The sequence below is a fragment of the Emys orbicularis genome, chromosome 7 (assembly GCF_028017835.1).
Source record: "Emys orbicularis isolate rEmyOrb1 chromosome 7, rEmyOrb1.hap1, whole genome shotgun sequence".
In the NCBI taxonomy this organism is placed as follows: Eukaryota; Metazoa; Chordata; order Testudines; family Emydidae; genus Emys; species Emys orbicularis.
The window spans coordinates 64,638,683-65,792,115 of record NC_088689.1 but is presented as its reverse complement, the minus strand read 5'-3'; the positions used below and the strand labels follow the sequence as shown (position 1 = coordinate 65,792,115).

Sequence of the window (1,153,433 nt, the reverse complement as noted above, 5' to 3'; positions counted from 1 at the left end):
ATGTGGCCTGAGCAGGGACTTCAGAGGACCAATGTCTGGGCGATCCTAGTCTGGTCTGACATCTCTGGTTGCGTATCCCAGCTATCAGCCACTGTAAATATGTTCATGGAACCCATGTGTTGATGGAACCCACTGCTTGTGAGAATGAAACATAGATCTTTTAAAATTTGAAAAGGGTATGCAATCAATTTATCCCCAGCTTCGGTTACCTCTCTATTTTCTTATCCGGTAGATACGAGTGCAGCTTTTCACTATGCTGCATTTTGAAATTACTAAATTAAAGATGAGATTCTTTGCACAAAAACAATTATAGTGGGGGTGGGGGGAGAGCTCTTGATGTTGGCTAAAAGTAGTCATCTCACTGGTCTTGGATCAAAGCGATTCTGATCGTATCTGGCGTTTGAGAGACCAACCTGCTCAGACCTTGTTACCATAAAGAAATTTGCCAGGAAGGCAGGTGTCTAACTGTATAAGCAATCAGAATACAGAGCAAAGTCATCATGATTTCCTATTTTGAGCATGGCTCGACACATTAGTATATGTACTTTGGAAGAGAGGGAGAAGTAATCAGAGAAAGAAGAGGACGGGGCGGAGAATAACGGGGACAATGCAATTCTGTAACAGGGTAGCCAGCCCCTTAAATGCAATTGGGCTCAGCTCTCCTGTTCCAGTCCAGGAGTTCAGAACCCCCAATGTCCAGATTCCTGTGAGACAGTGAGTGCGAAAGCTTTGAGGGAGAGTTTTAGAACCCAGAGTTAAGAAAAGAAACGAGTCCAGGGATCAGAGAGAGATCAGAGGAGGTTCAGAGCTGGGCTGGGAGCATCATCTCCCTGAATGAGAGAGCAGTGGGAGTCCTCTGGTTGAGTTGTGGAGCCAGATCAGCCTGGTGAAAGTGGAAGGCAGTCATGGGGTACCTGCAAACGTCCCCAGGCCAGAGAGGGCTGACGGCTGAGAACAGTAGAGCGAGAGGCCTGCTAGCTGAATGAGCCAGAGAGTTGAAAGGAGAGGGCTGAAGTGTGGGGAATGATGGAGGGGTGAGCCTGCTCATGTCTCCAGGCAAGAGCTGGAGCCATACCTGGGAAGGAAACAGGGCAGGGAACATCCCAGCTTAGGGAGCTGGGATGAGGTCTGCTGAAAGTTGCTGAAGCCATACCTGGGTGCTCGCATGAGGCGTGATGAGAGCCGCCTGACCCATACGTGGTATCGTACTGTTGGGATGAATATAGTGTTTGGACTGTGCTGGGGAGATTCTGGCTTATGGTAGTGGGATTGGGGTAATAAATTAACCCCACAAAAAGGGCTATATTTGCAGTTTGAACTGAGTTTATTTGCAGACTCAAGAGGGAAACTGAGGTAAGGAGCCACTTGCAAGGCTGCTGAGAGGCCACAAAGGGGTGGCCGGGAGGAGGCTGTGCATTTACAGTGGCATAGTCAGCAGGATGGTGTGACCTTCCCCAGCCATCAAGGAGGGAAGCTAGGGAACTGAAGGCCAATTGAAGTGGAGATATCAATAGGCTCACCCCTCCATCATTCCCCAGCCTTCCCCCCTCTCTGCCTGTCCTGCTTGAGCTCTGCCTCTTGCAGAGCCATCAGGCATCTCTCTCTGCTGGGTCTCAGCCTTCAGCCCTCTGGCCTAAGCTCTCAGGCCAGGGAATGTTTGTAGGTGAGCCCCTGACTGCCTTCACCAGCCTGACCTAGCTCCACTGCTCAACCAGGAAACACTCACCATTCCGACCTTCAGGGTTATCCCTTCCCTGAAGCTCTCAGCCCAGCTCTTCCTCTGACCTCTCTTTGCTCTCAGGACTGTGGGTTTTGAACTTCTCATCTCAGGATTCTGAATTCTCATTTATAACTCCCAGGGGCAGCCTCTCCCTCCTCACTACACCAAACTAGGGCACACCTGGACTGGAACAAGAGAGCTGAGCCCAATTTCATTAAAGGGGCCAGCTGCCCCGTGACAGATTCCAATCTACTAAGTTAATGTTGATTTTATTTAAATATTTTCTGTTTCCTTAAAAAAAATTGCAGTTCTGTTTAAAAAGGAGAAAATCCATAATTTTGCTTTCACATCCTGCTGATTTGTATTTGGGAGTTCTTGAAATGTAGTGATGTGTTTCTCAGCAGGCACCAGTTGCACATGTCAGTGACTCTAAGCGAATCACAGCTGCAGAGGTTCTTTAAGGCATGCCTGCGTGGTTTTGACACCCTTCAATTTATGGGGAGCTTTATGTTTTTGTACCACTGGTGACGTTTCCTGAATGGTTTTCATCCAGATGGTCTTGAAGAGGAAAAGGTTTAGTAAGATTTATTCACTGAGGAGGGATGGTGTGAAATAAAAATTACAAGGGGGTACTGCAGCTATGATACACCTATCCCACTCACTCCTAGGACAAAGGAAAATTAATCTTTTCTTCAAGTAAGAGAACTTAGAGCTTTCAGCATGAAATCCTTCTTCACTGAGCAGATGTTATGGTCAGTCAGTCTTTGAGTGGCACAGTGCATCATGGGACCTGTTGGGAGAAACATCATGGCTTGAAGATCATCTCAACAAGCAAAAGGAGATGCCAAATCCTCCAGTGGTGTCAATTGGCAAAGTCCGTGGGGCTATACTGATTTACACCAGCTGAGGATCTAGCCAAGGGAATTGAAACTCTGATCCTTATTTACTCACTACATTTGTGGAAGCTGGGAGTATTTGTCAAGCAAAAAACCAGGCACCACAGATCTTGTGAAGGCTCGATCCAGTGAGATGCTGAACACTCTGGCCTCAGTCCATCAAAGCAGTTACACACATGCTTGACTTTTAATGCATGTGAGTAATTCCCTTGAAGTCAACGAGGACTGCCCCTGTGCTTAAAGTTAAGCACATACTTAAGTGTGTTGCTGGCTCATGGTCAGAGTGCTCAGCACCTTACAGGGAACTGAGTCATAAAAAATAACATCAAGTGAGTAACAGTGTGAATGCTACTGCAGCAGGCTTATTTTAGTGCTACTTTTTAAAAAAGTTAAATTGGCTTTAATTGAACTGATCAGTTTCGTTGTTTGTTTTACTTTCAGATTGACTTTTCAGCTATCAAGTTACTAATCCATGTACCTCAACTGTTAAAAATACTCAGATTTCTCTAGGAGAATCAAAGCTTTGACCTTGATCTTGCTTGAACCAGGACTGAATCCCAGTTACAGAAGGTAAATTAATTTCCCCAGAGTACCATCTCTAGAGAACTTCACTAGCCTCAGTGACAACCAAACACTCACCATCTTATTACACTTTGGACTGAAGTACACCAGATGAGCATAATCAGTGATTGAGGTACTTTTCCCCTTTTGCATTTTACCTCATTTTACTTGTGTTTCCCTCACCAGTTGCCAGTTAAACTCTAGAGGCCACAACTGACAAAAGCAACTAGTGATTCGGGGTGCCTTGATTTCTGAGTGTCCAACTGGGGACCTCTTACAGGAGCCTCATTTTCAGAGGCTTGGTGAAATCAAACCCGTCTCGAGTTGGTCACCCAGAAAGTGAAGCACCAAAAATCACTAGCCATTTTTGAAAATATCTGTCCTAGCATGCAGCACCTTCAAAATGGAACGAGTGAAGAGCATGTTGGTTGTCATTTATGGATAACAAGCGACAGAGCAAATAAAACATAAAAGGGTTAATTATGTAGTGAAACAGGGCTCGCTGTAGCGTTGCAAGTTAAAAATATGCCTGCTGCTTCAGGGCTTGCATTAATATTGTTTGAGGGGAGTAGCATCAACGTACTGTAATAGACTTGTATTAATAGGTCTAGCACAGTCATCAGTCTCCAATGTGGTGGGATGGCTGTATATAACGAACGTGAGCATCTTGACAATCAAGTAACAAAACCTATCCATCACTTTCAACACAGAGATGGTGTGATAATTATGCTTACAGTAGTAATAAAATAGAGACAAAGTGTTGAAACTCATGGAACTGTTATGGCCCAAGTAGCAGATGTAAAGGTAGCCATCTTACAGCAAAAAAACTTCAGGACCAGACTCCAAAGAGAAACTGCTGAGCTCCAGTTCATTTGCAAATTTGACACCATCAGATCAGGATTAAACAAAGACTGTGAATGGCTATCCAACTACAGAAGCAGTTTCTCCTCCCTTGGTGTTCACACCTCAACTGCTAGCAGAGCACCTCACCCTCCCTGATTGAACTAACCTCGTTATCTCCATACTGATTTATCCCTGCCTCTGGAAATTTCCATTACTTGCATCTGAAGAAGTGAGGTTCTTACCCACGAAAGCTTATGCTCCCAATACTTCTGTTAGTCTTAAAGGTGCCTCTCCTCTGGCCTCGGGGAGAGGGGAGAGAGAAGAAGTTAAAACAGTTCCCATAGTTCATTTAGTTCTTGGTCCTGTCTGCTTGCCAGTTGGGGCATGCATACTTACCTACTGGGAAGTGAGCCATTTCACACAGGTACTAGCAGCAATGGGAAACCCTTTTGATTGGCATTTCACCTGAGCTGGATTTGAACTGAAGACCTAAAGGTGAAGGGTTTTGTATTCCAGGCTTAATGCCCTAATCCATCCAGTCCTCCTCATAAAATTTATTTTAAAACAAATATAAACCTGGTGTATAAATTGAAATCCAGGAGCAAAAAAAGAACCATGGTGAAGCCTGAGTCCATTTTCTTCTGGAGCAAGCTTCTTCACTAGTAGTGACCCTGGAAAAGTGTTCCCTGATTATTCTCTTGAGAAATTACTCTAATTTCTTGCTGCTATAGATGGCCATATGATCAATTGTCATCAGTCACTGCCTGATGATGGGTCATTACTTACCAGCACATACTTGGGGGAAAAGCACATGCGACTTCCATTAGGAGACAGAGTGCACCTACATCAAATATGAAGTATGCAGTAGTTTCTCATGAATAATATTTCAAGACAATAGTCCTAAAGATCTCTGCACAGAAGCTGTCTTTAAAATGAAAGAACTATAATGCTGCTACTTTAGAAAAGAGTTGCTGCTTATAGTCAGGAAAACTTGTTAATTTCATTTTTAATCATTCCGCCCAGTAGCAGAGATTTTTGCTATGAGACAGAAAAGGGAAGCATGATTCTTTCTGTACTTTGCAACCCCATCCAACCTTTAGAAAGCTCTTTCACTTGAAATTTGGATCACTTTAGTGTAAATGTTACATCCTTCTTATACAAAGTATTGAGCATGTGCCTATGGCACCGTGAAAACTCTTCATCATGTGGATTCTGTATTGATCTAGAGCTCCAAAATGTCTTCAAGAAACACAGACTGTCAATTTCTTGTGGTTTTTTTTATATATATTTTCTACATATCCTAGATGAGATCCAAATCATGGGATGGATCCTTAGTTCATGTAAATCAGCTTACTGACTGCAATCAAAGGAGCTATGCAGATTTAAACCAGCTGAGGATTTGGTCCCATGCTTTAAAGAGGTATGGTCTCTATGTAAGACAGGGACTTCTCTGTGGCCTACTGAATAAATTCTTTAGGGGGGTATCCCCTTTTCCAGAAAGGAGAAGGTGCTTTCAGTAGCTGTTTCCTCTTCCATGCTGAGCCAAAGGGCAGGGTTGGAGTTCTCCAAGTGAAGTCTGGTAAAATTGGAGGAAGGCACATTAGACAAGAAGGGTGAAATGAAAAGAAGCTTGTGTTATGGGTGGTCCCAAGGGGATATATTTCGGAATTATTGGATGACATTGAACCTGATGGATATTTTTTCTCATTAAATATATTCCCTTTACAGGTCTAGAGACTGATGTGGTCTGGATGCAGCTTTGGCATCAGTGCGTGTTACCCCCCAGCACCAAGTCAATGCAGCTGAACTCTTCTGGAGAAGAAGGAGTAGTTCAGTTTCCATGGCATTTCCTTCAAGCCCATACCATTTTACTGTAGATTACCACAACCATAAAACACTATTATAACTAAAATAAAAAATGTACTCTTTGGAAGCATTTTAACAAAGCAAAATTCCTTTATAGCACCACCTAGTGATGCTGAGGGATCCACATTAGAACTAAGCTTCCAGCGTCTAATGTATTACTATCAGACAGCAACAACTCTATTTTTCATTTGGCTACAGTTTACAACTTAGTTCAGTGCAAAAGCAGCACTCAGAAAATGAACTTGCTGTTAGTGCAATGGTGGTAAAGCCTGTTGGGAGAGTGGATTGTAGCATGGGTCTCATGCTAACAGTTTAGGTTCATACGTCAAGGCACAAAACTGCCCAAGCACATAAAAATAATGTGAAGATCTTGTCATAGATAGTTTATTATGGGAGACTCAAGCATGACTGGGAGATGGGGAGTGTCCCTTTTAGGATGGTCATAGTCTCTGAACATGTGCCATATTTCTAGTCCTGATAAAATATCTAAGGATAAAATGAGCACACTTACATTATAGAATGATTCAGGGCATCAGGTTGTTAATAATTTAGAGAAATGAGATATAAAAGCTCTCACTTGAACATACCCTAAAGCAAATTTAAGTAGAGCACACATCTATGATGCTGATTGTTTTCACAGGTGTTGGCACCATATGAATTAAATGAAGAAGAAAAAAAATGGTGAAATTTTTATGACTCATTAGAATTATGTGGTATTCTAGCCTGTCCTAACAACTGAAAGAAGGTGTAATTTACAACTGCAGCCAAACGGCATAAAGTAACGTTATATTTCATTGACATGAAGAAAAGAGACTTCCAGATGACTACTATGCTAAACTTCTGTAGCTCTCAAAACCTGGATTTTCCGTGTTTCATGTGACTTCTGAGAACTAAAATTATTGCCCCATAAAAACCAAAAGGAATATCGTAACTTTGAATATAGTCAGCATGTGGTTTCAAGGAGCTAAAACTATGCACTATAATGCACAGCACCTTCACATCCAGAATATTTCCAGTTTTCATTAAAGAGTACATTGGGTACAGACCGAGCCGCTCCCATCGTCTTTAGAAAATAATAAACCCCTGCATCTTCCTTTTCCTCTCTCCTTTTCAGAATTTTAATTTTTTATTTCTGAACTGTTTTGTTGCAGATTTTAAATATTTACATGACAGAGGTATCCTGACAGGCTGATGGATAGCAGGAAAGTAACAAATAAACAAACAAACCCATGGCTACAACATTTCAGATTCCAGTTTCTTGAGCTGATTAAGTGTTTATTTTTCCTATTGTAAAAATCTACATTGAAATCCATTCAAAATGGAGTTCACATGGTAGCTTTCATGCAAAGTCTAATATTTTAACAAAGCCAAAGTGGGAGCCTCAGCTTCCCATACGCCACATAGTTGGCTATGAAAGAAAGCAGTTGATTTATTAGAACCCCTGTGCTATAGACCAGCCTTCAGAAAAAGAACATGTCGTACTTTTCATCTGAACCTCTTTTGCACACACCTAATAAACTAAAAAAAAAGAAAGTTTTACTGGGCTGCATGAGCACGTTTTTTCTCTTTTCACCAGAGCACCAAACGCAGTTTGCAATGCTGCATTCATTTATTTCATCTTCCCTGAAATTTCTCATCGCACAAGCCCAGGGTCAATTCTGGCTGGCTGATATGCATCTCATGGCCTGCAATATCTCTTTAGGAGGTGAACTATTAAAAATGCATTAGCCTGGTGTGGATGGTAACACGCCAAATGCTGCCGATTTTGAAGACAATCTGGGAAGCCTTTTCCTCCCCCCTTCTCTGACTCTTGCTAGCTGTGTGTGTAAGTTGTTTGCTTTCACAATTGTCAGATTTTAAATGTGCTAATAACATCTGGGGGTGAGGTGATTGTTCAGCTGAAGACCTGGATTGAGTGGGGCCCTTTTTTCTTGTCAAACTTGCTCTCAACTTTAAACTTACCCTTGTTTCCATCCTGCCAGAACTCAGGCCTTGAGCATCCAAAAATGTTACACAGAATTTTGGCTTGCTTACAAGAGATGATCCAAGCACTAACATTTGCCTTCTGCAGCTGAATGCTGAAAGAAGAAAAGTAATCGACATTTGAAATGTGAGACTTCGCTGCTGTCAATTTCTGGAGCTGATTATCAGGGCTGTGATTTTTATCTACTTGCTTGTCTAGTAATGATAAGCAATTCTCTCATCCTGTAAAGCCAGCTTTTAAACAGTGGTTGATGTGTGGTTTATTAACCTAAGCCTATGTGGAAGGAAAGATGACATTGTTTAAAAAGTAAGAATGGGTGCATCATCTCAGGAGTGAAGAACAGAGTATAAAATAAATGGTAAACTAGTATAATGGAAATGTGATTTTAATAGGTAGAGATAACATACTCACCTATTAGGCCAGGTTTAACCTCACTCTACCTAAAACCAACAACATACTTAGCAGTAAATTTACATGCGGTTGGACGGTGACTAGCATGCATTTACAATAGCATGAAAGGGGAAGGATGTGGCTGAATTGGGCAGGAACTCAGGAGATCCAGAGATCTACTGGATAGAGCTCTGCACTGCGACTCAGGAGATTTTGGTTCTAGTCCCAGATCTTCTATAGGCCTGTTGGATGACCTTAGGCAAGTCACTTCACCTGTCTATGCCTCAGTTTTCCCCATCTGTAAAATGGGGCTAATGATACTGACCTCATTTGTAAAGTACTTTGCCATCTTCTGATGAAAAGCACTAAAGTATTATTATTTATTACTCCTGGCTCTGCCACAGGCCTCAGTCAAGACAATTATTCTTGCCATTGAAAACAGGGATAATAATTCCCTACCGCCCAAGATGGTTGTGAGGATAAATGTATTAGTGTATGTGAAGTGGTCCACCTAGTGGTGAGCGCCATATAAAAACCTATAAGTGAAGAAATATGTACTTCCCTTTGTTGTTACACACAACAGAGTAACCTTTGGCGTAATAGCCTGTTTGTGATGACTTGGAGAATCTATGTACAACTTATGAATTCTGACTGATCTTATGAAATTACTGCGTCATTGAATGCCTCGGTGGATGTTGAGCTAGCCATTTGCTGTCAGGACTGTGTGACATGTAATAGGCCAGGGACAATGGAAGGTCATTAAACCTTGGTGGCTCCCAAGTATGTGGGTGCACTTTGGGAAAATGGGGTGTCTAAAGCAGGAGCAGTGCTAGGGGGCTTGCAGGAGATATAGCCACCCCCAAATTTGCCTTAGCATCCCCCCCAGCCACCCCTTCCAGCGCAAAGGTCAAAATAGTATGGCATTGCCACCCTTACATCTATGCTGCTGTTGGCAGCAGCTGCTAGCCAGGCATCCAGCTCTGAAGGCAGTGATGCCGCCAGCAGCAGTGCCAAACTGCAGAAGTAATGGCGGTGTGTTCCTACAAGATGTATAGCACAGTCTCCCTAATTTTCTGTCTAGCCTACCTCAGCCTCTCCACCGGGAAGAGGTTGGTGCTGCCCCTGGGCTGAAGTCTAGGGAAACCAGGCCAACCAAGTTTTCAAGGCTGGGATTTTACAGCAGTAGGATTTCCTTAGGAGCAGAGCAAAGAAATCAGGTGTTAACACTGGGTCTTTAAAGCCACAGAGTGTGAGAGTCTTGGAGGAACTCAGAGGGATTCACAGAGACACACAGGAAGTTTGGGCAGGAGAGAAGAGCATGCTTTTGTAATAGAAGGGACCTTTTAAACTACAGCACCAGCCAAGGAAGAAGGAAACTGGCTTCAGAGGAGAGAGAGAGACTCCATGATTCAAAGAAGAAGAAGCCATGTGCAGGACTGGGGATCCTGTACTCCTTAGAGGACTCTGCCTTAAGCCCCAAAAACACTCAAGAGTGATGAGGAAAATAGAGGCAGGAAAATGTGTCTAGGTGTGTGATGGTTTTGTCTAGATTTGTATATTTCCTGTGCTAGATAGAGATTGGGTTTTGGAGCCTTTACAAACCCTGTGTGTCTGTTTGTTGCACTGTCATGGGTCCCCGAGAACTCTAATCCCTGAGTGCCCACGAGGTTGGCGATCTGGGACAGTGTGAGCTTAAGCTACTGGGGAGTGTAGGTGGTCAGGACTAGTCCTGGAGTCCTAGGGCAGCTGGGTCACAGGGGTCCCATGTCTGTGACGGGGAACAGAAACAGAACCTGTGCTCAGGAAGTGTGCCAGAGAGGCCAGGGAAAGAAACAGTGATGTACTCTACTCAGACCTAGGGAAGCTTAAGAGCCTACGGGTCTAGCGTATTGGGATCTAAACACAGCAGGCTAGTGAGTGTCCAGCGGGGGAGCTCTACCAGGGCTATGGTCTGGGCCTTTAAGCCAGACGACTGGTCTAGCACTGCAACTTACAGGTTGGCCTAGAATGAAGGAATTCTGGGAAATCCCAGAGCCCAGGAGAGCTCTCAGCCTCCAAGACAGGCATGCTGGGAAGGGAAGCTGTGTATACCAGTGTGACGGGTTGGATCACAGAAATCCCCTTGGGGCTGCCAACTGATGTGCCAAGACTACTTCTGCCCCTGCCTTCCTGGCCATCTTGGGACTCCAGAACCCTGCCTGGTTGTGCCAGACATGCTTGCCGGCCACAAACACAGACCCAGGTCTGAATCATGTCCCACAAACGGCAAGCTTAACTGAAAGCAGCTTAAGAAGTGTTCCTATCTTTAACACTCAGATGTCCAACTCCCAATGGGGTCCAAACCCCAAATAAATCCATTTTACCCTGTATAAAGCTTATACAGGGTAAACTCATAAATTGTTCACCCTCTATAACACTGATAGAGAGATATGCACAGCTGTTTCCCCCAACCCCCAGGTATTAATGCATACTCTGGGTTAAATAATAAGTAAAGAGTGATTTTATTAAATACAGAAAGTAGGATTTAAGTGGTTCCAAGTAGTAACAGACAGAACAAAGTGAATCACCAAGCAAAATAAAATAGAACACGCAAGTCTACACCAAATACAGTAAGAAAACTGAACGCAGATAAAACCTCACCCTCAGAGGTGTTCCAGTAAGCTTCCTTTTACATACTAGTCTCCTTCTAGTCTGGGTCCAGGAATCACTCACGCCCCCTGTGGTTACTGTCCTTTGTTTCAGTTTCTTTCAGGTCTCCTTTGGGGGTGGAGAGGTTATCTCTTGAGCCAGCTGAAGACATATGGAGAGGTCTCCCTGGGGTTTAAATAGACTGTCTCTTGTGTGTGGACACCTCTCCCTCCCCCTGTGTAGAATCCCACCCAGCTACAAGATGGAGTTTTGGAGTCACATGGGAAAGTCACATGTCCATGCATGACTGAGTTCCTTACCAGCCAAGCCACATTCCTGGGAAAGCTCAGATGTGGATTGGCATCTCCAAGTTCATTGTTGGCTTAAGAGTTTCTTGACTGTGCACTTACTGAGAATAGTCTTTTCTCAGGAAGCTGACCAACTGCTTCACTGAGGCTATTTAAAATCAAGCAAGTACACAACCAATATTCATAACTTCAAGTACAAAAATGACACGTATACAAATAGGAGGAATGTATTCAGTAGATCATAACCTTTACAGAGATAGGTTACATGGCAAAAGTAGCATAAAACATATTCCAGTTATGTCATATATACATTCATAAGCATATTCCCATAAAGCATTATGGGTTGCAATGTCACAACCAGATCCTTTTCTGCTGTGCAAGAGAGATCTGGCAGGGACAAGTTTTGCAGTGGGTCTGTCCAGGCAGAGTCCAGGAGAGGCTTTGAAAGAAGCTTAAAGAGACAACCAGCTGGCTGAGTACCCAGAGGAGGAAGCATGATTTGGCCTGACAGCCAGACATGGAGACATCCCAAGAAGAAAGTTAAGGGATAGTAGTAGATCCAAGGGAAATAGCCTTGGGGAGAGTTTGGGGGGTGAACCTGAGTCCCACTTCACCTCCTGGGGGGGGGGTCAACTCTGGAATTCCTTTTTGGCTTAGATGGACACCTGGGGATTGCTGCTGTATCCTGAAGAGCTGGAGAAATAAACACCTTTCATTTGATCTCTTTTTTCATTTGGACTCCCCTTCACTAGAGTGGGTGGAGTTTTTTTGTTTGGCTGGAGAGCTGAGAGGGCGTGCCACAGGGAAAACTGAGGAAACTGCCACATTTCGCCGTGAGAAGGTAAGATCCAGCCACACCCTGCAACTTCAAATCTTTAATCATGCATGTACCTGTATAGCAGTACTGTATAGAAATATGCTTTGTATGTTTCAAATTGCTTTGGTTTCATTAGCATCATTCCTGTGAGAATCTCAAATGTTAGTTAAACCGCACAAATACCTGGCAAGAAATAACTGTGCCCGTCAGTGAAGTGTGGTCACCTCTGATGACTATTTAATATCATGCAGCAACTTGACACAACAGGTCAAGAAAGTGGAGTAATTTAGGGGATACATACTTTAACAGTGTTGTGTATATACTAGAGATGGTTTGGCATTTTTTGTCAGAAAATGCTGAATTGTTGAAACCAAAACTTTTTGCAGAAATATATCTGTTTAGATGAAACTTTCACTGGGAAAATTTTGCAGGTCCAGAGAGAGGGAGGGAAACCAGAATAGCCAATAGCCCAAGTTTCTGCGCTGCTTGATTCTCCCTCTGGCCCTAAGTAGAATTCTTGTTTTCTGGTCTACCTTAATGTAGGCAGTATTTCTGCTGAGCCAAATGGCTGAAGGTACCATTCAACTCACCACAACACCTCCTTTTTACGTAGGGCTCCTTGTCTCCACCTTGCTGCCCAGTGTCACCTGTTGTCCTAGACAGCATGAAAGGAGCTGTGCTTTCACGTTCCTGAGCTCCAGGCCCAATCAGGGGAGGTTTCCCCAGTATATGGAGGAGGAAGCAACATAAGTTGCTGCAGGCTCCTTCCTCAGTATCTTGCTGTTGGGCATGTTTCCCTCTCACAGCCAAGATCCCCAGGCCTCATCCCCCACCCGTTTGAGGAAGCAGTGACCTGCATGGGGTCCAAGTTAGAATCTTCAATTGGCCCAATTAAAATAATCAAAATTCTAATTGACTTCAATTGGATTGAGCTTGTATTCTTTGTATTTCTGCCAGCCCAATCTGGAGGGACAGTGTCTGTGTGTGGTTTATACACCAGGCTAGGATCTTCACAAATATGAATGCCAAATATCAGAGGGGTAGCCATGTTAGTCTGTATCCACAAAAACAACGAGGAGTCTGGTGGCACCTTAAAGACTAACAGCTTTATTTGGGCATAAGCTTTTGTGGGTAAAAAACTCACTTCTTCAGATGCATGGAGTGAAAATTACAGATGCAGGCATAAATGTAGTGACACATGAAGAGAAGGGAGTTACCTTACAAGTGGAGAACCAGTGTTAACAAGGCCGATTCAGTCAGGGTGGATGTGATCCTCTCCCAATAATATGAATATGTTGCACAAGCTTGAGTCTTTCCTATTAGTAGGCAAAACATCCTTTTAGTTCTGTTTTCATATCCTTTCACTTCTCATCTCTTTGGGAAGCAATTGAACATGGATTTTTTTTTTTGACATCGTACCATAAAATTATATTGTGCTTGTGTAAAACAATGTGCAAGCCATTAAGTAGAATAATGAAATGCTGGAAGTTAAAACAATAAGCTCGGATGATTTAAGTCTTGTTACGTTTTAAATCTGCAGTATGTTTGCAAGAGTGAATTGGTCTTCGGGGCTGAATATATAGTGCAGATATTCAGACCATTTTGGAAAGAACAAATAATACCTGGGATCATAATTTAAACCACTGTTGTAATTAGCTGATCATTTCACATCACCAGAGTTTTGGTCTTGGTGTTGTAGGTTTATAAATGTCCAGTATAATCTTTTCCTAATTATACTTGATGTTTTAAAAAAATATCTGTCTGTAGGAGGATCTTTCCTTTGGCAGAATAGCAAAGAGTAAATTACTTAGATGGATTATGTTGTGTGTTCCCCAGTAATACACTTTGGTAAGCCTAGTTAAAACCTCCAGGACTGGAGGCTGTGTTCCTTTTGCAGTACTGTTGAAATATCATAATTATACCTGATTTCGCTCCCCGAATGGGAAGGAAGTCAGAGTTTTCAATAAATCACAAACCATTACACACTCACCTGGTAAATAATGCACATTTGTCCTGACTTGAAATGACGCAACTGTGTCCTTTGCAAGCACCTGCCTGTCCCCTCACCTCTGTTGGTGCGACTCAGAAATAACTCAGTTGAAGTCCATGGAATTAGTTGATAGAAGTGAATCAGGCTTATTAGGTAAAATCTGTGGAACTGGTCCGTCTGCCCTGGCACGGCTCAGGAGGTGATCCCAGGGCTGGTAGGTGGTGGTTCAGTCCTGAGATGTATGTTAGAGCTGTCCTAAGCTGCTCTCAGTTTCACCAGCAGGTAACAGCCCCCAGTGGGGGCCATCATGGCAGCCAGAGTTCACACAGATGTGACTGCTTCCCAACCACAACTCTCTTCTGCAGCTAAGCCCTCTATAACAAGGGCTGTAAGTGGGGTGTCATCAAGCTGCTGTGTCTGTTTGTCCCTTTACTAATGCGGGAATTTTCGGGTAGCTGGTCAAGCTGACTTTGTGTTCGCTTCACTCCTGTGGACCATTGCAAAGCTGCCACAGAGGAGGTCTAGGTTCCCAATATCTCTAGGGATTGTGCAGCAATGTAAAAGGATCTTCTGACTCACTAGCCATGGTTACATGCTAGGATCCAAATGGAAACACCACAATGGAATCAAGTTTATATTAATCTTGTTTTGTAGATTTCATGACCGTGTGTTTTCCTCCATAGCTGGGCAATTACAGCCTTCTGAATGCATTGATCTCAGCCCCTCTAAATAGCCTCGCCTTTTCACCCTCCCATAAATTAGAAAGGAAACCCATGGACTTTTGGTATCTTCTTGGCCTATTACCTTGAATGCAGGTCTGTGTTAATATTACATATTTCCTGTAACAAACATATAAAGGGAAATTAAAAGTTGGGGGTGAGAAATAAAGAACAGGTAGCCTTGGATGTTGGAGAGAAAGAGTCAGATCTGCCATCTCCCCTTGAAGTCACCGAGGTGAGGCTTTTTGATACAATGGAAGCATCAAGGAAATGCTCTTGATTAAATGCTTGACAAGTTGACACCATCCCCATGAACAGGAAGGCCTGGGTTGAAAGAAATTTTTAATACAAACAGAATTTCATTAATATCACAGTTTGCTGTAATGTGGGTGAGGTGTTTTTTTGGTTTTTTTTTTTTTTTTACTTCCCACTGACATTTTTTCCCAGTGGTGTCATTCCCTTTTTAAGGGGAAAGAGACTCTGGTTAAGTTTTGCCTTAGAAGAAGTGTCACACTAATAGAGTAGGGACTTTCAGAGAAAATGAGAAACATGCACGAAATAGTGCTGGTCCTTCAGGCAGCAAATAAACCCATTTAATGGCCTCTAGCCATCAAGCCTATGTTAAATTGGGAAAAAAGAACACTGGAATTCATTAAATAATATAAAATAATCAGTATAAATAGAATATCAAAAGGGCATTACACCTCCCAGGATCCAAAAATCTAGTTTCACTTCACTTTATTTATCTTCTGGGAGCATTTTTCTAGTGTGGTGACTGTTAGAGTCTATCTGCTCTGTTCAATGTTAGGGCTGTCACGATGAAAGTGCATAAACAGTATAAATAATAGCTGTTGGCACATGAAAGGAACTTTGAGTGGATTGTTCTTTGGGAATTCAACCACCAGGTTTTTTTGTTTGTTTGTTTTTTGTTCCATCCACAAATTTCTTATAATCTCAAATTGATTCTGTGAAAACTGTAATTCTTTTAATATTTACATTGGAGTTTAATATTTATAGCTGGATGGCAGGCAAAGATTTATACAATTTGGTAAATATTTATTAAATCAGACTCACGTTTTGAGCCTTATAGTTTTGTAACTATTATTTAGAGCTAACACTCTTTGAAGTGGAGTATCAGCCTGCACCAGTCAGTTTCTATTTGTCTTCCCGTTTCTTGTCTGCAGTGATCCTTTGTGATTTCTTTTCGCTGCTGAATGGTTGTATGGTTCCATCTAGCCATAACTTCATAACATCGATGGTCATACAACCTCCTACTCCATATCCAATCGTTACCTCAAAAAAAAGCATCTTACCGCTTTGCACATGGCTAGCACTTCTCATTCAAGATTTCACTGGTCTACAATTTTTGAGAAGTCGTCTGCTTCAGAGATAAAATGTGCTATTTATTATGTATTTTGATGTGCTGAATTCAAATATGACAATTAAAACAACTGATTGGCTACTGTTTCTAAGATATTTAAGATTTTACATTTTATGTCTATGTATATTGTGAAGATAGTAGAGTTTTAATCATAAATTGTAAACCTAGGTCTTTTCATGTGTTTATGGTTGCTTTACATGATAATATTTCACCTGTCCTGTTTATGTAACACTTTAAAAATCAGCAAAAGGGTTATATAAATAAAATTTATTATGAAACAAAAGGCAAAAAACTATTCTGTACATAGTTTAGTCCTATTCAGTGTCTACTCGGCGCTTCTTGGCTTGTCTCTTGTATTCATTAAATGGAGCATCTCTTGTCACTGTCCAGCAATAGTCTGCAAGCATTGATGGGCTCCATTTGCCCTGATAGCGTTTCTCCATTGTTGCAATGTCCTGGTGAAATCGCTCGCCGTGCTCGTCGCTCACTGCTCCGCAGTTCGGTGGAAAAAAATCTAGATGAGAGTGCAAAAAATGTATCTTTAGTGACATGTTGCAACCAAGGCTTTTGTATGCCTTGAGGAGGTTTTCCACCAACAACCTGTAGTTGTCTGCCTTGTTGTTTCCGAGAAAATTTATTGCCACTAACTGGAAGGCTTTCCATGCCGTCTTTTCCTTGCCACGCAGTGCATGGTCAAATGCATCATCTCGAAGAAGTTCACGAATCTGAGGACCAACAAAGACACCTTCCTTTATCTTAGCTTCACTTAACCTTGGAAATTTTCCATGGAGGTACTTGAAAGCCGCTTGTGTTTTGTCAATGGCCTTGACAAAGTTCTTCATCAGACCCAGCTTGATGTGTAAGGGTGGTAACAAAATCTTCCTTGATTCAACAAGTGGTGGATGCTGAATACTTTTCCTCCCAGGCTCCAATGACTGTCGGAGTGGCCAATCTTTCTTGATGTAGTGGGAATCTCTTGCACGACTATCCCATTCGCAGAGAAAACAGCAGTACTTTGTGTATCCAGTCTGCAGACCAAGCAAGAGAGCAAGAACCTTCAAATCGCCACAAAGCTGCCACTGATGTTGGTCATAGTTTATGCACCTCAAAAGTTGTTTCATGTTGTCATAGGTTTCCTTCATATGGACTGCATGACCAACTGGAATTGATGGCAAAACATTGCCATTATGCAGTAAAACAGCTTTAAGACTCGTCTTTGATGAATCAATGAACAGTCTCCACTCATCTGGATCGTGAACGATGTTGAGGGCTGCCATCACACCATCGATGTTGTTGCAGGCTACAAGATCACCTTCCATGAAGAAGAATGGGACAAGATCCTTTTGACGGTCACGGAACATGGAAACCCTAACATCACCTTGCCAGGAGATTCCACTGCTGTAGTCTGGAGCCCAACAGCTCTGCCTTACTCTTGGGTAGTTCCAAATCCCTGACAAGGTCATTCAGTTCACCTTGTGTTATGAGGTATGGTTCAGAGGAGGAGGATGGGAGAAAATGTGGGTCCTGTGACATTGATAGTTCAGGACCAGAAGTTTCATCCTCTTCCTCTTCCTCGTCTGACTCAAGTGAGAATGATTCTGGTGCATCAGGAACCGGCAGTCCTTCTCCGTGGGGTACTGGGCGTATAGCTGATGGAATGTTTGGATAATGCACAGTCCACTTTTTCTTCTTTGACACACCTTTCCCAACTGGAGGCACCATGCAGAAGTAACAATTGCTGGTATGATCTGTTGGCTCTCTCCAAATCATTGGCACTGCAAAAGGCATAGATTTCCTTTTCCTGTTCAACCACTGGCGAAGATTTGTTGCACAAGTGTTGCAGCATATGTGTGGGGCCCACCTCTTGTCCTGATCTCCAATTTTGCAGCCAAAATAAAGGTGATAGGCTTTCTTAACCATAGTGGTTATACTGCGCTTTTGTGATGCAAAAGTCACTTCACCACAAACCTAGCAGAAGTTATCTGCACTGTTCACACAAGTACGAGGCATCTCTGCTCACTTTGGCTAAACAGAAATGTGTCCCTTTGCAAAATCAAACACTGACAAATAAGAGAGCACGACACTGTATGATTTCTAGAGCTGATATAGGGCAATTTGTTCAGCAGAGTGATGTAAGCTTCGTTATGATTGCATCATCAATGACTTCTAGGAATAACATGATGCAATTCATATCATGTATGACGCAATACCAGCTTCAGATTGCATCATTCATTGTTTTGCCTAAAAAGCAAGTACTGTCCAAACCCAGTCATAGATTTATTCATAGATCCAGTCAAAGATGTATTTTAGTTATTTCTGGTTTAAATTGAGATCCCTTCCCTTTATAACTCACTTATCCTCCGCCATTCCCAAGTCAAGGGTCGTATATACTGACCCAATAGCATATCTTGAAAACTAGAGCCAATCAACAATTTTAAGCATCATTTTCGTTCTCAGTGACCCAGAATTAGTAAAGTTTGACTACATTTATTTCAGAAGCATTTTGGCTGTAGAGCAGTGTCAGAGGTCTTTGCACCCATTGATTAAACTTCAGAACCTACCTATTGGTGATGTATTTTTAACTTCATTTTGCAGGTAGGCAAATTATTTCTCAGAGAAGGTAATGCCAGCATTTTTCAGGAGTGTCTGTTAATTTGGGGGTTCCTCTGTTTTTGGTTACCCAACCTGAGACATGAAGCACCTGCTTTGCAGAAGTGTTGACCACCAGCGGGAGCTGCTGGTGCTTAGTACTCTTGAAAATGAGGCTATAGGAGTGTCAAGGTGGGCACCCCAACATTGAGGTGCCTAAAATCAGTGAAAGCTATGGAAAATGTTGTCCTAAATGCCTTTCCCAGGATTACACACTCATGGGAAGAACCAATCAAGGAATTAAAGTGTCTGCTTCACATAAGCCTGCTTTCACTGTTAAGCCTTCTTCTCTCTCTAAAACAACAATGAAAGATTGAGGGGAAAATAGCGGCATGGTGGGGTGGGAAGGAGAATGCTGAAAACAAAACAATTCACAGGATTTTATTCTTTCCATTCAAATCAATGGCAGGTGTTCTACATCTCATTACAGCACTGATGGTGTGTTATGTTGCATCATTTCAACTCACTTGCTTTCAGACTGGATACCTAATTTCAATTCAGATAGCAGGTATCCAATCCAAATGGTCCACAGTGGATGGTAGCAGGTGAACAGAGAAGTGTCCAGTTTAGGAGTGTTCACTGATACTTTATACATAAAAGGTTGCAAATACTCCAGGTTTTAGTTAATTGGAAGAAGCAGATGTAGGAAAATTTTCCTATGGTTTTTACCTTTCTTGCATGATTGATTATGAATCTGTAAGTGATGAAGAAGGAAACTCTACTTAATAAATATATATGAGCTGCCCCATTTATCCATCTTGCCGTCTATTGACATAAAATGGGCAACATAAACAAAAAATGTTTTGCCACATTACAAACCATTTCTTTGCTAAAACACCCATGAAATCAGCCTCTTGACATATTCTCCAGCAAGTTAATCTGATTGTGATTGGCTCTGAGTGAAATGGAAATGAGAAAATTCCACTAAGCATGTGAACATGCAAACTGATTTTCTATCCATTTTAAACACAGGTTGGCTGAAGACATTACTTGTATAGACCAGTAAGTGAAAAGCTGAAGTGCATCTGAATGTAAAAGCCAAAATCAATTTGATTTTAAATGATTTCCAACTGATTTTAAAAGGCAATGGTGTGGAACTTATGTGTAAGGTTAAAAGGCTTCAATTTTATTCCCGTCAGACGAAGGCAAGCTTATTTTTTCCCCTTTATTCAATTTGTTATTTTTTTATCCCGCTACTGTTTTCCAAGGCTCCTGGTATCACTTCAACAATTTTAGTCAGAGTTACTGGACCAGCAGTGCAAAGTATTTTTATATATGGAACTGAACACCAGATGGGACTTGATGAATATTGTATTTTTCAGTGCCATTAGATTAGCGGTGTCCTATGAACAAAATATTTGGCCACTACAGTATGGTGCCAGCAGTTAACCTCCCACAAATATCCTCAGGTAACTTGTGCTCCCTCTCTGCCAACCTATTGAACCACCCAGTAGGGGCCAGATCCAGACCCCATTAAAATAGTGAGGCGAAATCTTTTCCATTGATTCTAATGCACATTGGATCAGGCCCTAGAATGTCAAGATTCTGATTACCATTCATGGGGCTACAGAGCAAGGATGGCCAGGGGGGTAAGGAAATGGAGATCTCATTCAGTTCCTGGCCCTGCCATAGACTTGTGTGAGCTTGGGCAACTCACTTAAGACCAAATCCACAAAGGTATTTAGGCTCCCAACTTCTGGGCCTTAGTCTCTTTGGTATGTCTACACTGCAGCTGGAAACAGCCCGGTTAGACAGACTGAAGCTAACAAGCTAAAATTAGCAGCATGGACATTGGCTAGCTGTCTGAGTCCAAGCCCACCTGACCCCGTGGGTCTGAGCTCAGGTGGCTAGTCCAAGCTGTCACCAGTGCTGCAACATCCACACTGCTATTTTTAGTGAGCTAACTTGAGCGAAGCTAGTGGGAGTCTGTCTGCCTAGACATGCAGTGCAGACCTACCCTCTGTGTCTCAGTTGCTCAGCTGTAAAATGGAGATAATAATCCTTCCTTTCTTCCACATTTTATCTGCCTTGTCTATTAAGACTCTTTCGGGGGCAGGGACTCTCTCTTATTATGTGCCAATACAGTCCCCAGTGTGGGCCCTTAGTTGATCCATCTGTAAGGTGGGTCTTATCATGCTTACAGTGCCAATCCTACTGTGATGTTGTGATGCCTCACCAGTGTCTTCAAAAACATTTTGAGCTACCGGCATACTGAGTGATAGAGAAATACAGAGTATTATTAGAATAGATTGCCACTATTATCTTTGAAAATGTTGCCTAATTTGGGGTCTGACCCTGACATGGTCAAACCTGGGGCCAAATTCCATTGGTGTAAACCCACAGTAACTATAAGGGAGTTATTCAGGTGGAAAGAAAGCAGTATTTGGCCCCCTGAGAACTTTGCCCAAAAATCCCTGACAGGAGATGGTGACAAACTTATATCTAAAATTAATTTTAGAACTCCCTAGTGCAATCCAAGAGACACATTTTGCTCTCCCTGACAGCATTGTAAGTGGGGAGTAAATTTATGGGCCAGTTTCTGCGCTCATTTTCACCAGTGTAAATTAAGCTAGCCTTTGCCCTAGAAATAGTCTTCTAGCTGAGAATCTACATAGACTTATTTGTAGCAACTCCTGCAATCTCTCTTCACTCCAACCATGCTAGCTTCCCTCCATAATAGTGTATGTTGTTTAGATGTTGGGTTTTTAGCTCTAGTATTTTTTGTCCAATTCAAATATAGAAGCAACACACACTTGCAGAGTACAGAAAGTCTGAGCCAGTCCCTCAGCAGTCAGTACATCCGTAGCAAAGCAAAATGACAGATCCTATGCATGGAGGGATGAATTCAAGTCAAGATTTTCAAAAGCAGGAGCCTGACGTTAGGCTCCTAAATTCATATTTTGCTATTAACTTCACTGAAAGCTCTTGGGTGCTCAGCACCCTGAAAATCAGACTTCTTATTTAGGAGCCTAAAATCTCAGCCCAAATAAATATCCCCCTTTGGGAAGTCTGTTGGAGCTCAAAATAGCAACTCAGCCATCTGTGCATTTTTAATTACTGGTTGTGTATGTATGCTACTGTATTATACTATTCATTACTTTGATCACTTTTCTCTTTCTAGGTAATGGAAAAGGCCAGTTGACAAAATAATATACTAGTGTTACCACCTTAGAAACCCAGCCTCCCACACAGGAACATGCCGATTCCAGCTTTCTTGCTGATGTAAGTTTTGGTTAAAGTTAAATTTAGATTTTCATAATCTCCTATGCACAAATGCTCAGAGGTTTCTGAATAATTCTCCTTTAGGACTCAAACTTTGCTTGTTTGCTCTTAATGCCCACGGTGAATTTGCCTGGACAGTTGGTGGAAAATCCTTTGAGTGAGTGGAGGATGCACTTTACTGCTTTTCAGGCTAGATACGTTGGGCCAGATTCTCAGCTAGAGTAAATAATCGTAGCTGAACTGACTTCAGTGGACCTACACTGATTCACACCAGCAGAGGCTCTGGCCCAATACCATGTACAAAGTAGGTGAGTTAATGTTACTATTGCTCTTACTGATATTTTTGTGCATTTACTTCTAAATATAGTCTTCTTAATGTTGCATTAACTTTTTTGCACTTCACGGTGGTCATCCTTAGAAACTTGCCAGTTGTCTTAGAGCTTGTCTAGGGAAATGCACAACAGTGTAACAACATCAATATAGTTACACCAGCGCAAACTCTAATGCAGGCACATTGCATCAGGGCCCTGTGCTGCCCTCCTGTTCAATATGGTGGTTCAATCCACAGCGAGACCAAATGCCCCAGCGTGCAAACCAGCTACCTCAAGTTGAGCAGCATGTTGGGACCTGTCACACTTACATATAATAAAGAGGAGGGGGGAGAGGGATAGCTCAGTGGTTTGAGCATTGGCCTGTTAAACCCAGGGTTGTGAGTTCAATCCTTGAGGGGGCCACTTAGGGATCTGGGCCAAAATTAGTACGTGGTCCTGCTAGTGAAGGCAGGGGGCTGGACTCAATGACCTTTCAAGGTCCCTTCCAGTTCTAGGAGATAGGATGTCTCCATTAATTTAAATATTATAAATCTGTTTCGTTTTGTGGAAATGAGTGGTGTCCCTTGGCTGGGCAAAAGTTTGGATACTTGGAATAATGATACGCAACTTTGTTATTGGTGCAGTTTATTGTGTTGCCTTGAAATCAAACTGATGCCCTGTCTGTCATGGCAGAACAGAATTAGTTATTCATTACTTGACTTTTTCCCAGGACCAGTTGGAGCTGGCAAGCCAAGCCACCTGGCTCCATACCATCTTGCACACAGGTAGCAGAATTATTTAATCTATCCAGGCAGCTCACATTGAGAGACATGGTCAAACGTTTCCCCAAACCAACTCAGCCCATCTTTTACATTAGAAAGAGTTGACTGGCTGATCAGCCATGTAAGTGCCAGTTGATCTCATGACTACTACTCTCTGTGCCCTGGCACTGTTTGTAAAACATTAGCTCAAAGAAGTAGCTGGGGGGAGAGCATTTGAGAGCCTTTTTAATTAATCTTCATGCTTCAAGTCAGACTGTCAGACTCTGGACATGCTTCATGAAACAACAGACTTCCATTGTGCCAGGTGGCCAGGAATGGTCTGCTGGAAGATGATAAACCTGAATGAAGCTGTTAAGCTGGTATCTCTTGTGTTTGGTTTTCTTAAGTAAAAATCATCAGCCTTGTCTGATTACCCACCCCCACCCCAGAGAGGACAACAGGCATTCCAATTAGCCGAGCCATCTTACTGAAATATTTTCATTAGCAGACTCAACAGCAACAATAATACATGGGAACATCGTTCCATTTACACATACAGGAGGGGAACACTCAGAAGCCGAATGGTAAGCCGCAGTCTGCTTTCTTGCTTCATCTTTGAGTTCCCCTTTACTGTAGGCGAGCACCTGTAGAGGCCAACAGCATCTGGAAGTGATTGCCTGACTAAGCGGCACTCGTGAGTTTGAGGCTTTGAATCAAGGTGGGAAGTTTGGGTGCATAAATATACTGAGAAAAAGCCTTTCTGTCAAATGAAATGTTCCTCTGCTTTATCACCATTATTTTTAGAGATATTTTGCATTATGGTACCTTGAGTTTTAAATTAAATGTCAAATATAATTTGGCATGAAGGAATGAATTATGTGACTGCCCTTAGAGAAAATCAGAAAGCTTAGTCTGTGAGTTAAATTGGTATCTGCCTTCTAGTGAGCTGATGCAGGCTAATTGATTAGGATCTGACAGGATACCATATTGCAAATTCAGCACAATCACTCCTTTTTAAAACAATGGAGCTTGGATACCTTGAGAGAAAAGCAAAAATTCTTCTGTGAAACAAAATAGAGAGAGGAAAGGGAAAGCTCCTCCCTCAGACTGACTTTTGCATTTGTATTGTGGGGTCTCTTAAAAATCCCAATTTCTATGTAGTGAATACAGGTATTAAAGGATCTCAGGTCACTTTTGGAACCACTTTGTGCACTTTGTCTTCTTCCTTAATTTTAAAGAGGAGGAAAATATCTTACAGGAGAGCTGGCTACATCTATATCCATAAGAAAGAAGATGACAAAGTGCCAGTTTAGCCCATTGAAAGGAGGTGATACATTTTAATCAGCAGTAATATGAAGGACAAACCCAACGTTGAATTTGCGAAATGACGGACTCGTACGGCATTTGTGACACCCTCCCCTCCAAACAGCATGATGCCATTTCCTGGAAACATGGGCCTTAAAAACGATCATCAAGTGAGCAAGCCTTGTGTTTCTCACAGCCTACATGTCTGTGTAGTCTGGGTTTAATTTTCTGTTAAGTACGGGCAGTGTTGTGGGGGAGGGTTGGAGAGAAACTAAGTTTGAAGTTCTAATGTAGTCAGGCTGGAATCTGTCACTCAGCTTATTGCATGTTGATGACTCAGTGCAGTTTCAGCTGTAAGCAGACCATGATTTATGGACACCAAGTGAACTCCTGCGGCAAAAACCAGCCATGAGATCAGAGCAGCAATAGGGCCCTTTTTTTTTGGCAGGAGACAGAGCCTGCATTTTTCTCATTCATGCCAAACTGCTTTGCACGGCAATTAGCTCTGTCCTCATTTAGTCTCCAGTCCCAAAGGGTAATGAAAGTCATATATCATCTTCAAGGCTGCTAATTATCCAGCTCAGTTACAGGTAGGCTTTGGAACTGTGAGAAGGGCCTGTCGGCTTGATATTTATTGCTCTTCCAATAAGCAAGCAAAGAAGAAGGGGGGGGGTGGACTTTCTTGAAAGGTTGCCCATATCCCTTGCCTCAGATCCTTGACATACCTTCTGCAAATGTGCTAGTCAAAGGGGAAATGTCTTCATTCCACACATCCATTTTTCATGCTGTAACTAAACATTCTGCAAGAACAGAGCACAAGTGCTTGAAACATGAGACACCATCCATTTTGGGGAGTCAGCTTGTCTCTAATCATTCGCTTGCAGAAAGATGATACTTTGAACGCACAATAGCGAAAACGGGCAGAAAAGGCAACAGGAGACAGAGAATGAGGTACTCCTTCCCCTTACATTCTCCCTCCACCTCCAGCAATCTTGTGGGAAGGCTAAGGGTTTAGAAACATGTGGCTACTTTTACTAAAGGTATGCTGGAGGGAGATTAAAATTAGAGGAAGTGGGGGAGCCTGAAACACAAGATCTGAACACTCCTGAAATTTGATAACATTCAACTCTGGATCCAAAATTTGGGGCTGCCCTAAACTTCTATAATGGGCTGAATCAAAACCCTCTCTCCCCCCCCCCCCCCAAGCTTTGGGTAGTAGAGGTCTGGCAATGGGTGGATCTGAGTTTTGCAGCTCAGAGCCCTCTCACCTAGTTGTTGTTTCAATGTGAGGGCTGTAGCCGTAAGCACAAGTAACCCAAAGGAGCCGGATCGAGTGTGCTAGGTGAGTGATGAAACTCTGCCCAGGCAGGAACAGAAGCCATTCTGGCCTTTGAAAATGTCTGGTGAGCGTTTAGCCCTTAGTTTAGTCTCTTTCAGCCAGAGGGCCTACAAGGTGCAGGGCTAGCGTGCAGTGATTTTGGAGGCACTCTGTTGGCGTGCAGGCAGCTGGGAGAGGAGGAAGAATGGCAGTGAGTGCAGCTGGGCAAGCAAGAAGACCCTATGGTGGCCTATCTGCGGGAGGAGCAGAGCTGCATGCTATGTGTGCACCACACAGCAGCAGTGTGCCAGCACAGGGAGACGGGAGAGCAGAGATGGGCCTGTTAGCAGTTCAGTCTTTGAGTTAAGGTGAGGCATTAGGCATTACAGGGCTCAGAATATAGGGAGGGGAAGATGCACAGAGTCTGTGGGTATCTTTATTGGGTTGATCCCACTCTGATTATTTTTATTCTTTTCCCAGGTCTGGAAGTGCCCAAACATTCCAGAGAATCTGTTCTCCTCATGTTCCTTTTGGCCTGACGACAAGCACAGAGCACCAGAAAGCTGGGTCTTGGGACATCACCAGCCCTGGTCCGTAGACCCAGGAGGTTCGGCTAGTTAAGATTCAGAAGAGCATTCTAGACTGCCTAATGCTCAGCTGGTGTTAACTGGCAAACTCCCCTTATTTCAAGGGGCCTATACTGATTTATACCACTGAGGATCTAACCTGCAGACTTGGGGGCATTTGTGCCAAATCTCCAAACCTTTTGACTTTTTCTATCAATAGCTGTCATTCCAAGTGTGTTAAGCCCTCTCTGCCCTGAGGTATCTGCCCAAGCAGCTCCTAATACTGGCTCTTGGAGTTATGAGGATATAGCTGATGGCAGAATGGAGTCCTATGTTTCTATCCAGTCTACATATAAGGCGAAGTCCTGAGGCCCTGACCCAGGCAAAATCCCACTAGTGCCAATGAGTGGGGCAGTGGGTTTGTCAGAGAGGAGGACATGCCACAGTGGATCAGACCAGTCGTCCATCTACTCTAGTATCTGGCCACTGACCTTGGCCTGTACCAGTTGCATTGGAAGAAGATGCAAAAACCCCTGGAGTAGATACTCCCTGACATTTAGGATCAGATCAGCTGGCTATCTAGAGGGGCTGTATTCAGGGTGAGTGAAGCACACTGCATTTGCTGGCCATGTTTGCAGGCCAAGCAGCCCATTGGAAAAGGTGTGCCAGATCGCCGTTGGTGGGGGGTAGGAGGTAAAGACATCTGCCACTCTGCCTTGCAAGGGGGGCAGTGAATAAGGATCAGCCAAGGGAAAGGATAATCAACATCTGTGGCAGGAGGAGCAGAACACATCTGGTGGGAAAGTAATGGATTAGTCCTGCTTTTATTAAAATTTGCCATCACTCATCTGTGGGGTTCATATTTTCCCCCAGAATCATTGGTCACAAACTCACTGCTTGAACAAGGAAAGAGTGATATTTTTAAACTAGCAGCTAACAGAATTTTTAGAAAGCAAGGAAAAGTGGGTAGACAGAATCCGCTACTATGCTTGTCAGAAGTAAAGAAAGCCTGGCAAATTCTTCTCTGTAAAATTACTATTTTGATTGTGGCCTGAGTTGCACTTGACAATGTGTTAGGCACTTGTTATAGAAAATGCAGTGAAAAGGGAATTAAGAGTCTCCTATTTTTAAAAAAAAATACAAAAGCATTTCTGATTCGGAGAAAGGTTCCTCTTACCCACACGCTGTCTACAGCCTCTGCTGGAAATGGCCGAAGGTCACCACATTCTGACTCCGGGTTCCTGGATTTAATCCTTGAAATCCATTGAGTGGGGAGAAGGTAAGTGTGAAGAAAATTACCTGAACCTACCTCTTCTTCACAATGCTCCAGTGAGTAAAGTAGGAATGTCTCTTTGAAAACCCTATCCCATTACCTCACCTTCCAGCCCTGCTGCCATAGCAGCCCCCAGCAAATCTGGCTGCAGAAACAACTCCTACTTGCAGGTTTGCAGATTCGGGCACCAGCCCTGTGGCCCACGCATCTTTCTTCAGTTCTCGTGGCATGTACCAGTCACATTCTAAGAGCATATGTAGCCCAGTCCCACTGAGCCACCACAGGCCACCTCCACACCCAGCAGCATGTAGCCTCCTTCTGCTGAATGGGGACACAGGCATCATAGAGCAAGAGACCCCAAAAAAGAGTAGAGCAATTAAAAAAGAGAGAGAGAGAAAAGCAAAGGGAAAAAGACAAAGAACAGAGACAATAGGAGAGAAAAGGGGCAGGGGAAAATGAGGGCAGCAGCTGTCTCAGGGCATGGCCCAAGGGAATGTAGGTGGGGAACGCCAATGTGCCAATCCATTACAAGAAAACCTCCAGCAGATGTAGGGAGGACGCTCTGTTTGAGCGACGGTGGATTGTACAGTTAGGTCTCCCATTGAAAGGAGCCATCCCACTCTGCGTTTCCCACCTCCTGGTTGTGGCAAGGAGTTCTCTAGCGGAACAATGATGTTGTTTGGTTTGTATGCATAGGTCATGGGAGAGCTCACAGGTTATATGAAAATGGGTCTTTAGTGATTTCTGTACAGTTTAGCTCTCCTTCAAATGCAAGCAGAATCGCTCAAAAATAACTAAGTGCCATGATAAATGTGGTGGCTCTTCCTTATTATGGGACACACATTAACGTCAGAGACCAATGGGAGGTCAACAGATCTGTTGGGTGAATTCCTCTAGCTTCATTCTTGTTTCCCATATTCTTATGGAACTAGAGCTGCTTCACACGGTATTTCTGTATTTGCCACCTTTTGACGTCTTTTAGAGCTGTTGTTCTGGACTCTTTCAGTCTGTCCTGAAGGGAGGTGAAAGAGAGAAACATCAAGGTCGGGGGAAGAGTGGGTGGGGGGGGGGGGAGAGAAAAACACATTAGGGGCCTAGTCCTAAGCCCACTGAAGTTAGTGGAGTATTCATTGATTCCAAGGGTATGTCTACACTGAAGCTGAGGGTGAACCTCTCTGCCCAGGAAGGCAGACTCGCACTAGCAGGGTGCAAACTAGCATGCTAAAAATATCGGTGTGGACGTTGCCGCTTGGGGCCTGAAGCCTCGGGCCTTGGGTGGGCTTGAGAGCCCAACCTTCTGCCTGAGCTGGATCATCCACGCTGCTGTTTTTAGCATGCTAGGGTGAGTCTGCCTGCCTGCCCTGGGAGGCTCACTCCCAGCTGCAGTGTAGACATACCCCAAGGGGCGTGGAACAGGCCCTAAAACCAGTTTTTCATGTAGCACTAATTGGCGTGACACCAATATTAAATACAATTATGGAAATATATTCTTTGAGGTGAAGTAGTGACTATAGTGAAAAATAAATGCCTGACCCCAATGACTGTCCTCTACCCCCAGACAGTCATAACTGACCTTTGAGTTTTATTTCACTAGGTTTAATTTTTCCTGTTTACTGCCCTGGCTTCAGAAAGACACATTTGTCTTACTTAAATCTATTGCAATTCATGCTGGGGATAACTGGGTTCCTGTAACAGCAGACATCCCAATGGCCAGTGCCTGCTGCTGGATGCTTGTTCTTTATCAGTAATGGGCTGTGTAGTGAAGCAGTGAAGAATGGGGAGGAGCTACATTCTTCCAACACCAAAGGAGAACAAAGGGTGGGTAGTGGCTAGATCCAGTTGCACTATCTCTGTAAATTCAGATCTATCGGTTTGCTAGATGACCTGTTCAGTTTGCTACATAGGTTGGCAGCTAGTAGAATGCAATACCTTTCCATCCATCACAGCACTCCATCTGCAAACATGCCCCTGTTGTACACCTGGAAAGCAACCGATTGGTTCTGTTACAAATAGAACACCAAGATTCCCTTTGCCTCCAATGTGCTTTGGATCAAGTAGAGTTACTCTTAAAAGGCATTAATAATACTAATTTAGTATTTGTAAGCAAAATAATTCATTAGGAAGTGGTAAGGTTGAAAGGGCATCTCAGTGGAGTCCACCTAGCTGCAATGGCGTAAAATCAATTACAATTTCCATAGAATAATTCTTCTACCTCAGACAAACTCCCCCTCATCCCTTGCATACACTCCACACAATATATTCTGCACCCTACATGTCTCTCTCTAACCAAACCCTGAAAAGAGCTGTCAGAGAATTCAATCTTCATGGAATATTTTTTCCTCTGATTTTGAGAGAGGCTAAAAAAGAAAATCAGAAATCTTTCCAGTGTGAATCCTGTATTAGGAGATAAAGGCCCAGATCCTCAAAGGCTCCTAACTCCCATTGATGTCATTGGGAAACCCTCTTGATTTCAATAGGAGTTAGGTACCTACATACCTTTGAGGATCTGGGCCAAAGTGGCTCTGTGCAGGAGTATTTATTTCTCAAATATACTTAGAGTCACTATCTCAGCAGATTCATTTAATTTAACAGCGCTAACTGTGTGGCAGTTAAATTGTGGATTTTCAAAACTGTTTCAGAGCACGAGTTTATTAAATTGCCATGGGAAACTCACTATGCTCATTCCCTAAGGCAAACACAACTGCAATAAGTCTCCTTGTTAAACAGGTTGGACTGTAGGAGCCTTCCAAATGGCTCCTGAGGAATTCTCTGTTCAGCAGTGTGTGAAAGCTCACCCAGAGCCCTCAGTCTCACCAAAGAGGGAAAGTAAAACTTTCCTGGGTGTTAAATACGAAGCATGGGGGAAAGTGTGTGTTTTGTGATCTCTTAAGAAGGTTCCTTTCTGTGAAGAAATTCTCAAAGCACCAACTGGCTTGTCACAAAACCTGGGAAACTGAGCTGGACGAAGCACTAAGCAATATACTCCAGGGGCCAATCATGCAATAGGCCGGGCTTGAGCATGGGGGGTTGAGGGGTGAAGGGCAGAGAATTGTGGGCAAGAGGGACTATGACCTGAAAAGTATTTTCTGGCTCTCCTGATTCTATGCTCAGCACTCAGTGTTACTGCTTCTCTTCTTGTGGCTATGGCTAGCACAGGGGTCGTCAACCTTTCAGAAGTGGTCGCTGAGTCTTCATTTATTCACTCTAATTTAAGGTTTCGTGTGCCAGTAATACATTTTAACGTTTTTAGAAGGTCTCTTTCTATAAGTCTATAATATATAACTAAACTATTGTTGCATGTAAAGTAAATAAGGTTTTTAAAATATTTAAGAAGCTTCATTTAAAATTAATTAAAATGCAGAGCCCCCCGGACCGGTGGCCAGGACCTGGGCAGTGTGAGTGCCACTGAAAATCAGCTCGTGTGCCGCCTTCGGCATGCGTGCCATAGGTTGCTTACCCCTGGGCTAGCATATTAGAGAACAAACCCAGGTGCAGAGGAATGGGCTCCAATCAGACAAATCATACATAGTAAATGGTAAACTCAACTCTGACAGAATTCACCACATCTTTGGTGTGGGGGAGGTAATGTTTGATCCCACCTGCTGTCTGGTACCCGTCCACCATCCATTATGTGGAAAGCTGATTTTATTTGTAAGGCACTGGACTAGGACTCAGGAGAGCTGGGTTCAGCTGCTGCCTCTGCCACAGACTTCCTTGGTGACCTTAGGTAAATCCCTTCTTTCCTCTGTTCCTCAGTTCCTCATCTGCCAAATGGGGATAAAAAGGTTCATTTCTTCCACCCATTGTCTCTTTAGACTGGGAGAGGTTTGGGGCTGTCGCTCATTGTCTGTACAGCACCTAACACAGTGGGGCCTGGATCTTGACTTGAACCTCTAGGAGCTCTTGTACCATTAAGACTAGAATTTTCCACCATTGCCCCAGACAGTAATCCTATAATAACTGCTTTCTTCTTTGGTGTGGTGGGAATGGGATGTTTGTGGGGGTAAAGTGGGCTGGGAGGTCTGTACAGAATGTCCATTTCTCCTCTGTGCTCTCCGCCCACCAGCCCCACAGAGAAGAGAGGGCTGAGCCCCAGGCACAATCTCTTCTCCATTGCAAAACCCTTCCCACCACCATGTCTGTTAAACACACCAGCCCTTCGTGGAAGTGCATGTTATGTAAGGCTGTCTGAGGCCTTGCAAGACCTAGGGCAGAGCGCAGGGAAGAGCTTGGCTATAGTCCTGCTGCAGGTGTCAGATTGTACCACTCACCCCACTCCCAAACTCCCTCCAAAAATGGCGGTAGCTAAAACAGTAGGGATACAGTTAGGAAAGCTAAGGCAAAACATTTGTGCTTTCATTGTGGCTGGGTGGCTCACAGGGCCAGCTCCAGGTTTTCTGCCACCCCAAGTGGTAAAAAAAAAAAAAAAGCCGATCGGCGGCACTTTGGCGGCAGCTCAATTGTGCCACTCCATTCTTCGGCGGCAGTTTGGCAGCGGGTCCTTCACTCCCTCTCTTACTCTTCGGCAGCACTTCGGCGGCAGCTCGAAGAGGAAGAGAGGGACTGAGGGACCCGCCGCCGAATTCCCGCCGAAGACCCAGACATGCCGCCCCAATAGCGGACGGAGAGCTGCCCCTTTGTATTGGCCGCCCCAAGCACCTGCTTCCTTAGCTGATGCCTGGAGCCGACCCTGGTGACTCAGCTTGGACTGAGCTTCTCAATTTGGGGCTTGATCCAAAGCCTGTTGAAGTCAGTTGAAAGACTCTGATCGACTTCAATGTGCTTTGGATCACACCCTCAAATTATGCTGGTCCTATTTCTATGAATAATTGCTGCAAAGTCCAGGAAGAGATTCTACATCTGATCCTCCAGGAGAACAAGAGATGCTGGGTATAATTCCTACATATCTATGACTCTAGGATACATCTTTGCATGATACGTTTGCCTACTTATTGGACAAGAGGGACTTTCATTGAGAGAGTTTTATTTACTATTGCAGTAAGTAAATTACCAACATATTTATCTGCTTAGTTGGTGGATCACAGGGGATATGGTTTTCTTTCAAACCCACAAGTTAATTATCACATTCCCAGAACGAAGCAGTTCTTTTACTCTTTGCTAGCTTCATAGATCTGGAATCAGGGCAAGGCAAGGCAACCAGCCTGGTATCTCAATTTAGAGCAAATTGGAACACCTCTGTAACAAGCAAATTGCAGTAGTTAGTCTGGTTTAGGCAGATTTTTATGTGGGGGGGAGAGGAAGGTTGGCTTTTTTGTTTTGGGGTTTTTGGATTTTAATACCATTGTTAAGAGAGAGACAAGCCTTGGAAAAGCTCCTATATGACACTGGAGTACCAGGATCTGATTTACCATGGCCCCACACCTTGTGTAGTCAACGAGGGACTATAAAAACACCACCAGGTCTTACTGGAAGAAGGGAGTAGTTTAGATATGAGGAGACCAAAGAAGAAGAGGATATTGTATCTGAGGCAACACATAACCAGTAGAGATGGACAGAAAAGGAAGAATTTTGAAGAAGTTTTCAGTCCCAGTTCCTGTGCTCTCATCTAAATCAATTTAAATGAATATTTCAAGTAAGTTTCCATGAGATCATGTATCAAATGCTTTACTAAAGTCTAAATACAGTACATCTAGTGTATTCCCCTGGATCCACTCATTTTGCAATTCAGTCATAAAAGTGCCTGGCAGGTTGTCCAGCAGGTTCTTTATAAAACCACACTCTTCATTGCTCATACCTTTGTCTCCCTCTAGGTGCTTACAGATTTCCCCTCGCTTTATTTGTTAGACTTTACCAGACATTTCTTACTGGACTAACTGACAGGGTTCTTCTTTCTCTCATTTTTTCATTAAAAAAAACCATTCTTCTATTGAAGCAAGACAGCTACACAAATAGCATATCCATTTCTCTGTGATATTCATCTTGTGTTTAGAGAGAAATCTACGCCTCCTTCACTTTCCTTTTTATTATTTTCTACACATTTATGACATTGGAAACAATACAACATAAAGAGAGATTCCACTGGCATTTTCTAACCATAATACGAGCTATCTCTCAAAGTCTTGGGTGGTTTATTTTTGTTTGTTGTTTTGAAGATTATGTTAGACTGGGTTCCCAGTTACATCTTCTAGGTAATGGATCCGATTTTTACATTATTATTAATTATTTGCACTGCAGTAGTGCTTAGGAGCTCCCTGTTGTGCTAGGCGCTGTGCAAACACACAACAAAAGATGGGCCCTGCCCCAAGGAACTTTCAATCTAACCTTTGCTCCACCCGTGTGGCACAAATTGAGCTGTTAAATGTGCAGTGATAACCTTTATGAAAAGCAGTTAGTTCACTTTAGAGAACAAATTGCCTCAACCGTTTCACGTCCACAGGGGAAGGAACCTAACTCAGCATTCACAACTGATAATGCCATGTGTTGAGGGTCACTTCGTGTTTTAAATTAAAGCCCCTCCAAACTGGAGATTGTAATGAATATGCAGTGGCAGATCTGACACAGAGTGGCTACAGGGCACCTGGATAGTGAATTAAACTGAAACAAAAATTCTAGGCCAGTAAGGAAACAGTTTAGGTGGGGTGGCTGTGCCCAGTTAGCACTGGGTCTTGTGGATACTAGGGCTTGTCATGGTATTTGAAACCATTTGCAGGTAGCGTTATGGCCAAACAACTGAGTGTAAAACAGCTTGTGTCCCTGTACACCAGGACTGTAAACCATGGGCCTCATTGTACAGGCCCTTGCTAGAGAGTGTGGCACTTGCTGTCATGAGAAGATGCACCGACTTCAAAGGGACTGCTCATCACAGTAAGCACTACTCCATCCAGGAGTAACACTTTTATGGGTTAGACCCCATGCAGGAGAATCAATGTGTGTGTCGTTCAGGGTCAGATAACAGGCTTGTTTAATAATAAAATCTCTGTCCCACTGGGCTACAACTGTGCTAGCTACAATACAGCTGGAAGATGGGTAAGTACAATTCTGCTAGGACCATGCTCATCGTCTGGTTTTGAATATGACTGTAACTAGCTCATTTTAAGCCATACCCGGGGCAAAGCCTTAAAAGCACTCAGCCATGCCATGTGGTTTATAACAAATATTGCAGATCATTGATTTATTCCGTAATGGCTCCCTGTCATGTAAATGAGAATGTGTGACAGTGTGTGTGGATATTCATGTCACATGCACAGGTCCTGAGTCATGAGATGAAAGGCCAACTGCCTACAGTCATACTTATGGTGTGTACATGATGCTGACGCTGCACAAACATACCCCTGCCCCTTCCATCCCCGAGTGAATTGTGTAATGGTAATATGAATGTTTTATCGAATAAGATCAGAGCTGCTGGGTGGATATAATCTTATAATTACATAATTTAGTATTTTCACCAGCTTCTCAGGTTGTCTCAGTAATTTTTAACATCTTCAGTAATTCTCCATTGGAAAAAAAAACCTCAATTCATGGTGCTTTCTATACATATGCGCTAATCTATACAGATCTAATCTAAACAAACCCACACAGTCTGAAAACGCCACTAATGGTACATCAGCAACATAGGCTGCAGAGTAACCTCATTCTATTTTCCCACAGCCAAGAGAAGGCCTCAAGGCCAAAATGTCACCTCGGCTCTCCTTTGATCTCAACATATATTTTATTAACCCATTTTACACCACAGAGAGGTTGCAAGGAAACATGTATGTTCTCGTTCACATAAAACATATGTGGTTCTTACATCTTGCACACAACTCTGTGGACAATTTTCATACAAAGAGTATTTTAGATATAATTTGTATATCTTCTGAGTTAAAAGAAAGAAGGGGGCAGATAGGCAGGCAGCATTTATTGTGCAATGTTTATGATTTATTATTCCTCCTCCTCTTCCTCCTCCTCCATATTTTCTCTTCAACTTCATTTAAAGACATTTATGAGAATCTAGTGAAATATAATAATACCGTGTTCCTCTAATGGCACTTTTTTCATCCCATAATTGCAAAGTGCTTTACAGAGTTTAATTAAGCTTCACAACACACCTGTGAGCTGGGTGTACATTTGCTGCAACCATTCTCTTTTTTTACATACATAATCTGGAAATTGAGGCAGGAAGAAGTGGTTTATCCAAGGGTACATGGCAGAGCCTGGAATAGAACCCAGAAGTCCTGATTAGACCGGTGTGAATCCGGTAGGGTTTGCTTCTCATGGGTTTCACCAAAGGACCATACAGGTGAAGTCTGCAGGAGCTGCCAGGGACCCTTGTGGATTCATTAGTTTCTCCCCAACAAGCCGCCAGACCCCTTCCTTCCTTTAGCTTTCTTTATGAAGGCCTTTTTGGGCAGCTCACTCCCCAGTCCATAGTTCTGGAGCCTCTCCGGTCCTCAGGCATTCTGGGTGTCTGCTCCTCCCTCCCTTAAGGTCTTCAGGGGAAAACAAATGGATGCTTCCCATCCACAGGTTCTTCACCAGCATGATGAACCCCATGGTATGGTTGCTACAGAAATCGGGACAGGGGGTCTCGGACTAGCCAGCTACGCCAGCAAACTAGGGGCTGTTTAGGTGTTTCTCAGTCCCATCTGAATGACTGGCAGTGGAAGCTCTACTGCTGCACTGTGTGGGATGGGAGGGCTTGTGCATCCTGCTGTCTCCTATCAAGACCCTTTTATGGAGTAAATCAGCAGCTGTTTGTACCTGGAAATGGTTCCCTGGAGATGCTGCAGAGTAGGAACAAGTGGCCATACCTCATCACCTGGAGACTAGAGGAAATGCAGCGGGGGCCACTCAGCCCCTAGACTGGAGCAAAGGAGGGGCAGGCCATAGTTCCTGAGCCTTCAGTGACCATGGGCTGAGAATTATATATACACTGAACCTCTCCCCTCCCCTGCCCCGAAAGTGAATGGATAGGAAGCTCCCGATGAATACTTCCCACATCTCTAGTCCTGACTCCCTGCCTCATGTGCTGATCTGCAGAACAGACACTATTGTATAGTGTGTATAACAGACCTGGAGCTGGGTAAGATGTGCATTGGAATTAAAAGGAAGGGTTTGACTGACAACAAGAATGATAATGTGCCTGAGAGCTGAGAATGCCACTCACCTGGTGGCATCCACTATGGTGAATACAAGTCCCTGGGCCAAGAAAGGGTCTCTGTAAGCAGAATCCAATGTGTCAATATTATGGTTATGAGAGATCATCATTGGGAAGCCAGTGGCATGAATTTGTTCCTGAGCACTAGTGTTCAAAAGTTGCTACTTCTTCTCTGGGAGCCAATGCAAAATGACATGCTGGGCTCAGCCCCCTTCCTAGTGAACAGCTATTTATACCTCCGAAACAATCACCACAGCTGGTATGCCTCGACCTTTGTGGTGCAGAATATCCATACCCCAGAGGCAGCCTATCTACTGTTCCCTCCATTGTAGAGACAGGGCTCAGGTGTAATAGGCACAGAAGGGGCTGATTTGTTTCACATGCTTGCAACATGCAGCACCTGTAGTTTTTTGGCTCTCTGCCTCACAGACTGAGACACAACTTGTACTTCATGAATGCCACCATGGATTAAGCAATCACAATTGCTGACTGCACTACCATCTCTCCAGGTTATGCACATTCCTCCAGTACATTCGTAGGCTGGTGGGAAGCTGGCCATTGCTTCTGCTGTACCTGTTCATTAGCTAAAGAGAGGGTTTCAGTTGCCAGAGCTGTCAGTCTGGCCTCTCATGAACACTGAATCTGCTTGAAAATAAAATGGCTCCCTTTTTCTGTTTGCAATCTGGCAGAGGCAAATGCTCCCTTGCTATCATATGCCCCTCATCATGCCCCAGTATGTCTGCAAAGTCTCATACAGGCTCTGCATGTTTGTCTTTTTACCAAAGAAATATCATTAGACCACAAATGAGGCATGCAATCTGAATGCTGAACAGTTTCTGCATTTCGCTGTTGCCTTCTTCCTAGTGCCTCTCCTTGCTCCTTTGGATTGCCCTCTTCCAGCAGTGAAATCAACAGCTGTGGCCACATGCACAGGACATGTTCTGACAGCAGCTGGACACAGATGCCAGACTCTGAAATATGTGACTTCAGCAGTGTCATCTGGGTCTATGACTGGCTTCTCTGCTCATTGTACTGGAGGTTGCAGGGCTGCTTTTGGGCTTGTTTCTGGGTCTGATTCTCCTTTGAACAAAGGACCTGTGATGGGGATGTACCTGGCCTTCATGGCCCCCTGCTGGAGGCCACCCCAGTCCTACTACACTCTTTCCAGGAAAGGAGCAGCAAAGGTGGGTCCTCCAGGCCTGCCTAGAGAGGCTGCAGGGAAGCAACCAATCAGAGCCCAGCTCGCTCAGATAAAAGGAGCTGCAGGACCTTAGTAGGTCAGTTTCTGGCTCAGATTAGAGGGAGAGGAAGGATGTATTGTTGGCCATAGATGAGTGAGTGGGTAGTTGGAGTTTGGTTCTGGCTGCATTTGGTTAAGCTGGGAGAGAGAGGACCTGAGAACCTTAATCCTGAGCTAAGGGGTAAAGCTAAAGGGGCTAGGTGCAAAGAGGCCCAGCAGCAATTAATTAAAGTGAGCAGTATGTGGGTGCTATTTATAGGGTCTTTGGCTTAGAACCCAGAGTAGTGGGTAGGCCAGGTTCCCCCACTGGTGAAGTGGTGTAAACTCTAAGAAAGGGACTAGGATTGTTGGGAAGCCTGAGGGAAAGATGAATTGAAAGAGTCCAAAGCTGGGGTTGAAAACCCTGGTGAGGGCAGATTGACAGTTTCTGTTGGACTCTGCTGTGTGACTTGGTTGGAGGACTCTTTGCTACTCTGTGTGATGTGGGTGGAAGGCCAAGGCACTTGAAGACCTGCCAGGAGTGGGAGAAGGACTGCAGTACCACATGCAGGAGCAGGAGGTGCTCAAGCGGTGGGTGCCCCTCACTACGATACTGCTCTGGCATTGTGAAAGGGCTTGAAACTGAGTGTAGCAATCAGGCCCCAGTGCAAGACTTTGCTTCAGTCTTTGAAATCCAGCTGTCTTTTGATGAACTTTAGATTCAAAATGAGTTGTCAGTTCTTTTTTAGACATAGCTGGTTCTGTGTAAGCCAGTTTTACTGCCTTGCCCTTGGGCTCTGCTCACACTTAAGTATAAGAGCTATGTATTATTATTTATTATTTATTTAGTACATGAGCTGTTTGCACCAGAGAGAGAGGATGTATTTTGTCATTATAGAAGCAAAAAATCAATATCTGTGAAATCAGGCAGCCAAAGACCTGATCATGCACCTTTTGAAGTCTTAAAAAGAACAGGAGTACTTGTGGCACCTTAGAGACTAACAAATTTATTAGAGCATAAGCTTTCGTGGGCTACAACCCTTCGAAGTGGGTTGTAGCCCACGAAAGCTTATGCTCTAATAAATTTGTTAGTCTCTAAGGTGCCACAAGTACTCCTGTTCTTTTTGCGGATACAGACTAACACGGCTGCTTTTGAAGTCTTGTTATTGACTCTAATGATGCAGCATCAGGGCCCAAATTCTTGAGCACTTACTCAGGGCCAGAAATTGCTCTCCGTTACATTGATATAAAACTGGAGTGACTCTGGTGTGGTTGCAGTAACTCCACAGTTACACCAACATGTCTGAGCGTAATGTACTTTCAGTCTTCATTCGGGTGATCTCCCTAAAAGGTGCATAGCCCCCCTGCAGCCTCCTCCTTGACCCCTCTTGGGCTTTGCCTCATTGACTTGAGTCTTGAGGATTGAATACAATTTTGGCTCTGAGGTCCAATTCTCCCATCGCAAGTCACTCCCATTGACCTCATTGCTCATGTTCTGCAGCAATCAGGAGAAGCATGGCACAGGGAATTAGAAGAGCAGCAAGCTCCAGAAAGTGGACCTGATCCTCCTTGCCCACTGGCAGAAATCAGCAGGAACTCCACAGTCAGTAAAGCCAGCATCTGAGAACAGACTTAGGCCCTGAGTTTTCATGCAGAGTGATTCCCAGTGGTGTCTAAGTATTTGTGTTTCCAAAGAATGAGCTGCACCTTTCATTTGTCCTTTAAAGATTATTTTTGCTCTTTTGAAAGGATTTTTTATATATATAAAAAAACCCACAAGGTTACAGAATGGAAGCTGAGATTCTATCTGTTTTACTGAATGATTCTGGAATACAATATAACAGGGACAGTTGCACACTTAATCATCTCACTCTCACAAGTGGAAAGGCTGCTTGACGGGAGAGTGCAAAGATATGAATGTAGGAGCCGGGGAAAAGGGAAAAAACCTCAGGAACAAAATAAGTATAAAATGTATACAAATTTCTGCTAGGAGTGTTTGTAGTGACAGATGGTTGGGCAGATAGGGCAAAAAATATATATTCTCTTCTCCTAGAGGGAAATAGGTGGAAGTCCATCAAATAAACTTTGTCCTGGCATATTTTATATTCACATGGAGGAAAAGGAAAAGATCTTTTTCGTTGTGGGTTTTTTCCCTCTGCTGTTTTTTCCCCTTCTCCCAGGCCAGAAATAAGATCATAGCAGATAAGCCAGGCACAAAAAAAAAAGGAAAGGGGGGTTGTAGGGGGAAGGAAAAAAGGTTATTCCGAGTATCAGAGAGGGGGCTAATTGTCAAGGTTATATCTCCAAAGATGATTGATGTGAGGCTGGGTTTTTCTGTCAGCCTGTCACAAAGCAGGAATGTTTAATGTTCTCATTATTGGTTACGCTGTTGTGTATATTTCTCTGTCAGCACTGCGGACCCATCTGAACTGCCAAGGCACTTCAAAGCCCTGCAGGTCATTTATCATCCTCCTGACGCTGTGAATGTTCAGCCTCAGCTGAGTGCCAGGGATTTGTTATGACTTGAGAGCCAGCTGACAGACAGGTCTGCTGCAAAAAGAATTCCTTTTTGTCACACTGCGAAAACATCAATGTTCCTATAATGGCCTACAACTGTCAAAGGGGACTGCCACCTGACAGTTGTGTGGTCTCACTAATTTGCAGCCCGGTGACTTGTTTCCTTGAGTTTAGATTCAGTTACGGTGTCACATACAAACAGGTCACCATCTGTCGTCCTGTGCCAGGGGCCACATGGCATGGGGTGGAAGAGAGCAGAGAGGAGGAGGCAAAGTATACGTGATTGAAAGAGGTGGGGGAAGCAGTGAAGAAAATCAAAATGGCTATGCCAATTGAAGCCACATCTTTATTTTGCAGCCCATCTTTCTGGCTTAATGCTATGTGAATCTCTGAAAGTTGTGATGAAAATCGAGACAGGGAAAGAAAGGAACTTGCAAACAGCCAGAGCTAGTGAGAGAGAAAATATCAGGGCTTTGTTTTCTTTCCCAGGCCATGACATGATTAATCGTTTTCTTCTGATCTAATTTTGGAACATGAAAAACAGCACATTTGTCTTGAAGAAAAATGATGTGCCGTACTGCGCAGATGGAAATTTCGAGCAATGAAAAAGATTAAAGTGAAATTCCACTCCTTAGACCTAATCATGAGTTGTAGATTATTCTGTCGTTCTAACCAGATGGTAGGCTTGATTCCACAACCCCCTTCTTATATTAATGAATACTAGACTGTTATATTTGACTTAGGTAAGTGAAATGTCTATCAAGCCTAATGGACTGCCAGCCAGCGTAACACATGTTGTACCACTGAGGGTCCTTGCTGCATTTTTCATGTTTTATACTAATGTAGAACATTTTGTTTCCTACTGTTTTCCATCATTGTCACTGTTTGCTAAATATTTTCACATGTAGGGGGGGGAAGTGGAAGGGGGGGGGAAAGCTTGTGTCCAGAGCTAATTTCCTCACGTTGGTCGCAGCTATAATTCTACAAGTAAAACAGTCACCTGAAGCAATGCATACAAGAACTCAATAGTAACTTGATTAAGTTCCCAGTCAACAAGCCTGCACTAGGCTGTATGTTAACAAACCTAATTATAGGCAGCATGGTGATAGATTGTGCAGAGTGCATGTAGCACATCTGAGGTCATGTCTAGAAAACAAGTTTTGCCCCAGGGGACAGGGATGGGGTGTCATTTCTAAATAAAATAAAATTGGGTTCACTGATGTCTTCCATTGAGTTGCCTTCCACTTACTGACAAACATTTTTTTCCTAGGAGTATCCTGAGCGATCCTCAGGAGAATATAAGAATGGAGGAGCAGAAATTAGAGCAAATGGGGAATTCTCTTTAACCTTGTCAATTGCACAGTCCTGTGACTTATGTAATTTCTACCAATTTAGGCTTTGCAGAGCTATGGGTGCTGATAATTGTATGCTAGGATGGAGGTGGCTGTTCATGTTCAGAACCCAATATTTATCACTTTAAGGGTTTCGCTGCACTGGATTAGCACTTGTCATGTATAGTGATTTGGATGAGAGTAATGGAACTCTCTTATACAGAAAGTAAAGGGTAAAAATCTCTGGTTTCTCCTCTTCTCAAAGCAATAGTTAGGCCATTGTTACACCCAGCATTTGTATTTGTGTATACAAATGAGTCTGTCCTAGAGAATGCTACCAGCCAAAAGAAACTCTTGTATACAGAGCTAATTTTAGCCTTGGAAAGAGTCAACAGGATGCACAGACCAGGTCGCTCTTTACCCAGAGAAGGAAAGACTAGAAATTTAAGCAAGGTGGCAAGAATGGTCCAGATCTGGACTTATTCAAATGTGATATTTACAGTAAAATTGTAAACCTCAGAGATCCAGCTATGCTGAACAAATCTTCCTGAGCAAGAAAAGCAAGGAACAGAAAGGAGACCTTTTTAATCAGGTAACTAAGGTTTTATGGCTAAAGAAGAAAACTTGGAGACTAGAAAGAATTGCAGGCTTATTCCACTGTTTCAGGATTTTTCTTTCACTTTTCTTGTCTAGTACTATTTCTTAAGGGCCAAATCCTGAAGTTCCCTACGCATTCTTTATGCAGCAAAAGTGCCACTGAAGCTAATGCTGAGTAAGGAACTTAGAAATAATCTCCAAGCAAAACCCCAGCTAAGAATTATCTGCACTGTGGAGCATTCAGACGCAGAGCCAAGTCTGAACGTTGTGGCTTTCGACTGCCGGTTATGGGCCTATTTATATTAGGGGACAGCATGAATCTTTGCCCATAAGGAATGTCATCCAAACTCAAAGCAAATCTTCTGGGAGGGTCAAAAAAGTTCTTCTTGTAACATTGCTCTCTGTAATTAATGTCGTTCTCACCCCATGTCTTTGCACTACTTGGATCTATCCATGAATAGAAGCTGAAGACTTTCACCACACTTCCGGTTTGGCTGGATGTAGGTGCTTTCTTTAATCTCCCCCAAGCTTGTTCTCAGGAGATGATCACTATCGCTAGTGACCATTTCTTTGCAAAGTTTTGCATGAATAATTTTGCTAATTCATTTGAGGCAAGACTCTGACTTGCCCTGTGTCCTCATTCAGGGATATAAGAGGGAGCAAGACACCTTTTTACTTGTCTGTGCAGGCTACCTCTTTTTCTGGTCAATAGAAAGGGGAGAACATGTGTTTGTGGGATGTTGCTCTACCTCTGCATGGGGCAGGCTGAACTGGTTCAGCATGGAGGGGGAAGTGATCTGTATGGTGTATTGGAAACTATCACTTTAAGTGTCAGGGGTTTCCTGGCCCTGCTTGCAAGATAGGGGGCTCTGTAGGGAAGTGTGCAATCTGTCTCCTCTGCAATCAAGCTGCAGGGAGCCAGCCTAGAGCAAGATGGGTTGAGTTAGAGCCTGGCAGCCCAACCCAAACCTGATGGAACCCAACTACGAGGGTTGCATTCAGATCAGGTCAGAAAACAGCCTGACCCGCTTGGGACAGGGAGATGCTGATCACAAGGGGCCACGCCAGTGGTGTAGTGGTTTTAAAAAAGTGAGTAAACTAACCGAAACTAAACTCCATGTTCCCCAAATGAAAAGTAGTAAATTCTAGCTCAGGCGTGGGCAAACTTTTTGGCCCGAGGGCCACATTTGGGAATAGAAATTGTATGGCAGGCTGTGAATGCTAACAAAATTGGGGTTGGGGTGGGGGAGGGGGGAAGGGGGAGGGCTCTAGTTGGGAGTGCAGGCTCTGGGGTGGGGCCAGAAATGAGGAGTTCAGGGAGTGGGAGGGGGCTCCAGGCTGGGGTGGAGGAGTGCGGGGCGGGGGGCTGAGGGCTCTGGCTGGGGGTGCGGGCTCTGGGGTGGGGCTGGGGATGAGGAGTTTGGGGTATGCAAGGGTGCTTTGGGCTGGGACCGAGGGGTTCGGAGGGTGAGGGGGATAAGGGCTGGGGCAGGGGGCTGGGGCGTGGGGAAAGGCTCAGAGGTGCAGGCTCCGGGCGGCACTTGCCTCAAATGGCTCCTGGAAGCAGCGACATGTCCCTTCTCCAGCTCCTACATGGAGGCGCGGCCAGGCGGCTCTGCACGCAGCCCTGTCTGCAGGCACTGCCCCTGCAGCTTTCATTGGAGTGCTGGAGGGGGCCATTGGAGCGTGTAGGAGCCAGAGCAGGGCCATGCCACTGCTTCCGGGAGGCGCGTGGAGTGGCCCCGACCCTGCTCCCCGGCTGGAGCACCAGAGCAGGGCCATGCCACTGCTTCTGGGAGCCGCGTGCAGCGGCCCCGACCCTGCTCCCTGCTGCAGCGCCGGAGCAGGGTAAGCCCCAGACTCCGCTCCCCAGCGGGAGCTCGAGGGCCGGCTTAAAATGGCCCGTAGGCCGTAGTTTGCCCCATAGGTGCTGACTCCGTGGGTGCTCCAGAGCACCCATGGAAAAAAATTAGTGGGTGCTTAGCACCCACTGGACGCCAGCTCCCCCCAGTGCCTCCCGCCCGCTGTGATCAGCTGTTTTGTGGCATGCAGGAGGTGCTGGGGGGGAATGGGGAGGAGCGGAGACAGGGGGCGCTTGGGGGAGGGGGCAGAACTGGGTCAGAAGTGGTGGGGTGGAGTGCGGGTGGGAAAAGGTGGAGGGTGGGGGCTTGGGAAAAGGGGTTGGGTGGGGGTGGGGCCTGGAGTGGAGCAGGGGGTTGAGCACCCCCGGGACCAGAAGGAACCGGGTGCCTGTGGTTTGCCCACCCCTGCTCTAGATTATGCTGCTGGTCCATGTGGCAGGGGCTGCATGCCTCATCCCTGCTGGCCACCACCACTTCACTGGCCTCTGTGTGCGCTGCGGAGCAAGCGTACTGATGAGTTGCAGTGCCTCTCGCTCCTCGATGCATGCAGCAGCAAGTTGGCAGTAGTCAGTGGGAACAGAACACGCAGCCCCTGCTGCGCCAACCCCCCAGGGCAGGAGACGGCTAGAGACAGATCCTGAGCATGTGATGTGGGGAGCGGGAAGCCCCCACCAGGCTGAGTCCCAAGGACAAGGTGGCAGCATCGAAACAATTTCAGGGGGAAGGGTGGGTTCAGGTCAGGACTGGTCTGAAAATGAGGTTCAGATTTAAAATGAACCCTGAGCAGATCTCTAGATTGAGTTGCACCTCTCTGCTTTAGGGAGCCACTTGCTTTTGGGTTCCTGTCTTCCTGGTTTTGGGTTCTTGTGTGTTTGAGGTGCTGAATTCTAAGAAATAAAGTAGTGTTACATTGAAACCTTCCAGAAAGATAAAAACACCAGAGGCGTAGCGAGCGCCCTCCGTACCCTCTGACCGGAGGGGGCCCCGCAAGGAAGGGGGCCCCTAAAAGTGGCAAAATAAATACCGCATTCCAGTTTCTGCATTGTAAGGGGCCCCGCCTTATGTTCGGAGGGGGCCACCGTTCTTTGTTGCTACGGCCCTGAAAAACACAATACTCTGACATGCAGCACATGAACGTAACAATCTGCTCCGGTAAGGGCCAATGGCAGATTGTTTCCCCATTGGAGCAAAGCGGCAGAAAGGGAGGGAGTTGTGACTCTAGGAGCTCTTTCCCGGAACAGCTCCTTACTATGGCCACGTTTCAGTCTCACCCTTAGCATGTTTCCTGAGCCTCAGGACTCTGCTTTCCCCAATTACAAAGAACCAGAACTTCCGCAGATGTTCATAGCTTGTGAAATTCAATCCTTGTTCTGAAGTTCATGATGTCACAATTTTTGCATGAAAGTAGCACAGGAAACAGACCTGGATCCTGCCCCCGTAACTTGAGGAGGAGTTTAGCTTTAAACAAGGACTTTGGGGCGGTGGAAAGTGAGGGTAACAAGTTTGAAACTGAGGACAAAATCTCTTGTTGGTGGCGCTTTAAAGTGACAGTAGATAAGCCAGCTGGTTTCCCACTAGTACACCCAAAGTATTACGGCACACTGTGGCTATACGCAAACCCCAGTATTAACCTAGCTAAACTACTCATGGAAGCACATGGTGAAGTAGCCTTACTGTCCTATGATCAGGTAACTGTTACCCATGTCAGCTGATGGGACCAGGAAATGAAGCTCAGTCTCTTACTAGCACTCCTGTCTTTCACACCCATGAGTTGTGTCGGGGTGGGGACCAAGCTATATGGAGCAGCACATCAGAAAGCAACCTCACTACAGGCAAACTGAATATAAAGGCAAGATGTAAGCCAGCTTCCATGTGGCCAAACCCCATATGAATTTTGTGACGGGGAAATGTTAGAGGATTAGAGTTTGGAGGCTTATCTGAATTATCCAAACCTTTAAAAAAAAATCCCACTAGGCTACACATCTTTCTAACCTGCACAGTCCCCCTTCACCTCTGTCTGATAACTTCTTGCCAGGAAGGACCAGCAACCTCCAGAGTCTCTCATATATGGACCACTCACCCATTAGGTGTCTAAAGGGTGCTGCCCCTAAAATCTGGATTCCACCCTCCTCCCCTGCCACACACCCACTGCAACAGTCAGCAACACACTCGGCCACTCTTGCTTGCCTTCCTACTGAGAAGATGCCTCTAGTAACTATCCTGACCACGGGCTCCACCTGCTAAGTACCAGAACCATGATATCACTCAGACCAAAGGGAGAAAGGAACATAGTGTTTCTGGGTCACCCTGACAGTGCAAAATTTTTACATGGAATTTTTCATTGGAGGGGGAGAAAAAGTCAACGTTTGAAAAGATGTTTCCGTTTGGCACACACTTTCTCCAGCTCCAGACACAAGCATGATTGTCAATTTTCCATACACCACTTTCTCTCTGTATCTTGCATCAATTTTCTTTCATAGGCACTCATGCAACAGCTCTATTTGGTGTGATCTAGGGCGAGGTCCCCCATTTACCATACTAAGGTAGTGCCCTGGATGTTCACTCCTATTCTGTCATCACATGCCAGCTATGGATGTGCTTATTTCCTCCAGGTCCTTCCCTCTGGTTTCACTTCCCCCATGAACTAACCGTCTGAAAAGCCAACAAATCCTAAAATCCTGAAAACACTTGAGAACCAAGCTGATCTTGGGCACCAAAAGCAAACAGTAGCCAGAAAGTTTTATTCTCCCGTATTGTCAGCTGATGGGACCTTGAAAGAAGCGTGTTTCTGTGTACATGCGAATTCTCTCTCATCAGGGTGCCAGCTAACTTCTAAATATTGAAGAATTCTTTCAGAAGCCATTGTCTTCGTTTACACTTCAGCTGCTGCTTACGTTAATTACCCTGTAATCTGCCCATAAGTGACTTTCTTCCAATTTTTAATGGGAGCTAAGTGGGTTAGGGAGTAGCTTAATCCTGGGGTAGCAAAATTCCAAATGAAAATTATTCTGTTTTGAGAGGGTTTTTTCTACTTTAAATATTTGGCTTTAAGTTTCTCATAAAACTAGACATTCTAAAAAAACAAAAACAAAACAAAACAAAACCCACCCAGAGCCTGGATACCCAGTGTGGTGGGGAAAGGAAGAACCTCCCAACGGCTTCAGCAGTCATACCTCTCAAGCTTTGCTCACCAGCTCTAACATAAGTGGGGTTGGGTGGGATCATTGTGGGTTGGAGACTTCTGTGCCAAACCAGTGTTGGTAACTCAGTAAGTGTCAGTCTTTCTGCTGGGTAAGCATTTCAGCATGATATTGGGTATGGGTGGTGCCCTTTTCACTGTGACGTAAAACCAGCAGCACTTTTCACTAGAGATGGGTTGTAAAACCCCAAAGCCCTTCTCAAATTTATCAGATTGATCCTCCTCTTGGGCCAAGATCGCACAGACTCTGCCTCGTGCCCACGTACAGCAGGGGGCAGAAAGCACCTTGCTCCTTCTCACTTTTGATTCTGTACAGACCTAAGCATGACTTAGCCCTCTGGATTTAACCCTTTAGTTACAGCTGGGTATGGAATTCTTCACTTGTCCTAAGTGGTGCTGATACAAAATAGCTTCACCATTTGCCAGTGAAGGAGGCGGAGTGTTCGTTTTTGCAGTGGTGAGTTTAGAAAGCATTTAGGGATCCTTCCAGATGCGATGCTGCAATGTATAAGCCATAATTTCATCATTATTTTATTTGGGATATGTAGCAATAAGTTGGCATCTGATAAAAGGGAATCTCGTTTGTAAATGAAACAGCTGAGACTGGCCAGTAGCTGAACGCTTTCTATGAAGAAGCACATGTTCCCAGCAAAACTCTTTAAAGAAGTTACCAGAAGAGGATTTGAAGGAAAGAAAGCCACATGATTATTAGTGAACCACTGACATTAGTTGGAAATAACAGAATTCATTTAGTTACATTTTTTTGTTGTTCTGAAAGCACCTAGTAGCTATTTGATTTACATCAGTGATTAACTTCATCCCTATAGTTTCATCACAGAACAGTCCTCTTTTTGGACTTGAACAGTAGCCATTGGATCTGGAGTCGGGTGCGGAGGGTGAGGTACTTGCTTACTTCTCTCATGTGGCATGGGTATTAGCCTTTAGTTAACTCTGGCCCGTATCAGGGACTGGGGCCAGGAAATAAAGGTCAGGGTTGAGATTTTCAAAGCCAACTAAAGGATTTAAACACATTCATCTCAATGGCAGTTGTGTGGCTAAATGCCGTAGTCATCTTTGAAAATACTAACCCAGAACCATGCCTTTACTGTAGGGACAAAGGCCCAGCTCCTCAAAGGCATTTAGTCTCATGACTTCCCCCTAAGCTGGTGTTGAAGTTAGCAGCCTAAATACCTTTGGGAATCTAGGCCAAATTTCCTAAAGCTGGTTTTAACAAAACAAAAACACGTAGCCTGGTAGCCATGATGAATTTCAGTAAAAAGTTGGGAGGACAGTTGATTAGATTTTCCCGTAGTTGGACTATTTTCATACAAAATGCTCTCCAGTTTTTTAAACACAGTTTCCCCAGAAGAAATATAGTGGGTCTAAAATTCACATAATGATAAATCCATGAGTCTAATACTTGGTATTTCAGATTTGCTTACTTCCTTAAGTTAATGTGACTTCAACATGTTTCCAGTTCTTTAAACCTGAACTGATAGTCACACTTTAAAAGGTGATGATTTGCAAATGATGATTTCCCACCTACAGTGCACTATGTATGTACAGCTGACTGTCCATCAAGGTGCCACTAGATGCCATTACAGTGTAACAGGTATCATTCAAAATGCAGTCTGACAGCATTTCAGTCAGGGCACTTTTCAGCACCAGACATCAAATATGTACATCATATACCCAGAACATGTTCTTCTCATGAGAAGAACACTAAGTAGGTTAGACCTAGGGCCTTGTGAATAGAATTTATAGACTACCTTCTGGAACTTATAGACTACCTTCTGGAAGCTCCTGGACTCTAACACTCCATTGACAGTGCAGATCTCAACCTTCAACGTAGTGTAGCCCAGTGTGGTTCCCTTCTGTGCTCAGTCTAGATGATGAGTCTGGGACAGTCTTCAGCTATAGAGGCAAGAGCTTTAGTTCAAGCTGTAGAGACCCTCATGCTTATAGCTGTGGAGGTTCTCGTTTGGTCGTGGGTGTTGTCCAAGATGGTGGCTATAATATAAACAAGAGCTTGACCACAGCAGCTCAAATCCTGGACCTCAGATGGTTGGGAAGAGCTTCCTCCGTCAACTTGCTGGTTAGTGTGTAATGTTCCCTCCTCCGTGAAAATAGGAGTCTGTTGCAGCCCTGGCTACAGAGCCTGACTCATGCTTAGGGATGTCCCCAGCTTGATCCCTAGTGTCTGCCTACATGGCAACTCTCACAATAGCAAGTCCACCCTGCCCCCAGCTGAGGATTTAGATTCATAGCTCACATTGGACAGTGCCGTCTTCGTAGCATGGAAAGCACAGCAATTACGGCTGCCATTACATGAGACGGGGATGTGGCGTTTGGCGTGAGGGAAATGGTGCCTCATAATAAATGCATCCGAAGAAGTGAGGTTTTTACCCACGAAAGCTTATGCCCAAATAAATCTGTTAGTCTTTAAGGTGCCACCAGACTCTTTGTTGTTTTCATAATAAATGAGGGGATGAAAACCTTGACCTGCCACTTAGATTGGATAAATACATACTTTAGTCTCAGTTGTGGAGAGGTTAGGGCCTGCTTGTTATACACCTTTTTGCCAGTGCTAATGGGCCATGGAAAAACCTACGTTGGAATGACAGGAGCCCTTTTGTCACAAAAATAGGCAGAAGGAAACATGGCGAGATTGTTCTCTGAGCAGTCTGGTGCAATGACTCTGCAATCCTGTCGTCTAGCTATCAGAGCAAGACTGTCCAGCCCTGCATGGGTACCCCAGGGGAGGAGAAGGCACTTCAAGCTCAGGGACTGCCTACAGTGGTACGGCAGAGCTCCCCTGAGTGCAAGACTGTCTGAGATTATTGCTTCTGAAATTGAAGCCCCATTGTGCTAGGTGCTGTATAGGCACACAGAGATTGACAGTCCCTGTCCCCAAAGAGCTCATAGCCCAAATAGACAGGACAGATTTTGGGAGGGAGGAGAGATAATCCCCATTTTACAGATGGGGAGTTGTGACAGTGACACCCCACTGCACGTCTGTGATGGAATTGAACCATATTTCCTGAATCCTAGCCCAGTGCTTAAATCACAAATTCAGCGTTCTGTCGGATCTACTTCCACTCCCATTGAGTTTAGTGGGAGTTTTGTCACTGTGAAAGGAGGATTGGGACCATAAGAAGGTATATTAGAGCTCTAAGTATTATTAATAGCCTTGTCCCACCACCAATCAGGTAAAAGCTCTAATTACAAACACCAAGTTAAATAATTACTGGCTATTTACTAAGAATTGATGAAAATGAATAAATATTTTTGGAAATCACTTAGTGTTTAAATTACTCACACTAAATTAATACAAATATTTCTAAGTAAAGAGAATAGTCATAGAAAAGTACATTATTCAGTAAAAGAATTCATTAGTATTTAATTACAAGAAATGGCATCAATTATTAAACATTACTACAACTTGCTTGGAAAATTGATACATTCTTCTCACCACTATTAATAACTTCAATTACCAATGTGATGTACCAGTAACTCTTTTTCTTTGGGTGCTAATTTTCATATAGTGTCTATAATACAGTATTATGTTTGCTAGCCTTAAACATTTTTGCTTTGAGTTTCACTCTAGTGCAGATTAACTTAATTTTCCACAGTTTATTTCCTAGTTGCTGAGTTGAAATACAGGCTCTGGGTGTCTCTTAATCAGTTAAGATCAGGCTCAAGATGGCTGGTGTGTTTCTTGTTGCACAATATACACTCCTCCAGAGTTTTCTAAATCATAACCAAAGAATGAAGACTCATTTAGGCCTGCATTCCCCCTGCCACTCTTTTTCATGTTCTTTCATGTTGTCACTAGAACACTCTTCTTAATAGTGGCTTGTTTGCCACTACCTCCGTCTCACTAACCCTTAACAGATAAGAGATCTTGCATTCTCTGGACAATGGAAAGCTACAGCCTCAGCTTTCAAATACTTTTACATGTAAAACAAATGCAGAATCTGAACACTATGATGTTGTGCCTGGGTATGTCTACACAGGGATAAAAGTCCCATGCTGACCTCAGGCTTGCATGGCTTGGGACCTGAGGCTGAAAAATCGCTGTATAGATGTTTGGGCTGGAACCCAAGGTCTGGGACCCTCCACTCTTGCAGGGTCCCAGAGCTTGGGCTCCAGCCAAAGCCTGAATACTTGCATAGTAATTTTTTTCCCTGACCCAGGCCAGCCTCGGCTATGTCGTGGGTGTTTTATCCCTGTGTAGATAATGCTTGACGTCACCAGCCAAGCCGCCGAGTGGATGGGCCTCTGCTTCAACCCCAAAAAGTGCGCCTCCCTCCACGTCGATGGTGGCGCCAGGGCACTGGTCCGGCCATCATGGTTCCTGATCCAGGGCGAGCCCATGGCACATCAACACCAACACCTCGGCACATCCACAGAACTCCGCGTCCGACAGACCCCCGAAGACACCATCGCGGAGATCCTGCGAGACGCGGCCCAAATTGACTCCTCCGTGCTTGCCCCCTGGCAAAAGATCAATGCCCTCAATACTTTCCTGATCCCCCGCATCTCCTTTGTCCTCAGGGGATCGGCCATAGCCAAGGTGCCCCTGAACAAGGCCGACAGTACCATCAGGCAGCTGGTGAGGAAATGGCTCTACCTTCCCCAGAGGGCCAGCACCAACATCATCTACATTTCCCACAGGCAGGGTGGTGCCAACGTACCTCGGATGGGTGACCTGTGCAACGTGGCGGCTCCTCTGACGTGCCCCGACCCGATGGTGAGGAGCATCCCGCAGGAAGCCGTACGGGACATGGTCAGGAAACGCATCGCCAGGGCCCCCTCCGAGCAGGACATCGCCACTTACCTCAGCAGCTCCCTGGAGGCTGAGTTCGGGAGAGAGGGGGGAGACCTGTCCTCTCTCTGGTCCCGCGTCCGCAACGCCTTGAGACACCTAGAAAAGAGGATCGGCTGCCGCTGGAAGTGGTGCGAGGAGCACCGGGAGCTACTGGTGCCACACATAAAGACCCCAGACCCACCATCATCATCCCGACCGCCAGAACAAGCAAGTGGGACGCCAGCAACCACTTCCTCCCTGGGGGCAGCTTCACCAGGTTTGCTGACTGGCGGTTCGTCCACAGGGCCCGACTCAACTGCGTTCCCCTCAACGGAGCCATCCGCCACGGCAACCAGGACAAGCGCTGCAGGAAGTGCAGCTACTCAAACGAGACCCTGCCCCACGTCCTGTGTGGATGCAAACAGCACTCCGGAGCCTGGCAGCACCGCCACAACGCCATCCAGAACTGGCTGGTGAAAGCCATCCTGCCATCCCTGGGGAAGATCACCCTCGACTCGGCCATCCCCGGGACAGACAGCAGACTGCGACCCGACATCGTCGTGACAGACGCAGAAAAGAAGAAGGTCCTCATGGTAGACGTCACGGTGCCATTTGAAAACAGATCACCGGCCTTCCACGAGGCCCGAGCACAGAAGGTGTTGAAGTACACCCCACTGGCCGAGACCCTGAGAGCCCAGGGCTACGAGGTCCAGATACACACCCTGATCATGTGAGCTCTGGGCTCGTGGAACCCCCACAACGAGCCAGTTCTGAGAGCGTGCAGAGTCGGTCGACGCTACGCCCAGCTCATGAGATAGCTCATGGTGTCCGATACCATCAGGTGGTCCAGAGACATTTATACAGAACACATCACAGGACACCGTCAATACCACATTTAATAATTGAGACCACCGACCAGGGAAATAACCCACTTTCTTCTCTGACGAACCAAGGGACACACCCCACCCATGTACTTATTCGCTACACCGATACTGACTTGGACTCCTTATACATTCCATGGGTGGCGTACTTATCCACTGACACTTTAAAAACTCTTGCACCCCAATCTGGGTCTATGCTGGTTATGCGATATGTATGTATCTCTTCATCCTTGCAACCGATACCTGTAATCCCTCATAACTCGAGCCTGACCCCAGATGTACAGTACCTTCCCTCTTAACTTGTGTATATTTAATTTTAAACATTAACTTTAATAAAAATTTTATACCTTCTGTGACCAGATAGCATTTCAGAGGATTTTACCTAGTGGATCCTGGCTTGCTGTACAAACAGGCACAACCACAATCAATCATTGACCAGTACACTGGAAATATACCACGCTCTCAAACAGCTGTAAAAACCTTTGGTGCGTCTTTCCCCATTTCCCAAACTGTGTATATGGCCCGCCACAAATATATGCAGCAACCCATAAAGGGCTTCAAGCCTGATCTAACCACACAGTTGCAGGTTTCACTGAAGGTGTGACTTTTTTTTTATAACCCAATTTAGTTAAGCTGGTACAAACCTCTGTGTGAGACACTAAGGCATTCCAGAACCAGTAAGAACTTGTTTGAACATCTTTTTGCCATATTCATCCCTGAATTCCTCACTGACTTAATGGGGTAACATCAGGGAGGAATCTGACACCTTATTTCTGGTGAGGGCCATGACCAGTTACAATGGAAACCTATTAAATTAATCCGCTTTATTTTTTCTTGCATTCTGAGTATAGGGAAGTAAATGCATTGTTTGTGGGAAAGTGTATGCATGCAGCTGGACAATCCTTAGAGACCACTCTAGTTAGCCACAGTACAGGAGTGGCAGGAGAGCAACAATGCAAGCTTTCCTGGTCTGGCCTCACCCCTGGCCTCTCATCTCTTGGCATGAGAAGGTAGCTCAGGCTCCATCCATACTAGTTCTCTCCCACACTCCTCTGTACAGGCAGCTAGCTAGTTGCAGCAGGTTTTTTTGCATAAACAATCCCGGATACTGGGTAGAGACTACCAAATCATGTCCTAGAAGTTAGAGAACAGCCATCAAATGTCAATGACTTTTGCTAATTAACAAATACTGAATTTCAACTGATGCTATAATAATCCTTTTTGCACCAAAATATTATTCTATTAATTGGGATTTGTATAAAAGCTCCAGGAATTTACTGTAATGAGTTGTGGATTGGTGAATAATATGCATTGATTCAGCAGACAGCTGCAGCGGCACAGGAGCCAGCAAACGGAGCTGTAAACAGGGGAGTTGGAGTGGGAGTTTGTAAGGGGAATTTGGGGGAAAGACTAGGAGAACCAGGCAGAGGAACACATAAGTGTTGGTCACATAAACACCACCCTATACCGGAAACCTACTGACCGCTATACGTACCTACATGCCTCCAGCTTCCATCCAAGACACATCACACGATCCATTGTCTACAGCCAAGCCCTAAGATACAACTGAATTTGCTCCAACCCCTCAGACAGAGACAAACACCTACAAGATCTTTATCAAGCATTCGTAAAACTACAATACCCACCTGGGGAAGTGAGGAAACAGATTGACAGAGCAAGACGGGTACCCAGAAATCAACTACTACAGGACAGGCCCAACAAGGACAATAACAGAACACCACTGGCCATCACATACAGCCCCCAGCTAAAACCTCTCCAGCGCATTATCCACGATCTACAACCTATCCTGGAAAATGATCCTTCACTCTCACAGACCTTGGGAGGCAGGCCAGTCCTCGCTTACAGACAACCCCCCAACCTGAAGCAAATACTCACCAGCAACTACACACCACACCACAGAAACACAAACCCAGGAACCAATCCCTGTAGCAAACCTCGTTGCCTACTCTGTCCCCATATCTACTCTGGCGACACCATCAGAGGACCCAACCACATCAGCCACACCATCAAGGGCTCATTCACCTGCACATCCACTAATGTTATATATGCCATCATGTGCCAGGAAAGCCCCTCTGCCATGTACATTGGCCAAACCGGACAGTCCCTCTGCAAAAGAATAAATGGACACAAATCGGACATCAGGAATGGTAACATACATAAGCCAGTAAGTGAACACTTCAATCTCCCTGGTCATTCTATTACAGATTTAAAAGTCACTATCATTGAACAAAAAAACTTCAGAAACAGACTTCAAAGAGAAACAGCAGAACTAAAATTCATTTGCAAATTTAACACCATTAATCTGGGCTTGAATAGGGACTGGGAGTGGCTGGCTCATTACAGAAGCAGCTTTTCCTCTCCTGGAATTGACACCTCCTCATCCATTATTGGGAGTGGACTACATCCACCCTGATTGAATTGGCCCTGTCAACACTGGTTCTCCACTTGCGAAGTAACTCCCTGCTCTCCATGTGTCAGTATATAATGCCTGCATCTGTAACTTTCACTCTATGCATCCGAAGAAGTGAGGTTTTTACCCACGAAAACTTATGCCCAAATAAATCAGTTAGTCTTTAAGGTGCCACCAGACTCCTTGTTGTTTAGGCAGAGGAACAGACAGGCTACTGAAGGGAGTGTGTGGTGCTTGTTGGGGGTTTGTTTTGCTGTGGGTGGTGGTGTTTTGGTTTGGTTTGTGTTTCCCGGACTAACAGGATTTAGGTGGGAAGGCTATGACAAATACAGAGGCAGCAGTGGTAGTGACCCAAGCAGTGGAAGACACAATGAAGATGACTGGATGTGGAAACTGCGGTATGTACATGATCCTGGAGGGGGTACCTGAAAAGAGTTTTGTCTGCATGAAGTGCCACCTGATAGAGCTGATGGAAGAAAAGATCCGAGATTGGAGCTGCAGGTGGAAACTCTGGTTGAGTTTAGAAGGGGGTTCGAGCAGATGATGGAGCAAAGACATGAGGAGGCTGAAGGGAAAAGCTCAGACTTGCAGATGGAAGCAGGACCAAAGAACTCTGAGGGGAGACTGCTGGGTGAGGAAAGTGGACAGTGGAAGCATGTGATTAAGAGAACCAGGCAGAAGAAAAGACGGGCTAGTGAAGGAGAAATAGAGTTCAGGAACAGGTTTGCGGAGTCGGAAAATGAAGAAGGGGCACAGCAGGTGGTCACTGAAGGTGGGAGGACAAGGAAGAAGAGAAGAGCAGCTAGTTCTATAGGAAGAGGGGGAAAGTCAATGGAGATAACACCAAATATGAGCCACGTGAGGATACGGGATGGGTTGCAGAGGATTGCAAGGGTGAATAGGAATCGAGAGGACTTGCAGCCAGAGGGAACAGGTGATAGACTGGAGAATCACACCATCACCAGGAAAAGGCAGGTCTACATGATTGGGGACTCCTTCCTGAGAAGAATAGACAGGCCTGTAACCAGAGCTGATCTAGAGAACAGAAGGGTGTGCTGTCTGCCGGGTGCTAAGATATGGGATCTGGACTTGAGGTTGAAGAGGATCCTAACAGGAGCGGGAAAGAATCAACTGATTGTCCTTCATGTGGGAACAAATGATACGGCTAGATTCTCACTGGAACGTATCAAGGGAGACTATGCGAGGCTGGGGAAGACGCTTAAGGAAATCAAGGCTCAGGTGATCTTCAGTGGGATTCTGCCTGTTCCTAGAGAAGGGCAACAAAGGTGTGACAAGATTATGACGATCAACAGATGGTTCAGGCAGTGGTGCTATAAGGAGGGCTTTGGGATGGATGGCCACTGGGAGGCATTCATGGACAGAGGACTGTTCTCTCGGGATGGACTTCACTGAGTAGGGAGGGAAATAGACTTCTAGGATGGAGGCTGGCACAACTGATTGAGAGCTTTAAACTAGGAATTTGGGGGAGATGGTTGGGAGATGTCCAGGTAATCTCCACGCCGGATTTTAACATTGAGAGGGAAGAAAACAAAGTAAGAAAGGATACAGCCATGGGTAGGAGAATGGACATAACGAGGAAGGGTAGTGTAGATACCAGTCTAATAGGTGATACTGGCAGTAGAATGTCTATGCCTAATCGGGTAAAGAATGTGAGCGAAGCCAAACAGCAAAAATTAAGATGTTTGTACACCAATGCGAGGAGCCTAGGTAACAAAATGGAGGAACTAGAGTTACTGGTGCAGGAAGTGAAACCAGATATTATAGGGATAACAGAAACATGATGGCATAGTAGTCATGACTGGAGTACAGGTATTGAAGGGTATGTGCTGTTTAGGAAAGACAGAAATAAAGCCAAAGGTGGTGGAGTAGCATTGTATATCAATGATGAGGTAGACTGTAAAGAAATAAGAAGAGATGGAATGGATAAGACAGAGTCTGTCTGGGCAAAAATCATATTGGGGAAGAAAGCTACTAGAGCCTCCCCTGGGATAGTGCTTGGGGTGTGCTGCAGATCACCGGGATCTGATTTGGATATGGATAGAGACCTCTTTAATGTTTTCAGTGAAGTAAATACTAATGGGAATTGTGTGATCATAGGAGACTTTAACTTCCCAGATATAGACTGGAGGACAAGTGCTTGTAATAATAATAGAATTTCCTGGATGCGATAACTGATGGATTCCTTCACCAAGTAGTTGCTGAACCAACAAGAGGGAATGCCATTTTAGATTTGGTTTTGGTGAGTAGTGAAGACCTCATAGAAGAAATGGTTGTAGGGGACAACCTTGGTTTGAGCAATCATGACCTAAAACAGCTTAATGGGACTAAATCGGGGGGCCCAGATAATCTTCATCCAAGAATATTAAAGGAACTGGCACATGAAATTGCAAGCCCATTAGCAAGAATTTTTAATGAATCTGTAAACTCAGGAGTTGTACTGTATGACTGGAGAATTGCTAACATAGTTCCTATTTTTAAGAAAGGGAAAAAAAGTGATCTGGGTAACTACAGGCCTGTTAGTTTGACATCTGTAGTATGCAAGGTCTTGGAAAAAATTTTGAAGGAGAAAGTAGTTAAGGACGTTGAGGTCAATGGTAATTGGGACAAAATACAACATGGTTTTACAAAAGGTAGATCGTGCCAAACCTCCTTCTTTGAGATGGTAACAGATTTTTTAGACAAAGGAAATGCAGTGGATCTAATTTACCTCGATTTCAGTAAGGCATTTGATATGGTTCCACATGGGGAATTATTAGTTAAATTGGAAAAGATGGGGATCAGTATGAAAATGAAAGGTGGATAAGGAACTGGTTAAAGGAGACTACAACGGGTCATACTGAAAGGTGAACTGTCAAGCTGGAGGGAGGTTACTAGTGGAGTTCCTCAGGGATCGGTTTTGGGACCAATCTTATTTAATCTTTTTATTACTGACCTTGGCACAAAAAGTGGGAGTGTGCTAATAAAGTTTGCGGATGACACAAAGCTGGGAGGTATTGCCAATACAGAGAAGGACCGGGATATCATACAGGAAGATCTGGAAGACCTTGTAAACTGGAGTAATAGTAATAGGATGAAATTTAATAGTGAAAAGTGCAAGGTCATGCATTTAGGGATTAATAACAAGAATTTTTGTTATAAACTGGGGACACATCAGTTGGAAGTAACAGAGGAGAAGGACCTTGGAGTAGTGGTTGATCACAGGATGTCTATAAGCCACCAATGCGATATGGCCGTGAAAAAAGCTAATGAGGTCTTAGAATGCATCAGGCAAGGTATTTCCAGTAGAGATAAGGAAATGTTAGTACCATTATACAAGGCACTGGTGAGACCTCATCTGGAATACTGTGTGCAGTTCTGGTCTCCCATGTTTAAGAAGGATGAATTCAAACTGGAACAGGTACAGAGAAGGGCTACTAGGATGATCCGAGGAATGGAAAACCTGTCTTATGAAAGGAGACTCAAAGAGCTTGGCTTGTTTAGCCTAACCAAAAGAAGGCTGAGGGGAGATATGATTGCTCTCTATAAATATATCAGAGGGTCAAATACCAGGAAGGGAGAGGAATTATTTAAGCTCAGTACCAATGTGGAAACAAGAACAACTGGATATAAACTGGCCATCAGGAAGTTTAGATTTGAAATTAGATGAAGGTTTCTAACCATGAGAGGAGTGAAGTTCTGGAACAGCCTTCCAAGGGGAGCAGAGGGGGAAAAAGACATATCTGGCTTCAAGACTAAGTTTGATACGTTTATGGAGGGGATGGTATGATGGGATAGCCTAATTTTGGCAATTAATTGATCTTTGACTATTAGCGGTAAATATGCCCAATGGCTTGTGATGGGATGCTAGATGGGGTGGGATCTGAGTTACTACAGAGAATTCTTTCCTGGGTGTCTGGCTAGTGAGTCTTGCCCACATGCTCAGGGTTTAGCTGATCGCCATATTTAGGGTTGGGAAGGAATTTTCCTCCAGGGCAGAGTGGCAGAGGCCCTGGGGATTTTTCGCCTTCCTCTGCAGCGTGGGGCACGGTCACTTGCTGGAGGATTCTCTGCACCTTGAAGTCTTTAAACCATGATTTGACAACTTCAATAGCTCAGACTAAGTTAGGGGTTTATTACAGGAGTGGGTGGGTGAGATTCTGTGGCCTGCATTGTGCAGGAGATCAGACTAGATGATCATAATGGTCCCTTCTGACCTTAAAGTCTATGACTCTATGAGCAGATCTGTTAATTTACACAATCAGTTTTTCTGTTGTGCTCTTAGTTTTGATACATCTGCAATAATGTTTTCCATCTAGCAGGGCTTCATTGAGATGGGATCCATTGCCATCCTTTGTAGTAATTAAATTAACCACTTATTTTAATGTATTCCCTTTGTAAATCTAACACTAATTACTTTTTGTGAAGCACTTTGATCTGCTCAGATGGAAGATGCTAAAGATCGTTGCTTAGTAGATGCTACAAAGTTTTCTGTGAGTAATCACTTGAATTAGAAATCAGTTTGCTTCAGCTGTGTTCATGGCCATTATTTTATTGTTTGTATTGTGGTAGTGCCTGGGAGCCCCAGTTATGGACTGGGAGCCTATGGTGCTAAACAACAAAGCTGGGGTTGGTGGTGTGTTTTGTTTTGTTTTTTTCCTGAATGCTCATGGGAAACCAACTTGGAACTCACCTGAGTATTCACTGATTGAGGTTCTAGGTTACAGTATCTCAGGTGTCAAAATCTCATTGAAGCCAGTGGAAGTTCAGCCATTGATTTCAATGAGCTTTGGATCAAGCTCTCAGTCCTCTGCTACCATGACTCTTTTTTCTTCACTGTGGTCTCAATCCATTTAAGCATGTGCTTAAAGGCTTGGCTGAATCTGACTGAGGCCAAAGAGATGATGACCAGTAAAGGCAAATAGTATTTTCTATGGAACTCTGCTTCGCACAGCGTGAGGAGTGTGACAGACACCTATTGAGCCCTAGCACAGAAGGGTTCAAATGAGCCAGAAAAGGATGTGGCCGCACCCTTCACAGCTAGGACGGGGCTTGTACATGCAGATACTTTGTGTCAGTGACTTTGGTGGCCATGTCAGGAAAACTACAGAATTCTACTCACCATAATTCGTATTACAGAAACACCCAGCAGCTCCAGTCAGGGTCCAAGACCCATTGTTCTAGGCACTGTACAAACCAATAGGAAGAAACGGTCCCTGTCCTGAGGAATTTATATGCAGCACATCTTGTAGGGATACTGTACATGTTCTAAGACACTGCTTCTAGGCACAACAGGGGGCCAGGGACCCCAAGCCCTTTTGCCAGAGCTCTGGTGTGGAGGCGGCTCAGGGTTTGATCCTGCACCACTGCAGTCAATGGGAGTTTCGCCATTCACTTCAGTGGGAGCAGATTGGAGCCTCAAGGAGCTAAAACCTTTTCCAGCTAGGACTACGCACACTTCCACAATTATTAGCTGTGGATGTGACAGGAGCCAGCCAACTAATTAAAACAGTTTAGTTTGGTTTTGTTTTGTTTAAGAGAAGCATTTAAGTTCTTGAACTCCCTAATCCTGCTTCCCTTCCCTAAACAGCTTCCTCTCCCTGAAAGCTTCAATAGCTACCTCAATCAGTGACAATACCCTCTGCTTTGTGACCAGTCACAAGTAGCCAAAAAAGCTCGAATAGTGGTGACCATTCACTATCAATCCAGGAAGTAAGATAGATATGGATATCTATAGATATAGATATATAGATATATATATAGATACAGATACTGATTTAAAAACAATTGCACAAGAGCTCTTGCATTGTGAAGGAGCCATGATCTGCTTGCAGACATTTTAGGAGCCGTAAAAGAATCCAAATCTTAGCAACTTAATGCATTTGGATTGCATGTTTTCTTCCCCCATAGCAGGGACCAATTTGCAAAGTTTTGAAGATGTTAGGATGCAAGGATTTTGCTCATCTCATTATGTCATTGAATACTACTGAATTACTGGAGTAAATTATTTGTTGAGAAATCTACACACAGCAGTAATCTGTTTTGGTTCAATGCACAGAAAATGTATTCCACTGAACAAATCTATCCCTGCAACATATGTTTCATTGGGTTCCACTGTATTTTCTTTCACCCACATCCTTTAAAATTAAACAAAGTAAAATAATGCCTCAGTCCCCTAATGCTCTTGTGACCTAACCCTATCTCTTTGAATTTCCTTCCCTTAAGGGTACTGCAGGTGGCTAAAGCTTTCATTTAATCCTTTAGTCACCCAAGCTAGCCACTAAGACCTCCACTAGTCCCAAGCTTTGTTTTTGTTTTTAACTTAAGTGTGAACAGATTTCATGCCTTACAAGTAAATACATAGCAGCTGCAGAGGCCCAGGTATAAAAGGAGGAGCAGAAAATAAGAGAAAAGACGATGAAGCTGATGAATTACAGAAGGAGGATAAGGTAGCATTATCAGTGATGTTACTGAAACATGAGAGTGAGAGAGACTCTCGGCTTCAGAGTCAATTTTATTCACTTTGCCCTGGCCCAGGTTATGATTCCACCTGTTGCTTTCTGCATCCTGTGGAACCCTTTCCCCGATGCTGGCCTGCATATAAACTAAGCTCTATGTAGTCTGTGGGTAATATTTCAGCCTTGAATTCTTGGAGAGGCTTGTTGTTGTTGTTGTTATTAATTTTGTGATTTCACTTTTTGGTGGGTTTGTACAGATGGTGAGATAGGGCTAAGACAGATTTATGCTTAGATTTATTAGGAAGTCTATTTTCTGCAGGCCAGTTGACATCAATAGAGTTGTGTTCCATTTATTCAGAAAGTGCACCCTGAGAAAGTATGAAGTGGGTCCTGATTGCAGTTCTTAGTTCTTACAGGTCACAATTCTATTGTTCTTGAACAATAGAGACTTATAAACAAAGTCTGACTAGAATCATTGTGAATTATGACACTGCTAAGAGCCATTTCAAAAACAAAATGGGCCAGAAGAGTCTTACACAGGCTTTTGAATCTTTGAAAAGCACTGGGTTAAATCCAGGTCTAATGTGAGGCAGAGATCCATTCACTGCAGTGGAGATATGCCCCCTGCATCAGAGATGAATTTGGCCTGTCGGGTTTTTTTTCCTCCTCATACAGCAAATAGTCTTAGTGATGACTGAGAAAAATAAATTTGCATGCACAGAGAGTGAATGATGTGACTTGTTACTGATTAAGGCCCTGATTACTGTTGACTTCAACAGGCCTACTCCCATGCTTCAAGTTAGGCATGTGCTAAAGTATCTTGATTTAGGGCCTAAAAGATGCAGTGGATGGCCTAATCCCATCTGGTGTGCTAGGACTCCTACTTACAATGTAAATCATTTTCATCTCGTGGTTAGCTTGCTCTCCCTTGGTCGGTCTATCTGTATCCATCTGTTGTCTGCCTTCAAAAACTTAGGCCCTGATCCTGCAAACTCATACATGTAATGCCAGTGGGATTACTAATGGTAGTAACCTAAGCATAAGTGCATTTTTGCAGGACTGGGGCCTTGAATGTAAACTCTCTTGAGCAGGAACTGCCTTTTCATTATGTATATGCAGCACCTAGAGGCCCCAGTCAGCGATCAAGGGCCTATTGTGCTACAAATGAATAACAATGTGTTGCATATCATGGGGTTCAAAAGAAAGCCCCTCAAAGTCTAAAAACCAACAGATATTTGGAAGGATTTAGATGAACGGAATAAATTTGTTTAGGGAAAATTAAAAAGGTCACTAGGATAATCTTTGGTTAACTTATTATTTGTGCACACATACAGGATGTGTACATGTTTGCACAGTCTCTTGATATAAAGATTATTCAGTGCATTTGTTATCGGCACTCTAATCCCACCTCTTTGAAAACAAGAAACCTCCCCTACATGGAGATATTCTGCAGGTTTTTTCCACCCCCTTGGAACTGCAGATCTCCTAAAACAGCAGACTCATATTACTTCGTTATATGAGCTGTTAAGGTTTTTAATTTGGCTGCTTGTGCCCAGAGGACAAGTAATCAGCTATTAAGTTAATAAACGTTATGCTGTAGTACATCAGACTGATGAGGTTAGTGTTAAAAATCTGGCATATGTAGGTATTTGCAAACTTCCTATGTTAGTGGAATGAATGCTTTTCCATGAGAAGATCAACTTAACAAGCCAATTAATCCTATGGGGGGAGTGGGAATGGAAACTTTCTAAGTATTAGACCTCCACCTCTGTAATAATGGCCTGTAACTTACATAAAATGAGGGATTTGAGTTTCTTACAGTTAAACAGGTGGTCAAAAGCAATAACAATTTAGAAGTTGAGGATCTTCTGCTCTTTTTTAATGAATCTATAACGAGCATCTAAAAAGTCTGTGTGCAACTATTTAGAGAATTATAATTAACTGTCTCATTTGTTAATGATTATATAAAATATAAAAGTATTGACTGGCTGGTTGGGGTTTTTATACCAAGTGAATGCAGACAGGGACTTGAAAAATTAGTTAGTATGCAAAGTCTGCTCACAAATGTGCCAAACATGTTTTTAAACAAAAAGCAGGAAACCTTGTTAGGATTTTAAAAATATATTGTACTGAGCAGAAAAATACTACAGTACAGGCCTGTGGTTCAGCAGAGCCAATGCCAAATGAAGCAGTCATTTGGGAGTACATTAATTCTTGCTGAGAATTTGTCCGGTGTTTCCAAAAAAAGTGGATGTCAAAGTTTCCACATGCCGAGTTTGTACTGGTGCGGGGAGTGGAGGGGAAGTTCGGGTTTATCAAGCTAAAGTTTGCCTTCTGCGTCCTTAATCAGTCTGAAGCTAATTAACAGCCTCCACACAATAAGGCCACAAGTCATTAATCATAGGAGATGCAAGCAGTCAGCCCACCCTCCCCCTGTGCGTGACATTTCAAGAAAAGTTTTTTTTGATTTTTTTTTGGATGGGGCTTCAGAAGTCACAAGGATTGCTTTTCATGGTCACTAGTGTGTGAAGTATAAGCCATGTCTGCATGTGACAGACAAGGGACCACTGTTCAAGTACCCAATGGACACTTTTTTTAAAGCTGTCCTCTCGTAGAGTGGAATTAACTGACTTGATTTGCTTTGAGTTGAAGCATAGTTCAGCTGAAAATAAAAAAAGTTTTAACAAGTATGATTTTTGTTAAAGGAACATTTTGTAGTTTTGGGGCAGAAGGGGTTTACAATCCTTTCTTAAGCACAGCTAATTAGGAATGAAAGTCCTTTCACATGCCTAATACAGTTTAGTACAGTGTGTCTTTTTAAATCTAATGCTAACAGCCACAGATTAAACAGTATTAAAGTCCTGGAACAATATAGTTTTCATGAGATTATCAATCAAATTTCTTCCAAACAATTTTGAGTGATGTTAAATGCAAATAGTCTCTAGAGACATTTAAAAAATTGATTAAGCATTTCACTTTATTCTATTTTAATATGTTTAGGTTCCTATAATCATGCCTATCTCCACAGTATCTGAGCATCTAGATCTGCTAGTGTCTTCTGACAAACATTCTCCTTGGAGACCATTCTGTTTTCTGTATTTCTCTTTCTTTGGTTTTATTACTAGGGATATCTATATGAAAGCTCCGAAGTAGTTCACATGATCCTACTTCTTATTCATCATTTGTGGCCACACTCCATTGTTGATGGTGTCAAAGTTAGAGGCTGGGTAAATTTTAATGATGGCAGAAACAAGATTATGATCTCTGGTAGGGAACAGTCAGCAGGAGGAGATGAATGTCTAAGTAACAATGATATTAAATTCAGGCAATGTCTCTTTTTTAGAAAAGTTGATGTACAGTACAAGCGCAATTGTTTTAGTGAGATTTCCTGAAGGCATCACTCTACAATAACCACATGGATGTCATTTTGGCCTGTATAGTTTTAGATTTTGTCTTTTAGCATTATAAAATACATTAGCACTTGAAACTGATAATTGATAGCCCTTCTGTCTCTCTTCAGTCCCTCACAAGTTCTCCACATGCTACACTGCAGCTGCTACTGCCCACAAACCCACTCCCCATAGGGGTCAACACTTAGAGGGAGACATGGAGAGAGAGAGAGAGAGACCATCTAGGCTTAGCTAGCATGACCTAGTCAGGTAATTCACATAGCTTTCTGGTTAGACAGTGCTTCAGAGCAGCCAGCAGGCCATGCGAATGCTGACCTCTCCCCTCCTGACCTTTGGAGTTCAGTTCCCACAATGCATGTTCATAGGGGTTACTGAGGGAGTTCAAGTGAACAAGCTGCTTTTAAAAAGTAGAGCTGGGCCAGCCCCATTCAAGGCTTCACAAACCATTCAAGTGTTGGGGGAGGGAGGGTTGTTGGGCTTTTTGATTTTATATTAGTTTCTTTGTGGTGGTTTTTTTTGTCTTATGGTATTTGGGGATGGGGGGACTGCTATAGATTTGCAAACTTAATTTGTGCCTACAAACCACTTTCCTCTGTAATTTAAACCCATTATGCTTCTCAGCGTGATCCTGTTTATATATTAAAAAAGGAAAGGAAGAGAAAGCCATTAGCTAATAGATGGAAACAAAGGAAGCCAGTGCTCTATACTAGGAAGGAAGTAGTGTGTCCTGTATATGGTAGTTTGATACATGTATTTCCTTAAAAGCACTCTGGATGGGGATGAGACCATCCAATAAGAGTCTGACACCACCCCCCCCCATCCCCCAAATCCTCCATCTTCTATGCTTGTTGGAAGGATTTAGGGCAGGGGTGGGCAAACTTTTTGGCCTGAGGGCCACATCGGGGTAGTGTATTAAATTGCTCCACGTAGGAATGTGCTACTTACAGTGTACTATGTAAGGCTGCCAGTCCTGCTGCTCTGAGCAGCATGGTAAGGGGGCGGGGAGTGGGGGGGGGGTTGGATAAGGGACAGGAGACCCTGGGGGAAGTCAGGGGACAGGGAGCAGTGGGGGATTGGATGAGTCAGGGATTCTGAGGGGGGCAGTCAGGGGGCGGGAAGTGGGGAGGGCAGATGGAGGCGGGGGCCAGGCTGTTTGGGGAGGCACAGCCTTCCCTACCTGGGCTGTAGTGTATTAAATTGCTCCCCGTAGGAATGCGCTACTTACGGTGTACTACAAGGCTGCCAGTCCTGGTGCTCCATAGGTAGCACATTCCTACGGAGAGCAATTTAATACACTACACCTGGCAGCCCTCACAGCTGCACTGCCTGGCAGGAGCTCACAGCCCCGCTGCCCAGAGCACTGGCAGCACAGCGAGCTGAGGCTGTGGGGGCAGGGGGACAGCAGGGGAGGGGCCAGGGGCTAGCCTCCCCAGCCAGGAGCTCAAGGACTGGGCAGGACAGTCCTGCGGGCCGGATCTGGCCCGCAGGCCATAGTTTGCCCACCTCTGATTTAGGGACTAGCCAGGAAAGGTTAAAGGCTTGTGCGGGCAAGTCAGCTGAAGATCATTGAGCAACCAGAGTTTTATATGGCAGGTAGAAAAAGGATGCTTTTGTGTCAGAGTGGGGATGAGGCTGACCTGATGACAGGAGAAGGTGTCTGGGTTAGCAACTCAGTGAGGTCTATTTTTGTTTATTTTGGGACTTGGAGTGAAGACTTCATTTGGAAACCATGTTTGTTTCTGGGAGAAGCGTCTGGGAAGCAGGGCCGGCTCTGGCGTTTTTGCCACCCCAAACAGCGAAGGAGAAAAAAACAAAAAACAAAAAGCCGCGCCGCTTCATTCCTCGGCGGCAATTCGGCAGCAGGTCCTTCAGTCCAAGAGGGACTGAGGGACCCGCCGCCGAATTGCCGCCAAAGACCCGGACGTGCCGCCCCTCCCCATTGGCCGCCCGAAGCACCTGCTTGGTTAGCTGGTGCCTGGAGCCTGCCCTGCTGGGAAGGTGAGCATGGAGGCCTGAAAGCACCGTTTTCCTACTGGCTTTTCTCCTCTCTGCTCCTTTCCTCATAGCTTCCTTTATGTGGAAAGTAAACCCCATAACAGTTCAGTTGAAATCGAGCTTTCAACATCAGCGTCTGAGTGGGTTTCAGAATTAGACAAAACAAGTTCATGCATCTGTAATGTAAAGCCCCCACATATAGACTTCTACAAGAAGCCTTAGGAACACTGAAAGAGCCATTAAGTTCCTTCTGTTACGTCGATGTAATAAGACACTTCAAAAAGTCCCGTCCCCCCCCCCCCATATGTCTTTAAACCACAGATCATAACAACTCTGAAAATGGTGGTTGTGGTCTATTGTGTTAACTCATATGTTTCAATGAGGGGATATTCTTTCTCTTTCCTTTTTTCAATGCTTCTGAGGGGGTGAAAAAAGATGACATGCAAACCACACACAAAAAATGTAATGAAATAACATTCAGGGTATGACTAAGCCCACACAAGCACGGAAACAGCGTTAAGACTGAAACACCATCATTACTTCAGCTCATTACCTCTTGGTTTTGTTACTCATATAGTCTATAAGAGCATCCATTGTCTGGGAAGCCTTGTATTACCTGGCCACAAAGAGATGTGTTCTGCTTCAGCTTTTAAGTCTGTATTTCCTTGTTTTACCAGGTTAATGCAAAACCTTCCTCCATGTTACTGTAAAAGTTTTTGGTGACTTATGTGTATTAATGGCATTAATTAAACTATCAACACAACTCGATGGGAGAAAATGTGTCTTCTGAACTTGTTTCTTGAATAGGAGTAAATGCCTCATTAATCTTAAACATCAACCCAAGAACACTGTTTGTTAGCTAGAATAATAAACGACTTTACAGGAAATACACAATAGCAGATGCTGGAATGCATCCATTCATTAGTCACTCTGCATAAATATGCCCTTATTTCCATGAAGAGAGAGTTAATGGAGAACCAGACTGACAAACATGCACAAGCCTTCTCTCGCTTACTGGCAAATGGAAGGGAGAAAATGTCATACACATTTCCCTGCTGTATTCAAAGCATCACACACCTTATCACATGTGTGTTTTCTATGTTGCTTGTCTTGCTTTCATCAGGTTGAAATGCAGAGAGGGTAAAACTGCCAGGCACTGGTGTGTGTGGTTTAGAAACCCATTAAGGCATTCTAGTTATTCCTGCCTTTTGGCTACAAAGTCTGTCTCTGTCACCTCAAAGTTAGGGAATCACCAAGTAACCTCACAGTGCTGCAGATTTAGGACCATTGATGCCAAGTGAGCTTTGGATCCATTACTTAAAGATATAGTACTATATATTTCCCGATAGTGGTAGGTGATGATTCTAGCCAGCATCTCCTGACACAGTTACATTCTGTTTTCAATGGACTTTTAAAATAAAATAGTTTCACGTGTATTCATTTTTCCCCTCTCTTCTATTGACTTTTATGTCTGTCTATTTAGTTTATAAAAGAACAAGAAGAACCTACCTGAACAATCTAAGCACCTCTAACAAATACAATCAGTCAAAAAAAAAAAAGAGAGGAAAAAGAAACAGCAACTCAAGAATGTCTAATAGCAAGAAAACAGGCACCACAGTGACCAGCCAAATTCCTCATTTCTCTCTGAACATCACTCCCGCAGCACCTCTGTTAAGAAGTCTTTCAGGAATATTGAGAGAATTTAGTTTATGTGGATACTGCCTATCACTTGTGATAGTATGTGTTAGTGAAGTTGGATTGAACAATTAAACTTCAAGAAAAATATCCATATCAAGAGTTCTCACACAGTTTCAGCAGGTCATGATACATCCTTTTGAGTCTATCTGCATTCTTGGGCCAAGATTACTGATGAGAACAAGGAAACTTTCATGCCTTAACCAAGTTCCTAGGCTCACTTGATAGCACTGGTACATAATTCAATCAGTCTTCCCACAACTCTTCCCATTATGGAGGATAACAAACTACCACTCTCTAAACATGCTTGCCGTTAAATTACAATGTTGATACGTTCTTCAAAGGTGTCATTTGGCCTTTTCTGTTTTCTTAATGCATTACTGTTTTGCCACAATAAACCAATCAAGTCTTTGTGCTTGTCAAGCGGTCCAATTTACAGTGTGTGGGAGAACAAAGTTTGATTTCCTACCATTGGTTTCTCTGAAAAATTAGAGAGATTATATGCTAACTTTTGGGAATGGGGGATAAGGGGTGAATCATGGAATTGTAGGAATGGAAGGGACGTTGAGAGGTCATCTAGTTCAGTCCCCTGAACTCATGGTAGCACTAAGTATTATCTAGACCATCCCTGACAGGTGTTTGTCTAAGTCTTGCTTCATTCTGTGGTGAATGTTCCTAGCAGAGTTAAGAATGTATCCCTCCCTTTTGTGATCTTGTCAAATCTAAATGTTGTTATTAAAATTAAGCAATGGCAGAGAAAAACCAACCTGAGTGACACTGAAAGTAGTACTTTTTTCTCTATGGACCTAATTCTGCAACCTGAAGCAGACCTGTTGAGTAGGCAATGTGAATAAGTAGTACTCAGGTTGCAGAATTGGGGCCCAGATTGGCAGTGAAACAGTATGACAACATTGTGCATGGAAAGCAGAATATGCTTCAGAAAACATAAGAATACTTGATGATAATGGCCTAAATTTTCAAAATGACTAGTGATTTTTTTTATGCCTCTATTTGAGCGCCCAGATATCTGAAAAGCACTTGACTTTTGCATGTGCTGAGCAGCTGCCCTCTGTAAACCAGGCCCCTTTAGTGATTTTGGATGCCCAGGTCAGGACACCATAGACACATTTCTAAATATTTAGTCTGATAGTTTATTATTAGTGACAGATAATAGTAAAATCTTTGCCTAGTAAAATGGGATGCAAATCCAAGTGTCTGATGATTAAAGATCCTGTGGCACTTTTTGGAAAACTACGGGTGTTAACCCTTGTCATAGCCAAATTTCATTTTTATGGGTTGACTTACATTCAACCTGCTCAAATTTCCAGTGTGGTTTCAAGTCGGGAAGGTGCTCAGATACTGTGGTAGTGGGTATAAGAACCTAAATACACAGCTGTTTGTCTTAAAATCCCTGTACTATAATATCATGGGCACATGATAGCGACGTTTGTATCCTGGGGTGACTGCATTTCAGTGATGGTTTGACACCGCTCAGTATATACTGATCCAAACTCTTCACTGACTTACACGCTGTGCAATTCTTCTGAAGTCAGTTGGATGGCCCACAGTTAATATTCCCCAGTGTGATCCTTTGGGGGTGAAAAGTGCAATGCAGAACAGTAATGAGAATGGATCGGTTCTACTGCTTGTTCTGTCTAGTCCTCCACTACTTGAGGCAGAAAGCTGCCTTGGAAAAAGAGGACTGAGTCGGGCTTTAAAAATGGAACAGAGGGTTGGGAATCCCCAGCACACCCTCTGCATCAGTTTTGGCCAAACAAAGAACTTGCATCCGCTCTCAATAAAATCAAAGGGAATTTTGCCACGAGAGCAGGATTTAGGCCTCAAATATGTGTATAAAATGAGACACACACAAGCTGCCAGCAAAATTAGCAAATAATTCTGTAAATATTTGTCCTGTTGCTTTTTACCCTCCTTTTTTAAAGAAGCCTTTCTCCTGTCAAGAGTGAGAACTAGCAGTAGTTCCAACTAGGACCTAGATTCTCTGCTGTTTCTCAGGAAACAACTCAAGAAGGGGTGGGTGAAGGTGGCTTTAAGCCAGTTTTGCACCTTCCAGTAGGGTGACCAGATAGCAAGTGTGAAAAAGCGGGATGGAGGAGTTCTAGGGTCCTCTATGAGACCAGTATATTGGGATGGTCCTGATTATATTGGGACATCTGATCACCCTACCGACCATATTCTGAGCTGCATGAGGGATAGTGGTATAATTTAGATCATCCCCAAGAGTTTCCCCTGCAGCCAAGTATTGCTGGAATATAGAGTCCTCTGGCTGCTCCTTTTCCTGCTACCAGCTTGCTCCTGTGCCAGGGGCTGCTCAGGGAGCAGCATAAGGCTATTTATGCCAGCTGCCCCTGCAATAGGGGAATTCCCTTGCGACTATTCAGCTCCTTTCATGGCCCATGCATATCCCTGGAGTAGTCTCTGCAAAAGAATGGTACTAAAGGCACAGTGGGGGGTCAGAATCTAGATCTAGGGTCGTCTAAATAACTGTGCATGCTCTCATAGGCCCCCTCTAATGATGGCTTCTGAGCAATGGAAAAATCTCTCTAGCACTTAGTATCCTGACACGTCCACTCTTGAGTTCTGACCATGTGCCTTAGCTGCTAGCGTGCCAATATTTTACTTCCTCTGGGGAATATGCTCAAATTATTCTTCTTAAACTGTTTTTCATGAACTAGCTTTGCAAATCAGAATAGCCTCAAGCTAACAGTCAGGAAGAAGATGACAAAATAGACTTCTGAGGCTAAATTCTTTGCTTCTTAAACAATAGATTCTCTGGGAGCCATGCTGTGGCTTCCTGTGTGTTTGGACGGCATGTGTGGATTCCATTGTGGATTCCAACTGGAATAAATAATAGGAGAAGGGTAGGAAGAATTGACTGACTGCAAAAGAACTTTCCTGAAAACAAAGAATGAAGTGTGTAGACAGAAGGCAGTGGACAGATCTGCTTAGTGAAAAGAATTAATAGAATAGAAAAAGCATGGAAATCCTAGTATTAAACACATCCTACAAATGTAGGGGCCATTCTTCTCTATTGGTGTCAGTGGGAGCAACACCAGGTTCTTAAGGTGGTTTGCCATAAGCAAAAGAGGAATAGTGTACAAAACAAACCTACAATATAGTAGAGGGATTGGCTTGAATGGATCCTTCTGAAACAAGAATAGCAAAGACCTCTATGCTTTATAATCTCCTTATGCAAGTAATCCTTCTGTGCTGACCACAATCAGAAAGTCTGAGTTTGGGAAGTGGAATTGGTGCTTCATGCTCAGTCATGTGAAGAGTGATATTTGTCCATTTAATGTATAAGAAGCTGTCTGGGTAGAATATGTCATCCTGAGTGTGTGGCATTGTCAGAGCAGTCCAAAGACCGTTTAGGATCATGCGAAGGTTTTACAGAAGAAAGCCAAAAGGTGAAACTAAACTTTGGATCTTCCCTCTAATGGTTCAAAGTATATTCCATGGGAAATGCAAGCACTGAAATGGCTGTTGGAGGTGCAGAAGGCAGCATTGTTAGAAAGGCAGATTAAATTTGGCTGGTTTCTAATTCTATAAAAGGGAAGAAGAGAATTGTAGAAATTAGGAGCCAGAGTCTCCATTGCCATGTGCAGCCATTTACTTACACTCATGGAAACTAGAACAATATAATACTAACATGGCGCACGTTAGATGGATTAAAAGATGGCTAATTGAACGGTCTCAGAATGTAATTGTAAATGGGGAATTGTCAAGCGGGTGTGTTCTAGCGGGAAACCACAGGGATTGGTTCTTGGTCCTATGCTATTTAACTTTATCAATTACCTGGAAGAAAACATAAAATCATCACTGACAAAGTTTGCACGTGACCCAAAAATTGCGGGGGAGTGATAAATAATGAAGAGGACAGGATACTGATTCACAGCAATCTGAATTGTTTGGTAAACTGGTCACAAGCAAACAATATGCATTTTAATATGGCTAAATGGATACATCTAGGAACAAAGAAGGCAGCCCAGGTTTACAGGATGGGGGACTGTACCCTAGGAAACTGATTCTGAAAAAGTTTGGGGAGTCCTGGTGGATAATCAGCTGAATGCGAGTGGCCAAATGAGCTAATGTGATCCTGGGATGCATAAACGTGAGTCTCAGGTAGGAGTAGCAAGGTTATTTTATCTCGTATTAGGCACTGATGTGACCACTGCTGGAATCCTGTGTCCAGTTCTGGTGCCCACAATTGAAGAAGGATATTGATTAATTGGAGAGAGTTCAGAGAAGAGCCATGAGGATTAGAAAGGATTAGAAAACCTGCCTTATTGTGAAAGAGCTCAAGGAGCTCAAAAAGAGAAGGCTAAGGGGTGACTTGATTACAGTCTATAAGTATCTACATGGACAACAAATATTTAATAATGGGTTCTTTAATCTAGCAGAAACAAGTCTAACATCCAGTGGCTGGCAGTTGAAGCTAGAAAATCCACCACCTTTTTTTTTTTTAATCAAGATTGGATGTTTCTGTAAAAGACGTTCTAGGAATTATTTTGAGGAAGTTCTGTGGCCTGTGCTATATAGAAGGTTAGATTAGGTTATTGCAATGGCCTTGGAATCTATGCATCTATGGAATGTGGTTGTAAAACACTATAATTCAAGTAGGCTTTACACCAACTTTGCATTCACTTTTCACTGGTATGAATGATGCCACAAGCAGCAGGGCAAAGGAATATATATCCCCATCCCTATTACTATTAGATCATCTAGTCCCTTCCCTCAGTGCCAGTGCAGGATTGTTCAGTGCATGAAAGTTTGATGTGGAGTTGGCGAAGGTCTCCATAAATATGGAATAAACTTCATGAAGTAGGGGAAGGGCGTTTGCTGATTCATTCATCTATCCTCCCCCTGTTGTCTGAGCAGAAGATTGTATTTGCCACTTTCATATACAAAACATTTGATTAATGAGACCAAACAAGTTTGACATTCATTACTCTGTGGATCCTTTTCAGTACAAGTGTCAGGGCACCCAGAGAAACCCGCCTGTGGAGTGATGAAGTGAAAGATCTGGAACTGTACTATTGACTTTAGCCTTGTTTATTAGTAAACTGTAGAACATGAGATCCATGTATAGTGCCTGCAGGCACTGGGATGAATATAGGTTTCACACTGTTCCTGTTTACAGTTATTATGTGAGTGTTTAACTATTTTCCAAGTGGCTGAAATGGATGTTCGTTGCTTGGATGTATCTGGGAATGCTTTAAGAGACAATGGATGGAGCGGAGGTCTAGGAGTCACGTTTCCTGGCTTCCACTTCTGGATCTCCACTGTGACTCGTTGTGTGACTTTGATCACCATATATGGAGCCACATTTTCAAACCTGCATGTATGCAAATGTGCATTCAGATAGGGTACCGTTTGCATGGTCCAACAGCATACCATTTTGATGACTTCACGTGTGTGACCATAGAAATGACCAGTTATTGCAACTGTGCTTGGAATGACTTTTGACAGTGGGTGCAGCTGCAGCCGTTGCACATGTTTATCCACACACAGTTCTGAAAATCTGGCCCTGGCCCTCTCCAAACCTTACAACCCAAGCCCACGGACTAGGGGCTTCTCCTGCTTAAGCTGTGGCCGAGCTCCATTGTTTGCTATATAGTGACATAGCCATGGCCCTGCTCCCCTTGCTCCTCTCCCCGCCCTGGTGTTAAAGCCCCCTGTCCTTGAGCTTTGGTTATACAAGGACTGGCCCTCTACCTACTCCCCATACTACAAGGAGCGATGCTTCTTGCCCCCCCCCCCCTTGTAGATCCACACACACAAGGCTGACAAGCTAAGCCTCTGTTTGACTGTAATTCAGCAAAGTACTTAAGCACAGGCTTTACCTTAAGCATGTGAATAATACCATCCCTATTCAGAAAAGCACTTAAACGCATTGTCTTCAATTTAAGCATGTATTTGAATGTCTGGCTGAATCAGTGCCTTTAATAGTAAAATAAGCTTGTCCCTGATTAAAAGTATGAACAAATGCTTTACCTACATGGTTAATGAGGCTGCAGCCATTACTGTGCATCCTTGCAGCTGTACATCAAAGTGTGATCTTAATTAGAGTCTAATTATCTTTTCATTTATTTTCTTCAGCATGTGAATTTATACCTTGCTAGAAGTTTTCTTGGGACTGTAAATTATGCTAGCATTAATAATATTACATGGGTCCTAATTTGTGTATCTGCACTTATTTATCTGGTTTTTATTAGTCATAATGAAGTAAGTTTGGAGGAATCAGGCAACTAATCTATTTGTGGAGGGAACTAATGTTAGCTAATACTATTATAATAAACAGAGATTGCTGTTTCTGATTTATTGAATAGGAATAATTATGCCATATACATCGTGGTTAGGGTGCTTTTTTATACAAAAATAATGGTTGTTTTTTGAAAGCTCCCTTTGTAACAAAGGATTGAGGAGAAAAGTCTGTACTTGACACTGGAAATGGAATTGTTCATAAATGAACACATGCACTCTCAGTTCAAGTATCACTTATTAATGGGGCTGTGCAGACACCTCATCAGCTTAATTTACAGTTCATTAATGCTTAGCTTCATTATAACAATTCATCTTCTTTGAAAACTTTAGCTGGAAAAAGGTTTATTTTTAAGCTTATAGAAGTTTGTATTGTCCAAAATCTCATGATGACATGCACTATTTGTGGTGTATTTGTCACAGAGTACATATCATCAGAATAACTTGCACCTATTCTGGTATACCTTCCTTCTACCCCAATAAATGTGTGCTTTAAAATCATTAATTAATCCCTGCAACATCCTTGTGAAGTAGAGAAATATTATTAACCCCACTGTATAGATGGGGAAATTCAGGTGTAGACGACTAGTTCTACAAAGGGGCTTCCAGCTGCCACTGTAAGTCCAACATTTAAATACCACTGAGATCCTCAAAAACTAAACTACTGCCTAATTCTAGCCATGTTGATGTTTCTGCCAGAAAAGGTCCCTGAGGCAACTAAGTTTCAACTGGTGAACATGCACGAAGCCACCTAAGTCCTTATGCTACCAAGCTGCTTGGTGTCTAGCTCCACCTGATCCCTAGGAGAAGGAATGCTTATTGTTAGGATTGTGGTATCTTGCCTAAGAGGCTGATCCAGTAGACGTTCTCAGAGCATGCCTACCATTTTGGGTCTTGCATACAAGACAGCCAGATGGGGTGGGGGTTCCCAATACCCAGTAACACAGCTAGGGTTAGGGTACTTGCATGAGATGTGGGGGAAATTGTTTTTTCTAATCCTCTCTCTGACTGATTTGAAGCAAGAACTTGAACTCAGGTGTCCCTACATCCCAGGTGAGTCTCCTTACCAGCACACTATCTTGTATTCTGGACTGGGTTTTTTCTCGCTCGCTCCTGTTTGAAGCTGTTCCACTTTGTATTAAATATTCACTGGGTCAAGGAGAGAGCGATTGGATCTATAACTTGGTGGTTAAGGCACTCTCTGGGATGTGAGACCCCACAATTCAAATCACTGAGCTAATGAATATTGATTCCCAAAATGAGGGAGGTGCTTCCCTCTGGCCTGGCGTTAAGTGCCAGGTCATGCCCCTTTCTTTGGCCTTTCCTACTGGCTAGCTCAGCTCTCCACTCAGCTTGCTGGCTTATGTGAATTTCTTACTAGACTAACTCTCCCCGCACATTGTAAAGGGAGCCATGGTGTCTAACTCGGGGCTGAAGATGCCATTGAGTGGGGAGGCACCTTTATTTTTTAAGGGGACTGGTTATCAGGTGTTCAGCTCTCTCTGAAACTCCTACTCCCTTTAGGGTGCCTTATGTGGAGCACCCAAAAATTAATCCACTCCAAAGAACTCATCTTTTTTGTAAATCTCCATCTTAGTCATCTCTGGCAGAGCTAGAAATGGAGCCGAGGTCCAGGACTCTGAAATGTCCTCCATTTCAAGTGTCATTCATTTTAGTCCCGAAATTACAGTGCTCCACACAAAATAGGCGTACCCTCTCTTTTATTATTGACTGTCAGAAATAAAGAATCCTAAAACTGAAGCTCTACAAAGTTATCTACATTGCAAGGATGAATCCCACTGCATTTAAAGTTTCCTTCATGATATATATATATATATATATATATATATTACATCTCTCACTTTGGACCTTAGTTACACATTGTGTCTCACATTTGGGCTTGGCAGGATAGCAGGTATGCCAAGGACTCTTGACTCCCCACCCTGGACCTTAACAAAAGGACCCATCCTTCTTACCCTTTTCCTTACTTGCTTCTGAACCTTCCTTTTCCTCTTTTCCTTTATTTTATTTGGGGTAAGGAAATGATTTGGAATGGATGGAGAATGTGTTGTTCTGTCAGGTGGTACTGATATACGTAGTTTTCCAGTCCTTTCTCTTAGTGTGCCCAGCAGAAGTTCAGTTGTGGAAGGCCTGCTGGGGGGTATTAGCTGTATTATGCAGAGTTCTCGGTAGAGGGAGCTGAGTGAGCTGCGGCGGAGTTTGTTCTCTGCCTTGCTCTCAGATTGGAGTCAATTCTTGAGGCAGAGTTGCTCCCTGGGAACCAGGCATTGGCGTTTGGGCTGAGAACCCAGGAAGGGGATTGACTGCATGTTGTCTGTGGTCACTTCTGTTCCAGGTCTAGTGTATGTGTGTAAATAAAACTGGCTACACTTCGGCTATGTCTACACTACGGACCTTACAGCAGCACAGTTGTACTGCTGCAGCTGCGCCACTGTAAGGTCTCCTGTGTAGCCGCTCTCTGTCGGCAGCAGAGAGCTCTGCCACCGACATAATTAAACCACCCCCCATGAGCAGTGGTAGCTACGTCGGCAGGAGATGCTTTCCCACCGACAGTGCTGCCCACATCGGCGCTTTTGTTGGTGAAACTTATGTGGGTCATGGGGATGGGTTTTTTTCACACCCCTGGCTGACAAATTTTTGCTGACAAAAGTGCTAGTGTAGACATAGCCTCAGACTATATCCAGACTCCATGTCACTAATTTCTCCTCCACTGGGCGGCCAAACTGCAAGGCCCCAGACTAATGCTACCATGCCTGACTAACCTAATTGCCTTCTATGAGGAGATAACTGGGTCTGTGGATGAGGGGAAAGCAGTGGATGTGTTATTCCTTGACTTTAGCAAAGCTTTTGATACGGTCTCCCACAGTATTCTTGCCAGCAAGTTAAAGAAGTATGGGCTGGATGAATGGACTATAAGGTGGATAGAAAGCTGGCTAGATCGTTGGGCTCAATGGGTAGTGATCAATGGCTCTGTCACGGAGTCCCCGGGCAATGCTCTGAAACTGCTCCCCACAAAGTCAGTCAGGACTCTGGGGAGCCTCCTCTCCCTCGGAGCAGACTGTCTTCAGGGCAAGAAGCTCAAACGGCTTCCCCTCCTGGGTCTGACCTTGGAGCATTCAGCATATGCCCCTCCGTGCGCTTCCGACAGCGAGTCCGCCCAGGCGGGGTCCTGGGGAAGCCAGAGGGTCCTGCATGCACCCCCACTTCGCAGTCAGACATGACTCTCAGCCAGCCAGTAAAACAGAGGTTTATTAGACGACAGGAACAGGGTCTAAAACAGAGCTTGTAGGTACATAGAACGGGATCCCTCGGCCGGGTCCATTCTGGGGCCCAGCGAGCCAGACACCCACGTCTGCACTCACTTCCCGCCCCCAGCCAGCTCCAAACTCAGAACCCCCTCCAGCCCCTCCTTTCTGGCCTTTGTCTCTTTCCTGGGCCAGGAGGTCACCTGATCTCTTTGTTCACCTTTAGCTATCCCCTTGCAAGGGGGAAGGGCCCTGGCCATTTGTTGTTAGGAGACAGATTGTCAGCCATTTATGCACACTGGAGACTTAAGAAATGCATAGGGGAAACTGAGGCACCCACACAGTATTCAGAGGAAACATTAAGAACAGTCCCACTTCGTCACAGGCTCCATGTCTAGTTGGCAGCTGGTATCAAGCGGAGTGCCCCAAGGGTCGGTCCTGGGGCTGGTTTTGTTCAATATCTTCATTAATGATCTGGAGGATGGCATGGACTGCACCCTCAGCAAGTTTGCAGATGACACTAAACTGGGAGGAGTGGTAGATACGCTGGTGGGTAGGGATAGGATACAGAGGGACCTAGACAAATTAGAGGATTGGGCCAAAAGAAACCTGATGAGGTTCAACAAGGACAAGTGCAGAGTCCTGCACTTAGGATGGAAGAATCCCATGCACTGCTACAGACTAGGGACTGAATGGCTAGGCAGCAGTTCTAAAGAGCAGGACCTGCGGGTTACAGTGGATGAGAAGCTGGATATGAGACGACAGTGTGCCCTTGTTGCCAAAAAGGCTAACGGCATTTTGGGCTGTATAAGTAGGGGCATTGCCAGCAGATCGAGGGACGTGATCATTCCCCTCTATTCGACATTGGTGAGGCCTCATCTGGAGTACTGTGTCCAGTTTTGGGCCCCACACTACAAGAAGGATGTGGAAAAATTGGGAAGAGTCCAGTGGAGGGCAACAAAAATGATTAGGGGGCTGGAGCACATGACTTATGAGGAGAGGCTGAAGGAACTGGGATTGTTTAGTCTGCAGAAGAGAAGAATGAGGGGGGATTTGATAGCTGCTTTCAACTACCTGAAAGGGGGTTCCAAAGAGGATGGATCTAGACTGTTCTCAGTGGTACCAGATGACAGAACAAGGAGTAATGGTCTCAAGTTGCAGTGGGGGAGGTTTAGGTTGGATATTAGGAAAAACTTTTTCACTAGGAGGGTGGTGAAGCACTGGAATGGGTTACCTAGGGAGATGGTGGAATCTCCTTCCTTAGAGGTTTTTAAAATCAGGCTTTAAAGTCAAGCCCTGGCTGGGATGATTTAGTTGGGAATTGGTCCTGCTTTGAGCAGGGGGTTGGACTAGATGACCTCCTGAGGTCCCTTCCAACCCTGATATTCTATGATTCTATTTCAGTAGGGCTACATCTGGAGTAAAGTGGTACCCAGCATGAGAACACACATTGCAGCGTGGCCCAAAGTGACTGCCTTAGGGCAAGCAATGCTAGGTGAGAAGGGTGCAGTCAGATCCTGCTCTGCTTCCTTTAATTGCCCCGTGCCAGGGTTGGCAGAGGTTGGGGAACTCTGTACCCCTGCTGTGTTAAACAGAGTCTCATCCCATGTGAAATATAGCAAGTGCATTAGATTGACTTGTCTGCAAATTTGTGTCATTAACCCAAAATAACGTGTACACGCAGAACTATGCCTTCTCTGGCTTAATGGCCTCTATGCCAGGGCCCTGGCTTTTGGAAACTGTCCTCATCTGCTAGCCGGTGTCCTATCCCATATTAAATAGGGAACATGGGGGTTTAAAATTCATAAGCACCTGAGTGGGCCGGGCTGTGCCTTGAAGACACTGGCTCTGCCAGAGGAGGGGGCCATGCAGTATATGAACATGGCTAGACAGAGGGTATGTCATGGAGTGGCTGGCCCCTGTCACTGAAGTAGGTCCAGCTCCTCTGTGCTGAAGCTGGTGCTCCCAGATGGGCCACTTAAAGGGGCGAGGCTGCACGTGGCTTATAAAGGGTCAGAGAGCGGTGCAGTGAGAACAGCACTGGATGGGAGCGGGACCAATTGGGAAAAGGAGCTGGCTGAGGGGGAGTGAGCCACAAAGCTGCAGGAGCAGTGGGACTACCAGAGTCCCCTGGGAGGAGAGGCAGTGAGAGCCAGAGATGCGAAGGATGAGCTGTGGACCTGTTTTTGTTAGTTTTATTGTCCAACTTAGACTCAAAGACTGTGGGCATGGCAGTGAGTCATTTGGCAGCTGAGAAGAAGGCCTGCCTTATCACAGGGTGTATATGCATGGATGGAGAGGAGTAATAGCAGAGCCTCTCTGGGAACTAGCACAGTGCCTGGATTTCCCTACCCAGATTGAGGTCAGACCTTATGCAAGGCTGGAGGCTGCTTGTACCTTCTCCTTTATCTGTGCATGCATGTTGAGCCAGTCATAACATGATCCTGTGTCTTCAAATATTTCACTTCCCATTTGCATGGTCCATGGATCTGCCTCTTTGCAAGAGGACTACGTGAGGGAATGTACAGGTTTTGCAATGGACACAGCCTAAGGCACTGGAGAAGCACCCTTCTCCCAGATTTAAGATCCTGCACTGAAATAGCAGCATCACTTTAATGATCAGAAACCATGCTCTCATGGCCAGAATGAATGATACCACCTCAAAAGCCCGGGTGCTCTTATGATTCTAAACTAACTACTGCTGCCTGCCAGCCCACACATAAGTACCCTGTACAGCATTTTCCTATGTGTTAACGAGTGATTTCAATGCACTGGGCAACTGACTGCATCTGCTCTGCAACCCACATAGGAAAAGATCGCAACAGCATTCAAGGCAGTCTCATCTGATGGGGCCGTAAGCCCAGAGCTGCATGCTGCACTGCTAACCTTGTTGCCTTTCCATGGAATGGTTCTCTGAAATCAGTCCCTCAGTTTGTTTACCCCACAGAATTAGCTCAGAGAGCAGCAGGACATTCTAATGCAATTGAAAACATGAAGGATCCTTCAAACTGGGTCCAGGGGAGGAATGTTTGTAACCTCACTGTGTGGCTCTTCTGCACTTGAGATGCTTTATACAAAGATCTTATCATATATAATCTGCTTGCCTCTAAGATTTATTCAGTTCAGGTGGCTTAAAGTAAGTAAAACTGTGTTCTCTGTACCTAATTCTTTTCCTTTTGTCTTCCTGTGCAAATACAAATAACTAATGGAGGCGAACAGTAAATTGCAGCGAGCAGTGGAAGTGCTAAATGGTAGCAACACTTAAAACATTGCTGAAATTCAAAAGAGCAGCTGTTAGACATTTAAACCTATCATTCTATTCTGCACATAGATCAAATTTACTTCATAGCACTGTCATAAAAATGTATGAGAATGTAAATGCTTGAGTGACCCATTAATCTTTCAAGTAGTAAACATAAAATCTTCTTAACCCCAGTGATGATATAACCATACTTTATTTTGAATGAAGGCTTTATCATTGAAGTGAAGATGTTCTGTGTCTTTCTGTAGTATATAAATAAGAACAAATTAATATTAAAGTCTTATGTCTATGAAAAGTATATACCGTTATATTGATTGCAATATGAAGATATATGTAGTGAACTGAGCGACACTCAATTTCTGATGAGCACAGAAAAATCTAATAATAAATACAAAAACATGTAAGGTTATTTACTGAAAATAACCACCAGTGGTGGGATCATTATTATTTAACAACTATTCAATAATGACTGTTTGTTCTTACAAAACTGTCCAGAACACCTTTCTTTTTTGTGTCAAATTATGAACTGGTTTCTGAGTTGTCTTGGGAGAGTGGCGGAATTAAATATCAGAATGTTGGTCATTCAGTTCCATTTATAGGGCACAGTCCTATTGTCTTTATTCAGGCAAAACTCACATTGCTATAGACAGGATATCTGATGGGATAAGGACTGTGGAAACATTTCTTTTTGGTCCAATTTTGGTTTGAGTGTATGGTGAAACGTTCTGCATTATTCTCTTATTCCCAAATCCCCAGTTTCTGTCATTTACCTTCCACTGCCCCTTGAAAGCCTCCTTTGAAAAACATTGTGCCATGTTAATTTATACTTTCTAAGGCAAGAAATGTATCTGTCAATGGACAACCAATTCCCTTATTCTCATAGAGCCAAATTCAGCTTTGGTATAAACAGGAACAACTCCATTTGACTTCTGTGAAGTTGTCCAGTTGAAAGCATCGCATCCATGGGGGTATAGAATTAGAAGTCAGAGTTGGAAAAGATCTATTAGCTCATCAGTTCTATCCTCTCATCCAATGCAGGATTGTTCCTGGCTGTCCATTGAGACGTCTCAAGCAATGGGGATTTTATAAAGGGATGAAATTCCCCACATATGAAATTAATTGGAACATGCCCAAATAAACATGGGAAGAATTAAATTAATCTTTTTTTCAATGAGATTTAGAATTGTTAAAGACCATAGGGAAGTAAAGTCAACATCGTTAAAAACAAATCAGTTAACCTAAACTAACACAGCTCATCTAGTCCACCTGTTTAACATTGGAGAAACCAACCTCCAATATAAACTGTCTCAGTATTGGCTAGTACATAGAGTAAAGGCCTTAACGATCAGTTGCAAAGCTGTACAAGTAAAGAAGCCAAGTCATAAGACAGTTGACAGGAGCAATAGGTTAGTAAATGGGATCAACTTAGGCTCATGTGTTTTGAATGATCTGTACATGACTGGTGAAGAAAACAGACCAAAATATAATTCATGTTATGTACGGTATGTGATGATCCAGGATTTGACAGCTTTCTTCAGTTATAATACGGATAAACACTGAGTGCTTCATGACTTGGAGGTTATATGAACCCTAGCAAAATGGAATTTCAGGAAAAGAGAGTTTGTTTTTATTTCACGGGACATTTCCAAATGTCAGATAACCTGATTTCAAGATAATTTAAGTTTTCCTGCACACACCCTTAATGCCCTTTTGTATCCTACTAATGTGTCAATGCATGACCTGTTTAGGGGAGAGATGAAGGAGTACAGATTAGGTTACGTGCTGGGAGCAGGGGTTCTATATTTTAAACATCTCCCCAAAACTCAATGTTTTTAACTTCATTTTTAAATAGATAACAAATATTAATTTTAATACAGCCCGAAGACTGCCTGCAGAATGGGGTGCAGTCCAAGTTGCAGATGTACAGTATTAGGAACTTTTACTCATGCCTGGAGACCTGACTGTTGCATAGCCCTTCTGAGTTCAATGGGAACTAGTCACATGAGGGAGTTTGCTGGATAAAGCCCAAAGATAGTAGAACATCCTGCTAATAAGTAATGTGACTGGCTGAACATCCTACCCCCAATCCTGCAATGAACTCTACACAGGAGCTCTGCGCAGAGACCTCAGCATAGGATTAGGACCTAGTGTGCCAAGGACTAGGCCTCATAAGATCTGTATTTGGCATAAGTTAGTACTGCTGTTTAAGTGTTTAAAATCTTGCCTTGCCTGCAGAGCTAGTATTTTGGTTGAAAACAAAGCTGGATCTAAGACCACAGACAGAGTTTTGTTTTATCTTGTGAGAGCTCCATTAAAATTCTTGGTGTCGTTCCAAAGAGATTTGTAGGCTCTAACTGGTAATATTGTGATCACCAAGTAAAAGCAAAGAATGGGGATTGAGGGTATCAAAATAGATCTGCTCTAATGAACCTTAGCAAGTAGGGTCACATTAATAAATGGTAGTTCTGTGTGAAATGTTTGTATTAAGGCTTAGACACACTGCAATGGAGACATACAGGTTCAAGACCTAATGCTTCCAAGAGCCTCAGCCTATTTTCATGAATGCTCACATAACCTTTCATAATAGACCTCCTTGATGAGCATTTATTAGAGATGGGTGAATACTAGTGTGTTGCAAGATATTGGGGTGTCTCAAAGAACCAAGGAACGTTTCTCTTTAACAAGATTAAAAGGAGAACTTTAGCTAAACAAAAAAAACCCATGATGCATTGGAAAGAGTCCCCTGAGCTAATATGGGTTTTCACTGTCCCTCCAGCAGTGCCAGAATTCTACTGGAAGAAAGCTCTGTGGCTGTTCACATCAGCACACTACACACACGCAAGTGCGCACACAGTGACCCAAATCCCTCACCGAAAGAATTAAGAGCTACTCCCTGCATTCAGAAATTGATCCTTTTACTAACATGATGGCAATAGACCAGCTAAATCATTGTCTACTTTGAATATAAACACACACCTTTTCAAGTCCTACTACAATTCCAGTTAAACTCGCCTGTGACAAAATTGGCATTCACTTACTAGATTACATGTCCCAGAACACCAAATCTAGGGTCGGCGGTCACACCCTGTTGCTAGGTGTGTAAGCTCTATGCTAGGCAGTGCTCCATGACAGGAAGCTCATGCTGCAAGATGGACACCTAGTGCAGGTAACTGTGCATGAGTCCTCTCAGAAAATTCTGTCACATAATCACACAAGTGATTAAAACAACACTATAAGGTACCTGTTTTGAGCATCAGTATATAGTTTGGGTTACTTCATAAGGTACCTAAAGGACCTATTCAATATTTACTTCTCCTAAAGATAACTCATCAAATATCTTCTTTGAAACTCAAACAGCCATAGAAATATAGGTTTTTCTTGCATCTCTGTCCATCCCCACTATATTGCCAGTCTCTAGATAAGACCTGTGTGTTTTTAGGATTACCCCATGTCACACCAAAGCAAAATAAATTGACTGTTCAAGAAGAAGGGAAGGAAAAGCACAAAAACAAACCAACCCCAGACACACCCACACATACTAGCAGCAACCTCTTTTGTCTCATGCCTTTCTACTAGTCATTGAATGTATGACAATCAATGCAGTTATTGAATGTATTTATTATAGCCACCCTTAAATCCCTAATAAATATTGCACAGCTAATTAGAGGCTCCCGTGCCCCACTCCTGAATAGTAATTTAATCTTTTAAATCTACTTCATTTTCATTGTATTTGGTTGACTTTTGTGTTCTTTCCACAGTTATTCCAGCCAATGAATTTTCTGTCAGGAAAACAGAAACAGAAAATAGAAGCAGAATATTTTAATCAGTTATTGGAGAATGTTGGTTGAAAATAAAATATAAATCTGAAAACATGAGAATTAAGAACCAGGTTTCTGGTGTGAAAAGTTATGCTTGTCCACTCAAAGGGCAAAAGCATATCTTGTGTCCAATTCAAACTACCCAAACACAGCTCAAACTTTTGAATATAGAATGTTGCAAACAAGCTATCCATAGACCAATAATTCTTCAGAGAAAGTACTTAGTGGGGAAAAAATTGCATTACAAGTAAATTAGAGAAAATCACTATCTGTCAGTGGGCCATTTGCTAGAATAAAAAGAGGTGAAAAGTATTGAATAAGTTGTTTGTTGTGAATTATTTGCTCATTACGAATTGAGCCCCCTGTTCTTCTCATGAATGTGAGCCACACACAATTTCGCTCTCACTACGTAGTTTATTAGTATTCAGTTTTGTTTGAATCATCTCATACACTATTTCTCCTAATATGCCAGTCCTCAACAGCTGAAACAACTATGTCTATAAAGATTACTCACAGTCCAACATTTGCAACTTTTTAGGTGGCAGAGAAGTGAAGTTACTATAAAAATAGTAGCTGGAGGTCAAAATTGCACTACATTAAATGCTGCAAAATTCAGAAATGTCAGATACAAGACTATGAAATTACAGGGACTTAGACTAGAAGGTAAACAAAGGCTGCTAACCAGCATCTTAAAGCCTCAGAACCCTGACTAGTTAGATAGCAGCAAACTGTTTTCCTCTAACTTGCTATTGGGAATGCATTTTTAAGTAATCTTTCCCATGCTTATTTGTGTACATAATTTTTTGGGCTACAGCAAGCATGCACAGATAAATATATCCTTCTCCAAACTTAAAAAGAGAGAATAAGAACATGAGGTACACTTCTGTGCATATTAGAGAGTGTCCCAAGATGAGTGCAGTGGGGAAGGAGGTAATGTTCCGCTTTGTTCAGAAGCCATATACAGAGCTGAACACTGAGTTTCCCATCCTTACTGCTTACAAATTGTGGTTGAAATTTTCAAAGCTGACATAAGGATTTAGCTACACAACTGTTAGGATGAGATTTTCAATGACTGCAACTAAAAGATAATTTTTGCTCAGTAGCACCAAATGTAGAGCACTGGTATGTTGGAAATATTAATACTAGAGAGGGGTATTATCGAGAACTTCCAAACATCATTGACATGGCTTTAAGGAGGCAGCATTTCAGTGTGTTGTATGTTGACTGAGATAATTCAGTAGGTTGCTGCCAAACTTGCCTTGATCAGGATCTCCTGAGGAAAATTCATGCTAGATAATGAGAACTTCAGATCAGAAGCTCTTTCACAGAGGGTGAAATTCACCTCTGATCAGAGGGCCAGCACAAAGTGTCCTGTTTAAGTCCTTGTGCTGCCTCCCTGACCAGAGGTGAAGTTCACCCAAATGCACAAAACCTAATATTTATGGAGAGGGTCCCACACCGCAAAATGTAGATCTGGATCCAGATTCTGAACACCCTGAAGCATGAAAAGGAACAAGAAGTCCAACTGAAAGTTCTGATTCAGCTCACTTCTAGTATTTTTAGAGTCTGAGTCTCTGCGGTTCTGAGAGCATCGGACAGAGTGCTGAGACTTTAATTTGCAAGAAAGTCACTTTGTCTCTTGCAAGATCAAACCATTACTTTGGTAGTGAAAATCCCTTTTTACTTGCCTCTGTTTTTTCTATTTTGGGGGGCTTGGCAGAAAGATGTGGTTTGTATCAGCTTGGGGAATGGAGATATACTGAGAATAATACAGTTACAATAGGACCCACTTCTCCCCATTCCCTTTGCTCAGCTTAGTGCTCTTTGCTCAGTGGCACTAACCCTATGAAGTCATTGCAAATTCTCTCTCTGCAGGGGAGGAGGGTGCAGGATGATGGAGAGGCTCCTTGTGCACTCAGGCAGATGTCAGTCACAATCTGGTCCACACACTTAGCAAACACACTTACAAACTATGACCCTTATCCTGCAAATGGCTCCGTGTGGGCAGAACCTGGCTTCCGTGTGGAGCCCCATCAACTTCAGAGGGGGTCCCTGCAGGCACGGGATTTGCCCACATGGAACTACTTGCAGGATTGGGGCCTATGTCTGAATCCTTTCCTCACCCACAGAAATGCAGCCCACTGCAAGCCAGCTCTTTAATTGCTCATAGTTGCACTACAGAACCGTTTTGGACAGCAAGTGAAAAATTCCTTATCCAACTGGGAATAAAGGGAGAATTTTAAGTAAATGGAACGTAATTTCCCCAAACTGGAACTTGTCCAAGACGTTGGAGCTAACACCTCTTGCAAAAGCACAATGGAATTCAGTGACCCTAGTAATCAGAACTTCAGTTTCATATCTTAGTCAAAAGACGGCACTTCCTCTGGAAATAGGGCATGGTTTTTCATACTGCTTGAGAGGGAAAGAGTACCACCAAATGAATAACTTCAGCTACATCCTGGATTTTCCTTGGAAGTGTCCCAATCAAATATACTGACCATCTAACCCTGCTTAGCTTGTAATAGCTCAGGGTAGTCTGACTACTCTTTGGGGTGGTGTTCTCCTCTATGGAGGTAGCATGCCTTAGAGATTTCTTAGTTAAGGTTTTAGTTGGATTTACCTGTGCAATATTTCTGTGAACTGGAGCTGCAAATTAAAGGCCTCTGAGCCCAAATACATTGATATCCGTTGGAGACTTTGGCTCATGCTGCTGCTTCTTGGAAGACATATTTATAAGGAGGAAATGTGATTGTGGGTTGTATCTTGCTGTATGAGATATTCTGCATGTTGTCAGATTAGGTCACAATCTGAGACGTCTTACTCTGTGATCAACAATTTCTGAAAACTAATATCTGAAAGGGAACACATAGCTGGAAGGAAGTCACCATGAAAATGAGCTCTTAGCAATAATTTCTCCCCTCTAGAGAAATCTGTATTAAAGCCTGTATTTCCTTAAAATTTACTGTAATCTTCAAGCAACCAAATTCCTTCTCAGTGGTCAGACTGAATCAGTCTTGTACCTGCACTTTTTAGTGGCTCCATCAGCTTCTACCAAATTGAAGCTTCCATTAAAACAAAAAAAACTATCTTTTATGGTTATGAAGACAGCCTACTAACTGATCCAATGCAGACCTGTTGTCTTGAGTCTGTGACAGAAATCATAGTTCTAAGAGATGAAAACTGAACCCACTCATCTCAGTGGGGTTGCTAACTCTGAAATGTAATGATTGTGATGATATAAATTTGAACATAACTATTTTACTACTCATCACATTACCAGAATAATCCAGCTACTCTGTGATTGTGGGTGGGGCATGAGAAAAGTGCTATTTTAATTTCTTTTCCCCCATCAATACTCTCCTGCGTTCTGGGTCATTAGAAGAAATGCAGGCAAAATCTAGAAGGTCCACAATTTGTCATCTTTCAATATATTGTACTACACTGAATGTAGATCAGTTAAATGGCATGAAAACTTTGTTGGCCACCTTAAAGTCACCTCTTTCCTCTGAGATCTTCTTTTCTTCTGGCTCCCCCAAGTAGCAATTGGCTTTGGAGGATGCCTGAGGACCACTTTCTCCCCTACTCCACAGAACTGAGAGGTTCTCAAGAGAATAAGCTGCTAACCAGGTTTATGGGGACTCAGAACAAATTTCCCTCTATCAAAAAAAGAATTACACAATTCTCAGGTGTACCATAGTGGCTCAGCACTTGTCTGGTGTTATAGGCCACGCCAGAGACAGGATCCAAGATTACCTGTATGACTGGCCTGTCCCAGTTGGCATTATTAAGCAAATAATTAATAAGCAACTGTCCCTCATCCCTGTCCCAAGTTTATTTCCATCTCACACAGTACTGGAGTGTTACCTTTTATTATTATAAGTTATATAGTAAAGTAGGAAATTGATGTTACAGGCAACATACTAACAAAATTAATTCCATTACCACCTGCACTGTTGTTTTTCTTTGCTTTGTTTGGGTCTCTGTCTCAGAAATGAATATGACCATTTGATTACTGGCCTAGTGACCCAGTGATAGCTTTTAGTGCTTGTGCAAGAGAATCGAATCTGCTTAAGTAGCTCTTAATTTTGTCCTCCTTGCAACGATGGAAGAGGCAAGGAAAGACTGTTTCCACATGAGATGACGCTGACCGCACCACAACCTCCTACCAGTTAGGTCTAAAGGTGTAATTGTTTGTGACTGAAGAGAAGGTACTTTATATGTTCCCCTCTCTGCCAGAACAAAAGAGTGACATGTAACAGGCGGAAGGTGCTGAGACAAATGTTGCAGAAATAATCCTAAAACGAAGAGCTGAGCCAAAACAGCCTCCTCTTTGGTTCTGAGAGAGTGAGTCACCAACAAAAACATCCAGGATTCCTTGAGATGCTCTAGATATGGAGTAAAGTGGCATAAAAGAAATATGCTGAATCACTCACTGGCCATTAATAAACCACTCTATTGAAGGGCTCTGTGCCTAGACCCACCAATGCCTTCATTTTACAAGCAAGCAATTAGCAGAAAGGAAAACTGTAAAGCATGTCTCTCCTGTTCCACCTTTGTACATTACTGCGTTCTCAGGATGATATAAAAAACCTGACTCAGAATAACTCATTAGCATTTTAAGTGTTATACAGCAGATACATAATGTTAACAATTGGGTGAATCAATGCATGGAGAAATGCTGTTCCATATCATTTTTTATATGGTGACTTGCCAAGATGTTCTAATACATGGCTGGTACTCTAAGATCCTAACTTGAATAAACCCCGCCATGTTATACTACTTCACTGGAAATGTGTTCAAATTAAAAAAAAATCTGGTAGAGCCATAAAAATAACAATGGTACCCTACTGACTTCTCAGTCATAACAGTGAAATAGCGGTGCCTTCCTTTGTATACAGCCTAGCCCCATCAAGCTGTGTTCTTTTGTAAACTCCAATGTTAAACGGAATTGGGTCTGAGCAGCACTGTGCTGGAAGATGGTAAGGAATCTGCAGTAAGTGATGCTGGTGATACAAGGGTGGCCCAGCACCTTCCAGCGATCTGATTCTCAGTCCCTTTGGCTTCAGTAGTTCTACTCGTATGAGTAATTACTACCTGGTGTAAGTAGGGGTTGTGGAATCAGCCCCTCATCAGTACTGAACCAATGGGCCTGATTTTCAGACAAACCAAGCACTCACATCACTGAAATCAATGGGAGTCTCTCTATTGATTTCAACGGGAGCAGGATCAAGGCCAAAACTAGACTCAGTGATCAAGATTGTCTAAAGTGACTAGTGGTTTGGGATGCCTCAACTTTTGGATGCCCAACTTCAAACACCTTTTTGAGAAAGTGCTAAAAACCTGTTCTCTCAAAATCAGGCCCTTTTGGGCACCCCAAAATGCAGACACTCAAACTTGATAGACATTGGTCGAGGCTTTAAAAAATGACTGAGTAGCATTAGGGTGAGTATATTGACTTAGTTTTAAAGTACTGTGGAAACAGGAAGATACATCTTATCTCTTGCAGGTGAATCATACTTATCTTGCCTGATAGGTTTTTTAATATTGAGGCATTAATGCAATGTAGAGTACAGGCAACTTTAAGTTGTATTGTAAAAGCAGCAAAGCTACAAGTTTTGTTTTGTTTTTAATGGAAGTTGGACAGAACTTCTTTCCACCTAACTTCTCTGTATCTTTTTTTTTCTATCCAGTATTTTAATTGGTCCATACTAATTAAATTTTAACTTGTATAATTTCATCCTAGTCACTGGTAAGGAACCAGAATATGAGCCAGCCTTCCTTACCAGACCAATGAGAGGGGACCCATAAGTAACTTTCATTATTGCTTTCACACCTAAAAAACCATGCAAGTTTAGCATATCACTTAGCAAAGGTTAATGTTGAATGTCGCTGGAATGAGCTGATGAAGTAATGATTAATATTCTCAGTGTTTGCAAATGTAATTCCCTGATAAAATACAAATAAACTGAAGGATTTGTTAGGATAATTACATTAAATTTCACAGTTGACAAAGCACACACAAAACTGCCTATTTTTCCTCACTATTTGTAAACATTTTCCAAACCTTTCTTTCTCCTTCCAGCCCAGGAAAGAGTGCAGCAAAAATTTGTCTTGAGTTGCTCATATAATTTTTAAAAACAAAGAAAAAAATCCAGTCCAGGAAAAATGACTTTGTTCATTTATATAACCACAGGGATTCCATGATTAGTTAATTTATATGGAGGATGGGTTTATAACTGCTAACTTAGCATCGTGTCTTACAACAATTATTTTAAAAAAACTTACAAAAGTGGGCAGTAAATTTAAGTGCTTTTCAACAGCTGTCTTCAAAGGGCTTCACCCCGTACCAGATATTCAATAAATCCTCTGCCAAGACAGTGAGTGGTTACATCACGCCAAAGACTATTTTAATTATTCAATTTGGAAATAAAATGCCAGGTGTTAATTGATTTTTTTTTCCATGATAGCTTTTAGCATTGTAGCTAATAAAGTTTTGGACTCACTAGCCAAATACTGAGTTACTAATATTCAGAATCATAGTGACTTAGGCTCTGATGTCACAGACACACAATCACAGGAAACTACTGTGTGTAAAGTAAAAACATGAGTGTAACCATTTGTAGGCTCAGCATCAGCTTCTATACGCAAGACCAGGGTTCAGATTTCCACTCCAACAGTGAGGATAAGACACTAGGAGAGAGCCAATCATAGCATGGTCATAGAGCCCCTTTGCACGTGCTAGAACTGAAAATACAGAAAATACAGTATAGGAATACTTAGTAAAAACTCCTTTATATTGTGCAAGTAAAGGGCCCAGATGCTTGACTATTGCTTGGGAGTACAGTGCACAGCTCCCCACCAATAAAAGCCTGATCTTGCTTACCCTACTCTGTTACAATTCCCAGAGTGCCTGGGAGACATGCTTCAGCGGGGAGTGCAGACTTGGACCCCAAGTGTTAAATGTACAGAGAAAGCTTTAGGAAAGGAGTGTCCAAGACCTACATCCTTGGCCAGTGACACAATGAAAAGAAAGTTTCTCTTCTTTCCTCCTTGCTCTCCCCAAGGTTCTTAAACAACACTCTCATGTCTTAGATAAGTGTATTTACCACAATTAAGTACTACTGTGTGACTCTTCTTTCTCATTTTGGCTTCCTTCTCTAATGCAGAGTAATAGGTCTGAACCTGCTGTTCTAAAGGAGTCCTATTTCAACAGCATCCCCAGGCTGTGTGTATAACCAGCGGGTTCTCCTCTGTTTCTGTGTGGAAATTGTGTGGTAGTTTTGTCTTGCTCAGGATATTTTCTTTCCGGTTTCTCCGGTCTTTGTTTTCATTGCTCCATTGTAGCATTTTGGCCATACTGCCTAAATAAAGGCAATCCCACCTCTAACATTCCACATCCCATAATGGGAACCAGAATGCGGCGACAGACTGTGCCTACTCAACCAGAGACAATGTTACTTGAGGACCCCTCTTGATTTGTGTTCTCATGTTTCTGACCCTCCAGGCCAATGAGGCCTCTTCCCCCCTGGAAGTAGTCAGTCAGCACAACAATAGTGTTTGTATGACCTGACCATCAGGAGCACTAAAATTCAATGCATAACTCTCAAGAGTAGATTGAGGCTTCCTAATGCCATAGGCCAAACATGCTCTAGTGTGACTGCTCTGACATCAGTGAAGTTACATCAAGGATGAATTTGACTCATTGAGTTTTTCTTCTCTTGGTGGATGACTGACAACAGGATTAGAAGAAAGCCTTCTGCTAAAGGGTCTGATCCAAAAGCCACTGGGGTCAATTGGAGTCTTTCCATTGACTTGAGTGGACTTCAGATTAGGCCTTAAATGCTTTTAATCAGAAATCAGCATGGAAGCTGACCCTGCAGTTCTCATTCATGTAAATAGTGCATTGAATTCACTGGGACTATCACTTTGAGTGACACCTACTTAGCTGAGTAAAGAGCTCTAGGACTTTAAAATCTGTGTTACTAAATGTATTTGTGATGCATTTCATAGGCTGGCTCCTTTCTCCAACCTCCCTGTTCCCCCTGACCCAGAATGCCCAGCAATAATTCTGTAAGTAATCTTACACAGACCCAACCACATTGAAAACTTCATCTTTAGAGTGGAATGAGTAAGTTGCGTGTCTATGGAGCAAAGGCTAAATCGTGCTGACGTGAACAATGAGACATTTGGCTGGTCAGCATCCAAATGGCCTTGCTGTTGTATGGTTACAGCATGTTGTAGTTATTCAGGACTCTAGGCAGAGTTTCATGAGCAGGAGTCACTAAGAAACTGTTCCCATCCATTCACCTTTAACTGTGAGTGTCCCTACACTTTAGGACTTTCTGATCAGTCATGAACATCTACTAGGACTCTGCCCTATAATACAATTTACTCTCTCTGACTGCATTTCTACCTGAGAAACACAGCAATGAATGAACATGAAACTCTCTATTAGATTGGACCAAAAGCACTGCACAGCAACAGGAAATAAGGTAAGGATGAAATAAAACCATTTCTTAGGGGCAGATAAAATGGTTTACAGAGGTTTCACAGACTAATCCAGTCAACTGGCATTGCGATTACTGGAACCGTTACCATTTAGTTTGACATGTTATGAAATAGCAAGAACCTTGAAGTTCATCTTTATTATTAAGGTTGGTTCAACTGCTATATTAAAAATTATTCCTAGAATACATCAGATTTCTTAATATAATAATACATAATTCTAGTGATGCTGGAGAAATTCCCTACCCTATACCTATTAAAATCTCTTGCATTAATGCTGCCATATATTTCTAAAGCAAATTTAAGTAAAATAATGCATTGGTATTCAAAGAGGTAAATGTAATTAGAAATAAAAATGGAAGATATCTACAGTCACCTCCCCAAAAAGAGATTTACTTTAAAGAACAAGATGGAAACATTTGCCCTAAAAGCATTTACCAGATGATTTCTCAAGAGCTAAAATACAAAACAGACTCTCTTCCTGCTGTTCTTAGCTATCCCAAACCAGGTAGGACTGTGTTTATCTTCAATTCTGAATTTCTGGACTAGCAATATCATTCAGCAGCTCTTCTTGGACAAAATACATCATCATTTACTCTATTAGAAAATAAATGTATGGCTGTATTATGGAATTTGCATTCCATTACCTTGGTTTGCATGCCATAAAACATTTATTACACCCTTGGGCTACAGTCTTAATAATGACTGGGTGAAATGCACTAATGTGATCTTGGCCTTGCTATAGAACAAAAGATTAATGCTCTTTGATGTCACCCAGCTAATAGTTGTGCTCGCCAATTTGCCCCTTCAAAAGACATTACAGTCACACAGACAATCCCTATAAGACTGAAGGGAGCAAAAAATGTTTAAGCCTAACCACAAGCTGAAGTCCAGTTAACCACATAAAACCCAATGTAATGCTTAGCTCTAAAAATAAAGGGGTGTGTGGGTTTCCTCCACTGGAAGGGGGGAGATGCTCCACATTTTATTCTCTCCTTTCCTTTTTTGATTATCCCCCACTGACATTCAGTTTTAAAAAGCCATCAATATTTCCTTATATTTTATGGCAGATACAAAATAACATTTTAGTTAAGCTCCTGGAAGACATATATCAATAGAGCCTACAATTCCAGGCCTCTCAAGTTCTTTTCATGTAATAAATTTCACTTGCCTCTGATAAAACTATTGAATTTTTTATCTACCTGCCTCTCTTTAGAGAGAAGAAAAGGAGGAAGTCTTGCATTTAATTTAATAGGCAACTTTGAAATTTGTAAGTTGGTATAGCAAATACATAATTAATGCCAGTGACATTTACAGAAAACTGAGATTGCAATTAAATTATGTTGTCATAACATCACAAGCTGTGGTCTTGTCAGATATCAAAAGCTGAGCGGGACTGGGCTGGATCAATATGTGGCTGGAACCCATCTAGGAAAAACCTACAAGTGAGTGATTGCCACCTAGAGAATCACTATCTTCTTTTGGGCCAATAGCCCATTATGGCAAGGGGGGACACTTGTGCTGCTGGATATGCCCAGGTTCTATTGAGATATTAGATGAAAATAACAGGAATAAGGGAGCCAGCTCCTCACCTAGTGTTAATCAGCATTGAAAATAATGGAACTATGCTGATCTACACTAGCTGAGGAGCCGTTCCAGGTAGCATTAATTATCATGTCCTTGCACATTCTAGTTTTGGAAATCTACTTAAATTTCTCCTGCAGTTTCAACTGTATTCTTCATTTCCTCTTTCATGAAATGTTGTGCAGTGTTGCTTTCCACTAACAGTGTTTTTAACCTACTGGTGGCTGCACTTGAGTATTGAGAGAGAGAGAGAGAGAGAGAAAGAGAAAGAGAGAGAAGTGACGTGACTTCTGTCTCAGTCAGTAAAGCTATTTGGTAACCACCTGGTTAAAAGGAGCTAGATATATGATTGTTATCATTAAACCCCTTTGTAAAATCCAGTGTGCTGCCAGACAGATAGACATTCTGAAGGCTCTCAGCTAGCATACAGAACTTCATAAATCTTGAAGAAAAAATGTGCTAAAGCATGTTAGTGAGTCAGCCCTTTGTAAACAATGTGGTAGGCATAGCAGATTGTTTGTGCAGAGTAGAACACCTCATTTTTGTGTTGTAAGGGAGAGAAGAGTGATCATTATAAAAGTCCCAGGAGAATTTGAAACCTAGCAAGCAAAATAAGATTGTGTGTGAGATCTTGTTATGAATATGGCATAGAAAAGACTGACGGATTGATGCTCACTGAATGGTGGATTTAAAATATCTATTTTCAGGTTAAGTATAGCCCAGACAAATGTAGCAAATCCAGTGTTCCTCGGATTGACCCTTATGAGCTTTCCTTCCAGTGAGGTAATACAGACTATGGACTTTTTTCCACAAGACTTGTTTTGAAGTAAACTTTTTCAGATCTATGGAAAATCTGCAATACCATTTCTGCAATGGAGCATGTTATACTGTAGCTTCCCCACATGGAACATGAATAGTCACTCACAGTAGTGAGAGTTAGGTGTATTCATCAGGAGAAATCAACTTGACAATATAGAACCTTTGGAAGCCTCAAAATTCTTTACAGAATTATCATTTACACATTACGTATCTAGGAATAGACATTTAAAATGGAATTATGTTTAATTTTATTACATCCATATCTTCACTTCATCTAATTCCCAAAGTCTGCAGCAAAATGCAATAATACATCTATTGTATTAGCACTACAGATTTGGGGCATGAAATGGAGAACACCAGATGCAACTTAGGTGAAACAAAATTATCCATAACGGAAGATTTCTAAGGCCTTGGGATGACCTTCTTTACTCTTTTCCAAAGTGCCATGGGGTGTTTAATGGCCAGATAAGATCTGAGCCTCAGTTTTAAGACCTACACTCAGGACAGCACATCCAGGATCTGCTATAACACCACGATGAGACATTTTGTTCAAAACTGATATGGAGCAAATTGCAAATACAGCTTCCTGTAGCTTCCTGGTTCTGCCTTGGCTGTCTCTCATCCAAATACCAGCCTGACCCAACTCTCCATGCCCTGAGTTCTAACAAGGCCATGATCTGATGAGACATGGTTACAAGCTGCAGGAGAAATGTCTCTGTTTCTGCTGAACTCTATCAGCTTGCCAAATGATAGACTTGGGGCAGACAAGTGTTTGCGTATCCATCAGGGGGGTATCTACAAGTGGGCCAGGTCCTTCACAGCTCTTTCCCACAACAGCATGACTCTCTCAGAAGCTACATTTACAATGCTTTTCTGCCTATGTTTGTGTCCATTCCTGCTCTCTGAGGAGGTACAGGTCATAGTGCGTGTTGAGAGTAATGCTCTCCACTTCTGCTTTACATTTCCAACAGAAATTCTGCAGGTTTATTATGATGCTTATGGTTCCCAGCTCTGCTCGCTTCTGGCTGACTCCAATCCCTCAACAAATTGTGCACACTGTGCTCTGCAACGTCCACTTTGCAGTGATTGCAGAGGCTTGGGGAATGGGATGAGGGAGGCCTTGCCTATTGTGGTCTGTTCCACCAACCCTTCCTAGCTTGGTAGTCAGATGTGGCCACTATTTATGTGAGTTTGCTACACAACAGTGTGATACTAAGGCTCAAAGATCACAAAGCAGCTGCCACGAGATAAGGTACTCACCAATTTTATCCCCAGTCATCTTGGTTAGCATATACGTTACACCTGTCAACCAGACTTGATCTGCCAACAAACACATGCATACCTTCCACAAGCAGGCCAAAAACCCTGTAGAACACATTTTAAGAATTAATGAATAAACTACCAGCAACACAAACCCAGTTAGGGCTTTCCCACTCTTGATCCAAATTCATGTGACCATCCCAGAACACGGAATTCAGGTTCCTCAGGAAACAACGTCTGCTTGTTGTGTGTATTACCACTGATGCCCCCAAATTACTTCAGGCAACAGAATATAGAGAAATATTTGGATACATAACGTTTCTTTTAAGTTTTTTTTTAAATGTAAAGGTTGTGAAAGTTAGGAAATGCCAAAATCAAGGTTGCCAATGTGGTATGGTGCAGTCTTTAATTACATGATCACATTACAGTTTTTCCACAGGACACTTGCCTTTTTCAATGAGTGGGTAGCAATTCAATATTTTTAATCCGCCACATTCATTTACTGCCCCCATCCAAACCTAGCACAGAATACAAAATCATTAATTTCCTCCTGCAAGTTTCTGTCACTGTAGTATCTGAGTGATTTACAAACGTAAATGAATTTATTTTCACACCTAGGGAATGAAGGCACAGAGAAAAAGAAGGCCAAAAGTACCAGTGAACTTTGGGTGTCCGATGTAAAACACTAAGGATCAGATCTATAAAGGTATTTAGTCCTCTAGCATCCCACTGGGCCTTGATCTTTCCAGATTACTTAGTTTTACTAAAACATATATGTTCAAAGCGCAGCTCCAATCAACTTCAGGTAGTCTGGAGTGCCCATCACCCCTGAAAATCTGGTCCCACGTGTCTCTCACTGGGCACCCAGAAAATGAAATACACAATTAGTGATTACCTGTTTAAAAAAATTGGAAGTGACTTGCTCAGCATCCCGTAGGAACTCCTATGACAGAGGCAGAGATAAAACATAATTCTGCAGCGTGGCATTCAACTTTCTTAACCAAAAGACTATCCTTTCTCTTCCTGTAATCCCCTGCTTCATTCACTACACACTTTCCAATGGTGAGCCAGCTTGTACTCCACTCTGGTTTCATGACCCGCTGGCACTATTAGTTGGCAGCTCGTCCATAGGGTCTTGAGCACGGCCATGTACCTAGTGCAGTTCATGAACTCCCCCAAAACCTGTCCTATTTGCAGCAAGAGGGAGACCCTGGCACACATCTATGTAGGGTACATCAGGTTGCAGCCCTTCTTCTGGCTCCTGTAGAACCTCTTACTGAGATTCTTGTTGCTCTTTTCCCCATATCTCCTGATCTGTGCACACCCCAATCCACGGTTCCACAAAGTCATGGGACATCATTGTCAGCCTCCTCCTGGCACTGGCCAAAATGGCTATCCATCACTCCAGGAGGACGAAACTGGGGAGGGGGGTACTCTGTGATTGTGGGGCCTATTTCTGGTCCCTCGGCCCCTCACATCTCTGGGCAGAGTTCCCCTGAGCAGTGTCCACTGACTCCATGGATGCCTTTGAGGAGCAGTGGGTGCTGTCTGGGGTTCTCTGCTTTGGATCCAAGATTCTTTACTCCTGTTTTTTCATTTGTTGTCCCCAGAAATCAATTGTAGCCTAGGCTTAATGGTTCCTTCCCCCTTACCTGAAGGGTGGGCCTTTAGTTATGGGCAGAGCTAGACCTGCCTTCCCCAGTATTACAAATAGTACACACTTTCCAACTTCTGCAACAAATAAAGCAAGAGACCTATAGACAACAGCCGAATCCACTGCACAACCCTTATTCATTGCCACCACACCCTCCAAACTGTGCTCTGAAGAAATAGTATGTGACCAGGTAATTAAAGACTGTATCATAACGCATATGCACAATGAGGCTGAATTAGGGTTGCACAGACAGCTTCATTCTGGCACTTCCTTACTGAGTGCTTGACTTTGGACCTTAATATTCTTTTTATGTAGCTTTTTTGGATGTAATTTCCTAATTTAAAATAAAAATTAATTTTCCTTGTGTGGAATCACATTATCCCCACCTTGGGTCATCAACAGAATTTGGACCAGAAGATCCATGCCTCTGACCTCTATCACTTGAACTAATGGAGTAAATGGTGGTAGTAGTAGTAGACAATTCTCCTCTATGTAGACCAGTCACTGGAGGGGAATGAGACACAAATTTTGCCAGTGGGTTTCACAGACATTTGTTGGTGGCAGAGGAGTGCAAAGAATCAGAATTCAAGGGTTCAGTTCCAGCGTCTGTAGGAGATTGTGCTGTATGATAATCCTTCTGCCCAAATACTCCTAGCCTATCTCTGTCACCCTCTGCTCCTATCCACCCCAGTTTCTGACCCCCTTCCACTCAGCCATAGTGGTCCCTTGGCAGCCACTAGGAGCAATTGCAGGGAAAGTCTTGCTCACCCTGGACTGCAGCACGGTCAGTCTGTCTATGGGGACGGTGCATGTGCATGCCAATTGGCACGTGGGAGCTGTGAGGAAATGGAATGTGGTCAGTGCAGATGGAATCTTCAGAGAATTCAGCTGCCAGTCTCTACTGAGCGTGTGCAAACTCTGATTTTTCAGAAATTATAACTTTGGGCAAATTGTCATGGGAATGGCAAAAAAGCATGCTCCTTTAGTGGGGATAAGTTCACCCCTGTAACCCCTGCATTTTGTGGCTTTTCTTCTAGTGTTAATAACAGTGTTTCTGGCAGTATATTGTGCACCAGTGTGCAACTTAAAATTAACAAATGTCCCATTTGCTTGCAGCTTGATTGTCCATTCGTCCTGCATCAGTGTCCATTGCTTCTTTGAAAAATTTGTCTGGCCTGGTGGTGCTGCTGTTGTCCTATTTGTCCGTGCTGTGTGCACTCTGCTGGTGCTTGCCAACTCTTGCAAAAGGATGTAATGCATTGCATTTCTTGTATCTTTTCCCATATGCCAGCCATCGTCCTGTCTCGCGCTGGTTGCCACTGCCTGGAAAGCTCCATGTCCTGTTCTTGCTTGACTCTTACTTTGAGCTCTACATGCTTTTCTGCTTCACATCCGTTTTCTTGTAGTATCTTGGATTCTCTATCATGTCTACAGTGTCAGAGCACTGTCCAGCCTCCATAAGCTTCATTCTGGGCTGGGTGACTTTTGTTACTTGGCAAATTCTTGTCAAGGGTTAACTCTGGGTCTTCCAGTAGTCTGGGATCAGGAACCAAAAACAAAAACAAAAAAAAACCTCAATCACAATCTGATCTCTTATCAGCCCCCCAAAATTGCAAGATTGGCTCTTCAGCCTCAACTCAGTCACAAACTCTCATATAATTTCACCTTTTTATTTATTTATTTTGGGCCCTCTAAATACATGTTTTTCAGATGTTTTGTTTTTACGGGAGTGCAGTACGCCTCAATCTTTTGTGATATAGTTTCATAGCCTCCTTTGCCTGGGCTAACTGAAAACTGTTCAACATATCAAGTGCGTCAGAACCTGCTATTGTCAGAAATAAGATGATCTAATTGTCTTCCTTTTCACTAGCACCCATTGCTTGCAGATACAGAGGGAAGTGCTGTTTAAATCTCTTCCAGTTGTCTTCCATATTGCCAGGGAGTATCAGCTCTGGTGGAGCTTTTCATTGCTCCATTCTTCCCCTCAGGTTATTTTCTTTAATTTCTATTTACTCCTGGGCCCAAGGTGCTTGAAAGAGATCCTCTTTATTCAGTGACCAGTTCCGGCTGCCTGTGCATAACAGAATATGCAATTCTGCAATGCCCACCCACCAGACTTCTCATCTGGGAAACTAAACCACATAAAGGTCCTGTTCTCAATACCACACTTGCTATGTCTCAGCTCCCTGTCTGTAAAATGGGGATAATACCACTCTCTTATCTCACAGGGGTATTGTGAAAATGAATTAATTCACGTAAAGCACTCAGCAACTATAGCGATGAGTGACACAGAAAAACCCAGGAGGAAATTAATAATTCTGCCTTCAGAGCAGGGATTTTATGCCTATGGCCACACAGTGAACTAGGAGAAAACAAAATATTGAATTAAAGGGTCCTGCGGGTGGGGAAAGTATTATATGCATATGCACTAGGGAACCGAATGAAGGGTGTACAGGCCATCTTATTTCTGGCATTGCTTAACTTTTGAGTGCTTGACTTTGCCAATTTACTAATGTTTTTTTAGCATGGAGGGGTGGGGAGGAGGAGGGCAGTGAGGGGTGTGTGTGTGTAAGTAATATATATAAAGTAGGTGCCTTCCCTGCTGCAATACCAAGTTCCATAGGCAGAACATCCATCTCCCTAGCCAAGCCACTAGGTTTCCCTATCCCCAAGTAAGGAGCTCTGCAGAATTTAGAGGAATCCTAGATTGTCAGCTCAGAAATTATCAGCATATTTTAAGCCTTCTAAATAAAGCTCTTATTTATGCATCACCTATGGAATTTATTATAAACTCACTCACGCTAATGTCACCCAGTCAGGGTCTGCCTTAAAAGTCAACCTCTTTTTGGAAGCCTTTAACACTATTTTCTCAGTCACCCTTAGTGCAATTTTAAAATCAGTCTCTTTGGTCTCACCAACTAGAACGTCTGCTGTAAATGTTGTTGGTTTTTTGGGGTGGGGGAGGATTAAATATTTGAAATTTTATTACAAAGCATTTTACTCCACTTGTACCCTGCTTTTGTTTGAACAAATATTGTATACTCCTCCTGCAATTGATGTTTTATTCCTATCCCCCGCCATGTATTTTAATGACTTTCAAGTCACCAACATAAAGCAGTAATTCAGTTTTAGAGGATTCATATCCATGTTATAGCATTCATTGTGACCAAAAATGGAGGCCTGTTTCACATGAGAGAGCATCTGTCTGACACTCACTCATGACTTTTAAAACAGGAAATTCTAAATGTTGGATGATTTACTAAACTTTTTCTGTTTGGGTTATCTGAATGAAAATAAGTCATGCAGTTCTGCCCTCATGGCATAGTTCAATCAGAGAATAGTAACGTTGTAGCTATTCATAGCCAACAATGGTCATCTGTGAGCATTAGTCTTGCTTCTGAGTTCCATAAGTGCTGGTTTTGCATCACCGCAGAGCATAGTGTGTTAATAGTGGTAGCACTGTTCTGAAATGAAAACAAAAATCTGCATGGTGGGCCCATGTTTGGCATAGGCTTTGGCCTCTGGGTTCATGGAGCCCAGGTGTGTTGGGAAGGTGACATGGGAAAAGATAAGATGCTGCATGGGTGTCTTCTGCTAATCAGTTCCTGGACTCTAGAATCAGTGTTGGCAGGAGGGTGAGCGCCATGGTTGCAGACCTCTAGACAGTCTAGTCTATCTTTCCTTGCTGGGAAGTATTTTCAATGTACTTTGCAGATTAAATCCACTGTGTTCAGACTGGACTGCCCAGCTGTGAGTGAACAGGGCCTTATTCAGAAGGGACAATTGCACCATGTCGTCTTGATGACGTTTGACCTTTCTCGTGTATGGAGATTAGACACCTTAGGGTCATTGTAGCCTACAGCCTGCAAGATAGAGGCTTGTTCCTCATGACTGGAGAAAGGCAGTGGGGTTTGATTCATTATCTGATGTGTCAGAGCCTTCCTGTTGGCATGTTAGTTGCCTTAGATGAGGCCCTTTCTCAAAAATACATCTCTAAAACTGGCAACTGGAATCTCCTGGTATTCTAGACATCTATCCATTTGGTTTTAAGCATGGTATAGAGACCAGACTTGGGGAATGATTCTGCAAGGTGCTGAAGATCCTGAACTTTCATAGAAGCCAATGGCAGCTGAGCACGCTTGCACCTTGCAGAAAATGACAAGCATCTTGCAGGAAGTGATCCTTGTTCCTTTGGTTGGCAGCTGTACATTCTGGTCATGTTTGATCTTTCCACTGACTTTGAGATCATTGATTCCAAGATGTTCTTGGCTTGCCTAGGGTCTCTGGTAAGAATGATTGTGGTTGCTGCTTGCTAACTCTGATCCTCCATGTCCAATAAGACCTAGAGGGTATGGAGCTCTGCATATCCAGTTTTGTCACCTCTTCTCCTATTCAATGTGTATGTGAGACACTTGGGAAGATGGACAGGGCTCCTCAATATGCTGATGACACTCAGGTGTCTCTTTCCCATCAGACTCAGATGATGCAGTCTCTGCTCTTGCAGTGCCTGACTTCTTGGAAGGATAAAGGCAAGTTGGCTTAAAATGGAGTTTCGATATATACAGAGAAGTCTCTGAAGGTTGTAGCTGAAGTAGTGTCTGCTCCCTCTTATGACGTGGTGTGATTACATGTGTGGTCATTTGGCAACGTAGTACTTGTGACTTTCTAACCCCTGTCCAGTTCTGTCCGCTTCCTTGGGCAGACCACCAGAACTGGTCTTTTTCCTTGACATGAAAGGAACACTCCTGCCTCAAATTGCAGGAGGTAAGTTCATTGCAAGGGCAAACATTACATGCCTAACTTCCCATTCAATTCCATTCTACATGCTGTGTGTGGCCACTTATATGTGTATAGAGCCAGAAATCATCTAGGATAACCCCACAGTTGCTAGAGTCCGGGTCTTGGGTCAGTCCGGAAGAGCCAGCATCTGCCAGAACATTGAAATCACCGAGCATTATTTGTTTTGGCATCTCCACCACCATCACACTGAGTAACCTTGGAAACTCAGAGTGCCCGCTCCTTGCAGTGGGGCAATCTCTGTGCCAGCATTAAACCTATCTTTACCCCCATCCCAGCATTCATATTAGATACAGTGAATTAGAACCAATTTTGGAGCAAGTAGAAAGTATGGGCCAGATCCTCAGTTGGTGTAAATCTGTGTAGCTCCATTGTAGACAAAGGCATTATGTTGACGTACACCAACTGACAATCTGGCTTTCTGCTTTTATTGATGCAAGTGCATGCAGAGGCTTAGGTGATGGGTTCATATTTCTAAAAATACACCAAGGAATGAATTGAGTTCAAGGAGGAAATTGGTGACCAGAATGAAAGAACAGAGGATCCTGAAGGTAGTTCTCCTCCTGTCTCACTTCTTCCTCCATTGTAGATCATCCATCACAGATGCATGCAGAGAAAGAGGAACCACCGCCTGCAGAACTGCAACCTCCCATTAACAATTATTGCCATTTACAGTTCCTGGCAGAATAAGGAAATATAGCTGCTTTCATTTGATTTTGATGTTGTTTCCTCTAATGGTTTTGTTAAAATGCTGAATGCACAGTTTGTTTTCTCGCAACCATTGGGATTTATGAGTTGCTGCTTCTGGAGACATTACTGTTTGTCATTCATTTTCCTCCTGATTTCCTCCATTTATCCCCTGCCTTCAAACTGCTTTGAAGTCTTTCCCTTGCTGATACTCCCTCTGGTACTAACCAGTAGTACTAGAACCTTGTGAAGCTGTGCCACTGTAGTTTCCCTCTGGATAGTGCTGATCAGAGTCTCAGCAGCATGTGCTAGCTCAGCACTTCTTGATAACTCATAATCCCCGCCATCGGTTTTTATAGTTTGCCTGGTCTATTGTAAATCTCTAACTCACTGTCATCAGGACAGCTCTTGACCTAATTCACAACACGAGGAATTAAGCTACTGTCTCACTCTGTTAACAGAAGGCACCATTTATGGGTATGGTTTTATAAAAACAAAAATAGATTACCTTGGAAACAATTAATTATAGGGCAGCATCAAAGGTCAAATTATATTATCTAGAATTTCTTTTATTTAAGCAATGTAAACAAACTTTTACCCCAAATATCAATCATTTAGAAATGCAGGCAAGTTGTGGCCTATCCTCATTCCACAGCTATTATTATGGAGAATCCAATATTGCTTGAGAAGAAGTTTTTATGTACTTTTGACCCCTAAAAGAAGGGATTTGCAGCTTTGCAAATTCTAAATTATTTATACAAGCATTATTATGAATACATATCCGGTAATTTATTGGTAACTAATCATCAGTGACCGCATTGGTGGTTCACAGACTGGTACAGTTAAAGCCAGATTCTGGCCCTCTAAAGAAAAAAAATCTAGAAACAAAACAAATATTGATAGACCTATGAACCCTGTGTAAGCAGCAAAAACTCTACCAGATTCTGTTCTTAAAGGAGTCCTGTCCAGTTCTCACTAACTTATCATTAGAAATCACCTTTATGAGGCAAATGACACGCAGAGTGTTCCAGTGGTTATGGAACTCGACTGCGTGTGTCAAGAGATCAGGAATCTATTCCAGCCACTGGCCTGCTGTTGGATCTTAGGCAAGTCAAATCACCTTTCTGTGCATCTATTTCTTTGTCTGTCTTGTCTACTTATAGTGTAAGCTCTTTGGGGCAGGGACTGTCTCATCCTGTGCATATGAACCACACCTAGCACAGGGGTTCTCAAACTTCATTGCACAGCGACCACTTTCTGACAACAAAAATTACTACACGCCCCCAGGAGGGATGATCAAAGACTGAGCCCACCTGAGCCCCACCACCCTGGGTGGGGAGGCGAAAGCCAAAGCCTGAGCCCCATCGTCCCAGGTGGTGGGACCAAAGCCAAAGCCCAAGGGCTTCAGCTGCAGGCAGGGGGGCTGTAACCTGAGCCCTGCTGCCCAGAGCTTTGTCTTTTCGGCTCCGGGTGGCGGGGCTCGAGCTTCTGCTTTGGCCCCAGGGTCCAGCAAGTCTAAGCCAGCCCTGGCGACCCCGTTAAAATGGGGTCGTGACCCACTTTGGGGTCCCGACCCACAGTTTGAGAACCGCTGACTAGCACAGTGGGTCCCTAATGTCAGTTGAGGTCTGTAAGTGCTACAATAAAACAGATATTAGTATTCTGATATTTTTGCTGGTCCCTTAGATTGTAACATAAGATAGATTCCATAGTAATTATTTTGCAACATCATATATCTCAAAAATGGATGAACTGATTTTATTGAAACTCTTCAGAAAATTTCACTTTTGCACTGTGACCAAACATGGAAAATTTCATCTGCAAAGGAACAATTTTTAGAAAGTTACAGGATGTGAAAACAAGCAAGTTTTAATGGAAATCTAAAGATATCCTTAATTGTACCATTTGCCAGCAAGAAACCCTTTGATAAATAGTAGATTCATTGACACTTCATAACACTAGCCAAATCTTCCTAATGCAGAAATGTAATTTGATGACAGAGCTATAGTTTAACAGGGAACACACTTATTTTTGAGAATTGGACAGGTAAGGTACTTGTTCTACATCTTTTGGCAATGGACGGTGAAAATATAAATGCTAATGTATCTGCACCTTGCTCAAAACAGTAACTCATCATCAGGGCTGGTGCAAGGAAACTTCCACCTAGCGCCCCCCCCCCAGCCCTGCGGCAGCTCACCGCCCCCCCCCCCCCCCTGAGGCGCACTCCCCGCGGCAGCTCACCCCCCCGGGGAGCTGTCCAGCAGCTCCCCCACCCCAGCTCACCTCTGCTCCGCCTCCTCCCCGAGCACGCCGCTCCTGCTCTAATTCTCCTCCCCTTCCAGGCTTGTGGCGCCAAACAGCTGATTGGCGCCGCAAGCCTGGGAGGCGGGAGAAGTGGAGCAGTGACGGCATGCTCGGGGAGGGGGCGTAGCAGAGGTGAGCTGGGGTGGGGAGCCCTGCGGCAGCTCCCTCCCCCCTGCCCTGAGGCACCCCCGCGGCAGCTCCCCACCCCAGCTCACCTCTGCTCTGCCTCCTCCCCGAGCACGCCACCCCCGCTTTAATTCTCCTCCCAGGCTTGCGGCGCCAAACAGCTGATTGCCGCTGCAAGCCTGGGAGGTGGGAGAAGTGGAGCAGCGACCACGCGCTCGGGGAGGAACGCTGTAAAAAAAATTGGGGGCACCGCTTTTTGGCGCCCCCAAATCTTGGCACCCTAGGCAACTGCCTAGTTTGCCTTAATGGTAGCACCGGCCCTGCTCACCATGCATGGGGACTTGAGTATTATAATTATTCCAGAACAGTTCTAAATGTCACTAGCACAGTCGTCTGCATGATTGAAATGCAAAAATACACTGAGTGAAAAATATGCAAAATATCAGAGGAATTAATTTATATAATATCAGGGGCTAGGCTACAGAGCCTCTTACTTCTAGGTCCTGGTTCAACTGTCAGTAGTCACCATGTGAGAACTATTTTGGTGAAATAAGTTAGTGGTTTTGGTTCATCTGTCAGTGCGTGAGGGGAATGGGAGGGAATATCTCCCAGTCATGACTGGCATTAATTGACGTCTTGCAGGCAGCCTCCACACAAAGGCTAAGGACTGACTGGACACACAAGATGAACTATCCGCTAATCCCAGAGGACTTGCTCCTACTGGTCAGGGTTAAGGCACATAGACACATAGGGAGTTTGGCACTGCTTTTCCTGGTATTGTATCTGTTTGTGTGGATAAGTCAAGGATCTCAGTCTCCAAGGGTGTCAATCTAGGTTCTTTCATTAGTGCTAAATTCACTTTACATTTATTTAAAGGTTGAATTATAAAGGACTATTTTGTTGTCATTTGGGGTTTATGCATTATGGGGCAGATTTTCGAATGAGTTCACCTCTCATTTAAGCACCAAAATAAGTGGTCAGGATTTTTCCAGGGCTCAGCACGTTGGGTGTACTTTGGATGTTGACCTCTCAAAAATATGGCCATAGGTGTCACAATGGGAGCTGCTGGGTGCTGAGCGTATTTTGAAAATCTGGCCCCATTAATTGTTTTGCATAATAGTGTCAAAATAAGATGATTTAGCATTTTAATTTGTAATATACACTGTCTGAACAATATGTGCAAAAACTTTAGTACATTGTATCATAATGCAGTGTCCAGAATTCAGTGACTATAATGGTGTGATATATCTAATCTGTATCTATAGTTCCTGTGCACAGAGAGGAGTCTGTGCCCATTGATCTTGACTAGGGAGTGTAACGGGATGTATAAACTCCTCACTGGACAGGAGCGGGTTAAGGAGTAACTGTGGGCTAAGGAGGCCCCACCCCTCTGCCTGTGCCAAACATGCTTGGGTTGGAGGTGAGTTTAAAAGGCAGTCAGACAGCTGAGTCGGGTCGGGACTGGCATGTCAGGGAGAAGGATGTACTCTGGGAGCTCAAGGGAAGGAGGTGACCCCATCCTGCAGCAAGCCAGGGAATAGGGGAGCAGCAGCAGCCAGAGGTTGGGACTAGGGCAGGAAGACCAGAAGGCAGCGCTCACCAGGGATGGATGGTGGCTGGTGGGGATGCAGAAAGAGGTAGGAAGTGACCCAGGAAAGCTGACTTGAAGCTGACACAAGGAACCACCAGGGGAGGGAAGCCAAACCAGCCTCCCAGGCCCCTGGGTCAGAACCCAGTGGAGTAGGAGGGCCTGGTTTTCCCCATCTGAAAACTATGCCCATTAAACAGCGCTACCACTCATGAACTGAATCCACTAGGCAGGGTTGCTGCCAAGAACTGTGCCCAATAGGCGGAGCTGGAGTCCTAACTGCTAGGTGAGGGATGCTGCCCTGCCACCCATAGGGAGACTCAAAAAGGAAGGTGTCACTGGCATGCTTCTCCCTTACCCCTAATATGACAGAAGACTTCGGGAGCTCTGTAGCCTTCTGATTCCACAACTTAAAAGGTAGCAGGGCCAGCAGCCCTCTGGTAGTTTCTTCTCCACCCCCAAGCCAATGCAAGCCAGTACAAGCCAGTACAATCTACTGGTTCCAGGGCAGCTGCAATCAAGGAAGTCCCTGATAGCATAGCTGCTGCAGGGGTATGCTGGCTCAGGACACTGGAGGCCAGGCATGCTGGTTAATATTGCAGTGGCAAAAGCCCTCAATGTGGCTGGTCCTTGCTTTGACAGATCTGAAGGATTCAGGGGTGGGTGGGCAAACCCCCAGCTAGTTCCACAGGAGACAAACCTTGGCCCTTCTCAGTAGAATTGAAAGAAAACTGAGTCCACTTTCCTGTCCCCTCCATAGGAATAACCCATGCATGGCAGAATAAGGAGGATATAGGTATACAAATTGTAGCTATAACATTGTTTCCATAGCCAAATACAAAGCATTGATTCCATAGTCATGCACTGGTGTGACTGTGACAGCAACCATTAGAGCCAGTGGACATTGACCCCTGCCATATGACAAGAGTACTAAACTTTTCGTAACCCTGACCCATATCACATGACCAGGAACTAAAGATGGGTATCTTCCCAGCACCACTGTATCCTACCTTGCTTATAGCAATAAATACAAATTAATTTAATCAATTAAACGTCTAAGTAGGTTAACCTAGGTAATGCTCAACCCTTGTTCTGCTCTATAATAGAGGGGCTATCTGATGATAATTTCCAAACTCTAGTGTGTTTCTCCGTGCTTCCTGATTTGATATTGCAGTAGGCTGTCGCTTGAAATTAATTGCAACTAATTAAAAATGATCCAGTTAGGACAGTTGGACAATAGTGCTCTAGAGATTGCTTCATTCCCAGAGGCTTTAGGGGCTTGCTGCTGAGGTGGTTCAAGCCTTCAGAAAGGTGCTATACATCATAATGTCATTTTACATTGTTATTTCTCTGAAAGCAGCAATTTAAGAGTCTCCAGTGAACCTTGAGCAACTTTGCACTAAAAAGAAAAATGTTACTGTTCAAGATCTGTAAAATATAAAATATAGATTCAAAGAAATCACTTGACATGAATAGTGGTATTAAATTTGTGCCATTATTTGCATGTAATATATGATGTTGTAGTAAAAGGCTAACAAAGCATTTAGACTACTCTGGGGCTCATTGATTTTCTGCACCTTTGTTCAAACTAGGTCAAAAACAATGTTGGTCTTATTTTATCATGCACGTTTTTTCTCACGTTTCAGACGTGTGTGTTAAAGTGACATGACGCACTATATGGCCTATGGCACCTATTTAGAGTGAAGCAACAGCCTCCTCTTGGTTTAAATTTTCTTAGCTGTGCAGCAACTTCAAAATGTACACAGGGCCAATTTTTTGAGTAACTTGGGTGAGCAGAGGGCCTAATGGAATCTCGAAAATATGGCCATAGGTGTCACAATGGAAGCTGTGTGTAATGGAAGCTTTTCACTTTGGGAGGAAGGCCAGTCATTTGAGGAATTATGAAAATGATCCTTGTAACCAATGCAAACATGTGGCTCATGCACTGCTAATCAGCTCATTTGATATTATGCCTCACAGCTATAAGCAGAAGCTTAGACCCTCTTAAAATTAGTTTTTTGTCCCAAGTCCCAAAGCAACAAATCTTGGTGACTGTGTAACCCAAACTTAGCAAACTTTATTCTACAAAGATGTAGAAACGCAGGTTTCAAGACCAATATAGCTTTGAAGGATGGCCTAAAAATGCAGACTAGAGGCTATTTTTAGACCATTACGGAGCTTTTAAAAAGACCTTGTATATCCCTGACATTTCACGTAATCTCTTCCCTGTGAAACGTGTTTTGTCACCAATAACAGCTTGTCTGTTAAATTGTGTGATCCTCCCACGACAGCACAGCTGGAACATCACCTCCTATCATCCTCTTTTGCTTTTCTTATTCATCTAGCTGCTGAGCAGTATGATCAGTCAGTGGATCAGGTTGATTCCCCACTGTTACTCTATTTTTACACTGGCTTAACAGCATAGAAATCAATGGACTTACACTTTGTGATGGGGTCACAGATCCCACACTGAACCAGGGCAAGGAATAGAGCAATACTAGGTTAGGCAGGCCCCACCCTTCAACAGGTCCTAATGGTGAAGGAATAGTTTGAAAGGACACTGGTAGCCCAGGAAGAAGTGGGGGAAGGAGTTGAAGGCTGCACCAAGAAGCAAGGCTGGTGCTAGGAGCTATGTTAGGAATGACTACAGCTTTGGTAAGGCTGCTCCAGCAGCGGGGATCTGGATTTACTTACACACTCACTTTTTTTTACTTTGGGGTAACAGAGACTGCTAAGACAATGACCATGCCCCAAACAGAGGAGCACAAGTCTGGCAGGAAGTGACCCAAGGGAAAGTCTAACTTGGGGTAGATCAGTAACTGGCCTGGACACTTTGACAACCCCGTAGGGCCCTGGGTTGAGACCTGGTGGAGTGGCTGGGCCTGGGTCCCCCTGCCTTGACCTCTCCCTTTCCCCTGTAATGGCAGAATCTCCAGGTGAGTGATAGCAGCATTCTGGAGGGATTGTGGCCTCCTGCATACAATTTGGCCAGGTCTCCCTCTGGAACAACTAGGGTTCAAACACTCCACCTTTCTGGGGTCCTGAGCCTGTGTCTGGGAGATTTGTATGTAGATGGAAGTGGGCTTTGGACTCAAGACAGAGTCTGAGCCTGGGTTTACACTGAAGTGTAGACATATGCAGTGGCACAGGAAAAAAATCACTAAAACAAATAAAAAGCTTGGTGCAGTTCATTCTTCATATGAGGCCAGATGTGACCACTGTGATAAGCTAGACTGACCTCCTGTATAACACAGGACTTCTTGAACTAATTCCTCTTTGAACTAGAGCACATCTTTTAGATGTTCTGTAGAGCAGAAGTAGTCAATTATTTTTGTCAAGATATAATTAAAGTCAGACTTCAGAGAAAATAATAATAAAAAAGTAAATAAAAAGATTTTGGGGTCTGTTCAAAAGCATCTGGTGATCCGGATTTGGCCTGCGGTCCACCTATTGACTACCCCACCTTAGAGATGCCTCATGTATTACCCTTTATTTTATTGGCAGATAAACTGATAACAGATCATATAATTAGAGAGTGAGAGTCTTTTGGCTCTAGGTCGCTGGTGTGAATCTGGCTTAGGGTGCTCATGAGTAAAAGTTGTTACCCTCTGAATCATTTGTTGTTTTGGTTGACATTAATAAATCTTTATCTAAAGCTTTGAGCTAGAGCTTGCTAAGTTTTCTTCATGGCACTGGAGGTACCTATAAGCTAGTTCTAAATGACTAGCTGACAATTCACGGGGCTTTATGTGACCCACTCCACCCATTTCTGGCCTTGATTGGAGGTGGGGAGGAGCATATAGGGGCAGGGCTGAATTCCTCTGTGACTTGATTCAATGGAAGTTTTGCCAGAATAAGATCTGCTGGATTCAGTCTTCTGTTATGGAATTGTCTAATAGCATTACAGCATTAAATAATCATTCATGAGTAATACAGGATTTAGAATAATCTGATACAGTTACATATACTACAGCTACAGTAACAGAAAGGTATAGAGATGTTGAATTGCTGCTATTGACTATAAGACCGTTGTGGGGGTTAGTACATTTAAAAAATAAAGAAAAGTGTATGATACACTCTTACTTTGGTGAGTTGAACAAAAATTGTAAATCTGCTGGCTGTATTTTTTGGCTAGACACAGACTTGGATTTCTCAGAACACTTTAAGGGCTCTATTCCATGTTCTCCAACACCTGGTGTATCTCAGCTTTTGGCGTAATTTAAACAAACAGGCCATGTAACACATCTCTCTTTCAGTCAAATAAAGCCGAGTTGGTGTTCTGCCAATTCTGTTCTCATTTATTTGCTCACCCTGGGTTCTATTTATTCCCTGTATCTTCAAACATGTTACAGAGAGAATGACAGAAGCAGACAATATTACATCTAATAGTCTTATAATGATGTAAATAAAATATGCTAAATCATCAGATACTACATTTGCCCATTTTAACTGTCCCACTTCATTTTATGCACATGAACTAAATGTACAGTAAATGAAAAAGCTTTTTGCATGGCACAGATTAAGAAAGAATGTACTCATTGGATATTGGAGCCCTATCATTTACATTAAATGAAAAGTAGCTTTTACATTAAAAATACAGTCACCGGATGTATTGCAATATATGTTGCATGGACTTGGTCCTCCACTCACTGATGTCAATGGCAAAGCACCCATTGACTTTAGTTGTACAGGGATGAAAGCCTATGATAAATGCGGTCCAGTACAGCACAACTTAAGGACACAATCCTGAGAACTCTTGCTTACAGGAGAATCAGGCCCTGTATCCCAAAATTAAATAAAAGTTACTGAGATAAAATGCACAGAAACAGATGGAGAGAGGAATTAAGGGGGAACAGCTTTGTTTCTCCAATCAAATCTGAAACAGACAATGGACCAATGAAGTGGAAAAACACAGGAAGGCTGTTACAGAGGTGAGGAGCTTTGGAGGAGATGGTTGCACTCCTCTGGAGAAGACACAAAGGCACAGAGAAGAGGTGGGAATTGTACAAGCAGTGGGAGTGAGGGAGGAGACAATGAAACATTCTAAATGTTATGATCTTTTGGGTAAGGTCTATGATTAGCTTATTATAAGATAATCCTTGACTAGAATGCTACAGTATGGGCATTGTCTGTGCCTAATAGGTATTGTGACAAAGTTCCTCCTCTATCTTGGTGGGTCCTGAGCTTATTGGCGGATTTTCTTGCCTCAGAGATTCACCATGTGGGTTGGGGAACAGCCCAGAGACCTTCCCCTCTGAAAGAACCCACAGTCCAGGTCAATTGGGAGGTTTGGGGGGAACTCGGGCCCGCCCTCTACTCCGGGTTCCAGCCCAGGGCCCTGTAGACTGCAGCTGTCTATAGTGCCTCCTGTAACAGCTGTATGACAGCTACAACTCCCTGGGCTACTTCCCCATGGCCTCCTCCGAACACCTTCCTTAGTCTCACCACAGGACCTTCCTCCTGGTGTCTGATAACGCTTGTGCTCCTCAGTCCTCCACCAGCACACCCTCACCCTCTCACTCTCAGCTCCTTGCGCCTCTTGCTCCCTGCTCCTCACACTCACACCACAAACTGAAGTGAGTTCCTTTTTAAAGCCCAGGTGCCCTGATTAGCCTGCCTTAATTGATTCTAGCAGCTTCTTCTTAATTGGCTCCAGGTATCCTAATTAGCCTGCCTGCCTTAACTGGTTCTAGCAGGTTCCTGATTACTCTAGTGGAGCCCCTCCTCTGGTCACTCAGGGAACAGAAAACTACTCATCCAGTGACCAGTATATTTGCCCTCTACCAGACTCCTGTACCCCACTGGTCTGGGTCTGTCACATATCCCTCCCCCCTGCTCAACGCCAAGGGGTTGGGCAGCTTGGGACGCCAGACAGTGCACACGTGACAAGCCATCGGCGTTGCCATGACGGCTCCTTGCTCTGTGTTGCACACGGAACTGGAAAGGTTGGAGGGATAAGAACCATCTGGTCACCCTTGTGTTCTTCTCCTTGTTCCGCTGCATCCATTGAAGAGGGGCATGGTCGGTCACAAGGACAAATCTGCGCCCGAGCAGGTAGTAGCACAATGTTTCCATGGCCCATTTTACAGCGAGGCATTCTCTCTCCACCACTGCATATTTTTGTTCCCTTGGAAGGAGTTTCCGACTGAGGTATAGAATTGGGTGTTCCTCCTCCCCGACCATCTGTGATAGAACGGCCCCCAACCCTACTTCCGATGCATCCGTCTGCAGGATGAACTCCTTGGTGAAATCAGGGGCTATCAGTACGGGGTTATTGCAGAGGGCAGTCCGTAGGTCTGTGAATGCTTCCTCTGCTGCATCAGACCATCTCACCAGATCAGGTCCACGGGCTTTCACTAGGTCTGTCAGGGGGCTTGCCCTTGTGGCAAAGTGGGGGATAAATCGTCGGTAATACCCCACCACACCTAGGAACGCCCGGACTTGTTTCTTGCGACTTGGTTGGGGCCAATTTTGGATGGCCTCTAACTTGTTCACTTGGGGTTTTACCAGACCTTTTCCCACAATGTAGCCAAGATATTTGGCCTCTGTAAACCCTACAGCGCACTTGGCAGGGTTTGCTTTAAGGCCAGCTCGCCTGAAGGTATCGAGGACTGCCTCCACCTTCTCCAGGTGGGTTTCCCAGTCTGGGGTATGAATGACCACATCGTCCAAGTAGGCAGCAGCATAACTGTTATGCGGGCATAATAGCTTGTCCATGAGGTGCTGGAAGGTAGCTGAGGCCCCATGTAGTCCAAAAGGGAGGACAGTATATTGAAAAAGACCCTCTGGTGTAGAGAACGCAGTCTTTTCCTTTGCGTCTTCTGCAAGGGGAATCTGCCAGTACCCCTTTGCAGGGCCGGCTTTAGGCCGATTCAGCCGATTCGGCTGAATTGGGCCCCACGCCAAGAGGGCCACGCGCCACAGCTCTCCACCCCGCCCCCAGCTCACTTCCCTCTCCTCCCCTCCCCTGAACGCTCCGCCCCCTGCTCCTCCCCCGCCCCTGCTTCCCGCGAATCAGAGGTTCGCGGGAAGTCTGAAAAGAAGCAGGGGCGGGCAGGCAGCACCTGGTAAGCTGAGTCAGGGGTGTGGGAGGGGGACGTGAGAAGCGCTCCGGGGAGGCGCGGCGCGGCCCAGTCCGGCCCCGGCCGAGCACCTCCGGCTCCAGCAGCTCCGGCCCCGGGGCGCCGGCCCCGGTTCTGGCCGAGCGCGCCTGCCCTGCCCGCTCGGCTCGGCTCCGGCCCGGCCCCCGCGGCTCAGCTCGGGTCCGGCCCAGGCCCCGCAGCTCGGCTCGGCTCCGGCCCAGCTCCCTCGGCTCGGGCCGGGCCCGGCCCCCAAGGCTCAGCTCGGGCCCGGCCCCCAAGGCTTGGCGCGGGCCCGGCCCCCCGGCTCGGTTCGGGCCCGTCCCGGCCCCCGCGGCTCGGTTCGGGCCCGTCCCGGCCCCCGCAGCTCGGCTCCAGCCCAGGCCCCGCAGCTCGGCTCGGGTCCGGCCCAGGCCCCGCAGCTTGGGCCGGGCCCGGCCCCCAAGGCTCAGCTCGGGCCCGGCCCCCAAGGCTTGGCGCGGCTCGGCTCGGGCCCGTCCCGGGCCCGTCCCGGCCCCCCAGCTCGGTTCGGGCCCGGCCCAGGCCCCGCAGCTCGGCTCGGCTCCGTCCCGGCCCCCTCGGCTCGGGTCCGGCCCAGGCCCCGCAACTCGGCTCGGGCTCGGCTCAGGCCCGGCCCCTCGGCTCGGGTCCGGCCCCCCGGCTCGGATCCGGTTCGGCTCGGGCCCGGCCCCCCGGCTCAGCTCCAGCCCGGCCCCGGCTGAGCGGCTCCGGGCCAGACCCAAGCCCCACGACCCCAGCTGGAGCTCCGGCCGGAGCGCAGCCTGATTCCTGGGGGCGGGGCTTGCGGCAAGCCACGCCCCCAGGAATCGGGCCCCGCTCTTGCTAAAGCCGGCCCTGCCCCTTTGTCAAGTTTAGGGTAGTCAAGTACCGGGCATTACCCAGACGGTCCACTAGCTCATCTATGCGAGGTATGGGGTACGCGTCGAACTGGGATACTTCGTTTAGTCGCCGGAAGTCGTTGCAAAATCTTGTGGTGCCATCAGGTTTGGGCACCAGCACAATCGGGCTGGACCACTGACTGTGGGATTCTTCGATGATCCCCAATGCCAGCATTTTTTTTACTTCTGCTTTTTTTCCCTCCCTTTTTGCTGCTGGCACCCGATAGGGCCTCATTGTTACTCTGGCCCCCGGGTTCATGACGATGTGGTGATATGTCTCGGTTGTTCAACCCGGTTTTGTCAAGAACACATCTTGGTTCTGGAAGATCATCTCAGATACCTCATTCTTCTGGTCTGGTGTTAAATCGGGAGACACTCTCACCTGTTTGGAAGGCTTGTTTTCCTGGGTTAGGTCTTTTGGGACCATTGTGCATGCCTCTTGTGCATGCCAGGGTTTCAGAAGGTTAACGTGATAAATCTGTTCTTGTTTTCCGCGTCCTGGCTGCCGCACCTTGTAGGTTACTTCCCCCACGGGTTCAACCACCTCATAGGGCCCCTGCCATTGGGCCAGAAGCTTGCTTTCTGCCGTGGGTACCAACACCATAACCCGATCCCCGGTTGGAACTGTCGCACTTTTGCCTGGCGATTGTAATGGGTTCGCTGGGCCTCCTGGGCCTTCTCCAAATGTTCCCGTACAATAGGGGTAACCCGGGCTATCCGGTCTCGCATCTGCATTACATGCTGTATTATATTTCTCCCCTCATTGGGTTCCTCTTCCCAGATCTCTTTGGCGATATCTAGTATGCCACGGGGGTGACGCCCATATAATAACTCGAAGGGGGAAAACCCAGTTGAGGCCTGTGGTACCTCCTGGATAGCGAACATAAGGTAGGGTAGTAGGGTGTCCCAATCCTTCCCGTCCCGACTTACCACCTTCCTTATCATAGCCTTGAGGGTTCGGTTAAACCTTTCTACCAACCCATCAGTCTGCGGATGGTAGACCGAAGTTCTCAGGGTATGTATATGGAGCAGCGTACAGAGGTCCTTCATTAGCTTCGACATAAATGGGGTTCCTTGGTCGGTTAATATCTCCTTCAGTAGCCCCATTCGGGCAAAGATCCCCATCAGCTCTTTGGCTATAGTTTTAGAGGCCGTGTTCCGCAGGGGGACGGCTTCTGGGTAGCGAGTAGCAAAACAACAAGTATATATTGGTGGCCCCGAGCCGTCTTCTCCAGGGGTCCCGCTAGGTCCATGGCTATTCGCTCGAAGGGGACGTCTATGATGGGAAGGGGTACTAAAGGTGCCCTCAAGTGGGGACGGGGACTGTGCAGTTGACACTCCGGGCAGGAGGCACAGTACCTCCACACTTCTTCATGTACTCCGGGCCAGAAGAACCGTCGTCGGACTCGTGCCAGGGTCTTCTCTACCCCCAAATGCCTCCCAAAAAGATGACTATGAGCAAGCCTTAATACAGCGTTCTGGTGTTTTTGAGGTACTAGGATCTGCTGTACCTTCTGCCCCTGTACTGGTGCAACCCGGTATAAGAGATCCTTCTTCATTATGAAGTAGGGTCCTGGTCCCTGGGTTTTCCCTTCCACGGGGACCCCATCTATTTCAGTCACCTCCTTCCTAATGTTGTCATAACTTGGGTCTTCTGCCTGGTCCCGTCCAAAATTTCCTCTCCCGGGGCTAATCTGCCCAAGATCTAGGGGCCCAGTCTCTGTTGCCTTTACTGGTTCAGAAGCATTAGGGTGGGGGTCAGACTCAGGTGCTTCTCCCTCCTGCGTGGCCTCCTTTTCAGCCTGTGCGGGTCCGCCTACCTACAAGAGCGACCCTCTGGCTTTGGGTCAGTATTCGGGTTCCCAAGGCCTCAGCTGCCCTTCTTTCCCTTTTTGTCTTTCTACCCTGTCTGGGAGTGGAGAACAAATCTGGGGATATTTCAGAGAAGATTGGGGGTTGACAGTCTGCTGTGGATGCCTCATCAATTTTAGGGTCCCCATCTTTCTCCAATCCCCCTACTGGGAGTAAGTTTCCAAACCCTGGGAAGTCCCTCCCTATGAGCACCGGGTATGGGAGTTTAGGGACTACACCTGCTGCTACCTCAGTAGTGTTCCCTTGGATCTCGATTTTTACTGGGATGGTGGGGTAGTAACTAACTGTCCCATGGACACATGTTATCCCTGTACGTTTAGCCTGCAGCAGCTGACTACGCTTCACGAGCTTCCCTGAGATAAGCGTGATAGCACTCCCCGAATCAACCAGTGCCGTGGTCCCTACCCTATTTAGTTTCACTGGTCTGGTATACATATGTGGGGTTAGTGAGACCCCCACAAGGTGGATTAGGGAGCATGGATCTGCCCAGTTCCCCAGGTTACACTGCATAGGCTCCTCAGCATTGGGACACTGTGCAGCTATGTGTCCCCACTCCCCGCAGGCATAACATCTGTATGGAGCCCTAGGCGTTCCCCGGTCTCTTGGTTTGGGCAGTCTAACATCACGATCCTCTTCTCCCTCAGTGCTCCGACTCTTTGTGGCCTCTGAGGGGCCTTCAGCCTCTCTCTTTTTCCACCTGGGCCCTCCTGGTGGCCCAGTCACCCGAACTTTAGGGCTTGGTGCTGCTAGTTTAACCCGGGGTGCCTCTTCCTTAACTGGTCGGGTCAGCTCCCTCGCTGTCCTTCGCCTCTCTACCAGGGCGACAACCTCGTCATAGGTGGAGGGTTCGTTCTGGCTTACCCAGGCACGAAGGTCTGGTGGTAGTCCCCTCATGTATCGGTCAATGACCAGAATCGCTAGTATCTCTTCCGGACTCCGGGACTCTGTTTGCAACCACTTTCGTGCAAGATGGATGAGGTCATACAATTGGGACCGCGGGGTTTTGTCTTCCTGGTACCTCCAACCGTGATACTGCTGGGCCCGCACTGCTGTCGTTACCCCAGATCTGGCCAGGATCTCTGCTTTCAGCTGGGGGTAGTCTGCCGCAGCCTCTTCAGGCAGATCATGGTAGGCCTTCTGGGCCTCCCCACACAGGAATGGGGCAAGGATGCCAGACCACTGATCTCAAGGCCAGGCCTCCCGTAGGGCTGTCCTCTCAAAGGCCAGAAGGTATGCCTCTACATCATCCTCCCGTGTCATTTTCTGCAGCCAATGGCTGGCCCGTATGAGCCGCGTCCCATTATGGCCACGATTCAGCTCGGTAAGGGACTTTACCTGGCTTACCAATTCCCGCAACATAGCTTGGTCTTGAGCAGCCTCGTCCATCAGCAGGCGATTAGTCTCTTGCTGCAGCCGCACTGCCTCCTGTTGGGCGGCTGCCTGGACATGGGTAGCCTCCTGCTGGGCCACCGTAGCTTGTATCAGTGCCCGCACTACGTCATCCATTGTGGTGAAAAAAAAATAAACCGTCTCTTTTTTTTTTTTTTAAATCACCCTCCTCCTTCCGCCGCGCTGTGCACCCCAAGATCCCACCTCTGACACCAGTGTGACAAAGTTCCTCCTCTATCTTGGTGGGTCCTGCACTTATTGGCGGATTTTCTTGCCTCAGAGATTCACCATGTGGGTTGGGGAACAGCCCAGAGACCTTCCCCTCTGAAAGAACCCACAGTCCAGGTCAATTGGGAGGTTTGAGGGGAACCCGGGCCCGCCCTCTACTCCGGGTTCCAGCCCAGGGCCCCGTGGACTGCAGCTGTCTATAGTGCCTCCTGTAACAGCTGTATGACAGCTACAACTCCCTGGGCTACTTCCCCATGGCCTCCTCTGAACACCTTCCTTAATCTCACCACAGGACCTTCCTCCTGGTGTCTGATAACGCTTGTGCTTCTCAGTGCTCCAGCAGCACACCCACACCCTCACCCTCTCCCTCTCACTCTCAGCTCCTTGCGCCTCTTGCTCCCAGCTCCTCACACTCGCACCACAAACTGAAGTGAGTTCCTTTTTAAAGCCCAGGTGCCTTGATTAGCCTGCCTTAATTGATTCTAGCAGCTTCTTCTTAATTGGCTCCAGGTATCCTAATTAGCCTGCCTGCCTTAACTGGTTCTACCAGGTTCCTGATTACTCTAGTGGAGCCCCTGCTCTGGTCACTCAGGGAACAGAAAACTACTCATCCAGTGACCAGTATATTTGCCCTCTACCAGACTCCTTTACCCCACTGGTCTGGGTCTGTCACAGTATCTTTGAGCACTGTTACAACCCTAAATACTGAAATGCATCATTAAAATACGCATGTCTGTATTACCACTATTAAAATCCATTTCTGAAAACAAACTCCATGCCGAGTTTTCAAGACCAGTGTCTGCACGCTGAGGGGAAATGACTTCCTGAAGACTCTGTATAGTATTCACTTGCCTTCTTGTGTTTATTTCTTGGCCGCTCCTGCAAAGATAATATTGGAACCGTGTGGAACATGCCGTACTTGGGGTTGTACCTTGACCACAGAAGCAGAAAAGTGGATGATTTCCCCATGACCATACATAGAATCTGTGCCAAAATGACTGGGGCTCCATTCAAAAATCCCTTCTCATGAGTCACTTCATAGCAGTGCATGCTAAAAGACATGGCAGAATACCAGGAGTAAAATAATCAGCGCACCTCAGGTGCTTCTCCGACTGAAGTTGATGATGTCTCTGAAGAGGCGCCAGACTCTTTCATGGGAAGCTCACACAAGTCCAGGGATGAATCTGGCCCAAGGTGTTTTTAATTTTTTTCTTAAGACTTGAAAATCCAGAGCTCAGATCATCTCCCTTGTGCCTTAAAACACAAAGATCTCCAACTCCTTGGCTGCTCCCACTGCATGGCAGTATCCCCTTGGAGAGATGGGGCCTGCTGTGAAATGGACCTGGGGAGAGAGGGGCAAAGCACAGCTGCAGAGGATGGAATATATAGGAGACAAATCTATGAATTACTGGCCTTACGTGCTCTGGGCTCAGCCTCTACACCCTTCCTGTCATCCACCTCCATTTCAAGATATTTATTCCTGCTCCATCTAGCCCACCTCCACGTATGAATGATGTTTAAAAGACCCAGAGGAGAGTTAATGCTGTTCTAAACAGCAGCAAAGTACTGTAAGTCCCACTGGAGTTCAAGGAGAACATGCAACATAAAGCAACTGTCGCTGACTCCCCACCACCACCAGTCACACCCTCCCAGCAGTTGTGGTGAAGAGAGAGGACAAGGTACCATGTAAGATTCAGCTCCCCTCTGCACTGAATGGGCAAAGCAAAGTATATGCACCTAGATTAAAACTGAAACCTTAAAGAGCCCATGCCATCTAAAATTGCTGAGTTTCATACGGCCCCAGCTGTGATAGAGTTTGGGAATCACTGGTATGAAACATAAGAAAATAAGAATGGCCATATTGGGTCAGACCAATGCTCCATCTAGCCCAGTACCTTGTCTTCTGACAGTCCCAGGTTCTGGCAGTCAGAGGCTTTCGGAGCAGGGGGTTGCATCCCTGACTATTCTGGTTAATACCCATTGATGGACCTATTCTCCATGAACTTATCTAGTTCTTTTTGAACCTAGTTATACTTTTGGCCTTCACAACATCCCCGGGCAACAAGTTCAACAGATTGACTGTGCGTTGTGTGAAGAAGTACTTCCTTATATTTGTTCTAAACCTGCTACCTATTCATTTCATTGGGCAACCCCTGGTTCTAGTGTTATGTGAAGGGTTAAATAACACTTCCTCATTCACTTTCTCCATCTCATTGATGATTTTATAGACCTCTATCATATCCCTCCCTATTCGTCTCTTCTCGAACCTGAATAGTCCCAATCTCTTTAATCTCCCCTAATATGGAAGCTGTTGCATACCTCTAATAATTTTTTTGCCCTTCTCTGTACCATTTCCAATTCTAACAAATATTTTTTGAAATGGGGTGACCAGAACTGCACGTAGTATTCCAGGTGTGGGTGTACCATGGATTTACATAGTGATATTATGATATTTTCTGTCTTATTATCTATCCCTTGCCTAATGATTCCTAACACTCTGTTAGCTTTGACTGCTGCTGCACATAGAGCAGCTGTTTTCAGAGAACTATCCATGATGACTCCATGATCTCTTTCTCGTGTGGTAAGGGCTAATTTGACCCCAACATTTTGTACTTGCAGTTGGGATCATGTTTTCCATGTGCATTACTTTGCACTTGTCAACGTTGAATTTCATCTGCCATTTTCTTGGACGGTCACCCAGTTTTGTGAGAGCCCAGCCCTTTGTAACTCTTTGCAGTCTGCTCTGGACATAGCTATCTTGAATAATTTTGTGTCATCTGCAAATGTTGCCACCTCACCATTTACCCCCCTTTCCAGATCATTTAAGAATGTGTTGAATAGAATCATAGAAGTGTAGGACTGGAAGAGACCTCAAGAGGTCATCTAGTCCAGTCTCCTGAGCTCAAAGCAGGACTAAGTAATAACTAGACCATTCCTGACAGGTGTTTGTCTAACCTGTTCTTAAAAACCTCCGATGATGGGGGTTCCACAACCTCCCTAGGCAACCTGTTCCAGTGCTTAACTACCCTGACAGTTAGGAAGTTTTTCCTAATGTCCAACCTAAATGTCCCTTGCTGCAATTTAAGTCCATTGCTTCTTGTCCTATGCTCAGAGGTTAAGGAGAACAGTTTTTCATCTTGTAACAAACTTTTAGATACTTGAAAATTATCTGTCTCTTCTCTAGACTAAACAAACCCAATTTTTTCAATCTTCCCTTATAGGTCATGTTTTCTAGACCTTTAATCATTTTTGTTGCTCTCCTCTGGACTTTCTCCAATTTGTCCACATCTTTCTGGAAATGTGGTGCCCAGAATTACACAAAATATCTAGTTGAAGCCTTATCGCGGAATAGAGTGGAACAATTACTTCTTGTGTCTTGCTTACAATGCTCCTGCTGATATATCCCAGAATGATATTCGCTTTTTTTGCAACAGTGCTACACTGTTGACCCATAGGAATAGCACAGGTTCCAGTACAGATCCTTGAAGGGCCTCACTATCTGCTACTCTCCATTGTGAAAACTGACCATTTATTCCTACCCTTTGTTTCCTATCTTTCAACTAGTTACTGATCCATAAAAGGACTTTCCCTCTTATCCCATGATCACTTACTTTGCTTAAGATTCTTCGTTATGGGACCTTGTCAAAGTTTTTCTGAAAGTCCAAGTACATTATATCAACTGGATCACCCTTGTCCACACCCTCAAAGAATTCTAATAGATTGGTGAGGTATGATTTCCCTTTACAGCAGCCATGTTGACTCTTCCCCAACATGTTGTGTTCATCTGTGTCTGATAATTCTGTTCTTTACTATAGTTTCAATCAAATTGCCCGGTGCTGAAGTTACGCTAACCATCCTGTAAGGGCCAGAATTGCCTCTGGAGTCTTTTTTTTTAAATGTGTGTCATATTAGGTATCCTCCAGTCATATGATAGAGGGGCTGATTTAAGCAATAGGTTACATACCACAGTCACTAGTTCTGCAATTTTATATTTGATCTCCCTCAGAACTTTTGGGTGAATATCATCTGGTCCTGGAGTCTTGTTACTGTTTAATTTATCAATTTGTTCCAAAACCTCTTCTATTGACACCTCAATCTGGGACAGTTCCTCAGATTTATCACCTAAAAATAATGGCTCAGCACCCTGGAGAATTCTGCAACCAAGCCCAACTCACTAGTTTATATGCTCCCGGGGCCGGCTCCAGGCACCAGCCCAGCAAGCAGGTGCTTGGGGCGGCCAAGGGGAAGGGGCGGCATGTCGGGCTGTTCGGCAGCAATTCGGCGGCGGGTCCCTCTCGGAGGGAAGCACCTGCCGCCGAATTCCCGCCGAAGAAGAAAGCGGCGCAGTGGAGCTGCCGCTGGAGTGCCACCGATTGCGATCGTGGCTTTTTTTTTTTTCCCCGGTCCTGTATGCTCCCATTAAAGCATGCTTTTTTTTCTCTCTGAAACAAGACATTAAAAATGGCATTGTGGAGCTATATGTATATTGCGTCTCAGTGGCTTTAAGTTTTCTCCATTTACAAGGAAAAGGATGATTGTTCTACATGTCAACCCTGCAAATTCACAGTAGGATCTCCAAGTCAAACAGGGCTCTTTCTGGGTTGGGCTCTGGGCTGGATAGTGCTTTTAGCCATCATTTGATCAGTGCAATATGTACTCTTCGCTTCCATGCTTGGCAGCTCTCCTGGCTGGTGAAAAGACAGGCCTGTATCATAGCCCCAGCCTCAGGAATTGGAGCTAGCAGGAAGAAATGACTCCATTCCTCAGCCACATTGTGGTGGCTCCTGTGCAGATGGAAAGAGTTTAGGAGCCTTCCCCCTTTTACCATCCAGTACCACCGCCTTGTGCTGTGTCAGAAGAACCAAATACAGTCTTGCCACTGGAACTTAGTTAATGATGCTCTTGATTATGTCAGACCTCAAAAAATCAAGCTCACTCTCCAGAGCTGTTTGGCACTGGAGCACTGAGAAAAAGAGTAAACTTACTCCAGCCACTAATGTGAACCAATCTGATTCACAGGAAAAGAACTAATGGGTAAGAAGGTGCCATTTTGACAAACACTTTTTGGAGGAGAACCTCACTTTAAAATGATGAGCCTGAGCCTTGTCTTTGTAAGTCTTGGAGCTATTTCCTTGTAGGATTGCTACGTTTGATTTCTTATGGCTTAATCATCTATTGAAGTCAGTGATTCTCAACCTTTCCCATCCCACATCTCCATGTTAAAGCAAAATAAAGTTTAGGGACTCATCACCCATTTCACTCATAAATAAAGGGAGAGTGTTCCTGACATACACACATCTGTGTGGGGTAAAGGAATTATTAATCCTCTTCTCTTTTTATTTATGAAGCTGGAATGAGTTGAGAAACTTGAATTTTCTTGGTTGGTTTTGAGAGTAGTTGGCATTCAATTACAGGGGGAAAAAACCACAACAACCCCCAACCCCCCAAAACCTATCTATTTATTTTTAAAATAAAAATGCAAAAATTAATTTAGCTTATGGCAGTAAAGATTAATAGAGCCAAAAGTCACAAAGGGTCCAATTCAATTCCCATTGGTCTCAGGGAGTGCTGGATCTGAGTGTGTATCTTTTTCACTCACAACTCAAATTAAGTATGACAACCCCAGTGTCGCATGGGGAATCTGCTGCTCCTTTGACATAGAGAACTTAGAAGTGCACAGTGCCACAATGAACATTTGTGTCATGTAAAGTGTTTTTATTGTAATATGGTTTTTACAAAAGGTAGATTTTTCTCTTCTGCTTGACTTAGTTTTCCTCATTTATACCCAGAGAAATCTAAAGCTGTAAGATTAGATATGGCACTTCTCTCTTATGTGATTATTAAGTGTAGATGATAGAACACAAGAAAGAGTGGCTAATACAATTTTGCTGAATAACGACCCACATAAATTCTACTTGTTGACTTGGACCTCAATGAGCATAAAGGAATGTTTCCTTGTTTTCTTATAAGATTTTAACTTGCAGATTTAGTTGAGCATTCACCTTGCTATCATGCATAATGAACTTTTCTCTATCTCTCTAATTTAGAGGATCCAAATTCTTCAGTGATGTAAATGGAGGTATAAGTTGCAAATCAGGATTCAGTTCAGCAGTGACACAAACAGTGGTGGTGCCAATTACACATTGGATGTATGCTGGTTAGATAAGTAGTGTAAATCATTAAAGTAGGCAGTTTGTACCAATTGGACACTCACTGGGCAGGTAAATTTAATGTAATGTACATGCTAAATGGTCAGAAAGGGATAGCATATTAGGAAAAGCAACTAGCAGGAATTTTCAGCTACTCTCACCTCTTCTATTTCCTGGGTACCTATATTCCTTGGCACCTACATACAGCTGTGTACATGTATACATCTAGGAACAAAGCACATACTATCATGGGAAGCTGTGACTCTGAAGAAATTTCGGGGGTTTGGTGGATAATCAGCTGCACATGAACTTCCAATGTGATGCTATGGCTAAAAGGGAAATCTTTGGGTGCATAAACAAGGGAATTTCAAGTAGGAGTAGAGAGGTTATTTTAACTCTGTATTTGGCACTGGTACAACTGCTGCTGGAATGCTGTGTGCAGTTCTGGTGACCACAGTTCAGGAAGGATGTTGAAAAATTAGAGAAGGTTAAGAGAAGAGACACAAGAATGATTAAAGGATTAGAAAACATAAGAATGGCCATACTGGGTCAGATGAATGGTCCATCTAACCCAGTATCCTGTCTTGCCAATGCCAGGTGCCCCAGAGAGTATGAACAGAACAGGTAACACTGGTCTACAATTTTTGAGAAGTCGTCTGCTTCAGAGATAAAATGTGCTATTTATTATGTATTTTGATGTGCTGAATTCAAATATGACAATTAAAACAACTGATTGGCTACTGTTTCTAAGATTTAAGTTTTTACATTTTATGTCTATGTATATTGTGTAGATAGTAGAGTTTTAATCATAAATTGTAAACCTAGGTCTTTTCATGTGTTTATGGTTGCTTTACATGATAATATTTCACCTGTCCTGTTTATGTAACACTTTAAAAATCAGCAAAAGGGTTATATAAATAAAATTTATTATGAAACAAAAGGCAAAAAACTATTATGTACATAGTTTAGTCCTATTCAGTGTCTACTCGGCGCTTCTTGGCTTGTCTCTTGTATTCATTAAATGGAGCATCTCTTGTCACTGTCCAGCAATAGTCTGCAAGCATTGATGGGCTCCATTTGCCCTGATAGCGTTTCTCCATTGTTGCAATGTCCTGGTGAAATCGCTCGCCGTGCTCGTCGCTCGCTGCTCTGCAATTCGGTGAAAAAAAATCTAGATGAGAGTGCAAAAAATGTATCTTTCGTGACATGTTGCAACCAAGGCTTTTGTATGCCTTGAGGAGGTTTTCCACCAACAACCTGTAGTTGTCTGCCTTGTTGTTTCCGAGAAAATTTATTGCCACTAACTGGAAGGCTTTCCATGCCGTCTTTTCCTTGCCACGAAGTGCATGGTCAAATGCATCATCTCGAAGAAGTTCACGAATCTGAGGACCAACAAAGACACCTTCCTTTATCTTAGCTTCACTTAACCTTGGAAATTTTCCATGGAGGTACTTGAAAGCTGCTTGTGTTTTGTCAATGGCCTTGACAAAGTTCTTCATCAGACCCAGCTTGATGTGTAAGGGTGGTTACAAAATCTTCCTTGATTCAACAAGTGGTGGATGCTGAACACTTTTCCTCCCAGGCTCCAATGACTGTCGGAGTGGCCAATCTTTCTTGATGTAGTGGGAACCTCTTGCATGACTATCCCATTCGCAGAGAAAACAGCAGTACTTTGTGTATCCAGTCTGCAGACCAAGCAAGAGAGCAACAACCTTCAAATCGCCACAAAGCTGCCACTGATGTTGGTCATAGTTTATGCACCTCAAAAGTTGTTTCATGTTGTCATAGGTTTCCTTCATATGGACTGCATGACCAATTGGAATTGATGGCAAAACAGGTGTGGTTCAGAGGAGGAGGATGGGAGAAAATGTGGGTCCTGTGACATTGATGGTTCAGGACCAGAAGTTTCATCCTCTTCCTCTTTCTCGTCTGACTCAAGTGAGAATGATTCTGGTGCATCAGGAACCGGCAGTCCTTCTCCGTGGGGTACTGGGCGTATAGCTGATGGAATGTTTGGATAATGCACAGTCCACTTTTTCTTCTTTGACACACCTTTCCCAACTGGAGGCACCATACAGAAGTAACAATTGCTGGTATGATCTGTTGGCTCTCTCCAAATCATTGGCACTGCAAAAGGCATAGATTTCCTTTTCCTGTTCAACCACTGGCGAAGATTTGTTGCACAAGTGTTGCAGCATATTTGTGGGGCCCACCTCTTGTCCTGATCTCCAATTTTGCAGCCAAAATAAAGGTGATAGGCTTTCTTAACCATAGTGGTTATACTGCACTTTTGTGATGCAAAAGTCACTTCACCACAAACATAGCAGAAGTTATCTGCACTGTTCACACAAGTACGAGGCATCTCTGGTCACTTTGGCTAAACAGAAATGTGTCCCTTTGCAAAATCAAACACTGACAAATAAGAGAGCACGACACTGTATGATTTCTAGAGCTGATATAGGGCAATTTGTTCAGCAGAGTGATGTAAGCTTCGTTATGATTGCATCATCCATGACGTCTAGGAATAACATGATGCAATTCATATCATGTATGACGCAATACCAGCTTCAGATTGCATCATTCATTGTTTTGCCTAAAAAGTAAGTACTGTCCAAACCCAGTCATAGATTTATTCATAGATCCAGTCAAAGATGTATTTTAGTCATTTCTGGTTTAAATTGAGATCCCTTCCCTTTATAACTCACTTATCCTCCGCCATTCCCAAGTCAAGGGTCGTATATACTGACCCAATAGCATATCTTGAAAACTAGAGCCAATCAACAATTTTTGTTCTCAGTGACCCAGAATTAGTAAAGTTTGACTACATTTATTTCAGAAGTATTTTGGCTGTAGAGCAGTGTAATCATCAAGCGATCCATTCCCTGTTGCGCATTTCCCAGCTTCTGGCAAAGAGAGGCTAGGGACACCATCCCTGCCCATCCTGTCTAATAACCATTGATGGACCTATCCTCCATGAACTTATTAAGTTCTTTTATGAACCCTGTTATAGTTTTGACTTTCACAACATCCTCTGACAAAGAGTTCCACAGGTTGACTGTGCATTGTGTGAAGAAGTACTTACTTCTGTTCATTTTAAACCTACTGCCTATTAATTTCATTTGGTGTATTTTCATTCATTTCAATCTCTCCTCAAATGGAAGCGGTTGCCTGTTTCCATATGTCTTCCAATTCCAATATATCTTTTTTGAGATGGGATGACCAGATCTGCACACAGTATTCAAGGTGTGGGCATACCATGGATTTAAATAGAGGCAATATGATATTTTCTGTCTTATTATCTATCCCTTTCCTAAAGATTCCCAACGTTCTGTTAGGTTTTTTTGACTGCCGCTGCACATTGAGTGGACGTTTTCAGGGAACTATCCACAATGACTCCAAGATATTTCTTCATGGGTCTAAATTAGCTGTTACTACTCATTTTATATGTACTGTTGGGATTATGTTTTCCAATGCGTATTACTTTTTTCATTTATCAATATTGAATTTCATCTGACATTTTGTTGCCCAGTCACCCAGTTTTGTGAGATCTCTTGTAACTCTTCGCAGTCTGCTTTGGACTTATCTATCTTGAGTAGTTTTGTATCATCTGCAAAATTTGCCACCTCACTGTTTACCCCTTTTTCCAGATAAATTATGGATATGTTGAACAATAATGGCCCCAGCATAGATCCCTGAGGGGCACCACTATTTACCTCTCTCCATTCTGAAAACTGACCATTTATTCCTACCCTTTGTTTCCTATCTTTTAACCAGTTACTGATCCATGAAAGGACCTTCCCTCTTATCCCATGACAACTTACTTTGCTTAAGAGCCTTTGCTGAGGGACCTTGTCAAAGGCTTTCTGAAAATCTAAGTACACTATATCCATTGGATCCCCCGGATCCCTCTTGTCCATATGCTTGTTGACCCCCTCAAAGAATTCTAGTAGATTGGCGAGGCATGATTTCCCTTTACAAAAACCATGTTGACTTTTCCCCAACAAATCATGTTCATCTCACAATTCTGTTCTTTACTATAGTTTCAACCAGCCTGGTACTGAAGTTAAGCTTACTTGCCTGTAATTGCTGGGATCACCTCTGGAACCTTTTAAAAAAAAAATTGGCATCACATTAGCTATCCTCCAGTCATTTGGTACAAAAGCTGATCTAAATGATAGGTTACATACCACAGTTAGTACTTCTGCCATTTCATATTTGAATTCCTTCAGAACTCTTGGGTGAATACCATCTGGTCCAGGTCACTTATTGCTGTTTAATTTATCAATTTGTTCCAAAACCTCCTCTAATGACACCTCAATCTGGGACAGTTCCTCAGATTTGTCACCTAAAAAGAATGGCTCAGGTTTGGGAATCTCCCTCACATACTCAGCTGTGAAGATTGATGCAAAAAATTAATTTAGTGTACCTGCAATGGCCTTATCTTCCTTGAGTGCGCCTTTAGCATCTTGATCATCCAGTGGCCCCACTGATCGCTTAGCAGGCTTCCTGCTTCTGGTGGCCTTGAAAAAAATGTGCTGTTACTTTTTGAGTCTTTGACTAGCTGTTTTTCAAATTCTTTTTTAACCTGCCTGATTATATTTTTACACTTCACTTGCCAGAGTTAATGCTCCTTCCTATTTTCCTCAATAGGATTTAACTTCCACTTTTTAAAGGATGCCTTTTTGCCCCTCACTGCTTCTTTTACTTTGTTGTTTAGCCACAGTGGCACTTTTTTGTAATAGACTCAAGGGGCAAAATCTATTTAGCTTAACTAAAAGGTTAAGGGTTGATTACAGTCTATAAGTACCTAAATGGGGAAAACTATTTAATAATGTGCTCTTCAGTCTAGCAGAGAAAGATATGACATGATCCAATGGCTGGAAGTTGAAGCTACACAAATTCAGGCTGAAAACCAGGAGTACATTTTTAACAGTAAGAGTATTTAACTCCAAAACAATTTACCAATGATCATGGTGGATTCTCCATCCCTGACCATTTTTAATTCAAGATTGGATGCTTTTCTAAAAGATCTGCTCTAGAAATTGTTTGGGGGAAGTTCTATGACCTGTGTTAGACAGGTATCAGACTAGAGTATCACTATGGTTCCTTCTGGCCTGAGAATCTACGAATCTGTGAATATCATACTCCTATTGCCACCCCACTGAGTACCTAATTGGGTCAAGCTCCATACTTTACCACTTACTCTCTTTCACCATTTTAGTGGCGCAACCAAGAGCAGACTCTGTGTGTATCTCATGTTCCCACAGCATATATCTGAGTGCTGTATGTCATGCCACAAATATGACATGTAGTTTAATTATTGCTTCACCCTGTATCCTTTACACTGACCTTTTAAAGGCATTTCCAGACTCTAGGTTGGGTCAAACAGCTAGGCTGAGACCACCAACACCTGCTGGCCACTAGCTCAGATGACAAACATCTTTGTCATTAGTCTTTACAAACCTGGGCCAAATCCAAATTGAGAAGCTACAGCTGAGAGGTTTAGGGTCTGATTCTATATTGCTTGGGCACACGGTGTCATCCTTTACACCTGTCAACAGTGGGGGTAAAATGCTACCATTCTGATCTGGTCGTGAGTTATGGCCAATCTGCACAAGGGCAAATGTCTACACAGTGCTCAGTCAAGCCCTTCCTATCTTATTGCAAGCCCCCTGTATCCTCCATTTGCCTATGATTGTGAAAGATGATTACCATGCTATTTTAGTGGTGCCTTTTCTTAATAGTCAGCTGTTAAATTGATGTTAGTAGTGTGTATAAACACTTTGTTTTGCAGCCTGTGCTCATGGACTGATTTATTTTATAAAATTGCCCTAAACACAAAACAACAATCAACATGTATGTATAAAAAATTCAGATGCTTTATATGCTAAACCCTCCTTTTTTCCCCCCCCAGAAATTTTTTGGCCATGTTTTTTTTAATCATGTTTTTGACTTGTCTCCCTTCAAATAGCTCCTAAATAATGCAGTTTATTTTGGATGATTGATTACAGGAATCTGGCTCATGCAACCAAAGCATGACATTTTAAATCACATCTTCTTTTCATTTTTTAGGAATGAAATGATAAATCATGTCAAGATACAAAGATCATTTTGAGGCAGAAGCGAGTTATCTACATGGGTTCCCTCTATAGCTCCTTCAACTGATAGAATAGTATCATGACTTATTAAAATCATGCCTGGCTTCCTATTATAGCTATATCTCAAAAGGAAAACAAATAAAGTCACTAGTTCTCTTTATAATGTTATCACTAAATTAATGATACATTTAATAAGTCTCTTGCTAAAAAGGCTACAGATGATGCAGAATTGTACTACAGGTAAACCGTGGCTCCTGTGGGTTTCACTTCCAAATCCCTTTATGCACAAGTCTAAGAGGATGTTTGTTTGTTTTTCATATATTTTTTTATGCATTGATTAAAAACTTGTTCCTTGGTGACGGCCAAAAAAAGAATGGCTACTTTATTGCTAGGTGTTAGTTTGTTCCATGGAATTATGTCTCTTTATTCTTGCAAAAGCCGCCATCCTCCTAATCCATATGTTTAAAGGCACAGAGTTAAAATGAGTGATTAGAAACATTCCTACTGTCTGTTAGCCATGTTACAAAATCTAACTTACTTCAGTCAAAGGTTTCCATTCATCTCAAATTGCCCAGTTACAACAGAACCTGCCTGCATAATTTTCTTTTGGAATTGACACTCGGGTGACAATATTGGTGGTGTCACCCACTTTTAGTGCAAATGAGTGGGATGGGTCATCAGGGATCCAGTTACAGCTCCCTGATTCTGTGTGCTGTTTTGTGCTGGGTTGAACATGCGTTGGGGCAATTTAGGGGCTTCTCTAAACTTTGCCAACTGGGTAAAGTCAATAAGGGACCTAGCTGAGATTTGGAGTACCCCAGTTATGATCTGTTCCATGCCCTACTATAGGGTGGGTGTGGTGGCTAACACAGGAGCTGGCTTTGCCAGTTGACGGCTCCCTAAGGAATTCTCAGCTGGTCAGCTAGGGCTGTATTCCAACTAAAAGCAGCAAAGATGTGGCTTTCAATGGCACTGGATTAGGGATGATGATTTGGATAGATCTGAAATTTGGCCCAGGTGAAATTTGGAGACTTAATAAAACAAGCCATGATATTTTCGAAGGTCAGTGTGGGGCAGAGTCATTGCATATCTAATACAAAATACAAAGTTATTACTATGAACCTATATTTTTAATCACCCTGTCATATTTTAGCCACAATATTTTGTAATTTGAAAACAGCTTTTTAAAATGAGACCAAGATAATTTTATACAGGTATTTTGTAACCATCTGCATGTGTGGTCATACAATTTGTGAAAATCAAAAGCAGCATATTCTCAAGTGAAAAAAACTTCATTTGATTTCATGTCCAAATGTCCAAATGCAAAATGATGAATGAGCCAGTATGAATGAGCCAGTGTTAATTCTTTACATTGCAATGCTGATAGCCTGAGCTGGGTAGCTTGTAGCAATCTCTTGCTCCTTTAGTTGGGAGATGGTCTTGCAGTTAAGGCCCTGGATTGGGACTCAAATTTGGGGTCAATTCCTGGCTCTACCACAGAGTTCCTGTGTGCCCTTGGGCAAATCACTGAATCTCTGTGCCTACAGTTTTCCATCTGTAAAATGGGGATAATGTTTTTCTTGTCTGTCTCATCTATTTGGATTATAAGATGTTTTTGGCAGGGGCTATATCTTACTATGTGTTTATACAATACCTAGAACAATGGGGCTCTGATCTCACTTGAGACATCTGATGTGCTACCCTAATACAAATAATTAATAATAAAAATTGCCATGACAGTGTGATTACTTAATGGGGGAGAGAGTATTTATTGCCCAGCAGTGATCTCCTGGGTCAATTAAGACACAGCATTGATGAGCTCCATAGGCACGCCCATCCAGTCAAAAGACAATAATGATCTCAAAGGTGGAAGTGACATGAAGAGGGAATACTAGGGGGAAACATGGTAACTCCAACCTGGGCACAGAGGACCCCTGTGTATCAAGCACACAACAGAGAGAAAAAATAGACTTTTAAGGAATCTCAAAGTATTATGACAATCTAAGTCATACAATCTTTTTGAGTTCAGTGGATTCCAGTAAACTTGACCCTGGTACTTTTTAAGCTTTGAAATTAATGTACTTACTGCAACATTTTATTAATTTGTCTAATTGATAGATGAGATTTTACAAAGGGAAAAAATCTTTGTGGTGTAGCTTTTCAGGCTACCATTATGTCTATCAAAAAAAGAAAGAAAAAAACCCAGTCCACGCAATAAATCATTTTGGCAAATAAATGATACACATTTATATTTAGTTTACTCTGTTGTTTAAAGCATCAGCACAATCCAGAGAGGATGTTGCCTTCTCTTTTAACCAAATTCACTGATTAGCCTGTGTCAACCCTATTTGGTCTGTAATTTTAATATCAAGCTTTTGCCTTGCCCTCATACTTTTTTTCAGATGTCTTAGTCTCTGTTTGCTTAAAAACAGTTGCATAAGGCTGTGGTTCTTTTAAAAATTGTACCTCAGACATTTCATTAGTGAAATATAAATACATATTTTAAATAAACATGGTATTAATAATTGCATAAAGAGAATGTCTAAAAAAATTGTTGGTCTCAGGAGAGAATAAACCATTAATGAATTACTACATTAGTGAAGTAGTTTGGGTAATAGTTGAGATGTTTGTACTAAGTTGATAAATGCTGCACTAGTAAATCACTTGCATATATCTTCTTTCCTAGCCTTAGTTCAGACTGCTTTAGATCTACAAAGGTTGTAGATAATTTTTGCACTCACTCAGTCAATGACTGGCAATGCGGCATGTAGCCGCAGTCATTCATTCTGTCAGTCAGCAGCCCTTGATAATGTGCCTGTCAATATAATTCAGTGCCTGTTCAAGGAAAGTGACGTTTTGAATAGTGGACACTTTTCAAAAGCATTCATACAGGGTCAGTCTCATGATAAATAAATATATTTTGTGTTGGAAGCAAATATGCAATACACAAGAGCTGAAGAGTGAGCAGAAATATACAATAGTTCTTTAGGACACAGTGAGCTTCAATATTGAGAGAATGTCATAAGTGCATAGGCATGTTCTTTCTCAGTATATTAATTAAGCAGCTATGGGCAATAAGCCCTAGCACAATGGGACCCTGATCCACGATTGAGGCCCCCAGCATTTCCGCATTGCAAATAATAAATTAGAATGGCAATATTGATTATTCTCTAAATCCTGTAAAAAAGGGGCGCATATTTCCATTGCCGAATGGAAAAAAACAGGCAGAAATCTTTAATTACTCCTAACAGCATGCTAAACAAAGTATTTGTAAGGCCTACAATGTTTGGCTTCCAGTTTATATTAATACCGTCTGAGAATGTGAAGGAGAAATATGTAATAGTGACAGGATGTTTAATGGTACCTCACCTTAAATGCATTTTAAAATATGTAAATCAATAAAAAAATTATTTGTAATAGCAGACTAAGAGTGCTGGTTAGCCCTACTGCTGAATGAAATGTATGCTCCAAGCCCTATTACCATACATCGTGGGAGCTGTAGTTAGGATTAATCTGTCAAAAGGGATGGTTTAGTGTTGATGAATATGACATGTGACCATTAATGATGTTGATTTTATCTCCTGAGATTAGCATGATTTACTTCGGATGGATAATAATGTCATTTGCTTGATGCAGTAGATCTGTTTACGAGCTGATTAAATTGTAAAGCCTTGCTTCATTTCATGCTATTTGGTTTACAGCTTCATTACTGCAATCACAAAAGCTGTGGAAATGTCCCACATCCCATGTCACAATAAATCATTGTTTAAGATTGCAGCTATGTATTTTAGCATTTCAGTTTTGCATGGACCATGCATTCCTTAACAAATATGTGATTGGGAATACATTAACAAGATCTTCTGGAACATACTGCTGCAGAAATATAGAAAATCAGCCTGAATCTTTTAATTGAGATTAAGGAAGCACTTGAGTAATTAGCTGTAACAAATTACCTTATTATTTAAACAGTGAAGTAAACGTTTTTGTTGCAAGAATGATTATCATAAATCTGCAGAGAAGTGACAGTCAAACAGCCATAAAGGAAACTTGTAAGCAAACTACATTTTCTGCCTATTACCTTTTACATTTGAATAAAATTTATCAGAGGCATACTTTAAAAAGAATGTATTTGTTGCTCTATAAGTATGGGAATGGTATGTATAACAAGCTATACCATCTGTAACTACTGCACTAGTCAGAGTACATCTGTGTAAATTACAAAGAAAGAGGAGTCTGTTAACAATAACAGCATGTAGTAATGGTGAAGATTGTGTCCACGTTTTCATTATAAACCCCATTTTAAGGGAAGGCGGAGGGAGGGCGGTAATTGGCCATCAAATTCTGTACTGTGCTGAAATTTTGCATGCAAAGGGCCAAATTTGGCTCTCGCTTCCTCCCTGCAAATGTGGAGTAACCCCTGTGTCATCAGAGGAATGACACTCCCCAATGGCAGTGAGAAGAGAATCTTAGCTGGAGGGTGGTCTGATTCATTGTAATGAATTTTTCACATTCACTCAACTATATGAGCTGTTTTTTTATAGTATAAATATAAAAACATTTTACATTTGTCAGTTCATGGTGCTTTTCTGACCTTGTGGCTGTATTAGAGAATTAAAAGTGATCATCAGTTAGGCCCCAGTTCAGCATATTTAATATTAATGGGAATACTCATATGCTTAAAGTTAGGCACATGCTTTATGTATCTTGCTCAATTGCTTAATCCGTCATATGCTTAGAATGCCTTTCCCTTATTTTAAAATAAGTGTTCCATTCCTTATTCATAAAAAGGCCTCATCCAGCTGCCATTAAAGTGCATGGGAAAAATCCCAATGAGGTCAAGGGGAATTGAATTGAGTCACAATGCATTAAGAAGTGGATTTACTTTGCCTCAGATTCCATCCATCTCCCCAGCTCCTCTGCCCATCTCTCTGGCCACCCACCTCAGAGTTTTTTTGCTTTGGGGTTCTGAAGAACTTGGAGGCTTCATGAAACTGCAAATGAAGTTAATGGGGGTTGCACAGATTTGGGCCTAGGCTCAGTTTGGCCCCAACACTCAAAGTGAAACTCAATGTGTCCAAGGATTTCCAAATGTATCCAGGCAAGGACAATGGCCACAATTTTCTAAAGGGGCCAGTGATGGTGGATGCTCCGTTTTGGGGCAGCCAATTTGAGGCACCTTAGAGGGGTCTGATATTCAGAGGGGTCATGCTCAGAACTTTCTAAAAATCAGATCCTTTTACGGTATCTCAACATAGGCACCCCAAAATCATTAGTCGCGTTTGAAAATCGGCCATACTTGTCTTCCTATTTCTACAGTCTAGCAGAGCTCCAGTCCTGATTAAGGCCTCTGGACACTAGACATCCTCTAATAGGGGATGAACTGTCTGTATTGTTGTCCATTGTTTAGCACTGAGCAGCTTTTCAGTACTTAACAAATTATAATAGCTGTTTCACTTCACCTGGCTTTGCATTGAGCCTACATCATAACTAGAGGTGGATTCAAAGTGGATCCGGATCCTGACCTGAACTTCACATTTCCAGCTGATCTCACAACAGTAAATCAGCCCAGGGTCTGCTTACACTTTCTTAAACCTTCCTATTGTTGGCTGCCTTCCCTGCTACAACCCACAACCCCCTTCAGCAGGAGGTTATACCCATGCTGACTTATGATGTACAACATACACCATGATTTATATTATCTCTCAGTTTAGCTCAGAGTATAATTCATGACTAAAAGTCCTTCCATTTACCAGTTTGTGTCACAACCCTAATGTTGTTTAACCATTTCTTAAGCATAAGTTTATACCCCTTTATCTGAACTGCTTTAGTTCTGTCTCAGTCTAAACACTGATAATGCACTCATCAGTGGAGTGTCTTGGACCACTTTCCAGAAACACACGGTCAGCATTAAGTCCCTAGGTTTTTCAGTGTTTGCCAGGGGCTAGTACCACATGTGAGGGATTGATTGTATCTGTGCCATCTCTTACACTTGTCCAAAGTGAGTATAAAAATTGCCATGTGAGATTATCCAGACTAGGAAAAGTGGTTGCGGTTAGCTATCACATTTTAACTAACCAGGACCTTTCCCACATCTTAGATGCAGGTTAACACCTTTCACCTCAATTTAGCTAGGCGGGAGTCTAGTGTCATCTTCAACCAGCTAAGTCAAGGTAAAATATGTTAACCTGCATCTAAGCTAGGGAAAGGTCAGGGTTCTCACACACTTGATCACTTTCCCTAGTCTGGACAAACCCTGAGTGAGTGAAGAATTCTTTTTTTTTTTTTTTTTTTAGAGTGTGTTAACCTTACTTTGCACAACTATGAATAACTACACAGGGCCCAAAGCAGTGAAGAATCAAGTCTAACGGCTTTCCTGCAGCCTTGCCTTCTCTCAGCCCAGCCATGTACCTCCCTAACCCCACAGAGCACCAAATGTATGCAATTCACCTGAAGGAACTTCTGTGGGATAGGAAGGAGGGGCAGATGCTGCTGCGTGGGGCTCACCTCCCTTCCATCTGAGATTTGGGGACTGTGTTAGCAGACTGTGTTGGCCCATGGCATGAAGTGGTTTGCATGTACATCATAGCGGGCCTCCGCTCCACCACCCTTTATTTTTTTCAGAGCTTAACCCCTACAGAGTTGGTCAAAGTGTTTCAACTTTTTAAATTCTGATGATTTTTTTACATTGAAATATCAAGTAAAAGAGAATGAAAAATTTTGATTAACATGTTTGTGAAGGTTTTGTCCTGTTTTTTGACCAGCTGTGAGTCAAGGGAAACATTTCCTTGAAGATAACCTGAGGTATGGATGCATTTTAATTTTCATTGATGATAATTAAAATGCTGAAAAAGAAAAGAACTTATCTGTTCAAACACACATGAAACTGCACCTCCCAAAGAAACACTTGGCAATACAGTATTCCTCTGCTGCTAGCTGAAGTTTTACTACCTCCGTTTCACAGATTTATGGGGTTTATAACTTGGAAATTAAACAAAACAAAAGCTTGTTCTTTTAGCCAGGCAGCACCTTTAGACACAACTTCATTATACTAAATTCCCCAGTGAGTCCATTAAAAATATGAAAATTAACAACCCACCCACCAATGACAGGTAATTTAATTTACACATTAAGGTGCCCAAAACAAGTAGGTCATCCTCCCTGTAGACGATGGACTGGTAGCAGAGTTCTGGAGAGAGAGACTACTTCAGTCTAATGGCTGGTGTAGGCCCCATAGACTTAACACCCTCTATCTCTCCGTGGGGAGGGAAGGACTGAAGGCTCTAAACAATGCATAATTTTTTAGCCTCGCCCCTGGCTGGTCTGCCCCCACTCTGCCCCCAAACACTCTTTGCACATACATATCCTGTGCGGGCACCACACACACGGATTGTACGTCAGCTTACACAGTGGAACTACACTGGGGGCCTGAGCTAAATCTCATTGAAGTCAAAATAAATACTCCCATTGTATCCAATGGGCATTGGGTCAGTCCCTTGTTTTCCTTCCACACCCAGGCTCTGATTCAGGAAAACAAATAAGCACATGCTTGTCCTGAATAGAGATGCTTTCCCCAATCAAGGCCTTATGGAGAAAACAGGATTTGCCCCCAGGAGTCAATTTCAGACCATTCACAAATTCATTGATGTCACCAGAGTTGCACCATGGCCAAATTTGTCACTAACTGGTTCTAAGTCTAACCTGTAAACCTGAAGTTCGGTGCTGTTCATAAGCAGGAGTTCTTGGCACAGTGTCTTCTGTGATGGGCCCTGGAATTTGGAATTCACTCCCCACATGGTAAGAAATAGCCCAAATCTGTTGACTTTCAAAGTATGCTGCAAAGCCCTTCTATTCAGATGGCTGTTGAGGGAGAGCTGAAGTAGATAGGTGAAGAGGAATAGAGGCCAGGGATCTGTAGACGTTATCTTCAATGCATTCATCATTGTAGTATCCAGGCATTGCAGTTGGACTGTGATGTGAACACCTCTGATAATCAGGCCTATAGGTGCTTTGAATGTTGAAAGACAGTAGGAAGATGTAGTGATAGATGCCAAGCATTATGGTCCTTGACTCTGACCTCCTGTATAACATAGTTTGGCCACAGAATTTCACCCTGTAGTTAGTTTTCTGCATTGTGTTCAATAACTTTTGGCAGAACTAGCTAGGCAACATGAAAAATACTGAGTTCATTTCTCAGCTTCCGCCTTAACAAAGCTCAAAAATGGTCTTTGCGAAGAGCAAATGTAGCTCATTCGCTTGTTGTCTTCCCAGTAGTGCAGAGACAATGGGCGAGTCCTTTAAATACACAAAGTATTCTAGAATTTTGACGTTCTGAACTGCAACGCTGCAAGAAGAATCTAACTCTTAATGTGCAAACCTAAAACAATATGAACAGTACATTGCTTGCTTGCTTTCTGCCAAAGTTGGCATGTAGTAGAATGTAATACTTTTTCTTTTACTTAATTCAAAATTAAATTGAGTCATCCAATTAAAGAAGCAACTGGAGTCTGAAACTGTAAAAGCCATTGAAACCTTCTTTGTATTTTAGAGAATATGTACCACTTACTAATGGAAGAGTTACCCTAAGTGATTGGCAACTGGTCAGCTATTATGCTCTGTTTTAGCAGGGCTTTTTTCCCTGCCCCCACCCTCCCACATCAGAAGAGTTTGGGAAAAGGATTGAAAACTATTGAAAGGCTTTACTTAGGCTTTTATCTTTTAAATCAGTGTCATACTAACAAAAAGATGTTTTGAAGTCCTTAACAGCTAATTGACTAACTGGTTTTCTTTGAACATAAAACTTGTCAAGGCCTTGATTGTTGGGAATCCATGGAGATAGATTTTGGCTGGCTGCCTAAGCAGCAGGTCTCTGAACACTAGGATAACACTTTCCAAAATCATTCAGCCTTATCCCCACTAATGTTATTTAAACAAACTTAATTGACTAAACCCCTCATTTTTGTGCATTCTGTATGAGGTGCTATTTGAGAGAAGAGGCCCTCTAGGAATATAGCAAAAATGACAAAAGCCTGACCCTTATTCAACCTTTGATATCTCGACCCGTGTTTATTTACATTCAATAACTAACACTAGTTGCATTAATATTCTACTCCCCGTAAACAGAAAAATCTGTGAAAGCCCCTCAGTCCTTTGGTAACTGACCTTTAGTATGGCTCGAAACTTAAACTCTCTAAATAGTGTAAAATTACTGGCACCCCGTTGCAGTAACATTAATCATTATCTTCAGATAATTGACCATGCATGTCACTCAAGAAGCTGTTCCAACATGGAGGGGTAAGGGGAGTAGTTTCAAACTGAAAGTTACATCTTGATGTTTTTCATTTCAGTGAAATTCTACTGAGGTGACACCCTCAGGATAATTCTGTTAAATTCAGCATGCTGGACATACTAAAAATATATAACTACAGAATTACAGAATTATCATTAATAGCACTGCCAACTACTTTTCCACTATGATAAAACAGTTCCATACTGAGTGGAAGTGGTTTATCAAATTAAAAACCCATATTGAAATAATATTTATACTGGAGACCAATATTAGAATGATATTAAATGATAAAACTGCTTTTCCAGGGACTTGATGGTTCATGAATGGATAGAGCCTCTAGATGTCTGTTCACGTCAGCCAAGCTCGGTAGTAAAATAAAGTTGTTAGCCCATGCAAAACTCATTGGATGCTATCTTCAATGAGTTGGTGATCTCCATCCAGTGCCTAATGCAAAAGGGTTGACATTTCACTTGGACTCTGTGTAAATTATCAACTGCATGGGCTGGTTTGGGCAAGATGACAATGTAGAGCTGGGGTCACCCGCATACTCAGGGTAGGACCTGAAGAAGAGCCCTGTGTAAGCTCAAAAGCTTGTCTCTCTCATGAACAGAAGTTGGTCCAATAAAATATATTACCTCGCCCACCTTGTCTGTCTACTTAGGGTATGTCTACATTGCAGTCAGGGGTGTATGACTGCAGCACAGGTAGGCATAGCCTTGCTAGCTTTAATCTAGCTAGCTTGGGTACCAATAGCAGGGAAGCTGCAGCATGATGCGTTTCGGCTCGGGCTGTACAAGCCCACCCAGGAACCTGGGTAGGTACTTGAGCAGCTCACCCATACTGTGGCTTCACTGCTTTAGCTGAGCTAGCTTGGGGATATATATACACATGCCAAAATTACACCTTGGATTACTGGACAGGCATATCCACAGAGTCTGACACCTGCTCACTAACTTTACTGGCAGTACTATTTATATATTGGACAGAAGAGGTGACGGAAAGCGATGAATAACTCCCCAGGATCCTGTTCTCTCAAAAAGAAGCCACTCAAGAGGGACTCCAGTCTCGTCTATACACAAACTTGCACCAGTTTAGTTAAACCAGGTTAGTTGAACTAGTAGTACAAACTCTATTGTGGACCCCCTTATTTTGATTTAAATAAGTTTTATTTAATTTTAGCTTAAACCCGTTCATAATCAATTTAAGACAAACCAAAATAGCCTTGTTTAAATCTAAATAGAATGTCAACATGGGGCTGCAATTGGACTTAATTGGTTTTAAAATCACACCTTTTGTTAAACCAGTGCAACTGCGTTTGTAGACAAACTCCGTCTACCCCTGCTAGGGTTTACATGTGTATACCTGACCTTGTTAGTGATGTTACTGAATGCAGCTGACAGATGTAAAAGGATCACCCTTGTTTACAGTGTATGCATAGCTCTCGCTCTCTCAACCCCCATTTATTTACTTACTCTTTGTAAAGCACTGGTTTCCAGAGCTCAGTGAGCCACAGATCCTTCATATTTTGTGTTCAGTGTCACTTATAGATTAAGTGCTACAGACAGGAGAAGAACCGTGGTTATTTTTCCTTTGCCGAACAGACAGGCAGTTGTTGGTGTGACAGCACTCTATCAAGTTCAGACATAAAACCATGGGAGGAAAAATTTGCCTTTTTTTTTTTTTTTTTAAATCTTTGATAGGGTATTTATCATCATAGAAAAAAATAAAATTAAGCCCTTTTAAATATAAAGTCTTTCTTTGGAGTCATTGTGGATATCTCTGAAACCATCTACTCAATGTGCAGTGGCAGTCAAAAAAAACTGGTAGGAACCATTAGGAAAGGGATAGATATTAAGACAGGAAAATAGCACAATGCCACTAGATAAATCCATGGTACGTCCACACCTTGAATACTGTGTGCACTTCTGGACGTTCCAGCTCAAAAAGGTAGCGTAGAATTGGATAAAGTCCAGAGAAAGGCACCAAAAATTAGTAGGGTTATGGAACAGCTTCCAGATGAGGAGACATGAAAAAAGTCTGGGACTGTTCAGCATAGAAAAGAGATGACCACCGGGGGTGGGGGAGGGAGAGAGAAAGTAAATAAGGAAGTTCTATTTACCCCTTCACATAACACATGAATCAGGACTCATCCAATTAAATGTGGAACTCATTGCCAGGGGATGTTGTGAAGGCCAAAAGTATAACTGGGTTCAAAAAGAATTAGATAAGTTCATAGAAGATAGATACATTGATGGCTATTAGCCAAGATGGTCAGGGATGCAACCCCATGCTCTGAGTGTCCTTAAACCTCTGACTGCCAGAAGCTGGGACTGGACAACAGGGGATGGATCAGTTGATAAATTGCCCTGTTCTGTTCATTCCCTCTGAAGCATCTGGCACTAGCCACTGTTGGAAGATAGAATCCTGGGCTAGATTGACCATGGGACTGACCCAGTATGGCCATTTGTATGTTCTTATGGTCTAAATATTTGTGTTTGTCCCTTGTATTTTCCTGGACCTGACATGGATACTCTCTCAAAAACCTTAAACGTCCAGGATTTCCACTATTACATTTCTATCATTTATCCCTGTTGTTGGCTTTAGCAGTTACTTTAAAAAATAAAACAGCAGCCTATAAATTAAAGTGCATTATGAGATCAACAAATAAACACAAACTGTTCAAAATATGAGGGGAAGAATAGACCCAATAGTCTTAACTAAAGGCAGAGGGCCAGAGCATCAGCTAGTGTAGATCAGCATATCGCCACCGAAACAATGAAGCTATTACACTAGCACAGGATCTAGCCCAGAGAGATCTTTTCTCTCACCAGTACATGGGCCAATCACTTGTATAAACCTCATTGACACCAATGGTTAATTAACCCCCATCCACTCACTAGCAATAAGAGAGTGTCCCTATTAACTGGTTTAAACTTTTGATTTTCTGCCTTTTGCAGCTCTTTGTGCCACCCCTTTAATTTTTTTTTCTATTCACAGTTTGCTTTAAAATTCAGTTTCCATGGGGTAGATGTCCCCCCTCTCTCCCGAGTAGAGAAACCTGAAAGAGGAATCAGGGGAGAGGAAAATTCCATGAGGCTCCCACAGCATTAACTTTTCCATCAGCTTACTCCATTGGGCATGGGGTTTTGTCTGCCCCCACCTGTGAAAGGAGCAGGTGTTCAGCACTCAGCACACATGGATCTCCCAGAGTTCTGCTGGTGGCTAGTGTAACCCATGCTGATGACTACATGGCTTTTGGTGCCTCCAAGTATCCGTCACCTACTTCAGGGCCACCTGTATTGAAGCCATGCTACTAGGGACACACACACCCACATTCACTGCTGCCCTTGGGATCACTGTAGAGTGGGGAGGATAATTCCACAGCACAGAGGGGCTCTGTGGGAACATTAATACACCCTCAGGCAGTATTAATGTTTCAAATAATTCACTTTGGGGTTGGTGAGGGCAGCAATACACAGCACACATTTCCATCCAGTGCTGTCCACTGCCCACCTGTTCCCCACATGCAAATCCCTGATCCCAAAAAGGGCTCTCAGTGTAGTTGCTGGGAACAGTGCTGCAGAGACACCTACATGGACAACCTGTATGAAGAAGACCTTCCATGCACAGACCCTGGGGCTTGATCAGAGCCCATGTTTTCCAAGTAACCAAATCTGCTCAGGTCAATAGTGACTGAAAGGTGCCATCACCTGATGGCTAGGTGCTCACAGTTCCACCACATTGAGCATGAGCTGGCTCCTGCTGGCATTCTCAGCAGCGAGACCGGCCACTGAATGGGCCATAAAGACTGAACTGCCTCCTTACCCCTAACGGCGATTATTGCAAACCAGGTTCTTTATCTCCTGACTGGGCAGCCTGGGGAGGTTAGCACTGCTACCGCCCTTTCTGTACCTATGCTGTCACTGAACAGACATCTGTGTCCCAAGGCCCCAGCACTAAATTCACATCCATATATAGATCTTGTACATTACATCAAAATCCAATAAAAAGCTCTTTTTAAAACATACACACCCAAGAGGGATGAGCAGCTCCTCTTCTGGAGCCATTCTGGCTTTCCAGGTTAAAATACAAAATTAAGCAAATGAGATGCTTTCTCTGCTTCAGATTTGCAGTCCCTCAGGTAAATATGTAATTAGATTTTTTTTTTAATGTGTATCATATGTCTCATACACCAGAGCTATTTGAATCTATTGTATAATGATGTATTTAGGGACCATACAATCCATAGCTGTGTAACTATATTGGCCTGGTTTCAATATAAACTCCAGAGAGCTTGAGCACTGCAGAAATCCAGGTAAGTGCGGGGGTGGGGGGAGGGGGAAACCACCAGGGTCTGGTTCTCTTTACACTGGGATAACGCTATTAACTTCAAACTGGCATAATTCCATTGCTCCTGACTGACACTCATGTACGTTACGTTTATACATTTTTTAATAATAAAAAAATAAGTCACTGCCTGGGATTTTCTGTTACAGTATTTCCAAACCTTTTCAGATTGGGGACTCTTATTCAAAGTCATAAACTTTTTCAACTATAGAAGTAAGAGTTAAAAATGTACTGAGGATAACACTGAGACTATATAATTTGTATGTGTGTGTTTTGGGGGACTGACAAAGAATGCTTGACCTTAAAGGGTAAGGGGAGTGAGATTTTCCTTTAGAGTTACTGTAATAAAAGTATCAGTACCTCACCGTCCCTTTTTCCCCATGGGTCAGAAACCACCAATTGAAAAACACATTTCCCTCTGTGTTTGAGCCACTCTCTCCCAAGACCCGGCACTGACTCCTCCAGAACACTAGGGATTACTGTAGTGTTGATGCTGAGAATAGGAAGACTATCTCTCTACTTCTGCTCTCAGTGTTCCTCCTGCTGGTGCCTAGTCAATGTGCAGTAGAGAGCAGGAAGACCTGGTCCCCTTCAGACTTCTTACCCTTGTTCTGTCCCAGTAGCTTGCCCCCTCTGAGCTCCATATGCCCCCTCTACAGCCTGTTCCCCTACCAAGTCCTGTCTCCAGGGAACTGCCCCAATTAAACTAAATGGATATAAACCAGTTGTAAACCAATTTAGTGTATGCACCTGTTAAATGAATTTCAAAACCCAGTTGAGTTAAATCCGTGCAAGTTTGGGGTGTAGACATACAGCCTGACTTCAAAGATCCTGAAACAGCAGCTATCTGGGAGGTGTGAACTTAGTTATGTTAATGTAGTTAATTCTGAAGTCTTTCTCTGGATGACAAATCAAGGCCAAGATTTTTTTTTTAAAATAGGACCCTAAATGTAGGCTGATTTGTGCTCTTTAAGTAGGTTCAGCATTTTGAAAATCAGCTCACTTATTGAAATCATGATTCCATAAACACTTAAGCATGTGAATAACTTTACTCCTACAAGTAACCCCATTGAACTGGAACTACCTATGTGATTAAAGTTACTGAGGTGTATGAATTCTTGCAGAAGTGGGGCTATAGAAGCCAAGATGAGTATTTAGAAGCCTAACTTTAGGCTCCTGTTTTTTAAAATCTTGGCCATAAATGTCAATGTAGACAAATGTCAACTATGTATGGAGTGATTTGGGCATAGGGATGTGACCCACTTTCTTCAAATCTCAGAAGGACTGGGAACAAGAAATCAGCCTGAAGATGTGGAGAGATCAGTTGAAAACTTGGCTCACTTGCTCTCTTCCCCTGGCCTTAGCTACACAGGAGTAGCAGCACTGCCAAACCCTGTGGATTTCAAGCAAAGAATTCCAGAAGATCAGTGATTGACAAGGAAAAAGTAAGGTTTCGCTGGAGAATGTTCTTCGATATTAAGAACTTTTAAAATAATATGTTCTGAAAACCCTTTCACGGATCTTTCCATAGATTGTTAACTTTTGTTTGGTTAAACTGTTGTTGTTCCCTTTTCCTCTTGCAAACAAAATTTTCATTATAAAGAACAGCATTTCCTTTCCCTTCAAACAAGAAATTTTAATTTGGTGCCTACAGGACTTTGACTATTTGCAGCTTTGCAGCATGGTTTTTCATTTTAAAAGGGAACTTGTTAGTTGGTAGGGTTGTTCTTTTATTTGAAATTTTAAAATTTGGTTGGCTTTAGGTGGGATTTTGTTTGTTTTGTCTTTGTTTTATAAAGACAAAATTTGTAGTTTGCTAGGATGGCTTTTCATTTCAGAAAGGAAATTCTCAATATGTTTTGTTTTCATTTGTTTTCATTCTAACTGGTTTGTTTGTGATTTGCTTTTCTTTTAGGAAGAGAAGCAGAATTTGTTGTTGGGGTTTTTTTAAGGAAAAACATTTAGTTCTTGTGTGAAATGTTTATTACCATGCAGTTCAGTCTTTCATAAAAATGTAACTAATCTGTCTGTATATTGGCCCCCCACTCAGCAGTTCCCCATTGCAAAATCCTAGATTTGCTATTGCAAACCACATCCCTGGGCCCCACTCCAGAAAGCCAGAGTGTCACTCCAGACAGAGGATCTTGTTTTGGGAGGTGCCAGAATATGGGCACAGAATTTGTGTCCCATGCGCCCTCATACAGTATTCCTATTAGGAATGAACCTGTATTAATACAACCACCAAAGTTGAACTGATTTTTGGAGGTTATGAGCACATGCAGTTCAGATCCTCTGAAAATAAGTTTTAAACTATAATATATATATTAGTTTCTAGCCAGTCTTTAACTTGTTTTCAGGTAGATATGGATATGCCACACAGTGTTCACCATGGTATGTGTCCCCCTCTGCATCTGGCCAATTGTGGATAGGAGTCTGCTATAGCTACTTGCTAGGGAATTTAAATCAAGGTGTAGAGACTCATGCTTTAGCTCTGGAGGTCCCAGGCAATGACTGAGGTTATGGTTATGACTTCATATTCGGAATTATATGTATTCATATGCTGATAGAAAGAGTGATGATTTTAAGCATTCTGGAAAGAAAAATATTCATTTTTTTTTCTACAAGTCTACACAATTTATTTTTTTCCAGAATTATTAAAATATTACAAACTGAATCAAGAAAAAAATCCTTGTTGAAATATGTATGAAATATTTTAATGTGGGATACAAAAAGACTTGGATAATGCTAGGCGAAGGAGTATAGCATTTAACAGACAATGACATAATAGATGTTTAAGTTATGATGCAGTAATTGTTATAAAACCTATGAGGAGCAAAACTTCCTCCCCCCATCATAGTATTCAAGTTTGTGGTTTAGACTGGAGTGTGTGTGTTTATATTTGCATATAATGGACATTGAGCTACACCCGTAATGATAACTTATATTTATTCTGATACTTCACCAGGATGACAAGCTATAGATACAGAAGAGAAAAGGTATTTGTCAGAGGTGTCTTCTATTATTAGCACTGTTGTCCTTCATGTGTAGAACCCTTCATTTCTCCCCTTCACTATTCGTTTTACTTGTTTACAATTTAGAGGATTTGTTTCCCTTCAGTGATATTTGTCTTATGGTTTATATTCTCATTCTGCAGTGCCCTGAATACCTGGGGCGGGGAGGGTATGTAAAAATACTTACATGTACATACACACATATCACCCACCACTGAAACGTAGCCATCTCTGGGGTGAAACATGATGGCTGTCTAACTCTGCATAGAAAAGCTGCACAACTTTCTGTCTCAAATTTTAAATAGGCTATTTACTCTGTTTCAGTTAAATGTGAGTACAATTCTGCTGAGCCTGTGGACAACATGTCCGGTGTCGTCTGTAGACCACAGAAACCTAGATAACATGAGACAAGCACTTATGTGAGGGTAGGCTCCTCAAAAAAGTGATGCCAGATAAAAAAAACTGGGTATGTTGAGTGTTAAGAAAACACATGCATACTTTGTGGTTTGCGGAGCCAGCACAACCCAAGAAAAGCATGGTGGTAGTAGAAGTCATGGTCAGAGATGGGTTAACTGTTGAAATACAGCTGAGTGGGTTGTTTTACAGTGAGCTCTGTGGGCACAGCAGAAGGAACACCAACCTGGATTAAAGACCAAACCCTGTAGTCCAGCACAGAGCCCAGTTACCAACCTGTGTGGTGTTGGACTGCTCCAGGGAAAGTGGGAGGAAGGAATCCTCACCCACGTTGTCCCAGCACTAACATACCCCCTCCATGTATGGGAGGAGCTGCATAGCAGTTTTTCATAGGTAATCTCTGTAAGTGGGTATGGGAAAACCAGAAGCAAGCTACTATCCTGGACTGCTAACCATCACTTTCTCCAAGATAATATTGGAACCCCCTGGTCTCCAGGCAAGAAGCAACAGCTAGAACAGTTTGCTCCCAGAAACTCAGAGACCTAGTCAGATATTAAAATTCCACTGCAGGCAACTCATCCCCATCAAAAGTCCATGAAATAAACAACCTTATGATGTCTATCTAGTTATCATTACAAATTTTGATTCTAAACAATGTAAGCTTTTCTTATTTTTTCTAAGTAAGGGTGAAATCCTGGACCCATAAAGGTCAGTGACAGATTTCAATATGGCCAGGATTCACACTAAGTTTTTGGCTCTGAGGGTTGCAAAGATAAACCATCTGAATGTGAAGTGATGTTGTACTGATTTAGTCTGAAACAATTTAGGCCTGATATACTCACAATTTTTGTACAGATTTAGCTATTTTGGTTAAGGAGGGTAATTTTGGTGAAATAGTTAAATTGGTACAATCCCTAGTGTGAACAGTTATATCAGCGTATGGGTCCCTTCCCTAATGGGAATAAACTATCCCATTATAAACACCTTTTTGCGATGTAACTGCATCCATACTAGGGAATTGTACCGTTTTAACTATATCAGTTTAGAAACCATTATAGTTAGTGATATAAACACTATGAATAGACAAGCCCTCAGGTATAAACTGCTTTAATTCATCTACAATAGGTACTAACGCTAAAACCTAATGATGGTACTCTGAGGGGCCGGGTTTTCAGTAATTTAAAGTCTCTCAACTGTGTGTGTATATTCTCCCGCTGAATGCAACAGTGACTCTGTTAAGTACGTTGTTGGTTGCTTCATCTAGTCCATATTCCTCCCTCAATCTGTGCAAACTTCCTATTGCTGTCAGTGGGATATCTGCTTTTGATCAAGTGTAACATTTTACCCTAATTTTGTAGACCCAGCCTGCAGACCATAATTAAAAATGTAACTCAGTCCTCTCCACAAAATATGTTTGAAACCCCTGCAGTAATATATTTAAGACAAAAAGACACTGCAGTTGAAAGATTTAAATTTAACTTGTTTGACACTCATTGTAGCATCTTGGATGCATTCCTGACTGCTGATGCAGTTTGTATTTGTTAGGAACACAATAACCAGGCTTGGGTATGATTTTGTTTATTTTAAAATGGGGGGGGGGGCATAAAGAAAAACTATAAATAATAATAACAGGAACTTAATCTCACCCCTAGAGAGAGCCACAAGCAGAGATGCTTGGTGACTAAAACCTGTTGGGAAATTATTTTTTCCCTGTGGGGAAAGAAGTTCAACAAAAATGAAGAAATGCAATGTTTGTTCAAGTAAAATCCCAAAATATAAAAATTGACTTTTTTTTTTGCAAAAAATTCTATTTAGTTTAGAAAAAACATTTTCTGCCTCCTCCAGAAGGAAAACTTTTGACCAGCTATACAGCAATCCTGGGTGAACTTGAGCTCTGTGCTGCAGAACCTCTATAGTACCCTGCCAACGAGCAGGGGTCAGAGCTAGCTGTGCTTCCAGCCTAATGTGCCAGTACAGATAGGAGCAAGAGGAATAGGCTAGGAGATGGAGCCTTTGTATCTGCACTTACGTAGATCCAGGGGCTGAGAAGGCCTGCATAGAGAGCATAGACAGAAAGCAGTTATGACTCCTGTCCACAGGAACAGCAGCTGTGGAAGGGCTGGGCTACAACTTGCCTTCCAGTTGGGGAAGTGACTTTCATCAGAAGTTTTCCATAAGGCCAGTTGCATACTCAGTGTCTACTTGGAGGCCAGTCCTGAAGACCTCACTGAACACTTGAACAGGCAAAACTCACGTGGATATCAGTAAAGACTTCAAGATGGGAACTATACTGTGCTATTGGTTGGACACTGTGCCATTGGTTGCCTTTGTTATAAAAATGTAGTGTTCCAATACTTATTACCTTGATTGAAAATATGATTATTTTTTTAATTGAAGCTCTTGGACATCTAGATAAAATTTTCTTGTCACAAATAGTAATTCTGTGTGTATGTGTACGTAAATATTTAAAATAGATAAATACATATATGGCACCTATTACCATAGAATCAAAACCCCTCCCAGTCTTTATTGTATTTATTTTAACACCATCCCAGTAATCCCCATTTTACCAATGGGGAATGGAGAAACTAAGCCCTGGTCTACACTACAGAGTTAGGTCGACATAAGGCAGCTTACATCGACCTAACTCTGTAAGCATCTAAACTAAAATGTAGCTCCCGCCGATGTAATTTGCCCACTACATCAGCTTAATAATTCCACCTCCACAAGAGGTGTAGCAGTTAGGTTGATGCCGTGTCAGTGTAGACACTGCGTTACTTATGTCGACTGTTGCTGCCTTTCAGAAGCTGTCCCATAATGCCCCATCCTGATAGTTAAATTGGTGCAAGCGCTCTTCATGAGAGTGCATACCACCAACACAAGGAGCGTAGTGTGGACATGCAAAAGCAATTTAATTAGTAGGGTGGCTGTACGTCAACATAACTTTGGTAGACTTAATTTTGTAGTGTAGACTTGCCCTGAGAGACCAAGGTCCTCAGCTGCTGTAAACTGCAGTTGGCTTCAGTGGAGCTATACCAATTTACTCCATCTGAGGTGACTTGCCCCAATATCTCAAAGGAAGTCTATGGCATAGCAGGGTATTGAAGTCATCTCCCAAGTCCCAAGCTAGCACCTTCACTTCTGGACCACCTTTCCCATCCAAACCTGATCTCCTCCAAAATAATAACTTGTAAAGCACTTATTCAGAGCCAAGCACTTCCCCAATACAGGACACCTCTCTTGATCTTCTGTTCAAAGCAGCTGATCTGCCAGGCCACATTCACAGAAAATTCCTCCCTCCCACCCTTCTTAAAACGACAGCTTACCAGTGTAGCCCTAACTAACCACAGCCCTGAGGGAGACTTCTGCCCTTGGCTATGAAAGAATTCAGATGCAAACTAGCTGTCTGTTTCCCCATTCCACTGAAACAGGGGAAAGAGAAAAGAAGTGAGGAACCTTTTTTAACCACTTCCTTGCTGCCCATGACCCACCCCATAAGTGGAGCCAACTAGGCATCAACAAATTGTAGCGGGTACCAGCAGCAGTGCAGTGAAGGCCAGCAAGAGTCCAAAAGTCAGAAGCAAAAAAGGGTTAATTCTAGACTGGAAAGCTGCGGAGTGCGGTCCCCAGTGAAAGGCCAGTGGGGAATAGATTGCTTTTCACTCCGGAGGGATGAGTTATAGCTTCCACTCTCGCTGGTGAACAATGGAGTTAAATACGGAGTGTTCCCCCAACGCCTTTCCCCGCCGCTGTGTATATTACATCGTACAGGAGTCCTGCATTTGGCACCAGGGGATATATCACAAGGAGGGGCACAAACTGATAATGCTCTTTTATTTTTGATTCTCCCCCCCCCCCCCAAATCCCACATGACTGGCAATTCCCAGGTATTTTCATGCGTGTTGCTTTAAAAAAACAAATAACCAGCTGTATAATGTATACTATGCGTGTGTATATATACACACACACACACGGTATATATTAATATAAACACTGTATGTAATATAAAGTATATTATAGCTTTATTCGTATTTATAGGTAGCTAAGTTGACCTGTTTATAAATAGCAAATCCTACATGTCTTTCCTATGATATACAATAATTATTCCTATTCACTTTATGTGCATCGTGCGGCACTGAAATATCTTGAAGTTAATCCGTACAAAACTCCTATCAGGGAGAAACCTTAATAGTTAGGTCTGAAAGAAACCCCTCTGCATGCAAATGTCTTGGACATGAAAGACATCTTTTGGGGTTAAAGGCGCCTCTTGCTTGTTAGGGTCTCTTTTTAACTGACCAAGGGTTCCTTTTTGCTGAGAAGTGAATTGGTTTAGCTACACAACATTGCATATTCTTTTGTGAAATATGTATAACACATTAGCGAGATCTTTAAAAACAAGCAAAACCACAGCTAAATAATTATCGCTCATTGAAACCTTGATGGGTTGCAGTCTAAAGGAACTAAAAAATGAGTAGGTTTGGAAAGTGACATAAAATTCTTAATCCACCCAAATACAGTTGCGCTCAATTTTGTTTAGATGACTGAGACAGCAAAAGAGGTACGAGGAGCCTTGAGAGGATGTACGTTTAAAATTGAATTAAACCTCTCCTTATACCAGTATGCCTTCCCTAAAATGATTACTGTCCATTCAGTAACGTAAATCAACCACAAACTGAATGTTTCTCGAATCTGATCTTAACACCAAATCGCATTTTCATTCTTTCTTCCTCCCTCCCATTAAAAATTGGGAAAGTGTCTTCTTGTGTTTAGATTTATAGTCATTTTTCACCAACTATGAAATTCTGTTTAAAAACAGTCTAGATTATTAGAAGCCTGCAAATTACAGCTCACATTCTCCAGGAAGATCGCGGTAGGAAAAAAACAAACCACAGTCTACTGTAGCGCTAGGAATTCTGCTTCACAGGTTTCATACGACGACGGAAAACAAAAAGAGTAATACTTCCAACGCAAACTCGCCGGGGTGTAATATACAGCGACTTCGGGAAGTGTAATAAAATCAATTAATGTTGCAAAAGCATTGGCCGAAGAAGGAGCGGCTTGAGGATTTATGGAAATGCAATGGATTTGCAAGCATTTATCTTGCAAACTTGATAAACAGCATCGGGGAGCCGAGATAGTGGACATAATTAGTCGTGTGTGTGTGTGTGTGTGTGCGCGCGCGCAATTTATTGTTATACTTTTATTCTTTCGGTAATTATTCAAATTTATTTTTTAATTTCGTGATCTGGATCGCAGAAGGATTAATCTGAAGTTAGGACATAGTTTTTCCCGCTGGCTGAGTTTATTCATTTCTTTTTTAAAGTAAGTCCTGTCATTTGCCATGACTACCTGTACACATTTTACATATATTTTTAGGGCTGTTATCACTGACCTCCGTGGTCATTATAACGAAGATTAGGGAGGGGGAAATCAATCATTTTGTCTCCCTAACGCCAGCATTTTCGTCTCTATATTTTAATTTTCTGAAGCCTTTCCACTTCAACTTTAAAACAGCTGTCTTTCTGGAGGAAACATAAGAAAGGCTTGTCTTGAAAACTTTCATAGTTGCTCACAAAAGTTTGCAGCCTGTTATTACAGTTAAAAAAAAAAAAAACGAGACAACATCTAACATCGACTAAAGATTACAATTTCCAGAAGTCAGAATTTATTACAGTTAAACTCTGATAAGATCCGATCTGTTATGAACACATGTAGGGCCAATTGTTTTTGATATAACTGCAATTTATTTACCCTTCAGAGTGGATGAGATTACAAGTGTGATTAACAACAACACGTTTTTTATTTAGTCCGACCTATCTGTTTTTATCTGGCTAAATCCATTTATACTGCAATACTTCCCTTTGGATTAGATCAAAGATTCCTCCTGTCCCAAACAAGTGATTTTTATCAGGGAGCAGGACTTGCGTCCTAAGTGTCTGTGCACGCTAATGGAATGTTCGTTTTCTTCCCTGTTAAAAATTGGAAGCAGTGAGCCTCGCAGAGGCGGTTCCAGGCTAAACCTTGGGGGGGGGGGGCGAGGTTAAAAACTTAATGGGTGGCAGATCTTCAAAGCAAAATAAGTTCGCTTTGCTCTTTTTCTCTCTTTCGTTGAGGGACTCAGCAACGCCGCCTGGCGGCAGGAAAAGCAGGTAGTTCAGACCCGACCGACCCCCCCCCCCCCCCCCAATATACACACCAAAGAAACAATTCATATCTTTTCCCCATAGATGTGTACCTGTAAATGTCGTCTGTAAATGTCTCACCTGGGGCTCAGTATTAAATGTGACACAATCTAGGTTACACTTTAAAGAGATGAAAAAACCTTGATGATTAACTGCAAACCGGACTTGAATCATCATGTTTTTTCTTTGATTTTTGTAATACTTTGGATCTACTGAATGTGCTCGTTCATTAAATTATTATTTTCACAGAAGTATTTTTGATCAACCAACTAGACTTGGCACAGAATAAAACACTGAAGACGAAATACAGTTGTTTTATTTCAAAAATAATAATAAAGGATCTTTGTGCAGTATCCCGCGGTTAGTCTAATTTTGTTCTCTTTCAAGCTGTTTCGAGGCTTTTTTTATATCTTCGAGATTTCAGTGGGCGTCTTTCTGCTGCTCTGTTATCATTATTTCTTGCCTTGATGTGACATTGAAGACAGATGACAGCATTGTCAGGTTGTCTCTAATTCATTTGGAGCTAGAGGGGGGTGGGGGAAATACACACCAGGATTTCTACACTATTCAAAACTAAAATGGATTTACCTTTTTCACTGTGGGGGGAGGACAGTTGATGGACTTAAGACATGAAGAAAGAACAAAGTCTCTGTGAATTACTGTTTGTTTCAGTTAAAAACAAAAACTATCCAATCACAGGCACAACCCGGAAAGCCCTCCGCGCCCCCCTCCCCCATCAATACCTGAGCGGTTTCTGTGTGGAAACGCCCAGGTTTAATGAGATTTCTTTTAATTTCTGTGTTTAAAGCCCAAATCTCTCAGTTTTCCCGAATTTTTCCCTCTCTCTGGCTCTGTTGTCAAAGCATTCGGTGGTCGAGGGAGAGTCGAACGAAGAAAGGTTTCTTATCCCTTCCCCCTGACACCTTCACATTTCATTGCAAGAGCTTTTTTTTTTTTTTTTTTTTTTTTTTGGTTTAGTTTAGTTTAAAAAAAAATCCTGAGCCATCTGGCCTTAACTTTCTGGGACTGAGCTGTGAGGGATATTTAGCAAGAATTAAACACCTCCCATTCATGAGTGATCGTCTTGTCTGCGGTAATGCTGGACAGTCAGAATCTCAACATTCGATGTTACACAAAGAACAGAAACGTGTGTGATTTCAACGTTAGAAATGTTTAAAATTATCCGCATTTAAAAAAAAACCCAAATGGACAGAAGTTTTGATGCTGATGACGTCACTGATTTTTCTAACTTAAAAAAATAAAGGACTGAATCCAAATAAACTAAATGGCACATTCATAGTCACCTTTAATACACGCTTTTCTCTCCGTCTTTCGTACATTAAAAATATGAAGTTTGATCAGTTACTTTCTTCAGATGCGTCTTTTTCTTGAGCCCTGAAAGTTGGGCTTTTCTTCTACCTGGGTGGCTTTCTCCGATTCTAAACGTGGACAGTTTACTCAAACCCAGAATGAAGGAAAGAAAGGGTCAGACCTGGTACCACACTGCATGAGTCTTTGTATGCTATATGAAAAGTAGTTCAGATATATCTCCTCTCAGAAAATGTGGTCGCCTATTACTTGCATAAAACGAAAATCCAGTCGTTATAGATGCAGCCTTATATTTTAGTTCCAAAACATTTGTTTCTATACTAACGACAGAAAAGCAAACTGAGGTGTATGTTGCGTGGATGTATGCGCATATATAGGCTCAAATATATTCTATGTACTCCTTTGCTGACTGTGGCTTATGCTGATCTATTGTTTTATAAAGCTGGCTTAATTACACAGCTAAAATAAACGGAACCCTCCTTTTCCCAGGCATGCTTGTTATCAGAAGGATTGTGTTGAAGTGCCAGGCAGCGTAACCCTTCAGGAGTGGAAGGAAAAACATTAATTTGTATTTTGGTTCTTCAGTTGTACTTAGCATCCGACCAGAGGTGATTTAAATATTACATGAGTTTATCTTTAATGTTCAGAAAAGATTTGCGAGGAAGACCACACTGTTTAATTTAAATTAATGTATGTCTGACTCTGGTCAGATTGATCTGAGGTTGGGCTTTTGATGAGTCTTGCCCTTCTGTTGCTTGTCCTCTCGAGCTGGTTTTCCACTGTGAAATTATTTTAGTTCGGTGGCATGGACCAGCGGCTGCTGTCAACTCCACAACCCATCCAGTTAGCAAGAACAGGGGGGGGACATACCAAATGCAACCCTTTTACCTAAAAAGATTAATGCCCCTAAGTCGGTGTCTATTAGAAAAAGCACTTTTCCTAGCTTAATATCAAAATCTTAGGTGACACTTGCCAGGTCAAATATTTAACACCCCCCTACCATCTCCATGGAAATAAAATAAGCGATTTAAATTTTCAATAATACCAAGCACAGGATCCGAGCAAAATGATGATAAATAAAACAATGGGAAAGGTTCATTGTAATACTTTACATCTAAAATGCTTCAGCTTTAAGCGTACTTGTAACTTTGATAGAGCTGAAATCCACGAAAATAAAATTAACCTTTTGTAACCAGAAGACATGTTAAAAATAGCTTTAGAAACACCTGTTTAAAGATTTTTAGATCGATCATTTAAAGATAGTATGTGGTAGGAATGTGTGTGAGAGAGAAATTAAAGGTATCTACAGAGAAAGAAAAGGCAGGGTTTTTTTTTTTTCAATCGTGGTAAATCTGCAATAAACTTTGTCCAAATCCAGATGGGAGCCTGAAATATATTTTTTTAATCTAAATTAAGTAGTGGTTAAAAATAAAGCCGTGATTAAACTACCCTGGTAGAATTAGCATGAGAGTGCCCTTACAATCAAGGTGCACCAGAGGATAAAAAAGTCAAATTATTTTTTTTCTTTTGTGTAAATCCAACTCAGTGACTGAACCCTGCACCCAACAACGACTCCTTTCCTTCTCTTGAGTGTTAGCTGCGCTTGTGTCAATTTCATTGCACAGAATTATGCTTTTAAGTTACTTCGTGTAATTACCCTGGGCTTTAAAAGAAACGTACATAGCCCTTCCCCCATCATTTCACAACGGAAAGCTCGTTTGAAATTCCCCAAAGCAGGACTATTTTTAATAGTCCCGTTTTTACTAAAGTAGGTTGCGTTTCTAGTGCCTATTTCATATTGACGCCTGTAAAGAACCATAGACGGGCCCAGCGCCGCGCGTCTTGGCATTTCCCTGTATAGATCTTGTCTCTCTCCTGCAGAAACGTCCCAAAGCCCTCATCATACGAGGCAAAGCCGGGCAGCAAAGAGGGCTGGGCGAATGCAGAGACTTCATTAACTTGTTTCTTTTCTCCACTTTATACATTAACTCTAACTTCTACTAATTATCTCGAGTAAATGCATTGGGCTAATTAGCAGCTGGGCACCACGGGAAACTTTGAGCAGTAATTATATTGTGGAGGATATAAGGGGAGGCAGAAAAATAAGTAATTTTCAAGCCAAAGTCGCCGCTTGCAACTCTAGTACGTTTCAGTTCAAGCTGGGGGAAGAGTGACACACACCCTGCCAGAAGAGGGGAGTTGTAGAAGGAAGATCAATGAGCAGATAGGGGCTGTATCACGCAACCCCCCTGCGAAAGAGGCTGCAAAAGCAGAGATCCTATGTAAATTCGTTAATCGTTCTGTTTGCATTTGTTTGTTCCCTACTTCTCCCATCGTACTGGAGTTTACAAAGGAGAACTGCGTACAACCGCTTGTCTTAACGGGTGGTTAGGTAAAGACTTACGATGCAAAGTTACATCAGCCCATGCAAGTCTTGCTGGGGCATGCAGCAGTAGCGTTTTATATTTTTTCACTTCAATTAATATGAACTCACCGCAGGTTTATTCTACCTTGAGAGATTTGGTTTTGTCTTAAAAAAAAAAAAACTTATGGGGAAGGAGGAGAAAATGGAAGACAATGGAAGTGTCTGATTAGTTATTTTAACGGGACAATCGTTTGCCCTGCGCTGCGACAATCCTACAGTAATGGGGTTGAGACAAAGTAGTGCTCTGATTTTTTCATGTCGTGCTTAGAGGGGAAGAGATGGGTCGTTCTCTCGGTGCAGTTTACAAGCTTTTCAAGTTAAGTCTATTTTCCATCTCAGAACCAAAGCCTCCCCAGACCCTTCTTAAAAAAAAAAAATGTTTTAAACACTGGCTTCCCCCGTTCACATCAGCAATAATTCAAGAACTGGTTTCTTAAAAAACCCAGGAAAAACATACTCAACCCGTTCCTTAGTTTTCTAGTTTCATTCATACACAGCTGTTAAAGGGGGGAAATACAACATGCACCGTCTGTTTTTGTTTTGTTGTTGTTGTTGTTGTTTTTGGGTTTTTTTTAGAGAGAGCCCGGGGGTTATAATAAAGCTGGGGCTTTTTTTATTTTAATTAAAATTGAATAAACGCTTAAGGAGAAATTAGTAATCCTCTCCAACCCAGCCCCAGTTGTGTTTGTAACAGACTCAAAGCGTATTTAAAAAAAAAAAAGTAAAAGCTTTTAATACATCAAATATACGGAATTTTAATCTTTAAAGCGATACATTGTCTATTATTTTAGTACATGACGTAAACCTTACCCCCTTTTACAGGGTGGACTTAAAAATTAAAAATAGTTAAGTGTTCCTTTTAAAGAACAAAATAAGGCAAATGAGGTTTTTGGAATAGAATTGTTTTTTTTTGTTTTTTTTTTCCTTCTTCCAGATTACATACAAAAAAATACCAATTCTCTTTCAATTGTATACACCGTAAAAATAATTGCAATTTGAAGTTATAATTGACAAATTGCGAGTTGGTTTTGTAGTAACAAACATGCATGTAACTTTTTTTTGTTTCAAGGAGACATTAAATAAGAACGTACAATACAATCATAGCAATTTTAAAGTAACATTAAAGAGAAGACCTCTATTTCCTTTTTATTTATATTCTACAATGGGTGTTCAACTTTTACCTATTGAGCTCAGTTAAGTAATGCACTTTATGATTCATTGTCCCGCTTGAAGCTAACATAAATAAATACAGTGCTCACGGATCCAGTCCTCAAATGAACACTATTTTATAAAAAGTCAGATTTCAGCTTGTATAAAGTGTGGGTTTCTTTCCCACCCCCTTTTTCCCTAGGTCGTTTGCAATCCTTACCCCACCCCACACTCACTGGTAGCCCAGAGCGGAGGCTGTGGTAAGTCTCTGCCCGTACAGTGCATAGGGGGAGTAGTAAGGTCCCGTAGCCGCAGGGACTGGCACTGGGGCACCTGGGGTGGGCAAAGGGCTCTTGGAATAGGGGTGGTAGCGGCTGCTCAGTCCCAAGGCGTGGTGCGGGCTGCGGAGGGCCAGCGTGCCGGGGCTGCCCGGCGCCCCGGTGGTGGGGATGTGCATGTGGCAGGCCATGGCCGCGGCGGCGGCGCTGGCCAGCGAGGAGGAGCTGGGGTAGCTGGAGAGGAGTTTATCAGTGCCCGGGAAGGCAGTATGGGTCCGCAAGTGGCTCAGCAGCTCCTCTGAGGTGGCAAAGCGCTTGTCGCAGGGTCCGTTGGCCGACACCCAGTTACAGATGTGGGGCTGGGGGTCGTTGGGGAGCATGAAGCCATAGGGGTACAAGGGGTGGCCGGCCAGCGAGGGCGGGGTGGCCCCCGTCAGGGAGGAGTGGACGCTGTGCAGCGGGTGCGTGGGGTAGACCAGCGGGTATCCGGACTTGAGGGCCTGGTCGTGGGCGCAGGAGGCGCTCGCGGCGCCGGCCAGGTGGCTGGCGCAGTGGTAGCTCAGGCAGTAGGGGTCGCGGCAGAGGCTGGCCGTCATGACAGAGGGCGGCGAGGCGCCGGCCAGCGGGCTCGATCCCGCCGGCTTGCTGCAGCCCAGGCTGCCAGCGGCAGCCAACTGGGCCCCGACCAGGCTGCCGGACTTGGTGGGGTCCAGGGCCACTCCGTGCGGCAGGAACTGCGGCGGGTAGCCGGCGTAGGCGCCCGCCAGCGTGCCCGGGTAGCTCATGCCCGCCGGCGGCAAGGGGAAGACAGTCTGACCCGGCTTGTAAGGCGAGACCGGGGCCACCAGGCCGGAGCCCAGCACCGAGGCGGACGAGGTGGCGGTGGTGCTGCTGCTGCAGGAGGACGAGTCCGAGGAGATAGGCTTGGAGCCTGGCGCGCCCTCCGGGTGCTGGCCGCCCTCCACGTTAATCCCGCCACAACTCACGCTAATCCGGCTGTGGCTGAGGCTGGCGGCGCCCGGGCCCCCGTCCGAGCTGGCGCTGCCCCCTTTGCCGCAGCCCTCCGCGTCTTTCTTGTCCTCTCCCGCCTTGCCCTCGGCCGGCAGCAGCCCCGGCGAGCAGGCGGAGGCGCTGGAGTTGGGGCTGCCTGTCCTTGGCGTGAACGGCTGGCAGGTGGCGCTCGGCACCCGGAATCCCGACTTCTCCCCGCTGGAGACTCCCCCCGAGGCGGCGCCACCGCAGCCCGCGGGGCCCGGCTCCTTCTTCTCGGCGCCCGGCTTGGAGTAGGGCTTGAAACTCGACTTGTCCTCCACGCCGATGTCGCTGAGTTTCAAGGGGCCCGACTTGGAGTCCTTGTCCCCGCCCGCGCCGTTCGAGGTGACCGAGGAGAGTTTGGAGGAAGGGGAAGGGTCCGGCTTCCCGATCTGGGAGCACGTCTGAGCCAACAGGGCCAGGGGGCTCTTCTTAGCATCCAGCTGCAGAAATCAGAGGGACACACAAAGGCAAACGTTTAATCAGATGTTTTTAAAAAAAGCAAAAGCAAAGGAAGTCGGCATTTGCCGACGTTTCTTGCAGAAAACGGCCTGAAAAGGATCAACAATTTTGTGCACATTCATCATCCTGACAGCTCCCCCCCCATGCACCATTTTCCACAATGCCTTTTAAAAGGCAACGGTTTCTTATACCGCGGCGAGACAAACCCCGTCTCTACTGCCTAGGCAAAGCAGCACCCACCCCGGGGGCTTTACAAAGTTCAGCTCCCCCCCCCCACACACACACACACTTTGGCTTTGCCTTGTTCCCACCGCACGCGCGCACAAACGCCCGTAAAGTAGAGCGACTGCACCATTTCTGGCTGGCCACACTATTTAGAAACAGATCGGGAGTTAGCGGGAGAGCCGGGCTCCGGGAAATCTATGGCTTCCCTTTGAACAGACTTTAATGAAACCATTCATTCACCCAGCCCCAGCCTCCACACCACCCCTCTTTCAGAGTGGAGATCCCTAAAAATATCCTGCCAAAGTAACGCGGAAAAGTTGGACTCAAAACAACACACAAATACCCCACCACAAGCAGGTTATCTTCCGAAGTGAGACTAAGATCAGGAAGCTGTGATCAGCCGCACCCACATTCTCCCCCCCCCCCCCCATATTTTCAGCCAACAAGACTATTTCGCACGTTGTGACTAGTGGGTCCCTAGTCCTTAAGGAGAACAGTCTCCTTCCATCTCTACCTCCCCAAAAGGGGTGTAAAGAAAACAAATAAATTAAACTTTTCATGAAAGAAGGAATGCTAAAATCAGCCAAGCTGGAGCTCGCAAACCCAGCCTTAGCTACAGCCGAGAAAGAAGGGATGCGGTTCCTGGTCTAATCGCCTTTCAAAGAGAAGGGAGAGGACGCCATGCAATGACCGTGAAGAGAGACCGCTTGAGCAGGAATGGGGGGGAGGGGGAGAGAAAGGCATCCGGTTCCTTACCTCTATGGGGCTGACGGGGGTGGAAGGCAAAGGCTGCAGATACTCGGGGTGTAAAATGTGTCCCGTCCGAGCCGTGAGCATTTTCAAGACTTTGATGGGAAGCCGATTCGCTTGCCGTAAAGGGTCCGAAGGAGGGACGGAGTGGAAGAAGGGCTTGGTGCAGCTAGTAGTATTCCCAGAGTGCCCGTTCTGCCAGGCGAGATCAGCGGCGCTGCTGAGGCTGAGGCTGCTGCTGCCGCCAATGTCTCTACCGCTGCTGCTGTGCTTACTACTTCTTACAGCAGAAAGCGAGGGCGATGTGATCATGACCCAAAACCTCGCATGAAAACTGGGACGAGTCGCGCTGATCAGCCTCGGAAACCTTCTCTCTTTGGCGGGGGAGGGGGGCGCCAGCCACACACCCCCAAAAGCAAACTAGCAAGAACAACAACCAAAAAAGACAGAAAACGTCTCTGGCTTTGCCTAGTGGAGGCGGGGGGAGCCCGGAGAGAAGGGGAAGAAGGAGGGGAAAAAAGCAGAATAATCCCGGGGTGGGGGCTGGGGGGGGATGGTGAATGTGTCTCGCTTGGTCCCCGGCTGCTGCACTCTCCCTCCTCCTCCTCCACTCAGCTGTGCTGCTGCGAGCCGCTGCTCGTCCAGCCCGGGATCTGGCAAAGAAACTCACTTCAAAAGCAGCTGAGTTAGTCTGAGATTAAAGCCTTTGCCGCCTTCCAATCAAATGGGACCCCGAGGTGATTGGAGGGTCAAGGGGATGTGACGTTCCCCGGGCTGGGGCTTTTTTTTTTTCCTACGGTTTTCATGGGTTCTCCCTCTCTCGCACTCCCCCCCTCCTCTCCCTCCCCTTCTTGTTTTTGTTCCTAGGACGGGATGGGCGTTAATTTTGTGTTTCACATCCCGCGCTTTGAAGTCGTTCTCCCGGTGCTCCTCACTGCCCCCAGCCTCTGCCAATACATACAAAAAGCACGCTGCGCAACATCAAGGGGAAGCGCGCTCTTTCAAGGGCGCGCCAGGTGGGTAGCCAATACGGTGTGCTAGGTATATTTAAGAGCCCCTGGCCCTTATGACGCAGCACAGGCTATAACAGCCTTTAAATATTCCATAGTGAATGTGTTTATACAGTTATGTATACAAATATTTATACGTATGCATATATACATTCATGTATTTATATTGTAGGTTGCTTTTTCCTTCGCTCCAACCCCTCTATGGTGGTTTCACCCGTGGCATTTTTGTAACCTTGCCCCACTAAACCAAGGGCTAGTGTTGATCAGGTTGGATAATGTCCTGCCTCGTGCTGGAAGTAAAGGGGGAATAGAAAGCTTTCCCCCCCCCCTACTGCTTCATATTTCAAAGTGGTCTTTGACGTGAAACTAAATAAAGTCGTCGTCTCTCCTCCCCGCCAAGTACGAGCAGAAGCTCTCCAATCAGGCCTACGATGACACTGGGAGCCCAATGCAGAGATTGGGGGAAGTGACTGTCACATGTTTTCAATGTTACACACACCGCCCTCCTCCACTCGCTCCCTCTCTTTTTGGATCTCTCCACCCCTCCATCAATTGTCAATGCTCCCCAACCGCAATCAATCAGTTATTTGTCAGCCCCTGTCAATCCGCCCTTGATTTATGTCAGCTTTTGTTGCTGATTACAAGCCTGGTGTGACTTGAAGGAAGAGAGGGAGGGGAGGTGAAAAACGCGGGGAGAGAGACGGGCTCCTTTGAGAAAGAGCCATTCAATGTAAGGAATAAATCGTTCCCCGAGTAAACTCAATTTGTATGCCAACAAAAGGGAGAGTGACTTCTGTTCGCCGCGACGCCACAATATATACCTTGGCGGAGCAGTTTTAATTAACGGGGGTGGCTCTGCTTTGTGTGTGTGCGCGTTTTAAAGGCGATCCCCCTTTCTTTTCTCCTGCCTCGGTTATTATACACGTTCTTTGGCGGATGAGGATGGGGATGAGGGAGAGGAAGGAGGGCTGAGCTGGGCGAAGAAGACGACTCATGGCTGGGCTTTTTCTCGCCATCCGGTCACTCAAGCGCTTGTCACGGCGGAATGTAGAGGAGATTAAGATTGACATCTTGAGCGGCCGCAGAATGCCAATACTGACTCGGACAGGCTCAGCAAACGATTACCCGGCATCAAAGGACAGGCTGGGGTGGGCGATGAGTATTTGTTCCCAGTTACCGGAGTTTTCACTTTATATAGCATATGGACTCGCCATTTGTATATGTGCTAAACTGTAACTGGAGCTACCCGGGGGGGAGGGCGGGTGCGCCTAATCTACCTGCCTACCTATCTCCGTGTGTGTGTAATATACATATGTGTTTGTATACACAGCCAAAGAGTCTCTAGTATGCACACACGTACTTGGTCCCCTAGCCCTTTTTAAAGATTTCAGTGTTATATGTCTACAAGAAATGCCCCGTGAGTAGGAGGTCATAGGTTGAGGGCACCTCACCTTCCAATGTTGGTAGATTCTTGATCGACTTCCCACCCCCTTTTTGGTGCTCTGGGTTGGATTTAAAAAAAAACAACACAACACCAACTTCCCTCTCCAGCCTACAACCCTCTTCATCCACTAACATTTTTTCACAGGCAAAATGTGTTAATCAATCTCTTACTTTTGTTTCCGGATCTGACATGGTGGCCCACACGATCTACAACATTAACAAAAAGGTCACTTTGAGAGATAAAACACGTTTGACAAGTGAAGAACAAGGCAAGTGCTTTAGAGGTCGCGTCCAATTCCTGACCTGGACTCCAGCTAGAACAAGGACTGATCCTGGAAAAGGGATTGCTGGGGGGACAGGAAAGAACTTTCACTTTCTTTTGTGGTTGCGTCTTCTGAACCTACCAACATGTGTATGTTTGAAACACAGTCCCCACCCCCAAACTAATGTGTCAGTGTCAGTTCATGCTCTAATATTAGTAGCTCGGGTTGGCATTTTCTCCTAGATCTTTTCCCTTCAAACCAGTCCCTTCTTAAATTCTGAAGTCACAGAAATATACGCAAGGTCTCTTTTAAAAGCCACTTTTCTCTTTGAAATGCGGTGCATGGATCAACCCACCACCATCCTTGAGCCGTGTGTGTGTAGAGGATAAAGTTAAAATGAACAATGTTTTAAACTCCTTGTGTTTGCTATTTTGCCCTAAAACATTTCTGTATTTCTCAAAAGGTGATTACTGAAATTGGAAAGGGAGGAAAGTCTTTGTTCGTGTATTTCCCCGAAAAGATGTTAAAATCAATGGGGTCATTTTATGCAAGAGTGAAAATTAGAGGACAGGGGAAGCCCTGCCCAAGAAAATGATCTTGCAGCAGGATTGACGAGACCCGCAACTTATCCGTAAGGTCTCTTCCTTAGGTAGAGTGGAAATGACTTAAATCTGCCCCAGGTTTTCCCCCGGTTCTTTCTTTTGTTGTCAAGTCCAATTGATAAATGGAGTGCAGTAAAACTCTGGAATAAAAAAAAAGCTGAAACCTTCATTTGTGTTCATTTGCATTAAAGTGCTTGGAACAGCTGTTTTCCTTACAGGACCAGAGAGACTCCTATCTGTTTTCTCGTTGTATTTGTCCTGCCTCCCAGGGTGAAAGACTAAAGATTAATTGTCTTAAGGTAGAGTCAGCTGTGGGAAGGCTTTTTGGGGGAGAAGGTGGGGGTGGAGGAAGGCCCGGGAGGAGCCTCTTACACGTCTAAACCGAGGAATCAAAGGTGATAACCCGGTACATGTGTAAAACAAGTAGCGTATTGACATAGAAAGAGAGAAAAGTTTAGAGGCGGGGGAGGAGAAAAAGCCCTCCTCCTCAAATAGAAGCTACAGAAGGTAGTTTAATTAGCAACTTCAGAAGACAGCACTTTTAGCACTGTGCCTTTGATGCGCAGTTTAAATCACTCAGGTACAAGTTTACGGTGCTTTTTTTTTTTAAGTAGACGCTTGTAAAAAAAAAAATCCACCTGAGAACCCTCCTAAAACATTTCCTTAGCCTTGATGTCTCATTCACATTGCTTAGTACACACGGGAAACAGTTAAAAGATGACTGTCCTAGGGTTTAGACGCACAAAAGTAGCAAGCGATGGGGCTAGCGTGGTGCCCACTTTTGGTGTTGCTTTCTTGCTTGTTGTTTGTTTGAATGGACTGAAAAAGATGGTTTCCATCCTGCCTAGGGCATGGACTGCATGGGCTCCTTCTTTAATGATCCCATGAAGCCGGTTTTCTATTTGGCATTTACTAGTTGAAATGCTGGTTGAAATGTTGTTATAATTATCAATTTAAAAACAAAAGTAAGTTTTGGAACTGGGCTTCTTTCCCTTCCAAAGGAAAATTGTAAATAAATAAAAATGGGGAGAGCAGGAGCGAATTAATTAACAAGTGCCAGTCCCCACTTTCCTTTACCTACCAGCTATTGGCAAGGATGTCAAGTCGATTTTATTTGCACACAATGGAAATGATTTATTTTCTCTTAAAAGGGAGTGGGCTGGCAGATATTTGAGGAGGAGAAGGGAGCAAGCGAGCGAGAGAAAAGTTTGAAAATGCCTTGAACTATTCACTGTCGAGATGGCTAATCAGTATTGAGGCTCGAGGGCACTCGGGCAGCTTTTCAATGCGGTTTTCCTTTCATCTCAAGCTGGATGGAGGCGCTCAATTAAAAGCCTATCAGTTTGTAAGTAAATCAACGCCTATCAAAGTTGTCACATCAAACAAAACGATTATTATTGCAGCCCGCCTCCCCTATTAATCTCCCTCTAAAATAATCCGCTTGACAGGTCAGGCTGGTGAGCTGCAAACCCTGGTCAGGATCACCCAAAAACCCGGACTGACTCTTTCCCCTCGGGAGAGGCAATCGCAGAAACCTCCGCCACAGCGTGCCTTGGTTGAAATCTCACTCTTTCTCTTGGCATATACGTGTCAGGTTGCGTAGATCATTTTGCTAAAGGATGTTTAGTCTTTTGAACTGAACAACCACAACTCATCAGGCCTCTAATTATTTAAAAAAAAAACAGCTCTTAGTTTTTAATGTGAGTTGTCTGAGTTGTGTCCCCAGCCGTAATACATTTCTCCTCTCTGTATCTCCACTGTTTAAATTTTATTGTGCCTGGAGAGTGCTTCCCTTCACCCACGCAAGGGAGTTTAAAAGATTTGCATTGCACGAAATATTTATAAACTATGCATTTCCCAGCTTTGTTTGAATGCAAACACGTTAACTAAGAGAGATGGTCCATCAGAAATACTGCGTGTGGACCTTGGAGAAAGAAAAGCTTTTTGTAAAAAAAGAGAGAGACTGGTGAATGCGCTCATACTGTAATTGATCCATCTGCACAGGTACCCGGCCGTAGGGAGGGGGGCATTTATTTTAAATGCCGTGCATGTTAATAAAATAACATATTTTGAATGCTTGCCAACAGAGGATTAGATTTCTAAAGCCGTCCTCTGTTTGTATTGACTAATTCTGCAAAAATATTTAGCATCAGGATGGTACTTGCGTTCTTAAAATATACAAGCAAGACCTATTTGAATACGTTCTTTGCCTCTTCTGCAGGAGATACAATTATGTTCTTATAAATAATGGTCATTTTAGAGCCATCTGCAAGATAATAGTCATGTTTAAGTTAATGTGCGCTTCACTTGTCAGTGATCTGTTGAACCAACTAGCAGAAATTTACAGTTTGCCCATTGTTTTAGATAATACATTTTCCTAAAATGTTTCTTAAAGTGGGTTTTCTGTTCCCCTTCCCCTTTGTTACGCTGTGAGATAAGAAAGAACCTAATGCTACCAATAAAATTAAACTTTTCTCCATTAAACCCTCTGCCAGATTCGCCTATTGCTGTTGTAAGAGTTTCTTCTTTTGAGCATGAAGATTTTACTCCTAGGTTGGAATCTATTTACTAAACAGCTGTTTCCCAAAAGTAGACTGCCTTTTTATATTATTCAACGTGGTTTTAGTACACGAATCAGTTTTATTTTAAATAAGTTTTAAGGTAACTTTTAAGGTAGTTAGGGGTTGCAAAGCAAGCGAGTTTGATGACACAAAAAGGTTGTGCACGTTTCCTATTAAATGCACGTAGATTTATGATCCAGGTGATACTACTACTAAATGTACTAAGGCTAAATTCTCAATCGTAAAATAATTCATCATTCAAATTTCAGACTCTTTTAACAAATTAATATTTAGTACTACGATTGTAAGAGCGAAAAAACACTTTTAGCAGTAACACGTTGGGCTGATCATAGAATCGCAGAAATCTCAAAAGCTTTTAAGCTTTCTTTGTAACTCTACTGTACAAACCTTGGGAGTATGAGAATAATATTAAGCACATATTTAGTTACAGTAATCCTTCATAAATAAACTATGTCACGCAAATGGAGACAATCTTGGAGAATCTTTACTTGGATTCAGGACCCAGACATGATTTACTGATAAGTTTGTTATGGAAACTGTGCAGATCTAACAGATGTATGTTACCAGTATTGAGAATGATGTCCATTTAAATCTAAAGAAAAGCTGTAAAGCTACATATACAATGGACGCTTGCAACCCAGGTACCTTTGCTAAATACACAAATGACAAGTTATCAATACTACTTGAAGTAATTACAGGCTAGCTGTGGAGGGTGTGTGTGTGTGTGTGTGTGTGTGTATTGTGGAGGGGGAGGAAGAGGAAGCATAGAAATATATATATCCCCATAGATATATATTTATAGTCTAGGTCCATGATCTGAAAATGTTAAAAGAATTTTAGTAATATTTAGTAAGCTTGTTTCCAAGCCCCCCAATGATACTTTTAGATCTCTTTCCTAATCCCTGCTACTTTCATCTTTATTTTTACACCCTAAAATTAATTCCACCTAAAGTACATTTTTCATTTTGTACTGTACTAGTGACGTGCAAATAATTTACATCAGCGTTCATCAGGACTGTCCTGAAGTGATGGATCATTTTGTTGAGTTGCAGTAAAAGTGCAGAATGATCTATAATGATGTAATATATACATTAAAAGGGTGTCTGGATGATCCGAGTTTTGCTAAAAATGTAAAAGGGCTTTTTGATTGATAACAGGGTTGCTGTTTTTCTGCAAAGGCTGTCACAGGCTGACACAATGCTTGAGTTATTAGGGCAGAGAAGGGCAACCATAAATTTCCAACGTCAGGCAAAAACTCTCTTTATTGTCTATATGATGGATGGGCCTCCGTACTAGACACCAAATACTTCGTATCACCCTTAAATGGGAACACATTTTTCGTGGCCATAATTCATGTTTTTTAAATAGAAAGTTTGAAATGCCTGCCTATATTTCACAACCCTGACATATTTATGAATCACTCCCTGCATGCAAATATAATTATTTAAAGCACTGAGGTGACATATGGGTTAGAAATGTACCAAATGCTGTTAGTGGAGTGATTTTTTTTAATTCCCTGAATTGAACACCATAGAAAACTCTGCCTGTCTGTTCAGATCAATAAAGTCGAAGGTGAAGTTTTACTGATTTTGTCAGTGCCACATACAGATATTCGGTTTTGATTAGGTGAAACTGACAAAAGGGGAGTCTTTTTGCAATTACCATTAGGTTAATGAAAGAAACACTCATCTTCGTCCCTGGCTCATTATTTCTTTAAAGAATAATTGGTTTTTAAAAAATGAACCAGCCAGAGGAAAAGATCATAGATATTGTTTTGCAGAATATATTTTTCGTCCTGGCTCGCAGGAAACATATGCAATCATTTTCATCGGACAAAAGGATGTTTCAGAAAATAGTTTTAAGTTTTTCTGTCTAGCCGGAACGAAGGACGAAAGCCGATCCTAGTGAGTGCAAAAGCTAAAAGCAGTTTTGCAATGGACAAATAATCAAATGTACTTTGTAAATGAAATATACTGACTCAATGCTGCTTGCATTTCCTGGTTGCAGACCAGTTTATTGCTTTTTCCCTGGCTGTATTGTAACATTTCACTTAACCACAAAGCTATTTATTTGCCTGTATAACACACACACACACAAACACACACACACACACACACACGTATATATACACAGAGAGAGTGAGATTTGCACTGATGGACGCAAGTCAATTTTTCGTGAATTTTGCCCAATGTCTGCAATTTGGAAAACACACGGGTTGGTTATCAACAGATAAAACACCTTCTAATATTGTTATCGTCATCCGTCCCCATTTAGCTTGTAACCCAGCCACCGAATTGCTAGATTCATCCGGAGCTCCCCGCTGCAAATATGATCTTTCCAACCCCTATAGATAAAAGCAGTCCTGCTTTCTTATGTTAGCCAGCAATATAATCTTACAGATCTGTTGCAGCTACTACGTTCGCAATTCCAAAAACAAACATCCGACACATCTCTACGTTACCTGTTAATTTATACAGTGCTGTCGGTTCAAACACACTGACCCCCAGTTATAGTAAGAATTATGCGGCCATTCTGGTCTTTTTTAATAAAGGAGCCTTGGTGGGGGAGCTTTAGCTACAGTTCTTAAAAAAAAAAAAGACAAGTTACCCAACAAATCGGAAGGAGTAAGGCAGACATTGCTCTGTGACTAGATCTCTGTGCAGTGTAATGTATCATCGCAATGCGAGAGACTGCACACAAGAAAAGAAAAAAAAAAAACCACCACTACTGGCCGGGCGGACCTAGGAGGTGCTGCGGGGAGCGAGACTTCCGCCAGGGGCGGGGCTTGTTGGTGACGCTTTCAATGGGCCCTACAGATCCAGTTGTCTGCCTCCCCCCTACTTCTCTAGCTTTGTACAGCCCATCCTAAAAGCCCCTCTGCAAAACAGAAGGCATTGGTGCTGCTGCTAGTGGTCCAGAGAGAGAGAGAGAGCGAGAGAGCGTACAGCTCCAGCGAAGACGAACTAGGATGGCAGAGGGCTAAAGGAAAACTGTTTGTATAAAGAATAATTGATAATATAATATAATAATAGGATCAGGGAATAGTAAAAAACCTCGCAACTTTTGCCCAGATTCAGATCTCAGACCTGGCTGGGTTGGAGATGTAAAAAAATAAAAAAATAAAAAAATTTCTAGTGGTCTAATAATGATTGGCTATCACTGCTATTTATGATGTACCGTATATAGCACCACTACGTGCAAAGTGTTTTTACAATGTAGCAAATGATACGTAAGGGGAGGCTATTTACATTAGCTGAGGATTTGACCCATAATTTACTACTTCATCTTATTTTTAAAGTTCATCCCATGTAGATATATGGCAATGTTTTCAACAGAGCCTGAGTGACTGAAGAGCCTACCTCACATTGCCTTTCAGTGTGACTTAAGCTCCCAAATCACCTAGGTGCTTTTGACAGTTTTGCCTGTAGATTCCTGCACAAATATTTAGCATAGACAAATTGAGCAAAGCATGATTGCCCCAGCTAGATTGACCTTCATCCCACCAAAGTGTTAAAGCAATCGCAATAGGACAATAACCTCCCCTTGTCAACTATCCCTTCCCCGCCAAACAAACCAAGCTACCACAAGCCCTGAGAAGAGAGGAACTTTGCTAAGTGCTCTGCAGGTCAATACACTGGGCTGTATTTCACCAAGGTGAGGGGAGTCAGTTCCAGAGTTCAGGGTGCTTCGTGTACAATGACCCTGCGATCATCCCCCTCCTTTTTTGAATCAGGGCTGTCAGCCTAAGTGCCTCTGCAGCAATGTCACATGAGAAGGGGCAGGTTCTCACACAGACAAGGTTCTATCCATTTAGGACTTAATGGATAAAGACCAAGGGTGGGCTTTTCAAAGCACCCAAGTGACTTAGGAGCACAAGTCCTGTTGCTATCCAATGAAGCGTGCTCCTAAATCACTTGATGCTTTGAAAACGCCACCTCATCCCATTGAAACCGGTAGGCAGCTAGTGCAGACTGTAGTGCATCGGGGTAACGTGCTCTTAGCATGAAGTGTCACTTATTAATATGTGGGCAGCCACATTCTGCTTTCATGTAAATTTCCAAATCATCCCAAGTTGTAGCCCAATGTAGAGCACAGTTCTGAAGTCTCAAGGTGACAAAGGCATGGATAGCAATGCAACAACTGTACTCAGAAAGAAAAGTTGCACTCTTCTTGCCAAACACAGAGACAAGACCAGCTGGGCAACAGCTTCTACCTAGATGTGCAGAGACAGGGGAGGATCTAACACAAACACAAATGGTACAGCTCGGTGACAGACAGTGGGGGAACTCCTTAATTCAAGGGACCCGATAGAAACATTGCCATTTTCCCATTTGCTTGCCCCAAACCACCCCCAATACCTCAATTGTTTCTGTGCAGCATCTCATTCAGCTAGCCCTCATCCAAGCCTAGTGTAGACATGGTCGTCACCCTTTCCCCTCCATGACTATCCTTTTTCTTCTTCTGTATTTATGGTAGGTTTGCATGCTGAATGGTTGGGAAAAGAATTGGGCTGAGGGAGGTAAGTAAGAAGTCTGTTCAAGTAACCTCCTTGAAAAAGCAATATAGTCATGGAGAACAGAACACTGGCTTGAGAGTCAAGAACTCCTGAATTCTATATCTGCAACTGACTAACTCTGTGTCACTTCACTTTATTGCCTCAGTTTCCTTATCTGTAAAATGGGGGTAATAATACTGAGTTACCTACCTCAAAGGGGTTGAATAAGGATTAAATACTTAATGTTTGGGTAGCACTTTGAATGTGCCAGGTCAAATTCTGTTGTCAATTAGACTGATGTAACTAAGAGGAGAATTTGGTCCCTCAAGAACTATATGAGTGCTAAATGTACCCATAGGGAGCCAGCCTCCATTTTCTTGGTATCAGAGTACTTCAGTATTTCAGATTCAGGGAAAGATCCCAAGAGTTAAACCTCTAGTGTTTTGGCGCATCTGCCTCACACTGCCCTATAAGGGGTTAATAGAGCCTTGGGTAGGCCGCATGAAAAGTAGCGAATAGGAGGGGGGGTTGCAAGGAGCAGTCAATCAGGGCCTAGCAGCCCCATATAAGAAGAGCTGCATGGCAGAGCACGGTCAGTTGCTCCCTGGAGCGCAAGGAGGGAGGATTGGTTGCCTTGCAGGCAGAAGAAAGCAAGCACCCTGGACAGAGTAGTGCAACTATTAGAGACTGGGGAAGCTAGAGAGAATTCCTGGCTGGCTGCTAAGACTGGCCTGCTGAGGCCCTGAGGTAAGAGTGAAGAAGGTGCTGGGGGCGAGAGGTTGGAAGGGATGCAGCATGTGGCTGCCAGCTACAGGGTGCCTGGGCTGGGACCTGGAGTAGGGGGAGGCCTGGGTCCCTCTTCTGCCCCCACTTGCCACTGAGGAAGTGGTTGGTCAGTTGGACTGTGGTACTGGCCCCCAGAAACGGGGAGCACAGATTGTGGCATGGCTGGAGGGCAGTGTCATGAAGAGGACACTGGTCCTTGGAGTGATGTAGGTCCGGGAGCAGAAGTGACAGTGCAGAAGGGATGGAATGAATTAAGCATTACACCCCAAACAAGAATAGCACCCTCTTGATTTGAATATGGTATTTTGCAGCATGATCAAGTGTATAACTACATGTGATGGAGCTCCACTCACCACACTGCTGGTTGTCTTGCGGATTAACTCTGCTGGTCGGTATGCCCACTTCCGGTGGTGTCTCACCTGCTGTCACTTCTGCTCCCGGACCTACATCACTCCAAGGATCAATGTCCTCTTCATGCACTGCCCTCTGAGCACTCACATTTCTCCACCTAAGCAATTTCTCTCCCACAACCAAATGCACTAAAATATATATGATATACCAAAATACATATGTAATAAATATATACAAACTCCTTCTGGACCTTTGGGAGTTAGCATTTATACCATATGTTCTTTCAAATCTTATTTCCCCTAGATGTGCAATAAGGTACTGGATTTGACCCAGGACCTTTATGTCATGAAGTATCGCCATACTTGTGAGAGATAGGTACAAGTTCTACTACTGTCTGTTTCTGGTAGACTTGTTTGAATTTTATTAATATACAAGGATAAAATCAATGAGCAGACTACAATTTCTAAAATGTAATTTATTCACACTAAATAAATTTATTCTCTGGTTGGATAGCTCCAAGATGGAGAGAGAAAATATATTAGTGTAGCGGTTACCTCAGTTAGGGTCTGATCCTGCTCCCATAGAAATAAAAGGCAAAACTTCTCAATTATTTTGGTGAGGATGGAATTGGGCCTTGGTAATGAGTTGCCCTGGTTCAGTAACCACCCTTGTTCAGTGGCCACACTTTTATCATGCAAGCCACATGGGAAAACACTGATTATTTACATAAAATGCCCTCCCAATTTATTATTGGTTTAAAATGTCTAGCCAAAACAACAGGTCCAGAAAGAGAACTGTTCCCTCCCAAATTATAACAAGCAAGGAAAACAGTAAGAATATAGTATGTTATTACACAAGACAGTTGAGACTCCTCTTTAAAGCCCACAGCTTTGAAGTCCAGTCTCTGTGTGTCTGCAGTTGTTTCAGCCTATCTGTTATTAACAATACATAAGTTTTATAAACTAGGGAGAAAAAAACCCAACAATCTGATATCAGAACCCCTCTTGCTTAGTAGCGTGGAAGGTCAGAGTAAGCCACTTAAAATTAGAGCAGAGAGTATGTTTGAAAAAGAGTATATTTCCAACCATGGCATCAGGTTAAGCAAACATAGAGAATGGTTACAGGGCTGGACAGGCCCTTTATAGCTGGAGCAGAAACTCATCTTGGTCGACACCAGCTTGTTCCTGTTATGCTTTTTAAAAACACCTGCAGGACAGGGGATGTGATCCATTAGCGTGAAGAAGTTGCTTTGGGGACCAGTCTGGAATGTTTAAACAAGCCCATGTTGCTGACCCTGATTTTAGGCCAAGGTTCCATGAGCTGGGTGGGCTGCAGCTCCCCTCTTCCCTTAGCAGTTAAAGACAAGGCTAGCTCAGGCTGGTTCCAAGCTGACCTCTCTTAGTGGCCAAGGAGAAAAGAGGGTTGCTGGGAAAAATAGTCCCTTCAGTTGCCATGTTGTTGTCCTATTTGTATATTTATTGCTGGAGTGTGATGAGCAGCCAGTTCACATATGTGAAAATTAAATTATCTAGGGATGCCCAGAGCATGGGTTGCATGCTTGTTTATATTTTATACATATAAATAATAAGAATCCACCATTTCTATTATGCAAACAACAATAGCTGTGGTGGGGTGTCCCTTACACACTGTGGCCACTGGATCATGTAATTACAGTGGTTATGCACTTGTTCCTTCTCCAGCTTGACCCCAAACAGCCACTTGTACTGCCTCTTGTGGAGCTGGCTCAATCCTAAACTCTGTAATGTGCCAGGGGATAGAATAACCCTGTTCCACAACAGCTTACTCTTTAAGCCAACATGGTTCTGCTGAGTTGGGGTCTTCCATGGCCACTATGATGCTGGGTGAATTTCACCCGTACAGCTTTAAGGACTGAGACAGGCATCTTAACTAAAGAAAAGTTAATTTAGTGCTCATGAAAGGTGCCAGATAGGTGATACCAGAGAGTGAAGGCCGAAATGCAGCACTGTGAGAAGTGGTGAAAATGTCCTCACGCTGCTCTGCCAATGTGATTAGAGAGCAGGTCAGTCATGCTGATTCTGCAAAGGCCCTAGTTGTGGGGGTGGATTTTGCAATGGAAATACCTGATAGCTAAGAAATGCATTAAGACTATCAATTGATTTCACATAGGCTGCCTAACAGCCACTCCATGGGAACAACTTTGACCTGGGCCAGACTTGAGTTTCAGATAGATAAGACAGATAGTTGTTGTTTTTAAATGTGGAAGTATTTGTAATTTGTAGCTCTGCCCATATATTATGTTGCTGAGTTGGGTTCTTTTATTTTATTTACAAAACCCTCTTTTTCTAGTTTACCTTTAACTGACAGGTTCAGCTCTGAATGTCATTACTCTTATCAGTTTAGGTCAAATCCTGACCAGCGTGTGTGGGGGTTGGTGTTTTTTTGTTTTTTTGTTTGTTTCTAGTAAAACTGCTTAGGCTTCCAGTTAACCACTTCATATAAAATAAAATTACCTGGAGAAATCCACTGTATTCTAATCTAAGATATTCTGATGCACACCATACACTGTGAACTATTAAATATCTGTAAACATAAACTGAATAGTAAATCCATTACTATTTAATAAAAATGGATTCAAATAGTTGGAAGAAATATTAAATGCATAATGCATATTAGTGACTGAGATATCATTGTCATCAATGGTACTTTTTTAGAGATGAGGAAAAACTTTTGGGTCATTTATAAAACCAGAATGTAAGACCAGGGCATCTGGGAATGGTTAATATTTTTAGCCTGGCATTTTCTAACCCTAACCTTTTAATGTCATAATACGTTTATAAATGATTTTATCTTCATTCAGACTATGCTAACTGGTAGCCTAACTCAAGTGCTTTTTCTCACCATTTGCAATGTTAAAACTCTTCAATTTTAGAAATATATAAAGAACCTAAATAATTTTTTTTGGCTTAAAATCAAATAACAGAGCATATCTCAAAGCTGTGCTGATTAAAAATGAAGGGACAGATCCTCAGCCCTTTTTCCTTCCCTGTTGTGCAACTCCTGTGGCATTAAGGAGATGGAGAGCCACCCTATGGTTGTAGCTGGGGAATTCTCTTTATATTAAGGAACACCAGAGTGTCAAAGATTTGGCTCTGTTACCAACTCCCATCCTCTCCCTTCCCCCGCAGTGCACTAGAGGGGTATCTCAAGGGCAGGTGGGGGCTTAGCTGGAGCATACCTCCAGCAATACTGGGTGTGGAGACTGCTTAACTGCGCTGCTGGGAGGCTGAACCTAGCAGATTGGGCATGGCTAGGTGGAAAGGTGATAGAAAACCACCTACCTCCTGCTCTATCACCACTATCCTTATATGTGCTGTAATAGGGTGACTGAGCCCTTTAAGGGTAGCAGGGACTAGGAGTCAGTCGACCTCTGTCCCACTGCATCCGATGAAATGGGCTGTAGCCCACAAAAGCTTATGCTCAAATAAATTTGTTAGTCTCTAAGGTGCCACAAGTACTCCTGTTCTTTTTAAGGTTCTTGGGACTTTTTGAGTGGATGAAGACCTAGGAAGGTCAGAGGCAGGTTTGGGGGGGCGGGGAGGAGAGAGAGAGGAAGATGATCCCATGGGGGGGTGGGGTAGTTAGTGATTGGGGAAAACCCAGGCTACTATTTCTGTAAGGTTCCAGGACCAGGGCCTTGTATTGCGGGATGGGGCTGTTAATCCTGCAACGTTAACTATGATGGTGAGGATGGTATAGGCCAGCTATACCTTGCAGCTAATTAGCAGGATCTTGGACCCTTATCCGGTATCTACCCCCCAGGGGTTAGAAGGGAAAGATAGTGTACCTCCCTATCCCATGGTGCAAATGGATAAAGAAGAGAGAAGAATAAAATATACAGATCTTTTATTTAAACAGATAACTTAATAAGAAACAACAGTGAGATGGGGTTTGACAATTTTGATTTAAAATCCAAGCCCAACCAAACAGCAATAAACCAATAAACCTAAAACAAAAATACCCCAGATACTACACCGTTTCTAGGTGTTGATAGGCAGTAGATGGTATGACACCATTGTCACAGGCAACTGATGGACCCTGGGTCTCAACCGCTTCTTAACGGGAGATCAACAGGATCTGCTGATGCTAAAGAGGCCTGGCTCTGTGAACACCTGGGGGTGAGCGATCAACAGGACCTCTATACCTTTCTCTGAAAATGATGTGGAATTCAGCGATTGGTAAGCACAGTCACAGTTCTTAATGCTGATGTCTTCCTTTACTTTGCAGATGATGATCTTCTGATCTACTGGTGCACGTCGCCGCAAAAACATAATGGTACCATGGCTGCCTCTAGGACGGACAGCAGCTAAGCAGCTGGCGCTCAGAGTTTACATAGGCACATGCGCGCCAAAGTTCTGAGGTAAAACTGGCAGCTTCCCTGCTGGAACCTGTTTGAACCAGTTCCGTGCTGACCGTTAACTGCTTTTCCCACCAAAGTTCCAAAAGGGTGCAAAAACTTCAACAAGAAGCTAAACAAAGATGGAGTTGATCTGTTGTTTGGCAGGCACGCCATTTTGAATTTTAGGCTCCATATCTAATACATGGTCAAATACCTTAACCAAATGTAAAGGCATAAAGTATAACCTATTCCAAAGCACAAACAACTTATATTCTCTTTTTCATATACAAAAACATGTTACAGGGCAAAGCTCCCTCTTTCCCAACCCACCAGGAGGAGCCCTGGGAAACAGTGTGGTATATATGCTGCTTTCTCTGACATAGTAGGGAGATGCCAGTAGGGGACAGAGTGGTGCTGGCTGCCCTTTCCTAGCTCAGGGAGGGTAAGGGTTAAGTAAAGATGGGCTAGCCAGGAGAAATGCTTTAGGGCTGCAGCTGGCTTGAATCAGCACAGTCTCAACAAGGAGGGCTCTGGGACTTCTGAAGCAGGGAGGAGGAGGATTGGAAGTATGGGGCTAAGGACAAGGTAATAAATCAGACCCCACAAAAGGGGGAATCTTGCTTTTAGGTCTGAGTCAATTATTGCAGTGAATACAGGGGGAGCTGAGGGCTGGGTGCCAATGGAGCCATTCCAGGCCATGGGGGTGGCACTCTAGAGGTGGCAACCCTGTTATACACACCTAAGTATCTGACCCAGACTCTCAATGTCAAGCATTCATGCTTTCTGCTAAGCCAGAGAATGAAAGCATTCTGAATCACACACACCCCTCCCCTATGTTAAAAGAACATCAAGTTGCAAAATCAAACAGTTGAAAACTAGGAAATTCTGGCACTGAGGCTGCATGTGCAACTTTAAATGGGACTCCTTGTGTGTGCATTATGATACCGTTTTTAATTTTGTGATCATATACTATTTTTTTCCAGAGGACCCTGGTCTCATTCAGTGCACAGGCCTCAAGGGAGGTATGCTAGCTGGGGATGTGCTCTGGCTATAATCTGGCCCTGCCCCTGTGGGTGGAACAAATTGCATCAGGACGAAGACTACCAAACAAGAGTGAGAGTGGTAGATATCGCTTAGAAACAGAAAAAATAATAAAGCTGGCTACTGTCATTATGTTTTGCATGCACATGTAGCTAGTACGTTAGGCTGGTACATTGTAGCAAGTACATTTTCCAAGGAGCCTAAGGGAGTGAGGAGCCCAACTGCCATTGACAGTCAAAGGGAGCTGGGTGCTTCATTTCCATAGGAGCCTTTAACAAATTGCAGGGCCAGGTCCTCCACTTGTGTAAATCATTATAGTGCCATTGAAGTCAGTGGAGCTGCAGAAGCTCATACCAAGTAAGGATCTGAACCCCAGTGTTATCTTTGTGCAGACAGGTAGCATAGTACACTACCACCCCGCTGGGGTGTACAGGTGTCAGCAAATCAACACAAATTGTAATGGCTATTGAATCAGATCAACAGTCTGCAAACAAAAATTAGTTTGGTGCTCTTTTAGATTATTTTTAAAAAATCACTTTTTATACAAATGGCAATATTGGATTTTTTGTATTCCCAGCTCTGTGACCTTGGATAAGTCACCTAACCTCTCCTCTCATAATCTATCCATAAAATGAGACTATTAATGTCTAACCATATGGGTATTGTGAAGTTTAATTAAATAATAAATGTAAAATGCTTTGAGATCCTCTGATGAAAGGCACTGTACAAATGCCAAGTATTTTCTGTATTTTAAAGTAACCAGTATAAATAATAAACATGGATCATTATGAGCACATACTTTTATTTTTAGGAGCACATTTATTCATAATCTTTCCACTGGTAGACAAATTATAGCACTGAACAGTGAATACAATTTGAAAACAAGCCATAAAAGTAGAAAGGAAATTAATATCTATTTCCATGCACTAAAAGGAAAAGAGAAACATTAATAACCATTTCCCTGTAGATATAACCTTGCAGATGTTATTTCTAATCTGTCAACATATGGGTCTGTGAAAATGGCTACAATCATGTAAGAAGCCATTAAACATATAATGGAATCTCTTAAAATCTTCCAATGGGCTTGTCAACTCTTCTGTTTGGTCACTTCTGTTTATACGTTTGGTGGTAGTTGAATGATTTGCTGTTTGCCTTTCCATTTAAAACTTAACTAATTTTTTAAATAACTTATGGTTTAGAACAGATGCTGTCAGCTTTTTTATAGTGTGGAATTTTGATGAGATGTGCAAACCTCACACTGGGAAGCAGAGGGTTAAGGAGTACTCGGGGCCCAGTAAACTTCACCCAGCCACATCTGCTGGACATGCTCATAGTGGAGGTGGAGTTTAAAAGGGCACCACCCAGATCAGTCAGGGTAGTCAGTGCAAGGGAACAGGCCTGCACTGGTAGCTCCTGGAGGGATAGAGTAGGAGTCCCACTCTGCCCCAGAACAGATGATAATACAGAGCTGCAGTCTGCTGCTGAAGAGACAGCAAAGTCCCTGCCTGCAGGTGTGGGGAAGAACCTTTGGACCCCTTTCAGTTGAGTATGCATTGCAAGCCAATAGCTAGGCCCGCACTGGGCCTCCGGAGAGGTAGGGGGTGCAATACCATTGTTCAGGAAACACCCCTAAACTGCCAGCTCCAGGGCTTGGGTGGAACCTGGTGCAATAGGAGGGCCTGGATTTCCCTACTGCCAGTGGAAGACTTGAGCTACTAGGTGCTACTGTAAGTTGCAGACTTGAACCAATAGGGCATGTAGGGAGCTAGTGCTCTGACCACTGGGGGATCCTTTCTACTCTTTGAAATTGAATTGAAAAAAAATTTCAAAACAGAAATTGTCTTGTGAATACCTTCCTCCCATGTGTAGTCAGGTGGACCACCTGTCAACCCATTTGCCAATGCATGTGCTCTCATGGAAAAATAACATTAGGGAGGTATTAATGTTTCAGGCTATGTGTTACTGGGATTTGGCATCTGGAAATAAAGAGGAGGACTTAAGCACTGTGACACCAGACAGCTCTCCATGGATTATCATCCAGTTCTCTATAGACATGTGACAGGGTGGACTCAGGGTGCTATCACACTTGTCCCAGGAAAGGAACAGTAGAAGAGTACTCCAAGCAGCCTAGAGTGGCTGCAGGGGAAGCAGGCAATCAAAAAGGATGCAGGGAGCAGCCAATCAGGGCTCAGGAGGCCATATAGAAGGGAGCTGCAGCAGCATAGACAGTCAGTGCCGTGCTGGAGCTAGAGGAGTACAGTTGGTGCTCCTGGCCAGCCAAAGGAAACTACAGCACCACAGTAGACAGCTCAGTGTGGGCAGGGACTAGGGGAGTAAGAAAGAGCTCCTGACTGGCTACTGGGCCTGAACACAGAAGAGCCCTGAGGTCAGGGTGAAGCATTAGTGAAGGCTGGTGTTGCAGGGAAGCAGCCCAGGGAACTGAAAACAGTTTAGTTAGAGACACGGTGGCATATGGCTGCTATTCCTAGGGTCCCTGGGTTGGGCCCCAGTGTAGTAGGTGGGCCTGGGACACCCCATAAGTCACCGGGGAAATTGCCTACAATTGGCCAGGGATAAACCCCCGGAAGGTTTGAACTGTTAAGAGGCCCAGCTGGAGAGCTGGGGCCAGAACAGACTATAGTGGGCTAAGAGTCTCCAGGGAGGAAGCCCTGGGGGCATGGCCCCCTACCAGGGCCAGGAGCCCTTAAAGACTTTGTTGGATTAATAGCCCAGAAGGGGTCTGTTTGAGTTGTGTTCCATAGATTTTATGTGACTCGGCTGGAGGACTGAGTCACTAGAAACTGACAGAGAAACTGCCAAAAGGGGTCACCACAGACTGAAAGAGGTGCAGACACACACCCAGTCAGCGGGTACTCATGAGAGATGAGTGCCACCCTGTTACAAGACCATAGTTTAAGAACATCTGCTATAGAAAAATGAAAGTTCTGTTTATAAAAGGTTAATCAATTGTTGTAAAGTCCAACAGCTCAATAGGTTGTTTGACCATGGCTTATCGCTATCTCCTTCTACTGATGTGCTTCTAACTCATACTGCTCATGTCTGTAACGTGCTTATAACATATATCACTCTAACTTTTTGTAATTCATGTATAAATGAAACCTTAATATTAACTATTACAAAATAGCGGGATTTTTTTTTTTTCAATAGTGAAACATAAGGTACTTGATAAGCTGGGAAAACATGTTGGAAGCTTGGCTGTTTGATCAGGATGTTTCAGCCCATCACAACAACTACTTTACATATTTCTCCAGTATTTTGAGCAGTGAATAAAGTCATTTCAGGGTCAGTGCCAGATTTGAAAGAGTATTTTAAGTGACTCCTTTGTCTTATTTTTCTGTTCTGTAGTCCTGCTCCATGATGATATTTGTGGTGATGGTTTTGCACTTGCTGGGTCCTGTCACATAAATTGTTTGCTTTTATTAGAGCAATTCAATGTTTTACTTAGCATACAATAAAGATAAAGCAATTAATGTACAAAAGTGTTACCAAGCACAATATTTTTATTGTAAGTTTCCTGTCTTATTTGGATTGGAACCTTTTGTGGCATTGCTGTGGCTTTGGTTTTCAATAGTACATCTGTGACTGTCACTTTTAACTTTCCCTTTTCATTACAAAACTACGGCTGTGATCCTGCATTAACTTAAGTGGGGCTCTGCGTGAGTACAGGATCTGCAGTAATTGATCCTAATGTAGCACCAGAGCCTAAATGTGTAATAACTAAGTGGACTACTGTGCCACTGACTCTATTTGTGTGACCTTGACTCCAGATAATAATAATCTAACCATAACCATTTTGTCGTCAAATTAATGGCAATGAAAGGTGCTGCAATGTCAGCTTTGAAACTAAATACCTCAAGCCACCAAACAAGGTCAATATCAGTCATGTCCGTGCCAGCATACCCCCTGCCAATCAACCTCAGCTCCGATCTGGAAACACTACCTCTAGGCATCAAGGTTATTTTAACTTCTAAGCCCATTCAATCATTGCCCTTTCTGCAGAGCATGCCAACAGGGGTGGCCCGCTGGTGCTGACTGTGGGATGTCAGTGGGAACTACCTGAGTAGTGACCAATCAACTTCACATAGGCTCCCTTTGGTCCTTACCAGTCTGGACTGGATTCAAACAAGGAACCTAGAAGTGAAAAGTTCTGTATTGAATCATCAACAGTCTCCTTCACCTTTACTTAGAAAACAAGAATCAGAAACAAATCTGCAGCTCTGAACTCTCTTCCTTTCTGTGATATTATAAATTGTCCTCAGTACACCAGCCAGGTATCACAACCTTTCCAGATATCTTCATACATATGGAGCCACAAAGACAATTCCACTGTTAAGCTGCTAAAACTCTTACATGGAAAGTTGATATTGACCCCTCTCTAACTTCCAAATAAACCAAAAAAACTTCCTTTTACCTGAGAGACGAGGTAGCTGAGGTAGTATCTTTTATTGGACTAACTTCTGTTGGTGGAAGGTACAAGCTTTTGAGCTACACTGAGTTCTTCCTGAGGTCTGGGGAAGGAAGCAGTGTGTTTGAGCTAAATACAAGTTAGGACAGATGTGGGAGGTTGTCACTTGAAATGAAGTGGGCAATTGGGGGTTAGCTTGTTCTAGTCCTTTTTACCTGACATTTCCTTTGTGTGAACTCTAGCCAGAGGTCTCATCTGTATAGTTTTGTGGCTATGTGGATAAAGCATAGCTGAGAGATGGAGTTTGAAACATGAGGTATACAGCCAGGGATACTATCTGGCTCCCAGTGAACAAGAGGTTAACTTCAACTCAGCTTCCCTTTCTTTTTCCCCATTAGAGTATGGGGAAGGCCTATAACAGCAAGCCCTGGGAAAGGAGGGAGCAGACTGCCTTTGGGAAGGTTGGACTGACTTCACGCTTAGGGTCCTAAGACTGGGTTGAAGCACAAATTGGGGATTTTTCTGTTTACTTTCTGCAGAGGTTAATTTAACTAATTTTAGTTTCTTGTTAAAGCACTAGCCCTTGGGGGAAATTCCTTGCTGACTGCTACTGGTTTTCCCTTTTCTGCTGAGTCATTCCACTCGCTTATAGGGGGGTTTCATGAAAAGTCTAACTTTCTTTTTCCACCCTGATCCTTAGGTGTGGCTGAGCTGTACTAGGTGCAGGACTGAAGAAGTGGGGGCAAAGGTTATTATGGGATAGCAATCAGATTGGGGAATCAGCACCCTCCTTTCAGTGGGTCTTCCTGCTTTACCCATCCCTTGCATGTGGAGTTGCCTTCTGAATCTGTGGGAGTTCAGTGACTTCTAAGCTAGTAGAACTGTGTGTGCCAAGGGATCAGAAGCGATGCGTGAAGCATGAAAAGTCACTAACAAGAAGATGCATGAAGAGGTAAATTAAAGTAAGCCACCCTCTTCCAACCCCAAGAGGTATTGCCTGTTATAGTCAGATTCACACCCACTCAGACTTGGAATTTACATGGCTATACACTTCACCTCCTGAATTTGTCTACTGTGTTCATCTCTTCCATCATTTGTGTGCGTGCGTGCTCTCTCTAGTGCCTCCCTGGGTGATTTGGAATAATCTCTCCTTAGCCAAAAGGATTGCTGACTGAAAGTGGGTATGTAGGGAGTAAAGACGTAAGGTACTGGGGACTTGGAGAACACTCCTCCCTAAAAATCTACCTCAGTGTTGCTAATCCAGGCCCTGAACCTGAAATTTTGTGAGTGCCGTACTTGACTAGATGTGCTTTTGAATTAATTGTGTGACACCTTCAACGGAAGTAAAAGCAAATTTCTTTCTAAGACCCCTTAAGAAGTCTTTTTAACATTATTAAATACTCAGACATGCTACCCTTCATTCACCGTTTCTGGGACATTGATGGGAAAACCTCTTCAGTCATGAAGAAGACGGCACATAGATCAGTGAGGTGAAGATGACTTTTAATGATGCAGTGTGAGCAAATAGTGCTCTTTGCTCTATAAAAAGCTCCAGAAGTTCAGACTATTATTTTGAATTCTGCTCTTGTTCTACACCAAGTAGCTCCATAGATTTCAGTGGAACTGTTCCAGGTTGACAGATGTAGGGACAAATTCTACTCTTGTTTACAACTGCAAGATGAGGAACTAAAACTAGTTTCTTAAAGAGCTTAAGTTATACAGTGTCACATACACTAGTGACTTGTTCCTTGGTCTCTCTTCAGCAGTAATATTATGCAGCAGTCACTTGTGTGGGAGGCTGTAGTTCTGCATCTAACCAGCACAAAATAAGCCTCCTTTGTAGGCTCAAAGATGAGGCCTTGGGTGTAGAATTGAAACTGGGTTGGAATCAGTTTGCTAAGTTTAGGTACTTCCAGAGCTTGACCTAAACTCCTCCCTGCCTCATTCTAGCTTTTGCCTGAGTGAACTAGGGCATAGGGCCCTTTTTTAGTGGGAAGAACTCCTGGGTGAAGTTGCAGCAGTGCAAGGTGGCTGCAACTTCCATTCCATTGTGGGATCCTTAGGCATCCAGCGCAGTCTGAAAAGTGGGTGCCGCGGGCTAGGGAGCCGACATGATCAGGGGAGTAGGGAAATCTAGCCCATAATTGATGCAGACTCCTATGGAAAATAGAGTTACCTTATCCCTTGGAGGTTCCACCAGGAGAGTAGCAGTAGATAGGTGGCCTGGTCTCTCCTGGAGTACAGTGATGTTGACGAAGCTGCTGATTGTGTCTCCTTGGAAGTGTGGGTGTCAACCTGATTCCTTGTGCTATACAGCTCTGGCTTGTCCAATAGTTAGTGAACTAACATCAGCAGGGCTAGAAGAATAGAGGTCTCACTTTGTGCTCAAGCACAAGTTCCCTTTCTGCTCAAGTACAAGCTGACCCCAGAAGCCACTTCCTTTGTTGCTTGATTTATTTATTTTTTTTTAACTTTTTTTTGTATGCTGTCTGGGCATTACTGGAAACCATTTCATTTTGTGTCTGATTGTGAGACAGGCATCCTCAGCGTCAGAGACTGGGGGAAGGAGGAAGAAATCAGAAAACATCTCACAATGAAAACTAAACCCCACCCCCACAGCCCATTATTTACAAGGGAACTGTGAAGGCTTAAAATTAGACCTCATCCCAGGTTTAATTTTTTGTAGCTCTGCCTCTCTGTTGCGTTCTTGTGAGCAAGCAGACATAAATGCAGACAAATCTGTTGCTTCAGTATTGCAATTTTCCTGCTCACAACAATGTAGCGGCCAATCTGGTATACACAAGTGTGTCATTGCTCACAGTGAAAGTCTGAACTTTGGGGTTGTTGTGAGTAGGTCATCTATGTAGAGAAACAGATCTCTGTGTGTATATATACATATGCAATACATAATTATAATATAAATGGCCCCTATATAATAGTTGCTGAACACTTTTCAATATAAAAAAATCTTTGACTTTTTTTAAGTGTTCCGAGGCCCACACAGTTAGCAACAAGCATTTGAAATTTGGCAGGGGGATAGTCCTGGCATCTGTTTTGCTGGCCTTGGGAAAATCTCTTTGGTTTTGGCTAAATTGTAAGCTGTTGGAAATCACCATTTCACCTTTGTGGTTTGTGTACTACAGTTGGTTTGGGCAGCATGCCAAAACCCCTGAACGTTCCAGAGCATTGTGTAGGCCCATCTCTGTGTCTGTCTTCAGCATTCTTCACACAGTTGAACTTGGGCTCAGACAAAATGGATCCTTCTCCTCCACTTTAGCATATCCTTTACAGATGGGAGTGTGCACTGCACTGGGAACCAAAGGACCATGAGTTCTAGAATTACTTCTGTTGACTGGGTTTAATCATTCTGTGCCCTTCATAATCTTTCTTTAAATTAAAGAGCCCCACTGAGGGGCTGCTCAGGATGGGACTAGAAAGAGGTACAATAAAGAGAAAGCATGTGTCAAGCTGTCTGGAGTGACTCTGGGATGTGAATTCCAGCCCCAGACCACAAACCCCAACAGAAAGGGCTACTTTTCTATAGTATTGCAAGTGCTGGTGGATCACTGGGAATGTTTTACCGACATCAACACAGGATGGTAAGGGAAGGTGCATGATGCATGCATCTTTAAGAACATGGGCCTGTTCAGAAAGCTGCGAGCGGGGACTTTCTTTCCAGACCAGAGGATTACCACTGGGGAGGTTGAAACACCAATATTGATTCTGGGAGACCCAGTCTATCACTTACTCCATGGCCCATGAAGCCGTACACCAGCCACCTTGACAGCAGCAAGGAGTGCTTCAACTATAGGCTCAGCAAGTGCAGAATGACCGTTCAATGTGCTTTTGACTGTTTGAAAGGCTGCTGGTGCTGTCTACTCATGAGATTAGACCTCACCGGGGGGGGGGGGGGGGGGGAAATTCCCACTGGTTATAGCTGCCTGCTGTGTGCTTCATAATATCTGTGAAGCAAAGGGGGAACAGTTTCCACCAGGGTGGAGGGTAGAGGTGGGACAGCTGTCTGCTGATTTTTGAGCAGCCAGATACCAGGGCTATTAGAAAAGCTCAATGGGGAGCTATATGGCTCAAGAAGGCTTTGAAAGCCCAGTTTAATACTAAGCCAGAGTAACGTGTGTTGCTGTAATGTATCCTGCCTGGCATAGGTTTTGTTTTTGTTTTTGCACCCCGGTATAACCTTGTAATGTGTGTAATGATATAACATTGCAAATGCACTTACTGCTATTGACTGTAAATGATGTCAGCCCCAGACAGCATATGTTGTGAACTAATAAAGATGATTTTTTTCCATAAATAGACTTTTCCCCCCAAACACATGCAAACAGACATATTTATAACTGAATGAAACTTTACAAATATAGGGAAGAGAATGTTTGAAGAGGAAAGAACAGTCATTTCCATTTCACAAACGCTGACCTGTGAGAGACACAGTTGGTGCATGTGCAGCTGTGACTGCCTGTACTCTCCCCAGGGGTGGAGTGGTTAGGGGTACTGCAGCATCCCCAGACACCACACGGAGTGTGTGTGTGTGGGGGCGGCAGGGATATGGAAACCTTGGAATGCATTTCTCTATGGGCTGCAGAGGGACGCAAGCACAGGTCTGTTGAACCTGAAGGTCAACAAAAGTCTCCAGCATGTCTGTTTGCCACTTGAGAGGCGCTAGCATCTTCTGCTTCACATCTCTCTCCTTTTCCTGTGCTTTTCTCCTCTCTGCATTATCCCTGTCCATTCTGTTTGCAAGGGTGATCCTCCAAACCCTGTGCTCAGAGTCTGAAGCACCAGAGCCTTGCAGGAGCTCTTGAAACATGTCATCCCACATCCTCTTCCTTCTTCTTATCTGGCTGAGGTGCCCTGATGGGGTGGATGCCCAGAGGTACTATTGTGGGTGTATTCATAGGATAAATAGAAACTTGGTATACTGAACTCACTGCCCTTGATCCCCACAAGTTACAAGCACTAAGTCTCTAAGGTGCCACAAGTACTCCTCGTTCTTTTTGCTGATACAGACTAACACGGCTACCACTCTGAAACCAAGCACTACATTCTCACTTCTCCTTGGTATTCGTAGAGCATGGTAGCAGTGCAAGCTACAGCGAGCACGGCCTAGTGGGAGGGGGTAACTTGGGACAATAAGGGTGGGGGTAGCTCACAGGCCTGAGTATATGCAGATAGGGCAATTGAAATGAATACTGGCACTGTTGTCAGTGGTAGTGGTGGTGATTTTAACTGATCATTACCCTCATGAGTGAGCTGAAGCTCCTGCACTCGGCCAGCTGCAGACTGAGTCCGTATTACTCCTGGGGGAATTCTGTGCTGCAGAACATGCGCAGAATTCATGTCATCTGCAATTTTTTTTCACAGGGCCAGGTGAGGAGGCAAGGGATATGGTGGAGGGGGGGAATGACGGGACAGACAGAGCAGGGCACATGTGGCTGCTGGGGGGGCACAGACTGGGGTTCAGAAGAGCTAGTGGGAGGACAGACTGGGGTGGGGCACAGGAGCTAGTGGGGTAACAGCATTGATCCAGGGGCTGAATGGGAGGGAGTACAGGGCCATAGGGGGTGTGGAGTTGCTGAGTGAGGGGGTGCAGGGACACATGGGGATGGGGCAGATGTGCCTGACTGAATGGGAGAGGCTAGGGGCCAGCCAGAGTCTGCATGGGGGAAACTCCTAACAATCCCCCCCAAAACCTGTTCCCCACCCACACCCAACAACACTTCCAGGATCACTCACAGGCTCTTTCCCAGCAATTACTTTCCTCTCCCTCAGCTCCTCCATTATCCCTGATTCCCCAAAGCCTTTGCACTGCTTCTGAGGGGTGCAGGAAATACATTTCCGTATTGTAGTTTAAATGAACTATTACTCAAAATTCTGTATTAATATGCCTAGTAAGAAATCTATTTGTCCAACATTTCACGAATCTTTTTTGTTGTCTGTATAGTTACAAACATACTTGCTGATAGGTATTTTGAAATAAATTACCAGAAGAATTGAAACGGGGAGGATTATATTGTGTTATCTTGACAAATAAAATATATAGAATTTCTCAGAATTTTAAAATATGGTGTGCAGAATTTTTAATTTTGGGCCATAGAATTCCCTTGGAGTAGTCTGTGTGCTGCACTGGTGCCTGCTGAAGTAATTGAGTGGTATGGGAAAGTGTCCTACCATGGCGGAAGAAATAAGGCAGCTCTCCCCAGAAACCTGTGGCTGAGGATTGCAGACTACCTCCAGGAAAGTTTCCTCGAGATCTCTATGGAGGATTCACGGGACATCCTGGTGCACATAAACAAAGTGTTCTGCAGGGCCCCCTCTGCCTAACTGTACAAGGGAATGAGAAGCAGATAACTCTACCTCTATTGGCTATTTCCTTACCTCTTCTGGCATAATTTAAAAAGAGTAAATGAACAGATATTTTCTTGCACTATCAAAGCAAACAGCATACTTACCAGAGGTTCCTTCCCTGTATCAGACTCGCCCATTCTGGGCTGTAGGGACTCTGGAGTCAGGAACAGGTCCTGGCTCACTGCGCCACTGGATTCCTCAGTCACCTGTCCCCCGTACTCCTCCTCTTTCTCATTCAGCACCTCCTTTTCAATGTTCATTCTAGGGCCTGTGACTCTGACTCCTCCAAAGTATCCACAGGACTCTTGAGGGTGGTGATGTGAGTCTCAGCCAAGGATGGCTTGCAGCTCTTTGTAAAAGTGTCCTGTCTGTGGCTCTGCATCAGAGTGACTGTTAGCCTCCCTTACCTTCTGGTACGCTTGCTGCAGCTCCTTGGCTTTCATGAGCCACCCATGCAGGTCTCTCTTGAGGCCCTTCTCCCCCATGCTCCAAGCAATCTGCTCATAGATATCAATGTGTCTACAGCTGGATCGGAGCTGTGCCTATACAAACACGTGCAGGACATCCCGTCGCTGGATAAATACGCCAAGGAGAGGTGGGAGGTGATCCTGCATTTCATGGTGGGCTCCCCCAGTGCCGTGGTCAGCCAGGATCTAGCCCAGCTCCTCATCCAAGCCGGGCTAATGAAGAGCAGCGAACCCGGAGAGCCCCCCTGCATGACCTCCGCCGGCTTCCAGTTCCTGCTGCTGGACACATCCTCCCAGCCCTGGTACTTCATGCTGCAGTACCTGCAGTCCACTGAGACCCGGGGCATGGACCTAGTGGAGATCCTGTCCTTCCTCTTCCAGATGAGCTTCTCCACCCTTGGAAAGGATTACTCGGTGGAGGGAATGAGTGACTCGCTGCTCAATTTTCTTCAGCTTCTTCTCCCCACTGACCCAGGATATCCACCACCTCCTGTGTACTCCAGGCAGGAGCACATCTGCACCGTGTAGCAGGCTTGATCAGCTGGACAGTTGCTAGGTGAGCTAACAGGAAATAGAATTTGAAAAGTTTGCAGGGATTTAATGGGAAGGAGCATGTACCTGGCTGCCGGGCAGTGTTCCCTCTAATTTTTTACATCCATGTGCAGAATGAATTTTGTTATGTGCACCAATATGGAGATGATGTGTGGCAGAGGTGGGGGTTGAGGGGTTCAGAGTGTGGGAAGGGGCTTGGGGCTGGGGCAGAGGTTTGGGGTGCAGGGGGGGTGAGGGCTCTGGCTGGGGGTGTGGGATCTGGGGTGGGGCTGGGATGAGGGGATTGGGGTGCAGGAGGGGGCTCAGGACTAGGGCAGCGGGTTGGGGTGGGGGGATTAGGGGTTTGGGCTGTCTGTCTCAGGGCTGAGGTGAGGAGAGAGGACTCCCCCCAGCCCTCTCTCGCCGCAGCAGCTCGGGACCAGGTGAGATGTGCTTCTCCCCGGCTGCAGCAGCTCCAGCAGGGCTGGGCCGGGCCGGGGGAGGGACTTCTCTCCCCGCCTGCCTGCACAGCCCTTGAGAGCCTGCTGCACAGCCGCTCAGCTTACAGGGAACATAGCTGCCGGGCAGTGAAGTTCAAAATGGTGATCAAATCAGTCACCGTGGGGCATTGTGGGACACCTCCTGGAGGCCATTAAAGTCGATAAAAGTAATACAGTAGCTACACTGACACTGCGTTGACCTAAGTACTACACCTCTCACAGAGGTGGAGTTATTAAGTCAGCATAGTGGGTGAGTTATGTAGGCGGGAGCAATATTTTAATGTGGACACTTACAGAGTTAGGTCGACATAAGCTGCCTCTCATCGACCTAACTCTGTGGTGTAGACCCGGCCTTGGCAATGCTGCTCTCCTGACTGGGGCGGGGGGAGGGAGTGTTACAGTTTCAGAGCAAACACTTAAATATGACCTTATAAAATGGGATATAGATATAAGCAAGATGAATGCATGCAGCGACTCACAAGCATTTCATAAAGTCTAAACACATTTTCATATCTCTAATACCTATTTTAACAATACTAACACACAGGTGAGCCAGACTGGTGTCCAGCTATGCATTTGTCAGTGTTCAGTGTGGCCTAGGGGCCTTGGCATAAGCTGGCACCTGGTCTGCTAGCATCACTGCATGGTCTAATGGCTAGGGCATTACCAGGCAGGGGGACAGTCTCTGTGCCTTAATTCCCCATCAGTAAAAAGGGGATCACTTAACTTCCTCCGAGTGGTGAGTGTGAGGTGCTCAGATACCATTGTAATGGGGCTATATAAATAGAGTGAGAGTGAGTGATTCATTATACCAGCGGTTTTCAACTTTTTTTCATTTGCAGACCCTTAATAACTTTCAGATGGAGGTACAGACCTCTTTGGAAACATTAGACATAGTCTGCAGTCCTCCAGGGGTCGACGGACCACAGGTTGAAAACCACTGCATTATACAATCAGGTTACATTTCCTTAGCACTATTTATCCTGTGTGCTGAATGAGGCAGGGGTCCTGTGGGGGAGGGGAATCACCTTAATTCTGGCATTTCTTAATTGTCAAGCTCTTGACTTTGCTGCTGTCATAACTATAAAGGGAAGGGTAACAGCTCTCCTGTGTACAGTACTATAAAATCCCTCCTGGCCAGAGACTCCAAAATTCTTTTACCTGTAAAGGGTTAAGAAGCTCGGGTAACCTGGCTGACACCTGACCCAAAGGACCAATAAGGGGACAAGATACTTTCAAATCTTGGGGGGGGGGGGGAGAGGCTTTTGTTTGTGCTCTTTGTTTAGGGGGTTGTTCGCTCTTGGGACTGAGAGGGACCAGACATCAATCCAGGTTCTCCCCATCTTTCTAAACAAGTCTCTCATATTTCAAACTTGTAAGTAAAAAGCCAGGCAAGGCGTCTTAGTATTACTTTGTTTTCTCAACTTGTAAATGTACCTTTTACTAGAGTGTTTATCTTTGTTTGCTGTACTTTGAACCTGAGACTAGAAGGGGGTCCTCTGAGCTCTTTAAGTTTGATTACCCTGTAAAGTTATTTTCCATACTGAATTTTACAGAGATGATTTTTACCTTTTTCTTTAATTAAAAGCCTTCTTTTTAAGAACCTCATTGATTTTTCCTTGTTTTTAGATCCAAGGGAGTTGGATCTGTATTCACCAGGAGTTGGTGAAAGGAAGGAGGGGGGAAGGGTCAATTTCTCCTTGTTTTAAGATCCAAGGGGTTTGGATCTGTATTCACCAGGAGTTGGTGAAAGGAAGGAGGGGGGAAGGGTCAATTTCTCCTTGTTTTAAGATCCAAGGGGTTTGGATCTGTATTCACCAGGGAATTGGTGAAAGGTTTCTCATAGCTTCCCAGGGAAGGGAATTAGCTTGTGGGAATGGTGGCAGCGGACCAGATCTAAGCTGGTAGTTAAGCTTAGAAGTCTTCATGCAGGCCCCCACACTTGTACCCTAAAGTTCAAAGTGGGGATACAGCCTTGACAGCTGCCCAAATAACTTTTTTTATATCAATTTTTTAAAATGTAGTAATACTTATATGTATTCAACATCACTACATGTGGTAGCAAGAGGAAGGACTTTGTATCCTGACATCTTTCAAAGCACTCAGCTCATGCTTACAGTACTGCATTATTCGTGAGTGGTAAAGATATATGTTCTATACTAAAATGCTACATTAAAAGAATGTTAGTAGAGTTACAAAGCACAAGCACTCAAAAGAAGTTGGGAAGTGCTCAAATTAAGGTTGCCATGGAAGAAAATAGTGATCTGTGCTTGATAGCAAGCTTGATCTGTGCACTCAGACACCACCCACATGCTGATATCACATTGCACGCCATCTGATATGAAGAAATAATAAAAACCTGGCAAGGAAGGTTGTTTTTTTTTATGTGGAGGCACTTGAGCCCTAACCAGATATGCAGAAAAATGTAGAGTCATATTGTGACTCAGGTAGGGTGACCAGATAGCAAGTATGAAAAATTGGGACAGAGTGTGGGGGGTAATAGGCACCTATATAAGAAAAATACTCAAATATCAGGACTGTCCCTATAAAATCGGGACATCTGGTCACCCTAGACTCAGGGCAGAGTATATTGAGTCTGGCTCAAACAGTGAATTTGTTTAGAAGAGGCAGCAAATTAGACATCTCTCTAGCATCTATGTGATCTTCCTTCCCTGTGCCATCTGTAAATGAAATGTGAAATCCTTCTGTGTTTAAGATGGGTGCATCGCTATTGAGCTATCTGCAATTCATATCACATGCCAGTTTCTTTATTTACAGTGGAGTGGAGGAGGAATTAATTAAAGATGCTAAAGAGAATCAACTTAATTAATTAGGAAATGCTTCAGCCAAGACAAGCCGCCACCCTGTTGTGGGAAAGGGTAAAAATCTGATTGAGATTCGAACTCAGAGTGAAAGTGAAAGCATCGATTTCTTTCTCTCTGCAGGCGAATATTTTGTGCTCTAGAAAAATGAAGAAGGATAAGGCAGGGCCATTGACTAAGGGTGTCATATTCACACCAGTGCAGATGCATTATAGAGGCCAGTGCTTGGATGGTATATTACATATCCATCACTTCTCATTGGCTGTTTTTCCAGTTTGACAGCAGCTTTGTTGTAGAGTTGACAAACAGGCAGGCATGTGCATTCAATGTTTTGAAAAAGATCACACTGCAGTCATCTTAATCCCATGGGTGCAAAAAACAAAACAAACAAAAAAACCTCCCAACAACAAACACAACAATACACAACCAGTTTGGATGTTCTTAGCCCCAAGTGTCATAGCACTAATATATCACACTGTCACACCAACATAGTCCATGTAATAAGGTATATTGGTGTATTGTCTGTACATGCATTAAAGGCTTTTCATACTGCTTAAACTTGGTTATCAATGACTGGTACACTGCATGTAAGTGGGGATAGCAACAATAGATTAGAGACTGGGAGGGAGAATTTACTTCCACCCAATGCAGATTGAGGGAGCTGTAGATAAGGCCATTATTCTCCTTTCTGGCCTGCTCAGTGCACTTGAACAGCATATTTTGTTGTACTTTTATCTTGCTTTCATCATATTTATTCCCCCCTCTCCCAACTTCACAGCAGTGGTACTGAAAGCTGGTATTGCTATCCCAAGGGAGACATTTTAAGTTAATTAGTTTGGACATCAAGCACCATTCAACTTTGAAGTATTTGGGATACAAAGCAGGTGCAACTACCTGAATACATCTAAATATGTTCCACTTTCTGTGGGTGACACTGATAAAAATGCCCCTACTCCACTAAGTTCTGCTCTTTGGGCTAAACTGGTTTCATTTGCACTAAACATGTAGTGACTGTTGCAGAAACTTAAAAAAAAAAAAATAAATAAAGACAAGGACAAACACGCTTCCTCTTAAGCATGTTTACATATGGCTGCCAACCAATCAAGTATTGTTTTGATAATTTTGGGGCCAAATTTTCTGCATGTGCAAAATGACAATTGACAGAGCTGGTCAGGAATTTTTCCATGATAAGGGGTTTTTTTTTGGTGGAAAATACTGATTCATTACAATTAACTTATTGTGGGAAAAGTCAAGGTTGATAAATTTTCTCTTCTGAAATTTTTTTGGAAAAACGTTTTAAAATAGTCAAATGGCACATTTGAACACTTTCTAAATTAAGATGTCCATTTTTCAGTTCAAAAGACCTTCTCCTTTTTGAAGTTTAAAATTGATTCTCTAGTCCAGGGATTTTGTCTACATATACCAAATGGCCTATGGTACTCTACAAATAAAATTGATAATGGCCACGTTTTGCTCTCCATTTCATCAGTGTAAAGAAAGAGGTAAAAAGAGGTGGGAGATAAAGGGAGGGTAGAAAGTAGGCTATTTGCTCTGTTTTCACAATAATCCTGATAGAATTTGTTGTTCTTGTCATATGTAATTTGCTGACTTTGTATAATCCAAAAATAAATACATGTACAGTTTGTCAAAAGCATGCTGAGTGGTTGATTGAACTAGCAAATAGGCCTTGATGCAGAAATTCTTACTTAGTGCGTGATAGATAGATAGATAAAAATACTGTATCTAGAAGTGTTTATTCACCATAACTGAAGGGCCTAACTACACAAGATACAAAGCAATGGAGAATCAATTACACCTGTGCAAAGTGACTGCACTGTAGAAACATCACATACTTGGGCAACACCATCAGCCAGGACATCTGGAACAAAATCAATAAAGCCAGGAACACCTTCAGGAGCTTAAATACAGTCTGGAAATCATCAAAAAACAACACCAAAACCAAACTCAAGATTTATCAGCCCTGAATACTTTCAACACTACTTTATAGTGCAGAATTCTGGGAAATGAGAAAGTATGACATATCCAAACTGTCTTCATTCCATACAATCTGCCTCAGAAAAATCCTCTGTATCTTTTGGCCCAGAACAATCTCAAACCAAGATCTATTGACACAGTGCATCCAAGAGGATCTGAGCACCATCATTGCCAGGAGGCATTGGAGATGGATCGGTCATGTGCTTCAGAGGGAAACTGATTCCATCACCAGAATAGCAATAAGATGGACACCTGAAGGCAAGTGAAAATGAGGCCACTCAAAAACAACATGGTGAAGAGCTGTGGAAGCCGAGCTGAAAAACCTGGGGCACAGCTGGGGAACCATTGAAAGACTTCCCAGAAACTGACAGGAGTGGAGGAGCTTTGTCACTGCCCTAAACACCAGAGGTGTAATAGGAACATGATGATGAAAGTGACTGAGAAGGGTAGTTAAATGTTATCATTTTATTTAATCATACTTGACTAGTGAAGGACCTGAGGGGGAGACTTTAAATTACCTGATCAGATTGCTGTTTGGGGGCCGGTTTGGCCCCTTGTGAAAATTAGAGAAGTCTGAGGGCTCCTTTAACTTCTGGCCTCTTGCACTGGCTCCTAAAGGACTGTTCCAGCTGATTCACTGGAGAGCTTTTGGGCTCTAGTCATTCTCTCTCATCCTCCGGCATATCCCTGATCTGACCTCTATGCTGGTGGGGCAAGAGTGGGTGGTATAGAGCTACTCTATGCCATTGAGGGGATTCTCTCCACACTGGGAGAATAAATTAAGACTCCAGTTAGCAAGGTACTTAAGCATATGCCTAATTTTAAGCATGACTTCAAATGGACTACTCATCTGGTTAAAGCTACTCGTAGGCTTGGATCAACCAAATTGCACTTGCACAGGGACCCCATCTCAGGGGGGCTCCAGCCACTGAGGGGAGATACACCTGGCCAGGGCCAGGGTAGGGATGGGCTGGGGCATAATGCACAGTGGGCCAGCGTCAACAGCCCAGAAAGGGGAGCTGAACCAGCCCCGTGGGACAAGAGCCACTGTGGGGTGGGCTCCCTATCCTCACCCCCTGGGATTTGCCAGGGGCAGGACCTGCTCCTCCACAGGGCTTCCCATCCTTGGGGACAGGGAGTATGGAAGCAGGAGGGAGAAATTGACATAGTTTTGTGGGGCCCCTAAATTCTTTAATTGGGTACTTGTTGGGTGTGTGCTTAAGTACTGGCTTGGGGGGCTGCTTTCCATCAGTGGTTCCTGATTTGGCAGTGTTTGGCAGCCACTTAGCACTTAGGGCAAATTACACAAAGGGCAAGGCAATGGAAAAGCAGGCCAGAAGTGATTTGTTGATTAGTTATGTATATTCTTGTTCTTAACATGTTAAATACAAATGCACTGGGAAAAATAAAAACGATAAATAAAAGTGTTTAAATTGTCCTTAACCTATTTGTTCTCAGTTCCCTCCAGAATAGCCAGAGGAAAGGGAGAGAATGAGACTGTAGTGAAGAAACGATGCCACAGCTGTATCTACTATACTTCCTGATAGGGTTAAGAGACAGAGCAGCAAGTACATTATTAGTTTTCACTGTTTCATTGAATGAACTACAAAGACAGTTTTTCAGAGTGGCGTATATCCACCTAAAGGGGTGCACACAAAACTTATATCCCCTCTGAAACTTCCCATGATTTCTGCAGAAATTATCTGTATCACAGTTTCAGGGCAACTGCACCTGGGCTCCCCATCTGTGGTTACTTTCAGGCTTCTGCCTCCCAGCCATCACTTCTCTTGAGCAAAGACCTGTGCCTCACTCCTTCATGACTGGGGAATCTTTAAGGCTGCATAGTTCTCTGCCTACACCTCCAGCAAGCCAGACTGCGTAAACAGCCCAAGACTGCTCTTTGCTTTCTCTTTGAAGCCTATGAACAGCGCAATTGCCAGGAGTTACAAATTACCACACTGCTCTTTCTAAGCAACTTCATTTATTCTTAAGGTGAAAGCATTACACAATAAGCATATTACAAACAATAAAATAACTTACATGCATGCTAACAACCTTTCTAGAGACCACCCCAACTCCATCCTTGGGCTTGGGTAGGTGTCAGTCCTTCAAATCCACAGTTGGGTTTTCCTTCTGGATACAAGTTCTTACCAGGACACAGTCTGGGCAATTTAGCTGTTTCTTCATATAGCTTGGACTTTTGATCTCCAGGAACAGGTTACCAGCAGACAGTCACTTTCTCCTCAGGGCATAGCTTCAACTGGCTAGGTTTTTGCATAACTAGAAGTGGGGACTTTTCCTTAACCTCTCCCTAGGGATTCCCCAGGAAATTCATTTAAGATTTGTTGTCCCCAAAGTCCATTCTTCTCTGGCACATTTTCAATATAGTCCTGTTAACTCCCAGGCCTCACATCTGTCATATCTCCTTCCTAGAAAGGTTACATACATTCCTGGCCTACAATAATACATAAACTTGTCATTTAATACAGCGGACTCCAAAGAAACTTAAACTTATTTCAATAAGGTTTTTCAAAGGATGTGGCAGGAACTTGCTATAGCTGTCACACTCTGAACTATAGATTATCAATAGAGAGAAGGGAGTAGGTTTTTAAAGGTATTTAGGCACCTAAAGATTAGATAGGTGCTGAGTGGTATTGCAAAAGTACTTATGTGTCTATGGGCATTAGTTGCCTATGCACTTTTAAAATTCCCAATAGGAATCTTTAGGTCTGCATCTTTAGGTACCTAATTGCCTTGAAAAATCTGGTTTGAGATCCTTACAGGAAGCCTTCAATAGCACTATTCCATCCAACCCATTTTTAGCGATGCCACCCATCTATAGGGGTAGCCCAGATTTTCGTGGGTCGGTTTCTGTAAGGACTAATTTGCCATGCCTTTATGAGAGAATTGTAAATGTATTTCTGGTAGGATCTTATTGAATGCAAACAAACAAGTGTTCTCCAAGAACTAGCTCCAAACTCTATCTATGACTAACATCACTACAGTGGCATAGGATTTTACTGTAAAATACAGTGGGATTTTTCATTGACTTTCATAACCATCTTGATGTTTTGGGGCCCAAAATTACTGAATTGGCTGGGAGTGCCCACTTCTGCTGGTGAAGGAGGTAGGGGAAGGAATTTGAATCTATGACAACTGTCCATTGTCTCTGCTACCACAGTGGGAGAACAAACCAATGCTGGACAGCAAGGACTTAAGCAGTCACTTACAGTACTTCTTTCTCAGACCAGTCCTGGGGATGGTTTTTGTGTGTGTAAAGCAGTTATTTTAAAACTTTTTTGCTAACAAGTAGCTAGCCCTGGGATGCTGGGACCCCTGTTGGTGGTGGTGGTGGGGTGGCTAGTAGCTGATTTTTGGCAGTAGGGGAGAGTGGCTGTTTTGGGGTGGGGGAGAGAGTGGCTGGGTTCTTCTGCATTTTGAAGGTGGCAACCCAAAGGAAGCCCCTATACCCCCCGCCGGGGGCTCTGTGTGGGAAGCCCCTATCTCCCTCAGCTCAGCCCAGGCCTGGGGGGAGGGGCAGCCCTACCACCCCCGGCTCCACCTCCCAGTAGAGGTTCTGTCGGGGCGAGCCTACCAGCAGGTCGCGGGCAGACCCTGTGAACAGAGCCGGGCTTTGCATTGCAGCGCCGGTTCGCAAGTGGAGCAGGCAGCTGTATTAGCAGAGCCGAGCCATGCTTCCGCTCGGGATCAGCTGACGAGTGAGGAAGTAGCAGCTGCAGCTGCTGAGCCCTTAATAGAGGCAGAGAGAGGAGCGCTGAGTGACTGACCCCCGCCCCCCCCCAAAGCAGAGTCCCCCCTGATTGAACCCAAACCCTGCAGCTAGCTACATTTCCCCCTGTCCCAAGAGGGTTGCAGCTGAGGGGGCATAGCCCAGGCCGTGTGTAGTGTGCAGAGATGGCAGGGGTCGTGGGAAATGGAGCTCAAGTAAGTGTCTGTGTCCAGCTGTTTGCAAATCCAGCAGTAGCACTTTTGGCGGGACTTTCCTTTCTCTTCTACAGCGTGCGTGTGTCAGGTCCGTCTCTTCAGGGCATGTTTTATTTGTAGTTGGAGATAGCCCCGTGCTTGGGGTTGTTTTTACTTGTAATCCCCCCCCCCGGAAAGAGCCTGATTTATTTATTTATTTATTTATTTATGCTGCCTCTCGTTGCGTAGAGAATTGCCCCTCTTCCACATCTTGTCTTTCCTTTAACGTAGAGAGCCTGTTTGGTGGTGGTACCAGGCCTGCCTGGCTATTTTTCAGTAACTTTAAAAAAAAAAAAAAAAAAAAACCAACCAACCAAACAAAAAACCAACCCTATCCCTTCTTAGTTGCAATTAATGGTGCAAAGGGCATGTGGGGGCTGGGAAAAGCTATTCTAGAGAGATTAAAGGTGAATCAAACCTCTAGAGTTTAGTTTTTACTTGTTCAGTGTTCATGCAGGTTAAGTTACTGGAGGGGAAAAAAATTGCACTGAAAAATTGCTTTAGTCACTTGCTTTTGCTGGGGTTAGACTCATGAAGTTTACCTTCACTTTATACTCCAATAAAATGTATCACTTACTTTAAATAAACTCTTATGAACATAATTGTCTGTCCAGGTGTAAATACAAAATGCTTTTACTCCTGAGAGGTTGTTATTAGTATGTTTCTCTTACATGAAAGACCCATAATCTACTAATGGTACAAACTCCAGATTCTCTCCAACCCCCCCCCCCCCCCCAAACCGGTAGTGCATTGTTTCTTTAATTGTTGTATTTACAATGGATATGTTTTTAAATGTGTTTCCATGGGGAGCACTTAGAATGTGTTTCAGATCTGATGTTGCTCACACAATGGTAGGAGAAAGTTGTTTGTAAAAATAAATAAAATAAATAAATCACATCACATGCAGCTGTTGTGAAATTAATACAGTGAATTATTGCTTCTAAAGACAGTTTACTGGCCACACCTATGGAGTTAAGTATAATTGTTAACCACTTCAGTGCAGCTGTATGTTTTGCTGAGGCATTCCCACAGTCTGTCCATACATAGCTATACAATATGTATCCATAGTGCATACAAGATTTGAAAAGGAAATAACTTTTTATCACCTTTTGTGTCTCTGTAAAACCCCTGATACTTGTCATTTTACCTGAAATAGAAGTTTCCCTTTCTGTGACTTGTGTCAGGCGTTGTAATGATCTATTGTCTGGAGAGCTCAAGAGTTGGGAATGAGTTTATGGAGCTTTTCAGGTAATAGAAAAGCCTATAAATAAATAGGTCATGGGTTCAATTTCACCCACGTTGGTAGTGCTTGACTGTCTTTAGCTTGTGAGGGCATCTTTTGAGATCTTCAGCTGGTGTAAATTGTCATCTTCTCCATTAGCTTCAGTGACAATTTACACCTGTTGAGAGAAACCACAATCACCCTTGTCACTAATAGGACCCAGACTGTCAGCTAAGTTTGACTGAGCCACGGAGAGTGCATAGTCCTTTGACCTTTTCGAGGACGAGGTGTACAAAGAAGATAAATCCTACCGCAAGGGCTGTGTGCATGGAGGGAGAAAGCTTATATTATTATTGATCTGTATAATTTTTTATGGATGATTAGAGGACTCCCCTTTCTAAAGGTTTTCACTTGTTCCAAAATCACTAATTTCTTTAAAGAATAAATGAAAATATGAGGTTGGGAGGGGAATAAAATGTGTTCACTGTGCTTACTTTTAGCAGAGAAACACATGTTCTTCATATTATAATGTCATTTGCTTATGGGGAGACTTTCAAAGGGGAGTAAGGAACCCAACTTCCATTGCTTTTCTGTGGGAGTCAGGCACCGAACTCACTCCTTTGGCTTTAAATTTCCCACTTAAGAATTAGTGTGTGCCCTGTTTTTTGGTCTGACCTTTTAAAAAACAAAACACCTTTTATATGAAAATACTACATCATTGTACCAAGAGTGCTTCACAGCTAAACATTTCTCTAATAGGATCATTCCTTTTACAGATATTTTAGTTAAGTGAATTCCATGTATTGCTTCTAGAAATGGTGATTATGCAGGCAATTGGCTAACTTTGCAGCCGTTGTAAGAAACTGCTTCTGTGGTCATTGTGGTGTGCTGTGGCATGGAATGGATGATTCTTCCTTCCCTAGAGGCTGATCATATCCCTACTAAACTAAATACTTTCTTAATTTGAATGTGTTCTGAGTGGTATGAAGTTTGTTTCAAAACATGACTCTCTTTCAGACATCGCATATGAATATTAGCTACAATGTATTTTTAATATCTGATTCTCTCTTCACAATACTCAATTAACGGGAGAACACATGAGCTTCTAGCAGTATGCAGGATAATGCTCAACTGACTAGTAACACTCTCCAGATGTATATTTCTGTGGCAGTGAGAGTGCATCAGTCTTTGGATTTTTCATAAAATTTAAACATGATATATACTATTTGGAAACATTCTTAATGGAATTAATGACACTGTATTGAGTGTAACCACACTGCTCACAATGCAATGTCATTGTAAAATGGTCACAATAAAGGTAATTTGTGTTATGCTCTCCAGTACAGAAACTATGTGAGGAAAGAGGGGCAAGTGAAGCTAGTGAAGGTGACCATGTCAATTTAAAATGTGTGTTTAAAAAACCCCAAATTCTTCCCTAACTTATCAATAACTATAATGGTGTGAAACATTCACAATAAAACCTGAAATATCACACAACCCATCTTATTTGGGGTTTTATTATAAACTTTCTAAACTTGATCCAGGTTGGTTACCCCATATAGGGCACCAAACAGCTGTCAGATAGCAACAACTTTTGGTTACTACCAACCCTGATTTGGATTTGAACTAGAAAACTAGATATGGAAGGTTCTGGACTCAATTACTGATCCTCAGCATTTTCCAGTCCCCTCAACCTTGTTGGTTTATAGGATATCTGGGGAGCAGTTTTATTGACAATAAAAAGCAGTCTTCTATCCGAAAGAGCAAAGGAATGAGACTTGGTCATTATGGTGCTCCACTCTACCTAGGTATTGCAGTGGGCTGGACAGCCACCATTCATTTCCGTATCTATGAGCAATGGGAATGTTGAGGGACCAGTACTTGAAGGCTGATCCTTGCTATGAAGGAAGTGGGGCAGCGGAGGGGGGGGGATATGGCAGGGACATGGCAGGGACAATAGCTTGTATTGATTCCTGGTAAATTGTTTTGAGCTGGAAGTAAAAACAATTTTGGAGAAATCTTATTAATACATTACTGGCATTACCATAGCACCTGGGAGTTCTAGTGATGGATGAGGATCCTATTATCAAGGTGTTGCCTTTCTCCATAAGAAGTTTAATCTATAGTAGTACTACTATAATCTGGATTCTTATAGTGAATGTCAATACTGCCTTTCGAGTGGTTTGAAAAGTCTTTTCAGGAAGCATTCTTCCCCTGATGTTGAGTCCTACTGCAATGTGTGGCACTCAGGTTGGGCAGACACTGATACCCAACTAAAATTAAGTTGGGGGGGGGGGGGAGAAGGGAAATTCCTCACTGAAAAAGTGAGTTTTAAATTAAAAAAAAAAAAAAAATTAATGCAAGAAGCTGCTTCCACTGTGAATACGGTGAATGGTCAGGAATTCACTTTTCTGTCTCGGGTATGGAATTTCACCCTTGCCCGGAGAAGCTGGTGGAAATGTAAGAAATTTCACCTGCAATCAGATTTGTGAATAACTTCTTATAAAGCAAAAATTGAAAGTTTTCTACAGGTCTGTGAACCAAAGTTTCATGGAGATAATGCCTTATAAAGGTGCTGAGAGGCTTTAATTAATGTTCTTAAATCCTTGGTAAAACACTGTGTTAATAGTATAATACTTTGCATTAGCATAATTTGAGCAGAATGTGTTGTCTTTACCCAAGCTGGATTTGACTAGGATACTGAAGTTTAAGATCCCTTCTGTTTTAGAAAGAATGCCAGATGATCCTGAAGGAAGTACAAGTGCTCAGGAGTTCATCATTCTTGAGGTATCTTGCTCCCCCCTCTGCAAAAAATGACAGGGAGAGGAAGGGCAGAGTCTAAATGACATGTATTCCCATTAATTTTAGGAACCCATCTGGTTACCAATACGTAGGCTCCACCAATACAGAGGCTAAAGAATATGGAAATGTCACCACGCTTTGGGAGCATGCACTCGGCCTGGTCAGAGAGAGGTCAAGAGTCGAATCTTCAGATGGGTTGAGCAAATTAGGCCTTTAGTGATTTGACTGAGGCCACACAGTGAATTGATGCCAGAGCTGGGATTAAAATAGATATCTTCTGACTCCCAGTCTTTTACTGTGTCCCCTAGACTTGAGACCACCAAATTCCCCTTTTATTTCTACTACTGAAATTATCCTTCACTTGCTGTCCCGATCTCTTTTGTGATCTTGGGGGGCAAAATCGTAGTGTACATTTCACCTCAGAGGTGGCTGCGTTTCAGTGGTGGATTGACTGAATCATCTATTTATTAAAATAGATGTCTGTGCATGTGCATGTATCTTGTAAAGTGCTTTATGGTCCTTTGGGATGAAAGGCATTATACAAGTAAGACGTATGCATGTAAGATGATATTTATTGTGTGTGTTTTTTTTTTTTTTTTTTTTTTTTTTTAAAAGAGGGCTTCCAATATTTCCAAGTTATTAGGATGTCAGCTATCCAAAGAAATCCCTTTTCTTCTTCCTCCTTGTAGTTCTAAAAGGCAAGTCTGTGTCTTGGTACTAGAATTTATTGCAAGAGCCATGATGAAAGATGTCATGAAGAAGAGGGAAGAAATTGCTAGGCTGAACTTTGAGGTCTCTATTGTTCAGCTCATGTATTCAAAGTAAAAAATTACTTCACTGTAGTCAGCTATCTTTCTCAGTTGAAGTTACTGAATAAGAATGAATTAAAGGGGATGCAATATTGTATTATCAGATTGCAGGCGTTTTAAGACTGGATGAAACACAGGGATGATTTGTAAAGGTGAAGAATACATTGGCAAGTTGTCCCGTAGGGTTGATTATATTTCAGAGAACATGAAATATTATCAAAACAGAACATGAATTACTTTTGTTGTTAATTTGTTCCTTATCTGGAATTTTAATGGTTGGGCATTTTGTAGACCAACTGTAAAGGGGACTCTAACTTAGCATTTCAGTTGCTTAGAATTAAATATTGTGAGACCCAACTAAGCAGCAAGTTGTCATAAAAGGCAGGATTCCTGCAGTGCAAAACTTACAAATGTCAGCTTTTATTTTTTTCATAATTCTATTGATTTTTAGTAGCTAGTCAGGGTTGCCATTTCCTCAGTGTAAGTGGCTTACTGGAGAGATGATCCAGCCTAGATCTAGAATTCATTATAGCTAATGTCTGGCATTCCTGCTCTTTGTTTTAGGTCTCATTCCTTCCAAGACTCCCCACTAAGACTTCAACCACAATTTTTGGAGTGTAGCAGGATATATAAACATTGCCATCCTACCGTGTGGGGATATTGGGGAGGTATCATTGGCCACTTCATCCTGGCTCAGAGACAAATCCTAGTAGCCTACATACTTTGCTACCAACAGTTTCCCTAAAAAAATATTATAAACAAGGGCGTGGTATTGTCTGAGCACAGGACTGTGAACCAGGAACTTCTGAGGGCTTAGCTTAGTTTTGGAGCTGATTTGCTATGATGTTAGCTTTGTTACTGGTAATTGGCAATTTACTTGGCCTTTCTGATGTTCCCCAGTTATACAAATGGGGATAATATCTGCCTCAAGGATGTTGTGAGGACTGACTGACTGTACCGTGCTTTGAAATTCTGGCCTAAATTTTCAGAAGTAACAATGATTTTGGTTCATCACATTTTGGGTGCCTGACCTGAGATGCATCAAAGGGTTTAGAAAGTGTTGAGCCTTCTGAAAATCAGTTCCATCTAAGGTGCCTCAAATTGGGCACCCAAAAATCCTTATTCACTTTTGACCAGTATTAATGGGAAATATTATATTCTAAATTAAATTACTAACATGCCAGCAAACATGGATTTCCCCAAGGTAGGAAATCCCAACCCAATTTACATTCGGCTATGAATTAATGACTGTTAAACTGATCATAGCGGAAGAAAAGTGAGACTCTGGGTGGAGTCCATAGCATTGAAGCTGATGTAGCTTGGAAGGTAGTAGTGACTGTTGTTATTTTATTTGCCATGTCATTAGATCAATGAGAAGAAGCAGTATGAGAAACTATAAATTGTTCATTTATTAAATAGTTCCTCTTTTTAATTTGCAGGTGTCCTACATTAGTCAAGATTGCAAAGAAATTCCAGAATTTCTAGGAAGAAAATATGGAGGTATTGCAAAAAGGCTAGACCTCAGTTTCAACTTGTTAAGGTATGTGACAATGTTTGGTTTCTCAAGTGCAGTATGAGCAGAATTAGGCTGTGCTGCCAAAAGTGAAATATTTTCCACCTTTTCATATTTTCAGTTGCTATATGCATGTCCTTTCTATTTGGATAAGGATAAAAAAAGTATATCAAATTGTCTTAATTGTTATCAAATCATATATTGCTATTTTAAAATAGTGGTACTGTTTTTATAGACATTTATCTTCTATTTAACACGTTTGGTATGTGTGGAGGAATAATGAACAGGTAAGTCTATCAAAAGCTTTTAGCATCAATCCAAATAATACACAATGCAAAGTTTGCATTGTTTTTATTTGCTCTTTGCTGGAAAACAAGCAAAACAACATTTTTCTGTGGGGAAAAAATGGAGAATGAGTCCAACAGTGCTTCACCAGTAGCAAAGTTACAAGTAAGTGTGCTCTCCTTTACCCCATCTTCCTTGCATGTTTACAGTTGTGATCTTCAAAGTTCTGGGATATTGTCTTCCCAGATGGTGTGTTAAAATGAATTAATACAATCTAGGCATCAATATGTATTTTTTTTAACTCTTAAAACAAAACTCTTCTTATGGAGAAGGCCTCTAAAATTTAATTCACCATAAAGAATTCCATAGGATTGTGCAAAAAACCTATTGAAAGGAGATGTTTTTCTTTAACCTGCATTGAATTTTACAGCAGTTTTGAATAGAACCCATTGACTTCATCCTTAAGTTTTACTGGGCTGTTGTATAAAGGTTACACTTTCCAAATTTGGAATTCCACAGTTTACTTTGGCATAAGCAGGTTTTTTTCCTCCAAATGTGGTAATGGTCTTATTTCCATGGGCTTCAATTGGAGCAGACCCTAAGCCTACTTCTAAAAATTTTCAGTTGAAAGCAAGACTGTAGAATCTTGTTCTTCTAATAAGTGTTAGCTACTGTTTTTAATTTATTATAGATGATATCCTGTTTCACTGTAAACTCTGAAGGACTGATTATGATCTCAGATATGCAAGAGATAGTGGAGCAAAACAGGCATTGAAGAACAGTCTGTGCATTGTAAATACTAATGACTCTTATTATCTAACGTTCTACTTACTTTCACTGAGAAGGATGTCCTCTAAACCAAAACAAACTGTGAACATGAAACACAAATTTGTTAATGGGATTGTACAGAAACTGCTGCTGCTTCTCAAAACACTTCTAGTGTTCCTCATGTACATGTGTTTAATGCTTAAAAACAGGATTACTCTTCTGTTCTTGGATTTACCAAAGTAATGGACCTGGGCAAAGACTTTGTTCTTTGTGTTTTGTAGATTTTGAAGAGTAATTCCTTTCAAACATTTAGTTTATTCCTGAAATATTTAAGCAGCACTCGTTTGTAATGTAATCTTAAAGAAGCTTTGCACAGGAACAAAGTGCACTGAAGTTGCCAATGCATTTGGGGGGGGGGAACCCCTCGCAATACTCTTGAATAGTATCCTCGCTAGGAGGGAAATCCTCTTAGGGAAGAGGGAGAAAATAGATAGTAGACCTCAAATGGACTGAGGTAAGTATGTTACTCTAAAATCTACCCATTTATCTCCTTGCTCACCTTCGATCTAGGACAGTGACACTTTGTGATACCATTCAAAAGGCTTAATCCTGCAGTGGATGGAATGAAACTGTAATCGCTAAAACTGTGAGGACAGTTGGCTGCTTGCAATGGTGGAAATTAAGGCTTACGTTGAGAAGGAAAATGGCTTCTCCTAGTCACTTCTGGCATTAGTTTATTTTAACAAGAGAAGCAAAAGAATAAGGTCCCCTTGTTTATTACTGTTTGAGCCACGATAGAAATACAAATTCACATACAATCAACACTTGAGGTATGATGTGTCAAGTATTACTGTACTCTGAAAACCTGGTGTATCATTGGTTATAGCATAAGACCAAAAACAAGTTTGTGAAAGTTCATAGCCTTAAGTGATGTGCGTTTGGTGGGGATGTCATGGGCTTTGGCTGAAGTAGTTTTCAACAGTGAAATTTTTTCATCCTACTTAAACAAATTTCATTTGCTTGAAGAACTGACAATGCTGTAGTATAGTGAGGAATTTTCTGATTTAATAATAGTGATTTTATTAGAAAATGTAAAAAGCCTGATTTGGTCTCCTTAAAAGCCATTTTTGGGGAGATGAGGAAGGAATGCTAAGATACAGAAAGTTTCTTTGAGATTTAGCTTGATGGGAGAAAATCAGTCAGTCCACAGAAGACTGGAATGGTATTGCATCCTGTCAAGGGGTCATAATAAAGATCAGGGGAGTTTTGTGTTCTGCTGGCAGTTTAATTTTATTTCTGTCTTGTAATTTATGGCAGGGTGCTTTCATTTGGGATAGTCCTCCTTTCTTTTGTATACAAATCTAAATAACAGTTCTTGAACTTTGCATTTTGACCATTGAGAGGTTATTGTATCCGAAAAGGAAACATCCCATATCTCATATAGAAATGGCTGATATAACCGGAATGGTGGTTACCATCTGCTAGACAGTTAACTACTTGAATGCTTGCAAATTTATAGATTTTTAGCATTTGGTGTGCATTAAAGATTATAGGATGGGGAGAAAACAAGAAAGAGATCAGATAGGAGAAAACTGTTAATTCAGTTTATATTGCGAATGAAACAAATGGTAGTATGTGTTCGTTTAGGGCCCAGTCCTATTTTTACTGATGTCAATGGAAGCAAGGCAAGGTGTAGCTTGCTAAGGGATCATCCTCACACAGTAGACAAGATGCCTTAAGAGTTACATGGCCAGAAAGGGTGATAAAAGATGTCTCTCAATCTAGCAATAAAAGTAAGACAACTTAATTGATGCATTACAATAGGAAGCTTTGTTTTTTAAAACTAAATTACTTGCAATCACATCTTATTTAACATCACTATGATAAAACTAGTCAGTGAAAAATAGCATTAAGAGAAAAATATCTATTAAACATAATGATGCTTGCAGCTATTTTCTGCTTTATCCTCTGAGAGGATTATGCACTGCTGTTTGACCAGGTGACATTCGATTGCCAGAAGCAATGGTGCAGATTCCAGACTTGTGATTTCTGGCATTGGATTCTCCTCCAGCCTCTTACGTTCATCCAGGAAATATAACTTTTTTGTAGGAGGCTAGATTTCTAATATACTGTGTAGATATTGCAAAATGGCTTCTATTATGGTGAATGTGATGCATTAGATGACTTGTTTCTTAATAGAGAATATTGTGGCTTCTTGAACAGTTTTTTTTTAATCAGTGAATTGTGCAGGTACTGACTGGCAATACACGGTAAATAACTTCACAGCAGACATGAAGACAGGAGGTAGGTGAGTACCTCAGTTAATTATTCTTGAGGCCTTTGACAAAGTAAATACAGCATCTGTGCTGTCAGTGGAAAGTAGGTGAAAAGCAAGTGGTGTTTGGTGATTGACTGACAAACATGATACATTCAAGGAAGTAGGGAAGGATCAGCCAAGCATGCTGGTTTGTAATAAAGAATGGTAACTCAGAAAGTAGCTGTGAACAGAACTTGCCGCTATCATGATGTCTGTTGTGCATGTCTCTTGGAAATAATTGTTAATGAGATGCACAAAATGAAGTTACTTTCCATTCGTTTCTTTGGTTCTTCTCAATTCTGGTTGGGATGACAGTCCCGTTTAGGTCATAATTAAAAAAAAAAAAAAAAAATTCAGATCAGTTCAGCTGACTCCAGAATGTTTTTAAGAATGAGATATAACACATTATTAAAGATCCTTCTGGTGCTTGGCTGGAAATAAGCTTTTAACTCTAGGTGGTGTTTCTTTTTGTTGTTATGACATTGGGTTTTTAAATTTCCTATATGTTCATCTGGACTTGAAATTCATACACTTAGAGTTGGGAATGACAGTTTTTCTTGTTAGATATGTTTACCACTAGATTGGTGTGGGCATCTTCTGTCATATAACCTGAGTGTGACAGCCATTTTGAATCTGTGTTGGGGTGGAGATGGGAGTGGTAGAAGAAGGATTCTTCAATTTCTAGCCTTAGAAATGAGCTATTTTCCCCCACAGTAATGTTTAAATACTCCATTTGGCAGCAAAACATGTGTGTTAGTAATGGCTGCTGAATGAGAGCACAATAAACTGTTCAGTCCATAGTTCTCATAATATGTAGAAAGCGAGTGTACTAGTCTTTATTTGAGACAAACAATGTAGGGGGCAACAGCTGAAATGCAAAAGTAATGAGGCATTGTTTGTTGAAGAGATGACTGCTGGCAAGCTTCACTGAAGTGGGTTTGAAGGAGGGTAGTTAGTTGGGGGAGCTGGAAGCCAGAAGTTGCCCCTTGTGTAGGGGTTTTCCTGAAAGGAGATAGTAACTAAGAGCTGAGAATGAGACAAAGTGGCAAATAAGCAGAGAGGATAAGATGAGAAGCAGAGAGGATACAGGAAGATGAGATGTAGGATGAAGTGCAGAGACCTGTAGATAGTAACCATCCATCGTGTACGTTTTATCAGCTTGAAGAGAGGGGAAAAAAATTAGAAGTTTGATTTACTGTTTCAGCTGAGTCTGTGCTAGTTTTCTCTTCATACTAATGATTAAATGGATTCTGGTGTTTGGGTGACACACATGATCTGTATGGGTGCCATGTTAAGTTAAATAATATTGCTGATTGACTAATTGAGAAGCCAGTCTAATTCTTTGCTCAGTGTTTGAAATTTGTGGATTTCCTCCCTTTTTCCTTTCAGAAATTCCCTCTGGTTTTAATTGCTGAAGAGGAGGGAAGGGTATTTCTCAGCTCTTCGCCAATGAAGGAAGATTAATCCAATAATTGGGCTTATTGAGATATATCTATATCTTCCCCACCTCCCCAAGGTGCAGATTTTCTGCTAGGAGCATGAATAATTTATTGTGCTAATAGCCACTGTTGTGCTGGGTGGGCATGTATGCAAAAATATAGCCCTGAACCCTAGTTCTTACTCTGGAATGCTCCTCCATGACTCTTGTGGCTTTGGGCCTGTGGAGTGTTGTATCCGTGGGCTATGGTGGGGAGCAGGAAATTCTTTGCCTCTGTGCTCCTCTTGCCTGCATGTATGTGAAAGTTCAAGATAGAATCTGTCCCCCATTTTAGAGGGCATGTTCTTCTTGGCTCCAAGGAGAGTTTTATATTTATTTCTGCCTTTTTCCATCCTGCCATTGTTGCCGAAATAAGACGCAGAACAGGGAGATGAACAACATAAGTTTAAAAAAAAAAAAAAAAAAAAAAATCAAGATAAAGCATGACTTGAGACTGATCTTTATAGCGTTTAGAAATGTTTAAGAAAATGCACTATTGTTAAAACTTTTTGATGGGTTTATTTATAAGGTAGAGAAATATTTTCACTGTAATTGGGTAACTCTTAATAGTAGCAATTGCATATTTATCAGTGTGAGGGGCTGTTATTAATGTAGCTGTCATGCACAAACACATTTCTTCATTAAATCCATTTAGTATGTGCATTATTCGGTCTAGAATGTCACCAGGACATCAAAGCCCCCTTAGGCATAAGAGCACAGTGCCCTGCTGTGGCTGCAGAAAGGGCTTGATCAATAAATGTAACATGTTAATGCAGAGCAAATAGAATAAAAGATTTCTTTGACAAGACATGAAAAATCACCTTGTGGCAGCTGGCATGGTGATGCCATTTCAGCAGAGACACTAGCAAAGTTGATCTGACAAGTAAAGAGGAGAGATGATGGTTATAAGGTGCTTTTGTTTCAAACTTCTTTCTTGACCTGTCAGGATTTGAAGGAGCCTGAATGGCCCTTTTTTGTCATGTGAAAATTGTAGACTTAGGCAGTTATGAAGCAGTTATCTCTTCTCAAATTGTGAATGCTGCTGTTTAATTGATTCACTTAGCATTTGAAACTGTCACGCATTAATAATTGCTAAATCCTGTAGATACTGCTCCAGTGTGTCATGCTTAAATGTGTAGTTATCAGAAAATTAATATCCTTAATGAACCGGTGCTTTCAAACTAGCATTGCATGAAATCTCTTATGCCCTTTCATTTGCTGAAGGTAGATCAGCCAGTTTTCAGAAAAACTCCTCCTGACACTTTGCGCCTTTTTTTTTTTTTTTTTGTGTGATGCCCAACAAATGCCAGCTTTGCTTTGGGTACATAGTGTGCTCAATGACAATAAATATAGTAATTATACTGGAGTTAGTAATTAACATAATTATAGTCAATTACGACAAATACAGTGCAGAGCTAAATAAATGAGAGGGGAGAAATTAGCAAGCTAATTGATTTATCTTACATGCTGCTGCTTTTGCAACTGGCAGTTACAGATTTTTCTGAAGGAAAAAAGTATTGTTTACAAATACCTGATTGTGTTTTGAAGTTATTCTGTCTTCCATCTCTTTCCCACTCCTTTCACATGTTTAAGTGAAAAAGATTGAAATTGGAGAAGGGGAAATTGCTGTTTATCTGCATCAGACTGAATATTGAATCTAAAACAAAACATGCGTGCCTTAATTTTTAAAGTTAATGGTTTATAATTTTTCTGAGTACTAAAGAAAAAAACATGACCTCTGTATCTACACAGAAGAAAATGCAGCTATGCTCATTGCTATGGTAGCAATTAGTGGTGGATTATTTTCATCCTTTAGGTGTGGCTTGAATTTAGATATACACTTTTGCTCTGGGTTTGTTACTTTTTGGTTCTCTCTGATCAGTACTGCACAACACAGAGTAGCTAAAGAGAGAACTTGAATCTTTATTCAAACAGTCAAATAGTGCTGGTACAATATGCTCTCATTTATCCGTTCTTCAAATAAAATGCTGTTCAGACAACCATTTGGACCACAACAGACACACAGTATTTCAATTTATTCACATTATAATTGCCTATTTATAGACTGTGTTGGCTGAAATAAGAGTAATGGAGATCGGTGGTTAATGTATTCCACTTTCCTCTTTTTCTTTCAAGCAGTTTATTATAAGAGAATGAATGTATTTAAGTATTGAAGATTGTGTATCACTGTTCTGATTTTTAAAATACTTAACAGTAACAGGATTTTTGTTTTAAAATACCTTGTTTAGAAGTTTTAAGCTTAAAACTGTACAGCCCTTTAAAAATGGACTCATATACACTGACCCCACCAAAGAGATTACGTAACACTAGAAAAGTAATCTTAGTTATGCAAAAACTAAGTAGCATCAGAAACATATTGTGCAATCTGTCCAACTTAAATGTGTGAGTTTTCATTTAGAAGTGTGGGCAGTTACTTAAAGTTTATTCCTGTGCAAATATTGCATGATCTCCTGAAGTATTATGTTTTTAAAAAGCATTAAAATGCTGTCAGTGTCTTGGAATCATTAAATGTACAATAGCAATGTATAGCATGGTCCTTATTTACATTCAATTCATTGGGAAATCAATTTGCTAAATGAAATATTTTGTCATAAAATTTTATTTTGTTTATATACAAGGAGTCATTTACATTTAATAAACATGTGAGACTTTATCTGAGAAACCATTGTCTGTAAATTTTAAACAGTATAGATGCAGAAAGTCTCTCTATTAAGAATAATTATGAACTAGTCTTACCCTATTGGATGGGACTAAAGACCAATCTGGTGATGGTTCACACTTGTATGTTAAGGTGAAGGGAGAGCTGTTTAGGATAGAACTTTATCAAGTTTGTGCATATTAAGTATATGCATCTGTTGGAGGAGTGGAGGGAAAGAACTTCCAGGTTTTCCAATAACTTGTATAATTTTGATCTGCAATATTTATTCCAATATTACTGGTAGATCTAGATAGGACATATCATGTGATGTGTCCTCTTTATTTTTGTCTCTCCCCCCCCCCCCCTTCCTCTTTCTGATAAGCAGCATTTCACGAGGGAGTAGATGTGATCTGGATAATGTATGAGGGAAGTCTCCTCTTTTAAGTTGGACCATATAGTAAAAATAATTAAATAAAAATAAAAGATTACTTTCTTAATATTCAGTAGCTTTAGAAGTAATGGCCAGTTAAATACTATGTATGTGTTCTAGTATTTGGTAAACTTAAAACTTGACTACGAAAGTTGTCTTTTGGAAAGATTTTTTGCTTGAATATAATAAACATTGCAAATATCTGCATGTAGCTTATGCGCTTGTGTGTGGTGTGTGTGTTTTTTTTTTTTTTTTTCCACCCTCTGCTGTGGATTACTTCTAATTAGTGTACTGTTGAGCCACAAAGCAACAGCAAGTAAACTAATTGCACAATACAGTGCAAGTTGTATTTTTATATCTAACTTTAATTTCAGTTGACCACTCCAAGGACACAAATTCTTCCTCCCAGCTCTCAAAATATGCATAATAAATAGGTAAAGAAATAAAACTTAGTCTAAAATATTTGATTTCTATTTGATAAAATGTCACTGTATCACATGTACCTTTTGAAATCCCAATAGAAGCTCTTCTTGTCCATTGATCCTTGCTTGCCTTTTTATGGCCACACAGTCAGTAACTGGCAACAGACTGTGAAAATGCTGTAGTTTATATATCACCGACCCCCCCAGTGCTGGCCATTATCCATTGATTTAGTGTATGTGTCACATCAGAAGCAAAGAATTATATTCTGTCCTATATTCTCTCAAGAAGGTTTAACGTTGTGGAAAGAGTCCTCTTGAAGCATATCACATTCCAGAGTTGGGGTGAAAACTGCTTTTGGAGATTTTTGGGTCACTGTGGATTTTACAGGTTTTAGTAGAGAATTCTTGGGAGGATTATTAGGGCTTTATGTTTGTCATAGCAAAAAAGTTAACCTCCCCTTTTCCCCACCCCCCCGACATATACACACAGTTCTGACATTTTAAAAACTAAAATAATGAAAGGTAATGGAACCGAACCACTGTCTCCTTAAATTCAATAATAACATTTCATATATGGAGGACTGGATTGTTTTGGGGATATAGAGCTTTCATCTCTAGGTTGTTGGTTCAAATTTGAAGTAGCGGTAAAATCATGGTCCCCATTGAAGTTGAAAGTAAAACTCACATATGACTTCATGGGGGGGCCAGGACTTAACGCTAGAACTGTAATGACCAAAAGCTGTTGAGATGGCTGTTTGATGGCCTTTGTGAAATGACAACAGTTCCTAGTGGACAACTGTCCACCGCAAAACTACCACTACATTTGTCAACAATCAGCAACTGTATTGGTTGGCATTCTCAGAGGTGCCAAGTACTAAACGGGCCATCAAAGACTGAATGACCTCTTTATCTCGATCTGGTCCCCTGAGGTTGTGATCAAAGTATGTTGCTAGAGTGATGTTGGGAAGTTCACAGTGCTGGTACTAGACCTGTTCTTTGGCTAAACGGAGACCTTCTCTCTCTAGAGCTCTCTCATGTCTGGCACCTGCCATGAGTGCTAAAACTAATAAATGTCAAACAAAAAACATCAAAACCTACAAGCTCTTTTTTTTTAGGATAGAGTTTATGAAATTCTTTTTGACTAAGAATGCTTGAAGAGGAACAGAATCCATGACTCCTTTTCGTGATGTTTACTGTGGAATACTGGTGAATGTGGTGAGATGCACACCGGTTAAACTGATAGTGTATTACCACCTATAGGGAAACGTGGGCACTTGTAGTTGTGTGTGTATTTGGTTTGGTTTTGTCATTGTTTTAGGAGTGATGTCAGACTCTAAAGTAGCATCTTGACTGCTCTTGCTTGGTTGGCTGGTGATTGTGAGGCTAAAGAGGTTTTTTAAATATCTGGTACAGATCATTAAGATCATTAGTGTAGACAAGATACAAAATTTGGGCCCGTTCTAGAATTACATGACCTATGTTTTTAATTTCTTCCCCTTTTGGCCCTCCCAAAAAGCCCTATCACTCTTCCATCACTGCTGTCCTGTAACAAGGGTGAAGAATAGCTGAGGGAGTTGCAATCTAACACTGAACAAGAAACTTCACTAGAAGGAGGAAAACTGCGTTATTCCTAAAGCCTCTCTGTTTCTCAGCTTCAGTGCAGAGCTTCTGCCCATATCCTTCCCCTGCCACATGCTTGCCTAGGTTCCTGCTGCAGATTTAAAGAAATAGTACACACGTTTTCACCACCAGTAGGAGGAGGAAGGAATTCTCTCCCCCCCTGCCCAATAGCCCACTGAATGATTTCACTATGAAAACAATTTGTTGGCATTTGGCATATAAACTCCAGTACAGCTTCTGTCGATGTGGTGTTTGTGCTCTTTATCCATGTGGTTTTGTCTGGTTGATAATACTGTTTTTGCAATCTTGTATATTACATAAGTCATGTGGGAGAATATTCTTTTGTAGGTTAAAAATCCCCACCTAATGGAAAAAGTATAGGAAAACCTGTATCATGGACGTGCGAAAGGCCAATGCATTTTTCAGACTAAAAAGGAGTCAGCATGTCTGATGACGTGTATATACCTATCTTTAGGGTCATAGTTAATGCAGTGTTATAGCTCAGTGCTGAGCTTTCACTGAGCAGATGCTGCCAGTCATGTGAAGTTATGTGCTTTGAATTTAGTTCTCTGACCAAAGAATGAAACAAATCAGAGCTTGAGTTGAGACTCTTAAACTCATTTTATATCTGGGCGGCTGTTATTTCAGAAAGGAATGTCTTAGGCAGAGTTGGAAAATCAACTGTCTACTTATCTAGATATCGCCTTTCCTTATAATAGTTGTTTTTTCTCCATGTTAACTCTTATACCTGCTGGAGGAAGCGTAACTGATATGCTTTATACAACAGAGCCCAGAAAACTGCTGCATTTTCAGACTGACAGTTTGGTAGCTGGCATTTGATTTTGTGTTATGCTTAAGAGGCAAAAGCAACTTTAAAAGCATAAAAGTAAATCAGAAGTTAAATAATGCAAACTATTGGATATTAGGAAAAAACTATTTTACTAGGAGGATGGGGAAGCACTGGAATGGGTTACCATCCTTAAAGGTTTTTAAGGCCCGGCTTGACAAAGCGTGGCTGGGATGATTTAGTTGGGGTTGGTCCTGCTTTGAGCAGGGGAGTGGACTAGATGACCTCCTGAGGTCTTTTCCAACCCTAATCCTCTATGATTCTATGAACTACACAATGGAGAGGGCCTCATCCAAAGCCCATTGAAATCAAATAGACTCCTCCTGACTTCAGTGGGCTTTTGAACTGACTCTTAAAGTGCATAAGTCTCCAACTGCACAGGAAAACATAGGGTATGTCTGCATTGCAGTATATGCCCATACTTGAGTCCAGGCTTAAGCATAACTTCCCTTGCATCTACACTGTAGTTGTGCTGACCCAGGATCCCAGGACCCTACAGGGCTTGAGGGTCTGAGCTTGAGTTAAGCTGGGATCCAGGTCCAAACCCTATTGCTTTGCAATGTAGACACAGACCCACTTGACTCTGGTCCCCGTAGGGTGACCAGATGACAGAGGTGAAATATCGGGACGCGGGGGGCGGAGCAAAAAAAAAAAAAAAGCCGGCAGCGGAGCAAAACAAAAAAACCTGCCAGAGCACAGGAAAAATTGGTGGGGGCTGAGAACCCACTGGCAGCTCACCGCCCCGCCCCTCCCCGCACCAGCTTGCCTCTGCTCTGTCTCCACCTCCCTCCCCGGGGAGGGATGGGGGCAGCACACAGAGTCGTCTCCCCCTCCCCCCACCTCCCGCAGCCAGAGGGACCTGCCAGGGGGCCAGGCGAGTCCCGGCAGTGCTAGCCTTACCTGGAGCGGCTCCCAGGAAGCATCCAGCAGGCAGATCCCATCCCTCTGGCTCCTAAGGTCGGTTGGGTCGAGGGGGGCGTGGGGGCTCTCTGCCTGCTGCCGACACCTACAAGCCCCGCCCCTGCAGCACGCAGTGGAGACCTCCTCGCCGCCTCTATGCGTGCCTGGGGAGTGGGGCTGCAGCACTCTGCAGGTTCCTGCCGGCCGGCAGGCGGGCGGGCGCTGGGAGTTCAGCTGCGCTGCCCCAAGGCCTAGGAAGAAGAGGTGAGCGGTGCCGGCAGCGCCGGCTTGCGTCCTCCACGAGACGGTCCCCCGATATTGAGACAAAGTACCTCCTGACCGATGTAAGGTCGGGACGCGTGACAAGTCCCCTAAAATCGGGACTGTCCCGATAAAATCGGGACGTCTGGTCACCCTAGGTCCCCGAAGTCTGCCAGAAGTGTCCCATGCTTCCGTGGAACAACTTCCTTAGTCCTTTCTTTCCCAGCAATCTGCAATCCACTTTGCTGAAAATGGAAGTCAACACTTCCTGTTTCAGAGCAGCAGCAGCTCAGGTCAGCGTTAACCCATTCTCTTTTCTTCTGATCCGGCAAGCACGTTGTCAGAGAGCCTCCTGGGTTTGCAATAGAGAGCTAACTGGTCAAGCCTTTTGCAAAGCAAGATGCTTCAAGCTTTCTGTAAGGTGCAGAGCAGGCAGTAAAGTTTTCCCACAGCGCATTACAGTGCTAGGGCTATAGCAGCCACATTTCGTGTGTGTGAGTGTTTGGCGGGGGCCCTAGGGACTCGAGGATATGATTATTTGACTCGGGTCTGCATGCTGCAGTGTGGTCACCAGAGCCCTAGGTTTGAGAGTGGGTTAAAATAGTCGTAATGTTAAAACACAATGTAGCTGCTCAGGCCCAGGGTTCCTTAGTATGGGTCAGCACACTCAAGTCCCACCAACCCTGGGCTTACATTGCAGTGTAGACATTCCCACAGTGACTTCCAAACTCTGCTAATAGAAGCTGGCATTTGGAAGCGTGACCCTCTTCAGTTAAGAGCCTGTACTTATAGAAAATTTGAGGGATAGGGTTGAGCATTAAACTGGCAATTTGAATAAAGGACAACTTTAATTATACTTGTTCCAAGTAATCGAACATTGGACCACAGCATGTTTTGACAGAGTACCTGAATGCAGTTTTGACTACAGTAACCAATTCATACCACTGTAGAAAGATGGAAAATGGTACCTAGGCCCGACCACCAAAAAGGAAGGCACCATATGTATGACGGACAATTAAGAGGTGATGGATTGGACTGGTGAGGATGGTACCAAAAATATTAGCAAAGACCAAAAGAGGAAAACCAGTAACTCTTGGTTTGGTGTGTTTCTTTTTAATTAAACAGTGATTTGAAAACTCTTGTTTCCTGTGATGGATGGAACATTAGTGTTGTGATTTATTATTATTTTTTTTTTTTTTAAACAAACACTAAACAAAACAATCCACGAGAGGGATTTTTAGAAATAGTCAGTGTTGGCTGAACTCTCTGCTCCTATTCAAGTCAATCTGCCAACACTGAGCGCTTTTGAAAATCCCACCCATTTCTAAACCGTGACTAGCAGCATACCCCTTTTATGGGTCAAATTCTGCCATGATGTAGTTACACTGTATAACAGGAGTGGGTTTGTGTAGGATACAAGTGAGTCCTTGTTCTCATCTGCGGCTGTTTCGCTGTAGATTAGAACTTTTATGGATGGCTTATTTTGCATTGAGTGGTGTATTGATTTGTAAAATCAAAAATGAGTTCCAGCAGCGTTTTCTGGTGTTGTGTATATACTCAACTCTTCTCACAATTTGTCCACATATGTTACTGTATACACCGTTATGAAAGTTTAATTTGTACCTGTACAGTAGTTAAATGCCTGTACTATGGGAGCAGAGAGATATGGGATGAATTTAAAGAAATTATGTCAGAAAGCATGTTTCTTTTAGATGTTTAAAGATTTCCACTCCCCCTGCCCCCATTGAGTCCAGTCCCTGCAGATATGTCTTTGCCTCCATTTGGCAGATGGAATAGTTTTGAAGGTATATGTTGCATGTTAATGTATACCATAGCAAGACATCATCACCTTTAAGGGTAGACATTAATTTAAAAAATGTGAACAGCCTTTACCACAGAATGTTAGTCTATGATTGGACTTGTTGACAGGGAACTCAATGTATAAATTTAACAGAAAATCTAACTTCTATTATCTGCTTTTAACAAATTTTTAATAATCATTAAGGTCTGTTAATTCAAAGGCTGATTATTGTACACGTGTTTTTTTTCCCCCTGAGATCTGTGTACTTGTGGTGATCATAAGTCAGTGTCTCATAATCTACCAAAGTGTTTTTATGTATTATTTCACTGTGAGTATGGTTTTATGTGACTTCAAAAACAGACTTTTAAAAAAATCATAAGTGCTTGGGAGCATCCAACCACTCTTCTGGAGTAACAAGAGAATTTTTTGCTGATCATACAGTATTCAATATTGGAAACATCTTTTATAGTGATGTGTTTTTTGTTTAAATGGGAGTGAAGGAGTCTCTGCTGTTGGGCATAAAATTTTTTAAAGCACACAGAATACAAATGGCAGAGTTGTATTCAAACCATTTTAGACATGAAGGGGCCAAGATTGATTGTCCTGTTCCTCTCCCGGGCCAGATTTAACAGTAGCATTATAATCTCATGTGTTAGGGCCCTGGGTCTTGGAGTCAAAAGATCACATTGGAATATCAACTTTAAAAAAAAAAAAAAACTTTTTAGCCCTCTTGGTTGTGAGAAAAAGGTTGAAAATATAACTGGGATGTAACTGATGCAGAGAGCTCTACCTGCTTCTGTAGATAACTTGGAACGATAACGCTGAGGTGTAAACTGCACCATGCATCTCAATTGGGGGTTGAATCCAAGACCCCTTGCTCTGAGGCAGAGGTGATGTGCATATGGGGGGGGGCACGTGGGGTCGTGTCCTGTCCCCCCCGAGATTTCTGCTAGGGTGGGAGTTGGGCTGAGCATGGCTGAGGTGAATGTGCCTGGGAAAAGCACTGGCACCTAGTGCTCCCGCTGAGTCCTGGTTGGAGGTGTCCGGAGCAGGGAAGAGAGACTGGTCTGGCAGCACAGCAGTCCACCAGAGGGGCACAGGGAAGCCCGCTGAGTCCCGTCCCTTCCTCGCCTGCAGCCATGGTTACCAGTGCTCGGAAGTAGGTGTCTGGAGCCCGCTCCGGCCTGCGCTGTACCCTCAGAGGGGAGGCAATGTAGGAAGTAAGTGGGGGAAGGAACTGTGAGGGGCAAAATGGCAAGGTGGTGCCAACTTAGAGCGGGTGTTGGAGATGCAGGGGGAGTGGGAAAGGCCAGACAACAAGCATGGGGCAGTTGTGTGTCCCACACTATCAAGAGTTACTTGTCACCTCTGCTCTGATGGCCCTGCCAGTACTACCCCAGCAGAAGCCTGTGCTTGGCTGTAGGAGACTAGTCTGGCTCATCCATCCAAGCACAAACACTCCAGCTGCCAGGGTAAGTACTAGGGGCACAGATGCTGTCTCTCTGAAGAGGAGCCCCCTTCTGGGGAAGATAGGCCCCACCACGCTACATGGTGGGGGCAGGGCCATGCCGTGGGGATGGCGCTATGGGAGTGTGAAAGTACAGGAAAGGGTATATTATGGGGTACCTGGGGTCCTGATTCAACTATGTAGCATTAAATCATAGGAGAAATGTTGCCTAGTGGTTAGAGTATGGTAGGTCATGGGAGCCAAGATTCCTGTGTTCTATTCCTATCTCTGTATCTGACTACATGACCCTGGGCAGTGAACTTAACCTTTACCCACCTGCAAAATGGCAACAATGCTTGTCTGCCTCTCAGAATAATTATTTGTAAACATGGCAAGGCTGAGTGAAAGGCATTATAGAAGAGCAAATATATAGACCGTGTTTTAACACTTTTTTCTTTTTCCCCCCAGTGATGCAATTGGAGGCTTAAATTACCGTAATTTGACAGTTCAGAATTCCCAAACCAGTTGTTAGTTTTCTTTTGCCATAGGATTTCAACACTGTTTCTACACCTACATATTATTTTACATTGTAAACAGTTCAGTATCTGTCTCGGACTGTGTGGAGTTCTGAATAAGAAAGAAACTACTACGTGTGCACAAGATTAAACTGGAGTGGGGTTTTTTTTTTTTTTTTTTTTTTTTAAACGGAAGGATTGTTAGATAGTTTGCTCCTTAAGAAATGAAAATTAGCTGGTTAGTTGAAAAGCGGAGTGTATAGATTTGCCCCTTTTAGGCTGAGCTCCTTGCAGGTGAGGAAGGCTGCTGCAGATGTATGTTAGTTTTGGAGATGCTGTGTTTTCCCTTTCTCATGAGAGGGGTGTGTGTGTGTGTGTGGGGGGGGGGGGGGTAGGCTGCACATGTCTGTTGCCCAGGAGCATTGGGTACCTTGATTCTCTTCCATCAACATGTTTCAGACTTTTCCCCCCTTCTTAAGTACTATTTTGTCACATGTTCAATGAGAGGGGCTTGAACGACTATCCTAGAGAATGAAGTCTTCTGTTTACTCACAGACTAGGTACAGCATTTACTACAGTTGTACAAGGTTTCATATGCTGTCCTATTGAAGTGTGTCAACCTTGGCCTGGAATAAGAGAGTGTAGTTCATTTCCTGGCTTACTCTCAGCCTTCTGTTCTGCAATAAGCTTATCAACATGATTGTCTATTAGTGCCAATTATAATGGTAGCATTTGTAATGTGGTCACCTGTCAAATAGGAGCTTTGATGGTGATTATCAACACGCTTTATGTAGACCACCGAATAGCCATCAGATGTTAAATTGTGATGATTGATTGGTAACCTTGGTTGGTTGGAGGTTGAGGTTCACATGCATTTAGATGTCTGAGCAAAAGCATATGAATCCCTAAACTGAAACAGCAAATTAATGCATTACTATCTGGATTTTTTTGCTCATGCCTTGGTTCGCTTTACTTTTAGAGCTTCATTACTGTTTTGTTTTATATTGGCATTCCATGGACATGTTTTTCCCCTGTGTGATGTGTTGTTTTGTGTGTGGATCAAAAGGAGAAAAAGGAAGTGCAAAAGCTGGAATGGGTGTGAACAGAGAAGTATTTCCCTGTATGCTCTACTCCAGGAAATGAAGGGCCTTAATGTGTAGACCAAGTCCTTTAAGTCAAATGATATAAACTGTGTTTTAAAACTGAGCTTTCTTTGTTGTTGTTTACCTTTATTCTGCACTAATAGATCATAATTCTGGGGATGGAGAAATAACTGTAATGCTCCCTTCCATCCAGGGGCAGAAGTGCAGTGGGAGCAAATATGGGGGGGTGGGGATGTGTACAGAAACTGGTATATAGCGATTACCCTTGATGTGATAGAACTAAGTTAGGGTCACTGTCACTCTGTCTGGAATGAACATGTGATACTTCCCCTGATACTTGATGCATCTTATTAGTGGGCAAAGACAAACAGGGACTGATCATTTGTTTCTTTCTATGTGGCACAATAAGGTATACAAAAATTTCTGAACCTTTGCATTATCAACAAATTCCCACCCTCCCTAAAGACACAAGTCGCAGTAATTTCAAAAGGAGTGGAGCCAGAGCCTCAGATGAGTGGACCAATAAGTTGGGGCCACATCCTGATCTCTTTTGAAGTGGGGGCCCAGGATTTAGCTGCCTTATAAAATGCACAAGGGTACTCCATTTGAGCCACAGAAAAGAGATGTAGGTGGGAGGGATGGGGAGGAGAACACGTCCATGGAATTTAAACATAAAATAGTAATATGTCCATGAAACTAATCTAGGCTGGGACATGGTTTGTATTTTCTCAAACCAAGGAGCCTCTGAATCTTTCACATGCTGTCAAACGTCGTGGAACAAGCCTTTACTTTAGCAAATCTTATTTATTTAAAAAAACAACAACTTTTGGATGCTTTGTCACTGGAGAAGAAAATAATTGCTTGTGTAAAGACTGAAGGGGAAAGACTTTACAGGTACTTAGTGTTTGTAGCTGCTGTCTCTCTCTTTTTTTTCCTTTTCCTTTTTTTTGTTTTTTTGTATGTTAAATAAAATTGATGTTTAATGTTTGAACTCTGGCTACTGTGAATAGAAATAACTTCTTCATAATGTGGTGTGCATTCACAACTGTGCTCATATGCAGAAATTTAGCTGTTGGACACATGTCCATCTATGTTACTAAGTTTCAGAGTAGCAGCCGTGTTAGTCTGTATCCGCAAAAAGAACAGGAGTACTTGTGGCACCTTAGAGACTAACAAATTAGTTAGTTAGAGAGCATAAGCTTTCGTGGGCTACAACCCACTTCTTCGGATGCATAAGAGCTATTGTAATGTGCTCTGTCAAATATCTGCTTATAGTCTCTTGCTACCAACAGCTTATTTTAGTCACTATTTGAGGGGCCTCATGTCTCTTAAAGTTACCATTAAATAGAAAATGAAAGTCCAGTACTAAAACCCTGTTAGAGTCAATGAAGGTTCTGGCTTAAATCAACTGTAACCAAGCATAGGTGCTGGAACTACGGGTGCGGGAGTTGCTGCAGCATCCCCTGGTTTGAAGTGGTTTCCATTATATACAGGGTGTCAAGTATCGGGGGGTAGCCGTGTTAGTCTGTAGCCACAAAAACAACAAGGAGTCCAGTGGCACCCTAAAGACTAACAGATTTATTTGGGCATAAGCTTTTACCCAGGAAAGCTTATGCCCAAATAAATCGGTTAGTCTTTAAGGTGCCACCAGACCCCTTGTTGTCGTTATATATAGGGCTTACAGTTTGGTTCAATGTCTCTCAGCACCCTCACTATAAAAATTGTTCCAGCACCTCTGCAACCAAGGTGTGGGGTTTGTGTGTGGGTTTTTGTTGTTGTGGGTTAAAAGGTTCTTGCTTTGTCCTGCCGATTGGTGCCTAGTTGATGCAACACATGTGGGTATAGAGCTTCAAACCACAGACTTTTTTTCTGATCTGAGTGAAATTCTGTACCTAGGCAAATGGATAAACTCGACTGAATTTTCTTGGTGTAGAAATTGTAACTCAAAACGTTAATGTTATTTAAATGTACGAAAGTGTATCTTGTATAAAACTGCAGGCACTGCTACACTTCTATCAGAGCATAGTAATACTTTCCTTGAAAAGCTTTGTGGCTAGTGAAAGAGTTAAGCGAAGCAGCCGGAAACCATTTTCAGCTTTTACTTTGCAGATACAACCTTTTAAGCATACCTACATTTACCTGCAATGGCAATCGTTTTGCATTTTAATGACAAATCAAGTACGCTAACTTGCATTTGAAACGAAAGTGCCTTAAATGTCTCTGGCTGTCAGAATGAGATGTTAGGAGCTTGATGAAAAGAGAACAAAGAAGACAAAGTATGAAGCCTAGATACAGTGCAAAATGAAATAAAACCTTGTATGGCCTGTCAGGGGTGTCAGTTGATATTCCTATCTAAAGCACATTATAGTATTACTTTGCAGCTCATAGCTTACTCATCTGTCTTTTTTAATTCATCACATTCTAGCCCACATCTTTTAAGTCCCATGTGTCAACAATGGAAGAAATCTGTTAATTGACAAATGAGTGTCACAAATGTGAATTGGTGCCTTTACATCAGAGGCAGGTAGTCTCTGTTGTTTTTTGTCGGCTCTATTATTGGCATAAGCCAGTGTAAGACATCTGTCTTTGCCAGAATGAGAGATGACAGCCAAAGAAGGGCTGTCATTGTTTTAGTGCATGTTCATTCTGCTGAGATACTGTATAAAGATAAAGTGTCAGTTAAAAGAATATGAAAAACTATGTGGAGGAAGTCCTTAAATTACTCGGGAAGGGGATTCGGGAATTGGTGCCAGAATTGAAATCTGAACATTTCAGTTTGCATCTATCACATCTGAGTAAAAATAATATTTTCTGAGTAACTGGATCAGTTTATAAGGCATTTAGGAAAATGTTATGTTGTGCTGGCATAATTAGCCTTAGAAAGTATATTTTTCTTCCATTTTATAAAGCTATGGTTTGCTTATTACATGTTTATTATTCAGACAAGTATAGAATTGTCTCAGTAAAAATATGCTGTGTAGCATCCTTGGTGTTGATTTGCATCTGTTTTGAAATATTGAAATTGCTCCTCTCCAATTTCTTTTTCTGTTTTCAGATTGATGAGTAATGTGAAATAAAATATATAGCCAACTGTGGGTTATTCCATTAATAGAAAGAAAATTTATTAATAAATATGAGTACCTGGAGGATTGTATAATACATTAAAGTTACCCCAAATCACTAAACCTCTTTTGTTGTAATAAATGGCTTTGAGAACGCCAAAGAGGATGTAGTCTAATGTATAATTATGGGTTATCCTTGACTGTTTGATCTCCCAAAGTTAGATATAGATGACTGTGACGTTCCCCTCTGGTGTTATCTGGACCAGTGATCTGCTAGGTCACTCCAATCCTTGACTCTGAGAGCCACCCTGCTCTGCTGTGAGAACCCCCATTTCTGGGCTGTTCATGCACAGCCTCTGGCATGTAAACTGCTCCCAGCTACTTGCAACCGAATGATACTAGCCAATATCTCCGGTCCCAGATACAACCCTAGGACCTCCGTCTTGCAGTGTCCAGTTATGCCCGCTTGATGCTGCAAGCTTATGAGTTTGTCAATTTAACAAAGAAATGTATATGTACCAGGCTTGTTATCCCAAGGGGAGTCTCTGACATGCTTCAAACCAAATGCACTGCTTCAGGTAGAATAAACAAACAAATGTATTAACTATAAAGATAGATTTTTTTTTTTAAACTGATTATAAGTCAAAACATAAGTCAGATTTGGTCAAATGAAATAAAAGCAAAAAGCATTCTAAGCTGATCTTAACACTTTCAGTGTCCTTACAAACTTAGATGCTTCTCACCACAGGCTGGCTGGTTGCTCTTCAGCCAGGCTCTCCCCTTTGATCAGTGCTTCAGTCGCTTGGTGTGGTGTCTGTAGATGTAGGTGGGAGAGAGAGAGAGAGAGAGAGCATGGCAAATGTCTCTCTCTTTTATCATGTCCTTTCTTCCCTCTTGGCTTTATCCCGACCCCTTCAGAGTCAGGTGGGCATTACCTCATTACAGTTCCAAACTGTCCAAAGGAAGGGGGGTGACTCCCTCAAGAGTCCAACAGATTCTTTTGTTGCTGCCTAGGCCAGCGCCCTTTGTTCTATGAGGCTGGACTGGGTTTGTCCCATCCACGCCCTGATGAGTTGTGAATTGCCCCTCTACTTCTGGAGAGTTTTTTTGTCTGGGCTTGCTTTAAGCCATGAGGATACATTTTCAGCCTCATAACTATATACATGAAATTATAACCTATAATATCACTATAACAACAATGCTCAGTACATCATGAGCCTTCCGAAGATACCCGACATGACAAACTTTGCATTGCATACCACACAATCATTTTACAAGGATGAACATAGAGATGTAGGGTGTTCCTCCGAGGTACAGAGTGTCACAGTGACCATATTATAATTTATAAGCATTCATCCTCCAGATCAGAATGATGACCCTGAAATGAACAACTGGGACAATACGCTGCTTTCTGCAATTTAATACATTTATTAGACCGCTAAACAACACTACACACTCTGAAATCTAGCACGGAAGAGAGAAATAATACAAAACGGCCAGCTCTTGCATTACTCATGCCATCTTGGTAAAAATACTCGAGCGTCAGTGAGTGGTAATTATCCTGGCATCTCACACGGTACTTATGCCAGTAATGTATTTTGCTAACAACCACTTTCTTATGTGTATTCATAATGGTTTCCTTATCTGAACTTTCACCCCCACTTCTGCAAGAGTCGCCACTTCTTATAAGTTAATTATCCATTTTCCTCACAATCACTTACATAAATTAGTTGCTATGACATTACTGCAGTCAATGCTTGAGAGTTTTGATTACAATATTCCTTTCAACTATTCTAAAATACCTGTAACCTGTTTGTGTTTTATTGCTTTATACTGGTGATCTTACTTGCTATACTTGTTTACTACTACACTTTCTCTTGTAAATGTGTAGTAGTAAATCACAGGCAAGTGACCTTTTGTTAAACTCCAACCTAGACCTTGATTAGTTATGCTAAGCAAACTACCTTGCAGGTCCTAGGCCTGTGGAGTGTCTACTTTCAGTAGAGCGCCAATCAATACTTACACCTTATATGTATATGGCTACAAAGGAGAGGGAGAAAATGAGTTCTGAGTCATTAGGATGGGGGGGGGGGGACAAATAAAGGAGCAATGTGTGGAATACGAGTGACACTTGCAGAGACCCTTTGTGCTTCAGTCCAAGAATCATAACGCACTTCAACATCCTTATTACTAACCATACAGGTATGGTGTTTACACACTAGGTTAATTCTTTGAAATGCGGCTGTTACTATTACTTGCAGACTGTGCCTGATCCTTCAGTGGGACTTTGCACAGGCATTGGGAAAAGCACTAGCAGATCCCAAGGAAGGACTGTGGCCTTGATCTGTAAATAAATTTGGCAATGTTGCTGGCGTTATGCTGAGCTGTAAGACTTGCACAGTATATGGTAATTCAGAAATATCTTGTATAGTTGAACCCATGGAAACATATGTTTAGTCAACTTCAATTTAAAGACAATAAAAAGATAAATTAAAAGTAAATGGAAGTTTTGAAATAAAACTATTAATATGATCCTTGAATATAGGTCTTGTTTTTGGATTTTATTTGGTAGTATGAATTGAATTATGGTTCATTTCTTTTGGCTGCGTGGCTTTTTTACACTGGCTTACAGCAAAATAGCTAAGCAGTAGAATAAAAATCTAATTGACACATTAAAAATATTTATTTTTTCCTTTTTCTATTGCTAACTTTGAGCACAATAGTTGTTTGTCTCTGATAAATATGTTTTGCTTCTGAGGCGTCAACCACTGATTGCAATACATCAGCTAGTAAAAACTGATTGCAATGTTGGTTTTAATTCTTGAGCCTGGTGGCAAAGTTAACCAATGCGAGTGAGTGCTAGCAAATACCCATAAAGTTAGTGTCCTAGGATCAAAAAAGATCAAAGAATGAATAGCCTCTAGCTTAACTTTTTTTTACCTTTTTAGCTACAACTATGGCAGCTTGTAAATAAACTCCCTCTCCCCCTCCCCCTGCTAAATAGCATTTAGTAAAGTAGACTAAGGAAGAAGCTTTGCTTTTTTTCTTAAAAGCAATCAAAAAACCTTTGTGAAGGAGCTACTGTCGTCTTGCCAGGCATCATTTTATAAGACCAGATTTAGTAACAAATAAGGGTGAGCTAGAGAGGAAGCTACCATGAATTGTATGTGTCTAAATTGAGTAAACGTGTATTCATATTACTGTAAGCTGCCGCTTTCTCCCCATTCTATTCCCATTGCTCATCATCCCAACTTGAGTCAACTAAATGTTAGATGGCAAGCAATTTTGGCAGGAACCCTGTACTTGTTTGTATTTTGTGAAGTGCCTACCACACCTATAGGTGCAGTAATAAATTATACTTCCCGCTAGTTGAGTCCTTTTCCTTGTCAGGTGTCAATATGCTTTATGGAAGTAAACAAGTGTTTATATGCTTTATGGAAGTAAACAAGTGTTACCTCCATTACAGATGGCAAAGCTGAAGTATGGAGAGGCAAAAACCTTGATGGGAATCAGCAAAAAGTGTCAAGTGTAATTTAGCAGCAAGTGGAGACAGAGAGGCCATTTCCATGCAGTTTCAGAAACTGCTCCATCGATGCTTCTGAAATGGTGCTAAATGTGGTTTGTCTTTGTCTGCTGTTTAGAGCTAAGCCATGCTCAGCACCGGTTTTCAACTGGTGTTTGGCAATGGATCTTCCATTTAGAGTAGACAAACCTTAAGTGAATTGCCCTAGGTATGACAGCGATGATAGAGCTAAGAATAGCATCGGGATGAAATCCTGGCCATATTGAAGTTCGTGGCAAAATGCCTGTTGACTTAAATTGGGCCAGGATTTCACCCCAGGTCTCCTGATTCCTAGTTTGGTGCCCCATGTGTAGTAATGAAAAGGTAGTCATCTTTGTTTTAGAGAATTTAAAGAGAGATCAACCTATATGGTGTAAGCAACACACAAACCCTTAATGAAATATCTGCATAAGACTTACTGTCAAAATCCACAGGCAGGAAATAGTATTATAGTTGTTTGGGGCCTGTCCTGCTTGGTACAGTGCCTAATGTGAAGTACTAAGGAGCCTCAAATATGATTGATTGACTCAGTGGGAGTTGAGCCCCCAATACCTTGCAAGATTAGAGCTTGGGAGAATCATCTAGCATTCTGATGATGTACACATTTGAACTGTTGCTAGAATACAAGGGGTGTATGTCTTTCATGGAGGTGGGGTATAGTATGGTGGGGTGTGGGTTTTTGTTTTGTTAGCCACTTGACATTCCATTTGTTCTAAAATAGCAAGTAATGGAACTGCATACAAAATAACTTCTCTATGCATGCGCATGCACACACACACTCTTGATTTTGCACTGCCAGCTGTCATATAGGATCCAAAACAGACAAAAATTTATTGGGTAGTATTTAGAAACATGTCGGTGGTAATGACTGGAGCTCTGATTTCAATTATCACCCACTAAATTTAGGCTAAAGTAATGCATTTGTAGACCTGTTGAATGAGCTTGACATCATGTTTCAAAAATTTGAAACTGCACTGTTTTTTAATATTATATGCTGACCCCTGCTTTCCTTTTTTCCACACATCTGGCACATGGCAGTGAATCTCCCATGTGAACAGTAAAAACTTTAGCTTTCTCTAGGTTTTAGATTCATTTTAAAAAATGAACATCAGGAGAATGATACAGTTTAAAGTTGTAGTATAAACTTTTGCTTAATGAAGTCCTACTTTAAGAGTCAGAATTCATTGTTCTCTTCCCCCTCCCCCCCCCATCTTTTGTAACTAGTGTGACAGCAGTACTGGAAATTATGGTTAATTTTCAAATGTGCCTTAGTGATTTAGAAGCCAAGTCCTATTGACTTTCAATGTGATTTAAGCTCCCAAGTCACTTTGGAACTCTTGAAAATTTGACCATAAAAGATTATCTATAGTCATTACCCTTCTGTCGTGGGAAAGAAGTTTTTTTTGTTTTGAATTTAGTGTTATTTTTTATTTTTATTTTTTTAATTTTTTTTAACCAACTTGGTCTGAGGGCTTGGAAGGCGTGTCATGATTTGTGATGTAGTTGCACTATTACTTAGGTTACGAGCCATTATTAACACATTCCAAAAAACAATAGCATTTATTTAATAGTCAAAACTTTGATTTCTGGAACTGAGAGATTGAGAGGTAAAAATTTGAAAACTGATTGCTTCATTTTAGTAGCACATAATAGCATCTGCCAGTCATAGAATTTCTCTCCCTTTTTTTTTTTTTTTTTGCACTCATGTATATCATCCAAATTCTGTCTTTAATTACTGGGCTAATAATGTTGGGAGAAGATAGGATGTGTTAGTAACATTTTGAGTAGTAAAGAACAAGTTTTGATCTGTTTATATCATATGGGTATGCAAATCACCATTCCTTCTTTTAAACTTAAAACAAGTTACTCTATTTTGTATTTTACTAACTGTCCTAATTCTTGTTTTTTGTAAAAATACCTTCTTTGAGTGATGGTCTGTATGTGTATTCCACACATGGGTGCACATGCGTGCCATGTGTCTGAAACCAGAAATGTTTCCAAGCAGTGTCCATTGACTCTCTCACGTGCATGGTGTGTCCCCTCATGCTCCTGGCTGAAGGTATAAGGGGCAGTGCAAGTCGATGCCACTCCAGTTCCCTCTTACTGCCACGTGGCCTGAGTCGGAACGCCTATTCCTATTTGCTCTCAGCCCGCTAAGAGTTATTCCTTGCTTTGTACTTCGTTGGTAGATAGTTTTTTGTAGTTTATAGAGTTAGTTTGTAGGGTATCAGATCTCTTCCCTGGTCAGGGGGATTGCACCCCTCACCACCCAGGGACTATGCCCAGGATCCTGGGCTTCAAAAACTGTTTCTTGCCCTCACTCCTCCTTCTCTGTGAGTGATGAGCATCGATGGTGTCTCTACTGCCTAGGTGAGGCAAATATCTCAGCAAGGTGCGCTATCTGTAAATCCTTCTCTCTCAAAACCAGAGAGGTCCATGAACTCTGCCTCTGCATGTAGCTCATGGAGGAGGCAATACGGCCTTGAGCACACTTGGATCACAGCACACAAGACCCTATTATACAGTGGCCACCGGCCACCCTGAGTTCCCCTCTGATCACCACTCATAGTGTGGAAATTCTGGCACCGAAGCCCAAAGACAAGCCCCATCATGAGAGCAAGAAGCACTGTCATGGGCACAAGAGCAGGTCCCCGCAGAGGATGGCTCATAAGTACAGAATTCCCTCCTGGAGCTGCCTCTGGTTGGGTAAGATGTTGCATGTGGGTCCCGCAGTTCCGGCACTGAAGAATGCCCAGCTGGAGGGTAAAGCCAAGCAAAAGCGGAATCCTCTGGTACTGAAGCATTCAGACCACCTGGCTGCGAGGAAGATCCTGACTGCTCCGATGGTACCGTCTCACCTACTAGACAGACCAACTCTGCTGACTCCAGCAGGTCCCTCTGGAGTTTCGATGGGTGCCCCATGGATCCCTGACCACACAGAGATGTTCCTCACAGAAGAGGTGATTCTCCCATACCCACAGTCTCCACTTCTCTCAGGCCCTACCCTCATCTGGGAAATTCCCACACCTGAAGATGAAACTTGGTTCCTCCTCCCAGAGAAGCTTATGTCTCATGAGCCGCTCGACATCCACCTGGCACTGACTGTCCCGCCACTGACAGAACCATCCTTGGACTCCAAGGAGTTCTCGGACATGGCACCACCACCACCTCTGTTGCCATGCAGGAACCCGGACATATCACCCTTATCCTCCTGCTTACGACCCACCCATGGATGCCTGGTACCACTTCCCATGCCCAGACCGGTGGACCCCTTCTTCTGGCCCTACTGGGGGGGGGGGGAGCCATGAGACCCCTACCAGAGTTGTCCAGAGCTGTATCAAGGGTCCTATAGTGCAGGAGGGTGTATGGGGGAAGCACAATCTGGGTACGAAGAGGAGGAGGAGGTCGAGTTGGTACCACCAGCACCGCAGGTCCTGACTGGAGCCGCCTCATTGCTGGATAAAGTAATCATCTCTCTCCTGTGAATGATCACCGGCAGTATCAAGACCTGCTGCAGAGGGTAGCTGCAGACTTGCAGCTTCTGTTGGAGGAAGTCCAGGACCCACAACGCTGTCTTTGGACCCAGAGAGCTCCAAAATACTATTGAGGATCTCCCTTTCGATGAGACCAACCTCTTCAGTGAGCAGATGGATGAGTCCCTGCGCTCTCTCAAAGATTCCACGCTATGATCCCTGGGCATATGCACTTCAACCCTCAGACACAGGCACAGACATTACCCTTTCTACTGTGTGTCCCTGCCAGCAGGTATATGGGATCTTGGGGAGCAATTACCACACAGGTGGGGTGCCAATTAATTTCTTTATTAAGAAAATGCAAAAACAGGGAAAATTCAATAGTGAGGGGTATGGGGTTTGTTAAAGTAGACAATTGGGGAGGGGTTTCTTTTAGTAAATGGGATAGGGGGTTTCAATAGTGGGGTACAATACAGTTGGTAACCAATTAACACTGAAGTATAAATGTAACAGGTAGCTAACAATTTCTATGTAAAGAGTGTGTCACAGCAGCATATAACCAACTAACAGTATGGGTAAAATGTGTTAAATAACCAACAACTTTAGGTAAAAAATGTGTCACAGTGGTGTAAATGTAAAATGTGAGGTGTGTTAGAGAGAAAAGGGGTGACCAATGGGGTTTTACGCTAGAAAGAGAGAGAGAGAGAGAAAGCAAGTGGTAGAGAAGTGAGGTTGGGGGATGGGGGAAGAGGAGCACGTGGTGGAGGGAGATTTAAACTCAGGGAGACACAGAGAGCAGACAGGCTGCAAGTTTAAACAGAAGAGAGACAATTATACAAAACACAGCAAAATCTTATCTATGATTTAATTTAACCAAAACTACACAAATTAGCAAGTAACAAAACACAATGCAACAGTTCTTTAAGCCTAACTCACAGGGTACAATGCAAGCAATTTTCTAAACCTAACTTAACTACAGCTATGCAAAATGAAATTACAACTTATCTAGACTAAAGGACAAAATATAACCTAATGGGTGCACCTTATACTAGGGGTAGTTCCAGAGGGCAGAGTGGTGTGTGCCTAGGATACAGCTCCAAGGGGGGAAGGGGATTTAACTAGTGGTGGCTGCAAGCTGGCAGCCCAGGATACAGTCCAGGAAGGCACAGGCTTATTTCTAGCAGCAAAGGCGCTGCAAAGCAAGAAACAGATTACAGATACAGACCAAGGAGTTTAAGAGAGGTTTTAAGACACAGACCAAGGTTTAGCTTTAGTCTGTGTGCTAGGGAAACAGAGCCAGCAGCTAAAGTAATAAAAGTATAGAAAGTTTCACAGAGGGATTCTTACCAGTCCCCAAGGCAGCAGCAAAGGCAGAAGCAGCAACAACATCAGAAGAAGCAAGGAGGGCTCGGTACGGTCTTGATAATCAGGAGGTCTCTCAGGCAGCAATTCGTTCTTCGTGGGGGGGGGGGTTTAAAAACGGGGGTATGCTCAAAAATAAAACGAGAGCGGAGAAAGGACCCCCCAGAACCCCTGGCTGATCAGACCAGGTAGCAATGCAGGAACCTTTCTGATGTTTGTTTCAAAAATGCCTGCTCTTAAAGGCAATCTCAGGCAGTTTCCCCACCAGTAATCCTGATAGGCTCCTTCTGTCACAGGGGAGGAGATACAGGGAAAAACTGCAGGTGAGCATAGAGACATGCCTGGGCAGAGTCCTGGACCACAGGCGTGAGTTCCCACCTCAGGACTCAAAAGCACATGAGGCCTATGACTCATGCCCAGGATCTTAAAAACACATTAGGTCTTGCAGCTCTGGACATTGCCTACCCTACACTGAGCCCTGGTTTAACAAGGTGATAACAGGACCAACCCTTTGAACAGGGCAGTAGTCCCACTTAGCACGTAGCACAAGTGGCCATCCCTTTGAGAAGGGCAATGGCTCTTGGTAAACAACTTAAGGGGCCCTCACTTTGAGAAGGGCAGTGGCCCTGGTAAACAACTTAACAGCCAGGGAGGGGCGGCCACAGGAGGAGAACAAAAACAAAATGGAGTAAGGGGACAGCTGTAAGAAACAAAATGGAATAGGGGGAAAGCTGTAACAGACATGCCCCCCTGGCCGACCTGAACGGGCTGTGAGGGGGATGTCCCATGCAAAGACCAAAAAAAAAAATGGAAGAAAAAAGGTTTTACAAGTCGTCGTCTTCGTAGTATGGAGGTGGTGACTTGCTGCTGTCCAAGGGGATGGAGGAATACCTCACCTGCAAAGGCAGGGCTGACACAACCTTACGAATCAGCTGCTTGACCACTGCTATCCCCAACAAGAAGGTTACAAGAACAATAGCAACAGTAATAAGCCACTGCTTGGCGGACTGAGCCCAGGACCCCAGACCCCAGCTGGACCACTGAGCTTGCCACCAATCCCACTTATTACGCTCTTCACGAATCTGGACGGCGAAGGAGGATAGTTGGTCAGCCACGGCTGAGACGTTGTTCCACCCAGGCTGAAGGTGCAGGCAACATTGTCCCTTAAAGCGAGGATCGAGGTCCTCCAAGGCGACACAAAAGTCTTTCTGTAGGATGGTCTGGATCAGAAGGTGGTTCTGCTCGGCGTAGTTAGCTAGGATAGTGAGGGCGTCGCTGGTGGTGTTGCACATGAACAGAGGCCGATGAACCCAGTCTGTGTTGTTGCAGGCTGAAGCTGGATGCTGTGGAGTAAGGTTCGTGAGGGGGAGGAATTCCCAGAGGAAGGGGGACCCTCCCTCTGAGGCCTCTGGTCTTGTACAGGCAACGCAATCGTGTGATGGGGGGACTGACAGGTTCCCGATGAGGACCTCCTGTAGGGCGTAGGCTCTCAACAAGGCAACCAGGGGTTTTCTCGAGGCGGGGTGGCAATCATGGCAACTGATTCCTATGAAGACATAAAAGAAAAAGTGGCCCATCTAGGGCCTGTTATGACCGAACACTAAGCCAGTTGTGGTGGACCAGGTCAGGCTTGCCCCGTCCATCTATTTGAATATGATAGGTGTTAGGGAACCGGCCAGGTGTGATGATGGTGGCTGCTAGTGGAGTGCAGGTTCCCTGGGCATTGGGAATAGAGACCCACACTGGCCGAGAAATACTGTAGGCAGGTTTCCAAGGTTCCTGAGGTTTAGGAGCGATCTCTGGCCATCGGCTGTATGCTGCATTAAGGGAAATGAGGGCTTGAGGCAGGACCCGGTCCCACCCCTTGTAATCAGGGGTGCCAAGTATGGCCCGAATCTAGGTCTTCAGCATTCCAATCCGTCTCTCCACGACTCCGTTGCTTTGGGGGTGATATGGCAGGTGGGTGTGAATACGCACCCCCCACTGAGACACCGTCTGGTCTATAGCTTTACTGGTGAACGGTGGCCCTCCATCGGTCTGGATTTCTTCGGGTGCCCCCCAGGCAGCAATTACCTGGAGAAGGGCTACAGAAACAGCTGGTGCAGTAGATCGCCTGAGGGAAGAACACATTAACTGGCGAGACCCTAGGTCAACTATTACAAGCCCCTTTGGATACCGTTTTGCCCCCGGGAGGGGGCCAATGAGGTCCATCTGCCAGGTTTTACCCGGGCTAAAGTGCTCAGGGCTATAAGCACCATGAGCATAGATAGGCTTGTTAGTGACTCGTGCCCGTTGGCAGCTTAGACACCCTTGGACAGCTTGGGTGCACTGCTGCCTAGACACGCTTGACGTTTGTCTCCCTCGGTTAGTCAACAGTTGATGTAGGGCACGGGCAGGCAGGTGCCCCCACTCGTTATGGAGCCAGGTGATGAAGGGATCGCTGCAAGAGATAATGTTAACCTGGGATGTGTTACACTTATATTCTCGGAGTTGTAGATCCAGGCTGGAATGAAGAGGGTTACTGTCAGACCTGTGTGAAGGACAATGAGTAACAAACCATGGCAGCTTGGACTGCTCTGCCAGTTGAGTAATCTGTGCCCATGTTTCTTCATGAGCGGTGGGCTGTCCTTCTCCCACCAGAATGGACACGCAGTAGCTTGAGTCCACTCCCAGGACCACGTGTGTTTTCGGGTGAGCTGCCACAATGTGAGAGGCTGCCAACAGGACGCCTTCTGCTTCGGCCTTCTGAGCTGAGCTGGAAAAATCTAAGGGTTTAACTTGGAGGGTGTTACAGGTAGCACACAGCATTCCTGCTCGGGGAGAAGGCGATGTGCCCCCATCAGATGCAATCCAAGGGGCATAGGCACTCAGTTGGGCAATAGCCCCCGGCTCAGTGGGAGCTGTGGTGGAGGAGGACTCGAGGGCCCAATGTCCAAATACCTCTTGGGCCTGATAAACAAGTCGCTCCCAGGTAGCAGGGGCTCCCTGGAACTGGGGGGCCGGGGTGAAGGTGAGGTATGGGAGAAGCTCCACATGAGGCCCCTTTAGTGTGCCTGTGGCAGATTTACCCCATGGGAGAGCACACTGGACAGCAAGCATGGCAATGCCCACAGGCCCATAACGATATTCGGGTCCTGACAGCTTCCGGGCCTGATTGTGGATAGGGAGGTCCTCTTGGGACACAGTCACGGCCACATGGTCTGAGGACACAGTGAGGGTAATCTCAATAGGGTTGGTGGGATTCCATCGAGCCAAGGTGGGCCCAGAGCCCAACCAGGCAGCCAGGGAAGACACCGCCTGCTCGGCCTCTGGTGTCCAAGGGGTTTTAACATTCCTGGCATATCGCTGCAAAACAGATAGTTGTGGTAACAAAGCAGCAGGGAGAAACTGTCTGTGATAGTTAATTACACCTAACACATGCTGCACTTCATGTCTGGGGGGAGCTACCCCCAGGGGGAAAGAATTTGTGAGTGGGTGGTAAGTTGAGTGGCGTAGCTGTCCCTTCTCCACAGTAAAACCTAAAAACTGAAAGGTAGAAGTAGCAATGAGGACACTTTTAGGCAAACTGAGGTTCCACCCATCAGTGGATAAAGTGGCCTGAACCTGTTCAGTGACCTTTTGTACTTCAGTTGGTGTGGTGCCAGTTATAAGAATGTCGTCCACGTAATAGACAACGTGAATGTTGGGGAGGGATGGTACCTTCTCTAATGTGCGGGTTAGGGCTTCGCTGGCACAGGCAGGTGAGTTTTTGTACCCTTGGGGACATGCTTGCCATTGATACTGGGCTCCCTGGTAAGTGAAGTTTAACAGTCCCTTGGGGTCATAGAGGGGGATCTGGTAAAACATGTCTTTTAGGTCTATTGTACAGGCCCATTGGTTAGTGTCATCCAGTAGGATGCGTTCTATAGTGGGGATATCCCATTTGGCAGCGAATGCTACCGACCGTATGTGTTTGTTAGCAGCACGATAATCTATAACCATCCTATACTCATTGGTCTTGTGTGGTTTTGGGATTCCCCATGCACTGGACAAGTATTTGCTCGCTGACACACGCCGAATCTTATTATCTTTAAGCAGTGTCTCAATGAGCTGGGCAATGTGTGGTTGACCTTCTGGGGCTGTGGGTATGGGTCTGTATTTCCAGGGTGTGGGGTTGAGCAGTTCAGGCTCGTGGGGGGCACTGGCACCCAATAGGGTGACTGGTAGTGCATCGAGCACGGCTTTGGCCAGTTTAAAACGCCGTAGCTCCTGAACCCCAAGGAGTGGCATGGGTCCCACTAGGGCCCGGAACGTTACTGGTGTGCGGCCTATGGATGCGTGTACCTTTACTTCTGGGCGGGGTTCTGTGCTGTTGAGGCCTTGCACATAAATGGTGTGTCCTGTGGGAGTGTGAGGAACGTGAGGAGGAACAATGGACACCTGTGCCCCCGTGTCCAGCAAAAAGGGGATGACGAGACCCTTGTCAAAAACTAGCGGATAATAGGGGCGGGGGTCCCTTGCCGGGTGCTGGCCGCCGCCGAGCACCCGGCCATTACCCGTTTTTTGGCTGGGAAGGTTCTGGGCGCTCTTCCCATCCCAGAGTTATGGCCAAGGCTCTTTGCTGCTCGCTATTGAGCTTACGTACAACCTCCTTAGTGAGGCCCTTGTACAATAAGAACCCAAAGATTTTGCGTTCTGTAAATGAATGCTGAGAGTACTGGGACCTGGGTTGTGAACTGGTATGTGGTGGGGGTGGACTGATGGGTAGAGCTTGGGCTGAGGGCCATCTTATTTTCTCAAGGGCTTCATAGAGTCGCCCAATGGGGCGCCCAGCATACCCCCTTAGCCACAGAACTGCCCCAGTGTCAGGGGTGGTACTGTTATCCATGGCTAAGTCAATGGCAGCTTCGTCTATGGGTATCTCGGTGGGGTCAATAACATGCCTAAAGGCATTGACCTGGTTAATCTGGGCCTGAGTAAGTCCGAGAGGGTGTTGGGTAGGGGACCATAGCATGATGGACCCCCCTGCGATGGCACATCTCAGGGAAGAGATGTCCTTGACGCTTCCTCTGGGGACTTGGACCCCTTGAAGGGAGTGCAGTGAATGGAGGAAGGCCAGGGCTGGGGCAGTCAGGGGCCATGCAGTGTTAGATATCACCAGGCTCCCTGAGAGACCCCTGGACCAGCTACTGGTCCTGGCTAATACTATGCCCTCTTCCCTATCCACTAACTCCTGTCCATTTTCCAGAACCAGGCGGCCTAGCCACAGTAGTGGTGGCTCATTGGCCCCCCTAGCGGTGTCTGAGATGAACTCCTTCATCTCTGCTTTGGAGCGGGGTCGGAGTTCTGTCACCTGTGTGGTGTTGCCCTGGTCATCAATCTTTATACGACTGATGGAAACTGGCAGGGCTTCACCAGAGGTGACAGTGGGTGCAGGTTCGTGGGCTTGGGCCTCTGGAGGGGCTGAAGGTAGGGCTGGGTATAGTGGGGTTGTCTTGAGGGGAGATGAGGCCTCTGGGTGGGTATATGGGGGTGGTTTTTCAGGGGATTCATTGGGACTGGGCAGGCTAGGGGTCAGTGGTGGTCCCTCCTGGCTAGGCTGGCTGGTGGCCTCCTTGGCCAAGGTCATTAGGGCCCCACGGAAAACAGTTAGTTTATCAAGGGCCTGAGCCAGGATCTCATAGGTAACTGTGGCTACCTTTTGGGGCTTATATACATCATGCCACAGTTTCTTGGGCTTTCGAATTTCATCCAGCTTCTGCACCAGTTCGGTTAATATCTGGTGGGTGGGGGACCCCTGCAAAATTCGAGGTTCAGGGGTGAGCTTAGATGGGGCCCCCCCGCAGGCTTTCATGACCCTTCCCACCTCTCTCCAGAGGCGGGTGGGATCTGAATCCGCGGCTGGCTCTCCTGCCTTAGTGCAGACTGGCCGGAGGCTGGAATCAGCAGGGCTGGCCCTGAATGTGGGGTGGCAGGTTAAGAGGCACCCCACATCCGTGAGCCCCAGGTGGGTGGTATACACCCTGGAGCTCTGGCCTTTGCCAATAGTACAGACCCATTCTAGGGCCTCAGGCTGCTGTTTACTTTGCAGCAAGTGGTATTGTAGGTGGTTGGTCTGATCTTCCTCTGTCCCAGAGGTCTTGGCCTCTTTCCAGGGACAGGGAGGGCAGTAATTGTTACCCCAAGATCCTGTTCGTGACGCCATGTCCCTGCCAGCAGGTATATGGGATCTTGGGGAGCAATTACCACACAGGTGGGGTGCCAATTAATTTCTTTATTAAGAAAATGCAAAAACAGGGAAAATTCAATAGTGAGGGGTATGGGGTTTGTTAAAGTAGACAATTGGGGAGGGGTTTCTTTTAGTAAATGGGATAGGGGGTTTCAATAGTGGGGTACAATACAGTTGGTAACCAATTAACACTGAAGTATAAATGTAACAGGTAGCTAACAATTTCTATGTAAAGAGTGTGTCACAGCAGCATATAACCAACTAACAGTATGGGTAAAATGTGTTAAATAACCAACAACTTTAGGTAAAAAATGTGTCACAGTGGTGTAAATGTAAAATGTGAGGTGTGTTAGAGAGAAAAGGGGTGACCAATGGGGTTTTACGCTAGAAAGAGAGAGAGAGAGAGAGAGAAAGCAAGTGGTAGAGTAGTGAGGTTGGGGGATGGGGGAAGAGGAGCACGTGGTGGAGGGAGATTTAAACTCAGGGAGACACAGAGAGCAGACAGGCTGCAAGTTTAAACAGAAGAGAGACAATTATACAAAACACAGCAAAATCTTATCTATGATTTAACTTAACCAAAACTACACAAATTAGCAAGTAACAAAACACAATGCAACAGTTCTTTAAGCCTAACTCACAGGGTACAATGCAAGCAGTTTTCTAAACCTAACTTAACTACAGCTATGCAAAATGAAATTACAACTTATCTAGACTAAAGGACAAAATCTAACCTAATGGGTGCACCTTATACTAGGGGTAGTTCCAGAGGGCAGAGTGGTGTGTGCCTAGGATACAGCTCCAAGGGGTGAAGGGGATTTAACTAGTGGTGGCTGCAAGCTGGCAGCCCAGGATACAGTCCAGGAAGGCACAGGCTTATTTCTAGCAGCAAAGGCGCTGCAAAGCAAGAAACAGATTACAGATACAGACCAAGGAGTTTAAGAGAGGTTTTAAGACACAGACCAAGGTTTAGCTTTAGTCTGTGTGCTAGGGAAACAGAGCCAGCAGCTAAAGTAATAAAAGTATAGAAAGTTTCACAGAGGGATTCTTACCAGTCCCCAAGGCAGCAGCAAAGGCAGAAGCAGCAACAACATCAGAAGAAGCAAGGAGGGCTCGGTACCGTCTTGATAATCAGGAGGTCTCTCAGGCAGCAATTCGTTCTTCGTGGGGGGGGGTTTAAAAACGGGGGTATGCTCAAAAATAAAACGAGAGCGGAGAAAGGACCCCCCAGAACCCCTGGCTGATCAGACCAGGTAGCAATGCAGGAACCTTTCTGATGTTTGTTTCAAAAATGCCTGCTCTTAAAGGCAATCTCAGGCAGTTTCCCCACCAGTAATCCTGATAGGCTCCTTCTGTCACAGGGGAGGAGATACAGGGAAAAACTGCAGGTGAGCATAGAGACATGCCTGGGCAGAGTCCTGGACCACAGGCGTGAGTTCCCACCTCAGGACTCAAAAGCACATGAGGCCTATGACTCATGCCCAGGATCTTAAAAACACATTAGGTCTTGCAGCTCTGGACATTGCCTACCCTACACCGAGCCCAGGTTTAACAAGGTGATAACAGGACCAACCCTTTGAACAGGGCAGTAGTCCCACTTAGCACGTAGCACAAGTGGCCATCCCTTTGAGAAGGGCAATGGCTCTTGGTAAACAACTTAAGGGGCCCTCACTTTGAGAAGGGCAGTGGCCCTGGTAAACAACTTAAGGGGCCCTCACTTTGAGAAGGGCAGTGGCCCTGGTAAACAACTTAACAGCCAGGGAGGGGCGGCCACAGGAGGAGAACAAAAACAAAATGGAGTAAGGGGACAGCTGTAAGAAACAAAATGGAATAGGGGGAAAGCTGTAACAGACAGTCCACAGGAGTCCCTGCGAAAGCATCTGCAGTCCCAGAGACCTCGATTCCCAGTTTCTGTTGCTGCCACCTCCTCAACCTTCTCCCAACCACAGGCCAAGGATCAATTTTGATGTCCAGGTCGAGAACCACGAACCTCCTTTGATGCCAAGTGCTGCGCCACATGTCCTCTTAGGTGGCCATCTTGCCCTACTTGCCCATAATCGGGGCAAGATCACCACCCGATCACCTCCAGGGGATCCTTCCCAATAACAGTTTCTTCAACAAGAAGCAGATGCTCCGCTCCTCAAGGATGTGCTAGAATGTGTGCCTCCCCAGTACCCAAGGAGAGGTTTTACTCACCATACTTGGTCATCCTGAAAAAGGATGGCGGATGGCGCACCATCTTCAATCTTCTACTACTATGTTTATCAAGAAGTCCATGTTCCAGATGATAAAGCTGGCATCCATCATCCTCTTCCTCCACCAGGGTGCATGCTTCATGGCTTTCAACATGAAAGACACTTCTTTGAATGTGGACATTCACCCATTGCACAAGAAGTTTCTCTATTTCAGGGTGGGACGCTAACCATTTCAAGTTCTCCCGTTCAGCATTGCAGCAGCAAAGAAAGTATTCACAAAGGTCTTTTGCAGTGGTATCGGCCCCGATACAGCGCCTAGGTCACTCAGTATTTCCCTGTCTGGACGACTGACTCCTCATAGCACAATTGCAGAGAGGGCTTCCTGCTTCAATCTGCTGTCTTCGAAGCCTCTTGGTGACCCTGGGTATCTGTGTCAATGAAGACAAGTCTGTTTTTGACACCCACACAAACCATGAACTTCATGGAGCCAAGGCTGGCGTTGATCGCTGCACAAGCCTTCCCCCTCTCCCCCCCGGTGGACCATTTTTCTGTGATGAATGCTCTCATTGCTAGTTTTTGCTACAGGCCCTGCACCACGGTCTGCTAGGGCATATGGCAGCCTGCACTTACATGATGCCTCATGCACATCTCCACCTGTGATGTCTACAAGCTTGGCTTCTCTTTGCCTGCAAAGTGACCAGGGACCATATCGACTCCATGGTCACCATCCCAGCACCTATCCTGGCCTCCTTCACTTGGTGGTCCGATCCCATCCAAGATCATGATCAGCATCCCCTTCAACTCTCCTCCAGCACAAGCCACCATCATGACAGATGCCTCCATTGTTTGTGTGGGCGGGTGCCCACTTAGATGATCACACAGTGCAGGATATGTGGATGTCACGGGAAGCCAGGTTGCACATAAATAACTTGGGGGCAGTCCATCTTGCCTGCAAAGCCTTTTTTCCACTCCTACGGTCACTTCACATTCCGCTTCTCTCTGACAACATCACCACAACATCCCACTGCAGTGGGATGCCAGGTCCACCTCCCTCTGCTCTGAGTCTGTTCAGCTATGGAACTGGTGCATCAGGAATCAGGTGACAATTTAGGTTGCATACCTACTGAGTGCCCTGAATTCCCTAGCTGACATGCTCAGCAGCACTCTATACCTAGACCACAAAAGAGAACTGCACAATGCAGCCCTCAATGACCTCTTTGCCCAGTGGGCACCCTTCATTGGGACCATTTCACCTCTCAAGCAAATCAAAAACTCCACTTCCATTGCTCCAGAGGGAATCTAGGTGCAGGGGCTCTCGAAGCGATGCTTTTTTCCTCTCCTGGATGGGCAACCTCCACTATGCCTTTTGCCCCGGATTCTTGGGAAGGTTTGCCAGCACCCTACTGGCCCTAGTAGTTCTGGTTCACTGCTCTCCTGAGGCTCTTCACCTGACCACCAATCAGGTGTCAGTCATTCCTGGATCATCTTATGCAAGATTGGGGCAGATCCTACCATCCCAACCCAGCTCCTCTTCACTTCACAGCCTGGTATTTGGGTGGGTGTCTGAGTATAGACTATGTATGCTCTACCCCAGTGTGGCAAATCTTCACCCAGAGCAGGAAAGAATCCACCAGCATGTGCTACCGTGCTAAGTGGTGGTGCTTCCTAGAGTGGGCCCGCCGCCACCACCACCACTCTGTGGACATGGTTACTATCCCACTCGTCCTGGACTACTTCCTCACCCTCAGAACATTGGGCTTTGCTCTCAACTCTATCCGGGTACACTTGGTGAAACCTTAGTGCCTTCCTCCCACCGGTGAAGGGCATCTCCGTCTTTACACACCTTACAACTGTGTGCTTTGTGAAGGGCCTGCTCAACATCTTTCCACTGGTTATCATGCCCATACCTCCATGGAACCTTTAACCTCGTTATCTTCCCCCTTCACTAGACCACCCTTTGAACCTATGCTTCATGACCTACCTCTCTCTATGAAAGTGTCAAGTATCAGAGGGTAGCTGTGTTAGTTGTATCCACAAAAACAACAAGGAGTCTGGTGACACCTTAAAGACTAACAGATGCATCCGAAGAAGTGAGATTTTTTTTACCCACAAAAGCTTATGCCCAAATAAATCTGTTAGTCTTTAAGGTGCCACCGGGCTCCTTGTTGTTTCTATGAAAGTGGTGTTCCTGGTTGCCGTCACCTTGGCCAGATGGGTCAGTGAGCTCACTGGCAGACCCTCCCTCTGGCAGACCCTTCCTATGTGGTATTTCAAAAGGACAAGGTCTCCTTAAGATTACCCCCAAATTCCTTCCTAAGGTGGTGTCCGAATTCCACCTCAATCAATCCATCCAGTTACCTGTGTTCCTTCCAGAATCACATGCTTCCCCCACTGACAGAGCCCAGCACTCCCTTGGCATTTGCTGCATCCTGGCATTCTACTTACGCAGGACTAGACCCTTTTGGAGGTCGGCAAGACTCTTCGTCGTCATTGCAGAGAGAGCAAAGGGATAAGCCATGTCTTCCCAAAGGATCTCTAACTAGGTCCCGGTTTCTTACTGGAATGCTATAAATACTCTAACCAACCCCCTCCTGGCAGTGTGAAAGTGTATTCTGCACAAGCCACCTCCTTGACTTCACTAGCGGAAGTCCCATGGCAAGACATATGTGGGGCTGACATATGGCACTCTACTCACATGTTTATGGCACACTATGCCATAACACATATGGCAACAGTGGATGTGGCTGTGGGCCGCGCTGTATTGCAGTCAGTGATTCCAATAGCATCCTTTTACCCACCTCCACACTGATTACTGCTTGTAAATCACCCATGTGCGGAATACACATTGTGCCCATCCCTCGAAGAAAAAGAGGCAGTTACTCACCTGTAACGTTGCTCTACAGCCAAAATGCTTCTGAAATAAATGTAGTCAAACTTTACTAATTCTGGGTCACTGAGAACGAAAATGATGCTTAAAATTGTTGATTGGCTCTAGTTTTCAAGATATGCTATTGGGTCAGGATATACAACCCTTGACTTGGGAATGGCGGAGGATAAGTGAGTTATAAAGGGAAGGGATCTCAATTTAAACCAGAAATGACTAAAATACATCTTTGACTGGATCTATGAATAAATCTATGATTGGGTTTGGACAGTACTTGCTTTTTAGGCAAAACAATGAATGATGCAATCTGAAGCTGGTATTGTGTCATACATGATATGAATTGCATCATGTTATTCCTAGAAGTCAAGGATGATGCAATCATAACAAAGCTTACATCACTCTGCTGAACAAATTGCCCTATATCAGCTCTAGAAATCATACAGTGTCGTGCTCTCTTATTTGTCAGTGTTTGATTTTGCAAAGGGACACATTTCTGTTTAGCCAAAGTGAGCAGAGATGCCTCGTACTTGTGTGAACCGTGCAGATAACTTCTGCTATGTTTGTGGTGAAGTGACTTTTGCATCACAAAAGCGCAGTATAACCACTATGGTTAAGAAAGCCTATCACCTTTATTTTGGCTGCAAAATTGGAGATCAGGACAAGAGGTGGGCCCCACACATATGCTGCAACACTTGTGCAACAAATCTTCGCCAGTGGTTGAACAGGAAAAGGAAATCTATGCCTTTTGCAGTGCCAATGATTTGGAGAGAGCCAACAGCTCATACCAGCAATTGTTACTTCTGCATGGTGCCTCCAGTTGGGAAAGGTGTGTCAAAGAAGAAAAAGTGGACTGTGCATTATCCAAACATTCCATCAGCTATACGCCCAGTACCCCACGGAGAAGGACTGCCGGTTCCTGATGCACCAGAATCATTCTCACTTGAGTCAGATGAGGAAGAGGATGACACTTCTGGTCCTGAACCATCAATGTCACAGGACCCACATTTTCTCCCATCCTCCTCCTCTGAACCACACCTCATAACACAAGGTGAACTGAATGACCTTGTCAGGGATTTGGAACTACCCAAGAGTAAGGCAGAGCTGTTGGGCTCCAGACTACAGCAGTGGAATCTCCTGGCAAGGTGATGTTAGGGTTTCCATGTTCCGTGACCGTCAAAAGGATCTTGTCCCATTCTTCTTCATGGAAGGTGATCTTGTAGCCTGCAACAACATCGATGGTGTGATGGCAGCCCTCAACATCGTTCACGATCCAGATGAGTGGAGACTGTTCATTGATTCATCGAAGACGAGTCTTAAAGCTGTTTTACTGCATAATGGCAATGTTTTGCCATCAATTCCAGTTGGTCATGCAGTCCATAGGAAGGAAACCTGTGACAACATGAAACAACTTTTGAGGTGCATAAACTATGACCAACATCAGTGGCAGCTTTGTGGCGATTTGAAGGTTGTTGCTCTCTTGCTTGGTCTGCAGACTGGATACACAAAGTACTGCTGTTTTCTCTGCGAATGGGATAGTCGTGCAAGAGATTCCCACTACATCAAGAAAGATTGGCCACTCCGACAGTCATTGGAGCCTGGGAGGAAAAGTGTTCAGCATCCACCACTTGTTGAATCAAGGAAGATTTTGTTACCACCCTTACACATCAAGCTGGGTCTGATGAAGAACTTTGTCAAGGCCATTGACAAAACACAAGCAGCTTTCAAGTACCTCCGTGGAAAATGTCCAAGGTTAAGTGAAGCTAAGATAAAGGAAGGTGTCTTTGTTGGTCCTCAGATTCGTGAACTTCTTAGAGATGATGCATTTGACCGTGCACTGCGTGGCAAGGAAATACGGCATGGAAAGCCTTCCAGTTAGTGGCAATAAATTTTCTCGGAAACAACAAGGCAGACAACTACAGGTTGTTGGTGGAAAACCTCCTTAATGCATACAAAAGCCTTGGTTGCAACATGTCACGAAAGATACATTTTTTGCACTCTCATCTAGATTTTTTTCCACCGAACTGCGGAGCAGTGAGCGACGAGCACGGCGAGCGATTTCACCAGGACATTGCAACAATGGAGAAACGCTATCCGGCCAAATGGAGCCCATCAATGCTTGCAGACTATTGCTGGACAGTGACAAGAGATGCTTCATTTAATGAATACAAGAGACAAGCCAAGAAGCGCCGAGTAGACACTGAATAGGACTAAACTATGTACATAATAGTTTTTTGCCTTTTGTTTCATAATAAATTTTATTTATATAACCCTTTTGCTGATTTTTAAAGTGTTACATAAACAGGACAGGTGAAATATTATCATGTAAAGCAACCATAAACACATGAAAAGACCTAGGTTTACAATTTATGATTAAAACTCTACTATCTTCACAATATACATAGACATAAAATGTAAAAACTTAAATCTTAGAAACAGTCGCCAATCAGTTGTTTTAATTGTCATATTTGAATTCAGCACATCAAAATACATAATAAATAGCACATTTTATCTCTGAAGCAGACGACTTCTCAAAAATTGTAGACCAGTGTAACTGGAGATGCTTTGAGATGTGTGGTCCCTATCTGTATTCCACTACCCGCCCTTCTTCTCCTCTGCTTTGGACTCATTCTGCAGTGGTAAGAGGGGAAACTGGAGTGGTGTGAACCTGCACTGCCCCATATATCCTTGGCTGGGAACATGAGGGGGGATATTATGCATGTGTGGGTCAACAGACACTGCTTGAAAACACTTCTGGACTCCACTCATTGTGTGCATGTGCACTCGTGTGGAATACAGATAGGGACCGCACATCTCAAAGAACCTCCAGTTACAGATGAGTAACCTGCTCTTCTCAGAAACCTTACCTGCTTCTTACCAGATTTGTTGTCTGCATCTCACTAGGTTTATCGACAGATACCGGTGGGATTCTCCAAAGTGCCCAGAGAATTTAAAAGCACACGTCCCATTTTATTTGTTACTCATTTGGCTTTCCTGATTTCTCCTTGGCCTGGGCCATCATTTTCATCAGTGCTTTCCTAGTTTGGATTCTTATTTCCCCCTAACCCACTCTTTTTTAAAAAACACTTTATCTATTTTTTCCAAAGTGTCTTTGCAATCTTTAAAATTATTAGCTACATCAAGTGCTTTATCCACCACTGAAATGCTGTCACTTCTGGGCCGGAATAGCAATAGTTATTCAACAGTGCCTTGAAAACTTACAACCGTTTAGCACAGGAACTACATAATATTATTTAAAGTTGCAACTACAGGGAAAATTAGGAAAGCAGGATACAGTTAGCTATGTAGAATTTGGCAAGAATGGATGGTCAGTGTTTTTGGCTTTTGATGTTTTTTGTTGTTGTTGTTGCTCTTTTCAAAAGTGAAAGCTAAAAATATCTTACACAAGTGAAGCCCAGCAGTAATGTTCTCCATTCCTACTTTTGTTAGGGGTGGATCTCTAGTATGAGTTTCCAAATTAATAACAATTCTCCAAAAAATTAATACTAATAGAATTTGGGTCCTATGTTGGAAAAGATGTGTAGGTACCATGGTAGTACCTAGATACTATAGTGATGGGAACATTAGAAAACTCCAAATATAAACATTTTGCTTGTTGTCTTGAAAATGAAATCTTGACCTCGATCTTTAGGTCTACCCACAATGAGCTCAACCCATTGGGTCTGATTTTTATAGGTCTAAATCTAGTTACCAATGAATGGCAGCAATGGGTTACTGGGGAAATAGCAATATCCGTATACAGGTGTAATGGCTATAGTGACGTGCGCTTTTTTTCCCCCCCGCGCGTGCCCCCCCCCCCCCCCGAAGCTTAATTTTGAATGGAGAGGTCCTTTAGCAGGAGTTGTGGTTTGTTTGGATATTTACAAAATTAAAGGGCCCTATCCACAGCTTTAGAGTTCCTGCCATGAAATAAATTGTCTGCAGAACTCTCCTTCCTTTTTTCATGTTTGGTTTGATTTGAAACAAATTGGGACTTCTTGATAAGTGGTTTCTGTTGCAAACTACTAGTTCTACTGGATTTTGTTGTCACTGCCAATGTTTTGAGATGGCTTTGGCTGGGGGTGTTTTACTTGTCCCAGTTTGTGTTCCAATTGTAGCATATTGGCCTATTTGTGTAAACCTCTTTTGCCTCTCAGAAATTCTAATGCTGCTCTGCTCCATACTCAGTCCCTCTCAAAGTATTTTTTGCTGCCTAGCCTCCACCTTCATGTGACCTGCTCTTGTTTGAGGTCTGGCGGCTTCCACTCTATTCCAGCAAACCTATCCTGTTCTGTTCAGTCTCAAAGCAGTTTCTTCTGTTGCTGAAATTCCTCTCCAACTTGGGACTGCTCTTAAATTACATTGCCTGCCAGTCACATGTTTCCAAAACACTGAACTGTGGTTTTAGCTTTTTAAGCTAGAAGTAACTTTTTTTTTTCTCTCTCCCCAATAGGAGAGTGGCACTCCCCTTGACGAACATGGATTAATTTTATTGCCAGTGTTAGGTAAACTATGCATCTGTTGCCCACTCCTCAAATAAAAGGAATCCACCTGGAGGGAAAACGCGAATACACCTCTCTACACCTATATAATGCTGTCCTCGGGAGCCAAAAAAATCTTACTGCATTATAGGTGAAACCGCGTTATATCGAACTTGCTTTGATCCGCCGGAGTGTGCAGCCCCGCCCCCCCCGGAGCGCTGTTTTACCGTGTTATATCTGAATTCGTGTTATATCGGGTCGTATTATATCGGGGTAGAGGTGTACTTGCAAACCAATAAAAAAGTCCTTCAAGATGTCACTTTCTTTTTTTTTTTTTTTTTTTTTAGGCCTGTCAACCTTGACAAGTTTCCTTTTAGAGAAGAGATATTGCATACATCAACTCTTTTAAAAACTAGGCTGAAGATGAGCACTATATCTACATGGCATAGATATATAGATAAAGTATGCATAATTGTAGAGGTGGCCTCATCTTTGTCTTCTTGTAATGTTTCTTCATATCTCAATCGTGACAATTACCATGATCTGTCTATGACCTAGACAAAGAATATCTTTTTTCAGATAGACTATAAGGATTATAAATTTACTAACAGTAAGACTCTTGGGTATTTTCCCCACTTCTCCCCAAAACACACTCTCTCTCTCATGGTAGTCCTCTTAAATATTTTTCTTCTAATGATTATAGTTCTGAAGAGATTTCTTTTCTTTGAGAACTTTATTCAAAATAGATGTCTTCAAGTTTTTGTTAAAATATAAAAAACACAAACTGTTTGCCTTTTTTTTTTTTTTCCCCTTGGCTAAGAATTTTCATGAAAGCCAGAATAAAGCGCCAACAAAAACAGAAGGGTAAATCATCATCTGTGTTATTAGTATATGGCTTACTTTCAGTTCATGACCTCCATCACACAATGCCATCCTTCTGATTAATGGCCCTCTGTGTGTGAGGCATGGATTAGAGTAGACTTTGTTTTCAAAGTGGTACAACTATACATTTACTCCCCCTGGAAGGAAACCAGGATGCAACCAAAAGGAATTCATATTTGGAAAGAGTAGAAAAGAAAGTTCTATTCGTGCTGGCTTCGTGGCTTTATGTGCTGTGTGATGCTTTGTCTTCACATAGCTTGTACAGGAGGGCAAGAGGGAAAAAGTGAAGACAGAAATCTTGGGAATGCAAATGCATTTTTCTGCCAAAACTAGGAGATGGTTCTGGCTCTTTGTGCCTTTTTTTTTTTTTTTTTTAACTCCAAGCAAACATGCTTTATGATAACATCACATGTTGCCCAAGCAAATCTGTTTTGAGGAGAATCATTTTTTATGGTATGTGTTGCAATAAAGAAACTGTGAATTATGCTTGGAGTGTTGTCAGTTGAAAAAAAAAATATTTATTTATTTATGTGTGTGTGTGTGTGTGTGTGTGTGTGTATGTGTATATTTTAATCAGAACTATTGGAGGTCTTTGTGATTAATGTTTGATGCACAGGAGTGTTGGTAAGAGACTAATCTTTTAATCCCTAGCTCCAGTCACCTGACGTGGGTCAGCATTATGCAAGATTATATCCCCGTCATATAACAGCGGACAATATCCAGCAGCAACTGTTACAGCTTTTATAGCACTCTGTCAGATGAGCCATGTTGATCTTGGCTCTACTTCGTTAAATTTCCCTGCAGTTTCAGTTGAACATGGTATGCTTTGTTTACTTCTCTGAAATGCTATGTTATGCCTAAGCCATGTCTACACTAAGAAGTTGCTGCTTGTTGACAATGGATGCAGCTGACTGTGCTAACCACATGTTTATAAAATGGTGCTGAACCTGAGGTGTCCTGAGCTATAATTACATCATTCACAGCATTTGTTCATCAGCCCCCACTGTCAGCAACGAATAACTTTGCTAGAGGAGAGACGGCTTAAGGACATTCCGACAAAGGATAATAGGCAGGGATATTGCATACAAGTAAGTGGTAAGGGTAAATGACTAGCACACAGCTTTGTTTCATGGAATATATTTGGGGGAATTGAGTAATGGGGTAACAAGGAGTCAAGGGATGAAAGGTGGGGAGGTGTGTGGGGACAGAAGAAGCGTCAGGCATGTGATTAGAGCAGAATTCCTAGTCCAGAAATCAGTATCAACTCTGGTATGCTTCCTCTTTGTTGTTTAACTGAGGTGATGACTGGTGGAACTTTCTATTAACATAATGTGATATCTTGCGCTACTAGTTTTAACAACCCCCAAAATTCATTGTTATTTAAAATAACTCTGTATACCACACCTTCAAAGAAGCAAAAACAAAAGATGTTCTTTCCTACCACTAGAAGCAACAGCTCCTTCCCTTTAGCATTGCAAAATGAAGATTAAGGGCTTGTCTTCATGTACAGCACTACTTAGATGTAGGTGCACTGCTGTAGTGCCTTAGTGAAGACTTTTGCTATGCTGACAGGAGAGCTTCTCCCGTGTCGACAGGAGAGCTTTTCCTGCTAACATAGTGCTGCCTAAATAGGGGGTTAGGTCCGTATAACTATGTCACTCGAGGTGTGGATTTTTCACACCTCTGAGTGACATAGTTACGCCAATATAGGCCTGAAGTGTAGACCTGGCCTCACTCACGAACTGTCTTCACTAAGGAATCTTGTAACAAAATTGCCAATGGTAGCACTCTGTGGAAAATGGATGGCCCATGCTGAGCTAGATCTCTTATTCATTTGTTCAATCTGTTCCTTTGGTGTTGAAAGGTGTCATTTGTTCTGAAGATATTATAACAAAATTAGACTTTCACACAAAGGAGCAGAAATTATTCTAATGCCACAAAAATAAATGTAGATACAGCCATCTTTATGGTTGACCTTTCATATAAGCCATCTCCACAGTGGATATTGTGACTGTTTGTAATGAAATGACATTTTTGGCAAATAATGTTGCCTGAACTGGATTTATTAAGTCAAATGTTAACCGAAACCAAAGTTTTCTTCACCAGTTTTCAATTGTGAGGGTTTAGGTTTGTTTGTATTTTTTTAAATGTCTGACTTCTTAGTTCTTCCAACCATTGGAAAACAATTACTTCATACAAAGAAATTTTAAATGACTATTCAGAGGAATTTATTGTTTTAAGCAATTGTGGTCTAGTTTTAAAAGAAACTTCCATAATGTGTACAAGTCATTGGAATAGTATAGGCTTGTTTTTCACTTATAAATGGAGTTTTTATAATTCAAGAATGGTGCACCAGGTTGAAAAAGAGAAACAAAACATTTTATAACAGGGTAGGTGGGATTTCTTAAAATTGACCCTGACAGGATGTCCTGGAACTAGTGTTTGGCAAATTTATGCAGAATAAAAAAAGCAAATACATTTTTTTCAACAGATGGAGGAAAATTGAAGTGTGGGTTGAAAGCAATTTTTGTTCTTTTCCAAAGGGATTGAAAGACATGCATTTTAAGACCCTTAGGTTCTTTGCCATGTTGCTGAAACAGGCATGAACTTAAATTTTAGACACACTTTGCCACATCCAGAAGAATATATGATGCCAAATATTGCCACACAGCAAGTGGAAAAATCTAAGAATCTCCTCCCCTTCCCGCTATCTCTCCTCCCCCCCCCCCTTTCCCCCACAAGCAGCCATTTTAGTTGCCCTTTAGCAAACAGTTCTTGGTATTTGACAGTATTAGGTAAAACAAAATGAAGAAAGGGAATGAATCTCTCTACTTCTCAAAGACTTCACCAGTGATAGCATTTGAAAACAGTTCAGACTTTGGTCTGATAAAACTGTTGGACAGTGAAGAGTAGCATTTGGTGCAATGAATCCTAGTTCTCATCTTGTCAGTGGTGTTAACTCTTCTCTTTACGTAGGACTGTGTTAAGGCCGGTGCTCCACCTATGTTTCGTGTAAGCCCTATTTTGTGGATGTAAGTAGTGTCCTCTGGACAAGGTTGAATGTTGTCCATTTTATAATATTGTAAATGCTTTTAAATTGGAAAAGTGACTTTTTAGTAGTCTGTGTTAAATCTCCTTTCATTCTAAGGCCATGTCAGCCATCTGGCATTGGCATACCTTGAAGTTGGAAGGGCAGCGCTGTAGTTGAAAGTTGGCTATGCTGCTATTATCCTTGTAAAATGTTCTGTGGAAGGATTAATGATTTAAAAACAGGCTGAAACTGGGCATGTTGCTCAGCAGTAGGGATAGGACCAAGAATACTTTTTGATGGTTTGGGAGGAAAAGTACTTCATTTGCTATTTATTCATTCAAAAAAAAATAAAAAATAAAAAGCCAAGTAACGTTAAAAAGTGTTGTGAAAATGTGCTGCATTAGCTCTTTTCTATCACTTTTTTCTGCATTACAGTTTTCATTTCAATTTAATATGTCTGTAGCATGGATATACAAAATCCCATTGGTTTAAATAGGCCTTCATGTGCAAAGTTTTATACTGCAACAATTCCACTGATGTTCCAATGAAGGCCAAATTAATGTTACCTAGGATGACTGTATTTCCCAAAGGGAAAATGGGACACCATGCGGGGCTGGGCCGAGTCCTCTCCCCCACCTGCAAGGCTGGCCCGAGCTGCCGCACAACCCTCCCTCCCCATACAGGGGACAGGCAGGGCTCGGGCGAGCAGCGATGGATGGACTAGATAGAATGACCATATTTCACAAAGGCTGGGACTGGCGTTGCTGCTCGCCCGAGCCCTGTCAGAGCCCTGCCTGTCCCCTGTCAGAGCCCTGCCCCCCCCCCCCCCCCCCTTGCAGGGCTGGCATCGCCGTTCACCCACCTCCGTGCGTTCCTCTGCACTTCATTTTTTGGACAAAAGTGGGCATTTTTCCTATTTGCTCTTACCAACTGATCAAGTTGATTAGTTGGCAAGAGCAAACAGGACAAATGCCCACTTTTGCCAAAAAAAAAAGTCAGGATAGTTGGGACAGGGCTTAAAAAAGGGACTATCCGGACCAAAATGGGACGTACGGTCACCCTAATGTTACCAGACGTTTATGAAGTGTTTTATGAGCACTAGCCAACTGCACTTTACCTCACCCCCGTGAGGGAAGTCTCACTTCCAATGTCCTAAAGTAGGAAATGAGCCACTGATTAATCTACTTGCTTAAGGCCTCAGGGCTGAGAAAATCCTGTCTGTTAATACTAAATGAATATATAGATTTAGATTGTAATACCCTTACTCACACTGAGTAACGACTTACTTCACAAGTTATTCCGTTGATTTCTATGGGATTACTCATGGTGTAAGGTACCGTAGATGACCATATGGTCCTTAGTTTTATTTTCAGAGTATTTTGCAGGCATTGACTTAATAATGGTTCCCAAGAAGATCTGTTAGTGTGAGAGCCATAATGGTCAAAAACCAACACATTGGACAGAATTATTGAGTCAGAGTGGACAGTGCTTTTTATTGTTCAAAACGTCAGTTAGAAAGCCGTGACAAGTTGACACAGCCACATTAAACAGATAATGATAAAATGTTGACACCAAAGAATGTCATAATGTCAGTGGAAAGTCTGTAAGAGTCCTTTTACCATCAATAGAAAATCTCTGTACGAATGTAGAGCAATGGTAGTATATCTAATCTGTTGTTGCAATGGTTCAGTGTTAGAAGTAAAAAAAAAAATAAATAAAAAAAATTAGGACATGTAATCAGTTTGTTGTTAAATGTGATAGGCACTGATGCAAAAAGCACTTAAATATATGCGTTGCTGAACTGGGATGGACTTAAACGCATGTTTAAGTGCTTTGCTGGGTTAGGGCCTTAAAGGATTTCAGCTGTCCTCTTTCAGGGCATTAGCTGGCTGCCTGTGTTGTGGGTTTTTCACCTAGTTGTGACAGTCAGAAAGTAATTCCCAACCCTTCACTGTCCTTTAATAGCCTTTGTAGTCCGTCAGGGTGCATTAGGCATTGGCAACTTCTGGAAGTAGGCTACTAGCCTATGTTAACTAATGGTGTGCTCTCATGTGCCAATTTGTCTGCCGTGCCAAGTTCTCACTCATTGGGACAAAGAATTTCGCTCTGTGTTTCAAAGCGAGATTTTAAATCTCTCTGATCTAAACATAAACCAAACCATGCCAAACAAACAATACCCAACCTTGACTCAGAGCAGAGAGACTCTGAATACTTATGTTTTGAAAGGGCTGACCTCTTAAGCTGTTATGACTTTTGTTGACGTGCCATAAAGATTTCTTTCATATCCAATCTGGGAAATGCATAGCATTATTACCATTTTTTTTTAACACCATATTCATCTGAGTTGATACAACACTCGATACAGAGATTTGGTTGTTATTGAGACTAACACAGCCCTGAAAACAACACAGAGGAATAACAAACACAACCCACCTCCCCCCTCCCACTTCAATTAAAGATGTCACTTAAACCGTTTAAAGTAACGACATACATTTCTGCCTAAAATTTGGTTACACAATATGGATCTTTGAGGCTGGATAAATTTTGAGGCCGGTCAGCAACAGCTTACGTGAAGAAATGCAGGATAGAGGGGAATGAAAAAGGAAAGCAAGGGGGGAAACCACTCTCAGATCCTTTCGGGATGAGTGAAATGTATTTTATTTGTATTTATCCTGTCTCTTGTGTTAGGGATGGTTGTCAGGCTGGCAATAGTTGTGGTAGGGTAGATGGTGTGTGCCAAAAACTCTTTGGCTTGGACACCCCTATACTGAATAGTAGCTCTGATGTTAGAGGGTAAATGATGTGTGCCTTCTTCAGGAACTACCTTCCCCTTGGTTGAGTTCTACTGAAGCCTTATTAATCATTTTTACTTTGTACGGGTGTACAGTACAATGTTCTGAATCCTGGACACACATGCGTGTGCACAGACACATTAAGCATATAAAAACAAACTCAAATTAGCATGCCATACTGACCTGTTAATGTTAGATTTGTGCATGTTGGCATGGTTTGCAATAGAAAATGGTCCTATGTGTAAAGGCAACATGAGTTCCTTTCAAATATTCAAATGTGCCTTCAGTATTGTTACCACTTTGAAGAGGCAGAACTTTAACACAACATGAATCCTATGTTCCTAGCAACTCTGATGAAGGCATAATCAGACTGAGGACTGTGTACAACATCATTAATGAACAGTATAATTCATGAGGAATACATTGTAATTGCCTAGTTGCTAATTTCTAAGAATTATTGACTTTGACAGACCTCTCTTACATTGCAGTCTGCGTTGTCATGTTTGAAGTAATTATTATTCCTTTTTTCTAATTGCGTATCCCACCTATGATGTGTTAGTTCATTATTGTAACAAACTAGGCCAGCCATTCAGTAGGGAGAGACTATCCTCTCCCCCAATTGAAAATGATGCTGTTCCTATTATTGTATCTTATTCCCTTCATTTCTCTCCCAATCTCTCAGTTGCAATTGGCATTTAAATAGGAGCAGTTGTTAGTTTCGTGTGCATTATATTTTCTTTACAAATATTAAACTGACAATAATTCAAGAAAAATATTTTCCTCTTGATGGATCAGTAATGTGTGAGACTCTTGACGTGTGCACATCCTGTCAAAAAGACAGGTCAAAAATTTTTTCACTCTCGGCATCTATCTATCACAAGATTATAAACTGCTCTTGAAACTAGGTTAAAAAAATAGTGAAGGCAACATCATATTTAAGAGTCTAAATGTGCTGATTGGAGTCTTTGAAAATCTAACCCCAGGCAAAAGGTCTTCAGATTAGTCTTTGTGACTGATGTGGTATGGTCCACGGTTAATAATTTATTTTTGAGACCTAATAATCAAGAGATAGGATACCCACTGCATCAGTATCTTTTTCTGTCTTCACTAGAAAGCTCCTATTTTGATGCTGGCTTTTTTCTCTCCAGTTTAACTGCTTCCTGTTTGCATGTACTATACCCTTATTTATTTTTTGGTGATCAATGGTTTAGTAGTTTGGAGGTAGTTCCTTATATTTTTTTCAGTATGCTCTATTTGTGTCATAATTAAAAATGTCAAAGGTAGGCAATAAGACTTGGTCATCAGCTGTCCTGTATGGACAGTTTCTGAATAGCACTGTGTATAATCTGCCAAAATCAGTATGTCAGATGACTGCAAAGAGAAGAAATGAAGCGCAAAATAATAATGTAAAAGAGGAAGCACGGAATAATGTGTAGATTATTTTACCTAAAATACAGTAACTCCTCACTTAGTCGTCCTGCTTAACATTGTTTCATTGTTACATCGCTGATCAATTAGGGAACATGCTCGTTTAAAGTTGTGCAATGCTCCCTTCTAACGTCATTTGGCAGCCGCCTGCTTTGTCCACTGCTTGCAGGAAGAGCAGCCTGTTGCAGCTAGCTGGTGGGGGCTTGGAAGCAGGGTGGACCAGCAGCCCCATCAGCTCCCCCCTCCCCTAAGTTCCCTGTGCTGCAGCCACCCAGCAGGCTATCAATCGGCAGTTCAGCTGTCCCTCCCCCCACTGCCATGTGCTGCTCCTGCCCTCTGCCTTGGAGCTGCTCCCAGAGACTCCTGCTTGCTGTGCGGGGGGGGGGGGGGGGGCGCGGAGAGGGGAGGGGGCTAATTTCAGGGTGTCCCCCTGCTCCTGCACCCCACTTACCCCTTCTCCATATAGAGCAGGGAGGTGACACGGACGGAGAGAGACAGAGAGAGCTTGGGGCAGCAGCTGCTATCTCAACTTCCTGATCCACTTAAAATGACAATGCACTTAAGAGTGGGTCAGCTTACTTAAAGGGGCAGTGTGCATCTCTCTCTCTCTCTCTCTCTCTCTCTCTCTCTCTCACACTCACACTCACACTCACACTCACACTCACACTCACACTCACACTCACACACACACACACAAGGTGTGTGTCTGTCTCTGTCTGCTATGCTGTCTCCCCTGCCTTGTGTGAGAGGCTACATTAACAACAATGTGTTAATTCTTGAGGGCTCAGCCGAGTGCTAGTTCATCATTTAGCAGCAAGGAATTCTGTGGGAAATATCCCTCCCTCTTCCACGCTCTAACTTGACCACCTTAACCAAGCTTCACAATCATCATAGCTGTGAACAGTATTAAATTGTTTGTTTAAAACGTATACGGTGTGTATATCTATATTATATATAGTTTTTTGTCTGGTGAAAAAAATTTCCCTGGAACCTAACCCCCCCCCCATTTACATTAATTCTAATGGGGAAATTGGATTTGCTTAACATCCTTTTGCTTAAAGTCACATTTTTCAGGAACATAACTACAACGTTAAGCGAGAACAAATGGCGGCCCTAGTTTGAGAACCACTGGTCTAAAGGGTGGGTGGGTGTGGAAGGTAAGTGCTGAAATCGCCATCTTTCAACTTCATTGGGTGCCGCTACTTTTCACATTATGAGAAAAGATGAACAGATGTTCCTGCTGATAGAATCATAGAATATCAGGGACCTCAAGAGGTCATCTAGTCCAACCCCCTGCTAAAAGCAGGACCAATCCCATGACAGATTTTTGCCCCAAATCCTTAAACAGCTCCCTCAAGGATTGAACTCGCAACCCTGGGTTTAGCAGGCCAATGCTCAACCACTGAGCTATCCCTCCCCCCCAATGTACCTTCTCTCTACCATTAGTAATTTTGTATACCTTTATCATGTCCCCTGAAGGCTTGTGATGGAGGTGACGCAGGGCTAAAATTCTGGCATACCGTGTGTAAAATGGAGGTATGACTGTGCATAGTTTTTGAGAAATTAAATTTGTGGTAACTTAAAGCAGGAACTTCTGGGCTATATCCTCTGTGTGCATCTGTATAACTCTCACACCAGAGTGTCTTTCTGCTAACTGTTCATTTGGTATGTAGACATGGTAGGATAGTGACCCCCCTTTTTTTTTTTTTTTTTTTAATTTTGTGTCCATGTCAGAATAACTCAATATTTGTGTTTGAAACACACAAGGTACACACCTTATTACATAAATATAACTCCAAAGACTTCTCAATGTCTGCCAGGACATTGCTTTAATTATTGCAGGCAGTCCAAATAAGTTTGGCTTTTTGTACGAGAAGTAACTTGCTTTAATATTTTTTTAAAACAGTTGTTACATTATTTTTATTTAAGTCCATCTTTCCCCAGAGCTAGTGCAGGACAGTTCAGAGTTACTTGGCAGGGCTTTTGAAATGTATTACTGACGTTTAATGAATATTATTTGAAATCTGACTCTTAAAATGTGACTTCCCTATAAGCTTTTTTGCACAATGTGAAAAGATGAAATCTACTATGTCACATTAAGACATACTTTGAAATGACTAAACATTTCATGTTAAAATTCCAAATTTCTATTGCACTTTCAAGGAGTGTCTTCCCCCCCAAAAAAGTACATGCATAGAGCAAAGCTAAGTCAATCCTTTCTTCTTCAAGATGCAGTAACAGCCAGAAAAGTCTCTGTGTGTGTGTGTGTGTGTGTGTGTGTGTGTTTAAAAAGTCCTCTGGTGACAGCCATGTCAAATTTGCATGATTCACAAATCTAAGTCTGATCCCCTGTATTGTTTTTGCACTGGTCACCACCTAAAGATGACTTGACTGACTTCTGCAAACTCCACCTGTTATGTTTGTGCCTCTTCTTTCCTTACCAGTAATAAAGATTGTTCTTTGGAACTTGACTAACAAATTTATTAATGATACATGAAGAAAAATAGAAACTAGTATGCCTCGTCCACAGCTTTAGTGGCCTTGCAGTGCTAACAGGATCAAAATCTTGTTTCAGTAACAAAGCAAAGTACATATGACTCAGACACACAAAGAAGTGGTATGTTGCATAAGTAGGTGCCATTTTTGCATTCCCATTTTCCAGGCTACAGTTGTACTTTAGGAAATGCTCTACTCTTTATGAAAGAAATTCTGCTGCATTTGGGAGTAGTGTGGGTGTGTTTTTTTTTTTTTTTTTTTTTTAAATATACAGTCATTAACGTGCTGCAATATTTGCCTACATTTGCCCTTTTCCAGTCTTCTGGAATTTCTCCAAGACTTCTCAAAGATAATTGCTAATGGCTCCGATCTCTCCTCAGTCAGCTCCTTGAGTATTCTAGGATGCATTTCGTCAGGCCCTGGTGACTTGAATACATCTAATTTGTCCAAGTAATTTTTAACTTGTTCTTTCCCTATTTTAGCCTCTTCCGTTCCTAACTTATTTTCACTGGTATTCACTATGTTAGACGTGCAATCACCATAAACCTTGGTGAAAACTGAAGCAAAGAAGTCATTAAGCACCTCTACCATTTGCACATGTTTCTCCCCCCCTCCCCCCCAATTGAGTAACGGGCCTACCATGTCCTTGGTCTTCCTCTTGCTTCTAATGTATTTGTAGAATATTTTTTTGTTACCCTTTGTCTCTGGCTAGTTTGATCTCATTTTGTGCCTCGGCCTTTCTAATTTTGTCCCTACATACACCTCTATCCAGATATAACGCGACCCGATATAACACGAATTTGGATATAACGTAGTAAAGCAGCGCTCCGGGTGGGGGTGGGGGGGGGCTGCGCACTCCGGTGGATCAAAGCAAGTTCAATATAACGCGGTTTCACGTATAACGCGGTAAGATTTTTTTGGCTCCCGAGGACAGCGTTATATCGAGGTAGAGGTGTACTTGTGTTATTTGTTTATATTCATCCTTTATAATTTGACCTCATTTCCACTTTTTGTAGGACTTTTTATTTTTTATTTTTAGATCATTGAAGATCTCCTGGTTAAGCCAGGGTGGTCTCGTGTCATACATCCCAGCTGTCCTACGCAGTGGAATAGTTTGCTCTTGTGCCCTTAATAATGTCTCTTTGAAAAATTGCCAACTGTATTCTATTGTTTGATTGGATGTGATTGATTGATCTGGTCGTTTTTTTTTTTTTTTTTTTTAATTTTATTAATTTTTTTATTTCGTACCTTGGATCCATTTTTTTGTTTTAAATGTTACTAGTGGGCAGGGGTGCTAGAACAGTTTATATAATGGGCGTTCTGAGAGCCATTGAACCAAACTGTAAACCCTTTTTATGAGGGAAAGCATTTCAAGTCATGGGGTGCAGCAATAACCCTACTTTCAGCACCTATACTGTTTGGTATAATAAATCACAAGACTTAAACTCACTACAGTGTTTAATAGACCTTTTGAAAATGAATGGGGTTTTTGGTAACCACTGTAACCCCACATACAGTTTCCTACAGTATTCACAAAAATGTACAGATTTCAGTCTGAGTGTTTGCTTTTTTTGAGTGGCTTTTGTAACAAATATTCATTAACCATCTCCCATCTTGGTAGCTATGTACATCTATAGATTCTGTGGTTGCTATTAGGAGCACCTGTTGCACAAATAATAGAGGGGGAGGGAAGTTTAGTCATAACAGTGTAAAATTCTAGTAAAATATATCTAGTGTGGCTCCATGAGGTGGTATGTTGTGTTTTTTTCAGACTATAAAAGCAAGGCCCTTTTATTGTAAGGGAGAGTTCAGCAGTGTTTTCCTTTCTAATCCATTTTGGAGACTGTATTACCGGTACATAGTGTACAGTGATCTCTTATTAAATGTGACAAAATTTGCTCTGTGTTTCCGAGTTTTAAAGAAAGTACACTGAACATTTCCAGTTTTGATTCTTGGTCATTGTCTACTGAAACCTGTTTCTCTGCAGCAGCCCTTAATTGCTGCGCTTTTGGGATTTTTTTTTATTCTATATGTTGTTCGACTTTGTATGAAATAGCAGGTTTAATTATAAAATTTTAGTAGACAAAGAAATGCACCCAAAATCCTGGACAGCTACACCAGTTCCCACTATCTCCCACCCCAAGTCTCTACTGCATTATTATTTACTTCTGCTCATTTGCACTCCTGTCTTCCTTTCTGAAATGGACATTACTGCCATATGAAACTCTTCAGTTTTTGCCATAAAACTTATAAATGAGATTCTCTCACGAAAAATACTTTCCCACATCAATGTACCAGGCTTTTTAAAGCTGGGTAGCTGTGTTATTTGCTTAGCCCAATGGGCACTTTTAAAGAACTTTTTAAAAGTGTACCCAATATTTATTTTTTAATAATGCTTCAGGGAGGGGGAGTCAGTAATAATATGATGCTTACATTAATGTTGGAACCATAGTATACCTCTCACTATGACTACGGGGAAGCTCTAAAATGAGAGGAATCCAGGAAAGGCTGATGCCTACCAACACACTTTGCCTGTATTTCCTTCTCCTAGATAGTAAGAGGAAATTGATTGTGTGGGATGTGCCTATCTAGTCTTATTAGGTGATTCTTGTTCAGTGCTCCAGAAAAAAGCACACCACCTTGTCTCTAGGTTCCTGGCATTGTGCCTGCAAATTGGCGGGAGGGGTGGGCGAATGGAGGGAAATTATTTCCTTACTTGAATTTGACAGTTGGTTTCACTTTGTATGCATACATAAAAATCTTCTTAATAAAGCATTTAGCTATGTTCCAGACTTACCAATTATATAATTTATAGTTTATATTACCAGTTTTATTTCAAATGATGTCTTGCTCTGAAAAGGTGAGCCACTAGCTTGTATGCAAACCAAGACGCTTGTGCCTAAATAAGATGGCAACAAACAAACAATAATTCCTAAGCATAAAAGTGCCACTTAATACTTGTGAGGACTCATCAGTGGCAAAGTTTTTATTTCAATCTGGGTGATATTCCCTTCACCAGACTTTGATGTATGGCATGGACCACTTGCTTGGCACTATGCAAGATGCAAAGGAAGATAATCCCCGCCCCAAGGAGTTTTATAATCTAAACAGAAAACACTTGGATGTGAACATAAGGCCTCAAATAGGCTCAGCTATGATTGTTTTTAAAAAAACAAATCCCAAAATCTAATTTGGAAAGGTGGTGCCTGCCAATATCTTAACATTACACATGTTTATATGTTTGGAAGTTGAGAGCATAAGTTAGTGTGTTTCCATTTAGTTAAATCACCTCTTGCTTCTTGGCAACACTGCCTTGAGGATGTATATCCATATAGATTATTGGAAGTTAATATCTATCCTTTCCCAGAATTTATTAATACTTCCTGCTTCCATTTGTTCTTGAGCAGGATATTTCAACTAGTAGTGACATAAGTATTACTTCCTGATAATCTATCTTGAACCTTTCCTTCCTTGGCTTCCAGTCATGATCATGCAAACTATACTCTTCCTGGAGTCTGTAAAGGTCTCTCTCAGTGCAAACCATACCCCATTTTCCACTTGAAAAATTCTAATTTTATGTTTGAGCCAAAATGAGGGGCATGAGCCTTTTTAACCATAAGGCTGCTCAGGATACTTGATAATTAGGAAAACTTGGACCTTGACTAAATTATCTAGTTTCTCATGTCTTGTAAAATGGATACGGAAATACCTAACTCTGCAGAGCTCTGAGGTGTAATTAGTGTGTTAAACTGGTTAAACTATTCAGAGTTGTCAAGGGTGCTATAAAAGTGCTGTATAATGCCACTGTTCGGTAAAGATACAGAATCAAATGAGTTCTTGCTCATGATGCTGAATTTATGGTTACCATATTGTTTTGGTCTGTGATGTTACAGCAAGCTATAGTTGGCAACAGTCTAAATTTTGATAGCATTAGTGCAGCATTTGATGATTAATCAAAGAGACATAAACATTTCTAGCAGAAGAATTACAAAGCATGATGTGTACTTGCTACGTGGAGTTGTTTTTCTCTCTCCTTGCCTCCCAAGAAAATTACAAATTATTAACACTGATAATAAATCATATTGTAGGCAGTTGGTAGGAAGTGAAAGTATTTAAATAATTAAGTAGTTCTTTCCAGAGCCCTCTTTTATATTATGATTTTCTAGACTTAAAATCAGTATGTCTCATACAGGCTGCCTATAATATATAGTTTGTTTCAAATCAGCTTTACTTACTGAGTTTTTTCTAGTTAATGGAGCTCTGTCAGCAAAAAGCGTATGCACTGGCAAATGATGAACGATGGACTTCTGTCAAATGGAAGCTTGAAAGGTGCATTCTGTTGTATAATTGTTTCAGAGAAAAGGTATGCCTGAGCTGGGGGGGAGGAGGGGAATATTTTTATCACTACAATGTTTGCTACTAATCCAACAGCAAACACTACAGATATTGTTGTGATAGCTGATTGCTTTAATTTTAATTGATACTTTTGTTTATATTTTTCAATAATACACATTTTTTTCTAAATATTTAGTTTCATGTCTGATTCACATACTGATCAAGTTCTGCATATTGTTCCAAATGTAAGAAAATATCACTTTTAGTTCTAGGTGGGCTTTGACCACAACCCATTTCAAAATCAGTACTATTTATTCATGTTCAACTATTTGGTATTTGCTCATTTAGTCTGAACTAGTATTCTAATTTAGCTTAAGCTGTAGTATATTTTGTCCATTTGTAGGCTGGCTTTAAGAGTGGAATATTTCACTGGGAAGTTGTCATAGAAATTAAACAATTTTTAATGAATTGTGTAAGATTTTAATTTCAAACTGAAACAAAATGTATTTTCTAGGCGTATACATTTAGCCATAACCTCAGTGTAAATGCTGTATAATTTTTATAGGGAGGGTGAGTGTAAGTGAGTGTGCAAAAGGCTATAGAACAAAAGAATAACTATCAACCAGGAGTCTTTCAATGTTTCTCAGTCCTTGCACTGTCACTTTTTTTTTCTTATTTCTCTTTTGCCTTTTTGCAATTGTTAGCCTTCATGTGAACTGAAAGCTACTTCAAAACACTGGAAGAAAATAGTCTGAAAGCTTCATGCACATTTACTTCATAGTAAAGAGAAGTAAAGAAGTTGAAGACTTTTTCCACTGACAGGTGTTTGTGTGTCAGAGCAATGAATGCTTTTGATGACAAACCCTCCAATTTTTCTTCATTGTACCATTCTTTCTAAAACTAATAGTTGGAACAACAACAACAAAAAAAAGGCTGGATAATAGAAAGTTTGCATTTATTTTTCAGATGAATTTAAAATGAAGCTTGTGGCTATTCACTTGCACTGTGTCTGTGTGACAAAAATTAGGGGTTGAGGCATCTCTGGAAAGATTATGGCACTCATAAATTTTGTTTGTCATTATGTGGTGGGGGTTGGAACATCAAGATGTTTTTTGATGTAATATCACATCATGATGCACATTGCAAGTGCAGCATCTCTGAGGCTCTCTTCAGCAGACAAAACCCTGTCTTATTTAGTACGGTGGAGCTGCACAAAAAATGTTGCTTGATTTTCCCCCCCCCCACCCCCCAAAATATTTTCATGTCATTAAGACACGTAATACTGTACATATATTTTAGTATGGCAAATGGTTGTTTCCTATTTCAGCATCCTCAATTATGGCTGTTGGCCAGAATGTAAGATTATTAGTGCACTAGTAAAACTTGTGACCTACCCACCAAACTATCATATTGTACCTACTTATTTATATATATATATATATATATATATATATATATATATATATATATATATATATATATATATATATATATAAAAATATACGTAATACATATCTGTGATAAGCACCATATATATGTGGCTGAAAGGTATATAAATAACATGTATATGGATGGATATATTAGTAGTGTATTTGGACAGGGGTCATTGATTGGAATTGAAGCAATTAAAGGGGACTATAAATAATTTTTAAGACATTATGTTGTATCAACCAGGCAAGGTACTAACAAACTTCAACAGGACTTTATTTTTACAATGGAAACCTCTTTACCAAGCTGCTGCTGCACCCTCTGTAACTCTCTCAGCCTCCTCAACTCCTCCCCCCTCCTTCCTGTTTCCTGTCCTTTCAGATTCCCAACAGCCAGTGCTCCCAGTTCTAATAATCACAAGCAGCATCTAAACACCACATTCCCTCCTTTCTTAAGAAACTTTCCCAATTAAAATAAACATTGTTGTTCTAACCACAGGAACAAATATGAAACAAGACACTATACTGTTGGCAGAAATATTACACTGAAAACACTGTAGATACTACATAACATAGTCTTTAGTCCAGGCAGGTGGTCGTCTGGGTCTGACAGGCCGTCTCTCAAGCCCCGGTTCCAGTGCAATGTCTTGTTGTGGTGGTTCTACGGTGAAGTCATCCAATGCAGACTGGGTGTTGGCATAATCTCCTCTTGGTGCATAGGCAGGTGCAAGATAAGAAGCATTTCATACCCGCCCATCAGAAAGTCGATAGGTGTAAGGTCCTTTCTTCTCTATGATTTTAAGAGGAGCTGTGAATTTATGGTCCCCTTTGTGTAAGATTCCAGGTTTTCGTATTCTAACAAAGGCACCACACTCAAACTTTGGTTCCTTAGCACCCCGCCGCTTGTCTGTGAAAGCCTTAGACTTTGCTTGGTTCTGTTCAACTGTTTTTCTCACATCATCCTCATTTGGGGCATCAGGTCGTGCCTTTAACAATCCAGTGATGTTCAGTTTAGTATTCGTCTGTTTCCCATGCAGTAACTCTGCGGGTGATCTTTGCGTTGTGGCATGTCATGTAGCCCGGTATGCTTGCAAGAAATCAGTAGTGAAGGGTATCCACAATCGCCCTTCCAGTTTAGCCGCTTGCAAACTTTCTTTCAAACTTCTGTTAAACCGTTTGATTTCCCCATTGGCTTGAGGGTAATATAGGGATGACCTTCTGTGTAAAATGTTCCTCTCTGCTAGAAAAGTTTCAAACTCCAGGGAAGTAAATTGACTAACATTATCGGAAACCAGTTCTTTGGGGTTACCTTCCCTGATTAAAAACTGAAGAGAGGAACTTACTGTAGCAGAAGAGATTCGCGATGTAAACGCTACCTCAGTCCATTTACTGAAAAAGTCTTCTAAAGTGACGGCATAACGACAGTCAATTGGAGCAGTGTCAAAGGGTCCTACAATGTCAATCGCCACTTTTTCCCATGCAGATTCAGGAAGAGGAACAGGCTGTAATGGAGGGGTACATGTCACTGCTGTCTTATCATGCATTTGGCAAGTGACACAGGATTTTTTGAGTGCTTCAGTTTGAGAGTCCATCCCTGGCCACCAATACAGATCCTGTAGTCATTTGGTTCTGACAATTCCTTGATGAGTATCGTGTGCCAGGTGTATGAGTTTTGACTGTAATTCTTCTGGCACAAGTAGCTGGTGTGTACCTCGTAGCACACAGCCATCGAGCAAAGAAAGTTCATCCTGAACTCTAAAATAAGGCAGCAAAACTGGGTCAAGGTTTTTAGGGTTACTGGGCCATCTCTTTGTCAGAAATTCGCATAGTTTTTGTTGAATTGGACATCTGAACAAGCAGCTTGAAATTATTCTCTTGTAACTGCAGTAAGAGCGCTTGTAATAAGCGCAACTACTACATCCTCATCCTCCAGTGGACCATCTGGTGAAGGCAAAGGCAGGCAAGAAAGGCAATCAGCTACCACATTTTTGTTTCCAGGCTTATATTCCAGTTCATAATTGAAAGAGAGTAGTCTTGCAGACCATCTAGCAATCTGATATCCTGCTCTTCCCAGTCCTTTTGTGGTGAGCAACATAGTCAAAGGGCTGTGGTCTGTGCGCAACTTAAACGTGTGGCCCCACAGGTAAGTTCTCCATTTTTCAGTAGCCCAGACACAAGCAAGTGCTTCTTTTTCGACTGTAGAATATTTTCTCTCAGCATTACTTAGTGTCCTTGAAGCAAATGCAACAATCCTCTCTGTGTTGTCCTCATGAAGTTGTGTGAGGACAGCCCCAAGTCCATAATCAGAAGCATCAGTAGTTACAATTGTGGACGATGCGGGACTGAATAGTGCAAGTACTGGACTATGTATAATCAAGTCTTTCACCATTTCGAAACTAGCTTGTGCATCCGTTGTCCACACTAAGGTTGAACTTCTCCGTAGTAATTCTCGCAACGGTTCAATGACAGAAGCATAATTGGGAATGAATTTTGCATACCAGGAGGTAAGACCCAAGAAGGAACATAAGGTTTGCAAATCTGTTGGAGGAGGAGCATTTAAAATTGCCAGGATATGGTCTGGATCAGGTTTTAGTCCAGCCTGTGAAATTGTATGCCCCAGAAAGGAGAGTTCAGTTAGTCTAAATTTGCATTTGGACCTATTGAGCTTGAGGCCTGCTTTGCTGATGCAGTTTAGTACAGACTGCAGGTTATTGTCATGCTCCTCAGTAGTATTTCCAAACATGATAATATCATCCAAATAGCACTGAACTCCATGTTGATTCTTCAGAATCAATGACATCATTTTTTGGAAGGCACTTGGGGCTGATGCGAGACTGTATGGAACATGTTTAAAACAAAATAGTCCCTCATGTGTAATAAATGCTGTGAGGTCTCTGCTATCTTCATGCAACATAAACTGGTGGTATGTGCTCTGCAAATCAAGAGTAGAAAACATCTTTGCTCCACGGAGTTCTGCAAATACTTCTTCTATGTGAGGAAGAGGATGGCTGTCAATCACAATAGCTTTATTTGGCTCCCTTAAGTCCACACAAAGGCGAATGCCTCCACCCTTCTTCTGCATCACTACTATAGGTGAAACCCATTCCGAGGAGTTAATCTCTTCAATAATGTCCTTTTGAACGAGTTTTCTAAGTTCCTCCGAAACAGCTTCCCTGACTGAAAATGATAAGCGCCGTAATTTCTGTCATACAGGCATCACATTATTCTGCATTTTAACTTTATACAGAAACCCATAAGCACAGCCGAGTTTCTCCTCAACCTGGTGTTGGGTCCCAGATGAAATTGGTGTGTGTACCGCAAGAGTGCTTTGCTGAAGATGATCAATTCCTCCATTAACTACCCTGAGATTTAAAGCAGCCAATAAATCTCTGCCAAGGATAGGAGTGCCTTTGTGGACAATGTAGAACTCTGCCGTTACACAGCAATCACCAAAAGTAACTATTGCTGGCAGGCAGCCATGTACTGGAATATGGTTTTTCAAATAGCACACCAACTGAAGTTTGAGTTCAGTAAGAGGCACATCTTTAAAGTAATGCAAATAGATGGAATCAGGTAGTATTGATACTGCTGAACCAGTGTCCAACATTAGCTGAATAGAGTGTGATTTGCCTGAGGGTATGGTGGAAACGTTTACAGTGCACTTTATCTGTTCTGGAATATGTGCAGTAGTGATTTTGTCCACACTCAGCACAGTAACATCTGGTATTGTAACTGCATGCACCTGTTGATTGAACTGGCTACTGCGACATACTTTAGCAAAATGCCCAATCTTTTTGCAATGATTGCACTGAGCTACTTTTGCTGGACATCCTGTGTAGCTTGCAAGATGATGTGGGGATCCACAACGAAAGCATGCTTTTACTGTATTTTGAATTTGCTGATTCAGTGGCTTTTCATTAGTTTTCCTCTTGCCATTATTTGTCTGCAGCGATAGTGAACTGTTCTGCAAAGGAGTCACAGCCTGGACTGTCTTCTGTATCTCTGCTCATTATTTTGGCTTCAGCTGAAGCCAAAATAATCTGAGTAGCAATGGCTATTGCTTTTTCTAGTGTGAGTTGTGGTTCTAGAAGTAAGCGTTCTCTTACACGAAGCATGGTTGTTTTCTCAATGAGCTGGTCTCTAATCATCTCATCTGCCATATTCCCAAAGTCACAAGTTACAATCAGACTCCTCAGGGAAAGCAATATACTGCATTATAGTCTCCCCTGGTTTCTGCTCACGCTGGCGAAATCTGAAGCGATTAGCTACTACATTCACTTTTGGCACAAAAAAGTTCTTTAATGCAGTGAGTGCAGTCTCATATTTATCATCTGCAAGGGGAAAAGTGTAAAATATATGCTGCCCTTCTGCTCCAAGGCAGTGGATTAGCAGAGCACGCTTTCTTATTTCAGAAATCTCTGTAGCAGGGATTGCAAGCAGATAAGTCTCCAACATATGGATCCAGACAGTAAACGCAATTGGAGGCTCACCTGGGCTTTGCAGAAAGGGTGCAGGTGGGTTCAGAGGCAGAAGATCCATCCTCGTCGCCAAAATGTTGTATCAACCAGGCAAGGTACTAACAAACTTCAACAGGACTTTATTTTTACAGTGGAAACCTCTTTACCAAGCTGCTGCTGTGCACCCTCTGTAACTCACTCAGCCTCCTCAACTCCTCCCCCATCCTTCCTGTTTCCTGCCCTTTCAAGTATCAGAGGGGTAGTCGTGTTAGTCTAGATCTGTAAAAAGCAACAGAGTCCTATGGCACCTTTAAGACTAACAGATGTATTGGAGCATAAGCTTTCGTGGGTGAATACCCACTTCGTCAGACGCATGTAATGGAAATTTCCAGAGGCAGGTATAAATATGCAGGCAAGAATCAGTCTGGAGATAACGAGGTTAGTTCAATCAGGGAGGGTGAGGTCCTGTGCTAGCAGTTGAGGTGTGAACACCAAGGGGGGAGAAACTGTGAATGGCTAGCCAACTACAAAAGCAGTCTTTGTTTAATCCTGATCTGATGGTGTCAAATTTGCAAATGAACTGAAGCTCAGCCAGGGCCAGCTCGAGGCACCAGCTTACCAAGCAGGTGCTTGGGGCGGCCACCTCGGAGAGGGGCGGCACGTCCAGCTGTTTGGCAATTCGGCGGATGGTCCCTCACTCCTGCTCGGAGCGAAGGACCTCCCGCCGAATTGCCGCCGCAGATAGCAATCGCGGCTTTTTTTGTTTTCGTTTTTTTTGTTTGGCTGCTTGGGGCGGCCAAAACCCTGGAGCCGGCCCTGAGCTCAGCAGTTTGTCTTTGGAGTCTGGTCCTGAAGTTTCTTTGCTGTAAGATGGCTACCTTTACATCTGCTATTGTGTGGCCAGGGAGGTTGAAGTGTTCTACAGGTTTTTGTATTTTGCCGTTCCTGATATCTGACTTGTGTCCATTTATCCTTTTACGGAGTGACTGTCCAGTTTTGGCCAATGTAAATAGCAGAGGGACATTGCTGGCACATGATGGCATATATAACATTGGTGGATGTGCAGGTGAATGAACTGGTGATGTTGTAGCTGATCTGGTTAGGTCCTGTGATGGTGTTGCTGGTGTAGATATGTGGGCAGAGTTGGCATCGAGGTTTGTTGCATGGATTGGTTCCTGAGTTAGAGTTGTTACGGTGTGGTGTGTGGTTGCTGGTGAGAATATGCTTAAGGTTGGCGGGTTGTCTCTGGGCGAGGAAGCATATTCTCATCAGCAACCACACACCGCACCATAACAACTCCCTTGGTGTTCACACCTCAACTGCTAGCAGAGGACCTCACCCTCCCTGATTGAACTAACCTCGTTATCTCCAGACTGATTCTTGCCTGCATATTTATACCTGCCTCTGGAAATTTCCATTACATGTGTCTGACGAAGTGGGTATTCACCCACGAAGCTTATGCTCCAATACATCTGTTAGCCTTAAAGGTGCCACAGGACTCCCTGTCCTTTCAGACTCCCAACAGCCAATGCTCCCAGTACTAATAATCACAAGCAGCATCTAAACACCACACATTAGGGGGAAAATTGATAATAAGAAAATAAGACTATTTTGTATAGGACAGAAACCAAAGAGAAAATGCAAAAACGTGTGTATACTTGCTACAGTTCTAAAGTGATTTTATTTTGATCATGTTTGAGCAACTTTTCTGTTTGCTTTCTGTAAACAGTGTGAGCAATTTGAGTTTTACTGGTAAAACATTAGTGCAGTGATTCTCAAACTGGGATCCACAGGCCCCGTTGATCAACTTCTCCCCCTCCCTCCCAGCGCCTCCTGCATGCTGGGGAACAGCTGTTCCATGATGTGCAGGAGGCGCTAGGGGGGAGGAGGGAGGACAGGGGTGCTCGGGGGAGGGGGTGGGAAGAGGAGGAGCAGGGGTGGAGCGGGCGTGGGAAGAAGTGGGGTGGGGCCTGGGGCTGAGCAGGGGGTTTTGGGGGTCTGCGGTAAAATTTTAAATCAAAATGGGGGTTCTCTGGTTCCTAAAGTTTGAGAACCGCTGCATTAGTGGAAACTGAATTTTTAAATTGAACATGCAGGCATTCTTGTTGGAAGTGTTTGTGCGTGAGCATCCATGTAGAAAACGCAAAAGGATGGCCTTACCAACCAAAACTAAGCCAGCAACACATCTTGATTTCAGAATATTCATAATCAAACCATAGAGGAAGAAATTGAAAATTCAAAGTAATTCAAATAACCACTCAATTTTAAGGAAATGGTAATATGCTTGTGGATATTCTGAGAGCAGAAAACAGAGTTACTGAGTAAGTTGTTCATTCCAAAATACTTGTATGTTCTATTTTTTAAAATATGCAATTTTTATTAATGATTGTTGGAAACAACCCATCACTTTTGAACTGGTTTTTGAACTGGGACTAGTGTCACTCCAATATCTCTGTAATTTATTTGGTTGCTCTTAAGCTCCTCTTTGAGTAAAATATCTGAGGTTATTTAGATTGACCCTCTGTCACAGACACAAGTTGGATGAGGTAATATATTTTATTGGACCAACTTCTGTTGGTGAGAGAGGTGAGCTTTTAAGCTTACACGGAGCTCTTCTTTAGGTCACAGAAACATATTCAGAGTGTCACCACTAAATACAAGGTGGAACAGTTTGTTTAGCATAAGTGGTTAATGCATATTTCAAGGTGAAATGGCCCATTAATATCCCTGCAGTTATAGGGAGGAAAGAAAGGAGGAAGGGGGTGGGGGAAAGACAGTGTGGAAGGGTATTAGTGGGTTATAGATTGAATTAATGGTTTATTAGAATAGTGTCTCTATTCAGTCCATTATTTTTTAGTGTCTAGCAAAGTTATGAATTTAAGCTCCCAAACTTGGTCTTTTGAAAATGTTGTGCAGTTTCCTTTGACGATGAGGACGGATAGGTCAGATATAGAGTGATGGCTTATACAGGTGATGGATATGTTTGTCTTTGTCTTTTTGCTGTGTGAGTTCATTTGAGAGCATAGTGATTGTCTGGTTTCACCTGCCTAGTTGCTATTGGGGCATTTAGTGCACTGGATGAAGTACACCCCATGTTGTGATAGGCCCATGTAGGACTCATGGGTCCTCTGTCACAGATCAGTTATAGAATCAAAGTAAAATATTTTCTAGAGACCGAATTTTTTCCACATAACTTTGTCTTCATTTGCCTCATTGGTATGTTCATAGAACATGTTTTTGAGCTGTGATTTATTGCAAGATTTGTGTGGGGGTTAGTGTACTAGTAGTGAAATTCTGGAAATGAAAGAACACCCTGTGTAAACCATATGTGCACAAGGCTGAGGAATGGAACTGGCAATTGCAACTTGAACTAACCAGAACTGCTCCACTAATCTGATCAGCATAGAGCAATAAAGATAGGCCAGCAGCAAGTCAGCGATTATCCATGCTATCTTACCTTATCCCATGCTACCACAGAGCTATTGAGTCCAATTTCTTCATAACCTGCTGTGGAAACATGGCATTTTGGTCCTCCTATGGCTGTAGTGAGAAGAGGTCAAAGGGATTGCACCTCTAAATTACCTTGCAGTTGTCCTTGGAAAAGTTGTTTGATACAATTATTTGTCTCAAATAATTTGGAAAAGTTTAAGACAACTTTTCCAAATTAGTGTGAAGCTGGCAGACCAGGTGCCAGCTCATGCCCAGGCCTTAGTGAACACTTACAAAGGAATAGCTAAAATCAGTCTTGCTTACCTTTTGGGTTAGTATTATCAAAATAAATGTTATATGTTCAGTTGATAAGAATGTGTTTAGTGTTTAGACTTTATAAAATGCTTGTTAGGACGCTGCATGTATTAATCTCACTTATCTCTGTAGCTTCTGGTATAAAGTTATATTGAGTGTTTGCATTGTAAACCTCTGTAATTGTGCAACTCACCACACAGGACAAGGAGCATTAATTAAGATAAAATGCTTGCCCTGCATATAAGAATGGCCCACTGAAGGCAAATGAGGTACTGTGTAGCATCAAAGGACAGAGGCACTGTTGACTGCATTCCTAAGGCCTGGTCTACACTGGGGGTGGGGGGTGGGGCGTCAATCTAAGTTAAGCAACTTCAGCTACGTGAATAACGTAGCTGAAGTTGACATACTTAGATCCACTCACCGTGGTGTCTTCACTGCAGTGAGTCAACTGCTGCCACTCCCCCGTCGACTCCACCTGCGCCTCTCGCGCCGGTGGAGTACAGGAGTCGACGGCAGAGTTCCTGGGGGGGGGAGGGGCGATTTATCGTGTCTAGACTAGAGGTGATAAATCGACCCCTGCTGGATCGATCGCTGCCCGCCAATCCAGCGAGTAGTATAGACATACCCTAACTCTCTCCAGGAAGGAGAGACCTACCCACGAACTCATCCCATCTGTTTTCGACTTTGGAGTGGAGGGGATAAATATCCCTGACAAAGAGAAACCAAATCTCTTTTCTGCTATCTGGATTCTGAGGGGCAGAGATTCCTGGACATAAGCACAGAGATCCCCATGCTGCTGGGCGTGGATTAACCCTGAAAAGACATCCAGTGCTGACAGATTACTCCATCTGTCACCTTTTGAAACTATAGACTGAACTCACTTGTGTGTGTGTATATGTTGTCTACTTTAACCTATAAATAACATTTTCATTTCTTTTTCCTAGTTAATAAACCTTTAGTAAGTTTATTACTAAATGGGTTACTAGCGTTGTTTTTGGTTTGAGATCTATGGTACAAATTGGTCTGGATAAGTGACTGGTCTCTTGGGACTGGAAGCAACCTGAATGTTTTGTGTTTTTTTTTTTTTTTTTTTTTTTTTTTTTTTTTTGAGTAAGCGACCATTTATCACGTAATCCAGCTTGCTTGGGTGGCAAGATAGACTGGAGTGTCTATGGAGTCTGTCTGTGACTTCATGATGATACTATTGTAGTACTTTGGGAGTTCCAGTTTGTTACTGGGTTGGTGAAATCTAATTATAGAGCATACCACCAGTTCGGGGTGTCTGCCCTGCTTTTTGACAATCTGCCCTGGTTGGCACACACAGTCGGGAACCACTCTGACAACGTGACAGATAGTTCAGGTTGTCAAAATTTATCACTTTGACTCTGACAGTTGTATTTCTCTGAATGCGCTATGATTTCTATGCCTTGGGCACGGTTGGAGAAAAATAATCCTTTCTGATGTCATATAGAAAATCCGTTCTGGCCCTAGGCATTGGCAAGCTCTTTGAGTGGGGATACTTCTCCCATATCTTCTGGTGGTTTTTATAATTCCATGAGTAGTGCACAGAAGCTAAGATAACAAAAGGAGGCTACTCAGAGTGATGGAAAAAAGTGTACTGTCAAGTAGTGAAAACTGCAGAAGTCCCAAGAAGAGTAATAAAAGACCTTGGCAGTGGGGTGTTCTGTAGCTAAGGTTCATCACAGGGTATGTTGTTTGGGGCACCGTTTTTGGTGAATACAATAAACCATGCTCCCTTTGTCTACAATGAAATTATACCTTGAACTATGCTGGATCGTGTCTCGTTCTAGACTAGAGAGACTGGGATATATCTTTTTTCTATTTTATTTTAAAGCTACAAAACAGTGATATGCCTGGCTAGAGCTAGCCATAGATGCTCTGCCAGCATGTGACTGCCGTGCCTGAGCTTTATCATTCCTGCTAACTGACCCTTTTACTAAAAGTTTAATAGGGGATAAATTCACATGTGAATTCATAATCCCCTCAGTTGTACCAGAAGGATTTCTTAACAAGCAAGCAACAAAGAAAATCTTATACAGCTAGACTTTTTTCTTTTTCTTCTCTCCCTTCCCTCCTCATTCTCTTTCCAAATTTATTAGGTAGACTACTTCAAGGATGGTGTCTTTAACTGTCATCACAATTTTATTTGTGCCTTACCTAAACGAACAAAGGCAATATATTCAATGGTTTATAACAATGTGGCTTTCAGGAGCAGCAGCATGCATGGAGCCGAATACATTTTGAGCTGTTAACTACAGTAGATGGCAACATTATTTCTTCCAAATATTTATTATAAGTCTCTATTCACTATAACTTAAAATTGTGCTTTCTTAGCATATTTCTCATAAAATTTAAACTAAATATTGCCTGCTTTGGTAATTTAAAAAAAAAATGTTTTATAGGTTTTTGCTAGTTTTACTTGGAGGAGTTTATTTGCAGTATCTAGGTTTATATTTTAGGTACAATGTGCATTTATTCAACTTTTTTGGTCACTGTTACTTGCAGTTAGCATGGAGGAAAGTTGTTTCTCAATGTTCTATTGAAGTGTCTTAATGATATAATCACTGTAATACATGTAAAAGCTTCAAGGCTTGAGCATTTATTGAGCAATGCTCATTGAAAGAATATTATGGCTGTCATGAGGCTTTCTGTTATAAAAAGGACAACGTTGGTGGCCTCTGTACAATCAAATTTAACTTATTTCATGCTGTATTGTAATTTATATTTCAAAAGCTTTGCTACTAACAGAGGTAGCTTTTATTAATTGCAGATATATATATCTCAGTGCTTACCTAGGCAGCGTTACTGTTAATGGACAGGTTAGAAACTTAACAAGCTCTAGGATGATAAAACCATATAGACACAATTTTCCAATTCATCCAGGGTGTCCTTAACCCCAGACCCCAAAGTTACTAAAGGATAGTGAAGTTTTGGTAACAGTGAACTTTGTTCCTGATGCAGTGATCTTGCTGCTTCACTAAAGAAAAGTCTTATGTGAAACTTATTCTCTTAGGAGTTCATGAAATCAAGATGAGGGGCCCAGAACCAGGAAGTTGCCTGATGCTGCCCCCCTCCTTGTTCCAACATTTTAGCTAGAAGCAGAGCAGTTTATAGATGAAAGCTATAAGGCACGAGTGTGATAATTTAAGTCAAAGTAAAGAATTTTAAAGATGCCTCCCAGAGTTATTTATCTTTTTAAATTACATGTGCACAGAGTTGTAGTCTTCTGAAAAGCTTGTTGCACAGAGAGAGAGAGAGAGAGAGAGAGAAGGTGGGTGAGGTAATATGTTGGTGAAAGAGATGCGCTTTCGAGCTTCCTCAGGTCTGGGAATGGTACTCAGAGTGTCACAGCTAAATGCAAGGTTGAACAGATAGTTTAGCATAACTAGTTAGCACATGTTGAGCTAGTTACTTATGCAACAAGTCACTTTGAAATTTTCACATTGCATAGGACGGTCAATAGTGTAGAGACTCAGAAATGAGAAATTTTAGGTAACTATTTTACTGTTCTCCTTGTTCAGAATATACCCTAATTACTATGCCCATAATGCTACTGCAAGTAGCCTTTTAGCTGGAGTAGAATGCACCCGTGTCATATATGTAATCAACAATACCAAATATCTGACAATTTTGCTTCATTTCATTAGCGGCCGATAAACCATATTAGTTGCCACAACAACTCAATTTTATTAAAGGTAAATGTCGTATGCTTTAATTAATGTGGTAACTACTCAGTTTTGCCTGTGGACCAAAACAATTCTATGATGGCATTAGTTAATCAGGCATCAACCTTGTATTTTGGTCTTTATTTTAAACAGAGATTTTAGTTTTGTATAATACAGGTTATGGTACATGTCACATATTGGATGTTTTACCTTTTTTGGAGTGAAAGCAATACTGCAATTTAGTGCGTTTTTCCTGAAGATATTATAAAGTACAATATTGATAAAGACTTAAAATTAGTTTACCTACTTCATTGGTTCTCAAACTATTTTTTTTTTTTCCGCGGACCACTTGAAAATTGCTGAGGGTCTCGGTGGACCATTTAATGATCTTTCCAAATGTTGTTTGTACTGTTAATTAACGTGTTTTTTGTTTTGTTTGTTCTACAAATAAAAACACACAACTCATTTGAATAGCAGTATCTTACCTTTTTAATGTGATGGATGTGCCCTCTCTCCCCCGCCCTGGCAGCCCCCGAGCTGGGGAAAGTCGCCTCTTTTTTTCTGGTTTCAGAGTAGCAGCCGTGTTAGTCTGTATCCGCAAAAAGAACAGGAGTACTTGTGGCACCACAAATACTCCTGTTCTTTTTTTCTGGTCGCCACAGCCCTGCATGTCCCAAATTCTCCCCACCCCCTCTTCTCACCCCACTGCCCCCTCCCACCTGTCCACTCTTCCCCCCGAGGCCACCACCTCACCTTATATGTGCGTCTTCTCCAGGGTCCAGGCACCTAATTAGTGGAGCCACGCCTGTCTCGTATGTGGCCACCCAGGCGTGCACCTTACAGGGAACTATCTGCGGACCACCTGAATGGAGCCCCTCCGTGGACCACAGTTTGAGAACCTCTGACGTATTTGTTTTGCCTTTATTTGACTCAGACTCATCTAAAATGTTTATTTTTGTTTAAAGTGCTTTTATTAGAGAGTGAATAGTTTAGGGTTCTGGTCAATTTCCCTCTAATTTTTGACAGGCCATGTATGCAAAAAAATTCTTCTGTGCAAATTTTTGAAGCAGAGTTCAAATTTGTGCACCATGAGGCAAATGCGCCCAAGCGAGTAAAATGCTTATACATTTAAAAAGTTTTACTTTACACCATGTTATTTTATAAATGTCATTTTTAAATACTTAGAAAAAGGAAATTTAACCATTCTTCATGAAGCAGAAGTTAGTTTTAAGCATTACGCTTTATGATCTTTTTTTATAGACGATCACGAGCATATATCAAGCACATATTAATCATGATCATTATCAGTCCATAGGCTTCTGCCCATTGGTGTTCACTTTCACCTTTCATTCTATACACATGTCCAAAAAGATTTTGATAAACATATAATAAAGACAATTTAAGTATGCCATTATGTCAATTTATATGGGTTTTCAGATAGACATCATAAGTAAAAAAAGAAAAACAAGAGTTTGTTTTAAATTTAAAATTTTCCTAAAAAATATCAATAAATGATTATCAGCCAAGAATAAGATATGTAATTACAAATGCATTTTAATTTCCTTATTGATAGAAATGTCAGACTGCTAAACTAATCTTACTGTTTTTCCCTGCGATCTTTTTCATTTGCCCATTCAATATAAACTCTGTCCAGCTCTATCAGTCCTCCATCCAGCTGGTAACTCTTAATACACATCAGCATGTCCAAATGATCTACTTGTAAACGATTCTGTAGTTTGTTTTTTAGAGTGTTCATTAAGCTAAAGCCACACTCACATTCTGCACTTGCTGCTAGGAATGTTCCTCCAATATCCATCAACTTTGCAAGATCCTGAAACTGTTCGTTCTGGTGAGCAAATGTCACCATATCCGGGAAACTTAAAACCAATTGGCTTTTGATTCTTTCGGCTACTGCAAACTTGAAGTCATTGTACTGACTGACTATAACAATCTCTTCAGCAAAAAAGTCTTTGTATTTTGAACATAGGGATGACGCTTTAAGAAATCCAATTTCCATTAATCGTTCCATATTCTTCCTGTTGAAAATTCTCCCGAAGCTCTGGCATCTCGACAATATACACAAACCACTCCATTGTCCTCATATGTGAATATTTCACGAAGTTTATCAAGCATTACACTATGTGACTTCGGTGTAACCATCTCTATAGTCTCATCCAGCCATCCAGATTTAAATGAAGTCGCGGTTCTTTTACGCTTTAGACCTCTAGACAGTGACATTTTGGGATTGATTTTTTACCAGTTTGGTTTATTTAAAATTAATACTTTTATTATATGGCTACTATTTCAATGCGCTTAACAGCGTGACTCGACAAAAGGGCAAACGAGAGATCGTTCAGATCAGGATACCGGAAGTTTGTGAATAGCAAAAAAAGCAGCAAAAAAATGCAGGAAAATGGTAAAACATCACATGTAAATATATGAAGTCCAATCCTTTGAAAGATTTCAACCCCAAAAACAACACTTACCTTTGTTCATTTCTGGGAAATCTTTGCAGTTCCTTAGCAACTTCGGCCAGGCATTTTGACTTATTCGCACATACTTGAGTTTGTACACAGCCAAATGAACAGACTACAAGGAGATGCGTGGGTCCTGACCATCAGCATTTCGAACGTGGGACGGTTGGGACCCATGCATCTCCTTGTAGTCTGTTCATTTCGCTGTATACGAACTCAAGTATGTGCGAATAAGTCAAAATGCCTGGCCATAGTTGCGAACAATGTCAAAAGTCACCCGTAAATGATATTTCGGCCTGGCTCCGATGTAGTATTTCATTTTTCGTGCACGTGGTGTTTCGCCGTGTGTGTGCGGGGCTTAGGATCTGTGTGTGCACACACACACGCGCACAGCTTAGAGGGAACAGTGGTTCTGGTACAGGGTACATTTACCACATGCACTACCCGTTCAGATCTGGTCAGTATCAGCTGAAAGCCGTTGCTATCTGATGTCTGTTAGGTGAATTGTCTGAAATGATCTGATAGTCTCAGCAGAGTAGTCAAGGTCAGAATTAGTGGTTCCTCCAGGTCAAGGCACATAGGTTGGATAGCACTTTTCATGCTGTACTTTTTTTGTTGATAAAAATACTTGTTTCCAGCATAGTGAATCTGCATCTCTCTGCACTAACTTCATCCCCTCTACCTTAGAGTACTTCAGATTTTTTTTTCCCCAGAGCAACAGCTGCTGGTGTTAATAGATAGCCAGAATGGTTTTAATGTTCCTGGAAGCATCCATGCTCGTTTAACTTCACAGTGTATGTCACCATTATTGCAAAGACACATAGATCTTCTCTTCAGTTCTTGCTTCTCTTATCAATTTGCAACTGCTTTGGAGAGTAACTTCTTTGTCAAACATGTCAAGAAACAGCATTCTACTGTTAACTATGGACCCTATCATAGTCCTAGTGAAATCAATGGAAATTTTGCCATTTACTTTAATGGAAGCAGGATAAAGTTATTTAAACAGGATTTCTGGCTCCCCTCAGCTATCTTTGAAGGGAAGAAACCAAGGTTGATTTTGTTTGAGTGTAGAAAAATTCCAGGTTTGTTAGTTTTTAATATATTCAATTAATGTCGGCTAGATGGAATAGCAGATCAGGAGTGTTGACCCTAACTACGCTAATTATAGGTGGAACAGATAGTGGCACATAATTAAGGTTGCCTAACACTTTGCATTATTAACCTCTGTTTCCAGTTGCCTGTAACTTTGCCATTTGCACATGCTCAGTATTTTTAGAGGTGGCTGCTGCTAAAAACTCTGAATGTTCTATATTTGGAGAGCATGATCTTCATCTGCACTGAAGATCTCTGGCCCCACATTATATAGCTTGAGTTCCAGACAGGACACAGCAGCAACAAACTGCCACTTGAGTATAGGGGAAGGAATACTGGATTGAAAACCATGAGGAGACCAGGAGTTCTAGTCTTAGGTCATCTGCTGACTGGTGTTGATAATTTAGTGCACTTCGCTGAGCAAGGCCTACTAATTTAGGATGCAGGTATAATTCCCCTTAATTTACGGATGTGGTGACCTGAGAGATTTCACCAGGTCACTTCTTACAGAGCTGGGAATAGAAAGTAGATTCTGTGGTGGATGTCTCAGAAAGAACACAGAACAGAAGGTGTAACCTGGGGTGAGTGGGGCATGAAAGGTGGCTTTAAACTGTTTTGGGAGTCCCAGAATCAGGAGCTGTTGATTCCCAAGCAAAAGTTAAAGAAGCCCAGGAGGATGGCTTCTCCGCAACCCTGAATTAGGGGAGCACAGAGCATAGCCCCTCTGCGTTGGGCAATTATTCAAAATATACATAGTCATTAAAAAACACTGAAGAATGAAAGCACAGCTTACCTTCTGACTTTTTTCATTTTGATCTCTTTATTTTCTAGGTTGATATCCCAAAGTACTTTACTAACAATATGCTAGATAAGTAGGTGTCTCAGTATTGTTGTTTGGATGTATCTGCCACTAGATTCTCTGCTGAAAGTAGAATGCCCAATAAAACGCTTCAAGTTTGGACTGCAACTTAGTTTCCCAATAAAATGTTAGTTCTAAGAGTGAAAAAGTTACACAAAGATCCTGTGTGTGTGTGTGAGAATATAATTAGTTTATAATAGCTTGCTTGGATCGCTTTAAAACCTAAAACCTTCTATTCCCTTGGATTATAAGAATTTGATGTAAATTGTGGTGTACCATTGTATTTTTCTTCAGTACTTGACCAGTTTTTCACCCTGAAATTGACAACACATTCCCTCATCTAGCACCTTAAAAGTTGTTTAAAGTAATTTTCATTGATTGTACAAAAATTATCTGTACCCTGAATATCCTGCAGACTTACAGCATCATAAGAAGATGAATTATTAACTTACACCATGAATCAGAGATGAATATTTTCCAGGAATGTGGGTTGCCTGATGATATTATCTGTCCTTAGAAGTGTTTCTGACGTATCACAGTCCTTCACATCCTGTGAGGTAGGGTACAATGGATGATTTGATAGTCCAGAAAGTGTGTCTCAGGGTTTTTTCCCTCATCCTGCAAAGTGGAATGGGCCCAGACTGTAGAAATACAGTTCACAGAATAACCTCATCCCAACAATTGTTAAACAATGGGATACCGTGCTAATAGCTAGGACCAGAGAGTGCGAATGACACTTGTTTAGGTTGGTGGTGTAGCCAAGTTCTGAAACTTGAAGCACAGAATCTTCAGGACGGATACCCTTATGATAATGTAGCATGCTTCCTTTTCCACACCTGCCCAGCTTTGCTGGCTGGTGTGGAAGGGGACTTGGCCATGACCCTGTTTTGTCTTCTCTTTCCTCCCGTAATTTTCACCCTAGCAGAACTAGGAGGAAGCAGTCCCTTTGCTGAGCATGTGGGCGGTGATTTGACTGGCCTGGTGAATAGGGTAGGTGTGTCTGGGATAGGTGCTGGAGTGGGAGTGGTAGGTTGTCTAGGAGTCTGGAAGCTGGGGTCTGGCTGGGTTTCTGGTAGATGCTGGGGCTAGTATTGAGCCGCTCACTGTTCCTGCCAGCTGGCTCCCCACATCTCACTGGAGTTGTAGCTGCTGCTGCTCCTTCCCCTCTCAGATCTAACAAGGTAGCCATGCGTCCTGGCTGCCCGAAACCGGCTTTACAGCAGTAGCTAGTGGCCAGCAGGGCGAACTGCAACTCCTAATATATCTGGCTGACCAGTGCACAGATTCTGCTGGTCAGTGAGACCTAAGGCTTTGTCTTCACTACCCGCCGATCCGGCGGGTAGCAATCGGTCTATCGGGGATCGACTTACCGCGTCTAGTGAAGACGCGGTAAAATCGATCCCTGATAGCTCTGCCGTTGACTCCGGAAATCCACCTCGGCAGGAGGCGGCAGCGGAGTCGGCGGCAGCGCGGCAGCGGTCGACTTTCCCGCGTCCTCACCGCTAGGTAAGCCGACCTAAAATACGCAACTTCAGCTACGGTATTCACGTAGCTGAAGTTGCGTATCTTAGGTCGGACCCCCGCTGCAGTGTAGACCTAGCCTATATCTACATTTTCTGCAGAATTCTGTGGTCACTCAAAAAGCTCTAGCTCCTGTGGCTGTAACCCTCAAAAGTCAGGACAGTTTTATACTATTCTTATTGCTTTAGAAAGATCTGAACTGCAGCAGAAACAGGTACTGGAGCTATTCATGCAGAAAGAGGACCTGCCCAAAAATCAGAGATTTGGGGAGGATTAGAGCAGTAGACTTCTCCCTTCCCCCCCCCATAGACTACTGCTGCCAGGAAATCCTGGGGAAAGGGTAGAATAGTGAAGAAACAATGTGTCTCTGCCACCACCATCACTAGGCAGGAGGCTGTGAAGAAGAAACAAGAAATGCTTTCTTCCTTTCAGCCGCTTGGGGGTAATGGGGGTGGGCCTGTGGCTAATATGGAAAATATGGAGCAACCAAGCAGAGTCCAGGGACAGTACCATAGTAGGAATCCTGGGAACTGGGGATGGCAGGAGAGGCTCGTATTCTCACAAGGTTGGTGTTTCTGAATCTCCTTGATGGGAACTCGCACTCCCCTTTGATAGTAATAGAGGAAGAAAAGACCATGCCTTTAACAAGCTAGCCTTATGCTCCCTTTTTGTTTGTAGGGCCCTGAAGTGGGTCAAAGCTTCCATGTTTCCCTCCCTCACCCCCACTGTTACCAGACTGGGATAATCTTGGTTTCATGGGGAGTAAAAAAGTAACACAGGAAGCAAGTTCTGGGGAATTCATCCTTACTAGTAGGCTGGATTCAGAGCCTGGTGCAGAACAGGCTTCAATGAAGACATGTGGGGGAAGGGAGGCCTACCTGTTAGTCTCCTCTTAAAGCATGCTGGAAGGATATGTGTCTGAGGCCCTATATAATGCAGGCTCATCCACCTCTCAATCAGTGGCTAGAAGAATAGCACCATAAGGCCAGAAGGGACAACTGTGATCTGGTCATAGTTCTTCCCCCAAATTAATTCCTGTTTGTGAACTATAGCATACTGTTTAGAAAAACATCCAATCTTGATTTTACAAATTCAGTGATGGAGAGTCCCCTACAAATCTTGACAAGCTGTATGAATGGTGAGTTACCCTCACTGAAAAATGTGTGCCTTATTTCTAGTCTGAATTTGTCTAGCTTTAACTTCCAGCTATTGGAACTTGTCATACTTTTACATCCTTGATGGAAGAACCCTTTATTATCAAATATTCCCCATGTAGGTGCTTATAGATTGATCAAGTCACCTCTGAACCTTCTCCTTCATAAGCTATACAGATTGAACTTCTTGAGTCTTACACCCCTCATGGTCCTATCACACATCCCGCCTCAGGAAAGATCAGTAAAGGTGGGCCCTCCAGGCTGTATAGAGAGGCTTCAGGGAGCAGCCAATCAGAGCCCAGCAGGCTCATATAAAAGGAGCTGCTGGACAGAGCAGATCAATTGCTGGCTGGAGCCAGAGGAGCAAAGAAGGTGCTGCTGGCTGATGACTGGGACTCAAGCAAGACTTCCATCCTGAGATAAGGATGAAGTTGAAAGTGCTGAGGCTAAGAAGGGAAATGGCTCAGAGAAACACAGCAGCAAGTAGTTAAAGGGAAGTAGCCGGGGGCTACCATTTATAGGGTCCCTTCCTCCCCCCACAGGCCACAAGTGGAGTGGCCTAAGCCTGGAGAAGGGAGCAGAAGACCCTGAAGATGGTCAGTATTGAATTGAACTGTTAACCCCACTAGGTTAATTGAACTAGTGATTCAGCTGGAAAGCTGGGGTCAGGAAGGCTCACTACAGAGTGAAGAGTCACCAGGGAGGGGCCCTGGGGCATTGCTCCATTACAGAGCAGATACCATTGAAAGCTAGCCCAGGAGGGGCTGAGGCTAATCAGGATACTGTAATAGGCCCTGTTAGACTGACTTAGAACCAAGCCCGGAGACAGGACGACGAACTGAGTTGTTACAGCGGGCACTGTGAGAGGCCCTGTTGGACTTGTACCCTGGAAGACATCTGTTTTGTTTGCACATCTACAGACTGTGACTCAGCCGGAGAGCCGAGTCACTGAAAACCTGCTTGAGAAGTTTAACAGGGGTCACTGCAAGTAGAGCAAAGTTGAGAGAGTGCAGGTGCAGATGTACCCAGCTGACAGGAGGCGCTTATGTGAGATGAGGGGCCCCGTCACAGGCATGTTTTCCAATCCTTAAATCATTCTTGTGGTTCTTCTCTGAACCATCTCCAATTTATCATCATTCTTTAATTGTGGATGCTAGAACTGGATATAGCTCTCCAGTACTGATCATATCAGTTATAACTACACAAGTAATATAACTTCCCTGCTCCTACTCAATGCAATCCTTGGATGTAAAAACAGGAGCACTAGCTCTTTTGGCCATAACATTGCACTGGGAACTCATGTTCAGTTGATTATCTACCACAACCTACAAACTTTTTTTTTCAGAATCTTTGCTTCCCAGGATTTTCATCCTGTAAGTATGGCCTGCATTCTTTTTTCCTAGATGCATGACTTCACATTTGACCACATTAAAAGATATTGTTGCTTGGTCCCATTTTATCAAGCTATCCAGATTGATCTATTCTGGTGACCTGTTCTCTTCATTATTTACTGCTCCCACAATGTTTGTGTCATCTGCAAACTTTATCAGTAATGTGTGTTTTTTTTTTTTTTTTTTTTTTTTAAGGTCAGTGATAAAAAGGGTAGGACCAAGAACCGATCCCTATGGGAACCATCTAGAAACATACCCGTTTGATTATTCCCCATTTATAATTCCATTTTGAGACCTGTTAGTTAACCATTTTTATCCATTTAATGTGTGCCACGTTAACTTTGTATCATTCAAGTTTTTTAATCAAAATGTCATGCAATACCAAGGCAAATCCCTTTCAGAAGTCTAAGAATATACATCAATGCTATTACCTTTTATCAATCAAACTTGTAATCTCACTTAAAAAAAGATTTAATTAATTTGACAGGATCTGTTTTCCATAAACCATGTTGATTGGCATTAATTATATTACCCTCTTTTTATTCTTTATTAATTGGATCCTATATGAACAGTTCCATTATTTTGCCTGGCATCGTTGTCAGGCTGACAGACCTATAATTGCCTAGTTCATCCCATTTACACCTTTTTAAATATTTTGATACAACATTAGCTTGCATCCAGTCTTCTGGAACTTCCCTAGTGTTTCAAGATACTTTGAAAATCAACACTGGTGGTCCAGAAAGCTCCTATCCCAGCTCTTTTAAAGCTCTCCGATGCAAGTTAATTGGACCCAGTGATTTTAAAAATGTATAACTTTAGTACCTGCTTTTAACATCCTGCTGGGATACTGTTGGAACGGAGAGCTTCCATCTGGTAGATCAATACCATTGTTAGGATTCTTTTTGTTCCTAAAATACTTAAAACAAACAAAACCCCGTCTGTATTGTCTTTAACTCTTCTGGCTATAGATTTTTGTTGTTGTTGTTTCCCTCTGGAATCCTGGTTTCTGAATTGTATCTATTTCTACTTCCTTCCATTTGTTATGTTAAAAAAAAAAAAAAATTTTTTTTTTTTATAGCTGCTTTTGCTTCCCCTCCAAGTCAGGCTGGTTTTTTAACGTGTGTCCAGGGAAGGAGTTACTTTTCACAGAATCCTGGAGGACATGATTTGGTTGGAGATGTACAGGTAGGAACAGAGGGGATCTTCTGCTTGGAAAAAGTCTATTGACTGCATGTTGGAAAAAACTGTAAGGATAAAGATGGCTAATTGCTTCAGGGAACTGGACTACATGTAAATTGTTTTTGTTTTTGTTCTGATAACCACTATGGCATTTAGAAATAGCCTTATCTTCCTCCTTATCCCATCATTTCTGTAGTGGGAAGGGCAGCCTGACTCTACTGAAGCAAGTAATGTAGGTGTGGAACCTTTGGTTACTAGGCTAACTCTTCTGGTTTTTAGTTGCCTACTAAACTTCACATGATGTGGCAAAGTTGAGTTACAGCTTATAGTTTTCTCTACCAGTATTGGTTATGAAGGGGACAGAAGGTGAGTGTATGGTCTTGTAGTTGGGATATGGAACTTGAACTCGGGTGATGAAAATTCTGTTCCTGCCTCTGCATAGTTTTCATATATGACCCTGGGCAAGTCACTTTAATCTGTCTCCTCAGTTCCATATCTGTAAAATGAGGGGCTTGTTATGATGATTGTACGTGGAATGCTTAGTGCTACAGCACTATTGAAAAAGCATCTAAATAAATAATGGGTAGGAACAATTAATGATGTAGTGAAGGAGAGAGAACCTACCTCCAACTGTCGTCTTCTGAGTTACATGGGCAGAGTTTGGACAATGTGCTGTTTTTGTGTGTTGTGTTTTTTTTTGTTTTGTTTTTTGTGTGTGAGAAAAGTAACCCCTTAATAATGTAAATAGAGTATGATTAATGTTAGTAGTGCCTTTCATCCCAAAGGATCTCGAAATGCTTTTATAACCAGCGGTGGTTCCACCCGTCTTTGAAAAGTAGCCAGCCTATTCAAAATTCCAAATACTAAAACTATAAAGGAAGTCAAATTAACTTGGCTTTATCTTCTCAGAGAGGAGTAAAATGGGCCCGCAGATTGCTTTTCCAAAATGTGACTTGGTGTTGCATGCTTACACTTTAGAGCTGTTCCAGGAACTGTGCTCTGTATCATATTGCATGCACTATGCTCCCCCTAATATTCTCTAGCCATAGGCACACTTATCCATGCATACTGGTGATGTGTAATAGTTTTGATAAATAAGGACTGAGATGATCCAGCTATTTATGGAACAAACTTTCAGTTGATCCAGCGGACCGTGGTCTTTCAGTACAAAGATAAGTATGCTTCAGGTAATACTATTCATTATCTCATTGTCTTCCTGTGTACTTTGAAGTAAGAAAATCAACGGGGAATCAGCCATTAGGCTTCTTTTCTTTTCTGATGTAACTTAAATTTTGTCGTATGTTGGATGTTCCACAAATGTATGTTTGTATTCTGCTGATGTATTTTATGATTTCAATGTACAAATGTCTATATTTTTAATAAAATGTGTGTTTTGTTAGAGAAATCCCCCAATATAAGGAGCTTACACTCTAAGATGGTAACTCAGTGTACTTTTGCAGGATGTAGTGCAAGGCCTTTATCTTTTTCACAGCGCTTTCCTACTGTAGCCAAATTAGCCAGGGACAGAGGGAGAGGAGGAGAATCCTACCCCATATGCGTATATCCCAAGCAGAGTTGCTTTCTGCTGGGGAAAGGAGAGTAGGAGATTCATGAAGTCCTCTAGGAATCTTGCCTTGTAGACCTAATTGACCTGTGTAGTTCTTGGATGTTATGGTGATTGGGTCCTATAGAAAACCTTAAGATAAATAGCCTTCCCATTTTTGATACCTCCCTCCTTTTCACTGCTCCCCACCACACACCGATTGATTGAGATCTTCTTGTATTACTCCAGTCACTTTAGAGAGACAAGGCACATGAGGTAATATATTTTATTGGACCAACTTCTGTGGGTGAGAGAGACAATCTTTTAAGCTTACAAAGAGCTCTTCTTTAGAGCTTCTCTCCCTCACCAATAGAAGTTGGTCCAATAAAAGATATTACCTCATCCACCTTGTCTTCAGTGTCCTGGGACCAATATGGCTATGATGACACTTTAGTCATTTTGTCATTCTCCAGACTAATTTGTCATGGTAGAGCTCTGTCTTCTTAGTATATGTGCAATGTGCCTCAGGTGGCGTGTGAGCAGGATTCATCACCGAATTTGGTCCACTGGTTGGATCATTAACTTTCCTGGTTCTTGCTGGGTACAGATGGGGAGCGTGACGTGAGCGTTGATCCATGCCCTCCATAGAGCTCTGATTTGTGTTATCCAACATTCATAGATCTCCATATGTAAGAGATCTTTTGTTACAGGTTACACAAGATCATAGCAATTCACTTTAATAATAAAAAGGTCTAAATATATTGGTTTTAGCCAGTGATTGAGATTGAACTCCTATATTTTCAGAAGGACAAACCAAATCCCCACAGACCTTGGTAGAAATTGTACTGCCAACATTTTTCATTTTGACTAGATTTCTTCCCTCTGCTCCGTTGTTGTTACGCTCTATAGGTGATTAGTTCAGAATAGCTAACCAATATAGTACAAATACAATCCAACCTCCAAATCCTGATCCACTGACAATAGAATTGAGGATACAAGTTCCCTGTATTCAGACACAGGGCTTTCTAATGAACTCCATTTCATATCACTAATGCAAAGTTAAATGGTGTATGGTTTAATTTTGTGTTTTCTCTTTTCTATTCACTTGTTTTCACAATTGCTATATGATGTTCTAGGTGGCCTAAAACTTAAGAGATTGTTGCACTTTCTTGTTTGCTGGGTCCTCAGACCTGAGCTTTGCAGCATTGCCCAAAGTATGCAATAATCGCTCAGAGTTGTGCTGTTTGTTGTCTTGATAGTTAATTTTGAGGCCCTTTAGTTCCAGCTGCGTAAATGGTTCTGAAGGGGGATCGGAATATGTGAACAATAAAGTGTCGGTGGTATCATGTTATACCATGCAAAGAGTGTTTATGGTCCATCTTTAGTGCAAACCCAGTGAATTACATTCTCCAGGGAAAATAGGTTAATGGAAAATAGGTTATTCGCAGCTAGTTAACAGGTTTTTTTTTTTTTTTTTGGTTTGTTTTTTGTTTTTCCTGTCGCAACTACCACTAATGTTCTAGTCTTCAGGAAAAAAAGTAAGCAAATGTGAGCTAGGAGGCTAGTTTTACTGGCTCAGCTGTGTAGTAATAGCATAACAGAGCCTTTGTTACCACTCTTAGCAGTGCTACTTGTTCATTATGACCTGTTAGTAACACTAGTGGCTCTTAACTAGACATTTTTTTGTGGCTCCATTGAAACTATATTCAGTGTGCAAGTGTGCGGCTAGGCCATTTCTGTCAATGCCGTATAGTTCTTTAACAACTTTTAAAAATCTGTTGTGATCTGTAATGGTATGGATTATTTCTGGATTATTTCTAAGGAAAGGGTACTGTTACAAACCGTGACTATTGATTTATAGTAGCTGTAATCCTTTGACTGTGTTACCTTAGTTTAGGATCAGTTTGTTAGAGCATTTGCCACCTGCTGGTTTGCATCAAGGCGGTTATCTAATGGGTCATTGTGGCGGGGTGATGACTCACCGGTGCGGTGCCTCCTGCTGGTTATCCTGGGAATTAGCTCTTCACCAGCTCCGGAGTGCCCTCTGTAGGCCGGTGGCTCACCTGTTGCTGGCCCCCGTGTCCTTCCTGGACCCTGGTGTCCCTTCCCTTGGGGTTCTGCCCTCTGCAGTACCCCCGCAGTCTCTGGGTCTCCCCTCCCTGGAGAACCCCCAACCCTCTATCCCCACTTTGCCTCAGTGGCTACTGCCAGTCATCATCTAGCCCCCACTCCCTGGGGCCGACTGCAGTCTGTAAACCACTCATCATCGGCAAGGGGGGTTAGGACCTACTGCTTTGGCCTATGTATGGGCTTCCCCTTTGCAGCCTCAGTACTCTTTTTTAAGGCCTTTGACAAGGCCTGCAGCCTGGGGTTTTACTAGGCTGGAGCTCCCCAGCTCCCTCTGCCCTTCCCCAGCACTGCTCCACCTCAGGTACCCTTCTCAGCTCCCAGGCAGCCAGGTCCTTCTCTCTCCTAACTGTGACTACTTCCCCCAATCAGCCTAGCTTTTCCCCCTCCACAGCCCTCTCCCAGGGCTGTTTTAAGTCCTTCAGGGCAGGAGCGGGGTGGCGACCCCGCTACAGTCATTAACTACTGGTGATGCCTGGGACTTCTGCTAAAAACAATGCTGTGGTATTAGAAATTCAGCACATAGAGCAAATAGTTAAAATATAGTGGATGCTATCATGGTGAAAAGGAAAAAAGAAATACTTTTTGTGATTTTAATGTCTTAGTTTATCTAAAACATTCCATTGATACAATTGCATTGTGTGATTTTTAGATACCAGATGAGTGAAAAATGTTAATTAAGTAGACACTCCTAAAGCAGTTGTGGCTGGCTGTTCATTCTCTACTTAGCAGGGCCGGCTCTAGGATTTTTGCCGCCCAAAGCAAAAACAATTTTGGCCGCCCCCCCCCCCGTTTTTTAATTACCCCACCCCCGGCCCCGCCTCAACTCCGCCCCTTCCCCAAATCCCCAGCCCTGCCTCCTCCCCCCAGGCTCTCAAGCCTAGGAGGGAGTGAGGGAGGGGGAGAAGCGGCGCCCGCGCCGCGGCCACTCGGAGTCTCCCCCTCCCTCCCAGGTTTGAGAGCCTGAGAGAGGGCGAGTAGCGGCGCGTGAATCAGCTGTTTCGCACGCCGTGGCAGCAGTAGCGGAGGTGAGCTAGGGCGGCCGGGGCACATTTTTAGGGGCGGCATTCTGGCGCCGGCCATGCCGCCCCTAAAAATGTGCCGCCCCAAGCACCAGCTTGTTTTGCTGGTGCCTAGAGCCGGCCCTGCTACTTAGCATCTTAATGGTGAGTTTATTTTTTGTTAATCTCTTCCAGTAGCAGATGCGTCATCAATGTATTACTCACATCCTGATGACCAGTTCAGACTCAAGGGACAACTTAGCAGGGGACACTATTAAACTCCAGGGTGTAAATTTTTCAAATGGGTGTGGGATTGAGCAGTATGCGGAACAGGTCATGAGAGTTCCATGGAAGTGTTTGCAAATCAACCTGTCAGAATCTTTGTCCCATGTATGTGCAGGCTCGTAATCCATAGTTGCTTGTCTGTCTTTCTAATCTGGTGCTATTAGCCTCCCACCTTCCATTTATGGGAAAGATTTCTACTGCTGAAGACAGAGAATCTCTTCAATGGGCTCCCACTTGAGACTATCCTCCATGGTCCCTTAGAATTCACTCAGGCCATTCATAGATTTGAGAGGCTATGTTGTTCGGTGGCTGTAATCTTGTCCATATCTCTGAAGTTAGCTAAACACTTGAGGTCTTGTTCCTCTCCCGTCCTGTTTATGGGCTGTGTTGAACCCCATAGCAGGGTGTTTTGTGTGTTTCCAGACTTCAGTTTTCCAGTCTTCACTTGGGTTTAAAAGTTCAGGATTTGCTCAGCTGTGAGACTTGTTCTTTGGCACTAAATTTGCTAGAAATCTTGTGTCATCTGATGTACAGTGAATGACTCAGCTAAGGATAAATCAGTGATTCAGTTATTAATCACTGCCAAGTCACAGATTTATCAACTTGTAAATTTGGGGCCAGCACATTGCTTGAACCAGGATTTCCATTAATTTTTTTTTATTTTCAAATATGTTGACGCTATGTTTAAAAACACATTCCTTCAGTCCATCACAATGTGAAGTAGTAGTTATGGTGTTGATTCTCATTGTGATAGGATTGAAATAATATTGCTCTGCACGATTCTACAGCAAGCTGCGAAAGCACTTGCTAAACCCTAAACCTCCCAACACCTTTTTGCGTGATAGGATCACCATTTGGAGGTGTGGGGAGGGGCCATGGCTCTGAGCAGGCAGCTATTGTCACTGGTGAATCAGTCACATAAAAATTGTGTGTGTGTGTTCATGCTCAAAGTCAGTCAAAATCCAATGGAATATATTACAAAATATGATAGCTTGAATTATTTGGTTAGTTCTTTGGGTAGGAGACATTATTAGGAATTTTTTGCTGTTAAATTGCAATTAATATTGGTATGTTCATTACTAATAGAGTGGACCAATTACTTCTAAACAAAAGTTAGGGAGAGAATACTAAATGAATGAATGAAAAAAATCTAAAATGGTTTTAGATGTGTGAATAATTTTCCTTGGGCAGAGGAGGGGCTTTATAATTAGCTGTAACTGTCCTCCCCCGTATTCTTGAGCATCTGTAAATACATTGCCTAACAAATGATGGGTGCACTGTTCTCAGTTGTACCCTATTGATATATAGTCTTAATTGTGTTAGGATTTAATTGCCAGATTGACACATGCAGAATTTTTAAAATATAACAGCATTTGTAACTTTCACTGTCTGGCGCTATTGAATTATGAATATCTCTTCTCCCTGTTAGATTCTCTAGAATTTGGAAAATTACTTTAACACAAAGGATAATGTTAATAGGTTTGTTCAGTAATACGAAATTATTAGCATTCTTGCCTGACTTCAAGGAGTTGACTTGATCCTTTTGATGCAAGCCCTTGGTTCTGAGAAGAGGCAAATTGTTTTTTTTCCACCCTCCATTAGCAATCATTCTGTTGCACACAGTACGTGATAAATCAACCGCAGGAGCTTTACAGTTGCCATAACATGACATTACCTATCAGCTTGTCAAGTCTGTGTTGACTCTGCGCCTTTTAGGCTGTATATTTCTTCAAAGTCCAGCGCCAGTTACTTAGTCAGCTCTAACTAATTTCAGAGTGGAAGAGAAACTTTACTGGAGTGCTGTTTGGGATCTGCTTTTTAATCCTGGTCTGTTTAATGTTTGCCTCCTGACATTCTAGGCCAGACATCATTTTAATGGTATGTGTGGTGATAAAGCCAATAAACTGTCAAGATGATTGATAATCTAAGCATTATAGCAATATGACTTTCCTGTTCTCCTCTGTGCTTTAGATGATGGTTTCCAAATTGAATTCTTAGTGTGCTATATGTGTGTGCTTGTTGGATATTCTCTGAACACAGGATTTGAAGGCGCTAACCTTGGCTAATATAGGCTTTTAATTCTCAATTTTTTTAAAAAAAGAAAAGGCTTTTAATTTGGGAAATGTTAACAATGGCTTTTCTACCCTTGTAATAGTCTCTCTGATTACCCAAAGTTCTCATCTTTTTATTATTTTGGTGTTTTCACCCTCCCCTTCCCACCACAACCTGGCATGAATCTCAGAATTTCATGTGGCTGATTCTGTTATCTATGGTTGAAAGACATTGCAGATAACAAAGTGCAATATATTAAGCACATGGCTTCTGGTTTTCACTTAACAAAGAATTTAGCAGTCATTTTTCAACATCTTAATTGGAAGTGATTGATTAAACTTTCCTACCTTTTATTTTGGGGGATGGAGAAATGAGTGGGGTGGGAGTATTTTCATACTACTTCCATTTTGGTGGCTTTCATTGGTAGTTTTGTGCTGTCCCTTTGGTGTGAAAATGATGAGGAGCAGGGCAAAACTGATAAGGGACATGTGTGATTTTGGAGGTGAGCAGCTCCCCCCCCCCTTTACTTTCTCTTAACTCACACACACACACACACACACACACACACACACACACAAGTTGAGTGAGATCTGGCCAATACTTCAGTTAAAATGTTTTCTTAGCAAAAACCAGAAGCCGTAACTCTTTCTTTGATGACTGTTGGGGATTTACACAGATAATTCTAATTAATGTGCATTGATGTAGTTATGAAGGTTTTCAGTGATCCTTTACAGAGTGAAGACAAAGCCAGTTTGTATAGTATGGAGTAATAATCAATTTGTTTTAATCTATTAGTATATATATTCAAAATCTTTTGGCTCAAGCTGATGTCTAGCCATAAGAATCTGAGACTTGGATCAAGGATTCTGCGGTTCTATTCTATCCTGCTACAGACCAACTTTATGGCCTTGGGCAAGTTTCTAAACTTTTCATTGCCTTTTATTTAACCAATGTGTCAAATGGTATTATAGCAATACCTACCAGCCAGTGGAGTGGATGGAAGATGCTATAGACGGGTAAATTATCATTGCTAACACAAATAAGTAAGTAATTACAACTACATGCTTATAATGGCTTTTTAGAGTTGCTAGGATGTTCATATGTTTTGAATATAATTAAATGTAAGGGCTAAACTTAAAACAAAAAACGCAGTAGTGACCTGCAAAATCTTTAGGTTGAAATAGTCCTCTAGAAATGATTTTGAGATCATTGAGAGAAACGTGAGTGGAGCTGTTGTCCATTAACATGGAGGTCTGAGGCGGGCATGAACAAAATCCACTGAAAAAACATGTCTGAGGAACGATAGCTGGCACACCTTTGTTTAAATGCCTTTCACTGTCTTGTGTCTGTGATTAGTGAAATGTGGTGACATCAGGTGTACCTTAGAAGAGGAGTAAATTGTAGCCTCTTTTAATAACCCTTCACATTTGATTATGCATGTTTGAGAATACTTTTGTGAAGATAGGCATCTAACTCCATTGGCTGGATTGTGGTGATTCAAGAAGTGCATATATCACACCTGTTGCTATGTTAGGGTCTTTTTAAGCACTTTGATTTACATACAGAACAATCTTGCAATCATTCCTCACAGGGATCTTTTTTGGTTATGTTATCACTGCAGAGTTAGCCTGGGTTATTGGCCCCCAGCTATGAGCTGCCAAACTATAAATTCTTATTGGAGTCACTCCCTCCTCACTGGTACTGCACTCCCTTGAGTGTGTTGTTAAGACTTCTCAGAGGGCACAATGCAAGGTTTTTTTGGCTGCAGTAAACGGAGTCACTTATTTTTTTTCCAGTGAGTTATGCGAGAGGTTGTCTGTCCTTCTGGGCACCAAGGGGAATTGTGAGAAGGCCTTGAAGGATTATCAGCACTTGAGTGATTTAGTCTGTGTCCTCACTATGAAGTGGGTTAGGAGCCCAAGTGAAAGCAGAAACTGGGCTCTAATCTGTACCCCATGCAGCTGGGCAAGCTAGCCCGGGTTGAAAGCACCACCTAACTTGGGTGATATTTGGGCTCCATATACAAAAAAGGTAAGAACCCAAGCTAACTCTACAGTGAAGAGACGCCCTTTTACACTGGCAATTGTAGGGAAATCTGCTGCTGCTGCTGGGATGGCTCCATTGGTAGTAACAATGGCGGGAATGCTAGTGTAGGCCTGACTGAGGTGCTTTACTGCAGTATCATCTAACCCTTCTCAGAGCACATCTAGACAATATGGTTGTAATAATACCAGAGCCCTTTCTCCTTAGTGCTTCCGCCAGCAGAGGTGCAATGGTGGTTGACCTCTGATAACTGCTGGCTTAGACCTCACCAGTTGTGAATTGTCTGAAGCTCACCTCTCTTTTGGAGTCCATTATATATTGCCTCCCTTACCGTTAATGAAGTACTGACATGTTGTGATTTTTTTTTTTTTACTACTAATTGATGTTTTAAATGTTCTCTAAGTTACAGGGAACAAATACGTAGGCAGACTGATATGGTTTTGTGTGTGAGAGAGCGAGTAGTATTGTGTGTATTTGGAGTAATACGGTGCTGTGGAGCTCAGACAAACCATTCTTAACAAACCTCCATAGTTTAGGTACCACAGTAAAATTAGGCTTGGTTCTCACAAGTTTACAGAGCCTAGGTGTGTGGGTTTTTTTGTTTTGTTTTGTCCCCCTTTCCCAATAGTCCCCACCTACCTAGCCCCGCAATGACTTAGGAGCTGATTAGTGAGGAGACATCTCTTCTTCTACACGAGTCATGAAGGGAAGTGTTGGTAGGGAAAGAAGAAATTTGAGACTGCAGTAGTAGTGTCAAACCTTGGGTCGGGTCTCAAAATACCATGATATTTAAAGGTAAATAAATTTTGACTTTGCCTTCTATTCTGAGTCTTTAGGATGCTCTTGCTTCACGTTTTCAAGCTTTTTCTCCACAGACATGAGATCTAGGAACAATTTTTTTATATGAAAGCTGAGATGATTTTTGTGTAATTGTATGAATCCAGTAGCTGCAACTTTAAGAAAAACACCAACTATTGTAGGACTTGTGATATAATCATGAGATGCTGGCAACACTGGAGAAGGGAAAGGAAGTGCCGTTTCCTCTGTGGCTTGTGGTTGCCTTGCCTTCTGCTCCAACATCCAGCTAGGATCTTTCTTGTGGCTGCTGCTGCTTGAATTGGGAACTTATCCCCTCCCTCACTGGGAGATTGGTGACTTGGTCAGCAGTTTCTGTGGAAGTAGAGAAAGAACTGACAGGGATTTGAAGGGGATTTTAATGCAAACAGTTCCCTCTGTGAGCAAGAGTCAGGCTAGCTGTAACCCTAATAACGCGAGATTTGTAGAAGCGAGAATTGTGTAAGGCAAGTGGAAAAGAACTGTGTGAGAAGTTGTTGCAACCTTGTGTTAGATAAGTATGGAATGTAGACTATAGTCTAAATAGAGGTGAGAAAAATAAGATATCAGGATGACCTATGTATAAACAAAATGCAGCTGTTGCTCATTATTGTATGTAACAAAGGTATAAATGCTTGGTGTAATTGTTTACCTGGAGAGAGACATGTTTAGCTCTCTCCCTTCACGCAATTGCTAAAGAGAATAAAGTATCTGACTTGCTGCACCCAACCTGAGAGTGAGAACTCTGTTTTTCTTCGACAATTTGGGGGCTCGTCCGGGATGGCAACGCCTGCGGAAACAACGGCAGCTGCTGCGGATCATTCCCCTTCGAACCCCATGGCGCCACAATAGAGGTAAAAGACCTTTTAAAATCTCTATTGGGGTATCGAAGAAGGACTGTCCGTGGGGCTGTTTGTCCTTGTTGGGCTTAAGCCATCCAAACTTGTTGCTGTTTTTCTCCGACATTTCATTCTAGGGGTGCTCAAGTCACTGCCACTTCATGCTGTCAGCTTTTTATCTTCTTTTCCAGCATCTTCCCTTCTCTGCCTCCAGCCTACCCATCTCTATCCCTGTATCCCTTCTTCATCCCCAGCCAGCCTGTCGTCCTTCCCTCAGCCCAGCTCTTCCAGCATGTCTTAAATTATAAGAAAGGAGATGTCCTAATTTTTATAAAACTACATAAATCATACAATTGTATCTATAAGGGAAGGCAATAAATGACATAGGAGGTGAGCCCAGACCAAGAAAAGGTGTATACTTAAGTGAGACTAGCTAATCTGCATTAAAATAGCAGTGAAGACACAGCAACTTGAATTTTGACTCCGGTTAGAAAGCTCAAGTGGGAGTTTAGGGTTGAACTCCAGCTGTGAACCCAAGTTAAAAGCCAAGTTGCTGTGTCTTCACTGCTATTTTAACCCCAGTTAGGTAATGCAAGTTAGCTAACCCAGGTTAAGAACATACCTTGTTTTGCAGTGTAGACATACCCTTCGAGAAACACAACTGCCAGGCCAAATGCCTTTCCTGTTAGCTTAGCTTGGCCCTCAGCAGGAGTTTATCCTGGTCGGTCAGTCTGTCTGTCTCTAATCTGTCTTTTGTTCCAGCCCCTTCATGTATTAAGAGGCTCTCTTCTCAGCAACAGTCTTTCCACTGTCGTTTGTGTCTGGTCAGGCTGATGGTGTTAACTCTAGTAGAGGCTAGTAGCCACTGCCACCCTCCTTCTCCACCCATTTTGCAGGCATCACAATTTGTTGGTTTTGAACAGGCTCATTCCTTTTCTCTTTTGGGATGGCTGGGCATCTGTTTAGAAAGTGTCTCTTTCTCTCAAAGAAAGTGGTGAGATTTCTTGAGTCATTGGAAGCTGAACAAAGCACTTGCATGTAATGTCAGGGAACATGCTTGTGCAAGCAGGGGAGGATGGGGCTGGTTACCCAAAATGTCTTTCCTTCTTCTCAAATAATTGCTCTCACAGCTCTCTGGTCACTCTAATATCTTTGTTTGTTTTAAACAGATATTTGCTTTCTTAGTACCTATAATGGGTTGACTTCAGAGTTAAGTGTCTTAATCATTTTATAAATTGTAGCTCTGATGACCTACCCCAATCATGGTAATAGGTGTATCACACTTGTGATTTCAGAATTTTTAAATTGTGGTCATTGGACTAAATTTACCTGTGTGTAATCAAAAATCAAGGCAGTTACATAAGTGATGAATCTGACCCCATTTCTGATTTTGTGTATGTGGTTTAACAATAGCCAAAAAGCAGAGAGGGCTTTTAGATCTCCAAAATGATTTTCTGTACAAGTTCAAGGTCTTTTTTACTTAAAAGAAAAAAATAAAGGAAGTGTATTTTCCCCAGCTATACATAATATTTTCTTTGACTATCTATAAAATTTAGTTGGCCACTTAGTAACTGGTCACTTTTGGTAGGTACGATGGTAAGCATTCAACTGTGTAGGTAATGATGATTGTGCAGAACTGAGCACCGCCTGTGTATTCACAGCTAATAGCTCCCCCTCGTTGAGCCAATTTGTACTGTATTTTTTTCCTATAGCTGACAGTGCTATAGCTTGGTGTAGACCATTACTTCAACCATTTTGCCCTAGGAAAAGCATTAGCAATTTATAAATAAAATACACACAAATAGGAGACGTCAAATATAGGTTTATTGACAACAACGGCACTATTAACATTAGAGCAGTGGTTTGAAGTTGAATTAGTTTTAGTTACTGATTTATGAACTGTTTATTTTAGAAGTAGGTGAGTCACTTGAATTCTCAATAACTGGTGTAGATGAGCTATGCTTATTTGGGACTAGATCCCATGAGAAGGAGATGAAGGAGGTATTTGCATCTTGGTCTCTAAGCTTCTTTTACACTGCCAGTAAATTGAGTGTGTGCTTTATGTCAAGCGTAGCTCATTTAAAGTATACCTGTGTGGATATAAGAGTTTGCAGAAAACTGACTGTTGTTTATTTTTGCTTGAATTTACCATAGTTGTTAAACAAAAATTGACAGATGTTTGCTGTAAGCATAATGAAATCATCACCAAGAAAAGTTGCATCTATTGTATCTGTTACGCTTTGGAAAGGATTTTTGTACAATTTGGTTTTCCTGCTGTAAAATGAGAATCTCCTTAAAAATTGTTTTTGGAGAATTAAGATTTTGATCCTCAAGTCTTATTGTATCTTTAAAAACTTGGATCCACCATATCTAATAGCTTGTTGTAATACTACTCTGATCTGTCACTATTTCTGATTGCTCTAGTTGTAGAATTTACTATCTTCTGAAAGTTTTGAAGTTCTCGGTCCTGATTTTAAAAGTAAATACCTGTAATTTTTCTCAGAATTCTTTCAGGTTTTGCTTTTATGTATATGTTGGCATGTTTATTTAATACTTGGAGGCGTGTTGTGTCTGCAGTTCAAAAATATTGGGAAGCTAGATTCTGGTGTCATGCCTGTGGAATGTTTTCTTAACAGGCTTAAACATTAACCCAGAAAGTGACTGTTGTCTTTCCTGTTCTTAAACAATTCACATAATAAAGCCGTCATAACTGGCAAACTTGATGTCATTTTTGACAGAGGTGTCAAGGACTGAATGGACCATGGAGACAGAGGAGAAAATGGGCATAGGGTGTCAGGGCATGAGTGTGAGTGGCAAATCCTGAAATTATACTGCGAGAGTGATCAGCCAGATACTAAAAAGTTGGAGTAGTGGGAACATATCTCCTCTTATCTCCCTCGCAATAAAAATTGTAAACAAAAGAATTAGTAAGCAGAATATGCATACAGGTAGATTATTCACTGTGGAAAGAATAGATACCGAGGCTTTAAGGTGTCTAGCAAGATGGGCCTAGTGCAAAAAATCAAAGCAGGATCCCACACCATCTTTGCCTGGAGTGGGCACTTCTGGTGTCATACCTTGTGGCTACCTTGTCTTGAGGGCTCACTTTTGGTTTTTTCTGCTTCATCTTCATCTTATGTCTCTGCCCACCTCCTCCCCTATTGTGTTTGTGCCAGCATAAGAACATATTCAATTGCTCTGTTTGGTGTATGGTCTCACTAGGCTGATCAGCTAATGAAATTCCAGGACACTTGTTATATGGGGACATGTTGGAAGGGATTTGGAAGATGGAGCAGAAGATGTGTACTCATTCCTCCCTCTTCCTGTTCTCAATCACTCAGTTAATTCTGCTTGTGACCCAGTCTAGGATTTTGGATTCAGATCTCCAGAGGTGAAAGGCTAATATACTAGAAACACACTGCATGCAATGAGTAGCATTATCTCAATGTGTTTCTTCTCTAATAATATACTGATGCTGTATAAAAGAAACCTTTTGAGGGGTCTTATCAAGTGGAGCCTAATAACCTAGACACACACTGAATGTGGTATGTTAATGAGGTCTAATAATGGGGATCCCATCCCTGTAAGCACTTGTGTAATTTTACTCTTGTAAGTAGTCCTGATTGAAGTCAGTGACACAGCTCACGTGAGTAAAGTGTCTTCAGGCTTCTTGTGGCTTTAGTTGCTTTCTGATTTTCTGGAGAAGCACTTCAAAGACATTGTAAAAGTGAAGTGGAATATAGTTAGTGAATCATTCATTCATTCTGCAAAATTGTTCACAAACTGAGACTACTCACTTGAGTAAGGCAAGCAGAATTTAGCCCTTACTGTGCAACGATAAAGAAAATATTGTTTCCTTTTACTAAAGCCAACTTTGCTAAAGGACGTGTCAATTTAAAAAAAAAAAAAAAAAAAAAAAAGCTTTGCCACCATATATTTTAAGGGTTGTTTTTGTGCCAGTCAAAATAATTTTTCAACAGAGCATGAAAGTGGGAGACAGACTCTGAATGGTTCTGCTTTAGAACCATGCTGAATTTTTTTATTATTATTATTATTATTTTTTTTTTTTTTTGGTTTTTGTTTTATGTAAATAGAGATTGATGGAACATTTTACACAGTGCAGGTTTTTGACAAAAAGTATTGATGGTTGCTTTCAGTAAGTGTTACTTGAGATGACAGAACATTGCATTTTAAGATGAATTACACTAGAAACTCCCTCCTTGGGAATGTCATACATTTTATTTCATCTGTTGTTTTGAGAGAGAATGACTAAAGTCATGAATACCTCAAACTGATCTCTTTCCTCAACATCTTATAGGTCTTGGTTCAGTTCACTGTGTTTAAATATAAAGTTTATGTGAAAAATAATTATATTGGTAAATGGTCTTGCTAACCTGCTTAAGTAGTCTAAGATGTACAGTACAGTTAAAGAATGTTGCTTATACAGTATTTTTACTTGAAATGAAATTCTGAGGGAAAAATCCTTTTGTTGTTGTATCCAATTACATTTGGACCTACAAAACTACTAACTGCCCAATCAGATATACATTGAAAGAAAATATCCATTTTAGAAGGTCAGATTGTACTAGATCTTAGTGCAAAGGCAAGTCAGTCAATTTTCAGGCAATCAAGTGCCATGCTTTTAATTAGCATTTCCACAAGCAGTTACGTTTCTTATCTATAGCAGAATGGTTTTCAAAATATTTTTGCACTGTCACTGTGAACAAAATGTTGCAAAAATCTGTATCTTCTGAAAGAACAGAGAAAATCTTGTGTGCTCATACTCACTGCACTTATATTAATTTCTGGAGTTTTCAGCAGTAAGAATTTAAGTGAGGAGCAGACAGATCAGCGGCAGCATGCCTGCATGTGAACAGTAACATTTTTGATGTGTTTATCCTAATGGGTATTTATAAATGTTAATTATAATTGAGACGATAACTGGGAGGATGTATCTAGTGGGGTTCCTCACATGTCTGTCTTGGCTCTGGTACTAGTCAATATTTTCATTAAAGACTTGGCTAATGGAGTGAAGAGTATGCTTATAAAATTTGTGCATGACCTCAAACTGGGAGGGGTTGTGCAAGCATTTTGGAGGACAGGGTTAGAATTCAGTTCTCCAACTTATCAAGGCAATTCTGGTCTGTAATCAACAAGATGAAATTCAATAAAGATGAGTGCAGTATACTACACTTTGAAAAGAAAAATCAAATGCACAACTATAAAATGGGGACTAACTAGCTAGGCATCAGTACTTCAGAAAAGGCTCTGAGGATTGTAGTGCGCTGGATCAAAATTTGAATATAAACCAACAATGTGATGCAGTTGTGAACGAGACTAATATCATTCTGGGCTCTATTAACAGGAGTGTCTTATTTAAGACCTTGGAGGGAATTGTTCTGCTCTACTCAGCACTGGTGACAACTCAGCTGACATATTCTATCTGGTTTTGGGTTCCCCAATTGAACAGATGTAGACAAATTGGAGAGTCTCCAGAGGACAGCTCCAAAAATAACTGTTTAGAAAACCTGACCTATGAGGAAATGTTAAACACACAAACCCAACAACTGGGCATGTTTGGTGTGAGAAAAGAAGTCTGAGGGGGACTGGATAGCAGTCTTCAAATCTGCTAAGGGCTGTTATAAAGAGGATGGTGATTAATTGTTTTCCATGTTCATTGAAGATAAGACAAGAAGTAATGGGTTTAATTTGCAGCAAGGCAAAATTAGGTTAATATTAGGAAGAACTTTCTAAATATAAAGATAGTTAGGTTACCAAGAGACGTTGTGGAATCCCCATCACTGGAGGCTTTTAAGAGCAGGTTTGACAAACACTTATCAGGGATGGTCTAGGGGTATACTTGGTCCTGCCTTAGCGGGGGATGTGGAGGGTGGACTAGATGATCTCTTGAGGTCCCTTAACGCGTACATTTCTAGGATTACTAAAACCAAATTCTGCTGAAAATACACTGAACTGTGCATGTATAATATATAACATGTCTGTCTAAACTAGAGTAGGCTGAAACCCAAGATTTCTGGTTCACGAGATATTTCAAAATTTGGTTTTGGGCCGATTCGGATGGAAACCATCTCCCCCCTAAAATTTCTCATTTTCCCCAAAAATGTATTTAGGAAATACAGATGGGTGGTGTTTCTGAAACAAAATTGATTGGTAGCTGGTGTGTGAAATTGACATTCTTAGAGAGACAATGTGGGGGAGGTTAGAGTAATATCTACTTATTGGGCCAACTTCTGTTGATGAAACAGGCAACCTTTTGAGCTTTGAGAGCTCTTCTTCAGACATGAAGATATTATCTCACCCACCTTGTCTCTCTAATATCCTGGGACTGACAGGGATACAGCAACACTGCAAACTGCATTGACATTCTTGTCAGTTTCACTGCTTCTAATAGGAGTGGGTCTGCCCGGGCTCCCAGCATCTGCGGCTCCAGGGCAGCCCCACGATGTGGACTGCCCCAGGGCTTCCAGGATCCCAGGTCCACAGCAGGAAGCCTGGAAGTCCTGAGAGCCCCAACACCCACAGCGTGATGAGGGTGTCCAGGGACCATGGATCCATGGAAGTTCACATGGCTAAGGCTGCTCCAGAGCTGCACACGCTGTTAGCACAGTTCTAATCTAAACCAGTTTATGGTTGGTCAGTGCTGAAGTGCAAAAACATAAGGTCAGTCCATGTGTATTTGAAGGATTTTAATAATATTTTTGAAAATGCAGTGGAATCCATCTTAATCCACTACTCGTGGGGCCAAAGCTCTTTGCCCCTTTTAAAGGTTCTGATGCATTTTGAATAATGTAAGATGCACATCATTTTAACAATGCATATATGTAAAAGACAATGGATCCAAAAGGATAACCTATCACCCTACAATGAAAGCTCTGAAAAGAAGTGTGGCATTTTAAAAAGGAGGGTGAGAGAAGCCATAACTATGCATTATTGTAGCTTGCATCTGTTACCACAACAGGACTCTGATGCCAGATCTCAGCATTAGTCCACTGTCTTGCCTTCCTTGGTTGTAGCAGAGAAATTTACTGGAAGAAGAGGAGTTAGAACTTGTGATAGATACCCCTTGCAAACAGAGCCAGTTTCAAGAGGTTGAAGCGTCTCTTGTTTTATTTTCAAAATCTGTATTCTATTAATTTCTAGCTATTGGCTGGATGCAAAATCATGAACAGGTCACTTACTTCAAATGCCTTTTTAGTGTTTACAAAACAAAACAAAACAACCCCCAAAACAAAAACAAAAAACCTCCAAACAACTGAAAAAACCTTTTTAGTAAAGTTTTTTTTTTTTTACCTAAAATGCATCAAAACCATACATATGTGCATGCACATACAAAGCAATTTCTTCATATATAGACTTTCTCTCTCTACCACTGTCCATTCCAGTTCATTGTTCTAGTTACTTGTAGCTGCAATTCAAGAAAATCACTTGCAGCACCTAGGGCTTGATATAGCAATCTCTATCCATCTTATCAATTGGAGGTGTTGGGTTTTTTTTTTTTTTTTTTTTTTCTTTGTGGAGTCTGGCTGTACCATTCTCCCAAAAATTAAGCTCGGTCTCCTGTGTAATGTAATGTAATACAGTATTATGCCCCCTTCGTATACAGTACCTCAGTGGTGAAGAATGGGCAGGCGGTGGTCAGATACCACTGAGTAGACATAACCCTGGCTAATGGGAAATTGGGATTTAAATGCACACAGACATCATTGCTGGAGTTGTTAGTTTCTTTACTAGGCGTTCGATCTACCAGTGGATGTCTCAGAGCTTGATCCTCTCTGTGTGCGTGTGTGTAGGTTCTTTTGTTTGGCCTCTGGGTCCTGATGAACCACTTTCCTCAGCTGGTTGAGCTTGCATACATAAACCTGCCATAGGAGCTGGTTTTGATCAAGGACTGCAAAATAACGCCTGCTGCTTTAGTCACCGTCAGGGCTGTGTTCAGAATAACTGCTTCTAGTAGATGGAATAACAGTTCTCTGCTTCCTTAAAGGCACCATCTCGTTGTACAGGGGAAAGTGTAGGGTCAGATTCCAGAATGCAGACTAGATGATCTCTGAAGGACTGTGGGGATTTTAAAAATATTCTGTCATTTAAAAAGCTATTTATGAACAGAATCTTATTTAGGAAGACTAACTTAATCAGAAATTGAATTAATTATCAATTAGTTATTGTACAGAGAAAACTACTCTGCTTGTTCCTTTTTGTTTTTCTTTTGTTCTTGTCATACTTAAGAAAAATGAAATTACTTTACACATGAAATTTAAGCTTTTTGTATTCTGCAAATGTCCTAAAAAAATAAACAGTTTTGTGGCTGACTGTACAAGATTTAAACAGACACATCAAGGGGAACTTAACCCATGAAATCATCCTATCTTGAAGCCAAAACCCCACCCTCCAACTGCTGAATAAATAGATTCTTATGACAGAATAATTCATCTCCAGTCATGAAAACATCAACTTTAAACGACAGCTTGTAGAGACCCTATGCTTGTTAGGGCCAGATCAGCAGCCCAGATGCCTGGGATGTAAACTCATGAAGGGAAGATTAATTTATCTGTCATCCTGTGATTTGACAGTTGTTGTAAATCTGGTTTAGCTCTGAGCAAAAAGGAGGGGTACCTTCTGAATTTGTAAAGGGCGATTCTAACAGAACCTGCTTTAGACTTCTTGAGCCTTAAGGGAACAAATTATTCTGGTCAGTCAGGTCTTCAGTCATCTGTAGGAATTTAAAAAAGAAACCAGCAATAAGTATGGATACATTTGCGTGGTTATGGTCACTTTAACTCTTTCCATCGAATAGAAGCAGTGGAAGCAAAGCTATTTGCTTATTGATTGATGGTAGAAGATGACTTCATGCAGCCAAGTATGTGTGTTTATACACTGGCATTACTTTTAATTTTTTCTTTTTTCTTTTTTGACGCTAAGTTTTACAGGGTTGATATTTTTTCTTGGAAATACATAAAGTTGTTAGACTGATTTTATTGTGAAGTGATGCCACCGCTTTTAAACATCTATGGCAAAATGTCAATAATTCTCAATGAAAACTCTAATAATCAGTGGACATGGACCATTGTCTTGTGACAAGGGTATTTGCTTTCAGAATGCTAAAACAGGTCATGTAACTGGAGGTGGGAAGCAGTTGGTTTCTTGCCAGCACTTCTGTGTGTCAGAATCCTATAACAGACACTGTCAAGGCTAATAGTCCCAAAAATTGAACCTACCCTAAAAGCTATTTAGAGAAAGTTTACACTCTGATACCAAAGAATCTGTCCAATTCTTCAAAATAAGAATTGCAACCCTGTTTTCAAATCCAAGCTCCCTAGAGCCAAGTTGAGGTGTTCTGTTACATTGGTTTGAGGGTGGCTTGCATTACCATTGCCCATGCTGTGTATACTTGGTGCAAAGAGAGCTTCAGTATCTAAGAAAGTCAATTAGTTATTTTTCATTAGTGCTAAATGTTCTCTCTCTCTCTCTCTCTCTCTCTCTCTCCCCCCCCCCCCCAACCTGAGGGAGATTTGGCTGTAGTATCTAGGGTCCCAACCCTCCCTGTTTCGGTGGGAGTCTCCTGGAATCAGGCCCTATTTCTTAGAGGCTACTGACACCAAACCGGGAGATTTTAGGTGCTAAAAGTCCGGTGGCGCAACAGGGCTAACACAGGCTCCCTGCCTACCCTGTCCCCACGCCACTCCTGGAAGCGGCTGGCACGTACCTGCGGCCAATGGGAGCTGAAGGGGTGGAGCCTGCAGGCAGGGGCAGCGCGTGGAGACCCCCTGCCCTTCCCCAGGGGCTGCAGGGATGTGCGCTGACTCCGCAGCTCTCATTGGACAGGAAACTGAGGCCGATGGGAACAGCAGGGGTGGTGCCTGCAGGCGGGGCAGTGTCTGGAGACTCCTGGCCTCCCTGCCTAGGAGCTGCTGCTAGAGAGATGTGCCAGTTGCTTTCAGGAAGTGCCCAAGGTAAGCGCTGCCCCACTCCAGCTTCTGTAGCAGACCTGCACTTGCTGTACCTGTGCCTTATAATGGAAAAAGCAGTGAATACTTCTGCAGCCAGATGGTTGTTTTTATCAGAGGGGTAGCCGTGTTAGTCTGTATCCACAAAAACAACGAGGAGTCCGGTGGCACCTTAAATACGAACAGATTTATTTGGGCATAAGCTTTCGTGGGTAAAAAACTCACTTCTTCAAATGCATGGAGTGAAAATTACAGATGCAGGCATAAATGTACTGGCACATGAAGAGGGAGTTACCTTACAAATGGAGAACCAGTGTTGACCGGGCCAATTCAATCAGGGTGGATGTGGTCCACTCCCAATAATTGATGAGGAGGTGTCAATACCAAGAGAGGGAAAATTGCTTTTGTAGTGAGCGAGCCACTCCAGTCCCTATTGAAGCCCAAATTTAATGGTGTTAAATTTGCAAATGAATTGTAGCTCTGCTGTTTCTCTTTGAAGTCTGTTTTTGAAGTTTTTTTTGTTGAAGTATGGCTACTTTTAAATCTGTTCTAGAATGTCCAGGGAGATTGAAGTGTTCTCCTACTGGCTTTTGTATGTTACCATTCCTGATGTCTGATTTGTGTCTGTCTATTCTTTTACATAGAGACTGTCCGGTTTGGCCAATGTACAGGCAGAGGGACATTGCTGGCACTTGATGGCATATATCACATTAGTAGATGTGCAGGTGAATGAGCCCCTGATTGTGTGGCTCATGTGGTTGGGTCCTCTAGCAACACCATCAGAGGACCCAACCGCATGAGCCACACAGTATATGAGTTTAAAGGGAAGTGCCTCTTTTTTTCTTTTTTCTTTTTTTGTGTGTCATGCCCATAACCTTATTATTAGACACATCCTTTTGTGTGAGCTGTATTCGCATTCCCTTGCCTTAGTTATGATATTCACTAGTTTTCTGTGAAAGATGTGTTTATGCATGTATATCTAATAAACCACATTCCATATAATAGCTTGCTTTTTTAAATGGATATGGTTACTGACTGATAAATAATGCAAGCTTCATTTTTACTGCAGTATATACCATTACTTTTACTGCAGTATATGCATTTACAGTTTGTGCCTGACTTGCATGTGCAGTTGCCAAGACAAAAGGTCAGTTATATGCACAGTTAAGTGTGCACTCTGCACAGGTAATATGAAAATCAGGTCCTGAATATTCCTGTTGATTTGCATAAGAAGGCCATTGTGATGGAATACACCCCTGTCTGCACACTCTATACCAGGGGTAGGCAACCTATGGCACACGTACCGAAGGTGGCACGCGAGCTGATTTTCAGTGGCACTCTCACTGCCCGGGTCCTGGCCACCGGTCAGGAGGGCTCTGCATTTTAATTTAATTTTAAATGAAGCTTCTTGAACATTTTAAAAACGTATTTACTTTACATACAATAATAGTTTAGTTATATATTATAGACTTCTAGAAAGAGACCTTCTAAAAACGTTAAAATGTATTACTGGCACGGGAAACCTTAAATTAGAGTGAATAAATGAAGACTCGGCACACCACTTCTGAAAGTTTGCTGATCCCTGCTCTGTACACTAACCAGCAAAGTATGAGTTTCAAATGATACCTTACAAGGCATAATTTGTACATAAATTATTTCAGTAGTGTTGTCCTGGTAAAACATGTGTGGCAACATTGTGTGTGAAGTCATAAGATTCCCCCGCATGGTGGTGATAGCACATGTTCCAAACCCTGCAGCCCTGCCCAGGCTGAAGTTGGCAGGCAGGTCTGTCCTAAACAAAGGAATGGGTGCTTGCCTTAATTTGCATTTAATCAGTAAACAGAGTCCTGAAGCAGGAAGGAAAAGCCAAGGAAGTTCAAACGGCTGAAAAAACCAACAGGGAACCTCCTTCCACATAGACTCTTTGGCTCCTGGTTCTCAGCTGGAAATGTTTTTCAAGAAGGGGACTGAAACTATAAAAAGGAGAGACAAACACCCCAAAGGCACCCCCCCCCCCAGCCCATCACATTCATTGCACCTGAAAGGACAAAGGAAGCAGCTATTGGATTCTGGGGGAGGGGTCCTGACCTAAAGAGTTTGGTCAGTAAGACTGCTGAAAGCATGTGGTGAGAGAACTTAGCTTTGAATTGAATATGTTTGTTAGGCACCAGTAAGTTTTATCTTGTAACCATTTCTGACTTTTATGCCTCCTTCTTTGTACTCACTTAAAATCTATTTCTTTGTAGTTAATAAACTTGTTTTATCTAATTCAGTATATAAGCTGAAGTGTCTGGGTAAGTCCATTTGGAGTAAAAAGTTGTGTACATACTACTCCCTTAAAGGAATAATGGACTTAACATATATGTACTGTCCAGGAGAGGGCATGCATTTTTGGGGGGAAATCTGGGACTGAGTATGTGCTGGGGTCACTTTTAAGGCTGGTAAGAGCCAAGGTGTGGCTGGCTGGCTGCAGAAACAGAAACCATAGCTGGGAGTGACTTACACACTGGAGGCTGTTTGTGAGCAGTCCAGTCTGGAGGCTACAACAGCAAGTTATGGTAAAGGGTACCCCAGGTTACAGGGCAGGGGTGACACAGCTACTCATTGGTCTGGGTTATACCCTGGTATGTCACAAACATACTTTACCATTTGAGGTGAATAAGACATTTGTATATGATGATGGTGCAATGAGTCTAAATCTGTGAAGGGACTGGCAGGGGTAACAACTGTTACTAAGTGATCATGAATGATTATGCCTACGTGGCAGTATAAAGAATGCATTTAATATTTATTTGCATTCTTATCTGAACTCCGCTTAAAGTGAGCATGCAGCTGAGATGTATGTGGAGATTTAATTTTGTTGTGTAAATATGGAAATACACCGGGAGGCTAAATGTGCTAGCACACTCACCTTTCACTCCGAGACACCTAAGTTAACAAGTACGCATTTCATCTTAGCAAATCACCTTTGAGAGACTTGCCAGAAACTTGGTGGTCATATTGAAAAGAAAATCTGGCAAAATAAAACACGTTCTCTCCCTTGGCGGCAGTGGCCTGCTCCCTTTGGTTCACACACAAATGATGATTTATCAGATACTTAGTGCACTAAAGTGATCGCTTCTAGATGGTCCGCTGGTCTCTTCTCTGCCTATACCTGATACATGCCGATAAGACTGTGGGTATATCTCATTGCAAATATTTCTTTCCTGTTATAACTAATAAAGCAAAGGTTAAAAAAGGTAAGTTTTAAAATGCCTATTGTTGCAGCCTGTCCAGAGGTGGCATGAGTGTTGTGTTGTTTTTTGGGATGGGTGGTAAGCTGATGGCTGGTTCAAAAGACATTAAGCACCACTTTTTCAAAAACCCACTGGGCAGGAGTCATGTGAACTGACTAAGTGAAGCACGGAGTTAGGTTTAGGAATAAGACCCCCTGATGGTTTTTTGGCTTTAATCTCCAAAATACCATCGAAGGTCTCTTGTAATTTTACAAGCTTAAGGAGCGATGTAAACGTTTTTCCAATTTCACAGAATTTTGTGCAGCTCCCAGAAATTTAAAGGTGCTTTGGGCAGATCAGACTAAATAGTAGTTCAATATCCTTTGTTTAGCTGTAGTTTTATTACAGTAAACACCCAGTTTTAGTGGTGCCTGAAGATGAGAATTAGTCTCTCTAAAGCTATTGGCATGGGATTTTATTTTTTTTGGGGGGGAAAGTGGCTGATTTTTTTTAGTATCAAGGGGGATAAAAAATACCTGGAAGATTAATATATTTCCATATAGGAAATTTTCCATGGATCAGTTAAGTTATTTGGAGGAATGGAAGATATGATAATTTGAAGAATGTTGTTTGAAATATTCTGCAAGTAGCATTTTTTTTTTTTAAAAAAAAGGCACAATAGGGAGCCATGGGAAATGTATTGTTTTCCAGGATTGTAGGAGGAATACATATTGTTTGTTTAAGGCATCAGGTATTGAGAAATGGCAGGGTGAAAAATTTGACCTGAACTGCCAGATCTGATCTGCAAGGGGTTAATTGAGTTGCCATGTTTTTTCACTCTTCAGTTTAAATAGAGTTTTGCTGTAGCCCATTTAAGTGTCAAATTGGTAGAAAATTTGACAACTTCAGGGTGCAGGCTTGCTTTTGATCCGAATTTACATGCAAATCATTTTTGCCTTGAACTGACAACTCTTGTTTTTGACACTCTGAAGGGGAGATGCCACCTGTATTTCCCCCACTCTGTGGGGATGTTGGTTAATGTTATTAATTGGTATGTGGAAGGGAAAAAAACCCTGATAAATATAGTGGATAAACTATATTTTCCCTTTTGTCTGTCAGCTGTTGCAGCTGGGCTTTTAATCTCCTTTTACCTAGAAGGAAATCAAACAATAATCCTGAGTTTGATGTCCAAAAGAAACTAGAGAATTGGGGTAGAGGGTCACAAATGTACAGGGGAATGGGTTTAAGCTGCAAAACACACACAAAGGATGCTGACAGTCCATGTTTTCTTGGGCTTTAAACAAAGTCTTTAAAGTTACCAAAGAATCTTCTCTTTGCATGACTAAGCCCATTGAGGGTATAGAGAGAAAGCTGCCTTAGAAGGCTTAAGACTGAAACTTCTAATTTTATTCAAAATCCTTAAGTTCAAATTTTTTGTACAAGGAATAGTCACCTCATTAAAAAAAAAAACAAAAAAACAACCCAACCAACCCTTAAGACTATTTATTAACTGTATGAAAGTACAGTATGTGTGTTTTGCTATCTCCTATAATAGCGCTCCTATGTAATATACCCTTTAGATTAATTTAATTGCCATTTCCACTTTCCACCTGGAGTTAATCTTTCAGGAAAAATCTCACACAAGAAGGTAAACTAATAAAACAAAAAGAGGTAATTTTAAAATTAAAGGTTTTTAGTTTAAAAAAAAAAAAAAAAAAAAAGGTTGGGTGGAGACTTTTTTATACAAGTGAATTGCTGTAGTACTCCATTTGTAATTTACTAAAACAGTGCAAGAAGTTACATCATTAAAGTAATGTAGAATTTGTTTTCTATCAAAATGGAAATTTACCTTTGTAATGGTACCACTAGTGGAGCAAGGGTATCAAGCACACTCTTTCATTGGGATGGCAGGGAATGTCATGTTTGAGGATATACATATGAAAGCATGATTTCTGAAGTCAGAATTTTGAGATTGAATTCACTTTATCTGTCTTGGACTTTACTTTAGCAGGCACAAATAACTGAATATGCTAACGTGTGAAATTTTAATTGAATTGTTAATGACACTTAGGAGTAACACAACACATGAACAACATCCAAGAACTGGATGACTCTTACAAAACAGAAGACACTGGGAACTTGACAAGTCCAAGTGTCTGAGGCCAGGGTATAATTGATAGCAGGCTGCCTGCATCCAAGGTCCTTTAGCAATAATTGCAAGCAGAATCTGACTCTCTGATCTCACCAGTGGTATTCACCATTCCAAAATGACCAGGCTTTGACAGATTGCTTTCCTGCAGTAATAACTTAGGCATGTTCCCTTTCTCACATGAGGCCACACAGCCCTCCCACTTGAAATAATGAGTTGAAAATGAGTTGCTTTTTGTTTTGTTTTTTAACAGGGTACTGTTAATGTAACTCCATAGTGCCAGGGGACTACATTTATATGGTTATAAAAAAGAGATATTATTTTGGAATTCTGCAATATTATGTTTCACTATTTCTATGGGGTTTCAAATAATGGATTTCACTTCTTTCTTCCCCCTCTTACTGAAAAGAGAGAGAACCAAATTGTTCCCATCTTATTTGTCAACTAGTAGTCACTGATTTTTGCCAGCCTGGTTTTTAATTGTATTCATGTTTGTTTTATGGATGGATAAGACTCTCCCTGGGGACAGCAGAAGTATTATTTATTTGCTCCATGTTTGCTGAAGTAAGACCTATCCTAGTTTAGTTTTTTCAATTATCCCATAGTTTTTGGACTTTGATGTATTTTGGAACTTACATGGTATTTTTTTTTCCTTTCTGGAATGTTATTTTGTCTGTAAAATGTGATCATAAGCTGAAATGTCCCTAATATTTGGTAGTTCTGGATTTACACTCCTTTTTGTGACAGGATCTTACTAATTGTGATACAAGAACCCCTGTGTGCTACTCTGTGGTGGTCTATGTTCTCTGGCATACTTAAAAGCTAGGCAGCTCCACCCCATGGCTGTCCAAACAATGTTTCACATCAGGCACCAACATCAAAAGAACTACAGTAAGTAAGGCCACTGGAAACTATAACCACAACATTTGCTTTACAAAACCTAAACCTCTACCACTGTGGCTGGCACTTCCATTAATGGATGCAAAACTCTAACTGGATTTTCAGGTACATTTCATATTATAAGAGTAGATGGGCATATATCATTTGCTTGGAAATAGACAGTGGGGGTCCATCACCTGTGAAAAGAAGTTCTGTGCACATAGTAAAGCACTGCAGGTGAGCATGCAACATCCCCATCCTTGTCAAAGTAAACTTGTTAATAAGGATCCTTCTGAAGGACATCAAGATTTTAGTAAAGATGTAAGAATTCTTTGGTATTCAGTGGCATTCTTGTGAGTGTAACTTCAAAATCCATCATGGCACTCTAGCCTAGGTCATCTCTGTGTTCACTAAGGCCCTCATCCTGCAGAGGGATCCTTGCAATTAGTCCTGTTGACTTGAAGGATCTACATGAGTGCTTCCTTGTGCATGGTTGAGGTCTAAGTTAGTCTTTCTTATAAGAAAAGCTGGGTTAAAGCCCTTGAATTAGTGTAAAAAGTTTGTGTGGTCTTTTTCCCCCTCCTCTTTGTTGTATCTCCATGTAATTAAATTTTGTGGAATTGCTAGCTTGCTGGTGTGTTGTTTGCAGGGGTAAAGAGTGATTAAGAAGCTTATTAGTGAACAGCTTTAAGTTGTGAACACTTTTTGTTAGAGAGACATTTTTTCCAAGTATGCCATGCTACATAAATAACTCCAAAAGAGCTGAAGCTTCAAAATAAGAGGTGATGGTTTTTGTATATCACTGCTATATCTCCTAACATATCCAGAGGTAGGTATAGCTTCTTCCATAAGCTATAGGGGTTGCGTGAACATGTTAGAGAAAATACCGGCAGTTTGACCAGTTTTGTTTATGGTACATAAATGTCTATTTGCCATAAGAAGGGAAAAAGTAATGAGCAGAAAGTGAAGTTATGGTAAAAATTCTCTTTATTAAACTACCTTTCTCGGAGCTGTTGAGTTGAGCCCAAACTATTAAAATGAGGGGGGGGGAAAAAAAAAGGTTGAGAAGCTTGGCACTGGTGTTTCAATAATAATTTCTCCACACCTTGAGCCCATCCTTTACAGACCTTTGTTTGAACTGCAGCTAGCATGGTTTATGTATGACCTGCTGGGATCTGAGGTTGTAACGAAAAACACCAAGTTACTTTCAAGTTACTCATAAGGAGAAGTGCCTATTTTGTCAAGTTCTCTTCTTAATTTGGCACATAGTAAGACTTCTCATATTTATTTTTCTCCATTAATCATACTGTATCTTTAAAAAAGTATAAACATAGTGATGAAATGCTGTATGTTTTCTTAAACATTCTGAGTACAAATGCTTCTCTAGAGGGTGGTTGTCAGAGTCCTTAACATTAAATTAATGAAGCTGTTTTTTTTGTGCTGCCATATTGTGAACTTTCCAAATTTCTTCACACAGCAGAATTAAGCTTAATAATTTTGCAAATTAACTATCAGCAATGAAAAAAGAGAGCAGTATATTGACTTTTACTGGGCAGTGAAGAGAGAATTCAACAAATAAAATGAAGAGGTAATTACCAAAGAAAAGGTTTGGAAAAATAATTGGAAATGTGAATCCAGCTGTCTTCATTATTTAAACTAAAACTTAAGATGACACTCTAGTTTACCCATGGTGGTTATGTGGGATTATCCTGTTCTGGTGGTGGTGTTATAACTCTTGCTATTTATTAAACAGGGATTGTATGTTCAGTGTTGAATAAGACACAATAAAGGTGGTTTCTGTCCCAGAGACTGTACAGTCTGAACAGTAGTCAAAGTTCAAACAAAACCAAACTGGGAAACTGTGAAGATGGTGATAACTTAAACTATTATTTTAAAACTGGGGGTGTGACTAGGGCTGGTCATATATCTTCCACCATAACTGTTTTAAATGGAAAAATGGTTTTTTTTGATTAAACATGCATTTTCACAAAAAAAGCTTGCTGTCTGTGGAAAATTTCAACTTGTTTAATCAAAAAGAGAACACGTGAAAACATTTAGATTCTGAAATGCAGCCGATCTTTCATGTAGTTCAGGTGCCTCCTGTTCTCATTCTCATTTATGGGCTGGGTTCCCCAGTTGGATTTCATCTTCCATGATGCATCACAGCCATGCGACTGCCACAGTGCACTGATGTCAGTCACCGAGAGGGGACATCATAGTGCATCACGATAGATTTAGTCTGACCAGGTAGCCAGGCCTACAGAGGAGAATGGGAGCCTGAGGCACTGTGGTTGGATTTCTAAAATCAAAATATTTTGTATTTTGGCTGACTATTTGTCTTCAATTTTCTGTTGAAAACTCCAAATTTTCTGCTGGGAGGGACAATTTTCTGATAATCTCTAATTCTGAGAGAGAATCCATTTGTGAGCCTTGTGGAAGAAATGTATTGCGGTGGGAGGAGGAGAGGAATTGGTGCAGGGAGGCAATCTGGCAAATTAGGATGTGGAACTTGTTGTCGGCCTGCTGGTTAGCGGGAGTGGGGTGGTAGAATGTTATATGGCCATTTTTAGGCTGAAAGGCCAGACGTCTGGAATGTTACGTTTCCATGGGAAACGTGTATAAAATGTAAATTTTTAAATTGGTTCCTTCCTTTTTTAGATCACTTTTTTAAACTCTGTCAAAACTTACTAATAAATTATACTTTGCACTTACCTTGTGCATTTCATTTCTAGGTCTCAGAGTGATATTGAGGGTATTGGGGTCTCCTACAAATACTAATAAGTTTCATTGCTTGCCCCTCACCACTTGCAGATGAGAAAAAAGGCAGAGCAAGTATAACCCACACACCTCCTGGGTGTGGTGTTCTGTCCCATCTGGTGGCGCTGAGACCACTTAGCTAAGGCTGTAGAGCAGATTCATTTTATTTCTCTCTCTAACAGCCAGTTGGCTTTTAGCTCATGCAGTATAGGCTCATGCACTAAGCTCTAGAGGCTCCAGGTTCGACCCGTCCGCCGGCGACCGGGGTCTGTCAGCGTTACACAAGGTTAAGACCCATGTTGTCTAACGTGCCTTTTAATTTTATTTGCCTGAATTTTCAGGTGACTGAGTTTATGTACACAAGGGAATTGGTGGATGTACAATAGGGAGCGCAATCTATAAATACCTTTGTGGCACACTTTTTGAGATCCTTGGATGAAATTGCTTTATGTTGCATCTGCAAAGTGGTGGTGGCGTCGTCATGGTAATGGCATCGGCATCAAAATCCTACTTTCCACAAGGGAACGAACGAGCAGTAACTCTGAATTTCCAGTTCCTATGTAGGAGTCATCCGCTTAGAGGATGATCTGGCTGTATCGTCCTATAAATTGGTGAACCGAATGTATAAAAATCTGTAATGAGGTTTGTGCAGGCACATGACGTTAATGGACTATGTGTGGGCATAGGGGTGTGCCGTATGGAGCTTGGTGCAAGATTAGATATTGAGCTCTGTTTTGCAAGGCAGTGCATAGGAAATATGAACTTCACACATGCACTACGTGTTGCAAGTTCCACATTACTTTTAGACCCCTGATATTATTTCTGTCTTGCAACTTCTGTTTTTGGATTTCATTAATGCTTGGTGTACTCCCTCTTTTTAGATTATTAATGAATACATTAAATTATTATTATTAAATGTTGGCAATGTACTCGGCACTTCCTTAAGATGCAGGTGACCTTTTCGAATAGTTGCTTATGGTCTAAACAGACAAAACAAACCAGATATGCAGTACACTGGATGATCGTAAGTGCTTAACCAAAGAGTAATGTTGCTATTGTTCATTAACTTCTGCTTTATTTTCAATGTATTGGAGGCACAAACCCTTCAGATTTAATCTGGCCATTATTAAACAGAACATTGTCAGGATACACTGACAATATTTATATTTTTTCTTTTTTTCTTTTAAAACCTGTAATGTTTCTTCCAGCTTATGTAATTTCCCCCGGTTGTATTTTCTGAGTAAATCTGAATTGGTCTGGCCATTTTTAAACAAACTATATTTCTGCATCACAAAGCTTTTTTTCATAAACTTTTATTGAGTTCTACATTAGCAATTTTTAAAAAAGTGTTATCTTCCCATTCATATCACAGTATATGAATTCCAGGGCCAATTTTTTGATGCAATTTTTCAGATTGTGTGAGGGATAGCGAGTTTGACTTATTGAGTATTCTGTGAGTCCCCTGAGATACCCTTTCATTTACAAGGTACATCCACTGAAGTTAGTGATTGCAATGGAAGATGCACAGAGCATGTCTTGCTGCTTCCAAGTCACCATGTTCCAGGAAGAAAACCATGCCAAAAAAGATCTCATTCTGGACAGACCAGAGGCAAGGTATCCTCAAGAGCAGGGTTGTGAAACTGCAGTATGTAGACAAAGGCAAATCTGTTCAGGCATGTATCAGTCATATTCACTTATTTTTATCTAGTTCTCTACCCCCTCAGCCTATTCTTGCTAGAAGCTATTAAAATTGCTTCCCTATCACTGGAAGAGTGAGTGAGTGTTTTTTTCCATCAGAGTGGATGCCATTGCTGGATCATTGATTGGCTGGTAGGAATGTGACATCCTGAATTTACTTCCAGAATATGCCAAGTCACTCTCCCACTTTGTTTTTGTGACTGAGAATTTGATGCTAAATCCTAGTCCGGTTTATGCTCCCATCAGCTTGTCTCTGATGCCCACCTATCTTGTTTTGTTTTAAAATGTCCCAGTTTATTAAGAGAGACATTTTAAAATATGCATATGCCCAAACAGTTCTGTAAACGTTGATCCTTCTACCAACTAAATATTTGCTTATAACGTTTAGATCTTGTGCCCTAAAAATATTAGGCATTAGTTTATATCTGTCATGATGATTTCCTTCATAAGACTGATACACAAAGCATTAAGTCTAACATATTCTAGGCCATAATTATGAATTTCTTACTGCTTGCATACTGGCAAAGGGAAGCTTCAGCTACAGTTGACATAATGAATAGTCTATTCCATTTTGGTTCTTTATATAATGCCCATCACTTGTTTAATGCTTTCCTATTGTAAGACTATTAAACCTGGGTAAGATTTTGGATTTTCTTACGATGTCTTTTGTCTCACTAGAAGTGCCAAGAAGACATAAGTATTTTTTTTTTTTAAAAGAATAAACAGTTTCATTTAAAATACAAAGACAGTGTTCTGAGAAGTGAAAGCAGAATACTGTATTCTTTCACTCAGGCACAGTTTGATTGTTCATGTATTTTTGCATTAATTCATTGAGGGACATTTGCTGAAATTGCTTTCTGTCTCTTGTGGAAGTCTTTGATCTTGGTGACAGTTTGACTGCATTAGTGAGAGCGTATTGGTTAATCCTTCGCTTAACTTGTTCTTTCTGGCACAGCCAGGGGCCTTTCCAGAGATAATCTGTCAGAATAGGCTAAATCCTAATCAAATGGGGCAAGAGAGATGCTGAGAGGTAGGATGAAGAACTGCGTGGTGAGACTAACTTTGGTTTGGAGGCAACTTAAAAGGATTATGGGGCACCAATAAAATATTTCTTATCAGTGAAAATGGCTATCTTCAGTGATATGTTGTTTTTACAGAGAAAAACGAGCCCAGTACATCCCACATTTCCTATCCAGTTAGATCTTTGAACCTTAAAATGAAATGTCAGGTGGGTGCAAAATAGAAAACTCATCAACTTATTTAATAGATTTCATATGCTGCATAATATATTTTCTTGTGTTTTCAGAATGGACTTGTACATTCTTTATATTAACTTTTTCAATGTACATAAATACAAGAAGAAAAATCAAACTTTGAAAAATATCCCTGACACACTCTGGAGGGGCATGAGGGTGCGTGTTAGCTTTGAACTCAGTAGCTGAAGGTCAGCCCATGTTAGATATACCATAGATACATTTGCAGACTAAATGAATGCTATATGTTTTGTCTTGCACGCAAAGATGAATTTAAGTTTGATTCAGCTCCACTCAGTTGCTCTTTAGCTTTTCTGTGCTGACCTATATGTATGTATTCCTGTTTTTGGTTTAGAATCATAGGACTGGAAGGGACCTCGACAGGTCATCTAGACTAGTTCCCTGCATTCATGGCAGGACTAAGTATTATCTAGACCATCCCTGACAGGTGTTTGTCTAACCTGCTCTTAAAAATCTCCAGTGATGGCGATTCCACAACCTGTCTAGGCAATTCATTCCATTTTTAAAAGACTCATGAAGACGAGAATGTTTCACATAATAACTTGGTCTCTGAAAATCATACCACTTTTTGGCTTGGGTGACTGTTATCTTGTATTCTACAAATAGCTGAAATACCAAACTACAATCCCCAAAGCCAGAACAGGTTTAGACTCTCATGTAAATTATTGAGCCTCTACCTCTAACTAATCAAATTTCAGCCTAGTTTTCACACTATGGCAAGCATCAGATTTGATTACTGACCATCTTGTTTTCATGTGTGTAGCTTGATTAAACCCACATTTCTTCCTCTCTTTTGCCCCTTTTGCTAGTTAGGAAACATTAGTGGGCTCTCAAAAAACTTGGTGGTGTTTTCTTCTTCTTTTTTCTTTCTTTCTTTTTTTTTTTTTAAGACAGAAAAGTAGGTGGTGATATTTTAAAGATAAACAGAATTTCATACATGAACTTACTTGTGTGGTATCTAACTTTGTTCCCACTTCTGTAGTGAAGGGTCGAAAGTTCAACTCTACCTTGAAAATTATTGGTTTCGTCTTTAATTTTTAGGAGAGACTGTGTGTGTAGGGAGGGAGAGGGGAGCAGAGAGAGAAATGCTAATGAAATACAAAATGCAGCATATATGCCATATATAAATCATACAATCATAGAAGATTGTCAGCTTAGATGTTAGGAGTGATTTTATTTATAATGTATAGCACAGGCCTCCCTTCATCTAGAAAAACATGGGTGAAATAATTTTGAATGACCTTTGAAAAGACAGTGGCCAATACCTTCAAAAGCCACTACTGATTTTGGATACCAAACTAGAGACATCTTAAAGGGGACTGATTTTTCAGAAAATTCTGTGCACATATCCTCTGAACATCAGTCCCACTAATATATCTCTGATTGGGCAGCCGATATTTGAAAATGCTGGCCAGTCAGTTTAAAGTACAGGGGGAAAAGATTATCTTAAAGCAACCCCCAAAACCTGGCCTATTCCTAATACAGATTTTCTGAGACCATAGCTTGTAAAATCAGCTGGTGTGCATGCATGTGCATAATCTGATTTTGCAGAAGAAACTGGAATAATAGGAGATCAGAAGAGGCCCTTCATTTTTTAAATACAAGTAAAGCCTGACATCATTATTCATTGTCAGTAGAGAAAGTCAAAGCTGTTCTTAAAAAAATTTAATGTTTCAGTTTCTTGTGCCGCTGGGAGATCTGGAAATGGATCGCAGTGCAACGTGAGGGTGTGCTCACCATCCCATCATCCAGTTCTTTCCATCCCATAATTCCATGGGCTTCCAACTTCATTTTGCGCTTTTTTTATATATAAACGGCCCCTGTAAACTGTGCACCCGCCATCTCTACCTGAAAGCATGGATCCTGAACTGCTGACCAGTCCAGTGATGGAGTATTATGAACACAATGCAGCTGGTACTGCAGTATTTCATGAACTGGGAAACAAAGTGCATCTGTGGTACCTGCCTTGCTGTGTGCAATGGAAAGAAACTATTCAAGATTGCTACTGGCATTCACGAAGCAGCTGCACATGGTGGACCGTCAGTACTGGGCTCGGGAAACAAGCACTGAGTGATGGTATCGCATCGTGATGCATGTGCAGAATGGCAAACACTGGCTACAGAACTTTTGGATGCACAAGGCCACCTTCCAGGAATTGTATGCAGAGCTCGCCCCTCAGGACATCAGAATGAGAGCTGCCCTCACAGTGGAAAAGTGAGTGGCGATCACTGTAGGGGAGCTGGCAAATCTAGATTGCTACCAGTCCGTCACAAAACAGTTCAGAGTTGGAAAGTCCACTGTGGAGGTTGCAGTGATGAAAGCGTGCAGGGTAATTAATCATCTCCTGATACGAAGAACTGTGACTCTGGGTAATGTGCAGGAACTTAGATACGTGGTGCCATTTATTCACAAGAAATGTACTGACTATGTCCAGGTGCATGTGTGATCAAAATTACACACATTTTACAAGAAAAAAAAAATCTAAAACTGACACTATCAGCTAAACAAAGACCAGCTTGTGAAATATAGACTTTACAAAGTCTGTGTATGTCAACATATTTTGGCTGTGTTGGACCAGAGAGGAAGTGATGTAAACACCAGATTCCAGGAACCTTCTAAAAGAATGACCTGCCAGTGAGCCACTGTATACTCTTCATCCTCCCTTGCTTTCTTTTCCTGATCAACTGCACTGGAAATCAATATTAGCTCCATTGGAGTCAGCTTTGTTAATTACAGTTGGAACTCTGTTTTGCCATTGTTCTCCAAATCTTTAGCAAAAAGATACTTGCTCATTTTGCTGAATAATCCAAAATGTGGAAAACGCGGATAAAATCTCCTGTGTTAGTAATTCAGCATTATTAGTTATGATCAAGTAAAAAAATTGGGGCAAGGAGGCAGAGTCGGCAATTAGAATGGAAACTGTATTTGAACTAGTCACCATGAGCTGTAACAGTAAAACAGTAGGGTGGCACAAAACAAAAGAGAAGGTCAACTTGTTTTGGTTGAGTTGACAATAATAGAGTTGATATGAGTTACAAAATTATCATCAGGTGAGTTTAAGACAGATATCTGAAAAGGGGAGCCAAGTTTAGATCACTTAGGCCTTGTCTCCACTACAGAGTTAAGTCAACTTCAATTATGTCGACCTCATGCCACTTTAATTACATCCGTTGTGCATGTCCATACAACACTCCTTGTGTCGGCAGAGTGTGTCCACAGTTTGTGCTCTTGCATACACAGAGCGTGTTGCACTGTGGGTAGCTCAATGCAAGTTTAATTCATTTTCTAACTCACTTAAGAGCCTGACCTTAAGCACCCAGTTTTGAAGGTTTTAGCCATTTTTTCTTCTGTAAGTAGTCTTCATGCAGCAGAGACTAACTTAACTGTTTGATTTCCCCCCCCTTTATATATCTGATTGTCTATTCAACTTGCTTTTTATTCTTCCACAATATCTGTTTACTTTTTATTGCACTATTTTTGAAGTATTTCATACCACGAATAAAATCATATTAACTTGTTTTAATCTTCTCATGTAAGATTGCTCTGCTGTAATGTTCACTCTGTATCTGCATTTGCTAAATATGTTAGCAGCTTGTGAGACTTTGCATATTCTCAGATATTCCTGCGTCTGAGTTTGAAGTCAACAAGAGAAGGAAACCTTGTCCCAGATATGCTCTGATTTTGGGTTGGAAATATGTATTGTTTAAATTATATCTACAGTTGGAGTAATGGGAATACATGTGCTTTAGCATTTAAGTGGAACTCTAACAGTTCAGGTGTTTTTCATCTGACAATTACTTTTTCAGTGTTGGCAGGATCAAATAATAAATTAGGAATATGATACTTGAAACGTTTTGGTATCACTGCATGATTAAACTATTTAAAATCATGCAATCATTTCTGGGAAACTAGTTTAAAAAAAAAAAAAATTTGTTACATAACTTGGAGCTAGCCAACTAAGCATTCTATAGCATTTACTGGCTAGCTGCTATTTTAGCAGGCAAAAACTTCCAATAAACTAAACATTTGTTGATATTTTTGCGTACTTCACAGGGTTCTGATTGACTGCAACAGCAGGTGATTAATGGCCAACAACATTCTGACAAGAACTGCTGACAAGGCGATAATGAGATTAGGACCTTTGGATTCTTTTATTAACAAGTAGCCAAAGAATCATTTGGGCATTTCAGTAGATGATGATCGGAATTGGGAGAGACTTTGGAACTTTTGGGAAGCAGTTCAGCTATCCAATACTGTTGTTTTTGTTTTATTATTTACATATTTAATCACTTTGATTATGATGAGTGTTAAAGGTAATAAGGATCAATGCGATGTGGCATTTGTTTAGGAATGGAATATGTTGAGATGCTGACAGAGTTGTAACGGTTCAAACTAGATATGGGACAATTATTCTCTTTGAAAATGGCTGCAATATTTATTTCTGAGCCGATACTTACAGACCTCTTCTTGCCTTCTCTTCATGGGGCCCAGCACTATGTTTCTTACTGCAAGCTTGTGCTGGGGCTCCCACCGCAGTCTCCTCTAGGATTTCTAACTCTAAAGGCTTTCTTTTGCCTCTGATGCTTCTCTTGCTATTGGTTGGTGCACAGAGTCGTCCCACTCCCTCACCGTCGCAGGTGAGGGAGTGGAAGATGGACATGATCTGGGATAGAAGTAGGTAGATGGAGGGAGGTGAAGAGCAAGGGACATGGACAAAAGCAGGAGTGGGAAGGATGGAGACAGTTGGAACAGCGGGATTCAGGTGCTGTACACTTGGCAGGACCAGAGAGTGGAAGGATAGGCAAGACTTCAGGGATTGGGGGGAAAAATATGAAAAGGCGGGGGCAAAATAGAATGAGTTAAACAGTGGGAAACAGCTAACGTTTGGAGTGGGGAAAAAGCAAACAGGATAGCAAAGACAATGGAGAACCCCAGGAGTGCAGCAGAGACAAAGAATAAGGGAGAAGAGAAAGTATTCTTGTGTATGGGTTTGCAGAGGAGGAAAGTGAATAAGGGGGAAAATAAGACAGAGGCATAAGAATGAAAATAATTAAAAGTGAAGAGCAAAGGGAATGTAAAGATGAAAAGCAAAGAGGAAAGTTGGTCTTTTCTTTGTAGCTTAGTGATTTCTCTCCCCCCCCCCCCCCATTTCCATAGCTAGCCTGTTCCTGGCAGAAGTCCTGCAGTTGGGATTAAATTTCCTCCCATGTTCATAAAGCATTATTTAAGTATAAGGTGGTATTTTTCATTAATGCATTTTATTGATTATTGCACTGAGGACTCTTATTTGATGTAGAAGTCTGAAATGCCAAAACATGGGGTATATCCTTAATCCAAATAAAACGCTTCAATGCCAGCAAACTCTAAAATGGCTCAAAGGCCTTGTCTGGAGCTTGAATCAATGCATCTACATTGGCTACTGGTTTCTGATTGCATAATTAGTGAAAAATTGGAGTGTAGACAAGGAAAGCTGAGATTTGCATTAGTTGAGCATACTCTGGTTTCAGGCAGGGGTAAGATCAACTGTTGCAAACTGTTGTAGCTTTATTTGGCTAATATTTTTGTTAACACCGGTGAAACTATGCTGGTTGCTGTCCACCCATTAAATGCAAGATTAGCAATTGGACTTTGAATAAAATTTTTGAAAACACCTCCATGTTGGTGGGATTGGAGTCAAAAGTTCAGAAACTCAAGCCTTTGAGGTCCTGAAAATTTTTCACCCGTTGGGTTCCTGAGCTTTGTTAATATTTGAGCGTATGTTCAGTATCACAATGGGTTGGATTTCACTTTTTTATATATGCTTGTTAAAGTTGAGTGTCAAGTGCCGGAATTAACACTGCCCTTTCAAATTCCCTTTTTTGCTTGTTTGAACTGCTGTAAGAGTCGTGTTCAAAGTTTATAATAAAGTCTGCAGATCCCTATTTTCTGGATGTTGAAAGTATACGCTTTCCTCTTGAACAGCTGATACCTCAGTGCCACAAGGAAATTGGCAATATCAAGATACCAAGGAGAAGGCTGTCTACCCACCTTGATATTAATATATCTCAAATCCATTATGAAAAGGGAAAAAGAGCATTGTAGAAGCCCTTTTAAAGTCAAGAATAATGGCTTGCCTTCGAGCACTGCTTTCTTGACATGGCAGAGCTTGCTCATTTGGGTTTCAGGCTTTCCTGTTATTCAACAAAGTAAAATGGTTGTCAATCTGTTTTAAGCCAGGAAAATTGAACGGGGGCTTTAAGATATTGGTTGGCTTAGTTATGCCAAGCTGTTTCTTTGGATAGTAATAATAGATGCGTGCTACAGAAATATCTTGGACACAGTTGACTAGTTTTTAAGTTTTACTTTTTCCCCCTCCCTGTAAAGCAAGTTGCCACCTGCACTTGGAATGCAAAGATGCCATACAGTTATTCATTTAAAAAAGAATAAGCATCTTTTAAAAAGACCACTTCTAAATTAGATGCAGTGATTATATTTCACTGCTACTTTAACTTAGTTCACCAATTTCTCTTTTAAAGCCATAGTGGAATAGTTTGAAATACAGTACATTATCATGGAACAATGTATAATAGGAAAAATGATCAACTTGGGGCATTGGTTCTTATAATTCCGTTTTAGATCATTTATTTTTTAACCAGTTTTTACAAACCAAATGTTAACGCATATGCTTGATTGCTAACCACCTCTGGGCATCAAACCTGTTTTTTCTTGAGTGCAATAAGTGATTATCCAACTCATGCTGCTCAGAAAAAGAGGTTTTGTTTTAATAAGCAGTTTGCAGTTTGGCACACAATGCTGAGGAAAGCAACATTATCTCCAGCAGTAAACTCTGCAGTCATTGCAAAGCTTGACAAGAAAATGATTGAGTCTGTTTGTTATACCTTTGTGGGGCTGCCACTGCTGCTGATGGAAATGTTGCTGTTTATTCAGCAATGCAATAACACTTTCTGTAATTTATGGATGCACATTCCCCAGATTACTAAAGGTAATATTGTTGACTAAAGGAAAGTATACGAATGGATAGTTTCAGTTGTTCCTGTCCTTATAAAAGTGATTGACTGTTCACTTTGCACAGGGAAGAATTTGCACGGGCTTCTTCCCTCTTAACAATTACAGATTTCTCTTCCTCTGACAGTTACAAATAACATTGACTGTTCTAAGTGGCAAAAATTTACTGACTTCTGCAAGCCCAAAGAGCAAGATCCTAGAACTTGCCTCCTCTATATTATTTTACGCTACCTGGCCAAACTCTTCCATCGGGAGCAGTAAGTTCTGCCTTCTGTATACAAATGAAGTATTACGAAGTGGGTTAGCGGTCTGAAATACGTGGCATCTCTGTACAGGAGTGAAAAAACTCCCTTCAGCCCCCCAAGTAGTATAACAGTGCTCTCGTGGGATCTTAGTGTGGTAATTGAAGAGTTCTCCTATCTTTCTATCTTTTGTGTGACCCATATACATATTATAGGATTGAAGTCTGTAATCATGAAAACAATTGTGCAGCTAGTCAAGGCTTTTAAAAAATGCAACTTGGATAAGAATAAAATTAAAAACCTTGCTGCTGTGATGCAAGGAAGTAGCCTTCCATCCTCCATAGAAGAGTTCATATTTTCTTTTCTCAATGCTCTCTGTAGGTGCTACAATTATGGGTGCTGTAGAAAAACACTTAATTAAAGATAGAGTCCTTCACACAGTGCAGTTCTTTCCACATAACCAAGTCAGGGGTTCTGAGAGAAGTTTCTTAAAGCAGCTTGTTACTCATGGACCCTCACATCAGTGTGTAAAAGAAAGTGCCCTCCATCCCTGTTTACAAGTAAACACCCTGTTAAGAGTAAAATGACTGGAGACACAAATTTGAAATACATCCTAGTGACTTGGGAAATGGCGTGCATCTCTCTTTAATACAAGACATTTCACCAGTGTGGTTCAAATTCTGTTCTATTTCTATCTGGACACTGCTGTCCTTAGTGAAGATATATATGGGTTGCTAGTGTGCCTAAAAGTAGGGCGATTAAGTCTAGAGGTCTCAGTCCTCAAGCATAGAGTAGTGTTCAGTACAGGTGAAATGGGGGTACTAAAGTGCTTTTATGCTACCCCTTTTCTCTTCCCAAACCTGGGGATGGCTGGGAGCAGTTTGGCTTCCCAATGCAAGTTAAAGCAGCGTCAGAACTACTCTAATTTATAGTGCCACCCTGGGGCTACTACACTGGGTGCAGATTGCCAGAGGACAGTGTGCTCCAGCCATGTCTCTAAACTGCAAGTTTTTACCTTGGATTGTTGCAAGGACCACCTGGGGCATAAGAATGGCACAGAGCCTACTGTGGTGGCTCTATGTTAGCTAAGTATTCGTCTCCTCCCTCTCATAGTCTGTTTAAAGTAGCTTTCCAGTCCACCAGAACAGCACAAAGAGACGAGCAGGGGCCACAATCTGTCTGGAAGTGTTAAAATATAATATATTGTTGTCTTTGTCCAGATCAATTATTAATATTTCTAGCTCAATATTAATTTCATTTTAATTCAAAATATTTTCTGTGGTGATTAGAATTTCCCAAAGCTGCAGTTAAATAGTGTATATATTCTTGTTTCAAAAGTCCTGATTTTTTTTTATTTTTTTTTTATTTTAAAGCTGATCCTAAAGAGAAAAAAAGAAAAGGTATCAGCAGAGGAATTTTTACTGAATGTTCACAGGAATTTGAAAAATAATTGCCTTGCATTTCCTTCCTGCCAAGTTCCCCCCCCCCCCACTTAAAATAATTTGGCTTGGAAAAGTTCCCAATTATTTTTTCACAAAAGTATTACAGAAACAAATTTTTAATTTGTAGAGGAACTGTGAAGAGGTGTAAATTTCCATCATTTTAAACTACATAGTTAATGTCCCTTTTGGGTTTGTAGCTAAGCAACTTCTGCTAAAATGACTCAATTGAGTACAGTTGGTTTTTAGGTAGAGCCCTGTGTGGATACAAAATTTTAATCCGTGTCCGATTGGTGACCGGTGTTCTTCTGCAATTGACTGGGAAAGCATCCTAGAGCATGCCTGTAAACACGTACAGGTGAGTGGCAAAACAGTGAGGACCCAGTAACATGGGTATGGCTTTGCAGGGCCGGCCTTAGGGAAAATGGCACCCTGGGCGAACTTGCATTTTGGTGTCCCTGGACCCTGTTGGCATCGTGACCCCCATGGGCTCCCCAAGCTCCCCACCCTCCCTTCGCCCCAAAGGCTTGCTCTCCCTCCTGCACTCCTAACCTTTGCATCCTCTTCCTACACCCACGTGGGGAAACTGACCTGGATGCACAAAGCAGCTGGCATTGCTGCTTGCTTCCCCCCCTCCAACTGCTGCTCTTGTGCCCAGCACGCCCCTGGGGGGCTTAAGGGGGGAGCGAGGAATGATGTCATGGCTCCCTGCATCCAGGTCACTTTCCCTACCTGGGCTGCCTAAGGAGATGGCACAAGAGCAGCGGCTCCCCAGGTGGGGAAAGTGACCTGGATGCAGGGAGCCCTGGTGTGTGTGTTGGGGGGACTGTGTGTGTGTGTGTGTGTGTGTGTGTGTGTGTGTGTGTGTGTGTGTGTGTGTAAGTAAAAACAGCTAACAAAAGCCAAAGCTGGCCAAAACACCAGCCATATGCTGCTCCCACTAAAAGGAAACCATCACGCTATCACATCCTTCACATTTCTCATAGGAACTACCAGGGCTTGAATTACATTTTTGTATGAAATTGGGATGAATTTTAAAACACTTTAAAAATAAAAAATGAGAAACTTGAATACATTTTATTTACGATGTTATTATTCATGCTAGTTTTGCTAGTCCTTCCCCCCCAAGCAGAGAGCCACAGAGAATAGGATCAGAACCAGCTGTGCCCCAAAAGACCAGGCCAACCTGACCCGCATCCCTCCCCAGACCAGGGGTGCTGGTGGTGGGGGGGATGAGGCAGGGGGCACAGTGTCTTCCCCAGGGGCGCTGTTGGGGCCATGGGGCTGGGGGAGGTCCAGTGTCCCCAGGGGCGCTGTGGGGGCCATGGGGCTGGGGGAGGTCCAGTGTCCCCAGGGGCGCTGTTGGGGGGGATGGGGCAAAGGGACTCCAGTTGCTTCACAGGGCCTGGGCCAAGGGGGCTTATGTGGAGCAAGGAGCACCCACTGGTCAGGATGTCCATCCACTGGGTGCTGCTGCCGGTTCCTGCCCTGCATAGTCTGGGACCCCACGGTGCTCCCTGGCCTCCACATTTGAATAATGGTGGGGCCGGGGCAGGTGCATGGAGCGTGGGAGCCAGGAGCCCATACACTCCCATCAGCACTGCCCTTGGCCAGGCAGGGCCTGAGAGCCCAGGGAGGAGGCAGGTGTCGTGCCTCAGGGGAGCCCAACTGTTTGCTGTGTGTGGCAGCCAGAAATCCCCGGGCCTGCTGCCGAGCCTCCCCCATGCTCGCTCCACCAAGTGGTATGAGCTACTGGGGGGAGGAGGTGGGGCCGGAATGGAGCTGCAGCGGACAAGGGCTCGTTCACTGGCAAGAGCTCTCAGCTGGTGGCGAGCAGCAAGTGGGTGGGGAAAGGGGGCAGGGAGAAGGCAGTCCTGGGCCCACCGGCTGAGAGGAGCAGGGAGCAGGGGCTGGGCCAAGTGGAGGGGAACCAGCACCACGGCTGCTTGGCTGCAGTGCGCAAATGGAGGGCCGAGCCAGCGCACAGCACCCTCTTTCGCGGGCAGCCACCCTGGCCGCCCACCTCAAAGGCCGGCCTTGTGGCTTTGCGGTGGGGATTTGCATCTTAGTTAAGCTAAACCAGGTGCTCCAACCCAGGTGTCAATCATCTGATTAGTGTAGACATAGCCTCAGTTCTTGTTCTGCTTTCTAGTTAAATGGTTAGACTGAGGCTTGGTTTACATTACATATTTGGGTATAACTACGTCGGTGAGGGGTGTGAAAAATCCATGCCCATGAGCGACGTAATTATACCGATCTTGCCCTCCGTGTAGACAGTGCTACCACCTCTTGCAGAGATGGAGTTATTAAGCCGACGGGAGACCTCTCTCTCCCATCTGCTTAGAGCATCTTCACCAGACACGATACAGCAGCGCTACTGCATTGGTGCAGCTTTACTGATGTAAATTTGTAGTGTAAACCTGCCCTGAGGCAAAAGGAAGAGCAGCAACTTCTCTGAGGTCTCCAAGGTTGAGTGAGTGATTCATCCAAGATTTGATCTCAGCCCATTGCTTTAATTAATCGCCTATCATAATACACTGGACCCTTGCTAGAACGTGGGATTTGGGATCCATGCCAAGAACCGCGTTATAGCGGGGACCGCATTAACATGAAATTATATTTTTGTGACCGAAATTTCAGTACAGGGATATGTAGTTGTGTATTTGAAGGTTACAGCAGGCTAACGATAGCATCAAAACTCGAAACTGTCGTGAAAAACGAGTCTACGAGATACAGTACTCACCACGGGCGTCAGTGGAAATTGCATTTTTAAATGGAAGCGATTTTAATGAATTCAGTTAAATGCTTTATTGCTTTTGTTTTGATTGTCCGCTTTCAGTCGCCATGAACTTCCGTCTTCGCGTATGGAATGCCATAGAGAAACTTATATACACTGTATATAGAAATTTTTGTAGCGCTAATTACCTTCACATCCATAAAGTATAGAAAACCTTAGAAAATAAACTTCTGCTTGAAGGAAACAATAAATGAGAAAAAGTGTTGCTTTATTAGAGATTTAAAGTAGACATTACAATAAACTAGTCGACTTTTTAAAGAAAAACTAGGTGAGTTGCTTTTGCTTCTTGCTGCGGTGCTGCTTCCGCTTAGCAAACTGCAAAAGACTACGTAGCTCAGGGGTGGGCAAACTTTTTGGGCCGAGGGCCACATTTGGGTGGGGAAATTGTATGCAGTTCAGAGGGTTGGGGTGCAGGAGGGGGTGCAGTGTGCATGAAGGGGCTCAGGGCAAGGGATTAGGGCAGAGGAGCGGTGCGGGGTGTATGAGGGGGCTGAGGGCAGGGGGTTGGGGTGCAGGAGGGTTGCGGAGTACAGGAGGGCGCTTAGGGCAAGGGTGCAGGAGGGGTGCGGACTGTGGGAGGGTGCTCGGCAGGGAGTTGCACTCTGCACCCCTGTGCACCCCAAGAGGGGTGTGGGGTATACGGGGGGCTCAGCAGGGAGTTGGGGTGTGCGGTGCAGGGAGGGAGCTTAGGGCAGGGAGTTGGGGGGCGGTGTGCAGGAGGGGTTCGGGTTCCGGGATGGCAGCGGCGTGCTCCGGGGCCAGGGCAGGCCCCCTGTATGCCTGCCCTGTCCCCGCCCCCACACCGCTTCAGGAAGTGCTGCGGCCCCTGGGGCAGGAGGGGGTGGAGGGCTCCGCATGCGCTGCCCTTGCCACGCCTCCAAGCACCTTCCCCGAAGCTCCCATTTGCCATGGTTCCCCGTTCCCAGCCAATGGGACCTGTGGGGGGTGGTGCCTGGAGGCAAGAGCCCGGAGGCTTCAGGGACGTTGGGCCAGCCGCCGCTGAGAGCGGCGCGGGGCCCGCGGCGCCACGGGGCCCGCGGCACCACGGGGGGGGGGGGCAATTCCGTGGGCCGGCTCCAAAGCCCTGAGGGGCCAGATCTGGCCCGCGGGCCGTAGTTTGCCCACCCCTGACGTAGCTGCATAATTTTCATAGGCTCAACGTCTTGCGTCTCAAACCATCTCAAAGCAGTCTCTAAGTCAGCTACGGTCGCAGTTGACGTTGGAATGATCTCCACTTCATCTTCCTCCTCTTCTTCCATGGCGAAGGCTAATTCTTCAGCTTCTGGAATGTTGTTTGGTCATACTGCCTGAAGAATTTGGTCATCCGTTAGACTTTCAGCAATGGTACAAAATTCTTCTGCTTCATTGTTGCCTCTGTCGTGGAAAAATTGACTACACCGTTGATTTTGGGTTAGACACACTGATGCACTTTTATTAGGTTACACAATACAATTATGCATAAAGGGAAGGTCGGCGTGTCCTCATGCAAGGGGGTCAGCCGCCTTGCATAAATTATACAGCTTTAAGCTTATAAAGATAAAAACCACAACGCGTAATTAAGCATTACAAATTTTATTAGCTTTATTTGGTATATTTGCTAGCAAACCAATTAAAGCCTTTTTGGGGGCCGCGCTTTGGATCCGATACCATTTAGGGTTTTTTTTGTTATTGCTAGAGGCTTCTGCCCGGCCCCCCTTTTGCGGTTTTACTGTACAAGATTTTTTTGCCTTATTAATTTTTTATAGCTAAACTACTGCTATTTTAGGTTAGGTTACCCAACTACTAGTAGGCGTTGGTTCCCCTTTTTTTTTTGTTGGCCTTTTGATTGAGCCATACAGGTTTTGCATTGTGCCACACAAGCGTATTACAAATTTTGCTTATACTTTTAATATTAAGCAGGCCTGCCACGGCCTACTGTTGCTAGCTTTAGCAATAGGTTATAATTCAGAGTAAGGCATATGGGGGTCCCCGAAAATCCTTAATAACTCCCTTTTTTTGATGCTAATTTAACAGCATTAACTTCCTTAATATGAATGTTTATTAAAGCTTGGACTTTAGGTTTTTTTTTTTTTTTAGGGGCGTTTTATATTTGTTATAGTAGGGTATTTTTAGTGAGTCATATATTGGATTTTTTGGTTTTAATATAGAAGTTCGCAAAGGGGCGAGGGGCAAGGGGTGAGGGCGTGGTAGAAGGAAGGACAATACTGCAGGTCGGGGATGGCAACGTGTGCAGCAACAATAGCATACACAGGTGCCCAACAACAGCCCACCACCGATGAGCCCCCAGAACAGAAACCCATGTATATTACGAGCTAGGGTGTTGGGGTTGGGGTCAGTTCTTTTACCCCCCTTCCTACCCTTTAACCTAATTTTTGAGGAGTGGGTGTTTGTTTGGGTAGAAGGGCGCTTGGTGGTTTCCGCAGGGGTGGTACTTGGCCCTAGTTTTGGTACATTTTTTAAGACTTGGACTATGTTATTTTTCGGGGGATTTCAGCAAAGGCTTAAGGGGGGGGCTAGTTTATAGATAGCTGGAATTACGGAATAGGTTATAGATTATGCAAGGGAGAAATTGCATGAGTTAGTTTGCATTTAGCTAAAATTACTTATTGCTTTACATAAGCGGTTATTATATTTTATTAGCCATGAATATATTTTACTAGTGCTGCTGGGGGGTTATTATTTTTTTTGTTGGTACTTTTGATTGGGCATAGCCTTACAAACTGATTTTTTGGTTTAGGCTTTTAGGCCTACTTTATTACTTATGAAAGTTTTTAGTATGGCAGATTTTTAGGGAAGATGTTTCAGGGTTTTTAGGTAGGCATTATTATTTTTATTTAGAATGGAGGTTATTGGGCAATATTTAGCACACAAATTTATACTAAGGTGGTTAACAGTTGGGTTTGAAAGATTATTAACATTAGTGGAAAAAAACAGGGCCCTGAGGGGTGGTTGTGGCTGAGGCTGGGATATGAGACAAACTTTACATAAGCAGCACAATAAGGCAATTAATAATTTATAATAAGCAGCTAAAATAATACCAAGCAAAATTTTTACAACTATAGAAGTGGAAAGGCTGGGTATAAGCTGAGCCAATTTTTTAGTAAGAGGGATGGCTGGGTTGAGGGACACATAGATTTGGGGCATACCAGGCCAGGTAATAAACGGCTGCCTTGTGCAGTGGTTAAGCTAAGATTGTATGGAATGGGGATTTGGGGCTGAGATGGCAGGGCGTTACCGTTTTTTTTGCTAAACAATAATTTTTTTTTTGGGTCCTTTTTAATTGCTTTTTTTTTTAAATAGGTTATGTTTAATATATTGATTATTTTTTTAGGATGCAATTTGCGGAGGCAAAATAGCTGTGGGGGTTTCAAGGGCCATAATGACCACAAGGTTTTGATACTTACCCAGATATGTTAAGCAGCGAAATCATAGGGAGTGGTGATGAAATGGCTAGGTTCATGGGGTGGTTTAACTTTTTATACTTGCCGGTGGATAACCCAGTCCCATAGACAATTTGCCCAGGGTTTTGGCATAAGTAAGTGTACTGGAGCCCAGGTGCCATTTACCGGTTCCGAAGCTTGGAAGGTACATACAACAGATGTTTTATTTATTGTTTAAATAGCGGCTACTTTAGTTAGGCTATGCAAAGCTTTTTTTACTAAATTTTTTTTTTTTTGATAAAAATTTTTTTACTGCACAAGCTGGGCCAGTTGAATGGCCGCTTTTTGAAAACAATTAGGGTACTAGGTAGTTATTTGGAAAGCAGAGAGGGAAATGAGAAAGTGGTGGTTCTATAGTAGCATTTAGCACAATTTATTACTGTAAACAACAATTTTATTGGTAGGATGTGCTATACTATATTTGTTGTTTTGAGACTTGAATTTTTTTGAGGCTATGGCCAAACAGATTTATATGGGAATTGGAGAAGATACAAGGGGGAGTAGCTGGGGAGCGGGGACTACAACAATGGACAACCATATAGAGCCAGAATACATTGCAATACGACACAGGCCAAACCGAAGGCTACTGATTGGCCAAGATTTAGAAAAACATAAAAACAATATAAAAATTACTTTTTTTTTTTTTACCCCAAGTTCGTTAAGGAGGAGAGGCTGAAAAATATTAAAAGTTTTATTTTTAGGTAGTTTTGGCTAGCTTTTGCAAGCTATTTTTTAAGATTTTGTAGTTTTAGTTCACTTAGCTGTCCGGCAATGAGGCTGCAAGGGAGGGGTTACCAGCACAATTACCTTGCTTGGTTGGAGGCTTTATTATGGCCTTAGGTGGAGAAGTTGTTTTTTTAGCAAGGTCCGAAGGCTTAATGGATTTGTCAGCGGACAAGAGTTTTTTAGCATGGGGCCAGGGCAGTTTTTTGCTGATGGACCCCTATGCAGACCCAGTCTCTGGTTTCCGTGAGTGGCAGGACTGCTGTATATAAAAATTTTTATATTTTGTTAGTGCTTGACTATTGTGTAATTTATTAAATGACTGTTTATTTGAGCTAAACTAGCAGGGCACTGTTGGTAGTTGCATTGGGTGCCCTGGTAAAAATTTTTTACGAGGGCTGAATTTGGTCCCTTGATTGGGAGTGGCTTTTAAAGGGTATTTGGCCATATTGGATTTGTGAAGCTGCACACATACTGGATCTGTGAAGCTGCACATAGCTTTTTTATAATTAGTTTAGATATGCCAGATTGTGATACAAAATTTTTAAGCAACAGCTTTACAACAGCCTTTGCATGACATTTTACTAATGCAAAACTGTTGCAAAACCTTTATTTAAGATTTTGCATTTGCCCCCCTTTACAAGAAAACACATTACTAAAATTAACACATATTTATAATTATAATTTTTAAATATTTGAACAAATTAATTTAAATATTTAAAACAGATTTAAAATTTTTTATTTTAAAACAATTTAAACTTTGCAAAGCACTAAATTATTTTAAGAATTAAATGCTAAATATTAAAATTAAACAACATTAGTTTATTTTGTTTGGCAAAAATATTTTTTTTGATTTTATAATTTTAAAACAACATTAACTTATTTTAAACTTATAAACAATAATTATATACACCAGGAGTGTTTTTTAACAAATTTAATTAATTTTTTTTTATAGTTAAATGATTTTATTTTAATAACTTTTTGCTTGGATTATTTATAGACACTTTTAAAGGAATGGCTGCAAAGAAACCAAGAATTTTTTTTTTAATATTTATTTATAGTTTTACCGCTTATGCCATTTGTGACGGGTTGGATTACAGAAATTTACTTGGGAGCTGCCACCCAATGTACCAAGACTACTTTTGCTTTTGCTTTTTTTGCCAGCTTAGGACTTTAGCACCCTGTCTTGCTGAGCCAGACACTTTAGTTTGCTTTAATACAGATTTTGCTGAATTACTTGTTTTAAAGCTGCAAGTCTACTTGAAAACAGCTTATAATAGTGTGCTTGTTTTTAGCACTTAGATGCCCAAATCCCAATGGGGTTTAAACTTAAATAAATTTGTTTTATTTTGCACAAGCCCATGCAGGGCAAACTTATAAATTGTTTGCTTTTTATAATACTGATAGAGAGATATATTTTATATTTTTAGTTTTAGATATAAGAGTGGTATAAATTAGATGACTATATTTAGTAGATTATAACTTTTGTAATGATATTTTATAAGAGACCTTTTGCATAAAGCATATTTTAGTTGCGTTATATTTATTTATTATTATATTTTTTTTTTAAAACTATTTTAGTTATATTATATTGACTTATTATGTTTTTATAAAATTATATGGACTTTATATTATATTATTATTTAAGCAATTATTATTATGAAAGGAAAAAGGCAAGAAGCTAACTTTGCAATTACTTAATTTTTACCAGCAACTACAGAGTTAACCCTCTAACCCCCCCTTTTTTGATTTTTTTAAATTGCGGTTGTTTGCCCGCTTGGGCCCAATTTTTTTTTTTTATGGGCACAGGCATTGTTTTACTATTAATTTAGCAGGGAGGGTGGGCTGTTTTTATTAATTTTTTTTGTAGAAGAGGACCAATTATTTAATAAAACAATTATTATTATACTTAAAGAGTGGTTAAATAACACAATAACACTAAAACACTTGCTATTATGCTTGAAGAATAATTAAATAACACTAAAATTTATATTATATAAATTAAAACACTGCAATAAGCTTTGCTTTTTTTTGGGGGGAGAGCAATTTTTTTTTTTGCTTTTTTTTAAACTTGGGTGTAGCCTTATTCTTTTTAATATTTATATTACTGGGGAGGATTTATAAGGGAGGTCCTTGCATGCACCCTGTTCGGCAACGAGTTATTAATTCGCCCCTGAGGGGAACGGGGTAGGATGCCCGATTGCCCCAGGTTTTGGCAAACGATTTTTAGGGGCTCCCCTTTACACACAGCAAGGGGAGGGAGCTCACTTCACAGTGATTTAACCCACACGCGAGTTTTTGCTCCAGAGGAAGATAAGATTCGGGGAAGGGTTTTGGTCGTAGGTTAATTATATAAAATTTAGGAAAGCTTCGGTTACCGTACTTTTTTTTTCCAGTAGAGAGCACCGGCCCGTCTTCAAGAGTACGGGATGGGATACTTTACTACTTAGGAGTACTAGGACGGATTTCTTAGGGGCCCCCCCGCTCTCCGAGCAAGGAGGTGGTTTTCGTACACTTTTTCCCCAGCAGGGAGCACCGGTTTGTTTTTAAGAGAACGGGATGGGTTGCACTACTGCCTAGGAGTACTTGGACGGTTTTTTGGGGCCTTCTCGCTTTTTGAGCGAGAAGGGACACAATAGTTACTTAAATGGGTAGAAAAGGGTGGGGACCTACTACTTTACTTTACACAAAACGGGGGTCTTTGCTACTTTATTTTACGGTCCCTTACCCCGCCCGTAGCAGGTCCCGGAACCACCTTACGACCTACAATTACACCATACCTAATTTGGGATCTTTGCTATAACAGTCCTTTTCAGCCCCCAGCCTATTGCTAGTGGGAGTCCTGTTAATCCCCGGGCCGCAGGTTTTATTAGTTTACATAGCTTATTGCTAGTGTGGTCCACTAGCCTATTGCTAGTGGGAGCTACTTTGGCCCCTTCGGCTGCACCGGGTCCTCCTGGATTACGCCCCTACTCCTGTTGAAGTCTAGGCAGTGGATTCCGCCCCTACTTACTATGGGGTCCACTTTCCCGGGGTGCTCCTGCAGCCGGTTCCTCACCTCTCTTTGAGATAACCACTGCCCAGAGGGATATGGCCACAAAGCTAAGCAAGCAACAATATAGAAAGCTTAAAAAGGCAAAGCATAGGAGTTTGGCATACTTATTGTTTTTATTAAGATTAGAAACCCTTTTAGTTGTTTACTTTTAGTTTTTGGGCCACTTAGTTTTTGAGTCAGTGGTGGTTTTTTTTATATTTTAGAGAGATTACTTAGCTTATTTAGCTTTTGTTTTTGCTTGAATAATTTTCTGTTATTTGAAACTTGTTTTTATTTTGGGCTGGCACTTTAAAAGTGTTTAATTGCCAGACGGATGTCCCAGTAATTTTACCGAGGCTGTTTTAAAGAAACCGTTGGGTCTAAGACCTTGTGTACACACTACAAAACAGACAATTCTTACGCCCTCCCCCCTAGCTTATAGCCTAAGAGAGCGCAGCATGATGCAAAAATTTAAACAGACAAGTTACAGAACAGACACACACAAAACGAACAGGCGTTAGGCAAATGAGTCTTACTTTAAAAGGTTCGGATTACAGCGCGCCCTTACCTGAACCCAGAGCCTATGGGCAGCTCCCCACCGAAGCCCAAATAGAGACAAGGGTCTCTTACCTGGCGCCTGGGATTGGTGTGGAAGCGGTCCACGGTTCTCCGGTCCGGTGGGACCCCACGCAGTCATTTTAGTTTACAGATTTATAGCCTGAGGCCAGTTTATTGACATACAAACTAGTACGCACTGGGGTGTGGTCCGGAGACCAACACACCAGCAACAGCTTACTAGCTTTTTTTATTTTATTAAACTACAAACAGGGTACAAACAATACGTTATGAGTTAAGAAATTGGGGACTAATTATAAACCCTGGGCATTACCGGGCGAATACCCTTCTTCGCCTGTTTGGATAATGGATATTGGCGGATCCTGGGGAGGGGCTTTGCTGGGTTTACACGGATTTTAACCGGTTGGGCAGAACTAATGCGCCCAACCTGGTTGGCATGTTTTGCCCATAACGTGGGTGAGACCTTTGCCAGCAATTCCTGTTGCAACAAGGAAGGGCTGGACTGGGTGTCCCCCATTGGAGCCTGCTTTTTTTGCAGCAGAGCTAAAACTGTATTTTGTGCAGGATTGGGCACCTCTAGAAACACCCCGTCTGGGGAGCAAAAAATTGTACAATTTAGTTTACATAGCAAATTTTTTTTTATTTTATTGTATTATATAAAATACATATTAAATTGACTCTGGGGCACCGTGTTGGCAAGAAGGGCTTTTTTAAGGTGCACTATTTTGTTAAGATTAAAGCTACCCTTTAGGGGAAACTGCAGCTGCGGATTATTTTTAGTGTATTAGTTTTATTTATTTAAATATTTACACGTTGACGATTTATAATGTACGTACATATAAGCAGCAGGCGTGCCTTTTGGGTGGGACCGGCAGGATTTTTGATTTTTTTGGCCCCCATTTTTTTTATAGCTTATTTTTACTTAAGCCAATTACACCAGGATGCTAACTTGGGGGTTACTACAGTTTTACACTAATGGCCCAACCAGGCCTGCCCTTGTTTTATGGCAGGAACACAAGGGAGCAGGTTTTTAGGCATTTTTTTTTTGGTGAACCTACAGGAAAGCGGACAAGGGGGGGGGCGGGCTGACTGGACAACCCGTGGTCCCCGTACGTCCCTCTTTAGCCCTGGGCACTAGCCTTTAAGCCAACGGTGCTGCAGTAGCTTTTGAGCCGACGGTACGGTTTTTTGGGGTTTCCCTCCTCTCCGAGGTAGGGAAGGGAGCTTATTGCTCCGGGGGGAACAAAAAGGGACCCCGTGGCCTTTTACAAGGCGGTGCTCCAAGAGCGGTCACTGGGCCATGGGGAAGTGGAGGGGTAAGGGCAACGGGATGGGGAACACACAAGCACCCTGACTGGTTAGCCACTTATTAAAGCCTGCCAGTCGGGGAAGCTTTTCAATCTTTCTTTAAGCGGGTCGTGGAGCTTGCTTTTAGAACACCCCCGGTTACGAGCAATTACTTGCTTCGCAGGGGGTCTGGGGCGTTTTTTTACGACCAACACACTCCGGCCGCTTGGCTTTATACACACACACACAGGCCGCTTGGCCTTACACACACAGGCACATTTCCTGGCACAGCCGCCAGGGCGAAACTGCCCCTTGTTCCTCCCAACCTGGTCGGCTTCGGGACCCCGAACGCCCAGCTCTAATAGGCGATCAGGATACTTTGGACCAAAGGAGCCTGGTCCGAGGGGGCGGCCGGCACTTTCTGAGACTGGGGCGCGTAACCCAGCCCAACACTTTGGAGACTGAGACCCTAACTCAGCCTAGACACTTTGGAGGCCCAGCACGTTTGCCGGCACCTTTGGAGACTGAGACCCGCCCTCTTAGCCTAACCCACTACCCATTTCGGAGACTGAGACCCGCCCTTTCAGCCTAACACACCGTAGACAACCCGAACCCGTAATAAAGGCGTCAAGCGTGTCTGACTTTGTCCCAAGGTTGGATCCAGCTTGTGACTTACCCCAGTCAGAGCCTACGGACCAGTCCTCTCCCAGGCCCCTAGCTGCAGAGATTTTAAAAGGTTTTTTACTTTTTAGATGGGCCCCGGGGTTGGAAGAGAACTGCCCGCGGTCTTCCGATCCAGGGATGTCATTTGTGGATCCCGGACGAGCCCCCAAATTGTCGTGGAAAAATTGACCACACCGTTGATTTTGGGTCAGACACACTGATGCACCTTTATTAGGTTACACAATACAATTATGCATAAAGGGAAGGTCGGCGTGTCCCCATGCAAGGGGGTCAGCCGCCTTGCATAAATTACACAGCTTTAAGCTTATAAAGATAAAAACCACAACGCGTAATTAAGCATTACAAATCTTATTAGCCTTATTTGGTATATTTGCTAGCAAACCAATCAAAGCCTCTCTGGGGGCCGCGCTTTGGATCCGATACCATTTAGGGTTTTTCCTGTTATTGCTAGAGGCTTCTGCCCGGCCCCCCTCTTGCGGTTTTACTGTACAAGACTCTTTTGCCTTATTAATTTTTTATAGCTAAACTACTGCTATCTTAGGTTAGGTTACCCAACTACCAGTAGGCGTTGGTTCCCCTTTTTCTCCTGTTGGCCTTTTGATTGAGCCATACAGGTTTTGCATTGTGCCACACAAGCGTATTACAAATCTTGCTTATACCTTTAATATTAAGCAGGCCTGCCACGGCCTACTGTTGCTAGCTTTAGCAATAGGTTATAATTCAGAGTAAGGCATATGGGGGTCCCCGAAAATCCTTAACACCTCTTATCCAGGACTCAATATTTTGTGGCAGAACAGTTACCCCGAGCCCGGATAGTTGCTGGGACAGCTCCTGCATCCACTCCATGTCTGTTCTTCCAACTTCCTCCTCTGTAAATCCCTCAAAGTCGAATTCCTCGTCAGGCTGTGATCTGCTTTCTTCATTTTCTTCCAAGAGCGGGTGGTCAAATGACTCTCTGTCTCACCATCTAATAGCGATTTATCATTACGGCGCGTAATAAATTCCAGGAATCGCTGCCAATGTAAAAAGTCTTTTATAGTCAACTTCTTCAGAAAATTGGTGACAGACAACTTGCTTTCTATCATTTGTTGTACCAAGTTCCGTCAATAGTGCCGCTTAAAAACAGTGATAACACCTTGATCAAGCGGCTGGATTTTGGAAGTCGTGTTTTTAGGTAAGTATTCAGCCCGTATTTTACCGTCATGGGTTCTGAGTCTTTTGGCCGGAGGATGCGCTGGACAGTCGTCTAGCAAAAGAACGGCCTTTTCTTCTAAGCATTTTGCCCGCAAATGCTTTTGCACAGAAGGGACAAATTTGGGGAAGAACCATTGTTCAAAAATGTCACTTGTCATCCAGGAATTTTTGGAGTTCTTGTACGAAAACGGCTGGCAATTTACATTTATGTGATGAAAACACCGAGGCATGTGAGACTTTCCAATGCATAATGGTTTTAATTTATGCTTGCCTGTTACTTTATTGTTTTGTGTGAATGCAAGGCGATCTTTTGCCTGTTTATATCCTCCTTTCTTACGTTCATCTGTTCTGACAGCCAGGGTTTTATCGGGCAACATTTTATAATAAATTCCTATTTCGTCTGCATTGTAAACCTGTTCCTCCGAGTAACCCTCTGCCTGTAAATTTCCCTCAGCTTCGTAGGGTACAATTGCGTGACGTCGGCGTCAGCAGAGCGTTTTTCTCCCGAAACTGCAATCTGAGAGATACTGTGTCATTAAGTTCCCGGTCGAATTTTTCCGCTTGCATGGCTATAAGCGGACCAGAGATCAGAATGCCTATCTGCTGTTCTTGCACAAACCACGTATACACCGCACAATCAAGATCGGCATCATTCGCTAAAGGGGCTCGTTTTCTTTGAAGGCCATGCTCTTCATCCAGGTTATGCATGTAAGTTCGAGCTTGTCAGAATTCTTTAGCCATCCACGAAAGGTGGACTCGTTAATGCCAATATCGGGGCTAATCTTTGCCTGGGTTTCGCCATTTCTAAGTCATTGGATAGCGTCCAATTTCTCCTGCACTGAGTAAGCCTTCCTTTTCCCCGACATTTTTGACATCTTTCTAAAGATAAATAAATTTTTTATTACATTACATTGTATGACGTTCGAGGCCTACAGCAATTGGCTTAGGGACTTGACTAAATTATTTCGGTGACGCAACTACGCAAATGCATGGCGATGATGGTAGAACAAAAAACTCGTACGTACCTTGGAGAGTTCTACCCGGGCGAAAATCTTATAGAAATATGCCCTTTGTAGCCGGCTAACTCAGTAATGTACATTATCGTGGACTCGATATTTTGTGGCAGAACAGTTACCCTGAGCCCGGACAGTTGCTGGGACAACTCCTGCATCCACTCCATGTCTGTTTTTCCAACTTTCTCCTCTCTAAATCCCTCGAAGTCAAATTCCTCATCAGACTATGATACAATATGTGTCTTTCCTCCAACGATCTTGCATGAATAAGGTAATGAACACCAAGGTCACTTAAAACTCAAAAAAATTGTACTGTACTTAAATTTGGGATCCCTGGCCACGACCACGTTATATCCGAATTTGTGTTTTATAGACGCGCGTTCTAGCGAGGGTCCAGTGTACTTCTAGCAGGTTTGGCAGAGTGGAAACCATAGTTTTTGAGTCTTGTGCCTTGTGACTGCTAAAACATTTTCACTTATCCTTTCAAAAAAGGAAAAGTGTTCTCAAAGCTGTACATCTCTCAACTGTTTTTTCTGCCTCCATGCCACAAGCATCCTTCTACCCACCTGAGATTTACCAACTGCTATTTAGCATTTATCCTTGCGTTGCCAGGAAATCCACAGCTGAGATACAAAAATTGAGCTTTTAGAGTTTTTAAAACTTTTTTGCTTCTTTATTATAGACTCTCTATCCTTTTTCTCATACTTGTTGGAGTCTCTTTTAGAGATCTGTAAACTTCTTCCCCCCGCCCCCTTTAAAAGACCATTTCTGAATTATGGTGCCCAATTGATATTCCATAATAAGGGGTCAGTATTATTGAATGCTGTGCTATCCTGCTGTATATTACTACTTCTGAAAACAATGTGATATTAGCATTTTAACTAGTGTGCACGTTATCTTTCATAAGAACTGGACACCAAAAGGTAGCTTAAACTGTAAAGGCGCGCTCTCTCTCTCTCTCTCTCTCTCTCTCTCTCTCTCTCTCTCTTTTTTAAACTGTTACAATTTTACTTTTAACAAAAACAGGAGGAATAAAAACCCACAAACTAAAACCCTTGAACTTTTAGCAGGGAGAGCGGCCTTGACTAACAGTTCCAGTGTCCTGGATGCATAGCACCATTGCAATCTGGGATATTGTTTAAATACCGTAAAAAGCCTTGCTCATTTACTCTGTCTGAGCACTGTAGAGAAAAATGGCGTGGTAATCCTGCCATAGCAGGTGGTACTACTTTCATATCAGTATAAAATGAAATTGTGTGGATGGCTTTTTTCCCCCCCTGTTCACTCTTTTTAATCTTTAAATAAGACGATTGGTAGCCTGTTGGCAAGAAAATGGGCTCTGAATTTTTATTCAAAGTTATACAAGAATGATAGTTGGAATTTTGGCAGGAGGCAAGCCATTGCTTTTCAGAAAGTGCTGTCAGGGGAAGCTTTTTCTGAGTTACCTGCTGGGTCCAAGCTCTTTTATGTTGTTGTTGTGACAGGTAGATTTATAAGGCTTGAAATTTGTACAAATCAGTTGTCATTCAGTGCAAGCTGTCAATGTGTCAAGCTGTCATGCCTGTTGTGAGGGGATGCCTGAGGGGGTGTGCAAGGGGGCAACCATGGAGAAAGGAAATGAGTTCAAACAGACCTGAAATGGAGCTCACTTCTCTGGGTTTTCTGCCCCTGTAGAGCTGGCATTGATTTTTCTTGATGTTGAGCAACAGAAAACCCTAAATGACATGTTGTTAGCAATCTAAAGTTGCTGTTTATTGTCTTTTAAATGGCAGCAAATCATGCAGAAGAGAATACAGTGTATATTTCTGAATTGTGCATGTTTAGCAGCATCCTGTTCATGTCACTTTTCTGGCCTGGCTGGTTTCAACTGGGAGACCTGCTGTTGCACAGATGAACACAACTTTCTGCAGCATTTTTCAGACACAGCAGGAAGGGAAGCTTTGTACTGTCCTTTCTCAGGGCTGTAGATCACTAATGAATACAGTATTAAAAGATCAGGGAAGCAGCACTATGTTGAGCCTAAAATATGCACGTTTGGCATTGCTTGCATGTATCAGGATTATAAAACATTTAGTTAGTTTATGAATCATATACCCCAGTTTGGGGCTCAATAAGAAGCATTTAATACTGCTTCCTAGGTGGAATCAATTGTTACATTGAAAATCACCCTCCTGGAGAAATACTGAGCGATACTAATCTGTTGATATTGTCAACATCATCAAACATTTTGGCAATTAAAGCCTAGCAAATCTGACAGAATTTTTCTTAAACATTGCTATCTGCTCCTGCTGCTACAAGAGAAACATTTAGTACAAATCAGTATTCTCCAGTTGCTTTACCTATAAACTGTGAAGACCAATTCTTGCATAGCATACTTCACATCACCTATCTGTGTAACTTTATTATCCAGGGATATATTATCAGTATGTTAAATACTAAGAAAAGTGTATCATTTACCTTAAGTTAAGGGCTTTGTCTCTTGAACAATGTGGCATTTAACATGACTAATTTGGCTGCTATCCAGACTGTGTTCTCTTCACATCTGGACTGACTGTCCTGCCTTTAATTAGTCATACGATTTTTGGCCCACTCAGTTGATCCTTCATCCGTCAGATGATGATGGGAGAGGGAAAAAAAAATGCTGGCTGGGGATGGAAAGTGGGAAGGTGACACTTGAGCAACAGTCAGCACCAAGAGGTAAAAAAATTAATCAAAGATTTCCATATAGCTGTTACCAGCTGGCATTCATGGCCTCTGAGCCGTTGAGCTAAAAAGTCTACAGAGAGGCGCATGGCACAGCTGAGTTTGTCTTGTAAAAGCGCAGCTGTCCAAAACATGACAGCTACAGCATTAGCAGGGCCATTAAGAGGTGTAGAACATTTCCAGGGAAATGATTTGAAAAATGACAATGCTGGCTCCTGTGTGATATTAATTATACCCTGTGCTCATGGCAAATAAGCTAAAATAGTTGGCAAGAAAGACAAAATGAGGTGTCTTGTTTCCGATAGTCAATTTGATCAGTCATCGTACAAACTGGTATAGCTTTTTAAAGAAAAAATAGTACTAATGGACAAGAGGCATTTTTAGCTTAGCTGTGTATGTACTTTAAAATAAAATACAAAACACAGAATAATTGGAAAAAAGTCAGCACACACCCTAAATACCAAGATAGCATTTTTACCCACCAGCTTGGAATTGTGCAGGAAGGACCCACCTAGAATATTGTCCCATGTGTTGCTGAACATAGCGTAACGATTGGAATGTGAAATAGTAGAAATAGGAATCTTAACACTGTGTAGAGCGAAAGTCTTGAGGTACCATGGTGTGAAGAATGGAGAGGACTACTTCTATGACCTTATTACCATGGTACTAGTGCAGAATTAAAATGAAAAATATATTTCATGAATATGGAATGAGAACTAGAATATAATTTTGATCAAATTTTGGTGGTCGTGCACAATAATTTTAAATTAATATTAATAACACCTTAACTTCTTTAAGAATAAATATTGATTACTCTGGAAGCACTACCTAATAGGAATTATGTGGTGTGCAGCCTACTGTACCCACAAGTGCCAAGGTAAATTACTCAGTTAAATACAGTATTTGTCATCTTGTAGTTCAAATACAGCACACTTTTTTGTGATTAAAATTTATAAAATAGAGGGAATACAGTGTTTGATTGCCTCAAATGATTTCCAGACTTACTCAGATTAAGAGCCCAGGCTTTTCTTTTCTGTGATAGTACTATTCCTGCTCAGCTGTTTGATTGAACATGTATACCACACTCTAGACTGTACCGATGGTGGCAGTACTAGGGTTCTTGAGAACCCACTTCAATTTCATGCTTGGAGACTGGAATTTTGACTCACTTGAGGTTTCCTTCTGAGAGCCTCATATACAGAGTGCCTTTTAGGGTGCACATGAAATCTACCCTATGTACCTCCCTTGCAAGAGTGTTAACTGTTTGCACTCGTATTGCCTTCCATTCTAGGATGATATTCTGCTTTGCAAAATGTTGTTAATAAATCCTATGCATGGATGGTAGCCCTACAATTCCTCCCGTGCTATGGGGGAATTTCCTCCCCTGCGTCGTGAATTCCATTGAATAACATTGGATTAGCGTACATAAGCACTCCCTTTTTGCAGCACAATGGGACTTGAAAACTTTAGGCTTGTAACAGGCTAGAGCTCCAACATCCTGGGGAGAGTGAGACCCAGCGTCATTCCTCAGTGCTTCCCTTCTGTGCCTATACGTGAAAAGATGCCCCAGTTGGTTGGGTTGCCCCAGGAAAACTATTCAATAGGCTTGTCTTTAGCACTGGTGAGCAATGCTTTTTTCCCTGGCCTGTGGATCAAATACATCACACTGCTCCCTGCACTGATCCTGTGGTTAAATTACCCTATATAAACAACGCTTTGTTATTCCTGCCTGTGAAAAATGTTGTGTGCTCTTAGTAAAGAAGAAAATAGACCTGGAAATAAGAGGTCACAAGCAGGTCAAAGTGTTTAGCTGAAAGGCTGGCAGAGTTTCAAGCGGTGAAGTTTTGAGATTTAAGATTGAGATTTAGTTGACATGAGCATTGTTTTTTTTTTTTTTAAAGGGTCTAGTCAGAAGTTGGGGGGTGGGGAGGGAAAGGTCAACCCAGACCTTTGAAGAGTTTAAATGTTTCATCTCTTGTTATCTGCTAATCCTTCCCTAAATGTGTTGAACATGAGAAATAATACTTAGTGTTAAACCACCCAGTACAGAGAAAATGTCTTAAAATTACAGTGTTTGGCAAATGAGACATTGCTTGTTTTCCCCTCTCCAATACTGAGACAGAGACTGTTTTTCTTTTACCTTGTTTACCTTGAAAACACACTTTAATGCCTGTGGTGTTTCTGTTAACCCCACTGAACCTTTGTGATTTCATTCATGTGATTTGTTATTGAATGACCTTTTGAGGATTTTACAAAACATGACCTTTTCTTGTCAAACATTCAAAGGTTTGTCAAGTGAAGCTGTCACAAGGACTATGCTTGTTTTGCTAATTATAAGTAATACGTTTCAAAACATCCCTGAAAATGCAAATCCATATTTTTACATTGAATGGCTGCTCTTTTTTCCTTCTTGGTTTTGGAACAGTAATAGCTATTGAAAAGAATATCTGTGTGCAATTCTTGAACAACACATTCAAGTATTTGTAGCGTTGCTGGTCCTTAAATAAATTTGACCACTTGTCCTCAGTTTGGCAGGATGGCAGGGAAATTACTAAGGAGAATTATGGTTCACCTTCTACACAGGGAAGCTTTTAGAACAAACCACTAACTTAGCATGTATTTAAAGTAATTTACGATGGAATATCATACATGCCAGTGTGCTTCAGTTATTGCAGAACTGGTCAAATATGAAAAACCACATAGTGAAGTTCTTCATTGTTAGAGTTTTGATACTTGATACTCACTCTTCTATGATTTGAAATGTGAAACCCATATAATGTTTACAGATATCAATAGAAATCTTGATTATATGCAGTTTTATGCACTCCAAAATCTTGTTTAATACATATGACTGTAGAGTACTGAATTATGTTGAGGGACAATAAGGTCATATATTTCCTAACAGGAATTATAAGGTAACTTTTTTCAAATTAGATACAGTATGCTTGCATCTAAAAAAAATAAAGTTGAACAGTGCACACAAGTCACTTTGTAAAAAGAATAAAATGAAATCCTTATGGGGGGAGGGGGAGAACTTGCTCTCCATATAAAGTTACCATTGTTAAAGTTTCTTTATTAAGACAGGAAGTGCTTTGATCTGAAGCGACTGAGAAATGGTTGTGCAGAAGATTTCATAAAAAGGATATGATGGCATAAAGGTTAAAAAAAATGTATTTTTGATCATTAGGAGTTTTTGAATCATATGAATTCTGTGATGAGGCTGTGCCTTGATTTTAATACACACAGATGGCGTTTCCTCTGAAATGTCATGCTGCATTAATAATAATGCATAGATCTGATATTAGAATGACCTAACATATCAGTGTCCTAAACTATTGTTTGTAGCAAGATTTTGAAAATTGTTTAGATGTATACAAAAAAGCTGCAACATAAGTTAATGAAAAAAGAAGTAGAAAAACTCTGCTTTTGACTGAATATGCTTCTTTAAAATAACAAATAATTAACCACAAGTGCGGGGTTCACTAGTTTAGATATGGCTTTGGTACAACTGAATTGTTATACATCTAGTTTAAAATATTTACATTATAATGGGGAAAACATCATCTCTACATAGTAGCTGAAAATGAAATGCTTCTCGTGACTTTTCATTGTCTGATAATTTAGTACCTAACTTCAACTCTTAAAGTCATCTCCTTAGAGGCTCACTAGAAACCACTCTTACATCAAAGAATTTGCTTTCAGGCTCCAAGTTCTCTGCAGGTCTCCCTTTCCTCTACCAGCTGCTGAGTTGTTTCTCTTCAGCTGAGACTGGGCACGACACTGTTCTGAGTGACCAGTGTGCAATGTGAGCTGTGCTGACCCCCAGCCAGTAAGTCTATTGTGAGTGGAGAGTGCCTGGGTGCTGTGCTGGGGCTTTCAGCCTGGCAAGCACAGGAAGTCATCAGTTCTGTTATTCTGCTGACAGGAAAACACGGGAGCACCCAGGACCACTGGCATGCTCTCAATAACTGCTATTGAATCATTCTTCTCTTTAAATGGGGCTGCATTCTACTCCGTTATCTTTGGTGAGACTGGGTCAACATATATCCCCATACAATTCAGCTCACTTTATTGGAGTTGCCATGGGGGTATAAACCTGCCTATTTTACCTGAAAATCCCCCAAACACTTCAGCACCTGAGGAATCTAATGGGATTTCATGCTGTGGAGCATTTGCTCTAGAGGTTTTCTGTCCAGAATCTCTTTGGTGGTATATTCTTCCTGCAGCTCAGTTAGTATAATCTCACAGATCTGATGACCAATTTGCATTATAGAATATATTATATTATTTTTTCAAAGGTTTATTTCTTTTAATTAGCAGTGTTTTGTCCAGTATGAAATATCAAGGGCTGGAAATCTGTTTGTTGCTTTTCTCCATGAAAATATTGTAAAGAACTCGATGACAACATAATTAAGCCAATGATTGTTCTTCAAGGTCTCTCTTGGCCAGATTTTTAAAAGGGTAGTTAGACATTGCTGCGCTCAGTGTTGCAAAGCCTAATCTATGTAAGAACTTGTTTTATTTTCAAAAGGAAGTTAAGCACTTAGGAACCTAAATGCCATTGTCTGGGCCTCTGTCACTACAGATTATTATTTTTTTTTAGCTTCATTAGGAGAGAACCTTCAGAGAAGATACATTGCTTGCTAGGAGCTGTTGTACGGGGCTCTGGAGCACCATTTAAAGTGGGGGGACCCTCAGTTCCCCCTCTTTTCCTCAGTGCTCCATTCCCTTGCCTCCCCACTGCCTTTCTCTGCCCGCTGCTGCCCAGATCCTGTTCCTCATGTTGTTGCCCCAGCTCAATGAAACTGTGTGTGTGTGGAGAAGCACTACTGGGGGAGACACACACAGTGGGGCCAGTGGCAGGCACTGCAGGGGTGTCTTCAAATGTGGTGACCCACTTGGACCCTTCCCAAGACTCACTCATGGGCTGGGATACACCATTTCGGAAACACTGATATAAGCTTTTATAGGACTCCATCCTTTACAGTTCTCTTTGCAGCCCCAACTCTCAGGTCTTAGCCTATGTTCTCCTGTTCTCTCTTCTCTTCTGTATCTGCCTCTCTGCATAGCAGGAACATTGAAGAAGAAAGGGGAGGCAAAAAAGAAGAAAATGGAAGAGAGAAAAGGATGGAAGCAATAAGAAAGCTCAGTTTCATACTGTGGGGGTTTGGGGGTGGAAGGCAGAGCTCTAGCTATATGGCTGGGAGGGAAAGAATCAGGGAGAACTAGTTCTCCTTGGTAATTTCACACCCATCTTCTGAAACTGAGGACAAGTGGTCAAATTTATCTCAGAAACATCAGTTACAGAATTTGAGAGCTGTGAGGGAAGGAGTCTCCATACAGGTCAGCTCTCAGGGATGCCCAGTCTTCACTTCTCTTCCAAGCCTGGAGCTGGATGCCTGACTGGTTGGGAATCCATGAGCATTGCAACCTACCCACCTACTTGATTAGTCTCTGCAGTCTGCCTCAGTTTGCAGCCCTGCTTCACAACTTTAATCAGCTCAGAAGCAGCTTCATAAGATCGAGGAGCCCTTAGGCCTAAGGGCCCAGGCCAGGCCTTGTTTTGACAAGTTCTGCTGCTTTTGGTATTTCTTCTACCCCCTCCATCTTTTGGCTCCTTGGCAGCCTTCTCTGCTGTGCCCCTCCACTTTTCCCCTCTCCATAGAGTCCCCTCTGCTTGCTGCACCTTTAGCGACTGTGAAAATTTCTGCTGCTCCTGCCATGGCTTCTTGGTCCTCTGCAGTCTTGGCTCCCTCTGGTGTTAGTGTCATTCTGGCCCCACATGTAAATGGTGGAGTTACAGCGTCTATGAGATTTCATGTTGGGCTGCCTGGTTTTTACCCCACCTCTACTCAGAGTGAGCAAGCTTTCTCTTGCTTGGCTTGAGGCCTACTGGCCTCCCTGTTTACTTTCTTTGCTTGGTGCATTCTTCGGCAGCCTGTTAAGCTCTTCGGCAGCTGCTCAGCTTAGTAGCTCTGCATAATAGACAGACATACCCATAATGGGTGGTTTGCTTGCTATTCGTCCGAGCAACTCATTCAACTCTAAGTAGTGGCTCCAAGAAGCTGCATGTGCACCATAGCGCTGCGCTGTGGGACCTTGCCTCAGCTGCTATGCTAAACCTAGTGAGAGTAGCTAGTGGTGGCAACCGCTACTGAAGGGCACATCTGCCCCCTCAAGTGCATGCCAAAGAGTTGCGGTCAAACTCTTGGTGAATATTGGACCACAAAAACCAAATGAAGAACGGAAAAGTCTTCATTTGGCCCCATTATGCTCATTTAGTGATGACCGCTATGAACACTACTGTTGTACACAGTGATCTACATCTTCAAAGTATTCTCCAAAAAAGTGATAGTAGAATAATGTAATATAATTGCTTATATTACATACTTAAAAACAACTAAACATAAATTGTACATTCCATGATGTATCTTGTACTTTCTACAACTGTGCTGCACATATATTAGTTGATTTTGTAAAATTACATGGTGTGGTGTATCTAGCAGAACTCCAAGATGGCATTTAGGCCCTGTTGGTGGAATGGCTCACTTCAACTCAAGATTTAAATCCGAATAATACTGAACTGTATTCGCCAGAGTTCAGAGATACTGATGTATGGTATAGCTTTCTCGCCCCATTTATGCCATTCTCCGCAATCTAATTCGGCCTCAGTTTTGCATAATTGTTGTAGAGTTATTTTTCAATAACTGTACAGCAGGCAAATCACTAAGCTGCCTGACACCCATTAGCCAATCAGTGCACAAGGAGCTGCTTTACTCACTCTTTGGCGTACTGGGAACACACACACACACACACACACACACACACACACACACACACACACACACACACACACACACACACACACACACACACACACACACACACTTTCCCCAGTTGGCTACTGTGGTTTGGAGTCTAAGATCACGCCAAGTTTTAGAATGAAATATATCGCTATAAAGTGCACAACCAAAACCCAGTTTAGAACAGAACAGAACTTCAGCCTATAGGTTTTTTAAAAAATGTTTTAAAGAGGGGAAGAAAAACCAATAGTGACCACATCACAGTCATTAAAAAACCTAAAAGGTGTAGCACCGTTTCACAGCTAATGTAACTCCTCACTGCTTCTTAAACTAGATTTTTACACTGTGTTCCAAAAACAAAGACACAAACTCAGCTTTATATTCCCTTCAATTGCAAGAGAAAAACTCCAAAATACATACAGAAATAAATAGTCTGTGTAGACAGAGAGAGAGAAGAAAATGGAGCTGGGAAGCTACTGGATAGGAAATGGGATTTTGTTTTTGGGGAGAGTTAGATGTTGGTTTAAAAAAAAAAAAAAAAAAAGACCTTCTCTCTCCATTTATTTCCTTGCCTACATGTTAGCAGGTCTCTGCTCACAGAATAATATTAGGTCCTATACTTGTATTTAATCAGGACTATCCCAGTCCCCTCCCAATTAATTGTATTTGTTATTTACACAGAGGCATGCTGTAGATGTGTATCTCTCTACAGGAAAAAATTAGACATGTCACTATCCAAATGAGCTTATGTAAAATTCAGACAACAAAGAGGAGAGATGTTATAACAATATAAAAATCACAGCGGGATGAGGGTGGCCCATCCAGTAGGCGCCTGGAACCACCCAAATCCAAGGCCATATAAATGCCAAGTTTAAGTAAATTTATTAACGGTGGGGATTTTTTTTTTTTTTTTTTTTTTTTTTTTTTGAAACTGTGCACTCTGCAGGCAGGAGCTTCATGTATTGGATGTTGCCCATCCACCCTAAATTGGGGCCCACCCAAATTTCTATTTCTGACTATTCCACTATATAGGAGTGGCTCCATTACATATGTTTTTGGGTGAACAGGGGTGTCCAGAAAGTTGTTAATTAATCAAGGGAGAAAATTGGGCCTGGGGATAGGAGTGGCTGGTGCTAAAGTAGAGACCCAGTATCAAATGTCTAGCTATGTGATAATTTTAAGAAGAGATCAAAGGAGGAAAGTGAAGTTGCATAGCATATAAAGCCAGGGGTACCTAAGCATTAAGAGCAGTATGAGAAAAGCCATGGAATCACTGGTAGAAATGAGTAGCAAGGTGCTTTGAGAAGGCAGACTGGGGAGGGATACAGCTAGGAATAGGAGTAGACTGCAGATGAGATACAGGAAGAGAGTAAATTATGTTGGGCATTGGAGCTCAGTAAGAGGAGTTTGAGTCTGATGGAGGAGGAGACCAAAAGCCAATGCAGGGAAACGACGAGAGGAGTGATAGGGGAAGTTGGAAACACTTTCATAACCATAAATTTTAAACTCTTGTAGAATTTCAAGGGTAGTAATAGGCTAAATTATTTCAAGCATTTGTGTGTATTAAGTGGACACTGAAAGCAGAAAAAAAAACACAAGGTGGTTATTTGAAAGACAGAGATCTTCCCCTTAGAATTATCCTTCTATTTTAAAGGTTCAAATATATAACTACAGGTTTCCAGGTGGACTTATGGTATGCAGGACCAAGAATTTACAGGTTATTCAGAAGAACCTAAAAGGTCTCTGATACCATTAGAAACCAGCATATAGTTGCTTTGTCACCTTCAGTTCTCTCATAGAAGTTTGAATACACTGAGAGGAAAAAAAAGCAGCTGGCATTGTCCAAACCCCAGTCTCCAAAAATGTAGTGATGCGGTAGCTAAAGGTTTATTAGCCAAGAAAAGGAAGTGAGAGTTATTGAGAGGCTAGATATACGTACAGATGAGTCAGTCTATAATTTCAAATGGTGGTAGATGTAGTAATCTGCCAGTTGCTCAAAAAGTCTCTGAGGGCTACCCAGAATAACTAACTCTGGGGATCTCCGTCGTCTTGTTCAGCTATTCTGCCCTGTTAGAATCCAAACAGTCCAGAGATGCAGGATCTTTCCTTGAATCCATACTTATCGCTTCTTCTCAGAGAAAACAAGCTGACAGGTTCACTACCCACATGGGCTTTTCCTTTGATGATGGAGAGTGAGGAATTCATTTAGAGTCTTTGACCTCCAATAATCACACACAATGACCACTTTCTTTGAAATTAGCATTTTTCTGTTCTTCGTTTGCATTCCACAAGGCTTCTTCACTTGATGGGTTATTTAGTTGCAGGGGTATACACACTGTAAATGTTTGCTACTCCATTATAACAAGATACAGATAAGTGAAAACAATGTATGTAACAGCCCATTAATTTTCATTAAGTTTTCATCAAATACATTTTTATACCCTTAACAATTACTTTGATCTACACCAATACACAAGTGGATTGACCTGGGGCTTTGGCATGAGCTGGCACCTGGTCTGCCAGCATCATAGTAGGCACCTAAGGACGTGGTTTTATTTTCAGTGGTTGAGCACCCACATCTAGAAGTATTGGGAGAAGATATGGGTATGTTATCATTATTTGTGTTGTGCTAATAAGCTTGTTGTGCTAGGTGCTACACAAATGCATAACAAGAAGACAGTCCCTGGTCTGAAATGCTTGCATCTTGAGTGTAGGATAAGAGACTTATTGTGTACACCAAGCAAATGGAGGAGCTCAAAGTACAAAGGGCAGATTCTTGGCATCAGCTTGATAAAGAATCCCCAAATTTCTCAGGTGATGCTGCATAGCTAGTATAATGTTCATGGTTCAATGTGGAGGACCCAAGTTGGGTGCGCAGTGGCACCTACATTGTGTGAGTTGGTAATTCACCTGGGAGGAGAAGATTGGCTGCTGGAAACTGGCAAGTGTTGCTTCCTGACCCCTAGAAAGCTGCCTAATAGAGTCTACTCGTATGTTAACTCTGATCTCCCTTCAGTGGGGGAGAAGGCAGGTGTAAAAGCTGTGCAGGCTAAAGTTTTCTTTAAAACTTTGTGTTGGTTAGGAATCAAATCTTTCAACTATGAAGTAACAACCTTGGCTCGATAATAAAAAGAAATGGATTGGCTGTGTGGTTTGGTGTAGGTTTAAGAAAACAATACCAAAACAAAATTTGTACTTTAAAGAGTGTGATGTTACTAATCCACTATGCATGTCATTTGTAACCCATGTATTACAGCCCTTGCATTTATTTGTCTAAAAATAGTTTGACATGCATTTTCCCCATCAAGGGGAAAATTTGGAGTATTGGCAGCGGAAAGGCAAATAAAAATGATTGTTGATTTAAATTGCTGCAGTCCATTCATTTCTTACTCCATAAAACTGACTTATTAAAAGGCTATGACAGAAGGTTATGTCATTCACAAATAAATCTGCTCCTTAAATCAGTTTCTGTAATTCTCAGGAGACCTATTCTGGGTGGAGAAAAGGGGAAGCAGTCACGTTTAAGGAACTACATTTGCAGGACACACAAACGTGCACATGCACAAACAACTTATCTCTTCTCAAATGGGCAGCATGTGAACGAGCATGACTTAGTAGTTCACAGCATGTGTGAGGTCTCTCACTGTAAAGCTGTGGCTTGTAACTACTATCCAGTTATAATAAAAACAGTATATCCAATTGTGTGCTTTCCAGAACCTTTCTAATGGTAGATTTCCGTTCACTATAAAGTTCCTCATTTATACTAATGTCAGGGTAGGGTCAGGCCCCCTTTTCTGTACAATGAAAAAGTGGGATTTCAAAGTGTTTAACAAACATGTGGAATAAGAAAATCTGTATAGCAATTGGATATTTTTTGTTTTTGTTTTTGTTAAAGCTGCTACAGTGTCTTACTAGCAAGAGTGAGGGTGTTTTGTAATGCAGAAAATATTGGTTACTAATTACCTGACATTTTTTATTTTCAACATTTGACTTGAAGCACACCTGTCATTTTAGGGTTCAACCTATCCAAATGGGAATGACCCATATTATGCAGTAGGTGGTGCCTTTGATGTAAACAGATAGATGTAAAGAACCAGAATGAGACCATGACAGTCATTTCACTTATAAGGAAAGCCATTCTGAGGCTAAGCTAACCAGAGGTTAAAAACTAGTACAGGAGTTTTTTGGGGTTTTTTTTGTGTGTTTATTTTTTTTAAACAAAACCAAAACTGTGTACCCCTTTGAACACATTTCTAATGCATGCCCCAAGAACTAGAATTCTGAGTTCATTTGGAGTTTTGCCAGGCAGTGTATGTCACTTATAACTAGAACTATTCAGTGGTGCTACAGTGCTCAGGTTTATGGTTATAATAAAATGGACACACGTGTACCAATAATGTGTTATGGATGTGAGTTAAAAGGTGGACATTCAGGGCCAGATTTTTCAAGAGTTTGCCATCTAGCAGTTCCCATTTAGGCAGGATGAAGTAGCAAGGTTATCACAAGTGCTCCGCAGCCAGCAGCTCCAATGACCTTTTAAACATCTGGCATTTTAGTCTTTGGTCTTACCGTTCTTTCATTGAAGGTGGTGGTAGAATTGAAATTAATGCAGATGGTATTACTTCTGCGAAGCTTTCTGTTTAACTGGATACTCGATATTGGAAGACCCAAAACTTAAACACCTTCATACACATGAATATTTGTACTCTCTTGTACTAAAGACTTCATTTAATTTTATTTCCTCCTTATTTATTTATTGTAGAAGGAAGGAAAGATTGGGAATGGGGGAAGAGGAAGGAAAAAAATTTCAGCAGTCCTTCTACTCTCAATCAGCCCAAAGTAGCAAACCAGTTCACATGTAGGAGGAATAACAAAGGACTTTAGTTTGCCTTCCAAATGGTGGTTACGACAATAGCAACTAAAAAAATGGTTAAAAAAATTCTGTAAAGTCCCTTTGGATTATGAGCAAAATACATAAGTAAAGTTTAGCATATGAATTGGGAGATCAATTGATATACATTCCTTTTAAACTAAATGTGAAGGCCATAAAAAAATCCATGTACAGAAACATATATATATATATATATATATATATATATATATATATATATATATATATATATATATATATATATATATATATATATATGATATTTTAGGAGTTTTATGGTTGTTGAATTAAGGCCAAAGTGTCAGCCCATGAATCTTTCTGAAACCTTTGATGGAACAGTAAACAGTGCTTTTGCATCAGACCTTTTTTACAAGCTGTCATTTGTTTATGGCTTTTTTTCCCAGACTCTCTCAAGTGATTTTGACAATCCACTCATCCACTGCTAAATCTCAAACAACTAACATGATTGTCTTAGGGAACTTTTCTTTAAATATTTGAAAACTAACAAACAAAATTCTATGTAATGGAATAACTTAACCCTAATTTTCTTTTTTCCTAGGGAACTTTTCTCCTTTTCAGAGGTCTGAATTGCCACCACTATAATTTAATAAATAAAGTTATTGAATTTTTAAAAAAAATGGTTTCAATAAAAATTAGTAATTCGAATGAAGCAATTTATTTGTTCAGAAATAAGCACCAGCCCATGCAGGAGAGATGTTAGTAAGTCCCTGACATATGGATGTGATCTCAGTTTCTTTGACCAGATTTGGTTTCTGCAGAGTGCGTGAGAAGGGAAGATAAATTTTGTCCTAGTAATACTATAGCGACTCATAAATAAATGGTTACCCTTTGGTGCTTACAGTTTTCATTAAAGCGGCCTGAGCTTTGTTATTGACACCATAGGTTGCCTATTCAGGGAAATGCAGTAAAATTTATCAGTGTGCTTTCTACACCTAATAAATCATCCAAACAGGGAACCATATGGCAGATAAGACCTTGAAAATGTGGCTTCAGCATGTGAAGAGTCAAGTTGCTGAAATCTTGAATGATTTCAGCCTGCACATTTTCCCCAGGAATATCTTATAGTTATTTTACATGCCATTTTCTTGTTCACCCTATCGCCTCTTTGTCTCTCTCTCTCTCTCTCTCTCATTCTCTCTCTCCTGGCAGGGCTGCTATTTCAGAAAAAAGTCAAAAGCAGATAAGACATTTTTATAATGCCTTGCTGGTAGTAGGAAGAGGGGCAAGGAGGAGCAGAGACTGATGGGAAAGGATGATATATGTGGCGGCTGTGTCCCAACTCTCCTCTAGCCTGTTGTCATTAATCATGGCTATTATTTTTTTTCAGAGCTGCCTTGTCTGCACGGTGCCTCAGAAAAGCCATTGTTTTTCTATACCACAGTCCAGGGCAAGGTGGGGGGAGGGGGCGGAAAGAAAAAAACCCTCTATAGTACTCTTTCCCCTGCCTACCAGAACTGTTTTTCCTCTAAGTGAAGAAGAGCTCAGTTGGTTGTCTGTATCTTTGTGTAAGCACTTATCTGGAGACACAAACATAGGTCAGCTGATTGTAATACATATTCACTGAGTAATGGGTTTGTTATTCACTCTACATTTTTATGTTAAATTTTTGAATAATGCTGTAGATAACTGGATTTGGACACCTTGCAATCATGGGACATCAGCAAGATGTGAGGATTTGGTACATTTCTCCCCCCCCCACCCCCGAGGCATTTTTAAAACTTGTGTCTCTGTGATGGTTGGGGAAGAAAATCACTATTGTGGGAAATTGGTGCAGCAGCCACTAAAACATACTCTTCACTGTCTCTTGAATAGTCACAACCTGGGATATAACCTTCCTTAAAGAAACGAACAAAAAAATCCCAAAATGAAAAACCTTCAGTCTGACTAGAGAGAGAGAAAGGAACATGTACAATTTGCAAGCCACATTTCTAATAGATGTAAACATTCATGGCTTTGCAGCCTAATTTCAGAAAGGTTTACACTGTACAAATTCAGACTCTTACTAGATATATTTTAACAAGAAAAGGTTATCTGTAATCAGAGGTACAATATATGGTAATGTTTTGTTAAAGAAAAAATATATCCTGTAAGTATTTTTGCTTATGTGGAAACCCTCAGATTTAACTGTATTCCTGGTCATTGAGTTTTTATTTTTTATTTTTTTTTAAATTTTTTGGTGGAAAAAGGATTCCAATACCAACCCAAACAAATGGACTAACCATCTATCATTCACCTATTAGTTAATGAAGCAGTAATTGTATTACGTTAACTTCAGATGTAAACTTAACTAGTACTAAGTATAGTAGTGCTTGTGTAAAAGGCTCTGGATTGACAATACTGGGCACTCTGTCTTTCTCTCTAAAGAACAAATGCAATGTGGGCTTTGAGAATACAAGCTTCTGAAGGCCCTGCGTATGTACTTCAGCTCTTACTCAGAAGCAGCCTACGGATATATGTCAGTCAGTCATGTCCATGAAGTCTGAGTCCTCTTGAACTGCCTATTGTAGGAGTGTGTGTTTATATGCAAATGTTGCCCTCTAAGAACTAGAATAAGATACTCCTAGTTCTCACAGGAGAAAAGCTAGCTAAGTCAGCTAGTTCACTTCATATACAGTAGCCTGCCAAGCACAGTTCATGTGGTAAGGACTTGAAGTCGCTATCAATTTTGGTCTGAATTTGACCTGGCGACGTACCATAGAGATGAAAGATGTGATGCACCTTGTTACCAACCTCCTGAGCCATTAAGTCTCCAAGACGTAACTACTATAGGGTTACTACTACTATGAACCAAAATAATGGGTAAGAGAAAGCTTTTTGTCCTGCATTTTCTTAGAGTAGCTCAGAACAGTGGGACTTGAAAATCGGTACTCATCACCAATATATGTAGGCAGGACTATCTAGGAATGGCAGTTTATGGTAATCTTTTTGTGACAGGTGGAATCAGCTCATGCAGCCTCAATCAGTCTGCAATGCATAACATATATAGTGAAAATTACAAACCACCTACTTACCAGGATATTGCTTTTGTTGGGTTGCCTTTAATTCCAGCAGGAGATTCTTGTTCTTTGACCAAATGCACGCCTTCCAGACACATTTCTTCAAACACTGGACTATGTTCCCTCCAAAGCTGCATATCCCCTTTTATACGTGCTACGTAAAAGTGATTTGGACTTTTCTTTTCTCAATTTCTCTTGAAGGAAATTTGAAAGGCCCTTTTCAATCCAGAACTGTGTTGTTCACATCTGGGCACAGAGGAGGAAGGATGGCTTCTTCAGTGGAGGAAACATAGCACTGATCTTCTATATCTTGACAGGGACACAAGGTGTATGTACCTGCAGGTTGCATTATGTTAGTCCCCTAATATGATGCACCAACAATATAGCCACTGGGAAGATTTTTCTGAGAGTTGTCATTGTCTCTGTATGTCCTCTCAAAATGTAAGTGGGGAATCCATTGGGGGCATTTAGGATGAGATTAAAATCCCTGTGGACAATGGAAATTGAACAGCAGGCTAATGTAAGGTGCCTGATGACTACTGAGTGAGACCAAAGACCACTGTGCCTTTGAACTCTTAAGGAGTTCATCCTAAACACTTTATTTAGGGGAAATAGAAGATACACTGTTGATTTAGCAGTCCCTGAGCCATGCATTGACTATGGAAATTCCTTCACCATCTAAAACCAATGAATGCTTTATAGGATAGTTGCAGGATAAAGATTATGCTGAGTGATATTGTCAGTTGAGCGCTCAAGTGTTTGTGTGTGAGAGAATTATCAGGATTCTTGTCAAGCACCAGACCACATGGCAGGGGTCCACTGTAAGTGGTAACTAAAAAGGAGGTGCCAAACAAGTTCTGCTGGATCAATAACCATCTCACTTTCCCCAAGTGTGGCCTACAGCCAGAGTATAGAAATTGTTTGTAATGGTTGTCATTCGTTCCTGTCAAAGTGGAAGGAGTTGTTGGCAAGTCATCTCCTTTCTACTTGCTATCTTTGTGGTATTTTCCATGTTGGCTTAAAAATATAGCAATAGGGACTGTTGGTAGAGCTTAGAGGCTTCTGCATGCTTGCTTCATAGTTATTATTTACAGTATTAAGATAAATAGTGGTAGACCCAATGCTGTCCTAAATGCTTTCTAGACACAAGATGATGCAGGCTCTTTCCTGAAAGAGCATACACAATCTAAGAAAATCATTCATTTGACCCTATTGCCATTTCTATTCCATATTTATGGCATAGTTATTTATAATTAGGGGATTGTCCCTCTGGATACTCTGCCCACTCTCAGCAAGAGATCCATCCAGACAGTGGATAACCTGCCAGGCAGCTCTGTTGATAGACGTTTTTGCTGTGCTCAACCATGTTGGTTTCTGCCCACAATGGGATCTTCAGTATGAAGATGTGGCTTGTCAAAACAATCCACTGGGGATGATTTTTAGGAAAGGCCTCCTAGATTACAAGGCCAGAAGGGACCATTGTGGTCATCTAGTCTGACATTCTGTATAGCATAGGCCATAGAACTTTCCCGAAATAATTCCTAGGGCAGATCTTTCAGAAAAAAAATCCCATCTTGATTTAAAAATGGTCAGTGATGGACAATCCATCAAGATCCTTGGTAAATTGTTCCACTGGTCAGTTACTCTCACTGTAAAAAAATATGCCTTATTTCCAATTTGAATTTGTGTGGTTTCAACTTCCAGCCATTGGCTTATGTTATACCTTTCTCAGCTAAATTAAAGAGCCCATTATTAAATATTTGTTGACCATGCAGATACTTATAGACTGTAATCAAGTCACCCCTTAACATTTTCTTTATTAAGCTAAATAGATTGAGATCTTAAAGTTTGTCACTATGAAGCGTGTTTTCTAATCTATTAATCATTCTTATGGCTCTTCTATGAACCCTCTCCAATTCATCAACATTCTTCTTCAACCGTGGGCACCAGAACTGACTCCATATTCTAGCAGTGGTTGCACCAGTGCCAAGTACAGAGGTTAAATAACTTCTCTACTCCTACTCAAGGTTCTCTGGTTTATTCATTCCACTCCAGGATCTCATTTAGCTCTTTTGGCCACAGTGTCACACTGGGAGCTCGTGTTCATCTGATTATCCACTGTGACCCCTAAATCTTTTTGAGTCACTGTTTCCCAGGATCGTGCCCCATTCTGTAAATATGACCTACATTCTTTGTTCCCAGATACGTTTGCATTTAGCCATATTAGCATGCATATTATTTGCTTGCTCCCAGTTTACCAAGCGATCCAGATTGCTCTGAATCAGTGACCTGTCTTCATTATTATCACTCACCTGATTTTTGTGTCATCTGCAAACTTTATCAGTGACAATTTTATGTTTTCTTCCAGGTCATTGGTTAAAAATGTTAAATAGCATAGGACCATGAACTGAGCGCTGTGGGACACCACTGGAATCACACCCACCTTGAGTATGTTCTGATCCTTTAGGCAAGTCCTTTGCTGTTGGAGGTAGAGATAGTTACACAGCTTAGTCCTCAGCCTTTAGCTTCCTTAGCATGCTTAAAAATTCATTTAGGACATGTCCATGGAAAGTAGCCCAGAGAAATTAACTGGGTTAATTTATGGCAGTTAATGTAGAGTTTCATATTGTCATGTCATGTCACTTGAAGCTTGAGACATAGGCCCATTGACACCAGATCTGCCTTCATTGGAGAGAGCTCTTGAAGCTGGAGCATAGAGACTGTCTCTTCTGGAAAGACTGACTCTCACTTTTGGTATAACTTCTTGTGCTTGGGTGCCTATTTCACAGTTAGCTAGGCTGCTGTTCCTGATGAAGCAAAATGTGTTATGGATGTACAAACATTCCTTCCCATCTCAGGTCTGCTGCCAGGACAACTGCTGCCTTGATAAAGGGGTTTAGGAGTTGTAGCTAGGCTGAATGCTAAGGCCCAGTACTGGAAATCTCCCTCATGTTCCATTCACCAAGACAGCTGGTGAGTGGCTTGAATAGGTCCGTATGATTATGCTCTCTGGAAATGAAAATCTGTGACTAATTTCTGGAAGTTGATATAGAACGAACGTGCAATTGTTTGTTCTTCAGCATGTTTTGAATGTCCAAATATATGTTTGGTTCCTTACTTTTTTGCTGGATGCTCGGCAGATGCAGTGTCACAAATCTGGGTTTCCAATCTTCCTTTAAATAGGTACTACGCAAATCCTGTAGATGGTAGATACCGTTAGATACTGGTTCTGGGAGGTAGTCCTGACATGCCATCTACCTATCACCCATATATTTGTTTGTTTGTTTTGTTATACCCTCTGAACCAGTTTCACCTACTTGCTTACCATTCACTTCACCCTTCCCACCTCCTTTTCTGCCTCCATCCTCCTGCTGCCTCATTCCTTTCTTTGTAGCCTCCTCATCTCCTATTTCTATGTCCAGCCCCTTTCCCCTGCTTTCTTCTCAAAACACTACCTCTTGTGCTGCAAGTTCCTCTCCCCATATCTGTCTACTTTTCCCACCTATCTATGGGGACACTTACACTTTGGGATGAGGTGTAATTCCATTACGTTCTGACTGAGAGAGCGTGCTAGAAAGATAAGTGTAGCTGAGGCAGTGCAAGCAGCAGGGTGGGCTAGCTGCCAGAGTATGTATCTCTGATGGGTACGTACTCGGGGCTAGCTTCCCTCCTTCCCCCACACTGCTTGTGCCATGGCGGCAACATTTTCTATTTTTAGCACAGTAGCTTAACCAGAGCTAGCACAGGTACATCTCCTTGAGCTGGAAATTACACCTCCTGCTTGAAGTATAGACATACCCTTAGTGTCATAGGTGTTCAGATTGCCCCAGATGCCATAGTATCTGGGCTCCACTACTTGCATACTCTCCCCACATCTTCACATTTAAAAAAAAAAAAAAGGCATCTATAATTATTACCAAATGTTGTTCTCCTCATTGGACCTGCAGTAAACACCAACCTGGCATTGCAGATTTCCACTCCTAAATATCTGGTTAGAGATAGAGAGAAGAAGCTGCGTTCATATGTCTCCAGCTCTCCATCTTCTTTTAGGCCCTGCTTCTTGTGAGCGTTAAGGCACAAAAAATGAGACTTGCTTAGAATATGGGGGATGATCCTGGAATTTACCAAAAAGAGGTATGGGGGAAGAGGAATTTCCTCTTTGTTTCCTCTAGAGGAAGGTTGCCTTATGCCTTGTGGTGGTGAAGTTCATGCTTGGAGATACAAAACAAAACAGATTGTAGACCTACAAATTGCAATCATTTAGTTTTTAATATACTAGTAATTTGATGATGATCCCAAGCACTGACTAAAGCAGGGGTGGCCAACCTGAGCCTGAGAAGGAGCCAGAATTTACCAATGTACATTGCCAAAGAGCCACAGTAATCTGTCAGCAGCCCCCATCAGCTCCCCCCTCCCATCCCCAGTGCCTCCCGCCCGCCGGCAGCCCCATCCATCAGCGCCTCCCTTTCCATCACCATGCCTCCCACCCACCACAATCAGCTGTTTCACAGCATGCAGGAGGCTCTGGGGAAGGGGCAGGAGCCTTGGGGGAAGGGGTGGAGTGGGGTCAGGACCTGGGGCAGAGCCAGGGGTTGAGCAGTGAGCACCACTGGCACATTGGAAAGTTAGCGCCTGTAGCTCCAGACCCGGAGTCGGCACCTATGAAAGGAGCCGCATATTAACTTCTGAAGAGCCGCAGGTTGGCCACCCCAGGACTAAAGGAATGCAACTGCTGCCATATACTGAATGAAATGTTTTCTCTGAGAATAATGGAGAAACCTTACCAGAAGGAAAAAACTGACATTTGATTTTGTGTATCAGGACTGGTGGTGGTTTCTGTGTGGTGCCTTTTAACTCTTGGATTATTATTCAGTTGCATAATCTGGTTAATCTTTTTTTTTTTTTTTTTTTTTTTTTTAAATCCATGATGAAGAGCAAAGGAGAAATGATGTTGTTTGATACTAAATCAACAAGAAAAAATACCAAGCTGCTAAAGGTTTATGGTTTGGCATACCAGGAAAACTGGAAGCTGGAGACACCACTGGAAAAAAAAATCTTATTCTGATAGTGTATACAACACTGTGTATGTAGCCTTGTCTACAATTTTTATTTTCTGCTAAGTCATATGTTTTTAGCTGTGATTGCAGTCTGTGCCAAATGGTTCACCTTGTCTTGAGTAATGAGAATAAACAACTGGTCACTGCACTGACCAGTGAAACTAATAAAGATATATGGCACTGTGCTTGCTTAGGGAGTCACATACACATTCTTAAACTATATGTGACATTTATACCAAAGTAACATGATTCCAAACTCTCTCACTCACTGCTTACAAATTCTGAAGAAGAACAAACTCTTTGACTGATGGCTTGCTAAATTTAATATGCTTAGCAAGTAAAATTATTGCCTACTCTAATGCTGTGTAATTATTAAGATACACTGCTTTTAAAAATACCAAGTGAATAATATTGATTTAGTGAACTGCTATTTAGAAAAATGCCAGCAAAGGAGGAATATTTTATTTTAGTTGCCTTAGAGCTGTAATGGGTCTGTGCTGAGATATGCATGTGGACATAAATTATGCACAAGGTAAACTATTTTGTTATACAGTACCCATAATATTAATTAAGCTGTAATTTTACCAACAAAGCTTTAATTTAACAAATAAACAGGAATCATCTGTACTGTTGTTTCAAATATACAACTTTGGGACTGTAATAAAACACTTGAGCACCTGCAATTAATATTAAAGCAAATAGTGTGACTAGCAACTTTAAAGGGTAATTGTAATTTATAATTTATTTATTTGACTTGCACTGGATATAATTACAGTTATAATGCATTATTATTTTCATACTTATGTTAGATCTATATAGCTTACATTTAAAGAAGGCAGACTGGTGGAATAACAACAGCCTATGTAGTTGCCACCCATAATAACATGTCTAGATGGACTATGGTCAAGCCATAGCTGTTCCAAAGAGACACTAGTGTACATTAAAATAGATGTTTGTGTTTTTCCATTTATTAAGACAGTTACAGTGTGTTCAGTAGTTTACTGTATGTGGAATCCAGTGAAGTCTGTAAATTATTGGTCTGACTAGGTGTGATTTGTAACTGGGCATTGTGTGTTGTGGTTCTGTTGGAAACGTTTAAAAAATAGGGGTGTGTGTCTTGTCCTGGTTGGCATTTTTTTAAAGTGCTGCAAGGATTTTCTCCAAAGTCTAGAGAAATAGTACTATGCGAGAAATACCATTGCAGAGAAAAGGAAGCAATTATATGGGGCTGTTTGTTTGTGGCTAACAGAATGCTGAAATGGCAGATTTGCAAATTTGTAAGCGAGAAAAGCTTAGTGTTCATCTTTATCAGCCAAAGTGGTTTCTTGTTAGCTGAGCAGCAAGCTAGAAAGCGACTGATTTTGACAACATAATTTACATCTTTGTATAAAACTATTGCTGGCAGCCGAACTAATTTGCGCTGGATTAGGTTGTTTGTCTCTGCTGCTGACTAACCATGCAATCTATCAGGGGCCATTTTCAAATATCACTTTTCAACTGTGCCCTTGAGAGGAAGAATTGATCGGGAATATACTGAGCAAAATTACTCCAATAACTTTATAGAAAAAACAATTACTGAATCATACAGATGTGAATAATTCTGAAAAGCAGAAATAAATGTAATGAGTTTAGCTCTGTTCCTATCGTTTACATACATGCACAATTTATTAATAACATAAAAATACAGTTCCTCTCCTTTTCTCTCATTTTTACCTTGAACTTGCTGGAAGGTATTGTTTATAATAGCTTGAAATGTACTCAATGGAGGGTGTTTGCTTTACAAAATATAGCTTGATAGATGTTCATTATGATGTGCATGTTACATTATTAGACTGCCTCCTTTGTCACACACATTGGAGTTCCCTACAATAAGAAGAATGTGTCATTTTCTCTGTTGCACAAATGCAATGTGACATCAGGTCACATTCCTAACTTTTAAAGTAAAATGTTACTATTTCTTCAAGAAGGATATGGTATACCAATAATAAAAAAAAAGCACCACCAACCTAGCTAATAAGTGTATGCACATTTAATCATATTTTTATCAATGTATTATGATGATCATTTTAATGTGGTAAGGACAGGCAAATTATACAGCCTTTTTCCTTTTTGTTGAATGTTGCAGATTTTTCTTCCTGTCCTCAAAGGAGATTATGGATGATAGAATAATATAAGGGGGAGGGGGGAACTGGTTTTGCAGCTGATAACCAATCCTGAGTCATTTATAAGATGCTCTAGATTAGCCAGCAAACAAAAAACCATTAAGCACCTATTATTTTAAAGCAGTGGGTACATTTTTCATCACTTTCCTCTGATGAATTTTCACTTGTGCATCCTGCTGGAGGTAATTAATTGCTTTCAGTTCAGAGGAGTAATAATGCAATAAATTATGCTGGTATTTCTTGTCAGAGAAGAATCATATTGCTGCTTTCTTACTAAAGCAGGACTAATAAAAATCTAGTCAGAGTCATGGACTTCAAAAATGAGTGCATAGTGTTAGAAATTGGCTATATAAATGAGTCAAAGGACTAAATGCATTCTAAAAACCATTCCTAAACTACATTAAATCTAATTCTTAAGTGTTTGCACGTATTCTTCCCCATCCCCCCAATAACTTTTCCTTTTCTGGGATTGAGGAAAGACTGTCTTGTGATGAATGCACAAGAGTGGAAGTCAGTTGCTTTGGGTTCAGTTCCACACCTGCTTTTGACTAGTGTTGCTAACACCCCAGCATTGGCCTGGAGTCTCCAGGAATTAAAGATTAATCTTGTCATGTGGTTAAATCTCCAGGAATACGTCCAACCAAAATTGGCAACCCTACTTGTGACCTTGGGCAAATCACTAAATCTCTCTATGCTTGAATTCCCCATCTGCAAAATAGGGATGTGTCACATTATCTAGGATACAGTCTGGACCAGTGGTTCCCAAACTTTAATAACCTGTGAACCCCTTTCACTAAAATGTCAAGTCTTGCGAACCTCCTCCTAAAAATGAATATTTCCAGGGATTTTCTCCTTTTACCTGAGTATAAATTATAAAAGCAGTGATCTTGGAAATATAAAATTTGTTTTAGGACATGTTTATTACACACTATTTATTATTAATTATTATTTATCATTACAGTATTTTTATTACATTATGAAAACGGCAAGATCTCACTTTCGTAGCTTGTATCACTTTGAATAAGCCTGTTATAAAACTAGGCTCCTATGTTTCATCAAGGAGTATCAGATGTGAAAGAATGAAGGTATTTAAGAAGCCAACTCAAAGAGTTCCTCCTACACAAGCATTGAGGTCTTGAGCAATCCAGGCAAACAGTGCACGTTACAACAAAGCTTAAACTTGTTGTTCATAATAATTTAAAAAACAATACTATTTAATTTTAAAAACAGCAAAAAATATCCACCCCCCTTTCCATTTCTTATAAGGACTCTTGAAGTTTAAATCTCCTCAGTGTGATAGATATGCTTGCTTTGATCTGCTTAGCTCTTGGAAGTCCAGGGGCTCCGGGCTGCTGGCCCCGGGCTGCCCGGGGTTCCTAGGGACAGCTCTTTCTGCCATTAGGGAATTTTTTCCCGAGAACCCCCTGTAACATTTCGCGAACCCCAGTTTGGGAACCACTGGTCTGGACTGATGAACAGCTGTCCTCTCAGTTCTCCAACTTGGGGTGTCTTTTACACTGCTTTGCTGTGAGACTTACCACTCCTAGTTTCCACACACACACAGCGTCCAGCATGCAAGTCACTCTCTATTATACTGCAAGAGTGCTATGGCCAGCCACCCTTGAATTAAGCTTCAGAGCAAAAACCAGCAAATTCCCAGACTTTCCCCCAGAAATGTATGTCTTGTACTGCCCAGTTCTCTCTTGGACAATACAAGCATGTATAAAGTCCATCATTTTATTAATAGAAAATGGTATGCACAAATCCTATTATCCCTAATGGATTGTCCCAAACACTTCCATCAGAAGACACTGGTCTAGATAAAACAATAAGACAAGTTTATTAACTACAGAAAGATAGATTTTCAGTGATTACAAGTAATGAAGCATAAAAGTCATAATTGGTTACAAGTAAATAAAAAGTAAAATGCAACTAATACCTAACTTAACAAGCTAGAGTGATTCAAAGCAAAGGTCTCTTTCACCACATGTTTCAGCAGTCTTACTGGCTGAATCTTGCAATCAGGATCCCTCCCTCAGTCCAAAGCTGTTTCCTTTGTTCTTCAGGTGTTGTAGATGCCATGGGTAGAGAGAGAGGAGGAATAACTTAGGGTGTCTCCTCTCTCCTTTTTTGCTCTTCTTTGAGAATCATCTCCACCTGAGGTTCATGAGACGGAAAGTCTGTGGGCACGGGAACCCCCATCTGGTTCTTTGTCAAGATGTAGATTTTTGCCTACATCCTCTTTCTTTCCTGTCACTTAAGCAGATAGACCATTTGATTTTTTTTGACACCTGGCTGAGGCATCAGCTAACCTTTTGTCTCTGGGGAACTGATTTGTGACTCTTCCCAAGATTTAGAATGTGTCTCATCATCAGTAGAATCCTATAACTTTACATACAATGTTGCCACATGTATTTTACCAGGACAATCATGATCAGTAAAGTTAGTTTTCAAATGATACCTCACAAGGCATACTTTGTACGAAATTTATCATAGCCTTGAAAAAGGGGTGGACAGGGGTGTAGGCTGTCACAGGATGGCAATGCTGGCGTAAATCACAGAGCTCTTCATTCATTAATGTTTTAGGTGCTTTGATATTACAATGAATAGCACCAGAGATGATATTCTCAATAATTAATAAAATATTCAAGTAGTAACTGTTATGGTTTTGTGCTTTGAAAATAATGTAATACGATTCCTTTGGAGTTCAATGTGGTGGGAGTAATTTTAGGTAACGGATAATGTCATTTTGCATAGCATCTTTCATAGAAACAATATTTCAAAATGCATCACAGAGTTAAATAGTACCGTCAGAATATATATATATATTTTTTTTTGAAAGAAAGTTGAAGAAATTAAGAGGTCCATGCCTGGAGATGCAGGAAAGCTATTCCATATGGAAGGAGATAGCGGGAGATACAGGCTCTTGTACTAACCGTGGGGTGACTAAGAAGGGACAGAAAAATAGTCTCTTGCTATCTGAGCATTGTTCATGGGAAAGTGGTGGACCAGAAAGATTGCTGATGGGCTGGGGCGTGTCTATGAACACTTTTAAGGACAGCTGTTTTGAAATAGATTCCATGATGTCTCTGAAACCCAATGGATCTTGAGCCATGCAGCTTATGTTATCAGTAGGAGGTGAGCAACCAACTTCCTAAACACAGCTTTGAAAAGTTAGGGGATTTTGTTCTAGTAGTGGCAACCAAACTGTCTGATCTATGTTGTACATATTACACACAACCACTAAAAAAACAAAAACAAAAAAAAACTGTTAGAAGAATATTAAGGCTGAAAAGTCAAGGTTAGGAAATGCCAGAACTAGGGATGTCTGTGCAATGTTAATTTGCCCTCCTTGTGCATGTGCATTATGATAGTGTCTAATCACAGGTTTGTTTGTTTATTTATTCCACAGAAGCTCTGCCTCACAGAGTACCTTAATTCTGGCATTGCCTAACCTTTGCTGACTTTGCAACCTTAATATTGTTTTAATGTAGTTTTTCTGGGTAATTTCCTAGGCTAGTTCAGAAAAGGAAACTGAAAAGACAAAATCCATCATGTGGCATTACATTGATATTATACTCGTCAGCAGGTTTGGAACCTTTAGGTCCACTGCCCAGACCTCTGCCATTTCACCTACTGGAGCAACTGATAGTAACAATAGGTTGTTAGCCTCTATGTGAACCAGCTCTAGAGTGGGATGCGATGCCTACTAGGGGCTTACACGGGTATTTTCTGACAACAGAGGAATGGTGAGACTCAGGAATCATAGAATCATAGAATATCAAGGTTGGAAGGGACCTCAGGAGGTCATCTAGTCCAACCCCCTGCTCAAAGCAGGACCAATTCCCAGACAGACTTTTGCCCCAGATCCCTAAGTGGCCCCCTCAAGGATTGAACTCACAACCCTGGGTTTAGCAGGCCAATGCTCAAACCACTGAGCTATCCCTCCCCCAAAGAATCTTGGGTTCGTTCCAAGCTCTAGATAGCAGTGTGTTCTATTGGGTACTGACTCTTCTGCCCATTTACCCGAGGGTTTGATCTCTTCAACCCTGTGGCCTCCAACCTGTTCCTGTTCCAGTTCTTGTCTCGTCTCCACCCCTTGCTTCTGTCCCAGACTTCATTCCTCAGGCTTCTCATCCCAGGCCCTGTCTTTTATCCAACAAATTCCAGTACTCTCTTCTGGCTCCTTGTTTGATCTCTCTCTCCCCTTACTCTGCTACCTTGCAGTCCTCCTCTCTCTCTCTCTCTCCCTCTCCCTCCCCCTCCCCCAGGATCCTCATGCACTCTATCTCCCCCTCCCTTTCCTGGCTCCTCATCCCAGTCTCTCTGCCCCAACAATTCCAGTCTTCCGCTGCACCTTTCTCTTCTCTCCCCTCACTAGTTCCTAGTCCAAGTCTCCTTGTCCAGCCAGTCCAAGTCTTCCCCTATTTCCCTGTCTGATCTGATGTTAGTGCTTCTGCTGTCCTGCGCCCACCCCATTTCCCTCACTGACTCCAATCCCGGCATCCCCTTGCCCCACTGGTCCCAGTCTCACTAGACTCCAATCTACTCCTTTCCGTCCTCCCAGTCCAGCTTTTGTGCCCTCTGTATTTGAGTCAGATGGCTTCCTTCTCCATGCTTTCTATGTACTAGTGGGGGTGGATACTGAGAGTGTAAGAGAGAGACTCTCCCAGTTCTGGTGGTCAGTCCCACCTTGGCCCAGAGCAGCCTTACAGGGAAAGTCCTTTTAAGTGTTCATAGCCCTAGGATGACGCATGTGGGATGGTCAGCATTAGGAGCTGAGAGGCTTGTGTATGCTCAGTGATTTCAGGAATAAATATTACAATGTATGGTTACAATTTGTTAGCCTCTAAGGTGCCACAAGTACTCCTCATTCTTTTTGCTAATTTCAGAGGCTAGTTACTATGAAAAATACTGAAGATTTAAGTAACTTTTCTCATGATGCCATCATATTTAGATACAGTACATTTAAGCCCCTATCTAAATTTTCTATGATCATCCTTGCCACCACTTCCAATCCTACTTCAGTCATTTTGTTCTTATTTAGTGAATTTAGTGCTCATGAAAGAAAATCACTCTCCGGAAGGGCAGCTCAAATGAGTGCTATGAGAAGCAACTGGCACATCTTACACACAGCTCTGCCAGTGCCTTTCAATTTTGGCCAAATTTCTGCTATTCCAGTTCTGGGCCTTTCTTGGTTCAGAGCTGCCAGTTATGCTGAATTTTTATCAGTGTGTGGTGATTTTGTAGTGTGCACTGAGTGATAGGAGGAGACTGGCTATTTCATTATCCCTTCTCACCTAAGGAAGATTTCCAGAGGGGAGATGCTACTGCACTAAACCATTGCACTTTTTTCTGCATTGGATCTCCTGCTCTGCAGAGAAGTAATAGCTCATGAGTAATCCTGTTCAATCAGCTAATAGAGGCAGAGCTCTATTTTTTCCTCCTGTCAGGGCAAGGACACTCTTTGCCTGTATTTGTACAGACCCTAGCTCAGTGGGGCCCTGATCACAATTGGGCTGCTACTTAAGTATTACAAATATTATAATTCTTTTTTTGCATGTGTAACCCAGTACACAGAGTGTGGTATGTTCCTCCTTGGTGCCCCGTCCGAGGATGTGACTCTTCCTACCCCCATCTGCAGTGCCTGGCTCTTCAGCTCAAGCTGAAGAAACTCAGGCTTTTAGCCCTGGAGGCTTCTGATGTTAGAAGGCCATCAGGAATGTGAACCAGCTATGCTCTCCTTAGCATCTCTGCCTCGGTGGAGGAGACTGGATTTTTTTTTTCCTTCCGTGTGAGAGCAAGCTGGTTTTAAGGAAACTTTCCCCTGAGAAAATACTTCCTCACTTTCTCCAGAAGTGGGGGAGGATGGAATTGGCTGTAGTAAGACCCCTAGATTGACTTAGGTAATTGGCTTCCTTTTTCACCCTAGCATTGCAGGGAGAGTGCCTTTCCTGAGTGCCTCCCTTCTCCTCCTCCCTTCTGGCCTGCCAAAGGAATTTTTCATTTTATAATTGGGTGCAGTGTTTTGGGGAACATTCCCATAGCACCAGAGGCTTCCCCACCCTGGAAAAATTGGTAGCTCTTGAATCTGCACATTAGCTTTAATGCACCACAAATTGGAGACTATCCGGGGGGGATTTCAATAAAGCACTACAACCACTGGCTGACCTGTCTCCCCTCAGGGTTATCAACAATGGCTCCATTGTGAGCCTGCCCTCCTCTTTGTTGGCAAATAGTCTGGGATCTCCTCTTTCTGGACCTTGTTTCCTACCACCTTTTCTTTCAAACTGCCTCCGTATTCCTAAATAAGATGACTTACAGGAGTGGGTGAGAAGCTAATTGGTGTGGGTTTAGTCGGTGCGTGGAACCCCAGAGAAAGTTTCAGGAGCCAGTTTAGTTTAACACATTCAGCTGAGGGTTTTCAGCAGCAACAGCACTTTGCTCTTAGCTGCAGCTTCTCCTGCTTTAGAAGGAAAAATCCATGTATTCCCTGAGCTCAGGCCTGACATTGTAAATCAGAGCAACTTAGGCCTGGTCTACACTAACCCCCAAATTCGAACTAAGGTACGCAACTTCAGCTACGTGAATAACGTAGCTGAAGTCGACATACCTTAGTTCGAACTTACCTCAGTCCAGACGCGGCAGGCAGGTTCCCCCGTCGACTCCGCGGTACTCCTCTCGCCGAGCAGGAGTACCGCAGTCGACGGCGAGCACTTCCGGGTTCGACTTATCGCGTCCAGACAAGACTCCTGCTGCAGTCTTAGGCTAGGTCTACACTGCAGCGGGGTTCCGACCTAAGATACGCAACTTCAGCTACGTGAATACCGTAGCTGAAGTTGCGTATTTTAGGTCGGCTTACCTAGTGGTGAGGACGCGGGAAAGTCGACCGCTGCCGCGCTGCCGCCGACTCCGCTGCCGCCTCCTGCCGAGGTGGATTTCCGGAGTCGACGGCAGAGCGATCAGGGATCGATTTTACCGCGTCTTCACTAGACGCGGTAAGTCGATCCCCGAAAAACCGATTGCTGCCCGCCGGATCGGCGGGTAGTGAAGACAAAGCCTTAGTTTCTTCCCATGTCATTTTGATAGCTTTAATTCTGCTTTTGTTGTATATATCCATGTTTATTCATAGATTCTAGACTGGAAGGGACCTCTTGCCCTAGGGTTTGTCCAACTCCTGCGTTGTTCTGGTCTTTCCTCCGTGTATGTCCTAGCCATCTGCATTTTTGTTCTGTAATTTCCTGACCTGTCAGTTTGTTTGGTCTTCCTCTTGAGTTCTTAGATTGCCCCTTTTTTGTCCATCTGATATTGAGGATTTGTCTAAAGGAGCTGTTTATGAAAACTTGGAGCTGAGATAGTAAGGTCTTAAGTCTCCAAATTTCTGCACCATATAGTAAAACCAACGTAACAATGGTATGAAATATTCAAAGCTTAGTTTGGAGGGCAAGATTTCTGTTTCCAGATCAGCTTTAGAATTTTGCTATTCTGGCTTAAATGTCTTTGTCTGTTTCACTTATGTACTTACAATGCTGCTGAGATATGGGAAATATTGGACCTCTTTTATGTCTGTTTCAGAAAGTGGTTTTGGTATTTTTTTGTTGTGTTGATTCTCATAGTTTTAGTTTTATCTTCGTTGATTTTGAATCTCACTAATTGTGCGTGGACCTGGAGATCATTTGTTTTGGCTTGCATGTCTTTATGGGTATGGGATAGCAAGTTGATGTAATCTGCAAAGTTAGGTCCTCTAACTTCTATGTGAAAGTCCATTGGTTGTTCTGTGGTCTTATTACCAATTTGCTACCAGTAAAAAGATCATGGGTGACAAAGACATCCTTGTCTGACACCTGTAGTAACCTTGAATGGCTTAGTTAGCTTGCTATGATGTATTGGCATGTCATATTTTCATAGAAGCTCTGAATGATGGTCACAAATTTCTGAGAGATTCCATAGTGGCGAAGCAGCTTCCATAGAACTGTTCTATCCACTGTAGCAAAGGCTATTTGGAAACCTGTAAAATTCATAAAAGCAGTGACTGCCATTTAATCAACAGTTCTATGATGATACATAGGGTTACTATTGATCTATATATGATTTTTTCCTCTCTGAAATATGCATGTTCCTGTCATAACCTTGAATCTACCACTTTGTTCTGTCTAAATAATGCATGTAAATATTTTACTTGGGATAGACACAGTGGAATGCCCCTACAGTTTTTACACTGACTGAGGTCTACTTTCTTGGCAGCTTTACGCTGATCATTTTTTCACTTGGTATTTTTTCTTCTTTCCATATCTTTTGTAAGAGTCTTATCAAAATGTCTACTGTCTTCAAGTCTACCTTAAGGATCTCTGTTGGAATGTTATCTGGTGCCTTTCCACTTTTTAAGCTATTTATTGCTCTCTCTACTTTGTCTCTGATGATAGGTCATAGTTCAATGTCCAGATCTTCTTTTTCCTCTGTCGGGGGGATTGGCTGCTGGCTTGCCATTCAGTAGTTGATTAAAGTACTGCTTCCTTATATTTAATTGTTCTGATGTCTTCATTGCTAAGTTGCCCTTGTTGTCTTCAACTGGTTGGTGAATATTTGTTTTTCTTTCTGACAGCTGTCTACTAATGCTATACTGCGTCTTCCTGTCATTTTTGTGCTGCAGTGGTCTGTGCATCATTTGCTGTTTTGTCTATAAAGTCTTGTTAGTTTTTCTTAGCACTTTTTTTGGCTTCTTTTTTCTTCATGACTTATCCCTTCTGGAGTTGCTTTGTCTGTGTTCTTGTTCTTGCTTGATTTAGTTTCAGTTTAATTTTCCATATTTTTTCTGTTTTCTGCCATGTATCCTCAGATAACCATTCGTTATTGGGATATTTTGTTCTGAATCCCAGTATTTCACAAGTTTTAGTGAAAGTTTCCTCTGCCTAGTTGCATTCTTTGTCATCCATCTACTTTGTTTACATGCACCTGGTCTCTATTTGCCTCTTGATCTTTGGCCTGTTTGCAGGGTCAAATGGTGGGACAGGATTCCCAATATTGAAATTCTTAATCATTATCAGATGTCTTGCATTCAAAGCATACTTTAAAAAGCTCAGCTGCACTGGTCTGGCCATCTCATTCATATGGCCGACTCTGGAACATCCAAGGACATATGTTATGGTCAGCTAAAGCAAAGCACCTGATCTCTTGGTGGCCAGTACAAATAGTGTAAAACACATTGAAGTCAAACTTGAAAGCACGTCAGGTTGGCCCCAGCAACTGGGAAGCAACTGCCCCTGAAAGAGCAAGAGTGGCGTCAGATTTGTCATGTCACTGTTAACCACTTTGAAGCAACGTGCATGAATGTCTCATGTGAAAAGCGTGAACAGTGCAAAGCAATGATGCAACAGCCTGCAGTGGTTATGGACAACCTTGCATGTCCCACACATAATGGTGTTGATTATTCTCAAATTGATCTGAGGTTGCATATACATGTTCAGTGTTTGCTGAATCCTCATACATAAACATTGATATGAGACTTCTTCGTCTCATCTGTTTGCTAGTGCAATTCTAAACTCTCATGTTATCATTTGCTTTAGCTTAGTGATGTTCTAACCTACACTGCTGCTCTCCAACTCAACTCAATTCAAACAGACCTAGAAGAGAGATGTTAACATGAATTGGCAAAACCCAAAAGGAAGCAACTCTACTAACGAATTTGCTCTTTCCTCAATTCCTAACCAAAATTGGTATATGGAATATGCAAACACTGTATGAGAATGGTAAAATGGTCTAAACAATAATAAAAAGTGGACAGATATAAACTAGTTATACTAGCCTAAGTGAAATAAGATGGGTAACATCAAGACAAATAACTTTTTCAAATGGACACATCCTACTGTATTCTGGGCTACCAAATCCCAGTGACCTAGACATATGGGTCTGATACTATCAAGGAAAGCCTGATAGAATGAGCAGCAGTTTATAACAGGATTATAACACTGTGATTTATATCAAAGTTCCAGAAAATGTCCATTATTCAATTATATGCTCCAGAAAATCAAGCTAGCAAAGAGGAAAAAAGAAAACTTCTACAAGTCACCACAAAACATAATAGACAAGGTCCAAATAATTGTAGATATGAATGCTAAAGTAAGGAGCAGGAACACTGTCAGGGAAGTAATGATGGGGAAATAAGGGCTCGCTGAACTGAACAAAAGTGGTAAAAAGTTTTGCTGATTTTTTGAGGAATGAACATCCTGGTCATTGGAGTAACTATCTTCCCTCACCATACTAATCATAAGATATTATGGAGATCATGGGATCACAGAACAGGGAACTAAACTGATCACATTACAATTTGGCACAAATGAGAAGAATTTAGAAAATATATGTAGCAGGAATGGGGCAGTTGTGGGAATGGACCCATGGAATGGACAGTAGTGGTAGATAAACTGAAAATCAAAATAGGAACAAAAGTGATCTGAAAAACAGAAATGCCATTGTTGTAACTTCACCAAGACTGAATCTAAGCTAACTCATTTGAAAACAAGGATCATGGGTAAATGCAATACTATAACTATATGCTGCAGAAATCTGTTTCTTGCTGCCAGCTCTTGCCTCCATTTTAAACCTAGTAGATTACCTTTCAAATGACCAAATATCAAAAAGGGATATACAAGTCCCTAAAGGTGTTAGTTGTAGTCCAAAGTGCAGGTATACCCATAGTCCTTTGACAAGCAGCAATTATATTTACAATGCTTTAATACTCGTGTTTTAAAAACAGCAACAAAAACATTTTTTTAGGAGTCAAGTTATTCAGTGAAGCTTCCTTGGAGAAACTTCTCAAGGATGGATCCTGTGTTAAATCAGACTTTTTTATATCAGCCCACTCTTCTGTCTGTACAGGATTTACGTATGGTCTCCTGGTATCTTGTCAGGACAGTTCTATCTCCTATTCCTTTAAGCAACCTAGTTATTCTAGAGCTATGGTTGCACTTTGGTTCTTCAATTCAGATAGTCCTTCAACATTTCGAACACACGTGGGTCGAGAAGAGGGCAAAAAAGGGGACCTACAGCAATTTCATCACTGAGAGGCCATCACCTAGCATCTGTCCTGTCAGAGAAATGCATTTCCTCTTTTGAACCACATACAGCCTGAGCAGGCAACTTTTTTCAAGCAGGCTGGCTAAGTCAAAGGAATCTAACAAGCAGTGGGATCCTATCTTGGAGATTCTCTAACACATCTCAATAAAATTGTTTTCACCTAGAAGGGGATTAGTTCACCTGTCTCACCTTTGATACATTTCATAGGTTCTACTCACCTTTTGGCTATCTACAGGCATCAACTAGGATCTCTTTATCATTTTCCAGTGCCTGTGTATAGAGGGGTGCTTCTTCCCAGAGACTGTAAAAATGGTCAGGAAACTGTCCAAATGCTAAACTTCAGTCATACTACTAGCTTTCTATAGATCACAATTGAACTGTTGTTCCTATTTGATCATACATGTCAGATGCCAAATATAGTGAAGCTGGTATTTTCAATTCTCTAGATAAGGTGGTCTCCAGACCACCATGAAATTCCATCTAAATTAGAAAACAGTTTGTTAAACTATCTAACGATCTTTCTTGGAAATAACTTGGACAATAGAATCTGTCTAAACCATGCTAGTCTGTTGAAGTCTGATGCCTTTCTACTGTAGCTTAATAGTCTCATGAAAAGGTTACATCAATCTGTAAGTTCTACTTTGCCAGAATGAGCAAATGATCTCTTTTCCCAGACAGATAAGTCTGCTTTCTGGGAGCCTCCTTTTGAGATTTTGGTGCACTTTGTCCCAGAAGTATGCAGCATATTGTCCCATTATGAAGGAACAAATTGCAAGCATTATAAAATTAGGTACTATTTTGAGGTGACAGGTCTTCATCCCTCTTGAATGCTGGTGGAGCAAATATGAGTGCTTTACAGCCAGTCTCGGCTCTCTATGAGCCTAATGTACTGCTGATATTTGGTCACCTTTGAGTCGGGGGCGGGAGGAAGCTGCAACCAGGCATATAACCAGTAATGCACCAAGGGGTACAGCAGTTATGATAGGTTAAATTTGGGGTAAAGCCACTACAACCCTCTTACAAAATGTGCCATTGGACCTTGAATATTTATGTAGATCAGGCAGGATGTCAGCTTTTAAAGGCTCATCTGAAAAACCTCCATGTCCCTGTCCCTCCTCCCCACTTCCTTACACACATGGCACTCAGGAGCACTGTGTTGCTGGGATTCTACGTATTTGGAGCTTGCCTCCTAAATTAATCTATAGAGTGTCTCTCACTGGCAATTTGATCGTTTTACAAAATGTTCATAAATAGGCTTATGTACTGCTAACCCCCGAGTCTATAATCTTCCTTTATCAGCCATTCTCAGCTCATCATAGTGAAGGCCTTTTAGAGATGCTCTTTTCCATAATGCTGAAGGGTTTGGCTGAAACCACACCACATTTGGCCAGTGTGGGTTGCCAACGGCTTGACATGACTGGCCAAGTCAGTCTAAGCACTGACCTTACCGTACCTTACTGGTCCTTCGTCTGACAGACTGTCGCTTCCAGTGGCATCAGTCAGAAGCCCTTCACCAGGCCAGTTGTTGCTAATCCTCTGACTGTGGCAGTCTCTATCGCTGAATATACTCAAAAATGTGATCCTGACAAACAGGATTTTACTTATTATTTATGCAGACAAATAGTTAAAATTTCACATCTAAAAGTTTAAATATCATAATTGTGTAATTAGAAAAAATATGTGATTTAACCTAGCATTTTTCTATTTATACAGATGACAGCTAATGGTTTCTTTTTCTGCCTAGCTTTAACAAAGATTCCTCAACTTTGTAATTTTAAAACATTTTCTCCTACATATGTCATTGTTCTTTTTTAATAGGATCTGCCAGAACAACTCTGAGCAAAAGCTCTGCATTTTCACATTATCTCATTGTCTATCCCTAGTGTTATAGCCTTACTCTGACTTCCTAACTAATCAGCTATTTCAACTTTCATTCCATAAGCTTTATGTCTGAGTGTAATTAAATGAGCATTAAGTCCTTTTTTTACTAGCAAAGCCTGAAAGTTCTGATATTACAGTAATAAGTGTGAAGTGAATTTTGAGTGGCATTTATATCCATTCATGGGCTCTAAATGTTTGATTTGCATAACTAGTTAAAATGATATCAGAGCAGCATATTGATTTAATTCCATCTCAGAAAACTGTTAATTAATAATGATAATAAATGTGTCAGTCCTTTATTATCTGCTTTGAATTGGTGATGATGTCTATATTAATACCACTTCAGTAATAGACCTCTGCTGGCTATTGTTGGCAAAGCTTTGATGGCTTCAATAACCAGCAATCAGAATTTATAAAATTTATTACAGGTCAGATTTTAAAAGAATAGTCACTTTATCACATGTGTAATTTTATTAATGCCTACACTTGAACATTTTCTTGAAATAAATCACTAAGAACAGAAACTGAGGAGGTTTTTGAATGAAGAATGGATTTTCATTTTTTTAAAACTTTTAAATTTTTTTGTCATGGCAAGTAAAGTTTAAAATAGTGAACATTTCTTCTTGCAAAGGAAATGATCAAAAGTAACAGTAGGACTATATAAATATCACCTTTTCCTAAAAGTCCAAAGAAATGCCTTACAAAGACTAAGTAGTATGTTTAAGCCTTTGACTAAAAAATGCACCTAAAAGTTCGGCAATCATTGTATTACTATTTTTTCTACTATTGCTGTTCTGCTATCTTCCTTATTTAAACTCTTTACTGTGATATAAACTACTTTCTCCTTTCTTATCTATTCACCTTTCCCCACCATGCCTTCAGAATGAGGGCAGACTTGTTCCTTTTTTATGTTTTTATTAGATTAAGTTTAATTTTAAAAGAAAGTTGGTTTGAGACTTCCCGCCCCCCTCCCCCCCGCCCCCTTGCTTTGGTTGGCAGAAGAGTCCAACTTTTTTATTACGTAGGATCACCCATTCATTTCCAGGTTAGTGTTTAGCCTTTCCCAGCAATGCACATATCTCCAGCCAAAAGTTGAGATGAGTACTTCTCTCTCTGATCTATGGCAATGCAATTCCATAAATTAGTGTGTTGCTGGGACAGTTGACACAGTCGGCCTTCTTTTTAGATCAGGAAATGTTTTGGAACTGCCACTTTCTGAGCAGGTGGCATGACCAAGTGAGCTGATGAGGTGTTAGATTTGGCCTACATTTGTGCCAAGTGGGTGTCATGAGGTGGCTACCATTTTTTTTTCTTTTTTGTGGTGATGGTTTCCTTCTGTAGCTGACTTTCGTGTTCTTCTGGTGTCACAGTTTTGGTATGTGTTGGACTGCTGCAAAAGCTGTCAAATCTGAAAGGTGTGTGCTTAAAAACTTGAACAAAAACACAGCTGCCAGTGTTATTTCAGTGTCAACAATACACAAATAATAATTTTGTAAAACCAGATTAGTGCTGTATAATCTTGCATATTAATTTAACTTTTTTCTTAACCTACTCTTGTTTATTTGTTTTAATATTAAAAGTAACACACATGATTTAAAGTACCATTTCTAGACTCAGTACTCTCATACTGTCTCTTCAATATATTAGTGGCTAAGCACCTGATTCTGCAAACATCTACCAGGACTAGTTCTTGCTACTATGCGTAGTCTTACTGACAGGAAAGTTGGAAGTAAGTGGACTACTTGCAGAGTAATAGCACATTTGTTTTTTGTTAGCATGCCACCTCGTAAGTGTGTTGTGGGAGTGGACAGTAATTTCTGTTAATCTTAAATACCATTTAGGCCCTGATTCTATAAAGATTTACGTACATGCTTATCTTCACACACTTTGAATAGTTCCATTGAAATTAAACACATGGATAAATCTTTGCAAGATCAAGGCTTTAATTTCTTCTTGAGATTTTGCCTTGAAATGATGGTATTACATGTTCATGTGAATTGGAATATGAGGAACATAATAGGTGTACGGGAGTCAAAAGTAAGATAGTTTGGATTAAACTATAGCATCAAAATGTTGAGGCTCTTAGTTTTGTTTGCACAACTAATCTTTCTTTCTTTTTTTCTTTCTTTCTTTCAGGGGGAGGGATAGCTCAGTGGTTTGAGCATTGGCCTGCTAAACCCAGGTTTGTGAGTTCAATCCTTGAGGGGGCCACTTAGGGATCTGGGGCAAAATCAGTACTTGGTCCTGCTAGTGAAGGCAGGGGGCTGGACTCAGTGACCTTTCAGAGTCCCTTCCAGTTCTATGAGATAGGATATCTCCCTAATATATATATATATATATATATATATATATATATATATATATAATTAATTATAATTATTGGCAAGAAAACTTTTTGCCCTGCACTGAGGGGGTAACATACACAGGATACACTTTAAAAAAAACCTTAAATTAGGACTTAAAGTTAAATAAGCAGTGGAAAAGTAGGTAAGGAATTTTACAACATAGGAAAAGGTATGCTAATAGAATCATCCTACCAGGTTAGCCTGAACTTGTGCCATTTCTGGATTACAGTTGGGCTGCCTTAGAAAAGTGTTATCCTGAGTTTGTGCCATGGTAGGAGAAGAACAGTTTAATTAGGTGTGTTAACTGGTGTATAAGACATAGTGTCATGCAGTAGTGGCTCAGATGAAACAAATATGTAACACCTTTTTACAAAGGAGAAAGGAAAACAAAGAAGAAACAAATGAACCCCTCTCATCCCCCGAAAACAGGACAAACAAATAAAAGTAATACTGGAGGAGATTGAGGAGTGGACCATGTCCCTTTGGGTGGTGTTTTGGTACCTGTTAGTCAGTAATGACTAGGGGCTCCCAGTGGTCAACCCTGGTTCCTAGAACAGCTGGAAAAATATTCCTGCTCTATTTACTAGGATCATAAAACAAATGCTGGGGGAAGTCTAATCACCACTCTCCATGCTCCTTCCCCACCAAAAAAACCCCCTGAGGTTGCAAAACCAAGTTACCCATGGTGGGCAGCACCCTCAAATAGAGGGGTTGAAATTATCCCTGCCATCTCCTAAGGCTGCTTCCCTTAACCTATCATTATCACAGCAACCATGTTTGGATTGATCTTCATCCAGCTGGCTTTCATCAATATCCCAGTATTCACTGGACATGGGTTAAGGCCCCTGATGCATTATCTGAGTCGAACACAATAAAGACAGAGTTGGGTGTCATCTCTCTCCTGTGACACACAAGTTTCCAGTTTAGTCTCAGGCTTTCACCCAGCTCCAATGTCCCCAGAGAGATGGGAATGCAGCCCCCTTTTGGCTAAGTCCTCCCTGCTTTCTGGCTGCTCACTGAATTACTACCCAGCGTGGGTTTACTCTTTTTAAAGGAGACTTTCCCAGTATGGTTTTGTGGTAGATGGTCCTTGAAAACTGGAAGATACAATCAGCAGATGCCTCATGACACTTATTTTTGCTGCTGGCCACAGCAGGTTGCAATTGCCTGCCTTTATTTCCTTTATTTATGATAATATTTTATATTAATTAAGATGGATGCAAACTTGCTTTTTGCAGTTTTACTGATTGTACGAAGTTGTGTTTTCTCTGTGTTTGAGACAGCAATAAGCAGCTTAGAGGTTGGTGCTGGAGCCCCTAAGAACAAAAAGTGGTGAAAGTTGTCTGCAATTGGAAGCTTATAGGATTATAGAGTAAATGCATAACTACCCAAGCTGGAGTTTGTCCAGGTCACTAGAGTTAAAAAATCCCTAACGTTACCAAAAAGTACCCCTCCTAGACACTTGAACAGCCACAAATGGCCTGGATTTTGATTTGATATCTCATCTAAAAGACAACGCATTCAAACGCTGTACTAGGGCAATGATACAGCTCTGGCTAAGAGAGGCACCAACCAGATATTGTCATTTAGCAGGCAGTGTACTATCTTGTGTGAGTTTAAACAAATTCAGTGTTCAGGCTGGGATTTACGTAATGTTTTAAGCACTTTAACGGTTAGTGACGTAGGTAAAATTTTCAAAAAAGTACCTGTTATGCACTAATCAATTTGATCAGCAGTTACTACTACAATGGTGTGAACTCAGGCACAAACTTGTGTGGCCACCCTTTTCATTATGGGAGCAATCCAACCTACATACCCTTTGGGCATTCTCTGTAGTTTGTCTTCCTTCTATCCCCATTGCACCCCATGAACATACACAATTTTTTCCTTGAAACAGAATCGCTAGCCTATACAATATAAGATAGGCTTTCATGAATGACAGCTTTAGTCCCCTGGCCATTAAACTTTCAGCTAGAGCCCTGTTCATAGATGTTAGATATCTATTGACCATAATTGCAGGTGTGTACGCCTCATTTCCAGCTGCTGAAACCAGATCTTTGGCTCCTCCCTGGTTGGTGGTGTTCCAAACGTCAGTCAAAAAGGGGTGTGCAGGCCTCTCTCACAGCAACTGAGGGCAGGGCCGGCTCCAGGCACCAGCTAAGGCTCCATCCCTGAAGAGAAGAGTCCATTTCATTTAGGTGCCTAAGGATATCAGAAAGGCAGTAAATGGCACCCAAAATCACTTCACTGCCTTGCTTGAAGAGAGGTGCCAACACTTCACCTATGACAACCACCACATTGCAGTGTGAAGACAGTTGCTGGTGCAGGGGGCCTATGTCGTTGTATATCAGAGTCCAAAGTCGAGAATTTATTGGATGCCTTCAGTAAAGTAGACTTTTTTGTGAAGAACTTACTTAGCAGCAAGAGTGTGATAATTCACGTAAGTGAAGCCATGAAGCAATAGTTCTTATATTTTGGATCCATGAGACCAGGCTGCTATGCTTTCTTATTAGTGCCCTGTTATCATCTATGCAGGTTATAGTACATCACTCACAATGAATCTGGAAATCTGAGTGCTTTCTAAAACATCTTGCATAAGCATTCTCCTTCTGTGTGATTGGTCATAGCTTTACAAAGGAGCAAGTTTTCTTTCTAAAAACGACCAACTCTGGAAGCGGTGTAGCATTCAGACACTGGTTGACTCATCAAGTTGAACTGCCAATTAGTTGCTTCTCCTGAATTTTTAAAAGCAGTTGCTGGTGGATGTTCTCACCCAAGTCACTAATACATTATGAAACGGCATGCACTATCTGACATGCACAGTTCAATTGGATAGCTGCTTCAGGCCCTATAACTATTGAAACCATGTCTCTTGCACAGAGTAAGATCTGATTTTCTGCAAAGATATGCACCTTGCCCAGTGTGTGATTTGTAGAGATGCCAAATACGATACCAGAAGCGTATTCATGTTGACACTGCTGGTTTGAGCAATCAAGCCATCTTGATTTTGCAAGAATTCCAATTTTCTTTGAGGAAAAAATTCTCATGCGTATCTTTCATTGATGGAATTTTGTATCTGTGTCCCCAAAGCTTCAAAGGCATCATACTGCCAATGGCAAAGCACTTCAGAATACGCTACACATTGCACAGAGAGTTTTTTTGAATTATTTGACCTAAAACTGTCATATACTTATATTTCCACATTTTGTTTCAGAGAAGTCAATGGAACAACTTGCCACTGTCATTTATGTGAAAAGATCCATCTCTCTAAATCACTCTCCCCAGAACTGAGCTACAATAGACTGAACAAAATGGTACAGCAATGCTCTGTGGGCTCTGCAATTTAAAGCCGCCACTTGTGGTGTTCCAATTTAGTGGCATAATTTTCCAAAAGTGCTGAGCATCCATGACTGCAGTGGGGACTGCAGGTGCACTCAGCACATCAGAAAATCAGGACCAGGGGCTCTAGCAGCTTGCTGCAGATAGTCACATTCTGCTATAAGCCACAATTAACTAGCTGGAGTTCTTGGGTTACAATAATATGGTGGTCTTAAAGGCACTTGCTATGACAGGACTTGTGAGTAACCATGTTTTATCCCTTTTTAAAATTAATTCTTTTAGTAAAATGTTACATTTTTTCGTAACCTCTTGCAATCTCCCCAAACCTACTCTGGGGTTGTAAAATACAGTTTGGGAAACGCTGTTTTGAGATTAACTCCAAAACAAATGCTGAAGGCTGTATGATCTCCCACTCCTGAAGTGTATGCTGAGTCCAGTGAATGGCTTCTTTCCACCCTTTATTACAGCTCTTGGTGAAACCCTGTTAAATGCATATAGTTTTTGCAGCCTTCTCCCTATTTTCACCTCTGCATTTCCCGGTCATCTCTTTTTATAAGCATCTGCGCAAAGGGGAGTCTTGCATTTGTTAACAAACGTACAGTGACTAGTGCATCAGCTCAGCTATGTAACATGCCAACACTAACTGCTCCTAAATAACGTCTATTTGCATAGTGCATTGAGAGCTACGAACTCGCCTCTCATTAAGTGTGTGAGAACTCCAGCTTAACCAGAAGCATTAAAAATTGAGCTGAGCTCCAGTGGGGTATTTTAATACTGTGAGCCCCTGGCCACAGTGACAGTTTCTAAGGGAACAAAGATAGTATGATCTCAGTGCAGGTAAAGAATAATATAAATGGATGTGATGTTTTGGCAAAGTTTTTTGCTGCCATTTAAGTTATTTCCTATGTTTTAACTCTCACGCTATTCTATTTCTTAGAAATTTTCCTGTGTGAAAATACAAGAACTCTTTTGGGTGGAACTAACAATAATCAGCAAAGGGTGAGGTAGCCAGGAAATGACTAATCTATTGAAAAGACTTTATTGCAAAATTTGCCGCTTATGCACCTCAGTTTTTTGCGGTTTTTTTTATATACAAAATAAGTGATGTCCAGCAATATTTTACTGGTAGCTGTGTTTTGTAATACTTGAGCAATATATAACTGTGATCAATGTTGTGACCTCAGGGAAATTGCTTATATAATTACAGAAAGTTTACAGTAGTAAGACAAGGAATGGGGAAAATATATCACTGTAAAATATAAATATGTTTAAATTACATTTAGGATTTGGAATAGTTCCTTGCTTGTGTTTTACAGAATAATCTGTGATTTAAATCAGGTTTAGTTGTGGGCTTTTTTTCTAAATTGGGTATTATAAATCAAGAGTAGTTGCTGCATATAGCACACAAGAGGATTTCTTATACATTTTAATGTTGCATAAGTAAGAAATACCAGTAGTTCAGCAGTAAAATTGCAAATGTAAGCAAAAGTGAAGATTTTTCTAAATTTAACTAGGTTGCATTTGTTTAGTAAACTCTATCTATAATTTACTGTTTTATTGCATTTGCTTTTGAAAACTTTGCTAGCCTTTATATATAATATATATAAAAAAGAAGGTACTATATTATAATTGCTGTGCAGCCAGGGGAAAAAAGAGAGGACTAAACAGTCTGCATATGGTAAGTTTAAAGTTGCAAAAATAAGTCTTGACAAGATAATATACTGTTGTGAAAGTATGTGATTTGAGACCAAGCAATTTTCAGCAATATAAAGATGTATTTACTATTTGTGGGCTGGTGCAGTTCCTAATAAAAATTTCACAGCCTACGATGCAGTAGTTATGTCCTCTTAAGCCTTTCCAGGCATGAGGTAGTCAGTGATAAAAGATGTGGTAGCTTTCTTTGTTTAAAAAAAGCAAATTAGGAATTCAGACAAATATCATTAACTTTTAAAACTTGATAGACCTAAAGCTTATCCAGATGAACCGTGCTAAACAAACAATAATTTGAACGTGCATTATGGTTTTGCATATGCATGCTTGCTCTACAAATAGATTTTTATATGCCTCAGACTGTTAACATAAACCCTAGTTTAGTTTAACTGTGGTTTGAGAGAATTGAACTCTGGGATTGGGCTGGATGATGTTGATTAATAGGTGTACGAGGGTGAAAGACTCCAGGGCCAAGCAGTAGGTCCATCTTGGTGGCATCTGATGTTGATTGGCTTTGTCCTGCGCGGCTGCGCTGGAAGAGCGGACATTAAGATTAAGTGATGCTGTCGTGTTGAGGAGCGCTGCACTGCATCATTCTGGGAAGAGACAGCTGTGGTGGTTAATCCTTCATCACCAAGGGAGTGCTGCCAGCAGAAAGATATACAGCCAAAGATAACCCTCCATAACTTGTGCTAAAGATCAGAAAACTTTGAATTCACATCCATCTGCTTAGTCTGGGGTGAAGATGAAAGATAGGCAGAATAGGAAATAAAAAACTCCTGAGGGATTAATCTTAGACACAGTATGCAGCACACAGTGAAAAGGCAGGAGCTAAATTTTTACATGTATTTTAAAGAAACTGGACTCATTCAGATTGATTTAATTTTTATTTAATTTTTTTAATGCTCTTATTCACGAGACTCATTTAAAATGCATGTTGTATCTTTCCTAGTAGTTCAAGAATGCTGTTATATAGTGTAAATTTTAAAAGGACACTTACTGTTAATACTGCATTTGTGGCTGAAACACAGGAGTGGACAGTGAAGGGTTTAGCATAATCTTTGGTAAAGAACTTTGCTAATTACTGTGTGATGTTTAGCAGGTTTATCATCACAAGCGTTAGACAAAAATATGTTTCAAGGCAGCTATATTACACAGATTATTATTCATAACAAAGTGAGAAACATTACAAAGACCAGATGGATAAATTAGTCTTTTTGAAAATTATGTTATATGAAAGACCAAGACAAGAAAAAAATTCTATGAAATGTATCACTTGATATTAGGGATTACTTCTATTAGCAGTAATCAAATTAATATAGCACTTTCAATTCAGAATCAACATTTATAAGAAGAAACAAAGTCAATTGATCCCGTGCACTAATATAGGATTACATTTTGAACTAACAATGATTTTAAACTTCATTTTATTCCACACAGATGTGCGTTGTATTGTGCGGGAAAGGAGAGGTAAAATATATAGTTATTGCAGTAACCATCACCAATTGACCAAAATGAAAGCTTCATAAAAACAGTTTTTTGGGGGGACCTCTTGCAGACTAAACTTTACTGGAAGGGCACCTCCCTAAATTTTCTATTACAGCCTGCCTAATAGGTAGGGAGGGAACATTATCCGTTGGTTAGAGCAGGATTCTGGGGGCCTCGGCTTGTTGCTTCTATTCCTGCATCTGCTAATGATTCACTGTGACTTCATGTTGTCTGCTTAACCTCTGTGCCTCAGTTTCTCTACCTGAACAATGGCTATAATCTACTTCGTAATAGTGTTGAGGCTTAATTCTTGGTGTTAAAGCATATTGAGTATCTGGATGAAATCTCTTCTAGATGTGTGACTGTAGTACTGCTAATACCCACTATCTAGTGTTTCAACTTTGTTTTTATCCAGGCATAGTGAAGTTGAGCAGAATTCTTGTGGCTTCACTCCATTTTAAATTTAGTCTTCACTGTGTTTACATGTAATATTCTATCAGTCATATTAACATTGGTAATTACAACATTTGTAATTACTGCTCTCACCCTATCTTGGGGCAGATTCCCTTGGTGTCCTGTTGGCACTATAACAGAAGAAACTGGGTGCTATAAGAAGGCTTTATTAGAGTGGTATTTAATTTTAGAGTGAGAGTTTAAGGTTAGGCATCTAGGTTTCTATTATGTGGGAGGCTAATGTTAAAGATTTAGGTGCCTAACTGACATTTGTGCCTTTGAAAAGATTTCACTCTTAACATTTGGAATGTTAAGTCCTGGTATCATGGACAAGGGCGTACTTTAAGGCCAGTAACTGCATTTTACTAACCCAAATTTGCCTTACAGTTTGTTAGTGCTAAATATTTCTCTGTGTCCTAAACCATTAGTAATGATGTCTTGCACTGTGAAATAGCTGCTTGTTCCTTCCCAGAAGTAGCTGCATTTCATTGGTGGGTGAAGTGTTTTCAGTGAGTTGTATCTTTTGAAGTTATTTGGGGCGGAAGGTGCTATATAAATAAATGTGATGCATATAGGTTGTCCAAAATCTGAAATTCTCAGGTGGCATAGATTGTTCTCAGGTGTGCTGGTGAGAGATACTTCATTAGTTTGTGTGCTTATTTGTATTCCTATTGTAATATATATTTTTAATTAAAACATAGAAGAACATTTCATCGTTAGAAGACAATAGTTTTGGTTACATTAGTCAAAATAAACTTGAAGCCTATCATGAGGTTGCATTCAATTTTGTGAATTATGTGATGCTAATTGATCAGAGATAATAGTTGTATTGCTATTGGTGACTGGTGTGGCTTGATTAATCTTACACAGTTAACACTTTGGTTATAATAGGAATTGACAGATGTTTTATGCTTCAATCGCATTAAACTACAATTTAACCACAGTATAGCATATGTATATATTATGGCACAGATATGTTCATAAGGTCCACAATATGTGTTCGAGAGAGAAACCTAAATGTTTAGACATTTTAGATAGCAAACTCGTTCAAAAATATCAGCTGAGAAATTAAGATTTATAGGTATATCATATGGTACAGAGAAGTGCATTTTTTTACTTTGAATCTGAAACAATTCCTCAAGTTTCATGGTAAAGTTGGGGACTGACTCTAAAAAATGCATGGCCTATAAAAACTTTTGGGGTGTTTGTTTTGTGTGTGTATGATCGTGATGGAAGATTTAAAAAAAAACTTAGTATGTTATTGTAACTTCTAGGATTAATGAAAATCTAAATCTTTAACATGATGTTACAGGATGAAGTGAGCAAACTTGATCAGGATGAGTTTTAAAATGCCAGCATTTCGGAGTAGAATGGGTTAAGACCCTGACTAAATGTAGGTTTACAAGCACTGGCCCTTCTCTTTGTTCTTTTTTATCATATACATTTATCATGTTCAACCTGGCAACCCAACCAAATAGCTATTTAAGTTGTAAAAATGAATCATAGCACAATTTCATGAACTGTATGTTATAACCGAGCCTAATAACATTATATAGCAGAACTTATAAGCTCTAGGATTCTTTGTCCCACTTTAAAATAATAATTAAATAAAATAATAAATATTAGCCATGAGTATTTGCCACTCTTTGTATGGAAAAACTAGAGAGCATTCAGGTGTGTTCGATAAAGCTGTAATTTCCTGTCCAAACCAGTAGAGACTAATGTTGAGTGTTACCCTGTTCTTGATACATCAGCAGAAGGTAATTTTAAAATAGCTGAGCCAGTGAGTAGTGTGAGGATTGAGGATACAGGTGTGTAGTTGCTTAACATAAAGAGTTTCAAGCGATAACAGTTGAGACACAAACTTTTATGTTTATTTTTAAAAAATCCACCACTATATTAAGAATGTTTCTACCCTCTCCATGCAATATAGATGGAAAGAAACATGTTATATGTATTTCTGTTAGTTGTCAGCATATTTTAGACTGCTGGGCTTTGCATGTGTGCAGCTGGTTCTGACGCAGCTGTCAGGCTGTGATTGATGAGTATCATCATTTAAAGTGTAAAAGAAAATGTCTTGGCATACAGGGATGTGTTGAACTGCTGTCTGCCAGACACCATAGATGTTACATGGTCACCATTTTCTTTTCTCTTCCCCCACCCCCCTCTTCCTTTCTGTGCTGTCCTTGCCAGAATCTACAAAAGTCATCGGGAGCAGTTCAGCCCAGCCTCTAGCTTTCTCATATCACTTTGGTAGTTGTCAGATCATATGAAACGTCAAAATTCATGTGGCCTCCGTGAAGAGATATATTTAGTACAGCTGCTGCATACCTACATAGTACCTCTGACATTGACATATTAGTTATGCTGTCTTTTGCAATCTGATATCTTTAAATTTGCCACCTTGTTAAGTTTTGATTAATGTGATTCCATTTCACTAAAGTAATTGGCTTGGCCTGTTGTAGAAAATAATCAGGCTTTCTATGGAACAAATGCTAGCACATGCTAATGAGGGAGTGAGTTCGTTAAATTGATGGCGTGGAGTGACAGTTATTAATGATTGTTATGATAAACAGACGAGTGCGAATTGGGATGAGTTGGGCAAAAGTGACAGTTTAAAAATAACGTATATTGGAAAGTACTAACGAAGTAATATACTGTTAGGAAAACAATCATGCAAGTTGTCAAGGGAAGAAGTGTAATTATACAGCTGCACGAGCTGCCTGGGAGGACAGGGACCTGGCTGATAATGGACACATTTTTTGTTGGCAAGAGGAAAATATGTTATGGCAGAGAGGAGTACAGATTGATAAATTAATTGGCCTTTCTCATTGTTCCAAGAGCAAACTTGGCCAGCAATAGCCAAGCAGATTAGGTAAATAAATGAAGTGACCAACTCTCCCCTCACTCGACCCACTCCCTTCCCTCTCTGTAATCCACCTTCACCCACACCACAAGCTAACTGCTTAAGGGGGCAGTGCTCATAAAATGGTAGTTTTTTACTGGAAATGTTTACAGCCTTGTAAAACAAAATGCTTTGCGTTGCCAAAGCAATGACTAACGATAGTTGAGTTAATTATGAAAAGCCATCAACTTTGTTATGTAAGGAAGTGTGAAAGCAGATTGGTGGCTAAGAGTGGCCCTACTGAAGATATGCCCACTAACTGCTTTTAGTTTAAGGCAGAAATGGCTGAAGAGTGAAAGCTCATAGGTTAGAATAGACCAATTCTAGACATGCTAAATGAGATGTATAGAGTCACAGGGGTCTTTGTGAGATGGGGAGGGGTGATGCTTTGCTTCTTGCTGGGTTGCCTTCATTTACTGTTGCATGAGGCTTCACATTTGACTAAAGTAAGTAATGGCAATCTGGGTTGAGTTTGGTGGGTATGGGAATTAATACTCTTGTCTATTAATTGAGATTGACGCCAATGCCAAAGCATAGCTATCAAACCTATGCTTGCTGCTTCTGCATGTAAGACCAGAACAGGGGGTAAATGTGGAGTATTTCGTTGTTATTCCACGGTCTACAGTAAGGGATGTTGAGACATTGCCAAATTATTATGAATTGCTGTGATTGATAGGGATAAATGTGGCAAGCATGAGTTTGGCATGGCTTGGTATGCCTGAACTTGCTAGAGGATTCTGGGAGCAGGATTCTCTTAGCATTAGATAGATGGAGTGGAAAACTACTGGAGGTGCTGAAATTGCACTGGAATAGTTAACAATGGCTCAATGGACATGTATGTTTCAACATCGAATTTTGGAATATCAGCCAAGGGGGATCAGCCCACAAGGTAAAAAACACACACAAAATCATGCGATCAGTGGGCTTGGAACAGGCTGACATGGGCCAAAGTGACCCCTCTGCATGGTATCACATAAGAGCTTAAGTGAATGATTGATGAGAGGGTAAATGTTGATTGAGCTTTGGTCTGGGTCTGTTCTGTAGTGCCTCCTTCCAAAATATTAATTAGAATATACCAATAATAAATGCCTACGAGGCATATTTCTGGAACCTGTGACTCCTTTGAGAACAAAAAGGTATATAAATGCTAAGCAAAGTAAATGTCAGAGTAGTTCCCCAATTAACATCCGAAGAGGTTCAAGACTGAGAGACAGAAGTTGTCGGGGTAACTTAGGCTACATCTACACTACGGGGGGGGTCGATTTAAGATACGCAAATTCAGCTACGCGAATAGCGTAGCTGAATTCGGCGTATCGCAGCCGACTTACCCCGCTGTGAGGACGGCGGCAAAATCGACCTCCGCGGCTTCCCGTCGACGGCTCTTACTACCACCTTCGCTGGTGGAGTAAGAGCGTCGATTCGGGGATCGATTATCGCGTCCCGTCAGGACGCGATAAATCGATCCCCGAGAGGTCGATTTCTACCCGCCGATTCCGGCGGGTAGTGTAGACCAGGCCTGAGACCCCGGCTCGTGGGACTTTACAACCAGAGGTTGTCAGTATAACCAAGGCCCTGCTTCGAGGGACAGACCAAGTGCCTGAGATGGGAAAGAAGAAAGAAGTAGTCTGCATCTAGAGCTAGTAGATATGCCTGCTTTGTTTGCTAATCAGGATACTGTGTAGACCTAACATAGTTACTGAGGGATTATGCTTGGGGAGCTAAGGCTTATCGGAAAGAGTGTATACTATGTAACTTTAACTGCTCATGTGATTCTTTCAAATAAATGACTGAGCATTAAGCATATTGGTGTCCAAATTCTCACTGGTACTGGTAACATCTGCCCAGCTGTGGGCCATTAAAAGATCCGTTTCAACAAGGGAGGTGTGAGTAATTATTCTAAAGAGTTGAGAATGCCAAAGTCTGTGGGGGACCAGTATCTGCAAAGACTTCAGGCATGCCGTTCTCCTTACAGAGACGGATCTCCCAGCTAAAATCCTAAATCTCATAAGAATGGCCATACTGGGTCAGACCTAAGGTCCATCTAGCCCAGTATCCTGTCATCTGACAGTGGCCTATGCCTGGTGCCCCAGAGGGAATTAATAGAACAGGTAATCATCAAGTGATCCATCCCAGCACCCAATCCCAGCTTCTGGCAAACAGAAGGTAGGGATACCATTCCTGCCCATACTAGCTAATAGCCATTGTTGGCTATTTTTTTACCTATTTTTTGGACCTATCCTCCACGAACATATCTAGTTCTTTGTTGAACCCTGTTACAGTCTTGTGTTATTAGAAGGAGTAAATAACACTTCCTTATTTACTTTGTCTACACCAGTCATGATTTTGTAGACCTCTATCATATCCTGCCTTAGTTGTCTCTTTTCCAAGCATCTATTTCTGGGAACTGGCAGTTAGCTACAATGGAAGCCAGCTGCAAGTTGCGACAAACTACACATTCCTATATTTTCTTTTAATGTTAGATTTCTAAATCATGATCTTCATTATCCCAATTGCTTACACAATACTGTGAGAAAAGAGAGAGAACCCACGGTACCTCAGCCAGTTTGGCTCACCAGGAAAAATTCTTTCCTGATACCCAAAAAGCAGGTGCTCAGTCAGACCCACACCATCCTGGAAACACAGCTGAGTGTGTTCAACTACAGGCAGGGATGGTGGAGCAGCTTGAAGAGGAAAGAGGCTCAAGCAGGATGGGGAAAAGTTTAAATTGTTTGGTTTGGATGTCTCTCTTCCCCCCCTCCAATCAGCTACCACCCTCCTCCCTTGACTGTCCAATGGGATGCAGCGAACCTGAGGGGGGCTGATGAATCCAGAATGTGCTCTTCTCCTGTCGCTTCTTCCTCCCTCTGGGAGCAGTGTATACCCTTCCTTAGCCTAGCCAGCAACATTCCAGTGACCTGATGAGGCTGGGGCAGGCATTTCGGGTCAGGGGCTTTCCTCCCCTACCCATTTCCCTTCCAGGGACAATACATTCTCCTTGCAGCCTGACCAAATATGTCGTGTCCCCTGTTCCCCACTATCACCCAAAGATGGGTTTGTGTACTTCCCTGACTTTCCAGTTGCTTGCTCTAATTAATGGCTTGTATAGTCATCACACCTATTGGTCCGTACCCATTTATGGGTTCACTAGATACAACCATGCAGCTGAAATTAGTAATACTAGTCATCCACTTACTGGGTGGTAGTTATGACCAAGATTTTCAACTTGATGTTAGTTACACATTGTGGATAAAATCTCATCCTAGATCTGTGGCCTTTAATATTATGAATAAGAAGTATGTACATGGTTTTTACCAGCTCTATCAAAGGATACCTTTATTTTGTAGTGCAAGCATGTTCTTGACTGGAATGTATATCTTTAAAACAAAACATACAGGATCCAGAGTGTCAAAATTCCCTTGTGATGGAGCGCACAATCCTTGGCCAAATAGACAAGGAAAACTAACTTGAAGCTAGGATGTACATATATTCAGCTTGAAGTCTGGTTTCATTATCTTTCTTTTACCTTATAGACCTAGCTGAAGGTTTTTGTTGCACCACAAGTTGAATCCCATATTTCCAGTTAGATTGCTTGCAAGTAGCAAGAGTACCCTTGAGAACATCTCTTGATTCTACAAGCAAAATTCTATATACAGGCTCTTTCAGTAAATTCCATCACTTCTGCCTCTGTTTTTCTGCTGCCAAACCTCTGATTCATACTCTGTCTTGACTGGACTGCCGAAACAAGCTTTTGCCTTTGACCTCAACTCTTGCTAACTCTTCAACGTTTCTAACTTTCAGAAATACACCTTCAATTCCCTTCACCATTCCCTGTATCTTTCTGCATAAAGGTCAAATCTCTCCTCACTTTTAAGGTTCTGTATAACACACTGCCTGCTAACATCTTTCATCGCCCATCCTCTTGTTCCCTATTCTTCTTGCCTTGTTGCTCTGTTTGGTAGCTACTATGACTCTTGCCTTCATACCATTTTTCATGCATGCGTTTTCATGCTGCCTGGAACAATTTCCTTCTATACACTGAACATCCTTGACCTCATTTTCCAATCCTTCCTCAAAATGCCTTGCTTTTCATCATTGACTTGAAACATCATGCTGTTTCCTTTGTTCTTTCTCCAACCTATATTAGCCTCCAGTTGAATGTTAGAATTTACAATAGAACCTCAGAGTTACAAACACCAGTGTTATGAACTGACCAGTCAACCACATACCTCATTTGGAACTAGAAGTATGGAATCAGACAGCAGCAGAGATCCCGCCCACCCCCACCCCCCAAAAAAACCCCAAATACAGTACAATACCATGTTCAATATAAACTACAGAAAAAAATTAAGGGAAAGTTAATTTTTTTTTTAACCAAGTAAGGAAACTGTTTCTGTGCTTGTTTAATTTAAATTAAGATGGTTAAAAGCAGCATTTTTCTTCTGCAGAATAAAATTTCAAAGCTGTGTTAAGTCAATGTTCAGTTGTAAAATTTTGAAAGAACAACCATAACATTTTTGTTCAGAGTTACAAACATTTCAGAGTTACGAACAACCTCCATTCCCAAGGTGTTTAACTCACGTTCTATTGTATATAATTCAGTCCCTCATTTTATTCTTGTTTTTAACCCTTGTCTTTCCTTTCCCTACGTCCTTCCTTTGTCATCATGTGGTATGTTGTAAAGATTGTAAGGTCTTTAGAGCAGGGACCACTATATATTTTCCAAATATACATCTGTGTAAAGAGCTAATGAAAATTATTGTTCTATACAAACATATAATGCCTTCAGAATAGGAAAATACTATCAAACTTAATAGACGATGATCTCTGTTACATGTGGAGGCTTCCATTTCTAAGTCATCAGTTTGTGTTTGGCCTATATCTGTAGTGACTGAAAGTGTTGCTATGTGATAGCTTTTGGCTACCCTATATGTGTTAATGTGGAGGACCCAATTCAACTTTTTTTTTTTTTGGTGGGCCAGGTGTCCACATCCCAAAACCAATACCCCAAAGTGGCACTAATTGATACTTTTCTTTGCCATTTCAGTAGAGGCATATTTGAATAGGCATGATGTAGATTAGCCTCCAATTCCTAGCAGTGGTGGTTGTACTTCAGGATTGAAGCATATTGGCAGAAGTGGGTGTGTGGAAGCTTGCAATGCCATTGTTTGTGCTATCCTGGTTATCCAGCTATTTAAATGCATCATGGTTTAGAGAAGTCACTCGACTAGAAGTTAGCTACATTTTATTCCAAGCTGTGCCATTGACATTCTGTGTGATCTTGAGCAAGGCACTTTACAATTGATGGGTCAGTTTCCTCATCTGTAAAATGGGAATGTGTGCTTACCTTCCTTTGTAAAATATTTTGACATCTCTGGATTAAAGCACTATGATCAAGCTAAGTATTGTAGAGATCTCATTTTCCAAGGTTGTCAATTGGGTATCTTTCATAAACTCTAAGTTCACGAAGTCACTCTGCAAGATCAGACAGGACTTGACCAAACTGATATTGTTAGCACAACCATGATTGAGACCGTTTCAGTTCCGAGACATACTGAATGTTTCCATCTCCCAGCCAAAGACCTTGCCTCTGCTACTGGATCTACTGTCACAAAGTGAAGGGAAACTCCTGCATCCAGAACTGAAGCCCCTTCATCTCATGGCTTGGTTACTGGATGAATGTTGAATGTAGAGTAGTCATCCTCCTCAACTGTCCAGACTCTCTTAGTGAACAGTAGAAAGATTCTACAAGGCAGATGTACCTGTGAAATAGACAAAGTTTTCTTCCTGATGTACCCAGAGTACTGAATCCGCAAGACGAACCAGAAATCTTGGACTACCTGCTTGACTTGAAATAGTTGAACCTGTCACTTAGCTCAGTCAGGATTCATCTGGCTTCAAGTTCTGCACAACAGCCTCTAGTACATGAACACACGTTTGTTTGTTTTCTTACTCAGCTGTGATTGGGTTTTTGAAATGTCTTGTTAAAGTGTTTCCACCTGTTAAAGAACCAATTTCACCAGAGGACCATAACTTAGTTCTCTTGGCTCTGGTGAGCTCATCCTTTTTGCCAACGGTGATCTGTTCATTGTTATACTTATCAGTGAAAACATGTTTTTTTTTTTTATTGCAAGGAGGGCAGGAGAAATCTAAGCATTAATTGCTGACTCTCCTTATACTATTTTTTTATCCAGACAAAGTGTCTCAGGACAAGCCTTTAGTTTTTGCCAAAGGTCATTAAAGAGTTTAATCTAAACCAGCAAATTCACCCACCTATATTTTTTCCTCTAAGCCTCACCTTTTCAAAACAGAGGCTATGCTGCTTACCATAGATGTCAGATATGCCCTGGCATTTTATTTGCAAATAACTAAGCTTTTCAGATTTTCACTCAGACTCATCTCCCTCGTGAAGAAGATAAGTCAGACTCATGTCATCTCAGAGACTATTGATGATTATTGGACTGTGAGAATCTGTGATGAAGTGACCAAAGCTGTTTCTCTTACTACTCTGAGCTCACTCCACCAGAACTCATGAACCCTCAGCAGCAACACTGAAGAACCTGTGTATTTAGGACATATGTAAAGCAGCCGCCTAGGGTTCTGTTCCTACATTTGAGACATAATGCTGTTACTGAAGTGTCAATATCGGATGCTGCATTTAGGAAGGCTATTTGCAATCTTTTATTTTCTTAAAAATCAGAACTTCCATCTCTACTGTATCAGAGGAGTAGCCGTGTTAGTCTGGATCTGTAAAAAGCAACAAAGAGTCCTTTGGCACCTTATAGACTAACAGATGCATTGGAGCATAAGCTTTCGTGGGTGAATACCCACTTCGTCAGACGCATGTAATGGAAATGTCCAGAGGCAGGTATAAAAATTTCCATTACATGCGTCTGACGAAGTGAGTATTCACCCACGAAAGCTTATGCTCCAATACATCTGTTAGTCTGTAAGGTGCCACAGGACTCTATGTTGCTTTTTACATCTCTACTGTATCAGCCTGCTGCATGGGAGTCACCATTAGTGGAATGTACCCATGGACAATCACTTGAAGGAGAAAGAAAAGTTACTTACCTGTACAATAGCTGGAGTTCTTTGAAGTGTTCTCCATATGCACATTCCACAACCCACCATCCATTCTCTCTACCTTCTAGTCTTTTGCTTATCAAGATTCTGTGGTGGGGAGGAAACTGAATCATGGTTGGCAAACTGGCTTTTTATTCTCTCGACCTAGGGCCCGAGCACACTTAGGATGCATGCATACCCATAATGGACACTGCTGGCCAAAAGACTCTCAATATTGCCTGGGTGCATGCACATCATTAGTGGGATATGAATATGGACTTGAACTCCCATTACTGCACAGATAAGTAACTTTACTTTTCTCTTTCTTCTCACAGGACAAGTTTTCTGTTCTATCTCAGAAGCTAATCCCTACCTTCACAGTTAAATGTGAGAGGTATTTAACTAGACTGAACCCAAGTTCTGTCCGGATCTTAGATGCCAATCCCATTTACTTACCCAGGAACAGACCAAAACAAGTTAAACTATCAAAAATGTTCAGTTACAAAGTCTTCTAGTTCAAAATCACGCATACAAAACCACCTTCCATAATTTAAATGTAGCTATCACATTTCCTTTTTTCTAGGCTGGCAAGATTTTTAATATTACATCTTTTTGATCACTTTTGAGAATTCTTATTTTTTTACATGGTGGTCTTTTGATAACATAGAGTTTGACTTGATTTTTTTGAGTCAATAATGATTTTGCTACTTCCTTGAGATATAATGGTAAGGAGAAAAAAAATGCATCTGATCTAGTGGTCTGCAAGTTCCTGTTGTGAAAGAGGGTCTACTTTTTTTGACCTGAGGCTAAACTTTGCAGGAATTGCAGAGCCTTGTCTGTGCCTTTAAGGAACACTTGACAGTGGGGACAGGACTCCGATTCAGATAAAGAATGGGTGATTGTTGATGAGATGTGCAGGGCCACATTTGAGGTGCTATGCAGTTCACAGGATGAACCCATGCTGTGTCCAAACAGTAGGTATAGATAGCTTACATCGACATTACAAGTGGTCGCCCATCATCAGAGAACAATAGCTATGCTCAGAGTGCTGCTTTTGGCAGTAGCTTTGCTTTGAGAACGTAGATGTTTACTGTATTAATTTTTTTGAAGTAACTGTATATTGTATTGCTTTTTGAGGCTATTTTTTCTTCCTGAGGAAATAAACTGCATATTTTTTATGGGCAGGTAAAACTATTCTGATTTGGTGCAATGTCAATTTATTATGCTAATTTCTCACTGCTCTTAAGTATTTTATGCTATATATTTTATATACGCAAAATTGGGAATAAGGGAATAAAATATTACATAATATACCATCTAACATACAAGCTTTCATCAGACATAAAATCAAAACATGTTGGGTTTATAACTGAACCATAGCCTGACATATCAAATCGTTTATAATATACACCTCTACCCCGATATAACACGACCCGATATAACACGAATTCAAATATAATGCGGTAAAGCAGTGCTCTGGGGGGGGGGGGGGGCAGGGCTGCGCACTCCAGCGGCTCAAAGCAAGTTCGCTATAACGCAGTTTCACCTCTAACATGGTAAGATTTTTTGGCTCCCGAGGACAGCCTTATATTGGGGTAGAGGTGTACTGTATATTGTATCAAAATCATATAAATATAAAATCATTCCAATATTTAATAAAATTCAAGAAGCCAGCAGATGCCATCTCTTGGAATGTAATATTTTGGCAAAGTAATTGATTCATATTCACATTCCCAGAAATCTGGCATATTTGCAGAAATACTGGGAGCCTTAGTCCTAAATTTTCAAAAGTGACTAGTGATTAGAAAGTTTCTGAAGTTTTGGTACCCAATTTGAGACAAACTACAGAGGCCTGATTTTCAGACCTTAGCTGCTTAGCACTTTCTGACAATCAGTGTCATTTAAAGTGTCACTTCTGAAAATGTAGGCCTTAATATATAAGCTTCAATGAAGATGTACATTATTTCCTATTGAAATAACTACATGTAAGGATCACATAACAAAAAGACACGATTTTTTACAAGACCTTTCACCTATAGTAGAGGCACTTGGTGCCATAGAAAGGAGACGGAACTTGAGTGGTTTCCATCACAGAAGACTTCAGGTCTGGTATGCCCATTATAGATGACTTCCCTAAACCCCACCAAATTTGTCAGCTGTGACCTCAGAACAGTGAGATTTGACCCTGCCAAAAAAACAATTCCAACCAATCTTGTCTGTCATAAAAAAATGCGTTTAGTCAAAGAGCACTCATTCTTTTTCCTCCCCTCAACTATAGTTCTTGTCAACTTGCATTATGCATGGATAACACAGAAACTTAGACATCCCCTCTAGCTTCCCACTGTAATAGGATTAATCAGATGATAATTACAATAATAAGTGATAATACTTAGAACATCATATTAAACAATGCTGAACACTCAGTGGCATTAAATTTTAAGAAAGAGACCAAATAAATAAATAACTTGCCTCGAAATGGGAAAACAGTGAAAATGTCCTCTCTATCCAATTATCCCTACACTGTCTAGGCATGGTTTGGTTGTTAACTATCTAGAAACACTGAAGTATTTATAGGATAAGGCCTTCTTAATCTACCCCTAATCTGACCCAAGATAGGCACATTTCAAGGAGGACTATTTGACTTTGTCACAGTTGCCATTCTGTTTTTTGGACTACTGACCTGGAGATCTGTCATCTAGCTTTTTAAATTAAATTCTTGAATCTTAAATTTGTTCTGGTTTGACATGCCAAATCTTCAATTTTGAGAGCATTCACATGTGATATATTTGGAAAGTATTATTGAGAATTAGCACAATTGGCCATTTCAGTGTTGCGGTGCAGCTCAAAATTGATAGAGAAACAGATGTCATAATGACCAGTTGCAAAACATTAATATCACCTTAGGTTTGCAAGTCTCCATGCATTTGGAAAAATGTACTGATAATTTTTAAGAGAAGCTAATTTTGTTCGGGTCATCATATGATTTCTCAGCATTCTGCTGTGTGTTCTTTATTTCTCAGAGCGTGTTTGGAAGTTGCCTTTATGGTCAAGACCATCTGTTGCTTTATGCCTTGTGTACTCATTTACACTGGGGCAAAGTATAAAATGCTACTCAATCAGAATGGTAACAATGTTGCACTGGCTTTGGGCAATGGAGAATTTTCATTTTTTTTTCTCCTTGAAATCTTAAATTAGATTCTCTTTCCTTTACTGTAATAATTACTATCTGAATCACATTCACCCTTTTACCAGTATTCACCAAATTCTGACTAAGCAAGTCTGACATCCTTTGCTAAATTAAATCCGTACACTATGGTGTGAAACTGCAAGCAGACAGGCATGTCTGTGGATTGGTGGAAAAGCTGAAGCAAAATACTGAATGTTTAGCAGTACTGTTTTTTTTTTATTTTTTTTTTATTTTTTTTTTTTTATTGCAGACATTGTAGGATATCTTTACCTTCCCAGTATTGCATATCTTTCTGTATTAAAAAGAGAAATCTGAGAACCGAAATAAAACAATAGCTTTGACTATAAGCTTTTCACAACAGGGAATGTCTCTGTGTGTGCGCATGAGTGAAGTACCCAGGTAATTAACAAAGAAAAACAAAAGGATTGTTGTAAAAACTACTTGCATTAAAGGATAGTACAAGCCCCAGTGTTTATTTAAAAACCAAAACAAGAGTGGAACCTATTTACACTACATTGGTTATAATGCAGATCTATTTATAGTAAAGTACAGTAGAATGAAAAGCCCAAATTGTTTAAACACTGTGCAATGTGCCAGTTGTAATTTAGAGTCTGTGAACTGCTGCCTACAGTCAAAGCGTTACATTACATTAATACCCCAAGTGCTTTCATAGTGTAAAAACACATGTGATGAGAGTTTCTTAAATAGACCAGACCAAGGACGTGGGGAAGGGAATAAGCATAATAGTTAAATGTTTGAAGGGACAGGCATAGTGGCTGATTGTCGATTATTAATATATCCATAATCTCTCGCTTTCAATGTATTTTCATGCTCCAACCTGCTTCCTTACTGCCATTTATTCCCCAGGTCAATACAGTTTGAGCTCTTTTCTTTCTCTCTGCCTCCTCCTCTAGATTTACAGCTGAGTGTGAGAAGCAAAAAAGGGGGGGAAATTACCATTTTTAGTTTTGTTTTCAAAGGTTGGGAGAAGCCTCCTAGGTGCATAGGTGCTGGAACGTGCGGTGCTGGGGGTGTGGCAGCGCTCTCTGGTTTGAAGTGGTTTTCGTCATATACAGGGTTTACAGTTGTGTTAAATGGCTTTCCGCACCCCCACTATAAAAATTGTTCCAGCACCTATGCCTGGGTGTGCAATGTGGCACTAATGGCTGCTTCCATCCATAGAGACTTTAACAGCTCCTGTCACATAAATCGGTGCAGTTTATTCCTGGATTATTTTTTTAATTAGCTTTGCTGTTATACATCTTTACTTGTACATATCTAGTGTGTTTAATGTGGGTAACATATTCCGTGTTTTTAACTCATGAAGAGAGATACCTACGCTTCCGTTGCTGAAGGCACTTCGCCTTTGGCCTCCATGTCTGATGAAAAACCCACGGCATGTACATTCATTATCTTTATGTGAATCGTATTGCTTACCTACACAGCATGGCAGAGTCCAAGAGTATTACTATCTCTTCTGACATCCAGAGGCAAAACATTTCCCCCTGTAACTTAGCTAATTAATTTTTTTTTTAATAGAAGTTGTGCTGATATCAGATAATACAAGAGTTGTACAAGGATGGCACAGCTATAAAGGTTGTCATCTCTGATTTTCTACTCTACTTCTCCCAAATTTGGGTAAATTTATATAGCTATGCAGTTCAGATCAATAGTTTATGAAAGCTGCTTACATTGGTTGTGAGGGGAGTTTCTGCATAGGATAATCTTAGATCATGGGGTGGAAATAAAGTGAGGAGGGGGTACAAGGGATACCCTCAGTTCCAAGAGTAATTTTGAAGGATATTCTCCCACCATACAAGACAAATAATTGATTACTGCTTTTGCTCAGGATATGCAATTCCGGATTTTGTAAGATCCCACTCTTCTTTCGAACATCAGTATAGGCTCCTATATGTTTATGATGGGTAGTAAGCAACAGATTGGGAGACCGGTATTGATGTATTTATCTTGTCAACAAAATCAGTTCTTAAGCCCTGTTTTACATGGTAGATTTTAGTTGTTTCATATTTCTCTTCTCCCATCCCGTTGGATAGGACCTCAAAACCACTACTTAATCCTTAAGAAGGAAGGAGGCGTCAAGCAGGGCCTTTGCAACTGTACCACTGCTAGAGCTGAAACAGTTTAGCTTTCTCACTTTGCATGTTAGCCATGTTTTGGTCAGGTGTGGCATAGCTGCACTGTACCCCCAAAACATTTGACATAAATCATAGTTGTAGCTATGAATAGTGTAGTTGGAAAAGGGGGGGGGGGAAGAAACAAAACCTAAACAAAGATTAGTCTTTTGTATTGTCCTCTACAATGTTTTAGGGGAATAGAATGAATTCTAACAAAATGTATTTTTTTAAAATAGTATATTTAGTGTTTTTATGAAAGGAACTGGTTTGAATGCCCTGGAGACTGAAGTTGTCCACAGAACAAGACAATAGCTTTGGAAGTTTTTCTACCTCACTAATGGGCCTCAGCCATGTTCTGGAGGGGTCATCTCAGGTTCAGTCTCCAGGCCTATTCAATCTTTGCCTTCTCTGCTGAGGCCGTCAACAAAAGTGCCTGTTAGGGCAAGTTGTGAAGGAGATTTTTGTGGTTGTGATGGGTGTCTGCATACTGAATTCATTTTGCGCATGGCATCAAGGTACCATCAGATAGTAACAATTTTTAGTGAGTGGGTTAGATAGTTTACATAAGAGGAAAGTCTCCTCTGTAACTGTTGCTGATTTTCCAAGCTATGTAATAACACATTTTGGAGACTGAGTCATTGAGGCGTCACAAAATCTGGGGGTTTTTAGTGGTCAATCAATGTTGATCTGTTGGATAATTGAAACACTGACTGTAGATTTTGGAGGAAATCAGCTGATTTTTTTTTTTTTTTTTAAGGTTGTGTTACTGGTCACAATACCAAACTTTTCCAGAATTAATAGGTCTCTCTCTCTCTCAGCCTAAAACAAGACATGTAAGAATCTATTTTTGGATACTGGGAAATGCAGTTAAATTTTTTTACTATTCCAGGTGAAGATAAAAGACTGAGCTCTCTATTGAGCTGACATGAGTTCAGAATTCATTAGATTACAGAGTTTCTTTCAAGCTTTAGATGGGATAGTGAAGGGAAAAACCTGCACTGGATTTCTACATCTTATTAGCTGTCCTCGCTGCATAATGTATTGCAGAAAGTGCTAATTGTCACTCACGATGATTTGTGACAGAGTAAAACCTTGAGAAAAATCTGATTCTCTTTGTGGGGAATATGATAAACAAAAATCAGTGGGCTAAAAAAGTATGTTTATCTTTCTGTGGTGCTACTCCTAAAAGATAAATGAGTCATTTCATACAGAGTTGTGATAAAAATATTTACTATTTATGGACAAGAAACTCCAGTCATTATACATGTACATGTAATTCCTGTGTATTATGCACCACATAATTGTCTCAAAATATCCTGTTACAAGCTTTTAAAATAGCTTAAATTGAAGTTGTAGAGTTTCTCTGTAGTTTTAGCATGTAACTCAGATTTGGATAAACTGTCACAAATATTGAGCTGATGAACGATTATATTTTTTTATACTTTTATATTTATGCATAAAAATGTCTCAACTGCTTACACAACTCAATTTGCAAGTTTCATGTTATGCTTTTGGTTTAAAATGAGCATATGCAACATGGCATTTAAAGTATAAATTTTATTTGTTTACTATTGTTTGTCTTTACTCTTTCTATTACTATGGCTGCTGAAAACACTATTTTAGAAATCTATTTCCAGCTTAACTTCATATAAGCAAATTTAACACGGTTAGCAGTTGCTTAAAACTTTTTCAGGTATATCCTGGTAAACTGGCTAGGAAAGAGTATAATGGGCTCCAAATTACAATTAAAAAAGGCTGTAGGGCGACACATAATGGTATATCTAGACTGACAAACTATTTAAAGGTAAATTGTTAATTGAAATGGCTTTCATGTTTTTTAGTTACCATTTCACCAGTGTGATAATTTACCATATTGGAATATTTCCCCTTTTCTCTTGCAGAGGATTTAGAGTGGATGAGTAGAACCCTTTAATAAGAAAAAACAGTAGTATAAAGTTGAAATATAATCTCTTCAATGATTTAAGTTGGTTGTGTGTTTATTATGGTTAGAGTTAACTTAATTGGTGAATTACGTAATGTAGACTCTGTGTATATGCACACAGTGTTCATGTGAATACATACATTATTTGTAATATGATTAGTATTTAATTTTACCATGCATGTTTTTAAAAGTTTGTTTTTCCATTTTCTATACATTTTAAAATTTTATGCATGACAGAAATAAAACACATGTAAAAAATTTGTAACATTTATAGTAAAAATTCGAAATTAAGTAAAAATGACATAAAGTTGTAGCTATTGAGAATGGAATGTGCATTAAAGTATGACTTTTCATATGCTTTTCTGAAATATGCCTATGAAGGTGAAAGTGTTACATAATCTGTAAAAACATTAGTATTAAGAACTTTTCATGAACAAATTTCGCTTTGAAAATCTAGGTACTTCACAGGTACATGTAACTGATAAAATCTTTTTGTAGTTGTCAAAACAAGCATAGCTAACTTTGTACATTTTCTATTATAACTAAAAGCACTTTGACAGTCTGAAACCCGGTATATCAATAGGGAAAGCAAACAGACTATTCATTTTACCACCACGATTCACTAAGAGTTTTGACACTTTTGAAATCTATCACTTGAAAACAGTGAGACACAGATGATTAAAAGTTGTTACTGGCAAAATCTATGGTGAATACCGATTTTTATTGATATTGTATAGTGATTCCTTTGCTTGATGGTATTGTCTTATTTAAAGATTGAGGTAGTTGACCATATGGAGCCTATCTGCATGTCTCATTGTAGTCCATTAAGTAGTTTCTATGCCTCTAAGGCCTCTTGGAAAGAAAGAAAAGAGAGAGAATGCTAACCTAGTTGCTGCTTGGTGACTGTCATTGTTTGTAGCCTACCTGTCAGTTCTCAGTTTGGTTGATGTGTGGAACTGCGTTGCCCTGATGTCTAAAGTCACTCAGAATTAACTTGAACTAGAGATGCTGCCAGTGCAGGACTGGTTTGGAAAGATAAAGTAGACTGCAATGACCTGCTATTTGCTTTCTCAGTCTGGGAAAATTACCATGTGTTTGTCAATGGAATGCACTATGCTAAGGCATTCTAGAAAAACATTGCATCAGGCCATTTTGTCCAACCCTGCATACTGGTTTTTGGTTAGTAATTATTTCTCTGTTTAACAGGCCTTTTAAAGCTGTTCAGAAACCACAGATGTGTAAATGTATTGCTAGCCACCTAAGATCAGTATGAATATACATTCTCTCTCCCCCCCCCCCCCCTTTTAATAAAGGTTTTACAGATAGCCTCAGAGGATCCTTCAATACCTGCTTACAGTAGCTGAGGCTTGGAAAAGTTTGATACAGAATTGTGATCAGCTTTTCAACAGTACCGTTTACTAGTAATGCAGTCCTCTAAGGTTGTCTACGCTGCAACAGGGGTGTAATTACTAAAAATGGTAGTGAGGATGTGGTAGTGTTGGCTTCAGCATGGACTGCACAGGTGAGTACGTATCCGGGGGGGAGCATGTGCAGCCTGTGCTCACGCCCAAGGCACTGCGTCCTCACTGCTATTTTTTAGTGAGCTAGCTAGATTAAGGTTAGTGTGTGTACGTCTATATGAGCCACACATTACACCCCTCTGTTGCAGTGCAGACATAGCCAAAGGTCTGTTGAGCATTCTGGCCCTGATCCAGAAAAAACAAGTATATGACTTGTCCCATTGAAGTCAGTGGCACCACTCAAATGATTTAAAGTTAACTGTGTGAGTCTGACGTGTATTACCTGATCAGGGACATGGTGCTCAGCATTTTACAGGGTCAATTCCATAGTTCATCCATGCAAAAGTAATTTTGTCTTGCTCTTTTGTCTGTATGCTTGACTTAGAACTCCCCACCCTCCACTCCTTGTTCGCTGTGTGTATTTTCTGTGGATAAGAGTAGTTGCATATTTATTTTTTGGCCTTTCTCCTGAGACTGCCAACAAGGTGGCTATTTGTGGGATGGATATGCTAGGAGCTAGAGACTACTGACTCACTCCGCATAAGCTACTGACACAACTATTAACTGAAGCGTATTTCAGATGAGCCTGAATTTCAAAGATACTGTTCTGGGCTCCTGAGCCTTATCCTAAATACAGCTCCAGATACCTCCAAGGATATATACAAGTGTGTAAGTAAACTGAGTGAGATGAACATTTTGAGCCCTTTAACTGTCACACTACGGGTAATGCAGGTCAGGTGGCTCCAGGGTAAGAAAGTTTCCAATTGATCGGTGTCCAGGTTCATAGACATGCTTAAAACTATGCCATCCTACCCACTTTTTTTTTTTTAACCTATTAAACTGATCTACTAACTGCCTAAAAGTGAGTGTGCAAGCCATGTCTATGATGGAATTTTTTTTGTTTTTACAACAAAGCCAACAAACACCTTCTCTTGCACATTGCTTACAACTTTTTTTTTCGGTAGTACAAAACAGAGCCTTATTTCATGAAAATACAAGGCATCTGTTAGCCATGGATTTAGTGTGCCATGGTGAAAATCAGGGTTAAAATGGATTTGTCTTAATGGCAGTTATAATAATGTCCCAATGAAAAATTCTTGATCAATGCTGTTTAGACATCAAATTTTGTTTTTTGGGTAACAAAAATCGCTCTTGCATTATTTGGGGACATACAATGCCTCTGCTCCACCTCTGAGTTTTGACACAAAATTCTAAATGCTCTCAGAATCTCTTGATATGAGTATCCTCTTGCAAGCATCACAATTTGCGTAGTTGGAGGACTTTTAGATTGACACCTGAATGCCATTCTGAAACATCTAACACAGGCCTGTCTGTTGGGGAAAAGGATTCTTACATTTAAATAAGAACATTAAGCAGTATTCCTGAATAATGGAATGGTGTTACAATGAACTTGGACATACCACTCTTTTTTCCATTTCACTTAGAGTATTACTTCCTACAGTGAGAGGTTTATAGAAAGGAAGTTCATTATAGAGAGAAACAGGATTATTTGTATAACAGGTACTTTGTTCTCATAGCCACTAGTGAGAGAGTGAAAATGAAGTATCCTAAACAAAATTCACATTTTATCTGAAAATATGTCTAAGTTTAAGCAGCTGCCTAATATTATATAACACAAAAGTAAATTTCCCAATATCGGCATCAGTAACACTGCAACCAATGAAGATTAGGTGAGGTTTTACCAGATTATATACTCAAACTTTAAGAGGATTTGTCAATATGGAATGTAGAGTTTTAAAAAATAGATGTAGATGAGGCAAAATTTACCTTAAGGGAATATCTGATACTGACTATAGAGAGATTAAAATGTGTAGAATATTTTTCCCTGTATTTCTTGGTGAGGTGCTTCTGGGATAGGAGCTGTACCAGTATGTTTACAGATATCTCAGACACAATAATCATTTTGTAGTTCACACCAACAGCTTAGTATCCATACCTTTTGTTTGATGTCACAATGAGAGTTTTCGTTTTTTCCCTCCTCATTCAAATCATTTTTATGTACTAGAGTTTCAGCTGGAGACACACACAGCTAATATTTTTCTGGTGCATAAAAGATGTAACTTCACATTTAAATTTATTGTAAAACATTACACACATCTGTAATTATATTACTTTAAAATAAAGCCTTCATCTATTCTAAGATCTTTTGATGTCCCTTCCCTGCTGACTCTATTTTTTTCTTGTTCCCACTTACGTTAATGTGAAGAGACAGTTGAGTAAATGCACAATGAACTTCAAAACCTAGTAATTGTTTTTCAGAAAGAATGAAACTTGTGAATTAGATATGGATTGTAAAAGAACACCAGAGCTGATTAGTGTTCGTTAGGTTTGCCTGCTGGACCGTTCTGACACCTGTCTTCCAGCTTTCTCCATAAATGCCATTGCTGATCCCTCTGTACTGCCAGTCACATGACAGCGAGGGAGAACTTGTGGGTGGGAGTTAAAAGACTCCCACTGAACCTTGTCAGGCTTAGCAATTCATGAAACTCGACATAAAAGGCAACGTTAAACAAAGATGAGTTGAATCCATTTACATGCAAACTCTAGTGTTAGTTGGTTCGTTCTCTCTCTCTCTCTCTCTCTCTCTCTCTCAAACAATGAGGAGTCCGGAGGCACCTTAAAGACGAACAGATGTATTTGGGCATAAGCTTTCGTGGGTAAAAAGCCCATTTCTTCAGATGCATGGAGACTCTGTGTGTGTGTGTGTGTGTGTGTGTGTGTGTATATATATATATATAAAAATAAAGCCTGCAATGGGTGAATGTTGAAAGGGTTACTATTTCTTTCTTTCGTATAGGATGTGTAAATAAGTTTTGTAAGGTTGGAGGGGGGAGGGTGTGGAATAAGCCAACTTTCAAGGCACTGAAAAATTGCTTTTTAGGAAAAATCTGTTTCATCCTAACCATCTGCTTGCATCTTGTTTACAGCACAGTGTGCCAGTTTGTGCTTATTAATCATGCTTACACCAGTATCTTAATTACTCCCTGTGTAGCTGCTCTGTCTTGAACTCAGAAGTTGACCTTTCTCTTTTTATTCCTTTAAATCATTAATCATACATAATCAGCGCCAATGGGGCAGAGCCATGGAGAAGGCTACCCAGATTCTGAAAGTGCACACACCAATCCTGGGAAGCCATGCAGATGAGAATGACTCCATTGCTAGCAGTCAGGCATATCTTAATTAATGACTTCTTTGTCTGTACGTACGCACACATGTATCCTGATTCTATTTTTCCCCTTTGCTTGTATTTATCTAGAATTCATTGATTCAGTTTATTATACTGACCGTCATAAAGAGGTATGCCTGTGCATTTAAAAACATTCAAATAATCTATAAGAGCTGATAAGGAAATAGACCCTTTTGGTTGTCATATATGTGAATTCCTTCTCAATGTGCTAGTTAAATTTTGTAGAGTGAGCTGTGTGGGTTTAAAAAGAATAACTTCAGGATCTCCTTTCTGAACAATAGCTTTGAAAGTTGCAAATATTTCCAAGATGATCAAACGTGTGTGTGTGTGTGTGTGTATGCATCTTTAAAAATAGAGGATTTCTGATAAGTAAACCGTATTACTTTCACTAGGAGCACCATGCACAAAGCAATTTTTTCCTCCAGATTTTTCTTCAGAGGGGAAAAAAAAATATCCGAAAATTGCAGTATTGGAAAAACATAGATTGAAAAAAGTGGGGAGAAAAAGATTGAAAGAGCATGGCTAGAATTTCATAAAAGCCGCCTGGTTTCCAATATACTAGACAAATTACAGTATGCAAAAGTAATTTTGCCTGTCCCTAAACTATTCAGTATGATGAAAATCCTATCAATACTTTAAAAAAGGAGACATCTGAACTGCACTGTCTACTTGGCTTAGATTTTTGTACGTGTGGAAAAAAGAGACTTAAGATTCCATTGCAATGTGACCTGCATTTTCTGTTTATCCCTATTATATTATTTTTGTTTTTGTTACAACACTATTTTATGTTTTAATATGAATTTGAATCTATCTAATCTGTTGCGCTCGCTAGTGGTGTGAACATAGTGAAGCTTTAACAAGAGTGCAAGCTCTCACTAACCTTGAATGATAGCTATGGTATGATGATGAGCACTTTGGTTTTATATTTTTTGTGATTACATGAAAAAAAGCAGTTCTATCTAATGTGCAACAGGAAAATGTAAAGGAGGAAAAATTACCAACAGAAAACAGAAAATCTACATAGTGAAAAACTACCTAATCAGATTTAAAAAAATGCCATTCCAAATGCAACAGGAATATATAGCTTTTGGGTTTTATGATTTATATTAAAGATTACTTGTTCATGAGGTAAAGAAATAAATCTGTTTACACTGAACGAGATGACCTAGATGTTTTATCCAGTCTAGCTTGTATATTTGACTGGCCATTTCTTTGAGATTGTTTTCATTGATTTATGAAGTGACAATTCTCTCTTGTCTCTGAAAAGGGCTCCACGAAGCCATTGTGTAGTTCTGGTATGTAGGTAGGCACACGCTTTTGGCAGATCTGAACAGATGACCACTGTAATGCAACGTAACACGTAACCAACTTCATTGGAGAAAGTAATAATTTGAGAACTTGGTCTGAAACACTTGGCGCGTGGATTGTGCAACCCTCACTTGCCTTAGAAGCGATTAGCAAATGGAAGCTTGCTTTTGGAAATATCCATGACTTCTGGAAAAGTGACTTAATCATTTTAATGCCCCATTTGGCAGAAATTACATGTTAACTTCCGCCCTACAGAAAGCAATGAATTTTGTCTCTTTTTGTTTAAGCACAGCTATTTAGGAAGGCCTCCAAAATGCTTTTGCTAACATCCAGGAGCCTATTTTATAGAAAAATGCTGGGTGGATATTTCCAGAGTATTCTCCTTTCAAATGTTTATTCTAACTTTTGCTTTCATAATCTCTCTCTCGCTATTTTGTAAGCTGTGTAAAGTATATTGGTTTAGAAAAATACCATTATGGTTTTGATCTGCATTAATCATAGTTGTCAGAGGTAAGTTTTATAGCTTTTCCTCTGTAAACTTGATACCCTAACCGGTTTTCTGACATGCTCTCACCATAGCCTGTCTGTCATAATGGCATTTTACCATAATTGCCCATCACACTGTGTTACTTTAAACTGTGCATATATCTGCCAAACACAAATGGGTTTGGAAAACCTATAGAAAGGATCACTTTTTTTTTTTTTAAATCACTTTGGTGAGAAGGAATTAACCCAGCCAAGACTGCATGTTTGGAATTGTGAAAGGCCAGGGATGGGAAAATTCAAGTAATATGCAAGGGTTAATTTTTATCGGAAAAATATAAGTTCAAATTTAGGAAAGGGTTAAGCAATGAGCAGGGATTGGATTTAAATGGGTTCACAATTTTAGAAAGTAATTCTTAAATTACCGGGAGGAGGGGAACAGTTTGGAATGAGGATGGGGGAAGGGTTGTATCCTTTTTAACACTCCTTTGTGCCCATGTTGCATAAACAGGACTTGATCTAGTTTACTTTAAAGTGAAATTGATGGATTTTGATGGAAATTTGCTTCAATGGGAATTGGTTGAGCCTTTGGATTGGAGGCTGTTTTGACAGGGACCTGTTCAACTATATGTCTGTAAAGCATTAACAGTGGCACGCTTTGAAGCACTGTATAAATAACAGATTCTTATTACCATAATCATACCTTTCCAAAATGATGAACGAGTATCCATGGTAGACTACACCAGCTGAGGTGAGGAACAGATTCACTTTATCAATGCATCCAACCCATTCCCTCACTTCAACAAGGTAAAGTAGACTTAATGCTGTCAGAGCCAGGAGAAGCTTGAATGCTTCTTAGAAACTTGTGTTTATAATTGAGCACCTCATTGTGTAAGATGTATGGAAGGTTAAGAAGACACTTATTTGACACTTATGTGTCAAAGCCTTTCTCACAACATGTATTCAAAGAGTCTCAGCTGGTTGAGAATATCCTGTGAGAGGCCTGGAAGTTCCTGTTCCAAATGCCCTGATTGTATGCTTGTAAAGGCTTTCAACCCACCATGGCGGTGTCTGTAGTTTTGAATAGTCCCTTTTGTGTACATCCTTCACTGTTTACTCAGTACATCCTAAATTCAGATCTTAACATGTCATTATGTTGGATCCACTTTCCATAAATAATCATGGGGTCATTCATGATGTACTGCAGTCCATGTGCTAAGCCCTAAGTGAAGAGCAATAGATTTGTAGTAAAAGAAAAAAGCTTTAAAAACATCTTTTGTTAGGATGTGGTTCTGAGAGTCCTGGAGTGCGAGGTCTTTGGTTTACCTACAGAACAGCTATAGTATGGGCAGACAACAGTGGGAGTTTCTTCACACTGCTCTATGCTTTAACCCTTCTCTAGTAGTGAGAAAGTGGTTGATTTTTCAGGTTCATCTAATCCGGGGGTGGCCAACCTGTGGCTCCGGAGCCACATGCGGCTCTTCAGAAGTGAATATGCGGCTCCTTGTATAGGCACTGACTCCGGGGCTGGAGCTACAGGCACCAACTTTCCAATGTGCCAGTGGTTTTCACTGCTCAACCCCTGGCTCTGCCCCAGGTCCTGACCCCACTCCACCCCTTCCCACAAGGCTCCTGCTCCTTCCCCAGAGCCTGCTGTGGCCTCACTCCTCTCCCCCCCCTTTGCCCCCCGAGCCCTCCTACATGCTGTGAAACAGCTCATTTTGGTGGGCAGGAGGCATGGGGAGGGAGAGGGAGGTGCTGATTGGTGGGGCTGCCGGCGGGTGGGAGGCACTGGGGGCAGGGTGGGGGGAGCTGATGGGGAGGTTGCTGACATATTATGTGGCTCTTAGGCAACGTACATTGGTAAATTCTGGCTCCTTCTCAGGCTCAGGTTGGCCACCCCATATCTAATCCATGGCGCCGTCACTGAGATTTTAAGCACAGGTGCTTGTTGCGGTGTAGGATTTTGTGATGTGGTTATGTAGTCCTTTAGTTATTGGACAGATACCAACAGTCATTAGATAATTATTTTTGGTCACTGCTGACCTCGCCTGGATTTGAACAGGCAACCTAGATCTGTAAGGCTTCATAGCAGTGTTGTAAAACACTGGACTTGGAATTAGGAGACTATGGTTTTCTTCCTAGTTGTACTACTGACTTGCTGCATGTCTTCAGTCAAGTAATTTCACGTTCTTGTGATTCTTTCCCCTCCTGCCCTTTGTCTTGTTTACTTAGTTCCTACCCAAAAAGTTTACAGTCTATCTCAGGGTGTGTGTGTGTGTGGGTGTGTGTGTGTGTACACATACACGTACAGAAACTAACCCAGTTAGTTGGGGCTGTTAGGTGCTAATTCTGTTCCCTGGAGCCATTGGGGTAGGCTCCCTCTTCCTCTTTTTTTTCCAGTGCAAACCTGGACCTAGATAAAATCTAGCTTCAGTTTTCACTTGTTTACCTGACAGAAACTTCTGCAGGGAAACCTGTAAAAACAGACCGCTCTTGTATTCAGTAGTCTTCTGTCTTAAAAGGAATATCCTCAGGGGTGAGTAACTTAAAAGTCTTACCGGTATCGGGGTCTGGTTCTGGGCCCCTGTGGAAGGGGCGGGGCCTCCGGTGGCAAGGGAGGGTGAGCCTGGGAGTCAGCCTCCCCCAGCCAGCCCTTCAGTGCTGCCCAGCCTGCACTGCCTCGGGCTCCTGGCTGCTGCTGTGGTAGCGGCGGCTGGGAACCCTGGGCCCTTTTAAATCACCAGGCCCTGGGTTCTTTTGCCCCCCCTCTCGGCGGCCCTGGGGGGAGGTCAAAGGGACAGCGCTTTAACGTCAGCTGTGTACGGGACAGTACCGGCAGCCACTTCTTACTGGTACGCCGTATCGACCCACTTTCACCTCTGAATATCCTTCAAACATATGTAATAGAGCGGTGGTCTGTTTATTACCTCTGTTAAGCAGCTGCTGTTTCGTTTTTTTCAGTGACAACTTAAGACACGCTTCACTGTATTGAATCATTTGATATAATAAGGATAAAGGCCTTACTGACCCCAGAGTTTGAAAGGGTGCTTCAAAATCCACTATGGTCTCTTAACTACAGGAAGCTGAACATATTCACTCATCAAGGTTATCTCTTCCACTTAAGGCTTCATGTAACGTAAGCAACTCCATTGTCTTTACAATTATTTTTGGAAGATGTAAAAGTTTAGATTTTAATTGTTTTTAAGTCATTCCTTTTAGTCCTGGCAGCTTTATTTCCTTTTCTTTACCTGTCCAAATGTTGTCTTTAGGGTTTTAGCTCTGTAAGGCCTGAAGGCAGTTGGCACTCTTCACTATGGAGAAGGAAGTCAAACACACACATTTCCCCCCATGCAATATGCTGCTTCTGCACAAGAGTATAAAGGCCATATGTACTTCCACTTCACAGGACATGGGGGCAGAGTGAACAGGACAAAGTAATATGGAAGATGCTAAGGACCTCCAAAGAGGAGGCTGCTGTGTGCGTACTGCCTGTGTAACTGGTCACAATCTACCCTTGGACAAAGTTTATCTGCTGGGCAGCCTCCTGTACCTTTAACCATTTCTGACAGGTATGGCTTCCCTCTCAGGGGCAGCATACACCCAACAGCTGCTAGTGCCAATGTCCCGCTCTCCCAGTTACAGTCCCTCCCTTCATACTCATCACTCATTCCCCAATTCCTTGATCCCCTTTATTTTTCCACCTCTTAGATTCATACTCAACTCTGGCTTCCCTTGGCCCAGGTCAAATTCCTGGTCTTCACCCTCCCCCACCACTCCCTGTCAGATTCTCACCTGCTTCCATCCCCCACCACTCCCTGCTCCCCAGATTCTCCCCTGCTGGTGTCGTGCATTTCCTTTATAAACCAAATGCGGGTTGAGACTTGTCCTTTCTGAGAGTATTCTCTTCGTGCTGCCTGTCCCGTTCCCCTCACTTGTCTGCCTGAGATGGGAGGAAGAGATAGTCATCAGAAAACTTATAGATGGCTGTTGCCTTTTTCCATGGCTGGCTACCAGCAGACACAATGAGACATGAGTATGAATGGAGCTGCTAATCAGCGTGTGTTGTGGTTTGGGGGCTGGGTCACCTCCCACCTGTGCACTGGTGTGTGTGCCCTTAAATTGTACTTGTGGCTCCATGCAGATCCTATTATAACCCTGACTGGGATGAAATGCCCTGGCGTGGGCCGTGAGGTGTGGTGGTACCTGCCAATTTCCCAAGGAGGAGGGGGTTGTTCGAGGGGGAGCATGGAGTAAATTTGCCTTAATAAGGCAACTTTTCCCTTTCAGTGTCTGGCTAGGAGCTCTTTTCCAGTAGAAGCTACATTTCCAAAAATTTTCAATCCAATCGGCAGCTTATCATCATCTTTACAGCTGCCTGAAAATGAAGTTACAAAGGAAGCTCTCTTAATTTAGAGTAAATTAAAATCAAAAGCAAAAAGTTTCAACCAGTTGGCTCCCATCTATGCCTTTTTAAAATATGGCAACCCACTGCACCTTACTTTTGATTTCTTCTTTCTGTCATCTCAGCTTAGATTCATTCTTCTGTCCTGCAGCTGGTAATTTCATTATTAGGCTGTAGCACAATTTTACTATTTCCCTTCCACCAGTACATTTGATAGCCTGTTGTTATGAATTTATCTCCGCCATCAGGAATAAAATTTTCTTGAATTCTTACACTTCGACAGTTTTTGTTGCACGTTTCTAATTGAAGCATTTTGTTTCCAGTAGCCCCACCATTACAGACAATGGTGCTTTATTGCTTCCTTTCCCCTTTAGCTTGTTTTAGTCATTGCTTTTACTTAGTTTTCATGGTTCTACATTTGAGTTTTCATTAATGTAATTCCCTCTCCTCAATTCTAGTGTTAAATTCTCATAGGAAATCTTCCTATATTGCCCCCTCTTGAAGTTTAACTGCACGACTATCTCTAATATGTCTTTAGTGTCTTGATTCTGTGAAATATTTTTATTGGTGTCACATCTTCTCAGGTGTTCGTAGATCAAAAAGAAAAAAGAACCGGTGTGTGTAATCAATTAAATGTTTATTAATAGAAGTGTTTAAGATTTTGGCAAATCAGCCAACTCAGAGCTGCACAGCAGTATTGCAGCTCAGGTTGCAAAAAGTTTGCTACTTTACTGAAAACTTTAAAAGTATGTACAAATTGTTTGTATGAGCCAATACATGGAGTGACAGATCAACAGATAGAAGAGTTGTTGGCAACTCCAGAAGGAGGACACAAATAGATAAATTGTCAGAAAACAGTTTTTTTCTTGCCAAATTACTAGGTATTATTGAATTAAAAGAAAGCCAGGCCGTCCAGCATGATGAAAAAGGCAGTGTCTTTACCCTTGTAAAACTAAAAAAATTGTCAGAAATCTGAACACTGAAGGTTTGTTGGCTATTCTGACATGGAGGAGGAAAGATGAGATGAATTGTTTGATTTTCTCACTTTACATTTTCTTCTTGAGATTTGGTGTTAGCAGTTAATGTTAAATGTGCTTATATTAATAGCTCATATTTTTGCTCAGATTGAATTTTGGTAAATATTATTTAAATAGGCTCTCAAGTTTGACATTTCCATAAGTGCAGTGAGATCTTCTGATGAGTGTTATCGTGTAAGTACAAAATATTATATAATAAGCCAAACCTAATATTTCCCCTTGGAGATGGGGAAGGGTACCAATAATGAGTGTCTTAAATGTAAAAACTAGTGATGTGCTTTAGACCAATATCCTGGATCTAAATGGCCCTGAACTTTGGCTCTGAGTATGAACTTTACAGATCTAGCCCATCTCTGCTAAAATACAAAACAAAACAAAACTGTTCTTACCATTCATGTTGCATTGACTGAAACTCCACCTGCATTCAGCTCCTATGCTCCACCCAAGAGAAGCTTCAGGCTCAAACCTGTAAGGTCCCCAGAGTTGTAGCTCAGCTTCTGGGGAGTTCTTAAAGTTCACAGAAGTGGGGGAAGTAGGTACACTCCTGCTTATCGTACCTTTAGTTGTTCAATGCCCAGGAGTTTTGTGGAACTGAAATGTCCGGTTATTTGAGCCCTGGGTTATTTCCAAGGTTTTAGATGTCCCTCAAGACCTTTGGAAAATCAGTTTGAAAAGTTAAAAGTTGAGCTTCAAGGTGACATGGATATTGTGCTGGTCACTTCTTGCCAGTTAAAGGAGACAGTAGCCAATAGGAGAGATGGATTTCATTCTTGCTGTTTCACTGAATTTATATTACTATACATACCTGATTATATAGCTGTCTCAGTGTTCCCCAGATTGAAGAGCTTGTTCTAACAGTAGAAGGAAATATACTTATCTATTTTCCTTGCCCACGTGCAGTTTCTCTCTTAGAGCCAAATCGTAGACTCCCAACATGGAGCTCAAGTAGCTGGGGATTTACTACCATCCCTCTGCCTCCTGCAGTGCTGCTTCTCCAGCCGCACTATGGATTGCGAATGGCCTATGGCAGATTTTCATAGAGTTCAGAGAACTCATTGCTCTTGGCCTCATTCCTAATACCTCTCTTCTGCAGAGGAACCACAGTGGTTAAGCAGGGCCATGGCCCTATTTAGCAATAGGGGTTGGAAGTAGGATTTATCCTTACATGCTTTGTCAGACCAGAATATATCTTTTAAAATAAAAGTCTTGATTTATTTTAACTATCAAATGTTGGGTTTGCCAATATCAGACACATCTCTGTATTTGCACCTAGTACTGGAGTAGGCTTCCATGTATGGTTTTTTCAGTAGTACATGGACTTAAAAAAATAAAGGTTCTTACTGTGTATACAAAACAAAATAATGGTGTTGTATGTGAAGAGAAGGCTGAGTGAATGCATATAAAGAAAAGGATATGTAATACTGCAAATTAAGCTTAATGTTTTTATTGTAGGATCAGGTGTATGTTGTTGTTGACAGAGATATCAACAGAGATGTCTAGTGAAGTGAATCTTGGAGTGGAAGAATTTCAGTACTGATGTGAGACCTTGTCCCTTGGTGGATGAATTGTTGGATACTGCTCTGTCTGTGGGCACAAAAGGAAAAACTATTTGGGAAAGTGACTCCTCACTCCACTTATTGATAGGTATTCTGTCCCACCCTGGCTGGCAGACCCTCTGGTGTTGCTCTGAAGAACCTGCTGATGGCCAGCAGTGACTCTGCTTCTTTCTGTCTGCAGTGAGATGGGGATCTATCAAATAACACAATCTCTTTTAAAAAAAACAAAAAACAAAAAAAAACCACCTATCTAAGATGTGGTGATAGCGAAAGAGAGAAATGAGAGGAGGGGAGGAATAAAAGCTGTCACTACTACCTTCTCTGCTTCCAGACTCTGAATAATGTGACACACACTCAAGTAGAACAATGATGAGAGGAGCTAGAAGGAAGCATGAGTACAGAGAGGGAGGCATGTAGTGAGAAGGGAACAGTAGAATAATTCTAGCAGGAATTTTGGGATATAGACATGACATACAAAGAAGCACAGGGAGAAACTCAGGGTTGCATTGTATTCAGCTTCTCTTTCTCTACCATCTACATCTCCTTCACTCCTGGATAATTTCAAGCCTCTGAACTGTGCTGCCCCCTCATAATGCAGTAATAGTGAGTGACATAGAACATAAGAAGCTGCTTATTTTCTTGAGCCCATAGGATCCATCCTCCTTGGTTCTGTTGCCAAAGGGTATTTGAAAGGGCATGGTATGTTGGAATTTAAAAGGACGGTGGAGAAAGTCCATGCCAGCTTCAGGAGCAGGAAACCTCATACATAGAGCAGTTTATACCTAGGCTAATGAAAGAACACAGCTGTCATGCAATTTTAGTTGGCTCAGGCATAGAGCAATTATAGGAGCAATAGATCCAGCAATGATCAGCCAGCCTGTTATGATGATATCTTACAATACTTCAGCAGTGGCTTTTATGAAAAACCATTAAAGACCAAGCTTAGATCACTAGTAATCATCTTTACACATGCGTGCCTATATCCTATAGGAGGAGTGAAAAAAGGTAGAGCTTTAAAGAGATTACTTCAAGAGATTATACATAAAAAGTATGTCAAGCTATTTTAAAAAAATTATGGGCCAAGTTCTCATCTTACTGTGGTGTTCCGGCTGTTTATAAAAGTGTAAGTGAGATTAGAATTTGTCCCTTTCTAATCATATTGTTTGTTCTCAAATTCTCTTTTTTGAAAGCTTGAATGCTGGTAAGTCTTAAATTTTTGATAATCCAAACAAAAGTGGTTTTGAAAACTTCACTTTAACATAAAGATAACAGCTCAATTGCTTATATTTCATATTCCATATTGAAATATGGATTCTGAGTGTTAAAATGGATTCCTAATTTCCTATGACTAAAATCCTTTGCTAATAAAAAGCCTTATTTCAGTTAAATGTTACTTTTCACAACTGAGCTCAATACAGTATCGTGGGGTGGGGGGAGAAGCCCATTACAGCCTATGTATGTGGGTATCTCTGAGTGGTTGTGATTATAAGGAAAATAGAAATTACAAAATAAAAATTCTGGTACTGCCTATTACATTTCTTGCTCTCCTTGCAGTCCAGATAGTCATCTTGTTCACAATGCAAGTGTATATTACATTTTGCTGAACAGCTTTGCATTGGTTGGAGATGGAATAACTTTTTTTTTCTAATTAAATTTTAAATTGTTGTAAAACAGTCTGACTAGATGTGTAGAACAAAACAATAGAAGGAAACGCTAAAGAAAAAAGTAAGGGTTGTGACAGACCCAGACCAGTGGGGTACAGGAGTCTGGTAGAGGGCAAATATACTGGTCACTGTATGAGTAGTTTTCTGTTCCCTGAGTGACCAGAGAAGGGGCTGCACTAGAGTAATCAGGAACCTGCTAGAACCAGTTAAGGCAGGCAGGCTAATTAGGACACCTGGGTTTTAAAAGGAGCTCACTTCAGTTTGTGATGCGAGTGTGAGGAACTGGGAGCAAGAGGCGCAAGGAGCTGAGAGTGAGAGGGTGTGCTGCTGGAGGACTGAGGAGCACAAGCATTATCAGACACCAAGAGGAAGGTCCTGTGGTGAGAATAAGGAAGGTGTTTGGAGGAGGCCATGGGGAAGTAGCCCAGGGAGTTGTAACTGTCATGCAGCTGTTACAGGAGGCACTATAGACAGCTGCAGTCCACAGGGCCCTGGGCTGGAACCCAGAGTAGAGCGTGGGCCCGGGTTCCCCCCAAACCTCCCAATTGACCTGGACTGTGGGTTCTTCCAGAGGGGAAGGTCTCTGGGCTGTTCCCCAACCCAAATGGTGAATCTCTGAGGCAAGAAAATCCGCCAATAAGCGCAGGACCCACCAAGATAGAGGAGGAACTTTGTCATAGGGTGTAGTAATGCTTTGTCTACATGATATAGACCTAGGGTTCATCTTGTGGTGTGAATTTGATTCAGCTGTATTCTTACTGCCTGAATTTCAGTGGTACGGGGTAATCATGATAAGGATCAATACAGCGCTTTCACTGAGGAGTGATATGGTTCTGTGGGGCATTTTCAGTAGGTCTCTGAATGAGTGCTCCCTATTTTCATATCATAGGACTGATAGAAGGTTAATTCAAGAAAGTGGGTCAGATTAAAGTCCCCTTGTTTATACAAAGTTGGATTGAATTTTAAACCATCCACTTACAGCTGTTATAACCAGCTGAATTATTTTGTGGATTATCACAAACATTGATCTGTCCTTGACATTACTTTTGATGCCCGAGCTAAACCCAAGGAGATGATAGCATTAGTGTGGTGTCAGTTTTGTCACTTGAAAGCCTCCCTCAGTCAACTGCAGTTTGAAAAGAGTCCAATGTAACGAAGCATAGATATCTGTTAAACTTGGCTTTAACCTTCAAAGACTAATAATTTATTATTCTGTGTTATGCTTCAATACTTTTTTTGGTAACAGTAGATCATTTTTAATGTTAGTAGCTTGATTTTTTTGTAATATAAAGACACACACAAATAGGAGAAAAGAAAAATGGTAGCTAAGTACTTTGATGGTTGGCAGTCTGAATACTATTCTTGATGCAATTCATCAGACATTTATCTGCATAAATTATGGCAGTTAAATGAATGAGCAGAAGAGATGTACACTTAGAGCCCTTTTTATAGCAGCATGAAGCAGAGTAAAAATTACATTCATTACTTTAAAAAATATATCAACTCTTTTTTATTATATTTTTTCATTCATTGGGCTTAGAATCTCTCTCTCAGCTAATGAAACATTGTTTGGCATTAAAAATACCTCGAACTGCAGTTGGGAAAATATTTGCATATTGATAAAATACTATTATAAAATACTCTCACCTCTTGTAATGACAACAGTTGGCCAGTAATTTTACATAGAATATATCACCTTTCACTAGGATAAAAAAAATCTTGTTAGCGCTAATGAGTAACTTTAGTTGGATGTCTACTTTGTAAGATTTAAAGTGACTGAAATGAAAGTTGCATCTAGCGTTTTGCTGGTCTTCGTGTGAAAAGGTCAAATTTCCATACTAGACCAAGTTTAGGTTGGATACATATTGACATTATTTTTATCCACATCATCCTTTTGCACCCTGAGTTATTTTAATTTATTTTTCATTTGTTAAACAATAAATTTACTCCATTGCAAATTCTTATAAGTGATACAAAACCTATACTACTTGAGCCTCTTAAATGAGTTGAATGAGTTTGGTGTGATATCCTTAAGCCAGTGTATTTCGATGAAGAAATCAGTCTCCTTTGCCAGACTCCTGAAGCAGATTAACTCTTTAAGAGGCTCTTTGGTGGATAGCAGAAAGGAAACGTTATAGTTTAAGACCCCAATCCTACAGTGTCAATGGGACTACTCGTTTGTTTAAGATTAAGTATGTGCATACATGTTTACAGGATTGTGGCATGAAACTGAAAGGGGAATAAAACGTCCTAAAAGATTTTACAAAACAGAAATTGTCTCATGTGGTAGACAAATACAGGCCTTAGTGTTGCTAAGTATGGATTTCAGTTTGTCTACATTCAGTTTGTGGGAATGAAGTGAGAGATTTGTTAATATTCACTGTCCTTGAGGAGTATAGCCTGTTGACTCCTGTTTCAAAATGGTTTTATAACACTTATCAATAACAATTAAAAATATCATTGTTGCAATGGTATAATATACATAGGCTCGGTCTACACATGTAGTTGTACTGGATTTACAAAAGTTGGGTGTTTTTTTATTAAACACTTAATTGAATCTGTACAATTTGATGTGTAGGCACTCTAAAACCTGGTACATAAACCTGTACTTCAAGCTAAATAGATATAATCAGTTTTAAACTGATAAGTAAGGCTCAGATTTTATCAATGGTATTTTTAGTAAAAAAAAACAAAAAACCATGGACTGGATATGGGCAATAAACATTAAATCACTGGAGCCCTACCCCGCTACCTGGGACTGACAGCCTGAGTCCCCCTGTAGGGGGAGGGGGGGAAGGGAGGGAGGATGGGCTGGAGTCCCAGAGGTCATGTAAAATCACAGAATCCATGACTGACTCGTAGCCTTACTGGTAAGTATGTTTACAAAGGGGTTTGCATCAGTTTAACTAAACTGGTTTAGCTAAACCAGTGTGAATTCATCTTCATACAAGCCAATAAAATGACCAATAATAATCTATAGCAGTTTTTTAAAACTTGCCCCCCTCATTCATTATTTTATGACTTTATGGAATTTTATTTTTTAAATCTTATCTTAATAAAGATGAACTGAACACTTGGACAAGAGATGGAAAAAAATTGTACAAATGGTTCAAAAATAGTTTTTTAAAAAAGGACAGATAAAATACTGTAATCCCACTAGCAAAATGTAACTATTTCACAGGGAGAAAATCCGTAACATATTTATGTTGAAATTCAAATGCCAGTGGGGATTTGTAAATCAGATTATTTCTTCTAAAAAAGAAGCATGGCACACAGTTACTATCAAACATATGGACACTGAGCTGTTAACAGATTAGGTAACATAAGCGTGTGGGTTCCACTAGTTTGCTGTAATCCTACCACGTATGCTTTCATTGCCCATCATTACTTTTGAAATATGTTTTGAAAATTTGGGCCCAAATTTGAATGCTGGTGGGATAAATGTGGATTGTGTTGGGTGGTTGTGGTGGTGGTGGTGGTTGTTCAGATATTTATTTACGTGAGGTGTTGGAAAGAATTTTGACATTCCCCCAAAGCTTTGGTCACCTTGATGTTCCTTGCAGATGCGGTGATTATATGAGTTAAAAGCTCTTAAACTGAGAGATGATGTGACATCGTCAAATGTGTCTCACTGGAAAAATATGCATATAATCGCATGACTGGCACAATATGGACTCTTGAATTCCTTTGTTGCCAGCTGTATTATGCAGTAGTTGCATGGTGAATGATGGTCTAAGTGCTACAATAAAACTTTGTAGAAATGAAGGGAAAACTTGTAGAAATGAAGGGAAACTATTGTAGTTTGAGTTTCTTTCAAGTCTTTGGTATAACAAATAGAATTGCTGCATGCATGCCTACTCTCCCCCTTCACTTCATGTGTACTTCTTAATTATATTGTAACTTTATTTTTGGAGTTTTCTTTGGGAAATCAAGATTCCACAGTGAGTCCAGCTGTATTATTCTGAGGAAAAGTCCTGTAGAAGAGACTCCTTTTGTCCCCTTTTTTAAATTGACTCTTGTGGTATTTGAGTGCATGCTGTTCTATTAGTTCACAATTGTAGGCCATGCTGAGATACACCAGAGAAGAATGCCTTCAACAGTATACAAATATGAGTATGTGGCTGGCTCTTGCTACTACCCATATGCAATAGTGTGCTAATCCTTCCAAATAAACTGCATGTAAAATTTAATTCACAGTGATTAAGGCTTTATCAAAGTTGTACTTTTTTTTATATGATCCAACAGTACAGCTGTAAAAGCTGACATATATTAATTTGATTCAGTAGCACATTTTGCTGTCCATGCATGCTGTGTGTTGCACTTGACAAAGCAAAATATATGAGCTGTTGTGGCATGGGAGTGAGATAGGTAATGGGTATCTTTAGTTGTTCCTTGAAATGATAGATTAGTTTGGTTTGTTGACAGTAGATAATAATGCAAATGCAATAATGCAAAACTCAGACACTTGAAAGATGGTTGTGGACTTGGATTTGCCACTTTCTTTAATGTGACCTCCCTGGAAATTCTTTACTTGAGATTTCCTTGCTTATTGTCAGCTTCTAAATTGCGTCTAAGTAGACGTTGCAGTCAACATCGCGTTGTGATGAATGAAGGGAGAATAGTGACCACCTTTGCCCCTATTCTGTTTGAGTTTCTACTCTTGTTTCTTTTGAGAACTGTCATTCTCTCACATTATTTACACTACTAAACAAAACAGGGACAAATAGAGGCTGTGCAATCTACACTACGAAATTAGGTCGATTTAATAGTCTATTTTCTAGAAATCGATTAGATACAGTCGATTGTGTGTGTCCCAACTAAGCGCATTAAGTCGGTGGTGTGCGTCCACAGTACCAAGGCTAGCGTCGACTTTCGGAGCATTCCACTGTGGTAGCTATCCCACAGTTCCCGCAGTCTCGGCCGCCCATTGGAATTCTGGATTGAGCTCCCAATGCCTGATGGGGCAAAAACATTGTCGTGGGTGGTTCTGTACATGTCGTCAGGCCCCCCTCCCTCTCTCCCTCCGTGAAAGCAATGGCAAAAAATCGTTTCTCGTCTTTTTTCCTTGGTTACCTGTGCAGACGACATACCACGGCAAGCATGGAGCCCGCTCAGCTCACTGTCACCGTATGTCTCCTGGGTGCTGCTGGCAGATGCGGTACTGCAGTGCTACACAGCAGCATCCCCTTGCCTTGCCTTGCGGACGGCAATACGACTGCTAGCCGTCATCGTCGTCCCGTGGGTGCTCCTGGCTGGCCTCGGTGAGGTTGGTCGGGGGCGCCTGGACAAAAATGGGAATGACTCCACGTCATTCTCTTCTTTAAGTTTCGTCTAATGGAGATTCAGTCCTGCCTGGAATATCATGCCAGCTGGAGGCTTCTGCCTCAGACTGCTCTCCCAGTAGGCAGCACCATGCGGTCGCACCTACCGCAGCCTACCCCTTGCTCCCATGGCTCATGAAGCCTGGACAGTAGTAAGGAGCAGTTCAACTATAGGCTGAGCAAGTGCATAATGGTGGTAGAATGTGCCTTTGGACATTTAAAAGCTCGCTGGCGCAGTTTACTGACTCAGTTAGACCTCAGCGAAACCAATATTCCCATCGTTATTACTGCTTGCTGTGTGCTCCACAATATCTGTGAGAGTAAGGGGGAGATGTTCATGGCGGGGTGGGAGGTTGAGGCAAATTGCCTGGCCGCTGATTACGCGCAGCCAGACACCAGGGCGGTTAGAAGAGCACAGCAGGGCGCACTGTGCATCAGAGAAGCTTTGAAAACCAGTTTTCATGACTGGCCAGGCTACGGTGTGAAAGTTCTGTTTGTTTCTCCTTGATGCCCCCTTGGTTCACTCTACTTCCCTGTAAGCCAACTGCCCTCCCCTCCCCCCTTTGATCTTCACTTGCAGAGGCAATAGTCGTTGTTTCAAATTCATGCATTCTTTATTAATTCATCACACAAAAGGGGGGATAACTGCCAAGGTAGCCCAGGAGGGGTGGGGGAGGAGGGAAGCACAGGGGTGGGGTAGTTGTAGGGGCACCCCCTAGAATGGCATGCAGCTCATCATAGAAGCGGCATGTCTGGGGCTCTGACCTGGAGCGGCCGTTTGCCTCTCTGGTTCTTTGGTAGGCTTCATGCGGCACTGCTGCGGGTCCCTGCTATAACCTCTGTCCTTCATGCCCTTCGAGATTTTTTCAAATATTCCGGCATCTCATCTTTTGGAACGGAGTTCGGATAGCACAGATTCGTCTCCCCATAAAGTGATCAGATGCAGTACTTCCCGTTCGGTCCATGCTGGAGCTCTTTTGCGATTCTGAGACTCCATGGTCACCTGTGTTGATGAGCTCTGCATGGTCACCTGTGCTGATCAGCTCGCTACGCTGGCCAAACAGGAAATAAAATTCAAAAGTTCACGGGGCTTTTCCTGTCTACCTGGCCAGTGCATCTGAGTTGAGAGTGCTGTCCGGAGCGATCACAATGGAGCACTCTGGGATAGCTCCCGGAGGCCAATACCGTCGAATTGCGTCCATACTACCCCAAATTCGACCCAGCAGGGTCAATTTTAGCACTAATCCCCTCGTCGGGGAGGAGTACAGAAATCGATTTTAAGAGCCCTTTAAGTCGACAAAAATGGCTTAGTCGTGTGGACGGGTGCAGGGTTAAATCAATCTAACGCTGCTAAATTTGACCTAAACTCATAGTGTAGACCAGGGCAAAGATTAATAGTGTGATACAAGAGGAGGGAAATCAGATACATCGAGACCTATAATGGCACCCAGCAAAACTGTGGTACCAATATTAGCCAGTTTTTCATTAGAGATCTCTAAAAGTATCATTATATAAGTACTCCTGTAACTTTGTTGCTGTGCTTAACATTGAATTTTAGCAGCTCATACTTTTTTGGGATGTTTCTGATGAGTGAGGATCAGAATATTACTTAATTATACTGGTAAAGATCAGAAAGAACGTTCGTTTCCTTGAGGGGTGTTTTTTTTTTTTTTTTTTTTTGCACATGAAAGTTTTTAATTTACATGGAAAATTTTCAGGTAGCCTAAAATATCCACCAAGGGTAGGATTTCAAATTATATTCATGGATTGGCCTAACTCTGTTATTGAAGTGAATGATGGCCTTTGACTTCAATGGAAGGACAACAATGGGGGCACAGAGCTTTTCACTTCCAGATCCACATAGTTAGGTAATAATTGAAAGCTCTTATCGTCTCATGGCTTCTCAGTAAGTCACATGAAACTAGTCTTGGTCTAGAGGTAAGAGGATAGGTGTAAAGGTCCAAAATTCTGTCTCAAACCACCATTACAGGGAGGTCACCTGCCATCAGTCTTAGTAGAAAGATCAGTGATTGACTGGAGATTGAGCTATCCTTTCACCTCTACAAATGCACACTTCAGTACTAGGTTGCACTGTATTGGTAGGCTGGATACATGTCCTACCAATTGATGGTGCTGTATGTGTTTTGTGAACAAAACAGAAGGTGTGAATTTTTAGGGTATCAATGGGCTTCATTTGTTCTCTCTCCCTCCACCCCTAGCCACAATGGACCTTCTCCCATAAAGCCACTTGGAACAGTCTCCATGCATTTTATTTACACCATTTGTTCAAATCTTGCTTGAAAGAGCCATCTCTTCTCCCTGGTTTAGGGCTAAAGTAGCAAAGACAGAGAGGGGAAAATATTCAGTGGAACTTAATGAAAAAAATATTGTCAGTTCCATCCCAGGTCACTTTGTGGCTCTAAACTTTTGCTTTTAATAAATCATTTGCAAAGTGCCATATTTGCATTTTTAACATGCAAAATTTTGAAATAACGACAATTTTTATTTAAAAAAATAAACTGTACTAGAATTTAATTTTGCACATCCAAAGTTGTCTTAAATAACAGAAGGCAAAAATGGTCCTATTTTTGAATAAAAGCATGAAATTTCAAGGCTTCCAGCAAAAATGGAACAAATTTGTGAAACTGAAGTGAGATCTGAAAACAACTCTAATTTTACAATGAATATGTTGCATAACCCTGCTTATGAATCCTGCTTCTCTCTCACATACAGTACTCTTATCAGGCCATACTTAATTGGGAAATGTTCGTAATTGAGATGACTGCAGGGAATCTCTCTAAACACTAACTGCTGTTTAATGGGTGTGGTAATTCTGCTTAATTGGGATGCTTTCGGTGATTTACTTTTGCTTGTCTTCCATGTGTCTGTCTCATGCTGATTCTTTGTTTGCTCCTCTAGAAGCAGCTTTTAGCCCTTCCTTACAGAATGGATATAAAGAGCTTTTAGGTGTGCTGCTATTCCAGCTAACTCGGTCACTATGCTAGACATCTCACAGTTGCTTCCGCTGTCAATATGGGGCAAGCGGGAGGCTCAGGCCTTATCTCAGCGTAAATGGTGCTGCCTCTCAGGTCCGTAGGCTTGTCCAGTAGTGGGATAGTTTTGTTCTGCTCTGCTGTGATGGCAGCAGCATCAGTATAAAAATTACTTCTTCACTAAATTCAGAACTTTACTTAGGTCAGAAAGGTGCTGACCAGGGAGATAGTCACAAAGAGGATTTTCCTCCTCCTGAGCATTCTCATTTCCTGCACTTCACCAGGGTTGCCAGAATACATGGCTATTGTTCCTGTCTTCAACTCTGGTATGGCACGTTTAAGGAGGGTACATGTGGGAAGACAATTGATGTTCCCGCTAACATGTAAAAGCTGAGGCATTGATGGCATTGAAAGCCTGTGATGTTGAATGAACTCTCCCATGGATTCATATATATGTTGGAAAGGAAAAGAGAAAGGACTGATTCCTGTGAAAGCTTTTAAGGATGAGAACTGGCACCTATCACACTGTTCATCTCTTTACAATGAAAGACTGAAGTTGATCTACACCAAGATCATACACTATGCTACCATGTACTTTTGGTAGATCTTCCATATGATTTGGCAGCTGCTCATGGAGGATTTTGTTGAAAGATACTGAGAACTTGAGCATTGGGGTTTTGACATCTTTCCATTGCCTTAGAGAGCTGCCCATCCATCAATGCTACTAGAGCAATTTGAGTGGCATTTCTAAACCCTGGTTGTAAAGTTTCCTCAGTGTTGGCAAACATAGGTGCTGTTGGAGTCTAGTTCTCACCACCTTTCTAATGAGGTTTCCTGGGGAAACAAGTTTTGGAATCAAACAATAATATATGTAGTCTTTTGAAAGTGCATTCTAGGTCTGGTTAGTTCACCTGTCTCAATTTATGTTAAAAGTACTCAGATATATGGGCTTCATCACCTCAGTTAGTACCTAGACAATCAGTTTCTTGTGAACCGGTCAGATCTTTTTCATGCTTCAGTGCAATGGGAAGTCTAGGAAGGGATTGATTATTTCAGTCATGAATGGGCCAAACTATTCTTTGTTGGATTTCACTAGTGATGATGGGTCTGTGTCATGTGTGGTGGCCAGAATGTCATTCAGGGCTTCCTAAATCTCTGCATACGTGATCTGACCAAACTGTGTCAGAGATTGGTTCTTGCTTTCTGCACTAGATTGGTATCCTGCTTTCTGGAGAGACTGACCAATTTTTAGTTCCTCTTTCACCAAAATGGTCTAAGAGCACTTCACAGTGGGTGGGACTTCAGGTATGAGGTTTTTTTTGTTTTTGTTTTTAAGCGCTCCAGATTCCAAACCAATCAGTTTATCTGGGATAGTTCAGGTATGGTCATAGTTGAGCAGATTATGGTACAGTACTTGTAATAGTGCTGGTCATCTGTAGCTCAACTGGAGCTTTAAAAAGGTGGATATCCTTGTTTCCATGTAAGGTATGTGGGTTCTGACCAAATCAGAACTAAGGATAGAAACCAGGTTTTATCAGCTCCGGTCTGTTACCTTATCCAGTAGACTATGCTTCCCTCAAAAATGTACGTAGTGCTAAAGTATGTTCTCATGTGCAGCTGTAAATTGCTGTGAAGAGTTCTCTGGTGGTACTTTACACAGTCTATTTCCCCCTTCCCGCCCCTCCCCCCCACTTCCACCCCATTGACAATGACAACTTTAAAACTTGTAACTATTTGCTTTTGCATTGACCCCTTTTACTTCAAATCTACCAAACAGCAGAATGCTTTTGTGAAAGAATCCTTGATAACAGAGGTGTAAGGGAGGAGTGATGATAAAAAAAAAAAAAAAAAAACAACCAAACCACAATGAGTGAACAACTGCTCCCAAAAGAAAGCTTTTATCAATGCCTGTAAACTGATGCCTCAATAATAATGAACTGACAGTGGATGTGCAAGAAAGGGGATAGAAGATTGCTTCACTCTAAAATATCTGTGCAAACAATTCTTTAAGATGCTTCTTAGTGAAAATTATGGAATTTTGGAAACAGGATGCATTCTTTCTTCAGGAGCTGAAAAGGTCCTAGTTAATGTTGGATTTCCTAAAATATGTGGAGAATAAATCTTGTTTAGAAGTAGGAAGCCCAAGTATGCTTGTCCTCCAAGTCATACTTTTACTTTGTTCTGTAAGATTCCTTATATTCTTATGCCTAAATAGTGATTCTAAATTATATACTTTGATTTGCTTTATTATAAATATTCAGTTGCTGAAGAGAGACCTAGATTCAATTTGTAGCAGTGCATGCTACAGTTCTATCTCATCAGTACTAACAGATTTACCTGTATCAGTATACTCCAGAAGCCTTTGTTGTTTCCTATTTTTATGAAGTAATTTGATTTTTTTATTAATATAAGTAATAGAAGAGTTTGGCAACTGGATACATAATATGTGCTGTCTGTTTTCTGTTCTTCTTCGTTTATTTTTCTTCTTGTTAAAGTCATCAAAATGTTGACAGCTGCATAACTCTTTTTAAAGCAGTCATATCCTGACAGATATTACAGATATTTGTCATTTTACTTACAGTAAGTGACAGCTAAATTAGCTTTATGCTGTATGGGAGGATATCTCAGATGTAGCGAGTCCAGTCAAATTTGTATTGCATTTCTTTAATGTGCAGCTCATTTTGAGTGGTTATTAAGGAATGAACAGTTCAGGGACCCATGAAGAATGTGGATATCTTGAGTTAGGAAATATTGAAGGTTATCATATTGGTTTGTTCTAATTCTTGATTTGTTTTCACTTCTTTTTTCAACTAGATTTGAGTTTAAGGATCTCAGCTTAGTCCTTCCGTAATTGTTATCCTTATCACAGTGACATCCCACAACTGAGCAGGGCTAGCAGTCTGTTTTGAGAGAAGGTCTGGGACTGGAGTAGTGTGGATGTGTGTGGGTCACCACTGAAGTGCCTTGGTAGAGCTAGGCTGAGAAACTGACTGAACACCTGCCTATGCTGGGTCTTGTCAAGTTCAGCTCTGTCATTTGCATGGGTATTTCACATACTTTCCAAAAAATTCAAAAAGATGCACTTCGTATTTGAAGGGTAAGGTAATATTAAATGTTTAAGAATAGGCCAAATTGCAAACGAGTGAAAAATATCATTTTTTTACCGTTCACTTTTATTCAATAACTCTACTGTACTTTTTTGTGCAAGGCATAAATACAAAGGACAATTAAAAAAATTGCAGTGAATTTTTTCAAAGTGCTGTACTAAAATGTGTCTACAAAAAGAGGTATTTTTAAATGCACTTGTTGCCTTTTATCCAGGTAGCTTAATTACTCAATTCAGCTTTTCATAAAATTGTCTGTTTAAATTGCTGCTAGAAACTGAAAATTCTGTAGCATGATATTTCTGCCTTTGAGTATGTTCAATGTATTATAAATGATACTGAAACTTTGGAACTACTATAGATTTATCACAGAAAATATTATACACAGGCAATGCATTATTAACTTTTTGTTGATGTGTTCTAGTCTTACCTTATGCCCGGGACTTGGCCATTTTGTTATTTGAACAAACCTCATCAAGAGGAACTTATTTTGCATTGCTATCCTCAACAGAGAGGAGATGAAACAAAACACTATAGAGTTTAGACAGGATGATTGATTTGACTGTGAAAGACACTTCTATGCTGTAATGTCATTTAAACATTGTCAGCTCTTAGCTTCTCCCAATCTTTTTAATAAGAAAATTAGCGTTTGCCACTTATGATTTTATTATTTTTAATCCATATAACTCATATGTACACTGTCTTCAGAAGCAATATATTTTCCCCTCTATCTTTGCCTGAGCAAATGACCTAGGTGGAAGCTAAGTAATGTAGCTTTTATTGTATGACTTCCAGGAGAGTGATTGTGTCTTCCTATGTGTATGTATTGCACCTTGCACAATGGGGCCTCGATCCTGATTTGGAGTCTTTTGAGCACTCCTTCAATACAAATAATTATCATATTACTTCGCAGGTTTTTTTCCTCAGAAGCATTCAGCACTGGCCCAGCCTTGCTCCTACTGAAGTCAATGGAGAACTCTTAATGACTTTGAAGGGAATAGAGGAAGCCAACAGTGAATGCTTTTGAAAATCCCACCTTAAGATATTGTTTTATTCTCCATTCTCCATTTGTGGCTTCCCCCTTCCCTCTGCTTTTTTTTCCAGAGCCTTCTCTTTCCCCAAGAGTTGTTGCAAGGAGTGCTGTGACTCAGTCGTCAACTTCTTGGGAGACCATAATGCACAAAGTGGGCATACAGAGCTTAGAGAAAATGTGGAAAATAACTGAATTTAGAGTACTGCTTTCACTTTCCATTTGAAATTACGTTCACTCTATAAAAACATTTAAAGAATATAAATCCCCAGGGACTGGCCTGACATTTAAAAGCACTCATCTGCTTTTATTTCACAGCATTCACGGTGGGAGTTTACATAGTCCTGAGGTTCAGGAGATACTTGGATGGGAGGTGCTTAGGATCCACGTTTTCTGCTTGCTGTGCAATGCTAAGCTTTTTGAATGACAGAAAAAGAATATATAGCTTATTTAGCTTTCTCTAAAAACAATAATGGGCCTATTCAGATTTTCTCTAATTTTACTTTTGTGTTAAGTGGTATTAATAATATTATAATAAACTAGACTAAAGCAGTACTTTACGAATTTTCTAGGCTTTAGTGATGGGATAAATATTCCCCAAGAACACACAAGCAGAACATGGAGATTGCTTTAGTATGAGATAGACGCATCTATTTGCAGCAAAACCATATTACCATCGTATCTTGCAGATTTGGCAGGAGCTTTAAGAGTACAATATTTCAAGTTGGTTTTATAGAAACTTGCTGAGCAACTGGACAGGATTAATCATGGATGAGATATATCACACTTAGTATGGCATTAAATTCTAGCAATAGAATGATGCAAACCAGTTCATAACCTTATAGGAACATTGTGTGCTACAGTAATCACAGGGAAATACTGTAATCCAAATGAATGATGACTATATTGTGTGTTCTAGTGGAAGGTTGGGATGAGTCCTATCGTTAACTGTTGCTTAATTTTTTGGCCTGAACATCATGGAAGCAAAACATGACACCAAGAATGTGGTTAAAATAGACGGCAATTTTATTAACACGTCTGGGAACTCTTGGGCAAGAAGTCATCCAGTGCATGTCATCCTTCCTTTGTATCCCATACTACCAGGGTGAAGGCTGCCTTCAGCCCCCTGCTGCTCCATTCCACCTGGTCCCAAGCAATGTTGATGGGTACCCATTGTTTTCCCCTTGTAAGAGCGTTAAGGGGGTTGTCTCTTCTCTGTACCAGACATTAGCACCCCCAGCCTCATTCCGCATCATCTTTAGCAGATGCCCTCTCCTAATGAGCTTCCAATTCCTATATGTCGAGGGAACTGGACCTCCTAATGAACGAATACCTGTGCTGGGCACCTGCCAACGTGCAACAAAATGGGTGTTGTACCCTAACCTAACTGGGTCCCTGGGCTGTTGTGGAAGATGAAAAAACATCATTTTGGTTAGGTCACTTTGGCAGTGAGGGTGGAAATTCCTTCCCAGTCCCAAAAGGCAACTAGCAAGATGCCCACAGCCAGGCCCTAAAAGTCTAGTCATACTGTAGTCCCAAGAGGGATGAAGTCGCTTTTTCTTCCCAGCACAGAATGGTATTCCCAGGCAGGGGGAAGTGCCTACAGGACACTCCCCAGGGGTGTGGGGGAGCCAGTGGACTTTGGCTGGAGAGAAGGATACAGCATATCAGCTACAGAGCTCCCCTTCTCAAGCCCACGTGTGTGTACAGTTGTTAAAGGGGCCAGGGTTTACTTTTCCCAGCTGGCCCAGACAAAGCCTCCCAATCTCTTTTTTGAGGGGATGGATTTGATTCTTGAGCCTTGGTCCAAGGGGCTCAGCCCCAAGTTAGGTTGGCTGTGCAAACTCATTGGGCACCTTTGAAAATTTAGACCCAAAAAGATTGACATTGACATGTCATGTCTTGCACACCTAATGGTTAAGTGAACGCTGAAAGATGTATCAGATCAGCCTCAACATATGGCATTTATACAGTATAATAAGGCCCTTCAGAGTACAGGTAGTCAGACAAGGTCCTTGTCTCAAAGGGTTTAAGCCTAGAAATTAAACAGGGTAAGAAGAAATAAGGTAGATGGGTGGAGTTGGACAGAGACTGATTGTAATCAGGTATTCTAGACTTCATGGTGAAGAGTATGCTAAATAAGTTGTCAAACTTTTTTATACTGCACATCATAGTACTACGGTCTGTCTTTGCATAGAAGATACCAGCACACAGTTGCCTTCACGTGGAAGCCGAAGATCACCCCAAATAAACTCTGCTGCCAGTCTTCTTTTAACACATTTTCCCACCCACTCTTCAATAAGGTGGGGGTCAAGTGTCTATGTAAAGGGCAAAGCTTTATGCCCGTTACTTTTCTGCTTGGCAAATGAGGGAGAAGGAAAGGATGAACACTAAATCTTCCTGCCCAAATAAGAATAGTTCTCTGCCATAGGAGGAGCTCTCAAGATCTCCACCAAGGTGCATAACTGCTGTTCTGCGGCACCCACAGGTCGAGGAGGCTGGGGATAGTGGCTTGAATTGTGGTAGATGGAGCAGGCAGTGCAGATTCCTGTCATTCCCAGGATAAAGATAGAGAATGCACTCTCTTTTTAATGGGATGCTCAGCTGCTGCTCCCAGTAAGACAAAGCAAATTGTGAAGGACTGGAGAACATTCAGGGGATTGATATGGCTGAGGGCTGTATATTTGTCATAGCTGTCATGAGGGTCATGGATTTTTGTGTGCTAGTGAATGAGTGGTTGAGTGAATGTGTGGATGAAGAGTAGTACAAACTTCACTGAGTCTTAAAAGAAAAAAAAAACTTAACTAGAACATTGTATAGGAGGCTTATAAAGGGCAGGGGATCAGTGGCAATAGCACTAAGGTTAAAAAACCAGATCAGCAGATTTATGCTGTAGGTCCAGCCACAGAGACTAACATGACAGGATCAACTAGATGAAATAAAATATCCCCCTAAAATTAAGACTTCTTTTAAAAAGTGAAAAGCTGAGGCCTGCAAAGGGGAATGTGTGAAGGAAATTATTTTAAATGCCCCATTGCAAGAGAGACCTCCAAAAATATAAGAAAAAATAGGTATTCCATGTCCCATTACTTTTCTTCACCCTCTAGGCCACTGGTTGAAAATGTAGATCAGGCTTGTAGAAAGATGCCTTAATATTTTGTGGCTTACGATGTCCTCTGTGAATTTTGTATTTTGTATTTGTTAAATATTTACTATTACAGCTCTGCATGGTGTGTGAGATTAAAGACGGATGCAGGCCTTGCCCTGAAGAACATGCAGTCTATAACAGACAAACATTAGGAAACTAAGATAAGAGAAGAAAGCTTAAAAATAAACAAATGACAAATGAAGAATGAGGTAGCTTGTGGTGGTTGTGATGTTACTATCACTATTTAGACTATGGTAGAATGTAGAAGCCACAAACAAGATCAAGACTTGTTGTAGTGAGCACTGTACAGATATAGTAAGACAGTACTGTTTCAAGGAGTTTATAATCCAGGTCAAAAGTTAGGAGGAAGTAGCTTTATTCCTATTGTCCAGATGAGGAATTGAGACAGGCTAAATGACTTCCCCAAGGTCAGAGATGGGATTATAAAGTATTATAATTCACAGTTTTAAAATTGGTGATAGCTCCCACCCATTTACATTGCAATAATGAAAATCTTTTATTTAAAAGAAAACATTTTTTTAAAAAAAATTAGCAATAGACTAGTTCTTAGACTTTCTATTAGATCTTTTTTCCATCTGTTAGTGAAGCTCGTCACTTACATTTAATTTTTGTAGGCTTCTGGAGTTGAAAATCACACACACTAAGGGCAGGTCTTCACTACGGGGGGGAGGGGGTCGATTTAAGATACGCAAATTCAGCTACGCGAATAGTCGGAGCCGACTTATCCCGCTGTGAGGACGGCGGCAAAATCGACCTCCGTGGCTCCCAGTCGACGGCGCTTACTCCCACCTCCGCTGGTGGAGTAAGAACGTCGATTCGGGGATCGACTGTCGCGTCCCGACAAGACGCGATAATTCGATCCCCGAGAGATCGATTTCTACCTGCCGATTCAGGCGGGTAGTGTAGACCTAGCCTGAGATAGCCAGACCTAAGACCAGTTCAGTCCTGTCCTTCTGGGATCATTATTGTACACAAAAGAATGCAAATAAATATCAAGACATTCTTAAGCATTTTTGCTAGAGACTAAAATGGTATCTACATGAAAGCATTTCCAAAGTCTATATACTTTTCTTGCAAGTAAATGAATCTTGAACAAAAAGATAGCTATGATCTCTCTAGACCGCCCACACAAATGTCTAGTGGAGACTTTCACCAAGATGCATTTGTGTGTCTGCACACTTACAGTGTGTAAAAGCAGTTAGAACGAAGAATCTGAGTTCAAAGTTAGTTCAAACCAGTTGCTCTTTCTTGCACTTTGCCAAAGCTACCTTCAGCATTCAGGACAGATGTATATTTGGATGAAGGCACAAAGTCATTTTGGCACTGATGCTATGTTTGAATTGGACAGTCCTGGTACATAAACATTTCTAATACACATCTAAATAAAAATGAAGGATGCAACAGAAATAAAATGAGAAAAGTTGGGCAGATGACAAACTGGACTGTGATGGAGTGCAATATGATTTTTCCAGTCAAAGTCGAGAGGAGGGAAGGCGGTGTGACAAGATCTGACCTCTGTGTTGAGAAAGTTGTATACTGCTTGCATTCTCTAGACTAAAAGCATTTCTCCCCCCCCGCCCCCCCGAGATGCTGAGCCTACACTGCTGCCATTGATTTTAGCTAAAGTTCCGGTGCTTAGAGCACTTCTGAAAATTAGGTCCTGAGTTATTTGCAGTGGTTCTTGACAATTTTGTAGATACCTCATCTTCTTATTGTTTCCCCTTTTCCTTTCCTCCACTTTTTCCTCTTTGTTACAGATCTGATGCCATATTGTCTCAGGCTATATCTATGGACACACAACCCTGTAGTGTAGACACAGCCTACACTGATGGAAGGGTGTTTTTTTTGTTTTGTTTTTTGTTTTTTTTCAGTATAGGAACACCGCCTCTCCAGTTTAAGTTAGTTATGTCGAAAGAATGCTTCTTTGGACAACACAGCAGAGTCTATGCTGGGCTGAGTGTTAAGTCATCATGTTATGTTGGTCAGGGGTGTGTTTTTTTTCACACCCCTGACTCGCGTAGCTAAATTGACCTAATTTTCAAGTATAGACTAGGCCTTAGCGTTGAGATTGTAAACTTTTGACAGCAGGGATTGTGTCTTTAAGTTTATACGCTTTGTGTCATGATTACAGGGCTAGCTGTATATTTCCCCCCTTTCTGATGTATTTGAGGCTTGGTCTTCATTTCTAGTTATGCCAATATAACTTTTGTTGGTCAGGGGTGTGTGTGTGTGTGTGTGTGTGTGTGTGTAAACGCCCCCTCCGCCCCGCCCCAGCCTTTGGTAGATAACTTGCCCTCCTTAAAAATGACATCTGTTTCCTTACCTGTAACAAATGCTTCTTCTAAAACCACTTATGGATGTGACTATAGCTTTCTTGTGAAATAATTTTGGGTAGGTGTAATTAGGATAAATGAAACATAGATATGTTATTGCCTCCTTTCTTGCCTGTAGTTGTAAGTAAAAATGATCTAGATAAGACTATTTTGTTAACATCATAAAATCCTCGTGTAAATCTGTAGAATATACAGTCAGATAACAAATACATCTTCAAGAGTTGTAGTCAATAGGAAAACATTCAATCTTGTACTGCAGGCCTGTAAAGAATCAAAACAAAAGAAAAAAATTGAGTTCACAGAAAACAAAAGTAAGCAACCAAAAAAAACCCCCCAAAACCCAGGGTGATATGGTAGAATAGTTCACTTGTTGAAATTGGCCTCACTAAAATGATTGTATAAAGTGTTTGCTGATTATTATAATCTTGAGCAAGTGGGTGGTTGCTTTTTTATTTATTTATTTATTTTTTTGTATCCCAGATGGCTTTATTTTCTTTTCACCTGTAGATGAAGTTTAGCATGAAATGAGGCAATATACATTTCATCTATCAAAAAATCTTGTTTAACTATATTAGCTCCTTCTGTTTTGCTTGAGTTGCTGGGCCTCCATTTGGGGAGAATTTTGTTGCTAATATTGGAAGGTACCAATACCTTGAGTACCTTAGAGTTCTCCCTCTCTGAGATCCAGAAGGCTTTTCTGTAGCCTCCCTACAGACATTGTGAAGCCTTCTACATGTTAAACTTGAGAACGAATGAGAGAGCAGCTTCAGCAAATAGCATGGGATGTAAGACTAGCATTATGGGAGCAAATATGTTTTTTCCAATTCCCTCCTAAATTCTAAGAGAGAGTTTTGCCCCAGTTAGAATTGTGGTGCAAGTAGCAATAGTGGTGAGGTTTATTCTTAGTCCTGAACCAGGCAGGAGAACGTTTTCATATTTCAGTTCCTTGAATCCATCATATATATTCTTGATTTTTGTTGACAATGGTTCCAGACTTCCACTATGCAGATAGGACTCTGCAGCTGTCATGTTAACTTGTAAATGCTCCTCTTTGTGGGTTCAAAAAATTGTCCTGGAGTTTGTACAGGTAAGGCACACGAAAGCAGTCTGACTTCCCCATTTTGCCCTTTTCAACATCCTTTTGAAACTGAACTTCCAGTACAATGGGAATGGACTGGGTTACAAGAAATAGACTTCGATGGGATTGTTTAGATAAAACTAGCTGAATTAGGTATTCATTTTGCACAATGCACTCAAATTGTAGCTGCCACTTAGCTTTGTTACTTCCACCTTTTCCTGGTTCCTATGCCTGTGTGACTCTTCCTAACGTTAGTAGGGCTCTTCATCTTAATCCCTGTATAAGATACTGAATGTTTACTTCGTGTTTTCCAATGTTCAGTTTCTGCCTCTTCACATTGTATATGTTACCCCACTAATATATGACTTTTGTACTTAACTATGTAAATACATAAAAGCATCTGCCATTGGTAGATAACTTGCCCTCCTTAAAAATGACATCTGTTTCCTTACCCATAACAAATGCTGCTTCTAAAACTTCTTATGGACGTGACTATAGCTTTTTTGTGAAATAATTTGAAAAAAACCTTTATTTTAAATAAATAAATAAATAGAGATATCCTATCTCCTAGAACTGGAAGGGACCTTGAAAGGTCATCGAGTCCAGCCCCCTGCCTTCACTAGCAGGACCAAGTACTGATTTTGTCCCCGATCCCTAAGTGGCCCCCTCAAGGATTGAACTCACAACTCTGGGTTTAACAGGCCAATGCTCAAACCACTGAGCTATCCCTCCCCTTTAAAATAGAGATGCGTTGTATCCCTATAATGCATGATTGCAAGGGTGATTGTACAGTCATAACCTATTTATTTCCTTAAGTTTCAGTTACAGCAATCACAAGAGATCCTTTTCTTTAGCGTTCTGAATTATCTCTGTCATTCTATCTAGCTATTTCCATATGAATAGTTAAACTCATTAGACATATACGCAAACCTAGGTGTACTGCATTATTGTGCTACTAAATAAGCGCTGCTGCTGCTTCTCACAGAAATGCTATAGGCTGGTTTTTGCAGATCACTACCATTGTTTGCTGAGTGCCCATATGGGAGCACTTTCTGTGATCTAGTGCTTTTGCTGGTATAATACTGATTTTGAAAAACAGCCCGCTTGGAGGGATACATTAATTAGATGCAAAGAACAAGTTATATCATGCTTTGGGCAGGGAGGGGGAAGGAAAAGCACAGCAAATAAATTATCTCCTATTTGTGCAATGTTTTATGGTTGTCAGCTGTCTGTTGCCAAAGAACCACAATGGCGCTAAATGCTTGTGACACCTTGCCCAATCAAGGTATAGTAAAACTCTGTTATGGAATGCACTTTGTGACAACCTGTGCTAGTTTACATTAGCTTAACCAATCACTTTTTTCTGTGCTTGGCGAAATTTGTTAAATTAATTCAGTTGCAATTAGCAGATTTATGGGAAAGTACCCTGTTATCCTTTAATTGGAGAGCATAAAACTACAAACTGAATCTGCTGCTTCTATTTGTGTAATAGGCAATCTATCTACGACAAGGTTTGATCGATGGAGTCGTATGATGCCCTTGCCTTGTTTTATATTGGCTGTCAGCTCTTAACTGGGACTGAAGTATCTGGGTAACAAAAATTGATATAATGACTTAATGTGCCTTATTCTCTTTGAGCTACATCAGTTTAGAGCACTTCTGAGAGAAAAATGTCTGGAAAATATCAGGGAGTCATTTATCAACCTGTTTTCATTAGCATACTGCCTAGCACTGGCAAAGATTTGAATAAAAAAAAAAGAGGATAGTACAATTTATTTCAGGTCTCATATTTCTTGGATGAAAGGAGATTTCTAATAAAAGGAAAATATGGAAGGATGCTTTTCTTGCTGATTTTCTAAATAAAAACATGCAAAAAAGATCTTTTTGGTGTTAATGATAATGCAGCAAGCACATATGTATAAGGATAATTGGAATATCCTTTATTTGCTATTGGATACTTTTAATAGGTTAGAGGGACACTTATATTTTATTTTAAAAAATATATTTTTAAAAAATGTGTATGTGAAAATGTTTGGGGTTTTTTATACTTACCAAGGGCTTTTAAAAAAAGTTACATCTGATGACTTTAAAGATAAAGCTGTTCAGCTATTCAGAGCTTGCTGAAAGTGAAGTGAAATAGAAAACTGATGAAAATGTTTGTATAGTGGGCAAAATGTGTGCAGTCTTGAGTCATTTGTCCTCCCTGCTGTAAGATGCTAACCACAAGAGGTAATAGTAAGCAGTTGTATATAAGTAAGTCCTTTTTTGCATGAAATTTTTATGTATCAGTCAGACTGCATACAGTGTGCCTAATATATAAAATAAATTGGTGCATAAATCAGATTAAGATCAGCATGTAGGTAAACCTGATTTTGCATACAGGAATCAAATCCGGGCATGGGAAAATTCCCATTTTTAACCTCTGACATGAGGACTTCTCAGGTGGCAGTTGCATCCTTAATTTACAAATAAAAATAGCTGGAATGTTATGCAATACAACAAGGATACAGAAAACAGCATGGCATGTGAACATGTATTTAAGATTATATTGTAACCCTGCCGATAGCTCCTAATTATGTCAAGGAATTGGAATGCTAAGCCATCGATAAAAAGTGATTTATGATTGGTATAAGCAATTGCCCATAGCTTCACATTGATCAGTATGTAGATTCCCTGACATAAGAAGTTATTACCTGTGACAGGCAATGTCTAACTGCTAATTCAATTGCACATCCTTCCGTTATCAAACTACCACAGCATCCAAAATATAGAACATAAACTTTGCACATGAAACTAAAACTCTGATCATTGCTAACAGTGTCAGAATACAGACTATCTCACTGTAAGCATTGTTTAGCAATGCAACATGTGCATGCAGTTGAGTTGACAATGTGGCCCACAGTCGCCATGACAATCAAGATGAGTGCCAGGTCCACAATATTTTTCTGCTTTCAGTAGAAAATCTGTTGCATGTAATTTATTTATTGCTTCTTACCCACTTAACCTACCTACAATATTGCAGTAGTGATGCTAGCTTTAAAAGGGGTACTTGTAAAATATCCATACGTTACCTTTCAAGTATTTGTTTAATGGCGCTTACTACTGGATGTAAAAGCTGTAGTAGTTTTAAGGACTAGGCTTTCATCTTTCTTGATCCTTTGATCCCAAATCAAATTGGATTGGTGTCTGTTTAATCCCTGGTGGGAGAATTTCTTTGGTGTATTGTGCTCAAAAATCCAATGATGGTGGCAGTGACCTCAGTGGCAGTACAGATGACCCAAAGAGCGGACATCTCTGCTGAGTGTATGATACCTGAATCACTCTACTGTTACCTTGTGCTCCCCTCAGTTCTTTGTCTCATTCACCTGTTGAGCCTGTGAAGTCTTCAGGGCAAGGGCTGCTGTCTTACTGCATCTAGCACAATGAGGCCCTGATGCTTGACTGGTGCCCTTAGGCGTTATTGCTGTCTAAGTACTGATGATAACAATGAGTTGCAGCTCAGAATAGAGGTGCATGACAGAGCTATGCTATGAGGAAGCATGCACAATACATGTCTGCTTTAGTCAATGCTTGTTTCCTAGCCTTTTGTATCCTTCTGCCCTCTCTACTATCCTTCTATCCATCTATGTTTCACTGAGTGTTCTGTAAATTCTCATTAAACCTATTATGGTGCTAGATAACAGGCTGTATCTCAATTGGGCACAACGTGACTAAACCTGTGCTGGAACAATTGTTCTTGAAAAACTACATGCCATCCACTATAAGGAGCTCTCCAAACACTGTCCATCTACCAGTTTCTAAGTTCCAGGTGTGACCCATGTTTATTGCTGACTGTACAAACAATGCATAGCCTAACACAGCTGTGTAAGAGAGAATAAGATTTGCACCTGTAATAGAAATACATCATAGAACAAGATAGCTAATAAACAGGTCACATGTTGTTCGCTGTAAACAGTAGGGTCTTAATTCTTTAGCCAAACACTTGTAGGAAGTAGAATAATTCATAGGGAAGGTAAAAAGACCCCAAATCCAACTACAGATGGAGCAAAATGGAGCCCTATTTAACTCTTGTTGTAATGCGCTCATTCCTCTCAGGTGCCATTATGTATTGTTTGCACCGTTGTCTGGATGCACATTTAACAGTACTGCAATATTCTCCTTGCTGGAGTTGTAAAATGCTAGCCTGTGCATTTCCTTTACAGAGTGGATTTATTTACTGCATGTATTAAGCCTAATACAGTCAAGGAAAAACACCTATTTCTCCCTATATTTGGCCTTGGCTAGCACCACAGAGGGTACTAAAAAAACCAAACCACAAACACACACATTTTGGGAGAATCAAACTTTTAAAACTTCAGTGTTTTCTCAAAACCTAATAGCCCCAATTTTTAGATTTGAGGATTTTTCAAATGAGCTTTCTGGGGCTATTTGTTGATTTACAGTGTGACATAATAACTAATACTTGGTGATATTCTCTTATTTTTAAAGATTTTACAAACTTAAATAAATCTCTCCCATTTCGAAAACTCAAAACATTTATATTTTAACCAAGATTTTAGTGACTTCCAACACACCAGTGGCAAATTAAATGTATATTTTGAATGTAAGAACTAAAGATATCTCCTAACCACTGTTGAATTTCCATATAATGCTGCCTGATTGTCTCCAGTATAATTTATTGTTTAAATAAATAAGCAAAATATACACATATAGTGTTAAGGAATTCTAATTTTTAAAAAATTTAACAACTACGTGTTTTTTCTTTTATTTTTTTTTGACGTTTTTCAGACAGGATAACGTAATGATACAAAGAGTTGAGGAGATGTAAATGTTTGATCATAGTAACAGCATTAAATAATTGACATACTTGTCCCCAAATGACTGGAGAAATTGGAAGAGTTTGGTCTTTTCTTGCTGTATTTCTTGGAGACGGTTGCAATTAGAAGGTCTGTGTAAAATACTGTCCACAATATTTGGAAACTGCAATGTTGAGGTTTTTGTATTTAGTTGAGAATTTGTGAAAATGGGTTGATTTCATGGAAAGTCTAAAGTGTTGTGGGTTTTGTTTGAAAGTGCAACTGTTGTCACTCATGATGATTCTGTTTTCAATTAAAAGATCTGAAGTGTGATTTAAGTTAAACTTTTTTTTTTTTTACTAAAAAAAAGTCAAAATTTGAATATTTGAAAGTTTGTGAAATCACTTCTTGCATAAAAAGCAAAACTCGGCCTGGAAACTATATTGAATAAAATTCTAGTTTTTGCATAGAATAATGCATGTCATTTTCACACACCATTGATAATTAGCTAAGCAAGGAAACCTAGCCGGCTCCCTTAATATAAAGTAAATGTACCCCTTCCTCGCTTTCCAACTTAGTGCCTCATAATGCTGTATTTTATTTACCCTCCACCTGGAGGGCCGAGAACAGATTTGTTTAACCTTGTTTTCCTCCAAATTTTCTTTTGTGTGTGAAAGAGATGTATTTATGAACTAGATAAATTGTCCCTAGTATAATTCTAAATTAAACTGTTGTGGTATTGTGGAAATTTTTTTGGGGGGGGTGCTCAGTTCGCAATTTTAGTTTCTCTTGAGTGGAAAAAGTCCTAATGATAGACACGGTGCTGTGGGTTATGCAGTGAACTAAAATTTGATGAGAACTGAATGAATATTAGAAAGTGTGGGGTGATGGGAGGGGACATTTAAGAGAAATGCCTACAGAAGAATTGAACTTTAGTTTTATTAAAGCACTTAATTGATATTCTCAGAGTTTTTACTAACACAGGGGTATTGTGAAGCTCAATCTATGAGGTAGGGATAAGTGTTATTGCACCTGTTTTGCTAAAGAGTAAGTTCAAGTACAGAGAAGTGAGGACATTTGTCCAGAGCCGGGGGCAGAACACACAGGTGTGGTTTCTAGTGTCTTGCTAGATCACAGGTCAGAAGTGTATTGTGCATTCTTGTGACTTTTTTGTTTTTTTAAATTGTAATGGGCACTTCTGTTCCCATTATTGTAATACAGATGGTGCTGAATTACTCATCAGAATGGGTGAAACCCATACTTATTTAAAAAAAATATCAAATTCCAAGTTTTTCATTGATACTTGTTTCAGCCAGCCTTCCTCACTGCATGTGTATAATGGATAGGAATCAGAAATATATTGTATGGGGAATTTTTCTGTTTACAAAATTGTTGGATCTTATGTCTATTTAAAGTTTCTAACGTCCTGCGTCTAGAAGGATGGAATAGCTCCAACTACAGATTCTGTGCTTGGAGGTATCAGGACTTGGTGAGTAGTGTATTTGGTCCATCTGTAGGTGGGTTGTTTGTTCTCTATGTATGGGCTGCGTAAGTGGGCCATGGGTCCCTGAGTAAACTCTTGAAGCTTTGATCAGTGCCTTGCTGAAGCCATGAGGCTCTAGCTCCTGGACCATTGGTCAGCCCAGCTGTTCAGAGATGAGCTAAGCAAGGAAGTATAAAAAGTCACTTGCGAAGCAAACTTGAGCGCTATGAACAGAGGAGTTTCAGAGGGAGTTTGAAGCGGGGAGCATGAGAGGCTTTCCTTCCAGGTTCAGCACTACATGTGATACCAAGATGGCCAGCGATGGAACAGTGGTAGTGATCTGCAATGAATGTGCCATTTTCTTTTACCTGCCTGAAGACAGAAGGGATTTCATGTGCATGAAGTGCAAGTTGGTGGCTGTGCTGGAGGAAAAAGATTCTTGGATGGGAGGGGCAAGGTGAAAAGTTATTAAGAATTAGAGAGGTTGAGGAGTTCCTACACAATCAGATTTGGGAAACACCAGTACCACAAGTACAAGGAAGAACGGAACTGCCACAAAGAAACTGGTGAGAGAAGAGGCCTGCCAGCTAGTAGCCACCAGAGGTAAGAGGTCACAGCAGCATTCTACATGGTTTGAGATAGAGGAGGATAGGCAGACTGTCACTAGCAAAGAAGAGAGAAGCAGGAGGAATTTCACACAGCTAGAAGTTACAAATCAGTATCAGATCCTCAGTCTGGAAATGATGGAAGATAACTCTCCTGATCCAGCAGTCCAAGGGAGCGGATACACATGTGGATGGCAGCTCAGCCCAACCTGTATGGAAAGTCAAGCTTACCCACAAAGAGTTCTCCAACCATCCAAAGAAGACAGATGATCCTTGTTGGAGAGTCAATACTCAGTAGATTCTAAAGAACATTGTGCCAGGGAAGGTGGACAACAGGAGAGTGTGCCGTCTTCCTGGAAAGAAGACATGAAAAGAAGACTAAGTTTGGATAATCTTCTGAAGCTACAGGCAAGGATCCATTGGTGATGGTTCATGTTGGCCCTAATGACATTGCACTGAGGGATTTCTTGCAGATAGTAGATGACTTCAGGGAACTTGGAAGCATGCTGAAGAAGGTCCAAGCAATCTTTTCTCAGATGCTTCCTGTTCCAAAAGCAAATGAATACAGAAGGGTCTGGAAGTAAATTGCAGGCTAGGCAAGTGGCTGGAGGGCTTTGGTTTTGTGGAACATTGGTCCACCTTCTACAAGAAGAGGAGTCTGTATAGTTTGGATGCCCTCCACCTGAGTAGAAGGGGGATCAATCGCCTTGGGGACAGGCTGGCTAGTGTGTCCAGGAGGGGTTTAAACTAATAGCAAAAGGGGAAAGGCATGAGCACTCCGCACAAAATTGAGATGTTGAGAACAAAATTAATGAAGAAACCAAAGGACATGAAAAGCAGAAATTCTTAAATTGCCCATACACTAAAGCTTGAAACCTGGGTACTAAAGGAGGAATTCGAATTGCTCATTTATGAGCATAAATTCAATCTAGTTGTTGCATGTTAATGCTTCTGGCTCACGTTCATCTACATCTACATCAACTGTTCTTTACTACAGTTTCAACCAATTTGCCTGGTTAGGCTTACAGGATTGCATCTGGAGCCTTTTTAAAAAACTGGCGTCACGTTAGCTATCCACCAGTCATCTGGTACAGACACTGATTTAAGCAATTGGTTACATACCACAGTTAGCAGTTCTGCAATTTCATATTTGAGTTCCTTCAAACTCTTGGGTGAATGCCATCTGGTCCTGTGAATTACTACTGTTTATCATTTGTTCCAAAACTCTACTGACACCTCAATCTGGGACAGTTTGTCAGGTTTGTCACCTAAAAAGAATGGTTCAGGCGTGGGAATCTCCCTCACGTCCTCTACAGCGAAGACCTACGCAAAGAATTCATTTAGCTTCTCTGCAGCAGCCTTGTCTTTCTTGAGTACTCCTCTGGCACCTCAATCGTCCAGTGGCCCCACTGATTGTTTGACAGGCTTCCTGCTTCTGATGTACTTAAAAAAAAAAAAAATTGCTGTTAGTTTTTGTCTTTAGTTAGCTGTTCTTCAAATTCTCTTTTGGACTGCCTAATTATGCTTTTACACTTGGCTTGCCAGAGTTTAATGCTCATTACTATTTTCCTCAATAGGATTTTACTCCCAATTTTTAAAGGGTGTCTTTTTGTCTCTATCTGCCTCTTTTGCTTTCTTGTTCAGCTTTGGTGGCATTTTTTTGGTCCTCTTACTGGTTTTTGTTTGTTTGTTTTTTATTAGGGGTATGCATATTGTTTGAGCCTCTTACTGTGTTTTACAAAGTTTCTATGCAGCTTGGCATTTCGCTCTTGTGATTATTTCTTTTAATTTCTGTTTAACTAGTTTCCTCACTTTTGTGCAGTTCTAGGGTCACCATATTTCCCTAAACTGAAAACAGGACACCGGATAAGAGATGGTCGGTGCTCAAGGGAGTTTACTGGTGGTACACAAAAAAGATAAGGTAGTTTCATATGCTTATATATTTTATAGTTTCATACATTTTACTTACAATTTAGTAGTTACTGGCAATAATCCTTGTCTTGCTGCTGTTCTTCAGGTTGTGAAGTTGCTTGATAGTTGTATTTCTCTGATGATGCTATTTTTTCTGAGGGTTTGCTTGTCTTTCAGCAACTTGTAGAATGCAGTACGGTCCAGAGAAAAGTTAACTTGCACACAAAAGACAGTGTTTAGGATGGAGACATTGAAACGTGATTTTTTTTTTTCAGGAGACCATACATTATTCATAATTGAAAGGACATGTTCAACAGGCGCTGTAGTACCAGGAAGACATAGCACAAATTCCACAGCCTTAGCTAAATTTGCGTATTATACTGCATTACGGTTTATCTCTCGAAAAATTTTCTGCCACCTTTCGGTGACGGGTGTTCTCTGATGGTTCCAGACTGAAAGAACAACTGGAGATAATTGATTTTGCACTGGTCCACTCATCAAAGAGACCATTCTCATCCAGCATATTTAAGGTGGGAATTCTGGCGCACAGTGCAGCGAGGCTGTATTGCATTTGCTCAAACTGCAAAATATTCCTCAGCAGAGCCCATTCAAACTTTTCGGTGCACTCAAAGGCAGTGCTCTAAGCACAGGATAGGCATGTTGTGTAAAAATTGTCAACTACATTATAAAACTTTCTCTTTCATTTGCTTGCATTCAACAAGAGTGTTCAGAAGGTTCTTTCTCCAAGCCTCTCTGATAACTTAACATGCAGGGAACATATTTTCAGTGCAACTTCTGTCACCGACAAATTGTTTTTACTTATCGTCTCCGTTACCTTTTGGAACATGCAGTTTGTTTGCTGGCAAAGAGAAGCCACAGTTGAGTGGCAGGATCATCGAAGAGCTTTTTTAGTAGTGATGAGCATTTATCTTCAGAAAGATAATACGCTTTAACCCTATTAAAAAATCAACAAAATCTTGTACTGTATATTGTTGATCCCAATGAGAGGATACATGTGCTGCCATGCTCTGGATTTTAACGAATTGACAGAAGTCTTTCAGCTCTTCAACACACACTGTGTAGTTATGAAAGTATTTCTAAAACTTTACAGCGAACCTGTCCACATCTAAAGGAAGACAGTCGCCTGCAGTTTGGAGGCAGTTATGCACAATATGTGCATCACACCCACTACCAAAGATCTCTTTTCCTAAGTTGGGCTGGAGCTTTTGCAACAATTGTTTTTCCCACAAAGTCTGGCACCACCTAAATTAGTATTGGTGTCATCTGCACAAATTCCAACAATCTTGTAACTAAGAGAGTACTTCTCAATCATTTGCTGGATGAATACACACTGCAAATCAGATGTTTCTCTGGGTAGAGATGAAAACTCGATAATTTTTGTGCAAACTCCATCCAGTGGGAGGAAAATAGCATAAAAGAACAGGAAATAGTTTTTGCTCCTTTTTGTTCAATGCATCCACACTATCCTGGTGAGGTTGTTGGTAGTATATTCCTACTGCTATACTCTTATTATATAGGCATGCAATGTCTATCCTAGAAATGCTGTGGTACAGTTTCAATCACTTAAGATTTTCACCTTATTTGACTTGATATTTTTTAACATATAGTACCACTCCTCTTCAAACCTTGTGGAATGAGCTGTACTCTTGGAATGTTAAAGTCAATGGTTATAACCTATTAAAGAAGGATCAAGTAGAAAAAAGGGAAGGGGAAGCGGCACTTTACATAAAAAATGGCATTATCTGTTTCTGAATCACTGATAACTCATGGGAAAATAATCTTGAATGTTTATCGATCAGTGTTTGAATAGATAAAGCACAAGGTAGGGTGTTAATTGGTGTCTGCTACAGACCACCAAATCACAGTAGGGAACAGGATGATCACCTCCTTACACATTTGTTTGCAATATGTAGGGGGAAAAAACCTGTGAGATAATGGGGACTTCAATTTGAGTGGCATCTGCTAGTGCTAAAAGATCCTTGGAATTTCTAAACATTATAGATGATGATTTTCTAACTCAAAAGGTCTTGCAGCCAACTTGGGGGGTTGTATTAGACCTTGTCCTGATAGATAAAGAGGAACTGATCACAGAACTAAAAGTAAATGGGAGCAGTGATCAAAAATTGATCACATTTATAATGTGCAAACAGAATAAACTCCAGACCAGTAATACATGTACTTTGTGCTTTAATAGGGCAGTTTCACAAAGCTGAAAACAATTATGAGCCAAATCAGCTGTGAGGAAGAATTTAATCAGAAAAATGTGAATAATAATTGGGAATCATTTAAGAACACCTTACTAGATGCCCCAAAACCACAGTCCCACAACTGAGGAAGAAGACTGTGTTGGTTAAAAACCAACCTAGTTTAGAGGGGAAGTGAAGGCAGCTGTGAAAAATTTATATAATCTTTATTTATTTTTGTTTTGTGTATATATATTACCAAATGGAAGAAAGAGGAAAGAGGAAGATGGTAATGAATATAAATCAGAAATTAGAAATTGTAGAAAATTGGTAAGGGATTTAAGGGGACACAAGGAGAAATATATAGCCAATAGAATTAAGGAAACTGAGTTTTTAAAATATAGTAGGAGTGAAAAGAATCCAGACAGTGGTATTGGTCCATTACTAGTTAAACTGGTAGAATTACCAATAATAATACAGAAAAGGCTGAAGTGTTTAAATATTTCTCTTCTGTATTAGGGGAAAACCAGATTATATGGCCTCATCATATGGTGATAAACACTCATCCCTTTCCACTGATATCTCTGGAGGGTGTTAAACAGAAGCTACTAAAGTTAAACATTTTTAAATCAGCAGGGCCAGATAACCTCAGTCCAAGAGTTTAAAAAGAGCATGCTGAGGAACTTGTTGGACCATTAATGTTGATTTTAATAAATCTTGGAGCACTGTGGGAATTCCAGGACACTAGACGAAAGCTAATGTGCGATTTTTTTTTTTTAAAGGGTAAATGGGATTACTTGCGAAGTTAGGGGCTTGTCAGCCTGACGTCAATTCTGGGCAAGATAATGGGGATATGGTCTAGGAATTATTTTGAGGAATTTCAATGACCTGTGCTATATACGAGGTCAGACTAGAGGATCACAATTGTCCTTTCTGGCCTTAGAGTCTATGAATCTTTACTGAAGAGAGAAAGTTTAAAGCAGTCAGTGCACATTAAAAGTTAGATGTTTGTGTCCCCAAAGCAGGTCTAATTTGTATTGGCAGATATGAAAAATGTTCAGTTTTATGCAAAGATGTTCTTTGGCCCTTTGAAAGGGAACATCTTCAGACTTGACTTTTTTTTTATTTTATAATGGGAAACATGCAGTTCTTGTTAGCAGAAAACTGTGTTTACTTACCTTTATTGGAGTCAGAACTCCATATTGTTTTTCCAAATTGTTTAATCTCTCTGCTCCCTCTCTTTGCTGTAATACTCAAAAGGGATAATTGAGACATAACTGAATGAAGGTTTCCATGTTCCAACTCTTGTTGCTTATGAAGTAAACTCTTTTTCTGTTTGAGCTGTGAGTGGGGAAAGTGTTCAATCTACTAAAATCTCTTTCTACTTTCTCTCTCCCTTCATATTCTTGCTAAACAAAAAGATGGAGTTGGCACCTACCAGAGCCTTTTACCACCATTTCTGATTGAGAACCAAGAAAGTATGTAGTCCAAGGTTTTCAAAAGTGACTAGTGATTGGGAATGCATCCATTTCTAGGCATACAACTTATGACACTAAAAGGAGCCTTGATTTGCAGAGGGCAGGTGCTCAGATCTCTCTAAAAATCTGGCCTCCCCAAGATGGGCACCCAAAAGTTGAGCCACCCAAGATCACTAGTTTTGAAAATCTTGGACGTAATGTTTCCTCCCTTAGAATTTGATAAATCATGATGCAGTTGTGTGTTCTGTAGAGAAAATGTAAAAAGACTGTGGCCTTTCTTTGTGGCATGCTGCTTTGTCACTAAACCATCTGGCTGACCCAAAAAACTTACAAAGCTACTGCATGATTTTCTTTCTTTCTGGTGTTCAATTTAGTGCTAGGAAAAGGTTCTGGGTTAAGAACACTAGATTACATTTCCCCATTGCAGGTGCAGTATTGGCAGTTCTAATACAAGTTTCCTCATCCTGTCTCATCAATGTGCCTCATCCCTTTCTTAGAGAGGATTTCCTCTAGATGCTCTCCATTTTCATACTCTCTTTGGATACACTTGCAGGATGTCAATAAAGTTGCCGATTAATTGCTCTGCTTGTCCTTTTGTTGTCTACATCACAACACATCTATTGAAACAGATCGGCAATGAACAAACTCATTTCACACAGCTGGCCACCAAACATCCATCTGATGGCTGTCACTTTCAGTCTCTATTGGCAGCATAGTGCCCCCAAAAGTATCTTTTTAGTTCCATTATTTTTATGAATCATAAATGTCTACAGATCTTTTGCCAAGTTGAGAGTGAAAAGGGCTGAAGAAGGGATCTGAGTCAACTAGGCTTCTGTGTTAATGCCAAGCTTTCATGGGAGAGCTGTAACAGATGAGGTGATGCTGGAACAATTCTTACTGCAGTCTAGTTGGATTCTGAATGAGGTAGAGCTTTATTTAGAGCTGTCCTAGTGCTCAATCCACTAGATATCACAGCCTTCACAGTGAGGTATAGAAAGCCATAGATCTTTGTTTTGCAAGGTCTCATTTCAGAACACAGGCGGTTTGTTTACAAATACTGGCAAAACATATGTATAATGAATGGGACCTACTAATATAGAACTTCCAACTCTGAAATGGACACATGCAATAATATTTCTTGTGATATTCATAGAATCATAGGACTGGAAGGGATCTCAAGAAGTTGAATAGTCCAATCCCCTGCATTCATGGCAGGACTAAGTATTCTTTAGACCACCCTTGACAGGTGTTTATCTAACCTGTTCTTAAAAATCTCCAATGACAGAGATTCCACAACCTCCCTAGGCAATTTATTCCAGTGCTTAATCACCCTGACAGGAAGTTTTTCCTAAAGTCCAACCTAAATGTCCTTGCTGCAATTTAAGCCCATTGCTTCTTGTCCTATCCTCAGAGGTCAAAGAGAACAATTTTTGCCCCTCCCCGTAACACCCTTTTATGTACTTGAAAACTGTTATCGTGTCTCCCGTCAGTCTTCTCTTCTCCAGACTAAACAAACCCATTTTTTAAAATCTTCCTTCATAGGTCATGTTTTCTAGACTTATAATAATTTTTGTTGCTCTTCTCTCGACTTTCTCCAATTTGTCCACATCTTTCCTGAAATGTGGTGACCAGAACTGGACACAATACTCCAGTTGAGGCTGGAGTACAGTGGAATAATTACTATTTGTCTTGTTTACAACACTCCTGCTAATACAGGACTAATACAGAAATGTTTATATTAATATAAAAAGTGTATCAGTTTTAAGTGTTTATGGTGTGTGTGGCAAAATGGCTTCCATTTATTTTTATCTTGTATCTGAAAATCATAAGCATTGTTACTAGAAGGTTGAAAATGTGCATAATTATCAGTAAGAGATTTTTTTGTTAATTAAGGCAAAAGCATCCTTTTTGGATCAAGGCTGCCCTTTTCAAAGTAATAAAGCCAAATACTGTTGCAGCATTTAAAAAGTAAGCTAGGTGAGTGTGGGGTGGTGTCAGTGGCATGCAGTGATATTTTTAGTCAGGCATTCAACAACTTTTTAGATAATAGAAAAAATATTGTTATCTAATATACACACAGATTAAAAAAATGAATATTCTCTTACACTAAATGAATAAATGCACAAATTTTGCACTAATATTTCCATCCTGACAGAGTTCGCGCCACTAGCTCTGTTCTGTCATGGACGATTCAATTCTACACTTGCATGCCTTGTGTATTCAATTCTACATTTGCATGCCTTTTTAGTCCTCTATGCAGAAATGCACCAGATTAATTCACCTCAAGAACTCAACAGTGTTTCCAAATAGCTATAATCTAATTGATTTTACCTGTTTTAGTAGGTTCATGGTATCAAAAACAAACCTCAGAGCTATGTTAAACATCTGTAGTGAACATAATCTAATCATCTGCCAGAAATGTACATAGGCATAATGTCTCATTCATAATTATTGAATAATTGAGTCATGCAAAGGGATGTTCCCTTCTTTACTTGCATAATAGCAAGTCCCCGTTAAAGCCTTGTATATTTAATTCTACACTTGCATGCCTTTTTAGTGATGTTCCATAAAGTGGCATCCTCCATGCAACACAACCTCACTTATACTGTGCTTGCAATATTTTATTTTACAAAATGGCATTCTTCATGAACATTCGGGGCCGCCAGTTGAACCATGTTGGACCAGTTGGGCATGCGTTGCATACATAGACTGCACACACCCCAGTGTCGACATTCATAGCATTCTTCTTATGGATGTAAGTGGCTGCCTACTAATACCAGATAAGATGGAAGAACGGGATGGTTCCAGTATGCATGATAAAACATCACATTTGCATCTGCTAATAGTTTGGAAGAAAGAAAGATATATTCAGGCCCAGGTATTAATTTTCAAATCTACTTGAACCACATTTGGAAGATGGATCCTGCATCATCTTTAAGGATATGAAAGAGGGGTCCATTCTTGCTTCTTGGAGACAGGGATGAAAATGGCACCCAAGTTTGGGCTGGTGGGAAATAGATACCTTGGGGAAAGTTGTTTTTAAGGAGATAATAGATGTTGCTTGTTGCTACAAGAACAGGCTAGTTTTGAATAGAAAGTTTGGCTAGCCCACTTCAGTTTGAACCTCAGGATAAAGAAAAAGCAAAATTTAAGAACAAGAAAGGTTCAAAATAATATCCAGAAAAAAGATGTGGACTTCTTGGAGCCTATCACATTCTTAGTGAGCCATTTGGCTCTAACAGAGACTCATAATTAAGAAATAGGTTCTTAATTGTATTAAAACAGATAGATAGCATATGTTGAAATGGACATGCTGTGTTGCCTATTTTGAAATACTTATGATGTCTGTCAGTTTGCTTTAAAACATTCTTGATCTGTAGAGGTGTATAATAAAAAGCTGGTGTGTGCCACATCCATTATTCAAATGTTTGAGCTATTTATACGTGTGTTTAAAGATACATAACCTACATAATGGACTCCTTCCAGTTTCATTTTTTTTAAAGCTGGTTTTGAGAGATTTAAAAAAGCACCTAAAAATGGTATACGTTTTTCAATTTATCACTTTAAAATTGTTCAGTAATGTTTTTTAGGGGGTGAAGGAATGGGAACAGGTTTGTAAATAAGCAGTGTTTTGTTAAATTCTGAAATGAGTGTCTCTGCTTCAGATATCTTTATAACTATCTCAAATGTAAATATTTTTAAAAATTCTCCTTTAGAAGCCCATTTCACCTGAACATAGACTCTATACTCTCACTGGTGTGTATTTATTTTTCAGGAAGATAAACACATCATTACACTTTCAGATAAGCTTGCTCTGTTTGAGTGTAAACTCATTTCTTTTTCTATGACCTTTAAATAGTACTCTCCTATTGTATGGGATTTAAATCAATAATTTTGTCAAAACAAAATATACTGCAGTTTTTTTCCTTTATCATTTAAACAGTTCTGTAAACTATCAGGAGTAATGGATTTCAACATGTCCTCCAGGAAACAAAAAATCCACTAAAATTCACTTAACCAGAATGAAGAAAGTCATCCTTTTCTGATTTCCTTAGTACTTAGCTTTATCTTGCAGAATGCTAAACCAGCAGGCTAACATACAGTGCTACTAGAATTAGTGGCTTAATGCCTTTTCTGCATTCCCATTGTAAAACAACCAAGTGTCCCAGGTGTGAGAAGGTTAAAATGAGAAGTACCCGGTAGTTATGAAGCAGCAATAATGAGTTTCCTTCTACTTACCATGGATTTGTGTGATATACAACTTGCAATTAAGCATGGCTTGGTGATTCAGTGATTAATGTATATACGACTCCTAAAGGAGCAGCACAGGCCTCCCGTCACATCCTTCATGATGTTTACAGCTGGGTACCTATTAACAGGAAGATGGAAAGGGCCATTTACAATTCAGTAACCTTTATGACAGTGAACTCTTTAATCAGCATTTTATTTCCTTTGTAACACTTTAGTCATCTACAAATGTCAGAATAAAATAGGGCTATGAAATATTTAGGATCGGCATGTGGAAATTGACTTCCTTGATTTAAGCTGCTGTGTCTTTTCATTTTGTTGTTTTGGGAGCTTTTACTTTTATTGAAAGACAATTTATAACTAAATGCTCCCAATAGTGGCTGGCATTAGGGTAGGAGAAATTACAGAAATCCAAGTTTTAGTTCTATAAAACGTTGACGCTTTCTGTATTGGGTAATAAGTTATTTGAATAAAAACATTAATAAAGGGCTTGCATTTCAAAGTAGTATTTTGTACATGTACAGCAGACTCCATAGAGTTTGACAAAATATCCCAACATATATTACAAAGGAAATTAAGTATGAAGTACATCTATAATTTGTCATTTATACTGTGTACCTGAAATGTGCATTTCTGTCTTGCATTATTTTCTTAGAGGGATTCAGAGACTCTGTTCAACTGAACAACTTCTTACAGACTTCATGTTTTTATTTGCTTCTGGACATGCTCACAATGCACACAACACTGGAAGAAAGCATGTACTCTGCCCCAATAGGCTTACAACATAGAAATATTTGCCAAATAATAGTATACAGAAAACAATCCTCTGTAGTCAAGCTGATACTTTTAAAGCTTTTTAACCAGCTAACATTTTCATATATATGTATGTTTTTGTCTGTATTCTGCCTATTGAGATTTATAAAGTTCTTGTTACTGTAGTATCTAAGGTGCAGTGTATTTGGTTCTTGGTTAATCATCCTTAGATTTATTTAAGATTTTTATGCACATTTTTGACAAACAACAAAATTTTAGAATTGATCTTTCCCAGAAATCTTTGAAAAATCTGAACCGGTCATGACCTATGTTCAAAACGTTATGCCAAGGATGCTTGAGGGCAGTGTAACAAAACTGGCATGTCTTTAGTTCATTTAGTTGCTGAAACATTGTAAAAGTTCAACTTAGGTGGCCATAAGCTTCCTTTCGAGTTTATTTGTGATACTGATTTACAAACTGCAATGTGGAAAGAATGGGAGCATCTTCTTGTGTCACTGTCAGCATGTAACTCTCAGGGGTGTTAATGGGTGTTACATGTGGTTGGCAATGCCCCTCAAGTTGTGCTGCTGGCGGAACTAGCCTTTGACCCAACAGTTATTTATATTATCATTATATGAATGGCCATTTTGCTGCATTCTGGACCCTTTTTAAGTTATGAAAAAAATCCTTTAAAATGTTAAAATAAATAAAATTAAGGGCCTAACAAAGGAGCCGTCAGCATGATTTTTAATCCAAAGCAGCGTCTGACGGACAAACTTTGCTTGGACAAGACAATTGAGTCAAAAAAGAGATTGAATGCTAAATATGATATCAATAAATGCAAACAGAAGAGGTGGAGAAATCACTAATTTCTGAGGTCTTGTTTAATCTTTAGACTAGCACTAGTAGGCAGTCATTTTCAATCAAATAAGGAGGCAAAGGAAGGTAGGTATTTGGGCCTGTATCTTCAGAAATTACTAAAGTCCATAAGACCACAGTTGTAACTGTCTGAAATATGGTATCAAAAGGCAAAGCCTAACCTTCATCACCTTACAACTTCTTTATTATTATTTTATTGATTATATAACAAGTTCATACTTATACTGCAGTAGCACCTAGAGACCAACCAAGCAATGCCCCATTGTGCTTGGCACTGTACAAACATACAAAATGAGTGTCTGCCCCCAAAGGTTGATCATCTAAAAGGCAAGGCATAGGAGATGGATTGAACAAGAGAGTGGTGGGATATACAGATAGGGAGTAGGAAAAATAATAGCATATGCACAATATTTTTTCTGCCGCTTTCACCCTGAGAATGGCACAACATGCAGTGAACATTCTGAGATGCAAGTGAATGACTGACAGATGGAGGGCATAACATAGGCACTGTTCTGAGCATAGTATAACCTACTGTTCAATGTGTGTTGCAATAGCAGTGGATACATTTGTAACAAACAAATTTACATATTAGCCTACATTGCAGGTTGTGAGGATAGCTGTACTCTTTCTTTAAAACTGTAGAAGGAAGCCAGGCAGGAGGGGAGCTGGCAAAAGTTCTGAGCAAAAGCTGAGCTGCCAACAAAAATATGCACTCTCATTAAAGTCAGCAACTGTACGAAAGGGCAGGGGAAGCAGCAAACGTTACACTTGCCTTTTAAAAAAAAGAGGCTAAGGTGGTGAATTCGGGAATTACAGGCCAGTCTTAATTCAATGTCAGCTAAATTACTTTAAAATATAATTAAAAATCAAATTATGAAACTCTCTTAGATGAGTCTGCTACATGATAAAGTACAAGTGAGCTCTGTGTTCACTGTTTTTACAGTTAGGTATATATTAGCTGAATCTTTTAATCTGAATTTTTAACATTAAATCATCCCTCTAAAGAGAAATGTGCATGGTCCATGAAAGGTGAGTGCCACCTGATGACAACATCAAGAAATCTAAATTTAGGTTTGTCTTAGTTGTTCCTCCAAATGGATAATTAAATAAGGAGTCCTCTTTGAGATAGCAGAATGTGATCCTTTCCACTTTTGTAACATCTGTTGTCCGAGGAGCTCAAAGAACTTTATAAGAACTCAGCTGCTGGTTCCCTACCTTAAACACCTAATGGTCCTTCTTTCCTAGATGAATATTGAATCTTTTTTTTTTGGAGGACAACACAGCTTTTCCCAGAGTAACCGATTATGGTGGCACACAGGGTTGTGACCATGGAATCTGAACTATAAGTACCCTTTGTTACCTACAAACAAGAAGTTAATTTGTGTTACAAGTTTACATTAAGAGCAAATAAAAAAAAATCTCCAAGCATTTAGTCAGCTGGTAGAATTCACTGTTGCAGGAGGTTAGTCAAATACTGTGGCTGGAATTCAAAAACGTCTGGATGAACAACACTTACAGCTTTACAAAGAGCAAAGAAATCTCATACACCAGGGCACTGGCTGATTGCTGCAGTGCAAGAATTTCCCTCTGTGTGCAGCATATCTTGCGTGATTAGGGGCTTTTACCCTATCTTCCTCGGAAGAAGCATCTGGTGTTAGTAAAACAGATTCTGAGCTTGGGAGACCCAGCATTCTTATCAAGAATAGGAAATCATATGTTCCTAAGGGAGACATTTTCTGTTCATAAAAGTTTGCATTTTGTTAGCTTTTGCGGGCAGACACTGTTGTTTCCTTGGTGTTTTGTCCAAACCCAAGCTCCCTGATGATGCTAACGAATGATGGTCATAATAGAGAAGGCAAAGAAACAAACATGCAGTAGGGATTTTATTGTATGTGTCCAAGATACCAGTGGCCTAAACCCAGTGCCATTAATATCTAGCTGCTCCTTTGCTGATAATCAACCAAGTCTGTGGCCTTCTCCTGAGACTGCAGAAGCTTGGATTTTTTCACCGGCCCTTTGTACCTCTATTGATGCTAAATGTTGCCACATTTTTGTTAGGATTATTTACATGTTTATCCTTTCTTGTTGCTTGACCTTTCCTGCTCAGCTTTAGTTCCTGTGCCCAGCTTGCTTTGTGTTTCATGAGCTCAGTAAACCGTGGCCTTCAATTCCCTTGTTCTAGTGTTTTCACTTAAGACCAGGAGTGATGAGCAAAAGGTTTCAGGCTCAATCCTTGAGCAAAGGGCCGCTGTGACAGGGATTATTATTTATTTGTCATCTTGGATGTAATAAGCTGTAGGTACAGCATCGAGAGCCCTTGATTTATTGCGCTGTCGACTGCCACTAGCAGGACGTCTGCTGTACCATGCAGGATGAATACCACACTGTCAGCTCTGTCGATCTGTCTCTGCCATTGCGCTCTCTCTCATAACACATTCCCATTTCATGCCAGAATACATAAACAATCTTTCATTATTTTGATGCCTTTTTCATATTTGTTCTTTACAGAACATAAAGTTTGAATTTATGGGGTTCCTTTACATTATTTCAACACACTCCACCATTTTCCGGGTTTGTGGTTTAACTCTCAGAAATTGGCTGCCAGGTGATTTAGTTATTTTGGCTTTCTAGTTTTATAGTTATTTAATATCACAGTGCCAGATACTGAGAAAATGTAGTGTATAGAATGTGTGAGATTTGCAGTTAAGAGCTGTCATCAACAAAATGTGACCATGGGGACACAACGTGGAAATTAAAAGCTAGACATGCAGAGAAGGAAATATTCCATCCCCCACTCAGTTTATTATTCCAATACTTTTTTCAAAGCTTCTTTCCTTGGGTGCTATTATGATCTTAATGGAGATCTGTTGAATTGGGAAAGAACATAAATAAGTAAGCAAGTCATTTCCCTTGAGTAATTGCAATTTAAGGGGATTTCTAAGTTGTTGACAAAAACATAGCTCCATTTCATCTGCTTTTCTTCATAGTAGCTGAGGTAAATATGTTATCCAACAAATTGACTGCTTTTAATACAGCACTTATTTCCTACTATAAACAGCTGTGAACTGTGGTAGTGTCTTGCTTTATTTTCATTTGTCTACATTTTTTTAAAATAATCTGCAACACATTGTTTATGAAACATTGACCACTCAAATCAACAGATTTAGATGGCAATTGTCCAAAACAAGTCCAACATGAATCGATATTGATACTAATTTTAGTCATGTTGATATAAATTTGTAGGTTTTTTTTTTGAATAGCCAATCTATAATCTGTGGAATAACTGGGAAACAAAGGAAACCCACTCATGTAACTTTACTCATATGAGATGTACTTTTGAGTAACTGGCACACAAATTAGATGGGTTTCAGAGTAGCAGCCGTGTTAATCTGTATTGCAAAAAGAACAGGAGTACTTGTGGCACCTTAGGCCTGGTCTACACTAACCCCCCAATTCGAACTAAAGTACGCAACTTCAGCTACGTGAATAACGTAGCTGAAGTCGACGTACCTTAGTTCGAACTTACCGCGGTCCAGACGCGGCAGGCAGGCTCCCCCGTCGACTCCGCGTACTCCTCACGCCAAGCAGGATTACCGGAGTCGACGGCGAGCACTTCTGGGTTCGATTTATCGCGTCCAGACAAGACGCGATAAATCGAACCCAGAAGTTCGATTGCCTGCCACCGAACCAGCGTGTAAGTATAGACAAGCCCTTAGAGACTAACATTTATTTGAGCATAAGCTTTCGTGGGCTACAGCCCACTTCTTCGGATGCAAATTAGATGGTAAGGTCTTCAGGAAGAGACACTGACTTCCTATGTATTTGTACAGCCCTTGACATAATGGGACCCTCTTCCTGTTTGGGGCTTTGGGGCACTACTGATATACAAATAACTTACTTATTTCCATAGTATTACTTTTAACTCACCCATATCCATATATGTTTGCAGGATTGGAATTCCTGACTAGTTCATGATCTTTCCCTCTTCTTACATGTCATTCATGATTATTAAAGATCTGCTTAGGTCAATTAATTGTGCAAAGATTGTAAAGCTTGTATTTATTCTTGTATTCAAGAGCAGCTTGAATAATTCCTCATAAAACTTTTTTCTTTGTTAAATAAACCTCTGCTACTTTGTGGTTTAGAATGAGAATATTTCACTACTGGAAATCTGTGACAAAAACTACTATAGTTTTTCTTTCAAGGTTTAAGAGGAGGATTGGGAGGAGCCATCAGTGCTATATTTAGGTAAGAGGGCAATTGTTTTGATTGCCTGTGAAAACACATCTTTAAAATGTGTGGATTGGAATGTATAAATGCAAGATATTTGTCAGTACTTCCTTCTCAATACAGCCTTCATTAGGACAGCTGGGAATATGCTTAACTCACAATCAGGGCCGGCTCCAGCATTTCTGCCGCCCTAAGCAAAAAAAAAAAAAAAAGACGTGATCACGATCGCGACCAGCGGCGGCAATTGGGGGAAAAAAAAAAAAAAAAAAAAAGCCGAGATCGGCAGCGGCGGCAGTTCGGCGGCAGGTCCTTCGCTCCTAGAGGGAGTGAGGGACCTGCCGCCCCCGAATTGCCGCATGTGCCGCCCCTCTCCCTTGGCCGCCCCAAGCACCTGCTTGTTAAGCTGGTGCCTGGAGCCGGCCCTGCTCACAATACATGGTACAGACTTGTTTTGGTTGCAATGAAACCTGAGTTAATTAATATGAGAAATTTGTTTTGTGTCCCTGGTAAAAAAGACTGTGCAGGTTGGTGTTGTCAGCAAAAGCTGCTTGTCACTTTGACCTGCTCTGTTAAGTGTTTGATGTGTTTTCTCAGAGTAATCTGTGAATAACACTACATCCAGCCAGCAGAGAAACAGAGGGAGCGATAGCAAAATTAATATCTGGAAGCGTTGATAATTATATATCAGAATCTAATTTTTAGCACAGAAAATGTGTTAATGACAGAGCAGAAAACAAAAACCACTAGCTTCTCCCAGCAGGATCCAAAGTGTCATTTATTATTTCTCAGCTGGATATCTATCAAGTTTATGGGTTAATTTTTCTGTAGACTGTTATTTATGGGTTTTTGTTTGTTTTCAGCCATCATTACTAACAATACGGTTAATAGCAATCATTTGTTATCCGGCACCAGCGGTGATGCTTCAGATGCGAGCAGTGAACTGAGAATACTCATTTGGTAGCTGAATAAGGCTTTGACAGGGCCCATTTATAACAAGCTCATTCCATAATGTCCAGCCTATTAATAAAATTTTGTTGCTGTCTAATTAGAGATGTCTGATGTGTATAGTAGCAGAGCAGAGAAGACTTTCTTCTGCTGCTTTTTAGGTCTATTCTGTCATATCTAAAACATATTTGAGACAACTGATTTTGGGAAACCAAAGGGAGATGTTACTATGTACTTCTGTCTTGTACAAACAGGCATAATGGAAGGCTAACTTGCATAACAAGCAACAGAAAGGGGGTTATAAGTGTATTGGGAGAAGGTCATGTTGCTTTCATTGGCTAAGATTTGTTAAGTCTCTTTTGTTTTCCCTCTGTGTATTCTCTTGTCTTGGTTTAAAATTCAGGCTTTGACTTGAAAGCAACAGCTGCTATAAATGGATATTTTTGTGAAATATGTGGCCAGAATGAAATTCTGATATGTATTTTTCTTTTTAAGAAAAATAATGATCTGATGTAAGCCCAGGATGTATAGGAGAGAGAAGTCTGGGGCCTAATTTTGTTGTGGTTCCATGATGTTCAAAACTTAAGGAACAGTGTTCTCAGACTGGTACAATCATAGGGGGAGACATAGAACCTGACAGCAAGGATTTTCTAATCTAAATAACCCATTGCAGTGCAATTAGTATAAATATGTAGCATGGAAACATCTCAAAATATTTTACAAGTAGGGATAAAAAATGCATTTTTTAGACATCCTTAAGTTAGGTCACACAGGAAGTCTGTGAGAAAGCTTGGAACAGGAACCCAGAACCGCTAGTTCCCAGTCCAGTGCTTTAGCCATAAAATTATATTTCTTTCCTTAAAATAAACCCCAAAGAATTGTTTTGTTACCATATTATTGCCCTTACAGGTAAAGTCTGGTGCAAAGTGTATGATGATTTAAACACTTATTAAATTATTTTACATAAAATGCTTTGTTGATGAGCAATTGTGTATATCAAAGTAGTATACGCCCCTCTTTGTCCAGTACCTTGGAATACACAAATGTATCATTTGAAGTATTTTGTAATAACTTGTGACCATAGTTAAGATGATTTCAAGAATCAATAACATTTCTTATCAGATGTATAAATGTTAACTTGTGTTTTCCTTCTTTTAAATGATATGCTTGGAATCACACAGCTGTGAATTAAGAACATATAAGCAGGCAAAACACAAAAAATATTTTAAAATTGTTTGATTGCTAGGTAACAATATTCTGTCTTTAGTAATAAATTTCCCCCCCATTGTCATTTAAGTCTTTGTAAATTACCCTTTTAATAAACACATGTCTGTTTTTAACATGTTGGTTTCCTAGAATGTTTCTTTAAGGTAACATATTTTATTAAAGCAAAAACTTGAAGTTACCATGAAAGTGGTGTATGGATTTCAACTGGTAGAGAATCTGTATAAACTGGTGAGCTTTTCCCCCCCTAAACTGCGCTTGATGTAGAGCTTATCAACCCTTAATTAGTGATACATTTTCTCCCGGTGAATTCTATTGATGTTTTGTAGAGGGAAGACGAATTGAGCCTCAACCTGACTAGAGTACGAATTGTTTTAGAAAATTCAGCAAACATCTCTCTCTCTCTCTGTCTCTTTCTCTATTCTTCCCGATAGAAAAGGTGAAAAGCTGCACGATAGAAATCAGGTTCAGTATTAGTGTTTTTGCTTGCCTGTGCAATAGAAAACGACAAGCGTCAGGGCCTCAGTCAGCAGATCAGGGAGACGCAGATGGGAGGCGAAAAGCTCCCTAGTGGCATCAGTATTGCTTGGATGTGATTGTGAGAGCCAGGATGAAGTCAGCACTGACAAAGTGTGTGGATTGATGGATGGACAAAGCCGGGAACTGGATGTGAGAATGGATGAGGGCAGAGGGGGAATTTAACACAGACAAACAGAAAGAAAGACAGAGAGGAATTGCCTGCTAAAGTATTCCAGCACTCAGAGCCCACAGCAATTTGCTTACTGCTAACTGAACACAGGAGGATTCTTTGCATCTTTGCAGATTTTCCTAAAATATATGAAGAGACCAAGCAGCAAACGCAGCTAGAAAATTCCAGCTAGTGTTTTATAGTCAGGGTTTTTTTTTTTTTAGATTCACTCACACTCGGTTAATTCAAACTGAGCACTTGATTATTTCCAATAAGTTCACACAGTATGTTTCAACAGAATAAATTTTCTTTCCACAGCCATTATTTTAATGTTTCCACTAAATTTACCTTGATCAGTTATTGTTGCTTTTACTGTAGTAAATAACAATATTTATCTTTCTTTTCCAAACTATATTCCTGCTAGAAGACATATATTGATGGTTCATTCAGATGTATAACAACAATAAGCCCATTATATTTTTTTGTCTTGAAGAAAAAAATTAGTTGTCCTCTGTGTATGGAAAGTCAATACATTGCCAAATAGCAAAAATATTGGTGATTTTTTTTTTTTAAAGAGAAGCAGGCCAATAGCTGTTGACTGCCATCACAAAATTTACTATTCAAAGATGATTTTTTTGCTTGTTGCATTACAACACTGATGGATGTTAAAACTAAAGCATATGACTCATTTTGTCAGGACATTAATTTGATGCTAATGTGTCAGATTTACTTCAGTTTTTCAATTTAAAATGAGACACAAAGTTGAAAAAATTGGTATCAAAACTAATATGTAGCTGTAATATCTGGCCATAACAGTGGGCAAGATTCTGCTCTTACATACTCCATTGTAAATCTGGAGTAATTTCATTTACTTTAGTGGAATTATTTTGGCTTTATACTAGTGTAATTGAGAGCAGGATTTGGTTCAAAGTCTTAAAAACTACAAAGTAGCTAAAATGGATCATGGCAGTTCAGCATTTCCTTGCAGTCCCTGTGATGCTCTTAAATGTTGGTAAGGGAAGAACAGAATTCTAAACTTTGATCCTGGCAGGTAGAGAGGAAACTGATTTTCAAATACTAGTCGTAATACTATATTAGAAATGACTGTCTACATACAGATACAAGATCTTTAATTTTAACAAAGGCTTTGCAGTTCTCCTAAAAGGCATGTGTATGCACATGTCATTTTGTAAGTTGCTATTACTCAAAATAATAGTGTATTGTTTTTACTGATGAATTTTCCAGAGTTTTCATAAAACAAGAAAACTAGAAAATTTCTCTTAACAGATTCTCCAAACATTACCTGGGAATTGTTTGGGCTTGAGAAGAAACATGTAATTTATGTGGGAAAGATTGCTCCTGTTCATAGTGCATGCTATATGTGCTAATCCATCTTTTAAACCTGTGATCACCAGCAGTGACTTCAGAAAGTGAAGTTTAAGTGTGTCTGATGTATCTGCAGGTGTCTGGAAAACATGGGATTTGCTCATGTCAACTATTTCAGTTATCTTGTAGTTTTCCCTTTTCCCTTTCTTTGGGGGATCTTTATATCAGCTAGACTTGTGAATGAAGTATTGGGAATCTCTTTCCCCATTCAATGTATATACTAGCAAATTCTTATAATAAACGGAGATAATCTCTGCCTTTTATGGGGTTTCAAGGTTTTGTTTGGGCCCTGTTGTGTTTAAAAAATTGTATAATGAGCAAAGTTGTGTTGGCACGATATAGATCATAAATGTGGGTGCTGCTGTTAGTGAAAGTAGTAGGTTGTTTCTCTGGGTACTGCAGATGGAGTTTTAGATTATGCATATTATTATCTATCTCATGCCTGCTTTGAGAAGTAGTTTAGTTTATGGTGTTAGCGCAATCTGTCTTAAATGGCACATTGGCTACATTATAGGTGTATGTAATCACTTTGGGATTTGGAAAATTAAAAAGAAGTCAGGTCAGAATGTAATCGTGTGCACCATACTGTGTCCTAAATGAAGATGTAAGAAAAAAAAAAGTGATCTGTTTTGCAATTTTTCCCTTGGAGACTCCTGATCTTCCTTTTATGTCAGCTGCCAGAGCTCCATCATATCTTCTTGTAGGTCACTGTATTTTAATTTTGTGAATTGGTGACTGTAACAACATTCAAGATGTTCTACCCCCATTGCCTCATGTCCTGCCTTTTGCAAATGGGATTCATCAGGATAAAATAGAGCTGTGTAGCTAGTCAGTAGGCCTCTTGCTGTTCTGTGGAAATTCCATTGTGAATTTGAGAGATCAGCTGTTGCTCCTTGGTGAAAGGTAAAGGAAGGTAAATTGTTCATTCACCAGGTACCATTTTCATGAGGGTGTGATTTTAAAAAAAAAAATTGCAATCCTATATCTACAAAAACCATTTGTGTAAGTTACAACCAGGCTTCAGGCTTTGTCTTATCACTGAGGTTGCACTTGTGAATGCTTATAATGATTTTCTTCTTTGGATTGATTCTGATATGGTGTCTGTTTTTAGTATTATTTGATTAGTCAGTAGCTTTTGAATTTATTGAACAGAGATCTACTTTACATATCTTAGGTGTGCAGTAAATCTCTGCCATCATGTCAACTTGCTTTCCATTCGTCTTCATGATATCAGCATCTATTTAGATAAGTAATGTGAACAAAGTCAAATTGTTATGGGAGGTACTGACTGAGTGTCAACCTCATATCCTTCCGTATCACTCTTTTCTTTGGTATCCTTTTTAGGCACCAACTTTATTAACATTGTGCTGATGACATGACATGCTGATAGCTTTTGACTCTTTTAGCTAAGGCTGCATCCTGAAGAAGTTCCAGTTTTGTCATCCACCTAGGCCAAAGTGCAAATGTGGATGTCAGGGTATCTTAGAAATAAGTGCTGAAATGCTTTAGCTTAGGTTATTAATATATAGTGCAGACTTTTTAAAGGCAGCTCATTGATGATATCCATATAACCAGGAACACCCGTGTATTAATGTGCTCAAATTAGTTGTTCGTGGCTGGTATGAAATAACATGCTTATTCTTCTCTTTACTATGCTGTGAAATTCTTATTTACACCACCTGGCATGGAAATAGGACAAGGATGGACAGCTTTGTTGATGAACACTGTCTTTGTTGACTTGTTTAACAAAACCTCATAGCATTCTGCAGGTGACTCATGGGCTAGCACCATGTTACTTGTTGATGCAAAATTGTGAAACACCATTCCCACTTTGCACTCAGTTCATTTGCTTTCTAATGAGCAACTTATTAATGGCCAAATCACTTAGCTTCGTTAGTCAATGTACAGCCATGCACCTTTCTAGTTAATGGATTTTCTTTCTGGTGTGCACTATTGGATTGGTGTGCTGAATGTACAATCCCTAGTAAAAATTAAATTCATAAATATATTGAGACTTTATTTGTTTTATGCTGGCTGTAGTGGCCTAGCAAAAACACCTATATTCCAATATTTAAATGAAAACGTAAAGCAATTTTTTAAAAAGCGTATATCATATGCTCCTGTTTCTGTGCTTATTTTAACATCTCATTGGTTTGTAGCAGTTGGATTATTTTCATTTAAAAATGAAATTGTCTTTAGAGACAAAGATTGTTATATACAAGCAAACCACAATTACAGCTAAGCAAGCCCCTCTGCCAAGAAATTATATATACAATTATATATGTATATCATTATATATAAAATAAATAACATAGATACACTGCTGTGACTTATCTTGATTTTTGTAAATGGAAATTTCAGATCTACATGTACTGCACATAAAAAGAAAGCAAATCTGTTTATAATAAATCTTGCTGTGGTATGTGTGCTATCATTTCCTTCATTTGACCTTGGTGGAGCTGGCTGATGGGGTAGTGAAAAGTATGATATGAAAAATGAGTGAACAGAGCGAGGTGAGCAGTGAATCAGTCTTGTGTGTGATTAGCTGTGAAAATCTCACAAACATAACTCCGAGTCACTTTTCTTCTTTTTTTTCCCCTCTCCCAAAGGTAGTTCTTTTCCACGTATATTGGTCATTTAGGAGTTACGTAACAGAACAGATAAAATATTTTAATACCAGTTGCGGTTTAATAGTTTTAGGTGAATAGAATAATGTTATGAAGTGCAGTGAGTTCGAGGGTTCACTACACAAAATTGCAGTCCATTTAAGTTTGCTTGGATCTATAGCTAAGCTTTAGTGACTTCAATAGAAGTCACTGTGCCACATTTAGAGACATGAATGAGAGATAGTGATTTCAATGTGGTACTGTAAATCTGTAATTATAATTTATGATTCAGTGACTCGTTGAGGTCTTTGTTAGATTCTTTTGCCATGTCAAACACTGTAAAAACACAAGGCCACTAAAACAATTTTACTATGAAGTACTGAGATTGCCTGCGCAAACCTCCAAGTTTGCTTTTTTACAGATCATAGAATCATATGATCCTAAATCTCAAGAGGTCATCTAATCCAGTCTTCTGTGCTCATGGAAGGACTATGTTATCTAGACCATCCGTGACAGGTGTTAGTCTAACCTGTTCTTAAAAATCTCCAATGACAGAGATTCTACAACCTCGCTAGGCAATTTATTTCAGTGCTTAACTACCCTGACAGTTAGGAAGTTTTTCCTAATGTCCAACCTAAACTACAAATTAAGCCCATTGCTTCTTGTCCTATTCTGAACAATTTACTTCCCTCCTCCTTGTAACAAGCTTTTATGTACTTCAAAACTGCTATTGTGTCCCCTCTGTCTTCTCTTCTCCATACTAAACCCAATTTTTTCAATCTTCCCTCATAGGTCATGTTTTCTAGACCTTTAATCATTTTTGTTGCTCTTCTCTGGACTTTCTCCAATTTGTCCACATCTTTCCTGAAATGTGGCACCCAGAACTGGACACACTACTCTAGTTGAGGCCTAATCTGCACAGAGTAGAGCGGAATAATTACTTCTCGTGTCTTCCTTACAGTGCTCGGCTAATACATTCCAGAATGATGTTTACTTTTCTTTTTTTGCAGCAGTGTTACATTATTGACTCATATTTAGCTTGTGCTCCCCTATGGCCCCCAAATCCTTCTTCATAGTACTCCTTCCTAGGCAGTCATTTCCCATTTTGTATGTGTGTTTAAATGATTGTTCCTTCCTAAGTGGAGTACTATGCATTTATCCTTTTTGAATTTCATCCTATTTACTTCAGACCATTTCTTCAGTTTGTCCAGATCGTTTTGAATTTTAATCCTATCCTCCAAAGCACTTGCAACTCCTCCAGGCTTGGTGTTGTCTGCAAACTTTATAAATGTACTCTCTATGCCATTACCTAAATCACTGATGAAGATCTTGAACAGACCCAGACCCAGAACTGATCCATGTTTTAAGATGGCTTTTTAATGTGTGACTTAACCAACCTAGAGTTCAGTTACAACACACCTCAGAGGCACATTTAATTTGTATTCAGACCTTTTCCCACTTTTCCTCCTTCCACTCGCTCAGTTGTCTTTGTACAGGCTACAGTGTGTTTGAAATGTGACCAGGTATGGTTGACCATGATTCTTTCCAAGTACCAGAATGAAGATTGCAAATATAGGGCCCCTTTATGTCCATAAAGGAATTGTACACATCTTAAAGCTGACTGTCAACTTTACCAGTGCTAATCAATGTGTGCGATCTCTCTCAATGCATTGTGTACTAAAGCAGTTTCGTAGACCCCCCCCCCCCGATACCATGTCCATTTAGCCATTGCAGAGCTTCCCCCAATTTTCAGTTGAATACGAACGTGAGCTGTTATAATGAAGACAGAGGCATGCTTTCTGGGTCAGCCTATCGTGAGGTTACTAGAGCCCATTACAATCACTTGAACCAGTCATCCATTGTGACTTATTTTGCCCGCTGACTACTTAAATTTTTACTATTCAAAAACCCAAATGAAATGGCATATTTCATTACCAATAAGCATAAAAGAAAAGAAAGCTAAAGAAATCTTCGTGTAACAAGGAACTGGTGAGATTAAAATCATATGTATATGGAGATCTAATTTGATAGTCTTCTTATGCTGTTGTCATTTATGATAGCTGAAAAATTAACTGGTCTTGAGACTGGGTTTGGGCTTGCTTGGGTTGTCTTGTGCCAAGATCAAAAAATAAAATCCAATGCTTAAGGGATGGAACTGCTGTTTCAGAAAGTGTTTACTATCAATTGCTCCATGACTCTGGAGTCTCAATTTCTGGTAGTGCATTACTGCTATGGAAAATGTCCAGTGAGAGGAGAGGCATTTGGTTAGTTAAATTTTTTTTTCTTAATTGCACATAAGTAGGTCCCCTCTAAAACCAAGGTTGAATTAGATAAACGTGCCAAGTATTTAAGGAACAAGCCTGTTTGTGTTTTACACTCTGGAAAAAAATTGTGTAAAAATTCAGTTTTCAAAGTCCCCAACTCCCTTAGGCTTCTTTGAAAATCTCAGTCTGATTGTTAAGAGTACTCTATTGATAAGTGAGGTGGAAGAAGCATGCTCTTCTAGTGTTTTCATCTAAATTAAGCAGTATAGAGGCTCATTTAAAACACAGCATGAAACACTTGATATCTTGCATGTTTGAGAATGTGAACAATAATCTCTGCAACTATTTAATCCAGTGGCTCTCAAACTTTTTTTACTGGTGACCCCTTTCACATAGCAAGCCGCTGAGTGTGACCCCCCCCTTATAAATTAAAAACACTTTTTTATATATTTAACACCATTATAAATGTTGGCGGCAAAGCAGGATTTGGGGTGGAGGCTGACAGCTTGCAACCCCCCCATGTAATAACCTCGCGACCCCCCGAGGGGTCCTGACCCCCAGTTTGAGAACCCCTGATTTAATCAGTGCAGCCTTTTTAATAGAAATTGGGCAAGACTTCGAAATCGCTCAGTGTGGACCTTTCTCTGCTTCCATTTAAGTCTATTTGAAACTTGTGTTTGGCCTCAATAGACGTAAAGTTAGACTAATGCTGAGCACTTTTGAAAATCCTACCCCTGATTTCTTTTTTTTATGGTTGACTCTTAAATATGGACACAAATAGTGACTTGTATGATTAACCAGTGAAGTTCAGGCAGGAAGAAAGCTATTGTTGTGCCAAACTTTTTTAAAAGGGTAAATGGGATGACTCAGATGATTATAGGCCTGTCAGTCTGACACTGAAACCCCAGAATGGCTGATACTGGACTTGATCAATAAAGAATTAAAGAAGGGTAATAAAATTAATGTCAATCATAATGGATTTATGGAAAATAGATCATGTCAAAACTGGATATTTTTTTTTTTTGATGCAATGACAAGTTGGGTTGATAAGGGTAGTAGTGTTGATGTAATATGTTGTTTGTGAGGTGGTGTAGCCAAAGTGAATAAGGTAATATTTTTAATTGGGCCAACTTCTGTTGGTAAAAGTGAGAAGCTTTTGAGCTTACACAGAGCTCTTCTCCAGAATAAAATAAACCTGACACTCACTTAATGGATTAAAATCTGAATAATTGAAAGGATTCAAAATGTAATTGTAAATGGAAAATCATCCAATGGGTGTGTTTCTAGTGGGGTCCTGCAGGAATTGGTTCTTGGCCCTGTGCTATTTAACATTTTTGTTAATGACCTGGAAGAAACCATAAGATCATGGCTGATAAATTTTGCAGATGACACAAAAATTAGGGAAGTGGTAAATAATGAAGAGAATGGGTCACTGATAAAGAGGGATCACTTGGGGAGTTGGGCACAAACAATATGTACTTTAATATGGCTAAATATAAATTTATACATCTAGGAACAAAGACTATATCTAGCCCATACTTTGAAGATGTGGGTCTCTATCCTTGGAAGCAGTGATTTTTAAAAAGGTATGAGGGTCATGGTGCATAATCAGATGAAAGTGAACTCCCAGTGACCAAAAGTGCTAATACAATTCTTTGATGATAGACTCAAAGAGGCAAATCTATTTAGCTTGACAAAGAGAAAGTTAAGGGGTGACTTGATTACAACCTGTAAGTACCTACATGGGGAAGAAATATTTAATAATGGGCTTTTCAGTCTAGCAGAAAAAGGTATAACACAATCCAATGGCTAGAAGTTGAAGCTATACAAATTCAAACTGGAAATAAGGCGTAATTTTTAACAGTGTAATTAACCACTGAAACAACTTACCAAGGCTCATGGTGGATTCTCAATCACTGACCATTCTTAAATCAATATTGGATGTTTTTCTAAAGCATATGTTCTATGAATTATTTTTGGGGATTCTATGGCCAGTGCTATATAGGAAGTCAGATTAGATGATCACAATGGTACCTTCTGGCCTTAGAATCCATATATCTGCCTGCTAAAACTCTAACCAGCATTACAGTTCTTCCAAACCCCCAACTGAGTAGTCATGTCCCTCCCCCCCCCCCCCCCAAGTCCACCTACCTGTCAGAGCTCTTGTTTTCTAGTTACGCCCTTCAGAGACAGCATGGCAGTACAGTAAGGCACACACAAGCTTAGCAAAGGAATTTCTTATTCACAAATACTTTACTCTTTAAAAGCCCAGGAAGGTTACTGATCTATGGAAAACCACAATCTCCTGAACTCAGTCACCCTGTCTGACCTTGCCACTTCTGAAAGTCCCTGTGTTTGGCCTGATTTCTTAAGCCAGGCAGCTCTTCCTGTTTGGCCTGATTTTCTGCATTTGGTAGTGGAATGGCCTCCTGCTTAGAAAAGCTGCCCCCTTTTAAAACAGTCTCACCTTTCTTGCCCATGCACTTTTGCTGGGGAATTTCCAGGCTCCGCCCTAAATGCAATCATTCAAAGTCAATGGCCCCTGCCAGCAGCAAACACTTTGTTCCACTATGGTAGAGCCATTCAATGTTGGTGGTTCTTGATTGCTCAGTCACAGCTTCTCAGATACATCTGTCCACTAGGTGTCAAATCTCTACTTCAAAATGGGTGCTGTTGTCCACAATGAAGGCTACAATCATAAATGGCCTTCATAAAAGAAAATGGAATTCATTACTTGATACAGACTTACCCTCAAACTGTCACAGTAAATAGTTACTATTGTACCTGACTTGCAGATTTGGGGTCATTGAGGCTCAGAATGTTTCTGACCTGCCTTGGTCACATATTTAAAAAATATATATTTTAAGAGGGAATATTGTAAACTCATTAGCTTGATTACTCTGTTATAAGTGACTGTTTCAGCAAGGGTTAATACATTGTCTTTTTAGTCCTATAACAAAACATGTGGGATCAATTTCCACTATAATTGTGAATATACTAAAAAAATAGTGAAAATTTCTTGCCTGGAGACTTTTTTTGCATATAACTATTTCCTCATTCAGAAGTTAATTTATTAATTTATGTGCTTTGTTATGCAAAAGTCAGCTTCTTGCATTGTGTTTATATGCGTATGCTGAGCAGCATAAATATGTTTTGTTTTTTTTAGTTGACTTAGGTCTTGCATTCTTATGCTACTCTACTTTAACAATTCCTGTTTCAGAAAATATTGGAAGACTTGTCTTGGGGAGACAATGTATTTTTCAGCCATTTATCTGCATTATTAACTCTTTCAAAGAGGTCCAGAACCGAAGGTACTGGTAAATTACAGTTTGACCAAAAACTATCATTTTCTATATTTTTAGCACAATCCAAGTTTTTTTTTAAATGTCTTTTGTTTCTTTCTGATAACTCAAGCTAATATTTGTCTTTAAAGAAGAGAGGATAACATATTTTTTGTTTTTATTTCAGTACTTGAACTTAAAAAAAAAAAAAGTGTTGGGATGTAAAAAACCGAAAAAGAAAATTATAAAGGGTTTTTGGCATATGAACTAATGGACTGACACTTTCAAATTCATCTTTTTAAAAAGAGATTCAGAATCTGTTCTCCAGAGGTGAAATATCAGAGCTTTCAGGCTGTATTCTTCTTGTAGAATGTAACCCAGATCCTTTAGGATGAAATAGGTACTTTTAGAGGCAGCTGGGCTTATCTTTCAGTTTTTCTGCTCAGCTCTGTTATGCACAAAGGTCTTTTTCTAGGTGACATATCATGTTGTATTCCAAAGTACACTTTCTTTTAATTTACAACTTAATTTTCAACCTAATTCAGAAGATTGATACTATAATGCTATTTGCAGAAGTATTGAAATGTCAGTAAGTTTTATTGTAGTAATAAAGAGAATTCCATATATCATGCACTCTATAGGGATCCTTGCTTTTTGCATAGATCTTCATAGCAACAACCAGTGGCTAAATGCTGGCAATCATTAATTTTTAAAGACAGACATGGTTATGACGAGTTGAGAAATTAAAGCCATGATAAAGAATTAACTTTAATTTTTGTCACTTTTTGTTAGAGACTTAGAGGATGCAGAGGGAGATTGTTTTAAAGAAATGGCCCAAGTCCCAGGTTCCTAATACTTAAAATGCTGTCTGCTCGTAAAAGATTTCAGTCAGAGAGAGGCCATCTTCGAGCTCCTCTTAACAAATGGGTATCAGTGGTCCATGAAATAATCAATGTCGATAATCCATCCTGGGGTCTGCCAATATGTTAATGGCTCTGCCGCATCGTTATTGCTACAAGCCCATAAATCATTTCTGTACCAGAATGCTTAGCAGTCGAGGACTCAAACCCCTAGCCTGGAATAAAATGCTGTCTCTTAACAATTAATGTCTAAACATTTTGCAGCTTTGTGCCTTGATTGTTTTCAGATGCTAAAAAAGTAAGTAGGACAGATTGTAAATCAATAAAACAATAAGACAAAGTGTTTTAATAATAGGCTCAAAGTAAATCATAGTTCTGTGTTTATTATTGCTTTTGAGGTTATAAATAAACAGTACCAACCAACAAGGCTTTAGTTAATATGTGGAAATAAGTCCAATATTGACATTTTGGGCATATGTTGCTTCCATATTATTCCCACTTTTTTTTTTTAAGTTTAGTTTTATTATTTCTACCCCCAATAATAATAGAGGGAGAATTGGAATTCCTGCATTTTGAGTTGCCACCAGAAGGACAAATATTTTCTACTCCGGCCAATAGTATTTCATTGGTCAGACATTACATCAGAAGACCCCCCCCAGCTCATAATTGCTAGTGGTATAAACACTTGCACTCTGCTTCAGGGAATGAGAAGGGGTTCTTATTTAGAAATAGAGTTGGATCAAATTGATCTGACTCCTGTCAGTTTGTGCCAATTTAGTTCACTAATGAAGGTGGTGTAAAAAGTGATAGGAAGTTATGAAATCTATATCTTATAGCCTCAGTTTATTTGTGCCAATGACTGTTTCTCTTGCTCTACAACTGTACATTAAGCTTCATTTTTGTGATTGTAGGACGTGAGTAAACAAGAATTAAGATACCCACTTTCTATTTATAGTCATTTATATGTGCATCTCTCTATTTGTAATCTCATATTCATGTTAGAAAAAGAACAGCTAAGGAAAGGTATATTTGTTGTACTTAACTGGCACGATGGAAACCAAAACTCTTATATATATATATGGAAGTCTGTTATCTTGATTTTTCTTTGGGGCTTTATACCAGATAAATGGATGATACTTAATCTGGGCTAAATCCATTAAATATGCCAAGTTTAGTACTTTGCATCAATTCCATTGTTTTAAACAACTCTATGTATTGAATATGAACAGAATATAGCTTAGGCCATGGAAGACCTAGATGGGTCTGAGAAGGGTCAAGCCAACTTGCCTCTTGAATACCTGTAAAAATGTTTAATACTTAAACAAACAAAACCAGGGAAGAAGGCTAAGAATAATACAAATTAAAAGTAGATACATTTTTTTTTAACAGAGACTTGCCTACCTAGCATTAAGCAATTTTATATGGTCACAGTTTATTTTGGTGCTCAGGATGTAAGGGCAGGAAGGAGCCAGAAAAACAGTGGCTCAGTATAGACAGAAAGACAATTAAAACTGATATGACTGTTAACAGAAGTGGCAACAGCAGCCAGGATGGAAGTAATTTATTCAAAAAATTGTCCAAATAAATAAACTGCACTGATATATGGTAAGGTGGTGGGGCAGAGGAAAATGTTGATAGTTGTTTCCGTTGTGTGAATTACTCAGGCAGGATGCCTTTGTGAAGTATGAGGGTTTGTTTAATGTTCTGACAACAATTTAGATCCTGTTATGGTTATTGCAGTGTAATGCAGTAGTAAAAATTGAACATGACATACCAGCAATTTATTATTTGTGTGTTTTTTAACCTTGAGTATCGGATTGTTTGTCCAAGCATATCCTTTGATTTGCTATGAAATTTATTGTTGATAAAAACAATCAGATTTCCATTAGAAGCAAAAAATTCTTTTTTTTTTTTTTTTTTTTTTTTTGCCATGAACCATAGATTTAGAAAAAATTCAAGCTAGGCTGCAGGACTTATGACAGGTAGGCTTATGACATTATATGGTAATTCAGCATGAAAGAATAATTGTGACACTCTAGTTGGTGCTGGAGTATAATCGTGCTGTGAGGTTCAATTCACTGAAAGGCCAAATTATCTTCAACTACATTAGTCTGACAACCTATAATGCTTAGCAGAAGCAATTTGTAGATGTTTCACAGAATGCCAGCAAACATGGCTCACCATTATGCAACCCATTAACAAATTTGTGTAGAGGAAAAAAGTAACTTTTTCCATTTTCCTAACTGTTTTCAAGCTTTGGAATACAATAAATATGTACAGGATAATAGTAGTGTATACTTTGCTGTTTAGTGTTGGTTTTTAAACCTACCAGGGATATTGGAAGACATTAATTTTATGAAGGGTACTTTCTCAGAAATATTTATATTTTCTTACATTTGAACAGCAACATCTAGCTAATGTAGAGAGAATTAACATAAAGGAATCCAAACGGAGAAAAAAGTATGGCACACTGGTGCTTGGATATTTTGAGGCACTAGATACATTTTAGTCTGGAAATACTGTAAAGTTATTCCCCCCTCCGCCCACTATAGATATATTTGGACATTCTGTCACTCTCACACGCATCGGTCTCTCTGTCATATGGGGGCGATTTCAGTGCAGTGAATTGCATAGCCTTTGATTGCCTCACTTGCACTCAGACCAGTTCCCCATTCTTCAGAGCAGCATCAAGTATGTGGATTTTTTTTTTAAACCAGTCATATTTCCTAATTTTCCATTGATGCTGATTTGGGCCTAGGTGCTATTTCAATACAGAGAAATAAAATTCTCATCTTGGGGCATTGATAGTATAATAAATATTTGAGCCTAGACCAAAGACAGGTTTTAGGTCCAATATCTTGTAATCTATGGGGGCTATCAGTTTGTATTTTATGCCATTGGAAAAAGTAGGCTATCAGCTTTGCAGTGGAATGAACAGCACACATAGGCCTGCTAACTACTGAGATACAAGAGCTTAAACTCACAAAGTGGCCTTGTGTGGAAAAAATATTTTAGGTAGCTTTGTATAACTGTCTAATGTTAGCTAATTACAATGTTTTGCTCTTTGAGACGATGTAGTTGGACAGCTAGTACCAAAGCACCTGCCTTTGGAAAAGGAGGGCTACAAAAAATGTACCGATACATTTAAAAAAAAAAAAAAAAAAGCTTGTAATGCATTTGAAATGTATAGCTTACATGATGACTGCGATATACACTTTAATAGCACTTGTTTCAGATGAATTGTATAGCTCTCTTTTGGCTGCTTCACCAATGCGTAAAGTGGTCATTCGTAACTCATGCTGATTAAAACTTTTATACTTCACAATCATGCATTTCCTGTCAATTTTTATAAAATGTCTAACCACGGGTATCTTAAAACTATGTTAAAATGAAGTTTTTACAAAACTGTTGAATCTATGCAAAAGTCTTCACCCAGAGCAGTTGTCTCATCTTCTAGTCACTTCCTTAATCCTAGCCGTTTTAATGACTTAAAGGCATCTTGAACTTCTTTTAACCAATCATCTGGTCAAAAAAATCACTATTTCTTTTAATAGCAGACATAAAAATAAAAGTGATCTTTTATTGTGAGAGTCAAGATAGTTACATTGTAGTGGTCACTGTGCTTCAGCAACAGTAGAAGTGTTTGCTCTACTACCTTCATTTCAAGATACTACACAAGTACTTGGAATTGGTCTGTCAGCTGTTCTGGAGTAATATACTATACAATAAAGACCCTGGTTTTTTTCTGTCTAAAATATGACTGTTGTCATATAAATATGGTCACATTCACCACTTGAAAACAATTCTGGAAGCTTATCTAGCTGCATTTTGAAGATTAGTAATTTTGGGCCTTCTCCCAGTTAAGATGGTGAGAGAGTTTAGCTATTGATTTCAGTGAGGGCAGGATGATACCCTTATATTTCTGATTAAATCCAGGCATAAAGTGATATGCACAGTCTCCTTGGAAAAAGGAAAATCTAGTGTCTATCTTTTAAAAAGGTAAGAAGGAGAATCCAGGGACCTACAGACCTGTCAGCCTCACCTCAGTCCCTGGAAAAATCAAGGAGCAGGTCCTCAAGGAATCCATTTTGAAGCACTTGGAGGAGAGAAAGGTGATCAGGAACAGTCAACATGGACTCACCAAGGGCCAAGTCATGCCTGACCAACCTGATTGCCTTCTATGATGAGATAACTGGCTCTGTGGATATGGGGAAAGTGGTGGTGATCTATCTTGACTTTAGCAAAGCTTTTGATACTGTCTCCCACAGTATTCTTGCCAGCAAGTTAAAAAAGTATGGATTAAATGAATGGACTATAAGGTGGATAGAAAGCTGGCTTGATCATCAGGCTCGACAAGTAGTGATCAATGGCTCGATGTCTAGTTGTCCGACGGTATCAAGCGGAGTGCCCCAGGTGTCGGTCCTGGGGCTGGTTTTGTTCAACATCGTCATTAATGATCTGGATGATGGGATGGATTGCACCCTCAGCAAGTTAGCAGATGACACTAAACTGGGGAGAGAGGTAGATATGCTGGAGGGTAGGGATAGGATCCAGAGTGATCTAGACAAATGGAAGATTGGGCCAAAAGAAATCTGATGAGGTTCAACAAGGACAAGTGCTGAGTCCTGCACTTAGAAAAGAAGAATCCCATGAACTGCTACAGGCTGGGAACTGACTGGCTAAGTGGCAGTTCAGCAAAAAAGGACCTGGGGATTACAGTGGACAAGAAGCTGGATATGAGTCAACAGTGTGCCCTTGTTGCCAAGAAGGCTAACAGCATATTGGGCTGCATTAGGAGGAGCATTGCCAGCAGATTGAGGGAACTGATTATTCCCCTCTATTCGGCACTGGTGAGGTCACAACTGGAGTAGTGCGTCCAGTTTTGGGCCTCCCACTACAGAAAGGATGTGGACAAATCGGAGAGAGTCCAGCGGAGGGCAATGAAAATGATTAGGGGCACATGATTGATGAGGAGAGGCTGAGGGAACTGGGCTTATTTAGTTTGCTGGAGAGAAGAGTGAGGGGGGGATCTGATAGCAGCCTTCCAAGTTTGTTCTCAGTGGTGGCAGATGACAGAACAAGGAGCAATGGTCTCAAGTTGGGGTGGGGGGAGGTCTAGGTTGGATATTAGGAAACACTATTTCACTAGGAGGGTGGTATGCCTCTAGCATATATTATAATACTTTCTTTGCTGTGGGCCAAGAGTTTTTTTTTGTTTGTTTGTTTTTTAATCCATATTCAGGAGCTTAAATATTAGGGTCTCTGTACTTTTGAAATTCAGCCCCAAGAGTTTTCATTTGGAGTCAATGGGAAGTGGAGGGAGATCAGAACTTGTGAAAGTCTGGTCACTTGTTTAGGCTTACAAATAAAGATTTAGGATCTTAAAATTAGGCTTCCCTTTTTTGCCAAATCACAATCTTTTAATATAGCGTGGGAATGGGAGGACACGAGTAATACTTACACATGCTTTCATATTGAGTTGAGTAAGCCCCATTTCACTGAAAATACCCCATTTGGGGGGTCTTTTGCCTGCTGGACAGGCTAAATTGAATTATGCTGTTCCACTTACACGAGGCCACTACTATTTCAAATACATAAATATTCCTTCTAGATAGGTCACTGTTAAGTTTCTTCAGGTACCCAATGGAAAGGCTTAGATACTCTAGATATGGGTGTGCTAGGAAACTCTATCACAGATAGAACTAACTAGAACTGAAAGAAAATTTTATTTGCCACTTGCTCAAGGCAAAAATCTCTTGGTTACAGTTGACTGCTGTGACACACATAGAGAAACTGGGCAAAAACTGATCAGTTTTACATTCTCTAAAGGAAACAACAATTTTTACAAATGCATGGTGTTTTATCATGTGGCCGTCTAGTAAATTTGCTTTAAAGTTCTTAGGTAAACAAGTTTCAAGGAGTTTACTAGGAGACAAATACCAGCATTTGAAAGCTGTTAATCTATTTTGTGTTTTTATTTTAGGGTTGTGGAGTATTCATATCCAGAGGCCGTAGACTCAATATGGTTGAACACTAGGTTGGGGTAAGAGGCAATTTGCCATCTTATGCCCCTAGACCCCACAATTAATTAGAGGAAATTGCTGTTTACATTGTAAGGGTAATGGCAGAGGGAAGAGTAGTAAACCTGTTGTGAGACACATTGGATTATTTTACAATGGGAAAATGCAGATGCAAAGAATTGTACAGGAAAAAATAGAATCATATCAGGTAACAGATTATTTTGCAGACTACAGAGTCCCAGTTGCATAGTTAAGGACATGGTGCAGCATTAATGTTTACGCATAATGCTTTCCAAAGTAATTTAGGCTGAACTGCCACTGACTTACTTAACATTTATAGGTCAACCACCTGCAGAAAGGGCATGTAGGTAGATTATTGTTGACTTTATGGTTATGGAAGCCAGCTAATCAGTGAGCATGCTGGGATATAACTTGTTATGCTTGAGTACCTTTAACTCCAGGCCTTAAGATTTGTTATGGGCACAAGGTAACACACTCATTTCTCATGACTAAAGCCCCCACTGAGAGGGGAACTTTCATGTGGCAGGGAAAATAGAGGATAAAAGAGATTTCTGAAAAACTTTATATGTGCCAAATCAAACAACGTAATCGTCCCTTGGAAATGTACAGCACTGCTGAGAGTAAGGAAATTGACACAGTGTACAAAGTTGTGGAACTGTGTCCTGGGAGAATTGGCATAACCATTCTGATTCTGGCAGTCACATGATTTCCATAGTTTTTTTTATTAGAATGTATGTCAGAGATTGAACTAAAATTTTCTTGAAATTGAGCAAGTTATTCCCATATAGAGTGATGCAAAAGTATTTTTATTTCATTGCAGAGTATCATAGAACTGATTCCAAAGCTTCTCTCTCCCCCCCACCCCTTTTTAAAGTTATTATTTGTAACCTACCCAGGAAACCCCTTCCATCCGTGAGACTCTACCTTTGACTTTTACAATAAAGGTCATAGGACACAATGCAAAACTAACCAATTTGCTTCAGTCATTTTGACTCCTTGAATTATTACACAAATGTATTCACCAGCATTTGGGTTCAAATTGGGTAAAGTGGTACTCATCTTGGATGTTCTTCATTTGACTTTTTAAATATATCTAGTAACTATGTGCATTTCATAGTAAAATAGAACCCCAATTAATTGAAATACACAGTGAGTCCAAAAGGACAAAACAAATTGGTTTCTGTTTGGTACAAATCCATGTGGGATACAGTGTAGACTAAAGGACAAAGCTAGAAAGCTCAGTCTCATGTTGATCTTTTATTTTAATTTTTTCAACTGTTCACCAATTTTCAGAGATTAGTTTGTGTGTATGTGCATAATGTATAAATACATACACACGTGTATATATAAAAATGTGCACGCATACACGAGCGCACACATACATTTATAAAAGTCAACTAATTCATCTTTCAAAGGTATCCGGCTTCAGTTATACATGTGAATATATAGGAAGTATTCACTTCAGTTTCTACCAATATGCTGTCTGTGAAAATGCTTTGTGTGGTTTATGAATACATACATACACACACTTAAATATAGTACATTATTTTAGAGTAAAAATGCAACGACAATGCAAAACTCATATAAAGGAAGATTGCAGTGATTTATTTACATAACAAAGACTGGTAAACTGTGGGTGTTTATACTTTTCCCAGTTCATTTCTTTCATGTTTGTACTTCATAGACTTGAAAAGGGATGCTCAGACTGGTGGTATAAAGCTATCTAATTTAATTTTGCTTCAAAAAGCTAATATTTTCTTTTAGCCAGGCAAGTGCTACATTATCAAAATAACTTGTGAATATGTTTACAGACAAGTTTGTTTACCAAGTCTACAAGTTCTCAATTTGTCGTTTTAGGTGTATGTATACAGTACTCATCATGATGGTATCTGAATGCCTACATGCCACAGATCCAAAAATTGCATTTGAGAGGTGGCTATTAAACTAAGCTTTGAAGGCATGGTACAATGGTGCGTAACTTGATGGAATAAAAAAATTGCTAGAACTTGTGGTTAAACTTCTAGGTTCTGGTACAGTACCATCATTTACCTGTATTCTATACAAAAAAGCTAGGAGGATTTTGAGTTAAGCCCTCAAAAGCCAGGAACCACCAAGGTTAACATTATGTACGCATCCTTTACTTTATCCATTGTGTACACATTACAATAATCTTCAATTACACCATCTTTCTCTCAGTAATGCAATACAATATACATTTTACATCAATAGACAAATAAGTAAATTGTAATGTTTGTCTTTTTTTTTTTTTTTTTTTTTACAACTTCATTGTCATAAAAGTCTAGTAAATCTTTCACTTAGCCTTTGTATCTGATACATTTTCTGTCTCTACAGTTTGTTTTACTGCACCCGTCAGTGAGATCTCTGGCCTATGTTATAATTGAGTTATCCATATAAGAATGGTGTTCCAAAATTATAATGGTATGAACACCTGGAACTATATTGTATGAATATTGAAATTGGTAAGTGTGTTTTTTGTGTGCTTTTTGTTTTGGTATAGGTGATCTTTTAGCAAGTGGCTAAGTTTGATGCATAGGAAAAGAGTCATTGTGAACATATGGAGTATGTTGTGAAGTGTTGTTTAATAAGAATGACATTTCTATTCCAAGGTGACTGAGAAAGTCTGTGAACTAGGAAGAAGCCTCACTAAAGAGGGTGCGTCAGCGCCATCCATGAATATGGTTGAGAATAGGTATTACAAGTCAAATGGGATATGACTGGATCTCCAAAAGAAGATAAAAAAAATTAGTCTTCAGACTGATGTGTAGCTCCCCAAGTTCATGATGGCCAGAGTTGATCACTCAGTGTGACTGGACTGCTTAGGGGAGAAGGAGCCTGTGACCCAGGGACCGCTTGGTGCTTTCTGCCAGAGGGTTTTACAGGGATCCCCTGGGTCAGATAGCTGCATCATAGTTCATCAAAGGGTGCAATGTGAGAGCTCTACTGAGCGCCAGTAGCCCATTGGTGACTAAGGAGTTGTCTATATTGAAAGTTATGTTCTTCACATTTTGAAGTTAAGGCAGATCATCAGGAGGTGACATACCTCTGAGATATTCCTTGCTTGGCCATTTCTGTGTTGTATATTGTGTGCATATTTGCATACTGAGCTAGGTGCAGACTGAAAGATTGCAAAATTTACAATAGAGGAAATTTTCTGGAATAAACAAACAGCAGGGGGTGTCCTGTTTATGAATAAAGACAAAAGATTGGCTTAGTATATTCTGGAGGACAAAGAGACACAGGGAAGCCTTCACCTTGGAGGCAAACTGACAGCGTGCATGTCTTATGACAAGAGGGTCACAGCCAGCCTGGCTGTGAAGTGCTGCGAAGATTTATTAGACAAGAAAGTAGCTTGTTAATTAAGTCTAGGCTCTAGAATGCATGGTATGATTTTATTTTATGTGTAACTGTGTGCAATACTTCTTGCTGCTACCTGAATCTTTATGCTTTAAGAAAACTTGTACTTGATTTCACTATTGTCATCTCCAAGTGCTGTGAGGTAAGCCAAGCAGTGATCTGGTGTGAAACTGGTGAGCTGGGGTGTACTGTTTCTTTGGAAGCAGCAGAGGGGTGAAGACTGTGTGTGTACTGTGTATCAGCGGTTGGACGCTTCAGGGAGACAATTGGAGGCCGCCAGGATTAGAATGTAGCTATCGCTAGCCTATGGGGGGAGGGATAGCTCAGTGGTTTGAGCACTGGTCTGCTAAACCCAGGGTTGTGAGTTCAATCCTGGAGGGGGCCACTTAGGGATCTGGGGCAAAATCAGTACTTGGTCCTGCTAGCAAAGGCAGGGGTCTGGACTCGATGACCTTTCAAGGTCCCTTCCAGTTCTAGGAGATAGGATATCTCCATTAATTAAAGATTAATTAAACTTATGTTCACTTACACTTACTTATGTTCAAGTTATTGAATTCAGTGGTGGTGTGGAGCCCAGTCTGTTCAGGGCTAAATGTAACCCCTGAGTTTTAAAAGAACTGAAGCAGAATAATGCAACCACTGTTATTTATGGTGTCTCTAGACCAGTGGTGGGCAACTTGCGGGCCACATGCAGCCCATCAGGGTAATCTGATTGAGGGCCATGATACATTTTGCTGACATTGACCATCCGCATGCACCGCCCCCTGCAGCTCCCAGTGGCCGCGGTTTGCTGTTCCCGGCCAATGGGAGCTGCGGGAAGCGGCAGCCAGCACGTCCCTGCAGTCCGCTGCTCCCATTGGCCGGGAACGGTGAACCACGGCCACTGGGAGCTGCAGGGGGGCCGTGCCTGTGGATGGTCAACATCAGCAAAATGTCTCACGGCCCGCAGTCAGATTACCCTGATGGGCCACAGGTTGCCCACCACTGTTCTAGACCTTGTGCTAGATTTGTTTTTAGTAACAGAATCTAGTAGATCTGTGAATAATGAAGCTATCAACGTTGGAGCAATTGTATGGAAAATGGAAGTAAGGCCAGTGTGACATTCCCCTCTGGTGTTTATCTGGACCGGTGATCAGCTAGGTCACTCCAATCCTTGACTCTGGGAGCCAGCCTTACCCTGCTCTGTTGTGAGAACCCCCATTTCTGGGCTGTTCACACACAGCCTCTAGCATGTAAGCTGCTCCCAGCTACATGCAGCCGAATGACACTAGCCAATATCTCTGGTCCCAGACACAACCCTAGGAACCTCCATCTTGCAGTGTCCAGTTATGCCCACTGCAAGCTTATATGAGTTCATCAATTTAACAAAGAAATTGATATGCACCAGGCTTGTTATACCAAGGGGAGTCTCTGAGACGCTTCAAACCAAATGCACTGCTTCAGGTAGAATAAACAAACAAATTTATTAACTACAAAGATAGATTTTTAAGTGATTATAAGTCAAAGCATAAGAAGTCAGATTTGGTCAAATGAAATAAAAGCAAAACGCATTCTAAGCTGATCTTAACACTTTCAGTGCCCTTACAAACTTATATGCTTCTTACCACAGGCTGGCTGGTTGCTCTTCAGCCAGACTCTCCCCTTTTGATCAGTGTTTCAGTCGCTTGATGTGGTGTCTGTAGATGTAGGTGGAAGAGAGAGGAAGAGTATCGCAAATGTCTCCCTTTTATCATGTCCTTTCTTCCCCTCTCTTGGCTTTGCTCCTCCCCCCCCCCGCCCTTCAGAGTCAGGTGAGCATTACCTCATTGTAGTCCCAAACTGACCAAAGGAAGGGAGGTGACTCACTCAGAGTCTAACAGATCCTTTTGTTGTTGCCTAGGCCAGCGTCCTTTGTTCCTGTGAGGCTGGGCTGGGTTTGTCCCATACGTGCCCTGATGAGGTGTGAACTGCCTCTCTGTTCTTGGAGAGTTTTTTCCTGGGCTTGCTTTAAGCCATGAGGATAAATTTTCAGCCTCATAACTGAAATTATAACCTATAACATTGCTGTAACAATTACTATAACAACCATGCTCAGTGCATCATGAGCCTTCTGAAGACACCCAGCATGACAAACTTTGCATTGGATACCACACAATCATTTTATAAAGATGAACATGGAGGTGTAGGGTGTTCCCCCGAGGTACAGAGCGTCACAGTCAGCCAATTACAAAATGTAATATCAAGGTGACCTACTGATATATTTAGAGTATTTGGAAATTTGTGTAGAGAAGTTAGTCACAATCACATGTTTAATTTTGATTAATTCAGTGGCTGATGCTTGTCGAAGGTGGCTGTTTCTTTAATGAAGATCACATCACCATGGGGGCAAACAGTTAGCACTTGGGCCACTGAAAGATTCGATGTCAGTTCATTCTAATTTGGTTCTTTTGTGCTAGTGAAAAATGTTTTGCTTGTTTTTGTTTTTCCTTTTGGTCAGACAAATGCATGTAATATTGGTTTGTGACTTGGCTGAGAGGGAAATAAAAAGGACTAAAACTGACCTCCACTCATACTAATCTATATTTTTAACTGTTATTTCTCAGGGAGTGATTTATTTACAGTGACAGCTTGTTACTTATGGTAGCTGCTGCCAGCTTCTGAAGTAATCTGATAACGTCAAATTGTGAAAGGGAAGCTATAGGCTTTGCCTTGACTGACTTGCTATAAATCATGTACATAGCTGGTGTGTATGTATAGGGATGCTTGGGTTGATACTGATAGAAATACAAATCAAATACAACATATGGTAACCCAGTTCGGAGCTAGAGATTCTGGATCAAGCCTATTGGGTTCATATTTTTAAATTAAATGGAACAGGCATCCTTGCTTGTATATCAAAACGCCAAAACTAGGTATGATACACTAACTTAAAGACAAAAAAGGAAGAGAAAAGAAAAGAGTTAACACAGAATGACAGATTTTGAACAGGAGAGGAAAGAAACCCATAAAACGTAATGGACAAAGATGCCTTGAGAGCTCATCAACAGTCAACCATACTGACGGCCCAGAAATAAGTTCAGAGTTACCAGTACAACAGCATATTATACCTTCTGTGGAGGCAAGTGTCAGTGCAGAATGAAAATTGTACATATATTGTCGTCTGGCTGCTGTAGCCTTGGTAGGACTAACAGTGGATACTCAAAGTTAGTATGGGGTTGTTTTGTTGTTTTGCATGAAGAGTTAATTTAAATTTGATCTGTATGCAATTTTTGCACAAGACAACAGAAAGATGGATCGCAAATGGTTGAGGTAAATAGTGGCAGCTGTTGTACTATATATGATAACACCAATGTAATATTTTAATTCCAATGATTGTGTTAGTGGGGTGGAGTGTACTGTTTGAGTCCAAATGAAAAACACTGAGTATTGTGTGCCATAAAGCAAACTCTGTATTTGGAAAAGATACGCTTCCCTGTGGGCTCACTTCATCCAATTTAGGAAAGCTGGCTTCCTCTTGGAAGTGTTGAAGAAAACTGTATTCCATGGTTCAGATTTCTGAAGTGGATCTAAGGCAGGGGCGGGCAAACTTTTTGGCCTGAGGGCCACATCAGGTTTTGGAAATTGTATGGAGGGCCGAGGGCCGGTTAGGGGAGGCTGTGCTTCTTGCCCTCTGATGCCCCCCCCCCGGACTCCTGCCCCATTCAACCCCCCGATCCCTGAAAGCTCCCCCGTCCTGGGACCCCTGCCCCTTCCAACCACCCCTTCCCCCTGTCCCCTGACCGCCCCTGGAACCCCTGCCCCTGACTGCCCCCCACCGCCCCATCCAACCCCCCTCTCCTTCCTGACTGCCCCCCCAGGACACCTGCCCCCATTCAACCCCCCTGTTCCCTGCCCTCTGACCACCCCGACCCCTATCCACACCCCCACCCCCTGACCACCACCCTGAACTCCCTTGCCCTCTATCCACCCCCCCACTCCCTCCCCCTTTACCGTGCTGCCTGGAGCACCGGTGGCTGGCCGCGCTAGAGCCGCGCTGCCCAGAGCACCTAGTGTGACCAGATAGCAAGTGTGAAAAATCGAGACGGGGTGGGGGGTAATAGGAACCCATATAAAAAAAAGCCCCAAATATCGGGACTGTCCCTATAAAATCGGAACATCTGGTCACCCTAAGAGCACCAGGATAGGTACCCGGCTGGAGCCAGCCACGCCAACGCGCAGCACAGAGCACTGGGTCATGCCGGGCTCTGCAGCTGCGCTGCCCCAGGAGCTCGCCGCCCCGAGCATTGCACCAGCGGTGGGGCGAGCTGAGGCTGCGGGGGAGGGGGAACAGCAGGGGAGGGGCCAGGGGTGAGCCTCCTGGGGCAGGAGCTCAGGGGCTGGGCAGGAGGGCCCGTAGGCTGTTTGTGGCCCGGCGGGCTGTAGTTTTCCCACCTCTGATCTAAGGGGATAACCAAGCTGCCTCCAGGGCCAGCCTTAGGGAAAATAGCACCCTGGGCAAACTTGTATTTTGGCGCCCCTGGACCCAGCAGCCGTCCCAGTCTCCCCACCCCATCCCAGTCTCCCCAGCCCCCGCTGCCTCTCCCCCCTCACTCCATTGCTCCAAACTCCCATCCATGACCTCACACTCCAGGCCCACCGTAGTTCTTGCCTCTTAACCACAACACCCCTCTGACCACATCACCCACCCGTAGGGCCGGTCTTGCCCTGCAGTGACTCATTTCTGGATGTCACAGTGATAGGCATCATAGGAAACCCAGCAGCAGTCACTTTGACTCCTCCAGCCAGTGCTACAGGGAACTGTAGCAAGCAGTCTGCCGCAATCTGACAGGGTGAGCAGGCACTGGGGCAGAGTCGTACTTCTCCTGCACCTCCCAACCTCTCCCACTCAGCATGGCATCCAGTTCCTCTGCCAGAGCCCCAGAGGGTCAGCAGCCCAAGGGGAGGCACAGTGATAGGAGGGCACCAGAGGGTTGTGGTGGCAGGGGTGCATGGTGACCTGAGAGCCCCAGAAAGGGGAGAGGGAACCAGAGGTATATAGATAGAATCACACTGGTGTGGGGACATGGGGGGGGGGGGGGAAGGAGGGTGGTGACATAGGGGCTCCAGAAGGGCAGATCTCTCCCCACCCCAATACTGAGCATTCCCAATATTCAAGTGCCCATCCTCAGTCCCATGATAGGTGGGTTATTCGGGGTGGGGGAGGCTAAAATGCTCCAGCGCACTGAAAGTAGCTAGGGTGGATGGTGATGGTGGAAGGTTCGCTCCCAAAATATCCCCAACCTCCTGCACGAACACCTCCCTTTGGGATGAGTATAAAAAAAAAGGGGGGGAGCCCCTGAGAGCTGGGGAGCATGGGGAACTGTGGGGTCAGTGTGGCATAGAGGAGGGGGAACCTCAAAGAACTGGGGGGGGTCATGAGAACTGGGGGGGAGAGGTCCCCTGGGAGCTGTGGGAGCTGGGGGGCATGGGGTCAGGACCCCCTAAGACTTACTGGTCTCTTCTTTGCCCTGCAGTTTTAGTTCCCAGTCCCTTCCCTTACTACTCCCAACCTGGTCATGTGGAAGAGGCTGGCCGAGATGCCACACATTCAGGCCGTCCATGGAAACGGCAGGTCTGGGACAGTTGGGGGCGGGGGGAAGGAGGAGAGCCAGTTTGCAGTCGCTGAGTGCGGAGGTGGGACTAGGAGCTGGGCTGGGAGGGACACCACGTGGGGTGGTGAGCAGAGGGCCTCTGCTCTGACTGGCCCTGGCTGCCTCCATAGGTGTGTGTGTGTGTGTGTGTGTTATCTTCATTGAGGTTACATATGGGACAGAAAATCTTGATGTTCGTAGTGTATCTATCTCTCTGCCTTACCAAAAAAAAACCCCTTGTTGCTAATTGATGTCTCTCCCTGCTCTTGTGCACATGGCAAAAAGCAAATTATGCACGTGGGACTACTATGTTCTATTTAGAGCCACCAGTTTCTTAATCCAGTAATGAGTCTATTGAATAATTTCCTATCCCATGTTCTCCTTACACCCAACCCCTTCACAAAATAACGATGACGACGAACCAAAACTAAACCCCACACATACACAGTCCTGTAAATGGTAATTTTGCAAGAAGGATCACCAAATTTAGGTAAACTGGCTGCAGGCCAGACAATTTTGTTCCCAGAAATATAGCAATCAGTTGAGTGTAAACTCTTGTTACAGAGCATTGACTGTAGCCTAACTTGCTAATATGCAACTTTGTAAACAGAATTTTAAAAGTGCACCCAATACCTAGGTAACAGTGCTCAAATTGAATGCAGGGTAGGAGGTAATCTGAGGGGTCAGAAGTTACGAAACACTCTAATTCCTCCCAAAATTCATGGGTTGCTCCAAGTACTACTCATTTTTTCCTATTCCCAGTAGCAGTAAGAAATGTGGGTATGTCATAAGCACCTGTAGTTCCCCGGTTAGAATACTGATGGACATAGGGTTACCATATTTCCACAATCAAAAAAGAGGACACTGGGGGGGGGGGGGGGAAAGCCCCAGCCCCAGCCCTGCCCCTGCCCCCGCCCCATCCACTCCCTCCCACTTCCCACCCCCTGACTGCCCCCCTCAGAACCCCAACCCCCCCTGCTGAGAACCCCCCACCCTAGGACCCTACCTGTCCCCTGACTGCCCCGACCTTTATCCACTCGCATGGGTGGCAGGGTTGTAGAAATTTTGGTGGTGCCCGGAACCCCCCCCCCACCTGCCTAAGGCTCTGGGAGGGGGGTTGGGTGGGGGGAGGAGGTCTGGGGTGCAGGTCCTGGTCTGGGGATTAGGGTGCAGGAGGGGTGCAGGGTGCAGGCTCCGGGCTGGGGCAGGGGGTGGGTGTGCAGGAGGGGGTGAGGGGTGCAGGCTCTGGGATGGAGTTTGGGGGTGGGAGGCGGTGCAAAGGGAGGGGGTGCAGGCTTTGGGAGGGAGTTTGAGGGCAGGAGGGGGTGTGTGGGGAGGGGGTTTGGGAGGGAGTTTGGGGATAGGAGGGGATGCAGGGGTGAGGGCTGTGGGTCTGAGGATGAGGGGTTCATGATGCAGGAGGGGGCTCAGCGCTGGGGCAGAGGATTAGGGTGCGGGGGGATGACGGTTGGGGCTGAGGATGAGGGGTTCATGATGCAGGAGGGGGCTCAGGGCTGGGGCAGAGGATTAGGGTGTGGGGGGATGAGGGCTGGGGCTGAGGGGCATTGGAGTGGCTCAGGGCTAGGGTGGAAGGGCAGGGTAAGGGCAGCCTGTCTTCCCATTAGTGGATGGGGGATGCTAGGACCCGGGGGCAGCAGACAGCAGTTGCCTCTGACTCTGGCAGTACAAGCAGGCAAGGGAGAGGCAGGCGGGGGGGGGGGTACGCGGGGGGGGGTACGTGTGGAGGGGGGGTGGCAGGTGGAGGCCGGGGACCTATCCAACACTCTCCCCCCCCCCCCCCCCGGACTCCCCTTACCATTCTGGCTCCACGTGTTTGCAAAACACGCTGCCCGGTGCGTCGGTTTGTGTGTTACACAGGGCTGCAGACAGAGGGAGGGGGGAGCAGGGGAGGGGCTCTGGCTGCTGGAGGCCAATGGGAGCAGCTCAATTGGCCCAGCCGCCCAATCAGCAGCCGCACTCTGCATGGAAGGGAGGGAGGGAGGCGAGGGAGAAACCCCCCCCGGACATTTTAACCTTGTTACCAATTCCTCCCGGACGGCTATTTAGAGACGCAAAAGCCGGACATGTCCAGGGAAATACGGACGGATGGTAACCCTAGATGGACAGGAATAATGTTCTTTTAAATGGGGCCAAAAATTCAACATTCAAATCTTGAACCAAGCAAGCAAAATAATAACGTAAAGAAGCTCTTCTACATTAAGCAAACTAGAAAATCTCTCTCAACTTCACAAATGTTGAATCCTACAGAGACTTCTCCTTTTGTTTGAAGATAAATAGGGATGCCACATGCTGCTTGAGGTATAAGCCTGTTTGGTAATTAGAATTAATACTACAATACAGTATCTCCTGGTAACCAAGTGAAACTATAAACTACCCAATGATTACTAGGTAAAGCTAAACATGTTGCCACTGCCGAACTGTGAAGGCAAGGTAGAGATCTGGTGTATAGATTCAGTTTATTTTGCAGATAAAAGATTTCCTTAATAGGGGAAAGGTGAGTATAGGGAAAGGCTGAAATGCCATTAATGGGAACAAGTCACTGTCAAAAAAGCACTTAATGCTTTACCATAACCTACAACTTCCTGCCTAATATCTAAATGTCTGCTAATTCAGTGCGATCAACATATGGTCATATTAGTCCCCTTTCTGGTTCCTCCATGAGCAATGACCTAGTGATGCCCAATCACTGATGTAGCTCTGATTTCACACAAGAAGTTGGTCCATCTGCATGGGATCAAGGGAAACCTACCATGGCAGTGGGAACTCAGACCTTTTTGCTCTTAAGATTCTCTTCATCAATTGCCAAAGAAATGCAAATATAAATTAAACGAATATCTTATCTGTAAGCAAATGCAAAGATTTGTTACCCTTCGACTTATGTGACTTTCTCATCATAATGTTCTCACTGGCATTTATAGTTTTTACTTTATTTTAGTTAAAACAAATTTTAAAATATGCTATACAAGTTTATCCCAAGTATGTATGCATGTGTAAATGTACACGTGTGAGTCTATATCATTCTTCAGCAACGGGAAATTTCTGTTCTATGCCGGCGTACTCATGTGAACAAAACTATGTGGATCTCTTGATTATAGCTACTTCTATATGCAATAATTTTAAAAGGTATCTATAAGATTATTTTAAATATGGTAAATGAAATCATTTCAATATTGAATACTATTAGTTTTGCACTAATCTTTGTGGAAAAATAACACTGTGGTTAAGGTTTTTGTGTAAAAACCATAACCGTTTACAGTTATAGCTCTGGTAGGAACAGCAGGCAAGACTATAAGCTTTAATTTATGTTGTGCATTGGACATTTTTCAGAAACTATTTACCCATTACCTCTTAGGTCAGTGGCCTAATAATGCAACAAAGCACTTTTTGAAATTGCAGATAATTTTCAGTGTTCAGATCTCTGTGTAGTATTGATGGGAAGAGAAGCTGATTAGGATCTTGGGAATTGTGCTTGATGGGAACAATCTGGAAAGAGTGAAAAATTATTAAACACACACAGCGGGAGTTGTAGGATTTACCATTGTCGTGCAGTGCTATTAATTCTCATTGCATCGTACAGCAGCTTGATTGCACACTGTGAATACTGTTTATTGGAGAGTGGGTACAATTTTGCTGCAGTTGTTGTAATGTAATACTAAATGCTAATTAGGCTTCTAACAATAATTAGAACCTTTTGCTAGACTTAGAAATAGAAACACTCAATTGAATTTATAGAAACAAAGACCTTTAAGCGATGCCAGGAGCAGTTGTGTAGCAGCAGTATCAACTTCTTAAAGTTTTTTATATTTAGTTACAGAATCGCAAACATGTATTTTTTTTATTGTGTGCATAATGAGTTCATTATGTGCTCAATAGGATTATTCTTTCAATTCATGGCTGAGAGAGAGCTAGAAATCCAAGTAAATATTAGGCAGGACAACCACAGATAAACCTGATGTGAAAGAAACTGTTGCGAAGAGAGGAGGGACTGATGGTTATTCCATGAATATTGTTACTAAATGCAATAAAACGTGACTTTTCACTGTCTTAAGATTTTGCAGTTCACTAACAGAAGTAAAGAAACACAGTTAAGGCTCACACCTCGTACTCCTTTTACCATACCTTATTGCTGAGGCTTTGTAAATCTTAAATCCTAATTCAGGAAAGCGCTTAAGTGCATGCTTAACTTTAAGCACATGAATATTCATATTGACGTCAATAGGACTGGTTCTGTTTAAAGTTCTCGTGCTTAAGTGCTTTGCTGAATCAGGGCCTTTTTGCTTACTGTATCAAGTGTTTTTGATGCTTCAGAATAAAGGTGAGTAAAGGGCTTTTTAGTGTTTAACCCTTCCATCATTTGTACATAAAATTAGTCTATTTCAGTAGGCATTCTGTGGAGATAAGTGACATGTCATGATGTGCCAGATACAATTGACGGGGTGGATGCGTGCCAAATAAACTTGGCATGTTTGGCAGCAGAACATTAATGTTTGCTGTTAAGTTTGTTGTTTAAGTTTAAATTCTTCCGTTTCCTTAACAAGGCTGTAAATACAAAAAGTAACAGCAATAAGCTAACATCACACCTTTATTTAAAAAAAAAAAAAGAGAGAGAGAGAGAAGAAAGAGTCCTTTCTTTCCCAACAAATTAAACTAGTATGGCAATATTAATAAGGAGATACCAGATTTGGATTATTGTGATGTATGCAGCCATTATGGTAATAAAAATAGAATCTAGAATCCCACTTTGAAATTGCTTTAAAAACTTTTAGACTTGTGCCAAGTTTCAGTACGAAGCAATTTTTTTTTTTTTTTACAGAAAAGTTATAGAGTTATGGAAACCAGGTTTTATAATGGATACCACTGGCAGAACGTTAAGTATAGTGCTGCTAAAATGTACCATTGGTGGTGTAATAACGTTAGCAGTTGACTGTCCAGTATATAGACTCTAGTTATAGTGAACATTTTTATTGCCAGTTTGGAAGCTATTGAATATGCTTCTGATCCTTAATGCGCATTTCACCATAATACAAAACCAGAAGTGATCACCATGTTTCTCACTTTCATATTCACATGTGTGTCCTTTCTTTTTTTATTCATTGAAATTTATCTGACATCCACTGGTAATGGTGGGAAGCTTTCCTCTGGAGGCACTTTATGGCACACATAACACAATAATTTTGGGTGGCGGGGAGGTGGCTAGTAAACTTAATTTAAATGTCTGATAACATTTTAAATTCAGAATTGGCTCTAAAAACCCACCCCTTTTCTTAAAAATATTAGAAGCCTTTAGCATTCATAAAAGCATGATCACCTTAAGACTATGTTTTCATTGTATGAGTTGGGATTTTTCCTTGTGTAATAATGATATATAATCACTTACTGGTAAGAAGATGAATTTTTATAGAAATGTCCTAATTTTACACACAATCTTACTGCTTTTGATAGAGCCAATAACTAAGCAATAGTTATCACTGTGACGGGATCCCCGGGTACAACCTGGAACTGTGGGACAGCTGTGCTCCCTTAACTCTCTATCCTGGGCTACCTCACACAATGCTATGCCAGTGACAAGCAGCAAAACCCCTCCAGGTGCTGTGATCACTCAGCAACCAACATGTGGCTCTACACACCCAGCTAAATTCCATGAATGCTCCCCGAGCCACTCATGAATCATACAGAGAGAGGCACCAGCCTTGCACCCCAGAAATATACAATTTTACACTGCTCAAGACTCCTGTGGACAGTACAAGCTCATTAATAAGTTTGCCACTTCTTCAAAGGAAAGTGGACATGCACCAGCCTTTGTAATCTGAGCTGAGATTCCCCATGCAATTCAACCAAAAATACACTGTTTTTGGTAAAATATAAAACAGGTATATTAACTATCGAAAGGTAGATTTTTAAGTGATTATAAGTAGCAGGCATAGAGATAAAATTTGGTTACCTAAGAAATAAAAATAGAAATGCAGTCTAAATTCTAACTTTAACAGACAAAGCAAGATTTGAATCAAGCAGTCTCACCCTAACAGACATTACAGGCAGTTTAGTTCCTCAATACACCGACTGGACTCCCTTCCAGCCTGGGACCAATCTCCCTAGTTCAAAGGCTTTGTCTTACAGATGATCTTCAAGGTCTTGAGATGGTGGGTTGGGGGGAGGCCAAGTGATGATGTCACTGTCCCTCTTTTATACTTTCTTCCAGCTACTAAAAAGATTAGGCAGTCCTCATTTCATATGTGCCCTCTCTGAGAAGTCCCTGGGATAGTGGATTCTTCTTGATAGGCCATTTACGCCTGTCTGGCCAGTGATAGCTGCTCCTTTGTCCCGACTGAAAGGCTAGCTGTGGGCGCCTCCCAACATATTTCAGTAACACATATCGTAATAATTCATAACTTCACATACAATGGTAGTACATAAAATTCAACAGGATATTAAGGTTCAACAGATCAAGACTTTTAAAATGATACCTCACAAGGCATGTATTGTACAAAATACATCATATTCATATGACAGTGGTGAATATGGGGGTTCCAGGGTGTTGCTTTGAGGTATGTGTATACATACGCGCACACACACACACTCATTGTAAATTGTTACAATGAGAGTAAATTTATATATATATTAATATTAGGGTTTGGACAGTCCTGAATACATTAGACTTTGCAATTTGAGGCAAGCTCGGAAACATTAACCATTCAGCAATTTATGAGGCAAACCAATGAAATTTTAAGTTGTATTAAATGGGAGTTTTGAAAATGTACCTCATTACTATGTTTGCTTCTTTTTGAATGACCTGTTGCATTTGTTAGGCTTCAGCAGCTGTCTGGAACAAGTCAAATGATTCTATTCTATTTTCCAGTAACATTTTCCTTACGCAAGTCAATGTCACCTGCAGATAGAGGACTTGCTGAGATGGCACTTTGCTGATGAGCAACTTTTACTCCTGTCCTGCTCAAATGCTGACCGTTAAATTACCTTCCTATCATGCTGTGGGCGTATGCATGCTATAGTGGCAATCTGAGGTCAATTCAATATGGCTGACATGTTATATGTTTTTCCTTTAGTATTGTCACATGTAACCTAATGGAGAGACTTTGACAAACTGCTGCTGTATGACCTGGTAGTCTTGGGTCACAGTGAGAGAAATTGGTGTTGTACTAAGATGTATGTTAATACATATATTATTTATATAGGCATTAGTGAATGCTACTGTTGTCTCAGCACAAACCAAGGCCCAGGCCATGGCCTTCGGGCTTTCAGTAGCTCACTTTATCATGTGTTGTGTGTGTGTGTGTTTTTTTTTGCTTATGAATAATTAAAAACTTAAATTACTTGCCATGTACAAAATTCATATGCTGGGGAAAATAGCTACATGAAAATTAATTTTCTGTTCTGAGAGACTGACGGGAAATCAATTAATCTTGATGTATTATTTTATGCAGAACAGGGTGCGGGAACCAGCAGAGAGAATGGCTACAGCTGTTCTTGTTGGTTGGACCATATATTATAGTTGGCGGGTTTGACAGCTTCTGAAGGAAATGGCTGAAAGGTATCAGGCAGGTGAATCAACTGTAAAAATTTATTGGAGGATACAAACTGTTTCCAGGGGACTGATATAAAACTCACACTTGAGAACTGAAGTATTGAATGTTTTTGTGACTGAAGCAGCTTGTTGTCAATATTTATAGCTTTTCTCTTTGTTACATGTCCTATTTGTTTGATTAACTAGTCAGATGTTAGTGTCTGTTGGTAATTTATTTGTTGTGCCTTCTGTAGCATTTTTTGATGCATAAAGATTTACCACTAGGTAAATAAAGCAGCTCACACAGTGCAATATGCTAAATAAAATGACAGAGCCTTTTACAGCGTGTTACAAGTTTTATAACTCACTAGGTAGATCAGTAACTTTTGTTTACCGGTGTCACTGTTAAGTTGAAACATGTCTCAATGTATTAAATGCTGTGGGGTAAACAAGTCTCCTTTTAAAGAAGCAGAGATTATAATCAATGTATACCTTATGGTAAATCATTTAAGAGACTCCATAAAAACGTTTATGAACCCCATACATAATGCATACATTTCTAAAATAAAATGAAATAAATTCATGTTGTTAGAATGGGCTTATAGCTCCTTTCCTTTCCAACGCATTTGCACCAATTCTCTTTATAAATAATAAAAGGAAAAGCATTAAAGCAGTCACTAACAAGATTGCAGGTGAAATCTTGGCCCCCATCTGGCTGCACAAGGCCCAATATGTTGCAGAAGTGCTCGGTGTCCTAGAGAATCACAGGGAGGACTCTGCTGCATGAGCACAACAAGAGTAGTTGCTCCAGTGTAGCATTCTCCACAAGAGTTTGGGAAGGGCGGGGGGTATCGTAGGCAAACAAGCTAGAGGTTCTGTACAGAGTTCTGTACAGAAATGCAGTAGGTCACAGGTGTTGTTTGAGCCTGGAGCCAAGGAGCAGCAATGGAGTGGCTGTATAAGTGGAACACTATGCACTGTCTCCAGGTTTAGGGATGAGAGGATGAACCTCAGTGTAGATACCCCATGCAAAGCCGTATTACTACGGTTTTGCATTTGGACATGAATTTTATCCAGATTGGATAAGCAAGGGAGAGCTCATTACCACAGGAGGATGATTTTCAGAAGCAGCAATTAGCAAGTTTGTTACTCTAGTCTTTGAGTCTTTGGACATCCCTCGTTTTCCCGTATTGTCATCTGGGGTTATATGGCCTGATACAAATAAAATTATGTACAGTGGACTATTTAGAAATAGAACAAATTAAAAATAATTTAAAAAAATTGAAGGGGAATGAGGCAGAAAACATCTTAAGCCCTATCCATACAGGTGTGTATGGGGGGGAGTGTATGCCTTGTGGGTCACCTCTCTTGCTGTGTTTCAACAAGAAGCTGAACTAGTGACTTTGAATAACATAAGTATTGGTCACGTGAGGGTTAATATAGTGTCCGAGGGTGTGCATGTTTGGATTGTTTTGAGGATAATTAGAGGGGGCCAGAGTTGATACATCAGAAAAGTTTTCCAGGATCATCTCTTACCCATCATTTTCAAAATTGCATTAATTTGTAACACTCAAAATAGATAACCTTGTTCCTTTAACCAAGTTCCTCATAAGTTTAGGCTGTCACTAGAGGACTAGTGTGGATTCCTGCATTCTAGCCATTAAGTTCTGCAAGGGTCTGTGATAATAGTTTCCACTGTGGGATCCAGCTCTGTATGGGCAACTGTATATTGCAGATGTTTTCAATTAAAAACAAAGAAACTCCAATTCCAGCCCCAGTTATTAAGAATGAGAAATTATGAATAAAAATGTGATTAAAAAACACACAAGTTGTGAACAAGTTTTTCAAGAAGAGGTATTATGATTATAAAATTATAGATCACAAAATAAACCATTGAGCCAAAACTCCCATTGCTTCAATGGCATTTCTATTACCTTCATCTACTAGGAAACTTTAAATGCAATTTATAAAATGTTGCACAGTTTTCTGCATACTCTGCTAATTAAATAAAAATGCAATTGTTAGCTCTGTGAAATTTTGGAAATTAATGAAAAATTAGGTATGAATGGTATACGTTTAAAAATATTGGAGAATAAGCAAATGAAAATAAAAGTTCTGGGAAGATCAGATACTGCTCTAGAAGTATACTGCATTCTTAGCACTGAATTTAATGGGCTGTTCCATTTAATTTAAATAATGGGTGATGCAATTTAGATGCAAATATTTTTTTAATGGAAAAAGAAATCTTTTTCACTTGTAGACATTGCTAAGAATGTACATATCATTAGAGTTTGGAATAAGCTTGACACTTTAGGTAAAGTGACCTTCCTTCGTTAGAAAAGCTGTAAAGAAAACTGTGAAGTTTAAAGTAACTGTTAATGAAAGCTGGCCAGCATGACCTCTTAAAAATATAAGATATTTGTTGGGGCAACTTTCACAGATGTTGAACATTCCGTGATACTACTGGAGGCTGCTTGAACCACATTAAAGTCCAACCACTAGAGCATTGAAACAGTTGGGCACTATAATAAAATGTACATAAAAAGAAATTGAGACATTAGGTGTTATTTGGTGATGACATTTAGGAAATTACAATTTTTCCATACATTGTCTCCACATCTATCTAAATTGTTTAGGTATTTTAAGTAAAAGAGCAATAGATATAGTTTGCAATTGCTACTATAGTTCTGGCAGGTGCACATAATTTAATAATGCGTCAAATATGACAAATTATTGTTGAGTTACAATATAGCCATAATAAGATCACATCTGTTCATACTATGCAATAGAGAGGATATTTGATTTAAAGGGTTTACTTACTGGTACTCCCATTGCTAAATATTTAACAGAATTTTAGACACGAATCATAAAAAAAAAACAAACCTCTTGTGTATAGAAATAGAACAATCTTTTTTTTCCCCCAGCTGTTTTTACTTTTATAGTTCTCAAGTCCTATTCGTCCTACCAGGAAAGTGCTTACCCTGTTTAAATGGTCTCTTGACTCTCATATGGACATCTATGTATCTGTATGCCCATATAAAGAAAAATAGTTAGCTGTCCAAAACAACTTAGGGCTTGTCTGCCCATTGCGTTAGTCTGCATCAGTGGTGTGTAAACTCTAGTCTGTAGCAGCATGCTGTGTGCTAACTAGTGTATGTTAACATACTCCCATTTCAAACAGAACTACGTTAATACACACTAGGGAACTTTTAGTGTGCACCAGCGGGTACATGTGGGCCGTTTATGCGTGACACACTGGTGCAGACTAGAATTTATTCTTGCTCCTGCAAAATAATATATCATGTAGGCAAGCTCTCATTCATCGTAGAGATGCTGCCACCACTGGGGTAGAATGTGTCGACAGTCTAAAGCAACACTACAGCACAATGTTAGGTCAGGAAGTGAAGATTACTATACCTATTTCAAATCTCTGGGAGAATAAAAGTAGACAAAACTAACAGCTATGTTAGAATTGGCTGCAATTATGGGGTTTGCTCTCCAGATCATCAAGAAAATGTCATGAGTTTTTTTTAGTGACTAGAACTTGGCTTTTTATGCCACAGTCAAAAAGTACGTTCCTGCAGCATAATGCCCACAACAAAGTGCAGAGGTGTTCAGGTATTTGGCCAGCCAGGATTGAGAGAGAGCAAGGGTGTTTTTCTGCATCACTTATTTAAATGGCAATTGTTTATCCCAATTCCTGAGCCAAAATGACTGTCAGTAGCACTACACACTCATATATATCCATTAGTCTCTTGCCTCATTGGTCCTAGAAGGAAGATGGAGTTCCACTTGTTTCTGCTTAAGTTTTGAAAGAGAATGTTTCACATGGAAGCCAACTTTAAAAAGATAAGATTTGTGCAAAAAGAAATGGGCTTCACTTGTATTTTCTTATCAATCCCTCTTGCTTTTATCAATTTTTGTTTCAATACAGCTTAGTTCTGAAGGCCTCAGCTTGTGCTATTGCCTAATCCTACTTAAACATCAGTTTGTTGCCTCAGTGTTATGATGTTCCTTGACTTTACAAGGCAGAATCAAAAAAGAGAAGATGAGCTATAGGAAACCATTGTACATCACAAATAGTCTGGCAGACATGGGGGGCGGGGGTTGAAATTTGCAAAAAGATAAATGTATTCACATCTGAGAGCTGCAAATGTTCCTATTTACATGAAAGACTGAATCCCAGTATTGTGTAATGTATGGACCAGTGGATCCCAAAATGTTGTCCCAAATCATGTGCTGCTATGTGGAGAACCAACTGATTGTATGGCACTATCTGTCCAACTTCTCTGCAGTTGCTAAATCGAAGGGCAAGTCGACATTACTGCTTTAATTGATCTAACTTGCATTGTTCAGGGGGGTGAAAAAACACCCCCTGAGCGACGCAAGTGACAGCGACCTAAGCGCTGTCCACACTGGAGCTATGTCGGCAGGAGAGTGTCTCCTACCGACATAGCTTCTGCCTCTCATGGAGATGGAGTAAATATGCCAATGGGAGAACACTCTCTCATGAATATAGTGTGTCCTCACCAGACGTGCTGCAGCGGTACAGCTGCGCTGAGGTAGCACTTCTAGTGTAGACCTGCCCTAAGTAAAGGAAGCTAAAATAGATTAAATACTTTACTAATATTACTTCTCCCTGTTGAGCAGTTGCTGTAGCTGTCACATGATTGTTGTTTGATCACTCATAGAAGGGGATGAGTTCACAAAATCTCTCTATTAAGATGTGGACCAACTATGGAAAAGTTTGAGAAAGCCCTGTTTATATACTGTCTTGTGTAGTTTTTTAAAATATAAAATTACATTTAATTAGGCCTCTGAAAAATAAATGAAGGGTCTCTTACCGTTTCCAAAGTGAGCTTCATACCCTTCTCTGATGGTGTGAGGACTGCAGTTGAAATAGGGCTTCTGCCTTGCTGCCACCAAGAACTCTGTTCCCCTGCCAGTGCCATCAAAGCCCCATTCTGTTGAATGGGATGGGTGTTCTCTCATGTTGCTAGTGATTTAGCAGGAACTCACAAGATTGCTTCAGGCTTGTGGCAGATCTGCTTGTGCTGGGTAAAAGTTCTGCACCTGGTTGTTGTCATTAGTTTCAGCTTCTGAGTGTTAATAAAACCTAATATCCATTTAAAAACGAGTTTGGTGGTCTCAGCTCACAGTTGCACTTAATTGCGCATAATTGGTGAAATATGATCCATTCTCACATCTCTGTTCATAAAGTGCCTAAGGCAGAGCAAGAATGGAGATGGGATTAATTTTTACTTGGAATGAAGATTGCACTTCCAGATGAAGACTGAGTGGGCCAACACCTTCAAGGAAGGTGTTTTGTATTCTGCCATAAAGTTTTAAAGTACTTAAAAAAAGTCAGTGATCGTAATTAGTGATTGTTACACAGAATATGGTAACGAGGGGGCGCTAGCAGGCTCCAAAATTGAGTTTGTTTTTTAGTGATTGGCTTTTATAATTATGTAACTTTTTGTTACACGTTCTAAATACCAGAAAAGATGTATTTTAAATAATTAAATATAAATGAGCAACAGGGTTACTTATGCTGCAGATAAGTTTTAAATCTGTCTCAGTTCCCTAAAGGCAAGAGTACTTTAAACAGCTTTTTTTTTTATGACTTATGGTTCAGTCAACTATATCAAGGATATTATCTTAATTTTTGTATGTATTGTTTTTAAATTTTTCATTGAGCATAAGGCAGAGCTCACTTCTCTCAGGGGCACTGTATATCTTATAACTATGTGCCCTTCATGCTTTATTATGTAATTTAATTTTTCATGTCTTTCATTTATTAGCAGTTAAATGGTTTCGGGAAAAATAATTAGATTAAGAGGCTAAAACCACTGTTAAGATAAAAATGACAGTTCAGTGAAATACGTTTCCTATTTTCTAAAATAAAATAGTCTTAGAGATTTAATTATGGTATTAGTCAAGTAAACTTTGCATGTTTTAGACAGGGGGAAAAAAGCCACCATTCTTAGAACAATACATGTACGTTCTCTGTCCTGTGAACTCTTTCAGACTGAACAAACACTTTAACCATAGGAAGGAGTGGTACAAAAACATGTGGTATGGCTTTCTTACGTTCTTCATTTAGAGCTGTAAAGTTCTCATGTAGGTAGGTAAGTACAAAATACAACATTTAGATTCTTTTCAGTAGTAGCGTCTTGCTCTTTGAATGATCCTCTGTCCATTCTAAAGCAGCATTCTCAATTTCTTCAATCGTATACAATAGAGGGTTTGCCTGAGTAACAGCTCCTTGACTCATTAGGGTTGCCAACCCTGCAGGATTGTCCTGGAGTTTCCAGGAACTGAAGATTAATCTTTAATTAAAGATTGTCTTGTCATGAAACCTACAGGAATACGTCCAACCAGAACTGGCAACCGTAGGGGCAGATCTACACTATGGGGTTAAGTCGACCTAAGTTATGCAACTCCAGCTACATGAATAATATATAATCGATATAGCCTAGGTTGACTTACTGCGGTGTCTGCACCATGCTGGGTGGATGGGAGAAACTCTCCTGTCGACTTACCTCATGCTTCTCATTCCGGTGGAGTACTGGAGTTGATGGGAGAGTGATCTGCAGTTGATTTAGCAGGTCTTCACTAGATCTGCTAAATCGATCCCGGTGGATTGATCGCCGTAGTGTCAATCCACCATAAGTGTAGACATAAGTGTAGGTCTCCTGTGCTGTTTCCCATTTAAGATCATGGAAATTATGGAAATGCTTCTAAGGAGAAAATATCTTTCAATATGTCCTAAAATTTGGCACCAAGACTTGTAGCAAATGCTGCAGTGGTTTGGTAGTTTGGGTACAGATGGTGAATAACTGTAACTTTTTATACAACAAATATCAACTCTTTCCTTGTTTGTGATTTGTCAAGTAATAAAATGATTTCCTATTCTTTATTTAATTGTAATTTTCACTATTTCTTGATTTGCTCTTTGTTTGAGAGCCTGTGGTTGTGTGGAGTTTATATTTTAAAATAGAGAAGTATAGCTTAATTTTGATTGGCTACTGAAGTCACATGGTCTGACTTATTGGATGAGCATAACTGGAGTTCCCAGGGGAAGGTTTCAATTTTATGATTCTTAAAATCAGCAACCTGTGAATTATCTCCAATATATTTAGATCATCTTGTTTCCAAAATAAATAAATTCCTGCCTTTAAACTCTTTGGCTAAAATCTTTATATAGGAAACCAAAGATTAAAAGAAGCAGGGCCAAATCCAGTTTAAGTGAGTTTATTTAAAAAGGCAACTGAACATTTGTGAAAAACTGTGTGCAGTGTTTACCCAATTCTAGCATTAGTATTCATGGGTTCTCCCAACAGTCATTGCCTTGAAAGTTCAACTGTAATTAAAGTTAACCACTCTTCTGCAGCTCACTATACTTGGTTTACCAAGCAAAACACATTGCTATTGTTGCCTGATATATTGGGAACCTTCCATCTAGCATTTAAAGAATGCATGTGTTCTTCCATTTCTGAGAGGCTAAAGCATATGCCAGCAGCCAAGGTCTGTTTTTTCAAAAGCCAAGAAAATATAAGCAGTGTTGTGGCTGTGTCCGTCCCAGGATATTAGAGAGACAAGGTGGGTAAGGTGAAATCTTTTATTGGGCCAACTTCTGTTGATGAGAGAGACAAGCTTTCGAGCTACACATTGCAATTCTTACCTGAAGTATTGCTTTGTATAGCTCAAAAACTTCTCTCTCACCAACAGAAGTTGGCCCAATAAAAGACATTAGCTCACCCACCTCATCTAGCTAAGAACATGTAAAGCAGTGGTTTTCAACCTTTTTTCATTTGCGGACCCCTAAAAAATTTCAAACGGAGGTGCAGACACCATTGGAAATCTTAGACATAGTCTGTGGACCCCCAGAGGTCCACGGCCCACACATTGAAAGCCACTGATGTAAAACATTTTAAAAATCAAACTCAAAGCAGTGTGTGTGTTAATTAAATCTGTAAATAAATTAATCATTTGAAACACTTTTTAAAATTTTCCTTGTTGAAAATGGGTTTTATTAATCAGTCTCAGTACTAATACTCAGCGCTAGAACTGTTTAATGTATTGAGATGAAAGTATTCGTAACTTTGAGATTTGGTGCGTGTTTGACAGATGACTTTATAACTGTTGTCTCACTGGTGTAAAGTCTAGAGGGTTGTCTAGACTGAGAAATAGTGAGGGGAAGTAGTGATTACTGCTCTTGTTGTCAATAGTAAGATGATATATGTAGACTGTTGTTGTTTACACCTGCTTAAACAGATTGAAATACTTTCACATCACCGAATGTCAGACAAGGATAGTGTGTTGTGGGCCTGTATTTCGGAATATGGCGTATAAAGGAATAAAAAAGTGATATGCTTTTGGCCATATTATATCACTTTAGGATATCTTGGGATTGGAGTGTCTGCTGATTTGTTGGAAAGACACTCAGAGGTGGGAGAAATAGCACATTTATTTCACATAGCAATTATGGCAGTCATTGGCACCAATCCAAAATACTCAACAAATAGTCATGACTTGAGTTCGTGCTTTTAAAAAAAGTAATGTAGTCTCCATTTTCTCAGTAAAAGTTGAAGATGAGGTTGAGCTTTTAAAATTTTTCATTTCCCAACATGTAATGCAAGCTGTATTACAATAAATTGTCAGCCTAAATGTTTTTCATCCAAAACACTGAATACATTCTCTTTCAGTCTAATCACACAGTATTTTTATGGGCTTTTTGTTTTTACTTGTCACAGTTGCTGGTATTAGTTACTTGTAAATAATGACTTTCCTATATTAAGACAGACAGCTGACTTACTAGATGTCAGGTGCTATCCACAAGCTTTTTTTAAAGTCTACATTTTTTAAATGCATGTTTTCACCCTTCGCCCTAGTTCTTGCTGCAATACACATCAATGAGGATAACCCTTCCACATAGTAAATACCACAATTTGGTCCATTAGTTTCGGTCCCTTAACTCATTCATCAGTGGGGGTTTGATTGTGATTATTGTTACTCTGTCCTTTTAGCTTTCCTTCATCCCAGAACTTTTTTTGATGAGCTTGAAGATAAAATCACCTTCATCACAGGGCGGGTCATGTGCCGGGATACTGTGTTAGTCATAGGTCTCTATTCTGCAGCTCATTGTGCAGGTGTGTTTCTCAGTACAGAATCAGTGCCACAGTCCACGGCAATGCCTCTTCTCTAGCACCTATCTTCTCCCTTGCTCAAAATATTCAGACTTTCACCTTCCATGCTGATCCTGTGTGCAGGTGAGTATTAGTATTGGGACGTGCAGCTGAGATCCCTCACAGAGGCTGTTTTACTGCCAGCCCAATCTCTCTTAAAACAAGGAGGGATCCAGCTTAGGTGCCTCTGCGGATTTACAACTGTGGCAGCATGGCATGATGGGAGGGGACCTTTCTGTCCAATGGGATGGTCCCAAACCATTAAATACACCTCTACCTCGATATAACGCTGTCCTCGGGAGCCAAAAAATCTTACTGCGTTATAGGTGAAACCGCATTATATCGAACTTGCTTTGATCCGCCGGAGCGCAGCCCCGGCACCCCGGAGCACTGCTTTACCGTGTTATATCAGAATTCATGTTATATTGGGTCGCGTTATATCGGGGTAGAGGTGTAATGTAAAATATCAGTAGTTTCACAGAACTTGGTAGAAAAATGAAATATTTGTTTCTTTCAGTAAAGTCTGCCCCAGGCTGCTTCTCACTTCATATGTACTTCCTATCTGTGTGTCAGAGGAGTTACTGTTCAGTAATGGGCAACAGAGCAGTGTGTGATTCAAATAGCTCTTGGACATGATTGAGAGAGAGAACCACAGCCAAGGGAAATGGACTACTGAAAATTTTCTATAGCTATTGAAGAGTGTTAATTACATAACAGTCAGGATTAAAAATAGAGGAAAAATATTGTCACACTTTATATTAAGGGTACATATGCAGTTTATAAGAAGTAAATCACTGATTAATAAATATTTTAATATATGATTAACCAATTGTTATTGATTTAGTTCCACAGATAGTAGGTGGCAACTATCTATAACACACATGGTAGTCATATCTGTAAAGTGCTTATAGCATCTATTACAAATTTATCAACCCAATATAAACTATATCAATATTTAACCATAATGAAATGTGACTAAAAATAGTGATGTGTATGCTTTTAAAATCCAAACCTCCTCCCACATCCTCACTACAATTCCAGCTTGATTTCAGCATTTGTATTTCTCAGGAATTCCTAGAGTTGTCTGTTACTGCTTTATGCCATTTGAAAATTAGGTTTACAAACTTTGAGATATTTATTTTACTTTGATTAGTGGCTGTTTTGAGTGACTTCCTCACAATGCCTTCCCCAGACATAGGCTACCATCCACTCACTCTTCTATCCCCTCCGTGCCCTGCCCCTTCACACATTTTATTGGGGTATTTTTTTTGGGGGGGAAATCCATGTTCACACATTTAAATGTTGAAAACCTATATGGTGCAGAGGAACGCATGGTCATGACAAGCAGGAGATGACAGTGGGGTCGGCGTGAGACTGAGAGCAATGAAGTTGGGGGATGTTGCACAGGGTTTATATATTGTACTTCGTGGCCCTTACGTATCCTTTGGCTGCTTCTTTGTCAAGTTTTTTTTAATAAGAGTAAGATAGGTTAGAAGTTATTTATTATTGCAAAACTATAGAATTGTTAGCTAGTAGCTAATGTTGAGAAATGTTAGTGCGAAGAACATACGTAGACTACAAATTTATCTGGACAGGAACAAAAAACAAAACAACCCCCCCTGAAAATACAACACCCTTGCCACAGTACTGATGCTTTGGAGGAAGATAAGAAAGAGACTCTGAAAGAACCATATTAATTTGTAACAAACTCTTGCCTCTCATCTGAGGAAGATAAGAAAGAGACTCTGAAAGAACCATATTAATTTGTAACAAACTCTTGCCTCTCATCTGTGACCGCAACCACTGTTGTTCTTAATCATGTAATGCTTGAGCAAACTCTTTTCTGCTTTACAGCCATACACTGGCTGCCGAAAAATAAGTATTCCAAATTCTTAACTGGAACAACAGCATAGAAAAGACCATCATCCCCAATTGTTTATTGAGACTCTGTGCAGATTAATCTGCACAATGTCACAGTGGTATTGAAGTACTGATACAATGGATGAGACCGGAGTTATGCAAATATCAATAAATACTGAGGTGGTGGAGCTAAGTATGTAAAGCTCCTAGGACTATATCACTCTACAAATTGAAGATGTAAGTTTATGTACTCTGTAGACTCCTTAAACCCTTTGGGACGTGTATTATGATGGGAAGATAGGAGGAGGGAAGTGGCATGCTTACGCTGTTGGCATTTAAAAAAAATTCACCACAATAACCATAGTCTCTAACATTCTTAGAGCCTTGACAAAAAGCTCTTCACCTCAAACTGAAGAGATCTTACTATATTAGGGATCTGATCTTGTGAACCTCCAGTTGCCCGCGTAGGAGTTCCAGGGATCACACTCTAACAAAGGAAAGAGTGGAGGTTGGCATCACCACAATGGCCTGTTAAGGGTGTTTTGTTGTGCACACAGAATGAGATGTTAATGGGTAGTATGTTAAGTTTGGTGTCCCAATTTTATACTTAACCTTAACAGATGAGTATTTATGGTTACTAATATTTATTTTGTAATTGTACATGTTTAGAATGGCACTTCCCAAATGTGACCGTTAGCTAACAAAGTTTTTTGTTTGGGAATAAGCGTTGTTGTAGGATATAATCGTTGTACAGCCATGTATAGTTTCTTCTAACAGGCTATCTTAGATTTATATGTATTGTCTTTGAATTTCTATTACACCTCTACCCCGATATAATGTGGTCCTCTGGAGCCAAAAAATCTTACCGCGCTATACGTGAGACCGCGTTATATCGAGCTTGCTTTGGCCCCCCTGCTCCTTGTCCCCTGACCGCCCCCTCCAGAGACGCCCATCCCTAATCACCCCCAAGACCCCACCCCCTACCCAACTCCCCTGCTCCCTGTCCCCTGACTGTCCTGACCCCTATCCACACACCCCTGTCCCCTGACAGGCACTCACCGGTCGCGGCGGAAAGCGGAGCAGCCCAGCCCCAGCTCGCTCCACTCCACCAGCTCCCAGCCATGGTGCTCCGCTTCCCGCCACAGGAGAGTACGGGGGGGGGGGGGTGTCCCTTCCCCACACTCACCGGCGGCAGTAAGTGGAGCGCCGCGGCTGGGAGCTGACGCGCTGATCCGCCGGAGCGCTGCTTTACCGCGTTGTGTGCAAACCCGTGTTATATCGGGTGGCATTATATCTGGGTAGAGGTGTATTTGTATTTTATTTTCAAACCTTTTAAATGAAGCTAAGCTTCTTAAATTCACTCCAGAACTACATGCCATCAAATCTCATCACTAGTCACTTAGACCCCTAATTAACTTATACTCTATAGACCCATTTCTTTGCTTATATTTCTTCCAAGTCTCTCTAATGTGCTGTGAGTTACACTGGAAGGAACAATAAGATTTAAGGGAAGAATTAACTTAGAAAGTTAGGAATAGAACAGATAAGGGAAAATGAGAAAAAGCAGCTCAGTATTTTGTCTTGTAAATGGCCTTGCTCTGCTAGACCAAAGAACCCATTTATTCAAGGAGAGGAGGAGTGTTAATGAAATAGATCATGAACAGGGCTATTATGGTAATGAATTTTAACACTCACTTTGTTATGTGATATTTTATTTATGGGCTTCTTGATTATTCAGATAAAGACAGGAAGTTTATGGCACTAGATTATGTCTTGTTTTCATAAACATATTCAGTAGTTTAATAAACATAATTTATTTTTTTCTCCTTAAAAATCAGCAAAATTTATGAGAGATTATTTTAGGGTTAATGAAGTCTAACATTAAGGAAATATTACCCTATAATATTAGAGCCTTCAGTGCTAGAGTTGTAATTGCTTAATGCTTTTCTGTACAGGCAATTTTTATATAGTACATGCTTTGTACCATTAATCCTATTTTTACAAGTTACTCTTAGGCCAATTCATTGGGAATTGTATATCAGTGTTTCAGTCACTGCTTTCATTAAAAGATATAATAAGTTGAAAAATTAATGTAAGAAAGAAATAAGAGAGTTATCTATTTTTCTTTTTAGAAAGGTGCATGTGTATTGTAACTGTGTTTGTTCCCTTCGACTGAAACCCATTAGGAATTTCTCACTGCATGTGAAAGTTGGGAGGCACTCTAGAAATAAAGTTCTGACGCTTCTTTTGGAGCATAGTAGTAATCAGTTAGGACTTTGAGCCAATTTACATACAAACCAAAATATACTTAAGCAAAAGAATAGCACTGTGTCAGAGAGGTTAGTGTTGACTTGTGAGAGTCTTGCTAATTAGTAAGGTAATAGTTATCTAATTGACATCTTGGAAATGCAAGATTGAAAGCACAGAGAGGGGGCATAACACACTACACATGCATTTATTTTGTCAGGTCTTTTATTTAAAAAAAAAAAGCAGTGAGGAAAACAAAACTGTGTAATTGCTTCAATTTCATATATTTAAAAAAAAAAAAAAGACCCCAGCGCGTATTGCAGTCATTGCAATAAGGTTTAATACTTGTTAAAGCTTTTGGAACATATTTGTATATTGTAAGTTATAAGGAAAAACCAGGCAGAATATACAGTATTCTGACTAATCATGCCATATTGATTAGCATTGCAAAATTGTTTCTATAACCATATCAAAATACATTACACCAATTGCAGTCTTCATACATGGCTCTGAGCAAATAATCTGGGGACACCGAAGCATGATGTTGCATCCTCTATTTTTAAGCATATAAGCATTTCAGATTGTGAAAAAGGTTAGCAGGGTATTTTAGAATTTGAATCATTTATGACAGTAAATATTCTGTGGCATACTTCAGCCAATTATTGCATAATGCTGTTGCATAGATACTGTAATTTGCTGTGTTTGGTAACCTTGTTCTGGCATGCCTTGCGTGCTGTGTGTCAGGGAGGAAGTACACAAAGAAATTGTGGAAAGTTTGGAAGCAACTGGCAGGTAGGTTAGCATTTTTCCAGGTTAATTCACTTGATGAAAAGCTGCTGCATGTGATGTGTCATATATCAAAAGCAGGGCATCAGTAATCTTTGCTCAAGGGCACAGGTAACAGACAGATAGACATGTGAATGAGATGGAAAAAAGCAACTCATCCTTTTCTGCTAACACCACAAGGAGATAAAGGAAGATTTATGAGTCATCTTGGACCACATAGGAGCAAGCAGCATACAGTATTTTTCACATGTTCTAAAAATTGGTGGTGGAAGGTAATCAGGTTGTCACATTGTCCATCAGGTACTTTACGAAGAAATTGGGTCCTTTGGGCTTTTGATTGTGTAGTCAGCTTTTTCCCTTTTGCTGTGGCAATCTTGATGGTGTTATTTTTTAAAAGTAGGTAATTTTAAAATACAATAAAATAAACCTACATGTTTAACTAGTTTAGTTTAGCAAGTTAACAGCCCAAAACCAACAGATCTACAATTGGCTGATCCTCTGTATGTTCTGAAAACAAGATATTTCAGATAATTCAATCTTGCTTGTAATATTTGTAATATTTTATTGGACTTTTCCAATTTAAGTAAATACACAAATAGATCAGTTATAAGCCACATGAGCAGATTATATTCTATAATGAAAGAATAGGAATTAATGGTACACCTGCACATGCTTAAAGCTCATCAAATACTATGTATTGATGAGTTGCATTATTTTACAGAGTAAGTCATTTTAAATACAAATGGGAAAATGGGCGTGGCTGGGGTAAGGGAACTGTTGTTTATCTGCAACTCCTGGCATCACTCATTCACATGGAAGTAAAAAACTTAACAGTATTGCCAACCCCACGTGTTTTATTTTTTTATTTATTTATTTATTTTAAATCAGGCCCCCAAAATCATGAGATTGATTTATTAAAAAAAAATAACAAAAACGTTTGGGTTATTTTTATTTGGCTTCTGATTTCTGAGCCTGTAGAGTGCACTCTGCTCCCATTTTCAGGGTTTTCTTCACAGCCCTGAAGGTTGAAAATGTATATATAAAAGGAAGCCGAGATTCACATTATCCCAGGAGAACGGGCTTTAAGATAAATGCCAGTTACAAGCTCAAAATAAAAAAAACGTTGGCAGTACTGAGAAGAGACGACCCTGCATCATCTCTCAGGAATTCTTCTCTGTTTGTTGCTGCCACCACCACCTCCTCAGGAGTTGATAGATGTGTCATAAATTACAGAATCATATTTTTATTGTTTGAGGCCTCTGGGTGCTACCATAATACAATCAACATCAGGACCCCATTATGCTAGGCACTGTATATACACAAAGTAACAGACAGTCTCTTATCTAAAAGCTTACCGGCTAACTAGACAGGTAGTGAGAGACAGGGCTACAAAATAAAAGCAGAACATTGCATCTGAGATGTAGAAAAATTAAGTGACTTGCCCAAGGTTAGGACCTCTGGCTGAGGTTGAAATTGAATTTAGATCTCCTAAGAACCATTTTATTGCCTTAAGCCAAGGCCAAACTTACTCCAGTGGGCTAAATTGTATCTATAATGTGTCTTGAGCCATGCTTAAGGTGGGCAAAATTTAGGTTCTCATCGGGGGGGAGATTTAAGATCCGATATCCTAACACACTGCAGGGCACTTCTTCCATTTGCCTATGTTTAATTGCACTTTTAACCTGCCCAGTATATGGGTCTGATTTACTCTTTCAGTCTATGCAGGTGATTTTTTGCTGCCATTGTGGTTCTTAAGAATTCTTTATTTTTCAAAGGATGCAAGGATTATAGTTAATTAATAAGTGCCAGGATAATGGTCACTTTTTTTCTTGTCAAGGTCTTTACCCCCAAGAGTCAGACTTTTATTTATAAAGGAAAAATAGAAAATCCCAAAATGGGGTTAGTGTTTGGTAATTCTGGATCACATAAATGTGTCCTCAGTACTTTTCAGTAGATGAAATCCTAGCTAAAGTCAATGGCAAAACTCCCACTGACTTCAGTGGGGCCAGGGCTTCCCCTAATATCAAGCCTTAAGCTGCAATTTACCTTAAGCTATATAGGCCTTAGACAACCAGCTATATACATTTTTTGGTGATGAACTGAGCCTTAAACTGGCAAGCTAACATTGAATATGTAGATTTAAAACATTTAAATGTTGATTTGCATTCAGCTTTCAACTGAACAGTATCTTCTGAATACTACACTTGGTTTTGCCTAATTACTTTTTTTATGCTCCTATGTTGTTTTTGTCATTTCTGATTGATGAATTTGTCATTTCTGAGTAACTATTAGTATTCTTTTCCATATTCATGTAGATCACATTTCATTTTCAAGTGAGTCATGTATTTTCAGAGATTAATCCATTTACCACAATTTGGAATGTACTTGAAATCCAAAATAAGATACTAGAAATTTACCCCTCTCAAAAAATCTCCTTCAGTATGTTTCATTTCTTTTGAGGGCATGCAATTAGAATTCTGCACAGAAAGTGATGATTGCTTCCTCCCAGTTAGAGCTGTATGTACACATCTCCTTTAGACTGCTAACTGAAATATGCAGGAAAAAAAACTTGAAACTGTTACTAAAAGAGTGGGTGGGGGAGCTCCCAAAAAACTATTGGTAGATTATCATTTGTTTTCTAGTACTGCTTTTCTTTATTACATGGCAATAAGATTTTACACTGTTACTTAATGACAGTCTTTGCATTGAATACATTTTCTAGATGGCATAATTGTTATCTGTTTGTATTGTGGTAGCACTTAGGAGTCCAAGTCATAAACCAGAGCCTCTTTGTCCTAGGCTCTGTACAAACATAGAACAAGATGATGGTCCCTGCCCCAGAGTTTACAACGTAAGTATTGACAAATTACCTTTCTGAATTCTGTTTTGAAAACCTTTTGTGCAGTTTTGATGGGGACACTGTCAGTGCCAGCAGACTCTGATGTTACCTATCCCCGCTATAATGTGGAATAAAAGAACTGATTTGGAGAAATCTTTCTGTTCTCTAAAGAAAGACTAGTAACTTACTATAAGATCTCATATTTTCAGATGGAAAGCACACCTTTAGCAAACCCTATGCACCGAACTTGTTAGCCAATCTGAGCTAATACAGGGCAACAGAATAATTGAGGCTGGAGTGTGGTCTATTTTTGTAGGCTATGGAAAGCAGCTGCTGTTGTTTGTATGTTTGTATTATAGTATCTATAGACCTCAAAAAGATTGGGACCCATTGTGCTGGGGACTGTAGAAACACAGAATAAAAGACCGTTCCTGCTCTGAAGTATATTGGAATGTATATTGACATGATGGTGAAGGCAGAACATAGTATGCCGGTGGTAGGGAAGGAAAATATCATGTATGAGTCCTGTGCTACTTCCATAAAATGGGTGTAGCTGCTTAGCTAGCCCCATATAAAACCAATATGGCTCACAACATTACTTATGGCTACCAAGCCAAACTGGAATGTATTAGATGAACATCTCTGACAATGGGCCCAGAACAGTAACCAAAGGAAGACTGTCTTTGCGGAACAATAGATGAAACAAATCCTGTAGGTAAAATATAAGATCCACCAGTCTGGACAGTAAAGTCTGCTAAGGCTACTCCATTTGAACTAGTAAACCCAGTAACCCAAGATAGTGTGGTGATTATCTGCAAGTGACAAGAAGCCTCCACTTGAGAATGGATACCAAAAATCAGAAGATGTTATCAGTTTAGTATCTTCTAGACATAATTCTTGAGGTCGATTACATGTTCTTTATTGTTTAAGCTTATGGTTATACTTGGTGTTCGTGCAAGTGGAAGCTTTGAAGCCTCTGTAGAGTCCTGATAAATGGACTCCTAAAACTCTGTAGCACTTCAGGGACAATGTCTGCATCGAATTTTCTGCAATGCTGCAGTACAGATACCAAGGCCCTCTAGATATTCATTATTCCTTCTCCATGGAGATCACTATAATCTATACAATTTTACATATTCATTCTATGCACATTTTGGGACAGACACCTATTGAAGCGTATTATATGGGGCACACTGTCTTTCATTCTAGAGAGTATAAAAGTGTGTGTGTGTGTATTTATCAGTACCTTTAAGAAAAGGGGGAATGTCATACTTACTGCTGCAAGATTTCTCTTTTTCTATTCTCATTGCACCAAAAGCCAAAAATGGAAAATTTGTTGCATCTCCCACGTATGTCAGGCAGAGTCTATATCAGACACAGGTAAAATCAGGCAACATCAGCTAGAACAACTATAGCAGAAGAGCCTGGAGGAAGGATTTTGTGGCAGCAAGCCACAGTACAGAAATATGGAGAATCGCAGAGAAAACACTTTCATGGAAGTCAGGCATTCTTGGTTTTGTTCCTTGCTGTCCCAATGACGGGCTATGCGATCTTTAGGCAAATCACTTCACCTGTGTGTTTTTTCAAATCTGTAAGAAAAAGGAAGTGTAATACTTAATATTCAGGGCTGTTGTGAATCCTAAGACATCTTCAGATCCTCAGGCGGAAGTACAAATGATAATATTCAAATGTCAGATTGGTTGACAACAGTTACCCAGGGCAAGTAGATGATCATGATTGTGTTTGTGTTCTCTGAAGGTGCTTTATAAAGGAATTTACAAACAGTTTAATATTATCTATCCACTCTCCCTTTTTACAGACCCAACTTGTTTCCATCCCACACAAATATATAGTTATCTTTTTTTTAATGACAGTGATGCCAAGATAACATTGATGTTGAAAAATCACTGACCCATAAACTTTGCTTAATTTCTCAGTAAAGCTGTTGTTTGTGTGCCTAGTTAGGGATGGAGTCTGGTTTGCATAATGGCAATTCAGGTGTTTCTTAGGGGTACCGTATGTTGAGCTTTGGACTATAATTAGTAGTGGTCCTTAGCTAAGCAGAGTGTGAGGATTTACACAATCTTTTCATGGGATTATTTTTCTCATCTCACTTGCCGCTGCTTGCATCTTAAGGGAAGTTGAGTCTCTGTCTCTACCGCTTCATTTTCCGCTTCATACTTACATCTAAGATCCACGCTTCTTTAAATTCAATTGTTTTTTAAAAGTGGGAGCCTAGAATTGGAACCCTGAGTCAAGCCCTCCTAAGCTTTGGTGCGTGTGGATCTCAACGAAAACTCCATGGCAATAGGGCTGTTTCTACACAGAAGCTGAGATGGCCATCTTTTCTTTTGAGTGTACAGATGAGGACTTCTTAACACAACAGCCATTCAGAGCAGAGGATTTTATAGTAGCCATTTAAAGCACACGGGTAACAGTTGGGGAAGAGCACATTTTAGTAGAATAATTGGCAGCTGCTCCATGTTAACACAGTAATGGCTAAAACTCCAAGGCTTTCAGCTGCAGTTTTTTTACCCAGAATGTGATACCTGTTGTGACAGATATGGCAATTTCCTGCAATATCCTTGGGAGGCGTTTATTGAATTTAAGTGTATGTATCTTTGGGGTCTATTGTATTAAATGAATGCTTTATATTATTGTGGAGTGGGATTGTATGTAACCTTGTGGAGGGGCAGATGTGAGGCCTGGGAGTTCAAAGGACTATATTGAACAATGGGCTAGACAGGAATGGACTTTTGGAACAAAAAGTGTGCCATGTGACTATCTAGGGGGCAGTGAATGCAAATTCCCCACCTTAGGTTATGCAAAAACCCAGCCTTTGAACTGTGCCTGGAGGAAATGGGCCATTATGTGTTGATCACTTGTTATGTAAAGCCAAAATTGAATGGCCAAGCTTTTTTTTATTTTTTTAAAAAGGCTGGACTGGTCATGGGTGTTCTGGTTCTGAATATGAGACAGTTATGAACTTGTGGCCACATGGAAAACCCAATTGTGAGTTTTGAAGAACTGACACCTACCAATAGGGTGACCAGACAGCAAGTGTGAAAAATCGGGACAGGGAGTGGGGGGTAATAGGAGCCTATATAAGAGAGAGACCCAAAAATTGGGACTATCCCTATAAAATCGGGACATCTGGTCACCCTACCTACCAAAGACAGAGGTTGGAGCTGGGGTGACCTCTAGTAAGCTTTTTAGCATGCATGTGGGTTCTTTTATTGTTTTAAAATGTCTTCTCTGTGGTGCTTTCATCTTAAGAATAAATGTGTTTGGTTATAAAGAGCTTGGTGGTAACTTGTAACTGTGGGCAATACACTGGGCATAACCTCTGTGTGTGTGAGAGAGAGAGAGAGAGAGAGAAAGCAAAGCTCAGATGCTGGACTGTTTAGGCAGTCGAGTTAGTTGGGAATATCACAATGTAGGCATGGAACTGTCCAGCCTGAAAAAGCCCCGGTCAGGAGAGAGAGGCGTGGGTCTCTGCTCAAGAGAGTTGATGGCCGAGGAGCTGGGAGCCTAGCACGGGTGTTCTCGAGGGACTGTGGAGGGGAGATGCAGGTACAGTTGCCCTGAATTGATGTATCTATTTCATATTAATAGTTCTGACAATTTGAGATTACGCTGATATATCAAAATGGAGAATGCTCTTCTACATCCAGTGTTTGTGTCTGTGATCCGTTCATTTGTTGACTGTCATGTATACGTATAGAGGTTTGCAGTGTGCAAAAAAGAGTACCATTATGATTGGGGAATAGCTGTTTTTTAAAGATTTCTACAGTATTGCTAGATTACTGGGCATAGTTTATATTAGTCCTGAAAGTTTCTGTGTGCTATGTGCAAGACTTGTTCTTGACACTGCTGTTGGCTTTTCCCAGTGCCATCATAGGTTGTGACTTTATGTAATATTGTAGATTAAATAGATGCAGAAGTGTTACACATTTTACTTGATTGTACATGCAGACAGTGTTACTTAAATACTTGTTGCGTGTATACTGGTTAGCTATATTTTGTGTGTGTAGATTTTTAAAATTCTATAGTCCATAATAAATTCTGTATCCACAGGATTGTAGAAAGATGAGGGGCATGACTGTAGGAAAGTGCAGTGTATTATAGTCAGTGGGTCTATTCTTCCAAATGACATTTTTGGCTCTGTGGTGCCAAATCACTTGTCTTTTCTTATGAGGGATGTTCCCTTGTCTGCTACATTGGAATGCGAAAGCTCATAGTTACTGTAAATTGGCTATAAATTTGTCTGCCATAGTACCTTGTGCTGCGATCCTGTCAGATATCACAAGTTAAACAGGATTAGGCTTGGTTAGCACTTCGAAGACACCGCCAAGAAAAACCAAAGGTTCTGCTGGAACTGATATTTACTGGTTATGTAGCTGAGGCCTTCCATCTGAGTCGATTTACCCCCCTGTGGTGTTGGTGGGGTGCTATGCTGTTTGATATACAGTCTAGATGTAAAGCTGAGATGCTAATTATTTGTACTAACCTGAAATATTCAAAGAGAGTTATTGTAAAAGTAGATGAGTTAGACTAAGTGGCCTAGCCAAGTACACTTTGGGCAAGTACCTTATACCTACTGAAATTCCTTCCGTACATTGTTAGATATAGTATTCTTTACTTCCAGTCCTATATACTTGTAGAGTGATGTTGTGCAGTATAAAATAGCTGTCATATTACAGATGAAACATGGCTGTACTTTAGTCAAATAATTCTTCTTTCATTTTTGAAATATGTAAAGAACTTTGGGATCCTCTGGAGTAAAAGGAGCTGATTAAGTGTAAAGTAATTAGAATACATTTATATAATTGTGTATGTTATTTTAATGGCTAGAGTGACTTTTATTACATTACATGTTTAATGCTTTTCTATTTGATTGCAAATATTGTTTTATGTTTTTAGGTATCTCGTTTAGTTAGTAATTATTCAGTTCAACTGAAAATGCAGGTAATTCAAAACCTGATAATTCTAGTTCAATGAATCATTTAGATAGGCTGTAATTTTAAATACGTTTCTGAAAGTATTGAGGAATTACTGTAGCACAAATGTCCCATTAAACTGAATTCTGCTAAAAACTTATTACAGTTTGCTCTAGCCATTATTTTCTCTCAAACGTAGTGGTTTAGTATTCTAAATGCATCCAGCACAATGGGAAAGACACAAAATTGAGGTTCTAGTGCAAAAAGTATTTGCTAGTTCCTCGAGGTGCAGTATGTTGCAAAATTGAATAAAGGAGCTGAATGTGATACACCCAATTGGGCTGTTACTTATAAGAAAACATTGTAAATCACAGAATTATAAAGAAGTGAGCAAATCCCTTAATTGCAACAAGTTCCCAGTGCACAAAAGGACTATCTGGCGGACAAAATTGGCAGTGTTCTGGTGATCAGATATAACAGCTGGAACACTTCCATTCAAACCACTTTTGTAGTAATAAACCTAATAATTTATCCACAAACTGCTGTGATGGCCATAATTCTGTTCTGTTAAAATGCCCGTTCTCTGTACTTGTATATGCTGATATACATATTTATTTTGCCCTAGCATTATTATGAGTATGAAGGAGGTTAATGCTTTTTAACAAAAAACATTACAGGATATTGTGTGTCAGAATATTTTCTCCAAAAGATTAAGTAATATTCAATTAGAATTTTAAAATGATACTTAAATTTCCCTTGTAAATTACTCTTTATTGCTAGCTCATTTTCTTTCTCCATTTTTTTTTCTTGTTTAACTGGTACATGTTCGCTTAAAAAGGTACATAACTGAGTATGGTATATCTTGAAAAGGTGAAATGTGAATAATCTTTATTGAGGAAAGTTTCAGTTGGAACATGGTTGGCTGCTTTTCTTTCTTTTTGTGACTGGCACACTCTCTTTACATGCTGTTTACAAGTGTAAACACAAGGTTGTAAGAACCCCAGAATGAAGAAATTTTCAGGGTGGCTCCCATGCTCAAAACAAAGAGTAATAAGATGAAAATAAAACAGAGTGAATTTAGGATGAATAATCAAAAGGGAGAAAAGATCTGTGAGACTGTGGGCTAATCTTCCAATGGAAAATGGAAGCCTCATTAATTTAGATATTTACAACTAAACTGGACAAATCACTAGCAAATATAATTTGTAGAGCAATACTGCAATGGCTGGAGAATGAAGGGAATAATTAGCAAGACTTTTCCATCAAATTTATTATTCTCTGCAACTTTCTTGTGTTACCCAGGATGGTGAAACTAATTATTAATAAAATGACTATATGGTTCAAATGAAGAAGGCTTCAATTAGTTATTTTTCCCTTTTTCTAATCTGTTCTAATAATACAGCTATGACCCCGCCTCTTTGGAAGAGGGGCTCCTGTTGTCTTCATGTAAGAACAGAATACGACAGATAAGATAGGTAGATGTTGCAAAAAGATATTGTAGGCACAGCATGGGCACGTACAAAAAATTTAGTGACTAGACAAAGATTAGCATTAACATAGGTATTGTTAATCCAAAGGAGGCAGGCAGATGGCATTTCAGGAAGGCAAATTGCTGAATGTAGTGAAGGTGTTCCTTGGGGCAGTGAGGAGATACTTGTAGGCTGAATATTGTCTCCCAGGGTATGCTGGATGGGGACTTTGTGTTAGTACACACTATTAGGTTGATTTAAGATTCAGAATATGAAATATCACCTCATTTAATGTCATCAGGTTAATTTTTAAGGTCTAAAATATTAGATCTTACACAATCTCTCAAAGGTTCTAGCATCTCCAGCTTGTCCAGTCAACATAAAATTTGCCCAGGTTAGGGCCAATATCTGAAATTTTGGTTAACAATGAAACTGAAAACGAGTAAGACCTTAGGAAATGGGGCAGAATTGAATCTCTTTTCTTTATGCTATTGATTACTATAGGCTCTTGGGCTAGCATTCTAGGGTCTCTTCCAAATCCCAATGAAATCTTTCCATTGACTTTACTAGGAGATGAATTGGGCCCCTAGTGCATAAATTATACCATTACCAAGTTTGCCAACTCTCTGGTTAAAAACAAACAATAAAAATAAAACACTTTTTCAGTAATCAACTCTTACCTTTGTAACTTCAAGATTAAACCCAACATTTTATTTCTCTTAACGCAATTTAAAGTTTTTAAATAGATTTTTATAAGCAATAATTATTATAGTTTTCCCAAACCCTAAACCATAATTTATTTGCACTTATTTTTAATGGCATATTGAAGAGTTATTTTCTTCTCTATGCTCCTTTTATTTTCTTCTGAAAACGAAAGGCATAATTTTGAAATTAAATGAATAGTGGTGGTCAAGTTAGTATATTTTCTTTTAGTGTGTACAATGCATAATGTTCTAAACTGTTGGTGAATAAATACCGTCTTTATTTATTTATTTTTTGCATTATTACAGTTCACTTAATTCAAAAAGCAAATAATAATGTTATTTACTTTAGAAATAACTGCCAGGAAACCAGTGATTATTACATGTTTCAAATTACACTACATAGGCCTATTTGAGAAAGATGAAGAGTAGACTACATTATAGAGTAAGCAAAGGAATATTGCAGGCATATGACACATTGTAATAATGTAAATGATATGCATTCTGTTTCGTTTATAATTCAAAAAGTAAACCAGTGATCAACATTTCTATATCTTTCTATCCCATTGTTTATTTGCTGCTGTCAGTCTGAAAATAGTAAGACAACCAGACAAAGAAAATGACAAGTAAGTGCTAAGAAAGAAAATTCTCAAAAGTGCAGTCTTAGCAGATTTTTCAAGCAAAACTTTTACTGGTTCAAAGAAAGCACTTTATAAACTTGTGACATCCAACAGTTTTAATTACCTCCTGCTAAGAATCTGAAGCTTTGCTCTTGTTAGTGTAATATTAGGAATCCTTCCCAGTGCTTAATTAGTGGAGTTGGATTGGGGGAAAAGTTAGTGAAACTTAACAAAACAAAAACATATGCTCCATCCCACTTTTTTCTCAAAAAATTGAAATTTAAAAATTCAAAATCTGAAAAATTTCAACCTGGTTTATAGTTGGTTGAAGAACACAGTGGAAAAAGTGAAAACTTTATATTTTTTCTCCAATTTCTTTTAAAATTAGAAAAAAATCCATTCGCTCTTCTAATTAGGTACTGCTCAAGTCCAAACATGATTAAAAACAATGCATAAGCAACAGTATTTACTTTCTACTACTGATATTTTATATCTGCTTCAAATTCTAACTTGGAAAAATCTGAGTAGCAAGGACCTTAGTTGGTTAAAACTTGGAAACCAGTTAAGAGTATAGTTATATACTACTGCTGCTAATTTGACCCTCTAAAGAGAAGCAGCTCCATTTTTGGTTAAAGATATTTGTTTACTGAGTGAATTACCATTCATGCCACAATCTTCTGATATTAATATTTTTTTTAGTAGTACTAGCTTGGAATGGTTGCCCAGGGCTCCAAGTATCTGGAGTACGCAAACATATTAATAGTATAAAATTAGTCAGAAAATTAAATACAATATCTCAGAGCATAGTTATATGAAATGAATTCTAATAATTGGCTAAATGTAGTTAGGAGAATCCAACTTGGGCACACTTTAGAGGGCCATGTTTTTCAGATCCCTAAGACATCTATAAACCGAAAAATCAGGCCATTTCAAGGTTTGTCCAGTTGAACGCTCAAAATCCAAGGCACCTAAAATCACTAGTCATTTTTTTTAAAGCCTTGGCCCAAATCAAAAGGGCAGTGCATTAACATTTTGGAAGAAAATTTTCTGAAGACATAAAACAATAAGTGTGTATATTATTTTATTTGATCTGTATTTCCTATTTCTTGATGATATGCACTTTCTTACTACTCGTATTATCTACAACTATGTCAGGAAATATTCTGTATCCAATCCCACTCACTAGAATAGTATTTACTAACTAGTGCAAATAGTCCTTAAAGCTAACCTTTTTAATGCTTGCACGCTAAGGCAAATAGGAGTTAAACACACACAGTTGGAAGACAGTACAAATAAGTCTTGCAGGTTTTGAGTACAATTCAGAATGAGAACTATCAATTTATACACTGAAATCTGAGAGGGAGAAAAATGTTCATCTGGTCCTAACCACTCTCATGCTTGGAGTCCTTTCTAGATTTTGTGTAGCAAGCTTCTCTCTCATATATCCTCTAACAGAGCTTGGACTTTGATTAAGGTTAAGCACTGCTTAGTAGCCTTTTCCTGCAAAAGCATTGCTTGTGTTGTGATTAAAATTCAATTTTTTTCTGCTATACTGGACATAAATGCCATTTGCTGAATAATATTTCACAGTGCATGAGGTCATCTAGTGAAAGACCCTCTTTTATTCTTGCATGCAAGAAAAGAGGGTTAAGTTTGTTAATCATAAAAAATCCTGAGTTTTTTGCAGTTAGTCTCAATCTTAACATTACCGTAATAACTGAAAATTAGAACACATATAACAACTCATGTTGATGTCAGTGCTGGTTTCATGATGTACTGTACAATAGAATCAAACTGCCCAATTCTTAACACAATTTACTGATTTGTTTGTCCTTACATACTTGGCTTCCTATTTTGGAAATATCATTAAAAATGTTCACAACCCTATCATATACTACATATTGCATTTCCCATGTGTAAATTAATAGGAATCTATTGGTAAAGAATGAGTGTGTGTATATAATTCAGGGTGTAACATTAATGTTACACCCTGAATTATAAGAAAGTTCATATCTGTTTTGCAAATCTTTTATGAAAACCATCCAAACTGCACCTGTTCAAACTGTTCAGTGAAATAGTTTGGAATGTAAACAGTTGATTTTGGAGTGCATTATAAGACAGTATTGTTCAACATGGCAGTTTATTGATAGTAGTCTTTAATTATGTCCATGCTGTCAACCTTTGCAGTCCTTATTGCTTTGTTGTAGATCAGATACGAAGTCTGAGGTTTTCAAAGCTGTAAAGATGAAAGAGTAAACATATTCAAACAGTTCATTCAAAGATGCTTAAGGAAAAGAATGGTATTACTAGAGCATGCAGGGGAGCCAACAATAACCTAAAAGCACTTCTTCCTTTTGATTATAATGACAGCCCTAGAGTTCAATCACAGATTACTCTTTATATAAAATGGAAAAGTGCCAGTGCAGAATAATGATCAAGTAGTTAGTTTATTAAATAATGGTAAACAAACACAAAGATTTCCAGTCCTGCACTTCTTTATTTGTTGCATGCACCAAAGCAAAACGTTTCATAACTGATTGCACATTTAAAGGTGTTAAGTTTAATGGAATGCTGCATTAGACAAGCCCTGTTTTTCCTGCTAGGGCAAGTGAATTAAGGCAGTTCTGGCTACTGTACCTTGTTGCTGCTGTTCAGAATTGCAAGGCACTTTTCAGGGTTCTTTGCTAAGCTGGCTGTTGCCTGTTTGTGGTTTCTTTTTGTGTTTTGCTTGTGATGTCATCCTTAAAGGAGATATCCTAGTCTTTCTTATAAAAGATTCAGAGAAGATGACCAGCAAACTATTGACAGGGGTAATCAGCGGGGTACCATTCAACTATTTGTTCATTGCATCTTTTGTCTACTTGGATGCTCAAGGATTTAAATATTATTACTATTAATAACGTTCTTCTCTCTCATTCTTTGCCTGCCCTGCCAAGAGGGCTGAAAGCCTTTTACTCTTTGCACATCAGCCCAGACTCCTTGCAGGAATCTGCTCTGTGCTTTGCGTCTGTTCTTCCCCAAGAATGGCTTCAGCTCTTGATGTGACGTGCCTCCCCTTAATGGATCCAGAAATGGAGGAGGGGTTGGGAAGTGGGTCATATTTGGACAAAAGGCAAAGAGAGGCATGGCTGTTCATGACTCACTCCAGTCCTGGATTTGCCTTATCCTTAGTGGTCAGAACTTCCTCTCTCCCCAGCATTTTCTTCCATCACCTAACTGGATCCCAATCCTTTAGGAAATTAGACACTAGGTGGTATCTATTTGAGGATTAGCTAATTTCTGAAGGGGTTAGAATGTTGTTATTCAGTGTTATTTTAAAACTGTTTTATATGATTGTTTTAATATAATTAATGGTTTGAGGTGCATGTGCTAAACATTGTGGGAAAGGGTAGAAATTGTTCAGGCTGGGACAAGAGGGTATAAATAGAAGTTTTGGAGTAACGAAAAAGAGAGAACTAAATTTAGGCTGACTATTAGAAAAATGGTGAATTGCATTAAAGTGTGGAATAGTCTTTTTCAAAGGAACCAGTGGCTACACCATTTCCTGAGGCTTGACTAGACTGGACATATCATTTTAAGGAACAGTGCTGCAGTGGCACAGGGAATTGATTATATTACTGAACTACAATAACTCCTCACTTAAAGTCGTCCCGGTTATCGTTGTTATGTTGCTGATCAATTAGAGAACATGCTTGTTTGAAGTTGCACAATGCTCCTTTATAACATCGTTTGGCAGCCGTCTGCTTTGTCCACTGCTTGCAGGAAGAGCAGCCTGTTGGAGCTAGCTGGTGGGGGCTTGGAACCAGGGTGTACTGGCAGCCCCCCCATCAGCTCCCCGCTTCCCTAAGTTCCCTGTGCGGCAGCCACCCAGCAGGCTATCAATTGCCAGGCAGTTCAGCTGTCCCTCCCTCCACTGCCATGTGCTGCTCCTGCCCTCTGCCTTGGAGCTGCTCCCAGAGACTCCTGCTTGCCTTGCGGGGAGGGAAGAAGGGGGGGCTAATGTCAGGGTGTCCCCCTCCCCCCTGCTCCTGCACCTTGCTTACCCCATCTCCATAGAGCAGGGGAGGGGCGGGAGGGGACATGACAGGGCTCAGGACGGAGGGAGCGTGCTGGCAGCAGCTGCTGTCTCAACTTGCTGATCTACTTAAAAAGGCAATGTACTTAGAGTGGTGTCAGCATACTTAAAGGGGCAATGCGCATCTCGCTCTCTCTCACAAGGTGTGTGTGTCTGTCTCTGTCTGCCATGCTGTCTCCCCTCCCTCCCTTCGTGCTGCCTTGTAGTGTGTGAGGCTACATTAACAACAATGGGTTAACCCTCGAGGGCTCAGCTGAGTGCTAGTTCATCATTTACAGGGGCGGCTCCAGGCACCAGCGCACCAAGCGCGTGCTTGGGGCGGCAAGCTGTGGGGGGCGGCCTGCCAGTTGCCATGAGGGCGGCAGTCAGGCTGCCTTCGGCGGCATGCCTGCGGGAGGTCTGCTGGTCCCGCGGTTTCAGCGGCAATTCGGCAGCTGGTACGCCAAAGGCGCAGGACTGGCGGACCTCCCGCAGGCATGCCGCCGAAGGCTGCTTGACTGCCGTGCTTGGGGCGGCAAAATACATAGAGCTACCCCTGATCATTTAGCAGCAAGGCATTCCCTGGGAAATATCCCACCCTCTTCAACCCTCTGACTTCACCACCTCAACCAAGCTTCACAATCATCATCGCTGTGTACAGTATTAAATTATTTGTTTAAAACTTATACTGTATAATATAGTCTTTTGTCTGGTGAAATTTTTTTTCCTGGAACCCAACCCCCCCATTTACATTCATTCTTATGGGGAAATTGGATTCGCTTAACATTGTTTTGCTTAAAGTCGCATTTTTCAGGAACATCATTACAACGTTAAGCGAGGAGTTACTGTAGATGGTTTTCTGTCTGTAACTTCAATGTCTGTAACATTGTCTTTAAGTATAAAAGTGAGGGAACTCCATCAATAATTGTTTTGTGATGCATGCTGCATTAATGCTATGTATCTAAGCCAAATCTTTAAAAATATACATATAGATAAATAAATCACTGGCTTAGTGTTGATATTTTCATTTATGAAAAGAATTAATTTTGATACCCATGATTATGGAAAATAAGACTAAATTCCTTGATATTTTAAACATATTTTTACTTTTGAAAAAAAAAATTAAAATTGCTTTCAATGAGTACATCTATAAATTATTAAGTAATGTCCATCAAAACGTGAAACAAGTCACTATTAGCTTCAGTGCATTAGGGAGCTTGTTGTGATATTTTCTTTGGTCAACCTTTCTTCCTCCCTCTTTTCCCCTCCCACCACCCCCAATGTTTTTCACCTTTTTTTCCTTTATAAAGCAATAAAGTAGAAAGTGACATCAGGATCAGCTTAAAGCAACAAACATATTGGCTTTGATTTTGTATGTGATATTGCAAAGGCAACTTCCATTTTACATTACTGTCAACAGAAATCACATTTGCGCGGAAGCAGCAGTTTTTGCTTTGGGATTTCCCACTCACTGTTGTTTGGCGATGTTGTGTAAGGGAGGACGCCCTTCTCATGCAAGGGGTCGCTTCACTCCTGAGTTCTCTTTATTTTTAGTAATAACATCCAATACAACTGAAAGTGGGGTCAAGGTGAGGCTATGACACTTTCAAGAAGGGGACTAGAGAGAAACAACAAACAGATGTTCTTTGATGATAACTGTTGAAAAGAGAGAATTTGGCTGAGAGATCTGTAGCTTTCACTTGTTGAGAGCCTTTAACTCGAGCCAGTGATACAGTTTTTTGCCCCCCAGAGTAGTAGTGTACCTGCTGTTGCTATCCAGCCACTTGCCAACAGTGGCATCTGTTCAGTGTAGACATCAAGAATTTGAATGTCAATATCTTTGCCTTGAAATGAATGGAAAAGTATTTGTCACTCAGCAGCAATCATTCTTCAAATAAAAGGTTAGCCAGACAGAGCCCTTAATCAAAGAGTCGGTCTTTTCTGTCAGCAGTGCCTTTTAAATAGCAATGATGAAGGCTGGCTGTCAGTGTATGACTTGATGAGCTAGGTGATTGATCTGCATAAATCATTTGCTTTTAACATTGTCAGTGAAGAGTAAATTGGTGGGATTCTGGAGGTATTAGCTATATTGAAATTAATATATAGTATCTTAGCTGTGACCTCAGTGTCACAGTTTCCATAAAAATGCGGAAAATTACAAAAGATCTTAATATATATTGTTCTAATAATGAGGTATAATTGTTTTTACTATTATCACTGTGCATGTTATATTCAAAAGTAAGAACAAATAAGATTTTATGAGCTGCAAAAGAAATACAGTTAGCAGAGGAATTAGGTTCAGACAATATCATTTAACTAAATCTGTGAAGCTTATGACTTGTTTAAAAATTGCTCATACATTGATGTAGTAGATACATGTTTCATTGTTCAAAAACAAACAAAAGACACCTTTACCTCAAGTCTTGGAATATCTTGTGTGTACCGTATTTGCTCCATGGGATATGTTGTTCTGTAAGTCAGTCTACTTTCTGCTTTGATTTCAGTGCACATTTTATGTAATGTGTCTTTTGTATTCAGACATTTCATAGTCATACGTGGCTGGGTTTTGTGAAGATGCTCAGTGCCTGCTGCTCCCATTGATTTCAGTAGAGGCTCAGCACTTCCTGCAATCAGGCTAATAGTACAGGTTTTAATAAATTGAGGGGTGAGGGAAAAGAGGAGAAGATTTGATTTTCAAAGGCACAAATGGGAGTTAGGTGCCTAGCCTTTGTGCCTTTGAAAATCTCCCCATCAATAAATAATTAAGGGAAGGTGTGGGGAGAGGGACATTCAGTGTCACTTACAGGCTAGGAAGCATTGTACATTCTCTATATGGCTAGACTGTCTTTCCAGTTACTGTTTTGTGTTTTCCCGGTTCAGGATTTACTTTTGAAGTGGATGCTCCTAAGACTATTGAGCAAACCCTGTATGTCCCTAATAACCTGGTAAAGGACTTGTCTATATGAAGAAGTGGTCTGTGAAATATATTTACTACAAAGCAGCTATTTCAGAAGGGCTTAGGCAAGAGAGCCTCAGCCGCCAGTTTTCAACTGTAAATCTTTGTTTCTAAAAAAGTGCATCTGGATGAGATAAATGGCTCATGTCCTCCCTCTCACTAAACCTTACGGTATAAGAACTCATTGAGCAGGACTTGGAGATAAAGCCAACACAAAGAAGGCTTTTTTCACATTTTTAAAATAATTTTATTGATTAGATATCTAAGTGTCTGAGAAATGTACTTTATATTGTCTTCCTGCAGAGACTGTTCACTTGAAATATCGAATAAAATGGTTAAAAGGACATTGTCAACTATTTAGACCCCTGCATTTACATTTCTCAAAGGAAGGTAATTCCCAACTACTATGCCTGGATGATGTCTAACAGTGTGGATGGGTGTGTGAGCTGAAATTGTTGCATCCTCAGCAGCTTAATTGATTGTGGATTTATTGGGGCAACCTTTGCACAACATATTCCTTCCTTTTAGTGGTTCAATGTATTGCTTTATTTAACAATATGTCAATGAAGCCCATATAAAAATGTGTTCTGGAATAACTGTCACTGCATATTAAGCAACTGAATACGTAATTTCCATGAAAAGAATGATTTAAGAGTGAGATTAGATGCTTATTTTTCACCTAGGAACTTGAAGCCCATCTCCTATATTGACATGTATGTGAATGTTGTTATACTGAAGCAAATATAGCTCAACAAGGTAGTTGGCAGAACAGTGTGTATATTTAACACATGCTTTGATTTATTTAATGTTACATACTCATCATTCTTTGGAAGGAGTTGAAAAAGTTCTAGACTGAGATTCTCAAAGTCAACTAGAAGATTTAACAACACAAGTCCTTTTAGTTTTAAATGGAGTTGTGGTGGCTATATTCTCTAGTTGGCTTTGAGAATCTCAGCTCTTGTAGTCCGTTAATTACAACCGTAAGAATTGGTACTGTTTCAGGATTCTTGAAAACTATGGATCTGATTAGCATGAGATTTCTCTTGTTACTTTGCCCTGAAAAAAAAAACATAGAAAACAATATATTTTTGGCTCTGAAATTTGTTTTAGAGAACATATTAAATGCAGTCCATTCCTTCCCTTTTGTTATCTATTGTAACTCTGCCAGTGTCTTCAGCTGACTTGCTGAACTTCTGTACTTCCTCATGTATCATATTTTAAAGGGGTAAGGAAGACCTGTAATTAATGTTTTGAAGAGCTCTGGGATCCTTGCACTTTACACTTGATTTAGCATGTGCCTAACTTTTAAGCATATAGAATCATATGTCCAGTCCCACTGAAGTCAGTGGGGCTACTCACGTGCTTAAACTTGGGCACATGCTTACTTTGCTGAATATTTTATTTGCCTGGCTGAATCAGTGCCTGATTCATCCTGAATTATATGTTTATTATTAAAACTGAATATATTAATGTATGCTGCCTATGAGTTAACTTTTCAGTAATGTGCTTATCATTATTTCTAGTCTCACTGCTGGGATTAAGGGGAGATTTCAGTAGGCAACTATTAGATTAAAAAGAAGTCAGTGTAAAAATACTCAGTTTTCATGAACTAGTGATCAAAATATATTTAGGATGCAGATAAAATAATAAAGCTTAAGAAACTGGAACAGAAGATTCATGAAAAAATATTGTATTGCTTCTGGGGTACATTTTAGTGTCAGATGCATGCAGTTTTCACAGGTAAATGGGAATTGCATGCAACTATCAGAAGGCAGTATCTGGTCTTTAGTCTGCATGCAAAATGAAAAAGCTAGTGGTGATCGTAATGATAGAGTAGGTCTTACCTCTGACTTTGGTTTGCCTCTTATAAAAATATTCTCAGGAGAGAAATCTTTGGTGGAGGTGAGAGATGGCCAAAATGTTTCATGGGTTAAAATTTAAATCTGCCGCCTCCTCACCCCATCCCTGCTCTAACATTGAAATGTATTTGTGTGTGTGTGTGTGTGTGTGTGTGTGTGTGTATAACACTAATGAGTTACAAGCCACTCCAAAGATACTCCTTCTGGGGTACCCTGTCCCTAGCATCTCATTTAGAAAGGACACATGTAGAATTCCCAACCAGCTATCCAGCAGGGTACTTGGCAGGATTCAACTAAATTGTTAGATTTCCCATTCAGGATTAATTTCATGTAATGAAGATATTAAACAGGGTGTTTAAAAGCTTTTCTGATGTTTCATCTGTGGTAATCTATCAGAACGATAGGTATTTAGGTTCTTTATTGGATATGAAACATTAACTTAAAGTCAGTAAAGGTTTTCATTTTAAATACTAATACCCATAATAGTTGAATGCTATAAAAGTGTACCCTAACATTTTAATTTTATATAGTACTTTAACTGTGAGACTAAAATTATCAAGAAGGAACTTTTTTCTTAAAAAGTCAAAGTTGATTTTGCAAAAGGCTATAGAAGTATTGTGATGTACTGATACTTTGTTTATCAAGGTCTTACTAATGGGCCTAAAGGTCTAAATAGTTTAGAGCTGTGCCTGCATCCAAATAGCCAGATTTCTGGTGAGTGTGGTAGGCAAGGGCTGCTTTTATTTTATGCTTTTACTATATCTATAAAACATAAAAAGGCCCTTATGTCAGCTGTAGGCAAACCTAACAAATTTGATAATCAAATAACAAAGTTTTACTCCTCGGGTAAAACTAAACAAAATAAAAAATACGTTTAATGCCTCCTACTTCCTTTAAAAGATCTAGACTTTATCCCAATCCGCCTTCCCTGAGAGTCTGAGAAAAGAGATGTTGTGATGTATTAATATTCAGGACCAGCCAGATGTGGAAGTGTACGAACATGATATTTGGGAAGGATATCAGAGCAGTGGTAGTTGGCAAACATGGGATTTTTGACTATATTGAGACTGAGCCTTGGGTTAGGTCACAAATATGAGCAGAATAGTTGGAAATTATTATTGGCTGAGCTTGTAAAAACCTTACACTCAATGCGATGTCACTTCCCTGTCTGGCTGTCTGTAAGATAACTTTGGAAAAAAGCATCCAATTCCTAAATTTTGGAGAACATTCTAGGCATAAATGATCTGGACCCTATTATTGACTTTGTGGAAAATTAGAAAACCAAATGGGGGACACATGAAGCCCTGCCAGCTGCTATCAGAGAAGGGGTGGGACACGGAGCATCTAGTATGCAGAGAAGGTGGGAATGGAGTAATGACGGCAGACAGAGACCCTGCCATGGGTCGGGGGAGAATTGGAATCCACACAGAGCTGGTATAGGGAGGAGAATGGGGGAACCTTAATGAGAGGAGGAGGGAATGGGGGGGAGAATTGCAGGGTCTCCCTGAAATGGAGGGCATGGAAGGGTGGCACATATGGTGGGGTAGAATGGAGGGATACAAGGAGCCCCTGGTGTGTGGAATAAACTCAGCTGACAAGCTATGAAATGTAGACAGCAAATCCCGCCTACTCATGCAAAATGGAATGAGCTACTATTGGCCTGGTCTGTCAGGTGTACCAGAAAATGGCTAGTAGCTGGTATCCCAGTTCAGGGTATCTGCATGTTTGTTCTCTCTCTGTGGTCCAGCAAGGGCACCCACCCATAGGCTTTTGGCTCCCCAGCTATCACTTCTCTTGGGAGGAGACCCACATTTCTCCCTTCTGACCAGGGTATTTCCAGGCTGCACAGCTCCCAGCCTACAATGTGAAATGCCCAGCAAGGCAGATTCCCTTAGCAGAGTGTCTTTGCCCTCTGTTCTGAGAAGCTATAAACAGCATAATTGCCCTCAATTAAGTTACCACCAGCCCTTTCCAAGAAAGCACATTTATTAAGGTGAAAGCATTGCAGAGGAAACATATTAAAAACAATAAAAGAACCTGCCCGAGCACTAATAAGCCTACAGCGATCGCCAAGCTCCAACAAGAGCTGTGGCAGGTGAACAGTCCTTCAGACCCCACCCAGAGATTTTATCCTGTGGCTACAAGTTCATAACTGCCTTGGCTCCAGGTCAAGCACCCCTCAAATAGCTTAGTCCTATCCTTTATACAACATTTCCATTTCAGCAATGGATCCTGGGTCTTTGATCTGGTAATAAGTAATTCATAGATAACAGGTCTCCTCAGGGTGTAGCTTCCAAAGGGTGGGTCTGGCAGTATAAATTTACATTCGCCTCTTCTCAAATATTTCCTAAGAAACCCACTCCACTTTAAAAGTTCACATTATTTCAGTAGGCCTTTGAAATTCATAACACTTCCCAGGGTTTCATAGAATTGTAGGGTTAATAGGGCCCGCATGGGTCACCTAGTCTAACCCCCTGCCAAGGTGCAGGATTTGTTGTTTACTTTAGTCAGGTCACCTTCCTAGAGATGTTACATCCAATCCCGCATTAAAGTACATGAAATAGTATGTGTAATATAGCAGAGTTCACTTCACTTTTGGACCCTTCACATTTAGCATTTCTTGCCTTCTTGTAATTTTAAATATATACTTTATTGTTGCATAACCATGTTTTCTGTATTTCTAGTATAAATACAGACATGCATTTATATGACAGGTAAATATGTATACTTATGCATGCAGATGTATGTGTGTGTTGGTCAGGCTACATAGGAATATGGTTTTACTTGCCAACATATACAGTATGCAGATGTGTATGTCGGATATTATCCTTATACACTGAGCCAATACTAAACACAGAAATCTTAATAAGTGGGGACAGACTACTAGGTTGACCTTGCTTCCAGTTATGTGACGGTGCACAAACCCCATATGAGTCAGAAAAGAGTTATTGGGCTGCTGAGGGCCCAGCCAGCCCCTCCCTGCCACACCCAAAGCAGTTGTCAGGCTGCAGGGGAGGAGCTAAAAAGGGAGAGCCCAGCTCAGAGCCTGGCTGGGAGGGAGAGAAGATCTAGTGGCAGGACTAAGTCACCTCAACACAGAAGGTGGTGTAGACTGGGTGGATCAGCTGAAGACCAGGAGAGAACCCGAGGGAGCGTCACTGCCCACAGCACCACATCAAAAGAGGGAGGGTGCGGCCACAGGTCATTTCTTCAGTTTCAAAATTGTTTTCTAGAAATTTCATGCGTATGTGTGTGCGCACACACCCCTATATGAAATTATATATATACACACGCACGTGCTATATATTCTCTCTGTATATGACTGTGTAAAAAAAATCCCCATTTTCCCTGTATTCACTTGAATCGCTGTTTGTAGCAGAAATATATTTTGGGGAAGAACACAGTCAAGACATAACCATCTGACCTATATTTAAGGTCTGTATAACTAGAAAATGAATGTTACATTTTTAGAACATGAACAGTATAAGACAGTAAATTATAGCATATCAACATTTCCATTTCAGCGACGGACCCTTTAATTTTAAATAATTCTTGGCTTTTCAAACTGGTCACTTTAATCAGTGATTCATGATGCTCTTCCTTTGTAGTGTTAAAAAGAAGGTTGAAAACTAATTGATAAGCTTGCCTTTATTCAACCCAACAAAAGCTGAGTGCTTGTTGGAACTTGGCAAAATAAGCATAAAAGATCACACCACACCAAAATTGTCAAATGCCTCACAGATGTGTGGTTAAGTATTTATTATGAACATGCAAATAATGCTGTCTCAAAGGAACAGTCTTTGATTTTTGAAACTGCTGGGGGGGGGGGGGGTTGGGGTAGGGTGGCAGTTGGTAACTGAGATGAAACATGTCTTTGCATTGATGCAGTACATGGCTTTCAGCAAACCACTCAGAGAAGAAAAGGAACCGAGATGTCCTCACCTTTCTTATATGTGGACACTTAATGAGTTTATAAATATTGTTAAAAATCATTATTATGGTGAACATTGTCTGGCCACACTGGAGGAAAGATAGGAGGCTGTGGATGTGGTTTAATTAGGCCACAGTTTTGTTCATCTAATATCTGAGAGTACCTGGCAATAAATTGTACAGTGCAACTTATTGTTATTTCCTTAATCATTTCCACATAATTCCCAACCTGGTCCCAGCCATCCTGTTGCTTCCCTCCCCTTGAAAGAAGTTTAAAGGTGCTAGAAAAGGAGCTGGATTAGCTTCCCACTGTAAAAGATGTAGGAGACCCAAACCCCACTTCCTCAGCTCCTTTAAGGGATGCTTTCCTTTACATCCTTTCCCGGTCCATTTTATCTGAAAACAGTATCCCCTCCCAAACTGGACATCTGCCACAAGTTTTACATACTAAATTGACACATTATAGCCTAATCTTCCCACCAGGTCCCACACTTGCTGTGGGGAAACTGAAAAAAACCACCTTGCTTTGGCCAATCTGGTGATGGGGGGGGGGGAATCCTTCCCAGCCCCCCAAGGAAAAAGGGCAGCTAGCATAATACTCAGTCACAGCAGATAATGAAGTCCTTTTTTAGATTCTATGGGTGGGAAGATGGGTGCTACCAGCCCGGTCCAGATGAAAGAGGGTGTATAAATAACCCCCCCCTTTGGTCTGCTGGAAGGGCAGTCGTCCCCTGCAGCCCCCCTGACCTCGTACAGCCCTTCCACTTTCTGCTCATCTGTGCTCCATACAGCTAAACTTTCCCCCTTTCTCCACCTGTGCTACCTGTTGCAGGGGAATACCTTACAGGGAAAACAATCCCTTTTCTTCCAGGCAACCAGACAAGGACCCACCGCATAAAGTTGGGCTGATCACAGTCTCATAGTGCATGAATTAGCTTAAAATCTCAGCACATCTGAAGTTTTACTATCACTGACCCATGATTTTTAAACATTCTAAAGGGCAGAAAAGAAGTAAAACACCAGCACCAACAAAACAAGAAAGAAAGAGAGAAACAGAAGAGCTTTACAGATTTGGTTTACCAAACTTTTGTACTGAGTTCTAGTTAACCAAATCTGGGTTAAACAAAGTTGCAAGTTCTGTCCGCTACGGTTGTGCCGGGTGAGAATGTTAGTTGGGGCTATATACCAGATCGCTTTAAAGAAGTCACACTTACTGCAAAGCCAGATGTTGGATTTTGGTTTGTTTTGTTTTAAGTAGCATTCTAGGATTTGGAAGTTTAGGCCTAATACTGCAAGGTGCTGAGTGTTCTTGAGTCTTATTGAAGGCTCTCAACACCTTGTAAGACCAGGACCCCTACAACAGACACTTTTCCAAAAGTCACTGACCTGTGCTTTGCTCATCTAATACCTAGTTTATATGAAGGTTTTGGGGCCTTGCCTCCACACTTGACATTCAGCTATGCCCCCAGATGCTCTTCACTAAAAACAAGAGCTGTGCACATATTCCTATATGAGATATGCCATTCAAATCAACATTTGAAAACACTGCATGGCAGCATTTGGGGAGTAAAACAAGGATTTTTTTTCACTCCACTTAAATGAATTGCATGAGGTGAGCTTTATGGAGGGGCAGCAACTGCTCTGAAAACAAGGACTCCTTTGCCTAAGTCAGGACAGTAGTTATGTATGCCACACTAAAAATGGTCACTTATTCTTTCTCTCAACTTATCCTAGTGTTAACTTTGCCAATTGGGTTTAACAAACCGTTTATCAATGAATTTTGTTAAGCTTATAGTTTAGGGGTCAGCAACCTTTCAGAAGTGGTGTGCTGAATCTTAATTTATTCACTCTAATTGAAAGTTTCGTGTGCCAGTAATACATTTTAATGTTTTTAGAAGGTCTCTTCCTATAAGTCTATAATATATAACTAAACTATTGTTGTATGTAAAGTAAATAAGGTTTTTAAAATGTTTAACAAGCTTCATTTAAAATTAAATTAAAATGTAGAGCCCCTCGACCAGTGGCCAGGACCCGGGCAGTGTGAGTGCCACTGAAAATCAGCTCTCGTGCCGCCTTCAGCACGCGTGCCATAGGTTGCCTACCCCTGTTATAGTTAGTGACCTTTAAGTCTTTTAAGGGATACTGTCAATGTAAGATTAACATATAAAATATCATTTATGTGCCTTTTTGTTAATGCCAGAGATAATTACAACCAACATAATTTTGAATTTAGTTCAAACATTTTATAAAATAAGAGTCGGAGAGCTGCTGGGGATACTTCTGAAAATTGGCCCACTTGGTGAAGAGCCTAGATCAGGATAGCTTAATTTAGGCTACTATTTTTGAAAATGTTGGTGCTAACCAACTAATAACTTATGATGCCTTATTGCATTTTACATTGCATTTGTGTTGAATAATAAAATGGAACTGAACAGTCTAGTTCTTCATTTCCATAACACTCCTGCTTGGGTTACAGCACACTACGTAGAAGGATCCTACACATTGCCAGAGTGGGGTGGTGTAAACTGCCTTAATGGGGAAGTAAATAATTTACAGTCATTGTAAGGTCCATGGATACTGGCCTTAGTGTAAATGAGAATCCCCTATATTTAGAGCTACTTTGACTCGGTATCTTGAACTATGTCGGAGGCTCAGAAGAGCAATAAAAAGTTTTTCCCCTCTGGAGACAGGAAATACCATCACTACTACTGGTGGCATTCCCTAACTCACTAGTAGTTTGGGGAGCAAGGACCCTCATATGATAAGGAAATCAGATTTCTTACATGGCAGTGTGTTATAAGAAATGAGCTGCATACAGCTTAACTTATATTCAGTGACAGAGCTGCCAAATAAAGAACGGTGGAAGAAAACACTTCCTAAACTGGTTGTGTCTGAGAGAGTTCATACTTGTGAGTTTGTTTTCTGCACTGAAACAGCCACAGTGATATTTAAGAACAGTTATGGTCAGGAAAAAATGACAGTGTAAAAACTGGCAGCTTCTTTCCCTGTTTGTATAGGGAGTCAATGTTTGCTATTTTACCAGTCAAAAAGTTTATTTTTACTCCTCTAAGTTCTTCAGAGCCCATTACGACTATGGAAACTTAACTGGAGTCTATTCTGTTTCACTCATCAGCTAAATTATTAGCTCTTTATATTAAAGCGCGTCTCTTAATGGTGATGATATGGGGGCAAAAAAGAATCCAGCTTGACTTTCAGATCCCAGGATCAATTTGCACAGTTGTCAATTACTCCCCCCCCCAAATTCATCTGGAATCACCGAAGACATGACAAATATGAAACACCACCATGCTGTTTTACAGTCACTTTTCAGGGTAGCGATGTTGTTCAAGGGCAAAATTTTCCAAAGTAATCAGTGATATTTGGGGGTCTCACATTTTGGGTATCCAAATTGACAAATGGCCTGATTTGAGAGTTGTGAGCACCCACCCTTTCAGGTGTCCCAAATTGGGCACTCAAAATCAAGTCACTTTTTTGAAAATCTAAACCTATTTTTTTTTCTCTCTCTCTACACTGGGCTTTTTAATCACATTAGAGATTCATTTATAAGCCTGGATCCCAGCTAAAACAGTGTCTAACATAGTTCAGTCTACTAATGTCTATGGGGCAAAATTATGTTAGAATTGTTTTTAGACACCAGGCGGTAGCCCAGTTAACGGTTCTAAACAGTGTTCAAATATCATGTGGACCTTTTAATGCTGGGATCCCTTGTCCCACTGCACTGATAAAATACTGTTTGATAAAGCAATATTTAAAGTGAAATTGAAAACTGTTACCTCACATTGTTCCCTCAATATACAGAACCATAGTTAATTTTAGTCCTATTGTCTGCTTAAAAAAAATGCAATATTTTAGGATCCGTTTTATTGTGACACTTTAGTAGAAATAAATTAACTAAAATGTATTGTTCATAGAAATCACTTTTTCTATCGTGCTTGGAAGTCTTCGGAAATACATACTTTTAAAACATAGAATAAAACCAACAACAGCTTTAAATTGCGTGTGTGTGTAAGAGAGAGAGAGAAGAGAATACTGTATATATAGTATTCACATGCATGCATACATACTTTATCAGGACATGCAGTCATATTTTCTTCTACATAGATCAATCATTGTCTTTCAATTCCTGTCTTGTCTGGCATCTGCTGACCCATGCTTTAATTCTGTCAGGTCAGAGATATACAGGCCTTTGTGGTGTGCTTGTACTTCATGTCATGTCCCAGCGTTGTTGTACATCTTGTTTCAGAGATATTTTGCTGTAATGTTCTGTGACCTTTTCCATTGAGTGAGGCAGTTGGAGAGCCACTCAGTGAGGGAAAATTGAGCTGTTTTATTCCTCCCCAAGGAGCCTCGTGTTTCCTTTCCCCCATTCATTTGAAAGCTATCATTTTCTTGATTTTATAGCTGAAAAACACCATTGATTCACTGGATGTTAGATGCTAAGAGTCCTTCTATTGACATGCCTATTGACAGTTTTCAGTATATTCTGCGTCTAATTATCACTCTTGGCTAAATGATACACCTTGTGGACTTGAGAGATGGAGTCAATAGCTCTCACTGTATTGTTCTAGCAGCCCCTATTGAGGACGGTGTCAAAGCAAATGTGATTTATGCGATCTGAAAGAAAATATCTGTTGGTGTGCTGCATAATTAAACAAAGTACAGAGTGACTGGTGACAAAACCAGGTCTGCCAAAGTCATCAGCAAATGAGAAAAGATCTCTATAGTAAATGGCTGAGACATTGAAGAATCTCTTTTGGCATCTTGTGCTTTTCAATTTTCAGGTGTTCGATTTTCTTCCTGGTATGGTGGAGGGTTTTGTTTCTGCTTTCTGTTTTTTCCATTAGATAGTATTAAAAACCCAGCATATTAATTTACATCCATGCTACTTAAGGCTGTGCTCTAACACCAGCTCAAATGGGATTATTGTTTAATTTTACATTATTAGTTTTAAATGGAGAAATATAAATACAGGGCTTGTGTGTCATGGCAAACCAGCAGACACTGACTGCTAAGTAGTTTGGAAAGCCAAATGCTCAGCATTTTTCCCCCATCTGGGTCTAGTTATTTTATTTGTGGTTAATGGTCAGAAATGCTATATTCATTTTATGGTAGGGTGGTACTTCCATTTGCCCATTACTAAATCTTCTTAAAACGGGACTCTCCTGAATAGCAGAAAGAAAAAGCTGTTGCATGCAAACCTGCATACCGTGTGTGTGTGTTTCCATTAATTAGAGTTATGGACTTAATCCAGAAAGAATCTAATTATGTTACATAGATGAAGAGTAAACTCAAATATCCTAGTTGCCAGGTTAAGGAAAAGAGTTTTAAAAATATTTTTGTGTGTGTCTACAGCACCATAAAGTTTCCCATTCCAGGACTTTCCAGTGCATGTGAAAAGTAGTGAAAGTGTTTTTTTTCCACTGGGAGATGTTCTCCTTACATTAGTAGTGGAAGTAAGAATCTTTTTCATTTCTATAATGCTTTCCGTCAGAGGACCTCTGATTACAAACATTCAGAGATTAATTAACTCACATTACATCCCTCTGAGGAGGGTAGTTACTATAAACATTGAATAAGCCTGGTTAACAGAGGGAGAAACTGAGGCATAGTGTGTGTGTGTATGTATATATCTATATCTATATAGATATATATAGATAGATAGACTTGTCCAAAGTAGCACAGAAAATCTCAAGAACAGAACCCAGATGTCCTAACTTCCTGCTTTAGTCCTAAGTGGAGGACAGGATCAGGTCCAAGAGGTGAATATAGCTGGACCGCTTGCTAATAGTGACCATAATATAATTAAATTTAACATCTCTGTGGCGTGAAAAACTCCACAGCAGCCCAACACTGTAGCATTTAATTTCAGAAAGAGGAACTACACAAAAATGGGGAGGTTAGTGAAACAGAAATTAAAAGGTACAGTACCAAAAGTAAAATCCCTGCAAGCTGCGTGGAAACTTTTTAAAGACACCATAATAGAGGCTCAACTTAAATATATACCCCAATTTAGTAAGAGAACCAAAAAAGAGCCGGCGTGGTTAAACAACAAAGTAAAAGAATCAGTGAGAGGCAAAAAGGCATCCTTTAAAAAGTGGAAGATAAATCCTAATGAGGAAAATAGAAAAGAGCATAAACTCTGGCAAATGAAGTGTAAAAATATAATTAGAAAGACCAAAAAAGAATTTGAAAAACAGCTAACCAAAGACTACAAAAGTAATAGCAATTTTTTTTTTTAAAATACATCAGAAGCAGAAAGCCTGCTAAACAACCAGTGGGGCCACTGGACGATCGAGATGCTAAAGGAGCACTCAAAGACGATAAGGCCACTGCAGAGAAACTAAATGAATTCTTTGCATTGGTCTTCACTGTTGAGGATGTGAGAGAGATTCCCAAACCTGAGCCATTCTTTTTGGGTGACAGATCTGAGGAACTGTCCCAAATTGAGGTGTCATTAGAGGAGGTTTTGGAACAAATTGATAAACTAAACAGTAACAAGTCTGATGGTATTCACCCAAGAGTTCTGAAGGAACTCAAATGTGAACTTGCAGGACTACTAACTGTCATCTGTAACCTATCATTTAAATCACCTTCTGTACCAAATGACTGGAGGATAGCTAATGTGACGCCAATTTTTAAAAAGGGCTCAAGAGGTGATCCTGGCAACTACAGGCCAGTAAGCCTCACTTCAGTATCAGGCAAATTGGTTGAAACTATCATAAAGAACAAAATTGTCAGACACATAGATGAACATAATTTGTTGGGAAATAATCAACATGTTTTTTGTAAAGGGAAATCATGCCTCACCAATCTACTAGAATTCTTTGAGGGGGTCAACAAGCATGTGGACAAAGGAGATCCAGTGGATATAGTGTATTTAGATTTTCAGAAAGCCTTTGACAAAGTCCCTCACCAAAGGCTCTTAAGCAAAATAAGCAATCATGGGATAAGAGGGAAGGTTCTTTCATGGATTGGTAACTGGTTAAAAGATAGGAAACAAAGGGTAGGAATAAATGGTCAGTTTTCAGAATGGAGAGAGGTAAATAGTGGTGTCCCCCAGGGATCTGTACTGGGCCCAGTCCTATTTAACATATTCATAAACGATCTGGAAAAAGGGGTAAACAGTGAGGTGCCAAAATTTGCAGATGATACAAAACTACTCAAGATAGTTAAGTCCCAGGCAGACTGCGAAGAGCTACAAAAGGATCTCACAAAACTGGGTAACAGGGCAACAAAATGGCAGATTAAATTTAATGTTGATAAATGCAAAGTAATGCACATTGGAATTATAATTATACATATACAATGCTGGGGTCTAAATTAACTGTTACCACTCAAGAAAGAGATCTTGGAGTCATTGTGGATAGTTCTCTGAAATCATCCACTCAGTGTGCAGCGGTAGTGAAAAAAGCGAACAGAATGTTGGGAATCAAGAAAGGAATAGATAATAAGACAGAAAATATCCTATTGCCTCTATATAAATCCATGGTACGCCCACACCTTGAATACTGTGTGCAGATGTGGTCGCCCCATCTCAAAATGATATATTGGAATTGGAAAAGGTTCAGAAAAGGGCAACAAAAATTATTAGGGGTATAGAACGGCTTCCGTATGAGGAGAGATTAATAAGACTGGGACTTTTCAGCTTGGAAAAGAGGCGACTAAGGGGGGATATGATACAGGTCTATAAAATCATGAGTGGTGCAGAGAAAGTAAATAAAGTTCTCATAATACAAGAACAAGGGGCTACCAAATGAAATTAATAGGTAGCAGGTTTAAAACAAACACAAGAAAGTATTTTTTTTCATGTCAACGCACTGTCAACCACTGGAACTTTTTTCCAGAGGATGTTGTGAAGCCCAAGACTATAATAGGGTTAAAAAAGGCACTAGATAAATTCATGGAGTATAGGTCCATTAGTGGTGATTAGCCAGGATGGACAGGGATGGTGTTCCTAGCCCCTGTTTGCCAGAAGCTGGGATTGGGCGACAGGGAATGGATCACTGGATGATTACCTGTTCTGTTCATTCTCTCTGGGGCACCTGCCATTGGCCACTGTTGGAGGACAGGATACTGGGCTTGATGGACCTTTGGTCTGACCCAGTATGACCATTCTTACGTTAATTCCAGTACAGTCTTTTTCTCCTCTTCATGGTAGCAGAGTTGCTTGAAGTCACCAAAAGATAACAAATGGAAAAATTAGAAACGAGGTAAACACATACAAACCCACTCTGGAAAATACTATCAGTCTAATGTCATTTGCTCGGTCTCCTCAAGTTTTACTGCTTTTGTGGTCTTGGTAGTAAGACAAAAGTAAAATATGTCAACAAAAGCTTGAAAACATACCTTACCAATTCAAGGCCTACTTCTCATCAGTAATATGTAGAATAAAGGATTGCCAGCTATGAACTCCAAGAGTAGCATTGGTGCCGTAGCCAATAAGAACTACGAATCTGATTTTGATTTCATATACATGAAATAATATCACCTCATACATCTCCAGATCTCTTAGGAGTTTGTAAGTTGATGCTGATTTTTTTTAAAATGAGTTTAAAACTGTTTTTTTTAAATAACTCCACTGCCCCACTTTCACAACCAGCATTTTTTACCCTGCATATTCTTTAGTAGATTTGTATCAATTTTTACTCCCTTGCTACATTATATTTTCCCCTAAACTGATTGCATACCAATGAAGCAGCACTGAAATTAAATATTGATATTTATTTTGATCCGTAATACAGACAAAAGCCAGACTTTAAGCTCTTTGTACTGTACTATTTAAGTATCTTAGAATAGGATGGTTAAATATGCTAATGTTAGATTATGGCTGCATGTATGTTCTGTTTGTATTTAGACCACACAGAAGTACTGTTATTTCTCTATTTCTCATTTGTCACATAATGTGTAGGGATTTTTTTCCATTTCACAACTTTAGCCGAAAAATCCTGCAGCTGTCGTTATTATACAAACAAGCTTGTGGAATAATAGTGCAAGGCTGAACTAACAGCAAGCATATGGAGTGTTCATTTTGGAGTGGTACATGGGAAAGAATGCGATGCTGCGTTTTCCCTCTGGGATTGTCAAGAAAGGTAGAGCCCTCCGAGAGAAAATCCAAAAGCACAGCAGATCAAAGTGTGTTTGTGACTGCAATGCCCTGGGGTTAGTGCAGTGTGAGGTGTAGCTTGGCAAATCACCATGCTTACAAACAAAAGCGTGTACTATATTCAAATCTTCCTCCAAGCGTTTCAGCATTTCAAAATGACAAATTATTGTTTTTGTTATTTCTGCATTTGGAATTGTTTATGCATTTCAAATGATCTGTGAAGCGAATTGTATGCACTCAACAAACTTTTTCTTTAAAGTAGGCGGGTTGGAAAAAGCGATGCAGTCACATTAAATGCCAACTCTTCCCCTCTTCATTCAGTTAGACAAACAGTAGCCTAAAAATGGCAGTGGATTAAATTGATATAATGACAAGAATTCACATAGTATACTGTAGAGGGGAAGAGGAATAATGCACAGTCTTTGAAGTAATGTAATGCACTTTGATCTGCTCTACATGAAAATTCTAATATACCTGTGCTTGTGTTGATTCCAAACAGCCTCACAATAGGGTAAATGCAGTTTTTACAACCTGCTCTTTAAAATTAGAGTGATCTATTTTATTAAATAGAGATGTTCCTCAAAAAGGTTTGAATGAATTGGACCTCTCCTAAAGACTTCACAAAGACTTCAATTTATGTACGGCACAAAAAGATGAATGGAATATATGATGACTTGGAGATTTTTAAATTATTCATTTGATGAAGGCATGTTTTTGTTCTGGGAGAAAATAAACTGAATTTCTTTATTTTAAACATATCCATGTTTTTAAAAAAATCATTTCATTTCCACATAGTCATCTTGGTACAAGAGAATCAAATAGGAGGCCTTGATCCTGCAATTAATTAAGTGTAGGAGAGTACTTTTCTCATATAGAGCTCCACTGTAGTTCACTGCACATAGGCGGCAGCAGTCTGCCTATGTGCAGTGAACTGTAGGATCAGGGCCAACGGTTTCGTGCAACTTTATAGTTGTGTGTGCATGTTTACAAATATTATCACTTTTTCAGGAACATTCTATGATGGATGATTACAGGGCTAGGTTGTGATACACATATTAATGTTTAGTTCCTTATTTCACAAATAGTCCCATTGAAGTCAGTGGTCCTAACTGAGGGGTGAGGTGCTACTCTGTATGAGTAAAGGTGTGACAATCTCACCAGTGATGATGGTGGTGATAATTTTTGCAGCATTCTGTGTTCTAGACAGTTAGCAAGACAAACATAATGGCAAGTCCCTGCCCCAAGGCACTTAAACTAGGTTTACCATAGCAAGGGATGACAATGGAGACGGGGGATAAGAAATGCGAAGACAACTGTTTAAATAGTGGGTTTAGTGTTAATTGGCATAGGCCAGCTAACCACTGTTAATATAGCTCGAGAAACATGATTTGCTATTTTATATATGGTACAGTATGTTATTCCATGCGTCTTTATTATTTTTGATATAAAACTGTAGGAAAATTAGGTGCATCTTTCAAACCAGAAATAAACAGATATTGATTTCTGCTTATTTAATGCTATGGACAAAGGTATGTTTAATGTGACAGACCATAAGATTATAATCTAAGTCAGTGCAATAGTTTTTTCTCTAGTCCAATTAATTTTTTCTTTTTGTCCAATAGGCACCTCTGGATGTCTGTGCAATAGGGTGGTGATCGGGAAAGTGAGAAACAGCAATCTCAGGAGCTTTGCTTAACTACTTTTGAGAGTTTTTATGGATTTCCCTTTTGGTCCAGGATTACTAAGGGTCAAAGCTCTGGCATCTACTTTGAATCCCTTAAGTTTTAAATTGGAAGAAAAGATTGTTATAGATTTTCTGTGTTTACTAGTTACCCTAATGCCCTTATCAGATGGACTGTGGCCAAGACATGTTATCTTAGCTCTTCTGACTCTGTTGTAACCAAATATCTCCCGAGTAAATACGAGCCTTCACTTCCAGCTTATCAGATGCATAACTGGTCTCATCTTCATGGTAGACACCCCCAAGGCAATGCACAGAATGAACAACATGACTTTCCGATAATATAGTATGTCTTACTAGAGAGAAGCCTGAAAGTTTTCTGTAGTTTAGCTCAATCAAGCAATGATCACTTGAATGGCTCTTGGTTTTTCAAAATATTAATCGAATTGATTGTTTTACTTCCCGCCTTTACTCCCCAGATAGTCCACAGAGTCCTTTAACACCTTTATTTCATTGTCTCCATGCCTCCAGTCTGCCACAGCCTTTGTTATGGATATAGTATTTTAGCCATGATGTGTCATCAGTGCTTGTATTAATTCTAGAGGTGCATGATGTTGTTAAGATATGCGACTTGCTGGAAAGTTCCCTTTTTATACTGGGACATTTAAGGTTTTCCATGTGCAGTCATAATGGATATCAAAGTATTTACCATTAAGATAGGATGGCTTCCCCAGTAGACTTGGGGACTGCAAAGGGAACGTACCTAGCCCTTCTAAGAGTTTCCATTTGGTACCTCTAAGAATCAAGAAACTAGGCCTTCTATTATCTCCTCCAATAATGCAGGTATCGTATTTTTTTAGCTAGCTTTAGCTGTGAGGGCAGATCCCATTTGCCCAAGTAAAAATGTAATTGTGGCCTCTTGGACAAATACCATGGGACTGATGATGGGGGATTTATTTACATATGAACACACAACCTTAATCTTTCTACTGTTGACAGCGACTGCTTTGGCACAGTAAAGGGAAGATAGAGACACTGCCAGTGATGGCAAAGGTGGGTCCCTTGAAGGGTCTGTGATAATGTGACACACTCAGCTTCATAGATCAGTAAATCAGTGCTGCTTAGTTCTGTCAACTTCTGTGGTGGTAGAATCACCCTGCCACTGAGACACAGCATTCTCGTGATTTTCCTGGGTTGGCTTGGAAATGATTGGTCCAGCCATGGGCTAGGACGGCTACTCTTTTTATCACCTCATTGTAACCTTGCTGAAGGAGGTATGAGTCACTGAGATTGTGGAAGGTCAGTGGCTTTACCAGGGCTTTATATCCTTTATTTTTATCATGTCTGGTCTGGCCAGGCACCAGTAACCCGGCACTGGGTTTGGCCTGCCCTTGGCGCAGACATTCTTTCACGTTTAGTTGTAGTAGAGGAGTCCCTCTTAAATGGAGTATTGTATTTAGCAACCATCCAGTCTTCAGCTCCATTTGAGACAATTCAGCATACAAAAGAGACCCTACTGTGCCAGCAGCCTGCCATGGTACTGCAAGCAAAACAGTCCGCTCCCACAGCTTTGAGTCTTTGTTTCCTAATATGAATATCTTCCTGTAGCATGAGTTTTATGGTGCAAAGGTCTTATATCAGTGGTTCTCCTATTATAAGCTGCAGACAACTAACTGTCCCTATGCATCTGGCAGGTTACGTAGTCCTGGTTTCATCACTTTGCTGCCAACTGCTTCTACAGATGTCCAGAGCCTTCACTGCAAAGAGAAGCCTGGGTGTCTAATAACAGCTGGAAGCAAGGAGGAGGTGTCAGCCTACTTGCCTTTACTATTAGCCACTGCTATTGTACATAGGAGCAATCCCATCCACCAATGGAACAGTTAAAAATTACCAAATACTTCCACAACACTTACTTTTCCATGTGAGCAATACTGTAGTTGCTAGAGGGGATTGCATGATTTATGCAGTCAAAAATGGGAGGAGAGGTGTCCACAAGACAATCTTTTTATTAAGAGGTGAGCCACATTACGAAAGAAGTTTGAGAACCCCTCTTCTGGTACCCATCAAGAAAGATAAGTTGGAAAATAATATGGCAGTATTACCCATCAACATATAAATAATTGCTTGTATTCAATCTCAGACGTGTTTCAGTAATATTAGTAAAGTAAAGCTCATCCCATCTCTGTGTGGTGAAAGGCATTATTAGAAATATCACTATCAACTTGAAAAGTTGAAATAAGTTCACCCCAAGGTTCATGTCAGGTAATATGGCAAAACTATTGATAGCGGCAGGCTTACTGAATTCATTTCTCTTTTTAATGCTTCATATTTTTACAATGTTTGGAAGTGACTTTATTCAACAAGCCAGCCCCCTGAACTTAAGTACTCATGTTTTGCTTGAAGACAGATTACCCACCGAGTGCATATAGCACTTTGACAGAACCAGATCAAAATGCTTTGAATTCTGAAAATGATTTTTCTCTTTCTATTGAGCACTCTGATAAAAGAAGAGTAGTTGTCATCTTGAAAACAGCATTCCATGCACTGTGAAAAATTCCAATTAGCACATTTTAAGTCTTGTATAAGATATGGTGCTTAAAAATGGGATGTTACAAAATGAAATTATGTCATGGCACTTTAAATTCTGACTTTCTAATCAGTTTGTTAGAGTTCTGAGAAAACAGTCATACAACAATGCAGTTCAAGATGCTCATTTTAACACAAATAATCTTTTTCTCCCTCCCCAGTTACAGAGCACCTTTCACAATTATCAAAGTGCTGTACGCAAGGAGTACTACAGATCATATGACATGACATGCCATATATGGTATAGCATGTATGCAGCATAAAATCATTTAAAATTCACACACAATGTGAATAGTGATAATCAGAAAATAAGTGTTTGAAGCTTGGTGTTATAAATAGTAATCGCACCAGCTAGGCATATGTCTGAGGGTAAACAGTCAGAATTCTACAAAAGTAGTGCCAGATGGACTAAAGCACAGAGTTTAGGATGTGGCAGTGAATAAATGAGGGATACATAAAGACAAATCTGTATTGTGGTTGATTGTAAGCTGGCTGGCTACAGGTCATGCACAGCTTAACATATACAGCTCTTGCAAATAGTCTTGGATCCAACCATTTAGTGGCATGAATGGTAACAATAGAGACCCTAACAGGAAAATAGTACACCTTCATCTTCTCCTAGTGCTAAGAATGATCACAGAAGGCCTTACTCACCTTGACAAGCCCATATGTAAGTAGATCTATTGGCTTCATTAGGATTATTTGTGCTCATCTGCATGGTGATTTTAGTGATATGTGAAAGTGTCTGTTAAACACCATTTGTAATGCAAAATAGTTTTACTCAGCCAATGGTGGTGAAGTTACTTTACTGCAAAGTGCTATAATTCATGCCACCAGCAGTATGGATGGTAAATGTAAATGAGAATATATAAACTGGTTACCACACTTTTGTCCGCTGGCTTAATTATCAGAAGAAGAAAATTTGATTTGTAATATTTACACCAAAGGTTAATGATTCTAAGCACTTTATTATGCAAACATTGACATTTTAACAACAGGATGCAAGCTAGAGAGGGAGCAGTCTTTTACCTTGGGCTTGATTTGCTAGCCTCGCATAAATCACGGTTTCAGCGGAATAGTGTTGAGTGTTTGGATAAATTCAATTTTTACTTCAGATTAGCTTTTTAAATGTATTCCAGATTTATAAGTGCTTCTGATACCTGCATTTTTGCAGTGACAAAGCTAATTAACATCCTTAAGCATCCTTTCCCAATCAAAATCAATGTACAGTGTTTTGCAAAGTAAATCAGTAATATAAACATAGTTTGGACAATGATAAATAAGTCTGCCATTGTAGCATTCAGCACAGTCACACTAAAATATTATTTACCTTTTCTGATATCCTGTTTTGCTCTTCAGTTTCTTTATTAACAGAAACTGAATGCTAAAGTTCATCACTGATTTTTTTTCTTAAAAATCACCAGTGTTAAATACTCCTCCATATAGCTGCACTGGGCTGACCTTCTGTGAAAACCATGTCCATAGGCCTTTTGAATTGTAAGGGTACCCCACATCTTTTGGTACCTATGGCAGGAAGTGCAAGATTGTTACTGAAGACAGAGTAACCCCTATCCAGATACCTTCCTGCAGCTGAACAGGCTCCATGGCTGAGCAGATGTTGTGTAAACTCTGCTCATGGGCAAAGGAGGACTTGTTCACACCAGCAGTTTTGTTAAATCACCTACAACTGCACTACCCCACCAGGGGCTTTCTCTGAACAAGCGGCGGACCGGCTTTGAGAACCACTGCTTTAGTGAACTCAGAGGGTGTGTGTCAAAGGACTCTTGCATTCTCATTCTGAGGCTGACTCCTTTGGTCGGGTCTCTTAAACTTTTTCAGCCTGCTCTCACTCTGCATTACATAGGGATGATGATGATCTTTCTCATGAGGGCATGTGAAAATTGATGAGTTCATTTTTGCAAACATTCTGAAGTGCTAGAATTCAGCAGTGTACATGCAAACCTCTCCAGTGGCAGAGGGCCCAAAGTGCCACCCCACCTCTCAAATTCCTTTGGAACATTTGTCCCCATTAAATTTTCTGTAAGTGTTCTCAGCTCAGCTTGAATCTCAACACAAGCAGCAAGCCCTTTTTAATTGTAGGCCTTGATCCTGTAATTCATTCCATGTGAGTACAGGGGTCTGCCCACATGGTTCTCCTTGCAGGATCAGGGCCTTAAGTTGTAAGCTCTTTGGGAGCAGGGACTACCTCTCATGTGTTCACACAGCGCTCAGCACAATGGGGCCCTGATGCTGCCTGAAGCCTGTGGGGTCTGGTGCAACACAAATTACATCCATAGTAATAATTGTCTGTTTGCATGAGTGAATGGTTTTAGTAGGCATGGAATGAAACAAGAATTGCTTGAGTTCCTCTGCATTTTCAAAGGTATGTATTTCATGATAGTCAAACCGTTGTTGGCGTTTCCTCTGACTATTTTAGCAAGATCTTAATCTTAGAAAACCTCCCTACTTCCATCCATCTTAATGTGAAAGTTCCCCCAACCCCGCCTGTTGCTCATTAGACTGCTGGGATTAAGGCAAGACAGCGACACACAAGAGAGTGACGTGGCCAGCATGACATCCAATTGTCTTTGACTGCTCTAACCTGAGATATCAGGTACCCATTTTGCAGCTGGGTGAAGTAGAGGTGGCCTTTCAGTGTGAGATTGAGTGAGACTTGAACCAACAATCTTCAGGATTGTAGTCAAGCTCTTCAACTGCTCAGCCACCGCACCTCTTAATAAAAAAAATTGGAAGTTGGAATTTGAAGCGACAATTATAGTTTATAATAGAATATTTCACCAAATAGCTCTTTAATTGGTGGGAGAAAATACTGCAAAATGTCATGCAGCATGTCACAGTAAGACAATCTAGGAATTACAGGCTAAACTCTCTGCACACACCAGGGTTCCTTGCTCCCTCGTTCTCCCCAACAAGCTCAAGGTATGTGCAACGGTCCCATCCCCTCTATTCAAGGGACTCCCTGCAACTTCCCCCATGTGCTCCCTGATGGGTTCTTTGTGCCCCCCCTTTCTCCATATGAGGGGCCCCTATTTTTCCCCCATGCCAGGGGCTCTGTGTTCTCCATTTTTCTCCGTTACCTCCTTCCCCTGTCATAGGCAGAGGCGAGGTCATTGTATTATTATGCTGGAAGGTGTTAATGGCTACTATCAATAAATTGTTTGTTCTATATACAATTCATATCTGACTGAAGCTGCTGGGACTGCTAACCTGATGCCAGGGGCTCCATATGTCCCTCACTGTCCCCTTTCGGTTTTCTGATTTTCACCAAAATCAATAGGTTTCTGCTCATTGATGCCTAGATTATTATTTGAAGATTTGTGATTGATCAGATGGGGTTTTTCAAAAGTTATCACATTACAGACAGAAATGCTATTGTGTTGAATGTACGGCCTCACAAACAATAACACCTTTTGGAGATGTAGGTGGTGACGTATGACTTTTCTTGACTTTGTTTCTGTAATTTTTTTTACTTCATTATGATTTACGACATTGAAAACCTACATGTGAAACTAGAGCAAGTGAAATGAGTTAATCTTTCTCCTTGGAGAAGGTTGAGTGGAATAAATAGGTGGCTTGATTTGAAATGAGGCAATAAGAGATACTTAATTAGAACCTGAGTCTATTATTGACCAAGGAAGGTATCACTTGACACTTAAATACACTTTTAAACCTAATTAAATTTCATGTCCCCAGCAAGGGGTGGAACCAGCCTACACTTGTTATGCTAAGTAGTTGATGTAGCTTTCAACAGACCACTCGAGAAAACCGGAATGAGCTCAGCCAGTGGAAGTCATGACTTTCCTTCTGTACACAAAAGATTTGCAATGCTACAGCTGCACCACTTGATAGCCATCTCTTTCTGGAATCACAGTTAATCCATAGTATAGACTTGGCCTTCATGGGAGCTTCCCAGGGAAGGGAAGGCAAGTTAGAGCTAAAGGCATAAATGGTACCAGAAAAAGAAAAGCCAGGGGCTTTTCACCGTGGCTCCACAAGTCTCTCTGTTCCTGAGTTCCCATTGTAAGTCATGAGTATCCTAGTGTAAGATGTGAATTTCCCGCTGCATCAGCTCTTTTTCATAAATCTGTAAATTGTGCTTTCATTTTCATCTTTTCTGTAATGCATGTTTAGATCTATGTTGCAATAGCTTTTCAAAAATGCTGTACTGGATCTATAATGTTCTTTGGGGTAAAATGTATGTACTTTCAAGGACATGGTTCTTGTTGTGTGTTTCAGATGCATGCTACCTTAGAATACATCCACTCAATACCCAGTATTGAGAAACCCAAGCATTCAAAAATCACAAATCAGGCCTTCAAGAAATCATTAGATTTAAAAATAATACACCTAGGGGGTCTTTTTATTTTTCTTCTGACTCTTTACAGTGCACTTAATTCACATTCCCAAGCTTTTCCCCACAACCATGGGGGCAAGGAAGTTCCCTTTCTTTAATAAAAGCTGAGATTCTCTCACAATGATTTGAATCTAGGAGCTGGGGTTTTAAGAACACCACCAGATACCATAGCACTCACGAAAAAATCATAAGAGTTGGCAACACACAGTATAGAACTGTTGACCTTCACTGTAGGGAGGATGTAGAAGGGATTTTGAATCACTTCATTGAAGCTAAGGTTCTCAGAGCAGGGAGTTGGAATGCCTTCCATGTACCATGGGTATTCAAGATATTTGCATTTTGATTGTAAGGGCTAAACAGATGCTGTTGAGGGAACTGTGAGAGCAGTCTGTCACAGCACCTTTATGCCGCACAGAGCACCTCAGTACTACGGTAGTGATTTGTGTTATTTTTAAAAAAGGAACCCTAAATGCTATTTTATACATTTTGTAAACTGAGGTATTGAAATGTTTTGATTTACCCAAAGTCTCATAAATGCTGTGACAGAGGTGGGATTAGAACCCAAGACTTGTGACTCTCAGTTCCCTGCACTACCTCCCACTGAAGAGATGCTTTGTCATTTCTTGTTTCTAAACGTGCAAATGAAAATGTGGGGTGATTGAAGATGAAATTAAGTGTAAAAACTTTACTTGATATTTTTTGCTTTCAGTCTGAGTGAAATGGGCTCTATGGTCAAATTGCTCCCATTTGTCCAAACTTCTGTTGAACCACAGCCTTGTTCCAGTCATTTCTATTTTTGTTTGCTAAAACTTCGTTGAAATAAAAGGTTGCTTTTGTTGCATTTGTCTTTCCCTATGGAAAAGAGTAAATTAGACACATTCAATAAAATGCTTTTTAAAATATTTGTGTACATGTTGAAAGCTGAGCATAAGAAAACAAAGGTTGAAGAGGTTTTTATTACAAGAAAAACTGATTCAAATATTCTCTTCCAACTAAAAAAAAAACCAAAACCCCCCAAACAAACAACCCTCTGAGGGCCCAAGTACTTAACCTGTGTGTACTCAAAGCTATATGTAAAATTGCCACGTTTTTAGGTCAGTCCATAGAAATATTCCAAAATTTAAAGTGAAACAATTTAGTTCTTCAAATAGGGCAGCAGCAATAAAAACTATAAATGTTTGCTACTTCATGATGTCACCCTTCATTTATTTCAATAACAAAAATTATTTGCTATCTATGCTGGAAAAAATAAAACAGATTTAAAATGAGAACTCCTACCTGGAGAAATTGCTTTTTAGTATTCAGGTAGTTTCCTGGAATGCGCTAAAATTTGTTTGATCATTTTCAGACTAATGAAAAAGGCTCCTTAAAAGAGATGGGCCAATTATAGGAAAATGTTTCATCTGAACTTCCTCCTTTGAGTGTAGTATTTTTACTGCCAGGTAATTGCATTTGTAGCTGCAGCCCTGAGCACCAGTCACATCTGTTGCCCAGTTAAGTCAATGACAGGTGTGTGGTTTGTATGATTTCTTAAGAATATGAAATACTGACACTTCCTACTTAAAGTGTGTGAGTTCAATTGTGTCAAAACTAAAGGTTGTTTTTTGGCTCAAACAATAATTCTTCATATTTTTATTAGTCAATACTAAATACATCAATATGTTAACATATGTATGTAGTATAGAATTTTTTTTAAATGGGGTTGTGCATTAAAATTAGATGGCAACATAATTCCTGTGGGTATTATGTTCACATGTGAAACATTCCTAAATAATTCATTTTATACTATTACACTACATACTGAATATACCACTTTATTTACTGCAAAAAGAGGGGACCAGATACTCTCAGCCTTATTCAAGTTCAAGTCAATGCAACTATCCATGGAATAGGCCTTACTCACTGTAAGTGAAGGTTGCAGAATCTAGCCCTAAATTAGCCATTTTTATGTGGTCAGGTTGACTGAGGATGCAAAACATTGGAAAATAAACAACAAAAAATAAGCGAATATAAGCTTACCACATGAGAATGTGGCAGTAGTGAAAATATTTACGCCACTTTAATATGAATGGTTGAAAATATATATATTGCACATTCAGCATGATCTATGAAACCATAACATACTCTAGAGTAGTAAGCAAGAGAACCATTCACATAACAAATTGCAATTCAAGCTGACATTATTCTGCATCTTTTCCATCTTCTCTTGCCAAGTGCTGGAGACTGTCAAGGCAGTCCTGCCAAATGCTGTGTTTAGGCACCACATGCCCTGTAAGAAGATTAACACCCAAGTTTAGAGGCTGGTGGAGGGGTTATTTTAATGGACATCCCCAGTGTACCATAAACAAACAAAACCCCACACGTCAACAATGCCTCAGTTATATGATGAGAATTGGGAATGGTGCACTTGCCTATTTCTTTAGACTTTAATTACTTGTCCTTATTTAGTCTTTATGTAATTGCTAAGCTACTTTGGAGAAGACAGGGTGTGTGTGTGTGCATTTTCCAACTCTCTTTGCTATCAGAAGCAACACTAACCCAGAGGGGGAAGAGCAGTGCTGTTTGCATTGCTGCACTCTCCAGTTTGGTTGCCAGAACAGGATGATTTAAAGTGTGGTCAGGGAGCCCCACAAATAGAGGCACCTTGGAAGATGTACTGAATTGGCACCTCTCCTGGGTAAACTGCTAAATCCCTTAGTTTTATAGCTGTTTGTGAACACCCTTGGGTCATGGGACCTTCCTCTGGGGTGAGCTTTCTTCCTCTGTGGATCTACAGTCTGGATTCCACTGGTTTCTGCCAAAGGGAGAGTGCAGCCTAATGTGTTCTCATCAAAATACAGGTAGCCTGGGCAAAAGATTTTCACCAAATTACTGTTTGTATTCAGCCTCTCTTTCTGTTCCGCAAACTGATCATGATTTTCTCTAAATATCTATTGTCTAATATTCACCAAATACTTGCAGATAGTTTTTCATCTGCAGCATGTTTGTGAACAGTTTGTTGTTTCCAATGCTCTGCATTCCAGCCGTTTTGACTGGAAATTAAGGTCAGATTGCGTATTTCTGACGTTTACAGCTGATCCGATGAATGCAACTTTCTGAATTAGATTTCTAGTGCAAATACTCGTGACTGCAGATTTTAATGGTGCTTTTTCCAAATACCTTGCCAGTAGGTAATTAAAATTAGCTATTTATGCAAATATTCCTGCCAGTAAATTTGTTCTCTACAGTATTTGGAGAAAGAGAACACAGAGCACAAATACCCAGACTTTTTTTTTTTTTTTTTTAATTGAATGAATATTTGTAGAAAAGTTTTTTTTTTTTTTTTTTGCAGGATTTGCTTGGCTCGCCTTCCAGGCCACAAAGTCTCTCTATAAAGCAATAAAGAGTCCTGTGGCATCTTATAGACTAACAGATGTATTGGAGCATAAGCTTTCATGGGTGAATACCCACTTCGTCAGACGTCTCTATAGCTCTTCCATTTGCAGAAGTACTAGCACTCCTCCTTCCATCATCTAAACCAGGGATCGGCAACCTTTCAGAAGTGGTGTGCCGAGTCTTCATTTATTCACTCAAATTTAAGGTTTCGCGTGCCAGTAATACATTTTAATGTTTTTAGAAGCTCTCTTTCTAGAAGTCTATAATATATAACTAAACTATTATTGTATGTAAAGTAAATAAGGTTTTTAAAATGTTCAAGAAGCTTCATTTAAAATTAAATTAAAATGCAGAGCCCCCCAGACCGGTGGCCAGGACCCGGGCAATGTGAGTGCCACTGAAAATCAGCTCGCGTGCCGCAGGTAGCCTACCCCTGATCTAAACCAATAACTCTCTCCCCGACTCCTGAGGTCATCCAATTTGGGCTTGAATAGGGACTGGGAGTGGCTGGCTCATTACAAAAGCAGCTTTGCCTCTCCTGGAATTGACACCTCCTCATCTATTATTGGGAGTGCACTACATCCACCCTGATCAAATTGGCCCTGTCAACACTGGTTCTCCACTTGTGAGGTAACTCCCTTCTCTTCATGTGTCATTATATAATGCCTGCATCTGTAATTTTCACTCCATCTGAAGAAGTGAGGTTTTTTACCCATGAAAGCTTATGCCCAAATAAATCTGTTAGTCTTTAAGGTGCCACCAGACTCTTTGTTGTTTTTGTGGATACAGACTAACATGGCTACCTCCTGATATTTGCAACCATCCCAGGTTTTCCCATGCCAAGTGTGAGGAATTTTCTTCTTCATTCTTGTAGTGCTCCAGCTTGAAATGTTTTTCCCACTTCCAATACTTCCCCCATGTTCCTCCTCCTCACCTTCCCTTGCCCCCTCGGGCACTACTAACATGTTAAGGTTTTAGTTCAATATGTGTATTTCCTACTATTGGTTGCTGTTCTTCATCCACACAGTTTATAAAAATTAATATAAACCCTTATTTTTCTCTTTGGGGTTTAAACACAGGTAGGACCTAAGTCCTAGAACACTACAATTCTGCAGATTCCATTGCCGTGTTTATACTGACATTCCAGACTAATGTTAGTTGTAGGTGGGCTGATAGCACCACTTATTATTGAAGTTGCCTGACACTTCCCATTATAATCCTCTGTTTTCAGTTGCTTATAACTTTTCCAAACTTAGATTTGTTTTTGAAAATTTCAGCCAAAACCATTCAGCCATTTCCGAGAACAAGATTAGAGAAAAATGTGTTGTTTTACTCATGTTAAAAAATGTTGGCACCTTTTTCTTTGAGAAGGTTCCCTCATGCTTTGGAGCACAGACTTGAAAAATTGGCAGGAGGGTGACCTTTTGCTGTCCCTGTGAAAACCTGTCTAAATTTGGCCAAGTTATAAGGCTTTAAAAAATTGCAGTTCTCACATGCTCTGTAGAGATTTGCTAGAAATTTGAAGCTAAGTCTCCAAAGATTCTGTCCTCACATAGCATGATCCAGTTTGGAGCTGAGCAGTTTTCCATCAATTGCAGTTATTGAGTTCATGGGGTCTTGTTGAATTGTTCCTTACGCCATCAGTAGTTCCTCTAGAATTAATGGTATTAGTCATGTATAAGGAACGATTCAACACATCAGGAGTACCATAATCCTTAATACCTATTTTTATTAGTATGTTGAATGTGTTTTTGTCTCCTTAAAAATGTCTTTAATTATTTCATAATAGCAAGCTAGTTGTATATGTAAACCCATTTGGGGAATTATACTAAACTAAATAGATCATCCTACACATTAGTAGTAGTTAGATAAATTAGGAGAAATACTGTGGCTCTGTATCTAGCATAGAATATTTTAAGTCTCCACAATATAAAGGTTTTGACATCACTGTAATTTTTAAATTAGCAAAAGAGTTCCTTACACACTACGTTTTATAGCTAAAAAGCCTGTTACTTTAAAACAAGGTTTTAAGTTTGAGGTTGTATTAATTCACCTTCATTTATATGTTTTATGTGTTCAGTGGCCATATTTTTTAAACATCTATTGTAAATGCACTGTACAATTCCAGCAGAAAATTACTTTTTGTATTTCTGTAATGAATCCCGTGAGATTATTTTTGCATAAATCCTTTTCTTCTATTTTCAGATACAAATCTGTTTTACAGAAGAAAAAATGCATTTGTAGCTAAAAATATGAATTAATTTCCCCCTCTTTGGGACCTAATTTCTGAAATATGATGATTAGAGGCATTCTTTCTTAAGGAAATGGTAATTTGTATATTTTGTTATAATTATAAATTCCTTTTTATAAAGAATGTATGCAGCTGTTTGCAGTGTTCATTGCTGATACCTGGAGAAGGAATATTTTGTTTGCAGCTTATAAATTTGTCATGAGCAGTTTTCTGTTCAGTATAATAACTGATTTCCTTAGTACTTATTATGCCTCAAAGAAGCCTGAATAGATATTTGATGTAATTTCTATTAAATCTTAGTAGTTTGATTTTTATGTATTTCCATTTACTTACTCTTACTATCTGGTTCTTTTTTATCTTTGTCAAGATACCAGAGGAAGTTCTTAGAATACTTTTAGTTGGCAGAAGTTCCTTCCTAAAATTAGGGAGTTCCATTTCACACTGTATTGATATGTGGAGTGAAAATGGTCCACTCTTGTATGTTGATTTGTGCCAAAGAAATCTTGAGTTTGAGCACATTTACATCTGTTTTCTGTAATTTAATGCATATGTTACAAAATGTGAGTTATCCATCTTATCCAAGAAACAGCATTTGTTGGAAACAGTTTGCCAATTGGTAACTCTACTGAATTTGTTTATCATGCTGTGGCTTCATTTGAAGTCTGAAAGATGTTAATCTTTGGTATCCTGCTGTTCTAACATTTTTTTAAGTAGAACTTTTCTTAAAGAGTATATTGGCAGTAATTGTCTTTTGATGAATTTTGCCTCTCTCACAACTAAATGTTTGTCATTGGCCTTGCTGATGTGAAGTCTCATGAGAAGAATACCCATAAGAGTAGTAGGCAGTTAAACTTTATTTTGCCATGATTCTTAGAATATAGCTCCTGAGTTTTGGCCTGATTCAAAGCCCACTGAAGGCAGTGGGAGTCTTTCCTTTGAATATAGTGGGCTTTGGGTCAGTCCCTTTGTAATCTGCAAAATACTTGGATTTTTGAAAGATTCATAAACTTGGTAAGGCCACATTATCCATTTACTGGTTTCAGATTTCCTCCTCTTTCCTCCCTGCCCCCAAACAAACACCCAAAGCCTTGATGATTGTCAGATGTCATGTCATTCAGTTGGGCATCAGCTGGTTTTCTGAGCTTATGGGTATACTTATTTTAAATGAGGTTGAAGGATGTTTCTGTTAGAGGGGTGATGCTCTGAGACCTGATTAACATTGCGCATATTAATTTATCTAAAGGAAAGGTTTTCCAAAATGATTGTATCTCTTTCAAAGAAAGAACATGGGTAATCTTCTGTGCTCAGATGTTCTGTACTTCAGGTTTTTGGGTTAAGGCTTTGGGGGATTTACAAGACATGATTTTGTTAGCAGTCTTAAGGTCTCAAAATCACGACATGGATCTGATTCTGGGACTGTTTTGACTTCTTCCTAATCTGATTTCTGGTTATGTTGCAGCCAATTATTGAGCCACCATTTCCCCTAGCTCCAAGAAGGGATGCGGTTTTTGTTACTAGAGGGTTTTTTTCGTATCCTGGAAATTGAGACTGATTTGGGCAAAAATGTATTATTTACAGCAGCAAATTTAACTAATCTGAAATGTTGCTAGACCTGGGCCATTTCCCCTCCCCCCCCCTTCCCCCCTTTTGATCCATGAGCGTTTCACAGTAGACAGTCTAGTGATCAAATCTTTGTTTAGGGAGGCTTAACATAGGGCATGAACGACACCTCTACAGTTTAAGGTACATGCAGCTGAAGCTTCTGCAAAAGAACATTTATCAAAGGAAAAACTGTGGCAAAGTACTCAGACTTTGCAAGATCCCTTTTAAAGTCTCCACTGTTTTCACAGAATTGGACACTTCCCCTAATGCACTGATATTCACTGCTATTTGACTGTCTTTCTACTTCATAGAGTTCATGAATACATTAATTGTATATAAAACAAATATGTGGATTTTGGACCCTGACAGTGTTTCTTCATGTTCTCATTATGGGATCTCAAGGATCCGTAAAAGCTTTCTTGAGGCCAGCGTGCAATCAGACCAAGAAATAACACACTCTGCATTGTGTCAGCCTATAATTAATTAGAATGGCAGTAATGTTTTATTGGGTGTTTGAGAACATAACTTTATTCTGGAAGCAGCAAATCTGGGACTCTGAAATACTCATTTATCTCTTATAAGGTGCAGAGGCATAAAACCTATAGCTAAGACCCTATAGCCGTTTACAAGAAGATCTTCTACAAAGGTGATGGGTTACATCAGTAGTAGAAGAGGCATTTTTTCCTCTATTTGGGAGTCTGTATAGTGGTGATCTGGAGCTCAGCTCATTTACCAAACATTGCAAGCTAAACAAATAAGCATCATTTGATTCTGCTAGTACGCTCAATAAGGGCCTGATCCAAAACCCACTGAACGCAATGGAAATACCCAGATATGGGACTATTTATATGTTAATAGCATGTGTAAATTGCTATTCTCTTATCAGAATTCTCCTTCTGCCTCAGTGAAACTTCTCATGATCAATTTCAAGGCCACGAATTATTTAGCTCTTGTCTGCCTTTCTGCTCTCATTTGTTTTTTTCTGTGCTACAAGTTCTTACTTCCATGTGGCCTCCTTCACTGCTCCCGAACTTGGTCCATCATACCTCTAAGTTCACTTCCTTTCAAATCCCTCTTAACACACATTCTCTGGGAGTTCTCTCTCACATCAGTGGACACATTGGGTTGTATATATGGCTATAAGAGTGAATGCTCACTGCAGGGGACTGAGGACTCAGTCCTGCCCACACTTAAACGTATGAATAATTGTCTTGTGAGTATTCCTCTTGATTTCAATAGAAATGCTCAGGTGACTAAAGTTACTCATGTGCTGAAGTATTTATGGAATCAGGGCCTTAAGCCATGACTAGTAACTTGGCTACTGCAGAGCATATGGATTTCTCCACTTTATTTTGCCCTTAAAATAAAACCCTTGTCCAGAGTTGGTGGGATCTGTAGAGCCTTCCTAGGAGAAGAAAGAAAATCTTCAGATAAACATAGACAACCTTTCCCATTAAAGTTCAATAATCCAATAAATATTTCAGTCCAGTTATTTTCTTACTAAAGTAGTGGTTGAGCGATTGTTCTTTACCCTCCTGAGTGTACATTGTGTTTTTGTTTTCTATTAATAACAGTAAGCAGGGCTGCCCAATGTCTGTAATTGTATTTGCAAATGGATGTAAAATTTATCCTGGTTTCTTTAGATTCTTATATGACTGTTGTTTGTTCTAGTTGATCCCCTTTGATCTCTAACATGTTATTTGAATTATCTTGATAACTTCAATAATTTAAAAAAATCAAAAATAAATCATATCTATTGATATGCAGAACTTAGCTTGATAAATGAGAGCACTCTTTACATCCCATTTATTAGTCCAAAAAAGTTAAATAAATAATCAGAAAAAAACAAACTGAAATGATAACATGATGAAATGGGAGCATAATAATCGTACATTATTAAATATGTAATGGGACTATTTCAATTTTAATGCCATTTGCATTGCATATTAAACTAAGTCCAGTACTAGTATAATATGAACATTGCAGCTACAGAGAGAAATGTGTTGTCATGTGCAATGTAATGCAAACTAATTTCCTTGTTGTGAAGGGCCCAGTCCATAAAGGTGCTGAGTGACTCCTGCGAAGGCTCACCGGATCAGTCAATAACTAATCACAGTGAGATATCTGTCGTGATACTTGATCACTTTGAAGAGAGAGCTGAACTCTAGTTGTTCGTACGTATAGCAAATTTCTCCCAATACCATGTCGAGACACTGTGTTCTGATATTCTGAAAATACCATCCATCTATATGCATCGTTTAGATTTGTGCCTGTGGATGTGTATACCGTTTAAATGCATGTCGCTTTCCATTTTCTACTAAAGTTTACAAAGGAGCAAGAAAAATTTGCTGGGCCTATCCTTCACTTAGCTTTTTGTTTTTAACAAATGAAAAATACGTAGAGCAGTTGTCATTTGTTAAAGTGTAGCAGAAAGAGCGAAACAGGCCAGTGGATGCTTCATCAAGAACACTCATTCAGAATGATGAATGTGGCTAAACACACATTTGTTCGTAAAACTTGCAGAGTGGATGAGCATCATTAAGCATGAGAAATAGGTGCAGCATGCTGAGAAGAGAGTGGAGCAAACAGATGTTGTGAATTTTCGCAGGCATCCTTCATCCACCAGTCTATCATTAATATAGTTGAAGGTGATCCTTTCTTTTTATTTAATAAGCACAAACAAAGTGCTGTGATACTGCTGAACACACTATTTTCTAAAGGAAGCAAGGTTTAGAAGGATGTTAAAAATGCAGATAGATCTAGTACTTCTACATGGTGATAGCATGTCAGCTTCGTAAGATGTACATACTGATTTGACATGGCTGCTGCATTTTTTCCTTCTTTAAATTACAGAAATAGCTTTAACTGGTTTGTCAAGATCACCAATGTAAAGGCCTGAATGTTTTTAAAAAACACATTGAAATAATTTATTTAATCTGTGAAATTCCCCTAAGTGATATTCCTGTGCTAATGTTGATTTGTTGCTTGTCAGTTCATGAGAGAGAATTCCTTTATGCATTACCATCTTCTTTTCAAGAATATCTCCAAACTTTGGTCTTAAAAATCATTTGGGTTTCAGTTGCAGGTAATGCCTCCAGGTCATGTTCTAATTCCTGATAAAGAAAAGGATTGTGATGGTGCGTCTTATCTTTTTAACACATTTTAAAAGTTATTTTGAATCTTAAATAGTGCTTGTTGTAATTGCCTAAAACCCTAAGTTGCAGTAATTTCAAAGGTGCTCCTAAAAAGTAGTCTAAATATTTACCCATATACAGTGGGTGGTGGTAAGGGAACTTAGATATATACCACATTTAAATCTATTTGCCTTGTAATTTTCCCCCCTGTAACTATTATTACTGAGTTAGTTTACTAAAGCTATATTGTGTATTAACTGAGTTTCCTCCAGTCTCTCTAGTGTGAATGATTAACATGAGTCTGAATTTGACGTAATCAAAATCCTACCCATGATAGAATGTTCTGTCAACATATCGGAACAGCAGACAAAGGTTCTGGCTGAGCAACAGAGTATCTATTTTTTTTAGTTATTCTTGAATGGGAAATTTTGAAAGGCACAAATGTCAGTTCGGTGCTAAAGTGCCATCATTAGTGTTGTTGAAAAATCTTCCCCTGAAGACCCTACCCCAGCAATTGAATCTGCTTGTATGGACCCCTGTTCCTGTACAGAACCTGTTGATATCAGTGCGGCCCTACACAGGGGTCTGTGTTAGCAGATCAGATTGCAGGATGCCCAAGACTGCACAAGATCCCATCCACATTCACAAGCTAGACATCCTCCCTGCCTCAAGGTTTATGATCTTTATGGCCCTGGTCCCGCAAGAGTTTCCATACATCCACAACTTTACGTAGTGAGTTCAATGACAATATTCACATGTGTAAGTTAAGCACATGTGTAATCGTTTGTGGGGTGGGGACCTGAGTAAGAGACATGAGAAGATAAAACAGAGAGAATGGGTAGGAAAAATGGGGAGAAAAATTAGAAAGATAAGATCTTGAAATATCACTGATATCTCAGGAAATACACTGTCAAAGTACATTTTTATTTATATAATGGCTTCTTTTTGTCAAGGCTTTTCCAGTGTGAAACCTAACCCCTTTTAATGTATTTTGCAGGCGTACATTAGAAATAAGTCTAAGAATGCTAATTATTTCTCCAGAGAGTGAAAAAAGAGGGATGGAGGTGGAGAAAAACAATAACTTTATAGTGCCACTTAATCTAATTTGTTCATCTTCATGTTTTGTAATATTAATTATCATTTTCTTTGTTAAATTTCCCGATGGCTTTGAAATGTTACATAAAATGTTACAACAAAATATTATTATGGAATGTTATGCCAACCATGTTAAATTCCTCTCATTAGGGAAAAACTGAACAATCTTGTACATCTTTTCTGAGGTTAGTACAGATAGGTGATTTTGCACCACAGGCCGGGTCTTCAGTGAGCAATCCCAAGGGTCCTGATTCATTCTACAGACTTTTGACTGAAACAGTAGGGGGCTCTTGAAACCATTTTAATTAATTAATTTAATTTATCGCATACTTTTCACTTTCAAACTCTATCTCCTCCACAATTTGCATGGAATGAGAGTTCTCACTGCTTAATTTTTGAAAGCTTAACTTGACCCTTATGAGCCTAGTTAAAGATTCATCATGAAAAAGACACAGGTAGTTTTCTTCACTCTTCTTATAATAATTTATTGTCCTTTTTAATCTCATTATTTTTCTTTGCAGCTGCCAAAGAATTTCCCTCTGACAGATTAGGTTAGTCATGTACATCATCCGTCCCCACCCCCACCTCCCGCCCCTCTCCCTCCACACACTTGACTGGTCTTTTAAAAAGATATTTCACTGCAGAAGGGGTCGTTGTGCTAGTGGCTACTTTTGCTGGCACATGTTACTATATGTTAGCTTCCAAATTGGAGGATTATACCCCCACTAACAGTGCCCTATTCCTTCCAGAGAAAGCAGTAGAGGGATTTATTGTGTAGATCTGGGGCATGAGTGTCCTTGCTGGCAAAATGGGTCTATATTGCATGGGTAAATTACTGGGGATTTGGGATGACCAATGCTTGAAGAATTTGCTTTAGAGGAGTTTGATCCTTAGTAAAATTGAGGACAGCAGCTTTTAACTCAACCTGTATGTAGCTGTTGGGCTAGGGAGTTGCACTTTTAGAATGGCTTTGGTAGTGGCAGTACCTACAGCCAGTAAAGTAATTGTAGCTGTACACGTGAGAGTTCCTGTTATGAACACCATTTTTGGGGGGGAGCTGTATTTTTTTTTTTTTTAAGTGCCGAAGTTGAAAGTTGTTCTTCCAAGAATTCAGTTAGGAGAAAACTATTTTTTTTTTTTTTAAAAAGGCATTTGTCAGACCTCTTTTAAATTACATGGATGAAGAAAACAGAATTGTAACAATTGTGAATGTTAAACTCAGTGCTTTTAGTGGGTTTCACAGACTGTGATGTTGGGACGTGGTGGTGGTGGGGTTTGCAAATTGGTTAAAAACTGGATTCATGGATGATTGAATGATGATCCAGATTGCTTAGAAATTGCTTGGCTCATATCTCTGTAAGGCCTTTTGTTCTCATTTGACTTTTTCAGTGACAGTTTCAATGTATATTTCCTGTAGATGAATAAGTGTTGGTAGACCCAAAATTTGACTTATTCTTTCTTACCTTTTCATAAGAACTGTGCAGTTCCTTGTGAGTCTCCCCTCCTTCCAAAAATGAATACCTCAGCCCAGTACTCCTGAGCAACTATATAATAGTGATTGTATTTTCTATTTAGATGATGAGCTTTTTGGGGCAGGGACTGTCACTTATTGCTATATATTTTATGGTGCCTAGCACAATGAAACCACAGTCTTCACTGGGACCTCTAGGCACCACTGTAATACAAATAAATAATATACAAATCCTACCCTAACAAGCCAATATGTGCACACTTTGTAGATGAGGCAACAGTTGTGTTTAAGGGTACGTCTTCACTACCCGACGTATCGGCGGGTAGCAATCGATTTATCCGGGATCGATATATCGCGTCTCATTAAGACGCGATATATCGATCCCCGATCGCGCTCACCGTCGACTCCGTAACTCCACCAGAGCGAGCGGCGGCAGCGCAGTCAACGGGGGAGCCGCGGCCGTCGATCCCACGCCGTGTGGACCCCAGGTAATTCGATCTAAGATATTTTGACTTCAGCTACGCTATTCGCGTAGCTGAAGTTGCGTATCTTAGATCCATCCCCCCCCCCAGTGTAGACCAGCCCTCAATCTTTCATGTGATTAAAATAAACAAAGTATAAATTTATATATATGGTAACTATATGGAGAATACTGTTGACAGTTTTCAATTCCATAGTACCTTCCAATCAGTGACCACAAATTGTTTTACCAACATGTGTAAGTAGTAGGATTCCCATTTTACAGATGGCAAAGCAGACGCAAAGAAATTAGATGTCAGTTAGTGGCAGAACTGAGAATACAAACCCATGTTTTCTGATACCCAGCTCAAACCATTATACACTTACCCCCAATATGAAATGTATGAGATAAGCAACTATAATATCTAATGTATAGTTGTTAACATTAAGAATTATATTTCCAACCATCATTTTTTATTTTATTGTACTGTCATACAGTTACTAACTAATTCTAAAGTGTTTGATTTTGGGGGATTTTTTTCCAAATGGAACTAATCTTAACCAAAAACATATTTTAGAATCAAGGACCAGTTGTCATTTTAACTCTAAATCAGATGTAATTTTTACTATAACATTTTTACCTCATTATCTGCTAGATAATGTACTTTTTTAACATAATGAAAAATATGTCCTGTGGGTAGCAATTAATAAAGATTTTAGCATGCATGTTAATTTGCTGATCCAGTGAATTTATTGCCTATGTAAACAAACAGTCTGTAGGTTAATCTTAGTGGAGAAATATACATTTGAATCTCAACAAACTGAGAAATTTTTCTTTGTGGGGCACACTATTGGTAATGATTTTAGCTTCTTTGCTGAGACCCTCATAAAATAATTCTACCTGTAACTAGGATCTCTTGTTGTTAATTTAATCCATCTCTCTGGTACAATGGCAGGTTTGATTTTGTTATTCAGAAACAAACCCAAATGAGAGATGCCTGTCTACTCCAACCTAGAATATATTTGGTGATACCACAATTTGTGTTGCCTAATGCTGTTTAAATTATATACTTTCCCCTAATATTTAATTTACATTTTCTTTGTTCAAGTACACCTCTACCTCGATATAACGCTGTCCTCGGGAGCAAAATATCTTACCGCGTTATAGGTGAAATCGTGTTATATTGAACTTGCTTTGATCCACCGGAGTGTGCAGCCCCGGCCCCCTCCCCCCCGAGCACTGCTTTACCGCGTTATATCTGAATTCGTGTTATATCGGGTCGTGTTATATCGGGGTAGAGGTGTATAAGATCATTATTAGACTAGCCTTGGTTGCTCTCCCAGTTTGTGATGTCAGAAGGAGGAGAAATATAATACTTTAAATCCCATCAGATAAACGGAATGCTCAAACTACCACACTATATTAGTTGGAGTTTGATACAACTAGGTATTAAAATAACACATAAGAAAGAACACCTGAAATATTGGGCATAAATTAATTCTAAAGTCAGTAAGCTATATTCAAGTTGCACAGACATGGAGAGGTGTAGTCTAGCAATCTGAATATAGGACTAGGAGTCAGGAACTCCTGAGTTCTGATACTGATACCCTCTGTACCTTTGAGGAAGATATTTAACCTCTCTGCCTCCATTTATCCCTCTGTAAAATGAAGATGATGATACTGATGGATTTCAGAAAGCTGTAGTGAGCACTGTTTAATTAGTTTAATTTTGTAACTAAGTGGAGGCCAGTTAGTGATATGTAAGTGCTAAGAAATCTGTCCATCTTCTGAAAGAGGGACTCTAAGGGTGTGTGTGTGTGTGTGTGTGTGTGTGTGTGTGTGTGTGTGTGTGTGTTCAAAATCAGCGTGAGGATCTTTAGAGGACAGGCTAGCACTATTATGTTAAATTGTGCTACCTACAACATAAGCTTCTGTCTTTGCTAAAGCTGCCAGTTTTTATAAACAACTGAAGACAGAAAGGGTTTACTAAGAATAATGTTGAAGCCCAAAAGAATCCTGCAGCCTATAAATCTTAATAGAGGTTCTAAGATTCCAACGGGCTGCATGTGTCTCTTTTACCCAACCTCACTCCATCTTGGCTCCCCTGTGATGACTGCAATTTTCTTGAAACAGAGGCACAGTGACTTGAATTTACTTGTGGCACTATTTGCCTACAAACAGGAATACATGCATATAACCTATGCAAATCAATAAAAACATGTCAAGACCCCTTAGATCGCAGTGCTTTCCTAAAATGCAATTTATCATGCTGCAAATGAGAGTAAGAGACTAGGTAACAAATAGTGTCTGATCATTTAACTAGCACCTGTTGTCATGCATTTGAAAACTGCATTTTTCATTTGACATACAGTAAATTGCATTTTCATATATATTGAATGGAAGTGGGACTTGGGGATGTACATATGCAGGCTTTTATGATTTTATGAACAATGGAAGTTTTACAGATGCTTGTTTACAGAGGTCACATCAGATTCTAAAAAATCTGTTCACGCATTTGTTGTGAGCACAAGATAGAGGTTCTTAGAGAACAATATTAGAGGAATGGTAACTCTGAAAGTATAATTATAACTTTGATAGATGGAGAGCTACTAGAATATTTTTTGCAGAAAAACAAATATCTAAATATGAAAATATAGGGGTTTAAAGTTGTCAGTGGAGTTAAAATTTTCCTTTTGAAACTTACATTTTTTTAAGTTCTTTGTGTGATGGGCTTAAATTGTGAGTCGGTGATATTTTGTGTACAGATGTGTGACCTATGTACAAATTGAAGAGGGGGGAAGGGATAGCTCAGTGGTTTGAGCATTGGCCTGCTAAACCCAGGGTTGTGAGTTCAATCCTTGAGGGGGCCACTTAGGGATCTGGGGCAAAATCAGTACTTGGTCCTGCTAGTGAAGGCAGGGGGCTGGACTTGATGACCCTTCAAGGTCCCTTCCAGTTCTAGGAGATAGGATATCTCCATTAATTTAATAAAAAAAAAAAAATTAGTGAGCATAGGTTTGAGATGGGTCTCAACCTTGAAGGAGACCCCTTTTTGGAATGTCTGGAAAACATGTTGCTAAATGATTGTTTATGCTGAGGCAAATCCAGCTCCTGCCACTATGGCTGTAGAGGATCTAGTATATCAACAAAAAATGGTGCTGCAGAGTATAGGAAGCGTGGGCTGGGTGGATCCAGTGCTGTCCAGCCGTCTCTTCCCCATGGGGAGGGGGGGCTATGTGAAGGCTCATGGGTTCTGCTCCAGTCATTGAACTTCATTGGGGTAACCTTTGGGCATGTCTATATGTGTGTTTTATTATATACACTTCAGTTGCTTCACTACTTGTGAACATTTTCTTTTAAGACACACAGTTTTCCCCTGCCCCCAGCTCTGAAAATATTCTTTTCTTTGCACTATCAAGTCCATTTCTGAAAACTTTGCTTTCACCTCATTATTTGCTGTGTATTAAAGAATTCAGTTCCTTGATAGTCCAGTTGTTGTTTTTTCAGATTTACACAACTTAGCTTTATTGCATAGGACTGTAACATAATGCTCAAAGGTCTCCTTTGGCATCGTGCTTCCTGTACAGAAAAAATGCCTTTTTCAAGTTCAATTCTTACGGGGGATGATTTCTTCTTGAAATTTTTGCATTACTTTATCTAGAAGTTTGTAGTGCCCTTCATGCTGCTATTGGAATGTATCGTACATTTCGGTCAGAAACCGTGATGGGGATGGTCAGGACTAGTGGTCAGAGCGGTGTCATACAAGCCTAGTGGTTGGAGCCAGGAGTCAGAGCCAGAATCAGGAGTTCAGTGTGGGGTTGGAACCTGGCCAACACGGGACTAGGAACAGGGCTGGAGCAGGGAGCAAGGCTAAGGCTTTGGAGCAGGCTAAGGCTTGTGGAGTCTGTCACCACTATCTGACAGGCAAAAGTTCCAAGCCATGAAGTGAGGCTGAGCAAACTGAGCTACTGTTTTTCCTTTGAAGCTGATATACCTGCCCTCAGAGTCACCAGACCAACTCCTGGCTTGTGAATTGGCCTCTGTGTCAAGAATTTTTTCCTCTCTGGTTCCTCTGCTGTTTCACTTATTTCCAGGAATATTTGAAAGTTCTGCAACCACCAGTTGTCTGTCATGTTAGTTTTCGGACTGCAGGATTCAGATGGCTTCATTTGCTCCATATTTATTGAATGATTTTATTTTATTTTTGACATATAATTAGGATATAGCCCAAAGGAATGCTGGTAAGGTCCTCAACGGTTCCATGGAGGATTTAGTATCCACTGACATTGCTAATTATTCACCCACCCTGAACATCTGCTTAGTACCTGCTGCAGTCAGATTTTCAGAACATGGCCTTTGAGGGTACGTCTACACAGGGATAAAAGACCCATGGCACAGCCGCAGCTGACTTGGACTGGTAGGGGTTGGGGTGCAGGGCTAAAAATCGCAGGGTAGACATTGGGTCCAAGAGCTCGGGCTTCAGCCCAATCCCGAACGTCTACACAGTGATTTTTCAGTCCCTGGAGCCCAACTCAGCTATTTTTTTTTATCCCTGTATACATAGCCCGAGTTTTGCATGCAGTTCCACGAACACTAAAATCTATGTGTAGTTGATCTCAAAAATAATTATTTTTGAACTTTCAAATGGCATACAATTTACGTGGACAAATATATTGTCATCCTATGCTATGCTTGATGTGTGTTCACGTTCCACAGTTTGCTTGTGCAATTCAAAATACGTGTCTAGTGGGGGAAATAGTGTCCACAAATAATTGTGTGTACAAGATTATGCTAGGATATACTTTTTTAACATTTGACCCTCTATACTATTAATAGCAGCAAATTTCACTAGTTGGGGGGAAGTGAATTATTTACTCATTGGTGTAAATACAGACAGCTGAGTGGTTCTCAGTGGGCTAGTCTATAGAAATTGTGTATCTGAGTAGGAAAGTAAAGAGTGACTGAATTTTTATATCTAATTTTACAAAAGACATCTCAGATATAGAAATAAAATCTCTTTACTGAGCATTAATAGGAATCATTGATAGCAATTTAAAGATGAACTGGTTTGCAGTGTTTAAGCTTTGTTTTACTCATGATGAAATGTAAATTGTGTTGTGGTGCAGAAAACTAGTGCCAAGACACGTTTTATTTCAGATCATTAGTATGATGGGCATGTTGTGTTTATGTGAACAAAACTCTTGTGAACATTCATTTGAATGGCTACTTAATCATTTCAGTAAATGTGTAATTATTTTTTGGCAACAGAAGTACCGGTTTTGCTCAATAAAATGTCTCTCTTTCTCAAGATATTAATGTTAAAATCACAAGGTATTATTTCATATATATAAGTATTTTAGTAACACATTATAATGTTACACAGTTTATACTCTTCTTCTTTTTTAATTTTCATGTCCGGTTGGTTGCCTTATGATGGGGATGAACTGTATTGGGTTTGCAGTTCTAATCTGTGTGTTTTCTCTCTCTCTCTCTTTTTCACACACACACACACACACACCCTTATAATTTTTATAGAAAATATAATGTGTAAATATAATATTAAACAATCACATGCGCATGCACACCCACATATAATATAATTTAAAATACATAAAACACACATTAAAACTGTAGGCCTACAGTTAAAACTATATTATAAGTTTCTGGTGATGAATGCAGTGTATACGAATGGAAATATATTTTTAAAATAAAAAGATCCATTGTTTTTTAAATCAGTATTGGTTGATAATTATAACTACTTCCACTAATGTATAATTCTTTAAAATAATTCCCATGCACGTATATATGTGTGTGACTCTTGTAAAAGTCCATTGGATGTCCTGCAATGGACAGATGTATGGAAGCTGCACATTAGTAATACAACAGCTTTTCTACTAATCGAATGCATGTGCCCTGAAGATCTCAAAGTGCATTTCAAACAGTAATTAAGCCTATCAAGAACCTTGTGAGGTAGGGAAGTAGTAATACAGCTATGTGAATAGGTTCTTTGATGCCCCTAGAGGAGATTACACACCTTGCCTCACAGTCCCTCAGAGGAAGCCCTGATGAGCCATATGCTGACCTGGGTTGAAGGTGGTGGTTTTTTGTGAAGGAAAGGGGTTACACTCCCAGTAAGGGAGTTAGCTCAATGAAGTAGCTGCAGCTGGTGCTAATTAGCCGAGTCTAATTAGGCTCAGCATCTTATGAAAGGTCTGAGTTATTTCATGGGCCAGAAACTGGGAGTTAAGAGGTACCTCTTGGTTTGCATATTGTGATACGGAGTTTGCTGGTTTTAAAGCTGCATGGAGGGAATACAGCCAGAGACTCTTGCTGTGTGTGCTACTTTCAGAAGCACCTTCATGTGATTTTTAAGGGGAAAACTCTTTCTGACTGGCTGCTTACCCCACTTCTCTGCCATGCTCTCAGGAGCTGGTGGAGGGAGGAAGGGAAAGAGTCCAGATGTTCAGGGTGGCTCAGTTTGGCTTTTCTCTGCTCCCTGCTCCTCCCTCCTTGCAACACCAGGCTTGAGAAGGGAAGAGGATTTGAAAAACCTCTGGAGCTGCCTATTCCTTCTACAGGGAAGCTGGAGAGGAGGAAGGGATAGGCCCAGCAGAAGGGAGTGAAGAACCAATGGAGCCCATAAAGGTTTAGTGTTGAAAGCGGAGCGTCCTGTGAATAGTGTGCCTAGCAATTCAGAATCTGGTTCTGGTGCAAAGGCCCCGTTACAGTTAGTAAACTGAGGCATAGAGCGATGATAACTTGATGAGAATTAACAGTGAGTGCTGGGCCTGGGAATATATTTCAGGAGCCTTTATTCCATTTGCCACATCTGTCCTGTAGACTCATTCAGAATGGAATTAATTGTACTACTTTTAGGAGCAGCTCCATGTATCTAAGCAGTGGGCTGCACAGAATTTTTCTTCCTCTACACCTTTTACCTTTGATTTTCCTATACATACTCCTAGAGTGTAGAATAAATAGCAGTGAGATATTAGACACCTGGATTGACAGTGTTACAATGTGCAATTACCATATCTTCAAGGACAGTCACTGCTATTCAATTTGACTTTCCATTATGAGATGCTTTGGATCTGCTACTGGACCTGATGGGGCTCATAATATTGGTTGTGCCCTTTATCTAAACACTGAAAAGGCCATGCACATTTACCACACCGAAAGATCAGAACGCTGTTCTCTGCAGAACCCGCCTGATGAACTGTGTGGGGAAAGCCCGCAGGAAATCAGGGGATAAATGCATATGAAAGAGCAAAACAAATTAAAATAGGGCCCTTATACGCCACTGAATGAGTAAAATAAGAGTCTATTTTTCTTTGTGCTTATGGGAGGCTTCTTTTGTTCAAAATGATTGAATATGATTTGGTATTATTACTTGCTGATATAACTCCATTTTGTGTGTGTTTAAATTTGAATTTGATCTATTTTCCTGTGTCTGGAATACATTCAAATGGTTTTTAAATGAGAGGTACGCCAACTAGAATTGTTGTGGTGCAAAGATTTCCATTTAGTTAGGGGAGAGAGAGAGACTGAATTTGTAAAGTAAAGCTTCTTTGAATTGCCCACTGAGGGAATGGAAAACGCATTTTAAATATTTTGACATAGGAGGTCAGACGGAAAATGTTTCATTTCATTGTTTGTCTTTTATATTTATTTTCTACCCTTACTCTGCTTTGATTTAGAAGTTGTGTAAAAAGTAGTTGTTCTTATGAGTAGCCACTATGGCATTTATTTGTAATACCAAGCAAATACTGTGACTTAACCAGCTGTGCTTCTTTTTTAGCATAGAAGGCCCCAAACTATTCTTGCTACTTGTTCTGAAGATAAATTAGTAGCTTCTAAATAATGCAGTGAACCCTAATTCTCTTTGATTAGTAGCAAGTTAGATGATAGCGACCCATTGAAATTGGTCATCAGCATAAATAATGAGTGAATGAACTGATAAAATGCAAAGTCACCGGCCATCATAAATCAAATAAAATCCACTTTCTCTGGAAGTCACTGAAATTAGAAGTCCATGCTCCTATTAATTATTTTGCCTTCTGAAGACGACAGTGTTATAAATCAGCCTTGAAAGGCACTTCACTTAGAAAGCTGAAGGAATAAGACTGCCTGTAAATTGTTTTGTATACGGACCTAATTGTTTCTTAAGTAATCCACCTTTTGTAGCATGGCTGCAGAAAAGCAAAAGGTACCCAAAGAGATTAATGAAAGCAGCATACAATAAACATTGCTGTAAGGACATTAGCTGGTCAAAATAATCCCTCTGCCTCTCCTACTGGTCAAGCTGAACCTCTATTTAGTGTCTGCATTAGGTGGGCTTCATCCAACAAAGCTAGTCTTTGTGTCACTCATTTACTATTTGTGTAGCATATGTTCACAAGGCACATTTTCTTATTTAAATAGTTGAAATAGTCTGATTGGATTTATCCACATTTGTGCACTGTATTAAGTCTTTTTTTTTTTAAACCCTCCCCCCCGCCCCTCCAAAAAAGTTGGGTGGCTATTTTTATTAATGCAAGTAGCTGCTAAAAAGCAATATCTATTTAAAACAGAAGAGGCAAGTGGAAGTGAAAATTGGGGACTCACACTAATCTTATTCAAAGTTATAATAACATGCATTTATCTAAACATAATGACACATGAATTCACAAGGGGTGTGTGGAAAATCACATTAATTTTGGGAAAATGCATACACATCAATATTAAGCACTTGAAAAAGTTGTATTAAGAGAACAAAAGGTAACTTTACAGTAGTAATTTTCTTGGGGGTTATGTTTCTTTTAATTCCTGTACTAAACTCTGCTTCATGTATAGATCTGAATAGGCCGCAAAATGTGTGTTTGCTTGTGCCTCTGGATATTTTGGGAAATGAATATTAGGCCTGATTTGTATCTGGGCAAGGAATAATGGTCCACAGAACTGCCTTTGAAAAATGATACGTGTATAGATATTAAAGTGGGTCAAATGAATGAAAAACGTTCTGTGAAATATTTTGCCAGTTTGTCACACGTGGTTTTGTACCCACTGATGTTTCTGTTGCTGAAAATTATTTGAAGCAAGGTGTGAGACTAGCTAACTAAATATAGTGTTTTCCAGTGAACTGACAATTTGAGTAAATGCAGACCTGGTGGACTTTGCTCCCATAAATAGGTGTCCAGTTAGACAGGTGCACATACAAATAAAGGGATTGTGTGTAAAGCCAATAGGCTTACATTTGCATGTGGGCAAATACCCACCTTCTGGCCTCCTGAAAATCAGCTCTGCTGTATTTTCGCTTATAAATTCTACTTTCAAAAAAAAAAAAAAAAAAAAAAAAAGATATAAATATTACTACAGTCCTGGAATCTTAGAATTTCTCCTCGTCTTGGGAAAATTCCTCCTTGTTAAAGTGAATTCCAGTTGACAACAGAGTTCCTAAAATGAGCATTCTCTTCCTGCAGAACAGGTATGTTTTCTGCCAGAGTACTAACTAAATAAGCATTCCTTCTGCCCAGGAAACAGTGCCATTCTGTAATTTCCAGTTTTAGTTCTGCAAATAAAGAACTGCTTAAATGAATCAATAGCGAGGGGGTAATCTACTGTAGTTTTAGCATCATTTCTTTCATACCCCATGTATTTGTGAATGAATGTTCTGTTTGAAAGAAAAAGTTGCTTCTTGGGCTATTTGTAATAAAAGATAAAATCTGAGTTTCTGATACTATATTCTTGATGGTATCTTTACTGTGTCATAAACAATAACCAATACATTTCCTAGAGGTTAGGAATGTAAAAGAGCTATTAGGCTTTTTTAGACCATCCCCCACTGTCTATTCAGGATTATTGCCTAATGTTTATTTGTTAGTTTGCCGAGTGAGATTTAATATTTAAATTATTCTTTCCCATGATTTAGAAAACACAAATACTTTGTAGCTCATTTATATTGACGGCTTGTTGAAGTCTCTCAGGATCAGAGGTTGTTTTGGTGATAGTGTGGGTGTTTTTTGTCACTAGTGCTAATAAAGTTCAAGAGCTTCTTGCAATACTGGTAGCTCATCAAAGAGGTCACTTCATCTTATACATTACTCTATTTAATGGATAAAGAGGTCAGGGCCATTTTGAAAAAAGCAAAACAATGAATCTCAGCAGCTGTACCAGAAAATGCTGTGAGGGATTAAAAATGCAGGCGGAGATATTGGAAGTAGCAATACCAGTGGACCACTGGAACAAAGTAACCTCCCCCCCCCCCTCAAAAATTTTGAGCCATCTGGGCTGTGAGGAGGTCTTAAAGAGAATAAATCCTCCCTTCTTCCTCTAATTAAAAATGTGGAGGAGGAGAATAATCTCCATGAAGCTGCCAAAGTTCTTAAAGAACTTCTGTACCCTGTCAGGCCAATTTGAAACAGAGTTGGCACTGTATTCGTGCAAAACAAAACAAAGTGGGTAAGGTAGGGAGGAATGTAAGTATTTGCAGATGCAGTGAAAAGGTTCTAATCTCATTACACAGAATGCATATTGTTTTAACAGGGTTATTTCTTTTGTGGTGTTTGTTTATATAGGTCATATTATACTAATTGAGAGAGAAAGTAGGGTTCTAGGTGAATCAAAATTTATATTGCTTATGTGATTGGGTCTGCAAACAATTCTAGTAACTGAAGCATTCTTTTCAATTCCAGTTCTAGCTTTCATAGCAAAATGTATGTTCAGGTTGGTTATTCTTAATCTAGTGTTAATAGGAAGCTAAATCAGAAAACAGTTCTCTGTTAAGAGCAAAAGAAGGCAAACTTAAACCAGGAACAATAACAACAAGGAGTCTGGTGGCACCTTAAAGACTAACAGATTTATTTGGGCATAAGCTTTCGTGGGTAAAAACCTCACTTCTTCAGATGCATGAAGAAGTGAGGTTTTTACCCACGAAAGCTTATGCCCAAATAAATCTGTTAGTCTTTAAGGTGCCACCAGACTCCTTGTTGTTTTTGTAGATACAGACTAACATGGCTACCCCCTGATACAGGAACAATTTGGTTATTTACTTAAAAATCCATACCAGAAATTACTTGTGCAGAGATGAATATTTGATTCCGCCATCAGCACTAATTCTTGCAATATAAGGATAAAGGACATAATATATTAGCTTTCAGTTTGAGAGAATCAACCTTTCAGGATTGTTGTAGAGTCCTTTTCTATCTCACATCTCCACTGGAATGTCTGGTATCAACTATAAGAGAAACAAGATAGGTGAGGTTATATCTTTTATTGAACCAAGTTCTGTTGTTTGAAAGAGACAAGCTTTCAAGCTACACAGAGCTCTTCTTCTGGTAGCTCGAAAGCCTGCCTCTTTCACCCACAGCAGTTGGTTTAGTAAAAGATATCACCTCACCCGCCTTGTTTATCTGGTATAAACTGTATCCATGATAATGTTGTTCTTGCTGATAAATCCAGGGCCCTGACAGGGAGATATATTTTCTTGTTTATTTAGATGTATTGAAAGCACATATTCAGGTTCTAGGCACCTGTCCAAATATTAACAATATAAACAAAGGAATGGATATCCTTATTGCAAAAGACATCAGCCCAAATTGTTAACAGTGTAACTAATTTAAAATCACATAAAGCCCACTTAACAACTGAGATGCAGGATGATGTCATATTCTTCATTTCATGGTGCTATGACAGAATCTTTGATTTCCGCTTGTTATTGCTGGTCCTGACGTAGATGATTCTCAAAAGTAAATTGTCCTCTTTTATGCTTCCTGGTCCTTCAGGTGGTGCCATAATGACACCTTCGACTGGTTCTCCCATTAGCTTACGAAACCCATCCAACAGCTTTCATTGTGTTGCAAATTTGCCACATCTTAAAATGCTTCCTTTTGTGATCTTTGAATGGGAAAGAAGTATAAACAGGTTTCAGAGTAGCAGCCGTGTTAGTCTGTATCCGCAAAAAGAACAGGAGTACTTGTGGCACCTTAGAGACTAACAAATTTATTGGTCTCTAAGGTGCCACAAGTACTCCTGTTCTTTTTAAGTATAAACAGAAATCCAGAAGGTGACAAAGATCAGCAGAGTTCTCAGGATCACTTTGCAACAGCTAAAGTGAAGTGGAAGAAACGACCTGTTAACTCTTTACCTAACTTGCCTAGAGGGAGTATCCAGATGTCACCATCCATCATAACCAAGACATTGAGAAAGAGACCTATAGAGGAGAAACCACTGAAATGTCCTAGCTATTATAAAAGGATAATAGGCGAGCAGCAGACGCCACCGATTTGGTCAACTTAACGTACCTTCTTTGCACACATGTGCATCATACATCTTTTAAAAGCTCAATATGTTTATTTTAAGATGAGGTATGATGTGGAGCTGTCAAGTGGTGCCATTAGCATAGAAACAGGGATAAACAGTGACACCATCCACACACAAAATGATCACTGAAATATTTGCATACATTTCTGTAAGTTTAATGACTATGTATTATTTCAAGACATAAAATAAGGCGTCACAACAACAATCTAAAGGGTAAAACAAAATCTAATAATACATTTTTACAGGTATCATTGAAATGTAATAGCGCTGGTGACATTTCTAGTCAACATCATTGCCATCATCTTGTTCATCATTATGACCTCTGCCAAGCGTGGGTGGGTCACCACAATCTTCGTTGCCTTGGTATGTACACAGTTCATTGCGGAGAAGGTTGTTCTGGCTAGCGACACAGTTGATTGTGCAGTGAGTCCTATTTGTACAGGCACAGATGAAGTCTTGTAGAAGCTCAGATGCCACTGGACCCTTGGAGAATACAGCAAGTTATTCATCATGCACATATTTTCCCCTCCTTGTTGCATTGTTGATCCAATATCTGGCTTATCTATGTATGAAGACATCCACATCTTTGTTTGCCAAGATGCACTTTTGATGTGCTCTTCAAAACTGTTCTTACCAGGTGGGAGTTTGACCAGTGACTTGTCATTTTTGGTGGCTAGATTGAGGCACAAGCAATTCAGGTCCCTATGGGTCTCTTCTTTTCCCTCTCTGGTCATACAGCACTATTACCTACTTACTTGCTGCAGAAATTGTGACTTGTCTGTCACTCTCTCCCAATTTGGTAAGATCTCTGAAGTGGTAAGATCCATTTGTTTTGACAACATTAAACACAGATTTCCCCCCCATACACCCTCCCCAGTACCAAATAGGGATGACACAGTCACATCCTGTAATGTGTACAGCAGGAAGTATGTTGCCGTAGTCAGGAGTGAGTGTATCACAAATTGCACACACAGGTATGCAGTGATATTTATTAGTTGTGCTGGTAACAGTGCCTGATTCAATCTGTATGTTATCTGTGTGTTTCATTTTGGAAAGTAGTGAACAGCAAGGACCATAACATCCATATCAGGCAATCTAATTACTATGGTTCATTTTGATGCCAAGAGACCCAAAAGCCATGTTTGCATATACAGCATGCAAAAACATCCCGTTGCCTGCTTCCTTTTGAGTACTGTACAAACCTTGGGCTTTTTCAACATCTCTACTGGTGATGGACTTTGCTACTTCACCACTGGAAAAGCCTCCAGCAAAGAGGAGTGTTTGTGTTGGTTGTGCTCCTACACTCTCAGGTGCATTTTCAATCATACATTCACAGAGGAATTTTACAAGTGACTGCTTGTTGGATGCCATGTTTAGAAACTTTTACAATGGAGGCACAGGGTGTCCACCTGGTATTTCTTGCATCCAACCTTAGATTCTGTCTGGTGCTGTTGGTCTGCAGTTTTCACAGAGTTAATATTGTCATATCTGTCAAAGACTTCAGTTACAGAATTAATTTTGTCAAATCCATGTCTCAACTACTCAGCAGCCAATTAACAGAATGTGTGGAATTTGTCTCCAGCCATCATTTGTATGACAGTCATGAGATCTCTGAAGTACACTGTGGTTTTTCTGTTGCATGTTCTTAGCTCATAGATTCTTTCAGTTTGAGCTCCCAGCTGATGCCCTAAATCAGCTTTGTCTGTTCTTTTGTTGGTCCATCATCATGGAAAGAGGGACATGGACATGATATGTGACTAAGAAAAGTTTTCACTGAAACAGCATCTCTACATCTTGCTAAGGACAGCGTTCTGTGGAAAACAGTTTCTGGAGTGATAGCTGCTGTGGTTGTCCCTTCCTTGCCAGACTTAAATGTGGTCATCTTGGCCATGTCAGCAAATGTTTTGATGCCAGATTGCTTGACTGGGCGAGGAAGCTACATGTCCCTTCAGAATCAAGTGCATCTCTCCCAAATCTTTCCATTTGTTCTTCACCAATAACTACTATTTTCAGTAGAGACTCTTGTATATCTGATGTTACATGCTATCCAGTAGATATGTTGATCAGCTCCTCTGGATGTGATTTATGGTCAAATTAGTTTGTCATATTGTTGATGACATGGTAAGAGCTGTAACATGTTCTTCATCCCTCTTCAGTACAGAGGCAAGGACTTGTTTGCGGACTTTGTCTTCACTACCACTTCGTTCTGTCATAGCTTTTGCATATTCACTCAGGACAACGCTTGTGAAGATCCATCTGGCAAGGGCTGGCTTCTTTCTTATCAGCCCTATAATCTCTCTTCTGCCCTTTGAGTCTTTCTCTGTTTCCATGTCACTGCAAATTCCATTGAAAGAACCTACATTCTGATGCACAGCAAATTCCCCAGATTCAGAGGCAGTGTGTACTTTTTCAGGGAGACTTAACATAGCAGGAATATAGATTGCTAGTCATGGCATAGTTGGGCCTGTTTGCAGTAAGGTAGTACAGAAGCATGGCATGCTGTGGGTGTAGATGAAGTTTCCAGTCATCCTCTTGTTCTGCATGGACATTTAGAAGTAGTAACTGCATAACCTGGAGAAAATGATCCAAGTATGTTAATACAGGAGACTGGCCATAGCCTCATGTCTGAAATTCCTCCAGTAGTGCTAGCATATGCTGAGTTACAGCGTCATCAGGCTTTTTAATGACATGTTGTAAGGACTCGGTGTCTTCAAACTCAAACACCTTTTGAGTGTCAGCCAACATTTGCCAGACAAATGGTGGAACTACATGAGTACCAACTTCCTGCTCACACCATTTAACAAATGGACAAAGTTTCAGAGCATTCAGGGCCTCAAATGCTAGTCAAGCCACACAGAGGATGGTTGAATTGCTTAGTAGCAAGCATTTGATCTCTAGTACGAGTTGCATACACATCAGAATCAACAAGGCAGGGCCGGCTTCAGCTTTTTTGCCGCCCAAGCGGCGGGAAAAAAAAAAAAAAAGAAAAAAAAAGAAAAGAAAAACCCGATTGAGCTGCCGCCGAGGAGGAAGACAGAGAGTGAAGGACCCGCCGCCGAAGACTGAAGTGGGCCGATCGAGTTGCTACTGAACTGATGACGACCCGGACGTGCTGCCCCAACAACAGACGGAGTCCCGCCCCTTTCTATTGGCCGCCCCAGGCACCTGCTTCCTTCGCTGGTGCCTAGAGCCAGCCCTGCAACAAGGTGTGATAATCGTGTCTCCCCAAAATTTCCCAATACATGCAATACCACAGCACAAGGTATTAAAAACCACCTAGGCAAATCACATTGGTACCAAGTTCGTGTGAGGAGAGTCCATTTCACTTGTTCAGTAACAGCACACGGCTGCTGATTCATGGTGTGAACAGTACGTTGCTGTCCTAGAACCGCTGACATTTCCTCATATTTCAGCCCTGTAGTATAGACTGAGGCCATATCAGCTGGCTTGGCATCCACAATAGGTACATATGCAACTACTGTGTAGGTGCTCTTCTTTAGTGCAAGTTTGTGGTTGAAAATAGTCCAAAATGGAGTCATCTGAATGTGAATAATATCACTGTCATTTGGTATTGGTAGGATATCATGAGGGTAGAAGTCTTAAAAGACACCAGGAGAGATCTTGGACAGCATTAATTTGTAGGTGACAAGACTTCATTTTCTCAAGTACTTTTTCATGGTAAGTCGGTTCTGGATATGCTCTAGGTTTTTCAAATGCTGTACTCTGTATGAGAGACACTGATTGCCCAGGGAAAATAAGTGACTTTTCTTTCCCACCCTTCAATTATATTTCTAAGAATTTAATAAGTTCATGGAGGATAGGTCCATCAGTAGCTATTAGCCAAGAGGGTCAGGGATTCAATCCCTTTCTCTGGATGTCCTTAGCCTCTGATTGCCGGAAGCTGGGAGTAGACAACAGGGGATAGATCACTTGACGATTGCTGTTCTGTTCATTCCCCCTGAAGCACCTAGCATTGGCCCCTGTCAGAAAACAGGATACTGGGCTTGATGGACCATTGATCTGCCCCAGTATGGCCGTTCTTATGTTCTTGTTTTGCTGGACTATCTGCAGGCTGATATTGAAACACTACTCTGACCAACAAATGGAAGGTATTGTTTCCATCTGTGGTCTCAGGTTGATTTCTATATTATCCTCTCCTTCATAGATAAGATTTCCACCAGCATGAGGTAGTACAATTCCATTTGGAATGAATGCACCTCACAGGAGTCATTCTTCAGTTTTTTCAGCACTAGTGATGAACTACCACAGCTCGTCATAATTGATGATGAATCCATGAAGATGTAGTATGTCAATTAAATTGTGAGACTCAAATTCATGCTGTAGCTGTGCAAGCAAGGCTTATGTGGAGGGGTGAGATATTTTTGGAGCTGTTAAATATTATGCAATTGTATAGGCACCTTTTGTAATGTCTTCTGAAGGATGTTACTCATTGCTGGCTGAATTATATGCCTCTATCTGTCAACCAAAGGACAATCACCTGGCTTGGGATAATATTCTGAGGCTTTCATTTTGGCTATTTCAGACTGAAGGATTGAAGCGGCCTTGTAGAAAACCACTTGTTCATTTGGAAGCTATCCTTCAGGCTCAATCTCAAGAACATCATCCACCAAACATTTGGATGATTTAAATTCCTGCTTCAGATTACTAGCAGCGTGGATAGCATTAGCTAATATTGTTGTGCTGCATAGAACAATGGTAGACTTTGCTTGTCCATGCTGTGCATGGAATGAAATTGCAGAACCACAGTATTTTTTTAAAAATCTTGCCTGTAATTTGCTACTGGAATATCTTATAGTGCCTACATTAGAAGGAAGGTGGGTTTTATACCTTTGTAGCATCTGGGACAGGAGAAGGGTCTCTTGTACATAAAATCATTGTGTGTTTCTTCAATCAGCTGATCAAATGCAGTCCTAAGGTGACTGCATTGTTGCAGTGTACCTAGATGGTTTTGCTTTGATTCATTTTACTCCAGTAGAAAGAAAGGCACAGTGCAAGAAAAACTGCATCCTTAGCAATCAAGTCTTCCACAAATATTCTGCACAACCTGTCGTCATCACCTGTTTGAAGTGCAGCCTCCTTTGGGTGGTTGCTTTCTCAAATGTTTCTATTTTATAAAGCCTCTTGTCCTTCTTGTGTGTTTTTTCTCAAGCAGACAATGCAACAGAACCAGTCACTGGAGGACGTGCTTGCTCTGGTGGCCGTAGAAGCAGGTGAACACGATGTTCTCTGATTAGATTCAGAGTCTGTTTTCTTTCAGTTGTACTGGGTTCAGTACAACTCTGACATGTGTAAATTTGACTTGCTTGTGTAGTTCTGAAGATAACTTTGGGATAGTGTATTGGTGGCACATCATAAAAACTAGAAAACTCATCCAGTACCTGCCAATACAATTAATCTCTCCTAGGTTCTGCTGCCAGCATCACAGAATTCTGTCCAGCACTGGTGGCTTTGATAGTTTTGCATTCTTCTGATTTTCTTGACAAATAACATATTTTTTAAAGTTTGTGGAGAGTCTTTTTATCTTTGATGTAAGGTTTAATTGGTTTGTATCCTCTGTCTTCAATTTCCCAGTAGAAGTAAAATTCCCACCCCCTCTACCACCGCTTGCCATTTTGTATAAGGATATAGATTTGTGCTAAATGTGATATAAATTAGAGCTATATGTTAGTATCAAAATTGCCATTTTTGTTTAGTGAACACTTTGTTTGAAACTCAGTATGGATGAAGTTATGTATTATCTCTAACACTAATATTGTCACTGAATTAAAAAACTAGTTTCTATAATAATTTAAAGGCTAGTACTGCATACATAAGCAATTACAAATTAACACCTTCTATCAGGCAGACTTGATGCTACAGTGTATGTACAAAAGCTTACAAATGGAGAAGAATTATATTAGAAATTCACATACATTTATATCTACCCACTATTCAGCACAAACTGTGGGCATGCAATCTACTGCTACTGGTACAGAACCTTCAGTGTGAAACTGATCTGGTTAGTAAACTTCAGTAGAAAATATAGAAAACTATTCTAATCACTTCCAAATTAGTTTGACAATTAAGAATATGTGATGTGAAAACATTCCCTGTCAGTATATTGCAAAATGTTGATATTCACCCTGTTTTGTCACATTCTAAACAGCTTCATCATTTCTGAAAAAGAAAAAAAGACTTGCCCATGTAAAATCAATAAAAATCTTTTAATACTTTATTGTTTGGTCGCTTTGACCAATAAACACCACGTTAAGGTGTTGACATTAACTTAAACAGTAAAAACTGTAGTCTTAGTCAAATTGTGCAAACAATCATACTTTTTCATTTTGAGTACCATTATTTCACCTTGCCTTACGGTTTATGGCAATTCTTAACAGTTCCATATCATACATCATCTGAATGTACATAAAATAAGGTTTCAAATTATATATGATGTGGGTCTCTGTAGAAGGGGTACATTAAACTCCAAAATAGACCCCTTTTTGGAGAGTTGTTGCAAGCCTATAACACCCCAAGTGTGTATCTGCTGGAATTTTATGGCTGCAGAAGAGACTTGAGTTACTGAAGTCTAACTGTATTATTCCTCTTTCCAATACAGCAGTAAATCATATATATCTACAATATACTGGATCCATAATCACTTCCTTTCTCTTCCTTAAAGTAAGCCTTCATTCCCTGGCTGATTGTAGCAGAAAAGTAGAGGATTGTGAGGGGGATGCTAATTAAAATATAACACAATGACTATCTTAACCTACTAAGGTATCTTTATTTTAGGTTTGACTATATGCCTTAATAATAAGGAAGAGTGAGGTTACTGTATGGGAGCACGGGTCCAAAGGCTGTCTAGACCAGTGTGCATAGTATTGCATAGTTCTTCTATATCTCATGGCATGACAGATACTGAATGTTATAGTGCCGCAGTATGAAAATCAAAATTTTTAGGACTGGGCTATAGAATAGGTGGTATGGACTTGAGTGGGCTTGGGGTTGCATAGGGTAGAAACTATGAAAACATGGGGAAAAGCTTGTGCTATGGTAGGTGAGTCTTGTAAAATGGAACTAGAAGGGCAGATTAATTGCTTGCTTTCTATTGTTTATTCTTTCCTGTTCTTTCCCAAAAGATTTTGGTTAATTATCTCTTGAGCTGCAGTTGTGAGATTCCATCAGGTAAAGATGTGTTTCCTCCAGTTATGATTTTTAAAAAAAAACTTGGAATGGAATTTATCCTCAATGATGCATGTTTGAATACAAACATTGTAGCGGAGTGTTATTTGAATGTATGATAGGGAGGCCTGTAATGCATAGCTCTTTCTTCATACACAGCCAGAGCTTGACCACAATGCTCAAGGGGAGTAAAGACTTAAGGATTGGGGCCCGTTGGACTGGATGTGGCACTGGCAGCAGTGAGTGACTCGCCCCCGATCCGATTCCATTCCATTCCTTCCCCCAAGCCCCCACCCTGCCTCTTTCAGGCTTCCGCCCCCTCCCGGCGAGGCAGGCTGGGGCCGGGTTGCTTGCTGCTGCCGGTGCCAGGCCCCCCGCTAACCTCCCAGGCCACTCTGGACCCTGCGTCCCCCTGAAGCATGGAGCCCCCCCACAGTGCGGTAAGCCCCAACATTGGTGGAGCCAGCCCCACGTTCCTAAATATTGATGGGGCATGGGCAGCACAGGCCCATGTGATTGAATTGGCCTCGTTAGCATTACAAAAAGTAATTTTCCCTCTGTTGATATTCACCCCTTCTCTTGTCAACTGTTGGGAATAGGCCACATCCACCCTAATTGAATTGGCCTCATTAGCACTGACCCCCCACTTGGTAAGGCAACTCCCATCTTTTCATGTGCTGTATATTTACACCTGCTTACTGTATTTTTCACTCCATGCATCTGATGAAGTGGGTTACAGCCCACGAAAGCTTATGCCCAAATAAACTTGTTAGTCTCTAAGGTGCCACAAAGACTCGGATTGTGAAATTCTGAATAGATTTGCATTAGTGTATTAGACTTCTGGTACTGTAAAAGCTATCTGAGGATCTCAAAGCTCTTTATAAGTTTAGCCAGTAGCACAGCTGGGGAAAAAAAACTAGAACTGCTGACTAGAGCTGAGCAGGAAATTGGTTTTCCCATCTGATGAGAATTTTCAATATTTCAAGTTCTTTCCCATTCCAAATCAGGATGAAAAGATAAAATCTTGAAATTTTTCTTGAATTGAAAATCTGAAAATATCAGATTGGATCAATCTAAATGTTTTGTTTAATTCAGACTTTTAATAATTCCCTCCCCCTTTTAACTATAAATTAACATAAAGTTGTTTTGACCCCCAAACCAAAACTTTTTCATTTTGAAAATGTCAATAAAGAACATTTTGAAATTTCTAAACTTTTTTCAAAAAATGGGAATTTCATCTAAACCAACCCTTTCCATGAACAGTTTTGGTTTCAATGAATTGGCATTTTCAATTAAAAAATGTTTAACTGAAAAATTCCAGACCAGATCTACTGTCATCTCCCAGACCCATGATCTAACTGCTAGACAGGATTACTGCAACACTATTTGAAGCACTTACGGTGCATTGTCTAAAAATTAGTGGGCATGATGATACTTTACCATCACAGCACAGGAGATTTAGCCCTTGTTAATATTTGAGCTTGATTAATGGGGAAATTTCCTCCATAATGTATTATCTACAAAAACATAATTGGCTCAAACTTGTAAATATCTTCAGATTTTAAAGTCCATGCACTTTCTTTTTTCAACAGGCAGGATGTATTTCCAAAAAAAAATCTATGAAATAATTTTTCAAATTCTAACTCTTGTTAATAATATTTTATTTTGTACATTGATTCATTATGCTGTTGATTTTCTATATTAGAAAACACGCACTCTACAGTTAGAAAACAATAGAGGGATATTAAAATATGAAACTTTTGAGCCTGAAGCAACTAAAGAGTTAAGTGTCTTTTATAATTCTTTTTGTTTGGTGCTTGCTTTAAAATATCCTGTATGTAAATATATTTTTTATGTATGCTGAGCATAAAGATATCTCTGTCCTACCATATTGATTTATTAGATTCTCTGACATTTTAGTTGTGGTCGTTATGTTATATTTATGAGATGAATGTTGGATTCCCTCATTATGTTATCCTCATTTATTTTACATACTTTTATGGCTGGTTGTGCTCAGCTTTACATTTAAAGCTTTATTGCAGCTGTTAGTGTTTGGGGGGATGGGGAGGCAAGTACTTATTGATCAGAATTTACATGTTTACTGTTGTGATCATGATTTATTTAATCTGTTTCTATGTATAAATATAAATTTTCCAAAAACAAATCATTTTTGAAGAAGAAAGAAAGACTTGCCCATGTAAAGCCAATAAAAATCTTTTAATACTTTGTTTGGTTTTTCTCTAAAACAAAATAATATATTTCAGGAAGTCTTTTAATCTGAAGGACTTTTTTGGTTAGCAGTTTAGTAGTGGCCAGTCTCTTCTGGCAACAATTCAACAGTTTATAACATTGAAGTTAAAGTTCAATCCTTTATAAAACAACGTGGATCCTTTTATATAATTTTATACTTTATTACAAATTTAAACAGAAGCTATACTTGCATTGTTTAATGTTTGAGAACAGCAGTATTATAAACTATGAGGTAGACCAATTAATGATAGTGAGAGAATTCTCATCTATATACCATCTATGATATCTAAACATACACAGAAATGTATGAGTGCATGCTTTCTGTAAGTTTACTATAATGATGCGTTGCACTTCAGTAGAACCTTTCATCTAATGCTCGTTGATCTAATGACCACATGGCATTTGAGAAGCATTAAATAATTTACCCTTGTGACCCCCATGTGATGTAGCTGGCTGTATACTTATTTTATAGAATGGGAAACCGAGGCACGGAGGCTTGTCCTATATTTTCAGAAGTTACTTGTGATATGTGGGTGCCTAAGCTTTTGAATTCCCACCCTGAGATGCTTTAAAGGGACCTAATTTTCATATTCTGAAAATCGAACTGCTTTAAGGTCTCAAGTTAGGTACCCAGAAATTGAAGCACCCAAAATCACAACTTCCTTTTGATAATCTAGACTTAAGTGGCCCGCTCAAGGTCACATAGTGAGTCAGTGGTAGAGCTGGAAATAAAATCTGTGCCTGAGGTTCCTTGGGCTAACTGCTACTATTCTCCCTCTCGGTTATAAAAAAATAGGATCCAATCCAGTAAGATGCATACCACCTTTTGTGAAGTGCTGAGCACCACCTGTTTGAACTGAGTGTACTGTGAAGAATCAGGACCTTAGTTTAAAAATACCAAAAGGAAAAACCTATTCTGTATTTGGAAAGAATTGGTGTGATACTTTTCTGTAAACTAGATCTATTACTGTAGTATTTTAACTGTGTATTGGATAGTGTACTTAAAATTTGGCAGTGATCCTAGGAAATAATTTCTTCTTTAATCTATACTTTTTTTGATTTCCAAGGAATAATTTATCTGGAATTGCAGTTTGCTATATAAATTCATCATTGTTTTTACAGACTCTGAGTGTAGTGAATCAATGATTTCTAATCAAGATTTCTAGGTCACTGTTCATAATTAAGCTTACTATTGTGTATAATTCACTGTACCACATTTCCCAGTGACAGCCACGTAAATTAGATATCATCACAAGAGTTCTGGAGATTTATATTGTTATAATAATACACCATTGCTTTCCCCCATAAACTAGAGGAAAATTGAGTATATTTTCCTGGCATGTAGATACTGCATAAAACCTGCATTTTGTTAACTAACTCTTAGTTGCCATGATATTACATGCTATCTGAAGTCCAGATTATAGATATTTTACAGTTTTTCTCTACTCAGTAGCGTTACTGTTGTACTCTCCGACTGAAATATGCCCTGATGAAGATTGTAGAAATTGTGCTGTCTGAGATTGGTATATGTTCACTCACTTCAACTATTTTAAGTTTTGAAAACTTTGTAGAAGTTGTTAATTAAAATTAAGTAATTTTGATTAATATCATCCTAATATCCATTTGTTTGTAATTTCTCTGTTAAAGTATAGACCCATGTGTTGGCAACTCTGTCAGCAAGTCTTCAGCACTAGACAATTATTCATCCAAAAATTCTTCTCTCCCCTCTCTGCTTTTTGATTTACACATTCTAGGCTGATTTTTATATGCATACTTCTGAAATACAAATTCATTTTTTCTAATGAATCATTATCATGTACTATCATCAAAGGTTATTCACTGAAAGCTTGAGAAAAAGGCAATGGAAACTAATTTTGATTGTTAATGGAAATGTATTTTTAGTCTTAAACAGCTTCCCTCAGCAATAATTATAGTTATGGCTCTTGGGTGGTTTTGGACTTTTAAATTTAACATTCACCAGCTCTTTTTCATTTATCAGTTAATTTTTACAGAGCACTGCAAATTCACTCCAACATTATGGGAGATGACCTATTTTGTCTTCCCTCCCTTTTAATTAATATATATATATATACACACACACATAATTGCATAAACAATATAGCTAATAGTTTTTTCTTTGCTAAGAAGATATTGCTCTAGGAATATGCTAATTTTGGACAGAGAATAATCTAAAGGACCTGGGTATTAACATGTAATTCAGTTTTCAGTCTCACTGCTGGATCTGAAAATCATGAGTATAAAGATTAGCATGAATAATCAACAAGCAGGTAAGCATATTTCCTTGTAGGAGCAGACGTATACTTTTCAGCCAGTTATATAGCAATACAGAGGTATACTATGGAGAACCTGGTGTAATGATTTTTGTCATTTGATCATTAATACGAAGGAATCCACAGGAGGTACAGATGGTGTGCTGAAAAATGAGAAATGTGTTATCCAAGTAATACTTAGTGATTAAGATGCATTTTAAAAGTCAGGGTTAATTTTTTGACATTGTGGATTTCCATTTCCAATCAATAACCATGTAAACCAGATAAAGCATCCAGGTACAGATCTATTCCAGGAAGAGAGAGAGAAAGTTTCCAGATGCTTAATTCATCCAGTTCCTTGCTGGAAATAGAAAGTTGGCAAGACTGAAATAGTTAAGGCCCTCCTGATTGAAGTCATGGCCTTCCAATTAAAAACTGTGAGAAATGTGGAAGTGACTTCATACAATATTATCTCTATGAACCTTTCATAACATGACATGTAGCGTTTACAGTTTGTTTAACCATTAATAAGTGGTTAAAATTAATCCTGTGTACAGTTACTGAGAGAAGAAGCAGGCCACAAATGTCAATAAATCTAGATGTGTTTGAAGCAAAGGCCACTAAATCTTAGTCTTGACTGCTCTCTGGTAGTGTCAAGAGCTGCTCTTTAAGATGAATTTGAGGGGAGGATGAAATAGGTACCATATTAAACCACAGCGCTGATAAGTTTAGTTAAGAGGCAGAAGCTGTGTCCTTGCAGTGACATTCAGTGGCTGATATTTGTTTTCCTTTAAATAATATGCTGTACATCTATGAGAATGATGGCTTGGTGTTTGTGACATTGCATCTTCACCAAGGTTACTGGCTCCAGGACAGGCAGTCTCTCTCCTCTCTCTTTCTCTCTCACACCCTGTCAATAAATATCCACTTGTCTGAGGAAGTGAGATACAGATTTTACAGCTGACACCAGAGCATCTTCATTTCCAGAAGCAATGAGTTTCAACACATGTGAACGTGAACTAGGAAAAAAAAATTAACGGGATATATCTTTCAAGTCTTTTTGTCATAAGAAAGCATTATCCCTTCCAGACGACAGAATCCAAGGGTTGGCAACAACATAACATTTAAACTATCCTAACAAAACCAAAAATTTAAATCCAATTCCAAAACTCTGTCATTAAAATAAATAAATGCAATAGTCTTTTTAAAATTCAGGATTTTTTTTTTAGACAAAATCACACATAATTTGCTTTTTTCTGCCCTGTTAATCAAAGATATTCAAGGCCAATATTGGCCACTCCCCCTCCTCAACCTCTCCCCACCCTCTCTCATATAAACCCCCTCTCATATAAAAAGGGATGTCTGAAAAGTTCCTAAAATATTTATGTTCAATGAACTAGGTAGAGGGATAACTAGCATTTCTACTGTCCAAGTTTTATCATGTAAAATTTGTTGTCTGCGGCAAGCTTTTTTAAATTGGTGAATTTTTAAAATTTTCTGTTAGTATTTTGCAGACTCATTTTTATTTCTGTGTAAACTAATAAGCTGTGTTCTGCGGGAATTGTAAATTCAGCTATTGCTTGTTTAATTTGCCTTCTGTAGTACCATAAGCTCGAATGTTCATTAGTCAAGGACACCCTTTTTATATTGCTTCCTGTGTAATTTTGGTAATTTCTTATTTAAAAACAAAAACTTACCATTTAAAATGCATTGCTGTGCATTTGCAAATCTGTTTCATACTTCGTCTACACCAAATTGGTAATGCACTATGAACCATTTTTTTTTCTTCCTGTATAGAATAAATTCCTAAAACACAACTGAGCATTGGCTCTGGTCCAAGTACTGATTTCTTGTCACTGGCAATGGTAGTTCTAGACCTCCAGCACCAAGAGTAGACCAAGTGCTTCAAATAATTTCTCAAGCTTTTAGTGGCCTACCTGCGTCAGTAAGACAGGCAGCACCCATCCATCCATGCTCCCAATGAGGACATGGCTAGCTATCATAAGGACAGATATGTAGTTGTGTATACAACATTTTTTTCCCCAGTAGCATCATCTTGTTTCTTGTCAGGCTCTTCAATCAGCTGAACTGATGGTCCTAGAGATGCATCTGGGTATATCATATAGTCAAGCTGCAATGAGCCTAACCAAGGGACATTGTCCTCCCAAATGCCATTTTCCTGCGTCTCCTTTGGTTCTCAGGGTTTTGCCTCAGTTTGAGAGTACCTGACAGTATGTGATGTTCAGAGAGCAGTGTACTCAAGGATCTTTTATCACAGCAGAGAGGAGGCTCCAAAACATCGTGCCTGGTGTAAAAATGTACACTGCTCTTGAATATCTTGTGGGTTAGTTGTGTGCTTTAATTTGTTCTGAGAATCAAAAATCTTGCAGAGCAAATAAATCTTGCAATTTTCAATGCACTGTTATAGAAGGAATTTCTCTGAGAACTAAGATTTTATTTTCCCCCTATAAAATGTCACTATATTTCGGGTCACAAAATAAATGTTTGTTGAAAGTTGCTTCAAACACTTTCAGATGATTGAATGCATTTGCAGAGGTGGCATTAATGAATGATCAGGTATTATTCCTCAGTGCCAATATCCTATGTTATGCCTACAATAGCATCACATGCAGGTATATAGAGAATGCTTGTCTAATCACACAAAGCTGTTAATAGCCAGAACACTTGAGAAAAACCTTGCTGGATTCTCTGACTAAAATAATATATGTGGAGGCAAACCCCTGCCCCAGTTCCCAACTGAAACAAGTTGGTTTTGACTTTGCAGTACTTGAAGTATCTTTTTGCCCCCTGTTGCTACCATTCCCAAACTCCTTTTCACAGTAGGCTCCAGGTTAGGTGTTGTGTTGTTGTAAGGAGGACCGCGGCCTTTACTCCCTCAATGTCTTTGGGAATGGAAGCTGGTATGCTGCCCACTTCCCTGTCTTCTGGGGGGAAACCACCAAAGGTAGTTATTCCCTCTCCCCTTTCTCGCCACTGTAGCTGGCTGGCATCTTTGGGGGAACGGTGGGTGACTGGACTGGTGCTCCCTTCTGCTGGGGGAGCTGAGATATTCCCGATCAGGATTCTTTGTTATTGCATGACATAGTCTGAGATACGTTAGGCCTTGAATTGAAAGAGACACCAGTCCAGTTACTGAAGCAAGTCTTTTATGCTATGCTCCAACATGGGTGGAGTGGGTTAGCAGTCAAGAGGCATTTTCCTGTTGCTAATTCTCCTGAAGATGAGGGGAACAGGTTATCCTGATGCCCCCTTAAGAAACTGAGAGGGGAAAGGGAAGGACAGCGGAATTCTCACTGGCATGCACTTAGCACAGGCACTGACTTCTTTTTTTGCCGGTGGGTGCTTTCTGCTTTCTGGCTTCACTGTACACCATGTATGTGCTCCTGTGACCTACTGGTGACTTGTGGGTGCTGAGCCCCCCTTATTTTTTTTTTGTGGGTGCTTGAGCCCCAGAGCCCCATGGAGTCAGCACCTATGGCACTTAGGATCTGATCCAGAGCCCATTGACTTCAGTAGACTTTGGATCAGAATCTTAGTGGTAAGATTGTGTGCGCCCAACTTAACAACGCAGCTTCAGTGCCTAAATTTTGCACAGATACAGGTTTAAATGGTCATGAAGCAAAATTAAATAAATGGAAGTATTGTGGTTTAGTTAGCATCTTCAAAGCTGATAAACCTATATCTAGCATGTCCTAACATGAATATTATAAACTGCAGGCTCATCTACACAATGCAGTAATGCACATCAGTGGGCTGTGAACTCTAATGTGCACCAATGTGTCATGCGCTACCTGCCTCATGTGGACCCTGCTGATGTGCACTAAAAAAGTTCCCTAGTGCACTTAATGTAGTATTGTTTGAAACAGTGCTATGTTAATGTGCACTTGGGAACTTTTAGTGCACACCAGCAGGGTCCACATGGGCCATTTACCACGTGACATATTGATGGGCATTAGAAATCATATCCCACTTATGCACACTACTGCACTGTGTAATAAAGCCCTGTAGGTGAGTGAAACTGCATGCAAAATATTTTGCTAGTGTAAAGGAACAGGAGTTCATTCAGTTATTATAAAATGTACAGTATTTAAACCCAAGTTAATTGATTTGCCTTCATTTCAGAAAGGAACTGTAAATTAATTAAGGTTTCAATACATTTCTTTCAATTTATGTTACTATTTACTTTTGTGATCTTGCATTATGCAATCACTGGTACAAGGCCTAGAAAGAAGTATTGCTTAGCTCCAGAGAAAACTCACAGATAAGCTAAAACATAAATTAAAGTTTGGAGGAATTTGGTATCTTCGGGAACTTTTCAGAACACTTCAGTTAGTTAATATGGAGTTTTATGCATATGAGCAATCCTTTGAAATAAACTAGATGCTCTCGTGTACGTAAAATTAAGCACATGCATGTTTGTAGGATTCGGGCCAAAGGGTGAAATTTAGAGGGCTTACATTAGCACTGGCCACCAATTAGGTTTCACTTAAACCCTTAACATGAAGCCATCATTGTCCATAGGGTCTTATGCAGGCTCTCTGCACTTAGATGAACAAACATTATTAACAGTGGACATTGAGTATTATTGATTTGTGGAGATGAAGGATTAAGTTTCTGGTGCTTTTTTTCTAGTAGTAACTTTCTAAAATGTAAGAGAAGGAAGCAACATATACATACAAATTATCAGGGCACAATAAAATATGTGGAGGATAATAGTGTATATCTAGTACATTTGTTGTGTTTGCCGCAGGGACGGATTGTGTGTTGCACTTTGAATTCTTCATAAGTATTTTAATAAATTAATCAACTGTAAATGTTTTTAATAGCCTTTTCTCTTCCAAATAACTTTTTTGTCATAGGTATAATTTTTCTATTAAAAGTGAAGATCTAGTCTAGAAAGTGACTATATAAAATGGCACCTTCTTCTTCCATAGATTCTATCTCTGGTGTATCGAGTCTCATCTGCTGACTTTAGTAACAACAACAAGTTTTTACAGCTTTTATATTCCCATTAGTGCTGCAGCTCTAAGGAGTGAGAATTGGATTCTGTTCTGCCTTATGTGTCCACAAGAGAACTGTTAGGTAGGTTCCAATTGCAGGGTCACATTGTGTCCTGTGTTACAGCTTTGAACCCCAGCTGCAAGATTTCTTTAAAAAAAAATGTAATGAGGTAACTCAGGGCAGAATATAGCCCACAATAACATTATTATTGGTGATGATGTGAGACATACACTGATGCACAAGACAGAACACAGCTTGACTTTAAGATCTTATCTTGGATTTATAAGGTTGACAGTTAGAGAACCATGTTTTTATTATAAAATGAACTATAAAGTGATGACAAACATGGAATTCTGCAGTACAGGCCTTACAACAACTTCAGAAGAAGTTCAGAAAGGCTTAATACGTTTTTATCCAATTGTCAAGCATGATTCTTTTTGGTTCTTTATGCATTTATGTATCTGCTGGTCTGAATAGTTCTACTGCAGAAGATATTACACCATCAGTATTAGTCAAGCATTTCTTGGTGTAAAAACTTCATCCCAACTCTCCAGTAATCCACACAACTACTGTTGATTTAAGACGGAGCTATGCATGTGAAAAGAGGGCAAATTTGTGCCCCACCTGCAAGGATTACAGACAGAAAAGTCAGAATAGCAGCTCAACACCTACATTGTTTCTGAAAATGTTTGTAGAGTATTTGTGCAGAAATAGCATAGAAGATTTAGGATATCTTCTTAGTAGTAGTGTAAGGCTAACAAACTCTCAAGTGCTAAGAATGAGAACAGTTTAGGGATACTAATAATTAGGTTGTAGTGAAATCAATTGCTCAGTTTCAGCTATTTTACAAAAATGTCAAGTTAGCTGCAGATGTTAGCCTGCATTTCCTTACCGGTGTGTAATTTTCTGTTTATAAGTAAAAGGAAAATGAGAAGAGATCCCCATAGAATATATGGTATTTTAATTGACGTACTAGGGTACATTTTCATACTGGTGTATGGGGAGTTGTTTTCATGGTTCCCATTTACAATAAGATTTATTGTTACATCCCTGTGCACCACTTTGCACATTCATCCCTGCTGTATCCAGAACTCTTGATTGTTTACCTACTTATTGGTGTAATAGTAAATTCTTGGTTTGCAAAGGAATGTGATGCCATAGTAATTGCTATATTTCATGATTGAGGTTTCAAAACATTACGTGGGTCTTTAACTGGCTATCAGTTTAGTTATGAATGTGATTATTAAAAAGAAATATACCAATGTAATGAAAACACAATATACCTTATATTTATACTATAACTGAATTATTCTAGCTAATTATAATAAGTATTTTCATCATTGATATATTCAGCCACCAAAACACCACATTTATCAGCTAGGGTTCTTTTCCCCTTTTACTTCTGATGTTGTCAGTGTATATTTAATCTCAATTTATTTCTACTAGGCATTGTTATAAAACCTAATATGTGGAAACACAATATTTATCCCAGCAGCTGTTAAAAATCTGTGGATATGGATTAATGTCAGCTTCTAAATGTGCAGTGCTTTAGTTAATTCCATCCAAGGACAGATGATATCATCCAGTAGGAAGGAATATATTAGAAACTGTCAGCCAGAAGGTAGTAAAAGTAGGTGATATGTTATAAGGAAGACTAAAAGGTCATTCAAAGAAGAGATATTGCTAATAAGTCAATTAAAATTTTCAAGCTGACATTTTACAAATTTCTGTGTAAGCCCTAAAACATTTTTGAAGCTAGCTAAATTCATATCCAAGACTGGAAAAACAGGGGTCATATAGGATCTACACAATTCCTATATGAAATGAGCAAATTGGGAGCTAACTGCCCTGGGATACGTAGTTCATAAGGAGCACTAGCAATTGTGGAGGCTAACTGTAGGGCTCGATCAGTGATATCTGTGTTAGTATTTATTTGGACGTTGGTGTACTGTATTCTGGGTGTAAGCAAATGTACTTTCTACAAACCACCAGTCAGATTTTGCAAGTTTTGTAGTTGTAGGTTCAATCTAAAATATCTACCTATTCTTTCTAAGGATCTGACATATTGATTCCATGTAGCCTCCATATAATGTATGAGTGAATAATACTATATATTAATAGAATTTTTTTTAGAATCAAATAGAATTAATAGAATCAAGCAGCTAATTGTGTCATACTGAAAGAAACTGGTAGGGAGAAATCTCACATGTAATGGATGGTTGGGATGTATGTATCTTGGGAGCCGCTGTGGTATAATTTTGAGTCTATTCATCTGACAGTGGCAAAGACTTGTGTGTGTGTGTGTGTGTGTGTGTGTGTGTGTGTGTGTGTGTGTGTGTGTATAAAAAAGGATAAGAGTTAGGACCTGATTGTGTATTGTGTGCCATTGACTCCATTGGCATAAATGGGAGTTGAGGGAGCTCAGAACCTAGAAGGATCATTCAGGCCCAAAGGTCAGAGAGTTGAGCCGAAGATCCTATTCAGAGTTATGAACTTTCTAAAATGAGAAATTCAAAAAGCTAAATGAGTTGTATTCAAACCCTGTCCAAGACATGTCCTTAATGAGTTGTTTTTCTCCCTAGTGGGTTTGAACTTAGACATTTCAGTTTTAACTTTTAAAAAGAGAGAAATGGATCCAGTCTGTTGTACAGGTAGGAAAGCCTTGTGTTGTGCAAAGATGTAGAAAAAAGTATTCAATGAAAAAATAAAAAGCTACTTGGTTTACTTCCAGAACCCAAGGGGTATTACTCCTCTCTGAGAACCAGGGAGCAAAATAGTCAGTGAACTTGTTTTATGTCCAAGGTTCAAAACTGTGTAACTGAAGTCTGGGTTGCCCAACAATATATCTCAGTTGTCCCCTCAGAATGGCTTCTGTAAATGGCTCAGCCCTGGAGCCGGGCAGAAAGCAGTGGAAGGAGCTCTGTATGTATTCATTTGTAAATCTGAAGCTGAACGTATGGTGTAAGCATACAAAAGGAATCATGGCTCCAAAGGGAAAGGGTCTCTTTCCAGCTGCATTGCTGTGCTTGCTGGTCTTCTCGTTTCTATCTATCTTAATTTGTAGGCTAGAGATTTTTAAGGTTAGTTTTGTATAGGATAGTTGTCATCTTATTGCATAGTTCCCAACTATTCTTTGTTGGATCTCTCTATCTCTGCCCCTCCCCCCAGGTATCTTGTTCCAGGGTCATTAGCTGTCTCTTTTACTTTGTGTAGTGCAAGGCAAGTCGATTTTTCTGCTTACCATCTCAAGAGGAGGATTCAATAAAATAAGATTTCTTTGATCAGTGTTGTTCTTCAGCCAGATCATGAATGATTGAGCATTGATAGCCAGACACAGATTCCTCTCTGACAGAGGATCAGAAAGTCTTTGAGACTTTCCCAGTTGGTGTTTTAAGGCTTATTTTTAAATGTTTGTTCCAATTGCTGCCTATTGAACAGAGAAGAAGTTGCTTTCTATGTTCTTGACCAGGTGGATTACGAGACAGACATTCAAAAGGGTAAACTAGTTCAGTAGCTCAGTGCAAAAAGAAACTCTTATGAATCAAAGCCTAGAAGATATATATATGGATGCCCATGAGCTACTGCTGACTGCTTCTCAACTATCCAGCATATCTGCTATTTAATTATATTTCATTAGATGAATCAAAAAACCCTATTGGCATTGCATAAAGGAGTTGGATATGAATATCTATATGTCATACAATTAAAGCAAGGCAAAATATATTGTTTGAAAGATATATTTATAAATCTATACATGCACACGTTCACAATATCTATCTATCTATCTATCTATCTATCTATCTATCTATCTATCTATCTATCTATCTATCTATCTATCTATCTATCTATCTATCCCCCAAATATATGATATCACATCTGTATCCACTAATCTAACATGATTAGGTTGGCCCTTCTTGTTTCACTTGACAGGCAGGCAGTGACATCAATCAACATTTCTGCCATTCATGTTGCTTTCACTGTGCCAGTGAGAATCCTGACAGGTTTCTTTCCAGTGGGATAGGATAGGAATAGCATCAAGACTTTGGTTTTCTATAAGTGGGTAGGTGCGAGTTTATTCATATATTTTTATACACAAAAACATTAACCTTTATACATTTAATCTGTGGCACTTGGGTGAACCATAGATCTTTGAAACTAGGCCTCTCAGTTGCTTGCTTAGGATATGTTTCACATTGTCTGGAAAGGAATAAAATATGAGGAAAATAATGTATTTGAATTGTTGTGGTTTCCTACAAATGTGTAGTAAAAATGTACCTTTATTTTCCATTGCTCCCTATTGTACAGTCACTGCAAAGTTACCATAAAACAGTAATAAATGTGGTGGTAATTCTGCGTGTGTTAAGTGCAGTGAAATCAAAACAAGAGTTCATCTTTATTAGGCAATCTCTTAAGACACCATCCCCAAGGACCGCCAATGGTACTAAGCCCAGTTCTGCTCCACCCTTATTGTAAGGTGTTTCTCTCAGTTCCAAGACCTGTCAGTCAGGCAAATATTTTTTATACAACATTTTCTAGTCTGTTAGAAATCATACTGACTGTATAGGGCCAGAACTGCGCCTTGTTTCATTGGAAGACAGAAAGAGATGACCTCTGGTTACAGCCACAGTAGTAGCAGCACCATTTTAGGTAGAGTGGCCCATTAAGACCTCTGCACTCAAAGGACAAAAAGTTTGTGTGTGGGGGGGGGGGCAGGTTAGTGGGTTACAGATAGCTGTAATAAGCCATAAATCCAGTGCCTCTGTACAGTCCATGATTTTTAGTGTCTAGCAGAGTTATGAATTTAAGCTCCCAGGTCTACTCATGACTTTCTCCAGCTCTGACCCCAAAATTGATTGCCGGACCCACCACTCCTCAAACACATTGTTTGTCCCTGAATTTGACTGGAAAAACTTATTTTTTAATAAAAATAAATGCACTTCAAAGATTGCAACAAATTCACTGATTCAGTATATTTGTATCGTGATGTTCTTACAGTATGTCTAAACATGCCCCGTCCATCACAAAAAATAAGGTAATTCATTGTTTGTTTTATTTTTGTCCTTAATAGAATAATAAATTTGACTGCACTGGATTCTATTACTATGTAAAAGCTATTTTAAAACATTTCACCATCTGCTTAATGGCTGGTAATATGTTTCTAATGGTCAGTCTTGATAAGATACTTTCATTTTGCTACAGTAATAGTAATCAAACAGCGAAGTGCATTCTAAAGTGATATGACTGAGATTGTTCACCAGTTTCATGTCAGCAAAGTGCGGTTAGTATTTCATAGAAAAATTATAGCTTCTTTAAAATTTTTGTGTTTAAAGGATGAGGAATGTTGAATATGAAATGCACATATAAGGTGAGCATTCACAGTAATGCAAATTTATGGCTTTAATTTTTCCACTATTTACACATCCAGGTGCTGCTGCTACCATGGTTGTAACCAGAGGTCAGTTTAATTAATATGTGTCCTTTTCTCTTGGATGATATACACTGAATTGTTGTCATCAAGGACCTTACCTCCCTTTGTCCAATCCCAGCAGCTGGTGACAGCTTGGCAAATTATGAGTTTCTTGGCTTAAAACAGACTAAATTGCAGACAAAACAAGCCATCATCTGAGTAAATACTGTACCTCTGTTTGGCTTCAATGAGAAGAAGGAGATTAGCATGAGTACTTAGTGTTCATAATTACTAGTAAGAGGCAAATGGTAGGCTCAGGCTGACTGGAGATTGTTCCATTATATCCAATTAACACCCACTTGATTATTCTTAATTACTTGTGTTGGATGACAGAGGGGTAAAGATGTCATACTTCAAACATACAAATACCATCTGGGTCATCGATATACTGGCAATGGTGATATAACATCCTGCTCATTCTTACAGGCTACTTAATATTTTCTCTGTATCGTTCTTACAGAGGAAATAGCTGCTTTTAGATCTTTTTAATTTCCCCTTAAACATGCTCTCTTAAATATACAGACAGTGAGTAATTTTTTTCTCTCTGCAATTTTGAATGAAAAAATAATCTACATTTGCAGAATTAAGTAGCTCAAGATAAGAAAGATCCAAATGACATAAACATTCTTTCATTAGTAATTTTTCTTTTGCAATAGGTATTTTATATAAAGGTAACTCACTTGGATTGAGATTCAGAGTAGGTAAAATGACAGGGAGTGATAGGTAAAATGTAAAGTGTAGGTCAGCATAGCTACAGTTAATTTTTTTTTTTTTTTTTTTAAGACTGAGATTTTCAAATGTAGTGGGAATGAGACACCCGACTTCCATTAGCACCTTTGAAAACCCCAGCCTAAAAAATAAAATGTGGTGATGTATATAAATACTGTTGTCACCTTTTCCTGGTTACTGTGGTAAATGACTGAAACTAATCCTTAAAAAGTGAGCCCCTCCTCCCCAAGTGCAATGAGTTAATGTAAACCTTTCTCAGTTTAGGTTCTAATATATATTTAAACAGTAAAGAAATAGGCATTAGAAAGTCTATTGAAGCGAGGAATTCCTAAGTATATTTAAAGATTTAAATACAGAATTGAATGTCATTTGAAATCTCAAATGTTAAAATAGTCTAGTTTTAAAGGGCATATACAGCATTAAAATCACCTTCCAAATAGTGTAAATATATATATTTTATAATGAACAGCTATCAGTGAAATGGCATATTGTCATAGGATAATAGGTTCTGGTTGATGGATGCTGAAGCAGGGCCAAAATACTCAATTTTAAAGAAGGAGACATTGATTCTGTGACAATATTCTATTAGTTACTTTTATTTCTGATATACCAGCTGGCCAATATGGATGCTGCCATCTTGTCTGATGGGCATTGGGACACTAGAGTGAGAGGACCAGTAATGCGCAGCAGTACTCTTGCTCTTAAAAAGTATCTTTATGTATGTTAGACAATTTGGAGTAAAAATACTGAACCATATTTTCAGAAACCAATGGCCTTGTAAAAATTTCATAGTTATTACTGTGTGGCACACTTTGGGCACTCAAAACTTCACAGCAGCAACAGTGGTTGAGCTTGGATCCTTCTGTTTCAAAATCACAGACATCTGTCACGTGAGGGGAAAAAAAATCTGTTGGCAGTATTGGACCTATGATACCATAAAGCAGTCCTGATTCCATCCAGTAGATGGCAATGGCACGCACATACCAGCCAGCTCATTACAGTATCACCGAAAAGACTTAAAATCATAGTATGTGATCTCCCCTGCCAGAGTCAGATTATCATGTTTCTCCGTTTTGTTCCACTGTTTTAAATATTTTAAGTGATAGACATTCCTCTACCCTTTCATATTCCACAATTTAATAGATCTCACTGTTAAAAGTTTTTCCTTTTTTATTGTGAGCCTAATTTCCCCCCTCCTTAACATAGTCCCATTAGATTCTAAAATTTTTTGAACAGCGCCAGCACAGTGGGATCTTGGCCAATGGCTGGGGCTCTGAGGTGCTACTGCAGTACAAATAATACAAACAATATACTAATAGTTACTCCTAGTAATCTACTCTTCTGCCACTCAAAAATATACAGTATTTTATTCATAATTATATTACCAATGGGCTGAAATTGCTATTTTTTCCTAGAGTGTCAGTGACAGAAAAATCGAAATATTTGGCATAATAATAAATAGAATAGCTAACATTTTATGTGGTTTACTGCAGAACCATGAGATGTGTTATTGAAACACTCCCAATGATAATTAGAAAGTACTTCAAAAACCAATTGTCATTGTGATTTTAATTACTGTAACATTCTGTTTTCAACAGCACATTTTACAAAGCTTACACTTAAAGGGTAAAATAGAGCTTCTGCTATAAATGTGTGCTTTTTAGACTTGCACAGAATAAATTAAACCCCCGTTGATTGCAGCAGACAACAAAAAATAGTGTTGGTCTTTCTAGACTGTTCTCTCAGCAATGGTACATGCTCACTTGAACACTTATTTCAGGATTTACATTGGTGGGTTTCTCACTTTGAGTACAGCACTGGGGCCATGGAGTTTGTAAAGAAGAGGCAATATCAAAGCCTTTCTTAAATTCACTATTTCTAGTTGAAAAAAGCGTGATGGATTAGATATTCCATCCCATTACTTACAGGTATTCTTTCAGGGAGTGCTTAGGAAGTTTTACTCAATTAAACTTAAGACATAAGTAATATTCCCAATTCAGAGCAATGGTTTAGAACCTGACTGAATGTCCTTTTTGCTAAGTAATTATTCTGGTTTCCTTACTAAATGTTATTTTATGTATTATGTTTAATAGCCTCTTTCTCTTTGATATGGTAGAATGGTAATATTGGTTCCTATTACTCAGGCTAATTTTTAAGCTGCCTTTTGTCTGGTTTTTGCAGTTTGCCACTTAGGCATTGCAGTACTGTATTTTCCGCCACGTGGTCACAACCCAAATGCTAGTCCAAGTGGCATACGGGGCTTTTACCCATATGTTACTTCCCAAGCCACTTCTAGACATTTATCTCTCTTGTATTTCTGTAAATCACAGTTCTGAGATGATGTAATGCTGCTGTGTATGTTGCCTGCTGTTGGATATTGCAAGTGATGAATGAATGAGTCTTTTTGTTCACGATCCTGTACATATTAATTTTGCAATACTCTGAAGTGCCACAAATTTAGAAAGCTAAGCTCCTTGTCCTCCTACTGTTGTTTCCAATAGGATTATATAAAATGTATCTTCCAAGAAAACTGTGTGTAGGTATACAGAGTACCCCACATTTTTTCAAACTTCTCCTGTATGCTTTTTTGGCAACCCTAATAAATCCCTTCTGTGGTACAGAGGTGCCCAAAGAGACTGATTTCCTATAATGGAACCTTTCAGAACTTCTTTGGAACATTATTTTCCCAATTATAATGTATTGTAATCATGATAATTTATTGCTATATTTGGGGATAATTGGCTCAATTGTCCAATAGCAGGTACCAGTTTTCTGTCCTAATTTATCTTCTTTATGGTAAGTTCTTATGGTAAAATTCCCATATGAAACTTCTATTTTTTGAAAAATAATTCTTGATTTTCATATAGAAAAGACCCTTTTTATGACCCAAATAGATTGTAGTGACTTGAAGGGAACAGTCAAGAGAGAGGCAAATCTTTCAGTACCCTAGCTGCTTTGTGTCACTTGGGTGTCACAAAGAAGTTGAAAACCAAGTGACTCTGGCCACCCCCATTTAGAGGAAATGGACAAGGGAAAGGGACTGGGCCGGAGAACCCCGGCACTCTGGTGATCCTTAGTTTGTACCATGTTCCTGAAACTGCTCTAATTTACACTGGGGGCTAAATGGCCCCAGCAACCTTTGCCCCTCTCTGCTATTCTGAACAGAGCCTTGGCATAAAGGAGGATCTGGTCCATACTGTGTACATTCTCAGTACTTTGTACAGAGAATTAAAAAAACTGTCACTGTTTCCTAAGAGCTCTTTGATCCACTCTAACTTGTTTCCTTGTATATGTGTTCTAAATCTGCCAGCTAAAAATCTTTAGGAAATGGTTGCATAACTTTCCTCACCTTACTAAGAATGCATATGAGTACAGTACAGTTGTAGACTGCTTTCTGATAAGTAACTTCACAATTTCAATTTGGTGTGTAGATTTTATATTTGTGGACTCCTAGAATCTAAAAGCACACTTACTTCCTCCCATTCCCCTCCCCAATTCTATTTATAAGAAAAAAAATATTTGAAAAGAACTTAGAACTTTTTGTGCCAAGTTTGAGTTGTGTGGCAGATTTAGGTTATCAATTCTTGAAATTAAGGGTTTATAATGGAAATGCTGAAACATATTAAACATTAGCAAGGGAACAGTACTACAATAAAACAGGTAACAAAAGCTATATAGTTCATGATTAATACTTCACTGATATGTATAAGAGGTGTATACTGTTTGGAAATTGAGGTAACTCTAAGTAAAATATGGCTTTTGCCATTAATTTTGCTAGCAATTTGATTGAACAACCAATAAAGTTAATAAGGTTATTAAGTAAGAGAGAGTGTATGTCTGTCTACAATAGAAACTTAAGTTTTTCTTTTCTGGCAATTGTAACCAGTACTACCAGGGTTACCCAATTTATGCATAAGGATTATTTCTCAAATTAGTAGACTCCATCAAAATGGAAAAATGTTGTTTGCCCACTGTATGTACATACATATACACAGAGAGAGTTCATGAAGACGTTTCTGCTTTTGCCAAAATGTTTGAGTATACGGGACACACAGGCAATGTATTAGAGGTTTGAGTAACACAAGAGGCCGCCCATATTGCATTGAAAAGTGAGTTATTTTTCAAGTGATGTCAGAAATTCATATACATATGGGGGACACACGGGTATACATACTTGTGTTTTGAGGACCTATTAACTTTCAAGAGTTTGAGTTACAAACCACACAAAGTTAGAAACCCAGGAGGAATCTTTGCCTTTCCCCCCCATGACCGCATACATCCCTCCCTCCTAGGAGCTCCTGCCTCCCCTACTCCACTCATTACCCCTTTCCGCTGGCTGGACGCTTCCTTGGGGGAAGGTATTTTAGGGTCTTTCCCCTCTCGGCCTGTAGCCAGTCTTGCTCCCCTCCCTAGGGTGGCCACTCATGCATTCCTAGAATACCAGACATTCCGGTACTTTCAGAAAGGGCGTGACCTCGCAGGCACCTTGTATACAAGGTCACACTGGCAGGGACAGAGCAGTATGTTCTTCAAAATGGCATCCCCTGTCCGATACTGGCCAAAACCACATCTGGCTTTGTCTCACTACCAGACGGGGGACAAACCACCCAAAAAGAGGACTGTCTGGCTTAAAACTGGATGGAATGGCCTGCCTACTCCTCCCTCTCTGCTCCACACTGAGCCCTATTGTCCTCTCCCTCCCCCTGGGTGCTATCACATCCTTCAGCAGGCAGGAGTACATGGACCTGGCACCCCTTCCCCAACATGAAAGGCATCAGAACAGGCTACTGCTACCTCTGTGCCACATCTTACTGCCAGGCCGGGCTGCCAGGGTCTCATTTTGGGCACCGCCAATCCTTGAATGTTGCTGCCAGTGGCAGGGACCAGCCTTTCTGCAGTTGGTTCTAGTACCCTAAGACAGGACCATGAATAGCCTCCCACCACCACACTCAACCTAAATGGTGCCTGCTGGCTTGAGGCTGTTGCGGGTTCTGGCGAAAGGGCCTGGCTGGCAGACTGGAACCCGGGTGCCATCCATGCTCCTTCCAGAGCCCCTGCTGCTTCGCTTCCATCCTAATACTTAACCCTTCTCCCTGCTGGTTCAAGACTTCCTGTCAGTTGTTGGTACTTAGTGGAGCTGCCATGCATTCCAGCAGGTTGAGGGTCCAGGTGTTGACTGCATTCCCAGCCATATGAGTTGCATGGTGGGTACGAAAATGCTGCACGGCTGCAGCTTAAAGGAAACGTTGCTATTCAGATTGGAGCCACATCAAGACACAGATATTTTATTGTATTATTTATTTATTGTAAATTCTCACCACCCAATGTAGAAGCTGTGTATGAGCGAAGAGATGCAGTATTTTTCTGCAGTGGGTATAATTGACTTTCCTCATTTTTGTGAGTGTTCTTATGGGAACGCTATGCAAATCCACATCAAAACTAGAAGATAGATGTTTCTTGGCAGCTCTCTCTATTAATTTGCATAAACATTTATGTATGATTTTATTTACATTGGTTAGCCATAATAGTAGCTCACCAGTGTTGATGTGCATGAACCTTGGAGATTAGAAATGGAGTTCTTCCTCTTTAAAAAGCAAACAGTTTTGTGTTGATTTGAATAAGATAAAAATCATACCTAGTAAGTTTACAGTTAAATAAGAATGGCATAATTGTACACTAGAATAGGACATATTTAATTACTTTTAAATGATTATAAACTCTAATTTTCATGCATTTGGACCAACAGATATGTATTTTACATGTTTTAATCTATAACCTTTTTTTTAAAAAGGTTTCTAAAAATTCTCACTTTGGCTGTTTGGGAAAAAAAAATTCTTCTAAGCAATCATTTAAAAATAATTCTGTTGAGTTCCTCATAAAAAAATCTCAGCCTGGGAACACTTAAAAACATCATTCTTAAGTTTAAATAATTGAGTTTTAGCTTTTTTAAATATTTGTAGTTGTTTTCTAAATCTCTTTTGAAACGTATAACATCCTATAATAATGTCACAAAAGAGTGAAGTGTACAATGCTTGCTCCCACTGGGTTTGGAGGCAGTGTGGGCTTGAAGCTGGGAGGTCTGGACACAGATGGTTAATTGATGTAAGTTTTCTTCACTGGAGTTATGCTAATTTACACCAGCTGAGGATCTGTCCCTAGTTCTGATGCTGATTTTCTGCATTACTGGACAAGTCATTTAAATTTCTCAATCTGTAAAATAAGAGTAATACGGATCTTCACCAAGTTCTTTGAGAAACGTGGATGATTTAAAAGCCTATTGAGAGAGAAATTTTGCAGACTCAAACCAAAAGTTTTTCACTAGTGATTTTGAGTGCCTCAAGATTTAGGTGTCCATTGTGAGACACCTTAGAGGGGATTGATTTTCATAAGGTGGGTGCTCAGTACTTTCTGCAAGTCTGGTGTCTCTAGTTGAGCATCCAAAATCACTAGTCACTCTTGAAAATTATGGATTACATGAGTCTTTAGACTGTAAACACTTGGATTGGATTGTCACTTTTCTGTAGTTGTACGGCTCCCAGCACAAAGGGTCTTCCCTTTGAGTGCTAAAGTAATAAAAAACTAACTGCTAAGTGTCCAGAGTAGAGAATAAGCCCTTTGTTAAGAAATAGGAACTGAAACAGCCATAATATTGAGAACATGGGTAGCAGATTCGTTTCATGCCTCATCCATGTGTTTACTATCATGAGCCCATATAATGAGAAACTTGACAAACATGGATATGTTTGTCGTATAGTCTGTTAATTTGTCTATCAAGTCTGAGATGTGTTTCCTAGAAATCACCTTTATATATAGACCTGAATATAACTGTCTATTGATTATATAATCTTATTATTCTAAGAGGCTCATAAATATACATTTAAATATACAGAAACCGTTGCATATACTGCAGTGAGTCAGAGAGAGAACATATATTTCACACGTGTACATACACATATGTATTTACTGTTATAGGCCCATCACTCGCATGCATATGAGACATTTTACATACATAAGTAATCCCATTTAGGTCACAGGGACTACTCACTTTAAATGTAGTCTCAACTCAGGTTTTGCAGCATCCAGGGCCATGTATGTTGTAGTTTTCAAACTGCTTCTATTCAGTACATGAAGCATCAACCTACTTTTTTCAAAGCAGTGTATAAGGATTTAGTCATACAATTTGTATTAACACTAAATTCCTATGCATGCTACTCTAAAAATGTGTGTGTAACAGTCTACCATAAACCTACAGAGTAGACTGAAAATGCAGTGCCTTGTTTTCTTTGCCTCTGTATTTAAGGACTTGTCAAAATGTAGGGAAATTTATGCTCTATTGTATGTAGGTAAGTTGTAGCTAGAACTTCTTTACTGTCAGCCATAGCTCTCAATTCTTGGCATGTATGGATTTAACTCAGACCTATTCTAACAAAATAATATTGTTATAGCTTACATGAAAACCATTTCCTTATACATCCAATTAGGGTGACAGATGTCCCTATTTTATAGGGACAGTCCTGATATTTAGGGCATTTTTTTCTATAGGTGCCTATTACTCCCCACCCCTATCCCGATTTTTCACACTTGCTGTCTGGTCACCCTACATCCAATTTTCCTTGTGAAAAAAGAAGCTCGCTTGACTTATTTAATTTTTCTGCAAAATAAATTAGGACAAAGTTTTTTGGGGAAAGATGATATGAGTGTATCTTTGTCACATCTTTTATCATCACTACTGCTTTTCCAAATAATACAACTTGTGACAAATGGGAACATTAATTACAGTTAATAGAGCAATGTAATGTGAAGTGTTCGTGTTTTATTTTAAAAGAACACCCAATCAGTGAGATTACATCTTACACCAAGCTTCAAGTCAAAGTTCAAAAGTCAGAAATCAAATACCATCCGTTATCAAATTATGTTCATGATTCTAATGAAAGCTTCTGGTATTTTGCTCAACGCTATGTTGCTATTATGGTAACTAATAGGACAAGAAAAGCTGATGGCCATGAATAAATTAAAACTGACTGCTGGAGTTTCTTTTTTTTATATTTGACAATCTGTTTAGTCACCCAGAGTTTTCATGTAGTGTTCTCATTTTTTCCATCAGGCATCAGAAGGGTACAGAGTGTATATTTTAATCATATTAACACATACAAAAGTACTTTCACATAATATTAAGGTTGTGATACAAACCGACAAAAGCAAAGAAAATCAAAATGAAAGCTGACACTTCGTCACAAATCTTTACCCTTGTGCCTAACTTCTGTAGATGAGATACATTGACCTGAAGCATTTATATAATAATTTGACAATGGAAGAAGGGGATATTGGCATTCTATTCTATTTTTATTTAAATTTACATTATTGCGTTATCACAGGAATTTGCTGTTCATAATTGCAAGGGATTGGTAGCATAGCAAGAGCCCTAATATTTTACAGTGCTGTGTCAGCTTCCTCAAACAGCTTTGCCAATGCACCTTGGTCATGATTCAAAGCCCATTGAACTGAGTGGAAGAGCTTCCTATTGATGACTTCATTGAGCTTTGCATCAGGCCCCTTAGCCTGAGATGATGTATTTTCTTTTCTTCCAGTTCCAGGTATTTGCTGAGCTCAGATTGTCAGTTGTCCCCAGTTATAGGGTGGTTCTAAAATGTAGGCAAATGGAGAATAGAATGAGAACTATAAAACTCATTTTCACTTATAAACTCAGAATATTGAAATTTTAGGATTTCAGAATGTTTTGTTTAGAATCCCACTTTTACCACCAACCTTCACATTGAGTGTTTTTGGTTTGATGGTTTGTATGTCTTTAAATGTTTATATATTTTGGTCTTTGCATTTTTTTTTTGAGCGGGGCAGTAACAGAATAATAATAATAAAATCCTTCATAGAATTGACATAACATATTATAACAGTTCCTCTGTTCTATTACCTACAGTAAATACATATTTAGGAACTTTTTGAAACGTGGTGGATTGTATCTATTCCAGTAGAGCTACACTTATATGGATCCATGTGTCAAAGGTGTACCCAAGTGGGTTCATTTGCAGGATCTAGCCCAAACTTTGTGTCATATACCTCTACCCCGATATAATGCTGTCCTCGGGAGCCAAAAAAATCTTATTGCATTATAGGTGAAACCACGTTATATCGAACTTGCTTTGATCCACCGGAGTGCGCAGCCCTGCCCCCCCCAGAGCGCTGCTTTACCGCGTCATATCCAAATTCGTGTTATATCGGGTTGCGTTATATTGGGGTAGAGGTGTATCTAGTTAGCAGATAATTCAATTAATTTTATGTGGTAGATGAAGCAGCACAATATCTAGTTACTAAAGTGCACGCCATGCTATAAAAAGGGATGTAAAATAAGGAGGACTTGGTAGACAGGCTGACAGGTCCAACAGTGTATGAAGGAATACTGGTGTACTTTTGCAAGAGCTAGCTGTGAACTCTTCCACAATGTGGCTGCAAGGTCAATTGTAATTAGGTGGGTGATCAATTGTAGTAAATCATGTACTGGTGATAATGACTATCTTTGTGACATACAAATGCCACCCACCTGCATCAATGGGTGGGGGAAACTGATGGGAATGGTGGTAAAAGTGGGACAGTCCCACCAGCAAGGAAGAGAGACGCTTGCCAAGGCACAATGCATAGCTCCTCCCCTGGGAGTCTCAGGCACCCATTGGCCAATTGAGGGATAGGGGTGCTGATTGACTAGCATTCCTCAGCTTCCAGGATTTAGCTCAGTGCTGGGGCACTGTGAAGCCATTTTCGACTCCATTTCAGCAGCCCACGTGACCCACCCAAACTAGGAATGGGAACCCAGCCTGACTGATGCTGCAGATTTAGGGATTGCCTTTTTAAGGGGTCAGGATGGATTTTTTTTTCTCCAATTGGCAGAGGAACAGGGAGTATTTTGCCTGCCTTGCAGCACCTGCAAGTCACCATGGGTTAAATAGGAATGTGCATGGTACCCAACAGAGGTACTGGAGGGTGGGTGGGGGTGTTTACTCATCGCAACTAGTGGCCAGTTTCCAGTGCATTTAAGAGAATAAAATGTATGGTTCCCAGAGGTAAAATAACTGGGATTTTGGTGATGGGCCTTGGGCTCATATGATAGGGTGAGACCTTTTAGCCTTTGAGGGCCGAAGTCAGACCTTGTGCCCCTCACGGGCCAAGGTCCCTATTTTGCTGTACCCTTTGTCCCCTTCCCAGTGGGGAGGATGCTAGGACTCAGAGACAGCTGGTTCCTGGGGTAGGCTATCCCTTGTTATGAGTAATATGGTAAGAAACCCTGTGACCCTGTTGCCACTTACAGGTTATATGGTAATGAGCCCTGGAACCACACTCTAACCAATTTAATGCCCGGTGTGGGTGAAGGGCAGGTAGGGCCCCTCCCTTGTGTTAAAGTTTAATAAAAGTTGTAGCCTGCCGCTTAATTCCATGCACATGTCTGTCCTTATTTTGCTTCTGTGTCCAAATCAACTATTCAAAGAAAAATATGCTAGCTCTATGTCAACTTGAATGGGTGAATGTTGAAATAAGTAGAAAGTCAATGAACCCCAAATCATTAGATATTTGGATACAGATCAGTGTTTGCTGAGAGTTTCAAAGCTAGTCTGAAGGGATTTGAATGCCCAGTTCTGTTAAAGATGATAGGCATTGGACATCCATATCTTCTAGGTGGCTTTGAAAATTTGTCTGTTTCCATTGTTAAATAACTCACAACGTAATTGCATAAAATATTATGGCAAAAGTGAGTGTTTACGTACTGGATTTCATTTGTTTCTACAAATAATGATGTTGTGTCATATCTTAGGATACCTTTCATTCAAAGATCTCAAAGTGCCTGACAAACTTGTAAACTAGATACACCAGTTGCTGATTTCATTGGATTTGAGAACTGACACTCATTAGAGATATAGGCCCTAACCTTATGGTGTTTACAATCTAAAGATGTAAACCAAACACTATATACAGATGGTTCACCAGGTATGTTATCCAGAGCCTGGAAATATAAGGATATACACTGATTTATTTTTTTAATCTGAAGATTCTTTAAGAGGGCTAGAGTTTGAAAGCCTTCACCGACATATTATGTTAAGCGAGGTTTCAAAGGAGCAAAGAGTAAGAATCTTGTTCGACCAGGTCAGGAAGAGAGCTCCAAGTATCATTAGCCACATGGAAGAATTTACAGAGGTGGAAGGGACGGTTAGGTGTGATGTTTGGGTGGAGCAAGATTAGGAGAAGGTGATGAGATGAGAGAAAAAGCGCAGGCAGCATGTCAACTAAGTGGAGCCTTGAAAGCAAGAATTGAAAATCCTCTACTCTGGTCTGTCCACGTCCAATCTCATTCCCCTCCCTATTGCTCTCTTTCCTTTGACTGTCTGCATTCCGCCACTCATCTTCAGTCATCTTCTGGTAAAGCTGGTGGCCTATGAAGTTTCCCCCTCTTTGTTCTGGGATTGCATCCTTGATAACTCTTTCCCCCATAATTACAAGATTAGTTAGTTGGCAGCCTGTCGAGTCCAGAAGGCATGAGATAAATGTGGCAAAAGTAAGGGGAGGAGGAGTCCCATCGGGTGTTGTATGGATGAGGGGACATCATCACCTTAATCCTTTGGAGCAAGGAGTAGGGGAGACATTTTTTTGTCCTACCCTCCTCACAGGCATTGAAGAAGGGGAGTGTGGAACAGGAAATTGGGGAGCTTCTCCTGATACTTTTCAAGTGGATTTTCAAAGTAATGTTTGGGAAAAGAATTTGGAAAGGTTTTCAAAACCTCAAACTGCCCACGTACTGGCTAACAAACAAACTAATGCTGGAAATACTTTACCATCAATGGCCAGATTTAAACTATCACTTGACCAATAAAATCCATAATTTCTTATATTCAGTGTTCAATAGAAAAACTTATATAAAGACTGTTCTGGTGTGGTGTGAAGCTTGGCTCTCAACCTGGCATTTTGCTAAGCTTAAGCCCTGATCCTGTAGTGAGTTCTGTGTAAGTGAACCCTGGTGGTCACGTGGAATCCCTTTGGCTGCTGTGGAAGGTACAGAGTTCTTTCAGCTCACAGCCTTGGGCCTGAGCTGAGTGGTTTGTAAGCATATTAAATGCTAGTGGTTTTTAATGCATTTAATATGTGTGCATTGTATATAAAAAATAATTTATTTCATCCACTATTTTATCCAAACAGAAGCTGGTAAATAAAATTTTAGTATTTTGGTTGTGTTTTATTCCTGCCACAACAGGGGTTCAAAAAAATGTATGTGTCAGTAAAGGATTTGACAGTGTGTTACGACAGTCATCAATCCAGTGAGCCCTGTAGCCATAAATAAGCTTCATACAGTGCCACACTAAAGAGGACAGTTTCTCTTCTGCGGGACATTGAAAATGTCACAGCGAGGGAATTGTTTGTCCCTGTCGCCACGACAACGCCACCGGCACTTATCATTAACTTTTTCGCACCAAGATTTTAATCAGTGCTCTTTGTGGCATAAGACTGCGTCAACATCAGCCCAAATTTTCGAAGCCGTTTTTCTAATTATGATGAGAAGCTATAGATTGATGAGCTTAGTTTTCTGCAAGGACTGGTGGCAGTTAATTCCTGTGACCTGTGTGCCTCCAGTAGTCTCTTTTCGAGATGGAGTCTTGAAAGTTCGATTATTAGTGACAGGTTGTAAGTGAGAAGAAGCTTATCTCTCCAGAGAGTGTTGATAACTTGAGACAAGGTTTAACTAGGAAGTAGTGAGACAGTAGATGGCAAAAAAAAAAAAGGCCTTTTCTATCTACAGAGAGCCCACAGTAACAAGAAAATAGACAACCACAATTTCACAAGTTGTAAATTCTGGTAGCCTTCTGTTGTAAATTCTGGTGGAGCCTGTATTATTCGGCTATCTGATAATGTGTGAAAATACTTGTCCCGCTGCTTCTCAGGCAGGAGCACGCAGTGCTTTCCAGACAAACATTAAACACTCAAAGCCTCAATGAATGCAGTTCCATCAGTTTAGAAGCCCCTGAAAAATAAATGAGAATAAATAAAGCATTTTTAATGTAAAAGAAAACAAGTATAATATTGATGCTGTTACTGTACCTTTTCCTGGAGTAGCTAGAATAGCTGGACAAATGTTACTGTTTATTATTTATTACTTGCAGACAGTGTGCTCAAAGCTGTACAAGTTGCAGAAGACAACGCATTCCTTGCTCTAAGGAACTTGTGTTCTAAATAGACATATTACCCAAACCGCACTGGGGAAGCTCAGAGGAGAATTCTGTCTCAGAGCTTATTTCATTTATTTATTTTTGGGTATGGCTGGCTGATGTTATTTTTGCTGACTGGGATTGGCATTTGTGGAAGAGGTGACTTAAGAAGCGGGAGGTGAAAGAAGAGATGTGGATGCCGGCTCATTAGAATTGGGGAAGGTATTTGAGGTGGAGGGGGCAGCATGGAGAAGATAGGAGGGTAAAAAAGATATGAAACAGGATTCATTAGTGGAGTGAAGATTGATTAAGCCTCGCAATATCCTTGATAGACAGGTAAGTATCATTATGCTCATTTTTCAAGAGGATAAACTGAGACACAGAGGGTCTCTTTACATTGCAATTAGGCACCTGCACCTGGTCTATGCCAGCTGACTCAGGCTCATGGGGCTTGGGCTAAGGGGTGTTTAAATGAGGTGTGGATATTTGGGCTTGGGGACCGTGTGAGGAGATAGGGTCCCAGAGCCCGGACACCAGCCCAAGCCCGAACATCTACACTTCAATTAAACAGCCCCGCGAGCCTGAGTCAGCTGGCACAGGCCAGCAGCAGGTGCCTAATTGCAGTGTAGACCTACCCAGAGAGGGTAAGTGAGCTCTTGCACATCACCGAGTGAGTCAGTGGCAATAAAACTCAGCCAGGAATAAAACTCAGCAATCTGGATTCGGAGTTAAGTGCTGTAAACAGAGCTGGGTTACATCTCTGCTAGTTAAACATGTTTCAGTCTCCAATTTCTGTTAGGCATTGGGTGAATCTCTTGGCTACACCAACTATGTCAGACCCAATGGGCTGATGGCATAGGGTGGCAGTTGCACTAGCCCACCTCTCCTTGCTAACTCTTAAGAGCCCTGTGCTCATTTTCTTAAAACCTTTCTGAATAAAAATGGGTCACGCTGTCCTGCACGAGAGCTCTCCTCAGGGGAGGTGAGCAATTGCTCCAAACTACCCTATGTCACAGGGCTAGAGTTATTTAAGTGATTCCGTCTACCCCTCTTAGGATCCCCTCAGTGTTAACTCAATAGTCAGTGGTATCAAAGACCACGTTCTCATCTGTTTCCAGGAGAACTTAAACCAACACAGTCTCTACAATGCCCAGACCTAAATCACTTAGGGCAGTGGGAAGAACCCAGTCCTAGAGTAGCACTGGGTGGGGGAGGAAGGTCAGAGGATCTTTGAGCTAGCTTGAGGATAGGAGCAGATAGGAAAGCACCCCTAAAAACCTAAAGTAATGGGACTGTTCTCTGCTTGATGCTGATAGTTTGTCCCCCATTGTGGGGGCTCATTAGATCAAAGCGCTGAGTCTCAGTACTGAGGGACGTGATTATAGAAGTGGTGGTTCATGTTTGCACTATGAATATTCACCCAGCTCTGACTAAACTCCAGAAGCCTTTCCTAATCTCCTCGGAGCTCACAGTAACACCTGAGAAGAGTTCTCTGGGGCAGTCTTTCCTTGGGCTGGTCCATTGCCTTGATCAGGAATCTTGGGTGGGAATATCTCTGGGACACACCGTTATTGTACCACATTGCTAACTACAGCTTCAAGCTAACACTTAGAGTGTTATACCAGTTACCTGAAACTCAGCCTAGTCTAAATTAATATCCTGTGCAAAAAAGTGAATCCTTTGACATTGATCCACCATTTCAGTATAAACCAATGATAGTAGCTATAGCTTTCCAAGTTCTTATATGATGCCCATCACTGTGGCATCTGAATATCTTACACATTTATGAAAATGAGTACAAAGATCTCTATCCCTCCCTTTTTCCAATACCACAGGCAGACTCCATGATGATCACTGTTGCCTTTTATTTTTTTTAATTAGATTAATTTTAACACATTGGTTATGTGGCAAGGCAAAAGGGAGGCACAGTATGCACCTATGTCCTCCCTGAGTCTTTCTCTTGTTCAGCTTCACAACAGACTATGATGACAATCTTCAGAAGAGTCCCTTTCCATCCCAAGGCAACTCAAAGCTTTACAATAGCATTCAAAGCTTTCCCTTGCTGCAGAGTTTACTATTACGTGCAGACTATTAGGAGCAGTTACAACAAATAAGTGTCAAAGGTGACCTGAAAGGATTTCTTTTTCTTTATTTGTTTGTTTCAAATGAGGCTTGTGTGCTGTTTCTTTGTTGTTTCTGATTAGGCTTGGCAGAATTTGATTTTTTTTTTTAAAATAATTTTGTCAGATAATATCCATGTTTATTTGAGACTTTTTTTCTATTTTTATCCACTTAAATTTTCACAATTGTGGGAAATTATAGGGGGCGGTGTCAGACAATAATTATTTAAGGAGTGTAGATGTTGAGTTTCAAAAAGTTAAGCTTCTGTAACTGTTAAAACAAAATGCCAACATCATATGGCAAAATATACAAAATAAATGTCCTTAAATGAAATTCTAAGTTCTCAAGCTGTTATACCAATAGAATAAAAAGCAGCAGGATCTTATTAAGAGGGATAAGGCAAAGATGCCACATTTATTGTAAATATAATGATAAAACAAAAGATAAAAGTAAACAACATTGTTTGACTACTTATTTTTATCACTACTTATTTTTTATACACACACACACACACACACACACTTAAGTTTTGTATAGGTGTTATAGTTACCAGCCTAGAAGTTGCTTATGCCAAGTTACTGGCCAGGTATTTTGGTTATGAGGCTGGAGCCGAGTCCGTGTCAGGTGCATCTGACACAGACTCGGCTCCATCCTCGTGACCAAGATACCTGGCCAGTAACTTGGCATGAGCAACTTCTAGGCTGGTAACTATAACACCTATACAAAACTTAAGTGTGTGTGTTTGTGTGTGTGTGTGTGTGTGTGTGTGTGTGTATAAAAAATAAGTAGTGATAGAAATAAGTGGTCAAACAACGTTGTTTACTTTTATCTTTTGCTTTATTATATTTACAATAAATGTGGCATCTTTGCCTTATCCCTCTTAATAAGATTCTGCTGGTTTTTATTCTATTGGTATAACAAAGCAGCATTTTTCTTTATCTATAAATTTTGATGATCTATGGAAATATTTTTGTTTGTATATGTATGGTGAAATCAATGTTTATTGGCCTTTACCAATAAAAAATTAATCCTTCCTAGCCTATTTTTGATGTATAAGGTATAATTAAAATATGGGTTTTTTTTACATTTTTCACCCTGTTTGTGTTTTTGGTTTTTAACCTCGCCAATTATTGGGAATATTGCTATTAGATCTACTGGATGTGTCAGAGTATGTTTGTATCACGCCTTAATTGAAGGAACAGAGGTATTGAAACTTCAGCCAAAAAGGCCTTTCTCCAAAAAATACTTCTCAAAGTTAAACAGGTGTTAACAAACCAAAAGCGATGTTTTAATCAGTCTGACTCAAAATCTCTTCCCCTTTGAGCTGCTCAGATGTCTTTCTCAACTCTTTTGATATCATTATTTCACCAATGGATTTTTTTTTTGCATCAATTTCAGCCTTCAGTGTGGCTAGGGTAAAAAGGTATTGATGAAAATTTGCACCTTGCACCTTACCCAAATTTCAGGCAGGGTTCCACTAGTGCCACTTGTGGTTTTGCCTGTCTGCAATGTGCTGTATTTGGAGTAAATCCTCAATGTAGAGAAGGCCAAATTCTCCAGTCCTTTAGGCCTTCTCTGTAGACCATAAATAAACAAATGGGGCATTAAGATAAGCAATGAAAAATGTACTTAAAATGAAAGTAGATAACGTTAATGAGAGATGTCCTTTCTGTCAAGAAGGAATATTGTGTGCAGCAACAGCTTTAGTTCATTACAGCAATATGGTTATCTAAAAAGACGTCTGATTTCACTGCAAGGTAATATTCAAAAGTCAACCTTAAATTGGTAACATATTACTAGCTGTTTTGTAGTGAGCTCTGCTTTTGCAGAAGCATATTTGTAACTTTAGAATCCTGTGTAAAGGTAGACACACCCGTTTTCCTGGTGGATATAGTTTTCATAGAATATATTGGAAATATTATTTTTACAAACACAGAGCAAGTGAATTGCAGCAGTTTGTCATAAATTCTTGGTCCCCAACTTTAATTTGTAGAACTGAAAGTTGCTGTAACCAATAGAGCTCTTCAACAGTTTTTTAAATGCCTGTCTGTCCTTGTTAATTAGAAGTGTACATATTGGGAAATTAACTATGAAATACTAAAAATGATAAATTATTCCTTATTTGAAAGTATAAATTAAAGGTTTAGTGTATATAAAATTTGTCATGTTTAATTGCAAGTTCAATTAAAATTCAGGGTAATGATGATTTATACAGGTTTCTGTGTAATTTGATATTCATTAGCTTAGCCAGACACATGCTGATATTAGCTCGTTAATTATGTTTCCTTTTGTTGAAAGCAGCCTTGTGAAAGCAATCTGCTCAAAGTTTTCTAAACTCATTCTGCTAAATGAATATTTGGCAGCTGTTCATGTTATTGAGATGGTCACTGTGGCTTCATTTCACTCATATATGGCATCAATCATACCTACTGTATGACAAACAAGGGTTTCTCATTACAAACCCATTTATGAAGGTTATGGTTGATATTAAAGAGCTATTGCATGGCAGCATGATATTACTTTATAGTAATGTTAGAGTTTAGCCACAGTTAGTGCCTACATCTCCTACATAGTCAAAATGCTTAATAGTGTAATAAGTGGTGGTGGTCCGGAGAGGGGCAGGGAGAGTAGTTCTAACGTTGACCCAAATGAAGGTTATCCTTGGGGGTATACTTAGTGCTGAAGTATTGTCTTAGTACTTAGTGCCGATGTACAATTCAGTTTCATTTTGTTAATACTAGAAGATGGGCAAGGCTTCTGGGTATGATAAAGTACAATACCCAGCCTGCTATGGTACGTTTGGAACTTGGCTGATACTCTCAAAAGTGATGTTATGTTGGTAGTATTGGCCAACACTAAGTAATTTGTGTATTGATGATGATTAACAAGATGCATCAAATAGTTTAGAGAGAGGATCAGATCATCACATCATAATTGACTGATTCTTTGGAGGGGAAGAGGAAGGAGCATACATTTCTTTGAGCAGGAGCTTTGTTTTGGATGTCCCTGACCTTAAAGTAAAGTAACTGTAGATTACAATGGGTTTAGCAACTTACAAATTCAAAATTGCTAGATATTTTGTCTGAAAATATTCAAGGTATAATGACTATTTAAGAAAAGAACAGGATAGCTTTGCAAAGTCTGATTGCGAGATGTGTGATCCATACTTCTCTTTGTTTCCTTAATTTGAACACAAATCAATTGTACAGAGCATGCATAGGGAATTCTTGGGGGGGGGGGGGATTAGTTCTCTCTCCCTTCTGATCTTCATTGGAGTTGTGTGTTTGTTAATTCTTCCCCCTCCCGATGGGCCTCTGTCCTGCCTCCCCAGAACACTGCTCCATCTGGAGCTGTCAGCTGGGACCATTCACTTCAGTTATGTTGACTTATTCAATCTTCTGTGGATTGAGATGTGGAGAATTCTCTCCTATGGAGTTTTGGAAGCAGGATATGTCTGCATGCAGCAGCTGTATCTGCCACAGCCAAGGTGGGGTAACCTCATGGAGTTCATCACTGGGCAGGAGGCAGGGTTCAGTGCAAGACAGGCTCTCCCTTAGTTTTTGTAAGAAATAAGGAACACACATGGCCTTTAGTGCTTCATATTTAATACTATATAAATTCTTCACTTATTCTTAAATGTGAGTGGTCTAGTGGATAGAGCCTGGTCCCATAGTTCCCATGTTCTGTTGTTGCCTCTGCCTCTTAGGCCTGGTCTACACTAGACTTTTATGTCGAATTTAGCGCCGTTACATCGAATTAACCCTGCACCCGTCCACACCACGAAGCTATTTAGTTCGACATAGAGCTCTCTTAAATTCGACTTCTGTACTCCTCCCCAACGAGAGGAGTAGCGCTAAATTCGAAATGGCCATATCGAATTAGGCTAGGTGTGGATGGAAATCGACGCTAATAGCTCCGGGAGCTATCCCACAGTGCACCACTCTGTTGACGCTCTGGACAGCAGTCCGAGCTCGGATGCTCTGACTAGCCACACAGGAAAAGCCCCGGGAAAATTTGAATTCTTTTTCCTGTCTGGGCAGTTTGAATCTCATTTCCTGTTTGGACATCGTGGCGAGCTCAGCAGCACTGGCAACGATGCAGAGCTCTCCAGCAGAGATGGCCGTGCAATCCCAGAATAGAAAGAGGGCCCCAGCATGGACTGATCGGGGAGTCTTGGATCTCATCGCTGTGTGGGGCGATGAGTCTGTGCTTTCAGAGCTGCGCTCCAAAAGAAGGAATGCAAAGATCTACGAGAAGATCTCTAAAGCCATGGCAGAGAGAGGATACAGCCGGGATGTAACGCAGTGCCGCATGAAAATCAAGGAGCTGAGACAAGGCTACCAAAAAACCAAAGAGGCAAACGGACGCTCCGGATCCCAGCCCCACACATCCCGTTTCTACGAGGCACTGCATTCCATCCTAGGTGCGGCCGCCACCACTACCCCACCACTGACCGTGGACTCTGAGGATGGGATATTGTCCGCGGCCGGTTCCTCGTCGGACATGTTAGCGGACGGGGAAGATGAGGAAGGAGATGAGGAGGATGAGGCAGTCGACAGCGCTTGCACCGCTGATTTCCCCGACAGCCAGGAGCTCTTCATCACCCTTACCGAGATCCCCTACCAACCGTCCCCATCCGTTACCCCGGACACAGAATCAGGGGAAGGATCAAGCAGTAAGTGCTTTAAACATCTAAACATTTATTTTTAACAGAACTGGAATATTTATAATATTAACAATGGGTTTTTCATGAAGTGATTTAAACATCTAAACTTTTATTTTTAACAGAACTGGAATATTTATAATATTAACAATGGGTTTTTCATGATTTCTTTGCCTTAGGCACTTAACTATTTAGACCCAACTATTTAAAAAAAAAATCTAACAATGTCCGGTTTTCATGATTCTGCTGCCCAAGACGCTCCACTCTGTAGTCCCTGCCAGTGCAGCTACAACAAAATCCGGTCTATATGTCCGGGGATAGAGACGAAATCCTCATGGGAGATCTCAACGTAGCTCTCCTGGAGGTAATGTTCAAGCCTGTTCATCAGGTTCCTAGGGAGAGCGATCTTATTGGGTCCTCCATGGTACGAGACGTTTCCGCGCCAGGAGACAATCAAGTACTCAGGGATCATTGCACGGCAGAGCATGGCGGCATACGGCCCTGGTTTTTGCATGCTTTCCCTAAGCATCCGTTCCTTCTCGCTGTCCGAGATCCTCATCAGGGTGATGTCGGTCATGATGCCCTGCTTTGAATTAGGGAGGGGAATGTTAGTATTGGGACTGCTTTACAGCCACGTGGTGGAGGCGGGAGAGGGGCAGCATACAGGGATCTTTCCCTGGGACAGCCGCGAGGGGGTGGGACAGGGGCAGAGTTCATGCTTGCCGGATTGCTGGCGGCAGAGACTGGCATTGCTTTCAATGTGAAAGGAGGCCAGTGCTACTATTAAAGTTTTAAGCAGCCACAAGTCTACGGCTTACCATGTTTGCCTGCTACACAAGTTCAGGTGTCCTGCCCCGCTTCTCAGATCACCACTACAAGACCCCAGGCACTGAAGGCGAGGGCCGAAAATTCGACCTTGTCCTGAGTGCGCATGTGAGAGGTGCAGTGCATGGTCTTGTTCACAGAGAAAGACTATGTTCTTTGTTCACAACTTCAGTTATCTGTCTCAGGAATTCACTCCCTTTTTCCCATTCCCACAGACACATCTGCGACTGTCTCCCAACCCAGCCTGGCATCACACTCCCAGAGGCTAGCGCAGATTAGGCGGAGGAAGAAGAAGACGCGTGAGGACATGTTCTCAGAACTAATGGGCTGCTCCCGAGCCCAGGCAGCCCAGCAGACACAGTGGAGGGAGAACTTGTCCCAAATGCACCGAGCAATCATGGAACGGGAGGAGAGGTGGCGTCAGGAAGACCAGCAGGCGACTCAAACGCTGCTTGGACTAATGAGGGAGCAAACGGACACGCTCCGGCGCCTTGTGGATGTTCTGCAAGACCGGAGGCAGGAGGACAGAGCCCCGCTGCAGTCTATCTCTAACCGCCCTCCCCCGCCACCAAGTCCCACACCCCCCTCACCCAAAGTCCAAAGAAGGAGGGGCGGCAAGGGCCGTTAAAACTTTCAGTCAACCCCTGCAGACTGCTCTAGCACTAGAAGGCTGTCATTCCCCAAAATTTGAAAAGTCCTTTCCTACCCACCTCACACAAGCCCCCGTCCAAGTTTCACCCCCCCCCCCCCGTTTCATGTGTGGTTCATAATAAAATATTCGTTTCTGTTAATTACTGTTTCCATGATTTTCTTTTGGAGGAGACTCTGTCTGAAGCGGGGGAAGGGGCTTGGTAATTGGACAGGACAGTCACCTTTAGCAGGGTACAGAGGCGGGGGCAGGTCCAGCAGCAGGACACATACACAGTGCAGTCACTAGTTACCCTGGTCAGTCTGGGAGGTGGTTTTCATGTTCTGTGGGGGGGGGGGGGGGGGGGGGGTTGATCTGTGACTTTGTGGCGGGGGAGGGCAGTTACAGATCTTATGCCGCGGTCCTTATCCTGGATCACAGAGCCACGCAGCAGGGGATCTATAACCCTCCTCCCCCTGCCAGAAGGTCACATAGCCGACACATACACGCAGTCCCGCCCAGGAGTGCTGGCAGGCTCCGTTGAAACAACCAGTCCACCACTGCGGAGCCTGTCATTCCTGGAGTTTAGAAGCATCATTTGCATCAGAACAGTAAACCCGCCCCCCGCCACAGTCTGCGTCCCCGGTTTAAAACATTCCCGCGAAAACAGTACTAAAGACAACGGTGTTCATTAACAAAACAGAACAGATTTTATTTTTTGGGAAGGTGGTGAAGGGGGTATGTAACTTGGAAGGATAGTCAACAGTAACTGGGTAAAGAAACGGGGGCAGGTTCAGCTTCTGTGTCCACAAACTTAACAGTCACTGGTTAGCCTGCTCAGTCTGGAACCTAGCTTTCAAAGCCTCCCGGATGCACAGCGTGTCCCGCTGGGATCTTCTAATCGCCCGGCTGTCTGGCTGGGCGTAATCAGCAGCCAGGCTATTTGCCTCAACCTCCCACCCCGCCATAAAGGTCTCCCCCTTGCTCTCACAGAGATTGTGGAGCACACAGCAAGCTGCTATAACGATGGGGATATTGGTTTCGCTGAGATCACAGCGAGTCAGTAAGCTTCTCCATCTCCCCTTGAGACGGCCAAAAGCACACTCCACCACCATTCTGCACTTGCTCAGACGGTAGTTGAACAGTTCTTTTTCTGTGTCCAGGGCGCCAGTATAGGGCTTCATGAGCCAGGGCATTAGCGGGTATGCTGGGTCCCCGAGGATCACTGTAGGCATCTCCACATCCCCAAGAGTTATTTTGTGGTCCAGGAAGTAAAGACCTTCCTGCAGCCGTCTAAACAGACCAGAGTTCCTGAACACGCGAGCGTCATGAACCTTGCCTGGCCATCCGACGTTGATGTTGGTAAAACGTCCCCTGTGGTCCACCAGTGCTTGCAGCACCATTGAAAAGTAGCCCTTTCTGTTAATGTACTGGCTGGCCTTGTGGTCCGGTCCCAGGATAGGGATGTGAGTCCCATCTATAGCCCCACCACAGTTTGGGAATCCCATCGCGGCGAAGCCATCTATGATGACCTGCGCGTTTCCCAGGGTCACTACCTTTGAGAGCAGTACCTTAACGATTGCGTTGGCTACTTGCATCACAACAACCCCCACGGTAGATTTGCCCACACCAAAGTGGTTCGCGACTGACCGGTAGCTGTCCGGTGTTGCAAGCTTCCAGAGCGCTATGGCCACTCGCTTCTGGACAGTCAGGGCTGCTCACATCCGGGTGTCCTTGCGCTTCAGGGCAGGGGACAGTAACTCACAAAGTTCGAGGAAAGTCCCCTTCCGCATGCGAAAGTTTCGCAGCCACTGGGTTTCATCCCAGACCTGCAGCACTATGCGGTCCCACCAGTCCGTGCTTGTTTCCAGGGCCCAGAATCGCCGTTCCACAATATCCACAAGACCCATTGCCACCGTGATGTCCTGGGCGCTGGGTCTCGTGGTTTCTGACAGCTCTGTGCTACTCTCCGACTTCAGGCCCTCACGGCGGTGCCGTAGCCTCCTCTCCTGATTTCTCTGCATCTGCCTCAGGGAAAGGTGTATGATAAGCTGCGAGGCGTTGAGAACGGCCACAACTGCAGCGATGGTCGCAGCGGGCTCCATGCTCGCAGTGCTGTGGCGTCCGCGCTGTCACTGATCAGAAAAGTGCGCGAACTGATTTCCCGCCGGCGCTTGGAGGGAGGGAGGGAGGAAGGGCGGTAGTGACGGACGGATGACGACAGTTACCCAAAAGCACCCTCGACACATTTTTTTACCCAGAAGGCATTGTCAGCTCGACCCAGAATTCCAATGGGCAGCGGGGACTGCGGGAACTGTGGGATAGCTGCCCACAGTGCACCGCTTCCAATGTCGACGCTTGCCCCGTTAGTGTGGACTCACAAAGTCGAATTACTGTCCTTAGTGTGGACACACACGTTCGACTTTGTAATATCGATTCCACATATTCGATTTAATTGAAATCGAACTACTCTCGTAGTGTAGACATACCCTTATGGGCTGCGTGACCTGTGGCAAATCACTTCACCAATCTGTGGTTCCTCTTCCCCATCTGTAACATGGTAACAACAGCACTTATCTACACTAACCAACAGAAAGTTGGCTGGTCTAGGTGAGTGACCAGAAGTATTAGAGTGTGGGGCTGCTCCCTCTGTTTCTTTATTCCCTGCAGAAATTATTGTTCTGCTGTCTCTTTCCATTTGGCAAGCTCTCTCCTGTCTTTCAGTATTGTTTAAAAGGTAGGAGTAATAGGGTCCAGGAGCAAATGTTTCCATTTTCAATAAGCACTTTGAGAGCTTTGCTTCTTAATTAAGCACTGTGACCATACATTACCTCTCTCCTGGAGTAAGGGGCATTTTACACTAACAAATCATAAATCTGAAAATAAGGCACTCTGATGCAGTGCCCCAATTTGAACATTAAACACACTAAAATGTTTGTGTTGCTCAATAACTGGCAAATCACCGTTACTACTAGCCAATATAGCTTCATGTTATTTTCTTTGGCACAGCTTATGCCTAGTCAACTAACAGGTTACCCTTACAGCTGACTGCCTTCTTCCTTGTGAGCTAGCACGGTGGTAGCGTAGGCCTTCTGACAAGCCTATTCATAATGCTGACTGCTTTTGGTGGTGTAGCCTACAAGACTACAGAGCTAGGTGTTGCATATCTGTAGGCAGTGTGCTAGACACTACCTTAGTTTCAGGTGAGAAGCAGAACTTGAGAAGCGTAGGTGGTGAAACAGGATTTCAGATTAGGAAATTGGAATATGCTGACAAAATTTAAAGGAAAAATCCTTGCAGTGGTGATGGAAATCTCCTGATGCCCCTCTGGAATAGGTGGCTTTATTTTTGTTTTGTTTTATTTTATTTTAATTGTGAAACATCTGCTTTGAAAATGAAAGTAACCTGTTTTCTGCAGTTGTACAGAGTTACTTTAATTGCATTAAGTTGATTGTTTCAGGGCTGTGGGTGTAAAAACAACCCTGTGGAATATACACATAGGGCCAGAAACTGGTGACTGATGGAAAGGCTGAATTTAGACATAGGCAGTTGTTTTCAAAGAATTATTGTTTCCCTTTTAGTTTAGCATGCCCTATTAGGCTGCAGTACAATACAAATGCCATAAAAATTATTCAGAGAGACAAGGTGAGTGAGGTAATATCTTTCACTGGAGCACCTTCAGTTGGTGAAAAAGACAAGCTTTTGAGGTACATAGAGCTCTTCTTCAGGCTTGGAAAAGGTTAGTGTGTCACAGCAAATACAAGGTGGGATATAGATGGTTTCATGTAAGGGGGCCCCCCATGTGTTGCAGGAGACCATTTAAGATGGTGTGGGCTATTAACACCTCTGCAGTCAGTGGACAAAAGAGAGCTACTGGATTATAGATTTGTTGAGTCAGAAAGCCAGTATGTCTGTTAAATCCATGATTTTTAGAGTTTCGAAGAGCTGTGAATTTGAGCTCTCAGGATCATCTTTTCATTAATAAATATTTACATTTTTTCTTATATATTTCACTATCAAAGAAGACTGTCCAATAAAATTATTAGCCCCATTCATTACACAGATATTTTGCACAGTTCCAAATAAATGCTGTGTACTTTGCGATGGTGTCTCTCGATCTCATCGCTTCTCGGCTCTCTGTGAGCTGAGGGGTGAAAACATTATCTACTACAAAATAAGAGCTTCTGCAACTCTTTCATTTCACCTTATATATACATCATGTAAATTATTATCTCTAAATTAAAAAAAAGCCAGGCAGGACGCAACTCTTGACAAGGTTTGTTCAGCTCCAGAGCAGAGTTTTTGACCAGGATCGTTCAACTCCAGAGCTGGGTTCTTGGCGTTAGTGCATAATAGCTGTGCTTATACCAGTTGTGCATAATTTTACATCTCTACAGGAATTAATCACGTATGTCTTATAAACTCAGCTACTTCTCTTTGTTAGCCCTACTTTTAAAGTTTCTAAAGGGTCTTATATCCCCTTTGTCTGTTTACCTCCTGTCTGTCTTTGTCTATCAATATAAAGTCCATTCCTGTATTGTCTAAGTGCTTTTACCTTGATTTAAAACAGTCTCTTGACAAACTATTTGGATGCCTGCATAGTTGCTGAAAGAATCAAAGCCAGTATCTGAGGGGGATGAGGTGGATTTAGGTGGGCATATTTCAAGATAAAAATGTGTTTAAATTTAGATATTTTTTTTTTAAATGGAGAATTTTTGAAGTAACTGACTAAGCTTGTACAAGCTTTTTTCTGCTGTTCTGATACTATGTTACAGTCAAAACCAACTTCAATCAATTTTTAGAGTAAGAATACAGAACACTATAATATAATCTGGCAAGTCATTTCAGTATTGCTGTTTTGTTGCCTTTTTGGTTTCTAGCAGTTGAAAATAACTAGTTTTATTATGAACATGTTTTTTTTTAAATGCTTTATTTGACCAAATGCTTAAATATATACTTACATTAATTCTGCCCAGACATTAGTATATATGGATCATTGTGGACATCTTTTGTCAAGGTGCCTAGATTTGTATTTTTATGAATTGTAATTTGTATGAACATATTTTAGCACCCAAACTTCAATTTGATTCCCTCATAAGACTTCAGGTGTTCTCATTTTAAAGTGAAAAGATTTAAAAAAAAAATAGAATTTTATACGAGTGTTGTCAAAATGGGCTCTCACAGACCTAAACTCTCAGATAGCACCTTACAACTAATATACTGTGTATACCCTGTTTTGTTTTTTGTTTTCTTCCAAATGTGAGTTCATTTGGCTGGTGATGTTGGATGCTTTCTGAATAACCCACAGTTTTCTGTGAAGAACCTACCTGTATTAAATGCCTCCTGAAACAGTTTCTGTTTAAGGTGAAGTTCTGTTATTAAAATGACTCTGTAAAAATGCCTTTGTGGAGTCCCATGTTTGTTGTCAGCTAATGTCAGATGAATTGCTATCACTGCAAGTTTAACCTAGCATCTGAGTGTACGGTTGAGTTCTCTCCTCCTCATGCATCATCAATGTTGGTAAAGAATCTGCTGGCCTGTTTCTGTCCTTCCCCTGTGCAATTCCGCTAATTTGCAGTTAATTCTGTTGATAAAGTATGAGCCAGATTAAAATACGCTTTTCAGGACAGGGGCCATGCCATCTCTTGTGTTTGGAAAGTGCGTAGCATATGTGTGTTGCTGCAATGTAAATAATAAATAATGACAATCGGTCTCTCTTCTTGAGATGTGTGGGTTCTGCAATGTTACTAGAAATAGTTGGTATGATATTTTCCTAAGCAAGGAAAGATGATTTGACTTGGAATACACACAAATATCAGGCCTGTTGATTGAGCAAGTGTGTCCCCCTTTTTACATTTTTTTACTTTTCAGAGTAGAGTGGCACTTTATCATCTGTTCAACAGCATGTTGAATAGACAAGACAAAGTGGTAGGTGAGGCTTTCCCAATCAAATAATGCAAAATATTTTAGAAAATATTGTGAAACAAGGTTTGTATCTTCACTTGCATCAAATTGGGGTGTGCCCTCTGATTCCATGCAGACTTAATCTTTGGGGGTGTGAATGAGTTGTTGTTGTTGTTTTTTTCTCCCTCATTATGTCAGTTGTTTCTTCTCATAAAAAGAAGCCTGTGGACTTTTTTTGGGCATGGTTTTGCATTGGTAAATCAGCTGAATCAGGCTAATACAGCAATTTATATGGGTTATGTGTGGGAAATTGGAATAATAAACAATGTTGAATGGGTTTGAGAGCAAGCCTATTTTATTTCAAAATGCCACTGTTTTCTGTCCCTTAAGGTGTGCCATGTTTGAAGGAAACACATCCACCTCTTCTGTATAAAATACTGTACAATGTAGAAGCAGTGACTAAAGTCTGTTCTGCTTTTCTACATCTTGCAAATAAATTTTCCTTAATTTTAATGTACAGCAAAAAGTAGTACCCCAATGATAGTAAATAATAGCAACAGTTTTATGGAAAATCACCAAAATCAACTCAGACATATAAGAAAGTTCTCAATCTGTTGTTGCAACAGCATACAAGTGATTGCTAATTGAGCAAGACCTTGTCAGCTTTTTATTGCAATACATTATTGGGTAATAGTTTTAAAATTATTGATAGAATGAAACCCTAGCTGCCCTGTAAAGACCATCATTTAATATGTTGTCTGTGATTCTCATTAGCTTTTTTAGCCTAAGGGTTATGAAGAGAACAAAGATTTGGCTGTATTTCCAAGATGGAATAGTATATAAAATTTTTGTCAGGGGACTTGTTGACCTTATGTAAAACCACCTCTTTGGGAAGCTTTCCATATTATGGTAGCAGTTGCTATGGCAGTTATGTAAACCTAGAAACAGTCAATATTTATTGGTACTGTATATTTCATGAGCTTGTCCTCTAAACAAGAGAATTAGTTTATTGCACAATTGATACTTAATCCATGCAACCCATTAGTTCTGTAGGGGAGGATGTGTGTGTATGTATTTAGAATTTAATTATACTTCATTCATTCATTCATTCATATATAGATAGATAGTCAAAGATCTGTATAAATATGCATGTGCATGCATTTATGCGCGCGCACACACACTACTGATTGTCATTAAAAATGTGATTGTTTTACCTGAAAATGGTAACCAACTTCTCAGTGGTATTTACAGCATTTCTGAATCTCAAATGTAGACTACCAGAGTACCACACAACAAATATTGTGGTACTTAAAATTTCTATTGATTACTCTGTGCGTGTGTGTGTGTGTGTGTTTGTGTGTGTGCACGCGCTCTTGTATGGGTTATATGATATTTCTTTCTATTTGTTACCAATGCTTAAGTAATGTGATAACCCCTCCCATTTTTTCACTCTAGTGAAAGGTTTTCATATTCAATAGAAGTTCAGAAGTCTTGCAGGGCTGTGGTCCGAATATATTCAACCTAGAACATCACTTTAGTGGCATTAGCTGGTACTTTACTTCTGGCAGTGCTCTTGAGAAAGCTAGGCTTGAGCAAGCTGTGATTGCTATCTGCTTGTTTGTATGGCTGACTCTGCAGTACATGGATACTCTGACTTAAAGGAGAACACAAAATCCTACCATTACCCTCCTCCTCAGGGACAACTGCCCTTCTCCATCAAGAAGACAACCATTCAGCCAGAAAGATTGACTCCCAGAAATTCACCACAATCACTTTAGTAGTTTGATTTTCAGGTGGGACTAGAATTGATGGTGTTGAGGGCAGAGGCTCAGAGCCTGAATCTTTATGCTTAAGTGAGTTAAACAAAACTGCTGGCTCTGAGAAAGTCTCTGTATTTCTTTTTAACGGCTAGAAAATAGGATAAATGAGGAAGGAAAAAGGCAGCCTCAGTTTGAGGGTGGGGAAAATTATTTTTTAACCCTTATAACACAACCCTAAACTATTTATTTAATACTACATGAGTCATGTGTATGTATGTATGTCAGTGTATAGTTTTAAAATAGTCATAATGCTGATAGAGTTTTGAACTATTCCTATAGAAAAGAGGTTGAATGGACACCATTTTAGAGTGTGGATGTTAATATATGTAGTAGGATAGGGCTTGACAAATTGTAGATATCTCAGGTAAGTCCATGGGTGACAAATTATGAAAAAAAAAATCTGTTTGCTTTATATTAAGTGCTTAATATATGCTTAGATAATGGTTAAGTTCTTGAGGAAGTCCAGTTATATAGGGTAATTGTCAATTCATAACCCTAATGGACTGTTTGGGTTGCACACAGATCCATGACGTCTTCCATTAGAATGCATCTGCTCATGCAAGAGTCCAGTGGAGATTTTCCAACACTGAACACTGTCCTTTTGGACATCAGACAGTATCTTATGATACAGCGTATTCTTTGCTCTAATACCTGGTAGTAGTGGAGGTTTGTGTTTTTGTTTGTATGTTTGAAGATGGCCATTATTTATGGAAGTAAAAAAAATAAAAATTCAAAGTGGTATTTTCCCCTCATTTTTTTCAGATTTTAATGGCAGATCTGCAAATGGATATTTGGTTATCTGCTGTGGAGTAAGTTTAATATTCATTGGGACTTTGTGCGTGATGTACTGAAAATATAGTTTTCTGGTTGGACCAAAAGGGCATGGCCCAATGGGCTTTGCAATCTTGAATTGTACAAAATATAGGCCTCGGGATCATAACTTAAAATTAAGGATTCCAAATCTGCACCTCTGTAGACACAAAGAACAGACTATCTTAGCCTAAGGTTTCTTGTCTTCCCAGCTTCTTAAATATAGTTTGCAATCTATGCTATTTGAGTTTTGTGTGGTGGACAGAGATTGATGCACAAATAGAGGAAATGGCAAAACAATGTCAAGATTGTCAACAAATGCAATACATGCCTAAACACGTCCTTTTGCATCCTTGGGAGTGACCAGCTATGCTGTGGCAAATGATATACATAGACTATGCTGGACCATTTATGGGATCCTTGGTGGGTTTTTGTCATGTTACTTATGCTGTGTAAGAGCAAAAGGTATAACCATTCTTTTTAACCATTCCTTAAGGAAGAATTAATTTAAAAATTGAGTAGTTGCGTAGAAAGCATAGTGGCAAGAAGGATAAATTGGGGGAATTATATGTGGATAGAGGAAGAGAGAGAGACTAATTCTTGGGTTGTTTACTGGTATCTCTTTGAAATTTTATATGAATCTTACATGAATGATATTCCTCAAGAGAGCGTTATTCCTGTAGGGATTTTTTTTTTTTTTAGTCCACTGAGAGATACTCATTGTGGCATAGGACCAAGATGTAGGCCAAGTGGAAATACACCAAAGTGATTTAATAGAAAAGGTAATTCCTATTCAAACTGGATGGTCCCTTATTCATTTCCTCGGATTATCATCAAATTTATGTCACCAGCAAAGGAGCTTTATTGAGTTTCACAGATATATTCCTTTTGCTTTCATTGTCATTAGTTGGCACACTGACATTTTCATATGTGTCTCAGCTAATGCCTCAAAATTACTCCATCTACAAATGTAACAATTGAACAGATAATTTTAATAAGATTCAGCTTGACTTCAGACTGCACTCCTTCCTTTCTTTATAGAATGCAAATTGTAACCTGTTTTTAAAGCCGTGCAATGCAGTGAACTTTAATGGGATTTGACAACATCATATTAAGCACAACAACTACGCATAATGTACCGAAAAATTGGACGTGAAATTGGAAACATAGCTGAGAACAAAGTAAATTTACATGGTTTGGTAGTTTGAATGTCTGATATCATATTCTCTCATGCAAGCTCCATAAAAAGCAAGGGATTTAACAATGGATATCAGCGGAAAGTGCTTTTAAAGTTAAAGCTGATGGATGGCTTGTCAAAAAAAATAATTGCATTGGTTGGAAAGTCGGGATGCGTGCTGAGGGGGAGAGAACAGGATATACAGAGAGGATGATGGGAAGTGACAGTGGTCTGTCAAGAAGCAGTGGCTGCCCAGAGAAGTGTGAAGCCAGAGCTATAAGGTGGCAGAGTAGAACAGGCTGTCAGAGCGGGAAAGTGGCTTTAATACCCTGAAAAGCAAAGGAATCCGCCTGTCAGCCTTGCTCAGCCGTGCTGAAAGAGGAAAAGAACATGGCATAAAGTTAGAGACATTAAATGGGAAAAAAAGAGAGGCCAGGGAAAGCAAGGGTGGGGGGAGTTTTTTTTTTTTTTTTTAAACTAGACAAACGACACATTTTAGGTATGTGTTCGCTTTTGACTAAACTGAGCTTTTTACAAGTAATGTAAATATAAACAGCATACAAATAAACAATGTCTAAGAAATTTTAGAATTGATTAGAGGTCCTCTGAAAAAGGAACATAGGACGGTGTCTATTTCTGGCATATTTAAGTGTACCACGTAGCGTTATTTCCATTGTGTGTAACTGTATTGGCCCATCTCTACTATGCAATGCAGACATAGATTCATTAGGGGAATAGCTTAGTACATTACCACTTTTTGCTACAGCAAACATTTGGATGTCTTTGCGTAGAAACCAAAATTCATTGTTTTGAAGTTCTCTTTTTTGGCTATGTCAGAGTTTGGCTTATAAATTAATCAGTTCCACCACAATGTTGGTTTGGGTCCCCCCCCCCAATAAAATTCTTACAGTATTGAGGTTAGTTTAGTCATCCTACGTTCTTTCCTTGGACATTAACACTTATTTTCAGTTTTATTGCAATGTCATACAATAACATCGATTTGAAGTTAGATTCCAAAGATTTTCCCTTTAGTAGCAGAAAAGTTGAAATACAATGATTATTTACCTCATTATAAAGTGGTAAGAATTCTTTTGAGCAACTGTCACATGGCAGGGTTTTTAAATAAAAAATCAAGTATTTTCCAGATAAACATGCCTGTAATCACTTGTCACCAAATATATCCGTTTTAAGTGAAAAGATACATATTATAATGTGAAAATGAACAGATTCTAATAGATAGTCTCTTTAAAAAAAAAATATTGTTGTAAGATGGTGGTTCATATCATTTATAGTGGCATGTGATAACATTAATAGTATTGCTAAACAGGTTTCAGGTAAGAATGGCATTAGAAATAGAATGCAAAGTGCACTGTGTAAGATTTCAGTGTATTGCTTTAACTTTTCTGAAGAATGGAGTATATTATAAATATGCAAATAAAAAGTCAGATACATAGTATGCACTCAAAGAGTTATGTGCAGAAGATATAGGCTGCATGCTAAAAGATTGCATGCTAAAAGGTATTCTGAAATAAGTCCTGATCCTGTAAACATCCTTGACTCCCACAACTTCAATAGCAGCTGAGGGAGTGCAGTAGGGTGCAGAAGGAGTTTGCGGGATTTGGCACATACTTTATAATTATGTGCTTGAGATTTTTTTAATGCAGTTTTGTTTTTTGGAGGTTTGATCCACTGAACTAATCCTGGGAATAAAGACTGCTTTCATGTAGCACTCACTCTTTGTTTAGAATGGAACCAAAGTGTGTGGTTCTGAAGTGGCAAATGGAAGGGAGTGGAAAGCAAAAAGATTACAATTTAGGATTATAGATGCTTCCGAGTCTTTATGACAATATTTACTTTGGATTACAGTGGCATGCCACTGCAGTTACGGACTTGTAATGTTTTCATTCTCTATCCTTGTTTTCATGTGGCTATGTTTTTCTTGCCCCCATTCTCTCTGAGAACTAAATTAGAAGAAGTGTTCTCCACCTGCAAGCATATTTGTAATGTAATAATAAAAAAGAAATAATATACCACTATTCAGATATCAAAAGGACAGAAATTCACATAAATCATATGCGTTCATATCATTTTTGTTCTTTCCAGTACCCCAAAATGCTACCTATATATCAAGTGCCCAATAATTCTGCTAGATAGGTCACTGAGTTGACTGTTCCTGCCTAAGAGACTTTACTCTCTAAATAGAAAAGACAGCCAAATAATAAATATGCACACTTTCACTGTTTTTGTTACTAGTCCTTCAACTAAAGTAACATTAGAAAATTGAAAGTACACTAGTAGGAAGTTAGTTAAACTCTCAGTATAAAATATGACTAGAATATTTTTAATGTTTATTTATTTAAAATGATAATGCTTTCAGCATTTGAAAACTGGCCTCCGTTTCTGAGTTTTGGAATCTAATTTTTTTAAAAGTGCATTTAAAATATTGTTATTAATATGTTTATGATAGTGGCATGATGGATCCTAGAACCAAAGCATTTAAAGAGGTAACAACTTGATCCACAAGAGCATTTTATTAAGTAGTAACTTAAAAGGAAATATTCAAGAAATTAAATTACGAAATACTTCCCTTTTCATCCACTGTTAATGTCTGATGTAAGCCCATAAAAATAAAAGCAATAGGGAAAATGTTGCATCCTAACTCGTATTTGCATCTGGATATTGCTGGAGCTTCCAAATAAGAGAAGATCTCAAAGATAATATATCTTTATTCACACAATGTTTCTTTCATGTTCAATGCTGGTACTCTTGGATGCATTGCAATATTTATACACTAAACAAATGCACGAATGATAAAGCTTTCCACTTGGGCAGTATGAAAAAACCCATTCCTGGAGAGTTAGAATAGCTACATTCACCTGCCAAATAAGATGCCTTATTCTTTCCTTTCTTTAGTCTGCAGAAGGCCTGAATGTGAATGAATCAGTGCAGCAGTATGTGCTATATTTGCTAGGCACAAAGGGGTATCTTAAGGGGTAGAATTTCAACCTTCACTCCTATTTCCTTGCTCCTGAATGTTCAAAACGCAGCCTTACTATTGTTTGAAATATAGTATTTTGTGGATTAATAGGCTTTTTAGTTTGCAAATAATACCTCTGTGGGTCACTTTGTGGTTCCAGAAGGATCAACTGGTTTTTTACATGTAAGTAAGATTGCTGCTGTTATCGGTAAATCTTTTGCTTGGGAAAAGTGGGATTACATGATACAATTTAAGACTAGCAGCTGTATTTTATTCTTTTCACAGGAAAATAATCCTTTACCTAGTACAGCTAAAAATAAATTTAAAAAAAGACTACTACATTTGGCAACAAAGCTTCTGCCTTTATTACCTCAGAAGTATCTGAATAAAATGTCTTATTAAGTAAGATAAAAGGGCAATGAAAGGGAGAGTAAGTCAAATTAGTTGACATCTAAAGCTTGGAGCATCGTAGATAGTGTGGATAGTTGCTGTTTAGTAAAATGGATTTAATGCTTAATATAAATGCTGATATTTAGATGGCTGTATTTTGGTAACTCAGAAATGCTGGCTTCCAAAGCAGCATGACAATGAAATGCTTTTCTCGAGTTTTAGACCATACTAATGAGAGGTAAAATTGGCTTTGGTCTCAATAACGACATAACTGTAAAACATGTAAAGGTGTGGTGGGGCATGAAGGAGAGGGGTTTATTGTCTACAGTGTTATCGACCATCAAAATAAACTGAAAAAATATTTATTTAATCCATTAGACTTCGTTGGCATGACTGGACATGTGTTCAGTCTGCCTACTCTTAATCAGCATATCCCAAACTATGTGGGCACATAACACAGGCTGAGTGGCAACCAGCCAGGAAACTGAGTGTAGACTTCAGTTAGTATCCTAGAGAAACAATGTCTGAAATATTTCTTGGGTGGAAATGTAGCATTCATTCTCAGCCTGTTGTGAAATCAACTTATTTCTAGGCCAAATGGTCTCTTCTGCATGAAAATCCCACATAAAGGGCAGGAAAATCCAAGTTTCAATAAACACAGTAATAGTGAGATCATCTTTTTGAGGAGACGGAGCATGATTTGCCCCCTGTGAAATGGGCAGAGAGCTGGTCTCTCGTACCCACAGGACACCTGGGATTTTCATGGGGCTCATGCATTGGTATATTCACCCAGTGCCTTCACACTACACCCTGCACCTCCCTCTGGTTTAAAAGACCATGCTTTGCTGAGAGGCTATGTGGGTACTTATAGGGGCCTCATCACCATACTATGAAGGCATCTCACAATCATTGATGGTTTTATCCTCACAGCACGCTTTTTGGATAGGGAAATACCACCATCATTTTACAGATGGGAAATGGAAGAGTAAGTGACATGCCTAAGGTCACACAAGAAATCTGTGTCTGAGCCAGGAATTTAACGTAGATCGCTTGAGTCCCAATCCAGTGCTTTATCCACTAGACTGTCTTTCCTACCCTTATTACCTTTCATGAGTTTTGGTTCAGGTCAATCAAAACGCTTCATTTGGATTTCAACCGTTTTTGTTTTAAAAAAGTTGAACCATAATTAGCTTAAATGTCAAAAACAGTCATTTCAAACCAGAAAATGATTGATTTTATTTCAGAAATGTTGAAATGGGATATTTCAAGAATTTCAGAACTTCTATTTTCAGAATTTCTTCATGTTGAGAGACTTGTTGAAACAGATCATTCCCTGTTAAACGTTTTGATTTAATCACTTTGTTTGAAAAAGTCTACTTCAAACACCTCTGTGGATTTGAGAGGAAACAGGATACTATGAAGAATATCCATTTCCCCTGGTCCTGACTCCTTCCTGTCCATCAACATCACCTTCTGAACAAGAGAATCCAAAGTATGAGGGACTTTCACAGGGAGGCAAGAATGACATGATGCAACATTTATTTTTTGTAATGCAAATTGGACCAGTGTGATGGATAATCCGTATTTTTCTACCAACCCCCTTGGGACTTTTTGGAACAATATAATTACTTCCTATATAAAAGCCAGGATTTTTTCTGTAACCTCTTAAGATTCAGTGGGTCTCTTTACTACCAAAGCTACTTATGCTGTTGGTAGTAATGTATATCAGCTGCACAGCAGGAAAACCTATCTGTGACCCTAAGAGCATCCCAATGCCAGAAGGCAAGGGGCTCGCCGGCATGGGGTAGTGAGTTTCAGCTGGCTTAGCCAGCTGAGTGTATGCTGAGGTAGTGAGTTTCAGGTGGCCTGGCCGATGCAGTGTACCCCAATTCAATTGTGTCATCATTTGTATCTAATAGGATTGTATAAGGTATCATTAGACAACCAGTAACACACTCATTGTTAATATCCATGCATGGTGTGTGCATGGTAAATGCCCAAAAGACTGTACAAATGTGATGGAAATATGGGACTAAAATGTGTTTGAACCAGCCATGTCTGGGGAGTAAGTAAACGATTTTTTTTGAGACAAAGGAAGGGCCAACACCTCCATCCAGATGCTATCACAGACAATTGGCAACCACAATTAAGTGTCCATACATTGGCATTTCAGAGGTCACAGGGACAGATCAATTTGTATTGTAGAAAGCAGCAGTGGGGAAGAAACCACCATGGAAACTTTTCCATCAGACTCCAGGGTACCTTTCCTCACAAAAGGGACACTAGTTTTTGAAAAGGATACATTTATAAAGTTCACTGGGCTATAAAAGAGAGGGGCAAAGAAGCCCAAGTTATCTTCCACCTAAGAAGACAAACAAGTACTTTGTTCATTGTGCATGATCCTGACCAAGAGAGTAGTCACCCACTTTGGTGGAAGGAGGTGTGGTACAAATCTTACCTTGAACCAAGACTGTAGTTATGTTAGGACTTAGTCACTAGAAAGAATTTTCACTTTTGTTTGTAACTATTTCTGAATGTACCCCTTACACGTGAACTCACTGAAATCCTCTCTCTTTCTGATTCAATGAACTTGTTTTACTTTTGTTCTAAATCAACCCAGTGCTGTGTTAGAATTGAAGTGATTATTAACTCCAGTTAAAACAAGCTGTTGTGTTTTTGTCTCTTTAAAGGAACAGTGGACCACATTACTTCTCATTACTTCAGGAGTGAGCTGGACGTTTCAGGGCAAACAGTTTGGGGGAAATTTGGGACTCGGTGGGTGTTGGCTAGTAGTAACCAAGGCTGGTGGAGACCAGTGAAAGTGGCTGGGGTGTAACAGGTGAGCTGCTGGAGTCACAGTTCTTGAACCAGAGCTGCTCAAGGCACAGTAGGGTGACCAGATGGGGTAAAGAAAATATTGGGGGACACGGGGGGGGGGAGGGAAAAAAAAAAGCGGAGTCCCAGAGTCCTGCCGGCAGAGCAAGGGGGGGGGGGGAAAGGGAAGCGGAGTCCCGCCGACAGAGGGGGGGGGGGGGGAAAAGCGGAGTCCCGCCAGTGGAACAAAACAAAAACAGGAGTGCGAAATATCGAGACAAATTGCTTCCCGACCAAACATCGGTTGGGACGCGGGACAAACACCTAAAAATCGGGACAGTCCCGATTTTATTGGGACGTCTGGTCACCCTAAGGCTCAGACACTCTGTGCATGCTTGTATGCTGGCTGGGAGCATCCAGAAAGAGAATTACAGCAGCAGAGCACCCAGGGTCACAGGATAAGCGGTGACACAACTTTCACTTGTCTGAATTGGACCCCAGAATGTGATAATCCCTTAGATTTTAAGGTAGTTTAATTGGTAAATAGAATACACAAAGAAAAGAGGTCTACAGAAATCCAGGAGCCTGCAGTTGCAGAAAATCAGCCATATGGGAATGCTTACTTATGTAAATAGTGATACTTTTTTTTCAGAAGGCCATTAACATTTGGAATTTTCTGCTTCCAGAGTTGTTGGGGGGGAAATCTACCTTACCAGGGCTCAAGACAAAAGGGACAGTAACTTAGAGATGCAAATAAGCATAGGCATTTAACTTGGGTCATCTTAAGCCACATGAAGAGATTTGAACTAATCAACACATTTGGGATTGAAAAGCAATTTTCTTCCTAGCTGTAGAGTTGGGGAGCTCGGGCTTTGTGTGTCATAATGAGCAGAGAACGCTCATAAAGACAAAGACGAGAGTAAGGCCTCATGAAAAATTAGCTGAAACTACAGTGGGTAGACCATTGACGGCCCTGAGTCTTCCTATTAATTTACTGCTTATAATTTCATCCTCTTTGTCCTCTCATAACAAGAAGAAAAAGCCATATCTTGCTCAGGTGGAAAGAAAATTAGTGATTCAGAAGCACATAACACAGGGTTTTGAAGGTTCTTATAATAGACAGTGTTATGCTCATGGCCTACACTCAGGGAAGTTAGATTAAAAAATAAATACTCTTGCTGGAAGGTTGCAACAGAGCACTATTTTATTTCTTAGAATTCAGAATGGTAACACACAAGAAGCCCAAAACAGAGAGACCCAAGGCAGGCTGCTCCCTAAAACAAAGACATATAATTCATTCAGCCTTAATCTTAGGTTGTCTGTCTCCAGACTTACTGCTGCTGTGCCCTGATCACAGGCTTCCCTGCAAAGTGCCTTAGTCTGCAAGCAGGACGAGGAAAACCACCTGAAAATTGCAAGTGATAAATCACAATTTTAATACCGTTTTCAGTACACAACAGACAGCAGTGCTGAATAAGAGTGTAGATTACCCCCCAAAGACAGCATAAGAAAAATGTGGGAGAAAGTGCATAGAATTATATCAGACGTTTCTTTATATTAAGGAAGTTGGGATACAAGAGGGGGAAGACAGGTCCATCAAATGTTAATGGGAAGGAGATTTGCACTGTTCATAAAGCTATCAATTAAAGGAAGGCAGGCTTGTGTCCTAGCAATGGTTTATAAACTTTGAGGTTTTCTGCCTTGGAAGTGTGCTTTATATTAACTTCCCCTGCGTAGGGTCTTGTCTAACTTGTATATCTGACCTTGCGTGAAGTATTCTGTGTTGGTCAGAATTCGCACCACTACAGCCTGTGTATTTCCTGCCCCTTTTCATTTTAGAGGACTATGCTTGTCTGAAGCATAACAACACAGCATTTTGTTGTGTTCTTGTAGCATTCGTTTTCACTTGTGAAAAACAGTAATTATCTCAAAAGAGCCGAACTGCAAATGATTTAGGTCCAAACTTTCTCATAGTTCAGGAATGCTCAGAACAGGGTTCTGGTTTCATTTATTATAGTGGCAGTAATGGCCTGTGAAGTTTGGGTTTGGCCTATCTCTACTGTAAAACAGTAAGTTATAATTGAAAGAAAGTATTATTGGGAAAAAACCACTAGTTGCCTTGTGTGGAGATTGCTGATAAACTTTACATTTTTCACAACAACATCTGATAATGACAAAAGCAACTTATGAAAGTCAATTGAGGGCTTGTCTGAAATGTTGAAATTGGGGACTGAAGCCCAAGTGCTTCCACTCACCTAAATGTGGCTGTATAGCCACATAAAATAGCAAAACTAACTTCCTCTTCTTTATTGAACAAGTCATGTCCTGAAGGCTTCTGTAAGTCACTCTTAACCAATATTCTGCTTGGAAACTGTTTTTATTGTAATATAACTTTATATTACTTATACCTTGTCAAAAAGGTCATGCAATTTATTACTATTTCTGTTCCAGTTATGTGCTTTTTTTAAACATAGAAGTAACTCTTCCAGAGCCCCTTTGTAACCAAACTAAATTTGGGCTGCTAGGAGGCTCTGCCTTGTCCAGTTTCTTTTGATATTCCTCCCCTCACCTCCCCCTGCCCCTTCTCCCCCCCAGCAAAACCTCTTGCACGTACACCCCTTCTTTCAACTTGGTGTTTCCCTCAAGCAAATGAGAGCCCTAAAAGATACAAGGGCATTGAAAAATGTAAAACTGGCCAAGATGGATGGCAAAAAACACCATGCATAAATAAATTTTTTTAAAAATGAACAATGATTGTGTGGTTGAAGACCTGGCTGAATAAGTATGTCAGGTACTGATTGGAAGAATGATAAATGGAGTGACCTAACAAAGGATTGACTTCTCCAAAAGACAGGCCCTTTTTAATGGATGGAAAAGAAGGAAGCCTCATTTAGAAGGGAAAGGCTGTTGGCAGTGCAGATATGACAAAGGGGAAGTCGACAACCATTGATTTACGTTCGGGAATGACAGTTGAAAAATTCAACAATAATCATGACAAATGAGAAGCGATGCAGTCACAGGAAAAAATGCCAATACGTTAAGCCTGAGAAGAAATGCCAAGGTCACAGGGAAAGGTTCCCAAACTTCTGCTTTTGACAGCCCTAATGGAAATATTGGAAAAGATGGGGTACAGGTTAAAAGGTATGGTTTGGAGTGAGGGATTATAGGTGATGTTAATTAGTGTCTGTTCTTTAAAGGGAGGTCATGTGTGTTACCAATGCTACTGCTGAAGCAAACTGACCATTAACAGACTCTGGGAATCCTCCAGTGAATTTTGCTTCTTGTGGAACTGCTAAAATAAAACAAATTAATATCAGCAAATGGAAAACAAACTTGTACTCATTTGTAACTATCCCTGTGGTTCTTGACTTAATAAAGCAGTTGTGCACATTTTCCTCTGGCCGTAAAATTATTATATAACTTAAAGAAAACACCATGAGAATGCTAGGACATGAGAATGCAGAGGAGACAAACGATTAGGTCAGATCTGGAAAATAGGTCTCGTATCTGAGAAAACTCTCATAGTTTAATAGATGCAAATATACACACACGCAAGCATACTCATGCAGCAGAGCTGTTTTTAAATATTTTCAGTAGTATAGGAAATTGCAGTGCAACCTTTGTTTTTGTTTTCAGCTTATTCAAGCAATATTTGTCAAATGAACACCTTACGTAAATAAAGGCAATTTTCTTCTAGAGTGTATTGTGACCCCCAAATCATTATGTAATTTTCAAAATTAGAGTGTGCAGGAAAAAAATATTTCCAGGCATTGTATGATTTGTCATTTCTGGTCATTGGTGTAAAGAGCTGCTTAGGTCTCTGCTCACATGAGGGACTGAGAAAATAGTGTTAGGAAGCGAAATGTGAACCCAATGTAGATTCTAAAAAATGAGTAGGAAAGCAATAAATAAATAAATAAAATTAGGCAATAGTAAGTGGCATGAATTGCCTTGTAAATGTATCTTAATTTGCAAATATTCCCTTCTATCAATGAAAAATTATTTCATCTTCAGCCAACAAAACTCCCTTTAGTTAGGGCTAAAAAGAGAAGTTATCTAATTAGAAGGAATGATCAGCTTTATAACAGCTCATTATCAGAGTACCTTTTTCAATTTAAATTGATTTCAGAATCTTGAGTCTTAAAGGGTTAACCCTTCTTGTGCTGGTACTAATGTAACACACACATTGTTTGTAATTTCAACCTTACATGCAGTAAAAACAGATCATACATTTAAAAATAAATCTTAAATGCAGTGTTGTCAAATGATTTCTAGGCTTCATCAGTTAAGACACCTTCTAAACTTTAGAAATTGAGCAAAAAAAGCAAGGTTACAAATGGCTAAGACCTGTTATTTGAGATAATCTTGGATCTATAATGGCTTCTCACAACTCCACTTACACCCGGGGCTGTAAAGCGGCATATAAGGAAACTAGCCTCTTTAGATTAAACATTTTCTAATCAGCTTTATCACTCATATCTGAATTTATCTTATTTGAGGAAAATGCCAATATATTAGCAGGCATATATGATACACAAGGTGACCCTACCAACTTAATGACATAATACATTATCCTTAATGAAGTCAATATCTTGTCTTTTAGCTGTCTGTCTATTGGGGCGATTAATTGCAGTGTCATTAAAGTTAGCTCTCTTTTCATTTGAGCTTGACAAGTCGCATAAAACTAATGTTCTTAGTTATCAGCCACTGGAATAGGATGGAGGATGGAGGAAATTGTAGGACAAATAAGGGGGTACTGCAACAGCTAACATGAAGGAATTTTTCCAATGACTGTTTCCCAAGGCTTCTATTGCCAACAATGCACTAATAGTTAAAATGTTAGGCACAGTTAGAATTATCCAGTTTGGGGTTTTGCTTCTGTGTATTAAGCTTGAATTAGATCATAATGAACAGTGAAGTATCAAAGGCCATTGCATTATTAAAACTTCAGGACTGAAAAATCTGCAGAAACAGCCCCATGAGTGAAGTTAAATAAGATTACTTAATCTAAATTAATGTAATAAACAATATAAAATTATGTATTTTTATCCCTCTATAAAGTTTCTCATTTATCAGGAGTGCAAAATAAATACAAAGCACTTTGAGAAATTAATTTATATAAAATAATGTCTTCATATAGCCATGATAAACAAATATTAGTCATCAGTGTTATTACAGAGGTAGCACTGGTGTCCAGTGCTAATTGTAGAGGAAAAGCATCACTCCCTGCCTTCCCCCTACCTCTGAAACTACAAGACAGGATGGCTGTAATTTACAGTGTGTTATCTTTGTCTATAGCGGCAAGATGATATGAAGTAAATCAAGGTACGAGTAATGAAAGACTGAAAATTTATTCCTTGGAGCACACTTTAAAGTGTAGTATCTGTTATAGTGGCACTGCCTGAAGACCCTGAAATGAGACTTGGATGAAGGGCAATAAAGAAGCATAGAGGCTCATGTTAATGTTGTTTGTCTGAGGTTAGTAATTGGGTTCCACTGATGAGTTGTGTGAAGACAAAGTGAGAATTCTAGCAAGTATTGTAAATCTTACATTGTTGGAACAAGAAGCAATCCTAACAAATATTGATCCTTCCTGTGCCCAGAGGCGAGGAAGAAAGCAGCATGCTGCTGAGCCAGTGTTGTTTCAATAGCACCAATTACCTTAGTGAAGCTAGTGCTCTGCATGAAATCCCACCAGGCTCACAAATTGTGAATTATCAATGATTAGGGTTTTTAGATGTAGCCCCCCAAATCATGCTAGGTTACCTTTTTGTATCAATTATCCTTTTAGCCCTAAAACCATATTTCTCTAAAGCCCTTATTTTCTGTTATTAAAATGCTGTAGATAGGGGCAGGTATAGCTGTACTGTTTTTGTTTTGGTTTTTTTCTCAGAAACAAAAAGGAGGAAGAAAGACATTTCAAATTAGCTAAGAATATTTTTGGCAACATTTACTGAACCTTTGTCTAAAATTAACTCATTCATTTTCTCTAATTCACATTAGCTACAATCAAATGTCTAAATAAATGATTGTGAGGCAGTTTTAAAAGGCTGTGGGGGTTTTATATTACATATGTGTACCTGAAACGTTGTCCATTTTTACTCTAAATTCTATTCTGTTTAATGTTATTTATTTATTTTTCAATAATATACCTACTCCATTAGGTCCTGTGATTTCTTTCTTCAGAGTGAAATTGGTGCCACATTGTGTGCATGTGTATGAGAGAAATCCATTATTATTTTATTATTTGTATTATAGCAGAGCCTAGATGTGCATCGGACACTGCCCCCACCTCCAGTGTGCTAGGCATGGTACAGATGCATAGTAAGAAATAGTCCCTGCCCTGAAGAGCTTGCAGTCTAAATAGACAAGACAGACAAAGAGCAGGAGGGGAAACCGAGGCACAGAGCAGAGAAGTGACTTGCCCAGTTTCACAGGTTTGCAGACTCCCAGTCCAGTGCTCTATACAGTGGACTACACTGCATTTTTTGTACAGTACATATTATTATTTACTGGCATAAGGCTAGTTACACCCTACAGGAGAAATATTTCATGAGAAGTGACATATACAGTCAAATTACTTTTACCTTAAAATATTTATTTAATTGACATTTCTATCGTTGCCAGGTAGTATGTATTGTTCCCTGGATTTGCTACCACCACCACTGCTGTAATTTATATATTGGGAGAAACCCTGCATAAAAAACTGAGTTGTGTAGTCAGGTTTGGCCGTGTGTGGGGGGATACATGCTGAGTTGTCCTCTATGGTGTTGAAAATATTTTAGCTGCTAGTGTAGAAAGGACAAACCCATTTTCAGCGATGTTATGTAAAACATGATTGAGACCATGTTTCTTTGGGTCTCAGACATGTGTTCTGTTTTGGTATCATAGGTTTTTGTCCTGTCTACTCTAGCATTTAAACCATTTTTAACAACAGTATAAGGGGGTTGAGGACTGAGGGAAAGGGGGAATGGGTGATGTGAATCAAATGTGATGTGATTAGCCCATGGCTTAGAAAATTGACTTACAGTTGGCTGTAATACTTGTAGCTGCAAGCTGAGGGCTTTATTTCTGCTAGAGTCAAACCTTTTCTACTTAAGGAACAATAGTTCTCCTTATAAACTTAAAAACTCTAGTCTATACATAATGATGTCATACTATTAAAAATATTTATTTGCCTCGCATGTGCAGCAATTTCAGTTACTCTTGGCTAGACTTCTTTTTCAAAAATCATTGGTTCATGTGACCTTTTGGACCAATCAACACTTGAGTAGCACGCCAATAGCAATTCCTGTAGTGAATTTCTGGGGTTTCTGTTTTGATTTTAAAGAGAAGAATTATTGGACATGCTCACCCTTGGATTGGTGATTTGTAGCCTGTCTCTTGCTGATCTATTTCTGCAGGTGACTAGAAATGCTTCTCAATATCTTCAGCTAGGCCAATGTCTATGATCCTTCCCTAGTGATGCTGAATTTCCCATATTACCTAGGCCTTCTTCCCTCTGGGCTGTAATGCCACAAAGAGTTTTACATAGGGCTACAGCAGGGTTGTCATTGCCAACCCTCCAGGATTGGCCTGAAGTCTCCCAGAATCGGCACTGATCTCCCGGTGACTATTGAAAGCAATTTGGTAGATTTTAAGAAAATGACATTACGTCATGGGAGGAGGGGAGGGGGGAATCTCCCAGAATCGCTTCAGTCAGAGGAGTTGACAACCCTAGGCTAAAGTTGAAGGCCGTTTGAAATCTTCAGCTAGCATGTAATGTAACTGGCTGCTTAAGTCAGACTTGCCCGACAGAGTGAGGATAAAACACCAATTCTTTCAGCTCAGCTTTGGCATTCTTTCTGCCTTTGGGTGCATTTCAAGGTGTCTATCTTGGGAGCCCAAGTGAATTGGAACCCAATTCTTTTCAACACTGCTTCTAAGCCTTTACGTCTGTCTTTGAACTCTGGGGGTTAAGCAGCAGGAGCTTGACTTAAGTAGCCAGTTACGTTCCATGCTAGCTGGCCTCCATCTCCAAATAAAACTATTTGTGATTAAGAACTGCCATCTCTGGACCCCTCATTCCTTCTTATAATCTGTCAATACCCAATTTTAGTAAAGTTGAAGAAGCAGTTCAAGACTTTACCGTTTAACAAGTTTTTCTCAACTATTGGAGGCCAGTACTGACTGACCATTTTGTACTGTTCCTTTCTAATGCTTATATTATTATAGAGATATCTGTAAGGTGTGTGTGTGTTGCACATTATTGTATTAATAAAATAAATGTATGCCTAGGGTGCTAATCTTTTAGCGGGTAATGGTTTATTTAGAAGATATTTCTTATCTATTCCTATAGGTTACTATAAAGTCTGATTTGAACAAGTTTAGTTAGTTGAATGTCAAGAATCCTTTAATGTACACCTCGAAGGTAACCTAACTACTTATGCTTATGCTCCAATACGTCTGTTAGTCTATAAGGTGCCACAGGATTTTTTGTTGCTTTTTACAGATCCAGACTAACATGGCTACCCCTCTGATACCTAACTACTACTATTTGATCATTTTGATATTTTATCATTTTAGAAACAATCTTTCATGTTCCTTTCATAACACAGCACCATATTTGCCTGCATTTTTTTTTGTTACCTTTTGGGAAGATCTTCAATGAGAGAACTTCTTGTTTTTTCTACCAGGAAACATAGAATAATGTTGCTGTAGAAGAATAACATAATTGTTGCATAAAAATGGGGGAGTTTTTGAAAACGCTAGCACTGAGTTTTTAAATCAATCATTCATTCCAAGTAGAGGTATCCTAACTAAATATTTCTATGACTTTTGCTGTAGGTTTAAACTTTTGATTATCTCTTAAGAAACATGCATTCAAAGCAACCCAGGAATAAGTCTACAACAACACTGGAAAGATTATATTGGATTATTATGGAGATATATTTGAATCTTTCAAATCTGTGATTTTCCAGCATACAGGCAAAAAATACTGTATCTACTGAGCCACGAGCATTTTAAAGCAGAAAATAAAGAACACCGCCTATAAATTTTGTGTTTATCATACAAATTTGATGATATTTTTGCATTTTTATGACACAGCTAAGTGGTGAGTATTCATTTGTGCCACCTAGCCCCAGATGCCCATCATAAGAGTGTAGTTGTTAATCATATACTGATCTCCTTTCCTAAGCCTAAACAAGAAACTAGGGACCACTAAAAACATGCTCCCTTTCATTAAAGAGGAAATTATTACCATATATTTTTGTAATAACCAATAACATTTCAAATTACTCACATTTATAGCTTGTAATCAAGTTTATGCTTAACCTCTAATCCCCATGAAGTAGGTAATGACTGGTTTGTTAGTTAACTACTCATGGGGAGTTAAGGGCAGTTAACAATCTACCAAACCAGTCATTAACTACAATAGTGACTGATTTCTCAGATGTTATTGGCATAATAAATGCCATTCAATGGTTTGTAACAGAAATATTAATTTATAAAGGGAAAATTATATAGCATATTTCAGTTGCAATGCTGTGACAGGCTGGAAAATTTTGATTGTGTCCTGACATTAAATGATGATTTTTTTCACCAATCTATATGTGAAATGAGAAATATTTATTTGCTGCACTTTGAGGCTACCTGTCAGGGTCCTTTTTTAGAACAAGCAGAGTAACAAGTATGTTAATGGGATTGCTTTAGACATATGTGGACAGCTAGAGTTTGAAGTGCTCTTGGATGAAATTTCCTGCCGGTAGGTAAATATGTCCTCCCTCTGTAACACTCTAAGTAGCCTGTAGCAACAATGTCATGGCACTTGTGTATTGTGATATACATGAAGATGATTCAGCATGATGTGCTTTAATTATGTCTGCCATTTAAATATTCTCTTTTAGTGCATATTATATAGATCACATTAAAAACAGCATTTCAGCAGCAAAATGTTAACACTGACTAGTTAGGTCATCCAGTCTGTCACATTTGGGCATGACATAAAGCCTAAAAATATAGTTAAGCTTAAGGGTCTGTCTTTAGTTTATCCTTAATAGAATTTTCATTGGCGTATATACCTACAATAATATTAAATTAATGAACTGTTCACAATATAGTAGAGAGGATAAAAGCATCCAAATGAGTAACTTAGGGTATGGCTACAGTGACACTGGGAAGTACTATTATAACCACTCGATGACAAGCACACCAGCGACCCTGGTATGGACTCAGGTGGTTAGCCCATGCTGCTGTGGCTTCACTGCTGTTTTTAGCAAGCTGTCTCGATCAAAGCTAGCTGAAGTTCATCTATTTCTGCTTAAACTGTGCAGCCTTATGTGCTAGATCAGTAGTTACTTAGTCTGAGTATCTTTGCTTGCACCGTAAATTTTGGTTACAAAGGCTTTTTGAATGGGGTAAAAATTTTGAGTAAATATGTTAAGTATCATCATATAGTTGAACTATGTTTGTTAAATTCTAAAGAATATGAAGTCCACCATGCAAGCTAAACTTGAGTGAATAGATTTTCTATGGTCTTTTATGGCAGTATGCTTACCTTTATGCCGGAAATTGCCAGATTTAATATATATACAGAGAGCGATCAAAAACACTATACAGGATTCAGAGATTTGGAAAAAGGATGAATTTTTGGAGTTTTCTTTTGGCAGGTGAAATTTCATGCTATTTTTTCCATATTTGTCCTATTCTTTGTTTTGCGGGAAAAGGACCACCTGCAGATGGGGAGAGGAAAAGAGAACTCTGGCTACTTGCCATAACTTCGTGGTACACTCTGGGACCTTTGTTCAGAGGCAGAAACATTTGAGCTATGTTTTGGAGCCACTCCCTGTGTAGAACTCTCACTTCTTTCAGCAGAGACCTATGTTGAAAGGTCCTGAAGACTTGGCCTTAAAATTATAGGGGTCAGAGTAAAGTTGATGAGGTGCTCTTTTGTCTTTTCTCTTTATTGCATTCTGTTTCTCATTTAGCTCCTGCTCTTATTCCCTTCTCTTCTTATATTTTACATAAATGCTGCCAAATTCAGCAAAACATTTTAAGTGATAATGAAATTATGCAAGTAATAGAAGATACCAGACTTGATTTTAAAACGGAAGCTTTTCTTTAATGTAAGCTCTTATAAATACAGTGCTATAAACTCCTGTAATAAAACATCTAGAGTTTAACATTTAATTAATACATTCCACTAGATTTTTTAATTTAAGTGAGTTTAGTGCTGGATTCACTGTACTGGAAAACAGTCTGAGTTTTTAAAAATTTGCCAGTTTACAGAACAGGTATATAGAAATGCAATCTTTCCAAAACACGCCACTCATGTACCACAACCCCACCTGAAGCAGTCTCTTCTGTGAGTCACGGGTCTTCATGCTCATTCAGTTCTGGCCCTCTGATGTTTCCAGAAATGATGCTAATTGATGCCTGTTGTGATAGCGTTATTTTTGTGAAGTGGACATCTTTCCAATAAGTACTGGTCTAAGACTACTAAGTCATTTCACATAGGTCACCAAACAGCTGTCAGAAGGTAATGACTTTAGGTCACTACCAACTTGGTTCACGTTTGACCTAAAGGTGAAAGGTTTTTTTTCTGCCACTATCAATACCCTGAGCCATCCAGTTCCCCCTCCAGTGCTTATCCACCTGATCAATTGTGTTTGTGATTTCATGTAATGTGACATCAGATCTTTTAAGAAAAATATTGCACTGGTATGTCAGTGGAAGTTCTTTGATTTGTATTTAACAATATATAACACCCCTTGACAAAGCATCACATTTTTTATAACTTGGGTATTACATGGATTAAAGACAGCTGTACTCAAATGATAGTTTTGCAGTTACAGGCTGATCATCTGTAGTCTGTGTCCCTTTGGGGGGAAAATGCAAGTGCCACCCCCAGATTATCAGAAAATTCCAGCCAAACTGCAATTGCATTGTGATAATGCAGTACTTTGTTACTGAGCAGGCTAAGAATTGATATCCCCATTATGTAGCATATCATGAAATGAATGTTATTGTTAAGTACAAGAACAGGACATATTAGTGGTATCTTTTATTACACAGTCTTCATTATAAAAGAACAGCTAGTGTTAAAATGTTATCCTATCCAGGGTAGGTAGAGGACGGTATGTTGTTCTTATGCTGCTGGCTCTGATTAAGGCTAGGATAATGCACAGTTCCTGCCTTTTATGTCCATCAGGAAACAAGACAGACCAAGGTAAAATAGATGAGCATATGTTGGCAACAGATTAAAAAGACCAGTGGTAAAGTCCATTAATAATTCTCATATTTAGGATTTGCTCTGTACTGTACTTACAGAATCTACAACATTTAATCTCTTTTCAGAAAGACCATCTGAGAGAACCTTTTCCCCCCTCTGAGTGATAGGCCTAGATTTTCAGAGGCAGCACATTTGTCTGTCAGAGCTCTTGGCTGGTGGGGTGATTTAGTTTCCGTCAAATGATGTTGGTGTCCGGTTGATGATATAGCCTTGCTGGATATGGGGAAATTTGTTACCTTTAGCTTTGACAGGAAGATAATTGCTGATGGTTAACAGAACTGTGCAGAATCCATGGGTTTTGTAGCAACACAAGCAATGGAATATGCTTCAAGAAGTGAAGGTTTTTTCATATAAACTCCTGTAGGCAGGTATTCCATAAGACAAATTTTATTTTACATTACCCTGAATTGTCTGTTGTCATTAACAATGAAGGCTTATTGATCTGAGTAACTGGGAAGTGTTTTATTACATCAAAGACTTTGATGTAGCATCATTTTATGTCATAGTGTACTGGTTATATCTGTTTCCTTTTTTTTTAACAGTTGACCAAGGAAGGGGCTCAATTTTGCAGATTCCCTTCACTAAATAAGATGAAATATATGAATATAAGCAGTAAACATATAGGATCAAGAGGTGTCTGCTATGCCATCCAATCAAGTAGTTAATTTTTAAGTCCTGTTCTACTAATTCTAAGTCAGAACTGATGAAACCCATATTTTTATTAACATAAACTGCAAAGTTAACACAGAGCTTAGGTCTTTAAGACCCAGATTTTTTTAAAAAAATGTAAATAATGATGCTAAAAGATGTTGCCATACATTATGACCAAGTCTGAGAGTTTGGGTTTTAAACGTTCTCTTGAGTTTCCTCAGTGATTCTCGTTTTTAATTTTGTTTTAAATACTAATCTCCTTTCCAAATTTCATTAATTTTAATTGAAGTAGACTTTTCTTCCTGCCTTCCTTCAGTTTTGCTGCTGATGTTGCGGGGGCAAAAGCTTCTCTTTCCCCCCCGCCCCCCCCAAAGTCTGGACTTGCAGATATAAAATAGCCTGAACAATTACTTTTTGTCCAGCCTTTATTGTACAAAATACTTTGTAATAAATAAGAGGGAGACTAAAACCCATATATGTTGTGTCCAGGCATATATCTGCAGGAATCTTTTTGAAAATATTTGGCATTTGAGGCACCTGAAAGAGGGGGGAAATAATTGCTTTTAGTTACATACCCCTATCAAAGTTCATCATGGATATTCCTAGACTGGATTTCTGAGATAGTTCTGAAGACTGATTTAACTTTTGTGCTTCTGAGAAGAACTAGGGGAAAAAGACAAGTGTGTGTGTGTGTGTGCGCGCGCGCGTGCACACGTATGCCCACATACAAAATATTATATCATGGCAAGATTTTTTTACAATGAATAGTGATTTGGTGTATCCAACTGTAATTGGTGGGTTCTCAGCCCCCTTACAGAGCACTCTATTCTCACCTTCACTCCTACAACCTTTCAATCTTCTCCTATGCCCTTTTTTATTGTCTAATTCACAAACATCTCGCTCCTCCTCCTTTCCCTCATCCTTATTCTCTCTCAATATCTCCTTCCTCATTTCTAACCTATTCCCTCAGACTCTCTCCTTAATCCGTGTCCCAAAGTCTTTCTCTCCACAAATACTCATCCCTCCGAGTCTTGTTCTCTTATCCTGTCCTCTCTTTCACTCCTGGGTCTGCACACTTGCTGTCTCTCTTGGAGTCTGTTCTGCAAACCTGCTAGGGCTCAGCTCATTGCAGGTCCAGGAGCCTGTATTGGCAGCCAGTTTGCTTCTGTACGTCTAGGGTTGATAGGCCAGTCCCCTGCTCCACGTTAGGAGGAGAAGGGAATGTGTGTTGCTAGGAATCACCATAATCTTAGTTCTGTTTCCTACCTGCATTTATTTTATCTTGTGGAGTAGGAGGAGACAGAGCTCAAGACAGGGAGCCACTGATCACATTTGTAGTCTGTGCTTAAGTCAATTGCTAGAGGAGAGAGCTCCACAGCCCCTTATCAAATTGTTGCTGGCTTTCAGGAGTCTGTTGTTCCCCACTTGGAGAATCTCTGCCTTAGATAATCTCAGGATATGTTTTGCATATATGACTTGCTGAGATCACATGAAATAAAATGGAAATTTCAGACCTGGCCAATTAACGGTGAAAAATATTTGCCAATGTTTTATTTTTGGAAGAAAAAGTGAAATTAATATCCCAGCAATTTTAATGATTTACATACCCAGCTTTATAATCTGGAAAAAATAATAAAATTAGTAGACTAATTTAAAAAATAAATTGTGAAATTTGTCAAATTATTTGGATATTGCTTGACCATCTCTCAAATTTCTTCTTTACGTCAAGTCTGTTGAATGTGTTCTGTTCCGAAATACTCTGGTTAATACTGCACATTAAATAATCACTATTTTGTCAGTATAGGCGCCATAAAAGAAAAGGTGAAGCAGGATTTTTTGGCATTGTAATTCATTTTGTAATGGAGCATCTCCTCCACATGACAGAAATGTTTGAAAATATTGATTGGCTGCTAATTCTTTGAAAAGTCTGAGTCAATGAAGCTCTGACTAAACAGTATATGACTTAAATTTCTCAAACTGACCATTACATTTTTGGAATTGCAGTATACTGTAACCCACCTTGTCTAGTGCTGGTTTAGTGGCTAAGAATGTGCAAGGTAGAGTGGAAAGTTATGCAATAATGAGACTTTCCTTAAAAATATATTGTCATCTCAGAGATGTCACTAAGATATAAAATTAGAAAAGTTGTTTTCAAATACCTAATTCTCATGCTCCCCCCCCCCCCAAAAAAAACCCAAAGAATGTTTAAATTGTATGTTATGCCTCAAAGTTTTTAAGGTTTTTATTCTCCCCACACTGATGGTGCATCATTTTATTTTCTTTACTTGGTTTTACCACTGTGTGACCTCGTGTTGTATTTTTTCTGAATGACAATGAAAGTAATTGAAAATATTGATTGGCAGTACAGTTAAGTTGTCAACACAACCATTTAATTTGTCAGGAGGACTTGTTAAATTGTCAAAAATCATATAAAAAAACTCCTTCAGTCACTGATGATATACATTAGAGATGTTCATGAATCAAATGGGCCATTTTTGAGATAAGTGTTGAAGAAAAAATTCTGCAATGGTTTTCTCCGTGTGTGTGTGTGTGTGTGTGTGTGTATATATTTATTTATTTATATTTTTAAGGTCAGATTAAAAAAGAATATCCAACGACTATCTGGCTGATAAACATTTTCAGTAGATTACCCTCGACCCAAAATGCCAAACCCTTATTTTCTGGCAGCTGCTTTAAACCTATTGTATTTGTAGGAACCCTGTTTGTATCAAAGCTTTGGATATACTTAGGCTATGTCTACATTACCCAGCCTGTGCTGGCATTGCTATGTTGGCATAGTCCCCTAGTGTAGACGTAGTGTACACCGACGGGAGTGTTTTGGCAGTTTAGGAAGAATACCTCCCCAAATGACGTTAACTAAGCCAATAGAAGCCTTCTTCTGTGGGTATTGCTGTGTTTACATTGTGGGTTTTATTGGCATAGCCAAGTAGCTCAGTAGTGTGTTTTTTTCACATCCTTGACTGATGTAGCTTTGTGGGTATGCATTTTTAGTTTAGACCAGGCCCTGATCTTTGGGTACTCTGGATCTGATGTGTTTAGTTTTGGAGAGGGCTAGGGCCAAAAAACACCATTTTTTTTTCAACATATGCACGTATATAAGGCTTCTTTCACTTGAAAAAATCTTCATTCATATACTTTATCTTGGATGCATTAGGTTTATCTATTTTGGGCAGTTAAACCTCGGAAAAAGTTGAAGTGTGTTAAGATTCAAATAATAACTGGCACTGACTTTCTTCTGCAAAATGTTGCTTTATAGTGTTCATATAATTCTAACTTGTCTCCTTGGGGTGGAATTTTCAAAAGTGCTTCAGGGAGTTGTGGATACACAAGTCCCACTGGCTTCCCAAATACAACAGACTTTCAATGAAAGTTAGTGGGACTTGTGTACCTAACTCTCTGAACCCCTCCTTTAACATACCCTTTTTTGGCGGCCAGGGTTATTTTGCAAGATTCTGGGTGCACTTAACTCCCATTGGTTTCACTCAACCTAGAATGCAGTTGTGATCCTCTCCAAGTCTTCCAGCTGCTACTTCCAATTCACCACCACCATCACTTTTGATTTGATTTTGTCTGAAGTAAGCCATCGGAAAGAGGAGATTCTTAGCTTCTGGTACTGGAAGATCCCAGACTTAAGTTGTTACCGAGAAAATATGCTAGCCTGGACACAAAATGTAGTTCCATCCTTTATCCAGAAGAGTGATGATGAAAAAACTAAAGAGATTGCACATGCCCATCAAAAACCTACTAGTTCTAGTGAGTGGAATTTTGCAAGGCCATGTGTTTACTGTTTGGTAAGTGCTTCTGGTTCGAATGCATTACATAAACACGGAATATTATTTATGAAGAAAAGAGAGTGATGTGTAGTTTATATATATATATATATATATATATATATATATATATATATATATATATATATATATATATATATATATATATATATATATATTTAACAGAATAGCCCGATTCTTTTGTGTTCAGCACTAAAATGATGTAATTGAGCACTCCTGGGGTATGTAGATTACTATGTATTGGAAAGTTTTTATACAGTATTTACAGATCAGATGAATTTTTACTAAAACAAGGTGTGTGTGTGTGTGATGAAACATGTTTCTCTAAGTGAACAGTCATTTAAGAGGAGAGCTGGGATCAGACAGTCTAAGCTAAGGCAGAATTAGGACAGTTGAAGACTAAATAAATAAATAAATAAACTGGCACAAAGCAGAGCAGTGGGGTCTGGGGACTATTTAGCAGTAATAGCTTGTCCTAGGTCACAGGGTTTCCAACCTCAGCACATCAGTGTGTTAAATAACATTTGCTGCGATAGGATATTGCCTTTTGTTATCACAAAAAAGGTGAATGTTGTTTGGAAAAAAACCCCAAACAGAAAGCTATTGTAATAGAAATAAAATGTGAATATTCTTTAATTACAGCAGAAGATGAAAAAGCCTGCATGTTTTAGAAGCATGTTAGATTAGCCATATGTTCATTATATTGAGGATTTTACATTTTAATTACGATTTGTGATGTCCAAATTATAGGTTGGTATGTATGCCTTTGTTGCATTGCCTCCCTTTCATCCATCTATTCATCTGAGCTATCATTTGAGCTGTAATATTACTTTTTTCTAATAAAAATTTAAACTTATCAGCTTAGGACAAGGAAATTGTTCCTGAATTGGTCCCCCACTGAGTTCCAAGTAGGAAGGGGTAGGGTGTCTCACTCCAAACAAAATTGTTCATTCTGCTTGCAAGATGCAGAGAAGCTTTGTGCCAGAGTCCTGACATCACAGAGCGAAGCAGCACTAATCTGAACATTGGAGTATCCTGACCTTAATTGTTCAGGACAGAGACAATGAATCTTGATCCCTGGCACAGTCGTGGCTATTTTGGGAAATGTAGTCATCTTAAAGTGTGACATCTTGGTTATTACTGATTAGGCACATTTCAGATGAGATCTCTAGGGATCAGTGATTAACATGCTCAATCTAAAAGTAACTGCTTTCTGGGGTCTGATCCTATGCGATGCTCAGTGACTTAAGTCAGTGGGAGCTGACAGTGCTCAGTATCATGGAGGACTGGTCCTTTATTAAATACTAGAGTAATAGATTCTGGCACAGAATCTTTCAGAAGGCAACCCCCTGCCCACAAATGCATAGATGTGAAAGATTCTTTTCCTTCTGGAAAAGCTAATATAGTTTATTGTACTGCAGAATATGCTGACTAACATGCTCCTGGGATGTGGTTTCTGTACAACATACCCAGAATTCGTTATCTATGAAAGAACTGTCTCTAAGCCTTATGTTTCTCTGGTGTCACTTAAAGAATGGTTAACCATACTGATTTCTGCAAATGTTCTAGAAAACTATGTATTTTGGATACCTCAAAACAGTAATGCAAGAGGTCTGTGTGCTGTGTGAATAATAAGTGAGTAAGCTTTAGTAAGAGCACTGAGCCCCATATAAATCAATCCAGCCAGAATACATGTAAAAGCTTTCTAGTAGAGGAAACCCAGTGTTCAGTGGTCCTCTTTGGTATAGAGTACTCTTGTTGAAGTGAGACACTGTGCCCACCAAGTTAGCCTGTATAAGGTGATGATGGATGAAACCCCTATTGAAGAAATGGGTGGCCCCCTTTACTCTCTGACAGCTGCTTTTGTAGCACAATACATACATTTAGGTTAATGAACATCATTTATGAGAGTTACTTCCTACATGTTGCTGTGTTGCTCTGTTGATCTGCAAGGTATTGAGAACTTCCTGAGAGGGAACATCTGAGAGAGTGGAGAGTGCCCTGTGTCTTGCAGGATTTGGTGCTCGGTTATGGGGAGAGAAGTGAATGTAAGATGATGATTTAGTGATTCTTGAATCATAGACATTTCAGATGGAAAAGACCTATTGAATTATGCGGTCCATCTGCTGCCATTGTTCCCTGCGGTATACTTGCTAATACTTGGTATTGTTTAGTTGGGAATCCCACAAACTTGGGTCAAATTGCCACTTACAGTTAGGTGTACAACTTGGGTTAAAAGGGACACATGGTCTAAAAATATGTTGTGCCAACATGAGAATTAATTTCCCACAGCCCCCCTGAAAATGTGCCCTTATGCCTACATTTGGTATGAAGCCATATTGGACTGAAAACTCCATTCTGCTGAGCTGTTTAAGATCTAGAGCGAAGAAAATTTGCAGTGCTCAGATCAGTGTATACTATGTAAAAATACTTCCGTGTTCCATTGTGTGCGGCTTCAAGGTCACACTAACATTTTGATAACAAGCATAGGGAGGAGCCAGGTCATCGTCCATCTTGTACAGTATTGAGCACACTGCACTTAAAAAAAAGTGTTCCTTTGCAATTGTAAAGCAGTACTTTACAGCTGAGGATCCTGAATAACAGGTTCTTTATGTTATAAGATGTGACTGCCAGGACTGGGTGAGATTGAAGATAGAAGGATGGTTTTGTGTGTAGGGAACTGGAGTAAGACTTAGGTGAGGTGGGTTCATTTCCAGACTCTGCTTCAGGTTTCCAGTGTAACCTTGGGCAGGTCACTTAATCTCTCTGTGCCATAGTCTCCCACCTATGATGCTGCTGCTTTCTCTTTCTCCTTTGTCAGTCTCATATATTTAGACAGTAAGCAGTTTGGATCAGAGACTTTTTCTTACAGTGCCTAGAACAATTGGGGGCCTTGTAGATGCTATTGTAACACAAATAATATGACACCATATAATATGACATTCTGTTTTTCAGATCCCTTGCTAATTCTCACTCCAGTTTAGGGTTACTATGACCCAAAGAAATGGTGTGATTACAAATCAGTACTTGTCTGTACCTACGTGCCAAATGATGCATTAACTGTTTAGTGCTGCTGCCTGTAAGCCTCATCTTAATTATGTGAATAGTTTAGAGAATGTTTAGATTTCATAGTTTTTAAATGTAAAGCCCATTTTTTTTAGAAATCTGTATGATGAGTGAATTGTGCATATTTACCATTTTATATTCCGAATACATTGATTGATATTGATACTTCCACTGTTATGTTTGCTTATCTGTGAATGGTTCATCCATTACATTATCACCAATAATAGTAACACAGTTCAGTGAATGACAAAATAAGCTCTGAACTGTTACCAAATCACCATTTTATACTGTAAAGTTATGTTTTTTACCAGTTACTATATGTGCTGTCATTGTTCTTTTATGGTTATGTCAATGTGATAAAATCATACATCCAGCTGTCAGTTTTATTTCCCTTCTTATAAAATCTGTGCTAAATTTCTCATTGTGTCCTACATTTTTATCTTTACTGTTCACAGATGCCGGTTATTCCCTTTAGAGAGGAAAAAAAATGTCTACTCTATCAAAGTATTCAACTTTGCCTTAGTTGTGACTGTCCTTTGCTGAAGAACATACTCTGTTTTTATTTTTACTGTAAAGTAACTGTCATCTGTGAGCCTGCAACTGTCAAAGGTGATAAATTAGTAACAGTGCATCACCCATGGGCCTTTAATTTTTATTTACACATGGAAGTGGGTTAAAAACATCTTACTCTTGCTTTTGGGGTGATCTTCAACAAAACTCAGATTGAAAACAGACTTTGTTACTCTAGCCCTGCAGTCTTTGGGACTTGGTGATGAAAGAATACTGCATTAATCCTTGCATCATTTAGCCTCCTTATCTAATAGCACATGCTTATTCTTTGTAACTAACAGCAATGAAGGGTGCCTTTAAGAAATCTCCAGTGAGCACCGAGGCATTACAGATTAGGTCAGTAGAACTGCTGCTAGGTTGAGCATGATGGATGAGTGGGAGAATGAGTTTCTGCTGCACGGTATTGTGAAATCTTTTCATTGTCACCAACGGGCCTATGAGGAGCTGATGAATGAGGGAGCAAGTGTCAGAAACGCCCTTCCTTGCCCTGGTACACTTTTAATATCTTCCAGAGCTACAGGATGAGTATTGATAAAAGTAAAGTTTAAAAATAACCATGAAGTGATAGGTAGCAATGATTTAAGGAGAACGAGGCAATGGGGTTAGAGAGGGTTCATTTTCCAAAAGTGCACAGAAGAGAGGAAGCTGAACTATGTGGATCAGAGAAAGGAGCAGGAGGCTTTTTATAAGAAGCTAATGTGATGAGGATGACGAGTTCCTTGATGGATGAGTTACTTCCATCTGGTTGCAGTATATGTAATAAATAGCTGTGCTCATGTTTGACCTCTCCCACTTCCCAGGCACATTTTTCTCTTTTGGGATATCCAGGAGGGACCTTCCACTGGGGGCGGGGAAGCAAGTGGCCAGGATACAGAGCTTTGGTTTATGGTTTTGTGAATAGGGCAAAGGAAGATGGCTTCAAAGTGAGATTTATAAACTGAAAAGAACAAAGACATGGTTATGCTGCTTTCTGTGCCGTGTCATTTTATAATGAAATATATGATTTTAAATGGTCAACTTCCTGCATCAAAAATAAGGTGCTGAACCTTGGAGAAGTTTTGGATTAACTCTGTGGATTAAAATGGGTTTGTGTTTATCACTATTGAGTTTTTGCAAACTTTGCCATTGCAAGCCTGACTAGTGAAGGAAAGCAAAATACTTGGGACTTCCTTCATGTAAGCATTTAAAAAAAAGTCAGCAAAAGGCCTTCATTGAGGATAGGGGTGGAGGAGGAGATGGAAAATATCTTTCTTTGGTAGTCTAATTTAAACATATGGACAAGGCAGCCTGTTCACTTTCTTTTTCTTGCTCGGTAATCTCGATAATGGGTTTCATGAGCAAGAGACCATTTATTTATTGTAGCCTTTAGGACTGAGCTGTGAACTTAGCATTCTATACTCGGTTTTGTCGTTGTCAAATCCTAAACCAAAAAAAGTCCTAATATTTGTTTCCTCCTGTGTTATGTTGGAAAAGGTAGAATCCTTCTCAAGGAGGCCATACTCACTATTCAAGAAACATGGATCAATATGAATATTATTTAGATAATCTATTGATGATTTGAGGGTCTGAAGGAAACCCATAAATTTAAGGAGGTTCAGATTTTTCATTGATATTTTCTCTTTAACTCAACCTATTGTGTCTAGGAATGGCTGCGCCCGTCGTTTGCACAACACACAGTTCCAGCCTCGGAATTTGATTGTTTTTGATTATAGCACTTAATCCAATAAACCTCTTTTTACACCACACTAGTACAGTTATATAGTCTTAGGGCAATACTGTCGTAAATGGACTCAGCAATGTCATTTTTAAGATGGACAGAAATTCATTTGTGGGTGCACTTGATTTTTAAAATATTTTTTTAGAGGGAAATATGCCAAGATATTTTTGTGAGCTCCAAGCTTTTTCAACATCTGAGTTTATTTGATATGTTAAGAATCAGCCAATTGTTGTTGCCTAATCTTAATATGAATTAGTAGTCCACATTGTAATGGCTCCCTTGCAGCCACTACGATGCCTGCTGTGAACGGGTATTAAATACATACATATCTGCATGCTGTATGATAGATCCATAATACCAATGAATATATTATAAAAATCCTTGTGAAAACAGTAGTTATCATGAGCTGGGGTTGCATTTTAAACCTCATTGACATTGAACAATAAATGTACTAATTATCAGCAAAGTAAATGTTAATAAATGAAGCCCTTTTAAAGGTATATAATCACTAAGAAACAATGTCACCTGTAGCCTAAAAAAGATTTTGCTTTAAAATATATTTAAAAATAAACGTTGGAGTCCTAACTTACCTTAGTGATGCTGGGTTGGATTTAATGGGTGAGATAGGGTATGAGAGAGTTCCTGAATGGGATTTTTTCTGAACCCCATATATTTTCTCTGCAGCCACCTCTGCAATGGGCTCCCTCCGAAATGTCCTGTCTCGTTGGAAATAAATATAACATTGCTTGGTTAGGTACTCTTCCTGGACAAACATCTATCAGTTCCATTCTTTCCCCTTCCCAATTATCAATCCTTCTACCATCTCCCTATCCACCATCCTGCCACACCAACGCACTCACCTGTCATGCTTCCCCCTCCTCAGCACCTCGGGCTGGCTCTTTTGAGATGGTTCTGCTACCTGGCAGCTGTTCTCCAAAGCAGAACTGGTGGTAGCAGGTTGAGTGTCCTGCTTCTCTTGTCAGTGGGAGTAGTAGGCAGGTGATCCTGAGGACTCTGGCCATAGGATATTGGCTGGGTTGGGAAGTGAATCCCCTGTGGAGCATGGGGGTGGCTGGTTAGGGTGTGGGTCCTGTTTGGTTTTTGAGGTGGACAGGCCTGATTACACTGGTCTACAATTTTTGAGAAGTCGTCTGCTTCAGAGATAAAATGTGCTGTTTATTATGTATTTTGATGTGCTGAATTCAAATATGACAATTAAAACAACTGATTGGCTACTGTTTCTAAGATATTTAAGTTTTTACATTTTATGTCTATGTATATTGTTTAGATAGTAGAGTTTTAATCATAAATTGTAAACCTAGGTCTTTTCATGTGTTTATGGTTGCTTTACATGATAATATTTCATCTGTCCTGTTTATGTAACACTTTAAAAATCAGCAAAAGGGTTATATAAATAAAGTTTATTATGAAACAAAAGGCAAAAAACTATTCTGTACATAGTTTAGTCCTATTCAGTGTCTACTCGGCGCTTCTTGGCTTGTCTCTTGTATTCATTAAATGGAGCATCTCTTGTCACTGTCCAGCAATAGTCTGCAAGCATTGATGGGCTCCATTTGCCCTGATAGCGTTTCTCCATTGTTGCAATGTCCTGGTGAAATCGCTCGCCGTGCTCGTCGCTCACTGCTCCGCAGTTCGGTGGAAAAAAATCTAGATGAGAGTGCAAAAAATGTATCTTTAGTGACATGTTGCAACCAAGGCTTTTGTATGCCTTGAGGAGGTTTTCCACCAACAACCTGTAGTTGTCTGCCTTGTTGTTTCCGAGAAAATGTATTGCCACTAACTGGAAGGCTTTCCATGCTGTCTTTTCCTTGCCACGCAGTGCATGGTCAAATGCATCGTCTCGAAGAAGTTCACGAATCTGAGGACCAACAAAGACACCTTCCTTTATCTTAGTTTCACTTAACCTTGGACATTTTCCACGGAGGTACTTGAAAGCTGCTTGTGTTTTGTCAATGGCCTTGACAAAGTTCTTCATCAGACCCAGCTTGATGTGTAAGGGTGGTAAGAAAATCTTCCTTGATTCAACAAGTGGTGGATGCTGAACACTTTTCCTCCCAGGCTCCAATGACTGTCGGAGTGGCCAATCTTTCTTGATGTAGTGGGAATCTCTTGCACGACTATCCCATTCGCAGAGAAAACAGCAGTACTTTGTGTATCCAGTCTGCAGACCAAGCAAGAGAGCAACAACCTTCAAATCGCCACAAAGCTGCCACTGATGTTGGTCATAGTTTATGCACCTCAAAAGTTGTTTCATGTTGTCATAGTTCTTTCATATGGACTGCATGACCAACTGGAATTGATGGCAAAACATTGCCATTATGCAGTAAAACAGCTTTAAGACTCATCTTCGATGAATCAATGAACAGTCTCCACTCATCTGGATCGTGAACGATGTTGAGGGCTGCCATCACACCATCGATGTTGTTGCAGGCTACAAGATCACCTTCCATGAAGAAGAATGGGACAAGATCCTTTTGACGGTCACGGAACATGGAAACCCTAACATCGCCTGCCAGGAGATTCCACTGCTGTAGTCTGGAGCCCAACAGCTCTGCCTTACTCTTGGGTAGTTCCAAATCCCTGACAAGGTCATTCAGTTCACCTTGTGTTATGAGGTGTGATTCAGAGGAGGAGGATGGGAGAAAATGTGGGTCCTGTGACATTGATGGTTCAGGACCAGAAGTTTCATCCTCTTCCTCTTCCTCGTCTGACTCAAGTGAGAATGATTCTGGTGCATCAGGAACCGGCAGTCCTTCTCCGTGGGGTACTGGGCGTATAGGTGATGGAATGTTTGGATAATGCACAGTCCACTTTTTCTTCTTTGACACACCTTTCCCAACTGGAGGCACCATGCAGAAGTAACAATTGCTGGTATGATCTGTTGGCTCTCTCCAAATCATTCGCACTGCAAAAGGCATAGATTTCCTTTTCCTGTTCAACCACTGGTGAAGATTTGTTGCACAAGTGTTGCAGCATATGTGTGGGGCCCACCTCTTGTCCTGATCTCCAATTTTGCAGCCAAAATAAAGGTGATAGGCTTTCTTAACCATAGTGGTTATACTGCGCTTTTGTGATGCAAAAGTCACTTCACCACAAACATAGCAGAAGTTATCTGCACTGTTCACACAAGTACGAGGCATCTCTGCTCACTTTGGCTAAACGGAAATGTGTCCCTTTGCAAAATCAAACACTGACAAATAAGAGAGCACGACACTGTATGATTTCTAGAGCTGATATAGGGCAATTTATTCAGCAGAGTGATGTAAGCTTCGTTATGATTGCATCATCCATGACTTCTAGGAATAACATGATGCAATTCATATCACGTATGACGCAATACCAGCTTCAGATTGCATCATTCATTGTTTTGCCTAAAAAGCAAGTACTGTCCAAACCCAGTCATAGATTTATTCATAGATCCAGTCAAAGATGTATTTTAGTCATTTCTGGTTTAAATTGAGATCCCTTCCCTTTATAACTCACTTATCCTCCGCCATTCCCAAGTCAAGGGTCGTATATACTGACCCAATAGCATATCTTGAAAACTAGAGCCAATCAACAATTTTAAGCATCATTTTTGTTCTCAGTGACCCAGAATTAGTAAAGTTTAACTACATTTGTTTCAGAAGCATTTTGGCTGTAGAGCAGTGTTACCAGTTGTCTCTCTATCTGATGTGGAAGGTTTGGTGTGTGAGCAGCTTACCAGATTGGTATGGGGAGAGAGTGGGTGTTCCCTTGGATGGCCACTCATGGTGCAGGCTATGGAGAAACAGGCTTCAAGCTCCTTTCGAATACCAGCTCCCCAAACTCCAGAGTAAGGTTGGACAGGGAAGTGCCAGCAGGCTGCAATGGCTTTAGAACTCACACTCAGAGCAGCAGCAGGTTGGTCCCATCGCTCTCCTCTTCACGGTCTGCTGGAGTGGCTGGCAGTAGCAGGGAAAGGTGCAGTCTGTGTCAGGGATGAACAGCTTTTAGGTAGTAGAGGTACACAATAAACCCTTTGGCAGCCTGGGAAGTGTGATGCAGAGGATGGAGGAGACGGTCGGGTCTTGCCCCAAAGGGTGTGACATGGGGGAGGTGGTCGGACTCTACCCTTGGGGGGGCAGGGATTGGGGAGTGAGCCTGCCCCACACTCACCCTGCAGTGGTGGCTCCTTTCCTGGGACTCCCCACTCCAGCCCATTGGTTCTCACCACTATGTCAGATGGCATGCACATACACGCACAGGTGGGGACCTCTCCCCACAACACCCCACTCCGACCCTTTCTTATCCCTGGTGCTGCTGGTTCGCCTGGAGCTGGGCTGTGGTGGGCCCAATAAAATGATCCGGTAGGCCCCAGGCCACCAGATGCCCAAGCCTGCTGTAAGTACTCCTGCTATCGCTAGTGACGGACACAGGAGCTCAAACTCCAGTAGAGTGTACCTTTGGCACAGCAGTTGCTTGGGGGACCAGTAGCTAGCTCTGTCCTAGGTTCAGAGAGTGGTGAAAATATTAACAAGTAGAGCCAGCCATTCTGGGGTCAGATGAGTGAAACAATTTGTTGTTTCCCTCCCCCACCAAACAACTGACCCATGTCCACCATTCTCAGCCCACAATATATAGGGACAACCTGAGGAGTTGCGTTGTTTTAATGTCTCCAAATTATTTTACATAAACAGGGTTCTAATTTGTGTGTGAACATATACACACATTTTGAAAATTCTCCTGCTAAACTCAAATTAAATCCAACTGTTGTGACTGTATCCTTTTTAATTAAATTTGTTTGCACAGCAGATATGCTAATGAATTTAATAGCTACTGGTTTGCTTTCATCATTTAGGCTTTGGTATATTACATTTAATTTCCCACTAATGTAGGCCTTGGTAATGATCGCTACTGATATTTACCCCATTTTATTAATGTTAGTTTTACGACAGTGCTGGAGATCATTAGTGTTACATTTTTATTTTGCCTCAATTCTGCGTTGTTGAATTAAATTCTAGTGTGTGCGCGCACGTGCGTGCGGAGTTGTATTGGGGGACAGGATATGGATAGAAGAAAAATAACAATATTGACTCCTACCCTGGGTTACCTATTTAATACAGTTGAAAATTAATAACTTCTAGCTTCATGTTTACTACCTAAACTTAGTACTAGGAAAACCCCATTCCCAGATTCTCAGGGTATGTCTACACTGCAGTAAAACACCTGCAGCTGGCCTGATCAGCTGACTTTGGTTCATGGGGCTTGGGCTGTGGGGCTATAAAGTTACAGTGTAGACGTTCGGGCTTGGACTGGATTCCAGGCTGTGAGACCCCCACAAGGAAGGGGGGTCCCAGAGCCTGGACTCTACTTCAAGACCTAATGTCTACACAGCACTTTTGTAGCCCAGCAGCCTGAGTCTGGTGAGCCCAAGTCAGCTGGCCTGGGCCAGCAGGAGGTGTTTTATTGCAGTGTAAACATAACAATAGTTGCAGTATAGTTCCTGCCCCACTATTTCAAAGATATCTATTAGCCTTATTACCAAAATGTAAGTGAGTGTAGTTAATAACTGAGGAGATCCTTTATATGGCAATTGTATTTATTTTCTAGACTTTTATAAGATATACTATTTAATAAAAATGAGAACCCTACTAATTGAACTACTTAAATCACCATAGTATGTGAATTTATTTCCCTCTGGTTACACCAGTCTCCATATACTCATTTTGCTGCACTGTTTTTCATTCTGTGATTTAAAAAAAATAATAATATTTTTTTCTATTTATCTTATCGTTGATGTAGGGTTGTTCAGGCCCATGAAACTGCAGGTTATCATTTTTGTCATATTGGCCACAAAATCAATTAGAAATAGGTTTATATGACTCCTTTTGACTCAGCTATGACATGTTAAGAATTTTAGTGAATGCCTACAGTTTTATTTATTCGTTAGTTACAGAACTAAACTTCTGGGGGGTTTTCATTGTAAATTTAATTTGTACAAATCCCATCAAGGCTAGTTGAAATGCACTGTAGGACTGGGCCAGCTAAGTAGGTCTGGTTTGTCTGTTAGGAGATTGAATACAGTTATGAGACTTGGAGTGAAGATAGTATTGTTAGACCACCTTCTTATTCTTTTCAAATTTCAATGTATGAGCTTCAGCTACAGTCTTTTGCAGGTATGTCTAATTCACTTGTTCCATTGCTGAACCCCCAATTAAATTACTGTATTCTTTAATTACAGAGCATCTTAAACTGTAGCTTTGAATTTAATTGAACTTTTTCATGCTCCTTGCTCCCTAGCCAAACAATTTGTACAAAAAAAAAATTGAATTAACAATCTCACTTTTTTTGCATTGATTATTATAACATTAAGAGAGTCCCAGGAGTTTCCAGGCTGTAAAAAACTAAATTGTATAACATTACTCACAATAACGCATATGTTATAATCGCAAAGAACTTACTTAAAATTCAATCCACTTTGGCATCATTATCATGTATCAACATAATAAATGAGTCCTTCAGAGCATGGTAATTATAATTTGATAAATCATCAGCAGAAAATTAACTGGATGTCAAAACATTCATTGGAAAGGGTGATGAATCGAGGATGATTGTGGTGATGAATTGTGTTAATCTGCACAGTATGAAGCCAGCGAAATGGCTAAGCAGCCCAAGATGGATGGGGCATAGAACCAGCAAGGTCAGGACACAGAGCTGCAGAAAGGAGGGGAGGAGGAATATGAGAGAGACAAGAAAGAAAAGAGAGGATTGTTTAGTAAGGAAACCGAGAAATTAACCCTTTTTCTAATGGGTTAGAGTCTAGAGAAGGCACATTAACATAATCTAACAAGATAGTTGTAAAATACTCTTCATAATTTATTTAATGGAGATATTTTTAAATAACATATGTATTCCTCAGATTAAAGATAAACTGTCCAATAGAAAATCTGGTGTACTGCTTCCCTCACGGATTGTGAAAGGGAATAGATGCATTAGACATGTGACTTACCTTCTTTCTGTATTACCCTTGTGTGTGTCTCCCACTCTAATCTGTTTTTTGAACACAGGTGAATGCAGGTTTGTAATATAACTGGATACACTATGGGGCAGAACAGATACAGAGCAGCTTTCTCACCTTGCTTTGGAAGGGATGATCACAGCAGTCTGAGAGTTACATGTTGCCCTTGTCCTACCTCTGCCTGTAATTTAAGGCCCAGGACAGCTAGTAATATTATTAATTTATCAAGAAAGATACAATTACCAGACACAGCTTGGTTTTGGGGGGGTTTCTTAATGTGTGCAAATGTACATACAAATAGATTCCACCCTGAGGGAATTTTGGAAAGCTGCTATTGCCCTCGGTATTGCAAAGTTTTGAGCATGTCTGTGAATCTGAGGAGAGACTGCTCCTCTACCATGTGATTAAAAATAAACCCTAACACCAGGTAAGTTCCTCAGCCTTTGCTACAAAAAACAGACAATAATTCATAGCTAACTTTTCAGTGGGCTCAGCCATGGTTTTCTGAGGAAAAGCCTAAAACAAATTATGAAAACTTAGTTATTGAAAAGTCATCAAAAAGATTATCAATGAGACTGTTATATACCTAAGAGATCTGACAAAATTGGGTAAATAAACTCAAACTTGTTCTGGAGGCACCCTGGGGAAGGGGAGGATCTCTGTCACATAGGATGGACTTGTCCTAAGGTCCATGTCTGTTGGGAGATAGTAAAGAGACACATCAAAGGGGTACTGTACTATGAACAATGATGAAATATGACAATTACATTTCTTGGGACCATAGACACTTATTTTCTCCCAAGGTTTGGTCGAGAGTTTGGAAGATGCTGATCAAAGCTCTGATTCTTGAAAGAGTTAAGTCCTTATTGCGTGTGTTTTTGTAGGATGAGCATCCAAGTTTGATATTTTTAGTCGGTGGCACTATTGACTTTATGGCCATAAGAGGACATGATGTGAAAATAGCTGAGGGGTTTCCTTCCGACCATCTGGGATTCACCTAGTTGTCATGAGAAATCACTTTGCTATTTAGCCGCTTACATAAAACAAGTCAGATTTCTGATCTCTCATAAATATTTTCAAAAACTATTGTCATTTTAGAAACAAATGGAAGGAGTAGATGAATCAACCATCAAAGAGAGGTACCATGTAACCTTTGTGAGTGTCTGAAATTCTCCAGTCACCAAATGCTGCAGAGGGTGAAGTCTGGTGGTGGTTTTGCCTACCCATTTATGATACTCTGATCTCTAAATAACATTATATCATCAACTGATTATGAAAAAAGTTCCACATGTCCATTTTGTTTACCCACTTAAAGATATCATCAGTCTCCATTGAGTAAATAGCAACAATAACAAAAAAACTTCAGTGCTGAATTTTTGAGACAAAGCCCTGTCTACACTAGGATTTTTTTTCTTGGAAAATTTCCCCACCTTTGCTAACACTGCTGCAATTCCACATGTGACTCTAACAATGGGAGAGCTAACGTAGGCCCTGCACCAGTGGCCACCAGTGCTTTTACTGTATAGCCTGTCTATGATCCTTATAGGGGCACAAGGTTAGAACTGTGATATAAATATTGAATAATCATCACTTGGCAGTTATTCTCTAGTCAACCTGTCCTAGATTAAACTGGTTTCTACGTACACAGTAACCACCAAACAAATTCCCACTATAAGCACACACACTGAAAATGGTGTTCTAATCCAAAGTGAACACAGGTACATTTTTAACTGAGGTGCTTGTGATACGATATTGTACTTTTGGCAATTACCACAACTAGTCCTATGTTGGCTACTGCAAACCATCAAGTTAGTAACTGCTGATATCCTTCAATAATAGTTGTGGCCAGTGGCACGCTCAGAAAGCAAGCTTTCCATTGGGTACAGTGCTCATGCTGGTCTTGTGTAACATGTAGCAAATGATATCTCAGCTGTGACAGCTGTGACTCACAGCAGAGTGTGGACATTTTGACATCCTGACCCCATCTCTGAATTATGACGTTTGGCTCCTGCCAGATTTTTTCTGTAGAGGAAGACTCTACTAGTTGGATGAAAGCAGTAAGAAGTTGTTTCAACATGTTCAATACCAAAACAAGACAAGTTGACCTCTGGACTTTGGAAAATAGGTTTTTTTCCCAAAAATCTGAGAGGTATCAACAAAGATGGCTTTGATAAATCAGAGAAAAGAGAGACAGAATCTGGAATCTGGCTTCATTTATTGAATATTCATAACATAATGGATTGACAAAAACAGCCTGATACATTTGCAACCTTTTCCTCTGTATATGCTTGCCAAAATATCTAACAGGAAAAGACATGTGCAATTACAAAAGGAAACAGCTATTCTTTTTAATTGTGTGCTATCATACAAAGTGTATATAAGAGAAAATCTGGTAGAATGACTATTCCCTAAGGAGAGAGAACAATATAGAGCAACAGAACAACAGGTATAAACTTGTATAATGCACACATCTGAATAAAAGAGTTAGTTCAAGTTTTGTTTCTTGTCATGACAAAATCCTGTATAAAGATGCAACATGTGAATGCTGAAAGCTTATTGTGTATTTCTAAAATAACAACAATAAAGTTTTTTTTAATGGCTAATATTGCTCAGCTTTGTTTGGTAGTGACTAAAACTCAGAACCATCTAATGGCTGTTTTGGTGGCATATGGAATGAGTAGTAATTTTAGTCAATTTCCTAGTGAACAGACATTCACATCACAGAGAGCATAATCTCACAACGGGTACTCTCTCACTGCTGGGTGTACATGTTTTCATATTGACAATAAGGTTAAACCCCCTACCCTTTCAAGTCCATATCATTTTCTGACCAAGCTTTGCCTGGATATGTCCCTATAGACTACAACCCTCCCAGTATCTTGAAAATGACTGACAGAAATCCAAAGGAATTCATTTCCGGGTAACAAACTGCCCGCTAGCACTGGTAATATAGTCCACTGATACAGGGTACCATGGCATAGTTTTTCCTAAATTATGGAAGGCTTGGCAATAACATATTTTGTACCACGAATTTCTTTTTATTTATTGGATATTTTTTTCTTTCTGTTGGAGCAGGATATTTTTTTTTGTCTCCAATGGATAAAATTGGTAATGGGGGGGAAAAATGTGCAGTTTCATTCGGACACACCTTGAGCTGCTTGAGAAGAAATTTCTTCTCTCTCTACAAACTTCTTCCAATCTTTATCAGCCCTTTTGTCAGTAATTCTAGCAGGCTTGGTTAGATGATTATGTTGCAGTCTCATGGAAGAGGTGTTAAGGGTTTATTTAGTGCTTGTGGATTGATGGCTAATGCACTTTGTTGGGCTGTGTAAATGAAAGTTTTCCACAATCTCATACTAAAGTGAAGGCCTTGAGTGAAGCTTTTATCACTCTTTCACCAAGTCTCATCAAGAACTTCCCTTTCCTCTCTTGAAACTGTATTTCATGCTGTGTATTTCTAATCCAAGTGTTACATCAATCAACAATCTAGTAGAATTTTTTGGTTCCAACAAAAAGAGCATTTTACATTTTGTGGAGGGGTTTCCTGGTCTGGCAAATATGTCTATCCTAGACTTCTGTGGAAAATACTTGAACAAATACTTGAGCTTTACCTACAATTTATTATGCTCAACTTTTTCTACTTGATATTAAATTCATTTCCATGGCTGGCTTTCAATTACTTTATCTTAATAACAAGAATTCCATTTTGGGTTGTGCTTGACCTGTGGATGAAGTCAACAATCCTGTTTTTCTCATGTGGCATTAAAATATAGATGTAAACCACCTACTAGCAATAAAATAACAATCCCTGGGAAAAATACCAATCAACCCTAGGTTTAATATAGTGCTTTTCATCAGTAGATCTCAAAGCACTTTACAAAGGTTATTCTCATATCCACATTTTACAGATGGGGAAACTAAAGCACAGAGAGGTGAAGTGATTTGGTCACCCAGCAGGTCAGTGGCAGAGCTGGGAACAAAACCCGGGTCTAGTGTTCTAGCCACTAGGCCACACTGCCTCCCCTAAAAAGTTAGTAATCTTGTTTTTTAAAGTAGTTTATTAAATGCATACCTATATATAAATGTATGCATGCACTTCATTTTGATAACATCCTGAGCAGTATTTAGATGTAAAACTGATGCGGGGGAGGGGTGTCTTTGAAACCACATCCCAGAATGCTGGTAGGAGGAACTGTGCTGGTGTAAGTGTCGTCTTTTGGATACAACATGACACACAGCGATTGTCCCATGGCATTTTGTGAAAGAGTTATAAATATTTCCTGAGTAATTACCTTTTGCTTGTATATTCTGTTAGATACAGATTTCCTGTGCTAAACTCTTGGGGAACATTGTTGTGCACTGTTAAATGGTTGGTGCATTTCACTTCTCAGGTGGCTGCAGTTCAGTGGTGGACAAAGTGATTGTGATAGATCTAGATGTATATTAAAATTCCACTTTACATACATATGCCTTGCACAATCAGTAAAACATGCAAAGGGTTTAGACGAAGAACCACACAAATGCAAGCTCATTATGTAGAAAATCTTAGTTGATTTAAAGCTGTTGGAAAATGACTCTTTAAGAAGTTACTATTGTATGCAAGGTAAAATGCCAGGAAGAAAAAACAATCAATTATTATTGCTAGATGAAAATAGTGCTATCCGTGTCTTTGGTCGAGAAGAAAGACAAGAGTATGATATTACAGATCACGTGAATAAAGGAGAAGCAAATAGGGCAATAGTGTACTGAATTTAAAAGATAATCTGTGTTTTGTGTAGCTTTTGCTGCTAGCAGAAAAGCTGGGAAACTGAAGTCTTGTGAAGTCAGAAGGGCACACATTTGATTCAACTGAGCTTTCATTTTGAGTTTTTAATAACTAAGTGTAACAGATTCACATTACATTATGTGCATATAAATAAAATAATGGGCTAATCCTGATAGGTACTGAGCATCCACAACTCCCATTGTACTCTGTGGGAATTGAAGACACTCAGCAGCTTAGTAGGAGACTATCACTAATTTGCAGAATCAAGTCATAGGTTTGGCAGTGTGCTACTGCTGCTATATGTGTGAGTTTCAAAAGAGGAAACCTCATTACAAAAAATCATTACATATATTATATTAACTAAGATCACTCAGCTAAAGTTTTGGACAACTTCCCCCTCTCCCCCTCCCCCCCCCCCCACCTCCATGCAAGCTTTTAGTAACCCTAGGAACTTTTTAGTAACACCTGCGCTGAAAGGGGCATCAATGCTGTCTGCATTTTTTTTTAAAGTATTATCTCTTCTTTCTTTATGAAGAGTAATTTTTGAGGCAACCATGACAGCTCTGTCATTTCACTCACACCTCTAAATTTCTCGTTCTGTTGTCAGTCAGCAGACTGCAGTCACAGAATTCTGATGATTGTGATTGATGGCAAAATACATGAGAAATGTGTAAAGGGCATTGAACATTATGTCTAAAACAATCATTTTGTACTCTTATTTTTATATGGACTGTAAGTTCTTAGGAAAGCACTGCTATGTTTACATGTAGGTCAGTCATAATTTATGACTAGCTATATATTAAAATCTGTATATTTGTGTAAGGCGCAGAGATTGCTACAGTAAATAGCTTGCTCATTTAGACTCAGTTCAGTCGTTATATTTTTGCCACTGTTTAAATCCTAACATTTTACAGTTCTGCAAATCTCTCTTCCTCTGTATTCAAATGACTAATCTCCCATCAAATCTAGGGCTTAAATGACAAGCAAGGAGCTAATATCAATAGGAAAAAGAATCTGAGTCATATTTTCCTTGAAAGATCTTTATCTCTTCTTAGAAAATGAGTAATGCAGACATCAATTACATCATAAGTAAATAAAACATAATTTTTGAAAATATTTTATTGGGTTTTTCAGATCAGCACAAGTTCTGTACAGAACAGTGGTGGGAAATACCAAGAAAGGAGATTCTCAAATCAGTTCTTTGCATGAAATTTACTGTGTCTTATTTCTAGTAAACAAAGAGGAAAGTTGTGTGAGCTTGACCGCTGTGGAGCTGCTTTTAGGTTTTTCATTTATACGAAGTAATCATTTACTGTAATTGGAAAGGCAACCTTTACCAGCAGTTAGCACACACTGTTACTGTAGATAAATAAAACTTGACAATGTTAAGGCAGCTGGTGTGCAGTGACCGCTGTCTGTGCTGACCAGTAACATCTCACTGTTTCCTCATACTCTCCGCATCTGTTGTATTCATCTGTTGTTTCTCGTTTTATACCTAGACTTCTTGTGGTCAAGCCTGTCTTTTTGTTCTGTGTTGGTATGGTGCCTGGCACAATGGGGCCCTGATCCATGATAGTAGCTTTTTGGCACTACCACAATACAAGTAATACCACTGTGATGACTTCTCCTAAGAATAGGGAAAAGCTCTCATATCAAAGATGATGGGTGAGAGTGTGTCTGACCATGGTGAATATATGTCAAGAAATTAAGGAGCAGGGCACAGAAAATCTCTCCCTTCCATGCATACCCTTTGGGGATTGCTACCACCAAGTTTCACTTTGGACCTTGTCCATCCCAAATAAGGAGTGAAGAGTAGGGTCTCATCCCCACGCTAACCAGCAGACCTCACTGGATGTCTTGGGGGTGTAAGCCTTAAGGGAGTATAGCTGTGGGCATACTCTCCATGTATGCTGGGGAGCTACAGGAGTTGTCATGCCTCCCTCCAGCACAGTCTCTCCCAGAGCTGGCCTGGGCAATGTGGCTCCAGCACTGGTCCCCAGTTAAAAGCCACTATGTATGTAAACCAAAACAACATGTTGTGATGCCACATAATAAATCTAAGACCATATCCTGCTCCTAGTAACACACACGCAACTGTGTTGAATGTATCCAGGTTACAGAGTGAGGGCAGAATTTTGCATGTCCCGTTGTCCAAGGGTTTATGTCTTGAGGGGGAAATCTTACCATGCTCTGGATCTCCACGCCTTATGTCATTTGCTGGAGGGTCTGTCTGTAACTACAAAAAAATGCAATCTACAGAGATCTTGCAGATATAATTACCTCTCCCTTTCTGTGTGGAGAACTACAAAATGGGGGTTGAATTCAGAACAAAAGTGGTAAGACTTTGCTGCGTGTTGTTAAAGCTGGGTCTTGCATTCCTCACTGTTTGTTGAGAGACAGCACATAATAGTGGCTAAGACACATGGATGATCAAAGTTTCTCTGACTTACTTTAAATGTTTTAAGAATGGGGCATATGTATCCATGTTGATATGCACAAGGAGGGAGTTTCATTTCATACTAGTTCCTTTTGCACTCAATATTGTGGCAGTCTGGGTTGATGATCCTTTTGGAAAAGGGAATCATGGGAAATACTTTGTTTTCCCTGGGAGCCAAGGCTATGTATTTACTTCAAGCTTTATTAAATGAGTTATAAATTTCCCCAGCAATTTACTCATAGCTCAAGAGGTTTAATTTGCATGTGTTGCCTTTTACAATATGCTTTTCGTAATGTTGCAGATGCTTCTTCCCTAGCTTCAGTAAACAACAGGCATTTGGCCAGGTTTTTGACTGAACATTTGCCAATTCTTGGAAATATTAGTTAACTCTCTAATGGCTATTGGGTGGTGCTTAGCTTACTTCATCCAAAAGAATCTGAGCAAGTGAAGTATGATATGAGGCATAAAATAGGATAGAGTAATTTGCTGGAATATCTTTTTAGTGTTTTTTCATCTGCAGTTTAATCTTCTCAAATTAATTTCTCTTTTCTGTTAACGTTTATCTGCAATCAAAGCAAGTGGCTATGGATAAAATCTAGTGTTGTTTCCAAAAGTTTATTTGAACATTTTTTTTAAAAGGGTTACCATAATAAAACTTTCCTATCTCAGATTCCTTATCTGTAAAGATAAATTCATTAATATCTGTGAGGCGTTCAAATACTATGAGAATAAGAACCATAGACAAGCTCATGAGGAAATTAATAGTTCTGTATTCAGTGCAGGGTTTTGATGATGTGTAGTAAATTTAGCATGGAATCACACATTGAATGATGAGGATAAAAAATAAATGTTGAACAGCTTCCTCATTTTGCCTGTCCTGTGCGCTGAATGAAGGAGGTTTCCTTTAAGGAAAAAACAGTATTTGATCATGTAATTAAACACTGAATCATATACATACATGGGGGAGAAGGCAGAATTAAATTTAAATGGGCAACTTGAGTTCTGCTGTTACTAATTTTTGATTGTTTGGCTTTGCAACCTCAATGAGAGGGGGAAAAAAAACTTGTTTACTGTGTGTTAGGGGCCACTACCTTGTTTCAGGTAAATACTTTTTTGTAGGGATAATCCATAATTGATGTGGAATTTTAGTGGCTTTTGGTCCTTACTGAACTGGGTTAGATTTCAACGGGTGATAGAGCGTTGAAAAATTCCATATCCCATTTCTAATTCACTGAGCCATCCCGGCCTCTGTCTTTGGCTGTACACATTTCATTTTTCCCTTGTGTCAGTTACTGCTTTCCAAAAGGTCTTATGATATGTAGCTAGCACCGTACTGAAATTAAATAAAATGAAGACAGTAGGTCAGTCAGTGATTCTTCATGACCAATCTGCTCTTTGATTCCTCAAGTTCGTTTCATCATGCTGTCACTTCCGCAAGGTCCCTCATTTGTGAAGAGACAGTGTGCTGAATACCTTAACACTGTAACAAACTAGGAAAAATGGGTTATAGTTGGCAGAATAGAGTTGTTGTGTAATTTTTAATTTAATCTCAGGCTACAAAATGATGCATCGTCTACTTAAAACAAACAAAAAGTACAAATGTATAAACTTGGAAAAGTTACTTTTTAGACTTCAAAATAAATTTATACAACCAGAATGTTGCCAATGTTGGGATTCTTAGAAAAATTAATATTGGACTCTTTGTTATCTCTCTTGTGCTAAGGGCATGGAGTGTTGCTATTGTGATGTCATAAAGCAACTGATGTCTTAGTATATCCTGCAAGAATATACTGTGCCCATTTACTCTCCTAAAAATTGTGCCTTATGATCAATTGAATTTTTCCCCAATATTCTCATTATCTGCTTCCCTCCCTCTCTTTCCTTCCCCACCCTATGAGAGTAGAGAAGGAAAAAGGAGGAATGTTGCTTAGCAACTAGTATGAAATGTGTCAGTACAGTTGTAAATATTAGCCCTTCCTCAACAGTAGTGTTTTAAGGACACAAAATGGGAGTCCTATGTGATTTAAAAACTTTTGATAGGGAATAATTTTCCTCTTGAAAATGTTGGGGCACAGTGGTAGCCTGGACTCTCTTGCACAACCAGGACAAAATTTTCAGTCTTAGAGTATTAAAGTTAGGCACCTTCATCCACATTTAGTAATCTAAATAAAAATCAGGGTACTTAGTTAGCTCTTAGCTTTAGGCATGTGATTTTGAAAATTTGGTCCCTGATTTTCAGAGCTGTTTGTCCCTGGGCAAATCACTTAATTTCTCTGTGACTCAGTCTGCCACTGTAAAATGGAGATGGCAATACCACCTTTGTTGGCTCTAATGAGGACTACATCCTGCACGTGGATCTGCCCAACTAGAGCCCCATTGACTTCTGTGGTACTCTGCTAGGGTGCAGCAAGTGTTGGGGAGCAAGACTGTAAGCTATTTTTGGTCAGAGACTGCCTCTTACTATGTAATGTGCAGCACCTAACTAAGTGAGGACTCTAAGTGTTACCGAAATACAAGTAATTCATAACAATAGTAGAGATTCTGTAACTAGCAGCTCCTATTGACATTAGTTGGAATGATGGATGCCCAGGACTTCATCCTCACCTCTTATCCATCTCACAGGGATGTTGTACAATTTAATGTTCATAAAGTGCTTTGAGAACTTCTATTTGAAGAGCGTAGAGAATTGCAAAGCATTAGTCTTCTAACATTATTTATAATAGCACAGGAAGTTTTACTTAAGATTTATTTACCAACTAATCAGCCACTACTCTACAGTGAAAATAACACGCTGTTGTACTTAATTTGGAAATGTGCCATGATTAATATATTATTTTAGCTTGAAAAATCACTGCCTAAACATTTGTCTGTCCAATGATAAGGCATTCCTATTACAGCACACATGAAGTCCAACATTAGAGTACTCAGGGAATTTAAAACCATGTGTAACCTTTGTGGACTGAACACTAAAATTTAAAGCAAAGATCTCAAGAACTTAAAAATCACACTTTTTATATAATTTATTACTTGTATTACTATATTTCCTAGACAACCCAACTGAGATCAGAGCCTTGTTGTGCTAGGCACCGTGCAAATACATAATAATAAATGGCTGTTGCTCCAAAGAGTTTACAGTCTAAACAGAAAAAGACACAAGAAAGGAAAGAGAGGCACTTTTCAGTATTTGAGACCTACAATTTTTCATTGGGGAAAAAAGAACCGTCTAAGAGGTCATTGGGAGAGCTGGGAATTGAATCCAAGGCTCCTGACTTCCAGTCAGTGTACCTTATCCACTAGACCACACCGCATCTCTAATGTAGTGTTGTATTAATTTTTGATTCATTTGTCATTAAAATAAAAATAAAAATAAAAGTATGAATAATCTAAATGTTAGGCATTACACTGAAGTATATATTGAAAAAAGTAATCAGAAAATGACGTGTCTGTGGTTATGCCAGTGACTTTAAACAGGAGTTGCTCCTGGCATAACTTAAGTTGTTTATCATTATTATATATGCAATTCCTCTCCTATTCATTCTATAACAGGGAGATGAGAACATTTAAGATGTCTTAATACAGTTCCTTTGGAAAGTAATCTACTAATTTTGATGGATATGATGACATTTTGAAACTGCAGCTGAGCTGTATTTGTAGAGATGTGCCCACCAAACCAATGTACCTGGTATATCTAACCTTCAGCATTAGTACTCAAAAGTAAGTGTCTTCTCCACTGTGCTGCAACTTATAACTCAATAATGTGTGTGGGTTTTCATGTTGCTAAATTACATTTTTTTAATTAGAAATGTAAGAAGTAGCTGTACTGTCCATGCACTGCATAGAATTACAGCTCTGTGTGTTTTGCTATGCACTGTAGTTCTGAAATAATGAAAAGCATTTTTTTTTTTGAGGGTTACACCTTGAGCCTCACTGAGGCATCACTCACTTGTTGGAACAGAAATATAATAGGGATATAAAAATGTAGATGAGGCTTGAATGTATTTGCCAAGAGGAGAGTTGCTTAATGCGGTAACTGATGTAATTACTCTATTACTTAAGAGATGAATAAAATGTGTGGAGACAATTTTTAAAAGATTTGGGAGACTGATTAATTTGTTTAAAAATAAATTTGATCTTATTACAATGTATTCCTATAAAGCTGTGCTTGTGTGAAGTTAGCACTTGTAATGTGTAGATTTAAGTAAATGCATAACTGTTTCTTGGATCAGGGCCTAGGTGTCTTAAATTTCTAAATAAAGTGCTTTCACTTAAGAAAAATACATTCTTTGTATGTAGGGCTAAAAAAGAAACTTTTTGCTTTGTTTTAAAACTACAAATCTCATACTTCCCTTTGATTAAGTTCGGAATAATAGGAGTAGGATAGATCAATTACCAGATTAGGTCAACTTCTGTTAAAATGGGTACAGAGAGTAGAAAAATATGTTTTGTACGCATAGTAGATCTTCTTTTGGAACAGAATTTTTTTGTACTATAAGATTTCCCGTAACCCTAGTTGCTTTTTAAAGAAAACACATTTTCCTGCATGCTTTCCTATGTCCTTCCCAATCAGTGTTTTGTGCTGGAATAAGTTGACTGTGTATCCTCTTGCAGCATGTTCAGAATTCTTGTGCTGACCATTCATTGCTTAGGACAGCCATAAAAACTTCACTTGGAAGCAGCTGTAGTTGGACAAAATTAAATTGGCCAAACAATCTTTTTACAATGATTTTATTTTAAGACAATGTATCATTTGCCAGAAAACAGAACTTCCAGAAAATGTTGATCTTTGGAAAATAATCCTATAACCTAGGTGATTGGTTTTAATCAAGAGACTCATTGATGAGTTACATCCTTGCTATCAGTTGCCCAATTAGGGGGAAAATGTATTTGCACGCTTATTACAATCATCCTCAAAATGCACTCCAATAGAGTTCTAGAAGTCTAATAAAAATACAAAAAAGTTTATCCATTTTTGGGAACTGTTATTTTCAGGCATCTAATCCAGTCTATTTCTTCGTATCTCTCATCCTTGTTCTTTTGTCAGTACATCTTTTTTAGAATCTTCACCATTTTGCTAGATGTTAATAATGTTAGTTAACATGACTGTTAGGAATTTGACCAGCTTTATGAACAATTATATTTTGTGTTTTCCATATTTCTTGACTTTCTAATACATTAACTAGAGGAGCTAGTCTGGAGATTTCATCAATACCACTGTTGCTTTATTAAAAAGAGAGGTTGCTGAAAAGAAATATTTAAAGATATTAGAGAAAATGGTTTTACCTTGAATTTATGAATTTCTTGTATTGATTAATGGTGAATTGCTGTTTAATTCCTGAGTCATCTGCCAGCACATGCTGTGTCAGGAATTGAGAGTGCATAGACACTTACCATTATTGCATTTATAAAAAAATGTTGCTTGATGGTTGATTTACTGATTTTTCATGCCTGGAGTACAAACACACACATCAAACATATTATTATGTCACCAATCTGTCCAGTTCTGAGGACAAGCAGCTAAACCTCGCGTTAAATTCTGGAGCCAAACCAACAGGTTGCAAAACAGCTAGAAGAACTAGAAAGCCATGCTATGCTGAGCTGCCTTGGCAATGGAAGCTTCACTCATGGAGTGAGGAAGAAATAGATGTAGATCCTGCCAGGGCAGAAAATGCATTCTTCACAACGCCTATCCCACTTGCAGTGAGGTGGATAGGACCTGATGGTCCTGCTGCTTTAACAAATACTGTCATTTGTCACTGTCTTGACACAGATTTCTACATGAAGGGACACAAAGAGAGAGAAGGTATTAGAACGTTTCATGCAGTATAAGCATTGTTGTTTTTTTCATATGGGGAAGCATAGATCTTGATTTTGCCATTTTACAAAACTGCTTGTTAATTCAGTCGGCATCAATTCTTGAACCAAAAGTCTGAGAACTGTGCTATCACATATTTTGTGAAGAATCACCCTTTACTAGTCACTGTGTTCAGGATAGTAGATATTTATAATGCAAAATGGTGACGTATTATTTATTGCCACTGGTCCTACTTCTGGAAATGCTCCTCATATTTCGTTTAACCATAGGTACAGAGTAGGGAGCTGGACTCTGATTACAAGGAGTACTTTAGGACCATAGCTGGCAGCATGAAGAGCTCCCAACAACATATTTGCTATCAATGAAAGGTGCCTCTTAAAAATTAAGGCCCCAATCCTGTAGACATTTAAAGCAGATGCTTAAGTTTGCACATGTATATAGTCCAATTGAAGTCAATGGTCAGGTTAAGCACTTGAGTGTAGGTGATTGAAGGATTGGGGGTCTTACTCTTTTCACGATCGATTTGCAGGGGGACAGGAGAGGAAGAGAATGTGGAAGCAGGACAGAGAAAGTTCGATAATTCTAATTCTACTTTCAAAATGCTTCCTTTTTTTTTTTTTTTTTTGCTTGGATGGTTTTTGCCACAGAGGCTATGATGATCACTGCTCTCAGAGATCATTATAAGTTTGATAATTTAACATCATCTGTCTTCTTCAGAAGACTATGTGCAAAAGATAGTTTGAGGTAGTATAATTGATTCCAGATGTTTAGGGGAATTAAATCTATTTGTTGAGGCAGGGAGATAAATATTTCAGTGATGCTGAAAGCAGTGGGGACAGTTGAATTAAGATATCTTAACTTGGATCAAAATGAGTCTTGCTTTGCTGATATGCATTCATCTATAAAACTGAATTCATACTAGAAGCCTAAGGTTGTTTTTCACTAGGGCCTATTGAAAAGAGTTCAAAATCCTGATGTTGCTGATCCATTTCGACTTGGGTGACTTAGAATTATACTTTCATATCTCATTGAGAAAAGTGTGGGATTGACAGCCAACTTGCAACAATACAGTGATGGTCAGGCACAGCAAACTTTTGGTGCACATGTCCCAGAGATGGAAATGAACAAATCCCTACTGGCGTAGCACAGAGAGAGTCTCTGCTTCTTGCTCCTTTATGGAGAAATGCTACAGAAAATAGGAGAGAATAATATCCTTTCTGTACAATTTTTAAACTAACCTATGAATTCTATAGCAGGGATGGCAGTCTCATTTAATTCTTAAGCTTGCTTAAAAAAAAACAAAAAAAAAAAACCTAGAGAGTGGCTATAATTTTTCACTGAATTCTATGGAACTTTCCTGTAAGATTTGGGAGTAGAACAGAAAATGAAATTGACAATGGTGCCTATGTTAGTAGAGCACCTATATACTATTTAAAAGATCATGAGCAAAATTCTAGCATCAGCTAAATTCAATTTTCAAAAGTGATTTAAGCACTTAGGAGTCTAAATCCCATTGACTTTCAATAGATAGGTTACTCAGTGTGCCCAGGTCACCTTTGAGAATGTTGCTTAAGCTCCTAGGGCATTTAGATGTCTTTTGAAAATTTTACTCCTTGTCAGTTTCACTTTGGTACTCCGCTCAACTTGTACATGGAGTGGAGCAACAGAATGAGGAAGACTAATTTGGAGAGGGTCAAATGAGAGTAGTAAAAAGGAAGGCAGAGGAGAAAGGCGGAAGAAGAGGCGGTGGTGCTGGTGGTGGTGGTGGGGGGGGACAGAAAAAGGATACAAATGAAGAGAAGGAAAAAACAATAAGAGAAAACATGCAAAGAAGAAAAGAACTAATAGAAAAGGAGAAAAATGTTTTTGATGCTATTAGAAATGTGAATGTAAAAAAATTACGTTTCAAAAATGTTTTTGGCACTTAAACAAGAAGAAAATCTGCTTATTCTTGTAATACTGGGACAAACGCAAGGTAAAATTAAATCAGTCTAAATATGCTAAGGCCCTTTTTTGCTCAGTAATGTTATTGTGGTTCTCTGATTTTGACTTATAGTCCATGCACTGGTGAATGACCAAGGTTTAAACATTCATTCAACATTAGCATGTATAAGAAATGTAGGATACTTTCATTAATTGGATTGGGGTTATATGTGTTTCATTTAAAAGCTGCAGTGATCACTAATGGAATGACCTTGAAGTCATTATCTGTTAAGAAGCCTGAGACAAGATTGTTCTTCATGTTCAGTTGTATTTGTCATTATTTGTTAATATAATTTTCATATAAAATATTGCCCCCCTGCTACAATTACATCTTTTTCTTTTTCTTTCTTTTTTCTCTAAAGGATGGTTGATCTTTGGCTTTGTTTTGTCTCCCTGACTCATGTTTGGCCAAATTGGTTTTCGTTTGCCCACAGCAGGGCATCGTGCAGACCAAATAGGTGATCAAAGGACTTAAAAGTTATACCAGGTTTCATTCAGAGTTCCCTTCCCAATGAAGTCCATTTTTCTCATTCTCTGGCTGCATCATCAGATAAAACCATTCCAACTAACTAAGAGGCAGGTAATATATTTTAGAGACCAAGATGTCACTCAGCTGACTAACTTTGTTACAAATGTATATTGCACTCTACCAAGAGCATGAGAGTATGGTTATTGTTGCCCTACTTATCCCAAGTATTCTGCAGTAGCTGAATATTGTTACTAAAAGGAGATCAAAACCTTTTAACAACCCTCTCCTCCAAAACCTAATTTCCAAATATTTTTGCAAATAAAAGCCTAGCTTGGTTTGCTGTAATTCATAGGGTCATCATTTTCCTTGTTTGCCAGTGTTCAGATGAAAATAATTGTGCAAAAATGAATATTTATCTGAAAATGTAGTTGCAAAATTGCATTATTCACCGTTCATTATTCTCTTCTTACAAAAATTTGTCATCAGGTACAGAGTAAGAATAAGAATCAATAAGAATAAGGAAAATTCAAAGTAAATACTTTATGAACTGTCTATTGACTGGCAGATATTTGTCAAACATCCTGGTGAAATACGCAGAATACATATGCAGATTGTGGGGTGGTTTCACAAGGAAACTAACTGAAAAATGGACTATTTTCATAACTAATATCAGGGTAAATCATTGGGTCCAGAAAAGCTTAACTTTATACTCTTCCCTCCCTTTTGCCCACTCACCCCCAATTCAGTTGGACCCCCAGTCAAGTTAGAGGAACCTCAGTTCTGTTCTAACTTGCACCTCCATGTGATGACCCTCAAGGGGTTATTCTAGCAGCTGAAAATTGGTGGAGTACAACAGCCCCCTGGCCTGGATAGAGGGTGGGAAGAGGTAAAGTGCTGGCCCTCTACCAGCTAGGAATTTCCTTTAGGATGTAGGGAATCCTTGTAGAGCCATCTAATAAACAGACTGTGCAGCTATTTCGCCCAAGTGGACTGGTGCAAAATGACCACAGCTAAGGCCAGGGTCTTGTCTATTTATTACATGTAACAAATAATGTCACTAATTATTAGAAAAATGATGATGTTTGGGGTTTAGACTGGACGGGATAATAAAGTGTATGCATTTCCAAGGCACATCCCAATATCAAACAGGAGCATAGAACCTGATCATAAAATACCTTGGTAGCTCTTCCAGTCAGTATAGCATGTTCCTACCATACCTCTTCAGGTTTCAGGGAAAAGGCAGGAATCAAAATAATCCTCATGGCCAAAGGAAGCTGAGATCAATGAAAATCCAGCATCTTGTCCCCTTTGATCAGTCCCCTTTTGTTGATTATCCCAGTTGCTTTCAGTTCGGGTTTAATATTTAAATACCGACGCCTTCTTCATCCTCCAAAATAGGCATTAATTGCTGGCCTTTATTAAACAGGTGAGAAGGCTGAAATATTTCTGGTGAATCATCTGGTCTAATTTGGAAAGGTTTCAGGGGGCAGTAGAGCTGTTGATTTATACGGGAGTGTTGTCTGTTATCAAGATATATATGTTGGGATTTATTATCAAGAATCTGTTTTTAATTTTAAAGATTGTTTACCTAAACTACTATATGTCATAGCTGAGGGCAAATTTCTGCTTAGCATTTAATTTTAGATACTTGCCAGAGTGGACAGTAAAAAATGGGTCCCTGGAATTTGTGGCATCATTATGTATCTTACCTTCTGGCAGCCCCTGCAAGTAGTTTGTCTTTGAAATCTCCTTGGTACTTGTTAACCCTGCTCTGATATGTAAGAGCTATCGTTTATTTATTGGACTTTGCCCATTTATGAAAAAGTACAGAAATTATTAATGGTTTAGTATCTATTAATGCATTACTTGGGTGGAATTCAAATTCCAGTATTTATGGTAAACCCCTTTATAATGAAATGTGCATAGAAAGAGGAATGCTGATTCTTAAAGTTGGAAAGTGTCTTTGCCATTAGAAAACTGCCTGTAAAATATCTTACCGGCTTTTTATTTATAACTATAAATAAGAAAAAAACACTTTGCATATGAGGGGAAATGATTAAGAATATTTGTGTAGATAACAGAGTAAGTAACCTCATTCAGTGAACCAAGTGTTTGTTATGCTGCTGAGGAGTCTGGCGTTTAGAAAGTGGACTGATAATACTACATATCCTACACTGAAGTCCTGGCAAATGAATGGGCACATGTGTCCTAGTAGAGCAAGTAATTTTGCAATGTCAAGCATCCAGATTTTTCTTTGGTTCAGAACGGACCAGAATTGAAGACTATAGGAATGTATTGCTGCTTGGAGCAGGAATGCCTTAGGATATAGAATTTTTCCTACAGATAATGGCAGGTGGTAAACTGAGGTAATGAATTAATGCACTTGAAAAAGAAATAAAATAAACAGATATTTAAGTTGCCAAATCAGAGAATGCCTGTTCACTAGAAGTTAGAAACTTGTTCTGGCTTAAAATAATTGGAAATCAGTTGCTCTGTTATTTTACCTGATCAGTGTTTGTGCATCTCCTACAAGAATTGATGGCAACAGAAAGACTTGATGCAATGCAAGGAGAGTAAATCATACACTGTTTTCTTTGTGATAAAGAGCTTGAGTCTGATCTCTCCTATTCTCAAATCAGTGGGATTGAATTGGTATAAAAGCAGTATAAGTGAATCATCCTTAAACAACAAGGAATATTTGTAGCACCTTAGAGACTAACAAATTTATTTGGGCATAAGCTTTTGTGGGCTAAAACGCACTTCATCAGATGTTAATTGTCAGTTAATTGTCTTGTTAGAACTGACCCCCCACTTGGTAAGGCAACTCCCATCTTTTCATGTTCTGTGTATATATATCTGCCTACTGTATTGTCCATTCCATGCATCTGATGAAGTGGGTTTTGGCCCACGAAAGCTTATGTCCAAATAAATTTGTTAGTCTCTAAGGCTTGGTCTACACTTACCCCCCAATTCAAACTAAGGTACGCAACTTCAGCTACATGAATAACGTAGCTGAAGTTCGAAGTACCTTAGTTCGAACTTACCTCGGTCCACACGCGGCAGGCAGGCTCCCCCGTCGACGCCGCGGTTCCCCCGTCGACGCTGCGGTACTCCTCTCGTCTAGCTGGAGTACCGCAGTCGACGGCGATCACTTCCTGGTTCGACTTATCGCGTCCAGACAAGACGCGATAAGTCGAACCCAGAACTTCGATTCCCAGCCGCCGAACTAGCAGCTGGGTGTAGACATACCCTGAGGTGCCACAAGGACTCCTCATTTTGCTGATACAGACTAACACGGCTACCGCTCTGAAACCTGAATCATCCTTGTTACTTCCTCTTGCAGGCGCCCTGAACTTTGGTCTTGACCAGTAAAATCCGTTTTCCTTTCCCTTTGATTTATTGTACATGTAGGTTATGGAAGAGAGGTTGGTACATTTGAAACGCATGCTATGAATATGACCACTGTGCAGAAAATCATGCCATGAGCTCTCACTGTGTAAATAACCTATCAGATGAACAGGGACAGGACAGAGATTCTTGCATGAATCAGGCCCATAGCTGCTAATTTTTGAATGTTGTAAAAATGATTAAATCAAAAGATGATTCAGAAAATGGAACATACAACATAAATGCTACTTTGGCTTTTGTTTATCTGGCTGTAGTTTTCACACTGTTAAATTTGCAGAAGTGCTTTGAAGATAATGAGATTCCTATGTTTTTCAGAAAATTATAATAACCGTATTTTTATTATTTTTGGTTTAGCCTAATGTTAATCTATAAAATATTCATTGCCAATGCTAAACAAGAACAAGAGTAATCAAATTGCCTGGCTCCTCATATAAAGTCAGGGCCCATCCATCACAAAGCATGCCGTATGGCAATGTATCAATTTTAAGCATTAAAGTTATACTGTATTATCTTAGCATTAGGTTAACTGTCAAATAAAAATAAAAATTAATAAGCTGGAAAAAAAGGATTTTAAATGAGGAAGGTCTTCTTTCTTAACAGATCCAGTATAATTGAAACATATTTTAGCAGAAGTGTTAGCTTTAATTTGATGAGGGATCAGACCTTACACAATTTTTATGATAGTCCAGTATTTCCTGGGTGCAAAACTCTGATGCAGTGCAAACTTTGCCTTCACAACTCACTGTCATGGAACATTGGTTAGGAATTAAATAATGCCCATCAAGTTTGAGACCTCTAGTTCGTCACATGGAGATGGTAGAGAAATTCAGAGTTCACTGCACATGTGGGAGTCGAAAATGTCGTCTGCCATGTTATTTCTTGATCTCTTCAAGGAACTGACTGAGATGGGAACTCCTGGTCTACACTTAAAAAGCGTGTGTAAAATAGGTGCTCATTTGTGGGTTACAAGCTAATAATTTTTATTAAAAGTGATGTAGTTTAATTCTGGGTTGGGTGGCTGTGAGGCCAGAATTGAGGGTCAAATGCTATCACTGCTGAATAGAAATAAAAGTTTTTGTTCTCTAGGTGCCCGAATAATGTATTTTTTTATTGTGAAAGTACAGTAAACTAGTAAAAGCAACAGTATTGATGCTATGCTTCTGCACGCTCAGTTGTATTGGGTGGGGGTAGAGGTGGGGAGGTGCATCATCTTCAAAATCTGCATTAAGCAAATCCAAGATAAAACATCCTGGAAATTCAGTCATGTCTGTAAATGCACTTCCAATAGGGATATTCAGCTGTTCTTTCATCTGTTTTAACAACAATTAAACTTCTCTTATGCAAGGAAATACTTTTTAATCAAAGCTGTTGTAATTTTTGCTAGCCTCTTAGGATGAGTCTACACTGCAGATGGGAGCATACCTTCTAGCTTGGTCAGATGGATACGTGTGAACTTTGCTTGAGCTAGCATGCCAAAAGTAGCAATGTGGATGTTGCAGCATGGGGAGCAGCTCGGGTTAGCTACTTGTACAAACCCTCCTAAGCCCCTGGATCCAAACTCAGGTAGCTAGCCTGTGACACCACCCATGCCACGATGTTCACACTGTTGTTTTTCACACGCTAGCTTGAGCAGAGCTAGCATGTGTCTATTTACCCAGGCTGGGATGCATGCTCCAAGCTGCAATGTAGCCATACCCTTAGTGGCGCCAGTCCATTTATCATTGTTGATTACTAAGGCTAAAATTTTGTCACAGATATTTTTAGTAAAAGTCATGTACAGATCATGGGCAATACAAACATTTTTACGGAAGCCCGTGATCTGTCCCTGACTTTTACTAAAAATATCCCTGACAAAATGGGGAGGCGGGTTCAGCACCCACTGCTGCTGGAACTTTGGGGTCACCCGCCACTGTGGTGAGTGGGAGCTCCGAGTCTCTCCTCTCCCCACCCCCCCCCGGGGGCGGAGGTGAGCAGCTCTGGGAGGTCCCCACAGCATCAGGGAATTCCAGGGGGTTCCTCGCCACCTGTAGCGAGTGGGAGCTCTAGGGTCTCCCGCTGCCCCCCAGGGCTGGGCTGCTGCAGGGTTTCCCTGTTGTGGCTGGGCAGTTGTGGGGGATTCCCCCCGCCGCATGAGGGCTAGGACCTGCAGGGGGCTGGCTGGGGGCTCCAGTCCTGGGGCAGAAAATGTCGCAGAGGTCAATGGAAGTCATCCTTCTGGTTTGCGCACTTATGCTGACAGGACCCTTGATTTTCATTTCTAACAGAACTCAATTTCATGTACATAGAGTAAGTTTTGGTGCATGGTACTTTGACCTTTATGATTTTTTTATTTTTTTGGCTGGTGTGCCTTCCTTACCTTAAATAAGGCTGAATTTACTGACAGTGTTAAGTTTACTGATACATCATAGCTGTTTGTTATGGTATCATTTGAGAAGCCAAGGACCAAAGTCTTACTAAAATAACTTTAAAAAAATGCTGCTGGTCTTCCTCCTTTTTGCCATTAAACAAAGTCCATGCTGGCCATTTTTCCCTATTAATATTTGTCCAGAATAAATGTAATTCAAAAGCACAAAATAAAAATTCCCGTGGAAGAAGAAAAGAATTAATCATCCGAGTTCTGCATGATCTGCTACCTTAAAATATGTTTTTAAGGTCCCAGATACTTGTTTTTAAAGGAAAGATGAAACAAAAGGCAGTCTTTGTGTTATTAGTAACATCTTCTAAGATAGATACTGATAAAATCTAACTTACTTTTCACTGTTTCTACCATTTTGTTCACTTTCTGAACTTCACTCAGCTTGCACAGTGAAACAACACATCTGTCTCATGAATGTGTGCTGAAGTGGTGAATATTTAAATTAAAATGATCCTTTCTCCCCCTCTAGCCCTTTCCTGTTTTACTGAGAATAAAAAAGTAAAACACAGAGAGAACATTTTTATTAATAAGTTTTGTGAAAAAAATTCTCAACTTTGAGCTTGAATTTCTGCTAGCAGTAAATATTTATATTATGGTAGCATGCAAAAGTATAAAGTGTCCTGGCATTAGTATTTTGAGAGTGAGCACAAAGGTTTTTTTTCTTTGGTGTTCAGTAGGTGAAGATTGGGCGGAGGAGAGTTTTAGGTTATGCACGGAATGATTATGGGACACACTTTTTAAAAATCAAGTTTAACACCGGTTGAATAGTTTAGAAACCACTATAAAAGGATGTGGATGTCACTGCTAAACAAGTTACTGAACACTGTACTGTAAATTCTAAGGTTTGTTCTTTTAGGTATGGTAACAAAAGACCAAAACCATTTCTAATGGAAATGTCTAATGCATTAATGTCATAAATGTTCTCTCAATGTGTATATATAGAATGAGAACAATGGGCTGCAAGGTACTGAAGACTCCAGGAAAATTTGCTTAACATCTGGGAATAAGAAATCTTGAAAGTACTAGTTTCAGGGCTCTACTTTATGTAATATCTCAACTGTTTTGTTCACCTATTGGTTGCTCTCAAATCTGCCTGCCTGTTTGTCATTCATTTTCCTTGAGTATATTGTCTTTTATTGACAAGTTCCCTCACAAGAGGGTGCAAAAAAACTAGATAGTCATGGAATGAGGCAAAATATCGATCTGGATCAAAAAATCGATCTGGATCAAAAACTGGCTAAGAGATGGGGGTGGGAGTGAGAATAAATGGCCAGTCTTCATCATGGCAAAAGATTAACAATGAGGTGCCTCAATATTCAGAATTAGGCCTGGTGTTTAATACATTTACTGATGGTATGAACAGGGGGTGGGCTGCAAGGTAGAAAGATTTGCAGATGGCAAAGTTATTTAGATTAGTTAAGCCCAGAGAAGACTCTGAGAAACTTCAGACAGACTTAACCAAGCTAGAGGAATGGGCAACACAATGGCAGATGAAACTCAATGTTGATTGAGGTAATGCACATTGTATGGGAAAATGTGAACTGCTCTTCCATCTTACAGGGTTCTAAAATCACTGTATCAACTCACGAAATGGACCTTGACATCACAGTATGTAGCTCTATGAAGAGTTCTGCTCAATGTGCAGCTGTGGTCAAAAAACGAAGCAAGATCTTAGGATGCATAAGGAACGGGCTGGAGAATAACATAGAAAATATACTTTTATGGGAATCAATGGTGCAGCCTCATCTAGAATGCTCTACTTAGTACTGGTCACCCTATCTCTAAAAGGTTATTTCAGAAGTAGAGGTGGTTTGGTGAAGGATGATGAAAGTGATTAGAGGCATAGAAAAACTCAAATGGATGGAGACTGAAAAGACTGGGATTGTTTATTTTAGAAAAGAGACTAATAAGAGGGGACATGACAAAAGTATAGAAAAATGAATGGTCTGAAGGTATACTGGGAGTTTCTGTTCTTCCACATCACAAGAACCAGAGGACAGTCAACAAAACTGAAAGGTAGAAAATTCAACGCTGATAACAGGCAATACCTTTTCACATCCTGCACAATAAGACTGTGGAACTCAATGACCCAGGATATTTTGAGACCAAGAATTTAGTAAATTAAAAGTAGGATTGGATGTTTATCTGGATAACCAGCACATCCACAGTTTAATACAAACAAAGCATTAGTGAAGGGGTAAACCCCCACACTTGAAAGCTTAAACCAATCTATAACTATTAGGAATTAGGATGAGACCTTCATGGGGGCAGTTTATACAGCCTCTGCCTACTGTAAGGGTTCCTGCACCTTGCTCTGAGGCATCTGGTGCTGACCATTGTCCAAGACACGATACTGGATTAGATGGACCAACGGTCTGAACCAGCATGGCAATTCCTGTGTGTTTAAGAGCTAGGAATACAAATAAGGGTTTTGACCCAGTAAGATTAGGGTGGGACCATATCAAGATGCAAAGAGAGATATCTGTATTTAAGGGAATTCTTAGTACACCTATCTGTTGGAGCTTGAATACACCTTGGACCCAAGGAATATTGAGCTATTTTGGAGTAGAGAGAAATGTAATCAATTACATTTTTTTCTGCGTCTTTCTTTATACCACTTCACAAAGCAGCTGTTAATGCCCATCTCAGCTGAGGTAGTATGCTCCATCTTCCTGCCAGGAGAGAAAGCATGATCAGAAGGGGACTACAGTGGAGGGCTGGGGCAAAGTCAGAACTAAGTTAAAGTATCTGGACCTAGAATGAAAGACTGGGCATGGGAGTGTCTGGTAGTGCCTCCAAATAGGGAAAAAATTAAAAATATATGAAAGCAAACCAACCATCTATTAGTGATTTTAATTGTTAGTATCCTGAATCTATTTAACTATATATTTATATATATATTTAACATGAATTCTACTTACAGTGGTGTTGTACCTGTGAGGCTGTTTCATAAAGGCACTATGTTTTTTATATAACATTTTGTCCCTTTAGAAATTATCATGACGTGTGTCAGGAGCTTTCACACTGAAAAAAATATGTCACATTAGCTTCCAAGTTTCTGATTGTCTAAATAACACAGTAACTCAACATACAGCTGTCTGGCATTTTGACAGTACAATAACCCATAATTCTTTCTGCCACTCAACACTTCAAGGTTAGCATTTTGTAGTTTGCTCTCAAGGAGTATTCATTTAAATTTTCAAGAGGCAAAGAGTTGAACGCTGTCTTATATCTCTCTTTTGATTTATTTTTTATTTACTTTTCTAGCGTGTTGCGTTTTTTTTCTCCTGCTGTATACCTTTTTTTTTTCTCCTGCAACTTTTGAGCAGCTAAAAATGTTTGTCTACCTCTCAACTTTTTAGAGCACTGAAGGCTCCAAGTATTAACAGCATACCCTTGCCATAGCAAGGGGTATATCATAGACAACTGGAAGCTTCACCTGTACTTATAGGCTGTGGTGGTAACAGCATAGGAATAGATACAGTGAATTATTGAACAGCTCACAGGAAAATTTAAGGTTAGCCAGTTGCCTTTGGGAAAAGTTGATGATGTCAATCTAATTTTAAGTTTTAAAAAAATCCATTGGACAAAATGTTGGGAAATTCAACATTCCACCCTTGAATGAAGATCTTTCAGAAGAGGTAACTCTAACCTTATGTTAGTTTTAATCTTTTTGGCTTTGAAAAACTTGCTTAACCTTAGGCCTATGTGAAGTCCTAAACTTCCACATCTCTAGAAGGACTCCTATTGACATCAGTGAATACTGGATCGGGCCCTTATTGCTTAATGAATAATGAAATTTTTTTTGTATGACTAATGGGAAATTTTGTACATGTCCAAGTTTGTTTTATGGACTTTCCAGAGATATTCCAATGCTGTATGCTTTAGTCCTTAGCAAGAGAAATCTGACCATTCTTCTTTCACAGCAGAATAAGTGGGAAAATTGCACACAAGGTTAGGTCCACATTTAAATAGAATTAATATTGTAGATTTTGGTGCAAATTAAAGATTAAGGGCCAGATTCTATCCTCAGATATGCATTCTGGGCTTGCATTGAAGTCGTATGCATATCCAAGTAAAGAACCTGGACCATATCTGATTGGCTTTCACTATAGTCAGGGGAAACCCAGAAAACTTTTGAATTTTGTGAAATGTTGATACTTCTCCAAAACAAACCATTTGGGGTGATATCATGCCCCCTTTGAAGTCAATAGGAGTTTGCCATTGACTTCACTGAAGTAGGATTTGAACAAGAGTCATTCTCCTCCCTCCCCCAATTTCACTGTGTTCTTGATATATTACAGTTAAATATAAGTGGACGTAGGGCCAAGCATTGAGATGTGCTAACAGCTTCTTGCATGGTCCAAGGTTTGAAAGCCCTCTGCATGTAGCAGGATCAGGAACAGCAGAGACTTTTTTAAACAGTAACACTTTTCCCACTTAAAGCCTGATCCTGCAAGCCAAGCCAAGCCATCTCTGCATGGAATTCCCATAGGCTCCAGGTGACTCAGTGTGTATTCAGTGAAACAAGAAGCTGCAAAATATAACTTCTTTGTCTCTTTCTCTTGAAATCCTTTTACTATTAATTAAGCATCACAACACCTCCGTGAAGTAGGCATATTTTATAAATGTGCAAACTGAGGCATAGAAACAAAGTGACTTTCCAACGGTCATACAGGAAATCTGGGGCAGAACCAGAAAAAGAATATGCATGCCCCAGTCCTGTGACTTACAAGGCTATCCTTGCACATTTAAGGTCATAAGAGATTAATGTATTCGAAAGTACAACTTATGTATATGGAAAATGTATGAGATATAATGCAATTATATGTAATTTAGAATATTTTTTTCAAGCACTTATTACTACTTATAAATCAATTTCTTTTTCTCAACAGGAGTCAGTTACACCTTTCCATTTTCTAAAGAATCTAGAAAATTAACTTAATTTATTTATATATTTATTTATATATTAACTTAATATATTTATAATATAGTAAATAAGTGCTCGAAAAATGCAGATATGCATGAAGCAGCTTCTTGGTTCTATGTATTCACTTGTGCTTTCAAGGAATTTAATGTAATTCAGCCTTTTAAGGCATAGGAAATGGATGTATTTTTCTAGACTCTTTAAAAAAAAAAAAAATTTGAAAGGTCATACTAACTCTGTTGGCCACCAGAATTGACATCAGCATACCTGGACCAAAGAACCAGCAAAGCCAATAAACAATGTTACAGTCCCAGACAAGGGATCATTTTAAAACTGGAGGGTTTTTTGAAACGTAGTGTACACACACACACACACACACACACACACACACACACACACACACCCCTCTACCTTGCACACGCCCCATTGCTACCAAGTCTGTCCTGAACACACCAAAACCCTTTTGGGACCATCTCCTGCTCCTCGTGTTCCCTTTGTCCTTTTCAGCAGCACACAAATCCTTAAAGGGACGGGGCAAAGGTAAATGTAATGCTAGCATTTCCTTATGAATGCTACAATATAGAGTTAGATCCCTCTGTAATGCAATTTGAATATTTTGACAAACTGCTTACAAGTTTCAGGAAAATTAAACTCTCTAATACCTGCTACATATGGCGAGTCATTTTATAGTTCATTTTAGTATGTTTCTCAAAATGCAGTATTAAAAATTTAACTAGGTATAGTACACATCTGCTGGCAAGAACAAATTAATACAAAGTGTTGCACACACTTGTCTGGTAACATCTCTTAACACCTCTAAGGGTTAGAGACCTAGGGGACAATCTGTGAACTTAATACATCTTTTATGGCCACTTGTCTTTGACTCTTGCTTTGTTTCTCTCTCTTCCTTGGTCTTCTCTCTCCCTGCGTTCTCAGATCTGCTTATGATTCTCTTTTTTTTCTGCTGTTCTCTGGGATAAGGCTTGAGTGTAAGGTGATCAGATGTCCCAATTTTATAGGGATAGTCCCGATATTTGGGGCTTTTTTTTTATATGGGCTCCTATTACCTCCCACCCCCATCCTGATTTTTCACACTTGCTATCTGGTCACCCTACTTGAGCGTCTTAAAAACGCTGTGTTCCTTCCCCAGTGTCTTTCTTTTTTCCCCTTCTCTTCCTTTCTTCTGCAGAATACTACTTCTCCTTAGACCCACCTCGGTACACCCTGCTGATGTAGGAGATTTATTAGTAATTTTGCCCTCTTTAAACTCCAACTTAATTATGGCTAGAAAATTTCAAAAAGTTTCCCCCCATAATGTTGTGTTGTAGCTAACATGTTCCTTCCACTTCTGGTTATCTTACAAGAAACAATGTATATCTACAACTTCTTAAAAATTTGCATGGAAGAAAATTTTCTATTACATCAATATGATTTTAGCAAGGGACAGAGAGGAGGAGGAAAGTGAATTTTTTTCCGTTGTCAATGGGACCCTTGTCTTTAAACTTTAAGTAACTATATTTGTTTCAAATTCTGTTCAGGTGAGTAGTAGCATCTTCAAAATGATACAAATGAAGCATGTATTCAGCTCACCTAGCAAAACCACTTACCCAGCAATATGTCGTCATAGTTTTGGTTTCTGATACATTTTAGATATGTGGGACAAAAGCTGCCTAGTATTCTAACCCTAACCCTACATTTTAGTATACTTTATGGACCTGTTGCATCTTGTCTTGGAAAATCTCTTACAAAAGGAATGAATTAATATTTGTAATGTACTTGGCTACCAAAAATAGGCTTTCAGATATTGGAGCCAAAGGGCTGAAAAGAAAAGGAAAGGAAAAGACCAAGGACTTCAGATCAATTTATTTTTTATATCCAACAATAAGTAGAATTGTCTGGTTTTGACTGATTAAGGGGGAAAAAAAACCCAAGATTTGTAACAAAGTAAACCTTCAAATGTATCTCTGTAGTCACTATCTTCCAAGTAATAGAATACAGGATTTCTTCTCTAACTCTGTTCCATCAGGAATATGCACTGCTTAGGTATTCATTTCAGTGGCATTGACAATACTGACAATATAATTGACCTAAAAAGTTCTGGATTTCCTGTTAATGCACTTTAGAAATGTACATCAACTACAAAAAATCATTTCTATCTACATTTCACTTGATTTCCATTTTCAAGAAAGAGGTTTCATCATTATTATTCTATTTGAATAGCACTGATATCTTGAGAGATGGAAGGAGACTTCTATTGTATGCAGGAGTACTTTATTTCGATATTTTCTTTGTCTGATTATACATGATAAACACACATTAGTGACATTCCGTGCATGTTTTGAAGATAAATGGGATATCTCTTTAAACCATTCCTGACACTTCCTAACCTGTGGGCTTAATGGCATATTCTTTCTTTGATTCAATAATTTGTCTGTCAAAAGAGCTGTGCTGACATTCTCCTTGTTGTGGGACTGAAATGGAAAGAAATCTCTTATCTTTAAGATAATTTTTGAGAAATCTCGGTGAACATTTTAGGATAAAAATGTTTTTAAAATGATTTTGGTTAGAAAAAAAATGTAAGTGTTGACATTATACCAACTGCTTGGTGGCAAGTGATGAAAGGAAAAATATTATCTAAAACTATAAGTCCCCTTGAATTAATTAGGAAATGTGTGAAATCTTAGAAATAAAGACAGTTTTTCACTGCTATACCTTGGGTAAGTATTACTCTTGTCAAATATCTAGTGAATTTTAAAATAATGGACTATAGAGGGATCTACTGCTATCTGAGTTGATAGAACTATGTCCGCTCCGTGTTTGTGCAACAAAAATATGCATGCACATACGAGTGTGTGAATATATGTACATACATATGCATTTATAACTGCCTACATGTCAATACGTGTGTGCATTTTAGTGTTTCACTCAGGCTGGGACCATTTGATTTACAGGATGGCCTTAGTAAATGTGAGATTTGTAGCAATGAGCCTGTGTTTCTGGAAGATCTTTCTTTCATGTTTCTTTATTCTAACATCTTAGATTAGTCTCTGTGGAGTGGGGAAAATAACTCAGGCTTGGTCTAAACTTAAAAATTAGGTTGACATAGCTACACAGGTCAGGGGTGTGAAAAAAACAGACTGGACTGACATAGCTATGCCAACCCTTAGTGTAGATGCAGCTATGCTGAGGGAAATATGCTTCCGTTGACACAGCTACTTCATTAAGGAGGTGATGTTCCTACACTGACAGAAATGCCCCTTTAATCAGTGTAGGCTGCATTTATATTAGGGGTTATGCTGGCCTAGCTGTGCCATTATTGTCTCCATAGTATTACACGGCTTGAGATTATTACACTGGGCATGGGATCTTTGTAAAAACAAAATTAAATTCCTCCCCCCCCAAATTCTGCACTTTTAATCTGTGGTTCAGCTAATACAGAATGTTCTGCATAGTAAGAGTTCTCTATAATAGTATTATATTGCCATGCAAGCTTCTGTCCTTTTGAGAGTTTTCTCTGGTAACTTTATGAGCCAGCCATGAGTGTGTCTATTGGGCGTGCCAATTTCAGATGTTGTTTTTGAGGAGCGTGATAGAAAGTGATTCTAATGGATTTAAACTTAAAATATTATGCTTTTATCAGAGGTAGTTTAGACAAGGGCCTTCACAGCAGGACTGACTGATTGAGAGCTTTGAAGCACATGCTCAAATTTTTCTTTCTTCGTTGTTTCCCCCTGAGTTTCATTTTTGCCAATGGCCACTCCTTAGCACTTTTTCAAGAGCTGGGAAAATGGGTGAGATCCCTCAGAGCTGATATCAAACCTGCCTCTGGCTGGATGGCTGACTAACGGGGATTGATCTTGTGCAGGGTATCTGCCTTATTTCCACTTTCCTGATGATTAGACTCATTCTTTTTACGTTACAATCCTACAACATGGACTTTGTGACTGCAGCCTCTAAATAATGATTTAAAGCTGAAACTCTTGGGTTCACAGTGCTCAACAGATTTGGAGAGGTACAGCGTGTTTTATTCCTGTTATCCAGGTAAGCCCCAGAGCATAAGATGTTTTAAAGACATTAACCAATCCAATAGAGCTGCTGATGCTATATACGGAACTTAGTTGGACAGTAACAAAGGAAGAACAGACTGGTTGGGAGTCAGTGAGAGAAGAAAGGAATTGGTTGGAACAGAAGAATTAATGAATCCATGCTTGTGAGAGATGGAATAGTCAACCTCTTGCGCTAATGGGACTCATGCAGATCAGGACCTAGTAACAAGCTGGAAGGATGGAAAGGTCAGCTTGGCTTGCAGGAAGATAGGGGAGGGAGAAATCAGAACACTTGAATAAACTTTGTACCTGGAATTTGGGGTTTAACTGCCCTGTCATTGTATTAATTTCTAGACCAAGGAAGACCAGTTCTCTAATGATTGCCTTTGTGTCTGTGGTCGGCCTTTCTAAGCATAAAGATGCCCTTTCTGAGTTCGGTGTGGTAGGTGGCATCATACAGTATTGAAATATATCAGTAGCTCATCAAATATATCATGTTGCATGTTTAGAGGTAATGAAATCTCAGTGGCCAGCTCCATAGTCCATTAAGCCACTAGCATTGCTCTCTGATTTCCAGGTTCCTACTTCGGGGTTGTGTTTGTGCATCAAGGACGTGGTGTGTTATATCCTATTCACCATGAGCCCTTTTGTTGTACTATATGAAGTAAAAATAACAAAAGGCTAAGTCTGGGTCTGCTCACCTGTTGAAGACTGTCTTCAAAAGGGTGGAGATCATGTTGTTCGTTGTCTCCCAACAGGGATGTAAAGTCAAAATGTTGGTTTCATTATGGATTTTCTTTTGGCCAATTCTAAAACTATTCCTGGTCATCCAGTCAAGCAGAGCACTCCAGACTTGGAAGTGAGTTTGTGCACGCTAATGTGGTTGTTGTAATTTTTCCTTTCCATTTCCGTACCACCTTACTGGAAAACTCGGAGCTTTCTGATGTGCATAACTTGAGAAGCCTTGTTCTTATATATGCTGTAACTGGGAGAAGGGTAGCAAGTATTTTTTTATTCTTTGTATTTGACAGTGGTGAGCCCTGTAGATCTGGGCTTAAAATCTGGCCCTGTGTGTGACTGTCACCATCATTAACTAAAGGTCTACTTCTCCAAGGTCTGACATCTCAAGACTCAAGACGTTATACCTTAAACCTGAATCTCATGGTTAGCAGCAAAATACACTGGCAAATTGATACTTGCCTGAGAAATTTCTTGAAAATAAAATATCGATTTAGATTAGCGATCAGTGAAAATGTAAGCTTATCTTATTGAATCCAAACCAGAACTGGTATTTAGTTACCGTTATTATGAAATATTAGCAGTCCATGTATTATTGTGTTCTGGAATCAAATGAAAGATGTTGATCTGATTCACTGTTAAATCTTAAACTCTTATTACTGCAGTGTTAACAGATTCAGTTGACATTAAATGGACGGTGTTAAGTTGCCTGACTTGCCATGACACTAACCAGGTTGTGAAGCATCCAAATAAAATGATTATTCATAAATCCCCGCCCCCCCAAAAATGAACAAAATTCCACTATACACAAAGCAAAAGCTCTCAGTACCTTTCACAGACTTATAAATATTTAATAATCATCTGTCTACAACCAATCTAGAAAAAAATCTTTAAATAGACTCTCTTAAAGGCCAAAACCTGAATTTTAAATTCAGGAATTTGTAAGATGGAATACACGTTAGTCAGTATGACTTTTTTCTTGGTGTGAGCATAATTTTCATTTTGTGAGGCGGTGTAATTCTTTAAAAATGCATCTCTGATAACAGTAGGCTGCATTTTAAAATAACATGGCATTTTAAAAGTAACAAAACAAAGCCAGATTATGTAGGAATATCCTTAACCACTTGATTTCTGAAAGAAGTTATATCTTAGGAGATGTGTATATTAATGCGCACACACACACACACACATATTATATACAAGTGACACAATCTTTATGCAAACTAGACACAATCAACTCAGGATTAAATAAGGACTGGGAATGGCTGAGCCATTACAAACATTGAATCTCCCCTTGTAAGTATTTTCACACTTGCTTCTTATCAAACTGTCTGTACTGAGCTATCTTGATTATCACTTCAAAAGTTTTTTTTCTCTTACTTAATTTGCCTCTCAGAGTTGGTAAGACAACTCCCACCTGTTCATGCTCTCTGTATGTGTGTATATATATCTCCTCAATATATGTTTCACTCTATATGCATCCGAAGAAGTGGGTTATAGCCCACGAAAGCTTATGCTCTAATAAATTTGTTAGTCTCTAAGGTGCCACAAGTACTCCTGTTCTTTTTACAATCTTTAAAGACATTGATGAGTTTGCTGGAACTGTATTTAATTCCCCCCTCTTCCTTCCTTTTTGGTCTTATCATTGAAGCCACCTGATTCAACTGTCCCCTTGGATGTACCTCTTGTATCTCACGTTAGCCAATTTCGAAAGTCTAAGTGCTCAAATTGAGCCATTTTGTTCTCTGTAAAATAAACCCAGGCCCATTATGCGTGATTTTTCATTCACATGCCCCTCCCCTTCCCTTCATTTTCTCCCTCTCCTTTTCTACAGCTCTGTGAATGTAGAGTGGCAACATTGTGAGGACCAGTGTTTTCACTCCAGGCATGTCAACTTCAATCTGCTGCGATTTGGTGTGAAATCTGTGCCATGGTGTGGGGCAGAAAGGTCAGCCCCCCCATAATTGATGTTGCTTATTCATCTGCTTCCCGTGTATTTTTCTCTCCACACACTGGCCTTTGTTTGGATAAATTGTTTGAAGATTTACTGTAGTTCTTAAAGCCTGAGAAGCGGCTCCTGCTGCACAACTTCAATGTCCCCGCTAGGCAGGAGGCTCAGCTGGGATGACACATAATGGCATTTAGACAGAAAGATCTTTTTCCCAAGACAAAACGTAGAGGACATCTTCTAGCGTAACAATTAAGGCAATTTTCAGACTAATTTACTATAGAATCGCTTTGTACAGCCCCCTTGTACACTGGTATGAAATATGTTAATTGCTATTAAAGCCTTTATTCTAAAGAATGTATAGACTTAAGCAAGTGTGTTTGTGGGGGGGGGGCAGAAGGGGGAGCTTTTAATCTATGTAATGGTTTGAATTCCACATTGACACTTTTCCGATTATTGTAAAAAACCCAATGATGATAAAAAATCTGAATATAGTAAATTATTCTGTGTTGGGTCATTATCTTATGTTTTGCCTATGGCAGCAAATTGATTTCATAAAAAAAATTTTTTTTTGAACTATTTGGTGTTTGAGGTCTTACTGTAACTCTGAAAATCAATTTTTAGTAAGTGGCAGAATTTAAATATAAAACTTTTTTTTTTAAATGTACATCTGTATCCCTGTGGCGGTAGTCCTGAAAAGGATGCATAATTTACTCTGCTAAAAGGAATCTTTAAAAATGAGAGAAAAGGCTTACTTCTGTAGTAGAAGAAAAAAGAAAATGTGCTGTCACCTAGTAATCCTCTCTGTAGATTGAATAAAATAGTTTGAAATCATTGTTTTGATTTTCCATTGACTGAAGGCTAGAGTAGCTTTATTGGTTAAGCTGTTAAATCTGCTGCAGTTTAAACACTTTTTTCCTAGTGCACCCTTGTTTCAATTGACCTTGAAATATATTAACTCATATTTTTGAAGAAAATTTCCATTGCATCTTGCTCCTGAAGATGTCTTTAACATTAAATAAATATACTTTTCTGTTATTACTTAGTTCTTAAATTTTTAAAAGGCTAACTTGTGTATGCAATCAATGAGCATTTCTCATATGTATCTGAGAGAGCCTGCATCATCGTACCAGCGATTCACAAAGGTAACTATGCACAACTGACTTGCATAGTGAGATTGTGGGTGGCACCAAGAACAGTTTTACTTGTAGAATGCATGAGTGGAAAAACACCCCCTGCTTTCTTGCCTAAAAAAACCAACATGGTTAGATGCTAAAATGGTAACACACTAAAGAATCATTACCTTATCAAGAATAATGGATTAAAGAAAATCCTCTTGCAATTTAAAGTAATAGACAATAAAATTCAGATAACCAAAGTGATACAGAATGCCCATTACTTAGGAGCTAGAGCAGGTTTATAGTAGTGCATGCACACAAACCGCTCCTACAGTCATTTTGGTTATATTCCTCCCTGGTGTCTACATTCATGCACTAAAAATACACCAAATATTTTTTTTTCAAACCCAAAGAATGCAGTCAAAATAGTTGTGTGAATATCTCACTTTTCAAGCACATTCTCGTTATGCTACTATCATAATGAGTTTAGATAAGGAACGCATGCAAACACTCTTTTATTTTAGGCAGTGCACACATTTTAGTACAGTCTGTGAAATTTGTTTTGTGGATTTTAAGTTCCTATTATGTCTTGTTTAAGCTTTGATTTGCTCATGTTGCTTTTTTAATGTAAAAAGACACTTTCTTTTATATAACAACTTTCTGGACAAGAATGCTATTATTAAATACAGCGGTGTATCACTTTTAAAGAAGACACATGAGCAATTTTATTGGAGAAATGTGACTCAATAACGGAAAATTCATTTTCCTTTGATCCCTTTTAAGCAACTAACATGTACTTTCATGGATATATGGAATTATACCTGAACAGGATAACAAAAATGCAAACACCATTTGGAAAACCGAGTGGAATGAGCAATGCTGTTGTATTTCACACAGCTTCACAAATATTAGTTGCTGGATGACCATATAAAAATCGATACATACAAAATAAAATAAATAACAACATGAACATAAAAAAATGATTGGAACAGCACATATTTCTACCATAGGTTTCCTTGAAAAATGGAAGAGTTATAATACCCCAATCATGTTTGCAAACAATACTTAAAAATATTAGATCACCAAAATTAGCTCTCCTTAAGACCCATAACTATTTTCCCTTTCACTGGTGAAAGAGTGCAATTTATTCACATTGTACTTCCTGCCAAATATAGAATATAACCTTGCAAAGTAAGGCTAACCTTTCGTCTCCCTACTCCATTTAGAAGTCGTTGAAAGGCCTTAAAAATATAGCACCAATGGGAAAGGCATAATACACTGTAAAGGGTAAAGAGGCAGAATTTGAATTTATTCAGGAATTTTTTATTGAAATAGTAGTTCTAATACAGAGGCAGCTGCTTCATCTCTTAAACTTCCTGTGGCTCCTCTTCGAATGGACTAGGGCAGGTTTTTCAGCCTGGGTGTCTCTATACTAAACCTGTGGCACCTTATAGACTATCAGACGTATTGTAGCATAAGCTTTTGTGGGTGAATACTCACTTCGTCAGACGCATGTGTCATGCGTCTGACGAAGTGGGTATTCACCCATGAAAGCTTATGCTCCAATAGGTCTGTTAGTCTATAAGGTGCCACAGGATTCTTCGTAGCTTTTTACAGATCCCGACTAACATGGCTACCCCTCTGATACTATACTAAACCTGTTCAGGTTTTGGGTGGGGGGGAGGTTGGGGCATTAGGAGAATAAAGAAATATAAAGTACAATGTGGGTTGGCAGATTGGGGTCCTGTGTGAAGCAACCTAGCCAGACAACTGCAGAGCTGGCTCAACAGCAGAGTGTATGGAGTGGGGCTGAGGAATAGGTATCTGCCATGTACTACTTTTCTTCATTGTTACCTCTCTGGCCCCACGTCCTGGCCTGGATCCTCATAGTTAGGAGCTGCCCAGTGATCTATGTGCAGAGTGAAGCTGGATAGCATTGGCAAAAGGAATCATATGGTGGATATTGACACATTAAATAGTTATCAGAAGGAAAGGGAACAACTTTTAATCTCAGATTAATGTTAACATTTCAAAAAGTGCCCTATTTCTGTATTGTGGTGAAGATGTGAAGTTTTGAATTTTGGTGACAGGTTCCTTAGCTATAGGGAGATGTATTTTATAGATTCATAGATTCTAGGACTGGAAGGGACCTCGAGAGGTCATCGAGTCCAGTCCCCTGCCCGCATGGCAGGACCAAATACTGTCTAGACCATCCCTGACAGACATTTATCTAACCTACTCTTAAATATCTCCAGAGATGAAGATTCCACAACCTCCCTAGGCAATTTATTCCAGTGTTTAACCACCCTGACAGTTAGGAACTTTTTCCTAATGTCCAACCTAGACCTCCCTTGCTGCAGTTTAAGCCCATTGCTTCTTGTTCTATCCTTAGAGGCTAAGGTGAACAAGTTTTCTCCCTCCTCCTTATGACACCCTTTTAGATACCTGAAAACTGCTATCATGTCCCCTCTCAGTCTTCTCTTTTCCAAACTAAACAAACCCAATTCTTTCAGCCTTCCTTCATAGGTCATGTTCTCAAGACCTTTAATCATTCTTGTTGCTCTTCTCTGGACCCTTTCCAATTTCTCCACATCTTTCTTGAAATGCGGTGCCCAGAACTGGACACAATACTCCAGCTGAGGCCTGAGCAGAGTAGAGCGGAAGAATGATTTCTCGTGTCTTGCTCACAACACACCTGTTAATACATCCCAGAATCATGTTTGCTTTTTTTGCAACAGCATCACACTGTTGACTCATATTTAGCTTGTGGTCCACTATAACCCCTAGATCCCTTTCTGCCGTACTCCTTCCTAGACAGTCTCTTCCCATTCTGTATGTGTGAAACTGATTTTTTCTTCCTAAGTGGAGCACTTTGCATTTGTCTTTGTTAAACTTCATCCTGTTTAACTCAGACCATTTCTCCAATTTGTCCAGATCATTTTGAATTATGACCCTGTCCTCCAAAGCAGTTGCAATCCCTCCCAGTTTGGTATCATCCGCAAACTTAATAAGCATACTTTCTATGCCAATATCTAAGTCGTTAATGAAGATATTGAACAGAGCCGGTCCCAAAACAGACCCCTGCGGAACCCCACTCGTTATGCCTTTCCAGCAGGATTGGGAACCATTAATAACAACTCTCTGAGTACGGTTATCCAGCCAGTTATGCACCCACCTTATAGTAGCCCCATCTAAATTGTATTTGCCTAGTTTATCGATAAGAATATCATGCGAGACCGTATCAAATGCCTTACTAAAGTCTAGGTATACCACATCCACAGCTTCTCCCTTATCCACAAGACTCGTTAACCTATCAAAGAAAGCTATCAGATTGGTTTGACATGATTTGTTCTTTACAAATCCATGCTGGCTGTTCCCTATCACCTTACCACCTTCCAAGTGTTTGCAGATGATTTCCTTAATTACTTGCTCCATTATCTTCCCTGGCACAGAAGTTAAACTAACTGGTCTGTAGTTTCCTGGGTTGTTTTTATTTCCCTTTTTATAGATGGGCACTATATTTGCCCTTTTCCAGTCTTCTGGAATCTCTCCCGTCTCCCATGATTTTCCAAAGATAATAGCTAGAGGCTCAGATACCTCCTCTATTAGCTCCTTGAGTATTCTAGGATGCATTTCATCAGGCCCTGGTGACTTTTAATTTCATTTTTTTTAAAGTTCCTGCCTATTTTAGAAAATGCCTTAGAAAATGCATTCGCCTTCTGAACAGATAATGTGGGAAATGTGGAGGCTACATTCAGTCACTGAACAGTGGAAGTGCTGCTTTAAGTGAAAAGTTCACCATAATCTTAAATATTATGGCATCACTGCTGATGCCACCATAATATTAGCCCAAACCAGCTCCAGTTCAAGTCTGTGGAAAGAGTCCCAGTGACTTCACTGGAAGTTGGATTAATGCCTGAATGAGAGATTACTTGCATGGTTGTGTCAGTGTCTAACATATATTGCCAAGTTGCTTGGGTGTTATTTAAATAGCTAGACATGTATATCACACATTGTTTGATGGGAGGCAGGTTGTGTTTGTTTCAGTAAAGTGTGAATGTAGTGTTTGTGAAAGGTGCCAGATTGACAGAAAGGAGTTGATCCTCCAGGGCTATCTGCAGAATAGATGCAAGAACAGGCATCAGAAGTAATGGCTTCCCTACTTAGGTTTACCAGCCTACCTTAGCCCTATCCCTGGAGGGATCACTTCTGTCAGTGGGAGGTTGGTTTGGTCCCTGGCTTCTCATCCGAAACTAATGACAAAAGTGCCAGTGGTGGTGCGTTTTTATAATGTGGTTACCAAATCACTGAGAGCTGGATTGAGACCATAAAACTTATTTCACATTGGCCATCGAACAGTCTTCATAGGGTAGCAGCTCTTAGGCTCTACTGACCTGGGCTGAATGTAAACTGATTACCTAGGGGCTCTAATTTCTTTCAGCCCCATGAGACCTAAGCTATCTAGCCCCTCCACTTTGTATCATATTAAGCTGGTAGTAAACAACCTGAATGCAGATTCTTGCAAAATTATTTTTTTTCCTTCTGGACTTTCCATTTTATGTTCAAGTTAAACTTATAACGTGCTGATGCAGATAGCATATGAATAGCGAAAAGGTCTCTTGAATGAAATTTTCCATGTCTGCTTGTGATTATATTGACTGTATTGGATCAGTCTTAGCTGTTGCACTCCTCCCTCCAGCCCCCAATTTATTTAAGCAGGGTGAAGGTCGCCTATGGATAGTTATTTCTTTCCCTTTTAAAATCTCACCCCAAATGGGTTTGTAAATATTCAATCCTGACTTCAGCCTGCATTGCAGTGTCATCAGTTATGACAAACTGCTACCTTTTCCCTCCACTCTTCATCTTTTCCCTGTCAGAATGCACCCTTTGGCAGAATATTTTTCAAGGGATAAATGTGAGTCGAACAGAGACACAGTTGAAGTATTTTTTCATAATCTCAAGAATTCTTTTCTCTCCCTCTTGTTTATAATTGCTTCTTAGAAACTCAAACTGAAATCAGTTCCTTTACTCTCCCCATCCCCCTCCCTTTCCTCATGTATGTACACATTGGATTGTGATTGCAGGGTTTCTTTGACTAGTGTGGAGAAAGTAAATAAGGAAGTATTATTTACTCCTCATAACACAAGAACTAAGGGCCACCAAATGAAATTAATAGGCAACAGGTTTAAAACGGACAAAAGGACATATTTTTTCACACAATGCACAGTCATCCTGTGGAACTCCTTGCCAGAGGATGTTATGAAGGCCAAGACTATAACAGGATTAAAAAAAGAACTAGATACATTCATGGTGGATAGGTCCATTAATGGCTATTAGCCAGGATGGGCAGGGATGGTGTCCCTAGCCTCCATTTGCCAGAAGCTGGGAATGGGTGACAGGGGATGGATCACTTGATGATTACCTGTTCTGTTCATTCCCTCTGAGGCACCTGGCATTGGCCACTGTCAGAAGACAGGGTACTGGGCTAGATGGACCTTTGGTCTGACCCAGTATGGCCGTTCTTATGTTTTGAGGGTTATTGAAATAATGATTATTGGGCAGGGAAACATCACATGTAAAGGTTTTACATGATTATTGCAAGCAAATTCAAAGAAACTGATACACTTTGGGTCTGCCGATCTGGACTGATATCCCTTTGTCAGAAAGTTCTACCTTCCCCCCACATATCTCAAATGGCCAGCTGCTCGTGATCCATGCATTCCATAGTTGATGAATAATGAGCCCCTATGGTCGCAACAACTGTTTACGGTCTGGTGAGAGCTACCCTCAAAGGCCACATGAAGATGGTGACTTTCTTTGATATCCCTGTTCTCTGTTGACCTGAGAATTGCAGCTTGCTCTGGCTTCCAAAAAGAAGAAAACTGGGCTAGTCTATCAGGTTTTGCTTACCTAAATTGTGATCACCAATAAGAATCTCATTTTGCTTGTTTTTAAAGGCCTCAGTAATTAAGTATTCAAAGTGAGATTTAATGTCTAGATTTTTAAAAATATTACATGTGGAACTCAGTTTTCTCCTACCATTGCTAAATCTATATCTGCTTTACACAATGTTGTCAACTCATGTCATTTTGAGTCATGTAATATTTAGTGCTTTTCTTAAAGCCCTAAGCGCTTAGATTCATTTGATCATGTGAGAATCTCAGCTGTCATTTTCCTTTTAAAAAAGGTGATGGTGGGGGGGAGTTTCTAGTCCTGATGATTGTGCAGAAAAACTTGAAAATGTGAACCTATAAAGACTCAAACACGGGAAGGCAAATAAAAAGAATCCAAAAATATTACTTTGAAATTCTCATAATTTTTATGTCAGTCTCATGATTTTTGAACACTTGATGATGTTGCTGACACTGAGGTCACGATTTCACAATTCAAAAACCCCTTTTATTCCCAACCCCTACCCCAAGCACAGTTCTGGCTCCATAAAGGGAGAAGTGCCAGAGACTCTTTGAAGTCCAGTAGGAACTTAGCCAGTGGTATTGATTTTACATGGAAAATGCTCAGATACTACGGTGGTTGGGTGACAGAATAAAACCCTAAGATAGTCGTTCACAGTATTGTTTACAGTAGAGCCTCAGAATTATGAACACCAGAGTTACAAACTGACCAGTCAATGTACCTCATTTGGAACTGGCAATACACAATCAGGCAACAGCAGAGACCAAAAAAAAACAACCCCCCAAACAAATACAGTATAGTACAGTGCTCAACATAAACTATTAAAAATGTAAAGGGAAAGTTTAAAAAAAAATTGACAAGCTAAGGAAACTGTTTCTGTGCTTGTTTCATTTAAATTAAGATGGTTAAAAGCAGCATTTTTCTTCTGCATAGTAAAGTTTCAAAGCTGTATTAAGCCAATGTTCAGTTGTAAACTTTTGAAAGAACAACCATAACATTTTGTTCAGTTACAAGCAACCTCCATTCCCGAGGTGTTCGTAACTCTGAGGTTCTATTGTATGTCAAATCAGTTTACTATCACCTCTGCAATAGGGATGCCAAATACAATTCCAATAGACAGCAAGGACACTGTCCTTTCACATTCATTTCCACAATGTATCTAAGGTTCCATCTTCTTACACATTAAAATTCTACACTCTATAAATTGTTCCCACGGGGAGCCCAAACTAATGCAATAGTGCCCAACTTTTATCTCTTTTCCTAGTTGCAAATTGAGGAGATTAACTCTATCAGGCCTATTTTTATAGAGGTTTTCTGAGTCCATTGCCTGGGTTTTGTTGCCTCATCTAGCAGTGTACATTTAATACAAATCATTGGGACAAGAGAATTATTTGAAAGCATTGTGTTATGAAGTATCCTTTTGCTCCCCCTGTGAGCTTGCACATATGAAAGGCATAACCTAGCTTGGACTATGGTGTCGTGGTTAAATTAGGGAACTAGGATACTAGTTAATGTTTTATTCTTGGTTCTTTCCATATGGCCTTGGCAAAATGAGTCTGATGAAACTTACTTCACAGTGGTGTAATATGGCTTAGGTGATTAAAGTCTGTAGTGCTTTTAAATCCTCTGAGGAAAATTAAATATAAAGAAATTGCTACTGTAGTCGAACAGTTGTTGGAAGGAAAGTAAAAGAATAGGAAGGATCAGGAAGATATTGATTGACTTTCCTGTACTGTTAATTCAAAAACTTTCTAACTTCAGGTTAGAAATTCTGATATACTCTCTGGGTTCATTTCTCCTCTTGATATGCACAGGCAGCTCCGATTAGTGCCAGCAGGAGTTTTGCGCTGGCATTGCAAGAGAATAGACTTCTGTGCATATAATAAGTTAGATAGCCTCTTGTTGGCTGTGTGTATGATTCCTGATCTATTGTGCCAGAGATACTACAGCATGAGAGAGCTGCTGTCATTTTTCAATAGGAAGCGAGGACTTTAAGAGCTGGAGAACTGTCCTCTTTTCTGAACAGCACTTTTGCTGCATGAAGTGTAATTTATTTTTATCACAGTAGGCACAAAGCTTCCAGGTTTTCATAAAGAAAAATGATCCGTATAGGGTCCATGTCGATGGAGCAATCATTTGAAAACCTACAAGTTCAAAACATAAACCTTTCTCAATGCAAAGTATTGTTTCTTTTTGTTACAGCTTTTTATTTTTTAAAGTTGGGTCTTCAATAATACTTCAGACACCCCATAAAACACTGTGTTTTGTTCGCAGTAATATTTTAGTCAGCTATCAATCTACCTTATAACAGTGCATGCTGCTTAATTACAGTGTCAGAGACTTTTGCAGAAAGGGCTTTCATCTCCTTCGAATTACCTTCAAGGAGATATTTCTTAAACTTTTTTTAACTCAGTAGCAAATATGAGTCAATAGCAAAGTTGGAATTTTTATCAGAAAAGAAGTTGTTTGTACCTTCTCAGATACACAAACACATAAAAAGAATGCAAACAAAGAGGACCTTATTATTAGTTCTACAACTTGTCAGTTTGATTAGTGAAGCAGTTGCCTCTATCACTTCTGAGAGAACACTGCCTCATTAAATGATGTCCATTCTTAAATGCAGAAACCCTGCATTGTGTCTTTTTAGTGCATAATTGGACTGTCTTTGAAATACAAGCGGAGGCACTTGTTTCTGAATATACACCCTGTACCTCAACAGGTCAGAGAGATAGTAAAAACCTGTTGTTTGGCTTTGTCTTGGGGAATAATGGAGTCACTAATCCACTTGATCTCTCCGAGTCAGATAAAGAAGAAAGTGAGCGATGCATACATTTCAAAGATGGAAGGCACTTGTAAAAGCAATTTCTTTGGAGGGGAAAAAAACTAGAGCAAAGGCTGTTGGAAACCTTTTAATTAGTACTAATTACCTCAGCAGAAAACGTTGGAGGCTTGAAAGGATTTGTGTCAGCAAGTGAAAGATCAAAGATTGCGGCGCTCGCATTTTAATCTGTTGGCTATAAAAACGAATAAGGGGGTGGTAATGGGGCCCAGGAGAATGACAACCCAGGTGGTTGAGGCCTTAATCCCTTCTTTACTGCTAACGCCTGAAGCCTAGTTCCAATTACATAATAAGATGATTTAATTTTTGCTTTAATTTTAACAAAAATTAAGGTTTTTTTTTACCCTTCAGTAATGACAAGATGAGGTTTTCAACTATAAAATCCTTCTCTATTTATTTCTTTTAATGTTTTAAACCCAAACCTTTACTACCAAATTTTATAGCAGGGGCCAAAATGACTGTGTAAAAGGCCATGAGACAGCAAAAGTGCTTTGATGTGGTCTGTGGAAGGGGGAGTGGTTTTATATAGGCCATTGGGGCACCTATGTTGCAGACATCCATTGATCATTCACTGTGACAGTTACTGAGGAATTTGGTAACATGATGAGCGAGACCTGCAGTGCGTGCAGTCCAGAAATATGATTGCCCCAGGAACAAACTCCGTCTGTGTACGCAGTGTGAGCTCAGGGCCAGTGCATTCTCAGAATAAGCCACTGCAACCCAGTCACCAGATGCGGGAATTTAATGTCTTGGAATCTTCAGGCACCTTCTTATAGCATGGACCAAAAATTTCACCAGTTGGTGGGGGGAAAAGTCTTGAACTGATGTCCCAGTTGGTTTATAACTCAACACATGCACTCATATGTTCTCTACCAGTGAGTCAAGAGTTGTTGGGGGGGTTGGGGTTTGGCGGCTGCTGTTGTTTTGCACCAGAGACAACTGGTTATTTACACACTCTGAAAGGGTTCCAAGATAATAGGTAGCCAATCACCTCTTTGTGTGTGGAGGTAATCAGTTTGAAAACCTAGGGAAAATGGTAACACAGTCAAGGTCATTATTTTAGATTAGACATTTACATAAGTGAATGAACATGACAAACAAGGCTTTAAGTAAACTACTTTGAATTAGATACCTAACTAGAGAGAAGTTGAGTTAATTGTTGTCTGAAAGGTATGTCTTTTAAACTTAAATGCATACAAAATTCCATTAATGGTAGTTATAGTAGTTGGTATAGTTTACAATGATTTAGTATCATCCTGAATTAACCTGTTTCCTGTTGTTCAGCCTCTGCCCTCCATGTTTTTCAGTGTGTATATTCTGATTGTCATTATTCTGACCTTGTTGTAAATCTCATTCTGTTTTGAATCTAATACTCCTTGGTTTATTATTTCTCCTTTGGGCACTTCTGATCTCTTTTGAGGGCCTGTACTTTTTGTGATGGGAGGTGAGACTTAATGAATATGGGACCCCAAGTTCAGAAAGCTGAATTTCATCACAGAATATATAGGGATCTATACCCGCATCAGTACTTTTTCCTAAGCTGTGAAAGGGATTTGCCCTTTCGTGATATGGGGGAACATACTACTTCAGTCATCCATCACCTTCTCTAGACATGGAAACTTTTCACATTGTGGTGCAGAGGCTAACACTAGATCACCTTGTTGATCTCACCACACAACCCTGCTCCTGCAAGTGACTCTGTCACAGGCATTAGAGACTATTCATGTGAAATTGCTTGCAAGATCTGGCTCCACAATTTTAAGATGGAAATTAAGGTGTTTACTTAAATAATGATGGAGCTATGGTTCATTTTGTGATGCATGTAAATACATGTAGTGCAATAACAACTAGTATTGTGTTATACCTATCTCATAGAGCTGGAAGGGACCCTGAGAGGTCATCGAGTCCAGTCCCCTGCCTTCACTAGCAGGACGAAGTACTGATTTTTGCCCCAGATCCCTAAATGGCCCCCTCAAGTATTGAACTCACAACCCTAGGTTTAGCAGGCTAATGCTCAAACCACTGAGCTATCCTTCCCCCCATGACACCCATGCTAATTTCTACTTTCTCTTCCTCCCCATCCCGCTTACAACAAGCGTGTAGAGTGGCATGTCTTTTAAAGGTGTACCTAATAGAGTATAATCAATAGATTTGTTGTTGGTATGTTCAAAGAACCACATGGATGGGGTATTTCTGCTGTATACCATATGCATAGGCGTTCAGTTGGCCAAATCATATCAATTAGTGATTAAGAAACAAACATATTAGATCCTCTAATCTATCCTTCTTCTATTGTAGGATTGTTCGCTACAGGTTTTTTTTCCTCCAGTGTTTTGTCCAGTCCAATTTTAAATATACTGCTGATTAATAATGGAATGTCAACACGCTGTCAAGAGGACAGCATCTAACACTCTCTGTGATGTGCTTATTCCTTTCTCTTCAAATGGTGTTGGAACTAGAGGAGACACATCTGTTGTCAATCATGTATGTTCCTGGGAAACTCCAGTGATTCGCATGGCAGAGTGACACTTTGTGTCATTCTGGAGGCTTCATTCTAGAGTGTTATTTTGACTAACCGTACTCACTATTAAGTACTTGCTGCTTCTGACACTGAAGCAATGAGGTAATGTCATTACCTTTTTTGCGATATATGAACAATAGAAAAGTATTCAAATTAAAAGGGGAAGAAGGAGGTTTAAATGAGGATAAGCATTAAAAAAAAATTTTTTAGCATTTTTTTTTAATTACTTGATGTAGGTAATGTAATTCCTTTTTTGGATGGAAATTTTGTTAGTTAATTGTGAATGAGTGTAAAATGGAACAAATTAGTAGCAATAAAATGAAAAAAAAAATCAAGACAACCACCTGCCACTGAATAGAAGATAAAGTTGTATAATCTAAGGCCCTCATCCTGCAAAGACTTACTCATGTACTTAACTTTATACATACAGTCCCATTGAGCTTACATGTATACATGATCCATCCTAATGGGAGTAAAGTTATTCATGTGTTGCCACTTTTACACTGTTGCCATGGTATGGATGTAACTAAGAGCAAAATTTGGTCCATTGCTTTTATATGTACAACTTAGAATAATACTATGGATGTCTGTGTGAAAGACATGCTGTTAAGCAGTTAGATATCCTGTCTGGAAGAATTCTGATCACTCTTACAAGCTGGTTCACTTATATAGAGGTCACTCCCATCCTAATTCCTGTTCCATAGACCTAGTCATCTGTTTACTAGCTTTTCTGGCTAAAAAACCCATTACAATAAGGATATCTGTAACAAGGATGATGATGATAATAATAATATGCTTTTGAACTCTGAGAAAGATGTGGGAAGGAGAAGGGAAAAGAGAATAAAATTGCAAAGCAAATACAACAGTATGTATATACAACAAAAGAATGGATCTGTCAAGAAACTGAGATTATGCCAAGATTTTTGAAAGTGTGACCAAAATTCAATTCCTAAATAAGTGGCGAGATTTTCAAAAGTGCTTCTGTTGAAGTAAATGCACTCTGCATAGTGCTCAGCATTGTACATATCTAAGACTTAAGAGCCTAACTTCAGGCACATGCTTTTGAAACTCTTGGCCTTGGTGTTAAGAAAATAAAAAAGACATAGTCCTGAAAAGCGTAAGCAAATCCCAGACCCCTGGACTGATCTTTTAGCTTAAACTTTTGTACACACTATGAACAGGAGCGCGGCCAGCTTTTCTGCCGCCCTAGGCGGCGGAAGGTCCCGCCCCGAAATGCCGCCCCCCACAGAGGCGGCGGAAGGTCCCGTCGCCGAAATACTGCCGCGGTCACCGCCCCCCAAATTGTAGCGCCCTAGGCGACCACCTAGGTCGCCTAATGGGCTGCGCCGGCCCTGACTATGAATTCAGTATAACAAATATTTACTGGTATATCAGGCCCTTGGAATGATGTCAGTTTCATTTCAAAATTAAGTTTAAAAATATCTTTCAAAATGTGAGTGAAGGGCAAATAAATCAGAAATTAAATTTAAAGTGTTGTCTGTTTAAAAAATAAAAAAATTGCAGGGCAATATAGATGGTCAGCCAGGAAACATTAATATAAGGATGGTGAAGTTTCTTGAACTCGTATCTTTTTTTAAAGACCTTTTTTTCTAATAAAGTCGAGTGAATGACTTGATCAGTGTCTAATTGGTAAAGCCCTAGGTTCAATAAACAGTAACTGAATGATTTTAGAAGCTTACTAGTCCAACAGTTTGCATGCTGATGTAGTTATTCATTCTTGCTGGAGAACGTGTGAAGTATAGGTAGACCTGATCAGAAACATTGCATTAGTGTGATGAAGCTCACTTTAGTGGTTTATTAGATCTATTTAAATATGCATTAAAATATTTCAGGGACCTATCAAACTGAGAATATAGTTCAGCTTTTAGAGAGAGATGAATATAGTGGCCGTTAAGTTTTAATTGTCTCTTATCTCTTGCTACTAAGGCAATAAAAATAAAAACTTTGTACAGAAATATTTGATATAATACATTATTTGCTGAGAATATTCTTAGTCAGCAAATCCATGCAGACAGGAGCATATATTTTCTGCTTTTCCATCATTTTAATATGTAAGCTGTATGCTTTTAACAATCTTTGTGTTTTTATTGTCTGCTTTTAACGACATTTAGAAATCAGTCTTCCTTTATGATACTGAAAGCTGCTGTTTGAGTGATTTCCACCCTCCAAACAAATTTGGTAAGAAAATTAAAAATTTGAAATGATTCCTCTTGAATCATATTCTTTTGCTGCTGTGCAGATCTGAAGTATTCTGATGAGACTCAGATAAGATGATGTGGCCTTTAGAGAGAGACACATCAAATATAGGCAGACAGCTCCTGTGTCTGGTAACAAAGACTGAGGAGGTCAAAACTATCCCAACAGGCCTGAGCAGGTCAGTCAGAGGCAATGGTTGGAAATAAAATTTGGTGGTGAGGGGGGCAAGGGGCTTGGGTCAAGTCCTGTTCAAAAAGTCAGCTTTGTCAAAAGCTTCAGTCACATTCTTACCTACAGGCAACCTCTGCTGATCCCAACTCATTAATCGAACTGGAGAGCCGTCTTGACCCTGGCTCCTTCCCTTTGAAGTGTTGTGTCCTCTGCAGCATGAGGAAATAATTTGCTGCCTGATTCAATGAGCCATCAGTAGAGCCAGCAGACCTAATGACATGTGAGAATATTAACCTCCTACCACGAAGAGCTGTGAATCTTGAGAGGCAGTCTATAATTCACCCGGCACTCCTGAGCCTTACCTCTCTGTCTTTCTCTCTCATTCACTTTCTCACTCTCATACAGAGGGGGAGAGAGGAGAGACCCTCTTGCCTTAAAACTTTATTTTCTTCAGTAGTGGGAGCCTTACTGAGCTGCTCAGTAATGAGTTACTTTCCTTTTGCAGTTATATAACATTTATACTGAAAACTAGACATCCCTCTTGCATGTAATCATTTCTGCTAAAATCTGACACAGGCTGCATAAGAGACATCAAGAAGATGGTAATTTGAATACTTACGAAAGGAGACTATTTAATGTTTCCTTCTTTATTTTTCATTATCAAAGTAAAAAGTAAAAAAGGGAGAGGACACAGATGGCGCTAACATACTATTCTGTGTTGTGCATTCCAGCTGCCTTTTCCTCAGATTGATTTCCCCTGTAATCCCTACCTTCCTACCCGGGGGAGGGGGGGACGACAAAAAACAAACAAACAAAAAAACCCCCAACTCTTCTACATGGCCAAATACTGTATTTTACAGCAAAGTGTATTTCCATCCCCTGTAAATGTAGTGTAAAGACAGATCCTGGGCCGAATCCTGCTGCCACTGAAGTCGGTGTAAATTCCTGTTGCCTTCAACTGCAGCAAGCTCTCTCCTAAAAGTAGGTTTCTGCTGCTGGTACTACTGCTATTCATTCTATAAAGGAAGATTTGCAGTAAAAGTGAATATGGCCCTGTGCATTTACAACAGTCACCATTAAATGTCAGTAAGTACAAACATTTGCAGCACAGTATCTGAGAAATCATTTCCTATTCAAGTGTAAGGAAAATACTGTTATCTCAGACATCACCATCTTGGTGAATGTTGATTTTTTCCCCATAGCGATCACTATGTTATTGATGAACAAAAACAATATTGCAAATAGATGTACAGTAAACGAAGCCCTCTAGCGCTTTTTTCACGTTGCTAATGTGGCTGTTATTATTGCAAATGCTAAGTGTCACTGCAGTAGATACGCAGGACAGTGAATCCTGGAGCAACTTTGGCCTTAAATACTTTGGAGTTTCCAGTGAGAGGGATTGCTCAGGTGACCTGCACTCTGCTTTCCTAAGTGAATAAAAAAGACTGCTCATCACTCCATATAATCCCTTAATTGTGAAAAAGGACATTGCTTTGGGCTGACAAAGTGTATGAGGAAACTTTTTTATTTCACAAGCTTCTGTTGGTGAAAGAGACAAGCTTTCAAGATACACAGAGCTGCTGCTGCTGTTGTTATTCCTTTTGGCCCTCACTGATAAAATCACATGAGATTTCACTGTGATCAATATGGCAGCATTGAAGTGAAAGTTGCCTGATGGATATGCTAAATAAATTAAAAACACCTCCTGCGTTGAAATTGCTGGCTGTCTCCTGTAGGTTTGGAAGCTACCTGTGACCCCAGTTGGGCCCTGAAAGGGCAAAGTCTGAACCAAAAGAACTTTCATTGGCAACCCAGCAGAATTTAGGCCTGCACTAGAAAGGGTTTGCTGTTACAGATCTACCAGCAAACACCTGTAGTGGAGATGCAGCTTATACTGGCAAAAGAGTGCTGTAGATGATATAGATATATCAGTTCTCTGAATGAAATAAGACATATAGGCAAAGGGGCATTGGTATAACTGTGTTTACACTAGGCAGTGATTCTCAAACTTTTGTACTGGTGACCTCTTTCAAATAGCAAGCCTCTGAGTGCGACACCCCCAATCAATTAAAAACACTTTTTATATATTTAACACCATTATAAATGCTGGATGCAAAGCGGGGTTTCAGGTGGAGGCTGACAGCTCGCAACCCCCATGTAATAACCTTGCAACCCCCTGAGGGGTTCCGACCCCCAGTTTGAGGACCCCTGCACTAGGGCTTTTGGCCAGTATAAAAATGTTGTAAAGAATTACACCCCGAACCAAACATTTTGAGTGTAGATCTAGCCTTAGAGAGAGAGTGTGTGTGTGTGTGTGTGTGTGTGTGTGTGAGAGAGAGAGAGAGAGAGAGAGAGAGAAAGAGACAATATATTGTAACTGTTGGGTGGAAAGAGAAAAAATAGTCTTTTTACAATGGGTATAATGAACATTATTATGCTTTGTTCTGTTTTTGTGCATGTGGTTTATTTTAGATGTTCTAAAGACACTTCTTAACAATGAAAGGGAGGGATTCAAATGGTACGTCCGCAACCCTTCTCTTCTGTCTTGCTTGAGCATCTATTATTTGTTCTCACCTCTCACAGCTGGTCACAAAGGCCAGTCCTCCTTGCCTCTCTCTGCTTCATCTTTTTTATTAAGTTTATTAAAACTAGTCAGATTATACTTTCTTATGGTAGAGGCTCTGCTTCGTCCATTCATTATGGTTTCTTATCTTGGCAGGCAATCTGAATTGAACGGCAGCTAGTCCATTATGCACATATGAAGCCCATCACTCCTCCAGCAGTGGCCAATTCATCAAACATTTATCTTTTGCCCTCTGAGCAGTGCGTCAATTTGCTTGTCAATCCTCAGCCTTGGTTGTTGTAGAAGATAGGAGAAAAATTACTTTTCTTTCCCCCTTCTCACCATACTCTAGTAGTTGAAATGGGCTTTACTCTCTCTCCATGGGCTTTCAACTCTCCTTTTTCTGTTCAAAAAGGGGAGGGGTCAGGTTACTCTCTGAATTAGAGTGATAGAATGATTCAAAATACTTTCAAGTAAAACTTCCATAATGGCACTGCCATTACACTTCTGGATGTCCCTATTTTCATCCCTGTTGTCAGAGGATTTTACAAATGATGTTGAAACATAGCACTTTTACCTGGTTGGTGTTTGTTTTATATAACTAATTAATAAATCTTACATATGTGGTTTTTGAAAGGTTGACTAGATCTTTTACCAGTTATAATCAGTACTCTTTGTTGCTCTTACAGAATTAGGAAATGGCGCTGTATATGTCTTTTAAAATTAATTTGGAAAACATTGGTTTTGTTATGATCAAGTTCTTTGTTAGGAATGGGGAGGAGATAGATGAGGTATATTGGTTTCAAACAAACAAACAAACCAACCAACAATCTCCCCCACATTGTGCTTGTTCCTTGCAAAATCATTTCCAGGGTTTGAGGAGAAGGATATTAAGGTCCCCATTCTTAGGAATGCTGCTGCTGAGATGTGCACAGTGGTCCACAGTGACTTCCCCTGAGTTGTTTGTTACAAATGGCTTTTGATAAAGTATGAAGGAGTGCAGTAGTCTGTTGCCTAGTGCAGTGGTTCTCAAAGCCGGTCCGCCGCTTGTTCAGGGAAAGCCCCTGGTGGGCTGGGCCGGTTTGTTTACCTGCTGCGTCCGCAGGTTCGGCCGATTGCGGCTCCCACTGGCCATGGTTCACCGCTCCAGGCTAATGGGGGCTGTGGGAAGCGGTGGCCAGCACATCCCTCTGCCCACGCTACTTCCTGCAGCCCCCATTGGCCTGGAGCAGCAAACCGCGGCCAGTGGGAGCTGCATTCGGCCGAACCTGCGGACGCGGCATGTAAACAAACCGGCCTGGCTCGCCAGGGGCTTTCCCTGAACAAGCGGCAGACCGGCTTTGAGAACCGCTGCACTAGGCAACAGATTACTGCACTCCTTCATACTTTATCAAAGGCCATTTGTAACAAACAACTCAGGGGAAGTCATTGTGGACCACTGTGCACATCACAGCAGCAGCATTCCTAAGAATGGAGACCTTAATATCCTTCAATATTTGGAGTTTTACTCAAAGCTGCAACTCCAGGAGTGAGGTGATACAAAAATCTCAGTTTTTTTCTATACGAAAAAGTAAGCTTCTAGTCTTCATGGTTGTACAGAGAAGTTTGAAAACATGACCCAAATGCACCTATGGGCTCAAAAACCAGAAGACTGAGATTTTTTTTTTTTTTAATCTCATGATTTTTAAGCTATTCTTGATTTCTTGGAGGCCTGAATCATTGCTTTTGGGCACTTGGGATTGATAGTACTGCATACTCTAAGCACAGAGCAAAATTTAGGGTTGTAAAACTAAGTAAACTAGAGAGAACGTGTTTTCAAGAACCCAGCCTGTAAAACAACTGATTCTTGTACAGCTTTATTCCTTAACTTGTCTTGTAGGGCCTGTCATTGCTGTATGTGTGGGACCTAATGTCACACACATACACACATCGCCTTGGATACATGTAGTTTCTGAGCAAAGCAGGCGAGTAAGGACAGATTATCCATTCATTGTGTGTCGAAGAGTGTGTGCAGTAAGGGAAACAGCTTCTCGGATACATTGGGCAACCAGTTTGGGATGAAGGGTCAATTCCAATTTTTCCTGTGATTTTTGTATGTTAGTATTACAAACAAAGTAGTATGCAAATCTAATCTCATGAAGACTCTCTTTAGGAGGAGGGTTATTTAGTGGTCACTGCCAATCCTCCCCCTTCACTTCCTCCTTTCTCCACCACTCATTAGAAGGCCTGGTTTCAGTTTTGGTCCAGTGGGAGGAATCTGGAAACAGTTCCATCCAGATACCATACTGCCTCAAGTGGAGTGATGCATGCTGCAGTCTTCGGGAGCAGCCTCCGTGCAAACAGCCCCAGAGATCTTGGCGAGAAGATGGCATTTATTATTGATGTGCCACCACTGTGTATGGACCACAAGGACCCTGCTCCTGTTCTTTGGGGATTACAGTTTACACTGAGGCCTAGCCTACACTAGAAAAGGATTGCTGGTATAGCTATACAAAGATAGCTATATTGGTAAACACTCCTCTTGTAGACATGGTTTATATTGGCTGTATAGCTTATGCCATGTCCCCAAATAAAATAAGCTATACCAGCAAAAGCACTCTTCTGCCAGTATAACTGTATCTACGCTAGGGCCTTTTGCTGGTATAAAAGTTTTTTAAAAATCAATCTCACGCCTAACCAATATTAATATACTACCAAACATTTAAAGTGCAAATCTGGCCTGAGAGAGAGTGAACTACATACAGTCTGCTATGAATTACAGTGGGGTAGGTTATTTTTAGATTTTGTAGGTTTGATTTTCATCATTAATGGGTCCACAACAACACACGAAGCTTAGCTGACACTGATGTGATTTAAAGAGGGATTTGAATGAAGAGAGGGAAGATGCTTGGCATTAGAACTGAACCCAGAGTCATCTTTGTTAGTTGGATTTTTCTTAAATTGTAGTTGTAGTTGAGAAAAAAGTCCAGAATAAAACCTGAAAATCAGGCAACCGCATCTGATTTGTGGTATCATTCTGAATGTGGAACTCAGCCCAGCTTTGTAAACCTGGCTAAAAGTTTCATGCAAACCCCTTCTTGTCCCACAAGTGCTGGGAATGGACGTATTGTTTTGGTTGAGTTTTGCTTCAGGTTTTCAGGTTCATTGGAACTGAAAGTGAGACTTAATGTGGAGTCAGAATAGGGGGAACTGAAACTCAGCAAGTTTTGCTGAACCCCCCATGTGAATTTGGTATATCAAGTTAGAAATGTCTCCATTTATATTATGGATCTCTCTTGTTGTGGTAGTTAAAGTGCGGGACTGGAAGTTGGGAAACCTGGGTTCTGTTCCCTTCTCTCCTAGAGAATTGTTGGGTGTCAACTGGGGCTAGTCCCTTAATCGCGCTCTCTTCCTTAGTTTTACCCTCTGTGTAATGGCGATTCTTTGCTCAAAGCAGTTTTGTGACGCTTAATACATTAACATTTGTAAAAATGCCTTAAGATCCTTGGACAGTTGGTGCTATAGAAGCGCAAATCAGTCTTGTTTTCTTTAATTTAAATACTGAAATTATGATTAGTGCCTCAGTGTGTGCTGCTGCTTTTTTTTTTTTTTTTTTTTTTTTATCTGCTAAGAAATTTAGAATGGCAAGGAGTGAGAGATTTAAACAAGCTCTCCTCTCGTAACAGCTCTGTTTTTAACTTCTGGTAATGGCTATCTGTTGTCACCAGAGCCCAAATCAATTTTAAGGGAAAAGCCAAACTCTCTCATTTACATATGGTTAACTGCCCTCTCTTTTTCCTGTTAAACCAGAAAAAAAGTAATTAGGAATGAGTCAGCTGTCTTATTAAGAGAGAGAGGGCAGCATGTTCTCTTTTAAATATACTTCTGAGCATACTGTTACTTCAGGACAAGGACAACTGCATAATATGGAGGTTTGGCCATTCTTTGATGAGATAACATTGCTTTTCTCTCTCTCAAAATCCTGTGAATGCACAGCCAAATATTACCAATAAGAGGAGCTGCTATTTAGTTTCAGTGTAACCAAATCCATTTCCACATCAAGCCAGAGGGACTGTATAAAATAGCATAGTCGACAATTACTGTGTCCATGCACAGAAAAATCTCTACAGTGACATTCCTTTATGATTAAAACTTTGCTGGAAATCATGAATGAATTATGGAAAAGTGAGCTGGGAGAAATCAGACTGATTAGCTGAAGGACTTGGATAAAAGGACATTGCTGAGACCTTTGTATTCTAAAGGATTATTTACTGTCTGGTTACAGAACATCTTAAGTCATTTTGCAGAAGGAGTCAGTTGCCTGTTTAGCGCACTGTTTTTGTAAGCTAATGAGGGCAAAGCATGAGCCATAGGCAATGATGCTGTGATATTAGCTGTGACAGGGAGCTTGATCATAATTATCTTAACGAGGATAGGGTTAATTACAGTGGAAACTTAAAGTTCTTTCTGTACAGATCAGGCAGAGCTGAATACATTGTGATGTTTTGTCATTTTGATGTGACTTTGGAAATTGCAATGGAAATCTCTTGGCAGCACTTGCTCTCCTCTGGGAGTGGAGTGTGAGCCCTGCAATGAGGTAACTGAGATGGTACCTGTGGGTGAGATAATGGGCAGCTTTCATGTCATTAGAACAGGGAAAAAGCAACCTGCAATACACTTCAGTGATGCTTATTATCTTTCTAAACCAACTAGGGAAAAGAGCTAGCTGCCACTACCCCTTATGTCCTGGTTCTATTGTGGTGGTGAGGCTGTGTCTGTTAATTGACCAAGATGGGAGTTGCTCCCCTGCTATGAATTATGAGGAAGCATCCGAGATTTCATTTTAAGATGTTGCTGTTTCTAAGAAAATTCCTCCAGCTTTCTCTGTCTGTCTAGGTTTTGTTGTTGTTGTTGTTGTTGTTTGTTTACCATTCTTCTCACAGTGATATAACTGCTGCTTTTGCTGTCTCTTCACCCTTTCACTTTTGGGTATGTTAATAATAAAATATTTTGAATACAATAATGTGTTCCTTCAAGCACTTCATTGAAAGGGTAATATTTTATGTTGTACTTTTATGGCACCTGTCACCTGAGGCCCTCAAAACATTTTCCAAACATCTATTTGGCCTCACACCTGTATCAGGTAGGCAGGTTTTATTCCCACTCCACAGATGACAAACCACGGCACCCAGAGGTTATGTGACTTGCTGAAGTTCAAGTAGCAAATCGACTCATACTTACAGCTTATGCTTTTCAGTCCCAGGATATAACTACTAGATGACATTCCCCTTATATATTATGATGAGGATACACTTGCACTTTTATATAGATTTGATAACTTATATCACTCATGATAGCAAACAAAATTTCTTCATTGTTTCCTCAACAACTTTCAAATGAATTTCTTTTTTGATTCTTTAGTGGGAGTAGGAGGGGGGGAAGCTGACAATTCTGTGAATAGCAAAATAACATGGATGTAAATTTATGTTAATTGTCTACACCCTCTCTGCACTGTAGCAATCTCTGCCCTGTCCCTAGGCTCTGAATTTAGCTGATTAAATCACCAAGTGCACACCATGCTGATGACATAAAAACAACAATTAATAAGCAACCCCCTGTGTAACACGGCTCCTTTTTAACTGAGCAGTTAATAACATTACATGGCAAAAATTATCAAAACCAGACAGGTGTAAGGGGATTTACACACAATTTTCTCTACTCATCTATGAAGCTAGTACCATTGTACTCAGCCTAAGATTTAGAAAGAAAGGCCGTTTCAATAGGCAACTCCCTCTAGTGTTTCAGGGCCTTTGTCCCACTTCATGGCTTGTCATTTTGTTTTATGCCTCCCCTGCAGCAGTTTTGGATGTATGCTTTCTTCTCCTTGCCAGTTGCCAACCATTTGCTGATTCTCATGATAAGGGCATTATATTTGCATAACATAACTCAGGAACAATGTGTATTTTGATGCTGACACTGACCAGAACCCAAGCAATGTTTATTCACATAGGATCTATTAGTGTCCCATAAGGCTCTGTGGTGCTGACAGGGTAGTGGTCTATTTTGAACTCCTTTTGGCAAGCAGAAGCCTTATATTAAAAAGTGAGGGTTGGATATTCTCCACTATTAACTATTTATATAATAAAGAGTGTTTAAGAGGAATTTTCCAAACTAGGTTTGTCAAATAAACAAATTAAAAATCATAACCGCATAATAAATTAGCTCCTACTTCCTCTAGATTGCTTTTCTTTCACCGGTACTTGTGCAGAAGCATTGGTGAAGACCTGGATTCTAATCCTGATCCTGGCAGAGGGCTTGTACGGAGTGCTTTGCTGGTATAGCTATACCAGTACACTATACCTAGGCTGACCAGACAGCAAGTATGAAAAATCGAGACTGAGATTGGGGGGTAATAGACGCCTATATAAGAGAGAGCCCCAAATATCGGGATTGTCCCTATAAAATCGGGACATCTGGTCACCCTAACTATACCAAAAAAATGCTCCTAGTGTGCATGCAGCTTATGCTAGAAAAACTGCTTTTGCCAGGATAGCTTATTCCAGCTGCCTCCCTGCTCCCTCCCCCACAAACCCCCCAAACCATAAACAAATAAAATAAGCTGTACGTCTACACTGGGGGCCTTTGCTGACACAGCTATGTGGGCCAGAGATCACACCCCTGACTGGCATAGCTATTCCAGCAAGAGGTTGTAGTGTAGACCTGGCCAATGACTTGCTTTGGGCAAATTCACTTAACCTCTGTGTACCTCAATTGCCCATAAGTACAATGGGGTTAATGATACTTACACTGCATTATCTGAGAGAAGTATAGTTAAGTGTTTGAAGTGCTGTGAGATCCTTAGACTGAAGGTGCTGTTTAAGTACTTGAGTGCTGATTTTTACTTTTGAATATTTATAACTGAGTAGACAATGCCCTTAAACTTTAGTTTGAAGGTTGCAGGTTTGACTTCCCACATAGGAATTTTCAATTTGCACCCTCTAACTATGCTTCATAATGGCAATGGGGGAGGCGGTGATGGATCTGCAAAAACAACGTCTGGGTTTTTGTTGACTTGGTGGACATTAAATTAATCCATGCAATTAAAAAATCACATTTCATATTAACTGCTGCATATTCCTCCATTAGTGACATGTTCCATATCTCTCTATAAGAGGCTTACCTTATTTTTTTAAATGGATCTTTGCGAAAAGAAACAAAGAAAGAGGTGGGGAGTGGAATGGGGGAAATCCCCCTGGTATAAATGTCATTAGAAAATGAATAAATAGTGTAGACTACATCTCCCTTATTCATCACATTTTATAAAACAGCCAGGAGATACAGTGATGATCTTCCCACTGGTCGGCATAGTAGATCAACTGTCAAGTCATGCAATCTCAGCATCTCTCTAGGTGTCTGGTAGGTGAATGAGCTGTGAATGTGAGGCTGTTCATTTGCACCATATAACCTGCTTTCTCTCTTGATTAATGTGGGTTTTTCTCCCCTACCCTCACCCCCCTCAGGAATGTGCAAGCCTATGAAATTAAGAGTTAATTTTGGAATAAGTGCCCTAGCAGAGCAGGGAAGCTAGCTCATCGATATCTTACTCTACTTTCCTAACTGGGTGATGGTTTCCCACAGATACCTGGCATTTGCATTTTTATGCTGTAAAGTTCTTCTTTTTAAAATTGCTTTCTACAGTTTGAACCCTGGGTTGGGGCAGTAGGTTTTAAAATCAAAGCATATGGCTTCTGTGTCTGGAGCAACTCTGCAGATATGAAGCATTTTATGTTGGTCGCAGAGACGCAAGCAGTAGCAAATTAAGCAGTTAATAAAAAAGAAGAAAAATCCCCTCAGCTTTTCCTATAATTGCATGTAGGGTAACTGCTAAGAAATGATACTTGAAGTTGTATTTATTATTGTTATTGGGGTATGATATTTCTTGGCAGAAATGATGGATGACAACTTAAATTTGTGTCCAGGGAATGAAGGTGAACTGTGACAGAGTTATTTATCTTGGGAATGGAGGTTAGGGTCAGGCGAGGCTGGGTGCCTGAAGGCACAAGACATTGACAAATTCATCCTGCAGGCCCCATATCTGAAGCCTTTTGTTTTGGATCCTGGCTACTCACTAAGTGACCCCCATCCTTCATCCTGCCAGCATGTGAAGGATGTGTTGCCGTGCCAGCATTCCCCTTGCCACTAATTCTTGTCATTCACTCTCCTGACAGGGCCAAACCAAAACTGTTCTCTCTCTTGAAAGGGAAGGTTAAAATATTTATTTCAGCTCATAATGGCCTCTCTGATTTAATGGAGTATCATTTTTCCTGTTGTCTTTGTCGTTTGCAGGTCACTAGAAGGACTAAAAACATTCAGTTGCCTGGAAGAGTTGATCTTGGACAACAATCTCCTCGGAAATGACCTTCGGTTACCCAGGTTACCTCACCTCCATACCTTAACGCTCAACAAGAACCAAATATCCTTTCAAAGAAATACCTGCAAAATGTCAAATGAGTTTTATGTGTCAGCCAAATTAAAGTATGTGAAATATAGTTCATGTGCAGACAAAGCAGCCTCTCTCTTGGCACCTGGAATACTTCACAGTAATTTATTATAGGTCATTCATAAATGAAATGCACCATTATATCTTCCTGTTGCTCCATTTTAGAGTGAGATCTAAGTTATGGTTCTGAAGGAATCTTTTTTAATAGATAAAATAGAGAGAGAAAATAATGTCAATGCTGGCAGTGTGCAGAAGCTCCCGTGTTTGCTTGGGGTTTTGTTGCAGGCTGACCTCTAGTGGAATAGAGCGTGCAGTGAAATAGCATAAACTTTTAGTACTTTGGATACCTCTTTTTAATACAAAAAAACTCCTCGGATGTAGTGATCTGTTAATGCAGTTGGTCAATATGAACAGTTTGGTAGCTGCTGCGCACGTGCAGTTCTGAGTCAGTCACTGAATTTATGACTTTCCCATTAGCTACCCAAAAAACCCCAAAAGATGAAGGCAATCTAAACCTGGGTCCAATTCAATACGACATTTAAGAATGTGCTTACATCCATCAGTAACCAGCAAAGCACTTAAGCATGTGCTAAGTGCCATTAGAAGCAATATTTTAGTGCATGTGTTTACACGTGCACACGCACACACACCTATATTCACCAAAGTTAGGGGTGATCAAACTGTGGCCTGAAGTCAAATGAAGCCTGCTGAGTCCTGAAGCACAGACCATGGAGGCCCCTTCCTTGTAATGGCAGTATAAGGACAAAGCTGCTCAAGCATTTATTACAGTAAATGCAAACAGAAAAGCAATTTATAGTCATCTATTGTAGTGCATAAAAAGTAGCTGCAAATATTAGAGTTGCACACATTTATCTTTGACTTTTTAAATTTAAAATATTGAAAACATATGAGCAAAATTAGGTGTAATCTTGGGGTCTGATTAACTTGCCAGTGCAGCCCTCTGTGTTCCAAAGATCACCTCTGTACTAGTTTAATTTGGTTGGGTTTCTGGTTAATGGCAAGGTTCTGAGGGTTGGATATAGACAACTGTTTTGTTTTTTTATTTGCTTTTACAGTAAAACCTTGATCAAGCACACTACGACACAGCACAAACAAAAAAAATTCTTGCTGATCCTTCCCCCGGTACAAAATCTGATGAAGCATTCCCCCAGCATGGGGCATATAGTGTGGGTTGCCAGATCAGTGTGTGTGTGTAGTGCTGCATTCCCCTGTTGCCAAGTAGAGGACACTCTCCTGAATCAAGACAAAATGAACAGAATCAGAGAAGGAAATATCTTTAGTGCAATTTAAAGAGGTTCTGTTAGAATTACAATGATGTTCACTATATAGCACCAAATCCTGCTTGCCTTTGTCCAGTGAACAGTCCCTCAAAGTAATTGTGAGTAAGGTGAGCAGGGTTTGGTCCATGCAGCAGTTTTTTAAAATGCAGTTTTAAAATTATGAAGGCTAGTTCTCCGGGTGTATCTCTGAAAACTCAGCTGTTCTGTGGGATAAGGAATTACATATACCAGTGTACATTCCTGTAGTGTGTGGCCAATAATTTAACAATGGATGTACACAAAATTTGTTAGTACAGTCAAGGCGGGGGGTTTGGGGGGGGAGGGTGTTGAACTTGCAGAGAAGGGGAAAAAATTGCTCTTCAGAAGTATTTTTGAGTTCTATAGATAGGTGATCTTTGGCAGAGAGGAAGGAGACCTACCATAATCTTCTCTTCAGTTTGGATGGCACATTTGAAGAATGAGGGTTCATGTGAGCCTCCTGCAGCACATCAACTGGTACATCCTTTACTTGGCTATTTGCAAGGGGCCATGGATATTTAATAGCATAATGAAATGTGTACCATAGGGGATCAGTTTATAGTGGACTGTAGTGATGTTAGAAGCCAGAGTGCAGTAGCACTGTGGAAAAGGACATGACATCAGGAGGAGGAACCATCTAGAATAAAACAGGAATTGTTCTATCCTTCCAAAAGGGAAATATTCACAATCCATTTTATTTCTGAGATGACCTATGGTGCATGGAGTAGAAGGGAAGGAAATTAAATGCTTAATGGTGAAAATCTGTGGAAGAAGCAGGTAAACTTGAAGCCTAAAAATTCCTAGTCCTGTTCCCGAGCAGTGATTAGAGCACTTTAGCAGCCATTAAGTCATGGCTGTCTGAACTCTTCAGGATAATGAACTGCTGTATCCATTCTGATGAACTTCACACTACCCTGGAAGAAGGCGGCATTGCATGTCATGAAGAATGGTCACCCTATTTGACAAGAAGGATCACCTGGATTCAGGGTATGCTCTCCAGGCAAAAGGAATTTATATTGAGCCCAGGATTAGAAACATCCCTCCCCTTTTCCAGTCTTTGTCTCATGCTCACAACAAGGGACTCTTGAAATACTACAAGAAAGCTTAGCTCAGCCCTATGCCCTTCATATCTGAGAAAAACATCTGGGAATCTACCTACACAGAGATGCATAAATACCACTTTGGAAGATCACTCGCTCCCAAAGTATGCAGTAAGTTTGGTCAGTATTAAGGAATCTATCCCTGGGCCTATCAATCTACTGCCTGTACGCAACCCTCTATCTTCATCAAATTATGTACAACACTAGCAAAGAACCATTTTCAGCTGCACCTTGTCTGTTGCCAAGATTCTGTACCTCTGCCAGTCAGGCTTGAGGTCAGAAGATGGAACCGAAATGGCAGCATTTGTGCTGATGGATGACGTCATATTGCACCCAGACAGGGAGGATATCTACTTGCGTATTACTAGATATTTCTGTGGTTATCCCACCTCGAATACCTAACAGGAGCTAGTGGAAAGCAGTCAGTTGGCTGAGGTCCTTTCACACTGCACGTAGGGTATGCCTACACTGCAGCTGGGAGTCTACTTCCCAGTGGGCCTAGGCAGACACGGGATAGCTCTGCTCGAGCTAGTGCACTACAAATAGCAGTGTAGTGAGGGGTAGCAAGGGCAGCGGCTCAGGCTAGCCACCTGAGTACATACTGCAGGGGGTCCTGGTGGGTTTGTACTTCAGCAGCTAGCTTGAGCTGCCACCCCTGCTACACTGCTGGTTTTAGCCCACTAGCTCAAGTGGAGCTAGCACCCGTCTGTCTACCCGTGTTTGGAAGCATGCTCCCAGCTTCAGTGTAGACATACCCACCGCCTCTCTTTCAGAGGCTAACTTCCCTGTTGGTACCACACCATTCACCTGTGGAATCTCTCCTGAATCTCTCCTGATCATCATCAAATTGAAGCAATCACATTCTCAAATGTAAATAATGTGTAGCTCTACATCTTGCTCATTTCAGTCTCTGGTAGCACTGTTGCCTGGCCAAGATAAGCAGGTGGATGGAAGGTAGATGGGTGAAGCAAAGCCCGAGCAAGACAGACTGGAAGCTATGAGGGAAAAGAGAAATCGGTGCAGCTGCCAAATATACCTTCTTCCATCTGCTTTTGGCAAGAGCAGAGAATACTATCAGACCAAGGTCTGGTCTTCATAATGTCCAGGCTGGATTACTGCAGCTCATTGTATTAGGAATTACTGCACTGACCTTAAAATGTGGGAGCTCCAAATGATTCACAATGCAGCAGCCCATCTCCTGAATCACACCAGCTACCAAAAGCATAACACAATGGTGCCCCATTTACTACATTGGCTTGCCATAGAATATGGGTATTCATATGGTGATCTCCAAGGCTGAGGAAGCTCTCCAGCTAGAGAGGACTGCTGCCACACCACCGGGGGAGGAGGATACAGCTCGGTCACAGGGAGGACCCTGGCTGCTGGTTATTTCTGGTAGCAGGCAGTGCTCCCTCCCTGCTCCCAACCCACCCACCATATTGATGAAGAACAATTATGCTGCCCTGGAAACAAGGGATGAGGAATTGCCCCCAAAGGTGGAGAAGGAGAAGCTCTGTACTTCAAAGGCTGGGAGAATCGTGGTCACCACTCCCAAGAGGAAATGTAGGGTAGTGGTGGTCAGTGACTCCCTCTCAGGAGGACGGAGGCAGCCATCTGTCATCCTGATTAGCATGTTGAATGGAGTGTTGCCTGCCAGGAGCCTGTATCAAGACATTATAGAAGGAGTGTCAAGGATCATCCAGGCTTCTCACTACTACCCCATGCTACTCATCCATGTGGGCATTAATGATACTGCAAGGTATGACCCTCAGCAGATCAGAAGTGACTACAGTGCTCTGGGAGTAAGGGTAATGGAGCAGGTGGTGGTCTCTTTGAGCCTTCTGGTCAAGGGTAGGAGCCCAGGCAGAGAAAAATGCATCTTGGAGGGGAATGCATGAATTTGCCGATGGTATTGCCAGGAGGCAATACCCAGCTTCCTTGACCACAGGATGCTGTTCTGGGAAGGAGGACTGCTGGCAGAGATGGCATCCATCTATTGAGGAAGGGGAAGATGTCTTTGGATAAAGGCTGGCTAACCTAGCAAGATGGGCTTTAAACTAGGTTCTATGGGGGCAGGAGACAAAAGCCCACAGGTAATTCAAAAACATGGAGACCTGGGAGAAGGGTCAAAATCTGGGGAGACCATGGGCAATTATATCAGGGACAAAAGAGGGAACATAGAGGAGATATCAAATCAGTATCTTAGATGTCTGTATACGAAGATGTGTACACTTGCACTGAGGTTGAGATGGAAATAGGAGGAGGACTTGTTGAAAGTCTCTGGGTAAGGATAAAAGGGGTAAAAAACAAGGGTGATGCCATGATAGGGATCGGCTGATTAAATAATTAAAGATCTAGAAAACATCCTATGAGGGAAGATTGAAAAAAATTGAGTTTGTTTAATCTGGGAAAGAGAAGACTGAGAGGGGACATAACAGTTTTCAAGTACATAAAAGGTTATTACAAAGAGGAGGGAGAAAAATTGTTCTCCTTAATCTCTGAGGATAAAACAAGAAGCAAAGGACTCAAACTGTAGCAAGAATGGTATAGAATGGACGTTGGGAAGAACTTCCTAACTGTCAGGGTGGTTAAACACTGGAATAAATTGCCTAGGTAGGTTGTGGAATTTACATCATTGAAGGTTTTTAAGAACAGGTTAGAGAAACACCTGTCAGGAATGGTCTAGTTATTACTTAGTCCTTCCTTGAGTGGACTATATGACCTATTAAGGTCCCTTTCAGTCCTACATTTCTGTAATTCTAAGGGGAAAATCAGGATATCTGAGGTCCTCCTTTAATAGACCAAGCTAACTAAAAGTATGCCTCTTGTTCTCTGATTGCAACGTCCCTCACTGGTTATGTTCTATAGGGAATTAAGCTGTCGGTCTCCAAGTTAAAACTTGAGAGGCCAAGCTTTCTTGGCAGCTGTCTTAAATACCGTGCAACTCCTTTCCAGAGGAGTTGAAAGTGACCACAAATCTGGCCACTTTCAGAACTCTTTAATCCAACTCTTACAGTCGCTCTTACAGTAACAACTACTAAGAAAAAAGAAAGGAGAGGGAAGAGAAGTGAACTCTCTCTGACGCATGCACACATATACACTACTGACCCAGCAACCTTTAAGGAGGAGTGAAGTCTTGTCCACTTTATTGGACTTTTTCTTGCTCCTGTTGAATATAAGAGTGCTTAGATACTATGGTGATGTGCACCAGAAGATATTAGATAGTCAAGTTAGGTGGAAAAGAATATAAGTATCTTTGATTGTTTCACAGCAGACAATACAGTATTGTTAGTATGGTGAAAGGGAGATAGGAAGAAGATATTTTTGGGTGTGCCTAGCTTGTAAAAGGTGACATCAGTCTAACAATGCATGCAACCTCCATTGGAACTGCTTCACCACCACTTCTTGTGAACAATTGTATGGCCAATATTCTGCTGTTGAAATGTGGTGGTTGATTTTTATCAGTAGAAAAAAATAATCTATTCATGTGCATGTGTGTGTTTATGCAATGGGTGGTACACAATGTGTATGCACATACTTTGTCTATGTCAATATATGCACAATGAGCAGACATTAAAAGGTTTAGAGACATTACTCATTCTAGTGATATTCTCTGAGTTAAAAATGGGGAATACTGCAGGAACCAGGAATATCTGTAGATCTAGAATAAACATTTTAAGCATGTCTGTGTGTATACACACACACTCACACATTAGGCATACTTTAAAAAGTTTATTCTATCTATTTCTTTGGGATTGGGAGGTATACACATGTATAAGTTTGTACATTTTACTGTGTACTGACAGTTGTGGTATCTTTAACCAATTTGAATAAAATAAAGGGACAGATATCTCATTATTTTTTTTGGTGAGGATTTATTTTTTGGTAAGTGTCCTTAGGAACAACATAAACTATTGGTATGATTGATGATACTACTGAATAAGGAGATTGGGGAATACTTCCTGAGGCCCTTTAATTGACATAGTTGAGATATTTTAAAAACAGATTTCAAGTGATGGAGACGGTGGTATTGACATTTGTAGGCTACGCACATGCACATGGTAGGTAGTCAAATATCTAAATAGTCAAAATGTACATACAAAAAAAAAAAAATCTCCATCAGTCCAGCACCAACGTGTCTACGCTTCAAAAAAATAATCTCTAATAGTGTCCTTGGATTTAATGGTGGATTTACTTTTCACAGAGAGCAGAGCTAAAATTGTGGTCTTAAAGTGCTATAGAAGGATTTTGCAGCTCTTTGGTTCAGATCACACCATGATGACACCCTCTGGGCTGCAATAATAAACCACAATGGGGAAGCTGAGAATGGATTTTCACTCCCACTTCTGACTCTGCTTACTTTGTCTGTTCTCAGCACAGCCTTATAGATATTTTAATGCATTATTTTGGTGGCCTAGTGTTGATCTTTTATAATGAGCGCATGATATGCCAATTAATGAAACAGTGCACTGAGGCATCATGAGCTATGATTCATTTCAGGGAAGCACTCAATCACGAGAAAGCTCCTACGTGACTTCAACATACTTTGCAAAGAATAATCTGTGACAGTAGATGGATGGGTCTCCTAGTTCGGGGGGGAAATCTTTACATGTGATGGGCTCATAGCTATTTTTCATGGGTGTGTGTGCGATGGTTACAGTCCTAGAGAGCAGAAGTTCAATTAATGAACTAAGGCATAATCATTTTAGTAATGACTTGGTCTCAATTGCTAACATAAATGATTCTGGCTTTCAAATTTTACCATCGTTTTCCACACATTTCTTTTGAAGTGCTACCAGCATATGCTGCTTGTTACTGTCCAAAAATCCACTTTTCTATAAATAAATAGTTTTTTTGGGGGGTTTCTTAGGTTAGGGAATGTGTCTTACTCCATGTTTCTGTAAAACACCATGAAAATTTGTGGTGCTACATACATTACTATTTTAAATAAAATAAAAAAATCCATAGGATACCATCATCCATTCCATTGCAACAGGGTAGATTAAAGACTGCTAATAATGCATGTCTCAATAAAGAATGTGGTGAGACTTCATATAAAACTGGCTATCAACTGAATTGGGGTATGATTCCCTTCATGCTTGCCCAGAAGTTTACATGCAAAACTAAAATCTCTAAATCATAGAAATGTTATTGCTGGAAGAGATCTCGAGAGGTCATCAAGTCCACACCCTGTCCTGAGGCAGGACTAAATAAACCTAGACCATACCTGGCAGCTGTTTGTCTAGCCTGTCACTGCCCTTTTTATAACAGCCCATAACATATTTGAAGACTGTTATCAGGTTCCCCCTCAGTCATCTTTTCTCAAGACTACACATGCCCAGGGTTTTTTTAACCTTTCCTCATAGGTCAGGTTTTCTAAATCTTTTATCATTTTTGTTGCTCTCCTCTGGACTCTATCCCATTTGTCCACATCTTTCCAAAAGTGGGGTGCCCAGAATTGGACATACCAGGGCTTAATGGAGTGTGACAATTATGTTGTATGTGTTACATACAACACTCCTGTTAATATACCCCAGAATGATATTAGCCTTTTTTGCAGCTGCATCACATTGTTGACTCATATTCAGTTTTGATCCACTATAACCCTAATTCTTTATAGCAGTTCTACTATCTAGCTGGCTATTCCCTATTTTGTAGTTGTGCATTTGATTTTTTCCTTCTAAATTAAAGTACTTTGCACTTATCTTTAGTGAATTTCATCTTGTTGATTTCTGACCAATTCTCTAATTTGTCAAGATTGTTTTGAATTTTAATCCAGTCCTCCAAGGTACTTGCAACCCCTCCCAGCTTGGTGTCATCCACAAATTTTGTAAGCATAGTTTCCACTCCATTATCTAAGTCATTAATGAAAATATTGAATAGTACTGGATCCAGGACTAACCTCTGTGGGATCCCACTAGATACGCTTTCCCAGTTTGACAGCGAACTATTGATAACTACTCTTTGAATGTGGTCTTTCAACGAGTTGTGCACCCACTATATAATAATTGAATCTAGACCACATTACCCTAGTTTGTTTATGAAACTGTCATCTGATACTGTGTCAAAAGCCTTACTAAACTCGAGATATCATGTCTACTGCTTCCATCCACTGGGCCAGTAACTCTCTCAAAGAAGGCAATTAGGTTTGTTTGGCATCATTTGTTCTTGTCAAAGCCATGCTGGCTGTTACTTATCACCCTATCATTCTCTTAGTTGACTGCAGCAAAGGAATAGGGTGGATTTTCTTCTGCAGGCTTTGATATGGTATCTGGCTGCAAATGAACTCTAATTTTTCTTTCACAGTGTAACAAGCAAGGCACTGGCTGGGAGTTCAGATTCAAGGGTTTGGCCCAGAGTTTGAAAAATGGTTTGGAATCCTTCTGGATGAAAGATAATTCATTATTATTTATATTATAGTAGGACCTTGAGCCCCCAACTGAGATTTCTAGGTTCTTATGAATTGTTACATAATTTGTTCCAGTATCTTTCCAAATATAGAAGTTACACTGACATTTATAATTCCCCAGCTCCTCCCTTTTTAAAGATAGGTACTATGTTTGCCCTTCCCCAGTCCTCTGGGATCTCACCTGTCCTCCATGAGTTCTTGATAATAAATGCTAATGGTTTCAAGATTGCTACAGGTAGTTGCTTAAGTACACTGGGACGAATTTCATCAGGCCGCGATGACTAGAATACATCTAACATATCTAAATATTCTTTAAGCTGTTCTTTCCCTGTTCTGGGCTGTGTTTCTTCGCCCTTGTTAATGTTAATTGTATTGAGTATCTGGTGACGATAACCTTTTTTAGTGAACACAGAAGCAAAATTTGCATGAAACACCTCAGCTTTCTTGATGTTATCGGTTATTAGCTCTCCTTCTCTGCTGAGTAGGGACCTACATTTTTCTTCATCTAAAAGTAAAGATCAGTGTCTGGCGCTCACATTTAATCTAGATACTTGGGGCCATATTTTTAGATTCATAAAGGTGCAGATGGACATCTTGTGGGATTTACCAGAGTGGCTAAATGAAGTTGGCATGTCACTATTATTGACTTTCAATAGAAGTTAGGTGACTAACCTGTTGAGGCACTTTTGTAAATCCTGCTATAGGTGCCTATCTGCACTGTTAGGCACCTAAATACTTTTGGAAATATGGTCCCTATATCTTCATGGCTGACCCTGTATTTATAGTGAACACTTCTGTCCCAACCTGATTCAGCATTCTTTAAGTAGCTATAAGGATTGAAAAATGAAATAACTTCTGCTTCACAAGCCTTCTAATGAAGTGATGACAGAAAATTCTGCCCACTCACTCTGTAAAGGAAGATCTTTTCTACCTGTGCAATGCTAAGAATTTTCTGTAATCAAAGGTCAGATCTTTAACAGCATACTTCTTGGGATTGCCATTAAGGAAAAAGAATGGAAATAATTAACTTTTGTGGTGATAAAGCACCTCTTTCAGGGAACATCTTTGTAGCTTGAGATGTCCTACAGATGATTAACAGGATTGCACCTGGATCAGGGTTATTTCCAGATTCAAACAATCATGTGATCTTCCCTTGGCAATGTCTGATGACTCTATAATTTCAATGCTAGCGTAAAGTACTTCACCTCAGCAAAATTTGCTTTCTTTCTGTCAGTTATGTACTGACTGGGAGAGCCATGAATGATCTCCACCAAAAGGATAATCTGTGAATCAGGGGTCCAGAGTCGTCAGAGTAAGTTACCACTATGTCCTGGTTAGGCTTGGGTAGCAGAAAAAGATAGATTTTATAATAATAATATTACCATAATGCACTTTGTCTAAGGGCCTGATCCACTACTCCCTGAAATCAGTTGGAATCTTTCCACTTTTTTTTTAATGGTTGCTGAATCTACCTTGATAGTTTTAACATAATCCTCCATACAAAGTGATACCCTCATCGTCTTACTTAATTTTCTCTCTGTAGCTACTTTCCCCATTCTTATGCAGAGTATTTGAGGATACATAAGAGTTTATGGAAAAGAGCATAAATAGAAATATAGAGTTGGTGGCTATCAACATACAAAAATTCTTAATTGATAATGATCAGCATGAGCTTTTATACACATGAGAAGTAAAATGGAAATTAAGTTTACAACAGAAGAAGAGTTTTTAGCAATGAAGCCATTCTTGACATTCCGGGGCCTATTGCTGCTGCCCCTAAGACATTGAGGTGAAGAAATAAAATAAATTCCATCAGCTAAAAATAATAAAGATCATACAAAACCATAAATCAAGTATAAATAATAGCAAGAAAAGTAAACTGAGAATTATTTTGAAAAAGAGTTGGTTTATAGTAGCAGGAGTGGATGAGAACACTGAATTGCTCTTGAATAGTTTTAGAATAATCACTATTATCTAAGCCAGTCAATTTTTAAAGTAAAAATAATATATATGTACATGCAGCTTCTTTCCTGAGAATCAGCATTTCCTTGTATATAATTGAAAGAGATAAGATTATATATAATCTTTTAAGAACTTTTATATTTTTCGTTAACAAAATGAATATTTTTTCTTCGTTCAATCAACAGCCCGGCACCTGTTCAATCTGATGTGTGCTGTGCTGCTTAAATCTAACTTGCATTTCCCATGTTGCAGAGGATATTTAAATCTCATTTTTATATTAATTTAAGGTATCCAAGGTGATGATATTTATGTAGTGAGGAATACACTTAATTTGAAGAGCCTGATCAACACCCAACTATACAACCATTTGGATGATGTTTACAGAGTATATTTCCACTTGGTATACGATGTATACCTCATGTTGTAACAGTGGGGTTTTTAAGTTGCTTTCAGTGAAGCATTTATTCATGTATACTAATTGAATAATTATCAGTGCATTGCGGTGACACTCAAAGCATTTATATTCTTGTAGTGAAAGTGGTTTGTTGTGGTTTGACTCCTTTTTGTTTTAATTCATTTTCCAGTGGACTGAATGTATTAGTGATGAATGTGCTATGAAAGTAACCGTTTGTTTCCATGTTGGAAAACTTTAATGGCTCCAGAAATGGCTAACCATTTACCACACAGTATCCATCATTTTGTCAAAGTTTTCATGGTTTGTAGCGAGCCACATGGAAAAGAGAGAAAGAGAAAAGAATGACACAACAGCCAAGTTCTTTCAATCTGTGCCGAAAAACTGACTTAAATTTAGCCCCATTTGCCTTTGTAACAATTAATGTGACATCTTTCTGAGGGTCATAGTAAATTTGATTGCCAGTTGTTGAAATGCATTTTTAAATCAGTGGTGGTGCAACTATAAATGCTTTTTACATTAATGTCACTGAATCCTTAACCCACAATTTTTGACACATAACAGATTTAGAAAGCCTGCTGGATCACTTGGCTGATGTGGTTCCCTCCTTGGAATACCTCAGTTTACTAGGAAACATGGCTTGCCCAAATGAACTGGTCAGCAAGGACAAGGATGAGGATGACTACCAGAGGTACAGGTTAGTATCTTAGCTCCCAAATTGATAAGATGCATCCATTTCTTAATGCTGGATGGAGTCAGATGGCTAAAACCAGAGCATGTTCCCAAAATAACAAACCTTCCTATATTTGTTAGACAAAGATGGCTCCCTTTGGGCCAGATTCTGCAGTGTGTAGTGCCTTAGTATTTGAATAACCCCATTGATTTCAGTGGAATTACTGACGGGGGGCCCTGGTTCAGGAAAGCACATAAGCATGTGCTTTTTAAGTCCCACCGAAGTCAATGGTAGTTAGGCACATGCTTAAAGTGTAACATGTTCTTAAGTGCTTTCTTGAATAGAGATGAACTTAACTGTGAGCTTACGTGCTCTCTTTAGTCCAGCCCAGAGCCAGGCACTACTCACTGTGTGAGTAAGGGTGGCTGAATCTGGTGATTAAAATCATTAGCTTATCGTAGATCTACTTTCTTTTTTCCTGAAAAGGAATTTTGAGGACTTGCTTCTTTCAATATATTTCAAAATAAATCAATTATGAATACAGAGAAGGCTCCTCTTTAGATATCACACTTCTCTGCTCAAAGACAGAGCAGTCAGTATGTAGAGTCAAACCATGAGTCTTAAAATAAGCAAAATATCCATGTGACATTTGAATGTGTTTTCATTAGCAGAAGTTTGGCAATTAACAAGAACCACTTGAAAGTGGAAGCCTGGTAAAGTGTCTCCTCTTGAGTGTAGCCCTACAGAAATGTAGCTGGGAATTAGTTATATGCAAATAGGTTTATTTTTTGAAGAACAAAATGTAATATAAAGATTAATTGTCATTGGTGATCACGGTGATTGACTATAGATCTAAGACTCTGTGGAATGCTTGCTGAGTGACATCATTCTTCATAGCTGCTGCCCTCTGGCAGTGAGACGTTATTATAATAAAATTCTATTTGATGTTGTCTGAGCTTCTTTGCCCCAGTCAAATATGATACTGGATTTCAGACCAAGGCTACTGCCATTTTCCGCATTAGCTAACTGAAAATGGCCTTCTTTGAGTTAAACAAGAGGCAAAAAGCATGGTCAGTGAGCTATCTACCCAAATGAGAAACTAAGCTTTTTCTTCAGTATGTTATCTAAGATATTGAAAACACTGTTTGTATCTTTACACGATCAAAAGTCTTATGTAGGAGGTATAGTTCAACACACGCAGTAGAAAGGATAGGAGACCTGAAAGGAGGTTTGTTTGGAAGGTGCATGGATTGGAAGCAGTGGCTTATTGCTTATACTGTAGTTGGTTGAAATTTTGCTTCTGGAGTTGGCAGTAGCACAGCTCTCTTGAGTATGAACATTCTATATTCAGTATTCCCAACTTTTGAGAAAAGTTTTTAGTGCATCTTTAGCCTAAAGATGTTAACTTCTAACAATCCTACTTTTGAATTCAGCATAGCTATGGCATCTTGGTTTCCACTAAGTAACCTGGCCTAGATTTTATAAAATATTTTCCCATCACTTTCACCCTGAAGTGGAAGGTATGCCTAATACCCAGCTTACAAAAAGCCTGATAGTGCTGTCTCTATGTAAATTTATGTGACATTTTCACTAGAGAATTGCTTAAAAATGAATGATATTTCTACAGTTTACTGTTTTTCACTTTAAGTACACTTTCTGACAATATGTCTGCTATTAATCATTTAAGCAAAAGTAGTACCTTAAAGGAGCCATTCAGAGGCAAGAACCCATGGTTCATTTAGTGCTGTCTGAAAAAAAATCTTATTGATTGACAATCTCTGTGGTTATGTGATGTAATATTTATAATATGTCACACAGCCATACATCAAAACAAGCATGTCTGTTGTTTCATTTCAGTGCAAAATGTTGATTTCTATGAGATCAAGGTAGTTTTAGGTCACACTGTGGCAAACCACTATGTCAGAAATGTGAAGTGACTGGATTTATCTCTGTTGAAAACTGCAACACTGATGCTTTTCCCCCCCCTCCTTTCAGATTTTTTTTGGCATTTTTGCATCTGTAAAAACAGTTTTAATTAACCAGTTTTAAAGTGAATAGCCTACTCAGTAGTTAAATAACATATAGCTCTGCAGCTGAAATGCAAACTTCCTGGTACTTTCCCATAAGCATTCATTATATCTTAGAAACTAGGCTTGTCTGCATGGTGCTGTAATTTAACTACTGGGGTATGAGTTGTAGAGTGCTTGGAAGTGTCACACTTTAACTACCCTGTGTAAACCCTGCAGCTGAGAACTAAAAAGTACTTAGTTTGTGTTAATGTAGTCCTGTTTGAAATGGGACTACATAAATGTGAACTAGTGACCTTTCAGTGCACACCAGCAGGGTCTACACAGGGCAGTTAGAGCACAACATATTAGATCATTCTACAGTTCACATCTCCATAGTCTATACAGCAATTAGACATCTATGGCTGGCCCTTGTCAGCTGACTCGGGCTAAGCGGCTGTTTAATTGCAGTGTGGATATTTGGACTCAGGCTGCAGCCCAAGCTCTGGGACCCTCCTACCTCTCAGAGGCCTAGATCCCAGGCTCCAGCCTTACACTGAATGTCTACACTACAGTTAAACAGCCCAAGCCCGAGTCAGATGACATGGCCCATCCATGGATTTTTAATTGCAGTGTAGACATATCTCTAGAGTGTGCCAGACAGTATTATAATCAAAAGGTCTTAGTATGTATACTTATTATGGCTACTATATTATGGAGAATATTGACTCGGTATCTACATAGGTAGGTGAGAGTTCAAAAGTTTTGCTTAAGGGGCTGTAGTCAGGGAGTTGAGGCCCAAATTTGAAGGGACACATCTTGCAAAATGCATAGCTTACTCACCTCCATTCCAGTCAATTAGAGTTCAGGGTATTTAGTTTCATAGGACTCAGTGCCTTATAAAATTCTGCCCTAATTTTTTTTTAAAAGAAAATAGTTTGACAAAACCTGTATGAAATTTCAAAAACAAAAACAAAACACCACACACAACAGAGTCTTTTGTTTTGAATTCAAACCTTTTGGTGCTTGCAACCTGAACATTGCTGCATCCTACAGATGTGTGAGAACCAGAAAGTAAGTGGCTAGAAATCAAGATTTTATCAACTATTTTTGTTGTAACAAGCTGAATGGAAATGCAAAAAGCAAAATACAAAACCAAACAAAACCCTGCAAAAACCTGACCCAGTGGTGAAAAGTCAAATAGATTTTTCTGCATTTCAGTTTTAATTATCTAAAGTGCTGTCAATAGCACAAATTTAAAAAATGAATTTTAATGTATTTTTTTAAAAGTTATAACATATTTAAATACATGTAGGATGTTATATACATAATTTTACATATGAAATTATTCTTTCAGCAAGGCCCTGATCCTCTGAGATCTATGGTATTGAATGTGTTTAAAAAGCTGTTTTTGTAAAAAATAATCTTTCTTTTGAAAAAAATTTTCGGAAGAAAAGCTATTTCTCAACTAGCACTATTGAACATGCTGGAACAGAGTGGTTTTTGTTTTTGTGAAGATTATGTATATTTTTTTAAATGTGTGTTCAGTTTCCTTTTTGTGTGAAATGCTATTGTTTAAAATGTTTGCCAACATTACATTTTTGCATGAGTTTATTTCAAGAAATAGTTTCTCTAGGGTTACCATTTTTTAAACTAACAAAAAGAGGACACTCCAAGGGGCCCCGCCCCCGCCCCAACTCCGCCCCCTCCCCTGCCCCGGCCCCACCCCAACTCCGCCCTTTCCCCAAAGTCCCCGCCCCAACTCCGCCCCCTCCCCTGAACGCTCCGCCCCCCTGCTCCTCCCCCTCCCCTCCTTCCTGCGAATCAAATGTTCGCGGGAAGCCTGAAACAGGGAGGCAGGCAGCAGGTAAGCTGGGGCGGGGGGGCGTGAGGAGGCGCGGCCCAGTCCGGCCCCCTGGCCGAGCGACTCGGGCCCGGCTCGGCTCGGGCCCTGGGGCACCAGTCCCGGCCCACCCCGGCGGTTCCAGCTCGGCTCGGGCCCCGGGGCACCGGCCTCGGCCGAGCGGCTCCGGCCCGGCTCGGGCCCTGGGGCGCCGGCCCCCGTTCCGGCGGAGCACGCCAGCCCCGGCCCCGGCAGTTCCAGCTCGGCTCGGGCCCTGGAGCACGGGCACCGGCCCCAGCCGAGCAGCTCCGGCACCGGGGCACCAGCCGAGCGGCTCCAGCCCTGGCGACTCCAGCTCGGATCGGGCCCCGGGGCACCGGCCCGTCCGGCCCTGGCCCCGGCTGAGCGGCGCTGGCCGGCGGCCGAGCACCGCCGGCCCCAGCGGCTCCAGCTCTGGCCCCAGCGTGGATCCAAGTCCCATGACCCCTCCCTATTTTCCCGGACATGTCCGGCTTTTGGGAATTTTCCCCCGGACAGGGATTTGACAACCAAAAAGCCGAATATGTCCGGGAAAATCCGGATGTATGGTAACCCTAGTTTCTCTAATACTTTGGGGTGGGGGGAGAGCAGCTCATGTGTGGGATAATTGGGCGTTAAGAGCAGTATATTAAAATATAGGGGAGGGAGGAAAGCCAGAAAACATTCCAGTCCAAAAAGGAAACAGAAAAAAAGTGGCTTGAAAAACCGTGTGCATTCTAAATAACCTCATTTACAGTCTCTGCTTTGAAGATTGCAAGAAAGCAAAGGTCATGACCCAGAGATCAAAGTAACAGAAGTCAACACAATAATTGCTGGTTGCTTCTCTTGTACCCACACTTGGTCTCTCCGGTGGGTGTATTGTTTGTAGTGAAAACTTCAAACATGTTGTTATTGAACTGTGAAAAATCATCTGGGTCAGAATGTGTTACCAAGCATTTGTTAATGCTGTAGGTGACCTCACCTATTTTCATTAAAGTGAGATAATTGTGAGGGGTGTGTACCGTGTGTGAAGTTTTTAGTGCTTGTTCATTCTTCTTTGCTCCTTATTGACGTTTCCTGGAATGGTGCATTCATTAATAGCACTGTTGACATGGAAACAAAGGCAAGTGGAAACAAATGCCTGAGTTTATTTTAAATTAGCTTTAAAAGTACAATATGCTATCTTTGGCAGAGAGGAGTAAATGGTGATAACCTTATAGAGTCCTCTTAAGATACAACCATAAGAAAGGAAGTTCATACATTTTGTATACATTAGCTTGCTGAACTAAATCAGTTGCTCTGCACGTGTGGTCCTGCAAAATTGCAGCTCCTCTTGTGAGATTTTCAGCCTTCTTAACCATTGCCCTTACTGAGAGCAGACTACCTTTTTTTTTTCTTATTGTATTTTATAAATAATATAAACTCCACAACTACGTATTTCAAAAGGAGAGAAAGAAAGGAAATCTTTTTCCTTAAGGTTAATAAACTATTAACAGGTGCAAACAGGCATAGGCTAATACTACTCATCTTACTGATGATATTTTGCCTTTCACCCAAGGCCTTTTTATTTCAACAGTGTCTGGAGAGAGAGAGAGAATTACAGCAAACAATGCTTGTCAAACATTAAATAAGCCCCACAACTCCCATGTGAGAGTCACAATAGAAGCTAAGGAGCCAAATCTCAGTAGACAATCTAGCCCAATGCCTTAAAGTCAACCATTCATTCCCTCTCGGTTTGATTCTGATATCTCACCAGTTTTACACTGGTGTAACATTCACTTCAGTGGTGTGACTCCCAGTTTATACCAGTGTAAATGAGAGCAGGCTCAGGCCCTCTAATCCTGGAAGTGTGGTTATGCATGTTCATTAGCCTTCAGGCTACTAGGGTTTGAGGGAAAAAATATAGTAGTACAATAGTTGAAAGGTTCCAATAAAAATGAAGATGTTGAAATGTTCTTAATCCAAAACCTTGCCCAACTAGTTTGTTGCACATATGGTATTAGGAATGCTAGACTTTTCTGGATGTACAACTCTATCCTTCAACCCAAAATGAATTTTGTGATGTGAATTTGTTTACAGCATAATATGTATTTTTTTAAAAGTAAGAGAAAAGGAGAAAATTAAGGGTCGTTGTATAGTTTAACCTTTGCTCTGTCCCTTCATTACAGGCTCAATGTCACATTTTCCCCTTCTATTATGTGAACTCCTCTGTATCCACTTCTCCTATAGTGTAAGAAGAGTCAAAGATCCATTTCCAATGGGCAACTTCATTGGCACCCTGTAGCTTTCTTTTTAGTGTGGTTCAAGAGTGATTATGTTCTCTTCTCTCTATATTCTCTGGCGCCATAAAGCCCAGCATATTCTGAAACTAGTGTCTGCTTTATGATGGGAGGTAATCTATGAATCCGCATCCACATGAGAGTCCAGACGCTATGACATTGTGTGACTTTTCTTGTTATAGACTCCTTGACTCTAGAACAAAGATTTCCTAGAATTGCCAATAGTACTAATGAATAATGTGTTAATGCCTGGCAATGAGTTCTGACCCCTTAAACCTAAACGGTTAATGAAATATACCTCCAAATAATATAAAGTATAAACTAACACATTATAATTATTTAGGGTGACCAGATGTCCCGATTTTATAGGGACATTCCCGATTTTTGGGTCTTTTTCTTATATAGGCACCTATTACCCCCCGCCCCCTGTCCCGATTTTTCACACTTGCTGTCTGGTCACCCTATAATTATTTAATGCAGCACATAAGGACCTGCTTTACTTCAATGAGTGTTGGATTAGGACCCAGGTATTTCATGTACATGTTTAAAACAGCTTTCCTTACCCTCCTGCCTGGTGTTTCTGTTAGAACCTCTTGCCCAATTCCATTTGAGGCTGGACTCTCTTATGTATTTAAATGTCAGATCCTCTTCAAGGATTTTGTCTGTTCGGAGGCTGCGAAACACAGGCTATATCTACAGCGGGTAGAGTACCGGCACTACACTCGTAGCTACATGCTGCAGTGAAAGGCAGGCTAGGTCCACGCTTGTGGCTGTGGTGTGTAGCTATCTGTGGCAGTGAAAGGCTCAGGCAGCAGGGAAAGGCTCTGGTAGCTCCCTCCTGTCAGAGCCTTTCCTTTGTTTCTAGAACCTTTCCCAACTACCTCTCCTCACTGGAGCCTTTCACTGTGGTGGGGAAAGGCTCTGGCAGTGGGACACAACACTGCTAAAAATAGCAGTATAGATGTGGGAGGCACTGCTTGGGCATGTAGAGAGCTGTGTAGGATATTGAATCTAGGAGTTCAGATGTCTAGGGCACTTTGTTCTACTTGTCTAAGCTGTGCCTCATTGTCTACACTGCTGTTTATACCCGTGCCAGCTGGGAGTTCAATGTCTGTACTTTACCTACTGCTGGAAATGTAGATGTACCTTGGAGTACATTTTAAAAATAAGTTACATAAAGCTTTCCATTTCAAATCACTTTATAAACATTAATTAATACCTACAATATCACTGCAAGGTAGATAAATGTTGCTACTCCCATTTTACCAATAAGGAAACTGACATAGAAAGTCTGTGACTATAGGGGCTGGAACTAGGGGTGCTGGTGATGCTGCCGCACCCCATGACTTGAAATGGTTTCCATCATATACAGGGTTTATAGTTTGGTTCAATGGCTCTCAGCACCCCCACTAGACAAATTGTTCCAGCACCCCTGTCTGTGACTTGTCTAAGGCTGTGGAGTAAGTCAGTATTGGAGACACTATTATTATTTGTTTATTCAGTGTTTGTATATTATGCATATAAAAGTGCAAGTGTGCATGTTGATTTAGTATTACAACTCACATCTTCCTCAGTCTGGTTCCAGTGCTCTGACCTCAACACCTCTCTCAAGTATTGGGGAGGAAAATCTCCATAAAACTTTCATTAACATTGGTGGTGGAGTTGTATAACTGAATCACCAACGCGTGCATCCCTTTGAAAATGTCCCCTTAATGTCTTGACAGGTCTGTGTAAAAAATGTTAAAACAATCCTAATCACATGGAACACTTACGGAATTGGTAAATGAATTTTAGTCCATATTGTCATTTCCACTTATTTAAAGCTGAGATAAAATGTAATGCGATATTCCGTGTACTGTTTGTTTTTTTCTCCACCTACAGCTACAAGTGATCTAGACTTCTGTTTTGTGTTGGTCCCCTTTGTTAGTTTACTTTCCTAACACACTTGAGGGGGGAGGGAGGGGAAGTTTTGGACGAAAGATGATGTTGCTTTCCTTGTATAGCCGGTTTCCTTTGGGTCTTTACACACCTTTCTAGCATCCCTTTCCGGAGCGCACCATTTTCCTCATCACTACAGATAATAATCTTCTTTCACACTACTGCAAAGATGGTCAGCCCCACAACAGCAGTCTCAGGGCACCTGCAGCAGTGCTAAGATTCAAAATGATCATAAAAAACCCCAACCAACTCCTAAACTAAAACAAAACATTCTAAATTTAGAATGTAAAATTTAGATGAATTTTTTTCATTCAATGGTATTCTTTTAACTGGCAATGGTATAAGTCTAAAGCAGTTGCAATGTGTCATGCAATTTATAGATCCCAGTGCCTGCCATAAAGTATTTTATGATAGCTGCACTCTGTGTTATTAGTAGCTGTCTTTTTCTGCAGCCATCGGTGTTTGATAATAGTCTTAAAACACCCAAAATTACTTACCTGCAAGCAACATTCCAGATAGTCCCTGTTGACAGTTTGAATAAGTTTAGTGCCCTTTTGTTGTACTTTACCTTCAAAACAAACTGATTGAACCATCAATAGCTCCTGGAAGCTGACAGAGGCATGTCATCTGGGCTAACCTTCTGATAGTAGGTTATCTGTGGGAGTTAACCTCCCTGCATTGTTAACTGAAATGTTTTATGTACTATGCAACTTTAGGATACTGCTGTGATAACCTTAGTAACTAAGTCATACATCACAGCAAGGAGATTTTGTGCAACAAATAACCCTGGATAATATTTACAAGGGTTGAATTGATATTGTAGTGCTCATTCCGTGGCTTTAGTAATCTTTTATAGATTTTTTTTTGTGGCAAATTGGTGTTACATTTAGGCTGAATTTGCATCACAAATGAACTATATTGCTAACTAAAATATACCCTGGAAGTCATATGCTGGCCTTTAACAATTGTTTTATTAAAAACCTTTGTAATTATATCTATAACATTCAGTTGTAATTTAATTTTGGCTCTTTTTAAACTGCATCATTATTGGGATACTTTATTCCTAATGACAGATAGCTTTTTAAAGTCTGTTACAGATTGCCTTTGTGTTTTATCATCCCCTGTAGAACATCTGCCCCACTAGGAACCCTGAAAATACTTCTGTCCTGGTGACACCATTGGCTAATTATTTTGTGGGTTTTTTTAGATAAGGCCCTAATTCTGGAATATTTTTTTAAAAAACGCGGGTAAGAAAAGAAGAAAAATATTCCTGTAGAAACAATTCTGTTATAAATTTAAGTTCTCTTAAAATGACAGAGAGACTGACATTTAAGGCTGTGATCCAAAGTCAGCAAAAATGACAGGGCTGTCTTCGTCTGTTGTCAGTTTTGTTGCTGCCTGCTTTTTGATGGCATCTTTCATTCCATCATTAAACATTTGCTGATTTTCTAATACTGATGTTTTCTTCACCTGAATATTCATCTTTTCTCACCCTACACTTAGTGGGTGTCTTTGCTCATTTGGAGCTTCACTCTTGACATATTATTTCCTTCTGTACATGTCTTCGTTTGAAAGAATCTGTTGTCATCCGAGCTTTTCTGCCAGTAACACAAGATGGATGTATTCTCTTCCCAAGAAAGATACGGGGCAGCAGAATGTCAGAAAGGACTGGAAGGGCAGCCAGGAAAGATGTGAGGTGTCTGAGAGTATGGCAGTATCTCTAATATCTAGCTACACCGAACAAATTGTCTTGGGACATGTTCTACGTAGCAAACTCACTTCTCACCTTGCATAGTTTATTACTATTATTCTGTTTTTATTATTTAGTTGAAGTGCATAGGCTGATGATTCATATTAAAATTGTAGACCATTTTAATGTGTGTCAGTGAACATATTCAATTCACTTGTTAAAAATTTACAAGGCCATTGCCTCAGAGGAAAGGTGTATATAGCTGAAAGGCTGCTTTGTAGCATTTTTTTTTGTCTGGATGTAGAAAGGTTAAATAATTAATAAAAACATTAATGTGATGTGCATGAACTCTGTTGGTCTCACAACTTGGGACAAATTTGGAATCTCTTAGAGTTAATCATAGAATCATAGAACCATAGGGTTAGAAGAGACTGCAAGGGTCATCTAGCCTAACAAGATGCGGGATTTGTTGTGTTTAAGCCATCTAAGACAGATGACTATCCAGCCTCCTTTTGAAACCTCTAGTGAAGGAGCTTCCAGGACTGAGGAGTAGTTGAAGGTAACTCCGACCTTTAAAATAATAGCACTATTTTTCTCTTTAAAATATAGCCATATGCACTGTGCAAGGTTTTCTGGGACTTCTGGATGTGTGTGAGTTCTTTCAGATGCCAGAGGGAGTCAGTATGATTACCAGTTTGACTGACTGATTGGGTGTTTATGGGAAGCAGCTAGGCATGGGGAATATTATCAATCACCTTTCCACCCCCTGCCAAGAAAGAGTCTGGCACTTCCTCTCTTTGCAAAGTCTGTTTCACATCTGGTTGACTGTATGTAAATAGCAGGTACTTGAAGTAGTTGTGTGTTTGGTTTTGCTTTTGATTCATGCCATGCTTTCTACTTCTGTATGTAAGGAACCTACAGTATTTTTCAAGCTAATGGAGCTTTTGTTATCTGATCAAAACATGCAGTTACAGAGAACTAGCAATGGGACTGAACAAGAAGTTTGAATCTGAACACCTGTCCAAAATTTGGGGGGGGGTGTGTGTGTAAGAGCATGCGTGCGCAGTTTGGAATCTAAACCTGAGCCAGGTTTAGATGAATGGGGCCCATATCAGTAACAAGACAAAACTGGAACCATATCTCCAAACTGTGGCGGGGTCAAAATTCCGATCTTGAAGCCAGATCCAAATTATATTGCTCAGTACCATCTCTAGATAAAGTCTTGTTTTTAATAAGACTCTTAAATGCCCTTTGATGCACAGCATACATCTCTGTGTACCTTGGAATATTATCTTTAATGCATGTGACTTTCTAGGGTATGTGATGGGAAGCCGGATCAAAACCCTAATATGCAATTTACCTGATGTTGCTAACGATGATGATTGTTGTACACCTCTACCCTGATATAACGCTGTCCTCAGGAGCCAAAAAATCTTACCGTGTTATAGGTGAAACCGCGTTGTATTGAACTTGCTTTGATCCCCCGGAGTGCGCAGCCCTGCCCCCCCGGAGCACTGCTTTACCACGTTATATCCGAATTCGTGTTATATCGGGCCGCATTATATCGGGGTAGAGGTGTATTTGTAGCAAAAGTCAATAAAATTTTGAAGGTGAATTTGTGACTGAAGACCTGAGCATTACAAAACTGCACAGCAGGTGGAGAAGATTCTGTGTTTTTTATCTTATTTTATTTTTTAACATAACTCCATGTCCAAATTGTCCAGCAGGATATCAGAGAACATTACACTTAACAAATTTTTAAAAAATTGGAAGTCGTGCTTATCAAACTCTCTGTATCTAGTCTCTGTATTTACGTTCTCAGAAAGCTGCCTTTTCCAATTTGACCCACGTGTCATACATCACAATAATGCTTCATTGGGCTGTGCATCTACAACAGAGTATCCCTGGTCCACTTAGTTTTGCATTCACAAAGGGAAAATATCAGTTTCCTGACGTAGAGTAGAGTAGGCTAGATTATAGGGCGTGGGTGAAAGATTGGGGAAAGAAAGGTCATTTCAATTGTATATTTTTTTGAGTCATATAATTTGTGAAGATGGATTTGTATGTCAATGTGGATTTTAACTCAAACGTTTTGTCATTTCTTTTAGGTATTTTGTTCTGCACAAATTGACCAACCTGAAATTTCTTGATACTCGGAAAGTAACCAAATGGGAGCGTGAGGAAGCCTTGTTACGAGGTGCCTTCATGAAAGTGGTAAAGCCCATGGATGCTAAGGTAGGAGACTAAATGGAGTTTATAACATACACTGATCCCACTTGCCTACCACTTTGCAAATTAGAGAAAAGTAACTATGCATACCTTTGTTAAACAGTAATATATCTTTAAAACAACTATTCTGAAAGGTTGGTAAAAGCTAAGGAATGGACAGAGACCTTGTAGGCCACAGTATTGCTTATTGAATCAGGTGTGGGACAAAAAAATCCTTAATCTGTATTTTCCAAGATCAGAATTTTACTGTTAAATCTGATTAACGGACCATGGTTGTTGCATCATAGTTGAAACGCTGGTTTGAACCATAACTAATTAGCACACACATGTTGCCAGGATCAAAAGAATATTTTTGCTCTTTCTAAAGATCTATAACAACTCTGTGATATGTTAGAAAAGAAGGAAATTTTTCTGACACTTTGTCCCCTGCCATGCATGTTGTACACAGATGTTGATCTGAGAGCTCACACCTATGGTGTTTATTGACCTTTAGTTGATACAATGTAATTTAATGTGGTGTCATATTAATGAGTGTTGATGTTGGAGAGACAGTTTCTCTAATCTATGATTCAGACTCAAGCTTTCTCACACCAGTTGCCTCAAAATTGGGCAAATTGCATGCCTTTGACTCAAACAGAATACAGATGCAATTTTTCCAGTTTGCCATCTTTCATCATTGATCAGTACAAGATAACAGCTCCCTTAGTATTTCAGTGTATTTGTAGCATTACAAATATCTCTTGAAATGATTAGCTATCTAAAATTCTTTTCAAGTTTATTAATCTGGTAGGTTTCTGTAGGCTGTTTTCTTCTCGAAAATACATCATCAATAATTTATTGCAGATTTCCAATAATGCTGAATAATAGTGCAGCAGCAATGGAACTACACTATATTTGATGGCATAAGTGTTACTAGATAAATTCGTTATCACCAGTACAATTGCAGTAGATAGCAAATTAATTCAGATTGATTCATTTTATAACTACTAAAATGCTAACAGTTCTTATTCAGGCATAGGTTTGACATATTGTTTACTAAGTACCTTTAGCTATTTCAGCTTTTATAATACAGTGTGTAGTAAATGAAATCATTTATTTCTAAGCTTTTGTGAAAAGCTTCCTCACAGAATATTCTTTACTAAATCTTCCAAAATTCAGCAGTTGAAATGTGTAAATTATGTTGTGCTTATGCCATTTATTTTTTATAATTATTCTCTTTCTATCTACTAGGTCATTATTAGTGAAGTTTTATTCTAATGCTATTAACAGTTAAATTCTTCATTTATAAATCTATCATTTGTGTTTCGACTAGTGCAGGAGACAGTGGCTGTTCAAGTGTGTACCTACTTTATTGGATTGTACTTACTTGTGTTTGCTGTTAAACCAATTGCTAAGGGTAAGGTGTTCTCATAGACAGGATCCAAACTTTATCCTTTGTATTACTAATTTAGTCCACTGTGTAGTTTTGAATTAGTTGCCCTCTAAGTCTTAAAGATAAAAAATACATTTATTTCAACAATTCCCTTAGCACAGGGTTTAAATTTAGTGTTGCTGTAGCCTTGTTGAATTTTTTTTTTTTAATTTTTTGTTACAGAATTGCTGATGTTATCTAGCATGATAAAATACCTTTGTAAATGCTTTCTGATGGCATGAGTAAATATCTGTAAGTGTGCTACAGAATTATCTTCATCATACAAAGTTATATACTATACAATTTAAAATATGCAACTGTAATTGAGTTTGAATATACATATAAAAACAAACAATTGCTCTGGGTGAGTGTTTTCTTCTATGGATGTTCAGACATAATATGTAAGCATATTTTGCATGGGTGGAACGGTTTGTAGATGCAGTGTGTGTGTATATTTAGAAATACAGTGAAAACGATTAAAAGGAATATTTTCCCAGTTTCCACAAAAATGGTACTCTAGAATGGGAAATAACTGTCGTATCGCAGAAATCATGGTGTGATAATTATTGAGAAATGATGCTTTTTAGTGGCAACCGTTGTGTGTGTGTATATACAAGTATATATGGTACTATCCCGTTCATTTGAATGGCCTGGGGGTATCTGAAAGTTTCGGGCAACTGGGCATTCAGATAAATGGAAGTGCTATTAACTACATAGGACTACATGGGAGGCACACTATGCATTTGGATAACTAGGATTTTGGATAAAGGGAATTAATTATACTGTACATGGGTGGGGGCAAGTGGAATCATAGGATTGGAAGGGACCTCGAGAGGTCATCTAATCCAGTTCCCTGCACTCATGGCAGGACTAAGGCCTGGTCTACACTAACCCCCCCACTTCGGACTAAGGTACGCAAATTCAGCTACGTTAATAACGTAGCTGAATTCGAAGTACCTTAGTCCGAAGTTACCGCGGTCCAGACGCGGCAGGAAGGCTCCCCCGTCGATGCTGCGTACTCCGCTCGCCGAGCTGGAGTACCAGCGATCGATCCGGGGCACTTCCGGGATCGATCCGGGATCGATTTATCGCGTCTTAACCAGACGCGATAAATCGAACTCAGAAAACCGATTGCTTACATCCGGACCCGGATGTAAGTGAAGACGTACCCTAAGTATTATCTAGACCATCCCTAGACAGGTGTTTGTCTAACCTGCTCTTAAAAATCTCCAGTAATGGAGATTCCACAACCTCCCTAGGCAATATATTCCAGTGCTTAACCACCCTGACAATTAGCAAGTGCTTCCCAATGTCCAACCTAAACAGACCATGTTGAGGTTTAAGCCTATTGCTTTTTGTCCTATCCTCAGAGGTTAAGGAGAATAATTTTTCTCCCTCTTCCTTGTAACAACCTTTTAAGTACTTGAAAACTGGCACCATGTCCCCTCTGAGTCTTCTCTTTTACACATTAAACAAACCCAGTTTTTTCAATCTTCCCTCATAGGCCATGTTTTCTAGACCTTTAATCATTTTTGTTGCTCTTCTCTGGGCTTTCTCCAATTTGTTCACTCTTTCCTGAAATGTGGCGCCCAGGACTAGACACAGTACTCCAGTTGAGGCCTAATCAGCGTGGAGTAGAGCGGAAACATTACTACTTGTGTCTTGTTTACAACAATTCTGCTAATACATCCCAGAATGATGTTTGCTTTTTTTGCAACTGTGTTACATTACTGACTCATATTTAGCTTGTGATAATTAGTGGAATTGGAATGTGTTGTGAGGGTTTGAATAGATGCCATATGGAAATATTTTCCTGAGTATTGTAGTACACTGAACCTGTTAGACTTATTTTTCATAACAAAATCAAATTTGAAGTTAGGTTTCTTTCATTATGGTAAGCAGGAGATAGAAAAACGTATTCAGCCAAAAAAAAAAAAAAAAAAACCACAAGGCAGATTGATAAACTGGAAGAGGCTGTGATGTGTCATTTTATTCTTTCCATAAAATAAGTGGGAGAGCAGAATGACCCACTAAGAACAACACAAGAAATGAGAATAAAGTCAGGACATTTTCATCAGCCAGCTTTTATTTACACAATGCAGAAGTATCTGGCAATCACAAGTCTTTGCAAAGTCATAAATATTTTATATTGTATAAATTCCTATACTTACATTTATGTCTCAGGTTTTTATTTTTTTAACAAGACACTGCACTTTCTTGTCCTTTGCTTCATTTCACCCTTTGTTGTTTAAAATGCATCTGTTTGTGATGTGACTGTCTGATAGAGAGATGCAGTCATTCGTTAGAAAACAGTTTAATGTTACAATTCACTGTTCCATCTCTCCATGTAAAGTGAGCTAAACTTCATTACTCTGTGATGTTTTTATTTTCCTCTGTCAAAATATTGAATGTTGTATCATGTTTGATTTTAATAAAAATCTTGTAAGCCTGGCTGGATAAGGGGCATTGAGCCAGATGAGGAAGCCTCATTTAATGACCAGACTGTGACCTCATTTCACTGGCATAAGTGTAGATCAAAGTGGAAGATGCCTGTCCAGTGTGAAGTATGTTGCTGGGCATGACAGCACTTCACATCAGAACGACAGCTTAAGAATACGACAGTCAAAATTGCTTAATTATGTCCCAGCTTTGTAATTATTCATCCCTGCTCCTGCAAAGAGCTCAGTTGTCATTTCATTGACATAATTATTTAAAGCTGTACGCTCCTTCTGTTTATAGCTTGTCTATGAATTTTGCTACCAAGTGTTTCATCTTTAAGGACTTAAAAATGCAAAACAGGGCAGGGTTAAATGGGCACAGTTGAAAATCCTGCATTTGAGGAGTCCCCCTGTTTGTACATTGCTTATGAGCATGAATAAACAAAATGAATGGATGAAGCATCAGAAAACTGGGTATATTAGTTTGAAAAAAGCCTACCTGTTTATTTAATTCTTCATCCACTTTGTATCACATTGGTTACAGTTTTATATATCCTAGACATACATCCCCACATGCACGGAGTGTGTGTGTGTATATATATATACACACACATAAATCTTAGTTCATGACAAATATATATACACCACATTTTAGGATACTCTGCGTAGTATTATGTTTATTTTTCGCAACGTATGCATTTTGTTATTCTAACAAATTGCCGGTGAAACCAACACTTTTTGTTTCCCTTACTGCATTTTAACTTTATCAGTTTTCTCAGTTATGCTTATACTAACAGATAATGTGAAGAGGCTGCACATGAGTAAGTCTTGTGATTTAAGCTTGTTGGACCAAATACTCCTCTGGTATAAATCAGCGCAGCCCCAGTGAAGTGACTTCACGTCCATGGAGCTATATCAGTTTACTCCAAATGAGCATCTGGCCCATTATGTTCAAAAGATTGACATTCATTTATTTTAAAATGGCTTTTATTTTGTGATTATTTTTCAAATATTTTACTCTTCACACTGTAGTCTCAAAACCTGTCCTAGATTGCTTTTTGTAAATACCTAAAATAAGCTAATTAAGCAACAAGGCAGGTTGAGGTTATGGCTACATTTCATGGGATGAGGTCATCTAACTTTTGTTCACGCTGTGCTGTGTTTTGATACCCATCTTCTATAGGGAGGTGGAATGTTACTTTATTATGTTAGGAAAAGTAGATATTTAGCAATGCAGCTAACACTAGCTCAGCTAAACAAAAACTGCAGTACCTGTTAGTTTTTGATCACTATCGGTGTTTTCATGTTGCTTACCACTCACAAGGAATATTATTTTGCTACCCTAACAGTTTTATTATCTACTTTCTCTAAAGCCATTAAAATCAAATCATACATGAAGGGAAATTTGAGTGATTATATGATATGCTGTATAGGTATAAACAAATGGTTACTAGTAAAGTCACTCAAATTTCCCTTCATGTATGATATAGATAGATAGATAGATATAGATGATACAGATATATAAAATAATGCTTCTAAGACTGGAGGCATAATTCTTTGCTTGGATATGTGGCATCTGTATTAATTTGTCTCGTGCACCTTTTTTTCTAGGATCAAAGAAGTTGGTCATTTATAAAAATAGTAAAAGATACATTAAAAGGGGGCCATTTGGAAACCTTTCCCCCCCTTATGCATGCTCATTATTTATTTTTTTAACAAACCTTTCCAGGATTCATTGCATATGGACCTAGCACATAGCATCTACACTAACTACAGAGCTAAGGGCTCTAAAGGAGTTAAGATCCGTTGTGTCAGTGAAGTGCCAGCTAGTTAAGAACTCTCTCTAAGTGATCCTTGACATAATAGACTGTAAAAGTTTCTTCTGGTCCATTGTGTCAGAGTTGCATGTCCTAAAACGGTAAGCAGCCAGAGATTTAAGACTCCCAACTAGACTGTGATGCAGTAAATAATAATGGCTTCAAAGAAGACATTGCAGTAAGTCACGTTACAATCAGACATACTGAAGCATCCATCATATACAGTTTCAGAAGTCCCTAAATATATACTTACACAAGAGACCATAACACAGTGTTCGGTCAATAGTCCATTTACAGCAATATAGGGTATAAAGAGTACTTAACTCTTTGATTGTAAAAAAAATATCCCCAGATACTTCTCACATGGAAAACTACAGTGGTTTGCAAGGAGCCTTTATTGTCTTTTATGTCAAGGATCTGCATCGAGTAATAACGATGCTTGCCTGGGTCAAGACCAACTTGCCAAAGGGTGTCTATTTTAAATTTGTCATTTTAAAATATTTCACTGTTAAAACAAAAAACAACAACAAACAATTAAATATACAAATAAAATATAGCCACAGAAAATGTTTTGCATTAATGTTAAAGGTATGAGTTAGAGCATTTAGGAACTTTGTACAGAAAACACGATGATGTAATGGTCTCCAAATAGTGAATCATCTTACTTACCTTCCGTATGACAATACTGAAGCCTAACAGGGCTGAGTTGAGGAGGGAGTGTCATCCTTAACTGAGAATTCCCTTGCTTTTGTAGCTTTAAATCAGATTAATGTATTTTAATGCTCCGATAAGAAGTGTGAGTTAAACATAAGGACTTTTTCCTAATTAACAAGAAAGTATTTTGCTGACATAAGAACATTAAAATACAAGAAAATCCTACTCACTAAAAACATATATTTCTGCCCTTTTTCTACTCTCCATTACTGGCACATCTTGGAAGTTTGATCTCTGTGTATGATGATTCTTGGTTTCTGTCTGTACTATTTAAGTGAATTATCAGGAATACTTAAAAAAAACAAAGCTGTTCTACAAAAGAAAGAGAAATAGGCTGGTGCACCTGCTGGGTCTTCTGTCCTTTTAACCGCTGTCACCAATGTTGGTTGTACCGAACATAGGTGCATGATGCTGGTTTGGCCAATCTAGTTGCTATTAGTCTACAACCACTAATAGCCCCAGAGACTTTCAACAGTACAGCAACCTGCTAGCTCAGGTACTAGTAAATGCCCATTTTAATAAAGCCCATTTGCAATTAAAAACAAGACAAAGGGCTCATTCTCCTTTCTTCTTTCACAACCCATTAGAGGAAAGCGAAGTATGCTGATGGCAAAATAAAAACCTTTGGGCATGCAGTTGGAATAGAATTGAAGAACTGTACAAGTAGCGCTTATAGAGATTAAAATCGTTTGGTATTGGATCTTGTGTAGACACGAATCTGAGGGATGGGTAGTAGAGGGGTAAGTATTAGAACACTGGCACCTTTGGCTGATACTAAAACTCCAGTGAAAAGTAATGTAATATGTTAACCCAGTACTCATTTGTTGACTTCTGTAATGATTATAGGCTAAGAAGTAAAATAGTCCTAATTCCCCAAGCCAACAAAACCCAATAGAAAAATTTAATAAATGTGTAAATGAAGTTGGCATTCCAACATTATCTGTTATTCTCTCCCCATAGTACAGACCCTAAGGCACAATCCTGGACCCTGTGCCCAGTGGGAGAAAACAAAGTGTATGTAGGAATGCTCTTCTGGAGTCGGAGGATAGAACCTTCTCCGTTCCCTTCTATCCAGGCTACAAGGTTTCAGTAGAGCTGCTTTACATCCGCTAACAGAAACTCAAGCCTGCATGGCTAGAGAATATACCTATCTTTAAGTGAGGGATTTTGGAGAGTAGATCTGTGTATCCAGCCACTCTTACCTCAAATACCCTCACTGTGCACTATAGTACATGGAGTGCTCTTTAGTGAACAGCCTTTGCTTGTGCTGGAAGATTTGACCTGCACATTACTGGGTACTCTCATCTGTGTATTCAGGTAATAAACTATGATAAAAGCATGTGTCAAGGCTGCTTCCCCACTTTGAACTTTAGGGTACAAATGTGGGGGCCTGCATGAAAACTTCTAAGCTTAACTACCAGCTTAGATCTGGTCCGCTGCCACCACTCTCGATGCTAATTCCCTTCCCTGGGTAGCCTTGAGAGACTCTTCACCAATTCCCTGGTGAATACAGATCCAAACCCCTTGGCTCTTAAAACAAGGAGAAATTAACCATCCCCCTCCTTTCTCCCACCAACTCCTGGTGGATCAAGATCCAAACCCCTTGGATCTTAAAACAAGGAAAATCAATCAGGTTCTTAAAAAGAAGGCTTTTAATTAAAGAAAAAGGTAAAAATCATCTCTGTAAAATCAGGATGGAAAATAACTTTACAGGGTAATCAAACTTAAAGAGCCCAGAGGACCCCCCTCTAGCCTTAGGTTCAAAGTACAGCAAACAGAGATAAACACTCTAGCAAAAGGTACATTTACAAGTTGAGAAAACAAAGATAAACTAACACGCCTTGCCTGGCTGTTTACTTACAAGTTTGAAATATGAGAGACTTGTTCAGAAAGATTTGGAGAGCCTGGATTGATGTCTGGTCCCTCTTAGTCCCAAGAGCGAACGACCCCCAAAACAAAGAGCACAAACAAAAGCCTTCCACCCCCCCGAGATTTGAAAGTATCTTGTCCCCTTATTGGTCCTTTGGGTCAGGTGTCAGCCAGGTTACCTGAGCTTCTTAACCCTTTACAGGTAAAAGGATTTTGGAGTCTCTGGCCAGGAGGGATTTTATAGTACTGTACACAGGAGAGCTGTTACCCTTCCCTTTATAGTTATGACATGCCCCCCAAATCACAGATAGTGTTGGACAGCCGGTTCCACACTGGCTGTGATTTCTTCCTGGAGCTCTAGGAGAAAACAGAGTTAATAAGACACATGCACCTTTAGACATACTCCTGATTATATAAAAACTAACAATATGTTCCACATTCCAAGAACAATTTTTAACCAGTTGATTCTGGGAAACTTTCCCGGGAGAGTGCATCAGCCACTTTGTTAGAAGCCCCTGAAATGTGTTGTATTTCAAAATCAAAATCTTGGAGAGCCAAACTCCACCGAAGAAGTTTTTTGTTATTCCCCTTGGCGGTATGAAGCCACTGTAGCGCAGCATGGTCTGTTTGTAGTTGGAAATGCCGTCCCCAAACATATGGGCGTAGCTTTTCCAGCGCGTACACAATGGCGTAGCATTCCTTTTCGCTGATTGACCAGTGGCTTTCCGTCTCAGACAGTTTCTTGCTGAGAAACACGACAGGATGGAATTCTTGATCCGGTCCTTCCTGCATTAAAACTGCTCCCACGCCCCGCTCGGACGCATCTGTGGTTACTAGGAACGGTTTGTCAAAGTCTGGGGCCCTTAGCACAGGGTCAGACATGAGTGTCGCCTTAAGCTGGTTAAAGGCCTTTTGACACTCAGTCCACTGAACTGCATTTGGCTGTTTCTTTCTGGTTAGGTCTGTCAGCGGGGCGGCGATTTGGCTGTAGTGTGGTACAAATCGCCTATAATATCCGGCCAAGCCTAAGAAGGATTGGACCTGTTTCTTTGACTTTGGAACCGGCCACTTTTGGATAGCATCCACTTTGGCCTGTAGGGGATTTATAGTTCCTTGACCCACTTGGTGCCCCAGGTAAGTCACTCTGTTTTGGCCTATTTGACAATTTTTAGCCTTAACTGTTAGTCCTGCCTGCCGGATGCGCTCGAAGACTTTTTCCAGGTGCTCCAGGTGTTCTGTCCATGAATCAGAAAAAATGGCCACATCATCGAGGTAGGCAACTGCAGATTCTCCCAATCCCGCTAGGAGATCATCTACAAGTCTTTGGAAGGTGGCGGGTGCATTTCGCAACCCAAAAGGGAGTACATTGAATTCATACACCCCTGCCTGGGTGACGAAGGCTGACCTTTCCTTAGCGGGTTCATCTAGTGGTACTTGCCAGTACCCTTTGGTTAAGTCTAAAGTAGAGATGAATTGGGCATGTCCCAATTTCTCCAATAGCTCATCTGTGCGTGGCATTGGATAGTTGTCAGGACGAGTTACAGCATTTAGCTTACGGTAGTCCACACAAAAGCGTATTTCCCCATCTGGTTTGGGAACTAGAACCACTGGAGATGCCCATGCACTGTTAGAGGGGCGGATTATACCCATCTGTAGCATGTCCTGGATCTCCCTTTGTATAGCAGTTTGGGCATGAGGTGACTCCCGGTAGGGTGGGGTTCTAATTGGGTGAGCATTACCTGTGTCAATGGAGTGGTATGCCTGTTCGGTCCGTCCTGGAGTGGCTGAGAAAATCGGTGCAAAGCTTGTGCACAGCTCCTTGATCTGCTGTCGCTGCAGACGTCCAAGGGTCGCGGAGAGGTTCACCTCTTCCACGCCACCATCCCTTTTTCCTTCGTAGTAGACACCTTCAGGCCACTCCGCGTCATCTGTTTCCTGGGCTGTAAACTGGCAAACGTTTAATTCTCTGGAATAAAAGGGCTTAAGAGAATTAACATGGTATACCTTAGGCTTTATGTTGGAGGTGGGGGAGGCTATGAGATAGTTAACAGCTCCTAGGCGCTCCTGGACCGTGAATGGTCCTTCCCACGACGCTTCCATTTTATGGGCCTGGAGCGCCTTTAAGACCATGACTTGGTCTCCTACTTTGAAGGACCGTTCTCTGGAATGTTTATCATACCAGGCCTTTTGCTCTTCCTGAGCATCCTTTAGGTTTTCTTTAGCAAGGGCTAAAGAGTGTCGGAGGGTGCTTTGTCGGTTGCTTACAAAGTCTAGAATGTTAGTTCCTGGAGAAGGCGTAAACCCCTCCCATTGCTGCTTCACCAACTGTAATGGCCCCTTAACCTCACGGCCATAGACAAGTTCAAATGGTGAAAACCCTAAATTAGGATGTGGTACAGCCCTGTAGGCAAAAAGCAACTGCTGCAATACTAGGTCCCAATCATTGGAGTGTTCATTTACGAATTTACGTATCATGGCCCCCAAAGTTCCATTAAACCTCTCCACCAGGCCATTGGTTTGATGGTGATATGGGGTGGCAACCAAGTGATTCACCCCATGAGCTTCCCACAGGTTTTTCATGGTCCCTGCCAGGAAATTAGTTCCCGAATCTGTAAGGATGTCGGAGGGCCAACCTACCCTGGCAAAAATGTCTGCTAATGCCTGGCACACACTTTTAGCCCTGGTGTTGCTTAAGGGTACTGCTTCCGGCCATCGGGTAGCAAAATCCATGAAAGTCAGTATGTACTGCTTTCCTCTGGGTGTCTTCTTTGGGAAAGGACCCAGAATATCCACAGCTACTCGCTGAAATGGGACCTCAATTATGGGTAGTGGCTGGAGAGGGGCTTTAACCTGGTCTTGGGGCTTTCCCACTCGTTGGCACACCTCACCAGACCGGACATAATTAGCAACGTCCTTGCCCATTCCCTCCCAGTGGAAGGACTTCCCCAACCGGTCTTTGGTTCTGTTCACCCCAGAATGGCCACTGGGATGATCATGGGCTAAGCTCAAGAGCTTTACCCGATACTTAGTGGGAACTACCAACTGTCTTTGAGGATGCCAGTCTTCCTGGTGCCCACCAGAAAGAGTCTCCTTGTATAAAAGTCCTTGTTCTACAACAAACCAGGATCGGTTAGAAGAGCTGAGAGGCGGTGGGGTGCTCCGTGCCGCCACCCAAGCTTTCTGAAGGCTGCCATCTGCTTCCTGCTCGGCCTGGAACTGTTCCCTTGATGCTGGAGACATCAGTTCCTCCTTGGACTGTGGACTGGGGCTTGGTCCCTCTGGAAGCGATGCAGGTGCTGGGGCTGTTTCCATTGACTGTGAACCGCTGTCCGCTGGTGCACTATGTGGTATTTCAGGCTCTGGCTGAGCCTCTTGGGTAGGGTTATCTGCTGCTTCTGCCAGTTCAGGCTCGCTGTTGCCCTCTGGCGTTGGAGTGGTAGACGGGTTTGCAAGCGCTGGACTCAGTGCTGGCAATGGTTCTGGTGCTGGTTGCGTTGCCAGTTCCGGTTCTGGGACTGGCTTTGGCTGGGTCTCTGGGATTGGATCCACTACGGCTGTTGCAGTCGTTGGCAGGGGATCCGGTTCCACCACCTTTGTTTGGGTCTCTGGTAACACAGACGGGGCCCTGGTGGATGGCTCAGGAACAGGGATGGGGGTGAAAGCTTGCTTAGCCTGGCTGCGGGTGACTATTCCCACCCTCTTGGCTAGCTTCACATGGTTGGCCAAGTCTTCCCCCAGCAGCATGGGGATGGGATAATTGTCATAGATTGCAAAAGTCCACATTCCTGACCAGCCCTTGTACTGAACATGCAACTTGGCTGTAGGCAAGGTTACAGACTGTGACATGAAGGGTTGAATTGTCACTGGAACCTCCGGGTTGATGAGTTTGGGGTCCACTAGGGATTGGTGGATAGTTGACACTTGTGCCCCAGTGTCCCTCCAAGCGATAACCTTCTTTCCGCCCACTCTCAAGGTTTCCCTTCGCTCCGAGGGTATGAGAGAGGCATCTGGGTCTGGGGATCTTTGGTGTGATTGTGGTGTAATGAACTGTAATCGGTTTGGGTTCTTGGGGCAGTGAGCCTTTATATGTCCCAGTTCATTACATTTAAAACATCTCCCTGCTAAGGTATCACCGGGGCGATGTTGGTTGGTGGAGACTGGTGTGGTGGGGTGAGAAGGCGTCTGGGGTTTCCCTTGGGATGTGGGTGGGGCCTTGGGTTGTCCCCGGTGGTAAGGTTTTGTTTCGGCTTGCCCCTTCTGATATTCGCTCCAACTGCTACTAGTTTTTTTCTTTTCTGCCACCTCCACCCATTTGGCTCCAATCTCCCCCGCCTCGGTTACAGTTTTGGGCTTCCTATCTAGGATGTACCTTTCTATTTCCTCAGGAACACCCTCTAAAAACTGCTCCATTTTTACTAGGGAAACCAGATCTTCCAGAGATTTAACATTTGCTCCTGATACCCTGGCATCACAATTTTTGTCAATGTGGTAGGCATGTCGGGTAAATGACACGTCTGGTTTCCACCTTAGGGCTCTGAACCACCGACGGGCATGCTCGGGTGTTAGCCCCATTCTGAGTCTGGCCTTGTTTTTAAAAAGTTCATAACTGTTCATGTGTTCCTTAGGCATTTCAGCCGCCACCTCTGCTAAGGGTCCACTGAGCTGCGGCCTCAGCTCTACCATGTACTGGTCTGTAGTGATGCTGTATCCAAGGCAGGCCCTTTCAAAATTTTCTAAGAAGGCCTCAGTATCATCGCCTGCCTTGTAGGTGGGGAATTTTCTGGGATGGGAAGTGTTACCTGGAGAGGGGTTGCTAGGATTGGCTGGTATATCCGGCCTAGCCCTTGCTAATTCCAGTTCATGCTTCCTCTCTTTTTCCCTCTCCTCCATCTCTTTTTCTTTCAGCTCCATAGCTCTCTTGTGGGCCTCCTCTTTGGCTTTCTCTTCAGCTTCTTTCTCGAGTTTTTTTAAATGAAGCAGTCTCTGATGTTTTTTTTTTTTCATTTTCTTCTGCTTCTAGTCTGGCCAGTTCTAGTTTGTTAGCTACTTCTTTGGTAGTCATTTTCCTGTTTTCTTGTGCTGGGCCACACCCCTCTGCAGTTGACTGAAACTGGGATGCACTCAGCTCAGGCTGCTGCTGAGGTAACAGAGACTTTCTAACTAGCTATCCCCGAGAGGTAGAAAGAAAAAAAACCAATTCAGCTTGTAAATTCCTTTTACCAGCTGTTTGCTCACTGATTGAACCCTTCTCTTAACAAAGACCCTTGTTAAAAAAAACTTAACACCTCTGCCTTCAGGCAAGGAGAGATAAGATATGCATCTACCTTCAGCTCTGCTTTCCAAGCAGCTAGAAAGGAGAAAAAAAAATCTTACTGGCTTTTGGTTTAAAATGATCCTACCGCTCTGCCACCATGTCAAGGCTGCTTCCCCACTTTGAACTTTAGGGTACAAATGTGGGGGCCTGCATGAAAACTTCTAAGCTTAACTACCAGCTTAGATCTGGTCCGCTGCCACCACTCTCGATGCTAATTCCCTTCCCTGGGTAGCCTTGAGAGACTCTTCACTAATTCCCTGGTGAATACAGATCCAAACCCCTTGGCTCTTAAAACAAGGAGAAATTAACCATCCCCCTCCTTTCTCCCACCAACTCCTGGTGGATCAAGATCCAAACCCCTTGGATCTTAAAACAAGGAAAATCAATCAGGTTCTTAAAAAGAAGGCTTTTAATTAAAGAAAAAGGTAAAAATCATCTCTGTAAAATCAGGATGGAAAATAACTTTACAGGGTAATCAAACTTAAAGAGCCCAGAGGACCCCCCTCTAGCCTTAGGTTCAAAGTACAGCAAACAGAGATAAACACTCTAGCAAAAGGTACATTTACAAGTTGAGAAAACAAAGATAAACTAACACGCCTTGCCTGGCTGTTTACTTACAAGTTTGAAATATGAGAGACTTGTTCAGAAAGATTTGGAGAGCCTGGATTGATGTCTGGTCCCTCTTAGTCCCAAGAGCGAACGACCCCCAAAACAAAGAGCACAAACAAAAGCCTCCCCCACCCCCCGAGATTTGAAAGTATCTTGTCCCCTTATTGGTCCTTTGGGTCAGGTGTCAGCCAGGTTACCTGAGCTTCTTAACCCTTTACAGGTAAAAGGATTTTGGAGTCTCTGGCCAGGAGGGATTTTATAGTACTGTACACAGGAGAGCTGTTACCCTTCCCTTTATAGTTATGACAGCATGCCATTGCCAAACTCAAGCATTCAAAAATCATGATCCAGGTCTCAAAAGCTCTTGACATTATTTTGGGGGTTTTGTCTTTGTCTCCTGGTTTCTGAGCCTTATGGGGCATGTATGTCATACTTTCAAGTTTTTCTGCACAACTGAGGACTAGGAATTTGCTTTTTATTTTATTTTTTTAGAGATGAAATCATATTCATGTGATTCAGGAAAGTGGGCTTTAAGGAAACCCCCAATATTGCCAAAGTTGGCAAGATGGAGAGCATCAACTTTTAAGCCAAAGTTGTGGGTTAAGTTTGAAGTTTGACGAGGAATAAATGAATCGAAAATATTGGACCTGCCATCCCTACCAATCTGAAATTAAACTAATTAGAGAGGAAGGATGATCTGGTGGCTAAAGCGCCTGAATGAGAGTCAGGAGATCAGCGTTCTGCTTCTGGCTCTGCTACAGATTTCCTGTATTACCTTGGGCAAGTCATTTAAGCTCTCATTGTGCCTCATCTTATCCTTTGTCTTGTCCATTTAGACTCTAAGCTCTTTGGGACAGGGACTCTTGCTTACTGTGTGTTTGTACAGGGCCTAGCACAGTGGGCCCCCTCTCTGTTGCAGCCTCTAAGCACTTAAGTAATATAAATAATTAACAGTAATAATATATTAGAACTGACTGACTTTTATTACTTACTTGAAGACATACCTTGATTTACTGAAAAGACCCAAACGCTGTTCTTGAGCACTTTTAAGAACCAGGTAACCTTTGTCATCATCCTGGTGCCGAAAGAAACAGTCTTGATTTCAACCCTGAACTGAATCCATACAGATGTCTCTGTGAATAGCATAAAATGGCACAGCCTTTGGGAATTTGGCCCATTTATTATGAATGCACTCTGACTCTGTTTGCACTCTTTGCCATGAGATTTTCAACAGGGAATTTTTTCTTTCTGATCATTGGGCCCAGACTACAGTTTAGAAATTCTTTTCTGCCCCTGAAAGTAACCTTACTGGTCTGTTTGTGTTTTGGTCCGTGGTAGATCACGAGATATCTTGTCTTTAAATGATGTCATTTTTATGCTATTTTTTGCTTTTTTTCTAATCCCTGCGTTATTTCAGTAAAACTTTTGAGAACTGCATCACTTGATTACCAACGATAGTTACATTATTTGAACATTGGGGTTCCATATTCTCATTTAACATAGTACATTAGTTTTGAGCTCTGTCAATTCTTGAGAACAATAGCTAATATTCGGTTAGCATTTAACTTAGGAGGGGGAAAGCAAACTAGTGATCAGAATGATGAGATTTTAAGGTTATACCATATATCCCATGACCTACCACAGCTACAAAGAACTGTTTTATATGACTAGAAAGATGAAATTATCAACCTTTGAGTATTATAAATTTTTCGACATCATGATTCATGGTATCTTTGGTGGTAGCTGTAAAGGAGGAAAAAGCCCAAACCCACAAACTTGACAGCTGGTGTGCTCAGATCACTGCCTAGCATGCTGAGCAGTATTGTCTCATTTTTGCTTGTGCTCCCCTGTCTGTTTGTCTGTACCCACCTGTTGTCTCTTGTTTTGTAGCTAATCTGTAAGCTCTTTGGGGCAGGGACTGTCTGTGTTTGTACAGTGCGTGGTACAATGAGGTTCCGGTCTGTGACTCGGACTTTGATACAGTCCCACCATGAAAATACATGGTTCATAATAGATCAGATTTAAAAATAGTATTTGACTCCCTTTTTTTAGCTCTTTAGAAAATTTTAAATAGCAAATCTTGGGCTCATGTGTAACTTTAATTCCTTCCAGATATATTGCATGAGGAAATAGTAATTTATGAGTCCATGTGTCTTCCAGCAGAACATTTCTGCAGCAGTGTGTGCTGTTGCAGTTAAAAAGTACAGCTTTTATTTGTTACTCAAGTTCATTTCAAAAGAAGAATTCATTGTTCAGCACTGAAAACTATGCTAACAGTGCATACTGGAATGGATTTAATTCATTTGCCAAAAACAGCAGAAGAGTCAATAAAAATTGTCATGGCAAGTAACAGAGAAAATTTTGTAGGTTATTATACAGTTGAGGGCTCAGTCACCAATCTTCAATATGTAGATGTGGTACCAAACAACATGACATTGCAAATACATTGTATATTGATACATAAGCGACAATACCATGAGTTGGTGTCAGAAAGCTGGGTAGATTCTGAGATTTGCACTAGAGGATGCAATACAAATGGTTTTTACTATTCTATTGGTCCCGGAGCAATCAGAAAATACATCCTAAATGTAAACCAATATCGTCTTAGAATGCTCAGAATTGTAAATAATAACGTCTAAACTTGCATTACCAGTGGGGTGAAGCTCAGCAGCTGTTCAATAGCTCACCGCAATTATTGCTCTATAGTTTAGGACAGGTTGGATAAATGTATACTGTAAGGCAAGTAAAACTTGATACTGCACATATATATTAAGACCTTGGTCATGTAACTGGATTGGCTAGCTCAGACCCTTGCACACATGCAGAACTCCATTGATGATGATAGGAGTCCTTGTCAGCAGATCCAGTTATAGGATTGGGGACTGAATTTGTCAGTGGGTATGCACTGGTTCTTACTGGCTCAAAATTATGTCATTATTCATATGGTGTCATAGGTCTTCACAGTGCATTATGAACATAAGAAGAAACGCTATCCCTGGCCATGGATCTTATAGTCTATTATAGACAGTTAAAAAGTATTGAGAGACCATGCTGTGGTGAAAAAACTGTGGAGGAGAGAGGGAAACAGTCCACAGACAGCAATTCTAACTTTTTTTTAAAATGTGGCTTTTAAAAATCCAGTCATTGGCAAAAGAGGGGCGGCAATGGGGAGCAACAGGGCAGCGATAAGTGTTGCAGTGAAAGATGGAGGAAATGAGTTTTTAAGGGTGCGTTTAAAGGAAGTAGATGGATTGAAGAGAGGGTGTTCCAAGTGTATGGGATGGTGACTGGGAAACAAGGTATGATGCTGTGAGAAACAGACAACTCTCAAGAATAATGGAAGGATAGGGTGGACAATGTACAAAGTAGAATATAAGGAAATGATGACAGTAGAAATGTAGATAGGAGCAGAGTTATGGAGAACCTGGGAAGTAAGGAAGATGAGTTAGGATGTGATTCAGGAGGAGACAGGAAGTTGGTAAACAGACTCAAAGAGGAGAGAGAGACAGTCATAGTGAAGAGAGAGAAGATGATGATTTTTGTAGTGGTGTGTTATATGCATGGGAGAGATGGGAGGTCATGTGGCCAGAGAAAAAGAACCTGCAGTCATTGGGGCAAGAAATGACTGATGAGTTTTTAACAGTGGGGATAGAGATGAAGGTATGGTGATGCTAAAGTGGCAAAGGAACATAGTCTTCTATGTCTAACCTGGTTTATCTCCACCTGACATGAGAGGAAAATAGACTCTTGAGGATTAGAGATTTGTGTTATGGAGGAGAAGAGGGACTTTTCTTCACTGTTTATTTTCATAGTGATGTTTCTTGAAAGACTAATATATTGTAGCTCTTTTTGAAAGTTATTTGGATTGGATTTCAATATCCAATACTTGTGTCCAAGACACATTATGGAAATGAAGTCTCTTTCCAAGGATTTGTGCTTTCTTTTTATTTGTTTCTGAGTCATGGAATCAAGGTCCTTTTAGTCATTGATGATCCAATGGCATTAGGGGTGTTAATCCCAGAGCCCTGGCCAAATCCCAACGCAGGTAATTACATTCTGTCTCCCTAGATTTCTCTGCATTTTTACCTTTCTTCCTAAACTGTTGTTAAGTGTGGCAGTGTGCTATTTAACCAGCTGCTGATGTGTACCTCAAAGTTGGCTGCATTTCAGTGGTACTGTAGGTGAATTGATTCCTACATAAGGCTTATTAAATATTTGTAAAACACTTTGAGATTCTCTGGCGAAAGGCACTCTAGGCATTGTTCTCATTAAAATACATTTAAATGAAGACGTTAACTTGACAACTTGTTTATTACCTTTGTTTTAAATTTTCTACTCTCGGATTTGTTATATTTCCTATCTGTTAAGATTGTCTGGAAACTGTGAGATCTTTCAGTATGGAACCCAGTAGAGTGTCACCAATGTATCCCTGACAATAGCATCCTCTAGACATTATCAGACTCTTCGGGTTTAGAACGTGGACGTTTGTCCAGTATTCCACCTATTCACCAAATTCAACTACGTTATTCAAGGGACTCTTGATATGTAGTCACTGGGGGCAGGGCCGGCTCCAGTGTTTTTGCCGCCCCAAGTGGCGGGAAAAAAACCAAAAAACCCGCGATCGGCAGCACTTCGGTGGCAGCTCTACCGCCACTGCTTTATTCTTCGGTGGCAATTCTTCGGTGGGTCCTTCCCTCCGAGAGGGACTGAGGGACCCGCCGCCAAATTGCCGCCGAAGAGCCGGACGTGCCGCCCCCTTCCATGGGCCGCCCCAAGCACCTGCTTGCTGCTCTGGTGCTTGGAGCCGGCCTGACTGGGGGTGAAATCCTGACCCCATTTAAGACCATGGCAAAATTCCCATTGACTTTAGTGGAGTCATGATTTCAGCCCGGTTTTATTTTTCAGTTTTGTTTTTCGCTTGTCGTAGGTAGGATGAGACGTGGCATCAATATGGCTGGGTTCTACTTTTAGTTCTTGCTTCTGAGAGAGGCTCACATGATTGGATTGGGTTTGCAGAAGACATCACAGACAAGCGTAGGAATTTCTTTGTATGTCATAATCTTGATTAAAGAAAAGTTAGTTCTATTTCAAAGACACTTTTTATATGACATTTGTGTGAATATGGACCAGTTCATCTCTGTATTCTTTCCTCCCCCATGCTAGTGCTTTCCCTGGATTTTGAGGCATGTTGATCTTGAACATTCTCTAAATGGTTGCCCGTAGCCACAGATAGAGTGGTATTCTCAAGTGCAGAGGTACACACGTTCTTTTACAAACCGCTGAGGAAAGCTGATGTAATTTCGCAATTAGACATCATGGCCTTATTTCTTTTGGGAGATAAAATCGATGGCAAAACAACAATAAAAGACTACATGTATTCTGGTAAATGTGAAATATCTGGCTCAGAAGTTGAGAAAACTGTCATGGCTATGTTTTCATATCTCATTTGTTTTGACTGTGATGAGATGTGATATGGCTGCCATAATAAGCTCTGCAGGGCATGTACACACTTTGTCTTAAATTGCCTTCATCATCCTACTGACCAACCAAGAAGGTCAGCAATTACTAGGGATTGCAGATGAGCCTGCTTGCAAGGGGCACTGGAAATGATAGCACAATTAGATATTATGTTTGCTTTTATGTTCTTTACAGTGGGGTGTCTTACAGTAACAGACAGGGTGCTATCAAAAAGGAGGCAATGCACTATAATTAGAGCTTTCTTTGATGTTAATTTAGCTAAGTTCACTGGCATTGTCATTGATAGCAATTATACCAAGTGTTTTCTGCAAGGGTATTTTAACATCATTTTATTTTTCCTGTGTATTTTTAAATATGATAGGGTTTTTGGCTATGTTCCTGGAACTGGAAATCATTATTTCTTACCAGCCCAGAGACCTAATACTGCCACGTATGTTCTTAGCCTGAAGATTTTTCTCAGTAGGAAAACGAACCAAAGCGGGTTCCCTTATTGCTGCAGGGCTGCAATTGTTGTCCTGGTATAGAATTATAAAATAATTTGTTTGTGACTTGTAAGTCAATGAAGCCTCTCCCTTTCATTTCTTGTTTGGTGTCTTGAGGCTTTTTTCTCTAAACATTGGAAAATAACTGGAATCTAAACTTGTTGGGAGTCTGACCCAGTACTTGTGCAGTGAACTTGTCCTGTGCTTCCACAGAATATTTTAGTCCCTCTCCCACATACTTCCTGCCTACCCACTCCCTTTGTTTACTTTTCTGTTCTTTGTTTTCAGTCAGTCTTTTATGCTGCCTATTATTCCTGGAGCCTACCTGATATTGTGTTTCAAATGACCACACTTTCTTCTGTTTGAAATCTCCGCCTCTTGTAGCTCACATCTGCTCCAGAGCTGATCAAATATAAGCTTCCTATGAAATGTACTTCATTACTTTATGGTAATGACATTTGTACATTCAATTTAAAAAGTCACTAAAGAAACCAAAGTACAAACAGCTTTTGCCTCTCCTTCTCTTCAGGTAGTTGCACACTCTATCTGCCTCCTTTTATTTACTATTGTCCTCCATTGACCCTCTGTGTCTGTCATTCTTATGTCTGTAATAAGATTTTAGGTCCTGATCTTGGCAATTGTGTGCAGGTGGACTCTGATGTCAGTGGGGGCGTGCCCAGGGGCAGCAGACCCCCAGCACACAACAGGTTGTAGGATCGGGGCCTTAAGTTGTAAACCCAACAGGACAAGGACCATGTCTTTATATTGACATGTAAAATGCGGTACAAATGCATTGTGGTATGTAAATAGCACATCACAGACCCTTCTTGTGATAGAGGTGTTCCAGAGTGGACTACTGGTTTTAATTTTGCTCTGTAGATTAAATGGGTGAATCTCAAAATATTTGGAGCAGAAGACGATTAAAGAGTAATGTGGCTTGTATCCACCAATATTTCGGGGCTTGCTTCCTGCTGCTCCAGCCTTGCATCTTAAGACATGCTCAGGTCAAATAACATCAGAGAAAATATGATAATCCTCCCCCAAAGCAGAGTCCAATGGTCCTGTATGACCTCTAGAAATGATAGGGATGACGCTACCACTGAACACGCTCCGAAGTATCAGTTATTTTGTCTTCAGTGAGGACGAAGATCATAACTAGTCCACAGGGCAAAAACAATTTTGTTTATAAGTTATTTTAGCCAAAAAAAGCTACTAATTTGCTTTCAAAAAGCACTACCCTTCTTCCCTCTCTCCCAATCTAAAATTACCATTCTGATAGTTTTTTAGGCCAAAAGAATTTTTTTTAAGGCATAAGCAATGATAATGGCCCTTTCAGATTATGTTTAAAAAGCTTCCATTACTGCTCACTTTGGCAAAGAAAAGGGATGGTGTGAGATCAGGCCTGATATAAATGGATGTAAATTGATTCTCTTCATTGGGTTGCACCTGCTTCCACCAAGGCCAAATTTGGCCTAAACTCTCTGGTTCAGAGTCCAGAGGCTAGAGAGAGCTAGTGGCGGCCGTGTTTTGTTGGAACGCAATGAAAATAAATGCATCAATTTTGTGCCTGGTTGCAGTGGTTAATGCCAGTTACAGTTTGAGCTAATCAGGCCTTTTACTGAATATCTAATTCCAGCTTCAATTCAAGTCAATAGAAGATTTTCCATTGAGTTCCATCTCTGGATGAACAGGGTCATGATTTGCATGACTTTGGGTAAATTTCCCTTTCAGGAACAACTGACAGAAATTGGGCTTTATAGATAAAGAGCTTGATTTGTATGAGGTGCTGAGCACTCTTATTTCCTCTTTGCAGACACTTTGAGCTGAGGGTACTCAGTATTTCTCAGGTCTCAGGAGGTATGAAATGTGCATAGCAAGACCTGTGAATCACAATCACCTCTGAGAGTTGATATTTATCTAATAAATGAAGAATGTTTCAAAAGTAGCAGTGTTTTAAATATGCCATAATAAGGAACAATCAAAGTTTTATGAGCTAGGATCACTTTTAGAGCCTCTTGATTTCAGTGAGCAGCTTTCTGTTGACTTCAATAGGAAATCGATTGGACCCTTAATTCTGCTTAAAATTTATTTTAAAAATATTTACTGAAAATATATTTTTACACATATATGTTTCTCATGCATTCATCATCACTGTATGTAGGTGCCAAATAAAAAAAATATTCAGCATTGTCCTACAAAAACATTATTCTCTGTTCCACCCATGGTAGTGTGGTGATCCATAGATCTTCTAAAGTATTAAATTACAGCTGCCTCTGTGTTTCTATGTTTTTAATTTATAGTCCAGAAGCTAATGGACATGAACCTTCATTTAATGTACATACAGCAAACTAGCATGTAAATCTCACCCTGGCAAGTTTCACCAGCAATTGTATTTATTTAAGTTAAAATAAAAAAAGGAAGTAAATTCTGGACTGAAAAATTAGCAGACTCTTCCCCACCCTTTCCCACATTGTAAGACTAAATGTACAACTTTGTTCACATAACTGCTACAAACAGTTCACTATGTAGGCCAAATGCTCTCTAATGCAGTAAAATTAAGAAATAATATGCTTTGAAAGTGATTTATGAGTGTGGTTAAACTGCCAGATTTACAAAGAAATAGTTCAGATCTTGGGAAGCCTCAGGAGTCACGTCAAAAATGAATTTGACCATGATTTAAACTGCTACTTTTCTTACATGACATTTAATATGTGTACTTTGGAGGCCCATATGTCTTTAATAAAATAGCATTAAGTTTTAAATATAATATGAATGCAGTCAGTTTCTAAATTCATAACCTTTTCCACAACTCCAAAATGCTAACCAATAAGGGAGTCATACATGCAATAAAACATAAACCTTAGAAAATAGCTTTTTATTAAAACAGTTAGACAGTTGGCAGCTGTGTTGTAATGTAATAAATACTTGCAGCCAATATGGGTTTATCAGTCTTTGTTTACACTGTAAGCAACTCTGACCAGACAACTAATTATAACTTGAGACCAGAGGTAAAAAAAAAAAAGTATTTATACTATGTCCAGTCAATGTATATTTGTTAGGTGACCCTTATAATGTTAAGAAAAGTAAGTTGTTTAATAAGGAAATGCTACAGTATGTTTCCCAGTTGTATTTGTACAGGGATATTCCATTTATTAGTGAGCTTATCCTTTAAGACTGTTCTGAAATATTAAGTATTTCAGAAATTATGAAATATATTGACAATATACAAAGAATTTTAGTGTTTAGTATATGGAGGCCAAGTAAGTTTAGCATTTCATGAAAACAGAAATAAAGGAATCTGCTTTATACTGAATTTTATAGTTGATAATGAAAGAATGTTAACATTTAATGGGTATTGCTTTGCAATACTAGATATTTAATTTATTTAAAATGATATTTCTTAAGAATATTTTTGAAACAGGGGCTTGTGATATCAAAACCAAATTTCCAAACAGGTACTGCACTACTACAGATAGTTTGAACTTTTATTCAAAACAACAAATTCTGGCTTGCTTGCTATTCTGCACATTTGTCCAGCATAAAGACTACTTCACAGCCCTGCTACTGTAGTGCTAACCAAATATTCTCTGAGTACAACATTGTAATCAAAGCTATTGAACTGGTATGAGAAGTCATACAGTTTAATAGGAAAAGGTAAATTGTATGCTTACTATTGAGAGGAGGGGGGGGGGCACTGGATTGCAGTACATTTCCCTTCCAAAACACTCTCAACTGTCTGATTTTTGGTTAGTGTGGTTCTAGAAAAAAATATTAAAAAGTCTGCTTTGAGAAATCACAAAGCATATATTCAAATGCTAAACTGTAGTCCTCCAGAATTATGGGCTTCCCTAGAGCATCCAGAAAATTATTAACAGCATGTAATCCAGCTCAGTGTGAATGCATCTTTAGTCTGTTAGCCAAATCTTTACATAATACAAATCATTCTACCTATAAAGCACAAATATGTTATTGTTCTCAACAGGCAATTTAATGCAGCTATAGGGAGGAGAATAAGAGAAAAGAAGATTACAAGCTAGCTGATCGTGCTTTTATTTCTCTTAAATCTCTCTGCATTGCTCTGTGGTTATACTTGTTGAAAGATTGTATGTAACTATGATGTCTATATGATTTGGAAAGCAAATCAGCCTAAATATGAAGTTGCAAATGTACATTTTCCCCCCGAGCAGCCCTGAACCTGTAATCTTTTTTTTTTTGTAATTTTTTGAAGACTTAAATTTCACTATAGATAGCTCATTTATATTTGCCATCCTGTTGTGCAGCTTTATTCATAGAAGAGCTATTAAAGCTAATCATTTTCTGGGTTTTTTATCAAAAAGTAAGTGTGTGTTGGGAAGAAACATTCTCTATTGAAATAATACACAGCCACCTTTTGTTAACAATGTCTCCTAACATACTTAGGGATCAGGAATAAACTATGATGAGCACTATGCAAAAGAGCCTCAGAGTTTAACCAGTAATTCTGATAATCAAAAAGTGGGCTTTTTAAAAAAACACTTTCTCCAATATAGATGGGACTGCTCTTTCTCCGTTGTTATTGCATGCTGTCAAATTGTTTTCTTTGCTATGTCTTTTTACCACCAGGCTATGGAGTGTCTCAGTGAAGTGAAAGGAAGACCTGAAGGATGTTACCGCCTTCCCCACAGATTTTTAGTCTGAAGTTCTGCATTTGTATCTATTACCTGCATTTATTTTGTCCACAGCATACCTGTCACTGTCGCATATAAGTGCTTCTTGATCACCAACCCCTGGACCTATGTGTAAATAGTTCCGAAATGGATGGTAAACCATTGTCCTGACACTACATAGTTGCCTACAGAAAGTGTTTGTAATAGTTTTCTGTAAAACAAATTCAGTGAGATTTTTCCTCCCCTTTTTAAAAAGAAAGGTACCAAGTACCAACTCTAGAAAAGTAAAGTCCTCTTTTGATGCAGAAGAATAGCTGTGACATGGGCAGTGACAATGCAAGTATCCCACATGCTCCCACACAATTATGAATCCACCATGCCCTAGAGGAAGTTGAATATAGCTCTAGTGGAAAAACAGCCCTTCTGGATGGAGAGTCTGTACTGCTTACATATTTTGTAATGAGCTAAGAATAAAGTTGCCTTCTTATGGGGTAGTTGAAAACAAAATATAGAGGTTTAGATGGTGCTGCTGTTAGAGAGCAGTACTGACTTTACATATATTTTGGGTTGGATTTGTGCTTTCTCTTGCTCCAGATATGACCCTATATACCTTCCCAGAGACCTCTGTTTGGAAGCTAAATGAACTTAGAATCATGGTATCTTTTGTATTTGTCTTATGCTGCAGCAGCTAGGACATTAAACCATCACTCCAACTCTGCTCAAACTGATGACCATGCTTCCCTTTTATAAAGGTACCTGTTCTTGTAGGTTGCAGTAGAGGAGAAGAGGATTGTTTTTACATTATAAGGTGGTGACTGTTAATATCTTCATAGCTTTAATGAATATTGCTGTGATAACATTATTGATTTCCAAATGACAGTTATACAGATCTTAATGGTGACAGTGCAGTTTTGGAAGTTGTGGTGGTGTAACTGTAAATTGGAAAGAGCATTGTATGTTTTGTACTGAATCAATGGGTTTTGAGATTTCTTTTTAAACCTTATTCTTTTTGAGTTGCATTTTTATGAGTAGTCCCATGCAGTCAACATAGGTAAAGGCTGCAGAATTGGTTCCATAATCTTGTGTTCTCTGGTAGCTGCTTGGTCAAGTGTATCGATTGGAGAGTTAGAGTAAAAAGAGAAAATGACTAAAAACTGAGTTAATTAAAATGTCTGTCTATATAACTTTATATTCAAAACCAAAAATATATCACCTTCCTAAATATAAGTACAAGAGCAGTGCTGAGTAAGAACAATCTTCTGGGTTATCGTTGGGCAGGTAACACATTTGATATTTGTTGTTTATTAGCCTGTAGAGAAGTGGAAGATAGTAATTTAAATTAGAGATATAAAATACTGATTATATGAGGTCCATACTGCCTACCAGAGCAGCATGTATTCCCTCAGTAAAAGACACATTCAATGTTGAATGATGCAACGCTGGAAGGTCACTGACAGCTCCAAAGTAGGGAACGTACCAGAATGAAAGTATTTTTTTCTAATAATGTATGAAGCTGATTTTGGAGGTGGTGGGGAACAAATGAGAAGACAAGAATATGATATTTCTATAGTCACTTCCATTCTACTTCTGCCTTGAAATTAAGATTTTTATATTCACCAGTTTCTCTGGAGAAAGCTTCTGAAAAACTGCTTATGTGAAATGCCTTTTTCTTTTATGGCTACACATGAGCCCCACAGTAATTTTTTTACTGGAGGACTTGCTTGGTTCCCTTGAGATGAGATTTTGGGTAACACCAAGCTTCTTTCTTTCTTTCTTTCTTTCTTTCTTTCTTTCTTTCTTTCTTTCTTTCTTTCTTTCTTTCTGTCCCCTTGCAGAATATGGTTTGGCCTTTTGGAAATTACTTAATACATGGTTCTCTTCTTCTTCAGAGTCTGGCCTTCTAGATTCTGCCGAGAATCAAAGGCCAGTGGCTAAGAAGGCACCATAGTGGCATTACTCAAGATTTATGGGGCTCTAATTAGACCTAAAATTCAATAATTCAAGCTCCATAAATCTCCCATGATGGTGAATTTTCATGCAAGAGACACTGTGGTCTAGGGGACACAGAGCACATGACTGGAAGCCAGGAGTATTCTTAGGAGTGTTACAGTTTGGAAGTAATTGTGTTGTAATCTGGATTTCCAGAAGTCTGAAAGGAAGGATAATTGAAGTTTATTTTCAAGTTTTTATTTAGCTTGGCAATGTCCATTGAAAAGATATTTCTAGATAAGACATAAAATGGACATAAACTATCACAGACTGGAGGAAAGAGTATACAACTAGCAATGAGTCATATGGTGAAAAGGGCTATATAAGTATCTAGATGGATAGACAGAATGTGTGTCTGATTCCAGGAAGGAGGGACTTTTATGTTTCTGTACATTATCTGACTTGATAAAAAGGATGTCTTAATCAAATGCTAATATGCAACGTAAATTAAATTTATCTCAAAAGCAGAGAGTAGGACAGAGTCTATAACTGGCTGATTTCACATTACTCTCAGAAATGTTATTCCCAGATGTAATTCTGACAGGTTAAGGTAGATCCATAGTTGTGGCTGTCAGAAGGCCAAGCAGCTTCTACTACATTGGGAAGAAGGCAAACCGTTCATTTATTCTGTAACTCAAGTGTTAGGACAGCTCATTTTTTGCCGTGTGTGGGGTGAAATTAGCAATAGCAAAACTTCCATTGACATCAGTAGGGCCAGGATTTCACCCCAGATGTTTACTATCTAACATCATTTTGTTTCTGCTTTCTCTCCTGCATCTTGCCAAGAAATACTGCTTTTGTTTAATGTAACCTGAACTGGTGTGGATTCTTTAGGTCTGAGGGAATTGTATGCTGGAGCTTTACAAGGAAACGGATCTCTTTCCCCTTTTGAAGGAGAAGAGAGAGAATAACATGGGGAAGACAACAGTCTTTCCAAAAGAGTAGTGGACACAGGAAAACCTGCAGGTACCACTGCGAGCACAAGACAGTGAAATATCCTAAGGGTGTAATGCATCATTACTGTTCTAGATGGGGGCTGGTAGTCTAGCCTTATGGGTACGATTGCCCAACACTTTCCATTATAAGACCTTGTTTTCTGTTTTATTTTATATGGTGTTATGGTTTAATCTCATTGTGAAATGGGTTATTCTAGTGCATTTTTCCCTGCATATATTCATAAATATTCTTGGATTATGTTATCATTCCTTCAGGATTTGATTTTTTTTTATGAGGGGGAAGATAAGAGCTGTGTAGTCATTGCAGTTTTTCATGTTCTTTCCTCAGTTTCTGTATATGATAACGGTGTTTAAAAAGCCTTTGTCAACTCTTCTTCTCTTGCACAGTCTTTATAAATATTTATATAACACCATTAAGAAGAGCTAATCCATTAGAATGTTTTAGGTTAAGATTAGCACTCATTAAACCTATTTAGCCAGATACAAATTTGCTCTATTTAATAATAACATTAAAGAGACAGGGCTCCTTCATCAGATAGTGCTAGGATCCATATAAAAGGTTTATTGATGTATAACTATCAAATTAAACTTGTCTTAGAATTCATGGATGTGGCAGTCAGAGTAATTACTCATTTCATTCCTGCCAGATTAGCTTGTTTGCCCTCGAACACCAAAATTCCTTCCATATGTCAAGATTATCATGGGATGGTCCCCCTTTCTTTATGCATATGGCTAAAAGTAAAAGGCTGATAGACGAATGCACCATAATTGATGCAGCTTTTATTCCTTTTCAATCCTTTCCTCTTCTATAATACAACATATAAATTGTTCCTGTATTATGACTTTCATGCAAAAATATCACATTGATTTGCAGCTGATTGCATGTAAATATGTGTAGATCAGTATAATATTTCCTACCTCTAGGAGATGTGCTAGACAGGAGGGAATTAGGTTCCAAGTAGTAATATGCAGTCCACAATGTGTTTGGTTTGGATGCTTGCTGAAATTTATTAATGTCTGTTGAGGCCTTCCTTTGCTGTTTACATCCTCCCACCATCATCCCAACCCAACCTGATGATCTGAAGAACAAAAATACATTGTCTCCTATGTGACTCAACCCATTTCAGACCTTAGATATTTGATTAGAGTCCTGAAACATCAGAATTTCCTGATAACGTTGTCTCTGTAACCACAGCTTTAGGGGTGGGATTTCCAGCAGCCTAATTTTGGTCCCATTGAAGTCAATTGAGGTTTTAGTATTAGCTTAAATGGGGGCAGCGAGAGACCTAAATTGAACGCTTTTGAAAATTCCACCCTAGATAACCTTAAGAGATCTGCAGGATGCGTATTCTTACTGCAGCTTCTTCGACACATTTTTCAAAGAGAGTTCATGGGGCTTTACTTTGGAGTAACAAATCACTTACACCACTTGGTGATAAACAAGGGATTTAATTGAAAGAATAGGAAACCAATGGACTACATAAATTTGACAAGAAAGTAAACAATACAAAACTGAGTAAGAAAATCATGTGAATTATCTCAGGAAAATGGAAAATATGAGCTAGATCATTTAAGATGAGTACATATGTCATTAGAAAATTGAACCAAGTCATTGAAATTAATTATGTAGGTGTTCCTCAGAATAGAGAGACTTTCTCAAAAAGTCTCTGAACTTTAGCTAAAGAAATTTAGAAAAAGCATGAAAAAAATGTGATATTGCATAATCATAATGAACCATGCATTCATGTCATCCAATTAAATGTGGTGTCCAACTACTCTGGCTTTTCTTTTGTCAAACCACTCCTAAGAAACAAAATCCAAACGTCAATTAGACCATGGATCAGAAGCCTCTAGTTTACACAGTACATGTCTGAAAGACAGCCTATAAAAACTGAAGTATAAAAGAGTGGTTCATTTGAATCTATTCTTCCAATGATGATCTGACTGCCGGGAAGAATCTGATATGCTATAACTTCTCTTCAGATGTTGTGATTATCTTGTAGGTGGCTTACAAGGATTCTACAAATGGAATTTATCCTGGCAAATGGGGGCAGGGTAGTATTTGGGTATGAGGCAGTAAGAAAGTTAAATTTATTTTTCCAGAGGGATCAGAAAATGCTAGTTCACCATGCTGAAAATGGTAAGGAAAGAAAATGATATGATCTCAGAAAGGTTATGTAGCAGGAAGAGTCTTTGTTGAAACCTTTTTAGTGCTACAGAGTCCAGACCTCCTTGGAGACGTATTGTATTTCCCAACCACCTCACTAGTTTAAAATACATGAAGGCAATATATATGCACGAGAAACATGGCCAGATCCTTAGCTTGTGACAACTGTCACAGCTCATTTGAAGTCAGTGGAGTTATCGCAGTTTACACCAGATGAGGATCTGCCCTAGGATATCTGGACACTCAGTGAACTTAGGTCCTTACCTCATGTTTTCACTTCAATATTTTTGTATAAATTTAATCCTATTTAATAATTGTAACATTTTTAGCTCTGTTTAAAAAATAAGCCTTTCTCGGTAAATGTTGTTCACTGAGCAGGAATATAACTTTAAAAAAATTATATACTTAGTAGAAACTGAGATTTGCATTTTATGACTGTATTTGACTGGCTAGTATTAGGGATGACGGCTGAAACACTTTAAGTTTTACAAGTCATCTCAGTGATAACAAGAGGTCACACAACAAGGCCAGCATGCACAGATCAACCTCATTTGAAGAGCTGACTCATGTTTTTCATATAAATCATATGGAATTGCCTATTATGAACACCCTGTAAAACTCAAAAGGCTTTATGATTTTTAATAGCTACTGCAATAGTGATTTACTAGCTAATCCAGGACAAAATATGCTGCAGTATATGCTTTGAGTATATGTTACCCTATCTGCCCAAATAATAGTACATAATCAGCTGTGCACTTTAAAAATAAATGTAATACATACTACTTTACATCTTCAGAGTAGATTTGGCATTTAACGTTTACTTATGACTTAAATTAACTTGATTAGTGAGAAACTTGCAAAGTTGAATCATGTATTAATTTTTTTCATGGATGTGATCTGTCACTTTGCTAACCTGTGAACTACAGTTACATTGCAACAATGGTAATCACAAGGTAACTGCAGTTTATTCATACTGAAGACTGTCTTATTAGGATAAAAAATAAAGTTTGAAGTGACATTTTTGTAACGATTGTGATAAAACTTTATGTATCCTAAATGTATTCAGTGTAAGACGTTTATAGTGGCCCCGGTGGAATGTTAATATACACTTTTATATAGATAAAAGAGGCAGGTAGGCTTGATTATATTACCCAATATAGAATAGAATTTCTTTTAGAGTTTGAGTTTTGCTTCCTCTCTTCTAAATGTCAGAACCAGTTTAATATTTTTTTTAAAAAAAATTTTTTTACGTGAATTCAGAGCTCATTAAAGGCAATGGACTGGCAGAATTGCAAAGAGAAGTTAGATCCACCAAATAAGCACATGGAACTATGTCAGTGTATGTCCACCCCATCCCAAAATAATATGCCAATATGCTTAAACCCTAGTCCTGAGACAGCACGTCAGTGGGTAAAAACCTCCATGTCAATTCAGTTCTTGGCCTTTCTTCTGAAATTGCCAGCATGAATGCTAATAGCTGATGACAATGTGGGTGTCTAACTGGTGTTTGATACAATCCAATTATTTCATGTAGTACATAGAACAATCAACAAGAGATCTTGGTCACTACTAATCTGGACTTGGATTCTAATGATGGACCAGGAGCTAGAAGGGTCAATATTTAATTGTCAGTCTTTTGAGCTATCCAGTATGACACAGGTGTAGTTTGACTTTTATTTATTTTTATTAAAAATAAAGATTTAGTTTATGCTCTTGGAGGAACAAGTATGAATTGAAATTCTCAGACATCCTACAAGCAAGTAATAATGCATACTTTCCGCAAGGAAAATTTATCCCAAAGAAATTCAGTATTAGAAAGACCATTTTCAGTTTAGAGATTATTCTGACTCCTGTTAGAACACCTCAAAATCTGCAGAAATTTTTTAGAGGTTTTGCTTTAGGTTCAGCAGCTTTTAAAAAGAAATCTGCAGGATTTTTTAATGAAAATCCATCCAGAAGCAGAGAAGCACATTAAAACGTATGTTGTTGCTGAGTGATTTTAAATAAAAATGACTTTTCATCAGTCATTTAAAAAAAAAAATCAACCCATTTTTCTTCAGTCTTTCCAATCCCTCCATAAATCCACTTTACCTGAGAGATCTTCCAGGTCTGTCAATTTTCTCTCTTTGCCCTTCTCCTCAGAGTAGTATGCTGATGCTTTGTACCTCATTTCTGGGGAATGATCTTTTAAGGCTATCCAACTATGCTGGATGACTCATATTATCTGGTTATTTCATTGCTGTAGTTCTAAGCAGAAAATGTTCCTTGGAGCTATTGTCTGATTGCAGATTCTGGAACACAAAGCACTGGGCTGCTTTGTGATTTGAAGTGTAGACTTGCCAATAAAATACCTTTTTTTATGAAGAGGCTGATCTTCAGCTGATGTAAATTGTCATAGCTCTATTGAAGTCAATGGAAATATGACCATTTGTACCAGCTAAGGATCTGCCACAAAAACCTATTTCTTTTCCAGAAATATTAGAAATACCAAAAATCCACAAATAAGTCTTAAACTGTGCAGCATGTATTCCCAGTGGCCTTTCTCCCATGATTAAGTTTATAGCATAGAGTATCTGTATTTCTCTTATACACAAGTGCAATCTTTCCATCAGTTGCATGCCCGTGAAATTGTGAAATTCCCTTAGGTGAAATTGTGGCCCTATTTAAGTTAAAGGGAGTTTTGCCATCAATTTCAATTGGGCCAGGATTTTCATCCCTTGTGTCTTCAGAGCCTTAGGCTTGGCCATACAAAAAACCCTCTTTGTTCAAGTCCTAATCTTGGCAGCAATTCAGATCATGAGCCATTTTCAGAATATTTTATAAACATCTTCAAGTTCCATTTGGCTGTTCTGAAGTTACAACAAAGTTTTGTTTGTTTGTTTTGCTTTTAAGTATCGTTGTCTGATGTATTTTCTCCAGTTCCTGTAGGTCCAGTGGCTTTTAGTTTACTTTGAAATATGGCTATTCTGTCTTCACAATTACTTTTACTTAAATGTCTTTTTATTTAGTAAGCTCATTGCAACAGCAACAACAAATTCCAGATATGGAATAGACAGTAAAATATGATTTGTGCAGAAAAAGGAAAACCATGGCTGAATCACTGATCAGTAAATTTGGCAGTCCTGTGGTGCATTGTACCTGCTCACTCTCCTCTCCCACTTCAGTCTTTCAACTCCTGTTTCATAAGACACATCTAGAGGTACCTCTACACTTACAGTGGCATGTAAAGTACAGACATTTCTTGCCCAGCTATAATGGGTATAAATAGCAGTATAGACGGTGAGGCACACCTTAGAGGAGTAGAGTAGAGTGTCATACAAGCCTGAAACCTAGGGTATATGCTCTACATTCCCAAGCAGTGCTTTCCACGTCTACACTTCTATTTTGGCAGTGTAGTGTCCTGGTGCATACCCCCTCCAGAGCCTTTCACCGCCACCGAGAAAGGCTCCAGAAGTGTGGAAAGGCTCTGGCAGAGGGGGAAGCAGTGGCAAAAGGCTCTGGAAGCTCCCCACTTTCCTCGCTGCCATGAAAGGCTCCAGCAGCAGGGAACTTCTGTAGCCATTCATGGCCATGTGTAGCTACACACCGATGTGGATGCAGCCCATTTTCATTGCGTCGTGTAGCTACATGTACCCTACATGCTGCCATAAGTGAAAGATAAGGCTTATGTGGAGTAAATTGGAGTTTGCATCTTAATACTGATTTTCTTCGTTTTTGACCATTGAGGATGAATATTCTTAACATTGTATTAATTTTTCGAATATTGGTTGGTGGAAAATCCAGAGTGCTCAATGATCTCCAGACATCCATAGCACAAGGCTATAATAGTCAAATAGTAATACTTTGCACTTGTATAAACATTACATATTCAATGTGCTGCACAAACATTAATCCTCACAATGCCTTTGTGTAGATAAGCCACTTGGAGATAATGCTCCTGACTTAAGCAGGCATAGTTGTTCTCTTACATGAATGGAGGAGGTAGGACAGGAAATGCATTCAAGGACAATTAAATGAACTAATTTCTTAGAAAATCATTTCCCATTTATGTTGCTGTAAATCATTTAAACAAAACTCAACACTATAATTACCAGTGGTCTCTCTTCTTTGAAGATGTTCTCAAAAAGTTGATGGGTCACTGGCAGCATATGGAGATCCTATCAGAATTGTGCTAGTGAGTTAATTTCTGATTCCATATTCCAGCACACTTGAGGACGCTGAATTCAGTCTCAGGAGAGAAGTGATAAAGATACTTTCCCAATTAAGATCAGACTGCAGTGTAGCAATAGGCTACAGAATGAAGCCAACACTATTCAAGCTAGAAAATAACTCTCAATGGCCATGATTTGGCAGATAGTTGAGATCTCAATTCTGGAGGCACAGGCAGCCTTACATATTTCAGAGTGGAAATTTTCATACCTAATTTAGTAAACCCATAGTTAAGAGTTTGTCAGGATTTCAATTATCAGCTCTCTGGTTTCAAAAGTTTAATGCTTGGCCATAAAATATAATTTTGGTCTGAAACCCATTTTCTAAACTCTCTGCCCAAGGAGTTACTGGAATATAAACACATAAGATTAACAGAATGACTTATTTATACAGATGCAACTGTATGGAGAACTCCTGTGATTCCAGGATTGTTCAGGAGAATTAAATGTGCTGAAGGGTAAAGACAAACACTGTCTATGAAGAAAGCAGCTAAAATGTAATGTGTAATCCTACTATAAATAGAAAACATTATCCAAAAATGTAAAGGCATATGACTGAAAACAAGAGAGACTGGTGTTCAGACAGCAAGCAGACAGCATTACACTGTCTTTTCAGTGTGTTTGTAAGAAAATCTGAACCGGTTAACAAATTTACTTTTCTCCAAAAGAACTATTAAAAAAGGATATTTTATTAGCAGATTTGTATAAACTTCCCACTTGGTGACAGTGAAAATTATCATTCAATAGGTATGTGATAGCCACAGCATATCTCCCCAGTCTTTTCTCAACTAAAAAAAGACAGTTAATGGTTAAAGGTAGAAAAGAGGGAACATAATAAAGGATAAATTAACAAATCTGGGGAAGTGAAAAGTCAAACTCTGTAAATCTTATGTGTACTTTAAACCACAAACAGAATGTTAATGCATCTTTCACATTAACTGTATCCTAACTAAAAATACAGAGTATAACATGAGACAACACCCACTGGATGGTTAGGATGTTTTCTGGTTTAGAATAGCAAGTGATAAATGTCCCTTTTGTTAGACAAAGAGGGGACTGTGAAACAATTTTTAAATAGATTAAATGAAAACTTACTTATTTTTAAAATGAATGTAATGTCAACAGTGGAATCCTATCCAGGTCAACCAAAATTTAAAGAAAATTAAGCAGAAATTTGAAAGAGATTTGGCTCCAACTGCCATAAATTATCTTCTTCTATCATATACACCTCTTCTGTATCCTATCCAGCAAAACATGTGCTGTGCTTCTACTTGGGTTACCTCATAGGTCAACTTCCAGATAAAATATTTCTATAGAGTCTTTTACATGCTTTGTAACCCACGATATATAATTCTGGAATGTAAATAAACTTTCTTTATGTAACATCTGGCTAAAATAGATTGTAAGTGTTGCAACTTGCTATGTAATGAAATGTATAGTCTAGTTTTTTAGCTCAGTGGTAAAGGCCCTTGCCAATGACTTAACATATCTGATTGGACCCAATGTAACTGGGCTGCACGCTAGCCAAAGCAGCTGTAGGTTTGGCTTCTGAACTAGAGAAGGGTTCTTTGAAGCTGGACTTGCCTTGTACGGTTGCGTGGTGACGGGATCTGAAGAGCAAGAGCAGGAGCAGTGGCAGGGGTTTCCTCACACAGGCTACCGCTTTCCCTGTCCCAGAAACATGTTGTGTATTTTCTGTTCTGAAACAACCTCCAAGTTTTTATGGCTAGATTACATTGGGCTAATTCTGATTTAGTTCCTCCCGGTTTGGTGAGATTTAATACTACGCTGTTGTTGCCAGTCAGATGCCTGCAAGCCTTTTAGATTTTTCCAGATTAGAAGTTATAAGATGTTGCTGTTCTTTTGAATTTCTGACAAGCCTTATAACTCATTCACTCATTGGACAATGACTGGAGTGCCCACAACCAAACTTTGTTTTGTGGATTGGGCAAGTGTAGGAAGGAAAGCAACTCTAAGAGCATTAGGTTCTCCCTCCGCTACATTCCCCATAAACCATGGCCTGTGCCAGATGCAAGTGCATGGTTGCACTGATTGGTTACTTTGTTCTTTGCAGCCAGATGTCTCTGTGTTAGAGTTGCTCAGGTCCCTACAGCTGGACAGTCGTTCAGAAGGATGTGCTTGAGGAAGAGAAAAAAGGTGTTCTAGATTTGGAAACTGTCCCCCACCCACGCCAAGCCTGAGTCACATGGGCAGCACCAAGTGGTTGCTTGAGGCTTTGGACACATCGTCCATCTCACACTTTCCCCCTGTGTCCTTGTAAATTTAAGATCTTTTTTTCATTTCTGCCAGAATGTTTAATGATGTCTTCATGTGTGCATGCAATCCCTGACAGTGAAGAACTCATTTCATAAGTCCTACATATCAGTGCTACTGGGAAATCCTTGAAAGGCATGGAGAATTTCCACTTTTATACTTTCATCTAATTTCACAACATTTGTTCTGCAGGGCCAGTTGCTGCACCAATTTATCCTTCTTGCAGGACTGCCCAGAGACTGTCTGTGGCAGAGGGACTCAGGCAGCCAGAGTCTGTTCTCACTCTTTCTCCATAGTCCTGGAAAGTATAAACTGCAGTTTCAGCTGAGCTTGGAGTTAAGCTGTGTTTTTAGTCTTATGTCGCTGACTCTTAATTGTCCAGTAGTTCCTGTAAGAAGGGAGGCAGAGAAATGGTGGCCACCATAATGATGATAATTAATTATTAATAAAATAAATTAATAAATTGTGCCAGTTTTTACATAGGTAAAATATTACTGGGCACACAATGATTAGAAACATAATTCTGCATTTCTGTGTGTAAAAGGGATTTTAAGTAATGTTGGCTTGTTAAAAATCACATCTTTGTGTGTTGGAAAATTTAACACAGGACTTGGAGAGAGAGGTTTAAGCTTTGTCTTTGAGAGGGATGAGGGGAAGAAAGTGTTGGCATGAATCATTTGAGCTTAAATCTGAGTGGGACCTTTAATTATTCCTGATCCAAGTCTATTGGTTTGCAACCTGAACAAAAGAGCTTCAATCATATTAGGCACAAGAGACAAGAAAATCAAAGTGTGATGTGTGTAGCGATGTAACTTTTGTTATCTTGTTTTCTGTGTTTTGCACCTTTAAGTTTCTAGGAGTCTACTAAGCAGCTTCCACTTTATGAGGTCGAATCGCGGCTGCAGCCTGCTACAGAGGGGAGATACACACTGTGTGCTTTCTCATGGAGACTTTACACTTCTTTCTTTTTTGTTGCTTTCTTAAATCTAAAGCAAACCATTAAAACTGAAAGTATAAGGCTGGGGTCTTTTTTGTATGTAGCAAACATAATAAGAAACAGAAATGCTACCTAAATGTACCTTGTACCAAAAGGGAGGATCCCAAAGTGAGATAATTAAAATGTACCTAGTCAGGGAAGCTAGACGATGTCATCTGACTTTGTGAGAACTTTAGAGAGAGGAGGGGGTAAAGGTATGGGTGATGCGGAGACTGAATCCATAAAACCAGACCATAAGGATAGTTTCTCTTGAATTTTGTCTCTTCCAGTTTCCAGGTCAGATGCTTACGAGAGATACAGAGGTCTAGAGGAGCTCTCAAAGCAACCTGACTGTGTGTTTTAATAACTGCATCTTTACCTCTTGTAAATAAGCTTTCTGCCACATTACCAATGCTTTCTATTCAGTTTTTCAGTAAGGTGTGCACTGTACAAGCTGTATTTATTTTGCTTATTTCCTCTATTGGGTTTTAGCCATGCAAAATAAATGCTGTATTTATAATCCCTTTTGACTGCAATATTTCAAGGACATTGCCTGTTGGCCTTCCTCTTGGAAGCTCCTTTCCAAGGATTCTTTATGAGCAGCTCTTTTAGTCCTGAACAGAGGTGTGTTTGAGTTGCCGCTCTGGAATCTGTCCAGTTGCTTGTCCTGATCTTAAAACATGTAATTTTTAACTACTTTGCTGTGACCTTGAACGTTCATAAAAGATTTTAGTTTGTGTCACATGTGTAAGGTCTGAAGGGGCAATGAAGTAGAGGTTTCTGAGAAAGGAGTTTGTGCCCATCAGAAAAATATTTAGAAAATTGATTTTCCATTGTTGAAATCACCGTGTATTGTCAGATACTTGTATGATTGACAAGTTATAAAAATTAATTTATTTTACCCTATTCTTCAAGATTGTTCTTGTATATAACCATATCACTTTTAAGGAATGATTTGTCTTTTTGTTACAATATCTGTGTTATTTAGAAAGTTTCCCTAAATTTTAATTGAACTCCCTTCCATGACGGGATAGCCTGTGGCTTGTCTTATGCTAGATGGGAATTGAGAAGGTGTTAAAAATCCAAAAGGACTTAGACCTCACAAACACAATGTGATGTTAAACAAACAAACAAAACAGGCTGAGCTACAGCGTACATTAATTAGGCTTAGAGATGGGCCTCAGAGGCAGTTATAAATCGAGATCCAGTTTTAGTGTAGACTATGCTTTCTGATTGTGAAGCACCTTGCTAATACCTGCCCTTACTGTGAGGAAAGCTTGTCTGTGTCTGCCGGGATCAGGACCACAACTCCACTGGCAGCACAAACACTTCCCTCTAGGCCTATGCAAGCCCCACTTTCTCTTCAGGCTAGTGATAGGCATGCTCCAACCCCTGAATCCTCCGAGCATCCCCCTCGAGAGTCCATGCCCTGGTCCACTGGACACTCACAGTATTCACAGATTCACTGCTTCCAGAAAAGCAGTGCACCCCAGCTTACCAGTTCCACCTCAGGTCCCTGCTCCACTTAACACACAGCACTTGGAGATGTTTATGGTGAAAACTAGTACAACTTCATTTAACAAAGTATAGAGTTGCAAGTGATAGCAAGTAGAAGTATTGGAACCAAATAGTTACATATAAAATAAAGTCATAACACTCATTCTAGAACTTAGAATTACTTAATTAGAACTTTCATGTCTCCCTTGCTCACCTAAAGTCCTTCATTTTACAGCCAGTGTTGGCTGTAACCTTCCATTAATGAGACAAGTCACACTGTCGGCTTGCCCCCTCGGTGAAAGATCCTGGCTGTCTCTTGGTACACTTAGATATTTCAGGATAGTCTTTTGTTTTTACATAACCAGGACACCTGCTGTTGATTGTTTTGTTTTTCCTGTGGCTTCCTTCTCTCATTGATTTTGCAATCTTTCCATTAGCCTCAGGCTTGGTATGCAAATAGACTACCGTCGTGAAATGGACAATACACAATGATCAGACACAGGGATGAGTATCTGTTATCCCCTTCCTGAAAGGAACATGTCCAAGACATGTCACCTCCTGTTTACCTGCCTTAAGGATGGAATTTTCAGTATAGACACATAACTCCTTAAATATTATCTGTTCATACATTTTGCAATGATTATGGTAATCAGTGGGCTACTGGCTCTCTGTAGAGACCTCTCTTTGGTGAATCATCATTCACATATCTGACCCAGGGGATCCCTGTGAAACTCTATGTACCTCTTGTACTCCCTGCCCTTTGGCACCAAGAGGTTCCTGGGTCAAATGAAGGTGTGGGGTTCAGTTTTGAGGATGAATCAGGGCTACAATTTGGGTTTGAATTTCATGGTGCTCAAATCAAACAAGCTGTTTTTGTGAGCTTTTGGCCACTTCCTTAGTGGAAATGGAAAATAGGCACCTTCCAACTTGAACTTGACATTGTACAAAAAAAGAAGAAGAGGAGACAGATTTGATTCTAGGAACAAAATAGGGTGACCAGATAGCAAATGTGAAAAATCGGGAGGGGGGTGGGGGGTAATAGGTGCCTATATAAGAGAAAGCTCCAAAAATCAGGACTGTCCCTATAAAATCGGACATCTGGTCACCCTAGAACAAGATTCCCTTTCACTCTTCTGTCTCCACAAACTTCAGGGTTCTAGTGCTGGCCCATCTCTACTTCTTTCCCTAAAAGAGTATAGAAGTTTCCCCATAAATTTCTTAAACAAAACAAAGATAATCTAGCAGCCTGTCTTGCTGCATTTCACTTCACTGTAGACCATTGCTTAATTTTCAAGTGTCATCAATAGTGCCTGAAATTATTCTTCACTAGAACAGAGGACAATAGAGCTGGTAACAGTCATAGAAGCATACAGATGTTAGAAAATGGAATACTGTATGTCTATTCCACCTTCCCATCTTTGCATGATTGTTGCCTAAAGTTGCTGGTCAACTGTTTAGTTAGCTTCTCCCTGTGCTCTGTTTTGGCCTTTCCTGTCCCAGTCTCTGCTGCTTTTGAAGCTAGCTACCTTTGTGCTGACACAAAAGCAATATCTTTTGCTGTCTTCCATTTCCTGAATGAACTGGAACATGTTATGAATTGTGGGGAATAATATTGCATACCCATAAATCCACTATGGGCAGCTGATGTAATAAATTCAGTTAAATAGAAAGGAGCAATACATTCAGGTTTAGCAGAAGCAGGGATTGGGTGGGAAGGATGTTTCGGCAAGAGTCTGCACCACAGCACATGGATTTGGCATTGGCAACAGGGTCCCTAGGGGTGGGGAACAGGTCAGAATGCATTCAGTTGGAAGTGGGGTGGCTGAAGGAAAAAGAAAGGAGGATGACCAGCTGTTTGGGCTGGAGAGGAAGGAAGGTGAGGCTGGAAAGTTGGGGTGTGAGGAAGTATATCTTTCACTCCATACACGGCCCTCAGCCCAACTGTCAAACCCTGTTGTGTGTTCCCTCCCCAAATGTTTCATCCTTCCACAATGTTAGGTGTCCCACATTTTCACTGAAAGTTTTTCATTTTCATTTTTCATCCCAATTTTGTTTAGCCTAAGGCTTGCAGTGGGGTTTGGGTTACCATCCTACAGCCTAATCATTCCTTTTCCTTGTAAGGAAATATGTCCTGATATTCAGCCTACATTTCCTTTTTCTGAATTCCATCCCTATATTCTTAATTGGGATACAATATTTTTATCAGACTAAATGAAAGTCAATCACCCCACAAAACAGCATTTGTCTTCAGAGCATTTGACTCTGCATTAGGATTGAGAAAGAATGGCTGTGCATCAATGGACTACTTTCTCTGTTGCCCAATTGGCCGGTGGGCCAGCTGTTACACCATTGAAGTAAGTGATTAGATTTGAAATTTTTCCTAGAATGTACACTTTAAAAGTGCTTCTCAAACGACTCTTGTTATTGTAGGAATAGGCCCAGAGCTGGAAGGCAAAAGGTCCCAAGATCAACTCCACTGACTCAATTACTGAGTGACCTTGAACAAGTCACTTCAGGCCTGATTTTTCAAAGGTATTTAGACATCGAATGATGCAGATAGGCACCTAGAACAGAGGTGGGCAAACTACGGTGGCCCGCGGGACCGTCCTGCCCAGCCCCTGAGCTCCTGGCCTGGGAGGCTACCCCTGGCCCCTCCCCTGCTATCCTCCTTCCCCTGCAGCCTCAGCTCGCTTGCCCCGGCGCCAATACAATGCTCTGGGCAGCGGGGCTGTGAGCTCCTGGGGCAGCGCAGCTGCAGAGCCCGGCCTGACCTAATGCTCTGTGCTGCATGGTGGCGGCAGCAGCGTGGCCCAGCTCCAGCTGGGTGGCACAGCTGTAGCGCCGCCAGCCACCGGTGCTCCAGGTAACGCGGTAAGGGGACAGGGAGCAGGGGGGTTGGATGGAGGGCAGGGGAGTTCGGGGTGGTGGTCAGGTGGCGGGGGTGTGGATAGGGGTCAGTGTGGTGGTGGGGAACAGGAGGTTGAATGGAGGCAGGGGTCCCGGGGGGGCAGACAGGAAGGAGGAGGGGTTGGATGGGTACGGCAGGGGACAGTCAGGGGCAGGGGTTTCAGGGGCAGGCAGGGGACAGGGAGAAGAGGTGGTTGGATGGGGCAGGGGTCCCAGAGGGGTCGTCAGGGAACAGGGGGGGTTGGATGGGGCAGGAGTCCCAGGGAGGGGCAGATAGGAGGTTGGGGCCGGGCCATGACCCCCGCCCCTAACTGGCCCTCCATGCAATTTACGAAACCTGATGTGGCCCTCAGGCCAAAAAGTTTGCCCGCCCCTGACCTAGAAAGAGTTACAAAAGCAGGTTTGGCATGTAGCCTCCACTGAATTCCAGTCACCTAACCATCTTAGGCACCTTTGTAAGTCCTACTAGGGGACTATCTGCATCTTTGGCTGCCTAAATATCTTTGTAAATCAGGCCTTCCAACTTTGTTTGTTTCCCTATCAGTAAAATGGTGGTGGTAACTCTGAAATGATCTTTCCATTCTCCCACTAGCCGGGTTGCTAGTGACAGTGGATTGAGAGAATCTGGGGGAATGGGAAGCGAGACTACATGTTCTCTTTGGAGGTGTAGCTTTAGGGGCACTCCTACGTGAGTCTCTGGTTGCATTAAAGAATTGATTGAATAATAATAAAATTTTTAAAAAAAAGACAGGTTGGTCACACTTCATTCTCTCAGATAGCCCGATGATAAAATACTTGTCCATATAAACCAGCAAATGTAGATTAGTGTGTACAGTCCTTTGAATATCAAAATTCCTACATTAATGCTAGTACTATTCCATATTATGGGCTCAGTCCTAGAAGTTGCTTAGCAGGATGATATCCTATAAATATGTTGCATGGATTAGTTCCATATTTTTAGACAGTTATGGTCTTTTAAAGGAGAAACAATCCCATATATATGGGGCGACAAATATGAGAGCAGTATGTCACAATAACACTCTCAATTTATAGGAGATAGTATGGATTTATTAGGATTATTTTATAATCAATCGCTGCTGCTTTAGAATGATGAGATACTAATTTCTATTCCATTTATCAAGCCTACTAAAATAAACTTAACAGGGGTATAGCAACATTAAGGAATTGCTTTCCCTAGTCTTAATTTGAAGATTGCTATTTTTCTAACAAAACGTTGCACCTGGCATGAAAGTCAAATCAAGTTTTGATAGATATATCCTGTTTGAAAGTATTAACGAAAGATTGAAAATTACAGTCATTATTTACTTTATTGAAAACCTCTTAGAGGATATGATTTAAGCCAGCGACAAGCTTTTTGGTGAAGCATAAGAATCTAGAACTGCAGGCTGCGGACCAGAGAGTTTAGACTGGAGAAAGTTCATTTGAAAGTCATGTTTCCAGTATAAATTATATGCAGTTGTGCAAACATGTCAAAGTTTGGTAAATTGGATTTGTTTAATGTAAACAATTTTTGACCAAAATAATAACACAGCTTTAGAAAAAGACATTATGCACCCACTTTTGAAAAGTTTGTATAACTTAACACACGCCAGAACTTTACTGTAATTCTATGCAGAAGTATATGAAGGATAACTATTTAGTAAGATCTAACCTCCATAAAAGAAAACTATAAACATGCTTTAACTTCTTGTACTAATCTTTGTTATAGACACTGGCCAGTTAAAGACACACATACATAGATATATTCTCTTTTGTCAGTTAAAAGAACGTTAAAAGGTTGGGTAAAGTTTAATGACATTAAAACTAGTTGTTTAAATGTAAAATGTATTTGAAGTGCCGGTGATATGGTTAAAAAAATAGAATCTTAAATAGTGGCCATTTCTGTTGGATGTAACATAAAATTGTGTGTCAAAATAAGAAATGGTACACTTGTAAATGAACAGAGGATTGTAGCATCAACTGGCTTTATTTTTGGATGCACTTTTAGGCACCAATCCGGCAAAAATTTAAGCTTGTGTTTAATTTTAAGCATTTGAGTACTCCCATTTGAGTTCATTGTGAGGTTAGGACTACTCTTATGCTCAGAGTTAAAGATGTGTATAAATCTTTGCAGGTTCTTCATCTGAGCACAACAATTGCATGAATGTTGCTGGCTTTGGGGTCAATCCTGCAAAATGTGAAGCAGGCTGACCCCAATCCAGCAAAACAATTAACCATGCACTTAACTTTAGCACAAGAAGACTCTTGTTGACATCACTGGGACTATGCACACCATTAAAGTAGATCCTAAAGAGAGTTAACAGAATTTTATGGTAGTGCTTGTAGGTGGTTATCGTCTGACTCAGCACAAATGAGAGGAATTATCTTTGGGTTAGGAATTACCTATATAGTCTTGTATTCAAAGATTACGTTCAATTGGGCCATTTTGCCATTGAAAGAGGAAGATGGGCCAGAATGGAGGTAGAATTGTTCACAATGACAAATCTAGGATGGGTAGACTCTGAAAATGTAGGTTGATTTAATAATAGCCATAGAGGTTGGGTCCTCTCAAGGAAGTTTACAGTAATCTCACAATTTGCCAAGATGCCTCAAGGTGAACAGACACCCAACTGGTGAGCCTAATGTAAGTTGCATAGATAGACAGAACTTCAAAGTGTAATTGTACTTTGAGTGAAGCACAGATTTATGAGCTGTTTTCCCTCCACTAACCAAGCAGGGTGGGGATCTAGGGTGTTCAGAAAGTCCAATTAAATACTTTTAAAAACAAGATTTTTGTTTTTTCCCCCCCCCTCTATGAAAATGTTTGCTAAATTTCCCCAGAATAACTTTCTGGGACATCACAAGAACCTAGAAGATTCAGCAGATACAAGAGACATCTAATATCAGGGACATCTCATCATGATGCATTCTAAACTGTCTCTAGCTAACCCAAAAGACCAACAGACTTTCAAAGAGCAAGAATTATGTATTAAAAATAATCCCACCACTTTATACCCATATGGTGTTTTGGTTAATTGGTCATTTGGACACCAGTCTGTGCTTATTTGAAGCTAGGGCCTGTCTTTTTACTTTCCCTTGGGAGTGGATGAATGGGTATAAATGTTCCCATTTATCAGTAAGTGGAATAGCTAACTGAGATGTATTGAAGCATGCTAAAATCGTCAGTTTTCATGTCCTCATATACAGGTCAAATGACATACCATTTTATTTGCTTTGGAGTTTCAACTACCAGTTGTGTAGCTTCTCTGGAGAGGTTTGGTTTAAAAAGAAGGGAAATTACAGCTCTCATGTTGACACTGCAATAGCTGTCAGGGACATTTTGCTTTCGATGGAGGTCACAAGTTGTCATCGCATTCCATTGTTGGCAGAAAGGGTCTGGTTTTCGTGGCATTGCTATTTGTTTTGATTTGGTCTCCTCCTGGGTGCACAGATTATAGACCAGTAAAACCCCTCATTCACTGACTAATGTGGGTAGTTCCAGTCTCTCAGAAACCTTAAATAAGTCTTAACTCCAGAATGCTGTCTTTCAAAGTTTAAATTACTTAATGTTTTGCTGTGTTTTTTAGCCAGAGGGTGCAGTTGACAGAAGGCAGTGTTTTTCTTCTCTAGTTGCTGTCTCTCCTTTTAATTTTTTTGGTATTGCATTTGTCTGCATTAGTGGAGGTATCTGTGTTTGAAAAAGGATTACATTAGTCAAAACTTTGCACAGATGATTTGCCTCCTTCCCTTACTAACTGACATCAACCTAAGCAACACATAATCTTTTGCAATGCACAGTCTTTTGCAGCACATCAGAGAAGTTTCAGAACCTTAAGGTTTAACCTCTTAATGCAGCTTAGTTGAAAAGCTTTACATCTGGGGAGTGGCAGCCTACCTGTGGCAAAATATTGGTTTGCTGGCACCAACTTTTGAAATGAATCCTCTTGCCCTGTCTTTCACTCACACATGACCTCCTGAATAACTCCTATTGCAGAGGGATGTTGGCCTTTACTATAGTAAATGCCCAAATGAGCTTTCTTTAAAGCGTTGCAAGTGTTTGCCTTAATCCTGTATTCTAAACATCCCTGTATTTTGGAAGACCAGACTTCAGCAGATCAACAATGTGTACTCTTGAAGCTTTCATGTAACACTGGAATATTAAAGGCCTAATAGTCTGGGTAGATTTAAAACGCATGAAAGAGAGCCTTAATTTTCAAGTATTCCAAGTGGGACGATAACCAAAACTGAGTATATTTCAGTTGGAAATAAAACAGTTTTGAACCCACGGTGCCAGAGATGTCTCGCTGTTGTCACTTTTCCCTTTGCCACCAGAGTGGCTTTCAAACGCTTCAAATATCCTCCTTCCTAAAAAGGCTGTAATGAAAGAAAGGTACAGATTTTTCTGGAGAGTAGTTTCCTGGGACATTAATAATCTTTGTAAATAGCAAGGAGGAGGATGTACCTACACTAAAATCAGAAGGATTTTTGTCTTTGAGTTCACAAGTTCACAGGTAAAGTTAAAAGTTACTTGCTGCTTCTCTCCTGAAGAAAGCCGTCTGTTTGTGCCTGCCATGGAAACCTTTCCTGAGATTTCATAGTTGTCAAGGATGGGGTTCAAAGTTCATAGAGCTTGTTATTGTGGCTTTTTGAGGGATAGGGGCTGATTTGCAGCACTATTTAAAGCAAAGATGCCAAATGAAAGTTCCTCGTTTTAAGTTTGTGCTTACACAAAGCTTCTTTGTGGTTTTTTAGGCCTGTCAGACTTGTCAGGCGTGGTAAGAAAAAGTATATTGTTTCCAGCACTTGGATTCCTTTCCTTCTGACATCTGCCACTCTGTAAAGATGATAAATTCCTGCCTCATTAGCCAGGGGTGTGGGATTACAGGCTGACAACACATTAATCACCAGCTTCTGTGGCAGGCTGACTAGCAATAGGCATTGTTAACAAAACTTTTCTAATATGTCACTCTTCTCTATGACAGCCTGTAATCAATCATCTTGATTGACAGTGCTGATAGATTACACTATTTATACTTTGTGTAATGAAAGATAGCGTTTCCACCTACTGTCATTTCTAGGCTAGCAATGGAGGATCACTGAATAGAAACAAACACAACAAAAACCAGGCCTCAGCTCAGCATTGTGAAGTTAAGTCAGACAGTGTTGTAGGTCTTTTGTGGTAGCTTTCAGATGAGGTGTATTGTTGGGTAACCTGGTAAAGCAGAAGCCTTTAAGTAACTCTGAGTGTTGCTTTACTGACTTTGTCCCAGTAGCTGTCAGGTCAAGTTCAGGCAGGTAAGAGAGTGGGTTAGGCATTTGGTAGCTAGAGCTTCCCTTCACTATCCCCTTTGTCTGTTGACAAGACGAGAGGTGAAGATGATGTGGATGTTGATGAAATATTTGTGTTTCATGGTTTGCAAGGCAAAATAATACTTGGTTCCTATAATTGTATGGTGCAGCACGAGTAAATACAGGGAGGAAGTACAGAGCCAACTTGCCAGCACGGGGCAATTTAACTAGGAACTTTGTTGAAGCTTGTTCTTCCTTTTGAAGCTCAAAACATTTGAAACAAGATCAGGATTGAACTAGAGAGCCAAATTAGTCCTGCATTTTTTTCTGTATCGCTGTGTTTCTTGTTCCAGAATCAGTAGATTATGGCCTTTGATTATTCTTTACCTTCTGACACTATTTCAGGAGGCTCTAAAGAAAGATTTAATATGAACTTTTTCATAGGAGGACAAAAGATGTCTCTTATAATGGCCTTTTTTTTTTTACAATTGCCTCCTAATTTCACTTGATAGTGATTAAGCACAAATAAATGCTGTTTTATTGCCTCTTAATGTTGTTGTAGAGTCCCAAATTTTATATAAATCTTCATTTGTATCTGCTACCTGGCAAGGATTTATACTCTGCCACTACATTTATATTTATTTATCTGTCCTTATGCATAGCTTTATTTTAATTTGGAAAGTTTCATGTGTTTAGTTAAAATAAAAGGCTTCAAATCAGCCTTTTGGTGAGGAAATGGGAGTTGGAGCTCAAATTATAGCACTTGGAAGTTCACTAAGCTTAGGCAGTTGGACAGAAACGGGGAGAAGATGCTTCTAAACCTTAATCTCCCTGAGAAGAGTTTCATTGTAAGGCTACAATGATTAATGAGAAATCTGACCATCTGATTAAGCCCCTCTATGTCATAGGATATGATTAGTAGGTGACAGAGACTGTAACAGTATCCAGCCAAGCCCTGTTTCTTTCACAACTCAGACTGTTATATGATTAATGTCCCCAAGGGCTATCTCCGGGTCAGGCAGGGGGGACCTGTCAGAACAGGTGGAAGTGACAAATTCGACATAAAGTCCTTTTGCGGAAGAGGCAGAGTGCGAGAATGGATGAATAGGGAGGATTCCAGATGGGTTGCTTGACCTTTCTGTCCTCTGAACAGATACAGAGAGCATCATGGGAATGAAACATAGTAAGTATCAAAAAAACTGCAGATGTTTCATAGTTACTGAAGAATTATAGCATTGCCAAGTAGGGTTGGTAAAATGCACAACACATCACGGTATCACCAATGGTTTACACTTTCTGATATGCTACAGGAGACTGTAGACCTTGTGTGTGTATAGACTAGATAAAGTACCACACACTGTGTTTTATGGCAGAATGGTAAGAATCTTTGCTTCAGTACAGATAAGACTGATAGAGTTGATGTTTTAGTGTAGTGGTTTCTCTGCTAGTATATATAGTCTATCATAGTCTCATCAACACTGCTCTGTTTAAAGCGAGACAATGCTGGAAGTTAAAATAATCCTCATACCTTTTTATTAGGTGGTGTTGGTGATCGAGCAAGATATTTTATCTCATCCAGAGTACTTTCACCTCTTAGGTCATAGGTTCAAATCCCAGCTAAAGTATCCTGACAAGGTTTGCCTTTTAATATCACAAAACACAGCATTAGCAACTGGGTTGCTATGTGTCGTCTTTTAGATAAATAGACCTTCTCATCTTATCACAGGAATAGTATAAAAGATCTCTGTAGCACCTTAGAAACAGAAGAAGGGGCTAGCACTAACATCCCGATGGAATTTCCTGTGCCCAATGCTAATATTTAAAAGAGGGATCAGTGGTCATAATTAAAAATAAAGATTATTCACTGCTCAGATATCTAATAAGAATCATTTCATTGTGACTCCTTGATCCGTGGTGACATTTGTATATATTTTGAGAAACTTGCTCTCTTAAGTTGTTGCTCTTGCATATTTTGCTCTTATATAATGATTTTTACCCACAGATCTCAAATAATTTTTCAAAGGAATATAGGTATTATCTCCATTTTACAGATGAGAAAGTGGGGAAAAAGAAATGTGATGAGACTGGCCCAAGGTCACACAGCATGTCGATGGCACAGCCAACACCAAATTCTTGTGCCCTTAAGTTAAAATTTTACATTTTATTTAACTCTTTCTCTGTTTTCTCTAAGGGGAGCCACTCTCTTTTGGGTTCTGAAACTTAGAATCCCAGCTTTGCAACTCTTACATTCTTACAGCCCCGTATTGGTTTGACAAATACCTTGCTCTCTTAAAGCAAATAGGCTTCCATATACTGTAGTTTATACTTTCTGAATCTTTGTTGGCGAGGCAGAATGTCATTTTTCAGAATAGTTTTCCCAAGGTATTGATAATAGAGGAAATGGACACACATCACTGGGTCAGTGACTGGTGATGGTACAGCTTTCCTCTGGGCATCTTTACAGTGTGGCAAGTGGAGAAAATATGGATAAGAATGAACACTTACAGTAAGAAATGGACTGAACTGGAGCTCCAGATCCAAATACACCAAATTTTGAATTTCAGATCTGAGGTTTTCGGCTGGTGCCTATCTCTATTTAAAAACAAACACACACTCAAAAAGCCCAAATCCCCAGCAGCATAAAAGTTTTAATAACAATTTCAAGTACTAACTGTTAGTGTGTTCCTACAAAAACGATAGACTTTGATACATTGTGACAACTTATCTTGTAAATAGTTTGCCTTGCTATTGTTTGTTTCAAACTTTACCTCCAGTTTTTCAAACTCTTGTCATTGTATATCCTTTCCTGTAGGTTGATCAGTAAATCAGAAAGTGAGCCTGTGTATGAATTGCTTGTCAGACACAGGTGTAGACAAGTCTATGGCTGACTACTTAACCCACTATGTTGCCCCAGGGAAAAACTGTACATCAGCAGCAGAAATCCAGAGCATTTTACTGTCCAAACAATGAAAAAAAAATAAGCGTGTGAATTGTAGGAGGTGCTAACCCAGAATCAGGATTGCAATGGAGTCCTAAAGTGGATGATGATATGGTTCTTCTCCTGCTCCTTAGTGCAGGGCAAATGTTTATGCAATGGAGTAAGTGATTCGCAAAATGCTGGATGGAGTCAGGGCAAAGCTTTGTGAGATGCCAAAGACTGCTGACTTTGAGCATGAATGACCATTCATTCGGCTCCCCTGGGACAGATATGGTGAATGATGGTATTGCCACAGTAAGTCCATGGGTGGAGACTCTCTTCAGCATGGTGTGAGTGACCAGCAGTGGATTCAGAACTTCTGAATGAGGAAACAGATCTTCATGGAAGGGTGTGAGGAGCTTGCAACCAAACTTCCAGGGCCAGGTTTAGGGAACCTATGCTGGTGCAGAAGCAAGTGGCTATTGACCTGTGAAAGTTGGCAAAAACAGAGAGCTATTGGTCTGTGGCAAACCACTTTCGGAGAGTCCACTTTTGGGGTCATGATTGTGCAGGCTTGTATGGCAATTAACACTGTGACCAACCCACAGATGGTTGCCATAAGAAGAGTTCCAGAAATAAATGCTGGATTTCAGAGGATGGGGTTTCCAAACTATACAGGACTATCTGTGGCACCCATATCCCAAGACTTCACCCACCAGAAAGGTTGCTATTCACTCGTTCTGCAAGGCTTAGTGGACCACTGACGTAGATTCATGAATAAACACATAAGAAACACTGGAGAAGTTCATGACGCCAGGTTGCTGAGGAGACTGGGATTGTAACTGAAGAGGGAAGGAGGGACTTTATTTCCCAGAAACAATATGATTCTCCCTGGTGTGGTCTGAGCCACCTCTTATATTGGGAGACCCCACAACCTGTTCCTGACTTGGCTAATGAAACCATGCACCAACATTGGTGACCCTGGAAAAAGGGAATTCATTTGAAAACGCAGTAACTGCAGAATGGTTTTGGAGTGTGCATGTGGTAGACTGAAATCTTGTTGGCGCTGCCTATGCACCTGTCTAGATGCCAGTATGGCCAACGCAATTTATATAATTGTTGCCTGATGCACACTGGATAATGTTTGGGAGAGTTAAGGGGAATGTTTCCATCCAGAATGGGCTCAGCACAAATCTGGTTTACAAATTGTGTTCAGGCAGCTAGTTCCCAACCTTATGCACACAGGTCCTGGTTCCCACCGAGCAAGGGAAATCAGGACTACCATGTATGCACACATCTTGCAACAGCAGGGAGGCAGATGATGACATCTGCCTGTGCTGAGGGACATCTTCCCACCATGTGCAGCTGCTGGAAAAGCACATGAGGGAACATTGGCACATACTTGTGGGGCTTCGTAGCTTTGTGAAAATTTTGTTCCCCTGTAGCTGAAGGTCATTAGCTGTTCATTCCTGCTACACATTACAGACAACTATAACAGGGCACCTCCACTGGGTTAACACTTTTGGGCTGGGTTTGTGCTGTAGAGGATGGTGGGTGCGTTGTAATGTGGTCATTGTGCAATGCTTTCGTCTTAAGTCTTCTCACTTGTTTACAAGCATCTGTTTATTAGGAGTACTCTCCTTATCAACATTTCCTTTGAGGAAGGGAGTGTGCACCCATTTTTTTTTTTTAACCATTCCTTGTCAGCAGTGCTAACTGCCCTTAGCGGCTATTACGGAGCACTAATTGCTACTAAAGTTGCAACGGGTCAAGGTTCATGGGAGGAGAGAGGAGATGAGAGGCCATATAATCACTGGGTAGTGGTAGATGCTATCTTTGCCTGTGTTGTTACTTGAATTAGGTTTCATTTTTCTGCATGTGAACTAAGCTATAAAGACATTTATCTAGCCATTTTCTGTGTTGTGAGTTCGACTGTGATTAGAACTAGTAGTGCTTTATGTAAGCACAAATCACAAACTGCACTTTCTCCACCTTTCCTGTGTGCTCGTGGGACCTGGAGAGGCTTGTGAATGCAGGACAAAAAGAAAAGTGTTTGCAGTATGATGGTACCATACAGTTAAACTATTCCAACTAATTTGTTGTGAATCATGGGCCCAATCCCAGAACCAAAAACATCTTCTGTTCATCATACTTAGGAAGGAGGGACCATACACATTTCAAAATATAAATATTTACAAAATACACATTTCATAGTACTTTTAATAAATTTTATAACTAAAAATGTATTTTAAAAAAATGTGAAGCAACAAAACATAACAGGACTGAATCTGTGAACAACAGCCAAATGTTAATGTCTCTATACCCATCTCCTTGCACTCCCCCTGACAAGGGAGGAATGATGGGGGAAAATGTTCCTGGAGACCAATGGAGACATCTCCTATGCAGGGTTTGTCGTGTGGACAATTGGTGGGGTTCAGGATCATTGTTCCCCTCCCTGCAAGGGTTTTCAAGGGCTAGTAGAGCATGTGGTCCCAGGAGTCCTGCAGGCTCTTTCTGGTCACTCGGAGGTTGGGTCCTTTGCCTCAGTAGCATGCTGGGCAGCAGCTGGAGGAGGGATGGTTGTTCACAGACAGGAGCAGTGGCCAATGGCAGCAGGTGGACCCTGAACTCATTCAGCCCCCAGTTTTATCAACCCCTTCATTTGGGAATGTTCACTTTGCCTATGGCATGCCTCTTGCTCCATGAACTGGTTCATCAGTATTGCTTCCTGCTTAAAAGCCCAATCCTCCCATGCTCTAAGGAACTCAGACTGCTCCTGGTTTCTCCTGTCCATCCTGATGATCAGTTCCTCCAAGGTCCTTGTCTGTCTGTCTATTCTGTTTCTGGGGTGCTGCTCCTGCCTCCCAGTGGAATGGTTTTCCTCCCTCACAGGAGCTGAAGGTCCTGCCAGTTCAAAGACAAAGGTAGCTTTTCCCCCCCCCCTTTGGAATGAACCAAGAATCTCTCTCGCTCGCGCTCTCTCTCTCACGCGCGCTTGCTGTAAAGGGCCACAATTTTGATACTTTTCAGTATTCCAGGAATACAACTGTTAGTTTATCCTTGGTTCTCAGAAACTTTTGCAGCCCACGAGGAAGGAGTAGAGGCTATTAATGGTAAGATTCATGTACTACTGTTTTTAAAAATGTAAAATATCTGTAGTGTCTTAAAGGGGGAGGAGAGGCAGTTCCTTCCAGCAACTGTTACCAGTTTGCAATTTCTTCTTCTTTAAAGGCTGGCCAAAGTTTGGAGAAACTTCCATTGGTGAGAGAGCGAGCTCTTCTTTGGGTCAACACTACAACACCGCGTATGTTCTCAGCTAGCATATAGAGTTTCTGTGAAAAAGGAGATGTGAACCACAAAAACCACCCACCCTGGGATCACCAGAAAATCTTGCCCTTGTGCCTGCAGAACAACAGTGAAATAGACAGGGAAAGAAAGAGACATAGTACAACTTTATTTGGTTCCTTAAAGTTTCAGATCAGCCTCTCCACAGCAAAGGGACAGTGGACTGTGTTTATCCAACTGCCAGCCTGGATCTTTCTCCCAACCCAGTATCCCCCTGCCTGTGCAGGGAGCGGACAGATACTGTAAAAGTTTTGTAATCTTCCAAGATAGAAAGATGACTGTGACTAACTTTTTCCTCAGACAACCAAAGGGTTCCCTTCCGCAATCAAGACCTAACCCTCCCCGCCCATTCAGTGTGACTCCGGTTCTGTTGTTTCTGCAAAATGCATAATAGTGGTTCATTGGAAATCGATAAAATAATTGATTTATAGCCATGTCTTGCTCAGGGACTATTTAAGGGTTGAAGGTGATGGGGGACTGGGCTTAAAATCAGGAAAGTAGCACCAGAGTTGTATTGGTGTGGAGGGTGGGAGTCCATTGTAACTTATCAGCCTTGGGTTCTGGTTCCTGCCATGGCTTGGGATCCTTCTTAGGTTCGACAGGGAGGGCTTCCTCAACTGGCTTCTCCAGATGGAGGTGCAGAATCAAATGCTCCTCATCTTCCTTATCTTCTGGGGTCCCTGCTGCCCCCTCACCTTAATCCTCATCAGCATCAGAAAACGAAGCCAATGAGGTCGAGCAGGGGATTGTGAGTCACTTCATGCTCTGCACTGGGAGCCTTTGACAGCACCCATTCTAGGTTGTCCTGGAAGAGCCCTTCTGGAGCGACTGTTGGAATCTTTTGCCTTCTTGTACAAGAGCCTCAAGTTCCCAGCCTAGGGCCGAAGACTGCTCGATGTCCGCCTGCTTCAGCCTTCATGACATTTCCTGGTACGGGTGTATGTTCCTACCACTCCAGGAGAAGTCATAGAGGACAATGTACTCCAACCACACATTGATCAGCTCCTATGTGCAGTCAATGAGCCAGGCAGCTGCACTCAGAGTAGGATCTATTTTCACTGGTTCTGAGCCAAAGATTGCAGTGGAAAACTGTTCTGATGTAGTCAGTACAATTTGCTACTACCAGACGAAACCAGGGCCACCGGCACCTTTATAGATTAGGTAAGGGTCAGGAAGGAAAGGGTTCGGTTCAGTGCATTGTGGGACTGAGGCTGGAGGACTATAGAAGCTTGAAACCTGGTACACGTCCTCTTACCCCATCCACATTGCATTCTGGTATGGCTACGGGGCTGTGCCCCAGCCTGAGGCATGTACTTGTATACTCAGGCATACTAGTTTACTCCACTTCAGACTCAAGCTTCTGGGGTTTAGGTACGGAACGTAGTGGGGGGGTTATGGCACAACCACATGCATGGATGCAGATACAGTCGCTACTGTAGACCTAGCCCTTGAGGACCATATCAAACAGGTATAGTGTACAGGCTGCATCAGCCTTGAGATACAGCTACTCCTACCCAGAAACTCCTATCTTCCCAATGAGTTTGCACCCCCATGGATGCCTTTAAGTTTCCCAACCAACCCCATCCCTCCCATAGTATATATGTCCTGGCAAATATGAGTTGAGTATGAAATGAAGGTTAATTCATAAGGCTGGAGGGGAAAACCTAGTGCTCTAAACATGACATTTGAAATACTTAGTTTTATGGAATCACAGGATTGTTAAACCCTTCTGTGAAAGATAACTTGAGTTCCATGGAGTTTAATCTGTAGGAGGTCATTTGGATGAGTCCCTCAAGGACCGAGGAGATTGTCTGCTCTGCATGGATAGTAAAGATCAGGGTGTGTGTTTTATTTATTTTTTGTAATCAACGAGGTTTGCCTTGGCATCCTTAGCCAAACTGTTATGCTCTTTTGTTGGTTGTCAGTCTGACTGTTACTGTCTACTCCAGAGGTAGCTGCTTTCCATTGGTGATGTGATTAGTGTATGCGCCAGTCTATAGTTTAAGGTGCTCTTGGACATCATACGTGCATGTAAGAAAGTGAGAGTTTGTTTGTTGCATTTCTAACTGAGAGAGTTCTATGATGAGAATTTATAACTTTGCTCATCAAAATCTATTGTGAAATTGAAACCTGGAATGCTTTCTGATGCGCCAGCTCCAATGCCTCTTTTTAGCATTTTTCGAAAGGGCACAGGGCAATATGCCAATAATGAGCTTGGAAAGTATGTATGAAGTTCCTGATAATATGACACGATTTTTCTTACTTTTGCTCTTTATTTCATCTTAATTAGTCCCAGCAGGAAGGATTGATTTTTAAAGCCTTGTAGCTAACATCTGTTGGTATTCCTGGGGTCATTCTTACACTGTCCTATGTTTGACATTCCTTGTAAAAGAAGAGGCATTTGTTCATATTGACATTAGCTGCCTCTGTATCTCTCAGTGGTGCAGATGGCCTATGAATAAAGACATCAAGCTAATAGGCAAGATGACAAGCTTCAGTAGTGCTGGTGCATCTCATGCTTAAAAGGCAAGGCAGCATAGATTGCTTTTGCTGCGAAGGTCCTCAGTCTACTGGTACTAAAGCATATGGAATCAGTTAAAAATGCAGAAGGATCTTGAGAAATTAATAGTACCATGAAAATCTCCAAAAGAGACTATAAAGGCTTCTCTTCTTTTGGACAGTATGTTACATTTCCAAGAGTAGCAAAGCATAAAGTGAAGTACACGCACACACACACACACATAAGAGAGACCCCCATTTTGTTACAGATATTCAGAATGTATGTTTATTTTATAATTCAAAATAAGGCATTGCTAAATGGTTTATACGTGAAATTCAATCTGCCCATGTGATATTATTCGAAGAAAGCAACTGGTTATTTGTATGTATAAAGAGTCATTCCTAAATACAGGGACATTTGTAAGCACATTTTTTCCTTATTATTAAAGTATTATTATGGGGGTGTTTGTGGAGGCATGTCATGTAGTCCCAAATGTGCAAAACTTATCTCCCCCCCCCTCCCCCCCCCCCCCACACACTGAGATTTAAGTTACTCTATGGAGAACACACAGAAAAGACTTAGCATTCCAGGCAAATTTAGCTGATAATTTTGCAGGGTAGAAAAGAATATAAAAGCAAGAAATTCAAAGTCTAACAAACAAAGCATGAAAGAGAATGATAATTAGGCTCAAAAAGGGTAAGATTAATAAGATGCTATAGTTTTAACAAGACAGTTAGTTGGCAGAGTTAGTTGCTCAAGAATTCTATGTCGATATGGGCGTAGAGCTCTTTTGGGTAAAATAAGAAGCTTAAGAGATTCAGTAAAAATCTAAAGGATTCTGCCAAACCAGGGTAGACTCCAAATATAAATTTTGTAAAAACAAGCTTTTGCAAAGGCTAACTTCAAGAGACATTGCTATAAAATAAAAACTAAAAATGACCCTCAAAACAGTAGGAACAGTTTTTCTTGTAAAGGAATTACTTTTCCCTGAAATGTCTGCCACACATGCTAGCAGTATCTTGCTAATTTATGAGGAACACAAATCAAACTTCATCTAAAACAAATTATAAACAAGTGCAACTGACAAACATTTGTCCACCCGAGTGAAATGCAGAAAGTGAACAAACAGAACAAATACTGAATGCTACATTTTTATTTTTAAAATTCAGTTACAATAATTTAAGATGCTACTAGTAACATAGGTAAGAGGCAGCTTCTTTTTGTTTTGTTTTTTTTAATGTGAAGTATAACTTGTCAATGTCCCTTTAAGACTTTCAAGTGTCCAGCCACCTGAAAAAAATCTCCATCAAGCAACAAACCCTAAAAAACCAAATGTGCAAGTCTAGCAAAAAATGGGAAGGTAATACAGTTTGTTGAATGTGACCCAAGAATATGTTGGTTAAGAATATGTAGTTAAGCATTCCAGTCTTCAGCCTTATTTTTCAACAGTTTAGAACTCATCCATTCTAATTTGTTTTGTACAAAACCCTAGCACAGTTTCTTAACCCCAGATGATTAAAATTATTTTTTCAGTTACTTTATTTAGGGATAAGTAAAAACAATAACATGCTTGAGCCTTTTTAGGTGTTTTCAACAGTTTTGAAGCAAAAGTCTGTATGTGGAAGAATGTGAATGTATAGTAGTCTTCTCATTAGAATGGATGCATGCTATGTCTATAAGTGTTCATGCATGTCTGTAGTGCTTAATGATATGTAGTATTGACATTAGACAAAGGAGTCAGTGTTGTACTCCTTTTTTACTTTCCCCTTCATTTCAACAACTATGAGAGCTAGTGACTGAGCATCAACTTTGTGGCTTTCATCTGAGAACCCCCCCCTTTCTCAACACAAATTTGTCATCATTAAATGGGACCATTTTCACCTGGAAACTGTCCTGTTTTATTTTTACTAGCTTGCTTCAATCTATCGTAATCAGGGCCAAGAGAGTGAGCCTGGTTATGCATAAATAAATAAAAAACACACATCTTTTCTGTGAGAAATAGACCCATTTTCAAGTTAGTTAAAAATATAGTAACTTTGAATTGCAAGCACTTGTGCAGTTTATTATGATTGTATTGCACACTTCTAAATATACCCATTTTACAGACTGATAAAGCGACAGAGTGGTTAGCAGTTATATTTTCAAAAGCTTTGGGTGTGCAGCTACCCCTAGAAGTGCTTATTTCAGTAGGCAAGTGTTCAGAGGAGATGGCTGATGACCAAGACACACACAGCACATGCCTGCTGCAGAAAAAGTCTATACACCTAGCCTGGATATTGACTTTGGCCTCAGAGATAGGTGCCCTCAGTTGCCCAGACAGACATGGATACTTGCAGTTGGTTCAGGAAGGTACAAGCCAGGAGATTCTGGTAAAGGTGGTCTCCTGTCAGACCTCCACTGGCTGTTGGGCTAACCACGACTGTTAAAAAGAGGCAGCAGCTAAGGCACATTGGTGTCCAATCCTCTGATCCCATTGGGTGGTTTCTGCTATGATGGTCAGACATCTTGCTACATCAGCCCTTCTTTTTCCTTACCTTTGGCTAAATGGCCTTCCTCTAGTTGTTTTATTGCAGCCAGTTTGCCCTTTGAACACATGCTGAGATCCTTCCTCCCCTTTTAGATCTCCTCCAGAGTTCTCCTGTGGCGATCCATAGCATTGAGCAGGGCAGCTGTTTTCTCTCACAGCTCTCTCTGAGCATCATTCATCTCATGGGAGAGGCCTTTCTTTGGAATCTTTACTTTTTCCTTGTCAGAGAAGCTGGGGCTTCTGTCCTTGGACTCATGCCTCCAGCAGCAGCACAGATCTGGCTAGACCAGATCTGCTGCAGCCTGTTGTGCTCAGTAATAGGTGAGTTGGTGTGTATATGGTGGGACTATTTTCATATGTTACTGATTCATTAGCTTAGGTTAATGTGACACATGTTGGCATGGCCACCTAGCCTTAGGATGCTGGGCTTTATTGTACCCAGATTTTGAAAATAGTGTCTATTGTGTGGCAATGCTGCAAGCCTGTGGTCTTGAGCAGCCCATGATCAGGTAAACTGTGACAGGCACAAGGATAGCCCCTGACATCCATATGGCAAATGGAGCCTAGAAGCAAATGAGGGCATGACTGTTGAGTAGCCATATAATGAAGGTCACCCTTTGGAGGAATACCAGCCCTCAGGAATTCTTCAAGTGCTATTTGCTTTATCACAGACTCTTGCAAGGTTTTTGGTATTACTGAATGGCACCCGTCACAGCACTGGCCTGATTTTCAATCTGCCAATGAGCACCCCTAAAATCTTTCAAAATAGACCTTTTCTTCTGCAGACAAAAGAGCCAAAGCCTACAAGCACCACTGTGCACCGCTCATGATTCCTTGAAAATGTAGAGCTAAACAATTTGACCCAGTTCATGCAATGATATAATAGGAATGTGGGGAAAGAACACTGGAACTCAGAATGCTATTTCTCTGCTCTGACCCATAGGCCAGTCTCCCCATAGATGTACTTTATTGTACATATCTGTACTGAAGTGTGTCTATGGTCATATATATTTAAAAATAACATGGTTGTATGTGTATAAGTACACTATATATAATTATACTCTTGTTTCATTTGAAGAAAGCTAGATGAAAAATAACTGTGATTAAGACTGATTGCAAATTACTGTTTTACTTGTAACGCTAAGCTCGGTGTAATGAGTGACTAGATGTAGGTACAGTTTTTCATTCTAATACAGTCAACCCAGTAACTTTGATTACAATGTAGCTTTTTGTCTATTGATGTACATACTGTTGTTCCTTCCTATCTTGTAAATTTCTGCCTAAAACGGGCTCTTTGCAGAGGACTGTCATCCCATAACACACCGTAGCTTTCCTTTGGATGTAACTGGCTGTGATTGGGGAAGTAAGTGAGTGGGAGAGTCTGTATGTAAAGTAAGAACTGCATAGTTTTGTTCTTTGTTGTTTGAATGCCAAAAGTGGGTTTTAAGAAGCTTAGTAGTACAAAGAAGAATTACATTGTTCTTTACTGGCGTTTAAGAGCAACAGCTTTCCTTATGGGCTGGATATGTCCTCTTCTCATTAACCCCATACATGCTCTCAGAATTTTGCATTTCCCCACACAAAGATCTCCTTTTAGGAGAGCACATTTTAGTTTATATTGGTTTTATGATTAGGGTATGGTGTGTTGGTAGTGTGCTGAGATATGGCTTCAAAACGTCTTGAAGATACAAATATGTTAAAATGAGTTAAGTACAAACTCGCTAGTCTGCACTGTGGTTTACGGCATACAGGGGACTGCTACTCTGCTAGTGCATGTTACGGGACAGTACCCATGGCTGTTGGCCAGTGCCCCATTAAAGCACTGAGACAGGGCTAATTCCATGTCTCTTTATCCAATCATGGCGGTGATGTTTCTCCTAAATAGGAAGGTGGGTCCAAGCTCTCACTTCTCCTAGAGCAGCTCTGGTGGCACCAGACTGGGATGGGAGAGGAGGCTGGCTGGCACCTTCCCATGAGAAGTACTTGTCAGAGATCAAATTGGGAGGAGAGAGGGGGTATGGCTCTCCCTTTAGCTCTTCCCCTAAAAATAAGCTCAACTCTACTTGAGATTTCAGAATGAGACACTATTCTTAGTAGATTGTGCATGTTCAGTGAGCTCCTTGTACCATCCTCCCACTCAGTGGTGTTCAAATACTCCAATGAGCTCTCCAGTATCTCATTGCTTTCTTAGAAGCCGCACTCCCTTTTCTCCTTGTCACCTTCCCTATACCTTTCCCCATCTTGTATGCTCCCCTGAACTTCTCTGCTCCCTTTCTCCTGCTAAATGGCCAAAAGGTCAATGGCAGCAGCCATTTCGAAAGGGACTGAGCACAGATCCAGCAACACATACTAGACAGGGTCACATCTGGGGATGGAGTCCAGATCAAAGTTATTGGTAGTACCTTCTCTGTCTTGTCAAACAGTGAGACACCGGAACCTTCTCAGCTAAATACCAGCTACAGCAGGGCTCTTACTGTGCTTTTGGGAGAGATGATACGGAGACTCAAACATAGATTAGTTTACAGGGAAAATAACTCCCAGGAGAAGACTGAAGTTTAACTGGAGAAGAATTCACATCCATAATGTCAAAGGCCACCTGTGAATTGCATGGCCTAGTAGTCCCTGGCCAATGGAAGTATTGCCTTTTGATTTCTTGGGGCATGTTGACCTAATTGGTTAGAGTGTGATGGTGAAGTCACAATTGTGTTAGATTACTATTTAATAACTGAGGAGGACACTGGTTGATAATGGTACAAGGAGCCTTTCATCTCCAGGTGACTTGTTCAATTCCAACACAGATTGGGAGTAATCGAGTCCTGTTCTTATAGTTTCTCTGTGACCTAGTGGGTAAGATGTACTGGTTACCCAACCCACCCTGAAACTGACACTAATTGCAATATATGCTGTCAATTGTGGGACAGAGCGCCCAGTACTGAATTCCCTCTCACCAGTATAAGTAAATGGAGCAACTAATTTATCTAATTTAGTGGGGACTAGAGATCTGTGAAATGTGGGTTTGAGATTTGTGGATACTTGGCTGACCTTGTTTTGGAGGGGTTCTGGTTACAGAGGTTCACAGCTCTTCAGTTTTGCATTATTGTTTCGGATTTGAACAAATCTCAGAATTCAAATTCAGCTGAAATAGCCAAATGTTCAGATCATAACCAAGCAAAACAGAATTGATGCAGTAATACTAATTACACATGCCAGTTTTTAGGACTAGAAACCAATGCTGGGAACATATAAATAAGGCCAAACAGCAGTGTCCCTGTTGTAAGAAGCAAAAGTGATTGATCAGAGCAGATACATTTCTAAGAATATTTTCTATATCAAAAGATCAGTGGATCTAGGTGCTTATTTATGCGTTCCTTCCATGAAAGACATCTTGGCTGCTCTTGAGAGTACTTTTCAACTACGCATTTTTGCACTTAATCCCCCCATTTTGCTTCCTCCTAATCCCTTCATTAGTAAAAGCTCTCTCTTTCACTCACTCATAAGACCCCTTAAAGTAAGAGGCTGTATATCACCTAACAGTATAGCAGTGTGTGGGGCAGGCATTGGGAAGATAGAGCTAACATTCCCCTTGCTTGCTTTCTGATTTGGCACCTTATCCACAAATGTCCTAGAGGCAATGTGATGAGGATAAAACTATGATGTGTCACCCATATTTTAACACTTTATGCCTTCGTGTTTTTCTAGCTGTTTACTCTGCAGTGTACAAGTATATCAGAGTTGAAATTGATGCTACTGGTGTACATGAAACCAACACCTTTTCTCAAGCAGACTTTCTCTACACTATACTTACTGCATTTTAAATGTCACAACTATTGAACAAACAGTGAAATAATGTGTTCAGAAGGTAGCTAGTGCTACATTTCTTGCAAATTTTGATAATAAATGTATTTAGCAGGCTATTTGCACTTGATTGAATTCCAGGTTTATTACTATTAAATTTTAGTTGCTATTCCTCTCCAGTACCCATTGTACCCATTATTATGATGATGATATAATTAATTTTAGTTCGCTTTCAGTTTTTTCTAGTGAGAGACTTCTTTTGCATGTATAAATATCTGCAACATTGCATTCGCGCAAAAACTATGGAAAATGTTCCACTCTGACTACAGAACACCTCAACAATTCTTCATAGTTCCAATTCAGTCTGCATTTTGGAACCAGCACCGTCTTTTTAAAACTTGTTTTCCTCCACAAACTGCTTTTATTTATCTGCATATCCACAAATTTTATTCAGGGTGCATTTTGGATTGAAGAGAAGTTTGTTTGGGGCACATGGTGAAAGCTACACAGTATTTCTCCTGTAATCATGATTGTCTGAGCCTACCCTGCATAATCAGGAAGGTCGGTTCATCTGGTTGGTGTGCTAGGGGGGAGGGTTTTTTTAGTTAATTGAGCTCCCTAATCCAACTGAAAAAAAATGAGGGGGATCATTTTAAAATCTTCTGAAGGCATGTGTAGTTCAGATTCTGGTAGGTTGTGATTTACTACATTATTCATACCTCTAGTTAATAAGAATTGTCTCATTTTCTATTTTGGTTCATATAATAATTGTATCCCAGGTTTTCAAGGGAAAAACTAGTTTCCTTGCTATCAGTTCTTTGGAAGGAATCAGAGCTGAGACTTCAGTCTTATTTTCCATTCTGGTGCACTCAGTGAAACTATTTGAACACAAACCAGGACTATGAGTACTTCAAAGAAATTCAACCATTGGGAAAAATGATTTTATTCCAAGCTAGTTCCATGTTAAGCTTTTAATGGCCCGTGAACTATGCAAACAGGTTCTGACAGTGAAGCCATTTCAAATGAACTTGGAAGAATCTAACAACCTTAGTCCCTGTCCTTAATAAGAATAAGGCTTTGTTATCATGCTAAAACAAGTATGTTAGCTGAGGTGTATGTTTACCACATCTGTACTGTGTCTTGTGGACATGCCTCAAGCACACTACGGCCTTGTCTACACTACTGCAGTAAGTTGACCTAAGTTACGCTACTCCAGCTGCTTGCAGGAGCTTGCCCACTTACACTAAATACTATTTTCTTTTTTTAAAATGTGAATTTTGAAATTGAAGCCGAAAGGATGATCTCAGAAGACCATATCCCTTTTATTGACTGTAAAAAACCTTTTTCATTGCATACAATTTATCTCATGTGTTTTAGCAAATTCCAAACACTTATCAACTGCATATCAGAAATTTTCATATTAGCTTTTGGGAATTAGTTAATTTTTTGATGCTGCAGGTCAACATTGGGGTCAGATGTCCATTCATTTTGCACTAATGACCAGAATAATAGTTTTAAAAGTCCAAGTATTTTTTTGAGGTCAGTGTCAAGATTTCATTGACCTGAGAGATAAATATTGATGGAGGTATGACATATTTTCAGATACCTTTAACAATATAGAATGCACTGCACTAGTTTGTCAGGTGGTGGTGGAATCTTTCCTTCTATAAACGCTGCCTGTTTAACTAAAAATAAAAATTAACAATGTGATGCTTAAACAATTAACTTATCTGGGTGTCATGGAGGAACGTTTGATGTTAGAACTGAATAATAGCGCCAGTTACGGACCTCTCGCATGAAATGGGTGAGCATTAAATGTTCTGACTTGTCATGTGATTATTCTCAGTAGGATTGGAATACTTCCATGTTTGTAACAATCATTAATGGAAACATAAAATGTGCAGAACTATTGTTTAGTGTGAGGGAGAATATTATCTTGGCCACCTGTGAGGTAAGTGATAAGCTTTGCAAGTGTCCTGGGTGGGCCACATTTGAATAATTGCTTGATATCATATGAGTTCATTAAGACTTGAATCAGGTTAGTCACCTGGCATACACATCTGATGTTATGAAACCTAAATTAAATAGTACGTTTTTGTAGGTGAATAATGAATGCAGCATATTTGAGACTGAGGTGGTGTTTTTCATAGGAACCTGAGTTACCCTACACAAAATAAATAAAATGTCATGGATTTCTTTAAAAAGTGTTCAAAACAAGATCTTTCTAAGTGTCCTACTCATTCAGGCAAAACACTCATCAGCCTGTGAATAACTGAGATGGCAAGTTGCCAAACAGTAATTTGAAAGCTTTGGGAAATTTTTAGGGCTCAGTCCACATTCAGTGTGCGTAAACTTGGGTTGATCTCTGATGGAAAAAGTGCAAAAGCTTGGTAGTTTTGAGTAAGTTTAGCTTTGAGATTTGTGCATTTTTTTGAACCTGCAACTTAAAGTGAAAAGTGTGCGCGTGTGTGTGTATATACACCAACCCGAACTGAAACCAGAGGATACCTCAGCAAAAATATTAGCACAAAAAAGATAGGCTTTTATAGCAGAACCTATTAGTGGGACAACTGTGGTTTTAATTGATTGAAAACACTGATTTCAGTAGAACTTAGGTGTCCAAATACCTTTAACAGTCTGGGCCATAATGCTTTCCTGCCCCATCTGTAACATTGGGGTGATAATACTTAAGTCTGATATACAAGTTACACTGATATAGAAATAAAAAAGATTTTTTTTTAATTTTATAAGTGCGAAATATTTTTATATTTCTAGTTTTCAAGTTTCAGGAAAGGCCTGAATTATTTTCATGTGTTTCCTTGATAGCATTAGGAAATGATAGCAGAAAGAAGTGAGCCATCACTCTTTTCAGTTGATGCACTTGGTTCATATTACTGTTATGCTGAAAGCACCTTTTTATTAATATTAGCATCTATTTTACAAAAGTAACTTCTACTTTCTTATCATCTCCCCATCATTGGAATCCAGAATCTGCTATAAACCTGTTAAGCTTTTGCTCAAAATCATCGGAAGGTTTCTGTGATATTTATTGTTTATGTATAGCCTCAAAAGGTCATTGCATCTAGTTTCTCTGAAACTTGTTTTCACCCATTCTACAGTATCTTCATTCTTGTTGCAAAGGTGAAATAGAAAACTTTGGACCACTGCATAAATAGCCTGGACATTAGGAAGTTCAATATACAGTAATGCACAGGCAGTATGCTCTGAGAGCCAGGATCATAACCCTAACATTAATCAGGGGGGAAAAAAATAAATTGTGGGTCCTTATAAAAGTGAAGAACTGAAAGCACTGGATAGAGCCGAGCAGTCAGTGTGCATCCTTCTCCACCGTCCACCCCCACAGACAGTTATGTCAGGGCACCGCAGTCCTTAACCTGTAGCTCTCCTACTAGTCACTCTGTTTTAAACCTTAAATGCCATAAACCTCATTTTGTTTTTTAAACGAGCATGTGAATGAAGGCTCTGAGTTGCCCAGTGCCTTCTTTTAGGCCTCACTGACTCGCAGAACTAAACATGGCTGAATGAGACTGTTGTCCAACTGCCAGTTTCACAGTGGGATAAATCATGTAAACTCAGATTAATTTCCTTTATTGATGTGAGATGTGAAAAAACATGTTGGTCATTTAAACATTTTAAGTTCCATTCTAAACATTTCTGATGCAATAGTGGCGCTATTGGCACCCACTGTAGCGAAGGTCTGTGACAGCCTTTCCAGCTTCAGAAGTCATCTGTAAGAGTTCTTTCAGGGCCAAAACATCCCATATAAGGACTTAATAGCTTAGAAGCAGCTGTGTTTTTTTGATAATATTGTAATGATAATATTAATAAAATGAAATTGTAAAGACAAAAGGGAAGGGGTTTGGGATTTTTGGTCATGTATGAGCATAAGGAATATTGAAATTAGCTATCTTCATACTTTTTTATACTTGTAGAAGAATGTGCTCCTTAAGTCCCCAGATACTAGGGTGAAGAATGCAGCAAAATAATCTATATAGAATAGGATAGAACTCAAAAAATAGGAAAACCAAGTGGACAAGTAAATAAGTATTTTAAAATATCTTCTAAATCAGGCAACAGCAGCATCTGACATAATGAAGTTTGTAAATTTAGCTATTGCACACAAAAGGTTAATATTCTCTAAGGAGTTTCACATTTTATAGTTGTCTGTGGCCACTGGACTGATACCGCATAACAGATCTATCTTGCACCCCAAACAAGCCACTTGTGTTCTGTCAGCACATGAACCACTAGTAAATGAGTTTTGGAACTTAAAATTTCCACTACCACATCAGGTAATTGTTTCTTAAGTTCAAATTCCCTGCCTCTAGCATTGTCCAATATATGAATCTTGACAGAAAGGCAATAAATAAATAAATCCCGATAGTGCAGTCAGGCTAGTGTACAAAGCTGTGTATGAGGTAAACCTCTTTCTTAAGCCCTGGAGCATGAGATTTGGTTACACTTATCTTAGCATGCATAACTGCAAATGGTGTTATTGGTCATAAAATTATCCAGCCCTTTTTCGAATCCAGCTACAGTATTTGACCTCCTGTGGTGATGAATATGGACAGATAAGAAATAGATAGCAGCTTTGAAAGTGTTCTGGCCTCAGTGGTTAATAAATAACTATTTTCAAATGTAGTGTACAAACCAAAATACACGTTTACCCTAGACCATATTAGCTCAAAGAACTCATTAGCATTTACTTTTCCATAATAAATAATATTTTTATGCATGCAGTGCTCTCCTAGACTAAACCTTAAGAAAAATAAAACTACAAAAAGACATCAACCAGAAACTAAACAGATTGTAAGCCAGAGTAAAAAGCATTTCAATAAACTACCACCCTAAGAACCATAAATAGGACATTATAGTCATGCCTAAGGTATGATTTTTAATAGGGTAAATAATATGGGCTGTATCCAGCAATCCTTACTATGTTAAAATTTCAACAGGATTTTCGTCTGAGTTAGTATTGCTGCATTTGAGCCTGCATCTTTATAAATGCCTCCATGCATACAGTAGTAGTGGTCAAAGTACCTATTTTTGTCTTTTAAAAAATTAATTGAATTTCTACATATGAAAGTGAGGGAGCAAAAACAATGTTTTCAGTACCTCCCTCTCTCCCCCAGCATCTGTGAAAACCTAAAGGTGTGCAGTAGCCATTCGGCTGTGGTGGCTGCTCTGCACTCTAATGGAGGTATGATTTGAACTGTGTTTCCAAGAGAGTGTAGGGCTGAGCAGATTGCCCAGTGGAAGAGTCAGAAGGAATTCTCTTCTCCATGACAAGGTTGGCAAGATGTCCAGTGGGTTGTTTGGCTTCCTCGTAGCAAGCATTCTGTAGGCCTGGTTATCAGTTAATAGGGAGTAAGGACAAGATTTTTAAAGCCATATGCTTAGAAGTGGATTGGAGTGAGGGTGAGGTTCAAAGAGACTAGCTCCCAGAAGTAACATGAGTAAGAGGCCAATCCAGGAGATAATTGGTGGACCCTATTAGTCTGGAGGAAGAAGGGGAGACCTTAAGTCCTTGCACAGAGGTAGCCTCGTGGAGGGAGGGCAAGAGGATTGAGATGTGGGCTGAATCCCAGAGGTTAGCCTGAAAGAGCCATGCCTGATTTTTTAATTTAATTTTCTTGTCATTTAAAACCACACTGGATCCAAGTAAATGCCTCTTTTTTTTATTTTTTAGGAGAGGGGGATTGGCGCACTCCATTAAAGTTAATAAAGTTATAGCTTACTACTTTAAAATCTATTCCTGTGTCTTTCATTCTCCCATGTGTCCAGATATACCCATCTTGTTTATAGTGTGAGTTTGAATTAACATTAAAGAAGCTGAAATACACATAAGTCAAAGTGCAAAATTATCCAAGACACTGTCTCTTAGGTAGGTAATACATACATTCAGTAACATATTATATGTTTTTCTTTCAAAGTTAAATTTTAATTATAATAAAGTTTAATTTTTTCCATTGTCAAGTCCTCTATATGCCCCTCATCCTATGATGTCCTGTATGACATAAAGCAGGAATTGCTTGTCAGCCTTAGTTTCAAATTTCCTGGCTTTTTATTGGTTTATGTTACAACTATAATATAATTGTAAATCACATGCTCACATGTAACATCCCTCTGTGTGATGTTACTAGAACATGTTTAAAACCAGACAGCCTAGGCTAGGTAAAGGTGATAAACAGGTCTGTCTTAGACAAAGGAATGTGGGTTTACCTGAAGTAGTAAACAAAGCTATCAAGCTAAGCCAGTGAGGGGTATCCCGATCCCTGAACTCAAGAAATAAAGAATTAATGTGGCTACTGTACTCCAGAGAGACACAGGAGACTGAATCCTCAGGAGGCTTCCTGACTTGAAAGGCCTTCAGGGCTGGATTACCCATTAGGCACATGCCTAGGGGTGCTGGCATTCTAGGGGCGCCTTATAATCAAAATTTGCCACTCACAGGTCCCAGCAGGGGGTGGGGCTGGCTGAAGGGAAGACGGCCCCATGCAGCCCTTCTGGAGTGCTCCTTGCTCAGCCCAGCAGACAGTCTCACCTCCCAGGGGATTTGTGGCGGGTGCTGGGAAGTTATGGTGGGGCTGTGCCGGGGGTGCTGGGCAGTGGGGGGGGGAGGTGGTCTATGGGCAAACGGGCGCTGTAGAAGGTCAGCTGTAGGCAGGAGGTGCTGAAAATGCTGTGCCTAGCAGTGCGCAAGGTGTAAATCCGACCCTGAAGAAATTCCTTTGGCAATATAAGGAACAGACTCCATCTTTATCCTTCACCTTGAGGAGACGAAGAAACCAATCAATTTAATCTCTGTGATGGATCCTGGCCAGGGAAAGGAGAATGAGGATAAAAGAAACCATCTTGAACAAAGACTGTATCTTGCTAGATTGCGTTTTAGACTTTAAGATACATTTTCAATTTTATTTGCTTGTAGCCACCTTTATGTCTGGTACTTGATATAATTTAATCCATGCTCTTTTGTTGATAAACTTGTATTACTTTTACCATAAACCAACTCAGTGCTGTGTTTGAAGGGAAGGGTATATTTTCCCCAGTTAAATTAATAAGCTGTAATGTACTGACTCCTTAACAGAGCAAACTTAATATCTTTTGTGAATGCACAGTGGAAGGGTCTGGCATTGCAGAGAAACATCTCTGAGGAGCTCAGAGGCTGGAGTTCACTGATTGTTACCTTCTAGGTGAGCTTTGGGCAGGGGCGGCTCTATGTATTTTGCCGCCCCAAGCATGGCAGTCAGGCGGCTTTCGGCGGCACGCCTGCGGGAGGTCCGCTGGTAATGTGGATTCGGCGGCATGCCTGCGGGAGGTCCGCCGGTCCCGCACCTTCGGCGTACCCGCCGCCAAATTGCCGCCGAAACCGTGGGACCAGCAGACCTCCCGCTGGCGTGCCGCCGAAGGCAGCCTGACTGCCGCCCTCACGGCAACCGGCAGGCCGCCCCATGCGGCTTGCTGCCCCAGGCACGCGCTTGGTGCGCTAGTGCCTGGAGCTGCCCCTGGCTTTGGGCCGAGAAAGCCTTGAGGAGTTTGCTGGGGAGGAAGACAAACTGGTGTGGCAGAGAGCTGACACACAGTCTAATTGCCAAGAAAACACACACTTGCTAAGTCAGAGAGGTAACACAGTGGCTCGCAGAACTGGGGTATCCGCAGCAGCATGTTACATGCTCCTAGCAATTTGCTATGCAGCAACTCATCTGTCAGGAACATATGAGCAGCTTTTTTGATTTAAGCATGTGGAAATTAGCAGATATGTTTAAATATGATATTCACTTTGTTATGCTGTTCCTGTGTACACACAGATTCTTTTGAAAGGACAAGATGAATGCATTCAGCTCCCGTGTTGTATCTATCTTGTGTGTTTTTGTCAGGAAGATTTTCCTTTATGAATGGAAGAAATGGTTTGAATAAAATTAAAAATTATCTTGAACTTCAGTCCTAAACTCAAACATTTTTAGAAGCTTGGGAAAATTTTGTGAAATGTTTCCTTTTGTTGTAAAACAAAATCAAAACCAAAAAAAAAAAAAAAAAAAAAAGGCAGGGGGCGGGGGAGGCAGAGAGAGAATTTTATCCCCAAGTACCATGAGTGAACACTTGTATGTGGTGACAACAGAAAACTAGTATCCAAAAAAATTGTAGAAGAAGGAGTTTGTTTGGCATTTCCTTTCTGACCAAAACCAGGAAATCCTAGAGTTCTCTTACAGAGGGGCTGATCTGACAAGTGGCTGACCAGAAAAAAGATGTTTAAATGAGCATCTGAACATTTTTTCTGTTTATCCAAATTGTGCACTCCTCCAGCTCTTTGAGGTTTGCCTATCATTAAACTTAGAGACTCATTAAAGCACGGGCCGTTTTATCAGCTGAATCTTGTAAATAGTTAAACTGAGCAAAAAAACCACACCATGAGTCTTTCATTGAGATTCACTAATCAAATAAGAGCAGGTGCATTGAGATCTGAGATAGTGCAGGTATGCTGGTTTGCTTAGGTTGAGCCACTTTGTAAGTCATGCATCAGGTATTTTGTTTAATTTAACAGTAGCATTTAGCAAGAATCTGTTTAAAAAAAAAAAAAAAAACCTTTTTAGGTGTCCATTCTACTCTGTGTATGCACTTAACTCCTTATAATGGGGACTTTTCAATATACAGTTATTGAGAAAAACATAATCTTCTCTAACTCCAGGAGGATAAGAGCATCCAGATGGGACAACTTGTCAAAGTAGGCCACATTCTGAGCCACAGACAAATAACCATTTAGCAGATGGATATATTCTTCAGTCACTAATTATCTGCAAAATAATTTAAAGCAGCATTTTTATCATATTTTAGAAGAACATTTACTGATGATGTTAGAAACATTTCCTTGTAAACTTTAAACTTCAGCAGGCCCAAAAGGGTACCAAAAGAAGTAGATGCAAACATATATAAAAATATTTTGTTCGCACCATAAAATAAAAAGTAGAATCACACTGTTTTTTTCCTTTGAGATGGTTATATGAACATTTACATTCAACATACCCTTTAGAAGGTTGTTGAAGCAATAGTAATACATGTGTTCTGGACAAAATATCTTCATGGAAATGTTATAGGTTTATATACTGTAAGTAGGGTAGACTATTTAATATTCTACAGTGCTAGACAATGGTGGTAAACATTTTGGATCTCATTCATAAAAACAGGATGCATACCAAGTCCGAAAGTCAGGATGTGCAGTGGAGAGCACTGGCTTGAAAAACGGGCTCTCTCTCTTCAATAAACTCTTTCTTTCTGCTATTTGCTAGGGTTTAGGCAAATTTACAGCAAAAGCAAACAACTTCATGGTAATTTATTACGGTTGCATGAGGAAAAATCAATATTTCCCCTCAGATTAGTGTTTCATTTTTATTCTTTGAGATAACATTTAATATCTTATTATTTTCAGTCATTATGGTACAATCCAACAGCAAGAACAGAAGTGAATCTTTAAGTATGGCACTGTTAATGAGGCACCTCACCATATGACCCTGCTTTGGTGCTTCTTCCCACAAATCTAAACACTCCCTTTTTCTTCCTCCCACCAAAAGTAAAAATTATACAGCTATGCTTTTCTTTTGGCTAACTCCAACTGCTTTGGATCTGATTGTTTGTTTATAAGAATTAGTGATCTGGGTGCAGTTCCTAGTGGACTGCTATACATGCTGCAAATTGCACTGTTGTTTAGTTACAGCTAAAGCCTGAATGGTCATGGAGTCTGAATTCCCTCTTACCTGTACATCTGTTTTCCTGATTAGGGTTGGGGCTCATTGGTGGAGTAGTGTGAGGCAGTTTGTAGTGCTGCTATCCATAAACTGTATCGCACTTGTTGGCAAACGGAAGACAAATCTTACTTTCCATCGCCATCAGTCTAGACCCATTTCCTAACACTGAATTCACTTAAAAACATTTATGTAACGTAGCCAAAAATTGTTTCTCACTGATGATAATATGCAAGTTGGACTTAAAATATTGCATGGACTACAGACAGGATTTCCAGAGCAACTCTAGTGGCTCAATTAAGTTATAGGATGATACAGTGATGATATTTTGTATTATAATAGGCAGGTAATGCTAGTGATTAGCACACAGAATTTCAAATCAGGAGTTAATGAAGTGACACCAACTTGTTTTGTAATCTTGAACAAGTCACTGAACCTCTTTGTTTCACCACTGTAAAATGGGGATAATATTTATTTTAACTTACAGGGTTGTGAAGCTTATTATAATTAGTGCTTTTAAAGCACTTTGTGAATTTAGTATGAAATATGCTGTTGATGGGTAAACTATCCCGCTAGAAAGTGCTGTGAGTAGTAGAAGACCCAGTAAATTGGGAGTCTTTACTCCACAGATTACTCACATTTGAACTGGTGAATACAATGCAAAGGGAGGGTTGGAGTGATTGATTATATGTTATTGCTCAGATCCTCCACTGATCACCTTGTCTCCGTTGAAGGGAGCAGAGCTACACCAATTTGTACCAGCTGAGGATCTGACTATATTTGAATGGATACAATGAGTGTATGTCAGTCTTCAATGTACTTCCTTATCAGTTTCATTATGGATCATTCTAAAACTTCATTTTTGTTACTGAACTGTATACGTTTACAATAGGCTGCAACATGAAACACTAGAGGCCAAGAGTGCCCTCAGAATGAATATGGGGATGGCCAGCTAATCTTGAAAAACATTGACTAAGGACAACCTTAGGTTAGTAGCAAAAGTTCATTATCTCTGGGCTGAGTTTGGTTATTACGCACATATCAGTGAAGTTAGAGATGAGGAAGGGTAGAGTTGAATTTGGGATCTTCGATATTAGCCCAACTTGAAGCCTTGTTGTCAGAGAAAAAGGTTGCCAGTTGGAATAAACAAAAAGCCTTTCTCAGGGCTGATAAAATGTGTTGGAAGTGGCAGCTAGATTAAAGCCTCCACATCAAAATCAATACAGAAGAAGCTCTTTTCATGGCTGAAGAGGAGATTCAAGTTGTCAGCAGCCAGCCTCAGTCTGGCAAACAACACAATGCACTTAGGGCTAGAGAACTTTAATTAGAGCTCTCTTCAGGCTAAACACAAGTTCTCTCATAGTCTACAGTCATGATGATAACGCACTGACTGGCTTCAAGTTAATATCAGTATTTGTTGGTACAACTGGACAGAACTTGGTGTGTATGTGTGCTGCACAATCAAACACTAAATTGTTATCAGACAAAGACTTTAGTCTTATAGGGTGCCATAGGTAAAGTGGGTGATGCATTCATTGTAGCAATGCTCAGAATTGTGGGGGGGGGTTGGTGTTTTTTGTTTTGTTTTTGTTTTTTACTATATTCTATTACAACAAAGTCTTTAAGTAAAAAAATTCCTTTATATTTTCTCTTTCCTTTACAAGGAAAGCATTGCATCTAATTATTAGGTAAGAATATGACTTCTTATGAAGTGAACTGGACTTGGCAGGATTTGGAGATGGAGCCGAACTGTTATTACTTCTTAGTTTCATGTCCAAAGAGTTTTATAAAAAGATAACTCAGTTCACAAACAGCTCTTCTGTCTTGTAAAATTAATTAGAAAGAGACATGAACCAATGATATACTGTGAAATGAGATATATTATTTGTGAATTGCATTAGGATTCTATCAAATGTGTGTTTTACAAACAATATGTTTTGTTCTTCTAACAGTCTGATGAATTTGACCTTGAATGAAATTATCCAGTAAAGTTTATTCCAAGAGTCATGATTTTCTAGTAACAACTTGGATTTTTTTTCTCATTTCCCTCCCAGTTTTTTTTCTCATAGAGTTTCATACATATTGGCTACTAAAACTAAAACTGAATAATAATTTATTTCCTCTTTCTCTATAATACACCATATCAGTTTGTGCTTACTAAAGTAAGGGGCACATAACATTATAAGGATTATTTCCTATCTTTACCATCTGCATCAGATGGTAAAGATGACTGCTGGGGAGAGTGCCTTCTTCAGAAGTACCATGTATCAGTGTGTAACATACTACCACAGCCAGAGGCAAGATGAACCATACTTGACTGACCAATGATTTAATTCTTTATGGCAAATCCTATGTTCCTATAAAAAGCGACAAAGAGTCCTGTGGCACCTTATAGACTAACAGACATATTGGAGCATAAGCTTTCGTGGGTGAATACCCACTTCGTCAGATGCATGGTATTCACCCATGAAAGCTTATGCTTCAATACGTCTGTTAGTCTGTAAGGTGCCACGGGACTCTGTCGCTTTTTACAGATCCAGACTAACACAGCTACCCCTCTGACACTTGACACCTATGTTCCTATAGTTAGTCAAGTCATAGTGTGGTGAGACACTGTGCATGCGCTTCTCCAAATGATTACATCATGCAAACACCCTTGCTTTCCAATCCTGTGTTATCTTTTGAAGGTAGTTTTTGAAGGGGTGAAGATCAGGCCACCACATTTATTTTTCCTTATGACTGAAGCATAGTCAGTTCACTGGCAGTTAAATGAACTCTGCCATCTTAGTTCTCATATACAAGGTGTGTAAGTACTTGAAATGAGGAGAAATGTCTGAATGTTTAAAATTGTACATGGCATTATATTAATACCATTACCTCCCTGAGATCATATCGTATCTCAGCTGCCAATTTTGTTTTTTTCTGCCCCAATCAGTAGCACAAGAAGCAAACAGAATGAACAAACATTTTGCTTTAGGTGGTGTGTTAGTTTAATATATTTAAGGCACTTTGGATGTGAAAATCATGATATAAGCGCTGTATAGTATAGTTATTAGTATGTGTCTTTCACGTTTTATTTATAGTATTTGTGATGTCACTTAGGCAAAGATATCAGGAGGTCTCCAGTTCATGTTAAGGTTATTTTAAACCTTTATAGTTTCCTCTTTTAAGATACTAAACGAGCCTTGTGCATTCCCATTTCCCCAGCACCTCTCCCCCTTACTTTTAAAATGCTTTTTAATATTGTTTTTATTTAAAATAACCCCTTTAAAACTTGTACCTGAATTGTTTCTTGCCAAATGTATTTCCCTTCTATTATTCATCAGGGCCACAGCCAGTATTTGCAGAGCCAGAGACAAGGTGATACCCCTTTCCCCGATGACTTTCCTTTGCTGCCACTCCCTATACCGGTTAAGTGTGTCCCAGCTTTTGTCTGCCTCTTGTGCAGTCCCACTTCCCCACTTTTACATCTTGTTTCACATGTTTTTATTTTCTTGTGTGTCTCCTGCTTCTCTCTTTCCTAGGTCCCATGTTTCCCTTTAACCATGCAATCAAAAGGGGAGGTGCCATTAATGCGCAAACATCTCTGTGACTTGCTGCCACTGGACAGCTCAGTTGCTGTGTTCCACTCCCTTCCCTTCTCTTCTCTTGCTGCTCAGATTGGATTTAAGCTGTGCCAGGTGCATTCAAGCTGCGCCCAAACTTGGCTAATTCTGAAAGTCACCGCTATACGGTAGCTGCTTGATGGTTTATGTGAAATCATTGGGTGGACTATGGACCTAATCTAGATCCCTTTCAGATCAATGGGAGCCATTGACTTCATTGGACTTGGATTAGGACCTTAATTTGGTTCTTAGTAGGCAGTTGTCCTCCTCATATCCACCTCCCTTGTGTTCATGATCTCCATCCCTGCTACTTTGGGGGTCTTTGTGCAAAGAAGCTATTGACTTAAAGGACTACTGAGATGGAAATACCATGTGACTCCCAGAAGTGATCCCTCTAGGTCAGTGTTGATTAACCTTGTCAGCACAGTATGGGGTGGTGTGCACTATTGCTTCCTGAGTTGCAGTTAGTTTACTTAGACTTGTATAAAATGTCCCATTCAAAGCTGTGCATGCAGATACAGGACCAACATCCCAGACTAAAAACTCTTCAAGCTCCTCTGTAAATGTAGAACTTCCCTTCCACTTAACTTTATTAATATTCCACCTCCCTCCCGTAACAATGCCTTAGGAGAACAGATCACTCTTGCAATATGACTTGAAAGTCAACACATTTGGGCTCTGATGAGTCAAGAAGTGTTTGTGCAGTCTTGGACCCCTCATGTAGAACACTCTTTCCCCATTTCCTCCTCTGTTTGCATGATGAGGTGCAATCCACTACAGTGTCTCAGCTGTTTTTAAATTCTAAGGTGTCACTTGGCCTGTCTGAGGTTGCCAGATACCAAACCATTTAGGGCTAATAGGTCAGAATTTCACCAGGAAATCTATTAGTAGCCAGTGCAGATCACAAAGCATGGATGTAACTTTCTTAAAAGGAAGAGAGCCCTTTAGCACATGCCTAAATTTCCAAATGGTTTTAGATGTAGCACTATGTAGAGTCTACTGCAGTCATCGAGACTGGAGGAGATAGCAACATGAAAGTCCCCGTGTAAAGTCTGCATGTGAAAGAAAACTTCACAAGACTTATTCTCTATGGTTGTAAGTCTCTATATAAATTTTTCACTCATAAGTTCTTCCATTTCACTCATCTTTTATTTTTAGTTCTGAATGTTAAAATGTTCTCTTCAAAGCTTAAAAGAATGAACAGATTTGTTTAAATGAAGTCAAAGAAGATAGTATCCAAAGGAAAAATTCTTTATATTTATTATCCTCATCCCCCATGTAGATTGGTCGGAACTTGATTCACTTGACAGATAATTGCCTGACAACCAATGCCTTTGATGTTAAGCTTCAGTAAAGCAGAAAGCAAGTTCCTCAGCACCTCCCCAGCAGTCGTTGGGTGGTCTGATGTTGCCCTGTGCTGGAGCACCTCTGGAATGCTTACAGAGCTTTTATTTTTTAAGTTTCATTTCAGCAATGCAAACCTTGCTCCACACAAGTGTGTACATGGGGGCTGAGGGAGGGAGGGAGGGAAGCAGGAAGGGAGCTGGAGAAGACAAGTACAGTTTAAAACAAACAACTTCTAAATTAAAAAGAATGTTAAATACAGATCAGCTGCTCAAACCATGACAGCAGATTTAATTCCTTCCTCCTTTTACCTGATGGAGATGCGCCTTCAGGGTTCGCATCAATTACCTGTCGACATGTGGAAAATGATTGATGAGCTGCCTCAGGCACTGGAGTATACTTTGTCAACCACTCATGATTTATACATCTTATCTCTGCCAGAACAAAAGACAGGACAGCATGCACATTGAAGGGAAAAAAGAAAAAAAAGAAAAAATACCTCTCCAAACGGAGGCTGTTTGAGTTCCACCATATAGTGTGAGGTGATAACGTTGATAGCTATCTATTAGGTCCCTCATCAGGCATCTCCTGCCTGTTTCTGCTGTGGCTGCTTGGGTTCACCAAGCTATTTGACCATTCCCTGCTGGAAAGATGCTGACACGGAAAACATGGAGCAGTCTAGAGTTACATTTTAATTACACTACTATCTACAAGAGTCTCTAGAGCACTGATGTTTGCTCTGACCTTTTGTTTTAATCAGCACTCTCAAGGCATGCTGTTAACTGCCACTGACAGAGATTGATAATTTATACAGTGGGGTCCTCCTTTAAAAGCTTTCATTAGGAACTATTACTGAAATCAGATACTTTTGCTTTAGCATCTACACATCATTTTGAAATATATAAATACTGGGGACAGGTGAGCCTGTTCCATAATAGAGGAACCAAACTTGAACCTTCACCTCAAACTGGAAACAAACCCATAGTAATGTTTTTGACATTTGGGGAAAAAATGGTTGTTTTATTTCCTCTGTGCTTCTGAGTCTCTTTGAGCCACAGCACTCACTCAGCAAGAACTCACCAAAAAAAAAAAAAAAAAGTCTTTTATGTTAAATATCTCACTGTGATACTACACTCTGGGCAAAATTTTCCAAAAGTAACTGGAATTTTATTTTGGGGGCCTCAGACAGCTTAATGGGGCTGATTTCCAAAAGCCTGCATCCTCTGAAAATCAGGCTTCTTTAAGGTGTCTCAAATTGGTAACACAAAAATCACTATTCACTTTTGAAAATTTAGGCTTTGCAACAACAGGACAATATTGCAATTTATCGTGATCAAGTCCCTAAGGCAAATTGTTTCCTCTTTTGAAGGCCTACCACACCACAGTGTGTTTGATTAGAAGGTTTCATAGCAGCTACATCTGCCACTGTGAGACAGGGTTCTATTCCTGCTTCTACCATTTATCTGCTGTGTGACCTTGGTCAGGTCATTTCACTTCCCTAGGCCCCTTCCCACTCTTTCTGTCTTGCCTATTTAGATTGCATGCTGTTCAAGTCAGGGACTGTCCACCACTACAGGTTTGTAAAGTGCCTGGGACAGTGGTTTCCCAATCTTGGTTGAGGTCTCTTGATGTGATATTGTAATACAATTTAAGTAATAATAATAATTAATAATAATGCTTTAGGGCAATAGAAAACTGCACTTGCGTCTGATGAAGTGGGCATTCACCCACGAAAGCTTATGCTCCAATACTTCTGTTAGTCTTAAAGGTGCCACAGGACCCTCTGTTGCTTTGCACTAGTGCTGTTAAACATGGCAAAATCAGAGGTGCCCAATCATACAAAGGAGAGAACCAAAAGCTTTGTGAAAGTTTCCTCTGATCATGTTGGCTATTGCTGCTAAACTACCAAAGCAGCAGTTCTATTTACCTTCTAATTTAGGGCCATATTCGGCCACCCTTACTCACATGCAGTGATACCTTGCTCTGAAAGTAGTCTTAACTTCATTAGAATTACTCACAAAATTAGGGACCATTGAGCTTCAGTAAAGGTGGTGTAATCAGATACTATATATAACATGCATTTTAATTAAAAAAAGAACTAGATAAATTCATGGAGGATAGGTCCATCAATGGCTATTAGCCAGGATGGGCAGGGATGGTGTCACTTGATGATTACCTGTTCTGATCATTCCCTCTGGGGCACCTGGCACTGGCCACTGTCGGAAGACAGGATACTAGGCTAGATGGACCTTTGGTCTGACCCGGCTAGATGGACCTTTGGTCTGACCCAGTATGGCTGTTCTTATGTTCTAATGTTCTTAATTCAGGTATATGTTGAGATCTATATGTGCTCATATGTTCCTGTGATTGACATTTTAGAGATGTGTGTAGCAGAAATCATGATCTTCCCCTCTCATTCCTGTCCCATCCACTGACGTCAGCCAATCCTTGATTACACGGGCTGGAAACTGACTTTAAAAATAAATCCTGTTTACTTTATATTTTAAAGTGCTGCTTTCCTTCATAGTGCTGAACTGCTTTTTGTTGTTGTTGTTGTTTTGTTTGACAGGCTGCTTGTAGATAGAACAGTTTTCCATAAGGAATTGAAATCATACATCAAATGTATTGTTTTATATGTAAGCCACTTGAGAACAATGAAAGCAGTTGCTGGAACCCAAATACCATTACAAATAGATTTATTGCAGTATGTTTTCTCCCACCTTTTTCTAGAAGTTATTACTTTAATCTTAAGAATTTATGTAAGTAGGCTTGTAGCTTTTATATGCTTTATGCATTCACTTTTGAGACTTTTTAGCTATTTAGTGGCACAGTGTTTAAAACAAGTGTTATCAAGGAAATAATTTCAGCTTTACATCATTTTTTTTATATTCGCTTCTGAATGCTACATATAAAATAGCCAGATGGTAATATAAAAGAGTTATGGCAAATGTCATGGAAACTTATCTTCACAATGCCCTTTAGCTTGGTATGTTCATCTCAACCTACAAACATCAAGAAGGGATAGAGATATAATATCCCTTTGTCACAAAATTATAGAAAATTTCAATGTCTTCAAACTTTAAACATTTCTAAGAAAGAATATGTTAGAAATACGAGCAATTAAAGTCATTCTAGCAGTGCATTTGTAAAAAAGACTATAAAATGCTTTTAAACTCCCCTCCCCAACAAGCACAAAGCAGTTTTAAAGTGAAAATAATTCCCAAAGTATAATTCTTACAAACTATATCAGATGATTTAAGAGAATATATCTTTATTTTCTGACATTTTATTATTGCAACTAAATAAGATCTCAAAGGTGGGAAAGTTATTTACATGTTGTTCACCCAGAACTTAACACATTCAATAAGCATCTAAATGGAATAACATATTTCATTTACAGCAATATTGTTAAAATTTTAATCATCATCCTGAATGAACTGGTGTTCCTAATATTTTCCCCACATTTTTGAACAGAGAAGACTTCCAGTCATGTTCTGAGTATCTTGTTCTGGGGGGGAAAATGTACAAAATTAATTACATTGATGGATGGAGGACTGTAGGTTAACCAGCTCTTTTAAAAAACACTGTGTTCCCTCCAACCTAACACATCTCATATATTTCCAGCTCTAATAGCCATCAGTATTAAACTGTTGATTAAATTATTGTTGCTTTTAAATTATTTTTAAATAGCTACTAGATGTGAGCCTATACTTTCTGTAGTACATAAATTAGATGAAATTTAATACTGATCAAGCTGACGGTGTGATGTAAAATCAGCATTGTTGATGAGTTTATCTGCCATCCCATATACTCGAGCTAAGGTAAATGGTAGGTTCTGAAGTCATGTTCATGTCATCATGAAGAGATGCAAGATTATTAAATTCAGCTGAGTTGCCACCTACGGTGGCGGTCACATTCTTTTAGATGCAATAGCCTTCTTGAGATTGACATGAAGAAATTAGACAAGTAAATACCTAGGTGAAAAAATAACAGTAATGATCAAATGAAGACAAAAACCATAAAAACAAATTAGGGAGGCTAAAAGAACTGAAATTGTAACTGTATTGAGCTAGACTTGTAATCAAAATGTTGTGATTGAACAGTGAGCAATTTTCTGCTGTCTAGGGCAGTCCTTGCCTTCCATATGACAGTGGTGCAGAATTAATTGTTGTATTTCAGAGTTGCATTTCTTGGAGAAAAGTGGGGAAAAAAGGCAATTTCACTTTATGGGCATTGCTGTCATGCAGCACCATTTAAGTTAACTGAAGCGATGTCAGCAACATCTCTCTGATTTGTCCTAAGCAGGCTTACACTTTAAAATCTATGGTGCACCTACCAGTACAACCTGGCTGAAAGTAAAGTACACGTCTAATGTGAATATTTGGTTAATCCACCCCCACCTTGTAACCAGTGAAATATTTTCCTGGCTTCATGCCACCCCACACTAATTCTTAGCCAATTGCAAACGTCTCCAGGTTAACACTAAATAATACATGATGCCCAAAAGAGATTTAGACCTTTCTGGCTAAATATAGGTTTGCTGAAAACTCCCTTGAATTTCTTGTATGTCATAGATACGCCAAACTGGACACCCTCCTGTACTTATAGGGTTACATTAATGATCCCTCCGCATCTGTGTGCTGCTGATGATATTTTTTAGCTTCTTCATAAAGAACTTGGTGCAATGCTGCTTGAAATTGTTTTATGAAGGGCCTTTTTTCTTTTCACTTAAAATGTATTTTATTTTATCTTAGAGGTAAATGACTTTCGGGGATCCTGTTGGCAGACTCAGCAAATCAAAGGCTGAGCTCTCTCAATGTCAGTCTATAAGCCAGACTAGAGGAGAGTCACAGTGGCAGCTTTGGGGTTCCCCAAATCAGGACAATTTCCTTTATTCACTCTCTCTTTCCCCATTGTCCATGATCTCCTTCCACCACGTTCTCACTCCTCCATCCCCCAATCTTTCCTTTACCTATATCTTTAAATCCCTCCTTTCTGTCCTTAACTCTGTCCATCTATCTCCAGTGGAGAATCGGACAGTGGCTAATTTATTCTTTCCTTCAGGGAGAGGTGGGAGTGAGGGGAGAGAGAATTGAGAGTAGCAGTCAGGGCTTTTTTGCCCCTCTTATGATATGTACAGACCACATGTTCTCTCAACCACTAAATGGTTAATAGGGAAACAGACTGCCTGCTCAGCTGATTGGTGAGCTCAGAACAGCTGTGGAATTTAAAGGGCACAGAGTGGAAGAGCGGGGTGACTGCAAGAAAGGGTGAGGAGCCATTGAGGGCCCCTTAGTAGCAGACTGGTGAGAAGTCACCCAGAAAACCAGAAGCTCTTGTAGAGGAGATCAGAGGGTCTGAATCTGAGGAACAGGTTGCCATCGAGGTAGAAAGGTGGGTAGGAAGGCGGCCTGGAGAAATGCAAAGGGTTAGAAAAGATTGGTGCAAACCATTTCAGACAGGTCCGTCCTGGAACCCAGAGGAGTGGGTGAGCCTGGGTTGCCCTACCAAAATCCAGGAAAGGGGAGTTTATTAAGGCCTAAGCAAGCCAGTCCTACTCAAAGAGGCCAGGGACTGTATGTCCTTCATCTAGTGCTTGGCTTCCCGATGTATAGGACCCCATACCACTCCAAGAGAAGAAAAGACTACCAAGAACCCAACTGGAAGGCTGAAGATATGTCAACCGAGAGAGTTAGTCAGTGATCGGCCCACCAATCAAGGAGGGAAACTGAGGCAGATATGTGTCACTACCCTCTCTCTCTCCACAAGGGGGCACCAAAGGTTGAAAGCAACCCTAGATAGCCCCTGAATGTTAAAGCCTATTGGGGCCCTATCTTCCTCCCCTCACACCTTGTAGAAAGTGAGGAAGCCCCTAAGGTGAAGAAATTTCTTCACCTCTTGTCTCTCTAATCAAAGAGAAGAAGGTGTTTTTTCTTTGGGCCTGTGGCTTTACTTGACCAAGCAGAGCTGGGATGAGGAAAGAGCACAATAATTAACATATCTCTCCTCTATTTGCCTTACGGAGAGTACTGTCTTTAAGGCCCAACGTAGAATGCTGACACATGAATCATAACAGAACCTGTGGTCTAGGACAAGGATTGTTCTTTCAGGCCCCTTCACAGTATGAGTCAATGGATCCCTGGGTAATTTGTCCCTGATTTAGATCCCCAAGCATTCAAACTATTAAACTGAAGTTCTTGTGTCCACAGTGTCTTTGGGATTCCATGGTTGCTGAGCATTTATCCCTCATAAAGTTTCATTGATAGATTTTGACCCCCTGTCTATAAAAACTGTGGCTATCCAGGGGCGGTGAGAGCAGTAATTGATCTGGGATGGGCCATAGACAAATAGATACTCCTTCCCTCTACCTTTGAATCCTGGTTTGATGTACAGCCAACTCAGAGCCAGTCCTAGACTAAATGGCACCCCAGGCGAGGAATGTCTTCGCCTCCCCCTCCATTTGTTAAATTTCTTAATACCTTATTTTTATTGCATTTGTAGCCCATTTCAAGACTTTGATGCACAATTTGCATGCATGATTTATCCCTGTCATATAGGATGATAAATTGCACGCTAGGATCTGTAAATTTGTATTTATTCATGCCATATATAAGCAAATAAAAATGTTTCCTCTAAGTTTATAGAAACTTTTTAATTTTAAGATAACTGAAATGTACTAGCATCGAGAAACTGAACTGCACATCATCATTGGGTGGACCAGTATTAAATAGTTTTACCATTGGTGACAGCCTTAGAATGTTAATCTAGTCCTTTAGTTCAAAAGGTCGCTTTTCTCTCCTTTGCCCTCACGAACTGAAGCACAGCGTTACAGAGATCCAAAGACTGGCCACTGGCATTTTCAAGTGATAAAATAGCAAGCAATGTCAGTCTCTGGTTGGCCATCGTTGACGAAGATATGTTTTAATGGGCCTGAGCTTCAAAAGGCTGTGCTCACCACTTGCAACTGTGACCGGCAGCATGAGCAGAATCCTCAAAGCTATCCATATGTTAGGAAAAGTGTCCTTCAACTCTGCATCATGAATGAATTGGAGAATTTGGAGTGGAGAGTGCTTCCCGTGTTGCAAAATGTGCCAGTGTTGTCCAATTTGACATAGAGATCTTTATCATTGCTGTCCGAACATTCCCCATGTGTCAGCATCTGGTGAAGGTCTGAACAGTTGTTCAAGAATGTTTTCCTGTCCACCGGCAGCTTACTAAGGTAATAGAAAAAACCCCATGTCTTTTTGTGGTGCTTTTTATGGTCTTTTTCTTCAATAGAAACTCGAGCAGCGTCAGTGAGCGAGCAAAAAAACTCCTTCTTGAATTTTTCTTCCAAGCTTCCCATCATCTGATCTCTGCCCTCATAACCAAACTGTCTCTTCTTCTGATGAATACGAATTTCCTTGAAGACAGATTCAACTCTTAAGTTTTCTGCCATTTATTTGGCAGCAGTGATGACATCTTCAAATCCGTTGTCTCTGTAGGTCACAATGAAATCAAGGCAGCTTCTCCTCATAGCAGTCGCAATGTCCATTGACTGAGTTTGTAAAGCCTGGCTTACAGCGTTTACTTGGAACAGGATATTGTGCCAAACCCACAATTGAGACCAGAAATTTAAAGTCAATGATCTGGTTTGCCAGGCTTTGCACCTCATGTTTGGATTCCAGCCTCAGCTTTAGTTGACTGCGTCAGTTCCATCAGAGTATCGCACACCTAAGGCCTTGGCTACACTCGGGACTTCCCAGCACTGCCGCGGCAGCTCTGTGAAGCGCGAGTGTAGTCGCGCCGCCAGCGCTGCGAGAGCTCTCTCGCAGCACTGTATGTACTCCACCTCTCCGAGGGGACTAGCTTGCAGCGCTGCGAGCGAGCGTGCAGTGCTGCAGGCTCTGATTACACTGGCACTTTACAACGCTGCGCTCGGGGGGGGCGTTTTCACACCCCTGAGTGCAGCAAGTTGCAGCGCTGTACAGCGCCAGTGTAGCCAAGGCCTCAGTCTCTTGGTACCTCACTGGCCTTACAATGTCAGTGCAGCTCTCCCTGCGAGTATCACTTAGCAGCTTTTTGGTCAGATTTGAAACATAGTCCGTGAGGCTCTTCCACCTGATAGTTGATGCTGAAAACTAGATGTATATCCTTTGCACTACTCCGAAGAAAGATACTGACTCTAAAGAAGATGGCGTTGCATCTGCCACAATCAGATTGAGGGAATGGCAGCCACAAGGCACAAAGAAAGATCTTGGATTCAGTGCTAGGATCCTTGCCTGGACACCACTGTTTCTTCCCTTCATGTTTGTGCGGTTGTCGTAGTCTTGGCCGCGACAATCCTGAAGCTTTATTTTATTTTCATTCAAAACATTCATAAACAGTTCTGTTTGGCCTTTTACAGTAGAGTCATCCAGAGACTGGAAACAGATAAAGTGTTCCTTTACAGGATACAGCCATCCTCATCGTCAACAAATCTTACTGTAAATGACATCTTTTCACTGTGACTATCAGGAGTGCAGTCCATTGTTACGATATAGTACTTTGCATTGCCAAGCTGCATCAATATGTTATCAAGCACCTTCCTTGCCATAAGGTCAATCAATTCATTTTGAATTGTTTTGCTGAAGTAATGGTCCACAACTTCTTTATGAACCACTCGACATAGATGCTCGCAGATGAGATTGTGGTATTTCCCAAGGAGCTCTACCAAACCAAGGAAATTAACGTTATATTCAATAAACAACTTATCCGATGAGCCCTGGAAAGCCAAATTATTCTTTGCAAGGAAGAGGGTAATTGAGATCAAATGCTCAAGCATGTTCCGCCAGTGCTGTGTTTCTGTTTAATAATGTGCTGGTTTTCTGCCTCTGTATATTTATTCAGCTTGAGCCTGGACTTGACCTCCATCCATTTGGAGTAGGCCGTAAAATGGCCGGGTGACTTTTCATGTTGCTTCAGAGCATCAGCTAAGTTATGCCAGTAATTGTACCTGGAAAGTGCAAGCAACTTTTTGGCATTCCTGTCAAATATTTTGCAACAAAACCAGAACCCTTTGTCAGTCGATTTCAAGTAAACTAGCCAATGCCAATTCAGTTTCTCACCATTCTTGAGCACTCTTTCACAGTGTGACTTTGAGAAGTGTCGCTTCTGCTCATTTACTGGAAACATCATATTCTTGATTTTGCCCAGCCCATTGAAAATTGTACAATCAATATCGGCAGAGTTTAGGATCACTGGCCATAAAGCAGAATGTGATGTATCGATCTGTGGTGTGCAATTTTTCTGACTGCTGTTTCTGTCATCATGTGAGGCTGATTCTTCTTCATTGTTTCTCTCCTTTTCATGTAAACCAGATTTTTCTTTGTCATTACTCTCTTTTTTATGTGCACCACATTCTTCTTTATCATCACTCTCCTTTACACAGCCAGGAAAACTGGACAATTCTCCATCATTGTCCTCACATTTCCATTCCTTATCTTCAGACAAATCTGCTAATTCCTTTCATTTAACTTTTGCTCCTCGATTTCTTCTGTACTGGGATGACTGCTACTGCCTAAAGCCCGGTCTATGTTGTTCTGTTTCAGATATTTTCCCTTCAAATTTGTCCCTTGCTGCAAACTAGATTGCAATTGAGCCTTCCTATATTGAGCTCCTGGAGGCTTCTTTGGAGTCATTTTATTTTCTATGGGGGAAAACAGACGCATTAGGGAGAGCAAAAGTCTATGTTCCACAGTCTTAGAAAGTCATCAAATGTGTGTTAAGCATGGCAAAAGAAGTAATAATATTTATTTTATATTGTTGCATAGATAGGGGTTCAATAGATATCTCTCGTGTCTCATTAAATATGTTCTTTATTAGTTGCTACTTACACTCTTCAAGTCTGAAAACACAAATACGCTTTCACAATTACACAATAAAACAAGTTTCAGAGTAGCAGCCGTGTTAGTCTGTATCCGCAAAAAGAACAGGAGTACTTGTGGCACCTTAGAGACTAACAAATTTATTTGAGCATAAGCTTTCATGGGCTACAGCCCACTTCATCGGATGCATAGAATGGAACATACAGCAAGAAGATATTTACACATACAGAGAACATGAAAAGGTAGAAGTAGCCATACCAACTGTAAGAGGCCAATCAATTGAGATGAGCTATCATCAGCAGGAGAAAAAAAACTTTTGAAATGATAATCAAGATGGCCCATAGAAGGTGTGAGGATACTTAACATGGGGAAATAGATTCAATTAGTGTAATGACCCAACCATTCCCAGTCTCTGTTCAAACCCAAGTTAATGGTATCTAATTTGCATATTAATTCAAGTTCAGCAGTCTCTCTTTGGAGTCTGTTTTTGAAGCTTTTTTGTTGCAAAATTGCCACTTTCAAGTCAGTCACTGAGTGGTTAGAGAGGTTGAAGTGCTCTCCTACTGGTTTTTGAATGTTATGATTCCTGATGTCAGATTTGTGTCCATTTATTCTTTTGCGTAGAGACTGTCCGGTTTGGCCAGTGTATATTGCAGAGGGGCATTGCTGGCACATGATGGCATATATTACGTTGGTAGATGTGCAGGTGAATGAGCCCCTGACGGCGTGGCTGATGTGATTAGGTACTATGATGGTGTCACTTGAATAGATATGTGGACAGATTTGGACTTTGTTGCAAGGATAGGTTCCTTGGTTAGTGTTTATGTTGTATGGTGTGCAGTTGCTGGTGAGTATTTGCTTCAGGTTGGGGGGCTGTCTGTAAGCAAGGACTGGTCTGTCTCCCAAGATCTGTGAGAGTGAGCGATCATCTTTCAGGATAGGTTGTAGATCTTTGATGATGCGCTGGAGAGGTTTTAGTTGGGGGCTGAAGGTGACGGTTAGTGGTGTTCTGTTATTTTCTTTGTTGGGCCTGTCCTGTAGTAGGTGACTTCTGGGTACTCTTCTGGCTCTGTCAATCTGTTTTTTCACTTCAGCAGGTGGGTATTGTAGTTTTAATAAAACAAGGTTCACAATATCACAGCTGGGCTGTCATTTTACTTCACTTTGTTCTTATATCTCACTGACTGACTTGCTATGCCCCACCCCTTATATTCCTGTGAGGGCGTGGCTGACAACATTCTAGGAGGTTCGTGGAACATGTAGTTCTCAAAGTCTGGAAGGTTTCACGAGATTCTACAAAGGTCCAAAAAATTCTAGGAAGTTAGGGAAAAACGAATCCACATATAGAGTACTTGAAACATTTTACTTCAAAAATTCTATTTTCCTTTTTGTCTCTAACAACAAAAACAGCACCCCGAGCCCGGCATCCCCCACGTCCAGCACCTCGCCTGTGTCACCTGCCCCTAAATCCGGCCCTGCAGCAACTCACAACCTGATCTTATTTATCCTCTTCCTCCTTCTGTGTAACCGATTTGGAAGAGTATCTTCAGCCGTCTAGCTAAGGATTCCATTTAGTAGTGCCCAGTGGTCAACAAAAGAGTCCTCCAAAGTTGTAACTTCTAATGAAAATGAGACCATGTGTAAGGAAATTACCTATAGCAAAAATTTACTCAGATGGTTTTATAAATAAAGTGTCCTTTTCTTTTTTGTGTATATGTCAATAATGTGTAAAGAAAGAGAAAAATTGAGTGATGGATGGTAAATGGTAGTGTGAACAAGTAAATTCTGTATGTCAGTTTGGAAAAATACCAAATATCCTATGTTTTTCAACACAGTGCATGCCTCACTGTCTCTTTGTTTAATACTCTTTGATACTGTTTCCATTTGTATGGTAGTTCTTTTTGTACAAATTTCATTTTTATTCTTGCTGGTGTCTACTTTAGAATAAGCGTTGCAGATACAAGCTTCCTGAGTCCATTGTCTCTTTATTATGTTCTGTGCATGGAGATCAGGTTTAACCTTCCAATCTACAATATAAAAAGCTTGGATTGCACATTCTAAGTGGAATGAAGATGATCCATAAGGAAGCGGATCATTTTATAGGCTACTGTTCTATTTTACAGAATGATAAATAAGGTAAAATATAGTCTTTTGCATGTGTAAATTGTGGAGTGTACATAACTGGATTTAAAATAAATTCCAAAATGAGTGCGTTAAGCCTTGCTGAAGCTCTTGGAGATGTGCTTTAGTCTTAGTGTCTAATAAATAAACTGCTATGATTACAGCTTCTTATTTAGATCATAAATTTTATCTGGACAGATTAAATTTTAATCTGGGCACTATAAAAGTCTATCTAATCACAGTTTGTCTGAGTTTTAAATCACAGATTCATTCCAGCAGCTTACCATAGCTTCTTAAAAAGAGTCAAGTACATCACATGAACTAATTGACTAATTTATTCAAGTATCCAAACTTTATAATGAAAATTTATTCTAATTAGTTACATTTGAAAACTATAAATTGTTATGGATATTCTAAGAAAACGATGCACTCGTGAAATCATTACCATGTGAACATCAAAGGAATTATTATAAATACCATGCTAAGGCTATACATTCTGAACTGACTTCATATGTGCAACCTTCTTAAGCATCCAAAGTAAGTTCAACTGAAAGCTTTTCTATGGAAATGTTTCCTTGTCTTATGGTACGGTAGGAAGAAGGAAAGCGTCTAAATGTTAGTTACTACCCACATTTTTTGTTTTGGTTTTTTGCATTCTTATTAAATGATTCCACTTTCTTGCTTTCCTCCTTTCTGTTTCTTCCTCTGAATGAATCAAGCACGTAGAAATTGCTTTTTCATTCTGAAATTTGCAAAATCAGAGCATTTAGTGCAAATTCAAAATGGAGATAATGGATCAACTGAGAATTTTAATGGATGGCTAAATGAAGGAATTTCTGTTCCCTTTTTTCTGAGTGCTCCTTTCAACTACTCTCTGATGTAATATAAATGTATTATTTTCAGCACTGAGTTCTTTATGTTGATTGCTCCTTTTTATTCATTGGTATTGGTATTGTTTTGATGCGTAAAAGTGGGACAATTTTATGAGGTTTTTTTTTAACCTTACTGTGACAGAGTAGATCAGAAGCGACAACCATGGGGCTTTTTAAAAAAAAAACTTAAATGGGCACAATGTGACTTTTCTCGCCGGATTTTTTACACTCATCTCTCTCTGTTTGTGAGAGATGCATGCCTGATTAAATAATGGTAGATTGACAGTATATGGATTAGAGATGGCTTAGATTTCTCTAGAAATAGGGATACCTGACAACCAGGGAGTAGAATGAGTATTTTGCTTCCAAAGATGGCATTTGCTGTAGAATCTGGTGCCACAGTTCTTCCTATCATTTTTAGGATTTCCTTCTTTAGGAGATGAGACCAGTGAGATTGATGTCATGGTGTGAGAAATCCATTGAGGCTCACTATGTACCACATCTCACCCAGTGGCAGGGAGATGGACTAGGTGACCTAATATGTCTCCTATGTCTCTAATGTCTGTGAGTCTGAGTGATAGCGCAGTGCAGAAGATCAATAGGCAGTTTATTGGCAGTTGCAGAAAGACAGCTCAGATCTGTGCATCTCGGTTGTAGATACATGATTGCATGTGGCAGTTAACTTTGGAGATTGCACATGAACACCGGGAAATCACTTTTTCCCCTCAGGAAAATACTGTCTTCACCACTGGAGTTAAGATCTCTTTTGGTTATTGTGATTGCTCTCAGGGTACACAGGACTGTCTCTCACCTTGTTACTCCCTGCATTCAGCGAAAGCAAGACCTGCTTGTGATTAACTGGGTGTCGGCTCTACAACACCTCCAGCCTGTGAGCCACCTTTGGGCTATGCCAGCCCTTACTTCGCTGTGCGGGTTAACCACAGTCCCTGAGCCCCTTTGAAGCATTCCCCTGTAGCATCCAGACTCATATCCACTGAACACTCACTGTAATACCAGTCTGCTATCCCCAAGGGAACAGTTACACACCAGCCTGTATGATTTATCTTAGGATCCACTCCTTGTATAATACCACAGTACTGAGATATATTTATAATAAAACCAACAAGAAGTTTATTATCAAATATTCAAGAGATAGTGAGAAAGGATACTGGAAGCAAAAGGTTATGTATAAAAATCATATCACTGTTTCTAGACACTAAATTTAACAGGCTAACCTCCTGTCTAAAGATGTTTATCTGACCGCATACGACATTTGCAGGGTTTCAACCAAAGCCAGTTGTGATCCTGTTTTCGTTAATGTGATCACACTGCCCAGTTACTTCCTAGACACCTAAGGGGTGTCTTCCTTGCCTTCGCTCTGTATTTCCTCAATGTTCACGGTCTATACTGAGTCAGGATAACCCCTGATGGTTTATTTTCTGATGTGTTTGCCTCCCTATTAATTTCACCTTTCCCCGCCTCCTGCCATTGATTTTGTATGTAAGTAGGGTTCCCGTGGTGTTGGTTTGCAATGCTTATTTTACATGTTGACAGACAGGTGAATAAACATCTTTTGTCTGACAGAAAACCTGATTATCAATTCTGCCCTGATACAGATTTTAGAATATATTTCCAGTATACGGACATAATTCCTTACATAGTATCTGTACATACATTTCACACCAGTGTGACCCTGGCTTTCACTTAAGACCTCACTTAAGACCTTCTTTGGTGAACCAGATTGTGTATACCAGAATCAGGATACTCTTGTAACCTTGCCAGTTGTCACTGAGGGGTTAATAGGTCACGGTTACCCAAACCATCATTTTTCACTGCATTCCCAAACTAGAAACAGCATTTTAGAATCCCAGCTTTTTTGTTCTCCACGTGTCCAGGGACTCATCTTTTCTTCCCGTGTTAAAAGATTTAAAGGGGGAGGAGAGGAGTAAAAACTAACTTAAAATATTTATTTTAACTTTTGTTAAAATTATATCATGACACCAGGGTGGAAGTTCAATGATTGTTGGACACCTAATTTCTTTAGCTCCTTTGAAAGTCTCAGCCAACTTTTAGAAGGCTTTACTGTATATAATGTGCCCACCCCCTTCTTTACCAGTTTAAATCACTAGCAGAGGATCTGGACTCATACAATCAATCACTAATTGAAACTGTTACAATTAGTCTGAGGCTCCTTACTAACACTATACCAAGCAGTATTAGCTTTGGAATTAGACTGAACTCTCAATGCATTTTGATCGCCTAAGGGGTTTTGCAGAGTCTAAAAAGAAGAGCACTATAAGATTGATTTTGATAACTTCACTTAGATTAAATATCTTCCTCTAAAGCTCTGGTATGTATGTTCAAAAGTTCACAACTTTGATTGGTATAGTGGAAAAGTATCTTACTGATAAAGAAAAATTGAAGGGAGGCAACAAATTTTATGGTTATCATTTTCAGTGAAAGAGATTGCTACCTCTTACCCTGTTCATTTTGAATAATGTCCAGGAACAAAAACAGATCCTTCAAAACACAAAATTTAACTTTTTTTTTTTTTACAGGATCCCTGTGGAGCTGTCTTAGTTTATTTGCTGAAAATATAACCATTATTGTGGCTTATGTAAGTAAGGAATTACAGCCCTCTGTATGAAAAGAGATAAAGTTTACAAAAGGTTGCCAAATTGTGGATCATGTTATCAATATGATAGAATTACAAACCTAAAGGCTGGGGAAGAGGGATGATTTTGAAGTCAAGTGAAATATCTAGGTATCTGAGAGCAAGAGCCAAAGTGAGATTGTTTTTGGACAGGCAGGTGAGTTTGAATGAGAATAGGGGTGTATCTGAAGCTTACAATATGGATCTGGATTTTGAGCTTTGGTTTGGGCACATCTCTCAATGAGTCTGTTTTTCTTTTGATTTCATTATTTTATTTGACACCTTATGTGGGATACTCCTCATGACAAAATCTATACTGAAGGTAATTTTAAAGATAATCAAGCCATAAGGTGATGAATAATAAGGGTTTTTCTTTGCCAATTATTAAGATATCAATTTTGAATATAGTATCAGAGGGGTAGCCGTGTTAGTCTGAATCTGTAAAAAGCAACAGCGGGTCCTGTGGCACCTTTAAGACTAACAGAGGTATTGGAGCATAAGCTTTCGTGGGTGAATGCCCACTTCATCAGACGAAAGCTTATGCTCCAATACCTCTGTTAGTCTTAAAGGTGCCACGGGACCCTCTGTTAATTTTGAATATAGTGAGTTGAAGAAAGGTCTGAGATACCCAAATTTACATCTTCTCCTTTTATTGGCTTAGCCCTTTTTTTGCTTTCTGCCTACCCCAAGCCCTTCAAATTTTGGTTATCCTAAGATTGAATTCAGACATGGTGGCCATGGAATGCTGAGATAGATAGGAATTGGGAGGAGACTACAGAGTAAATGTTTGAGTGGAGGAACATGTAGCAACAGAAATGGCACAGTTGAATAGATAGGAGTGAAACTGGGAGCAGAAGATGAGTGAGAAACCATGAATTGTTCCATATGATCAAAAGAATTTCAGGGTGGGTGATAGTATCAAAGGAACCACCAAGGTTTAAAAAACAAAATAGCGAGGAGATGAGGCCACAGGAATTGAAGGGCATTCTCACCCATGGGAAAGGGGAAGAAGCCACATTATAAGTGATTGAGCAAAACATCAATGGAGATATGAGGGGGGGGAAAGAAGTGTGTAGAATGTTGGGTTTTTTTCCATAGCCTTTAGGGAATTAGAGAACACACCAGTGAAACAAGAGTGTTGGATTATTGCTGTGATACAGAGACAGAAGCTGAAAGGCAGACCAAGAGGAAATAGAATTAAGGAGGATGGATTGTTTCATATGTTGCAAGAAGTATGAACATAAGGGAAGATTAGTGGTCTGGTGAATTGGGAGGATAAGAATATCAAGGACTGGAGATTGTCAAATGTGGTGGTGCAGGGACACCGTTGTGACAGATGGTAACAATCACTTTATGAAAGAAATGTATTATATTTGCCACACACAGAAAAATAGGGGAAAGAGTGGAGAAAGTTCCATTATGACATTACAAGGGTGTGTAACATTGAGTCAGAAAATTGTGGACCAACATTCTATTCTTAAGTGCTTTCATTAATAATACAATATTGTATTTACACCATCTTCCTATCTGGTAAATTAGTTATGTATGGCATTGGCCACTATTGGAGACTAGACAATGGAATAGATGGACTTTTGTTCTCTATCAGCATGGCAGTTCTTATGTTCTTATATATTCAGTGTGTTGTAGCACACCATATCCTGTTGTTGTACTTCCCCGCTCCTTCAAGCAGCAGATTTGTACTAAGGGAAAGAGGGTCAGACAATTTGGTAAAAGCTACTTTCTTTGGTAAAAAAAAGGGATTTCCCTCACTTCTTACAAAGAGAAAAGCGAAAGAAACTCCTACACAAGCAGGCTAGGCCACAGCTTTGTAATGTCCTAGTTGAGAAAACTGAAGAGAAGAATTGTTTTTGTCATCTTTATTACAAAGTTTCTCACTGGGTAAATGACGGTGATGTGTGTGTGGGGAGGGGGGGGGGGAATGTTCACTAGCTAGTTCTTTTTTTTTTTTTTTTTTGGTGGGAAGGATAGCTTACAATGTAACCTACTTTAAATTTAGAACCTATCACAAATTATTTTCTTTCCTTTTTTTAATTCTAAAAAGGGTCTGTCTATAATGTAGCCATTTTAAATCAAGGACAAGGCCTGTCAAGCTAGTTCTGCTGAGCCATTTGTGTTAGTGCCTCATCTGCTTTGTTTGACATCTCTAAACAACTCTTTAAAAATGTCGATTTTGGCATGCTCCACAAAGGAGAACTGAAGGGTGTTGTTTAAGTTATTTGGGGCTTCTCTGTTTTTCTTTCTGTCACACAAAAATGTGCATTTTTTTTATCCCCAACAAATGTGTGTTTTAGCCTCAAATGACCCTGGCATCTTAACATGTCAGTGTGTTAATAAAGCATTGAGGCTGTCATAATGTGGGGTTAAATAAAGTCTTCATGAGCTGTCTATTAAGCTGATTTTTTGTTTGTCACTTTCTGTAGTTGCTTTATGGATGCAGTTTGTCTTGGTTTGTGGGCAGCCAAGCAAACGGGCTTTGTCTTTGTTCACTGCTCTGTTTAATTCTCCCCCTCATTCATTAATCATCCCTTTGACTATTTATACCAGTGGCAAGTATAGCTAACACACTTAACGTTTTCTTTTGTTTAGGTGGCACCCTTTGTGGGGACCAGAGGAAGGCTAATTATTAACTGTAAAGTGACATTAAAAAGTCTTAGATAAGCATACAAATGCTGCATCCAGTGAAATACTTTAAAAAAAAAAAAAAAAAAAAACTTTCAAGTGCTTGGGGCCAAGTGAATTTCTGTTGGTCTATGTAGTCATGAGTTCACTGTAGCAGTGCCAGCACCCAGATAATTAATGAAGGAGATCTATTAAAACTCACTGAGCCTGCCAAAATCAAGTTTTCCAGTTTCACCTCTGGACAGCTTAGCTGGATAGTCTATGCCTTATCATTTGGAAGCAGGAATGCCAGCTCGTGTGATCTAGTCAAAAAGTCTCCTCCTCTCCTTAAAGGTTCTCATGATTCTATATACACAGATCTGGGGAAGTTTTTGCCCAAGTATTTTTTCCTTAGTTTTATAAACTGAAGCCTGAATCTTTATCTTCATTTATTACTGTACTAATAAAGGACATATGACATATAGATAGGTTGTCACCTTGTACCCAACAAAGACCTGTGAATTCTCATTCCCATGGGATCACAATACTATCTTCATTGGAACCTTGCTTTTATTATGTGGTACTCCTGAAATTAAGTCTGGTCCAAGTAGTTTGTGTACTGTAGTCATTTACCAGCTAGTAAACAGTATTAGTTATTTGACCTGTATGAAACAAGTTTGTAGTATCAATCTACTGGGTCAGGGGTCCATATCAGGGTTCTCAAACTTTTTCATAGCATGGATCAGATTTTAATCTCGAGATCGACTCTCCAGCCCTCTGCGAGTCATTTTCCTGTGACAGATACTGTAATTACACCCATGAAAGAGTAAAATGTAGAAAATACTCAATCTATATTTAGCTTTCTGTTAACACAGATGGAAGTAATGACCACCGTGACTTAGCTTGCAAGTCCTTTGGGACAAGGTCCATCATTTGGTTAATTCTTTGTACCATGCCGTCTGTCTGTCTGAACCTACTTGCTTTTTCCTGTTTTATACTTAGATTGTAAGCTCTTTGAGGCAGGGATCATCTTTTTGTTTGTTCAGCACTTAGCATGCGGGGGTCCTGCTTGTGACTCAGGCATCTACAGGCTACCATAATACAAATAGAAAGTAATAATAATATAATCTGCAACCTTATCCTCCAAATACTCATAATACTGTGTAGATTGTAGCATTTACCACTGGAGCCAGGGAATACTGGCTCCTGTCAAGTGATAGAAGTATTAACTTTTAGTAACCCTGAGCCATGATGAGTGGCTGAAGTTCAGGTTCCAACCAGAACTCCGTTGTGACAAATGTATTACATGGACCACCAATGGTTCTCAGATCAGATGCAGACGCATTGCAGTTGACTCATTATTGGTCAGTATGAGCAGAGATGCTGGTAACTGGACATAAAACTGTCCCATGAAATGGCCTTCCATATCAAGCTGAAGGCACATTGTCAGGGAAGCATAGAAAAACTTACACTCTCCCACCCTAAAGTTTCCCCTTCCTATAGATAAATACAGGAAATTAGTGTCTATGAAAACTACCAGCTTGACAACACTGAAGTTGTAGATGAAACTGGAGAAGCATTGCCAGTTAAATATGTCTACAGTGCAACTTGCCTATGGTTAAGCTGGGTAAAGTGCCACCCCATTGACAGCAAAGTAGGTTGATAGTCCTGACTTCTTTCTGCACTGTGCTGTTAGCAAGGTGTAATTCAGATTATACAGAAACCCCACTTTGGCAGCTTGCAGGGTACATGTAGCTACACACACACTGAGAGGCAGGCTGAGTCCACTCAGCAGCGTGTAGTTACACGCAGCAGCAAAAGGCTCTTGCAGGGGAGAAGCAATGGAGGGTAGGTCTACACCATAATTAGACACCCGCCAGCCTGTGCCAGCTGACTTGGGCTCACAGGCTCAGGCTAACCACTGTTTAATTGTGGTATAGACATTGTAGAGTCCTAGAGCCTAGAGTCCAGCCTGTGCCTGAACGTCTACACCGCAATTAACTATCCCCTTAGCCTGAGCCCTGGAATCCTGAACCAGCTGGTACAGGCTAGCCATAGGTGTCTTATTGCAGTATAGTAATACCTGGAGAGAGGCTCTGGCAGCTCACCATCTATGCTGATATTTATATCCGTGCTAGCTGGGTTTGCAGTACCTGTTCTCTCTATGCCACTGAATGAAGCTGTACACATGCCTTAGTGAAGTTCTGATGGGGGGAAAAGTAAGAGTTTGTTATATAATTTAGGCGTTGTATTAGAAGTTGTGTTCTATATGCTCCTTTTAATTCCTTTTGTGCTTGTTACATCTGCATAGCTTTCTCTTCAAAAATAAACCTGTATAATGTGATCTTTTTATTTCTGCTTAAGTGATTGATTCTGTACCTCATGCTATCACCACTCCCATCAGGACATGCATTGGGTACTGCTGCATTCCTCTGTGGTGTAAGCCACAAAACTAAACTCACTACAGTTTTAATTTTTCCAGAGTAAATTTCCAATAATTAAGTCTTAATATTTTGCGATCTTAGAGCACTGGGATACTGGGCACCTACTTTTAATATCAGGTACCTGAAGATCAGAGTTATTGTTCAAGGAAAGCTTTCCTGTGCAGTGAATCCTGCAGACTTCCCTATGCAATGAATCTTGCAGACTTCAAGTAGGTAAATCTCCTTCTTCAAGGGCTTGTCTGAGTGGGAAATTAGTGCGCAGCAAGCTAGGGTGTGAATTTACAGCATGCTGGCTGCGCCACACTAACTCCCTTGTGGATTTATTGCACACTAAAAGTGCCTTTGTGTGCTTCAGCCTAAAGCACCCAAGGGTACTTTTAGTGTGCAGGAAGAGTGTCATCTAGGGAGTTAGCGCAGAGTTGCTAGCACACCGTAAATTCACACCATAGCTTTCTGCACACTGACTTCCCTGTGTAGACAAGTCCCAAGAAGGGAGGGCTGGTTCAGAAGACCTCAATAGTACTACCCAGTGTTGTTAAGTGCAGATGGCTGGAGTGTTGTTGCCAAAACTATTCAGGCTGGCCAATGCTTCTGTCCTTGTAGCTCCAAATGTTAGTACTACTAACAGCAGATAAGACAGCCTGCTCATTCAGCAGACCTCGATGTTACTCATAAAGAAAGACCACAGGCTCGGTGTGGTGACGAAAGTGCTTGGCCACGTTTATTGTCAACGAAGCATGGTACTAGCTCCCTGGATCAAGGTCTACAGTTATACTAACACATGTATGCTCATTACAATGGACTCAGCGCAGTCAGTGGGGAGACTTTCCTCTACCCCCTAAGCTGCACAAAGGTGAGGTACACCGACATTTATAGACTGAGACAAACAAGTGGGATAAACAACCTACGTAGCACCGTATGTGTTCAATGACATCTGTTTGTTACCTCTCCTTGTTCCTAATATCTTGGACAAAACATCCCTATTCGTTATGTTGTCAAACCATCATATCTTGTACTAGATTGGGATGTATCTGTGCTAGCTGGAATATTTATGTAAATATCTAGTGCCTAGTACACTAGCAACATCTTTGCCAAGTTCATGTCCTGAACAGCAAATTTGTAAACATCAATTTTAATACATGGCCTAATTTTGGTTCACAACCATTGGTTCAGGCCTCAGATCTTATACCAGGCCCAGTGCTCCAGGCTTGATCTCTCTGCTACATACAGGACTGGGGACTGCAATATTGAGTATAAATCTGGCAGTCCAATAAACATTATATATATATTTAAAATTCTTAGTCTTTGATGTTTATATATAAAAATAAAGTTACCTCTCTGAGAATGGGAGGTAACTACCATTAATTCATCTAGCCTAAGAATAATATAAAAATACACTATATTAGAATACAATGTGCCCAGGCAACATATTGTAAGATCATATAAACTTCATGATAACTTTAGTCTCCTGCAAGAGTTGTTAGCTTGAACAAAAAAACCTTTTGAAATAAAGCTACAACAAAATTCACCCTCGCCTGGGTCACTAGAAATAGGACAAGACAGGTGTTCATTTGTAAACAATCTTTCCTTAATGGGAGTATACAGTTTGCTAACAGCTAGAGGATTCTGGGCACCAGAATGATGCTGAGACTTGCAAGGAGTGTGGGGGGAGTCAAACACAGAGGTGATGTAGTTAGGTGGATAAGCTGCAATGATCTAATAGATAAAAGTGACCATATAGACCCTGAGTGTGGGAGAATGATATGAAACCGTGTTTGCGTGTTGCCCTGTGCTACTGACATCTCCGCTTGGCTTTTAGGTAGGGGGGGAAAATGAGTACCCAGAAACATATCAGTTATTAACATCGGTTATTTGAATGTACTAAACAACCACTGATCCTTTGATTTCTTACAGCACCCTTATTTTGTCAGTAGTGACTATCTCATCGGCATCACCATACACCATGGCATTTCTGTAAATTGAGTAGCTACCAGAAATTGGTTATATCACATTGTGTACTCTGTGATGTGTTGAATAAATTTTTAAAAATTGCAGTCATTCTAATGTGCACAAAAGTCACCTCTCACAAACTATTTCTAATGGTTAGATTGTTTATGAAGGGTTTTTAAACAAGAAACAATTAAATGATTTACAGGATGTCTGTAGATGCACTTTGACATCTTCTGGTTTAATCGAGAGAGTCAGCTCCTGTGACCTAAAGATGACAAATCTGATCGGCTTTGTGTTGCAGTTCTCCCACCCTAAAAAAGTGTGAGGCAATGCTTTTGATTAGCCAAAGAGGAACCAGATTTCAACTTTTTAATATATATATTAAATTAAAATACACTGGGAGTAGAGATACAGGGACCTTTAGGCAGTGAGGTTGACTTTTGTTTTCCCCTAAAATTTCTTTTCATACCAGACTTAAAAGGCAATGTGGTCTAGTGGGTTAGGAACTGGACTGAGAGTCAGGAGAGCTATAGTTCTAGTCACATTTCTGCCACTGACTTGCTGTGTGATCTTGGGCAAGTCACTTCATCTTTGTCTCTCTGTTTTCCACCCTACCCTTTATTTTGTCTGTTTGGCATGTAAGTTTTCAAGGGCAGGGATTTGTACAGCACCTAACACAAAGGGGCCTTGTTCTCAATACAAATGACAACAAAAATCACAATATGTAGATTCAGCAACTATATTCTGGGAAGTCTTTGAATGAGCAAATAGAGTCAGTGAATAAGAGTTTGTTTGTTTTTTGTTTTTAAACCAAAGAAATAATTATCACTGGACTAAGGAACTACAGTAGATGACTTATGATCTACAGATAAAGAATATCCAAATAACTATTTTCTTCTATGATACTTTGTCAGCCTCAGTACAGGTAAAATAAACATGTAGCCAAATTCAGTGCATGCTGAACAGAGCAGAAGAAAAAATGTTTTGGGCCAGATTCTCAGCTGGTATTAGTAAAAGTCACAGTGGAATTATGCTGATTTTCACCATCTGAGGATCTGTTCTGTTATGAATATGGGGATGAGTACAGGAGGAGAAGGGGGACAAAACATAGCAAGCTATTGTCTAGAAGAATTAAAACAGAACAGACCCAGCATAAGTAATCTGCCTCTCCTGATCAAATATTGCACGTGGATAAACTGAAATCTGTGCAAGAAAACAAATTGACCACACAGGATATGAACACAGGCAAGAGTCAAGGATAAGTTACCTAGAAACGTTTAGGAAGTATCATGCTACGTTGTCCTCTATTGTTACAAAAATTGTCTCCATGTTTTTTCAGAATGCCCCAGCATGTGAGAGTGGCTCTGAGCACCACTCTTTATAAACAGAAAGACAGATGGGAGTTTTGCCTCATCTCCTTTTTTAAATATAACATATATAATCCTAGCCAGAATTTTAGCAACATATATAAATGTTATATTGAAAATACATGTGGGTTTTATAAAAGGCAGATTGGCTACCAATTACATGAGAAATATTAGTCACCGAATTCACCAGTCTCCCTTATTAGACACGCCTGTAGTTACCTTTCAGTTTGATCCAGATAAAGCATATGAAAGGGTTGAATGGGTTTCTTCCAAAATTTCTTCAGTGAATCCAAGTGAATACTGTATGGCCCATTTCACTTCAGTATTAAAAATTTATTTTTTCACCAGGGTCTCAGTTTGGGAAAGCGATGTATCAGTGCTTTCCTCTCCCTTTTTATAATTTGTTTCTCAAACCACTGGCGTGCACATTCATAATCTAGGTATTGAAGGGGTATAATTAAGAAAGAGTATAACATGAGCATTTATGAAGATAATGTTCTCCTTATCCTCAGAAACTCTTTCTTTTCCATCCTATCATGGTTCATACAAATTGAAGAACAACTAACACATGATAGATATTTCTAATATCAAGAAACTGCTCTCCCTGTTCCCCTCCTCCCAGTCAATTTACTCTTTCCCTTTCAGACTGGCAGAGAGATGAGCCACTTATTTATAAAAATAGTCTCAGATCTCTTATATATTATCACTGACTTTGATTAGATTGTATGGACCTAGGTAGATGGTACATTTCTAAACAGAACTGCAGAAAAGGAAAAAAATATCTGCACATGAATTATTTACATGTTGGCTGTGCTCCCTCTGAAAATCTCAGCTATGTTTCACAAATAAAGTAATTTCCCAAATTATATGTGGGGTGGGGTGGGGGTGGGGTTGAGGGAAGAAACTATCTATCTATGGTAAATACCTATTTCTCTCTCTAACTTAGGTTTTTTTTATATTTCCAGTCATGGCAGCATATAGATCCTGATATAAAATACCCCCAAAAAGATCTTGAACATCCAGAGATACATAATGAGTTTACTAGCTCTATGAAATAGTATGTTACACTTGTCTCTTTACAAATTGCTTCACCACAGATAAATCTGAATACATTTCTGATTGGCTCAGCACTGAATCTAGTCTAGAGTATGGGCCAACTATTTCGTTATGCCACTCCACCTATCCATCATAAATTGGCTGGTTTCTTCTAAGACATTAGCATAGAATGTGTCTTTACAAGACTAGTGGCCTTACAGATTTCTGCAGTCATAGATGAAAGCTCTGAATTTTGTAACAGTTTAACTACATTAGCTTTTTTATTCCTTTTCTTGTCATATTTTTAAGGTGTATTCACAGATATTTAATATTTAATGGCTTGTTTCCCCAAGATCAATAGATCAGTTGAATACACGACATTATTAGTTGTGATGATTATGTTCATTTTTTGAGATTGTATGGGCTACTAATGTTGTATAACTAAATAATTGACAGTCTGGAGGTTGCCATTGAACTTTTCCAAAACTTTTTTTTTTTTTTTTTTTTTAAGCAACACAGCATAGGTCTTGTTTGTTAGGTGCCATTTTAGGTATTGCTTACAGTTAGTTATTTTCCATGTAAATTTGTATTTTATATAAATAAGAGCTTAGAGATATCAAAAGCAATCTGCTTTCCTGAGGGATGTTGTAAGGATTTTAAAATGTGCAATCAGAGATCTTTGTGCTCTAAAACAAGCTTTAGAAACTGTTGAGAAAGACGAGGTTAATAATTCCAATTTTTATGATGTAGTCTTGAGAAATTGTTGAGATAAGAGAAAAGACTAAAAAATAAATGAAAGATAGGTGAGATAATGGAGAAAACGGGGAGATTCAAGACACTTCTCAAATGTTTGGCTGCAGAAAGAAGTAAAGTTTGTGTTGGGAGATAAATTGGAGAAACATAAAAGAGAAAAGAGATCTTGTCTGTGTCTCATATATTTCTCTTTAAATAAACAAACAATATACAGAAATAAGAGCGCTCATTTTTTGACCTCCATTTCTGTTCTGGAATCATGTGGTTCTTACTGATTCCAGTTCTTTATGAGAAGGGAGAGCCCCAAGCACTGACCATATTTTGGGGTTTCCTTTCCTTTTGGGTTTTTCCCCCATGAGTCTATTTTCAAAACATGTATGAATGTATTTTAAAGGAAATAATGCAAGAATGAATTCCTGCTTCTGAATTGATGTCCATGGATAACAGGATGCAGGCCAAGTTCCTGAATTTGGAAAGAAGTCCTTTGGAGAAATTTCTAATGTCTTTAGTGCCTGCCCCTGCCTCCCCATAGCATGTAATGTAGGAGAGACATGAGCCCTTCCATGTCATGGAAAGGGAGGAGCTGGGCAGAATCATTCTTTATGTCCTTAGGAGTGGAAGGACAAGATGGTCCATAGCTCAGAGCCCTTGAAAGCTGCCTGGAGGGATTTGCAGCCCACACAAGGGCATAATAGCAGGGATATATAACTTCTGCATATGCATGAGCTATCGGACATATTCTGCTTCCGCAAGGCAAAATGCCTCCCATGCTTCTTTGTGGGTGGGGCAGCTCTACATTGGTCCTTACTATGTGACTTGTGCCTGTATGGCACAAATGGATCCCTCTGCGTTTACTCAATTCAGCTGTTGCTGAAGTCACTGGGAGTAAGACTGGGTAAACACTGAGTAAGGAAATAGGACTTATCCCCATATGAAAAAAAAAATTCAAAGAAATGGGAAATCAGCAAGGGCCACATTTTAAAAAAAAAATCTGCTCAGAGTAAAATTACTGCCCTCTTTAAAAAAGAATAAAAGGGAAGTAACTAAGTTTATATTCCTTCTTTACTTCTTTCTTCATTTGTTACCTGTGGTTAACTCTAGAGAACAATGATTCATTCCTGCCAGTTGTATATGGATGTTCTTGAGCTTAATTTAATGTCTTAAATGTTGGAAAGATTAAATCCAGCCAGTATTGCATGAGTATCCTTGAGCTTCATTGTCTGTATTCAATCCTGCAAATGCTCTGTGTTGTTGAATAATAATCTTTCTTTCCAAGGCTCAAAGAGGTGTAATCGAAAAAGAATTTATGGAAATAACTTACCTATATGCAAGCTGGAATAAACTAGGCACCTTTGTTCCATGTTATTCTTTAGTTTGTTGCTTATTGTTCCTTCTTTAACTCAATGTGCAGTCAATGGTTAGCAAAAATCCATGAGTAAGATGGGAGTAGCGGGGGGTGGGGAGCATTGGAGAGCTGTATTAAGTGTAAGCAACAATGATACTGTTATTTGCACCTAAATGGCAGGTACATCAATGTCTCCTTGTAACAGTATCAGAGAGAGACAGTTGTGGCTTTGTTCTCAGTCTGGCCCTCTTGGGGGTTGGCTGCTTGTTGATGGATATTATCATTTTTAATGTCAGTAAATAATGTGATGTCAGATAAGCGATCTGTTTCCTTTCAGTGGTGTAGAGCTCATTTATCTTTTAGGAGCACTCGTAAATTGAGAAATCTGAGCAGGAACAAGGGTTTCCAACTGTGCAAGACTGAAAATATTGTATTAATCCTATTTAACATTAGTGGCAGCCAGTACTTTACTATAAAGTTCTACTAAATCAGTGGATCTGCATTTAATCCAAAGGATTACTGAGTTTATAGACATTTTGGGGAGGGGGAAGGAAGGATATGTCTATTTTTAAAGTCGAAGACAATCCCTGTTGTAAATGGGGTGGGGAAACTGCTGTAATTAGTCTGTTAGCCAAATTAAGCAGGTATGTTATTCTTGGCTACTTCTAAGAATATGGTGTTATTAATGTGATTACAGTTGTGTAATTCCATAATTTATTTATTTCTGCATATTTGAATCGTCAGTAAGGTGCAGTCAAAAATTAGAAAAAAAGTAATATACTGTTATTACAAGAAAAATCTGCATAATTGACTTCAGTGAAAGTGCTCAAATGCTTATAGTTTTAAGTACATGCTTAAGTGCTATGTTGGGGCCTTAGATAACACAAGATCAAGGGAAAGAGTTTGAAAAATTACCCTGAAATATACATTTTAAGGTTAAAGTAAACTGAGATTTCAATGAAATATCATGATTAAGCCCTGCCCTATAGTTTTATTAAATCTGATCTGATTATTCCACTCAGAGTAAAGTCTTTTTGAAAGTATTGAAATGTTAGATCTAGATTTGTTGAACTGTATGTCATTCCCTGCATATAATTTGTGATGAATTCATGAGGAAGATCGGCATTGTTTTGAGGCTCGACACAACATTTATAGAGGCAATTTGAAATAATGTACCAAGTACATACTCTGTTACTAGGACTTGCATACTTGAAGTTGACAGAGAGTGAACAGCAATTACTTTACTTACTTTCTAGAGTAATATTGGTGGTTGTATGCTTTTCCGCTAAAAATATGTTAACTTTATAACAAGCAATTCTATAAGGGTTATTTTGCATTCTTGCATATGTTGCAGAATCAGATGTTAGAACAACAGACTAGCCTTATCTCTACCTAAGTGATTGTGGTCTAAAATTTCTATTTTCCATAAGAAGTTTAATTCTTTTTTTAATTAGATGTAAATACAAGTAAAATACACATGCATATACACACATGTATAAATATAGAGGGAGAGAACCATGTAAAAAAGAGTAAATGTACAGATATGGGTTTTATACATAAGTATTATATGCTGTTAAATACACAGCTAATTTCTGCAGCATTTTTATATCCTGTTTCTAAATATGAAATATTTTGGTACAGTACTTGCTGATTATTTTTTTAATTTGCAATAACTTGCAATGCAAGCATTTGTCATTCATCACTATAATGTCCAGGCTCCTCACAAACAGGATAATAGATTTATCATTACAAGTATTATCTTCATTTTACAGATGGGGAACTGAGGCACATAGATTCACCATCTGACAGAGCAGCCAAAATTTTATTAGAAATCATTGAGAGCTGCGATTGCTCAGCACCTATGAAAATCAGGCTCTAAGGGTATGTCTAGACCAGGGGTAGACAAACTTTGTGGCCTGAGGGCCACATCAGGGTTGCGAAACTGTATGGAGGGCCGGGTAGGGAAGGCTGTGCCTCCCCAAACAGCCTGGCCCCTGCCCCCTATCCTCCCCCTCCCACTTCCCGCCCCCTGACTGCCCTCCTCAGAACTCCCGACCATCCAACCCCCCCGCTCCTTGTCCCTTGACCGCCCCCTCCCCGGACCCCCTGCCCCTAACTGCCCCCCCCAGGACCCCACTCCCTATCCAACCCCCCCGCTCTCTGTCCCCTGACTGCCCTGACCCCTATCCACACCCCGGCCCCCTGACAGGCCCCCCCGGGACTCTCATGCCTATCCAACCCCCCCCCCCCCTGTTCCCCATCCCCTGACCGGTCCCTGTCCCCTCATAGACTCATAGACTTTAAGGTCAGAAGGGACCATTATGATCATCTAGTCTGACCTCCCGCATGATGCAGGCCACAAAAGCTGACCCACCCACTCCTGGAATAATTCTCTCCCTTGACTCAGCTGTTGAAGTCCCCACATCATGATTTAAAGACTTCAAGTCGCAGAGAATCCTCCAGCAAGCAACCCCTGCCCCATGCTGCGGAGGAAGGCGAAAAACCTCGAGGGCCTCTGCCAATCTACCCTGGAGGAAAATTCCTTCCTGACCCCAAATATGGCGATCAGCTGAACCCCGAACCCTGATTGCCCCCCGGGACCCTCTGCCCCTTATCCAACTCCCCGCTCCCCACCCCCTTAACATGCCACTCAGCAGCATGTCTGGTGGCTGCGCTGCCTGGCCGGAGCCAGCCACTCTGCCGCGCTGCCTGGCAGGAGCAGTGGGCCAGAGAGCTGGTGGCACAGCGAGCTGAGGCTGCAGGGGAGAGGGGACAGCAGAGGAGGGGACAGGGGCTAGCCTCCCTGGCCGGGAGCTCAAGGGCCGGGCAGGACGGTCCCACGGGCCGGATGTGGCCCGCAGGCCGTAGTTTGCCTACCTCTGATCTAGACTAATTAAACAGCAGCGGCGGGCCTGTGTCAGTTGATTCAAGCTGTAAAATTGCAGTGTAGACATTTGGGCCTGGGGTCTCAGACCCTCCTCCTCGTGGAGCTGAAGCCCGAACGTCTACACCTCGATTTTACAGGCCCTCAGCCCAAGACCCACAAACCCAAGTCAGCTGACATGGGCCAGCCACAGGGGTTTAGTTGCAGTGTAGACATACCCTAAGTGAGCTGTCTGAGGGCACAAAGGTAGAACTGGAAGTAGAACCCAGATGTCTGGAATCCCAGTCAAATGCCTAAACTACAAGACCATCATTCTTCTTGGGTGGCTGGGGAAGAATCCTCTTATATGGATATGCATGAGGAGTATTAATTAATTAATTGAATCTGGTACAGCCAGAAAAGAAATCACAAGATGAAACCATCTTACTTCTATATAATACCCTTGGTCCAGAAGGGTCCCAAATGGTTTAACAGCATATATGGATGTAAAGTTTAAAAAAGAGTTGAACAGAGTTAAAGTGACTTATCTCTCCTGTTGTCACGAGCTACATATTTCACTCCTGGTCCTTTCTTAAGATATGAATACACATCATAAGAACAGCCATAGTGAATCAGACCAATAGTCCATCTAGCCCAGTGTCCTGTCTCTGACAGTGCCCAGTGCCAGATGCTTCAGAGGGAATGAACAGAACAGGGCAATTTTGAGTGATCCATCTGCAGCTGTTCAGCTTTTGACAGTTGGTGATTTAGGGACACCCGGAGCATGGGATTGCATCCCTGGCTGACCCTCTTGGGTACAAGCCATTGATGGACCTGTCCTCCATGAACTTATCTAGTTCTTTTTTGAACCCAGTTACACTTGGGCTCCTTAAAATGTGTTTGTAAAAGATAGGGCAGTTTCCTGCAATAGCCTGGACAAACCTCATTGAACAGGTGCAGTTGCCCTGAATTGTGACATGTTTGAAAAGGTGAAAAATAATATAAAAATTAAAAATGGTTTGAGTTGACTAATATCAACATCTTAATATACAGAACTCATGGGGATTGAATAACTTTACAAAATTTTAAAAGTTAAAGTAAAAAGCATTTTTCATGCCCTGGGCCTTGAGATCAAGTGTCCAACTGTTTGTGTTTCTTCCACAATAGTGGATGATGACATGAGTCCTTATTCGTAACTTTTAAACCTACTGATGCATTCAGTTTATGATTAAGGATCTACAGGTTTGGGTTTTTTTGGTTAAAATAAATAAATAAATAAAATAAAAACCCCATATATGTTCATCTTGGAGAGAGATTTTAGCTGAATTCAGAGCTCACTTAGCAGGTGCCAGCACTTCTATTTATTTTGGAGAAATGCTTTGCTGTAAAGGTTGCAATATTGCATATCCATGTGAATAATCTAATCATTTCATCCAAAATTGTAATCATTTTATCAAAAATTAATAGTAATATTTTGAACGGACATAGCACTTTACATCCGAATCTCTCCACATGCTTTACAGGCGTAGCATAGGCAGGCATGGCCATCCTGTAGTGTCCCAGGCTGGTCGAGTGTGGCATGGCTCACATTCCCTGCCTCAGTTTTCCTCCCTGAGGTTGGTCTCTTCAGCTTTCCAAACACCAGACTGTTCTGGAGATGATGTTTAGCCCTCTGGCCAAGTCACAACAAACATAGCCCCCAACAGCCCAAACTAAAAAGTCCCAAACAACAAAGGCTCTTTTGCCCTTTGGAGCTTCTTTTCAGCCCACCCCCTGAGCCCTATTCCCAACCCCTTTCTGGGCTACCTTTGAGAGTCTCTTCGTGCTTTGGACTAGAGCACTAGCCCCTCCACTGGTTCCCCTGTTAGAATATAGGCGTCCTGATATCTATTCCCTTGCACTAACTATGAGGCTATGACTACTCCCTTAAGCCATATGTAATACATATTTAACACTTTAAATTCTGACCTAGAATTATAAATTCAATATATGCAGCCTGAATTACATTTAATTTATTTTTTTAAAGCTCTATCCTTCCTTTCTTGACTACAGAAATGTCTACTTGTGAGTACCTATATTTTTGCAGTACTGACTTCTGTTTTCCAAAGGCTTTGCCAAGAACCGATAACAAATAATTTTAGATTTTACAAGGCATTCTATTGATCTATGACAGATTTTATGTTGAATGAGATCTCCTGCTTTGTCCCAAATGGATGCAAAAAACTGTAAAATTTCTGAAGTGCTGCGTAGCTGTCATTAATAATAGCACATTTAGACCCTGATCCTGAAAATACTTACGTTCATGTTTAACTTTTTGCCCAGTTAGTCCCCTTAAAGTAGATGAGCCTACTCACATGTATAAATGCTTGTAGCATCAGGGCCTTGTGTGTGTATAGATAATAACTTTGAATCTGTAGGAATCTAAAGCACTTTTATAAAAAACCACATACCGATGTAGTCATACATTGTTGTCAGTCAACCTTCACTGAAAGTCACCTCTGTGGTTAAAAAAAGGAGGTGCTGAACAATAAAGTATCCAGGATAGTCTCCTTTTGAAAATGTACTCCTTGTGTAAAACGTTTTTTCCCACCAAGTTGAATGTCTCCATCACCAGCAAGACAACAGTGTTAAAAACATCCTTAGTTGTAAAACTGCGTGGAGGTTGTACTACAAAGGGGAATACATTACTCTGATGTTATAAGTACCATATCAGCTTTTCCAGCATTATGCTTAATCACTTGTCTTCACACTTATAGTGAAGGGTTTTCTCCTTCTCTACTTATTACACCAATTGCAAGAGCTGACAAAGATCGGAAATCTTGGAGTCAAGGAATGACCCTTGATTATTCAGTGCCAAAATTATTACGAGAAATATTATTCTGTAGCAGCCAACAGGCTTCGCCTGGTGTCTGTCTTCATGAAACCCCAAAGGACGCATCTTTAAGAGAGAACGCTATTAGCTAGTACAGACTGAACATCTTCATCAGCAGTGTGAATGGAGGACTAGGCTGTAATTGAGACGCATGTGGCGCTGTCAGCAGGTGATGGCAGACAGACACACCTGAATGACAGTGTGACAGGGAGCAGAGACGGGGGGCCCCATCTAGCCACTCTTACTGCCAGAGTGATGAGCACACTGGAACACAGTCTGCGAATTATCAGCAGGCCAGGATGAGATGAGGCTTAGGGAGGGCTGCCAGACAGTTTGCAATGTGCTACAAATTTCTTTCAGCAGTTACTATTTTGCTATGCATAGCCCCTTGCTATTAAGCAGACAGATCAGCTCATATCCTGTGGACGGATGATAGATATGTCATATCTCTTAAAGATTGTTTGTCTTCCACAGGTGTATGGGTTTCCTTCTAAAGCAGACAGAGCACATGACACTTTTCAACACTCTTTTCGATACTGATTTGGCATTCAGGGTCTATCAAAGAAGAAATCTTTCACATGCAATTATGACAGAAAAGAAAGGTGGTGAAGTGTTGTGTACAAAGAATGGAAAGAGATCAAAGGGCTCTAATGAAAACTGATTACAATAAAAGAGCTATTTCAACCCTGAGAATTGTACAAGACTGCTTGGGGCATGACAACACACACACACACACACGCACGCACAAAGGAAAGGTTGCAGATAAAATCGCAGACACGACCTCAAATAGAGTAGTAAACTGGGAATACTGTATGTAGCCATTCAGCTGGATTTCATATATAGTATGGACTAGTATTAAGACAATAAAGTAACACTAGAAACAATGCCCTAAAATGGGAGAACCTGATCTGATTCTTTTTAAGGCCTCCATCAACATAGTTGCAGCATTTCATCTATAGCATAAAGCTCTTGGTTATGTACATTTATATGATAGGATGAGTGTTTGAATCCTCCTATTGTTTTTTTTTCTATTAATATCCAAGGAATCCTGCAACAATTGTGCAGATCATTCAAGTTTAAATATTAGTAAGGTAGTAGTTATTGAGTACTTAGTTGCCATAGAAGTGAATACAATTAATCAAGTTTGGCCATCTATCCTTTTGAATATGGGCCCGATTGAAAGCCCACAGAAGTCAATTGGAGTCCTTCCATTGATTTCAATGGTTTCTGCATGAGGTCTTGAAATATTACACCCATGTTACAGACTGATTTCACTTAAGTGCTGAGCATCTGCAGCATCCATTGAAATCAATAAAGTTGGAGGGTGCTCAGAGCTTTGTGAGTTCGAGCCCTGAACAGGTTTCCTGGTTACATCTTTTTTTCTAGTATCAGTTTCTAATGCCTTCATTAGAACAAAATGTTCATAGTTTAATGTAGGTAAAGATTTGGAAGCATGCACAACTCTTCTGTTTTAAAATACAAGTTTTCTAACAGTCTATAGAATTCTAATTAATAGTGAGTTTATACTCAATCCACATGATGAAAATTTTTTTTGCAAACCTTGTATGGCCTACTTGTTTTTCATTTCCCATAATTCTCCATGGGACAATTTTATTGTTGGTCCCAAATCAGAGTTGCCTTGTGCAATATTTGCTCAACACTTATTTATGCTAATAATTTTATAAGTTATTTAGCCTCTGAATTTGTGTGAAACCTAGAAATGTTACCCATAGTGCAGATGAAATTTTAAATAAATCTGAAAAACAGTTTACCATACCAAAAATGTTCTCTTGGTGTCTTGCTTTCTCTTTGCAAAATTCTGTTCTATATCCTTGAACATAAGGCTTACTACTACTTATAGCAATATATTTTGCCCCATAGTTCGAATTTTAAAAAATACACCTTGCATAATAAGCTTAAACTACCTCTCTTCATCAGGTCTTATTTCATGTCAGAACTAAGCAAGGGTTTTATAAGGGCTACAGTGAGTCCCAGAATGAACATCCAAAATGCAATTAGAAATGTGGTTGTGTAGGATGCTAAAATGCTCTAAAGAATTTGTTTTCATTAGACACATAGTAGCACTTTAACTGAATGGTAGGCATATTGAGATATATTTATTTCTTACTGCAAAGTCTAACTGTCAGAATACCAGGCTTACTGTTAATGCCTTGTGATCAGGGTCCTAGTGGGGAGCCAGCTGTGGTCACTCAATTAGGGTGAACTGCAAAGAATGGGGCCGACAATCCCCATAAAGCTGGTGGATATTCCAATACTTAGATTTACCAAGCCAGCATAAAACAGCTTCTTACTGGTTACTCAGAAGTCCAAACAACACAGTTCCCTTAAAGTGATCCAGCCTCAGGTCTCCATCCAGGTACCCACGTCAAATATGATGAAAATTTCGGTAAATCTTACTTCATCATATAAAAGAAAAGATTCTACCAATCTACCAATAAGGATCGGACACCTTATCTCTCAAGTTAATGAATGTTTCAGATCTTACCCAAATACATGCTATAGCCAATTCTTATTAACTAAACTACAATTTATTAAAAAACAAAAGAGAGAGAGTATGGTTAAAAGATCAATATACATACAGACATAGAGTTCAATTCATTGAGGTTCAGATTCATAGCAGAGATGGTGAGCTTTGTAGTTGCAAAGAGTTCTTTCAGAAATAGTTCATAGGTTATAGTCCAATGTCCAAATCTCATATTCAAGGTGTACCAGCATAACTGGGACCTCAGTCTTGTGACTCAAACTTCCCCTGATGAAGCCTAAGCAGATCTGAGATGACAGAATCAGGACCCAAGTATCTTTTATACAATTTCATGTATTTTGACAAGTTGGGAGTTCGAAAGGTAATTAGCATGACTTTGAAGGAGGTCCATCACTGGTACTTAGCTATACGAATTAACATAAGGCCATTTGCTTGTTCTTCGACCATTCTCAGTACATTTCAAAGAGAAATGAATACTGAGATATCCCGTGTTTACAATTCATTTAAATGCTAGGATGTTCTTTTGATCTCTGAATTATCAGAATACAGCATAGACAGGGACTGTTGATTACATTGTCGGACCCTACTCATACATATGTAAATACACAAAAACTCAAACATTATCGCTCCACACGTCTTTTGAGGGTTATTTATTTTGCAGGATGTTTAACCCTTTCTAGCCATGTGTCACACCCTTTCAGTTATATTTTTTTGTTTCTTCATATGTCAGTGTCTCTTTTTTCTTAATGTTAACACAGTCAAGGAAAAGGAGTGCCTCTTTCAAAGGCAATCAATTTACAGATAGATGACCTCTAACAATAAGAGTGCCTTCTTTTTTTAAAAAAAGAGAGAGAATCTGGAATCGGAGTAATTCTTCCATGCAAGACTGAGACATCTGTTTGTTTCAGTGCATGCTGTTTGGATCTTTTGCTTGGCTAAGAATAAGCTAAACCTATCTATATCACAAGCCTGGGCAGCCCTCTGTAGAGGGAACCTCTGCCAGAGAAAACTTAAGTCCCTAGATGCTCTCATCTAATAGAAATACCGTATGTAAACTAAAGCTATTTCTCTTCATTCCTGTTGTTCAGATGATATTTTTTGTTCCTCATTTTTAAGGAACATCGTTAAACATTTTGTAATCTCTCTCCGACCCCCCCCCCCCCCAATTCATGGTTTTGATCAAAGTTAGGTCATCTGGTCAAGGAATGGACCATGTGACTTAGGTGACCAGTCACACAAAATAAACACTAAGGAGCACTTGCTATGGATATTGATATCTTTTGATATTGAGACCATGGGAGGCTAAAGCCAAGCAATATGGAAGAGATCTGTCTGCTGGGATAGGCAGAAAAAGCTGCATGTCAGGAAGTCATGCCGTTACACAAGAAGCTAAGCATGGAAAAATGTGTTCACTACCCACCTCTGCCATTCAATAATTTTCTGTCATGGAGCTTTCTCCCAGAAAACTCAGTTTGGGCTACACAGCCAGGGTTACAGCAGCTTCCCTCAGAATCCTCGGTGCGGGGTAGAGAGAACAATTCCCATGCAGCTTGTGGGACATGTATTTAAATAATTAAATAATCTGGTTGTGGGAAAGGGGTGTTTAGGTAGTTTTGGCTGTTGAGGGTCATCTTTAGCTTGCCAGTCACTCACTACTTCTCTCTGGCTGAATTAATAGACCTCTTTAGGAGGGGGAGAGTCTGTGCCTTGCACAAACCACCATTTGCTGGGGAAGACTAGGTACTGTACCTGGATTCATTTGCAGCCTGTCCTCTCTCCCTTGCATGGGCACTGAGTACTGCTGGGTAGGGGAAGGGACTAGTTCACCTTCTTTCCCAGCTCATGCTCCAAGACCAGCTGATCTGAGGGATTGAGAGGATGAGTGGATGAAAGGAGGTAAAATAAAGATCTTGCCCACCATATAATATGTGTATTCATTTGCCTACACCCTTCTTGCCATATGCTTCATTTTGGAGGGGTTAAGCATTAACATCTTTATACCACTACAGCTGGCACTACATAGTTGCAATCAAAGATAAAGTAGAACACTTTAGAATCAGGAGCAGCCATCACAGCTGCAGAGCCAGGAATCCATGTGCCCTCAGTCACGGAGGCTGCCTGACTATTGGATTAGGACATTTAAGACTTTATGCTTATATATGTTTGGCTGAGCTTGCAGTACTATTTAGGCACACTTTCTCAAATTTAGATACAGAAAGTATGCACAACTGGATAATGGGCTGGGCTGGCTTTCAATACATAACACTTTTAACACACAGTATTAGATCCAATGACCCCTCCTTTAAAGATAGTTATGTAAAATAACTGGCATTGTAGCAAAATTCGTGCTTGCTGAGAAAAGGGTACAGCAACTAGCATTATCTTAATTTTTGCTGCCCTTTCCCCAAAGTAGTGTTAATATTTCAAATGGAACATAACTCGGTTAATGAGAGATTTTCGATGCAGATTGTCAGAAAGTGGAGCTGGCTACAGATTTCAACAAGTTGACCCTGTAAAGATTAACCAACTGCACTCTGACCTAAGCTTCTGGGAGAAAAGACCTCTCTAAATTTCAAAGGCAAAAGGCATTATTATTTGCATCTGAATGGCACTGTCTTTATTCATATAACCTGAATCTGCCAATTGCAGATGCGACCCATTTCAAGCTGGAATAAGTTAGACCAGATTTACAACAGAGATTGTATGCAGTAAACAAACATTGTAAAATATGGATACAAAAGTAGACTTTTTTGTGTGTGTGCTGTGTTGTATGTTTTTCCATTTAAACTGGATAAAGTTATATCTTCCTGACATTAAGTCAAATATTGTTAGATCGGAAACCGTTTGTGTATATATTTGCCTGCTTTAACCTTGTAAATGAATCTCTTGTTTCCTTTTTCTATTCAGTACATCTGTATAGTTTATTATAGTTTATTTGGTTTGAGATACGGAGTGCAATTGACTTGGGATAAGTGACTGGGAGCAACCTGAATATTGCTGTGATTCTTGGTGTAAGGGACCATCTATCACAAAAGTAAGCTCACCTGGGTGGCAAGATATAGTGGAGTACCCAAGGGGACTGTCTGTGACTCCATGTTTAGGCCGTTATAGTGCCTGAGGAGTTTACACTTGGTAATTGGTTGGTGAACACTAAGGCCAGGTCTACACTAACCCCCTAATTCGAACTAAGGTACGCAACTTCAGCTACGTGAATAACGTAGCTGAAGTTCGAAGTACCTTAGTTCGAACTTACCTCGGTCCACACGCGGCAGGCAGGCTCCCCCGTCGACTCCGTGGTACTCCTCTCGTCTAGCTGGAGTACCGCAGTCGACGGCGAGCACTTCCTGGTTCGACTTATCGCGTCCAGACAAGACGCGATAAGTCGAACCCAGAAGTTTGATCGCTCGCCGCCGAACTACCGGGTAAGTGTAGACCTACCCTCAGTATGGAACTCACAGCCAGTTTGGGGTGTGTGCCCTGCTTCTTCAGTCTGCCCTGTTGTTGGGACTCATGTTCTTGAGTCACTGCAGGCAGCTTGACAATAAGCCTTTGGGTTAAAAACTGAATATTCCTCTAATGACCAAAATAAAAAAATTGATTCATTGGTTGGACTGTTTTTCCAAATGAGAGAAGTGAAAATGATTGGCACCTCCTGAATAGCCCTAGTACTTAATGGTAGGGTGACCAGATCAGATGAAGAAAATATCGGGACACCGGGGGGGCAAAAAAAAAAAAAAAACGAGTGCTGCTGGCCGAGCGGGGGGGGGGGGGGGAAAAGGGCGCAAAATACCGGGGAAAATAGCTCAAAATCGAGACGGTCCCAATTTTATCAGGATGTCTGGTCACGCTACTTAATGGTAGCATGAAAACTAGTAACTTGTTCATGGAAATCTCTGTATAAATTTCATATTCTGTACCAAGCTTTTCAAAAGTAGGGAATATTTTAAAATCTAAGAGATTCTTCAGTTGTGTTCAGTTGCCAAACACACCTCACCTTTATATGGCAAGTAAAATGTGATCATAACATGATTTAATTAGATGAATTTTATTTACTGTATATCTCATTTATAAATTCCAAATAATCAAGCAATGTGACTGTTTAGAAGTGGTGGGCTGCATCCCCAGCTGTGGCAGAGGAGAGCATAGTGTAGCTCTTGGTTAGACACCTTTTTGCTCCCCTAATCTTGGGCCAGCTGTGCCCCAGGGTGATTCACCTGCATAATTTAGAGCAGCTAAAATATGCTTTAAATTACACTTGCTCTCAGTGATCCTGAGGCATCATATGCCAGTCAGAAAACAGGGGCACAAGGAAGTCCTGGCCACATACCCTTTTCCACAGTCGCATCCTACTGGGAGTGGGGAAAATGTAGGAGCAACTATACTGTACTACCAGAATATTCCCCTGCTCTGGGTTAGCCGCCTATGGTCAGTGACACTAGCTTTAGAGCTGCGTTGCAATGGCAGAGTGGTACAAAGAGGCCCCAACACAGGGAAGATCCTCTGTGGTGTATTATTCTGTTCACTTTTTGGCAAACACTCCATGTAGCTCTACACTGGAGCTTCCATTGTAGTCTCCTGATCTCACGTTCATAACTTTCTTTAAAAATCACTTCTTTAGCTAAAATTTTCTAAGGAAATCTTTTTATCCAGTTTTTAGTTATACCAGGGTAAAATATGTATGTATCCTCTGCCGAAAGATTGTCAGGGTTTTTTTCCCCCTCTGTATGAGTAACACAAAAATCATTGAACTTCACAAGCGGAAACGTTCCAGGTAGCTGTTCTCAAGAGGAACTAGTGCCTATGCTGTTTTTTAAGGCATTATAACCAAAGGAGAAATGATATTTGCACAGGCACAGCATAAATTTTCCACTAAGCTTAATTCTAAGCTGCTACTGAACTGTTCATTTACACAAATACATACTATTGATGTTAACTCTGTATTATTTTGCCATTGCCTTCTGTAGTTCCACAGTTGTGTACATTTTTGATATGTAAGTGTACGCCATCAGTTCTAGTACTGTTGGTGTGTTCAACCTATATAAAATAAGAAGAGAAACATGGGCCTTAAGAGCCTGTGAAGACTATGACCATAGGACTCTTGACTTGTCAGAGGACCTTCAGATCAGTCGTCTACTCTCGGGGGCAGCACCACCCAGACTGCTGCTGATGGTTCTTGGCTTGCCAAAAGCTCCCTGCCAGAGAGATGCTTGTAGATGAGCCAGCTCCTCTGCTGAACAACCAGTGAACTGCTGGGACAGAGCACTAGTGCAAAGGACAGCCTAGTCTAGTGGTCTGAGATCAGGGGAATTCGGCATGCTCTAATCCTGGCTTGGATACCAGCTCCCATTGTAACTTATTCAAGTCACCAAGGTCCAAATTTTCAAATGTCCACTCATTTTGGTTGCTGTTTTGATACATAAGGGTTGATTTTTTCCAAGTTGCTCAGCATCTGCTGCTTCTGTTAATTTCAAGGTGTTGTGGGTATTCAGTATCTCTGACAATCAATCCCAGAGATATCTCAAGTTGGATCCCCAAGAACTGCGGCACCAAAAATTAGTGAGCACATGAAAACGTTGGCCTTCTCTCCAGTGGCTTATTTTTCCAAAATGTTTATTTCACAGGACTGTTGCAAGTGTTAATGTTTGTAAAGTGCTATGTGAAGTGCTAAAATTCACCAGAATGCACATATAGTCGCTAATGGCTGGGCGCCCACTGTATTTGGACAAAAACAACAAGGAGTCTGGTGGCACCTTAAAGACTAACAGATTTATTTGGGCATAAGCTTTCGTGGGTAAAAACCAGAGTGAGGTTTTTACCCACGAAAGCTTATGCCCAAATAAATCTGTTAGTCTTTAAGGTGCCACCAGACTCCTTGTTGTTTTTGTAGATACAGACTAACACGGCTACCTGATACTTGTATTTGGACAATTATCTCTCATAACTTGACAACTATATGCTAAGCTCCTGACCTCCACTTCTCTATCAGGAAATACTGGAGGTGAGGCACTGGAAGATTTCCCCATTCACAAACACACGCTTTTTATAGAAAATTAATTTGTGTGGATGGAGCACAAAGAATAATTTTTTAACCCTCTCCAAAATCTTCTAGTCAGCCCTGTGCCCAATAGCGTGATCGTAACTAATAGGAGCTTGTTAACACTTGTGGGGAGGAGGCTAAAACTGGTTTTGTGGAACTAACCAAAACATGCTTAGGCCAGCTGTCTGGTTCTGTTAGAACATACAGTAGAACTTTACTATTCAGTACTGTCCAAAATCATACACTGTGTAACCTATATATAGAAAACTTGATGGTTTCTTAACGAAAAAAATATGAAGAGAAAATATTAAAACTCTAATTTTGTTCACTGAGAACAGGAGTATAGTAGCTCAAGGTAAAATTAGCTCCTAAATGTACAATGTAGGCAAGGTATGAGATCCTTAATATTCATATTTTTAAAATCATGCACCTAAATGTACACTAATGTAGAAATGTGTGCACATATATGTATGTTTGCGTAATGTGTATATTTAAATATAGCTGCAAGTTTCCATCTTTCTCTCCCCCCCCCCCATATGTGGAATATTGGGATATTTTTATATTCACACCATCAATACGTGTGTGTGTGTGTGTATATGTATATATGTATAATATATATATATATATATATGTAGTACATCTCTATTCTGATTCACATATGTATGGATCCCGAAGATGTTTTATAAAATTCTAGTAAGTCAGTTGGGTTTCTAATTAATGTTCTAAGCACATAATACTCTGAAAATATATTTTTTAGAATTCTACAATAAAGTAAGGTTTACTGCTGTTTGGCTGCTGGGAATATGAATATATGTACAATCCAATAATGCCAAAGGCTCCTGTAAAATATGACTTATTATTAAAATTGGCTTTATTGCCAACCTTAGCAAAACACGTTGTTTAATCTTATACTCTGTATTGTTTTTATTAACACAATGTACATTTGTTAAATATAACTACAGATAATGCAACATTTATTAAACAGATCTCTTGAATATTATTATAAGATGCTAGTATTGTTTCATTTGCACATTTCAAGGAATATTCTTATAAAACAAAAATAATGTTCAGCCTGAGGTGTGGAATATCAATCATGTAGTACTCTAGGGCTGTTTTATTATAAACAGAGTGGCTGAAGATGGTGCCAGATTTGCGCTCCTGGAAACTTGTCCTCTAGTCACAGAGAAGGCACAATACTGGCATTGACATTATAAGATTCTCTGCCCCCCAGTAATGTCCAGACTTGCAAGGGGTAAAGAAGGTGGGGCACTACTTCGAGGGATAAGATTCACCTTTCATGCCCTTTCAGCTTCTGGCCTTGATGCTGAGACTGGTGAAAAGGGTGTAACAATGCCTATTGTTCTGATAGTCAATTGAATTTTACAAAGTGCTGCTCTGCTTTATGCTCTTTCATATACTATATGATTTAACCATCACACCAAAATATCATGGGCAAAATTCTCTGCTGGCCTAACCCCATTGGAATCATATCAGCAGAGAATTTTGCCAACAAACCCATTTTGGACCCCTCCCCCCCCCGCCCCCCGATAAATCTCAAAACCAACTAATAACAAATCACACTGCTTTGTAAAGAAGTAAAAGAAATACAATGGTCAAGTGAAAATACTTATGACAGGAATTTTCATAGTAATTTGTGAAATACTTAAATTTTCAGAAGTGCAGCCTAGCAGCACTATTTAGTTTATTTCTGTCTTGGGTACTGCGGTCTACATTTACAGGGAAACAAAGTGGTAGTTTTAACTTTTTGTCAGCAGCATGGCTGATTCATTGAGACATTAGAAGTGGTTAATGACTATCAAGGTACCAACATTTTGTTGTTAGAATGTAGAGGTATGCAGTAAGCAAAGGGTAGCTCAAATGTTTTATTGCAATCTGTCTAGGTGTAAACAGAGCTACCTGGTTTTGTGAAGTACATTCCAGCCATCTGTACTGGTTTTATTCCCACCCTGGAATGAGATCTCATGGTCAGCAGGAAAAAGTATTTAGTTACCGTAATAGGGTGATGTATTTTTTCTCAAATTTATTTCTGATTGTTCCCTGAAATATGATGGCATCCTTTCCTAGCTTGAGTTGTGATAACACTTTTGTTTTGTTTCTATATTTATTGTATTATACTTGAAAAGCATGCTGGCAATGTGTATCTTTGTTGTAGTAGTGTTGTGAAGCTCAACAGGAGAAACGTATGCTAACTGTAATCTTCTACTAGAAGCTGTAGACCTCATACAGCATGATAATGATTATTAATACCCAGTGGGCGGATTAACACAGTGTAGTCTAAAGTAGGAGACAGTGAGGACTCAAAGTTTTGCCACTGGCTTTCTGGGCAACCTTGGTCACCACACTTATCCTCTCTGAACTTCAATTACCCCATATGTAAAAGGGAGATAATAATTTGCATTACTTTCTCATATTTGCTATAAAGTGGACTTGTACATTCAGGATTTTATTGTGATTTTTAGCCACAGCCCCGCACAAGGGGTTGAGCAGAGCTACATTGCTTTATGTAAGTTCTGCAAGACATGCATCCTTGAGCTTCCAGCAGTACTGGGGTAATGTGCCTGAGGTAAGACGCCTTCAAGGGAAGCAACTGATATTCCCCGGAGCAGCCAGCTGGCTCTGCAGGCCAGTGCTGGAGGTGGGGTGGAGGGTTGGTTTGAGGCACATTCTCCAGGGAGTTTTAGCAGGACACAGTCCCTGCCCTGCAAAGAACACAAGGATATGCCACTGCCCAGCAGAATAGACCTTAACCCTGCACACGGTCTCTCAGGGCTTGCCACAATCTAGCCCTATGAGTTTCAGAACAATGTCATCAGAGAGTAATTTAACTTTTTGTGTATAATAATTAATAAAAAATTGAAAAATATAGAACAAAACAAACATACACACATGCAAAGACACAACACAACTTTGAGATCCTTGTAGGGAAAGGTGTTTCACAATCAAAGCAGTGGTATTTATTTTATGACTGGACATCACTGACAGCACAAATGTGAATCCTAAAAGCCCTGCTGCCACCTCAAAGCACACGCTGCTCCAACCAAAGTCAGTGCACCCCTCATTGAGAGAATGGATGTGTCATGTCTTCTCTAACTTGTTCTGAGCATGAGTGAAAAACCTCCAGTGTGAGCAATGAAGAAAGTTTAGAGATCACCACTACCAGTGTAAATTTCCCAGCAGTGTCACCTGCAATAATAGCATCTTTAGACTCTAGATCAACATTTTGTTTAGCTTAACTTGATTTTATCTTCCCGTTGTATTTGAAATTAGTTTTCTTCTGTCTAACTTCACTGTGAGTCCAGCAAATTTTCCCTCTGAGGGTATATAAGGGCAGGAGCTCCAAGTTCCTAAATCATATGTTGATGCTCTTAAGTACAAGGTGCTCTGTTTGCATATTTAAAAATTAAAGTAAATTTTACTAAGCCTTTGCTGCTAGCTAACAATTACAAACTATGACCACTTTATATTCCTGGATTTATACCATCAAGCCTTTTATGTTTCAGGAGGTTCATGTTTGCTGTACTGTTACGACTCACTATATATTTTTTCTACTCTGAGTTTTTTTTATAAAACTTCTTCCAGGTGCAGCTCCACTGTTGGTAGCAACGATTGGGACTCGAATGTAGAAAAGACATCAGCATTTTTTATCACTGTCATCTGACCCTGCTCAGAGCAAGTACATAGTGATAAGATGCTAGTGGCTGACAATACCTTGTCTGCGTTAACATCCCCACTGTTGCTCCTACTTGGGGGAGTGCACTGGCAGGAAACTTTAAGGGAATTGGTTTCAGTGGTAGCCGTGTTAGTCTGTATCAGCAAAAAAACTGAGGAGTCCTTGTGGCACCTTAGAGACTAACAAATTTATTTGGGCATAAGCTTTCGTGGGCTAGAACCCACTTCATCAGATGTATGAAGTAAAAAATACAGGAGCAGGTATAAATACGTGAAAGGATGGGGGTGCTTTACCAAGTGTTAGGTCAGTCTAATGAGATAAATCAATTAACAGCAGGATACCAAGGGAGGAAAAATAACTTTTGAAGTGGTAAGAGAGTGGTCTATTACAGACAGTTGACAAGAAGGTGTGAGTAACAGTAGGGAGAAATTAGTATTGGGGAAATTAAGTTTAGGTTTTGTAAGGACCCAACCACTCCCAGTCTTTATTCAAGCCTCATCTGATGGTATCTAGTTTGCAAATTAATTCCAGTTCTGCAGCTTCACGTTGGAGTCTGTTTTTGAAGTTTTTTTTTGTTGAAGAATTGCCACTTTGAGGTCTGTTATTGAGTGACCAGAGAGATTGAAGTGTTCTCCTACTGGTTTTTGAATGTTATGATTCCTGATGTCAGATTTGTGTCCGTTTATTCTTTTGCGTGGAGACTGTCCGGTTTGGCCAATGTACATGGCAGAGGGGCATTGCTGGCACATGATGGCATATATCACATTGGTGGATGTGCAGATGAACGAGCCCCTGATGGTGTGGCTGATGTGGTTAGGTCCCATGATGGTGTCCCTTGAATAGATGTGTGGACAGAGTTGGCTCCGGGGTTTGTAGCAGGGTTTGGTTCCTGGGTTGGTGTTTTTGTTGTGTGGTGTGTAGCTGCTGGTGAGTATTTGCTTCAGGTTGGGGGGCTGTCTGTAAGCGAGGACTGGCCTGTCTCCCAAGGTCTGTGAGAGTGAGGGATCGTCCTTCAGGATAGGTTGTAGATCCTTGATGATGCGCTGGAGAGGTTTTAGTTGGGGGATGTAGGTGATGGCTAGTGGCGTTCTGTTACTTTCTTTGTTGGCCCTGTCTTGTAATAGGTGACTTCTTGGTACCCTTCTGGCTCTGTCAGTCTGTTTCTTCACTTCACCAGGTGGGTATTGCAGTTTTAAGAACGCTTGATAGAGATTCGGTAGGTGTTTGTCTCTGTCTGAGGGATTGGAGCAAATGTGGTTGTTTCTTAGAGCTTGGCTGTAGACAATGGATCGTGTGATGTGGTCTGGAATTGTCACTGTAAACAAACTAGGAAAGGCTGAGGTCAATTTTCAGTGAACAATCAGAATATATTTAATGTAACTAAATATAAAGGTGCCTAACATTGAAGGTGGTGTAACTAATAACATTATAACAAGTTCATGCTTAGAAAAAGAAATATTTAAAGCCTGATTGTATTAGTTGGAGATCTCTGGGTATGAGTGGCAGAGTACTGCTAAAAAATCCAAGGCTAGTGTTTCTTCATAAAAATTCAAATATTAGCAGTAATGTTGAAATACACTGAATTGTTGGAAATAGCTCCACCTTCTTTTTGGTCATCCCGAGATGGGGAAAGTGAGTGTTTTGTACCATAACAAGTGACTGCTCTTTGGATTTGTCAACTAATATTAACCGACTTTTTAAAAATCATGAGCTCTAATGTAAGGGATTGGCTGCCTAAAAGGAGGCTAGAGCGTTCACAAGCATTGGGGTAGCTATTCCAGGATGGCAGAAGATATGGTTAATTGGTAATGATTAGGGCTGTCTAAAAGCTGATTCCCTGAGTTTTTAGAACTCATAATTGTTCTATGTAATCCAGAGCGGCATTACTCTTTCATCTCTATGAAGAGATCAGAAAAGAGAGATTTACAGCTTAGGTTGCCCCGAGCCACACATAGCTGGCTTAATTTTCCTTTCCAAGGGAATTTGAAGATCGTTGTTGTGACTGGTTCTCTGTGGATTATGTGTTGTTTTGAGGTCACCTGAGAGTTTTTGTTAAATGATTGATTGACTGAAATTAATTATTCTGTCAGGGCTGTAATGGAGGTAAGATTGAGGACACTGATAAATACAAAAGTTAAAGCAATTCTTATAAATGCACTTATGTCTTTTTCAGTTTAAATAAATCAGGCAGAATACATATATCCTGTATGGTGTTGTGTCCTTACATATTTCCTTGCACAGCCAGAGTATATTTTCTTTGGAGACCTGGAGCTTTGAAGCAAGAGATAGAATTCAGCCTTAATGTAGGAGTCAAGTGTATTCTTTGATATATTCTACTGAACACCATTTCTCTTAGGAAAATATAATCCTTTTGTTGTTCTCATTTAGAGATTGATCTCAATTAAAATTGTGGATTAAGTCAAGAAAGTGCAAAGAAAATGCACAAGGCTGACAACTGACTTAATCTGGAAATAAGACATGGAGCTGAGAAGAAGCCTTGTATGGACAAGATTTATGGGATCTGTTTTGATTTAAAAGAGAGGGGGCTGACACTAGAGTGTTCTTAGAGATGGGACATCCACTTTGGAACAAGTCCCCCTCCTCATTGGTCCAATATAGCCCTCGTCAGTTGACTTTCTGGGGCATACTGCAAGGTGCATTTATTTGTGTGGTCTGCTACAGGGGATGGGGTTGGATGGAGGATAGATCTGCATGGCGGGAAAGGTTCGCATTGTGCTCTGCTGTCTGTGTGTTTGGAGAGAAGGGTGGGGGAACTTGTTAATTGTTCTTGTAACTCTTCAGAGATGCCGAGAGCTTTGGATAGAAACAAGTTTTAGTTTTTGTGTAAGTCCAAGGCTGGGATTTGAAAGGAGATGGAAATTGTGTACTTAACTCCTGCCGACCTTTTTGGAAATTCCAGCCCAAGTAAATAAAATTGTTTCCTACTAGTGATCAGTTTTTGGGGAAGGGACATATAAAACATGTTAGGATCAGATCCTGCAAGCCTTCCCTTTATGAATAGTCCTTTTTCACACAAGTAGTCCTATTCACTACAACAGGACGGAGTTGATGAGTAAGAGCTACTCGTGTAATTCTGGGTTGGGGGATTAGCCCTTAGGCTCTTTAAGAAGCTCCAGACCTGTCCAGTTGTTGTAGTATGCAGTAACAGCTAAACCCACTAAAATCTAGTAATGTGCTGTATATGCTACTAGAAAGATTAAATTGTTAGTGAGTCACTGAGTTCATCAGATGCAACCTATTCTGCCTTTTACTGAATGTTCTCTTTTGACTAATAGCATAAGATAGGAGGTCCCGAGATGCTTATAGCCATTTTAGTTACAAATCTTTGAAAGGAAGCAGTGTGAAGAGTGTAATCATTCCACGTATAATACTGCCCAGGCACTACCAATATGGCAGATGATCACATCCATGTTATCTCTTTTGATAAAGCAGTTTTACATCTGGAAAAATAAAAGTTTTAAGAGAGTAAAATGTTTTCTTGTGAAAGTCTGTTTTTTTTTTTTTTTTTTTTTTTTTTAATGATTAGAATGTGACCCTGCTTCCCCTGGAGAGTTTCCATGTTCATGTGGGCAAGGGTTCACTGAACATAATCATCATCTTTCTCATACTCATGCTTAGAATACACTGAACTTTTCTTTCATTTTGATTCCAGCAGAAGGTGCAAGGGATCAATCCAGTAAATCGGGAAAGTGGTGAATGGGTGCAGATGCTACCTGCGAATGGGGGGGCTCAAGGATAGGAAGGGAAGTAAGGGAGGTGCTGAAACATTGTGGGGACCAGCTGGATCCAGGCTAGGAAGGAGGGTCCCTGGTTCCTACCAGTCCCTCCGAATCCAGCTCCTGAGCCTGATCCCTGGTGATGCAGTGGCGGCTGCATTCCCTCCAGGTCTTGCTCTTGTCTCTGCCCCTCCCACCCCCGGGTGTGCACAAATTTATGTGGACCCCCCCAGAATATTTTCATTGCGGGGAGTGCTAGCACTCCCACCCCCCACTTCTCCATTTCAATAAGGACATAGAGACTCCTCTATTTTAAAAATGCTTCTGCACTTTCTATCATTGATTCAATTTGTCGAGATTACATCTTTTTGATGTTCATGAAATAGCAGCTTTTAAGTGGCAGGCTAAGAGTCACTGGGTCTAATCCAATGAGAAGCCTCCAGTTGACTTCATTGTTTTTGGATCAGGCCCATAGAGATAGCTGTACTGCTAAAATGTAATAAAGGCTTTTATATCAATTTTGCAAATTGGCACACTACTTTTTATCTTGAATTACAATGTAAACTGTGGCTATGCCCCCCCTTCCGTATTGTTCTTAATGTTTATTTTTAATCTTTTTTTTTTTTAAAGAAAGATGAGAGAGAAAAAGGTTTATGAAGTATGACACTATTGAAAAAGAAATCTTTATTAAACAAATCCACTGTTGTCTTGAGCATTTTAAAATATTTTTTAAAATGGTGTTGTAGTTACAATAAGTTCCTAATAAGTCAAAAGACCTCCCAAATTAGTTTCTGTAAATTTTGTTTACAGACTAGATCGTTAAAGGAATTACAATCAAATAGAGAAAGGTAATCGGATCCAAAGTGTATTAGGGCTAAATTGAAACTGGTCTATAATTTGTACAGAACAAACTGTTGTGGGTTTTTCTGTTAATTTAAAAGTGCTGCATATTTTGAATTATGAATTACCAAAATCCTGTCTAAATGTCCTATTTTGTGACCTTTAGTACTGGAACTTAAATTTAAAAGCAAATCAAAGTGTTTTTTTTATTTTATTTTAAACTGTGGGTTATTCCTTAACATTTATTGCTGCTATATATGTCTTATAAAAAGCTTTGTAAAATGTTCATGGGCAGTGTTAGGGGCTACATTACATAAATATTTAGCTATAGATAAGACTGTGTTTATTGAAATCCTGCATATGTGAAGAATGTATTTGCTGTTTTTTTAAGAATCCATGTTTTTAATATAAATTGAAAATAATAGACGATATTTAAAATAGCTCAAAACATAGAATAACTTCATTTTTCAAATACATAAATTGTCATGAGTGTTGAGGAGGAGAGATCTGCAATTTGGCCTTATTTGCTGTTACAGTATGTTTTTCATCTCTGTTTTGAATTGACTAGATGATTTCAGACATCTATATATTATTTAGGGTTCTGATTCATCAGTGTAAATTCTGATATAACCAGTATGTTCTTTAAGAATTTGCTTATTTAAATACCTTTTCATATCATTAGTGTATGGACAGCTTGCAGAATCTCAGGCTTTCCAGTTGGCGGTGGAGAATATTTTTCATATTTGTGTACAAATTAAGTAAGAGTGGAGAAGTGATTTACATTGTATAGTCCATTTGCAGCATTGTGTTCCTGGCAGTGGCCAATCCTGAATGCTTGGATGTTGAGTGAAATTCCGTAAAGGACAATTATGGTATCTCCAGCCAGTGAGTAGTTTCTTCTTAACCTCATCCATTAGTTTCTGACTGGTTCCTCGAAACATAAAGGTTTATATTCCTTATGAATTTTGTATCCTATGGAGCTGTGTTAGTCTGTATAGGGTGGTTGGTAACAAAATAAGTGTTCAGCATTTAAATGTATGAGAGAAATCAGATCTTCACAGTAGTTCTAAGGTAAGAGTTGCTATTAAAAGTTTTTTTTTCTAAATTTAACATTAATCTGATATGAACAAATTAGATGCATTTTCTACATTCTTATTTTTACTAATAGATAGAACTTGCCAGTATTTTGTATTGTGAAAATCTTATACTTCCTGTTGGGAGGCAACAGTAACAGAACTCATTGATCAGCAATCTGAAATATTAGATATATAATATTAATCATCCCCAATCTTTCCTTTAAACTAATCTGTGATCTACTTTCAAAACTGGTGCATTCATTTGCAAATGCCTGGTACACATGACTATGGCTGTGACTACACTAGAATTTCCCACTGGTGCTGGTCCACCACTGGAAGCAATGGTGGGAGTGACACCATTTTAATGATCGGGTCATCTTACAAACTGTACAGAAGTCTTGTGTCTTTTATAAATGTCCAAGAATGTCACATTTTTGAGTGATTGATGAGCATTGTGCGTCTGAAATTAGCAATTGACTATCTGTTTTAGGACTCTCTTCACTTATGCTTGCCCATTTCCTCAATCCTGTTGCCTGCTAGTCCTGCCACAAGGAATGTTATAAATTCTCAATTTGCAGCTGTAAATTTCTCATTCTTTTCTTGAAATAAGACCAAAGCACTGTTATAAAACAGCAGAAGCTTGGATGCAACAGCAACCAGCATAATATTGACGGATTCATCGAGGTATTTAGTTCTTGAAAATGGAAAAACAAAACAACACAGTACCTAAACAGCAAACACAGTAAATTAAAGGAAAGTTATTCTGTGAACCAAGCAGCTGTTTGAATACATGCTTTGTAGATGTGTATGACCCATTTCTTTTAGAATAAAATACTACTTCCTCAAAGGTGTCATTAAAATACTGGGATGAGAAATTTGCTTTAATCTCACTGTCAGTCTTACACTGCATAAAAACGCCACTTAGAATTTGTTTTACATCCAGCATTTGGATAAAAAGATAGTTAATCATACTCATGTGATGTCAATTAGTGTTTTGCTAAGGAAACCTTGTGATCTGTGCCCTGAGGTGTAAGTTACAAAGAGTTACTCAAGTGGTAGATGTGATAAGAGTGTTACTAGACTGGGCCTTCAGAGTGAGTACAATTGATGCACTGGAATGCATTTGCCAGTCACTCTGGTTTTGGTTCTCTCTCTGGCTCTAGGACCCAAGGAACTGATAGGAGCAGGCTATGGCATTCCCTGTGAGATACACTCAGAATCAATTCTCAGTAAATATTTGCTTTTTGTTTTAGTTCAAATCTGTAGTCAATCTGATTTCTTGGTGGAGGAGGGCTTAGGGCTTAAACATGAACCCACTGGGAGGGTCACCATTGAGTTCAGTGAATGCAGGATAAGACCTGCTTCTATTTGGTTCCATAGACGTTTCTCTCACCTTTGAGATTCTGTTTAGTAATGGTGGTATACTGTTTTATCTGGTTAGTGGGTGTTCTCTTAAATCCTATGCTGATACTTCTTGTGTTTTATAGGACTCAGTCCGCGGTTAGAGCACCACATTTTTGGTTTGTGCTATTTCAGCCCCTGAGTCCATGCAGTTTATACCATAATCTTGACATCTTTCAGGCAATAGCAGGGAGAGGCAAGATAAGGTGAGTTAATGTGGGAGCTAACTAGGGGTGCTAGAGAATTCTTGTGTTGTTATACAAATGTGATTGTTTGGAGAACAATACTTGCTGTAGGTTAGAGGTTCCTAGAATAAAGACACTGTTGGCAATATGGTGATGTTGCTTTCTCCTAATAACATTGTATAACTCTAGACATCGACTGTTCAATAACTTGACAATATACTGCTACTGTTTCAAAAGTTCATGCACCAAAAGTATGTGTTTTCTTTTGAAACCCATACTATAATCTGTTTATCCTACAATAACATTTGATGAACCTAAAATGAAAGATTCAATATATAAACATTAGAGTTTACATACATACAGTATGCAGTATATTTTCATTGCATACATTATTACAGTATTTATCATAGATGCATAGATTTAGTAGTCCCATTGATTCCCTCCATCCTTAAAATTAAGAAGACTGTATGTGTAACATGTGCTATGTGACTATTTTTCTAAGGTGGCATCTAATGAAAATATCCACACTCTGTTGAAACTGTGACTAGATCTACTGTACTTTACTTTCAGACTCTGTCCCAAATAGAGGAATATAATTATAAACCTAATTAGGAAAAAAAAGTGTATTCACTAGCTGTTTAAAGTAATGATTTAAAAAAACAAACCAACCAAAAAAACAATAGTTGTGTGTCCATGGAAGTTTAAAAACCACTAGTTCAAAAACCAACCAGTAACTCAAGGGAAGTCTAAAATTCTACTAATGTCTGTCTGTCTTCTGGTTTTATACTGCTGCCCATCACCACAGCATTTCAGTGCCTTCTTGGAAAATCAATAGCAATAGCAATGTCCCTATTGGCCCTGACAGAGTCTCTGGCACTTCTCCCTTTTTGGAATCAAAACTCTGTGAAGTTTGTTTTGTTTGTTTTGTTTCGTTTGTTCAGGGAGTTGGTAAAAGTAATCAAATATGAAAAAATACATCATTATTTCAGCTAACAACTTTATAGCCTTAAGTGTTAACTCCAACCATGTGTGGCCCCTATTCAAGAAGGGTACTTAAATTCCATTGCTCCCATTTATGTCCTACTGAAGTCAATGGCACTTAAGCATAGTCATTAGGTTAATTCTCCAATGCGCGTAATACTTGGCCATTCTAGTTCTGTTCCTCCATTAATAATTTTCATCTCCAAAAGGAAGTCACTCAGTAATAAAATTCATATAAATAACAGGAACATAGAAATTGTCAGAATGGATCAGACTAGTGGTACATCTAGTCCCAGCGTCCTGTCTCTGGCATTAGCCATTATCATATGTTTCTGAGGAAGGTGCAAGGAACACCAAACCAGGAAATTATGGAACTAAATTGCCTTATGCAAACTTTCATCCTACCCATGACATTTGGAGGTTGTTTAGTGTCCTAAAGCATGAGGATGTATATCCCTTCCAAACTTTGGATTTTCTTTATCCTTATTTACATAACACTGGATGTTTCTTAATCTTTAATGTCCTATCTTTAAAAAAAAACCCGACTAATCAGTTCTCCTCAGCAATATTATAGCAGTCAGTTCCACAGGTCAATTGTGTGTTTTTGTTGAACGGTTTCAAATGTCCTGTCTTTTAGTTTAATTAAATGTCTCGTTGTTATTGTATTACAAAAGTGGGTTACTAGATATACTCAATGCACCCTCTCTAGACTATTCCTTAAATTCTATACCTCTCAATATACCCTCTTTGTCTCCTCTCTAAGCAGTCACAGATTTTCAATCTTTCATAACATGGAAGTTTCTCCATAACTCTAATCATTCTTCTTAATAATGTATGAATTCTGTATAGCCTATTTATGGAGATAGTTACTGTACAGTTATGTTTGTTTATTGGGATATTTACTGTATGCATATGTTAATTTAGTTAAACAGCAGGGCTGTTAGGGAGCTTGCCAGACAGAAATACGTGTCTAGATAATGAGGTCATAGTGAACACAGCGAGGGCCATTAAAAGAATACTGAGCTAGTAAGCTGTGAAGATGCTTCGTCCTTGACTCCAGCCCAAAGTTACACAGCTGTTTTGCCAAGGCTGGGAATGGACAGATGAAAAGGACATGAAATGGTTAAAAATGACTTCCTAGACAGAGAGGGTGGAGCAACTGTTTCGGACTCTTTGTGAGGAGCAGGCTGACAGACACATGCCCTTCAAAAGAGTTGTGAAGCTGTTGGATGTTCCTGAGCATCTACAGGATGGTGAGCCTAGGTAGATAGATGTATAGAGCCTGTTTTATTGTTTTAAAATCATGTATCTCTTATTCTTTGCTTCGTTCCCATTGTTAAGATTAAACAATACTTGGTTTTAAGAGAGCTGGCTGGACACTATATTTTTCACTGTTCACAAGCTTCCAAAGGGAAGAATTGCAGGGCTGAACACAGTCAGGCCTGCTGAGTAATCACAGCTGGTCTATAGGAGACTGTAGCTTAGTGACCCGGTCCAAAAGTGAGAGACTCATAGGTTTCCACCCCAGGACAGGTGAAGCAAGATGCCTAACCCCTGAAGGGGATGCACGCAGAGAGACCAAGGAAAGGGTCAGAGATGCAGGTAACCCATGACAATCCACACTATCTCTCAAACCTCCTCTCCCCACCCCCAAGTGTATCCATCACTGTGTATCCTCAGTTACCACATAGGTATCTGAGATTCTACCATTGTTTTGTATGTACAACGTAAGGAACTACTGCTGTATGTTGGACAACTATTGGTATATATTAGCTTGTTACTGACTGTGTGTGTGTGTGTGTGTGTGTGTGTGTAAAATATAGTATTACACATGCATATCTTATACATTTGATCTACAGACCATTACCGAATAACGTTGTTCACTAAAGCATAGTGTGCGCCTAGACTGCTTTTCTATATGTTCTGTAAATCAACAGGGATACTTAGACGGCTGTGGTTTTCTTCACATCCAGTCTCATGGTTCTGAACAGTGGGTTTTTCTCTAATTCTGCAGGCTATGAACCAAGACCAGCCCTATCAGGAGCCTCTAACCCTTCCTGAGAAGCTTTAGTTCAGTTGGTAGTGTTTATTGGTGGTTACCAGGTCTCCTGCGCTCCTAATTGCCAAAGCCCATGGAAATCCAAATCCAAATTTAGCTCCTTATGGGGCCTCTTTACATCCTCCCTTGTGCCAAGCAACCTTTTCTCTCGCCCTGTGGGAATATTTTCGCCTTTTTTCTTCTTACTCTCTTCCCATAACCCTGCTTGCCCCAAGCCCATGAAAAATAAACCTAAACAAAGGAAGTGCCCTCAGAACCCAGCCCTCAATTCATGGCTTGGATGAATAGACTACAAGGTGGATAGAAAGCTGGCTAGATTGTCGGGCTCAACAGGTAGTGATCAACAGCTCGATGTCTAGTTGGCAGCCGGTATCAAGCGGAGTGCCCCAGGGGTCGGTCCTGGGGCCAGTTTTGTTCAACAACTTTATTAATGATCTGGATGATGGGATGAATTGCACCCTCAGCAAGTTTGCAGATGACACTAAGCTGCAGGGAGAGGTAGATATGCTGGAGGGCAGGGATAAGGTCCAGAGTGACCTAGATAAATTAGAGGATTGAGCCAAAAGAAATCTGATGAGGTTCAGCAAAGATAAATGCAGAGTCCTGCACATAGGAAGGAAGAATCTCATGCCCCGCTACAGGCTGGGGACGGACTGGCTAAGCAGCAGTTGTGCAGAAAAGGTCCTGGGGATTACAGTGGACGAGAAGCTGGATATGAGTCAGCAGTGTGCCCACGTTGCCAAGAAGGCCAACGGCATATTGGGCTGTATTAGTAGGAGCATTGCCAGCAGATCAAGGGAAGTGATTATTCCCCTCTATTCGGCACTGGTGAGGCCACACCTGGAGTATTGCATCCAGTTTTGGTCCCCCCACTACAGAAGGGATGTGGACAAATTGGAGAGAGTCCAGCGGAGGGCAACGAAAATGATTAGTGGGCTGGGGCACATGACTTGCAAGGAGAGCTGAGGGAACTGGGGTTATTTAGTCTGGAGAAGAGAAGAGTGAGGGGGGATTTGATAGCAGCCTTCAACTACCTGAGGGGGGGTTCCAAAGAGGATGGAGCTAGGCTGTTCTCAGTGGGGGCAGATGACAGAACAAGAAGCAATGGTCTCAAGTTGCAGTGGGGGAGATCTAGATTGGATATTAGGAAACACTATTTCACTAGGAGGGTGGTGAAGCACTGGAATGGGTTACCTAGGGAGGTGGTGGAATCTCCATCCTTAGAGGTTTTTAAGGCCTGGGTTGACAAAGCCTTGGCTGGGATGATTTAATTGGTGGTGTTCCTGCTTTAAGCAGGGGATTGGACTAGATGACCTCCTGAGGTCTCTTCCAACCCTAATATTCTATGATTCCTTGTCTTCTGCCTGGATAGAGAGCTGTGCCTCCATTGTGGAAATGGGAAGATAGGCTCCAAAGACTCTATTTCTCAGCACTCACTAATGGGGATCCCAACCTACTGTGGCACTAGTAGTATCCGATCTAGCGCTCCCCCTCCTCTACCACCATCAGTCATCCAGCTCCTGCCTCAGCCACCCAGAGACCCTAAGAGCAGGAGAAGAGTGATTTTTTGAGCTGGCTTCCTGATCAGCTCTGCAGGGCTGAGGGGCAGAATTAGCTCAACAGTTTCAGACCCGCTCTACATCTCCTCTGTCCCATCCCCCACCTCCATTTCAAATTAACCACTTGACTGATGGACCTGCAATTTGAAATGAGCATTACTTTGGGATCACTGGAACATTTGGACATACATACCATGTGCATTCATCAGCACAGAAGAAATGCACAGTTGTTGGACATCCTTGTTCTGTTCAGGTGCCACTGAAATGGTTAATGTAATTTAGTAACATGAGTGTTATTGAACCATAAAAATATTCTTATACAACTAATTTCCACAAAAGAAGTTATTTCCACATGATTTGAAACTTCCTCCTATAATTTTTTTGTATCTCATTTTTGTCACTTGTCACACATTTCAAAAGGCACTTCTTTACATTGAGAAACGACTGAGAAGTGTAAATCCCAGAACATCTCTTAATAATAATACAAAACCATACGATTTCTTAAATTTAAAAAGTAATTTTTTTGTCATCTGGATTAAAGAAAAGTAAATTGGAGAACTTTTTATGAGTCAGGTTTTATTTTTCAAAGACCATAAAAACAGTAACTCAGCACAAGGCAGCACAATGAATTTTCAGTGCTGGCATCTGAGTATGGGATTCCATTGTTGTTGAGGGGGAAGAGTACTACAAAAGCAGCACACTCGTCCCATTTATTGCATTGCTTGAACTTCCTTCTCAAGGCAGTGTGGTTGTGCTACCAAAGGGAGCCTTGTTCAGTACAATACAATTTAAAATGCTCCTTGGAGGAAAGTGAGAGTCAAGATTCCAATATTCATGGCATCAATAGGAGAAGAACGGTAACTCCAATCCCACGGAGGTGACAGTCCGTGGGGTTTGAGGTAGTGTTAGAATGGTGGGGATGGCAGGGAGCATATGAGGACCTGGGAAAGGTGTGGCTGATAGAACCCAAATCCGTGTCGGCAAGACACCTATGAGATTAGCGTGGGTGACCAGGGCAGAAGGATCCGAGCTGTGAGCGATCTGGATCTTGGGAATTGTGACCTTTAAGATAGTTTTGTTATCCTGACCTGAACATCCATATCTAGATGCCCACCCAGCTGCAACTGTTATTCCCCTTTCAAGGTTCCCAAGAAGATAATGCAATGCTTTCATAGTTTGAGAATGCAGGGTTTGGTTACAAGAGCTTGACCTTTGATGGGCCCTGCCATGATGGGCTAAGAGGAATAATTTAGTACCTCTACTATGGTGAAAAATGCCAGGTTAGCTTGAATGGTCACTTTAGAATTCATATGAATAACTATACTGCCAGCACCCTTGTGCTGAAATATTTGCTCAGTACTGTTGCAGGAGGAAGAGTGCTACATACTGATTCTCCAGCACCATCTCCTGTCAAATTACTGATCAGGCCAATCCCTGTTTGGATTGTGAGGGTCACTGTTAGTATATAGTGAAGGCCTGAAGATTGTTGAAGATAACTATTATTGTTTTCCTGGAGTCTTAAGGTTGGGAAGAACCTATAAGTCTACCTATCATTTCAACCAGCTTGTCGGTGGAAAATGTTGCTTTTCAACATATATATGTGGTGATTCTATTTGACACTTATGCCTGAATAAACCTGTCGATAAGGTTCTGTCTTGGATTTCATTTTTTGACAAGATTTTCTGGGGGCTGGTCTACACTGGGGGGTGGGGGGATCGATCCAAGATACGCAACTTCAGCTACGCGAATAGCGTAGCTGAAGTCGAAGTATCTTGGATCGAATTACCTGGGGTCCACAGGGCACGGGATCGACGGCCGCGGCTCCCCCGTTGACTGCGCTACGGCCGCTCGCTCTGGTGGAGTTCCGGAGTCGACGGTGAGCACATTCGGGGATCAATATATTGCGTCTTAAATCGATGAGGTTTTTAAATCGAGAAGCGATATATCGATCCCGGATAAATCGATTGCTATCCGCCGATACGGCGGGTAGTGAAGACGTACCCTGGGCCTCTTTGAGGTCAAGATTGGTCTGGAAATCAATTAGTGTCTTAATATTTCTGCTTCTGGCCATGGCTGAAAACCAGGGAATTCAGAAGTTTTTAATAATTAATTGCATTGTGTTTGAATCAGAAATGGTTCAGTTTTGGTTTTAGTTTTGGACAAAGATTCCCCTTCTCTCATTTTATACTAATATGTTTACACATCTGCAATTAGAATGGCCCTCTGCTTACCAAAGTGCCCCTTGTTCAATACATTTAAACAATAAAACTTTTCCTATGTTGCAGTTATGAAAGGTGTTTTACTTTTTAGAAAAGTAATGCACCTGTGAGTTGGATTAGTGACAGAATAGCCTTTAAACCATGGGGCGTAAGCAGGGATAGTCATTTGTGCATTAGTGCAACCAAAGCAACACAATCCATGATGGATCAGTGTAATGATGCTCAGGATACACTGTCACACAACCACTTGACTATACGTAATTTTATTTCATTACAGCATGGTACTTACAAATAAAAGCCCTTTTAATATGTGGGTATTGTAACTGGAAAACAATTGAGAACCAAAGGGAAACCCTCTAATCACAGACTGAAGGGGTGTAATTTTAACTTGGGTGTTTTTCCATATGACATGAGTATTTATGAATTATTCTAGGTGTTCCTTTTTCTCCCATCATGGTAGAATCAGTGTGGAATGTATTATTTTAAAAATATTTGTATTATTTTCCCCCTTCTGTGGATTTCATGGATGAGGTACTTTAATAAATCAGAGCAGTTTCTACCATTGTATGTCAAGATTGTTTAATGAATTAATGCATTCAGATGATTGTATTCTTACATCTGTCACTAAATGTACAGCACTGATATAGTTCATCATTGGTCCAAAGAAGGAATTTCTATAATTACAGGTTAAAACTAAATTAAATAACAGTTTACCTATATAAAACTTTTTAATATGCATGCTGAAGATGCCAGTACAGTTCAGATAGTAGTGCTTTTGTCTTAAATTCAAGTTCAAGATTTTAACTTGGGGCCACCTTCAGCTCAGTGTTAACACTGCATTAAGGAAGGGTGTGGCAATGTTAAATGCCTTTTGTTTGGATAAGATTTTAAATCTTCTACCAGTCTCTTGTGACTGATAACAGCCTGACTGTGCAGTCCTTAAATACAATGAGTTGTATTTATGCAAGTAGTCTCACTGCAGTCTTCCCACTAATTTCACTGGGGCTCTTATTCTTGACAGTAAGTACTACTTGGTATATAGTGCTATGAAGTATATACTCTTATGGTGCTTTTTCCAGAATACAAGTGTCTGGGCTAAAATTCCATATTGGGGTTGAGAGTCTGGGGGAGAAGGAAGGACTGATGCCTAAAGGGCAGGAAGTATTACTAAGCATAGAAAAACTGGTCTGTTTTTCAACACAGTCACTTACTATTAGTATTTAGTTCATTGCATTTGCAAAGTGCTTCAGGTTTAAACAGAGACTGGGAATGGTTGGGTCATTATACGAATTGATTGGCCTCTTACAGTTGGTATGGCTACTTTCACCTTTTCATGTTCTCTATATGTAGAAATATTTTCTTTCCATGCATCCGATGAAGCGGGCTGTAGCCCATGAAAGCTTATGCTCAAATAAATTTGTTAGTCTCTAAGGTGCCACAAGTACTCCTGTTCTTTTTGCGGATGCAGACTAACAAGGCTGCTACTCTGAAACCTGTCATTATGCAAGGCACTGCATTTAGCCGTATGGAGTGGAAAGTACTGGGCTATCTTGATTATCACTTCAAACGTTTTTTTTCCTCTTACTTAATTGGCCTCTGAGAGTTGGTAAGACAACTTTTCATGCTCTCTGTATTTGTATATATATCTCCTCAATATATGTTCCATTCTGTGCATCCGAAGAAGTGGGCTGTAGCCCACGAAAGCTTATGCTCAAATAAATTTTTTAGTCTCTAAGGTGCCAAAAGTACTCCTGTTCTTTTTACAGATACAGTCAGACATCATCTTCCTTTCCAAATGCAAACAGATGGGCATCATACCAAAAGGACTAAAGGTAAAAAATCCATTACAATCTACATATCACACAGACTATGCTGAGAGATTGTGCCACACACTCTCAAAGAAACTGTGAAACCACCTGATCAACATCCTATACAGCAAACAGGGAAAGATTAAGACTGAACTCTCAAAACTGGATACTCTCATGAAAAACCAACCTTCCACACAAACTTCCTCATGGATAGACTTTACAAAAACTAGACAAGCCATTTACAACACAAGCTTTGCTTCTCTACAAAAGAAAAAGGACACTAAACTGTCTAAACTGCTACATGTCACAAGGAGCCACAACAGTAGCTCCCTTAGCCCACCCAACAATATTGTTAAACTTTCCAGCTATTCTCTTAGCCTGGCAGAAGAATCTGTCCTATCTTGGGGCCTCTCCTTTTGTCCCTCCAGACCCACGGACATGATACAGTTCTGCGGTGACCTAGAATCCTGCTTTCGCCGTCTCCGACTCAAAGAATACTTCCAACACACCTCTGAACAACATACTAACCCACAGAATCCTTCCTACCAATACTACAAAAAGAAGGATTCTGCGTGGACTCCTCCTGAAGGTCGAAACAACAGATTTGACTTCTACATAGATTGCTTCCGTCGACGTGCAGGGGCTGAAATTGTGGAAAAGCAGCATCACTTGTCCTATAACCTAAGCCGTGCTGAACACAATGCCATCAACAGCCTCAGGAACAACTCTGACATCATAATCAAAAAGGCTGACAAAGGAGGTGCTCTATTCATCATGAATAAGTTGGAATATGAACAAGAGGCTGCTAGGCAGCTCTCTAACTCCACATTCTACAGGCCATTATCCTCTGATCCCACTGAGGATTACCAAAAGAAACTACACCATCTGCTCAAGAAACTCCCTGAAAAAGCACAGGAACAGATCTGTACAGACACATGCCTAGAACCCCGACCAGGGGTATTCTATTTGCTACCCAAGATCCATAAACCTGGAAATCCTGGACGCCCCATCATCTCAAGCATTGGCACCCTTACAGCAGGATTGTCTGGCTATGTGGGACTCTCTCTTCAGGCCCTACGCTACCAGCATTCCCAGCTATCTTCAAGACACCACTGACTTCCTGAGGAAACTACAATCCATCGGTGATCTTCCAGAAAACACCATCCTGGCTACTATGGATGTAGAAGCCCTCTACACCAACATTCCACATAAAGATGGACTACAAGCCATCAGGAATAGTATCCCCGATAATATCACAGCAAACCTGGTGGCTGAACTTTGTGACTTTGTCCTCACCCACAACTATTTCACATTTGGGGACAATATATACCTTCAAGTCAGCGGCACTGCTATGGGTACCCGCATGGCCCCACAGTATGCCAACATTTTTATGGCTGACTTAGAACGACGCTTCCTTAGCTCTCGTCCCCTAACGCCCCTACTCTACTTGCGCTACATTGATGACATCTTCATCATCTGGACCCATGGAAAAGAAGCCCTCGAGGAATTCCACCATGATTTTAACAATTTCCATTCCACGATCAACCTCAATCCACACAAGCGGTCCATTTCCTAGACACTACTGTGCTAATAAGCGATGGTCACATAAACACCACCCTATACCGGAAACCTACTGACTGCTATATTTACCTACTGTGACAGACCCAGACCAGTGGGGTACAGGAGTCTGGTAGAGGGCAAATATACTGGTCACTGGATGAGTAGTTTTCTGTTCCCTGAGTGACCAGAGCAAGGGCTGCACTAGAGTAATCAGAAGCTGCTAGAATCAATTAAGGCTGGCTAATCAGGGCACCTGGGTTTTAAAAGGAGCTCACTTCAGTTTCTGGTGCGAGTGTGAGGAGCTGGGAGCAAGAGGCACAAGGAGCTGAGACTGAGAGGGTGTGCTGCTGGAGGACTGAGGAGTACAAGCGTTATCAGACACCAGGAGGAAGGTCCTGTGGTGAGAATAAGGAAGGTGTTTGGAGGAGGCCATGGGGAAGTAGCCCAGGGAGTTGTAGCTGTCATGCAGCTGTTACAGGAGGCACTATAGACAGCTGCAATCCACAGGGCCCTGGGCTGGAACCCGGAGTAGAGGGCGGGCCCGGGTTCCCCCCAAACCTCCCAATTGACCTGGACTGTGGGTTCTTCCAGAGGGGAAGGGCTCTGGGATGTTCCCCAACCCACATGGTGAATCTCTGAGGCAAGAAAATCCGCCAATAAGCGCAGGACCCACTAAGATAGAGGAGGAACTTTGTCACACTACATACCTCCAGCTTCCATCCAGGACACACCACACGATCCATTGTCTACAGCCAAGCTCTAAGATATAACCGCATTTGCTCCAATCCCTCAGATAGAGACAAGCACCTACAAGATCTCTATCAAGCATTCTTAAAACTACAATATCCACCTGCTGAAGTGACAAAACCGATTGACAGAGCCAGAAGAGTACCCAGAAGTCACCTACTACAGGACAGGCCCAACAAAGAAAATAACAGAACGCCAAGAGCCGTCACCTTCAGCCCCCAACTAAAACCTCTCCAGCGCATCATCAAAGATCTACAACCTATCCTGAAAGATGATCCCTCACTCTCACAGATCTTGGGAGACAGGCCAGTCCTCGCTTACAGACAGCCTCCCATCCTGAAGTAAATACTCACCAGCAACCGCACACCATACAACATAAACACTAACCCAGGAACCTATCCTTGCAACAAAGCCCAATGCCAACTCTGTCCACATATCTATTCAAGTGACACCATCATAGGACCTAATCACATCAGCCATGCCATCAGGGGCTCGTTCACCTGCACATCTACCAACGTGATATATGCCATCTTGTGCCAGCAATGCCCCTCTGCCATATACATTGGCCAAACCGGATAATCTCTACGCAAAAGAATAAATGGACACAAATCTGACATCAGGAATCATAACATTCAAAAACCAGTAGGAGAACACTTCAACCTTTCTAACCACTCAGTGACAGACTTGAAGGTGGCAATTTTGCAACAAAAAAACAGACTCCAAAGAGAGACTGCTGAACTTGAATTAATATGCAAATTAGATACAATTAACTTAGGTTTAAACAGAGACTGGGAATGGTTGGGTCATTACACTAATTGAATCTATTTCCCCATGTTAAGTATCCTCACCCCTTCTATGGGTCATCTCGATTATCACTTCAAAAGTTTTTTTTTCTCCTGCTGATGATAGCTCATCTCAATTGATTGGCCTCTTACAGTTGGTATGGCTACTTCCACCTTTTCATGTTCTTTGTATGTATAAATATCTTCTTTCTGTGTGTTCCATTCTATGCATCCAATGAAGTGGGCTGTAGCCCACGAAAGCTTACGCTCAAATAAATTTGTTAGTCTCTAAGGTGCCACAAGTACTCCTGTTCTTTTTTCAGGTACTTAAGTATCCCAGGTCCTTTCCTATATGCAGAATAGAAGGTTCTGTATGACTGCAAGCACTTAAGTCTGGCAAATATTGAGTTTTTATTGGGGCCCTCTGTACTTTGAGTAGAAGAGGTGCTGTGTAAATCTCATCTACATGTGGTTTACTGTATCATAGTAGCTCCAAAGTTCTAACAAGTACATATCTTGTAGCGGGGTAGAGAGGATCTATTTTTGTACCATGAAACAGAATTTAACTCTGTGCTAAAGTCTTTTGCTGCTCCATGTCCAAACTGGTGCAAAGGGATGGGAGGTAATGAAGCCAGATTTCCTGACTGAGGAGATAATAGGGAGCTAATGGCTGCAAGCAGAGTATTCTATTCAAACAACTGCAAGGAGGTCAAGGAAAAATGGAAATAGCAAAGTTAGCAGCTGAACTAGGAACCTCAGGCTTTGATTCAGGAAAACATTTTAGCATGTGCTTATGTCACATATGCTCAGCTTCAGGGGGATGTATGCATGTTTCAAAGTTAAGCACCTGCTTAAATGCTTTTCCTGAGTAGGGTTGCTTTCCTGCATTGGGACCTCAGAGAAGGTAGACATTCACAACAGGGGCCTGATCCAGAGCCCTCAGAAGTCAGCGGGAGTCTTTCCATTGACTCTAATGGGCTTTGGAACAGAAAGCACTGGTTTTGTATTTTCACTCTTTTCTGTGATTGTGTGAACCCTATGTTTAACTAAAGCTTCCTAGCAATAAAATTCAAGAGAGAGCTCTTTGTGTACAAGACTCTGGTATTGGACTATGTTTTGGGACCCTGTCTTCTGAAAATAAGAACCCACCACTTTAAAACAAAACAAAACCGGATTTGTAAACTCCACAGCTAGCCATTGTGGTTTATTGCATAGAGTCATATATTTCATGAATTATTAACCTTCCAGACTATAATGGCTGCTTTGGTGCAGTTAAACTTTATCATGTTAATCTTTTGCTGTGAATGTAAATATGCTAACATCCTTATAAAATTTCTAAGAGGAAAATAAACCCCACAAAACAAATCTAAGCACATATTATGAAAATCACATTCCCAAACTAAATAATTCAATCTTTTTGTGTGTTTATTTTTTTTCACAATTCCCAAAGGCACTTAGTTACATTATGAACAACTGCCTTGCAAATTTTCAGGTGGCTTATAAGATGTTTTGCTTTGTTCATTGGTTTTAGATGTAGACAAGGAAAATATAAAACCAAGAACTAAACTGCCTTTATTTTCACTCATTTACAATTATTTCCCACTCCAGTGCCCTACCTTCCTTCCAAAGATCCAAATCTTTAGTCAAGCTTCAAAATTATCAACAGTGAGAGGTCATCAAGGAGATAGTTCCATCACTTTACTCTCAAAATTCAGGCTTTGACCTTGATATGGCAGTTATAGGTGCTGAGCATCATTCGGGATCAAGCCCTAAGGATAATGTTTTCAAAAGCACCTAAGGGTATGTCTACACTGTTATAAATTCTGTGGCACAGCTGTGGTTGGCCCGGGTCAGCTGATTCAGTCTGTGGGGCTAAAAATTTCAATGTAGACATTTGGGCTCTGAAACCCTGCAAGAGGAGTGGGTCTGAGTCCAGGCTCCAACCTAAGCCCAAACAGCTACATTGCTATTTTTAGTCCAAGCCCTGTGAGCCTGAGTCAACTGCCCCAGACTAGCAATGACTGTGCTGCAGGTCTTTTATTGCAGACTTGTCTTCACTACCCGCCTGGATCGGCAGGTAGAAATCGATCTCTCGGGGATCGAATTATTGCGTCTCGTCGGGACGCAACAATTGATCCCCGAATCGATGCGCGTACTCCACCAGCGCAGGTAGGAGTAAGTGCCGTCGACGGGGGAGCCGCGGCGGTCGATTTGCCGCTGTCCTCACAGCGGGGTAAGTCGGCTCGGATACGTCGAATTCAGCTACGCTATTCGCGTAGCTGAATTTGCGTATCTTAAATCGATCCCCCCCCTCCCCGGGGTAGACCTAGCCTAAGTCCCAGCTTCAAAAGTGTTTTTAGGAGTTTCACTTTTGACTTTCAATGACACTTAGACGCCTAAGTATCTAAGGTGCCACAAGTACTCCTGTTCTTTCTAAGTATCTAAGTCACTTTTAAAAATGGGACTTATTCTCGTAAATCACTTAAATGCTTTTGAAAATGTTTCCCTAAATCTATCAATTACATATGGATAATCCCTGAGAGAGTGCTACATCGCCTTTGTATTTTATGTCACTGTGCTAGCATAGTTCTCACCTGCAGGATTGTACAGCATTAATGAATTGAAAGATTGCACTTACTCAGTGGTTTTCCTTCTTTTTAATGGTGTGTTACTTTTTTCTTGTCAGCTTTCCTGTTTAGAAATTTACATATTTTAAATACAGAATGTGGATTTTTCAGTTTTTTGAAAGAATGAAATGGAAGTTATCAGGTTTATTAACTGAAGAGCCCTTTGTACAAAGGAAAGCTAGCTGGCAGTCAAAAAACACTAAAAACTACTCTAAATAAAAGAAATATAAACACCCATTTAATGATTTCTTTTTTTCTTTGCACGAAAGTTTGTGTCAAGGATTTTAGCTTATATAAGGTAACTGTTAATGATGTGGAAGCTGGAGGAGGAGAAGGGTATTAGCTGATAATTTCTAAGCAGATGAAAAAGAATATTTCAAGTTCCTGAGATGCATGTGACTTTCTTGGACGCAGCTAACAGATAAGATGACAGCTATAACAACTTTACACTTTGGGGGAAAATAACTTACTTCACAGTTTGTAATGGCAAAGTATTCTTGCTAAGTCTTCCCAAAAATAACAAGAATGAAACTTTTTGTAATTGGTGGTGAAATATCTCCTCCTTTATGAACAATAATCACTTATCAAAATTGCAAGATATATCTGTAATTTAATATGTTAGGCCATAATGATTGCTTTTTGTATTTGGAGTAGTGTATTCCTGTTCAGACTTTGCCAGATCCACATAGTTGGCCTTACTAACTGAATCTTGTATTGTGTATGTGTGTGGGTATAAGCATAACTTAGTTTGGTGGAAACAATCCTGCATGTTTCTGTCTCCCAACTTCCACTCCAGTGCCCTAACAACTATCCCTTTTGCACAATGTATTCTCTGTTACACTGAATGGGTATTTCTAGAAGTAGTATCCATAGAAGGGACTAAAAACTGAACACCTTTAAGACTGCAGGATGTCACAGCTCCACCAGGAAGCAGGAATCTTCAGCAAGCCAGGCATACCGTTTCAGTCCTTCTGTTGTATTCTGATCTCCACTCCCCCTACCTCCTCCAAGGACTCTATCAAATGTGAGGCACTAAATCGTTCTATTCTGTCATGTTTCCTGTTCTGTATGTATGTAAAGGGAGATAATAGGATGATTTGGATATTGGTGTCTTAAGTATGTTGACAACATTCTCTTCCTTTCTTTGGATCAGGATGGTGCAGTTAATCAGCTTTCTCAGGGTCTAGCACAGATTGGTATCTGAATAAGAGCTAGTTGGCTGAAGTTTTTCCCAGATAGACATAACTAATATTGTTGTGGGACAGGAATCTACCAAAGGAGCTATTGGATGGATTATCTGCCCTCTGATCTGTGCATCTTTATTAGGTACAGTGATCACACTGAAAATTCTACTTGGTTGGGGATTTTATTTTTACTGGTTTTATCAATATTCTCAATAGGTATATAGGGAATGTCTCCTGAAATCACTAAAAAAAACCCAAAAAAACCTTTCAAACCACAATTTCAGTTGTAACCACTCTAAATTAACAACTTGAGCATCTTGTTGATTGCTGGATGACTCTGGATGGCTCGCATATCAACAGTGACCAACAATGTTTTTTCCCAGCTGAGTATGGCTAGGAGGCTATAAACTTCTTTGTAAGATATAGATTTTGACACACATATTTGTGCCTTTGTCACCTCCAGACTATATGGCTACAATGTACTTTACTTGGGGTGATACTTCAAGAACACTCACTGCATATATATTGTCACAATTCTCAACATGATGTGGCCTGATGGAATCAAGGCAACATAATGGCAATAGACATGCCATTTCCACCTCTGTTAGGATATTATCTTGTGGCAGAGTGTCAAGTGCTCGGACTCTGAACAGAGATGCAGAAGTTTCTGCCAGTGCAAAATGCTGCAACCTGACACATCACAATTATATCTGTGCTCCATTAACTGCATTGGCTTCCCACTGACTCAAACATGCAGGAAAAATGACAAAATGCAAGGGATGTGGTTTAATCAGGCCGCAACTTTATTAATTTATCTGGTGATGTTCCGTCAGTAACTTGTATAGTGCAGGCCATCATTTCTTTCTTACTCATATCCACCTGTTTTAGGGATGGCTGCTGTCAGACATCTGCCCCCACCCCAAATACTGATTTCACCGTTTAAGGGGCTTGTGTGTCTGCTGTGCCAAATATAGGAGTCCCAACCTCCTTCCTCAGTTTCTTTAGGGAATGCTTTCCCCTAAGTCCACTTCCAATTCATATTTGTTGGGAATTGGAACGAGTACCTGCACTGAATGCCTGCCACCTGCTAAGTTACAATAACTTGAACCTAACCTCCTGACCTACCCTACTGGGTCTGTCCTGGACCTGCTGGGGTGGTGCGGGAGGGGAAATGAAGAAAACCACCTGCTCTGGCCAATTTGGTGGTGAGGAAAGAATTCCTTCAAGAAAGGTGGCTAGAGCAAACCCACAGCAGACCACAAAACCCCAGTCCAACTGTAATCCCATGGGTGGGAGCTGCTGATCTGTGAGTGACAAGGGGGTTCCTTTGGACAGGACAGGGTGTGTGCACATATGCTTCCCCCCATCGCAGTCTACAAGGGGTGAACAGCTTGCCTGAGCCCTATAAGTGATGCCCTCCATTCTCTGCTCCCTCCTAGCCCAAAGAATTACAGGGAGAACAGTTATACCACTGCTCCATAAATTGCATTGCTTTCCCATTCACAGGTTTTTTTTCAAGGGAATTTGTTTTCTGTTTCGTATTTTTGATGCAGTGATTATTTTGTGTCTGGTAGCTTACCTTGGTCTAACTGGAGTTTGGTATTGAATGTTATGTTAAAGTGGCTTGCAAAATGCACAGTCCAGTGGCATGCTGTGATTAAGAAAAATAGCAAAGTAGTTGTAAATACAATCACTAACCGAAAGAATACTGAGGCTGTTAAAATCCAGGTTTCTCGTTTAATCTACAATGAAGTGACAGAGAACTGATTAGAATTCCCAAGAGGGGAAGAAAAGAACCTAACTTCTCTTTTGTCAGTCATAGTTACGTTGCTTGGAATCTTTTTTTTATTTTAAACTTCACCATAAATAAAACTGCAGGTTTCACATTGAAATTGTTTGAAACTTTCATTCTACTTCACTGTCAACAGAGTTCCATTATATATTGGACTCAGGATGAATAGTCTATTGATTAAACATCACAATTGGAAGTCAGGGGGGCAAAGTTCTTTCCTCAGGTCTGCCACAGACTTCTGAGTGACCTTGGCAAGTCACTGAACCTCTCTGTTTCCCCGTAGCAGAGAGAATGATATTAATAACCACCACAAAGAGGCTTCATTCATAAGTACTTTGAGAACCTAAGACAGAAGGTGCTATAGAAATGCAAAGTTCTGTTGTTATATTCAAGTTCACTGAAAACAGGTTGGACTATATCAGTATGTTAGCACAGATAGAGCAAGGTTAGGGGGAAATGGGCAATTTAAAAATGTTAAAATTTCCCCCAAACATTTCTTTGAAGAGTTCCCCTTCCGATTCAGGAATAGAATCCAGGATTCCTTAGGCTTGGTCTATACTGCATGATTAGGTCGATGCAAGGCAGCTTCCATCAATCTAGCTGGGGATGCTTCTAGACTTAAATTTTGCTCCCACTGATGTAAGTGCCCCACTACACTGAATTTAACACCACCTTCCCTAGCAGTGTAGACTCAAGATCAATGTAGTTAGGTTGACGCAGTGTCAGTGTAGACACTGTTACTTACATCAACTATTAGTGGCCCGTTGTGAACTCCGCTGCCCAGGGGTCAGGTGGACAGGAAGCCGCACCTCCCCTTTAAAGCCCTGCAAATTTCTGAAATTCCTTTTCCTGGTTGCCTGACATGGCGAGCACACCTAGAAGCTTTCCATTGTTGAGAGTAATTGCCCAGCTGACCATGCTGGCTACACACTGTAGATGCACTCCTACTTGGAGTATACAGGCGGTGGTGGATCTCCTGGGCCTGTGGAGAGAAGAGGCTGTGTAAGCACAACTCCGATCCAGCTGTAGAAATGTTGACATCTATGAGCAGATTGCTTGGGGAATGCAGGAGGAGGACTACAACAGGAACCAGCAGCAATGCCGCATGAAAGCCACATGAAAGCTGCACACCTGCTGATTTTACAAAGAGCTGAATGCCATCCTCAGTGGAGACCTCACCACCGCTGCCACTTGTGCCATGGATACTTTGGAGGAGCCCAAGTCACAGACCCCTGCCATGAGTAAGTATGCTTGGAAATTACAGGGGAAGGAACCCCCAAAGTAGCAGGACACATCTGTTGTTTTACTTGTGCTAGAAGAGGTAGCAAAAGAACTAAGAGAGGTAGAAATAACAGGAGTACTTGTGGCACCTTAGAGACTAACAAATTTTTGTTAGTCTCTAAGGTGCCACAAGTACTCCTGTTATTTTTGCGGATACAGACTAACACGGCTGCTACTCTGAAACCTAAGAGAGGTAGAGTTGCTATCTGCTTTTCATTCTCCTCTAGAGTTACATAGAGGGGGCCACGTAGAACAGTTTGTTTATGTGCACCAGGATGTCCCATGAATCCTCCGTAGAGATCTTGATGGAACTTTCATGGAGATACTTTGCAATCCTCTGCCAAAGGTTTCTGGGGAGGGTTCTCATATTTCTTCCACCATGGTAGGACACTTTCCCACACCACTCAGCAATTACTTCAGCACGCACCATTGCAGTATACAGGCTAGCAGCATACAGACCTGCGTAGCATCGGGAAGCCAGCAGCTGCTGTGCTTTCCCTGCCTCTCTTACTCTCAGGAGTGAAATATCAGCTAAAATCACTACCGCCTGTGGAAAACAGTGCCAGTATTCAGTTCCACTGCCCTATACAAATATTTCCTTCTCATTTCCTTAACACCCCACCCCAAGGAGAATACTCACTAAGGCTGGTGCTGTGACTGGCACCGCATTGTATCAATCCCAAGGAGAAGTGAAAATGTAGTGCTTACAACTTTGGGGGATCAAGGGGAGGGACTTCAGTATGTTAAGTTTTTATTTCCAATGTTAATACACTGACAGTGGTACCTCTGTGTGTTGTGTCTGCAATTGCTACCATCATGGCCTTCGGGGTCTCCCTCTCCAAATCTGTGGAATGCCTGATCCAGTTAAAGAGGAGAAAGAAGATGACTCAGGATGACATGTTGAGAAAGATACCAGGGCCTGGAGGATCACCCTTGCAGACAACCTGGAGAAGAATAGAGTGGAGAGGAGAAAGGTGCAGGAAAAGGAGAGAAATGTGCAGCAGGAGATGCTTCTGCATCTCAGACAGCAAACTGAGATGCTGCAGACTCTGGTAGAGCTGCAGATTGAACAATCCATGCTCACCTCCCTCTATAGTCCATACAGAACTCAATATTTAGAACTCTCTATGCCCCATCCTCAACATTCCATGTGGCAGTACCCTTACCATTCCACCCTAAGGGCCATTAAAGGCTATCACAGCTTCACATACACTGACCTGTGCAAGCCACAGTTGGTATGTGTACCTGAAATGGCAATGTATGTTCTTTCCCCTTCATTAGTTATGGTCCCTTAATTTATTATGGTTTAAATGTTTTTTAATTGCCTGGTTCATGTTACAGAATAAAATTCTATTTTTTGGAACAAAATTCATCTTTATTACTTCACAGCATATACTGTCTGGTGCTGTGGCGGTTCTGGCAGCTACCAATTTCCTGTTACTTCCTTATGTTATAGAATCCATAACATAATTCACAGACAATACTAATAGGTACACTGGCAATGTTATATTCCTACACACTCAGCACACACTACAAGATTCATACCGGGCTGCAAAAGAGTAAGGCCAGGTAGAGCACACTACAGCAACACACACTACTCTGGCTCACTATTAAAATGGTCTTTCACAGCCTCCCTAAGCTGTATAGCTTCATGTTGAGCTCTTCTAATAGCCCTGTATCTGGCTATTCCAATTCAGCAGACAGTCACTCCACTCCACCCAGGCAGAAACTTTTCTCCCTTTGTTTCACAGATATTAGTCAGGACACAACAGGCAGCTATAACCATTGGGATATTTTTTTCTCACTGAGATCCATTCTTGTAAGTAAACAACACCAGCAATCCTTCAAATGACCGAAGGCACATTCAACTGTCATTCTGTACCTGCTAAGCCTGTAATTGAAGCATCATGTGGTGGTATCGAGGTGGCCAGTGTACGGTTTCATGAGCCATGGGAGCAAGGGGTAGGTTGGATTGCCCAAGATCACTATTGGCATTTCAACAATGGTAGTCCACCAGTCAGGAAAGAAAGTCCCTGCTTGCTGCTTTCTTAACAGTCCTGTGTTCTTAAAATTAAAAAAATTAAAATTAAATTAATGGAGATATCCTATCTCCTAGAACTGGAAGGGACCTTGATAGGTCATCGAGTCCAGCCCCCTGCCTTCACTAGCAGGACCAAGTACTGATTTTGCCCCAGATCCCTAAGTGGCCCCCTCAAGGATGGAACTCATAAGCCGGGGTTTAGCAGGCCAATGCTCAAACCACTGAGCTATCCCCCGACATGTCATGCTCTTCCCTGACCAGGTAACACTGATGTTGCTAAAATGTCCCTGGTGATCCACCAGTGCTTGCTTTACCATGGAAAAGCAGCCGTTTCTGTTGATGTACTCTGTGTCAAGGTGTTCTAGTGCTAAAATAGGAATATGTGTGCCATCTATCGCTCCATCGCAGTTTGGGAAGCTGACTGCTGCAATCCTGTCCACTATGTCCTGCACATTGCCCAGTGTCACAGTCCTGTGTAGCAGGAGATGTTTAATGGCCTGGCACACTTGCATGACAATGGCCCCTGCGGTGGATTTCTCAACTCCAAATTGATTCCTGACTAACAGGTAGCAATCTGGTGTTGCAATCTCCACTCACTTCTCAACTGTCACTGTGGCTATCATTTTGGTGTCCCTGCACTGGAGGACTGGGGTGAGTTCGTCACACAGAACCAAGAATGTGGCTTTGCACATCCGAAAGTTCTGCAGCCACTGCTCATCATCCCAAACCTGCATTATGATGCAATCCCACCAGTCAGTGCTTGTTTCTTGTGCCCAGAACTGCTGCTCCATGAACAACACCAACAACCTTGAATTATTTCTTTCTATGTTCCATAGCAATCTAACCTCCATGAAATCATCAAGTTCCCCATGCTCTTCTTGCAGCTCTGCAAATACTGCAGGATCAAGTGCTCCATGCTTGCAATGCTCATGACAATAGTGCACAGCTGTGCAGGCTCCAAGCTTCTGTCAGAGCGAAGAGGGACATGCACGTTTGCAAGGATTTTGAAAAGTGTGAAATATTGTGTGATGCAGATGAAATGAGGGTATGGAGAACACTGCATTATGGGCAGTTGACCCTATGCTCCCAGTCTCCCTGTGCAACTCGTTTCTGCCACGAGGCATTGCAAAAACTTCCCAAAACACCCTGCGCTGGATGGTGGCAAGTTGCACAATGAGAGACCTGCCCACAGTTCCTGCTCTCTGCATTGATACAAGTGCTCCTGGTGAGGACGTGCACCACCGACACAAGGAGCATACCATGCACACACACAAGCAATGTAATAATGGTGGCCGCTGTATGTCGACGTAATGGGTTGACTTAATTTTGTAGTGTAGACATGGCCTTAGTCTCAACATTCTCCTGCTATCTAATAAATAGTTGGGTAAGTCACTGTTATGTCCTTCTCCTGATAGCTGGCCCACAGAGAATATAAGTTGCTACTGGTACCTGTTTCTCCTTTAGCTCAAGTGATAGACCTATTTGCTGTGAATCTAAAGGTCTGCGTTTCCAATCCTGCTGCTGATTTATTTGAGCAGTCAGTATGGTTTCATTTAATGCAATTTTTTTTCTTCAGTTTTTGTTTTCTAAAAATCTAGGAAAGTACAGACAAAACCACTATACTAAAATACCTTTAAGGTTGCAAAGTCGGGCATTCAACGTTTAGGAAATGCCAGTATTAAAGTATTTTGGGCAACCTTAATTCTGCCCTCTTGTGTGCATTACAGTAGATTTTTCAAATATTTGGCCACATTCTGTTGGTTCAACAGGACCTATGCATATACACAAGGGGGCTGAATTTGAGGTTGCAATCTTTAATTCTGGTATTTCCAATTTTTCAGTGCTTAGCTTTGCAACTTTAAAGTTCTTTTTAATGTCTTATTTAAAAACATACATACATGTTACATATAAAAATGCACTGATACAGGTAAGAAATAATGAACCTAGTGATACACAGCAATAACTCACATTGATAGCAGTTTTATAAAGAGATAGTTCAGGGTTTTTTTTTCTGCTTAAAGCAATTTTCAAAGCTGAGAGCTATTGTTTTCTCTGAAAACAAAAATCTTCAATAACATCGCAAGATCTCACTCACAATCACATGGGGGTATCACTGCAGGGCAGGAGTGAAATTCAAACATGTCACCAATGTGTGACATTGTAACAGAATTGCAAAGTACACAAAGTAATACCAAACCATTCACCTTAGGAGCAATTACTAAATAATTATGTCTTGATAGCACAAGTGGTTTTTATCTCATGTAGCCCATAATATGATAGGTACTCTGTGAACATGAAGTAAAGAACAGTCATGAAAGAGTTTACAAGCTAGGCACTGAGTAAAAATAAGAACTCGAATTGAACTCCAAGGTGAGAAGTCTTCCTTTGAACTTAATTACCTACCTCACAGGAGTATCTATGAGGCTTAATTAATTAGTGTTTGTAAAGCACAATATAGATCTTTTTGTGAAAGGCTCTATAAAAGTGCACAGGATTGTTTTGATTTATTATTTATTTTATTAAAGTGAAGGTGACTTCTTGTTACTTTTCCCTCACCCTGGACCTGGGGACAGCTACTCAGTGCTATTAGAGGGTAATACAACATTTCCTGCTATCTTATCACATTGCTGATGATTCTGCTGATATGGTAGTGGTGCTTCCTGTCCAGGATGGGTCAGTGGAGCAGGCAGTGGGGGTAACTGGTGGGAAAAAGCTAGGACAAAATCTAAATTATAAAGCATTGTGAGAGAGAGTGGACAAAGTTTGCATAACCGGGAGCAGCTTTGGATTCTTTATTTTTTTTGTTTTTCAAACCCACTGCTGGAAACTACTGTACTATACTATCTCAGTCTACTGCTGCTTTTAATTTAACTGCTTCAAGTGTATTCCAACAGACAGTCCACTGAGTGCAGTATAAATGTATAACCCAAAGCAATCTTTTAGCAGAAAAAATGAATTATTTTCACTAGCTTATCATCATGCTGCAATATTTAAGTAGTTTAATTTTGCTAATTTTAAACTCTTGCATTAAGAGTTCATGTCATTAGATTATGTGAGACATTCCAGAGCCAAACCATCTGGCTTCTATAAAAGCCACAGAGAGATCAAGGACATCTCCAACGGCTTTTATTGACCAGAGTGCCTCATTAGATTTTAACAGGAGGAACGGGGCTGGGAGGAGAGATTTCAAAATCTGCAGAAGCTGAGATTTCATTGCTCAGACAGGGACTGTGTGGGCCTGAGAAGGGAAGTCAAGTTTGTACAGAGAATGTTTCATATAAATCTCCATGCTAGAAGGAGAATACATGTTATGGATTAACTGTGTTTTCATCATATAAAAAAAGGATATCCTAAAATTTGAGGCACATTTCATTATTTTAAACAAAGTTCTTTACCAACCCCAGGTATTTTTGTTTGATTCAGTCAGCTGAATTGAAATTTCACACACTTCAGTGGCTTAAAATGAAAGAGAAGCACATATTCGGTGCTGGCTAAGATTATTTGGGCATGTATCTTGTGTGTCTGCCGCAGTAAATTCAGATCTGAATTGATAAAGGGCAAAGGTCTGTGAAGAAGTTTCAGCAGTGTGGGGGAGTGGAGCTGCCACTGACAATATTGTGCTATTCAGAATCATCATTTTATAACAGCTTTGTCCAGTAGACAAAATGGTAACATTGTTCATTGTTACTTTTAATCATAGCAGACAGGGCCAGCTCCAGGCACCAGCTGAGCAAGCAGGAGGTTGGGGTGGCCAAGGGGAAGGGGCGGCACGTCGGGCTCTTCAGCGGCAATTCGGCGGAGGGTCCCTCTCGGAGGGAAGGACCTGCCACTGAAGAAGAAAGCGGCGTGGTGGAGCTGCCGCCGATCGCGATCGCGGCTTTTTTTTTTTTTCCGCCGCTTGGGGCGGCAAAAACCCTGGAGCCGGCCCTGATAGCAGAAAAGGATCTGGATGTTGATGGCCAACTCCTGATAATACTTTGTATGTGTGTAGCACCTTTTGTCTGGGAATATGAAATAGCTTTGCTAAAGTGGTGATATGAAGTTAGTTGCTAATATATTAAAAGATTATTGTTACTGGTGGAAGAAGGGAGTCAATAAAAGCCTTTTTTCTTCCTCTGTTACACTTTCAAGGGGCCAGTTATGGTGACCTTTTCTTTACAGGAGCTTTATTACAATGTGGCTAGAGACATGGCTTGCCCTCCTGTGTAAGTGAATGAGAGTGACTTAACTCCAAATTAGAGGTCAGGTTGGAGAATCCCAAAGATACAGCTTGAGGCCTTACTGGCAGCAGAGTACAGTATCCCTGCTCATTTTCATATTCCTTTGAAACCCCAAAAGTCTGTTAATCTCTGCTCACTTCTCCCTCCTGGATGTAACTGTCATTGTAGTCAAATGTAGTGTTTAGGCCAGTCTTCAAAATCTACTAGATTTCATGTCTGGCAAATACGTTTAACCTTATGATTCTAACCATGTCTAGAAGTCAAGGCACGTTTCCAGAGTTAGGCCTACTCGAAGGTCTGAGTACGTTGGGTATGTCCAAGGAGTCAATACTCTCAACTCATATGGCATGGCTGATCGCATTGAGAAGGTCAGCATTCTTGCTATGCTGCCATTTTGTTGATTCATCCACTTCTACAGGCTGCTCTGTTTCAGATGGCTTGGGAGGGAGGCGAGGTAAAATAAAAATCACTAGAACCTCATGAAACTCAATAGAAGAAGATTAAGCCAATTGTCTTTGCCTAAAGCAAGATCTAAGTTTCATACTTTTTGATGATGACAAGAACTTCAGGGCTGCTGAAATCAGTCACAGCTGTTAATTTAACAGAATACTGTGACTCTTCCAGATGTGGCTCAATGCTGCTGACAAAATATCGCACACGTGCATGTTCCAGTAGCAGGCACCAAAGCAGCTGCCTAAGGACTTAATTGAAAAGCCCTGGAAGCTACGGCAGATTACTGAGGAACTCTAAAAGTCTCCTTAATTTATGAGCACATGTACAGCTTACTGAAGTTCCAATTCCCCAGCTAAAACTTGAACCATGATCCTCAACTGGGTCCTCTGGCTGTTTCAAGGCCAGTCATGTGCACTGATCCAATAACGAAGATCTGTTCCAAATACGACATAGCCTTCGTTACAGTACCTCTCTAGAACAAGAGTAGGAGGCAAGTAATTTTTTTTTCTAGAAGTAGTTCTGTACAAATGGGGTGGTCGGTACGATGGGAGGAATACCGGCATCTACAGTTATGTTCTGTATTATGATACAAAATACAAGAAATTATAAGAAGACAGAAAATCATTTCACACTGGTGGTCCGATTGCCAAAGCAACAGAATATGAATAAATTGCACTAGGACAGGAGTTCATCCATTTTGTTATTAGATAAATTCAAAGCATTTTATTTTTCCAGCATAACCATTTATTCTACATTACAGTCTAATAGAGAAATTCAAAATGTGAATACACTGAAACACGCAATACATGAATAAAGTATAATGTGAAAATATAACAACTACAAAGAGTGGGCAGATTTACCACCCACTACCCAGAACTATGAATCTGTCTGGTTAAAAGAGAGACAGATCTCTGCTTTGGCTTAATTATACATAATTTGGCTGACAGCTGAAATGCAAACCTAAACAGTCAGTCAGCTAACGATACACAAAATTAAGCATTTCACACAGTGTCCAACCCCTTCAACCTTTATTAATACTTTAATTACATTAATTACACTCTGGTTTAAAGCATTGCAACTACAAGAGGAGGGGGAGAAATGATAAACTCCCCTAAGTAATGAGTTGAATAGTGATTGTGTTAGAATTAAGACTATTAGCAAAATGCAAAGTAGCAGTGAATTGTAAATAAATTCAACTGTTTACCCTTCCTGTTATTCCACCCCTTAATTCTTGTCTGTAACAACAGACTGTCTCAGATACTTTATCAGTGTTCTAACCATACACTCCAGGATAATTATTTGTAGGTGTGTACTTTCAGGTTCAACAGAATTGTGAATATTTTGGTATTAGCATTCATTTCTCATGTGTAGTTTTTTTGTGTGTGTGTCAGGGACACAATTATGGTGCTAAAATAACATACATTTGTCTTCTCACTGCATTTTGCAATCAATAGACCAGCTCTCATACTGAGCATTTATGTAGCATTTAAGGCACTTAACTACCTACAACACTGAGAGACTTAATGACGATAAAGTTTTATTTCCCCCATTTTACAGATGATAGAAAAGTGGAAGAGAGATTAAATGACTTGACCAAGGCCACAGAAATAGTGGCATAGCCATGATTAGAATTTAGGACTTTCTGACTTCTGATCCAATGCTCATTCTTCCAGATGTTTTTGCTGTTGGTTTTGCTCCATCAAAAGCAGTTTAAAAAGCTCATATAAAAAGTAAATATGAATACCTATGCACATTGCTACTCTAAAATTCTTGGCATCAAATACATGTATAATTTATTTTCTTATATTTCAACAGTAACTTTCATCCATTGTTTGATAGTTTATTTAATCCCACAAGTTGTACATGCTTTTTTTTATTTTTTTTTATTTTTTTTGTCCCATCTCCCTGCAATGGCCTGCAAAAGTGATCTGGTAACCAGACTCATTTACATTTGACAAAATCTGCCACTTTGCAGTGATCTATGAGCTTCTTGGATGATCGATGTGGGTTGTGGAAGCCAAATTGTTCTGAAAATCAACTTGAAAGGGCATTTTAATATATTATGCTGCTACCAGATAAGCCCACATTTTTCTATACAGTGCTCAGCGCTAAGCATCACCTTCTTGATCTCAGTAGCATTTTGAGCTCAGTCTTATTAGACCACGGACTTACTGGTATAAGTAACAAACACTAGGTGAGTGAAAATCTCAGAAGAAGTTCATTGTGTCCAGTGTAACAGTTGTACTGACTAAGTGTGAACGAAAGTAAATGGATGGCTGTTTATGTGAAGGTGAGAGCCTTGACATAAGAGACTAGAGAGTGAGTGTTGGTTAAGACACCTGCTGTAGAGCTAGGACATCTTGGTTTTATTGTCACCTTTGCCACAGACTTACTTATGGAAGTCACTTTACCATCTGTATCTGTTTCCCCATCTGGAAAATGGGGATAATATTTATTATCTCACCTAACAAGAAGGTTGTAAAGGTTAATTCATGTTTGATGTGCTCAGATGGAAGGCTATTGAAAAGCAGGATTTTGTGGAATTAAAAACAGAGAATTATAAGAACAAGAGTTAAATTATATTCACACTGTGAGAGAAAGAAAATGATTTTTATATACAGAAAAATCATTATTAGTCTTTATCTTAATCTACTTCAAAGATGATGTCTTATGAGCAGATGTTCACGGAGACTTTGATAACCTGAAAATCATTCTGGGCATCTTTTCAGGTCTTTGGATGAATTTTCCAAAGCTCCATCTTTAAATTATTTCAGGCAGTCTTAGGGAGATGTTCAGGGTGTCCGAACTTTTTTTCTTTTCGCTCTTCCCACGTCAATGCAGCTACACATCCTTTTAATGTTCTTCATTTCCAAAATCAGTTTGGAGGCAAATGTTAATGTTCAAGTTCAAGTTGCAAACGACATACACCTGTGTTCCCATGAAGTTGCCGTGCAGACATCTCTTCATGTCCTAAAGCAATCATCGGGAGCACTCCTACTGATTTGCTTTGTAAAGTGCTTTGAGATCTACTGACCAGGTGGGCCCCTTCCGCTACAACTAGGGTTATAAAAGGCTTAGTTAGTCACTCTGAGGCAGAGGGTGCTAGAGACAGAAAGAACAGTCCTGCAAGGGAAAATAACACTCTGAATAGTGAAACTCAGGAAAAAGCTTAGGCTAAGGTTTGTCTGTTGTTACAAGAAATACAATACAATACAAGAAAACCCACAGAAGGAGATGTGTGTGCTACTTATGGTACTAGGAATGGGGTGGGAACTTCACTTGCTTATGTTCATGAAAGCAAAGTGATCATCATTAAAAATTAAACATTTGTCAATAAATACAACAAGAATGCTACCTGGTTTAGGTAAGAGTCTATATTTTGAATGAGGTATTTAACTGTGATAGCTCAGAGACCACTGTATTCTAAGTTTGTCAAATACTGCTGTTTTAACGGCTACTACTATAGATCTTTTGCTGCCAGTCATGTATTAAGGACTTGATTTAGCAAAACACTTAAGCATATGCTTAATGAGCTTTGTAGAATAGGATGGACCTAAGCATGTGCTTTGCTGAATTGGAACCTCAAGTTTACTGGCAGAAGATTTTTTGATTAGAAAGTAAGGACTTTCATTTTTGGTACCCCAGATCTAGTCTTTCATATATGTCTAGAACAAGTGGTGCATCCTTCATGAAGAAAAAAAGGGTCAATTCAAACCCACAATGAACAGTAAGTAGTGTGAGAGATTTGAAATAAATAGCCCTATGTGATAGTCAGATACCTCTACTCTGTACCATACTGAAGAAGCAGGACAATTTGAATTATAATCTACTATATATAACATGAAAATAGAGCCACACAAGTTTGATCATGCTGAGCTGTGAAAGAGTGGCTGCTTTCTTTGTCATTTGATTGACAACCATAGTTATATTCATGTAATAAAATTAGGAGATGTATCAATTCACAAAGATGAATAATTATCTCTTAGTTGTAATCTTCTTACAATACAAAGGGATGACATCTCGATTTCTCCTTAATGGCAAAGTTATCATCTCGATATTTAATTAAGCATCTTTTCTAATCAAATTAGCTTTCACTTCTTAGAGGTTTCTAACCTTTAAGTGGCTTTAAAGTGTTGCTCCTTTCAGCCTTTACCTTTGAAAAGAAAGATAATGTCCCTTAAAGTGATCCTCTTACAGTGAATTATTATTCACTGGTTGATTGCAAATACACATTCCTAAAAAAACATATCCATAATGTTTTATTAATTATTTCAAGATGTGTTTAAAACCTTTGGAATTAGTTCTGCTGCCTGCAGGAGATTTCCAGAATAACTTTTGTCCTTTTTAAAATTTAAACCAAATTCTTATTCACTGTGGGAAACATTACTATAGCTTCCCTTGGCTACAACTGACAGCGACAATTTGAGGTAACTTGCTAACTGTAATGTTTGAAGATGTAGACATACAACAAAATGGAAAGGTATTTAAAGCCTGTGTCTTGGAGCATGCTCAGTAAATTGTTCAAAGTTAAGAGCTCAGATACATTTGTAGATCACTAAGGATTTTGGATCTTTGCTGTCTATCTATTACTTCATTGACAGTGTCAGTGTGTCTTCCTGGGAAATATGAGTAGCTGAATCACTGAAGCAGTTGCCTGAAGTGGTTTTTCTGTTGTTCTAATTACCGTTTAGAGGAGCTGGATGGCACTGTAATATAGACTATAGATGGTATAGTATGATGTCTTTTCTATTCTTGGGATAAGTTATGTAGGTGTCCATTTAAGTCACTTTATTACTGCTCCTTCTCATTCTTCAATCCCCTGCCATCTGTCTCCATCTTTAAGATCAACGAATGGAAGCTTATTCACTGAAGACTTCTCTGATACGTATATTCTTTTCATTCTTCAAGACTTCTGAAGTTCTGAATATCCACCTACCAAGGTGTCAACAGTGATATATTTGCACAATATGTCTCTGTTGCCCAGATGTTTGTGATAAGTGACCAATCTTCGATCCTTCAGAAAATTAAAATATTCTTTACGCCCCCAATGTGGGGGCAACCGTTCATCTCGAATGCCAATGGTGTACGCACCAAAGGAGTTCTGTTACTGTGCAACATACTGCACCATTGTGAGTTACTAAAAAGTCCAGTTCTCAACCCACCGTCCTTGCCAAAAATAATGCAGGCATAAGGAGCAGGGCTAGAGGATGAAGCTGGCACACTACTAGCACTTGAGGCCTGCTGCACTTTCCTCATTGCTCTCTTCACTTTCTCTTCTCTGAACCACCTCTCTTTATTCTCTTTGACTCCTTGGCACATCACAGCCTTCCAGTGTGGCCTGTTGCTAGCTGCATGTTCCAGCTTGTGGTGTTGATGTCAAAAGTTTTCTGGTCTCTTTGCAGATATCCTTGAACATGATCCTAGGTGGGCCTTGGAGCATCCATAACGTCTCCATATAGGAGATCCTTGAGAATGCATCCATCTACCATTCCAAGCAGATAACCAAGTCAGTGGAGATGTTTGTGTTTGAGAGTAGTGATTAGACTTGGCTATTTTTCTTTCTCAGGTACTTTTTGAGCAAAGACAGTGGGTGTGGAAGGGGCCTGCGCAGGCCTGCTGTAGGTGGTTCAGGTCTCATTGTCATACAGCTATGTGCTCAAAGCACATGTCTTGTAGACCCATATCTTGGTGTTCAATATTAGTTTCCTATTATTCCCACACACACTTGGTCAGTTGGCCAAATGTGGTAGCTGCCTTTCCAATGCAAGAATGAGCTCTAGAGATAAATTATCTGATACACTTGATTCTAGTTTGCAGAACTTGTGCACAACTTCTAGCATGGTGTTAGCTATTGAAACCTCTTGTGCACTGAACACACCTTGGACTGTAATTATTGTCTCCTTTAGATTGATGGTTATTCCAAATTTATCAGACACTCGTATTGCAAAGTTGCTGATACTCCTCTTCACTGTGTGCAATAAGCACTGCATCGTCAGCAAAAAGGAGTTGTCTTATCAGCAGGTGTTTGACTTTGCTTTTTTCTCATAGTCGTGCAGTGTTGTAGAGTTTTCCATATGATTTTGTATGGAGACATACTCCCTTGTTGCTAGTGGGAAAGCATGGCAAAGCAGCAGAAAAGAATATACCAAAAGTGTTGATGCCCATACCCTATCCCTGTTTGACACCACTGCAAATTTCAAAGCTGTCAGATTGATCACCGTCATACTGGACTGTAGCCTTCATGCCATCATGGAAGGATCATATCAGAATGAAAAGGATTGGTAGGCAACCAATTCTCTCTAGCAATTGAAAAGAGTACTTTGGCTGACCAGGTCAAAAGCCTTTGTAAGATCTATGAAGGCTATGTAGAGAAGTTTTCCTTGGTCTGGACACTTTTTTCTTGCAGTTGCCTTAGTGCAAAGACCATGTCAATATGAGATCTAATAGCACGGAAGCCATACAGATGCTCTGGATATAGCAGTCTTTTGAGAATGACCTGTGTGAATGCCTTTCTAGCCACACTCAGGAGAGAAATTCCTCTGTAGTTTTTGCAATCACTTCAATCTCCTTTGTTTTCATACAAAGTTATGATGTTGACATTCTTCATGTCTTGTGGTACTCCTTCTTCCCTCCAGCAGGCAAGACATTATACAGATGTTTAAGCACAACATATTCTCTTTGTTTCAGTACTTCAGCTGGCATCCCATCACTTCCCACAGATTATTCTGGTGCTAGGAAAGTGATTGCCTTTTCAAGATCATTTATAGGTGGTTCTGTATCAATTTCTTTGATGGTCTCATAGTTGGCACTGCTTCAGAAACGGTGGTTTCACATGAATAGAGTTGATGATAGTGTTCCACCCAGCATTGCACCTGTTTGCTTGTGTCAGTGACGATGTCTCCTTTAAGAGCTTAGAGTGGGGCAGCCTTCTTGGCTTAAGGGACCTATACTTTCTTGATTCCATCATACATACCTCTAAGATTTCCATTCTCAAAGGACTTTTGTATCTTCTCGCACAGATTGAGCTAGTGTGATTGCGCATGTTGCCTTGCTTTTTGTTGCAATCAGTTCTTGGCCACTCTGAAGTTAGCTCATGTTTCAGGAGAGGGGTTGACGTTGTGGTGGAGATATGCTGGGCATTTTGCTTCAATAACTGGAAGTATTTCTTCAGAGTATTCTGCAAACCAGTCTTTAGCTTTTGGTAAGGACATTGTACAAGATCAAGTTGCAACTCTGTGGATTTTTATTCAGAGTGTGTTCCATGCTGCATTAGCATTCAGGGGAGGTGCAATCGATGACATAGCTTCACTGAGATTCATAGGAATTGGAGATAATTTCCTGGATCTTTTGTGTTGCTGGTGTTAATGCATGGGGAAAAACTTTGCTATGATGGAATTTCCTTAATTAAAGCCTTATTTTGCACTGCAGTATACAAATGCATGGTCTGTAACACTGCACTGTGAAAACTGTGAGCCGGAAGAACATTCTGTAGGTGTTTCCTGTGGGTGACAATTAAATCATCGGGGACTTCAGTTTGAGTGACATATGCTGGAGATCTCATGCTGCCAGTACTAAAACATCCTTGGAATTTCCTAACTCGAAAAGTGTTGCATCCCGCATGGAGAAATTAGATCTTGTCTTGACAGATAAAGAGGAACTGATGATAGAAATAAAAATTGATGGTAACTTAGGTAGAAGTGATCATCATTTGATCACATTAATAATGTGCAAATGGAATAAAGTCCAGACCAGTAATATATATATACTTGGTGCTTTAAAAGGTCCAATTTCACAAAGCTGAAAACAATTATGAGCCAAACAAGGTGGAAGGAAGAATATAATCAGAAAAATGTGAATAAAAATTGGGAATGAAGAACACTTTACTAGATGCCCCAAAAGCCACAATCCCCCAATCAAGGAAGAAGGCTGTATTGGTTAAAAAGTGATCTTGTTTAGAGGGGAAGTGAAGCTTGTTATATATATATATATATATAAAACAAATGGAAGAAATATAAGAACATAAGAATGGTCATACAGGGTCAGGCCAATGATCCATCTAGCCCTGTATCCTGTCTTCTGACAGTGGCCAGTGCCAAGATGCTTCAGATGGAATGAACAGAGCAGGGCAATTATTAAGTGATCAAGTCATAGGCTTTGGTACACCCAGAGCATGGGATTGCATCCTAACAATAGTACTGGTTCATTATTAGATGGAAATGGTAGAATTATCAGTAATAATGCAGCAAGGGTGTTCAATATATATTTCTGTTCTATTTGGGAGGGAAAATAGATGATGTAGTCATATCTTATAACAACACTCTTTCCATTCCACCAGTATCTCAGGGGGAGGTTAAAGAGCAGCTACTAAAGTTAGAGATTTTTAAATCAGCAGGTCTGTATAACTTGAATCCAAGAGTTTTAAAATAGCTGGCGGAGGAGCTCACTCAACCATTAATGTTGATTTTTCAATAAATCTTGGAACACCAGGGAAGTTCCACAAGACTGGAAGCAAGCTAATACTGTGTCAATCTTTTAAAAGGGTAAATGGAATGATCCTGGTATTTTAGACCTGTCCGTTTGACATCGCCTGGGCAAGATAATGGAGTGGCTGACATTGGATTTGATTAATAACAAAATAAAGGAGGGTAAAATAATTAATACAAATCAGCATGGCTTTATGGAAAATAAATCCTGTCAAACTAACTTGATACATTTTTTTTTATGAGATTACAAGTTTGGTTGATGAAGGTAAGAGTGTTGATGTAAGAGTGGTATGCAAGGCATTTGACTTGGTACCTCATGACATTTTGATTAAAAAGCTAGAAAGATATAAAATTAAGATGGCACATATTTAAAAGCTGGCTAAATGATAGGTCTCAAAATGTAATTGTAGGAGAACAATCATCATTGAACAGGCATGTTTCTATTGAGGTCCCTCTTTTTAACATTTTTATTAATGACCTGGAAGAAAACATAAAATCATCACTGATAAAGTTTGCAGATGACACAAAAATTGGGGAAGTGGTAAATAATGAAGAGGACAGACTTCTGATATGGAGTGATCTGGATGACTTGGTAAGCCGGACACAAACAAAACTATGATTTTAAAAAGGCTAAATGTAAATGTGTACATTTAGGAACAAAGATCATAGGCCACACTTAACAGGATGTAGGACTTTCTCTTGGGAAGCAGTAACTGTGAAAAAGATTTGGGGTCAGGGTGGATAACCAGCTGAATGTGAGCTCCCAGTGTGATGTTGTGGCCAACAGGGGACAGTCCTTGTATATATAAAAAGGAGACTCTCATGTAAGAGCAGAGAGGTTATTTTACCTCTGTATTTGGCACTGGTGTGACTGCTGCTGGAATACTGTCTACAGTTCTGGTGCCCACGATTCAAGAAGGATGTTGATAAATTGGAGAGGGTTCAACTGAAGATCCATGAGAATGATGAAAGGATTAGAAAACATGCCTTATAGGGATAGACTCAAGGAGCTCAATCAGTTTAGCTTGATAGGGTTAAGGGCTGACTTAATTACAGTCTATATCAGGGGTCGGCAACCTTTCAGAAGTGGAGTGCCGAGTCTTCATTTATTCACTCTAATTTAAGGTTTCGTGTGCCAGTAATACATTTTAATGTTTTTAGAAGGTCTCTTTCTATAAGTCTATAATATATAACTAAACTATTGTTGTATGTAAAGTAAATAAGGTTTTTAAAATGTTTAAGAAGCTTCATTTAAAATTAAATTTAAAATGCAGAGTCCCCCGGACCGGTGGCCAGGACCCGGGCAGTGTGAGTGCCACTGAAAATCAGCTCGTGTGCCGCCTTTGGCACGCGTGCCATAGGTTGCCTACCCCTGGTCTATATGTACCCACATGGGGAACAAATATTTAATGTGCTCTTCAATCTAGCAGTGAAAGGTATAAAACGATCCAATGACTAGAAGTTGGAGCTTGACAAATTCAGACTGGAACATACAGATGTATGCTAATAAATACTGAATATAGAAACCACATTATTTGCTGTATTTTTTGTATTTAGAAGACCTTATGTTCTTTGTTTTAGTTAGTTTGCTGAATGTCTGCTTAGGCCTCTTTATTGTAACTTTTGTAAGATATCTCAGATAGTAATATGTCCATCGTTTGCCATTATCATTTCATGGGTATAAACTGGCTTAATTATGACATGGGGATATAACCATTTTATAAATCTGCATTATTGTTGGCTGTAGCAGTGTAACAGTAGCAAAATGGCATCTTTGAAACCCATCATGGAAAAAAATACTTTATCAATCCCTCTCAAGTTTCCCTTCACTGAACCTGTGTTTTTTTTTTTTTTTTTTTCCTTTCTAATCTTGACATCTAAGCAGTGATGTGCAGTTGTTTCTGTCGGATCCAGGCTGTTTGCCCAGCCCTTAAAAAGCACCTGTGTTTGAAATGGAGTCTGCTATGGTAGTACTTGGTGAATAGGATTTCACTGGGAACTGATCTGTGTGGAGTGAGGAAAAGGTCCTTTTACACACTGCTTGTAATGGAGTGGAAAATTACATTTCCCATTGCAAGAATAGCCCCATTAGAGGAAAAGCAGATTCTCTTGCAGAGAGCTGGAATGCACCTCAGGCAGTGAAGGGGTGACAGCCCAAATAATGGGAGCTGGGAAAGAATTGGAAGACACTAAAATGAAAAAATGTTTTTCTTCATACACTGTGGTTCCTTCATAAACTTTCTTCCCTACTACATTGGGAGCAGTTAAGTTTGAAATACGAGGAAAACACAAATTTAAACTAATGTTTTTAAGATGTTTGAGGATGAACCGTACCCTTGTTTAAAAAAAAAAAAAAAAAAGGAAAAGAAAGAAATACTATCATATGTTTCATAAGTAACTATTCAAACTAGAGTAGAGTTACTACAGGATTTTAGATCATTACTGTGAAGCATTGCAATGTGTTTTTTTTAAATAAGGGGTTGGAGGTTTTGTCAATTGCATCCTGATCACATGAATACCAGATGCCTTTGGGAACATGCCTGAAGGATCTTCCTCTATACAGCTAGTAGCATCCAGAGTGAATAGATAGGCATATAGCCACCCCCTATGACCTATCCTGCACCCAACAGTTTTTTTCAGGTTTAAGCATGTGAATGGTGTCGTTGCCAACCTCAAGTTATTTATAAGTGTCTGAAAATGAAGATGAACTACAAGTGCTAGCAAAATATATAGCTTAATGACACCCTGAAAGGGTAAAAATGGGTTACTTCACATTGACACTGAAAACAGAAGATTATTTTAGTGGTCCTGAAAGATGGAAGATCAGTACTTCTGAAGACTGAAATTCTCCCTTCTTTCATTTAAGGCCAGAAGGGATCATTATGATCATCTAGTCTGACCTCCTGCATAACACAGGCAATAGAATTTCACCCAATAATTCATCATCAAACCCATAACTTCTGGTGGAGCTAGAGTGCATGCTTTTGATAGCCAGCCAAACTTGATTCAAAGACTTCAAGTGTTTTTAAAAATCCACCGCATCTCTACATGAGTCATTCAGGTGTTTAGTTACTTTCACTGTTGAAAATGTGCACCTTTTTTCCATTCTGCTTGTCTACATTGGGGCTGGTCCCACATTTAGGGGGCTGTTCAACTTCCATGCAAATGCAGTTCAAATATGGTGATAGTCGTTTTCTGAACTGAATTGGAACCGCCAACTCCTTTCACACACCCCACTCCAAGCAGTCATCAGATAGTAACAACATTCAGGCACCATTCTGTGGGCCAGTGTCCTAGAGATAAAAGGTTCTATATCTCATCAGCATCTCCTAAACCAGCGGTTCTCAAACTGTGGGTCGGGACCCCAAAGTGGGTCGCGACCACATTTTAATGGGGTTGTCAGGGCTGACGTTAGACTTGCTGGGGCCCAGGGCTTAAGTTGATGCCCAAGGGCTTCAGCCCTGGGCGGCAGGACTCAGGTTACATGTCCCCCGCCCAGGGCTGAAGCCCTTTGGCTTTGCCACCCTTCCCCCCACCACACCCAGGGTGGTGGGGCTCGGACTTTGGCCCCCGCCACCCTCCTGGGGTCCTGTAGTAATTTTTGTTGTCAGAAGGGATCACGGTGCAATGAAGTTTGAGAACCGCTTGTCTTAAACCATCCAGTCTGCCAGTAAAACGTATACAGTCCTTCAGCCTTTTCCAGGAATAAGCTATATGGAAAGTGTAGATCCACTAAGAAAACAAAGTAGAGTTAATAACTAGAAGTGTAACAAATAATAAAGAGCCTGAACCTCAGACATTTTCATAGAATCCTTTGGATTGGAAGGTTCCTCAAGTGGATTATTTAGCCTATCCTCCGAATTGCGATAGAATTGATTCCTGTTCTGAGAATCATATTCTGATTTTTGCTGCTGCATGTAGGATTCTTCTTCTTTTTTTTCCTATTTATTGGGCAATGTTACTATAAGACTTTCCTCCATGGTTAGCTCTGGTGTTCATATCAAAATGTAGTCCTTATTTCACATTGATAAGAGACTTTGATAATCAGAATATTAGGGAAATTATATTAAGGTCATTGCTTTTGTACACACTTAAAACCAACAAGGAGTCTGGTGACACCTTAAAGACTAACAGATTTATTTGGGCATAAGCTTTCATGGGTAAAAACCTCACTTCTTCGGATGCGTGGGAGGTTTTTACCCACGAAAGCTTATGCCCAAATAAATCTGTTAGTCTTTAAGGTGCCACCAGACTCCTTGTTGTTTTTGTAGATACAGACTAACACGGCTACCCCCTGATACTTGACACTTAAAACCAACATCCTGTAACAAAATTTATGTGCTACACTTTAATTTGACTTAAAATACCAGGATTATTTCAGGTTATTTCATAACTCAGGTGCATGTAAATGAATGCCCTGTCCAGTGGGTCTTGGTGGGCTCAGCAGGAGGGCTAAAATCCCCTTGGGTCCAGAGATGGCCTCATTGCTCAGCCTCTCCTCTTCAGGATTCCGGTGCTGCGCACGAAGGGAGGGCTGGACCACCCTGTGGTCCAGCCATCCTCTTCCCCCAGTGGCTAAGACTGGCACAGCTAAAGACCACATGGGAGTTGGATTAGGTCTCTTACTTTGGCTGGGAGGCATTTAAACTTCATCTGGGACCCATGGCATCACTCATCCCGGATTGTTACTGTGCCCTGCTTCAAGTTGTGTGTTTGCGACTGACTTTTGCTTTGTTACATTATAGCTGGGTGTCTCTGTATGTTGGCTGCTAGCTGATATTGCTTATTGGGGCGATGAAGGAATTTTCCTCTAATGCAGATTGGCAAAGACAGGTGTGGGGTATTCTTCCCCCTCAAAGCAGTAAGTGGAGGTTTAGCTCAGTTTGTCTTGTTAATTGACGTGTTGCTCATATAAGTATTTTTGCAGCTGGCTGGCAGGTGTCCAGTGTTATAGTAGTGGGCTATTGACTTACCCCTGCCCTGAGTACAAGGTTTGTAAGTAAGTACTGCAGGGGATGCAGTATGGATTGAAATGGGGGTGCTGACCTTCCACGGCCAGCAAAAATTGAAGCACTGCACATCTGGAGCGGATTCCTGATACGAGGAAAGTGTGACATAGTGAGTTCTGGCATTGGGCAAATTCCCTGCTTCATGAGTGGGTTGAATGTAGCTTCTCCCTGTTGGTGGGGTCTCTGAGGCAGAGTGCTAATATACTACATTGAACTAATGATTGCTAGGTAGTTTCTCGGGTTGTTGTGTTAAGTCTTAATTCTTGTTAGTTGTTTCAGGAGTTAAGATAAATATAGTCTCTGCTTAAACCATTATCAAATATGCATTATATTGAAATTTGATATCTGCACCATAGGCGTATGTGCATTATAATATGTACTGTATGTGTGTAGATATAATTATATAATTTTTAGTATCATAATATGAGAGTTCTATTTACTGTAAAATACTAGAGAGGAAATATGACTAATGAATGCAGTGCCATTAAAATGAAACATTTTTCTTTCAATTAAACTGAAAAAAATAATTGGAAATGTTACAGAAACTTTTAATTGAAATAATACATCCTGATTTTATTTTCTGCTGCTATGAGGGCAAAAATTATGTGGAGTGAAATAAATATATACTTCTGGATGACACCATCTTGGCATTTCCAAGCATTCTTTCCTAAATATGTTCTTTATCTGAACAGTCTTGAAATACTTGAAATAATATAATTAAAAGCACAAAATGAGTGCCAGACTTGTCAATTTCAACAACAAAGTGCTGAATTTTTTAGTGAAACTGAGAGCTCCATCTCCCACACATTGTAATGAATAGGTTCATAAAAGGAAAATAGTTTAATTACATTTTAGTTCTTGGATTGTTAATAGGCTGGAGTATCTAAATTGAATAATGTGATTCTGGTAATAATTATGTGTAAATGAACTTGTTTAAATGATATTTTACAGCTTCTTTATAAAATTACAGCTAGAGGCAATCCAGTGATAGACAGACAAAGGCCATGCAAAAATTATCATAAACTATTAGCTTGTTTGCAAAGGGTTTTATGTTAATCTTCTAGTACTTAAAGCACTCTGCAATTAACATATCATGGGGAGCTGCCTTGCAGCAAAGGCATGCAAATTGAAGTGCTCAGATAAAAAGCCATTCACATAAAAAAAATCAAAGAAAGGGTGGCATAGCACTCAAAGGGTACTGGTTTTATATTTGAGATTAAGGAGGTGTAATGACTGTGTTATCTAACTATGGTTGTAATTAAAGCTTTTCTCTTGCAGACATGACAATAGGTACAGCATTGATTTGGTTGTTTTAATTGTGAAAGTCATTTTATTTCAGGGCAGAAGATATGAATAGCCTAAATCAAAGGGCTGGAAGATTGCTTTGTTGATAGTACTTGTTCAACAGCTGCCTTGTTGCTTGATACACAAACGAGGAGAATGCTGAAAGAGATCCTGGGAGGTGCTCTGTATTGTAATTCTCCTGCTGGTTTCCTTTCCTTTTATGAAAAAGGCAAGGATCTGTGTACCGATTGTAAACAAGCAGGCTTTTCAGACATCACTGATGTTTTTTCTCCCTTAGTGTCCCCTGGACAAAAGAAGTCATAAAAGGCCTTGAACTAACTTTTACTACTGCACTTTCCCAAACTACAAAAGTTTATGTAATAAAACCATCATCTGCTCTCAGAGATATCACACTTTTAGTGGAGAACAAAAGTCTCCATATGGCTGTAATTCCTGTCATTGTGACAGAAATGATGGGCTGCAGAGAGATTGGATATTGGCTTTTATTTACATTATGTGTGTAGACACCAAATCCCCTCAGTGAAAGATGGGAAGGGGACTTTGGACCATTCACCACAGTAACACTATACAGAATGAACTAAATATATCTGGTTGGATTCAAGACCGACATAAGCAGGTATAAGAGTATTTCAGAAGCATTGTGGTCATCCTACCTCCTTTTACCAGTGGTGAATTTGGCTCATATAGCCTGAAAGGTAAGAGCCTCTGGACAGTCAGAAAATACATCAATAAGGCCTATACACAGTTTTTGTACCAATGTAACCATGTTGAATTAGGGGTTTTTTTTTACCAACATAGTTATACTGGTGTGGACTCAGTTATAACAACATAAAGGTGCCTTATACCAGTAGAGCTTATTACCCTTCCTATACAGGAATAGCTATACTAGTATAAAACTCCTTCATACCAATATCACTGCATCCACACTGTGAGGGTTGTACTGCTTTAATTATACTGATGTAGTTAAAAGCAGGACAGTTTTCTACTATAGTAAATGTGGATTTCCCTATCTTCTTCCTTAATGAGTACAAACCAGTAAGAGATTTAAGTGGAGCTTTACACCGCTTTTGACACAACAAGAACCTTCCCAAACACCTAGAGACTTTGTGGGGTTCAAAAATAAAAATAAGGCTGAGAAAAAACACACTTGTACCTGCTTATGTCGATCTTGAATCCAGCCAGATCTATTTAGTTCATTCTGTATAAATGTTACTGTGGTGAAAGTCCTCTTCCCAACCTTACACTGAAAGGATTTGGGGTCTAACACACATATGTAAAAAAAAAAAAAAAAAAGCTAATATCAACCTGCATAACTTCCTACTTTGGGGTGAGACAAGAAGCAAACATACCATGAGAGAGGGCATTCTCATAAGTTGGTGGGGACTGGCAATACTTTTTTGCTGAGCATACATCACTTCATTGCTCTGGTTTCTGTATTTGTTCCTCTTGGAATATTTGGTTGAGAGTCTTGTTCCTAATCTTCAAAGCTCTTCATGGAACTGCCTCAACCTACCTATGGAATTGCCTGCCTGTCTGTAGTGACAGATTTCCTTGACAGCTATGTTTCACAAGAACTATGAAACTGTCAGCACTTGGGAGAGGAGGAGACGGAGCTTTCTCAGCAGCTGGCTCAAGGCTGTGGAACTTAGTTCTGGAAGAGAATAGAATGACCACAAACCCCACCACTTTCAAAGCAAAGTAAAATCTACTCCTTCAGATGAGGTTACCAATAGCTGGAGGAAAAACAGTGATTATTAAAGTAAAAGGTGGAAGAGATAGGAGAGGATAAAAAGGCCTTGCGGGGATGTAAGGAGGAGACAAGACCATGTGTCAGCCTATATATTAGCTTGGTTATAAACTTTGTTCAGATGCATTGCACTGAAGAGAATGGGATGTTTAGTTACAAAGTATCGGAAACATCATTTTCTGAAGATGATTTTGATCATTCTAACCTGATTTCTGGGCCAAAAACATCTGGATATATTTTTACATATGGTGCCCTTGATGGACACAGTGTTCAACAAATACCTAAAAACACAAGGTGTCCCCTGCCTCAAAGACTGCAAGCTCTTAATTTAAATGGATAAAAACCTAACTAAACCTAAAAATCTTTTAATGTTCACCTATCACTACTTTAATCAAGCATTGAAAATACTAAAGAATGGTCACTGTTCCAATATAGAGGTGCATTTTCAGATATCTAGTTTCTACAAAAAATGCAGATAGTGAAATAGTAACTTCTCGTCTGTAATATTTATTTATTACATTTATTACTGTATGCTTTTCACTTCTGATTTTTCTCTTAGACTTCATTTACCTATACAAGGATGGTCTAAATACAAAATTATGAAATCAGTGTGTATTAGTTACAAATGGTGGATAGGATTTTTAGAAGCACTCAGTGATGGCCTAATTCTGGCCTACTCAGATTTCAGTGGGACCAGAGTTAGGCCAACACTTTGGAAATCCAGTAATCTACAAAAAGTTGGTTTGAGAAAAGTTCCCTTCTGGAAAAGCTATATAATACTTAGCAGAGGCAACATTAATAGCATTCTATGGAAATATGACACCATTCTATAGAAATTACTTTGAATCTTATACAATTGAACAATGAGACTGTTTCCGTTGTGGTTTTTTTCTCCCCCTCAACAATCCAAGGGAATTCTGTAGCAGGGATATAATTCATTATGAGATTTTATGGGAGGGTTTGAAAATGCCATATGAAAGATGTTGTATTAAACCTCTATTCATGCACATGTGACACCAAATTTTAGGTACTTATTACATTTCCCCCCCCTCCTTGTCAAGCAGTTCACCCCATTAGAGCACTGTTCAATGCACCAGAGTTATGCTAGGCTTCCATTTTCTTAGAACATGTTTTACTAGTGTTAGAGAACTCAGTACTCGTATTCCTCTACCAATTCCAGTGTACAGATGTGGGGGCGGGGGTGGGTGGGGTGGGCATACGAGCTATTAAGAAAGAAAGATACTGTTTTCATTCAGGTATCTTTAGTAATCAGGCGTTTCAGAACATAAATACAGCATTGATATGGCAATAAGCAAAACATTTCTAAGTAGAAATAGAGATGGGCCTCAATCAAAACTACAGATCCAAACTTCCTCAGGCTCTCCCTCTAACCAAAATCTTCTTAGTGAGCTAAACCAAATCGTCAAATCAGAACACCCTGAACTTTCCTCAGTTCAGCAAGGTAATCAAGCTTGTTTTTAATTCCAAGCATGAGGGTTGTCTTATCAAAACCAAAAGGACTTTTCTACTTAAAATGAGGCACGTGCTTAAGTATGTTGCCGAATCAGGACCCTATTTCAGACGTTATAACTAAGGCTGCAATTCTGTCACAGAGGTTGCAGAAGTCACGGATTGTGTGACTTTCTGCAGCCTCTGTTACTTCTGCCGCTGCTGGAGTGGCCCCGGGGAGCGCCTGTGATGTTGAACTCCATATGTTTTATGGAAATATACTAATGAGTGTGAATGTAATATAACTGGAATATGCTTTATGCAAAAGCTCTCTTGTAAGGTATCATTACAAAGCTTATAATCTACTGAGTGTGTTCATCTTATTTGTATGAATGTATCATTCTTGTATCTAAAACTAGAAATATGAAGTATAACTCTGAAGTCTTACTGTAATTATGCAAAGTATGGGCCATTAATGGTGGTTTAGAATCTTGATGGCTCCCATTGATTAGGACAATTGGTTGTAAATGGCTCTGTTTACTTGCAAGCCTTCCTGTGAGTCTGGCCGGGAAGAATGGAGGCTTGGGGTCTCACAGAACATGTGACCATGTCACCTGGTACTGGAATCCATCTTAAACCTGGTGCTTTTCCATTTAGAAGGAGGGGTGGGGACGCGGAGAGACAAAAGATTCCCATCTTGTGCCAAAGCTATAAAAGGGGGTGGAACAGAAAAAAGGGGGCTGCCAGTCATGAGAAATCCCCTAGATATCCCCTGAGCTGGAACTAACAAGGTCTGTACCAGGGGAAAGGATTGGGCCCAGACTAGGAAGGAGTCTAGTCTGTGAAAGAAGCGTATTGAAACGTCTCTGTTCCTGTATTCAGTTTCTTAATGATTTAGGCTTAGACTTGCGTGTTTTGTTTTATTTTGCATGGTAACTTACTTTGTTCTGTCTGTTATGACTTGAATCCTACTTTTTATACTTAATAAAATCACTTTTGTTTATTAACAAACCCAGAGTAGATGATTAATACCTGGGGGAGCAAACAGCTGTGCATATCTATCTATCAGTGTTATAGAGGGCAGACAATTCATGAGTTTACCCTGTATAAGCTTTATACAAGGTAAAATGGATTTATTTGTGGTTTGGATCCCATTGGGAAGATAGGGTGCTGGAGATAGGTGACCTGCTGAGTGGTTTTCAGTAAAAGCCTGCAGCTTTGGGGGCGTGGTTCAGACCTGGGTCTGTGTTGCAGCAGGCTAGTGTGTCTGGCTCAACAAGGCAGGGTTCTGGAGTCCCAAGCCATCAGGAAAAATGGGCTCAGAGGTAATTTCAGCAGATCAGGTGACAGTCCCAAGGGGGTCTCTGTGACCAAGCCCATCACAGTGTTCTAGCAGCAGCCGGTGTGGATGGCCCCAGGGAATGCCCAAGCAGCAGTCCTGAGGGCTGTCCCGGGACCAGCCGCACTGGCCACTTCTAGAGCGGCCCCAGGACCAGCCACTCGGGCCATCCCCAGGGTCAGCTGCACTGGCCACTGCTCGGGAGGCCCCGAGCAGCTGGCCTCATGGAGCGCCCCAGCAGCAGCCAGTGTGGTTGGCCCCGGGGAGCACCTGAGCATTGGTCCCGGGAGTAGTAGGGGGCTAAGAAACCCCTCGAGCAGCAGCGGTCCTGGGGGCAGTTGGAGCAGCAGTCCCAGGGGCGGCCCTGGAGGCCATTGGGAGAGCGGTCCCTGGGGTCCTCGAAACAGAGGGGCACTGGGGGTAGTCAGACCCCACCTCTGGAGCAGGAGGCCCCCAGAGCAGCAGGGCCCAGAAGCAGAGATTTAGTCATGGGTATTTTTATTTATTGCCCATGACCTGTCCATGACTTTTACTAAAAATACCCATGACTAAATCTTAGCCTTAGTTATGACTCACAGGCCCATCTCCAAATATATTGTACTTTTGCAAATGCTCTTTGAGGGATTGGTTCAGCTTCTCTTTAAAGGCTTGATTCTACAGGGCCTGAATCTGCGAGAAGCTGAGTACTCTGTAGAAGGTACCTATCTTTTTTCAGGGCAGAGCCCTTACTCATTGAGAAATGTGAGCTTGGAAGGTTTGCAGCATTGGACCCTGACTCAACAGGCCTTTGGGTTTCTGTCCAGATTTCACTTGTTTTTTCTGAGCTGTACAGAATGTCCACTTAAAAGGAAATTTGAAAAATATTTTCTCTAAACAAATTGCTAACTACCATACTATACCTGGGCTATCAGTTACTGTGCAAGGAGTTAGAATGTCAGAAATTTAAAATTGCTCAGGAGTGGACATTTTATATAGTACTGACACTGGGATTTGTTATCTAGCAGGTGAAGCATGTGCTAACTTCATTAAAGTTTTGAAAACCTCACAGCTGAAATATCACCTCTAATCTTGTTTTCCAGTCCTAGTGTGTCTCTTATTAATACTCCACATTTTTATTTTGTGGTGCGTATGCTGATGCAGCAAAATTTTTGCTTTAATAGGATAGTTAACACAAATGATGTTTTTTCTTGATTAACACAATATTCTCTTTTCCATACATTGTAAGTTATGAAATAATCAGTTCCAGTGAAAAATTGCAATCAAGGCTAGTCATGGATTATACAATTTTTACGGTACTCTGCAATTTTCAAGCCTACTTTTCTTCCTCAAACATTTTAGGAGTATTCCTCCTTCGTTTATTTGATATGAAACTTTGTAGATGTATTTTAGGAAATGCCACCCTTTCTGGGATGGGAGACATTTGCAAAGTTGCAGCTTTAAAATTGTTGAAACAAAGTCTGAAATGGAAATCACTAAGATAGGGTGAGCATTAAAAATGACCACAGTGATGCTGGTCGAGAAGGAAAGTGCTTTGAAGGGACTGGTGTGCAACACTTTCCCTCACTTTCCAGAGTGCTGCCCATGTCTGTGAGTGACCCACACCCCAGCTGTCTGAAGTGTCTGAGGGCTGCTCACTTACTAGAGTGCTGGCAAATCTTCTGCGAATTCAAGTCTCTTATGAAAAAGGACTGGAAAGCTAGGCTAAGGCTATCCTGATGGAAGCCACACTTAGACTGGCATTGGAGCCAAGCCGGTCAGACTCTGCACTGAGCACCTTGACTTTGGTGCAGAGCGCTGCTCTGGCAACACAGGTTTCTTGGCACCGTTCCCCTTCTCTGGTCCAAGAGGGGACACTCCTTGGAACCTCGAAAAGACAAGTGAGGGAAGTGCAGCAGAGTGCGACCCGCCTCAAGCCACTCCTTCACCCACGTTCCGCAAACAGCAGCGTTGACTCCGCCCTGCTCACAGGTGCCATTGAGTCGTGTTTGGGACCATCCACCGACACCATCACCTGACGCCAGGGGATTGCTGTGCCGTCCATCCCAGAGTCTACCCTTACCATGACAACTGGCTCATCAAGGGCTGGTCCAAGGTTCAGGTGAAAGCTAGCATCAACCCTGGTCCAAGCTACCGTCCATGCCCTGGACCTATTGATAAATAAGCAAAAGTCGACTCTCATCCCCATCCAAAGGATAGAGTTTATTAGGGCAGTGTTTGATTTTACCTGGTCCAGAGCCTTCCTCCCAGAGTCTTGATTCCAGACAATGTCAGCTCTGATATCCAAGGTCAAGGCCCACCCAGTCATGACAGCCCGTTTTTGCTCAAACTTTTAGGTCACATGGCCATGTTCACTTATATGGTACAGCACGCAAGACTACTCCTCCGGCCCCTTCAAGCTTGGCTGGCTTTGGTGTACTCACCAAACTGCCACCATTTGGACTCTGTGCTTACAATTCCTGTCCCGGTCCTCGTCTCCCTTGACTGGTAGAGGGATATCTGATCAGCCGGTGCGGGCATTCCCTTTGTCAATCCCCAACCTTCAGTATACCTAATTTTGAACACATCTGATCTAGGTTGGGAGGCTCACCTCGAAAACCTCAGGACTCAGGGTCTGTGATCCCAGGAAGAGCTCTCCTTGCACAAGGTCCTTCTGAAAGTCAAGTGAGACAAAGCGATGGATATTCTAATAGCCCCTGCATAGCCTACACAACACTGGTTCAGCATGCTGCTGGATCTGTCAGTAGCGATCCCACTGCCTCTCCCTGCCCCTCCCAAACCTGATCTCACAAATCATGGCTGTTTGCTCCACCCAAACCTCAAGGCCCTCCACCTGACTGTGTGGAAACTCCATGGTTGAATCCGGCAGAGCAGGCTTGTTCAGAACAAGTCTGCCAGGTCTTGCTAGGTAGTAGAAAACCATTGCTTGACTTACCTAGCCAAGTGCAAGTGTCTCTCAGTGTGGTCTTCCCAACGAGGACTCTCATCTGCTCAGTTACTTTACCTCACATGATGTACTTTGTACAAGATTTGTTGCAATTATATAACAGTGGCAATATTAATGATATAAATGGGCATGTTTCAATCATAGAGCATCACACTAACCTTTCCATAACTGTTGTTCTTTGAAATGTTTTGCTCATGTCCATTCCATGACCCACCCTCCTGCCCATCTGTCAGAGTTATCCAGCAAGAAGGAACTGAGAGGGTGCGGGCCCTTTATACCAGGGCATAATCGTGCAGCACTAGAGGGCATTAGAACCAGCCTGACTGATACCACTGAAGGAAAAATCTCCAGTGACTATGCACAGGATGCATGCATACCTCACGTGGAATGGACACGAGCAACACATCTCAAAGAACAACAATTACAGAAAGGTCAGTAACCGTTTTTTATTACAGCATCATGGTGATTTGGCCTTTGAACTTGTGTTGGCCATCTCAATTCCATGGACATTAACTGGCACCTTGAATGGCAAACCTTGTCAAGAGGTGAAACACTGAATAAGCATGGAAACCAAACTCCTCTCTTGCTTGTCAGGAAAGGGACAGGTTGTCAAAGAAATGAGGAGGAAAATGCTATGCTTGTACTGTACATGATATGTGCATAGTGGACTTCATTCTTTAGGGCAGTCAATCTGGCGTCTTTCACATGCACTAGCACAGGAGAGAATACAAAGGAAAAACTGTGGTCCAGCATGAAGCTCAAGTTCAGGGATGAACCAAAGGCTTCCAGAGATGGGGAAAAAAAGCTTATTAAGTACTTTTAGCAGGAGGAATGCAAGTGTTCTGTATGTTAGCTTCAACTTCTGTTTCGTCTGAGAGGAACAACGCAATCATTGGAAAAGATGGACAATATCCTCCCCCACACTTAGCTGCACAACAGATGGGTGGCACCATTATGGTGGAAAACTTGCTCCTCTTAGCTCCATAGAACATGTCTCATTTAAACCATCTAGATCAGAAATCTCTGAGTACACAGACATGCATTTTTGAGCTAAATAGCAAAGCTCTGCTGAATCCTTCAGTACTCGTATTTATAACAGCAATAGCCTCAGGAGTCAACTGTTTATTTATCAATTGTTAATTGAGATGATGTTTACTCATGATTGCAAACAGATGATTAATTTATAGCAGAGTTTTATTACTATGATAGTGAAGAGATCATTAGACAGAAGGATTATAATAGACTTCTCTGCACTTGTGAACCTAGTAATAAAGATTGACTAATATAATTAGATATAGCTTTATAACAAATACTATTAAATTGAGTCTGGATTTTATTTAAATGTACTGGCCTGTTATCTTAAACTTATTAGCAGGGTATGTGGGTTAAGTAGGACCCCTGCCTACACTGTTTACTGTCTCCTTTGGAGATTAAAGTAGCTCTGCACTTGTGTAAATTGCAATATTGTGCTATACAGATGAGCATGATTTCTATTGAAAATTTCTTTTTAAAAATAATTATTGCAAGCAAGTAAAAATGTGATTTTAGTCTTGGGTTTTAACGTGGGATGATTTTAAACTTTAATGTTGATCATCAGTTGACCAAGATTAACTCAGGGAGCTGGCATTAGGCTCATTCATTTGAAGAGCCTGGCATGTCTTTTGCATAATTCCATTTAATGGATGCCTGAATTAGAATTTCATAGGATCATAACAGCACTCCCATGAAGCATTTTACTTTTTTCTTCCCCAGAGAAGCTTGTCTCCTTGCAGTTCTTTACTGAGTTTCTGGGGGAACTGGGAATAGAGAGCAACAGCTAGAATGGAATGGACCCAAAGATTTTAGCAGAATTTATGAATACATCTGCCCTCGTACCTTCCCCCAATTAATAATTCCTTTTCACCTTTAGCGAGGAGTTTTGTGCGCATTATTTGGTGAAACTACCCCAGAGTGGTTAGAATTGCAGCAGGATTTATTCTTTATTATGCTACCGCGTAGCCATAATATTGAGGAGAGGCCGCACTTGCCCACTCGAATGTTAGGTGAAGATTTAATAGGAACCCAAGTCAGAAAGAAAATGTGGGTAATCTGATGCAGTCTGGGAAGGGGGATGCTGACACAGCCTGCAACTCTTTAAGAACATAAGAACGGCCATACTGGGTCAAACCAAAGGTCAGGGCCGGCGCAACCCATTAGGTGCCCTAAGCAGTTGCCTAGGGCGCTAACATTTGGGGGGCGGCGACCGCAGCGGCCGGATCTTCGGCCGCCCCGGAGGTCGGCGGTATTTCAGGGGCGGGACCTTCCGCCGCCTCTGTCGGGGGCGGCATTTCGGGGGCGGGACCTTCCGCCACCTAGGGCGGCTAAAAAGCTGGCGGCGCTCCTGCCAAAGGTCTATGTAGCCCAGTATCCTGCCTTCTGCCAGTGGCCAATGCCAGGTGCTCCAGAGGGAATGAACAGAACAGGTAATAGTCAAGTGATCAATCCCCTGCTTTTGCTTTGCTTATAAGGAGCAGTTCAGCAATGGGCATTCTGAACTGGATGAAAATATGCAGTGGTACCATTTTGAATATTACCTTGATATTTTGGTCATCATTAGGGATGCGCAGATTTCTTTAACCAAAATAAGAATCAATCCACATCTTTTTCCTGTAGCACAAACACTCTAAGTAGTGGCAAGGTTCAGGAAAACTGATCTTTAGGTGTGTTGCAGGCTTTCCACTTTCTTATGTCTGATCTTTTATCGGGTGGATATGATACATTTCTCTCCCTCCTTCTGGCCTCGCTTGCTTCAAACTGAGGCTTCCCTGGCAACCTTCATACCAGCTTTCAAACTCCAGAGTGTAACAACAAGGACTTGAGCCTGAGAAGTCCTCAGCACCCACTGAAGTCATTGGGCTCTGCGGTTGCTGAGCACCTGTCAACATCAGGCCCGAGATGAGCTTGAAAACATTCATATGATGAGCTGAGACTTGAAAACCCTTATTATTTATAATGGGAAATGAAAAGTTCCTACCCTGTGGGTAGAAAGTGCACTCACAGTGCAGTGCAATCATTGCTATGCTGCTGTATTTGCCATGTACTCTGTGTTCAGATGCACAATATTCTCCACAGCCGCAAAAGACCAGAAGTCTGGAGTCACGCTGCCACCCCCAGTCAAAAAATATTTCAGTATTTTAGTACTTTAAAATAAAATGTGTGTGTTCGTTTCCTTTTCCCAAAGCCCTTCCCTGCACAAACGGCTTTGGAATAGATTTATAGAGTTTTATTATTTTAATTGTTGAAAAATGCATTTGGAAAGAGTCCAGTTGCCAAAGTTTGAAAACTGGGGGCTAACGTTCCAACTATAGATTCCTTGCAGCAAACTCTATCACTCCATCCACACAGAAGGGTAGCTGGAAACTGGGGACGTTAAAGGCCTGTGAATAAAATGACTCTAACAGGAAGGATTTACAAGTGCTGAAAAGAACCAAAGAGTGCCTCTTCAAAGAGAGAGAGTTTCCACACTAAGGTCCTGCCATTCTGAGCCATAGCGCAGCAAGTGAGGACAACCCAACTAATCCCAAATGACTTGATGGGCTAAACGGTGAATTGCAAATTCTCAATCCCAAACTCTTAAGAAATCACTTCTCAAAATGTGGGTTTCCCCCCTTTCCTTTGCATAGAAAGACAACCTTTTTTGATTGTTTGCAGTGTTGTAGCTGTGTTGGTCCTGGGATATGAGAGAGACAAAGTGGGTGAGGCAATATCTTTGATTGGATCAACTTCTGTTGATGGAAGATGCAAGCTTTACAGCGCTCTTCTTTAGATCTGGAAAAGGTAACCATAGTGTTGCAGCTAAATATAAGGTGGGACTGATTGTAAAGCACAAGGGGTTAACAGATGTTGCAAGAAACCACATAAAGTGAAGTGTACAGTTAACACCTCTGGAGTCGTAGTTTAAAGGAGGGCTAGAGAGACAAGGTGGATGAGGAAATATATTTTATAAGACCAACTTCTGTTGGTGAGAGAGACAAGCTTTCAAGCTTACACAGAGCTCTTCTTCAGGCCCTAATATCCTGGGGCCAACGTGGCTACAACAACACTGCATACAAAGGAGGGTTAATAAGTTGCAAATTGTTGTGATGAGCCACAGAACCAGTTTCTCTATTGAAACCATGATTTTTAGTGTTTAGCAGAGTTATGAATTGCTCGTCTTTTGAAGGTGTTGTGCAGGTTTTCTTTGAGGAAGAGGAAACTTTTTCTTGAAACTCTGAGTTAAAAATAGACATTTTAAAATGCTTTGTATAAATCTGTTGGCAAGCAGATTAGTATGGGAGTTTTCTTCTCTGGCACTCAATCCCAGGGCTTTTAATTCGCCCACACTTGGAAGTAAGTAGTCAGACTCAGTTGCTCACCCTCTGAAATGTTGCACATGAAGGGTACAAAGGATTCTGCTTTGGTCCCTTTCCAACAGAGATGTGTGGTGAAATGAATAGGGGACCCACTGGGAGAATGGAGTGGAGAGAAAGTGGTGGAAAGAGAGAAACCACAAAGATAAATACAGAGTTTAAAAGGATGAAAGCTGAGTCTGAGGGAAGGGAAAGCTAATACTGTGGAAAAGACATTTGAGGAAAAGTGGGAAACAGGCAGAGGAAAAAGAAAGAAAGTGACACTCCCTTGTGGTAATATAGATCCACCCAGATTTTCCTGAAATGAGTGATCTATATTACCTTTGTCTTGGTTCTAATGGAACCAAAATAACCACTTTTAGGGAGTTTACTGAAAGCTAATATTACTGAGGGAAGTCTGCTGGATTCAAATGGAAGCAACTCCAGGCCATTTCTGACAGGTAGTCTGAACTACCTAAGCCCTGTGGGAGGTGGGTAAATGCAGCTCTATATGAATAGATGCAGACTTTTGTGCTCAAAGAACCTCAAATTTATGTAGCAGTGTTTAGGGAGAACCTTCCAAGTGGGTAGGGCTTCTTTCACCTTCCCCCAAAGAACTTGATATTGAGCTCTTGAGTCAGGATACTGATACTAGATGGGCCACTGGTCTGATCCCGAATAATGGCAATTCATAAGTTCCTATGACTCTACTAGTTCCATGTGAGCTCTAAATTAAATAGTCCCTGGGATTGTTGTTAATTATAAAATCATACATCAACCTGATGTTTGTTGTGCTTTGAACATAAGTGAAAATGGAACTTAAAAAGGCTAACATTATATCATCATTACTGTTTTGAACTTGCTTATATTCCTTTGGGCTTAGCTGCTTTATCATTAGCCTGTAGTCAGAGCATATGATTTGGAGACATTAAACAAATACGAGTGCAGGCAGACTTTATAGAAATTTGTGAAAACTGCATGTAGCTTGGCACATGAAAGACCTGGGTGCTAATCAAAATCTTTAGAAAAGGTTGGAATAATATAATGTTTATACAGCATCTGCAATCCCAAAGGATACCAAAGGGATGCTGCAAGTGCTTAAATTCTCTGAACGTCAGGCCATTTTTATATACATGTGTAACATTAGGCACATACATTTGAGAATCTTGGTCAGCATACATAAAGTAACTACTTCCCAAGTTGACTGTTGTTCTGTTTCATCTTCTTAAGTTCCTAAGTATACTGCAAACCAACATTTCACAAAAGAATTGACAGTTCTTTAGTTGTTGGAAAAGTAGAAAAGCAAGCCCGGCACAGCTGTTGTTTTTAAAGCAGTTTGTTGACAGCCATGCAGACATTGTAATAAAATTGTAATTCATTTAACAAAGCTGTATACTGAGGCATCTGAAGTCCCCACTGGAGCTCTTCCATGGTTTCCCAGCTGTTGTCTGTTTTCTTCACACGAGGAGGGTTTGAATCATATTTTAAACCTTCAAGAATTTACATTTCTCCAGATATATTGTGTATTTTATTCTGGACTGGAAAAATGAAGCCAGTGATAAACTGCACTTATTGCTTGACCTTTTCATTTCTCTGACATTAGACACAAAAGGTCACAAAAGCTTATGTCCCATCAAAAACAGCAGTAAAGATTCAGAAGGCTTAAACAAAGGATTGTCTTGATTAAACACTTGTAAAGGAATAGTCTGTTTATAAGTGTAACCTGTAGCCTCATTTAAACTTTTATGATATTTATTACTGGAGATAAGCTTTCGTGGGCTACAGCCTACTTCCACCTTTTCATGTTCTCTGTATGTATAAATATCTTCTTTCTGTGTGTTCCATTCTATGCATCCGATGAAGTAGGCTGTAGCCCACGAAAGCTTGTGCTCAAATCAATTTGTTAGTCTCTAAGGTGCCACAAGTACTCCTGTTCTTCTTACTGGAGATGAGCATTTGAAGCTGAAAGTCTTTGAAAGAAAATGGAGACCTTCTCTGAAAATCCGAGGGCATTTGGACAGCATACATGCTGTCTGCATTCCACACTTACTGTGGTACTTTTCCAAACAATCTGGCATGCACGTCTGTAGCATATCTGACTGGAGCACAATCATTAGACTATGCTTTGTTTTTACTGGCATGAAATTTGCAAGAGTGGGTAGAGTGGAAGTCTGTGTAATCCCAAAACTCACTATAGAATTGTGATACAGCTTGCAGTGTCAACCCAAGTTAGCCTCCTACCATTTCCAAATAGGAGCGGCTAGCTAAGAATCATGAAGTCTACAGCAGAATCACAGAGCACAGGATTAGTTCAGCTGATGTTTGCTCTTCCTAATGCTTTCTGTTTATATTAAGGAGAAAGAAGGTTGTCAGTTGCATTACAATTTTAGAGAGTGAGTGGGATTGAAACAAGATGGATTTAAATGAGCCAAATGACTGCAGTTTACAAGAGGGAAATTACTTCAGATATTTTTTCCCACTTAAAATAGGGAAGGAGGAGAACAGAGGACCAACAAAAGCTGTGCAAATAATCGGGGGGGGGGGGGGAATTCACAAAGAATTCATTTAAAAACCACTAAATTTGTGTGCTGTTAGTAAATTATTTGCACATTGTGTAAATAATGGAAAAACATGTTAACTCATTTATTTGAAAAAATATAGTGAAATTTATCAAAGTAGTTATTCAGTGCTAGTGTTAAATAGCCCCATCTCTTAACATGAAACCTTCGTTCCAACTTTAACAAAGAACTTTGGAAAAAATCCTTGAGCTATTGACACTTGCTTTTCTTAATTGTTGTCATTGCAAAAGATAAGTTTTCACTTGTTCAGTATTAGAAGAAAGATAGATTTATTTAAAAGGCCAAAATTTTTTTTACAATGGTTTGAGATACCCTAAGTACACTGGTTGTCAGAAGATGAACATTCAGCGCTTTTTGAAAAACAGGCCTCTCAGGTATTTTAAGTCAGGCATCCAAAGATTGAGATAGCCAAACTCACTAGTCATTGCTGAAAATCTTGGCCAATGATGTTATTGATGATAGTATTCAATTTAAGCAATAGGTGACTGAGCTGTTGCTATTAACTCTCTTGTGAAACCTAGTGTCACATAACCTGCCAGTTCCAGCCTTCAAAGAGAAAACAAAGCACAGTTGGTCGCCTGCTTAAGCAGTCTGACTTGCTGGGGATATTACATTGTAGGCAGGGAACTGTGCAGCCTGGAAAAAAACACCGTCAGGAGGGAAAGAGACATGGGTATCTTGAGGAGGAACCAGGAGCCTAGAGTGGGTGCCCTTGAGGGACCAAGGAGGGAGAGTACAGGTGCAGTTGCTCTGAACTGTGCACTGTGGACACTCCATTGTGTCTCTCTCCTGGGGCAGTGTTTTTTCTCTCCATTGCTAACAAAAGATAAGAAAAAGAGTTCATTGCTCAGCTATATGCAGTGCAGTAACTTAAAGACCTTAGGTTTCAGAGGCCAACATTTGGTCTCTATTTTATCATATCTGTCTGCAGAATCTCGTAGAATTTGAGGGAGTCTAATACAGAAAAATGGACCAAATCCATCCCCGGTGTAGCCAGTCTACTCTTTTATAGGTTTTGTTGAAAGATGATGATCTATAGGAGTGCAGTGAGGAGACGCACACGAATTAATTACTTCTAAAAAGCCAGGTCATATGCATTTGTCCTGAAATCAGACAGTGGTTTTATCTTTTGGGTTTATTTAAGGGAAGCAACCAGCTTTTAATCACTCTGGGGCTCTTTTAATTACTCGTTGATCACATGTCAGTGCTGCAAATGCTCAATGAGAATTAAAGCGTGGATTTTCAAAGAAGCCTAAGAGAATTAGGTGCCCAACTCCTATTGCATTCCAATGGGATTTGGTTGCTCAGCTCCCTTAGGCCCTTTTGAAATTTCCAGCATTTGGGAAAAAAAACACTTTTTTTCATGTTTAGCTTTAGGAACTTGTGTAGTAGGGAGGCCACAGGAGTTGCCCAGTGAGTAGCTAGTGAACTTTGCTGGGTTTGCAAACTGTGGCTGGTAATGGATGACTCAGTCCGAATATTTGCTTTGTATAGGGGCAGACTGAAGGACATTCACCAGCTCACTACTGTGTGCTGGCTATCAAACAGATATAAATTTGTAGTTGTTGCTACCTACCCAAGCCATACGAAAGAAGAACAACAACTCTGGATAAATTTTTATATGGCTTTACAGCACCACTCATGAAAACAGGAGGCAACTATTTCATTGCTGAGTCTCAAGTGACTAGGCTGGTGTGGCTGCTGCAATTTTTGTAGGTGACTTGAGAAATATAGTTATCATCCAGCTGTGAGGAACCATGAATGTGCTAATGGCTAGACTGGCAGGGCTGCACTTGAAGTCATTCTGCACAAACACCTTAGTCAGCAGTCACAGGTGGGGAAATATACCTGTAACTGTGAAAACATCGCAGATGTTTGATTCGGTTTTACTGCACTGTGACCAAGAACTTCACCTAAGGCTCTGTGTGCTGCAGCTACAATCATATACAGAGATGTTTTGTCTTGCTTTCCATGTCCCACCTGAACTGGGGTGTGCATGGGTGTGTGTGCGTAGATAGATAAAGGAGGTCTAGCAAAAACTGTGCTATAGACAACCACCTCTTGCTTGCCAAAGCAGATCTTGGAACATGGTTTCTAAACTCTGAACATGGTGCTGTTACTGTTTGTAACTGTGGTTTGTAAAAATGGCTTCAAATGTAGATGCGAGCCCCAGTATGTCCAGAAGTGCAGAAATTTTTGTTAATTTGTGTTACAGTAGAGCTTAGGGGCCCCAACCAAATTTAGGGCCCTGTTGTGCTAGGTGCTGTACAATTATGTAGTAAATGACAGTTCCTGCTCCAAAGAACTTACATACAATTAAAAGAAACAAGACAGACAAAGGGCGGGAGAAAGAAATGATCTTTATCTCCCTGCTTCAGATGGAGAACTAAAGCACAAAGAGATTGAATGACTTGCCCAAGGTCACAGAGGAAGTCTGTGGCATATCTGGCAACTGAACCCAGGATTCCCGAATCTTAATCCAGCCCCTTCACCACAAGGCCATCCTTCTTTTGTGAAACCTGATGTCTAAAAAAGAAACACCCAAATTCAGCCTCAATTTAATTGGGCATAGCTCCTATTCAAGTTGATGGGTGGTTCTTGATTACCCTAGCATTGAATTTGACTTGGCACTGATTTTTCATTTGACATCATTTGTGCTCTGCTTTGGAACCTTGTGTGCTTCTAAGCATTATAATGCACTAAAATTTTTGTTATCAAAAATTGATGGGAAAATCTGTTCTGCCACCATTCTTAAGGATTTAAAATGGAGAGTCTCCTAGCCACGTGTACAGTATAATAGTTCCCATAAATAAGACATATTCAATCAAAACTTGTTTCCTTTTAGAAAGATGTATGAACATTCACCCAAAAGTACAGGCTAGGATTTTTGGCTTTTTTTCTTCCTTTCTTCTTTTAAAGGACATTGTGAGATTATTGTAATGTTTTTTACTTTAAAAGTACAATGTTTTCCCTTTGCAGATTATACTAAATTATTCAAGAGAGTTAAATCCAAAACTGACTTCGAAGAGTTACAAAGGGATCTCTCAAATCTGGAGTGTAAATTAGCTGTTACCACTCAACAAAGAGATCTTGGAGTCATTGCAGATAGTGCTCTGAAAACATTTGCTCAATGTGCAGCAGCAATCAAAAAAAGCTAACAGAAACCATTAGGAAAGGGATAGATAATAAGACAGTAAATATCATAATGCCACTATATAAATCTGTCGTACGCCCACACCTTGAATACTGCATGAAGTTCTGGTCACCCATCTAAAAAAAGATATATTAGAATTGGAAAAAGCGTACAGAGAAGGACAACAAAAATGATTAGGGTATGGAACAGCTTCCATACGATGAGATATTAAAAGACTGGGATTTTTTATCTTAGAAAAGAGACGACTGAAGGGAGATATGATAGAAGTCTATAAAATCACCAATGGCATGGAGCAAGTGAATGAAGAAGTGTTATTTAACTCCTCACATAACACAAGAACAGTGGTCACCCAATGAAATTAATAGTCAGTAGGTTTAAAACAAACATAAAAAAGTATTTCACACAATGCACAGTCAACCCGTGGAACTCGTTGCAAGGGAATGTTGTGAAGGCCAAAAGTATAACTGGGCTCAAAAAAGGAGTGAGATAAGTTCATGGAGGATAGATCCATCAATTTCTATTAGCGAAGATGGTCGTGGGCGCAACATCATGCTCTGGGTGTCCCTAAACCTCTGACTGCCAGAAGCTGGGGATGGATCACTCAACAATTGCCCTGTTCTGTTCATTCCCTCTGAAGCACCTGGCATTGGCCACTGTTGGAAGACAGGATAGTGGGCTAGATGGACCATTGGTCTGACCCAGTATGGCCGTTCTTAGGTTCTTTTAAGCTCCCAAATGATGATTTAGAATATTATTCATTGTTGTTGTTCTGAGCTCTGCCACTGGTCCAACTGCATGGACATGAGCCAAATACTTAACTTTTTATGTTTTTCTTTGCTTATACTGTAGTAATATTTGCTTCATTGGGGTGCATTATAAAGCTTGATGTTAGTAAAGTGCTTTGAGATGCCTGCATGAAAAGTGACTTAAGATTTCGGATGCCCAAACTGAGACACCATAAAGAGGCCTAATATCTATCTGCTGAAAATCAGCTCATCTTTAATATAAAGTATGTCAAGTTGGGCACCCAAAGTCAAAAGTCACCTTTGAGAATTTAGGCCAGTAAATGCAAAATAATAATATAGTTCTGCTGAATTTAAATATCAAAATAAGACACAGTCCTGTGAAAAGAAAGCTCTCATTTAGGATGACCTCTCACCTTGATCACCTCATGTCACCTTGCCTGAGTATTGCTTCACCTATATTGTATGGTAGAACTTTGCAAATGTTTCATATTGTTACCAGAAACTGGGTTTGAACATAGGCATGAAACTAACAGCGTTTTCTGTAACCACTTGTGACACAGGGTGACTAGGGTAGCCCTCGGTGAAAATGCCAAGGGCAGGGCTGCAAAAATGGAGAGCAGATTCTCCCAAAATTGGTGGATAGGACTGAAATTAGATTCACCAACCAGTCACAAACTGTGCTCCTGATCCCGGACACTGGTTATCAAGAAGCTAAAAAATGAGATCACAGAGCTCCATTTATTGCATTCCAGTCCAGTCAGCACGTAGGTCCAGTACAGTGAGAAGTTATTTAAAAACTCTACTCATTATACAAAATGTTCTTCTGACCCCAAAGGGCCAGCCACATTTCAAGATCAATATTGGTTTGGATCTTACCCAAAATACCACACTGCCAGCCAATTCTTTAGCACCTAAAATTAAAAATTTATTATAAAAGAAAGAAAGAAAACAAGAAGAGGGTTGTTAAATAGTTAAGCAAGCAGATACATACATAAGACTACAAAGTCCATATATCAGGTTTTTAGCAGTGTTGGTGAGTTTGCTGGCTTGAAAGTCCTTCTGAAACACATACACAGAGCTTCCGTTTGTAGAAAAGTACTCCAGAGGTAAGAAGCAGGAATGAAGACAAAATGGAGAAGATGCAGCTGCCTTTTTATATCCTTTGCCATGTGTCTGGTACTTCCTTTGTTCCAAACACAAACTCATAGCACATGGCATGGAAAAACCTTGTAGTCCCCTGTCCATAGTCATTCCCCTAGAAGTCCTGCTGAGTCATAAGATGTAGCCTCTGGTTTCTTTCAGTGGGTTCTTTGTACAGCTGATGACTCTTGATGGGCCATGGAACAGGCTATGCAGTGCTGATGCCAGTCTGTCTGGGGGTGTCACCCAGAAACACAGCACAAGTTTGGAAATAGATATACCCTACATATCCGTAACTCATGATACAAACATATAAACAAGATCATCGTACTTGGCAAATCATAACATTTTCACAGATACCTTACATGGCATATCTGGTCAGATTCCTTGCAATTTTATAATATTGGTATCAACAATATCATAAAGTGTCTCCCATATTCCATACCACTTCAGGCTTGTAATCGTCTCAGCAGATCTGCTAAGTGTTGTCTGTGGATAAGACAATATTTCTGAAGATTGTTTCATTGTTTACTTTCGTTTCGCTATGAAGTTTTGTGTTTGTGGAGATCCAGACTTCAAACAAAACCAAATGAAGTGATAGATCTGGTTTTGTTTTGAATTGTGGCTTTGCCATATAGGGTCAGATGAAGTCAAAACTCAAAATGAAAGTAAGAGGGTATGAAACTGTGTGGCAGCTAGCATGTTACCAAGGTTAATTTGAAAATTCTGACCCTGTGTTGACATTAATAATGCTACTTGTTTTATTAAATGAACAGGAAACACTAAGTCCTGAACATGCACATTTAATCTGCCTTTCGCATGTCATTCCCTTTTTCAATTCATTTGTGTGATGAAAAGTCCTAAAAGGGCTTAATCCATTTGATAACTAAACTGCCTGCAAGTTTTTAAATAAAACCTTTGTCTTTTGATCCAGCTCATGTCTGAAAATGAGTCCTCATGGGCTTATTCTCTCCTGTATGGCACTAGCCTATGTTAGGAAAAGAAACATATTTTCAACTCACTGTGTTTCCCATCTTCCATCAATGGAGGACATGATTTGGCCTCCCACAGAAATAGCCAAGGATTCCTGCCCCCTTAACTCCTGGATATCAGCCGACCCACAAAAGCCCCTTTCCCCATCTCCTATCTTTTGCTGGTGCCTGCAGCATCTGTGCTTCCTTATCTACCCCAAGAATCTCCTTATAGAGGGATTTCACAGAGTGGAGAAAGCAGCAACACAAGTTAATAAAGGCCTCAGTGTAGTCCATTGATGCTGTTCCCCCAGGCCCTGTCGAAATAACTCAGTCCTTTGAGAATGAGAGGGTTGTAATGCCTAGCATTCTATGGGTGCTAGAAAGGGTTTATGTGCTGCATTGAGCTACCAACATAATCATGAAAACCAGCTTCTGTGGTTTGAGCACAGATTATTTTGTAAAGTTGTTAGGTAAGAAAACTCGCCTTGTGGAGTGGGGGGAGAAGCACTGCCATTAAGCATGAAGGGAACATCCTTGCATGAGAAACAGTGCTTGAGAAATGGTCAAGTATTTATATATTACCTGGGTGATGTGAGTGCAGCGTGTAGAAGATGTATAAAAAAGCGAGCGGCCCAGTCTGTGGATGCCTGAAGCCCTATTGCCTGATGGGGGGCCTCTGCTGATGGGTTACATCAGCCCCAAAGTCCTGCCCCTGGCTACACAGAAGGAGTCAGTCCCACTAACAGTTCTTATAATTTCCTACATCTCACTTGTGATGACGTATTGCCCCCCTGCTCTCCTTATTCCCCCCAAATCACATTGGACCTGATTTAGTGCCAGTCCTGTGAAGTCAGGCCAGTTTACTTTACCTAGTTCAGAAGCTATACTTGATTGCATCCGTTTCCAAATTACTGACTACTACACCAGAATAGAATTTCTGAAGTATGTTTTTGAAATGGAGTTCTGGAGAAAAAGTTCCAAGTCACTACTGCTTTAATTTTCCAGGATGAACAGACTAAGAAAATGAAAGTCTATTCTTTAAATAGATTATTTTGTAGGTACGAAATGTAATTTTCTTACTATTTAGCTGAGGCTGGCATATCATTTTTCATACTTTTAAGCCATGAGAGAAAGGCATGATGTTTCTAAATATAAAATTTCTTATGTACTTAGGCTGTATGGCTTGCCATGTGACCCTGTGAAATATCACTTATGATTTTCAAGTTGACCTTGAAAGGAGTGCTGGAGCAACATTTGTATACCCCACACATTAAGAGAAACAGAAGTGTCTGTTTCTCAATCCTGAAAATGTTTTAAATCTCCTATGTGTTAAGCTTTAATAAGTAGAAGGTTGGATTTAGGTTTGATTAGACTATGATAGCGTTTCCAATGAGTACTTTAAGTGTTGATACCTTTATTTGATTTTCCTACGATTTTTTAAAATTTTCTCTGAAACTAAGAAAGCATTTAGAGAGAAAAACAGATACTGTTTCCTGCTCTAAAACCTGGATTATGAAAGTTGCCAAAATCAAAGTCCTTCGTGGTATTTAAGACCTAGGATCAGCAAAAATAAAATTCTCACCATCTTTTTTATCAGACTTTGGATTGGCAATGTAAATGTAGACATGTAATGTTTTTAACATAGATATTCAGTTTCAGGGCATGGGGGAGGTAGGGCATGCATGTCTGGTTGGGACTCTTTGAAGATGCCCCCAAGACTTCTTTCAGATCAGATCACACCTCACAAAAAGACTTAATTGAGCCCAAGTTCCTTTTTTATTGGTCTTCAAAAGAATTAAAAAAATCACTGAAAATAAGGAATCCTTTCAGAAGAGATACAGTGTGAATTGTATCTTTGTGAAGCTGTTTAGAAAACCTTAAGTAGGAAGTGTTATCTTCACTCATTTCTTTCAGTATCATGTGAACATTTAACAGAAAAGTTGACATTCCTATCATAGTGCTGTGTGTATTCTTCTCCTGTCCCACACAGTCATTTCCCACATTTGTCAAGGCAAAGGTTGAAGGGGGTATGGACAAGGGAAATAGGTCGCCCATTCATTCCTATCTGTCAGGAGTTCACTTTGTCATGATAACATTCAAGGAGTATATTTATCTATCCTGCTACTGGAGGTTAAAGCAAGGGTAAAAAAGAAGAAGGGAAGAAATCATGTTTAAAAAGTTTACAGACTCTGTTGCAAAGACTGTATACAGAGAGAGATTTGCAGTGGAATGTGTAAAATACTGCTGCATTGATAACGATATGGCTGCTAGCTGCTACAAAGCGGTTCATATAAACAGAGGAACGCTTGCTGCAGATTGGGTCTGTTTTGGCTTAAAGTCTGAGGAACACATTGCTTTCAAAGTGAATTCTTAGGTGTCACTTCCCATAACTTATAGCAGAAGATTACAAAGCTACTGATATAACATATTAGTTTGATGGACAGAATTATACCCCCAACGCTTCCTGCTCTCCCCAATGACGCACACTAACTTAGTGTGCTGTGACAGCTGCCTTGATTTACCACCAGGCTGGGAGGCCAAGTGGGAGAGGGAACATTCACATGAACGCAGGGGCTGATACTGGCCCACAGCCTAGTTTATAAAGCTGCCCTGTAATTCACCACAAATGTGTCACCATTAAAAAGGAAAAAAGGATTGCAGATAATAAATACTCTTTAATTTATTAGCTAACAACAAAGAGATCAGAGCCAGTTGTGATGTGATTGTTTGACATAATATTGTCAAGGAAAAAAGCTAAGTTGACCAAAGATGTATATTACACATTCAAGCAGATGCATCAACTCTTGGCTTGTCACAAGCGGAGCTAAACAAAACGCCAAACAGAGGAGAGAACTGGCAAACAGCACAGTCATTTATCTCCAAAAGAGACGTATTCAAGAGCAAGTGAAATAAGACATAGTTCTTTGGGCTTGGTCAAGGGCCAGGTTCTAACTATTATAAATTAAATGTTTTGTGTATCGTATTTGGCAACTGCAGTAGTTCTTACCATCTTGGTCATGGTAGGAGAGTGTTAGATTTCCCTGTTTTCTCTTTCCAGAATGACTGCTTTTGTTGTAGGAGGTGTTTGTGCATGCTAATAGCCTCAACACCTGATAGAAATGTATAATTATAGAAAATACAAATGAAGAATTCTTATGTAACATAAGGAGAATTTTCCAACAAATTTTTTAGAAGTCATGACTCCTTAAAAATCCCTCTCACTGGAGCATTCTGCAGAGGGCAGGATGTTTGACTATGCACAGAATAATCATCAATACAATTATTTCAGGTTCATATGCTTTTAATCTGAGTTTTGAACTTCATGTAGTTTATTTTAAGGAGTCTTCTCCTTGCTTTTTTTTATACTGCCATTGTTCGTGCCAGTGCAGTTAAGTTTGTGTCAGCATTTCCATTATAAATTATGCTCAGGCAGTTTAGATGTCAGCTGTCTGGGATGAAAATTGACACAAGGTCTGAGCAAGAGTGGGAATGCTTTATTTGTAAAAAATTGATTTAAAATTAGGTTTATTAATGACTTTACAAAATGGAACGGTAATGTGTAGTGCCAAAAGGTGTCTAATCACAGTTTCACACAGTATATTCTAATAGTGGAGGCAAAACAAATAAAATATGTGGCTCCAGCTTCTGTTTTCTCTGCATTCGATTTAAAACTGGAATAACACCATGGACTTTAGTGGAACTACTCCATATGTACACTAGTGTAGCTGAGTTCAGAGTCTGGCCAATAAATTTGAGGATCGAGTCGTGTCATCTACATTATGTCAAAAATTCCTAAATCTTCTATATAAATCACAAGTATTAAAAAGCAGGTAAATACGTAGTCTCTGTGTCTGAGAAGTATGGTGTATTTGAGAGAAAGCAGAATTATTTAAGTGATGAGAATAAGGAACTGGGAAGTAGAGATATGGCTCTCTAGCTCTGCTACTGATCTCCTCTGTGACCTCTCTCTAACCACTGTTTCTGCATCTGCAAAATGATGATGCTACTCATTCTACCCACCTTTGTTAAATGCTCATCAGATAAAAGGCACAATATAGAGTAATACTTATTAGTTGTATTAATAGCTAGAATTCACAAAATGTGAAATTTTCCACTGTACAGAAGCCCAGCACAAAACCTATGCATCATTTAAACCTACAAAATAGAGCTCAGTTGATAATTAAGTGGTACATTGGTCTTGTGCAGGGTCTCTGCATAGGGGAGAAGCTCACCCATAGTTAGCTCTGCAAAATAATTCAGCTGGAAGTCTAATGTACTCTTGTAGAAGCAACAGAACATAGCTCAGCTAGGATCCTACAAACCTGTAAAGATCTAGCTATAGGAATCTTGTCTGTTTTTATTAAGCTGACATTGTTATGTAAACTTTCATACACTTCAAAGTACAAAGAAAGACGGAAAATTAAAACTACATTCGTGTAATGTAAGGACTGGCCTTCTTTCTTTCTCTTTTGGCCCCTAAATGCTACGGTGATTACGTTTCTGAGAGAGGAGAGGGATGGTAGAATGCCATGTGACTGAAGGACAAAGGCCCAGATCACCCTCTTCCAGTCATTTTTCAGATGGGATGAAAATTCTCTGGCGCCCCAGCTAGCACCTGTGAAAAGGAATCTGCTTCTGTGCCTGCACAGATGGGACCCCTCTTCTGTCCACAAGGGAAATCAGAGGTAGGAGACTCCAAGGGAGAAGGACTTCATTGTATATAAACAGCTGTAGGCTGGGGGTCCTTGTCGCATTGTGGAGCACAGATAGCCCTGGCTTCTGGCCCATCAAACATACTGTGGGTTCTGAGAGGAAAACCCACTGCATATTGCTTCTGAAACAATCCATTAATAATCTGATGGAAAATTATTGAGGAAACTTGTCACATAGGTGTCACCCTATATGGTTTTTTCCCTGGGTTAAGGGGACAATCACAAAATTAACACTGTACTGACAAAAGGCAAATCCTGCTCCCACCTCCAATGGGGCCACAGGCTCCTAGGGAGAAGGAACCAGTTCCCGCTGTGCGAGTGCACAGGGGTCTTTAGAGGTAGGCAATGCTAGAGGTCTAGCAAGAGGGACTTTGTTTGCTTCAATTAGTGCTTTATGTTGTTCAAACATACAGGGAGAGACAATCTCTGCCTTGAAGAGCTTACAGTCTAAAAAAGAACCTTTTCCCCCACTTCTGCCTCCGTGAATAGAGCTGCAAATAGGGCCAGTAGGTGACTCCTGGTGCTCTTTAGCCTTGGGTGGAAGATTTCTTCCCACTTTACCCTGTAGAGATCCCTGATGTCAAATGGAACTATTTGCAGAATCCACACAAGCCAGTTAATGTGCAACATGCTAGTATGAACTCGGATTTACATCCATTTGGTGTGAACTAATGCATTGTGTAGATGAGCCCTCAGTGTCCTTCCGTATTGCCAACTTGCATGATTTTATGGCAAGTCTCACAATAGATATTTTTCTCAAAGCCCCAGGTTCTGGAGTCAAATTATTACATGAGAATTTGGGGGGAGGAGGGGCTTGAACAAAGTTTCTAATCCTCATTGTTGCATAGAAATGTTTTCAAATGTGCCTGTCTGCACCTCAAAGGCTCAAAACCAGAAGGCAAAGAAAAAGAACCTACAATTTCTGATTATTAAAAATATTTGGTTTAAAAATCATGTCATCATTATTTATTTCTTTTAGGGCCCTTGGTCATGATTTTGAATTCGTGGAGTTTGAGTGTTGTTTCTGATTTCTCTATGAAATAAAATTCACCTTCGTGTTCTTTAAATTATGAAGGAAAATTATAAATCATGGAAAAGCATGAAGCCAAGCTGAAAATATATTATAGCCTATTATATTTTAAACAGAAACTTAATAGTTTTAACTTGTATTGAAATGATGATAAGATTTGGAAATTGTAACACATTTAAGTTCAAATGAATTCAACAGAGTTCACCCTGCTGTCTTCCAGAAATCACTTTTTATAACATTAAAGAGTAAATTATACACGTTATTAACACTAACACATACTCTATTTTACTTTATCATTTCCTAGATATGGAGTAGTTGATTCAAAATTAGTGCCTAGACAGATGAAAAACAAATGGCATTAAAGCCACACAAATGTAAAAAAAAATAACTATAACCAGAAGCAGGATGTAAAAGCACATCAAACAGGGAATGTACCAGAACACATGACAAAATGGATGTTATGGATGAAGAAATGGATACAACATGCAGAGAGCTTAATGTAAGATATAGCAAAATAGATATAAATCATACTGAAATAAATAAAACATAGCAGAATATATATATTGTATTGAACTGAAGCATATAACAGAATTGATTAGAAGAGATACCGAAGTGAATACAACATAACAGAATGTCATGTATTGAATGGAATAAAATATATAACAGATGGAAGTACATTGAATCAACAATAACAAAAAAGATCAGAGTTAAACCGTACTAAGTTGAAATGAATAAAATATATAATGGGCTGGGATGTACAGTGCTGTAAAACTTTGGGTACTAGATCAGCCTTGTTGTATGACTGACTTAATCATTTTGGTCAAATGACACAAGCGTGAAGGATGGTCTTGTGGTTAAGGCACCAGGCTGGGACTCCAGGAGATCTAAGGTCATTTTCTGGTTCTGCAACAAACTTCCTGTTTGGTGTGGGGCCATTCAAATAATCTCTCTGTGCCTCAGTTCCCCATTTATGAAATGGGAATAATGATCTTTCCTTTACCCCTCCCTTTCTTTCTTGTTTGTTTAGACTAGAGCTCAGTTCAGGGACTGTGGTTTTTTACAGTGTGTACTAAAATAGGACCCCAGTCACAGTCAAGGCTTTTACGCATGTTACCATGATACAAATAATAAATTAATAGCTCAGCTAGGTGAGTTCTGAAGTTATGTGACATTCATACACACAATCTCACTTTTTCTTTCCTAGATATCAAGCAAACATTCTTTTCTGCAGTCTATATTGCTGGGATTCCGAATATGCTCTCAATCTGAAGGTCTAATGTCTGGAGCCTCTATTTAAAAGAAAACAAGTAGCTGGTTTTTTTGATGCAAAGCTAGTGTGGTTAAATAGGGTAAGAAGAAAGGGAGCTTGGTTCTATCATCCCATTTTAGCTCCAGGAATTTTCTCCTTGCTAAATCCTCTGTCTATTTCAAGTCATTAATCTTTTCTTTCATGGGAGAGGCCATTTCATAAAAACTGTAATGAGCCTAGGGTACTGTTACACCCATCTGTTCTTGCCTTGTCTGTCTCGATAAATATCTATCGTGTGTGTGTGTGTGTGTGTGTGTGTATCTTTATGGAACTATAAAGCCAAAGAGTGAGATGGGCTAAGATAGTAGTAATCAGATTATATTTAGACTTGGGTTTGAGGTCTGGATATGAAAGCTGGGGCTCTCTGGAAATCTTTCTACCATTTTGGGTCAGAATCTCACAAAATGAGTTTTTCTTGGGATATTTTGGCTGCATCTGACCCAGAAAAAAACACTCTCTTCTAGTTCTGAATGCAAGTTCAGGTATGAGAATATGATTCTGGCCCTTCTAATGCAAAAAATAAAATAAGTTTAGAAGTTCCAGTTTTGTATTCTCTATATTATAAATAAAGTATTTGTCATTTAATGAATACAAAAATATATTGGTCCAGTTGGTCTTTTCAGTTCAGTTACTGTATTGTAAGATTTTAAATAGAAAAACAACTACAAGATTTACCAAAACTGATTTCTAAAATTTGCTTTCTCTCCCCCCGCCCCCTTTATGTCCCTCAAAACTCACCCATTAAAAGTTGGAAGCCCCACAGGCTCCTTTCTTTGTGGTTTTATTTCTTAGGCATTAATCTCAGACTGCAAATGAAAACTGTATTCCATTCCTGCCAAGGTTGGATTCAAAAATTTGCCCCATTAAGTTCATTTTATAATAATCTTTATTCTAAATGAAGTCTTCATTCTGGTTTTAACCACAGCTGATGATGACTTGATAGCTTTCCAATGAAGTAATTTTTGATATAGGAAGTCCTTGGTTATTTTTATTTTATTTTATTTATTTATTTATTTATTTTTAACGGGGGGAAGAGAGAGAGCTTGGAGAGGAGGTTCTCATTGTTTTGTGGAGTCTATTTGGAAGAGTCATTGGCTTTTATAAAGATTTTTGTGCTGAAATATTAAATAGCAAGTTTCACTCAAAAAAGAATAAACATCTTTAAAGTGTTTCTATGTTTCACGTGGTTACGAAAGTTGAGTTTCTGGCTCAGTACCTAAAATAGCATAACAAAATCAACTAGGGTAAAGCTGATTAAACAATGCTACATTGCTATTTTTTATTAACTTGTGAATCAGCTATCCTTGAAAGGATGGCATCAGATGGCTTATTTGAATCTGTAAGTTAATAGGAAGAAGACATTAGTTTCCATTAATTTCTTTGTGGAAGAAAACCTTATTCTTCTATGCTCTGCATCAGGGAGAAAACTACACTTTTGGAACAATGTAGCATTAGGGGGTACTGTACACACACACTCTCTCTCTCTCTCTCTTTTGAGGATTTGCAAATGTATATCTCCTCTCTCCTTGACATGTTTATAGAGTTATTTTGTTAAAGATAATAAATTTGATCAATGCTAGAAGAGAGGGTCAACCCTACCCTTCTCTATTAGGATCAGTACTTCCCTGCCTCACCAATGGTGTTATTAGGCAGTTGGACACTACACCAACAGTATCTAAGATGGACAGAGAGATTCAATCAGAAACTGGAAAAAAGTTTATAAAATCAGTCAGTTTTCTATTTCCTTTGGTACCATTGCATACAGTCAGCTTATGTCTAATAGAAACATGCTGGAATGGCTGGCTTCCTGTGGTGTCTAGTTTTGGTGGTGGTGATGGTGTGGTGAATCTGTTACTTGATTCATATTAAAGACCAGCATGGGAAGTCAGCTCTGATAACCAGCCTCAAATGGTATCTTCTAATGAAATTGGCTAGGAGCTCATTAGTACTTTACCAGATTTCAGTGGGAACACATCTGGCTTGACAACAGAGCCTGTGTTGTGTAATGATTAGCCCAGGGCAGTCATAGGTTCCATTCTTGCATCTGTCATTGACTCTTACTGTATTGGCTTATGAACCTTATTTTCCCCATCTTTAATGATTATACTAAGAGCAGCTGCATAAGGAAGCAGTGCATTGAGATCATTATGTGATTTAAAGTGCTATATACATATATCTTTAGAGCTGAGAGCCCCAGTTGTGCCTTGCCCCTTTGTCTGTTAGGATTTCTTTTCAGTTTTCTTCTTGCATTATATTTTATTTAATTCCCACTTGCTGTATGTCATGTTATGAAAGTTCTCATTTTATTACCCTTCATACTTTTTTGAGGGGTTATGCTGACCAGATACTTGGGAGCTTCAGAGGAGACCAAAGGAAGAGAGAATACCCGTCTCCTGACTTAACCTTGTACCTGCATCTCTGTTGGCCTTTATTGACCGTTCCAGTATGTTAAATAAGCATTAGTTAACAATATACTGAAATATCTTCAACCTTCCATCAAATACACAGACATTAAGCTTTCACAGCAGGAATCAGACACCCTTCAAAAAGTGAAGGAATCTGTTGCAATTTTTAAACATTCAGACCATATTAATTCCAGTGACAGTTATCCCTTGAATCACTTCAAACAGTTGCACACTTTTTAATGTTCACAGCTTTAATGTGGTGATCATGGATTTTTTTGACTCACCCTCTGCTTCCCTCTTATATTTATTTATATCAGTAATTTTTTTTTCAGAAAAGTATTTAACGGTTTCACAGGTAGCAGATGAAACCATTACCAGTTCATTTAATTGAGTCAGATTTAGGATTTTAATTAGAACTCTTGTAGTTTTTCAATCATTCTGGTTGAAATGGACTCATAGGATGATACCAGGCTAACATTCTAGACTGGACTACCATCTCTTAGGTCCAGAATAAGCTTTTGGCTAATTCATGGTAGGCTCTAGATAAATAAAAGGACATAAATGAAACTAACCTACCAAACTTAGACATTTTTGCTATATTTAGGCCTATTTGCAATCCACTGAAGTCAATGGGACTCTTTCCAGTGATTTCAATGGAGTTTGGATCATGCCCTTTATTAGGCTTTTTTATTCAAAAGCTTGGAACTTATCCATTGTAATTTAAGATGTTGTGCTCTGGATTTGAAAACCTGTACTGAGAGAATGTTCATGTGTCATGGGACTTCAATAGCTGGAGATTGCATCCTGAGTTTTCTAATATGTGGAATTGTGGCAGGAGAAAATTAGAATTAAATGTGGGAGATTATGATCTATAAAAGAGATTATATCTAAAAAGTTACATATCTTGTGAAATTGTTCAGAGGGGCCTGATTTTCAGTGAATTTAATAAGAGCTGTGGTTGACCAACCCCACTGAAAATTGGGTCTTTATATATTATAGTTCCCAAACTTCTTTGCATAGAGGGTGTTTTCTTGTACTGGGAATGTGCCCCCCCCCCAACTTAAATTATCAGTCACTTTTAATAGTTTTCATTTTTTAAACTGTATTGTAACTGGGTCTGCATCCAAGGACATCACTTAACTTCATTTAGAACTATGGACACATCGACTATGTCCATTTCCAACCACCATAAAATGGCCATAAATCAGGAAAAATGTCCTGCTACTTAAAGCTGCTGAAATGAGCTTTTGAGTGTTGTGCTTACAGGAATGTCAACCTGTCACAACGTAAATCAACAAAATGTCCTTCATTGCATCAGTGAGGTCTCTGACTTCATGGGTTGAGGCTTGTTTATTCATTTTGTCTCTCTCTCTCCTGTTTGATGGTTATTTTGTTTTGATACTGCATCATGCTTAGTTCCAGCCTTTTTATGATTTGCAGTATTTGCTAGTAGCTGTAGGTTTTATTGCTCACCACTGCTTAGATTTTTGTCAGAAATTATCAGATGAAACCTTAATAGTTTCTAGCCTCTGAGAAAGCTTGGATTTACATTAATGCATTAGAAAGCCAGAAGTATATATTACAGCATGAATGGACAGTAGGAGGATAGATATTTTGTATTTCCCTTTATCATGTTATTCTCTGCTCTTAGAGGTAAAGTTGATGTATTTAAAGCAATCATTTGTAGAGACTGCCCCTTACTATCACTTCCGAATGGTAGTACAGCATATGCAGCAGATTATTTTCTTATATTTGCAATTAGCTGTAATCTGGTTTACAGCCACTTGAGCTGTTCATCTATGGGTTTGATTGTGTCCTATGCAAATTTGTATGGGTCCAGTGAATTTTGTGTCTAGTCCTCTCTGTCTCTGTTATCAATGAAAACTCCTTTTTGCTTCATCCATTTATTAATAACCATTTAATCTATTAAATGAGAGTGAAATTGAGTTTACTGCAGAGGTTCTGCACAGGACCCATTACACCACTTAAATCCACTGAAGTCCTTAACATGGGGTCTTGCATGGGCCTTTTCTGTTAGAATGAATTTTGTCCAGAGGGAATTCCAGTAAGAAGCGGGTTCCAAATATTCAAAGTTGGTCATCTTTTTATTTTAAAATAACCAAAACCTGATCAAAAAGTCTGGATAGTATCTCCAGCATTAGTTAACAATATGTGTGCACCTAGGGTGAATTGCAGGGAGGTGGGAAAGAAGACCGAGGATAAGGTATCTAGTGCTGCTTTTAAATAGTTGGGGAAGCTGATCAGAATATTGTGTAACTAATACCACATGCTGATAGACTAGTGCCATGACAATTGATTTTTAAATTCTATTTATTCTCCACCCTCCATTCTATCTCACATGTTATGTGCTTGGGAGGAAAAAACTAACACTATATATAGTTTGGTTTTATATATCATAATCATATGCTTATTACTTCGTGTTACTACAAGGCAAAGTTAAGGTAATTTGGGGTCCCTAACTGCATTTCTATTCCTTATTGTGTTTGGCTTTCTTTTAAGATTACTCTTCCCACTGAATTTCCTCCATTTATAATGTTTAGTTTGGAGATAATTGTGATATTCCTGTAATCCCTTAAATCCATTGTAACATAATTTCTGAATATGAAAACCTGTATGTAGAATTTTATTTGTCCACCCTGATGAAGAAGAAAATTTATATAAAATGACCATTAATCTTTTTTTTTTTTTTAAGTCTTGAAATGCATCCATTCCATAAGACTTAAGTGAGTTTTTACTATATGGAAATTTTAAAGTGTCTGCTTTATTCCATTATTAAGATAATTTCAGAGAGATAAACTGACATTACGTGATAAATTTCTCTAAGGGCACATTTTAAATTCATTTTAACTAGGGCTGTCAAGCGATTAAAATAATTAATCGCACTGTTAAACAATAATAGAATACCATTTATTTTAATATTTTTGGATGTTTTCTACTTTTTCAAATATTTTGATTTCAATACAACACAGAATTCAAAGTGTACAGTGCTCATTTTATTTTTTGATTACAAATATTTGCACTGTAAAAAACAAAAGAAATAGTATATTTCAATTCACCTAATACAAGTACTGTAGTGCAATCTCTTTATAATGAAAGTTGAACTTACAAATGGAGAATTATGTAGAAAAAATAACTGCATTCAAAAATAAAATAATGTAAAACTTTAGAACCTACAAGTCTGATCAGTCCTACTTCAGCCAATCGCTCAGACAAACAAGTTTGGTTACAATTTGCAGGAGATAATGCTGCCCGCTTCTTGTTTACAATGTCCCTTGAAAGTGAGAACAGGCATTCACATGGCACTGTTGTGGCCGGCATTGCAAGATGTTTACATGCCAGATGCACTAAAGATGCTTCAACCACCCTTCCAGAATATATGTGTCCATGCTGATGACCGGTTCTGCTCAATAACGATCCAAAGTAGAGTGGACCAAAGCATTTTCATTTTCATCATCTGAGTCAGGTGCCACCAGCAGAAGGTTGATTTTCTTTTTTGGTGGTTTTCTGTAGTTTCAGCATCGGAGTGTTGCTCTTTTAAGACATCTGAAAGCATCCTCCACACCTCATCCCTCTCAGATTTTGGAAGGCACTTCATATTCTTAAATCTTGGGTCAAGTGCTGTTGCTATCTTTGGAAATCTCATATTGGCATCTTATTTGTGTTTTGTCAGATCTGCTGTAAAAATGTTCTTAAAACGAACAACATGTGCTGGGTCATCATCCGAGACTGCTATAATATGAAGTAAATGGCAGAATGCAGGTAAAACAGAACAGGAGACATACAATTCTCCTCCAAGGAGTTCAGTTACAAATTTAATTAAGGCATTATTTTTTTTAACAAGCATCATCAGTACGGAAGCATGTCCTCTGGAATGGTGGCCGAAGTATGAAGGGGCATATGAATGTTTAGCATATATGGCACGTAAATACCTTCTACACTGGCTACAGAAGTGCCATGCGAACACCTGTTCTCACTTTCAGGTGACATTGTAAATAAGAAGCAGTCAGCAGTATCTCCCGTAAATGTAAACAAACTTGTTTGCCTTAGCGATTGGCTGAACAAGAAGTAGGACTGAGTGGACTTGTAGGCTCTAAAGTTTTACATTGTTTTGTTTTTGAGTGCAGTTATGTAACAACAACAAAATCTACATTTGTAAATTACACTTTCACGACAAAGAGATTGCACTACAGTACTTATATGAGGTGAATTGAAAAATACTATTTCTTTTGTTTATCATTTTTACAGTGCAAATATTTGTAATCAAAATAATAATATAAAGTGAGTACTGTATATTTTGTATTCTGCGTTGTAGTAGAAATAAATATATTTTAAAATGTAGAAAAACATCCAAAAATATTTAATACATTTCAATTGGTATTCTATTGTTTAACAGTGCGATTAATTGAGATTAACTCAAAAAATGAATTGAGATTAAAAAAATTAATCGCATGAGTTAACTGTGATTAATGGACAGCCCTAATTTTAACTTAAAACTAATTAACCAATTTACTTGTAAAATCTCATAAAACTCATTCAGTGGTCAAAGAATATATGCTGTAATTTTTGGGAGGATACATTGTATTCTTCATACATAACAAAGTGTTTGAATCCATGCTTTAAGTGCAAAACGCAACTCAGCATTAACTCTGGAAGTATAAGCAGTGCTTCCATAATATACACATATTATACATACACACATAGTGAAGTGCTTCAGTATTCTACAGTAGTGATCCCAAACACTGCAGTGTTTCAGCTGTTGTTGCAGAATTCTCTGATACGTATTGATATGAGTTTGTCATAACTTTTATTAATGAAGCAGCAAAAGTATAAGAGCAAGAAGATTTCAAGTGTTCTAGAGTTGTGGGTCAGGTGGATGGGCAGCCGTGACTTTATTTGCTTGTGTCTTCTCTTATCTGTTTTTATCCTGGTTCCCTATATTTGTGAATTCTCTATTTTCAGGTACGTAAGGATGTCCTATAGGGTAATTACTAGCCTAAGAACTTGTAAAGTAACAGAATTAAGTAAAACCAGTGTTAAGTAGGTCACATTCATTGGCATGATCCTTTTACAAATCCTTCTAGTTGTGTTTTTGTTAATGACTCATGCATAGTATGAAGAGAATGTGGTTATAAAGGTATATTTATGGTGTTTTGCTTGTGGTCCTATAGCTGTCATGTTGATTAAATTTAAAATTCTGGTAACGTTAATAGCATAAAATGGAATATAATTAATGAAATATTTCATAGGTAATACTTCAGATGGTTTACAGATAATATTTAACCTCACAGAGAATAAACAGAAGCCTAAACCTTATATATAAATTAGGCCAATGATCCTACCTCTGATTGCAGGATAGGTACCTCAGGACATGATCCAGAGCCCATTGAAGTCAATGGAAAGATTTCAGTTGGCTTTGTACCATGCCCTAAATTATTTTAAAAGAATTTTCTAGTTATCCCCAAATGACTTTTTGTATACATCTCTTTCCAGAGCAGGAGTCTTTCTAGGTGAGGGGTCTTCTTTTAAAAAAGTAGTTTTTCAAATGACAGTATCTCTGAGCTTCTTCTTGCTGGTAAATATTGTGCTGAAGAAAGGAAAAATATGCAGGGAATTTTGCATATTTTGTGTCTTGCAGTGTCTTGCTTTAGCTGGAATATGGATTTGAGTTCAAAGTTTAATTCAGAGGCTTGAAAATGAATGTGGAATTCATGTAGCAGCACTGAGCCAACAGTAGTTTACATTTTATCATATAAGGTGGTGGTATTTGAAGCAGACTCCAAAGAATTTGCAGTTTTCTATGTGCTTGTCTATAACGTAATGGTTATATACACTCTGTCAATCCCAGTTATAAATTTTAAAACAAAATTAGTAAATACACACATCACTAATTAGAAGTTGGAATTGCATTTTACCAACTGGTCAAATGTGAAAAATATTGTACAGACAATATTTCCTTATGATCATACAACAGACAGTTTACTTTCAAGTATAAGCCAGAGTTTTTATTTACCCAAAGTGCTGCTGAATGCGATAACACTGGACTATATTTAAAATAGTTAAGACTTTACTGTTGTAATTTTATTTTCATTAATCTTCTGCCTTCCACTCCGCCCCTCCCGCCCCCCCCCCCCCCACACACACACATGCACCCAGCTCGAGTTCTAGCGTGAACTCTGTTGCTATCTGTCAGAAAACTCTCAGTAGCGGAAGATTGCAGTGGTGTAGCCTATCCATAGTGTAGCTTTTGAAGACTATTCCAAAGGGCTCACAGGGCTAGGTGCTATCTAAGGGTATTCCAGGGTAAGTCTTAAAAATCAAGCCTGCCCTTTCTATATGCAATGTGCCCCTACACAGATTATGATTTCTCCTAGCAGAAGTGCTTGGCAAGGAGTCGGAGTGCATGGTCTTACTGTCTACTAGAATACCTTAATGCTTTGCACATTTGAAGAGCGTGGCTGTGCCTATTTCGTGTGTAGTTCCAAGATTTGGGCACATGTTATAATTCATGAGAGAGAGATTACTATAAAAAGCTAATTTTGCATTAGGAAAAAAAAGAGATGTGCAGATAGATAATACTGTATGAGTCGGGTATGGTGGATGGATGAAGGGCTGTCCCCTTACCCACAGGGTAATTTACAGTGTTTTCAAGAAGTATTATTTAGTTCTCTTTTTGGATGAAAATGCTCAGTGTTTGAAGTGATCCCCTCCCCCTTAAATTTTCAAAGCCAAGTTCAGGGTGTCTGCTTGTTGATTTTGTAGCAGATCCCAGTGCAAATCTAGCAATTTAGAAGTGTGTGTTTAAATTAGATAATTCAGTTCTTCAGGGTTTTTAACAAACTTTGTGTTTGTTTTCTAACTTACTTTTAAAAGCAAAACAAGATATGATACAGCTATTGAATTCAGAGGAGTTGCACCTGCAGTGAATTGTCCCTATACATAAAGAAGCAACTGAAGTGTGCTGAAAAATCACTTGTGCTCCTTGAACAGAATCTGGTTGTTCCAAACTGAATAATTAACCAATACAAGATTATTCTTAGCACAACATTATGTTCAGAGATATTGTTTTCTATTGTGGTACCGTACATTACAATAATGTTCTCCAAGGGAATGTGTAGCATAGTTGTAATGTAGAAACAGTACGTAACCATGGCTGCCAGTGTACATTCATCAACATCTTTTAATCCTTTATACAGATGTGCATTACTTATATTACTGCCAATTGATCTACAGCATATTTTACTTAGGACCTAGGAGATCTTCAACCTCTTGATCCAGAAACAAAATGTCACTAGTGTCACACCCCGTGTTTATGCTGCATGCTCTGTTTGTGTCCCTCTGCATTTTCCCCTCTTGAAGTCCACTGTTCACCATGGGAGTAGTGTTTCTGGTATGAGGTACTATAATATATTAGTTAGAAAGGTATACCATGGTTTGGGAAATACAATTGTTTGTGATGGCTCTCATGGTCACTAGGTATAGGGAATAAGCACCATATGGTTTCATGAAATCTCAGCTAAATTGTTTTATTTTTGGAAAAAATATTGGTAAGCCTGGCTAAACTACACATCCACTCTGGCGAAGTGAAGGTGTGACGGGTTGGATCACAGAAACCCCCTTGGGAGCTGCCACCTGATGTACCAAGACTACCTCTATTCCTGTTTTCCCTGCCAGCTCAGGACTCCAGCACCCTGTCTTGCTGAGCCAGACACTCCCATCTGCTCCAACACAGACCCAGGGTCTGAATCACTTGTCCCAAAGCTGCAAGTTTACCTGAAAACAGCTCACAATAGTGTGCTTGTCTTTAGCACTCAGATGACCAACTCCCAATGGAGTCTAAACCTAAATAAATCCGTTTTACCCTGTATAAAGCTTATACAGGGTAAACTCATAAATTGTTCGCCCTCTATAACACTGATAGAGAGATATGCACAGTTGCTTGCTCCCCCAGGTATTAATACATACTCTGAGTTAATTACTGAGTAGAAAGTGATTTTATTAAATACAGAAAGTAGGATTTAAGTGGTTCCAAGTAGTAACAGACAGAACAAAGTAAGTCACCAAGCAAAATAAAATAAAATGTGCAAATCTATGTCTAATCAAACTGAATACAGATAATATTACCCTCAGAGATGCTTCAGTAAGCTTTTTCTCAGACTGGACACCTTCCAGGCCTGGGCACAATTCTTTCCCCTGGTACAGCTCTTGTTCCAGCTCAGGTGATAGCTAGGGGATTCTTCATGATGGCTCCTCTCTCCCCTTTGTTCTGTTCCATCCCTTTATATATCTTTTGCATAAGGTGGGAACCCTTTGTCCCTCTGGGTTTCCACCCCCCCTCACTGGAAAAGCACCAGGTTAAAGATGGATTCCAGTTCAGGTGGCATGATCACATGTCACTGCAAGACTTCATTGCCCACTTGCCAGCACACACATATACAGGAAGACTCACAAGTAAACACAGCCATCTGCGGATAATGGTCCTTGTTAATGGGAGTCATCAAGATTCCAAACCGTCATTAATGGCCCACACTTTACATAATTACAATAGACCCTCAGAGTTATATTTTATATTTCTAGTTTTAGATACAAGAGTGGTACATTTATACAAATCAGATGATCACACTCAGTAGATTATAAGCTTTGTAATTATACCTTACAAGAAACCTTTTGCATGAAGCATATCCCAGTTACGTTATATTCACTTATTATCATGTTTTTATAAAACCATATAGACTGCACAATGTCACAGAAGGATCCCCCAAATATGATGTAAAGCATGACAAGATCCATTCTTCAAGGAACATGCCTATTTAAAGTATCAGAGGGGTAGCCGTGTTAGTCTGAATCTGTAAAAAGTAACAGAGGGTCCTGTGGCACCTTTAAGACTAACAGAAGTATTGGGAGCATAAGCTTTCGTGGGTAAGAACCTCACTTCTTCAGATGCAAGTAATGGAAATCTCCAGAGGCAGGTATAAATCAGTATGGAGATAACGAGGTTAGTTCAATCAGGGAGGGTGAGGTGCTCTGGTAGCAGGGAGGGTGAGGTGCTCAGCTGCTAGCAGAGCACCTCACCCTCCCTGATTGAACTAACCTCGTTATCTCCATACTGATTTATACCTGCCTCTGGAGATTTCCATTACTTGCATCTGAAGAAGTGAGGTTCTTACCCACGAAAGCTTATGCTCCCAATACTTCTGTTAGTCTTAAAGGTGCCACAGGACTCTCTATGCCTATTTAAAGACACTCTTGCAGTTTTGTCCAAATTAACTCAGTTTCATAAGCTGTAAAGGAACTTGGCATAACCCTCGTTATTATTAAACTTGCAAAAATACCTCCCAACCAAGTCTCCCCTCCCCCCCGGAATTTAAGATCCTGACCCCAAGAGAATCTGAGCACCCAGAACACCTATTGACTTAGGTGGGAGTTGGGGTTGTTCAGCGTCTCTCAGGATCAGGCCCTAAATTCTCAAAGCCTATTGTCTTCATGGAATCATTCTAACACAGGGGTCGGCAACGTTGGCACGCGGCTCGCCAGGGTAAGCACCCTGGCGGGCCGGGCCAGTTTTATTTACCTGCTGACGCGGCAGGTTCGGCCGATCGCGGCCCCCACTGGCCGCGGTTCGCCGTCCCGGGCCAATGGGGGCGGCGAGAAGCGGCGCGGGCGAGCGATGTGCTGGCCGCGGCTTCTCACCGCCCCCATTGGCCCGGGACGGCGAACCGCGGCCAGTGGGGCCGAACCTGCCGCGTCAGCAGGTAAATAAAACTGGCCCGGCCCGCCAGGGTGCTTACCCTGGCGAGCCGCGTGCCGAACGTTGCTGACCCCTGTTCTAACAAGTTGTAAATGATGTATGAAATGAAAAATCCTTGCTCACCCAGTGCACAGAGAGAGCACAGACAGCACTTGACTGTCATTGTTGTACTGTCCTGATTGCAGTAATAATGTATTCAGTTCAGAAACAACCTGAAAAGCTAGCAAAACCCAAAGATTCTCGCAGTCCACCCTTGAAAATGGAGTTGTTTTCATTGTCCATTCTACCACCTGCCATAAATCTAATCAGCTGTAACTTTGGGAGAAAGCCCTTTCAGTCATATATGCCCATTCCTATGCCATCCAGGAAGTACTATCTAAAGCAATACAATTGTTAAGGTTGGTCAAAACGTACTATGGAAAAATTTGATTTTTTCATAACGTTCTGATTTTTTTTCAATGTAAAAAAAAGGAAAAACTTAAAATCATTTGCGTTTTGTTTTCCCCCCCCTTTCTCTCTCTTTTGTTGCCTCTTCCCTTCTTTTCCTATTTTGCCACTGGGAAAAAGAGGGAGCAAAAGGGGAGTGGGAAAATGGAAAAAAAAAATCCAGTTTTTTGGTTTTGTGAGATATTGAAAAATTTTATGAACATTTAAAAAAAAAAACTTAATTTTTCACAAAACATACTTTAAATTTAACAGCTTTAAAAATCATTATTAGAAATACTTCTTTATCTGTGGCCCCAGTTCAGCAAAGCACTTAAGAAGATGTTTAACTTTAAGCATATGCTTAAGTGCTTTGTTGAATAGGATTGGACTTAAGTTCATGCTTAAAGTTAAGCATATGCTTAAATGTTTTGCTGAATTGTGGCCTAACTTAAAAAGTGTTTGAAATTTGTTCCTCTTTTTTGTTGTTGTATAACTACCAACTGTTTCCTGTTGTTGTTTCTTACTGGGGGAAAAAACAAGTCTTGAGTGTCAGGAATTCAGAGAGCGGTCACACTGGAGTAACTAACAGGAAGAAGTCTAACAAACTATAATGAAGGCTTCTGACTCTTCTAAAAAACAAAACAAAAACAAATTAAAAAATACTCCTTGATCAGTGCCATTAGTCCTCTGGTTAAAGAGCATAGCTTTGTAACATTTTTAAAAACAAAACCAAAACCCAGGAAGGGTCTGTGTTATAGATCTAGTGAAGAAAAGAGTCATACAACATGCTTTAGCACTCTGTTTCTCTCTGTTGTGTACTTGCTTTTGTGAATCAAAAATGCTCTCACAAGCACCCATCTTGCCCTTCCACCTCCTGTTCAATATATATATGGGCCATTGGTACTGAGCATGCACAGACTTCATTCACCAGCTCTTTACCTCTTTTCTCTTGCAATTCGGCCATGGCTGCTGAACATCTTACCTGGCGATGCGTAGAGACTAAGGGATGGATGGGGGGCTAGCTATCTAAGATGGATAGGAATGAGGTTATGCGAGAAATAGCCAGAAGTGTGATGATTATATCTACCCCCCTTATGGGGTGTGTAATGCTAGCATTCAGTAATGTGTGAGTATTGTTGAATCGTAAGCTACTGCTGGACCCTCATCTACTTCAGTGCTAAGGAGCACGTTTTTCATCTCTACCTTACTTTTGACCATTTCTTTTGGCTACAGAGCTTGCTACTGTGAGACATGCCTATTACTCTTCAAGAACAGAACCCTGCAAGGTGCTCTACATAAAGCTATATCTTAAATCCACCAAGAAAATGAAGCTGGTGCAGGACATGCAGCCCATGTATCATCATCACCTTTTGTATATCACTGGAAGCACAAGACACCAGTGCTAAGGGATCTGTACTGGATGCCTGTTAGTTTCTGGGTAGACTTTAAGGTGCTATTTATGACCTGTTGTAAACCCTAAATAGCTTGGATCCAGCCTACTTGAGTGATTACCTCTTCCCCATGCAATACAGCCACAGTTTCAATTACTGGAGGTACTTAGGCTGGTGTCCCTCAGAATCAGAAAGGCATTTTCTAGAAGGGTCTCTATACTGTGGCGCTTACGCCTTGCCTTGGTCTGCAGTTGCCCCAACCGGTTGCTTCCGGGTGTTCTTCAAAGCCCATCTATTTATCCATGTTCTTGGAGCGGGAGCAACACAGGAGGGGACTGGTATTTGTGGCTTACATAGATTATTCAGGTTTCCATTCTCTGGGTGTTTCTCTGGCACTGGTGTGAAGAGAAGTCCCTGTTTAATTCTGCATGTGATTGCTCTTTTATTTTCTATCAAAGGTATCCAGAGATAGGCTTAGGTACCTCTATCTTTGTGTTAATTTAAAGTAAAAAAAACACTACAAAGTTTTAAAAAGAAGAAAATCTTCATTTCACACAGGCTACCAGCTGCCAAAAAGTCTTCAAATGGTAATTACTTTTGGTCACTACCTACCTGAGATAAATTTGAACCAACAACCTAGAGGTGAAAGACCCCTTATCCCATTAGCGGTCCCCTGCATTTTATCAGTTAGAAAAACCTATTTTGTCACATTGCTTGGTGTGACTGAGAAATGTGTTTGCTCTTACTCCGGGGGGAGGGAGGGAGGGAAGGATAAAGTAAAAAATATGACGTACTCTCAGATGAGCCTGTTCTCATTCAGACCAGTTTTATATCTTTAATAACCCAAAGTAAGTAGCTGTATTAATGTCTGTGTCAATCTGCCTACATTGACTTGTATGGAGGACTTAGTTCTAAATTTTTTCTTGCTCTGCACTACTAGAAATGTGTAAAGTAGAATGAAGAAACTGTGGAAAGAATCATTTTTATTCATTGTTGGGGGGAGGGGTTGAGAGAACTCCCAGTTATCTCCACCCACTAATTATAATGACTGTCTAATGTGTTTGTGTGTGTGTGATAAATATGAGTGCAAAATGTGCTATTAGAAGCTTGGAAGTAAAGTAATTTAAAAAGTAAGCATAATTGACAGTGTTTTACCTATTATACTTCTCAGCTTTGATAATGAACCACTCAGTAGCATAAGAGTTTAATGTATTTTTTTCTAGGACCAATTCTATATCCTTTTAAGCACTCTTCATATTTAAATACAACATTTTAGAAAAGAAGTTGAATATATTTTAGGAGAGAAAAATTCTTATATTCCTGTAAACATGCTTCTATAATTGTATAAAGTTTATTTCTGTCCCCAGATGTCAGCAATCAAAATCCACATAAATATATTTCATGTAAATCTGTCAGCAGCTGCTCTCCATTCAGGTTCCTCAAGATATTAGCCTGTCTTTGAGTTTATGACAAAGTTAAAAATTATTCATTAAACTGACCTGCAGTATATTCAGTAACTGGAAAATTGCCTTGCAGTTCTATTTGGTTTGTAGATGTGATCACGAGTAAATTTTTAACTTAATTAATTGGCCGTTTCTGTTGACAAGAAATTTATGTGGTAATAATTTGCTCGAAATAGATGCCGACTATAGGAAATGAGATATCCATCATAGGCTTGTGTTCCACCAGCTGCACAGTGGCTATTATGAAAGTATTTCAGCCTGCGACGACCCCACTGTTTGTGCAGTCAGGATTATATATACCCACGATCCATTGCCTGCCTGAGAGGCGCTCATGGAGGTCTATGATAACAAAGACTTTGTGATTTATGGCTTGCTGTGAAAGCAGAGCTTGATGAGATTAAACAATTTCATAGCACAAGTGTTTCTTAAGACCTGATTTGTAGTTGCAAGCTGATGGTAAATCACATTTATATATCTGAAAGCATGCTCAGCAGAGGAGTGCAATTACAGTTTAAGACAGCTACTTTTTATTTAATTTTTATCCTGGTTTTGTCTCTTTTATATCCCTTCGTCTGTAAACCATTCACCTTCACAAGTCCTTTCCTGGTTAGAAGGCCAAAGACTAAGTCACTGATGATGTTCTTGTCTTATGTGCTCGCTTATAAAAAACGTCGTGACTTTTACTGGCTCATACTGGCTTTGAACTGGTTTCATCTACATTTCTTGATTCAGTGTCATGTTCAAATGTAACTGCATTCCTTATTTTAGGCAATGTCTAATCATGTAAAGACTTATTATTTAATGCAGTGGTTAAAGTGTAGAGTAGTGGCATTGTGTATTATATAGCCACATATTTTTAAATGGAATCTTTGTTGTAAATATTAGAAAAAAGATGAATTCTAGTGGTCTTGACTCACTTCAGGTTTTGCATGGAAATGGGCATTAGCAGACATATCTTTGCTGTGCTTCATAGCAGCTCCTGCTCAATATTGCAATGAAGCTTTTTGCATTTAAATTAAATTGTGGTTTGCATGGTTGAGCGCTTTAAAAACAAAATCACAAATGCTTATGGTACCATGGGGTTACATGGATGGGTTTATTGGTCAGGTTGAAGTCCAAGATGAAATCTCCAATAAAACGGAATGGTTTCAGCTGTTGCTAAAAAGAGACTTTCACATTGATGCAAATATTAAAAAGAGAAAAGCAGAATATGCAATGTGGTTATTGATTCAAGTGGTTTCTACATTCCTTTTGCTAATAAAGGGCCTAACCCCTGTAGATACAGAGATCTCTGGAGGATGTGCCGCACCTTCAGCCCCCATCAGTTCTCAGGAGGCTTTCATTGTCTGGAGGAATCATGCCTAAATTTAGTTTTATTTGGGGAGAGGTGAAAGGGGGAAATTTCTTTTGTAATACAGCTTCTGCAGTGAAGTCAAAATCTTCTCTTGATGACATCACATTGCTTGAAACTAATTATTATGCCACAAATAGAAACAACCCTGTTACAAGATCAAATAGCAGAAGACTGGATTTCAGGGAGAATATTGTTTAAATTGCTTGATGAAAATTATAGCAGACATATGCACAAGAAATGAATGTTTTCTTCTAGCATTGAAGTCCCACGTGAAACAATAGAAATTCTAAAGTACTAAACATAATTCAGCTCAGACATACATATTGTAAAATCTTTTCTGTGGATACCCAAACTGATCTTTCATTGAGAGGGAATCATTTCTTATCTCAGACAGGGTCTGTTTTGAGGTAATTGATGGAGTGATATGGACTCAGGTCACTTTACAGATCCCTGTAATACTGTATGTTCTTTGTGGATGAAATACAAATAAAAAGAAGACTTGTTAAAAGTGGTGTTGGTCATCCCACATCTTTCATTCCAAAATTTCAATTTTCAAATTCAAAATTTTATTCACCCCCTTCCTGCAAAATCACTGGAACCTGTCAAAAATAGATGGTCATAAGTTTCAACGTAAAATTGACAATTTCATGAAAACGAACACATCTGAGTTGCAAAATAGCATGATAGAATATGACAGATTTTTTTATTTTGTCAAATTTTGAGAGTTTTTTTTCTTTTTTGCCTGATGGTGAATAAGATTTTGCAAAGCCTATTGAAGTCAATGGAGAAGGTTCCTATACACTTCAGTGGGCTTTGGATCAGCCCCTTAAAAAAAAAAAAAAAAAAAAAAATCAAAGGAGTTCATAACACTTTATAAATGTTAGAGGAATTAAACCTTATAGTATTCCAGTCAGGTAGCAAGTACTATTATCCCTGTTTTGTAGATGGGGAAACTGGGAAACCAGCAGGTTGTGACTTATTTAATGTGTCACAATGAGTAAAGTGGCAAAACCACAAACTCTCATTAAAAGACTAGACTCTTATAGCTTTCAGACTTTGTGTGTGGTTGAGATCTCACAATGATCAGCATGTGGATTGACAGAACTCCTGATTTCCACACTACAGCTATAATCACTAAACCGTACTTAATTCATTACACTTTCTGTGTGAAACAAAGGGAAAAAAATTGTTGTTGCCAGTCACTGCAATTGCTTCAGAATAGGAATATGTCTGATGATAAAACATTTATTTTACGTAAGAACTGGTAATGATTGTACAGTTAGCAAAGAAAATGTTTACTGAGTGTGATGATGCAGGCATATCCAAAAACATTTTGACAGTGGAAAACTGGTCATTCCTGCAAAATACCCCAATGGCAATTTGGGGTCAGGAGTTGGATACCGGTCTCAACATTCTCATTTTACTAGGTGAGAGAATGTTAGGGTATGATGTGAGTACTTCCCCTAGTAGTGATAAGGCCACAGAACAGCTAATAGGATGTGTCTGGAATCACATGAGGCAGTTGCTGCCTCCATTAAAAAAAATGACTCCCCTCCCCCCCCACACCCCCCTTGAAACTAAGCTGAAATATCAAAAATCATTTTGTGCTTTTCTCCAGGAATGACAGCTGGGTAGAATGTGCAGCAACTATTTAAAGGATTAGTGTAAATGGTGTCATGATAGCTGGAATCCAAGAAAGGAAAAATATTTGGGTTCTGCTAATATTAGGTAGATGCCTGGAGTTGTCTCAGAAGATGGAGCAAAGTTCTGCCTGTAGGGTGGTTGTTCTGTGCTGGTTCACCCATGTCATTTTAAATGTACACAAAATAAGCCACCAAGGTTAAAAGCTTGCCCACTAATTCAATGTCTACCATACAAAGAAAGTGCTACTCGCTTTCCTCCTTATAAATTTTAATCTAACCCACTGCCTGCTAGCATTTCCTGAGGACCTCATACAACAAAAAGTACACTTCCACTCGAGACTGCAGGAGGCATGTTTTAGCAGGAATTCTGTGGCCTAGGAACGGGGTCTTTTTGGTGGTGGTGGTGGTTGTTTGAATATGGGCAATTGCATGTTAGGGTCATTAATAAAATCTCTGCCTGCCAGTGCAACCAAGAGTTTATGGGCTTCTATTTTCACCCTTTTTGGAACTGTAATGTTTTCTTTACTTATGTGGGTATAACCTGTAAGCAGCAGCAGCTACACCTAAGAAATTATTCTTTATCAGAGGGGTTTAGGCAGAGTATTATTGGTGACATGCTCTGCATCTAAATACAGAACAGCATCACAGCTGACAATAAGCATTCCTTCAAGATCTGACTACTGCACATTAACATAAGTAACAAGACCATCTGCAATAATGTCATCTAGTCTAGTGACCGCCCCATAATTTCAGGTTCTAAAAGCTTTCATTTTATTTGTGTGGAAATTAATGTTAAAAGTTTTCCTTCTCTGTCCCAATAAGGGGCATATGAAATAATATAATAGAACTGAGAAAGTTGTTCACAACAGATCATCATCTGAAGGATTTCGGCCCTTTGAATATCTGCCAGCAAATTGTGATTTAGTTAGTCTTTTTAAATACTCTGTGAATTTGGTTAGGGCCAGATTATTTATGCATTCAATATTTGAAATTTTGAACTGTGTTGTTAGTTGTGATCAGATAAATTCCAAAGTATGGAGACCCCAATTCAGCATTCCATTTGTAGTCAGCAAAGCACTTAAGCAGATCCTCAACTTTAGGCACATGCCTAAATCCAATTGATTTAAATGGGACTTAAGTACTGTGACAGATTCAGACCAGAAGAATATAAGAGAGTGGTGGAAGGCAGGTATATCAGCCTTCAGAATGAGCAGGTCCCTGTTCCCTGGATAGCCAAACAAAGGCTACTCCAGGCCAATTAGGACACCTGATGCCAATTAAGGCCGTTAGGCAAATGGAGACAGCAGGAGCTAATCAAGGTCCCACTTATACTGTTTAAAAGCTCTCCTTCCAGTGCCCTCCAGGGAGCCCAGGTGAAAGGAGCTGGAGGAGAGGAAGCATTGCTGAATCCTGAGGTAAGGGTGAAGCTAGGAAAAGGGGACCACAGGGGAAGTGGCCCAGGGAATCAAAGCAGCGTCAGTGTTGAAGAGAAAGCCGCCAACAGCTGCTACCATTAGGGTCCCTGGGCTGGAACCCGGAGTAAAGAGCGGGCCCAGGTTCTCCCACTCCCCCCCCCCATACTCTACAGAGATCCCCTGGAGAATGGAAGCAGGACTCGGTCCAGGCAGGAGGCCGAACTGCACCTACTGAGCTCTACGGAGCAACAGAGACTGTGGGGTATTCCCGCTTCCCATCTCCCATACTGGCCGGTGATGAAAGTAACTCAATAGGCGGTGACTCTTGCCACTACACTGAGAAAGGGAGGTCACATTGGGGCCTTATCGAGTTTCTGAGGCCACTGAATCCGCCCAGAAGCGCAGGAGCCACCAATGCACGTTTGGAACTTTGTCACAATTGGTGTCAGGGGTGGGATAGTTGACTTATTGTTCACAGCGCGGCGGAAGAAGGTGAGAATTAAAAAAAAAAAAAGTGCACTGGGTTTGGGTGTCCTCATCACAATGGAAGACATAATAAAAGCACTGATGCAAGCCACTGCAGCCCAGCAGGAGGCCATCCGAGTCCAAACGAGGGCACAACAAGAATCCATGTGGCTACAACAAGAGAATAACCAATTATTGATAGGGCAGGTCTCCCAGGGTCGAGCCCTCTTGCAGGAGGTGGTTGACCAACTGAAAGCCCTCACTGCCAAAAAAACAAGGGTCTGAAGAGTTGCGAGTATGGAGGGCTGACAGCCAATGATGACATAGAGGCGTATCTCCTCTCCTTTGAGAGGACCACCTTGCGAGAGGCATGGCCCCAGGACCAGTGGGCCAGCATCCTCACTCCCTTCTTATGTGGAGAGGCCCAGAAAGCCTATCACGATATGCCCGCTGAAGCTGCCATTGACTATCCCCAGCTGAAGGCGGAGATCCTGGCGCGATCAGGGGTAATGACCGCAGTACAGGCCCAGAGATACCATGAGTTGAGGTACCAGGAGGGCAAACCTCTGAGGACACAATTGTTCGACCTCAATTGTTATGACCCGAAGCATGCAACCCAGAGGAAATGTTGGAAACTTTGGTCATAGACCACTATATGAGGGGACTGCTGCCGGATCTTTGTGCATGGGTGGGCCAGAATGACCCCTCGACCTATGACGGTGTGATCACATTGGTGGAGAGACAGATAGCGGCCTGAGAGCTGTCCCGACTACCTAGAGAAGCCCCGTTCTGAAACAAGTACTCAGCTACGACCCCAGAAGGTCAGGCAACCAATCATCTGGGGAGCCCCAGGTGGAAGAGGGTAGGGGCTACAGAGCAGCAGGAACCCAGAAAGGGGGGGAATAGCCTGAGTGGGGGAAACCACCAGGCAAAGACCCCTAACCCAAGAGACACAGGAGCACCTAGAGCCCCTTATAGGTGTTACGCATGTGGGGAATTGGGACACCTAGCGGCACCAGGTCCCAATATTGAGCCCATGCAGTGTAACCTGGGAGACTGGGCAGACCCATGCACCTTAATCAACCTTGTGAGGGTTGCAGTCACCCCACATAAATATACAAAACCGGTGAAACTGAATGGGGTAGAGAACATGGTGCTTGTGGACTCTGGCAGCGCTGTCAGCCTGATTTTGGGGAAACCAGTGAAACGCAGCCAGTTAATACAGGCCAAGTGTACGGGACTAACGTGTACATGGGACCTTTAGTAGTTATCTTGTCATCCCGGTGAGGCTCGAGATCCAGGGAAACATCAGCGGGGTAAAAGCTGGAGTGGTCCCTAAAGTCCCATACCCTGTGCTCATTGGAAGGGATTTCCCAGGATTTGGAAATTTACTCCCGCCAGAGGGGCGGGAGAGTGGAGAGGACCCCGAAGTTAAGGAATAATCCCTAACAGAAAGTCACCCCTCCTTCTTTGCTGAAATATCACAAGAGTTATTCCTTGCCACCGGGAAGGGCAGAAAAACCAAGAAGGAAAGGAGGGTGGTGAAGGCTTTGGGCACCTGAATCCTGCTTCAGGGCCAGAATATTGTCCTGGTCGGCCAACGGGCCCGGGAAACTGAGGGAGAAACACCCGAAGGGGAGGAGGAAGCAGAGGCTAGTCCCAACCCCAATGCCACCGAACTGACTGAGGAGGTGGAGGCCAGTCACTCGGAGTTTGGGTCGATAGGTCCCGAAAGAGAGACTTTCAGGCGAGACCAGGCAGAAGACCCCAGGTATGATAATGTAAGAAAAGAGGTGGCCGAGATAGATGGTATACCTGTGGAGGGAAAAGGCCCGAGGACCAGCACCCTATCATGATTTAGAAAGACCTCCTGTACCGGGTGGTTCAAATGCAAGAATAAGCAGTAAACCAGCTCCTGGTACCCCCAAAACATCAGAGGGCAATATTAAATCTCGCCCATAGTCACCTCTTTGGGGGACACTTGAGGGTAAAGAAGACTTAGGCATGGATCTTTCGCAGATTCTTCTGGCCAGGGGTACATGAGGATGTCCAGCAGTACTGCGCCTCCTGCCCTGAGTGTCAGTTGCACAGCTCTTGCCCACATCTAAGAGCCCCTTTGGTACCCCTACAAATCATTGAGATTCCCTTTGAGCGAGTAGCCATGGACCTCGTGGGACCTTTAGAGAAGACGACTCGAGGCCACCAATATGTGCTTGTTGTCTTGGATTATGCAACCAGGTATCCAGAGGCCATTCCACTCTGAAACACGACCTCCAAGTCCATAGCAAAGGCACTAGTGGAGATTTTCTCCTGGGTAGAGTTACCAAAAGAGATTCCAATGGACCAAAGAACGCCTTTTATGTCTACACTGATGAAGGACCTCTGCTCCATGTCCAGACCCTGCGAACCTTGGTTTACCACCTGCAGACCGATGGTCTGGTAAAGAGATTCAACCAGATCCTCAAAGCCATGATAAGAAAATGTGCCATAGGGTTAACTAAGGCTAAATATTTGGGCTACATTGTGGGACGAGGCGTAGTAAAACCCCAACTCAATAAACTAGAGGCCATCCAAAACTGGCCCCGACCGATTCACAGTAAGTAGGGATGGAAATGACTGGGATACCCTGTTGCCCTACCTGATAATCGCCATCTGTGAAGTTCCCCAAGCCTCCACTGGATTCTCTCCCTTTGAGCTATTATATGGTCACCACCCCCGGGGCATACTAGACATAGCCACAGAGATTTGGGAGGAGGAGCCCAATACAAGGAAGAATATAGTTGAACATGTATTGCAAATGAGAGACCATATAACCCAAGTCACCCCCACAGTGCGGGAGCACCTGTAGAAGGCCCAAAAAGCCCAGCAAACTCACTACAACCGCCAAGGAAAGGTACGGCAGTTCCAGCCAGGAGACCGAGTAATGGTGTTAGTACCCATGGCAGAGAGTAAACTCTTGGCCCAGTGGCAGGGGCCCTATGAAGTAGCTGAACCTATAGGAGAGGTAAATTACAAGGTACGACAACCGGGACGTAGAAAACAAGAACAAGTGTACCACGTCAACCTTCTAAAACTTTGTACCCAAGAAGTGTGTGTAGTTGTGCAAAAGGACCCATCACAGGAGAACAAAACCCCCGAGCCGGTGAGGATATCTCCCGATTTAACACGAGCCCAAAGAGAGGAGGTGACCAAGATGATCAACTGGAATCAAGACGTATTCTCGTTTCGGCCAGGTCGAACAACTGAGACATACCGCCACATCATTACAAACCCCGGGGCCAAGGTAATGATGAGGCCCTACAAGGTGCCAGCGGCCAAAAGAGAAGAAATCAGAGCAGAAGTAAAGAAAATGCTGGAGTTTGGGGTAATCGAAGAGTCCTACAGTCAGTAGTCTAGCGCGATCGTGCTAGTACCCAAACTGGATGGCTCCATGAGGTTCTGTAATGACTTCCGTCAGCTGAATGAGGTATCCCAGTTCGATGCGTACCCTATCCCCTGCATAGACGAATTAGTGGACCGACTAGAAATGCCCAGTTCCAGACCACTCTAGACCTAACTAAAGGGTATTGGCAGATTCCCCTTGCTGAAGATGCAAAAGAGAAGACCGCTTTCTCTACGCCGGAGGGTCTCTTTCAATATACAGTCCTCCCGTTCGGTTTGCATGGGGCCCCAGCTAATTTTCAGCACCTCATGGATAAGCTATTTTGCCCCCATGCCAGTTATGTGACCGCCTATCTGGACGATGTGTTTATTCATACTTCAGACTGGGAAACCCATTTGGAGAAGGTGGAAGCTGTCCTAGATACTCTGAGGCGCACTGGGCTTACTGCAAACCCTGCCAAGTGTGCCATAGGGTTAACAGAGGCTAAATATTTGGTCTACATTGTGGGACGAGGCGTAGTAAAACCCCCAACTCAATAAACTACAGGCCATCCAAAACTGGCCCAGACCGATTCGCAAGAAACAAGTCCGGGCATTTTTTAGGGTAGTGGGGTACTATCGACACTTTATCCCCCATTTTGCCATCAGGACAAGTGCCCTGATGGATCTAATAAAAGCTCGGGGACCTGCGATAGTATGATGGACTGACGCAGCAGAGAGGGCATTTACAGATCTGTGGACAGCCCTCTGCAGTGACTCTGTACTCATAGCCCCAGACTTCATTAAGGGGTTCATCCTGCAGACAGACACATCTGAAGTAGAACTCCTGATCCTCTACCTTAGTAGGAAACTCCTCCCAAGGGTGTTGAGCAGGGGGAGGGATATGTGACAGATTCAGACCAGAAGAATGTAAGAGAGTGGTGGAAGGCAGGTATATCAGCCTTTAGAATGAGCAGGTCCCTGTTCCCTGGATAGCCAAACAAAGGCTACTCCAGGCCAATTAGGACACCTGATGCCAATTAAGGCCGTTAGGCAAATGGAGACAGCAGGAACTAATCAAGGTCCCACTTATACTGTTTAAAAGCTCTCCTTCCAGTGCCCTCCAGGGAGCCCAGGTGAAAGGAGCTGGAGGAGAGGAAGCATTGCTGAATCCTGAGGTAAGGGTGAAGCTAGGAAAAGGAGACCATGGGGGAAGTGGCCCAGGGAATCAAAGCAGCGTCAGTGGTGAAGAGAAAGCCGCCAACAGCTGCTACCATTAGGGTCCCTGGGCTGGAACCCAGAGTAGAAGGCGGGCCCGTGTTCTCCCACCTCCCCGCGCCACCATACTCTACAGAGATCCCCTGGAGAAGGGAAGCAGGACTCAGTCCAGGCAGGAGGCCGAACTGCGCCTACTGAGCTCTACGGAGCAACAGAGACTGTGGGGTATTCCCGCTTCCCATCTCCCCTACTGGCCGGTGATGAAAATAACTCAATAGGTGGTGACTCTTGCCACTACACTGAGAAAGGGAGGTCACATTGGGGCCTTATTTAGTTTCTGAGACCACTGAATCTGCCCAGAAGTGCGGGACCCACCAGTACAGGCTCGGAACTTTGTCACAGTACATACCCAAAGATAATTGTGTGCTTACGTGCTTTGCTGAATAAGAATGGACATAAATATATATGCTGCAGGATTGGGGTCTGGATGAGCATACAAGCACTTCTGAATATTAGCACTTGCAAATTTTCTAATCTGCATTTCACAAATGCTTGCAGATCTAACGAAAGTTTGTTTTCAATTAATAATAATGGCAGTAAAATTTGATCTCTCAGATTTTACTGTGGAAGGTGAACATCATTGGGGTATAGCCATGACTGAAACGAATTCATTTTAAAAATCTGGGCAGGTATTGGCAGACACTTTTTAGCATTATTTCTCTCTGTGTGTCTGCTTTTTGGAATAGCATTTAGACTGTGTCCCTACCCAATATGAATGTTTTGGTTACTGCTACTCTAAAAAATAAGAAGATATATATTGTACTGAGCTCAGTTTTACAGACTACACCAGAATGATCTAGGTTCTATTGCTGGCTTTGCCACTGACCTGCTGTATGACCTTGGGCCTCAGTTTCCCCATCTGAAAAATGGGATAAATAATGGTACCTGCCTTCCTCTGTAAAGTTTTTTGAGATCTACAGCTGTATAAAAGCTACATGTTCGATTTAGTTCTATTTCTTTTACTTCTCCACATGCTTTACAACCCCATAGTGTGTTCAGGTAGCATTTAGACTGCAAATAACATCAAGCTTGTCCTCTGTCTGTGAAGTGAATAGCAGCCTCCACGTGGCACATCACAGCAGAGAAAACATTAACACAACATGAAAGAGCTGTAGTTCTACAAGGAGGAGGAACACAGGAACACCAGAAACCCAGATGGCAAAAGTCAGCATTTGGCAAAAGCTGTGTGGATTTCTGGTCCTTTGAAGTCTACCTTGCTCTAACATTCCTCAACCGTGAGATAATATGGGGGGCAGAATTTCACCAGACATGCTAGCATGGATCAGTTCCCATGCCCATGTCGTTTGCATACACAAGAGAAAGTAGTCCCCTTCTCTCAGGTGCTTGCCTGGCTCCGGTGTGCAAAATAAATAATCTGAGTTGTATAGCTGGAGAAATTAGAACCAATTTGTTTCTAAAAAGGATGTTGTTCATAATTTTTTAAACACACTGTTTATTAATACATGTTTGGAAACAATACTAAAATGTTTGCTGCATGGAATTGCTTTGCCTTTCACTGATTTATTATTGTAGGGTTTCTTGTGAGTTATGAATTTTGATAGGAGATTCTGGCATATTTTTATATTTTGTTTAGAACAATTTTTATTTCATTTGAGGAACGATAAAAACATATAAGGTGAAATCCTGACCCCAATGAATTCAATGGCAAATCTCCCATTTATTTCAACAGAGCCAGGATTTCACTCATGAAGTTAAATAGAAGAAGAAGAGAAGCCAGAGCAAAGCAATTCCTGGAACTGGGGAGAGACAGGAGGACACATTGTGGTTTATATATCAGTGGGACCTAGAGACCCAAGCCCCATTGTGACAGGCACTATAAATACACACAGTGTGACAGTCCTTGCACTGAGGAGTTGACAGTCTAAAAAGACCAGCCTGACAAATGGTGGGAGGAGAAACAGAAGCACAGAGAGGCAAAAGAACCGTCCTGCGCGTACACACAGCAGGTCAATGGCTCTGCCAAGAGTAGAATTCAGGTCTCCTGATCCCAAATCCAGTTTCTTTCCACTAGACCACATACTGCTGTGACTTGGAGTTCTTTAGGCTCCCTTAAATCCACTTACACCCATTTACTAATGTGTAAGGAAGCTCAGACTGGCGTAATTTACATTAGAGCCCTGCATGGCATTAGCGTAGAGCCCTGCAGCGGGACCGGGATTCCACAGACCCACTGCTATAATAGCGGGAGCAGGATTTTAAAAAGTCCCGCTCAGGGCTCTAACTTCCACTCTGAGCTGCCAGGAGAAGGCTTTAGAAGTTGAAATAGCAGAGAGCCATTTCTAAGATAAAAAACAGTTCTTACTTTAATAATGCATAGGAACACTGCAGAAGTTAAGGAGAAGGTACACATAAAAGTTATATTTATGCACACATGCACATTGTATATAGACAGGTGTGTGTGTGTAATTCATGATTAGAGTGAGAGGTGATAATATATGACTGGAAAAATCCGTTGGCACTTTTTGATATTAAGGGTGCCATAGAAATGTGAAATGTTATTTCTTTTTTTAATTAACTCTTTACCTTAGTTTAAACATAGGAGTTTATGGAACTTAAAAATCCTTGTTACCTTTTTATATTTATGTATGTGTGCCTACTTCAAACTTGCACTTAAAAATAAAATGAAACAAGGATTTATTTTCGCTGAGGTAACAGTAAATGAATTTTCTTACAAATAAATGTAAAATTCTCTCCTGTCTCAGGAGGGATGGTACATTCACAGCATATGGTTCTGTCATTTTTAAGTTCTCAGAACAAATAGCATATGCACTTTATCTTTAACTTCAGATAATCAGAGTCACAGACACCTGGGATATTGTGATGAGCAATGTAAATTTTATACACACAGAGTCATAATAATTTAGAATGTCATCTTAATCTATTTATGATCTTCTAATGACTGAAATGTTTTACCATTGTGTGGGATATTTTATAACTGAAGTTTTAATGGGTGAATCAGTAACACCTGGCTGTCTGGAATGCTTTTCTTCTCCCCCAGTTAGGCATTTAAATACTTCTTTGGAAGGCCCAAGGGGTGTGATGTGACATATAAGCTCTTAAAAAGAGGAAAATTAGTTCTTGATACCATAATGATCAGTGGGATGAACGTTTGCATACTTAACATTAATGCTGTTAAATGTAAGAGTTTGATTAAAACTCCAAGAAGGGTTTTTTAATGCCCTTTCTAGTTTCACTCTGTGAAGATACAAAAGGAGTTGATGTTTTCACTTCTGCCTCTAGAGCAGTGGTTCCCAAACTTCAACAACCTGTGAACCCCTTTCACTAAAGTGTCAAGTCTCGCGAACCCCCTCCTAAAAATGAATATTTCCAGGGATTTTCTCCTTTATTTGAGTATAAATTATAAAAGCAGTGATCTGGGAAATATAAAATTTGTTTTTATGACATGCATATTACACACTATTTATTATTTATCATTACAGTATTTTTATTACATTATGAAAATGGCGACACTCTTCCAAGATCTCACTTTCGTAGCTTGTATCACTTTGAATAAGCCTGTTATAAGACAAGGCTCCTTTGTTTCATCAAGGAGTATCAGATGTGAAACGTCATGACGGTATTTAAGAAGCCAACTCAAAGAGTTCCTCCTACACAAGCATTCAGGTCTTGAGCAGTCCAGGCAAACAATGCACATTACAACAAAGCTTAAACTTGTTCTTCATAATAATTAAAAAAACCAATACTAGCTGCCTATTTAATTTTAAAAACAGCAAAAAGTATCCACCTCCCTTTCCATTTCTTATAAGGAGTCTTGAAGTTTAAATCTCCACAGTGTGATAGATCTGTTTGCTTTGATCTGCTTAGCTCGTGGAAGTCCAGTGGCTCCGGGCTGCTGGCCCCATGCTGCCCGGGGTCCCTAGGGACAGCTCTGTCCACCATTAGGGAATTTTTTTCCAAGAACCCCCTGTAACATTTCGCGAACCCCCAGGGGTTCACGAACCCCAGTTTGGGAACCACTGCTCTAGAGGAATCCTGAATCTTTTTATAGTCTTTCCTCTCCACCCCCCATTGTCTAAATTTTCTTCTCAAATCAGCTCCTTAGCTAGTAAGTATGCTTAGCTTAGTAGAGCTCCTTGGCGCTAGTAAGCATGTTAGACACTAGTGCACCAACAAGCTAGGAATACAAATTCAATCAGACACTGCTCCTAACAAAGCATCTAATATAGCATACCTAAGTCTAAAGATGTCTGTCTCTCCATTAGCAATCCATTTTCTACTATTGCATATAAGCAATAAATATGAGGCCTTTTATTCCCTGCTCTTATTGCCTCTAAATGTTATACATTGGTTACCAATCATTTTTTAGATTTAAAACCATCTCAGGCTTCATGTGTATATATAACATAATATAGTATTTTTTGCTTCTTTTTCAAGGCTCAGAGGGTTGTGTGTTTGTATGTAAAAGCCAGTCCTAAAAATCCACAGGCCTCTAGTCCTGACCCATCTATTCATCCCTCAGGGGAACATGTGAGAAAACAAAAAGATCTTCTCTTGTGCCCTTAGGGTCAAGAGAGTTCAGCTCAATTGGACCAGTGAGACAAATGAATTTGAGTCAAGGGCCACGCATTGTGAACACTTTGCCACCAACCCTCAAAAGTTTAAAGCTGGGTCGGTTACTCATTGAGGGAGAAGTGATCTCCCTGATAACTTTGACCCAAGCTCTATAGGTTTTTATGGATCAAAGTCAACACCTTGAATGGCACCTGGAAGAAAATGACAAGACAGTGAAGTTATTGGAGAAGTGGTGGGATGTATTCTCGGTGGATAAAATTGTTCTATATGCTGGGAGTAGCTTCATTTTGTGGCTGTACCTTCTGTCTGCTCTTCAAGTGTAGCCTCACTCTGAGCACATTGCAATTATCCAGTCTAATACTGGCAAGGTCTGGATCTGAAAGAAATGGTCACAACTACCTAGCCCACTGCAGTTCTAGCTTCCAAAGCGACCAGAGATTGTAAGGACAGATTGGGATCCTGGAAAATCCCCAAATGGTGAACCTCTTGAATAAAGGGCAAATCAGACACATCTATTAACAAGAGTAGAAACTTCTCTCTCTCTCTAGTCATTAGCATCGTTTCAATCTTGCCCAGATTGAATTTTAGAGATTTTGCTCTCAGCCTGACCCTCGGAAAGCACAGACCATGCAACATCCAGCACTGACGAAAACATTAGAAATTTATAGTTCCACAGAAGCTCAATTATATATTTTTTTCAAAGAGAAAAAATGTTTTAAATGAAATAATAAACATTACTAAACATTTATCAGATAACGAGGGTCTCTAAGGACAAATACCCTTAGTATCACTTTATCATTGCTCTTAATGCATATTTTTGCTTCAGTCAACCTTATGAGTAGATTTAACAGTTTTTCATGGAGCTGTACTCCATGGCTCATCATCAATTAATCCTTTTACTTAGTGGTACCCATTACCTGGTCAATTTATAATAAGGAAACTTTATAAAATTGACTATCATACATTACTTTCCACTCAACTAGCTGACTTTCTGGGGCATTTCAATACAGCAGAGCTATTCCTATGGATTACTGAATGACAAAGAGTGGCATTCTGAAGGGAAGAACATAGGCACCATGTTTAGAAAGCAGGCAAAGGAGAAGCCAACAATTTGTCTGAAAAGCAAAGGGGAGGTGCCACTTGAAATCGATCTTCACCTTCTTCTGTTTCTTCAGGAATAAAAACATAATTGGAGGGTATCTTCCTGGTTCTATTTTTCCCAGTAGTTGTGTAAGAAAAACAAATGCATCTATGTTGGCTTTCACTTGGTTCTCTTTTCAGAAGACACCTTAAACTCTAGTCTTCAAATGCACAAGCTGTGTTTAGAACTCTGGAATATAAAAGGGGTGTCATATCACATTATGCTTGTAGGATGCCTTGTACAAGATAAACAACTTTGTAATGTGGGTAGATCATCTTGTTCAGAGATGCTTTGATAGGAGGCTTATCACATTAAATGAGCCCTTGTGCATTTAGTTACACAAATGATTAGGCTGGCTCTAAATGGCAGGAGTGGCTTATCATTTCTATGGATCTTGGCAGACTGTGTGAAGTTTCCATGTTTCCTTATCTCATATTTATTTATTTATATTATTCCAGCTGGAGTTTAAAAATTGCACAAGTTACCAGTCTTTAGGTTATTGTTATATAGTGACTTGGGCCCCTTACATTTGTTAAGTGCCCTGTCCCATTGGTAACATAGTAATATGGTGTTCTGATAATTATGTTTTCTATATTTCTTTTCTCGTCATTTTCTGTGATAACCCTTCTTACATTGAAGGGGCTTACACTGAAGTCAGTTTAATTATTATTTTACATTTTTTTTTTCACCCTTGATTGAGATCCTTTCTCCAGAGCAAGAGAAACTGGTTCTGTGGTCATATGGTTGTTCATGACTAAAAAAATTAAATAAACAGAGTGAAACTTGCTTTGCATGAAATTCACTACTTCTTATGAATAGATAGTATTTAAGCTTTGTTTCAGTTTGGGAACAGCCTGCCTGGAATCCTGCTCAATTCTGTAAAACCATCTTTCCCATCTCCCTCTCTCCCTTTCTGTGGTTGAAATGAAAAAAGGTCCTCAGGATTGTATGCGCTCTTAGACATTCAGTTAAAAAAAAAAAAGTATGGCCTAAATTTTCAAAAGTAACTAATGATTTTGGTTACCCAACTTAAAACACTTTAATGGGGACCAATTCTCAGAAAATGCTTGGTGAGCACCCAAAAAATGGAGATGCCAATGTATGCCTATGTATTTATTTCAGAGGCCTCTCCAAGTGCTTCCTTCGCACAATCCCTCTTCCTCTTTTCCCTACCTGATAAGTGGCAGCTACTTAATAGCCATTGATGTCTCTTCTCCCAAAGAGAAATTCCTGTGCTGTAGATCCCTTCTCTCAGAGCTACTTGCTCCTACTTGTTTTGCGATCAGTTGCTGCAAAATAGAACTGACTCTGGCAAAATATGCTATCCACACTCTCACCTTGCCTAAGTAGGCATGCTTATAACCATGTCATCCTTTATCACATGCAGCTATCCCGGCAAGTGCCTTTCAAAATTAAGTACCCCCGATCTCTACCCAAACCTGTCATTCTCCCTTTCTCATATCCAGATGCTCATAACCTTAGCTCAGTCCCCTTTCTCGCCAGCAGCTGTCCGAGGGCTATCTGCTGTTTCTTTTTTTGCTGTTTGCTGATTTTACTTTCCATGTTTGCCTTTTTACAGCAAGAAGCAAATGTCTACATCAAGTAACTTATCTTTAGAATAGTAGTAGTTTTGAAAGAAGGAGAATTCAAAGAAAACAAGGAATATTAAATGTGAAGGAGAAGTTGGATGTTCTGTTGGTCCTTAAGAAAAACAGTGCATTAGTGAGGAGCTACAGTTAAACCCTGAATACAAAGATGCAGAGGTGAAAGTGGAAGAAGAATAGGTAAGAGTAGAAGATAAAATTCCTGGAGATTTTATTCTTAAATTTGTTTAGGACAGGGTAATGGAAGAGACTTATTGTAGGGTTCCATATGTTTTTCAAAAGTTTGCAATGAAAAAGACACCTGTGTTCCTCTGTGCCTGTTATCTGTTTTCTTTACTTCAGTCAAAAGAGTGAGACCTTCCCATCTTTCCAGCGTATTCATCATTCCCGAATCATTTCTTTTCCTTTTCCTCCATGCATCCTCATTTCTCCCTCTTTTTTTTTTAAATATACTTTGGAACAAGTCCTAGCTATAACGGTAAAGTCTGTATCGCATTTTGAAACCCTCAATGTTTTGACAAGTTCAGATGTACAGAGAAGGCCCAGCCAGAAAATAATCTCCAAATATATTTGCAGAATCCAACACTCAGCAACCTCACCAAAAATTAACATTAACATTTTTGGTGCACATAAAAAAATGGAAATCCACAAAAAATACTTGAAGAAAGTTATTGTGTAAGTCAGGTTCAGTGGCAGGGAATGAAGAGGGATGAAATGGCTACCTGACAACTCCACTCACTGTGTGGGGATGAGGGATTCTCCAGATCCATGTATTTGTGGCTACTCTGTGAGAGTGTAGAAGTCTTGGTGTCAGGAAAAGTTGACAGTTCTACCCCCATTTCTAAAAATGTTTCATCTTGCTGCTGGTTTTGCCTTGAGCACATTCATTGATTTTTACATTATTTTAATGTTCAATGTATGCTATAGTAATTTCAATTATAACTCAACATTATTTTGTAGTGATCAATGTATGTTAGGCCTTAAGTTTTATTTTAGTCTCTTTTGTAGAGAAACAGAAGGAATATTTCTTTCCACTTTAATTAACCCCATTAAAGTGCCCTTTCTCAGAATTGTAACATGCACTGAACTTTCATGTTTAGTTATACGATATGACAAATAGTGCATTGCACATGGCCATACAAGTGCCACTGCATAGCTAACTATTATACTGTTGCAGTTATATGGCTCCTTTCATTCAAAGACCTCAAAGCACTTTCCAAGCACTAGCTAAAGGGTCCAACAATAGCACCGTCAGTTAGGTAAGTGTTAGAATACCCATTTTACAGAAAGGGGGATAGAATGAGGCAGAGAGAAGTTCAGTTACTTAGTAACAAAGCTAGAAATAGAACTCAGGCAACCTAATCCACAGTCTTCAGCTTTAATTGTGACACAGGCATTCCCTTTGCAACATAATTTTAACAGCTGGCTGTGGTCAATATTACACTCCTAATTTATGCACACAAATACTATGATTGCACATGTGTACATGACTAATTTAAGCTCCAACAATTGCATGCACCTATTTTTTTAAATCAGGTCCCCTGTGTCCAAACAAATTTAAAGGGCTAATTTGACTCTGTTTATAAATCAAACTACACATGCAACATTTAATATTTTTAATGGCTTAATGTGTTAATAACCATACAGCTGTTGTTTTCCAGTCTTCTCCTTTATTGAGTTAGGCTCCATTTATAAGTCTCAGTTCAAATTGTAAACAAATTATTTTGCATATGGATCAATGTAAATTTAATAAAGTCTATTAAAAATTTATCTTAGATCCAAGAATTCTTTTTTTTTCTATCATGACATTTTTACAGCTAAGATATAACCTGAATATCAGGGAAATATTTCTTTTGCATCTGTGTTTTAAGTTTAAAAAAAAATCTGGGTGGCATCATAAAACAACCAAATATTATTCTTGGTTATTAAGTTATTTATACTGCTACATCTAAAATGAAATAAATGACTGTAAAATAAAATTATAATATTATTCACATATGATCTTTATTATCCTTGGTGGGAAAAAATTCATTATGACACATATTTAACATGATTTTCTTAGAGTGCCTTTTGTATTCAAGGTGTAATCAAGCAGTTTACAGTTAAAGGGAGTCTGGATAAAATAGTGATTTGGGCCCCAGTTCAGCAAAGCATATAAACATGTAAGCATATAAGCATTACGTATTTTGTTTAATCATGTCCTTAATTGATCACATGTAATCATGTTATGAGTTATGAGAAATCATAGACCTAGTTATGAGAAAACCTAAAGTTCAAATGAGAGATGGCCCATGCCACAAAGTTTTGTTCTGGATGCAAATTACCCCATAGTTTGGAGGTGGTCAGATTATAATTTGGCCCACTGAAGATGTAGAAGGAAGCCATGAAGTTAAGATGTGAATCCAAACTTCCCCAAGGTCAAAGGATATGGGGCTTGGGTTCAGGCCCAGGTCTAATTTGGATATGCACCAAAAAGTTCAGATGCTGGGCTGGAAACAAAACATGAATAGTTATTATGATGGTATTTTAACATTTCTAGTGGTAACTGGAAGAGCAGAAGTACCTGAAAATAGTAGCTAACTGTGACTGTCTTCAAGAGATGGGCTAAGGATTGGAGTTTTTCTTGTGTTGTGTGAACCCATTCACTCCTCTGTAATTAAAACCTGTTTTTATTTAGGAGAGCCTGCTATACTGAGGTGAGATTTTGACCTGGGTACTGGGATCACCCACCTTGTCTCTCTAATATCCTTGGACCAACATGGCTACAACAACACTGCAAACAGTGGTCCACATACATAGTAAGAGAAGGATGCAGTTTGAGAACCTTAGATTCTAAATAGACAAGACAGACAAAGGGTGGGAGAAAGGAGGAAGTATTATCATTATGCCACCTCAGTGAAGTCTTTCCCTTTGTGCAAATGAATTACAACAGTATGGTCTTTCATTTGAGCCACTCTTCCAGCCTATATTGGGTATATGGCCAGCATAACTGGTTTGTATATGTATGTAGGAGGGATAAATGGTGGGAAGGGAGGATTGTGCACTTGGTGTAGGTTGATCTCTGGCTTGCATCTGAAGATTGAGTTGCCTGACTTATACTGCTAAGGTGAATTGGAATACTGAGAATTCTTCAGCCCTTTGTAAAGACGGAATTTAACATGTTTTGGTCCAGGGCTTGTACTTGGAGTAAAGGCTCTGGCTTTCCAACCCATAGATACTATGTGGGTTTGTAATTTACAAGTCAACATTTAGAGTCTTCTCTGTGTGGGGGGAGGAACAAAGGAGGGTAATCTTGAGCATTTGTTTGCTGTTTAGAGAGAGAGAGAGAGAGAGAGAGAGAGAGAGAGATCAGGAATATGTTGCTGAGGAAAAAATGTTTGGTTTGTTTTTAAGTAGAACATTGTATTAACTGTGTATTTAGAAGTATTTATCAACCATAAGGTTTTGGGGAGTGAAGTTCTGAAGCTTTTAAAAGGGAAAACTGAAACTTTTGAAGTGTGTCTCTTTTACTTTTCTTACATTATTTGCAAAATACAAAATAGAGGTTGTAATATTCATGGAGAAATAACTGAATGATTATGGATTCTGAAATTTTTTTAAGTAGGCTGATGCTCAAGAATTCACTTGGGATTAAATTGTAAAACAAGGCTTTAGCCACGAAGCTGTTTTTTGACCTATGAAAAGCAAATAGAAATTTTCAAAAAGCATTCTCACTCTCTCACACACACTGCAGTACATTACACTTCTTGCTGAAAAGGCATCTGTTAACAAAGGTGTTTATTGGTTCTCTTAGCAGTATTGGTCAAAAACATTAAACACTGAAATGAAAGTATAAGGCTATGAATCAGCAAGAAATATATTATGGCTACTGCATTAGAACACCACCCCATAGGAATTGAAAGCTAGAATCAGTTAAAAGTCCTTGAATCTTCCACAGCTCATATTGTTTTCTGCAACATGAATGTTGGATGCATTTTAAATTGGGTCAAACCCTAGAACTAGAGAAGCTGTGGTCACTGTTTCTTTTGATGCTTGCTTAGGGCCAGATACAGGGCTCATTGAAGTCAATGTCAGTTTTCCTTTAGACTTGAGTGGGATCAGAATTCGGTACCTACATTAAGAGAGCCTTTCTGAACACTTTGGGTTTTCATTGTCCACCGCATTGTGATACTCTGTTGGTATTGTTCTTACATTTCTGACATTCTTAGAACAGGGCAGTATTTTATTTTTAACTGCTGAGAGCTCATTAGAAATGTAGATATGGCAACATTAAGGTTAAAATAAATGGAACTCCTTATTACAGGTTTACCTTTGTGTTACCTGAGGCAGAAAACTTTCTTTTTTCCTTTGAGTTCTTTCATCCACAGAGAATAGGGATTAGCCTCTGGCTAACATAGTGCTTTCAGGCCCTTTCAGCATTCAGTAAGTGTTTACTTATCCAGGTATAAATAGGTAAAAACACACAGTTAAAGCTCCCAGCTGCAAGGTCACCTACCTCTTTAAAATTCAACCTCATGTGCTGCATTCAGTTGAGGGCTTGCTGGTATGAGCCATTAACTGCCTGTTGTATGTAACCTCACCTTGTCTTACACAGAGCTGCACACGAACCTCTGGTACTGTACAACGGGCCTTCAGTCCATGCCATGCGAGAAACAAAAGCAGTTTAACTTGTGATCAGTGATCATATGATCCATTTACAGGGTGCAAGCTCAGTCAAGTAGAACTGGTAAATCATTAAAAATGCACTCAACGCTCTTCCTGCAGAGTAAAACATCATGCTAACATCTTTCTTTTCTAAGCAGCCTGGGTAGTGTTATTAGTTGATTCACTTGGTACAGCAGTAAGTTTTAAAAGTACTGAATTAATTTGTGAAGTATAAAATATATTACAAAACACAGGACGTTAGCTAAATGCTATTAAATTTAGCAAAAAGAATTACTTATACTGAAACCAATCTCTCTGAAAGATAATACATATATGTGTTATACATGATATAACAATGGTACTTATAGTGCCTTGATTCAGGAAAGCACATATGCTTAAACCATCCCTGTTCAGGACATCACTTAAGATTTGTTTTTGCAGTGAATTTTATCGGACATCTGGATACAATGTCTTTTGTTCATTTGGATAGTTTTCTCTAAACGCAGTTATTTCAGAAAGCAGCTGCTGTGTGTGAATAACTACTTTTCATCAGAACTCTTATGATTTTGATTATTGGAGAATGTATTGAGGAACTGTATTAATGAGTGATGGACAGATCTTGGGTTCTGTTTGGACGAACATCCCAATGTCTAGAAATGTATCCAGATCTCTCTATTCTGCAAAAGCGAAAAATCTTATGAGTACAAGACTTCATATGAGATTGTCTCCTTGTAAGAGTATGTAGGGATCTGCAAAAATCCCTTCTCCTGTTGGGGGAAAAGAAGGATTTAAGAAGACATCATTGGCTTTAGTGGTAGGGGAAATAGTGACTAAGGCATGCTTCCCTGTGATATGGGGGACCTGTTAATAAGTATTGACCAGTCCCACAGGAGTTCTGGGAGTCATCACATTCCAGTGTCCCTCCCATCCAGGCACAGACAGTATCTGGGACACGGGTCCATAAAGCCTAACTGGAGCACAAGTCCCGCCCCTACATTCTGATTGGAAGAGCAGCAAGGCTCCTAACTGGGCTGCAGCCCTCATTTAAGCCAGAGGAGGAAACAGGAAGTTGTCTATACAATGGGGCTTCACTCTGCCGGAGACCACTTTGCCTGGTAATTACCTGTTCCTGACTTGGCTTGACTTTTCTTAACTGCCTCCTGGTTCCTGTCCTCTGCTTCTGTCACCTGATCCTGACCTCCTGGTATCCTAACTTGGCCTGATTCCTGGTAACTGGCTCTTGATCCCTGCTCTCCAGTTTGTCTCTCAGTTCTGATCTCCTGGTATTCCACCAGGCCTGAATCCTGGTAATTGGCTCCAGGAACCTTGATGTGTACCTGACTCTAACCCCTAGGCTAGGCTGCCCAAGCACCAGCCCTGACAATTATCTGTACTTTAATTTAACTTGATTTAACTTGAGGCTGTATCCTTTGTCTCAACTAACTGGCGAGAACCTGATGAGAGAGATTCTTTAGAAGTAAGGGTGGATCCTTCTGGTTTTCTTCTAGGAAAAGGCTTTTTTTCACCTGTGGTTCAGGTATCTGTGGCTCTTCACTTCTGACAGGTGTGAGTGCACAGAAAAAAAGTACTGGAAAATATGGCTTTTAAAATGTGTTGAAATGAATACCTTTTTCCAAGCTTGATATGGAATTAGTGTTTCATTTCACATGTTAAGTGTTACAATATCATGTTGACTGTATCTTCTTCAAATCTCTGTTTGTATTTATACTCAGTGTATTAACAGAATACACTGCAAAATGATCCACATTCGCTTCTTTCATTAATCTACATACAGCAGAGGATTCGGCAACTGTGATCAGAGCCATGCGGTACAAGGGAATAGAAACGTTTTCAGCATCCAGGGAGCAGAGGCAGTTTGAAAAATGGGAAGATCAAGATAATGGATCTAAAAAAAATCCTTTAAAATGGGTCTGTCTAGCTCAGCTACTGCCCCTAAGGCAGAGAGCAAGAAAAAAGTTGGGAAAATAAAGTCTTAACCAAGTGAGCCTCACAAGCACCAGCATAGGTCAAACCAGTTTTGTCTGGATCTGTGCAAGCTACTCCCCTGATTATGAATGCATAACTCCCTGTGCACTGAGATAGGAATAGCTCTGTATGTAATGTAAGTTCTCACAATAGCAGTAATGGAAATATACCCAATTCTTCCTGTGTCTCAATTTGAAATGACTAGAGTGATTCTAGATCTGGTGTCTCCATTCCAAGTGCAAAGCATACATATTTGACGTTTCCTTCACTAACAGACACACAGCAGTGGGTACATTTAAGAAAACCCAAACCCTACCAAAACAAAACACCTCAGTGTACATACAGTTCACCCACTGGAGAAAGAATGAGAGAGAGAATGAACCACACATGGCAGATGTTAGTCAGATCCCTTTCTTCATCATGCTGCAATTAGGGCTGACCCATGCCAAGCAGCATGGGGATCTCTTGTTGATGTTTAGGAATCTTAGCCCTTAGAGTCAAAGAGCATAAAACGACCCATATTCCTTCTGGTCAGGGATTTTTATCCCCCTCTCTAGAATCCAGGCTGATGGGATGAGCGTGTGGGGAGCAATTGGCAAAGTCTTTGTTCCACAGTGGCCCATTTGGATTCAATAGTCCTTCCTGATGTGTAGGTCCTTCCTTCTGTAGGAATCCAGCAGTTTGCATCAGGTGAAGTTTTTTTCCAGTTTGGTGAGTTAGAGTTTCAGAACAAACATTTTACAGTTGTAGAGCAAACACTTTAGTATTACCTTATAACATGTGATCAACAGAAAATGAGTTTTGATGTGAAAAGTCAAGATGTCAAACAAACTTTTTTGTTTTTTCATCCGTTGAGATTTAAATAATCTATCCTAAAAACCAAAGTCATGCCAAAACTCTTATTGAGACCCACATCCAATGCTAAAAACAGGATGATATTACATGCTTTTCAGGCTCTTTCTTTTTATTTCCTTCTGCCAAAAGCTTCAGAATGAATATAGCTGGGAATAAATCTCTGTTAAATCTCAATTTCCTAAGTTATCTGACATGATACTTACATCTGTTGTACGTGTGTCATTGAAGAGGTCTGACTGCAGTAAAGGAGGCAGGGATATGAAAGCAGTGTTTGCTCAAGTTATTTTAAGATTACATTAAAGAATCTTTTATTTTCACTGTTTCTATCACAATTTTGCAGTTTTATAATAATTAATCCACTATCCTGAAAAACTGATCTGAACATTTGATTACTCACACAACCCCATATACTTCTGTGCTAACAGCTTTTAAAAAAACAACCACTTCTCAAAACAAATAAGACATTTAAATAGGAACTAGGGAGTTTAATTTGTGTAAATTATTCTGAGATAATTTTAAAAGCTGAAACTGTTTTTTTTTGTGTGGGCCACTGCATGGGAACGGCACATTGTGTTGCCCTGTAGGAGACTGAGTTTTGTGAATGATGTTGAGACTTCCCAGAATGAAGATAAGTTGCTGGGAAGTATTGTGCTGGTCTTGTGGACATTACAACACTGAACAACTTTTTCAGATGAGGACATTTAGGCCGAGATTCTGCATTGACAACTGCATGGCTGAACCCCGTCACCCCTACCTTCCAAATGCAGAATCAAGGCCTTATATTATGCCAACCACCAAGTTATCTAGGGTTATTGGTCCTGACTCTGGTCTGATTTCCACCAGCTATACTCGTGTAAAACCATTGTCTTTAATGGAATTCACTCCTGGTGTAGGTCAGCGAGAATGAGGTTAGCATCAAACTCCATAGAAATACACAAATACTCAAACAATGACACTGAATGATCCTCACCAGGATAAATGTCGTAATAGGCTGATGTAAATTCACATTAACCCAACAATATCTGAGCCTGATATGTAATTGGCCAGTTGTACTTCAGTGTCATAAATGATGACTGATTAAAGTATTATCCTGCATTATTTAATTTTCTCCCTACTGGCCTAAGGAGACAACACATTTTAGGAAAAGGAAAAAGCCATGTGGCTCAAGATCACAGAGTAATTTTGAGATTATCTTAATTCCATGTCCTTGATTTTTCATTGTACACCTTTAAATTACCTCTGTCCTCCAAACAAAAATGTAGGTATATCTTGAACTCATTTACTTTATACTCTAGGCTTCATTCCTCCTTTGGTGTAACTTAATTTATATGTTTATTACTCTTTGTCCGAAGTAGTTCTGGCTGAGTTCCCTGCTTACTGCTAGTTTGAATTTTGCTCCTAACTGTATCCCATGGTTTTGAACCCCTTTGCCAGTATGAAAAAATAAATGCATCTCTATAAAGTTTAGTGATCCATGATATCTTTCATAATTTTCAAAACATCTGGTAGGTTACTTTGAAGTCTCTTCTGTTTTCAAGTGAGAGTGAATCCAGCTCACATAAACTTGCTGTCTCAGTAGATATATTGTCTGTCTTTATAGGTATATGCATTTTTTTTCTGCATATGTCTGCTTATTTATATGAGATTGCTACAACTGCTGTTTAAAAAGAAAAAATGAGAACCGAGGAAATTAGAAATGGAAAAAGGTGTTACTAGACTATCCACTCCATCTGTCCATTGCTAATGCATGCTATATGCTGTGTCATTGGTAAAATGGTACCTGAAACACGATTTTTGTAAAAAGATATCTAATTTAGAATTAGGGCTATCATTACTATCCTTAATGCACTGTCTTATACATAGTTCCTGTAAAATACCTAGGTATATAAGAGTACCGTGTTTTCTCAATAGCCAAATTGCAGCACGATGAACTAGGCTGAGTGGGAGTAGGGGAAACATTTGTTCTTGAATGTCTTAGTTTTCTTGATTTTAGTCATATGTTAGCATTTATTTAATAAATGTATTGAACAATATTATATGAGACTTGCTATGGTATGCACAAATTAATTAGCTAACCATTTATTTTTCCATTGCACCTTTCCTCTAAGGATCTCAAAGTCTTTGGAAACACTAACTGCTGAATTCTCACATCAGACCTGTGAAGCAGTTGGTAGGGGTATCTTCATCCACTGTTGAAATTCTTTGAGAGTGGAATGCAGCAACTACACGGCAATACAACTCAACAGTTTAATATAGGAAGTGAAATAATACCATAGCCAGTTGAAAATGCCAGGTGAAATTTAGGGGGGGAAATGTTATTAACTGAGTTAGAATTTGGACAGGGCAATGGGGTTAATGCTCTTACGGTTTCAAAAAGTGCCAGGGGATCTTTATAGACATGAATGATAAGTAGCTTATGTGAAACTGTCCTGAATGTTTTCTTTGATGGCCTGAATATTTTTCAGTGTTCTGTATATAAACAATTGAATATATTTTGATGGTGGGAATGATGGGTGAAAGAGTTGGATGTCCTGGAGTCCAACTGATTATTTCTCTGGAAGTTTTTTTTAAAGGTTAAAACAGTGATGGGCCTAAGCTGGAGCATTGGATCCTAAGCCTCTTCATCTTTTCGGGACTTTCAGATTTGAAATCTTCAGCTAAGGCTTAATATATTAATTGTTGATTAATAATGGATCTATTTTTAAAAGGTACCTACCCACAACTCTACACACATTTGCAAATGTTAAAATACAATCAGAACACAAGTAAAAATTGCCAGCTTTCACACTAAAAGTAATCAGTTGGATAGGTAAAAATGGTATTTTCCATAATAAAATTCAAAACAAACATATTTTTCAAAACTTTTTTCTGAAATTTTGGAGGTTTTTGACACACACAAAAATGAAAACCATTTTATTTTATTTTCAGAAGTGGACTTTTTTCATTTAAAAAGAAAACAAACATTTTTGTAGGTGAAACACGTTCAATTTTAAAAGGCCAATTTCTTTCTCTCCTCCCCCTCCTTCCCCCATGTTGAAGGAAAATTTTGACTAGCTCTAATAATTAACCACAACAAAAGCTGAACTCAAACAAAATTCACTTTCCCTATAAACACCATTTCCTATGTCCCTTCCTTTGCAAAAGCTTGCATAAATAATTAGCCCTTGTAATGTGCCCTGAAGGTCAGCAAATTTTAGATGTTTGAGACCAACCGGGAAGTAGTTTCCAGAGGTGAAGGACTCTTAGGGAGACTCTGTCAGCTGCTCCATGCATTTTCACAGCTAAGGGGCATCAGCTCGAGTGTCTCTGCTGACAGCAGTTGTGGCAACATCACGTGGAAAGGTATACGGTCTCTGAAGTAGGCTCTCTTTTGCCTTTCAATCCCTTCTTTTTTACAAGGAGAGAGTCTCTTCAACATCAATCCAGAAGATAGAGATGGTCTTCTTCTTCTCCTGCCCAGCCATTGCAGAAACATAAAATTGGACTGGAACTTTCTCTGATCCACTGGAACTTTATCGCCCTTTCTCAGAGTTAAATATAGAGGTCTGGTGGTCTGTGCTTTCGGGGTCATCTAGGAACTCTTATCCCGGAAGGAAAAAACAAAAATCATATATGAGAAAATCCCTTGAGTCACAAAAACACATTCTTTATCTTCCTCCTCCACTGAAAAAGTTGAAGTTCTCTGGTGGGGATCAAGAGGAAGAATCCTTGACAAGACACTTTCTCCCCATCTCTTCCGCTGATTTCTTGCAAAGTTATCCACTCATTACCATGTGAGTCTACTATTGGGAAGGGAACTGTTTACAGAAAGAAAGTGAGACAACCGTAGCAAAGACGGAGAGGCACCTGCAGACCTATTCTGCCTTCCTGCTCACCAAATTGTTGGTAGGAATCTCTCTAGGTTAAGGGACTGTACCTCTGTCCCCTTTCTGGTGTTTGAGTTCACCCCCTTAGGAGTTAGGCCTCATGCATTTTCCTATCTCTGGGTGGAATTTCCCAATTCTTCCATCCTTAGACCAGGATGTGGGCTACAGCATCCTGTGTATCATCTTGAATCATTCTTTTCCTTCCTGCACAGTCTCTCTAGGGCAGTGGTTCTCAACCAGGGGTACACATACCCCTGGGGGTACGCAGAGGTCTTACAGGTGTACATCAACTCATCCTGATATTTGCCTCGTTTTACAACAGGCTACATAAAAAGCACTAGCCAAGTCAGTGCAAACTAAAATTTCATACAGGCAATGACTTGTTTATACTGCTCTATATACTACACACTGAAATGTAAGTACAATATTTATATTCCAATTGATTTATTTTATAATTATATGGTAAAAATGAGAAAGCAAGCAGTATTTCAGTATTAGTGTGGTGTGACACTTTTGTATTTTTATGTCTGACTTCGCAAGCAAGTCATTTTTAAGTGAGGTGAAACTTGGGGTACGCAAGACAAATCAGACTCCCGAAAGGGGTACAGTAGTCTGGAAAGGTTCAGCGCCGCTCTAGGGAGACTCCAAAAGGGGAAGCCAGTCTCTCCTAGTGATTGATAGAGATGATCTTGCCTTCTGCTGATGCAGAGCCAAGGAAGAACCACAATATGAACGGTGAGCCTGGTATTCAGAGAAGAAAAATCACCAGGTATCAAAACTTACTTTTAAAAAATTGTCACTACAGCCAGTGCTCCTAGACTTGCCATGTTAGCACATTTATCTGATGCAGTGGAATTGGCTGTTACAACATGCTGATATAACATTATGATAGTGTAAGGGAAAAAAAGTTTGGAGATTGGTTTGGTGGTGAGTTTTTTTTTTTTTTTTTTTTTTTTCGTACAATTCTGCCAAAATGTTGCAATATGTGTTGATGCCTGAAAGTCCTTTTGGGGGCCTATGAACATCCTACAAGTATAGCATGTAGAGTCACCCCAACAAAACGGGGGACACCATGGAAATGTCAAGATGGGTACAAGCCATTTATGAATTACTCATAGTGTAGATTGTGTGCATAACTTTAATCTCTATTAGTATTTCTCTCCAACGTGAATGACCTTTTGGATACCATGAGTATCCTGCAGTATACTCCTAATGAAACTCCGTCTCCTCGGTCTAACCCCCACAGTGAGGCACCCCTCCAGTAGCTTTACAATTCAAATCCTCCATCAGTTCTTCTGTTGGCATCTTTCCCCAAATTGTAGACGTCTTTGAGAGATGGGCAATGCTATAGAAGGGGAAATTAATGTGTAAAGCTGATTTTTATCTTCGGCCCATCTCCAGCTGCTTAGCGCAATTTAAATGGTGTGCCAGTCAGACTGAGCTGTGTTACTGGAGTGTGGAAGTTCAGCTCTTGTGCTGATTGCAAGTATTGGCATGCTGTTTGTGCAATGCATGGATCTTATGAAAATAGCGTCGCCACCATAATAACTAGTTTTATTGCACAGTCCGCATGTTGCACAATAGCAATCACACCTGGAAATAAGGAGGGTGCACGAGCTATTGGCGTGAACACTTTAACACTGAAACATTTTCCCTTTTAAAAATGAACTGAGGTAAGAGGGTATTCAAGTTATTGTAGCAATTAGGTTTTTTTAAGTTGTCTGTCTATATGAAATGTTTCTGAGTAGGAAAAAAACCTTGGTAAAATACAAAGTTTATTACGCTTCTAGACTACATTATCCTTGTCAGATAGATTAAAGCATTCTCCTAGTCTCTGTTCTATATTACCATAACAAGTGAGGAAATAATGTAGTGTTGTTACACAGAGCAGCTTATAAATTTTGACATAAGTGTGAGAGAAATCACTTGAAATGTGAAGCAACCAAGAGGAATAATTAGGAGCAGCAGAATGATCTCAGTAATATGACAACAGTTTCTAAAGCATCCCACAGGATTGAATTCGTCAGGTTTGCTTGACCTATATCTTTAATAATACAGCTCATTGCCCTTGTATTGAAGCTAGAGGGTAGGACAAAGTATGAGCTTTATCATGTTTTAGGAGAAATTGCAAAAAGTTTATTTATTAACACACCAGAAAATGGCCCATTTCCATGATTACCAAACAGTAAAGCAACTTGGGCCACAGTTCACCACACAGAACACTCCTTTTCATAGTCAGGCTTGGCTGGCAAAAAATATTATGTAATACTCAAATAAGACAAATGGCTGTGTTAGCAGTGGAAATAACCTCCTGTTTAATTAGAAAATAAGAGCTATATGGGACAGTAAAAATGGTTACTACTGCCCTCAGTCACTGTTTAATAAATATGATAGTGCTGAAGATAATGCTAAGTGTTATTTATTTGTGCAATATTGCAGGCTCAGTAATTGTTCATGTTGATAGCTACCCTGCATGTGGAATGAAGCTGTTTCAGAATTTTCTTTGTTTAATTCATAAAAAGGGAGATGAGGACCATTTTTACATTTAAAATTTTTTTTTAAATAGGTAGATAGTTATAATATTTTTACCTCTCAGTGGTACTGGGAAGGATCTGTTATTGGTTTTAATAGTGTATTAATAAACTTTTCATAGCTGACTCTCTCTATTTCTCAGAACGCAGCAACAAAAGCTGAAAATATTTCTTGAAGGTAGTACTTTTCATGCTGGGTATCCTATCTGCAACCGAATATATGTTTCTTTATCCACCAGCGTAAGTAGGGGAGTATTATTAAATCTCTTGGTGCAATTGTAATTTCCCATTTTGCCAATGCCAATGTTATAATAAAAAAGAAAAAAAAAATTTTTTTTTTTTTAGCACACTCTTGACTCCCATTGACTTCATCCGGAATTGTGGATCCTCAACACATGTGAAAATCAGCCCTTTAATGCTCAGTGCTAGAGACAAAACGATTTAAAGGCAGGCCACTCACTATAGGGAATAGATTTTACTAGCAAATGAGCATCAAATCATGTGTGTGCATCCGAAGTTTCCCTTTACTGAGTAGTGAGATGATTAGACATTGACATTCCAGCTGAATTCCTATATTTAGTTGTGTATATTTACCTGATGTTTGAATGAAATGGGGGCTTGGCACACATTTTGCAATATGCTTTCAATAACAATCAGCTCTGTATCCTATTGCTTTTGGTCACAGTCTTTCTCTTTCAAATATACTACTGTAAGAACAGGGATTTGACAAAAAGGCAAAGTCTTTGATATCCTGTTCTGATCCAAAGGGGAAAATTAAAAAGATGTTTCATCCATATGTTTTACCTCCTCCTTCTCCCTCCTCCACCCAAAAAAGTAGACTGTGTGTCAAGAGGCAAAACAAAACAAAACAAAAAACCCCTTTCTTCTCACAGTTCACTTTAAGCTCCAAAATCCTCCAAAATCCCCAATCTCCCTTTGCAGTCTGGTTCCCACTCTCGAGCTTTCCTCATCTCCCTCTGAAAGAAAAAAGCTCTTCTTTAAGGTTGTAGAGCGATGCTTAGCAACAACCTTCCTGTGCCTTAAGTAGCTGCAAGCCCCTAGCTGAACCCTTTGATGTGACTGTCAGGGCAGATTTATTTTGTTTTAGCACATTGTCTACTTGTCCAGATGTATCAGGAGATAAAAAGGAGTCATGTTTACACTCTTCCTCCCCCCCCCTTTTTTTGAGATGTAATTAAATCCCGTTTTTGATGAGTCTCCGAGAGATCGAGATGAAGAAAACAGGAACTGGCTTGAGTAGAGGGAGAGGAAACCCACTTGCTGGTCTAACACCTGCCAATGTAGGAAAATAAAGTGTAAAGCCACAGTGCGATGTGTTGATTTGGTCCTGCAGAAGCCTTAGATTTTGTCTTTTCTCACATGCTGGTAGTTCACCAGAGCAACAGAATCCAAGAAGACCCATTAGAAAGCAGTTGTCATGTTCCATAGATTCTCTCCAACTTGCCCTGTTTTTAAATGTGCTTGGTTAGGTTGAAAATAATCACTGTCTCTCTCTAAAATGCTAGGTTTATAGCTCACTTATACTAGAAGAACTTTTGACTGCAGTAGGTGGTTGTCAATCAGATGCATGAAAAAAGGAAAATCTTTGAGCCTCTGTGGTCTTGAATTAACAAATCTTCTGTGCAAGGCAGGGCCTTGCTGAATTCTGCCAGAGAACAAATACCACAGATAAATCCATTTTTGTTTATTTGCTTTTTTAACTTGCACATTTAGCAACACTGTTCTGAGCGCTATTAATAACCTGCGGTGTGCAGTGACAAGCCTGATTCCAACGTTCAGTACACTGTGGGCATGCCAAGTGAATAAAATGCTTGCTTTAATCTGCTGTTACAAAAGTTACTCTATTTGCATCTTAAATAGGTTGCACTATAGCACCCCCTTCTGCTGACTAAGCTGTCTGACAAGAAGCTTAGCTCCAACTCAGTTTTCTTCCCACATGCCTGTAGGAAGACTACTTAAAAGCATTTTTTAACCTTCCCAAATTTTTAATTCCCATGTCTGTTAAGCAAGGAGAGCAACATAGCTGAATAATAGTTACAAAACTAATGTTAACCTTTAACCTGTAGGGTCAGGCTTTAATTTTCACGTAGATTAACCTTTTATCATTCATATGTCAGAAGGAAAAAATCATTAATTTGCAAAGTGAGAAAGCATGGCATCATAAACTGAAAAGCAAAGCTAACTCTTTGATATTGCAAATTACTGGACTTAGGTCTGTTGTATACAGTAATATACCCAGTTCCCCTCTTCCCAGATTGCCATTGCCTGTATATGTTCTGAAAAGATGGTAGTGTGTTATATGTCCTCTTCTGTGGAATAGCCATGAAAGCAATTTTCCTTGCTGGTTCTAAGTTGACATCTGATGACCCCTGGAAATCAAGTGGGCAAGGGAATTTAAGAGTTTATAGACCTCCTGTATTTCAAAGACTAAAATTTGATATATTTATGGTATCCAAAGGAATTCACTTATACTGAACTCAAATACAGTGAAATCCATCTATAGACAGATAGACTGATGGTCTTTGATTTCTTCAGTGCACTGACCGGTGCCCACTACAGTGCTGGTAATAGTGAACCATTGCATATATTGAAATTCTGTTAACATAAGTAGAGGATTCCACTGTATATGTGTAAATGTTTATTTGTATATATACAATACATATGCATGTGTAAATATGTATATATGTGTCTGTATAGTCTATATGGTACTATGCACCATTATCTGAGTCTATATTAGAAGTACCCTAGCTCACAGATTCCTGAAGATTAAGCATTATTTGCAACTATTGGACTTACATTCAGAAAATGAAATTGCTCTTTAGATGTCTTGTTGCCGAGCACCTCCTGCTGGCTAAGCCCTGGAGTTCAGATAAAGCACTTTGCAAATGGCTGTATGGTGCAATACCGAATGTAATGCAATGTATTTTGGGTTGGCTGTTTTCATATGACAATAGTGCAAAAACAATTTATAGTGGATTAAGGATGTATGTACCAACATAAACAAAATATAGAGGTGACACTATATCCTCTCCCAAGTTGTGTCTCAGTGCATGTAAGTCCCATCTACTTCATTGGGATTTGGACATAAACATCTGATGGAAGAATTTGGCCAGCCATCTGTAGATGTGATATAGTGGGTGAAGGGTACAAAGGCCAAACATTATGGAAAATGAATGGAATTCAGAGATACTGAAATCTTACACATTCTTAATTTATTTACATGCACATTTGAAACTTACCAATCTTTTTGCAACTTCTTTCTGAATTATGATGAGTTTTTACAAAGGACTGAATGTTGTTCTTTAAGTCCTGAGAGATGGTTGCATGATGTAAAGCAATGAACGAAATGTAATAAACGTGGAATTAAGGTAAGAATAAATTGGGAGCACAGGCTTAATACTCTTGAGAGGAGCCTGCATCTGTCCATCTAGAAGTGCATTTGTGGTTCTCTTTACACGACATCTCAAGGAATAATTGTATAAGACTTGCACAGTTGTTCACAAAGGCTTATTTTTTTGTACTGTTTAGTTTTTCCCCCCTCTGATACTTTAAGACACACCGCTAGAATTTTTCGTGTGTGTGCATATATGCATGGCATAAATAAAATGAAAGCAGAACATAGGCTGCATTCTCAGCTTCCTTTACAGGAACATAAACAGGAACATTAATAGGAAGTCTAAGACAACACAAAACATCTTAGCGTGTCACACACTTAAACATTTCTTGCAAGGACTACATTTTGCCAAACTTGGAAGAGCAACTCAAGATCAGCATGCTCTGCATGTCTATTGTGTATTTTGTTGGGCCACTAAATACTTGCCACTGGTGGGATATTTTCCTGGTTTACTTAATGACAATCTTGGGAGAATTAAGAATCCAGGAGAATTTATAGTTTGATTGTTTGGTTTTATTTTCTCTGCCATTTAGTTGAAAATCATTGAACCACAATTTGAGTTTATTTTGCCAACTATTGGCAAGTGCTAATCTGATCACTTGAATTGGTATGTCAATTTCGTAATTACTCTAACCTCAGATCTATCTCCTGTGGGTACCAGTATGCTTTAAAAGTACAATTTTGTCCTGTGAAGCCATCTCAAATCAATTATTCTTATTTAAAAATCCAAAATCAGGTTTTGCAATGGATACGCTTCATACTGGATTATATAAATGGGTCTGCTTTCTACCATACCATTTTACTGTATTTAATTTCTCATATCTGTACCTTTCCCAGTAACAGACGACACTGTGCTGCTGGAACTTGTAGCTCTGGTGCTTCCTTTAGGACCAGATTCTATTATTCATTATGTTGAATGGTACTGAACTAATGGAGGAGTAAGGAGCCACTTAGCATGAGTGAAAATATTAGAATCTGGTCTATTATCACGGAGGAGATTACCATGCTGAGGGCTCTTCTTCCTTCCTCCCCAGCCCACTCACTTAAACTCGATCTGACTAGCAGAGTCTCCCCCAGCTGCTTCTGCCGTCAATTATAGATACTTTTTAAAAAATCTTAAAAACAAATATTCTTTAACCCAACATATCAAAGTCAGTTTCTTCTGGCAGTTCACCATAGTTTGAAAAAAAAAATCAGTGCTAAATATAATTCCTAAAATACTTGGCTTCAAGTGATAATATGTTATAAGTTGAAAAAGAGGTCTTGAAAGTCAAGGAAACAAATGCACTGTTGTTATACATGTACTATATGTTACAGTAAAACAAATCAATTCAGGCTGCTTAGAAGCAGTCACTGCCTTGTGATTATATTTGTGTAGTCTTGGGGCCTTTGATCAAAGAAAGTCATTTCAGGCTAGGCGTAATCCAGGCTGCTTTAAGGTGTTTAAATGGGAAAAAAAGGTTGACAACATCTGGGATTTAAATTTACTTTTGCCTAACTTTTGTTTTGAAAAGATTTCTATTATTCACTGCTTCCTTTTTCATACAGAAGATGGATCATTGAGTAAACCTAAAAGGGAAAGAGGATATGGGAGGAAATGGGTGGAGACTTTGAATTAATCTTCTGAGGAAAAATGTTTGATCAGTGGGTAGGAGAGGATGAAAACCTCTGATGTTGACAGCAGGCAACTTTCTGACTAGAGTGTGATTGACATCTTTGATGCTCCAGTGGGGAGCTAGTATCCAGCCAGGCTCAGGCATCCTCTGTCTGTGGGTGGTAGTGTTAATAATGTGGCAACTGGAAAGATTAATTGTGGACAAGCAGCGGGATTACGAGGAGGGCTTCACAGGTCTAAAAGGAACAGTGGTAGGAAGGCTTCTGATCTATCAGCCCAAAAGGAAATTAGTTAGGGCAGACTGGAGCAGCTTAAAAAAAGCGGGGAGGGAGCAATACGAGAGGGAAGTATTTAGGATATTAAAGCAAAATGTGAAGAGGATATTGAAATAGGTCATGAGGGGACAGGACCAATGGTCTTGAAAGGTAATATACCCTTTTCCAGAAGTAGCTTGAAAGACCTTAATGCACTACCTACTTTTACAGTACGTTCACAGTTCAACTTGTTTTGCAGTGAACTGGTAACCAATTGACTTGCTTAGTGGTTTGAGCTGCCATAGAATGTAAAATTCATTATTCATTTTGAAAACGGGGTTGACGATAAATTGTTTGTCCACTGCCAACACATAAATTCAAGTGAACAAATATCAAAGGGCCTCTCAGTGCAAAATACCATGGAGAGAGTTTACTTAAGCTGTATCTGCAAGTAACTATCCACTGCATATTTTACTTCCCACCCTTTTTGGTAGTAGTAGGGATTTTGCCAATAAATTCTGCGTTACCATTAAAGAGGCTATTCATCATGCTTACTAATGTTATTAATCAAGATACACCACAGTACCCTTAAAATGAGATCATTTTGATAAATCATGTATGACATGAAAAGACTTTATTCCTTTTAAGTGCAATTTAGACTATAATTTTTCCCTCATTTATGATTCATGGAAGAAACATGGATAAAATTCCCTTGCACATTTACACCTTATCTCCAGTAATAATTCAAAACTGCTCTTAGATGAAAATTCAGGGTCTGATTCACCAAAGCTGAATGCCAGCTCATTATTTTCTGGCATTCAATAGTCCAAAAATAATGTCCATACATTAGGTACTATTCACAATAGTTAGATTTGGCAGCACACCAGAGATATCAATTACACTCAATTAAGCCTAAATGAATAAGAATTCTCTTATGTTCATTTACATTTTTGATCCAGTTATACCCAACCTACCGTAACCTTGTAATTTTGTATTAGGAAACCAAAACTTATAGCAAATTCAGATGTGGTTTCTAAGTGATTGTCTCCTATACATGAAAATGAGGAAAATGCATTTTCAGATGCCATAAGTTTTGTTAAGCCCTGCGTTTATTTAAATAAATGAAAGCGTTCTTTTTGTCTTCCAACAACCACAATAAATCAGCCTATTTTTATTAATAGCATCAAATCTGAAAGCAACCTGATAAAACTCTCCAGAAGAGATATTTGTGAAGCTCCACCTTGCACTCTTGATTATAAGTGAGACACTTGTACTATTCATTAAACTGAAGAATGTCTGAAATGTTGCAATATTTTCTTCTACCATTGAAATAAATATTGGATAAATGTTTAATTATTCAAGTATTCAAGTTTTAAAAGAAAAAAAAATCAGTAGCTATATTTAATTTGGATGGCAGAATTATTTAATTTTTGGTATTTCTCAAACCATGATTCAAAAGGGGCCTGTCTGAGCTGAATTACAGTCCGCCCTTTACTTCCACCAGTATTTGAAGAAAAATGATTGATTTCCAAGAATAACAAGACTATTTATGTTTTCTTTAACCATTGGTCTCTATAAATTGGGTTGAATGTGGTAGATGTACAATATATCCGGCCACTATGTGGAACAAGCATTTTGCAGTACTGTCCAAATCTTGGTTTTACCCCTGTGAATAGGGAATTCAGGAAATAAACATACACATATCCTATTTTATTTTTAGTTTAATTAGGTGCCAATATTTCTCAGAAGCTTTGGTAGCCATCTGTCAAAGTATAGTTGATTCCTTTACCTCTTGGATGGTGCAAAAGTGTTGCTCCTTTAGTTTTTGTCTTTTGTACTTTACTTCACTTCAGTACATGTGAAGGTTGTAACTCTTTCTTCACATCATTATAGGAGTGACTATAGATTCACCTACCGGTCTGAAAAAGCCTTGACTTTTGATGTGGTTCAAGCTTTCTTATTGAAAGTTTCAGGTTGCTATACAAGAATAAAGTGAAGCAGAGTTAAGCCTTTATCGTACTGACATCTGCCCTTCTTTCTTGTCTCATGGATTCTGCTCATTATTAATAATACCACCAGATTGGTAGACCCTTTCCCTACATTTTAAATTTAATTCCTAATAATATGATACTTGTAATTATAGACTAAAATAGTGTACTAGCTAAGAGCAGTCAGGCTGCATGTCACTCTAATGGAACATTTTCATAGTTGCTATTTTTAATTAAAAGAATTAAAAAACAAAAACAACCTGAGTCCCTATTTGCAAGAGTCATGTTAAAAATATCCTCACTTTCAGTAACACTCAGCAAAATATCACAAGCACAGTTTGCTTAGAACATGAGCATTCTTAAGACTTATAAACCGGGCAATGCAGTTCTCCCCCCCTCCCCCCCCCCCCCCCCCCCGCCCCCAGGATAGTATTCATCTGCTGTTTGTTCCCTACCGTGGTCAAATGTCTAAAAACAGATTTTGAAACAAGTCACTATTTTTATGTGGGGTAAGTAGGTCATCTCATTAAGCCTGGAAAGATCAGGCAACTTGTGATAATGCCATGCAGCTGGTATTTCTTCGTAATTAAAATGACTCTAATTTATGCTACAAATTTACCAACACAAATCCCCCGAAGTGGGATCTGCAGTTACAAGTTCAGCATGAAAAATATTTCCTATGTCATTAAGGAAAGCAAACTTCCCTGTGTAGTCATGCCATGCCACCTGTTGACTTCTCTGAAACATGACAGGGTCTTGGTATCAGTCATGGCGATGTTTGACCTTTCTCTGACCTCTAACCTAGTTCACAGTAGAGTGGTCCTGAACAAGACCTTCCCTAGTCTGCCTTAAATAGTAAGAGCTCTGATAAGCCCAACCTTGTCAGTTCTTAAAGTCTCCTTAATTCTTTCTTCTTCTTTCAAGTTGAGAAATAAAGCTGTCAACTTTTCAGTATATTTCCCGAGTTAATGTTAAAGTTTATGGCAAAAAATAAACAAATCCCCCAATATAACAGTTTTAAGAAATTTTTATCTTCTTGGTGTGCCTCATTACTTGTTATGTGGAATACTTAAGGACTCAGTGTTAATTTTTTGTGATATAGTAGCAGCTGGAGCTCTCCCCACACCCCAACTAATATCAGGGCTCTATGGTGCTTGATGTTGTACAAATGTATGGTAAGAAACAGTCTCTGTGTCAGTATGACTCCAACAAAGTAAATAGATGTTTATGTAGGCAATAATAAAGATTTTAAAATAGTATATCTGTTAAAACATTACATTGTCAAGCATTGAGTACAATATTTAAGTATATTTACAACAGAAATCTTAACACTGAAAGAGGAAAGAAAAGGACTTTAAAAGACAATGAGTTGATCCCTACTCATAATAATATAATATACTATCATAAAATATCATATAATAAATTAATTAATTAATTATGATGCCTAGCTCTACTATAGCGCTAGCATCAGTAAATCTCAAAGTGCTTTACAGAGGACGTCAGAATCATTATTCCCAGTATCGTATTGTCATAGACATTTTGGGAGAAACTGTTTAATAACGACAGAAACTGGGTAATGCAGTGATTTTGTGCATTCTTCATCTTTTTTTTTTTTTGCAGTGAATGCAATGGAAAGTCTTAGAAACTAACAGGATTTCTTTAATGCACTTGAGCTTTGCATTTGATGATATAGATATTATTGGGTTGATGATGACACTGTAGTACTATCTTAAATTTTTATTTTCATTTTCATTTAAATATAAATTTATAAAATGACAAAAGGCACTGTTCTGACACAGTAGATGGATTTGACCAGCCTTGTTAAATGAGTCAGTGTATGAAAATAAACAGCAACCCCACAAAACACAAGAATGGTAGATAATTGTGCAACACAAATAGAAAACAAAGGCCACACTTCCTCTATACATTATCCTGAACAATGTTCGCTTCAACAGTCTTTTTAAAAAGATGGGCATTGTAGTGTGCCATTAAAATGCAGAAGATTCAGTCTGAGGGGGAAAAACACACTGCAATGGATAGAAAGAGACTTTAAGCATCCCCAAATGCTTAAAAAATTACTGAACTGACATGCAAACTATATATGCAAGAGTAATTTTGGCCTATATCCAGTATTTCTTATTAAATCCTACACTCTTAATTCTTATAACCTTTTCCAGTTTTATTACTGATAACTAGCCATTCTGATACTACTTGTCAGGTCATGCCATTTTCCTAAATCTTTGCTCGGTTCATATTTTTCTCACATATAGATGGGTAAATGTCAGTGACATATAGTTCACATATTTGTGAGGTTTATCACCCTGACCTGAGTATGTGTGCGTGTTTGTATTTACATGAGAGGAAGAGAGATATCAAGGTCTATTTATATATTTTGATATGTATTAATATGGCAAGCTATATAGCAAATCCTATTTATTCTTGAGAAGGATAAAGGCTAGTTTCTCCCCTTCCCCCTCCCACACCTTCCTCCTTTATAAGACAAAAAGTACAGGCTGCTGAAACTAGACAGCACTGTTTCCAACTTTTGTACACTATATTCAATATCTCATTTTAGGATGAGCAAGTGTGGCATAAGTACACAATAAGAGCTGAGTGATTGTGAGTGCATTGTGGAATTGTTTTCTTTTAGAGTATTTGTTTAACTACATTGTTAGATTTATAGCTTCTAGAATTTGGTAGCTACCCCATCTCATTTCTAAACATGCCAACGCTCTCCACCATCTCTCTGTTGGATCTGCTCTGGTAATGTCCAGAAAATGCCTGCTAACATTACTGTCAATAATATCCAATGAAAAGTATGCCTGAGTTTAATGTATTCAGCTGGGGAAATCAGTTTCTTGTGCAGTTAGCAAAATGATCTTAATAAACCATGTCTTTTCGTAAGTGCTCTCTATAGCCATTGAATTCTTTTAAGAGAGGATGCCAACTTGCTCTTCTTCCTGTGTTATAAAACTTGTCAGATACAATGTATTAGTGACTATTACAGTTATTGGTGAGCGTGTGTGTGAAGAATTTATGACATGTCATAGAAATGAAGATGATTTCTCATATCTCAAGGGTAAATATTTCAAGATAGAAAATAGAGAAGTGCTAGGATAGGAATGGTCACTATCTGCAGCAAGTGGAAAAATACCTAATATTAACAGGTCTCACTGGGATACAGCAGTATAGCACATAAAGCAGACCAAACAATTCAACAGAATATAAAATTTCATAAGCAATTGCCATTGTTCTAATTAAAATGATCAAAACTATTTTTATTTATGGGTATGCTTTTTATTATTTCAGCTTTATAGGTAGTCTGTAGCTTTGGCAAAGGTATTGAATTGAAAACCCAGTAGACTTTTGTCTTCTATTTTGTTTATTTAGAGTTGAGTTTTACAGTTCCTACTCCAACAGAACCCTGGAGGATATTCCTAAAGAACAGTTTAGACCCTGATTTGGCAGGGTGCTTAAACATGTGCATGACTTTAAGCACCTGAGTAATCCCATTTACATCATTTAAACTACTCACATGCTTTGAATTTATGCATTGTACTTTAGTAGTATCTTGCAGATACTAAGGTACAGATTATCAATGTGACCTGTTGGAACATTCTTATTGAACTCTTTGACATGTTCCCAGTAGACAGAAAATCTCACTTCTTCACCCATTTTTTCCCTTTAAGCTATTTGTAAGTTATGTCCATTCAAGGTCACTTTTGCACTGTAACTAGAACTTCATGTGCAAATAGCAGAACTATCTGAAGACAGAACTCTCATATGTCAATGCTATCACCATCAAAATATTTTTGTGAATACTAAGAATAATAAATCTATACAAGTCACTTTGGAAAATAGTTTAGGGCACCCTCTCAGTAAACATTAAGAAGAGAATTTGCGGCTTCCTTCTACTAGCACACAGGTTTACACAAAAACTTGATACAGGATTTTCACTCAGTTGACATTTGTGCAAAACGGTCCGATCCCTATATGGTATTCCATGGAATTAAAGCTTTAGTAACTGTACACTTAGCAGAAAAGTAATAAAAACTGTTGTATACTTGACAGGGAATTGCATACTGTACATAAAACAGCAGCAACATGCCAATAAAAAATCTTCCTCTTCTTGCTTTTCCTAAAATTGGAAATAAAGCTAAATTGCCCCTTCACTACAATATCCTTTTTAGAAGCTCTTGAATTTTGCTCAGTCAGTGGTATTTGCTGAAAAGGCAGTTTCTTCCAGTAATTTTAGGAAAAGCTATCATCAAACTGTCAACAGCCTAAATTGAGATTAAAAGTACCAAAGAGAAACCTTCACTATTATCGGAGTCCCAAATATGAGTACTTGAATAGACAGATAACATCTAGAATGTATAATATGAGGCCTCCTCCGTTTTGAGCTTTTGGAGAGACTTTGGGGAAAAGATCTTATGTTAAATACATTATAATCACAGTTATCCTCATCTTACCCAGTGCTAACTGGCCAAGATAAAACAATAGAGCATAGTGGACACATGCTCTGTACTTCGTATTTGGGACTTATTGCATACATTAGTGGCCTGTCAATTTGGAGGCCTGATCCTGTGAGGTGGTAAATGCCTTCAGCTCACATTGTCTTTATTTAGAGTTGGAGGACATTGAACATCTCACAGGTCTGAACTCTTTTGTCTGTATCTTCAGCTGGTGTAAATTGGCATATTTCAAATGAAGTCAATGCAGCTACACTGGTCACCAGCTGAGGATGTGGCCTCTATCTGTGGCCTTTTCAGCTTTGTATTCATGAAGTCGGAGGGTATAATAGTACTGAACTGCAGGAGGCAGTGGGAGAAGAAGCTGTGCAAGAATTAGCTGTAGAATCCCTGTCATGATCTGTAACGTCCTTGCTATTTCAGGAGTCCTATATTTGTCGTAAGATGTCCTTTGTGCTAAATAGTGAAATGTTTTAGTGATGTGGCTAGATTTCTGATAGGGACCAAGCTGTGACCGCAAAAATCATTCCAACATATGACCTTGTGTGAAAACTACAAATGGGTCTCCAGAGGTGAAAGGCTAGTATGCTAATCCACTGAGTCACTTACCTTTTAAACTGTATTAGCATCTACAAAAGTCCAAGAAGAATGACACAAAAAAGGTTTCTAAATATTCATAGACTTCAAACAGAATATGTATTCCTTATTTTTATTTTTATCATTACTATTTCTAAACCAGTGTCAATCATAGTTTAATTCCTGGTAACCTTTTAAAAAAATGGAATCAGTGTTTCCAAATGTTTGAAGACCTGCTGAGCCAAAACATTATAGTCCCATTTGACATTAAAATTTATATTCTCATCAACCTTTGTAAATTATTTTTTTAAATATCTGTCCAATTAGAAAGTCTGAGTCAAACAGTGTTTGAGTGATTACAAAACCATTACAAATAAACAGTGACGGTTACTAGGATTACTTTGATTTATTAGTAGCACTCATGTCAATGGGTGCTTGGGAAACATCACGCGGTAGACTGTGACTACTCTTGTCTCATGACCCATCCCATACATTGTCACTGGATTTAAGAAATAGCTTAATGGTTGCATTTCTTCCCCTTTGTTTTATCTTCTCTAAAAGTCATCAGTCTGATTTTTGTATCTAAATGAGTGGGTTGCGGCCGTAGGAAAAACAGTGTGGTGAAAACTAAGTGCTTCATTTCTCCCACATTAACTAGCCTGGAAAGGACATGAAAGCCCTGGAGATTAACAACTGCATGTGAACACTAAGTGCTGCTCTATGCTGCCAGGAGCCGAAGCAGCACGGTCAACTGAGCTGGGCGCTTGCACTTGAAACCGGGACTGTACCACTTGCTCTTTACACCTGGGATGCTCTGAAGAAGGGACCCGATGCTGGGACCTGGGGCAGGGCCAGTGCTGAGGTCATGCAGCAGGTTGGCCTGTTCCTTTGCATCTTCCTCCCGCCACTTTGCACGGACTTTCCTTCCCCCGTCATTATGTAATGTCACCTCCTGCTGGCAGCGGGGGGAATCCCATGTCTTTGCAAATGTCTAATCCTAGGACTTGCCAGGTGGCAGCACGAATCGGATCCGCCCCATGCACTTTGGGAAGAGGGCACTAAAGAAAACCCGTACATTTTAACACATGTTTTGCAATCTGTGTCTGTGAAATAACACTTTTTTAAATGAGAAAAAAAAGCTGTCTTTTTAAGGAATACTCTATGGGAATGATACATGTTCACAAATAAGACCTATCTTTTGCTTTAAGATCTCATTCCAATAAAATAACATTGCTGTCCTGTAACTCAAAAGCATAAATAGAGCCTTGTTCTGGTCTTTATAATGCCAGGTCTTTATAATATTCCCTTGGGATGCAACCTGTCTCACTCAATAAAATGTATTTTGCCCTGGATTTAAAACACCTCTATATTTCCTTTGGATAACAGACAAAGGCATAAGATCTGGAATTCTTCTGTATTGTGGGGAAAGTTTGGGATTGTGTTGCATAGGGTTGTTTTTGTCTCTCCCCTGTACTAAATATGGGTTTTTTTTGTTTTTTTTTTTTTGGTCAAATCAGGCTTCTCAAATGTCTCAAACTTTTGATACAGGTTATTTTTCCTTACAGCTGTATATTCTATTTAATTTCTTTTGCACAGTGCATTATGAGCATTTCCATTTGTGACATAACCATTTATCTTCCCAGTGAGGCAATGAGTAGTGCAAAATGTATTTGTTTTTATTTTTTAAAAGGAGGTAATAATGAAATCTACCTTCCTATCCTGCTGAAAGAATCTGCTGACTGATGACTTTCATACAAGCAAATGAACTCGTATTGAACTAACAATGACATCTTTAATGTTGTCAAAAGATTTAGTGGAAGTATCATTTTCTAAAGCTGCGATGTGCGTTCGAATATTTGTTTAGTGACAATATTCTAGTATCACTGTAGGAAAAGTTATGGATACTACTTCCTTTTGAGGACTGGGAACAACATTTACAATCCTTACGTTTCCCCCCGTGATTATTTATCAGTGTTGCATATGACTGTCAACTCTGTGCATCTGTAATCACATCACATAGCTCATCTTGCATCTTTGTTTAGTCATTGACTTTCCTTTTAGAGTATTGATAATATTTGTTTTATCACACAGGCCTCCTCCAGTGACGCTGCCTCAGTCTCCCCCGAGACACACTATACGCCGCTGCCTTCAGGATCCAGGGATCTCACCAATCACAGAGGTAAAAACTAAGCTTTTATTGCTATGAACTACTGCAAGATGGCAAACTTTTCTGTAAGGCCTTCTGAACGCATTACTGCTGCATCGGCACTTTAGTGAGAACACTATGCTTTTCAAGCAGTTGATGAGAAAACCATACCTGTCAAGACTACAGATTTTAACTCATATTAAACAGGATTTAGAGGTAGTCTACTGGGAAAGCAAATAAATCTATGGAATAATAACATTTAGCGATTTAAAAAAAAAAACATAAAGAGATTAGAGTACTTAAATATTGCTAAGTAGATGATTACATGCAGCGCTGGTGATTTTGAAAGAATTTGTAAATTCTAATATTTGTGAAGAGAGTTATTTTGCAATTTAACAATTTAGGGCTACAATTTCAAAATGTTAACACATTTATATTTCAATAAAAAGGGATTCTGTTCTGTTTTTCAACATTAAAAGGGGATCAATGTGCAATTTCCCTTTTTACCAATCCTTAGAACTTCAAAACCACCTTGGGCAAATTCTCAGATTCCTTCGGCATGCCTAGGGAAGCAAAGTTCTGAAAGCAGGCAGAGAACTGTTGCTGCCATAAAGATAGCATTCCAAGCCACTTCACCTTTGTTCCAAAAAAGAAAGAATTTAGAAAACCTTGTAATACTCTGCAGCCAGAAACAAGTATAGGAATAGCCATATAAATTCCCCTAGTTGCTCATTGGATTCCACATTGTTTTAAAATTATAACTCTTTTCCCAATGGGATTGATGTAAAGTAACCAGATACCCCTGTTGAATAGAGACACTCATGCTCTGTAAAGACTACTTAAATCAAGGCCACTCTTATATTTAGGAACTGACTCTAAGTTAGGTTCCCATATATCTCTTGGTACTGAAACTGACTTGACCTCTTCTGCTGGTTATTGAGAGACTGAACAATGTGCAACAGCCAGTACTACTTGATGCTTCCAAGGAAGGTGAAAGAGCTTACTTGAACCTGACTGATCGTGCCAGACTTTTTCTGTAGATCAACAGAAAGTGAAGCAAATTGAAGGTGTTAAAACTCACTTCATGTGTGTCATTCATGATATGCAGTAACTACCATTTCTGGTAAAGAAGGGACTGAACCAAAATGCTGGATCTCAGCATGCCCCAGACTTTTAGAATGTAAAAATTGGAGCCCATCGAGATGTATTATTGTGGCCTGAGCCCATCTTTAATTTCTCGGTAAATGCAGTTGTGTTCAGATTGGAATCCTGCTGTTGGTTTAGCTGGCTAAGTTCCATTATGAAAAAAAATTGGAAAATTAAAGAAATATCGTCAAGAACAAGTGAACATTGCAATTGCCTAACAGTAAAAGAGATTATTTTAAACTAGATCAATATATTCCAGACTGGCAATTCAGATGATAATGTATTACAGATTACGTCCCTAAATTATGGATCAATTTCTCTTGTAATCCAGTTCTTTTTGGCTGTGTCTGGCAACAGGAGCATGTCTTTATATGGCTGCACATTTAGAACCAGGTGAGATGTTGAGTCCCATTGCCTTCTATGGGATGTGAGGGAAAGAGGGAAATGGTAGCCCAAAAATCTCTAGTTTTACCCTCTTTGCAGTTCATCTCTGTGAACAAGAAGGGAGAAGAATTCTTCTATTAGAAATAAACACAACAATTATTTTCCTTGTCACTTTTTGGTAGGGAGTGCATTTTGAATTTAGAACCTAACACACACAAAATTATGCAATTCATCCCCCCCAACCCTCCTCACTTTGCATAGTAAACATGTCTGCTGCTATTTTTCTTGATGCTTAACCATAACTATGCCTACAGTGGGTGGGAAGAGAGTATGTTGTCTAAAAAAGGGGTAAAACTGGCCCCAAAACTGGCTCATTCCAGCAAGCAACATGTATATAGTCTCAAGAAAATAGTTAAGAAACCTTTCCAGAACACCAGCTGCTATGAATAAAGTTTGGAACAACACAATAGCAGGATTTACTCGACCACTTAACTAGTTCTTGAAAACTAAGAAAAGTAGTCTGCGCTCACAAACGTAAAGGAAGCTTAATTACAGTTAATGGAGAGACCTCCAGGAAAAAAAACAAAACCTGTAAACACACCATTTTTGATCCCCACTCTCAAAGGTTTTCTCTTCTTGAATGGTCTCAATCTCATGTGAAATGGTTGAATCGGCTGTTACCCATAGAACTTTAGGACCTTGAGAGGTCATCTAGTCTAGTCCCCTGCACTCATGGCAGGACTAAGTATTATCTAGACCATCCCTAATAGGTGTTTGTCTAAGCTGCTCTTAAAAATCTCCAATGATGGAGATTCCACAACCTGCCTAGGCAATTTATTCCAGTGCTTAATATGTAAATATTGGCAGCTTTCAGAAATACTTTTCAACCCAAACTGAAAGGGAGAATGGCCATGAGTTTGTGAGCACTTTTTTTTCATCCCTGGAGGGTCTTTCTTACCAACGTCTGAACTGCTGGTAAACAGCTCAGTGCTAGCAGTAAATTAATTCTTCTTTGGGGCTGGGAGGAAGAGCAGCAACATTGGAATGCATTGGACTTTCAAAGTTTTACATTAACAATTTTCCCTGTATTTTATTTATTTTTCTTATTGGAACAAAGGCTGCAAGCTGTGCTCAGACTACACAGTGTAGCTTTTCATCTTCATATTTTACACTCAAGAACTCATCATAGTATTTCCAGGATTGATTTAATCTTCTCAGGATGATCCCATGTCTTGGATGCCCTCCTTGCAGGGATTTTACTAGTTCCAGAATCATTTCCAGGGTCCACAAAATACCACAGTTCAATGTTATATCACAATGTTATGATGTGGGAGTACAAACACCATGATATTACATCAAAATACTGTGATACCTGAGTTGCCCTGCTTATGAAGACAGCGCCGTATGTAGTTCAAATTTACCCCCTTCCTAAACTTCAGCCTAAGCTTTCTCCAAAGTTTCTCTGTTACTAGGGTTTTCCTTGTAGGACCGTCTTTGTCTCAGACCCGAATTCCCTCCGCCTGATTGAAGCACCAATCGCCCTAGTGTTCTGGTTGGAATCTAACTGAAACCATCTGTTTATGTGGCTCGGCAGTACTGTCCATATAGGATTTTAAACATCTCATAACAAAGTGACTCAACAGAAGAGCTTAGCACCCCTACTCTCCCATCCTAAAACACTCCTGTTGGACTAACTTTCCAAAGTATTAACTCTATAATCCAGCCTCATGATTGATTTTGTTTCCTACACTGTGTTTTCAAGCTCCTCAGGTTAGTTATTCAACTACATTAGACTTATTTATTTCTCAATACCTTTGTTTACACATATGTCACTTCCAAACCTGTATTAAATATTAATTAATACGTATTCCAAATAACTCAGAGTTGTGTAAAACATTTGCAGTTCTTTTTAAACTAGTGAAAATTATCTGGTAAACTAAAAGCCCCCAAATTTGGTGGCATTCCCCTTTTTAAAAATTCCACTGTTTATGCTGTGCCAAACTTCAGATTTTTGCTATGTTGTGTGGGCATGAAGAAAATACACAAAGAAAAAATTATGTTTATGTTCTGAGTAACAGAAATACTTTTTCTTTAAACACATAGGTATAAAAGGTTAATTGTTAGCAGAATCTGTCAAGAGGGTTTCATGTGTGAAGACCCTACTACCTTCCTGTTCCACATCTTTAGCTAAATTAGATCACATAAGAGATCCTAAAATAGTTTTTTTAAATTAATATAATAAGAACTATGCAGTGTAGTTGTAGCCGTGTTGGTCCCAGGATATTAGAGAGACAAGGTGGGTGAGGTAATATCTTTTATTGGACCAAGCCATCTTGCCTCTGGGAAAAAATCCAATTCCCCAGAGATGTCTCTCTGTAGTGTCCTCTCACTGGAGACTTACAGAAATTAAGTTCACTGCCTCCAAAGAGACAGAGCACACACCAACTTGTCAGTGTAGCTGAAAATTCTCACTTTACATCAATAAGATAGCACTGAGGTAGTTTATAGTAAAACTAAGAATACGTTTATTAACAAAGAACAGAGCTATAAGTGAGACTAAGCAAGAGGAAAAGAGACAGATATGGTTACAGACAAGACAAGACAAAACAAAACAAAATATGGTTTCTAATGCGTAACATTTAATTCTAACAAGTTTTATCTTTGCCTAAAACAGTTTCTCACCCACAGCCCGTTATCAGCAGCTCCTGCCCTTCAGGCCAAGAGAATCCACCATTCACAGGCTCAGAGGGTGCTGTTCCTTATGTCCTCTATGTGATGGATAACTAAAATGTTTTAATATTACCCAAACTCCATTGTCTGTGCCTCAAGAGCCAGGAAGGCTTCCTGAGGTGCAGATTCTGTCCCCTGGCATGATCGCTGAACTGTCTTCTCTGCTGCTTGTTAGCTTGATTGATTTGTTTACCTTATATGTAAATGTACTTTCATTGTTTTCCCCCCCCCCCTCCTGTAATCAAGCCAGTCAGGCAGGTAAATACATATTCCTTTATGTAGGGCAGGCTTGTTGTACGCACTGCCTTCCAAAAACATTTTAAGAACATATTTCCAGCACACATATATAACTCTTTGTGCACAACCTGAACATACATTACGTAATCATTTTCAGGACCAGCATATTTCCAGTTTATATATGATCTCTTATGTGAGACCTTTTAGATACATAATATGACAATAGTGTGTTGGAAGTAATAAGTGTGTCAGGCCTGATGTGAGTTGCAGTATGGTGGACTCTCTGCCAGTTGGCACTGAAGGGATTCCCAGGGTCACAGCAGTCCATATAATGATCCTTGCTTCTAATGAAATGTTATACCTTCTATGATTTGTTTTCAACTCTGACAGCAGAAAGCACTTCATGTGCATGTATTGGCAGACATTAATAATGACATGGGAAAGGACAACATACAAAGGATGGTGCAAGTCATCAATTCCCGCCTGGAGACAGAATTTAGTGGGAAATGTTCTACCAAGACACATGTTTTTGAGAAGGCTTCCACTGAATGAAACTGGAATAGGGAACTCTGGAAATGAGTCCAGTCAAGCACTATAATTGACTAGTGGTCATGGAGTCATTCTCTTTGTGGTCATTATGTTGTGCCCCATTCTCAGAATGTTGAGTTTCATTATTTTTTTTAAAGCACAGGAAGTGTGTAGAAAGGATAAAGCATTCAAAATCCATTAGCAAATATTAGGGCTTCCTCTAGGAGGTGAAGCATCTCTTGTTACTGGAAATTTAGCAGTCCCTTTGACTGTCTTGCAATCATCATGCCATCCAGACATGCCAGTATCTATGTTCTGAAGGAAGATTTACTACCTTCATTGCATATGTATTTATTTTAAAAATATACTTACATAGCATCTATCCACAGGTACCTGGGTACTTTACAAAGGTTAACAACAACAATAGCTAAATTAAAACTGGGCTCAGAAGGAAGCTTCCACTTTGACTACAGAAGGGGCAGCGAAAAAGTTATAATTTATACCTGGTCAGATGAGCTGACTTGAAAAGAAACCCTTTGCACTGAGCCATGAAGAGCGCTAGAGAGGCTCCTGTGGATTATTCAGGAAGGGAGTTACAGCTATGAGGTTACTGAACCAACAAGTTTGTCTGGGACCTGAGCTAGATGAAACCTTGGGAATGGGCAGAAGTAGCTTTGGAGGGACAGCACAGGAAACATAGGGTAGGTCTAGATTACTAACGTCAGTAATCTAGATTTTTAAAGTATGTAATTAACAGGACTATAGGACAGTGTCACCTTGGACCTAGATTATTAATGGTTATTCCATCAGTAAGACCTTTAATTAAATGTATTGTCTCACCAACAACCAGAGCAGATCACAGAGGGGTAGGTGTTATTGATTCCCTGGCAGCTATATCAAGGAAGAGTCAGGCAGTCTCATTCTGCAACTGTTGCAGTTTCTTGATCAATTTCAAGGGAAACTTAATTAAAAACAAATTACAATAATTTATCCTAGAAGAGATGAAGGCATGAATGACAAAAGTGAGTTCAGCATTAGAGGAAAATGTTTTCTGGGTTCTTCAGAAAAATCCAGTTTTTAAAATAAGCTTCTGTTGGGCTAGAGGGAGTATAACAGTGTAAAATGGGATGATCGGCAACCCAAAAAATACCTTCCACTGGTAACTCTCTCTAGTCCAATGGAAGCTTATTTTAAAAATAAGTATTTTCAAGCCATTTGACTGTAAGTGGGACTATTCGTATAAATAAAGTTAAGCACATGCATAAATGTCTTAAAGATTGGGGCCTAGATTATAAAATGATGTCTTAAACATTTTCTAAAATGGTAAGAGACATAAAATTGACTTTAAAGTATTCCTTTATAATAAATGTTAAAGTATAAGGGTGTTCATTTTTGAAGACTTTCTAGGGATATACAAATAACACTGAAAAGTCACACTCTTCTTAAATCAAAGACCAAAAAAAAGAGAAGGAAATCAGTTTGCATGAAAACTTACTTCCGGAAAGATAATTATCCTGTTTATATTATCATTAGAATCTTCTCCGTTATTATTATTGACACAGTTGTTAGGTGCTCATCCCATTTTCTAGCCAGAGGCTTATTTTAAGTTTTAAATTGATTGCTCAGAATGTCAGAGAATAATTTACATAGCAACTTATCATAATTAGTTATAGTTTGCAGTCTCCTTAATGTGAACTACACTTTGTGCTTAGCAATTGATTTCTTCTGTATCTCTGTATGAAGCAGCTTAATGCGTGCCATCCAAAAAAATATCTGTGGGTAGTTTTTATCATTTAGGTAACCTGAGGGATCATAAAATTAATTTTAACAGAAACTATAAATAGGGAGTATTGGCTTTAACTCATTTAATAAGTCAAAAAGAGATGAATAAGAGGGAAGTTTAAGTGGATAAAATATATGGAAGTTCCATGCCAGGCAGAGATATTATGAAAATAGAGAGAAGTTTGCTATGTTGGCTTGTATGAAAGCAAGCAAGGCACTTCATAGAGAATCCAGCATTTCTGGTTTTTGCATTGGGTCATATGTTCCAGTTGGTAATGCAATATAGAGTGAAGCAGCATGTCACAAGTTACTGGTCAAAGTGGCAACAAGACCCCATGAATATAGAAATAATGATTAGCTAGTATAGTATAAGTGAAATAACCACAACTCAGAATTGGGCGTGGGGGCAGCAGCAGTCAAAATGATCATGTTTTGGAGCAAGGTCACTGTGAAATTTTATGTTGAATATCAGGAAATACTTCCCAACAGCAAGTTGCATTAGGATCCAGAATTATCTCCCACTCTATTTTAAGCACTATTGATAACAACACTGGAATAAGCAGTTCAAGGTGAAAGTCCCGTCTGCGCTACCATGCACAGAGTTTATTACATACACATCCTGATGGTTCTGGTGAGTTGCAGCGTTGCACCAGTTGAGAACAAGTTGATGGGACTGATGGTTATGTCCAACGTGCAGAAGAAGATACTTTTACAGAAGGTTTTAGAGCTGAGGTCAAAGGAAGTAGAACAAAAGGCTGATCATGAATGAGGTTGGAAGATGTGAATTGGAGGAATTTAAGAAACCTAAATTTTACCATGCTGACTCCTGCTGAAGGAAGAATTGCAAAGGACCATTCAGGATGGAAATCCATTCTACATGCCACTATGGCTACATCATAGCCATATGAATCTACTGCTGCTGTTGCTTGATGGTTCTGGTGTTTTGGTTGGTGGCATGCTGTCTAGAGAGGCTTGTGATCGTGAGTGTCAACCTCAGGTCAGGCTATCAAGAAGCACGGCAAAAACTACAAATTGGTTGTATGTTTATTATTTGATTTCACCAACCCAGTAACAAGTGTGAACCCCTAAAGTGCTATAACAGTTGTACCATGGAGTCACAGACAGTCCCCTTGGCATTCCAGTCTATCTTGCCACCCAGCCAAGCTTGACTTTGTGATAGATGGTTGCTGTACACAAAAAATCACAATAATATTCAGATTACTGTCAGGCAAAACAGCTGGGAACTCCTTGCATATGCTTAGAAATCCTCACCCCTCAGAGGTCAAGCAGCAAAAAAATAAGTTCTCTATGACATTTGGTTTAGATCCCGTCCCCCAGCATTCAATCTGTGATGGGATGAGGGATTGAGCATGTACCCTCTTCAGGGTTGCAGGGGAAGCAATCAACGAAATCCGTCCACAATGGCTTGTCTAATTCCTGTCGCTGGGGAGGACATAACACCTCTTCTGGTGAACTGGTATTTCACACTTGGTAATGCTTCTCTCCTGACTGTGGGGAATTTACACTCTTAGCAAACATCTTTATAGTTACATTTAAACATCACATTATAACATGGGATACAGAAGTTATAAGTAGGATTAATAAATGCAGTATTCTACAAGCATCCCATAAAGTCTAAACACATTCTTAAAATGCTAGTATCTGTTTTAACTAAACTAACCCTCAGGTAAGCTGGACTGGTTTCCAGCTATGCATTTGTCAGTGTTAATTGAGGCCTGAGCTTGGCATGAGACCTGGTATGCTAGTGTCATGGTTGGCTGGGTTTGGAATTTAGATGCTGGATGTTAAAGAGGATGTGGAAGGGTACACGAACACACAGGAAGGGGTGGGAGAGAAGGTGATGGTGAGAAGGAATGGAGAGGTGAGGGTGGAGTGAAGAGTGGGAGGCATGGTTAGACTAACTTGGTGGCAGGGATTTAGCAAAATAAATTAAAAGGGGTCAGTTGGTGGCAGTGGCAATGGTACTTAGCTCCATTAGAGGGTGTCAAAGCAACCTAAGTCCCTGCAATGCGGATAAGGTGAGAAGATGGCTTCAGGAGATTAGGGAACTCTGTGTTGTAGGGGGGAACAGGAATTTCTTGTGCTTTTGCTGTTGCTGCTCAAGAGGGACTTTTCCGAGGAAGGTGGGTCATTTAACAGGCTACCATTGGATGATTCCTGCTGCTGCAGTTGATGTTCATGTAGGAAGAGTGAGCCACTAGTCCCTGTGCCAAGGAGTGGCTTATTACTGGGGATCTCATGAAAAGGCACAGAGTAATGAGGTTGACACTGCTGCCATCACTGTCGCAGCTGCCACTGGAATGGAGACTGCTCTGGAATAGCAGTGGCCTTTAGTGGGACAAATTTGCCTTACTTGTTAAGTGGTGAGAGTCTGTTTCATTGTCCATGTATTTTGCTGTAAAGCACAGAGACTTTACCAAAAGTGGAATAAATTGCAGTTGGTTTTGATTTTGACTCTGACGAATATGGTTCAAGAAATACATTTTGGGGGTCATTGGATTCATGTTCTTGTCACTTACAGAGTCAACAATTTCTTTTCTGTGCTTCAAGGGAATGTTGGAATTGAATCAGGATACTGTAGATTAAAACTTCAGCATAAAAACGTTCCACTATCTTGTGTATTACATTGATGGGAGCAACCAGTCATGTGGAACTAGGGATTGGTGAACGAGCTTGAAATTTTATGTAAACTGACTCCAAGCTTTGCTCAAAATGAGCATAAAACCTTTTCTGAGGTTCGGAAAAGTTGAGTTAATACTTTTTAAATAAAAAAATATTTTTTTATTTTGTGAGTCTCATCTGCATTGCTTGGTTTGAACCAGAAGTTCTGAATCCATGGGCAGGAGAAAACTGTTCGTGTGTTGTTGAGCAGGCTGACCAGAAGGAGGAAATAGCTCTGTGGTAGCTTTTGTGATGGATAAAGATCTTAGGCCTTGAAGAAGACTGTGTAAGAGGGGAAGAGAAGTAGTTAAGTACCTAAAATTTCAAGAATAAGATTTAAAACTTTTGTTTGGGATTTTCAAAGAAGCATAAGGAGTCAGGTGCCCAAGTCTCATAGATATTCAGTGAGTGCTGGATGACCAACATCCTTAGGTTACTTTAAAAATACCAGCATTTATTTTCAAATTACATTTAGAGGTTTATCTTAGCAAAGTTCTACATTCCCTGATTAGGCTACTCAAAGCATGCCTGAACCTCTTTATAGTTTCCCCAATATCTCCATAACTTCTGAGTTTTTATCATGACTTTCCCAAAATTCACCACAACCATCTCACAAACCTAGCTGCCAGTCACCCCTATCAGATCAGAGAGAAAATGGATAATGGGGAAATAGCTGTGGCTGCAAAAGCTTAAATGGAACAGAAAGCTTCAGATTTTTCAAGACATAGCTCATTTTGTCATGAAAGTATCAAGAAACCATGAAAATGCTCAGTCTCCCAACACCAAGTCTATAAAATGTCAGAAAGTTGTGGAAAGGTTGGCTCCAACAAAGTAAACCTATATTAAAATTAGCTTTAGGTTTGCAGGAGCCTTAGAAATTCAGTGTGTACACAATTGGCAATCAAAAAAAAATTGGCCAGTAAACCAGCCATTTGGCTCTATAATAATGACCTTTTTAGAACAAACAAGTCCAGTCATGCTATTTTTTGTAACCATGGTATTTCAGCTCCCTCAGAGGAACGGGCTTCAAAGCACAAGCACTGCTGTGTACAGTCATACTCCTGAGAGTTCCCATGTTTACTTAGCGCTCTAGTCTAGCCTGTTTTAGCACTAGTCCTCCAATTTTATCATGCAGGCATTTTTACAGCCTCGTTGGAACAAATAAACAAACATCTGGAATCATGTGGGATATTTAATTAAAAAGTTTACATTTGGCCAAAAATGGTAAAATCATGAAAAATTGCCTGTCTCCAAGCTTAGAAAGGCCAAATGATGAAGCTGTTGGCTACATAGTTTTACAGTGTATTGAAATTCTTAGATGTGCACACCTGCTATAGTCCTCCTCTCTATTTTGATTCATAACCATTAATGAATGTTCAGCACACAGATTGTAACCCTTGTTTAAATGGAATTTGAAACAGGGTGTGGTTTTTACACTATTTTAATATAATACTTAGACACATGCAACTATATTAATACCGTATGTACTGTTCTGTAATGCAGAGAAAGAGTTAGTCTTGAAACTGTTAATGGCAAAAGTCACATCTCCCATCTGCAGTGCAGGTTCTTGTTTTGCCTTTATTCTGTGCACTGAGCTTTCCCTGATGTCAATATGAATTCTCTATGCCAAACAATGGCAAAACATGCACTTAAGGTAATGGGGATGGAGGTGGGAAAATAAGCTGGATGAACTCTTGTCTTACAAGCAGGTTGTGAAACTAGAGGTTGTATTTTTGCAAGGAGATTCTTGCACATATGAAAAATGAGTAGTTCTTGCACACTCAACCTTCAACAAAGTTTTTCTCCAAGAGAACTGTTATGTAAGTGCAGCCACAGGAAGGGGAAAACAGAAGCTTGTCCCCCTAACTTTTTGATATTTTCTTGATGTCTGTTTCCTTGCTTCCTTCTAGACCTATCTATCCTTCCAAAACTGGGCTGTCAACTTGTCGAGGTTGGCACCAGGCCAGCCTAAACCCAGGGGTTGGGAGGGTTTGCCCCACATGCAATGAGCAGTGACCCTGGTGTATAGCTAACACAATTGGCCAAAAACCAACATTGCCACTAAGGTGTGTACTAAAATCCAGGCAAACCTGCTTTTTTTCCCCCTTCATTTAAAATTTCTGAACATTTGGAAATAAAGGTTTCTAATGGAAGTATCATTAAATCTTTTAATATAGTGGTGTCTCAAGTAAGATGCTTTACCATGTGAATATGTATTTTAAATGCAAAATCTATTTAATGAAATATTAAGATTAGGAACTTACATGCACTTTTATAATATATTATCATTTTTACAATTCTGCCCCGAAGGCTCAGTCAAGATCAGAATCAGAGTGTGCTAGGTGATTTACAAACACACAGGGCCAGATTTTCATAGTTTTACTCACACTGAATAGCCCTTACCCTATGAATATCCCCATTGACCGCATTGGGATTTCTTGGAGTAAAGTGCCATGCGAAGTTAACAGCGCGATCAAAATCTGCCACATGTCAAAAGATAGTCCATGCACCAAATCAGGAAATACAAAGTTTAAGGTTGTTGCACTAATGTTAGTGAAAGCAATCATGTAATATATGATTGTGGTTCACTTAAAAAAATTGAAGTCTTCCATAAGCATAATTTTAGGAGAGACTCAATATTTATCATAGATGAGACCTCTCGCTATATATCAGATATTCAGAGCTGGGTGTAACAGGTGGGCAAATAAAATCCTAAAACACTGGATAATTGCCTGTGCAAATGGGCCATTAAGCAACCAGGTACTCACTTTGCATGCACAAATACAGGATTTTTGAAGTGCATTCATATTTTTGTCGCCTTACCGATTCCAGGCATTTCTGAATATCTGGCCTTCCATACATTTAGCCCTTTCCTCCTCCCCACCACCCAAACAAAAAAGTACTTCTGCATCTTCACATTATTCATGATTCTGTTTTAAAATTAAAATAAATTGGATTTTTCCATTTTCGGCTTCCATACTCTGTGGGAGTCACATTCTGGTTTCATGCTTACCAGTAGGATTCTAATGTGTCCTCTGCCTGCTGTCCCACAGTGAATGTGTGTTTCTCAGCTGTGGGGAGGGGTGGGTGAGTGTCATTAGAAACAAAATACTAATTCCCACATGGTGAATGCATGTAGAAGCCTATTTACAATTAAAAGGAAAAAGAACAAGAAAATAAATTTCCTGCACAGTCAGAAGGGCAGCCATCTGCATCAGAGCAATAAAACTATTTTATCCCCTTGCGTGTTGGTTCTTTATGGCACACACATCTTGCTATTACATGTAAATGTCTTCCAATCCAGAAGCAGCCAAAAAGATGCTGTGTGTGTGTGTGTGTGTGTGTGTGTGTGTGTGTGTGTGTGTGTGTGTGTGTGTGTGTGTGTGTGTTTAATTCTGCCTTCAGGAAAGAGAGAGGTATCTTTGTAATGTTTCAGTGCCTGTTCCTATGCGAGTGGAGAAAGCTGTCAACATTTTATAGGAAATGAATGACTGTATTTGTGATCTAATGATATGTTTGCTGATCAAAGCTCCAAAAGCAAATGTCACCTAGTACTGTTGAACAACTTTCCTCTTTTGGCTTTATAATAATTTGTGTGTCTTTAGTATTCTCACTGGACAGAAGAATAGATGGTGGCAAATATCTTAGTACCCTTCCTTAGCTTTGTACTCCCTAGGACAACAAGACTAATCAGTGATTTTAAAGGATAAAACACTAGGTATCAGCAAGTGAAGCTGTCTTGTGTGCCTTAACAGTAAGAAGGTTAGTTGATCTTTTTTAGTTGTCATCAATTGTTTTGCCTTATATGGTTTGAGAGCTGCATGACTGACAACATCCGTGTGTTCTGTAAGTGCCTTTTAAGAAAGCTCAGGTGTGGTTCTAAAGCATCTAGTAAACGTAAGCAACCTCCTGAGAGACCCCCCACCTGTGGCTGCATAAAACTGAAATGAAGAATGGAAAATAACCCATTGACTATGCACTCTCCCACCTGCTGAGAACAAAATACAATGCAGTGCAATTTTAGTACTTAAATGCCACTGGGGAAAATAGACTCCTAAAATCACATAGTGAAGCACTGGCAAAATTCAGTAAATTTGTTTAAGCTCTGTGTTATAAAAGCTAAGGAACCATAGGCTTTACTTCTGAAATGACATAGCGTTGTAATGTGATTCTATTAGAATACCCGCAAATATAATGATGATGGAAAAACTTAAGGTTAATAAATAAGGGTCTGATTTTGCCCAGTCCTTCCACAGGTGCACAATGTGGAAGAGGAACAAGGAGCCTTTGTGCTATTCGCTTAAAGGCCAAGCACATTTCCAGTCCCTAAATTTGTTTTCCTATCATACTGCCCCAGTGTCACACAATACCCCCAGTGGAAGAGAGAGTGAGGCGGGTCCGTAGCTCAGTTTCCCTATACATGCACTGGCTAGTCGAGATGGGTTTTAGTCATGAATAAATAGAGACTAACATGAGGCCCCTAAACTCATTGTAATTTTATTATGACCCAAATATAATTTGAATCCATGTCCTAGATGTAAAAAGCTATCACATCAACACAACACACTGCCCTAGAACCTGAATCTCTCTCTTAAAAAAAAAAAATTTACCTGAATGACTTGGCTTTAAATAAGTTATTGAATGATAAATTCTTCAGGAAAAAAGGACAAATTTTATATATAGTTTATATTATTTTTTTTAACTATATAACACTAGATTAGTGAAACCAGTCAAAGGCAATTTAATGTGGACTAAAGCCAGCCATTATTGATGTAAGGAATTTGACATGTTAAGTATTATTTTCACGGCACACAAACAGAGAAGTTAGATTAAACGCAAGTATTTTTTGCTAGAAGTTTTCAACTTTTGTATTTCTTAGGAACCTTTGCACACAAGAACCAAATCCATAGGGAGACAAAGCAGGCTGCTCCCTAAGGCAAAGGGGCAAACTCAACCCACCTTGCTGTAGGTTGGCTCTTTGTAGACCGACTGCTGAAGACCCCTACAGAGCCCCCCAGCCTTCAAGCAGGAACAGAAATCCCCTTATACTTAGTAATTTTAACATACTTTTCAACATACACAAAGAATAAAAAATATCAGGTGGGAATTAGAATGAAATAAAATGGAGATATGTACACATCTACTCAACCTCTAAGCATGTGATGTAATTGGGGGAGAGAGGGTAGCTCCTCTCTCAACTGTTAATCATGACAATGCTTTGCATTCCTTCTCATGCCAACCAGGACATTATGAAAAATTAACCCCTTTACCAAGATGAGCTTAATTTAATAGTAAAATAAGAGTTTTTTTATTTAGTGGTCTCACAGTTAAAGGAATCAGAACGTTAAAGTGATGCTACTGAAGGCATCAGGCTCCAAGAACTGCTTTTTTCTCTGTAAGTTCTTCAGTTTCATTGACCTTACACACTACTCACTGGTGTTGGTGCCATAGGGGAGAGGAGTTGCTGGACTCATTAATCATCTGGAAAAAGAGGCTAAATTAGAATAGTATGTTAATTTTGCAGATAACATTCAATTGGGTGATGCTGGGAATCTCAGAGAGGGAGAAATAACACTAGAGAACACCAGGAGGTTAAATATGAGGTTCAGCTTGGTAAATTGCAAACTGGAATATCTGTTGAAAAGTCATATAAAATATAGTTGTTTGCTACAGTACATGATGAAAAACAAAATGCTGACAGATTCCTAGAGGTGATTGTGGACAGAGTCATAGAAACGGGCTTGCAGTGGCCTGAGGTGGGGACTAGAAATGCCTTGACTGGGAATTCCATGGCTACGATAAAGTCTATGATAGGAACATTAAAAATACACAGTCTTTTCTATGAGTATTATTCTAAAATTCTATTGTGAAGCTATAGTATGATTGTGTGCTCCTCTAAAAATGTGCCCTCCGTCAATGTACTTTTGAGTGAGTTAAAATATTAACCACAGTTAAAATATTGCACCACAGAGTCACCTTCTACTTTGTTTCAGCTTTGTAAATCTGGAGTAATAGCATAGAACTTTAATTTACAATACCACATGTAGGCTGAACTAATATTATTACCATGAAGATGGAGAAGTTGCTCAGGATGCAATGTAACTGAGAGCTGAATTTGGTTTTATTCTATTGAAAATTTGGAGAACTTAGCTAGGTTGTCAGAGTTTCTGAATTAGTTTGACAGGTGCTGTGCACTTTCAATGCATGTTGGCAGTTGGTGAGGGCAGTCAGGATCCAATCCATACAACTCAGGTCTTGAACCCTATTTTCCAGTCTGTGTGAACATCTTGCTCTTATGTGATACGATTTGTTTAAAATCGAAACAGATTTGATATTATAACATTGACTTTTAACTGTTTCCCTGTTTCAAAGATGTTGAAAAAAATAGTAGCAGTAGCAAGGTCTAATCATCATGATACATAAATGTACAACTAAATTTATCTTTGATCACAGATTTTTCTAAATATGATGATGGAGTGAAGAATGAAATATAAAGCAAAATAGAGAGAATGTAATAAAATATGGGTGGTGAGAGTTAATATTTCTAGTCTTGAAGTCAAGAAGCTAGTGCATTTTGGATTACTTTAAGATTTTGATTGCTTTTGTTATTTGTGTATTCTTTATTTCTTTTTCACACTCCAGCATAAGTTATTTAATATCCGTTTACAGGTTTCTTGGACAGCACTGATTTATGGATTTGAAGATGTGTTATTTTTCCAAATACTATTCCATTATTTCATAGTTAAAAGGCCATTGGATTTCTGTTCTCTTTCAGATCCCCAGATTTAATAAGTTTAATATAAAAGACTTTTTCAATCAGTTCATGCAATGATTTTTCTGATCTGAAGGTTTGAAATACTGTGTTTGGAAGCATCTAAGTTAATACTTTGGGGAATTTCTAGTCTGTTTTCCCCTATGGCTGTAGTTAAACTTGCACAAAATATTGGAGAAAAGTCTATGTACATGATAGACATCTCCATGCTTAAAAGCAACTAAGTGCAAGTGTTTAAGCCATACACATGTGACTGGATATATGAAACTTCAAATCTCCACACATAGAGTAACATAATGTTGAAATATATATGGCAATATATAAAGTTGAGGCAATGTTGTTGTGCATTGTTAAGCTGTTGCTGCATCTCACCCCAGAAATAGGTTAATTCCTGTATATATCACTTTAAAATCCTTGAGGGTGATAAGTGCTGTATATGTGTAATATGTTCTCATTATTAGTTGGCTGTCTAGATATATTTCTGCTTAATAGCTGTTGTCTATCGAGCTGGTGAGGAACATACCCTAGGGGGGAAAATCAGCTGTATCAGACTTTCTCTGTGTGTGTAATAGGTTATGTAGAGAGATTCCATCACTAATACTCTGTTTCACTGCAATATATTCTGTAGCAATATCCCCTACCACCAAATTGGGTCATTATGAGGGGGATTTTCAGGAACACTCAGCATTGACTGGAATGGGAGCAGACTTAGGTCAGAGCTCAGTGATTTTGAAAATCTCACCGTATATAAACAGAATGTAATTATTTGAGTTTAATCTTTAATTGTCACAGCTGGACAAGACTTCAGCTTTATTATCTCACCTCAAAAAATGTCCCTTTAAGTGGCAAAATGCTCCATACCACCCTATTACAACACTGGCTCAGTACTGACTTTGATGGAAGATTGCTTCTTATTAAAACATTAGTACAACTCCTTACAGTCCATAGGTGTTCCTTAATGATCTGTCATCCAAATATTGGCTGAGTTTACCCATAACTCCTAAGATCCAACAGCACAAAGTGATATTTATGGCTGCATCCTCTCTGGAGCGCATCCAAACTTATTAGCATCTCTTAAGAGAGAAATCTGTTTAGAAATTCCACCATGAGATCTATTTTTGAGATTTCCAATTTTTACCGGTTTGGGGCCAGGCTGGAAATACCTTAAAAACAGCTTGCTCCGATTCATGCACCACTAATTAAAAATAGTTTGATGATTAGTGTTTTTAAAAAGAAAAGGAAAAGGGAATAAAAAAAGAAGTGCTTGATAGATTGTATTACAATGTCAATGATCAAATGCTTTGAAATATGTCATTGGAAAGACACTTATAAATCTGACATCTCAAGATGGTTGTCAGACTTCCTTCAGTCTATGAACAATGAGAATGTGTGCTTGGAGATGAAATATGGACAAATCTTTTGTCTTCTAGGCAATTACAATATTTAGACAAATCAGCTCTCTCTCAAATAATTCATTAGTCAGTTCTTGGTTTTTACCCTTTCTTCATGTGACTTTAACGCCTTATGAGAACCCTAAAATAGTGGGATTGGGCACGATCTCTTCATAGCACAAAAGCAATTATAGATGAAGAATGGTCTTGTGGTTAATGAACAGAACTGTGGGTTCAGTCCCACAGATTTCTTTCATGACTTAGGGAAGAGGAGGGCTGCACTCGCTAAATTTGGAGATGCTTTGGAGTGATTACAAACCTTTCTAAATGATTTAAAGTGTCCCCCTAGGTTTTCTTTTGTCTGTCACATGACATACAAGTGCCCAAATCGGTTAATTTTTTAAAAATTCTGTTTTTCTCGTATGTATTCTGTTGCCTTTGTGTACAAAATAAACAAACAAAAAAGGCTAAAAGAGCTTCCATTGCTATGGTGTAAAAAGCGAGGAGATTCCGATTAACAAAGAAATCTGCATTTATAAAGTATCTTTTATGCAGAGCATCTCCAGGCCCTTACAGGGCAATAATCTGCAGAGTCCAAAAGCTTGAGACAATGGGAATTTTGAATACATGGAAAGAAAGGAGCTTGATCTAATGTCATAAGGCAGGGAGGTTTGGAGCCTTGGGGCACAATTAACAAAGGATCTGGCACCTGCCGGCTCCAGTTTTTGTATCTGGTGGAGAAAGACTTTGTAATCCTGTTCCTGGGATGAGGCTCTTTCCCTGTCCTTACTTTACCCCATTGTGCCTAGCAAAATCTATCTCAGTACCTGGGGTACAATAACACACATCCTATGCTTCATTGACCCTGGCATTATCTAGGGAGAACTTGGTTACATTAGCATTGTCAGAGCCTCATCTCCATGTTTCCTTTCTTGTTTCACAGCCATAATATTCTAGCATAAGTGTGCAAGAAACAAGGAACAAACTCACTCACTCCTCACTACTGGGGTTACTGTAGAGTTTGCCACATTTTGATTTGTTTAAGTTTATAACATTATGTCAGTGATACAGTGATCCCCATTATAATGTCAGTAGTGACCACCACTATTTCTTTTTTGAAGTATCGGGAATACTATAGCGCCCCATTGACCACGGTGTGGTTACCACTGGCAAATGCTGAGGGTTTTTTTGTTTTTTGTTTTTTTTGGCAACCACTGTGATGCAAAGGTCAATAAAGAGAGCAATATGATTTCACAATACAATACTTGAGGGCTTTAAATTATCACATTTTGAAGGAAAATAGATTTTACTTTTCGGTCTAGATCTCCTTAGTAATAGTAGTAGCTCTTACAAGCCCTGTTGTGCTAGGTGCTGTCCGCACAGAGATATTTCTTGCCCCATAGTGTTTACAGTCTTAATAGAAAAATTAAACAGTGTGTAGGAGAAAGGAAACATTATTAGCCTCATTTTACAGAAGGGAAATTGAGGCACAGACAGATTAAGTGACTTGCTCAAGGGCCACACAGAAAGTGTGGCATAGCAGGGAATTGAATCCAAATCTCCCGAGTGCCTTAATCACAAAATTACCCTTCCTGTCATTTAAGTGATAAAAATGTCCATTTCAGATACATACACTTCTTAGGTGATAATGAACATGTATTGTATTCACTGTGAGGAAAAATGAAATCTCTCTACAGAACCATTTAGAACCTCATGTGTTTCACATGAAACTTAGGAATTGCCTTCTCCTAGCTCCCAGAGGTGGTGTGTGTGTGTGTGTGTGTGTCTCTGAAGTCTTTCAAAAGTCTCACTTTCCCATGGGATCAAATGAACACCTCAGCTGGGCTCCATGCCATCTCCCAATCTCGACTGCCAATTTGAGGTCCTCCACAAGATGTAAAAACAAATAAACAATGAAAGAAACCACAGATGCAATTTAGACAGACTGAAATTAACCAAGTTGAGCTTTGGCTGAGAACTCATGAGAGAACCCCTTTATTCTTGTGAGAAGTGCCAGGGGATCTTGAATGTGCAGTGTATACAAAACTGTTAAAATTGCAAGCTATCCCTTTCTAGCTTAACGTGTCACAACCAGGGCTTTGGGTAGTCATCTCTAGTGGGATGAGAAACTAGGAGCAGCACAGTGGGTCAGAATTGGAATCAGGAACTAGGAGTCAGAGCCAGGGTCAGGAGTCCAAGAGGAAGCTGAGAGGCAGGTGGATCATACAGTTGGTGAAAGGAGTCTCCCTTGTTTCATTGACACTTCCTGGAACTCTTTCTGGGCTTAAATAGGGCACCTGGACCAATTAGGGGCCATGAGGGAAGCCATCAGTCCTGCTTTCTAAGGTGGCACTCTCTGTGGTGTTTATATAGACCCCATGGAGATGATAATGCAGACAACCCTATCATGGTTTCTGCGTAGCAGCACAGCGGTGTGTCGGCCATCCTGCAGACTCAGGTTCTAGTCCCTGCAGACCCTCACATTAGGGTTTTCCAAGACCTGCTTGCAGGCTAGCATGCTATGTAGGCAAGAGTGTGATCTGTGTTCTCAGTGATCAGCATAGAGCAAGGTGGGTTGAGTTTTGGATCTCTGCTTTAGGGAACAGTCTTCTTTGTCTCCCTCTGTTTTGAGTTCTTGTATGTTTAGGGTTCTGAATTCTAGGAAATAAAGTTGTGTTACACTGCAACCTTCCAGCAAAAATATTCGTTTTTAGCTAACTTCTCTGTGTATGTCATATAGGCTGCAATTTTTCAAAGGAGCCTAAGGGAGTTATGTGTCTTAGTCCCCATAGACTCCTTTTAAAATCCCAGCTATATCACATTTTCTATTGATATTTCATTTTCCTTTTAATAAATAACTTCCCCCTAAACATGTGGTTCCCCCACAGTATAAAAATGTTTTTATTTTTTAAATAAAGGGGCACCCTTTCCTTACACTGTCACCTTTCATTTTTGAATAATTACAAAATGCATTTCCCAGGGGAGGAGCATACCGATCAGTTAAACATTTCAAACCCATTGTGCTCCTTAAGATGTTGCAGGGAGAGGGAGAGGCAGCCCACCTCAGCTATAGAGGGCAGATAATGAGCAATACAAGGGCTTTTTCATTGAAGCACAAGGGATTTTTGTTGTTGTTTTTTTTTCTGTCCAGCAAACCCCCAAATCGAAATGATCCACAGCGTACTTCTCTGAGTTGTTCACAAAAATAATTATGTGATCGCTTCTGATGCGGTGTCATTTCTTTGCTGAAGCTCATGCTATTATGGCTATAAACTACTATAGCGTAACAGCTGTTTATCAAAATATTCATGGAAATTTTCTGAGACAGGAGAAATGGGCATACTTGTAATACTGTTTCCATGGAAAAAGATGCATGTGCTTAGATTTACTCAAAATTATGTCATACTGTTCTAAACTTGACAGAACTAGTTCAGTACGTAATCCATAATAAAATAGGAACTGTGGTATTTAAACACTAATTCAGTGCATATCAGTTTGTATGCAAAGACATTGTTTAAGATATTGCAAAACATGTTTTTATAACAAATGCTACCCAGACTATGGCATTTATCCCAGTCTTGAGCAAAGGTCCTTATCAGAGGTCCAAATTGTGGTGCCCCGCAGTTTGCTGTCTCTGACCACTATAACAACTAGTAGATGTTACATTGCATTTTTGATTGACGGGGTATGGAGGATGATTTGGAAATCTTTATTAAAAACAAAACAAAACAAAACAAAAAAAACCACACCACACTATTACAGAGCTTGCAGAACACCGGAAAATGGAGCTACGAATGTACCTATAATTTAGGGTAAGGAGTAATAATGAGCACCCATAAAAATAAATAACCATGATGTTAAAAGACTGCAGATCATTTGCACCTTGAGGCTTTTCTTAGATTTTGTGCCAGTAAAAAAATGTGATAATACGCCCTTGTGCTTTTTGCCAAAATAATTTCTTGTACACAAGATTTTATTTGTTTTGAGGCAATCAGAGTTCCAGAAAATGTTTAGGAGATTGGAGGGTGGGGAGCAAAATAATTAAAAACTGCATTTGGAGCAATACTTCACATTCAGATTAACCGCCATCATAAATTGCGCCTGTCTCTTTCATAGATGATATTGCAATACTGAAATCTTTTCTAAGCAGTTATAATTGTTTTGGTTTTATTCAATAAGAAATCATCTTTGATCACTTTGGAAGCAAGAAATGAACTCTAATGACTACTAGCCAATTCCTGTAGCAATCCTGAAAACTCTCTCTTAACCTGTCCTTTCAACATGTCTGTCAAAAAGAAAAATGTTTCCCTGCTATGGTCTTTTTTCCCTTAGGGACATGCATTATTGCATGTAGGAACCTTGGGTAACAAAGTGAAGGTTAACTTTTCCCAGATTCCCAAGTGCCCAAGAAAATGAAGAGATTGCTTTTGTAGCTAAGGTTCTAGACAAAGAACAATCTTGTGTGGCCTTACTCAGAACTCCAGCTTTATTTTGAAGCTATCGCTTTGATAAAACTTATCAAAGAGTTGATTTTTAAAAAATATTATGCATGTTTTATTTATTTTCAGGCTACTTATTGCCATTATTTATTTATTTGTATTGCCGCTACTTTGAGGCCCCGTTGGGCTAGTCGCTGTACAAACCTAGAGTAAGAGACAGTCCTTGCCCTGAATATTTTACTGTCTAAATTGATAACACAGACGAAGGGTAGGAAAAAGGAAATGGTATTTTTCCCATTGCAGTTGGGGAACTGAGGCACAGAGAGATTAAGGACTTGCTCGAGATCACACAAGAAGTCTGTGGCAGAGTCAGGAATTGAACTTCCATCTCCTGTGTCCCTGTCCTGTGCCTTACCTACAAGGTCTTCCTTCCTTCCATGGCTGAAGTTTCCATCCGGTTGATTTATGAGTTGGCCATGCATTTTGCATTGCATAGCAATAATTTCCACCTACTGTAGAGACTCAGACAATTTACAAATCAATTGTTTGCCGTGCTATTGCATAAGAAGTTTTGTGGAGATGCTGTCTCTTTCTGTCTAAATTTATGGACTCATACTGAAAGGAAATTTAGAAAGCAACAGATTCTTAGTAAAATGTTGTTAGCTCAGTGAAAGGTAGAATGGTCAATAACATTCTTCATGCTTCAAGTTCCCAAAACAAAAGGGAAAATTATCCTCCTCCACTGAGACATAAACTAGTCTACTTTTAGTTATTTATCTGCAAAGTTGATGCTCACCAAAGTAATTCATCAAACATTTTTGTGGAGTGAATCTGGCGAGGCTTCTTGGCACCAGCCTTTGAAATTCTAAGAGTTCTTACATCCTCAGGGAATAGTGTGACTCTCTCTTCTTATTGCACATCTGGAAGGAATGTTGCTGCCTCTCTGTTTCAACATGGAGATGTTTTTTAGGATAGTAATTTCACCTCTGAACTATCTGTTAGTTTCTTAAAGTGCTGACGACTTGATGAAAATTGAACAGAAAAATACTAACTATTTTATAAAACTTCTTTTCCTATAGTCCAACGTGTATGGCTGGAAGATGAAATAATCATTTTGTGTGAATGTTATAATGAACATAAGAACATAAGAACATAAGAAAGGCCGTACTGGGTCAGACCAAAGGTCCATCTAGCCCAGTATCTGTCTACCGACAGTGGCCAATGCCAGGTGCCCCAGAGGGAGTGAACCTAACAGGCAATGATCAAGTGATCTCTCTCCTGCCATCCATCTCCATCCTCTGACGAACAGAGGCTAGGGACACCATTCTTACCCATCCTGGCTAATAGCCATTTATGGACTTAGCCACCATGAATTTATCCAGTCCCCTTTTAAACATTGTTATAGTCCTAGCCTTCACAACCTCCTCAGGTAAGGAGTTCCACAAGTTGACTGTGCGCTGCGTGAAGAAGAACTTCCTTTTATTTGTTTTAAACCTGCTGCCTATTAATTTCTTTTGGTGACCCCTAGTTCTTGTATTATGGGAATAAGTAAATAACTTTTCCTTATCCACTTTCTCAACATCACTCATGATTTTATATACCTCTATCATGTCCCCCCTTAGTCTTCTCTTTTCCAAACTGAAGAGTCCTAGCCTCTTTAATCTTTCCTCATATGGGACCCTCTCTAAACCCTTAATCATTTTAGTTGCTCTTTTCTGAACCTTTTCTAGTGCTAGAATATCTTTTTTGAGGTGAGGAGACCACATCTGTACACAGTATTCGAGATGTGGGCGTACCATGGATTTATATAAGGGCAATAATATATTCTCAGTCTTATTCTCTATCCCCTTTTTAATGATTCCTAACATCCTGTTTGCTTTTTTGACCGCCTCTGCACACTGCGTGGACATCTTTAGAGAACTATCCACGATGACGCCAAGATCTTTTTCCTGACTCGTTGTAGCTAAATTAGCCCCCATCATGTTGTATGTATAGTTGGGGTTATTTTTTCCAATGTGCATTACTTTACATTTATCCACATTAAATTTCATTTGCCATTTTGCTGCCCAATCACTTAGTTTTGTGAGATCTTTTTGAAGTTCTTCACAATCTGCTTTGGTCTTAACTATCTTGAGTAGTTTAGTATCATCTGCAAACTTTGCCACCTCACTGTTTACCCCTTTCTCCAGATCATTTATGAATAAATTGAATAGGATTGGTCCTAGGACTGACCCTTGGGGAACACCACTAGTTACCCCTCTCCATTCTGAGAATTTACCATTAATTCCTACCCTTTGTTCCCTGTCCTTTAACCAGTTCTCAATCCATGAAAGGACCTTCCCTTTTATCCCATGACAGCTTAATTTACGTAAGAGCCTTTGGTGAGGGACCTTGTCAAAGGCTTTCTGGAAATCTAAGTACACTATGTCCACCGGATCCCCCTTGTCCACATGTTTGTTGACCCCTTCAAAGAACTCTAATAGATTAGTAAGACACGATTTCCCTTTACAGAAACCATGTTGACTATTGCTCAAGAGTTTATGTTTTTCTATGTGTCTGACAATTTTGTTCTTTACTATTGTTTCAACTAATTTGCCCGGTACCGACGTTAGACTTACCGGTCTGTAATTGCCGGGATCACCCCTAGAGCCCTTTTTAAATATTGGCGTTATATTAGCTAACTTCCAGTCATTGGGTACCGAAGCCGATTTAAAGGACAGGTTACAAACCTTAGTTAATAGTTCCGCAACTTCACATTTGAGTTCTTTCAGAACTCTTGGGTGAATGCCATCTGGTCCCGGTGACTTGTTAATGTTGAGTTTATCAATTAATTCCAAAACCTCCTCTAGTGATACTTCAATCTGTGACAGTTCCTCAGATTTGTCACCTACAAAAGCCAGCTCAGGTTTGGGAATCTCCCTAACATCCTCAGCCGTGAAGACTGAAGCAAAGAATCCATTTAGTTTCTCCGCAATGACTTTATCATCTTTAAGCGCTCCTTTTGTATTTTCATCGTCAAGGGGCCCCACTGGTTGTTTAGCAGGCTTCCTGCTTCTGATGTACTTAAAAAACATTTTGTTATTACCTTTGGAGTTTTTGGCTAGCCATTCTTCAAACTCCTCTTTGGCTTTTCTTATTACACTCTTGCACTTAAGTTGGCAGTGTTTGTGCTCCTTTCTATTTGTCTCACTAGGATTTGACTTCCACTTTTTAAAGGAAGTCTTTTTATCTCTCACTGCTTCTTTTACATGGTTGTTAAGCCACGGTGGCTCTTTTTTAGTTTTTACTGTTTTTCTTAATTTGGGGTATACATTGAAGTTGAGCCTCTATTATGGTGTCTTTAAAAAGGGCCCACGCAACTTGCAGGGATTTCACTTTAGTCACTCTACCTTTTAACTTTTGTCTAACTAACCCCCTCATTTTTGTATAGTTCCCCCTTTTGAAAGTAAAGGCCACAGTGTTGGGCAGTTGAGGTGTTCTTCCCACCACAGGGATGTTGAATGCTATTGTATTATGGTCACTATTTCCAAGCGGTCCCGCTATAGTTACCTCTTGGACCAGCTCCTGCGCTCCACTCAGGATTAAATCTAGAGTCGCCTCTCCCCTTGTGGGTTCCCGTACCAGCTGCTCCATGAAGCAGTCATTTAAAGTATCGAGAAATTTAATCTCTGCATTTCGTCCTGAAGTGAAATGTTCCCAGTCAATATGGGGATAATTGAAATCCCCCACTATTATTGGGTTCTTAATTTTGATAGCCTCTCTAATTTCCCTTAGCATTTCATCATCACTATTACTGTCCTGGTCAGGTGGTCGATAATAGATCCCTAATGTTATATTTTTGCTAGAGCATGAAATTTCTATCCATAGAGACTCTATGGAACCTGTGGATTCGCTTAAGATTTTTACTTCATTTGAATCTACACTTTCTTTAACATATAGTGCCACTCCTCCCCCTGCACGGCCTGTACTGTCCTTCCGATATATTTTGTACCCCAGAATGATTGTGTCCCATTGATTGCTCTCAGTCCACCAGGTTTCTGTGATGCCTATTATATCTATATCCTCCTTTATCACAAGGCACTCTAGTTCACCCATCTTATTATTTAGACTTCTGGCATTTGTGTACAAGCACTTTAAAAACTTGTCCCTGTTTATTAGCCTGCCTTTTTCTGATGTGCCAGATTCTTTTTTATGTGACTGTTTATCATCTGATCCGGCCCTTACATTATACTTTTCAGTCCTCTGCTCCTGACTATAACCTGGAGATTCTCTATCATCAGACTCTCCCCTAAGAGAAGTCTGTGTCCGATCCACACGCTCCTCTGCAGCAGTCGGCTTTCCCCCATCTCCTAGTTTAAAGACTGCTCTACAACCTTTTTAATGTTTAGTGCCAGCAGTCTGGTTCCACTTTGGTTTAGGTGGAGCCCATCTCTCCTGTATAGGCTCCTCCCATCCCAGAAGTTTCCCCAGTTCCTAATGAACGTGAACCCCTCCTCTCTACACCATCGTCTCATCCACGCATTGAGACTCTGAAGCTCTGCCTGCCTACCTGGCCCTGTGCGTGGAACTGGGAGCATTTCTGAAAATGCCACCATAGAGGTCCTGGATTTCAGTCTCTTCCCTAGCAGCCTAAATTTGGCTTCCAGGACATCTCTCCTACCCTTCCCTATGTCATTGGTACCTACATGTACCACGACCACCGGCTCCTCCCCAGCACTACACATAAGTCTATCTAGATGCCTCGAGAGATCCGCAACCTTCGCACCAGGCAGGCAAGTCACCATACGGTTCTCCCGGTCATCACAGACCCAGCTATCTACATTTCTAATAATCGAATCTCCCATTACTAACACCTGCCTTTTCCTAGAAACTGGAGTTCCCTCCCCCGGAGAGGCAACCTCAGTGCGAGAGGCAACCCCAGAACCATCTGGAAGGAGGGTCCCAACTACGGGAAAGTTTCCCTCTGCTCCCATTGACTGCTCTACTTCCCTGGGCCCTTCTTCCTCCTTAACAGCACAGGTGCTGTCTAAGCGGAGGTGGGACAATTCTACAGTGTCCCGGAAAGCCTCATCAACATACCTCTCTGCCTCTCTCAGCTCCTCCAGTTCCGCCACCCTGGCCTCCAAAGTCCGTACATGGTCTCTGAGGGCCAGGAGCTCCTTGCACCGACTGCACACATACGCCACCCACCCACAGGGCAGGTAATCATACATGCAACAGTCGGTGCAATAAACTGGATAGCCCCCACTCTGCTGCTGGGCTTCTGCCTGCATTGTATCCTAGTTAGTGAAAGGGTGGTTTACAGAAGGGAGTTTTGGAAAGCGGGCAGCTAAAGCAATACTGGAAATGATTTATCAAATGTCTACAATAAAGTCATCATTAACTTTGGTATTTTCACAGAATAATTTCATTGGGGGGGAAAAAAGGAATGAAAACAGATTTTGTGATCTATTTAGGGTAATATACGTTAACCCAATTGTGCCATTTAGTGTCACCACAGACATTTATTTAAGTGGAAAATAAATATCCACTCTTGTTGAGTGCCATCAACCTTTTTAATTATCTAGAAAGCTTAATAACAAATCAAACCAAAAAATTATGTTAAATGTAAGTTTTAGGTTGTACATGTAAAAAAAGTTACCTACCAAGTTCCTGATTCTGCAGTCAGAGCTGATTCCAATTCTAAAGATTCCAATTCCTCATTTGTAAGTTAATTTAAAAAAATGAAAATTGACATACTATATTCCAGTAACAACCTTATCTCTGACCCACGATAGTAACTGGGAGGAATCCAGGCACCATGAGGTATGTAAAATCTCGTTTCATTTTTTTTATGCAGTAGTGTATATACAATGAAGCCTTATAAATGTGTTGAATCATTTGAGTGCATGTGCATAATAATGTACATAAAGAAAAAAACACCAGTGCAAAAATTCACAAATCAAAAGATTCCAAATGATCCTCCCAGCTAACTTAGGCTTACCAATCAAAAAGTAAGGGTGAGGTCCACACTCCCTTTCAATTGCTGTAAAGATTTGTTGTTCTTATCCAGCAAGATATAACTAGCATAAGGACTATGGCCCCAATTCAGCAAAGCACATAAGCTTGCACCTAATTTTAAGCATGTGCTTAAAATCTTTTGGCAAATATGAATGGACTTAAGCATATGCTTGAAGGATTTACTCAAGCAGGGCCTATCTATGGAATAACGGCTAATGCTATTTGGAACTTTTAAGTTGCTGGAATCCAGCAAAGTTTGAATTTGGAGTAAGATCTCAAAGACAAATGGTGAAAGGCAAAATGCCAACAGGAGATGCATTAATAATCCACATAAAGCATTTGTAGCCAACCAATTTGGGACATTAAAGGAAATAATGACTTTAAACTATCCAATATTTCGAACACACTAGGTTCCATCAATAAGTGCAGGAACCATTAAACCAAATTTTTTATGTACAAGGAGAACAATAAAATTCTCAGATATCTTATTTCAGTTCAGCTACAACATTTTTAGTTTTAATTTTACAACACAGTTCAGTGTATTATAAAATATTACTGTACTTTTGTGACAAATTTTTTATCATTACAAATTATTAGCTACTTGCTATTGGTAGGAAGATGGCAAAACCATCAGTAGTCTTTAGATTGTATACCTTTCATGACAAGAATTCTCTCACATCTTTGTACAGCCCCCAGCACAATAGGGTCCTATTCTGTATTGTGGCCTTTGGGTGCTACCATAATATAAATATTTACTGTTACTGCTTATAATCATGGTCCAAGTAATTCTATAAATCTTATTTATATTGTCACTCATCCCTTTTATCTCTGCAGCCTTGGAATTATACATTCTAGGGCACAAGGAATTGGAAATTAAAGATTTTCAATTATTATCTGAGTGTAAATATCCAAATATAAACCAGCTGGAAGTGTATATGGACACTTGTGCCTCAAAATGCCAAGGTCTTTTGCAGTGACATGTCTTAGTACTTCAGTGGCTTGCCAACAGGGATTTTCTGTACAAGAAGTTGTAGTGGAAATATGCACTGAATTTCGTATCTAGAGATGAGTGGCAGTGGGATAAAGTGTAAATATAAGGTTTGAGATTTGAGGCTGAATCAGAGTTTGGATTTGATTTCAAAATCCCATAACTGTCTTAATGAAATTTTGGCCCAAATTATTGAATATTTCCTCTATCTTAATTGATGAAAATCTCATGAAGTCACCTTTTCCCCCAAAATTTCCACTATCTGGGGCTGAACTATCATACAAGCAGCTGATCTCATGAGATTATGACTGTAACCAAACTGGAGCTGGAAAACGGGAACTGTTTGTTTCTTTGTTTTAATCTAAGATGCAATTTAAATCTTAGGGATTGATTTAGGTTTGGAGATCTGAATCTAATAATCCAAAATTCAATTGGGTTCAGATTTGACGTTCTCATTTTGGTGGTTCTGTTATATGAAATATGTGCTATGATTGCTTCCTAAACAATCACTGTGAACTTTACACACCCCTTGTTTCCCTTTTGGCTGTGGCACCATCCCCTTGTTTTCCCCAACTTCCTCCACTTGCTAGGGCCATGTCAGTTCTCCCTGAAGTGAACTGTCTCTCCCGTACTGCTTCTTTGTTTAAGGAAGAGGTTGGGAACAGCACCAGCACAACGTGGGTTGCATCAGGAATGCAAAAGGGAGCACAAGAGAGGATTTCCTGTAGGAAGGGGGCAAGAATTCACTCTGTGCAAGATGACATACTCCAATTTATAATGGTCAGAAACTGATGCTGTGCATCTGCATGCCCATCAAAAACTAGCCAGTCCTTCTCCCTAGGTGACATACACCGGGGAGAATTAACCAGGTTCCTAAGTGCTCAGTGGACAGTTCACATGAGTTCAGGTTCACGCCTCAGCAGCTCAATAATTCTGTCCCTAGAACAGGAGGACATGTTCTGTGGGGGTGTGCAGAGGCCTTCCAGGGGGTACATCAACTCATCTAGATATTTGTCTAGTTTTACAACAGGCTGCATAAAAAACACTAGCAAAGCAGTAAAAACTAAAATTTCATACAGACAATGACTTGTTTATACGGCTCTTTATACTATACAATGAAATGTAAGTACAATACACCTCTACCCCGATATAATGCTGTCCTTGGGAGCCAAAAAATCTTACCGCGTTATAGGTGAAACCGCGTTATATCAAACTTGCTCTGATCCGCCGGAGCGCGCAGCCCCGCCCCCCCGGAGCGCTGCTTTACCGCGTCATTTCCGAATTCGTGTTATAGCTGGTCGCGTTATATTGGGGTAGAGGTGAATTTATATTCCAGTTTATCTATTTTATAATTATATGGTAAAAATGAGAAAGTAAGCAATTTTTCAGTAATAGTGTGCTGTGGCACTTTTGTATTTTTATGTCTGATTTTGTAAGCAAGTCGTTTTTAAGTGAGGTGAAACTCGGGGGTACGCAAGACAAATCAGACTCCTGAAAAGGGATACAGTAGTCTGGAAAGGTTGAGCACCACTGTCCTAGACTAGTTTAATACCAATTCCTTGGTTTTAAGAGCAAGGCTGTCGTTGGTAATCCTCAGTCCAGCTGATGTGATTTGCTGTTGTAAGAGACATAGTTAACAAGGAATTTATTAGGAACTAAGATATGTACAATTCAGTTTAAAGATGGAGTCAAACACCAACAAAAATTGGAAATCCATGTATATGTTCTACCTTCAGACTATGCAGCTTGGTTGCTACGGATTAACAGAATGCTGGCCTGTTTGATGAAATGGAAGTGCTTTGAGCCTGGACACTGCATGGTAACACAAGGAGCAGTTTTTCGAAGTATGCTGAGTAGTTTGATATGAAAGTCATTTTATGTAGTGAATGTGGTTATAGTGAAGTAAAAGTTGCAAGTTGTCTCAGTGCTTTTCTAAGGATGTCCACTAATATTATAGTGAGGTTTCACGCCAGTTTTACTCCACTATTAGTGGATACTACAGTAATGATCATGATGGAATCCAGTGAGTATCACTCCCCAGAGAGATACAATATGTTGCATTCCAAAGGGGATGATCACCTTCTCACCCCACCACCTCTGTGGGTGAGTGGGGAGAAGTTACCCTCTCTCGATGTCGGGTAATGGATGAAGGGTAATGAGGAGTCTTGTTGCAGCTGCTCCTTGTAGGAAGTGAGGAGGAGCTGGCTGTGAGAACTTGCAGAACATTGGAGTGAAGATGTAAGCTTAGATCCCTAATATGCACAGTTACTAGTAGACAGAAGCCATACTGCAGAGGAGTAAGTTGGAAAGCAAGCCAATTAAACTAAGGTGGTATTGATGATTGGTAATGTAAATCTGGAAATGTAATGCAATTTCACCTGGAAGCAGCAGAACTGGAATTAATTTGCAAACTGGATACCATCAGATTAGGCCTGAATAAAGACTGGGAGTGGTTGAGTCATTACAAAACCTAAACCTAATTTCCCCAAAACTAATTTCTCCCTACTGTTACTCACACCTTCTTGTCAATTGTCTGTAATGGGCCACTCTCTTACCACTTCAAAAGTTATTTTTCCTCCCTTGGTATCCTGCTGTTAATTGATATATCTCGTTAGACTGACCTCACACTTGGTAAAGCAACCCTCATCCTTTCATATATTTATACCTGCTCCTGTATTTTCCACTCCATGCATCTGATGAAGTGGTTTCTAGCCCACAGAAGCTTATGCCCAAATAAATTTGTTAGTCTCTAAGGTGCCAGAAGGACTCCTCGTTGTTTCTGCTGATACAGACTAACACGGCTACCACTCTGAAAACTGTTTAGAAAATGGTTCATAGTATTAGATGTACATCTTTAGACTTGGGGCCAGGTTCTGGACCCTGTTTTGGTCTGTTTGCACTGGTACAGTGGCAAAAGGAGTCCTAAAGCCGTCTTAACGCAACTCCTGAGGATTCCCTTGGCTCTGTGCTCCTGACCTGGGAAGCTATGTAGGGGGAGTCTGCCTGAGCAAGAGAGGGCATGACTGCAGTACCACTGTGCTAAAGCTATTTCTGGCTTCTGGAACAGCCCTGTAGGGCTGTATGAAGCTGAGTGCAATTTAGAATAACCTGAGGCTGCTATTATAAGTTGTACTGAGGTTTGAATCATCTCCTGACTGATCCCTGGATCAGAAGAATTAAGAGATGGCATAAATCCACTTTTTCCCCACTCTGCCTAGGGTCAGGTGCTGAGACAATCTTAACCAGTGAGCTGTCATGATCACAGAATCATAGGGTTAGAAGGAACTGCAAGGGTCATCTAGTCTAACTCCCTGCCAAGATGTAGGATTTGTTGTGTCTAAACCACGACAAATGGCTATCCAACTTGTTTCTGAGAACCTCCAGTGAAGGAGCTTCCACAACCTCCCTAGGCAGTCTATTCCATTGTCCTACTATTCTTACAGTTAGCAAGTTTTTCCTGAGATTTAATCTAAATCTGCTATGCTGTAGTTTGAACCCATTGCCTCTTATCCTGCCCTCTGTGGCAAGAGAGAACAATTTTTCTCCATCTTTTTTATGGCAGCCTTTCAAGTATTTGAAGACTGTTATGTCCCCGCCCTTAATCTCTTCTTTTCCAAACTAGACATATCCAGTTCCTTCAGCATTTGCTCATATGGCCTGAGTTTCATCCCTTTGATCATCTTTGTTGCTCGCTTTGGGATCCTTTCCAGTTTCTCTACATCCTATCTATAAGTTGATGACCAGAATTGGACACAGTACTCCAGCTGAGGCCTAACCAGAACAGAGTAGAGCAGTACTATCACTTCCCATGATTTGCATGCTATGCCTCTATCAATGCAACCTAAAATTGCATTTGCTTTATTTGCAAAAGTATCTTATTTTTGACTCATGTTGAGGTTGTGATCCACCACAACTCTCAGATCCTTCTCAGCGGTGCTGCTGCCAAGCCAGTTATCCCCCATTCTGTATTTGTGTATTTGGTTTTTCTTTCCTGTGTGTAAAACCTTACATTTGTCTTTGTTGAATTTCATTTTGTTGTCAATAACCCAGTTCTGCAATTTATCAAGATCCCTTTGAATTTTAGCTCTATCCTCCAAAGTGTTGGCAACACCCCCAGCTTTGTGTCATCTGCAAATTTCATCAGTATGCTCTCCATTCCTACATCCAGGTCATAAATAAAGATGTTAAACAACACTGGACCCAGAGCAGATCCCGGTGGAACCCTACTTGAGACTTCCTTCTAATCTAACATCATTCCATTCATAGTTATTCTTTGTTTGTGGTTGTTTAACCAATTCTGTATCCACTTAATGGTAGTTCTGCCAAGGCCACATTTCTCCAGCTTACTTATGAGAATGTCATGTCGGGACTGTGTCAAAAGCTTTGCTAAAGTCCAGGTGTATTATGTCCACCACATTCCCCCATCCATCAAACCAGTTACCCTGTCAAAGAAGGAGATCAAGCTGATTTGGCATGACTTTTTGTTAGTAAATTCACCAGGTATTCACAAATTGAATGTTTTTGCATTGTTCTAGTAGCTTCCCAGGTATCAAGGTCAGGCTGACTGGTCTATAGTTCACTGACCCCTTCTTTTCTCCCTTTTTAAAGATGGGCACTACATTAGCACTTCTCCAGTCTTCAAGGGCCACTCCTGATATCTGAGAGTTGGCAAATATTATTGCCAGTGGTTCTAAGATTTCTTCTGCTAATTCTTTGAGCACCATGAGGTGAATAGCATCAGGCCCCACTGACTTAAATTCATTCAACTTGATCAGAAGATTTCGGATGTGTTCTTTACTTATCCCACTCTGCGTCCCTTCCCCTTTATTGTCTATGGTAACTTTGCTAGTCGTCTGGTCACATGTTATTTTTTGTGAGAAGACTGAAGCAAAGTAGTAATTGAGGAACTCTGCTATCTTATCATCTTCCATTACCAGATCACCTTCTCCATAGAGCAATGGATCCAAACCATCCTATATCTTTTTTTTTTTTTTGTCTGACATATTTGAAAAACACCTTCTTGTTGTCTCTAACGTTTCTTGCCAGCTGAATGTCATTCTTTTTTTATTTTGTCCCTATATGTGCATGCTATTCCCATATATACTTCCTTGGTTACATACCCCTCCTTCCATTTCCTGTATGTATCCCCTTTTGTTTTTAGATAGCTAAAAAGCAACTTGTGCAGACACATTGGGCTCCTCTGGCTCTTCTTATCTTTCCTTTGCATCGGAATAGCTTGATGCTGAGTATCTAATATTACATCTTTTAGCAACTGCCAGCCCTCTTAGATTCCTTGTCTTCCTAATTGGTCTTTCCATGGGATCTTGCCTACTGTTTCCCTAAGTTGGTTGAAATCTGCCTTTCTGAAGTTCAGTGTCCTTGTTTTGCTGTTCTCATACCCTCCTTTCCTTAGGATCTTGAATTCTATCAGATCATGATCACTTCCTCCCAAGTTCCCGACCATCTTCGTGTTCACAACTAATTCATCCCTGTTGGTCAAAAGCAGATCCAAAATGGATGCTGGCCTAGTTGTTTCCCTACATGTGCTAGGAACTGGCAGGACATATTATGCTTTGCTGTAATAGTCTTCTGACAGATCTCAGGGAAGTGAAAATCCTCCATTAATACTAGCTCGTGTTTGTTAGCTAAATTTATTGCCTGCTTGTATCATGCCTCATAGACTTCCTCCTCCGCTTCCTGATTTGGTGGTCTGTGATAGACTCCCCCCATCATAACATTGCTACTATTCTTTTCACTTTTTATCCTCACCCAGAGACTCTCACTAGATCTGCTGCTCTCTTCCTCCTGAACCTCAGAGCAAGTGTATACATTCTTGACATACAGCGCAACACCTCCTCCTTTTTTCCTATACCTGTTCTTCCGGAACAAGTTATATCCGTCAGTGCAGGTACTCCAATCATAGTAGTTATCCCACCACGTCTCTGCAATGCCAAGTAAGTCATAATTTTCTTCATTTACCATGACTTCCAGTTCACCCTGCTTGTTCCCCCTACCCCGTACATTGGTATACAGGCATTGAAGATATTTTGCAGACTGCCCTTTTGCTTTTCTTCATGCCTCTTTTATGCTGTTGTGGTTTCTAGTTCCTTCTCCAGAATTTAGCCCATTCCCTTGTCTTCATTACTTGAGTAAAGATGTGTATTGGCTGGATTTTTGTCACCATCCTCCATAAGACCTAGTTTAAAGCTCTCCTTATCATGTTAGTCAGACAATGTCCAAAGATCTTTCCAGTATTTGATAGATGGATCCCATACAGCACAGTAATCATCTTTCCTGGAGCATTAGCTCACTGTCGAAGCCAACACCCTCTTGCCAACATCATCTGCATAGCCACACTTTTACTTCCATGATTTGACAGTCCCTGTCCTGGCCTTTTCTTTAAACAGGGAGGATGGATGAGAACACCACTTGCTCCCCAAACTCTTTTATCCTTCTTCCCAGAGCCACATAGTCTGAAGTGATCCTCTCAATCTTGATGGTATCATTGGTGCCCACATGGCTAAGTAAGAAAGGGTAGCAGTCCAAGGTCTCGGGGTAGTGGTGCAAGGGCTTTTTCCTAAGCTATTTAGTATTAACACTGAAGGAAAGTACAGTGGATAAGAGGAAAAATACATTTTAACAACCTGTGTTTCACTACATAGTTTTAATGACAAGTTCATAGACTGAGTGCATTGAACATCATTATCCGGTAGAGCATTCCTTACTATTATATTCTTATGGTTCAAAAGGCCTTTATGTTTTCATTTTCCTTAATTAACCTCATTCTGATACACTTCCAGCATTACAGAGAGGATAGGTTCACTCATCAAGAACATCCACATGTTTCTTTTCATGAAGCTATGCAAATTAACCTGTGGGTTTGAGTGCTCAGGCAGTCAGCATCACTATCTGCTGTATCAGGGTATATTTGACATGCAGGTCTCAGCAAATTATAAACTATGAAAACTAATGACTGGATGAACTAAAGTTGAGATGTCCATCCCTACTGTAGCTAATGTTTATAAAAGGGAAATGACAATAGTTCACATAGAGTTTTATGAATAAATATTAGCATTAGTAAATTTTCAAAGGCTCATGAAATAAGTTCTCCTGCTTTCTGCCTTCTTTATTCCAACAGGTTAGGGAGAAATTCTACCCTACATGTCTATTTCTGCTCCACCAAATAACATTTGCCAAATACTTTTAGGTTATTGGTTATCACAGTGAGGAAAAACACCATAACACTGGGTATTGACCTGTTATTTTCCAAATAAATTATTTCATCTGATGTTTGGTAGTCTGAACTTCGAAAATTGTTGTCCTGTCCAGTGAATTGTATCATTACTCAGAAATTAGAGAGAGCTGTTAGAGGAATTGATTGAAGGGATCAAAGATTGGTGAAAGTTTGGTAGTAAGATCTTGCAGTGAATAGACAAATAATCCATATTAGCTGCAAAGAAAAGGAATTCTGTACTGTGTTTCACTAAGCATTTCTCCTGCTTTCCAGTGTTGGTGGTCATAAAAGACTCAATCAATTGAACATTTTGCAACTCAGTATGCATTGCTTCAATTTCAGCAATGAACCCAGTGTTGGTACTAAAAGTTGGTTTTCACTGGAAGCTGAAACAAATTGGTGAAAAAATACAGATCTTTACAATAAGATAAAAATGTAAATTTTATAAAAGAGCATCAATATAAACATTGGTCTCATATCTTCTTATAGTCTAGTAATTTTTCGGGGTGGGAGGAGAAAGTGTCTTCCCATTTGGACTACAGTTTTCACAGGCATTCTGTAATCACTGGAAGAGTATAATGATTTAAAGTCCCTAAGGAGTTATCCTATTGTAGTTTTCTGAGAGACGTTAGGCATTTACTCACGTGGCATGTAACATGAAATTCAAATCAAACAATGAAAGAGCTGCGATTCATTTCTCTTATACCTTCTGCTGGGCATAATTCCCAGAACTACTGCAGCAAATGCAAGGAAAGCAGTAGGATAATATCATGACTCGGCTACACTTGCTGTACGCATCCCACAGAGAGTCAGATATCATTGTGATAGGTATAATAAATGAACTTGAATAAGATATAGAGCAAATCACATATTTACCTCTGAACCTGGATTCAAAACAAAAATAAAACCATACAGAATAATAATAAAAAGTCAATTATTGATAACCATCTGGATGAAACATTTCCCATAGTCGTTTGATTATTGTTACTTTTCCACACACTTCCTTGTACCCTCATTCATACCAGTATAGCATGGACTGCCCTCGTTAGCATGGAATAGCCCCATAATCTTTCATCAGAATGTTTTTGGCCTAGTTCTCACTCATGATCGAGGATGAAAGACATCCTCATATCATTCGCCCTGCCCCTCCTCCCCTGGACCCTATCGACCACTTAAGCCCATTTTAGCCTTAGTGCAGGACTTAGGTGGTGTCTTGGATCTTTTGTAAAAGCCCTCTGCTCTGAGGGGCATATAATTGGTGAGCCACAGATGATACTAAAGTGGTATTTCAAACACTAGTGAGGCCAGAGAAATAACACAGAGTGACCTAAATAGGGCTAAAAATAACAGCAGAAAACAACAATGTAATTCATCTTAGAAAAATAGATTAATATGTTGAGGGGGGTCAATAAACCAAAACAGAGATATTCAGTGAATGGGACAAATGTAGAAAAGTAGATATGTTGAAAGAGGCCCATTGATAAGAATGATAGTGGACAAGAAATCAGAAATTGAGTTTGTGGTGAAAAAAAAGCTGATGTAATTGCAGGGGGGCACATGCAGAGCATCAAGCCCCACCACAGGAAGTATAAGCCTTTCTCTATATGGCTTTGGTGAGAGATCACACTTGGAATATTTTATTCTTTTGTGGGCATCTGAAAGATATTGACAAATTGTAAGGAGTTCAGTGTAAGTCAACAAAAATAATTAGGGGCCTGGAAGGACTGGTTTATGCAGAAAAACTAAGAACTAAATCCCGCATGCTTGGTATAGTTTGACTAAGCAACAATGAAGTGTGTGTGTGTGTGTGTGTGTGTGTGTGTGTGTGTGGTGAGTAGGGGTCAATTATAAGTGTCTGAGTATTTGAAGTACATTTCATAAGGAAGGGTAGAGAGGAATCATTTATGTCCTACCGGGTGAATAATAGGATGGAATAAGAAGGGAAATTTAGGCTTAATATCGGGGGGAAAAACTTCCTGACAGTGAGGTATCTATTAGACTGTGGAATAGTCCCCTGTGTGAAGTGGTGGAGTCCATATTGCTCAGGACATTAACAAATATACTTTAGGGAACAGCTCGGCACTAACAAGGGAGATGGACTACATGACATTTACTTAAACACCTTTACTGTGTCTACTTTTTCTTAAACCTATGGTGGTACAACCTATAGTACCTGATCATCTTTTTTTCTTTTTTGTTGTTGCTCTCTCAAACTTTGTCATTTATTCTATTTACTACAGACTTTATTCCCTGAACTCAATGACAACAATATGTGTTTAATGAGGATACTCCTTTTACCTTTTTCTGCCTGTTCATTCATGTATTTGTTCTCAATCATTATTTCGTGGCAACATATCTATTGGCATACCAGCATATCATGGTGTGAAAATCAGCTGTTTAATTATAAGAAATGTATGCATGGAAGCTAAGCTACTCGATTTCAAGAAAGCAAATTTTAGAGAATTCAGAAACTTAGTACCCACACGGCAGTAAGAGAAAGAAGTAAAATGAAGAAGTGTTGTAAATGTCTAACATATTCTCAGACACACCATGGTTAAGGTACATAAACCGATCACCAAAGAGATGATAGTAACTGTGAGGCATTAATGATATCATTTTGACTTTCAGTAGTGACCACCTAATTTCTAGTAAGTGATCAAGAAATTGGGAGGAATTTAACAACAAAATAATGAAGAACCTAGCAGAAAGGACTTATGAGGAAAGATAAAAATCATTTAACATGTATAGTTTGGCTAGCCAATGATAAAGTGGGGATGTAACTCTCTAAATCAATTAAACAGAAGAATTTCTAGGGTGATTGTCCAATGGAATATTACAAAGCAATGGGAAGAAATTCTGCAAAGGAAAATAAAAACTAAATATTGGGGGAAATTCCCAGTGTTGTGCTCTCTTAGCTTGGAGAATAGCCTTCTAAGCTTAGGGTTGAAACCCCTATTATTGCATAAATCGTTTAAAACTGGATTGAGCCCAGGGCTCAGGACAGGTGATTATACAAATTAGAGAGAACTGAACAAACACCAACATAATTGAACAAGTAGCTAGAGAGAACGTTTTGAGAAAATATTTTCAACAGTGAATGTTGGTAAAATGGTAAGATAATTTAGAATTTGTTTTTTTTTTTCTTCTGTGGTTAATTTCCAGGTTTCAGAGTTAATTTTGATGTGTAATCAAGATGTACTAGCATTTTTGATAGTTACCAGGGCCGGCTCCAGGCACCAGCTTGCCAAGCAGGTGCTTGGGGCGGCCACTCCGGAGAGGGGCGGCAGGTCCAACTATTCGGCGGCAATTCGGCGGACGGTCCCTCACTCCCGCTCGGAGCAAAGGACCTCCTGCCGAATTGCCGCCGCAGATCGCGATCGCGGCTTTTTTTTTTTTTTTTTGCGTCGCTTGGGGCGGCAAAAACCCTGGAGCCGGCCCTGATAGTTACAATGGTAGATTCTATACAAATTGGCATTTGTGACTATACAGAGATTGTTTGAGTGCAAAACTGTTTGAATCCTGACTTTCCAGTTTGTTCACACAAATGATCATAACTAGCTATCTGAGGTTCTTCAATAAAACTGGTGCTTCAACTGAAGCAGTGGCAAACATAAATTCAAATTGCTGAATGATTATGAGATCTCATGCAAGTTTTCATAACATTTTGGTTTGAGCCTTTCTTTTGATTGGATAGAATTGCCACAGCTACAGTGACTTGCCTTTGGCATGTTCCTGGTGACATATTGTTTGAGTTTTGTGCAAAGGCTTACTCAGTGTTTGCCTATGTTTATATTTAACTTTCTCCATCTACCTTTCACACACATGATTTATAAGAAAATGTTTATAATGTGTAACATAAAAAGGTAAAATGATTTATGATTAAATAATTTGTTTCTGAAGCTTTGGCTGAGCATGAAAGTATACCTTCAGATGAGATGCCGTTTACGTCACTCTAGATCCATATAAATCTTATGCTAGCCTTTAGTCACTGACTTTGCCTTAACCCCACGCTGCTTCCGGTTTCAATTCATCCATTTTCAGCAATGATGAAGCTCTGGGAAAATAAGTCTCTTGGTGTGAAAGGATTATTAATCATTCTGATTATGTACAGTTCAAACTTTCTGCTTTGTCATCTGGATGAATAGAAAAGTGTGGAGGTAAAAAAACCCACCATATTCTAAGGTTTCTTAGAGGCTATCCAAAAACTTACACAGAGCTTCATATTAGATTCTTTCAGTATATTTGTATCTGGTAAAATGTAGTAAAGAAACATTTTTTTAAATGCCTCCTCTCCAGAGAGAAATTATGAGTCCAACCCTTTTCTTTATTACAATCAGGTTTCCTCTAAATATATTATGCACTGCAGGTCAAAATGATTTACTTCTATATTTTTGGACATCTGAGTTCTATTCTACTGTTGCCAGTGTGTTTTCAGCTGTGCCAAAACTGAGCAGATCTGTGGTTCCTTTGTAACATCAAAACGAAGACATTTATCATTGAGATTTATCATGGGACAGCCAGCCAGATGGTTTGGGTATTTTAAAGGTGAACTGTTTGGGTCTTGATTAGCTCATGTGATCTTTTAGTTAAAGACAACTATATCAGCTGCTCAATGAAAAAGCTTTTTTTTCCTTTTAGTAATACAGAAAATATTAATGTAATGGCATATGCGGCATAGATTGTCATTGCAGAAAGAAAACCAAGTCATAACCAATTCCACTGATTGCATTCTAATTATAATGTGACCTCCTATTGCTTTGCATAGAGGCAGTATTCATTTCAGACACACCGCTGAGAAACGTGCACAATATATGACCCTCAAAGGGGCAATTGCAAGATTCAAGTTTGGAATTTTTTGCTTATACCGAAGGCCTTTATTCTGCTAAGTCTGTGCTGATTGGGCCAGAAAAAATGCTTTTGATTATGCATAGACCAGATTTATTGGGAAATAAGCTTTGGAATGTTTTCATTCAAATCATATTTAGATTTTAAGTCAGCATTGATTATGATATAAATTGGTAATTGTAAAGCACTGTAATGTTCAGTAAGAGAGAGGCTATACTTTTCTCTGGTTTCTTGTTAGGTGACAGAAGAATGTTGAAAGCTTTGGAAGCTTGTTACAGATAAGCATTCGAACATTGGCATGCTTATCTGATCATCTTTGGATGGTAAATCAGTTTGGAAATATCATGAGAATAGGGTTTTTTCATGAAATTTCTTGTGCTTCCTGTTTTCTGTCAAGTTGAAATATCACGGGAATAGTTTTTCCCATTGTATTTTGGTGGTTCAGCTTCTGATCATTGTATAGTCAGGAAGGTACAGAGAGGAGGGATTTTTTTCATTATGTGAACCTCTCTAGATGTTCAGGATTTGTTAGGGGATGGTGGCTTCAAGTGAATGGATGAAGGTGGTATTGGTGATTTTTTTTTTTAAAACAATTATTTTCTCTGAACTATTTCCCTGTAGTTCTAGGTCAGGAACATGCTAATTCTGCTGAGGTTTAACACACTTACATTATCTTTTAGTTACTCTTGGCAATGAGAAAGAAAGCATTGGCTGGATGGCTGTACATCTATCATAGACATATACTTGAAAAGGGGGGCACGGGGAAAGGGAGGAAACCAGCAATCCCAACTGATAGTGGAGATGAACTTCTGAATGGTTTGCAGGGATTTTTTCTCCGTACAGTTTGGATTCACACCATCACAGTGCGTGGTTTCACCACACATTTACTAGTGTGGTGGATAATCTTTTTTCAATTGAAATAAAAATTGTCTGTACAGATGACATGAGAACTTGTATTTTGATTTTTATAGCATCTGCCATTGAATTCTATCTGCCTCACAAAATAAATATCAGTAATATTTCCATACAAATTTAAAACGTGATATGTAATTGCAAAACTCCCCACATGTAATTACTTAACAGCTCCGTACTATATAAGTCCACATGACAGTAGAATTGTATCCAGAATCAAACTCCCCTTTATCCACTTATACCTAGATATTGAGTAGCAAAAAAGTAGGTAACTGATGCTTTCTGCAAACAGCAACAATCTGTAATTCACCATGTTCAGGTCTAGCTATTGCTGTTGTCATGTAAAGCCACCAACATAAGACTGAAGTACCCGATCAACAGTCTCTCCTGCTCTGTCCTTTGAGTGCAGTTGAGGTCTGCTGGATTAGTCATGTTCTCAGCCGTGAGATTGTCTGAATCAAAGTCAGGTGAAAACTTCTCAATTCAGGGATTCTGATTATAGAACTCCCTCCCTGAAATCATTCACTACATTTCAAGGGTCAGTGGCCTAGTCTAAAGCCCATTGAAGTAGTTTAATCTTTGTGTATTAGCTCTTATAGCCAATTTCTGCCCCGAGATATTTACAAGTATCCCCCCATTGAAGTCAATACTGGTGTGCATTGGAAGAGAGAATTTTGCCCTATATGTGAATGTAGCTTAATAAGAAAAGGACCCAAATCATCATTATTTTAGTAATTTAAGGCTCACTTTTGTGAGGTATCCCAACTTCCTCTGAAGCCATTAGATGTAGATTAGAGCTTTAGATGTATATAATTACAAAGCTCCCCACACATAATCACTTAAGGGATATTTATATATATTTGTTTATATTTTAATAGGGCACTAAGTAACCCTTTATTCTCAAGGGCCTTTTTCTTATTCTTGCATGGCATATTTTTGCAATACAGGTGTATGTATGTGTGTGTGTGTGTGTGTTTATGTATGTGTATAATGGAAAACTAATGATTCAAGAAATCACATAGCATCAGATAATTCTATTTTGAAATCACAGCAGTGGCACCCAGAGGCATAAACTCCCCAAATTACTAGTGAAAAATCCCTTTGATGTATCCAGTACTCTAAAAGCCTGGAGGCACTTTTTTTTATTATTGCCTAATGTTTCCTGAAATAAACCTTTAGCGGACATTTAATATATATATATATATATATATATATATATATATATATATATATATATATATATATATATATATATATATATATATTTATATTTATTTTACACACACCTGTTTAATTTTATAATTCAGTCTCTCTGACACTTATTTACTGATGCTTCATCTTGCTACTGAGACGTAGTGTCTAGTGCTATCTCTACAGCTTAGAGTGCATCTACATTTTAGCAGATTGGTGTGCATAACTGAGGCAAGTCTTTTTTACCCTTTCTTTGTGGCAATGGCCTATGTTCATGTCAGGGTTCCCTCCCCACTCTGAACTCTGGGGTACAGATGTGGGGACCCGCATGAAAGACTCCCTAAGCTTATTTCTACCAGCTTAGGTTAAAACTTCCCCAAGGCACAAATCCTTTCCTTGTCCTTGGACAGTATTGCTGCCACTACCAAGTGATTTAGACAAAAATTCAGGAAATGGACCACTTGGAGTCCCCGTTTCTCCAAAATATTCCCCCAAGCCCTTTCACTCCCTTTCCTGGGGAGACTTGAGAATAATATACTAACCAATTGGTTACAATGTGAGCACAAACCAAACCCCTTGATTTTTAGGACACTGAAAATCAATCAGGTTCTTAAAAGAAGAATTTTATTAAAAAAAAAAAAAAAAAGTAAAACTATCACACCTGTAAAATCAGGATGGAAGGTAACTTTACAGGGTAAATAAAAAGATTTAAAACACAGAAGATTCCCCTCTGACTCTGCTTTCCAGTTACAAAACAGGAATGAAATGACCTCTGAGCATAGGGAAAATTCACAAGCTAAAACAAAATATAATCTAACGCATTTCCTTGCCTTACTTACAATTTGCCTTACTTATGTCTGTTAGTCTATAAGGTGCCACAGGACTCCTTGTTGCTTTTTACCATTCTAGACTAACACAGCTACCCCTCTGATACTTACAATTTTTGTAATCTTAGATGCTCATTTCTGGTATGTTTTCAGGAGATGTTTTTTTCTTGCCTGGATCCTTCTCTCCGTCCAGAAAGGGAACAAATAAAGAGAGCACAAACAAAATCGCCCCCCTCCCCCTAGATTTAAAAGTATCTTCTTTTCCCATTGATCCTTCTGGTCAGGTGCCAACTAGGTTAATTGAACTGATTAACCCCTTACAGGTAAGGCAATTCAGCACAACTGCCCTGTGTATATTTATGACAGTTCACCTTTACACATTGTGTTAGAGCTGCGTACAAGACCCTTTCTCACCAAAAGGGCTGTAGGTCTATTTGTAGATACAGATGTGAAAAACATAGGGTGTATCCACTACTTTCAGGACTGGCCATACCGCCAATATTTCCCCTTGAATTTCTCCTCTGCTATTTTTGGTTACAAGTAACTCCCCCCTCTCCCTTAATGCCAATCCTCAAAGGTGTATGACTGAGAGAATTATTTTTGTTACTATAAAACACTGGTAACTTTCACTCTGTCAAATGCTAGTCTTGCTCCTGAAATCTTGTTTCTGCTGAACACAGTTTGTGATTGGTGCTCAGAAATATAAAAGGTCTTCATTCTTAAGCTGATAGTGTTCCAGTTTCTTTACAGCCTCTGTTGGTTCTTCATTTGAGGACTTCTCCTCTCCTTGGTATTTTCCAAACTATTTAACACTTCCACCAAATCCCTACCAAAACATAATATATAATAAATAAGCATCATGCAACCCCCCAAACAATTACTGTCACCAACCAAAGAGGGGAAGAAATCAGTTAACCGGGATGAAAATTACAAAGCTGGTCCTTTTTAACAATTTTGATTTGTTCCTGATGAATTAACCATTTCCATATCTTATCCAAAAATAATACAACCAAAATGTGTAAGATCCTGATTCAGGAAGGCTTCCCTATTAAGTAAAGGCACTCAAGCACATACCTAAACCCTAATGAAGTCAATGAGACTTACCCACACACATGTGACCTCTGGCAGCCTTGATGGAGTCTCTGGCTCGGATCCCTTTTGGGAGTGTAGAAAGTCTACTTGGGATAGGACTACTTTTTTGGTTGGTTGAATGATTTGTTTGTTTCAAATCTGTTCTGTTTTAGATTTTGTAAAGATGTTTTCTATGTATTTTATTTGAGCCATTGGGAGAACCAGTGGGTTTTTGATTGTCATTCTTCTGTCTTTGGAAAGGCTTCATCAAAGAGGAAGGTTTTGCAGTATTTTCGTAAAGTTGGTCAGAGCTGCCTTAAAGTTCAGTGCCTCAGGGTGCTGGGGAAAATAGTTCCTGAGGGTTCACAAATTGACAGGAGTTTTCCTTTGTTTTTCATCTGGTTGCAAAATAAAGAAACATCTTGGAATACATTGGAAACATTCTCACCTCCTGTACCAGTTGTTCCAAACTATGTAACCGAATGCAACATCATTTGAATTCTATGGGAATTTTTGTTTGATTGTTCACTTTCTTGGTTGGGGGAAGGGATTAGGACTTGGGATCTTATAACATTCCCAAAAATCGGCAGGGAGGAATGAAGTTCTTGATAAAGAAGCACAATGCTACTTTAAAATGGAAAAACCAGGGTAAGTGTCACCTTCTGGAGTGCAATCCAGTCCAGTGAGGGGCTGTAACCCTGTGTGACTTAAATTGGTGTGTTCCTGTAGTTCTCTTCTCTGAACGTTCCTACGCAGCATACAAGCATGGACTGAGTGTCTGTGTGATAAGCAGCCCTGGACCAGCAACTATGGCTCCAGCAGGCCTCTTGTTAAACTCCAGCCATACACTCATATCCACCAGCTTTTTGGTTACACCTGTTAAGATGACCCCAATGCCTTCCAGTCCTAAATTTTCCCAAACCATGTGTTCTGCAATGCCCAGCCCTTTCCTGGACCACTCAGTGTAATAAAAAGATTTGTTTGCTCCTCTAAAGAGACAAAATCACTTTCAGTGGAGTTAACAATCACTTCAATTCAAACAGAGTACTGGGTTGGTTTAGATTAAAAGTAAAACAAGTTGATTAACAAAAGGAGAAAGGATTTAAAGTGAGTTCAAGTATAAAGGCTAGAGATAGGAATACTTACAAACATGTAAAAGTGAAAAAACACTTTCTAGAGACTCAGCCTTAAGAATTTTACCTTGATCCAACACTGTAGTTTTGTTATCACCCTACCTTCCAGAAAGATGGCTGACCACCCCCTGGTGAGGATCTCCCACAAAGTCCAAAGTGTTCCTTAGTGGTCTTAGGTGAAAGACAATTGGGGTTCTTTGCCCCTTTCTTTTATAGTCAAGTGAACTTTTGAAATGGAGTCTTTTGAAAGTTATCCCACAAAATACAGTTCATTCAAGCTGTGAGGAAGGCAATATGGAGTCTGGTGATGAAGGAAGTTCCATGCTGGTTTCCTCCCCTGCTGGTGTTTGCTAAAATTTAAATTGATCTGTTCCTGCTCTCTGCAATGCCACTTTCCATGTGATTGCCACTTGACACTGATGACAGCTAACTGGAGGTATCGGCTTGTCCTTTGTTTGGAAGAAACCTGTTAACTACTCCCCAGACTTGTCTGGTAAACACGTTTTAGTGCCACAGATCCTTCATATTTGTATGGTCTGTTGAGCATTTACTATACACCCAACATGCAAGAATATTAATGATCAGGGTGTTATCAGTTTCCAATGATACTTTACTTGACACACATCAGATACAGTTTATGACATTAATGAATTGGGGTACACTGAACTGGTCAGGCCAGCTGAAACTTACTACCAGATACTAGTGAGCCCTTTGTCCTCTTGCATTCAGATGCAGTTGGGGTTACAATAAGGTATTATTTTAATTTGAAAGGACAACTCACTTTAGTTTAAGAACTTGATTAGCTGATGAGTTTTGACAAGCAATGTCACTTCAAGAAGATTCAGATGAGTGAATTGCAGAGGTCAGACCTAACAGCTAATGGCAAAATACTGTTACTTTACCTAGTAATGGCTTGATTTTAACCAAGGGGGAGAAATGAAATGATATGTAATTATGTGGTTAACCCTAGCACTTAAAATTTTTTTCTGCCTTTGCAAAATTGGTAATTTAAGAAGGTGATCAGAACATCCAAAAAGCCTCAGATTTTTCCTTTTATCTTCCTTATAAAAACCCGTCTGATTAATGATGAAACTCAATAAATTACAAAACAAAAAAAATAAATAAAATTCAGCTGGTAGAGTTAGTTTACATTCGCATATGTTATTTATTTAAAATTTGGATCGCGTTGGAAAACTGCTGACTCTGAGGGTTAAGGAAATATTGGTGCCATTTCAGAGAAGATGGAGATGCATAACTCTCTATATTTGCTTACGTTAATTTGACATGCTGAAAGGGAATGAAATTCTATTTATGTTTTTAAATAGTCTTTATCTGAAGGCAGAGGAGAGGGTAAACATTTAAGAAGCCTGATTTACAGTATACTTATTCCAAAATGCTATCCAATTAAGTGTGTTTGTGTGTGTATGTATTCATTTATAGGTGAACGTATGCCTAAGGTTTTGTGGTAGCTTTTCATTCAAGGGCTTAAATTTGTATAGGAAATATCTGTTAAGTAGGTGAACATCAGACCCTCTTACAGCATTAAGCATATTTTTGTTGCTCTAGTCTTTACTTCTATTTTGACTTGGCAGTGGATCTGTTTTGGTCAGCCTAGGACATGGATAACAAATGTATTCCATGTGCACCTGAAGCACAGTCTAATCCACAGTATCATAGTCTCCCTTTTGAGCAATCCACGTCTCTAGATTTTGGCAACTACAATTTTACCAATTTTGTTCCCAATATTTTCCTTTATATCCTTTGTTATATATTTCTAAGAACAGCTTCCTTCTGCTACAACCTTACTTGAACTTTATTACAGCTCCCGACTGGTTTGTACATGGCAATTGGTTGAAATATGCACATGGCCCCTGAAGCCATGTCAAGAGAGATGGTTAGACTCCAGATCCTGAAAGGTTGGCAATACTTGCTGCTGAAATTCTTAATGGAATACAGGTCACAAAAGCAATGCTTATATTTGTTATTTATTTCTTATGGCTTCTTTTTCCTCTTTTTAACAGTATATCTAGCTAACTGAATTGGGAAATGGGTCAGAGGCAAGGAGTTATTTCCAGAAGGGTTCCAGAAATTTGAACTGGTAAAACTATTTGAAATAATCATCAGAGCAGGAAGCTTACATTTTCTTCTTGCAAATGCATTTCAGGGCTGAATCCTATTGCCATTGAAGTCGACGGGAGTTTTGCCATTGACCTGAGTGGTGAGCAGAATCAGTCCCTAACTGTACAAATGGGGGAAGGCTAAAGTGCCATGACTTATTTTATTATTACTATTATTAATGTATCGTGCAGTTAGATTTATTTACTTATGTTATTGGATCAGTTGGAGTCTGGAGCAAATACATTCATGGATTTATACTATACTAGTTATGCTTTAGGTTCATAAGGTAACTAAGACATCAGGTTAATTTGTTTAGTGTAGTTGTTAGTCCTTTAACAGGTGGTTGATTGGAGGAAGAACGAGCAGGGGGCTCTTGATGTTGACCATTGTTCTTTTCGGATGCTGACAATCTTAAGAATATTTGCATTGGATGGACAACTTCTAGATGAAGGCTGCTCGAAAATTTTGTATCAAAACTTTTTTCAATAAAACATAAGAACATAAGAACATAAGAAAGGCCGTACTGGGTCAGACCAAAGGTCCATCTAGCCCAGTATCTGTCTACCGACAGTGGCCAATGCCAGGTGCCCCAGAGGGAGTGAACCTAACAGGCAATGATCAAGTGATCTCTCTCCTGCCATCCATCTCCATCCTCTGACGAACAGAGGCTAGGGACACCATTCTTACCCATCCTGGCTAATAGCCATTTATGGACTTAGCCACCATGAATTTATCCAGTCCCCTTTTAAACATTGTTATAGTCCTAGCCTTCACAACCTCCTCAGGTAAGGAGTTCCACAAGTTGACTGTGCGCTGCGTGAAGAAGAACTTCCTTTTATTTGTTTTAAACCTGCTGCCTATTAATTTCTTTTGGTGACCCCTAGTTCTTGTATTATGGGAATAAGTAAATAACTTTTCCTTATCCACTTTCTCAACATCACTCATGATTTTATATACCTCTATCATGTCCCCCCTTAGTCTTCTCTTTTCCAAACTGAAGAGTCCTAGCCTCTTTAATCTTTCCTCATATGGGACCCTCTCTAAACCCTTAATCATTTTAGTTGCTCTTTTCTGAACCTTTTCTAGTGCTAGAATATCTTTTTTGAGGTGAGGAGACCACATCTGTACACAGTATTCGAGATGTGGGCGTACCATGGATTTATATAAGGGCAATAATATATTCTCAGTCTTATTCTCTATCCCCTTTTTAATGATTCCTAACATCCTGTTTGCTTTTTTGACCGCCTCTGCACACTGCGTGGACATCTTTAGAGAACTATCCACGATGACGCCAAGATCTTTTTCCTGACTCGTTGTAGCTAAATTAGCCCCCATCATGTTGTATGTATAGTTGGGGTTATTTTTTCCAATGTGCATTACTTTACATTTATCCACATTAAATTTCATTTGCCATTTTGTTGCCCAATCACTTAGTTTTGTGAGATCTTTTTGAAGTTCTTCACAATCTGCTTTGGTCTTAACTATCTTGAGTAGTTTAGTATCATCTGCAAACTTTGCCACCTCACTGTTTACCCCTTTCTCCAGATCATTTATGAATAAATTGAATAGGATAGGTCCTAGGACTGACCCTTGGGGAACACCATTAGTTACCCCTCTCCATTCTGAGAATTTACCATTAATTCCTACCCTTTGTTCCCTGTCCTTTAACCAGTTCTCAATCCATGAAAGGACCTTCCCTTTTATCCCATGACAGCTTAATTTACGTATGAGCCTTTGGTGAGGGACCTTGTCAAAGGCTTTCTGGAAATCTAAGTACACTATGTCCACCGGATCCCCCTTGTCCACATGTTTGTTGACCCCTTCAAAGAACTCTAATAGATTAGTAAGACACGATTTCCCTTTACAGAAACCATGTTGACTATTGCTCAAGAGTTTGTTTTTCTATGTGTCTGACAATTTTGTTCTTTACTATTGTTTCAACTAATTTGCCCGGTACCGATGTTAGACTTACCGGTCTGTAATTGCCGGGATCACCCCTAGAGCCCTTTTTAAAAATTGGGTTTTCAACAAAACCAGGCGTCACGCTGGCTGGAGTGGCTCACAACTGTGAGTGCCTACCTCAGGGCAGATTGTCAGAAAACAGGGCAGACACCCCAAGCAGGTGGTATATTCTATCATTAGCTTTCACCAAGCCAGTAACAGAATATGAACTCCTGGTTCACCATATCGGTCTTACCTGGGAGTCACAGACCATTTCCTTAGATTCTCCAGTCTATCTTGCCACCCTGACAAACTGTACTTTGTGATGTGATTTTTGGTGTAAGTAGCCATTTTATCACATTTAGGTTGCTTCCAGTCCCAAGAGACCAGTCACTTACCCCAGATCAATTGGTACTTTAGATCTCACACCAAAGACAATGCTGGCAGCCAATTCTGTAGTAAACTAAGTAAACGTTTATTAGCTCAGAAAAGGAAATGAGTTATTGAGAGGTAAAAGCAGGTAAAATATATGCACAGGTGAGTCACAGTTTGTAATTCCAAATGGTGGCAGTGATGTAAGAAACTGCCAGTTTCCCAAAAGTCTTTTCAGGGTACCCAGATTGTCTCTGGGGATCTCCGCTTTGCATCGGCTACACTTCCCTGTAAGAGTCCAAACAGTCCAGGGATGCCAGATCTTTCCTTGAAACCATACTTATAACTTCTTCTCACAGAAAACAAACTGACAGTGTCACTACCCATGTGGGATTTTCCTTTGATGGCAGAGAGTGAGGAATGCATTTTGAGTCTTTGACCTCCAGTCATCAAACACAATGACCACTTGCTTTGAAATTAGCACTTTTCTGTTAAAGTTCTGTATTTGCATTCCACAAGGCGGCTTCTTCGTTTGATGGGTTATTTAGTAACAGGGTTATACACAATGTAAATGTTTGCTCAATCCATTATAATGGGATACAGATAAGTGAAAATAATGCAAGTAACATCCTACTAGTTTTCATGAAGTTTAAACACCTGATACAATCTCATATATTTAACAATCACTTTGATCTATACTAATACACGAGTTGGCCTGGAGCTCTGGCATGATCTGGCACCTCATCTGCCAAGCGTCACACCAGGGTTTTTTTAAGTGTCTGCTTTCCACAGAGAAAAAAATGATTTTTCACCAAAAAAACAAACATCCCTAAACAGAACTGTTTAGGCCAAAAACCAAAATATTTTGGTTTGGATATTCTGCTGTGGTGTCTCATGGGAGCCATAGTTTGCTATCCTCATGTTCCCATTGTCCCCAGTGGGCCATGCTCCCCAGCCAACTAAATCTCCCATGATGCAACCATCTTCTCTTATCATGAGGTGAGACCATGTTGCAAAATGGGAGAGATAGTCTGGCCAAGCAGCCCAGCCTGTAAAGGAGCATGAGGCACCACAGCAGCATTTCCAAATCAAATTATTTCATTTTGCAGATTAAAAATGTCAATTTTATGGTAAAAAGTTGGAATTCGTCATCAAAAACTGTGACCAAAACAATTTTTTTTCGTGTTCATCAACATTTTATGTGGAAAAAGAAGCCCATTTTCTGATCATCTCTATTTTAGATGGTAAATAAAAATACATATGTAATTTTGGCTATCCATGGCTCATGTTTTTCATAAAGGTCTTTCATTGTTTTTAAACGAAACCCCTTTATCCCTCATTCCCAATCTTTTTCATAGTGTGGGCTGTGTTTTAATACAGAGACTCTTTCATGGATAGACTGCTATCGCATTTACCATTCTGTAACGTAATATCCTTGTGACAGCTATAGCAGTTGCTTTCATGGAAAAGTAATATTTGGAAATATAATAATAATGAGGGAATACATTAATATTTAGGTATGGCTTAACTGGCTCTTAGTGCAGTTTAGGCAACTAGAAATGATCAGGAAGAGCCAGCCTCATGTAACTATCCAGCTTAAACTAGAGAGTTCGTTATACATGGAACATTAGTGGTCCACTGACCACAAATTCTTCTGCACTGTGTCATGACAGAGTCCTCCATACATCAGCTGTTGAGTTTTGCTAATATCCGATGTCACATAGCGTGTCACAGGTAAACAGCTGTCGATTATATGAACGAGTAGGTGAGGAACATATATTTTCCTTAAAAATAAATTAATATTAATAAGATGCCAGGTATTATCTGCATACTCATTCTTTTCAGAGCTAAGTGTTCTTGCATATTGTGCTTTGCATGCTTGGTCAAACTGGAAATCCTTAATTTTTTTTCTATTACATTTTAAACTACAACATTCTATGTATGCTAATGTATTCTAACCTGTATCAATTATACATTTTGCTATCATTTTCTTGCCCACTTTTTGACATTTCTTCTCACCCTTACTTCCAAAAGTTTTTCATGCTGTCAGAAGAACATGGTGAAATGCCTTTGTTACCCATATTTCCCACACTAAAAAAAAGCCTCTCTCTTTCTATAAAGCCTTATAGACCTTTTGTTCTTGTCTCAAGACCTGGTATATAGCAAAATACACCTGTCACCTGCACTTTTAAAATGAGTCTTTCTCCTCCATCTCATCCTCTTGGTTTTGGTTCTCTGTCTACAAGACTGGGTTCCACACCCAATGTGGGGTTCTTGTTTTTTTCCCCTTTGGTTACTGCTGCTCATTGTCATTCATTTTGTTAGCCTGTGCTAATTTTCTGGAGACCATCCCAGCCCCATCTCTTTTGTGGGTGATATCACCAGTGTCCTGTTGTTCACTTGCATTACAGCTAGGTGGGAGACACCTAAACACATGCCTCTTGCATTCTGTAACTTGAATTAGGTGCCTTATGTTCCATAGCTCTGAAATATAGTGAGCTGATACCATGTGCCTGGCCTTGTTAGTTTCAAAGTAACTTTGGCAATAAAATATATTTCATAGTTTTGGGCATGACATTAACATTTGTTTCCCCTTAGTTCTTGTTCCATTTCCTTGATAAATGTCTTTGATGTCCAAGGGGTGACCTTTTCCTTTATATTTTTATCAATAAAGTATTTGTGTAGTCACTTAAGAAATTACATGTGTAGCCCTCCTGTTCACATTCTGCATCTTGGTCTCTGTGCTGTTGCTAACTTTTATTGACTTTGTTGTCTCTGCATTCATGCTAACTTCTGTGCTATGTCAGTTCTCTCTCAGTTCCAAGGGGCCGGCAGGACATGGGAGAGTTTAAATAAAGAACTCACTTTATATGCAGTGTTTTGCAGCTGTCTCAGGAGAGGTTTTGCCCCTTACAGCCTGGTTTAATGGCTCACTCCCTGACTGGTTTCTCATCAACTAACTAGCTGCCAGTCTGCCAGTTATTGCCATGCTATTCTAGAATCTTTTCCCCAGATCTCTATCACTTCACTGTCTGCTTATTGTTCCTGGATTCTACCCTCAACAAAACATGTTTTCATCCACAAATCTACAAACATGTCATTCTTTTGACATGTTTGCAGGGGCGGGGGGAGGGGGATGGTCTCAACATATTCCTTCATGAATCTGCAATCATTTTCCATGCAATTCTGTTCCACCTCCATGCCAGTACAGATGCATATATTTAATCTGTTTGTTTTAAAAAGCACTCTGCAGGCTATCTCATACTTAAATACAAAAACATGGAACTGCCGTATGCAACCCAGCTTCAGAGGGGATTGTTTCAGTAACTGAGCTCTGCGGATGGAGTTAGCAAGATATAGACATATTTTAAAAGATAAGCAGACAGTAAACCATTTTAACAGATGGATGGCATTATGTCTGTCAGACTATAGTTTCTGAATGGCATAACCAGGTGCATTGCATTTGGGGGAAAAAAAATTGAATCTGTTTAAGGGAATACAAAGTATTTGCCAACTCCACCCTGCCCACCCAAAGCTTCCTGGTACTCCAAATATTGTAAAGAAGTCTATGAACTCATCAGTGTTTGGAATATTTTGATTGTGCCAAAATCTAAATAATCTAAATAAAGCAGCATGGTTGTAATTATTTAAATATATAGGCCCTGATCCTGCAACATGTTCCATGCAGGCACATCCCTGTGGTAGGCAACAGAACTTCAGGTGGGTGCAAGGGCCTGCCCATACAGAAAAGGCTGCAGGATTGGGGTCTTGGTTAGGACAGCTTCCACCCACTGTTGCCCAGGGCAAAGAGAGAGATCTGTGTGGATGCCTCTGCTTTAGTGCAGGCCTGCGTACAGTATAACCAGCTGTCACATCACTATCTTAACCTGCTTAGTGATTTAAAAATATAATCTGTACAATGGTTTGCTCTAGAGCGCTATTTATTTTAGTGCTCATACAGTATTGTTCTGGGCACCCTTGTGACATTATCAATGAATAAAGAAATCTGTGAGTTCCTCGACAGTCATCACATCCTGTCCACCACCAGATGTGTCCTGAAATCTGGTGGGTCAAGGAGCTAGCAGAACTACAGCCTCAGCCAAGGCACCAGCCACAGGAGCCCTGATTGGAGGATTGCCTGGCTCTGCTGATTGGTCCAACCATGCTATTTAAGCCAAAAAGAGGCACAGGAAGTTGTCTGAACAACTAGGTGATTCCCTGTTGTTGCTGCATTGGATTCTGCTTGTGCCATCTTCTTGCATTCTGAACCCCAGCCCTGTTCCTGAATCCTGCTCTGCACCTGGCTTCTGCCTTGCCCCTGCCTTTGTTCCTAGTTCCCTCTGTGCTCCTACTACTCTGTGCCTGCCCTTGCGCCTTACTTCCGACCATTGGTTACTAGTCCTGGCTCTGACCCCCTGCTCTGACTTCGACTCTGGCTTGACTGTGGCTCTGGCATTTGGTATCTGACCACAGCTCTGACCCTCAGCTTTGATTCCTGGCTCTGACTCTGGCTTGCCTCTGGCTCTGGTAATTGGCAGCTGATTTTGATTCTGTCCCTCGACTCCATTTCCTGATCTGGACGCCTACTCTGCGCAGTAGATCTGATTCCTGCTCTGACCACTAGGCCAGGTTCCTAACACCAGAATAGAAATTACTTATAAATCTGGAACAAACACACACAACATTCCGTTTCCAGCTCTATTCGTTTGTGTGTCAGTGTTTAACATATGGTATAAGTTTAAGATCAGATCTGAATAAAATTCAAAGATTTAGTGGACTGGGGGAAAGGATCAGCTCATACAAGTGTATCACATTGTGTGTGAAGTTTGTTTTACCTCTGGGGGAGGGGGATATCTATGATAACTCTCTTGGAAGTCCTTAGAATCCCCCTATTTTCCCTGTTTAACTTATTGATGCTCAAGGCCTTGTGTTCTAATTCCATTCTTCCTGTTAAAATGAATGGACAGGAGTCTGTTCGGGACCCATAAGTACCACTGCTAAACTGGCTACTAGATCACAAAGGTGATGCAAGATACTTCTCCTCTCCTACCTCTAGATCACCCCGAGAGCTACAGAATTGGTCTCCGAATCCAACCCAGGTATACCACCAGGACGAGTCACCTGCAGGGCTGTTTCTTCTACTGTCTTGCAGGAAGTAAGCTCAGGCAAACACAACAGAGCAAGATCCAGCATGTTTTACTGGCAGAGCTCCAAGACTGCTTCATGCTCTTGAAATTGTGCACTGCTACTGATTGTTTCTGCCCGCACTGCAGGGGTTCCCCAGTTACAGCTATAGGGGGGCCTTAAAGGGACACATTCTGTGAGTTAACCATAGTCTCTTCTCGGACCCAAGGGAAAGTGGGGTTACAGTTAAGGGATAGTCAATATTGGCATGAGAAATGGGCTGTTAGAACCAGTTTGGTCATATGATGAGGCCTTCTTAAAATGACTGCTAGTAGTCAGCCTTGTGTTGCATTCACACAAAGCTGAATCAAGAAGACAGATGCAGAAGAAGGGCACAAAGGGGACATATAAAATCCCTACCAGGGTTTTAATGCTATACAAAGGGAGACACCTTTTAACTTCGTTGAAAGGGTTTGAGTTAAGAAAAAATTTTGGTGGGTCACAGTGGAAAAATGCTAAATAATTTCATATGAAAGTGGACTCTCTCCTAAATAATAATAGTTGCCATGTGCATTATAAAGACAGCTGACAGAAAACACTGTCATATGCACATCTCTTAGGAACAAATTGCCAGCAAAGAACAAATCTTGTAAGTACTAACTGATTAAAAAATGGGCTTGCTTGACTCAACATATTTGAATGTGGAGCTTTTAAATATAAATTATTGAATTTTCATTATATAGTAATTATTCTTTGAGATATGACATTCTCTATAATACAGTGGGATGTGTGTTTCTAATATAATGTTCTGTTTTCCAATGACTTTTCAAAACAAAATACATAAAGTACAGAAGAACAAAAGTAATCCTGAGGTTTGGATTCCACAATCTGTGCAGATGTTACATTTAAAGTAACTGTCAAGTGGTGGGATTGTGGTATTTGTTGTTTTTCCGTGTTCTGTTATTTGCCAAGGCTGATAGTAGGGGGTATTGACGGCTAAAATACAGTAGTTTATATGTGTTTCTCTAGCTGGAATGTAGGCTGGCAGTTAAGGGTTTGATATATACAGTATAGCCATGTGTATTTTGCATGTCAGCATGGAGATTGTAGCATCTTTTAGTTAAGTGCTGCATTACACAGTCAGTAGAGTTGGTTACTGGTTTGCAAAAACAGCTATGACTTCAGAACTCAATGACCACAGAAACTGATCTGTTTTTTTACCCCTTGGGCTGCCCCACCAAGTTGGGATTGGGATATAATTGTGGGTTGGATTGGAAAACCTGCATGATTGTTGCCTGGACTGTACCTTTTTTGTAAATAATGAACTTCTGTCAATCTGGCATCTAGACACCAAGGCCATAAAATGGAACGAAACAAAATCTGACTCAGTGATGCACACAAAAATCTCTCTATATAGAGAATAATGTAGCTCTTGTATTATACCATTAATTTTTACTTGTTAGCATGTAAACTAATATGGCAAGACCTATGACATTACTTTTGCCTTACAGTCACACCAATTGCTTACACTACCCCCTCCAGTGTCCTGCTTTCCTTTTGTTGCTTCTATCGCTTGCTGAGGGAGCAAATGGAAAGACAAGCATCAAAGAGTGATCAGCTCTGTGTTGTGTTAGTAGTTCCAAAGATATGCTTGTGCAGCCCTACCAATTGCTACTTGACCGGCACCCAGTAAAATCAACAAGCCAGAACCCTGACAAAGATTACTACTACTGTGCATGGAGACTGCATTTTAATTGCTTTTCAGATCTCTGAATAGAGAGGAGAATTCAACAGGTCTTATATTTTGTTGTGATTTTTTAAGTATCTTGTAAGAACTGATACTGTTTAACTCATGCAAGTGAAAGAAATACATTTATTTATTCTCTTGCACCCATTCTTTCATAGGCTCATTCACTGAGCATTAATCTACCCTCAAATAATTGACTAGAACACGTGCCTGCATAATTCAGAATCAATTGTCAAAAAGGGTAGAAGTTCAGCTTCTCTCTTGTGGGCACAGATTTTGCATTGACATAATGAAAAGTAATGCACTTACTCCTCTATCTATCTAATTTGCACCTGTGCTCAGGTACTTAGATATTTGAATAACCTGACTTGACCAGAATTCATTTTGCAGGCACAAGAAAATAAGTATAATTTTGAAACCATTGTTTTGAAATTTTCATCCCAAATGCACAAGGGAAAATTTTATAACATACACAGTCATATGATACATATTGTCAAATTTCAGAGCAGGAATGAGCCCATCAACATATTAAAACAGGGTGGCCAACCTGTGGCTCCGGAGCCACATGCGGCTCTTCAGAAGTTAATATGCGGCTCCTTGTATAGGCACCGACTCCAGGGCTGGAGCTACAGGCGCCAACTTTCCAATGTGCTAGAGGGGTGCTCACTGCTCAACCCCTGGCTCTGCCACAGACCCTGCCCCCACTCCATCGCTTCCTGCCCCCTCCCCTGAGCCTGTCATGCCCTCACTCCTCCCCCTCCCCCCATATCCTCCTGCATGCCACAAAACAGCTGATTGGGAGGTGCGGGGAGGGAGAGGGAGGCGCTGATCAGTGGGGCTGCCTGTGGGCGGGAAGCGCTGGGAGTGGGAGGGGAAGGGGGAGGAGACAGGGCTGGCGCAACCCGTTAGGTGACCTAGCGGTCGCCTAGGGTGCTAACACTTGGGGGGCGGTGACCACGGTGGCTGGATCTTTGGCCGCCCCGGTCGTCGTCGGTATTTCGGGGGCGGGACCTTCCGCTGCCTCTGTCGGGGGTGGCATTTCGGGGGCGGGACCTCTGCCGCCTCTGTCGGGGGCAGGACCTTCCACCGCCTAGGGCGGCAAAAAAGCTGGTGGCGCTCCTGGGAGGAGAGCTGATGGGGGGCTGCTGATGTATTACTGTGGCTCTTTGGCAATGTACATTGGTAAATTCTGGCTCCTTCTCAGGCTCAGATTGGTCACCCCTGTATTAAAATAAAGAAATGTGTGCAGTTCACCTTGGGTTTGCAAAGCCACCCATCCATACTTGCCGCAAACATCTTGAGTTTAAAAGATTTGACTGGAACTTTCGCCTCGTACATTCGTCCAAATATATTTCTAGTATATCTACTTCCAATTGCAGCTGGTAATAATACAAAGACAGGCTAACTCAGGGTATTTTAGTATTTCTGCTCTGATTCAGAAACTGGATGGGTAAATGTGAACAACAATGAATAATATATTGTTTTTCAATCATGCAAGCATTTCCAAACCTCAAGAAAGGCTCAATTTTAGGTGACACTTTAGGCTGAGGCTTAGGCTGTATTAACCAAGAGGTGCAGAACGCCCAGGCTTAGGGTGCAGTGACCCTGTAGGTGAATTTTTTTGGCTAAAAATAAAATGACAAAAAGTTATGAAGGGAGGCAAACAGGCGGGGAGTGGCTACTGACCAACGTATGGCTAACAGCTACATTCATGCCACTCAGCCCATGTGCCAATTACAATGGAGGACTGAGTCTGATGTAGAGCAGTAAAGTATAATAGGGGAAGAGAATGTGCTTCAGAGGTAAAGCAAGGTGAGCTAGTTCTGTACCATGAAAGGCTTGGAGTGTTACGGTGTTCCTCAGCAAGTCACTAAAGGACCACAAATACTGAGGCATGCACAAGAGGCTGTCAAGTATCGGGGGTAGCTGTGTTAGTCTGTATCCACAAAAACAACAAGGAGTCCCGTGGCACCTTAAAGACTAACAGATTTATTTGGGCATAAGCTTTCGTGGGTAAACAACCCACTTGCATGCATCTGAAGAAGTGGGTTGTTTACCCACGAAAGCTTATGCCCAAATAAATCTGTTAGTCTTTAAGGTGACAAGGGGCTATGTGTGTTGATTGGGTTGCTCTGCCTTGATGATGCCCGGGAAAAGACAGAGCATTAATTGCTTTCTGCAAACTGATTTGACCCTCCCTAGTTTTGCCTGCTTTTCTTGTATCATCTTTAGCTGTGGATTTACTTGGGTGGGTGAACCCTTAATTTGCAGACACAGAGAACAAATATTACCCATTGTGAACTCAGTAGATTAAAGAACCTCTCATTGCCTACCTGCCTATGTATAGAGTATGAATATAATGGATATAAAACATTAGACATTAAAGTTATAACCTCGAAGGGAAGGCACATTATTTTCTTGTGAAACCATGATGTCATGGTCTTACCTCACCTTTAGTTTCAGCCAAGCAAATAATGTGTACTGAGCTCTCTATCATGTACCATTATAATTAGCTCTGTCAGGTCTTAGCCCTGCAACCCTCATGCAGATAATATGATAATATGTCTTCATAACCAAGTGACCTTACATGCACAATATTTCTCTCCTTATGAAGATTGCATGTCAATAAAGTAATTGAGTCTCAGAGGCTGCAGAGAGTAAAGATTTAGATGATTGGACTTTCAGGGCAGTGATGTATGACCGTTATTATTCTACTTGTCAGGGAGCGGCGTACAAGCAAGGATGGTCAGAAAATGACAGGGATGAAAGGTTGTGTTTCATTAAAAAAAATATTGCTGTTAATCACCACTCTATTCTTTTCAAAGTCACTGAGGAAAAAAACTCCGCTTTCATTTTAGCCCTGCTTGAGAATTTTTTAAAAAAAGAATGCATGCTAGGCTTTCAGAGTGAGCTACCTAGGTTCAGTCTTAATTAATGAAATAAATTATTATTTCAATTAATGAAGTACAAGAAAAATAATAGGCACCAAGACCACTGTATATTTTTATTGCATCAGTTGAATATTAGATATATCCTACTAAGCTTTAAACCACATTTTGTCTAACTCCTTAAGCAGTAGTTATAAGTGTTATGAAGGTAGTATAAAAACATACCACACTGAACTCAACTGTTTTTGCTTGTGCTAATTTGTTTGGACAGTTGCAATACTTGAAACATTTACATTTCCATACTTTGTAAAAGCAATTTTTTTCCTTCACCAAGCTGTTTTGTAACTCTAAATTTGTCTTATGATATCATAACAGCTGGAAACTTGTAGTTTGACATGATTTTGTTTCATATTTAAACAGCTTAACAATTATGTTTGAAACACATATTTCTTTCTCTGAGCTTTCCCCCCCCATTTTGTTGCACATAACACTGGAAGTGTTTGCAATATATTTTAAAGCAAATTATTTATTTGATCATTTAGTTAATAATTCCTGGTGATTTACCTATACAGTGAGCTTTTAGTTTATAAAAAACTAAACGAAAAACAACCCAAAACACTGTTTGGGTTACTCTGTGTAGTGAAATATAGTTGAAGGTTTTGGGTGAGTAGCATGTAAAGAAGCTCTCTAGTCCATTTAGTGAGTGGAAAATCCTAATAAAAGAACATCTCTTGTGAAGAACTGGCTTCAGGAGTCTTTAAATCTTCATGGTTAAGTAATTGACTGAGATATAACAGCCTTGAAGGAGAAAAAGCTTATCATATCATTTTGGGCCATACATATGAAGGTGATAATTTATAACATAAAATTAACCACTGCATCCTTTCAAGACTGACTCTGATAAAAATGATTATATCAGGACACGCAATGGAAAAAAGAGAGAGAGACCTGTATATTTAGAGTGTAGGAGATCAAATTCTTCTCCACTAAAAGGCAGTTTTGCTTTGTGGCACAGAATTTAAAGGGGCAAACTCAAGCTTGTTTAAAGTGGAAATGTATTATTATTATGATAATTACAGTACTGCCTAGTGGTTCCATCTGAGATCAGGGCCTTGTTGTGCTAGACACTATACAAAGACACAGTGAGAGATGGGCCTAACCCCAAGGAGCTTCCCATCTAAACAGACAATGTGGGGAGGGAAACAGAGGCATAGGAAAGGTGAAGCACATGATCTGTATCACACAGCAGGTCAGTGGCGAAGCCGGGTATAGAAGCCTGGTCTCCTGAACCCTACTCAGATGCCCTAACCACGGCTTCTCTATTTGATATAAAATAACAATGGGACTGTTGGTTTTAGAGGGAGTTTGCCTGAGTAAAGAGTGTAAAGATCTGGCCCATTATTATTAGGTGATGCTTGTAAATATAGTAGGTTAAAAAAGGTCAGAGAAGTGTGATTTTTAAATCGCTCTAATTAAGCACTCTAAAGAAATCATAAGGCAGTAAAGTCAGCCCCAAGGTTGTTAAAAAAATGTAGTCGTAGTCACTAGCGTGGCTTTAGAATGCAGCCTTTATGCTATGAAAGAAGGGGAGGGAGAAAGAAAATTCCAAGAAGCTAGTATATACAAGGGTCAGTATGGAATTAGTGAAGTGCAAAGGGCACTCACCAAAAGAGTAAAAAATAACCCTCCCTCCATCCCCCCAAAATCTACTTAAACTTGAAAGGGTTATGCAAAAACAAGAGCTAATAGCCCATTATATTTGTATATGTCCTTTTAGATAAGGGAAGAAGATTGATACCTTCCAGTCAAATGGAGCCCTGATGTGAGTGATCTGACTCCTCTATCAATGTGACACCTGGGTCACTGTTAACAGTTATTGGTGTTGATAGGCACACCCCACATAGAGAGCCAAATGCGGCTGTTTTGATCCCTTGTTCTTTTATTTCCATCCCTTCTCCCTGTTTTCTGTCACAATGTCATGTCAAATCATTGTTTGGTGGCAGATGCAGAACCCCTAAAGTACGGAGGTATCAGGCTTCAGGAACCACATTGAAATGAATATAACAATGGGAACCAAAAAATAGCACAAACCTCTTATCAGGGAAGGAAGCAGCTAATAAGTGTTGTTAGTGGTTTCTGTGGGGAAGAACCAGAAGTACATCCTGCGGACAGGCAGGTGTAGGTTGGCTTGTCTCGGGGTCCAGTTACAGGCAGGCTGGGAAGATTAGTATTGATGTCTGTCACTTTGTGCCTGTCAAGCTGTTTATTTGAGAAAATGGAATAGGCAGTGGTTATCTGGTAATCAACCCGCTCTGAAGAAGAGAGCTATAGAAATACTATTTCTTAGGGATTTCTATATCTGTCTGGTTAGCCCTAGCCTCGTTTACTGTATTTTCTTTAAAATCTAGATTTCCTTCCTGGATAAATCAGAGAGAGCTCATAAAGGATAGATGTTTTCATCGTTACCCAACATTTTCCAGGCTCATTCTCTAGATATCAATTTGTGTGTGTGTGTGTGTGTGTGTGTGTATATATATATATATATATATATATATATATATATATATATATATATATATATATATACACTTCTCTTTAAAGTATTCAGTTAATGGGCTGCAGTTTTGTTTCCAGTTCAGTTAATGGTGTTTTTCATATTTTTCTATATTAAGGATTGGTCACAGAGGTCATTCTTTGGTTTTGCAAGCTGAGAACCAGAGTGTTGGATAATAGTTCCATTTTATCTGAACCTCAAAAGTTGGTAGGTGTGGGGAATGGAATACAATTTTCCACTTTTGTCCCCCTCTAATATGTATGTATGCATGTTCACATGTGAATAATTATAACTAGAACAAATAGCAACAGCTTTAGCTAAGGCTTCCAAAGTGTTTCCATTAGAGCCTCATTTTTCAGCCATTTATAACTTTTTGAAATGTCAACTATCCAACTGGTATTTGCCTAGTCTCTGACCAAAGGTGGGTTTGGTCTTGGGGCTTGTTTCTTTTGAAAGGTTTAGCAAAATAGTTCCACTGTTTCTCATAGATTCACAGAGTTTAGGGCCAGAAGAGACCTTTAGGTTACAGTATCTAGTCTGACTGCCTGTGTGTTGCAGGCTATTGAATTTTGCCCATTTACCCCTGGATTGAGCCCAATACATTGTGTTTGAGTAAAGCATAATGTGTGTTTGGCAAAAACATATCTTCCAGAAAGACATCCAGCCTTGATTTGAAGACATCAATAGATGGAGAATCTACCGCTTCCCTTGGTAGTTTGTTGTACTTGATTCATCATCCTCATGATTACAGATTTGTGCCCAATTTCTAGTTTACATTTGTTTGGTTTCCAATCTTCCAATCCTTGGTTCTTGTGCCTTTCTTTAGCTAGATTAAAGAGTCTGTTAGTGCACAGTATTTTCTCCCTGTGAAGGTACTTATACACTTTAATCAAGTCATCTCTCTATCCTCTTTTAGATAAACTAAGCAAATTGAACTCAAGTCTTTCATTGTAAAGCATTTTCTTCAGCCCTTGAATCATTTTTGTGGCTCTTTTCTTCACCCTCTCCAATTTTTCGATATACTTTTTAAAATGGACACCAGACCTGTATTGCCGCATTGATCTCACCAATGCTGTACATGGAGGTAAAATCACCTCCTTATTTCTACTCCGCTCTTTACACATCCAAGTATTGCATTAGCCCTTTTTGTCACACTGGGAGCTCAGGTTGATTTGTTCATCCACTATGACCCCTAAAAAAATTTTCAGAGTCACTGTTTTCCAGGATGCAGACCTCCATACCAGAGGTATGGGTTGTATTCCTTGTTCCCAGATGAATAACTTTGCATTTGGCTTTATTAAAACACATTTTTTTGAATGGGCCCAGGTTACCAAAATGATCCAGATTGCTCTTAATGGCTGCTCTGTCCTCCTCCTCATTTACACACCACCAATGTTTGTGTTATCCACAACTTTTGACAGCAGTGATTTTATAGTTACTTCCAGATCACTGATGAAAATGTTGAATAGTGTTGGCTTAGTACTGATTCCTGTGGAATCTCACTAGAAACATCTCCATTTGATGATGATTCCCCATTGACAACTACTTTCTGAGATCTGCCAGTTATCCATTTCTTAATCCATTTCATGTATATTTTATTGATCTTGTATAGTGCTATTTTCTTAATCAGAATGCCATACAGCACTTAGTCAATCACCTTATAAAAGTATATTATGTCTATACAGCTACCTTTTTCAAACACATTTGTATTCTTATTAAAGAATTAAATCTAGCTTGTTTGACAAGGTCTATTTTCCATAAAACCATGTTGGCTGGCATTAATTATATTCCTTTCCTTTTATTCTTTATCTATTGACTCCTGTATCAGCTTTTCCATTATTTTGCCTAGGATTGTTGTCAGGCTAACTGGCCTGTAGATCATCCTACTTGTCCTTTTTGAATATTGGCACATTAGCACTCTTCCAGTCTTCTGAAATTTATCCGGTTTTCTAAGATTTATTAAAAGTTAACATCTATGGTTGAGAGATCTCCTTAGCCAACTCTTTTAGGGCTCTTGGATTCAAGTTAGGGCTGGCTGATATAAATGTTTATCATCCCTATTAGACATTGTTTAACATCCTCCCTAGTTACGAATGTACTGGGAAGTACTTTATTAATCTCATGTGATATTACTGCGTAATCCTGCTTCTTAAACAAATACAAAACAACAGTATTTATTGACACTTCTTCCGTGTCTCCATCATTATTAACAACTTTATCATCTCCATCAAATAATGGGCCTATACCATTGCTATGATTTCTTTTGTTCCTAAATATTTAAAAAAGAAGTTGAAAATAAAATATACACACACACATGTCCCTTTTTTGGAATATCTCTAGTCACAAATCAGTAGAGACAGATCATTGACATTTGCCAGGGAATTCATCTTTACAAAAGGACGTTGGACTATGCTGTGCTTGTGTGTAAATGTTTATAATTGCATGGAGTTTCAGATACTCAGCTCAAGTCTACTTTACGCTGCTCCAGAGACAGCTCTAAGTACCCTTTAAGTCTCCACACCAGCTAATCCCCAACAGCTTCCATTTACGGGAGCATTTCTGGGTGTGACCAGGAGAGGGAGGAGGTGTGGCCTGAACACACTGCCAAAAAAGTATCCAGAGGACTGTTCCAGCAGCATAGAGTAGTGTTACCCTATGACTGGCCCTGGATTGGAGACATTTTTTCCTGCCCTCTCCCCATTGTGAGCTCTGTGCACAGTGAGTATCAAGTCTGCAGTATCTATATATATCTGTACCAATCTATCTCTGCAAATGTGTGTCAGAGCATAACAGTGTATAAAACACTCTATTGTCTTTGCTTTAATTAACAAAATATGAATGTATTTTCTCTTATTCATTAGCATAACTACTCTGCCCTCCAAACCTCTTCATTCTGTTTCTGTTACCTGGAACTGACAGACTGCCTTGTATTTTAGTCTTTAATTTAACATAATTAGTTTGTTACAGAAATAAAAGTTGATTGGTGGTTTACCAATGTTTTCCTCGGCATGCTATATTTTCTCCTGTGCCTTTTTAATGCTTTTTTATCTAGTGCAACAGAGGTCAAATTTAATTTGAACTTTAGCTGTTCCACAGGGTTTTTTCAAACAGTCACTCTTGGGTGTGTCACAGTCAACATAATTCAGGCACGTTTAGGAACAAAATGTCTAGTGTGTTTTAAACTGCGGGCAAATGCATCTGTTATGTAATCCAAATCCCAGTGCTTGCCTCCCTCCCTCCAGTTTAAGGAATAATAATGATGTGATATGTGATAGATTCTGTAAGTACTCTTGCATGATAGTGAGGGAAATCTACTCAATAGATATTGAATCCCATTTCATGATACTAAGAACACTAGGAATAAAGGATTTACCATGCTGGGCCAGAACACTGATATGCCAAATTGGGTATTTTGTGTACGGATACCTATTTGAGTGTCTGTACTAAAAGATAATGAAGATTTCCCCAGCCTGAACATTTTGGAATAGGACAATAGTCTTGCAAAAGGAGGAATAATGGCATAGGAGGAAAGGAAGAGATTATTTTAGCTTTCCATATACGGCTTTCCTTTTTGATAAAGCTCTGCTAATGGCATAGTCATAGGGGTCACCAATGTTGCAATGTCTTTCCAAACATTTTAAGAGGTACCATGCCAGGTTTTTAAACTGATATTCTAGTGGCTCAGCTATCTTGCCTGATGAATGACAACAATTGGCGAAAACATATTCAAGGAACAGGGATACTGCTTGTGAGGCATATTTTCTTATTCACATCTGTTTATTTCTTTGATTATCCTGCTTTGCTACTTCTTCCATAACATATACAAGAAAACTGGTGGTGAAAGAATCCTAGCGGACTAACCACCATGAAGTAGCTGTAAGAAATTGTAGGCTTTAATCCAAAATGCGTGGCTGAGATCCTTCAAGTTCTGACTCCATAGCACTTCTCTTTCTGAGGGTGAAGATGTCACCTTTACATATGCCCAATCAAAATCATTTGGTGTGACCTTGTCACCATTAGTAATTCAGTACTTGGCCACTGATGCTGTACAATGGTACCTGAGACACTGTAACTAATTTAGATAGTTGCACCCATTGTGCTCAATTGTTGACTATTCCATCACTCCAACTTAATCTGGTTGGCCATATGTGAAGATGATGTTCTTCTGCCTCAGAAGCAGGTGCTTTTTTTTAAATGGTAACCATTGCATCATTTGTCTTCTGTTTATTCTTTCTTGCTAAAGTAGCAGTTTTAATGTGTTAGTGGGGATGAAAAAGATATTTGTTTCCTTGATAATGTCCATTTTCAAGGGTTGGATTTTTGTTGTTGTTGGTTTATCTTGGTTTGTTTTTGTTTTCATTCCCTTCCAAGAAACACAATTATGGAAATAAATTAATAAAATGTCCCATCCATTAGAATCCTTGGCTCCACCCACATCTGCCCAAATACAATGTTTTTAAAGATGCCTAAGTTACTCATCAGAGTGTAGACTGCATAAGTATCTAGTTTAATAAAGGGATATACAATAACTGAATGTCTCTTTGGCCTACCAATCATAACAGTTTCCAGATCTTACTAATATGTTTGCATTATTTGTCAAATCCTGTGACACTAATGCTGCTTCACTTGTAGAGATATGAAGAGCACCCAAAGCTGTTTGAAGTGGGAGCCAGTTGAAACAAAACACATTCTGCCTGGAACTGATGCAAATTTTAAAAAACAAAACAAAATGTGTACATGACTGGCCACGCACACTCACTCCAAATGACTTTTTCTCACTTTGCACTTGGGAAGATGCCCTGAGAAGGGTCACAGGAGCAGATGTCCTCTGAAAAATCTCACTTTTGTGGGGAGGGAAAATCTATCAATCTATATCCTGGCTATTCCAATATACCATTTTTGGTTTTTAGTAATTTCAAGGTCCTTTATCACTGCTACTCTTTGGTGTAACTTGAACAACTGGGCAGGACGCATAAGACCTAGAACAAGAGTTGCAACAGAAAGGGCACTGCAATGTGTATTTGGTTAGACCACTAATAGGGGAATTGGTCCTGCTGATGCTTACAAATAAATAATTAGAAAGCATGTATACACAAACAAGTAGTTGGAGTACACTGATCTCTTAATGCACCATATCTTACATATCTACATAGCATTGCTATTTTATAATTTAACTTAGCGGGCACACATACTTCTTATTCAAAAGTGTCCCATACTTAAATGATGATAGGAATTTAATTATCAAATCATCACAGGAAAATTGTGAAAATTCTGGTCTTCAAAGCATTATGTTGCCTCTGCATAATGCTGTTGTAGCCAACAAATGTAGTGTTAACATTTTTACCATGCAGTCTTTTACTGTAATATTTCTACTTCTTAGTCCAGCACTTTCTAGGACGTGGGCAAATAACAGTTTGGACTTATACAGCACCTTATATCCAAGGATCTCAAAGCACTTTACAAACTAAAAATAATTAGTCTAGAGTTGACCTAGTTGATTACTGTTGCTTCTGTTAAGTTTAATTTTTAAATCATTCACTATGTCTACATTTAATGTTGACACAAAGAATTACAGTAGAGTCCTGCACACTGGGCCCTTGGCAATGGTGCTTAATAGCTAACTGAACAGACTGGTGAATCATCAAAATACCATTAATATCCACTGTAATGGAGTAGAAAATCATTGTAGTTTATAAACTGTGGCTGAAATAACCTCTAAATGGAGGTAGGTTGTAATCTGTGACCCTCAAAAGGTGTACTTTCAAAAGTGGCTTTATAAAATCTCTGTGCTTCTACTTCTAAACTTCAGCTGAAACTATCTCTGTTGTTGCTTCATTAGCATGTGCCCAGTTGTGCTGTATTTGGACCCTCTAAACCTCTCCATCTGCGTTATCTTCCATCCTGCAGCAGCTGTCCTGTAGAGAGGAGTGATTCTTTAATCGGGCACATGAAGATTAGAAAGCTCACTCCAACCGGCAACTAGGCTTTCTGACCAACCTCCAGCAAAGAGGAATAAAGCACAGCCTTCACACTCTGCCTTATGGATGCACCCAACTCCCACATTAAATCAAAAATGTTAGTTTTGATACCAGAAAAGATGTTTTGTTTTGAACTTTTTTTAGGAAGGGGGGGGTTTATTTGTAATGTACAGATGTACATATGGTAGAATTAATACATAATGTCATCAGTCAAGGTTTTAAAGTTATTACCTTTTTTGATGGCTTGCTACAGTAGCAATTGAGCACAGTTTTCTGGGACCTATTTTCAACAGCCTGAGGCTAGATGTCTCCATTCTACAAGGTTGTTCACTTGAAAGAAAAGGTTACAACTTGAAAACCTGAGTCACAATAACTAGTGCAAACATGGTGGCACTGTCAGGACTGTAGTTTAGCTAGGGTGATGCTAGCAAGAAGCACATATTATTTAAATGTGATGCTTTGTTAGTAGCTTGTAGACTCAAGCTTGAACTGGAAAAGAATGAAATGTACCAACAGGAGTAAAGAAGTTAAAGTCTCCACTTATGCACTGCACTGTGTCTTTAATATCAAACCAAAGTTTTGAAGCTGGGAAGAGAGTGGAACCTGATCTGTGAATTAGAATAAATAACTTGTGATTCTAGTCCCAGCATGGCCATTGACATGCTCTGTGGCCTTGGGTGAGTCACTTAAACTTTCCATGCCACAGTTTTCACTATTTGTAAAGTGAAGTTAATATCTTCAAAGGCGAGATCTGAGGCAGACTTAATACCTGTAAAACAATTTTGAGATACTTGGATGAGAATTATTATGTAAGTTTCTGTTAGTTTGCTGCTGTTGTAGTGATATGGAAGAGTCTGGTGTTTACAGACAATGCGGTGAATTGTTGGTATGTCTAGGGTATGTAAAGAGTTCTAATGTTTAAAAGGAAAAGCCATAGGCTCTGAAATAACATACCTATCTAACCAAGCACTTTTTTAAAAACCTTCAGATTCCTCTGTGGTTTGAAAACCTTGAAATAAGCTAGATATCAAATCACATTTCTGTTCAATTTAATGCTCCTTTATTCATGCTATAGAAGTTTTTTGGCACAATAATAGTAGAAAAATGTGTGTTAACATCAACTTTAATTAATAATTATTGGCTGACTACAAAACTGCCATCCTATAAGAACTTGGGCTACAAAGTCCCTTTTGGAATTTCATGTTTATTCCTCTTCCATTATTATTTATCAGTACAATGATATCCTTGATCAAAGAGCAGGTACTCTACAATATCAGTTTTAGAACTAGTTTCCACAACACCCAAGGCAGTTATCAGCAGGCGTTATAATTTAGTTACCCAAGCAACATTGAAGAGAGATGTGTGCCACCCACAACTTCCGTTTTGTTTGGCTGGTTTTGGTTACTTCTGCTGGAGTGCAGGTGGAATGAAACATAAGAAGAAATAAGCACTACACTTTCCTATTATTAAATGTTTTGTTTTGGGCAAATACTTAGGCAAATATAGCAATTGATGAAGTGATTGCTGTCCTCTGTTTCCTGTGCTCTTTGGAAAGCTGCGATCATGAAGGCTGTTGTTACTGGACTTCAAATAACATGAATGTTGACGTTCTGATTATTGATGGTTTTTACTTTGGATACATAAATCCCTGTGCCTCTCTTTATACCTTGTTTTTTTTCTCTTCCTTCACCCTCTTTCATCTCATCATATTTCCAAGTCACTTCAGAGTAATGACTATACTAGTCTATCACTACTCCACTGCTTATTACTTATTTGTCTCTGCTAAAATATTGTTCTTGGTGCTGTTTGCTATCATCTCAACTATTGTGGTGACTGAAGGCACTACAATTACAGAGATGAGCAAACTGATGATGTCATTAGTCTAATCAGTGACATCACTCTGAGTTCTTACAGCTGATCAGAGCTAAACTAAAAAAAATCATTTAACTACTTGTCAAAATGAGAAATAAGAATGTAAGTCATATGCACTTATGTATGTATGATGATAGTGCTACCAAAAGTAATGAGTTGAGCTTTCTGATATTTCTGCTCAGTTATTGAGACAAAATTGTCATGTATCTCGTGAAGCACTTTGGGATGTTCTACATGTTGCCTCATAGTAATATCTTTAGTTTTATACTGGGACACCATTTACTGCACTCTTAGTAAATTAAGAGTGCCACAAGAATGTTCAGAAATCCCAGATGTCAAGTAATGGCTTGGTACCTAAAACATATTTGCTTTTGGTTGTTGTGTTTTTGCAACTGTAAGAATGGAGCACGAGATGGCTGCAAGTAACTATATGAACAGAACTTCATTTAAAATATGTATTCAGAATTTCTATGGACATAGGGGAAAGATTCTAAATAGTCTGATTTGATGGAGATAATCATCCCGACCTCCCTTTCTAAAGTACTTTTTCGATCTATTGAGGAAAAGAGCTATATGAGAGCTAGGTATTCTAATAAGAAGAAGGAAAAAAAGCATCTTCCAGTTAGAAGGATCCCAAAGCACTTTACAAAATGAAGTAAATTATTTTGCCCAGCACTGAAGCACTTTCATATCTATCAAAGGATTCACAAGCTTTTCAGTGGCATTTAGTGACACTACACAATCTAGTACAGGAGGTGAAGAGTGTTGTATCCAGCTGAAAGTACACACTAGGCAGAATATAATTACCCATAACAGAATCTGATTAAGATAGCAGGAGTAATGCCCTGGTGAACGAAGCTGCATGCATTACCTGGAAGATGGCCCCTCCAAGGACACATTGCCCCTTTAAGCATTTGATCAGTATTATCCAGGATTTCCAACTCCAACCATTCAATAATCCTGAGTCAGCCCCTCCCCCCCCAAATCATCAGATTAGCTTTAAAATCATGAGATTTTTTTTTAAAGTTGGGATCTTTTTCTTACCCTTCGTCCTGAGCCTTTAGAGTACACTTCATTCATGTTTTCAAGCTTGTCTTCACAACCATGAGAGCTGGACACTTACTTTGCATGAATATCTCAGCTTCACTATTTTTAATCTCTTGATTCCAGTGATTGGGTTTAAAGGAGAGTATGGAGACTTGGCAGAAAACTGTGAGAGCTGACAACACTAACTCAGGTGCCATGTCCCTTAGAAATGACTAAGCTAACTAGAATTCTGATTGAGATAATTTTTTTAATTTGGGGGGGCAGTAAAAGAGTAATGTAGTGCTAAAATGACCTAACGAGCATATTCTTCAGCTTTTTATCCAGGGGTGAACTTTTCAAAATAACCTAATTGAAAAATTTAGGCTCCCAAGTCACTGAAAATAGCGCTTAGGCTCCTGAATCACATTGAAAATTTTACCTTGTGGCTTTGTTGGTATCAGGAGGGATTAGAAATCCTTTGTGAGCATATTGTAAAATACATTTTGGTCCGTGCATATTAAAGAGTAAATACTATCTCCTCTAGGGTAATTAAAAGATTCCTGGTCTTGGATTACAGTCGTTTAGATTAATGATTATTTATAATCCTTAATGGATCTCTGTGTAGCTGTTTTTGCTTTTAACCATGAAAATAAAATGCTGCAATCAGAAATGTCACAATATTGTTGCCATTTCCCCCCGGATTAAGTATGCAGCTCTCGAATTGAAATGTCACAAGGAAATTTCTTTGTACGTGTATTTCAGGAGATACTGACATCCTTACCAGCCACTGAGGTTCAGATAGGCAAGCTTTTCTTACAGTGTAGAATACTAGAAGATTACTGGGCTGCTGAGGATCATTTTAGGTTATGGCATGAGGGGATTAGCTCAAATTTATAACAGTTTGCATTTTCCGTTTTCTCCCCCTGGTTTTCAGACCAGGAAATTATATTTGTGATTCCCTGGGGACTCTCGCATTGGTGTCAGTTTTCAGGTTTTGCCATATACATCTAAATGTGGACATAAAATATAATGGAAAGAAATTGAAAAAAGTATCTTTTTCTTGATTCTTTATTACTAAAGAGTTAAGAAAGCGATTCCTCAGGCTATTATGCAAATCTGAAACTGGGAATAAATGTTAACATGAACTCAGATTGCTTTTAGAATCCTTTGCACATGTATTTTTTAAAAAAGAACCTGATATATATATCAAATTCTCTATATAAACTTTGTAAGGCAGTTGAGATGGCAGTTATTCGCAATACACTTGTATTAATTTTAGAATGGTTAAAACCACAGTAGGATTTTGAGAAACCAGATTAAACAGTTTATTTCAAGCTGCTTTTTTTAACAAAAACTAAATGTATTATATGTGTAGGATGTCCAGCAACCTCTCATTGCCTCACTTTCACATTCATTAAATCTTTCTCTCCATCAGTTTATTTCTCACTGATGCTCACAGTTGGTGTGGAGTCCAAAGCAAAGTATGTTTAAAAAAACAGACTGATTTCTGCTCATTAAATGGGGAAAAAAATGCAATGAATTCTGAAAAAAATTGGCAAGGCAGTTTGCTTTGAACTTGGTTATTACTGTGTCACATAATGTATAAATTGCAAACCACTACATTAAAAAAAAACAGAACTGTTTCCCTGCTGTGTAAAGTACCAGATATATGATATGTACCAGGTACATGATACAAAATGTACATTCAGTGTTTTCTTCAATACCTGTTGCTATATGTCCCCTAGGGATGCTGGCATTTTAAACATAGACAGTGCCACTGATGAGTTACAGTAGCAGAAAGCACTGAAGAGGTAAAAACGAAGATGGGCCCAAATGAAGATCCTCCAGCTGAATTTTGCTGATCTTTTGGGGGTATACAAGGTCCAAACCCAGAACCAGATTTTGAAAATGGTCCTGGTCTTTATGTTGAGCTAAATAGCTGAATAAGAGCACCCCCAAATTTTGAAAAGTTTGAAATCCAGATCCAAATTTCATAGTGAGGGTCCATCTCTGGAAAGCTGAACTGCCTGTCTTACACCACAAAAGAACAGGGGTTTAATGCTACATTTTTAAATTATACTTTGATTCATTAAATTCAGTCCGAGATGCATAGTTGAAGTCCTATCAGGGGAGGAAGGGCAGCTTTACAATGTGGACAATGTTCCATAGGATCCTTGCTGGCATAGGCAGCCTGATCAGAGCCTATTGGCTCTTCCCACTTTGTGCTTTGCCAGCTGGCAGCCCCCAGGGGGAGCAGGTTTTATGGATTATTGGTATCATAAAATATCAGGGTTGGAAGGGACCTCAGGAGGTCATCTAGTCCAACCCCCTGCTCAAAGCAGGACCAATTCCCAACTAAATCATCCCAGCGAGGGCTTTGTCAAGCCTGACCTTAAAAATCTCTAAGGAAGGAGATTCCACCACCTCCCTAGGTAACCCAGTGCTTCACCACCCTCCTAGTGAAAAAGTTTTTCCTAATATCCAACCTAAACCTCCCCCACTGCAACTTGAGACCATTGCTTCTTGTTCTGTCATCTGCCACCACTGAGAACAGTCTAGATCCATCCTCTTTGGAACCCCCTTTCAGGTAGTTGAAAGCAGCTATCAAATCCCCCCTCATTCTTCTCTTCTGCAGACTAAACAATCCCAGTTCCCTCAGCCTCTTCTCATAAGTCATGTGCTCCAGACCCCTAATCATTTTTGTTGCCCTCCACTGGACTCTTCCCAATTTTTCCACATCCTTCTTGTAGTGTGGGGCCCAAAACTGGACACAGTACTCCAGATGAGGCCTCACCAATGTCGAATAGAGGGGAATGATTACGTCCCTCGATCTGCTGGCAATGCCCCTACTTATACAGCCCAAAATGCCGTTAGCCTTCTTGGCAACAAGGGCACACTGTCGTCTCATATCCAGCTTCTCATCCACTGTAACCCCTAGGTCCTTTTCTTCAGAACTGCTTCCAAGCCATTCAGTCCCTAGTCTGTAACAATGAATGGGATTCTTCTGTCCTAAGTGCAGGACTCTGCACTTGTCCTTGTTGAACCTCATCAGGTTGCTTTTGCCCCAATCCTCTAATTTGTCTAGGTCCCTCTGAATCCTATCCCTACCCTCCAGCATATCTACCACTCCTCCCAGTTTAATGTCATCTGCAAACTTGCTGAGAGTGCAGTCCACGCCATCCTCCAGATCATTAATGAAGATATTGAACAAAACCAGCCCCAGGACCGACCCTTGGGGCACTCCGCTTGATACCGGTTGCCATCTAGACATGGAGCCATTGATTACTACCCGTTGAGCCCGACGATCTAGCCAGCTTTCTATCCACCTTATAGTCCATTCATCCAGCCCATACTTCTTTAACTTGCCGGCAAGAATATTGTGGGAGACCATATCAAAAGCTTTGCTAAAGTCAAGGAATAACACATCCACTGCTTTCCCCTCATCCACAGACCCAGTTATCTCCTCATAGAAGGCAGTTAGGTTAGTCAGGCATGACTTGCCCTTGGTGAATCCATGCTGACTGTTCCTGATCACTTTCCTCTCCTCTAAGGTATCTTCAAACCTAGTTTAGCACGACGCTGGCTTGGCACACAATGGGCAGCATGGTGCACTGGCCAAAGGGATGGAACAGGGTGCAGACTCCCCCAGCATATAAGGAAGCTCAGGGGTAGGTGGAAGAGATTTTGCTACTTATGACAATTCCTTAAAGTCACAGCAGGCACGATCTAAAATGGAGGTAGAAGATGTAATCAAAATGTATGTAACACTGCAAGTATGTATCCCTAGCAGTGGTTCCTAGGAACGCTTTACCCATGTAAGACATCATACCTCCCTAGGCAATGGAGAGAGTGTGCTGAGGAGCAGATCTTGTTATACAATTTTTAAAAGCTTAGGTACTAGGTCATCAGCTGATATCAACTGGGGAGGCACCAGAGTACTCAATGGAGCTGTGACAATTTACACCAGCTGACAAACTGACCTATAGCTATACTCCTCCTAGTGCTGTATTTCACTCTGCCTTGAGCTCCTGTTCGCCATCCATGTAGGTGCACAGGGAAGCTCCTGTATATTCCTTCTGTCCACCCTCACCCCAGTACAGCTATGCTAGAGTGGCCATAATTTGGCACACAATATTTATACATTTATCAAGGTTCCTTCCCCACTCTGAACTCTGGGGTACAGATGTGGGGACCCGCATGAAAGACTCCCTAAGCTTATTTTTACCAGCTTAGGTTAAAAACTTCCCCAAGGCACAAATTCCTTCCTTGCCTTAGTATCACTGCCACCACCAAGTGATTTAAACAAACATTCAGGGAGGGCCACTTGGAGCCCTACCTTCCCCAAATATCCCCTCAAGACCCTACAGCCCCTTTCCTGGGGAGGCTTGAGAATAATATCCTCACCAATTGGTACAGGTGAACACAGACCCAAACCCTTGGATCTTAAGAACAATGAAAAATCAATTGGGTTCTTAAAAGAAGATTTTTAATTAAAGAAAAGGTAAAATAATCACCTCTGTAAAATCAGGATGGTAAGTACTTTACAGAATAACAAAAGACACAAAAACACAGAGGATTTCCCCTCTAGGCAAAACTTAAAGTTACAAAAACAAGGATAAACCTCCCTCTTAGCACAGGGAAAATTCACAAGCTAAAACAAAAGATAACCTAACGCATTTCTTTCCTATTACTTACTATTTCTGTAATACTAGATGCTTAGTTCAGATATGATTCAGGAGATGTAATTTCCCTGTCCTGTTTCCTGGCTGGCTCTGAGAGAGACAGACAAAAAACCTTCCCCCACAGATTTGAAAGTATCTTCTACCCTTATTGGTCCTTTTGGTCGGGTGCCACCCAGGTTATCTGAGTTTCTTAACCCTTTACAGGGTAAAGAGGGATTTTATGCTACCCTTAGCTGTATGTTTATGACACATTCTTTTTTGATTGGCTGTTTTCTTGTGTTAAATTGTTCTTGATGAGTGCCTATGAACAGTATGAGTAGACAACTCAAGCCCCTATTTGTCAGCCTTAGCTTGAAGAAGACTCAGTCTTTGTTGGTTAGTATCACGACTTTAACTGTGGCTTAATGCCTTTCAGTTTAAAAAAATGTTTCAGTAAACAATTGCCTGTAGGAGGGTAATAACAAAAGACACTTCAATTTCTATTAAATATGCTGCACAGCACTGCAATTTGATTTACTGACTTTATTGTTCTTACTTATGAATATGTCCTTTGGTGCCTGCCTTTCATCATGTCTGACTTGAAGAATGTGTCAGACATTAAACCTACTGCACTAGACAGGTGTGTATTGTTTACAAGAATGTCCAGTTGTGGACATTATAGTTGACTAGTCCCTTAATCAAGCCTCTCAATTCTTTTGCATTGAAATGTACCTACTTCTCTTAAACTTAGTTAACTTTTTTTATATTCAAATCATACTTATGGTTTTGAAAATTACTAGCAGCGGCATTACTTAAACATGCTGACATTAAATTTGGGTTTCTCAATTCTAACACCAGTGATCTATCTGTTTTGGCAATATGTAATTTAATATGTGAGTTTATTATTTATATCAGTGTGGATTAAAGCAGTGGGAGTAATTATGGTTCAGGCTGGGTGAGCTTTTCCATTCTAACCCCATGTTTTCAATTACTCATAACTTGGTAAAACTCTGAAATTTTGTAGGCTGGTCTTTGCTAGGAGATTGGCGGGTAAGGGTTGTTTTGATTTGGTTTTTAAAAGCTTAAATAAACATGTTTAGCCACTTTGAAGTACAAAGAGAATGGGAAAAGTACATTGTAAAAATATTGTGACACTTTCCAACATCTCTGCAGCAAAAATATTTTGGGGTAGAAACTAGAATTATCATATGGAATTAATCTTCATTGAGGATAAGTGTCTTTGAGCATTCTGAAATTGGTTTGGATTTGACACAGAACAGATTGAAAATTATCCTGGGCATGAAATGATAAGATCCTTCTGAGCAATCTCTCTGACTCTGCGAAGTCCTAGGAGGTAAAATCCTGAACCACCACCCTTCTGGTGAATTCAGTGAAGCCAGGATTTCACCTCTGAAGTCAATGGCACTATTAAAATACTTACAGTTAATCATGTGGTTGAGTGCTTTGCAGGACCAGGGATAAACTGCCCCTGTGCAGTCATAATACATTTGGAAGTATTGAAAAAAAATTGAACACATAGGGTCAAATATTCCATAGGGCTCTAAAATTGTTTTTCCAAACTGTGTATATGTCCATTTGTGCATCCAAAAGCTGTAATTTGCATACACAAATTACATAACTCCATGTGCAACTGGGCAGTAGCTACGCAGCTTGGTAATCAACATCCACAAAGAAGGGTGTTTTCATGCACAAACAGATGCAATCGCAAATGTCTCCGGTGCATGTTCCAGAAACCCTTTGCAAATTCAACTCATAGAATAAGGAGGTTTAAACTACATATGCATGCTTAGCTATGCAGTGGAAAGTGTATTTGAAGTCCACATGGGCTGGGGATTTTCACTACTGCCCCTAATCTTTTTTTCAATCCTGCAACCCTCCTGGTCTAACATGTGTGGAACAGGGCATTTGGTTGATGTTTAACCAAATATTATATTTGCAAAATAGCTCTTTTCACTAGTGCAAATTCATTATAATGCAGTCTTTAATTATGTGATCACATGCCATTTCTCAAATACAACGTAATATATGAGTTTATTCTACAATCTTATGTGCACCCCTGCAAAATCTCATAGTGCTATGCACTACTCAGGCTTGCTAATCAAAGTACAATTATTCATTGATTAATTTACTCCAAAACTTTTATTGAATTGGGCACTAATTCAGGAAAGTACATAAGCACAATGCTTAAGTCCATCTCTCTTCAGGAGCACAGTTAAGCACCTTCTTAATTTTAAGTCCTTTTGACTTAAAGTTAAGCACATGCTGAAGTGCTTTCCTTAACAGGGATGTTTTCCTGAGCTGGAGTATTCATTTGTTGAATGAAGTATTTGAGAAATATTTGTAGGTAGCTCTATACAAAACAGACTACAGTTCAAATAGAATAACCTAATTATAATGACAGGTTTCAGAGTAGCAGCCGTGTTAGTCTGTATCCGCAAAAATAACAGGAGTACTTGTGGCACCTTAGAGACTAACAAATTTATTAGAGCATAAGCTTTCGTGGGCTACAACCCACTTCTTCGGATGCATATCAGATGCATCCGAAGAAGTGGGTTGTAGCCCACGAAAGCTTATGCTCTAATAAATTTGTTAGTCTCTAAGGTGCCACAAGTACTCCTGTTATTTTTGCTAATTATAATGAAATTTTATGGCTTAGGAAGACCCACTTTGGTTCTTAGCCAAGTTACCTGCATAGTTAATTTCTTTATTCCCTATATTTGCACTTAAGGAAGACTGTACTACGCATGCTCTCTCTCTCTCTCTCTCTCTCTCTCATATATGCCTCTTCATTCCCTGTGTAACATAGGGCCTTCACCACTGCCTCCTGTCTCCTGCTACAGTCTTAGCTTCTTCCCATGTCATTTTGCTAGCTTTTCATTCTGCTTCTATTGTGCATTTCCATGTTATCCTAGGTAGATTATAAATGCATGCATATCCAAAATACCTTAGCTGTTATTTACCTCCTCCCCTGAACAGTACATATGAAGATCCCTAGTGCTGGTTGAGAAGAAATATGTAGTAGGTGGGTCCTGACAAACTTAGTCAAATACACCTCTACTCCGATATAATGCTGTCCTTGGGAGCCAAAAAATCTTACCACGTTATAGGTGAAACTTGCTTTGATCCGCCGGAGTGTGCAGCCCCGCCCCACCCGGAGCACTGCTTTACCGCGTTATATGCGAATTCATGTTATATCGGGCCGCGTTATATCGGGGTAGAGGTGTAATTAACATTAGAGAGAAGAGATCTCATTAAAAAGTCTGTCAATAAATATATAAAACAATGAAAGTAGTGTAAGGAAACAAAAATAAAAAAATACAAGGAATATCTAAAGTTGGAGAAATTAAAAAAATGATGTATATTATATTGCATGATCAGAGAAATAGTCTGTGATCTACATTGTAATGCATGCACACACAGTAGTCAGATCGAAGGAGGTATGTACAACCTTAATTTTGACAGTTCACGACTTATGAGCACTTGTATGTTGCAACCTTAATGTTTTTATGTTTAATATGTGTACATATATAGCTAAAATAGTGTGTATATTGTCTGCATGAATTATGTACACATAATATAAAAAACAGAATTTCAAAAACTATATTATTTGGATTTGACTTCAGTTTTCTTAGAATTCTAGCACAACTCAATGCTTTTAGCCAGGAGAAGGGACAAGTACAGTGCTTGTCTTGAAAGTCTGTGGTATATAGCTCTTTCTTTTTTACCAGGTTTGCAATTACTATGTTTAAATACATATTTTGGTACATAATCAACGTTAATATGACTTAGTGATGGGTGGACCTTGAGAGGCTTAGATGTCTAGTTTGAATAAGGATCCAAAAGCTCTAGCAGAGATGATAACATGGCTTGTATGTTAATATTATCGTATATAGTCTAATTGCTTTTGTTATACTGTGATATATTAAATATACATAAATAATATTTTTCATGTCTTTAAGGTTTCTTTGTATCATTTGCATAACATTACTGAGATTGTGACTTAACTTTATACAGAGTTTGGAATATAGACATTTTGATAGATGTTTTGATTACCTCAAAAATTATTTTAATGCCCTTTTTTACTGGCTTTCACTTGAGAGCCTTTCAGCTAGGAATGCTGTCTGCAGAACATAGCTACCTCAGTTAGTGAGAAAAACTAAGAAAACTGAACACAGTACATCATATTTAATATCACTTCTCTAGATGTCAGTTCATTGTAAGAATGAGTTTAAAGTATTATTGCTAGTGTTTATTCCAGTAAGGACTTTGCCTCTTCTTATTTGGCTGAGTTGTGATAATACCTTCCTCTCCAACTCACATTCTTTGCTCGTTCTGTGCTACATGTGCTGAATCTCGGGGCACTGAGGCAGGGCTGGCTCTGGCTTTTTTGCCGCCCCAGGCAAAAAAGTCTCCCGCCACCCCCCGCCCCCGGTGGGGAGCGCGGCAGGGGAGGGCGCCGAGCCCGGCCATGGGCCCGCTCTCCCCGACCGGCTGGAGCGCCGGGAGGAGGGCAGACAGTCCGGCCGGGGCTCCGCTCTCGCCGGCGGCCAGAGCGCCGGGGGGAGGGCGGCGAGCCCGCCGCGGCTCCGCTCTCCCGACCGGCCGGAGTGCCAGGGGGAGGGCGGCGAGCCCGGCTGGGGCCCCGCTCTCCCCGACCGGCCGGAGCGCTGGGGGAGGGCGGTGAGCCCGATGCGGCTCCGCTCTCCCTGGCGGCCAGAGCGCCGGGAGGAGGGCGGAGAGCCCGGCCGGGGCTCCGCTCTCCCCGGCGGCCAGAGCGCCGGGAGGAGGGCGGAGAGCCCGGCCGGGGCTCCGCTCTCCCCGGCGGCCAGAGCGCCATCGGGAGGGCGGTGAGCCCGCCGCGGCTCCGCTTTCCCCGACCGGCCGGAGCGCCGGGGGAGGGCGGCGAGCCCGCTGCGGCTCTGCTCTCCCCGGCAGCCGGAGTGCCGCGGGGAGGGCGGCAAGCCCAGTCGCGGCCCCGCTCTCAGGCCGGAGCGCCGCGCCTCGCCACCCCCCTCCAGGTGCCGCCCCAAGCACATGCTTGGTGGGCTGGTGCCTGGAGCCGGCCCTGCACTGAGGGCACTATTTTGAAACATCCAGTGTAAAAACTTAACTTTAAGTGTGAGAATGCCCATTAACTTCAGTGGGACAATTCATATACTTAAAGATAAGCACATGCATAAGTGTTGGCTGGATTGGGGCCTTGAGATTTAATTCAGTATAATTACACATGAGCAGCTCCCATTAAATGGGAACTATATGCATGTAACTGAATGCAGAATAGGTTTTACTTATCCCTGTTATATTTATATCTTATTTCCAGTATGATATTTGTCTCTCTCTTAACCTATTGTTTATTGAGAATTTTTTAGTAAGGTATTACCTTTATCGCTGACCTGGAGTTGTATTCCGCACTGTAGGCAAAAACAGCCCCCCAATCCCATCACTTATCCACCCACCCAGAGTCTTTTGCATTAGGGTCAGTAGTGTCCTGAAAGGGAGCCACAGCAACCAGTGGATTTTGGGGAGCCTGTGAGGAGGCAGGGAACCATCTTATTTTGTTTAAATGATTTTGATCATGGGGCAGTGCTTCATTACAAGTGTCACCGCAGGCAGCTGGCTGTGATCCTCATCCCCTACCCTTTGTGTCTTTACATTGTAAGCCTTTTGATGCAGGGATTGTCTCTTTTTCTGTTTGTACAGTCCTCAGCACAATGGAGACCCAGTCCCAATTGGGTCCTTTGGGTGCTACCAAACTAGTATTTACTGCTATTACTTAGTCCACATGAATGGCCCTAACTTGGAAATACTTCTGTGTGTCCCAGTGTCCTTAGCAGAGCTCAGACTGAAGGGAAGATGGAGGAAGCACGATTATAGTTCTTAAAATAAATTAATTAGTTTAATATATAATGTATATGAGAATGAGAAGATAGCTACCTTAGTTAAACATTAATCCTTAGAGCCTTGCTTCCTTGGGCTAAACCTATGTTAGCCTGACTGCTACAGTAGCACTTGCTTTTTTCCCTTTTGTAGTCTTAGGAGTTATGGAAGACTGGATGAAGGAATGTCTCCCACCCTTGTCAGGTTATCTTCATCTACTGTAGTCAACTTAAAAAGCCTTTGCTGTCTCTGAGGACAATTACTTCTGTTCTCTTTATTTCAAGGCCTTCTCCATCTCAGACTGGTAAATTAGTACGAAGTGCTTACTCAGAGCAAAACTGGAATGATGTGATGTTATTAAATGGGGTTTGCAAAGGCTCCAGTAAAAATGAGGAATGACTTTGGTTACTCTTTCTGGACTGTGTTCAAGTTCATGTCTCAGAGAAAATCCAAATGTGCTACAAACACCAATTGTTTTTTTTTTTTTAATGCTCTAATTGCCATTTTTAATACTGCAAAACTAACCCTTTTTGATCAGTTTTAATCGCAGTTTTGCAAAACACGGTATTTACATGTCAGTTGCAAATCTTAAAGGTTTTTCTAATGTGCACTTTGATGTCTACTAATGTTTTCAAATCTATCCTCAGTTTTCATTAAAAAATAATGTGAATGTGCAAATGTCGGCCCAGAAAAGATAATTTTCATTGATACATTAGGTGATCAAAATAACTAGTTTTCATTGTTTTGTGTTTGCTTGAATCAAAGCATCATGTCAAAGATGGATGTAAATACCCAAAATATAACACGATAGGCACTGAAAACTGTATTTTTAAACCTGTATTCCTAGTATTTCAACTGTGGACCATCTGTTTTATTTTGGGGAAACTATGATAAGCATCTGTTTGCATGGGAGATATGAATGAAACCAGACCACATTTGTTTGCAGTGTTATGGATTATCTGGTCTTACATTGTTTATGAATAAATCATACAGGATGGATAGCTCTGGTAACCACAACAGCATGTTTTATACTTGGTTAAAGGCATCAATTTATGTATTTGTGATTTTTCCTGTAGACACTCAAAAATTTATGTTTTAAATAAAGAACCCTGTTGTAGTTCTAGGCCAGCATTTAGGCTTATGGATACTAGAAATTCTTTCAAATTATGCGCCTGAACACAGTGAAATTAATTAATTAGTAATAGAATATATGGGGAGAGTTAAAAAAAAATTCCCCACATTTATACAAGAACAGTATGATATATTTCACTATTGGAGAAATGGTATGTGATCATGTCAGTAACAATTGTATCATAGAACACATGTAGGCAGAGTTAAGGTTGCATGCAGCCTGAAAGACCAATCCTGCTGACAGTAATTATTAGATGCAGTACTTACCAGTATGTCAATAGACTATACACTAGAATGTTTTGTGTTCAGGATATTAAGATGGATGAACTAGAGTGCCTGGCATTAAATGAGGATATTGATACAATAGGCATTGTGGAACATAGAACATAAGAACAGCCATACTGGGTCAGACCAAAGGTCCATCAAGCCCAGTATCCTGTCTGTCCTCTGACAGTGACCAATGGCAGGTGCCCCAAAGGGAATGAACAGACAGGTTATCATCAAGTGATCCATGCCCTGTCACCCAACTCCAGCTTCTGGCAAACAGAGGCTAGGGACATCATTCCTGCATGTCCTGGCTAATAGTCCATCAATGGCTATCTTCCATCAATCTACCTAGCTCCCTTTTGAACCTGTTATAGTATTGGCCTTCACAACACCCTTTGGCAAGGAGTTCCAGAGGTTGACAGTGCGTAGCATGAAAAAATAGTTTGTGTTTGTTTTAAACCTGCTACCTATTAATTTCATTTGCTGGCCCCTTGTTCTTGTATTATGAGAAGGAGTAATTAACACTTTCTTATTAACTTTCTCTATACCACTCATGATTTTATATACCTCTATCATATCCCCCCTTAGTTGCCTCTTTTCCAAGCTGAAAAGTCCCAGTCTTATTAATCTCTCCTCATACAGAAGCCGTTCTGTACCCCTAATAATTTTTGTTCTGAACCTTTTCCAATTCCAATATATCTTTTTTGAGATGGGGCGACCACATCTGCATGCAGTATTCAAGGTGTGAGCGTACCATGGATTTATATAGAGGCACTATGATATTTTCTGTCTTATTATCTATCCCTTTCTTGATGATTCCCAACATTCTGTTTGCATTTTTGACTGCCGCTGCACATTGAGTGGATTATTTCAGAGGACTATCCACAATGACTCCAAGATCTCTTTCTTGAGTGGTAACAGCTAATTTAGACCCCATCATTGTATATGTATAGTTAGGATTATGTTTTCCAATGTGCATTACTATGCATTTATCAACATTAAATTTCATCTGCCATGAAACTTGATGAAATGAGGATAATCAATGTGACATTGTAATATCAGGGTACAAAATATATAGGAATGATAGAATAGCTCATGCTGGTTGGGGGGTGGTACTGTATGTATAAGAAAGTATAGAGTAAATGAATCACACTGTACCATAGAATCTCTATGGATAGAAAATCCATGGTTGAACAATAAGAGTATAGCAATAGGAATATACCACTGACTACCTGACCAGGATGGTGGTGGTGATTTTGAAATGCTCAGGGAGTTTAGAAAGAGTACTAAGGCTGATAAATGCAATAAGAATGGGGGATTTCAACTATCCTCATATTGACTGGGTATATATCGCCTTAGGAAGGGATGCAGAGATAAAATTTCTAGTAATCATTAATGACTTCTTTTTGGGCAGTGTGTCCTGGAACCTAGAAGGGGAGAGGCAGTTCTTGATTTAGTCCTAAGTAGAGCACAGGATCTGGTCCAAGACATGAATATAGCTGAACCGCTCGATAACAGCAACCATAATTTAATCCTTGTAGGGGGAAAAATTCCAAAGAAACCCACCACAGTAGCATTTAACTTCAGAAAGGGGAAATGCACAAAAATGAGGAAGCTAGTTAACCCGTAATTAAAAGGAACAATCACAAGGGTGAAATGCCTGCAAACTGCCTGGAGACTATTTAAAAACACTGTAATAGAGGCTCAAACAAAGTGTACGCCTCAAATTTTAAAAAGAACAGTATGAGGACCAAAAAAATGCCATGACTAAACAGCACAGTAGAAGAGGCGCTTAGAGGCAAAATGGCATCCTTTAAAAATTGGAAGCCTAATCTATTGAGGAAAATAGAAAGGAGCATAAACTCTGGCAAGTCAAGTGTAAAAGTATAATAACGCAAGCCAAGAAAGAATTTGAAGAGCACTAGCTAAGGGCAAAACCACTAACAGCATTTTTTTAAAGTACATCAGAAGCAGGAAGCCTGCCAAACAGTCAGTGGGGCCACTGGATGGTCGAGATGCTGAAGGAGGATTCAGAGAACACAAGGCCATCGCAGAGAAGCTAAATGAATTCATTGCATCTGTCTTCCCTGCAGAGGATGTGGGGGAGATCCCCACACCTGAGCCATTCTCTTTATGTTCAGAACAATGAGTATATACACCATAGTAAGCAGTACCCTTGGTTGTAAGTTTTTGAGTGTTGGGTCCATTTTGCCTGATCTAACCTTAATGATCTCTTAGTGTACTTTTTTCTTTGAAGTATGTATATGTATAATGCACAATATGTGTATTATAAAATTGCATCTATGTGGTGGTTGTATATTCGAAAACTGTACATTTAAACAATCTGTAAAATCTAGTTAGAATGTTTGTCCAGCCCCAGTAGCAATCCCTAAATAATTTCTAGGGCTGCATTTGTCATAGTCAGGAAAACTGAATGGAGTATTTTGCTGCTGCATTACAGGAATAGCTGGAGATGCATGCTGCTGAATGGCAGTGGTGCTGATTTTATGTTTATTAGCATGTGGAACCTCTGGATTTTGTAGTCACGTCTGTATACCTTCCTGGCACTGCTTTTGGGGCACTGCTACTGCCAGAACCAGCCTTTATGCTTAGTTCCTGATGATGCCTCCTGTAGCTTTTTGGCTAGAGCAGGAGACTCAGAAAATCTTGCAATTTGGGGCTCAAGTGCTATATAGGTGTATAGAAGTGGTAGTGGTTACTATTTTATTAATTAAGTGACTTTCTGAAGGTAGCCCTTCCTATATGTAACTGACCAATGTCACTCTGTCTGGCAACTTGGATCTTTCCTCTTCTCTGTCCTTTCTTTTTGGTTTTCTTCCTGTCTCTTAGTTAATGTTCTCCCTTTTCTTTACACTCTTCTTCCCCTCCCTCTGTATTTTAAAAGTAAACTGGGGGAGGGATAGCTCAGTGGTTTGAGCATTGGCCTGCTAAACCCATGGTTGTGAGCTCAATCCTTGAGGGGGCCATTTAGGGATCTGGAGCAAAAATCTGTCTGAGGATTGGTCCTGCTTTGAGCAGGGGGTTGGACTAGATGACCTTCTGAGGTCCCTTCCAATCCTGATATTCTATGATTCTATGAAAATCCAATTTGGGTAACTATCTACCATCCTCTTGTTTTTTCATCTAGATACAGAGTCCTTCACTCCCTTCCATCATGTGATAATTCTAAACTGTGTGTTGTTCAGCATCTGCCATATTGTACCCCAGATGTGGCTTTGTTATAATGGCAGGTGAAATTATTCTACTATCTATAGCAGAGATGTTCATTTAAAAAAAATGATGTAAAACAAATTGAAAAATGGATGACATTTATGCTACTCTTCTCAGTTCCCACATGGCCAGACTCCCCATTGTGCTTACGGGCAAAGAGACCAGATTCTGGCTGTGAAAGGTCATCAGATAATTCCTCTTGTGAAAGAACTCTTCTGCTGACATACAGTCCATTGAGAACATTATAACAGTGGCATAAATTAGAGAATAATTTAGACTGCTCTAGCAATCACCAGGAACAGACTGGAACAGAATAAGGCAGCCATATCAGCTCTCCCCTGCACCAGAGCTCAGATGCCTGGGCAAATTAAGCCAATACTTTGTAAAGCATTTGAGGATTCCTTGGCCCAAAAGCTGCTGCATAACATTTTTCTTCTTACTACTATTTTAAATTATTTAAAATATAAGACAGACATCTTTTAATTAATAGTTCCTTTTAAATGTGGTAGAAATTTACAACAAATCAAATGTTTAAAAATATCCCTGCAATTTAATTTTTTTGAGTTCATTGGGAATAAGAGGAGGAGAAAGGTAACCTGACCAAATTGTCCAAGTTTTGCTCAGTTATATATGTATAAATAAGTTAACTGGATGTTTAAAAATTTAGGGTAATTTTATTATCATTTATCTGCTATTTATTATGACTAATATTATATCTTGTTAGCTAAGAAAATAAAGACCATCACACCTCAAGTTTTAGGTTATATCCGTTCAGGAATGGGAGGGAATACAATATTGCCAGTATTCAAAAATCATTAGTCAGGGCTTGCAAAACATCTAGAGATTGGTTTAAAATCATGAGATTTTACAAAATAATTATCTTTGGGGGTTTTTATTTGCCTTCTGCTTTTTGAACCTTTCAGGTTCACATTTTACAGCTTTTCTCCACTACCACAAGGGCTAGAAACTTTTTGTTTTTAATGGAAAGCTGAGATTCTTACATTATCACAGGACTACAGGAGCTGGGACTTGAGGAAAAACATGAGATTCCACAAGAGTTGGCGACACTGGGAATATTTCCTTCCATGAGCAACTTCGCACAATCGATTGGATGCATTGTGGAGCCTTTGTCACAGCAGAGGGATAAGGGGTTATTGCTTGCTGCTGAATACCGGACATGATGGACTGGTCACCAGCAAATCCCTCATTTCCACATATGTTCCATCATAGACATTTATAGACATTTCAAATAATTTGTTCCCATAAAAAAAATCTGTGTGCTAATGACTTTTCCAATATGATTATTTAAGCCAAAAAACAAAGTCCTGTAACAGAAAACCTTCCAACATACTCTTTGTTGGGAATGACATTTCACAGAAACCAAACCATGCAGTCAGTAGACCTAATCTTCAGAACTATGGTGCTTTGAAATAACAGAGATGATGTCATAAGCTCTTACACTGCAGCTGCTACAGTGATTATAGAGCAGTGGTAACATGATGAGAAATATAGATCTGTTCTTATACAAGCATGTTCAGGGAAATTTATTAGTATAGGCCAATGACAACACTCCAGGAGTAGTAATAAACCTTTTTTAAGGAGTGATCGATATCTGTGACTTAGCCATCTATGTATTTTTTATATTTTTTCATTTTTAAATTATCGGCACAGTGATGGAATTAGGCTAAGTGTAAAGGCTCAATTGTTATTTGTAAATGGACATTTTTTAATCAGGTTCATGTTACAGGTTCTTCAGGGCCAAACACCCAGGTAAGATTTGAGAGCTATAGATAAAAACATGCAGATAAAATGCTCTAATCCATTGTGATAACACTTTGTTGTTGTTGCTTCAAGGGATTATTACTCCTGAATTTCATGTTTCTTTTCTTCCTCTTGTACTTGCTGATTTAGAGCTAGATTGCGCTCTTTGCTCAGGTCCTATGTGAAGGGCAGTGCATTATGGCACTGTCCCAAGTAGCACCCTCTTCAGAGTCGCAATTCCTTCTCTGTTCCCCAACTGGCTCCCAGGAATAAACAGCTTGCTTCAGCCCTTTATTGGGTCCAAGTTACTTTCTCCATTTGAATCAGCTCAGTTCTCTTAGCTGGTGTGGGAGAGGAGAAGACAGAGTCACTGCTCCACCTACTTCCTGTCCCTCCCTGTCCAAAGTAGCAAAGTTCTCTGCTTCTACCACTGATTTAAAGAAATAGGAATGGCCGTCATTTCCCCCCCCCCCCCCAATCAACCAAGCAGGGATACAGCATAGTTGTTTTGATTTTGCTTTACCCAAGAATTAGCTGAAGCAAAGTCTTTCCATTTTTAAGTAGCACCAGGAATGTCAACTCTTATTCTAGAGCAGTGGAACTATAACTCCCTCAAGAATCCTTCTGTAGAGTGGCAGGGAGCTGGATATTACTAGTACACTGCATGGTATAGATTCAGATGCTGGTTCCTTCCTTTTGAAGAGTGTCTTGGCAAATTGTGCTGGAGCAGAGTCCTCCAGATTAGACAAATGCAATAATTCAGTTAGCCAATTATCAAAGAAGGAAGGGTCAGAGGACTCTAGTTCCTTCCAGAGTACCATTAAGTCTTAATGCTTGAACATGTGCTTGTTTTACATTTCATCCATCTCTGAAAGAAATGTTTTACTATCTGTAATTAGATCTGCAACAGTATCAGAATGATATGAGGCTGCTGACTTCATAGCATTCAATTTCATTCTGTGACAATGTTCTACAGCCTCTTCACTCTAGGTTTTGTGATTGATTGTTGTAAATTGTCTAGTCTTTTATTAATAAGGTCCAGAGTCTTAGAAATGGAGCTTTTCAAGTATTTTACCACAGATCCAATAACTAGGTCCCTTTTAGTGCCCAGGGAACTAAGAAGGCCACCAACCTTACAGTTTTTGCCTGCCCTGTAAAAAATTATGCTTTAGCTGGTGGAGACTTGTTTTTTCTTGCAAGTGGGATGTGTCTGTAGCAGTGGAAAGATCAAGTTGGGGGAAATGGGTTTGAAAAATCTGTTTGGAATAGATTTGCCACACTCAGTGTAAGAGTCCTGCATAGGCTGACCAGACAGCAAGTGTGAAAAATCGGGACAGGGAGTGCGGGGGCCATAGGAGCCTATGTAAGAAAAAGTCCCAAATATCCCGACTGTCCCTATAAAATCGGGACATCTGGTCACCCTAGTCCTGCAGAGCGTGCACACATAATTTCTGCACAGCTTTCCACAGGTGCATTTCTCTCTCTCTCTCTCTCTATATATATATATATTAGTAAAGCACTCATTCCTTATTAAACCAGAATTTTTGCTGTATCAGAGAGATGAGCTGGGCCCGTTCTCTCCATTTCAACACTTCTGATCATGGCAATAATCAAGCAGAGCAGAGGCCCATGAAAATTTTAATCTCTGCCAAAACTTCAAACTCTGGTACCTAAAGTTGGGCACCCAAATCCCAATGAGGGCACCCAAATAAAAGTAGCCTGATACTGAGAGAGTACCTGCAGTGTGCATTGATTTAATTATTAATCCATCACACCAGCTCTAGTGGAAGCTGGTACACAGACGAAATAAATAGCAGGAATTATCAGGAGCAACTTTTTATCAGAATGAATTAAAATGAGTTACCATAGCAAAACAAATCTAACAAAAAGATTCTTCAGCCCAGGGCTTACCCCCATCCTCAGCACCTGGGTGTGTGGTGTCCTGCCTTCATACAAGCACTCTCCTCCTCCTCTCTCTCCAGGTGCCCTCCTTTTTATAGCCATTTTGCCTGGGGCCGGTGGAGAAGTGAAACCTAATTTAACCCCTTGTGTATTTGGAATCATGTAGCATCCCTATACCCAATCACATTTATACAGCTGTGATGTAACATTGTTGACTCTCAAGAGATTTTCCATTATTGTTTGAATTTAGGCTAAATTTTGAACAGGTTCTTGAATTGTTTGAACGTATCCACCCCTCCTTAATCTAATGTTATGTTTGTGTCATTCTGCCTGAGTAGGGGGCTTTCTTTTGTCCCAGCCAGGCACTTGCCAAGAGGCCAACTGATATTAAAGATTTGGGACTTTTGAAAGCTCTCTTTTGGGGAGTTGGGTGGGGTGGAAGGGCAGCCTCTTCTTTTATTACTTGCTCTTCCACCTTCCAAACTAGGTTACACTTGTATCATGTTCCCAACCCAAAGTTCTGCTGATTTTATCAGGGAAAGCAGTGCTTCTGTAAGCCAGACACTAGACTGGTAGTTATAAATGAAGTGAGTAAGCTCAGCCAATTCTCTCTTCCACATAGGCACCCTACTAGCATATCATGGAAGTAACATGAGGTTAGCGTATGCTTTGGGTCTCCCTTGCAAAACAGAGGAGAGACTTGATGCTTCCTTTAAGCTATTTTTATCAGCCTAGAGGAGAACATTGCATCTCTACTTTTCTTTTAAGATTGTTATTCAGATAATATATTTGGATCATATTCTGTACACATTTGAAATCTAGTACCAGGAAGGGGTTGCAAGAAGATAGTATGGATTTTATTGAGTTCCAGATTAAAGTTCTGACTGCTAGAATAAATCTTGGAGTCTGAGCCAGAGGATCTGATATTTAATATTGTTTGCATTTTCAATACAAATCAGTCTTGAAGAATCCTTTCTGTTTTTAGTTACATGTAAACATTTAGATGAATATAAAAGAACTTATTGATAGTCCACACACAGAATGGTTTATTGATACTTTTGTCAGATTTCATAATATTCATCCTGCTAATAGCTCCATTGATTTGGTTGGAGCCAAAAATACAGCTTAGGAAACTGAAGAAAAATGATTGTTCTATTCTTGCACAATCTTGGCTGCTTGTAAAAACAAGTCCTTAGAAGCAATAGGTACATATAGTACCTTTAACTACTGCGGAATGCTCTTGCATAAGAGTGATGTTCCACAATCTCAGCTAGCTACATACCTGCAAGGAAGTGCCAAGTAAAGTCACATATTGTTTGTAACAACACTGTAGGCTGCATTGTTGACTGCACAGTTTAATCATATCTGTGTGAAGCACAGCTGCACTTACCTCCTTTAAGGTTCTTTGAAAAATCTCAGACATTATGTGATGTCTAAGGCCCGATCCTGCTCCCCATGGACCCATTAGAATCCTGGACCTACATGGATCCCTGCTGAAGAAATTGGGGCTGTGTGTGGGTGCAGGCATCTGCCAGTATCTAACAGTTGCATTTTTATCATGAACATGCCCGGACCTTGTGATACATATGAAAGTTGCAATCATCCAGCCTTGTTAGTTTTACCTGAAAACTCACTTTGAGAAGGTCTTAGCCAAGAGAAATGTAAAATTGTTAGTTCCACCTGCAGCAAAAGAGTCAAGAAGAAATTACAGTTGGTTGGCAAGATTTATCATCTCTGTGTTGAAGTAGGTACAATGCTTGCTGTGATGGAGTTTTGAGGGGATTATTTTGGTAAGTAAATAAACTTGGATTCAGTGAAGGAATGATGTAAGAAAAAATGAACAACATTCTCCCAGCTCTCATTTTCACTCTAAATGCAGCATCCAAATGGGAGTTTGGATATCACAAAATTTCACTGGCAAAGCAATCACTAAGCCCCCGACCTTGCAACTGCTTATACATATCTTTAACTTTAGGCACATAAGCAGGTATCCTGTTGAACTCTCCGGGACTATTTGCATGCCTAGAATTAAGGATTTAGCGTATGTGGTTTCAAGAACAGAGCCTAATTTCATGGAGCAGAATTCCCCTTTAAAGGTAAATCACATTAAAAAGGGAGCCTCCCCATTCTTGCTGACATTTCCTATAATTAGATGTTCCAACCCATGTATTTAAATATATATTTTTTCCAAAAATACCCCTTTGCTGTCTCATTCAGGGTGTTTTGACCTCACTAGTATCACATTGTATTAGCAGTAGCATGAAACGTTAATAAATGCAGTATTTTGCCCTCAGTACTGTATTGCTCTGCCCCAATATACAAAACCTAATTAGTGCATCCAGAGAAGCGTTAAATGGATTTCATGCTGTTTAATAAATGCAGTACGTGTTTTCATGCTATTGCAAAATGTTAGAGACGATGTTCCCAATGCATCTTTCTGCTGTTTCTTTTGCAATTAAGGTGCAGTTTACATTGTGTGTGTCTTCCTTGGGAAGGCTCGGTAACTTTTTGCTCATCAAATCTTCCTATTCATTGTTATGCTCTATTTGTTTTGGTGCTATTGCATAATGGTATTGAAATAGTCTCTTAATGCATGCCTTTGTTAGTTACTTCACAATTTGCACTAGAATATGCCATGGTACGAATGCTTAATGACTCTGGGCTCCACAAACCTTCCTCTTTGGCGTCAGTCTTGTAACTAACAGCTAAGAAGGAAAGGTTTTACTTTGTGACATCCACACCCCTGAACCTTTTCACGCTTTTGAGCTCTCATTAAAATGAGAGGCTTTTTCTCATGGGCCGCCATTGCAGTCAGATTTCCACAGCCATAATGGTGTTTTATTCCTGATTGCCTCCCTCTTGTTGGCCTGACTTGAATGAAAGTATATGAAATGCAGACCTTGTAGATTTCATACACTTGAGTCCAAGGGGAGAAAATACTTAGGGAAGGGTAAGGAGGCTCATATTGTGCCAATTCTTGTCGTGGCCAATAGGAACCCTCAAGATTGCCTGGTGAATTAAGGAGAGTTCCGCAGCGTCCACTTGATCTATGGTCTGTCTGGGACAGAAGAAGATGGTTTCCGTACATCTTCAAGGGCTTCTCTTTAGCTTCAATTAATTCATTCTATGTGTTTAAATATCTGATCAAGTTTTTTAGGAATCAAGAAGTTATATAGTTGCATGGAACATAATATTTTATGCTTATCTAACATCTACAAAGATAACTAAAGGTTTTGCAAGTATTAGTGAATTAATCCTCACAGTACTTCTTTGATTTACGTAAGTATCACTATCATTGCTTTTTATAGAGGTGTAAATTGAAGCACAGAGGAGGTGTGAAGCAGTTAGTGGCACAGCTGGGAATACAACACAGAAGTCCTGATTTCCACTGCCCTTCTCTAGCCATTAGACAGGACTTCTTAATCAGTGGTGCATAACCAGCAAATGGGGAAACAGCGGCGGGGGAGTAGCCACACAGTCACTTCTCCTTACAGTGATCTTTTGGGAATAGGTATTCACCTGCTTAAAGAAATCTCTCTAAAGACCACTAATAAATAAAGTACCCAAAGATGCATAAGAGCAAATTCAGATTAATATATTGTGGGCACAGTACTGTCATCCTACTCTCAAGTGCTTATGTAGAGTGTATACCTGCTCGTGTAGCATCCACCAGCATCCTGTACAGTAGTTCACCGACTTATGATAGTTGGTGAACTACTGTACATCCGGGTCTTGCAGTCTGTGCCCTTAGTTATAGTGTGCAGAATTCCCAGCCTCAAAGCGTACTGACTCCTTACATTTGCATTGTTTCAGAAATGCTGAAACGAAGAAATACCCCTACAGGAACAAAAACTTAAAATAAAAAAGCACAGGCAATGTGAAAAAACACTTAATAGGTCTGGAGCCAGCCTGTGTCCCTACATTTATTATTATATCCTAGCCCAACAAACCACACAAATAGGAGTGTGAATCTGAGAGTAATTGAAGTGAGTTTTCCAAATGTTACATAATTAAAGAAACACCTGTGCTCCAGCCAAATAATTTCATGCTGATCTGCTGTAAAAATGTTGTGCTCAATAACCCTAAAAATGTCTCATTTCTTACGCCCGGTGGAGGTTGCACACAGAGCGGCAGTATATAAAACATGAGAGACGTTACTTCAAGACCTCTTAAAGGTCTCTTAAGATTGATTTACTAGTGTTCCACTGTGCCTTTCTTAGTGTCTGCACTTATGCTTAGCACATTTCAAATGGAGCAAAATAGATTTTAGGGCTGCTGTTGATTTATGAAGACTTAAGTTCTACTTGTGGACCTAGCCTTTAATTCTTTCAGCCAACAGAGTTTTGAAAGGGAGCAGAGGTCATATATTCATTCCCAGGAAGAGGCAAGAATGTTCTGATTGCTCAACATTGGCCACCATGACAAATTAAAGGGTGTCAACCTCTTACTTTAAAGAGAGTTCTGTTTATACTACATCTGGAAGTTGTAGTCTCTTATCAGGAAGGGAGAAATTTGGTGTCAATCTTCAGTGTTCCCTCAAGGGCAGGAAAAACCTCACTACCGGAGATTGGGGGGAAAGGAAAAGATGACATTGATATAATTTTTTTTAAGACTACAAAAGAGCTGTATAAAGTTTGAGAGGGGAAACACCCCATTATGAAATAAGATCTAAGTGAAATAAGATCCAAGTGGGACATGCTGAAAAAGCAGGAAGGTGGGATTAAGATAAATCAAAAAGGCAAAGCTGTTGGCCTGGATGGGTCTTTTCCTGTTTCTAAACTTTATGAAGTTCTTAAATTACAGTTCTGAACTCGCAAGCCTCCCCCACTGGAACCAAATGCCCTGCCATCAAGTCCCAGGTAACACCACATGAGCAGGTGGAAATGTAACAGAAAGGAGTGTCGTGACAGTTCTTTATCATGTATTCATCCCAAGGTGCACTGAATGGTTCATTTGTTATAGCTTTAGGTACTTACTTTACTATTACCAGCAGCTTTCAAAGTATTTAAGCAGGCAAGTTTATCTGTATGTAAGGTGCCATATGAAAGGACACATTAAAAAAGGACACTGAGGTTTCACAGCAACTAAGGATGTCTCCCCATGGTTGATGATAGTGTTAGCTATGAAAGAGAGAGAGAGAGAGATGAAGTTCTGGCCTCCAATGTCACAATACACATAGTCTCTCTCTGTTATCTGGAATTAATCATCCTATTCAATCTCAATGTAGTCATTCCTATTGTTTATTTCAGAAAAGAGTCCAGAATATCTGCATTGTTGTTAATAGGTAGGTAGTAAACATGCAGCCACTCGGAGGGACTGGACTGAAATAATGGGAATATGAGTAGGTCATTTCATTTCTAAGTCACCAGTTTAGTCCCAACTCAGCCTTGGTAGTGACTGAATATCACAGTCATTAGATGTCTCTTAACTGTCACATGAGATATGAGTAGGGGTATTAGTCCAGTTCCCAATGGATTGATACTGACATTAAGTTAGCCTCACCACAAAAAACACCCCTACTAGAAAAATTTGATCATACTCTCAGCAGCGAGCCAATGATTGAATAGCTATAAAGACCAGATTTAAAACTTTTATTAAGATGACGTTTAGAAAAAGTGAACGGTACAGAGTTTAAGCATAGAAGTTTCTGATTATCAGGGAATAACGTACAGATTATCAAGGGGTTCGAAATTCAGTTTAAGATCGGGAGGCATAAGGAATACATAATCTGCAATATCCCCGATTGGGGGTAAAAGGTTGACGGGTCAAAGTACAGACATTGAGATATGAAGGTACGTTGTTCATATGTTGGCTATGTTCAGGTGTGGAGTATAACGAGTGGATACGATGATGAGAATGGATTGACCCTCATTTGGTTCAGTGGGTTTATGGTTCCAGTTCATATGGTCCAATGGACAAAGTCTCTCGGTCCCTTTCTCTTAGTCGAAGCATGGTGTTGCTCCGGCTCACGCCTCCTGGTACTGTCAGTGGCCAGTGACATGTTCGATGTAGATGTCCCTGGATCATCGGATGGTGTCTGAGACCATGAGGTGCCACATGAACCATGCGTAGCGTCGACTGATCCTGCAGGTCCACAGCACATGCTCGTTGCAGGGGTCCCAGGCGCCCAGGGCTCCGACGATCGGGACGTCCATCTGGACCTCGTAGCCCTTTGCTTTCAGGGTGTCAGCCAGGGGAGCGTACTTTTCCAGCTTACGAGCTCGGGCTTCGCAAAAGGCCAGGGTCCTGTTCTCAAAGGAGACCGTGACGTCGACGAGGATGATCTTTTTCTGGGCCTCGTCAGTGACAACGACATCAGGTCGCAGCTAGCTGTCGGTACCGGGGATGGTGCAGTTCACGGTGACCTTCCCCAGGCGTGGTGGGATTGCTTTCATTAGGTGGTTCTGGATGGCATTGCTACAGTCTCTTTTCAACCTCCAGTTCAGAAGGGAGGCCTGTATGTAGGTTTGGTTTGTAAAATATGCACCGATCAATCATTTCTGGGCATATTTACATTATCAAAAATCCTCCCAGAATAAAAAAATGACAAAACTCAGTTTAAAATAGAGCTCCCAGGCCCAGACAATAAGTTCACCCTACTCTTACTACTTACTCAGGAAAGGCCTTGCTACATGCAGTGCCCTTAAAGGTAAAAAAAACATGGGCTTTGCCGGATCAAAATGTGGAAGTGGGTTCCCCTGAGAATCCCATGCTTCTTACATTTCAGATTGAGGGATTCTTTTGCTCGATTTTACAGCTGATCCCAGCTGTTGAAATAGAGTCTGTGAGTAGAGAGACAGTCTCCAAGGCCTCAGTCCTAGATTGCAGTTTGCACATGTGTCCATGGGTGTCAGTGGGGGCCGTGCACAGGTGTAGCAGCCTGTTCACATGGATCACAGTACAGGATCAGGACCCATGAAAGCTAGTGCCCAAATCATGTATAGTTTTATAGATTAAATCAGTGCATTTAATTAAACCAGGAAACAAACGAGCAGCCAATTAAATCTACAAAGTGCAAGTGCTATATGTTCCATGTGATTAAGTGGACAGCCGAGTGCCAGAGTAGCTCAAGTTTCTGAGTGGTCTTCGAGGATAGCCTCATGTAGAGCATGCTGAAGTAGTGCAGTCGTGAAGCAATAAAGGCATGAAGAGCTGTAGATAGGTCTGAGGGTAAAACCTCCTAGCCAGACATAGATGGGGGAAAGAATCCATCAGCAGGCAAGGATCCAGAAAGAACTCCAGATTCCACATCTCATAAACAGTAGGCAAACTATAACACCTCAACAGTGGGGAAAAGTCAGTACATCTCCCATCTTCTTTAGATGGCTCTCCAAACCCACCAGCCTTTAACCACCAGATCTTCCACCAATAATGTACTTTACCTGGAGGGGTAGATGACTGCATCATGCAGGGCTATCGGTCTGGCACTTTTCACCAGCTCTACATTTCCCTAAGGGAATTCAATATCTTCCCTGGCCACAGGTAGCTGACTGATGACAATTTTTCACTTGTTTTTGAGCTATCTCTAATTTAGCTTTATTCATGGGAAAATAGCAAGAGAAAGCTCAGGTCTTGCATTCCAGACAGTCTCACATGTCTCAGTGTGAATGTTCACTTTTAAAATCAGAGTGACACTAATTGTATTTACCGGAGAAGAACATTTTAACTGTTGACTCACAATTTCCTCCTCTTAATTTTGAAACAGCTTGGCACTGTTTGTCTGAGTCTCTCTGCCTTATTTAAGTGAGGGAATGTATGACCCTTCAACCCTTTTACTGCTGTCATCACGATCTTTTTCTTGGCAATGCACTTTAATATCATACATGCTGAGGCTGTGAGGCCACAAGGGATATCCATAACATGGATGTGTTCTATAAATATCTCATACACTTCATATGGCTTCCTCTCGTGACTTGACCCTCCAAATGGGGCCCCTTCTAGGCTTGCCCTGCCTAATCAAGAAACAGGATTTTAGGCCTAACCAGAGGGGGCATGTAGCTTAACTCTCCTGGTTTCACTTCATTACCTTTTTAATTCTCCCCTCTCCCGTTGGATAGGCAACAGGTTAGGATTTCTTGCCCTATCTTTGACTAGTGCCATAGCCACCTCCCTCAGTATCATTATTAATTGTATTACTATAGCCAACCGAGCTCAGGGTCCCCTTGTGCTAGGTGCTGTTCATATATGTAGTAAGAGACAGACACTACCTGAAAGAGCTTACAGCCTAAATAGGCAAGATAGAAAGGAAGGATTAATATCCTTATTTTGTAGGTGTGAGAGGTGAGGCACAGATGGGGGATATTTTCAAAGGTGTGAAGAGGAGTTGGGCATCTAACTCCCATTGAAAACTCACTTTGTGCCTTTGAAAACCTCCCTCATAGAGATGAAATGGTTTACACAAGGTCTCTCAGAATCTGTGACAGACCTGGGAACAGGCCCTAGATCTCCTCCAGTCCAGTACAGGGACAGAGCCACATATAGCTTATTTCACACACACATTGGGTGATATGCAGCATAGTTGCAGGAGGCAACATCCTACCTCTCTATTGCAGCTGAAGGCATCACCTCATGGATGCACTGCTCCTCTTGCCATGCTGCATGGTAAAAGGCTGAGACTAGAATCTGAACTGATCATCCATATAGTGGCACAATTCTCTAACGCTTTATAGCTCTTTAAAGATATACAGCTGGATTTACAACATGTGTAAATTGGCATAGGTCAGTTGAAGTCAATGAAGCTATGCTTGTTTATACAAATTTACTTACTATGCTTATTTACATCAATTGAAGATCTGGCCCATAATCTCCATTAGCACCTAACAGGGCCAGAAAACACATCAGCATTTTCAAAAATGGATGGCTAAAGTTCAGCTCCTGTTATAGGAGAGCTCTATGTTTATATATATGCAAATGGTAAAGCTGGATGCAAAGACTTCAATGGAACCATTTTCTGTCAGAGACTGCCATTCTGCTGAAGTGGACACGTTTCATGAAATCATATCAATTTCACTGAAATTTTGTTTTGGACAAAACGAGAATTTTTTTTGTCATTGTCAAAACATCAAGTTCTGATTTTCTATTTTGAAAATACTTTTCAATTTGAATGGTTTTTATACTTTAATATATTAAAATGCAATATAAAAATAATAAAAAGTGAAATCAAGATGAAAGATGCCAAAGGATTTTATTTTCAGAATTTTCCTTTGCAGAGAATGTCAAAATATATGGGATTCATTCCTAATTGGAACAAAGACAAATTTCAAAATCTTGAAATTCTTCTCAAAATGGAATTTTCATTCTCTGCACAGCTCTAGCAACTAAATGGTGCTCAAGAATACATGGCATAGTTGCTGGGTTTTGTAGGACCAACGAAACTTGTGCACAGCAAATGGCTCCCTCCAGTAGCTCTTAACATAAGCTCTTAGAACTTCCTAAATCTTTATTTAGGCACCCAATGATTTTCAAAAGTGCTATGTCCAGCATCTCCCAATCATGTATGGCTAAGTCAATGAAAGCTGCTGGATGTCAAAATAAGAACTTAGTAGCCTAGCTTTAAGCAGCCATTTTTGAAAATGTTGGATTCAATATTATATTCTCTGCACTTACAGTGAATAGAGAAAATATTACACTGGATTGTTTGTTAATGAATAGCTGGTCAAAGAACAGACTTTGAGAACATCAGAATAATAGAGAGCGGGACACTTTAGGAAAATAAATATCCTGAAATAGTCACCATTAAAAAAATCAACATTTGAGAACACTTAGCTCGAAATGGTATCTGAGAAAGCATAGTTTCTTCTATGGTTGGAATAAGAAGTAACTTTATTATGTCTTAGATACCATTTCTCTGAAAACTGTAGGTGAATGTTGACTTTTTAATGGTGAGCACTACAGTCCATTCTACCAACACTGTTTAATAAAAACAATGGAAAAGATTTTTTTTAAAAACTGTGAAAGGAATTGGGTTTTTTGTGTGGAGTGAGTTCATGCGTTTGACATGCATTTTCCTCTTTTCAGAAGTACATCTTGGATCCCAGGTTTTGACAATTTTATGCAGAGTGCATTTCTTAGGCAATGTACTTGTTATTTGGAGGACAGATATGATTTATGGCCCCCAGAGACTTGGTCTGTTGTAACTTCCATGTAGGAGGAAAAGGGCATTGATGTTAGTATCAGAAAGAAACAGTGAGAGAAGACTGGAATAAAAAGGGGGAAATTTGAAGTGTCGAAGGTGGGAATTATTATTTAAGCGTAAGGCTGTAACAAATGGATTTTTAAAGTGAAACCAAACTGTCCCTTTAAGTTAACAAAGAGTATGAGACGATAAAACATTTGTGAATTCCTTTATACCTTTGGCTGAGAGACTGCACTGGCATATGAAATGTAAATGTGTTTTGAACTGAACTGACAAAAATGTGTTTTTCCAAATAAGCCAGATTTGTCTAGTGTTCAAAGTTACATACAAGACCATTATGTGTGTATGTACATCACTGTTATAGAAACTAGAAAGTTTAAACCATGTGGAAAGCAGTTGTGGCACAAAGGAATGCCCTCTAAATTTGTAATGACTGCTTGGTTTTCAATTCCTTTTTTAGATTCTGAAATTCAGATTTTATAATTAAAAATCCATATAATAAAATACTATACCATGACAATTTTATTTTGCCCTTGGCCATGAGTTTCTGACACACATTGAATAGTTTCTGGTCTTAGGACTGATATAAAAGTGTATATTTCAAAAAGTGTGCTTTATGCATGTTGCAACAGAGGTATTTTGGTATAGTCCAGATAGTCTATTTCTCCTTCTTCAAAGATAACATTTGTTGTTGTTTTTTATTGAACATACAGAGAATATTTCTGTAATCTTGCACTTTTTGCATTTCATTGCAGACAATAGTGATATGTTAGATTTTTTCATCCAGCTAAGTAAATTGATAAATACAGCTGATTCAGAACATTTACATAATCTTTCCAATGTCAACAGTCAATTTAAATTATCCTAACTTTATACTGAATCTCCAAAATCCAATTACCAGCTAATAATAATTGTCAGTTTTACTCTAAACCTTTAATGATAGGTCACAAGGGATGTTGTACCAGAAGGATTAAATCGTTGTAGACTGTAACTATGCCCAGCCTTAAATTACTAGCCTCTTATCTCATGGTAACAGAGCTACTATATGTTTTGTCGCCATTTTTTGCTAAATAGAATAAATGTCACCAAAATTAATTTCATCTCTCTTAAATTAGCTTCTTAGTGTGATTTCTCACTTCAGTCAAAATTTATTTCTTCAAGAATTTAATTTCCTCCTTAATCTGTTTTGTTTGAGAGAGAGAGGAAAAGAACATTCAGGAACAAATACCTTTTAAATCATTCTGTGGCTACTTTAGAAGATTACTCTTCATTAATAATTGCTGATCCCTTTCAGGATAGTTTTACATTTTTAAACCATTGTGTTTTTTAAACCATTGTGTATTTTAAACCAAACTAGCTCTTGTTACTTTGTCCCAAGTGCATCTGGTACCATGAAATAAAGTGGTGAAAATTTTGCCTATAAGGAAAGATAAAGTTTAACCATGTGGGTATAAAATTTCCCATGTGATGGATGATTCAGGAGGGAGTGTGGTAATTAGACAATGTAATTGCCTCTGCTAGTTTTTAATCATATTAAAGATATGTGCCCCTGACAGAAAATATACTTAGTTTAAGGCATAATACGACTGAAAGAAATACTCTTTGGACAGAAAAAATATTACACTTTGGTGGTACTGGAAGAGCGTATTACCATACTAATATCATAGTAGCAAATTCTGATGATGTTATAGGCACCTTGACAAATACCTCCTATGGAATGAGATTCATAAAACAAATTACCAGAAATTCAACCAGTTGAAAACTGCACTCTTCTGCATTTACCTTTCTGTTAGCTTTGAGCTGTTTGGCGAGATCAGTGAGAAGCCCGCTCCAAAATCAGAATGTAAAAGCCCTCTAAAAGTAGGAAAACTCCCAGGAAAAGGTGTCTAAGAAAACAGGAGGGTCTAAAATAACAAACCTTGGGATTACATGCCCTGTCTTAAAGTATAACTGGTCTGGGGTTAAATAGGGTACAGCGGATAAAAGGGAAATTAAATGAACATTTAACGATGATAAATAAAATGCTGTTGCGAGAGAAGTGAAATCAGTTTACTCTGTATCTCAGGAAATGGTATATCTACTGGAGTGGTGAGAGGTTAGTTAAAGGGCAACCCTTTCCTTTCCAAAATATTTTCCCCCTCCTTAAGCATCTGTGACAGGGGGGCTCTACTCACTGCTGGGTGGCACCTCCTCCAGGTGCATCCTGGGCAGTTAATGGGCCTACATGACTGCCTTAACCCCTTCCAGTCTTGTGTGGGGTGTACACCCCACCACATACCTCACTCCCAAGATTACATCCCTTGGAGGTATAGGTGTCTCCTGACCTGCATCTGCTGTAATGGGCCTGCAGGTCATCCTTCTCTTGCTTCAGGTCCCCCTCCATGAGGAGAAATCTACCTTCTCCTTCAGGGTGTCCTGATACTTATTTCACTGCAATTCTAAGCCTTCTGTAGCTTCTCATAAGGCCTGCGCAGTCACTGCTAATTTCTCCTGCATTGTCTTTACTTGCCCATCTCCCTTTCCCTCAGGGTCTGAGTTCCTGTCTCTATCTGGGCCTTCTCCATCCCAGCTATTTTATCTTCTTAATCCCCTTTTTTCTCTCTCATTGGAGTCCATGTCTTCTACTTTGCTACCCTGCCCTTTCTCAAGAGGGCAGTGCCTTTTTATATGACAGACCTCCCAGCACCTAAAACAAACCCTTGTCCTTGCCTTTTCAGCAGGCCGTGCTTCAGCTTTCTCTTGTCTAGTCACCTCTCCTGGGCTGGCCTTCACCCTGCAGTTCATATAAGGGCACTGTCTTTTTAGATGTCCCCTTCACCCATGGGCATAACTCTCCTTTGGCAAGGCCCCTGGCCTCCTAGCCCTGATACTTCCTTTCCAATCTAGCTGTCTGTGGCCTCTGCTAATTTCTTCCCGCATGATCTTGAATAAATACAGCTGCTGTTGGATCAGCTGCATCAAATAATTTTTCAGGTACAAGTGTGCCTCCCATTGTTTCTGCCAGCATTCCAGGACCAGCCTGGATCTGTCCCTGCTGTTTGTCAGTGCCCTTCTGCAGGGACGACAGCTCTGGAGTCCAGCCTGGGAGGATGTAAGTGCCATCTGCAAAGAAAGATTTTGCATACTGTGGGTCCATTGTCTCTTTCCCTTTTTTTGCCGTCCATACTCCCCTTGTGTCGGGGTGACGGCCTTATACAGTCATTTACAGTCTGCCACAGTCTCTTACACTCCCCTTTTAGATCAGGGAGCGACTGTCATGTGCAGTCCTTTCACCCTCCCCTTGTATCAGGCTGTGTTGCCACCAATTTGTGATGGGGGCTCAACTAAGTGCTAGATGGCACCTCCTCCAGGTGCAACCTGGGTAGTTAATTGGGCCTACCTGGCCACCTTAACTCCTTCCAGTTTTGTGTGGGGTGGACACCCCATCACAGCATCCGAGATGTGCATTTGGATGCATAAACAAACAATGGGGCTGATTATTTGCAAGAAGACGATGACACATTCCTACCAGCACTAATATTTTACATGATAGGATCATCAGGAGTCCACAGGAGACAGGCTGTTGAACTTTGGAAGACCTTTGTTCTCATGTATAGACAAAGACCCAGATGCTGCCATGAGGCATTCATTGGCAGTGGACAAAAGAAAGTAGGTGAGGAAAGTCTCCAAATGAACATTTCCATAGTATCCTCAAATCCTTACAGAATATGCATTAATTTCAAGGAGTTAAAAATCATCTCACAAACAAGTGACAGAAGAATTTAACTGTGCAACTATCAACAGCAGATTCCCTTTCTAATAATTTTCTGACCTCCCCCAAATTAGAAACATTCCAGCCCTTCTTTGGAATGATAACGTTAGATAAAGTTTCAATGTGCCAACCCTTTTCATCCTAACCTTTAAGCAAAATCATCACTATAAATGGGGGTCTGGTTCTATGATACATTTGTCATTATGACAGACTTAGGCTCCTCTAGATGAACAGTTAGCTGCTCCCATTTCAAAGCAGAATAGATCAAAGCACACTAGGGCACTTTTAGTGCATGGCAGCAGTGTCCACACGGGCAGTTACTGCATAGCAAGCTAGTGCAGCGAACATTCACACACCAGCTTGCCATGAACTAACTGTTCGTCTACAGAAGCCTAAGTCTTTCATAGAGCTAGTTGTATAGATGATTTTGCTTAGAGGTTAGCACCTCAGCTTGTTCTCTAGACAAGCCTTTCATGTGTGACCTTGGGCAAGTCGCTCTATGCCGTATTTTCCCATCTAGAAAATAGGGATAAAGTTACTTTTGTTCATCTTTTTTTTGTCTTGTTTGTTTAAATCTTTAAGCTCTTTCAGGCAGGGACTGTCTCTTGCTGCATGTCTGTACACTGGGTTGAGGCCTTTAGGCACCAGCTCCATACAAATAAATAAATAGACACCAAACTTCTCCCTTTTGACGGTAATGCATAAAATAAGAAGGCTGGCTTTCTTCCTATGCATTCACCACCCTCCTTCCACTGCTACTCCCTTCCAATTCCACTCTACCCCCACCTCAAATCCCTAACTATCTCTCAAGGTCCTCAGGATAAATACTCAGTATGAAGGGAAAACAGGCTTCTGCCTTGGTTAGTGTCCCTTCTTTGCTGTTTGTTGTATAGTGGTGCTTTTAAGTTCCTCTGGGGATAAAGTGGGTTTTCTTATATTTCTATTGAAGGTTTTGAAGTGCATTTTCCTTTATAAAAAAGGGAAAGAGACTGTTTAATTTTGGAAAATTAAATGATGTTTGTAATATTTATCAAACCACAAAAACCCGCGTTAAAGTAACAACTGCATAAGCCACAAAAATAATTGGGGCTGAAACACCAGATTGGCATTCTGACTTTCCTTTGAGCTAAGGTATTGCAGAGGTCTGCAAGCAGTACATGATAACTGATACTGCATCTCATATGTGCTTTAATACCTACTCAAGAGCAATTTTTCTCCATGTATTTTTGGTCTAACCTAATAATATATTCTGATGGCTAGTAACTGAACTCATTCCCTGTTTACTATGCTTTCAGAGTTGTAAATAATCATTCTACTTTGGGCAATGCTAAATGTTTTCTTTGAAATTCTAATTGTATCTGGTTTTAGTTATAGCAACATCCAGTTAAATCATAAAAAAAAATCATTTTTGGTAAGATTTAAATACATATTCCTAACCTAAGAAATGTTCTGGATTGACTTGTTGAATTATAAGGCATGATTTCTAAGAATAGCTGTTAGAGGGACCATAAGTAATCCTCATGATGTTAGTCATCTTTCTTTCATTCCTTTGAAAAGTTTTGCTGAATGTGCACTGAGTTCCATTCAAGCATGGGAAGCTCCACATTGGCAGAGGTTGTCTCTCATTCTGTAAGGCCTCTAATATTTCATCGCTAACATCTTCAGAGATTGGCCTGGGGATTTCACAAGTGACAAAAGTTGAGTGGGGTGGAGCGCAACATGGTGGTAGCAGCACTTTGGGAATTGGCTGGATATCTGGAGTTTAGAGAGGGTGCAAGTACTCAGTGCTGAAAAACTAGAGCATTTGGTTTCTCCCAACAAAAATACTAAGGCACTACTTCCTCTTCATAATGAGGGGAAAGCGCATGCTACAGTTATTACGCTAGCTAATGAACAAGTGTCTTTCTCTCATCTCCCTCCATGGATATAAGATGTACACCAGATTTCTAGAGGTGGGAGTGATTCAATTTTTAGGCCAGGCTTTTGGGGGGGAAATGCCATGTTTTCCTAGGAAAATAAAATTATGTGATTCTAGACTGGGACTGCATAAACAGGACCTGACATAAATCTTTTTATCACACGACCCACATAATGTCATATGCAAAGGCTTTATGTAGCAAATGAAGTAGACAGATTGGCTTTATAAGGTATTTTTGTTATGCCCATCCTGGTTACATTGTAATGTATTGAGTCACTTTTTTGCCTGTTATTTCTACTCTGGGTTTGTTTGTTTGTTTAATTTTATTAGTTAGTTTTTATTTATCTTCCTGATGGCTTGTGGCAAAGCCATAACTGAGGTAGTGAGAAGCATTGCTGTAGTCCTCACAGTATTGAGAGATCCAGCAACTAAACTACACTATAAATTTCAAGGATGTCCTGACTAAGGAAGAATGGCAGATGGTCTGCTTCTACCTTAGGCACTTATCTCTACCTTGGTGGGTGCCCTGTACCTTGTTCTTCTCTGCCTACTCCTCTTTTTCTTTCTCTCTCTTTGCCTGTTCCTTTGTGTAAATAACATAGTGTTTCCTTGTTTCCTAAGTGTGTTGTTTCATTTTATCGTCTTAAAGTTCAAACCTGAATACAAAGCAGAATTTCGTGGCTGGAGTTGCTTCTGTAATGGGAGGAGCCAAACACTTGGATAACACCACCCCTGATCATGAAGGGAGTCCAGGTCCAGACTTTGTCTGAGCCACATTTCTCCTGAAAAGATTTTAAGATTGTACAGTTGCATTTTTGCATATTGTCATCATACCTTTCATTGAATTTTACAGGTCTACACACTGTGTACCTTCTCCCCCCTTGCACACACAGATGTGCAGGTTATGGGCAGAGACTTGACTCCCTCCTTTCCCCAGTATACCAGCAGGGAAGTACTCTGCTACCGCTAAAGCTAGAAGGAGAATATTTCTCCCAGGAGCAATGGGTGAGCAGGGAAGAAAGGGGCTCCCTTTGAAGTGGTGCATATACACACTACCCTTCCACAGGCCCAGGCCTGAAAGAACAATCTAGCCTTCAGATTGCAAACCACCTGGATTGTTGTGAAATCTTCCATAAAAAAATCATTCTAAAGAGTAGAGTGAAGTGCCTACACAAATCCACTTACCCCAGCGCCCCATGCAAGTAGTATCGAGGGGCCGCAGCTGCTTCTCCAATTCTAAGCCAAAACTGCATCTTCAGGAAGGGGTTCCAATCCACCCACAATTCTCCTGCACAGAGCCACAGTGCTGTGTGCAGAAATGGATTTCACCCTGTGTGAAGATCACTCTGTGACCACAGTCATCTTTTTTTCCCCGTCATGGTGTAAGATTTTATTTGGCTTTTCAGAATGAGCCTGTTGCATTTTGACTAAAAGTCAAACAGGCTGGGGGTGGGGTAGTGGATGTGTGTTGCTTCACTAGATACAGTAATTAACCATAATACTGGCTGATTGCTGAATGTGAAGAGGCTTAGATAATGCGATGATGACTTTTCAGTTCTCACATAGAAAAGATTTACTGTGCATATATTATAATTCTGTAATTTATAGCTCCCATTGACTTCAATAATCCTAAAGGACATCATTCTTGTTAGCCCTGGAAATGTCTGTTGTACCAGCTGCCTGTAAAGAGTTGAAGCACCCTTTCAGGTTGCCTCTTTCTGGTCCCATAGACTAGTCCTAATATTAGTCTCAAGCTCTGTTACCACTATAAAGTATACTACAACTATTCATTTTTCTTTTATCTCTTTCTTTCACTTGTTGAGGCAATAGTTCATAAATGCACATAAAAATTGTTCAGACACATGTAAGATACATATTGTAAATTCCTTCAAAGCAAGGATGGAGATGCAGGGTGCTTTAAAACCTTAGGAAAGTACTGAAAATACAAAAATAGTTGGGATTCCAAAGACTGTGAATGCCAAATGTGTTTAGGTTTCATTCCACCCCAGTTTTTTTTTTAGAGCGGGAAGATGAGCTTCATTTTCACAGTTCTTAAAGTACTGTAGTTAATCTGAAGAGCATCTCATAAAAGTTGCCTAAGGTAAAGGGGAAAAATGGCTCCACTAACGTTGTCAAATTCACCTTAATGAGTGTCTTAAAAAAAAGAGCAAGTTCCATTATTCAAATTCAAAACAATCTTGAGATTATTGCCAGCTTGTGGCAGCTCGCACAAATTGTCGGGAGGTTCATTTGTTCTTTGTGGCAGGTTTTCTTTTTCTCTTTCGTCTATTTTTAATTTAGAAAACCTAGTAACTAATCTTTTAAGCTAACCCCCAAACAGTTTTATTTATAGTTGCCAAAAGTAAGCTCCTAATGTCGTCTTAATTAGAAACATGTGGGGAAATAGAGGCAACTCTTAAGCTGACACTATTTTTGAGTTAAAATCTGGCGTTCCCCTGACTACTGACAGGCCTGACAACTGCAGCAGCAATCACCTCATCAAATCTTTCTCTCTCTCCTGGTTTTTGGCATCCTTCCTGTCTAAATTTTTATCAGATGAGTGCTTTTTTTTCTTGGCAAGTATTTTGAATACCTTTTTGTTGCTTTATCTCTTCACCATCACCCTTTGCCCCTTAATGCCATTTCTCACATGTAAAACCAGCAGAATTTGAAACAAATTAGTTAAGAATGCAGATTCAAAGAACTGCTTTTCTTGCCTTCTCCCCTCCCCAACCCACTTCCAAAATGCTGTTGTGTTACAGATGCCACAGGAACTATTGTGCCTACAATGTTTCAGTTTTTAAGATGCATTTATGATGCTTTAAGTCATTACTACTGCACCTACCTTCTCTTTGCTACAGTTTATTTCAGTTTTCCCCCCTTTGTCTTGCTTCTTCCTGCCACTGAAGGATTCTGGATTATGCGTAGTGATGGGTGGACCTTAAAAGATTCAGAGGGTTACATTAGACTAAGAAGGTTGGAAGCTTATCTAAACCATAGCCAAACTAGCCAATCTTTCCGTGTGTGGGAGGTTGGGCTGGAATAGGCTTTTTTGCAAGAATATTGGTATTGCTTCCTATTGCAATTGGTTGCACAGTTGAATTGGCACCTAGACGTTCAGAGGAGCACAAAAATAAAAAAATACATCATTGCAAAAGTTAGTGTTACATTAGTTTCATCCTCCAAAATAAAGAAAAGAACAAGGTTGGGTTAGGGTTTAGGGCTAAGCTTGCAGGTGGGTTCTTTGTACACATTGGTTTTCCTTAGTCAGACAAAGAATTTTAACCCATATCTAAAGGAAATTCATATTTGTCATGGGAGCCCAGAGTAACATGCCCTTCACCTAACAACAAAACTTTGCTAAAGCCCAGCTGAAATTATAAGCAAACAGTAGAGAAGTAGAATTGTTTCGTCTCCCTCCTTCCAACTATTCTTTAAAAATGAAGAGTTAGCTTCATGGAAGCTGAATGCTATTTGACCCTTTATTGCTTGGTTGATGTATATAGCTTGTCAGCATCCTAAAATTTACGGCTCAACCTAAGTGGAGACTGTTTTTTGTACCTTAGCTTAAAAAGAAGAAGAAGAGTAAGACAGATTTTCAGCACTAAACAAAGCCAAGGGTCTGTAAGCAGTGTTACATAGCTAGGAGCATCCCATGAGAACATGATTTAAGAATATTATGGAGTAGACCTTACAGCAAAATAGACCATGGTTATCAGAAAAGTTGACAAGTAATGTGGGTTTGTGTGGTTTTAACCTCAGATTCAGTTTGCAGTCCACAAACTAAGAAAAAAGATACTTGAGTAAGAAAAGTGACACATGGACACAACTAGCAATCATTGCCCACATACAGTATGACAGGACTTTTCAGGGAGGAAAGGAACATTACCTCTGGGTACAGTTTGCTGTTTAACTCTGGAGAGGTGATGAGGAAGCATTTCTGGCACCTTATTCTATCATTTACCTTCTCAGTGACAGAAGGACTTCTTCACTGCTTGATAAACAACCAAAATGTTAAATTCTTCATGAGGTTCAACTAGCTAGCACCCCAAGAGTTATACGTACACACAGGTTTTTTTTTAATGAATACAGAATCAATGAAAGTGGTTGGATATGACAGGTTTAGAGAAATGAGGTTTACCTACAAAATAGGTACAACATATGCATTAGCAGGGACATCTCCAAGCCTCAACTCTGATCTGGAGGACCCAGTTCTATGGCTGAGATGCCATGCTCAGTTACTCCTTGCTGAATCTACCAGATGATATCATTTAGTGCCAGTTATGATAGTATCTTTGTGATGAGCTCCATTATTCCTCAGGAACTGAATCAAAATTACTAAGTCTTGTTCCATAAGCCAGTGTAACATCATTTGGTGGTACTGTGATAATTCTTAGTCACCACTAACTTGAATGGGATTTGAACGGTTGGACAAAAAATAAAAGGTGCCATTTCCCATTCCCAACTAGTCCTCCTAGATAGTTAAGATCGACATATTCCTTATTGTTTGGGGGAAATAACTCTCCAGTTTAAAATATTGCAGTGGGCTTAAACTTTTGAATACAAAGGGAAAATTTATTTTACTAAATTCGTTTTTGTTAGATATTGGCATCTTCAGCCTCTAGCAATGTAGAAAAATAGGGAAATTTTGTTGTCTTGGGTGCTCTTTTTGGCTCATGTTGCGAATTATATTTTGCAAGATGTTATGATAAGCACATAGGTTAGTCCCCTGTGCTTATAAAATAAATAAAATCAGATGTTTAAATTGGAAAAATGGTATTACGCCCCTTCAGTCATTTCTTTTCAGTAGTTTTTTTTATCACAAATCTATAAAATACAAATCTTACCATTTTAAATCTTCTTTCAGAGGGTGTAGTGCATCATAACATCTTTTTGTGTGCTGTGAATCTGTATTGAAAAGCTGTTGTTTTATATATTATGCCTATATATTTAAAATATTACTAAAAACTTGTAGGACATGGAACCTATACTATCACCTAAGAAAAAAGGACAAGAAATCCTAACTATGCTTTGACATGATAGACTTCAGTAGGGACAAAATATTCCTTGTTTTATTGTATATATGACCTCTGTAACAATATAAGGCCAAATTTTTCAAAAACGGGAGCCTAAAGTTAGTTTCTGTAGTTAGATTTTCAAAAATTCTTGGTGACCAGTCGCACCCTTGAGACTACAGTGAGCTGCTGGATGTTCAGCACATTTGGGAATCTGGCCCTTTTGTTTAAGTGTCTAAATGGGAGTTGAGCTCTTTTGAATATCCCACCCCAGTTGCAGGGTTGAATGCTTTTGAAAATAACAGCCCTAAATTCTGATTTAGGCTCCTTAAAGAAGTGGTTTCTTTTTCAAGTGCTGAGTGCTAGAGCTGGCTGCAAAATGGAAATCCCATCCCATTCATTTTTTAAAATAAATGTTCATCCCAAATCTGGATGAAAAGACAAAAATGTGGAATTGTTGATGGGTAGGAATTTTCAGAAACATTCTGTTTTGGGAGAACTGAAATGGAAATTTTCATCTCCCCGGCTGCCAGCCTGGAAGGCTCTGTCTAATTTCATTTTTTCCCAGCAGGCAGAAAGTAAAATTTTGCAGAAAGGGCATTTTCTGTCAGTCAGCTGTACTGAGCACCAGGCAGTCCCCATTATAGTCAATGGGAGCAGGTAAGTGCTCAGCACTTGGTAAAATCAGTCCATTTTTGTTAGGAATCTGTATCAGGAATTAGGGCTGGGATTTTGAGAGGAGTTTAGAGTTACACACCGAGGCCCAGATTTTAAAGGTAGTTAGGAGTTGCTGTACTCAGCATTGCAAAACCTAACTGATTTAGGAACTTAAATTTCATTTGCATTTACAGTTGATGGGATTTAGGTTCCCAAGTGCCTAAATCACTTTTGAAAATGATATTTAGTCTTCTAAATTAGTTAGGCGTTGTGACGCTGAGTGCTGCAATGTCTAAATACCTTTAAAAATCTGGTCCTAAGTGTAAATTTTTCAAAAGTGCCTGAGTCCTATTTTCACAGGTGACCTAGGAGCCTAAATCTAATTGAATGTCAATGGGTCTTAGGTTCTTAAATGCATGTCACTTTTGAAAATGAGACTTAGCCTCCTAAAGTGCTTGGAGGCTTTTGAAAGCTCATTTGAATATCTCAGCCTATAAATCTAACTTCAGGCTCCTGTTTTTGCAAATTTTGGCCTAAGACCTTAAAATTTCGGTTCATTGGTTACATATAATATGTAATTAGTTTAGTGGGTCACAGTAAATTAGAATATCATACCACTGCTTCACAATACCATGCTATCATATCGCAATACAGTGTCACAACATTGTGACAGTGTTGTCAAATTGTGTAGCAATCACATTCTGAATCATGATTTGATGCTTCTACTTCAGTAGCAAAAGTATTTTTGAACACTTTTGAACACTGACACAGGACAGCCAAGGCAATGGGTCTGACCCATGAAAATGAGGATGAATGACAGCTCTCCTGTCCACTCCCAGTATTGTTCTTAGTAATTTTGAAGTCTCCTGTAGAATGCAAAATATAGGTACTATGGTACAAGTTAAGGGCTAGAGTGACAGTCCATATTTTGAATATCTCACCCCGTCATGTTGAGGTATAACCCTGATGTTACTTAAACACAGAGGGACTAAGTGGAAAGAGGAGGTTACAATTGTATGTGTTAATAGAAAAAAGTATTAGGAATTGAGACAGTGATTTATTAAAAGATTTTGTAGAATAGCAAACTTAATCTTTTAAAACCTTTGTTCAAAGGGGATGCTTCATACCAGGAAATAAGACCAAATGCACTCCTTATATGCTATAATTTAATGCTGATTTGTAGAAACATTGCATGGAAAAATATTATAACAATAATTTTGTTGGAAGAAGGTTAAGCACATCTTTATGAAAAGCCAACATTGTACAAACAGTCCCATTGCTAGTGAGTTGTTCTCTTATTGCATTGTAGCGTGTGCAACATCCAGGTCACTGCCAGTGCAAACCAGACAGGCTTAAGCCGCGATGAGTGATACTGGAGGAGGGGGTGTAGGGATCTGGATTGTCTCAAACTCAGACCCCAAGCAGAGATCCAGGGCTGGCAAATACAGTGTGTATCTGTGGGGAAACTCTGCAATTGAGGTCTGCAGGGAATGTGAAAGAGTAGTTCCAGACTAGGCCACCTTGACAAAGGTATTAGGTGTAGCAGGACATGCTGGTGTTCTGAACACATTGACAGTTATGAGCTTTTTAAGCAAATGTTTCTCATTTCTTTTTCCCCCTTTGTTAGTTAAGTTGGATTGGGTGGCTAGTGCTGAAACAATTTAATCCATGTCTACAAAGCAAAGGAGAAAGCCCGTTATTGCATCCTATTGCAATTTGATGGCTTTATTGTTGTTGGCGCGGTTTGCACTTTTTTCCACTTAGAAATTTCATTTTGCAAATGTAGTAATAATACTTTACATGTGTATAGTGCCTTTCATCACACAGCACTTCACAGACTAGATAGAGGCACAAGGATAAGGCTCTGTGGTGAGCTGGTCTTAAATTCTGTGGCAAGGGCCCCAGAAATTTTGTGGCAGCCTCATTTAAAACAAACAAAATAAAACAAAGAAAAAACCCAACTTGTTTAAGGAATTAATGGTGTCAATGAACAATACAATCTTACTGTTCCTTTATTTTTAATAGGCCACAGATTTTTGTACAAAGAGGGGCAGGATGATCTAGTGATTAAGACAGGAGCCTGGAGCTCAGATCCCTGAGATCTAGGTTCAAGTCCCTTCTTCACCACAGGTTTTCTGTGTGACTTTGGGCAAGTCCCTTAGTCTCTCTATGTCTCAGTTCCCTATCTGTGAAATGGGGATAAGAGCATTTCTCTGCCTCACAGAGGGGTTCTGAGTGTTGATACATTAATGATTGCCAGGTGCTCAGGTACTATGATAATGGGAGCCAAAATAGATCATTAGATAGAAAGAAGCTGGAAGCATTGGTGGCTGGGGCATTTGGCACTGGGGAAATGTGGAGAGAGAGGTTATCTGGCTGCTTTGTTTAAAATGCTCAGTAGTGAAACAGCTACCAATATAGGCATTTAAGTGCAATCTTGAGCTTTCAGAGTTGAGATGAATGGATGTGGTTTACATGTCTGCGCCATTATTTTGGGATGTCTGCAGACTCAGCAAGACATTACTGCATCAGTTTACACATGGTTTGAGTTCGTAAGGTTTTCTGCACAGCCATAAGATGTCATTAGTTTAAAATGAAAACATAAGGCTAAGTATTGAGCTCTGCTCCTGCCTCTCTGAGCAACACCCATTGTGCAAACAGGGCTAACAACTACCTAATCTCCCCATCTGGGAATCCTCAGGCATGAGGGAGTCCCTAGGTGGCATAGAGCTGGTTCCTGTTTCCCCAGCTCCTAGCATAGGGAGTGTTCTGGAGCATTCCCAGGAAGGAAGTATGATCACCAGGGCACAGTGGCAAATAATCCCTTGCTTACTGTAGCCAACCAGATGTAGTTTAGAGTAGCTCTGAGACTGCTTCCCTCCCCATTGGCTTTCCTCCCCATTCCACCGCAGATGCAACTAATGGATACTTTGTGTAGCCGAGAATTGAGCCCTTAGTGTCTGGATCATCATTCCACTGCAAAGGGTCGATGGGGCCCTGTAGGTACAGTACCACATCTGGGGTGAAGAATGTCAGAAAACTCTTGAACATGGCACTGCGCAACAACAAGGAAGAAGGGAAGGTTTTGCCAGGACAAATCCTTGCTCTTATGAAAAGTGATATGAGATCTTTAATATCCATACAGGAAAGGCAGGGCTGAGCCTAAGCATTTATGCCAAATATTTATATTGTGATTAACAGCAAAGCATTTTTCTGGGACTCAAACCGTTGGTTCAAGGTATTCCATGTATCCCAGGTGGCAAAGTAATAATCTAACCATCCTGGCTGTGGTTTATATGGCATTTAAGTAGTTCAGAAATTTAAAAAATCTTAACAAAAATTGTTAACCTAAAAGAGAGACAGAGGTTGTGAGGGCAGAACTGGATCCAAAGCTGTTGCTACCTCTTCCCTGCATTGTGCTGTCAGTCAGTGCGAACACATGGGATAATTAGGGATATCACACTGCATGAAACAATTCAACTGATGCTTTGTATTGAGTCCCATAGCCTAGGCTCTGCTATCAATGGAAACAGTGTTGAAACTCTTCCATTGAAAGTATAATAATGGAAAGCAGGGGACTAGACTAGATGACCTCTCGAGGTCCCTTCCAGTTCTATGATTCTATGATAATGGCTCTGTTTTAGGACACTTGGTCCTCAGTATGTCTGAGGGTCTTCCAGACATGATAGAAAGTCAGTGGAACAGTCACAATTGTATTGCAAATTTCCCTCGTTTTTCTTAATTTAAGTTATATTTTAGTGAGGTTACTTGTTTTTTTTTAAATAAGGTAAATTATGCAATATTTCCAAGCCACTTCTTAGGAGAGCATTATCAGTGCTGAAGTTTCATAGCTGGTGTGCTGTCACAGTAGATAAATAATTCAGTACAAATAAAAAAAATATGTTTAGATAATTTTAAAAGTCTGACTTAAACTGACAAAAGCCAAGAAATTTAATGTTGATGCTGAACGGCCATCTTTTGGTCATACAACTGTGCAAAAATCAAATCAGAATTACTTGAATTCCATGGCGAGCTCCATAGAGCTCATCAGAATTTGTGTAAATGGACTCTTGTTTTCACCCCTAGGACTTCAAAAATGCCTCAGCTCCCAGGATTCACTTGGAGTTTCAGTTTGAAACAAAGCCCAAATTTCCAAGTTGAACTTGTCTAAAATCACTGGATTTCCCCTGATTTTTTTTACTCAAAATCAGAATATTTTTATTCAATGGAAAGCCATAAATCAGCTCAAGTTTGCTTGTAAGTTTAATGAAACATAGGGAACCTTTCAGTGAACTTGGTTTAAATTTCAAGCATATAATAAAACACAAAAGCACATTCAGGTTGCACTTTGAATATTTTCATACATCTCTGGTAATTTTTTCTTAGGTGATTTTGCTTGTAAATTGCTAGGATTATTCCTTAGCAAAGCCCCTACGGACTGTGTCTAGCTATGCCCGAGGATGCCAAACACAGATGCATACATACAAGGGCAAATCCTTAGCTCTGTTGACTTCATTGGAGCTATGCCAGGTTACACCAGTTGAGGTTCTGCCTCAAGATTGCACACTGCTATTCACATGCAGTACTCAGGCTGGCCAACTGTCGTACTGACTGTCTCACCTCATACTCTACCTGTGCGCATTCAGAGCACCGCTCCCTGCTGTGCCTAAGTTGGGAAGTTACTGTAATTGGCACATGGCTTATCATACCTGGATGTAGGAAGTGTCAGAGAGCGCCCTATCACAATCATGTAGAGCAGGGAGCACTATGCAATCAGACTCAGCAGCATGCTAGCCATTAGACCCCTGAAGAAGGGGAAAATAAAGAAATTATTAGCTACAGTGCAAAGAACCACCACCATATAGAATTCTACTGTCCCTTAGCTCAGAGGGAGGGAGGCAGGGAGAGAGCTGTACCCGTTCCTAGCAGCCATTTAGAAGAGATAGATGTTTTGATAGCACATTAATGGAACAAATAGGGCTATTTATTTACTTTGTGGCTAACAGCAAGAGACCCACTGGTGTCAATGGCAACTGCATACCCGAATCAAGGGGGTTTTATGTGGCCACCCACTGATGCTGCATATGTTCTCAATCCATAATGGTTCTGCCTATAGGAAAATGAATAGAGAGACTCTTGCTCTATAGGAATGTATTTTCAAAGCAGAGTAAGAGGATTTAGTGGCATGTGTCCTGATGACACCAAAGGAAATCACACAGATATGTACACTTTGTAGCTCTGAGGCAAATGGGTATTTAGGCTTTTTTGGTTTTAACAACTAAGTATCAACATGGATCGGTTTTTCGTAGCCAATTTATAAATCCCTGAAAATAAGACTTCTATGGGAATCTGTGATGGAATTGGCAGGATCCTAGAGCATCTACATATGATTTATTTTTACACTTCTGGGGGAAGAGTAGGAATTCACCCAGGCTTGTTTCATCCACACCTAGTTGTCCCTTCCTACAGAAGAGCCTCCACCATTCAATTTTCCATACCACCTTCTCCAATCCTTCCCCTTAGAGCTTGGGTGCCCCTTTGTGCCACTTTCCCAGGGACCTCCAAGTCTGACCCTGCCACCACAATTCTTTACAGGGTCTTCTGGGATTACAGGATACACAGCCCATTTCTCCACCTTAGAAGCCCAGTAAGAGTGTGAAAACCACTCCCTCCACCAGCGGGGGCTGAGAGAACTCCTTAGGCCTTAGTGAAGTAGCTAAGGAGACCTTGCTTGTATTTACACTCTAACAAGGATTCACGATGACCCCTGGTATGCAACTGGCAGGGCATTATGCAAAGGATTGTAAGCTTCTCTCTGTTCCAGCTCAATAGAAACAATTGGCCATGACCTCTGGAGTGTGATTTCTACTACTGGTGGCAGGAGTCAGGGGAGATGAGACTCCAAACATTGGGAGATGCTGCTGCCCATAACTGACAGCCACTTAGGAAGCAGCCAACTATAGATATCTGAAGACGAAGGAAAGACAAAGGCCCCACCCGCCCTCCAGGCTCCAGAAAGAAGTGGAAGGAGGGTACAAGTCACTGCCTTCTTCCCAAAGACATGTCAGGTACATATGAGGGTTGCTTGGGACAAGGGAGACTCGCTGGAGTGAGGGAAGTGAAGGCTGTTGGGAACAGCAAGGGAAGCTTGGCTGAGTGGGAGGCTATTCACAGGTGTCATAGTTGTGCAAACTACCTTGGGCCAGGTTCATTAACACCTTGAACCTGTGGCTCAGTAGAGTGGAGCTCAGATCTGATATGAAGTGTCTATAACGGAAACAAAGAATTTGTTAAGGAAACAGATTGCAGTGTCAGGATTCCATGGAGGTTTTATTAGAAATGGGGGGCGGGAGGGAGAGAAGATGGTAAAAATTCTATAAAGTGAACCTTGAGTGTTCTGATTTCACTTTGCAACCCTGTTACGGTACAAATGTTACATCATTCTGTGTGGTTTGCTCTGTTTAACATCCATTTGTATTTTCTGATTATAAGATGCAACATCAAATAGTATGATCCATTCGCAAGATGTGCTGTCATTCTAATCCAAAGTAACATTTGCCTTTCCTAAACCTTTGCAGAAAGTCTACAAGCTTTATGTGGCCCTGGGTATCTCAGAGCTCCAAGGCTGTATTTTTGATAATCCCTTCCTAGCACACAAAGCTTCTGAAGAGATGCTGCTGTATTGCTGACGGTACTGGTTTTTGTGCACTCATGCTAGGATTTAGGATTACAGCAGATTCAGTCCCATTTAGAGGTTCTCTTTATTCAATTTTATATTAGAGAATAAGCAGCCTGATCAGTGATATTACAAGCCAATAATTTCATCCCTCTCCACTCACAAATATAAAGATACACTCCCTGTTTTTAGGCACCTTTCTGCATCAAAAGCAGAAGAATGGTGGCTCTAACAAAGCTTCCTTGCACGTAGAAATCAGCGGTACCCCAAATGACATGTAGGCTGACATGGGGAATTCTAGCTTTTGTTGCAGTGCACTGATGTGCTCCTGCTCCTGCCCTGCACCAGAGAACCTGCCTCTATCATTATCTTATATGACATCTTCAGTTTTGGAGTCTAGATTAGAATCATTAGGCACAATGAGTCTGATGCCCTAGAATTATGGGCTTTGCTAGTACAGCGATGCCATTTATTTATAGGTATTTAGAAAGGGGGAAGAAAACCAGGATGCATTTCATCGATCTTTCCGTAAATGTAAAATTCATGTGCATTTCTTGTTTGTTTTATAGCAGCACTCTTTCCTTTTCCTTATTTAATATGCACTTCATACTGTGCCAAAGGGTCAGTAGGGCAAATCAGGGAGCCAGATGGCTTACCTCTACCCTAAGGAAACATACCGATATTTAGCTGGGCATTTTCCCAAATAAAGGCAGGACTGGAATCCACAATAAATATGAGAGTCGGTTAAAACCGTAGCCTTTCTTTGGATTTTCAGTTTCAACCTCCTTGAGGCATGAGCTTTTTATACTTCACCGTCACTCTCTGTAGCTTTCTCTGAGTTAACTGCATCTAAGGAGATGTTGGGGCGGGAGGACACTCATTTTATTTATGGCCTATGCTCAGAAACAAGTTTCAGTTATTTTAATCTGACTGAAATAAGAAACCATAATCCATGGATGAAAAGACAGTGGACAAACTCAGTTAAATCTCAAATACCCTGAGGACGTATATTTTGTCCATTTCTGCTTTTTTATGTTCCTTTTTTTTCTCCTCTTATTCCCAACTTTAACTTTTGAAAAGCCGAGCAGTTTAAGTGGCCGGGCCTGGGGAGCTTATTTGTATGCAGCACAAATTTCAGGATCTGTTCCCAAGCCTGTGCAGAGTGAAAAATGGCCTGCATTTTCTTGATAGCCCATGTGGTTGTAAAGAATAAATGGCTAATGAATTACAGATGAACATTGACGCAAATTAATCTTCCTGATGTCCCTGGGTTATATGGCAGCCATTTAAAAGTTTAATCAATACACTAAAGTTGAAAACATGCAGGCACTGCAGTTGTTTGGATGTAATAAACATCAGAGGGAAACGGGAGGCTTGTACCCAGTCCATGTATCATAATGACAGGTATTTATGTTTAATGGACTAAATATTTTTTATTGGAAGAGAGCAAATGTCAGCTTAACTTTGTAAGCCCCGCATTCAACTTTCCTTTGAGGTTGGTGAGAGACGGCTGACATGTCATTGAAAATGAAATGTAAAAAAACCAATTGAGACAAAGTGAGGATAAGGAGCTGTTTCACCAACGAAATGCTGCTTTAATGCTCTGCAACTATTCATTAAATAAAATGTAAACTCTTCCATTTCTAATGTTGCAGTTAAAAGGTTTACTAAGGGAGACTTTTAATGGTTATTAGGGAAAATAAGCAGCAAACGCTGCCAAATATTCTTTTCCTGGAAGCATTTTATTTGAAAATTCTTTTCCTGAGTTACAGTTTTGGAAGATATATAATTGGTGAGGGGTTTTCCCCCCTTTTTCTTTCTGAGACAAAGAGAAACAGGACAATAACTTTTAGAACCAGCATTTCCTATATCTTTCCCTTTGAACAGAGTAATACCATTACATAAGCTTTGCAAATGTTTAGATATTAATTACAGTTGAAGTAAATGAATTTTAGAGTCGTGTAAGCCTAGGACTCACCCATCATTGGTATAAAGAGTGGGAAGGAGGGAAATTTCAAGGCTGCCAGATCCACTAGCCCTATAAAGATACCAGGCTGTGTGAAAAACCCGTACTGGTTGCAAATATACCTTTACTTACTTACTTACTTACTTATTTGTTTAAGGAAAAATGTTTTTGTCCCCCATGATACATAGATTCATAGATTCTAGGACTGGAAGGGACCTCAAGAGGTCATCGAGTCCAGTCCCCTGCCCGCATGGCAGGACCAAATACTGTCTAGACCATCCCTGATAGACATTTATCTAACCTACTCTTAAATATCTCCAGAGATGGAGATTCCATAAGTAGGTCTTGAAAAATCACTGTGCAACCCCCTACCACCTGATGTTAAAAATAATTAGAGAAAACTGAAAATGTTTTTAGCATCTCTTCTGTGATCCAGTGTTCGAGAGTGGCCCATTAGCGGGTCATTTTTCTTACCCAAACTTATCCCTGATGCTCTATAGTCAACATGTGGAACTTCTAGATAGTGCTGACCATGCATTTGTGGATCCATGGGGGGTTGTTAGTTTCTTTGGAGATTGGTTGAATAATTGCTCTTTTGTGGCTTCTCCATCTCTACAAAATATTCCATTCTGTTAAACATGTTCATGCATCTTAAATTTTTTCCCCAAGGGAAGCTATGTGATTGCAGCATGAGATTATGCAATGAGCTGCTAAATGCAGGTCTACTTGTATGTGACAGAAGAGTTTGCTTCCACTCTTCTAACTGCATAATACCTCCCAGAATCTTCCTCATTGTCTATAACTGATTCTTCAGAGGGGATGGAGCCATAGCTTGTACAAAGGGTTAAAGGATTTGATTGGAGCAGGGATCTTACTCCACTCCCACAAAGGACATCCCTTAATATTTACATTTTGTTTATGACAACTATTTTATAATAAGCAATGTCTCTCCCAATGTCACCATAGATGTGAGGCCCCATATATCCACTTTAGATAGGGTGCCATTAGGTGGTCATCTAGAGAGCCTGTGAATAAAGCCATCTCTGGCAAAGTCATGTTGCAGGGTCATATTTCCATACCTCATATTTATAAAATCCACATGACAAACCACACTATCCACATGACAAACCATTTTTAAAAATTACTGGGGCCTGATCATGGAAGCCCTTACTCACATGTATTTTACGGGTGGAAAGTAAAAGGAGTAATTACTTTAGGATGATGGTCAGATTGTCTACTATGGCCAAGGATCACAGAAGAGGTCTGTACAAAGATAGTCTTCATGCTCCTCTGTTCATGGGTTGGCTGTGGGCCAGTCTATTCGCACAGCATAAATTAAGAGCAGCCTCAAGGGGCCAACTTGGATAAGTATGATATAGGGAGGTGCCCACTTTACCCTCTCCCCTAGTTACACATCCAACAACTAATGGTAGGGAATGGGCCACTGTTTGCTGGGGTGATCCTCCCATGGCTGACTCTCTGGGTATAATTTACCAGCAATGCAGCACAAAACAGCAGTGCCATATGCCAGGATGTGGGTCAGTATGCTATTAACATAGCTTGGCTTTACTTTTATATAACAGAACCAGCCTAATTCATGGTTTTGAGTTGACTTTATAGCCTCCATGGTGATACAGGCTGAAATTGTGTGTGAGTAGCTTATCAGCTTCAGAATGAGGATGCCATACTGAAGATGTCAAAATGGAGCTGTGGTGTCCAACTGAACTAAGTTGAATTATGGTTTATATTTTCTGTAACTCTTCTGTCATTGCTTCATAGGCCCAAAAAGCATCCTTCTGCTGGTGCACGATAGTAGAATGTGGAGTGAAACAATTGACAAAGCAAATCTCTTGAATTTACCTCAGAAACAGGTGGCCTCTGGTAGAAAGCTGGATGTGGGGAGAGGGTAATGTGGGTTTGGATCTCCATATATATCAGACAGAACACTGCATTTTCAATATCCATTAACAACAAAATATTATGTCGTGTGGTAAATGTAATGCTGGAGAGTTCAGGCTGTCAGCATACAGTATGCAACTCATTTCAAAAGATATAACTATTATTTTGTTGGTCTGGTCTTCTTGCCATTTGGCAAGAATGATTTCAAGTTAGTTTTTTTAAACAAAAATAAGTCTGAATTTTGATATCAATATTCCTTTTCCATATATAATTAAATTATATAGAGAGAATGATGATGTATATATTATAGGCTTAGTAGGATTTGAGTTATCTCAATGGGTAAAAGAAAAAGCACCTTGTCTTTGTTAGAAAGAAATCTAAGCCTTTGGGGGAGGAGGGGAAACTCAAAAGCTTCACATTTGACATGTGGCGAAACTTCACTGAGGAAGAGTAACTGTATGAGTGTGAAAAAAATGTTTTCACATTACAAAATTATTAGTGATTAAACATAAATTGTTTGGCTTGGCATTTCTATCAGTCTGAAGTTACATGTGTGTGTGTATATATGCACTTATGTACAATAGTCTTACACAATTGTCATGAAGATTTACCAGCCCAGACACACACATCTACCTACTTACCCTTTCGCTTAATGACCCCAGGCAATTACCCCAGGCAATGGCTGAGTAATGTTTTGCACGGTTGATGTGTAGTGTGCATATATGCATCTATATCCCCGTCTTAAGTTTTTTATAGCACCATATTACCAGAGCCTTGAATATATGTCTACATGGTAAGTCAAATCTGGCTATATTATTATTTAGCTATCTAAATAATGAAAAGAATTAAGTGGAAATGTTGACTTGTTAATCTAAAATTGTTTGACTACAACTTAAAATAGAGATAGCAAACTGGCAAGGTAACTTTCCCTCTGCCATGTTAATGTTGAATTTCTGAGAAGTATGAATAGGATAGTAAGAAGTGAAAGCAGGTTGAAAATTGTCAGTCACAGGCTTCGGGAACTGGGACCTACATCCCTGACAGCTGATAAAAAAATCAAGTAACTTTTGGTTCTGAATCTGTATAATGAGCATATGACAAAGAAGGGGGTTTCTTGTACATTACCCTGCAGATGTAGCTTTCCTGTCTGCCAACTTATCCTGCATTTTAGTTTCAGGAAGAGAGAGCATTAGAGAACGAAAAATCTCTTAATCAAAAAGCTTAACAGGAAAAAAAATGTCTAAAGACGTTGTCATGTATTGCTAGTTATTTGTGATGGTTAAAAGAATTACCTAAAAACAAAGACGCCATTCACAAAGAAACTAAAACACAAAAGCTTTAATAACATTTCCATCTGTGTATCATCCATGTCTCCAAATGCAAGTCATGAATAACACATAAACTAGAGCATATAAGGAGCAGAAGAGCTAGCACCTCATTTAAAATCCAACACACCCCATCGTCATTGGAATCAAATACACAGCAGGAATGGTTCCAGTTGATAGACACACAAAGAAGTCATTGAAAATGGAAACATATTAATTATGTTCCTTAAGGTTAAGATAGTAATGGCTAAATTCACTAATCCTGGCATCACATTAATGCTCAAAACCCATGCAGGAAAAGTGTGTAATGTTTCGAAAATTGTGGAAATTGCACAGTTTTGAATTCACTTAATCCTGCATCTGTAACTCACTCGTGACTGACTCTACACTATAGGGGGGTAGCACAGGACAAAAACAGGGAGAATTACTAACGAAAAAGATGTTCTTGGTCCAAACAAGCGACTTTCACTACATGAGCTAATTGTAAAAATAGACCATTTCTGAAATGCAGCTGTTATGTGCTTAAGCAAACCCTGCTGGGAGAAGTGCTTTGTGGAACACCTCTGCTAGCAGACGCAGAGAGATCCTCAATAAAGGAAGCCAAAGTGCAGTGTTGAAGAGAAAGCTTTCGTTTCTCAGAGTTTGGTGCTGAGCTTCTTGCAGGATGTGAGCTTAGCTTGTCATTCTGATCTAGATATCCCCTTCCTTAAACGTTTTTTCTGTTTTCATTTTCTTTTTGCCTGTGCTAAATCAAAACAGAGGCTGGGGGGAGTGTGTGTGTGTGTGTGTTGGGAAAAGCTCAGGGTGTGTGTGTTGGGAAATGATAAGTGTCAGAAAATTCCAGTTAGTTCTGTTGTGGTCATTTTCTTTGTATAATATTTTTGTGTACCCCTGGAAGTTGGGAGGTCTTTCATATGATAGATATATATTCTTTCCACTCCGTCTTCTTTTCTTCTTTCTCTACTAAATGCTCAGCCATACATCTCTGGTACAAGACCTGGGTTTCTAACTATATTACAGTAACTCCATTGTGTTGGTGTGTTTGAGTCTCCCCTGATTCTTAACTGCTTAGTGATAAATCCCAAATCCTCCCAACAGCAAGGGGTTAATTGTCTTCTTTTGATGCACTTTAAAATTCTCAGCTCCCAGGAATGGTGTTTCAGTGAGAATTGAGCGTAATTGCTAAATAATACAGGCACTCTGTCTTATTTTAAATGAGTAGTACTTAAGTTGTTACTGATGCTACCACATATGTGTAAACTGGCTATTCCTTCACTGTCCTTGGTGGTGCCTCGGATGTAGGTGTTTGCAAATTTAAGCCTTTGAGTTTTAAATGTTGTGCCGCCTCTTCTATTCCTTATACGTTCCAGATTATGTATAATTGATTACCTGCATTTACAGACATGGGTGGTATACAGATGTAAATGTTATTATAGCTTTTATATTTTATGTTCTCTCTGAAAAATCATTTTGTCTTTGAATAATACTCCTGTTCAGATTTCGGGGGGTTTATCTTTAAAAGAGAATATGAAATGGATATTGCACATCATATATTTCTTAAAGTAATTTGGAATTTTAGGATATGGGATTGGTGGTGACTGATACACTGCCTGGATGAGCTATATCCCTTTGAAAATAACAGCGCCAGTACATGCCTGCATCTGTCTAACCTCATAATTCACTTTCACATTGGGTTATGGATGTCTGCATTCAGTGAGTCTATCTTCCCTTTAGGTATTATTTCAGCCCTTTGAGATAATAAGGAAAGTTTAATTGCGTTGTTAATTGATTTTTTGCACAACATTATTACCTTGATTGATTGCAGAGTTGATGAAAATGTTAGACACAGGCAGTGTAAAGTATCAGCCCAGTAAGGAGTGGGAGCCATGTGGAGAATAGATAACCTTGATGTTAAGAGCTATATCCTTCAGATATGTCTTCCCTTGACATATTGATGGCCCTTGAAAAGGGAAAAGCTGATTGTATGCAGAATGCAATCATTAAACCCACTTCAGCTGGCTGTTGATTAATTTGTTTTTTCCTGGAGGATCTAGTTAAAGAGAAGGCCTCACTAGTATCAACAGCAACCATTTTCCAGGCTTCAGATTATTCTTAACCCTCTCCTAGAAGAAAGAAAAATACAAAACTGTCTTGGTTTAGTTAAGAAAATGGTCTGAAAACATTCAGTCCAGGTGCAATTTGGGGATTACAATACACACTTTACCCTTTTAACTATCTGCTTTCCCTACCTCCTTCGTCTCCCCCCTACAATATTTGGCTTCCATGCAGCCACAACAAACAAAAAGTCACATTTGATATTTCATTAGAAAGGCCAGCACATATTCTCAGCAGAAATGCCACAAAGGTTGTCAAGCTAGTGTAACCATTTTTGTTCTGGAGACTGAAATACTTTGAATAGTGTTCAACTATTTACTGGTGGCTTCTCCAAAAGGACGAGTCCAGAGGTTCAGTGCACAAATTTAATTTCTTAAACTTTCTGCACCCAAGGATCTCTGTGGAGATCCTTGTGGTGTCAGTTATAGCAGCTGTGCATTGCTCCTGATGGGGAGCAGGGAGGGTGCTTTGGAGGTCAATGTGCCTCGATGATACCGCTGCTAGTGCTTGCACCTGCAAGAGAGAGACTGTTCCAAGGTTACTGTGATTTAATAGCAGCAGAATTGTGTACAACACTCTTGGATGTTTAACTGAGCAATGAGGATGCATCTGACCAATTTTGTCCTTGCTGCTATGTACAACTGTGAACTGATATGGCAGGATCTGGGGTTTTAACTAATCCTTGGCTACCCTCTACCTCTTTTGTACTTTCCACTTGTACTTAGGCACAGTGACACCCGCTTTTAGACAAAGGGCTGTGATATGTAATCTTCACTGCCCTGATGGTCTTCTAGTGCCATTCAGTGGGTTGAGGCACAGCTTCCCCCTTCAGCACTTCCCCTGTATAAGCAAATGACCCAGGACATGTAAAACATTTATACACCTTTAACCATGCAGGAGAGTGCCTTGGAAACAGAGTGCTTTGGAGGCTCTGTCTTTCAATTAACCATTTAATGGATATTTGGTGAAGTAGTGGGTAGCAGGTTATTGCTTCCTGTTTGACTTGGTAATGTCCTAGACAGTCGCTGTTAATTTGTGTTTGCGAGTGATACTGTAATCAGCGTTGTTTGATTGTTTGGCCAGATGTGTTTTATTATGTCCAATGTGCACATTTGCCAGTTGGCTCCTTTTTAATATGGGAACATGTTAACTTATGACATAGTCAAGTCTGACAAATTTGAACCAGCCAAATAAGTGAGTAATATTTCAAGCTGTCAAAGCGGGTGAATACTGATTAACTGACACACTCCAAAAGCTCTCACCAATATCCGTGCTCCAGTGGAATATGTTTACAAAGTGTAATATTTGTTAGAAAGTCTTTGGTGCTTTGACTAAATTTTAATGAGTCTGACCCTACTAGAGGGGTTTTACTGTGCCTCTCTTGAGTTGTTTCTTCAGCTTCCTATCTTTAGTCTTCAGCACAAGCTTCCATAGAGGCTAAGAGTGCTCTTGTAAACTACATTCTGCTGTCCATTGTGATTTAATCTTCAGCCTCTCCCTCATTAGGATGTTTTTAAAAGGAGGCTGAGGGAGCAGGAGAGAGTTTAAGATAGAAAACAGTGACAATGTTTTGGCACTCTCTACTGGAGTCAGTCAGTGTTTGAGAATTAGGCTATGAACTCTTTGCAGTAGCAAATCACTGTGTGTATTCTATATAATGCAGGGTTTGTTTCAGCTAGAGACAGGCCCCAACTCAAACCAGTGAACTGAATGCCTGCGGAACTTTCAGGAAGTTCCGCTCCAGAGCTGAACTTTATGGCTCAGATGTATTTCTGATTTCAGTTGAACCATATGTCAACTGGGTTGGAAGAGTGGGGAGCACCTTTAACGCCCGATGCTGTGAGATCTGGATGCGTGCTGGAAGGTGTTAAGCACTTGCAGCTCCCACTGGGAGTTAAGGGAACCCAGCACTTAGCAGCACCAGTCCCTTAAGGAAGGTTACTTTATATTAAGAAGAATCCTATTAATCCTATCATTAGCAATCAGTTAAAAGTCTCCTTTGTTTCTGATGATCAGCTTATGGAAGGGAATGAGTAACAGTATACAAAGAACATTCCCCTAATTGATTGTCACAGTATCATAATATGACAGCAGCACTGTTTAACTGTGCTCTTTAATTTTGAGAGACTTGCTTTTTTATTTTTAAAGCTGGGAAAGAAACTTGGTCTTTATTTCAAATGACTCTCTTGAGAAATTTCAAACCAGTTGAGCCAGACTGAATTGTGGATGGCTTTTTTTTTTTTTTAAATGTGAACTCATCCAACAGAATACATCTGAGATCCAAAAAGCAAATTTTACTCATGAGATGAGCCAAATTCACTTCTAAACTCTCCAGAAGGTCCCTGCTGCTCATATAAGAATTTGTAATTTTGCTGGAATGCTTGCAGACTTTCCAAACAATTATTCCAAAAGTTGACTTTCTACCACATAAATCATGGTACATTTATTTAATCCTATCACTGTTACTGAAAGAGCTTACTTTCCTTTTTTCCCCTTTACTGCTAATGCAATCTGCACATTCCTAAACTTTGTGAAGTACAATATAATTATATTCATCCTCTGTTTCCTTAATGGCTCTAGCATTCTTTATGGTTTCATTCTGTGGCTGATTAATGGAGGTATTATTAGTAGAGTGTAACCCAAAGTGGAGAGCAGCCTACAGAAATGTCACTTTTGCATATGTTAGTCAAATCAACTGAGAGTCTTCTAAGATAATATGGGAGGAGTTGACAGAGCAGCTGAACTTTTAAATACGCAGTAAGGATCAGATTTTAAAACCTCCTTGCCCACCATTCTGAAATACATTTGAAGTATCACTTGCATCAATGCAGTGATCGTGTTGTTGCATTAGTAAAAATAAAAGAAACATAATTCAGAACAATCAGTTTAATTCATATATGCATATTTATTCCCTCTATGAAACATATTGAGCCTTTAGTTCAAACCACTAAATACACTAGTGACCTCTTTTTGTAGCCACCCCTATACCCAAATTGATGATCACTGAAGTTAGTCCACCAGAAATCAGGCTTCCAGGTAAAAGGTTGAAAGCACAGATTGTATAAATATAAGCTTTGATCATTATAGAACATAAAATTGGCTGCAAAACTAACCAACAGTATTGTTTAATTGTCATGGGGAATATTTAGTTTGCTGTTTTAGCCAGTTTAATAGACAAATGGATGCTGCCCTCTAGTGGTGATGACCTCAACTTTAAATTGACTAAAGAGAAATCAGCATGAGGTTTGTTTGGTTTTTAGTTGTGTGCGTGTTTTTGTGTGGGAGGGGGAGACAGAGGAAGGAGAGCAGCTGTTGTGTTAGTAGCTAAAAAAAGCAGAAGTAGTCCAGCCTGGAGCACTTGGCTATTAATAAATAACTTTAGTTTTTGTGACTTCAATCTAGAAATGGAGAGTGAAGGGCATTTAACAAATTTTACCTGATTTGCATCTGATCCTTGCATGCTCTTTGGAAACAGTTCCATCTTTTATTCACTCTATTTATAATACATATGAGAAAATGAGACATGTAAAGTACAAATAGATATTGTAAATCCATAGTTGTTTCCCTTTGAAGGTATCCAATCTATATAAATTTGAGCCTGAGTTCATATGTAAGTTAACCTCTGGAAAAGTTGATATCTGTATAGCCAGTGTTTCTGGTGCTCAATAACGCCAGTAAATAAAAATACAAGTATGTTCTTGATTATTTTTTATAATTTACTCCACCCTTTTTTAAAAATCCAAAATATTCAACAAGAAAAATTTCATACTGACCTCTAGGCTCATCCCATCCACAGAGTCATTTGAAACTGCAACAATGGTGAAGACACACATCTGGGTGGTGGAAGGGGGAGGGCTTTTTGTTTGCTTGCTTTGTTTTTAATAGGAAAAAAAAAGCCAGCATATTGCAATCATCATCAGAAGTGTGGAAGGATTGCTAAGAAGTCCCAATGCAGAAATGTGGGCCTTTATAATATTACTGAACTACCCTGGACAGTACAGAACTGGTTAATGATTTAAAGTGATTTGCCCTTAATGCTTTTGTTTTAGCCAGCAGTAGATGATCTGTAGACAGCACATGCCCAGATCAAAGCTGATCATGTCAATGTCATTCAAGGAGGGAGAGCTACCCTCCGTTTCTTTTTTGTTTTAAACAAAGTATGACATCTGAGGAACAGTGTGTTGATTGTTCCACTGCCAGGACACATAATGGAAACATTAGCTCCAAGATAACTTTTAATCTGTCAGCCTAATGGCTCCTTAATGTGTAGAGGGCTTTAAATGTATGTCAGCCAGGGCTGTATAAAGTAATATAGTTTGTGGCCTGAATGGATCTAGATGACTCTGCACCATGACACAATATGGTTTATTATTAAGTATCAACTCATCAGCTTATTCCCACGGACTTGGACAAGCTTCTCAATTTTCCAGTAACAGATTATGTGAGAAAAAGCTTGCAGTGCATTTTTTTTTTTGCCCTTTCCTTTCCTTTTTTTTTTTTTTAAATTACAAGTTTCATCCCCAGCTGCACTGGGAGCCCTGAAGTGTATTTACAGCAGGCTGCACTTTATCACACATCAGCTCAACTGCTAGTTTACACTGAACATTTATGCAGTCTCCCCTGGCCTGGGATGCAAACTTCACGTCTTTGTATTCCTATCACCTTCATTGCAAATTTTTCCAACATCCTCTCCCTGTTGACTGCTTTCCTTCCTCTTTTTTTTCTTTTCTTCCTACAACCAGGCCAGTGAGACTTGACATGACACAGTACTTGTCTGTGCAGGATAGTTGCCATAATTTCATGGCCTCACTTGCTTGTTCTGATTCTTCTCTGTTTGATAAAGTTAGGCGCATAATGCCAATGTTATTGCTGTGGACTAAATATGGGTTTGACTTGGTACCTGGAAATAATCTGATCAACCTGAAGGGCATGTGTATTCGGGGGAATGAATCATCACTTTCTTGGCACCCTTGCATAGGGGCTAAGCACATTTGTAGCCATTGCAGTCCCATGACTAAAAGGGTGGGTTATGCTAGAACTTCTAGACACAGCAAAGGGTGCAGCAGAGAGTGCAGGTCAGCAGCACACCACCAAAAAGATCTTCACTGTCTTGAAGAGTGGTGCAATTGGTCACATTCCCCTCTGTTATGGGGAGATCTGTCTTTCTACACTGTACCCATCGTCATAGTATCTGATTGCTTCTTTGGTGAAGATGGAGCTCGCTCTGGGCTGGGGCAGCTGAGCACTACCCTCAGCCTTACGAAGCTGCCTTTATGTGCAGCTACTTTTGGAGGAATAGCCGATTATTTCTGCTTACATTTAGCAGCTCTGTTCTCTTAAAAAATCAATTAAAAGGCTACAAAGAGTCCTGTGGCACCTTATAGGACTATTTGTTGCTTTTTACCGAACCAGACTAACACGGGTACCCCTCTGATAATTAAAAGGCTGTTAGTTTATAATGTAAGAAGAGTTAATATTTGTGCATCTGTTCCTTGGGCACTTCTGATAGCATTTCCTGATGTCATCTTAGTTCATAACTACTTTTGGTGCCAAGGTATTGCTAGTCTTTGTAAGCCAACGCTCATATAGTATCTGCTCAGAGGTATTTGGAGTCACATGCAATGTCATCAGCTGGAGAAGGCAGAGCAGAGAATGGCATAGCTGGAAACCTTTCACTCATTAGAAGCTGCTGAAATCTAAGCCTGATTCTTATTGTTTATCATGTATATTTTGGTAGCATACAGTGGTCCTCAGTCAACATTGAGGCTCCACTGTGCAGTGCTTACAATCTAAGAGGACAAAAGCAGCCCAGGGATGGGGAAGGGAATTCAAGATAGTGGTTAGGGTGAGTGGCCCATGACTTGTTCATTCCATGGGATTTATTTGTGGGGGAGGAGAGGAGGGTGGAGAAATTGTTAGGAATAAAAAGGGAAGAAGAGAGGAGATTGATACAGTGAAGGAGGGGAAGTTCATAGTCCAAAAAAGTCCAAGTCCATTGTGACATCAGGAAGCTTAGTGTCTGAGGTCTATTTTAAATAGACCTGGGCCTGGGTTTTTCAGGAGTTGGGCCTTTCATAGCCTGCCACAGAAGCTTCAGGCCATATGTAGGGGGTTACAACTGAGGCCTAGTGCCCCAGAGCAGTTGCTGGCAGGTCATTTGGGAATGGCTGCAGATGCTTCTCCCCACTGATATTGGCCCAGAGTGCAATCATTTGTAGCAGATCCAGGGGGGGAAGGGCTGGCCAGCTCAGCATTTACCTCATTCTCTGCTGGCTCCTGCTTCTGCTGCTCTGATGTATAACCTGAAAATTAGGACCCAGTGACTTGAATTCAGCCTCTAGTCTGGCAGTTGGGGAGCTGCAGCCACCAGTGAGCAAGTTTACTGGTGGCACATTCAGACTCCTTTACAATCACTTTCCTGTAGTTATCATCTGAGCCGGAGTCCTGTATGCAATGAAGTTGGAGGTGTTGCATGTTGAGGGCAAAGGCCGGCCCAACTCTCCCATTTCCCCGGGTAACAGTTGTTCATGGTTTTACATTTCTCTAAATGTTGTTTGGCAACAACATTGCATGTTCCCCATTTACAGATGGGGAAACTGAGGCACGGAGCAGTCAGAGTGACTTCCTCAAGACCACTCAGCAAGTCATTGGCGGATCTAAAATTAGAACCTAGGAATCTGATTTCTGACTCCCTAGTTTCCTCTTCTAACCGCTCAAACCACTTGACATGTTAAAGTGACTCTTAGATTCCCATAGCATCTATAGCACCTTTACCTGGCTTGTACTTTAAAAATGTAAATCAAAATAGATTTCAGTACTGGCAGTAGCATTTTATCTTTAGTTAGATGTTACATTTTTCCACTGTAGATATTCTAGCAGTTTAAGAAGAAAATAATGTAGGAAAGGAGCAATAAGTTGCTCTTATTTTATCAAATGAGACATCATGTGGAAAGAAACAAAGAAAAAACTGTCTGCTACCTCTGAGAAAGACAGTCAGTTAGTCAGACACCATATAACTTTGGATATCCTTGGTACTGATACTTTGAGACAGTCAAGAGTTGCTTTTCTATGACTGTCTCTGCTCGTGTAAGCAATGTACGATAATCTAATAGCCATCACTCATAGCACAGTATAGTGAGGATTGGGTAGTCGTGGCAGATACTGTAAAATAGTTGAGGGACTTTTAATTAGAGCTATGAGATCATTCCCACCCCCGTATTCCCTCCACCAATGTGGATAGACTTTCAGATGTTTGGGTGTTTGGAGGTCCAAGGAGAAGCTGTATATTTTGTCTGCTTGCCCTGCATAGTAGTGGGCATCACTATTTTGGATGCTGTTATTACTGGAAATAATAAAGTAGTTGAATGTGATATTTTTTATTTTGTGATGGTACTTGCTCTTGGAGGGAGAAAAACTTGCAAATCCAAATGTAAATAAATAAATATGTATGAATTAAAGCTGATGAATGAAACTCAGAAGACTCAGTCCAGAATAAGAACAAAATCTTGGCTGTGTATCTGAATCTATTGACGTTCCCCTCCCTTCTCTTAGGCCAGGTATATAGATCTTTCTTCCTTGTAGATTGCCTCCTCATTTCCCTCCTCTCCCCCAACTTCCTTTCTCAAAAAAAACAAAAAACAAAAAACAAAAAAAAAACCCCATAACCCCAGAACAACCCTTCTTCCTTCCAAACAGTCTAGGTTGGACATCCTCCCCGGTGATGCAACCACAAGTCCCAGTAGAACAGCAGTCTCTATGCTTGGGTCCAAGTCTGCCTTCTATGCCCTTATCTATCTGTCTTGATATTTAGCTGTCATATCCTGTGTCATGTCCCATGGAGGGTGACTTATCTATGCTCCGGGGAAAGGGCTGAACTTCGGGCTGATTCTTTGTGGGTTTATATGTTTTTAAACTAACTGAACAGCCCATCTCCACTTATTATGTCCAGAGCGGTGTATTGGGGCTCCTCTAAGTAGATAGTTTGCAGCTGCTCATTTGAGGCTTTCCACACTTTTTTGCAGCATTCAGTTGTTTTAATATTTGTTCTCAATTATTTAAGAATAAATAATGTAGGAATAAATAGTGTGACCCACTTATTTTTAACTAAAACAAATAGGAACCCTTTATAGAATGTAAGGCCCCATTTAGCAAATCATGTAGGGGAACATTTTCAAAAGAACTTAGTGATTTAGGAGCTTATGTTCCATTGAAAGTCAGACTTTGACTCTTAAGCACCAGATTCTTAAAGGTATTTAGGCACCTAAGACAAAAGTAGGTGACTAGTGGGACTTTCTCAGGTAACTCCTAGTCACTTTAGAAAATCCAACTATGCATCTGTCTGCATTTTATGCAAATGTTTTGTCTAAATGACTAGCGCTATAGACTTGAGTTGGTTGTAGACAGATGTTTGTTCTCCTGTCAATGTTGGTTGTAAATAGGGTTGTACTCTCCAATAAGGAAAGTTGCAATTAGTATTTTAGGGAACTTTGCAGTTCCCATTCCTTGATGGGAGAAAATCCCCCAGAGCCTTTGAAAAAAGTTATAATGGTGTTGAAGTTTCATCCAGAAAGCAGTTTATACATTTATACTATGACCACCACTCAAAATGTAACCATCTTCTTGGTGGAAGGTGACAGCTGTTTAATAGCCCACAGCAGCTGTACCCAATAGTGTGAGGCAAAAAGTGTGAAGATGAATATCTGATCCAACACAGACGGATGGAGTGGGATTTAGGTACTGTAGTCAGAATAAAATTAGCTAAACTGGAATTTGGTTAGGACATCAAGTTGGGTACTAATTGCCATGTGATCAGACCAAAAGTAGTCAGGACTTCTGCTTCTGCTTAGGTTCCACCTGAACACAGATATAGTATAGTGTTGTATAAAGTATCATATGCCTTTTGGTTTACTTATGGAATACAGTCCTTGGCACCTAATGTAAATAAGATTATCTCTTTCACTAATATTCTTAAATGCAAATACTTTACTATATGCTGATACATGGTAGCATCTTTTACATGTATCAGAATTATTAAAAGCATTAGGAAAATTAAGCCAGCAACTCACGCAATGGCACCAGGATGCCACCAGATAGTCTTAGCATTAGGTCACAACTAACTTGAGCTGATTTGAACTGTTGACCTAGAAGTGCATTGTCCCATAGCCTATTGTGAATTCCTTGTACTGTCTGGTCTCCGAGAAAAATACCAAGAAGTGAAAACATATTTCACTCTAGAAAAGAACATTGAGGAATCGATTGCATAATAACTCTCTGAAACACATGCCCAATTTAAAAGGAGAGAACATGACTTGAACATTTTTTCACTTGCTTTAGTATTCATGTATGTATTTATTTATTTATGGGGATAATTGGGTTTTCCCCCAGCTAAGGCAAAGCTTGTGTTGCTGACACTACAATGTGTTGGTGAAGAAAGACTGATACCACAACACACACAGGTGACTGCAGGGTTATTACTTACCCGTCATAATTAGAACATCGATTCTGAAGGAGGGGGAATTTAAAAGATAAAAGGTATTTTTAAACATGATTCTTCCCTATGTAATTTTTTCATAATTATAGCTTTAACAGCTTATGGTGATGGTGGAAGCAGCTACTTAAGAAAAAACTGGAACCTCATTTGTGGGGAGATGATCCCTCAAGAGACCTCATGTTGTCATTTTTCAAGAGCCCTGAGCAGAAAGCTCATTCAGAATGCTGTGCATTAGGCTGATGCATTGGGAGTATACTTAGCTTATTATGACCAATGCCAGATATTTTAATTAAAAACACCACACGTCATTAAATGTGTTGTCATCCCCCACACACACGTGCGCGCGCACACACACACATGAGTTTGTGAAGCTGCAAACAAATGAACACATTGCAGATGTGCGGGGGAAACTGTCTCCTACTGAGTCAGATGCAGTAGATTTCCTAAATCCATGTATTGCATATTTTAGCATCGAAAGCTCTTACTGCAGCATATAAACCCTCTGTAATTTTCACAGTTTTCTTCAAGCAAAGGGAGTGGAGGGAGAAAAAGTCACCATTTAATTTATGAGCAAGTCTATTGTTTTACAAATAACCTTCATGATAAATAAAGACTCATGGCAACATTTTCAACTGTGCTTTTATCAAGGCTTTCTGAGCAGTGTGTATAATCCGCCTGGCAATCGAATCACAGCTGTGCGCCTTGGTAGGGAATCTCTGTGGAGACAACACTTCCTTAATTTAAACAATTGTAGGCTGCAGGAGTTCAAAAATTTCAGCTGACTTTAACTGTCACTAGCCCAAGCACCTTTATCCCCAGGCGAGCAGCAGCAGCTGGATTTCATTTCCTGCTGCCAGACAGTCCGACATCTTTGCTGAACATCCCAGGAACTGAGCGTCTTTGCTTTAAGGATTTTATTCAAGGTGACAGCTCCTCGCACTTTAGCGTTCAGATCACCTCAAGTAGCTGAGATATCAGTGAAAATGAGAGCACTTCTACAGCAAACTCCAAATTTAGATTGACTGAGGTTATCCTTAGGCCTCTAGACCCAACCTCCATGACAGAACAGGCCTGCCAGTAACTCTAAAACTACAGTGGAGTTTGTAATGATGTCTGGGGAGAAATATTCTGCAGGAGCAGTGGAGAATACTATAAGTGATAGGAAATGATGTCAGATTTAGTTAGGGCTGGAGACACTGTTAGAATATACTTGGCATAATATGGCACCGGTATCTCTGTCGGCATCTCTGTTTTCTGTCACTGCACACAATTCTAGGTCTGTCTGTAGTTCTGACAGTGTCTTTTCAGATCAGGTTATTGCACTCGCTCAGCGCAGCACCATCCAGCCCCCTTTGTTTGAAGTCTGCCCTTTTGTCATTAATGCACTTGATGTCTATTTAAATCTGACGGTGAATGTAGTATCTGTTTTCCTGTCAAGAGATCATTGACAGTATTAATACCTCATGTCCTTGCCTCATTTTCTAAGTGCTGACACCTCGCTGCAGTCTCCAGCATTCATCAAACAGCACTCTCTCACCAAGATCTCAGTAAACAGTCTTGCTTCCAGTCCTGAAGAAAACACGGCAGACCTGAAATAGGACTTTTATCAATGACAGTGAAAAAGGAGTCTGAAGAAGGTCATTAATAAACTGTTCATATCCTTTGAATTTAGAGCTCTACCACTAGAAGCCCAACCAAGCTTTTTACCAACTAATGACAACCACGCTTTGCATGGGATAGCGTCGCCTCAGGATATGAGAACTTGCTTTTGACCAGACACTGGTTTATGAAGGCGAATAATTTCTTCCCTTGAATGTGGAAGTTGCTCCACTGATCAATCAGGTTATTGGAGACTTGGAAAGAGGGAGAGAAGGAAGCGAAGAAGGGGCTAAACAAAGCTCATATAGCCCTCTTCTGTGCTTCCCTTAAGAGGAATGTGTTTTTCAAAACAGGTGATAGGCCTATCAATTTTTTTCCATAGTGATGTGTTACTCACCTGATGCTTTAAAAAAGGAGAGAATAATAGGGATTAACTTTAATCCAGCACAGCCCCTGCTTCCAGGGTTTTCATAGCTTATTTGATGCTTATAATTATATTGCTGCATTACATACAGATTATTAAAAGAATACTTAATTCATGCTGCATCTGGGTGCAGCTAATAAGACCCCATTTGTTCATGTGGGATCTGTCAAATTTAAAACCCTGCACAGTAAATGAGTAAATCACAGTAAATCCCTCCCAGTCTTTGTCCTTATACATAATATTTTGTTTCCTATCGGCTGGATGTTGGTGGACCTTGAGTGGATGAGCTAGATACTATAGTGATGAGAGCTTTAGAAAATCCCAAGATACGTAGAGGGAGACAGAGAGACCCTTGCACGTGGCTTCCTTGTGCAGGAGGCAATAATAATTTGACAGCACATGCCTTGGGGTGCAAAAGGAGGCATTGCTAGTACTACCACAGCACTCCCCTGTATATGAGCTACCACCACTAGGGGAAGGACAACGTATAACTTTTAAATATGCCTTGCTCACCCTTTACCATTGTTCTGGCTCGTAGAGCCATTTATATTTAGAAAAGGAGGGCAGTGAGGTCTGGATGACCTTGGGCAAGTCACTTCACTTCTCTGTCTCTGCAAAGTAGGGATAACGATAATTACTTACATCAAAGGGCTGTTGTGAGGATGTCTGAACAGAGTTTTTCATGTTTATATCACTAGATCAGTGCCAAGCTGTTGTTACTTGCTACTATTATTTTATTATCAATAAAACCATGTGGTTTAGAAAGATTCGTCTCCATATCCATATTTTGGAACGATAACAGACAGTACAAACATACAACTCTATCCAAAATGCCATCCCTACAAAAAGCAGCAGGGCATGCATATGTGCTTAACGGGGTGATTCACAAAGTACTCAAATGTGTTTTTTCAGGGCTGACCCCAATGCCACTAGTTAAAATAAATTAATTTCAAATTAACATACTTTGCTTTCCAAGCATAGCTAGAAAAGCAAGAGAGAGAGAGCAGTTCCCAAACACAGTTGAACCTTCTTTTCCCCAACCTCAGTAATATCGTTCCATTACATACAATGCTAATTGCTCACTTTTTCCTTATTTGTTTTCTTTTCACTGTAGGTGTTCTGGGAAAATGTCGCTACATTTATTATGGGAAACATTCGGAAGGCAACAGATTCATTCGAGATGACCAGCTATAAAACAGCACCGTTCCATGCCTCTTTACACAATCCACAAAACATGCACACAAAAAGCACAAATTGCATCTACATTTTCTGCGTGTAACTAAAGTCCTCCAGTACCTTCTGCTGACTTTGCCAAGCCTGTCAAGATCATCTTTCTGTCTTAGTCTGAGTAGTCACATAGAGATTGACATGATTGCCTTTAAGCAGGTCCCATCCACCAGTGTGACAGACAGCTGCAGCCAAGCACCAGGCCTGACAGGATGAACACCATGATGGATTGCCTGGTCCAATTGCTGCACACAGAAGAGCAAAGGTCACACCTGGGGCTTCAGTGAGCATGCTCAGTTGGTTTTAGCAAGAGCAATGCTTTTATCTAAAGTTTGCCTGTTGAGTGAGAGAGGCTTGCAGTATCAATATGCTCATAAAAGCAGTGGCTATAACTGAAGATTTAAAAAGCCCTTATCTGTCCTTATTTCCCCTCCCTCCCAAGAATTAGGTACTTAAGTTTAACACACACAAACCTTTTCAGACAGTGTTTATCACAAGTCAAACTTCGTAGTTTGCTTTGCTCTTTCTTTAAGGGGGAGGGGGATATGTTGTCAGCAATGTTATATGAAAACACTTTAGAAATGCACAGCACTGAATCTGCATATTTTTATTTAAGAAAAAGGGTCTAAGCAATTTTGCAGATACAACTGAACCAAAGCATCCTATTTTTTACATCTTAACATTCAGAAGGGGGGGCATTTTTAACATTGCAGAATATGTGACACAGAGGGTACACTGTTTAACTGTATATGCTTGATTATGGTAGTGACAGTTATATTTATGCTTGGTTTATTTGACAAGATTTTTTTAACATGTGCAGAGATTAGATTTAGAATTAAAAGTTTTGAAAGGAGAAAGCAAAAAACACAACAAAACTCTACTGAGCTTAGATGATATTTAGAGGAAAATAAGGTATGATTGTTTGTTTCATATCACTAACATTATTGTTGGAATCTACATAATTTACATCTCACTAATATGTCTTAGTCGCCTCCCTATTGTGGTCATTATTAATCCCCTATTAATATACATGCAAATTATGTAAACATAGCTTCTTGTCAACTTTTCAGTAACAAAATGAAAATCCTTAGCATTTTACAAGTCTTTTTAGCAAATGGGGTGAACGTGTTTGGAGCAATGACTCATTTCCTTTGTTACTGTGCTTCACGTTCCCAAGAGTTAATACATTGATGTCATGGGATTGACAAAGAGTATGCAGAGCCTTTCACCTCTAGGCTGCAATTTCAAAACCAGCCCATGATGGCATTGTCTGAGAGCTGTTACCATCTGTTGGCTATTCATTGGCTTGTATGAAATGAGTTGTTGGTCTGTGTTCACTTTCCTAGCAGATAGGTGACTCTCACAAAACTAAATACTTACAAGTGGCCCATATTTTGGCAATCTTCAGCAGATGCTGTCGATGGAATGGGACTGGAGACAGATGTCTTTCTCTGCCAGAGATAGTCCCGCCAGAAAATGATGAGGCACCTTGGCAGAGGAATGAAGG

At 40.3% G+C, this 1,153,433-nt stretch overlaps 2 protein-coding genes across 2 annotated transcripts; one reads left to right on the top strand and one right to left on the bottom strand.

Moving 5' to 3' along the window:
- Positions 1 to 161,048: 161,048 nt before the first annotated feature.
- ZNF503 (zinc finger protein 503) lies at positions 161,049 to 163,875 on the bottom strand. The gene is made up of 2 exons (XM_065408486.1): positions 163,570 to 163,875; positions 161,049 to 162,569 (listed from the first exon to the last, which is right to left on the bottom strand). Exons 1-2 carry the CDS (start codon positions 163,873 to 163,875, stop codon positions 161,049 to 161,051), a joined length of 1,827 nt encoding a protein of 608 aa, XP_065264558.1.
- Positions 163,876 to 201,533: 37,658 nt separating this feature from the next.
- Positions 201,534 to 1,151,893, top strand: LRMDA (leucine rich melanocyte differentiation associated). The gene is made up of 7 exons (XM_065408750.1): positions 201,534 to 201,563; positions 207,875 to 207,975; positions 731,681 to 731,807; positions 743,594 to 743,733; positions 755,592 to 755,718; positions 1,012,912 to 1,012,999; positions 1,151,814 to 1,151,893. The coding sequence occupies exons 1-7, from the start codon at positions 201,534 to 201,536 to the stop codon at positions 1,151,891 to 1,151,893; spliced, it is 693 nt and encodes a 230-aa protein (XP_065264822.1).
- Positions 1,151,894 to 1,153,433: the final 1,540 nt, after the last annotated feature.

What these genes read in the sequence shown, in the direction of transcription:
- ZNF503 (XM_065408486.1), bottom strand. Translation starts at nt 163,875, where the DNA reads ATGATCACATCGCCCTCGCTTTCTGCTGTAAGAAGTAGTAAGCACAGC. An exon ending in CCCCCGTCAGCCCCATAGAG is followed by an intron (nt 162,570 to 163,569) that starts GTAAGGAACCGG and finishes TGATTTCTGCAG; the next exon opens with CTGGATGCTAAGAAGAGCCC.
- LRMDA (XM_065408750.1), top strand. Translation starts at nt 201,534, where the DNA reads ATGGCAGGGGTCGTGGGAAATGGAGCTCAA. An exon ending in TAAAGCCCATGGATGCTAAG is followed by an intron (nt 755,719 to 1,012,911) that starts GTAGGAGACTAA and finishes TTTATCACACAG; the next exon opens with GCCTCCTCCAGTGACGCTGC. An exon ending in GGATCTCACCAATCACAGAG is followed by an intron (nt 1,013,000 to 1,151,813) that starts GTAAAAACTAAG and finishes TTTTCACTGTAG; the next exon opens with GTGTTCTGGGAAAATGTCGC.